The 1,153,433-nt window shown below is 34.0% G+C and overlaps 7 protein-coding genes and 1 long non-coding RNA gene across 20 annotated transcripts; 4 read left to right on the top strand and 4 right to left on the bottom strand.

Annotated features, from left to right (window-relative positions):
- The first annotated feature begins 78,630 nt into the window (after nt 1-78,630).
- Nucleotides 78,631-97,349, top strand: LOC118180623 (THAP domain-containing protein 1-like). Of its 4 annotated transcripts, none has more exons than XM_085814157.1 (4): nt 78,631-78,786; nt 82,573-82,771; nt 83,873-83,932; nt 91,772-97,349. In XM_085814157.1, exons 1-4 carry the CDS (start codon nt 78,716-78,718, stop codon nt 92,093-92,095), a joined length of 654 nt encoding a protein of 217 aa, XP_085670283.1. In that variant the 5' UTR covers nt 78,631-78,715; the 3' UTR covers nt 92,096-97,349. The 4 variants fall into 4 exon arrangements, with proteins under 4 accessions (XP_085670283.1, XP_035205585.1, XP_035205583.1 ...); XM_035349694.2 differs by lacking the exon at nt 78,631-78,786 and adding an exon at nt 79,142-79,263; XM_035349692.2 differs by lacking the exon at nt 78,631-78,786 and adding an exon at nt 79,435-79,721.
- Nucleotides 97,350-128,506: 31,157 nt separating this feature from the next.
- LOC118198435 (ciliated left-right organizer metallopeptidase-like) lies at nt 128,507-202,199 on the bottom strand. 6 transcript variants are annotated; one of them, XM_085814151.1, is made up of 17 exons: nt 201,949-202,190; nt 200,825-201,120; nt 197,136-197,214; nt 192,946-193,003; nt 192,668-192,814; nt 185,948-186,070; nt 183,369-183,444; nt 175,445-175,608; nt 169,230-169,295; nt 167,259-167,361; nt 159,735-159,798; nt 149,002-149,101; nt 146,163-146,261; nt 141,327-141,422; nt 141,088-141,193; nt 132,530-132,845; nt 128,507-128,848 (listed from the first exon to the last, which is right to left on the bottom strand). In XM_085814151.1, exons 2-17 carry the CDS (start codon nt 201,114-201,116, stop codon nt 128,701-128,703), a joined length of 2,037 nt encoding a protein of 678 aa, XP_085670277.1. In that variant the 5' UTR covers nt 201,117-201,120; nt 201,949-202,190; the 3' UTR covers nt 128,507-128,700. The 6 variants fall into 6 exon arrangements, with proteins under 6 accessions (XP_085670277.1, XP_085670278.1, XP_085670279.1 ...); XM_085814152.1 differs by lacking the exon at nt 192,668-192,814 and having other exon boundaries at nt 201,949-202,189; XM_085814155.1 differs by lacking the exons at nt 128,507-128,848; nt 141,088-141,193 and having other exon boundaries at nt 132,576-132,845; nt 201,949-202,199.
- Nucleotides 202,200-249,231: 47,032 nt separating this feature from the next.
- Nucleotides 249,232-261,852, bottom strand: LOC118200758 (uncharacterized). Its single transcript, XM_035372726.2, has one exon. The coding sequence runs from the start codon at nt 261,153-261,155 to the stop codon at nt 259,749-259,751; it is 1,407 nt and encodes a 468-aa protein (XP_035228617.1). The 5' UTR covers nt 261,156-261,852; the 3' UTR covers nt 249,232-259,748.
- A 4,225-nt stretch (nt 261,853-266,077) lies between these two features.
- On the top strand, nt 266,078-266,875 carry LOC118200760 (uncharacterized). The gene has a single exon (XM_035372729.1). The coding sequence runs from the start codon at nt 266,078-266,080 to the stop codon at nt 266,873-266,875; it is 798 nt and encodes a 265-aa protein (XP_035228620.1).
- Nucleotides 266,876-274,081: 7,206 nt separating this feature from the next.
- Nucleotides 274,082-315,037, bottom strand: LOC146998343 (uncharacterized). 2 transcript variants are annotated; one of them, XR_015040459.1, is made up of 4 exons: nt 314,913-315,037; nt 305,639-305,769; nt 297,645-298,529; nt 274,082-274,462 (listed from the first exon to the last, which is right to left on the bottom strand). It is a non-coding gene; the product is annotated as an uncharacterized LOC146998343 (long non-coding RNA). The 2 variants fall into 2 exon arrangements; XR_015040460.1 differs by having other exon boundaries at nt 298,453-298,529.
- Nucleotides 315,038-328,464: 13,427 nt separating this feature from the next.
- LOC118182921 (A disintegrin and metalloproteinase with thrombospondin motifs adt-1-like) lies at nt 328,465-391,299 on the top strand. Its single transcript, XM_085814150.1, has 17 exons — nt 328,465-328,554; nt 334,864-334,947; nt 335,040-335,121; nt 340,809-341,122; nt 346,763-346,934; nt 354,640-354,935; nt 356,734-356,817; nt 360,167-360,294; nt 362,582-362,631; nt 368,290-368,431; nt 372,270-372,401; nt 376,662-376,821; nt 383,085-383,180; nt 386,043-386,191; nt 387,321-387,387; nt 388,363-388,474; nt 390,850-391,299. Exons 2-17 carry the CDS (start codon nt 334,882-334,884, stop codon nt 391,266-391,268), a joined length of 2,469 nt encoding a protein of 822 aa, XP_085670276.1. The 5' UTR covers nt 328,465-328,554; nt 334,864-334,881; the 3' UTR covers nt 391,269-391,299.
- Nucleotides 391,300-403,991: 12,692 nt separating this feature from the next.
- LOC118182918 (receptor-type guanylate cyclase Gyc76C-like) lies at nt 403,992-1,135,374 on the bottom strand. Of its 3 annotated transcripts, XM_085814147.1 has the most exons (22): nt 1,133,529-1,135,372; nt 814,085-814,159; nt 780,269-780,521; nt 748,517-748,663; nt 704,370-704,542; nt 694,120-694,261; nt 632,028-632,209; nt 579,341-579,434; nt 573,859-573,937; nt 564,544-564,646; nt 543,754-543,912; nt 536,653-536,757; nt 532,253-532,324; nt 528,862-529,027; nt 523,118-523,267; nt 514,191-514,377; nt 506,466-506,606; nt 503,718-503,841; nt 493,181-493,424; nt 486,479-486,577; nt 481,697-481,788; nt 475,616-476,644 (listed from the first exon to the last, which is right to left on the bottom strand). In XM_085814147.1, exons 1-22 carry the CDS (start codon nt 1,133,955-1,133,957, stop codon nt 475,880-475,882), a joined length of 3,981 nt encoding a protein of 1,326 aa, XP_085670273.1. In that variant the 5' UTR covers nt 1,133,958-1,135,372; the 3' UTR covers nt 475,616-475,879. The 3 variants fall into 3 exon arrangements, with proteins under 3 accessions (XP_085670275.1, XP_085670273.1, XP_085670274.1); XM_085814148.1 differs by lacking the exon at nt 486,479-486,577 and having other exon boundaries at nt 1,133,529-1,135,373; XM_085814149.1 differs by lacking the exons at nt 475,616-476,644; nt 481,697-481,788; nt 486,479-486,577; nt 493,181-493,424 and adding exons at nt 403,992-404,248; nt 409,622-409,820 and having other exon boundaries at nt 1,133,529-1,135,374.
- Nucleotides 715,180-734,067, top strand: LOC118182919 (histone-lysine N-methyltransferase PRDM7-like). Of its 2 annotated transcripts, XM_035352302.2 has the most exons (10): nt 715,181-715,435; nt 716,112-716,201; nt 720,651-720,731; nt 720,876-720,931; nt 723,259-723,403; nt 723,491-723,580; nt 726,039-726,115; nt 729,018-729,212; nt 729,333-729,585; nt 733,143-734,066. In XM_035352302.2, exons 1-10 carry the CDS (start codon nt 715,303-715,305, stop codon nt 733,901-733,903), a joined length of 1,881 nt encoding a protein of 626 aa, XP_035208193.2. In that variant the 5' UTR covers nt 715,181-715,302; the 3' UTR covers nt 733,904-734,066. The 2 variants fall into 2 exon arrangements, with proteins under 2 accessions (XP_035208194.2, XP_035208193.2); XM_035352303.2 differs by lacking the exon at nt 716,112-716,201 and having other exon boundaries at nt 715,180-715,435; nt 733,143-734,067.
- Nucleotides 1,135,375-1,153,433: the final 18,059 nt, after the last annotated feature.

Genomic DNA, 1,153,433 nt, shown 5'->3' with positions numbered 1-1,153,433 from the left:
GGAAAGAAAGAAAAATGATACACCCGAGCGCGATCATTCTATGCATTGTATTTCTAGTGACTCTCTTGAATCTTTTTTATAAACCCGATCTCCGTATGCCTTCTATTCCTCCCTCATCATCATTAGCCTTACCAGAAATTTCAACCGAGACGTATTGCCCTTTCCAAATCTTTCAGTGTCCCGATAGCCATTGCGATTGTTCTCAGCTCTGTGAAACAAATCCCACGTTTTACGAAAAACTCACTCTTTCTGATAAAACATGGAATCATCTCGAACCGGGTACTTATTGTATTCCCCAAAAAATCCGGACCGCTTGTCTTTCTTCCTCGGAAATTCCTATTTTTTCGGCCTCGGGATGGCTCTGTGCTCCTCGTTTCTCTTTCACCCATCTCTGTCAACATCCAGAAGCCCGTGATCCTTCTCTCAATGTTTTAATAGATCGTCAAACCCAACAACCCGCTCAAGAAGTAGCCGATTATTACGAAACGTTAGAAGATGGATCGTTCCGATACCAATGTCAATGCCATTCTTTAGATCGACGAGGTAATCGAATGATTCAAACATCTCCGTGGGTCTGTTCTGTCGATTATTGCGTTCGAGATTTGTGGAACGTGCCCGGACTAGGATGGGACGCCGAACGACACGTCTGTGAATGTGGACCCTACGTGCATCGAGTTCTGGGCGATCTATCTTCCCCCTGTGTTTTGGAATATACACACATAGACGAAAAGCATAGGTTAACAGGAAAACGAGAATGTATGACCGACCAATCTGTTGAATTCCGACCGATTTATTGTCCAGAGAATCAGTCGGTTTTACGGTTCACAAAACGGGTCTTGCGAGGCAACACAGCGTACGATTATGTCATTGTACATGGAACAAGTGTTCCTAAAATTTCGAGAGGTCAAGAATGACATCTCATTTCAAACGAATCGAGAAAAATTTTCAAACGGACCAAGAATTGAGTCGGTTTGAAAAGGAAGACGAAAGCCCCAAAGAGGAAGGATGGTCGAAGAGACAAACGTTCGCCATTCATTTACTACTGGTAACGGCAGGTCCTACGATTCTTTTCGCTTTACTGGGCAACGTATTGAAGATTCATTATTATGTCGTCTGTTTAATTCTATTATTTTACTTTGGAGCTCTGGCCTACTTGATACGATACCGATTTCAGTGACTATTGCAAGCTTTTAAAGAAAGCCAGAAATATATTCGTTGAATATGGGACTTGAAGAGTGGATTATATAAAAAAAACTTTGAAAAAAAAATGAAGAGGGAGAAGAGGAATAAAAAAGGAAGAAGCAATAATTTAACCATGGCGATGGATCCTGTACTTATTCATCTATCTCCCAAAAATTCTGAAGGTAAAGAGTTAGATTTGGAAATATGGATAAACCCCGATGATACGGATGACAAGATTATAGAAATACATCGTCATAATCGCAAAGACAAAACGAAAGAATTTGAACCCTGTTGTCAAAATCCTTTTTTAACTCCCGCTATCCTCCAACGTAGAGAAAATGAAAAGAATAAGACGATAGATAAAACATTAGAATTGACCAAAGAAGCCATCCACATGTTGAAAGAAGTCTTTTCGGGAAATGGAGAATTCAGTACAATGGAATTTGATGCATCGTCCACTGAGGTAAGAGCTGATTTTAGACAGCCGACCAAAAAACCTGAAGTTGAGAAAGCAACAAGTTGTCAAGGTCGTAAACATAAGAAAAGAGTTAATAAAAAGAAATAATACATTTAAAAAGACCTCCCCATCCTTCTATGAATTTCTTGAACAATGAACTGTTTTCACGAGACTCAATCCACATCTTTGCTGGATCTAAAGAGAATCTTGAGAGAAGACATGGCTTAAACTGTTTCCAGAAGAGTTGAAGTGCAGGCTTTTTCAACAGCACAGAGGGATCTGAATCAAAAATTGAAATGCTGAAATATATAGAAGAGAAATTCCATTCTTAAAAAAAACTGGGATTTCTTGTCAATCGAATCGGCTGAAAAAAAAAAAAAAAACAACTTTTTGTTAATTTTTATCATGTCTTTAGACATGATAAAAATTAACTCTACCCTCCTTTTTGTTTTGAATGATGTCTCACCTTTCCTAAAAATAGATTTCTAAGAATGATCATGTTTTTCTTGGAAGTCTATTGTTTACAAACATGTGTAGACAACATGTTGACATCATTCAAAACGAAAAGGAGGGTAGAGTTAATTTTTATCATGTCTAAAAGACATGATAAAAATTAACAAAAAGTGGGTTTTTTTTTTTTTTACTGAAGAATTTTTTCTCCTAGTTCTTAAAAATATTTTTCAACGATATCTCGATACCTCTACCTATTTTATTCCCCCCCTCTCTTAGTATATAAATGGTTGAAAAAGAAATCGGGGTTCATTCTGTTTCGTAAAAAGATAGCGAACACATGGCAACGGATAACTTAGTCATTTCATGTGAAGAAGATCCCTTTGAGGATATTCCAGATACGGAACCCACTTTTTATGGACCATTTTCACCCGTTTTTAGAGTACCGAAAAAGTCTTCTCCTTCTCCAACTCATTCTTTGGAAATACTGTCTTCTCCTCCCTCGTCATCCACTCATCAGTGCTCTAGAAAGAAGAAGTCCTCACAGACCAAGCTCCACCAAAAAATTGTTGGTGTGTTGGCTGTCACCTCTGATGGATATACTCTTACGAACTGCGTCCGGTTTATAGCCAGAGACCTGAAAACACATACGAAGGAATTTATTCAGCAATTGAATGCGGATCTGGAACGACTTCATATTGAAAAACTGTACGTGGCGAATGAACCCACTCGAGAAAAAATTCATCAAAAGGTACGTCTCAAGTTTTTATGGACTGTTATTTACAAACCTCAACATCGTCAGCCACAGCAATGTCCATCTTGTCGATCGAAATCTTGTCATCGATTTATGGCCATGCTAGCGCTCCAACAATTAGTGAAATTTGCTGTTCATAAATGTATTCATTGAGTGGATAGGTAATCAAGGAATTTTTCTCTCTTTTTCCTTTTTTCAGATGATCCAGAGAAACAAATACTCTACTTCATATGGTTTAGTGGTAAAGACCTCATCAGGACAGGTGGTGATGATTCATTGAAAAATGCCATACTGTTTCAAAATTATTTAATTCAGCTTTTAAAAAATAAACGTATCGAACCACCCTTCGATTTGGAAAAAATATCGGTGCTTCAAGATGAATTTGAAAACCATATTTATTCGACTCTCCATCCCAATTTACAAGACGATTATGATCGGTACAAGGCTATATTAGCTTATGAAGATGAATGGGATTTCCCGCATGGACAAATGGATAAAAGACGCTTCAAGAAAGACGACGACCCTCGATTCAAATGGTTCAGAGTCGCGTATCAGGAATTTGAAGAAGAGTCCGGCTACCGATTCTCCTACCAACCCTCGGACGTGGCTCAGTATCCCTTAATCAAACTAGAATTTACGGGATTAGATCAATGCATTTATACACAATATTCTTTTATAGTCGAACATCCTAAACATTTACGCCGTAATACCTACTTTGATAATTATTCTCCTTTCCAATCTCAAGCTGCTTATAGAATGGCTCTCGAACGCAATATCGGGAGTATTGATGATCGGATGGTCTATCGGGGTTACTTAATTAAAATCGAAGAGGCTCTAAAGTATCTAACACGTCAACAGGAAATGAAAAAGGACGGAAAGGATCAAGTGTTGCTATATTTTTTAGAAGGAGATAAATGGAATCCACCCGATTCTAATTGTTATTTAGAAAAGTAAAAAAAATGGAATAAGATCCCTTAACCACCCCGCATTTCCCACTTGAAGAATCCATCCTATCTATTCTTTTTTTAAATGTCTCGGGATGTCATCCGACGCATTCTCTCCGCCAAAAAAAAAAACGAGTTCCTCCCACCTACCCCAAAAAGAAGAAGAAGAGGAAATTTCCCATGAGTCTTTTCGAGAACACTCCTTCTCCTCTCTCTTCCTATATATAAAAGAAACCGAGAGAAAAGTTGTCTTTTCTTTTTTTTTCCATCTCATCCTCAGGAGAAAGAGAGAGAGAGAGAGAAAACCAAATGCCATGGAGTGGTTACGGCGAGAGTCTTTTTTCCTCGCGATTCGTTTCCGTTTCGCCAAGACAATTCCCCTCACGTTTTACTTGGGGTCGGGCACGCTCTATTTTCGAGGATCGGAACTCGTGACTTGCCTTTCCCAGCAAGGGACTTGGATGAGTTCGAAAAGTCAACGGACTATTCAGCAATGGATCTCTCGAGCCCCTTTTCGCCCTTACCGATCCTTAACGACTGATCTCTGGATTGATACGTCGGACCGACCTAGCCGGATTCCCCGCTATACCCCTTTTATCACCTTCGATTCCCTGGAAAAACTGCTCAACGATTTGGGTCCAGACGCTCTCCTCTTTTCGACCTGGCTTCAGAGTGTGATGAGAGAACCTCTTCAAATCCAAGAAGATTTTCAGACCGGGGAAACTTATTTTAGTCCCGTGGAGAACAAAGTGATGGATTTTCAGTTTCAAAATTTATCGGAACTGTTTCAATGTGCTTTATGTTTTTATTCTTCTTAAAGAGGAGTGGGGGGGGAAAGAAAACCTAAAAATTGTAGAATAATCATAAAAAATAATTTTGTTTTTCTTTAAAAAAATATTGAGATAGTCCAATCTTGGAGAGGAGGTGGAAAATTCAAAACTATTATCTAAAACAGATATGGCGGTCAGTCCATTTCGATCCACGGAGGAGGATATGTGTGAGATTCTCTGATCCATAGAGGGTTTCAGGAAAAAAAAACTGCGAAAGTTTCCCCCCTATCTCCAAAGAATGGGTATCCAGGTTGAATGCAGAGTACAGACTGATGGGAAGCCGAAACTCAAGTTCCTTAAATAGAAAAAAATGAGAGCTCCTTCTAGAAACAATTTTAGATGTCTTGTTTGGATGAGTGAGTCGACTGGGAAAAATTTCTCAGCGCTGTGGAAAAAAATTTTGAGTTAAAAAAAAAAAAAAAACTTTTGGTTAATTTTTATCATGTCTTATAGACATGATAAAAATTAACTCTCTCTTCTTTTTGTCTGGGAATGATGTCTCACCGTTTCGAAAAATAGAACATATCCCATTCTTGAAATTCTATTATTTTAGAAAGGATGATGAGTGATGGTCTATTTTTCGAAACGGTGAGACATCATTCCCAGACAAAAAGAAGAGAGAGTTAATTTTTATCATGTCTTAAGACATGATAAAAATTAACAAAAAGTTTTTTTTTTTTTTTTCAATTCAGAAATTTTTCTCTGAGCTTTGCCAATTTTTTTTTCCCAGCCAGCTCCATCCATAAAACAACACCTCTCAAAATCTTTTCTCATTTATCTATTTAAACCACTCGAATTTTTTTGCTTCCAATGAGTCCACGCATCTTGGCCTTTCTTCCACTCTGCTCTGAGAAAGATAAGGTAGATTGTTTTCGGTGGACCGTCCTGTTGACGCTTCCGATTTATATAGAGAGCTATATATATAGATAGGGTCCCTCCTAACTCCCTCTATTATGACTATTAGTCTTTTCTTCTTTTTTTTCCAAGAAATATACAAAGAATGATCCACAGTTTTTTTTTCCGTTATTGAAAAAACAAATATGCTTCTACCTTCCGACTTCTTTTTAGTACCTCTTTAGGTGTCTCCTCCTTCTGGATCTTTTCCTTCTCCTCTCTTCCTCGCGAGCAGGGAATTGGAAATGCTGTTCAGGATGCAACGCTCGTAAAGACTCCATTTTCTTCCTGGAGAGGGCGTCTACGGCAAACACCGTCTTGTCATGAAATTGGAGTTGGTAGTAAAGAGGTCCGTGAATAATGTACACGGAGCGAGCTCGCAGTCGATAGGGAATCATACGATACCCGTCGGCTTCTGATTCCATTTCCCATCCATAAAGACGGATAGAAGCTTCTCCGGTTTGAAGAATATGAACCCACTCGGGTGAAACGTAAAACAGTTTTAAAAAATTTCCAGCATCGACGACGATCACATTTTCCCATCGCAGATAAGCGTGTAAGTGAAAGGTTCCAGCCTCCATCATCGATTGGAAAGCAAAGTGCTTGAAAACTTCGATGGACGAAAAATAATGCAGGATTTTTCCATCGTAACAGGATAAATAGCACATGGTTTCTTGGACGATTTGTTCCATACGCTCCGGGTCCCGAAACCATTCTTCGAAACGGGAGAGAGGTTCCCATTGATCAGCTACATCGAGATGACAGACGGGCGTGATTTCCACCAGGGTAGGTAGAACTGCAACGGCATCGGTCGACATTTTAGTTTTGCTCGGTTGAGAAGGAAGAACGAGAATGAACCCTGTAAGCAGAAAAACTCGGATCTATATAAATACTAGAGGAAAAAAGGCGGGGGGGGAAGAGAAGTTCTTCCTTCCTCCCAAAGAATAAGAAAAGTGGGTGGAAAGAAAAAAATCATTTCACTCTCAGGAAAAAAAAAGAATTTTTTTCTTGTCAACATGTTGTCTAGACATGTTTCTAAAGATCGATTTCCAACAAAGGTTCATTCTTTTCTTAGAAATCTATTTTTAGAAAAGAATTGACATATCCTTCAAAACAAATTTCTTTTTTTTTCCCTCCCTCCAGCAGCCAACTGGATGGGCAAGCGTTTCGGGTCAGATCAGTCCGTGCTGACATTATTTTTTTTAAATACAATGGAATTAGTATAGGAATGTACTAGAAATTGACCCAAGGTTGAAAAGAAAATATCAAAATCAATACTCACTTCTTGACGATTTCTTTTTTCCAAAAACCTGTTGAAAAATTCTTGATGGGTTATCCAATCTCTAGACCTGTCTGAAGGGAATCCAATCTAAGGTGAGCGCGCATTTACCTGACGCGAAACTCGGAATATCTGCATAAATAACAAAACGTCCATTCTTAAAAACTTATCGTCTAGTCCATTGAGTTGGTTGGAGGGGGAGAAAAAATTTCTGAACAATAAAAAAAAAAAAAAAACTTTTTGTTAATTTTTATCATGTCTTATAGACATGATAAAAATTAACTGTCCCCTCTTTTTGTCAAGAAAGGATGTCTCACCGTTTCGAAAACGAAACAAAAACTCATCCTTCTCATGGCAATTATTCCAAGAATGAGTCACGGTTTGTTTTTCGAAACGGTGAGACATCCTTCTCAGACAAAAAGAAGAGAGAGTTAATTTTATCATGTCTAGAAGACATGATAAAAATTAACAAAAAGTTTTTTTTTTATCACTCAGAAATTTTTTCCAAAGCTCTGAGAATTTTTTCCCACCCGACTCAATGATCCAAACAAGACAGATCCAAATTGTTTCTAGAAGGAACTCTCCCTTCTCTATTTAAACCACTCGTGTTTCCAACTTCAGTTCAGTCTGTGCTGTGAATTCGACCTGGATACACACTTCTCCCTCCTGGAAAGAATTTCTGTGAAGGTATGCGAACATTTTTCTCAACTCTTAGAAAAATTTTACCAGCTGACTTGATTGACGAGAGACATCTCGAACATTCTGTTATCTGCGGAAGTCGTTTCATTTTCGTGCAGTTCATGCTGTGGACTGACCTGAATATGCATTGCTCCCTCCCCTTCTGGAAAGGGTCGTAGCTTTTTTAGATCCTCGTCGCTCTTTTTACGTTTCGTTGGATATCTAAGACGAACTTTTTTACCTTATTCCTTTCAAACTCTAATATTGAGGTTGGAGAGCCGTCATGGAAAATCTGCCATGACCCTGACGAATCTAAACCGACTCCTTGAAAGCAGAGCTATGTCATGTTTTTTTTTGATGACAGATTTCCAAGCTCCGAGTGATAAGAAATTTAGAAATTTTGCAGTGTTAACGGAAAGGAGGAGACAGAAACCAGGAGAATGGAAATGAAGCTGAGAAAAAATGCTAAGAGCTAAGAAAAAAAGGCTCTTTCCAGGAGGGAGAAGAAGCGCAATTCTAGGTTGAGTGCACAGCACACACGGATCTGAAGTTGGAAACGCGAGGGGTTTAAATAGAGAAGCGAGAGTTTCTTCTAGAAAAAATTTTGGATGTCTTGTTGTTTGGATCATCGAGTCGACTGGGAAAAAAAATTCTCAGAGCTCTGAAAAATATTTTCTAAATGATAAAAAAAAAAAAAAAAAAAAAAAAAAAAAAAAAAAAAAAACTTTTTGGTTAATTTTTATCATGTCTTCTAGACATGATAAAAATTAACTGTCCCTCCTTTTTGTCTAGGAAGGGTTGTCTCACCATTTCTAAAAATAGATCATGACTCATTCTTGGAATAATTGCCTTGAAAAAGGGTGAGTGATGGTCTATTTTTAGAAAGGGTGAGACATCCTTCCCAGACAAAAAAGAAGAGAGAGTTAATTTTTATCATGTCTTAAGACATGATAAAAATTAACCAAAATTTTTTTTTTTTTTTCAATCTCATCTAGAGAATTTTTTCTAACCGACTCGATCGACAAGACATGATATGACCATTGTTTCTTTTTTTTAATAATGGACTTTCACCTATGCCTTTCAACGCTCCGAATTTGGCTTTGGATCCGTGTCCTTGCTTCCACATTCAGAGCTCTTTTCTTCAACATTTCGATGCAGGGGAAGAATCAATTCTCTCACGACGTTTAGATATTCTTTCAGAATGCTAGAAAACTCATTCAAAGAAGAAGTATCTAAGGGTGGAGTTGCCGGTTGAGGAAAATTCACGAGTCTTGGAACCGGATTATGCGAATCCGTCTGTATGCCAAACTGTAAAGGTGAACCACCCGCTTTAGGAGAGCAGATAATAGTAAGATCCATCTTTTTCCAATTTTTGATTTGAATATACTTGTTTCTTCTTACTCGGAACATTTTCCTTTTTCTTCCTCCTCAACCAGGAACTGAATTCCAGGTGGAACGGAAGCATTTGTAATAAACTGTTGTTTCTTGGTTCCACACGCCTGACATTTTCCCGTGACCATCGGCCGTCGATTTTTCGACATGCGATAGTGGACGTCGACCGTATCGGTCTTGGTTCGGCATTTCACACACCAAATGGAATACGAAACAGGTTCCGCGTCAGAATGCTCCATTGCAGTAACACACTCTTTATTATTTTCTTCTCTTTCAATAGAGAGAGAGAGATCTTAACCAGAAGTGTAGATATAAAATTTAGGATACGTTTCGGATCCGTCGGCTCTTTTCGCATACCCCACTTCTTCACAGAGGTATTCCGTTTGCTGATCCGCTCTTCGAGGATAAAACTCGTTTCCCCAAGCATCGCGAGCATAACGAATTCGATCGCCGGCCGTTAAACAATATTCGACTCCATCCGCCTTTTTAGGATACATTTCATGCCCCGATTCGTCTTTGGCAAAGGGAATAAAACAGACGTATAAAGCGAATACTCGTCCCCATTTTGAAATTTCGGGTGGTATTCTCGTCCAAAAGACGTTCGGGCATACCGTCGAGGAGCTAAAATGTATTGGTTTGCGTTTAAATCTACCGCGTAATACTCATGACCGTTTTCGTCTCGAGCCAAGATAGGATTTCCTTCAGGATCCGTAACGTATAATTCGTAATGAGGATGTTGGGGGTCGGTCGGGTATCGTTCTTTCCCCGATGCGTCTACTCGATAAACAGACATGCTTAGTTCTCGTCGCCTGCTCCTTCCTTCCTCCCACTCGAGACCCGTTGAGATGAGGGTATGAGGTTGATATCTATAAAATGGGTTGACCCTTTCAAACTATTCTATTGTTTAAAGACGGGTGGGTTAGGAAAAAAAAATATTAATAAAAGCAAATATCTGAACGGTTCAACACAATGGGTGAATAGAAAAAGGAATAGTTCTCTCTCCAGTCACAGGATGGTTTCTTCTTCTTGAACGGCTCACACTCAACTGAAGCGAAACTCGGAACTCGAAATGTTTAAATAGATCATAGAGTCCATTCCAGAAAGAATCCGGAGATGTCTTGTCCAGCCAAGTTGACTGAAAAAAAAAAAAAACTTTTGGTTAATTTTTATCATGTCTTATAGACATGATAAAAATTAACTGTCCCCTCTTTTTGTCTGGGAAGGATGTCTCACCCATTCGAAAAAAACAAACCATGACTCATTCTTGGAATTGTTGCTATTAGAAAGGGTGAGTGATGGTCTATTTTTAGAAAGAGTGAGACATCCTTCCCAGACAAAAAGGGGGTTCATTAATTTTTATCATGTCTAGAAGACATGATAAAAATTAACCAAAAGTTTTTTTTTTTTTTTTTTTTTTTTTTTTTTTTGAGTAACAGAAATTTTTTCCAGCCGACTCAATCGACAAGACGTCCCCATTTTTTATTTAAGAATGGATTCTTGTTTATTTGTGTAAGCATTCCGAGTTTCGTTTTAGATGAGTCTGTTGTTGAAGAGGAAACATGGGTACCCTCATTTTTTTTTCTTATCTGATTTCTAAGATGAATTCAGTGAGTTCACCTTGACCTTTTCAAATTTTGTTTGTTTACTTTTAGCCGAGAGGTCGACGGATAAATCATTCTGATTTTTTATATATTTTTTTTGTGTCGCTCTCTCTCTTTCTAAGAAACCTATCTCGTTCCAAGTCTTCTCGAAGTGCTATTGGTTCGTTTCGAGACGAGGTCATTTCACACACACCCCTCCTCCTCCTCAAAAAGTATATGTATATAAATTAAAGGAAGTGATTTTCTATACACACACTTCACCTTTTTGAGTGGTGTCACGATGAGCCTATCCAGTAGAGAACGTCTTAGGGAAAGAATGCGTGAACAGAAACGACGCTGGCGAAGCAATTCAGCTAATCGAGAGCGAGAACGAATACTTCAAAAGGAACGTTATGCTGTTCTTAAAAAGAACTCTCGACCGCGAAAGAAATATCTTCCTCCCAAGCAGTGGGAAAGCTATACGAATTTGCAGTATAAGGATATGTGGTCCGAAGAAGCCTATCAAAAATGTATTCGACAATGTAATAAAGAGCAATACAATTTTCTGATCTACGTTCTCGTCCGTTTGTACACCTATTACGCGTTACCTGAATCAAAACGTCCCCCTCCTCTGGATATTATTGTGCAAGGATCTGCCGGAACGGGTAAATCTTTCCTGATCCAAGCTTTATACCAAACTCTGATTCGAACGCCTCTTTTTAGCGAAGCGTGCTCGGTTCTCAAACTCGCACTCAGTGCTCAAGGAGCGGTTTACATTACGGGAGATACTTTGCATCATGCCCTGCGTCTTCAAATGAACGGGACTTTTGTTCGACCTCTGACCCAAGAGACTTTAGACTATTACAGACCCCTGTATGCTCCTTTACGGATGGTGATTTTGGATGACGTTTCCACAATCGGATCCAATTTATTTTCGCGCCTCGACCAGCAACTTCGACAATTGTGTCATGTGCCGGATAAGCCGTTTGGGAATGTGCATATGATTAAATTCGGAGATTTGCAGCAGCTCCAACCGATTCGCGACATGCCCATTTTTTATTCTGAAGGGTGGTGGACGCCTCAATCCACGCTCTACTATGAACTAGTCGAATGTATGCGATTCTCTCTGGATTACGAGGAGAGACTCGATCGTTTAACGAGAAATCACTTTTTAGAACCGGACGATGTGGCATTTTTTCAGTCCCGCGTTCGCAGTTTCGACGAAATTCCTCGCGAAGCTATTATTCTCTGTTTTTCGAGCAAGAATGCAGAGAAATATAATATGAAACGTCTCCAATCCCGAGGGACGTACTGTTCGTGTCTGGCTCGAGACGTGATTTATTCCGAGAGCGAAAAATTGCGGAAGAGGATGATGAAACGGAGTCAACATTTACATCGATCTCAGATGGCGAATCTCGAATCCGTCCTCCATTTACAAAGAGGAGCGCGATATCAATTGACTAAAACGCTCGACAGATCCAAAGGATGGATGAATGGAGCAATTGGAACACTACACCAAATAGACCAGGATGAAGACGGAGTTGTGACGCGAGTCTGGCTGCAATTTTCGAATAGTCTAGCTCCTATCGATCGCGTCTCCATTCGTATTGACACCTGTTCGACGAAAACACTCGCATTTTATCGCGAACAGTTTCCTTTGATGTTAGCCGAAGCGATCACGGCTCATAAAGCCCAAGGAGCCACCTTTCCGTCGATCGCAATTTACATGCACGGACCTTTTAATCGATTTCAGCAAAATGTCGCTTTTTCTCGAGTGACTCAACCCCAGGAATTGTATATTCTGGACCAGTTTCGTCCCCGCATGAAATTGGCGAGCAAGCAAAAATACGAGGAGGAACTGGAGCGATTGCAAAACATGTCCCGGATTTCGTATGATATTTCGGCTCGAGAAGAGAACCAAGATCCGTACGAGTTTCTCATGAACCTTCTTCAATGTGGGAATCGTCTTTCCTTCCATCTTTCCAATAGAAACATCTCCCAAGAAAAAGAAGTCGTCAAACTAGAAGAAAAACCTTCTTTCCATGTAAAACCTGTTATAAAATGTCAATCTTAAATCTTTTTTTTAAAAAATTCAATAAAAAGAAATATTCTCCATCAAAACCCCTCCATTCTTTCAAAGTTTCACAAAACGCTCAACAATGTCTACACAATGGGAAGAGAAAAATCGATCTCAACGGTCCACACAACATGTTGACTCCTCAAAATATGTCTCTCCCAAGTGACAGGATGCTTCTTCTTCAACGGCTGACACTCATCTAAAGCCAAACTGGGAATGCTTAAATAGATAAGCGAGAGTTTATTCTTAAAAAAATGGCGCTGTCTTGTCAATGGAGAATCGAGTCGGCTGGGAAAAAATTTTGAGAGCCGGGAAAAAAAAATTCTCTAACTCTTAAAAAAAAAAAAAAAAAAAAAAAAAAAAAAAAAAAAAATTTGGTTAATTTTTATCATGTCTTATAGACATGATAAAAATTAACTCTACCCTCCTTTTGTCTAGGAATGTTGTCTCTCCGTTTCTAAAAATAGACCAGAACCCATTCTTGGAATTTTATTCTTTTTAGAAAGGATGAGTGATGGTCTATTTTTAGAAACGGTGAGACAACATTCCCAGACAAAAGGGGAAGGTAGTTAATTTTTATCATGTCTAAAGACATGATAAAAATTAACAAAAAGTTTTTTTTTTTTTTTTTTTTTTTTTAGAGTTAGAAAATTTTTTTTCCTGGCTCTCAAAATATTTTCCCAGCCGACTCGATTCTCCAATTGACGACACAGCGTCATTTTTTTAAGAATGGATTCTCGTTTATCTATTTAAACATTTCGAGTGTCACTTCAGATGAATGTTAGCCGTTTAGGAAGAAAAACGCAGATTCCCATTTTCTCATTTCCTTCAGAGAGGCCTAGATTTTCGAGACTCGATGACATTTCAAGCACTTTTTGTTTAAGCTATTCGACTTCATATTTGTCTGACGTTCAAGAGTATGATCTCTCGTGGATGGATCTCTTCCACCTCATTCTCTTTCCAGTCGATTTAGAAGGGGAAGGGGAGATTTTTTTTTCCTCATGGAGGATGTCTCCTGAATACCGTTCAAAGAGTCTATGGAGAAATTATATGGTTAGAGTCACGGATTTCCAGGGCAATCTGCTTCTCAGCTAAAAAAAAAGGATCTCTCTTTCCCAGTCTGTCTTCGATTGCCTCGTTAACTGTGAAACCCATCGCTTTTCCGATTTTATGGTTCTCCCAGTATAATCAGACAGTCGGTCACAAAAGTATTCGAACACCGGTACCCTATCAGAAAATGACAAGATGGCGTTTTTTTTTCTCTTTCTCTCTGTGTGTCGTGTTATTCCATCCTAGGTTTTCTTCTCCCCCCATCTTGGAAAAAACTGGAAAAAATTGGTTACGATCTCTTTTTGAATGGGGAGATGCCATTTTGAGAAAAAGCTGACGACCCTATCTTGGAGAATGAACATGACCGCTCTACACACCCTTTTACTCTCTCTCTCTCTCTCTCTCTCTCTTTTTTTTTTTTAATTGGGAAGCCATTTTGGGAAAAAGCAGACGACCCTATCTTGGAGAATGGAAATGAACGCCTCTCCCTCTCTCTTTGAAATGGGAAGCCATTTTGGGACCCTCTATTCTTGGGGAGGGAGAAAACTGAAGTCTGCATTTCGCTGTCTCTGAATGCGGAAAGCCCTTTTGGGAAAAGCGGACCCTCTTCTTCTGATCTTGGAGAACTGGAAATGAACGCTCTACACGATCTTTCTTTGAATTCAGAAGGTATTTTGGGACCTTCTAATGTTGGAAAACTGAAATGAACGCTCTACACCTTCTCTCTCTCTCTCTCTCTCTCTTTTTCTCTGAAATGGGTAGCCATTTGAAAACTCCCTAACTTTGGAAAAAAAACAGAAATGAACGCTCTACACCATCTCTCTTTGAAAATGGGGGGGTGTCATTTTGAGACCTCCCTCCCCTAAACTTGGAAAAAAACTGAAATGAACGCTCTACACTTTCTCTCTTTGGACATGGGTAGCCCTTTGGGGACCCTCTCCTCTTAGTAGAAAAAAAAAAAAAAAAAGAACTGAATTGAAGGCTCTACACAATCTCTCTTGGAATGGGATCCATATTTCGGGAAACGTGGATCACCTCATGCTGGAAAACTGAAGTGAACCACCAAGATTGGACTCTATATAATATTTTTTTTAAAAATTGACATCATGACCCTCCTCCAATTTGTTATTAAAAAAATTGTTTTTTCTTTGTTTTGGTTTTTATCCCATTTCCGATGTGATTTCACAAATGCAATTCCATAACAGTTCAATTTCATTCGAGGTTAAATGATCTAAACAGTCTTTGACCCACCCATCCGTATGATTATTTTCTTCTCCTTCCTGTTGCACCAAATTTTGTAAGTCCATATAATCATTCCATACGGGAAGGGCTGGATCCTCTTAAGGCTGTCTTGAAACACTTGGAGTCTCTTTGGGATGAGTGGAGGGATCTAGGATGTCTGGACCCGGCTGCGATTCTACCTCCATGATTTCTGGACCCGTTGGAACTTGTTTACCCTGCTGAAATTCTACCTCCATGATTTCTGGACCCGTTGGAACTTGTGAACCCGGCTGTGATTCTGCCTCCATGATTTCTGGACCTGTTGGAACTTGTTTACCCGGCTGACATTCTACCTCTACGATGTCGGAACTTTTTGAAGCTTGTGGACCCGTCTGACATTCTACCTCTACGATGTCGGGACAGGTTGGAGGAGGAGAAGAAGAAGAGGATACTAGAAGAAGTTCTGTCTGTGAGGAGTCCGAAAGAGGTTGCCTGTTTGAACAAGTCGGGGAAGAAGAAGAAGAAGAAGAAGAAGCTTCTGGATTCTGAAGCGGATCTTGCACGCCAGGTAGGTTCCGGTAAGTCGACCGTTTTTTAAGAGGTAATTTTTTTCTTCCTCCTCATCTTCAATTGTGATGACTTCAATTTCATTCCGTTGCCGGGTCGATTTTGTTTCGGGCCATGACGACGGTTTGGTCCAGCTCCTCTTATCATCTAAGGAAGGGATGGGTAAAGGTGGCGGAGGGTTTTCTTCTTCTTTTTCTTGAAACATCATCGGCGATTGGAAAGAAATCTCCTCTTTCAATTGTTTCCAAAGCGAGTACGAGCACCGATCGACGAGAAAGAGACTCTTCTGGGTTGTGACGATGAGATATTGCGTTTTCGGGGGAACGACATAGTTTTGAAAAGGTCTTAGAATATATTTCTTATATTTCATCCTGTCGCTGACTTTAAAACTTCTTTCCTTCAGATTGGGGGACGATGGTTCGTAATAGGCGAGAGGAGCGGCTGTGGTTTGAACAATATGAACTTCGTCCTCAGCCGTCGTTCTCACTCCAAACGTAAAATATCGTTTCGTGAGAAAAATATTCTTCGACCGAAAACTCGTGCGCGGATCCGTATATCGCCGGTCTGTTTGAATGGGCCGTCTCAAAGCTCGATCCATCCGATTCCAAGAGAAGGGAGATTCCTCTTTCGTTTGTTGCGATTCGAATAAATTTCTGTATATATTCTGAATGAGCAGGTTGGAGGATTCGATATCTTGGTTGAAAGAAACGATCGCTTGATGAGGTGGTAAATGCGGAATAAATGTCGCACAATGACACGCCAAAAAAATTTTCAAGTTGGAGATTTGCTTTAGCGTCTTCAAATCCTCCCCGTTCGAAATCCGTTGAGTTGGAAAAACGTCTAATAGCGACATGGCTCCCAATGGAAAAGAAATGATCTCGCCCAGTACTCTCGTCTTTTTATATATCTATATAGACACACACAGACACACACAGAGGTTCTATGACGTCCGTTTTATTTGTTTTTTTTTTGTTTCTCTCTCTCTCTTCTTTCCAAGAAATCTTATCTCCATGACCTCTTTTTCTTTTCTTAAAAAGATGAATGTGTGTGGGAATGAGGAAGTGAAAGTAATAATTTAATAAACAAAAAATTATCCAACCATGACTTTCCTTTTTTTTCAAAGTCACCCTTTCCAATCCAAGGACGTCCAGAGATAGAGGAAGCAGGGAGAGAGGAGGAGGAGGGAAGGGAAGGTCACACTCTCTTTCTCTCTATAAATAAAAGGGGAGAGCCCCAAAGTCGTATTTTTGTCCAAGTGGATCATGAGGAGGCATCCCCAGCTCACTACGTGTATTCCTTTCAAATATAAATATGTTGATCTTTCCTTTTATATCATCCAAAGAGTCGTTTACCTGAAAGCCTCCGATTTTTCAAAATGTGCGGGTTATTATACCGTGGGGAGTTATCAAAAGATGCGGGACGAATTTTTGTCCGACGAAAACGTGTTGATGGCTCGGGACATTCCACCTTTGGATGCACAAATTTTGTTAATGAAACGAGCCAAATATTTTTACACGTCCCACTTTCTAACCGTCTCGCAAATGAATAGGATTATGCATCGTCTTGAGAAGACAAAAGGGATTCTCGTTCATTTTAGTGAATGGTTGCACAAATGTTTGCACGAACCTCTCTCGATCGAGAAGACTGGGAAGAATACCTATTATATTCTTCTCGAGGACTCTCCTCGTTCGTCTCATCTTAGAGAGGCCACGACTTTTGAAAAAATCCTCGAGCAAGAAAAAATAGAATGGTGGAACAACTACCCCATCCCTCTCCCCGAGCATCAAGAGGAGCCTGTTCAGAAGAAAAAGAAAAAACCTTTCCAAAAGCCTATCCTCATCCTCCTCGATAATGATGGTTATGAGGAGAAACCTGTTCAGATTCCTCTTCGTTTGTCAAAACCCGTCGAGGATGAAAAACCTCTCCCTTCCTCAAAACCCCTTGAGGAAGAGAGACCCCTCGAGAAGGAGAAATCTCTCCCATTGTCAAACCTCCTCGAAGATGAAAAACCTCTCCATTTATCAAGACCCCTCGAGAAGGAGGGACCTCTTCCTTTATCAAACCCCCTCGAAGATGAAAAACCTCTCCATTTATCAAGACCCCTCGAAAATGAAGGACCTCTCGATTTGTCAAAACCCCTCGAGGATAAGGGAACCAAAACTTCTCTCTCTTTCGAAGAGGAGGGACCTCTCAATTTGTCAAGACCCCTCAAGAATAAGGGAACCGAAAATCCTCTCCCTTTCTCAAGACTTCTCGAGGAGGAGGAGGAGGAGGAGAGACCGCTCCATGTCTCAAGACAGGACCCCCCTCTATCTCTTGAGGATCCGAGGGAAACGATTCCTATTGAAAAACCATCTATCGACGATCCCCAGAAAAGGTCTTCGGAGGAGATTAGACTTCCATCTAGAAAACGAATCTGCCACAATCATCATCATCATCATCATCATCATCATAATAATAATAATAATATACCCCCTTCTCAACAACAGAATCCTACAACATTTGCAGATAAATGCATTCAAACCAAGCCCTTTATAGTAACCCTTTTGATTGGAGAACCCGTGCATTAGCCTCGAAAAATAAAATGAGATTCTAGACTGTTTCTATGATCAGAATGTTAAGCCAATAGATAGGTCTAGCTCAGAATTTTTCTTTTTAAAAGAAAATAAATAAATAATCCAAAGACTATTCGTAAATATAAATGGTAAAGTCTCGAGTCGGCTGGAAAAAAATTTTCAGAGCTGAGAAAAATTCTACAACTCAAAAAAAAAAAAAAAAAAAAAAAAAAAAAAAAAAAAAACATAAACTTTTTGTTAATTTTTATCATGTCTTAGACATGATAAAAATTAACGACCCCCTTTCCTTTTCTTCTGGGAATGTTGTCTCACTCTTTTGAAAAACAAATCGTGATTCATTCATGGAATGATTGCCATTAGCGAAAGGATGAGTCATGGTCTATTTTTAGAAAGGGTGAGACATCCTTCCCAGACAAAAAGGGAGGGTCATTAATTTTTTACCATGTCTAGAAGACATGATAAAAATTAGCCAAAAGTTTTTTTTTTTTTTTATTAGAGAATTTTTATCTCAGCTCTGAGAAATTTTTTTTTCTCCCAGCCGATTCGATATTTACCATTTATTAAGAATGATTTCTCCCTGATCTATTATTTCAAAATTCCAAGTTTCGCTTCAGAACCATCTGTGCTGTTGAAGAAGTAACATGATATATGTATTTTTTTTAATGAGTTCTGTCAAGATTGAATTGTGCAGGATCGACCTTGCGAATTTTTTCTCTGTGTCGTTAAATAATAATGATACCGAACCGCTTTTTGTAGAGCGCAATGGAAAAAACCTTTTGTATGGTTAGGACAATTCATGTGTTCGATCCCATCGTATTTGAGAATCTCTTGCGTCGATCCCGAAATGCAATAAATGGATCTTTGCAACCATTTCTCTAAAAACTGCCGTTTCATTTCTCCTCGCACCCAAATCATGGAAAAAGGTTCCGTCAACATCGTTAACACCCATGGAAAATAACTGTACGGAATTTCTCCTTCGTACCACGACAAGCCGTGATAATAATCACTCGCCCACACAGCGGTTCGTTTTTCTTTCTCGGTGAGCATTTGCCATGGAAACGGGGGTTTAAAAACAAATACCCCTCGAGAAGTACCGTCCAATGTGACGTAAGCCAATTCTTTCACAATAAAGGCTTCTTGAGAATCGTAGAAACCTTCAAAGTCGAGCACGAGTTCCATGTTTTTTATTTCTTTTTCTTTCCAAGGTGACCTTTATTATTATTATGATGGATGTGTATTGAGATACGCACGATATTATTCAAAAAAACAAATATATATACGAATGTGACCTTTCCCAGAATTCATACGACCTGTCACGTGCAACCTTCTCTCTCTATATATATAAAAGAGGAGACGGCGAGAGAACGCTATCCATTTTTTCCTTCAGGACACACAGAGAGAGAGAGAGAGAATTTTGTTTTCTTTTTTTCCTCAATTGAAGAAGATGGACATTTTGAGTGCCAAACCTCTCAAAGATTCCTACATTGTTCTGGACATGGAATACTTTCACTGTTATGATCCAAAGACGAAAGATATATGTTTCATCTTGAAAGAACTGGGCTACATCACTTGCGATTTAACCTTATGCGGATCCATGATTTTTCTCCCTCCTGTCCATTACGATGACTTATCGTCCCGCAATCAAGGTGTGGTCAACCAGACTACAAATAACCGACACGGCCTGCAATGGATCGAGGGTCGTCTTTCCTACGATCATCTTCCTACGATCCTGAAAATACTGACCGAAAATGTGGAGGTGATCTACGTCAATGGATACGATAAAGCCGAATTTTTCAGCAAGCTCTGCCAGCGATCCGTTTACGAGTTTTATATCCCAGGGAAAACCGAGTGGCGGAACAAGTCGAAATGCACGCGACACCAATATTTTCAAAAAATGATTCATTGTGCCGAGAATAAGGTGAGAAATTTTCGATACCATTTGATGGAGGGTAGTTACGTTTTCCGGAAATTACATTGTTACCCCTTCGAGAGCAAAGCTGTCGAAGAGGAGGCGGAAGAATCTCCCCAGGAGAACTCGTGCGACGATGAGGAGGAGGAGGAGGAGGAGGATGAACTTTCTAATAATAATAATAATAAATGTCTAAGTTGGGATGCTTTAGAGACCCAAGAATATTGGTCTCAACCCTTATCTCACCTAGACCTGAAAGAGGATCCTCATGTGTACTCTTTGTGGTCCTCTTCTAAAATTTGGTCTTGGAGAGAACCCTTGAATGTTCATGAATGAAATGGTATGTAAATCCCTAGAGAAAAAAAAATAGAAAAAAAAGTTCCTTTTTTTTGTAATATGTTGATTTCTTTCCAATCCCATTTCTTTTCTATAACTCCAGCCCAATCGACGAGAAGAAGAAGAATTTTCCAAGTTACACAAGACGTAGAAATATTTCACAAGGATTTATAAATTACACGCTCCCACATGATATATGTATAGAGAGAAAAAGACCCTCTGTTCTCTAGCCAATACGTCAAGACTTCCCTAAACTAAGAGAGATCATGAGTACCGAGGAAACCTTAGCAGAGCAAGTGGAAAGACTTTCAAAGAGATTAGAAGAGTTAAGACCTACAACCATTTAGGACGCATTCTCCAATCGCTCACTCACAGCTTCTCCACGATTTATGTGGTGGGATGCCAGAAAGCTAAATTCTTTGCTAAAGCCTTGGATTATCAAAAACCCGTGACGGAAATTTATGTGCCAGATGGAATCATTTGGAAGTATCGGGAAAAATGTGCCCGACATCATCAAAGGATGAAATATTTCCATTGTGCCGAAAACAAAGTGCGCAACTATCGATGGCATATTATGGAAGGAGATTTTCATATCAATCACGTCTATCCAGACGGAACGGAGAAAGAGGAGAGGATTCAGGAGGAAGCAGACAATCCTCTGTAAGCTTTTGATAAGGCCTACGATCAGTTAGAGAAGGATCCGTCCCCAAAAGCGTACGATAACCTCATCCAAAAATGGGATAATCTGTCCTGTTTCCAAGTGATGGAACATCCGGATGAGCATACGCCTTTAAACTTCATGGGCTCTTCTTCTTTGTCGTCAACTTCCTCCAATAACTCGAGGAAGACGGAGGGTTGGGGAGACATACCTGAAAATATTCCCCATTACGATCCAGCAGCCTGTTGGGACGAACCTTCCAAAGAATCTCATGAGACCTCCAAAATATCTTCAGAGGATCCAAAGACAAAATCCACTGAGTGTTGGGACAATGAACGGACGACTCATGATCCAAAATCCACTAAGACTATGTCCACTAAGTGTTGGGACGATGAACAGACGACCCATGCTCCAAAATCGACTGAGACTATGTCCACTGAGTGTTGGGACAATGAAACCGAAAAGACGACAGAGAATTGGGATGACCGTTCTCAAAAGTATTTTAATTGATATATACATAAACTCAGGAGAAAAAAAAATAAAGAAAAGATTTTTAGAAATAAGTAGGGAAAGGTTCTCCGCTTTCCCTATATTTATGGAAATGGACAGAGAATCAGGAGACGAATCAGGAGAGAAAGAAAACCGTGAGACAACATTCCCAGACAAAAGGGGGTACATTGAGTCTGTGCTGTAGACACTGAACAACCTATCGGTTACCGGTAATATATCTGGAAGGACCCCAAAAAGCTATCCACTGTCGTTGGAATTGTGTTCACTGGAGGCTATTTCTTTTTTTCGCAATCTCGCTTTTAGTTTTCTCTGAGATTCTTTAGAAATGGGTGAAGATGGGTAGCGTGAAGCGGGGGACACCTGGATCAGGATTCCCGATTAGGGTAGAGAGGGAGGCGTGTTGCCTTTTCAACAGCCCACAGTGTTCTGAACAGAAACGTGGAATGCTTTTATAGAAAAGAGAAGAGTTGAAAGTGAAATTAACTCACCCCCTTTTGTCTGGGTATGTTGTCTCACCGTTTCTAAAAATAGACCAGAACCCAGTCTTTTCTTGGAATTCTATTCTTTAAAAGGATGAGTCATGGTCTATTTTTAGAAAGTGGGAGACAACATTCCGAGACAAAAGGGGTGGTGAGTTAATTTTTATCATGTCTAAAAGACATGATAAAAATTAACAAAAAGTTTTTTTTTTTTTTTTTTTTTTTTTTTTTTTTTTTTTTTTTTACATCTCATAATTTTTTTCTGAGCTCTGAGAAATTTTTCCTAGCCGATCCCATTTCGTTTTTCGACTTTCACTTTCAACTCTTCACTTTTCCTATCCACTGTCGTTGGAATTGTGTTCACTGGAGGCTATTTCTTTTTTTGCAATCTCGCTTTTAGTTTTCTCTGAGATTCTTTAGAAATGGCTATACAAATTTCACCATCTATATAGAAATGATTTCCAAACAAAGTCGTCCCCGGACCATCTTGATGACCGAATATGTATAGAAGTAGTCTGAAAATGGGCTTGAGGGCCGGTTTCTGGACGATTCATCTACAAATTCGGCCGCATCCAGAAAAACAAAAATACATAGTTTCTTTTTGGGTGGATAGGAGATGATAAATTTCTTTTCTCTCTCTTTCTCCCAAGATTGGAGGAGAGAGTGGCCCAAAAAATGGGTCTTGGAAGGAATCGAATGCATTTTGAAATGCACTCATTTCTTCCAAGACCCATTTTTTTGGTCTCCTGATTCAACTCTCCAGTCTATGGAATAGGGAAAGCGGAGAACGTTTCCCCTTCCTTAAGCGACTGGAGACCATATCGCATCATCATCATCATCATCACCACCATCATCCTCTTTCTGATACTTTTCAACGAAGGCTTGATGTCTGTGGATGATTTTGGGAAGATGATGGATCCCGAATTGAGTGATGAAAAAGAGGGGACTCTTTTTCCTTTCTTGTTCGTCTTGCACAGTCTCTCGGAGGGTGATATACGTTTCCCCGTCCTCCTCAATTTTCGTCAGAGGTCTCATGAATACTTTACACATCCAAGGGAAGAGCGACTTGTTATGCAGGGATTTCGAAGCGACGAAAGCCGCTTCATTCGAAGTGAGGACAATCTGGTTCGGTTGACCCCATTCTTTGGAGTAGTTGTCCAAATCGCCTAGTCGAAGAAAATGGTGTCGATTAGGAAAAAAGACTTAAAGAACACTCGTCGTATGCGAAACGTTCGTAGGCAAGAGAGTCAAGATATCTTTGGCATTCCAGTACAGGAATCCTAGATCCACATACGCGTGCACGTAATAGTCATCGTTATATTCCAGTTTGAGCAGCATGGCTTTTGTATTTTTTTTTCCGTTCTCAAGGCGAAACACTCGTCTGATATGAACAAGAGCTCGCTGGCGATCCGTTTATATAGACTCCTCAGAGAGAGAGAGAGAGAGAGAGAGGGAGAGGGGAGGAGGAGGAACAAGGTTGATGAATTCTAAAATAAAAAAAAATGATAAAACATGAGTGTTTGTGAAGGTCATAGAGAGATGATTATAGAGTTGTTTTATTTTTTATTTTCTCAAAAGAAAAAACCAAAAGGGTCCCATTCCATACGACATGGCCTTTGAGAAGGTGACGGGGTCATGTGTCTACAAAGTTGATAAACTTTAGAATAAAAAAAAGCTTTCATCACGTAGCTCTCGAGAAGAAAATGACAGGGGTCTCTAGGAGAAGGTCATAGGTAGTATACAAAGGATGATTGATTTTTTTTTCTTTCGTTCCTCTCAATCCCATGACCTTTGAGAAGGTGACGGGGTGTCCTTTAGGAAAAAAAATAGAAGGTCATAGAGAGAGAGAGAGAGATAGACAAAGTTGATTTTTTTTTCTAGAAGTCAACCGTCACGTCGCCCATCACGTGGTCTTCTCGTATATATAGAGAGGCGAGTGGAAGACAGAAACTATTTCCCAAAGAGAGAGAGACTGCTGTGCGTATCCATATTTCTACTCAAGATGATGATCCGCGTCTTATATAATGAGTTTGTGAGCATTCGCTGTTATGTGGATGACGGAAGATTGTTTTGGAACGCTACGGACATTTTGCCTCTGATTCATACTTCCAGTAAAAGAACCTGGGACATTCTCTCCGTGTTTTTCGACGAACACCACGTCTTCAGAAAATAAAAGATCTTGAGAGTCTCGGCAGTTCTCAAGAGGGATATGTCCTCTCCAGCGAAGAAATGTTACATCTGGCCGAAAATAATCCTAAAAATTATCAGCTTCTGGCCTGGGTGTATAGCATTTTAACTCAGCCGCTGGTTCGAGTTGTACCCAATCAACCCGTTTATCGACTGCTCTATCCGGGGGAGAAATTTCCCTTCATCACCCTCTTTAATCTGGGAGTGCGCTACATACCGCCTCATCCAGGCATGACGGATTCTTCTACTTACCCTAAACAATATGCCAGCGCTTATTGCCAGACAGACCCCCGTCAAGAAAAGGTCGTCGAGACTCAAACGGATCCTCTGGTGGTCTCTTTAAATGTCACTAAAGTTATCACCTTCTAAAAAAAACAACCACCACCACCCAAAAAAAATTTGCTCCTCCTCCAAATTTTTTTTTATCTTCTCGAAAGAAAAAAAAAGAAACTTTTCCATCTAGCCTCTTTCTTTCAATCCCTCTTAAGAGAGAGAGGGAGGAGAAAAGAAAGAGAGTTCTGAGGAGGCAAAAGAAATGGGTCTGGAAGGAAACGGGTGCATTGCGAGAAAAAGAGGGTCCTCTTTTCTTTTCTCGAAATGCACCCTTTTCCTTCCAGACCCATTTTTTTGATCACTTCTTCAAACCAATCTTGGAAAGGTGGGGATACAATAAATTGTGCGTAAAGTCCAAAGAAAACATAATGTTATATATAGATAGCTAAATCTTTATCATGAGATTCTTTAAGAATTTCTTAGCCATTTGTCAAAGAAGGGTACTATAATTGAAGAATTTATGAATTTGGGAACATGTCACCCATGACAAATCTAAAATCTTGGAAGTGGATACTGGAAAGCCCCGCTCTGATTATAATTCTGAGTTCTAGCATGGGACATTTTTTAGATCAATAAGCTAAACTATTTTTCTAGTCTCATATTCTCTCGTGACTAGGATTTCAGATTTGTGTAGAGAGAGACACTGTTCTGAACAGAAACGTGGAATGCTTTTATAGAAAAGTGAAGAGTTGAAAGTGAAAGTCGAAAAACGAAATGGGATCGGCTAGGAAAAATTTCTCAGAGCTCAGAAAAAAATTATGAGATGTAAAAAAAAAAAAAAAACTTTTTGTTAATTTTTATCATGTCTTCTAGACATGATAAAAATTAACTCACCCCCCCCTTTTGTCTGGGAATGTTGTCTCCCACTTTCTAAAAATAGACCATAACTCATCCTTTTAAAGAATAGAATTCCAAGAAAAGACTGGGTTCTGGTCTATTTTTAGAAACGGTGAGACAACATACCCAGACAAAAGGTTTTTTTTTTTTTTTTTTTTTTTTTTTTTTTACATCTCAGAATTTTTTTCTGAGCTCTGAAAATATTTTGCCAGCCGATCTCATTTCGTTATCATTTTTTTTTATTTTAGAATTCATCAACCTTGTTCCTCCTCCTCCCCTCTCTCTCTCTCTGAGGAGTCTATATAAACGGATCGCCAGCGAGCTCTTGTTCATATCAGACGAGTGTTTCGCCTTGAGAACGGAAAAAAAAATACAAAAGCCATGCTGCTCAAACTGGAATATAACGATGACTATTACGTGCACGCGTATGTAGATCTAGGATTCCTGTACTGGAATGCCAAAGATATCTTGACTCTCTTGCCTACGAACGTCTCGCATACGACGAGTGTTCTATAAGTCTTTTTTCCTAATCGACACCATTTTCTTCGACTAGGCGATTTGGACAACTACTCCAAAGAATGGGGTCAACCGAACCAGATTGTCCTCACTTCGAATGAAGCGGCTTTCGTCGCTTCGAAATCCCTGCATAACAAGTCGCTTTTCCCTTGGATGTGTAAAATATTCATGAGACCTCTGACGAAAATTGAGGAGGACGGGGAAACGTATATCACCCTCCGAGAGACTGTGCAAGACGAACAAGAAAGGAAAAAGAGTCCTCTCTTTTTCATCACTCAATTCGGGATCCATCATCTCCCCAAAATCATCCAGAGACATCAAGCCTTCGTTGAAAAGTATCAGAAAGAGGACGATGGTGATGTTGATGATGATGATGATGATGCGATATGGTCTCCAGTCGCTTAAAGAAGGGGAAACGTTCTCCGCTTTCCCTATTCCATAGACTGGAGAGTTGAATCAGGAGACCAAAAAAATGGGTCTTGGAAGGAATGAGTGCATTTCAAAATGCATTCGATTCCTTCCGAGACCCATTTTTTTGGGCCACTCTCTCCTCCAATATTGGGAGAGAGAGAGAGAAAAGAAATTTATCATCTCCTGTCCACCCAAAAAGAAACTATGTATTTTTGTTTTTCTGGATGCGGCCGAATTTGTAGAGGAATCGTCCAGAAACCGGCCCTCAAGCCCATTTTGAGACTATTTCTATACATATTCGGTCATCAAGATGGTCCGGGGACGACTTTGTTTGGAAATCATTTCTATATAGATGGTGAAATTTGTATAGCCATTTCTAAAGTATCTCAGAGAAAACTAAAAGCGAGATTGCAAAAAAAGAAATAGCCTCCAGTGAACACAATTCCAACGACAGTGGATGGGAAAAGTGAAGAGTTGAAAGTGAAAGTCGAAAAACGAAATGGGATCGGCTAGGAAAAATTTCTCAGAGCTCAGAAAAAAATTCTGAGATGAAAAAAAAAAAAAAAAAAAAAAAAAAAAAAAAAAAAAAAACTTTTTGTTAATTTTTATCATGTCTTCTGGACATGATAAAAATTAACTCATCCCCCTTTTGTCTGGGAATGTTGTCTCCCACTTTCTAAAAATAGACCATGACTCATCCTTTTAAATTCCAAGAAAAGACTGGGTTCTGGTCTATTTTTAGAAACGGTGAGACAACTTACCCAGACAAAAGGGGGATGAGTTAATTTTTATCATGTCTAGAAGACATGATAAAAATTAACAAAAAGTATTTATAATATATATATTATATAATATATATTATATAATATATATATTATATAATATATATTATATATATATATATATATATATATATATATATATATATATATATATATATATATATATATATATATATATATATATATATTTTCTGACTCAGAATTTTTTCTCGGCTCTCAGAAATTTTTCCCAGCCGATCCCATTTTGCTTTTTGACTTTCACTTTCAATTCTTCTCTTTTCTATAAAAGTATTCCACGTTTTTGTTCAGAATAATACGGGCTGTTGAAAAGGCAATATGTCTGGTCATCAAGATGGTCCGGGGACGACTTTGTTTGGACTCCGAATTATTTGGAATTATTTGTTTGGACTCCGCCCATTTTAAGTATATTTCTATACAAATTCGGTATAAAATTGTCCGGGGACGACTTTGTCCGGAGACGACTCTATCCGGGGACGACTCTGTTTGGACTCAACCATGACGTCATTTTAATATAGTGGAATGTGTATAGAAATAGTCGGAAAAAGGACTCGAACGCCCGTTTTCAGTATATTCCAATACAAAATTGATTGTCCACAACATAAAAAAAGACATCATTTCTTTCTTGGATGGAGCTCCATTTGTATTAGAATATACTGAAAACCGACTCGAACGCCCGTTTTCAGTATATTCCAATACAAAATAGGGCAGTCCACAAAATAAAAAAAAAGACATCATTTCTTTCTTGCACCGAACTCTATTTGTATTGAAATATACTGAAAATCGACTCAAACACCCGTTTTCAGTATATTCCAATACAAATTGGCAGTCCACAAAATAAAAAAAAAGACATCATTTCTTTCTTGGATCGAGCTCCATTTGTATAGAAATAGCCTAGAAATCAGTTCGAACGCCCGTTTTCAGTATATTGTAATACAAATGAAATGACATGAAAAATGCAAAAAGAGGAAAAGTAGCCTGCCTACCTTGACGGAAATTCTATTCCAAAAGGAGAAAACTTGTATCCAGGTTTGCCCACAGCACGGCCGGAACTCAAGCGAAACTCGATAGGTTGAAATCGATCCATTAAATAACATTCTTAAAAAACAGTAAAGTTTTATTCTATTCCAAAAGGGGAAAACTTGTATCCAGGTGGGCCCACAGCACGGCCGGAAGTCAAGCGAAACTCGATAGGTTGAAATCGATCCATTAAATAACATTCTTAAAAAACAGTAAAGTTTTATTCTATTCCAAAAGGGGAAAACTTGTATCCAGGTGGGCCCACAGCACGGCCGGAAGTCAAGCGAAACTCGATAGGTTGAAATCGATCCATTAAATAACATTCTTAAAAAACAGTAAAGTTTTATTCTATTCCAAAAGGGGAAAACTTGTATCCAGGTGGGCCCACAGCACGGCCGGAACTCAAGCGAAACTCGATAGGTTGAAATCGATCCATTAAATAACATTCTTAAAAAACAGTAAAGTTTTATTCTATTCCAAAAGGGGAAAACTTGTATCCATGTGGGCCCACAGCACGGCCGGAACTCAAGCGAAACTCGATAGGTTGAAATCGATCCATTAAATAACATTCTTAACAAACAGTAAAGTTTTATTCACATCGAGTAGGCTGGGAAAAGTTTCTGAAAAATAAATTACCCCCCTTTTTACTCTGAAAATTTGAAAATTGATGTCTTCAATTTTTGAAAAATTGAAGACATCAATTTTCAGACTAAAAGGGTTTTTTTTTTTTTTTTTTTTTTTTTTTCAGCTAGAGAAATTTTTCTCCGGCTCTCAGAAATCTTTCGGCACTCGACTGGATGAATAAAACATCCCCGTTTCTTTAAGAATGGGCTCACTGTTAACTATTTCAGCATTCGACGTTTCGCGTCCAATAATAACTGCCGGGTGTTCGAGAATGCAGATGCACCTACTAGATTTTCTACAGAGAAGCTTGACTGGATGGAGAGAGTGGATAACTTTTTCCAAGATTCTCGACTTTGGACCGTCAAGAGGTAATGGATCTTTTTGTTTTTTTTCTTTTAAGAAAATTTATGGATAGATTCATTTCTTTTTGAATGGACCTAGAAAAATAGGACAAAGTTCTTTTCCAAGATTGGATGAGAGAGGGACCCAATAAAAAATGGGTCTTGGAAGGAATCGAATGCATTTGCACTCATTCCTTCCAAGACCCATTTTTTTGGTCTCCTGATTCGTCTCTCTCTCTCTCTCTCTTCTCAGTCCATTTCCATAAATATAGGGAAAGCGGAGAACATTTCCCTACTTATTTCTAAAAATCTTTTCTTTATTTTTTTTCTCCTGAGTTTATGTATATATCAATTCAAATACTTTTGAGAACGGTCATCCCAATTCTCTGTCGTCTTTTCGGTTTCATTGTCCCAACACTCAGTGGACATAGTCTCAGTCGGTTTTGGAGCATGGGTCGTCTGTTCATCGTCCCAACACTTAGTGGACATAGTCTTAGTGGATTTTGGATCATGAGTCGTCCGTTCATTGTCCCAACTCTCAGTGGAATTTGTCTTTGGATCCTCTGAAGATATTTTGGGGGTCTCATGAGATTCTTTGGAAGGTTCGTCCCAACAGGCTGCTGGATCGTAATGGGGAATATTTTCAGGTATGTCTCCCCAACCCTCCGTCTTCCTCGAGTTATTGGAGGAAGTTGACGACAAAGAAGAAGAGTGAGTGAGTGAGTGAGTGAGTGATTATGGCGCAAAAATCCAGAGATGGTTATGACGCGCCAAACACAAGATGGGATGATTACAATTGATGACATTAAAATTCAATCAATAAAACAAGTAGATAAATGTACCAAATCCAGAGGATGAAGTCATATAAACACAAGTTAAAAAGCACATATTAAAATTCAAGACACAGTCTTCAAAACAAATTACATTTGGTAATAAAAGCCAATCTCTTTTAAATAATAAAATAAATTACAATTCACCTCTCTTCCGATTAAACGGTCGAGAGGTAAGTCACAGCTATTAAAATATTTCTGGCGAAGACTATTAAAACATGGACACTCAATTAAAATATGACGAACAGATAAACAAACATTACAATCAAAACAAACAGGCTCATTTTCAGCTTTGAGAAGATAGTTATGTGTGACTCGAGTGTGACCAATTCTGAGGCGAGTCAAAAGAACGTCCTCCTTACGATTTCCAACAATATCCCAATGCTCAATTCTAGGCTTGACGTTTCTCAACTTGTTGTGATGCTGAACATCCCAAAATTGCTGCCATTTTTTTCGGACCTTTCCCTTGATGACATTGCAGATATCTCTAAAAGGGATAAGGCGACTGGACAGTTCAACAGCAGATTTGGCTGCGATATCTGCAAGCTCATTTCCTTTTATTCCAGCATGTCCAGGAACCCAGCAGTACAGGACTTCATAACCTCGAATCGTTAAATTTATATGAATTTTGAGAACATCCACTACCACAGGATTCTGAGTGTTGGGAAAAGCTTCCAAGGATTTAAGAGCACTATACGAGTCTGTGTAAACTATGAACTTTTTGTGGCAGAGCTTTGAGATATACAAAAGACCATAATATATAGCAGTCAGTTCAGATGTTAGGACTGAGAAAGCATGGTGCAAGCATCTGCCCTCTATGTAATTTTCAAATACAAAAGCCATCCCAACATGATCATTTGTCTTTGATCCATCTGTGTATATCGGATAATAACTGCTATATTTGTGCCTGTGCTCAGCAAAGAGTTGTCTATAAACGATCTCGTTAGTGCTTGCCTTCACGTGATGTTTGAAAACATAAAGAAGCTGAATCCGTGAATTTTCCCAAGGTGGGATTTCAAAGTTCTGTACTGCTTGGAGGCGCATATCAGAGAGGGAAAGTTCCTCAATGATAGGGCGAAGTCTTAAAGGAAAGGTAGGAACGCAGGATGGACGTGTTTCAAATAAAGTGTTACACTCATTATCAAGTAAGCACAGCTTATTGGGATGTTCAGGTTGGGATAAGATATTAAAATATTGTAAAAGGGACAATTGCTCACGCCTCAGATAAAGTGATGGTTCGTTAGAGTCAACATATAGGCTGTGTACAGGAGAAGTCCTGAAAGCTCCTGAACAAATCCGCAAACCCTGATGCTGAACAGGATCCAGTTTTAACAAAACAGATGAGCGAGCGGATCCATAAACAGCTGAGCCATAGTCCAGTCTAGAGCGGATCAGCGTTCTGTAAATGCGAAGCATGGAGCAACGCTCTGCACCCCAAGAGGTGTTCGCCAACACTTTTAAAATATTTAGTGTTTTGAGACACTTCTTTCTCAGGTTTAAAACATGAGAAAGGTCAATTTTTGGTCGAACGTCACTCCTAAAAATTTTACTTCGGGCGCAACTGGAATAATTGTACCATTTAGATATAACTCAGGTTCAGGATGGAGACCTCGCTTCCTACAAAAGTGCACGCACACAGTTTTCTGTTTCGAAAAAGTAAATCCCTGTTTGTCTGACCATTCTTGGATCTTATTCAGAGCCATCTGCAATTGCCTCTCTATGTATCTCATGTCTGCTCCTCGACAGCTAATCTGTAAATCATCTACATATAGTGATCCCAAGATGGTATGAGCAAGTTCTTTTAATACAGAATTTATTTTTAAACTGAACAGCGTTACACTAAGCACACAGCCTTGAGGCACACCCTCTTCCTGTTGAAAAACATCCGAAAAAACAGAGCCAATCCTTACTTGAAAAGTTCTAGCGTTCAAGAAATTCTGTATGAAAATTGGTAGGTTGCCGCGCAAGCCACTCTCGTGAAGATCCCGGAGTATACCGTATCTCCATGCCTTATCATAAGCTTTCTCAATGTCGAAGAATATTGAGACAAGGTGACTTCTTCTGACAAAGGCTTTTCGAATAGATGTCTCTAATAGAAGCATATTGTCTACGGTCGTTCTCCCCTTTCGAAAACCGCTCTGATAAGGCGATATAATATTATTCTTTTCCAAGAAGTAGACTAGGCGGCTGTTTACCATCTTTTCAAACAGTTTGCAAACACAGCTGGTAAGGGCAATTGGCCGATAGTTCGAGGGATTCCTCGGGTCTTTCCCTGGCTTCGCAATAGGAATGACAACAGCTCTCCTCCATGCACTGGGAAATGTACGCTCCTTCCACACTCTATTGTAAAGTGTGAGAAGGGCACTCAGTGACTTATAGGACAGATGCTTTAGCATTTCATAATACACGCCATCCAGACCCGGACAAGACCTATGTGTCTGCAAAAAAGCTCTCCTTAATTCAACCATAGTAAAGTCGCTATTGTACGGCTCAAAGTTGGAAGAGTTGAAAGCGATGGGATTTTTCTCAGAGCGTTGCTTGATAGAAAGAAATGCAGGTGAGTAATTTCGGCTGGAAGAAACGGCGGCAAATGTCTCACCAATTGTATTTGCAATTTCTTCTATGGAGCTAATCACTCGGCCATCTTTTTCCAGAAAGAAACGTGAGTGGTCTTTATACATTCCACATGCTTTTCGAACTCTTTCCCAAACCCGCTTACTAGGCGTAGAGGATGTTATTGAGGACACATATGAAATCCAGGAATCCCTCTGGCTCTGCCTTACTTTCCGTGCATTTGCTTTGGCTCTTTTAAAGGCTATGAGGTTTCGCAGAGTAGGATATCTACGAAAAATACCCCATGCTTTTTTCTGTTTTTTCAGTGCTTCATGACAGTCGCGATTCCACCACGGTTTCGAATATTTTAGTGTTTTTCCTGATGTTTTAGGAATCGAAAGCATAGCTGCCTGAATAATAGTATTAGTAACAGCTTCCACAGCGTCATCGATATGCACATCTTCTACCATTTGCTCTGTGAGCTCTGCGGAGGAAGAGAAGAGTTCCCAGTCTGCCCTGTCCAGGATAAAACGAGGGACTCTCGACACGGGGTTTGCTCCTCTTCGTGCAAGAGACACAAAAATAGGATAATGATAGCTGTTGTACAGGTCATTTCCGACACTAAAAGTGCAAAATGGCAACAGAGATGGTGAACAGATGGCAAGATCGAGAGCGTGGAATGTCCTTGAAGCCTCATGGAAGTACGTATCTTGCCCATTATTTAGGAGACAAAGGCTGTGATCTTCGATCATCTGCTCAATTTGTCTTCCTCGGCAATTTGTATCTTTACTTCCCCAGAGTGGACTATGGCCGTTAAAATCTCCTATTATGATAAAAGGCTCAGGCAGCTGCTCTATTAGATTATTTAAATCTTGCTGATAAATGTGCTCATTTGGAGGCAAATACAAAGAAACAAATGAAACAACAATATCAAAATTTACTTGAGTAGCGACAACTTGGAGGGATGTCGTCAAAGGAAGTACATTTGAGGGATAATCCAGTGAGGAGAGGAGACCTACTCCTCCACTGGCACGCTCACCTGCAAGGTTATCCTTCCTGACGAAAGAAAACCTCCGAAGTTTTGCATGGTGTTCTGGTTTCAGATTTGTTTCCTGTATTGCTAAGCACACAGGATGGTACACATTTATTATAGATTTGATGTCAAGCAAATTTCGGTGGAAACAGCGACAGTTCCATGACACGAGGGTGGCCATTATGAATGGTTTTTGTTTTTCCTGTGCTGTTCTTTTGTTTTTCGTGGAAGTAGATGCCTGGGAAATTCCAGACCCTCTTCCACTTCCATAAAGTCTGAATCCGCAGATTCAGAAATCATGTCATCAAGAGAGCTATTGCTGCGACTTCTATTTTTATTTGATATTTTTTGTGTGGCAGTTTTCGGCTTACTTTGAATAACTGTTTCTTTCTTTTGTACTATATGGGTTGCATTTTCTTTTTTCTTGTTGGATGTAGACGGTTGGGTTTTATTTGGTAGGGTCTGTGTGCCTATTGATGTTTGGGTGGCAACTGTACGATATGATTTAACAGCACTGGCGTATGATGAATTTGGTCGAAGCTGTGTGCTCTGGACTAGTCTTCTGGCTTCGGCGTAAGAGATGTTCCTAGTAACTTTTGTAGTCTGGATTTCTTTTTCCGATTTCCATTTTGGGCACAAGCGAGAAAATGCTGGGTGGTCACCCTTGCAATTTATACACAAAGGCGCAGCGGTACAATTATCAGAATCGTGGCCAATCTGTGAGCATCGGGCGCATGTGAGGCTGCCACGACAAGACGTCTTAGAATGGCCGAAACGCTGGCATTGGAAACATCGCATAGGGTTTGGAATATAAGGTCTTACAGGAATATTTAGATATCCGGCCTTAATATTCTTAGGCAGATCAGGCGTGTTGAAGGTAAGAATCACGTGTTTCGTGTCTATCAACTTACCTTCCTTACTCATCTTGATCCGCCTTACACCGCAGACATTTTGTTCGGATAACTCAGAAGCGATCTCTTCTTCAGAAACATACAGAAGGTCGAATTCTGAGATTACACCACGACAATAATTCAGTGACTTATGGGGTGTTACAGTGACATTGGCTTGCCCAAGTTGAGTAATCTGAAGTAAAGAAGCAGACTGGGTGGCTGAGTTTGTATCAATAAGCAAGTCTCCGGAGCGGAGACGCTTTATGTTTCTCGGCTCACCAATACAAGACTGGATGTATTTGTTTATTACGAAAGGAGACAACTTATGCATTTCGCCAGAAGGACTAGAGATTACTAGGAAACGGGGACTATTGTTATGATTTTTTTTATTTGCATCTGTCCGTAATTTTTTTGCAGAATTTTCAGAACTAGGTTGAGCGACAGGTTGAGTGACTGGTTTAGTAGGAGACGTTTCAGAACTAGGTTGAATGATTGGTTTAGTAGGAGATGTTTCAGAACTAGGTTGAATGATTGGTTTAGTAGTAGATGTTTCAGAACTAGGTTGAGAGACTGGAGTGACTTCAAAGTTTTTTAATAAAAAAAATATGTGTATTTGCCATATTGAAAATAGAAAAGATTCGGGTCCGACGGCCCCGCCCACCACGGAGCCCAACAAGGGAACACAGATTCCTGTGTTAGGGCTAGCCGGACCTATACGCAAACTGAAGCCCCACAGTCGGCTTTCCCGAAAGCAGGTACTCCCGAGAGCTTGACCCCAAGCCACTGACACAAGGACTAGTGACCAGCCGATTGACACCCGTGAGGACGACTAAGGTGCCTCCCGTTTAGCTGAAGCAGAGGCCAAAGTAGTGTGTTGGGGACAGTACCTCGCCCCTCAACTACCAGGACCCTCCTTTCCAGCGACACGGGTCTCCACGCACGGCAAACACGTGGGCAGTTTTCTCGCCACTCGAGAACTAGAGACAAGGTCTGTTCCAGTCTCTCGTGACGAGCCCCAAACTCCGGAGAGAGAAACCACGAGGGAGAAGGGAAGGGAAAAAGTACCAGCCAAGAGGAGAGGAGACGGAAAAGAGGATAGATCACTGGGGCTCCAGGATCGTGACACCCGTCTCACCAAGAAGATGATCCCCTGAAGGGCTAGGGTACCTCCGGATTGCCACACCCGTACTCACAAAAGTGAGCCCCCTGAGGGCACAAAGAAGAAGAGCCCATCAAGTTTAAAGGCGTATGCTCATCCGGATGTTCCATCACTTGGAAACAGGACAGATTATCCCCTTTCTGGAAGAGGTTATCGTACGCTTTTGGGGACGGATCCTTCTCTAACTGATCGTAGGCCTTATCAAAAGCTTGCAGAGGATTGTCTGCTTCCTCCTGAATCCTCTCCTCTTTCTCCGTTCCGTCTGGATAGACGTGATTGATATGAAAATCTCCTTCCATAATATGCCATCGATAGTTGCGCACTTTGTTTTCGGCACAATGGAAATATTTCATCCTTTGATGATGTCGGGCACATTTTTCCCGATACTTCCAAATGATTCCATCTGGCACATAAATTTCCGTCACGGGTTTTTGATAATCCAAGGCTTTAGCAAAGAATTTAGCTTTCTGGCATCCCACCACATAAATCGTGGAGAAGCTGTGAGTGAGCGATTGGAGAATGCGTCCTAAATGGTTGTAGGGAATATGACCCTCGTTCCAACGAAGTCCGTGCCGGTTTCTCGTCAGCCAGGCATTCGTCTTTTGGTTTTTTTCATTCAGTTGGTGGAAGGGGTGAGGAGGAGTAAACGTCAACGATCCCACGGTCAAAAAATCTTTTGTCGCATAGCCCAATTCTTTTAAAACGTAGGTAAATTCACCCTTCTTGTGGTTGTAGGACTGGAAACCCTCTAGATCGAGCACGATAAAGTTTTCTGAACACGCCATGGCGATGAATACGGTGATGTCTTCCACAAACAGGAGCAAAAAAGAGAATCGAAAAGGTATATATGTATAACAGGGAAGATCTAGAAAGGGGGGGGAACAATAAAACGTTTTAGAGTCGTCGTCTTGAAAGAGACATTTTTCTTTTCAAAGGGTTAAGAAGTTTCAAAGTTTCAAAGGTCTTTTTAAATGAAGTTATGATTAAACCATATTCATAGGACCAAAGGGACTTACCAGCTCAGTTCACGTCTTCTTCTGTTCTCTGAAGAAATCTCGCGGAGGATACACACTTTTATACTCGCGCGACATCTCTCGGGATCGCGACCCCATCTAAATGTCAGGGTCATTCCAACCTCTTAAAAGGATCGGAATGAAAGAAACACTTTGATAAAAAAATATATTTATGAAAAGATATCTGAGGGTCGTGAGAACATTTTCTCTCCCCACCCCCCGCCTATTTCAAAAAAAATAATAAAAAGTCTCTCTTGGATCGCGTCAAGATTACAAAACAACTCACAGGACTTGTTTATCTCGATCTTGTCAGGGTCACCGTTTCACATAAGAAGATGGATGGACCCTGAACTTTAGACATGATAAAAATTAACTCTACCCGCCTTTTGTCTGGGAATAGGGTCTCACCGTATCTAAAAATAGACCAGATCCCATTCTTGGAATTCTATTCTTTAAGAAAGGAGGAGTGATGGTCTATTTTTAGAAAGTGTGAGACAACATTCCCAGACAAAAGGGGGGGTAGAGTTAATTTTTATCATGTCTAAGACATGATAAAAATTAACAAAAAGTTTTTTTTTTTTTTTTTTTTTTTTTTAAAGGCTGAAAAATTTTTCTGAGAGAGCTGAGAAAGATTTTTCCTCCCAATCTTTTTCGACGATAAAAAGGGAAAAACTACTGATCCGATCTCCCTACGCTTTAGGGAAAAATACTTATGAAATATTCATGTGTTGAAATTGGCTATTCAAATAAGTGACATTTTGTTTCTCATTGGAACTGTTCAACGGCGAGTCCACTCGTCTCATTCTTTGGGGTAGGGGATGAAAGTACAGCGGTTTGTTGAAATCGATGATAGTTTCCTCTTTAGTCGGCGGAACTGTAAATCTATCCCGTCTTAACTCTTCTAGTCTCTTTGAAAGTCTTTCCACTTGCTCTGCTAAGGTTTCCTCGGTACTCATGATCTCTCTTAGTTTAGGGAAGTCTTGACGTATTGGCTAGAGAACAGAGGGTCTTTTTCTCTCTATACATATATCATGTGGGAGCGTGTAATTTATAAATCCTTGTGAAATATTTCTACGTCTTGTGTAACTTGGAAAATTCTTCTTCTTCTCGTCGATTGGGCTGGAGTTATAGAAAAGAAATGGGATTGGAAAGAAATCAACATATTACAAAAAAAAGGAACTTTTTTTTTCTATTTTTTTTTCTCTAGGGATTTACATACCATTTCATTCATGAACATTCAAGGGTTCTCTCCAAGACCAAATTTTAGAAGAGGACCACAAAGAGTACACATGAGGATCCTCTTTCAGGTCTAGGTGAGATAAGGGTTGAGACCAATATTCTTGGGTCTCTAAAGCATCCCAACTTAGACATTTATTATTATTATTATTAGAAAGTTCATCCTCCGCCTCCTCCTCCTCCTCATCGTCGCACGAGTTCTCCTGGGGAGATTCTTCCGCCTCCTCTTCGACAGCTTTGCTCTCGAAGGGGTAACAATGTAATTTCCGGAAAACGTAACTACCCTCCATCAAATGGTATCGAAAATTTCTCACCTTATTCTCGGCACAATGAATCATCTTTTGAAAATATTGGTGTCGCGTGCATTTCGACTTGTTCCGCCACTCGGTTTTCCCTGGGATATAAAACTCGTAAACGGATCGCTGGCAGAGCTTGCTGAAAAATTCGGCTTTATCGTATCCATTGACGTAGATCACCTCCACATTTTCGGTCAGTATTTTCAGGATCGTAGGAAGATGCTCGTAGGAAAGACGACCCTCGATCCATTGCAGGCCGTGTCGGTTATTTGTAGTCTGGTTGACCACAGCTTGATTGCGGGACGATAAGTCATCGTAATGGACAGGAGGGAGAAAAATCATGGATCCGCATAAGGTTAAATCGCAAGTGATGTAGCCCAGTTCTTTCAAGATGAAACATATATCTCCCGTCTTTGGATCATAACAGTGAAAGTATTCCATGTCCAGAACAATGTAGGAATCTTTGAGAGGTTTGGCACTCAAAATGTCCATCTTCTTCAATTGAGGAAAAAAGAAAACAAAATTCTCTCTGTGTGTGTGTGTGTCCTGAAGGAAAAAATGGATAGCGTTCTCTCGCCGTCTCCTCTTTTATATATATATAGAGAGAAGGTTGCACGTGACAGGTCGTATGAATTCTGGGAAAGGTCACATTCGTATATATATTTGTTTTTTTGAATAATATCGTGCGTATCTCAATACACATCCATCATAATAATAATAAAGGTCACCTTGGAAAGAAAAAGAAATAAAAAACATGGAACTCGTACTCGACTTTGAAGGTTTCTACGATTCTCAAGGAGCCTTTATTGTGAAAGAATTGGCTTACGTCTCATTGGACGGTACTTCTCGAGGGGTATTTGTTTTTAAAGCCCCGTTTCCATGGCAAATGCTCACCGAGAAAGAAAAACGAACCGCTGTGTGGGCGAGTGATTATTATCACGGCTTGTCGTGGTACGAAGGAGAAATTCCGTACAGTTATTTTCCATGGGTGTTAACGATGTTGACGGAACCTTTTTCCATGATTTGGGTGCGAGGAGAAATGAAACGGCAGTTTTTAGAGAAATGGTTGCAAAGATCCATTTATTGCATTTCGGGATCGACGCAAGAGATTCTCAAATACAATGGGATCGAACACATGAATTGTCCTAACCATACAAAAGGCTTTTTCCATTGCGCTCTACAAAAAGCGGTTCGGTATCATTATTATTTAAAGACACAGAGAAAAAATTCGCAAGGTCGATCCTGCACAATTCAATCTTGACAGAACTCATTAAGAAAAAATACATATATCATGTTACTTCTTCAACAGCACAGATGGTTCTGAAGTGAAACTTGGAATTTTGAAATAATAGATCAGGGAGAAATCATTCTTAATAAAATGGTAAAGTATCGAATCGGCTGGGAGAAAAAAATATTTCTCAGAGCTGAGATAAAAATTCTCTAATGGAAAAAAAAAAAACTTTTGGTTAATTTTTATCATGTCTTAGACATGATAAAAAATTAATGACCCTCCCTTTTTGTCTGGGAAGAATGTCTCACCCTTTCTAAAAATAGACCATGACTCATCCTTTCGCTAATGGCAATCATTCCATGAATGAATCACGATTTGTTTTTCAAAAGAGTGAGACAACATTCCCAGAAGAAAAGGAAAGGGGGGTCGTTAATTTTTATCATGTCTAAGACATGATAAAAATTAACAAAAAGTTTATGTGTTTTTTTTTTTTTTTTGAGTTGTAGAATTTTTCTCAGCTCTGAAAATTTTTTTCCAGCCGACTCGAGACTTTACCATTTATATTTACGAATAGTCTTTGGATTATTTATTTATTTTCTTTTAAAAAGAAAAATTCTGAGCTAGACCTATCTATTGGCTTAACATTCTGGTCATAGAAACAGTCTAGAATCTCATTTTATTTTTCGAGGCTAATGCACGGGTTCTCCAATCAAAAGGGTTACTATAAAGGGCTTGGTTTGAATGCATTTATCTGCAAATGTTGTAGGATTCTGTTGTTGAGAAGGGGGTATATTATTATTATTATTATTATGATGATGATGATGATGATGATGATTGTGGCAGATTCGTTTTCTAGATGGAAGTCTAATCTCCTCCGAAGACCTTTTCTGAGGATCGTCGATAGATGGTTTTTCAATAGCAATCGTTTCCCTCGGATCCTCAAGAGATAGAGGGGGGTCCTGTCTTGAGACATGGAGCGGTCTCTCCTCCTCCTCCTCCTCCTCGAGAAGTCTTGAGAAAGGGAGAGGATTTTCGGTTCCCTTATTCTTGAGGGGTCTTGACAAATTGAGAGGTCCCTCCTCTTCGAAAGAGAGAGAAGTTTTGGTTCCCTTATCCTCGAGGGGTTTTGACAAATCGAGAGGTCCCTCATTTTCGAGGGGTCTTGATAAATGGAGAGGTTTTTCATCTTCGAGGGGGTTTGATAAAGGAAGAGGTCCCTCCTTCTCGAGGGGTCTTGATAAATGGAGAGGTTTTTCATCTTCGAGGAGGTTTGACAATGGGAGAGATTTCTCCTTCTCGAGGGGTCTCTCTTCCTCAAGGGGTTTTGAGGAAGGGAGAGGTTTTTCATCCTCGACGGGTTTTGACAAACGGAGAGGAATCTGAACAGGTTTCTCCTCATCCCCATCATTATCGAGGAGGATGAGGATAGGCTTTTGGAAAGGTTTTTTTCTTTTTCTTCTGAACAGGCTCCTCTTGATGCTCGGGGAGAGGGATGGGGTAGTTGTTCCACCATTCTATTTTTTCTTGCTCGAGGATTTTTTCAAAAGTCGTGGCCTCTCTAAGATGAGACGAACGAGGAGAGTCCTCGAGAAGAATATAATAGGTATTCTTCCCAGTCTTCTCGATCGAGAGAGGTTCGTGCAAACATTTGTGCAACCATTCACTAAAATGAACGAGAATCCCTTTTGTCTTCTCAAGACGATCCATAATCCTATTCATTTGCGAGACGGTTAGAAAGTGGGACGTGTAAAAATATTTGGCTCGTTTCATTAACAAAATTTGTGCATCCAAAGGTGGAATGTCCCGAGCCATCAACACGTTTTCGTCGGACAAAAATTCGTCCCGCATCTTTTGATAACTCCCCACGGTATAATAACCCGCACATTTTGAAAAATCGGAGGCTTTCAGGTAAACGACTCTTTGGATGATATAAAAGGAAAGATCAACATATTTATATTTGAAAGGAATACACGTAGTGAGCTGGGGATGCCTCCTCATGATCCACTTGGACAAAAATACGACTTTGGGGCTCTCCCCTTTTATTTATAGAGAGAAAGAGAGTGTGACCTTCCCTTCCCTCCTCCTCCTCTCTCCCTGCTTCCTCTATCTCTGGACGTCCTTGGATTGGAAAGGGTGACTTTGAAAAAAAAAAGGAAGGTCATGGTTGGATAATTTTTTGTTTATTAAATTATTACTTTCACTTCCTCATTCCCACACACATTCATCTTTTTAAGAAAAGAAAAAGAGGTCATGGAGATAAGATTTCTTGGAAAGAAGAGAGAGAGAGAAACAAAAAAAACAAATAAAACGGACGTCATAGAGCCTCTATGTGTGTCTTTGTGTGTCCATATAGATATATAAAAAGACGAGAGTACTGGGCGAGATCATTTCTTTTCCATTGGGAGCCATGTCGCTATTAGACGTTTTTCCAACTCAACGGATTTCGAACGGGGAGGATTTGAAGACGCTAAAGCAAATCTCCAACTTGAAAATTTTTTTGGCGTGTCATTGTGCGACATTTATTCCGCATTTACCACCTCATCAAGCGATCGTTTCTTTCAACCAAGATGTCGAATCCTCCAACCTGCTCGTTCAGAATATATACAGAAATTTATTCGAATCGCAACAAACGAAAGAGGAATCTCCCTTCTCTTGGAATCGGATGGATCGAGCTTTGAGACGGCCCATTCAAACAGACCGGCGATATACGGATCCGCGCACGAGTTTTCGGTCGAAGAATATTTTTCTCACGAAACGATATTTTACGTTTGGAGTGAGAACGACGGCTGAGGACGAAGTTCATATTGTTCAAACCACAGCCGCTCCTCTCGCCTATTACGAACCATCGTCCCCCAATCTGAAGGAAAGAAGTTTTAAAGTCAGCGACAGGATGAAATATAAGAAATATATTCTAAGACCTTTTCAAAACTATGTCGTTCCCCCGAAAACGCAATATCTCATCGTCACAACCCAGAAGAGTCTCTTTCTCGTCGATCGGTGCTCGTACTCGCTTTGGAAACAATTGAAAGAGGAGATTTCTTTCCAATCGCCGATGATGTTTCAAGAAAAAGAAGAAGAAAACCCTCCGCCACCTTTACCCATCCCTTCCTTAGATGATAAGAGGAGCTGGACCAAACCGTCGTCATGGCCCGAAACAAAATCGACCCGGCAACGGAATGAAATTGAAGTCATCACAATTGAAGATGAGGAGGAAGAAAAAAATTACCTCTTAAAAAACGGTCGACTTACCGGAACCTACCTGGCGTGCAAGATCCGCTTCAGAATCCAGAAGCTTCTTCTTCTTCTTCTTCTTCCCCGACTTGTTCAAACAGGCAACCTCTTTCGGACTCCTCACAGACAGAACTTCTTCTAGTATCCTCTTCTTCTTCTCCTCCTCCAACCTGTCCCGACATCGTAGAGGTAGAATGTCAGACGGGTCCACAAGCTTCAAAAAGTTCCGACATCGTAGAGGTAGAATGTCAGCCGGGTAAACAAGTTCCAACAGGTCCAGAAATCATGGAGGCAGAATCACAGCCGGGTTCACAAGTTCCAACGGGTCCAGAAATCATGGAGGTAGAATTTCAGCCGGGTAAACAAGTTCCAACGGGTCCAGAAATCATGGAGGTAGAATCGCAGCCGGGTCCAGACATCCTAGATCCCTCCACTCATCCCAAAGAGACTCCAAGTGTTTCAAGACAGCCTTGTGAGGATCCAGCCCTTCCCGTATGGAATGATTATATGGACTTACAAAATTTGGTGCAACAGGAAGGAGAAGAAAATAATCATACGGATGGGTGGGTCAAAGACTGTTTAGATCATTTAACCTCGAATGAAATTGAACTGTTATGGAATTGCATTTCTGAAATCACATCGGAAATGGGATAAAAACCAAAACAAAAAAAAAACAATTTTTTTAATAACAAATTGGAGGAGGGTCATGATGTCAATTTTTTAAAAAAAAAAATATTATATAGAGTCCAATCTTGGTGGTTCACTTCAGTTTTCCAGCATGAGGTGATTCACGTTTCCCGAAATATGGATCCCATTCCAAGAGAGATTGTGTAGAGCCTTCAATTCAGTTCTTTTTTTTTTTTTTTTTTTTTTTTTTTTTTTTTTTTTTTTTTCTACCAAGAGGAGAGGGTCATCAAAGGGCTACCCATGTCCAAAGAGAGAAAGTGTAGAGCGTTCATTTCAGTTTTTTTTCCAAGTTTAGGGGAGGGAGGTCTCAAAATGACACCCCCCCCCATTTTCAAAGAGAGATGGTGTAGAGCGTTCATTTCTGTTTTTTTCCAAAGTTAGGGCGTTTTCAAATGGCTACCCATTTCAGAGAAAGAGAGAGAGAGAGAGAAGGTGTAGAGCGTTCATTTCAGTTTTCCAACATTAGAAGGTCCCAAAATACCTTCTGAATTCAAAGAAAGATCGTGTAGAGCGTTCATTTCCATTTCTCCAAAATCAGAAGAAGAGGGTCCGCTTTTCCCAAAAGGGCTTTCCGCATTCAGAGACAGCGAAATGCAGACTTCAGTTTTCTCCCTCCCCAAGAATAGAGGGTCCCAAAATGGCTTCCCATTTCAAAGAGAGAGGGATAGGCGTTCATTTCCATTCTCCAAGATAGGGTCGTCTGCTTTTTCCCAAAATGGCTTCCCAATTCAAAAAGAGAGAGAGAGAGAGAGTAAAAGGGTGTGTAGAGCGGTCATGTTCATTCTCCAAGATAGGGTCGTCAGCTTTTTCTCAAAATGGCATCTCCCCATTCAAAAAGAGATCGTAACCAATTTTTTCCAGTTTTTTCCAAGATGGGGGGAGAAGAAAACCTAGGATGGAATAACACGACACACAGAGAGAAAGAGAAAAAAACGCCATCTTGCCATTTTCTGATAGGGTACCGGTGTTCGAATACTTTTGTGACCGACTGTACTTGCATTCAAGAACTTTATCACTGACCCAACCTCGCAGGCGGCAGGAGAAGGAATAAGAGCTTCCATCTCGGACCACTGCAACCATGCTACTGGCACGAGGCACAAGCGTCTAGCCCCTCAGATGCTAGTTTCCTCCTGATTCCTCCCTGATCATTTGTGCAGATTCACGCGCAGCGTGTTTACTCCAAAAAGCTTGGAGTGGTCAAAGCCGTTTTTTTAAAACGACACTCGTTTATAACGTTGCATCTAATAATATTTTGTGCATCTCCAAGTCAGATAATGGTGGTTCAGTGAGTTCACTAATTTTAACACTTTTACGTTTTTAACAATATTTTAATTACTATATACAGAACGTATTCTTAGGCCGCCGCCTTCAACATGAACAAACTTTATTCTTTTACAACTAAGCGAGCAACAGCGCCCTCTAGCCTTTTTCTTCAAATTACACAACACTCCCCACCTGAACTCGGTAGAGAGTTCATCTTTCAATAATATATTCTAGAATATTCAATTAATATTTCGACAATAAATCCTGGAGAAATGGTTAAATATAACAAACATGCATACATAATTATAAGCACATAAAATTTTACAAAACATTAAATGATACCTATCAGCAAGGTCAGGAGAATCAAACCTAAAAATACAAAATACAAACATTAGTTAAGTTCCATATTATATAACAATTGTATAGGCCTTTTTAAGGTACCAGTAGGTGTTTTAATTATGCAAGATCTTATTTTACCATCTCTGCCTGGCATTAATTCCAAAATTTTACCTATTGTCCAAAGATTTCTGGGATGTTTCTCGTCATGAATCAAGACAATATCGTTGATTTTAAACTGAGATGCGTTAGAGTGTAGAGGACAAATATTGGCAGATCTCATATTAAAAAAATACTCTGATCTCCAACGCTTCCAAAAATGATTTAAAATATCTTGATGGTATTTATATCGTTTAATAATTGAATTTCTTGATCCAATCAAATTATTTGATGTTATTTTATTAGCAGGCAGAGATAGCAATCGTCTACCAACCAGAAAATGAGAGGGTGTTAGTGGAGAAGGTTCATTGGGATCGGTAAACACGTAGGTAATTGGTCTACAATTAATCATTGCCTCGATTTCAATGAGCACTGTTTCAAGCTCTTTCACAGTAAGGGATGATCGACCAATAATTTTTCGCAAGCTGGATTTTATGGTTCGTACCATACGCTCCCAAAACCCTCCCCACCATGGACCCCTCTCAAAAATAAATTTCCAATTTATGCCTCTAGCAGAAAATAATTCTTTCACAGATGAGTCACTCAAAGTTTTAAAAATATGTTTTAGTTCTTTATCATCTCTTTTAAAAGTCTTGGCATTATCGGAGTACACGGTGGTACACAGTCCTCGGCGAGCTAAAAATCTTCGGAAAGCTAGCAAAAAACTTTCAGTGCTGAGATCAGTTACTATCTCTATATGTAAGGCACGAGTGACCGCACACGTTAACAACAGCATGTAAACTTTACCTTGCCTGTCTTTCGTAAAAAATGGACCGGCGAAGTCCAACCCGGTCACAGCAAATGGAGGCGACTCTTGGATTCTGTCTGGAGGAAGTGGAGCGATATCCTGTACCCCAGGACGAGCACTATATCGTTTGCATATCACACATTTGCTGATGATAGTCTTAACACGCTGTCTTCCCTTAATGATCCAATATTTGTCTCTGATCTCAGTTTGTGTCGAATTAACTCCAGCATGGAATACCCTTTCATGCGAGTCCATGATGATCAACTCGGTAAACTTGCATTTTGAGGGTAATAGAATAGGATGTTTTAAATTCTCGTGACAGTCTGCAAATTGAATGCGACCTTCAACCGAAGAATTCCCTCCTCATCAAGCCTTGGATTAAGGGAGTAGATGGAAGAACCGAGAATTGATTTCTTATTTGATAACTTAATTATTTCCGCTTGATACGATTCTCATTGCGTAAATTTTACCCAATAATATTCAGCTGCTTTAATCTCAAAAGCACTTAAAGGTCCATTCCCTGTAGACCTTTTCCGAAGCCTCCCAATAAATCTAAATACATAGGCAGTAATTCGAAGTAATTTTCCTAAAGAACTGAATTTTTCTATATGCAAAATTGGGGGTGCATTGTTAATTACAGGTGCAGTCAAAATAATACTTTTTCTTAACTCCAACGATTCTGAATTTGGTTTTAATTTCTTTTGTTTTGGAAAGTTTTCAGTAGGAAAGCGTAACCAGTGTGGCCCATGCCACCACAGATCATTCTTAATTAGTGACTGAGCACTAATTCCCCGAGTTAGTAAATCGGAAGAATTTTGTTTTCCTTCGCAGTGGTTCCACAATTTTTTGTTGCATATACCCTGTATTTCTGTAACACGATTGGCGATAAATGGTTTCCAATTGTTTGGCGAACCTTTAATCCAAGTAATGCCGATTTCGGTATCACTCCAAAAATAAACATCCTCAATTAAATCACCAAACAATTTTTTTCAAATATTTATACATTCGAGCAGCCACGAGTGCTGCCATTAACTCTAAACGAGGAAGAGTGATTGCTCTTAAAGGTGCAACCCTGCATTTTGACATGATAAAGGAAGTTTTAATTTTAGAATCACTCGTACAATATCTGAAATATGCGATGGCCCCATATGCTTTAGGACTAGCGTCCGAAAATAGGTGAAGGCTTATATTCATTGGATCGTCATCAAAGAAATTTCGCTGTATCGATATTTCAGTTAAATCATTAAGTTCCTCCCGCCAAATGTTGAATTTGTCCTTAATCTTTGCAGGAAGGACCTCATCCCAGTCAGAACCGGAACACCAGATTTCTTGCATAATAATTTTCGCCCGAATAACAAAGGGTGCAATAAATCCAAATGGATCGTATATTTAGGCGATGCTTTGCAAAAGTTGCCTTTTTGTAGCAAAATCGTTTCCAGTAGAAAAGTCAATTAAATTTTTTTAATTTAACTTTATATTGTCCTCAATGGAATTCCAAATCATGCCTAAGAAATTCGATTCACTAGTTAATTTGTTGTCTGATTCCTTAATCCCATCTGAGACCCATAAATCATTTAATGCTTTAGAATTAGTTCTTAATTTTCTGAAATTCATCCCAGCATCCTTAAATATGTTAACCGCATCTACAGATAACCGATATGCATCTTCAACCGTTCCTGCTCCAAAATATAGGTCGTCGACATAGACAGAAGAATTTAACATTTGGAAACTGTTCTGCATTTTATCTTTATATTTTCGAATGTGATATTTTATAGTGGCGGCCAAAATGAAAGGAGATATAGTCAAACCGAAAGCTACGCGACACATTTGCATAATCTTAAAGGAATCATTATTTTCATTAAACCAAAGAAATTTTAGAAATTTTCTATCACCTTCAGCAATTCCTATCATCAAAAAGGCTTTTTCAACGTCTTCACAAAACGCTATCTTAAACTTACGAAAATTTAACATAATGTCTAGTATGTTTGGATTTAGATTAGGTCCCGATTCAAGGCAATCATTTAACGAATTCGTGTCCTCTGTCCTTGAGCTAGCATCGTACACAATTCTTACCTTAGTAGTTTCACTAGGTCGTATCACTGCTCGGTGAGGCATAAAATATCCCAAATTTGTATCATTATTCGGACATTCCTCCACAATTCCTTCTAATATCTGGTTCTCAATTATATTTTTATATTCCTGAAAAATCTCCGAAGTTTTACTTAATCTATTGTGAAGGTTTGCGAATCGTTTCTTAGCTACCTCAAAATTATTTCCTAGATTATTCGGACTCTATTTCCAGATTAAATTTGCCTCATATCTTCCGTTTTTAAACTGCAAATTTCTTTCAAACTGGTCTACTATTTCGCAGTCGATATCGGAATAATCATCAGAATCATTAATTCCCATATGTTCTAATTCCCAAAAACCTCTTAAATCTTTCAACACAACAGTGTTTGTCATTACCGCTAAATTTTCAGAACAATTTTTGTTTGTTTTATTTTTCTCGATTCCTGCGGCAACCCAACCAAACACAGAACTGACTGCGTACAACCCTTCAGATATTTTAATTCTTTCAGAATAAACTACATTCCAGAATTCATCCCCGCCAATTAATATCTCAACATCTATGTTATTTTTTCTTGCGCAATCGGCGATCTGCAACCCCATATGCTCCATGAAGTCTGCAATTTGTTTACTAGGCACACTGATGAACGCCGAGGAAATAACATCCGAGATCAAATATTCAATTTTTATTTTATTATTTTGTTTCCAATTCTGAATTTCGATTTCAACAACCGGATAGGAATGAAGGAATGATTCATTGCCTTCGTCGCACCAAATGAATAAACAGAAAGTCTTTCATAACGGATTGGAGTAAGTTTTAAATGGTCGGCCAATTTTTTCGCTATAAAGGATCTGTGACTGCCTTGATCAAGAATTAATCTAGTTAATTTTGATTTATACTTAGAACAAGCATAAACTGTACAAGTTTGTAATAATATTTCCCTGGCATTACAGTCATTATTATTATCACTTTGAGGAACAGAAGCAATCAATTTTAAGTTTTGAACTTTATTTCTTTCCTCAGAATTCAAAGTCAGAGATTCAGTTTCATTTTTGGAATAACCTTGTTCCGACTTTTTGTTTACAATGGATTTATTAGTACAAATCGATTCATTGTGATACATACCGCCACATTTATTACATTTAGTTTTATTTCTGCACCTTTTTGATGTATGGAATTTTTTAAAACAAGAAAAGCAGCGGTTTTCGGATCTTAGTTTCTTTAATTTATCAGAAACATTCACTTCGCATTTAAATGACTCGTGCAAATTATCACAAAAGATGCATTTTCGGTTAACTGCAGTATGAAATGCAGCCGTGGGTGTACTTTTTACATATTTTCTAGTTTCATATTTTGATTGATCGACTCGCGGAGGCACAGGATTTTTCCTTTCGCTTAATACTAGATTTGAAACTTCCCTGCATTCTATTTCCGTTTTAATAAATTGTGTTAATTCCGAAACTTCAACTTTATCTTTCGATCCTCTTTGCCGATTAAATTCCAAAACTAAATCGTCCGGAATTAATTTTAATAATATTGGGATTAGTAAATATCCATATGAGCCAGAAGTTACTTCTAAAGTTTCCAAATTACGAATCGAAACTTCTAATTCGTCATACAACTTACGAAAAGCCTTTACGTTAGCAGAATTTTTAACGGCTTCCAAATTGAGAATTTTATTCATGAACGAATTAATGATCAGGTCTTTTCGACCATATCTGTCCTTTAGTAATGCGACACATTTATCATAATTACTTTCTGTTAATTAAAAGCCTGACACAACATTCGAAGCTTGTCCCGTTAAGAATGTTTTTAAGTATACAATTTTTTTGTATTTTTGAAAGCGTTTCGTTTTTATGTACGAATTTTCGAAACTATTCCAAAATTCATTCCATTGTTTGGGGTCTCCCCAAAATTTACCAATTATTAATTTTGGTAATTTCAGCGTACTACTCCCACTAGAACTGGAACTTACATGCAAAATTCCATTACCACTAGACTGGTTTACCACTAGACTTTGGGGATTCCTCGCTGGCGGTAGTGCGGTAACCGCACCTAGAAACTGCTTAATTTGACTACAAGCAATTATACATTTGTCATTGTATTCTTCGCTTATACTACAATCTTCTTCAATTAAGTTAATATCAATTAACTCTTGTATTTCATCATCAAGCGTTCTCAAATTATTTTTCTTTTCGGTTAATAATTCAAACAATTCCCGTAATTCTTTAATCGAATTTTCCTCCCCTTCAATCACTTTAATTAACCTAATAACAGACGATCTCAATGTGGAACGTTTACGTTTCAACCTATCTAACTTATCTTCCATTTTATTTAATTTAAATACACCCACGACAGCAATAATAAATACTTACTAATTTACTACAAATAATCACTAAATAATTAATTTAAGATTTCCCTACCTTTATTTGGAATTCCATTGCCCCTTGAATATGAAATATCCTAAATCGAAACACTTAGATCGAACACCTAGAATCTTCACAAAGCCTTACTTTACGCCGAATGCACCATCTAATAATATTTTGTGCATCTCCAAGTCAGATAATGGTGGTTCAGTGTTTAACACTTTTACGTTTTTAACAATATTTTAATTACTATATACAGAGCGTATTCTTAGGCCGCCGCCTTCAACATGAACAAACTTTATTCTCTTACAACTAAGCGAGCAACAGCGCCCTTTAGCCTTTTTCTTCAAATTACACAACATTGCAAACTTGGTGCGCATTACTGAGTGTAAATTAATCTCTTTTATTAGTTTATCTGAAATAGTTTTCTTTTTAATTGGTATACATATTTATTTGTTCAGATGTTTTATTATAAATCTATACATAAAGGAAGAATTCCTGATTTATTCACCTACAGATCATCGCCCAAAGCTATTAGAGATATCAAAACTTAGCTTATTCCTTTTGTATCGAAGATGTTATTTAAGAAGCGATTTTTAAGATTCGGCAGGCAAAACGTGTTTTTATGTTTTTTCATATAAGGAAGAAACAGATGTACATAAAATTCTTGCTTTAACTCTTTCGCATCGAGAGAGGGCAAAATCTCAATTCCCCAAACATCGAAAACGCCCGTATCTAAGAATTTCTCCTGGAATGCTTTTCCTTCCATGACAAGTTGAATACTACAGTGCTAACAATAGCCTTACTTAAGTAAAGCGAGAACTTCTTTCTTCGACGCTTTGACACGTTCGTCGCTTTCACACCCAAGTTCCCCCTTGGGACGGGATTGCAACTTCGGGCATCGAAAGCTAAACACTGACAGTAAACAAAGGAAAAAAAGGAACAAATGAAACAAGGAAGCTACTTTTAGTAGCTTCAAAAGAATGATTGACATGTGATTTAACAACACCTGAAAGCAATGAGTAATGCAGTAACGTGATGGGTGAAAGCACTGGGTAGGAAATTATTCGGGCGTCCAGCCGATGTCTGAATGCTCGGGCGCTTGGGGCGACTTCGATGAGAAAGAGTTAAAATGTATGGAATATAAATACCTAAAAACCAATTTCAAACGTTTTCAAAATTCGGCCCCGAAGGGGGGAACGTGTTCTTTACATATTCCTTCATATCTCAGATATCTATATGACAAACTTATGAATTATTGCTGTAAAATGTAAAATACCTGGTAAAGGTACCTTTACCAGGTATGTAAAGCTAGTTAGCATTAAAAAAAATTAAGGTTTCTACCATTTAATGTTACAGTCAAAAGTCGTTAATTCGAACACCCATAATCCGGAATGATCTATAATCCGGAGCTACAAACTTTCTGCGCATGCGCGTAAGACCTTTACCGCTGCGAATTTGCGTGTGCGCGTGCGCAAAATACGTTTACGAATGCGCGTTTAATGTATAACGGACGGGATAAGCTAAGCTAAAATTATCTAATTATCTATTTCCGTTAATGTTGCAGATTGTGTTGTTCCTTAATCTTCGAATTGGATCCGGATTATTATTTTTTGCAGACTGTTAGAGCAATTTTATAAAAGTAAGCTTGAACTTTCGATTATGTCAAATAGAATTTCCGATATATATTTGCTAATAAGTAAAGGATATACAAAGCGAAAGTATCTTTCGGAGTCCATTAAACAAAAAGTGGAATTGCTGCAAAAAATGGATAAAAGCATATCCTTTGTTTATCTAAACTTTAACGTTTGTTTATCTAAACTTTGTTTATCTTTAACGCCGCGGCGGCGTGAAATGAATTGGAAGTTGATCTGTCAGCACTATACTTATCTTAAGGGCAGATGTTTTTATTTTATTTGGCTTATAATTGCTTACTCAATGTAGTATTTCATCTTGTCTTTGATATGATTTAAATCAAATGCCTCGTCATTATAATTCGCTTCCGATAGCGAAGAAAGTGTCAGAGGTTATTGAAAACGAAAAAATTTCGATTGACAAATTAGTCGGTATTCTCGACACAGCAATTATAGGACTTGGAACAGCGGAACTTTGTAACTGAACAAGAAATTATGTCTGTTTATAGAATTAAAGAAAATGTATTATAACATAAAATACGAAGCAACTTAAACAACTTACATTGAAAGAAATGTTGAATAAAGTAAGCAAATAAATATTAAGCTTTTTTTTGTAAATTTTGATACCCTTTAGATCATAATTGTTCTTTATTTCATAAATTACGGTTTCATATTTTTAATTTTATAATTTCTGCATGCCATTTTACCAGATTTAAACTGATGATCTATAATCCGGAAAAATCGATAATCCGGAATCGCGAAAGTCCCGACGAGTCCGGATTAACGACTTTTGACTGTATTAATAATTAAAACCCCAAAATAAAAATGTAGCAGCATGTGGCAATTCATAAAACTGTGATGAGATTGTTACAATGTTCAGTTAGTTTTAAACAATTCTACACATAATAAAATGGCCAGTGCACTACATGTGAATGTACATGGGGTTGAATAACTAGAAAATAAAAAACTTGACAAATATTAAATAGTAGAAAATATTGCTTACTGTTCAAATTTGGGATTGACTCAGTTTCACCAAAATATATTTATCAACATTAAAACGTTTGGTAATAATCTATTGACTGAACATTATAATAGTCAATGAATGATTTATTGTATGGACAATATTTGGTACTGTTGGACTTGGGGGGGGAGGAAGGAAGACAGTAATGCAAGAAGGATGAACAAAAATAGACTTACTCATTAATCACAGAATACATTGAACAAAAATAGACTTACTCATTAATCACAGAATACATCAGCCTACCACGAGGACATGAGATAAAGGTTTAAAACCCTGTTCTGAACTTCTACATCTGTTCCTGATCATTTTAAGGATCAGAGTGGGAATTATCTTAAAGAGAAGTTCTGAGGAATGAGAGAGATATTATATAAATAAGAAAAAAAATATCATCTGACACATATAAAACACTTACAGGCAGTTGAAAGAAGATGTTTTAGATGATAAAAATGGACAAAATTGTGAATAGGTACTAATGACTATTGTTAAAATATATATTTTTCACTAGATATGTTAAGTTTCTTCTGTGCTATTATGTGTAAAATTTTTGTGATCCAAAATAATTTTTAGAATTGTTCATTCTTCATTCTGTGAAGTTACTATTTTGTCAGTTCCCTTTTCGTTTTGTATTTGAGAATCTTTTGGGTATTATATTTTTATTAGGTGGAATATCTTCATTAGCCCTTGGGAAATGTATTTCTTGTGCATTTAACATATCAGCCGCTTCTAGTTGTAGTGGTGCTGACTTAAGAATCTTGTTTAACACATCACATTGTTTGTCAGATTTTAATGAATCTACTAATTCTAAACATGTTTGTTTTAGTTCATTCTTTCTGTGTTCCCAGGGGCATGGCTAGAGGGGGGCAAGGGGGGCATCTGTTCCCGGGCGCAGAATCCAAGGGGCGCCAAACTGATGTTACGACATTTTAGAATTAAATCTTTTCCATCCTTGGCGAGCAGTAGGGGGCACGAAATCTTCAGTTGTCTCTGGGCGCTGAAAACCCTAGCTACGACTCTGTGTGTTCCAGTGAGAGGGTCTGTGATTTTTTTTTTCGGCTACTTAATTCAAAATTCATTTTCATCATCTATAATAAGTGGATAATTCATTATGTATTGTAGTTGTAGTACAAGTAGCAGTATTTCTAGTGTGCTGATGTAAGTAATGTATTTAATAAGTAGCAGTATTTCTAGTGTGCTGATGTAATTAATGTATAAGTAGCAGTATTTCTAGTGTGTTTGCACATACTCCACCTAACTTATAAGGTATTTCTCCCGCCTTCTTGGTGTGGTGGTCTGCACACTGGGCGCATATTCCAGAGGTCCGTGGTTCGATTCCCGGCGAAGGCATTGCTAATTTTTCAATCCCTCTTGCTTCCAATGTAAAATTCTAATGTCTGTACAGTGGTGCCCGAACTAAAAGGGTGTTAGATGATTGTTCTCTACACCCAGGATTTGGCGATTAGGTAAAGTATTTCTCCCACTTTCTTGGCATGCCTTCATGGTGTGATATGTATCCAGAGGTCTGCGGTTTGATTCCCGGTGAAGGCGTTGCATATTTTTCATCTTGCCTGCTTTAAAAAAAAATACCTAATGTTTCTACAAACTGATGAATCAATACAGCTATCATTGATCATTGAATAAGTGATTATAAGATTTTGGTGACTTTATCATATATATCATTGAATGCATAGATTACACACAGTGCACTGTATGTGACATGTACAAGTTTTGTTACTTTTATGTATAGTGTATATTTCTGTATGTGTTGATGAAACAGACCACCCATTCTCATTCTCTATTACTTATAAACATAGTGTTTCATTTGTTTTATGTCTGATTCTTAAAACCCAAATCTTACTTCTTAATTTAACTTTATTTGCTGTAATTAAGCAGTTAATCATTTTATCTCTTACAAATCTTATAATACCATGTATGGTGTTATCCAATCTCTTAACATATTTTCCATGAAGATAAATATATTTTAATGTTCGGTGAATTCATTCGATGTGCATGTTTGTGTTAACACCACTGTGAAGTCCATAACAGTATGCCCAGCTAGATGTATTTTATAAATAATATTTTTCAAAGTAATTTACAAATTCAATAGTGTCAGGATCTTCTTTAAGTAATTTTATTGCTGCTTTTGTCAGTGTATGAAAAGTATGAATGTCTTGTTCTTCTAAGAGAGATCTAATAATTTTATATGTTTTTGCCTGTTTTTCAACACCATTGATTTTCTTTTTTTTTTTAAATTGTTTGTCCAGGCTCTATCAATATGCCATGCACAAAAAAGACGTTTCTGTAGTAAACCCATTTCAGACATAAATATTTGTGGTTGTATTTGCCCAACACTTTCTTTAATACATGAAAAAAAAATGATAGCACTGGCTGATCACATGGATTAGAAATTAAAAATGCACACGGGAATCCTTGGCACAAATCATCTATTGTAAGTAAAGTTACGAGTTCAAATCTGTATGCATTCACCCCATGTGTACCATCAATACATATACAAGTCAGAACTAAATTTTTTCAGTATCTCTCTTTGTGCTTCTGTCAAAACAAAATCATTTCTCAAAATCTTATCAAAACAAAATCATATCTTATCAAAACAAAATCATTTCCTTTTAGAAATGAATATTGTGTACAATATTCACTCATGCTATGTTGATCCCTGGGTTTTATAAAATGAAATGCATGGATGTTCAGAATTTTGCATTTCAGGTACCCACGTATCTACACAAACCTAATCATTTTCATGTTTAACAGAATTAGAAGACAAATTGAAAGATTTTTTGATGTTATGTAAATCTTGTTTTGTAAGTAAATGAACCTTCTCAAGCCCAGAATCTCATAGAGAATTTCTAATTTCATCTAAAATATTATCCAGAGAAATTTTTGCTACTATCTTTGATGCAATATTTTTTATTTCATCTGTTGTTAAAAATAAGTGACCTAAATCATTCCGATGCCCAATATGTATTTTCTGATATGTGTGTATGTGAGATTATGGCAAAGCCTTGAGGGCCATCTGCCTAAGGGGAGGGATGCCTTCTTGGAGCACTTTCGGTTTAATCCTAGTATCCGGTGCACACGGGATTTAACTACTTTTGGTGACTTTATGATGAGCAGTAAAAACAGGACATATACGATGAGTAGTTAACGGGTCATTCAAAGAAAATGTACAGTTAAACACAGTATATACTATATATATAGTATGTATAGTATATATATAGACGTTCCTTGGAACATTTTTGGTTTTGGCAATAATTTTCAAAGTCGCGCCAAGGCTGCACCGTATACTAAGATTTTACCGCACTTTCTAAGGGAAACTGGTTCGTATACACGTTACATATGGGCAAAACCATGAAAACGCCCATGCAGCCATGTAGCCGAGGTTCGTGGGATTCGAACCTCGGACCGAACTACCAGTGTTCAGCGACTTTACCGCTCGGCCGCTGGTGGGCCCTATTTTTCTGATATGACACTACACATTTGCCATCTGTATGTTCTGTTACTTTTAATTCAGCTGGGTAATATGCATTTATTTTATTGCTATCAAGGATTTTTAAGTGACGCCAACCTTTACTTTCTGATATAAAATTTCCTGAACAGTGGCATTACACCATGTATATTAAATATGCTTACTCCATAAGAAATTTTGACTTCGTATTATTTTCAATTTCTGCCTTCTATGCCAAAAAATCATCAAATGAATTAAATTCCAGCTCAGTATGATTCAAATCAACATCATGAACATTATTGAAATGAAATATTATTTCTCGCTTTTCAAAATTAGCATAACATACAGGACACACATAATTACCTGTTAGAAGTATGAATTTTATTTTGATGATATTTCCAATTTTTTAGGTCACTAAATTTCAGATAGCAGTCCTCACATTTGTAGCTTGGTGATCGACCACTTTTTAAAGAATAAATAATGTAGTATTATTAGAGTGTAATGTGTTGGTATGGCGTTTCAAACTGCATTTATTTTGGTACATTTTTAAGCAATCAGAGCATACAAAATTATTCTCAGCCACACTAAAATTATTTGCACAATCAACCATACTATTAGAACTTAGTTTTCAGAGACTCAAATAATGTAGTATTATTGTAATGAAATTTATATGCATGACGTTTCAAATTGTATCTATAGTTGAAAGTTTTAAGCAATCACAGCAAACAAAATTACTCTCAGCTATACTTAAATCATTTGCACAATGAACCATATCACTCGCAACACAATCAGAATTATCAGACATACCACAATTGGAATTATCGCACACGGTTATTCCTTCCTGATTTTGATTCGATTTAGAATCAATCACGATTTAGAATCAATCAATTTAGTGTATACGAAACACCTTCTGAGGAAACAGAAGTATTTGGCCCTTGTAATACTTCTTTGGCGATATGAAGCAACTCCAATGATGGAACACAGCAATAACTTTTATTTAACACTCAAAAAAGGCGACATACAAACAAGAAGAAAAAAGAATACTATAACATTTAAAAATAAATTACATTCTTCGTGCGAAAGGCGCACGAGGTACTCGAGTCTGGTTTCAAATATTGCCATTCACAAATGCCTTAATGTTCATCTATTTAAATTATTTAAACTACAAGATTTTAATATTATTTAAAGCTGTTACAACCTCTCCCCCAACGGAGAGACTTTTACCGAAGGGAAAAGTTCTGTAAATTTCGAAAGTTTATAAGCTCGGCTTGCTCAATTGCTTAAAGAGAAAAGATAACTTCTCTCATAAGTTTTCAAATTTTCAGGCCGAAAATTTTAAATTTTAAACAAATATTTTTACACCACATTTAAATAGGAAGAAAATGGAAGTGTTCAAATTAGTTTTTTTTTTTTTTTTTTTTTTTTTTTTTTTTTTTTTTTTTTTCTTGACGGCGCCTAGATCTCTTCCATGGTGGACCAGTTCCTCGGCTATAATTCACAGCAAAGCCTTTCCTCAGTTCATCTGTGCCTTTCGGATAATATTCATTTGTCATTTGCTTTCGACATTTGTTTTCTTCGTCTATTAGTAGCGGCTTTGATATTAAATCGAAAGCCGAAAGATGATGATAACGTTGCATTGCAAAATGATTCTCAATATTAATTTCTTTTACGTTTTTCAAATTTTTGTAAAAATCTTCCACGTTTAATTCCGGTGATTTAACTTCTTCTTTAAAGATATCTTTGGATGATTTATTTTCTTCCTTCATCGGTTCCAATATCTTCTCTTCAACTATTCTTCTTTTCCTTTGAGCTCTAGTAGAAACGGCATTAAAATGGTATCACTAAGATTACGTTCAAGTGATAAACTAATAAAATAAGGCAGTTCAGTGTTAACAGGAAGTAATAACCTGATATCACTAATATTACGTTCAGTGATGAACTAATAAAATAAGGCAATTCAATATTAACAGGAAGTAATAACCTGGTATCACTAATATTATGTTCAGTGATGAACTAATAAAATAGACAATAACATTACACCATAAAAATTCAATTAGACAATAACATTTACACCATAAAAAATTCAATAGAGTTTGTAAAAAAAGTTAAAAACATTTCTCCTAGTAATTTACTCATGGTTTCTTTTGATGTAAAATCATTATTCACCAATGTCCCAGTGGAGGGTGCATTAAGATGTCTAGAAACCAGACTTCGCGAATTTCATTTCTCTTGCTTCGCGAATTTCATTTCTCTTGCATCGAAATTGATGAGCTAATTTCTCTCACTCAACTCTGTTTGAAAAAACACATTTTGTTTTCCAAAATAAATATTACAAGCAAACTGAGGGATTAGCCATGGGAAGCCCCCTCAGTCCCATCCTGGTTGATATCTACATGCATTATTATGAATCAAAATTGTTTGAAACTTTAAACTTCCCGGCATGGTTCCGCTACGTAGACGATACTTTTACTCTGTTTGAAGGTAATAAAGATGATTTAAATAAAGTTCTTTCAACAATGAATTCTATTGATCCTGCTATTCAGTTCACTTTTGAACTTGAGACTTGCAATTTTCTTCCGTTTCTCGACATTCTGGTCACACGTAACACATCCAACTTCAGTACTACGGTTTACCGTAAACCTTCATCGGTTTGCCTTCCACCACACTTTAAATCATGTCATCCGACTAAACAAAAGTTAGCTTCATTTTATTCCTATGTTTTCCGTGCTCTTCAAGTTTGCTCCTCCAAACTAGCCCTTGATGAAGAACTAAATTATTTAAAAGCAATAGCTATTGACAGGGGCTTTCCACCCAACATTATTAATCAAGCAGTTAAAAAATTCTCATCTCAACACACTAAAAGGCACACTCTTGTTTTAGGAGATTATAAAAATTCTGTTGTCATTCCCTTCTTTCCATCAATTAGCTATAAAGTTGCACATATTTTGCAGAAATTTAACTTCCAGGGTGTTTATTCTCCCATCAATAAAATTCCGAGTTCCATACTCAAGGACCCCATTCCGGATATGAATTCCTGGGGTATTTATAGGATTCCTTGCCAGTGTGGTTTAATTTACATTGGCCAAACTAAGAGAGCCTTAAAATTTCGCGTCAAGGAACATGAGGCATATGTTAGAAAAAAGGAAACACAGAAGTCTTCTGTTGCTCAACACTGTTGGTCCGAAAACCACACTTTTAGTTTTTCTGCTGCCAAAATTATTCAAAAAACATCTTCCATTGGAGAACTGGATTTTCTAGAGGCATTTCACATTCATAAAAATCTTTCTGTTCTAGTTAACGATCCTAATTCCAATCCAAATTTGCCTTCGGCCTTTAAAGAAATTATGTTTTAGTTCTGGTTTCACCAACAGATGGCGCCACTTGCTTATTCTTGTCCAGGCTTTCTTATCTAAACTAATCATTATTTCCTATCTGGTTCATTTGAGGTTTTGCAGCTGAAGATGGTGGTTCGGTAAAACTATCGAAACTAGTCCTGTGAAAATTTTGTAAATATAACGCTGATTTTTGTTGTTTGACTTCTGAATTAGTATTTATTCGGCGTGTTATTGTGTCTTAAATACAGTATACACATAAAAAATGTTAGTTCTAAGAATTCTTTTTTTGAAGGCATAAACATTTTAATATCGCTTAAAATTTTATAAAAAGCCAATAAATAAAGACAATAAATTTATAAAAAGACATTAATTTAAGAATTTACTATGTTTTCATGGTTCAACATCCTGATTCGCCGGTTCATATCACGTGACCCCAAGCGATCTCATCTCACGTAAACTACTGTACAAAAATCTAATGCTCTCAGTAATTATCTACATTCTACATTAATTTCAAGTTAAATCTTAATTTGGAACACAAGTTTAAATGCAAGAAATATTTCAATTCGTACGAATAGCTTACTCAGAAATTATGTAAAACTGCAGTGCTTTACTTCGCTAATGCATTCTCATTCCGCGATTCCAGCGCTCTGATACGCCATCTAGTGGCTAAAAGGTGGAAACATTAAAGCTCGGTATTTACGTTTGACAATGCTACCTAGTTTGTGAAGCGTGTTGTGATCGAAAAGTAATTAAACGTTTTATTTTTTATTGTTGTGGGCATATATATAACTTAAAAAGAAGTACAGACCGCATGTTTTGTTGTGTACATCAGTGTAAATTACGAGCTTGCAAGGAACCTGAGTTATGCTTCTATCGCATTCTTGGTTCGAAAAATATCGAACTAGATAGCAAAACGAAGAGGGTGGATTCGCGTATTTCGAATTGGAAAGAAAGTGGGACATTATATGAACGTGCGTTCTAAGCATTTAAAAAAAAAAAAAAACTGATTACATTTTTTCTCGTAAGAAAAGTTTTCTTTATATATGCAAAATTTCTTTCTCGTGTATCATACATATAAACGTGTATGTGTATTCTTCGAAAGTAAACATGCATATTAGTGTATTGAAGTATAAATCATTATAGCTCATTAATCTCTTAAATATTATTAATATACATATACATATACAGTTATGCTTTCATGCATATTTTACCTGCAGAAATTTAAATTGTGTTTCAGTTTATGTTAGCAATGATTTAAATGAAAATTTATAGAATGACACATATAAAAGTAAAAGTTAATTATTTTAACGTTAATGATGAACTTTGAATTTCATATTCTAGTAATGTTGAAATTTCTGTGTGTGAGTCATTTCCTTTTAAACTATTTAGAACTGTTTACAGTGGTTCAGGATAGTTAGCATAAAAAATTTCCAGTTCAGAAAATAGGTATGATGATCTAGTATAAGTAATAGTATAAAAAGTATTACAGATATGAAATCTTTTCCACCATAGAATAGCATGCACCAAACAATTTCTTATAAAATGATATACATACCATTGTTACTCGCTGAGCACAGTTAAATGTTTTTTCTTATCTTTTATAGCAGTGTTCGTTTTGAAGTAAGTATTAGTAATAAAAAGTTTTTAAAGTAGCTTAAAAAAATTTATCCATGGTGAGAATTAGCTAATGATGAAAGTATTTTTTTCTCACTTGAAGTATCAAACGGGCACATGTATCTTTTTCGAGAAAATCTGTTGTTCTGTAATGTAAAACACCCAAGTATTTGTTCAGTGATAAATATTGATAGGGGAGAGACTTTTAAGTAATTTCATTTCTCAGCCATTATTCAAAATATGATTACATATAACTAAATAACTTTGGAGTAAATTAAACAGCGTACACAGACATGTGTATACAGATATACAGGTTAGCAAATAAAAGCAAGGACAGTGGATTTGGATCAGTTCAGTAATATATTAGATTGTTTATGTATTCCTGTTTTATTTATAACAAGCTTTTATTTAGTAGAATAAGAATGTGTAGAACATTTAGTAGAATAAGAATAATACATGAATACACAGCCTTTTAGTTGCAAGAAATAAGATTTTGCATAGTTATTTAAAGATGCAACCATATTTATTATCTCAAACATATTCTATCTTAATTGTATTTCTGGGGCAAATATGCATTAATTCTCTTACCTCTTGTCATTATAAAAATTTGATTTTATCGTGTTGCTTATATGTTCGTAACTAGAATTGGTGTCGATTCTATGCAGTGTTGATACCTGTAACTATAAGCCTCATTGAAAATATATGCATATTGGATGCCTCATCATTGCTAAGAAGATTTAGCGATTTTTTTTTTTTTTTTTTTTTTTTTTTTTTTTTTTTTTTTACTGGCACAATCTCAAAATTTTCATTGCCAGTATGTAATTGTTTGCATACAGCACTTTTACTAAGAAAATTATAGTACATATAAAAAGTGCTAAAGATAATAAAACCTTTGGTGACACCACATATACATATTGATTTGATATTATCTGATAAACATTGTAAATGAATGAATAAATTTGTCATTAAAATATTTCGGAGGAGTAAAAATACATTAAATCATTAAATGAAGAGGCTAGATGAAATATTCAAATTGTCCAGCTTCTACATTTAGTGCAACAGTAAAAATTCTGAAAATAATATTAATTCTTTGGTAAAAAATCATTATTTATACCAAGTGTTGCAAATCAATCTTAAGTTATTTTTTAGAATGATATATAAAAATCTGCATGTGTATCGTGTATGCAGTGTCTTCTGGATGCATATTCGTGCAAAACTGATGAACACTGGTAGTTCGGTCCAACTTTCGATCCCGGCAAACGGGCTGACTCCATGGGTGATTTCTTGATTTTACACATGTGTATCGTTTAAGCACTATCTTCTGTATGCATACGTGAATAAAGCGCTAACTCTGGTAGTTCGGTCCATTTTCGAATCCCAGCAAGCGGGCTGACTGCATAGGTGTTTTCGTGATTTTCCGCATGTGTAACATGTTGGCAGTATCTTGTGAATGCATAACGTCAATAAAGCGGGTGCAGCCCGGGTAAAATCGCTGAATACTGGTAGTTCGGTCCAACTTTCGAATCCCGGCGTACTGTCCAGAAATTGTGGATGCATATGTGAATACAGCGGGTGCAGCCCAGGAAAAAAAATCACTGAACACTGGTAGTTTGCTTCAAATTTTAAATCCCGTCGAATGAAAGCGGGCTTCACTGGTAGTTTGGTCCAACTTTCGAATAAAGACCAATGAAAGCAGGCTTCAGGCCGCTCAAATGGTGGGCTTACCCACTAGCAATCATGCGAGCTAGCGTATATCTTGTGATTGCATACGTAAATCAAGCGACCTAACGTGAATAAAGCGGGCGCTCCACGAAAGCATCCCTTCCCTCGTGTCGGGCTTGCCCGCTAGTGCTATATAAAACTGTCCCTCTCTAGCTACATCCCTGAAAGTAAGCATTCATTCAAATATTTAACAAATAGATTTGATCATATTTTATGCATCATGCAGACTATATTTCCAGCTCTTTCATTTAAGTGCAATTTATTTCCAATGTATGAACATGAATACTGTACAAGCTTAGTCACTTATTTGTAATTTAATTCAGTTTTTATATAAAAGTTAGAATTTACCAGGCAATTGCTTAAAAAAATAGTTTAATAGATGTTGCTGTAATTTAACACTTTTGATTTTAATGTTTCCAGAAATTTGCTAAATCAAGTTTATCTTCGTGTGACCTTGCATCAAAGGCACCGATAATAAATTTGTTTTGGCATTTAGTGCTAAAATTTTTAAAGAAAAACTTATTATTGATGTAAAAGAAGGAACAAATTATATTTATCTTGGTATCTTATGATATGCTTATTTATGGTGTCATGATATTGCAGTAACTTAACGGGCATTTCATATAACTTGTTTCTTAAGTTGCATAACCTGTTTTCATAACATTTTGTTATCAAATATATATAAAAGGTAAATTTCTAATGTAATATTCTTCATTTCACAGCAGTGTTATTTACCGTGATATAACATGTGTTCACATTTATTATACGGTTATGATCATTATTCATTATAGAGCTTTATATATTTGTTATATACATTTAATTTATATCATTATGTTTTACATGATTTTGCTTTTAGAATATATCACAATATATATTTCGAGTTGCTAATAGAACTACAGTGGTTCCCAAAGTGTTCGTACACTTATGATTTTCATTGAAATAGGGCTCTATCCATTAATTAAAAGTAAACTTTCTGAATGAGACTTTAATAATAAGATCTATAATCTATTTGTAACAAAATTATATAAAATATTTTTTAAATGTAGTGAAACTTTATTTGGTACTATTCCGTTTTGAGGACCGTAAAAAAAATTGCAGCAAAAATGTATATGCAAAAGCGCCAAATCTAGCAAACGCGCTTATTTAACAGCGCGCCAAATCTAGCCTACGCGCTGATTTCAGATTGCGTAAGTTTATATAGTTCTATATTTCTTAAGACACCATTGAAATACTGGGTTAATTTTTAAATCCTTTTTTGATATCCTATGGATTTAACAATTTGGGAATTGCCCATAACGAAAAGTCTGCAATAGAATTTTGGGTAAAATGCAGAATAACACACTGCTTGACGCGTTAAGAATTGCACATACTCGGTATCCATGTACACATCGGTCTATTTTCACTTAAAAAAAATCCCAGAATTGCAGAAAAATGGCACTGCGCACACCCTTAACTTTATCTATGTACACATCGACCTAGGCATCATTCATTCTTGAAAATTATGTTTGAACAACCAACGAGATGAAATTATGCTTTAGCGATAACTCGGTAGCGAAATAGCGATGCAGGCATCCATCCAGTTATGTTTAGCAATTTTTATATAAATCATAATAATGATCTTAAATAGTTATTTACTTTTATCCTTCATTCAGTCATGTTTAGCCTTATTTATATAAATTATGATTATAAAAAAGTATTATATGAAATTAACCTTCCATCTAAATTAAAACTCAATCTTAGATATTTATTTGCTATTATACTTCCTTTCTTGCGTTAGGGTTGCCACAATTATTTTTGGCAGCACTGGCATCAACAATAGTTTGGCGATTTTTTACGGCCCTCAAAACCGAATAGTACCCTTTATTTTTAAGAAATTAATAATCAAAAAATGACAAACATTTTATCTAAAAAAAATGAAGATCTTCATTCTAAGAACTTAGTTGGAGGCTATATGCCTTTGTGGAGGACTTTATAAGGGAAACTGGCTCGTATACAAGTTACACATGGGGAAAACCACGAAAACACCCATGCAGCCAGCCCGTTCGCAGGATTCGAACCTCGGACCGAACTACCAGTGTTCAGCAGCGTTACCGCTCGGCCGCTGGTGGTCTTCACGGGCGGTAATTATGTGAATTAGGATGCTATCATACCGCTCACCCGATGGCAAAAATATAGAAAAGGCAAAGTCAAAGGTTAAATTCATTAATTCTAATCAGTATGCACTAGCAAAGTAAAGCACTGTGGTTTTACATAATTTCTGATTAAGCTATTGAAATCGTACAAACTGAAATAATTCTTGCATTTAAACTTGTATTCCAAATTAAGATTTAACTTGAAATTAATGTAGATAATTACTGAGAGAATTGAATTTTTGTAGTGCACTTTACGTGAAATGAGATCACTTGGGGTCACGTGATGTGAACCGGCGAATTAGGATGTTTTACCATGAAAGCATAGTAAATTCTTAAATTAATGTCTTTTTGAAAATTTATTGGCTTTTTTACAAAATTTTAAATGACATTTAAATGTTTATACCTTTAAAATAAAAAATTCTTAGAACTAATATTTGTCTATATTTTTATGTGTATACTGTGTGTTGTCGCTAATAAAGTCCGCTTGGCGAGATTTGCGCTGGCGAAACGGAAAAGTACCAAAATTTGCATTCTATGAAATTGTACTTTTTAAATGATAAAATTTTAAAATCTACAATCTGAATATTAGAATATGGTTGGAAAATTACCATAAAATTTCTTGTTTCTACCAAAATGCTTTTAATATTTTGCGATGGAATGGGATAGTTCTTATGAAAATTATATTATGGTACTGGAAATGGCTTCTTGTTTGCTTAAGAATTATAACCAGATAGTGAAGCTCTTACAAAAAATTTTATCTGATTAATATAATTTATGCCTTTTTTATAATGAAACGGCTGTTGTATATAATGATTGTAGTTGTTTAAGAGGTATGTTATATTTTCCCATGAAACCATTATGGCATACTAAAATTCATTTGATAAGTTTAATTTATTTTTGGCTGCTGGGTATTATATTTCTATGCAAATACATTATGGTATACTGATGATTATCGTCAAACTCCTAATATTTTTACTCTACTTTCGACCATTTTTGGCTAACAAAAACTGATAACAATGTACATTAGCCCCAATAATGGATAAGCATGATATCAAAACGTACTCATAAATTCTCGGTGGTTTCATATAACACTGAGAAATCCTTAATAAACCACTTTTATCTGTTGATTATCTAACCAAATAAATAGCATCTGTTCCTCCCAAATTTCCACAAATAATTTTTCAAGGTTTTTTTATATGCTATATCTCTACAGTTTCTGTTGATTCATGTAACTTAAAAAGAAATATCTGTTACAATAATTTTTGAAAGGACTATATTTCCATCAATATTCTTGACTGACAAGAAAATATGTAGATAATGTGTAGAGTTATTATAGCATAGGGAAAAACATGACACCAATTTTACAACAAATCTGGGCTAATCATTGGAATATGGTAACAGGTAGTTTTGCAACATTTTGGTAAGGCGATAAAGGTTACTAGCTAGGACTTTAGCAGTGTACATGGATACAGTCAAGAGTGTGCGCAATGCCATTTTTGTGCAATTCTAGGATGTTTTTTTAAGTGAAAATAGGTCAACATGTACATGGATGATACCGTGTATGTGCAATTCGTAAAAACGCGGCAAGCAGTAGGCGATTCTGCCCTTTGTCCCAATTTCGCACCTAATCTTCGTCATGATTAAGCACTTTTATTCCATAAATGTTCTAGCATAAGCGTAATTCGGCTAGCAGATTGTTGGGAAAAAAATGTTGGAAATGTTGAGTAAAAAAAAAACATGCCTTTACTTCTTGAAAACAAAATAGCGTCCGAACAAAAACTAGCAGGTTGCTGTAGCAGGGTTGGTCGCCAAATTATCGTTAAGTTACCATAATCCAAAGATTAACCCAAATCTGAAATTTTGTTTTGTGAGTCTTTGGTTAAACTAAATGCTATAATTTACTTAGGATGAAATAATTCTTTGGCATAATGTAATTCATATCATCTATGTTGCTACAATTCTGTTTTAATACAAGACCATCATATCAGTGTAAGATTTCCTATGTGGAGACTTGGTTTCTAATCTTTGTGTAATATAATACAGAGAAGCTCGTACTGTGAATTTGTAAGTATAATTTATTCTTCTATTAGATTGGAATGAACTCGGTGTTTTCATATAGAATGTTTCATATTCAAAGTGTTAGTTCGGTGTTTCATATTCAAAGATGTTGAAGTTCATACAATGTAATTAATTAACAGACTTATCACAGAGACCTTTTTAATAGACTTATTCTTGAATTTTTGGCTCAGATATAAAGTTATTAATTAAAAACAGCATTAGAAAAGCAAAACTGATTAAAAGAACACTTCCATTATTTTTAAAATTGATATATTTAAATGCTTTTGTTCATATAAAAACAGCAATAAACACATTTCTAAATAATAAGATTATTAAGAAAATTTGGAACATTTATAAAGGTTTGCAAGGACAACATGATCGATTTTGTTATAAATCACATGGTTTTGACATGTTTTGAGTATGCTCCTGCCAGATTGGTAGAAGCCTGGTGATCCTGTTATGAACAAATCTTAACAGATAAAGATATAACATGTGAATACAGAATCTAAAGAAAAGGTAAGGTTAGATTAGGCTGTTTGAATATGGCTAAGCACATTGGTTATCAGCCTGAAGAAGAATGCTTTTATGAAGAACTTTATAGGGAAAACTGGTTCGTATTCACAAAACACATGCAAAAAAATAAAAACTGCACAGCCAGCTTGTTCACCAGGATTTGAGCTGAGATTAAACTACCAGTATTGAGTTGTTTAAACCACTTGTAGGACAAAACTACAGAAAATGCTTGTAATATCATGTAATCAAAAGTTAACTGCATGTTATATGCCACAATTGCTTTCTCAAGTACTGAGGTAGGTAATACTTAATCTGCTTTTTTTTTTTTTTCTTTTGAAATGTTTGGTCATGGTATTATTCATTGCATGTATTTTCTATAATACATACAGAATATTAATAGTTCTATAACAAGTGTCTTTTTTTCATTTTTGAGTGCTTTGCTTGTTGATATTCTCAAAATTGCATTTGATGATTAGTGCTATCACGTGTATAATAAATACAATAGATGCATATAATAGATCAATATATTTTTAGTATACATATAATGATTCAATATCATTTTTATGGGAAAAAAAAGACACTTTTGACTGCACAGATTTTCTAGAAATCCCAAGTAAAACACATATGAAATCATTTGTTTACAATCAGTGAACGTTAAAATCAGCTACCTGTCACAATACAATAAAACAGCGACACAATTTCCTACAACAGCCAGCAGTTCCTCCTTTACATGAACAAAATTTTTTTAAAAATTTTTATTTGTCCTTTTTGAACAATGAAATGTCCTTCGATTTCATGCGATCAGGACGCTATAGAACTTATCCTTAAATAGAAAGCCAAAACTTGTACATTGGATTTCAAGTAAAATTCCGTGCATTACCAAATGATCAGCTTTTTAAAATGCTCTCTGCTTCAGTAATACAGCGAGAATTTACGCCTCCTTGAACAAAATCAAACATTTCGGAAGAGCTAAGTAACTCCATTTTTGAATGTACGAAGTCAGATCACAAATCAAAATACCGAGTTTTATCCGCCATACTAATGTGTGAAAGCGCCATCTATAGGTGAATTGAATCGCGGTTAGTCGAGGGTTAAATTAATGAATTTAACCCTCGACTTTACCTTTTCTATATTTTCGGCTTCGGGTAAGCGCTATGATTGCATCCTAATTGATTTAATTACCGAAAATGGCCTTAGACATAAAACTGAACTATCTGATAAAAATTCTATAAAATTATGTGCCAGTATTGAAACAATCAATCTGATAGGTAAAAGCTGCGACTTGTTTTGAAAATGAGGCGTAAAAGGTTACCAGCGAGAATATTCCGTTTGGCATCGGTTGTACCATTATTGGCGACTTTATCGCTTGCGCCGGCAAAACGGAAAAGTACCAAAATAAGTTTTAAGCAAGCAAATGACAAAAAATTGCTTTGAAGCGCAATTATTTTTCAAAAATCTTATTGTTGAAACAAAAAACTTATTTTACATTTAACATGAAAAAAGAAAAAAAAAAAAAAAAAGAAGAAGAAAGAAGTACATCTAGTAAAATATTCAAGTATAATTTCATTTATCCAAATTATTGGAACAAAACCAATTCAGAAAAACATTTTTCCAAATCAACTATTATTAATATTCTTTTCATAAAAATAAATATGCAAATAAATTATTGAACATGCTATTTTTAAATTTACTGACATTTCGAGTACATTTTTCGCAAATTAAATTTCAAACTTTTAATTTCTAAGCGTTATGTTTAATAGCATAGCATTATTAATATATTATGATATTATAATTAATAGTTAATAGCATTTTTAACATTATGTTTAATAGCACTGTAAGAAATTTTAATTATTCTAATTTCAATTATTTTTTAATTTATGAAAAAAAATGCCACATATATGATGAACAAAAGAAAAGAGTGCATTTTTATAAAGGTGGGCTTAATAAAAGTCATTAAAAATTTTCAATGACCAAGTTCTGAAACCTCCTCTTAACATATTGTTAACAGATACCTGAGAAGTGTGCATAATTGATTTCCAGATTTATGAAAAAAACTCCCAAATAATAAACAACTGGTTTCACTTAATGAATTTTAACAAATAAAGGGGGTCATTGAATAACTGTATCAACTTGCAAATTACCACAATTATTGAGACAATTTTTTTTTTGTTTTTTTGTTGCATGTTTATATAATCATCTCTAACAGTAAAAGTAATGTCTGTTTTATGACTCAAAATGTATTTTCTACAGAAATATTTTCCAATTTGCTGGAGACTTTATTCAATTTACATTTTCAAAATTTTCATAATGCAAATCATATGTAGTTCAATATTGTCTATAGTATATTTAATAGCTCTTGAAAAATCATATGCTTTTAAACTTATTAATCCTGAATGTACACTAATTTAAGAGCCTTGTTAAAAATATTCAGGAATTTGAATAATTTTTCTTAAGCTGCCGTATTATCCAACTTAATGAAATATCACTTCAGAAATCTGTCATAATTCAAGTCATTTTTCAGAAATTATATATAATTTAACCCTAATTATGATTCAGCAGTAAATGCGAGAAAGAAATTACTGCACATATTAACATGTACACAGTATTACCCCCTCCAAAAAAAAAAAAAAAAAAGTTTTAACAGGACAAATATAATCTTACATTCTTCTTTATAAAAATAAATGTTAATCAATCCAAATTTGAACATTACTGGAATTATAATTTTAATGCAAGAAACTGGATTTTTAATCTCTTACGAATCTATGTTTCAAGTGCTTTAAAAAATTCAGTACCAGCTAGGAGACTGGAAAATTAATTTACATCACTAAAATTTTACATTAATATCTTTTGGTAGTACTTCTCAGGAATATGCTTTTCAGCAGCTCTTAATTTCTATATGAATTCCCAGTAAATGTATTTCGATGTATGAAGCAGGATGTAATGCTATTAATATTTCCAGTGGAAACAGTACGAAACAGTACCTTTATATTAGCATAGGTGCTTCAATAGATCCACAAATGTGCATAGAAGCAATTTCTTTTTTATTTAAAAATAATTCTCTACCACTATGTGTAATTAACAGTGATGGGATAATGTATATAATGTATATTCAGCGATGGGGTACAAAAAATTTATGAACATACATAACACATATGAAGTTACAAGATTAAGAAATAATTTGCTTCTTAAATAAATGATAAAATTAGCTACTAAGTAATTAAAAATTGCCCAATGAATTATTACAATTCAATTTTGAACAATTTTTTTAACATTACTCTGCTACAGCAAACTGGTCGAGTCCCAACATTGTGTACATAATATTATCAACACTTTTTATTACCTAATTGCTTCAATGCTGTAAATGCTCATAAAGTTATCAGTTTAATATGTTTAATGCATTGTACATTTGTAATTAAGACATTTTATTAAAAATAAGATAATAACATAACTATTAACTATTGCATATATCCCTTTACATTTGCTCAATTATTACTTTTTAGATGCTCAGTTACAGTCATGATTTTAAATATAAATATCTTATATCACATCAAATGGTAATACTCTTAGAACTAGATTTATGACAGCTGCATGAAATGACAAAAAATATTTTCATGCAATGCTAATGTTTGCAATGTTGCAGGAATGATAAATGCAATTGCACAGTTACATATATGTATTTATGGAAATTGAAAAATGATGGAAAAATTAAATCAGCTCTTGTGGAAAAATTTTTCCTTAATATGGTGTAAGGTCACCTCGTACAGATATGCATACCTCACATCTGGATTTCACAGACTTTACGAAAGTGTTGATCAAGACTTGTGGAACTCAGAGGCGTAGATAGGGTTTTCAGCGCCCGGGGACAACTGAAGATTTTGCACCCCTTTCTCTGTGCCAAGAACGGAAAGCATTTCATTCTAAAATTTCATAACATCAATTTGATGCCCCCTGAATGCTGCGCCCGGGGACAGATGTCCCCCCTTGCCCCACCCTAGCTACACTACAGGTGGAACTGCATGCCTCTCTTCTGAAAGTGCACTTTTTAGATAACTGAAATTGTACCTTAAAGCGTCCTGCACATGCAAGTATCGAAAAATTCTAATGAAACAGATGTGCTCGTTTCCTGCTGCATAACAAATTAAATGTTGCTGTAATATTTGACACTGCTGGACATAAAGCATCTTCACCATGTTTCAACATTGAACGACATTTGGTTTTAATTAGCATTAAAGCTGAAATAGAATAATTTGGGAAAAGCAGCATGTTGTGATTTTTAATACTAGCGGTAAGTTTCATGGATAAAGGTGGAGAATATAAAATAAAATTAATATCTCATTCTCATTCTAGTTTTATAAAAATATGTGGAGCTGGATGAGACAAGAATATTTAATGCCATTTCAGAAGTAGTGAGAAATTTAGTTCTAACTCCGATCCAGAATTCATCAAGGATTTCTGTGAAAACTCAAGTTTTACAAAGATAATAGCTTTACAAAGTCTTTTTTCACTTTATAGAACAGGTAATTAATGTCATTAATGCCTCATTAATGTAATTCTTTAAAAGTCTTATGAATACAGGTTCTTTAAATTCAACTATTGAATTGAATTTTCGCAACCCCATTTGGGGTCATGACCATAGTTTAAGAAACTTTGATCCAGACAATCAACATTGTTTTTCTTCAAAAATATCCTTCAGATTAAAGCATAAAATACTGTATATACCCGCGTGTATGTCGATCCCCCGGCTTTTGAAAAGAATTTTCGGAAAAACAAATTTGTCACATAAGTGTCGCCTCCGATAAAGCAGCATGTCGATGTACTTGATAAAATTATTCACACTTTAGTGAATTTTTGTTTATTTCCATTTTAGCACATGATAAAATTTTTGAATAAGTACAAAATTTTCAAAGAATTTCATTCCAATCCTTCAAAGTCAGAATCTGCAAATAAATCATGAAATTCTTTTTTTCAGTCATTAGCGAGTCATCATAAATTTCAACCACTCGATTCATTACAGCTAATGTCATTATCATCACTTCGTAAATAGAAAATAAAATCGAAACAAATTTAATAAAAAAAAGCTAAGAGATAAAATGGAAAGAATAAATAAAAATTTTGTGTTTTTTTCATATGAATGATATATTTAATAATCAATTTCACCAACATGTCATTGATTGACAGATCTTTTTTATTTTTAGGTTCCACATATAAGTCGAACCCCTTCTTCAAAGTTTGATTTTTTTTCTTAAGATTGTCAACTTACACATGAATATATACGGCATATGGAATCCCTAATTTGTAAACTTTCAAATTCTTTAGTGAAGTTTTTTTCATAAATGGGCAGTGATCAAAAAGCAAGTCCCTTAACTGCATTTCTAGTTCAAAGTGAAACATTCTAGAAACATTCAGGACAGAAATAACACCTCTGATTCTACTGTCTTCAGGTAATAAAGACACAAGAAATTGTTAACAATACTTTGCTTGAGATTAAAAATCGATGACTCATAAAGTGGAAAAGATCTTAAAACATGGCAATACAGTTGAAAGCATACCTTAACATCCATGAAAAATTGTCATAAATGATAATTGCTAAAATATATGTACAAAGTTAAGCTAGTTGAAATATGAGTAAGATTAAAATTATAAAGTAATTGAATAAATATTAGAATTTTTTTTATTTCAATACGCTAACTTAGATAGCAAACTTATCAACATTTTATAATTTTCATTAAAAAAAAATGTTCTCAAAATGTCCTAAAAGCACTTATTTCCAGAAAGCTATTTAAAAGCAGACAATCTCGGAAACAAAGGCCATTGGGACTTAATAACTGGTCTAATTTTAAAATCAAATCAATATATTTGTCCTTATATGAATAATTTTTAAACATAAAATTTCACTATTTATAAATCACCTCCATATGAACGATCAAAATCCGAATGAATATTGACAGCTTCACAGTCAGAAGACTGGAAGCCATTCAATTATCAATAACTTTTCTGCATCAATAGGTTTTGTACCATTTGATACAGGTTTCCGTAATTTAACTTTTTTGTTTCGTGGTTTTTCTTGTTTTACAAGTTTTGAAACAGACTTAAACACACTTACTTGTAATAAAATTAAAAAATAAACTGATTGCGCTGAAATCAATTGCATTTGTTACAGAAAATGCAGCAGAACATCCAGAATCAAATTCATCTATGATTAATAATGTGATTAAATGAAAATCCTAAGGGATTAATAATGTGATTAAATGAAAATCCTAAGGGTTCGTACCTGTCATTCTTCAAATTTAGTGATGAAATAAGTTTAGAAATTATGCAAATTTCTATTTCAAGACAAGTAAATTTTGTTGTCTCTTCACAGCATGTACATTTCATTGATGAAGAAAGAAATTACAATGAGATAAAAATAATTTATCAGAAAAAAAAGGGCATATTTCTTTTCCAGTTGATTGCCGCATTACGCATAGATGATGGTAGAAATAAATCAAAAATTTTGGATGCAATCAATGGATGTTTTCCGTACGGAATCCATGTGGGAAACACGATCCGGTGCACACGGGATTTGGCGACTTTATGATGAGCAGTAAAAAGGCAACATATATGATAAATAGTAAACGGGTCATTCAAAGAATATATGGTACAACTCTGCTATACGCTCTAATTTCACCAAATGTGGCGATATGTGTTCTGCACTGGTTTTTGGTGCGATTACGTGTTGTATGGCAACGCTGTTGACGTTGAAAAATCTTTCGCTGGAGTTCGTTGGTTCCCGTCATGCTTTGTGTCTGAGAAGCTAGGGGGGGAAAATTTAATGGTGAAAGTTGTTGAATTGAAGTTCGGCATACGGAAATATCGTTGAGGGGCAAGTGGTATTTGGAGGTGTGGAAAGAAGGTATGGGAGATTATTTTTAGTGGCTGTGCGTGATTAAAGATTTGTGATTATTTGTTATTTTATTTATTTGTGAACCATAGTATGAATTTTCAGGATAGTGTGTCTGACTGTCATATAAATACGATAGTGATTACGTGGCGGCATGTTAAAGGCGGTATGAAATTGGTATTTCTGCTGTTCGAAAAAGCATTAATGGTAAGTGCATTTTACTTTATTCTTGTTCTTATTTTGTAAAATGTTATGTTCATTGTTTTTTTAGTATGAATTTCTGTCGTTGTTGTTGTTTTTTTGAAATTTATTTTAGTTATTTTGTTGATTAGTGCGTACTGTCTAAATTGTGCAATTCGTAGATGTTTTTTAAAGTTGAAACAGAAAGCTGTGTACATGGTATTCTTTGAAATTTATTGTTGTTATGTTAATTTATTAAAGCGAGGTGTGCGTAGTTCGTAAATTTGTTCGTTGTCTAGATGGTGCCATTCATAGATGTTTTTTTAAGTTAAAACATATCGCTGTGTACATGGACTCTTGTCAAATAATTTTGGTTAGAAACTTCACGGTTTTGCTATCTAAATTTTTTGTTTTTGTTTCGGATTTTTAGCTTTAATTGTGTGTTCAAAACGTGGTTTTTGCATTCACGAAAATGTGTTTTTGGAGACTTTTTAGGCTTGAAGTTCGAAATGTAGACACAAACTTTAGATAGCAATATGGAAATTTGGCTCCTTGAGGGCGCATATCAGAGTAGTTCCGAATATATATAGTTATACATAGTATATAGTATATATATAGATGTTCTTTGGGTCATTTTTGGTGATAGTGTATATACTACTAGGATTTTACCCAAAGTTTGATATACAGTGTCTCACAAAAGTGATGGGACACTTGTTCTTTACAAAAGGAAACTATAATAAAATAAATTTAAAAAACATGTAAACATTTTTTAGGGTGTGTTTCATACTTAAATTTAGTAACAATTATTACATAACATACATTTTCTCAAAATATTAATTAAATAAAAATACAATTGTTTAGAACGGAGCAAAAAATGGTTCACGTAAGTGATGGGACACCTTTAGATACTACTACGTACTACAATAAAAATATTTTTGGGGTTTTTTATTTTTACTTAAAAGCAATTGGCAATAATTTATAAAATCGTCTGCAGTATTTCTCTCTATTTTGTTTTGGAATTTTTGTGTTTTTTAGCTCTGTGCAGCCATGAATGCTAAATGAAAAGAAACTCTGCCTGAAATTCGAAAATTAGTTATTAATTTGCATATTGAATGCGGAAAATCTATAAGAAAAACTGCTGATACAGTTAACTTGAGTCATTCAACAGTTTTCAAGATCATTAAACGATATAAAAAGAATCATATGATTCAGGATAAAAGAAGACCTGGTCGACCATCAAAAGCTATCCAATGGAATAAAGCGAATTATCGTTCGAAATATTAAAAAAACTCCAAGAATGAGTGCTCCTAAACTTGCTGCTGATTTACAAGCATTATACAGTCAAAAGTCTTTAATCCGGACTCGTCGGGACTTCGCCGATTCCGGATTATCGATTTTTCCAGATTATAGATCATCAGTTTAAATCTGGTAAGATGACATGCAGAAGTTATAAAATTAAAAATATGGAACCATAATTTATGAAATAAAGAACAATTATGATCTAAAGGGTATCAATATATACAAAAAAAAAAAAAAAAAAAAAAAAGCTTAATATTTATTTGTTTACTTTATTAAACATTTCTTTCAATGTAAGTTGTTTAAGTTGCTTCGTTTTATGTGATAATACTTTCTCTTTAATTCTATAAACAGACATAACTTCTTATTCAGTTACAAAGTTCCGCTGTTCAAGTCCCGCAATTGCTGTGTCGAGAATACCGACTAATTTGTCAATCGAAATTTTTTCGTTTTCAATAACCTCTGTGTCACTTTCTTCACTATCGGAAGCGAATTATAATGAGGAGGAATTTGATTTAAATCATATCAAAGACGAAGTACATCGAGATAAAATACTACATTTAGTAAGGAATTATAAGACAAATAAAATAAAAACATCTGCCCTGAAGATAAGGATAGTGTTGACAGATCAACTTCCAATTCATTGCGCGCCGTGTCGTTTCCCTTCCCCTGCAGAGCAGCGTGAAATAGATAAACATATTTCGGAATGATTAGATAATCAAAGGATATGCCTTTATCCATTTTTTGCAGCAATTCCACTTTTGGTTTAATGGACTTCGAAACATACTTTCACTTTGTAGATCCTTTACATATTAGTAAATATATATCGGAAATTCTATTTGACATAATCGAAAGTTCAGGCTTACTTTTATAAAATTGCTGTAACAGTCTGCAAAAAATAATAAGCCGGATCCAATTCGAAGATTAAGGAACAACGCAATCTGCAACATTACCTAAATTAGGTAATTTCAGCTTAGCTTATACCGTCCGTTCTACATTAAACGCGCTTGCGTAAACGTATTATGCGTATGCGCACAGGCATATTCGCAACCGTAAAGGTCTTACGCGCATGCGTCAAAGCGACGCATGCGCAGAAAGTTTGTAGATTTGAGGTCCGGATTATGGGTGTCCGAATTAACGACTTTTGACTGTATAAAGTAATTGTTAATCCTGAGACTATTAGAAGAGTAATTCGATCTGCTGGATATCACGGTGGAGCAGCCGGGAAAAAATTCTTCGTAAGTGAAAAGAATAGAAAACTCAGACTGGCTTTCGCAAAATCCAACATAAATAAGAATTCTGATTACTGGAATGAAGTTATATTTGCTGATGAGAGTAAATTTAATATATTTGGTTCTGACGGTAGAATCTTGGTGTGGAGAAAACCCAGGGAAGAATTTCGTAAACAGAACTTGTTGCCAACAGTAAAACATGGTGGAGGAGGAGTTATGGTATGTGGGTGTATGTCGTCCGCTGGAGTTGGTAATCCTGTTTTTATTGACAGTATAATAGATCGGTACAAGTATATTGACATTTTAAATCAAAATTTGAAATCTTCAGCACGAAAATTGAACCTTTAACGGTTTTAAATTCTACCAGGACAATGACCCCAAGCACATTGCTTTGAACGTTAGACTCTGGCTTTTGTATAACTATCCTGAAATAATAAAAACAGCACCACAATCTCCAGACTTAAATCCCATAGAGAATATTTGGCAAGAATTGGAATCAAGAATTCGCAAACACACCATTTCTTCAAAACAACAATTAAAATCGGTGCTTCAAGAAGAATGGGGTAAAATCACTCCAGAAATCACAAAAAAATTAGTCGAATCCATTCCAAGAAGATTAAATCATGTTTTAAAAGTAAAAGGAAATCCAACAAAATATTAAAACCTTTTAAAAAGCAAAATTTTTGGATAAATATTTGATGGAAAAGTAAGTGTCCCATCACTTATGTGGGCCATTTTTTGCTCCGTTTTAAACAATTATATTTTTATTAAATTAATATTTTAATAAAATGTATGTTATGTAATAATTGTTACTAAATTTAAGTATGAAACACACCCACAAAAAATTTTTACATGTTTTCTTAATTTATTTTACTACAGTTTCATTTTGTAAAGCACAAGTGTCCCATCACTTTTGTGAGACACTGTACAAACGATAAGCCACACAATCACTGTACATTGCAATCAGTACGTTATTCCATTATTATAATTATTTTTCATGTTTGACAAATTCTTATTTCTTTAATCTAGTGTTGCAAATGGTTTTAAGAAAAAACTACAGATTTTCTTACCTTCAAAGTTGGAAAATGTAAGTTCATCACATTCAAGTACAATATCGTGCATATCCCCAATATGCTCTCTTAATTGTTGATAGGTTAATGAATTTCTGCCGCAAGATAGACCAATTAAACTACCTCCTACTGATTCAGGACGTACGTATATCATGCACATTACGTAAATGGCGAAATAAATTAGAACGAAATTGAAAATATCTTCTCGCAGAAAGTGCAAATTTCTTTTTTAAGAATAATCCATCCAGAATGAAATAACGTACACAATGCTAGAATATTATGGTAGAGCAACAGCTGGCATAAAATCCTGCCGAAAAACTAAAATGGTAGTGTTAATACAAAAGAATGTCTATTCTTTGGTTAAAATTTTCGCTACACAAATTCGCCAAGACGTTTTCGCCAATTCGTACGACAACCCGAGAGGATTTCGGTTAGAATTGAGCAAAGAGGTTAGAATAGAAGAAGGGTAGGTTCAAGTCAACCGGAGAAGCTTGGCAGCCATGTTACTATTATCGCTGTGACTTGAGCAAGGAAGTCTGTAATTGCAACATTTTTTTTTTCCTTTTATTTTTGAAGCATGTCAGCTTGTGTTGCATATGGATGCACAAATAGGTTTTCGAAAAAAGTTCCTGGGATTACTTTTCACGCGTACGTGTAGATTTTCTTTTTTTATGTGATTTGATAAATATGTAAACTATCACAATGCCTTGTTTTCTTTCCAAATGTGAAAGAAAGGACTGTTATATATATCAAAATATGTTAAATACATTTTACTGTTTCTGTTTATAGCTGGTATTTTCGTTCCTTAACATACGATGATATATGCTAGGATTTAAACTGTAAAATTTGAACGTTTTAGGTAATTCGTTTTATAGTTTTCATGAAAAGTAATAAATCAGTTGTTACTATTTTTATGAATTGTGATGGTGTTAAATAAAGTAATGCTTTTTTTATGTTCTAATTATTATTTATTTTTTTAAGTTTTGTGAACTGTTATGAATATAATTTGTGCATTTGATCAAGATAAACTGGTCTGTTGTTAAAAATCGTTTGCATAAATGGGGATACTCAGATAACTGGCACTTGGCGAACTTCCTGCAACTGCTACAGCCAGTAAAAAAATATGTGAATTTCTGTTTTAGTGTATTACAACTTAAAGCTGAAGTATTAAGAATACTAAAATAAAATAACTTTTTTTCCTATCTCTCTTTCCTAACATTTGTATGGAAGCACTTCCGCAGAGAACCCGGTAAATGTAAACATCGCCAACTTTGGCGATAATAGTTCAAACCTGGTCACCTATTCGCTTGTTCGAAGTTTGCAACCATTCCTCATGCGTTCATTTTATTGAATTATCACTGTCGTTGGTCGCATTTGCAGATTTATATTATTCTTTTTTCCTTTATTAATATTTTTTCTGAATTTTCTAACAACGAATAGATAGAAATAGTATTTTCGTAGATATATGCCGGTTCTCGGTTCGCGATGAAAGGAAGAAAATACGGCGGGAAGGGTGAATGCTAATTTGTAACACGGCTGTTCACGTTCTGTTCTTAATTAGTAACAGCTCTAAGAACCATGAGGTTTCCAACCTCTAAAATAATTTGTTTTCGTAAGCCGCAAAAATTTGCATGTGCATTTTAAATAATTAAGAAATGCTTTTATTTTTATTATTGGTTATTGTCATCTAAAGTTATGAGAATAAATCAATTTTTATGGTGTAAAATTTTAACAAGATAATATATTGTTAATGCTTTTCTAACAATAACCTTTCAGAGGATGACAGTTGTAACATAAATAGATGATTAAATTGAAATAAAAAATATTATTGATTATCTAAGATGACAGAACAGTTCGATGCATCACCATGATCATCAAAATTAGCAAACCACTGCTGGTGTAAGGGATATATTGTTTTCTGTGTTAACTGGAATTTAAGACAAATTTTTTCCGTATATCATGCTTAACCGGTTAATTTCAGTATATTAATACTAATTTATATTTTTAAAATGAATTTTTATTTCCGTTATAAATCGTTATATATTGTCTTATGCTTAATATATTCTTTTCTGTGCTAACTTGAATTTAATAAAAATTTATTTTCGTTTAAACGGTTAGTTTTACATCTACATGCTTATTATCTGTGAATTTTTACTACTTACTTTTTATGCTTAATATATTGTTTTGTGTGCTAATTTGAATTTACATGCTCTAAAAATCACGTTTGCAAAATATCACGTTTACGGCTCAGCTCATCGTCGATGAACGGCGAGCTTGGCGAGTAAAAATGCAACGGCGCCAACGGGTTCTTTCCCGAAGCGCCAACGGGTTCTCTGCGGATGAAAACCCAATGATTGGATGATTTTTTAATTTATGATAATATTGTGAATAAATCAGAAATCACTTCTTAAAGAAAAAATTGGAAACACCATCCAACAGGTTGCTAATAAAACCTTGAAATGTGCAGAAATATCCATTTTAAATGCTTTACTGTAATACACATGCATTTAGATTTCAATTCTAAAAGTGTTGAATAAAGTAATTTAGATTTCAAACTACTTCTTAATAATTTTCTGTACATAGAAAGTTATGGATACCATCTTTATTACTTTTAAACAAAAATTTAACAACAGCAAGGCATTTCATTATAAAATTAACATATTTTTACTGGAAAAAAATAAGCACTGAACAGCTTAGAAACACTTATGTTTCTTTGCCATAATACATTTGGCCTCCTTTTCCTACCTTGCCTTCAATGTTTACTTCAAAGAGAAAACATCTTAACTGCTGATTCCGTGAATTCATTAGTGTTGGAATTGCATTATTATCTGCATAATGTCCCTCTTTTCTCAAAATCCTAAAATAACATTCATGTGCACACTTGTAAGCATTTTCTCGATGCGCATATTGTTCCCCTTATCGCTTGGTCAATTCTGTATACCACTGTTCGAAATCCTGGGATAAATCTTCAAATGAATGATTTCGAAAGATAAGAGCATCGCACATGTATCTTTCAGGTTTTTTCTTAAAGAACAGGGAACACGTTATATGGGAAATGGTTAAAATTTACTATACGATACTCCTTGGCAAATCATCTCTTTTTTGACGCCAAGATCGGCACTAATTTCAAGTGGTGCCGATCCTTCTGCTCGCTACACAAAAGCAAAACAAGAAGTCAGACTTCTTGTTCAAACTCTGTGTCCATGTACACATTAACCTATTCTTATTTGGAAAACAAATCGGAGAATTGCACAAATTAGGCACTGCGCATTGGCTTAACTTTGTCCATGTTACACATCAATCTATTTTTACTTAAACAAAATTAGGAAGCTAAAACAAAATTAAAACTATCATGTTAACCAGAAAAAATTCACCACTGTCTTAGCACACAGAGACGAAGAAATAACCAAAAATACATATTTCCTAACACAAAAACATTAAACAACAAATCTTTTAACAAAAATTAACACACAGAGATGAATAAATAAATGAAATGTCAATTTTTTAACTTGCCATTTTTTCACGTGCATACGTTCACAATCTCCACCACGTAAGCAATTCAATTAAATTTTTGGTCACTTCGGCTCATCCGCTGTTAATGGCAGATAAATACAAATAACAGTGTCCAAAGAAGCCATAAATAGAATTTTTTCCCCTGGGCCTTTTTGTGCCACACGTATTTAGTCATATAATAGTCCAAGCCGTTCTTCGTTTTCCTCTTGGCTAAACGGCATTTAACCGCACTCCACATTCGTTCTATTTTATTAATGTCTTTAAATTGCAGACTATGATTTACTGTTAGGTGTCCAAAGCCTTCATCTGAGAGGCAATTGTACACCTTCCAGCAGTCAGAAATTTTAGTTGTAATGTCAGATATATTCATATTATTGTACCCACATCAAAATACCAATGCATGTGTAACCAAACACAGCAATTGAAAAGAATGCTAAGAATAAGAAAACCCTGGTCCATATGAAAGGGTTACTGTTACAAAATATAGCCAAATTCTCAATTTATCATAACACATTTGGCAATATTTGCACAATTTTTCTCCAGGGCTGGTTTCATCAACATTAGGGTTACCAAAAAACTTATTTCACGCAGTTCTGTTCTTTAAGAAAACACTAAAGATCAACTTGGCAAATATACCTAAAAACTAAAAAGTGTAGTTTAAAATTATAGGTGTGTGTTATATACTGGTATGCACTATACACTGAAATATATGGTAAGTATATTTACGTAATTCAGCTTAATTCAAGGTAATTTCTTTAATCGAGATTCGTAAAATGAAGTAATTAAATTTACATAAATGTATTTTATTTTGTTTTAATATCAATTTTCTTATTGTTACAAGTTTGTTGGTTATGAAAAGAATTCATTTAAAAAATTACGACTTTCAACTGTTTTTTTTTTTTTTTTTTTTTTAAATTTTAGGTTTCCTCAAAATGCAGAACGGAGAGCAGCATGGGTAAGAGCTGTTCGAAGAGCAAACTGGAAGCCGACTAAATTTTCACGAATTTGTTCTGAACATTTTTCTGAAGATCAAATAGACAGAACTTCATTATGCTGTGTAAGACTGAGAGATTATGCTGTGCCTAATATCTTCAAAGCTTTTCCACCTTACCTGCAAAAGGTACATTATTCTGTTTTTATACATAAAATAAGGAATTAGATATGAATTTGCTTACATGTTTAGCTCTGAAATGATGTTTGTCAAAAATCAAATACTTGTAGGAGCCTGATTTAAGTAAAAACAAATAAAATAATATTGGCCTAATGAATCTTAACATGCAGTGATATTAGCCCATGGTTATATCATTGGGTTAATCTTTGGATTATGGTAACTTGGCGATTTTTTGGAGAAAATTTGTCAACCAACCCTGCTACAGCAACCTGCTAGTTTTTGTTTGGACGCCATTTTGTTTTCGCGAAGTAAAGGCATTTTTTTTTTTAAAGTCAACATTTTTTTACAACAATCTGCTAGCTGAATTACGCTTATGCTAGAACTTTTATGGAACAAAAATGCTTAATTATGACAAAGATTAGGTGCGAAATTGGGAGAAAGTGCAGAATCGCAAACTACTTGCCGCGTTTTTAAGAACTGCACATACACGGTATCCATAAACACGTCGACCTATTTTCACTTAAAAAAACATCCCAGAATTGCACAAAAATGGCACTGCGCACACTCTTGACTTTATCCATGTACTCTGCTAAAGTCCTAGCTAGTAACCTTTATCGCCTTACCAAAATGTCGCCAAACTACCTGTTACCATATTCCAAAGATTAGCCTATCTTTCATTTACTCTTAGTCAGGGGCGTAGCTAGAGGGGGGCAAAGGGGAGCATCTGTCCCCGGGCGCAGAATCCAAACTGATGTTACAACATTTTAGAATTAAATGTTTTCCATCCTTGGCAAGCAGTAGAGGGCACGAAATCTTCAGTTGTTCCTGGGCACTGAAAACCCTAGCTACGACTTTGCTCTTAGTGGAAGGGTAATGTTGCATTAATTTAAAAAATATGCAAGTGAGTTAAGAAAGCATTATTCAAAATAAATTGACATAAAATCATTGTTGGAAAATGTAATGTCTTATTTCTAGTTAGAGTTGATTTTCATGAAAATGATAAACATAGTATCAGTTAACATGTTGACTGTAGACTTATAAAAAGTTTATTAAAAATAAATCTACATTTGTAACATCAATCATGTTTTAATGAATATCTTTTTCTTCCAGTTGATAAAAAATCCACAAAAACCTCCCACAGAAAGTTTTATTGAGTATAAAAATAAAGAGGTAAGTTAATTTTGAATTAATGATACTAGCTGTTCTTTACGTAATGAATTTAAAAGTGAAATACTTTATATTCAAAGACAAGGTGTTGGTGTATTTAATTATGGCAAAGCACACTAGGGCTATCTGCCTAAGGGGAGGGATGCCTTTCGTGGAGGACTTTCTAAGGGAAACTGGCTCGTATACACGTTACACATGGGGAAAACCACGAAAACGCCCATGCAGCCAGCCCGTTCGTGGGATTCGAACCTCGGACCAAACTACCAGTGTTCAGCGACTTTACCGCTCGGCCGCTGGTGGGCCCATATATATTCAAAGACAATAAAGCAACTTTTTGCATGAGAATGGATTTCTAATACTTAGGAAAACAAAAATATTTATACTTATCGTAATAGGAAGAAATGTTTGGAATTAGCAGTTCTTTATGAAGTGAATTTAGAATTGAAATTTGTTAAATTCAAAGACAATAAAGCAACTTTTTGCATAAAAATTGATTTATAATACTCAGTAAGGAAAACAAAAAGATTTATACTTATGGTAATAAGAAATATTTGGAATTCACAGTTACCTCTGCCCCATCAATCGGAAACATTTTCTTGACCTACTACTGTCTGTCTATGGTAAGAACAGCTCTCGCCAGTTTGTCTGGAGCTGTCTGTTGCCGTAGAAACGAGCCCTAACCCATTTTTCGTGCGGTTTGAGGTACAAGTCGCTGAATTTGTCATCCCTCTAGATGTACAATGAGTAAACCTATATCAAAATAACTTGTAGGGAAATAAATTTTAAAATCCGTGCTTATTTTTGAAGAAAAATTTTAATTTTTACATTTAAAAAAATCATGCTATTATTTTGCTTCTTTTTTGTTTATTTGTTTGCTTACAAAATCATAGATGACATGTTAGAAATCTACTTGATTGCCTCATTCTCTGTAATATAGTATAGACGCACTTCATAAATGTAAAATAAATTAAATTTTTATAGTTCTCCCCTCTAGCTAATCTACTGTGAGCATTCAAAGCAATTTCTTCAGTCTTTAAATGATGTTCTGCTATGTTTTTATTTCAAAATTTTCTGTTAATTTATTGCTTGTGCTTTAATAATGAATAAAAATTTCATCATTAAATGTATATGGAATCATCTTGAAATAAAAGCGTTTATTTACATACCCATGCTCTCAATAAATACTTTTTGCAAACATTTCTTCTTTTCCCATACTTTCAAACTAAGCCAAAAGCTGGTGAATTTAATGGCGGAAGGAAGCGAAGGTGAATTAAAATCAAAACTTCTTTTTCCTTAACTACCAGTGGTTTGGGTTGGTTAATATGATTACGGAAAGCCTCCAGGGTTAAATGCCTAAGAGGAGGGATGCCTTCGTGGAGGGCTTGCTAAGGGAAACTGGCTGTGCACCCAAAACCATGCTGCCAAAATTTCTTAAATGTTAAATTGCTGTCAGTCCATGTTTCATCGATGTAAACGATGTGGCGTCCACCTGCCCTGAGTTTCCTCATTTCGCGTAAATAGTTGTTCTTCCAAAATACAATGTCAGGTCTTTCGATAAGATTTTTTTTTTTTTTTTTTTTTAACACATTTCTTCCAGCGAAAATTCATTGAACGCAAAACTTTGCACAAAGAGTCCTTTTGCCACGGAAAGTCTATTTTTGCCTCAAGACAGGCAGTAATTTCCACACAGATGGCACTTTCTTTTCTTTGATGTAAAAGTCTTGTATTGTCTGCCGTATAATGCATTTGTCAAAATCGTCAGTTTCACACTTATGATTAGCAGGGCTTTTATGTTTTTTTCCAAGTGTATTCAGAAGTTTATTTTCACCCATTGCTGATACTTTGTGCTTAATTTTTTTAATTGTATACTCTGATATTCCAGTAGGACAAACTTAAGGAAGAGGAACTACTAAAGAGTTCACTGAAGCTTCAGAAGCGCAAAATTCTGCGACATTATACACAATTTGACGTGCCTGAAACTTTAAAGGTTGACCTTTCTTAAAATGGAAGGGCATTTTAAAAATTTGGCGATTAACAAAGCATTATGAAAATCAAACTAAATAGAAGCAAATTTGAACAGATACCAGTACAAAAGATATAACAACGAGAATAAAAATAGCTAATAGTAATAATATAAGGCTTAAGAAAAAATGCGTGCAGCTGGAAGGAAACCGAGAAGACGAATGATAAACACTTTTCCCTTAAGCCAACAGTCGCTAAAAACAAAATAACAATAAAGCAACCCTTGGTTCGTCCCTATTTGAAATATAACTAGCCCTGTTGCTATAGCGACCGCCACCCGCCAGACACCATGGCAGGAGCTATTCTTACCTTAGACAGGCAGTACTTATAATGCTTTATACAAGAATTAGACTTGAAATAAAGTTAATAGCTTAATACAAGTAACTTCTGGAAAAATTGGTCATGGGTATTTTAGAGGAGGAAAATTTTATAATACTAGTGTACACATCCATCCTTCCATACATACTTTTCTGAATCTGATTCAGGTAACATATGTGTACCATAAGGAAATAAAAGAATTATAATAACACACTTCTTACTGAAGAAAAACTAAAAATGTTATGTGAATTTTATTATTATTTTAACAATTTAAACAGTGCCATTCATAAAAAAAGCTGCATATTTTTCTCCCTTCATGCTTTTATCTACAGTTTTGTAGGGTAATGTTTGAATTATTTTTACCTATTGTTACGAAATGTACAGGTGCGGTAAGATAGCTTCCCCGCAAAGCAGTTTTAGGGTTGCCGCATTTGGCGAGAAATCGCCCATTTGACGACAAAATTGGCAATATACCGTGGACGGTTGAAGAACCTTCTGGAACGAATTCTTACCGGTTTAACCCAGAATGTTTCCGAACACAAGCCGAAAGCTACATAAACCCTGCTGGTCCGCAGTCAGTTAGTGTGTGTGTGTGCTTCGTCTAGTGTGCGAGTTAGTATCGAATGTGTCTCATATAGCGAGTCAATCCCTTCGGAGTTGATCGAGTTGACAGCCGGGCAGCGAATGCCGAGTGGGTCGTCGAGTGCACCATAGGAGTCTGTTAGTGTAGCGCAGTTAGTGCATCGTCGAGAGAGCGTGTTGAGCTCCGGGAACGACTGAACTGAAGAGTCGGGAGCTGTGCTCTTGTGCCGTCAAGTGCATCGCGAGTTGTAGCGTGGAGAGTCTCGAGAGTACGTGGAGTTCCGAGAACGGCCAAGCAGAGTCGGGAGCTGTACTCCGGAAAGCAAAGCTGGGTGCTTTGCAGGAAGCTGTCTCCACCGTTATTGCCTGACAGTGTGAAGGCTGTATCAATGATTGTTCCAGCATATTTATAGTAGATCTTCGACGACTGTAAAAGTGTTTTGGAGCTGTCCTGATTAATATTGATAAATAAAGTGTGTTTCGATACTTCATTCAATGTTGTCGTTATTCACTCCAAATCTACGAACCCTGTACGAACGTGAAGGAAGAAAATAACATAACAACTGGTGTCAGAAGAATAAAAAAACGCAACAATATCTAAGCAACTAGCCATGATAGTCAAGAATTCGGTAGATAACCATTGAACATTCTGTATGATTAAATATAAAGATAACCATATCTATAACATAAATATTAATTAATTTCTTCAGAATGTAAACTATCCATGAAAATAATCCTTAGGCTGAAAGCTTAAAGATCTTTGCTGTTGAGTAGTTGGTAGCAGGAGGAGTAAAATACAAGTGTCTCAGACTTCATCCCTCAAGATACACTAATCAGAATAAGTAGGTTGTTTAGAATACATAGCTCTCATTTGCTTTGCCTAAATAAAATATTATACCTCAGTATAAAAATGTAGTAGAATTTTGAAATTGTGTAGTTAGAAAAAGGGATACTTAAGTATTGTTGCGTGCGTACGGGTTCGTTATGAAATGAATGCACAAGTCCGATGAAAAAAAATGAACAAAAATTTATTATTATCACAACAAAAATGCTTAAATTTTCTCAAATTATCACGCAGTATTACAATATCTCACAGTAGTTTTCTTTTAACTACTCAAATGTCCAATAGAACGTAATTCAAAACAGCTAAAGAACGCTAATCCGCGAATTCGCTACAATCAACAAGAGCAGTTTTCTAAACAACAACAATCTAAGCAACTACTACAAACTGAGATGTTTTCCTCCTTTTATAAGATTTTAAAATCACGCGCTAGAATTTTCCAGTACTTTCTAGAAATCAAAAAGAGATATTTATTTATTTAATGCACGCGCTCTTGTATTTTCAATTTTCCGGCTTAGCTTTCTTTTAATATTCGTCATGCGCTGCACTGCGCGAGAAATAAAACCATTTAATTTATAATTGAACTAACATTAGCTTTTTAAATACCATATTCGTAACACTGCCCCCTTCCCAAGGACTGCACGTCCCGGGCAGTACAATCCCTGGACAGGAAGCCAAACTTACCACTGTGGCGTAAATGCATTATTAAGCATTACATTACAATAATAAACAACATGAAAAATAAATGCAATAGATAACTTAAACAAATGCTATCAAATACAAATCAAATACTAAATGCAAATCAAATACTAAATACAAATCAAATCAAATACACATTTAAAAACAAAAAGGACCATGGTCTTACACTATTTACAATTATTTACATTATGTACTATGGCCATAGTAATGAGCTAACCTGTCGTAATGAACGACTTTAGGTTTAGAGTTCGAAGACTTACGAATCCGAACCACAACGTCATTTAGCCTGTTTAGGATTGTGTGCGAACCATCCCAAGGTGACTGTAAATCAGGCCTGACTCCTTTTCGTCGAATCGGGTTCCACAACCACACCTTGTCTCCTTCGTTGGATCTATGTCCAGCAGCTCTCGTGTTGTATCTGGTCTTCACTTTCTCCGTCGCCAAGTTCACTCGCTTTCGTGCGGAACGGTGCATCACTTCAAAACGGGCCTTGACATCTTGGATGTGTTCCTCAGGCGATGAAGGCGCATCCGTACGGCGATGAAACAGGCGGTCACAAGGCAGACGAAGGTCTCGACCGAAGAGCATCTGAGATGGAGAATAGCTGGTAGTCTGGTGTTTCTTTTCGACCCTAGCATGATTTCGGCTGTTTCTCGAGCTGGTTCTTTCGGACAAAGTGTCGGCATTTCCAGGTGAGGATCCCTTCTTAGGATGGATAGTCATGTCTTCAGATCCTGAAAGCAGTTTGTTGTTTTTCAAGTCTAAGGAAAAATTGTATTTCCTTAAAAAGTCCAATCCGAGTATGCATGGATCTGTAATATCCGCCACATATGCCGTGTGATAGTAGGCGGCACTTCCAAACGTGATGTTTACGTTTAACTTCCCAGTTATGTCGATCTTGTCACCAGACGCAGTCTGAAGGGTAACACAGGATGGCGTCCAAATAAGTTTATCTTTAAACTGTTCAGCTAAATCTTTCCTAATGATGGTAACATTAGCTCCTGTGTCAATGATCATACTGCAAGGAACTCCATCGATATTTCCATTGATGGACAGTCCGTTATTGTTGCCACTCACTGTATAAATTTTAAGAGCTTTAAAACAAGGTTTTTCACTATCTGGCAACCTCCGTTCCTCGATATGGTCACTAATTTGTTTACTGCGTTGTTGCTGGGAAATGGTCTTATTTTCCGTACTTCGGGGTGTTCTGCAGTTTCTTCGTATGTGGCCTTCAACTCCGCAGTTCCAGCACTTTAGAATTAGTTTCTTTTCACTTATGTTCCGTCTCAAGCCACTGACTTGTCTGGTAAAATCATCTGCTTTATATTCTGTACCCTGGGGTGTTCTGCAATTCCGTCTTAGGTGACCTTCACTACCACATCTCCAACACCTTAGAGCCACTTTCTTCTCGCTCCTACTCCGTATCAAATCTTCGACTTGTCTGGCTAAATCATCTAAACGAGCCATCAGTTGATCCACTGGCTCATGGACTCGCACAGCTCTAACTGGGTAGCGATCTCTACTAGTTGCTTGCTGGGCTGCCTCGAACTTCATGGCGTACAACAGAGCGCTTTTTATGTCCTTTACATCTGCCATTCGAAGAGCTTTCTGTATTTCAGTATCTCGGATGCCGTCGATAAAGTATTGTAAGGACAGGATTTCCCTTGTTTCTTTTGGGCATTCCAAAAAGGCGAGATGGGACAGCCTTTCAACATCCGCGGCGAGCTCCTGAAGTGTTTCGGTAGGCTTCTGTTGACGAGATTTTAATTGGAGCCTGCTGTAGTCTTTTAAACATTTCTCGCCGAAGCGCAGCTCCAAAGCGCCGGATAGAGCTTCGAAATCTAGCCTTTGATTTTCGGGAAGCGTCTGCAGGATATCCGCTGCGTCTGCTCTCAGAGAAGCGGCGAGATGACAGGCCTTAGCTTGGGAATCCCACCCATTCGCATCCGCAACGATAGAAAACTGGGTCTTGTACACTTGCCAGGATGTCTTCCCATCATATGTGGATAGCTTCAGAAATGGACGAGCAGGCATCGGTAAGAATTTAAAATCATCATTCTTGCTCCCTGCCGTCGCTACGAATTTCTTTAACGTTTCCATTTCTTTGGCAACTGCAGAAACTCTCTTATCAATTTGTTGTTCGACTTGGTGTTGGACGGCACAAACTCTTCCTTCAATTCGTTCCTCCACAGCCGAAACTCTCCCTTCTATATGTTCTTTTACAGAAGAAACTTTTTTCTATTTCTTCTTTCACCGAAGAAACTCTTTCTTCAATTTGATCTTTTACGAAAGAAACTTTTTCTTCAATTTGTCCAACTTTATTTTCAACTGTGTCAATTCTGCCTTCCATAGCTTCAAATTTATTTTCTATTATGCAGGTAATTTCTCTTTTCATTTCTTCTTGACATGCTTCAATCTTTTCTTGACCAGCTTGAACGGCTTTCATTTCGTCCTTAACGGATTCCTGGCCCAATTTCATTTCTTCCTTAACGGATTTGACGGCCCCTTCCATCTTTTCTTGGAAAGCAGCAAATGCAGTCATTATTTGCCTGAATTGTTCTTCCATCGCTCTTGTTATTGGCATTCAAACCCCACCGCTGCCACCAAAAATTGTTGCGTGCGTACGGGTTCGTTATGAAATGAATGCACAAGTCCGATGAAAAAAAATGAACAAAAATTTATTATTATCACAACAAAAATGCTTAAATTTTCTCAAATTATCACGCAGTATTACAATATCTCACAGTAGTTTTCTTTTAACTACTGAAATGTCCAATAGAATGTAATTCAAAACAGCTAAAGAATGCTAATCCGCGAATTCGCTACAATCAACAAGAGCAGTTTTCTAAACAACAACAATCTAAGCAACTACTACAAACTGAGATGTTTTCCTCCTTTTATAAGATTTTAAAATCACGCGCTAGAATTTTCCAGTACTTTCTAGAAATCAAAAAGAGATATTTATTTATTTAATGCACGCGCTCTTGTATTTTCAATTTTCCGGCTTAGCTTTCTTTTAATATTCGTCACGCGCTGCACTGCGCGAGAAATAAAACCATTTAATTTATAATTGAACTAACATTAGCTTTTTAAATACCACATTCGTAACAGTATTATTCTGTCGACAGTAAGCAGAAATTTTGGTAAAGGTTGCAAATCGATACTACGGAATTCTAAAAACCTGGTCATCTATTTTTGGTGCTAAATCGCACTACTTGACCGGATAATATGCAAGATCTAAAATAGTTAATTATTATGTAGGAATAAATAATGAATAATGCACAGTCTATTAAAATGAAAGCAGTAATTGTTTTTTTTATTTTTATGTAATTTTTTATTTGCCTTACATGTGATTTTTTTTTCTTTTGTTCCTTTTCAAGGAGCCTGTATTAAGTGAAATGCAAACTAATGCAACTTCTGCTGAACCTTCTCCATGCAAGCAAGAACTGAAACGAAAGCTGCACGAAGTTAAAGAATTAAATTGTGTCAACAGAAAGAAAATTAAGTTATTGCAACAAACTATACGTAGACAGAAAAAGACTATCTTCAATCTGAAAACTTTATTGAAAGATTTACAAAAAAGCAGGATAATAAATGATGATTATCTGGACAATTTTCAGAAATCGATTTCTGTTAATGAAGAAATCCTTTCGCTGGAATTAACAAATTGTCAAAAAAGACCAGTTATCAAATTATTATCGTAAAGAAATAAAAGCTTTAACTCTTCACTTTTATTCACCTAAAGCATTGTAAATATGTTAGAAAAACGTTCAAATCATGTTTGCCACACACCAAGACTAGCAAACTGCTACAAATCTATAAGTGCTGCACCAGGCTTTACAACTGAATCTTTGGATACGTTAGATAATAAACTTCATATAAATTGCTTTTTTCATTGATTAGTGATGAAATGGCCATGCATAAACATGGTGAATTTGATGGTCAACTTTATCACAGTTGCATTAATAGAGATATTCAGAATGATGATGCTTCTGTTTCATTAGCTAGAGAGACTAAGTTTATGTTATTGTTATGATGTTACTTTTATTTGATGGTTTCAGTATTGATCTAGAATTGCTCTGAAAATAAATCAACTGCAGTATTTACAAAAGTGAGTGTTACATTATGACATTTTTAAACCACTGCATACTGATTTATTTAAATGCAATTCAAAACACTGTTCAAATAATAAGCAAGAATGTTTATAATATGCCTGAAAATATGCATGTGAAAAATACTGCAATGCATTTTCAAGACTCACTTTTCAAATTATGTCACAAACAAGCTTAATGGTGTTATTAAATTTTTCCTGCTTAGATTTACAACAGTCATAAATGTTACTAAAATTACTTAATAGTTATGCAATAAGATATAGAATTTATGGAACTACTCTGATATGTGCCCTCAAGTCGCCAAATTTCTCGCCAAAAATATTTGGCGAGAAACTTTACGCTGCCATATTACTATCTAAATTTTTTGTCTACATTTCAAACTTTAAGCCTAAAATGTTTCCAAAAACATGGTTTTCGCACATGCAAAAACTACGTTTTGAACACACGATTTAAGCTAAAAATCCGAAACAAAAACAAAAAATTTAGATAGCAAAAACGTAAAGTTTCTAACCAAAAATATTTGACAAGAATCCATGTACACAGCGACATGTTTTAACTTAAAAAAACATCTACGAATGGTACACTGTAGGCAACGAACGAATCTACGAACTACGCACACCTTGCTTTAATAAATTAACATAACAAAAATTAATTTCAAAGAATACCATGTACGTTCTGTTTCAACTTTAAAAAACATCTACAAATTGCACAATCTACACTAAAAACAAATCAAGAAAATGAACTAAAATAAATTTCAGACAATTCAAAAAACAACAATAAAAACCGAAATTCATACAAAAAACAATGAATATAACATTCTACAAAATAAAAATAATAAAATAAAATGCACTTACCATAATGAGAGCTGCTTTTAAAAGCAGAAATATCTTTCCTCCCTATCTTCTAAGATACAGAGCATACAAAGTCCAAAATAATAATAAATAATAAAATAATAATAAAATTAAATAATAAAATTTTGCCAGTCACACAACGTCTGTGAAGAAAACTTCCACGATTTTGCTATATCACATGCCTTCCTACGATTCAAAATTTCGAAAGTAACAATAAAAACTTCCTCCAACGTTAACTTGCTACACGAAAACGAAGATCCAAACCTTAAACTCCGCTGACACCCACATACTTTATTAGCAACAATTTTACTGCAACCCACACAAGTCTATCAGAAACACCATTTTTCGTCCGAGTTCTCGTATCAGCTCCGCATTTCGGACACGTCAAACTCCGTTTTAAAAGTCCCGACTCCCACAGAAATTCCAAAAATACACTACGATCCCCACAAATACAATCGCGCCAAAAATAATATCGCCACATTTGGTGAAATTACGGCGTTTATCAGAGTTGTACCGAATTTATTATTTAAAAATTTCTTTCAACTCTTTTCAGTTTTAGTTTTCTGTTGCAAGTTAGAAATCAGGTATCACCATAAACATTTTGTTAACATTTTCTTCAGAAGTAGTGAAATTCAACATTAAATTCTTTAGGCAAAAGATGAAAGTTTCTCTTGTACCAACACTGTTGCTGATGCCATTCAGTTTTGTGCTGAGTTTTCAAATTTAGATGCATTTAAATACTCTGCAGTAACAGTTAAATTCATAAGAAAAATTAATAATTTATTTTCACAAAATTTAAAGCAAAAAGGTTTAAAAAAAGCCATGAGTATATAGAATTGCATTTTGATTCTTTAAACTCTCAACTACTTGCAAAAGTATTTAAGTAACTTAAAGTTAGTGTGAATGGAATGCAAAATTGTGAATCTAATCAAAACACTGGTTTTCTAGGCTTTTCATATTTTTGTGTGTATCGAGAGTTATCAAATATTAATACAAAAGCTGGTAAGTTCAAATCAACCATTATTTTTATACCTACTATCATATTAATTAAACAAAGATCACACTAAAATGTTTTTTACAAATGACTCCTATGCAGGGAGGATGTAACAATAATTCTACAGTATATCAGTTTAAAACTGCATATTAGAAACTACTCGTACGAACTCAATAGTGATTTTGAGAATGGTAATTGCATCTCACAAGAATGTACAAACATCCTTAATGCAACTTGCACTACTATGCCCTATTCATGGCATTTTTAACGACAGTGTTAAGTGAGATTTAATGAATCATGTGATACTCTCATGTCACAAATCATAAAATCTAAAGTTTTGATATTCACATGAAAGCACTCATTAAATTCGATTAAGTTGATTATACAGCTTCTAAATTAAGGACAGATCTGGGCTTCACATTAAATAAACAGATCGGAATATTCCAGCAGTAACAATGGGTGAAGGATTTGTGTCAGTAGAGAATTTTCCGTGATTGAAGCAATGCGTTTGATTTGCCCAAACGAAATTTTATTAAAAAGTTTTGTTTGAGCAAAGAACTAGCATATCAGCTAATTCAGGATCTGATATCTGCTTTCCCTTGGAAATGCAACAGAATTACTTCCTGAAGATCCTGAAACTCGAGTGAGTGAATTTCTTCCTTTCTTATATAATAGACTTTTTTTAATTAGTGTTATTAAATTCACAGATGAATGGACAGTGAAAATTTCAAATATTTTATATGTTTTGTAATTAAAATATGTTTTAGATACGTTTAGATATATTCATCAATTATGATTGATTAAATAGTACCAATTATTCTTTTAATGGAGGAAAGAAGTTGATAATTATTAGTGAAATATTTAAAGCTAATATAGATCAGATAAAAAAATTTCATTGAAATTATTCATTATGCTACTAATATGCTAACTGTTATTGTTTGTTATCGATACTTTGAATAATCTCTCTTTTTTTTTTTTTTTTTTTTTAATTTTAGATTCTTTTCATTGAAATTAATATCTTTTATTTAAGTTTTAATATTTAGAGCATATGAGTATTAGAATACCTTATCATTTCTCCTATCTGAGTTTTATGCAAACGTTAATCTCAGCATTCATCATTTAATGACTTTTAGAAGCCTGCTGATGTTCTAAGTTTGTGTTTGGCGATAACTTGTGGCACATATAATTTTTCAGCTTGTGCACCATAAAATGTACCACCTAATCATCTCAGTAATATAAGGTGCATCTAAAAAGTTCGGTGAATGGATGGATATCTAATAAACCATGCAATTTAAAAATACTTCACTGGGGTGCCTGTGCAGGTAGAGATCAATAGAGAGACAGCATGTAGCAATAAGTGCAAGAAACCAAGGCAAAATTGTCAGCTGTGTGGCAGTCAAACGGCATATGTTTGAAAACAGAATGGAGCAATGAATAAACAGCAAGTTTTGCTACAAATTAGGTAAACTCGCCACAGAAATGCATGCAATTTTAGTCAAGGTATAAGAAACAGACGCAGTGAGCAAAAAATGCATGTACGACTAGTTTAAATGTTTTTGGAAGGGAAGCCATGGATGACAAACCACATTCAGTTCGACCCTCAACAAGTGCGACAACTGACAACATCGAGTGAGTATGACAGATGTTCTTAAACAATTGCTGACTGTTCTTATGATGGATATTGGGAATCAGCAAGGTAAACGTTAGGACCGTCATTCATCAAGATATGGGTAATTGCAAGATATATTTCCATTTTATGTTACACTCATTGTCTGACGAGCAGAAGGAAACACGAATGCACACTGCTCAAGATTTTATTGACACGTGTGACCAAGATTCAACCTTTCTTCAAATCACTGTCACAGGAGATAAGAGCTGGTGCTACTAGATCCAGAAGATCCAGAATCGAAAAGACAAACAATGGGATGGTGCTCACCAGCTTCCTTGTGCATCAAACAGAGTCACCTACAGAAGTCCAGAATCAAGACACTCCTGATTGCATCTATGCTTCAGTTGATCCCAAAAGAGGCCTTTGTCGACTTATCCCAGCAGCTTTATCAGCGATGTCATAAGTGTATTTTGGACAACGGATGCTATTTTGAGGGTGATTAAAAGGTGTTTTATTTGTTTTATTCTTCCATTGACCCATTTTTTTAGAAGCACCTTGTATATATATATATATATGTTGTGCGTTATGCATGGAACTTGATTGTTTACTTCTGTATAGTGTTAATATTTCTAGACCAAGTGCTCTTTTAACAAAATAGAAGCTTAATAATTGCAGTTGTTTTATTAACTGCTGATAACATTGAATACAGGAGCATACGTAATAAAATTACTAATACTTATGTTTAGTTTCTAGTTGCCTTGCGATTTTTCGCAACAGGCTGCTATCAAGAGCCTGTTGAAGTGACTTCACATTAAGTGCAAGTCAGGCAACTAGCAGTCATTTAAAGCAGAATTTACGCAGAAGTTTAGGATGCCAGCTGCAATAGATGTAGTGTATGGAACAAATGTGGCCATCATTGCTCCAAGTTTGCTTGACAGTAAGCATCTGCCAGAAGCATATATTAACAGGAAGAATTATTCTTCCATAAATGTACAGCTTGTAAATATCTACATAATTCTATTCTATTTTTATTTTACAATTTCTGTCTAGGGGTCCACCATGACATGGTGGAGAGGTGTAAATGCATCAGGTGCTTTCTACTCATGTGAATAATAGGCCTGTACTCCTGGTCTTTCTCCAGCATAAGTACTTTATAGGTGATTGATTATGCAATTAGCTGCTTTTACAGTGAATAGAACCATTGTTAGTAAGTGATCTGTTTGAGCCTGGTAGGGACTTGTAATGGCAACGTCAAGTTTGTCCTATACTGTATATATTGCTGCATATAAATTAGATATAAACTCTCATATATGCAACTGTAACTGGAACATAATTATAACCGTAAGTGTAGTATAGAACAATAGTAGTGTAGAATAAACAATGTTTAGCTGATCTTGTATTCATTATTTCCATTTACTGTTGCTTAACAAGTAAATTACAAGTTCGAAAATCTGAGCCGACACTTTTAAAAAAAATCAACATTTATTTTTCATGCCATTTCTTATTCTACAAAATCTTAAATGCAACTATTTATCAAACAGAAAAGCAGACATAGACATAATGCATCTGCGCACGTGATCCTTGTGACTGACGAATTCTTTAGGGTTGCCACAGAAAGCAGTGTTTCACCACAATTCTCCCACCTTTTGAGTGGATCGCTACACCCTCAAAACATAAAACTTACATCAATATAAATGAGGGTTATATAACAAAGAAAATTACTTAATACTTAAATCATATTACTTGAAAACAAAATTAATACTGAGGAATAATACAACAATAATAGCACAACAAAATAAATCATAATAACTCAAAGACATGAATTACATTATTCATGATTTTACAACTCTACCACTACTGGTGGTGAAAGGAACTTGATCATTTTGAGTATTATCTATTATATTATCCAGTTCCAATCTAAACAATCTGTATTTGGTCTCAAGAACCCCGAATTATTACTTTTTACAAGAGCAACTCTTTATGTTGCCATCTCGACCAGGGATCACCTGAATAACGTGTGCTAAATTCCAATATGCACGGTTTTTATTTTGTTCCTCCAGCAAGACAATTTGTCCTACAAAGAGAGGTTTATTTTGTAATTTCTGATAAACTGCTGTCTTAACTGCCCTGGGTATTCAGAGTGAAATCTCACTTAACAATTCTCTCATTCTCTGGAGATACTTCGCTCTTCTGCTCAATTTTTCTTTGTCCACATTGTCAATATCAGGTACACCCGACCGTGGAGTTTCATGCAGAAATTTTTCCGGAGTTAAAGGCAAGGGATCTTCAATATCGTCAGACACGTATGTAAGTGGTCTTGAGTTGACAATTCTTTCACAATCGCACAAGACGGTGAGTAACTCTTCATAACCAAGAGAAGCACGACCTAAAATTTTTCTTAATATTTGTTTTACAATTTGTATTAAACGCTTCCACCATCCACCCCACCAAGCAGCGGATGGAGGATTAAATTTCCATTGTATTCTCTTTTCAGCAGCCTTAGAGCAGAGGCAGTCCCAGTCAATGTTTTGCAGAACTCTCTCTGCACCCACAAAATTTGTCCCATTATCGGAATATGTGGTGGTAGGGTGTCCACGACGTGCGATAAAATGCCTTAAAGCCTGAAAAAATGATTCAGTTGTTAATGAGGTAACCAGTTCCACATCGATAGCACAATAAACCGCACAGGTGAAGAGTACAATATATGATTTTTGTCCATCCTTTAAGTGCGAGGGTCCTGCAAGATCCATTTGGTAAAACACCTGGGACTGTCTCACCTCTTTTAGCCTTAAATCTCTTACATGTTACACATTTTCTTATACAGTTCCTTATAGTTTTACCTAATTTTAAAATCCAATATCTTTCTCTTAAATGTGACATCAACAATGTAGTACCTGCATGCAGCAAATCTTTGTGGGCATTTAATATCAATAATTTGACTACTGGATGTTCAGAAGGTAATATGATGGGGAACTTAAAGCTGTTACAGTGATCACGATAAGCAACATTAGACTTAGCTTTTGTTAGACCCTGACTATCAACAAATGGTCTGAGTCGCCTTAGCTTATCATCTGTTTCACCATTAAACGACTCTTTTTGTATTAATAACATTAAAGCTATTTCTCCCCTTTCTATTTCAGATACAGTCAAATTCTTAGAATGGTTGTTATTATTATTCTTACGTATCTATACTATTAAAATCTGTGTGCCTCTGTCTGTTTGTGTGTTTGTAACATCATCTCCTCGGGAACGGCTGGGTGTAGAGCTTAGCGGAAGGTACCGTTGGATTCAGAATGCCCGTGGCTCGCCGGATTGACCATCGGCATCTTCGTGCGACTTTAACTAGCCGAGATATTAATTAAAAACTGATTTTTTCCCTACATTTCCCTACGTTTTGCACTTTCTTTCACGGGTTTCCTCTATTTTAGGGATTTGGCCGAGTGCCAAATTCGTTTTTCTCGAATATCTGCGGAACGGCTCCGAGTTGCGATTCGAAACGCATATCCCCGTATTCGAAAAAAATCAACGAATCCATCGATACCGGTCCCATCTTCGTAAGACAATAATCGGCGGAGTTATTAATTAAAAACTGCGAAAACGTTATTTCATTTTTCGGAGTGGCAACCGTCTCGGAATTAGCTGAGATAAAATTGCTTTTTCGAAAGCGCCGGGGGGATGACAATTGCTTCCGCTCGAGATTTGTGCTGGCGAAAGGTCACGTGTCAATTTCTTTTTTCTTAAATATCTATGGAACGGCGCTGAGTTGGAATTCGAGGCAGGTGTCTGCGGATTCCAAAAAATTCTACGAATCCAATGATACCATTCTCATCTTCGTAGGACGTTAATCAGCTGAGATATTAATTAAAAACTGTGAAAACGCTAATTTTCGGGCTCATTTTTCCGATTGCAACAGTTTCTTGAATCGCCGCAGATACAAATCAAGGTTATATTCTAAAGTTGAATAAAGCACGCGATTGCATGTTACCTAACTGTATTTTAAAAATATTTCGTTAATGTAGGCATTTTAAATAAACAGCTGCTTTTCACAATTTTTTTTTAATTTCAGGTTAGGATGATTGTCACGTTAATTCTTTTATTGATATTGAATAAAAGTTATTATATTACATTAAATTTAAATGATGACGTTCTTGAAGTTGTACAACTTTAATCAGCTGGGATATTAATTAAAAAAATGTGAAAAAGCTATTTTTTAAAAATATGTTGTTATTTTTTTAATAATATATTTGATTTTTTGGACTAATATATTTTTTTATGTTATTAGATAAGTGCACTTAATTTAGATATTATCTTTTAATGCAAATGATATTTTAAATAAGTTCGCACCAATAAAAATTAAATTCACACTTTTTTTTTTTTTTTTTTAGATTAAAGATTTTTCTTTGCTCCTTTGAGATGGTATACGGTAACTTTCGAATCCCGGTGAGCAGGCAGGCTACACTCATGTTTTTTGTGATTTTACGCATATCTGTTGTGTATGCAGTGTCTTCTGGATGCATAAATGAATAAAGCTGAACTCTGGTAGTTCGGTCCTAATTTCGAATCCCGGCGAACGGGCTGGGTCCATGGGTGTTTGCGTGATTTTACGCATGTGCCTCGTGTACACAGCATCTTCTGGATGCATAAGTGAATAAAGCGGCCGAAATTCGCTCAAAACCTCTGATTACTGGTAGTTCGGTCCAACTTTCGAATCCAAGCGACCGTGTTGGCTCAATGTGTGTTTTCGGGATTTTTCGCATGTGTAACGTGTATGCGGTATCTTCTGCATGCATACTTGAATAAAGCGGGAGCAGCCCGCGCAAAACTACAGAACACTGGTAGTTCGGTCCAACTTTCGAATTCCGGGGTAATGTACATAAAATTTGGTCGCATACGTGAATACAGCGCGCGGATACCGGGTAAAACCGCTGAACACTGGTAGTTCGGTCAAACATTCGAATCTCTGCGAGCGGGCTGGCTGCATGGGTGTTTTCCTGATTTTCCGCATGTGTATAGTGTATAAAGTGATTTCTGGATGCATATGTGATAAAAGTGGGCGCAGCCTGCTCAAAACCTCTTAACGCTGGTAGTTCGATCCAACTTTCGGTGTCGGCGAACGAGCTGGCTCCCCGGGTGTTTTCTTGCTTTAACTCATGTGTATCGTTTATGCAGTATCCTCTCCATGCTTATGTGTATAAAGCGGGCGCAGCCCGCTCCACAAAATCGCTGAACACTGGTATTTCGGTCCTACTTTCGAATTCCGGGGTACTGTATATAAAATTTGGATGCATACGTGAATACAGCGCGCGGATACCGGGTAAAACCGCTGAACACTGGTAGTTCGCTCAAACTTTCGAATCTCGGCGAGCGGGCTGGCTGCATGGGTGTTTTCGTGATTGTTCGCATGTGTATCGTTTATAAAGTATCTCATGGATGCATACGTGAATAAAGCGGGCACAGAATACTGGTAATGCGGTTCTGGTAATGCGGTAATTTCGAATCCCGACGAACTGGCTGGCTCCATGGGTGTTTTCGTGATTTTACGCATGTGTATAGTGTATGGAGTATCTTCTGGGTGTATATGTGAATAAAGCGGGCAGAGCCCGCGCAAAGCCACATAACACTGGTAATTCGGTCCAACTTTCGAATACCGGCGAACAGGCAGGCTCCATGTTTGTTTTCGTGATTTTACGCATGTGTATCGTTTATGCACCATCTTCAGCATGCATACGTGAATAAAGCGGGCACAGCACGCGCAAAATCGCTGAAAAATTGTATTTCGGTCCAACTTTCGAATCGGCAGCGGGCTGGCTGGAGGGGTGTTTTCGTGATTTTACGCATGTGTACGGTGTACGCAGTATCTTTTGCATGCACACGTGAACACTGTTTTAGGCGGGCTCCCGCCAAAAAGCTCTGAACACTGGTATTTCGGTCCAAATTTCGAATACCCGCGAAAGGGCTGGAAGCATGGGTGTTTTCGTGATTTTCCGCATATGTATAGTGTATGCGGTAACTTCTGGATGCATAGGTGAAAAAAGCGGGGGAAGCCCGCGGAATGCCGCTAAAAAATGGTAGTTCGGTTCAACTTTTCAATACCGGCCAAATTTAACATAGGATATCTTTTAAAAACGAACAATGATAAGCGGGCTTCAGCCCGCTCAGCTGGCGGGCTTGCCCGCTAGTATTATTATAAAATCTGAATATCCATGATAACATTCTTACAGTTTTCTTAAATGATGAGAAATACTTATAGTACAATACAATACAATTATCATTCTTTACCAACGTAACAGTAACTGTCTTACATATTTCTGAATTAACTAAATCCTCATATTAGATTTAGGCCAGCTTGCCTCATCTTCCCGTAACCAATCAGGTCCCACTCACCATTTTTGTTCTATTAACTGATCTGCATAACAACCTCTAGAAAGTAGGTCAGCAGGATTGAGACTACCAGGAACATGTCGCCATACAGTGGGGGAGGTCAAAGATCTGATTTTCTGTACACGATTAAAAACGAATGCTCCCCAATGTTGGTTTTGCTGTATCCAACTTAAAACCATCGAGGAGTCAGTCCAACAGTGAATACGAACTTCATGTAAACCTGTATCATTAATAACTGAAGAAAATAACCCAGAACCAATATTACAAGCAAGAAGTTCTAATCGAGGAATCATAATAGGTTTTAAAGGCGCTACTCTCGATCTTGCGTATACCAAACTAACCTTTACCTTTTGGCCACTCTGTACTCTTCAAGAGACGCATTCACCATACACACTTTTACTACTGTCACAAAAGAAATGTATACTCACAGCTTCATTAATAGATTTGAGACCTACCCATCTAGATATTTCGATACTGGATAGTAAGTACAGTCAAAAGTCGTTAATCCAGACCCGTCGGGACTTCGGCGATTTCGGATTATCGATTTTTCTGGATTATAGATAATCAGTTTAAATCTTGTAAGATGGCATGCAGAAATTCTAAAATTAAAAATATGAAACTGTAATTTATAAAATAAACAACAATTATGATCTAAAGGGTATCAAAATTTACAAAAAACAAGCTTAATATTTATTTGTTTAATTTATTAAACATTTCTTTCAATGTAAGTTGTTTAAGTTGCTTCATTTTATGTGATAATACTTTCTCTTTAATTCTATAAACAGACATCATTTCTTGTTCAGTTGCAAAGTTCCGCTGTTCAAGTCCCGTACTTGCTGTGCCGAGAATACCGACTAACTTGTCAATCGAAATTTTTTCGTTTTCACTAACCTCTCTGTCACCTTCTTCATGTCTTTATCCATTTTTTGCAGCTATTCCACTTTTTGTTTGATAGACATCGAAACTTACTTTCGTTTTATAGATCCTTTGGGAGCTCCAGCATCGGAAATTCTATTTGACATAATCGAAAGTTCAAGTTTACTTTTATAAAATTGCTCTTACAGTCTGCAAAAAATAATAAGCTGGATCCAATTCGAAGATTAAGGAACAACGCAATCATCAACATTAACTGAAGTAGATAATTAGATAATTTTAGCTTATACCGTTCCTTATACATAAAACGTGCACGCGAAAACGTATTCTGCGCTTGCGTACACGCATATGCGCAGTCGTAAAGGTCTTACGCGCACGCGTAAACGCCTATGCGCATGTGTCATCGTGGCGCATGCGCAGAAAGTTTTTAGCTTTTAGGTCCGGATTATAGATCATTCCGGATTATGGGTGTCCAAATAAACGACTTTTGACTGTACAACCTTTTACGTCAAAACCTAAATTTTTTAATTCATCGGGAAGAACATCGTCCCATTTAAGCCTTAAATTCCAAGTTTCCTGTAAAATTAGTTTTGGAATCAACATTACAGAAGCCGCACGCCCTATAACGTCAAACACCTGATGAGCTACTGCTAAAACCAGTCTTTTAATAACTGGGTCATCCAATTTTATATCTTGACTTATTTTGCAAGATAAGGTATCTGTAACTGTATGCCATACGAGGCCCAAAACAGTTACATCTTCTTCCGTGGAGGAATCTTCCTATGACACAACACTTCTTATACAGTCAAAAGTCGTTAATCCGGACTCGTCGGGACTTCGGCGATTCCAGATTATAGATCATGAGTTTAAATCTGGTAAGATCGCATGCAGAAATTATAAAAATATGAAACCGTAATTTATGAAATAAAGAACAATTATGATCTACAGGGTATCAAAATTTACAAAAAAAAAAAAAAAAAAAAAGCTTAATATTTATTTGTTTACTTTAAAACATTTCTTTCAATGTAAGTTGTTTCGTTTTATGAGATAATACTTTCTCTTTAATTCTAAAAACAGACATAATTTCTTCTTCAGTTACAAAGTTCCGCTGTTCAAGTCCTATAATTGCTGTGTCGAGAATACCGACTAATTTATCATTCGAAATTTTTTCGTTTTCAATAACCCCTGTGTCACTTTCTTCACTCTTGGCAGCGAATTATAATGACGAGGAATTTGATTTAAATCATATCAAAGACGGAGTACATCGAGATTAAATACTAAATTTAGTAAGGAATTATAAGCCAAATAAAATAAAAACATCTGCTCTGAAGATAAGGATAGCTTTGATATGATTTAAATCAAATTCATTATAAATATCACGAATACACAAATAGTTTTCTGGTTGCAATTTTCTAATTTCGACTATGCGTAATGTATGCTTTACGCGTGCGCGCGTTGAAAGAATTTTTTAATAAAGTAAACAAATAAATATTAAGTTTTTTTTTTTTTTTTGTAAATTTTGATACCCTTTAGATCATAATTGCTTTTTATTTCATAAATTATGGTTTCAAATTTTAATTTTATAATTTCTGCATGCCATCTTACCAGAGTTAAACTGATGATCTATAATCCGGAAAAACCGAAAATTAGGAATCGCCGAAGTCTTGACGAGTCCGAATTAAAGACTTTTGACTGTAATATTCTTGAGCTGCACTAAATTCCCTTTCGTATTCTTCTTGAGTACAGCCCTTTTTTCTGTAGAAGTTCCAAAAAAAAAAAAAAAAGAGTCATCCATATTTCGTAAAGTTTTATACTTCCCGAAATTTGATCTAAATAAATTTCTAAATTGTCCATATTCGGAGAATCTGGTCGTATCAATTCTTCCAACTTATTAGCTGTTTTCGTAAATGCACTCCTAATTGCTTTCCGCTTCTGTTTTAGTATTTCTAAGTCCTCCATGTTTGCACCTAGGAACTTCTCTTATTTTCGTAAATTATCAAGTGCCGAAATCGATAATGTCACCCTGTGACATTCATGTTGGCTAGGCTCGCCAAATTATGTTGCTTAACAAGTAAATTATAGGTTCGAAAATCCGAGCCGACACTTTTAAAAAAAAAACAACTTTTATTTTTCACGCCAGTTCTTATTCTACAAAATCTTAAATAACTATTTATCAAACAGAAAAGCAGATGTAAACGTAATGCCTCTGCACATGTGATCCTCGTGACTGACGAATTCTTTAGGGTTGCCACATTTACATATAATGTATAAAAAATATTATGTAAACCTTGAGGCAAAGGACCACTTAGATCAGAAGCATGTGTAATAGAATATTGAGTACTGTGCCTTATAATTATGTGTAATTGATTTTTGTACGAGTACTACTAAAATTCTGTTTATTTATGTTTGTTACATACAGTGGAATAACAAATCATCTAAATTTTATTTAGAAAAAAAGCCCATCAGGGTTTAAAAAAATGTCTGGAAAACTGAGTTGAAATCGTACAATGGCCAATTACATATGTGTTGTAATATAAATTACAGAATATTTTCCCCTCATATATATCTTTTCAACAAAATTTGTAGATTTAAAAAGTAAAGATTAATTTATGAGAGAAACATACTAAACATAAAACATACATTCAGGGGGAAAAAGGAACATACGAAAATTTATTTACACTAAAAGTCTAAAATGATTTAGGTGTAATGCTAATTATAAGGCAAATATTCCTTGCCTAAAAACTAATGGTACTCTGATTATTTGCACCTTCACTAAAAATGCAATGCATCGTATCGCCAAAAATCAGTAATGTGGCAACCTATGATACAGTCAAAAGTCGTTATCTATTTCAGTTAATGTTGATGATTGCGTTGTACCTTAATCTTCGAACTGGATCCGGCTTATTACTTTTTTCAGACTGTAAAAGCAATTTTATAAAAGTAAACTTGAACTTTCGATTATGTCAAATAAAATTTTCGATGCTGGAGCTCCCAAAGGATCTACAAAACGAAAGTACGTTTCGATGTCCATCAAACAAAAAGTGGAATTGCTGCAAAAAATGGATAAAGACATGAAGAGGGTGACAGAGAGGTTAGTGAAAACGAAAAAATTTCGATTGACAAGTTAGTCGGTATTCTCGGCACAGCAATTACGGGACTTGAACAGCGGAACTTTGTAACTGAACAAGAAATTATGTCTGTTTATAGAATTAAAGAGAAAGTATTATCACATAAAACGAAGCAACTTAAACAACTTACATTGAAAGAAATGTTTAATAAAGTAAACAAATAAATAATAAGCTTTTTTTTTTTTTGTAAATTTTGATACCCTTTAGATCATGATTGTTCTTTATTTCATAAATTACAGTTTCATATTTTTAATTTTAGAATTTCTGCATGCCATCTTACGAGATTTAAACCGATGATCTATAATCCGGAATCGCCGAAGTCCCGACGAGTCCGGATTAACGACTTTTGACTGTACTTACAAAAATTATATATGTAGAAACCAAGAGTTATGCATAGCATTTGCCAAGATGGCTTTCTACTTTCTTCCCAAAATATTTGCAGATTATGATCTTTTCTATGAGAATAGCAGTGTTTTAGTGAAATAACATTAATCTTAAAGGGGAAGAAAAAAAAAAAAAAAAAAAAAACTTTAAATAAACTATTTAAAAAATAGAACCATTTTTTGGATTCTTTTTTTTCTTTTGTTGTTTTTGTTTGTTGAGGGACACCTGTTTAATACCTTCTTTAAATAATTATATACTGTACTATGTTTCGTTTTCTTAAAAATGACGTTGTGGTGATGGCGATAAGGAGCGCGCCTTGCGCCCTCCGATCAGTGTGGCAACCCTAGAGGAGAAGTTTCTTACGAGTAGCGAGCAGAGCGAAACAGGCAGGCTGTCGGGCAGTGTGCGCGAAGTTCCTAAATAAAGCTTAATTTTTATTGTGCACTATGTCTTGTTAATATTATATTAATGCAGTAAGAACATAATCTGTGATATGGAATTCGAGGATTGGTGGTAAAAACATAACAGGAAATCACCATAATGGTAACCTGGACTGTGTTAAATCGTATGAACAGTTCTCAAGCACTTTCGGTTTTGACTACAAGCCATCACTCAAGATCTCCAAACCAGAAGTAATGGATTACATCAGTTTTCGTCCTCCGGATCACAGATGAGTAGTAATTATAGATCATTTTATAATTCTGTTTTCTACTTATCATTTAATTTCATTTTCTTTAGTAAAATTTTTGCTTTTATTTTGGCTTAAAAACCTTGCACAATGTCTGATGTTCATGCCGTCCAAATTCCGGTTTATAACCGATCAGACCCATCTTTATGGTTTATTATGTGTGAAAGTACTTTTGCTCTTGCCACCCCCAAACCTATCACAGAATCCATTACTAAATATAATTATGTAGTTTCTCATCTTCCTCCAGATATCGCATCACTAGTACGGGATTTACTTATGAAACCAGACCCTATTGATCCATATGCAAAGCTTAAAAAGGAGTTAATAAATCGTTCAGGAGAATCTTCTCAGCAAGAAATTCGCCAATTATTATCTGGAGAAGAATTAGGTTCTCGAAAACCTTCCGATTTGCTTAGAAATATGAAACGTCGAGCAGAATCTTTAAATGTTCCTGATAACTTAATGTTAGAATTATTCCTTCAACGTTTGCCTTCGACTGTTCAGTCTATTTTGGCAGCGGTTTCCAATTTAACTGTAGATAAAGCTGCAGAAATTGCCGACAGAATTTTAGAAGTAAATCCAACCCCAGGGACTTGTGCCGTTTCTCGCACAGTCGATCAGTCTCTTGAGGATAAATTATTTAAACAAATAGAAAAATTAAACAAACGTATTGATCGCATTTCTCTTTCTCGTGGTCGCTCGCCAAATCGCGGAGATCGCAATAAGGAAAGAAGCAATTCCAAAAGGAGAGATTATTCTGTTTGCTGGTATCATAGACGTTTTGGGAAAAAGTGTAGAGATGACAAATGTACAAAACCTTGTTCATGGCAGGGAAACGAAACCAGCAAAGAATAGAGGCGACTTATTCTTTGCCTCAAGTTTCACGTCGCCTGTTCGTTCGTGACCGTAGAACAAACCTTTCATTCTTGGTCGATACCGGCTCTGACGTGTCCTTACTTCCAGCAAATAATTCTCAAAAACGGAATTCGTCCCAACAAACACTTTTCGCTGCTAATTCTTCTACTATTCATGTTTATGGTCAAAAAACACTTTCTTTGGATTTCAAATTAAGACGACAGTTTACATGGACTTTTCTTATAGCAAATGTTAGTACACCCATTCTTGGAGCAGATTTTCTCCATTTCTTTGAATTGGTGCCTGATCTCAGAAACAAATGTCTCAAAGATTTAAAAACGCATTTTAAAACCGTCGGTTGCGTGAAAAATGCAAGCATTTATTCAGTAAAAACTGTATTTAGTGATACACCATATCACAAAATTTTAAAAGAATTTCCTTCAGTTACTAGATTACCAGATCCTAACCAACCTGTTAAACATAACACCGTTCATTATATCATAACTAAAGGTCCACCTGTGGTTGCAAAACCTCGTCGGTTAGCTCCAGATCGCTTAAAAATAGCAAAACAAGAATTTCAAACTATGATGCAATTGGGGCATTTGAGACCTTCGAGCAGCAATTATGCATCCCCACTTCACATGGTTCCAAAAAAGGGAAGTCTGGAATGGAGACCTGTAGGAGATTATCGAGCATTGAACGCTCAAACAATAAAAGACAAATACCCTATTCCATGTTTAGCCGATTTTACTGCTGCATTGCACGGTACTAAAATTTTTAGTCTCGTCGACCTGATTAAGGCATACCATCAAATACCAATTAACGCAGCCGACATCCACAAAACCGCCATATGCACACCATTCGGTTTATTCGAAAGTATCCGTATGCAATTCGGCTTATGCAATGCATCTGCGACTTTTCAACGTTTTATAGATGAAGTCACGCGGGATTTAGAAGGCGTTTACGCTTTTGTCGATGACTTGCTCATAGCCTCTAAAGATTCTGAGGAACATTGCAGGCATTTGAAAGCTTTATTTTCCAAACTTCAGGAATATGGACTTTGCATAAATGTTTCAAAATGCACCTTTGGTCAAACATCTATTGATTTCTTAGGTTTTCACCTTAGTGAAAACGGAATTGAACCTCTTCCTGACAAAGTCAAATGTATTTTAGATTTTCCTCAACCTACCACTCTCACTCAGCTTCGCCGATTTTTAGGCATGTTTAACTTTTATAGATGTTTCATACCTAAAGCAGCACATATTCTTTCTCCTTTAATAAAATTGTTAGAAGGCTATATTAATAAAAAGAAATCTCGTTCTCGTGTTCAGGATTCATCCCCACAATTAAATTGGAACGAGAATGCTGAACAAGCCTTTATTGCTGCCAAAAATGCCATTGCTCAGGCTACCCTTCTGAGACACCCTATTCCCGGAGCCCAGCTAAGCATCTGGGTAGATGCCTCAGACGTCGCAATCGGCGGCACACTTATGCAGTTGTCTCAACAAACATGGGAACCTATAGCATTTTTCTCTATGAAACTCAGTAAAAGTCAACAGAAATGGTCCGCGTACGATAGGGAATTATTTTCTATTTATTCTGCAATTAAGAAATTCCGACACATGTTAGAGGGCAGAAATTTTATAACTTATACGGATCAAAAACCGTTAATATACGCTTTTAAACAGAACCCTCATAAATGTTCACCTCGACAATTGCGCCATTTAGATTTTATTTCTCAGTACTCTACTGATATTAGGCATGTGCAAGGTTCAAAAAACGTCGTTGCTGACGCTCTTTCAAGAATCGAAATTGATTCCATAACAAAATCTCCATTTTTGGATTTTAAAAAATTTTCGGAAGCTCAACGGCATGATCCGGAGGTACAAGACCTTCTCAAAAACAACACATCATCTTTGAAACTGGAATTTAAACCGTGCCAATATTCTGATGGTAATATTCTTTGTGACATATCAACAGACATTCCTCGTCCATTTGTTCCGAATTCCTTTCGCAGACTCATCTTTAATCATCTGCATAATCTGTCACATCCAGGAATTGCAGCTACTACGAAGCTTATTTGTTCTCGTTATGTATGGCCCGATATGAAACGTCATATCAAAAATTGGGTGAAATCCTGTGAATCTTGCCAAAAATCGAAAATTACTAGGCATACTAAAGCACCACTGGGCACATTCTCTCTTCCTGATGCACGTTTTTCAGAAATCCATATGGATATCGTCGGACCGTTACCTCCATCAGAAGGCAACGTGTACCTTTTGACTCTAATAGATAGATTCTCCAGATGGCCTGAAGCCATTCCCATCCCGGATATGAAAACGGAAACCATTTGCAGAGCCATCTTCAACTGTTGGATATCTCGTTTTGGCTGCCCATCGATCATAACAACAGACCAAGGTTCTCAAATGAGATCCGCACTTTTTGCAGAATTTACGCGCATTTTGGGTACGAACAGAATCACAACAACAGCCTATCATCCAATGTCCAACGGCATTGTTGAACGATTTCATCGACATTTAAAATCTTCTCTCAAGGCTCACGAGACCAATAACTGGACTGAAACACTACCAGTTGTTATGCTTGGTATTCGGACAGCCGTAAAGGAAGATCTACAGTCATCTTGTGCTGAACTGGTGTACGGCACAACTCTCAAGCTGCCTAGTGATATGATAACGTCATCTAAGATATCTCCGTATGACACACAATTTATCACGAATCTTCGGCATAGAATGCAACAGTTGAATCCAATAGCAACATCTGCACATTGCCAAGAAAAATGTTACGTAAGTGCTACCTTAAAGTCGTGTACGCATGTATACTTACGTGTCGATCGAGTAAAGCCACCTCTGTGCCAACCATATACAGGTCCGCATAAAGTTCTTTCTAGAACGGACAAAACTTTCACAATTGATGTTAACGGTCTGAAATCTACTGTGTCTATAGACCGTGTGAAACCAGCCTATTTGCTTTCGGACTCTAATTTGCCTGAACTGAAAACAAATAAAGACTTAAAGACAGTTCAGCAGAATAAATCTGCAAACGAACTCTCTAAGACACAAACTGTCACCAGATCGGGAAGACATGTTCACTTCCCTAAGAAACTTGCTTCTTACATAACAATTTAAAACATTTTTTTTAAATTCATATCTTAACATATTTCTTGTTATTTCATGTTTATTATATGTGTCAATACCTTGTTATATATTGAATTTCATTTTGATCTTTTCTAATTTTATATTCTAATTTTGTAATCATGTAAAAATACCCGACAGTACGGATACTCTGAGATAATTTCATAACCTATGTCGTTCCTTTGAATAGCCATTAAAGGAACTGGGGGGAAACTCTGTGGTGATGGCGATAAGGAGCGCGCCTTGCGCCCTCCGATCAGTGTGGCAACCCTAGAGGAGAAGTTTCTTACGAGTAGCGAGCAGAGCGAAACAGGCAGGCTGTCGGGCAGTGTGCGCGAAGTTCCTAAATAAAGCTTAATTTTTATTGTGCACTATGTCTTGTTAATATTATATTAATGCAGTAAGAACATAATCTGTGATATGGAATTCGAGGATTGGTGGTAAAAACATAACAGGAAATTACCATAACGTTAAGTAAGTCGAACAAGCAATCCATTTCTATGTTTCAAACATCCATTTTCTTTTATTGTACAAAAGAAAAAAAAATGTATTTACTTCTATTTGATTACACATTTAATTTTGAGACACTTTTCCAATACTGCAGGTTGTAGCAGAAAGAATTCCCCAATTTCAGAGTAGCATAGCTACGGTTTGTACAATGATGGGGAATGTACCAAGGAGAGACTTGTGTGTGAATTAACCATAGCTTTGTCAGGAAAATGTTGTGCTTTCATTGTATAAAAGTTTATTCACAATGTCTATCTGTATAATTAAAGAGAAAGTAATAGTATAGCACAAAATTAATTAAATTGGGTAAAAAATAGATTGATGAGCAATTCCAGACATATTCATATGTGGAGAGAAGAAAACACACAGTACCCCTTTAACATCAGTGAAAGTGACTATTTTGGAGGTTCCTCAGTTCTTGTTTAGGGTGGTGCCATGCTTGGTAGTAGTATTGATTTTTTTTCTGATGGACCCTGTATTTGTAACTCCATGAATCATAAACATTCGCTTTAATTATAATAATATATACATGTCATATAAAAATTGGCTATACTAAAAAAATTCAAATACATTATATGGGTCAGAATGTTTAAATAAGGAAATTATCATTTCCCATATGTGACAGCATTTTATGAAGCATATGTATGCAATCAAAAAGCATTTATTTCTAAAATAATTATTTACCTATCTTCTGAAATGACACATTCAACAATAATGTGTTGTTCCATTGGTGCATTTTGAAAACTGTCAGAATTATTTTTTTTCTTCCATTTTTAAAATTTCATCTGCATCTATCAAATTCATAATAAAAAGAGAGAGAGAGTCGCTTTTTCATTTAGATATAATTAGCAATTTTTCATAACTACCAATATTTACTGTGAAATATTTCCAATATACTATACAAACAAGTGCCTATAATTGAATCTTCAAATAATTCACACTTCAAAATCCCTTCACCAAATTCTTGTTTTCTAACTTCAAAAGCTAACTTTAAAATTAAGCAACAAAATATTTAAATTGACAAAGAATTTACAAATGATAATGTAAAATAAGGAAAGCTGTATCAATATAGGGATAAGATTTATTCCTTGAAATCCAATTTCCTTAATTTCAGGATTCCCTTCTGCATGTATTGCAGCAATCAGGGCATCAATTTTTCATCCTTCATCCGTGGAACAGTGTTTGGTACACCAGGGTACCTCAGCAACAAGCTCTACCTCTTGTAGAACAGTAGCAAATGGTATGATGAAATAACCTAACAGATATCTAAGGTAATTTTTTTTTATAATAAAGTTTTTAAAGTGAATAATTAATAATTTAAAATTCATATTTAAACCAGAAGTTAGAGAATGCTAATTAAAGTATTAAGCAATGTCAAATGAATGCAACAGAAGTCGTCGAACTGGTGAGGTGTGGATAAAGGCAAGGTTAGATGAACAGTGGTAATTTGAATCCGATAAGTAAGACATAAAAACTATAAACGTAAGACTAAAAAGAATGCATAGCAGGTACAATAAGAAAAGGTTAACATAAAACGCAAAGGCATTATAATAAATATTACATAATATATACATTCAGTTGGGCCATGAGCCTGTCCATATTTGCAAGGTCATTGTAGTCATAACTGCAAATCTTAATGTCCGGGTTGTTAATTGTTCTTTGTCTTTCATGAAAGTTTATAATAATGTGAGCATAGTTGCTCCATACCCAGTTCTTCATGAATTCTATTGTTGCGGGTATACCACTCTGCTTTGACTATTTGCCTATGAACAGAATTTGTCAAGTCTGTAATTTTTTCCTATTACAATTTTTGGTATAGGCCCAAACTAGACTAGTATAACATAGTAATGGACGGAGAATGGACTTATAAATGGGTAACTTGTTGTCTATTGATAAAACACTATTTCGAGCCATTAAAGGGTATAGTTTAGCTTTACAAACTCGAAACTTTTGGATAATAGATGCAATGTGTGGGGCCCATGTAAGAGTTTTGTTGAGGATCACCCCAAGATAAGGGACCTGCTTGGCCCAGGGAATAGGGGTGCCATTGAAGATGAGATTTTTCTTGAATTTGCTTTTTTTCTTGGTGAACGTAATGGCCAGTGTTTTATCCATGTTGACTTAAATTTTTTTATTTTGTAAGCCAAGTCTCTAATGTATGGATGTAGTTTTGTAATTATTGAATGACTGGACCTACGAATTCACTTTGTGCTAGGATCACAGTGTCATCTGCATACATAGCTAATGTTGTGTTGTGTGTGGATGGTATGTCATTCACATAAATATTAAAAAACGTGGGTCCAAGTAAGGACCCTTGTGGGATGCTAGCCTGGATGGCATGGCTTGTGGAGTTTGTGCCAGAAACGGGAACAACGAAGTTTCTACCGGTTAGGTAGGAATTATTAATGTTATTGATGTAGCTCAGGAAGCCTAGGGCATGAAATTTGTAGGCGAGAGCATCCAGCCAGACTCCATCAAAAGTCTTAGCAACATCTAGAAACAGTCCTTCAGTGATCTTGCATGTTGCCATTCCCTTGGAGATGGTTTCTACTGCTCGGTAGAGCTGGTTAGTTGTTGACAGTTGCTTCATAAACCAAACTGGTGTGGTCTGTTAATGTTATTGCTTTCTTTGTAGACGTTGATTCTCTTGAGTAGGATAGCTTCACAGATTTTAATGATGGAAGAGAGTAGACTGATAGGCCAATAAGACTCCGGTTTAGATGGAGGTTTTCCAGGCTTGAAGATCGGAATGATCTTCGCAGTCTTCCAAGGTTGAGGAAAGTGTTGCCATTTCAGAATAAGGTTGCAAATTCTAGTAATAGTGAAAATGGTATTGATTGGGAACTTTTTTATCATACATTTGGTATGGAATCTATGCAGGACTTTTCTTCTTCTTCATTCTCTTGATGTATGGCATAGACTTCTGATGGTAAGGCTGGAATGATGTTGTCAGTGCTTGGAGTTGTTGGGAAATTGGAGTGAAAGCTATGAACTAGATTTTTTTTGTTGTAGTATCATGAATGTTGTTTGTGCAAAATTGAGATTCCAAATGCATAGCTAACAGTTCTGCCTTCTCAATTTCAGTGTAATGGATCCTTTGTAGGCCTTAAGGGGTGGAATGTTATTGTGGCATTTCATATACCTTTTAATGGCTTTCCACAGTGAGTAGTCATCAGTGGAAAGTGTACTGAGGTAATTGGTCCAGTTTTGTTGTTTAGGTATTTAAAGGAGACTTGACAGTATTGCAAAGCCTGTTGAATCTGTTTTCGTCCTCTTGGTTTCGGGTTCGCTGCAAATGCCTTCTGGCTGCATTATGTTTTATTAACTGCTGTAATCCCTTGCTTCTGTAGTTAAGTTTTCTGGTAGCTCTCTCCTTGCACTGCTGTGAGCAATAGTAATGGCAGTTGTGAAGTTCTAAATTAAACTATCAATATCATCCCTTGAGTGCATCATTGGGAGTGTGTATTGAATGTTGCTTAGAGCTTTAGCGAACTTGTGCCAGTCAACAGTGAAGGCTGTTCTGTCTGATGAGGTATAACTGCTAATATCCAGAATCATTCTGACCAGATTATGGTCAAAGAAGAGTTCATCCAGCAGAATGCTGGTATTTCTGAGCAGGAAGAAATCTATGATTCCCATGGAGTTCGCAGTATACCGTTTTGGTGTTTTTGGAGCTGCTATGAGTAAATTCGCCGAGTTGGCTAAGTTGAAAATTATATGTCCTGTGTCATTTGAATTGTAGCAGTTCCAGGTGTGGTGTCTAGTGTTTAGGTCTCCACCTATAATAAAGTGAGAGTAGAACTTTTAAGTCCGCAAGGACTGACTGAGGGTTATGTGCAGGTTAAATGTATGTAGTGGAAGTGCTTGTTATGAGTGATATAACTGTGGCTTCTTGGCTAAAAGCTGTGGAATTGGAACAGAGTTATGATGTGATGTTTAATCAAAAGGGCAGCGCCTCCTCCTCTTGGGTGTCTGGCAGTCAGAGGTCAGTTAAATCGGTGAACAGCATAGTTTTGGATAAAGATAGGGGTGGCAGGGCCAAGATGGTGTTCTTGTAGAAACAAAATATCAGAGTTGTACTCATTTATAAAGTCCCGGAGCTCATTAATTTTCCGGGACAGTCCACGTTCCTTGTTTTTATAACTGTTATAAAAATATTTTTATAACTGTTTATAGAATTATTCATTATTACTACGATTACAAGAACCAATATATCTTCAAATATGTTAAATACAAAAAACAACTTACCAATAGTGTTAATAGCCACCTGCAATTCAGGCATTCGTAAAAATGCCTGAATTGCAGGTGGCTAATTTTTTTTTAACAATAACGATTTTTTTTAATAGTACTACCAAGGGATACCCCCTTAAACATATTTCAAATTTCTTTAAATAATTTCATAATATCAATTAATTTACCTAGACCAAAGTCATTTTGGGTGTGATTTGTAATAAGAGTTTGCTTTTTAAGAGAACCTTACACCTGTGGAGTTTTGTGCATCCGTTTTTGAATTACTAGTTACAAAAGTGCATGAGATGCTATTGATGGTCGTAGATTTATTCTGTGCAGATTTGTCAATATTAGAGAGATCAGAGCTTTTAAGTTATGTTTTACCACTATGTTTAATAACATTGTTATTGTTTGGGAACTTCGGACACCAACGATTGTTCGCGGTGTGTCCGACTTGCAACACTTGACTGTTTCTAATCGTTTAGCGGAGCATTCTGTAGTTTTGTGTGGCCCAGCACATTTGACACATCTGGGTTTCAACTTACAAAAGTCTGATGAATGATGGAAGTGTTGGCAGTTGTGACACTGCACAACACTTCAATTACATTGGTACACAGTAAATTTAACATAAAACCCATAAATTTTACAATGTCATAAATTTGTTCAACCCCCGAGGTATTTTCTAGCTGCATCTGGAAAAGAGGCATTGGTGCTTTTGTTTTAATTCTGTGCCTAACTTTATAGCCTAAGTTATGCAATTCATCTGAGATTTCCTCTTTAGGGCAGTCAATCGACAACCCGCGAATTACAGTTTTATTGGCTTATCTAGCTTAGTTAAGATGACATAATGGCCAATTTTTTAGAATCCAGATATCTGGTAATTTCTCTGTGGTCATCTGCTATGGTAGAGAAAATCTTAAAAAATTCACCATTAACTTTGCCTGCAAAGTCAGTTTAGTTTCTGTTTTTAATATTTTAAGAAAGTCATTACATTTAACCTCAGGTTTTACCATTATTGGCCTCACTTTTGGGGGTTGAACAACATTAATGTCATTACTAGGTCCAGTTTGGATATCCACAGAATCAGCTAATATCTGAACGTCATCAGAATCATTATTATTAACATTATTGCATGAAAATTTCTCAAATTTGTTAGTCAGAGGGACATCAATATTATTTTTAACAATTTTCGTTGGCGTTAAGCCTTTCTAGGCAAAATAAAGCCATCCTCATTCCTTGCATCATTGATTGATCTTTTATTTATATTTTTAGATGATCATTTAGCCTTTGGTTTAATCTTATCATTAACAACATGAGTCATATAAGCATTTTCAGAGTTAACATTAACAGCATTATCATTAGTAGCACTAGCATTTTGATCAAATCTTTGCAATACAATATCCTTAACAGAAATATTATTAGCAATCGGATTCAAATTACCATAATATTTGAACTTACCTGGAAACTCTCAAGATGTGCCAGAAACCAAGGGTGAAGAAGAAATGCATGATGAGACCTACCTCAAATATTTAGAAATCAATGAAAATATCCAAATTTGTTACAAATAGAGCGATGCAAATATTATTGAAATTATCAGAGAAAACAAAGGAATTAGTGGAAATGAAAACCCTGTCCTGTAACAACAGCAGCAGTGTCTTGACAAGGATTAAAAATTTTGAGGAGAGAGCTCAAACTTAAAGGTGGAGATCAGACAATTATAAGCAATGCCATGTCTTGGAAAACACCCTTGAAAAGCTACTAAATATGCAACAAACTGAAATGGATAAATTTTTAAATAGGGTTTGATATGCTTACATATTGTTTTGATATGCATAACATGTTGAAATGATTACAATTTTTCTGAATTAAGACAGCTTTTGTCATCCACAGAAAAAAAAAAACAAAACAGTGAAAGTTTTACGAAAAAAAGGTATGCGTAACTTACATACTAAACAGCATATCAAAAAAGAGTGTTAATCTCAACAGCAGGGCCGTATGCAAGGAGAGAGAGGTTCAGGTATGTTACATTTCATTCATAAAAATTTATTGAAATCTTATATAAAATTGATCTATTTTTAAAAATTTTATTTTTATATACCCCTTAAAAATATTCAACCTTGTATCCCTAATTGAAATGCAATCTTGCATGCAGCCCTGCACCGCATATAAAATTCAACTGCTTTATAAAAAAAAAAAAAAGGTCCAAATGGACGTGTACCCATTTTATCCGAGAAAAAGAATCATCAACTTGATGAAAAGGAACTTATTGAACATTGGAAAGCTGTGGATTGTTTTACAAAAAAGGTGGTCGTTTAAGAAATTTAATGATTCGAAAAAGAATGAGTATGTATAATAAAGCCAAATTATTATTGGCCACGGACAATTCCCAGCTTATCTACATAGATTTGAACTCCAAATTTGGATTTGGGTTCGTTGTTCTTGCCCCACAACATGGCCTAGGTACCTCATTTGAACTTCTGTAAATTTACATTTTGATGATTTTAGTAAGTTTGCTTTCTGTATTCTGTCTAGAACAGAAGTTAAGTTTATAAGGTGCTCTTCCCAGTTTTCTGAGTAAATGTCAATGTCATCCAGGTATGGTACAGCGAATCCTTCGCATCCAGCCAAGACGTTAATCATTTGCTAAAAAAAGACTTTGCTAAAAAATATATGGGACATTTTTTAATCCAAAGGGTAAACACAGAGGCCTGAAACTTCTAAACCTAGTTACAAATGTTGCAAATATTTGGGCTCTTTCCTACATGGAATTTTCCTGTAGTCTCTAGATAAATCTAATAGGGTAATATATTTTGCTTTTGCTGCAGTTTCGATATGTTCTTCAATATTAGGCAAAGGATAGTATTCAGTTTTAGTAACAGCATTGAGTTTACGATAATCAATACATGTCCGAGGATCCTTTGATAAAGATTCCATTAGAATCATGGGAGATGTATAGTCCGATTCTGCAGGCTCTATAATTTTGAGATCGAGCATTTTCTGAATTTTCTTTTTGAGAATTTCAGTCTGTCGGGGTAACAGTCTGTATGGTTAAGTTTTCTGGTTTTCGGCATTTATTGGTTCATTATTTAATAGTTCAATATCGTGACAACTAAGTTTGTTAGTCCAGGATTATTTGAAAAACAAACAGAATATTTTCATAAAACCTTTCATATATCTTATGTTTTGCTCATGTTTCAACCTTTTCTCGAGTTCATTCTTCTCTATGATGTCCGAGAAATTTAATGTATTTGGATTGGAAGTTAAATGAGGCATGTCCATTTCTAAGTCTCCTTCCACTTCAGTTATCATATTAATCATTTCTGATCATTTGTAATATGTTTAAGCATGTTAATGTGATATACTTGATTTGGCTCATTTTGTTCCTCGAAACTTATAATGTAATTGGTTTCTGAAATTATCTGCTCTATTTTTCCAGGTCCTTTCAATTGTACCTCTAATTTATTTTGAAAATTCGTAAATAAAACAAGAACTAAATCTCCTCTAGCAAATTCTCTTTTCACTGCGTTTCGATCGTACCATGTTTTCCTCCGTTGTTGAGCTTCTTTCATGTTTTCCACGACAAGTTCTTGACATTTCTTCATTCGATTAATAAGTTCAAAAACGTAATTGACAACATTATTACTTTCTTCAGTCGGTTCTAGCCACTGGTCATAAAGTAAAGTGACTAGCGTTCATAGGTTTTTGCCATGAACTAATTCTGCTGGTGTAAAACCAGTGATTTCGTGTGTGACTGTTTTGATGACAAAAAGAACTGATGGTAGATAGTTCTCCCAATCAGAAGTCGTTCCTATACATACGACTCTTAACAGCCTTTTTAGTGTTTTATGGAATCGTTCAATGGGATTACTCTGCGGATGATGCAGAGCTTCTTACATGATTAATGCCAAAACGCTCAAAACATTCCTCGCTCAAAGCACTGACAAAAGAGGTTCCCTGATCTGTTTGGATCACTTTTGGAAAGCCCGTATGACTGAAAATCTGTAAGAAAGCATCAATCACAGATGGCGAAGAAATGTCTGTCACCGCAACAGCATCTAGATATTTGGACAATATTCACAGAGCTGTAATAATATATTCTTTCCCAGTCATTGAAATAGGTAGCGGACCAACAGCATCGACATTTATTTTTGTAAATATTTCGGAAATGACTGGTACTAAAATCATTGGAGCCTTCTTTTTGTCATTTCCCTTCCGAGTGAACTGACAAGCATCACAGGTTTTTGCAAAATCTTCGGTTTCTTTGTAACACATTGTCTAATAAAAATGTATAGCCAGACTTTCTTTGGTCTTTTTGACACCCAAATGACCAGAAGTTCCTTCGTGGCACATCTTTATAATTGATGGCTTGAGTTTTTCAGGTATAACTACAAGTTGTCTTTTAAAGCCCATTTTATTTGTCGTTTTTTTAACTAAAAGCTCTTTTCTCGTCATTCTATAGTTCTCATTTTTGCATGTACCTTCTTTAACTTCTTCGATGATTTTAGAGAGTTCCTTATCAGTAAGCTGAAGTTGTGCAACTTATTTTGAGTCAATGTTTACTAATTTCATGAGAGCTTTATCTTCCGTATTTAATTCAGGTAATTTAATTTCTTCTTCAAAGACATCTCTGGATGCTTTATTTTCTTCCTTCTTCAGTTCCAAGATTTTCTCTTCAGCTATTTCTCTTTTTCTTTGAGCTCTAGTAGAGAAGGCACTAACCTGGTAAGGACGACTATCAGGTTCCTTTCTTTGTTTGTTCAACAATGCAAAAGTTCAATTGCCTAATAAATACCTTCCTTTGTTGAGCTCATTTTTAATAATAGCAGCCTTAGTTATTACTCGCCCAAGATCGCAGTTTAGTTTGACCTCAGCCAATGGTAAACAGGTTGGATTCAAATCTAATGCCAGTTGCACCCACACATTTTCACCTGTCAGCATTTCTGGCGTGATGTATTTACGACAAATTATAGGAATACTAGCACCTGAATCCCTTAATATAGGAATTTTATGACCATTTACGTAACCCATACTAGAATAAGGTAATAGAAATTTATCCTCTGGTTTTGCACTAATTCTGTTAAGATTAGCAGGAGATTCAGTATATTCTTAAGTTTTGGACATTGGGGTCTTAAATGTTGATAAGATCCACATTGATAACATTGTGACGTCTTTCGTTTTTCATATTTATCATCTGGACGTGGACTTCTAGGTCTATGGAACTAGCTTTGCGAATTAAATCTTGATGACAACTTTTTCTCAGTTTTATTTTTATTACCTGAACTTGCTTTACTTTGAGTTAGTGCATTGTACCTTTCTTTCTGCCGATCCACTACAGGCCATTTTTGAAAGTTTCCACGAACGTTTTCATAGGCATAAAGTTTTCCAGCTAATTTTTTAGATGAAATCATCTCTACCCACTCATCAAGAAAATGTTCTCGAGTTTCAGGAGGAATTGGACCTTTAAGTTGGTCAATCACCATCAAATCTAGCAATTGATCAAAATTCTCAACTCCTAGATCATTCACCCATTCTTTGCTTTCTGCCTAAACTTTTCCGGGCTTAGCTTAAATTGTCTTAATGAATTCTTCACGTGTTCATAGTCTTTAGATTTATTGGAGGGTCCTCTAGCTATTAATTGTGTTACTTCGTAAGGAAGTAGTCCTAGTAAATGAGATACAAATTCTTCTTTATCAATTTGAGCCCATTCTGCTTGCCTTTCAAACAATAGCAATACAGACTGATATCTCTTTTCTTGTCATCGAATTTCTGCATAAGGTGATGTAGCTCCGTTTTCGGCCGGACCTGTCCGGTAGTTCGAGACTTTGTCTCTGCTTCAAGTCATAATCTCTCTAATTCATACTATTCTTTCCTTCTCTGCTCTTCTGCTTCTTCCTCCCATGTTCTTCTCTTTCCTCTCTCTCTTTCCGTTCTTCTCTTTTCATTCTTGTATTATTGTGCCTAAGACCCCTTTGACGAATACTTCATCATAATCTCTGCTTTCGACAATTTTCTGTTTTAAATCAACTATTTTCAAATCTGCAGTCACATGAACTCCCAGTTCAGCCGTGAGATTTTGCAAATCGTCCTTACGAGCTCTTCCTAAGTAAGACATTGTTTCTATGTTTAAAATTAACGAATACTGTGTTCTTTATACTTCCTCAAAATAGCTCAAATTAATTACTTTAATTAATTAATGTAGTCAGGAATCACGTAATTAAATGCACTCTGTTAAATATGCAAACCTCAAAAATGAAATATTTAAATTATATGAAGTTCATACTCTCTACCACATTAATTGTGACTATACTAAAAATAACAACATAGAGCAATATATATGTCTACTATTGGACAACTAAAATGAATATTAAAAATAATATCCAATACAGTAATAAAATAAGACAATTCAATATTAACAGGAAGTAATCTCTAATTCAGTGATGAACCAATAAATTAAAGCAATCAAATATTAACAGGAAGTAATAATCTGGTATCACTAATATTACGTTCAGTGATGAACTAATAACGTAAGTCAATTCAATATTAACAGGAAGTAATAATCTGGTATCACTAATATTATGTTCAGTGATGTACCAATAAAATAAAAATGTGCACGATTATTCAATCTCGGCTGGTGCCCCCAAAATAATTAAGACTGTGATACTTCTTTTGCAATTTGAAGCAAGCTCCATTGATGGAACACAGCAATAACTTTTATTTAACACTCAAAATGGCGACATACAAACAAGAAGAGAAAACGTATTCTAACATTTAAAAATAAAATAAATACACTCTTTGTGCGAGAGACACACATGGCACTCGAGCCGGCATTTCAAACATTGCCATTAACATATACCTTAATGTTCATCTATTTAAATTATCTATTTTAAATTGCAAGATTTTAATAACAATATTTAAACCTGTTACACCTTATACTTCCATCACTTAATACTTGAATTTCCAGCCATTTGGTTTTAAAAGTTTTGAAGGCAAGTTTGTTAATTTTAACTTATTAGTTTGATCTTTAAATTTCTAATTAACTACTTGTTTTGAACTTTAATTTTAAGATTGTATCATTTTTTATCTTCTTATGATTTTGAATCAACTTTATATTCTATATGTTTACTTCTATTTTTGAATTTGAAAATGAGAGTTTTGGGAGGATATGTCTTCTAAAATAAACATCTTGTTTAGATTAATTGTGTTCTTATTGAGAACTTTAATTTTAAGATTATTTGCTATTTTGCTTTACAAGATTCTATTGCCTTAAATGGACTAATGTCTGTATTTTGATCGAGTATTAATTGTGACTTACGGTTTGAATATAGCAAATAATTTGACGCTTTCTTGAAAGTAAGATGAAACTCTTAATTTAGTTGTTGTTAATTGATGGTAGATTGGTTTATCCCCTTGATAAGTTGATTAATCTGCGATCAATGACAATAGCTACTTTTTTTAATATTTAAAATTTACTTTTGGTTTTGGTATTTTTGCACTTAAGAGATTTTTCTTAGCAGATTTTTAAACAAAAAGTTGAAATTATTTACAATACTGATTTAAATTCTAAAAATGTTTTCATTGATGGTTTCAAATTTAATTTGTGTTCCTTGGAGATGATATATGAAAAGTTTTCTTATTATAAATTATTACGAATTATTGGTTTATTACTTTGCAGCTTTAGCGCAAATCATAGGCTTTTTAATTTACTTTTAATTACTGTATTTTAAAAATATAATATATTTATAATATCTGCAAAAGGCGGAAAGGATTAAAATTTGATTACTTGAAGTGTTGTTTATTTATGAAATATAATTTTGAAACTTTTTTATTACAAAATATAATATATTTATAATATCTACAAAAGGATAAAAGGATTAAGTTTATTTCCATGCCAGCAGAATTGCGCAAAACTGACTATAACACCGGGAATTTATGTTTCAGCTCGTATTGTGACTGTTTTCAAGCATCAATTTGGCTTGTTAACAAGGCATTGACCCATAACACTTAGACCCAAGTTTCGTCAAGTAAACAGCAAGGGAGTCCCAAGTAAACAGCAAGGGAAGGGGTTAATTTACTGTATTTAACATAAAGATCCAATAAGCCACAGAAGCAGTAAGTGGTAAGTTGTTTAATATTATTTTAAGTATAATTAGATGTAAAGAATAAAGATTAATGTTAATTTTTACATTTTTGTATAGCATCTTGCATCTGCAGTAAGGACTAAGGAAAGACAATAACTTGCCTTAATACGTAGATATAATTTCTAAGGGTGAGCAATTCCTTACAAATACCTTTATACATACTTAGCTATTTTGAGTCTTGATAGATTTTGCATGGTCATTATTAATTTTTTTTAAAATGTGTCTGTTGAGAAACATTATCAAATCATAATCTAAGAACATTTTAAAATTAAAAAAAAAACAGATAATTGCACATTTAAGATAATAATTCTAAAAAAAATATTAACATAATTAAACACAAAAAATTACAAAATGTGTGTTTCATAACAACACACAACAAAATAATTATGCATCTTTTTAATATGAAAACTTTCAAGATATTTTAGCTAATTTACATGAATTTTCTTCTCTAGCATCTTTTTTGTTTCAATAAACAAATCAATGTTCTTGCTAGACTCTGCTTCATTCCCTAATTTGTTAATGTTTTAACAATATATCTTTGAAGAATAGTTTTCTTTCTCTATGTAATCTATTTCTTTCCCAAAAATTTCCCTCTGCATTTCAGATTTAATTGAAGATTTTTGTTATTCGAAAGAATTGCATGTATTTAGAATACATAGAAGATGCTAATTATTATTTCTTTAATAATATAAGTATTGAAACAAAGACATCAGTTGAAATTGTGTAAATAGCATTAAGATGAAACAATGGAAGGCTGAAGATCTCGCAGGCCATGACTGCCTGGGCAAACATCTTTTCTGAATTGATATATTTGCTCAAACATTTTGCTCACTCTGTGATCTTATGGAACCTATAACAGAGCACACCTTCGTTGTTATGAGGCACTTTTTGGTTATGACTTCGAGATCAATCAATGTTGGCATGCCAGAGACTGTCTTAGGAAACGACTTTCGGTCACTTCTGTTATGTTCTGTCTTTGAACTTCTTGGGGTATTTTGTCTTGCCATTAGAAATAATAATAATAATAAAATAATAATATAAGTATTGAGAATAAATCTGAAATGATACAAGGTCAGCTGCAGCACTATGAGCACTTCTAGGATTTTTAGAATAAGTGAAGGAATGAACAACAAAATTTTAGGGATGGCAAAATTTTTAGAATTTACGACAGACATTGGGCAACAGAATACAGGACCTATAAAGACTGCACCAGGTGACAAAATACACATCTGGTGCAATGAGACATGTAAGATGAATCCTTTAAATTTTCAGTTTTCAATTTCTTTATTAATAGATAAATTCCTTTCTACACATGCCCATCCATATGACAAGATTAGAACTTATTTTTGTAATTCTCGATGTTGTGTCTAGTGAAAAGACCAGAAAATAACAGGAAGATAAACATATTAAAGAAAGACTTCTAGGATCAAAAGCAGAAAATCCAAATATTTTGTGTCCACTGTTCTTACAAAAATTTTCCATAAAATAAGAAAGTCATTGCAAATTTCCTAAAACACACATTCATTACATGTTAATACCATGTAAACATCTTTAATTTGGTCACATTTTTCTAGAATCTTTTGGAATCCTATGTCTATAAATATTGCTTCTAAATCTAAAGTCAAATCCTTCTAAATCTTCCAGTGCAAGGTCTAAGAGTTATCCCAGCCAACTTTGTAAAAGGCCAATTTTTTTAATGAAACATTTAGGAAAGAAAAGTGACATTTTAAGAGAAACTGACATACATTTGAATATTCTGAAATAACTACATAGAAAAAAAAAAAAAATACCAATGAAAAAAATATGAAAGGAAAAATTAAATTAATTAAAAAATAACTGAAGTATTATTTTACTTTTGCTAAGACGTGCCTCGGAAACTGTGTTTTGTAGCATTAATTATCTTACTTTATCAGAGTCAAAATATTCCTATATCCTCAAAGTGGAAAGTAATGTCATTTTAAAATATGACATGGTAAAATAAAAAAGGTTTCATTTTAATGCTATTTCTTAGTTACAGTTTTAATATATTATCATTTTTAATGATATTTGTCAATTTTATTACGTTTGTATTTAAAAAAATCATTCAAAAATTCAGATAATATATTTTGTATACAGATTGACTTTGAAATCACCAAATTTAGTATTGCATAATAAAAACACACATATTTCAAAGCGAAAGGATGCTTTTGATGTAATAATTTATGACCTTTTCATACTAAAAAAATAAATAATTTCAGAATGTTAATGTTTTGATCGAGGAAGAGCCTCGTGTCTCTCATGCCCTATTAAGAAATAGGAAAAATTCAAATGATAACCCATCAAAAACATATTTGTCAATGAATTGAAATTATTACTCCAAAACATTAAACACTCAAAACAGAAATTGTAAATATTGACAAATATATCAGATGAGTAAAATTAAGGATACTGTCAATTTAGCCCAAAATTAAGGAATTTTAATGACTAAAAATCATTTCCAAAAAACTTAAAGACTTAAAAGTACTTTTAAGAACTGTATGAATCCTGAATCAAATGGGAAAGACCAAAAACAATGAAAGATTTTTTCAAATTCACTGTCAAAATTTGGTACATTTAACTTTCATATAAATTCTCTGTAGATTGCATATGGTGTTACTAAAGCATATTTTGTTATAATTTGAAAATAAAAATATTAATAAAATTTTACAAATTAGATTCACATAAAATTAAGCATATTATTTAAATGTATAAAAAAATTCCTAATTACTGCTTTAGGTGTTTCTTACTTAACACATTATTTCTGACTAGCAAAACTCTTTCAGAGTTTTAATCAAATAATAAGCTCAAACCTCTCAGTAATTTTCTTTTCTTTCATATAAATTAGAAATAATAATAATCTTGACACAGTAGAAGTTATATCAGTTTGTATTCTTTTCAAATTAACTAATGCACTGCAGCTTTTGCAGCTAAAGAATACATTTAAGCTGCACAGTGGTGATAAAAATCATGACAGTGTAGTGTACTACTGGCATTACTTTTAAATATTTTTTATTAGGTTGATTTCCCAACTGCTGACTTTCCTTTCTTTTTCTCTTATCCATGTTACACAAAGGGAAAAACACGAAAACGTCCATGAAGCCATCCCATTCGCCTGGAATTGAATCCAGGCCATTGGTGAGCCAGTATTTAATAATTAAAATAAATACTAAAGATATATACAATACTATACTTCAAGTCACATGTAACCACTATTTTAGAACACATTTTTTAAAAAAATCTGAAATAATTTTAACTGGAATTTACTTAATGCAATTTGATCTCATAACTATACTAATATGGTTTTCACCTTATGTATCTAATAGTAATAGATTCAGTGAATATTTTTATATATATTTATTAAAATTTTGCAGTATATATAGTTAGATCATTTAAATAGACATCTATACAGAATCAGCCAAAAAATGGCCCATGGCAATTCTACAGGTTTTATATTTTAATAAAATCCACTCACATCAAGTTCTTATATCCATAAACAAATTTACCTTGCCAATGGCAGCACCGTAAGACAATCAGGAGTAAAAATTGAAAAATTGATGCTAAGCAACAATAAAAAGAGACATGTTGCTCAATTTAGTGAATAGTCTATTTTATATTGGTCCCGATATCATATAAAAATATCTTAAATGCAAATATATTTATACATTATTATTTACATAATATACTTCTCACTTATCCCCCCCCCTTGGGGGTTGACGTAGAGAACTTTGCGAACCTACTGGCTAGGATCTGTACCTAGGCAATTTCGGCCACCGGGATATACAGATTATGAACCTAGTGGTTCTAAAGGCCTCCCAAAGATCACTTATTGGTCAGCGCAGTGGTCTGGCAAGTCCTAAAGCTGAAGGCTCTAGTAGCCCGTGGAGGCGTCATGGGTACTGTCAGGGGGTGGCACCCCGGATATGCTGAGTAATATCCTTCGGCGTGTGACTGGCAGGTAGCAGATCATTGACAGCAATCACCGTCGTAAAAGGAATGCGTCTTTCTCTCCAAGGTGGGAGGCAGGGCTGAATTCCTGTGCCTGGTTTGGCAGGACAAGGGAACTCTTAGTTTCATTTAGTTGACAGAAAGAGGAATGCCCAGAGTTTATCTTATCTTCTCACTTATTTTAGAGTTGTTCTTACTCATATTTTTATAAATATTATATCTTATTTTTAGAGATGTCAATATTCAATGGTAGAAAAAAATAGATTTTAATGGTCACAATTTCATATAAAAATAATTTATATACACATATATATTTACACATGGATTATTTTTACAAATCAATCTGTCCTTATTACAGAAAATTTATCCACTTTAAGTATGCAATGATGAATCAGAAAGTTGTAAATTTAAGATATTTTGAGTACCTTCTTGCATCTCTATAGCTCAGTGAGGTCTGTGCCTTTGAATCAGATAAAGTCTCATTACAGAAGCAATAAATGTCGCAATTACAAAAATTCCACAAATTACAGGTACAGCTAACAGTCGAAATCCTTTATAATCACTAAAGGTTATGACATCTTCTGGATCAATTCTGAAATATAAAAACAAATATGAAGTATATAATAAATATAAAAAGTACAAAGGCTTTAAAAACCATCATAGATTATTTTTATAAATTTCTACCGCTTTCTTTCTCACTTATACAATTTATTTTATGCATAATTAATTTTATGCAATTAAATATAACTTTTACTTTAGTTTAAAATTAATTATGATAAAAGTATAAACACTGTTATGAGTTTTGTATTTAGATAGATAATTTTAGTAGAATTATAATTAAAATTGTTGTATTTCCCCATGCAATGCATTGTGAGACAAATATTAAGAGAAAGCTATGCCAGAAAAGTAAAAATACCGGAGCATGTGCATTTAACATTGAATAAATGGGTATTTTGGTAATTTATATTGAAATTGAATAAATGTAATTGACCACTATGTTAGTTGTAACCATAATTTCATCCTCATAATGCTTTCCAGTAATTTCCAAAAGCAGATAGTATGAGAAAGAAATATCTCACGACCCGTTGAAATCTATAAAAGGCAGGAAAAAGAGCATTTTAGTTAGTTGCTTAGTTACTGTTGTTGTGAATTGTTTAGTTTTGAGAGAACTGAGTTTAGTTTTCTCTTTAGATGTGCTTTGTATTGCAATATTCTCCTGTATATTTATATTATACTCCTATTTATTGCCTTATACTTCTACATATTTTTTAACTGCTGTCAGATTATATTTTTAACATGTCAGAAATGTATTACATTTCTGGATTAACTGCAGACATTCTCCCCAGTTAATCACAATTTTGCTGTACTGCATCACACAAATGCATTATATATATATATATATATATATGTGATGTATCAGCTTTAGTCGTAGCTTAAATAATCAGATGATAAGTTTAAAAAACAGGATCCACTTATTATTATTCAGGAGAAATAGCAATTACAAAAATCAGATATCCGGAGTAAATAAAAAGAATTACTAATAACTTTTTGTATGAAGTTTACTGCATCGTGACATTTAAGAAAAAGCCCCAATATTTTTTCGCAAGTCCTTTTATAGCCTCTGGGAAGGTGGAGCTTTCAAGAAAAGACGTCAGCTTCGCCAGAAAGACAGTTCGCTTTAAATAACTCCAGAACATTCTAAAACTGTACGTGTAGAAAAGGCGGGAAAAACAACTTGACTACGGGGCTGTGGATTTAATTCCACGTACTTTCAAATAAGAGAACGTCGCCATTAAAAATGAAAAGAACATACAGTTAGAATTTTAAGTGTATTCTTGATTATGGAATTTTATTATTACATATATATATATATATAACAAACTTTCTCTATTCGTAAAAAGCAAATTTAAAGTTATTTTAAATTAAATTTAATGCAAACAAATAAATGATAGAATTAAAATTAACGTTACTTTATCTTTTGAAGCTATATATATGCATTAATTTTTTAATCAATTTTAGTTTTTTTTGGAGGGGAAATTATTTACTTGTTGTTCCTGAAATTAATAACATCAAAAGCTTTAGATATATAAAATTGAACATGAGTACGATCTGTTGAAATATTTCAGTACTAATATAAGCAATTATGTTTAACACTATGGGAGAATAAATAAAAAAAAAAAATAATGGATATGATAGAACTTAAAGTAGCAACAGTACAAGCAGCAATATTATGCTAAAACTTCTTATGTGCATCTAAAGAAATAATGATTCAAGTTGTAATTATATTACAAGCAATGACTTCATATTTTCATATAATTTTTATTTATTTATAAGAAGCAATTTATATCAATCAGTTTGACTGAAAAACATTTCTTTAAATTTAGTATACAGTGAAAATCTTCTTTTATATCATCTTCATTTATACCGCTTCTCCACATTTCTTTCCAAAATCCATTAATTGGAAAATTTTACCTTTGTTTTGCGATATCTAAAAACCTTTAAAATTAGCGGCTATCATCATCAAATTTAGCTATCCTTCACTATACATATTTGGCTACGCATCATGAACTTGGCGACCAACGACAAGTTCTTCCATTAAATTTTATCTTGCTTCTATCGTGCAGAGACAATTAAGCCTGAATTGTATAAGTTTAGTTATTTATTATACTTGTGTCTATTTCTTGCTAATGCTTAAGGCTTATCTGAGTTCTGTATAAATAAATAAATTCCCAGATATACTTATTGAGGGCCTAGATATCTTACCGCTTGATGCAGTCTCTGTGGGTCCTAAATTCTGCGACTTGGTGCGGCCATATGAGCCCTGGCACTGGTTTTGGGCTTATGTGAATAACAAATCAGTTATTCTTAACTCAAATAGCCCTAAATGTAATCTTTCGGTCTATGAGTATCATCAACAAAATCTATTTTTAGCATATGGAAAGAAAATGTTGGTAAATTTTTTCTCGTCAACATTTTTAGTACATTTAACTTAAATCTGTAATCATCGGCAAGCACAATGTCAACATAAAAGGTTACCATACTCCTTTATTATTCAATTATTAACATAAAAAATTGTTTAGCCATCACTACATGAGTCATTACTCAAGATGTCATGTTTTGATAAACATGCATCAATGAAAGGAAAGTGTAATAAATAATGATTTGCTAGGTTGGCATCAGATCAACAATGTATCTATGTGGAATTTTTCAGTTTGAGATGTGTGCCAAGCAGATACGCAGCAACACAGCCAAATTACTGATCGTACAAATTTATGCTAAAATGATTGTTTCTTCAAAAGCAAGATATTTTATTTAGTGTCAAAGTGAAATTGGGAATCAGGACTCTCCAGATGTTTTATTATGCAGGGAGGGGGATCAAATGCGCATGCATAAAGCCTATGAGAAAAACATGTTTGGTGGTTTTGAGGCCTGAATTTTAGATCATTCCAGAAAATGGACGTCCAAATTTTGGACTATCAGTAGCGGTATTTTCTGGATCTAGAACCATACTTCAGATTTCGCCATTCATTAATTGATTGATGATTGAGAAACATTGTAATCACAATGAAAATCTTCTTTTATATCATCTTCATTTATACCGCTTCTCCACATTTCTTTCCAAAATCCATTAATTGGAAAATTTTACCTTTGTTTTGCGATATCTAAAAACCTTTAAAATTAGCGGCTATCATCATCAAATTTAGCTATCCTTCACTATACATATTTGGCTACGCATCATGAGCTTGGCGACCAACGACAAGTTCTTCCATTAAATTTTATCTTGCTTCTATCGTGCAGAGACAATTAAGCCTGAATTGTGTAAAGAAAGTGACAAAGAAGTTACTGAAAACGAGAAAATTTCCATCAACAAGTTAGTCAGAATTCTGGAAACAGCAGTTACAGGACTTCAACAACGTAACTAAACAAGAGATTATGTCTGTTTACAGAATTAAAGAGAAAGTATTAGTACAAAAAATGAAGCAACTTAAACAACTTACATTGAAAGAAATGTTTAATAAGGTAAACAAATAAATAGTAAGCTTTTTTTGTGTGTAAATTTTGATACTCTTTAGATTATAAAGACCTTATTATTTCATATATCACGATTTCTTATTTTTAATTTTATAATTTCGACATGCCATCTTACTAGGTTTAAACTGATGATCTAATAGCCAGAAAAATCCGAAATCACTGAAGTCCCGACGAGTCTGGATTTCGGACTTTGTACTGTATAAACATAGGCATTGATAAAAGATAAATAAGAAAAACTTACATGATCATATTTGATGATACAGCAAGATCTTCACTTCCTTGTAGGACATGCATGAAAACACTGTTTGAAAGAAATGTTTGAACTTTTGTTATAAGTATTCCTAATTCTTCATCGGCCGTAGCTTTTGGAGGACAGATAGAAAAATCTAAGTAGATCTGTTTGAACACAGATAGTGTTGCATTAACAATATAGTTCATAGGAATTTCAAGTTTGGAAGCAAGAGTCCATAGAGTGCTAACCTTGAAATTCTTAAAATTGTTTCCAGATAAAAGTTCATCAAATGTAGGTCTTGTAAAATATATTCGGATAGGTATAACTAAACGAGAAAAAAAAAGTTAGTGACATTAAAACATGCACTTTATAGAACATTATTGTATTTACTCAAAAATAAGTCTCCCTTTATTGTTCTACAGTAAAAGCTCAACTACCCAGAAAGTTGAAGAAATGCTGAAAGTTGAATACAGGGTTCGTAGCCACATTTTACTTAAAAAAATAAGCACCTATAAGCACATTTAAAAAAAAAAAAAGAAAAGAAAAGAAGCAACTGTCTAATTACATTATACACAACTTCATAACCTTAAAAGAAGAATTCGATTTGTAATTTAAAACATGAGAAATTCAGTATTTATTAAGAGAGAATGAGCATTACTCAAACATGGAAACAATCACATTCTTTTTTTTAATTTTAAATAACAGTTCAATTTACAGAACTAGTTTACAATGAGAGTAAAAAAAAAAAACTACTAATTATATTACAAGAACTAAATTATATTACAAGATTTAATGATGAAATTTCAGTTCAAAATTGAGAAAATAAATAATAATAAGCCATATTTATTATATTCGCTTGGCACCTTAAAATAAATACAATTTATTTTTCCACTCATATTAATATTTAAATAATTTAAATCAAAATTCTGAACATTTCTTAAATTTTCATTGTATAACAGTTTTTTCTCAACATATATTGCAAGCAAAGTAATTTAAGTAAAAATAAGTAAAAAAAGGAACTTTCTGAAAATTCCGGATAGTCGAGAGTAATTGGTAAAAGTAGAAGGAGGTAGATTGTAGCTTTTCTTTAGATTTTTCAGCTAAATAATGCTTTTGACATTTCGATATGTGCTTCATATAAAAAGTAGCCCAATGGAACTGAAAAATAATCTGCTTAGCAAGCACAGTAAAACTCTTATCTCTGCGAAATATCGCAAACGTTATTGTGCAATGTGTGCGTCTTAATTCTTCCGCACGCGGTATTATGCAATTGGAATCAACAACTGCTGGTATTTGGAGAATAAATAACTAAATAAAGGAAAAGCCCCTTTGCTTCGTCCGTTTTTCACCGTCATGCGCCCATGTAGCATATTTATCATTGAGCAGGACATGTAGCGCTCCGCGCGATATCCCTACCATACTCATATTGATTAATAAAGAGATTTACCAATGTGGGGTGTTTTTCATTCTAATTTTGAACAGACTTTGTTAAATTTCCAGAATAGAATCATTCTTCGCTTTTGGATCACAGAACATTTCGTCCTATTCAATCCAGATTAAAAAGTGACAAAAAAAAAAAAAAAAAAAAAAAAAAAGAAAGAAAAGAAAAGAAAAGAAAAAAAGAAGTCCAGTGCTTGCTTTGCTGTGAACTGTAATGGTTTCAATATTCGAGACTTTGTAGAGAAAGGGGAGAACCCCCAACTTCCGTACTCTATAATGCATTGGAAAAACAAATATTTTGACTATTCGATTACTTTCACTTTTTTTATGCCATTCCAAATATTATTCCTTAGAAAACTGTTAAAACACACTTACCCATTTTTGAAATTTATCTATACTTCAGCAGTTACTGCAAAAATATTATTATAAATATTCATACATATGCTCATAATATAAGCATACCGATCATAATAAATGCGAATATGAACTGACCACGCAGAACAAGAATGTAAATTATTAAAATCTTGATAGAAATTTAAACAAGTGTAATAGTGAGTGGCAGCAAAAGAATATGGAATGAATCGGAATTTCCTACCGCTTTCGCAATTCTTTGACCAATAGAACGACGTGCACCTGTCTGTACTTGCGTGCACCAAAGGTTATGTTAATGCAGAGAAGGGGCAAAAAGCTATTTCTGGGAGTATAATTCACCATCTGATGTTCCATATAAGGAAGAAAAGTTGTTTATTTAGTTTCGGCTTTGGTACAAGGAAAAAATCTGCGTTTGTTTAAAAAAAAAAGCACTAAAAGCAAAAAATAAGCACTCAAAACAAAAAAAATAAGTGCTTTAGAGAAAAAGTAAGCATCTATAAGGGCTTTTATATTTTATTTTCAAATATAAGAACTTATAAGCACTTGTAAGGATCGCTACGAACCCTGTGAATATGTGAAAATTTCTGGTAGTTGAATGTATAAAAATTGCAGTTGATATTAGAAAAGCCAAATGAGAGGAAGAAAAGAATTTCAGTCTAAAATTATAAAAAAAGACACTTTTTTTTGTTGTTATCAAAAGCATACATTAAAAATTAAGTAGAGGGGAGATTTCAAGCATAAAAGCCAACATACTTTTGTAAGCCATAAACATACAAAAATAGCATATAATGGATTATGAAATATCATCATCCATGAAAGTTAGCACAGTTCCCTATCCCAAAATTTACACCAACCATAGCAGAAAAATTTTGAAGAAACAGATTATTCTTCATTTAGTTACCATAACAGATACAAATTATGGACATAGAATATAAAAAACTTAAATCACTTATCATAATTTTCTATGCTGCATCACCACTGTTTATCCATTTCCAAATAAAATTGCATATAAAGCCCATTAATACCATTTTTCTTAATGCCAGAATCCTGTAACTTTGAAAATACACCATTGCATGCTGTTCCATAGAAAATAAGTCACAAATTTAATTCCCTCCCCCAAATTGGAGGAAAGACAGAGAAATAGTAGTGAAGTTGTATCCTTTACTAAACTAAACCCAAAATATTCAGAGTTAATCGTGTTTATAATAAAGCATAGCAAAGATCCTATGATTATTTATTTCATGCTGTCAACTTATCCATTATTAACACTAAACTATATTATTTGGCGAGTTTTTATATGTAGGAAATGGTTCAACAAATAAAGTACCAACAAGAGTGTCCAGTTCCAAGGAATCTGGAATCGCCAGTTTCATCTTTAGTTCCAACTACTAAGAGTTTTTACTAATATCTCAGGTGGACCATTTGGCCTCTCATAATTTTTTTCAATAAATCGAGGGTGCATGAGCACCGTGCCCGAAGGCGAAAATAGTCTAAGTGGCAAGTCATTAGGGAAGGCAGTCAGTTGGACAAAGTCCAAAATCATCTTTTATACAGAGTAAAACTGGATTTAAATCCATGCAGAAATATTTGAGTAGGTGCTAGGAGCGATGCATGCGTTGACTGACTGAGAGTTCCTAACTGAGCAGCAGATACGAGAGAGGAAATTTCAAATCACGTGACTGAGTGTCGCAATAACATTAGTCAGAATTTCCATAAGCATAAAATCACATTAATCAAAGATAAATAACTAATTCCGATTATTAAACACTAAATATGGTAACAGTTCATCTGTAGGAAGTGAAATAAAGCTTGGAAAAATTATCACAAGTTGAATATTTTGTATTTGAGAAGCAATTCTATCGGAAATTGGCAGAAGTGGGCAGGAGATCACATGGTCCAATAAGAAACTTTCAAAGTTTTTGTAAATCGTGCACAAAGTCCATTTGGCTATGCCAAACAATAAAGTCCTTTCTTAATCAAACATAGTCAAAGCTTTGTAGAGCACAGTCTTTACATACACAAGTAGTAATTAAAATAAGATGAAAATAAGAATAAATATTTACACTATATACAAATTCACCACTTGGGATTGTGATGAATGGAGCGTGGTTTCTACGGTAGGATCATAATTTGCAAGATTTTTGATTGCCTCATAGGGTGAATTACTTAAGCTGTTGAAAAAATTATGAGCTGTGATGAGGATTTGATCCTGGATTTTTAAGTCATTATAAATTGTCGTGTTCCGCACAAACCATGGGGCACTTGTAATAGAACGCAGTTCTTTATTTAGAAGGATGCTGATTTTTCTTCTGTTAGTTTTACTCGCAGCTGCCCACGCCGGGATGGCGTACAGTAAGATGGGTCTTATTAATGTCAGGTAAAGCGTACGCTTTGTTCTTAAATTCAATTTTGATTTTCGTCCGATTAAGCCGTAAATCACCATAAATGCAGCATTTGCTTTATTGGTAATGTAATTTATATGTTCTTGGAGGTGAGTTGACTATCAATGAGAACTCCACGATATTTGTAAGAGTTTGCAGTAGGGACAAGATTATTGTTAATTCTAATGTCGATATCCACGGGGAAATATTTTTTGTAGCGCCCGTAAAGAACTATGCAGCACTTGGCAGGATTGAGTTTAATCTTCCAGATTTTGCACCAATAATCTATTATTTTAACATGATGTCTCAATTTATCAATTGCGTGCTGAGGATTAAGAGAATTAGTTAGAATTACAGCGTCATCCGCATATTTGAGGATTTTTGAATTTTCCGGGTTTGACATGTCATACACATAAATGTTGAAATTTCTTGGTGAGATTACTGATCCTTGTGGTAAACCTCTTTGAATATTTTTCATCAGAGAAAGAGCATCGTTGCATCTAACATGAAATGTCCTTTCTTCGAGCTAAGAAATCATAAGTTTCAGAAAGCTATTTGGAAGAGAGAATTTAGCTAACTTGTAAAGTCCTGCATGCCACACTCAATCGAAAGCTTTTTCAAAATCGAGGTAGCATGCAGCGACTTCATTCTTCTCATGGAATTCTCCAGCGATAAATTCAACTAAGTTAAAAATTTGGTGAGTGGTCGAGTGACCAGATTTAAAACCAAACTGTTGTTTGTCCAGATTATGAATTTTCTCAATATATGGATTTAGTCTGTCGTTAATTATTTTCTCGAAAACCTTGCTGATAGGGGGGAGTAAACTGATCGGCGGTAAGATGCAACTTCATTTGAGTTTTTCACCGGTTTGAGTAGCATAATAACTATGGAGTGTTTCCATTGTTTACAAGTGTTGAAAAGATTACGAAGTAAAATTCCCATTTCTATTATTGATATTACAGCTCCAATTATTATGTTTAGCATTGAGATTCCCGACGATTACGGTGGGGTAGTGAGAATTTGTTAAAGAATTAAGATCATTAAAATTCAGAATGCTGCTGGGAGGGTTGTAGACTGAGATAAACAGAAAAGGTTCATTGAACCCTGTATAAATTAGTGCCGCCGAATTTTCGATATTACCAGTGTTATTTACATCAAAGCATGTATGTTTTATATGATTCTTGGTGAGGATTGCAGTGTCGCCGCCACTGTTGTGCTCTCTATCTTTTCTGATAATGTTATATCCAGGAATTTGGAATCTATTGCTGGGAATAAGGTGTGTCTCATTGAGCATCATGACATCTATGCCATGGGAGTTTAAGTAGCTGATAAATTCATACTTTTGTTTGAGCATTCCATTTGCATTAAAATAAGAAACTTCAAGAAAACTTGCAGTAGTTGAAATCAGATTAGGATTGTAATTTTGAGACTTAAAATTCATAATTTAGGTTCGTGAAATAATCAAAAGCGGTCATTCCGACCTCTAATTTTTCCATAATGGTTTTAGCAGCCTTAAATTTGTTAAAAAATGACTTAATTTGCATGAATTGGGTTTTAATCCATTTAAAGAAACTTGGCTCTTTTTGATTGGAGTTTGTCCATGAGGGTGTGTCAGGGATTTTCTGCTGATTACTGCTTGGGAGTTTTGGAAACTCTTCTGCGTTAAGTTTAAATTCAGATTTCTTTGAATTCCTTTTTATTTCTTTTCGTGTTTTTTCTTTTGATGTTTTCTGGGTTTTTGCAACACCCATGATAAGAAGATACATGATCCTGTCCGCAAAGGACACAAATTAGTGGATCTTTTTCTTTAGATGTTTTGCAAAGGTAGGTTTTGTGCATTTGAGCGCACTTTAAGCATCTTGGTGCATAGTGACACAGGTCCCACGTATGCTCATATCAGTTCCAAGGATTAATTCTAGGAATAATATTATGGCTACAATGTTATTTGTGTGTAGGCAATGTGTAAGCAACATTTTCACAAAGAGAGTCATGTAATAGTATTCATATTTTAGATGTTACAAGCAGGATTATGAGCAGAAGTGTTATATGAGTTTTATAACGCCTTTACAAATCTCTTATTTGCATAATTTTTCATAAAGAATCTCTCATTTGCATAGTTTTTCATAAAGAAACTATTTTAAAATAGTCTGATTAGTTGGGCTTTCACTGTACTTTTATTTTTGTTCTAAAAGTTGTTACATTTTGTTCTAAAATGTGGTAGCATCTTATAATTAAATATTTACATAAATGAAATTGCATAAAGAAAAGTTCAATTATTATATAATGTAAATAATTACACTATTTAAATACTACATAAACAATACAGGTACAGTACTTATAAATTGTATAACTGCACTAATTATAATAGCTATGCCTAGATGTGTGATATCAGTTTAAGCCTGCATTCACTTTACTAGTTTACTGGTATGCCTGAAAACATATAGCTATCAATATATCAATCAGAATGTCCTTGGCCAAATGTAATAGTACTATTATTATTTCAAAAGCATTTTGAAGGAAGAAGGGGGCAGAAAAACTAAGATTGCAAGACAAATATTCATTTATGCTTTGATATCTTAAAATTTAACCTTAAATGTAGAATCAACTAGGTCTTATATTCAAGTAAATACAATAATAAAGCAAATGAGGGGGGCTAACAAAAATATAAGAACTATGAGGGGCGTTCAAATGAAATAGTCAAATCATAACTATGAGGGACGTTCAAATGAAAGTGATTCGAGGTGTGTATCCATGAGATGTGTAGCGACAGAAATGATCAGATAACATAGATAGGAACAGCAATATTTAATGATTGAAATGCATACAGTGTTTGTTAAAAAAAAATCACTCATTGCGTTAAGGTAGGCGTCCCATTGCTTGGGAAGGTTACGAATTCCATCCTCAAAGAATGATGTCGGTTGATCATGGAACCAGTTCATAACTGCAGCCTTTACATCCTCATCAGACTGAAAGCATTGACCCTTTAGGCTTTCCTTGAGCAGTCCAAGGATGTGATAGTCGCAAGGCGACAGATTTGGACTGTAAGCTGAATGTTCCAAAACTTCCCACTTTTTACGGCCAGTGCCTCGACATACACCCGGTCGACATGCAGCCTTGTATTGTCGTGCAGAAGGATGACACCATACCTGGACGTTTGCTTTTGATAGCCTTACACAGCTTATCAAGCGTTTCGATGTGCCGTTAGGCATTGATGAAGACGTGCGGCTGATTAAACAAGGGACCCTGAATGTCAAAAAATGTCATCAACAACATTTCTCCAGCATTTGGGGCCTAGGTGAATCGGGATGTTTCCATTGCATGCTGATGGACTTCCCTTACGGTTAGAAATGATGACACCAGGCTTCATCTCCTGCTACTATGTGCTGCAGAAAGTCGTCAGCGTCAGCAGTGTAGTGCACCAAATGCTGTAAACTGAGACCCATTCGCTGTTTCTTGTGGTGATCAGACAGTATGCGGAGTACCCATTGGCAAAAAAAACTTTTCGATACTTGCTAAGAAAGTTGCTGACAATATTGTGAACAGTACTGATGGAAACGTTTTCAACTCATTTGCAACGTCACAAATGTTTCGACAACAATTTGCCTTGATTGCCCTGAGAATGTCTACAATCAGCTTATCTGTTACAACCGTGTCGCCTGATTGAGCCGCTGCAAATCCATTGTCTCCTGCTGACTTTCGCCAAACATTCTCGCCCACTTTGTCACCGCGGGCTTCAACACACGTCTCTGTACACAGCCACCATTCTTCGATGAATGTCCACCGGCTTACACCCTTCCGGTGTTAAAAACTTGGTTACGGCTCGCTGATCTGTTTCCATTGCAGTTGCATCCACACCAGCCATTTTTGAATGAATACTACGTCCTTACGACTGAAGTTAGCACACATCTCCTTCTGCATAGGCATGCGTGGTACATACAGCTTCATTATCGTGTTTATTTCACAAAAATCCAGCACAAACTTTTTGCATGCGGCCCTTCAAATCGCTTTCATTTGAACATGCCTTATATATATATATTGTATTTTTTGACAATAAATGACAGCAAACAAACAATTTTTAATATGAGATCATAATAAATCATCTATAATTGAAATCAAACATAAATACATTAAATTATATTTTTCAAAGTTTAACGGATTCACAAAAGTAACATGCTTATGCATATGCAGCTGAACCTTCACCAACAGCTACTTCCCTTTAACAGACATCCCCTATTAATGAATAATCTAGAAGTACCATGCCACTATACTCCCATTTAGTAGACATTTGCTGATAATGGATAGCAAGTCTTGGTTATGTGAGAATATGCCAAAAAAGAGTTATGATTATATATCATTACTAAGTTTGTTACTTACTAAACTTTTCACTAGGAAGACATATTCTAGCTTTCATAAATGGTTCTTCAAAACGACAAAATTTAAGGTCTTGTGGGCAGTATACAGTTATATTACTTATTTGAACCTAAAAAATATGCATGAATAAAAATAATACATTTTATCTATGATTATAATATAAAATCATAAATTGTTCAAATTTTAAACAGAATGGCAAAACACGCAAGTGTTAATAAGTTACAAACAACAGTAATATTTACCTTATCTCTATACTGACAAGAAAGCCATTTTGAATCTACAAGCACTTCATACACATTGGATGTTTTACACTTCATAATTAAACATGTTGGCTTGACCTGAAAACAGGAGATGATTAAATATTAAATGAAATAATGAAGCAATAATGAATACAGCTCATGATAATTCAGTTCAATTCCTAATAATACATGAAAATTTCTCCCATTTTGGCATAACATCTATACTTTTCCTCAAAAAAAAATTTTTTAAGAATTTTTTTGGGGTGTGCACATTTGACTCCCCCGATAATAAAATATGTGGAGATTCCCAATTCTTAATTTCATTAATTCAAAATTTTTGGCACTAAACAGAATACCTCATTATTGAAGAAATAATCATTTTAGTATAAATCTGTGTGATCAATAATTTGGCTTTGTAGCTGCACATCTAGCATACATCTCAAACTGAAACATTCATCGTTGATTTTACACTTGCTAATATTTTATATCTCTGGTGCCAAACTGGTGAATCATTTATTATATTTTGCTTTCATTACCGCATGCTTATCAACACATGACAATTTGAGTAATGACACATGCAGCGATGTCTAAACATTTTTTTTATATTAGTAATATGGTAACTTTTTATGTTGATATTATGCTTGGTGATGATTACAGATTTAAGTGCACTAAGGAAAAGTTGACGAGTGAAAAACATTTTAATGTGCTAAGAAATGCTGCCAAGGAAAAATTTAACAAAAATTTCTTTCCATATGCTAAAAATGGATTTTGTTAATTAAACTCATAAGCCAAAAGATTACATTTAGTGGTATTTGAATTAAGAATAACTGATTTGTTGTTCACATAAACTCAGAACAAGTGCCAGAGCTTGTATGGCTGCACTGGGCAGCAGAATTTAGGGAAGACAAAATTTTTTTAATTTAGAGAAGCATCAAGCAACAAAATTAAGAGATGACAAAATTTTTAGAATTTAAGGAGAGCACTGAGATCTGAGATATTCTGTTTCTTTATGAAATAATTCTTCCTTATGAAAGCTCTTCCAATATACTTTCTTCTTCATTCTGAATAATCTTTTTTCTTATCTTCTAATTTCTCTATACTCATCCTCAGCATTTCTCGTATAATGTTTTTGTACAATAAATAATCAATATTCAACCACGCTTAAGAAAAAGGATTACATCAAATGCTACTATTTATTAGGCCCCCTTCAATTTTAACGTGCTCTCTGCTTAGAACACTATCAGTACAAAACTTCTGCAGGTAACTGTTCCAATCTACTGTTTTGCCATTCATACACAGCTGACCATATTGTGTTCATTAATATACACTTTTTTAAGGGTAGGATCACATTAGTTTGAAAATAATCCACTGCTTGCTGTTCTGTAGAAGGCTGGCTCCAAATCTTAACTATTTTTCTCAAAATGGGAGGAAAACAAAAAGCAGCACTAAGAGTTAATTTACATATATGATCATAAAAATAAAATGTGACTAATTGAGAAACAATCCGGATTACATCAGTCAAAAGCACAAATGTTAAGAGCATGCCGTTACATCACACTTATCCATAACTGGCATGAAATCACGTTGCGCAGTGACATTTTCACAGTCTGTGGGATGATAAATAAGTACCAAAAGAGGCAGATGATTTCATAAACCATAACACTGCATTTGAATGCACCTGAATGTCAGCATTTTCCTTCAGCAATACTACATTATATGCACTATGATGCATTCTAAAACAGATAGCATATTTCAAAATAAGTATATTGCAAATTATAGCTTTTCTAGGGATGGGATACCAAGTGAAAAATTGTGTTTTACTTCAATAAGTGAACAAAGATATTTTTTCCCTCGTGGACTATTTCAGTATTTTGTGCGAGCTGAATTAAAATACGAAGGCAACTTAATTCAAGAAGCTTATTCTGTAATAGTGTTACACACAGCAAAGTACTACATACAAAAAAGAATAATAAATTAGCAAAAATTACTGCAGAATGACTACAGGTATGAAATAGTTAAATTTTTGAAACAAAAAAAAATTTTTTTTTTCTCTTTTATTTAAGGGATTTGCTCTCTTCAATTTCCACTTAATAGATTAAAAATATGACATATTGTCACTGAAAATAAACCAACGCATATAAATGATGAATATTCACATTCTTAAAATATATTCTAAACGAAAGCTAAAGAGAATATTGTGAATTTTTAACATAAGTTAAAAAAAGAATAAATTTTTTTGGGCACACACACACACACACACAAAAAAAAAAAAAAAAAAAAAAAAAAAAAGAGGGTGAAGAAGTACAAATATGTCTCCACCATTTGACAAAAAATGGGGCCACTAGTAAGTTATGGTTAAAATTGCCTGATATAAAATGTCTTATAATAAGGTTGTGCATCGCGATTTTGTATCAGCATCACATTTGTTTTTTGCGTGAAAATGTTTTGGGCCAAATGAACTTCATTTGCATGAACTTTTGATTTACTTATTTAATTTGCAGAAACCTGCAGTTGAGGCACAGCGATTGCTTGTAGAAGCATATAGTGAGGCTGCCTTAAGCGAGAGAAGTTGTCATAAGTTGTTTCAAAAGTTTAAGAATTGTGAATTTGACACTGAAGACAAAGAACGTAGCGGAAGGACGAAAGTGCACAAAGATGCAGAATTTATATATAGTACAGTACAAAGTCTGTAATCCGGACTTGTCAGGACTTCGGTGATTCCGGATTACAGATCATCAATTTAAATCTGGTAAGATGGCATGCAGTAATTATACAATTAAAAATATGAAACCGTAATTTATGAAATAAAGAGTAATTATGATCTAAAGGGTATCGAAATTTACAAAGAAAAGCTTAATATTTATTTGTTTACTTTATTAAACATTTCTTTCAATGTAAGTTGTTTAAGTTGCTTCGTTGTTTTTTTTTTTTTTTTTTTTTTTTTTTGGTGCTAATACTTTCTCTTTAATTCTATAAACAGACATAATTTCTTGTTCAGTTACAAAGTTCCACTGTTCAAGTCCTGTAATTGCTGTGTCGAGAATACCGACTAACTTGTCAATCGAAATTTTTTCGTTTTCAATTTCTCTGTCACTTTCTTCACTATCGGAAGTGCGCATGGGTAAATGCTTTACGCGCATGCGTAGCGGACGCGTGCATTAAATGCACATGCGTAAGCTTGTGGCTTTGAGGTTCGGATTATAGATCATTCCAGATAATGGACGTCCAGATTACGGTTTTTGTACTGTATTATTGGAGGACAATTCATGCCAAATGCAAGTAGAACTACTCAACAACAATTCACATCATTTTACATCATTGGGAATGATTCAAAAGAAAGGAAATTTGGTTCCATGTGAACTAAAGCCGAGAAACCTTGAAGGCCTATTTCTTAAACATGAAATGCTGCTTGCCAGGCATAAACTAAAGAGTTTTTTGCATCGTATAATCATTAGAGATGAAACATGGAACCATTAGAATAACCCAAAGAAGAAATCATGGGGACCACCTGGCCATGCTTCAACATTGACAGCCAAGCTGAATATTTATGAAAAGAAAATCATGTTGTGTATATGGTGAGATCAAATTAGTGGTGTGTAATGATGAGTTGCTCAAACCCAGTGAAACCATTACAGGGGTTCTCTACTGAGCTTTCAGCCGAGCACTCAAAGAAAAATGCGCCCACTACTACTTCAGGCATGATAAAATTATTCTCCTGCATGATAAGGCTAGTCCACATGTTGCAGTGCCAGTCAAAACCTGCTTGGAATCACTCAAATGAGAAGTTTTCCTCCTCCCACTGTATTCACCAGACATTGCTCCTTCTGACTACTATTCAATTGAAGACGCATGGCCCATCTGATCAGTGCTTCAGATCATGTGAAAAGTCCAAAAATTGGGTTGATTTGTGAATAGTTTCGAAAGATGAAGTATTCTTCTGATGCGGTATCCATATGATGTCAGAAAGGTGGGAAGTGACTAGCGATGGAAATACTTTGAATAAAACATAATGTACCTTTCTTTCACAATAAATGCCCAATTTTTGATAGAAAATGGCAGAGACTTATTTTTCTCCCAATATATACATAATATTTTTAGAATAAATAAACATAATAAATAATGATATTTTTATAATAATAAAATAAAAATTATAATAATTAATAAAAATTATAATAAGTAAATTAATAAAAATTATAATAAGTAAAATTTTTAACATTCAAGTTAAGAATATAAACATCTGATACTGATATTAACAAAAAAAGGTGTCCATTTAAGTTAAAGGAAGATAGCTTATAATATCATAACTGACATCCTCTGAATTCTCAAAAGAAAGAATTTTGGATTTATATTTCATATTTAAATGATGTGAATTTTCATTTAAACAAATCAATTAAAATTCAAATAATATATCTCAGTTACCTTTAATACAGACAGCTTGAAGAATTTTTAAGTATTACAAAATTTAAGAAGATATAAAAGGAAGAATTCACTTACTCAGATGACTTTTCTATGTGCATTTTCGAACAAATTTAAACATTTTTAAAAATTTAAGGAGCAATTACAAAGCAAAATGTATTTATTTTAGTGATTATAAATTTTGCATCAGAAGAAACAAGAATTAAACATTTTAATTAGCTCTCAGAAAACATTAGTTACAGATATCTTAACAAATGTTTCTTGCAAATGTAAGAATTTTTCACAGTTAAATTACTAATGCATAATGAACATTTTATTAACTTGCTTTTTCTGCTCTATGGGGATTATAAGGAAAACTAAACTTCGCATTTACAAAAACCATTCAAAATATTTTTTTAATGGGCATAATAATCTTAATCTTACTTCCTCTTTTCTCAACTGCATCATCATGCATCGTGATTCCTCCCTAGTAGCTCTGAAATCAACTTCATGAAGTTTTCCTTCATAATCAAGACATTTTTTCTAAAGGACAAAGATTTATCACAAAGTGTAATAGCATATAACTTGATAAATACAAGAAGTTTAAATTCATGCAATCAATATATATTATATACAAATATTAATAGAAAGTAAACTAATAAATGAAAAAACATTGGCAAAAGAAATTAACAATCAATACAGATATAAAGTCACTGAGTTATTAAGTCATATAGAAAGGGGGATGGGTACTGGGTGTTTCTCTCCACACATATTATTTCCATTCTTCAGTCCTACTTGATCATTTAAAACCTTATTCATTAAAATCAATCAATTCGTAAAACTTACTGAAGAATGAATTTTATTCAGTTAACACACCACAATTCCTCGTGTATTTCTTTCCTAGCTTTTGTGCCAGGTTCTGAAAATTAAAAAAAAAAAATATTTAATTAACTATTCCTTCCGTCAATGCATTCAAACAATGAGCTCAATAAGTTTCACAATGGATTCAGCCATGTAGTGCTGTTTTCATCTTACTAACAAAGACACGCACTCCCAAACTACCAATAAGAACTTTCCCTTCTAACTGCTGAACTTTGTGTCAGGCGAACACTAGATCTGACCCATCATGGCAAAGCAAACATGAACTGACATTCAGTCTATGATTTCGACAAATTGGCTGCACACTAATCTTAATCATTTGTAGAGCCACTAGAATTTATTTTTTGTGTCAGGAAACTGAAGAAATCTGCAATGCCCTTGCCAGGATTTAAACTTCGAACATCCCAAATATGTGTCAAATGTGCTTCCAGTTGAAGGTATAGAGAAAGGAGGGAGAAAACACTTACATAATCTCCCTTTTAAAGGGCGACTGGGGATTAGGGGATTCGGTTGCCTAATCCTGGTGATGACAAATTTATTATTTACCCCTTTTTAGTTCAGGCAAGACTTACAGATTCGTTTAGAATTTTTCAATTTTAGGAAACTAAAGAAATCCACAATGCCCTCAATCAGGATTTTAACACTGGACCTCCCAAATATGCAGTGAATATCACATTTACCTGTTATACCTCGAAGGCATAGGAAAAGGAGGGAGACAATAGTTTATATATTTATGGATGATTTGAGGCCCATGCAGTAGCAGAGAAAATAATTAGAAGAAATTGGATTTCAATCACAGGGAAGTAGAAATGAAGATATCTTATTAGATATGCAATATTAATTTTACTATGTATTCTTATTAGAATGTATGTTTTTTTTTAAGAACAAATACTGTAATAGTTATCTGTAGTTTATCCATGACTACTTTAAATTTGTTTTATAGTAATAAATCAACTATATCATAACTTAAGAAAACAAGAATTCCAAAATGATTCTGATCATGATTAAGTAATATCAATATATTAAATTCAGGTTGATTGAGACATAATGAAACCTTATTTTAGTCTAATAAAGTTGTCAAAAGCCAAATAACGCAATAGTTCAATTCCATTTAAAATTAAAAAAGAATAAAATTCAATTTGATATACTGCTATACTTCAGAATTATATACTAAGAAACTCTTTACATTTCAAGTACCAACAAAGATAATGATACTTTATTAAGAATTTTCTATATACGTAAATACTTTTTGTGAAATTATATGTAACTTGTAGTATCGCTTGTATAATGCAATATTAGGCTGTGTTCAGACGGCGACGTAAAGGACATAGAGGCATAGTCATGCTTGATTGATTTCCCGGGTTCGCTCTGCTTGTTTTGTGACAGCAAAATCTTCTGCAGAATGCCGCTTCGTTTTACCTTCGCTCTGATTGGCCGATGCTATCCCAAACTCGGCGTAAAGTTGAAAACATTGAACCCTATCCCACGAGCCCTAAACCAGATTTTGTGACGTAGCACAGACTGGTTGCCTTGGCAATGGAGCTCGGCTTTAACCACTTATGCCCTTTATGCCTCAGTCTGAACGCAGTTTTAAAGGCCTCAGAAATGCAAGGCATTGCTGGAAAAATACAATTACAGAGATTAGTTCATTAATGGAGACAAATGGCTATCTTGCCAAATTGGAGAGGAAAAGCCAAGCTCGTGACAGTTCTAGTGACTAAAGTTGAGGCCGAATTTGGCAAGAAATCGCAAAAGGTTGCCAAGCTTCGCGATCATTTGGTCTTATAACTGTGTAATTGGAACTGGTCCAATACGTATGTAAATGTAACAGTGTATGCCTTCCAGAAATTTTAATAAATTTAAGGTAATCTATAGTAGTCCGTCATTTATCCACTTTGCCACTTGTATCCAATATTTCACTGTCATTTATCCACTTTGCATAAATATTAACAATAGCAGATCATGAACACCTTATCGGTCTTGGAGTTCCGGAGATACTCGTACTGAGTCTACGGGCCATTACAATCTGCCCTCTATTATATTCTAGAGCAGCAGCCTTTCCCCATCACTCGCAAAAGTAATTGCAGGAATGATTCCTTACCTTCTCCAAGCAGCAGTTAAATACCAAACCCATTTAATCACATCCTCCAGATGAGGAAAAAAAAGTGTGGGGTTGGCCATAACGTTTTGGCTTGTCAGTGTATTTTCCTATGATTGCAGTATTTATTCCACATAAATACTTACAATATTTTATATAAAATGTATTTTGTAAAAAAGAATACTTTGAATTAATCTTATATAAATACTTTTTCAGTGGAATAGTTTGTGATAATAATAGAAATAAGAGGCTTAACAAATTTACTGAGTAAAATGCTTGTTATGAATATTACTCAGACATACTCACTGAAGTATCTGGCTTATAAATGCCACACGGATGATAAGGCACTACACTCTCACATGCACCAACAGTATAATACAGTACATCACAACTTGTTAAATTAGAGCTGAAAAATAACAGCTATTAAAAAGGAACACACAAAATAAAGGAATTATAACAGCCTCCCATCCCCAAAACAAACGGTATTGTATATGAACAAATTGTAGTATTAGATATATAAAATAATTTTACAGTTTATATACTATAAATATTTCAAATAATCCCACTAAATTCTTAATCACTAATGAGCAAACAAACTCACCAAAAGTTATTCAGTAATTTCATGAGCAGAAATTATAAAGCAATGCAAAAGAAATGAGTTTGTATATTTGTACATTTACAGTGGAACCTCGAGATATGAGCACCTCTATATAAGAGATACTCAAGATACGAGGAAAGTATGCGCGGAAAATTTGTCTCAAAATACGAGCAATGAGCCAGGCTCTTGGTATATATGGCGTCATTTCCCGATCCGACTCTACTCGGGGAATCCTTTCGTCAAATCACTCAATGTTCTTTGATCTACGTGTTTGTGTGCTTGCGAGTTAATTGTTTATTACGTTTAAAGTGAAAATAATTATTTCACGATCCCTCCCAAGAAGACTGTTGCCTCAGATAGTGCTACAAAGAAAGATAAGGAGGTGATGGCCACTGCAATTAAGAAAGAAATTATAGATATCATAAGCATGGTGTAAGAGTGATGGAATTGGTGAAGACTTACAGCCTTTCGACATCAACAATCTGCACTATTCTGAAGAAGAAGTTAAGAAACTTGATGTAGCCAAAGGAGTTACCGTTACTTTCAAGCACTGTCGAAAAGTCCTAGAAGCTGTTATTGGTGTGGATTAACGAAAAGCAGTTAAAAGGTCGGTGTTGGAAGCTATCATAAAGGTAAACTACGCTTATATTATTTACCAGTGTTATTTATTAGAAAAATTGATTTTTATGTTTATATTTTTGGGGGTGCAGAATGAATTAATTGGATTTCCATTATTTTCAATGGGGAAGTTTGTTTCTAGATACAAGAAATTTGTTATATGAGTTCAATGCTGGAACGAATTAAACTCGTATCTCGAGGTTCCATTGTATTCTACAATAAATACATGTGTACATATGTGCATTACAGCATATGTATTCTTTTCTGGATTTTAGATCAGATCATTGATTTGATCTAGTAAGATGACACACTGAAATTATAAAATTAAAAATATGAAGTTGCTGCTTTTCAAATAATGAAAAACCTTCAAAATTATATATATATATATACACACACATATATAAACTCAATATTTATTTGTTTTGTGTCATTAAATACTTCTTCTAATATAGCTGTTATTTTTCTTCTTTTCTTTTTTTAAATTTCTGTCATTTTGTTCACGATAAGTAGTGATATTTTCTGAATTAAAAACTATTCTACGGATTCAGCTGTTTGTTAGTGACTGCTGATTGGGGCATTGCCATTGCAATGGAAAACTTATACATATGTTCATTGATTACTCTTTGTCTACAAATTAACTGAAAAATTCCACCTTTTGCCTTAATATTTAAAAACTTTCAAATTTGTGATTATCACCATCATCACCATAAAATATGGAAGGTGGTCATAAATTATAGCAAGCATATAACTGCTCTCCTTCCATGAACTTGCAGTGCTTCACACAGCAGATTCAAAAAGTCTTGATCTTCCTACTGTTCAGAAAATTTAGCACATACTTTAAAAATGCTACTTTATATCTACATTTAAGTAATCGGAAAAATTCGATATCCACTGACAAAATGATGCATGTACAATTTGGAGAAAAGAATAAGACAGAGACATTATCTTTCACTGAAATTTTTAATAAACTTATGAGCTGAACTGTTGTCTATAATCAGGATAATTTTTTATCATTTTGAAAACCAACTGATTTGAAATGATGCTAACTGTTTGGTATGAACAGATGTTTAAACCAATCATTCATTAATGCTTGTGTCATCCATGCTCTTTTACTTGAATAATGTATGGTGGGAAAAATCTTTACCCCTTAAAATGTCAGAGGGCATGAAAAAACTACTTTCGTCAACGTAAAAATCTGCTCTGGAGATAGCTTTTTCACTGTTAATGAGTTTGAGGAACTCATCTGCAAATTGTTCAGCAGCTTCATTATCGACTGATGCTCTTTCACCTGAACTTTTTAATTGCTTTAAACCATGAAAATTTTTAAAGTTGAATAACCAACCATTTAATTTGTACAGTCAGTCTGAAGTCCATTCCATCGTGAAATACTTTTGTTTGAGCCATTAGCATTGACTTTATCAACAAACGTGCCATCACTGTGACACTGTCTCATCCATTGTCATACCCATAGTGATATGAAAAGGAGAATGTGTCATAAGAAATTATTAATCAAGGAATAAAATTATGTGTTCTGTTATCTACAAAGTATTCAACCCCTGTAAGTTTCTTCTCATCTATGCAATTACACCAGCATCATCTACAATTGGCTATGATTATAATTATTTGCATCTTGCTGGCCAATGCCCCACACCACCCCTACCAATCCACATTCAGGATAAATTCCATTCAGGTACAGACATACATCAAGGCTGTAATGTGAGGAAACCATATGGAACCATATGGCAGAATGCATCACAGTGGATACATGCATGTCGTCCAATAGCTGTGACAATACTTGCTGAAGAAAGATGAGATAGGTTGCATCTGTCAGATGTTGGGACAACAAGAACGGCCCAGCGAGGTGGTCTTCGGTGATGCTGGCCTATACAATAACTGAAAACAGGCTTTTGTTGCATGTGGAACAAAAGCCTGCTGGGAAATGGAGATCTAGTGTGCGGATCTGTAAATATCACTGTGCAAAGGCTAATTATGGAGCAAAATCATCTTTGTCCAATTGTGTAGCAAAATCTTCTTTATAACTGCACATGCTGGGTCTGATACAGGTGCTTCAAGCTGTCATGAGGGATCTGCCAAACATTGCTAATGGAAATCCTAACATGACTGGCGATAGCCGACATACTGGCACCGGGATTGTTCTGTAGTATCCTCAGCACAGTCTCCTCATTGGTTTGCATTGTTACTGCTTGCTCACATTGTGTCTTCTTGCTAAAGGATCTCCTTTTAGAAAACCTCTGGTACAAGTGTGCAAAGAAAGTGTGGCAAGGAGCTCTGTTGGCAAGTGAAATGAAGCTCCAGAGTCCATGCACCTGCAACTACCTCATACAAGTTGGGTCATTTGATGTTTTGGTGTATATAGTGCCATCTGAAACAACCAAAACTTTTCCTCAACTTCTCTGTTCCAGCCAACATATTGTTCGTGTTTTTCCTCTCGCTTTTAGTGTTATCATGACAGAAAGCATTTTCGACCATGCATTACTACTTTATTTTTTGCCACCATAGTGTACTCCTTGAGGCATAAAAGTAGCTTACTTGAAGTTATCGAGGGGCTAATATAGCATCTTTTAAAATGACCATTATTTGGTCATTTTAAAAGAAGGAGGCAGAATTTCTAAATGTTATAAAAAGAAGGGGAAAAAAAAAAAAAAAAAAAAAAAAAAGAAATCCTGGACTCAGATGCCTTAAAATCCCCACTATGCATAACAATAAAATATAAGTAAATCTTGTAATGGCTCAGACTGAGAATAATGAGAATCTCAGGTGCAGAAGAGTTAAGCCCATAATATTAGAGGTGCTAAGGAAGTGCTTCCAGTCCTTTATATATATAATATATATATATATATATATATATAATTTTACTTTTTAATTTGAAATTTTCACAAAAAAATAATTTTTTCACTTAACGTCATTATTTGCATTATTTACACAATTTTGCAACAGAACACACATTTAGCATTACAAACAAGTTTACATTTATTAATTCACAATAAACACTTGATTGGCTCAGCTACTAAACTCCCTACCATAAATAGTTGGTCAGTTAAAATTAAAACTTGAATTACATACTTTTAGGATATTCTTTGATTTTTTCCTAAATTTATATTATTTAAATATTTTAATATTAAAGATAGCAGCTTGGCACTTAACTTTACTTACATTAGCGCCATCTATAAATTTGCAGAACACACTTACATCACTTAGGAAATACTTTTGCAGACCCCAACGCTTATATGGTAGGTAAGTTAGTATTAAAACATACTATTTACTTGCTTTTTAGTATTTTTTATGTAGTATTTAAGTATTTTCTAGATACGTAATTATTTTTAAGTATATATTCGTTTTTTATAAATTATGAATTAGTTCTTTTTAGTTATTTATTAGTTTATATTAATTTGTCTAGTTCCTTTTTAGTTTCTTTTTGATTAATATGCATATTCGTGTCGGGGAGGTTTCTGTAAACAAGGGTTTCTAAATGCATTGGTTTCTAAATTAATTTTTCTGGAAAATTTAATTTTTAAAAAAAAGTTTAATTTAATACTAAACTTTAAATTGCTTATTTCTCAAAATACTTCATTATTGGTATTTTCCTTTAGACCTTTAACTTTAATTGCTAATTACTCAAGGTACCACTTAGTTTGTATTTCTTTTTGTACATTCTTCACTACTTTTGGTTTTGACTTTTACCCTTGCTTGCATGAATGACGAAACATGAATTGAATGATTGAAGAGTTAGGTTAGGAGGCAACTTCCCCTTGATAAGTCTGTCTCCTGCCTGCTCAACAGTCATTCACTTATGCATTTTTTAAAAAAAATTTTAGATTAATTTTAATTTGCTAAATTGGTGAATTTATTTTCATGTTTTGTTTTTGCACTTGATTTACTTATGCTATCTGAATTTAAATGATATTGTAGATTAGTTCGAAAATTAATTCTTTTATATGTTTGCACGTTATTTTAACTTTAAAATTGCTTTTTTACATATATACATGTTTGTTAATATATATATATATATATATATATATATATAAAGAGAAGAAGGGAAAAAAAGAAGAAGAAAGCATATTGACTAGCATGACAAAGAATGTGAAATAATTAATGAAAAGAAAAACAAAGCGTACCATCTTATGATGCAAAAACATTATACAAGAAAAGCTGAAATGAGTATAGAGAAATTAGAAGGTAGGAAAAAATATTACTCAGAATGAAGAACAGAACAAGTTGAGAGGAGATTTATAAGAAAATAGAATATAAGAAAGAGGCATGATGGTTTTATAATGTAGTAAACAATGCCCAGAAAAGATTTTTATGCTAGGATTCACACTTACCCTGATAAAAACAGTGAAGTAATTAATGACATAATTTAAATATTTAGGAGATGGAGAGAACATTTCAAGATTGCTCTTATTGGAAACAGCATGTTGGATGAATTGGGAGAAGAATCAGGTGACACTTCTCAGGACCATCAAGATGAAGGTCTAGCATCACTATCCATGGATGAAGCGGCAAGAGCAATGAATAATTTAAATAATAACACTTTGGTAGGACCAGATGGTATCAAGGCCAAGCTCTTGAATATCAAGGAGCCTAAAGAAATATAGTCTATTGTGTCCAAGTTTGGACTTTGGAAAAAATGCCCATAGAATGGGAAGATGGTTCAATATGCCCAATATATGAAAAAGGAGATAAGCTGGAGTGTGGGCAGTACAGAGGAATCACACTGTTGAAAATGTCTAATATCAAACATTCTATTAGAATAGCTTGTTGCTTTTACAAAAAAATCATTGGAGAATGTCATCATGCAAAGAACAATTGCGACAATAGTTGAGGTTTTTTTGTGTGCTTGAGTTGGCAGCAAAAGTATTTGTTTGACGGTCAATGAAATAAAAACCAAGTTCATGACAGTTACAAATAGAAGATATAATCTGATGCCACTGAAAATAAATGACTATGTTTTTGAGCAAGTTGAACAATTTAAATATTTGTGTACAATTGTAAATAATAATATAACTGTTGAAATCAAGTACCGAATTAACATGCTATTATGGATTCAAAACCAGTTTAAATCAAAATACTTAAGCAATAAAACTAAAATACAGTTGCATAAGATCTTAGTAAGACCTGTAATGTTGTATGGAAGTGAGTGCTGACAATGAATAAAGCAAATGAGGATAGAATAATGATATTTGTACGAATTCTGAGAAGAATTTTTGGAGCAATAAGGGAAAATTGGAATGACCTACAGCAAAAATTTAGAAAACCAAACATAATAAAAGTTATTAAAAGCCTCTCACCTAAGATGGCTAGACTGTATATACAGATATAGAGATGGAAATCCAGTGAAGAAACTGACATTCCAAAAGCCAGAAAGAAAGAGTAGGAGGAAGACCACAGACAAGGTAGCTAGACAATGTGGAAAAGTGGTTCAAGAATGTTGGTGTCAATAGGTGGAGGACTGTGGCATTGGATGCGGCAAGATGGCAGAAGCTAATAGAGACAGCCTTAGCCGGAAAATGGCTGTATAGCATAAGAAGAAGGTGTACTCTATCTATCCAGAAAGTTTGTAACTGCTGTGCTGAAGAAACACCCTGTACACGATATGAAATATGAAAACAAACTACCAACTTTAATTTTGCAATAGCCCCTATATTCTTCACTGTAATTCGAAAATTTCCCCTCTCTGTCTTAAAAATAGTAACTGTTAATAATATACCAACCTAAAGTGCATCATTTCAAAATTAATCTGCATCATGCTTTCTTACCTATAACATATTATAACATGCAATGCAGCAATGCATCCATGTTATATCTAATCAGATAAAAGATTTCAGTTGAAACTAGAAATTTTTGACTCTTTCTCTCTCTCATATGCTTTCTTCTGAAAGCCTTACTTTTCCTTCACTCCTGCTAATACACACCACTTGCTTCCCTGTATCGTCAAATATCTGAAGATGTATAAAGCTTTTAAAAACGTGAGGTGCCTATTGTATCCGTGATGATGTTTTGTTCAGATTATGCATCTAAAGAATTGTGTATATTTTGAATGTTTATATACATATATAGTATAAAGTCTGTAATTTGGACGTCCATTATCCAGAATGATCTATAATCCGGACCTCAAAGCAACAAACTTTTTTTTTGGTATGCTTTACGCATGCGCATTTAAGCATGCACATGCAAAAGCTGTATGTATTCAAGCAGCTTTGTCTTCAGATACTTTAAAAAATGCTTGGCATAATTTATGGCCAGCTGCCATATTTCATTGTGAGGACGATGAAGATGATAGCAGCGAATTTGAAGGTTTTCGGACATCGCAAACTAAAGGTGGAATTTTCCAGTTATTGGATTTTGTAAAGAAATGTGGAGAAGCGGTAGTAAATGAAGATGATATAACAGAAGCTTTTCATTGCAATGACAATGCCCCAATCAATTAATGAACGGCGAAATCTGTATTATGGTTCTAGATCCAGAAAATACTGCTCCCGATAGGTGGAACTTTGTAACTGAACAAGAAATAGATAGTTTATAGAATTAAAGAGAAAGTATTAGCACAAAAAATGAAGCAACTTAAACAACTTACATTGAAAGAAATGTTTAATAAAGTAAACAAATCAATATTAAGCTTTTTTTTTTTTTTTTTTTTTTTTTTTTTGTAAATTTTGATACCCTTTATATCATAATTGCTCTTTATTTCATAAATTATGGTTTCAAATTTTTAATTGTATAATTTCTGCATGCCATCTTACAAGATTTAAAATGATGATCTATAATCTGGAAAAACCCCTTATCTGGAATCGCCAAAGTCCTGACGAGTCCGGATTACGGACTTTGTACTGTATATATATAATCAATGAAAGAAATTTAGGTTATTTTAATAACCAATTAAAATCTGATTTATACTTATATAAGTATAAATTGCATTCTGCACCTTGAGTGGCAACCATCTTCATTGTTATCCTTTAAAGAAACTGTGCTTTCAAAAATACAGAAAAATCAAGGACACAAACCTTTTCTGACTTTCTGAATCATTTAATATTTTAGCCGGTACATCATTCAACAATATTCGTAAATAAGGAAAAAGAGGAGAATAAGGATTTGTAAATAAGGAAGTTCTATATTTTTCACTACAATCCTATTTACTCCAATCTTAGGGAATTTTTTGGAATCTATGGGTGTACAACCTCTAATCAACATACTATTCCTTTTCTTTTTTTTTTTTTTTTTTGGCAAATACTGTTGCTTTGAACATTAATGGGGAACTTCCTAAACTGCTTTTTGTTCCTCTGACAAAGACTACAGGAGAAAGTTCCTCTGTTTAGTCAGTATTCCTCTTCAACTTTCGTACTTAAAAATTATTAATGAGTTAATGAATTATTTAATGAGTTTGGATTTTTAATTTCAATAAAATCTTGAACTTTAGATAACAATTTTGGGATCACAATTTCCAGAATTTTATTTTCCTCCTCATCAGAGTATAACAATCTACAAACTTTAATCTTTCTTGCAATAAATTTTGTCAGTTCTTTGGCCTCCATTTGAAATTTACAATTCATTTTCTAATTTTATACTTTTTTTTATGCAAGGGTGGAAATGCTTTTAACATGGTCTGTTTAAAATTTTCATATGTATGTGCTGGTATGTATGCAACAGGACCAACTAAGGTTTTATCAATATACTTATACCAACCTAACAGTTGGCCTTTTAGGGCTGATCCTGCAACTGATGTGTTTTGGAGATAAAGCATTCAATATAGTAGTAACTTTTCAGAAAAATGTATAACCTATCCCGACCCATCAAACCTTACATTTGGCTTTACAGTTCCTCTGAAAATGTCTAGTAATTTACCAAAACCTTCTAACAAGTTGGTCGTTGGCCTAGGATCAAATCTAACTGGAATTAACAGATTTCTTTTCACTATTCCTGTTTCATTTGTCCTATCAGCCATTTTATCAATCAATACAAAATACCTACTACAGAAAAGAAATCCTAATGATTTTACAAAATACCTTGTAGAATCATTAGGATTTCTTTTCTGTAGTAGAAGACGTGAAAAATTAGCAATTAACCTGCCACGACTCAAATATGGACTTCTCATATACACGCCAAGTATATATACACGCCATCACAACATGAAGGCATGCTGAAAGAAGGGAAAAATACCTTATATACTCCCCTTTTAAAGGGGGATTGTCCATCACCTTTTAAATCGGGCACCACTGTACAGATATTAGGTTATTTTAAAGCTGGAGACATGAGAAATGTGCAATGCCCTCCTCAAGACTCAAACCTGGACCTCTCAAATACATGCCAAATGTGCTACCGTAACACCACAAAGGTGTGCTGGAAGGAGGGAAAAAATACCTTATAACCCTAAAAATATAGTACAAATTTTTACATACAATTATTTCACTATATCTTAACAGTAGTTTCAAAACATTATGTCACTATTAAATTTTTCTTCACAGCTTAACAAAATTTTACATTACCGCTGGTACACATTTCCCACAAATTCACGAAATGTTGAGTACCAGTATGATGTGTTAGATTTTGAGAGTGATTGGGTTTTTAATTTTACAGGTATCTCTGTGAATTCTAATTATTTGTGAAGGAAGTGAAGTTTTAAGGTTCATGCAGACAAAAACACAAAAAAATTTAAATTTTAATATGTCTGTACTTGAGAATTGACATGAAATGATAGCAGAGGTAACAGTCCTCTTGACTATGCATTAGCTTCGGGATGAAACTGGAATATCGAATAATTTCACAATTCAGCTGCAGCTTACCACTTGGATAGAATTCTCTGGTTGCTACAAGATTAAACAGCAACATCCACTAACTGCTTGCAACTCCATCCTCTAGCTCACTCTGCCACATCTAAGCCCAGACTTGTACTGACACACTTCAGTTTCAGTTAACCTACTTATACTCTTACTCTCGTCTCAGAAATCTACATCTGGACAGAACAAGCTGCATGACTAAGTAAGAAATGATAGTAAAGACACAAATTAAAAACCAACTTGTTAGTTAAAATAAACTTAATTGTAACAGCACCTTTTTCAGGTATTACTTAAAATAAAATAATAAACTGAGGGAACTGAAGTAAAGCACCCAATTTTAATCAACTGGAATTACCCTAATTATTTGTGCCCTTGTACTTTTCTCCCATCTAATTATCTATCTTTATGTTTCTTGTATTGAATTGTTCATTGTTGTTATGTGTACGAAAATTAATATACATGCCTATCATTTTTCAATGGATCACGAAAATAAGAAAACCTTTAAGCAGGGAAATTCTTAGATACTGTAAATAAACATTGTTTATTATTTTCAATATGAAGACACAAAGTGAAAAAATACGTTTTTAGCAAAAGTCATGCACCATCCTTTTCTTCTTAGTTGAATTTTGTCTCAATTGAAAGTATGATTTTTTGAGACAAAATTTTTTCATAATTTGTATCACTTTGCCCAAAAAAATAACTTTCATTGAAGTTTGCTACCATCTTTTGTTCCTTTTGTCTTCTTTCATACTTTACATGGATTCAAAAATGACCCTCAGAACATTTGAAATTAACAGGAGTTAAATTAATAAAAACTTGACATATCTAAAACTTAACATAAAAAAAAAAAAAAAAAAAAAAAAAGCAACCTTAATTTGGCATTGATTTTAAATATTGGATTTCTTTGCATATTTCCTCCCTAGCTTAATAATTACCAGTAATTTATTCATAAACATTTTAGATATACAGAAGTACACGTAGGAATTTTCTCTCATAATTATCTTGAACTTAAATTTCACAGTATTCATTACCTTGGTAAGCAAAGATGTTTACTACTTTCACATGTATTCCGGAAACCAAAATCACAACCACCATCTGAAAGTTTTATACAAGAAAATTTATCAAGAAACATTAAATGCTAAAATAACTAAAAAAATAAAATAAAATAAAAAAAAAAAAAAACTGAAAGGTTTCAGATTTTAAATTATGTCCAAAGGGACCTTTTTTTAACATTTTGTCTGTTACCTTTATTTATTAAATACTAGCCGCAATGCGGTCAGCCTTTGTCTGGCTTTTAAACATACCGGAAAAATACCTAAAAGACACACATGGGATCGATGGCCGCGTAAGTTCTTCCAACTTTTTTCTTTTTGTTAAGATTCCAACCCTCCCTTGCATATGGCCCTGATGTATCTCCAGAAAAACATATACATCTTGAATTTTTAGCAGGAAAAAAAAAAAAAAAAAAAAAAAAAAAAAAAACTCAAAAAACAAAAAAATTCTGCATAGAATTTTACTCTGCAGAACAACTTTATCAAAATAAATAAATAAATAAATAAAATAAAATAAAATAAAATAAATAAAAATGACAATGAAATATGCCAATGTCATAAAAATAGTGACATAAGAAATACGATGAAAAATTGTTGCTAAACCCATATTTCTAAAAGAATGAAACTAATTAAAATGATGCGATTTCATCAAAAATCTATCAACAACAATAAGAAAGAAAAACTGTTGCCCAAATCCCATTTTTAAAGATGTCAGATAGTGTTTTAAAGTGTACACGGAAGCTTCATTTAAAATTTTTTTTTTAAATACAAAATATTATCATTTTTCTAAAATTCGTTTTGAAAAAGCAGTCGCAAGTATGAAAGTTTAACGTGTCCAAAAATAAAGAAAAATAAACTGTACATTTTTTAAAATAAACTTTTTTAGAAAAAATCCTGTTGAAAAGGTGTTAAGCTCACTTTGTTAAATAAATTCGTATTTAATCAATTTATTTTAAGTTCATAAAATAGCCCATGTTTCATGATGATGTGAAAATGGAGTGTGTAGAGTAAAATCTCGCTTTCCTATAGCCCATTATGTCTCAAAATGACACGATTTCGTTACAAAACATAAAATAAAAAAATATTCGAATTCGAATTTAAAAAAAAAATCACTTTGTGGTGCACTGGCTCTTGTCTAGATACACCTATGTACCAAATTTCGTAGCCGTGGGTCTATTAGCTTACGCGCAGCGCGAACAAAAGACATTGACAGATTCTTTTTTTTATTATATGTAGAGTCACATTCTTCGCACTTAAACCATAAAATTCAGTTCAAGAGCAATATCGCAAAATAGTTTTAAATTGAGCATATTTTTAGAATTTCCAATATGCAGTCTCACGCGCTGAAAATAAAAATGTTTTTTCTGTACAATGTTCCCATTACTCGCTTTGAAATCCTTGAGTTTGTTAATCAGAAATTCGTTAGAGATTTACAAAATATGAAATTGATAATAAAACAAATTCCAAATTTCAAATTTGGGCTTCCACATGCCCATATTCGCAGTAGGATTACGTCATTCAAAATTTGATGGCTCTATGTACCGTTGTTTTATCACAATCAGAGAAATATACATACATTTATGCAGATTTTTCATTATTTAATTTCTTCAAATATAATGCAGTACTCTAACATTTGGTGGCAACAGTTAGAAAAGTGAAACGGACATTTATAGTGAACCAAAGCAAAATCGCAAAATGAAAACAATAGTCCTTCAGGGACAAAGCCCCTTTGAATTACAAGCATATCCATATCACTACTGAGTGAAAATTAAATATGAAACAAAAAGTATATTTTAAAATAATTAAATTTGCATTTCATCCTTCTCCTTCATTAACATTTAAGACTATAAATTAAAAAAAAAAGAAACAAATGAAACTTTTTAAAGTTTGAGATGATTACTAAAACAGCATAAAAATTTCCTCTTTAAAAAATTTTAGCCAGACAACATTATTGAAGTATATTTTGAAAGCAAGCTTAAATAACTACAGTTATACAATTTTGAAAATAATTTCCATCTGCCTGAACTTCTGAATGAACTAATTTGTGTGATAAAGATCAGTAGTTCATAATTAAAACAAGATGTTGCCAAAAATATAAATAACCACTTAAATTTTTGAAAATCATAACTACCAACCTTGAAATATTAAAAAAAAAAAAAAAAAAAAAAAATGGGAGTTCCAGTACATTTTCATGTTGAGAGATAGTTATTTCCGAGTAATAAATAGTTCTTGAGGTAACAAATTTGGTGATAATTTTTGAACATTTGGCATCCGCTGACTGGACTGTTATCTGTAAGTAGAATTCTTTCGTTTATTTATAATGGATGTTTTGAAGTGCAAACGACCTCAATTTAGGAGATTGTTTACAAAAGCTTTAAATGATTTTGAGAAGAATGAAAATGATTTATCTTTAGACGGAAAAATTTCAAAACTTAAATTAGTTGAGGACAAAGCGAAACCTATGATTGAAATAGAACAGCCTTATAGAGAAGAATTGATTAAAATTGAAAAAGATGAAACTGTGATAAATAACGAGTTTGATGAGTCTGAATGCTATATTGATAAGTGGAGAATGGTAGAAGGCAAATTAGTTTTGCTTTTAGCTGAAAAGGAAAACGGTTCTGTTGTTAATGAAAGCTTAACTCAAAATGCTACTATTCGTTATTCTAAGCTTAAACTTTTTATTTATTAAACTGTTATCTGTAAGTAATTTTTATGGGAATATTAAAAGCTGGTTAGGATTTTGGGGCCAGTTTAAAAAGATCGATAATGATCCCAATTTAGATGATTATGATAAATTTGCATATTTATTGCAGTCTATGGAAAAAGGGTCATCTGCTGAAGATTTAATCAAAAGCTTTCCGCCCAGTGGCGAAAGTTATTGTAAAGCTTTAGAACAACTGCAATCGTGTTTTGGGAAAGAAGACCTTCTTATAGAAGTCTATGTTAGAGATCTACTTTCATTTATTAAAAAATTTCGTATTATTTATTTGTATTATTAATTTTCGTATTATTAAAAAACTGTCAGCAGAAATTTTCATTACGAAAACTCTATGATAACTTAGAATCAAAACTTAGAGCATTAGAAGTTCTGGGTGTTGCTAGAGATAAATATGCAGGGATGTTATATCCTCTAGTCAAATCGTCATTGCCGGATGATACATTAAGAGCATAGCAAAGGTTCCGAGTTATTAATCGCAGTCAGAGAGAATCTGAAAGTAGTGAGCAAAAAGAGAAAAATGCATCAACACATCGCATGGATTTAGATGGTTTGCTTTCATTTTTGCTCAATGAAATTGAAGGTGAAGAGAGAGTATCTATAGCTACTCAGTGCTTTACTAATACTTCTAAGCCTGGGAATGCTAAACACTTTGGTTTCAAAAACCGTGGAGAATTTTCCAAAACACCTTCTGCTTCTAATCTAATAGCAACATCTGAACAAAATTCAACTGGACGTATTTTTTGTGCTGGAAATCATGCATCTGGTGATTGCTTTAAAGCAAGAAAGATGACGTCTGAGGAAAGGCAGAAAGCAGTTCTAAATAGTCACAATTGCTTTTTATGTTTAGACAGAAAACACGTGATAGCTAAATATAAAAAACGAACATCGTTTGTGATTTGTGGGAAGAAACACCGCATACTTTTATGTAGAAATATCCAAGCTGAATCAAAATCTCTAGTTGCTGTTAGCATGAATAAGGATAAAAATACGGATGCAGTACCTGAACGAGATGAAACCCTCGCCAATTTGGCGAGAACAACAAATGGAAAATCGAAAATATTTTGATAGAGCGAACTCCAATTGATGATGTACCTGTAGAAACAAATAGAATAATTCATACCCATTTAAAATCGCCCGTGATAACCAAATCAGGAAGGACAATTAGAGTTCCTCATCGATTGGACTTGTGGGAACAATGTTTAATTTTTTATTATTTTGCAATACTCAATCCCGAATTTCATATTGCAAGGTGGGAGGATGAACAATATTTTGACTCTAATATTTTTATTTATATTTTGCAGCTTCTGAGTAATATTGCACAAGCTTCAAGCAGATATAATCGTTTTCTTACTCTATAGGTTTTTTTTATTCATTATCTATGTTTTGTAACAGTTTATGTTTCAGAGAATGGCAACATACTATAATGTTGTTCTTGTTAGAGAGTTAGTGTAACTTTTGTTTTCCTCATTTGAGAGTATGAGTAAATGAATTATTTAATTATTGTAGAGTCATAAGTAACTAAAGAGGTATAGATAGTTATTTCCGAGTAATAAATAGTTCCTGAGGGAACAAATTTGGTGAGAATTTTTGAACAACTTTTATGCTGAAAAAAATCTTGAGACTTAAAAAAATTCCTTTGTTTATTTTAAAGTACTTTTATGTACAAAAAAAAAAAAAAAAAAAAAAAAAAAAAAAAAAAAAAAAAATCATTAATATACATAGTATTGTGTGGATAAACTTAGTAATGTATCCTTTATTGATGTAGAACAAAATTAAATAAAAGTTTTAACTGATTAAATACTGGTTCAATCTTCATAAAAAGTCCTATAAAAATTCACAACAGAACAATTCAGGTGAAACAAAGTTTAATGAGAAAAATTATGCCAACAATCACTATAACTAAGTGGGGGAATAGAATTTGCACAATTTCAATAACCTAATAAATTTTGTTGATTGCTGGGAAACATTTTTAATAGCAATTTTTCCAAGTAAAGGCTAAAAATTAAAAGCCAGGAAATTTGGTGACTTATTGGGAAATTTGGTGACTTATTGAGATATATGAAAAACTGGGAGTCTCTTGTGTTTATTGTACAAGTTGGAAGCTATGACAAAGTATTTTAATCATAACCATGAGTATATGTTATCTGTTAAGTATGAATTTTTGCAAAATGTTCAGCAGTTGGATGGCAACCCTTAAATATGTTCAAAGCTTGTCCTTTGAAAATCAGTCCTGAGTGTAAATCACCTTCAAGGTTGTCAGGCTATAAAATCTACAGTATCATCAGTAATTAAAAAACAATGTACACTGAAATCATATCTTGTTCTCAGTTGTACAGAAAACAGCCTGCTCTGGAATAAAATCTTGCCAGTATCCATCAGTACACACAAATAACAATCTGTTGGTGCTGAAATATATTTTCGACATCAGCAGATTGATGAAACAGGCTCTTTTGCATTTGAAACGGGCTTTTTGGCTATCATAATCACTAGAATATTCTTTTTTGCAGCTCGTCACTAATTCAGTATGAATTCTGCTAAACAGGAAAGCAAGAGACTTAGTTAAATCCTCTGAACATTACAAGTTTGGCCTTGAAATTTCAAAGTTTCCCAAAATGTAAAAGATGCCCCTCTCACTTTGTACTTCCTTTTTTCCCAATATACAGTTAGCCTAAAATCAGATTGATCAAGCTGCTAGAAAAAAATTTTCATGTGTAACAAATGAGAAAGCCATCCTTCAATATATAATTTTATATCTGTAACCTTTGGAGGGTTAAAGTTCTGATTCTATTATTTTCTCAGCTGTTGTTGATAATATATTTCCATCATATATCTTCTATCAAGAAAAGTTTAACTGCATGCGAATTTGAATACTCACAATTCTCTCTCTTTTTTTTTTTCTTTTTTTCAAAAAATCACATGTCTGGAAATAACAGATTATTTTTGCTTGATTTTCTTTTCCACAAATTTAGTAAAAAGATGATAGAATAAAAATTAATGTGAAATAACTAAGCGTTCTGAGAACTTTCTATGGTGAAAGGGTTAATAAAAAGTGAAGTAGTGAAGATATATGATTGCTATGATTAATCTAAAATTTACATTGGGAAGGAAAGAAAGAAATCTCTACTCTCTTTTCTTCCTCCCAGAAAAAAAGAGCATCAACCAGAAAAGAAATACAAAATGACATCTTTCTACAAAAATCCAGAACAGTTTCTAAGGTTGTCAAATTCTTGTAGGAATTACAGTCAGATGGCACTATGCAAGAATCCACAATACTTTTAAATATTGATGCTAGCTTATATTATATTTTTATATGTTTCAACATATAATTAATACCTGAAACTTTAATCTGTACTATATACTGAAATTAAAGGAAGTTCAAATTATATCCGCTGCCAATAAAGTGATCCAAATGAAAGTTAGAATTGGAATGTTTACTAGCAGCCAACAGATGGCATTCTTCTTGGCTGCTGACAAATGATGTTTTTTACGACAATCCTTGCTTATACATGAATGCCTCAATTCAGGAAATCTGGCAACATTTTCAGTGGAAGATTTTGGACTACCTCCCTTAAATTTCCAATCTGGCAAGACAATATCCCCAGGTTACAAAACAGAAATTAGAAATCACAAAATTTGGAATGACAAGAATATCAAAATAATAATGATATAGCAGTTCAAAGTCCAATAGGACTATGCAAAAACACAGTTTGTTGTGTCAAAATAAAATCAAACCTTCATCCACAATTCTAAACTGCCAAATAAACTCTTCAAATACTTTAAGGTGAGAAATATTGTATATAAAAAAATTCCTCAATATATGAAAAGCCTATCTTCATTTCGATATTATTATTTGCAAATATGCACTCAAGATTATGATGATTTAAAATAATAGAAGCTCTCAGTGTTACGATAACTGTGAAAAAAATTCAAAAATTTTTAAAGGCAACAGCCACTTTTCCCCTGTGCAAATTGATCAGTGCACTGAAAAATAATAAACAATACACATATGTCACAAAGTCCCATATGTGTTAGAACAATACACATATAACGAAAACTGCCAGCATAAAATATTTGGGGAAAAAAAGCATTATAAAGGACTAATGACAAGTAACCTCTACAAAGAAGTATGGATTAAGAATGAATGTGCTTATGTGACCAGGTGCTTTGTAACCGGGAATGTATAATATCCATAGTGGTCACCTACTATCATACTACTTCATTATATCTCATGAGGAATGATGATGATCTTTTCTTTCTATATGTTTCATGACAGAAACTTTTGTCTTATGCGCATCATTCCAATGGCATTTATGATTTTTCAATGCACAGATCAACCTGCATAAGAAGAAAAGTCAGTGTCAGGCACAAGAAGTGTTGCCAATCAAAAATATCAAAATTATTTCCATTACAGCTCTATTGTTATAAATCATCACAATCTCTGGTTCATACCTTCAGATAGCAATATGGGAAATTTCATTTTGATTGGTTGGACAGATAGGCTGTTGAGACGACCACCCTGTATGTCTTAAACCTAATTATGATATATCTCAGCATTCAGACTTCTGTAAATTCAAGGTATGATATATTTTTAATCACGAATTTTGAAAGTTCCATTAAATAGGTTTTAAAAATTTATTTTAATAATGTTTTGATTAACAGTGTCTTAATTAATTTTTAAAAAACAGTTTCACAAATTAAAGCTATCATTTTGAATTGAACCAAAAATTTCAAGCCATATCATTTTGATAAATTAAAAATATATGCACAGCTATATAAATTACCTAGACCAAAGTTGAAGTCTTCAGCTTTTGAAAAGTTTATCTTGTACCATCCAGTGCTAGCAAATAAGGCTAGAGTAATGTTGTCAATTACAACATAGTCATCCTATAAAAAAGTTGTTTGTTCCATAAATTATTTGTTCCATATTCAGATTTAGCACAGACAATTGACAAACTCTTCTCTTAAATTATACTCTTTGAGAGGGATTTAAAATAAATGAAGTAATTTGTAAAAGTCTCTAACTTTTCTGTGTATGAAATAATAGCATCAATTTGATACAGAGTGAAAGATATGTCCCAGAAAATTTCCTATGTTGAGTCAAAAATAATAGTTCATTAATATTATGGGCTTTTAAATACTGTTTAAGTAAATAATACATGATAAACAGACAAAAATATTTTTTTAATACTTCGAATTTTGGCAATTCAATGAAATAAAATATGCACTTAATTAATCAAACACACATTTTTTTAGTAAACTGGTAAAATAGAATTCAAATTATGAGCAATATTAAATGATTGCAGTAACCTTTTTATTATATCTTTTACATGTGCTGCTCTTGTGCTTATGAAATTTGAAAAAGTGATATTATTTTCATTATATCACTTTTTAATACAAACTAAATATGAAAACAATTAGTAGTGATATCTTCCCACTTTTTTGATTTATTGTAATTAATGCAAAGCAAAGATAATTGTTCGAGCCTTACTGGTGTTATACAATAAATGCACAATTCAACAGCATTTAAATTACTAATTACTTGTAATTTCTGAATCTCTGAGCTTTCAAGGCAAAGAGATAACTCATAAATGCATAATTATTCAGTGTTTTAAATGTAAATTAAATTAAAGATAAATACGCTTGAGAGAACATTAGACATCTCTGTGTCAGAATTTTATTATACTACTAAAGTATATGATTTTTTTTTTTTTCATTTATACATCTGAACATGAGCTAAGAATACAACATGCCTTATATAACATGAAACTATTAGTTAGCATTTTACAATTATGAATTAACTACAGAAACTCTGAAACTTGTAATGCCATTTCATTAAATAACTAACTATCTTGACTATAAGCTACCAAAACAGCTAGAGCAGGAAAATACAGAATTCCTACACATAAAATCATCAAATAACTAGTCTCTGCACCCGTAAAAGAGTGGCATGTAATACATTTTTGTAATGGTACGAAACTTTGTAAAGCTACAAAAATTTTTTAGCTACTGAAAAGTATTTATTATCTTTGTACATCAGTGCAACACTAAAAAGAATGATATTGTCTTTTAATGCAGTTCACCATATTTTTTTAAGTAGACAACTGAAACTATTAACTGCAACACAACTAAGAAATATCACATTACACCAACACAGCTGTTTTCTTACACCAGTATAATTTGGTGACCACGTCATCAGGCTACCAACATCTCCAAAACGATGTTTTACCAGAGCTTATTTTTTCAAAGGTCTGGTAAAATAAAATCTAGTCATTTACTAGACCAGGTTTCTAATGGAGCTTCCTTCCTATGTAACCTGGGAACAACTAAGTGTCACAATTACTAACCGTAAAAAAGTTTTAACCAAAAACTTTAAAGGGTGAAGGGAGAGAGGGGGGTTATGAAGGAAAAAGTAAAAACACCATACAAAAGTTGAAAGACTAATAGTTACTTTCAACACTTACTGTAGCAGTTTAATCATACACTTATTCACCTTTTTATACACATGCTCATTCACATACGCTTTCTTCTTCAGATATACATTACAGTGAAGAAAAAGTTACACTTTTTTATGGGACACACTATATTGTGCACAATTATTTTTAGTTATGATTTCGCCATGATAATTTATTTATGAGGGATTTGTCATTATTATCTTAGAGTTTCTTTACTTTTTAAATAAACCTTTACTTTAATTTCATAACCTCTTTAAAGAATTTGCAAATTAAGCTCAGTTGCTACAAAAAGAAGCTTACCTCCAAGACTGAAGGTGTCATAATGCTGGTGTACATAAGAACAGGATGCCAGTGAGAAGTATAAGACTTGTTTAAAAAAAGAAAGAAAATATATTAAAAACTGTTCAGTGGAAAACACTGTAGCAAGTCAAAGGACATAATTTCAGGCAATTCCAATTTAAAAGTCTCATTTTAATAGCAATAAGCATAATTGTAACACATTTTAAACACACACTTAAATAATAATATATTAAACTGGCATTGCACAGTAACTTACGAAGCATAATTTCCCATTAAGAACAACGCGAAAGATCTTTGTTTTTCTTTTTATACTTTAAAAAATTTAGTAATACTAATTACATTCATTTTCTCACCATTCAATGACTTCTTTTTTCATCTATAACATGAATTTTTACAAATTTACTAAATCCTAAACCGGATCTGAAATAATAAGAAATTATTTGAACTTAATTCAGATATGTAACCTGCAATGAGATATTCCCTTAATGAAATGTTGATTATTTAAAGTTAAAAGCAATAAAAACTCTCATCTGTAATTTAGCATGCAATGACATATTTAAATTAGATTTTACCTAAATTGATAATATTTTATTTGTCATAACATTTCTAAATGCATGAATTAGACATTCATTAAATAAGAATACAGGTAGTTCTCGGTTACAAATGTGATAAATTCCAAAGATTTGCAACTTGAATCCTTGAGGAATAGCATGAATACAAATATTAATTCTTGTAATACAACACCAATAATATCATAACGGTTAAAATGTGGTAAAAGTCGTATAACATATAATATTTAATAATTTACAAAAAAACTATCATACTATTCTTTTAAAAAGGGATTCATACTTTCTTTTCATATTAATTTTTATCAACAGATGGCACTATAAATGTTGAGCAGTTATGATGGAAATCTACAAGACTACCCGGCGCTTGGCTGCTATGACAACAATGCTTTACTTTCTGGATCATGGTTTGGCAGTAACGTAAGCCACAGAACCCATAACACATCCCCTCAGTTGAACAAAAGATCTGCTGGCATTTCTTTCTTTTCATTGCCTGTGACTGCAGGATATATTCTGTCCAGGAATAGAACTTTTTCCCTTTCATGCTGAATGAAAGATATCTGTGACACACTATACAACTATAGCAGTTTCGTTTTTCCAAATACATTCATTACATCGAATTGCCTTTTTAATGTTGCATAAATTTTGTCACTTGTCATTATTCCATGACAGAAAACTTTTTTAAAAATACCAGATTTTAAACTTTTTTGGTAATTTCATCACTACGTAAAAATGATAGAAATAATTTTATATTTCATGTTACATGTATGTACACAACATATGCATATTATAAATATATGTAAATATACAATAAGGAGCTTTATATATACTTTTTACTTGTATCAGGAAATCATATAACACCCCTGTTTATATTTTTTCATTCAAAAATGGAAAACAAATCTTGCAAGTATGAAGATAAATATTCTAATATATCTGTATGCACAAATGTAGGAAAAAATAATATTTTTATTCAAATATTTTTTGCTGCAATATCAGGATATCACAGAGATTAGAAACCAATCACTAATATGCATTTTATTATAAAAACATTAACAGGATGTCTATTACTTGCATAAAACATAGCGTGAACATAACCGACAATACCCTCAAAGAGAACACATTATTTAAGTTCTCTTTGAATGAAAATAACATATTGTCAAATTATTGGAATGAATGCCTAGTTTGAAGATTTTACTTTGCACTGAAAAGTATAAAATCAGATTGTGTTTTACATATCAGGTTTATCAGGCAACGGATCATTGAAGGTGCAGGGTCACCAGCTACTGAGTGGTAAGGTCACTGAGCTACCGAGTGGTAGTTTAGTCTTGGGTTCAAATCCCAGCGAATGGATGGGCGTTTTTGTGGTTTTCTCCATGAAATGTGTATACGAGCCTGTTTCTTTTAGAAAGTCCTCCAAAAAGGCATTACTTCAAGCAAACAGTCTTCAAGTACTTTGTCATAATTAAATAAACCAAACTAACCACTGAAGGTAGAAAAAATGTACACACAGATTCCCATACATGAGAAGGGCGAGTAAAGTAAACTATAAAAAATAATAATATTTCATCTTTTCCTGGAGTTTGTCTGGTTATGAGCTAAGCTGAGCTCGTTTATTACCTTCTTGTACTTAGAATTGTATAAATCTGTTTCACTGTAGCAGAACAAATGAAAAACAAAAGGTTTAAAAATGAAGCTTCAAGTTTTATTCAATAATTTATACAAATTATTATTGCTAAACAAACAGAAAATAGATTGGCTAATCAGAATACATATCTCTACATAATGTACAAGTAAGCATACTTTCTAGGAAATCATCTATCTAAGATATCCATCCTTGAAAATTACCAGTATTCTTAAGAACATAAACAAATGTCGGTAAGACCAAAGATGACCTAAGACTAAAACAATTCTGGAACCTTGGGTGGTCATCTCAGAAAGTATTCTCTGTAAATGCAACAGAGAAAGGTGGCTTTTACTGCATTTAAAACTCTGGCTTTCTCCTCGCCCCCCAATGAAAATCAAAATAGTAAAAATTTGACAGAATGTTTCTCAAAAAATGCTTTGCTGTATTGTCAAAAAGTCTTGATAGTTTGGCCTCCTACTTTAAGACACTATTGGAACAGAAGCATGGAAATCTCATATTCAAAATTGGCCTCAATTTTACAAAGTTACTTTTACAGAAGGTGCTCGGCAAAATATTCACCTTAAGCTTAAAATTAAACCCCATGTCTGTTTCTTTCGAAATGCTTAGTTTATGTACAAAGTAATCTCAACGTTGAATTTCGTCTAATTTTGAATAAAATATCTCATCACACAGCATTTTAAAAAATATATAACATGCAAAGATACTCTCTATAACATAAGAAGCAACACACCAAGGACTGATCTGGATGGGATGAAAATCAATAAATGCCATGCATATTTATTGAAAATGAAATGCTATCAGAATGATAGGAATTGAATGTTTTATTCAGGAAATATAGGTATATAATATACATACATATATATTCCTTGTATATAGGAATACAAGAGAAAAAAGATCAATAATGCTTTGGCTCTGATGCAAGCTGTTATCTGGCTGGGTCACCCACAAAGGCATCTGTCATCTCAGGCAGGTAGCTCTCATGTCTTTGCCAAATTCAAATAACCTAACCTGATTCTACCACTTAAGATATTAGAGCACTTAAATCACTGAACACTACTAGTTCGACCTGGTTTCCAAGTCCTTTCAAAAAAGCTGGCTGTATGAGTGTTTGGTGGTTTTCTCCATGTGTAACATTAATAAGAGCCAGCTTTTCTAAGAAAGTACTTCACAAAAGCATCCCTTCTCTTAGGCAGATAGCCCTTGCCTGCTTTTGGCATAATTCAAAAGTACGAAACCTCCCTAAATTCTAAAAAAACACTTGGTGTCAGGTTTGGCTGCAATAGCTCTATTGCCATTCCAGATGATAAATGATAATTACAAATCAAAAGATAAATAAATGTATGGCAGATACATTCGAATAATCTAAGTAAAAAAAGTATTTTCAAATTTCTCCCGCAGGTAATACAAATAAAGAAATATTTACGAAGCAAACAGTGCAAAGAAACCCCATTAATCTTCAAATCCCTAACTTTTTTAGTTAATGTCTAATTCCATCTGTAGTAGTGGCCATTATTGGATGTTATGAATATGCTATACCGAGAAGAAGAAAAAATTTCACTTCCTGAATTAGCTAATTCAGAACTACTTTTATTTCATCTGTTCTCTCAAATTTAGAATAGCAGGTCATGAGACTAACAAGAAAAACTAATATCTATATGAAGTTTGAGAAAATCAAAGTTTTGAAGACTATATATGCACTCATATGACATATATCTTTGGAAATATAATATGCATAAATTGATTGCTGTTATGGCTGGTAAAAACATATCAATAAAAATTAAATTCTGTTTTTCTTATCTTTACATCAAGATGTAACTTTCAGCTTAACTAGAGAAAATTAGCTGCTTTTAATTTTTACTTTTATTATTTTTCATGCTTTGTGTATATGAAGAATTGTGTTTAGAGAGAGAGAAAGAGATGTAAATATTAAGTTTGAAAAAATTCAAAATGAACTGTGAAGTAAAGACCTTAGAGAGACGTTTTTGATTGCCTTGCAAAAACTTTCCAAATACTTACCATGTATTATATGATATATATATATACATATATATATATACATGAAGTAGAGGAATTGAGACTTAAGTTTTAATAGGTTCTTTTGTCGGTTTAATAGTCAAAAGTTATTTCGTGCTCAGTCTCAGTTCTATTTTGACAAAACACGGTATGGAATTAGCTGGATTCGAAGATCATTGTGCATTTCCTTTGAAGAGCCCGTAATGAGATTCAAATTGGGTTAATTTACCATTTACCGCTTCTTTGTATTTTTGCTAGTATCTTAAATAACTTTTGTGTGTATGTTTAAATGTTTCAGGATTGTTTAAACTTTTATTAACATTTAAATTTGATCTGAACTTTAAATTCACTTTTTATTTGTCAGTTTTCTTGTTATAATTTCATTTTTCTTGTATTTTAACTTTTAATTGCAATTTATTTTAACTTATGTTACAAATTTTTCACGGGAACCATAGTATCATATTTGCTTTAAACCAATAGCATGAAGAATTTTCTGTTTTTTACCTTGTTTTCTAATTTTGCAGCTCAATGCGCAAAATTCTTGACCACACAGGTCTTTTTTAGTTTAGTTTTTATCCTTTCTTAGATTATATATATATATATATAGGTGTTATTGATAATCAATGCATTATCATGATCAGGGCTGGTGCTAGGCATTTTGCTGCCCAGTGCAATCTTTGCAGGTCCTTAATTCAGTTATCCAGTGCTTCCCTTACTCTAAAAATTTTGCTGGCCACTGCATGCCCTAAATTTTAAAAATTTCGCTTTTCCTATATTTTATAGCTCGATGCTTCACTAAATTTAGAGGAACTTAGATACACTAATATAAAATCATTTCAGATAAGTTATAGGCAGGGGAAGACAATACAATACTACCTGATTCTATCACCCTCAATGCATTCGTGATTAAAATTAGGCTAGAGATAAACCAAATTGCAACTACAGTAAAATTCCAGAAATCTGCAAAGCTTGGGACCACAGGTTGTGCGGATTTTAAGATAGAAAAGATAAAGCATAATATTCGGACTAAAAGTGCAAAATGAATAAGGCATATTAGATACATTTAATTAAACTATTATATACATTATTGTAATAATTTATTATATGCATTAAATTATATTACATATATAAATTGATTATATTATTCACTGTATTATATGTACACAGCATCGAGGTTTGCCGATTTCGCCTCATGCAAAGATTTCCGGTTTCGGATTCCGGTGTTAGAATCACTGTTGCTGTAAAATTTCAACAGCTTTTCTTTATTTTTCCGTATGTATACACAACTGTGTTGCAATTCCATACCATTCTACTATAAATCGAAGAGTAGCACCTGCTTCCACCTTTTGCAAGAATTTGCACTTTTTGCGTTACCATCAATGCAATGTGTTTACGTTTTTCAACATTGCAAGCAGTAAAATCACGAGTGCGTTTCTTATCTGTCATTGTATTAAAAAGGGCTAAAATTAAAAATATTCTTAATTTATCCACAAAATATCCGGATAAAAAAAAGGCAGCACTAAACAATCTCGTGAAATGAAATAATAAAGCTCAGAAAATACAACAACACGAATCGTGAACTTGAACAAAGAGTTGAGTGAATTGTCTGCTTTTTTACCTCGATGCAGATTAGAGGGAAAAAAAACTTATCTGATTTATTTTATCTTATTTTTTAAACTTTTTTTATATCAATAATTTGATATTTCCGTTTTGACCCATTATTATTTGGTAATTATGACGTCATTTATTCAGTAAGTATTTTTTTCTTCGATATTTCGTACTCAATGTTGCAGTTTCCGGAACCTAAAAACTGAATGTTTATATTCTGAGAGGCAACGCGGATTTCAAGTATTTGACTGTATCATCATTGCTGCTTGAAATGATAGGTACAAATGCACTCATGAATCTATCAGTCCAAGTGAAATGGCTAATGCCAGGAGGCAGGTTGGGAGGATAAATAGAAAAAGAAAGAAGAAAAAATAAATACTTACATTGTTTGATGAATTGCTTTGTGAGTTTTCTGCTAAAGGTGCACCAAATTCATCATCTGAACAATTAAAATGACTCTGCATACTTTTCACTACTTCGGGATAAAGTAACCGCTGTACTCCATATGAATCAGTTTGCACAATTTTCATAGGAATGTCACAAAATGCTGCAGATAATTTAAAATAGGTTAGAAAATTATAACACACACACACACACACACACACACACACACACACACACACAAAAAAAAAAAAAAAAAAAAAAAAAAAAAAAAAAAAAAAAAAATGCTTATTCCAACCCAAAAAGGTGAAAGTTAATTATTTTCTATTACATCTTAGAGCTTTTCTTACAGTTTACCTTAGAGCATTTATTTCTTTTTAAATGATAGATACTTCCTAAAACAAGCACAAAATTATTTTGTTATGCTTAGGATTAAGTAATGTGATCAGTTGCAAATACAGTGGCTTTATTTAAAAAAGGTTAGAAATTAGAGTGCTTTATTTTGTCGGGAGATGATTTTTTGAACTATGAAACTATGCATGCATGATTAAAGTACTCAAATCCATAATTTTAACATAAATCCCAAAATTCTAATAAGAATTTTCTTCAGTGCTTAATAATACCTATTAAAGTTCAGTAGGCCAAAAATCTTTAACATCCCTTGGAATGCCTCTAAAAGCATCTTTTTCATCTTTATTTTATTTTAATTTTCTTCAATGCTTAATAATACCTATTAAAGTTCAGTAGGCCAAAAGGTTTTAAAACTCCTAGGAATGCCCCTAAAAGCATCCTTTTCATCTCTATTTTATTTTTTAATTTTATTATTTATATATATATATTAACCCACTTAATTGTAAAATGCTAACATTTTAGCATGCCAGTTGAATTTTTGTTTCCATTTTACTACTGATATCAAAACCCCAAAATACAGCAGAAATAACAACAATTTAAAACTTATTGTACCTTCAGTTAGTACAAAACTAAATTAATGAAAACAAAATTGACTTCAGCTTCTTGCACAAATACAGACAACACAGAATTCAATAATTTTCAGTTCACACATTAAAGTTATATCCTAGCACCCAACTCTGTTAATTTTATTAACTACTACAGATTCAAAGCAAAGAGGAACTCACCTACTAACAGCGATAATGTTCAGATGTGAAAGAGACATATTAATGCAAGCAATATTCACTATTCATTATTCATCCTTGAATTTTAACTTTGCAATAATTTTTAAGGTAAAAATAGTTTTTTCTTTTCCCTGTCAAAAGACATAATAAATGTAAACTATTGTTTATGTGTTGGCAGAGGTTGACCTAATGTTAGTAACTTTCAACATCTTGTCAGTATGAAGGTCATAAACACAAATAAAATGGTAATGATAAATGGTAAACAAACCATTTATCATTAGGCTATAATATAAGTATCAAATGACGATATATTGAAATTCAATGTCCTAATTATTTTCCATTTTAATATGAACTTTTGTGTTTTCCTTCTTTATTTATTTATTTATCCCCAACAAGTTTTTCAGTCAGTTCATGAAAATAAATACCAAGCAGGGTAAATCTGAAATTTAAGATACAGCAATACATTTTGAAATTTTTCACATTCATTATCCATAAATGTTACAATTCATGGATGGAATAAAATTTCTACAAATACAGACTACAAAACTAAATTTAAATATATACATTAAAGATCTGTACATGAAATGCAAAGACAAACATTTTGTATAATTAGAGTTACCTTGAGACAACAAAAGAAAAATACTTTACATGCCCCCCAAAAAGTTTTACATTAAACTTACATCTTACATAAAATATACTTTTCCTACAGTTATAGGAAATATATTTGTCCCCTCAAATTTTCAAAACACAAACAGTAAAAATTTGAATTCTATATTCTATTTTTTTTATGAAAATGCATGAATATTTTTCATACATTAATTGCAGTAATACAATAAAAAAAAACATTCTTTTTTAATTTCATCAAATTAATCCAATATTAGGTGATGGGTGATGAATACATACAGTGAAATTTTCTTCCCTGAATCACATAAAAAAAAATGCAATGAAAACAGAAATAAATACAATTCCTGTCTACAAAATAAACAAGTAAATAAATGAAAATTTATTAAATTTTAGAACTCCATTTATAAGTTTTACATTTGATGGTTTTGACGATTATAGAATGTTATTTGAAATCTTTTACATGATAAGTCCCACCATCCCTCAAAAAATATCTGTACAGCTGCAGCTAACAACTCTAGAACTCTAAATTTTTATTTACTTATTTAGTTCGGGGCGGGAAGAGAATGACCAGGCCATACTGTACAAACAAGACCATACGATTTATTAACATTTTTCAAAATATTTGCATTTATAAACGGTTTGGTAAGGTATTTTATTTACATCCAGAATTAAGTAAATAAACTATATGTTTTATACATACATTAAGTTTCATCCATAACTCATCCTAAGACATTTACTATTTTATTTATATTACCTATTGTTTTATTATTATTATTATCATTTTTTATTTATCTATTTATTATTCTCTAAAAGTACTGAAAATTTTTATTACTGACTAGTACTATAATAATAAAATTAAGTACGAAAAATTTAATTTGGATACTTAAACATTATGCTAATATTAGTTCTATCAGAGCTTTAGTGAAAGTGAAAATAGAACTGAGTACACAAACATAGTTTAAGCAAGTGAATTTAATATTTTACCTTTAATTTGGTGTTGAAAATAACTGATGTAACTAAAATTAGAAGAAATCAGCTAGTTGGTAAATTCCACACGGAAATCTTTATATATACAATTAATAAAAGTGTAATTTTAATTTCACTCTTTGGTTATTTTTTATGATACACTTAATTCTTTTTTTAACTATAAATGTGAATGCATATTTGCAATATAAATATATATATATATAAATGTAATATGCATAGAAATATGCATTAATAAGAACTGTAACAAAGGAAACCCTATTCCTGTTACCAAAGTAATCACTATAAAAACACAAATAGACATCAATATCCATAATTATATCAAGATAATCAAATATGTGCGATGCTGAGAACCACAAAATATTTAATTTCACTCTCAACCTAATATATTTTAGGCTTTAAATAAATCAAGTATTTCCAGTTTTTATTCTAACAGTAAATATATTTTATGGAAAACATTAATGGTTTACGGTAGTGTAATATATCATATATATTTAATATAGAATATGATGCAGCTCTTTTGTGAACAATTCATTCACACTTCTAAACTGTTTACATAATTTTTTAACTCATGTCTCAGTCAGTTAAGAATATATAACAAATCAGTACTTCAACAGGGCAGTTCACTACCATTTTTGATGATACATCTATCCCTCAATTTACACGGCACTCATTTTAAACGATTTCCGTTTTATTCGGTTTATTTATTCGGTTTCAATGGATTTCAAAAACTTGGTAAAAATTTATATTCGGCTGCAAATACACAAATACATATATTTGAAGTCATTTTTGAATCATTCCTTTGGTAACACTGGTGGCAACAACAAATAATGGGATTCCCCATGTTGTAAAAGGGGATTCCCCGTATTATGTATATGTATTTCACAACAGTAAAGCTATTTGGTTCATGTGAATTAGTGCACTATCAGTATTTTAGCAACAAAGCTTACATCATTTTTATCTACATATTTGAATGTTTATTGGTAAGTTTTCAATATTTATATTTTTGTGGCATTTTTATAATTTACGTAAATTTTTTAAGGTTTTATAATGCCAAACGATTTTTAAAAATAAACAAATATAAAAATGCATACTAACACTCAACACGGCATCATGGATTTTAAACGTATGCTACTGCAGCATTTAAATTTTTGCAATTTTGTTGTAAATCGCTAAGTTTGTGGCGAAAATGTGAAGAAAACAATGTGTAATAATAAAGCTAAAAAGATAAAATTAAAAAATTAAAAACAAAAACCTGAAAGGTTTCAGATTTTAAATTGTGTCCAAAGGGGCTTTTTTTTTTTTTTTTTTTTTAACATTTTGTGTGTTACCTTTATTTATTAAATATCATGTTCTTTGCACTTAAACCATAAAATTCAGTTCAAGAGCAATATCACAAAATAATTTTAAATTGTGCCTATCGTAGAATTTCCGAAACACAGTCTCATGTGCTGGAGATAAAAATGTTTTTTCTGTACAATGTTGCCATTGCTCGCTTTGAAATCCTTAAGTTTGTTAATTAAAATGCATTAAAGTTTTACAAAATATGAAATTGATAATAAAACAAATTTCAAATTTTGGCTTCCAAATGCCCATATTTGCAGTAGGATTACGTCATTCAAAATTTGATGGCTCTAGGTACCATTGTTTCATCACAATGTGGGAAACATACATACATTTATGCAGATTCTTCATTATTTAATTTCTTCAAATATAATACAGGGCAATAATAGTTGGTGGCAACAGTTTGAAAAGTGAAATGGACAATCCAAAGTGATTTGACGCAAAATCACAAAACAAAAACAATGATCCCTCAAGGACAAAGCCCCTTTGGACTAATAAAAAGAAAAGTTATTTCTTTAGAAACAAAAATTAAAATCAGATCATCTACATAATACAGAAAGAGTAACAGATGTTGCTAAATTTTACTCCATGAATGAAGCTACGATAAGGACAATTAGAAAAAATGATGACTCTATTAGAAAAAGAGTAGCAGCTGAAACTTGCAGCAGTACCAGCACAATATCATATGTAAAAGGTGATACAATGGAAAATATGGAAAAGTCATTAGTGATATGGATAGAAGCCGAAAATCAAAAAGCGGATTCCGATTGATACTAATGTTATTACAAATACTGCTTTAAAAATTTATAAAGCACCTAAGAATCAGTAATTGTCGACTTTGTCAGATGGAAAAAAGGTATCGTTTTCCACAGGCCATGGTTGGTTCCAGAGATTTAAACAAAGACATGCTTTACATAATCTACGTTGAAAACTCAGCCGATAGGGGGCGATAGTGAGCCTTTGAATTTAAAACTGATTTGTTTACTTTTATTTTTAGAATGTAGCTAGATGTGTAAGATGTTTCTTGTCAAGTGAATTGTCTTTCGTTATAATGTGTCGATAAAGGATTAAAAGCTAAGTAATTTTCAATTACTCTGTTTAGAAGCTCAGAGAATCAAGAACCAGGTAAGATCTATTATTTATATTCGATTTTGTTTTAATCTAAGACTGAAAGGAGAAAGTGCATCTGCTGATTCAGATACAGCACAACATTATCCAGCAAATTTTGCTGAAATCATTGCAACCAACTCCTACACTTCTGATCAGATCGTCAATGCTGAAAACTCCGGGTCGCCATGGGAAAAAAAAAAAAAAAAAAAAATGCCTGAAAGAACCTATTTAGCTAAAGCTTGCAAATCAGCTAGTGGTCATAAGGTAGCGAAAAGTCACATAACAATTCTTTTCTGTTGCAACACTTTAGGCGATTATATAATGAAACCATTGGTTATTAACAAATAAAAAACACCACGCTTATTTAAAGGAATAAACATAAATAACCTTCCGGTTTATTAGATGGCTAATAAGAAAGCATGGTTCATGCAATTGCTTTCAATGAATGATTTCAAAACATGTTTGCCCCAGATGTCAAAAATTATTTAAGTAAAAAGGGATTGCCTTTTAAGCTCTTCTCTTAATGAACCTGGTCATCCTCAAGATTTACAACACGAAAATGTAGAAGTTGTCTTTTTACCAAAGAATACAATTTCCTTATTACAGCCGTTAGATCAAGGAATAATTTCGACTTTTAAGGCACTGTATATCAAACAAACCTTCAAGTATATTTTAGAACAAATGGAGAATGATGAATCTCTTATGGATGCTTGGAATCTTAGATTGTGTTAAGCATGTTGGACTGTCATATATTCAGATTAAACAATCAACGCTGAACGCATGGTGGAAAGCAATATGGCTGGATGCTGCTAAGGATGAGAATGATAGATTAGCATTAGAGCATGAATATTCTCAAATCTCTAAATTGGCCCAAACTATAGGAGGAGAAGGTTTTGAGGCTTTAGCTCAGGCAGATATTGAAGAAATAATGTCTGATGAAGAACTAAATGAGGATGAGTAAGTTAACATGATTCATGAAACAAATAAGCATGATGAAGAGCAATCTAAACCAGTTGCATTCACAGCAAGAGTCATCAGTGCAGGACTTGAATGGGGAAGAAAACTAGGTAATCATTTTTTACAATATGACACAAATGTTGAACAAGCTCTCCAACTCCAACAGGAGCTTAGCAAATGCTTAAATCAATATGAAAAGGTTTACAAAGATTTAGGGGGGAAAAACGAGGCAATTGTTAATTACGGATTTCCCTGCAAAGTCTTGTTGATCTGAGATCTTCCCTAATTTGTCAACCATTGAAGCAGAATCTTATCAAGAATGTTTTAGTGATGAAAGTGACATCATACTAATCAAGAAAAGAAGACTAATAGTTCATGAAAGATGACAGTGAGTAAACTTATAAAATTTTTTGAATGATTTTTATATTTTCCTAATGTAAAATAAATTAAATATGTACTTCTATTAACTACATAAGTTTGTTATTTTATGAACAAAGTATAACTTTATTTATTCAAAGATGTATTACTTTTGTTTTATGTAAATAAATAACTAAATTATGCACATTTAGTGTGTTTTTCGTTTTACATGGTTTTATATAGCAAACTCCAAGATTTGGATTTATACGGTTTTGTGCGGAACCTATCTTCCATGTAAATTGAGAGATAGGTGACAGTTTAGTGTGATGTTGGCAACACAATAAAATATTAAATTTAGAAACATGACTAAAAATTACTGAAAATGCTGCTGTCAATCTATTAAAGGAGATGTGGACTTAATTTGATGAGGACTGTCAATTTGAGTGCTTTTGTAATTACTAAACAAAATTTATAATGCAAGATTTTTCTAAACTTTTCCCTCCCTTTACATATTAGATCTATTTTGTATATTTTAAAATACTTACAGATTAAAAAAAAAAAAAAAAAATTACGTGTCTTTTTTTTCAATTAGATCACAATTTACTTTTGTAATTAATAATATAATAGTATTAATAAACAGTACTTTAGTTCTGAAACACAGCCAAGAAAAGCGATAACTTGCCAATGACAGTTCCTAATGTAAACTTTTTAAATTTAGCAGGTGCTATTTATTTAACCACCGTGGGAGTAAACTTTTGACCACATAAACAAAAAGAGAACAGTTTGGTTTTGCATTAACTTTAATGTACGTATTACAATTCTGCAAGATGATTATTGATCTGTGGAATGTTGGTTTATTTTTATCTGTGGAATGTTGTAATATCACTTGTGACAGCACTATCAATTTATTTACTGCTGAGCAGAGGAACTGACATTCATTAAGTGCTGTGAGAAACAATTTAATCATTCCAAAAATATGTCTAAGGAAGATAACAGCTGTGAAAAGACCACAATGCACTTTCTTTTTCTTTTTAAATGTTAACAATTTTTCATTTACCAATGACTGATGAGATGCCACATTATTTTTCCAAGAAAGAAACGTTTTACTTTCTTTCAGATGACCTTGGTAATAATGCTGGTGCCATTATGAACAGAACTATAAAAATGGGAAAGTACCTAATAAACAGGTATATTGCACTTCAGTATTTGAATATTTATCCTCACTTAGCTTCAAATAGGGAACTATGTTATGGAAATTGATAATTATCATACCCAACTGCCAACTTTTATAAGACAGCCATTTCTTCAGAATATCAAAATCATGTCAAATCATAAGTGGCCACCTTAAAAAAGGTCCACTGTGCTTTAAAATTATTACACTTATAAAATGGTTGAAATAATAAGGAACTCAGTTTACCTGATGTGCAAGTTTTATATTTTGGGAAAAGGTGTTGTGAGAAACCCAGTATATGGAACACTTCATGCATTATAACCTATATAATCATAAAGTAATTTCAGTAACTTTTTTATAATTTTAAAACACACACACACACACACACACACACACACACACACACAAAAAAAAAAAAAAAAAAAAAAAAAAGAGCAAAATGTAAAATTGAAGATTTACATCATAAAATTGCATATTAAAATCTGATTTCATTAAAAAGAGTATATTAGAATTTCTATTCTTTTTTCCTTCTTGTTAAAAATGTTAATGCAAAAATTATAAATTCATACAGTTTAATAATAAAGCATTTGCTGAATTCATTAGTTAAACAAACTTGCAATGTTATCAAATAAAATATAAAATTAGTGAGCAATGGTATATATTCTTGCTTTATAAATTTCTTTAAATACCCTAAGGTTAAAAAGTTAATAAAAACTGAAATCCAAGTATTTCCATTCAATGAAATCTAGAGAAGAATTTAATTATTACTGTTACCAACTGTAAATAATAATTTAATGAATTTTACAATGAGATTACATCTTTTTTACACAAGAAGAAAATGGCTTAGCATCAGCCAAATAACAAAACCACCAAACATTAGTAATTTGGCCCAGGTTCACTGATAATGTGACCCAGATTCACTGGCAATTTCACCCAGGTTCCACTGGTAATTTGACCCTAGTGAATGGGCTAGTTGCACATAAGTTTTTTGTGGTTTACTCCATATGTAGTATGAATATGAGACAATTTATCTTAGAAAATCTTCCATGTAGGCATCATGCAGTGAACTTTTGCATGCTTTGCTACAATTTATTAAATAAAGAAAATAATATAAATACATAGCAGATTTAAACTGAATATTTTAAATATAAAAATAGTTTTTTAATTAATGCATTAATTCAAATATTCACATTTTTTATTTAAAATAAAAAAAAAAAATTCTTTTCAGTAAAGTTCATGAAATGTGCTATCCTAATTAGATGGTGCTCTTCATAATGGTGGCAACATTATGTCATTTGTCATGTTGTCTATAATTTAAAAAACTATATCCATTTACAGAATTTTTAAACAAAAACATGATTGAACACATTATTTTACACTCAATTTTATAACAATGAATATATCATAGATAAAATAACACACCGATTAAGTATTAATTTAAAAGTCAAACAACAAAAATCAGCATTATATAATCTCTTAACAAAAATCAGCGTTATAATGCTGATTTTTGTTGTTTGACTAATAAATTAGTATATCATAGCTGTTAAATGCACTGATTTATTAAAAATGTCGGCAAACGTGAAAAATGGGCAATGCTCTTGCCCGGACTGTATAGTGGTTAGGGAAGCCTACTGCAATACTGAAGGGTCCGAGTTCGAATCCCGGAGAAGGTATGGCTGTAACTGTCTATCCCTTCATAGGAGGTAAGGGTGGCCCACCTATTAGGTGCTTTCACAATAAAGTGGCGGTCACTTCTGGCCTTAGTAGTGGCCAAGCCTAAGTTGGCTAAGTACCCGCCAATGGACAGCGGGAATTAAAAATGCCACTACAGGTATCCTCAACTCAGTGAAAATACAGAATTTCTGCAAAACTTTTCCTGAGTCCAAATTGTGCAAAGCAAAGAAGCAATTATCATTAATCTATGTGTGATAAGTCTTCGATCATTTCCAGATCTTGACAGAAAACTTATCAAATTATACTAAACAGTTCTTTAAACTTACACACACACACACTCACAAAAAAAAGTATATGATGCAGACCATGTAAACAGAAATAACGTAAGTGCTATGTAGAATCTGACAGACCAAGTTAAAAATCAAAGTTCATCAACTGCTCCATGTTACGTGAAGAGTTTGAAAAAAAAAAAAAAAAAAGAAAGAAAGAAAAACAGTTACTAATAATCTCATCATGTAATCCCTTTTTTTAATTATATAGTTCTTGGCAAGCATTTCTTTCATTTCTCTTTTCGTTCAAAATATTCTGCAAAATATTTTTTATTTGAATGTCATTTCTTAATTAAAGGGTTACTTTTCTGCAGTCACTGCATAAAGCAAACACTGAACAGTGTTTCTGCCTTTCATGTTTGTTCATTAAGTGAACATTACCTGTATAATTTCTAAAAATTTAAATCATTAAAATATATTCATTACTATATATTACTTCAATCATTAAAAATAAATAAACATTAAATGTACTTCTACAGTAACTTTTAGTAAAAATATGAATAAATGATTTTGAACTATTGTAATAATGTAATAATTATCCCCCAAAATGAAATGGCTTTATCAATAAGAAAATATATCAAATTTAATGATTGATCGCTTAATACTATAACAGGTTACTTAGGTTAAACAAACGGAAATCAAATTAATTCAATGATTAGAAAAATATGGCAGACCTTTATGAATTTCTTGCATAACCTTAAAACTGAGATATAAATTTTTTAGGACAAACTTTTTTAAGCCTAAACAGAACTTTTTTAAACCTAAAACTAAGAAAATTAAACTTTTTTTAAACTATCTGGAAATAATTTTAAAAAAACTCACATTAAAATAATGTTTTGATGTATATAATTTCTTGCTATGATAGCCTGGGCATATATTTAAGAGTCCAGCAACTGGTCTGTTGTTAGCACCAAGTCTACAGTATGATCCATAAGCTTCAACATCCTGTAGAACAATGGAAAAAGAAAAAAAGTCATTTCTAAATTTGCAATGGCATGAATACAGTATATAAATTCACCAGTGTGATTTACATTAAGATTATGAAAACAAATTATTTAAATCCAAATGCTAATTTAAAAAAAGGCAGGGGAATGCAAGACATATTTGTATCCGGAAATATAGGGTATCGGAAACCTCATATATTAATAGTAATAATGCTACAAATTTTTATGCAAATTATAAATGTGATATATAGAAAATTAAATTATTTATTTTAAATTATACTTATTAGATATATTATTAATTAAAGGGAAGACTTATATTATTAAGAAGGGCATTTATTATCATTAAACTGAAAAATTTGTTCAGCAATAAATTAAAATTTAAAAGACAAATTACATGTCATATATCATATCAAACCACAATACTTTGGAAATTGTCTGTTTGGAAGGATGTATGGAAAATAAAAATGGTACTTACATATTAATGCAACTACTTTAAATAGAAGTCACCAAGTTTTCAGAATGTGCTGAATTCTGGAAACCATGTGCATAACCAGTCTTCCAGATAACCATGCTCATAATAATCCTTCAGTCAAGCAATGCTGCCATTTTCCTATCTGTTCTTTTGTTTGTCATATTCTAAGTTTAATGTTTTTTTTTTTTTTTTTTCCAAACAAACTGTTATTTTCACTTTAAACTTAGTTTTAAAATATGAGCTTTCGAAATTTGCCATCAGTGGAAGAAATTACAGTAAAATTTATGCAGAATTTTGCTGAAATTGTTCTAAAGGAAACAATGAGGAAATGAGTTTCCTAGATGCTGTTGTTGCCGAGGGCTACATGCTGTCTACAAGTTATATATGGATTTCAAGTTTTGAAATTCAGTCATCAGTTTTCTGATTAGTTCTTCTTTTCACAATTGAGTACATTTGTTTTCCTTGTAATGAATCATAATGGATCTCTGGAATTTGTTGGTTGATGAATAAGAAACAGCTGGATTACAAGAATGGCATTTTGTCCAAAAATAGAAAATGCAAAAACTCGCACTCTATGAAACTGAACTTCTTAAATGACCAAATTTTACAGAAATGCAATGTGAAAAATCTGATGTGTACACCACATGACTTCCTTTTATAGAATATTAAATTATACACATTTTTTGCTGCATTTCATTTAAACTTATTTCATTAGAGATATATTTCTCATTTAATTAATTCAGTTCTCATTTTGGGGCAAGGCAAAAATACATAAAACCTCAAAATATCTATCTATCTTACCACCAAATGCAGTTAAAACAATTAAAAAAATTAGATATTCTATGCAGATACAATCAATCTGGCCAGTGGGCAAGAAGACAGATATCTCAGCGCACAAAACTGAAAGTTTTCTTTTGGTCCCACTTTGCAAAAAGACACTGAAGGTGCAGAAACTGATTTAATTCACTATTGTGCTAAGTTTCAAATGTAAACAAATGTGGCTGCAATGGTAAAAAGAAAATAGTCTTAGCCGCACTAGAATAACTTTTAAATTGTTGATAATTCTACAACTATTACATATAAATTATGTAAAGGCAAAAAAACCTTAACCGGAAGATAAGAACAACATAAGTCAATAATTTTGAAAGCAAAAAATACACAATTTGCCAACACATAAGAATAAAAAAACTGAGCTCGCGGAGTCAAATAATACAGCGGGTATACACTCAGTGGAACCTCGAGATACAAGTTTAATTCCTTCCAGAATTGAGCTCGCATAACGAATTTCTCGTATTTAGAAACAAACTTCTCCATTGAAAATAATGGAAATCCTGTTAATCTGTTCTGCATCCTCAAAAATATCAATATAAAAATCAATTTTCCTAATAAATAACACTGGTAAATAACATAACTATAGTTTACCTTTATGAAGAGTCCTGACTAACGATGGGGATGTGGGAAAGAAGAAAAAAGAAGACCGATTCTCTTTTTAATTTTTTTCGAACCATCCACGGCTTCCCTGAAATGCCATCTCATCTTCAGTCGACCGACCAGGTGTTTTTCGGAGAAGCTCCAAGTACAGATTCTTAGCCTTAGCACAAATGATAGCTTCCGACACTGAATTGCCTTTTAACTGCTTCTTGTTAATCCACACCAACAACAAATTCTCAGTATCTTCTAAGAATTTTGGGAAGTGCTTAAAAGTAATGGTAACTCCTTTGGCACATCAAATTTCTTAATTTCTTCCTTCTTCAGAACAGTGCAGATCGTCGATGTCGAATGGCAGTAAGTCTTTGCCAATTCCGTCACTCTTACACCACACTTATATTTATGATTTTTTCTTAATTTCAACGGCCATGGCTTCCTTATTTTTTGTTGCAGCACTATCTGAAGCAACAATCTTCTTCGGAGGCATCGTGAAATAATTATTATCATGTTAAATGTAAAAAACAACTCACAAGCGCACAAACACATAGATCAAAGAACACCGAGTGATCTGACGAGGGGATTCGCCGAGTTGAGCAGGATCAGGAAACGTGCCACGCATACCAAAAGCCTGGCTCGTTGCTTGTTACTCGAGTCGGTGCATTTCATTTAAATTTATTTCCTCGAATTTCATAAGAGATATATTTCTCAGTCAGTCAGTTCAGTTCTTACTTCACAGAAAGACAAAAATATATAAAAATTCAATTTTCATTAAAAACTATAAAATGCAGAAAAACCTAAAACATCAGATACAGTTAAAATCAATTAAATGAACAATTTTTACTATTAAAATTAAAATGTCTACGCAAAAACAAGTAATTCGGCCAGCAGGCAAGAAGACAAAATTTTTGGTGTGCAAAATCTAAAGTTTGAATATTAACTTTTGGGCACACTTGGCACAAAGACATTGAAGCTGATGCACCAATACTGACTTAATTCACTATTATACTAAGAGTTTCAAATGTAAACAAATTGTGGTGTCGTTACACTTAGCAACTTTTTTAGCGCCACTTAAATTTTTAAACTGTTGATAATTCTACAACTACTGCATTCATGTTAACTAAAGGCATAAAAACCATAACTGGAACATAAGAAAACATAATTCAATCAGGTTTAAAGCAAAAGACGCACAATTTACCAATATATAAGAAAAAAAATGACCTCATCATGCCGGGTAACAGAGTAGCAATATATATATTGAGAGAGAGATAGTGTGTGTATATTTGGTGTAGCCGATTGCAATGAAAAAGGAAAGTGCACAACCATGTTATAGCAGTACCATATACAAAATTTGAATGCTCTACGGCTACTTGTTTTTGTTACATATATACGTGAGTTACATACATACGGGTGTCACGAAAAAAATCTCCTTTCAAACCTTTTCAAATCCATTTTTTTAATAGCCCTTTATTCAGTCCTTATGTACAGATGTCACGCAAAAATATCATTCAAATGAATTCGTGAGCTGTCAAAGTGGATATTTTCATTGAAATATGATACTCAACATTTTCCGTGATTAAAATACTTCCTTTACTTCGTACAAGGAAGTAATAAACATCTGATATAAGCCCAGATTCCAAGGGGTGGTTGCTGAAGCTGTGGGAACTTAATAATCTAAACCCTGTATATAAAAGAGCTAAATATACGGCTGTAAATAAAAGAAAAAACATAATGTTTGTCCAACTAACTCAGGCAGCAAAATACGCCTGGTTACAGTGATGACTGAAGTACCACTCTTTTTTGGCGATCCTCGTTTTTTCTCTCAAGACATATCTAGAGCAAGCAAAACATACACAATAAATCTGAACATATCTGTAGAAGGATGGGTACAAAGTTGGTGGAATCACTGTATGAGCATGTCTGACTTCAAACGGCCACATTGGCCTACACACTTTTACTTGTGCAACTATGAATGCTGAAATATGCAGAGATGAGATTCTTGATCTTTTTGTGAAGTTGTTTTGCTGTGCAATCAGTAAATACAGTGGAACCTCGAGATATGAATTTATTTTGCTGCATCATTGAGCTCATACAACGAATTTCTCGTATCTAGAAACAAACTTCCTGATTGAAAATAATGGAAATCCAGTTAATTCATTCCGCACCCCCAAAAATATCAGCATATATATCAATGTTCTTAAAAAATAATACTGATAAATAATATTTGGTGTTTTTCAGAGAAGATCCAAGTACAGATTCTTAGCCTTAGCGCAAATGATAGCTTTCGACATCGAATTGCTGTTTAACTGTTTCTCGTTAATCCATACAACAGCAGTGTCTCAACATCTAGGAGTCTGGGACAGTGCTTGGAGGTAACGGTAACTCCTTTGGCCACATCAAGTTTCTTTCTTCTTCTTCAGAATAGTGCAGATCATCGATATAAGTCTTCATCAATTCTGACACTCTTACACCACGCTGATGTTTATGATTTCTTTCTTAATTTTAATGCCAATGGCTTCCTTATTTTTAGTTGCAGCACTATCTGAGACAACAATCTTCTTGGGAGTGAAATCGTTGTTCACATTAAATGTAAAAAACAATTATCTCACAAGCACACAAACACGTAGATCAAAGAACACCGAGTGATCTGATGAGGGGATTCCCTGAGTCGAGCCGGATAGGGAAATAGCGCCATGCATACCAACAGCCTGGCTCATTGCTCGTTGCCATGCTCATATTTAGAGACGAATTTTTTGCTCATACTTTCCTTGTATCTCGAGGTTCCACTGTATTTATATACTTTCGGTGCAGCCAATTGCAACCAAAAAAGGGAGGTGCACAACTATATGTTATAGCAGCCCTTATATAAAATTTCAATGTTCTGAGGCTACTTGTTTTTGAGTATGCAAGATACATACATACATACACACGTATGGTATGTACAGACGTTACTGAAAAAATCTCTTCTGCCAAGCTAATGTGCAAATGGCAAAATGGCACCACACTAAGAATTCTATTAAAAGAGCAATCAATCAATAAATAAAAAAAGGAGCTTGGAAACGAGGTTGCTACGTAACTATTTTGCCTACGAATACATTTTGGGAATTTTTTTAGCAGCAGGAATACAGATAATCAGAATTTCAACAATTGTGATGAATAAATTATTATATTTTCAAGCAATGATGCATCTTGAGTGCATGACCAAAGTTGCTGTTCAATACTTAAGGCTAAATTTTGCATGAACATTTATGTTTGACACAAGTGGTTCCTAGTTAACGAAAAAGTACCTTATTGATAAGATAAGTATGCATTATACAGAATTAGATAAGTTAGAAATCCTTAACTTAAATATTAAACATAATATACAGAAGCAACCAGTTTAATGTTGGCTAATTTTGCTCACAGAGTATATTGAAATATTGTAATGACTTGCAACAGGTATGAAAAAAGTTTTACACAACTTCAGCAAAAAAGCCATATTATATCATTGGACATCCAAAAAGCAACATCACAAAGGAAGCATCGAATAAGCTGAAAATTTGCATTATGTGTAACCTCGATAGAACATGCAAATTATTAGCATTGCAACACATATACAAAATGTTTTCTTGCTATTCCTTTGTGCGTAAAGCTTCTGCGTGCATTAATTATTATGCAAAAAAAAAAAAAAAGGGGGGGCACTGATTTAAGCTAATTTTTGAGTTTGCCAATGGAACAATTACTGCTTTTAGAGATTATAAATTATCCTTCCAAAAAACTGGTGGTCATGTTTCATAAAATCAAGCTTTGATAATGAAAATATTGAATTACTGGAAGCTGGAGGGACAAACCGATACATACAATTGCAGCAACTTCAGCATAGCACCGAAACAACAGGACAGGTTATATAGTGCACACAGCAATAATGGGTTGCACAGCAACAAAAGAAGCACTACCACAAGAATTAGGATCTGTTACACAACAATCTGCATCAGCATGTGTTGTTTTGAATCTGCAGATGAAGGAAATCTTTGCAAAGCACCTACTGCTGCAACTAACTGCTCTCTGTACATCACAGTTTCCTGCAGCCACAGTAATGTGCTGAATGCAGACATGGATAAATAAATTAGCATAACATACTCTTTTTTAGATGAATCTCAGTTCTGCCTATTACACCATGATGATCACATTTAAGTCTGTTGGGATTGAGATGATAGCCATAATGACTACTGAGTTAAGCATCATCCAATGGTTTAGGGCACCAATGGATTTTACTGCAGCATCCACTGATTATGCCCTGCTAAGAGTACACAATTGCATTTGACATGCAATACTCAACATCTCTTCATTGCCCAGCACATAACACTACTTACTTGCCAACCCATTCTCTTGATATGTTGCCCATCAAACACATCTGGTTGATTACTCACAAATAACATCATACATCACCCATAACTATGTCAGATGAGCTTATGCAATGTGCAGAAACATGACTTGACATATTCATACTCTTTCCAATTATTGCCAGCCACAGTGGCTGCACAAAATACAGAGTTCTTTGTATTCTGCAAGTCAAGCAGGGCCAGATTTTTAATCAGTTTATCTTTGTGTTTTAGATTATTTGTCCAGTATATGCTTTGATTACTCTTTCTCTTTATGAATTTATATTTTGGATGGCCAGCAGTTTATGTTACAAAACTGAGAAGAGAAAACGAAACTTACATGCTCTTCACACCAAGAGGTAGGTCTACTAGAGACACAAAGGATAAAATTGGCATTTTTGATTCCAGGGCCAGCTGGAAAGACAGAACGTGGCACAGGATCGGAAAAATCATAAACATTTAATTGATTTAGAAATCTGTTTGGTATCTAAGAAGAAATAAAGAAAATAGGATTTTGATACCTTATTTAGCAGAAGGTAAAATGTTAACTGGTAAATCAATAATAGTGTATAACTGCTGCAAAATGTGATAACTGGTGATTTAATAGCCTATACTTACTGCAAAACTTGTATCTTTAATTGAACAAAATTCAGGCCCTGCTTTAATTCTTGCACATCTGTTTAAAAGCAATATTTTTTACAGGTAAAAAAAGACAGAGATCAAACATAAGCAACAAAACATAAACATCACAAAAATGGTGAAGAGAATATTATTCAAATGAGTCACAAATATTCATGGGCTTAACACAGGTGAATTTTTGTTTATTGCAGTGTTACATACTTTTATAGAAGAACAGCAGAATGTACATAAGCAATATTCATGAGTAATTTATGCAGACATTTATTTATTGGGTAACATAAGAATGTCTAATTCGTCCATACAGAAATAAGTTGAAGAAATATCAAAACTGGCTAATTTTTTACAGCCTCTTTGATAAAAGAAGAAAGACCAAGCAAAGTGGTATGCTGTCACAGAAGGGTATTCAGAGTTTCATGAGAATTTTTTTTTAAATATTACTTTTCTCATAATTATTTATTGGGAAGAGTGAATTATTTATCTGCATGTTCTTCCATAAGGAATTTAACCAATATCTTTATAGAAACAAATATAAAAGCATGATTTATATTAAAGGATATATGATTTTTTATATACAACAGACTCCCGATTAACCATGGTAATACTGGGCACAATGTCCATGTTAACACAAAATCCTGGTTGATTTAACACCAGTATAAAATAAAAAATAAATAAATAATAAAAAATAAATAAATAAATAAAAAACAGAAAAGAGAAATAACTTATACTATAATTAACAGAAAATACTATTATCAATTTATCAGGTTTTTATGTAGGTTAATTTGGTGAATAAGTTCACTTTATTATATAAATTAAATCAGCATATATAAATTAAATTCAAAAGAAAAAAAATAGCATTAAATACATATATTATTCTTATATTTCAGTTCGAATCAATAATAGGAAATAGAAGTTTAATAAGTGCAAATGAATTGTATGATTTTGAAAATTATTTTTAATGGATTACTTAACAATTACTTTTATAATCAAGATTTTTTTTTGCAAATTATTTTCAATGAATGATTTAACAATTATTTTTAAGATTATGTAGAATTAAATTACATACTGCTATGGATAAAAACAGTTCCTAAATAATAAATTTTATTTTATTGGTTTTTAATAATTTTTTCCTCATTCTGGAATAAACAAACTTAGCTTTTTGGGGGGAAAGCCCAGTTAATAAAGAGTTGACTGTATATATAAAGAATTATAGGTACACTGCGCTTAAAAAAAAAAAAAAAAGAGACAGTTCCATATCTCCTGTTCTACTGGGCCGATTGACGAAATAAATTGTTCATGTCTCAAAAGCGTGATTTAAGATATGTAATAGATTTATATATAGCACTGTTCTAACATAGGTATTTTGACACACAATTGGACTTTTTCTAAAACGACATGCCAATTTTCCATATTTCGATTCTATGAATCAAATTACACCAAACTACCAAGTTTTGTAAGAATCGCACGAGTAGTTTTTAAAAAATTAGCTTTCAAAATTTTAGCTCCTCGATGTTAATTCAATTTGATATGTATTCATTAATATCTCTTTTTTTATTAAACTTATTTGATTCCTTCTTACACAGTTTGAAATTTAGATTCATTCCAAATAAAATTCACCTATTTTTAAGATTTATTTTTAAATATCTTTTTAAAATTTTTCGAAACAAATTTAAATTATAACCCATAAACTTTCTACAATCATCTTAAAGTAGGTGTATTTCTAAGCATACCTGCAAAAAATTAGAGCTTTTTATTCAAAATTTCTGAAGATATATGTGAATTTATATATTGGCGCATTTTAAAATTTGGCATATTTGTTGAAAGCGATAATAACGAAAATGTGGTTTACGCATGTTGTTAAGATTATTAGAAAGTAAGAACGATGTGACGTTTTTGCCCGTTTATCTACAATGTAAAACAATAGGATCAAGGTGCCTTTTTTTTCATTCTGCCATAATGGAAGGGTACGGAAAATAGGTTGCCATATATTAAAAAGTTCGCCAAGTGAATTATTCTTGGTGCAAACTGAAAAAAAATTGAGCCAATGTAAATTGTTGAATTTCTCCGTAAATTTCGCACCAAATTTGACAAAATTAGGCATAATATGAGTCGTAGAATTGAAATATGGAAAAAAATTGGTATATTATTTCAGCAAAAATCCAATTTTGTATCAAAATACCTATGTTAGAACAACGATATATATAAATCTAATATATATCCCAAGTCATGCTTTCGAGATGTTAAAAATGCAGTTTGAATTTTGTCAATCGACATAGTAGAACAAGAGATACAGAACTGTCCCATTTTATTTATTTATTTATTTTTTTTGCAGTGTACGTCCTTGTTGTAAGAGCCCCCAAGATTAAATCACTAATCAACTGAGATATCTTCCCATGTGTTCTCATATTAACATTGTGTTTCATTTTTATAAAGGTTTTCCAATTCACATTAGATTTTATATCTTTTTTGTGAATTTTCTTTTCTTTTTTCTTTCTTTCTTTCCTTCTTTTTTTTTTTTTTTTTTTTTTTTTTTTCCCCTCTGTGTGTGTGTGTGTGCTGAATTATAATTTTGTTAATATGCAATCAACAATCTTTAATTTATCAAATAAAGAGTTGGATGCCATACCATTGTTTCAAGAAAGAGGTCTTTTACCTGACAAGCAAGTATGTGAAAATGACCACAACATAAAACTATATGTTAAGAAAGAAACCATTTGGAGGTGCAATGTTAAAAACTGTAAAAGAGAGAAGTGCCTCCACGTTGAAAATTGGTTCAGTGGTTCAAGAATGTCATTTGCAACTGTTACTAGATTTATGTATTCTCAGGCAGACAAGCTGACATCCATCAAATGGTGTGACAAACAGCTTAATATGTGTGAAAATAATGCGACTGACTGGAACAATTTTATGCAGGAAATGTGTTCCCTATGTCTGATGCAAAGATTCAATGGGTGACTCGAATGGTTCCAATACGATAGTTAAAAATGAGGAGTTTGTTCATCCGATGTAAGAACTATGGTGGCAGAGTACTCCCACAGCAGTGGATTTTTGGAGGAACATGCCAGGAAGATTATGAGCACTTTTCCGTTTAAATCTCGAATAGATTCAGACTGCTGGAAGGGATATAAATTGGAGCAACTTGAAGAAGCTGGTTACTGTCACTTTACTGTGAAACATAAGTATAATTTTGTAGATCCCACAACAAGTGTTCATACCCAAAATGTGGAAAGAATGTAGGGTATAGCAAAGTGGGTTCATAATAATAATAATAATAATAAATAAAAAAAAAAAAACTGAAAGGTTTCAGATCTTAAATTATGTCCAAAGGGGCATTTTTTAAACATTTTATGTGTTACCTTTATTTATTAAATATCATGTTCTTTGCACTTAAACCACAAAATTCAGTTTAATAGCAATGTCGCAAAATAATTTTAAAATGAGCATATCTTTACAATTTCCGATACACAGTTCTGCGCGCTGGAGATAAAAAGGGTCTTCCTCCCTCATAGAGCGTTGCCATTGCTCACTTTTAAATTGTTGAGTTTGTTACTCAAAAATTCATTAAAGTTTTAGAAAATTTGAAATCGATAATAAAACAAATTCCAAATTTGGTCTTCCACATGCCCATATTTGTAGGAGGATTACGTCATTCAAAATTCGATGGCTCTATGTACCGTTGTTTTATCACAATGCGAGAAATATACATACATTTATACAGATTTTTCGTTATTTAATTTCTTCAAATATAATGCAGGACTCGTTTGAAAATTGAAACGGACATTTATAGTTTTTCAACGCAATATCGCAAAACGAAAACAATAGTCCTTCAGGGACAAAGCCCATTTGTACTAAATAATAATAATAATAATAATAATAAAAAGAGCATGGCTTGACATTGCTTCAAATCATATCCTTCAAAATTTATGCAGAAAAAATTATGTCTTTGATGAATTGCTGAAAGCAATTTTGAAATATGGCCTTGTCATAACGATTATTAAAAGTATTCTTAGGAAACATTATGTGAATATTATTGTTATTATTGTACCATTGTGCCATTTATTTTTATCTTTGCACTTCACGAGCTGGTGAGATATCTCAGTTGATTAGCGATTCAATCTTGGGGGGGCCACTATAATAAAGAAGCACTGAATTATAATATACTATATACATACTTATTTTTATGCACTCCACTTTTCCATCGTTGAACACAATTATTTCGATTCAATAGAAAAGGATTTTTAGTTTGAGATACTAAACCATATAAAAATTAACAAATTATTAGTAATAGCATTATTTAAAATATACACTGATATGCACTTCAGATTTATAAGTGGTATATTTACGATGCATTCAAATATTAGCATTAAACATACAGAACAGCAATGAGTAACCTGTAACACCAGTTTTGACATTTTCTCATAATTCTTCAATATAGTAGAAAACATTTCTGAGAAACTTTTAATTAAAGCAATTGATTTAAAAAGAAGTACTGGATCAAGTTACAAAACATTAGTTCACTTATCTGAATTTAATTAGAGTCACTTTCCAGCCAATACTCTAATGGCTTCTCACTCCCATTAAATAAAAGCCTCATTTCTAACATTTAACAGTGTGACAATGAAAAGAGACCTGTTCTCCAACATTTAACAATTTAAAAGATTTTTAGCGGACCATCAAAACTGGCCTTGTTGATGAATGACTGAAAGAAATTTTAAAACCACAGGTGCTAGAAAGCACTGCACTGGTGAGAATTGGTGCAAGTCGGCAAATGGTTTGAATTGGTGCAAGTTGGCAAATAGTAGATTGCCATTTATTACTGTCACCAGATTCATTTACTGCTGGTTTACAGAAATATCAATAAAATTTTGCATGGAAGAATTCAATTGGTTGTTACTACTGCTATAAACTAGAAGGAAAATCCAAGATAAGCGGCACTTGGCAAAATTTTTTCTGGCATCTTGAATTGCAAAAAATCGCCATATCCTCTGGAGGAATTTTTTGACGCAAAAACGAAAATGGCATCAAAAGACGCTTTCCAAAAATTTTCTCTTCAAGCCAATATCGGGGAAAAGCTCTGCTGGGCGAAAATCACATAAGACAAAGAGTAGCGTTTGCATTGAGAATGCAAACCATACACATAGAACAAATTTCAGATTAAGATTTATATAACTCCAGCATTATTAACTTTTATACTTCTCTTTTAATTCTTACCATTAATTTAAACAATTATCCATAATAATGGTTATATAAGTTTGAAAATATAAATAAATGCAGTAATGATCATGGAAATGCAATATATATCACATAGTTAAAGATAAAAGTTTTAAAAAATAAAATAGGCATGTATTTCCACATCAATATTACATCCTTGAAATGTATTCCAGGCTATTCAATTTTCATCCAGTCCAGTTTGCATTGGACATTCTGGATTCTTTTATGCACATAATTTTGCTTAATAAGGTTAAGAGGGTTATTTTTATTCTTTTCTTCTTGTTTAAGTGCAAAAATAGTTTTCACATATGTAAACCAAGAAATGTAATCCTGAATTGCATAACTGCAGGGCTACAAGATTTGTAACAAGTGCTTGTATGGGTTTTCATGATATTATGCAATAATTTAAATTTCAGAAAAAGACCAATTAAATAGAATAGGATAAGATTAATTGAATTTGTCTGTATTTATTCCATAAAAAATTAAATCATAAAAATATTATTTTTGTGCAATTTGAACATTGTCTGTAACAGTGGTTTGAAACTGGTGTCCCCGAAGCAAATTCATGCAGCTGATGAATGTATTTTAGTTATGCATTTGTTGCAAATACAGTGATGCAAAGATTTCTATGTTTTACTTATTTGAAGTTTGAGTTTACATTCATTACTATTAAACATGAACAGGTCAGAAAAATCTATAAATATAAATCTTATTCAAAGATTTGAAGATACAACATTAATTAACTTTTATTTATTTTTTGTGAAAAAATAAAGAAACTTTTGCTCATGTTTTGGCTAATAGTTTAGATTTCTTACTGATATACCTAACTTTTAATCCACAAAATCCTCTATATAAAGAAATCTGTGAAATATACATGATGTAGAAAATTAGCAGAATAATGTTTGTTTAACATTTTATACTAACTTATTAGCATTTCAAAGTCTGATAATGATTTTGTTGCATTTTTAATAATTATATTTGAATATAAATTTGATTATGAAGGGTAAAAAAACTACTTTTATGATACAGGGTGTCTTTCAGTGGCCGAATGATAAAACTGTTATGCACAGGTAGTTAGTTCATCTTGGAGTCAAGCCCCAACTAACAGACTTCCCTCTGCTTAAGCAAAGAGCTTGGAAGTGCTTTTGATATTCTAAATAATCCTAATTCTATTTATACATGGATATAATTAGGGAAAAGGCATTTGGTTAGATTAAACAAATGACTTCCTTAAATTAAATATATATATATATATATTCATATTAGAAGTATAATTAATTTATTTAAAAATTAATTCCTGTTTGTTATGATCAGACTCTCATATATTTAAATATTAAGTAGATAATTTAAAAAAATTTCATTTTAAATAGAAGTTATCTGAAAATACGAGCAGTAAATTACAAAAAGAGTATATTTTATTCTATAAAAATGAAATCATTTTATTCTGATTAGAGGTGCAGTTAATTTATTTAAGTCTATAATTAAAATTTTAAATAAATTTTTAATAAATCCCTTGTATAAAAATATCATTTTTCTTTTTCCAATCTTCGTTAGCAACCTAAACACTCTTCCAATTGTTTGGCACCTATTGTCCAAGTTGGCAAATGCGATTTCAGGAACCTCACCAAATGTCGGTTATCTGAGTATCCCCAACTGGAACAATTATTTGGGAGAAATACACATCTATGAGATGCAGAGTCATGAAAATAAACCAATGAGTGGTGAAAGCTTAATCATAAAAATTGACAAAAGCTATTCTTGAAAGAAAAATAATGTCAGTCGTGTTCTGTTTCTTAATCGATTTTTGACAGCATTTGCCCAAAATAAGGAAATTTTTCTTGTTACAGTGCCTGATTGAAATGTTATGACTTTGTTAAATACAATCAAAGATAATACCAAAAACGGAATGAGCATTTATTCCAGTGTCTGAGTATCAATAAAACAGAAGAATTCCAAAAAGTCGGTTTCAAGCTTCTCAAAATTCAAATTCAATTTCATTTCAGAATTCATACACTAAGTATTGAATGGAATGGGGTTCTTCAAAATGACAGAACAAGAAACACGAGTGTGAAGCAAGACATCATTTGTGTGATGGTAGAATGTTGAAGCTTAGGGTAAAAAACTTCAAAGCTAATTCAGAAGTCAATGCCAAACATTTTCCATCCAAAATAAGCAATAACTAATTGCATCAAATTACAGCCAGTCTTTCTCAATTGATCCATAAGTACAAATATGTCTCTTAAAAATTTAAGAGAAAGTAATAACATAAGAAAATGAAGCTGCTTAAATATTCGTGCACAACACTTTAGTTTTAACTGATAATGTCATCATTCTGTTTTATGTTTGTTGTTTTCCAAATTCCAATGCACTTTACAGACAAATTATGAGAATTTTTTTTATCTCATATTCGGTTTTAAAACATAAACTACTGGGTTTGCCTGCAGCGGTTAAAATTATCGTAAAATTTCTGCAGGAATACAATCATGAATTCATTAAAGGTAACACCTGCTTTAAATCTATTCTTAAAGACACAACATGTTCACAACTCAATATAATAAAAAGTTGCTAAAATCAGACATTTTAAAACAATATATAAAAAATAGGCCCAAGGCAGTAAAAGTTTACAAACTAATACATAAAAAAATATTACCTTGGAATACTTCCGACACATATTTAATTACTTTATTTAGTGCTATTTCTATGTTATACAGAGCACTGCCTGAGATACTTTGATCAATATTCTCCATGTATGTCGAAATCTGAAGTGGCACATAGACTGTCTCATGGGCATGGCGCTGACGCCTGCTTTCCATAATATGAAGACTTGCAGGTAGATCTTCAGGAATAACATCATCATGTAAACATGTTCTTAAACTTCCACAAGTAGCATAGAAATGGATAATGAAAAGAAGATTTCCATAAAATGCCAGCAGTTTACACATATTGCTGTAGTAAGGAGGAGAAAATTTTAACATGTATACATAAGCTAGATGAAACTGTTGAGCAAAAATAACATGAATTTATTCCAAAATTAGAAAAAATAAGTACTCAGTTTAATCAGGAAACTATGGATTATATCTTTTTAAACATTGCTACCAAATGAAAATTGCTTTTTTAAGCTCTATTTTAATAAACACAACAGCAGAAAGTGCTAATTGAAAGAAAAGAAAAAAAAGTAAATTCTTAATTTTGATATTTGTAGAAATTTTTGGTACTTTTGAATTGTAATAGTACTCTTTCTACGGAAATGTTGCATTTTGCTGATAAAGAAAATTATATACTTTATCTACAAATTTGCATCGTAGGAATTAGTACTGAAACTAACATCACTCATTAAAGTGTTTTATATAAGAGAGAAAACTACCTGAATTGGCTTTTCAGCCGATGCTTAATTATAAACAGAGGTTCGATTTTTTTTTTTTTTTTTTTTTTTTTTTTTTTTTTTTTGTCATGCATCAAAAATTAAGTGTACAACAGCAACAAATTGTAGTGTTGAAAAAAAAATTGGGTAACATAGTTTTTTTTACATGCAAAATTATGTACTCTGAAAATCTATAAATCACTGCAGTTATTTCATTAAATAAATGAATTAAGTTTTTCAAATCTTATACACGCAAAATATAATATTCAAATAAATTCAGTCTTATATAGAAAATTAAATTATTTCCTAGTGATCGTGTAATGCAAAATAATACTGCAAAGAAGTCGAAGTACTCAATGAAACAACGTTAATTGCTACAGAATAATCGATAAATGAAAAACAATAACATTTACTTATCAAAAACAGTTTGTTCATGATTAAAATCTGGCTGTTATATAAAACTCATCAGCAATTTAACAACATTACTAAATGTTCATATTAACTATAAAAATGGTCTATGTCATGCAGGTATTATTTACGTAACCTAACAGTATTTAACCACACTGACAACAGTTATTCATATTACTCTCTGTACTCAAAATAATAACCTGACAGAAACGTCAATAAACAATCAAATATTACGCGCGGAAAACATGTTGCCAGACAAAACTACGCACATAAATAAATATTTTAAAAAATTAAGCAAGTAAATAAAGAAATTAAAACAAACAAATAAATAAATAGTCAGCCATTTCCCATGCATAGATATATATATAGTATTACTATATATATGCTCCTATGTAGTGCTATCTCATGCTAAAAAAAATAATAAGTAACTAAATTGTTTAGCACTTTTTTCCCTGAATGAATCACCTTTCCTTCCATAGATTAAATCAGGAAAACTATTCTTGATAAAGAAACCATTCTCGTGAACAGTGCGGGATTTACGACCCAATTTCTTGCCCCCCACCAAAATTAAAATATTGTATTAAAATATAGCATAATAGACTTATAAAGGGCCCCATATCTCAAACAGCTTAGGACCTTATCCAGTTTAAATCCGGCTCTACTCGTGATAACTGCAGATCTGTCGTTCTCAGCAGACTTCCTTTAGAATACTGAGTTGGGAAATTTGTAAAAAAATATCGTTATCATTAAAGAAAAGGTGCCAGAAATGGAACTATCAGGCTACCAGATTAGAACTATCATTTGCTTCCAGTTCTGTTGCAAAACGTTAGCTACGGAATGTCACCAAATCATGTATACAGCTTTAGGTACTAATGTTGTATCACACGGCATTGTGAAGGTTTTCTTGATGGTACCGAAAGCTCAAAAAGAAGGACTATGAAATTCATGAAACAGACCGCTCTAGACGGCCTAATGATATTGATGAGGCCGCCTGCGAGAACTTGTGGAAGAAGATCGGTATGCAACCACTCGACAACTTGCTAAGGAGTTAGAAGTTAGTGCCATGTCCATTAGTCGCTTTACGCTTGCATAAACTTGACATAAAAGTTCAATCGCTGGGTGCCGCATGAGCTGACTCAAGCAGAGAAGGACAGGCATGTTCGGGCCTGCACTAATCTGCTCGAATATCAACGCAAGGATAAAATTCTAGACCGGATCATCACTTGTGATGAGAAGTGGATTTATTTCAAAAACAAATGACGAAAAGAGGGTTGGTTTGCGTCTGGTGAGCCCATCAGCAGCGTGGCAAAGCGCAATTTCACGAACAAAAAGATCTTGCTTTGTATCTGATGGAATTGTCGTGGTATTATCCACAAAGAGTATCTGGAATTGGTAAAACCCTTGACAGTAAGGTGTACAGTGAGGTGCTAGTCCGCGTTGACGCTGCTATCAAGGAAAATCGTCGAAATGAGTTCCGGTGCAAAAAGGTAATGTTCCAGCAAGATAATGAAAGACCACGTGTGTCTGTATTCAGAGGCTAAACTCTGTACGGACTCGAATGTGATCTTTTGCCACACCCAACGTATATCTCCGACATCGGTTCTTCGGACTCATTTTTTTCACACCTGCAGCTGCATCTTGCTGATGCTACCTTCCATTCTGTACAGTACGTCCGAAATGAGATTGATCTGTTACTGGACTCGCGGCCGCCAAGTTTCTGCGCCGAAGGTTTTGAAAAATACCCAACTATTGGCAAATAATCATACATTTGGGCGGTGATTACTACCCGCACTAAAGGTACTACTTTCATGTTTTTGTCAAACTTTATTAAGAACGTTTTTTGGAGGAAAACTTTCGTTACAACCAGATATTTTCAATATTTCACTCAACATACTATACATTTACAACAGCAAATTATGGCCTTCATTATAAGGTGATAGGTCACAAGGACTTCTCTTTTGTTTAACATATTGTTTGTTGCACATTAGGATACATATAGGGTTAGGTTATTTCAAGCTTCATCTTCTGTATCTTACTTAGGATCGCAAGCATGCAAACCCATACAGCACACTTAGTTGCTCAGACGTTGCAGTGACCTCTCAATGCTGCAGTTTCTTCGTATTAAATTTGTGACCACGGTACAACGTCGCATTGTGATGTGGATGTGAATGTCGTACGGATGTCACATACACGTTGCAGCAAACGTTTAATGTGACGACAAGAAATTCGCAGTCTTCCCCACCCTGACCTTTCTTGACCTTGTTCACGTAATTCTTCTTTAATGGGAGGTATTCTTGCGCACTAACCTCTCCTCGATTTAATTCTATGTTTCAGTAAACTTTTCTAAATAAATTATTCTTTTATACTAATAGCTTGCAATTTTAGTTTTTCTTTTTTTATTAAAAATATTAACAGTTTTTAGAGTGTTTTTATTGATGTGGTACTTTGAAATCATTGAACTATATCCTGTGGTAAATGGATTCACATTCTGTCGTATCTAGTATTATTAAGAGAGACTGACGAAAGAGTTCGTTGTCTGCATATCGTTTGTTTGTCTAAGGGTTTTCGCGACCATTTTTTTTAGTTCTGTTCACCGAACACATTGTCTGTGCTACATTTTCACGTAACCACTGGCAGTAGATTAACTTTTATTTGTATTACAAAGAGTGCGGAAGCAAGGGCCATTATCAAAAGTCATCTTATTTTTGTCTCACTGCTTAGAAATTTTAGTTTAGGGAGTCAAGTTTATTTGATGGATATAGTCCACTTTTTGTAATGTTAAAAGATAATGTGAAAAAAGAACTAATTTTATGCATTTTACTGCAGTACTTTTATCGTGTTCAGCTATTTTTCGAAATTGTTCACAAAATAATTACTTACTTCCACTGGTGGTACTTAACGCCACATTATAAATGATGCCATACTTCCATAACCACGTTGTAGTTATATAGAACACGTTTTATAAGTATTATAACTTTACAAATGGTGTATTTAAAACACTGTACTTTTCAACATGTTTCCTATATGTAAATTTCTGAGATTAGTTTAAAAATTTATTATATCAGATCTTTTGTTTTCGCAAATTATGTCACACTTTTACGTATAATATATTTGTGTTGTTAAAGTAACCCAATTTCCTTATTAAGAGATTTATAGTTAGAGAAATATATTTCCTAGATTAGGTTAAATTATTTGAATACGGCAAAACATATGAGGGCTGCCTACTTAAGAGAAGGGATGACTTTGTGGAAGACTTTCTAAGGAAACTAACTCGTATTCACTTTATATATTAAGGAAAACATGAAAACCTGTGCAAAAGTATTTGTTACTTAATAGATTAAGAGAATATATTTATGGTATTAATTTTTCAAATAGATACATAAATAAATTATTTAAACGATAAAAATATAAAATATGGAAATTACATTTCATCGTTACTTATATATGAAGAAAGTTAAAATTTCATAAGTGACAAAAGAGTATAAATTAATATTAATTTGTTTCTAAAAGTACAAGTTACTTCATGTTATAAAGAAACCGAAATTCAAATTGTATTTTAAGAAAATTAAACCTATTGCAGACAATTTTATAAATGTAATGAAAATTACTATAAATCGAAATGTAAATTTAAGCTTCACCGATAAACTTTATTTGAAATAATAATTTTATTTTAAATTAATATATTTCACTTCTGCAAACAAGATCTTTTATTATCTTTATTTATGTTTGACTTCTGAATTAATCTTTTATTTTGTGATTATAAACTTAAAAATTACATCTAACCCTCTAATTACGTCTAATTTAATTATCTAAACTTATCACATCTAGTTTTACTTTAATGTATCATTTGCAGAAATAGACATTGAAAAGATACTAATTTCTGCAATCGTATTTGAAATGCTTAGAAAAATTAAGAAAGGAATCTTTCACAAAGGAATTTAAAAATTTCACTGTGATAACTTGGAAATTCGTATATTATGCAACACTGATGAATAAAAGTAAAGTCTTTGCTAAACAGGGCAAGAAAAACTGATTTTAAGGTAAACTATAACTTCATGGAATTCTTTTTATTGGGACAGATTTCAGTTCTTTGCCGCATTTAAATAAGCAAATAAATTTGTTTGGAAATTTTATAACAGAAAGCCAATTCCTGGAGAGTCAGTCGAAGGTTCTGAAAACTCCGTATAATTGCGCTGCATTACAAATATTTCTTTCAAAGGAGAAGTTTTATATTTTCGTTATTTTTTAATTTAACAAAAGTTGTAAAGTTATTCCTGCAAAATTAAGCAGTGGAATTACTTTTATTTTCATAAATACAGCCAATTTCAATTTTAACTTAAGTAAATAACTTAAGTAAAATTCAGTTTTAACTGCACAGTTTCTAAAATGAAAGGCATTAACGTGTTTTCATATTTCATTTCACATTTTGTTTTCATTTTTTTAATATTAAAGAAATCAAATAATCTATTTCTCTTCAGTTAAAAGTATACTAAGGAAACTGTTTCTTTAATTCCCGTCTAGCAAAAAAACTATAACGTCATTGCTAAGACATATATTGATGCCTTTTTGACATCTTAACAGTTTGAAATCATTTCCGATTTCAATAAAGAAATCAAATGAAAACTTTAAAGAAAGTCCAGTTTAAAGAAAAACGAAGCACTTTAAAGAACGTAAAGCATCAGGGCCTTATCATGAGATTTTAATATCTGAAACTAATCTCATAACTGCTTCTCCTAAACATTTTTATTACGTTCCAAATTCTTATTTATACAGTATATGTGCCCCATTACTTTCAAATGCTTGATTCACACAGAAACGGTACGGCTCTGTGTTGTACAGATTCATTTAGATTAAATTAATAACTTTTTGAAAGTATACATCTTATCTTAAACAAATTTAAATTCTTAACAAATACGTATAAAAGTAAAAAAGCAAATTTAAATTCTAAAAAAAGGAAAAAAGGCCAAAATAATTTAAAATAATTTAAAAATATGCAAACATGTAAAAGATTTAATTCTCGAACTCATCTACAATATCATTTAAATTCAGAAGCATAAGCAAATCAAGTGCAAAATTTATCCATGAAAATAAATCTACTAATTTAATAAATTAAAATTAAATTAAACAATTTTTTAAAAAATGCATATGTGAATGATCCTAGAGTAGGCAGGAGACAGACTTATCAAGGGGAAGTTGCCTCCAAACCTAACTCTCCAATCATTCAATTCGTGTTTCGTCATTCATGTAGGCAAGGGTAAAAGTCAAAACCAAAAGTAATTCCAATAAAGTGGTACCCTTATAAATTAACATTTAAGTATTAACATTTAAGAATTAAAGTTCAAAAAGGAAAATCCTAATTAAGTCTTTTGAGAAACAAGCAAGTGAAGTCAAGAATTAAACTTTTTCTTAAAAAATTAATTTTTTTTAAAATTAATTTTTTATAAAATAATAAAAAAAATCTAGAAACCAATGTATTTTAGAAATCCTTGTCTACAGAAACTTCCCCTACACGAATATGCATACCAATAAAAAGAAACTATTAAAGAACTATACATAATCCATATAAACCAATAATAATAAATAATAAACAAAAAGAAACAAAAAGAACTAATTCACAATTTTTAAAATAAATATATATTTAAAAATATAATTTCATATTTAGAAAATACTTAGATACTACATAAAAAAATTTTTAAAAAATACTTAAAGCAAGTAAATAGTAAGTTTTACTTCTAACTTACCTACTATATGTTGAACTGCGGTGCTTAACCACCAGGGTGCCTGGGCGCCATAGCCCTACCCCTCATCGAATAACATGATAAAAGTTTCGAATTATGAGAAATATAACTGAATGTGCTAAATAATTAAATGAGCAAGAGTTTAAATTCATAATTGCTAATAGTTAAATACAATTTTTTTTCTTTAAGTACCTAATTACTAATTCATACATAATTAACTATTTTTTTAACAACTATTTCACAGAAGAATACATGTACACACAAGAGAAACAAAATACGAAGTGCGATGCCTTAGTGCCACTAGTAAAAACAAAAAGCAATCAGGAGGAAAAAAGAACAATATACAAAAAAGAATCTGAGCAACAATTTGCATAACACATATACAAAATTACACATTACTAACATTTAGGATCGCCCTTGGGCGTTTACTGAAATTGGGGTCCCTAGTATCATAACAATAGTTAACAACCACAGGATTGTCCAGAAGTTCCTGTTTATCATAAAATGCCCTACATAGGCGGCAATAAAAATCACAAAGATCCTCTATTCTTAACTCTTTACGAATTTGGCTATTCCGAATGTACCAGGGGGCATTACATATCATACGCAATACCACGTTTTGGGCAGCTTGTAACTGCCTTCTCAAACTTTTGCACGAGTATGCCCAGACGGGGCATGCATAACTAAGAATTGGACGCAACATGGTTTTGTAAATGAGCAACTTATTATCAATAGATAGAACACTGTTTCGAGCAATTAAGGGGAAGTGTGAAGCTTTATTAGCTCGAAACTTCCTGAGAATATGTGTAACGTGTGGGTTCCATGTAAGAGATTTACTGAGGATCACCCCAAGGTAAGGGACCTGCTTGACCGAGGGAATGTCCACAACATACATTTGCAGGTGAGTCGGGAAATTCTTCTTAGTAGTAAACAGTATGGCATGTGTCTTACCTACTATATGAGTGTTGGGGTCTGCAAAAGTGTTGTGAAAGAGAAGTAAGTGTGTTCTTCAAATTATATAGATGGCGCTTATGTAGGTAAAGTTGAGTGTCAAGTTGCTATCTTTGTTATAGTAATTTTTTTTGTAAATATTAATATTAATTAAATTAAATTAAATTAAAAATCCTAAAGGTAGTAATATCAATTATTTAGGGAATTAAGTAACTGAGCCAATCAAGAGATGTATGTTTGCTTGAAGGAAATTAAAGTGAAGTGGTATGTGAAAAAAATGTAAACTGTTTGTTATTTGAAACGTGTGTTCTGTTGAAAAATTGTGAAAAATGTTAAAAAATTAAGTGACAGATATTTTGTGTGAAACTTGCAAAAAATTAAATTAAATTAAAGTAATTAAGAAAAATTGAAATGTTTTAATATTAAAGTTTTAAAGTAAAATTTCCCAAAATTTTTTGAAATGAAGTCCTTAAAAAACCTCTAAAAATTCCCAGAAATTTCTCAAAAATTCCTTTAGGAAGTTAAATAAAACTTAAATTTGATGAAAGAAAATATTAAAAGTTTCATTAACTTGATTTAATTGGTATATCAATTAAATCAAGTTCATTAAACTGCGCGTAAGCTAATAGACTCACGGCTGCAAAATTTGGTACATAGGTGCATCTAGACAAGAGTCAATGCACCTCGAAGCGATTTTTTCGAAATTCGAATTTTTTAAATTTTTTTTTAATTTTATGTTTTGTGACGAAATCGCGTCATTTTGAGACATAATGGGCTATAGGAAAGCGAGATTTTACTCTACACACTTCATTTTCACATCGTCATGAAACGTAGGCACTTAGCTATTTTAGGAATTTAAAATAAATTTCGTGTTTCAATAAATCGATTAAATACGAATTTATTTAACAAAGTGAGCTTAACACCTTTTCAACGGGATTTTTTCTAAAAAAGTTTATTTTTAAAAACGTACAGTTTATTTTTCTTTGATTTTTGGACACGTTAAACTTTCATCCTTGGTGGTGTATTTAATTATGGCAAAGCACACTAGGGCTATCTGCCTAAGGGGAGGGATGCCTTTCGTGGAGGACTTTCTAAGGGAAACTGGCTCGTATACACGTTACACATGGAGAAAACCACGAAAACACCCATGCAGCCAGCCCGACTTTCATCCTTGTGACTGCTTTTACAAAAAGAATTTTGGAAAAATGATAATATTTTGTATTAAAAAAAAAATTTTTTTTTAATGAAGCTTCCGAGTACACTTTTCCATCTCACATCTTTAAAAATGTGATATTGGCAAAACAATTTTCCTTTCTTATTTTTGTTGATAGATTTTTGATGAAATCGCATCATTTTGAATAGTTTCATTCTTTTAGAAATATGGCTTTGGTAACAATTTTTCATCCTATTTCTTTTGTCACTGTTTTTAAGAGATTGGCATATTTCATTATCATATATATATATATATATATAATACTCTCTGCAGAGTAATATTCTGAGCAGTTTTTAAATTTAATGTTTGGTGTTCCCTTCAGGCATTTTTCCCATACATTTAAAAGCCAGACGAAGCCTGGGCCGTGTAGCGGCTAGTTGTAAAATATGATATCTTCATATTATTTAAATTAAATAAAAAAAACTGAATCGTGCTTATATTAAAGGAGAAGGATAGCAAGAATGCCTATATCTCATGTTACCTCATATTCACATCAAAACACATTTTACGAATCCTCATCTTTGCTCTGAAAAATCGTATTAAAATAATTCCAAATGTCCTGATTTCATTGCATGTTTGCAGAAATTTGTGGTTAGCAAAAAATCTTCATTGATTTTTCTCGCGCTTCTATAAAGTTCCTGCATATCTCTGGTATTTTTCTCCTCGATAATCGCTTCATTCTTAATAATAATTTTAAAATTTATTTTCAATTATTACATATTAATTATTACTGCTATCATTCAAGTCAATATACAATAAATGTTTACTCCCCACACCTGCTGATTAAATACAAGAACTTGCGAACTTTAACGAATGAGGGGGAAAAAGGTATTAAGAAATATAGTTATTATAAACATTGCAAGCCAAAGAATATTTTTTGAAATATTTCTATTTTAAAAGAGGGGGGAGAAGGTGTTAAATTAAGATATAAAATTAAATTTTTAATAAGTTATAATAAGAACTCGGATTTTTAATACAATTTAAAACTTTTGAAAAAAAATTAAGTCTTTAAATATTAAATTCTAAAGAATGAAAGCAAAATTATGTAGCTTCTGGACAGTTTATACTCAAAAGTATTAGCAATGTAATACAGTTAGAAAATGACCATATTATCACTTTTGCATCATATATATTGTAATACGTTCTGTATTTTCTGTACACTCTAGTTTACAGTTATGTAACCTTAATAGGGTGAGATACAACCTCAGTAAGATGAGAAAATTTCAAATGGTTATATTGGATATTTTCAATTACTTAAAAATTTCGAATATTACGGAAGTATTTTAATACCTTAAAAAGTATAAAACCTTACTGGATCATTAAAACATTGCTGTAGTTACCTACTCTCTAAAATAGGAGTTCATCACTCTAAACATTTAGAAAGTAATCCAGTATTGCGTGACATCCATTTACATCTTTAGTGACATTATATTCATGGCACTTTATTATGCTTCATTCATATCACTCTATGGCTTTACATTAAAGTCGAAATGAGTTGTTAGATGAATGTCGCAGTGTCACTTCACAACAATATTACAGTCTAATTTCACGACAACGTTGCAGCGCGACTACGCATCCATGTCACAGTGTGACTTGATAACAATGTCATAATGTGACTTGATAACAATGCCATAATGTGACTTCACATCAACTTCGCAATGTGACGTCGCAAAAAGTGGACATTAAGCCATTCCTACAACGTTACTGCGACAATGAGGTCGTCACAATGCGACACGTTTGCAATGTTGCAGCGACGTGCAGTGCTGTTGGGGAAGCCTTATATTTTCCTCTTTTTTTTAACCCATTTTTCCTCTGGCTTTAAAAAAAATTTCTTATCAAATGCTATGAAATTATTTCTTTCTCAAACAAAATTGCTCTCTGTTTATTTGTCTTAACATCCAGTGGTACAAACATAGGAGTACTTGGTCCATGATGACCTACCTCCATCGACAGTAATTTGTTTGCAAAAAACTATTATTACAGATGCTACGGAATAGTGAATCACAGTTTTAAAACTATTAGACAGTAAAGTGCATAAAAACAATAAGCAAAACCGTCGAGCTGGTGAATTACATAGAAGATCAAATTTAGAAACATGCAATAGCATACAGAATAGGATATAACCGTGTAGGTAAAAAAGTAAGTGTCAGTTAACACTACATCTTACCAGTTGTAACTAAATACAAAAAATTTATGAGAACAGACCAAAGATTTACCGAGTACCAATATAAATTTGTACTACCAATATAAAATAAACCAAATAAGGTAAATCATAAAAACCAAAGATTACGGGAAGTACAGCAACAACTACTTGCCTTTCCTTCGCACCCAAGCTTGTTATTAAGTGATTTTTAAGGATTATTTTGCTTTTCTCATGGAGGAAGAGCTGGAAGCAAGGGAACTTTTATGTAACATCGTCCAGAACCTACAGGAAAAAATTTCTAATTTTGCTGACGGATTACTGGATAAGGACTGGAGTGAACTGTTCCTGAAGGATAAATTAACTATTCAAGATGTTGTTAGTGTGCTGAAAAGTGCTGAAACAATTCAATCTTTTCTTACCCAATTTGATGACGAGTGCAAGGATCGCTTAAAAAAATTGCTAATGATCAAGCTAAATCCAATTATCAGCATGGGCCGGACGACAACGTGGTATAGCTGATGGACTCCTACAGTTATTTCAAGGTAAGTGCGAGTCTGTTGGTGAAGTTAATCCTAATCTTGCTAATATTTCTTTGCATGATATTGTTGATAAAACTGTTAGCGGTATTTATCAGTATAGCAAAATTTTATTGACATTCTATGTCATGATGCTCCGGATGATATTTTGGAAACTGATGTACCTCAAATTCCTGTAATTATTAAGGTTTCAAATACTTCCAATGTTTCTGTACATGATAATTAAAATAATGCACCCAACGTGTCTGTTACTAGTAACGTGCCCATTGTTTCTATACCTGCCAAAACAACTAATGCTAAATCTAGCAACGCTGCTCTGCCTGAAAAAGTTAATGATAAAAATCAGAGTTCTCCTGATAATGATGAAATTAAGCCCAAGCGGCCTTCGAAAAAAGTAGCAAACGTTTAATTACTCAGACTCAGGATGCAGATGGGTTCACTTTGCCCTGGAATGTATCCAGACCATCCAAACTTGTTAAAAATAATATTGAAATATGTGTTAGTAATAAGTTCGAAAAATTGGTACATGATGAAAATGTTATGGACACTGCATCAATAGTTGAGGTGACACTTCCAAAAATTAGGCCCATAATGACCAAACCTGACCTTAAGTATTCTGAATTACTTAAGAAAATGAAAGACGAAACAAAGTTAAACTTTGCCGGAGAGATATCCAGAGAGTTTCTAAAATTTTTTCCAAAATCTGAGGATGACCATAGAGGCATCAGCAGGTACTTAGAAAAGAAGAAGGTACCTAATTACTAAAAAACTTGACTAACTTCAAAGAAAATGAAAGACGAAACAAAGTTAAACTTTGCCGGAGACATATCTGGAGAGTTTCTAAAATTTTTTCTAAAATCTGAGGATGACCATAGAGGCATCAGCAAGTACTTAGAAAAGAAGAAGGTAAATCACTATACCTAATTACTAAAAACTTGACAAACCTATTAAAGTCGTAATTAGATGTTTGCCGATAGACTGTCCTATCAATGATATTAAAAAAGAATTATGCACCTTAGGTTTTAATGTAAATATATATATATATATATATATATATATATATATCAAATTCACCGACTGAAGTCAAAGGTGTTAATGCCTTTATTTGAAATTCAACTCGCAAATGTTCCTGGAGTTGAAAAAAATCTATGATATTAATTATTTTCTGTTATTTTATGTTGAAATTGTAGAATATCAGATGAATGGGAGTGTTGTACAGTGTCATAACTGCCAACACTTCCATCATAATTCTGAAACATGTAAATTGAAGCTGCGCTGAGTTTAATGTGCTGGCCCGCATAAATCCTCCGATTGTATTGCTAAAAGAATTCGTAAAGTTAAGTGTTGCAACCGTAATGAAAAAGGCCACACGGCCAGAGAGATGCTCTAAGTTCCCCAAATTGATTAATCAAAATGTAAATATTGCTGAAAAATCTGAACTTAAAAATATACCTGTAAAATCTAAAGACTCAAACAAATCGGTTAAATCCTCTCATGCTATTCATGGCAATTCATACCAAAAATGTTCCTAATTCTGCACATGTTGATCAAAATGTTAATAACGGTAATAATTCAGGTTTCGGATCACTTGCTGAAATCTTTAAATTAATTAAAGAATGCTATGATATGTTCAAGGGTTATTCTCTGTCTAATATGATTAAGAAAATAGCGGCTAAAATGCCGGAAATACAAGCTACTGAACATGCAATAGATAAACTGTTCCTACTATTCAATCTGTTCGAGGAAATTTTTGTCAGCAACAATTAAGTACTTTATGTGACTGTAACAGCTTCTAATGAGAAGATACTCATATATGTATAGATAAATTTAAAAAAATATCATTATATTAGCAACTATGCCTCCAAGAATATTTAAAAGTGATATACAAATTCCACATTTCAAATATGGGTTGATGCCGACATTCGTAGGAGGATTACGTTATTAAAATTTTGATGGATCTAAATGCCGTTGTTTTATCACAATCCGAAAAACATACATACATTCATGCAGATTCTTCGTTATTTAATTTCTTTAAATATAACACAAGGCGATAATATTTGGTGGCAACAATTTCAAAAGTGAAACAACGCTTGTAGTGAATCAATGCAAAATGGCAAAACGAAATTAACCCTCTGAGCGGGTCGGCTTTTTTCAGGAAACGGCATTAAATATAATCGTGTGTACTCGACTGGTCTTTCGCAAAAGCGGCTAGTATTTTGATTCAAACTACTTGAAAAGCGCGCGCCGCTATATGTGGTTGTAATTAAGCTAATTCTCTTCTCCTTTGAATTTAGCGAGTGAAATTAGTTTTCCTTCTTATGATATCTTCGGCACGGAATTGGTTGATACAAAGATATTTATACTTTTTTGGCTACTTTAGAGTTTGCATACTAACATATAGGCTATATATTACTCGTAGCAATCAAGATATGTGCCGAATACAGAAAGTTAGTCAATATGGTATCAGTAATAGAAACTATGTAAAATGCTTTAAATTTCCAGTTTCTTTAGGGAATTTGCTTCGAATACTGCTAATGGTGAAAAATTAATCTTGCATTCTTTACAGACATTTTCTGTGAAAATATTTTTTATATACATAGTCAAAGGGAAATTTGTGAGAATTTTTTCACCTCGTGTTCCAATTTTTCGAATATAAATGTCTCACAATTTATTTTAATATTACGTTTATATTTTATTTTCAAATATTTTAAGTCTATTCCAGATTAAACTATTAGATTCAAATAATTCTTTATATTGCATCGTAAAGTTATTAGTAATTAGTTATTTATGACACCGTTTTGACTTGTGCGAAATAAATAAAGTATTGTAATCGCGAACACTTTCGATTTTCATATTTCAAAGGAAATATCCATTTTGATTAGTTCCATTGTGACGTTTATACGCACATATGATTTAACAAACGGTTCACCATAAAATGCTGACATTTGTCCATGCAGTATTAATAAAGATCCTGCTACATTAAAACAAATCAGCAGAACTAAATTGAAATAATGCAAGAGTTTTATTTTTACACATGCTCCACACACACAGTCCAACACATGGCTCCTGACCAAAGAATCTCCACCACCTGACCTGACCAAAGACCACCTGACCAAAGACCAAAGACAAAGAATCTCTGACTGCGAGACAGACAGACTCTCTCACAGTTCTAAGTTACAGTTGAACTGCAGTTAAACATACAGAGTGAAAAATTAATAAACAATTAGAAATTAGAAAACAATTAGAAAAATTACAATAAAAAAAACACTTTACAAATTAGTTTGGAAAGCTCACAATTAACCAGTATTTTTCCTTTACAGTTAATCATTATTTTATAATTTATTATTAATTTGTTACAATTTCAAGCTAGCAGGCGAGCCATCTTCGAATAACTGCTTCCTGCATAGTGCAGCCATCTAGTGGTGAGATGATGAAGTGAAAGTTGTTCTAACATATTTTATATTTGAGACTTACGACAAGTTTCAGCGTGACGTGTATCCGTACGTATTTATGCATGTATATCGCGTAACTCAAAAACGGTTAGTCGTAGAATGTTGGAAGTTTCTGTATGGGATTGAGATAACATTAAGTTGTGCACCTCCCTTTTTTTTATTGCAATCGGCAGTGCCAAAAGGGCAATTTGAAATGAAAGATCATATCTCATTTCAAACGAATTAAGTTTAAATTATCTTCAGCAAATAATAATATAAAAAAAAGCGTTTAATTTATTAGGCATGCTGTGACCGCATCAAATTTTTTTAAAGATGTTTCAAAATAAATAAATATACAGTTTGAATATCAAACGATCTCAAATATATGAGCTTTCTTCGCTTTTAAATATTTTACAAGAAAGATAAGAAATAATCTAAATAGCATACCTTGGAAAAAAAAAAAAAAAAAAAAAAAAAAAAAAAAAAACCCACATTAAATACACTAAAGAATAAGTGATTAAATTTTTTAAAAATCTTTTTGTAAAATATTTTACATAAAACCAGATACGGTTTTCAGAAAGACAATTTGTAAAGTCATTACGTTTCTTGATCCTGGGGACGTGAAAAGTGAGCAGTGCCAACACCTTCTTAAACAGAAGCCCAACTACGAGATCGTGACTTCACAAACTGGCAGCTGACTATCGCCGTTGGTCACCTACTACCTGCCTTTAAACTATATATGTTTTTAAAGCTTTACTAATAGGAGGGTATCATTCGCGGATATAATATTGGATAAATTTTCCTTTGCACAAAATATATTATACATTACTCATTTTTGTGTGATCTTATATTGTATGTTTACAGTTAAAACAATGCTTTAAAGTACTGGTTGACTTTTGATAAGGACTTGAGGTAATGTTGGATTCTCTCTCCATACTAATAATATACAAGTCACTTAACTGCATACAAAATATATAAGAAGGATGTGTGGAAATATTTTTAAGGATATAATATTATATAAGTAATTTATAATTATATTTTTAAGGATATTATATAAGTTTTTTAATTTTAGCAGGGTAGATTTATAAGCACACATATTTACACGAAAAACCTAAATTTTCTAAACCTTTTATTATTTTCACAATATATCCATGCAAAAATTGTGCTGATAATGATTGACTGGGACAATACTTATAACATCCTTATATGAAGACCTAATACTATGCAGCATAAAAACACAAGCAAAATTAGCAGCGTTTTCACAATTATATTTTGCTACATTCCTATTATATTTTCACCTTTGAAATCTAAGAATGGCTTAATGTGAATTTCGTCAACCATTAAAGTGACACATTATCGTTTTCGTCTAAAAAACGGATTTTTTTCCTTAGCATAATTCAGGAAATTTTCAGGAGTTTGCTCCACTTTAGATCAACATTATATTCAGAACACAATCTTTTCAATGTAGAAGGATGTGGCAAAGTAACATATGCACTGTTTCTTAAAAATTTATAGCAATGTGGAGAAACTGAAAACATCAAACTTGATAATATTAACAGATCAAAACTATACCTATTATTATTTTTATGCGAAACGAGTAATGTCAGCTGCCCAAATATAAACTGAACTACTTTCTTTTTATGTTCAGGGACATTTTTTTCTAATTCATGAAGGCCTTGAGTTACGAATAAGAAAATTTTAAAGCTGTTTTCATTATTATCACCTTTAATTTTTGCAACTTCTTTAAGCAATGAACAGAGATTATGCACATCATTAATTTTTAAAGGGAATTCACGGTTACTAATTTTTGTTATTGGAATATCTCTAAAATATGCTTCCACTTGCAGATAATCATGGATAACGACTGATGCAGAAATAAAAGGAGCAAATTCTGTGCTTATCTGGAGAAAAAATATAATATTTTCTTTAATCAACTGTTAAATCATCAGGTATCTTAACACTTTTTAGACATGATGAAAGTTCACTCAAATTACTATAATTACCTAATTACTAATTTTAAAAAATTGTGTAAAGTAGGATTTCTAGTAATGCAATTTATATTTTAACAAAACAGGTAATAGCAAGCATATGTGTGTTTGTCTCCCACTCGGGAGGGGGGGGGGGAAGAAAAGGATTCTTAGTGACATAAGTTTTAATAATATTTGAATTTTCATGCATTAGGAATTTAAATTATTTCTTGTTTTACGCAAAACTGTGCACTTTATATATCAATTTAAAAAACCATAAGCATATTTATTGCCTTCACAGTTTCTTTAGAAAAACTTTTAATGCCAAAATATATTAAATATTAAGCTAAATAATTTCATTTGCTGCCATATACGTATGAAGTTAAAAATTCCAAGTTATAAAATTAATCAAAAAGTAAAAAAAAATAGATATTTAAAAAAGTAAGTAAATATTTAGCATACAATTCGATACATAATTATACTAATCGATACGTAATTACACAATATTATACACAATGTATTCTATAAAAATGAAATTCCTTAATATTAACGTATCCATTCTTTTAAATGTAGAAGCAAATACCTTAATAAATTTCAATTTCAAGTTAGGCTTAACTTACCCGAGTATACTTCGAAATGGCAAAATTTTCTCGCGGTATCGATTTTAACCATCTATGTAATACACCTTGTTGCTCAGGAAATCTATATACTGATACTTTAGAACCGTCACAATAATTTTCTCGGCATAACGGCACACAGCACTTTAAAGGCATGATTGAAATCGAAAAAAAAATATCAATATCAAATTAAGGAGATTTGGTTCACGCGCCTTCTCACGACCAAGGACGAAATTCCCCTAACTTGCTAATGCCATCTAGATGGCCTTGGTTTGGGGGCGATTTTTCGCCCCCCATCGAGAAGGCCAACAGTTTGTGACGTCACTAAGCTACGAGCCTACAGTAGGGAGGCTTGTGTTTAAGAAGGTGTTGGCAGTGCCCTTGTCGAGACTCGAAACTGGACCTCTCGAATACGCGCCGAGTGTGCTACCGTTACACCACGAAGGATGCAGAAAGGAAGTTAAAAATACCTTATATATTCCCCCTTTTAAAGGGCGACTGGGGATTAGGAGACCCAATCACCAAATCTTTGGTGGTGAAGAATCATCATCCATCCCATTTTTTTTTAGTTCGGGCGCCACTGTTTTGTTAGGGTGCAGCCCGATCCACCTTGCAAAAAAAAGTTTGCCCTATGACCCTATGCGGGCTACGCCAGAATATAAAAATCACCACACAACTATACAAATACACGAATCACACAATGCCAATGGCTTCTTTATTGTTAATAATCTTCATAATTCCTCTTGCCCTAAGTAAACCATTTTTCATAAAATCTATGTTCGCTCCATCAATGCATCTGGTTAACTTACATTCTGTAATAAAGTGGACATTGTCTCCTACTTTTGTACATACTTTACATAAATCATTATCTTGAACATGGAATCTTTTCAGATAAAAGTAAAATCTCCCATGACCTGTAATTAACTGATTCAAGTCAATGTCATTGTTAATATTCATATTTTCCTTAGGAACAAAAATCTTCATGAACATATTATTTTTAGCAGAGTTTTTCCATTGAGTCCGCCATTTTTCTACAATGTCACACTTCATAATGTTAATGCATCTTGTCCTGGAGGCTTGTACATCGACAGTTTCAATATCATTACTCATTGTTGCCTCCTTTGCTAAGACATCCGCCCTCTCACTGCCCAAACAACCAATATGGGCTTTAACCAATTAAAATTAAATTGATGCCTTACCTCTAATTGTATCACTAATTTTTTAATAATTTGAATATTTAAATTTTGCTGCTCGGGTTCAGAGAGTGCTTGAAGAATGACATACAATCAGAATGTATTGTAATTATATGGGATTCATTTAGATTTCTTACAAGCCACTCCAAGACTTTTTGTATAGCAATCAGTTCGGCTTGATACACCGAATTATATTTTTCTAATTTAAACTTCACATGTTCAATCTCCAGTCCATGATAGAACACTACAAATGCTAAGCCAATTTTTCCATCCAACCCCGAGCCATCCGTATAGACATCAATATCATTAAATACAGGAATGTATCTATTAAAAGTAATTGATCTTCTTTCCTTTGGATGTAAAAGATGACAATTAAAAATATAAAAAGCAGTGGCGCCACTGTAGAGACATTAGGTTATTTGCGCTGGAGACACATGAAAAATGAGCAGTGGCCTCGCCGGGACTCGAACTTTGGACCTCTCGAATACGCGTCGAGTGTGTTACGTTACACCACGGAGGCATGCAGAAAGGAGCGAGAAAATACCTTATAAATTTAAGGAGGAAAATATTGTTTTCGAATGAATATCGCGCAATAATTTCCGCCTTAAACTGTTTTTCTGAAAAATATTTTTGTGATATTTTTCGAAAGCAATATTTCTACAGATAAATTTGATATTCTTAAATGTATGTTAGCTACCTGTATGTATAAGGTCTATGTAAAAATATATTTGTATTATCTATTCTATGATCCGTTTCTATCCGTTCTATGATCAGCCAAAACAGCATTATAATTATCCTCTTCAATATTCAAACTGGTAAAATATGTCAATATGACATATGCGAACAAGTAAAATTATCTCATTACTGTTATAGATGTTGAATATGAAACTTCCTTTAAAAAGGTGGCAAAACACATGACTGTTTTTTAGGTTTAGTTTAGTTTATCTGATTACGGCAAAGCAAGAAAGTGTTATCTGACTAATGAAAGGATGTCTTCGTGGAGAACTTCCCAGGGAAAATTGGCTAGTATTATAAAAATAAAGTTGGTTAAAACATAAAGTTGGTTTGGTTTTGGTTTATGTAATTACGGCAAAGCTTCGAGGGCTATCTGCCTAAGCGGAGAGATGCCTTCGTGGAGGACTTTCTGAGAAATTTTCGCCTCATATACACGTTAGACATGGGAAAAACCACAATTACGCCTATGCATTCTTAGCCCGTTCGCGGGATTTGAACCTCGGAGCAAACTACCAGTGTTCAGCGACTTTACTACTCGGCCGCTGGTGGGCCGTTACACATAAGGAAAACCATGGAAGCGTCCATGGTTGTTCAGCCTGCTCGCCAGAACTAGAGTCCGGGTCGAACTACCAGTGTTCAGCGATTTTACTGCTCGAACGTTGGCTAGCCCATACCTATTTAGGTGACTCTGCGTGCTATGTTAGAATTTTAAATCTATGTGACATGCAAATTATTTACCCGATGCAATGTAATAGCAAATTATTAAATTCTCAATGACTCGATTCTTGTAGTTTTCTTCGAAACTGGGCCTTCTGGTTGCCGATTGACCACAGAATCTAATCCTTCGATCTGGATTCGAATCATGGCTGCATAGGTATTTTTGGGGATTTCGTGTGAAATACTACTGTGAGCCAGGTTTCTTTTCAGAATCTTCCAGGAAAGCATTCCACTTCATAGTCAGATAACTCTAGTATGTTTCATCGTTTTCAATTAAAACAAACAAGCTTCTTAGGAAGTGCGACGAAGAAGTATCTATTAATCATTTACTTTTATCAAAATATTCTTTCTTATTAAAAGTCCATTTAACAATGATTATATTGTTTATATATCCTAGTAAATTGTGAATAATTTTTTAGTTTCTAGTTATCTCTGTTGTTATATATTATAGAAATTCAAGCATTCAGAATTTTACGCAAAAATAAATCCTTTCCGTAGTAACAAATATAACGTTTGCAGTCGAAATTATTCAAGACAAATACAATCTTTTATTTTCAGCAACAGTATGATTTGACTAAGGTAAAGCATACTAGGGCTATCTTCTTAAAAGAAGGGATGCCTTCGTGGAGGACGTTTTAAGGGAAACTGCACGTATACACGTTACACAAAGTGGAAAACCACAAAAATGCCCCTGCAGTCAGCCCGTTCGCCTGGAATCAAACCAAGTCGGCGACTTTACCGCTCAGACGAAAGTAACAGAATGCCTGTTACCTATACAATAATCTACTATAGATCTACACTCATGTCCATAAATTAAGGATAATACAAAATCAGGCAAAGGAAGAGTTAGAAGCAAAACAAATTTGACTTATTTGTAAAGCTTATTTATTAAACAAAAGGTAAAGAGCAAAAAAAAAAAGATGCTATATGTTTGATATTATTAACAAAATTAGCGATTTTTTCTCCCTGGAGCAAATTACAAAAAAAAAAAAAAAAAAAAAAAAAAAAAAAAAAAAACTTATTTACAAAAAATCAATATTACATGGTTGGTATGATTGTTAATACATTGCATGTTTCCCGGACGATGCAATACAGTCCGTACAACGCCTAGGCATGCTGAGTATCAAATTATCGATCTGATCTTGAGGGATATTACACCACTCAAAAAGCAATGCTCTCCGAAGTTCCGGTAGACATGTAGGAGGAAGTTGACGGGCTGCAACTCGTCGGCCAAGCATGTCCTACACGTGCTCTACTGGATTCAAGTCCGGTGAGAATGCTGGCCAGTCCATACGGGTGATATCCTCCGATTGAAGGCATTCGCTTACTATGTTTGCACGGTGAGGACGGGCGTTATCATCCATAAACACAAATTGTGCACCCATGGCGCCCCGAAACAAACGTACATGATGTTCCAGAATGACGTCCCGATAGATTTGGCTTGTCATGGTTCCAATTTGAACATGCAGGTCAGTTCTGGAACCCAGAATAATTCCACCCCAAACGAGCACTCCTGCACCACCGTAACGGTGTCGTTCAATGATGTTTTCTTGGTGGTAACGGGTACCTGGAGCTCTCCATATGAAAGTCCGGCGAGAACCAGACTGCAAGCTAAACCTGGACTCGTCGGAAAACATCACACAAGCCCACTGTTGCGGTGCCCACAATGCATGCTCTCTACTCCAGGCTAATCGCAGGCGACAGTGAATTGCAGTAAGTGGAACGCATCTGACAGGTCTACGAGCATATAGACCCATCTGCCCTAAGCGTCTGTACACGGTCTGCCTTGAAATTGTCGTACCAGTGGCTAAAGAGAGCTGACGAGACAGGTCTGAGGCTGTGCTCTGCCTGTTTCTTTTGGCAGTAACTACCAAATACAGCTCCTCATTCGGCGTTGTAACCTTGGGGCGACCTGTGCTGTTACGTCTACTCACATTACCATCATCTTGGAATCGTTGCCAAAGCATGGAGATAACACTCTGGGCATTTCCAAGTTCGTGTGATACTTCCAGTTGGGGTACGCCCACATTCCAGACGGCCGATAATTCTACCACGTAAAAAATCATCCAAATGCGTCCTTTGTATCATAACTATTCGATTATTGCACTGAAATGCTTATAAAGCGCCTGCGAACAGTTTTACTTCTTTTCCTGTATTCCTTATATATCACTCTCTTACACTCTCGTCATTGTGACGTACCATCGGTGTCATCTGGTTACTTCCTGAAATTTGATATGATTCTTGAAGATGTGTGTAGTGATTTTACAGGTGATATATTTATTTTAGAATTCGATTTCCGCGTGACTCCGAATCATCCTTAATTTATGGACATGAGTGTATTTAAGGAAAAGAGATGCAAAACAGTTTTGTGCCCAGCTTAGTGAGAGGAATGCGATCATTTTCAACGTGCCAATTGATAATGCTTTAGTTACAAGCTAAGAGGTGATCAAATCAAGTAAAATGTTTTTCAGCTGTTACTAAGTTATTATTAGCTAATTGTTAAATATTTTGACTTCAACATATGGATGATATGGAATTCAGGATTAGTATTTCATTACTTCAATGCCGAAAAGCCTCCTGAAATCTTTCTCATAATATGAAAATTTTAAAGTCCTAAGTCATAGTAAATACAGTTTCTGAAACTTGTTATATTTATACAACTGTTTTGCAGTCGAAGAACACTTTCTACTTTGAAATTTCTTGCTGTAGGACTAAGTTAAATTTCGTACCTTAGAGTATGTACATAAAATAATTTATATAGCATCTAGATGATGATTCGAAATTTTTTTTGGGTTGAGGGCAACGCTCAGTTTACAACCAACAAGTTAAAAAATAATTGAACATAATATGCATTGGGAAATACATTGCATATAATTTGCAGAGTTATTCCTATAATGCTGTCGTGCTGGTACATTTATAAAGACTTACCCGTTTTTGCCTTGCGTCCTCTGGTGGTGCAAGTAGTAGCAGATCCAACTAATTAAAAAAGTGGAAGATCTGTGGTTCGAATCTCGGTCTTTAAGAGAGGAGAATATATGGAATAATTGCCTTTCTCTATACCATCGTAGGATAAGTTGACAGCACGCCCAGCTGAATAAACTTGAAGATTCATGACTGTGATCCAGGCCTCATCATTGGCCGAGCGATAAGACCTCTGAATACTGGCAATTCGACCTGGTTTGGGTTCGAACTCAGGAGAACGGACTGGCATGGTTGTTTTTCGTGGTTTTCCCTCATGTGTAATACACTAGTTTTCCTCAGAATATCCCCCACGAAAGAATCACTCCTCTCAGTTAGAAAGCCCTCGTAGCTTTGCCGTATTTAAATAACCGAACCAATCATGATTGTGATCCTGCCCAGGGCGTTGTTAAGTTTACCTGTTTCATGGCTATAAGTACCTAATGGATTCTACATATTATTATTATGAACAAATTTCTCCCAGGAAGATGTCCAAAAGTATATTAACAACACAGATTTTTAGAGGATTTTTTTTTTTTTTTTTTTCTTTACGAATACCGAGTAAAACTCTTTTGTTACGCAATTTACTCTAATCGAAGACTCTCATTCATCAGTATCGACTCGGAGATGGGAATTGAAAGAAATATGATTCTTTTCTAAAGCTTAAATTTAAGCTTGGTTTATTAAGGGAGATGAAAGATACTAGGATGTAGAAACAACGAAATTTTGATTAATCACATAGGAAAAAACTGGCGGTTCTAGATTCATTAATCGTTCACATTATGCTATTTATAATTGTTTATAGTGGATCACTTGGTTAAAAAAAAAGAAAAAAGAAAAATACCAGTTTTAAATCAAAACAATGAGTAAAGCACGAAATATTATCAGGAAGATTACATATTACTAAAATCATAGCTTATAAGGCATTATTTAAACATTGGATGAATTTGAATATATTATAACACTGGTAAGGAAAGCGCCTTTCAGTTCATATTATGTGGCCTGTTATGCAGTAATAGTAAAAGATAATATAGAAATCAAACAAAACAGAATAAGTGAATAAATGAAGAATAAATTACACGTGCAAAGATAAGCGATGAGTGTGACGCACAGTAGTACCAAATGCAATGTCAAAACAAAACAGTTAAAATGTTTCAATAAAGATAAGTTCGGTTTCGTCAGTTTTACAATTATTAATCATTATCTTAGCTTGATAGTATCCCATTTATTAATAAGCAACTTTTTTAAAAGGAGAACCACAAACTACACTGGTGTGCAAAAATTAAGGACGAGATGGTTTTTTCAATATAACTTTGTACAAAAGCTTTCCAAATCAACACATTTAATACCGTAAGATCCCCAAGACGTAAGGAAATGAGTAATGTAAGCAACACTTACTAAAAGAGAAATCAGAGGGATAAAAAGAAGCTTTATTGAAAAAGTAGCATGGAGCGCAATGCGACTGAAGGCCGAAACATCCCTGTGATGGGTGTCCAGCAAGAAACATCCGGTCTTTAATAGGGGATACGCAGTGGCGTAGCAAGCGTAACTGGCGCCCGGGGCAAAATAACTTTTTGGCGCCCCCCCCACAAAAAAAAACTTTCAGTAATATAATGTATAGAATATATTCGTAATAAGAAAATAATGCAAATAATAATAAAATGCTGAATCTGCCATAAAATACTCAAAAATATATAAAGATTAGTCACTACCTAACTGCACTAGCCTTGGATTCGGAAATGCATCTGTGTCGGCGGAAAAATCTGACCTACAATGATCTAGAATTAGTTAAAAAGGTGTTATTTATTTTACATATTTATATAAGTGTTTTTAAAAAGTACAGTTTTTAAACAATTAAAAGTTTAATATACATTATAGATACACAGATATGTGGCAACTTACCTACTACAACTCAACTCTGCCAGTCTGATAACCCATAGCAACCAAAAACAAAAATAATATTTGTTCCATTCAATTGTTATAATTGTTTACCGATCTGTCTCAAAAAATTGTACTACCATAATTGGTGACACGTATTTATTACGAATGGCAACCTTCAATGTTGCACAAGTATGGAGTTTATATGTCTAAATTCTGAGCAGCAGTAAGTTATCCAGTGTGATGAGATGCACGTAAGACATTCACTTGTCATTTCAAGCTTTTTGCCGCATTCCGGTGAGTCAACATATTTCTGTCATAATTTCAGCGGATATATGTATCGTCTGCTGCATTTGAGCCTCCAATTTCTCTGATTTCGAGTACCAAGAAACTGTGTCACTATATACATATTCATTATTTTTCTATACATATTATTATTGTGCATATTTGATTGAGCTAAAGTGGTTGAAAACGATGCTGCTTCGCAATTGGCGAGAGTGGCAGTTAAGCCACCGCCTTTTTCTCGCCGAGACCCATCGTTATGGTTCATTCAATTGGATGCGCAGTTGAGTCACATTACTGCCGACGAAACTCAATTTTATACAGTGATCGCTGCGTTAGAATCAGAGGTACTGCAATCAGCTCATGAAATAATTTTGAATCCATCGACGACGGACAAATACAAATCTTAAAAAAAAAAAAAAAAAATAATTTCTGTTTATGAAGAATCCGAGACAGTTAAAATCGAGCAGCTGTTGCATGATTTACGGTTGGGTGATATGAGGCCTTCTCACTTGCTGTCTAAAATGTCAGATTTAGTCGCCGGTAACCTAACGGATAACATTCTTAAAACATTATGGATGAATAGACTCCCATCTAACATGCAAACTATTTTAGCGGCCAGTAGCGAGCCACTTAAAAATCTTCCCGAAATCGCTGATGAAATTCACGAGATGGCCATTCCAACGCAAATACACGCAGTGCAGGCTCCTGGTCCAGGTATTGTGGCGTTACAAGCTTATATTGATGATCTGTCCAAACAGGTTGCTCAATTAGTAGTCATCCAAGCTGAACCTTTTCAGCGCAACCGCTCCGCATCACGTGGTCGAAATACACGCTGTAGCCAACTGAGGAAACGTTATCAAAGCCCTCCTCCGAGTCATAATAGTCATAATACAGGGAAGACCAAATCCTCCTAGTCCCATGACCATATGATTATGAAAGGTCGACCCCTTCAAGACCAAAAAAGGAAAGAAGAGAGAAAAAGAAGCTAATTATCTAAAAATAATTGGAGGTTAATTAACGAACTAAAAATAAGGAAGAGACATACAAACAACGAAGCACAACACCAACATTCAAAATCCAAAAACAATGAAAAACCCCACGAGCAAACAGAGTGGCCGAAACTCTCAAGAAATATTCATTCACATGAATTTTCGGAACAGGCACAGGCGGTCCAAAGCCATCGAGGAATTCCCAATTTAAATAACCTGCAGAAGGTCAAACCGAATTCCCTACAGTATTACTTTAATAGCATATTATTTGTATAATCATAATTCTATTTAAACTATTAATTTATTTTAAAAATTTACTTTAATAGTCCTACTACTATCTGAATTCAAATGTATTAATTATCCTTAATAATCATAGAAAAAAAGCTCCAGGACTGCCAATAACCGAAATTGGAAAAATTTAAGATTGCCATGTATCATATTAAAACCCTAGTAATTACTCCATTAAGAACAGAATATAAGAAAAATTTTAAAACTTTAAAATTTCAGAACATTTTAAAATCAAAAACTACAATTAAAAAATATAAAAATTCCATAAAATTTAAAATTTAAAAATCAAAATCCTAAAACTCAAAACCACTAATTTCGATAATTTAAATCTGGTAATCCATCAGGATTCTCAACATTTGCAAGGCCATATCTATGTAGCAATCAACTGCATATCTTCGAAATACCGCATGTACAAAACATCCACAATGCATTAAATGAAACACTACACAGAAAAATTTCAAAATTTTCGTAGTAAACCTATAAATACTCATAACTGAAAATATAATACATATAATCAAAAGATAAATATACACAATACTAAACAAATATTCCAAATTCAATATTAGAATTGATCAAATCCATTGCACATTTAGAATATGTTTTTACGATTTTCAAGTTCCATGACTTATCTCCCAAACATTTCTTTCTCAAATTTTCCAACAAGGAAGATTCAAGAAGTGATCTGCGTTACCAACTTGATGGCAATGACCACACAAGTCTGAATTTTGTAAATTAAATCTCGAGAGGTACGCGGGAAATCTTCCATGCCCAGTTAAAAACTGGTTTAAATCAATATTACTAATTGGTCGCATACCATTTTGAATTTTAATAGACTTCAAAAGACCCACGCACCTCTCTGATTCATTCCATCTAGTAGTATTCCAAATATCATTATAAAAATTGTTCATGTTTCTAATTGCATAACTTCTCAAACCAGAAATTTCTATTTATATTCACAATCATCATTAGTGGTCGCCTCTTTAGCCAGCACGTCGGCCCTTTCATTTCCAAAAAAGCCAACATGTGCTTTTATCCAGTGTAAATGAATGTACATATTCTGCATCAAAAATTTCAATAGACATTTAATATCAAATATAATAAATTAGTAGGACGGGCCGAGGTCAAGGATTGAAGCAAAGACATACAATCAGTATATATATGAATAGAATTAACACAAGTCAAAATTTTCTTAACCCATTGAAGGGCTTTAAGTAAAGCACAGCATTCCGATTGAAATACAGAATTATAATTATTAAGCTTATATTTTTTATTTTCAATTTCAGTTCCATAATGATAAATCACAAATGCTGCACCCAATTTATCATCTTGCCTGGACCCGTCAGCATAAATATCCAATTCTCCGACTATTGGGAGTTTACAATCAAATTCAAAAACACATAAATCAGAAGGATGTACCAAAATATTATTAATTCTTTCAAACATATGCCTTGTAATCAAAATATCTTTATACAATTTAAAATCAAGTCTACCAGTTCTTAACAAAAATTTTTCAAAATATAATTTATATAAAATTGAAAAAGGCGGCGTGCCGGCTAGAACGCAGAGCACCTCAGTTGAGACAGTACGGAAACATCTTGTAATCATTAAGCACCAGCTCCTCTGTATCGCATCGAGTTTGTTCCTCAACCTGACCAAATCCCCGGCACTGGATCCCCAGGCACCAATTCCATAGGAAACCCTAGGGATAATTACATTATTCAGAATATCTTTAAGAATGCATGATTTGTTACAAAGTGTCTCACTAGAAAAAGGATCTCCTGTAAAACATTAACATATCATCTGAGAGCCGATGAATTGTTTTAAAATGATCTGCGAAGGTCAACTTGCAATCAATCTTGACTCCCAAATATTTAATAACATCAACAAACTTTATTCTTTTTCCTTGATATCTAAATTGTGGAGCTCTCACTTTGATCCCAGCCCGCGGGAAAATGATTGCAAAAATTTTTCTAAGTTGAATTCAAGACCCTCGCCGATTCTCCAGTTTTCCAGTTTTAACATAACATTCTCAAATGATTTCTCGAGTTTTTCCAATGATGCACCATACATCAGAACAGCAAGATCATCTGCATATGCAATAAAGTTAACATAACTGGGGAATTCCAAAATAAGAAATTTGTTTAATATGATATTCCAGAGCAGGGGAGCACTGCAGGAGACCTGCGGACAACCAATGAAAATCTCTAGTTCTATCTCTGCAGTCTCATCCTTAAAAGCATTAAACAAGATTTTGCGATTGTTAAAATAACTCCTATAACATTGAATCAAATTCCTTGGAAATTTAAGGTTAATCATGGTTTGTAAAATAGAGTTCCAGCACACTGAATCGAATGCAGACGAAACATCCAAGGACAGCAGCAATACGTGATGCGAACTCTTATTGCTTCTAATAAAGTCAATAGTATCATATAATGCATCATATGTAGAACAGCCAGTTGTGAAACCATACTGTCGCCGACTGAGTATCATTCTACTATTCAAGTAAAACTTCAATCTCTCAACCAAGATTCTTTCATACACTTTTCTAAAAACACTCAAAAGTACAATTGGTCTATATCTGTCATTCTGCTTTGGAATTAAAACAACTCGACCGATTTTCCAATTTCTTAGAAACACATAAAATTTAAAACAGTAATTAAAAAGCAATATAAAAATATCCAGATATGTGAAAATTAGAATCTGAACAAATATAGGATTAAAACAGTCCGGGCCCGGAGCGCTTCGACGCCTTATTTGTTCAACTGCACTTCTGATCTCTGCCTCTGTAATTACAGCGTCATCCAATGGCAATCAGAAAGTCTATCCTCATCTAATGAAATATCCTCAGGTGCTCCCAATTTGAGTGATTACAAAAGCTTCTGTCTATTGAGTTCAATCAAATTGTCAGCGTGTTGAGGATTATACAGAGCAACAGCACGTCTCACTTTTTCAGAGGCAATTCGATAAAAACCATTATAATAATAAAGATTATTAAGAAAAAATTTCTTCTTAGTTTCAAATTTTGTCTTCCAAATTAGACGTTTATAAGTTGCCAATTCTTTTTTATATGCAATTTTCCTTTCATTACGTATATTGTCCGTTAAATTCAAAATTTGCAAACTTTTCCTCAAAGCACGTATCCGGCGTCGCATACAAGTAAGTCGTGGAGTCCACCACGAAATCTGCTTACTTCCCTTTTGTTTTGTTCGTAACTTCTTTTAACATCGATAGACAGATCCTCAAAAATTTTTCAATACAATTTTCAATTGTATCAGAGTCCTCACACTTCAATAAACTAATTTAAATTTCTGCATTTAAATTATTTTAGCAATACCTTCTAATCCGGTGGACATCTCTTGTTAAAACAATCTTAGGAGCACAATGAATATTTTTCATCATAATTCAACTGCAAATAACGATGATCACTAAGACTCTCATCCATCAGAACTTGCAGAGCTCCAGAATTGATAGACAAACCTGGTGAGGTCATAACAAGATAAGTCTATACCTCACCGATGGTAGTTTTGAAAGTTGCAGGAAAACTCAAATCATTTAGTAAAATTATATTATTAGAGACGATAAAGTCAAATACCAATCGCCTTCTTGCATCAATATCTCCTGCGCCCCAGCTTGGATGTTTAGAGTTAAAATCACCGGTAACAATGAATTTATTATAATTTTTCATGACCGGGTATTTGTTTTTACCACCACAAATTTCGAAACAAGGCAAACAAATGCCGCCCACCGTGTCGTTATAACGACCAAGGAAACGAGAAGGGCCGTTGCTTGAAGTTGTGAACGACAGCGGCTGGAATTTTGCACGCCTTTTTCTCATCGAAAAGAATTCGGGCTTAAGTTTCTTGTCGTTCTTGTTTTTTGATGTTTCTGTCGTTCCACCACATTTTCACGAACAAACTTGCCTTACCAAGTTACAACTTTATGTAGCAAATGGAACTCCTATTTTGGTGAACGCCTGATATCTGTTGATTTAGGATTGCACCACAACTTCCAATGGCCATTCACTATTGCTACTGTTTCAAGTTCTATTATTGGCGCAGATGTTTTTCAAAAATTTTCTTTGCTTGCCGATCTTAAAAATCACCGTTTGATAGATTCCACAACCAACTTAACTTATCCGGGAGTAATTCACAATAGTCAAGATTTGAGCATTAAACTGATTTCGGGTAACTCCCCCATGGCATCAACTTCTCAGAGAATTCCCTACAAACACGCGCCCAGTTATGGGTATTTCCGAACCCAAGCAGGATGTATTACATTATATTGAAACTACCGGACCTCCGATTGCCGCTAAACGAAGACGCTTAACTCTGGACAAGCTTAAAGCCGCCAAAGAGGAACTTCAATACATGATGGAACAGGGAATTTGCCGTCCTTCAAAAAGTTCTAGGGTCAGTCCGCTCCATCTAGTTCGGAAACGAAATGGTAACTGGCGCCCGTGTGGCAATTATCGCCGGTTAAATGCAGCTACAATTCCTGATCGTTACCCAATCCCTCACATTCAAGGCTGTATGCAAGGTTTCGAGTGAAAAGCTATTTTTACAGCCATTAATCTTGAGCAGGTGTATCACAAAGTGCCCTTTAAGCCAGCTGATATTCCAAAAACTGCGGTTATTACGCCTTTTGGTCTATTTGAGTTTCCGGTCATGACTTCGGCTTATGCAATGCTGCTCAAACATTCCAACGTTTCGTGAAGCAGGTGCTAAACGGCCTTGACTTTTGTGTACCTTATTTTGATGACGTCTTAATCGCCTCCTCTTCAGAGCAAGAATACCTTTCACGTTTGAGAACAGTTTTTGAACGTTTTCAAAGGTACGGTGTCAGTCTTAATCCTTCCAAATGCGTTTTTGGCCAGTCAAGAGTATCCTTTCTTGGTCATGAAATTTCCTCTGATGGGATTCGACCCCTTCCAGATAGAGTCACCGCTATCCGCGATATGCCCGAACCACCTACAGTGAAGGACTTACGACTTAAGAAGATTTCTTGCTATGCTCAATTTTTATCGACGTTTCTTACCTCATGCAGCAACCATACAAGCACCTCTAAATTCCTTTTTGGTTGGAACCAAGAAAAACGATAAACGTGTTATAACCTGGACCGCAGAATCTCACGAACCGTTAAAAAAATGCAAAAATGATTTAATTTCGGCAACAAATTTGCAGTATCCTTCCGCATCTATACCATTATCACTCTATGTTTATGAGGTGAGGGACTCACGCTTTCCTAGCATGCTTTCGTGGTGTAGTGGTTCTACACGCTGGGCCGGTACTCCAGAGGTCCGCGGTTCGATTCCCGGCGAAGGCGATTGCTATTTTTTCAATCTCTCTTGCTTCCAAATATCCTAATGTCTCTACAGTGGCGCCCAAAATAAAAGGGGTGTTGAATGAGGATTCTCCACACCCAGGATTTGGCGATTGCGGCTCCTAAAAACCCCAGTCGCCCTTTAAATAGGGGAGTTTATAAGGTATTTCTCCCACTTTCCTAGCGTGCCTTCATGATGTAGTGGTTCTGCACGCTGGGCCAGTACTCCAGAGGTCCGCGTTTCGATTCCCGGCGAAGGCGTTGCATATTTTTCATCTCTTCTGCTTCCAAAAAATAACCTAATATCTCTACACGTTGACGCATCAACGACAGGTATAGGAGCAGTTTTAAAAAAAAAGGTCAAGAATTATGGAAACCACTTTCATATTTTTCTAAAAAACTCTCACTAGCACAAACCAGATACAGCACTTACGATCGCGAATTATTAGGAATTTATGAAGCTGTCAAATATTATCGGCATATGCTATAGGGACGCGTTTTCATGATCTTCACAGATCACAAACCCTTAATCTATACTTTTCAGCAGCGTTCGGATAAAGCTTCTCCTCGTCAAATGAGACACCTAGACTTCATAGGGCAATTTTCAACAGATATCCGTTATATTGCGGGTTCGCAGAATATTGTAGCAGACATCTTGTCTCGTATTGAAGAACTAGCCGTTCCTTCGCCAATAAACTTTGCTGCCCTTGCGGATGAACAACACCGGGATTCAGAACTACAAACCCTCTTGAAAAGCAAATCTTCCACCAATCTCAACTTGCAGCCTATGCAACTGTCACCTGGAAAATCACTTTATTGTGATGTTCAGGATTCAAGATTTCGACCTTATGTTCCCTCCGTGTTTCGCCATGCCATTTTTAGTCAGTTACATCGTCTGTCACATCCTGGCATCAAGGCTTCAAGGAAACTGATATAGCAAAGTTTCGTATGGAATAGCATGCAAAAGGACATAGCCAACTGGACACCATCATGCTTGGAGTGCCAAAGATCTAAAATTGTCAGACACACCACCAGCCAACTTAAAAATTTTAATTTGTCCTCATCTCGCTTCAATCACGTGCACCTCGACTTGGTCGGGCTCTTATATTTATTAATAATAATATAATACATGAATAAAATTAATTATTATGTATACATTTTTCTTACCTTGAAAATTTAGAAGCAAATTTATCATTTATTTCATCAAAGTCGATCCTTTCAAATTTTTCTCTTTCCACACTTAAAAATGCTAGATGACTTAGGGGATCTTGTCCCACCGTTGATTGTAAATATGTGAAAATTTATTTTAATTTGCTGAACGAACGTTCATAGTAAGTAGTATTTAAAGTGCGACTCTTAGGTTTGGAAAAACATATTCTCTATAGATCTGCAGTGGAGTTTTAGGTTCTATTTCTTTTCTACTACGGAGTAACGTCATGCAGTCACATTCACTGCTCAAAACAATTAGGGTGTATTGTGGGTTCGGTATGAAATAACCATATAATCGATAACATTTTTGAACAAAAGAAAATAGAAGAGATTATAAAGGAAAATTATAACGTTTACAAAGTTGGGAATATGCAAATTTAGTCTGTGACGTCGAAAACTATGCGTTTCAGATAAGGAGTAAGGAGCGACCTGCAGTATTCCTTTTTGTAATAGAAGATTAAAAAGAATTCACATGCGTTGAATGCTTCGTAGCAGTGAATATACGAAGTCTCAGCAAGATGACTTAGTTGAATCAGTAGCCAGGAAGGCCATCAGACGTTTACAGGAGAGTCAAACGCAATCCATTGTAGCGGAAGCGTTACGAATCTCAAAAAATGTCATTTCCAAATTATGGAATCGGAATTTGGAAACTGGATATATTTGAGAAATTCGGGACAAGGTCGTGTTATCATTTTAAAATAAAAAGCGAGAGATATACGTGCATTTCGTTTAAATATATATCTCTACTTTGGAGAAATAAAGAAGTCAGAAAGAACGTTTTGGTTGATGTACTGCAAGCATTTTATTACACAAATCAAGAAAATAAATAATTAATTATATTACAATAGTTATTAATTTTAAATATATTTTCCAGAAATCGATCACAAATAAAAACTGAAATTTTCCGGAAAATCTTGTTTGGAGACCATTTGGCGCCCCTGTACGAGCGGCGCCCGGGGCATCATGCACCCCCTTGCCGCCCTCTCGCTACGCCACTGGGGATACGATCTCCCCTGACTGCTAGGTAGGTTTCACAGCGTCTGCCCATGCTGAGAATGAGGATGTCAATGAGTTGTTGAGACATTGGTGCCCATTCGTCTTGCAGCGCCAATCGAAGCTCCGGAATCGTTACTGGTGGTAAGGTACGAGCTGCCAAGCGTCTGCCTAGAAAATCCCATACATGCTCGATGGGATTGAGATCCGGAGATCGTGCCGGCCAATCCATACGTTTAATATCCTCACTCTCTAAGAGCTGTTCGGCAGCTACTGTGCGATGACATGGTGCATTGTCGTCCATGAAAAGGAACTGCGGACCCATAGCGCCTCTAAAAAGACGCACATATGGAAGAAGAATTTCGTTACAATAACGGGTCCCGTTGACTGAACCTGCGTCGAAGATGTGAAGGTCTGTACGACTACCAAGCATGATGCCTCCCCAAACGAGAACACCGCCACCTCCATACCTGTCCCTTTCAATGATGTTCGAGGGATGATTGCGGCTTCCCCACTCTCTCCAGATGAGTATGCGATGAGAATCGCTACTCAGACTGAATCTGCTCTCATCTGTAAAGAGTACTCGTCCCCATTCATTGTCTCTCCAATTCCGGTGTTCCCGGCACCACAGAGAACGCCTTCTCCAAGGTACACACCGTACAGGGCGTCGTGCAAACAGACCACCACCGTGCAGTCTTCTGGCCACGGTAAAACGCGATATCGGTCGTCCAGTCGCCTGTGTCTAGCGATTTCTCCCGCTGTCAACCGCCTGTTTCTTCTGGCCTGTAAGGCAATATACCGGTCATCTGCGGGTGTGGTTCCTCGTGGACGACCACTACTAAGCCCCTGGATAGCTGTTCCTGTAACTTGAAATTGTCTCCAAAGTCGTGAAACGATGCTGTGAGCAATTCCGAACTCTGCAGCCACACTTGTCACACTGCGGCCTTCCTCCAACTTCCCAATGATTCGACCTCGGGTAAAAGCATCCAGATGTCGTCTAACAGATTGATTATTCGCCATTTCTCGCTGAGGCAGCAACTCGGTGTGATTTTAACTGCTATACGGCGTGCAATCTCTTTGCCAGAAATACTGATCTTACACCGACAAAATGCTTTATACTACTCAGACACTCCCCCATTACATCTACCTGCATAGCTGCGCATGTGCTACCGTACATCACCTTACTTAATCTCCTGATTGGTCTTTCTGTCCGCTCTGCCTCTTCGTTCAGCTGATATGCTAATTTTTCGACTTCGTCCTTAATTTTTGCACACCAGTGTATGTCTGTATTGATGTCTAAGCAGAAATAACGCATGCTTATAAAATATATATTAGAATCTAATGATTGTATGTGTATGATTTAAAATAATAATTACGTATGGTAGAGCATATGAAGAAAAGAATAATTGAATTTTATTTATTTGAAAACTTCGTAATTGATAAACAACGCCCACTTGCTTATCGATAACACAAGTCTGTCTGTCGACGGTGAAAAACAGTCTGTGGTGAATCCTTGCTGACGCCATTGGAAGGTTGGTGTCAACTTCAACCATGCATACTAGAAAGCTTCACGAAGGAGTTTCTGTACGTGAGGCGACCAGCCATTTGCAACCCACTCACGTCATCACGTCACAGAAGGGAGCGTTTGAGGTGGGCGCCTAGACATGTCTACCGGACAGCTGATCAACGGATGGCAGATGAGTTTAGGTTTATGGATGAGTCTAGGTTTAGCCTCCAAAGCCATAGTAGGCGTTATTTGATTTGGAGGAGAACCTGGACTCCGTTAGTACGTGACCTTCGAGAAATAATAAACTAAATATTAAAAAGGAATATTTCATAATTTATTTATCGATATAAATATATTAAAATTTATTTTTTAATGATAATTTTTAATGTCAGCATTGTTTTAAACTGTCAAATGGTGCTATTGTTATTATTAAAATAATTATTAAACTTACAGTGATCCAGATTCTTACAGAATAATAACCAAAGATCTATTTTTAATCTGTCACAGAAAATCATTTTACTTTAATTTTGCCGACTGTCTTTATTAAACACTTTTTTAATTGCGATATGAATTCTTACTATTCTATATTACTCTTTAGCGAAATCTTGATATGTTCACTTTAGAGTTTATGATCATAATAGTTAATTTCGTAGCTCTCTAGATCGAAAGTTGTGCCTGCAACTATGTGTGAGTTTTGATTTTTTGGATTAATTGTGTGTATCCTTAGGGAATTGTAAAGGGGAAAAAATAATAATTCTCTGAAAATTTAATAGACAACATTTTGAAAGGAACACACTTCAAAATTACGTTTTAAATTTTAAAATATGCAAGGCAGTTAGCCGAGGTTCCCACATCTCGTTACCGAAGCACACGTGGTAAAGCCTATATCAGATCAGGAAAGTGCAATGATAATATAGGATACCGGAATTCCCTTGCAAAAGCACTTCATTCTCCCAGTATATTTAATCTTTTTTAATTGTTTATTCTATTGCATCCATTTAAAACATCATATACTCTATAGCTTTTAAAAAATATAGCATTTTGCTAATGTATGAAGTTTAATTTAAAAAACGTGACAGCAAAATTTTAGGGGGGGGAAAGTCTAAGCTTTATAAGCAACTGGTGTAACAATATTGTTTTCAAGTTTTGTTCATATATTCTTAAAAATATAATATTAATTACAATTTTCACAAAAATTTTGTAAATATGACAAAAAAAGAATAAATTTAAAAAAATGATAACACGAATTTGTGAAAAACACAAATTTGAATTTTTAAATGAAAAACATTATTACTTTTAAATCTTTAAATCTATAATGACAAGTACATTAAAAATAAAACTGAAGTAATTAGATATTACAAATCATTTAATGCTATATGATTAATATATAATCATAATGCACAGCGTTTCAGCAATACATGAAACAAAATTTACAATACATTAAATAATCCTGTAGTATTATGGACTTAATTAGTTTGTTGTTTGCTTTTATATTTTACACTAGTTATTGTTTACTTTTTTAATATTTTACACTAGTTTTTCAGTAGAAATAATTTTAGCTTTAAAAATAGACATAGTAAATGCATCAAATATTTAATCTAGTTTTCTTTAAATATCAATAAAATCATAGTAATGAAACCTCACCCTGCTGTTTTTAGTCCGAATGAAGTCCTTCCGTTTTATTGCACGTATCCAATTTCACATCTGCATCAACATCTGCGAAAATATGTATTGTAATTTCAGTTGCATTGCGGCACTGAACACATGTAAGACATTATATTGTTTCTGGAACAACCCACAAATTGCAAAAAAAAAAACTCAAATTTAAAGTGTCCGACTACGAAAAAAGCACGGTATATACCAAGATTTTAGGTCAATAATTGCAGTTCAACCACTTCTCTCGTAGCAATGGCGACTAACAATAACCTTTGACCCAACGCTGCCCTCAAACCTAAAGAAGGGTGCACTCTCTGTACTGACGTCACGCGCTCTACGTCACTGAGCTGTAAGGCCTTGTTCTCGAAAGCCATGGTTAGTATCCATCAAACATCCGTAAAAGAGATGCATACGGAGGAGACGGTGTCTATGTGTAGGGTGGTATCGTTTTGGGTGGACGCACAGACCTCCATGTTGAACCATGGAATAGTTTCTTTTCCTGTAAAATCGTGATTAAGTACTAAATTAGCTTAATGAATACCAATTTCACGATTTGTTTTAAAATCGAAAAACATGTTTTTTTCTGTAAACCCTCCATATTAACATTTATTTTTCATTTTGGCATTTTGCGTTGATTCAGTATGAACGGCGAATCACGTTTTAAATTGTTGCCACCAAATATTAGAGCACTGTATAATATTTAAAGAAATTAAATAATGAAGAATCTGCATAAGTGTAAGTATATTTCTCGCATTGTGATAAAACAACGGTACCTATACGCCTCGAATTTTGAATGACGTACGTCTCCACCCGAATATGTGCATCTGGAACCCAAATGTGGAACTTGTTTTAATATCTATTTCGTATTTGTAATGCATTTATGAGTTTTTGATTAAGAAACTCAACGATTTCAAAGCGAGCAATGGCAACACTATACGAAAAAAAAAAAATATTTTTATCGCCAGAGCGCGAGATTGTGTATCGGAAATTTTAAAGATATGCTCTTTTAAAATTATTTTGTGATATTGTAGTTGAATTGAATTTTATGGTTTAAGTTCGAAGAACATGATATTTAATAAATAAAGGCAACACACAAAACGTTAAAATGCCGCCTCGTTGGGCTATTATTACGCTTCAGACTTTTTTTTCGGGGGGGGGGTTACTTTTATACATACAAATGTTTAAAGATGAGTTTCATAATTTTCGTCACATAATTTACATCATTCGCCTGTTTTTATGCACACTTCCTTTAGCATCTTAACATTTATATTCTTTTTAGACTCCACTTTTTTTTACTATTTTTACACTGGATTTCCCCACACTTATGTTCTTCTGGACTTGTTTCATTTCTTCGAATATTTCTCTTATACGTCGAACATTTCCATAGTATTTTGCAAACAGTATCTCTTTTATGATTTTCAAAACATTTCAAACATTCAAAACATACCATTAAAAGATATAAAACAGATATTGCAGTATACGAGTATTTCCTCTCCTTGGCAATTATTATCTGTGTACCAAGGTGCCATAAAGCTTAGCGTTGTTAGCTGCTTATATACACTGGTGTGCAAAAATTAAGGAAAGTCGAAAAATTAGCATATCAGCTGAACGAAGAGGCAGAGCGGACAGAAAGACCAATCAGGGGCTTAAGTAAGGTGATGTACGGTAGCACATGCGCAGATATGCAGGTAGACGTAATGGGGGAGTGTCTGAGTAGTATAAAGCATGTTGTCGGTGTAAGATCAGTATTTCTGGCAAAGAGATTGCACGCCGTATAGCAGTTAAAATCACACCGAGTTGCTGCCTCAGCGAGAAATGGCGAATAATCAATCTGTTAGACGACATCTGGATGCTTTTACCCGAGGTCGAATCATTGGGAAGTTGGAGGAAGGCCGCAGTGTGACAAGTGTGGCTGCAGAGTACGGAATTGCTCACAGCATCGTTTCACGACTTTGGAGACAATTTCAAGTTACAGGAACAGCTATCCGGGGGTTTAGTAGTGGTCGTCCACGAGGAACCACACCCGCAGATGACCAGTATATTGCCTTACAGGCCAGAAGAAACAGGCGGTTGACAGCGGGAGAAATCGCTAGACACAGGCGACTGGACGACCGATATCGCGTTTTACCGTGGCCAGAAGACTGCACGGTGGTGGTCTGTTTGCACGACGCCCTGTACGGTGTGTACCTTGGAGAAGGCGTTCTCTGTGGTGCCGGGAACACCGGAATTGGAGAGACAATGAATGGGGACGTGCTCTTTACAGATGAGAGCAGATTCAGTCTGAGTAGCGATTCTCATCGCATACTCATCTGGAGAGAGTGGGGAAGCCGCAATCATCCCTCGAACATCATTGAAAGGGACAGGTATGGAGGTGGCGGTGTTCTCGTTTGGGGAGGCATCATACTTGGTAGTCGTACAGACCTTCACATCTTCGACACAGGTTCAGTCAACGGGACCCGTTATTGTAACGAGATTCTTCTTCCATATGTGCGTCTTTTTAGAGGCGCTATGGGTCCGCAGTTCCTTTTCATGGACGACAATGCACCATGTCATCGCACAGTAGCTGCCGAACAGCTCTTAGAGAGTGAGGATATTGAACGTATGGATTGGCCGGCACGATCTCCGGATCTCAATCCCATCGAGCATGTATGGGATTTTCTAGGCAGACGCTTGGCAGCTCGTACTTTACCACAAGTAACGATTCCGGAGCTTCGATTGGCGCTGCAAGACGAATGGGCAGCAGTGCCTCAACAACTCATTGACACCCTCATTCTCAGCATGGGCAGACGCTGTGAAACCTGCCTAGCAGTCAGGGGAGATCATATCCCCTATTAAAGACCGGATGTTTCTTGCTGGATACCCATCACAGGGATGTTTCGGCCTTCAGTCGCATTGCGCTCCATGCTACTTTTTCAATAAAGCTTCTTTTTACCCCTCTGATTTCTCTTTTAGTAAGTGTTGCTTACATTACTCATGTCCTTACGTATTGGGGATCTTACGGTATTAAATGTGTTGATTTGGAAAGCTTTTGTACAAAGTTATATTGAAAAAACCATCTCGTCCTTAATTTTTGCACACCAGTGTATATTAATTTTCATTATCTTTTAGACTCATTACCTGGACAATTGCTGTTTTTTTTTTTTTTTAATTAAAAAAAATTTTTTTTTTATTAACAAGAGAACTAAACTGTGCATAGCAATACTTTTGATCATTGTAAATCAGCAATATGAGCCAGTTTCTGTTTATTATGACGTTTATAAAATTCTCACGATGAATTAATTCGAATAATAGAATCGATTGACTGTATCACTGAGATTCATTCGCACTGCGTCCAATCTCGTATATAACAAGAAAAAGGTTAATTTTGAAGGTAGGCTTTTTCCTTTCTGCAAACTTTTCTATATACAACCTTACCACAATTCGCATAAAACGTAAACGAAGCGTCGAGAATTCGTAATCGATTCCAAAGTGTATCAGCTATTCCCCATGAATGAAAAGACTGTCTGTGCCATTCGAAAAAGCGAAGTCCGAAGCAAGGAAGGATCTGAGTTAGGTCGGAGTAGATGTTCTATTCCTTCGTGCGCATAACAACAAACATCGGTGGTCATCAGCGCTCGTCTTAGGGGTTGGCCGTCCTGGATGCCGAATCTGTGATTAGAAATTGTTGTCAAAGTCTATGAACCACAGGACTCACATTTAGCTATCTGGCCACTTCTATCTGACTTTGCCCTGCTCTGCTGACTCCAACGCAGTTTTTCGGGCAAATGTTGGCTGGAGGTCATTGTTACAAATTGACTATTCCAGATTTCTTTTCTCAGTATCACAGCGAAATTTGCAGGCTTGCTCTGAAACATGCAATTTTATGCTTCTCGCAGATGACGTATTTCTATAGCAGTGAAACTAATTTGCGTAGTGCACTTTTACTCAATTCTTACTCGACAACATATTCAAATTTCATACGGACGGCTATTTTTGAACGAGTTATCGCTATTTCTGTCATTTTCCCCTTAATTTTTGGAAACCTGTGTAGTTCCCCCCCCTGGCCTTCAAGATATTTCTAGTACTTCTCGAAATTACTGGAAGGCACTCCGTAGAAGGCATATATGGGCCGGATATGGTTACCGCTACATATGAAATTAATTGCAGTTATTCAATTACAGTACCTATTACGATGATACTGGCATCGGAACAAAATGTCTCCATGTTTGGTGATCTCTCGCCAAATTTAGCGACAAAAATTAGTCGCTAAAATCGTTGCCAGCTTGGCGATATCTTCAACAAATTAGCGAGATAGCCATTTACTCAGTGTTAACTAGACCTGCCATTGTATTCTTACTTTTGCGACATTGCATCGTGTTTCTGGATTTTCATGTTGCATTGCACTTAAAAATAATAATTTCACATACAATTGCACTAAAATCCCCCATGTACAAAATTCGTAACAATATAAAAGAGTTATTAAAGAAAAGTTAGATATAGATTTAGAAAAAAAAAATTAATGTGTGAAGAATATAGCTAAAATTTGTTTAAATTCATTATGGGTCAAGTATGGTAAAAGAATAACTGAAAAAAATCCTGGAAGATTTTTATCAGAATCATATTAGGTGATACTATCAAGTATTTAAATATGGCTTTTATGAATGACGATTGTGTAGAATTGAATCATAAGATGAATATCTGAAAGATAATTTTATTACAAATATTTATATATAGCAGATTTTACTACCAGTTTTGCAAGATAAATTAGGAGATAAAGTATTAGATTATGATACAGATTCTGTTGTTTATATTGATGATGGTACTTATAAAGTAGAAACGGGATGTTTGTTGGGTGAATGGGAAGATGAACTGAGAGCAGATGATTATATAAAATCATAAATATCTGGTGCTTCTAATTACATTTTAAATAATAATCATGACAGAGGATTTAAAATGAGCCATGAAAGTGAAACCAAACTCAAGTTTGATGAAAGAAGTAAAATAATAACAGAAGAAACTAATTGCATAGATGTAAAAATTAATGAAATTCAAAAAGACAAAAATGGAAAAGTAAATTAAATAAATAAAATATATACATCCAGTTTTGATAAAAAAAATGATTTTATGTAATTATATTGCACCTTTGGATACTAAAACTTTTTATAAATTTATTATTAAATAAACGGATAGTCTGTTATATGAAATTGACTAAAATCGATTGAGAACATATTTCTACTAAAATGTTATCAGAAAAATTTCATAATATGGTTGATTGAAAATAAATATACATTAGGAATTATCAGAATTTATAGAAAAATTTCAAGACAAGGCTGATTAGTTATACATTTCTATCAGAAATTACTAGAAGAATTTAGAGAAAAATTTCAAGTTAAGATTGATTGGGGTTACATTTCTTTCTGTCAGAAATGATGAGAAGAATTTATAGAAAGATTCAAAGATAAGTTTGATTGGGCTGACACATTTGCAAATCAAAAATGATCAAAAAAATTACAGAAAAAAATTCAAGATATGCTTTTGAAAATCAGAAATAATCAGAATTTATAGAAAAATTTCAAGATTTGGGAATATATTTCAGAAAATCATGGACTGTCTGAACAATTTATAGAAAAATTTCAAGATAAAATTGATTGGAAACATTTCTGAATATCAGAAATGATCAGATTTTATAGAAAAATTTCGAGACGAAGTAACTTGAAAATGTATTTCTGAATACCAAAAATTAACAGAACTTACTGAAAAATTTCAAGATAAAATGGACTAGAAATTGATTTCTACTGAAAAGGTACCAAGCGATTTTATAGCAAAATTTCAAAATAAAGTTGACTCTAGATTTATTTCTGAATATCAAGATTTATAGAAAAACTTTCAAGATAAGGTTGTGTACTTCTGTTCATAAAAAAAAAAAAAAAAAAAAAAAAAAAAAAAAAAAAATCAGATTTTACAGAAAAATTTCAAAATAAGGTTGATTGGGAATATATTTTTGGAAACCAGGAATTATCAAATTTCAAGATAAGGTTAATTGGGAAGGTATTTCTTTACATCAGAAATTATTACAATTTACTGAAAAATTTCAAGATAAAAATTATTGGACATGTTTTTGTAAAAATCAGATACTAATAGAATTTATACAAAAATTTCAAGATACGATTGATTGGTAATGTACTCGTACTTTGTCAACAGTCCTTTTAAAAATAATTCTATATAAATTGAAGATTTCAATGTGTTTCAAAAATTGTTTTGATCATGAAATTTAGTTTGAAAGTGATACAGGTGGAACAATATGCAAACAGCTACATTTTTTTGAAGAATTAATTGAATTATATGAAATTTGAGCTTATAAAATTATAGTTGCTTTCATGAATTTAAAAAGTTAATAACATCTATAAAAATCGAAGAAATCAGAGAAGAAGGTCTAATATTTCTACTTAGTACTATATATAACTTTTCGGGAGAAACTGGTTTTGAACATAAGGCAGGACTACCAAAAAATATTTTAGATACACAAAAATGTGTATAAGCGACATAAACATTTATACATTTTCAGGAAGATAAATGTTACCCTCCTTAATCTTTTAAAAATATGTATAATATTTTGATTTGATATTTTTAGGTGATGAGACAGAAATCTTCAAAAATAAACTACATTTCTAAATCTAATGTGGTCCCCGATTTGGGGGGGAGGTTGAAAAATGATAAAATCTTTTATTACAGTCAAAAGTCGTTAATTCGGACACCCATAATCCGGAATGATCTATAATCCGGACCTCAAAGCTAAAATCTTTCTGCGCATGCGCAGCATTGACGCATGCGCATAGGCATTTTACTCGTGCGCCCAAGACATTTACGACTGCGCATATGCGTCTGCGCAAGTGCAGAATACGTTTTCGCGTGCGCGTTTAATGTATAACGGACGGTATAAGCTAAAATTATCTATTTCAGTTAATGTTGATGATTGCGTTGTTCCTTAATCTTCGAATTGGATTCGGCTTATTATTTTTTGCAGACTGTAAGAGCAATTTTCTAAAAGTAAGCTTGAACTTTTGATTATGTCAAATAGAATTTCCAATGCTGGAGCTCCCAAAGGATCTAGAAAACGAAAGTATGTTTCGATGTCCATCAAACAAAAAACGAATTGCTACAAAAAATGGATAAAGGCATATTCTTTGTTTATCTAACCGTTCCGAAATCTGTTTATCAATTTCACGCTGCTCTGCGCGGGGGGGGGGAAGACGTCCCGGCGCGCAATGAACTGGAAGTTGATTTGTCAACATTATCGTTATCTTCAGAGCAGATGTTTTTATTTTATTCGGCTTATAATTCCTTACTAAATGTAGTATTTAATTTCGATGTACTCCGTCTTTGATATGATTTAAATCAAATTCCTCGTCATTATAAATACCACGAATACAAATCAAATAGTTTTTTGGTTGCAATTTTCTAATTTCGGCTATGCGTAAGGTATGCTTTACGCATCCGCGCGTTGAAAGAAATGTTTAATAAAGTAAACAAATAAATATTAGGCTTCTTTTTTGGTAAATTTTGATACCCTTTAGATCATAATTGCTCATTATTTTATAAATTACGGTTTCATATTTTTAATTTTATAATTTCTGCATGCCATCTTACCAGATTTAAACTGATGATCTATAATCCGGAATCGCCGAAGTCCCGACGAGTCCGGATTAAAGACTTTTGACTGTATATCGGAATTTTGATATATTTTACAAATACCCCTGCTTCTTTTGAAAAAATATGCATTATTTTAGTCTCGTTTGATATTTTGGGGGGTGTAAGATAATGTTTAAAAATCACTCAGTTTTTACAACTATTTGAATCTTTTTTTAATATTGAAATTAAATTTCGAGTGTGTCTTGATAGGGCATAAAATGTTTATAATAAGCAGCATCACACAAAGATTTCACAAAGTGATTTCAATATCAAGTATACACAGCTAGTTAGAACATGCTGGCAATTCAAAGAACAGAAAATAAAGTGAGCAGTCTTTGTATCACACATAACAAATTAGTGCATTTACTATAACTAGCAAACAAATTCATGTTATGAATAGAACAAAAATAGCAGATTCCCAGGGTTTCTTGAAAAATATGAATGAATTATCTGTTGTTTCTCCCTTTCATGTTACTTCCATTATTGCATGATTAACGTGTTATGGGATTTGAAATGAAGCTCAACGTTATGGCACCATAGTAGGTTGTAATGAACATATCAACCACATGCAGCAGCATTATTGTTAAAGTGAGGGTATCTTAATTCAATTTTATACATGACATACATCATGATATGCTAAAAAAGCATTATTGTTAATGCTTCCCACTTACTACCTTTATAGTATATTATGCATACTGACAACACAGTTGCTGTATAAAAGAACTTTACTACTCTCTCTTCCTCCAACCTAATATTTTGAAAAAAAGTACTATTAACTTACATAGGGGAGGGAATCAAAGTATAAACAGCTACCTACAGCACAAATTTTTGGAGGGTGCCACCTATGCGAGACTTATTAGAAAACAACTAAACAGAAGTGTGTATTTGCTAACAGTAATTGGTGGGGGTGGGAGTCCTAGAATGCTGAAAATGCTAGAGTTGGACCTAGCTTTATCAACAGTAGCAAATATAAATGCAGTTTTGTCTGTGTAGGATATCAATATTTTTGTACAATTTCGATCATGACTTATTTTGCCGGTAGAAATTTTCGTACCTGTTTCCTTAATTCTGTTTTCATTCAAAGGAAGGATGTCCTGAAATTTCATGTATTATATGAAAGTTGTATTGTAAATGATGATTGTATGAAAGTATATTGTAAATGATGAATCACTATTTTTGTAACCTATAATGCTCAAAATAACTTCTTGTTGTGTAACTGCTTGCCATTATGAAGGAGAAATTGGTGTGATTTAATAACTGAAATATGTTGAAGAGCCTGAAAATCAATCCATTTCAAAATACAATTAAAAGTTACTTCATTACCAAAGAGGAAACTTACCCAGACAGTTAACTGCAATGACCACTATTTTATAACCCAATCTTCTGTAGCAACAATCCATGGGCTACAGATCTTTTTCAGAGTATAACTAGTTTGTGCATCACAACTCATAACACATACTTTTAATGTAACTCGTTTATATGAAATATTTTGTACCTTGCCATTAGGAAAATAATTGTATAATATTCGAAACTTTAATTTTAAAATTTGGATTAGGTTACATGCGCATGCATTTTCAACTGAGCACATATAAATGTTTCCAAATGTTATCTTTGACCACATTTTTATGTTACTTCATTTAAAAGCATTATTACATATATGTATATTGAAGGAAACTGGCAATATGCCTCCAATGTATGACAACTTGTCAATTCCGATATATCATCTAAAGTTTGAAAATAGCCAGCTGATATATTTTCAAAGATATTTGAAAGCACTCAAAATTGTGTTTGAAAGGAATAATAATTATTATTATTTAATCATGTAATAAACAAACAATATTCACTTGACATGTTTGTAAAATTAAATCTGAAAGAATGAAACATAATAGTCGTTAATTTATATATGAAATACAATTTAGTTTCCCATTCCAAGTACATTTGCAAAATTAAAAAAAAAAAAAAAAAAAAAAAAAAAAAAGGGAATATATGTAATTTAGCAAAACAGCCACACTTGAAAAAAATATGAATTTCTAACAAAATTTCTAAGAGAAACTGACTTATTTTACAATACTCATGATAATAGTATTGGAAAATAAGTCAGTTTTTCTTAATAGTTCTTTTTCTTTATAGGAAAACCGGGCCCACCAGCGGCCGAGCGGTAAAGTCGCTGAACACTGGTAGTTCGGTCCGAGGTTCGAATCCCGCGAACGGGCTGGCTGCATGGGTGTTTTCGTGGTTTTCCCCATGTGTAACGTGTATACGAGCCAGTTTCCCTTAGAAAGTCCTCCACGAAAGGCATCCCTCCCCTTAGGGAGATAGCCCTAGTGTGCTTTGCCATAATTAAATACACACTTTATAGGAAAACCACCAGTAATGTATTCTACTACCACGAATTAAACCTGTTTTGCATTTACCAATTTTTAATGGTTTTTTTTTTCATTATTATGATTATTTGTTCGTTGAATAAAATCAAACTAAAAACTCCAGCATTGAGTTATTTAGGTCAGACAGAAGAATGCTAACCACCAATAGAGTGTATGTGGTCGCACTGAGTGGCAAAAAATTTAGAATTTATGACAGGCACTGAACAGCAAAATTTTTAGAATTTAGGGGGTAGATACTGGACACCCAAATTTAGAAGCCATAGAGATTGCACATTGGCAAATGAATAGTCCTGCCCCCCCCCCAGCAACTCAAAGGCTGAAAGTGTGATCCTAGCCAACATCCATCAGCGCACTGTTATTAACTATGCAACTGTCTGTTGTGATATGCAGAAATCCGAGTTAGTCTGGACAAAAATTGCATTTCTGGCACTTCTGTTTGTTGAGTATTATAGTATACTGCATTTCTAAATTCTGTAGGGAAGGGAAGATTTTTGTTTAATTTTTGGCTGGAGGTTCGGAGGTCCAGATCTTTTATAATTACACATACTAGACATCCAGCCATACTGCACTACTGTACTTTGGGGGCATATTTTTAGCATCATGAGGGTCCCTAAGCAACATATGCTCATACTAGAGACATGTTTGCATAAACATGGGTTTACAAGATTTAAACATCTTTACAGAATAGAATTTACCAATTGTAAAAATGTAAATATGGATCATAGAGACTTTTATTTTTCTATAAAATCTCACATTTCTTATAAAATGCTTTGTTTTACTCTTACATGATTGATAGCCTAGACTATTCTATTCTTTCTTTTTTTTTTTACGCAATTACGTTGCCTAGAAGTGCAAATATATGCAACTGAAAGTAATTTAACACATCCCACTTGGGGTCAAATAATTACACACATATTTTAAAAAAATTTATTACACTGTTTTACAATAGTTCACATTACATAATTATTAAAAAATACACAGTTAAAATTAAAAAACTGTACTTAGGAAAAGAGTTTAGAAGAATCATTGACTGGACTAATAAATTATGAAATAACACTTGAGCACAAGATACATTAGTGACACAAGACTTCAATTACATCTATAATATTGACATTTGCACATAAACAACACAGCACAAAAAATGAAATAAAAGTAGCATGAAAAGTTCTCAGATCAATATAAGTAGTTCTCACATTTTACATTAAAAATGCTTGGTTGATAAATTGTACAAAGGTCTTCTTTCAAAGAATTTTCCATTTAAGTTTAAAGTTAACTCTTTGTCATACAGTCTGCAACTCGAGTTTTTAACAAAATTTTTGTGATTTTATTTTTTGTAAAAAAAATTAGACTGAAACATTTCAATGATGATAAAATGAAAAGTAGTCCAATTGCTTTTCAGAAAGCTAAGGTTGGTAATGATGATTTATGACTTAAGAAAGCTTGCCTTTATTAGTTACCAATGAATAAAACATTTTAAAACACTAAGTAAAAATTAAAAAAAAAAAGATTGTTTTCATGTATAGATATTTACTCAAAATATGTTTTAAAAATATAACTAATAAGAGCCCAAAATTATTAAGCTGAAGCCCTAATTCATATTTTAAGAAAAATATATTTCAGGGTACCCCTTGGCAAAATTTGGCACCATTCCTGTTTACAAGCAATGCCCTCGCAAATAAAATGGCGTAAAAATATAATGCAATAAAACATAATTAAAACATAAAAAAATTACAATAATTCATAATAACTCAATAAACCACATTTTAAATAAAAATAAAAATGGAAATGCATATTATCTAATCTTATTTAGAAATTTCTGTGTCTTCCTATGTGTGGCACACAGTATTCCTTAACAGCATTCAAAAACTATTTTAAATTATTTGAACTAGAATCTGTATATTGCCATTGCCACATAAATTCACAAAAGTAACAATTAAAAATAAACTCTGTAGTGCCACACTCTCGGTGGCATTTCTTTCGAAAATCCCTTTTTATATCTCACAAACCTTTGACAGTGTTAATATGAGTACTGGTTTCTGGATCCTTAACTGTCACTGTATGATTTTCTGAAAGTTTAACAAAGCCATTTAAACCTTTATTTACACACCAGCTAATCAATACTTTCTTTCCCATTTGTTCTAAATTGTACAGAAACTTCAAGTTACCTTACCAGTGGCAGCCATTTTATGGTGTACAGCACAAAATAAATAACATACGTCCTAGCCGACATCCTGTGCAGAAATAAATCCCGAGAAATATTCACCCAAATCGAAAATCAGTGCAATCACACATTGCAAACAATCCCGTCTTGATAGGGTTTTCAAAACATTCACCATAAAACTTATGTTACCATATATGAAACAACAACTTGGCAATAATACAAGGGATACCATAAAATATATACTATCCCATATTTTTTAATGTCACTTTTAAAAATATATAAAAATATCACAAGCATCAATTAGAAATTAAAAAATATTCAAGTTAAAAAAAGTTAAGTATTGGCACTTTTGAAAAGCTAAATAAATAAGTTTTAGGAACTATATATGACTACATTAATCAAATGAAAAAGTTAAAAAAATAACACTAATCTTGTTTCCACATATAACGTCATGAAAAAAACTAATATGCCTAGCTCAAAAATACAAACAGAGTGGAACCTTGAGTACATATCAAGCATATTTTGAGATTACAATATTAATATACACACACTATATTAATATTGTACAGAATACAGAGAAAAAAAGAACTTGCAAAAACTACATCATGTCAATAACTGCCATACGATTTATTTACTGTTCATGGTAAATGATTTTTCTAAATAGAGCAGAGTCAAAAATCATCCATTTGTCAAAATTCATAAAGTGCGTAATTTATTAATTGAACAATGAAAGTTACAACCTTTACATAATTTATAGACCTTATCAAATATATATCTCTTAACACAGGAATTTTAATTGATACTTAAATATAGTAAACAAAAAACAAATCTGAAAGGTTTCAGATTTTATCAGTTGCCCAAAGGGGATTTTTTTTTTTTTTTTTTTTTTTTTTGTGTGTGTGTGTGCTGTCACCAGGCTCACAGTCTACCAGTTTTCAGTTATACTCATTCCTACTAACCCATAATTGTTTTTGGATTTATGCCATATAAAATTGAACAGGAGCATTATAAAAATTTTCAAAGCAGCGTAGCAGAACAGATTTAGGATTCCTGATGCAGGATGCAGTGTTAAGTATGGGCATACATTTTTCTGTTTTTTTTTTTTTTTCCAGTCTTTTCTCAGTGCATCATATGAGTGTTCAGTTTTCTTACTAAGATGGCTTTTTTTTTTTTTTTTTTGTTTGGTTGTTATTAACGTTTTGTGTGTTTACTATATTAACTTATAAGGTATTTTCTCTCTCACTTCCCTAGCATGCCTTCATGGTGTAATGGTAGCATGCTGGGCCGATATTCCAGAGGTCCGTGATTCGATTCCCGGAGAAGTCGATAGCATATTTTTTATCTTTTCTGCTTCCAATTAACCTAATGACTCTACAAGTGGCGCTCGAACTAAAAGGGTTGTGGATGATGATTCTCCGCACCCAGGATTTGGCGACTAGGTCCCCTAAAACCCTAGTCGCCCTTTAAAAAGGGGAGTATATAAGGTATTTTCTCTCCCACTTCCCTAGCGTGCCTTCGTGGTGTAACGGTAGTACGCTGGGCCGGTATTCCAGAGGTCCATGGTTCAATTCCCGGCGAAGACGGTTGCATATTTTTTACCTTTTCTGCTTCCAATTAACCTAATGACTCTACAAACTAAATGTCATGTTCTTAACACTTACACCATATAAATTTCGATCCAACAGCAAAATAACAAAATATTTAAAAACAAGCATATGTTCAGAATTTCTGATAGACTGTCCTGCACATGGGAGATTGATTTTTTTTTATACAGTGTTGCCACCGCTCGCTTTGAAATTATTGAATTAATTAATTAAAAATTCATTAAAGTTTCAAAAAATATGAAATAGATAAAAAACATATTCAAAATCTGGGCTTCCAGGTACCCATGTTTGGGTGAAGGACTACGTTATTAAATTTTTTTTGGACTCTAGATGCCATTGTTTTTTTCACAATGCGAGAAACATTCACATAATCATACAAAGTCTTCATTATTTGATTTCTTTAAACAGGCAATAATATTTGGTGGCAATAATTTGAAAAGTGATACAACATAGCTAAGTTTTTAAAACCAAAATGTTGTTTTGAGCCTAGTATCCCATTTGGGACTAACATCCTATTAAGTTATTATAATATGAATATTATAAGATTGGACTTTATGCTCCAGGGAAAATATAAATTTCAGCCTAGTAAAATAAATACATAACCATGCTTGTATAGAAGGCAATGAAATGCTCATATAAAAGTTTGTTTTATTTTCTTTGGTTGAATGCAATAGAATTTTAGTAAGTTATTTTCCTTGGAATCAGAATTTTTTGTTTCATATTTTCAAGTTCCTTATGTTTCAATAACGTTAGTATTTCAGGAATTTTCTAATATAAAAATGGAATGCATGTTTACCTTTGAATGTTTCATAAGCTGGAATCTATCTTGTTGTTTGCAATTCCAAATCCATTTTGTTCTCAGTTCTTCTTCCATAAGAAAACTAAATACTGCCACCTTCAAGCCATTCTTATAATTTGTTTTGCATGTTTCAATACAGCATATGTGTGGCATAATAAAAAAAAATAAATTAACAAATAAAAAATAGTGAAAAAGTATCTAAAAACCTTCAGATTTTATATTACACTCAAATGGTTTTTTTTAATGTTTTGTATGTTACTTTTATCTATTAACTATCATGTTCACACTTAAATCATAAGATTCAACAGCAATATCACAAAATAATTTAAAATGTTTACCTTTAGATATTCTGATAAACAGTCACGTGCTGCAAATAAAGATTTTTTTTTTTTTCCCATACCATGTTTCCATTGGTCCTTTTCAAATCACCGAGTTTGTTAATTAAAAACTAGTTAAAGTTTTAGAAAATAATATATATATATATATATATATATATAAACAAATTCAAAATTGCAAACGTGGGCTTCCAGGTGCCATTGTTCGGGTGGATGACTACGTTATTCAAAATTTTATGGCTCTAGATATCGTTGTTCTTTTCACAATTCGAGAAATATACACGGATTCATGCATATTCTTCATTATTTAATTTCTTTAAATATAACACAAGACAATACTATTTGGTGGCAATAGTTTGAAAAGTGATACAAGGCATTTAAGCATTTCAACACAAAATACTGTTTCGAGACTAATACACCATTGGGGACTAACATGACTTTTGAAATAAAAAATAAATAATAAATATATCATTAATTGATTATAACACAAAAGCTAGCATTACTTTTCTATTAATAGGACAACAATATATATAACATCTGTATAAGAATCAACAACATATGCAACATCAACTGTACATGAATCATCTGTATATGAAATCGATTAACAATCATCTGTATATGAAAAGCCACAGAATATATTCAAAGCTCTCATTGTTAGGTTCAGATAATCCCTTACCCTGATAAAAATGTCACTGTATATTTTCAAGTACAAACAGAAATTAAGAATAATTTTGCTACTACTTATAGGTATAAAAATATTTTTAAAACTAATTTACATATGCTATATGTTGTTACTTATTGATTAATATGTTTATAATTCTTTATAAAAAGAATCCATGAAATAAAATATTTCATAAATTTGTATTGTAAATACTTTTAGCGATTTATGGGTACTTTTGGTTTAGAGCGATGTCAGTTAAAAATGAATCTAATTTTTTTTCCACCACTTGTTGCCATGTATAAAATTATGAAATAATAATAGAGTTCAAAAGACTAATAAAAATTAGTTCCGTAAAAACAAAACTTTTTTAAATTTCTTAATTCCTAAATAAAGTAAGTTTTTCTTTTTAATTTTTTTAATTTACGATATTCTACACATAAATAAAAAATAACAAAACTAAATTCAATCTAAACAGGTGGCATAAAATTACAATTATCATTCAATATTGGGGAAAAAATTTCAGTTTTTGAATTTAACCACATAAATTCTATCAAATATGACTCTTAACTGGTTGCGAGCAGTGCACAGCCTATGTTTATTTCTCGATTTAGCACTGCCCTACAGTCGCTCCAAAGTTTGGGTATGGTATCCAGTTTCGGGGGTCTACAAAATTATAACTGTGATTTACAGTAAAATGTTCATACCCAGCATTTCTCAATTCCTCTTTCTTATAACCTTTCTAGTAGTCTGAAAATATAATGCTGCCATCTGTGATGTTTCCTGAATAGCAGTTATCAATGCTGCAGGAAAACATTCTTTGCTTTCTCGGCATTAAACCCCCAAATAACCATTGTCCCTTTAAGACGTCCAACGTTGTTTTTTTCTTTTTGTGAAAAGACTTCAGCATAGCTATTCCAATCTTCTCGTATTATGGCTGATTTCTAACAGAAATTAGCAAAACTCAATCGACGTTAATTCAATCCTTTTTTTTTTTTTTCCACAGCAAGAATGTATGTAACAATGCCATATAGGAGCTTTGTTTGAATTAGAAGTTAACTTCGTCAGATGATTTTGAGAACACATCTATTGCTATAATATTTTCCTTTCTCCTGAGAGAATCTTATGACAACCTGTTCATCATTAGGTAACTGCCAAATTGTGTAATCCATCGTACTAAAAAATGGCGAAATCTGGCAAAAAATAACAAGTTATGATATTTCAAGCGCTATCTTGAGCCATGAAATTTCGCGTGTTATTGTAGCATTGTGTTCTTCTAATTTTTTCTTCATTTTTAACTGATGCCGCTATAATGGGATAGTACCGATTTATGTATCTATTAACTAACATATGATTTACTTTCTTAAAATAACAAAATAGTAACAGTCATGTACTGTACATGTAAAATCTGCAGTACTGATATTAAAAGTAGATAAGAGAATACAGCATATATCTACACATAAACTTATATTAAAAAAATTTTAATTTATATTAAAAAATTAAACAGAAGAATGTCAGCAACTTTTTACATTTTAGTGTTCCTGGGTATTATACTAATGCACATCATACTGGAAATGCTTTTTATCAGAAATTACTTCTTGATTTTAAAAGCAAGACATATTGATCTTAACCAGAAATTACTTCTTTTAAAATTCATCGATAAAAATCATATACAATACAAAGTCTTTAATCCGGACGTCCATAATCTGTAATGATCTATAATCCGGACCTCACAGCTACAAATTTTCTTCACGTGCATAGCGTTTATGCATGCACGTTTAATGTATACCGGATGGTATAAAATAGACTAAAATTATCTATTTCAGTTAATGTTGCAGATTGGGTTGTTCCTTAATCTTCTAATTGGATCTGTCTTATTAATTTTTCAGACTGTTAGAGCAATTTTATAAAAAGTAAGCTTAACTTTCAATTATGTCAAAAAGAGTTTCCGATTCTGGAGCTGCCAAAGGATCTACAAAGCGAAAGCATGTTTCGATGTCCATCAAACAAAAAGTGGAATTGCTGCAAAAAATGGATAAAAGCATGAAGAAAGTGACAGAGAGGTTAGTGAAAACGAAAAAATTTCGATGGACAAGTTAGTCAGAATTCTCGGCACAGCAATTACAGGACTTGAACAGCGGAACTTAGTAACTGAACAAGAATTTACGCCTGTTTATAGAATTAAAGAGAAAGTGTTAGCACATAAAACGAAGCAACTTAAACAACTTACGTTAAGAGAAATGTTTAATAAAGTAAACAAATAAATATTAAGCTTTTTTTTGTAAATTATGATACCCTTTAGATCATAACTGCTCTTTATTTCATAAATTATGGTTTCATATTTTTAATTGTATAATTTCTGCATGCCATCTTACCAGATTTAAATTCATGATCTATAATTAGGAATCGCCAAAGTCCCAAAGAGTCCGGATTAAAGACTTTGTACTGTATTATCTCACTTTTTGAAATGATGGGAAATGTCTAAAAATCAAATATGACAATCTGTGATGTTTTCAAAATAATTTTAATTATGGAATATAAAAAATAGGAGCTTTCAAAACACATAAAAACTGTTTAAAATATTTTAAAAACAAGCTCATTTTACAAAGTGTAAAAAGGTTTGTCACTTCCATGTCTAAGCACCAAGCACAAATGGGATGATGAGTGCATTAATTCAAAACACACAAGCTCATTTTAATTCATGCAAAAAAAGTGTCACATTGGTGTTTATTTAAGCACCAAGCACAAACGGATGATCTAAGTAAACGTGCTTAAAAACACTCTTCTAAAAAATATAATACTGATTAAGTAGGTAAAGGTTTTTTGCTGAAAATGCATCAGTTCGTAGTGTGGGAAACTTATTTTATAAAATTAATGGAAATGTGTCCTCAGTGTATGCCTCTATCTAAAAGGGATTTAGGTAATAAATTATTAGATGATATATGCACAGGCTTGGTACTCGGATTTTCACTACTACACTGCGACTTCTAAATTTCTACCATCCAGGTTTTTCCTATCTCCTAAAAGTTTTGCCTGCAGTGGGAATGCACTGGCCTTGTACATAAAAACAATACACACAGACATGCAGTAATATTTTAGTTAACAAAACTGCAAGTACGATATTAAGCAGTCGATCTTCTTGCTCTTTTCCAAATTGAGGCATATGAGACAGTAAAAAGTCACCTGAGTGATGGAATCAATAACTCTAGTGAAAGAATATATAGTGCAATGAACTGGATATAATTAAAATTTACAGGAAGAACCAAAAGAACATTTGGAATTGTACATAATAGACTGAGAAATCAGGAGTTGAAAATGCAGCAAACTTTTTTTTTTTTTTTTTCTGTTTAAAGTACTGAATGAAAAAAATATATATGTAGATTTTAGAAAAAAGTGTCATTCTAATCATTATACAGTAATATCCCGACCTGGGTAATTGTTTCTTTTTTTTATTTTTTTATTTTAAGCATTTATACTTGTAATTAATTTGTATTTGAAATTGTCAGCTGTTCAGAAAATGCTATTAATAAGTTACGCTAAATGGTCCAAAACTCAACACTCTTCTTAAAAAGCTCCATTTTGAGCTATAACTTTCTTCACATATATAATATATAATGCAACTGTTCTGCCTTTACATATACAGTATAGTCACCCTTTCATTCTGTGTATTATAAAAAATGAAAAATATAATATGATTATTTATTTCATGTTTTACAATTGCTCTATTTCATATAGCACATTTAGTCTTAGTTTAATAATATTTCATATCCATATGCATGAAAACTATATTTGGTTCTTTTCGGTTACCAGCTAGAAGTGTTATGTTCTTGACATATTTCTTAGCAAGCACACAGCAATAGCTCACCCATATAAGCACAGGCTGCACACATAAATTTAAAAGCTTTAATAAGTATCATTACTGAACAGCATGTAATGACTAAAAATGTAAATATTGACCAGCCAGATGTTTTTTTTTTTTTTTTTTTTTTCATTTTTTGGACATAAAGTTTTGCATTTCTTATAAAATGCTTTGTTTTGCTATTTATAGCAGAATACCAGTTCACAAAGCAATTAATAACAACAGTAATCATAATACATTACTGGCCATTCAAAGTGCAACATTACAGAATGCAGGAAGGGAAAACAGTTATTATATAGGCTAGAATTCCAAGTTACTATCTCACCTAGTCATCACAAATAAATGCTGTATAGAGAGAAAAATATGCAGTATGCACTTAAAATATTATGACTAATTGCAAAACTTACTCAGATGAGATTCTACACAGGTCACAGATGGAAAAGATTCTGTTTTGTACCAAATGAGCATATATTCATGTACATAAGTATACATTTATATTCAGACTTTACAATCATAAGGGTTTTCTGTTGTGTGAATACACAAGTGCTTGATTAACCCTTTCGAGCACGCTACTCTTTAAAATTGGAATTTTTCCAAAAATATTTGTAGGCAGTCTATTTAGGCCTAGGAGAGTATGCAGGTATAATTTTACAAAGATTTCACAAACTGTTATCATTTTGTGGGTGTGTCTGAAGCGAACAGAGGCACATGAGCTACGATAGGTGACCATTGCTACGAAGCACATATTACAGTAAAATACTTGGTCTATGACTTAAAAACAGTAGAATCTGATCTCTGTAGCAGATTTAGCATAACCCAGGGTGCACCATGGGTGGCCTGCTACTCTACTCCCCCCCCCAAAAAAAAACGGGAAAAAAAGGAAACTCTCATTGCTTCGGCAATGCTGAGGCCTCTCAGCCATTTACACAATTTAAAAATTTATAAGAAAAATAATTAAATTATTATAGCATTTACAATTAATTATTGTGTAGAAAAAATAATTATTAAATATATACAGATAAAAATCTACAGAAGTCAAAACTAAGCAAAGTACGCACAATGAAAGCAAGAGAAAACAAAGTGCCTGCTTTCGCTGAAAATCAAATAGCTAAGTGAAAACAAAACACTGGGAATCTTCAAAAACAAAAACAGAAAAGAATAAAAACAAATATAAATAAATCTGCGCTTTCAGCCTCCCCCGTGTTTGAAGCACGAGACCAGATTCTGTGACTCACTCCCATGTGACAGGCACTACCAGTACAGTGCGTTCAGTCCGAACACACCATACATTGAAGGCTTCACTATATGCAATATTTCAAAGATAAAACTTAAAAGTAATACAGAATAGGCAGATTAGCATATGATCAACAAAATTATATAAAGATTTTTTTCATTGATATTCTTTATATTAAAAAAAATCTGAAACATTTCTTTGAAAAGTCAGTGTCTTTAAAAACAGAATATATCTCAAAATTAATGATTTGCTTGCATTTTGCTGCCATCTATTATTCATAAAAGAGATTAAAAGTAACCATTAGTGTAGTTTTCGTGATATTTATCGATTATTTTCAGTGTCTAAAGAGGGAATATTTTTGTTGTGTTCACACTGAACACACTGCACCGAAAAGGGTTAAAGCACCGTTTTCTTTAAATAACTCATTACATACCTCAAACAAATGAGATTTCATTTCAGTACAATAAAGCACAGACACACTTAACTATCTTGTTTAAATGATTTCCTGCATACGCAGGACCCAGAACTAGGTATTTTGGCACTCAGTGCAATATCTGCAATTCTCAGAGTTTTTCACTCAGTACCTCTCTAAATTCAATAACTTCTGCCACTTGTATATCTACACCAGTTGTACCACCTCTGGTGCTGGTCCTGTGTATAACTCACATAAATAAGGTTTCTGTTCAATTTGAAGAAGCATATGCTGATTGTAGTTACTTTTTGACAAAATGACATATTACATATCTTCCACACATGAAGCTATTTTACTGGGAAAATGGCTTATAACATTCTTAATAACTCCTCACACCAATCTGAATCACTTGCACCAGGTTTCTCAGTGTGAGTAAGAACATGCTTATCTAAATGAGCCTTACGATTGAACCCTCGTTCACATACATTACACACATGAGGTTTTTCTGCATTGTGAACCAAAGCATGCTGTTTTAAATGACCTTTCTTGGTAAATTCCTTGTTACATACCTCACATACATACGGCTTCTCTCCTGTATGAGAAAACATATGCAGTTTTAAATCAGTTTTTCGTCTAAATGACTCAAAACATACTTCACACACATGAACTGTGTGTGCATTATCCCTATGTATGTTTAAGTAACTCTCTTGACTGAATGATCGTTGACATACTTTACAAACATAAGGATTGTCTTCTGTGTGAACAATGACATGCTCAATTAAAAGACTTTCATTTGCAAATGATTTACTACACACATCACACATAAAAAGTTCATTTGATGTCTCTTCTGGGCGATTACACATGTGACGCTTTAAATCAGATTTTCTTCTGAATGACACGTCACATACCTCACACATATGACGTTTTTCTGTGTGAATACGCATATGTGAATTTAAAGTACCCTTTTGACTGAACGATACTTTACATACATTACAAGTATGAGGTTTTTCTCCTGTGTGAGTAAGATAATGTTCCTTTAAACGATGCTTTATTGCAAATGACTTGCTACACAGCTCACACTTATAAGGTTTTTCTTCTGTGTGAGTGAACATGTGGTTATTTATATCTGCTTTTCGTAAAAATGACTTGCTACATACCTCACACACATAATTTTTCTCTTCTGTATGTAAAAGCATATGCATTCTTAAACCAGACCTATCAGTAAATGATTTATTACAAACTTCACATGTATGAGGTTTTTCTCCTTTGTGAATAAGAGAATGTTTCTTTAAATCTCCACTTCGTTTAAATGATTTGCTACATACCTCACATACATGAGGTCTTTCTTCTCTGTGTGTAAGCATATGCTCATTTAACTGACGCTTTTGACAAAATGATTTATTACACACTTCACATGTATGAGGTTTTACTCCTGAGTGAATAAAAGAATGTTGCTTTAAATCTGTACTTCGTTTAAATGACTTGTTACATACCTTACACACATGGAGTCTTTCTTCTGCATGTGTAAACATATGCTTATTTAACTGGCGCTTTTGACAAAATGATTTGTTACACACTTCACACGTATGAGGTTTTTCTCCTGTGTGAATACGAATATGTACCTTTAATTCACTCTTTTTTGCAAACGACTTGTTACAGTCCTCACACTCATGAGGTTTTTCTCCTGTGTGGATAAACATATGGTACTTTAAATCAGTGTTTCGTTTAAACGACTTGTCACATACGTCACATGTATAAGATTTCTTTCCCCCCATTCTACTGAATGACCTAATACAAAGAAGATTGATATTTTGTTAGTGAAACTCCACTTTATAAATTACCTGTTAATTTTCATACAAACAAGATGTTTACCTCCTGTGTGAAAATGCGTGTGTTGCTGTTTAAGCACCGCATTATTTTCTTTACTGCGTGAAGATATATATTTATGTTTAAACTACTATCGAGTCCAAAACTGCTACATGTATACATGAGTATAATCTTCTTTTGGATATATATAAATACCTGTTTCGATTCGAAATTCTAACTTCCTTTAATATCCGATTTATTTTAACTTCATAAGAGACTAATGAGAGTACCAAGCACACAGAGACTAATGAGGCTATTTATACGCATCGTTACACCTTAACAATGAACAACATTCAAAATAGGCATTTGCTTCGGCAGTACATATAATAAAACAATCAATATAGCGCGTAGACGTTTTTTGGCTATACTTCGTGCCAAAGAAAGTCTATGTACATATTCTTCGCTTCATGCTAAGAACTTTGCCGAAGACGACATTCCAAACAAAAACTGAGTTGCCAGATTCATTGATTAAATAATATGAAACAGAAAGTGCTAAACTTTTAATTCAAGTGGCGACATCCCCTCAATATTGCAAGGAAACTTTCCTTAAATCAATGCATGAAAGAAGACAAAAATTTACATACATAGTAGTTATTCTTACAAAAACGATAGAGCTTATTTTAAAACATAAAACTTAAACAGAGTTGAGTTGTAGCTGGTATTACTCAAACAACCTCCCACCTTGCAATTTTTAGGATACCTATAAATTGTTATAAATCAATTTTTAACACGTCGACCAGCTCTAGTAGCAAAATGTGGGACTTTGGGTTATGAATCATCATCTTCACTGGAATCTGAATCATTAGCTGCAGGGCGAGAGACATCTTCGTAGAGGCACTTTCATACCTTCGAGCATCTTTGGAAATGAATGATAACTTTTCCAAACTGGTGATTTTTAACGGATAAAGTATTTGAGACTCTTAAAGATTCTTCTCGGATATTACCTTTATGAATCAACATTGCTAAATACTCATTCCGAAATATTATTCTTAAATCCTGCCTTAATTTGTGTACAAAACGGAATCTTAATATTTAGGCTTTTACTGTCGATTTCGTCTAAATCAGTTGTTTCACTGCTAGGAATACTTTGTAAGAAAGATTCTAATCATGCGCTTCCACCATCCTCCCCACTAGGCGGCTGTTTGAGGGTTAAAATTCCATTTGATTTTCTTGATAGTGAAAACGACATGATCTTCTCCCAATCTAAATTTTTTAGAGCATTGCTTGAACCAATGAAGTTTGTACCGTTGTCAGTGTAGACTATATTTACTCTACCTCTTCCAGCAAAGAATCTTCTTAAAGCCATAATAAAAACTTCCGTAATACAGTTGTCCACATAAAAAGATTCTTTGAGTCGACAAGCTGTTTGCTTCCTTTCATCCAAAGCTTTCTCTATATGGTAAGCTATAGCTGCTTCTAGTAAAAATGAACTAGGAGAAGCACCAATCACTTTACAATGTCAGAGAGTGACTTTTTCTTCTCGTCTTGAGAAATCCTTTTACCACAAAAATTAAAAATATTCCCTATCCTCTGGATTCAAGCTGATTTATAAAAATGCTTTTTTTGATATCTGATGTTACGTCAATTACGTTATTCCGAAACTGCATTATCAATCTGGGTACAAATTCTAATAAATTTGGCCCTTTTTCTAAACAATTATTCAAGGATTGGATTGGATTATTTAATTATGGCAAAGCACACGAGGGCTATCTGCCTAAAGGGAGGGATGCCTTCGTGGACGACTTTCTAAGGGAAACTGGCTCGTATACACGTTACACATGGGGAAAACCACGAAAACGCCCATACAGCCAGCCCGTTCACGGGATTCGAACCTCAGACCGAACTACTAGTGTTCAGCGTCTTTGCCGCTCGGCCGCTGGTGGGCCAATTATTCAAAAAATTTTCTTTGGAATCTTTCGTCGACGAATCAAAAACCGTACGAATTTTTGTTGTTGTTACATCAGTTTTTATCACAGGATGATGTGGTAAATAATGTCCCTTTTTCTCGACTTTATCTACAATTTCAATAATTCCATTCCGAATCCACTCATTAAACACACCATCATATTCTCTTAAATGTCCAGATCTTATGAGATTTTTTGTAGTTGACATTAACTGTTTAGTGGCTAATTCTTTATTCGTTTCTAACTGAGCACGTACACTTTTCCATGGCAAACATATTTCATATCTTTTGTCTTTGTTTTTTTAATAGTTTTACGGAAAAAATCTACTGTTTCTTCATCGGTTACCTGGCTTAACTTTACTTCTGCAGAACATCTTATACCGATGACATCTAGGCTCCATAATTCCGGCAAATCTAAATTATTAGCATATACAATACTCTCCAAAGATTTTGAGTAGTTTCTTTGTTTACCTTGAAGCGTCCATCCAAATTTTGTTTTAATAGCTACCAAATTATTAGCAATGGGCTGAATTCTCCGCATTTCACTGGCTTATTCACAAAGCCTACAGACCGTTTCTTCTGCTGTTTGCTCCGATTGGTTAAAAGAGGAAGGGTTACAGAATCTAGTGCTTGGCGACTTTTGATTCATCGCCTTTACAATTTGTATCTGAGCGTCGTGTACCAAAAAGTGAGCATAACCCCCGGAGAAACCGCAGCCCAGTGGTAACGAGCGCGAGAATAATTCCCAGATTTCTAGGTGGCCGGTTCTATCCCCGCTCGTAGCTTTTATAAACTCTGCTTTATACGGATTTATTTTTATTTTAACTTTATTGAATGACTTTGTCATTATTTGTCTTTTCTCATTCGGGTACGGTGTTAAAAATTAAACGCCTTTATTTTCTCTATTTTTGTTAATGTTGATTTTTCTTATTTTTATTTACTGGTTTGTACTCTTTGTAGTAGGTACCAGTAAGCAAGATTACGATCCAAGATCCCGAAAAGCGTTTCAATAGATATAGCGCATAATGGAATAAAATATAATTTTAGTTATACTTACTCGTAAAAAGAATAGGTATTCGACACCCTTAAATGTTTACTGAATGTTTTCATTAGGTTAATTTTTTAATATTTCTTTATTTGTATAAATTAATGCGCTATGAAAATTTATACAACAGACTCTTCCTAAGTGAAATAACGAAAAAGTGCATATGCTGTCTCGATATAAACACCTTTTCTTGTAAAACAATTACGTACTTTTAGAAGTTTAAATTCAAATACAAATAAACTATTAATAAGATCAGTAGGTTATTTAAGATATATTCCACACAATTCCTCTAAGCTTTCATTCATAAACTAAAAAAATATTGAATGAAATAAACGCTGTTTCCGTTTGTTTGCTGTTAATTACCACTCCTACAGGGCGATAACTCGCCATTCCAAATATGACCGCCAAGCAGATGTTTCCTCCAATGAAGAGCACGTAGCGAAATTGTCTGTAGGCTTTGTGAATATGCATTTCACTGCCCCCTAAAAGTCCATGACTCATCAATTCTTGACCTACAGGTTTCAATTCTAATTTCTGCGCATTATCCTTTCGTATGAAAGACCTCTGAGCACCAGTATCAAATAATCCGCGAACAATTCCGGACCTGTCATCATTGATGATTTTCACCAATACAGTTAACAATAATGTTGAGAAATTTTTCGTCACTCCCAAAAGAACCTATGCATCCGATTCAGACTGTTTGTCTTGTTTTAATGGATTTATATTTGGACAAGTAATGCTATGGTGTTTTTTCTTGCTTTATTCTAAATAAGCTTTGCAGATCTTAGAATTATTGCCTGATTTCAAACAGACGAAACAAGTCCCCCTTTTCGCCTCCAATGACATCTTGACAGCCTTAAAGCATTCTAAAGTATTATGAAACGACTTATTACAAAATAAACAATGTTTGCCATTTTCCTCAGTTCTTTGCTTTTCATTAGATATGTGGAGAACTCTTTATTATTATTATTTGTCCGCTGCCCCGAGAGAGGGCGCTAGCAGCTTTCTTCCTCTTCCTCTCTGGAGAAAAATTCGAACTGGTTACTCGGTTCCTGGCTGCCGTCGGTGAAGCACGCACTCACCTCTCTTTCCCTCCGTGATGTTATCGTAGCTGTAATATGACTTTCTTGATTTTTACTCATGCGGACTTGCGAACTGAAAAATGCTCATCTTGTAACTACATGCAGTGTGATTGTGTATAAGTGAATATATGTTAAAATATATATCATCCTAGAATTAAATATAAATGTTAATATTACCGAGTCAGATTTTGTTAGCATTCAACGTGCAATCAAAAATGGCATCCATTAACAACAGCCATAAATGGTGACTCGTCAAGTTAGTGAACACGTGCCTCCTGTAACCTGTTTGCATCCTCAAGTTCTGTGATTATAGTGTGCTATGAAGTGAAAATTATTTCTGTTCATGCAAACTACTAGCGTAATCCATCATTATTTTCGTGTCATCAGCAATATAGTGTGAAAAACAGTTGCGCCTGCTTAACAACGTGCTTGTGAATTATCATGTGTCTCATGCAAATCGTCAAAGTGCTTTGAAGTGATTCCCATATAAATCGTACAACGTGGTTACATATCATAAAATAAGTTTTTTCGGAATATTTTTTCTATAAGTGAATTGTGTTGTGCTGAATCTGCTGCTGACTGAGCAAATATTTCTCGTATAATTCGGAGGTAAGCCACGCAAATTCTTAGTATTACTTATGCTTATATTCCGATAGCTTACCTGCAAAAGTGTTTCTCTCACGTTAATGTTTACATTAACTTTATTTACTTTGAACTAGTGTCGTATGTGAACTTATTAGTGACTGATTATTGTGTATTTATTTGTGTCATATTGGCAATATATATTTGTTTTTGTGAATCATGGCTCCACCACAACCCATCGCAGACGATCTTAATATTTCACGTGTTTCCGTCAAACCTCCCCCATTTTGGAAGGTCAACCCTACTTTGTGGTTTGCACAACTAGAGGCCCAGTTTGATATCGCCGGAATCACTGTTGACTCCACGAAATTCAATCATGTGATATCTGCAATCGAATCTGATATTCTCAATAGCGTTTGTGATATCGTTTTACACCCACCTGTGACTGGCAAATATGATACACTAAAAACACGCTTAATTGAATTGCATTCTGAAAGTGAGGAGTCAAAGATACGTACACTTCTTCAAGGGCTAGAACTTGGCCATCAACGCCCATCACAATTACTTTGCCGTATGCGAAACCTCGCTGGAGAGACCATTGGAGGGCCTTTGTTGAAATCCCTATGGATATCTCGTCTTCCGCAAAATACACAAAGTATTCTTGCTGCCTTAAGTGATGATCTTCCAAAACTAGCAGTTGTAGCTGATAAAATTACAGATCTCACAACTCTCCCGCACATAAATAGTGCTGCTACGGCATCTACCTCTCCCATTGAACAGCAAGTTGCAAAGCTGACAAAGCAGGTAAATGAACTTTCGCTAGCCCTCAAAAACAGCCGTGAGCGTTCCTATGAACGAAGAGACTATTCCAAACGCAACAGTAGGCGTAATAGATCTAGTGGACGCTATCGACAGTATAAAGAACTGTGCAACAACATCTGTTTCTACCATACTAATTTTGGTTCCAAGGCACGAAAATGTGTTTCTCCGTGCAATTTCCGGCAATCGGAAAACTAGATGGGCGATCGCTTGCCGGCCAACGTTGCGACCGCCACATCAATCGAATTCTTTTGGCCGATTCATCCTCAAAGCTGACTTTTTTAATTGACACCGGAGCCGATTTATCTGTCATTCCCAAGAGTTAAAGTCAGCATGCCAAAGTACCAGCTGCATTGGAACTCTTTGCCGCTAACGGCACTAAAATTGCAACGTATGGCACCAAACTTTTGACCATCAATTTAAACTTACGTCGCTCATTTACTTGGCCTTTTATCCTGGCAGACGTCAATCAACCCATCATAGGTGTTGACTTTCTCACAAAGTTCAACTTACTCATAGACGTTAAAAACAACCGTTTAATTGATGGACAAACAAAACTATATTCTTGCGGTAGACTTCCTAATGTGAACCCGCTCAGTACTAGCATTCATATTTTGATGGGTAACTCAAAATTCGACAAAATTCTTGCCGATTACCCTAGCTTGACGAATCCTTCGCAAACTTTTGAGAGGCCACCAATGTCAACGATTTTCCATCACATTGAAACTAAAGGACCTCCTATTTTCTCCAAACCTAGAAGATTATCTCCAGAATTACTTCAAGCTGCACGTCAAGAGTTTGATTTTCTCCTATCAAAAGGCATCATTCAGCCTTCAAAACGTCCTTGGGCAAGCCCCCTGCACATGGTTCGTAAGGCTAATGGCGACCGTGCGGGGATTATCGTCGCTTAAATGCCGTTACAATTCCGGATCGCTATCCCGTACCCCATATTCAGGATTGCACTCAAATGTTTTCAGGAAAAAACATATTCTCAACACTTGATTTAGCACGTGCGTATCATCAAATTCCTGTTAACCCTGCAGACATTCCGAAAACTGCCGTCACACTCCCTTTTGGTCTTTTTGAATTTTTGGCTATGCCGTTTGGTTTACGAAATTCATGCCAAACTTTCCAACGTTTTATACATGAAGTTTTATTTGGATTGGATTTTTGCATCCCTTATTTTGACGATATCCTTATTGCATCGACTAGCGAAGAAGAGCACATCCGTCATCTTCGTCAAGTGTTTGATCGTTTGAATAAACATGGTTTGACATTAAACCCTAACAAATGTGTACTCGGAAAACCATCTGTTTCATTTTTAGGTTGCCTCATTGCTGCCTCAGGTGTAAAACCCCTGCCTGAGAAAACAAAAGCAATTGCCGACTTCCCAAAACCTACCACTATTGTCGAGCTCAGACTTTTTTAGCCATGATAAACTTTTATCGCCGCTTCTTACCAAAGGCAGCCGAGACCCAAGCTTCACTGAATGAACTCTTAAAAGACTCACGTAAAAATGATAAACGCCCTATTTCTTGGAACGACGAACTTAATCATTCAATCAGGCATTTGAAAAATGTAAACACGACCTTAGTAATGCTGCAACTCTCTCCTATCACGCTCCTAACCAAAAGCTGAGTGTTATGGTCAACGCTTCTGACATTTCCATCGGAGCTGTCTTAAACGTTCGGCATTCTAATGACTACCAGCCGCTAGGATTTTTCTCACGTAAGCTGTCCCCTACAGAACAAAAATACAGCACGTATGACAGAGAATTATTAGCTATTTACGCAGCTATTAAGTATTTCAGGCATAATTTTGAAGGTCAACACTTCACTATATTTACTGATCACCGACCTCTAACTTATGCATTCACATCAAAATCAAATTCTGCTTCCCCGAGACAAATTCGGCATTTAAATTATATAGCTCAATTCAGCACTGATATTCAGCATATATCAGGTTCCAGCAATGTCGTCGCGAATACTCTCTCACGTATTCAGGGCATCGATGCCAATGCACCACTGGATTTCACGCTTATTGCTCACTCGCAAACCACTGATGAGGAGTTAAAACGTCTGAATGAAGACCCAAACTGCTCGCTGAAATTCCAGTCATTACAACTTACTCGGGACCTCCAACTATTGTGCGATACCTCCAACAACAGACCGCGACCTTATGTACCACTTGAGTTCAGGAAAAAAGTTTTTGACTGCTTTCACAACCTATCGCACCCAGGTATCCGGGCTTCCAAAAAGCTCATACAAGAAAGATTCGTTTGGCCATCCATGCTAAAGAACATTGCCAACTGGACTCGTTCCTGCATCATGTGCCAACGTTCAAAAGTTACCCGGCACACACATAGCCGTTTGGAAAAAATTGCGATGCCATCCGAACGATTCGACCATGTCCATATAGACATCGTCGGTCCTCTGCAACCATCTGACGGTTATCGATATCTACTCACCTGCACTGCCAGATTTACTCGTTGGCCTGAAGCTTTTCCCATTCAGGACATCTCTGCTGACTCTGTGGCTCGACAATTCATCACCGGTTGGATTGCACGATTTGGTGTACCATCAGTTGTGACTACTGATCAAGGTCGACAATTCCAGTTACACCTTTTCGCTTCTCTGACATCTATGCTTGGAATACGCCGAATTCGCACTTCACCATACCATCCTTCCGCCAACGGCTTAGTGGAACGCTTACATCACGACCTGAAAGCAGCCCTGAAGTGCCGTAATGACACCCGTTGGACTACTTCACTTCCTCTTGTGCTTCTTGATTTGCGTTCTTCTTTCAAGCAAGACCTCGCAGGTACATCCGCTGAACTTGTCTACAGCACACCCCCTTCGATTACCATCTGAGTTCTTTCAGTCATCCTCTGCTCCAGTCGATCCAGCATCCTTTGTCCAGACTTTCCGAGAGGCGATGAAGGAGCTGTCTCCGACTCCTACTTCGTGCCACAACAAATCTGCCTTTTTCGTGCAACCCGCACTGAGCAGTTGCACTCACGTGTTTGTGCGAAACGACGCGGTCAAACCACCACTCACTCCTCCATACGATGGACCCTTCAAGGTCTGTGCACGTAACAATAAGCATTTCACCGTTCTCGTGCGCGACAAGGAAACCGTCCTGAGCATAGATCGTCTGAAGCCTGCTTTCTTCGAAGCTTCAAACACTCAGGTTCCTGTGACCAGCGATCCTCCTGACGCCCCGGATCCAACTGCTAATCCGGATACTCCTCCTTCGACCGACCTTACGCTTCCTCCCAGTGCTCCACCAGTCGTCACACGATCGGGAAGACGTGTGCGCTTCAACACCAGATATTTGTGAACTGATTTATTTCATCGTATCTTTGGTACTCGGGGGGGGGGGAACACTGTGGAGAACTCTTTATTATTAATATTTGTCCGCTGCCCCGAGAGAGGGCGCTACCAGCTTTCTTCCTCTTCCTCTCTGGAGAAAAATTCGAACTGGTTACTTGGTTCCTGGCTGCCGTCGGTGAAGCACGCACTCACCTCTCTTTCCCTCCGTGATGTTATCGTAGCTGTAATATGACTTTCTTGATTTTTACTCATGCGGACTTGCGAACTGAAAAATGCTCATCTTGTAACTACATGCAATGTGATTGTGTATAAGTGAATATATGTTAAAATATATATCATCCTAGAATTAAATATAAATGTTAATAGTACCGAGTCAGATTTTGTTAACATTCAACGTGCAATCAAAAATGGCATCCATTAACAACAGCCATAGATACTATACAAGTTGCAGTGGGAAGTTTTTCTTTCGCTTTAAATTTTTCAAATTGATCATTTGCAAACCCTGATTGAGCAAGTTGTAACCGCTCTTCACTTTCGACTTCCAAACGAAGAAATTCTAATAAATTTCCTAACATGTTCATCTTGTCTTTATTTTCTACACGGTTATGTGTGCGCTCCCACTCCTTGAACTTCTGGCAGAGGTGATTCTACTAAAGGATATAACATCGCTTCATATTTTTCAGACGTTACGCCTAATGCTAATAGACGGCTAATGCTAATAAGACGTCTAATGCTCGCAGCTGAGCCTCTAATTTATCATGAAGAATCCGCATAGTAAAATTTTCGCTACTTTTCGCTTGCGTTAAAACTAGATTTAGAAGTTCACGAACATAAATTTGAATGAATAGTTCTTCTCTAGCAAAACGAGATTTCAGTCGTTCAATAGCATTATACTAGTTTTCGCCAAATGGTGAAAAACTTGCAACTAAATCTCTGGTCGATGAACCTTCTTCAGTTGCTTGTAGAAGATACTGAAATTTGTCATCTTCATCAATGTTATCATCATCATGAATTTTTAAAAATTGTTCCCAGAATCCTAGCCAGTTTTTAATATTACCACAAAAACGTTTCAATTCTAACTTAGGAAGACGGAAATTTCGCTTAGTTTCATTTACAACACTGGAAATATCGAACTTTCTTTCAGTGGTTGATAACATTAAATCAGCTTTCGTTTTCATAGTTCTGATTTCGATAGCTTTCCGTTAAACCCACTGATTTCGATAGCTTTCCGTTAAATCCATATCCTTAGAAAATTCATCTTCATTAAAGTTTTCCATTTCTAGTAACGTTACTTTAACGTTTCATCTAACTGAAATAATCTGTCAGCTTTATCATTAAAACCCTCTCAGCGTTACCGAAGGATTTTTCCGTATTGAAAGATGGCTTTCCAAATCGTCACACACGGAATATTTTGCGAGCTCTCGATGGATCCGAAAGCGTTTCAAACGATTTTTTCTGCCTTACATTTTCCACCTCGAAATCGTTGAAGACGGAATATTCTGTACTGTCGTCCCCCCGACCTCCTGTTGCGCTTAATTGGTAGTGGGGAAACAGCGATCGTTAGATAAAGATGTTACAATGGGAGGGTTATAAATAAAAACATCAAATCCAGCCGTACCATCTGCTGACCTGAGGGCGATTTTCGTGCCGAAACTGGAAAAGCCTTCAACGCAAACCTTTGTGTATGCAAAAATTTGCGAAACAAAATTTCTTCTGCAAAAGTAAATGTAATTTGCACGGAACCCATGAATAACTTTGAAAGAATTTAGCATCACCTAATTTAAAAATAATTTCTTTTAGCATAGAATAAATACTTAAACAGATATCTTACTATGACTGTAGAAACAGAGAAATTTGATATAATTTTTATTTTAGCTGTGCGCATTGATTAAAAATACTGTATTTCTTAAAAATTACTATGACAGTTCACAAAAAGAGTTACTTCAATATATATTTTTGAATAATTGTTCTGAAATATAAATGAGATTTTTGAAAGAGTTCAAATCGTCTAATTCCATTTTAAACTAATGAGTCATTTATATGTTTGTATCGAAATTCATTTAGTTGTGTGAATGTGAAGTATGAACATTTTATTATTGAAATATGAGGACAAGGTGCGTTTCCTTAAAGAAAAATTCGTTTTTCTCTTCTGATTTCCCGTCTAGAACGAACAACTGAGAAATTTCCTTGGCATGATATGAAAATCATTCGCAAATAATATCATAGTTAATTAAATTGCTTTTTTGGCGCTGATAAAATAAAGTACTGAAAGCACATGAAATAGTATGATGCATTTTTTACCCTGAGCCTCTGTTATAAAATTCTCAGCAGGTAAGAGTAAATATTTATGAAAAATAGTTGCTAGTAGAAAAGAAATGTAAATAGCTTTTTCTAAAATCGCCGCAAGCATTATACGAAGGTGGAAAAAATATGATGGTGATCTGGATGATGCAAAAAATTTCGAAAAAAGAAATAAGAATTTCGGATTATTTGTCTATATCAAGATTTGAAATAAACACTCAGATAAAGATAGACAACTTTAACTTTCATGGAGGACTTTGGGGATGGGAAAACAATTTGTTATTTACGACTACGGTTAATTAATTAAAACAAAGGAGGGCTTTCTCTGTATGGGAAGGAATGCCTTCTTGGAAGATTTTTTTAAAGAAAACTGGCTCGTATTCACATTACACGTGGGAAAACACAATTCCACATCAAACTACTAGAGTTCAGTGATGTTACTGCTCGGCCGCTAGTGGACATTATTTACGACTAAGGACTGATGAGATATGTTAAATTAGGTACTGATTACCATTTATTTTTATATTCATTAGTTAATACTTATGATTGGGGTTTTACTAAAAAGGCCAATATATGCATGTATTTCTTGAAATCAGTTTTAACATCTTATTAACATTTTATGTGCAGTTTTTATGGTATTCTTCCTTCACGTTCACTCAAATAATTTCACAGTTTAAGAACAAAATAAGACTATTTAAAAACTATGCTTCATTTGAAATATTTTACTTGAAAAACCGCTCGAAGGCTATCTGCCAAAGGAGGGATGCCTTCATGGAGAACTGTCTAAGAGAAAATGGCTCCTATACATGTTACACAATGGAAAAATCACGAAAATGTCCTTGCAGCCAGCCCGTTCGCTGGGATTCGAACCTAAACTACCCGTGTTCAGCAATTTTACTGCTTGGCCGTTGGTGGGCGTATCACCTTTTGAGATAATCATCATAATATTATATGTTTTAATAGGCATCAATAACAATCAATGTTTACTACTGTGATTTACATTTCCAGTGATGTTAATCTCGTAATTAATACTCTTGGCTCTGTGCCTAAGAGCAGTAAAGGTTCAACTGAGGACTTTGTAAGCGGAACTGGCTCATATTTCCGTAATTAATACAAATATGGTAATATTATTATTGTCACTGTCAATGATACCAATCGTACGATTTGGTATTCACTTTCGGAGCAAAAGTACATTGAGAAAGAAATCAATTTGGAGACAAATAAAAAAGAATTGATGAAATAAGTATTATAAAAAAGCAAATTTCTTTTATATCTTGGATCATTTGTTACCATTTACTTTGTGTTTTAATATCTTTTCATACTTTATTTCAGTATTGCTTTATTAATTCTTAAATATTTTTGAAAATGCGAAAAGTTTGTGAAATTCATAAATTCTTTCAATTCTAAACATAATTTTTTTTTCTCAGTTCTAAAATTGTATTCTTAATATTATAGAGTAACAAAAATACATAGTATTCACTAAATTAAAATGGAATTATCGTTAAATAAAGAGCATTTTGGTAGAAGATTCATGATAGTTGTAATGTACACATGCTTCAAGAAGATTGCACGACTAAACAATTTTTTCATCGTTCTGGGCGAGAACCATGGTTCAAATTTCAAATAAATACATAAATAAATAAAGATAACAACAGTTTTTGACTCATTACAAATGTATGAAGTAAATTTCTTTTCGTGTTTCAAAAGAAATAAATATGTCAATGAATAATATGTTTTTCAGAGTGCTATTAGAATAAGAAATCCATACTCGTCTGACGCAAATTAACTGATATATATTTTTAATCAAAACTTTGTAGGAGAGATTTCAAATACTACTTTCAAGCACTAACTACACAGAAGTTGCATTTTTTAGTTTTTAAACGTAGTTTTCGATCGTTTCAGCATCTTTTATAAGTGCTACGAACCGTCTTACTTCTCTAAAGTTTCTTTAGCAAGGTAAGGAACACATTCAGTGGCACTTTTTTCCGCACAGTCGCTTTGCAGACACTTAAATTTCACACTTGTCTCTCATGCATTCCGTACACGAAATAGTCCATAACTGCAAGTATAATTTTATTCAGTTATTTTCTTGCATTAAAATCATAACCGCTTGTACTCTTTTTAAGATGTTCCCGGATAAATAGGAATTCTTCTAAAATAGAAATGATAAAATCATTTGAGATATAATTTTTCCTTCTCAAAACAAACTATTTATTTCGCCAAAATATAATCGAAAATAATTTTAGAGCTAAGAAGAGGAATAAATATTTTAAAATTCATTCAATTGTATAAGAAAGTAAATAACAGCAACACAACATTATAATGCATCATCATAATATCAGCTGACAATTGTAAAAAAGTTTCATTCCTACTAAATGGTTTATATATATATAATGTGCATTTAGTGAATTAACGTATTAAAGGCATTGCTGTATATAATATAAATATTTGTTTGTTATTTTATGAAATAGAGTGTCTGGAGCCCATTCAAATACCCTGTAGAATTTTAACAAATTATTTTGTAGGATACAAATATGTACACGCTTTTTATGAAATATGCAAACCTCATGCAATATAATTCTGTTTTATTAAAATTAAGGATTATGAAATTTATTTTAATATTACTCTACATAAAGAAATCTGCAGGCATCTTTATTCCCATTATTTATCATCAGGGGAAAGAAAAAAAAATCCTTATCTTATAATAAGCTAATTAGATTACTAATTCAGAAGACAAACAACAAAAATCAGCGTTATATTTACAAAATTTTCACAGGACTAGTTTCGATGGTTTTACCGAACCACCATCCTCAGCTGCAAAACCGCAAATGAACAAGATAGGAAAAATGATTAGATAAGGTAAGAAAGCCTGGACAAGAATAAGCAAGTGGCGCCATCTGTTGGTGAAACCAGAACTAAAACATAATTTCTTTAAAGGCCGAAGGCAAATTTGGATTGGAATTAGGATCGTTAACTAGAACAGAAAGATTTTTATGAATGTGAAATGCCTCTAGAAAATCCAGGTCTCCGATGGAAGATGTTTTTTGAATAATTTTGGCAGCAGAAAAATTGAAAGTGTGATTTTCGGACCAACAATGTTGCGCAACAGAAGACTTCTCTGTTTCCTTTTTTCTAACATATGCCTCATGTTCCTTGACGCGAAATTTTAAGGCTCTCTTAGTTTGGCCAATGTAAATTAAACCACACTGGCAAGAAATCCTATAAATACCCCAGAAATTCATATCCGGAATGGGGTCCTTAAGTATGGAACTCGGAATTTTATTGATGGGAGAATAATCAACCCGAAAGTTAAATTTCTGCAAAATATGTGCAACTTTATAGCTAATTGATGGAAAGAAGGGAATGACAACAGAGTTTTTATAATCTCCTAAAACAAGAGTGTGCCTTTTAGTGTGTTGAGATGAGAATTTTTTAACTCCTTGATTAATAATGTTGGGTGAAAAGCCCCTGTCAATAGCTATTGCTTTTAAATAATTTTAAATAAATAAAGTTTTAAATAATTAGTTTTCCGTGCTCTTCAAGTTTGCTCCTGCAAACTAGCCCTTGATGAAGAACTAAATTATTTTTGTAAATATATCGCTGATTTTTGTTGTTTGTCTTCTGAATTAGTATTTATTCGGCGTGTTATTGTGTCCTAATTAGATTAGTTTAAAAATACGACCTGTGAAACTTTTTATCCTCCTTGCTTCAGTTTTTCTTATGACAATTACGCACGTAACTTGATATAAGATCCATTCATTTTAAATAGTTTTCTAAAACATTTTACAAAAAATAAGAAAATAATGCTAGCGCAAAATATTTGGTTGAAAAGTTATGTAAAACTGGGTTCAGTGCCCCCAAAAATAAGTAAAAAATTAAAACTTATATTAGGTCCAAACGGGCAATTTGTTTCAGTTACAGACACATACATGTTTCGAGAGCATTTGTGTTAACGCCACTTTGGGCTAAAAATATTTAGAAACAGCGTATCATTAGAATTTCCGATACGCAGGCTGTAGACCAAAAATGTTTTATTCCTTACAGTAGTGGCATTGCTCGCTTTGAAACTGTTGAGTTTTCTAATCAAAAATCCAATTAAGTTTTACAGAATATGAAATAGACAATTAAAACAAATTCCAAATTCTAAATTCGGGCTTCCAAGTGTCCTTGTTTGGTTGGAGGACTATGTGATCCAAAATGTGATGACTCTAGGTAACGTTGTTTTTCCGCAATGCGAAAAGTTTCTTTAAATAAATACAGGGCGATATATATTTGGTGGCAACAGTTTGAAAAGTGATTCGGGCATTTAAAGTGATCCGACGCAAAATGCCGTTTCGAAACTAATAGCCCTTCTGTACCAACGTTCATTTGGACTTTAAAAAGGAATTATAAAATTAAAAACATTAAAATAAAATCCAGAAGTTTTCAGATTTTATATTATGTCCAAAGGGACTTTTTTTTTGACGCTTTGTGTGTTACCTTTATTTATTAAATACCATATTCTTCGTAATTAAAGCACATAAACTCCAATTCAACAGCAATATCATAAAATATTTAAAAACAGCATATCTTTAGAATTTCCGATAAACAGTCTCGCACGCTGGAAATAAAAATATTTTATTCATTACATAGTTACCACTGCTCGCTTTGAAACTGTTGAGTTTCCTAATCAAAAATTCGTCAAAGTTCTACAAAATATGAAAAAGATAATAAAACAAATTAGAACTTAAAAATTCGAGTTTCCAGTGTGCATATTCGAGTGGAGGATTACGTTATTCTTAATTTGATAACCCAAGGTACCGCTGTTTTTTCACATTGCAAGAAACATACATATATACACGCAGATTCTTCATTCTTTAATTTTTTTAAATATAATGCAGGGCGATAATATTAGGTGGGAACAATTTGAGAAGTGATTCGATGCAAAATGCCATTTCGAAACATAAATATTCTTCAGAAAAACCTAACCGAAAGAAGATGAATCTAATCATGACCAGTTCTACACAATTTTATTTTAAAATTCGTTATCATTTGCATTTTTTTGAGAGCAAACATAATTTTTTTTTTCATATTTCAAAACTTTCACCATTTAAACCCTCTAAAAATAACTGCATATTATTATACTGAAAAATGAAATTTAAGAATTTATAGAATTCTGCGAAATCTAAATTCATTATATAGAAAACCAAATTATAAATATAAAACGTTATGTTTCTGTATTAGGTAACTACACTGAAAGTAATATTGATAGAAAATGTTTAGTAAAACTGTGCATTACCTCTATTTGACTATAATATCTTGAAAAAAATATTTTCAATTTTCCGACAGCACATACAAAACTTACATAACGCATCAAGAGCGTTGGCCCATCATCGAACGAGCATAAAGTCTCTGAACACTGATAATTTGGCTGAGGATTCGAGTTTCGGAGAACGAGCTCACTGTGTACGCGTTTTCTTTGTTTTCCCCACGTGCAACTTGTATATGAGACAGTTTCCCTCAGACATTCCTCCACGAAGACATTCCTACCCTTAGGCAGATAACCTTCGAGTGCTTTGCCATAGTCAAATTAAATAAAATTAAAAAAATAAGTAAGCATCATGAGCATTAGACTAGCGTCTTTGTTTAATTCTTTATATATAGAAAGAGAAAGAATTAAAGCTATAGAGATTAATAAAACCATAAGAATCAATCCGTCAAATCCGATATCTTTTTCCATTAATGCTATTAAGTAGTGGAATAATAAAATATACTGATATTTTCTTAGATTTTAAAGAAAACGATATCATCATGGCACAATTAATAAACTCGCGGCTTTCCTTACTCATGGCTATACTCAAAGGCGGAAAATTGTATGACAAAAACTTAGACGTCTGTAATTATGATTAGCAAATAAACACGTTTTCTACTTCATGTATAGTTAATTAGTTCTGTCATTATATCAAGCAAATTGTGAAATATTATTTATATCCGTAGCTTCAAATAAACTCTGGATCAAAAATACCCGAAGTTGCAAATAGAATTAAAATTTTTTTAAGTTAACAAGATATTTTACTTTATTAAAAAAGTAAACTATCTTGGGAACTATCGAAAATCATATTGTTTTATTGAGAAAATATTCCTTTTATTTTGTTGCTGGGGGAGAAAACCCCTAATTCTCGTCATAGCTGGGATGACGGAAGTATCCAAAAAGAACAGTCGGTTAGTTCTTCACGACAGGAAGACTGGCCGAAAATTTTTGATCAATTCCGGTAGTGAGATCTCAGTGTTACCTCCTCCCCCTAAAGATAAGAGAAACTGTTGTGAAACATATGCTCTTTTTTGCTGCCAACAACTCTAAAATTCCTGCTTATGGATTTGGACTTAGGTCTCCGGAAAACATTTTCATGGGCATTTGTGATTCCTGATGTAACTTCTCCTATCATCGGTGCTGAGTTTTTGCAACATTTTAATCTTCTTGTTGATTTGAAAAGCCAATGTCTTATCAATCCTGAGGCTTCATTATTTACTTATGGCAAAGTTACTCGCAAAAGACAACCTTCTATTGTGACTGTTTCTGTTAATTCAAATTACGATTCCTTACTTTCTGAGTTTCCAGATATAACAAATCCTACTCTAATTAAGCAGACCTTTCCTCATAACACAGTGCACCATATCTTGACCCGTGGACCACCTGTGACTTCAAACCGAGAAGACTCTATCCCAAGCTGCACGAAGCAGTCAAATTTGAGTTCGAATTTCTCCTGGATCAAGGGATAATCCGCCCTTCCAAGAGTCCATGGAGATCACCACTGTATGTCGTCCCTAAGCAGGATTCCACACTAAGTCTGGTTGGAGATTACTGCAAAGCTGAATGCTGTCACTGAATTTGATAAATTCTGTACTTTCCTGACATTCCTAAAACAGCAGCGACAACACCATGGGGTCTCTACGTGGTTACTCATCTGTGTTTTGGCTTAGTGAATGCACACCAAACCTTCATGCTTTTTATGCACGAGGTCCTAAGGGGTCTCCCATTTTGTTATGTTTATTTTGACGGTTTTTAAATGATGCAATGGAGTATAAGAAGCACTTACATGCTATATTTCAACGGCTGAGTACTTATGGTCTCAAGTTAAATGTTTCAAACTCTGTTTGGTGTCACTGAGCTGGAATTTCTTGGTCATCGCATAAACCCGAAAGGTGTTAAACCCTCGCAAAATAAAGTCCAAGCAATCCTAGATTTTTAAGTTGCCTAAAACTATTGGTAATTTCCGCAAGTTTCTAGGCCTAATTAATTTCTATCGTAGGTTTCTGTCTCATGCAGCAGACAACTAGGCCTTCTTAAGCGACTATTGGAGGGAATCTTCTGGTAGGAAAAATTTGAAGAAACCAATTATTTGGACTCCGCTTGCAACTTAGGCTTTTAACAAATGCAAACAGGCACTAGCTAATGCCATGTTACTTGCCCATCCTTCTCGAAATGGCCACTTGCTTAACATGTAGATCCATCTGATTATGCCATTGGTGGTGCACTGCATCAGGTTGTGCACTCCAAATTGCAGCCCTTAGGTTTCTTATAGAGAAAGCTCAGTACAGCAGAAACTCGGTACAGTGCTTATGACCGGAAGCTATGCTATGACCGGAAGCTGCTTATGCATCCATTCCCCATTTCAGACATATGTTGGAGGCTAGAGAGTTTGTTCTCTTTACTAACCATAAGCCGCTCATATATCATTTCCGTCAAAAGAATAAATGCTCCCCACGCCAAATGAGGCATTTAGATTTACTGTCATCAGATACATCCCTGCAGTTAAAAAATTACTCTCCCGGAATCAAACATTGATTTATTTTGTGATGTATCGACTGGCAGAGTTCGTCCTTATCTCCCAACTCAGTTTCGCGAGGATGTTTTGCTTCGTTACACAACATGACTCGCTCTGGTGTACGCAGAACACAATACATTGTGCGGTCACGATTTGTCTGGCCTTGAATGCTATTGGATATGCATCTCATGTCAAAAGGCTAAAATTCATCAGCATACAAAAGCACCTTTGGCAAATTTCAAGGAGCTTTCCTAAAGATTTGACCATGTTCATTTGGACTTTACAGGTCTTCTTCCTCCCTCAAATGGTCATTCTTACTACTTGACTTTAACTGACCGTTTCTCTCGATGGTCGGAAGCTCTACCACTCAAGGATATCTCTGCTGAAACTGTTGCAGAAGCATTTTCACATGCTGGATCTCCCGGTAAGGAGTGCCCTCTATTGTGACAAATGACCAAGAACGCCAGTTTGAAGCTTCACATTTTCGCTCTCTCACTTATCACTTGGGCATTCAGAGATCCAGGACGACTAGTTACCACTCTCAGTCGAATGGGTTAATAGAGGAATTGCATCGATCCCTTAAGACTGCTATCAAGTGCCATCTCACTGAGCGGTGGACTGAAGTTCTTCCGGTGATCCTTCTTGGTTTTCAACCTGCTTTGAAAGATTTGGGTTCCCCACCAGCAGATTTGGTTTTTGGCACTACCATTCATCTGCTTGGTGAGTTGCTGGCTCCTAATCACCAACCGGCGGATCCCACAGATTTTGTCAACCAGTTACAAGCACATATGCAAACACTTCGCCCCATATCACCCAAGAGTCATTGTGATAGCAAAACCTTTACACATCGTGATTTAGCAACTGGTACACATGTTTTTCTTCGTCATGATATGGTGAGATGCCCACTTCAGCCTCCTTATGGTGGACCCCTTTTAGTTGTTCTTAGAACAGAGAAGGTTTTCACCTAGACATAAATAGTACCTGTATCAATTAATCGTGTAAAACCAGCTTATCTTTTGAACAAGCATAAACCAATCGCTCCACCGCTAACTTCCCCTCGCCGTTTCAGGCCACTCTGGTACATAATTTGACAATTAACCCAAATACTCCATCAAATGATTGTCCATCTGATATCACAACTTCAACACAGCCTGCAACAAAGGTGCATCCCAAGACTACACGTTCTGGGCATCATGTTCATTTCTCTGTATGATATCGTTGTCACTGGGAGGGGAATATGCAGCAACCATGCAACGAACTTTTAATTTAAATTTTAACTATTTGTCCTTTTCATGTATAGCAGTGCTACAAATAAACCATGGACGTTTTTCCGAAGTGAACTGATTGTTTTTTTCATCGCCTCTGTGAGGATATCGCTAGCGTGTGAAACGTGGCGTGAAATGGTTTTGTATCACGTTCTTTTCTTTTGCAATGTAATTGTGAATAAATGTGATTAATTAAATAAGTTTAGCTTATTTATGAAAAAGGATGCCACACTAATATCTCGCCCCTTAATGACCAAAACGGGATCGCATACGCTGAATCTGAGAAAGCATAGTCTCTTGCAGATCATTACGCTTCTCAATTCACCATGAACAACATAACAGACATACATACAGAAAAACTCGTTTCTCGTACACTTACACAATATTTTTCAAAACCACACGCAAACAACATAACTCTAGTCAAGCCCTCAGAGGCACTGAGTTATACGAGATGATGTAAACCGGAAAGAACCCTGGCATTGACTGCACTAGTAACAGGATGATTAAAAATATGGATCCCGTCATGCTCTGTAAATTTACTGATATCATCAAGCTTATCTATTTTTCCCAAGTCTGTAAAACGGCAGTTATTTCTCCGATTCTGAAGCGATGGAAAGCCGCCGAATGACCTAGCCTCTTATCGACTAATCAGCCTACTGCCTGTATTAGCACAATCGTCAAGTGAATTACTCAAAAACATATCCTGGACTTCGCTGTCGACAAACAGCATCCTGATCCCTGAGTAGCATGGATTTCGTCCTCATCATTCAACAGTGCACTAACTCCTATGTGGTACTGAAAATATCCCCGAAGGGCTACAAAATCATCAATGAAATGATGGACTATTTTTCGATATGTCAAAGGGTTTCGATCGTGTTTGACTCAGGAAATCACCTACAAGCGTATCCCTCTATGCTTCCCACGTTACATCATACACATGATTAAGTCTTTTCTTACAGATACATATTTTGTAGTTCGCCTAAATCTCACATATTCTACAAGCCGGCTTATTAATGCTGGTATACCACAAGGGTAAATAATTGGCCCAATAATTCTCTTAATTTATGTGAAGGGCATACCCGGTAGTACCAACACTACACTCGCGATGTATGCGAATGATACAGCGATCCTTGCACGAAATGCATCTCTTTTCAGTTACACATGCACTACAATTTTGATTCCAAACAATCTCTGTTTAACAAACAATTAATAAATGAAAGAAATGTTATTTAGTTAACAAACAGTTCATTTTTACGAAGAAATAACTAGGTATATATACCAAAGGTATATATTAAGGAAATGCATTTTATTTTTTTCCATGAACTTTTAATTGCTCATTTAAGTTTCCACTCATTAAATTAAGAACTACTCAATTTTACATTGCTAAAAATTTTGCAACAAAAATCATAAAAAGAATTTTTTTCAGCAGAATTTAGCAGTTAAAGTTTTGAAGTTAAAGACAATTCCCGGGTGAAAACACTTTCTTTGATTATTAGGTTCCTTTGGTAATTTCAGTAATAGCTGAGACGCTGATGGACAAAATTCCTTTTAACTTTTTCGTTGTTTGGCAAGATTTGACAAAAGTAAATCTAAAAAAAAACCTGGGAGAGTGCAAATACCTTGATGCTTTTCATCACCTTAAAAATAAGAATACTAATGATATATACACACAGTTATTTCTTGAGCGTAGGGAAAAATACAACAGGTACATTCCCGTATAGTATATGACGGCTCTGAAGGAAGTAATCATGTTGGAGCGTCTTTTGTGATTGGTAATCATATGAAGGGCGTCCGTCTGCATAACTTTCGCTCGGTCTTAACTTCTGAATTGACTGCCGTATATGAAGCACTTTCCTTCATATCTGGACTACACAAATGAAAGTTTATTATATATATGGACTCGTTAAGTGCACTGAAAGCTTTAAGAACATTTTGCGACACCCAAAATCCTGTAGTAGTTGAAGTTTGGAAGTTAAACTTGAAGGACCGTGGATATGACATTCTTTACTGCTGGGTTCTGAGGCATGTAGGGATAAAAGGTAATGAGCTGGCAGACACCACAGTAAAGTCGGTTGTCGAAATGTCCAGTCGGTTCATTCCTTGAAAAGATGTGTACATTGTCATCAAGCAGAAGGTCCTATGTATGTGGCAGCTACTCTGGGATGCTCAGCTTAATAACAAGCTGAGAACAAAAAAGAACAAAAACGAGAATAGAACATTGGGAAGCAAATGGAAATCGGATAGAGGAAATGCTTTTAACTCGCCTCAGAATTGGTCCTTCACGAGTGATACATAAGTACCTTTTAAAAGCAGACAGAGAACCTGTTTGCTGCAGATGTACCCTCCGTGTGTCACATTTTAACAGAGTGCCCTTATTTTAGTAAACTTCGTGAGAAATATTTTAATGAGAGGTAACTCTTCATCATCTCATCGGGCAATATTTTAATACTAATATACTCCTTTGTCTAAGAGATACTGGGTTTTATCATTCATTCTGAAATAGTTTCAATGTCATTCATGAATTTTACCTATTTTAATAGTAGTTAATCATCTGGATTTTATTATACATGTCAGCCTTCATCACTTTATTCTATCAGTCGATTTTATCAGCGTGCTTGTTTTAAATTTGTTTCTTTTAATATGTGTACCTGTAACTCATCTGCATATTGAAATATCACACCTGTAACAGGCGCATATAATCTTCAAGGTTTTGCGTCAGAAATCACTATCTAAGCTGTTGCTGAGCTTGCAGTTTACCAGTTTGATGTTATTATTATTGTTTTAGGTGTTTGCCCTATTAATTAAACATCACATTTTTGGCACTTCTGCCACGTAAATTCCGATCTAATAGCAAAATCACGAAATATTTAAAAACAGCATATCTTCAGAATTTCCGATAGGAAGTCTTACACGCTGGAGATTTTTTTTAATATAGTGTTGCCATCGGTCATTTTCAGAATCATGTGCTCATATTAGAGACAAAACACATGGCTTCACAAGATTTAAACTTCATTACTGAATAGAATCTACTGACTGTAAAAATGTAAATATGGGTCATAGAGACTTTTATTTTACTTGTCTATAAAATTTCACATTTCTTATAAAACGCTCTGTTTTGCTCTTACACATAAGTGATGGCCCAGACTACTTTCTCTCTCTCTCTTTTTTATGCGATTACATTGCTTAGATGAACAAAAATATGCAAATGTTGCTTTCTTCAGAAAATACTAATAAATCCTACAAGTAGTCCCCGAATTAACAAGGTAGTCAACATCAGGATTCGGCGACTGGGTTCGCTCCTCCCAGTCGCCTTTTTTAAAGTTTTCTTTTTACTTCCAATGGCAGGTGCTAGCGTTTTAGGCATTGGCACTCTAATACCAGATGCAGTGGTCACTTTATTATGGAGGCACATAACAGGTGGGCCACTGTTGCCTCTGTAAAGGGACAGACAATTTACATCCATGCCTAACACAGGATTTGAGCTCCAGGACTGGGCCCTTCATACGGCAGTCCGAATCGCCAACCACTTTTCCATCTGGGCGGCACTTTTGAAAGTGTATCAGGCTAACAATTAGACTGTCAGAAGTTTGTTACAATCTTGCTCAGTTGGAATCGACTGAACAAGATTGCAACAAACTTCTAACAGTCTAATTGTTAGCCTGATACCTACACCACAATCGACAGTTGTACCAGTTATGCATTCGGCACAGACTCTGTTCTAAGCATGTGCATTCTAGGCATTCACAACAGTGACGCTTCTCGACCGATATGCTAATGCCCCACTGAGTCAGTTGCCTTTCTGTTGGAGAAAAGAAAAAAACTACCTCCGAGACTTGCAATCGGAAGGCCCGATGCTCGAGTACGGTGAGAGCACTGTACAGTTTTCATTTCTTATACCTTGACAAACCAAAACTATTTTAAAGTTGAAGAAACAAAACTCCTGCTTTGACAACAACAACAAAAAATGGCTCAGTAATATCAATGGGCTTCAATCTTCGTCGACTCAAAAAGCCTAGGAAATTAAATACTGTTCTTCATGGAACAAATACCAACTTCAAAAAAGTATTGAAAATATACCAATGTTGTGCATAGTTTAAGTGAAAAATGAAAAGAAAATCATCATTTCGTTATGAATTTTCATTGAGCAAACAGAAAGCAAGTATCATAAATAAAGTCATTAATTTATTAATCACTGGTACATTAATGATCGGAATGCACTTACATTTTTTTTCAAAAAAATAACGAAATCTGTATCAACTTGTAAGTACATTACAAATACTGTATTCAGTTTATTCTGCTCTTGTTGCTACATAGTTTGAAGATGATTGATCACTTATGTTACCTGTGGCAAAGGGCTTTATGATGTTTATGACTGTGTTAGAAATATAAGGATATTCTGCTTGAATCTGCAGTAAAAGAATTAAGGAATTTTTCTGGCTGATAATTTTTAATGTCGAACCTGTTAAGGCATGATTTATTATTTTCCTCTCTTCAATGGCAAATCTCATTTATCATAGTTCTGAAATGGATGGGAATATTCTTTTACGGTTCTTTACAACTGAGAGGTGAGTTCTAACACGATTTTAGCACTGTCACCAAAATTGAATTTATTAAACCCATCAAAGTGTTTTATTAAAAAATTAGTCAAATGATTAGAACAATGTATGTTATTTTTTTAATACATAATGACCAAATATGTAATTTTAATTATAATGCATTAAAGCTTTTGTTAAATTTAGAGACACACATCATAATCCACTTTGCAGTAGCTTTGTTAAAATGGCAAAGATGTCTAGATCACAGTTTGCACCCACACATTTTTATGTAATGTTTTTAGCACAATAACTTTACCTTTGTGTAAAATTCTAAATTTTATATGTTTATATCTGCGGTTTATATAGTATTCAAAATTAGTCTGATGGATGATATGTAAATCTTACTATAAGGGAATGTGAGTAGATGTGAATGAAAGGATAGCTTACAAAAGATACTGCAGTATTACAATGCTATTGTGAGCATTAATGCTCCATATAAATTCTATCAATTGTTCCATATCAAAATGAAAATCAGGAAATTCTCTTGACTGCAAACACACAGCATTTTCTAACCAACGTCCCACATACAAGATGGAACTTCAAAGGCTTCTGAAAAATCAAACGCAGACACATGTTCTTCTTTTTGCATTTTCAATAATCTTCATTTATTCAATTAACTTTATAAAATTCATCCAGCGCAAAAACTTATACAGTTATAAAGTCGTTAATCTGGACACCCATAATCCAGAATGATCTATAATCCGGACCTCAAAGCTACAAACTTTGAGCGCATGTGTCAAGGCATAACGCGTTGACGCATGCACGTTTAATGTATAACGGACGGTATAAGCTAAGCTAAAATTATCTAATTATCTATTTCAGTTAATGTTGCAGGTCGCGTTGTTCTTTAATCTTCGAATTGGATCCGGCTTATTACTTTTTGCAGACTGTTAGAGCAATTTTATAAAAGTAAGTTGGAACTTTCGATTACGTCAAATAGAATTTCCGATGCTGGATCTACAAAGTGAAAGCATGTTTCGATGTCCATCAAACAAAAAGTGGAATTGCTGCGAAAAATGGATAAAGGCTCCTTTGTTTCTCTAACCATTCCGAAATCTGTTTATCAATTTTACGCTGCTCTGCGAGGGGGGGGGAAGTCGCGGGGCGCAATGAACTGGAAGTTGATCTGTCAGCACTGTCCTTATCTTCAGGGCAGATGTTTTTATTTTATTCGGCTTATAATTCCTTACTAAATGTAGTATTTCATCTCGATGTACTCCGTCTTTGATATGATTTAAATCAAATTCCTCGTCATTATAAATATTACGAATACAAATCAAATAGTTTTCTGGTTGCAATTTTCTAATTTCGACTATGCATAATGTATAATTTAGGCATGCGCGTATTGAAAAAAATGTTCAATAAAGTAAACAAATAAATATTAAGCTCTTCTTTTTTTTTTTTTTTTTTTTTTTTGTAAATTTTGATACCCTTTAGATCATAATTGCTCTTTATTTCATAAATTATGGTTTCATATTTTTAATTTTATAATTTCTGCATGCCATCTTACCAGATTTAAACTGATGATCTATAATCCGAAATCGCCGAAGTCCCGACAAGTCCGGATTAAAGACTTTTGACTGTATATTACACAGACAACTGGAGCTACAAGCAGTAACAGAATTATTTTCAAGAATCCTATATAAACTATATTATGGCATTATCTAATTCTTCATCATTTAGAAATATATATTTTTTCAATAATAAAGAAGCAGTAATAATTAATACCAGATCTCTAAATTACACCGGAACATACAGTCTCAATAGCACTGGATACAATAAAAGAAAAACATGTAATCATCTCAGCCTATTTCTCTCCTAGTAAAGACATAAGATTCTTTGCTATTTAAACTTCTCGAAAATTATTTCATAATTTATTTACAATTAAATAATTTCCATAATATAATACTAAGAGTTGACTTTAATGCTTCCACTTCTTTTTGGGGATCAATGAAAGAAGATCCTAGATCTGCATCTGCTATTGTTTTCATAAAATCCAATAACCTAGTAATACTCAATAATACAAATTCACTTCCAGGATTGAAACATCAAGAGATGATCTGGCCAAAGGATGGCCAGATCTATCATTAATATCAATGAACCAAGCTTCTTCAAAACAAGACGAGAAAGTTTCTAACATGATAGCTATTAAGTCAATAGTGCCCAACCTTTGGTCTCTGAGCCCATTTTGGCTTTTTGCGAGCAAATTTTGGCCTATCACGAGCACATTTTTGAAACATCAACATTTTTGTTAAACATATTTCCAATCTTATGTGATACATCTGAAACATTAATTTTGGCAAGTGGGTTTGAGATTAATAATAATATTGGTTGAACTTTATGGAAATCAAAGAAGCGGAGTTCAAAATTATTTTTCAGTGCATTTAGGTTTTCCGAGTATTTCTCTGTTTTAATTGTCTTGTGTTTATTAATATGGCTTGATAAATTCTGAAAAATGGGTGAAATGTTCTTCTTTCATCTGATTTATCCACAAATTTAACTTTATCTGAAAAGCAGTTATAGTCCCAGTCAATTGAAAAAGGATTTTTTCTTTTCCCTGGAGATCTTTGTTCAGTTTGTTCAGTTTAGCTGTTATATCCGTGAGAAAATATACATCGGATAACCAATTATTATCATACAATTCTTTACAACTTTTGTTTCCAGATTCCAAAAACTGCTTTATTGGTGAAAGAAATTCTACAAATCGTTGAAGTACTTTTCCTCTGCTGAGCCATCTAAACATTGGAATGAAGCAATAATATTCCATGTTCGCTATCAAGTTCATCAGTAGGCAATCAATTATTTTATAATGTCTTGCAAGATATCTCTTATGACTATAAATGCGTACCATATTTTAACAATTAAGAAATATAAATGAATGGCTATTTTTAAAATATTTTTTGCTTGCAGTACCTAATCGGGCTGGCAAGCACAAGGTTGGGAATCGCTGCCTTACGTGATCACAAAGCCATATCCTTCAAATCAAATTACGGAAGCTCAGGAAAACTAGACAAAATCTTACCATTTATTTACTAAAATTTCATGGTGCAATAATGACTTAGCAAAAGAAAGAAGAGATTTACGGAAACTTCACAAACAAGCGAAATCTTTAATCTGTACTATATCAATCAACTGAGACCTTCTGAAATTACGATCATCTGAAACACCGAACTTTACGGAATTACTGAATAGAATCTCCAATCAAAAGAACTTAATAATATAAATTTCATTCATTTATGAAAATTTCTTGGTGCAATAATGACTTAGCAAAAGAAAGAAGCAATTTACGGAAACTCTGCAAACAAGCACAATCTACAAAGGATTCAGTAATTCGCAAATATATAAAAGGAACATTACAACAGCTAAACATAAATCTTGGAGAAACATTTGTAGCAATACAATAGATACATATAGTAAAGCTTTCAGCATAGCAACAGGAAAAACATTTCATCCTACTGTTCTCTATGTAAATGCCAATCAATCTATCTGTACTATATCAATCAACTGAGACCCTCTGTAATTACGATCATCTGAAACAGAACTTTACGGAATTACTGAATAGAATCTGCAATCAAAAGACCTTAATACTGCACTTTACCAAACTCAAGAAACTTATATGTATTGGACTTTACTGAACAATTGAACTTTTAGTGAATCTTGAGCTATTGAACTTTGAGCTTTGAACTTGAACTATTAAACTTCATACTATGTGTATCTATTATGTATATCAAAATTAGCTCAATGTAACATGTAAATGAAAAGAATACTACAAATAACATTCACTACTGTGAAATATTCACAGTAAAAATTTCAATAAATAATTTCCACTAGGAGGGCTTTTTGAGTTTCCTTAGGTCGGATGCTCCCTTAGTGGTTAAAAGTACTACTGTGGGAATGTATTCTTTTGGCTATTATGCAAAGATACGATCTTAGTAATAAGTCAGGTGACTTAAAGAAGTAGGCTTAAAGAAGTAACACACAGAAGAAAAGGTTTAAATTGCCCTTTTATTTGATTAAACTCTTTAACAAAAAAGCATGTACGTCGTGCTCACAATAACACCGATTACTTGTGGTGGGAATTTTAAGAATTAATTCAACTTTATCACTAATTTAACAATAAATTTAAATGGAAGGAGTAGTGCTAGATTACTTAAGACTAACAGGTGTACTCTAACTAACAGGCGATAGACTTTAACAAAATGGCCAGAAGAAGCATCAGCAATTTAGAGTAACAGCGGGAAGGACAGAATAGCAACGTGCACTGTTTATGAAATTAGGCTCTGACTAACTTTCTCTTTTTGCCCATTTAAATAGCTCTTTATCATTTTAACTTAATTTGCATCCTGGCGAGGAAATGCGAAGGAAAATTCAGGAGTTCAGAAAAGATAAAAAATTAGAATAATTGGTTATTCAAACTAAGGAAAACACAACACTATGTCATAAAATATTTCTGCAAATTACTCGTTTGATACTTCCATGCATTCTGTAAAATATTCCTGTAATATCAGGCACAGTACATGTTTCTATGAAATTGATGTAAACAATCCTATGTGCAGCACAGCTGTTAAGTTCATGATATTTAGTCTTCACTTGTAGCAACACGGGATTCCAATGTAATCCTTCAAGGGCACTGCATGCCCACATAACACAATTTGTTTAAATCATGTCACCTATCCAGCCCTCCGAGTCTTGGCTGTGGTGCCCAGAAAGTAGATTTCCTCCTTGAGAGAATACACAATAATTGCTAAAGCATAATGGCCAGTCTGTTGTCTTCATGAGGGTGCAGTGATTTGTTGTTGACTGCAATGTAACTATAATATGACATAACGCTGATTTTAGTTGTATGACTTCTAAATCAACATTTGCTCAGCGTGCTATTTTAACCCTTTTTTTTTTTTTTTTTTTTACAAATGGCGGGCACTTGCCTATAACGATATTGGCCACTACTAAGGCCAGAAGCAGTGACCATTTTATTATGGAGGCACCTAATAGGTGGCCACTGTTACATCCTATGAAGGGACAGGCAATTTTACATGCATGCCTTCTCCGGGATTCGAACCCAGGGTCTTTGGTATCGCAGTCAGGCTCCCCTAATCAATATACCCTCTGAAAGGCTTTAAAAAAATTATATTATACTGTCTGGGCGGCTTAATTTAAATTATAGTGCGATGCAATACAACAATACAGTAAAATATGTTTATATAGAATTTAAACGTTCTTTCAAAATTGTTCAATGTACTGTTGTGCGCGTACGGGATTGTAATAGATCAAATGCACACAGAATCAATGATAGCTTAATAAAATTAATTTTACCAAAAGAAACACATAACAGTTTTAGAACTTTCTATAAAAATGCACAGTATTACAAACTTAAACTGTGCCAGCAGAAATCATTAATACATGGCCAATTGCATGCTGTCATGAAATCTTTCAAACTGAACATAATACTTAAACTAGTAAGAGTCATGTCTGTTTGTTAAAAATATTTTAGACTTTTAACGATAACAAAGTTGGCAGTGAAATATCTATAATTTTGGACACAGTTTGATTTTTATTTATAAATATTAGCATTGCAGTTACTTATGTAAGCAGCTTGGCCCTTCCAGGAAAATAATGGAAAGAGTTGAAATAATACTGATCATTCAAAAGACAAAGAACTGATTTATCTCCTTGGAAAATCGCCGTTGCTTACACAATAAAAATGCGTCCCTTATCACTTAACAGTTTAAATTTGAAGATTACATACTGCCATAAACATGCATTTTTGTGAGCCATGCTTTTACTTTAAAAGTTCTATCTCTTTGATTTGCCAAGTAATGGAAACAGAAGCTGTCTCCTTTTTTCTAGATTTCAGTCTACTAATGAGAAATGGGACTGCAATAATTCTCATATGGAGAAATTACACATCAAGTGTATCCTGAGAATAAAATATTAACATACACACAAATAAATCACTACATAGAAAAAGAAAATTGTAAAAACTACATCGCATTAATAACTGCCATACGATTTATTTAATACTCATGTCTATGATTTTTCTAAATAGAGCTCAATACAAAAAACATCCATTTGTCACAATTCATAAAGTGTGTAATTTATTAATCAACAATTAATGTTATACATTTTACATATTTTATAGACCTTATCAAATACATATCTCTCTTAAAACATGAATTTTAATTGATAGTTAAATATATTAAATGGAAAAAAAAAATTGAGAGGTTTCCAGATTTTAACAGTCGCTGAAAGGGTTTTATTAAGCTTTTTTAAGCTGTCACTGAGCTTGCAGTTTACCAATCTGCTGCTATTATTCTCGTTTTGTGTGTTTATAATATTTATTAAATATCACGTTTTTGGCACTTACGTGGCATAAATTTTGATCTAATAGCAAAATCACAAGCAGCATATCTACTTAACAGCATATCTTCAGAATTTCTGATAGACAATCTTGCACGCTGGAGAAGTTTTTTTTTTTCACACAGTGTTGCCATTGGTGATTTTCAAAATCATATGCTCGTACTAGAGACATCACATGAGTTTACGTGATTTACACATCATTACTAAATAGAATCTACTGACTGTAAAAATGTAAATATCAGTCATAGAGACTTTTATTTTACTTGCCCATAAAATTTCAGATTTCTTATAAAATTCTGGTATTTTTTCGTTTCGCCGGCGCAAATCTCGCCAAGCAGACTTTATTGGCGACAACATACAGTATACACATAAAAAATGTTAGTTCTAAGAATTTTTTATTTTGAAGGCATAAACATTTTAATATCGTTTAAAATTTTGTAAAAAGCCAGTAAATAAAGACAATAAATTTGTAAAAAAGACATTAATTTAAGAATTTACTATGCTTTTATGGTTCAACATCCTGATTTGCCAGTTCATATCACGTGACCCCAAGTGATCTCATCTCACGTAAACTACGCTGCAAAAATCTAATTCTCTCAGCAACTATCTACATTAATTTCAAATTAAATCTTAATTTGGAATACAAGTTTAAATGAAGGAATTATTTCAATTCATAAGATTAGCTTACTCAGTCAGAAGTTACGTAAAACCGCAGTGCTTTACTTCGCTAGTGCATTCTGATTTCGAATTGATGAATTTAACCCTTGACTTTGCCTTTTCTATATTGTCACCCTCGGGTGAGCGGCGTGATTGCATACTAATTGACATAATTACCACGAACGCCTTATGGCATAAAACTGAACTATCTGGTAAAAATTCTATGTAATTGTATGCCAGTATTGAAAGAAACAATCAATCTGATAAGAAATGGCTGTGACTTGTTTTGAAAATGGGGCATAAAAGGTTACCAGCGAGGATATTCCATTTGGCATCAGTTGTACCATTATTGAAGACTTTATCGCCTGTGTCCGTAAAATGGAAAAGCACTGAAATTCTTTGTTTTGCTCTTGCACATGAGTGATGGGCCCTGACTTGTATAATATCTAATATTGTTGGCAGCACTAAAATTATACTACATTGAATGACAACAGCCATTGTTAGTTTAAATATTGTTCTTACAATGTAACAATTGTTTTATGTGCAATTTTAGTTGATTAAGCTTCATTTGAGCTTCTCTAGGAAAGTGATTTATTATATTTATAACAATTTAATCAACTAAAATTAATTTATACTTTATTTTTTATTCTATTTTATTTTACTTTTCTTCTGCAAAATGGAAAACCTCTTGAAACCAGAAAGATTTGAGATTGACCCTGCCTGTGTTGGAGCAGAATCTAAATGGAAACACTGAAAAAGAACTTTCTCAAATTTTCTCTCAAAAGTGAAGGAGGCAACTGAAGAAAGAAAACTACAGCTATTTTGTATCTACAAGTGTTTATCAATATACTGATGATTCACAATCCTATGATAATGCAATTAATGTTCTGGATTCATTGTACATTGCTAAAAGAAATGAAACATTTGCCTGGCACTGTTTAGCATCCAGATTTCATCAAACGGGTGAGTCTGAATTTAATATTTACAAATACTAAAACAGTTGAGCAATGATTGTGAATTTAAGTCTGTTACTGCAGAAGAATATAAACATGAGTCTATTAGAGATGCATTCGTCCTAGGTTTGAAGAACCCACGCATTCGAGAACGGTTATTAGAAAATGCCAGTATTTCATTAGAAAAAGTTTATGAGCCTTAGAACTTGCTGAACATCATTCTGCCTCATATTTAATATCTTCCTCAGCACTGGTAGCTGCTGTTGAACAGTGTGAGAACAAAAATGACGATAGTGAACAATTGGCAGTAGTTGCTCTTATTCGATCCAGAAAATGTTTCTTTTGTGGTAGAGACCTTCATTTACAAAGTATTTGCCCAACTAAGGATGGAATATGTCGAGGATGTGGTAAAAAGGGCCATTACCAAGAGGTATGCAAATCCAAACTTGTACGCAGTACTACTAATCCCACAGCGGAAGTTTATATACTAGCATCAGCTTCAATGCTGCCTCACTGTCTTAAAAGATATATAACTAAAGTCCTAGAAAATGGAGTTCAGCTAAATGCCCTAATTGATACCGGTAGTTCTCTAAATTTTATAAATCAGTGTTTTATAAAAGATGTCGAATTAAAGTAAAACCATATTTTGGTAGAATAACCATGGCTAACTCTTCTCTAAGCTCAGATATTACAGGCTGTTCTTTAGTTAATATCAAATTGCAAACCCATGTATACACTAATGTAGAGGTATTAATTATGAAAAACCTCTGTGCAGACTTTCTTATCGGGCATGATTTATTAAAAGATCATTCTTCTGTTGAGATAGAATTTAAAGATGACAGACCACCTTTTAGAATTTGTTCATCAGCAACTGCTCTTATAGCCCCTGTGTCATTGTTCTCTAATTTAACGCCTGATTGTGGACCTATTGTTACAAAGTCAAGACGCCAAACTGAAGAAGATAGAACATTCATAGCTACAGAAGTATGTAAATTACGTAAAGAAGGTGTAATTGAACCAAGTAATTCTCCTTGGTGTGCACAAGCTTTTGTTGTGAAAGGAGAACATCATTAGATTATTTGCGGTAATAGATTATTCACAGACTATAAACAAATTCACTATGCTTGATGCTTACCCTCTTCCCAATATTGAAGAGTTGATTTCACAACAATCAAAATATAAAATATTTAGTACAATTGATCTCAGAAGTGCTTATCATTAGGTTCCTATCAAAGAATCAGAGAAACGATATACTGCGTTTGAAGCTGATCGTAAACTCTATCAATTTCTACGTGTTCTATTTGGTGTAACAAATGGAGTTGCTTCTTTCCAAAGAACAATTGATGAAATAATTTCAAATGAAGAATTATCAGGAACCTTTCCCTACCTTGATGATGTAACTATATGTGGCGAGAATGAAGCTGGGCATAACTTGGACAGGTTTATGGCTGCTGTTAAGAAGTATAAACCTAACCCTGAATGAGGAAAAATGCAAATTTTCCACGAAATCTGTAAAACTGTTAGGCTATTATATAGCTAATAATATAATAAAACCTGATCCCGATAGACTGAAACTGCTAATGGATTTATTGGTTCCTAAAGATGTAGGATCTCTACATCAAGCACTGGGAATGTTTGCTCATTATTGCCGTTGGATGCCCAACTTTTCTGAAAAGATTCACCCTCTTTTGACTAGAGGACCTTTTCCCCTTAGTAAAGATGCCGAGAAAGCCTTCAGTTCCCTTAAAAGAGATATATCCAAAGCTTCTTTAGCTGCAATTGAGGATAATATACCATTCAGAGTTGAAACTGACGCTTCTGAATTTGCAATAGGAGCAACCCTGAGTCAAGCTGGTCGTCCTATAGCTTTTTTCTCAAGAACATTAAACTCTTCCGAACGAAAACATTCTTCTATTGAAAAAGAAGCATATGCTATTGTTGAATCTTTACGAAACTGGAGACACTATCTAAGTGGAAGACACTTTGAAGTTTTTACCGATGAAAGATCTGTGGCATTTATGTTTGATCAACAGCACTCCAGTAAAATTAAAAATGAGAAAATTATGGGTTGGCGGTTAGAACTTGCTTGTTTCAAATTTGACATTATATATCGCCTTGGAAATAAAAATGAAATTGCTGACACTTTATCAAGAATAAATGCAGCTATAAAACCGCACATAGATCTAAAGGCACTACATGAACTTTGTTCTACTCGAATGTATCACTAGGTAAGATCTAATAATTTGCCTTTCTCACTAGAAGAAATTAGAAGAACTGTTAATTCATGTGTATGCAGTGAAGCAAAACCTCGTTTCTATAGATTTGAAGGACACTTCATTAAAGCAACTGCACCTTTTAAAAGACTAAATCTAGATTTCAAAGGTCCTTTGCCTACGGCTTCCAGAAACCGTTTCCTTCTTACTACTGTGGACGAGTTTTCAAGATTCCCTTTTGCAATACCTTGCCCTGATATGTCATCTGCTACTGTTATTGCTCACCTGAAAAATATTTTCTCAATTTTTGGGGTGCCAGCCTACTTACATTCTGATAGAGGATCTTCATTTATGTCTCGTGAATTAAAATGCTTCTTAACTTCACTTGGTATAGCAACAAGTCGCACAACTGCATATAATCCACAAGGAAATGGCCAAGTAGAGAGGTATAATGGAATCATATTGGAAAACCCTCCAGCTGGCATTAAAATCAAAGAACATGGCTATCGAATGTTGGGAAGGCGTTCTGCAACCTGTTTTGCATTCGATTCAGTCACTCTTACGTACAGCAACAAATGCCACACCACATGAACATATGTTTATCCATGCTAGAAGATCATATAATGGAAGTTCTTTACCTACATGGTTAACACAACCAGGAACAGTATTAATGAAGAACCAATACACAAGCTAATAAATATGAGCTTATTGTGCAAAAAGTGGAGCTCATTGAGGCTAACCCAGATTACACTTGCATTAAACTTCCAGAAGGCCGTGAAACCAACGTTTCAATACGATACTTAGCACCCAGAGGAGATACTCTCATACATGCCCATGATATCGGGTCGGATGCAAACTAACAACTTTCAGATACGAAGGTCTGGCCACTGAAGCTCCTGAACCCATATCGAAAACTGTAAGAAAATCGATAGAAGAGGATCCCGAAGGCAGTGATTTACCATGCCCTAGCAGTCAAAGGGATTTTGAAAATATTTCAAATGATAACTTGCATGAGAGTGAATCCTTGCGTCCAAAAAGGCAGAGACGTCGGCCTTCTTATCTGGCAGACTATGTAACTTATTAATAATCTTTGGGAGGGGTGAATGTGGTATAATATTTAATATTGTTGGCAGCACTAAAATTATACTACATTGAATGGCAACAGTCATTGTTAGTTTAAATATTGTGCTTACAATGTAACAATTGTTTTATGTGCAATTTTAGTTGATTAAAGCTTCATTTGAGCTTCTCTAGGAAAGTGATTTATTATATTTATAACGACTACTCTTCTCTCTCTTTTTTAAGTGATTACGTTGCCTACATGAGCAAAAATATGGAAATCAAAGCAATTTAACACATCATGCTTGGGGTAAAATAATTAGACACATATTTAACAAAACATTTATTACACCATTTCACAATAGTTCATATCATATAATTAATATTTAAAATTACAGAGTTTAAATTTAAAAAAAAAAACTGTACTTACGAAATGAGTTTACAAGAATCATTGACTGGATTAATGAATTATTGAGCACAAGATACAATAATGACACTTCGATTACATCTATAATATTGAAATTTACACGTAAACAACGCAGCACAAAAAATGAAATAAGAGTAACAGAAATAAGTCTCAGATGAATATAAGTAGTTCTCACATTTTACATTAAAAATGCTTAGTTCATACATTATACAAAGGTCTTCTTTCAGCAAATTTTCAATTTAAGTATAAACTTAACAATTTGTCATACAATCTGCAACTAGAGTAAAAAAAAAATTTTTTTTGTAAGAAAAATTTAGAATGAATCATTTGAATGATGATAAACTGAAAAGTAGTCCAACTGCTTTTCAGGAAGCTCAGGTTGGTAATGATGATTTATGACTTGAAAAAGTTTGCACTTATTGCTTACCAATGAATACAACATTTTAAGAGACTAAGTAAAAAGTTTAAAAAAACTTAGATTGCTTGCATGTATAGGCATTTAGTCAGTATATGTTTAAAAAATATAATTAATAAGAGAGCCCAAAATGAATAAGCTGAAGCCCTAGGACATATTTTGGGAAAAATACAGGGTACCCCTTGGAAAAAACTGGTGCCATTTCTGTTTTATGTGCTATGCCCTTCTAAATAAAATGACGTACACACATAATGCAAAAAAAAAAAAAAAAAAAAAAAAAAAAAATTATAACCTCAATAAACTGTATTTTAAATGAAAATAAAACAAGGAAATAACATAAAAATGGAAACATATGTTATCCAATCTGTGCAGTACAAAAAGGAAATATTGACTTACCTTATTTATAAATCTTTGTATCTTCCTATCAGGGTTCATATACATTTCTGCAGACAGAAACTAAGTAATTCTAAGGACTTTTAAGGACCATTAATGAAAAAAAAAAAAAAAAAAAAAAAAAAAAATTAAGAGCATATGAGCAAATGGGAAATGTATAAATTCAATTAAAAATACTATTTATGCCTGAAATACACTTTTGTAATATCATCCTAAAATACAATAGATCTGTAAGTAGGATGCATTATTATTAATGATGAATTAATTAACAAAATAAGTTTGAGAATGAAATCAACTTTATAAAGTATGTATCAAGTAGCATTAAATATTTTACACTTATCATAATTGGACATACTTGAAAGAAAATAAGTGACATTTTATTTATGTTTTACTAACAGTTAGCTTTATGTTGATTTTTTTAACATTTTATTTTGTCACATACTTGCTCAATATAGAGGTTTAGTAAATAGCAGGTAGATTTTATGTCAAGTGACATAGATTAAAATGAGAAGTAAGATCATAATCAGCACGATTCATAACAAAAGACTGGATGTTGTCACCACTGCTGCTTGCCTAGAGACCTGCTGATTAGAACAAACCTGAAAGGCCTGATGTAGAAACGGTTTACAAGTTTTGAAAATTAGCTGGGCTCTGCCTGATACAGTTAATGTTGTAGCTTCGTGTAGAGTTCCAGGACTGTAACCCAATTAATATACTTTAAGGCTACAATAAGCCACTAAAGCACCACATGTGATAAGCTGTTTTGTATTATTTTATATCTCACTAGATGCAAAGAATAATTTTTGCATGAATTTTTACATTTTTGTGTTTTATGGCCATGGTAAGGATTAATGAAAGGCAATAATTCGCTAAGGCAAAGGTTTAAATGAGCCTCTTTTTTGTGACCCTGGTAAGGATTAATGAAAGGCAATAATTCGCTAAGGCAAAGGTTTAAATAAGCCTCTTTTTTAAGAAGAATTTAGAATATAAAGGAAGGTTCTGATGCTAACAAAATCAATTACAGCTTGTGGTGATGTAATTAAACAAGAACAGTCAAAATCAAACTAAAAATGTGGCCAAGTGATCAAAGACTACACAATTTAATTGTAATTTAAGCTGGCTTAGTAACTCTGTGATATGAAGAAACAGAAATGGGAAATTATAGTAAAGGCTGAAATCATAAACAACTGGGTAATTTACATAATAATAACTGTACATATGTTTGAAGAATTATTTTCTTCATGTATTCAGTGCCATTCTTCAACACATTTTCTTTTCATTTTAGAATTTTTGGATTTAATTAAGGATTCCTGTTATTCTAAAAAAACTAAATGCATTTAGAATGTATATATGTAGCGTATTCGGAAACTACGTACCATTTCATTCTAGCGCCATCGCAGCGCTGTGGTAGGCGTCCCGCACATGCGCACTAGTCTTTCTTGTTCACTGACTTTCAATTGTCACCATTTTGGTTGCTCTATGTTGTGTTTTCAGTTTGCTGTGCACATTAAAAATGTTTAAGACAATTAGTTCTCCCACTGACTGTGAGATTTGTGCCGTGATTAAATTTTTGAACGCGAGGAATGTTAAACCGGCCGAAATTTATCGTCAAGTGACAGAAGTTTACGGTGAATACGCGATAAGTGATGGAATGGTGAGAAAGTGGGTAAAAATGTTTAATGCAGGTCAAACAAATGTCCCCGCCGAGGCTCAGGGTGGTTGGCCTTCTGTTGTCACCAATGATTTGGTAAGGAAAGTTGATGAAGCAATTCATGAGAACAGACGCTTCACAATGACAACTCTTTCAGAGGCATTTCCACAAATTTCATGTACTGTTTTGTTCGAAATTGTGTCTGACCACTTGAATTATCGCAAACTGTGTTCCCGATGGGTTCCAAAAATGCTCACTGATGTTCAAAAAACAAAGCAACTTGGTAGTGCCCTGACATTTCTCACGCGGTACAGTGATGAGGGAGAAAACTTTTTAAACCAAATTGTGACAAGTGATGAAACTTGGGTGTGTCATTTCACACCAGAATCAAAACAACAATCGATGGAGTGGAGACACACTCATTCTCTAAAAAAACAAAAGTTCAAAGTGACAATGTCATCACAAAAAATCATGTGCACTGTCTTCTGGGATAGGAAAGGCGTTTTGCTTACTGAATTTCTTCCCAGAGGTGAAACCATTAATGCGGCACGATAATGTGAGACTTTAACAAAACTAAGGCGTGCCATTCAAAACAAACAAAGAGGAATGCTCAGTAAAGGAATTGTGTTGCTCCATGACAATGCTCGGCCCCATACTGCTGGTGTCACTCAATCGTTAATTCAACAATTTCATTAGGAGCAGTTCGATCACCCGCCGTACAGCCCGGACTTGGCGCCGTCCGACTATCACTTGTTCCTGCACATGAAGCGCGAGCTTGGTGGCAAGCGCTTTGGATCTGACAATGACACGAAAAATGCTGTGGAGTCGTGGTTATTGAAGCTGGCGAGAAGTTTCTTTGATGATGGTATACAAAAACTGGTCACCCGCTATGACAAGTGTTTGATCATTGGCGGAAACTATGTTGAAAAATAGTTTAAGACATGTATTTTCATTTAAAAATAAAATTGGATTCCAAAAAATTGTTTTACTATTTTTTTTTTTCAAAACGGTACTTAGCTTCCGAATACGCTTCGTAAATGCTGCTAATTTTACTTTATTAGTAATATACACATTTACAAGAAATATGAAATATCTATGGTAAGGGCTAGCTATAGAGCTGGTGTAGCAGAATTTTTAGAATTTAGTGACACACCAAGCAACAAAATCTAGAAATGTCCCAACTTTTAGAATTTAGAGCTGGCCTTGGAAGCAGAACTTTTAGAAAGGCACTAGACAGCAGAATTTAGGATCCACAGAGACTGCATCAGGTGGGAAAATGCTAAACTTTCTATGCTGCAGTGTCTAAAAACCTAAAGAAAAATTATCCCTACCAATTCTGTAATAGCAAAAAGCCAGAAATATTTTGAAAAAAAAAAAAAAAAAAAAAAAAAAAAAAAGTGAAAAAAGCTGTAAAATTAATTTTATAGAGAAAACTAATGCATATTCTGAGATAATTACAAGGTGAAAAACTCTTACTATTGAAAACATTAAAAAGAAGACATATTTAATTAATTACATAGCTAATTTTGCATTTGCTAAGAACTGTTTCGTAAATTGTGCTTTATAGCATTATACCTTGCTTATTTTTCATATTCAAAATATCGTATAAGTTGCCAAAATGGAACTTTATAATATGACAGTGGAAAATAAAAATGTTTTACTTTAATGATATTTTTTAAATATAATTTCAATATATTACCATTATTTTAATCTAATTTATCAATGTTACAATGCTTAAAAAATTGTTGATAAATTCCCATACCTTGGAATTAAAAAGTTTCTATAAAAAATGATCTTAAAATCGCCGAAATGTTTGATAAGTTGCCAAATTTACAACCATTAAATAAATGAATTTACATCACCAAAGGCAAAAAGTTGTTTAAGAGCTCTTCATTAGAAAAAATGAATATTGGAATGCTTATATTTCACTTCTTGCTTAGAAACTCAAGTATCCCACCATTTATATTAGAAATAGGAACAAATTATAACCCATGAATTCAGTCACTCATTCAAAAGATAACCATATATATCAGTGAATTACCAAATATATTCCTCCAAAATACCAATTCACTCTCAAAATAGCAGTCATAAAAACAGACAGAAATTTCAGTTGATTAAAATAAGGACCTTCTTCCAATTTTGGCCAAAATTAAGGACTTTTATGGACCAAAATTCGATTGCAAAAAAACCTAAGGACTTTTAAAGACCGTATGGACCCTGCCTATGTGTGGCACACAGAATTTGTTAACAGCACCCAAAATTTTTTAAAAATTATTTGAGCTAGAGTCTTGTTGGTACATAAATTGACAAAAGTAACAATTAAAAAGAACTTCCATAGTGCCGGAATGTCGGTGGTATTTCTTTCGAAAATCCCTTCTTGTATCCCACATACCTTTGATAGGTTAATATGAACACCAGTTTCTGGATCCTTAACCGTCTCTGCGCGATTTTCTGAAAGATGAACAAAGCCATTTAAAACTTCATTTACACACCGGCCAATCAATCTTTTTTTTTTTTCCTCATTCGTTCCAAATTGTACAGCAACTTCAGGTTACCTTACCACTGGCAGCCATTTTATGGTGTAAAGCACAAAACAAACAATGTACTTCTTAGCCAACATCCAATGCAGAAATAAACCCTGAGAAATATTCACCCAAATCCAAAATAAGCGCAATCACGCATTGCCTACAGTTACGTCACAATATGGTTTCGAAAACATTCACCGTAAAATACTTTGGTTACCATAAATGAAACAACAATTCGACAATAATACAATAGGTACCCTAAAATATATATTAACTTATATTTTTTAATGTCACTTTAAAAAAATATCACAAGCATTAATTAGAAATTAAAAAAGATTAAAGTTAAAATAAGCTCAAGTACTGGCATTTTTGGAAAGTTCAAAGTTTTAGGAATTATATATTACTACTTTAAAATTAATCAAATACACAAGTTAAAACAATAACATTGATCCAGTTTCCACATACAAAATCATGAAAGGAACTGATACACCTAGTTCAAAAATACAAATAGAGTGGACAAGCATATTTTGAGAATACAATATTAACACACACACAAATAAATCACTACACAGAAAAAAGGAAATTTGTAAAAATTACATAATGATAACAACTGCCATACGAGTTATTTACTATTCATTTCTATGATATTTCTAAATAGAGCACAGTACAAAAACCATCCATATGTCACAATTCATAAAGAGCGAAATTTATTAGTTGAATGAGACAATGAAAGTTAAAAATTTTACATATTTTATAGACCTTATAAAATAGATATCTCTTTTAACACAGGAATTTTAATTGATATTAAACAGAAAAAAAATCTGAAAGATTTCCAGATTTTATCGGTTGACCAAAGAGGTTTGTTAACAGTCTCGCTGAGCTTGCAGTCTACCAGTTTGTAGTTATACTCATTCCTACTAACCCATCTTTGTCTTTTTAGCTTTAACAAGCACAATTTTTTTTGCATTTGCACCACATAAAATTCAACAGAATTATAAAAATTTTCAAAGCAGAAGAGGTTTAGGATTCCTGATGCAGGATGCAGTGTTAAGTGTTGGCATACATTTTTCTGTTTTTTACCAGTTCATCATATGAGTGTTCAGTTTTCTTACTAAGGTGGCTTTAGAAAACTTTTCTTTTTGGTCTTTTTATTGTTAACATTTTGTGTGCTTGCTATATTACCTAAATGTCACATTCTTGGCACTTACACCATACAAATTTCGATCCAACAGCAAAATGACAAAATATTTAAAAACAGCATAGCTTAAGAATTTCGGACAGAAAGCCATGCACACTGGAGATTGATTTTTTGGTACTTTTCCGTTTTGCCAGCGCAGGCGATACAGTCACTAATAACGGTACAACTGATGCCAAACGGGATATCCTCACTGGTAACCTTTTACACACCATTTTCGAAACAAATTGTAGCCATTTCTTATCAGATTGATTGTTTCTTTCAATACTGGCATACAATTACATAGAATATTTATCAGATAGTTCAATTTTATGCCCTAAGGCCATTCGCGGTAATTAAGTCAATTAGGATGCAATCATACCGCTCAGCCAAAAGCGAAAATATAGAAAAGGCAAAGTCAAGGGTTAAATTCATCGATTCTAATGAGAATGCATTAGTGAAGTAAAGCACTATGGTTTTACATCATTTTTGACTAAGCTATTCGTACGAATTGAAATAATTCTTGCATTTCAAATTAAGATTTAATTTGAAATTAATGTAGATGATTACTAAGAGAATTAGATTTTTGCAGCGTAGTTTACGTGAGATGAGATATTTGGGGTCACGTGATATGAACTGGCAAATCAGGATGTTGAATCATGAAAGCATAGTAAATTCCTAAATTAATGTCTTTTTACAAATTTACGGTCTTTATTTATTGGCTTTTTATAAAATTTTAAATGATATTAAAATGTTTATGTCTTCATAGTAAAAAATTCATAGAACTAACATTTTTTATGTGTATACTGTATGTTGTCGCCAATAAAGTCTGCTGGCCGAGATTTGCACCGGCAAAAGGGAAAAGTACCGATTTTTTTTCCATACAGTGTTGCCACTGTGCACTTTGAAATTATTGAGTTTGTTAATTAAAACTTCATTAAAGTTTTAGAAATATGAAATAGATAAAAAAAACAAATTAAAAATCTGGGCTTCCAAGTGCCCATGTTCAGGCGGAGGACTATGCTATTCAACATTTTTTTGGCTCTAGATACCGTTGTTTTTTTCACAATGAGAGAAACATGCACATTTTCATGCAGATTCTTCATTATTTAATTTCTTTAAATATAATACAGGGCAAAAATATTTGGTGGCAATAATTTGAAAAGTGATGTAACACATCTAAGTGTTTTGAACCAAAATGTTGTTCCGAGACTAGTATCTAATTTGGGACTAACATCCTATTAAGTTATAACATGAATATTTTAAGATAGGTGGACTTTATATTAAGTAGTTATTGAGAATAAGATCCATTTTATAATCACTTGAAGTGATTATAAAAGGTAATCCCTTCCCCTGGGAAAATCAGGTAATCCCATCTCCTGAGAAAAATGACACTGTATATTTCTAGTGTAAAATTCAGCATAAGCTCATTATTATTCAGCATAAGCTCATTATTATTCAGCATAAGTTCATTATTACATAAATGCAAGTTCCTGAAAGATTAATCTATCTCAGACCAATCAATGTACATGTTAAAAAATCCTGATGCTATGGGGAAAATACAAATTAATTAAAAAAAATTCAATAATAATTTTTATTCATAATGGGAATAAAAGAAATTTCAGCCTAGAAAATAAATACATAACCATGCTTGTATGGAAAGCAATGAAACAATAATACAAAAGTTCATTTTATTTTCTTTGGTTAAATGAAACAGAAATTTATTAAATTATTTCCCTTGTAGTCAGAATTTTTTGTTTCACATTTTCAAGTCTGTTTTGTTACAATAACATTAATATTTCAGGAATTTTCTAATGTAAAAACGGAATGTATGTTTACCTTTGAATGTTTCGCAAGCTGGAATCCATTACGTCATTTGCAATTCCAAATCCATTTCTTTCTCAGTTTTTCTTCCATAAGAAAATTATATACAGCCACCTTCAAGGCATTCTTATAATTTCTTTCGCATGCTGCAATACAGCATATGTGTGGCATAATAAAAAATAAATAAATAATAATAAAATCGAAATAAAAATATATTATAATAAATAAATAAAATATAAATAAATAATAAAATTAACAAAAACATAATAAAAATAAATAAATAATTGATTATAACACAAAAGCTAGTAATACTTTTCTATTAATAGGGCAACATCATCATCATATATAACATCTGTATAAGAATCAACAATGTATACAATATCATCTGTATATGAAATCAATTAAGAATCATCTGTATATAAAATCAATTAAGAATCATTTGTATATGAAAAGCCAAAGAAAATATTCAAAGCTGCCATTCAATATGCTGGCATAATAAAAAATAAATAAATAATAATAAAATCGAAATAAAAATATATTATAATAAATAAATAAAATATAAATAAATAATAAAATTAACAAAAACATAATAAAAATAAATAAATAATTGATTATAACACAAAAGCTAGTAATACTTTTCTATTAATAGGGCAACATCATCATCATATATAACATCTGTATAAGAATCAACAATGTATACAATATCATCTGTATATGAAATCAATTAAGAATCATCTGTATATGAAATCAATTAAGAATCATCTGTATATAAAATCAATTAAGAATCATTTGTATATGAAAAGCCAAAGAAAATATTCAAAGCTCAGGTAATCCCTTCCCCTGAGAAAAATGACACTGTATATTTTTCTCAGGGATTTTAGAGTACAAACAGAAATTTAGAATAATTGCAATACTATTTATAGGTATAAAAATACTTTCAAACGTAATTTACATATCCTAAATGCTGTTACTGATTGATTAACATCTTTATAATTCTTTATATAAAGTATCCATGAAAATATTTTATAAATTTGCTTTATAAATATTTTCAGCCATTTATGGTTACTTTTCCGCTACAGCAGCGTCAGTTAATGAGTCGTATTTTTTTTCACCAATTGTTGCCATGTATAGAATTATGAAATAATAACAGAAATTAAAAGACTAAAAAAAATTAATTTCATAAAAACTTAATTTTTTTAGATGCCTTAATTCCTAAATAAAGTAAATATTTCTTTTAATTTTTTAATCTACAATATTCTACACAAAAATAAAAAAAAATAACAAAATAAAACTAAATTCAATCTAAACAGGTGGCATAAAAATTACAAAGAAAAAATTTCAGTTTTTTTAATATGACCAATGCCACATACGTTTTATCAAATATGACTAAGTGGTTATGAGCAGTGCCCAGTCGACGTTTATTTCTCCATTTAGCACTGCCCTACAATCACTTCATACTTTGGGTATAGTTACGGTGACCATATTTTTTCGGAGAAAATAAAGGACACTTGTAACGTGACATGGGGGGGGGTTATGGTAATTTAAATTCGTGCTCAATAATTTTGTGTTAGGGGTGGGGGTTTGTGCGTTCGTGTGACGTCACAAATGTTAATTTGGGGTCTTCCAAGGTGTGACAAATTGTGACATGGGGATTGGGGATGGGCAGGGTCAAAATTATCCCAAATATTGCGATCATTTATGGACGCCTCCTGATAAAAAAAAAAAAAAAAAAAAAAAAAAAAAAAAAAACTCCAAAAAACTTAGTAATTCAAAAGGTTTATTAAAACAATAGAAACAGACATTAATATGTTCAATGAGTTTTAAATAATGTAATATGTAAATATAGGATATTAAATAATTTATTGCTCATACTTTCCAGATGTATGGATTTTTCGCAAAAGTGCCGGTTCACGCTTCAAAAAGTCGTGAAATTCAAGGCAATTCATTTCAAAGTTAAATTTTACAGCTATGCTGGCTTGTAATGTACTAAAAATTTCTCAAAATAAAGGACAATATGCTTATTTCAGGAAATAAATAAAGTTAGAGGACTGAGCCTTCAAATAAAGGACTGTCCTCTGAAATAAAGGACGTCTGGTCACCGTAGGTATAGTATACAGATTCAGAGTCTATAAAACTATAACTGTAATTCACAGTAAAATGTTCATACCCAGAATTTCTCAATTTATCTTTCTTATAACTTTTCTAGCAGTTTGAAAATATAATGCTGCCATCTGTGAGTTTTCTGAATAGCAGTTATCAATGTTGTAGCACAATGGTTGGGAAAAACGACCAGAAATGTTTTTTTACTTTCTCGGCATACACCCCCGAACAACTATTGTCCCTTTAAGAACACGTCCAATGCTTTTTTTTATTTTTGTGAAAAGATTTTAAAGCAGCTATTCCAATCTATTGTCGTATTATGGCCGATTTCAAAACTGAAATTGTCAAAATTCAAGCTATTCCAATCTATTGTCATATTATGGCCAATTTCTAACTGAAATTGTCAAAATTCAATTTTTTTTTTCACAAAAAGAACATATGTAACAATGCAACATGAGAGCTTTTTTTGAGTTAACTTCATAAGATGATTTTGAGAACAACATCTATTGCTAGAAAGTTTTCGGCTGAAATGCAGATTACGGTCCCATCGCCAAATGAAGCGAAATCGCGCCATGAATTTCCGTCATTTCACTGTGCTTCTCGTGGTTTGTGTGAGCAAAATGGCTGGCATCAAAAGAGTTGAATGTGTGGATTTTACTTATTTAATTCGGTTGCAAGATAAGGGCGAAAGGCGTGTGATAGAATGGTGCATGGATTATGGCTTGATTGTGAATATGTACGATTGTCCTAAATGTAAAAATAGTATGAAATTAGTAGAAAGGAAAGAGGTGACAGATTTGTGTGAATGGGGGTGTCGTGTGTCCGGTCCTTCCAAGCACGATGTCAAAAGGAGTGTGAGAAAGGGTTCTTGGTTTTCCGAGGGGCAAATACCTGCGAGTCTGATCCTTCAATTAACATATTTGTGGGGCCAGAAATGTACGAATCAGTTTATAATGGATGAGTTGCATGTGAGTAACCACACTGTGGTAGACCAAAAGATGTTTTGTAGAGAGGTGTGTGTGAAGATGTGCTTGGGAGAGAATGACGTCCTTGGAAAGTGTGGAAGTGTGGTTGAAATTGACGAAAGTAAATTTGGTAAAAGAAAATACAATCGTGGAAAGTGAGTGGAAGATAAATGGGTGTTTGGAGGTATTGAAAGGGGAACGAATATTTTTTTTTTTTTTTTTTTTTTTTGTAGTTAAAGAGCGAACGAAAGAATGTCTGTTAAGAATTACTAAAGAAAATATTTTGCCGGGATCCATTATTATTTCGGACTGTTGGAAATCGCATGAATGCCTCAGTGATGAGGGTTTTATGCACTTTCATGTTAAGCACAGTCTTGTTTTTAAGGATTCCGAGACAGGTGCTCATACCAATTCATTTTCAGGGCACGTGGAGCGCCGTAAAACGAAGTTTGAAGGGTACTTGGCAGGTAAAAGATGACTTTGATTTGTACCTGGCCGAGTACATGTGGCGGAGAAAATATTTGCATTTATCTGCGAGTGATCGCTTTTTGCAATTTCTTAGGGGAATTAAGACTGCTTATCCACCACAATCAAAAGATGAATGAATGAAAAGGTAAGATTCATTTTTGTAATTTTTTTATAGATTTGTTAAAATTTCTGAATTGATTAATAGAGAGTTTAAATATAAATAATAAAAGCAATTCTTATTACATGTAAGTACATTATGTGTGGCTAAGCACATGGTTAAAATGAGCGCGCCATTTTGAATTTCATCTCCATTGTAATGTACACATTTTGTAATATTTAGTTTAGATATAAACAAATGTGGGTTTCTACTATTTATTATAACCGATTAATAACAATGAAACCACTTTTTGTTTTTTTACTATACTATTGCTCATGTTTCAGTTGATGAAAATTTTGAGTTTTATCTTCCTTTTTCTTCTGCATTAAAGTTTCAGCTTAAATATGAATCAATGCTTTCCGATAATTTATTGTTCATTTACTGCTTATTACAATTTCTTAAATTTTGTGATAAAATGTTTTACTCCATTTTGCTACTGTCTTAAAAATGGTATATGATATTATGAAAACTTTTAATATTGTTGATCCTATAAAATACATAGTTATTAACTCTCAAATACTTTTTCGTTGTTTTTCTTGAACTCCAGTTTTAGATATTTTTGCATGTTTACATGATCTAATTTTTTGCACGTTTACAGAAATAATTAAAATTTGCAACCATCTAATATGGCGATATGATGAGTTAGCGATTTTTTAAAATGAGCAAAAATCAATCGAATTGGCGATTTTTGGAAAATGTGGCAAACTGGACCGTAACATGCAGTTTTACCAAGTTTTCCTTTGTCCTGAAAGAATCTTGTGACAGCCCCTTAATCATTAGGTAACTGCCAAATTGTGTAATCCATTTTACTAAAAAATGGCGAAATATGGAAAAAAATAATGAAAGATGATATTTCAAGCACTATCTTGAGCTACGATATTTGACATGTTGTAGCATTGTTTTCTTCATTTTTAACTGACGCTGCTCTAATGGAACACTACCGATTTATGTATCTAAACTAACACACGATTTACTTTCTTAAAATAACAAAACTCATGTACTGTACATGTAAAATCTGCAGTACTGATATTATAAGTAGATAAGAGAATACAGTATATATCTATATATAAACTTTCATTTAGATCAAAATTAAACACAAGAATGACAGGAAGTTAAACATTTCTATAATTTAGTGTTCCTGGGTATAGTACTAATGCAAATACTGGAAATGCTTCTTACCAGAAATTATTTCTTAATTTTAAAAGCAAGACATATTGATCTAACCAGAGTATATTTCTTTTAAAACTCATTGATAAAAATCATATATTATCTCACTTTCTGAAATGATGGAAGATGTATAAAAATCAAATATGATAATCTGTAATTGTTTTCAAAGTAATTTTAATTATGGAATATCAAAAATAGTTTAAAATATTTGAAAAACAAGCTCATTTTACACAGTGTAAAAAGGTGTGTCACTTCCATGTCTATCTAAGCACCAAGCACAAATCAGATGATGAGTGCATTAGTTCAAAATACACAAGCTTATTTTATACCGTGAAAAAAGCAGGGGCGTAGCTAGAGTTTCCAGCACCCTGGGACAACTGAAGAATCTGCGCCCTTTTCTGTGTGTCAAGAATGGAAAACATTTTATTACGTAGCATCAATTTGGCGCCCGGGGACAGATATCCCCCCTTGCCCCACCCTAGCTACGCCACTAGAAAAAAGTGTCACATCCATGCTTATCTAAGCACCAAGCACAAGTTGTATGATCTAAGTAAATGCATTTAAAAACACTTGAATAAAAAAAAATCTAATATTGATCAAGTAGATAAAGTTTTTATGCTGAAAATGCATCAGTTCATAATGTAGAAAACCCTCATTTTATAACATGGAAATGTGTCCTCAATGTATGCCTCTATCTAAAATGGATTTCAGTAATAAATTATTAAATGATATATACAAAGTCCTGATGCTTGGCTTTTCGCTACCACACCATGACTTCCGAATTTCTGCCATCCAGGTTCTTCCTAAATTTTAAAAGTTTGGCCTCCGGTGCGAATGCACTGGCCTTGTACATACGAACAATACATACCGACATGCACCAATATTTATTTCATAAAACTGCAAGTATGATACTAGACAGTCAATCTTCTTGCTCTTTTCGAAATTCAGGCATATAGAATCAGTGAGAAGCCACCCGAGTGATGGAATCAATAAGTCTAGTGAAAGAATGTATAGTGTATATAACTGGATATAATTTGAAAAAAAATATATATGTAGATTCTAGAAATCAGTGCTATTTTCATGGTCATACAGTAATATCTTGACCTCAGTAATTATTTTTTTATTGTATACATTTATGCTTGTAATTAATTTGCATTTGAAGTTGTCAGCTGTTCAGAAAATGCCATTATCAGTTATGCTAAATGGTCCAGAACCCAACACTCTTCCTAAAAAGCTGCATTTTGAGCTATAATTTGCTTCACATATAATGTAACTTTTCTGCCTTTACATATACAGCGTTTCATTCTGTGGCATATAAAAAATGAAAAAAAATAATCTGATTCTTTATTCCATGTTTTATAGTCGCTCTATTTCATGTAGCACATTTTAGTCTTAGTTTAATAATGTTTTATATCGGTATGCATGAAAACTACATTTGGTTCTTTTCGGTTAGCTGTACTGTCTTTCAACACTAGTTAGAACTACTGTGTTTTTGGGATATTCTTAGCAAGCACAAGACAGTAGCTCACCCACATATGCACAGGCTGCACACATAAATTTAAAAGCTTTAATAAGTATCATTACTGAACAGTATGTAATGACTAGAAATGTAAATAGTGACCATACAGACTTTTTTTTTTAATTTGATGGCCATAAAATTTTGCATTTCTTATAAGATGCTTCATTTTGCTACTTATAACAGAATACCAAATCACAAAGCAATTAATAACTATTGTAATCATAATACACTACTGGCCATTAAAAGTGCAACATTACAGAATGCAGAAAGGGAAAACAATTATTCTGAAAACACAGAAGCTCATCTTATACTGTGAAAAAAAATATGTGTCACGTCCATATCTATCTAAATATCAAGCACAAATCGGATGATGAGCGCACTAATTCAAAACACACAAGATTATCAAGTTACTAGCTCACGTAGCCATCACAAATAACTGTTGCATATAGAAAAAAAAAAAAAAAAAAAAAACATGCAGTATACACTTAAAGTATTACGACTAATTGCACAATTTACACAGATGAGACTTCACACAAGTCACTGACAGATGAGATTCTGTTTTGTACAAATGAGCATTTGCTCATGAACATAAGTATACACTCATACTTACACTCGTAAGGTTTCTCTGTTGTGCAATTACATAAATGCCTGGTTAAATTACAGTTTTCTCTAAATGATTCATTACATAGCTCACACATTCCTTTCAGTATGATAAAGCACAGTCTCACTTCACTAACTATTTTGTTTAAATGATTTCCTGCATGCCGAGGACCGGAACTAGGTGTTTGCTACTCAGTGATTTCCAGATTTTACCAGTCAGTACCTCTCTAAATTCAATAAATCCTGCCATCCATCACCACCTCTGATGCTGGTCCTGTGTATAACTCACATACATAAGGTTTCTGTTCAGCGTGAAGAAGTACACACTGACTGAAGTTAGTTATTGATTAAATGACATATTAAATACCTTACACACATGTGGCTATGCTACTGGGGAAATACACATGTTTCTTTAAATCAGTTTTCCATCTAAATGGCTTATAACATATCTAATAACTCCTCACACCAGTCTAAATTACTTGCACCAGGTTTTTCAGCGTGCATACGCATATGCACATTTAAATAACTCTTTCGACTGAATCCTCGTTGACATATATTACACACATGAGGTTTCTCTGCTGTGTGAATTAAAGAATGCTGCGTCAAATTACCTTTCTTCGTAAATACCTTGTTACACACCTCACATGTATGAGGCTTCTCTCCTGTATGAGAAAACATGTGCAGTTTTAAATCAGCTTTTCGTCTAAATGAGTCGTAACATACCTCGCACACATGAACTGTGTGTGCATTATCCTTATGCTTATTTAAAAAACACTCTTGACTGAATGATCGCTGACATACATTACAAACATAAGGATTCTCTTCTGTGTGAACAATAGCATGTGCCTTCAAAAGAATCTCATTTCCAAATGATTTGTTACACACATCACATATATAAAGTTCTGTTGGTGTCTCTTGTGCGTGAATATCCATGTGGTGCTTTAACTCAGTTTTTCGTCTAAACGATTCGTCACATACCTCACACACATGAGGTTTCTCAGTGTGGATACGCATATGTGAATTTAAAGCACCCTTTTGATTGAATGATACTTTACATACATTACATGTATGAGGCTTTTTGCCTGTGTGATTAAGACAGTGTTGGTTTAAAAGATACTTTAGTACAAATGACTTGTTACACACCTCACACTTATACGGTTTTTCTTCTTTGTGGGTAAAAATGTGGTAATCTAAACCTGCTTTTCGTGTAAATGACTTGTTACATACCTCACACACAAAGGGTTTATTTTCTGGATGCAAACGCATATGCGATTTTAATGTACAATTATCAATAAATGATTTATTGCACACTTCACATGTAAGAGGTTTTTCTTCTGTGTGAATAAGAGAATGTTTCTTTAAAAGACTCTTTATTGTAAATGACTTGTTACACACCTCACACTTGTAAGGTTTTTCTCCTGTATGTTTAAACATGTGGTAGTATAGATCTACATTTCGTATATATGACTTGTTACACACCTCACACTTATAAGGTTTTTCTCCTTTGTGTTTAAACATGTGGTAGTTTAAATCCACATTTGTTGCAAATGACCTGTTACATACCTCACACACATGAGGTTTCTTTTCTGCATGTCTAAACATATGCACAATTAATCCATACTTTTGAGTAAATGACTTATTACACAATTTACATTTATGAGGTTTTTCCCCTGTGTGAATAAGCTTATGCACATTTAAATAACATTTTGTAGCAAATGATTTATGGCACACTTGACATACAGGTTTTTCTCGCGGGTGAATACGAGCATGTACATTTAATTCAGTCTCTGTTACATATGACCAGTTACACACCTCACACTTATGAGGTTTTTTTCCTGTGTGGGTTAACCTATGGTACTTTAAATGAGTGCTTCCTTTAAATGACTTCTTACATACCTCACACTTATAAGATTTCTTCCTCCCCATTTGACTAAATGACCTAATACAAATAAGATTGCTATCCTGTGTACTGAAACTCCACTTTATCTAAATGATTTGTTATTTTTCAGAGAAACATAATGTTTACCGCCTGTGTGAAAACACCTGTGTTGCTTTTTTAAACAGCTCGTTATTTTTCTTATTGTAAGAAGGCATATATTCTTGCTTAAATTACTGTCGAGTCCAAAACTGTTACATGGTATACATGAGCATAATCTCTCTTTCGATTAGATAAATATATATTTTTAAATACCTGTTTTGACTCGAAATTCTAACTTCGTTTAATATCCAATTTATTTTCAATTCAAAAACACACAGATATTAATTAGATTATTTACACGGATGATAATAATGACGAATAATAATTAATATTACCAAAGCGTATATCACTGTGGAACGGCGTAGAACCTAGAACCACGGACCTGGAACTTTCCCGATGACAACAATCCAAACAAAAGCTAGGTTGCCAGATGCACAGGAGAAACAAATTGCAATAATATCAAACCGAAAATGCAAGGTCCGTTTCTACGGACCTTGCCGAAAATGCATATTCTCTCACAAGTAAACATTCTCTCCTTTGATACTGGTTTGCCGGAAACCCAATATTTCACAAGTAGAAAAACTGCGAAGTCTTAGGGGCAGAGGGACAAGCGTTTAGGAGCTATAGGATATACAAAGTATCATTAAAGTGTATATAGATGGACATATTCCCGTAACGACATCTCTATTTCTTGTATGATTATGCATTGTCTACTTCCGAAGTGCCTTATGGTAAAGTCCTACAACAAGAACTGGTACCTGAAAGATGTACAGGATAATCCAGCCTCTGGATGCTCATTTTTTGAGACACTACAAATCATTATCGAGACGCAGGAGCACATTTGGCATCACGATAGTTTTCTGACACTGCAGTCTTTTCCCTATATCAGTTCAGCGCTCTTCGTTTTAGCAACTTGATTACATATGCTTTTATAAGGGCGGATACTTGAACTTGGCTTCCGGCCTGAATACAGTAGACTCCCGATTATCCGCGGGCGGATTTTTCGCGCCTGCCGCACAAAGGTTTTTTTTTTTCCCTTCTTTTTTTTACGAGCGTAAAGCAAAGAAAATAAAAATGTTCACATAACTGAGCGAAACGTTAAATTTGCTAACATCGTGCTTATTTATGTCAAAAATATGCCAGGCCTTCTTGGAACCTTCCCCCTCCGATGAGTAAGTGATTTCTTACTCACCCTTGCAGTGCCCGCTCCATCGCCCTCTCTCGTCTTAATCTTACTGACACGTCCACTTCCTCCCACTCGCCGTTGTTAGTTTAAGCCTGATAATGTTTGCGAACCAGCCGGAGTTAATTTCTTATCTTTTATTGTGTTCAGTGCTTGTGCTTTTTGGTTTTGTGTTTTTCGTTATCGATTTAAAATGTCAGGAAAGCGAAAGAAGGTTGTATTGACGATTGCGCAAAAACTAGAATTAATTTCCAAACGGCGCTACAAGGCAGCAGATGGAATTGGATTACGGAATCGCGGAAACAACAGTGCGTGACATTCTAAAGCAAAAAGACAAACTGGTGAACTTTGCATCAATGTCGAACAGTACTTCCGCAATGAAAACGCGAAAAACTATGAAGGGCTAGACACGGCAGACACACGAAACTATGAAGGGCTAGACACCTTTGAAGAGCTAGACACGGCATTGACAGAGGGGTTAGCTCAAGTTCGAAAAGAGGGTACTCCTGTAAATGGTCCTATTGTTGGATGTATATTTAATAGTTGCGTTTCTTTTTTTCTTTTTATATTTTATTTTCTCACTGCTTAATTGCAGCAAAAATCAGCAAAAATGGACTAGAAGTAATGCCAAATACCCCACGGGTATTTGGCATTACTTGTAGTCCATTTTTGCTGATGGCGGTTATTGACCATCATCCCACGGGTGTGACGAAATGTCTTCACTCTACCATCATTACCATACCAAAGAAATCGTAAAAAAATCTCGATCTCTTTCATTTAGAGATATCTGTAAAATAGCTCTTCTGATGTCTGAAATCACACCAATTTCATGTAAGCGAAATCTTGCTAGAATAGAGGGAATAGTTTCAATCAAATTAATTCCAGTCTCTAAACAGTCACTTAGAGATGGCTGATTAGGAAGCTTTGCCGAAGCATCAAAAACGGGTCTAAGTTTCATGCAAGATAGTGAGGACGTTTCCTTAATGACTGTACGACATGGGAGGTAATGAACAACGGGTAAAGACAACTCCTTTTAGGGAACTTCTTCAATCACTCCTTCTTGCAGCCATTCATTAAAGACTTCAAGATACTTTTCACGATATCCGATTTTTTCCAATTTCTTCGTAGTAGATTCGAGTTTTTTCAAAGGGTCATAATTGTCAGGTAAGACTGCATGCTCAATCTTCCAAGGCATATCAACCTCGTATCTACCATTTTCTAATTGACGAACTGTTTCTTGGAAATGAACCATAACAGCTCTTCTCAATTCTTCTTTAGTTTTTTTGTTCAACAGGATCTCGGATACCCAATAATTCTAAGTCCCACAACGATGAAATAGGCAGGTCTTCTTGAGATAACATAGAAACTATAGTCATATTTACATTGTGCTGATGTTCGGATTGAGGTACTTTACCCATCAAAGTCCAACTTAATTTTGCTTCTAAACCTGTTAGCCACTAAACCTGTTCTTAGTACTTCTCGTTTGCCAGTAAATAACTTCCCTGCAACGTCTGCCCCTAACAGTACTTCAATAGGGTCTGGATTCCCTTGGATATCAGTTAAGCTTATTCCTTTATTTCCTAATTCGCGAATCCAAGAACCGTATCTTATGCTTGAAATATCATTACAAATAACATCATGGTCTACAGCATCTAATTTACACGAATAATTACCATCAAGGCTACTCAAATAAATCTTGTAACATTTATGTTTATAAATTTCAGTTTTCGTTCCACCAAATAAAGAGTGACTAAATTCTTCCTCCCATTGCAAGTCAAAACCCATTTCTTCTGCGGTAGACTTTAAAACATAACTTTCTGAGCTTCTTGTATCAATCATTAATCTAACTTTACGCCTTTTATTCTTACTCTCTATGTTTACAACCAAGGTCTGAAGGAAAACTTCATTCGTAGCACGCGAATGCAAAGAATCGATTGTTTTCTCTTTTTTCTCATTATTTTTCAGGTTATGCATTTCACTAGACTTCTTACATTCAAGATTAGGACAAAAAAATTTCAAATGTCTTTTTGAACAGATCTGACACTTAACATTTGATCGACACTGGCTACTGAGGTGACCTTTAACCAAGCATATTCTGCATAAACCTTCTTTTTTACCGCAAACATTTTTTCATCTAACGGAATATAAAACGCCTTTTTACAGTTACGCGTTTCATGATCTTTTAAACAAAACGAACAAGAAGGTATTGGTTCATGATTCATCAAATCCGACGCGGAAGGAATATTTTGGCTAGTTGCCAAGTGCTTACGATCAGACACAGAAAAAATATCCGCTCTACTTAATTTTATTTTTTTCTCTGTCTTAACTTCGCTTTTCAGAAATTCAATTTTTGCATCAGGACTTGAAATGTTTCGTTCAGATTCAGTAATTTTTCGTTGTGTTTCAAATGATCGCAGTATATGAATAGGAATAGCACTTTCTACAAGAGGGTTATAAAATTTTTCCATACTGATCAGTTGTCACACCGAGACTGCTCAGGGGTCTAAGTTGTGTTGAAAGTTTGTTATACGAACTACTCAAAGAATCCTGCTTCTTTTTCGCTGCGTTATCCAAAACAAGTTTTATTAATTCTCTAACATAAAAATCAATTAAAGTTCTGTACGTATCTCTCAGTAAGGCTTTCTATAGCCAAAGGATAATTTTCGTTCGTCACAGGAAAAGATTCTACAATATCTCTAGCTTCTGATTTAATTTTTGTTGACTGTATCAAATAATGAAATTGGTCTGCATTTGTTAAGTTATTATTTTCATGTATGTTTTTAAACTGATTCCAGAACGAAAGCCAATTTTTTAAATCACCTGCGAACTTATAAAGTTCTACAGGTAGGCACTGGCACAAAGTTTTACATGTATTTTCATCAGTAACTAATTCCTGACTACTCTCTGACGCTGTATTTTGGATTTCGTTTAATTTTCTCTTAATATTATCGAGAAATCGTTCCGATTTTAAATGTATCCTAACAGCCTTTTCTCGATAGTCCTCTGTTATTTCAAATTCTGTTTCGAATTCTTTATCATCAGTTATAGTATCTAAATAAGCACTGTGCGTCAATTCTAATGTTTCTGCCTTTTTCTTCAACAAATAAAAACACATTTCTGCTTCTTCATAATTAACATTAACATCATTTAAAAGTTCATCTAGTCTTTTATATGCTTTAGTAAAAGCTGAACGTTGCGCAGTTTTGTTTCTTTTCATCACTTCCATTTTGTCTTAAGTTTAAAATATTCAGATAAAAATTAGGTAAGAATAGTATTTTAAACTTCAGTAAAACAATAATCAATAACTTCGAAACGGAAGTATAAGGCAATCAACTTACCCTATTCTTTCATCCGACGACTCAGGCGAACGCAGTTCGCATAAAAGGGCTCCCGCGCTAGGTGCGCTATCCCTGGTTAATAAACTGTTGGCGATTTTCGAACAAATATGCACATAACATACGTGAAACATCCGAAAAATAAGTCTGCAGTTCATCCGACATGTTTCCAACAAACACGTCCACCCGGGGGCGCCAGAAATGTCGTGAACATCATTGTGAGTTTAAGAGAAAATAATGAGCGGTTTGTTAATATTTAGATGAGATGAAAGATCTTTTAATATATAGCATTTTAATACTATTTAGCACAGTGTAATAGGTTCATTTTACAATATGCAACATCCACAAAAATGATCGTCACAACGCAGTTCGGTCATCCATCTTTTTTCACGAGAAGCTAGACTCCGCGCTGTACCCTTCTGATGCTGCCAATTATGTTTGACTTGAAAATGACGTCATTTATAGGCAAGGTAATCGTGAATGGCTGACGATGTAAACATGAAAGATTTCATATAGTTTTATAGTATAATCTTATTTTCTTTTATAATCTCAAGTTTTCCATACTATATTAGATTATTATGCCTTCTGAAAGTATCTCCTGGTGCTGCTTGTTTTTGCATTTTAGCGGGTGCTGAATCATTGATTATTTAATTCGAGTTTCAAAAATAATATTTTTACATGTCAACTTTTATATTAACATACATGAAATAATTTATAGGACATCACACTGTTTTAGCATCTGTGCTATATAAAAAAAATATCTGTACAATTAGTTATTATTCTTTCAGCAATAGCTCTATCAGTTTATGAGTGCAATTTATACAGAATTACTATCAAACTGCAGGTTTAAAAAAAAATATATATTGCATAACGAAATTTTGATAATTCTGAACTGCAGTTCAGTGCCATATGAAGTTGCAGTTTTCATTCTTGAGATAACATAAGGAACTATTTTGTATAAGGAAATAATTTAACTAATTTTGAAGCTATAGGAAAATATGCATTGTTTGTAATAAGGATGACGTTTGTGGAGCGTTGTATGAAATAACAGCTTAATGAGCTTTTTCGTTAATATAAAAAGGAAGTCGATGACTGTGAATGCATTTACAAGTATTCAACATTCTAGATAAAATTCTTCTATGAAATTAATAAAAAGTTGGATACACATTATTATTAATAAATGTTAAGTTTTTTTTTTCTTTTCTCACAAATCTGAATAAAGAATTAAAGTTTTGGGATGAAGCATTCTAAATTACCTACAACATTAAGCGCATGCACAAAATTTTCATTATATATTTTTATTATATATAAAATATTCAACAAATAATATTTACAGCAAAAAAAAAAAAAAAAAAAAATCTTAGTTATTATGTTATTGACAAAACATATGACATTAGTCAGATGTTATTTTAAAAAGTTTGATTATTTACAAATGGTTTCTTTAATCATAGCACACTTTCATTTAGCAAACAGATTTCCTGGAGAAAATTAGCTCTTAAACATCTTAAAAGTTCTGAAGCCACTTGAAATAATCATTTAATCTCTCATAGTTTGTTCTAAATTATTAATATAGAAAGAAAGAAACTTACAGGAGCAGTTAACAGTACAAGTAATGATTAGCTTGTATGATTAAATTTCTTTATCAAACAAAATAGTAATTAAGTTCACTTATTAGTGATGCTTCTGTATTGAATTGTCATGATCATTTCCTTTGCTAATGACAGGCTGTCCTAATAAAATATCTGTGAACTTTTCAGTTTCATTTGCTGTAGGTTTGTTCAGTTTTCATTTTTTTACAAATTTTTGTTGAGAAAAATATTTTTTGTGGAATAATCTTTTTACTTGTAGATTAAAATTTAGTGCATATATATTTTTTTGATTTATTGTGTTGCAATTTTCTAACAACTGTAATAATTTTTTAACAGCATTTAAATGTTGCATGATTTGTTGAAATATTTTGTCTGTTAATGTAGTCAGCAAATTTTTATTTTCATTGCCCAATTTTTGGAATTCATTTACTAGTGATTAAAAAAAATTATGATAGTTGATTTCTCAGAAGTGAAGTTTATGTGTGTTTTTTTTAAATTTTGTACTCCTTCTTTTCAGAAGTTAATGATTGCTCCAGAATAACCTGTTTCTCTTCTGTTGTACATTACTGCTGAAAGAATGTGTTTGCACAAATTATTTTGAATACTAAGGTCAATACATTCACAAGTATATGCTTGCATGCTAATATTACACTGTGTATACATTTTCAATCAGTGTTTGTTACAATGATGCTCTGAATTTTTTTTGACCTAATAAATTCTTCTTGATGAGCTACTTTTAAATTTAAATATTCTGTCATCAATCTTGTCAGACTATAAACATTTTGCATTTTTGTGTGGCCTTAAAGGTATTTAAGATTTTTGTTGTAATTTTACCTTTGTGCTTTTTTTTTTTTTTCTTTTTTGCGGCAAGGCAGAAGAATGACCTAATAGGCAATGAAAAACTGTTGAATATTGTGATCATATTGAAACTCAGCAGCAGGCTATCCTTGAAAGGGAGGGAAGACAACAGGGCGCAAAATTTTAAGATGTAGTGATTGCTGCTGAGGGTGCCTGTAATGTAGCATATTAGGCATAAGTAACAGTGCTAATGGTACCCTAAACTATAACCATTAGTAATAGACTGATAGGATAATTCCTAATGCAAGGGTCATGATATCTCTTATTAAAATGTCACCAGACTAAGATAAGACTATCGTAATGGTAAGGCAAAAATGAGATTTGTCTGAAAAGAATGTTGTGCCATGCTGAAACTTCCCACATAAAGAAGCACTGGCAAAATATACAATTCCAGTAATTAAAACAACCTATAGTTCTTTCTTTTTTAGTCTTTCTGCATAGCATTACTGGAGTACGTGATATGTGTATACACTGCAATATTAATTATATGCATATTCCTTTTGCAGTCTATGCTAAGTCATCTAATAGTAAGATTTTAAGATTATTGGATCCTTCATTCATGGTATTGTATTTTGAATACCAGCACCGTAGAAAGTGAGAGAGGGAAACAGATGCATATTATAACGGAAAAAACTTTAATATATTTTAGGGAGGGATTTTTGAAATAAACTGTCATAACTACAAAGAATGAATAACTATTACATTAGATAGAATAAAAAAGATTGAAATCATTACCAGCAATTTTTTTTTCTTTTTGAGGTGATGGAATAAGAACATGACCTAAATTAAAATTAAAATACTAACTAAAAACTCTAACTAAAACTAACTTTGGATTAATATACAAGTGCCTAGCTTTAAGATTGGCCGTTATTTAACAAAATCCGTATGTAGTACAGAGAGCTGCTAAAACTACGATACGTTTAAAATTATCAAGAGGACTAAACCTCTGGCCTTGAAGGCAACCAGCAACCGAGTAAAACTACTATGGCAAGCGGCTTGCAATAACTCTTTCCTCTCTCTTGCTTGGCAAAAAACCACAACTTAAGTACTTGGCGTTAGCAAGACAAATTTGCATAAATATGTTAAAGCTTTTAATTCTGGCCGGAAATAGAAAATAAGAAGTGATAGTAAAGATTTAAAACAAAATAAACGTTAGTAAAACTTAGGATCCTTACACAGTAAATTAAATATTAAATCATACCAGCGTACCACAAACTAAAAATCAATAGAAAATTAACCTCTTCAACCCAAGAAGTACGAAAAATTACCTATAACATAATCAAGTTATGTGGGGTGGTCTTCCTCATCAATTTTTCTCTACTTAACGGTTTAATGAGAAAATTGGAGGAGATTCTTTTACGTATTTCTTGGAGATGATGAAAATAAACCATAACTTCTTGAAAAGCACAGTACTTCGTTTGACGTAAAACGGAACTATGTAAACAAGTCGGATAAAAGTGGTGAAGGTATAAGGTACTTCTCCTATTTTCCTAGCGACCGTTCGTGGTGTATTGATTCTGCACTCTGGGCCGGTATCCCGAGGTCCGTGGTTCAATTCCCGGCGAAGGCAATTGCTATTTTACATCTTTCCTGCTTCCAAAAATATACGTAATTCTCCACAAAGGTAAGGGGTTCGATTCGAAGTGCACATAAGCGGAGCGACGAAAAAAATTAAATAGAACACCGACCTACTACTAATTGGGTAGTAAATTGTTTTGTATCCTGCAGTCAACGAAACGAGAAAGGTTTTCAACGACTGGCATGGAAAACGACTTTCGTTTCACGAAAAGCCATGCTAACTAAAGGTAAAAAGAGTCAAGCTTCAAATGTTGTTGAATCGCATGCGATAATTCCGTAAAGGTTATAGGCGGTTATGCATAGATGATTCCTTTCGCCTGATCATTCGTTACATAAACAAGTTCTTTCAAAATAGTAACTTCCCTTCCTTTTGGTAAAGTGTTATGAGGTAGAAGATCGTCGAGACTATTTTCAACCCAGTCAAAATCTTCATAATTGAGAAAAACAAACGATTTCATCTTATATTGAGTTTTTCAAAATTATTTATAAGAGGTACTCTATAGAATAGACGATGAAAGAAACAATTCCATTCATATATGCGTATATGTTTTCCCTTTTCTTTTCCCTCTAAATAGAGAAGAGGGGAGATAAATCCTAAGAGGGACATCTCTCAATGAAAGTAAAACTCTCACAGCCAGAAAAATATTACTCGAAAGAAGGAGACCAAATTGTAGATAAAGTGAGCTCGAGCAAACCTTTCTCTACTTTTGAGATCAGTTAACAGAGTTTATAGTCTCTCTCAATCTTTTCTCAGGGCTCAGAGAGAAAAAAAGACATGAAGTAGATTAAATCGGAGATATCATATGGTAACAGAAGATGCTGTATGTGTTTCGTTGAAGTTCTCTCTCAGAAAGAATGAAAAAGATGAGATCATATATAAGATCATGAAGGAGATCCAAGGTGAGATAACAGGAGTTTGGTTGAACTCGATTGAAACTTTCTCGAGCGTGAGAGAAAAATTTTAAAACAATTACATTAAGATAACAGTTCACCCCGTTCTAGGGATCATGCTGTCCTATCCATCGAGCGGTTGAAATTGTCTTAAGCCTCAGAAAAAATCTCACTAAGAAATAAATAATAATAATAATAATAATAATAATAATAATAATAATAATAATAATAATAATAATAATAATAATAATAAAAAAACTTTTTATTCATTTATGAATGATGAACTTTCATTTACGAATGATTTCAACGAATGATGAATAAATGATGAATTATGGATGGTGAATGAACTTTATGGATAAATGAACTTTAATGAATGATGTCCTTTAGTACATCAATTCATAAATGAACTACCCCTTTTCTCTTTTTTTTTTCCTACATAAAAAAGAGGAAAAAGGTTCTTGAATGGTCTTCAGAAAATAAAATGGGTTTTCCTTTTCCATGTATAATCCTCATACCTCTCACTGCAAGTATCTCACGGAACTCATTTTAGAAAATCTCAACAGCATTCCAAGAGACGTTGAATTTTTACCTTGATGTTGGGGAAAACATATTGTGTGTAGTAAACATATCCTGTTGAATGATCCCCAGAAATCTGAGTTGAAGATTGTACTGTCTTATCGTACGAGGAGACTATGATGATGTTCTCTCTTATATACGTTTCAGTCACTCCTATTTTGTTTCAAGAAACATGATGTCCAACCTAACAAACCGGCTGAAACTTTCTCGGACCTTAGAAAAAATAAAAAAAAAATGAGAAATTAAAAAAAAATTCTGAAAGCTTTCAGATTTTATATCACGACCAAAAGGGCGTCTTTTAAACCGGTTTGAACCGATTCAAACCGGCTTCAAATGGTTCAAACCGGTCTAAAACGGATTAAACCAGTTTAGACCGGTTCAATCCGGTTTGAACCGGACCAAACCGGATTAATCCGATTTGAACTAGCTTGAACCGTTTTGAATCAATTTGAACAAGTTAGACTGGTTTGGACCGGTTTGAACCAGCTTAAACCAGTTGAAACCGGTCTAACTTATCCGGTTCAGGGCCTCAGAGAAACTCGTACTGGGAAATAAAAATAATAATAATAATAATAACCCCTCCTCTTTTTCTGTTTCTTTTAATTTTCGAAGTTTCCTCTTTTTGAAATCTTAATATAACATTAAATTTTTGAAGCGTATGGAATTATAATATCTTAAGGAATACATATATGTCAGTCATATACATCCACGTCATACGTCCGTTTCGTTTAATATACTACTTCGCAGATGACGAACGATAAATAAGTAAATGAAGAAAGGAATAAAAGTGAATAAAACATTTTTAACAAGAGGCTCTTTCAAATAAACAATAAGAAAGCTGTTTCATATGCTACAACAATAAAATGGTCATCACAAAAGTTTGCTAAAAGTTAGCTAAGAGAGTTCTTCAAAACTAACATTTAATTTCCGAATACTATTTTCATTATAAACCCCCACAATTTTCTGCGCTTAGTCAATCTAAGGCAATTAATGCATTTTCTGTAGAACATATAATAGGCACAGATCAAAGAAAGCGAAGGTCGGTCGACAACCTTTACTTTCCAGTGGCAACAACATTATCATTAAAATACTATGTTAGAGCTGTAGTTTAATATATATATATATACAGTGCCTCACAAAAGTGATGGGACACTTGTGCTTTACAAAAGGAAACTATAATAAAATAAATTAAAAAAAAAACATGTAAACATTTTTTGTGGGTGTGTTTCATACTTAAATTTAGTAGCAATTATTACATAACATACATTTTCTCAAAATATTAAAATATTAATTTAATAAAAATACAATTGTTTAGAACGGAGCAAAAAATGGCTCACATAAATGATGGGACACCATTAGATACTACTTCGTACTACAATAAAAATATATTTTGGGGTTTTTATTTTTACTCAAAAGCAATTGGCAATAATTTATAAAACCGTCTGCAGTATTTCTCTCCAGTTTGTTTTGGAATTTTTGTGTTTTTTAGCTCTGTGCAGCCATGAATGCTAAACGAAAAGAAACTTTACCTGAAGTTCGAAAATTAGTTATTAATTTTCATATTGAACGTGGAAAATCTATGCGAAAAACTGCTGAAACAGTTAACTTGAGTCATTCAACTGTTTTCAAGATCATTAAACGATATAAAAAGAATCATATGATTCAGGATAAAAGAAGACCTGGCCGACCATCAAAAGCTATCCAATGGAATAAAGCGAATTATCGTTCGAAATATATATATATATATATATATATAAAATCCAAGAATGAGTGCTCCTAAAGTTGCTGCTGATTTACAACCATTATAGGGAGTAATTGTTAATCCTGAGACTATTAGAAGAGTAATTCGATCTGCTGGATATCACGGTAGAGCAGCCGAGAAAAAATTCTTCGTGAGTGAGAAGAATAGAAAACTCAGACTGGCTTTCGCAAAATCCAACATAAATAAGAATTCTGATTACTGGAATGAAGTTATATTTGCTGATGAGAGTAAATTTAATATATTTGGTTCTGACGGTAGAATCTTGATGTGCAGAAAACCCAGGGAAGAATTTCGTAAACAGAACTTGGTGCCAACAGTAAAACATGGTGGAGGGGGAGTTATGGTATGGGGGTGTATGTCGTCCGCTGGAGTTGGTAATCTTGTTTTTATTGACAGTATAATGGATCAGTACAAGTATATTGACATTTTAAATCAAACTTTAAAATCTTCAGCACGAAAATTGAACCTTCATAACGATTTTAAATTCTACCAGGACAAATCCATTCCAAGAGGATTAAATCATGTTTTAAAAGTAAAAGGAAGTCCAACAAAATAATAAAACCTTTTAAAAAGTAAAATTTTTGGATAAGTATTTGATGGAAAAGTAAGTGTCCCATCACTTATGTGAGCCATTTTTTTGCTGCGTTCTAAACAATTATATTTTTATTAAATTAATATTTTAATATTTTGAGGAAATGTATGTTATGTATTAATTGTTACTAAATTTAAGTATGAAACATACCCACAAAAATTTTTACATGTTTTCTTAATTTATTTTACTACAGTTTCCTTTTGTAAAGCACAAGTGTCCCATCACTTTTGTGAGACACTGTACTTTATTTCAGGAATACTTTGAAGATCTGATAATAGTACGCAATGGTACTCAGAAACACATGCCTCAAATTCATACATTCTCGCTTATCTGCGTTATTAAATAATGAAGAATTTTTATTGTATGAATGTACGTATGCATGTGTGTATGTATGTTCCACGCACTGTGGGGAAACGGCGGTGCCTAGAGCCATGTAATTTTGAAAACACAGGAGCAAAACGTTCTTCTTTCTAGTATGATTCATTTCATATTGAGATGAGATTTCAGCTGCGCGCATTTTATTTCAATAAGGTGAAAACTCGTTTCTTGTAAGTGAAAAAAACCATATTTGATAATATATAAATAAATTTTATTTAGTCTTTTGAAACGCGAACATGTAACTCCTCTATCTTAATAATAAAAAACTCGTAGTAAATTTTTATATAAGATATTTAGAACATCTTCTTATTCTGATGCTGCCATTCCGGAAAAGCATAACTCTGTTTCCTTTATTTATAATTGGCGATCTTTACACATACGTAAATATTCCAGCTGAATATGTACACCTCGAAGCCCCAATTGAGAACTTGTTTTTGATTTATTTCCTATTTTGAGTGAATTTGAGTTTTTGAATAAAAACTTAGCAATTTAAAAACTTTATATTGCCACTTGGCAAAGAAAGTTTTGTTTCAAGTTTAACTACAAAACTCAGCGAGGTAAAAGAATTGTGTTGCCACTTGATAAAAAGCAATATACTTATCTTTCAAATGTAAATCAATAAACTTAGAGACTTGAAATATGAAGTAATAACAACAAAAATTTAACAAAAGTATCGCCACTGCCAGAACTAAAATATTTTTAACTTCCACGCGATGGCGGTTTTTTTCCCCAGCAAGGAGTGTAATATTATTTAATTTTACTTCCAAATTCATCGTGTTATTAATTAACAGACGAAGCGATTGAACAGCAATAAATGCTGATTCATTTCAGTTATTATTAATTACTAGTTGGATCTGCGACATTACATTAGCTGTACGTATTAAAATAATTATGTACAGTTTTCTTTTTTATAACAACTATTTTAAGCGACTCGTTGTCAAAAAAAGTGAATGATCTTAGGATCTTTGACATTTGAGACCTTTTGTTTTGTGTTGCACTATTATTTCTAGCTGTCTCTCAGGCCAGGACCGAAGCATGGTGGTGATAATGAGAAAGGGGCTTGAAACCACAAGACAGATGAGATGCAGCCCGCATGTGTCCTTACTGGGCCGCGCCTTAGAAGATAAGTGTTGTATATTAAGGAGGGATTCTCAGATTTTTTGCTCTAAGCTCACCTGCTCAGTGCCAGCACGTGTGCCGTCCTCCAATTTCACTCACACAGTTTGAATAACGGGGTAAGTAATTAGTTTGTGTTCCAAAATCTCCTGTGCTTTTGTCCCTTTCTTATATCTCCACCAGTTTTTCCTCTTTAGAAATGGATGAAACACGTTAAAAAGAATTTGATTTCGCTAAATTGCTTATAAAATAGGATCCTATTAATTTAAAAAAAGGAATATTAAAAACTTAAAGACTGATAAACCTTCCATTCTCTAACGAATCGAATAAACGAATGCATAAAACTCGCATTCGCATAAAAGACGGTGTGAATTACATGGGAATGAGAATTAGGAGAATTTATGAGGTATTTTCTCCCTCCTTCCAGCACGCCTTCGTGGTGTAACGATTAGCACAGCCGGCGCGTATTCGAAAGATCCAGGTTCGAGACCCGGGGAGGGCATAGCTCATTTCTTCAGTTTCCTGACATTGAGAAAACCTAATGACTCTATAGTGGCGCCTTTAAAAATGTGTTGGATAATGATTCTTTTACACCGGGATTTGGCGATCGGGTTCCCTAATCCCTAGTTGCCCTTTAAAGGGGGAGTAAATAACATATTTTCTCCCTCTCTCCAGCCTGCCTTCGTGGTATAACGGGTAGCACATCCGGCACGTATTCGAGAGGTCCAGGTTCGAGTCCCGGCGAGGGCATTTGCTTATTTTTTATGTCACCTGCTTCAAAATAACCTTATGACTCTACAAATTAAAATGTAAAGAATAAACCCACCTTTAAAGTAGTATATGCATGTTGAAACTATAACATTAATTGATAATTAGAGATAAGATTAAACAACATTAAATAATAAATAAATAATATTAAATAAAGATTAAACGAAAGTGGATCTATTATTTGGTTGTTTTATTTTACAGCATATTGTAAACCTTGTCCCGAATTTTGTGCGATATCGAGCAGTAAAGTTAACAAATTAAATCAGTTCGAAACTTGTTAAACTTTGGCAAATATTAACAAACATTGATCAACTGAGTACGTCCATGTCACACATATTTTTCCCCTTCTCCTTTTCTAACAGGGCCCACCAGCGGCCGAGCGGTAAAGTCGCTGAACACTGGTAGTTCGGTCCGAGGTTCGAATCCCGCGAACGGGCTGGCTGCATGGGCGTTTTCGTGGTTTTCCCCATGTGTAACGTGTATACGAGCCAGTTTCCCTTAGAAAGTCCTCCACGAAAGGCATCCCTCCCCTTAGGCAGATAGCCCTCGTGTGCTTTGCCATAATTAAAATACACCAATACACACCTTTTCTAACATAACATAGGTTTAAAGGAATTTTAACTTCTGTTGTAAAATAAAGAAGAATTCGTATGAATGTATGATTGAATATGCGTATGTATGACTGTATGTATGTATGTACGTATGTATGTATGTATGTGTGCATATATGCATGCTTTTCCCTTTTTTTATGTCTCTACTTGTTTCTGCTTTTTGGAAATGGCTGAAATATTTTAAACGGAATTTGGCGTCGCTGAATAGGCTTTAAAATACGATCCTTTTGTCTTTAAAAATGGAATATTTAAAAGCTTTGTCTTCTTTCTGCTGTTAAATAAAGAAGCATTTGTATGTATGCGTATATGTATGTATGTATGTATTTGTCTGTAAATATGTTCCTTCTACTGTACAAAAAGGCGATTTTAAGCAAAAAGGCGATTTTAAGCAAAAAGGCTATAAAGCAAAAAGTACAATTTTTGCTTTTTAATTTGTTTTTTAATTTAATTTATATTTTTTGCGAACTTAATGAAATTCTGATTCAAACTCAAACGCTCCATGGTATATAAGAAATAACAGCATTTATGACGAATTAAATATTGTGCAGCTGTGTACCTTTTATATCACCTGGCCGGCCCACTAGCAGCTGAATACTGGTAGTTCGGTCCTCACTTAGAATCCCGGCGAACGGGCTAGCTGCAAAGGCGTTTTCGCGGTTTTTCCCATTTGTAAGGTGTATAAGAGCCAGCTTCCCTTAGCACGTCCTCCACGAAGGCATCTCTCATCTAAGGTAGATATCTCTTGAGTGCTTTGCCATAATTAAATAAACCGAAACAGAATCTATCGCCCGCCTCAGCAGTTTCACAACAGAACAGTCAGTGTACTGATAATATTGAAAAAATTAAAATTTGCAACTATAATTTCAATGACTATATTAATAGCAAAAGATTCAAATATATTTGAAATGGTGTTATCTCAGCTTAGTTACTATATTACTTTAATTATTATTCAAAAATTCTGATGTAAATACCACATAGCTTCCTTGTACGGTTTATTAAATTATACACATTTTTTGCTGCACTTCATTGAAACTTATTTCCTCGAATGATTCTGACTTTATTAACAGATTCAACGAGGCAAGTTGAAAATGACAGGAATCTTTGCTAATTTTGAAATTAAATATTCCGGTCAACTTTTATTGTGCGGGAGTCGAACTTATTATGATTTTATTTTATCATCTCGTGTATAAAACTTTCCCAAATATAAGAACCGGGAGATTGCATTAAGAGTTCGATTTCGTTATTTTTCGAAAATTATTATTATTATTTTTTTTTTTAATTTGAAATTGCCAAAACGCGAATATTTGAGGCATTTAAAACACTTCTTTAATTGGAAGTATATGATTACGACCAAAGATTACGAAAATAAAGGCCGGCTAAGAACTTTTAAACCATGTAAGTGAGGTGAATATATACATACACTTCTTCTGTTGCCGATTACAATAAGAAAGTTTGGTTTGGTTCATTAGATTGCGGCAAACGACTCGAGATATGACGTCGTTGAGGACTTTTTAAGGGAAACTGGCTCGTATGCATGCAACACATGGGAAAAATCCCGAAAATGCCCATGCAGGTAGCTTGTTTGCGGAATTCGAACCTCTGACCGAACTACCTAATGTTCAACGACTTTACCGCTCGGCCGCTGGTGGGCTGTAATAAAATAAAAAAAAAAAAAAAAAAAAAAAAAAAAAAAAAAAAAGGAGGTGAGTAACTAGATGCTATAGCAGTCTCATATACTAATGCTTTTTGAGTTATGCGAGATGGTTCTAGGAAAAAAACCCACAGGAAAAATGCTCACAGAATAATGTTCACAGGTATAAATACTCACAGAAAAAAAAAAAAAAAAAAAAAAAAAAAAAAAAAGCCTACACAGAAATATACCCACATAGATAAAAGCTCACATGGAGAAACTACGGTAGTTTATGATGCCAGTAGTATACAAGGAAGTTGTAATAGTTTTCGATATCATTTTGAAATTTAGAGAACATAAAATTGGACTGTGTGGAGATACTGAACGGGCATTCCTTCAAATTCAAGTCACGAGAGATGGCCGAAATTATTTATGTTTCCTGTATTATAAAAACTTGTACAAAACCCAACCCATAACCATGTATCATTTTAATAGACATTGATTTGGTGTCACTTATTCTCATTACATTTTGGCTGCCCCGATTAAAACTCATATTAATGCTTACAAGAATACACACCCTCTCGCATATGAAATCTTGAATAGTTCTATTTATGTGGATGATCTTTTTCATGAAACTTCTACTGTTCAAGAAGCTTATGACTTATCTTGTGATGCTGTTTTGATTTTAAAGGACACAAACATGAATATGAAAAAATTTGACACTAATTCTAAAGAACTGAAAGATTTATGGAAGAATTCTAATTCATAAATCGAAACAAATGAATATTCCGATTTACATTTAACAGTTTTAGGACTCAGTTGGAATGCTATTGAAGACACATTAAGTCTAGACTTAAGGTCATTGTTGGATCCATGTTGGATATTAAGGAATGTACTAAAAGAAACGTACTACACACAGCCGCAAAAATATTTGATCCACCGTTAGGTGTTTCCCGGAGAAATTAAAGAAAAATGGCAAGCATGGTGTAATGAAATTAAAGAACTTCAAAATTTGAAAATTCCTCAACATTATTTTCCCGGCACAAATCTGAAGGGAGAAGAAGATTTACAGATCCATATATTCTTTGATGCTTCATTAAAAGCTTTTGGAGCGGTTGCATACTTTAGGTACAAGACATCGTATGGCACTTCTGAAACTAGCATCATAATTTCCAAATCACGAGTTGCGCCAATTAAAAAAATGACGTTGCCCCAACTAGAATTAATGGGTGCAGTAATTGAAGCAAGATTAACTAAATAGTGTAAAAATCTTTTTTAGAAATTTAGAAAAGATTATTCTGTGGAGTGATTCAACAATTGTGCTACACTGGATAAAAGCACGGCATGTAAATGGAAGCAATTCCTTTCAAACAGAGTATTAGAAATTCAAGACCACTGGGATCTACAGATCCCAGTGGAGAGACACTGTATAGGCAAAGATAATACTACGGACTTGTTAACAAGAGGATAACTAGTAAAGATTTAGAACTTGAAAAAAATGTGGCGGCAGGGCCGAAAATGGTTAATGTATCCGGAGAATACTTGGCCCCAGTCGAAGAGATTTGAATATGACTCAATAGACCCGGAGATTGAAGCTGAATATAAAGCTTCTGGTATAATTATTTCCGCAATTGTTTCCAAACCGATAATTGATGTTAATAAGGTTAGTTGCTTACGCAAACTACTGAAGGCGATTTCTTTGGATATTGCGGTTTGTTGATGTTCTTACGAGGAAAACTATGACAATGGGTCCTCTTACTACTGAAGAATATAATCGTGCTAAACAGTTTTGGGTAAAAGCTGTTCAAAGGGACTTCGCTGAGGAAATTAATTGTTTGAAGAATGGCAAGCATTTAAAAAAAGACTCTAAGTTGTTATGCTTAAACTCATTTTTAGATTATGAAGATGTATTGCGAGTGACAGGAAGGCTTGAGGAAACTCCTTTAGCTACGGATGAAAAACACCCTATTATACTATCGTCAAAATCTAAACTCACTGAATTACTGATTTGGGAATCCCATTATAAGCTATTTCTCCCGCCTTCCTAGCGTGCCTTCGTGGTGTAGTGGTTCTACACGCTAGACCGGTATTTCAAAGGTCCGTGGTTCAGTTCCCGGCGAAGGCGTTGCTAATTTTTCATCTTGCCTGCTTCCAAACAAATACCTACACTGGCGCCCGAACTAAAAGGGTGTTTATTTTCTGTTTCACGGATTAATTGCGATTGGAGTTTTTAGTCTAATATGTTTTTGTATGTGATGTGAATAAAAATAAGAAAAAACTGGACAACATGTTCTTCATGCAAGAATTTTCTAATGATATTTTTATTTTTTTCAGTACGTGCTTTACAATCGGTACTTCTGCGTTTTTATGTCTTAGTGTTCTTACATAAGTACTTCTCTACATGTGTTTTCATTACATATACATAATATATAGGTCTCGTATTACAGATTGGAATAAAAAAAGAGGCGCACAACTAGATGTTATAGCAATTTCATATGCGAAATTCTACGGAGGGTCGTTTTTGAGTTATGCGCGATACACACATACATAGATACATGCGTACATGCGTATGCACAGACTTTACGAAAAATCTCTTATGAATCTATTTTAAATTTATTTTACAAACTGTTTTGGAAAAAAAAAAGTTTTTTTTTTTTTTTTTTCTTTTCGTACGTACAGTTGTCATGCAATGAAATTGTCCAAATGGATTCGTTAGCTGCCGAAATGGATATTTCGGCTGAAATAGGATACTCGATTTTTTTCCGATTACAGTGATTCCTTTGCTTCGTAGGAGGAAGTAAAAATGCATGACCATTAACCAAAGAAGTATCATTTCATATTAAAACGATTACATCGCGTCAGTTAGCTCTACACTGTTCCATAATTTTATTCGAGCTCTGTAAAATTTTGTACAATTCATATTGAACCAAAGGAAGAGAACAATCTCTGTCTAGCTGAGATTTCGAAAAAAATGTACTCTCATTTGCCTAAATGAAGCCTCTTCACTCTGCAAAGCTCAGGCAATGCCGAATACTTAAGCTAGTAAACAATATCACGCACTAAATTTCCTTTCAAACAGGAAAAGATGAAATCATCATTTTACCGTTCTCTTAAACTGAATTACACCGGTACTGGTAAATTAAGTTATAAGGTAATAGTCTCGCCTTCCTAGCGTGCCTTCGTGGTGTAGTGGTTCTGCGCGCTGGGCCAGTATTCCAGAGGTCCGTGGTTCGATACCCGGCGAAGGCGCTTGCTCATTTTTCATGTTGCCTGCTTCCAAAAAAATCTTTAATGTCTAAGTAATCAAAATACTGAAAGACTGAATTATTGAATTTTAAAAATTGTCTTCCCTGAAAATTTAGCATAAATAATTAAAATATTTTTATTTGCTGTAACAAAGATATTTGTTAACTTTTCAGATTTCAAGGAGGTGTAAAATGGCATATTCGGCATTCTTCATTCCTCTTTTTTTATTTAGTCACATAATCCTTGCAAACAGTTTCGTAAGTTTTTTTCATTCATTCTGATTCACTGTACTTAAATTTTAAAATATTTACCATTTTAATAGTAATGCCAATTTTGTTTTTCTTTCTAGCCACAGCCACAACCTGATTTTCACACACGCCTGAACAAAAGCCAACTAAAGAAATATTTCTCTGTAGATGAACATGAGAAAGGTAAGGTTCATTGAATAACGAACAAGGTTGAATTTATAGCTTTTTATTTGAAGGGAATAAAAAATTTAGTTTGAAATCAAATATATTGGAATTCAAAATTTTGAAAATGTGCGTTGTTTTAGTCCTAAATCTTTAAGAAAATTTAACAGCCATTTTTCTTCTTGTGCTGTATTAGCTGCTGCAATATATTCTACTTCAGTTGAAGATAGTGCAATGCAGTTTTGCCTTTTGCTGCTCCATGAAATGCAGTTATTTTCTACTTTGAATATGTATCCGCTGATGGATTTTCTTGTTGTTCTCTCATTTGCCTAATCTGCATCTGAATATGTTGTTAGTATAGATTCTTGAATTTTGTTAAAGAGCAACTTAAAATCTTTAGTTGTATGCAAGTATTGAATGAATTTCTTGACAGCATTCCAATCTACGTTCCGAGGTTTTTCGTTTCTTTGACTCAGTAGATTGACTGCGCATGCTATATCTCGTCTGCTGATTGTTGCAATATATAATAATGCCCTTACTGCTTGTCTATATTCTGTATTATCCTCTAGAAGATCATCTTCAGCTTTTAGGTTTGTAGTAATTTGTTTCCATTGGCGTATATGTTGGCTATATTTCCCTTTTAAGAATTCTGGATTCAGTTCCGATTCTGCTTTGGCTTCAAGAGCCGTAATGAGCGTATCGTAAGAACTAGGCAATGAACAAAGCAAAAGTGCCGAAACGTGTTCGTCTTTTATATTTTGAGTTTATCGACTAACTCCAGTAATGTATTTATATGTGTTTGCACATTTCCATGTTCCTTAAGCTTCAGACTGTAAAGATTTCACAAAAGAAATAGTTTACTTGAAAGATTAGATCTTTTGTGTACCTGCCTGAGTTTTTCCCAGGGGGCTTTTGCAGTAGTTTTATGTTTAATATGAATTATTTGGCTGTCTTCGATAAATAAATTTATCATCGCGCGACTTTGCCGATCCCGTTTACTCCATTGTTCTGTAATAGGGCTTGGAGGAACATCTTGGATTACATAGTAAAGATCCTCCTTTATTAGTAGTATTTGCATTTTGAATTTCCATGTTCAGTAATTGCTGGAATTGAGTTTTTCAATGTACATTTGACTTGAATTCAACATTTTTGTATCGTCGAAAAAAATTATTTTCTTTTTTGATATGAAACTACAGTTTAGCTTTTACAGTATTTTTCTTTATTATTATTTAATTAAGCTATGATCTTTTCAATTCAGTCTCAAAATCTTTTGTTGTAAAACATTTTTATAGCCTCGAAATTTCACAACAAATTAATAAAAGTAGAAAGCAAATTCATTTCTCTTACCTTGTATCCAGCGCAGTTTCAAGCGAGATGATAGCTAATTAACTTGTAATCCGAAAAACGGTTGCAAAGTCGGAAATTAGTTTAGTCGGAAATTGCAAGATCACATAACACATTTTTGTTTACACAATGAAAATAGATTAAGATTTGTTAATATCACAAATACATATTGAAGAAGAGAGTTATACAATAGAGAGTAAGAATTGTTAGAATTGGAGGCTACCTTCAGCCCACCTGGACACGAGTGTCCCCATAGCTCAAAAGAAGGGGCCCCGTATCTCCACAAACGAGGGCAGCCAGGAACCCAGCCACCCCCAAACAACAAACAAAAATACTAAATCAAAAATAAATAAGCACATCTAACACAAAATTACAGACCAACAAACAAACAAAAAAGTCCGTAAACACAAATTCACAACATAGAACACCAAGGATATCTAAAACTCATATAAATACAAAATTCAATTTTAACAGAAGATTCCGACTAGCGCCCTATTTTCATTGATAAACTTCATTAGAGCAATAGAATATGATTTAAAAACTTTAAAAGTAATGACACTTACATTAAAATCAGTAATGTTAAAAATCTGTCTAATAGGGACTGTTAAACTACAATCAACCACGAAATGCCTAGCATCACCATCAACCTGACAACTATTACATAATTTATTTTCCTGCAGATTAAATCGGTTGAAATAGAACGGAAGCCTACCATGTTCAGTTAAAACCTGATTAGCATCAATATTGTTCATACATTTCATTTTATTTGTGATTTTAATTAGTTCCATAAATCCTTTGTTTTTAGGTGAAGAGAACCACTGTATTTCCCATTTGTTAAAGTAAAATTTTTTCATACTTCGAATTGCAATTCTCTTCGAACCTGTTACTTCAATATCCATTGCACTGACGTGTGAGACCGCCTGCTTGGCCAGGCTGTCGGTCCTCTCATTACCAATAAAGCCTATATGGGCTTTAACCCAATGTAGCTTAATATTTAAATATGAACTCAAAGTTTCTAAATGACTCTTAATTTCGACAATTAATGGATTGAAATTGTCTGGGCGGGAGAGCGCATGGAGAAGTGACAGGCAGTCAGTGTAAATATTTACAGACGTGGGTATAAACAAGGTATTTTTAATCCATAATAAGGCTTGTTTGAACGCTTCACTTTCTGCTGGAAAACTGAATTATATATATTCAGCTTAAACATTCTATAATCCACCTCAGTTCCATAGTAAAAAACAACAAAGGCAGCCCCTATGCTCCCTCCGACCCCAGAACCATCTGTATAAATATCAAACACATCAACAGTTGGATTACTTTTATCAAAAACAAAACCAAATCTATTCGAAGGATGTATTAAATGAATATTAAAATTTTCAAAAACATTCTTTGTAATTAAATAGTCTTCATACATTTTCAATTCCACTCGTCCAGTTCTAAATAAAAATTTCTCATAATAAAATTCGTATAAAATTGAGAGAGAGGAGGCAGCCCAGCCAACACAAAGACGGCCTCGGTAGGTATACTATAGAGAGTATCATATCATTGTCCTTTCCTAAAGGAGTGACAAAAAGTAAGTGAAGAAAAACCGAGTTACAAAATTAACTCATTTGCAGGGTTTCTAGTTCATAATGTTTATCGCGCTATTGGCGGCAGTCCATCACTATTTGCATATCAACACTATTTACTTGCAGGCATTGCTGGCATCTTTTCATAAAATCAGCATTCGAACGCAAAAGCTCTTTTTCCAAAATGTTTTGAATTTGTTTGAATTTTGTCTTTGTGTTCATCAATAGTGTGAAGCTTGTTTCAACAGATTGTATTATTTAGGGTTTTCCACAGAAAATAGTCACATACGCTCAGATCTAGGGAACGTAGAAGCCATAAAACCTTCGAAATGATTCTATTGTCAGACACCTCTCTTATAATTATGCAAAGAATTATTGGAAATATGGAATGTGGCAGAATATTGTATGCATATTGTCTCTCATTATAGATCAATTGTTCAAAAATAGTGCGAGTTATCTGTCTAAATTTACAATATCCTGAAAAACTATGGGCCCTATTATTCGTCTTGAAGTTGCAGCACACTACATACCAACGTTTTGGTCATGCAAGGGAATCTCATGAATGAGTCGGGGATTTTCTGCACTGTCATTTAGTTTTGTGCACACACATAATCATGCAAATTAAACTAAGCCATGTCCAAAAAATATTAAATGTTGATCAACTGTATTATTAGAAATATTATGCAAAACCCAAAGTGCAAAAATTCACATGATTTAACGTTGTCTCGCGGTTCTTGGACTACGCACATTTTTTGGGGCTTCAAATGGAATAATTTAATAGCCCTGTAGGAGGAGACTTTCGAAACATCTGTTTCCTGGGAGACACAGCGTAGAGATTTCGTTGAAATACGCTGTAGTGATTCCAATTTCAACAATTTTCTCTTCCATTAAAACTCTTTTCTTTTTCCTTTACGTATTTTGTCGTTAAATGACTCAGTTTCCTTTAATCTAACAATAAGATTTCTGACAGTATACTTACGAGGAACCAGAATGCCAGAGTTTTTTTGTTATGAATTGGCCACTCACATCTCTACAGGAATCTGTTTTTACGTGTCATACGCATAAAAATGTCTTGTTCGAGTATTAACTTTTGATGCTGCATTGCACACACAATAGTAAACACACATAATAATAAGCACCTTACCTCCCCATTTGAACTCAATTCAAACTTCATTTTGTTCATTTTAAAGTCATACTAATCCACATACAACTTGAAGGAAAATCGGAGACAATGATAGCCTGGACTAGCGCCGACCTCTGGCACAAAGATGCTTACCGCTCTGACCACCTACGCATTGGCTGGTACAAAGATGTTTGAAACGGGCTATATTTTCTTCAAACAGTTATAGGGATACGCAGCATTGAGGCACTAGTGAATATCTTTTCAACATACTCACCATCCTTGTTGAAACATTTCTCCTAAAGGTACACAAAAGCATCGATGCCGGCTTAGAAGCAATATGGATGAATTTCATTAAAATAAAAGGATTAGCAGGCGAAAAAAGATTTTTCATTAAAATAAAAGGATTAAATATTTAGCAAGCTGTCACCGCACTCAGTGACAGCTTGCTAAATGTCCGTTTCGCTGTGAATCGCTTATTTCTTTAAAGATACAAAGAAATAAAAAGAAATAAAGATCACTAGGTACTAGTGCTGGGGCTAGGGAGGAAGTCTAGTACCTTCCAGCTGTAGCACCATAACAAATCACGTGCATTGATGCATGCGTGTGGTTTGATGTTGCCGCGCAGTAATGCAATGCCTTTTGAGAGTTGTCCTTGTCATTTCTTGTACAATGCTTGCGGAACTGTTCTAGTGTGCTACAGTAACTGACACTGTGTACAGTCACTTTACTTTTGAGACAATCAACCAATAATATGCCCTGATGTTTCCAAACCACTGTCGTCATATTTGTCTAACTTTCTCAGCGGATAGAGTCGTTTAGAATTCTATCAAAGGGCATAACAACAGGTGTTTAATATGGTTAACAGGCTTTGTCTGAGGTGTCACATGATGTCTCCACGTTTCATCCCTTATAACAATGCGGTGCAAGAAGAGAACGTTTTCCAAATTAAACAGCATTAAGTGAATGAGAGACAAACGCATACTAACGGCTTCGTAATCGTCTGTGAGTTCTTTAGGAACGTAACGGAACACATCTTCTGATAGCCTGTTTGGGAGGTGCTTAGAAACATCGCGAAGTCAAATGCAGTGACCTTCCTGAATCAGATCTTTAACATGGCAAACCTGCGGTGTAAAGCTTAGTCATTCAGATAATTGCTCATCTTGTATCTGCCTTTATTGAATTCAGAGCACCCAAACCAAATTTTTTACGAGACATGTCATTAGGATTGTAAACTTAACATTTGACCTCGTTTTCTTTAGCTTAGCCATCTTACAATTATATTTCGTCGTGCTGACGCAAAACCCGGCGCATTCGAATTTTGTGGTCATTTTCTGCTCTCCATGCAGGAACTTCGATTTAGCAGGATCAATATTGCATCCGTGAGAACACTTATCGCCTTACCTTTTAGATTTTCCTCCCACAGTATTGTTTTAACGTACATATTTTGACACCAAAATGAAACTTTTTCTGAAATGACATACTGATTGTTTTCCATTTCTACACCTTATATCATGCCAAGAGTTTGTAAAAATTCTAGGAGTTATTTTTTAAGTAGCATTGAAAATTTTAGTTCCTTAATGTTAACTGAAATTAATTTATACATAATAAAATCATTTTTCTATAGCACTTTGGTTATAAAGTCAAAGTAGTCATTTTTATATCATTTTCAGTTCCAGAATACAATTTGGTGAACATTCGGATGCGAAGATCCAGCATGGCACCTATAGAAAAGCGCTCTTCCACTGAACCTGCAGAAGTAGAACCTTCCACAGACATTCTAATTCAAACAGATTCCATTTTCGGTCACGCTGTCCAGTTGCAGCTCCGAAGGAATAATCTTTTACTTGCACCATCCTTCAAGGCAATCAAAGTTGTAGATAATGAAGAACAAGAGCTTCCTCAAGGGCCTGGAATCGTCTGTCATTATGTGGGATATAATGGAAGCATAGGAGCAGCTTTGAGCAACTGCGCAGCTAGGGGATTTGTAAGTATAGTCTTTCTAAATGGATTACGAGTCATGAAATGGATTTCTTCCCCACAAATCTAAAAAACTCGCATTTCAAATTAAATTTTAGCAGTTTTCTTTCCTTAATTTAATGAGTTATTACTTTTTACAAAGGAAGGGATAGGTTTTGAAAATTGTTTTCGAACAGACAGATTTTTTTGGAAGGCATTTGCACTAAACGTGTTTTAGACATATGCATTGAAATTTCTGACAAAATACTAAAAGGTAGTTAAATGGTAGTTAGATGCAGTTTTGCTCCCGGAAATATTGAAATTTTTTTCCCTGTAATATTCTTTTTCAGACAAGCTCTTAATGAACAGACTTGATTTTAATGTAAGTTTGAAGAATTTTTCCCAAATCATAGTAATTCTTTTCTATTGTTTAGCCTTTCTTTTCACTACGCTTACAACTGTTTACATCTGTTCTTTCAGGTTCTGTAGTATATAGTAACGAAAGTATTGTTCCAGTTTGAACATACACTTATCATTTAATTCCTCTGTCAACATCAGGAATTAGCTTGGACAATACCTTTCGCTAAATGGTAGTTACTTCGAGAGACATGACGTTATTTTCTTTAGTTTAGTTATCTTTTTTTCTTTTAGTTATTTATTATGGTTTAGCTAACTAATTAAATAGGTAGTGATCTGTTTACCTGTAATTTTATAGAGTGAACGTTATAGATTTCTGTTATAGAATTTTCAGCTTTGACTATACAAACTGCAGAGGACGCTTAGAACGGTAACTCAACTTTATATATCAGTAAGCAATAAGGTTAAATAAATGTTTTAGTTTTTTTTATCGTTTGAATTTTAAAATTCTGGAGTTAATATTCGAATAAGCAGTAAATAACCAATAACAAATTAGTTGTTTATTCGAGTTTTTAAGGCAACGAGGAGCAGAGTAATATTCTTAACACTTATTCTTGTTGCCTTAATCTCCAACAATCGTTATTCGGCGTGCTATTTGAATTTGCCAAATTAGTTGGATGATTAATTAAGACAATGCAACGGAAGGCAATCTGCCTACCAGGAGGAATGCCTTCATGAAAATCTTTTAAAGGAAACTGGTTTGTATTCACGTTAGTATGGAAAAAATTCTGATGTGTGCACCACATGAATTCCTTGTACGACCTATTAAATTATACACATTTTTTTGCTGCATTTCATTTAAACTTATTTTCTCGAATTTCATTAGAGATGTATTTCGCATTCAATCAATTCAGTTCTCACTTCGCGTTAAGGACAAAATACATAAAAGCCCAAAACATCTTTATTAAGAATTGTAAAATACAGAAACACATAAAATTCCAAATGCAGTTAAAAACCATTTAAAAAAATTCTTCCAATTATGTTTGACTTTCTGCGCAAAAATAAGCCCAACAGGCAGGAAGACAGATTTCTCAGTGCACAAAACGGAAGGTTTACTTTTGGTTCCACTTGGCAAAATGACACTGAAGTTGGTACAGAAACTGACTTAATTCAGCAATCTACCAAGAGTTTCAAATGTAAACAAATGGTGGCTTCTTTAGGCTAATGGCACTTAAACAACGTTTTTACAATAGAATAGAAGATTTGACTTAACTAAGTAGTTAAGTCAGCCCAACTGCTGTACACATAGAGAAATGCGCAAGTTCGCTCTGATCTAAAGTCAGCTTGACAGGCCTAATGGCAAAAGTAATGCAATGCCGCAGAATACTGCCCACAAGAGAATCAAATTAGCAACGTGGCCTTCAGCAGGCGGGACACGCTGCTGAAGCCTTCCTTTGAATACTATCTTCGTTCTGTCTCATTTGAATGCATTCAAGCTAGGAATTTACATTTTCGCAGGAAAATGGGAAAAAGTAAATTAACATAACTGGTTAATGAAACTAAACGAAACCATATAAGTTAGACAATTACATTAAATAATAATTTCAAATTAATTTCTTTTTCGCAAAGGAATTAAACTGCTGAAATTTTAAATGAAAAATATGCAGCTAAATACCAATTCAGCATCAGGTAATCCTTTATGTGTAAGAATTAATCAGAAAAGTGTATAATACAGTGGTTTTAAGAACCTGAAATTTTGGTAACTGATCAAACGATTTTATTTTTACACAAAAAAGCATTTATAGTTTACATAAGAAACAAGCTATATATTCAATACAATAGAATAGCAGGTGAATAAGCACTTTTTTTTTTTTTTTTGTATTTTAAATGCTCTTTCATGTACACTGCGAGGGGGGAAAAAGACAGTTCCATGTGTCCCGTTCTATTGGGCCAATTGACGAAATTCAAATTTTTTCATGTCTCGAAAGCATATAGGATATATATTATATTTATACATAGCGTTGTTCTAATATAAGTATTTTGATACAAAACTGGAACTTTTCTTTTTTTTTCTTTCGTTTTTTTTGCATATTTCGATTCTACCACTCAACTTGTCTAAATATTAAATTTTTGTAAAATCTGGTGCTAAATTTACGGAGAAATTCAAAAATTTATCTTGGCGCATGTTTTTCAGTTTGCGCCAAAACTAATTTACTTGGCGAACTTCTAAATATCTGGCAATCTATTTTCTTTTCCCTTTTTACATTGCGCATGAGTGGGGAAAAAGTCACTTCGTTCCTACTTTCAAATAATTTTACCAAAGTGCCTAAACCACATTTGATGTTATTTCCGCTTTCAACAAATACTCCAAATTTCAAAACACGTAAATATATAAATTCACGTATACCTTCGGAAATTTTGAATAAAAAACCCTAATTTTTTGCAGGTATGCTTAGAAATATATCTACTTTAAGATAATGGGGAAAAAGTTTTTAGATTATAATTAAAAATGTTTTTCGAAAAATTTATACAAATTATTTAAAAATACAAATTTTAAAAATAAATCATGAAAAATGGGAGAATTTTATTTGGAATGAACCTAAATTTCTAAATGTGAAATGAAGAATCAAATAAGTTTAATAAAAAAGAAAGAGATTAATGAATATATACCAAATTCAATTAACATGGAGGAGCTAAAATTTTGAGAGCTCATTTTTTAAAAACTACTCGTGCGATTTTTGCAAAATTGGCAGTTTGGCATCATTTTTAAGTCGTAGAAAATTGGCATGGCATTTCAGAAAAAGTCCGATTCTGTGAGAGAATACCTATATTAGAACAAAGCTATATATAAATCTAATACATTCCTAAGTCGCTCTTTGGAGACATGGAAAACGCAAGTTGAATTTCGTCAATCGGCCCAGTAGAACGGGAGATACAGAACTCTCCTTTTTTTTCGCAGTCAAAGAGCATTTAAAATAATAATAATAAAAAGTGCTTATGCACCTGCTATTCTGTTTTATTGAATATATATAGTGTTTTTTTTCGCATTGTACCTTTGACAACAACTAAGGAAGCATACGAGTTTCGGGACGTCATATCAGCTTCTTGCTCCATGCAAGATACGGAAACTAAGATGGCCATTTCGTTATGGCCATTTTTAAAGAAATACATGACATGAAAATCGCCATCTTTCAAAGTATTATGAGACGTATGGTGTCATTTCATTCAGTTAGTGAGAGAACGTTGTTATTTTGTGCAGCGTGGAGAAAAGAGCAAAGTTTCTTTTAAATTCGGCAAAACTGCAGTTGAATTCATGAGATAAGAATACGGGCATAGTTGCTGATCCCGTGTACAAATATTCAGGTAATATGCATGATTTCAAAATCTTACAGAAAGGATTGAAGTCTATTAGCTCTGGATCTTCAAGTTCTGTTTGCAAACTCAAATTGCAAAAGTCAGAAAATACTTACGGGAAGGACTTTTGTTTCCCAGTGAGGGTAACAGCAGATGAATCTGATATTAGAAAATGATTAATTAGGTTTTTGGTGTAAAATTTGGACAAGAAAAATAATCAGTTCCGAATTTATGCCAAATTTTTTATTTGACAAAGAAAAACATGATTCTGTCTAATAGAAGAAAAATTACAAATTTGAAAATTATACTGTGAAAATTCTGATGACCAAATTACCGACTAAAACTTTCGTAAAATTGTTTGAATATACAAAGCACACGAGGCCTTCCTGCCTAAGAGGGAGGGATGTCTTCATAAGAAGCTTTCTAAGGCAAACTAACTCGTGTTCACGCTACACATGGGAAAAACTACGAAAATCAGCCATTCAGACTGTTTCGAAACGGAGTAGAATTCCCAGTATTGAGCGGCTTTAACCACTCTGCAACTGGTGGAGCCTTCCTAAGAGAACTAGAATGTAGTAGAATTTAACTATTCTTGTAAAGCAAACAGGATTTAGAAAATGCTGTTTTGATTTCCTTTCTGGGTACAACTCTGATAAACGCCCTAATTTCACCAAATGTGGCGATATGTGTTTTGCGCTGGTTTTTGGCGCGATTGCGTGTTGTATGGCAACCATGTCGACGTTGAAAAATCTTTTGGTGGAGTAGTTTAATTGCTAGTTGGTTCGTGTCGCGTGTGTTTTTGAAATGGCCTATGTTGCGATGAAAGACGTGGTGGGAAGGTTTCAGCCGCGTATTTTAGATTGTGTGCAGAGTAAATTTAGTATGAAAGATACGATGTTGGAGTTGTTAACGAGTCTTTTGTTCACGGATGTATTTATGGGGATCGTAGTGTATTTTTGGAATTTCTGTGGGAGTCGGGACTTTTAAAACGGAGTTTGACGTGTCCGAAATGCGGAGCTGATATGAGAATTCGGACGAAAAATGGTGTTTCTGATAGACTTGTGTGGGTTTGCAGTAAAATTGTTGCTAATAAAGTATGTGGGTGTCAGCGGAGTTTAAGGTTTGGATCTTGGTTCTTGTGTAGCAAGTTAACGTTGGAGGAAGTTTTTATTGTTACTTTCGAAATTTTGAATCGTAGGAAGGCATGTGATATAGCAAAATCGTGGAAGTTTTCTTCACAGACGTTGTGTGACTGGCGAAATTTAATTAACGAATGTATTTTGGACTTTGTATGCTCTGTATCTGAGAAGATAGGGGGAAAGATATTTCTGCTTTTAAAAGAAGCTTTCATTATGGTAAGTGCATCTTATTTTATTGTTTTTATTTTGTAGAATGTTATATTCATTGTTTTTTGTATGAATTTCTGTTTTTATTGTTGTTTTTTGAATTGTCTGAAATTTATTTTCTTGATTTGTTTTTAGTGTAGATTGTGCAATTCGTAGATGTTTTTTAAAGTTGAAACAGAACGCTGTGTACATGGTATTCTTTGAAATTTATTGTTGTTATGTTAATTTATTAAAGCGAGGTGTGCGTAGTTCGTAGATTCGTTCGTTGCCTACAGTGTGCCATTCGTAGATGTTTTTTTTTTAAGTTAAAACATGTCGCTTGTACATGGATTCTTGTCAAATATTTTTGGTTAGAAACTTTACGTTTTTGCTATCTAAATTTTTTGTTTTTGTTTCGGATTTTTAGCTTAAATCGTGTGTTCAAAACGTAGTTTTTGCATGTGCGAAAACCGTGTTTTTGGAGACATTTTAGGCTTAAAGTTCGAAATGTAGACAAAAAATTTAGATAGTAATATGGCAGCATGAAGTTTCTCGCCAAAAATATTTGGCGAGAAATTTGGCGGCTTGAGGGCGCATATCAGAGTAGTTCCCATTTCTGTTCTCTTTTGCAGTCGGGCATGTTTCTACTACCAGATGGCAGTGTTCAAGTTCAACCTGTTGAAGATGACTTAGCTGAAATTCTTGAACTGAGCCTTCCTCAGGACAAGAGCAGCCAATCCGAAGAAGAAATATTACATCTCGTTTTCAAGCCAAACAACAAGAAAAGGCTCTCAGTTCCAGATGGTAAGCGAATATCACACGCCTTTCTTCCCAGACCATACTTTCTTCGTATTTGTTGAAATGCAGATTGTGAAACGTTGTTCGTTTCTAATGTTATTTTAATTATTTTTTTTCTTTTTGAACGTGATATTTGTACATGAAATCTTTAAATACATTACTAGTTAACTACATATGAATAAGTATTTCTCCAGCACAGATACAAAAGAACCGTAGCTATAGTAACCATGAATTCGTTATTAAGAAGGACGACAGCTTCTGAAGAATAAAATAAGCTGGAATCTTTAGAAACATTTAAAATAAATTAAAAATTTAAAATGTTAAAAAACACAAGACGATTCGATAATTTAATTCAGTTCCTTTTAAAACGGTTTTGCATTTTAGGCCACGTTTTTACTGCAAGATCGTTTTCCAAAGGCGGATGGTGGTATAGCTGAAATGACTAAAGCTTGTTTCTCTTTAATTATCTGTCCAATGTTTTACCTTGCTTGATCGAAGTTTCCAAGTTTCACTACGCAAAAGATAACTTAATTTTTTTAACAAAATTTAGTTGAAAATAAATTGATCATGACAGGAAGTATCTTTGCAATGAACATACAGGTCATATGCAGTTTGAAAATGAAATGAAAAAAAGAAATATTAATGAAGGAAAGAGAAAAGAAATGAACTCCTTTGAAACTAAGCAAAAATCAAGCTTCATTAAATAAATAAATAAATAAATAAATAAATCTGAAAGCTTTCAGATTTTACATTACTTTCAAAGGGGCGTTTTTTTTTAACGTTTTGTGTATTACTTTTATTTATTAAATATCATGTTCTTCGCACTTTAAACCATAAAATTCAGTTCAACTGCAATGTCGCAAAATAATTTTAAAATGAGCCTATCTTTAGAATTTCCGATACACAGTCTCGCGCTCTGGAGATAAAAATGTTTCCCCCCCCACAATGTTGGCATCCCTCGCTTCGAAATCATTGAATTTGTTAAAGTTGAAGATGACTTAGCTGAAATTCTTGAGCTGAGCCTTCCTCAGGACAAGAGCAGCCAATCCGAAGAAGAAATATTACATCTCGTTTTCAAGCCAAACAACAAGAAAAGGCTCTCAGTTCCAGATGGTAAGCGAATATCACACGCCTTTCTTCCCAGACCATACTTTCTTCGTATTTGTTGAAATGCAGATTGTGAAACGTTGTTCGTTTCTAATGTTATTTTAATTATTTTTTTTCTTTTTGAACGTGATATTTGTACATGAAATCTTTAAATACATTACTAGTTAACTACATATGAATAAGTATTTCTCCAGCACAGATACAAAAGAACCGAAGCTATAGTAACCATGAATTCGTTATTAAGAAGGACGACAGCTTCTGAAGAATAAAATAAGCTGGAATCTTTAGAAACATTTAAAATAAATTAAAAATTTAAAATGTTAAAAAACACAAGACGATTCGATAATTTAATTCAGTTCCTTTTAAAACGGTTTTGCATTTTAGGCCACGTTTTTACTGCAAGATCGTTTTCCAAAGGCGGATGGTGGTATAGCTGAAATGACTAAAGCTTGTTTCTCTTTAATTATCTGTCCAATGTTTTACCTTGCTTGATCGAAGTTTCCAAGTTTCACTACGCAAAAGATAACTTAATTTTTTTAACAAAATTTAGTTGAAAATAAATTGATCATGACAGGAAGTATCTTTGCAATGAACATACAGGTCATATGCAGTTTGAAAATGAAATGAAAAAAAGAAATATTAATGAAGGAAAGAGAAAAGAAATGAACTCCTTTGAAACTAAGCAAAAATCAAGCTTCATTAAAAAAATAAATAAATAAATAAATAAATCTGAAAGCTTTCAGATTTATTTACTTTCAGATTTTTTACATTACTTTCAAAGGGGCGTTTTTTTTTAACGTTTTGTGTATTACTTTTATTTATTAAATATCATGTTCTTCGCACTTTAAACCATAAAATTCAGTTCAACTGCAATGTCGCAAAATAATTTTAAAATGAGCCTATCTTTAGAATTTCCGATACACAGTCTCGCGCTCTGGAGATAAAAATGTTTCCCCCCCCCACAATGTTGGCATCCCTCGCTTCGAAATCATTGAATTTGTTAAAGTTGAAGATGACTTAGCTGAAATTCTTGAGCTGAGCCTTCCTCAGGACAAGAGCAGCCAATCCGAAGAAGAAATATTACATCTCGTTTTCAAGCCAAACAACAAGAAAAGGCTCTCAGTTCCAGATGGTAAGCGAATATCACACGCCTTTCTTCCCAGACCATACTTTCTTCGTATTTGTTGAAATGCAGATTGTGAAACGTTGTCCGTTTCTAATGTTATTTTAATTATTTTTTTTTCTTTTTGAACGTGATATTTGTACATGAAATCTTTAAATACATTACTAGTTAACTACATATGAATAAGTATTTCTCCAGCACAGATACAAAAGAACCGTAGCTATAGTAACCATGAATTCGTTATTAAGAAGGACGACAGCTTCTGAAGAATAAAATAAGCTGGAATCTTTAGAAACATTTAAAATAAATTAAAAATTTAAAATGTTAAAAAACACAAGACGATTCGATAATTTAATTCAGTTCCTTTTAAAACGGTTTTGCATTTTAGGCCACGTTTTTACTGCAAGATCGTTTTCCAAAGGCGGATGGTGGTATAGCTGAAATGACTAAAGCTTGTTTCTCTTTAATTATCTGTCCAATGTTTTACCTTGCTTGATCGAAGTTTCCAAGTTTCACTACGCAAAAGATAACTTAATTTTTTTAACAAAATTTAGTTGAAAATAAATTGATCATGACAGGAAGTATCTTTGCAATGAACATACAGGTCATATGCAGTTTGAAAATGAAATGAAAAAAAGAAATATTAATGAAGGAAAGAGAAAAGAAATGAACTCCTTTGAAACTAAGCAAAAATCAAGCTTCATTAAAAAAATAAATAAATAAATAAATAAAACTGAAAGCTTTCAGATTTTACATTACTTTCAAAGGGGCGTTTTTTTTTAACGTTTTGTGTATTACTTTTATTTATTAAATATCATGTTCTTCGCACTTTAAACCATAAAATTCAGTTCAACTGCAATGTCGCAAAATAATTTTAAAATGAGCCTATCTTTAGAATTTCCGATACACAGTCTCGCGCTCTGGAGATAAAAATGTTTCCCCCCCCCCACAATGTTGGCATCGCTCGCTTCGAAATCATTGAATTTGTTAAAGTTGAAGATGACTTAGCTGAAATTCTTGAGCTGAGCCTTCCTCAGGACAAGAGCAGCCAATCCGAAGAAGAAATATTACATCTCGTTTTCAAGCCAAACAACAAGAAAAGGCTCTCAGTTCCAGATGGTAAGCGAATATCACACGCCTTTCTTCCCAGACCATACTTTCTTCGTATTTGTTGAAATGCAGATTGTGAAACGTTGTTCGTTTCTAATGTTATTTTAATTATTTTTTTTTCTTTTTGAACGTGATATTTGTACATGAAATCTTTAAATACATTACTAGTTAACTACATATGAATAAGTATTTCTCCAGCACAGATACAAAAGAACCGAAGCTATAGTAACCATGAATTCGTTATTAAGAAGGACGACAGCTTCTGAAGAATAAAATAAGCTGGAATCTTTAGAAACATTTAAAATAAATTAAAAATTTAAAATGTTAAAAAACACAAGACGATTCGATAATTTAATTCAGTTCCTTTTAAAACGGTTTTGCATTTTAGGCCACGTTTTTACTGCAAGATCGTTTTCCAAAGGCGGATGGTGGTATAGCTGAAATGACTAAAGCTTGTTTCTCTTTAATTATCTGTCCAATGTTTTACCTTGCTTGATCGAAGTTTCCAAGTTTCACTACGCAAAAGATAACTTAATTTTTTTAACAAAATTTAGTTGAAAATAAATTGATCATGACAGGAAGTATCTTTGCAATGAACATACAGGTCATATGCAGTTTGAAAATGAAATGAAAAAAAGAAATATTAATGAAGGAAAGAGAAAAGAAATGAACTCCTTTGAAACTAAGCAAAAATCAAGCTTCATTAAAAAAATAAATAAATAAATAAATAAAACTGAAAGCTTTCAGATTTTACATTACTTTCAAAGGGGCGTTTTTTTTTTAACGTTTTGTGTATTACTTTTATTTATTAAATATCATGTTCTTCGCACTTTAAACCATAAAATTCAGTTCAACTGCAATGTCGCAAAATAATTTTAAAATGAGCCTATCTTTAGAATTTCCGATACACAGTCTCGCGCTCTGGAGATAAAAATGTTTCCCCCCCCACAATGTTGGCATCCCTCGCTTCGAAATCATTGAATTTGTTAAAGTTGAAGATGACTTAGCTGAAATTCTTGAGCTGAGCCTTCCTCAGGACAAGAGCAGCCAATCCGAAGAAGAAATATTACATCTCGTTTTCAAGCCAAACAACAAGAAAAGGCTCTCAGTTCCAGATGGTAAGCGAATATCACACGCCTTTCTTCCCAGACCATACTTTCTTCGTATTTGTTGAAATGCAGATTGTGAAACGTTGTTCGTTTCTAATGTTATTTTAATTATTTTTTTTTCTTTTTGAACGTGATATTTGTACATGAAATCTTTAAATACATTACTAGTTAACTACATATGAATAAGTATTTCTCCAGCACAGATACAAAAGAACCGAAGCTATAGTAACCATGAATTCGTTATTAAGAAGGACGACAGCTTCTGAAGAATAAAATAAGCTGGAATCTTTAGAAACATTTAAAATAAATTAAAAATTTAAAATGTTAAAAAACACAAGACGATTCGATAATTTAATTCAGTTCCTTTTAAAACGGTTTTGCATTTTAGGCCATGTTTTTACTGCAAGATCGTTTTCCAAAGGCGGATGGTGGTATAGCTGAAATGACTAAAGCTTGTTTCTCTTTAATTATCTGTCCAATGTTTTACCTTGCTTGATCGAAGTTTCCAAGTTTCACTACGCAAAAGATAACTTAATTTTTTTAACAAAATTTAGTTGAAAATAAATTGATCATGACAGGAAGTATCTTTGCAATGAACATACAGGTCATATGCAGTTTGAAAATGAAATGAAAAAAAGAAATATTAATGAAGGAAAGAGAAAAGAAATGAACTCCTTTGAAACTAAGCAAAAATCAAGCTTCATTAAAAAAATAAATAAATAAATAAATAAATCTGAAAGGTTTCAGATTTTACATTACTTTCAAAGGGGCGTTTTTTTTTAACGTTTTGTGTATTACCTTTATTTATTAAATATCATGTTCTTCGCACTTTAAACCATAAAATTCAGTTCAACTGCAATGTCGCAAAATAATTTTAAAATGAGCCTATCTTTAGAATTTCCGATACACAGTCTCGCGCTCTGGAGATAAAAATGTTTCCCCCCCCCCCCACAATGTTGGCATCGCTCGCTTCGAATTCATTGAATTTGTTAATCAAAAATTCGTTAAAGTGTTACAAAATATGAAATCATTAATAAAACAAATTCCAAATTCGGGCTTCGAGATGCCCATATTAGGTGGAAGATTTCGTTATTCGAAGTTTGTTATGTCTAGGTACCATTGTTTTGTCAACGTGCGAGAAACATATATACATTTATGGAGATTTTTCATTATTTAATTTCATTAAATAGAACACAGGTGGATAATATTTGTTGGCAACAATTTGAAAAGTGAACCGACATTTATAGTGAACCAACGCAAAATGCCGAAACGAAATTAATAGTCCTTCAGGTGAAATTGCCCCTTTGAACTAATTATCTGCATCTCGAGGGGAAAATTCATTCTAAATCATTAAGTATATTCCCAAGCAGGAAATATGAAAAATCAGGAATGCTCTCGCCAGGATAGCCAAGTAGGTTATTATTGCATTCCGAAAGTACTACGTACATATGGTTTAAAAGTGATCATTTCACGGTCTCAACGTTTTAGAAACAATTATTTTAAAATTCACATTTTTATGAAGTTTTGAAAATTTATTAAACTGCTGTAAATATGCTTTAAATCCAGATTTTCTGCTTAACTTTTATTGCCACCTCAGAAGAAACTCATTAAATTGTGATTTGAATATGTACATATTGAAATCCTCTTGTAAAACTTAAGTAACAGTGGTAGTTTGCCATAAGAACATCTGAACAGTAACCTGGTAATATAATTAATTCTAAGTTATATAGAAGAGCTCTCTACCATTCCAAAGTTATTTATTCTTTAATGAACGTCACTGGAAGATATCTAGAAATTGAAACAATTACTTTTTGCCTAGCGAAAAGCACCGAGTTGCAAAAATTGAGCACCAGTTTCGAATAAATTAGTGAGATTTGAAAGATTATGCGTTGACGATAGTTATGTTAGTACTTCTGTGTAATATAATCAACTCTTCCCTTCCCAATGAAAGGCTGACAAAAACTACCATAGCGATTATAAAATTTTTCGGTGCAAGGAGTTTAAACAAATCCGCAATGCTATAGCCTGGATTGGAACTACCAGCCTCCCGAATACGTGTCGTGTATACTTCCAGTTACAGCACGAGGGCACAAGGAGAGGAGGAAGAAAATACTATATAGGACAATTAAGGGCCATTACAATACCATTAAGGGCGACTGGGGATTAGGAAACCCAGTCGCTAGATTTTGGTAGTGAAGAATTTTCTTCCAGCACCTTTTAATTGATCGTTATACTTAACCTTTTTAGCCCAAAGCCTGTTACCCCATAAGAGCTATTAATTTCGTTTTGGCATTTTGCATTGGTTCACTAATGTCGGTTCACTTTTCAAATTTTTGTCATCCAATATTATCGCCCTGTATTATATTTTAAAAAATTAAACAATAAAGAATTTTCATAAATGTATGTATGTTTCTCGCATTGTGATAAAACAACGGTACCTAGAGCCATCCAGTTTTGAATAACTTCTTCCAGCGAATATGGGTATCTGGAAGTCTTAATTTGAATTTGTTTTATTATCTATTTCATATTTTGTAAACCTTTGACGAATTTGTGATTAACAAACTCAACGATTTAAAAGCAAGAAATGGCAACACTGTATGAAAAAAAAATGTTGATGTGACTTACCTCACTTGTCTGGCAGTAACATCAGAACAAGTCCACGAAATTCATTAACAAACTCAACGATTTAAAAGCGAGAAATGGCAACACTGTACGAAAAAAAATGTTGATGTAACTTATCTCACTTGTCTGGCAGTAACATCAGAATAAGCCCACGAAACTCATTGTGGCAAGGAGTGCAAGATTGTGCCTATCGTTGGCAACAGCCCTGAGCACCATACAGGTGACAGTACAACTTTGTTCAGTTTCACTCAATTTTCATGGAGAGCACCGCGAGAGGAAGGTCCCGAGGAACTCCCGCCCATGTTCCCCTACCTCCCTCTCTAGAGAACTTTCGGCTCACCGCCTATTTAGAGCGCTCCCATGCCGCGCAGACACTATACATGTACAAACATCCATGCCTTTCCCGGGAGATTCGAACCCGGTACGGCACTCAGCGTCGCTAACCACTGTCCCGGTTGGACGGCACAAAGAAATTTTTCTGAAAACGAGCAAATGAGAACGTCAAAGAGGATAATTATTTAGGAATGACATTGTAAGAAATCGAAAAGAAAGTTAGACAAAACTTTTGTTTGGGATAAATGTGAACGTAGCTATTAACTGACAGTATTCAGCACCCATAAATTTCCTTTCTTTTTTTCAGAGGAGTGGGAGGACGGACATTACATTCCATCCGCACCCCGTTCAGAGTATGAGTTGGACGATGACGATATTGTGAAGTATTTGGAGTTTGAAGACTTGGACACAGATGATAGCTCCAGTGACAAAGAAAAAACTAAGGAAAGTGTAAACAAAAGGAAAGAAACACCGTTTGCTTCAGCAAAACAGCTGTTTATGGAACTAGCAGTCTTTTTTGACCAAAGCGGATATGAACTGTTCATGCCGCATCTCAAGTCTGAGGAGAAACTTGTTGATCTATTGCTGGGTTTCGTAAACCAGGTAGGAACACCTTTTATATTATTTACATCGACTATTTTTAGTGCAAAATTCATAAATCTTCATATCTCTGAGTGAGATTTATAACACATTACAAATTAATTAGCTTCATTTATATATTTTCTGCTGCGTTAATCCTGCTCATTTTAATGGTAATAAAAATAATATAAAATCAAACTTCAAGTAACTAACAAATCGAAATCTTTGCAACTCCACTTTCGCAACAAATGCATAATTGAAGTGCTTACGTGGACCGCATAAAATTTCTTCAGGGGGCCCATGCGGCCCGCTGGCCATAAGTTTGAGACCACTGCCGTACACAGTGCCGGAAGATATCTTGAATGCAAATTATTCGTTTTTAGGTAATGGTTGCTTCTTAATTGTGTTATATCTAAAAAAATTCCTCTTACTGCAAGTAATTCGTACGTACAGCAGTTGTGAATATTTCACAGTAGTATTTACAATACTTGAAAATGCGTTCTGGAGATCGTATTTTTAAAACAACCGTAAAAATTCAAAACCACGCCCTTCTAAATCATTGCTTCGTCTTCTCTAGCAGAAAGGGAACTAAAACTTAAGTATTTCTCTCTTGATGAAGAATTCTTTCTTATCAATGTCATCGTGATCATTATTCAGGCGCATTTGTAACTTTCATTCATAACTTTCGATGAAAGTCATGGGAAGAACATGAAACTATGGATTGTTATTTCTTTGAATAATCTCTATAGTGCAAAAATTGTTTCTCTCCTCAATTCAGATTCATTTAACAATTTAGTACTTTGCGATTTCTTAGATATCACAAACATCGTCTTTCTGCTTTGTAAATGATGCTTGACGTCAGATATGACGCACCAAAACATGCCACCAGGAGCTAATCGACCCTCCCTCCCCTTCTAGCTACACCGCCGTAAGGGATTAATGTTTTTAGACAATTCAAGTGATTCAAAATAATGATGACCAGTTTATGAAATATTAGATATCAAACATACGAATTCCTTCTTAACCCTTTGCGGCACAGTGTGTCCTGTCTGGACACACCTAAAAATTTCCTTCTATACGCACAGAAAAATTGAATGAAAAAGGATTTATAGGTTACTATAGGTTACTCTGAACCTTCTTTTTTTATAGTAGATGGCAGTTCAACACAAACCATCTCATGCATATATTTTAGCCATGTTTAGTTTTTTAAGACCCTCATTTTTCAAAGAAATCTTCCAGATTTTTTAGGGTATAAAAGGAATTGTTTGAAAAGAAATTTATATGTTATATTTTTGGCTGTATGCTGATCTCCTTATTCTATATTAGTTTTAAATTTTTACCTTGAAATCTTGCCTAAAATCGAACGGCGAATCGTAGGTGTGCCCAAACCGGGCTCACCGATCATCTAGGTCAACTGAGAGTCTGTTTTCTTTGTTTCTCCGCATCTCATCGGTCAGTTCATTGACAACAATGCTCGTTTCAGCACTCTTTTCAAAGCTTTATTCAATAAGTGTGCCACTTTGACCACACCCACAGAATTAAAACGATAAGTGCTATCTTCACAAAATTTTCATTGTGTACTCCTGTAGACCTAATTAGACTGCCTACATTTTTTTAAATCAAAACTCCTACTTTAAAAGGTAGCGTGCAGGAAAGGGTTAAATGAAATTTGTTTGGTATTTTAATTCATAAGAGTAAATACATCAGCTGAGTTTTGAACTAGTACTGTCACTACTAGCTGTTTGGCAATTGTTATGTATTGTAACTATGATATTTTCTCAAATGTTGACTCCTCAAATTATATCAATTTTTATATCACCAGATGCAAGCTTTGTACCAACAACCGGCCCTCAGCAAGAAAGTCCAAATAAGTCTCGTGCGACTGGAGGTAATGAAGATACAACCGGTGAGTTGACGAAGATTCGTTTAATTATTTCTGAACTTAATAGGATTACTTTAAGTTAGCTGTTCCATCATTTGACCTTTTCACTTGCAACTTTGACATCTGCACTGAGCTTCATAGCGCTTCAGTACAGACGTTTAAGAGCGTTTTAAAAATTTGTGACATTCCTTTGAATAAGCATGTAAATTCAAAAGATATCTCATAACCTGCCTTTATGGAATCGGAATTTAAATAAGAGGAAAAAATTATTGGTTTATTGGAAAAGCTATACAAAATCGAATCGAAATAGCAGAGTGTTAGGTGCAAATAGGTTACAAACTTTTAGGAGAGATAGAGGACACATAGACGATGGAAAATCGTATAGCAATGCGAGGACAAAAAGGCTTTCCTGGCGCGCTAGGAACAACACAAAACACAGGAGAGGAAGAACACGAACAGGGTGAGGAAACATGTTTATTATGCTTAGTACAGGAAAAGTCAAGGAATAAGAACAAAGAATCGTCGTCAAAGAAGGTTTTCGAAATTACGAACCCGGACCCTGATGCAGGCCTCACATTTTCGACACATGGAAGATTTGATGTTCGGGAAAATACCGTGCATGTTCCAGCCTTCCCCAGCAGCTGCAATGATGCGTGTGACAAGTTCCTAAGCATTTCTAATGAAGGTCTTGTACACCAATATTTTGACGTACCCCCAGAGGAAGTAGTAAATGCAAGTGAGGTGTGACGATCTTGCTGGCCAGTGCACCGGACCACTCCTGCCGATCTCATGTTGAGGATACGTGTTTAACTTAATTTCGAACAGCTTCTTTGATGACGGGTGTCTGTTTTTGTGCTTATTTTTTGGTTTCCGCTGCACTGTTTCCAACCATGAATTGTTATGTGTTTTTGCATAGTCTAGGCCTACCTGCCCTCAAAGTTTGTAACCGATTTGTTGAAACACCCCGTAAAAACAATAGAGTAAAACACAAACAATAGAGTAAACATCTGCAAAGGCTGTTGGCCTACATTTTGAACCACTTTAAAGTAGTCAAACAACTGATTAAAGTGTAAATATTGTGTCTTAAATGGAGTTTCTTTAAGAGATCTTTTATCTACCAATCTGCCCAACCGCGATAGTGGTTAATGCCTCTGACTGCTGTTACTGATGGGCGCGGGTTCCAATCCAGGAGAAGGTATGGATGTTTATAAATGTTGTTTATATAGCATCTGTACGGCATGGGAGCATTCAAAATGTGCGGTGAGACTGTGGTAGGATAAGAGGCGGGGAGCTCTCGCTCAAAACTGGGGCGGAACTTGAGCTGAAGTCGTACTGTCACTTATTCTGCACGCTCATACTGTACTGTCACTTACAGTCGTACTTTGAAAGGCTCTTGCCAACGAGAGACAAAATCTTGTATTTCTTACCATGTTAAATTTCCTTGCGTCAGGCAAGTGAGATTAGTACCAACGACAACCAACCTGCGCCTTAATTTCTGTGATAAAAAAATTCTTAATTTTACTATGGAATATTTTTTCCCCATTTCTCTTGCGAATTGCAAGGAGTTTCAAACGTCCCTGGTCGATACCTTTTTTGACAGACCTTTGCATGGTCTGTCGGTGCCATATAAAGAAATTTTGTTTGAATAGATAAGAAGGATATTACATAGGTCTCTATTCCTATTTTTCAAAAAAAATTAGCAGCAGATGTTACTTTACTAATGATTTGGTCCTGGTGGAATTTAGTATCTTTTGCACAGCGTGGATAAAAAAGCCAGATTTGTTTTATAAATTTTAAATCAAGAGAAGGTCTAAACCTTCTCTTGATAATACGAACAGCTTGTTAGCACGTACAGTTTATCAGGGGCTATTAGCCTCGATCCCCACTTTTATTTCCGTACAAGTTTTCAAATGAAAATTCTATCATACATACAGAAGTTCGCCTACCCTGTTTACAGAATCGTTGTCACAGTCCTTCAGATACAGTCACGAATTTTCAAAAAATCAGCAAACTTCCATTTTTTACCCTGTAGAGTTCCTCACTTTGTAATTTTAAATTAATGTTGAAAGTGAAGAATCTTAAGAACTAGACAGCGAATAATCACTCAAGTTCGGGTGACAAGAAACAACAAGATAACTAACCCTTTATTATTCCAAGACAGGGTAACTAATCCTTTATTATTCCAGTAAGACAGGGTAACTAACCCTTTATTATTTCAATAAGATTTAACAAAACTCCGCCTGGGAGTGTACAAACAAAGCCGACACTCGGGCTTAAGAGACTAAAAATTAAACTAAAACTAAGATTAACTAAAGAAATATAGCCGAAGCTATCAAGATTCAAATCGAGTTGGCCCCTTAACTTATTTGACTACGAAGCTTAGCAAGGGCCTGAGTACGGCCGAGCGTAATAACAGCTTTGAGAGAGAGTGGCCAAAAGGGCAGACGAGCGTAAATCAGAAACTCTGACTCTGTAAGTAACTTCGTGGTTTAAATACCGCTCCTCCTCATTAAATATTCAGCAAGATTCCAAAACTAAGTTCTGGCCGGAAGTAGTAAGTTGAAGTTAAAAATTTGACAGGAAAGGAACTTTAACTTAAAAATTTAACTATGAATGATTTCGCAGGGAATTCTAATTTTGATATTATGCTCTACCATATATATTGGAAGTTTATATTTCATATATTTTCATTAAGATCCTTACAAATTTTAGAAAGAAAATATAGCAAGAAAAGTTTTATTGAAACAGAAACAGGACTTCGTTTTACGGATTTCTACTTTTGAGGTCATTTTTCGAATAAATAAGTTATTCATATCTATATTTAATTAAATAACACATGTGTTTTATTCTGAAACAATACATTAGCAATAATTACAATATAGCTAATTATCTGAACGTAAAATAGCTTTAGTGCATTTCCGTTCATTATTAAATAATAGAAAATTTCTCAAGATATGAAATACGGTTTAAAAATGAAATTTTTTTTGTATCTGTTACTTTTAATCTGTTACGGTTGCGGTCCTTTGTGAATTTTGAATTTTCAGTCAGTCGAGATGCCAACAATTCACCTACTTTGAATAACTTAGGGTTTTTGGTACTGAAAATACTTGCTATTAAAACTTGGTATTGAAAATTTTAAGTTAAAAAAGCTTTAAAATATATTTAGGAACCATCTTTGTTTCTATTTCAAAGAACATTTGGTTATACGAAAATTTACATTTTACTGATTTGAAACCTTTCAAATCACATATAAATATCTTTTCTTTTATATTTAACTTTGTGCTTTCGTGTCGCGAAACTTAATCTGTAAATATTTATGCTTTTTTGATGAGAACATTGCATTTTTCTGAAGTTATTATCGAACTTTTAACAGAGTGATTTGCCTCATGCGGATGGTGAAAGGGACAAATTATTGGATTCTTTCTGCAGCTATCAGGCCAAGAAAAATCCAGCTTCCGACAGCGATCCCAATCACTGGGACATCGCTCTTTATATCTCTGGGTAAGAATAAAGTTAAGAATTGATTATTATTTATTTTCTTATCACATAAATCTCCATATGGTTTTCAATCACGGTATGGATTTATAAAATAACGTATTAAAATTTCTAGTTTGACGGCAGAAATTTTCGTGCCCCGTTTTATTATGTTACAGCATGACGAGATTTATCATACCTGCGGTTTAACAAAGTAATAATACTCAGAAGTTAATTTCCCTTTCGGCGTAACATAGGATCTTTATCTTTTAACCTAAAGTTTAAATTATGGATCTTTATCTTTCAACTATCTCCCTAGCACAGGATCTTTATCTTTTAACCTAACGTTTAATTTTTTAAAGTCTTTGTTTTTTTTTTTATTTCAGTTCTTCTTACAAATGTACTGATAATATTTCAGCGTGGTCAGTGTCCTGTTATTGTTTTATTTCTTCTTCAACTAGTTAACCATAAGGATTCCTTAGGAATCCCAGAAACGTAACGGTGGATCCAGGTTTGTTACGAATCAATGCAAAGTACTGCGGGCTGTGATTAAAAGTTACTCAATGTAGGGTTGAAATCACCATTTCGTTAACGATCAAGCTACGGCCTGTATTGGATACATCTTGTATTTCGGATAAGATGTGCTCTGATTCATTTGAAATGCTTAAAACACAGAAGAAGGAAGAGCCTATAGTCTCAGCAACCATGTGACCTTTCTTTACCAGCCTTTCTCCCCGGGGGTCGATGTAGAGAATTCTGCGAAGCTACTGGCTAGGACCTAGGCAGTCTCGGCCACGGGGGTATACAATATATGATCTTGGTGGTTCTGAAGGCTCTGGAAAAGGTCACTCATTGGCCGGCCTCGGAGTCTGGCATGTCCTAAGCGGTTGGATCCGTAGCCGGGGGGGATATCCCCCCGGTTTGCTGGGTAACGGCCTTCTGCGACGGGCTCGCCCATGCGACTGGCAGGTAGCAATTGACGACCAGTGCTGCCTGGTGATTTTATTTCCAGGTGGTGCGCTGCTCCTTGGAGGGGTAATAGTAGAGGTTGAACCTCCACGACGTGCCCCAAAGGGGGGTGGACCCATAGCGTAATTGAATTTATGGAACGGGGAACACCCAAAGGTTGTTGTTGTTGTTTACCAGCCTTCTATTACTATATCATGAAAGTCTTCAGCAATATCTGTCGTGGTGACTTCAGCTGGATGTCCAGAGCATATTTCATCTTTAGTGCAGATTCCATGATATTTAAAAACCATTTATCCAAACTTAAATCGTCTTCCACTGTAACCTGCAAAATACCTGCGAATTTAAACTTGGGGGAATTTCCTTTCGAGGAAGAACGTTACAGTGGAACTGGCAAAAGAAGTAATTTCCACATATGGATCCATTTGACTTCTCAAAGGACACGACACCAACCCAACCAATCAACCAACCTGTGAACTTCATCCAGTTCCGCTTCTCTTTAAATAAAGATGCTTTATTGATTGCCCGAATCTCTTGTTTTTACTCCATGTTTTTGTTTAAACTGTTATAACGTTTGGTTCAATCGTCTGTAAAACGTGAACAACTCTTTGCTATTGGTTGAAATTTTGTCAGACTAATTAAAAAAGTAACCAAAATTGCAATAACAACCTTGCATTTGGCGTACATATATTAAAACACTCAATCGATTTCGAGGGCAGCTTAAAGTCCCTCCTCATCAGGAGAACGAAATTACTAGAAAGGGGAAAAAAGAAGAAAAATAAAGCATCGGCAGAGGAGTCTCAGAGACACGTGGTCGTTATCAGCACTGCACGTAGTCGTGACTGGATTTTGAATCAGAGTTGCACTGGACGTCTACTTTTACTGAGCCAGGCTATCTGATCAAACATATAACACAAAGACTAAAACGAAAAAAAAAAAAAAAAGAATCAGTGAAGTCAAAAAAATAGGGAGCGAGGGGCAACTGCACCTTCCCGCACCAAGTTTGAACATCGAAAGAGTAACATCTATTAGTCATGAAGCCACTTGATCAATTGCGATGCTATCTCATAGAAATTTACAAGTTTTCGAATAATGGTCTTCGTATGCCATCATATGTAAAATACTTAACCCAAATAAAATGAAAATTAAAGAAATACGCTTCTTCACTTTACAAATCAAAAGTAAATGTAAATCACTTTACAAAACTGCTTATAAATATCCCCCCTTTTCTAAAACAGAAACACTTTTTCAATCTTTTTGATAGGTTCATTTCTTGGTATAAGAAATAAAAATACACGAAAACAATTAATATAAATGGCGACTATAATTCTGAAATTTCTTCTTATAGGTTGAATTTTTATTCAATGGAAAAAGGAAAGAAGAACGGTGTTACAATGGGTGAGTTCAGCTTTTATTAAGTTTTATTGCCACAGAAGCGTTTTAAGATAGTTTTTTTATTAATCTATTTTGCACTACCATACGTAGCTGTTGAAGTTGAACTAATTGGGTAAAACATAAAGCTTTAGATTAAAAAAGTACAAAATTAATTGCATGTAAATTCGAACTTCAGAGTAAAGGGCTTCGACCAGTGTTTTTTTTCATGTATTTTTTTACGTTAAAAAATCTGCAGTCAATGTTATGCCAATTTAACTTTTGAAATACATTCGTTTCTTTTGTGTATAGAATGGAAATATTCATTTTAATTTCGAAAATCTGTAGCTGTGCTTCAAATGAGTTTTTATCATAAATTATTCAAACGAGTTTTGGTTTTCAGTAAAGATGGTTATTAGTCCAAAGGGATTGGAATCCCGAAGGACTATTAGTTTCGTTTTGGCATTTTGCGTCGGACTCATAAATGTCGGTTCACTTTTCAAACTGTTGCCACAAAATGTTAGAGTCCTGCATTATATTTGAAGAAATTAAATAATGAAAAATCTGCATAAATGTATGTATATTTCTCGTATTGTGATAAAACAACGGTACATAGAGTCATCGAATTTTGAATAACGTAATCCTCCAACGAATATGAGCATGTGGAAGACCAAATTTGAAATTTGAAATTTGTTTTATGATCGATTTCCTATTTTTTTAAAACTTTGACGAATTTTTGATTAACAAACTCAAGGATTTCAAAGCGAGCAATGGCAACGTTGTGCAGAAAAAACATTTTTATCTCCAGCGCGTGAGTCTCTGTATCGGAAATTCTAAAGATATGCTCGTTTTAAAACTATTTTGCGATATTGCTGTTGTACTGGATCTTATGGTTTAAGTGCGAGGAACATGATATTTAATAAAGAAAGGTAACACACAAAATGTTAAAAAACGCCCCGTTGGACGTAATTTAAAATCTGGAACATTTCAGATTTTTTTTTTTTTTTTTTTTAGATTTAACTTCTTTGATAATGATCTTAGACATGCACTTCAAACTGCAAAAATTGAATGCAGAATTTAGCGTACAAAATGATGCAGGAAATTTTATAAAATCAGTTCGGGAAGATTTCGAAAATGAAAGTTATCCGTATTTTTGCATGATCATCGCAGAGAAAGCGTTACTTCAGCTAATTACTGATTTAACACTATGGGTGTGTTGAGATATCATATTCAAAGTTTCAAACAGAATTTCATTCGTGCAGCTTCAAACTGACTTCCAGCTCTTAACTGCTAGCTGTTGTCGTATAGAATTGTCCTGTTGTGTGTCGCACTTTTTAAATATCAGCAAACTTCTAGATCTCTAACGAAACGACTAATTATGACCAACCAACATATCTGTGTCCTGTCCAATGCTCAACCCTTGTTCTCAGTTCAAAGTGACCTGTCTCGAATAATTATTTTGGTGAGTTCAGCGCATGGACGGAACCAAGACTGAAGGACTGTTCAGAGATGCAGCTACATATCCACAGATACATTTTTTTCTTCGCCATTGTTTTTTTTTCGCCTTTCTGAACGATATTAACCCTTTGTGGCGCAGTGTGTTCGGTCTGGACACACCTAAAAATTTCCTTCTATACGCACAGAAAAATTGAATGAAAAAGGATTTATAGGTTACTACAGGTTAATCTGAACCTTCTTTATTTATAGTAGATGGCAGCTCAACACAAACCATCTCATGCATATATTTTAGCCATGTTTAGTTTTTTAAGACCCTCATTTTTCAAAGAAATCTTCCAGATTTTTTTAGGGTATAAAAGGAATTTCTATGTTATTTTTTGGCTTATGCTAATATACTTATTCTATATTAGTTTTAAATTTTTACCTTGAAATCTTGCCTAAAATCAAACGGCGAACCCTAGGTGTGCCCAGACCGGGCTCACCGATCATCTAGGACAACTGAAAGTCTGTATTCTTTGTTTCTCGGCATCTCATCGGTCAGTTCATTGACAGGAATGCTTGTTTCAGCACTCTTTTCGAAGATCTATTCAATCAGTGTGCCCTCTTGGGGCACACCCACAGAATTAAAAGATAAGTGCTATCTTGCTATCTTCACAAAATTTTACTTGTGTACTCCTCTAGGCCTCATTAGACTGCCTACCTTTATATATATATATATATATATATATATATAAACTCCGACTTTAAAAGGGAGCGTACCGGAAAGGGTTAACCAAGAAGGTGATGTAATTGCTAACGCTAGGAATAATAAATGACAACTAAAATAGGTAATTCATACTTTAAAACTCATTCATCTCATAATTAACATCAAAACAATTTACAGAGTGCAAATCATAAAATTAGATCATCGTAATAGTAAATCATATAACATTTTATAGACTCTATAAGGATTTTAAGTTTCACTAATGTTTATTTTATTTTAAACTTTGCTATCCTCTCTTATTTTCCATTTCCAGCCAGAATAAGCGAGAGTAGGAATTTTTATGCTAATGAGTTTGCAACTGTAAAAGGCATATAAGAAGTGGCTTCTAGCCAAGAGAGAGTCTTCATGCTGCCCTGCTACGCGCGTGTTTTTCAGTCAGTTCGTGTCTGCTTTTAAAGACAGAACTTAGTTCCTGCTGATATACTAGATGTATTGTAGTATTTGCATTTAGCTCACTATACACGTCTAATTTTACTATTTAATTTTTATTTTTTTTTTACTATTTATTTATTTTTACTTTAATTAATTAAATTATTTTTTACTATTTTTAATTTTACTATTTATATTTTACTAATACTAGTAGTTATTTTTTTAATACGTCTGACAGTGTGGGAGCTCCTGTACCGCTGTGGGAAATAAAAGTGTAAGTTAACCCTTCTTCACTTGTGTTGTCTGTTTCACGCAGACACGAACATAGCTTGAGTAAGCTCCCTGTTCCCACTCAGGATTGCACTGATGTTTCCCAACTCAATTAGTAGGAACAGTAGTCCTGACAACTGTATTATTGAAATCCTAAAATTCACAATTTCAAATATATAGAATTAACATATTTCCTGATATTAAAAACAAAATTTTAAAACTTAGGATTCCATTTACAAATCTTTATAAGGTATTTTCCGTCTCATGCATGCCTTCGTGGTGTAACAGTAGCACACTTGGCGCGTATTCGAGAAGTCCAGGTTCGAGTCTCAGCGAGGGCATTGCTCATTTTTCAAGTTTCCAGCATCAGAATAACCTAATGACTCTACAACCATACACAGCTATAGAATAAAGCATAATCAAATTAAATATTTTAACATTTTCCAATGTCTTCAGGTAATGAATTAGTATTCTCGTGTGTTAGCAGTTCGTATAGAGTTTGTGAATAAATTTCTCTGGAGAACAAAGATGTTAAACAAAAATCTGTAACCTTTTCTTACAACCCTCAAGCAGCTACAATTTTCGCAATCAAAGATATCCGAAGCAAATCATAAATACTTTCATCAATTTATATCCCATATATAAATAGTATAGTGAATATTAAAAAAAAAGTATAGTAACACTTAACGCTCTGTAAACTTGAACATCGATCAGCTGACAGCGTCCATGGTACACACATTCGCCTTTTCTAATACAGGGTGGGCAAAATGAAATCGGCTCGGTTAATAGTTTGATGAACGGGAGAACGTCCCATTACAGAAAATGCTGGAAATGTTCAACGTTGACGTCGATACAGCGCTGTGCTCGGTTTATAAAACTGTGAAGCACGTGTACCAGCTTTGCCTGAGGGATAACAGCAATAGCGTCTTCAATGTTCTGCTGTAGCTCTTGCAGTCAGTGTCTGAGGATTATTTGAGTACACCTGACCCGTCAGTTTGTAAGGATCTTAAGTTTTATTAACGTTTATTTTATTTTAAAACTTTAAAACTTTACTCTCTTATTTTCCACTTGCGTCCAGAATTAAATGTATTAACTTGGTTATGCAAATTGTACTTGCCAACGCCCAAGTATTTAAGTTGTGGCTTTTCCCCAAGAGTTAGAGGGAGAGGGAAAGTGAGCCGTCTTGCCACTGTATTCCGCACGAGTTTCCACAATCAGCTGTTGTCTGCCTTTACGACCAGAGGTTTAGTCCTCTTGATATTTAAAACATATTGTAGTTTCGGCAGTATGCGTACTACATACGTAATAATTTAAAAGGCCAGTCTTAGTGCTAAGACTGGCAATTGTGTAAAGCACTCAAAGTTAACTCTTATTTTTAGTTAGCTAGTAATTTTTATATTTTTACGTTCAGATCACAAGTGGTTGGTATTTGTATCCCGAAGTGCGGGAGCCCCTGTAATATCGTGGACAATAAAAGGTAAAGTTAATCCTTCCTGCTTGTGTCGTCCATTCTACACATATTTGAACATAGCTTGAGTAAGCTCCCTATTCCTATTAAGGAAACGCAATATTCGCGAAGCAAATTAAAAGATATATAAGTCCTGACAGTGGCGCCTGAACTAGAAGGGTGTTGGATAAGGTTTCTTCACACCCAGGATTTGGCGATTGAGTCTCCGGAAAATCCCAGTCACCTTTTAATAAAGGGAGTATATAAGGTATTTCTCCCACTTTCCTAGCGTGCCTTCGTGGTTCTGCACGCTGGGCCGGTATTCCAGAGGTCCGTGGTTCGATTTCCGAAGAAAGCGTTTGCTAATTTTTCATCTCTCCGGCTTCCAAAAAATCCTAATGTCTCTACAAGTTTTCCGCACAGGTAAAAATCGGACAGGTATGCGAGAGAGAGCGTACACACGACACAGCATGCACGGTTACAGAGCGTGCGCAGACATGTGACAGCAACCAATGGTTACATCGACCTCACCAGTGACCATTTCAAGCCTTTTCTATAAAGAGAACTGCTTCCGTTCGTGAACAAGGGCGCATTCTGTGTCAGGATTCGAATTATTTTTCCAGGTCGGTTTTATTGTGACCACCCCGTGTAAGATTAACTAAATTTGCTGTAGTGTAAGTTGAATTAGAAATGAAACAAAAGGAAAATACAATGAACAAAAATTAAACTTTAGTGTTGTATAAAAAATATTATAAAGTTGTTCAAAAATATTAGTTTAGAAGGAAAAAAAAAATAAGCGTTATATTTTCAAAGTTTCACAGGACTAGTTTCAATGGTTTTACCGAACATCATCCTCAGCTGCAAAAGCGCAAATGAACGAGATAAGATATAATGATTAGACAAGATAAGAAAGCCTGGACAGGAGATAAGCTACTGGCGCCTTCTGTTGATCCAAAAAAATCTTCCATTGGTGAACTGGATTTTCTAGAGGCATTTCACATTAAAAAAATCTCTCTTTTCTAGTGACCGACCCTAATTCCAATCCATCTTTGCCTTCAGCCTTTAAAGAAACTATGTTTGAGTTCTGGTTTCATCAACAGATGGCGCCAGTAGCTTACCTCCTGTCAAGGCTTTCTTATCTTATCTAATCATTATATCTTATCTCGTTCATCTGCGCTTTTGCAACTGAGGATGATGGTTCGGTAAAACCATCGAAACTAGTCCTGTGAAACTTTGAAAATATAACGCTGACTTTTGTTGTTTGACTTCTAAATCAATATTTGTTCGGCGTGTTATTGTATCTTAATTGTTCAAAAATATCAATGGATGGTGATGCCCAGTTTCTTTTACTTATGTGCCCTCCATACTTAATTTCTAGGTCTTGCTCCGGTAGGTGGTGTCTGCATGAAAGAGCACTCGTGCGTTATTGCTGAGTTTGGAACTGTGAGTGATGATGGTCGTCCTTATCCTTCAGCAGGTCTGCTGTCTACTTACGTGGCAGCACATGAGATTGGACACAAGTAAGTTCTCTGTTTGATATCTTTGGCTTGTAGTAACCACTTAAAACAGAATATTTTTGAAGCCGTGGTTAATCTTCTTTCTTTCTTTTTTTTTGGCTGTAAATGGTGGCGTCTCTAAAGCTGGGCTCATTTTATGTAAAGCGAATGCTTTTAGCCGTTTAGGAAATATTTTATGGTAATATTGTCAAACTGTTATTGAGCCAATGCTATATTGTCCAAAATTTTACCCAAATTAACGTTTAACCCACAACAACTAGCAGTGTTTTATTTAGAGAACTTCTTTGTGCTATGAGATGCTCTGATAGATTAAGTGATTAGTGATGCTGGTTTCTGTATCTTTGGACCCGCGTTTGAATAACGGAGAAGGCTCAGATATTTGCAAGTGCTCAGTTTTTTGCGATATGCGGTCACCTAAAATATTGGTGAGCCAAACGTCATCTGGAGTAGTTTCGTGGCAGGAGAAGAAGGCGGAGCCACGGTGTCCTTCAATAAAATAAGATGGAGATCTCCAGTTAGTGCTATAGGCGTTACACCTATAAAACCATTTACGAAATTCTATTGTCCTGCCCACTTTCTATCGCATAATGTACAAGTGTCATTTTCAGTATTTCATTGTCATATTTAGTATTAATGTATGAGTGTTTAAGTGTACCATTTGTACTAATATATGTATAGCCACGTAAGGTAATACACTATTAGGTGTAATCATTAATTGTCATCGTTCACAATGATGCACAATTTTCATTCTCAGTGTATTATTTCTGTCAACGTATAGGTATGTATGTATCATTTTTATTGATGTGTGCATAGCCCAGTAGTGCGAATGCACAGTAATACGGATGATGGTGATAAATACAATACATGATTATGTGTTTTTATTTATCGCCATTATTCGTATTACTATACATGTGTCGTTGTCAGACTTTCATTGCTATTACTGCATAACTGTTTATGCATATCATTTCTAGTAGTTTATGTATAGTCATACAGGATGATACACGATTACTTGTAATCGTTATTTGTCATCTTCTGCATTAATGCGCCAGTTGTATTATCAGTGTATCATTTCTTTTAATGTATAAATGCTTATTGTTTGCCTATCTCATTAACCACTCAGGCCAATACACATATGTATCCAGTGTACCTATACCAGCCAATGTACTTATGTATGAAATTTTTATTAATTGTACGCTGAAGCATATATGAATACGCCCTTGTTTAGCCACGTCAAAACCTCCTATTCTGCATTAATAAATTCCCGATGCAGCCCTAGAGGGAAGCCGCAAGGGTTGTGTTGTTTTAGATAGGTGCGGGAACCGGACGACATTCGATTTGTCATATAAAGCCTTCCGGATGTCCGGGCCTTGCATTCACCTGTCCTGCCCCTTTTTACTGTCCTATAATATCCTGTAATCAGTGAATAATTTAATTCTGATTCTTACAAGTATTTAATTGACAATGAGATGGAATAATTCCAGGGATGAATACCATTACCTACCATATCCGTTTTCGTTTGATTTTAGTTGATTGCACACTAGTGCTATTTGTCTAAGGGGAGGAGTGCCTTCGTAGATGACTTTCTAAGAAAAACTGGCTCGTATACACTTTACAGATGGGAAAACCACGAAAAAGGCCCATGCAGCGAGCCCGTTCACCGTGAAACTACGACGAGTCGAACCCAGGTGTGAACTGCTAGTGTTCAGCGATTTTACCGTTCGGCCACTGGTGCACACTTGTTATATTGGAGATGCTTCATCGAAAATGTTCATCTGCGATAAATTATTCCTTCTACGCTGAATTCAAAGAGAAAGAAGTTTTAGAGTAAATACTTGGATTTCAAATAAGCAATAAATTATGATTTGAAAATCAATAACTGAAATTATATTGAGCAGAGCTTGCTTGCATTGTATTCACAGCGCTCGAGAAAAATAACTTTGCGCTATTTAATCATAAATAAATGAGAAAATTCAACTTAAAAATCAATAGACATAAGTAATAAAATATCGCTAACTACAGTTTCGTTGGAGCTGATCCTGATTTTTATCAAAGTGTCACTGAAACGGTGAACTTAGCAGAAGCTATAATGCTTCACGCTGAATTTGAAATATTAGGTTCGGTTGATTTTGGTTTGGTTTATTAGATTACGGCAAAGCACCCGAGGGCTATCTGCCTTAAGGGAGGGATGCCTTCGTGGAGGACTTTTTAAGGAAAACTGGCTCGTATACACATTACACATGAGAAAAACCACGAAAACACCCATGCAGCTAGCCCGTTCGTGGCATTCGAACCTCGAACCGAACTACCAGTGTTCAGCGACGTTACCGCTCGGTCGCTGGTGGGCGCGAAATACTGAGTTTGAAGCAAAGAGGTTGGGGGCTAGGGTAGATTCGCAAACTGAAAGTTCCAGTTTTTATCGAAATGATGGACTATTGCTAAAAATTGTTCCCTTTCTGATATTTTCTTGCTTATTTAGGCTATTTGTACGTTAATTTTTTCATTCATTTACATTTGGATAATTTAGATAGATATAAAGTCAATGTGCAATGAGTACTTTCTGATTATTTGCCTTCCCTGTTTCAACTTTCGGTAGAATTTCCGGTTTTTGGCATATTTTTGGGTCTATACCCGACAATAAATAAATCAGCATTTGCATGTCAAATACATATTTTGAGTACACTCGGATTAACATATTGTTAAACAGTATCCACCGGCTATGAAAATATAAATATTGAGTATACATTTTTTTCCCTCAAATTTCTTCCTGGAAGTCCTTATCTTCTGATCTTCTATCTGTCCGTACTATTTACTTTCTGTTGCATATATAAACCTGTACAATTCAACGCAAAACGCGCGAAAGAATTAATTGGATGTTCAACAGTCTTTTATCTCATATTAATACAACTATTTCTCTTCATAATATAACATCGCAAATATTGAGTATGCAAATATCTCTCTCAATCATGACATTCAAGCAATTACTCATTCTTTTAACTTCTTATACCTACCAGCGTAATCATATTTTTGAAGTTATTAAAGGGGAAAAAATTGCCTTTTCAAACGTTAGAAAGTTTCAAGAGACGCATATTATGATCCTACAGTTGACTGTGTTATTAAGAGACCAAGAAAGATACATCATAATGCCAAATGGTAGTTAATGGTTTTTTTCCAGACTCTCAACTTATTTATTTTACTCGCAAAGATCGGACTCTGTGTCTCTCGTTTTAGGAACTTGTTTTTAAGTTTCATTCAGTGAATATCTGCACTCACTCAGTGTTCAACTCTTCATTCCACGTTTACGGGCGTCGCGTCTTGCGCTTCACTATTAACACACCAATGGCCCTCGACACTTTTCCAAACTTACGAGTAAAAATAATCAATGCGTGATAGGCTAGTTTTTTTTTTTTTATTATTTATTACGTGCTCCGCCCTTAGGCACTACACGGAAAGGGAGGGATGCCCCGTGGAGGTCTTTTTAAGGGAAACTGTCTCGTATCCACGTTACACATGGGGAAAACCACGAAAACGCCCATGCAGCCAGCCCGTTCGCCGGGACTCGAACCCGGAAACGAACTACCAGTGTTCAGCGGCTTTTACCGCTCGGCCGCTGGTAGGCCGTGATAGGCTAGTTGTACCAAGAAGATCCAAGCAAAAATATTTCTTCTTAAGCTGTAAAGGTAGCCAGACAAATGTTTTCGCCAATTCACAAGATTGCCAATGAGTTGGCCACTTAGCGGATACTAAGCTGAAAGTACCCTGCAATATGTCTGCAATCAATTTAGTATATTATAAATACTAATATTTATATTCTTACCACCTTCTTCTCACCTTTTGCCTTTAGCTTAGGAATGTTTCATGATGGGCCTCCGAATAATAACTGTCCGACTAATGGTCACGTGATGTCTCCGAGTAGAGGAACCAAAGGAGAGACTACCTGGTCTACCTGCAGCTCCAAAGTTTTGGAAAAATCAGAGTGAGTAACCCCCATAGCTCATATTTGTTTTTGGCTTTTATTTGTCAGTAAAAAGTAAAATGTTACTGATCTTCGGAATATGGTAACGGGCTATTTGGCGACGGTTTTTGTGACGATAAAGATTGCTAGCTGGGAGTCTGAAGATGATGAACAGTAATCCGAAAATTTCGGGGTAATATTTGACATACAAGAAAAAATGGTGCCGAATATGATTCATTCATTAACTAAATAACATATATTTTTTCACTCAGTTTTATCGATTTTAATGAATACGTTCTATAATTTAAATTTTATTTATTTTCAACCATTTTAAAGTTTGGTTAGGAATTAATTTTTTAAAGATATCATAGTTGCTAATAAAACAGGCAAATCCACAACCCTGTATTCGGTGTAGATTTTGTAAATTTGTTGGGATTTTACAAAATTTACTCCGAATACGAGGTTGTTGATTTCCCCGTTTTATTTTCCACGTCGGCGTGCTTCTCTTGCATCTTTATCATAGTTGCTAATTTAGAGAATATGCTAGTACTTATTATTTTTAATTCTAACTCTTTTCACAATCATTAATTACAGTTTTCTTACTAAAATATATATATAAAATTCATAATAATTTATAATAAGAAAATTTTCCATATACCATCTCCAAGGTACACAAATTCAATTTAAAACCATGAATGAAAAAAAATTTAGTTAGAATTTTAATTAGAATTTTTCAATCCTTCTTGCTTAAAAACATAAAAATCTGCTAAGAAAAATCTTTAATCGCAAAAATACCAAAACCAAAAGTAAACATTTTAAATATTGAAAAATTAGCTATTGTCATTGATCGCAGATTAATCGACTTATCAAGGGGATAACTAATCTACCATCAATTAACAACAACTAAATTAAGAGAGTTTCTCATCTTACTTGCAAGTAAGCATCGAATTATTTGCTAGATACAAATCAGAAGTCACAATTAATACTCAATCCAATTGTATCAATCAATTAACGCAGTCGTAGATATTTAACAATTGAGCTCGTAGTTTATCAATCTAGTCTTGGACTCACTCCTGCTAACACATCTTTTATTTGTATTTTTAACTTTATTATTAAACACACCCTTTTTTCCTACTTTCGAGACTTAAAATTCAACAATAGGTAGGTCTTCACTTATTTAATAGGTATACGACGCTGAAGTCTTTACCTATCTATATTTGTCCTTAGTAGGTATCCAAAAAGTGAAAATAAATCTAAATGTTGGAACATACCTGTGTACTTGAAGTACTGCATGACATCCCATGTCGAAGCATGTAACAGTGGCATAACTTGCGCTAAATAGCGATTTAACCTATCTGAAGCATAACGTTCTTATCGTAAAAGCAATTCAGTATATCTGTAGCATAAAACTTTTGGCATAACTTTCTCCTCGTAGTTGCTACGGCTGTAGCGTCCTTCTTCCTCCGTGTCAAAATTCAACAGTAAAAACACAAAATGTTTAAAAGCCTTAAAGTTTTACTTTTAGAATACTGAATTAAGTGCTGCCATATATCTCTCTGTTTTTCCCACTTTTTAGTCCAAAGGGGCTTTGTCCCTGAAGGAGTATTGTTTTCTTTTTGCGATTTTGCGTTTGTTCACTATAAATGTCCGTTTCACTTTTCAAACTGTTGCCACCAAATGTTAGAGTTTTGCATTATATTTGAAAAAAATTAAATAATGAAAAATCTGCATTAAATGTATGTATGTTTCTCGCATTGTGATAAAACAACGGTACATAGAGCCATCGAATTTTGAATGACGTAATTCTACTGCGAATATGGGCATGTGGAAGACCAAATTTGAAATTTAGAATTTGTTTTATTGTCGATTTCATATTTTGTAAAATTTTAACGAATTTTCGATTAACAAACCCAAGGATTTCAAAGGGAGCCATGGCAACGTTGTACAGAAAAAAACATTTTTATCTGCAGCGCTGAGACTATGTATCGGAAATTATAAAGATATGCTCAATTTAAAATTATCTTGCGATATTGCTGTTGAACTGAATTTCATGGTTTAAGTGCGAAGAAAATGATAGTTAATAAATAAATGTAACACACAAAATGTTAAAAAAACGCCCCTTTGAACGTAGTTTAAAATCTGAAACCTTTCAGAATATTTTTTTTTCTGTTTTTCTCAATTTATCCTATCAATGTCCAGTTTTCCTAGTAAGGAGGCTTACACAAATATTTTGACTTTTTATTACAAACTTTTGTGTTTTTTGACTTTATTAAACATAACTTTCTTCTCTCTTACGCCATATAAAACGCAACAGCAAAATTACAAAATACTTAAAAGAAACATATTTTTATTATTCAAGATAGCGTGTTAATTACCATTGCCGGTACTATTCCGTTTTGAGGACCGTAAAAAAATTGCAGCGAAAATATATGCACAAAAGCGCCAAATCTAGCGTACGCGCTGATTTCAGATTGCGTAAGTTGATATAGTTCTATATTTCTTAAGACGCCATTGAAATATTAGTTTAATTTTTAAATCCTTTTTTGATATCCTATGGTTTTAACAATTTGGGAATTGCCCATGACGAAAAGTCTGTAGAATTTTGAGTAAAGTGCAGAATCCAACACTGCTTGACGCGTTTTTAAAAATTTCTCATATTCTATCCATGTACACATCGACCTATTTTCACTTAAAAAGTAAAAGAAAATTGACAAAAATGCAATTCTTTTTACCCTTGTAAAAAGCGGCAAACAAATAAGTGTATGATTCCGAACTTTACCGAGAAAATTTGCATAGAAAAGGCATCATTCATTATAGAAAATTATGTTTGAACAACCAAAGAGATGAAATTATGCTTTAGAGAAATTGTGCTTATGCATTTTTTTTATTCGGTAGCGAAATAGCGATGCAGGCATCCATTCAGTTATGTTTAGCAGTTTTTATATAAATTACAAAAATGATCTGAAATAGTTATTTACTCTTTTGCTTCCATTCAGTCATGTTTAGCCTTTTTTATATAAATTATAATAATAAAAAAGTATTATACGAAATTAACATTTCATCTAAACTAAATGATCAATCTTAGATAGTTATTTACTATTATACTTCCTTTTTTGCGTTAGGGTTGCCACAATTATTTTTGGCAGCACTGGCGTCAACAATAGTTTGGCGATTTTTTACGGTCCTCAAAACCGAATAGTACCCCATTGCCTTTTCCATATTCACTCTATTATTTTTAAAAACTAATGTATGGTAATAAGACTTGCTGGGAAAATCGGTACTTTTCCGTTTCGCCGGCGCAAATTTCGTCAAGAAGACTTTATTGGCGAAAACACATGGTATTTAAAAAAAAAAAAAAAAAAAAAAAAAAAAAAAAAAAAAAGACAAATGTTAGTTTTAAGAATTTTTTATTTTGAAGGTATAAACATTTTAATGTCGTTTAAAATTTCTTAAAAAAGCCAATAAATAAAGATAAAAAATTTGTAAAAAGACATTAAGAATTTACTATGCTTTCATCATACAACATCCTGATTCGCCGACTCATATCACGTGACCCCAAGTGATCTCATCTCACGTAAACTACGATACAAAAATTTAGTTCTCTCGGTAATTATCTACCGAGAGTTAATTTAAAGTTAAATCTTAATTTGGAATACAAGTTTAAATGCAAGAATTATTTCAATTCGTACGAATAGCTTAATCAGAAATTATGTGGATCTCTTCGCTAGTGGATTCTAATTAGAACTGATGAATTTAACCCTTGCCTTTTCTATATTTTAGCCATTGGATGAGCTGTGTGATTGCATCCTAATTGACTTAATTACCGAATAGCCTTAGGGCATAAAATTGAACTATGTGGTAAAAATTCTATGTAATTGTATGCCAGTATTGGAAAAAAAAAAAAAAAAAAAAAAGAAAAAAAAAAAAAAAAACAATCAATCTGATAAGAAATGGCTGAGACTTATTTTGAAAATGTAAAAGTTAAAGGAAAAGGTTACCAGCGAGGATATTTCGTTTTGCATCGGTTGTGCCATTACTGGCGACTTTATCGCTTGCGCCGACAAAAAGGAAAAATACCGAAAAATCCTTTTATTTGAAACATAATACAGAGAACAAAGTGGGAATCGAAGCTAATGACACCTCAAACTAATGACCTGCTAAATAAATTGTTTGTGCCGGGGTGGGTTAGTCGCCAAATTTTCGCCAATTTAACAGAAGCCCCAAATTCACCGAAAATACTATATTATGTATATTCTTACTCATAAAAGTCTAAATTTTCAGGAAGAAATGCTTGTTGGATGCACCTCAGGGATCGCCTTCTAAAGGCAGGGACCATTCTAAGTATGAAGAAAAGCCCGGACAAGTTTGGGACGCTCATGATCAGTGCAAAATCTTTCTTCGAGATGAGGATGCGACACTCTTCAATGAGACCGTTATTTCGGTGAGAAAAATAACATTTTTTCTTCTTGCAGACTTTAGAATGCTGTCGTTTTATGACATGAAAACATGAACAGACTCATGAAAAAATCTCTTCTAAATCCATTTTAAATCTACTTTACAATTCGTTTTCGGAAAAAGAGTCTTTTATTCTGTCCGTACGTACAAATGTCACACAAAAACATCGTTTAAATTGATTCGAGAGCGGTGAAAATAGATATTTTCGTTGAAATATGATACTCGAAATTTTTCGCGATTACAATACTTCCTTTAGGAAGAATACTGTTTATATATAACCTATAGTTTATATAGATTGTAACAATATACTGCGGCGAGCGGATTGTTTCAAAATACAATTCAGACATTTTAAAATTTAATGTTAAAATGGATTTTCGTACGTATCTTCATTAAACGGAAAACTAAAAATCTCGGAATTTTTCTATTCATATAGAGCAAAGAAAATCTTTGAAATTATGGTAATAAGAGATTTGTAACGCTATTTCTGATTTTGCTTTGCAAAATCGCTCGATTTTTTTATCATTTGAAGTAAACAATTGTTGGAAATAAAACAGCGATTATTTATTGGCAAAAGGAAAAAAAAATTTTTCAATTTAACATTTTGATTGATAACATGCCGTTGAGAATAAAAATATGAAAGTGGAAAAAATACATAAAATAAGATATTTATTTAAAACTCATAAAATAATGAATGCACAAAAGTAGAAAAATAATCTGTCATATAGTTTAACGGGAGCAAGAGATTAAATACTTCTCTTTATAAGATTTATCTATAATTCTGTATAATGAATAGTAAAAGCGTCGGTGCCTATTTAACAAAATATAATAATACCAATGCATTGTCAGAAGCATAAAGCATTAACTTTATATATTCATCTAAAATGCCCCGCACTTTTATTATTCGTGATATAAAACTGTAGATGTATGGCTTAAAGAGAATTATTTTATTTTTTACTCCCGGTTACGACAAATTATATTACTACTTACAGTTCATTCATTATTTTAAATGAAAGCTTATTTTACAAAACTTTTATTTATTTTTTACTAGCAGTTATGCGGCCAGCCTTCGTCTGGCTTTTAAATGTACCGGAAAGATACCTGAAGGCAATACCAAACGTTAAATTTAAAAACTGCGCAGAATTTTACTCTACGGAACAACTTCATAAAAAAAAAAAAAAAAAAAAAAAAAAAAAAAAAAAATTAAAAAAACAATCTATTACATACAACAAAATTACAATGAAATAAGCAATATCCCTTAATACAAATATTAATTATCCTAATAAATAAATCAACCAGCTTCCCGTTGTCTTCTCTCAACAAACGTTCAGTATCCAAGAGAAACATTAAATTAAAAAACTGCACAGAATTATCTCCCTCATTTTTCCAAGTGGCAACAGTGCTGATTTTCAACATTCAGCAGTCCCGTATACAATTGAGTAAAAAAAAAATGTTGCCAAAACCACATTTCTAAAAGATTGAAACTATTGAAAATGATGCGATAAAATCGAAAAGATAAAATAAAAAAAATCTGATTCGAATTTTGAAAAAATTGTTTCGAGGTGCACTGGCTCTTGTCTAGATGCACCTATATACCAAATTTCGTAGCCCTGGGTCTATTAGCTTACACGCAGCACGAACGAAAGACACACGGACTCTTTCTTTTATTATATGTAGAGATTAGATTATACTTAATTCAATAATAAAAGTTGTGTTAAATTATGCCATGAACTTATACAAGTTTCTTTTTATTAAAAACTATTATTTTTATTGCAACGTTGAAGTTAGGTATTTTTTAGTTAGGTGTTTGTTTAAAAAAAAACCTAACTTCAACATTTTCTTGGATGTCGCAAATGTAATTTTTTAATCTAACAATGTGTGAAAGATAAAATCATTGAATATGCAGTAAAATATTTAAGTAAATTCATCTCTATTCCGTTCTTTGATTTCATTTCCTTTTAATCGGACGAGAGGTTTAAATAAACTTGAAGAATCCAAATATTTTTACAACAGAGCTTAAATTAAGAGTAAATACAGAGAGAAATTCAAAAACAAAATGAATCAGATACAGTCATATTTTTAACTTTATGAGTTGGGCATTTTTCCGATCAGTATTTATAATAATGATGTTTGTTTTCCTATGTAGAATTTTCTCTTTGGGGTTTTTATGCTTGCATTTATCTGATCTGTTCGTTTAATCGTAAAATTTGCCTAAATCAAAAATGCATCTTCTCTGGGCTAAACATAGCACAAATCGCTATTATTATATGGTGTCGGGAGTTGAGTTCGAAAATGTCTTCAACGCAAATAAAGGGGTTGTAGTACTTGCAACTCCTATTTGTCTGCATCATGTTCTTTTAGCAGTCTCAAGCCCTTTTGTGATTGCTGCCCTATCTATCCCATACAGATGTGTTCTGAGTGGATTTCTGCTTCACGAGCCATCCGGGAGTTTATGTTAACCTGGAAGAAAATGTATCCCTTTTTCAATGTGGCAGAAACCGTGTGAAAAAGGCCGTATTTTTACTTTTTATTATTATTCCAAATGATGCTGAGTTCTAAAGTACTCGACAAGTGTAAACATTAATAAAAGTTCTTTAGCACTGTCTCTTATTTCGATGAATTCTGTATAAGTATGCTTAATAGAATTATTGCATATTTACTTCTAATAAAAACTTCTTAGCCTGTTGTCCGTACGATTAGATCTAAAGTTGAGTTTTACTTTACAAGAAACAAAAATTACTTAACTGTACTCTTTAGGTCTTCGCAATAATCGATTTCGGAGTTTCGAAATATAAAAGAGTTGTAAAGGCTTTAAAAATAAATGACTGAAATCACTTACATGTTTGACCTCCACAACAATGTTATCCCGATAAAGTTAAAAGTCAAAATACAACTGTGGATTCAAAACGCTTAAAATTTTTTTTTTTTCGAAATGATTCGTTGTTACAAATATTTCGAAACTTATGTATTATCGCAACCACCTTAGCGCAGTTTGACGAATTTTACGGAAGAAAAAGAACAAATACTTTTATTGTAAAGAATTATCGACTTTGAGGCAAAATAATATATTCCTGCAGAAATTTTACCTCTTTTTCTTCTTCTGTAGGAAAATCTTACAAGTGGAAATTTTCGAATGAAGTTTTTAAGACAAAATCATAACTTTTCGTTCGAACCTGCAATACAACAAAAACAAAACACGCGAAATTGGCAACGTTAGAAACTGAATATTTGTTATGTGTATGGTTGCCTGAATAACTGTTTTGCGTGTGGTCACCAGATTTTGGCGTATTCTGAAGCGATTTCTATTAAGGTGGTTACTATAATACGCAATTAACAATATTCCTTATTTTTTCCCTCGGATCGGAACAAAATAAATTGACATAAACAGAAAATATATGACACAAATTCTTTTCAGAATTTTCTTACACTAAAATTTATGAAAATTTGGATTTCGTATTTTATACAAAATTAATTTAAAATGACAAAAATAGGAATCATTGCGTCTTTTGAAAACATTTTCGTAAGTGGAAGAACATGCCTACGATTAACGGTTGCGAAAATTAAGGGCTCATGAGGACTTTTGTGGACACTGTGTATGGAATTTTGTTCGGCAGTCCTACATAAGCCTTACGAGAACTTAAGCCCCATCGAAGATATTTAAGGAAGATTCGATTTCTGCCCAGGTTCCTTTAGCATCTGAGATTCTTTAACGAAGCATGTCTTCGGCAAACGTTGCCTGTTTGAATTTATCGTCGGGTTTCACCTCACGTAATAATCGCATTTGTATGCATGGAGTTTTGGCGTTTGTGTACCACATCGTGGATAGTTAATTTTGGGACACCAAGCTCACGTGACGTCATAAGAACTGATGTTTTAGGACTTCTTGCAAACGTATCTGACATGCGATTAACAATGTTCTTTGATGTTCTTAATGGTCCATCACCGTGCCTCTTAGCAAGAGATCCTGTCTCTAGAAACGCTGCTTTCCATGCCTTGACTGTCTTGACGAGAGGGTATCTGTGCTACTCTGCAAGAAAACTTCGTTCAACTGCAATAATGGACTGTAGTTTTTACATACCACTACATGTTCCCCTTGGAGTGCAGTACTGGCTTGATTTACATCATGATAGTGTAATCTAGGGAAAAAGCATTTTGAGCTTGGCGGTTCCAGAACCCTGAGGGAAGACCGTTTGTTCGGTTGGACCAAGGGGGAAAGGTCTACAGGCCACCGGGCTGGTGGCATCGGTAGCGGGCGTGGCTTTGCCTCTTGACTCGAATTCCGTATAAAACCACGGTATTGGTAGCGGTGCGCTGTCACGGACAGTCCGTGGTCATCACAGGTATTCCATGTCAAACCCTCAGCCTGGTGGACTGCCCTTGTAGTAGTGGCGAGGGCACTTCCACGACCAGTAAGATCTCCAAACTTTATAGTTCCTGGCCATAGTGAGACCTGAGAACCAGGATTGGTGACCCCGCGGGCCCAGGAGGTAGCCGTGGTTGTAGAGAGACTTTTCAACTGTACCACCTTGGATTGGGAGCCCGGGGTGCTAGCACAGATGAGCTTCTTCCTCTCGAGGAGCCTTTGACTGGTAGACCCTCAGTTGGGGATAGTCCGTGTAGTGTCAAAGGCGGAGCACGTATACAATTATTATTATACCACCACACGGCTTGTGCTTTTTCAGTATTTTTCGCCATTTTTCAGTTTTTTTCAAATTTTTCTGCTTTTAGCACAATTAATAACCGGAAATTAAAATGAATTACAATTAAAATGAACTTGATAGAACATTACAAATATGAATTTCCACAGTTATTTTCTATTTTCACGTCTAACGCATTGTCTGCGTTGTTTATTATGGCTACGTATAAGTGTTTCAAATTAGGGGGTTTCGTCACGGACAATTGTATATAATAAGCAGAATCCTCCTGCAATTTAACTATGTAAAACTAATTTCACTGAGAAATTTTCTGTAATTTACAATAGTTTTGTTTTGTAGATATTGTAAAAGAATTGGCAGTAGAAAGCACATTTTGTGCATTATTCTCAGTTTTTATTATATGAATGGTACGTAATTTACATTTTAGTTATGCACCCTAACTATGTTTCATCAGTATATGCGTCATAAATTCAAATTTTTAGATTTTTAAAAATTTATTTTACATCCAGATATGACAGCTTTAAAATGTTATTCTCATTGATGTGAAGTCAGACGAATAATTATAGAGCAATATTTTATGTTAGTTATATAATTTCACAAGAATTTATCAATACATTAAAATGGGAATTTTTTTAATTTAATGCGCAAGTTTTTAATTTACTATTATTTCAGTCTAGTAACTGTTAAATGAGTTTTTTAAATTGCTTCCACTTTAAACATTAGGCGCTTCACAGAATAAGAAGCGCCTAATGTGTAATACATTAGGCGCTTCTTATACGTTTGTCCACGTCTATTTTGATAACATTTACCGAATGATATATAGCATTGAACAATGAAAAAGATAGCAATGGAATTTAACTAATTTAACTTAAAGTAATTAGAAACATATAAAAAGGTATTTTAAGCATTTAATTTTCAAGCATGTAAAAATTCGTTTATGAATGGGTCATAACATTTCAGGATATTATTTGACCGAAGATGTACCTCTAATTTTCTTGTTACTTGTTCTTGAGAATTTTTCAACGTAAAATTTAAAATTGGGCAAAAAGTCAATCTTAGTTTGGCATAGATATTTTCAGGGAATTCGTTTTCTCATGAAAAAAACTTCTGCAAACATTTATTTGCTTTTGAAGAACAGAGATCTGTATCCGATACTTTCAAAATCGATTGAGTTTAAGTCATTTTTTTTGGGTTTAATTTTAAATAGCTGACTAAAATCGAAATCAAGATATTTGACGACTTATTCCCTTATAGGCGACGTTTCTCTGTAAAATGGCAATTTTTATACCGCATTTTAAACATATTTGGAGACTTTTTACTTTATTTTAAAAAGATTTATCCTTTACTATTTTGACCCTATTAACCGAACTAGCGATCACAAAGCGGCAATTTAAAAAATCCATAAAATGGCAATTTAAAAAATTCTGTGAAAAATGGCATTTGAAAAATAAAAAGCCTTTTATTTTCTTGCTGAAATTCTTTAGCTAGGGAATGAAAATCGAATGGGTAGCAATATATTTTTTTCATTTTATTAAAACGAAATCCAAAGAAAGCAGAACCTTTTATTTTGAGACGTATTTCATGTGATATTCCGTAGATGGTGTGTCAAGAAACTCTGTGCAAAACTCCTCACCGAATAGGATACTATGCAGCTGGGCCGGCGCTAGAAGGTACATTCTGCGGAGGTAAAAAGGTAAGTCAGTTTTTGAAAAATCGAAAATGCTGCAGTTTGATTCATGTGTTCCAAATTCAATAATTCACCCATAGATTTTCCTATTACATTTGACATGTTTGAAATTGTTTACTGCTACAGAAATTAGAATGGTACTTAGGTATTAGCACAACCACCTTGGGGCAATTAGACGATTTTCCACAGATGAAAAAGGTAAAAGTTACTTATCGAGTGCAAGTTGACGGTTTTCACGCCCTTTTTTTAAAAAAGATTCCTAAACTATCGACATTTGTCGTAAATCAGTAAATATCATCAACATATGAAAATAAAGCACACTTTAGCAATTTAAAATAAAAGTTTAAATTATTAAATAAGGATTACATGATACATAAAAAATAAAACAAGTACATTTTTTCCGGTCTTTCTGTAACTCTTTTGCGCTATTACTCTCCCGAAGTACACAGCAATCTGTTCAGGCTTAAAAAAACATATTTGCACAAGCAAGGAAGGCTTCCTATCTCTCAATTTAACTACTAAAATGTCTATATAAACTTTAAAGACGAACTTTCAGGAAATAATTTATAACACTCTGAAATTTCGAAAAATTGTCAAAACATTATTTCGTCACCCAATGCAGTTTTCAACCGTCAATATGCATCGATTTTGCATTTAATGTTTTTGGCATGGTGCACTTTTAAATAGTATAATTCTTTACACTATTTTTTGGGGTTTCAGCCTTCAGCTTACTAACTTCAGCTTACTATCTAATATCTTGAAGAATTTAACATTAAGATTTCCAAAAACAAAATCTAACAAATTAATATATTTATATATAATCATAAGAATGAAAGGGGAATACTTCTATTCTAATTCCTATATTTTGGCAGGCCTTATCTGATTGCGTAGTAATCGCAATTAATTTATTCTGGTATTTTGTCTGATATAATTTGGTAATTTCATACTAGCGATTTATACAATTTTACATGAAAGCTAACTTTTGTTTCCTTTGACTTGAATTTACTACATAAACTGGAGTTTTTTTAGAGTTCTCGGTCTGGTATTTTTATTCAATTCAGTACATTTAATTCGTATAAAATATTTCTTTTAAACATTTCTGCACAGTATCTTGACCGTGCTATATATTTAGTCTGTAATCAGCAATATGAGTGTGACGTGAAACGTATACCGATGACATAGCACAATAAATATATCGTGTAAATATCTATTTTATTTTCCATGTAATAAAAGGGTGTCAAATAAGACACTTCTGTGCACATCTAATAATTATAAATAAAAACTTTAAGATTTCTCTTATTTGTGTGAATAGATTTAAAGGGAAAAATTTCAGTTTGGAAACTTCAGCTTACTATCTAATATCTTGAAGAATTTAACATTAAGATTTCCAAAAACAAAATCTAACAAATTAATATATTTATATATAATCATAAGAATGAAAGGGGAATACTTCTATTCTAATTCCTATATTTCAAAGTTAAGAAAGCCCATAGAGAAACAGCCCTTGGACTTTATTTTAACACAATTTTTTTTTGTCTTTAAAATTTTATTATTAAACATGCCTTTCGTCGTACATACTCCCCATAAAATTAGACAGCAGAATCACAAAATTTCTAAAAACAATAAGTGTTTAAAATTCTCGATATAGTTCTGCCATTATTTTTTTACACAATATTGTTTTGTCTTTTTATTGATATCTTTTGTCTTTTTAGCTTCATTTATTAAATATCACTTCCCTCAAACTCATGCCACATAAAGTTTAGTAGCAAAATCATAAAATATTTTAAAATAGTATATTTTTAGTATTCCCGAAAGAGTGTTTAGTGTTGCCATACATTTTTCTATATTCAGTATATTATTTCTTTTAAAATAATGCATTACGATAAACATTTGGTGGTAGCATTCTTAAGTGATTCGAATTCAAAAGAGAATCAATGAAAAAGTAAAGTCGTATTTAATAGGACCTCTGTCAGTAATTATAAGATTAAAACGAATTTGCTTATCAAGTTTTAAAAAAAAATTAAGGAATATTTTAAAATTTAAAACATAATAATCGTAACATTAAAAGGAACTTTAATCTGATCGCGATATATATGCAGATTTCAATTAATACCCGAAACAGTTTTAGGCTAAGCGGTTAGTACAGTTATATTAGCTTGGGAATAAATTTCCCAGAAACTGAAGATGGAATTAACAGAAAAATATTACATATAAAGGAAGCTGTTCAACACATCAAAGCCAAATGGTAAAGACAAATTTTGCTATGATAATATTTTTTCGTAAATAAACGCTACCGGGAGATTTACACATTTTTAAAAGGTAAAGATTAATTCGTTAAGACGTAGTTGTGCACCTATTTCACTCGATCGCTTGAGCATGAGGTTTGCAACAAATATTTTTCTCATGTGGCAATGCTTTCTATTTTACCAGTACATGAAATAAGCACAATATAAACAATAAATATTTCGAAGCGATTTCTTTCAGAATGTTTAATAAAAATAATTTCATTAAAATTTTTTAAATTCTTCCTTTAGTAATAAAATTATTCTCAGTAATAAAACTTAATTTTGTTATTGAAGGAAGTAGAATTAAAAATATTTAAGCTAGAAAAATAATATGAAAATTAAATTGCAAAATTAGGAAGTAAATTGAAAACATCTGAGATTTGCGAAATTAACTGATGTTACTAAGAAAATTTAATATTCTTGAAAACTGAGGAATTCGTGAAAACTCTCGTCAATATATAATAATAATAATCTGAAATCCTAATAAATTATCTTATTGCCATTCAATAAATTTTAATATTTTCACGTTACTTTGAAATTTAATCGCCAAATGAGTTATTTACAAATACCATTGTAATTTTAGTGGTGCCAACGTGGTGAATGCGTGTCTTCGAGCAAGCTGAAAGTAGTAAAAGGAGGATGGTCTGACTGGAATAAGGGCCAGTGCAAATCGGGATGCCTCAAGAAATCCAGAGCTGTGGTCATGGACAAAAGATTTTGCAACAACCCAAAGTAAAAGGCTAAATTTTCCAAACATACATCTATGTTCTTCTCTATCATAGAAAACTTTCGTTTATGACTAATACTTCTGTGTATTTACTAGGCACTTCAAGGACTTTTCACCCTCCCTGATTTACGATCGTGGCGCGTATTTTCATTACCGCATAGGTTTATGTCATTCGTCATTTCTGCGATTTTCATGCTAAACAGATGGGATGGAATTAGAATACTCGACCAACTTCCGCAGCTTTCGTTGCTATACTTACCAGGCAAACAGGGAAAGAAAAGTGATCTTGAAGTGCCTGTTCTAAAGAATAGAGATTGTGGGATTATTAACAGTCAATTTTATTTTGGAAGATACCTTTCCTATAGCTTTTATTTTTCAACCCACGCCTTCTTGCCAAAATGAGATTTTAGTTTCGCGCATTATGCAAAATACCATAGAAAGCTACTATTTAAGATGGTGTCTGAGTTACTTCAGACAGAGAGTGTACTGCCTTTCGGCCACGTTGTTTACGTACTATTTAAGCTTGTTATTCTACAGCCGTGCGTATTAATTGCCGGTTAGTCGGTGATAGGGCCAAGAGCCAACTGCGAGTTAAAATATCTCCGTGCAGCTTTGGCTGATTATTTCACTTAAGCTTAGTTTTAGTTTTACATTTCCCTTTTGAGTTGCCGCCAAAAGAATTGTCGTGGACCTGTAAGCACCGAAAATGCCAACTGTAAATGTTTTTCTTGAATTGAATAAAAGGGTCATTTCACCCTTCCCTTGTATTGTTACTTATACAGCTGAACTTAGCGAGTAAACGGTTCACGTAAAGATATAGTCAACAAAGTATCTTAGCTAGAATCTTAAAAAGTATCAAATATCATATTTTTCTAAAATCATATTCAATATATATTTTCTTTCAACCCACGCAAGAAAGCGTGGGTTGAAAGCGAAAGCAACAGGAAATGCTGCTTCAAAATAAAATTAACTTTTATTTAAATAAAACCCCACAATTTTGATTTATATTTGACAGCGGTAACATTATTCAACGTGTATTAAGTAATATCGTGCAAATATTAATTGCTTTGTATCGTAAATAGTATATTATATGAAATTATTTATTTTTTATTAATTTGTTTGTTTGTTATGTAGACCAAAGAACACAGAAAAACTGTGCGAGGGTGACAATATTCGACTTCATTTCTGCGATGATGCTAAAGTGAGAATCTTTCTCTTATATTTGCGTAAAAGTTTCATATTAGGAAAAAGATGAAAACATTTATTATAAACAATTAAAGAAGTACAACGTGATGCGAGAATTTTGTGCTTTAAGAGCTAAGCTTCGGCTTTCGAATGGTTATTTATTATACGTGTAAAGGAAGCCATTTATAACTTTAATATTAGACCAAATTTAATCTTAAATTTACGTTAAATGTTTAGGAATTGATTTACACCAGTTCTACAAAACTTGCCACTTGTTCCTTCTTAATATTTATGTATACCGCCCAAACGGTATAGTGAACAGAAACGCCCACTGCGAAGCCCATCCTAAGGGCCCGGGTTCGAATCCCTGAGAAGGCATAGCTGTAGTTGTTCGTCTCTTCTTAAGATGTAACGTTAAAGATATTAGGTGTTTCCATAAACAAAGTGGCCACCACCTCCGGCCTTATTAGTGGCCAAGCCTAAGTCGGCTAAGTGCCCGGCAATGGAGAAAAATGTTTTTTTTATTAAAAACTTATTCCTAAACATATGAAAATAATAAATTATTCCAGGTGGATCTTCAGTAGATTTTATTTAACTCAAAAATTTACTTATTTACTTAATTAGTAATAGATTTTACTTACTTAATTAAATTAATTGTAAGTATAACTTCTCATTATAAGCAGCATGATATATACTATATAGTGCATCTCTAATAACTAACTTAGCCAAACCTAAAATCAGAGTAACACGATAAACGGTAATTGAAAGCTACCTAATTAAAAAATGTTAAACAGAATATTAAATAGAAAATGTTAAATAGAGTAGCATTTTGGCTACTTAATAATGTAACGTTTCAACTGACGTCATCTGTTCCCATTATTCTATGCATTTTGCATTGGAAAGGAGATTTAAAATGTATATTTTGTCTGAGATTATATTTTGTATTTCATATTAAACTTATTCTTCGTCTATTTTTCTTGTCTTTTCGTAGCTTTGCAAATCCCGGCAAACTCCTGTGGAATTCGCTAAAAAAAGGTGCGAGTTCTTCTCGAAATATGTACCGGAAATAACGCCTCAAGGAGTACAAGTGAAGCACAATGAAAGTAAGACTTGATGTTTAAAAAGGAATATTTTAAATCTGGCTCCTCGTTTTACACTCATGTATTTGCGCATCTCTGTTTTAGTTATGTGCGCATTTATAATACTTTTACGAATCATTTTATAGCTGCATTTAAGTTTTGGTAAAATTTTCATAAACCTTTCTCAAACAGATTTTTTTTGTGAAAAATATGTCAGTGTCTTAAGAGATCAGGTACCTTTAAACAATTCAGAATACCGAAGTGGGTTACAGGGGCTCCCGATATTGAATCGCAATCAGCCGAGATATCTCGCCAAATTCTGGCTACGTGTTCTCATACCTCACCACGTAATCGTATTTATTATTTTATTTATTTATTTATTTATTTTTTGTGAATATGACGTTAACAGTCTTAGTTTACCAAGTAATGAGTTAGATACCATATCATTTTTTTTTTTTCAAAGAGGAGGTCTTTTTACCTTACAAATGAGTATGAGAAAATGGCCACAACATGAAACTTTATATTAATGCCGAATCCATTTGGAAACAGAACGTTAACAACTGCATAAAGAAGAAGGGCCTCCATGTTGGAAATTGGTTCCGCAGCTCCAGAATATAGTTCTTCGCTGCCATTAGGTTTATGTATTCTTGGGCAGAGGGGTTGACGTCCACGAAATGGTGTAACAAACAGCTTAATACGTGTGAAAGTGTTGCAGTTGACTGGAACATTTACTTCCGATAAAATAATAATAATAAGGATTCTTAAAATTATTCTTCGGAAATGACATGTTAGTATTATTGTTATTATTATGTTTTATGCTATTTATTTTTACATTCGCGCTTCACGAGCTTGGCGAAGTTATAGCTGAGAATTATTGCTTGGCGAAATTGTAGCCATTTTTAAAATGTTAAAAACACAGTGATATTTGAACTCACATTATCATAGAATTATGTTGGGACATGAAAACTACTTGCCGTTTAAAGTACGTGAAAATCGGTATTTATCGAATAAGATTCTTAAATTACTCACTGATATATCCTTTAATGGTTATTGCAAATAAATAAATAAAATAAAATTTAAAAAAATGGATGCATTGCCCAGAAGAGAAGGAAAATGTAAACGTTTAATGAAAAAAGAAATAATTTAGCCTTTTTTTTTTTCTTCCTTGAAATTCATATGCTGTTTAAGATCTAAAAGTAATAAAATTAGTTGTTTATCGCTAATGTGTATGTCAAGTTTAAAATTTGATTATAACAAATTAGAGCAATTTTTAAATCCCATTTAATAGTTCGACAAAATGAGAATACATAAAAATTACATCCTTAAAAAAATTCATGAATTTCTATTTTTAAATCCCATTTAATAGTTCGACAAAATGAGAATACATGAAAATTAAATCCTTAAAAATTCATGAATTTCTGGGGTGAAGAGGAAGAAAATGGGTGAAGTGCGTTCATATGTCAAGCCAAAGCTGAATTTTGAAAAGAAATAAAAACGTAAGTGTATAAAAAGTACATGTTTTTCGCCTGTAACACTGTTCTTTCCAGCTTTGCACTTTCGTCAGAGAAAAGCCAACTTTAAGTAAAAATGTCTTATTTTCGCCGTAATTAAAAACGATCTTACATCAATAAATGCAATACTTGAAAGAGCTTTAACTGCTGATTTTTATTCATGTAATGATTTGTATTCATTCTTGATTATAAAACTGTTTATAAAAATGTGCTTATTTTTGTTCACAATATGGCAGAAAAATTAAACTGCTAAGTGGTTAAGAGCATGGTTATCATAGTTTTAACGCACCGTTATCATGGTTATCATGGCTATGACGCAAGCAGCATATATGACTCTGAAGAGCTTCCTTTTTCTAAAACGACAGACCATAGTCGCTGAGAGAAAATGTTTTTTGTGAAAACTTTCTTATTTCGTTGTCTATGGCTAGCTCTGATCTATGTCTTTCGTTGTCTATGGCTAGTCGCTGAGAGAAAATGTTTTTTTTGTGAAAACTTTCTTATTTCGTTGTCTATGGCTAGCTCTGATGAAACCATTACCAATTACGATAACAAAGTTCTCTAAAGGCAAAATTTCTCTCTCTCTCTCTCTCTCTCTTTTTTTTTTTTTTTTTTTAACGAAAAAGCTAACTTGTAAGGGATGAATATTTTTATTTAAGGTTCTTAAAGTTTGATCGTATTTATTCACACATGCTCATTTCAGCGGAACTTCAAAAATGGAGAACAGTGGGAATTACCTGTACTTGCTCCTTTTTTATCCCATGAAGGAAAGGATGATTTGATTTCTTTTGATTATAAAAATCTCCATCGTTCTTTCTGTCGTTACTGAGTCTTAATAGCTTTCTACCTAAAAGACAGTTCCGACTCATTGAATTTTTTCTTTATTTTCAGAGCGCCAGTGGCAAGCCTGCGCAGTCTACTGCAAAATGAAATCCGGCACCTGGTATACACCCCGTCAAGAATTCAACGACAGAGGAATTGACACTTTCTTTCCAGATGGCACTTGGTGTCATAACGATGGTAGGACTGATTATTTCTGCCAAAACAAACTCTGCTTACCTCCACCAGTCAAAGGTAGGGCCCTATGGCCGGATCCTCATCAGCCACGGGGCAGTGGGCCGGAAGTGGATGTTCCTGTTCTCAACAATGCCCATCCTAAAGGAGAGAACAAAGCCCTGAACAAGCTCAAAGAATACTTCCAGTATTACGAAGGCCGTGTACCTCCTCCCTTGCCGAGACCCGAAGAACTCGGTAGACCGAAAGAAGAAGATTATGAAATAATTGATTATATCTCACCCTTCGACCTGTAATAAAACATTTCTTTCATTTTTTTATAAATAAGTCTTTTTCTTATTTTTACTTTTCCTCGCATCAAACACTAAAGCCTCGTGGAATTTCGTCTAATATCTAATTAGTAAGTGAAATTATAAATATAATTAACAGATATAGTAATGAGATGTACAAAGCTGTATCAAAATCTGAAGACCCAAAATAACTCTCTCTAAACCATTTCTGATATTTAAGCATTCTTAGATCAGCGATGCATTATTCCATGAACTCTGATTAGGATTTCTGGCTTCATGGAAGTTTATTATTGACTGCGATTAACTTGACAGATGCTCTAATGACACGTACTCCGTGGCGATACATAAGAAATCCCACTTCACTTCGAATGCTTTATGAAACATTTAAAGAACATTTTGAAATTTGACGAAGGTAGAGTTCTCCAGACTTTAATTTGGTGCAAAGGAAGTAGATGTAGAAATCGAAAATAATGCTGTTCGGTAGCAAAATGTTGTCTACAAAACTGATGAGCACTTTGCATATTATCCTCAAATGTCGAAAAACTGATTTTAAAAATACTGCATCTTCCTCTAGATTCGGAAAATAGTTCTTTTAATTGAAACAAAATGATAGTAATAAGTAGAACGAATCTCTGTTATTCTTATAGAACTTTTTACCTTAAAACAGTTACTAATCTATAAACACACAGTGGCTCACATTTGTTTTAGGATACTTGTAATTGGAAATTTGTTATCCTCGTAAGGTGTCAACATAAGAATCGACTTTACCATAACCCCCATGGGGAAAGGAAATTTTTTTCTCATGAAAAGTTTGGGGCACGGAAATGGAAGATAACGTTACAAATCACCTCGAAAATCGGACCATTAGCTCCGAAGAAATTTAGATTTATGTGCGCAAAATGCAGTGTTAAAAATAAAATGATCATGTGATCAGACGGCGTGATTTGCGGTCGTCTGAATTCTTTCCCTGCAGACTTTGCGGTAAATGTTTATGAAAACAAATTTTTAGAATTCTATGTAACGGATACATTTGCTTAATAGGCTAGCTTTCTAATTTCCTTTTTCTCGGATTAATTACGCTTGGATTTTTTTCAGTCTAATATGTTTTTGTACGTGATGTGAATAAAAATAAGAAAAAAAAACTGGACGACATGTTCTTCATGCAAGAATCTCGTTTAATTTTCTAGTGATATTATTATTTTTTATGGTGCCAGAAATCCACAAGAACTGTTTAGATTATTTCTTTCGGATTGCTCTAGGCGGTAAAAGTTTACAATTGGGTGCCCCTTGTTTTTTGGCGATTCTTTTTTGGCGCCAAGTTCGGCGCCAGGAAGACACAATTTCAAGATGGCCGCTACACAAAACCAAAATAAGAAGTCGAAGAATTGTACAAACTCTGTGTCCATGTACACATCGATCTGTTTTCCCTTAAAAAAAAAAGAAACTGCTAGAATTGCACAAACTAGGCATTGCGCACTGCCTTAAATTTGTCCATGTACACATCAATATATTTTCATTTAAATAAAATCAGGAGCTAAAACAAAGTTAAAACTATTATGGTAACCAGAAGTGAGGTTTCATCGCCAAAATAATTAAAAAAAATTGTCGCTAATCGAAGGTGCACCCAATTCTACACTAGAGCCCTCTAGGCTAATTTTTGAACACTTGCATTGCAGGTACTGTAACTTTGTAATTTAATAGTTTATTTATCACTTGAACTGTTATCCCTTTCAATTTTGTTTCGCGTATAAAATGGAAACTGTTGATACGTTAAAATCCAAGAGGAAAGTCATTCGAATTGTGGCTAAAGTGCAGAATCGCCCACTTATTTGTTTGGCGCTTTTTGCAAGAGTAAGAAGAATTGAATTTTTGTCAATTTAATTTGACTTTTTAAGTGAAAATATGTTGATGTGTACATGGATATAGTCAAGAGTGTGCGCAATGCCATTCTTTTAAAATTCTGGGATGTATTTTTAAGTGAAAATAGGTCGACGTGTATATGGATACCGAGTATGTGTAATTCTTAAAACCGCGCCAAGCAGGGGGCGATTCTGCACATTCCCCCGAAGTGCTTCAATTAATAAATTGAATTGACTCTTATTTTGATAGTCTGGATATTAATAAAAACGAAAGCGTTCAGGAGAATTTGTCGGAATTTTTGTTAAGTTTAGAAGAAAAACAGAATGGACTTTAAACTTGTAAATCGAAGACCTAATTCATGATAGTACAATGCTCGAAACGCAAATTCAAAGTTCCCTCAAGTATAATGAATCTATAAGTAATGTTAAATTCAAAATCAAAACAAGCTTAAAAAGGTATGAAACTGAACATTTTAAATCTCAAAATGGTAACGTCTGTAATTCGAATATTCGCAATGCATCATCTATCAATTTGCCTAAATTACGCATTCCCACTTTTAATGGCGATATTTACTCACACTAATGGTTCGATTCGTTGCGGATTCACAGACACCATTGTTTGCGATTTCACTGTAAAAGATTCTTGTATTTCATTATAAATCTTAAAAGATGTTTTTAAACTTGGCATTGAAACTACTAATGTTGTAGAGAAATTAGGTTGCTATTGTAGCAGAATTAGACGATCTTCCAAATACGACCCAGTGCCATACTTGAATTTAGTGCCCACAGAATTTGTTGCCCGGGGCAAGACCTTGGCAAGGTCCCGGCTTGCCCCCACCTAGGTTCGGGGCTGAAGTGTACTAATTCATGTTACTAGAACTTAGGTCAGCAATAAAGCAAGCACACTACTTACTGATGCAAGCTCAACAATTTCTGAGATAAGATCTTTTACAGATTCCCCCTTGCCAGATCAGATCGGATTAAATGGAAGGTTTAATAACCAGGCCTCTACTTTAATAATCACTGTAGCCTCTCCTTAACAATATTTTGAATTTATGATAGATTACTCTGTCCAAGTGTAGAAAAGGGTGCTCTTTGAATTGGCGCCAGATACCGATCCTGGTACTGGTTTTCTAGTTACCCAGAATCGGCTGTTTCCTCATTGTTACGGCAGCCAATTTTTTTTGTTACTTGCTTAATATTTTTCTAAAGTTTAATCTGATTGGATCTTCTTAGTTTAGTGATCAAGGACTGCCTGATTAGCAGTACGTATTAACCGTATTTTGAATTACTGGAATTCTAATTGCCTCTAATTGACCTTTTGGTTTTCTTAAGTGGCTGGTTATAATTAATAGTTGTCTTGGCGCTCTTACCAACACCATTGAGGGCTTGTTAAGCCACATTACGAGCAAGTTTCAAGTTTCACAAGCGGGGTCTTCGGCAGCCATGAACCGTATTTTGCATTCCTACAAGGACCGGATTCAGATTTGGCGAGATGCTAAGCTATTTGAGATATGAGGCTCTTTATGAGGGATATAAGTCAGGTTTTTATATGGGATATGATACAATTTTTGGGTTGTGGCCCCCAAGAAAGTGGAGCCCTAAGCTATAGCTTGTGCAGCTTATACGTAAATCTGGCACTGATTCCTACTTAGTTTACTTCGTTACCTTACTTAGTTACTTCGTTACCTTACTTAGTTACTTCGTTACCTGATGCCGGTACTGGCGTCGCCAGTACCGGCATCAGGAGAAAGGCGATCAGCTCTGGGATTCGATCTTTGGCGTTATACTGGTTCTCGGCAGGCGATGTATTATCCTGCCCTTGCCAGTTACTTGATGTATCCCAAGTTGGGTCTGACGGCTGAGACGGAGAGGGATTTTCTCCCGTAAAGGTACATTTGAAAAGGGGAAAGAACGGGAAGCATTTTGCTTCTGGAAGTTAGCTGCTAGGCTGGTGTATTCAAAGAGGGAGGTACTCTCTGTTGGTCCGTGATCTTATTTTACCAATTCTGGGACTGTATGATTTGCATTATGTATGTGCAGCGGTCATCCAACGCTGAGACGTAGCCAAGAACACACTAGGTGAGTACTTTTGTTGTTTTTGTAACATTAGTTTTAGGCGTTGTTTTGGATGACAGCCATCTTGGAAACATTATTTCTTGGCTGTAAACACCCGATTGTAAACTTTTACCCTTTATACTTATCAGTAACAACGAATTTAGTCGACATATTTGAGGGAAGCAGCTGCAAAACTTCATGTGATATAAGATTCTCTGATTTACGCTATATAAACAATTCATGCAATAAAAAGAAACAGCAATGTAATTCTTGCTTAGAATTCATCATATGAATTTCGGTAGTTTATCGGTAGTTATTCACATAAATTTCGGTAGTTTTATCGTACCAGCCATCTATCGCGATTTAGCGCCGAGCAAGGACGAACGTGGCCTTAGAATTCCGAAGTAACGACTTGCGATTGGTAACAATTGCGAAATTTCCGCCAACGGTTGATGAGATAATACACAAATACCTAAATTTATGGCAACTTCATTCAGTATGAAATGAAATTAAAATGCACAGTTACAATAAAAATGATATACAACAAAAATATTTTTTAGAGATGCTTTTGAAATTATTTAAAAAGGAAATAAGATGAACAATTTTAAATAGCGTTGCTGCAAAAATACGTATTCTTTCTGCATGTTTATGAAATCTCATGTATTTGTCGATCTTTATTCAAGTGTAGATAAAATTTTTTTAATCGCTTGTGAGAAAGGAAGTAATCATTTCTTCTAATGGACTAAATTTATAATAATAATTATTTTATAAAGTCAATAGTAGTATGGGGGGACATGAATATTTTTATAGTTGAACTCGCGAATTTGACGATGTTTGTTTAAGTCTACCCGTAGACAAAGAACTGACCTCGCATAAGTTTAGATCAACGAAAATGATCTGTGTTCTAATAGAGATTTCAATGGGCTAAACAATTACAAAACTTTGAAATATTACAATTTAAAATATTTTTGTTAAAACGAACACATATGTTTTCGGCCACATGTGAGATTACGATACTAAAATGGTAGATTAAGTTCACCAATTTTAAATAATTTTAATTTTTCGTAATGTATTTATTATTAATGATAGAAGAAATTATCTGCGCAGCGTGAAATGATATGTTAAAATGTTTTTATCCGATCTTGAATTTCATGGATCTGTGATTTTGTGCCTTGGAATTAAATATTTCCTTGCCGTTTGCTTAGCTTCAAACTAGTGCTGCCCTCTGTTGACTCTTTGGGAAGTAGAAAATACATCAGAAAGAAACTGTTATATTACCTTCCAGAAGAAACCGTAAGAAAAATGCGCTTGTAAACTTTATAATTAGTCTTTAAATAATGTAACCTAATGTAAACTTTATAATTAGTCTTAAAAATGACCCACCTTAAGAATTTCATTTCCTGAGTGATCTGAGAAAAGCTTCCAGTTTCAATAATCATAATCATAATAATAATAAACAGGAAAAAAAGGATGAGAATAAAATCTGAAAGCCTTTAGATTGTACATTACGCCCAAACGGGCGTTTTTTTTTTTTTTAACGTTTCGTGTGCTAAATTTATTTATTAAATATCATGTTCTTTGCACTTAAAGCATAAAATTCAATTCAACAGCAATATCGCATAAGCATATCTTTAGAATTTCCGATACACAGTCTCGCGCGCTGGAGAATTTTTTTTTTCTTTTCCCATATAGTATTGCCATTGCTCGCTTTGAAATCGCTGAGTTAATCAAAAATTCGTCAAAGTGTTTCAAAATATAAAATCGTTAATAACACAAATTTCAAATACGGGCTTCCAGATGCCAATATTCAGTGGAAGATTATACAATTAATCAGATTTGGCCTTGAAATGATTATTTAAATATTTCTTGCAAGCTTAAAGTATTTTAAAAAAAAGTTCATATAATATGAATGAATATGTACTCACTTCAACTCAGAATCCATGCAACTGACTTTAAATTTTGAATTTCATCTTTAAATAATTTTAAATAATTCAAAATTAATTATATAATTCAAAATTTGATGGCTCTAGGTGCCGTTGATTTATCACAATGTGAGAAACATAGATACATATATGCAGATTCTTCATTATTTAATTTTTTTAAATATAACACAGGATTTTAATAGGTACTTTTCCGTTTTGCCAGCGCGAAGGATAAAGTCACCAATAATGGTACAACTGATGCTAAACGGAATATCTTCGCTGTTAACCCTTTAGGCCTCATTTTCAAAACAATTCGCAGCCATTTCTTACCAGATTGATTGTTTTTTTTTAATACTAGCATAAAATTACATAAAATATTTACAAAGATAATTAAATGTTATGCCCTAAGACTATTCGCTGTAATTAAGTCAATTAGGATGCAATCACTCTGCTCACCCGAAGGCGAAAATGTAGAAAAGGCAAAATCAAGGGTTTAATTCCTCCATTCTAATGAGAATTCCCTAGCGAAGTAAAGCACTTCGGTTTTACATAATTTCTGAGTAAGCTATTCGTACGAATTGAAATAATTCTTTCATTTAAACTTTTATTCCAAATTAAAATTTGACTTGACATTAATGTAGATAATTACTGAGAGAATTAGATTTTTGTAGTGTAGTTTACGTGAGATGAGATCACTTGGGGTCACGGGATACGAACCGGCGAATCAGGATGCTGAACCATGATAGCATAGTAAATTCTTAAATTAATGTCTTTTCACAAATTTTTTGTCTTTATTTATTGGGTTTTTACAAAATTTTAAACCATATTAAAATGTTTATGCCTTCAAAATAAAAAATTTCTTAGAATTAACATTTGTTAACATTTTTTATGTGTATACTGTATGTTGTCGCCAACAAAATCTGCTTGGCGAGATTTGGGCAGGCGAAACGGAAAAGTACTCTTTAATATTTGGTGGCAACAATTTGAAAAGTGAACCGACATTCATAGTAAACCAACGCGAAATGCCAAAACGAAATTATAAGCCCCCTCTTTGGGTTAAAAATTGCAAAGACTCAGATTTTAATGGTGGCCCAAAACGGTTTGTTAAGGATTCTCTACGGTCTCGCTGAATCCGCAATCTACCAGACTGCTGTCATACTCACTCCTGCCAACCCCCCTTTTTTGTCTTTATTTTTAAGCACCAATTTCTTCGCACTTACGCCACACACAGTTCAACAGCAAAATCAGAAAAATTTTAAAAGCAGCATGTGTTTAGAATTCCCTATGAAGTATTATGTGTTGGCATACGCTTTTCTGTTTACAGTTTTTTCTAAGTTTATCATATCAGTATAGAGTTTTATTAGTAAGATTTCTTGTAAAACCTTTTCGGTCTTTTTATTAACGTGTTCAGTCTTAAATTTATCTATTAAATATCATGTTCTTCCCACTTCAAATCTAACTAAAATTCAGTTAAATAACAAAATCACAAAATATTTAAAAACAGCATATCTTTAGAATTTCCGATACGCTGCAATTCATAATGTTTTAAACCGTTCACTGTAGCTTTTGCTCGCTTTCGGATTGTCGAGTTTGTTAAGAATTCATGAAAGATTTTCAAATTCTGAAATATAAAATTCGAAATTCAAAACTCGGGCATCCAGGTGCATATGTTCGGGTAAAGGATTACGTTATTCAAAATTTGATGGCCCTAAGTACCGTCGTTTTTTCACAGAGCGAGAAACATACTTACATTCACGCAAATTGTTCATTCTTTAATTTCTTTAAAACTAATACAGCACGATAATATTTCGTGGCATTAATTTGAAAAATTATTCGGACATTTAAAGTGTTACACCGCCAAATCCTGTTTCGAGACTAATAACCCATTCCGGCTAACTCCCTTTCGACTGGTGGTCACTTTAAATAAAAAATAAAAAATAAAAACAACCTAAAAGGTATTTTAAATTACATCCAAAGGGCCGTTTCTCTAACATTTTCCGTGTTACATTTATTTATTAAATATCATGTTCTTCGCGCTTAAACCATAAAATTCAGTTCAATGGCAAATCGCAAAACAATTTTAAAATGAACATATCTTCAGAACTTCCAATACACAGTCTCGCGCTGTGGCGATAAAAATGTTTTTCTCTTTTCCGTACAAGGAGGTTAGAATAGAAGGAGGGAAGGTTCAACTCAAACGGTGAAGCTTCGCGGCCATGTTTCTGTTATCGCTGTGACTTGTGCAAGAAGTCTGTAATTGCAATATTTTTTTTTTCTTTTCTTTTTGAAGCATGTCAGCTTGTGTTGCATATGGATGCACAAACAGATTTTCGAAAAAGATTCCTAAGATTACTTTTCATTCGTAAGTATTGATTTTCATTTTCTAAGTAATTTGATAAATATGTTAAAAAATATCACAATGTCATGTTGTTTTCTTTCCAGATATGAAAAAAAGTACTTAATAATAATCAAAATACCTTAAATACATTTTAATGTTTCTGTTTATAGCTGGTATATAAATATAAAAATAAATATAAATATAAAAATATATAATATAAAAATATTTACACAACTGAACATGTGGAAAGATGTATCCAAAAATTTATATAGGTATATTTCTGTAATTCAGCTTAATTCAAGGCAATTTCTTTGAGTTTTATAAATATGAAATGCGCATAAACTGAAATCACTGAAATCACATAAATCTGTTTTATTTTATTAATATTTATTTTCTTGTTGTTATAAAGTTGTTGGTTGCGAAAAGAATCTATTTAAAACTTTCATTTAAAAAAAAAATGCAACCTGTGACTATTTTTTTAGATAATTCTCTGCTATTAATTTCAGGTTAAAATTATTTTAAATGATTCTTTAATAAATTATAATATTGTGAATAAATCAGAAATATCACTTCTTAAAGGAAAAATTGGAAAGTACACCCAACAGGTTCCCAATAAAACCTAAACAAATTCTTGAAATATGCAGAAACATCATTTTTAAAGGCTTCAAGGCACATGCATTTAGATGTCGAACTATTTCTTAATGATTTTCTGTACGTAGTAAATTACGGATATCATCTTTATAACTTTAAAACAAAAAACTAGCAATACAAAGCATTTCATTATAAATTTTACATATTTTTATTGGAAAATGCATGCACGGAACAGCTTAAAAACACGTACGTTTCACTGCCGTAATGCAATGTTTTGAAGGTACAAACATGGACGCCGCTTGTTGGGTGGAGTTTCATTCCCCGATAGTGGAGGAAACTGCGAACCCTCCCTCCTTCTATTCTAACCTTCTTGTTTCCGTACAGTGTTGCCATAGCTCGCTTTGAAATCGTTGAGTTTGTTAATCAAAAATTCGCTGAAGTGTTACAAAATATGAAATAGATAATAAAACAAATTTCAAATTAAAATTAGGGCTTCCAGATGCCCATATTCTATGCAAGATTACGTTATTCAAATTTTGAGGGCTCTAGGTACTGTTGCTTTATTACAATGCGAGAAACATACGTACATTCATGTAGAATCTTCATTATTTAATTTCTTTAAATACAATAGAGGACGCTAATATTTGGTGACAACAATTTAAAAAGTGAAAGAACGCTTATCGTGAACGACGCAAAATGCCAAAATGAAATTAATAGTCCTTCTGGGCAAATTGTCCCTTTGGATTAATAAAAAAAAAAGAATGGGAAAAAAATGAAAGCTTTCAAATTATTCCTTACGCCCAAAGGGGCGTTTTTTAATGTTTGGTGGGTTACCTTTATTTATTAAATATGATGTTCTTCACCCTTAAACGATAAAATTCAGTTCAAGAGCAATATCGCAAAATTATTTTAAAATGAGCCTATCTTTAGAATTAATTTCGTTTTGGCATTTTGCGTTGAAAACTTCAAATGTCAGTCTGGAGATAAAAATTAATTCTGGAGATAAAAATATTTCTTTCTCGTACAGTGTTGCCATTGCTCGCTTTGAAATCGTGGAGATTTCTAATTAAAAATTCGTTAAAAGTTTTACAAAATATGAAATAGATAGTAAAAAATATTCCAAAATCCAAATTTGTGCTTCCAACTGCCCATATTCGTGTGGAGATATACATTATTCAAAACTGGATGGCACTAGGTACCGCTGTTTTATCACTCTGAGAGAAATATACATACATTTAAAGTAAATTCTTCATTATTTAATTTCTTTAAATATAACGCAGGGCTGTAATATTCGGTGGCAACAGTTTGAAAAGTGAACTGACATTTGAAGTTTTCAACGCAAAATGCCAAAACGAAATTAATAGCCGTTCTGGTCTTTAAAAAAAAAAAAAAAAATCTGAAATGTTTCAGATTTTAAATTACGTCTAAAGGGGCGTTTTTTAACATTTTGTGTGTTACCTTTCTTTATTAAATATCATGTTCCTCGCACTTAAACCATAAGATCCAGTGCAACAGCAATATCGCAAAATAGTTTTAAAACGAGCATATCTTTAGAATTTCCGATACAGAGACTCACGCGCTGGAGATAAAAATGTTTTTTCTGCACAACGTTGCCATTGCTCGCTTTGAAATCCTTGAGTTTGTTAATCAAAAATTCGTCAAAGTTTTAAAAAAATAGGAAATCGATCATAAAACAAATTTCAAATTTCAAATTTGGTCTTCCACATGCTCATATTCGTTGGAGGATTACGTTATTCAAAATTCGATGACTCTATGTACCGTTATTTTATGACAATGTGAGAAATATACATACATTTACGCAGATTTTCATTATTTAATTTCTTCAAATATAATGCAGGACTCTAACATTTTGTGGCAACAGTTTGAAAAGTGAACCGACATTTATGAGTCCGACGCAAAATGCCAAAACGAAACTAATAGTCCTTCGGGATTCAAATCCCTTTGGACTAAAAAAAAATCAGTTTCCTTTTGCCTTAAGCTTAATTTAAAAATATTGTTGCGTGCGTACGGATTCGTAATAATTTGAATGCACAAGTCCGATGAAAAGCGAATAAAATTTATTTTTAGCACAACAAATAAAACAAAATACTTAATTTTCCTCGAATATTCGTTCAATATTGCAAAATCTCACAGTACTTATGTTTTAAACTACCAAAACGTTTAATAGAACTAATTCAAAACAGAGAAAAGTAGAGAAAGCTAATCCGTTTTCACCTCGATTTCGTTACAGTAAACAACAACAGTTTTCTGAACGAAACTCACAAAACAACTGATTTGAGGCGTTTTCATGCCGCTTATATAAGCTTTTTAAATGCGCGAGAATTTTCTGGAAAAGCAAAAGCGTACAAATACGAGACATGTATTTATTAAATGCGCGTGCTCCTCTATTTTTTAATTTTTCCGGCTTAGCTTTCTCTTCAGATTTGTCCCGCGCAGATTTGCACGAGGAAATGAAACAATTTCATAACAATTCTATTAAAAATAGCGAATTAAATACAAAATTCGTAACTTCACTTGAGGAATTTGTCAGCACTGGAAGAAACTGAGATAAAATTTATGCCTGAATACAGAATTTTGTCCAAAATCTCTAAAGCGAAGAACGAAGAGATGCGTTTGATAGATAGTAAGTTATGCCGAGGTTTACACGAGTCTTTTTAGTTCTCTGAAATTTTTAAGCGAAAACAGATCGCTGTGTACTCGAAGAGAAACAAAAGCAAAAGGAAATTGCAGAAAAATACAGAGACTAATGCTTTCTATTTTTTAATGTATTGCGTAATCCTAATTTAATAATTAAAATTTGTATTTTAATTTGTTAAGTATGTTTTCATATGTTGATAATGTTTGGTAATCTATTTATATAAAGAAGAATGTCTATTTGTGTGTTTGATCGCGAATACTTCGGTCACACTTTCTACAATTCTTTTTTTTTTTTTTTTCTGGGTCTTGAAAAACGTCGACGCTCGCAGGCTGGAGATAAAAATCTGCTTTATTTCGAAAAGTGTTGCCACTTTTCGCTTTCAAATCATAGACTTTGTTAATAAAAAATTTTTTAAGTTTTACTATGAAATAAAAATAGCATTGCGAAACATTAAATACATTATTCCCGATGCCAAAAAATTGTGAGAAGGCATTTCGACTGTTTCCATCTTCGTACAACTTTAATCATCCTAGATATTAATTAAAAACTCTGAAAACACTGATTTTGGCACTCATTTTTCCGAGTGGCAACAGTCTCGCGCGTTGGAGATAAAAATGCTTTATTTAGAAAAGAGTTGCTACTTCTTGTTTTCATTTCATATCGTAGAGTTTGTTAATAACAAATTCAAAGTTTTGCAAAAACTACTATATACTATATAAAGAAGAATGTCTGTGTGTTTGTTTTCGTTAATGATTTCTGATCAATTATGATCCATTTTTTTGCCACATTTAATCGACTAAAATGGAATATAGGTGAAATATTGGATGGAACTTGAGCTTTTACGACCATTGGATTAGAAAGACGAAAATAATTCAAAACTGCGTGCCATTGTTGCTGATATAATGAGAGAGAACTAGTTTTTTTATGGAAATTTTTTATGTGGGTTCCATATTACATCAGACTGAAAAATGTATGACTCGGAATCGTACGTTTTGCATCGTTATTAGAGAAGGCTTACAGCGGTATCGTTCTTTCTGTTGTTAGATACATTACTCTCAGTTTAACTTAACTGGCATCGGGTACTTCAGCTAGTCGAGGATAAACTGTTTGGGAATCCTTTAAAAAAAAGCCAGGAAACCATTAGCTTGCACCCGATAACTAACTTTCACTTTTTTCGTCCAGTAAAATATCGCCAGAATCTGCCAAGGTGGTTTCGTTAATATGTAAGTACCATTTTGTCGCAGATTAAATAAAAACACTTAACAAATTTGAGGAATAAAAGTAATTGTAATTTATTGACAAGAAGAGTTTATATAAATATTATGACTACAGTTTTCTTTTGTCGAAATTCGCTAACAGCGAACTGTTGATTTGCTGTTGTAGAATTTGGTAGGAAACTGTAGACGTATGACTGCTTAAATGGCACAAACAATTATTTTTTGCTTTACTTTCTTCTCATTCACATCTTAGAGAAACTATACTGCAAGCTGTACCTTCCTCACATTCTATAGGAATTGCACCATGTCTTTCTGAGAGTGCGAAACATTGTTGGTTTCGTTCTAAAAAAAAAAAAAAAAAAAAAAAAAAAAAAAAAAAAAAAAAAAAACCACCAGAAAATAAGGCATAATTATTAATTATATTTCTTTCACTAGAAGAAATTTTAAATTAAAACGTTTAGTAAGTGATATATTTCGTATCTTAATCTTTTGGTATAAATTGATCAAGTTTTTATTTCATTCTGAATATGTTTATAAAGAACACAACTAGAGAGAACTAAAATTATAAAACCGAATGCAAAGTACGAGATCCGGACGTCCAATATCCGGAATGATCTTATAAGGTATTTCTCCTACTTCTTTAGCGTGCCTTCGTGGTGTAACGGTAGCACGCTGGGCCGGTATTTCAAAAGGTCCGTGGTTCCATTCCCGGCGAAGGCGGTTGCTTATTTTGCATCTTTATTGCTTCTAAAAAAATCCTAATGACAAGTGGCGCCCGAACTAAAAGGGTTGTGGATGATGATTCTCCGCACCCAGGATTTGGCGACTAGGTCCCCTAAAACCCTAGTTGCCCTTTAAAAAGGGAAGTATATAAGGTATTTCTCCCACTTCCCTAGCGTGCCTTCGTGGTGTAACGGTAGCACGCTGGGCTGGTATTCCAGAGGTCCGTGGTTAAATTCCAGGTCGGTTGCATATTTTTCATCTTTTCTGCTTCCAATTAACCTAATGACTCTACAATCTAAGATCCAATCCTCAATGCCACCAACAAATCTTAAAAAAAAAAAAAAAAAAAAAAAAAAAAAATTGTATGCTTTACTCATGCGTATTTGATTCCCTCCCAACTAAATAAAATGCCTCGTTATTGAAGAAACAATTATTTTAGCATAAATTTGTATGATCTTAGAATTGGCTCTAATCCGCATCTGCTTGGCATACATCTCAAACCGAAACATTCTACATAGATACATCGTTGATTTTACATCTACTAACATTTTATATCGACGCCAACCTGGCGAATCATTATTCATTATATTTGGCTTTCATCACCGCATGTTTATCAACGCATGACAGCTTGAGTAATGACTCATGTAGCCATGCCTAATATTTTGTGTGTTAATAACTGAATAATAAAGAATATGGTAACCTTTCACGTTGACATTACGCTTGGCGATGATTACAAATGTAAGTTAAATGCGGAAGAAATGTTGACGAGGAAACATTTAACAAAATGTTCTTTCCGTATGCTAAAAATAAACTTTCTTAATGATACTCATAGGCCAAAAGATAACATTTAATATTATTTGAATTAAGAATAACTGATTTGTTATTAACATAAACACAGAACCGGCGCCAGAACTCCTATGGCCGAATCGGGCGGCGAAATTTAGGGAAGAAAAACTTTTTGGAATTTCAGAATCACCGAGCAATAAAATTAAGGAATGACAAAATTTTCAGAATTTAGGGAAAGCACTAATACCCAAAATTTACGGGCGGCACAAATTTGGAACTTTGGGAGGCGCTTGGTAGCAGAATTAGAACCCGCAAAGTCTGCATCAGGCAGTAAGATATCTATAGCACCGGCCTTCGATAAGCCTTAAGTATATGTGGAAATTTATTTATTCAGGACTCAAATAAGCCTTAAGCACTTGTAAGAAATAGACATAAGTAATATTAAATGACTAATACAATTTAGGCTTAACTGTCTCGGAGCGCGGTAGAAGCAAGATAAAATTTAGCTGAGCAACTTGTCTTTAGTCGCCAATCTTATGTCAAATACGATGTATAGCCAACGATAGCTAAATTTTATAATCATTGCCGTGAATTTTAAAGGTTTTCGGATCTCGCAAACCAAAGGTGAAATTTTCGAATTAATGAGTTTGTAAAGAAATGTGGAGAAGCGGTAATAAATGAAGATGATATAAAAGAAGTTTTTCATTGTGATGACAGTGCTCCTCAATCGTCAATCAATTAAATAGATGGCGAAATCTTACTTATCGTTTATTGCAGTGTCTCTCTGTTTGCTGAGTTTCATCACTTTCTCGTCTCTCCTTGGTGTTGCATTTTCAGTGTCGAGTAGTGTATATTTAGGACCATTTTGTATTCGTCACAAAAGACAAAACATAAAAAATTTTAATCCCGTGGCGAAAAAAAAATAAACCGAAGTATTTGATATTAAAATCGGATATCTTATTTATGTGATAAGATAATTAAAGAGCGAAATGTTTATATTTCTATACAAAAAATTTCGGATGTTAAGAGATTAAGTGAGGAGCAATTTTATACATATTATATTATTAAGGAAAAATATACATTTATTAATATATATATATATTTCCCAATATCGAGATGTTATTCACTAAAGCTTTATAGAATTTATGTTCTAATAAGCATTAACAGGCTTCAGTACTGGCACATAACCATCTTGTAATAGCATTTGCTTTAATAATAAAATTTTCATTGAAATAAATATGTTTATGATTACTGCATTATGATTTTAAAGTAATAGAATTTGTTGAAAACATTCATAATGTGTGTATAGACATTAAAAATTCATGAATTACATACATGTGTAAAAATTCCTTCGACATACCAAACTTAAATATATATATATATATATATATATATTTACAAATAAAAATAAAATAATAATAATAAAAAAAACCCACCACCGAAAATCGTTTACATTTTATATTATTATATCCCGCCTTCTTAGCATACCTTCGTAGTGTAGTGGTCTGCAAGCTGGGCGCATACTCCATAGGACCGTGGTTCGATTCCTGGCCAGAGCATTGTTCATTTTTCATCTTACCTGCTTCAAAAAAAAAAAAAAAAAAAAAAAAAAAAAAAAACCCTACAGTGCGGCCCGAACTAATGAATGTCTCTACAGCGGCCCGAACTAAAAGGGTGCTGGATGATGATTCTCCTCAACCAGGATTTGGTGACTGGGTCCCCTGAAACCTAAGTCGCCCTTTAAAAGGGGGTGTATATAAGGTTTTCTCCCGCCTTCTTAGCATGCCTTCGTAGTGTAGTGGTCTGCACGCTGGGCGCGTATTCCAGAGGTCCGTGTTTCGATTCCTGGTGAACACGTTGCTCATTTTTCATCTTTCCTGCTTCCAATTAGCTTAATGTCTCTACAATATTATGCCCAAAGGGGCTGTTATTTAACTTTTTGTGTGCCATCTTTATTTATAAAATGCTAGCCGCTTGGCTTTTAAATGTACCGGAAAAATGCCTAAAGGGAATACCAAACATTTAATTTAAAAACTGGGCAGAATTACACTTTGCAGAACAACTTTATCAAAAAACAAACAAACAAACAAAAATAAAAAATTGAAAAAAAAAAATTTCAGTAAAAATGTATTACATATAAAAATTTAGAATGAAATAAGCGATATCCCTTTATACAAATATTAATTACCCTAATAAATAAATTAATCAACTTCCCTTTTTTGTCTTCTCTCGACAGTATTCAAGAGAAACAGAAAATTAAAAAAACTGCACGGAATTATCGTCCTCATTTTTCGGAGTGGCAACACTGCCGATATCAGCAACAATGGCAACCGTGATATATCCAAGGAGGTTAGAATAGAAGGAGGGAAGGTTCAACTCAAACGGTGAAGCTTGGCGGCCATCTTCCTGTTATCACCGTGACTTGTGCAAGGAAGTCTGTCATTGCAACATTTTTTTCTTTTCTTTTTGAAGCATGTCAGCTTGTGTTGCATATGGATGCACAAATACATTCTCGAAAAAAATTCCGGGCATTATTTTTCACACGTAAGTATTAATTTTCTTTTTTTATGTAATATGACAACTATGTCAAAAAATATCACAATGTCATGTGGTTTTCTTTCCAGATGTGAAAAAAAAGGACTTAAAATAGGTTAGGTTATTTAATATAACTATAATCAAAATATATTAAATACATTTTAATGTTTCTGTTTATAGCTGGTATCTTCGTTCCTTAAGATACAATGCTATACGGGAGGATTTAAATTGTATAATTTGAACGTTTTAGTTAATTCGTTTTATAACTTTCATGAAAAGTAAGAAATCAATTGTTACTATTTTTATTAATTGTAAAGGTGTTAAATAAAGCAATGCTTTTCTTTATATATTAATTATTATTCATTTTTTTTAAGTTAAGATAAACTGTTCTGTTGTTAAAAATTTTTTGCATAAACTTACAAATTTCTGGGCAGTATAGTGATAAAATTAAGTAAAATATTTACACCATTGAACATGTGGAAAAATGTATCCAAAAACTTATATAGGTGTATTTCTGTAATTCAACTTAATTAAAGGCAGTTTCTTTGAGATTAATAAATATGAAATGCGCATAAACTGAAATCAATGAATTCACATAAATCTGTTTTATTTTATTAAGATTTATTTTCTAACCTAAGCAAATTCGTGAAATATGCAGAAACATCATTTTTTAAAGGCTTTAATGTTATGCGCATGCATTTAGATTTCGAACTATTTCTTAATAATTTGCTGTACATAGTAAATTATGAATATCATCTTTATTACTTTAAAACAAAAATTCAACAATAGCGAGGGATTTCATTATAAATTTAACATATGTTTACTGGAAAATAAATGCACGGAACAGCTTAGAAACACGTACATGTCACTGCCGTAATGCAATGTTTTGAAGTCACAAACATGGACGCCGCTTGTTCGGCGGAGTTTCATTCCCCGATAGTGGAGGAAACTGCGAACCCTCCCTCCTTCTTCTATTCTAACCTCCTTGGATATATCAGCAACGATGGCTGCGCGCCATTGTTGCTGATACAATGAGAGAGAATTATCGATTCGATGCGATTTCATCAAAAAACATAAAATAAAAAAATCTCATTCGAATTTTGAAAAAAATCGTTTCGAGATGCATTGTGTCTAGTCTAGATGCACCCTATGTACCAAATTTTGTAACTCTAGATCTATTAGTTTACGAAGTTTATTAAAACCTTGGGTCTACTAGTTTTAGTCTATAAGAATGAAAGACAGGCAGACAGACTCTTCCTTTTTTATATATCGTACTTAAACCATAAAATTCAATTTAACAGCAATATCGCAAAATAATTAAAGAAGATCATATCTTTAGAATTTTCCGATCCACAGTCTCGCGTGCCGTAGATAATTTATTATTATTTTTTTCCCCGTACAGTGTTGCCATTGCTCGCTTTGAAATCGTCGAGGTTGTTAATCAAAAATTCGTTAAAGTTTTACAAAATATGAAGTAGATGATAAAACAAATTCGAAATTCAAAATAAGGGCTTCCAGAATACTTAAAGTGTCAATCTTGTGCAAACATGAGTGATTTGTAGGTTTTTTAGCACGTTTAGTAATATAAAAGAGTTCTTTTTAAAACTTTTTAAAGCGTAATTTATTTATCGATAACACCAAATTTGTCATAAAATATGTATAAAACCATACTTTTCACGATAACGCATCTGTCGCAGCATCCACAGATACCGCCCTTTGGAATGCGCTTTGCTCCCGGGTATTTGCATAAGGCTTCCTCTCTCCAGCAACTGACGTACTTGCACAGGTGAGGGCGGCAAAAACTTTCATTATCCTCCAGCAGAGTTCTTTGCTCGAAGGGCAAAACCAGGAAAAGCAATATAACCAGCCCCTAAACAAAATGAAAAGACTTAGGGAAAAATAATTTGATAATGCAGCTAGACGGGTATTTATGAAAAGCATAAGATATTTTATTGAAAAATTGAAAGGAGGTTGACCGCATTCTCTCTTTTATGCCATTTTAATTTTCCTCATAAATAGAGATTTTTTTTTTATGTGTGTGGCTGACAGATTTTAGCTTTCTTAGTTACCCTGGAAAAATAATTAATATATTGACTGCTATCTAGAAAAATATGAAATTTTGCTTTATGTACACTGCGAAAAAAAATGTGGCAGTTCTATATTTCCCGCTCAACTGGGCCGATTGACGAAATTTAACTTGCGTTTTTCATGTCTCGAAAACGCGAATTAGAATATATATTAGATTTATATATAGCATAGTTCTAATGTAGGTATTTTGACACAAAATTGGATATTTTCTGAAACCACATACCAATATTTCCGTATTTCCATTCTACGACTCAAATTATGTCAAGTGCCTAGTTTCGTAAAAATCGCACGAGTAGTTTTTAAAAAGTCAGCTGTGAAAATTTTAGCTCGTCAATGTTAATTGAATTTGATGTATATTTATTAATATCTCTTTTTTAAAATTTAACTTACTTGATTCCTTCTTCCAGAATTCGAAATTTAGATTCATTCCAAATACAGGGTCTTTATAAATTCCCGGACCCATTTTGATATTTAATAACTCATAAAATAATGAAGATATAAACAAACTTATGACATTTATTGATGGAATAACATATACTACTCGTATTTTCCTTTTCAGGTTTGAATATCTTTACTCTTGTAAATATCGTCTGCGTGTGTGGTTAATTTCAGATAATTTCATTTTCCAGTCTAAATATCTGTACTTTTCTAAATATCGTCTGCTTATTAATTGCACTTTTCTCTCTTTTGTTTTTGGCAACTATTGCAATGTTATGTTTACTTTTGATGTGTTTGTCGTTGTGGAGAAGAGTGTAGAACATGGATGACCTAAAAGCCAGAATGACAACCGCAATAGCCTCTGTGGATGCCGACATGCTTGCCGATACCTGGTGTGAAATTGAATATCGACTTGATATTCTCCGTGCGACGAAGGGGGCACACGTGAAAGTTCATTAACAAGAGTCATGACACTTTTTGAGTCTATCTAACCATTTATGTTATTAATTTTAATCTATCTGTATTATTTTATGAGTTATTAAACATCAAAATGGGTCCGGGACTTTATAAACACCCTGTATAATTCGCCCATATTTTATGATTTATTTTTAAAATTTGTATTTTAAATTAATTTTTACAAATTTTCGAAACAAATTTTGTGAATGTTTGTAAAACCTGTAAAAGTTTTAGCATCATTTTCATACCTACCTACATCTTGCTGGTGCTATCTTCCATTCTGCACAGGACGACCGAAATGAGGTTGATCTGTATTTTGACATGTAACCATCAAGTTTCTCGGCCGAAGGCTTGAAAAGCTACTAAAATGTTGGCAGAAAATCACAGATTTCGGTGGTGATTACTACCCGAACTAAAGTTAAGGTTTTAATTTTTTTTCTAACTTTATTAAGAACGATTCTAAAAGATTAGAAAATTCTAAAAAATCGTAATAACTTTTCTGGACTGCATCGTTTCTAGATTAGTAAGTCTAGATCGTTTCTAGATCTTGCCTGGCTTACGTATTGCTCATGACGTAGCTGATTCAAAATTCGAACTCAAAATTTTGAGAACTGAAACTTTCTAACTTAGACCAAAGCCTTTCTCTTAATAGGCTGCCATATTGGATAATACCGCACTTTTCGCTTCAGCTCTCCTGCACGCGAGATGCCACTTCGCTTCCTTTGCTTTCTCGTGCCGTTATTTAAAATGCGTTACTCTGTGTAAAATCGGGGTGTGCGTATTGCTTCCATGATCATGTGTGACAAAGCTAGTGTTTCGATAATTAGTTCGTGTCCAACGATAAAAGGTATGTTCTATTCGGTCACCTCTGTCTACAGGTTTCTCCTTCGAGTGTCATTTTTCTAACTAAATTATTACATTTGTATAGTACACTGTAGAGACATCAGATTATTTTGAAGCAGGAGACATGAAAAATGAGCAATGCCCTTGCCGGAACTCGAACCTGGACTTCTCGAATACGCTCCGAAGAATTTCTGATACACAGTCTCAGCGCTGAAGGTTTTTCCCCCCTCCCCTGTAGAGTGGTGCCATTGCTCGCTTTGAAATCTTCGAGTTTGTTAATCAGAAATTCGTTGAAGTATTACAAAATATGAAATCGATAATAAAACAAATTTCAGATTGAAATAAGGGCTTCCACATGCCCATAATCTATGGAAAATTACGTTATTCAAATTTGGATGACTCTAGGTACCGTGGTTTTATTACCATGCGAGAAACATACATATATTCATGCAGATTCTTCATTATTTAATTTCTTTAAATATAATACAAGGCAATAATATTTGGTGTGGCTACAGTTTGAAAAGTGAAACAAAGCTTATCGCGAATCGACGCAAAATGCCAAAACGAAATTAATAGTCCTTCTGGGCAAATTTTACCTTTGGATTAATAATTACAAAAGACATTAATTATCATTTTTTATATTAAAACTCACACAACTACGAAATTTAAATTTTAGTAAATGGGTTAAAATAAAATGGGAAGGATTATCATAAAAGAGTTAATATGTAATATATCGATAGAATTTATAAAACAGCACAAAAAGTACATGAAAATTATTAAGGCATACCTTTAAGAACATATTCGTTGGAGGTAAGTCTAGTCGTCTAAAACAGATTACTGGAAATCTACTTTACAAACAGTATGTAAAATCTGGAAACACGCGAACAAGGTATCTCGTTGTGATTATGTATTGGTACTACGAAAAATTTATAGTGGAGGATTGTTCTGGAACTAGTTGCCTCATATGTTATAAAAATTTTAAGGAGGAAAATACCGCGTAAATACGGATATCCTGAAAGTGATAATATAGAAAATAAAGTACATTTTCGCAACAAGTTTGCATGTTTTCGAGGAAATTTATCGGTAAGCCTTCGTCCAGAACCTGATCTCAATTTCATGCATTGTTTCTCGGAATTTTGGTTTGGTAGTCTCGTTTCTCCGCAAAGTTTATTCATGACAAATCTATTTACACTGCTGGCCATTAAAATTGCCGCCAAATACAAAAAAGATATTTATTGCATGTAAACAGTATGGCATGAAGACATAATGATTAAATTTGTAAGCATTTTGGAGGTTTACAGGGGTAAGAAATTAGTAGAAACAGCTACCATCTCTGGCAGTTAAAACGGCACTTACCCCGTCAGGCATGGAGTCAAATTGGGCTTGGATGACAGCAATGGGCAACTCATTCCGTGCTGCTTCGGGTCGATGCCACATTTCATCACCCGTATTAGCTGGAGAGGGGTGGCGGGCCAGTCTCTTAATAACCCATGACCAAAGGTTTACAGTGGGTGACAGATCTGGGGACCTGGCAAGCCAGGGCAACATTCGGAGCAATTTTATTCGACCCACGAAGCCGTTTGAATTATGAATTGGTTACAAATATGGTATTGTAAAGATTTCACGATTTTAGTTATTTGAAGACTGGAATTTACAGTATTTTCAGTTCCATTAAAAGCGAACATGAATAAAGCACATTAATCATGAACAAAGCAAGAAAATCTATGAATAGTGCTAATTAAGTTATGGTGTCATTAAGAATTTTTTTTGAAGCAGAAATCATGAAAAATGAGCAATGCCCTATCCAGGACTCGAACCTGTACCTTTCGAATACGTGCCGAGTATGCTACCTTTGCACCACTAAGGCATGTCGAAAGGAGAGAGAAAATACCTTATATACTTTCCCTTTTAAACTAGTAAAAGTGTAAAGACTGGCTATTAGGAGACCATTCGCCAAATCCTCAGGGTAAAGAATCATCATCCACCCCCTTTTCGTTCGCGCGCCAATATTGAGTCATTAGGATTTTTTTGAAGCAGAAATAAGGAAAAATGAGCAATGCTCTTGCCGGGACTCGAACCTGGATTTCTTCAATGCTCCCCGAGTGTGCTACTGTTCCACCTAAGGCATGCCGAAAGGAGGCAGAAAATACTGTTACGAAATGTACAGGCGCGGTGAGATGGCATTCCCGCAAAGCAGTTTTAGGGTTGCCATAAATTGCAAGGGAAGGTCGGGTTGCAACATTTGGCGAGAAATCGCCCGTTTGGCTACAAAATTGTCGATATACCATGGACAGATGGAGAACCTTCTGGAGCGAATTCTTACCGGTTTAGCCTAGAATGTTTTCGAGCACAAGCCGAAAGCTTATTATATAAACCCTGCTGGTCCGCAGTCAGTTAGAGTGTGTGCCTCGTCTAGCGAGCTGACAGTTAGTATCGAGTTGGTGTCTGGTCTAGCGAGTCAATCCTTGCGGAGTCGATCGAGTTGACAGCCGGGCAGCGAGTGCCGAGTGGGTCGTTGAGTGCACCCAAAGAGTTTCGGAGTGTATCGCGGTTAGTGCATCTTCGAGAGAGCGTGTTGAGCTCCGAGAACGACTGAATCAAAGAGTCGGGAGCCGTGCTCTGTGTGTCGTCGAATGCATCGTGAGTTTTAGAGTCTCGAGAGTACGTGGAGTTCCGAGAACGACCAAGAAGAGTCGGGAGCTTTACTCTAGTGCTTTGCCGTGAAGCTGCCTCCACCGTGATAGCCTGATAACCTGGAGGCTGTGTCGCTGATCGTGTCAGCGTGTTTATAGTAGTTCATCGACGACTGTAAACTTGTTTTGGAGCTGTCCTGATTGCTATTGTCTAAATAAAGTGTGTTTCGTTACTTCATCAAGTGTTGTCGTTATTCACTCCAAATCCATACGAACTCCGTACGAACGTGAAGGAAGAAAATAACGTAACAACTGGTTTCAAAAAAAAAAAAAAAAAAAAAAAAAAAAAAAAAACCCGCAACAACAATACCTTATACACTCCGTCTTTTAAAGGGAGACTGGGGATTAGGGAAACCAGTCGCCAATAATTTATGAAATACTATCGGAAGTACCCGATGCCAGTTAAGTTAGATTGAGAGTAATGCATCTAACAACAGAGAGAGCGATACCGCTGTAATCCTTCTCTAATAATGATGCAAACAATACGATTCATAGTCTAAAGGGTGTTCCAAAATTAACGCAAGATTTGAATTTGCCACTGTTTGTGCAGTAACGTTTTGGCAACCCTATTAAAAAAAACCATTTTACAGCTGATAGTTTAGGGTTAGTAGAAAAGAAGCATTACACGATAGTACGACGTGTTTTCATTATTGAAAAATATTTCAAAAACACTGAAAGTCTGGCGGCCACAGTTCGTAAATTTCGATGAAGCCCATTTTCACCTTGATGGTTTTGTTAATCTTCAATACTGCTGCATTTGGGGTTCAGAGAACCCATATGTGATTGTCGAAAAACAAATGTATCCTTAACATGTAACTGTTGGATGCGGATTTTGGGCTAGAGGCATCATTGGACCATAAAGCTAGTCAAGCAATGAAGTTTATTGATGTGGACGACATGTGGTTTCAACAAGACGGTGCCACATACCCTACTGCCCTACACCCTTTATTTAACAATTGAGTTGCTGCATGAGACATTTCCTGGCCGTATACTCTCTCGTTTCGGTGATGAAAATCGGTCCCCTAGATCGTGTGATTTAACACCATTAGATTTCTTCTTATGAGGTTATTTGAAGTCAAAGGTTTATGCCAACAGGCCGACATGCACTCGTGCACTGAAGGATAAAACTGAACGCTGCATCAACGAAATTCAGCCACATCTATGCGAAATGGTCATGGAAAATTTCGACCAAATTGTGAGTATGTGACAGCAAAGCCGTTGAGGCCATTTGCCCGTGTGTTATTCCATACATAACCCTATCCTGTGTACTCTACGATTCAATAAAAATATCAGTTTAAAGAAAAAAAAACTGTGTTTTTTAGTTAATTCAAATCTTGCGTTAATTTTGGGACACCCTTTATTTTTTCATTCTGATGCGATATGGAACCCACGTAAAAAATGTTGATGGAAAAAAAAACCTAAATCTCTCGCATCATATCGGAAGCAATGGCACACGCAGTTTTTTAATGATTTTTCGTCTTTCGAATCAAATGGTCTTAAAAGCTGAAGTTCCATCCAATATATCACCTATATTCAATTTTAGTCTTTTAAATGTGGCAAAAATTTATCATAATTAATCAGAAATCAATAACGCGAACAAACAAATACACAAACAGACATTTTTCCTTATATATATAGATTTTGTAAAACTGACAAATTTTTCATTAACAAACGCTACGATTTGAAAGTGAGAAATAACAACACTTTTCGAAATAAAGCATTTTTATCGCCAACGCGCGAGACTGTTGTCACTTGGAAAAATGAGTGCGAAAATGAACGCTTTCAGAGTTTTTTTTAATTAATACTTCGGATGATTAAACTCATACGAAGGTGGGAATAGTTGAAATGGCTTCCCACCCATTTTGGGAATCGGGAATTAAAGTATTTAATGTTTGGCAATGCTATTTTTATTTCATCGTAAAACGTAGAAATATTTTATTAACGAACTCTAGGATTTGAAAGCGAGTAGTGACAACAAACTTTCGAAATAAAGAAAATTTTCATCTCCAGCTTGCAAGACTGTTGTCCCTCGGAAAAATGAAGGCGAAAATGATCGTTTTTTTCGAGTTTTTAGTTGATATTTCTGATTTTAGCTATTCTATTTTGGAAAAAAGTGGACGCCGACCTTTTGTAGGACAGAGGGAAAAAACCGTAGAAAGTTTGGCGACGATAGCTATAGTAGTGATTGTGTTATTAGCGAACAAAGAAACACATTTTCTTCTTTATTATAGATTACGCATTTAATTCATGAACCGTAGTGATGTAGAACAACAGAAAACTTCAGGTCATACTAGAGCAGCCATGCAAAACATCTTTATTTTAAGATATAAAAAGACATTAATGCAGGGTGTTCTAATACATTTAGATACTTTTCAATGATATAAAATCAACAAATTGTCGCATAATAGGTATGGTTTGTACACGAAGATTTTATCATTATTATTACTTTTTGTTTGTTTGCTTTGGGCAGAACAAGTTTTAGTTAAAAACAGATGGCGCTGTTAGTATCCCACTGTAAGATTCCAAGAGAAAAATATAAATTATAGAGCAGTTATTCGTATGCTTTTGCAAGCCTATTACGATCTTCTCTATATTAAATTCATTTTAAATTGACTAAAAATGAAGAATATGTATGTGTGTGTTTGTTGCAATGTAGAAAGACAATAGTTCCTTTTTATAAAAGGTAGAGCTATCAAATTTTATACTCATTTAGTCCTGTTCTTGGTATTTCGGAGGCAGAGCATTTCAGAAAAAGTCCGATTTTGTGTCAAAATACTTATATAAGAACAATGCTATATATAAATCTAATACATATCCTAAGACACGCTTTTCAGAAATGGAAAACAAAACGCAAGTTGAATTTCGTCAGTGGGCCCAATAGAATGGGAGATATAGAACTGCCCTTCCCTATTTTTTTTTTCCACAGTGTACATTGTAAGGTAATAATAACCTTTTATCTTCCTTAATTTAACGTTTAAAAAGTCTTCGATAAGAATAGAGAAGATAAAAAAGAAGCACAATCCATCATTAAAAAAAGAGGGAAATTTCTGATTACCATCAGCTTACCGTTATTAAGATTATCAGCAGCTTGCTATCATCACTGATTATTATCAGCTTACTTAATACCCGTTTCTCTTTCTCTGCATAAAATGCAATGATGATTTTAAAGAATACGCTGATTTTGAAAGCTTTCCATGAGGACGAGAGTGAAATTAATCGATTACTTTTAAAATTGCATTTGGAATATTTTGTTGTAGTACTAAGTTTATTACTTTGTTAAATCATTTCCTTCTTAAATCTTATTGCTTGATTTAAGCATTTTTCAAATATTATCTAAACGCTTCTTTTTACAAAAGGTATTTATTGATAAAATGCAATGAATTTTCGTTATGTAGCCATATTGTCAAATATTCTGTCTGACTGTATCATTATTTGTCCAAACTTGGTGTCTGTGTAAAATTTAATGTGTAAAAAATGTGTAAATTTAATAAGCAAAGAAGGAAGGCGTGGGGTGTCCACATCAGGTTTTTGTTTTTAGCTCAGAGGGACAATTTACTTAGAATGGCTATTAATTTCGTTTTGCCATTTTGCGTCGGTTCACTTTTCACATTGTTGCTGTTAAATATTAAAGCCCTGAAAAATATTTAAAGAAATTAAATAATGAAGACTCTGTATAAATGTACGTATGTTTCTTGCATTGTGATAAAACAACAGTACATAGAGCCATGCAGTTTTGAATAACAAACTTCACCCGGATATGGGCATCTGGAAACCCAAATTTGGTATATGTTTTATTATCTATTTCCTATTTTGTAATATTTTAACGAGTATATGATTAACAAACTCAACGATCGCAAAGCGAGCAATGTACACCCCCCCCCAAAAAAAAGTCTCTAGCGCGTGAGAATGTGTATCGGAAATTCTGAAGATAATATGCTCATTTTAAAATTATTTTGCGATATTGCTTTTCCGGCGTAGCTTTCATCAAATAAGTCTCGTGCTGCAATGCACGGGAATATAAAACAATTTTAATTACAAATTCTACTAAAATAGTTAAATAAATACAAAAACCGTAACAATATATATTTGCATATATGCAGCCGAATATACATTTTGACCAAGTTTTTGAAATCTGTTAATTTTTAAACAGTGTAAAACCGAAATCGTATAAAATGATTACCGTGTAAATCGAGGGATAAGTTCTTTCGTTTAAGTGTATGCTGTTTTCACGTTATTTAGATGTCATCCTTTAGGTTGTACTTTAACCGATAGATGGCAGCACTGAAAGAGAAAGAGATGGTTTCCGTCATATCATGGTGCAAAGTTGAATAGGGTTTTAGTCAAATCTTCCTTAAATTCTATTACTTTTACGAAACTCTTGAAAGGCCACTTATACGTACGAATCTCAGTGTAACAGTTACTATTTATCATTAGATAAGTTTAGTTTGTTTATCGCTATTTCTCACGGAAGAAGTGTCGAGTTCTGTCGTAATTAATATTTATTATATTCCTCTAAATCGCGAAGGTGGGATACGTATGAAGTAAAACGGGTTACAGTGCGCGCCAGTTCACTTTGAAAATTAGAAAAGAAAGAAAAATGTATATTTCTAAATCGAAATTCAAAATTATCCAAAATTCATGCTTACACTAACATCCGTTTTCATGGAAATACTCAGTGAATTTCGAGGTGACCCACTCTCGAAATATAAAAATTATTTTTATGAAATCACTTCCAGTTTAAGGACGAATTTTAGCCGATTTCGAAGAAAACATGTTATTCAAAAAATGAAAAATATGTTTTTGCAAAAAATGTGGCAACTTTATCAAAAGGATAACTGATACAGCAAAAAATAGGAATGCATGAAAACTCTAAACGCGAGCGAATATGCATTAGAGCTACTAACAATGATAATACTTAGCATTCTGAAGGGCAAACTAATCAGTAAACATTATTTTTCATTTTTACTTCCTTGTACGAAATAAAGGAAGTATTGTAATCACGAAAAATTCCGGGTACTATATTTTTGAACGAAAATACCCATTTTGACCGCTATCGAATACAATTTAATGATGTTTTTGCCTGATATATGTACGTAAGGGCAGAAAAAAGGAATCTTTTCCCTTAAACGATTTATAAAACTGATTTAAAATGGATTCAAAAGAGATTTTTTTCCGGGCGTCTGTATGTAGGTATGTATGCATGTATGTATTTCGCATAACTCAAAAACGAATAGCCTCGGAACTCTGAAATTTTGTATGTGTGATTGCTATGTAGATATGCTTCCTTTTTGGTTGCATTCGGCCGCACCAAAAATATATAAATATATATATATATCAACTCAAATACAAACTCTGTTATTCGCTCCGTGGAGTATTTTTATGCTTATATCTTGATAAATTGTGTCTTTTTCGTTTTAAAAATGAATAAATTATGTTGTTCTTATCTTCCAGCGAATGTTTTTATGCCTTTAGTTTATGACGTATTTCTCCCGCCTGATACTTCCTATATAATAATTTACTGAACGCGTACAAAGAGTGAAGAAAAAAATAATGTAACTAATTCTATAGAAATCAGATTTTTCAGAAGAAATTAAGATGAGAATAAATTAGGATTTAACCTTTTAACTGTCATGGCCGAGATAATCTCGGGCACAGCACTAGTGTTCGAAAATGTCACGCCCGAGTATTACTCGGGGTAATTTTTTTTTGAGTGCATCGTATTGTTATACCCGAATATATATCGGGAGACGTTTATTTCGGCTTCATCTCTTTGTCAAACCCGACTGTATCTCGGGAAAAGTTAATGTGCACTCAGTTCAATAGATGACAGCACTTTACTGAAGATTTCAAAGGTTAGAGGTTATTTGGTTCAAGGTGCATGGGATCTTCTTGTTGTAAAATAGCGTCCAGTTCTTTGAAACGTTATATAGATGATTTAGATTCTTCAACCGAAGATGAAGGATGTGTGTTTGATGAGCAGTATTCATGATACTTCCATGGTCAGCCTCAAAAATAAAAAATGGAGATATACTCAAGCCGAAGATTGTTTCTAATTACGGTCTAACTATGGGTGGTGTAGATCGCTGTGATCAGGAAATATCCTTTCATCCAACAATCCGAAAACGTCAGATAAAATATTATGAAAAGATACTTTTACATTTACTAGACAAGGTACTCTGGAACCCATATTTGCTCTATAAAAATTTAGTTGGGAAACGTATTACATTTTTAGAATTTCATAATTTAAATAATTAAATGAATTTGCTACACAGCATTGATAAAATAAAAGAATTTGAAGTTTAACATTTCATTTAGAATTCTATACATTATTCTTATTAATACTATTAGTTATTATTGTTTTGTCATCTATTATTGTAGTACATTCATTACGTTGTTTTGATATTAATTTTAGTTTTGATAATTACTCATTATTGTAATTGATAAGTAAGTATTTTATGATGTTAATTAGTTAGATTTAACTGATGAACTTGCAATTCATGGGGGGGGGGCAGGGTGTTATAAATTGATAGCTCGCGCCGTTAAGTGGCGCTTCGATCGTCTTGTCTCTGTTGATGTTCTATAACTTAATTTTAGTTTGATGGAAGAACGAAGGTGTTAAGCCTAATAATGATGAAGACGTACGCCTAAAATTAACTCTTGTAAAATCATTGTATTATATTGTAAATAAAACGTGTGTGTATTAATAACGCAGCGAATTATCACTTACCTTTGGAATTAATGCTCTCTGATGGTAATGGAATTAGTTACTACTCGCCCCGAGCGTGCCGACCATTACATCACGAAGTCATACTAAGAGGCGGGAGAAACACCTTTCAACGATGGCAAAGTGTTTAGATAAATAACGCCCTTTAGAAGACGTGGGGTATATAAGATGCAATTTTTGAAAACACGGTATTGAAATGTTACTCTTCATAATTTACTTTAGTACCTACAGACATCTCCCAACATAGTGCATATTGTTTTTATTTCTGTGTCATAAAAAATAAGATATATATAGGAAGTTAACTCCTCATAAATCTTTTGGTTTTTCATCATTTGGAAAAAATCTTTCTTTTCTTGCTCTTTTTAAAGGGATCCAAACAAAATGTAATCCAAAAATGTTAAAAATGATTTACATGGACGATGTTCAAAATGATTTACATGGACGATGTTACATGGATGTTACATGGACGATGTTGTCGAACAAAGTTTAACTTTTTGCATTCGCTGTTTGAAGTTACAAACCGAATGGAACATCTTTGTGACTGATATGATGCTCTACCAAAATAAGTGCGTACACATGAAGGGAAAAATGCATCATTATGCACGCAAGCATCAAGAACAAATCATTTATGCTTAATGATTAGAACAAACTGTATTGAAGAGCCACGCAGATGGATAATTTCTCGTTCCGATCTTGTAATTAAGTGTAGCACAGAGTAAGAATGATTAGAGCCTGGAATTAATTAGCTGCGAAAACTAACTACCATTCAGTAGAATTCCTATTCTATTTGATCAAATTTAATCACTTCACCTATTTAAACTAGAAGCACTGATACCGTCAGTATGTGCAACAGAGTTAAAAGCTCTTTGCGGAGGAGAACGTTTTCAAATGCGCACATCAGTTGGAGAAGGATGTTGTGCTTGATATTCGATGGATAGCTTGATATATTTTGTTTCACCAAAAGAAACACTTTACAGTTCTGGAAATTTGAACAAAAATACTCGTACAGCTATCGACAGTATCATAGAATACATCAGTAATTTCATTTCAAACTACTAAGAAGGCGCACCAGCGGCCGAGTGGTAAAGTCGCTGAACACTGGTAGTTCGGTCCGAGGTTCGAATCCCGCGAACGGGCTGGCTGCATGGGCGTTTTCGTGGTTTTCCCCATGTGTAACGTGTACACGAGCTAGTTTCCCTTAGAAAGTCCTCCACAAAGGCATCCATCCCCTTAGGCTAGATAGCCCTAGTGTGCTTTGCCTTAATTAAATACACCACACCCCAAACTACTAAGAACGTTAAACACAACGCAATGCAAAGTGCACCTGAAAGGCGAAGCTCTCCTTTAGTATATCTTATCTCAATATTCCGTAGTCGCTTTAAACTAATTAACTGAGCACCTGACTTTATAATATTACCGAGCTGTTACTAGATGCAACGTTGCCGGTTTCTGAAATGATGCCCTAAGGCACGTGGCGTAATAAGCATCGGATGTAGAAAGAATTTCGGAGGAGAAATCGGAGGCAATTTAAAAGAAAAATTAGGGTAGCCCAAAAGGACCAAAAGCAAAAAAAGTGAAACTGACTAATACACTGGTGTGCAAAAATTAAGGACGAGACGGTTTTTTTCAATATAATTTTGTACAAAAGCTTTCCAAATCAACACATTAATACCGTAAGATCCCCAATACGTAAGGACATGAGTAATGTAAGCAACACTTACTAAAAGAGAAATCAGAGGGATAAAAAGAAGCTTTATTGAAAAAGTAGCATGGAGCGCAATGCGACTGAAGGCCGAAACATCCCTGTGATGGGTGTCCAGCAAGAAACATCCGGTCTTTAATAGGGGATATGATCTCCCCTGACTGCTAGGCAGGTTTCACAGCGTCTGCCCATGCTGAGAATGAGGGTGTCAATGAGTTGTTGAGGCATTGCTGCCCATTCGTCTTGCAGCGCCAATCGAAGCTCCGGAATCGTTACCGGTGGTAAGGTACGAGCTGCCAAGCGTCTGCCTAGAAAATCTCATACATGCTCGATGGGATTGAGATCCGGAGATTGTGCCGGCCAATCCCTACGTTCAATATCCTCACTCTCTAAGAGCTGTTCGGCAGCTACTGTGCGATGACATGGTGCATTGTCGTCCATGAAAAGGAACTGCGGACCCATAGCGCCTCTTAAAAGACGCACATATGGAAGAAGAATCTCGTTACAATAACGGGTCCCGTTGACTGAACCTGCGTCGAAGATGTGAAGGTCTGTACGACTACCAAGCATGATACCTCCCCAAACGAGAACACCGCCACCTCCATACCTGTCCCTTTCAATGATGTTCGAGGGATGATTGCGGCTTCCCCACTCTCTCCAGATGAGCATGCGATGAGAATCGCTACTCAGACTGAATCTGCTCTCATCTGTAAAGAGTACTCGTCCCCATTCATTGTCTCTCCAATTCCGGTGTTCCAGGCACCACAGAAAACGCCTTCTCCGATGGCGACGGTAAAACGCGATATCGGTCGTCCAGTCGCCTGTGTCGTGTGACTAGTGATCTCTCCCGCTGTCTGCCGCCTGTTTCTTCTGGCCTGTAAGGCAATATACTGGTCATCTGCGGGTGTGGTTCCTCGTGGACGACCACTACTAAACCCCCGGATAGCTGTTCCTGTAACTTGAAATTGTCTCCAAAGTCGTGAAACGATGCTGTGAGCAATTCCGAACTCTGCAGCCACACTTGTCACACTGCGGCCTTCCTACAACTTCCCAATGATTCGACCTCGGGTAAAAGCATCCAGATGTCGTCTAATAGATTGATTATTCGCTATTTCTCGCTGAGGCAGCAACTCAGTGTGATTTTAACTGCTATACGGCGTGCAATCTCTTTGCCAGAAATACTGATCTTAGACCGACAACATGCTTTATACTACTCAGACACTCCCCCATTACGTCTACCTGCATATCTGCGCATGTGCTACCGTACATCACTTTACTTAATCTCCTGATTGGTCTTTCTATCCGCTCTGCCTCTTCGTTCAGCTGATATGCTAATTTTCTGACTTTGTCCTTAATTTTTGCACACCAGTGTATCTTATAACCAGACGAGAGTTGAAAATAATAACCAAATGTTATGCAATGATCAAGTAGAATATAAAGTCTTAATTATTAGAATACAAAGTACAAATACGAGTAACAGTCAAGGTACTATGTACAAGATACAATTAAATAAAGAATACATACAAAAAACCCGCGATGCGATTAAAACGTTTTTGGTTGTAGAAATGTTTTAATAATAACGAAAGCTTGGAGCGATTCTTTGCTTTCTAATATACATTTTTTCGCTGCATTTGTTATAGTAACTGTACTATAAATTATAGGAAATCTGGAGGAGGTAATGAAGCAACCCATACAACTGTTAATAAGATAACTGTTGTTTGTATCTATGTAATTCGGTGGAGTATGCAATGGAGAATTAGAAATATTCGAATGATGTTTGGCTTCTTAAGTATCCTCCAGACTATGAAGTCTAAGTTCTACTGTAAGCACAAATACCAAACCTTAGCTATCTTTTAATTCTTTATGATAATTTTAGTAAATTGGAGACGAACTTAAATACGCTATTTAAGAGTCGATAGCGAAAAGGCAGCTAAACCTGATTGATTTACCACAGAATATGCCTTAGCCGAATAGAAGTAGCAGCAAGTCGCAAAAATTCAAATCAAATGTTATTGAGCCGTTTCAGTACTTTCCTTTCTTCACATTAAGCTTCAACTAACAAATTCAAAAGTAGATGCGTGTCTTGGAAATATATGCATTGAAAAAGCTACCTTTAAAAGATCGATAAGAAAAACAAATAACTAAAATCTGGCTGTTAGAAGAACAAATAAAATCACGCTGAGTGCAGATAAGCAAAGTTACATTCACTCTGAAAACCATTTCACTTAAAACAAATCTATTATTCTTAAAGACAGACATATAATATTCAAATATTTCGGTTCATTCCGAATACTAGTATAAAATTAATATTTAATGGACTGCTACAGTAGCTGTCGTCAAGTAACAATCAAGACGACCTGCTTCCTGTTCCTTGAATTATATTTTTGAAAGTCGTAAGGCGATTTTTACATAAAATATGAAATCTAGTATTTAGCATTTTTATGCTAAATGATATACTGCAAAGGGAATAAAATGAGTCTTGTTGTGAGATGGCATTTGATGTCTTTGAATAATGAAAGATTTTAAAACTATAATAATATTATTATTTTTAATTAATAGGCTTTAAGTATTATCGTTTATTATTAATAGGATAGTACTTATTACTAATGAGACTTAATGTATAAATATTTATGCCTAATAAAACTTAAGTATTATCATTGATTACTAACATGATCTTAAAACGTTTGAAAGCGCCAATACATGGCTGGCATTCTGCTTTTATTTAAAGTAGAATTGGTAATTTATAATGGAATTTTCTAGAAATAATTTATTGTAGAAGCAAAAAATCAGCTACTGCCATAACATACTATTAAATATCTATAAACAAATATATTTTATGTATTCCTTTAAATATCTTTCTTACCACATTGTAAGTCTTCGGCCATTTCATAAAAGGACTTTTCGTGTAATCTGTGTTATTAATTTTTAAATTGGTGTATAATCTTGAAACATGTTACAATACAAAAATACTGCAAATACGTAAATATTGTGTATGTACATAAATACTACATTTAATGCTAGTTCTCAAAAAGAAACTTTAAAACGCTTCGGCGAACCCCAATGGATTAATCCTACAATCATACGCAATATGACCGGCATAAAGTTCTCGTTTACACTGTCTTAAAAATTAGTGATCCATATTCTCTTAACATTATGTAATTCTTATTAGGCTTTCTTTTTTGATTAACCGAATTCTGGCATCAGTCACACACAGAAACCTGATGAGGAATCGCACAGATCGTTAGACCAAAAGTCTTACTACAAAGTTATTACGTATTTCCAGCGTCATTCTCACTAGAGGGCGCTGCGTTCGTCCTAATAGTCAGTGGCAGGCAGGATACTAAAGGTGTAAGACGTGGAAGGCAGAGATGCCTAATAATATATCTCTAATTGATTGAAATTTTCGTATATTTTCTTGTAAATAAATGTTGTTATTGTTAACAAAACCTCTTATTATCTCTTGGATGCACCTTTAGTCTCACAGAACCATTAGATGCAAAATTGGTGCATCTTGTCCGCGAATGTGGAATACCGGAAGCAATTAGTCATCATTACTGGATTATATTTCTGAGAAGTTTGGATACTTTACGCACGCTTTTGGATACGTAACATTGCATACTGGACTGTGGAGGTAAGACCTTTTGAACTCACATATTCGGAGTTAATATGGATAAGCTTTCGAAAATAATTGAAAAAAGAAGTAACGTTCGCGCTAGTGTCACTAAACTAGTTAAAAGAGTGCAGAAGCTTGATGAAGCCGTCGAAGACGTAAGTTCATTATCAGAACTACTGGAACTATTAGAAACGAAAGAGCAGATCTTGAAAAGCCATGATTTAGAGGTGGAAGCACTCATAGACGATCCGGAAAAATTTAAAGGGGAATTAAAAGCTTCGGAAGAATACGAGGACAAAATATTGTTAGCTAAGATTAAACTAAAAAGCAAAATTAAAGAATTAGCAGCAGAAAATGTTCAGCGGACTTCTTCAGTTCTTAACACATCTAGTGTTTCGGAAAACACCAATACGGCTTTAAAATTACCAAAGTTAGAAATTTCGCGATTCTCTGGTGATTCTGGCAAATTTATGGAATTCTTAAACTGTTTTGATAGCGCAATCGGTTCAAACAATTCACTTACGAAAATTGAAAAATTCCAATATTTAAAATCTCTTCTTTCTGGTTCTGCATATAATGTTGTTGCGGGTTTTGAATTAAATGAGAAAAACTATGACTCATGTCTTGAGCTTTTGAAACAAAGATATGGTAGAACTGATTCTATTATAAATTCTTACATGACTAAATTATTAAGCTTAGAACCCGTGAGAAGTTCGTCTAATGTTAAGGGTTTGCGTAAATTATACGATGAAATAGAAGTTAATATTAGAAATTTGCGTTCATTAAATGTAACGGAGGGTTCATATGGGCATTTATTGAATCCAATATTATTGAAGTTGCTACCACAAGATTTGGTGTTAGATTTTCACCGAAAACGAAACAGGGAAGTGAATTGTGAGGTTTCGGAAATTATTACGTTTTTGAGGAATGAAGTCGAATCTAGGGAAATTGCCGAAACTGTGATGAGCCCCCTAAAAAGTTACGAAACAAAACGATCCTTTTCCCAAAATTATCAGAGTGGTCAAACTTATCGGAAAAACTATTCAAAGCCTAAAAATATATCAACCGCTTCAGCGTTAAATGCACAAATAAAAAATGTTTGTTTATTCTGTGACGGTCATCACGATTCCGTAAGTTGTAAAAAATTGGATGTAGAACAAAAAATAAATAAGCTTAGGACTGAAGCTAGATGCTGGTGTTGTTTCCAGAAATATCACAGGTCTCGCGTATGCAGGGCAAAAATATCGTGTAAAAATTGTTTAAGCAATTTTCATCATGAGTCAGTGTGTAGAAAAAATAAACCCGTTAATGTTACTTTGAAAGGTTGTGAGAAGCAAGTGGAAAGCGAAACTGTTCTGAATGACTCACAATCTAAATCTAATAAAAGCGCCGAGAATATTTCTGTGTCTCATAGTAATATATGTACCAAAAATAAGCCCTTTTTACAAACATGTACAGTTTTAGCCTGTTCGGATAAAAATTCAGTCTTAACTAATGTTATTTTAGACAATGGTAGTCATCGAAGTTTTATTTCATCTCGATTAGTTAAGGAATTAAAATTAAAGCCAATACGCTACGAAAGAATAGTTATTTTCGCTTTCGGAGACAAAATAGCACGTGAGAAGGAATACGGTATCGTTTCATTGACGTTGCGCAATAGGGATCAAAGTTCGAAATCGTACGAGTTAGAAGCTGTCATAACGGATTATATATGTAATTTGTCCTTGAAAATTCCTGATGTATCTATTCGCAATGTGTTGAAGGAAAGAGGTTTACCTTTGGCTGATTCATTTTCTGGCGACTGTCAGACGGAAATACTTATCGGATGTGATTCATTTTGGGATGTTGTTTATGACCAGAGAGTAAAGTTAAATGAAAACATTACGGCGATAAATTCTTGTTTCGGTTGGTTACTAGCGGGAGTGGAAGGAAGTAATAAATTGACTAATAATTATGAAAATGTATGTTTAGTCATGGACTCTTCTTCCATTTTGTGCGATTTAAAAAAATTTTGGGAAGTAGAAGAATTTCAGTCAGACAAACAAAACTTTTCTGAATGGGACAATCAGTTGATTGAAAAATTTGAAAATTCTCTGGAATTTAATGGGGAAAGGTACGTTTGTAGATTGATGTGGAAGGAAAACTTGGGACCTGCAGTTTTGAATTCTAATTATGACGTTGCGAAAAAGCGTTTTGATTCGTTAAAGCAAAAACTAAATAAAAATCAAGAAATTTATGACCAGTATAAACAAATTATATCGGATCAGTTAGAATGGCAGATTGTGGGAAAATGTGTTAATGAAGATAAAAATTCAGGATATTATATGCCTCACAGAGCGGTAATTAGTTATGACAAGGAAACAACTCGAGTTAGAATTGTTTATGACTGTAGCAGTAAAGCTAATGAAAATAATAAATCTCTTAATGAGTCTCTAGAATCAGGAGTAAATCTTTATGCAAATTTATTGGACATAATTCTTAAATTTCGAGAATATCAAGTTGCATTTTGCGGAGATTTAGAGAAAGCTTTTCTTATGATAGAGATTGCGGAGGAAGATAGAAAATACCTTAAATTTTTGTGGTTTTCCGAAGAGGTAGGTCATTCAACCGAAACTCTCCATTTAAATCGTCTCCCATTCGGTTTAACTACTTCGCCATTTTCCTTGGCTTGCGTTTTGAAATTTCACATAAAGAAATTTAAGGAACTTCATCCAAAATGTTATGACATGTTAAATTCTTTTCTTTATGTTGATGATCTCTGCTATGGAGCCAATACTGTTCAAGATGCTTATTATTTGACGTCTACGGCAATAGAGATATTAAAAGCAGCGGGATTTCATTTGAGGAAATTAAAAACTAATTGTCCGGAATTGTATAAACTTTGGAATGAAAACGGATATGAGGAAAATACTGACTTCGGGCAAGGAACAGGTTTCTTGGGATTGAAGTGGGATCCGATTGAGGATAAAATTAAATTAGATTTAAGAGATGTTAGGGATTCCATTGATGCTAGAATCACCAAGCGTCACGTTTTGAGAGTTATTTCAAAGATATTTGATCCGTGTGGACTGATTAGTCCCTTTGTAATCACTGTGAAAGTTCTTCTGCAAGAGATGTGGGAACGTGGTCTGAAATGGGACGAAGATTTGACAAGTGACCTCCAAAATAAATGGAGAACCTGGTGTTCTGAACTTTGTGAACTTGAATCAGTATCTATTGAAAGAAGGTTTTTTGAAAGTGTAGAAATAAGTGAAGTTTCTCTTCATGTGTTTTGTGACGCCAGTCCCAAGGCATATGGGGCTGTTGCGTTCCTAAGGTACGTGAATTACAATGGCCAAATCAAAGTGAGCTTTATAATGTCAAAAAGTAAAGTTGCTCCTTTAAAAACTTTGACTCTTGCAAGATTAGAGTTAATGGCAGCTCTCCTCGCTGCACGTTTAGGAAATTATTTACAAGGTCTATTTCCTAATTTCGCGAAACAAATTTTCTTTTGGAGCGACTCTCAAATCGTCCTTCATTGGCTGAAAGGATCTTCTAATCAATGGAAACCATTTGTCGCCAACAGAGTAGCTCAAGTGCAGTCGCTGACTCTACCAGAGTGTTGGAACCATTGCAGTGGCTCCGACAATCCCGCAGACCTTACTACTAGAGGAGAATCGGCTAGGAGGATTCTTACAAGTTCTCTGTGGTGGTCTGGCCCTGTTTGGTTGTCTAGACCACTTTACTCGTGGCCTCTTCAAGAATCGCTACAACATTTTAATGACATCTGTGATGAACGCGTTATAGTGAAAGAGCGACGGACTGCACTGATTATTTCCATGGTAACCAATTCAGCTAATGGAAACTTACCTATGTCGTCGTTACTGGACGTTAATGACTTCAGCGAATTAAGTAGATTACTACGTGTTACTGCTTGGATTAAAAGGTTTGTGCACAATTCTAAACCTAATTCTACAAAATTAAATGGACCTATATGTGCTCCAGAACTCGAGCAAGCTTTGCGTTTTTGGATCAAAGCTACTCAATTCAAACATTATAGTACAGAAGTTACCCAACTTCTTTCTAAAGGAACTATCGATAAGAGTTCACGCATATTTAATTTGAATCCTGAACTTGATGATAATAACTTACTTTGTTTAAAGGGACGTTTACAGTTTTCAAATAACGATATGCGAGCCAAACATCCTGGGCTTCTTCCATCTAATGATAAATTTGTTGAACTACTTATCTGTGATTCTCATACTAAAATGTGCCATTTAGGTGTCGATGTAACTTTAACACATTTACGAGAACAATTCTGGATTGTTAAAGGTCGTCAATTTGTGAAAAAAGTGTTAAATAACTGTCTGATTTGTAGACGATTCAGAATGAAATCTGGAATGCAGGTGGTTGCCCCTTTACCGCCTGATAGAATTCAAGAGCATCCACCATTTGATGTATGCGGTGTGGATTTTGCCGGACCATTTTTTGTTCGTGATTTTAATTCAAAGTGTTATTTACTTATATTCAGCTGTGCAGCTATCCACTTAGAAGTAGTTCTTAACATAAGTGCTGATTCCTTTTTGTTAGGATTCCGACGATTTGTTTCTCGTCGAGGATTATGTTCCACTATATATTCTGATAATGCCAAAGCTTCTAAAAAAGCAAATAGTGAATTGAAAAAATGGTGGAATCAGATAGATAATGATCAAGTTAAAAATTTGTTTGCTTCTAAAGGTATAGTTTGGAATTTTATAGTTGAAAAAAATCCATGGTGGGGAGGTTTCTGGGAGAGACAGATACGGACGGTTAAAACCTGCTTAAAGAAAATTGTTGGACGATCCTCTCTATCTTTGAAGGAATTGGAAACTGTTTTTTCGGAAATTGAAGCTCTGGTTAATTCCAGGCCTATCACGTATCTGTACAACGAACCCTCAGAACCCTCTCCACTCACCCCATCTCATTTTCTTATTGGTAAAAGATTGGTGTCTTTACCTGTAATAAAACATAAAAATGAAAATTTAAATGTTAATAAGAATTCTTTGGTAAAGAAATATAAATATCAGCAAACACTTTTGAATCACTTCTGGAACAGGTGGAGAAAGGAATATTTACTTAATCTAAGATCAGCTTATATTTCTCCACAACCAGGTAAAATAGTTTCATTTAAAGTGAATGATATTGTTTTGATTAATGATGAGCGTTATCCCAGAAATATGTGGATGATGGGAAAAATTTTAGAGCTATATCCAGGAAGAGATGGAAAAGTTCGTTCTCTTCTTATTCAGACTCCTAAAGGACAAATAAAACGCTCAGTACAACTTGTGTATAATTTGGAAATTAATCCTTAATTGTGTTAGTTTAATTGAGTTGCAACCTGTTAATGTTCTATCTGTGTATTAATTATAGTTTAATTGTGCTTATATTTTAATGCTTGATATTTGAACAATTTTCTTTGGAAGTTAAAAGTGTAATTGGTTTTTGTATGTTAAGTCACTGAATAATTTTGAAGCTTCGTATTTGATATAATATGCTATTTATTTTTATTCTTGTAATTTTAAATGGTTCCTGAATGTAAATTTAGTTGAAATTCAATGGTAAGTGAACTCAAGTGAGTTCAGGTGGGGAGTATTACGTATTTCCAGCGTCATTCTGACTAGAGGGCGCTGCGTTCGTCCTAATAGTCAGTGGCAGGCAGGATACTAAAGGTGTAAGACGTGGAAGGCAGAGATGCCTAATAATATATCTCTAATTGATTGAAATTTTCGTATATTTTCTTGTAAATAAATGTTGTTATTGTTAACAAAACCTCTTATTATCTCTTGGATGCACCTTTAGTCTCACAGAACCATTAGATGCAAAAAAAGTCTTGCCATCTTAACTGTCTTGACATATTTGCATAGCCCCCTCCTAACTCAGATGGAAAACACCCCATTACACAGTTTTTGGATGGTCAGCTTACTATCAACTACTATTACCAAGAGAAAACCCATCAAAACCCTCCATTGGTAGGTATCTACTACTTATTCAAATAACTGAAGTTGTGTTACTAACTGCTTTTGTCCCATAAAAGCCACTGAAACTTAAAATAAAACAAAAAGAATGTATGAAAAGATGGCGATGCTGCTTGACAGGAGGACTGTTAATAAGCATGGTTGGCTAAAGGGTGTCTGGAAAAACGCCCACAGGAAAAATGCTCGCAGAATAATGTTCACAGGTATAAAGCTCACAGGAAAAAAGCCCACAAGGAAATATGCCCACATAGATAAAAGCTCACATGGAAAAATGCTCACTTAGAAATATGCTCACACGGAATAAAGCTCACATGAAATATGTTCACATGGACAAATGCTCACATTAATCTTTTCAGAGGCGGTAAATAAAAGCATGAAAACTGTAGTAAAATTTTGCATGAACTGCAATATTTTATACCACTGCCTCTGTACGACATTTTTTCCTGTAACTGCCAATAATTAATTTTGTTTTTCTCTATTTTTGCATTCTTTCGATAAGTATCTATAGAAATTGTTGTTTGAATGTTGTTATTTAAGTTTGGAGCCAAAACAGTTATAAAATTTCTGCAGAAATTTAAAATTTTAGAAATAAATGAACATTTTTAGGCACTTTGATGATGCCTCTCATTTGAACATTATAAAGCAGCGTTTGAAAAATCTCCTAAAACCACAAATTGTTGAGGAAGCTTTCATGTTGCACTTAATTCATTATTTAATTGAAGCTATCCTAGAATGTGGTTTTTATTTGACGGATTGAAAAAAGATTTAGCCTGTCAACTATTGTTATTAGCTAATGTAAATACAGGATGTACTAGAGTAAAAAAAAAAAAAAAAAAAAGAAACCTTAACGTTTGGTAATCGCGAATCGTGTAAGAAACTATGATGAAATCGACGGTAAAATTAAATATTTTACGTAATTTAAATAAAATAATCATTTCCATTTGCTTGTTCTTCTAAATGTTTATATTATAAAATGTGTAAGTTTTATTTGTTATTTTATTTTTTAACAAATAAAATTGTAATAAATTTTCACTTAATCATGACAAAGATTAGGTCGAAATTGGGAGAAAGTGCAGAATCGCCCACTGCTTGCCCCGCTTTTAAGAATTGCACATACACGGTATCCATGTACACGTCGACCTATTTTTACTTAAAAAAAAAATCCCAGAATTGCACAAAAGTGGCATTACGCACACTCTTGACTTTATCCATATACACATCGATCTATTTTCACTTAAAAAGTCAAAGAAAATTGACAAAAATCCAATTCTTCTTATTCTTGTAAAAAGTGCCAAACAAATAAGTGGGCCATTCTGCACTTTAGAAGCGAAATTGTTTCTAAGTGCTTATTAGCTAAAATAACAATCGGAATTTTCCGGAAAATGTCACATTACATGTCTCATGATCTTTCCTTTCTCTGAGACAAAATAATCTGTGATTCGAATTGTGTACTTCTCAGATTATTGCTAGTAACTTTTATCGCCTTACCAAAATGTCGCCAAACTACCTGTTACCATATTCTAAAGATTAGCCATTTGTACTATTGTCTAATTTAAAAGGCCGTCAGTAGGCGAGTGACAAATTCACCGAACACTGGTAGTTTGACCACCATTCTGTTAAAGGAATACGTGGTGGCTAATACGAGCCAGTTACACCTTAAAAGCTCCTCCGCGAAGGCGCATTCTTCTAGGCAGATGGCTAGTCGGTTCTTTCGGCCGTACCCAAATTACCAAACGATCATATAAGTGACTAAGGAATATCTTTTTTATGAGATGGGATCTAGCAACCAGACTGGAGGCCTCCGTGTAAATTTTTCATGCTAAATTTTGGTTTGATGTTATAGCAAGAAAAGATTTCCAACAATGTCGAAAATGTGTAGTTCAAAATAGAGTGTGAAAATCCATCTCAGTTGAACTGAAAGATAAAATAAAGTAAATGTACGTTTAAAAGATTTTCATTATGAAGATTTTAAACTCAAGTAATAAAATCAGTATACATTTTAATGGAAAAACTCAACCAAAGAAAAAGTTAAAGTTAGGTGAAAGGTAATCTTCGTTTGGCAAAAATGCAGTATTGAAAGCTCATCAGTGACCGAGTGGATAAGACTGTTGAACACTGTTATTTCAGCCTGAACTCAGAAACGTCTTAGCGATTGATTGTCTTCGTGGATATTTATATGTGTAACGTGAATTTATGAAATTTGCCACTAAAAAGTACACCACGGAGACATCCCTTCTCTCAGTGTGGTTACCAAAAACGCAAATAAACTGTGTCGACGACGAGAGCTATCAGATATAGATAATATTTCCATTTGCTGAAGCAAAAGCCTTTTTGTTTCTAAAACAAGTGGGATTTATAGCTTTATCCCGTTCGAAATCACTAGAGATTTATTAGAAATCTACTCCAATGCAAATGTGTACTATTGTCTATTTTAAAACGCCGTCCTTAGGGGAGCGATAAATTCACCGAACACTAGTAGTTTGACCTCCATTCTGTTCAGGAAAATGGAGTGGCTGTATGTGGGTTTCGTGGCTTTTGTCATGTTCAACAGGTATAAAAGACAATTCCCTCAGAAAGACCTCCATTAAGACAACCTTCCCCTTTAGGCGAACTGCCCTCGAGTGCTTTGTGATAATTAAATAAACCCAATCTAATTTTGATTAACACATATTCGTTGATAAGTTGGTGTACAAGACACTATTAGTTGTTTTCATAAACAGTTAAATCGTCACATAACTTGTCTTCAAAAGCTGGATTTTACGCAGATATTAAAATATAGAATTTGTTAAATAAGGCAAGAAAATAAATAGAAGCTATAAATACCTCCCTAAATTCGTTTTTACGTAACGAACAGCGCATGATTGGAATGTCTTTTTAAAGTGCGCTATTCATTACTGGAGAAAAGTAGGATAAAGCTAATAGCTTTTCCTACTTTTTTTTTTCCCATCGAGTTAAGTGACTTTTAATATTTTCATGTTTTCTTTTACTGTTCGAGGAGAAATGCAAATTTTAGTTCCTTTTATAAACATTTTCAGAGCCTGATAGTGCATTAAGATATTTTGAAATTTTGAAATTCATAATTGTTCTGCGAAGAACTGCAGTGTAACTGTAAATAAGCTTTATCATAAGTTTAGTGGGTTTTTAAATTGAGTAAAATATTTATATTTATCTTTCCGGATTATATAGGATAAATTGAAATGGAGTTATTTTAAAAAGAAAATTTTTAAATTATTTTCTAAATTTTTTTTGAGGAACATTAGTTCGTAAGGAAAAGCTTAAATGTGAAATCATTTAATTTCACCTCACTACGTTTGACTGCAATCCTCTAAGTGACAAGATTTACGTGTTCACATAATTTACACGATAAGCCAGGGTATGAGAGGCCTCAACCCTTCTCCCTTTCCTTAGGAGGAGGAGCAATATTTATGGCATTTAAAGAACTTGAATACATATATTATATTACTTTAACTCTTTCTGCTACACCGCTTCCTAGCAGTCGACCGGTAAAGTTGCTGAACACTAGTAGTTAGGTACGGGGTTCGAATCCCGGCTAAAAGGCTGGCTGTATGGGCATTTTCGTGGTTTTTCCCATGTGTAACGTGTATATGAGAAAGTTTCTTGTAGAAAGTCCTCCCATCAAAGTCGAAAGCATCGCTCATGTGTTTTTGCCCAAACCGAAAATTTCTCATTCGCCCATCAGTGGCCAAATGGTTAAAGATGACCGAATGCTAATAGTTCGATCTGAGTTCGAATCCAGGCTAACGGACTGATGCAGGGTAGTTTTCCGTGGTTTTCTCCATGTGTAACGTGAATATCAGTTAGTTTCCCTTAACGTTTGATGGTTATTAACGTGCTTAGCTCACATTCAAGGTACGCTATGTAGGGGGCGCAAACAACACAGCACGCATTACAAATTTACGACTGACAGATATCGCACTTATTTGGGAAGAAAAAATAGTTTAATCTCTCAATTACCGATTTCCGTTTGGTGAGAGATAATATATATAGACATGTCTCTTTTCATTATGGTTTGCAGATACTGGATTTTTTTCCAAATCGAAAAACACGAGATATTCATTCATCGGACCATCACACATAGCGAGTCCAAAGGCTAACCATCGAAATTGTACCATTTATAGAAATAAATGAACTGATTAAAATAGTTATAATAACTAGGTACTTTAATTACTTTCTGTCTTGAGAAACAGGGATCCTAGTTTTCAGTAACGAAGAAACCAATCGCGGTAGAATAACTTTTCCAATGCTGAAATTAAAATCGCGGTAATACTTAAGTTTTGTCAGGGTAAAATCTTTTGTTTTGGCTCAGTTTGACTATGGTAAAGGACCCAAGGTCTATTAACTTAAGACGATTGATATCTTCTTGGACTTTACAAAGGAAACAGACCCGTATTTGTGTTGCATAACGGACAGAACCGAGATAAGGACACAACCAAGAACTATCCTGCAGGCGCCTGGGTTTAACCCGGTCTGAACTGTCAATGGGGAGGTTTTACCTCTCGTCCACTGGTGGTCATAGAAACTACAAATAATGTTCTAATCTTTAAAAGCAACTTCCTGGTGACCCACTAGCGGCCGAGTGGTAAAGTCGCTGAACACGGGTAGTTCGGTCTCAGTTTCGAATCTCGCGAAGGGGCTGGCTGGATGGGCGTTTTCTTGGTTGTCCCCATGTGTAACGTGTATACGAGCCAGTTTTCCTTAGAAAGTCCTCCACGAAAGACATCCCTCCCTTTAGGTAGGTAGCAATCGAGGCTTTGCCGTAATTAAATAAAGTAAACCAATCAAACCAATGTCCTAATGCTTTTACCTAAAAATCTTCTGTTGATTAAAAACTGGTGTGACCTTTGGGCGGGCGGCTGACAGAATTATGGGACTGACCGGGGGAGGGAATGCATAGAAGAAATTCGTTAAAATTTTACAATCAGAAGAAATTTAGATGGAGTTTATTTCTTTCGTTTAATATTTGCAGTTCTTGTATTCGTTTATGAAATTTTTAATAAACGAACTTTTGTTTTAAGTGAAAAAAAATCTTGTGTTTGTTATTTAATACAAGGAGAAAAATTATCGAGTAATAAAAGAATTTGTTAAAATGTATATAATTGTATCTATACACTTATAAAAATTTCAAGTAAACAATATCAATAAAAATAGTTATGATTTCAAAGTTAGTTTTTGTCGACCGGGTTTTCAATTTTTGATGAGATAACAGCTCCAAGTTACTTTCAGTAATCAAAGTTATACTGTACTTTAAAGTAGGAACAAATCAGATTCTCACTCCTATCCTCAGGATGTCCTATTTAAGTCGCAAAGTTCGGGATATGCTGAAAGCCCTGTTTCCCATATGTCCTAAGATTCCATAATTTAACATTCTGATGATATATTGTGTTAAGTCTATTTGTCTTAGGATATGCTCGGACAATTACGTATACGTGTATTAGAGAAAAAAATGAGTCGCTGGTTCTGTAAAAATTACTAAATAATTCCTTTTATTATGCAATTTTGAGTACAGGTTTATTGAAATAGAAAACTGATTTTATAGTTGAAGGTACAGACAAAATAAGTACATATTGTGCTGCCTGTTTAAGTTATCGCAAGTTTTTTTTAAACTTAAAATTGACAAGCTACAAAGTTTTTTCGGAAAGTTTATATTTTAGGCTACCCCTTGGATTATCGCCGAGCTGTTGTTTCATTTATCCCCAAACCGTTTCATTTGTCGCCAAGATTTTGTTTCCCTTATCAAGTTTTTGTTTCATTTATGGTAACTTGAGTATTTTACGGTGAATATTTTAGAAGCCGTATCATGACGTGATTGGTAGCAATGCGTAATCCCGCTGACTTTGGATTTGGGTGAATATTTCTCAGGGCTAATTTATGCGTTGGATGTCAGCTAGGAAGTACGTTGTTTATTTTGTGCTTTACCACTGTAAAGTGGCTGCTGGTGGTAAGATAAACTGAAATTTTTGTACGATTTGGAACTAGTAGGAAAGAAACCGGAGGTCCTATTAACACTGTCGAAGGTATGGGGGATATAAAAAGGGATTTTCGAAAGAAACAACCACTGACAGTCTGGCACCACGGAGGTTAATTTTAATTGTTACTTTTGTGAATTTATGTCGCTACGGCAGTATACAGATTCTAGTTCAAATAATTTTAAATTTTTTTTGGATGCTGTTAAGGAATTCTGTGTACCGCAAGTAGGAAGATACAGAAATTTCTAAATAAGATATTAAGTCAATATGAGACAATATTTCCTTTTTGTACTGCGCTGATTAAATAAAATGTATTTTCATTTTTATGTATTGTCATTTTCAGTTTATTGACCTTGCAATTTTTTTATGTTTTCTTGCATTATGTTGGGATTGCGCGTAAACAGTTTTCGCTTACAGATTACTTACAGATTTTTTTACAAATATTACTTGGAAGGGCGTTGCACGTAAACAGTTTTCGCTTATTTTAAAAATTTCAGGTAATTTTAGCCAAGGGCTACTCAGAAATATTTTTTTTTTCTAGCTACCGTTTTGTACTGTAGATTTAATTAAGTTTTGTGCACTTTTGTAAATACGTTACGGTGAAACACCGAAATCTAGAGAATGTCGACTTTTACCGGTGAATGTCAACATTCACGACATTCTCCAATTTCGGTCTTTCACGGTAACAAATATAAACTGAATTAGGTATTGAAATTCAAGTTAAAAAATTACTTAAATTGTCATATATTCATTGATGTTTCATAGTTGATCATAGGAGAATTTGAGCGTAATCCTCGAGTTGAGTTGCTAAACCCAAGAACTTGGGTTGGTAAGTAGGTCTTTAAATCTTCAGAGTTCGTACACAGTAAAGGAGTATTCACGGGTGTCTTCAGGATATCTTAAGTAGGAGTGCCAAGGGAATCAATTTAATAAGGACCTATTCTGAATGTATTGAAATGTGCATTCGGGAAGGTGTTCGGATGATACATTCGAAAGTCCTGAAGATATACGCTGAGGCAGAACCATTCTCTCAGAATAACCCGACCAGTTTTCTGGATTGGATTATTCAATTATGGCAAAGCTCACGAGGACTATCTGCCTGAAGGGAGGGATGCCTTCGTGGAGGACTTTCTAAAAGAAACTGGCTCGTATAAACGTTACACATGGGGAAAACCACGAAAACGACCCTGCAGCGAGCCCATTTGGGGGATTGCAACCTGGAACCGAACTACCAGTGTTCAGCGTCTTTACCGCTCGGCCGCTGGTGGGCCCAGTTTTCTGTATTATGTGATTATTAATCGCTTACAAATATTCCTTGCTCTTAATGTATTGCTACATGCTAGACCTATGTCCACGGAAAGAAAACTTGGACCTTTATTTCATCTTGAGAAGATAACCATTTTTACGAGTTTTGTTTTCCATGAACTGATTTTACATGTTAACTGAAAATAACAACTTTTTCTCGAAATGCTGATAAGAAATTTACTACGCATTTCTATGAAATGAGATAAATTTTAAATCGTAAACCATTAAAGGTTACAGTGTATCTCCAAAAGTCAATAGCGCTTTTCAGGGGTAAACGTTTTTAATGTATTGTTTAAAGTGAGCGGAAACTTACAACGCAACACGCTTTCGCGGTTATAAAAAGCTTTTGAAACTTCTGTCAGCAAACCACTTTTACTGAAACGAACTATGAATGTAAATCTGTTGGTTTGGTTTATTTAATTACGGCAAAGCACACTAGGGCTATATGTTTAAGGGTAGGGATGCCTTCGCGGAGGACTTTCTAAGACAAAACTGCCTCGTATACACGTTACACGTGGGGAAAACCACGAAAACGCCCATGCAGCCAACCCGTTCGCGGGATTCGAACCTCGTACCAAACTACCAGTGTTCAGCGACTTTACCGCTCGGCCGCTGGTGGGCCGGAAATCTGTTGCGTTTGGTGATTTTAACCAATCTGGCAGTAGTAAATCGAAGAAAACAAATTACGCAATATACAAAAGTTATACATTACTTGGATACTATCATATCGGATTGATTCAATGCCAATCGATCTATTGGTAAGTTTTAATCTTCAAATATATTTCAGATTTATTAATTTTTAAATCTTCATCAGATATTGTTTCACAATAGGATACTTACGTATTATCCCACCAATATTTGGCAGTAACTTCATCAACGCTCGCCAGTCGGGAGTCAATACATCGAAATTCTAAAGGCCTTACGCTATTTGGGGCTAAAACGCGCTACTTGGTTGGCCAATGGGAAATTACGTAAGTAAATGTAATCGTATTCAAAATCGTATTAATTGAATTATTCTTCCCCTCAGCCGATCTGCATTTCCGTACGAGTTGTGCTTAAGTACAGTTGCATAAGAAGATATCAGTAGCGAGTTTTGCACACTGCGAAATCTCCAGATATAATGGAGTGCGTTTCCTTCATTTTTGGCATAGCAGAAAACTTGTTGCGATATGTAATAAAGTTAATGAGGCCCACAAATGTCCTTTTCCGAGTACTGAATTTCAAAGCGCTTACCTAACAAAACGTAGCAATGTGAATCCGCGCTTGATCTAGTGTTTCAAATTTGACATTAAAATAAAAAAAGAAGTAGTCGCCCTCCCTTCAGAACTTGCAATGAGGAAAACTTGCATCTATCCATATAAACTCCCCAATGGCCAAGTCGCTGGTATTTCGGCCTGGGTTCGATTCCATGCCTGATTGTATGAGCGTTTTCGTGGGTCTTTCCATATATAATGCGGATAGGAGCCGAATTTCCTTAAAAAGACCTCCTCAAAGGCATCCCTTCTTTTAGGCGGATAGTTGTGTTTTCCAGTAATCGAAAAAAACCAATAAAAATCTTTCCAGAAAACGTTCAGAACAGCATTTAAGGTTGCCATAACGCTTTCGGGGAAGAAGTCGTGGATTGTTGGATTGTTATTACAATCCACGACTGAAAACAACATGCTAGCGGTCTGTTGGCACGTACCTACCCCATAAGACAGCTGAACACTGGTAGTTCTACCTTTGTTCCCCCTCCCCTCGAACGGGCATGCTAAATGAGAGTTTTTGTGATTTCTCCATGTGTAATGTGGGTACGAACTCATTCTTTTTAGAGATTTTCCCAGGAAGGCATCCCTCGTTTTAGGCAGTGGCCCTCGCGTAATTTGCATATAACACAAATAATTCTAATAATTCCGTAATATAATTAAAAACTGCCTTCCGTAGGTAAAAAACATATTTGTAGTACAAGAAGCTAAAACATACAAATGTTAAATCATATTTTATCAATTTTTTTTAGAATATTCTTCCGGGGGTATTCTTAGGCAGATAGTCCTTGCGTGCCTCGTCATACCAAATAAGCCAGTTATTGCATTTTGTAAGTATTTTTGTTTATACATTAATAATTTGGCTTTGAATTTTATTTAAAACTAGCAGCTTAGCTGCCACCCTTCTTCTGGCTTTTAAATGTACCGGAAAAATGGCTGAAGGGAACACCAAATGTTAAATTTAAAAACTACGTAGAACTTTACTCTGCAGAACAACTTCATAAAAAAAGTTATTACGTATAACAAAATTACAATGAAATAAGCAATATCCCTTAATACAAATATTAATTATCCTAATAAATAAATTAACCAACTTCCCTTTGCAAAATCTTAAGAACTCAAATGGTATAAAGGAGGTTAAGGACTTTGTTTCCTAAAAAAAATCACTCAAAACTTTTCAATATCTTAAAAACAGTGAAATGAGCAATAAATAACATAAAAGAATACAAAAAACAAAAAATTCTGAAAAGCAAAGTTTAATTAATAATATTTTATCTCACATTTTCAAGAGAAAAAAATTACAATGAAATAAGCTATATCCCTTAATACAAATATTAATTATCCTAACAAAAAATTAACCAAATTACCGTTGAAGAAAAAAAATCGTGCGAAACTTTTCAATATCTTACAAATAGTGAAATAAACAAAAATTAACATGAAAGAAACTAAAAAAAAAAAAAAAAAAAAAACCAAAAAATTCCGCGCAGAATTTTACTCTGCAGAACAACTTTATCAAAAAAAAATCAATAAAAATTTATTATATATATAAAAAATGACAATGAAATATGTCAATCTCTTAAAAAGAGTGACACAAGAAATACGATGAAAAATTGTTGCCAAATCCCATATTTCTAAAAGAATGAAACTATTCAAAATGATGCGATTTCATCAAAAATCTATCAACAAGAATAAGAAAGGAAAATCGTTGCCAAAATCACATTTTTAAAGATGTGAGATGTGTACTCGGAAGATTCATTTAAAAATTTTTTTAAAAATACAAAATATTATCATTTTTTCAAAATTCGTTTTGTAAAAGCAGTCGCAAGGATGAAAGTTTAACGTGTCCAAAAATCAAAGAAAAATAAACTGTACCTTTTTAAAAATAAACTTTTTTAGAAAAAATCCCATGGAAAAGGTGTTAAGCTCCCTTTGTTAAATAAATTCGTATTTAATCAATTTATCGAAACACGAAATTTATTTTAAGTTCGTAAAATAGCTAAGTGCCTACGTTTCATGACGATGTGAAAATGGAATGCGTAGAGTAAAATCTCGCTTTCCTATAGCCCATTATGTCTCAAAATGACGCGATTTCGTCACAAAACATAAAATAAAAAAAATTCGAATTCGAATTTCGGAAAAATCGCTTCGAGGTGCACTGGCTCTTGTCTAGATGCACCTATGTACCAAATTTCGTAGTCGTGGGTCTATTAGCTTACGCGCAGCGCAAACGAAAGACACACTCACTGAAACACAAACTCTTTCTTTTATTATATGTAGAGATTCCACGTAACTAATTGTGTTTACAAGTGTCTGTGCAAAGTATTAAGTTATAGAATTTCTACAGCTTTTAAATCTGAAATAAATGAAACTGGAATTAAAGAAATAACACTAACAGAACATAAGACATAAGTTTTTTTGGTCAGCTGGGGACATTTGAAAAGTTTCGCTAATTCAATGAAATCCTGGTATATTTATGAAACTCATATCCTTAGCGCTTGAAGTCCTTCACTTAGCTATCACTTCCGTCAGGCAGATAATCCTCCAGTACTTTGCCATAATCGAAATAATCATGAAATCGAACCCAAGGGGCACCTGAAGCGAATTTTCCAAAACGCTCCAAAGGTGATTACCCACCTTCTAGAATAGGGGTTCTTAATCGTTTCAGTGTGGTTACTCCCTTAAATCCCTCCCTTAAATCCCTCCCTTAAATCTTAATCCCTTAAACCGGTATTCTCCGGTTAGAAAAACTTTGATATTTTTTTATTTAGTAAATTACATTTATTGCAATTTATTTATTGAAAATAAATGTATGCAATGTAAATAAATGCAAACATTTACATATATATGCAAAACAATATATCACATTTTAATGCTACGCTTTTGGTATTTATTCACAATACCCTTGCAGGGAGGCTCCTTTTTTAAAAGGACCCACCAGCGCTCGAGCGGTAAAGTCGCTGAACACTGGTAGTTCGGTCTGAGGTTCGAATCCAGCAAACGGGCTGGCTGCATGGGTGTTTTGGTGGTTTTCCCCATGTGTAACGTGTATACGAGCCAGTTTCCTTTAGAAAGTCCTTCAAGAAGGCATTCCCCCCTTAGGCAGATAGCCCTCGAAGCTTTGCCGTAATTAAATATTCTAATCTTTTTTAAAAGAACCACACATATGCCAACACGTAATGATTTCTAGATTTTGTACGTGCGAAATTGATGAAAATCCTATTTGACGGAGGTTGGTGGTGGCAAAATGTAGGAGTTTACAATGGTTGGTTTGCAAGGTGTGGCTAAGGTTTTAACCGTGTGAACCAGAATTATCCTAAATCCAGTGTTTCAAATTCCATTTGAATACGTCCGTTGGCTCCATATTTAATTAAGATCGTCACCAAATCGATGTCGACAAAAAATGGATCTAGCGCGCAACTCTGAAATTTGCTAATATTTCTCTTGGTAAAGTATTCTCAAAACGATTCACTCCGTTTTTGGAAAGTTATTGCAATTTCGTGTATAATTTTTTCTCATTTCCCAGAATGATCGAATTACTCAAATTTACCCCTTTCACCTAGAAGTTTCAAAATTTTGTTTTTTTAATACATGAAGATAATGTTTCACTGGTATTGCGGCCTGTGAAATAAGCTAGACTTTCCAAAAGCATTAACTAAATTACAATTTTTTAACTAAATTTCAAGCATTAACTAAATTTCAGTTTTTTAATTAAATTTCAAGCATTAAATAAATTAGTTTTTTAAATTAAATTTCAAGCATTAACTAAATTACAATTTTGGTTATTAAGAAGCTGCAGAACGAAAGATACAATGTGTAAACTCTCGTCCTCCGATAAACTTCACTATATTTACTGCAGTGACCCACCAGCGACCGAGCGGTAAAGTCGCCGAACACTGGTAGTTCAGTCCGAGGTTCGAATCCCGCGAACGGGCTGGCTGCATGGGCATTTTCGTAGTTTTCCCCATGTGTAACGTGTATACGAGCCAGTTTCCCTTAGAAAGTCCTCCACGAAGGCATCCCTCCCCTTAGGCAGATAGCCTTTGAGACTTTGCCATAATCACACACACACATTTTACTGCAGTAGTTCGATGTTTTTTTAAATGACTTGGCTCAGATTTTGCTATAAAAGTCCGAAACGTTTGCCAAATACTGCAGCACTTGGAGACTAGCTTTGTTATCTTCTAATTCTTGCAGCAAAATCTCGGCACTGCGATCTGACTTCGTCGTTCAATATGAAAGATGATGATTTTCTTTCGTGCTTCAGACTCAACTCAATTTTGGCAATTTTACTCCACATTCTTTCATAAATTCCTCAGCTACCTTGTTACTTTTCCTGCCTTAACATATATGTTTACCACTCTATAAAAAGATTCTGCTAGGATTTTTGAACTGCTGCAACATTAAAGTTTGTAATTGCCACTGGTCCTTTTTCTTTTTATCTCGAGGCCCACCAGCGGCCGAGCGGTAAAGTCGCTGAACACTGGTGGTTCGGTCCGAGGTTCGAATCCCGCGAACACCAGCCAGTTTCCCCTAGAAAATCCTCCATGAAGGCATCCCTCCCCTTAGGCAGGTAGTCTCGTGTGCTTTGCCGTAATTAAATAAACCAAACCAACTCATTTTATCCCGCCCAATTACAAATCGAGAACACTACGAATCTGTAGGATGCACCACAGGGAAGAAAAGCAATTAGTCACTGCAACCATGAAGCAATTACTAAATACTAAATGGAAACTTATTTAAATTTTATTTACGTATAATTGCGATTTCCTTAACGTTCGCTTCAAAAATTAAGGAATGTTAGACGAATCGTATTATTGCCTAGATAGTAATTTTAATATAGTTTTCGTCATTGCGTTAGGAAAATGATGTAAATATTTTTAATGAAAATTTTTATAACTTTGAATAAAATTTGCAAGGCATTTATAAGTTGTTTCTTAAACGTAAGTTAAGACCCAAGACTGTACACGTACGTATTGACCACCGTATAAATGAATTTGAAAGGTTTTGTTAGGTTCAAGGGAGTGCAAAAATCGGTAAATTCATCCTTAATCAATCATCATTTTTGTCATTAATCTTTCCGTCTGTTTTAACAATCTCATTCTCTACCACAATAATCAGAGCTTCGGTCGATATATCATTAATCAAACTGAAAGCTGTGTACTATCATAAGGATCTTCTTTGGACACGTTTCAATCATTAAGCATTTTGGAAATCGTTGACCCAAATAAATTATGGAGATTATAATAATAAGGAGACTTAAGCTCTTTGCAATAAATATTCAAAATGAAAAGCATTTGATAAGATTCGCTTCACTAAGTCTGTGTCACAGTCTTTAAGGAAGAAAATAAATACTTCTTTGGAGTTCGGAAAATTTTCTTTAAGGTATCATATTTACTACCAACAAAAGCATAGGATTTTCTTCGATTTACACGCAGTTTTCTTTACAAAGTCGAAAGAGAAGAAAAGTTTACATAAACTAGTATTAGTAAGAAGGTCTTCAAAAGGATTTGATTCAGAATTTCTAAAACTGAATAGAGTATTCGTCCATTTTTGAAAGCATTTTAATGCAGCAGGATATTATAAACTATCATCGCTGTTATATCATGCATTTTGTTCTTTATTATTTTAATTTTCTCATATCGCTTCGTTTTGCACTTCTGGTTTGTGATGATGACTTTTTCATTTCACAGTGAGTAGCCTTGTAATTCTTTTACACTGGGAGCTGTTAAACTTCAAACTTCGTCTCCTGCTAATAGAGTGTTGACTGTTCATTTTGAAATTATTACTATTTGACTACCAATCTGAATCTTGATTTTCGTGAAAAAACGGATATTTCTTAATTTACCACTAGAATATCTTCCTGTTTCACTTGAGTTGCTTTATATAGCCTGTCTATTGTCTATGGTCAGCTTGCGGAAAATAACATGAAATGCTTCAGCTTCACAGCTCTCACGTAAACTAATACAGACGTCATTTTAATCAAATAAACGTTGTTTAATTAATAGGCATAAATAAAGAGCCGTCTTCAAACTCCAAGATGTATTTTCAGAACTTGTTTCTAACGAATCGATTTGAATCACATAAGAGGACTTCCTTTTAACTGTGAAGAAAGTGCTTTATGTGAAGGCAAAATTAGTCATGCAACATCCGTGTTCTAGCAACGTGATAAGCTCTCGTAACATTAATACACCGCACTGAAAAATTTTCAAAATCAGTATTACCAATTTGATAGCTTTTACGAAGTTGCAATTCAGTAGCTTTCACAGTTGTTGGACGTAACTTTAAAATACATTGTTATCAATAAATTTAGTCGTAGGAATTTTCCTGATGATGAGGAAGGAAATTATCAGCTGATAATTAACTTAGTTAATCTTGAATGATAATCTCTCCTTTAAGACTACACTCGAGAGAATTCTTCTATAACTATACATTTCTTTATTTAAAGGGATAGATACATAAAATTGACAAGGGCAAAAAAGTGAGGATTGAGGGTATAGCTCTCGTGCTTGAAACGTTCTGGTAAAGAATTTCTCAAGCAAAAGCAAAAGAAATCTGAAATACTCAACGGAGAATTTTTATTATTATTATCAACGGTTAATTTGGTTTGTTTGTGTGCCTGATTATCACAGAATTTATGGACATGAAAGAGCCAGTTTCTTAACTAAAGGTACTTAAATTTGGCCATAGAAATCAGTATTAGGATACCAAAATGTTATTGGAAATTATTTTATTACGAGAAGCTTATATCTGAGAGTTGTGAACAATATATTTTATCTTGTTATACCGAGCGTACTAAAAAATTCTTTCCGTCTATCGATCACAGAATATATTCCAAGTCTTTCCGCTGTACAAGTTTTAAAGTATCTCAGGTTTTATCTGGTCACTTTAAATTTGCAAGTTACCCATTTTTTTTGAGACTCGGATCAAGTAAACATGTATATTGGAAAAAAAGTACCTCAAGATATAGAACATTTAATTTTTTCCCGTTCTACTTTTGATGCTTTATATTATGCTTGCAAAATGATTTTAAAATGCTAGGTGTGACTTGTCTGATGAACATATCTGTTAAGCGTAGACAGCTGTTCTCTGTTTGTGTTTATTTTATTCACGCATGTAATATTTAATGTTAATTAATGTACTTTTTTTAAACTCTTTGTTGCACATTTTTGGTACTTGTGGAGTCCGTATATGTTCAAAATAAAAAGTAAATAAAAAATGGCTTATTCCCGAAATTTACTTAACTAATTAATAAACGCAAAAAGTCTGTATGTACCTGCGACTCGTGAATTTTTTCCGTTTCGAATGATCGGTAAAATATTCAAATTAAAATCCGCTTTAAAGGAAAAAAATAAAAATTGTTGTTAAGAATGTACGGCATTATCATGCGGTGTTCTTTGCTACTAGAATAAAATGCCCGGGAAGCTGAGCTTACTGGTAAAAGAAATGCTTTTTTTTATTTATATTAAAAAAAGTTAAGCATTTGCGAAATTCGAAGCGACTGCAGTAGAATTACAAATACTGAATTAGTTAATTTTGCTCAATTAATTATTCCTGTTGAGTTTTGGACTTTGCAAAAACATAAACACGAATTCGATGCTAATATTGGGAGGGGGGGAGTAATTTGAGATAATTAAATTTAAGTCACTGATTTTGCTATTTATTTGCATGTTCCTTGAGGATTTCAATTAAAAGAATGTATCTGGAACATGGGTTGTTTAATGAAAAACCGATAAACTTCGCAACTGGATTCCAAATTAGTATACGAACAGCACACGAAATTCAAATGAGTATAATGAAACGGAAGTCAATTTTTTTAAATTATCAGAATGTACTTAGATTTGTTAATGCTGCATCCCTCCGTTTTTCTGGGAAATTTCATAATGTAGGATTTCATTCAGAGTTGCAGATACGAAAAAGATGAAATAAAGTACCTCTAAAACTATAGTATTTAAACAATAGTAAAGACCAAGACTGCTTGAGAATCTTTATTCGCTTTTTTTTTAAAACCATACAAAGTGGGTACAAAGTACTTACCTTAGTAAGACCTATAGTGTTGTATGGGAAGTGAGTGTCGCACAAAGAATGAAGATGAGTATAATGACATTTAAGCGAAATGTTTTATGAAACCTTCTTGTAGCAGCAGCAGAAAGGGAGAATGGAGTGTGGAGGAGAAGAAAATATTTTGAACTAAAACAAAAATTTAGAAAACCCGATGTAATAGAATTTATTCAACATAAATTCAACTTTCGTAAATATTCAACATTGTTTTAAGTACTTTATGTGCTCTTCTATCTTTTCTCTCTGCGTCAATGAAAAAGTCCCCCTCCAAAAAACTGTATATTGCAGAAAAAATAACTGGAAGTTAAACTATATTAATATTTCCTTTTCACTGCTGCCGTCAAAGTTGAGTATTTCAGATTACTCTCTCCCAATTTTGCAGCCCGAATAATTTAACAATGAACGCAAGATATTTTATTTAACTAATATGCGAACGTAAGTAAATAAATAAATTCAACTTTCTATACGCCAAAGTTGAAAAGATTCTTCATAAGCATAAAACATCAGTAAAAAAAATGGTTTTTCGATTAAATTTTTTTCCCTCCATCAGAAATGCCTTTAATAATTTTTTCATGATTTCAGAAGGGGAAGCCTTATTGAAAGATGCAGTCCGAATTTAAAAAGGAAACGTTTGCACAACATTTCTCGGATAGAGACCGATTTGAATTATTCAGAGAGCTAGGATTAGTTTGAAGTTCATACTCCCTTTTGTTGAATCATTATTACCACAAATTGAGAAAACAGGACGCTTCTGTAGCACACTGCCTTATTTTTCTATCAGTCTAGAAGCGAAATTTTGTCTATGTGTTTTGATATTAGTATTAATAATAGTTATTTGGCTAATTGCTGAATTTATGCAATTGAGTTTTTCGCTTTAATGTTTTAATATTCTCCTGCGTAAGTAATACCAATTAGCAATAACTAGATATATTTTAGATACATTTTATTGTATTAAAAGGAATCTTATTACGGTCCCCAGTGCACAATAACTCAAGATGACTTGATTATCTAAGTAATCTTTGATAATGAGCAAAACCAAATAAAAAATCAAACTAATCCGTCGGTAATTATGAAGAAAAGATGATCAAAGCTTCCGAAAACACTGCATGCAAATTTTTACAGACCTCTCACAAGAGAATAGGATGATTCTGTACAAGGTACTGCGTTAATGTTCAGTGTTACCAAGCATATGAAAGCTTAAAAAATACATTTATGTTTTTTATTTAACAAGATAAAAACATGATAAAGTGGGATATTTGGGCCCATTTATCTGACAGCAGTTCGCTATCTCATCCTGCACACAGATATGGGTAGAAGTGGGCGAGACACTAGAAATTCACCTTTGGTACATTGTACAGGTATATTTTAATCGCTCTCAATTTTGAGGGACATTTTCTCGGCGTTGGAGCAAGGGTTTCCCCACCCCTTCTTCCTTACCATCAACTTCTCAAGAAGACTTTAGTCTCGCCGTATATTTGGCGTGCCCCTTTGCCGCATAGATATTACACGCTGAGAAGCATCCATGCTCCGGAATTTGAATCTTAACCACTTTTCCTGATTGCATGATGCAGTAATAAAAGACCTTTCAGGCCCGGGATTTAAACTATTTCCCAAAGCTGTTCTAGAACGAATTTGCAACTGGGATTTATTTCAAAATACTTGTAAAATAACAGAGTTTTAAGGTAAAAGCATATAAAAGAAAATTTGTTTTTGTGTTTAAAGACACCTGACTTGTTTTAGTGCTCAGGTAATTTGATTAATTAATTTGCGTGGGATATGAACTTTACAAAGTTGGACATAAAATTTTCTGAATGCCTGTTGATGAATTTGATGATCTTATAAAAAAGAATTATATAACTTTGATTATAATTTATCACATCATTTTATGCAGCATTATTTTTAACATAATAAGTGAAGGAAAGTAAAAGTCGTAGTGCATCCTTAACTTAATTAATGAAACAGAAGTTTATCTTCGTTTTCTTCATTAATATTAATTGATAAACTACTCCTATGACAAGATAAAGATGTTAAGAATTTGGTTACGCCTGTTCTGTCGTAGCATTTTTTATCTTTCAATTAACCATTTTCTGATGGTACATTTAGTTTTTCTTTCGGTGTCCGATACATTAGTATGGCTTGTGTAAATCAAGGAAAATAGGCGAGACACTCATCTATTCGCCTCAAAAACTCGTCATTTATTAAGAACTGTGGCTAAAAAAATTACGATAACATGTTAACAGTCACATTTTTTTGTCATGAATCGACGTCAGATAAAAATTTAACAAATCATTATTTTTTTCGTCTTATCTCGCATGCCGTTAGTCTTAAATTAATTGAATTAAGTTACGAAATTAATTCTGTTGCATTGTGTTTTTTCAATGCGTTTTTAGTACACCGTTTTTTAGAAATTAGAATGTATCCTATAACTGCCTGTTATTTATTGTAGGAAAACCATAATTTTGGAAAAGATAAACAAATTTAATTTTATTTAAAAACTAATACGTCTAATTTGCCCACCAGCGGCCGAGTAGTAAAATCCACTGGTAGTTCGGTCTAGTTTTCGATTCAAGGCGAACGGGCTGGCCGCATGGGCGTGTTCGTGATTTTCCCTATGGAAAACGTGGATGCGAGCGAGTTTTCCTTAAAAAGACCTCCATGGGGAATCTCTTCCCTAAATAAGTGAGTGTAGTGCCTAAGGGCGGAGCGTATCTAATTTGCTTTTTTGCAAATATATGAAGTTCATTTTGGGAGCATTCTGAAGTAAAGGTGTTACATTTGTAATGAAATTTCTAGTTACCGAAATTACTACAATTGTAGGTAAGCAAATACTGTTGATTATGTCTTAACTCTTGCATAATACGATTTGGTTAGCTATTTTTGAATACATTAGTTAATAGTTTGAAGACAAAGAATTCGGATAGACACATTTAAGATTTATTAATGGAACACTTTAAAAAAATTGCTCTGATAAATACTGATAAGATTTCCCTAGATTTTTCAATCTTTCAGAGATTATTCGCAAGAAAATTATGCGCATATGCAAAAATTTATTAAAAGTGCGCATGTTTAAATGTTAAACTCAGCAAAAGATGTGCATAATTTAATAGTCAAAGTAAAATCAGTCTGTATTGAACAAAACTAAAATCACTTTGAGAATAAAAATGATTTAAGATTAAGCATTGTGATACTTCTTTGGCGAAATGAAGCAACTCCAATGATAGAACACAGCAATAACTTTTATTTAACACTCAAAAAAATGGCGACATACAAACAAGAAGATAAAACATATTCTATCATTTTAAAATAAATTACATTCTTCGTGCGAGAGTCGCACGAGGCATTCGAGTCTGGTTTCAAATATTGCCATTCACAAATACCTTAATGTTCATCTATTTAAATTATTTAAACTACAAGATTTTAATATTATTTATATCTGTTACAACCTCTCCCCCAACGAAGATACTTTTACCGAAGGGAAAAGTTCTGTAAATTTCGAAAGTTTATAAGCTCGGCTTGCTCAATTGCTTAAAGAGAAAAGATAACTTCTCTCATAAGTTTCCAAATTTTCAGGCCGAAAATTTTAAGTTTTAAACAAATATTTATACACCACATTTAAATAGGAAGAAAATGGACAGTGTTCAAATTACTCTTCTTTTTTTTTTTTCTTGACGGCGCCTAGATCTCTTCTATGGTGGACCAGTTCCTCGGCTATAATTCACAGCAAAGCCTTTCCTCAGTTCATCTGTGCCTTTCGGATAATATTAATTTGTCATTTGCTTTCGACAATTGTTTTCTTCGTCTATTAGTAGCGGCTTTGATATTAAATCAAAAGCCGAAAGATGATGATAACGCTGCATTGCAAAATGATTCTCAATATTAATTTTTTTATCGTTTTTCAAATTTTCGTGAACATCTTCCACGTTTAATTCTGGTATTTTAACTTCTTCTTCAAATACATCTCTGGATGCTTTATTTTCTTCCTTCATTGGTTCCAAGATCTGCTCTTCAGCTATTTTTCTTTTCCTTTGAGCTCTAGTAGAAATGGCATTAAAATGGTATCAGTAAGTTTACGTTCAAGTGATAAACTAATAAAATAAGGCAGTTCAGTGTTAACAGGAAGTAATAACCTGATATAACTAATATTACGTTCAGTGATGAACTAATAAAATAAGGCAATTCAATATCAACAGGAAGTAATAACCTGGTATCACTAATATTATGTTCAGTGATGAACTAATAAAATAAGACAATTCAATATCAACAGGAAGTTACGTTCAGTGATGAACTAATAAAATAAGACAATTCAATATCAACAAGAAGTTACGTTCAGTGATGAACTAATAAAATAAGGCAATTTAATATCAACAGGAAGTAATAATCTGGTATCACTAATATTACGTTCAGTGATGAACTAATAAAATAAGGCAATTCAAAATCAACAGGAAGTAATAACCTGGTATCACTAATATTGCGTTCAGTGATGAACTAATAAAATAAAGCAATTTAATATTAACAGGAAGTAATAATCTGGTATCACTAATATTATGTTCAGTGATGAACTAATGAAATAAAAATATGCACGATTATTCGATCTCGTCGTTGCCTCCAAAATAATTAAGACTGTGATACTTCTTTGGCGAAATGAAGCAACTCCAATGATGGAACACAGCAATAACTTTTATTTAACACTAAAAAAAATGGCGACATACAAACAAGAAGATAAAACATATTCTAACATTTTAAAATAAATTACATTCTTCGTGCGAGAGTCGCACGAGGCACTCGAGTCTGGTTTCAAATATTGCCATTCACAAATACCTTAATGTTCATCTATTTAAATTATTTAAACTACAAGATTTTAATATTATTTAAATCTGTTACAGCATGTGTTCAGAGAGTTTTCAACCAAAGTATCAGAAGAAAAATTATGAAAGTCGGAAAAGTAGCACATAACGTTAGAGATAAGGTGATGTTTTGCGAGGTCATAGTTATGCATGTTCACATGACCTGGACGTCATCACAAATTCTGTCTCCATCGGTTCCGTAAGTTGCAGACTTTAATTCGATTCTTAGAAATTTTAATTACTTATCTCAGTTTGCACGAATATTTCAAAACTACATTACTAGTTATCCGCTGCTTAAACATTAATTATTTTATTATTAAGTTTTTATTTTTTAAAATAATTTGTTCGTATCCATTGTTAAGCGCTTCCTCGCGTTTGGATTGTTAGCGCGTTTGTGCTAAATTATTTTGAGTTAACAGTTCATTTTTCCTGATTATATTGGCTAAGTATGAGTAGCCAATATGTTGCTGACTGTACTGCAGTGGTGTGAGGATAATCACAAAGTACCAAACTGAATTTTAATTTTTATACGTTCCTCAAAGGGTTGTGATAAGAAGTGTCACATAAAAGAAGAAGAGACTGAAGATTAAAATGGACAAGGATGTCTCGTGAGAATAAGCTGAAAATTATTATTTTTTAACTTACAAACACGCCTTCAATAGTTGTTAAAATAGTCTTTATTAAAATAATTAAATCGTTGGCAATGTTAAAAAACGCAAGCTCGAGAGCCACGAATTACTCTCGCACGTAAAATGTATAGAATTTGATTTTTGAAAGAGATAGGTTTTTCTCTGCAGAATTGTATGTAGCCATTTTTTTTAGCATTCAATAAATTTTATTATGCTGTGTTTTGTTTTCAATCTGATGTCACAACCCAGGGTTTTGCATAACGGTTTCGGCCACTACACCACAGCAGTAAATATTAAAAGTTGGGGGCAGCTTTTAGGGATTGTTCCTGAAAGTAAATTTAGGAACGGACTTTTTCGCCTGTGAAAAACGTCAAGACGTTCTTCTCTTCAAGAACGATCTAATTTTGCGTGCAAGGACAGTTCGCGTGGTGAAGCCTCTTCAGTGACAAGTCACAGTGTGTCAGACGGTAACGCCGGAGGAAGCGTGATCTAGTGCCGCAAAATAGTGAAATTTCCCGGAAGAATATCCAAGTAGTGCCAGGAGAGTCAATCGAAGGCGTCTTCAAAATTGGTGAGTACCATTTTTGTGATTTTGGAGAGGTTATGCCAGTTATTCGAGACTAGGCTTATTTTGGATATAGAGCAGGAAAAGGTAGCCTCTTAATTAGCATTTTTTTATATACGCTTTATTTGTAGGCATAGGTATTATTATTAAGTGTTGTAAGGCAATTTGTGTTCAGATTAGGGAATTATTCAGTTTTGGAGAGATAGACCTGCTGTTGTTTTTGTGTTATTGTATTTCGGGGTAGGTTATTTTTCTTTAATTTTCCATAATAGGTGAGTTTATGAGGAAATTTACTAAAGCTCTGCTATTGGGATTAGCGGAGGAGTTTGAAAAAAATGTGTCTCAGGCAAATAGAGTAAGAGAAATTAGGCAGGCTATTCTAAATGCTGAGGACTATGAAGAAGAAGCTGCGAAAGAATACGCGGCAAGAATTTGGGCTGCGGCTGAGCAGAGAAAAGCAGAAGAAATAGCCGAGCAAGAGAGAGCAGAGCGGGAACGTGAACAAGAGAGAGCAGAACGGGAGCGTGAACAAGAGAGCAGAACGGGAACGGGAACAAGAGAGAGCAGAACGGGAGTGTGAACAAGAGAGAGCAGAACGGGAGCGTGAACAAGAGAGAGCAGAACAGGAGCGTGAACAAGAGAGAGCAGAACGGGAACGTGAACAAGAGAGAGCAGAACGGGAACAGGAACAAGAGAGAGCGGAACGGGAACGGGAGCGAGTTTTTGAATTGGAAATGTTAAAACTGATGAATATGGTTCAGACTAATAGCCTAGCTTCCACGGTTTCGAAAGTTGAACAATTTAGAGAAAAAAAGGTTAATTTGAAAGATCTAGTACCGCGTTTTGAACCGAGTAATATAGATATTTCATTATTCTTTATGCTATTTGGGAAACAAGCTCAAAAAGAGAACGTTAATGAGATTGATTGGGTCTCGCAATTAATTCCTTTATTACCTTACCATGTAGCCCAGTTAATAGTGAAAGAACCAGCGGATAAATGGGATGAAGAAATTACTCATGCAGAGATTCAAGCTTAGTTCTTGGGCACTAAAAACAAAATTTGAAGAACATTCTAGAAAAAACGGAATGTTATGGGTGGATTTAGTGTATGAATTGAGAGTGTATTTAGAGAATTGGTTGGATTCAGTAGAAGTTCAAGAATTTGAAAGTCTTAAGGAACTTATGCTCACTGAGCAAATTAAGCGACGAGTCCCTCTAGAAATAAGAGAGCACTACTTAGACAATTGGGAAGAATTTAAAACAGCTTCCATTTTAGCAGAGAAATGCGACAAGTATGAGGCTTTGCGAAGAGATACGAGGAAGTTAGAACATAGAGTTCCCTTTAACTGCGAGGAAGTTAAAGAAACCATTTGAGAAAGATAGAGAGCGGTATGTAAATTCTAACTGTAGTTATAATCAGAAAAGTAGTGGTCATCAAAGAATTAAATCAGAGGAGCGTAGAAAAGTGGAGGCTCCTAAAAAAAAGCAAGTTTTCAATGAAGCAGGTTTCGAGAAACAGCGGAAAATAAGGTGTTACAAATGTGGAAATAACGGACATATCCGACCAACTGTCCATCGCTGGAAAAGAATAATTCTAATCTGGTGAATAATCTAGGAACGGAGAGTTTAGGAAAATGTTTTGAGCCGTATTTCAAGAAAGCAGTAATTAATGGGATAGAGAGAGAATGTCTGAGAGATACTGGAGCTGGTATAGATCTGTGTAATAGTACTTGGATTAATACTAGTGACTTATTAGGGGAAACTGTATGGGTGAAACAGCCTTTGGACACAGAGTGTAAATGTTTACCTTTGGCGAAAGTCACCATTGAAGGTGATTTTGGTGTGGTCACCACAAAGGCAGCGGTTACTCCGGTAGAGTTAGTTAAAGAGTACTATTTGTTAGGGAATAAAACTGCACAGTTGATTGAGGAAATTAGGGAACGACCGGTTCTCTTGAATGCTGTGAAGACTCGTAGTCAGGCGCATGCGTGCAGGAGTTTAGAAAGAGCGAGTGCAAAAGACTTTGATTCCACATCGGAAGAAAGAAAGAGATAGAAAATGAAAGGGCCGTCAATAATGAGCATTCGGAAGAAAGGAAGTTAACCATTAATACGGAGGAGGCAATTAAAATTGCAGACATCAGTTTAGAAGAAAGGTCTATCCTTGCGGATGTTTCGCCAGCAGAATTCTTGGAAGCACAAAAAACTTGCGCTAGTTTAGCGACCCTGTGGAATAAAGGGAAAAGTGAAAATGAAAAAGAGTTTATAATAGTCAAGGAAAGACTATTCAGAGTGGCAGGTTCTAAAAAAGGGGAAGATAAGCGTCAGCTGTGTGTGCCTCTCGTTTTTAGGAAAGGGATCTTGAAGTTATGCCAAGAGGAAATCTCTGGTCATTTATGGGTAACAAAAACCAAGGATAGAGTTTTGACACACTATTTCTGGCCTAATTGCTACCAGGAAATTGAAGAATTTGTGAGGACGGGCGATATTTGTCAGCGTGTAGGTCACAATAAGGACAAAAGAAAGCCCCTATGAAGATTGTGCCTGTTATATCAGAAGTGTTTACCAGATTAAATATTGATGCATTAGGTCCTCTGATCCCTAGTTCGCGTGAAAATAAATACTTTATTACGTCTATTTGTGTTGCTTCCAAATATCCAGATGCCATTCCTGTACAGAATTTAAACTCTAAATGTGTGATTCAAGCCTTGATACAAATCTTTTCTTGATCAGGTTACCCTAAGGAAATTCAGTGTGATTTGGGTAGATCGTTTACCAGTGAACTTACATCTGAGTTTTTTAGCAAGTTCGGAATTAAGGCGTATCATTCTTCTGTCTGTCACCCTCAAAGCAATTCTGTTGAAAGGTTGCATTCCACCTTGAAAAGGGTATTGAAGGCTTTGTGCTTGGAAAGCGGGAGGGACTGGGAAGAATGTTTGCTATGTGCTTTGTTCGCCCTCAGAACTGTTAGCCATGAGAGCACAGGTTTTAGTCCCTGCGAGTTAGTACATGGAAAAAATTTGAGAATGCCTCAAACGATTGTGTATGAAAACTGGCTAGAGGAAGAAAGTTCAGACCCCACTCTGGTCGAGTATGTTCTAGACTTAATAAACAGATTAAAGAAGTGTCAGGAGCTGGCTGTAGAGAGGATGAAAGAGTGTCAGGGTAAAAGTAAACTCTGGTATGATCGCAACGCTGTTACGAGAAGGTTTAAGGTCGGAGATATTGTGCTTGTTTTAGCCACGTCTAAACCACACAAAATGGCTCTGAACTGGATAGGGTCAGGTAAAGTAACTAGTGTGATTTCCGAAACCAATTATACGATAGAGATTCCGGGTAAGCGTAGCAGTGATACCATTTATCACGTAAATTTGATGAAACCTTATTATCAGCGCCCTGAGTTTGTGAATCTTGTGATGGAGGAGGTCATGGAAGATATTGAGGGAGAAGTGGATATTAAATTGTTGGATGAGACTCCGGTTAGAGTCAGGCCTTACCGAATGTCGGCGAGACAAACCGACATCCTAAAAGAGGAAATTAGGCGGTTGCTTGAGTTAGGAATCATAGAAGTCGGGCAATCTGATTATGCTTCGCCTATGATATTAGTAGAGGTCCCAGGTAAAGATCCTTGTCCTTGTATAGACTACATAAAATTAAATTCAAAAACTATGACCGAAGTTTTCCCACTTTCCAATTTCCCTCCACCCACAGAACAATGGGAAAGAGTAGATTTTTTTAATTCATATATTATTTGTCTCTAGGATCATAATATTCAATTTCTAGAGTTTTTAGTTAAAAAAATTATAAAAATAATATCGCGCGCGTCAAAGGGATAATACTTAATTTTTTTTAAACCTATGAGCCTGTATTTTAATCCTATTATTTTGTAACTGTATTTTTGCATCTGTATATTTAATTTGTATTTTTATTTGAATTTTATTACGAATATGCAAAATTACCATAGCAAATTGCAACAACCTGCTGCAACCTAGATAAATACTCACTGCTCCATCCCTTCCAGAAATGTCGAAATAACCTTTGCACGTTCCTCCAACGATCACTGCAGCTCATGGTTTCTTGAATTTGGTTCGATTCTGGAATAGCGCTTAAAGCCGCTCCGGTTAAAAAGTGTCCTGGTGTTATCGCCTCCAAGTCGTTACAATCACTTGAAGCTGGTACCAAAGGCCTAGAATTAAGACAGGATTCAATTTGGGTTATTAATGTCAAAAATTCCTCGTATGTTAAAATAAGTGTTCCTAACCATCTTTTTAAGTGATGTTTCATAGACTTGATACCCGCTTTCCAAAGCCCTCCAAAATGAGGGGCAGAGAGAGGATTAAATAACCATTTAATATTTTCCGAAGAAATATAACTCTGTAGATGTTCATCACGTTGAACAATAGAAAAGGCTTTCCTCAATTCTTTATTAGCTCCTATAAAATTCGTTGCACAATCACTGTGAATTTCACACGGTTTGCCTCTACGAGCTATAAACCGCTTAAGTGTCGCGAGGAATGATTTTGTTGAAAAATCTCCAACTAATTCTAAGTGTATTGCTCTTGAAGTAAAACAAATAAATAGACATACGTAACACTTAAAGATTTTGACTTCTCTACCAGGACGATATTTAACGTTAAATGGTCGTGCTAAGTCAATCCCTACACGAGAAAAAGTTCTACTTTAAGTAACTCTTGAAGCGGGTAAATCTGCCATTAGCTGAGTTGCAGTTTGTGCTCTAACTCTACGGCAGATAACACATTGGTTTATACACTTTCTTATAATATCTCTAGCATTCACAATCCAAAATCTATGTCGTATGACAGAAGTGAGTAGCTGCGTACCTGCGTGAAGATACGTGTCATGATAATGCTTAATAATTAAACGCGTAATATTGTGATTCTTAGGTAAAATCATAGAATGTTTCTGATTATTTGAAACTGTAGAGTTTCTGAGCCTTCCGCCTACACGCATTACTCCCGCGGAATCCAAGAAAGGACTTAAAGACAGTAATTTACTTGATGTCTTCAAGGGTTTACCAGAGTCTAAACAGAATAATTCTTCTGGAAATTCGGCTCTTTGTACAATCCTAACAATCATAGAAGTAACTTCACAGAATTCTTCAGTAGATAAATAACCCTTTATACGCTTTGTAGGTAACTTACTACAATTATTTCTGAATCTTAAACACCACGCTAACACTCGACATAACTTTAACCATGATGAAAATCTTGAAAACACACTAGGCTCTTCAAATTTGGAAACATTTGAACTGAAACTCTTTTTTTAATTCCTTCAACATAACCTCACCCTCTAATTCTACACTTACACTTGTACTCTACATGAATTAGGGATTTTTTGTTTGCTCTACATGAATTAGGGATTTGTTTAACCACTGCTGTCCCTTCATCCATAACTCACATTGTAAGAATTCTGATGGAATAAAACCTCTGGTCCCACAGTCTGCAGGATTTTGTTTCCCAGCAACATAATTCCATTGAATACCTGGAACAGCTTCCTGGATTTTTGCAACTCGATTTGCCACAAAATGTAGCCAACGGCGAGGTTCGGACGAAACCCATGCCAATGTAACCCGCGAGTCGGTCCATGCGTAAATATTGTTAATAGGCAGTTCTATGCATGATAGTACTGCATGTAAGAGGTTAGTTAAAAGTAACGCAGCACACAACTCTAGTCTCGGAAGAGACTGGGTTTTTAAGGGCGCTACTCTGGTTTTCGATGTCAGAAGGCTGACCTTGACTGACGAATCAAGGGTGATTGTTCGGAGATAGATGACTGCACAATAAGCCTTTTCTGAAGCGTCGCAGAAAGCATGGATTTCTATAACTACTGCCTTCGGACTCAAGACATACCTCGGAAATTGTAAGCTTGAAAGTAAGGGCAATTCTAGATAGAATCGCTTCCATTTTCTACTTGTTCTCTTATCAACGAGTTCATCCCAACCCAGCTGTAAGTTCCATAACTCTTGTAATAATATTTTCGCGTATATTATTGTTGGCACTAACCATCCCATTGGATCAAAGATTTTGGCTACCTTTGATAAAATAGTCCTCTTAGTAAACTCTTTATCACTTATTGCATACCGAAAAATGAAATGTATCACTAGAGTTATCACTAGAGTTTGCAATGCAAAAAAGAGGTAATGTATTCAAAAGGTTTTTCTATAAAGATCTACCCCAAAACGGTTTATTAAAACACGATAACATCCCAGTTATCCGCAAATAACTTCGGTCAGAACTGAAAATTTTATGCCCTACAATTTACTTGAGATGCAGAAAAAGGAAATGTTAACGAAATGTTAAGTTACTCATGTGTGCTTTCCTATGTGAAATGTGCAATACTTCACGAAATATTCACTTCTTTTTCCAACTCTTTTGTAGCTTTTTAAGATGCCATTTGCCATTGTAATGAGCATATGGGAGATAAGAAACGCATTAGGATTCGAAATATAACAAACACTTATCTATTTGGAAATGAATTAAATTTCAATTCAAATGAAATGGTATGAAAAGTAGAAAAATATACCTGATATATCTTGACGACAATTTGAGTGTATTTATTACAAAAAAGAAATAGATTTCCCGATTTGTAATAAACTCCTGAATTCTATCAGATTTCATTGAAAATGCAATAAAAAATTCTACTTACTGCTAAAATATTGTTACGTTATTTTCTTCCTTCACGTTCGTATGGGGTTCGTAGATTTGGGGTGAATAACGACGACACTTGATGAAGTATCTAAACACGCATTATTTAGCAATATTAATCAGGTAGCTCCAAAATCACTTTTACAGTCGTTGAAAAACTACTGTAAACACGCTGACACGATCAGCGACACAGCCTTCAGGTTTTCAGGCTATTACGGTGGAGACAGCTTTACTACAAAGCACCAGAGTACATCTCCCGACTCTGCTCGGTCGTTCTAGGAACTCGACGTACTGTCGAGACTCTCCACGCTACAACTCACGACGCACTCGACAACACACAGAGCACGGCTCCCGACTCTTCGGTTCAGTCTTTCCCGGAGTTCAACACGCTCTCTCGACGATGCACTAAGAGACTCCTTCGTTGAACTCGACGACACACTCGGCACCCGCTGCCCGGCTGTCAACTCAATCGACTCCGCAGGGACTGACTCGCTAGACGAGACACCAACTCGATACTGACTATCTTGCACTCCAGACGAGTCACTCTGACTCGCCCTCTCGACGAGGCACACACTACTGACTGCGGACCAGCAGGGTTTATATAGCTTTCGGCTTGTAATCGAGAACATTCTGGGCTAAACCGGTAAGAAATCGTTCCAGAAGGTTTCTCCATCCGTCCATGGGATACCGCCAATTTTGTCGCCAAATGTGGCATCCTTGCCTACCCTTGTCATTTTATGGCAACCCTCAAACTGCTTTGCGGGGAAGCTATCTCACCGCGCCTGGACATTTCGTAACAATATTACATAAACTTTCTAGCAAGTGATAGATGACTCACACATTGGCAAGAGCAGAGGCTTTCTATGCAATACAGTATAAGTGTGTGTTTAATTGGTTTCATCAAAGATAAAACAGAAATAAGGCTTGGAAAAAATATGGGCATTTTCGAAAAAAAAAATTCTTATGTTCTATCCGTACTACAAATATGTAAAATGCAAAAAATACTAGAATAAATCTTATGAGAAACGATAAATTAAAAGGGAAAGTTTTCCTTTGAAAAACATTTTCGATTTATACATGAAGCCTTCCTTTCTCCTTTCTTTAAGGAAAAAAAAAAAAAAATAACAAAATCTGAAATGTTTCAGATTTTAAATTACGTCCAAAGGGGCGTTTTTTAACATTTTGTGTGTTACCTTTCTTTATTAAATATCATGTTCCTCGCACTTAAACCATAAGATCCAGTGCAACAGCAATATCGCAAAATAGTTTTAAAACGAGCCTATCTTTAGAATTTCCGATACAGAGACTCACGCGCTGGAGATAAAAATGTTTTTTCTGCACAACGTTGCCATTGCTCGCTTTGAAATCCTTGAGTTTGTTAATCAAAAATTCGTCAAAGTTTTAAAAAATAGGAAATCGATCATAAAACAAATTTCAAATTTCAAATTTGGTCTTCCACATGCTCATATTCGTTGGAGGATTACGTTATTCAAAATTCGATGACTCTATGTACCGTTGTTTTATCACAATACGAGAAATATACATACATTTATGCAGATTTTTCATTATTTAATTTCTTCAAATATAATGCAGGACTCTAACATTTTGTGGCAACAGTTTGAAAAGTGAACCGACATTTATGAGTCCGGCGCAAAATGCCAAAACGAAACTAATAGTCCTTCGGGATTCAAATCCCTTTGGACTAAAAAAAAAAACGTTTTCTGAAAATAAAATCGTTTTTTCGAAAGTCAGCGGGTGAGAAAGAAAAGAAAGGGGAAGAGAGTGAGTGATGTACAAAATTTTTAAAAAATGTTGATATGAAATACATTATAATTTTGCTACCGATTTGTGAATTCATAAAAAAAATGGAAAAATTACATTTCTTGTAATGTTCGCTTGTTTACCCTATAGAGTCATTGTTTTGAAGAAGGAGAATATAATGCCCTCGCCGGGACTCGACTCGTGCATCTCTCGAATACGTACGAGTATGCATTCCAGTTACACCACGAAGGCACGCAGAAAGTAGGGAGAAAATACCTTATAAAATCTGAAGCTACAGAAGACGGAATCACTGATTTAGGAATCTCTGCTTAAATACAAAACAGAGTCCTCGACAGAGTCCAGTGCTATAGACCAAAAAAAAAAAATAAGATTAAAAACGATTCATTGTTTTTTATGCACAGTGCCTGAAACGGATGAAGGTTCTAATCCCTGTTTTATCTCATTCAAAATTATATAAGCAGAAAAAACATTCATATTCCCCACCCCTTTTGATTTTGCTTAGACTGGGAAGAATTTTTCTAATGGATATCGCATTAATCCTCCTATACGCCTAGGACTTGTTTTCATAATTTACATTTACATATCTACATTTCAGTTGATTTGGCTGGTTTCAAAGCACGGGTGTATTTTAATCAATGTGTGGAAAATGTGAAACACCAGCATCATGTGATTCCCAAATACTCGTACCGACTGTCTTCTTCTTAAGCCCGAAAGAGGAAATTGTGTTTCATACTTCGTAAAATGCATTTTACTTACTTATAAGTAAAAAGGAATTAAATTTTGTATATGTTCACAGAACAGACTGACTCCCGTTTTTAATTAAAATATTGCTTCTGAAAACATGGCCCTTAAATTAAGTCATACTAAAAGTGTGTGAAAATGTTTCTAAGTTTGTTGGATCGTTGTATGCTAATAGTATCTCTTATGTATGATTTTATTTAATACCCATGATAAATTAAATGCGAGTTTCTGTTAAAGAGCTGCAAAAGTTCAAACTTAAATACAGAAAGTCAATTTGAAATGCACGTATCTGGTTAAAATGAGTTTAACTCCTATATTGGATCATTATTTAGAATTCGAGTCAACATTTCTTGTTATGCATGATTTTATTTGCTAAGTATGATAAATTAAATGACATTTTCAAAAAGACAGTATTAAACAAAATCGTGCCTAAATGAATCACGTATCTTTAGCTGAAATTTAGAACGAATGTATTAAAGGTTTGATATTCATGAAAAATAGTGATGATACTATTTTAAAAAAACTGTTTCGCATCGGGAGAAAGGACACAAGCTTTCAATTCCTACGTGAGTATTAGTTTCATACGCATTAGAGACTCCTTTTCTAAGTTCCCCGTCACAGATCTAGCCATAATTCGAATTTAAATAATGTTATGTCGCGAATTTCAGTTACTAATATGTGTTTTAAGTTATTATTATTCTAATATTTTTATTTGTATTCATGTGTATTTTAATCTGAAAAAAAAAAGTATTCTTAGGCTCTTAAGGTGTTGTTTAACTTGTTGTTCTTGAGTAGGAATTGTAACAATGGCGAGAGACGGTTGCGAGGACACACATCTGGTTTATGGCCTTTTCACTAACAATGTCGCCCTTTTAACTCTTTGCGTGGGAAACGGAAATCGCTTTGTTAAGTTTGCAGTTTTCTTACTTCAAGACAGTGGGGGTGGTTGGTAATTGGATTCTCGTAAAAGCTAGTTTCGTTTGTTAGTTGGGGGGTCTATTTCTTTTCTCACGTTATATGTGCAGATGTTTTTCGGAGTGCATTGTCAGATTTTCTGGTGTTTGATTCGTCATGGGTGTGTCATTTTCTCAATTTAGATAACATAAAATTCCGGGATTGGTAAGATTTAATTTTATGATTTATTTGAAAGCCTATGAACTCACACAGGCGGAGAAACCGAGATTTCCTGGGTGCTTGCACCAGGCTAGAGATCATTCTGTTTCCTGATTCTTTCAAGCTATGAGTAAGAAGAGGAGTGGGGGCTTGACCCCTTGCGGTCTTGCTCTCGCGGGCGCCTGCTATTGCGTCGGATTTGGAGACATTTGAGTTGCGAAGATGTAAGGCAGTAAAGAAAAAGTTCGGTGCGGCTTTACCTCCTGCGGGCGGCTTGCGACTCGGTCTGAGGCGAGGTTTCTCGCCGCTTTCCCGCTGATGAGAATTTGTTCGCACGGAGAAAGTGCTCTACGCACAATTTGATTTTACCGTTTCATCGTGTATTTAGTGATCTTTGAATTGTCATGTTAGAGGCTTTCCAGTTAGAATTGTTCGTCATAGACAGGAGAGATTGGTTACAACTAAGAAGTTTGTGCCAAAAGTGTACCCAAAATTTAGTTTCGCCGCTTCTTCGTGTATTTTGGAGAACTTGAATAGTCATGTTTGAGACATTCCAGTTGAAGAAATTTGTCATGAGATACAAATTTGTTCCAGAAGGAGGTATCAGAAGGAGGTTTTGTTCCTGAGATCAATGGACGCTTCTGAAAGTGTTTTGACAGAAAAAAGATTGGACACTAAAGATCTTTAATTTCGGAAATTGTCTCTCACTTAATGGACATATTTAAGGCGGTTCCTGAATCAATGGATGCTTCTGAAAGTGTTTTGGAAAAAAAAAATGTTTTAGCTCATTTCCAAGTGGATTGGACACTAAAGATTCTTCAATCCAGAAAAACTGTCTTCCATCTGTGAGTGATTTTTAAATTTGTCTACCTCTCTATCTTTTCAAATTACTTAAACGGAAATTATTTATTTTATATATGTAAAGTACTAAATGATTAGAATATTTTTACAATGACTAATTAATTTAAAGTCTGTAAAGGAAGGTTTAAAGATTTGTTTTACCGGCTTAATTAGTGAGCTATTGAACGTCAAAAATAGTAAACTTACAAATTAATATGAGTATGTTAATTTTGGAATGAGATATGTGTTATTTTCCATCTTAAGGTATATTAATTTTTGTAAGCTGTAAATGCGTGTGACATTATGTATTACTTTACAGAGTAAAAATATGTTGTAGGATACTGATCAGTTATCCATTATTTAATTATATAATATATTCAAGAATTTAATAAATGTGTGTTTAAAATTTAATTGCATTTGTGTATTTATGTAGTGTATTTTACTGTGGTCTGTCATGTCCCTCCATTAGTTTGAGCCGGGAGGCTTTTAAGAAACATGGAGTTTAATTGAATTTGGAGTTATTGATTTTCCCTTTACATAGGTTACTCACAACGCAAACCTAAAAGTAAATTGTACTGTACTACCACTATACGATTGATTGATAGATATGATGTACGATTGTTTATTTGATTTATCTTATGAATATTATGAATTAGATTTTGAATGTGAATTATTTGATATTTGATTTGATTTTTATTGTTAATTTTATCCGGCACAACCATCAGTTTAAATTAAAGTTTAACATAGTTACAACAACTAAAATTTTCTATATAACAATGGTGCCGTGACCAGGATAAATTTTTTTTCTGTATAACAATAATAAGCTACAGAGTGAATATTGTTAAAAGTAACGATATCCGCACTGTAAATCACTTTCCATGTAGCTTGTGAAGAAAATCAAGACTATGATAAGTTTGAATACAGTAGTGATTAGAGACTATAATTTTTTGGTTAAGAGTGGTGGCATCATGTTAAGAATACGTGTGAACCTTTCTCAAGATGTAAATCAAATTTTAGCTCACAAGTAGTATGTTAAGGTAGAATATATAAAAGAAAATCATAGTAAATCATATTTGGTAAAGTGTTTCAGAGATTTAACAGAATATCTGTCAGTAATACAAATGAATTCTTCTGCTAAATAAAAGACGTTCTGAAGATATTCGCGTAAGTGTATGCATAAGCATAAAAATAATGAAAAATAAATCATTTTTTCGTATGCATATGTATTGATTGAAGAATAATATTTTTTTTTAAAGAAAATTGATTAGTCTTGCATGATAAGATTGTATTCATTTGAAATCGGTTGATCTTACAAAAAAGAAACGTGTAAGTCTATTTTTATTTTTGAAAGTGAGCAATTAGAAATGTAACGTGAAGGTGCTTTAAAAGTAGGATAAATGTTCAGTTTAAGGGAAAATGTATGAATGGAGTATATAAATATCAAAATTTGGCATTTGCTGAACACAGTTTAGTGAATCCTTTGAATGAAAGTAAGAAAGTTTGCTGTGTGAAAGAAAATTTCTGATGTTTTGCGCGGAGTTTTATGAATGTTCTGAATAAAAATAAGAGAATCCGTGATGTTTTGTATAGTAATTCAAAAAGTTACTTCTGTCATAAGTAGTAGGTACAATACATTATAGAGCAAAGTTCTGAGTAGCTCTGATTAAGCGTTATTAGCATGGAAAATTAAGAGATGATATTTTGGTTTTGCATTCGATTCAAACTATGTAGAAAAATTCTGTACGCATGGGCGTAAGTCAATTTTAAGGTGCAGATAACATGATCCATGAATGCCTGCAGTGTGAAATAGTATGCATGTAAATTCCAGTTTAAATTTTGTAGACCGGAAAATATATGTAAGTGTGATTTTGGAAAAATAGAAATGTAGCATAAATATGTATTTAAAGCAAGAGGAAAGTATTAAGTGTAAAATAAAAAAAAAATGGGAGAAGAAAACATTTTAAAAGAATAAAAATTTATTTTTGGGAAAAAAATGAAAATGAAATTTAAATTTATTTTCGATGGAAAAGATAAAATTAAATTTATATTTGTGTAAAGAACAAAAGAAAAAGTTACACTTACGAAAATAAATATTACTTTCGCAAAATAAATAAATTGAAAATTTAAAAACATATTTTTTTTAAGCAAAATGCGAAGAAAAAAGATAAACTTAAAATAAATATTTCTTTTATTAAAAAAAATTAACTTAAAAATGTTTTCATTAAAATAAAAATCTAAAAAGGAAAAAAATATGTGAAATAAAAAAAATGAAAAATATAGGAAATGAAATTATTTTTGTAGATGTCAAAATGTGGCAATATTAATTATTGAAATAAAATTTGCGTTTGAAAAATGTATAAACGAGGGACAAAAATTTGATAAATTATATTAAGTAAGAAAAATGGAAAGAATATTAAATATGCTTGTAAAGAAAGAGAAATTTAAAATCTGTGAGAATCTTGCATTTAAAGCACCAAAGCAGGAACTTAAGATAATGATTGAGAAAGTCAAAATATATTTCCACGTCCAAGAAACGAGCATATTGATTAGTTGAAACACAAAGGAGTTGGAGTATTTAATTATGGCAAAGCACACTAGGGCTATCTGCCTAAGGGGAGGGATGCCTTCATGGAGGACTTTCTAAGGGAAGCTGGCTCGTATACACGTTACACATGGGGAAAACCACGAAAACGCCCATGCAGCCAGCCCGTTCGCGGGATTCGAACCTCGGACCGAACTACCAGTGTTCAGCGACTTCACCGCTCTGCCGCTGGTGGGCTGAAACAGAAAGGATACTGTTAGCGAAGAGTGAATTGGTCTTAAAGATTATATTCATTCGCTTTCGCGGTTGTGCATAGGTGTCATGGACTTTTGGCACATGGGAACAGACTGGCGTATGTAATCCTGCGCCATAGGATGCTTACTAATTTTTTATTTTATTCCAACAAAACTGTGCCTAAGAAATTTACCTCAAACTTCGATAACTGATAAGATTCGAAAACTGATAAGTTCCATCAGGTGTTCAAAAAGGAATGTCCACTAAAAAATTGATTTTTGATAAAAACTTGGAGATTCTTCAGTTGCAGCCCTTCTTCAAATACGCGCCATGTCTGTCAGAAATAAATTATTAATGGGAGCTGCGTCCGCCATGTGCTCACTGCTTGAACGTCCAAGAGCTATTTGACGACTATCTAAAGGTTAAGTTATACTTAAATGCAACACACTGTAGCCGTATCTTTAAAAGAAATTTCATAAAGTGCAAAGGAATTCATGTTTTATTACATAAAGGTAACAGTAAAACAGTTTAACAGTAAGACAGTTGCATCCAGTGAATAATTTTTCTAATAAATACGTAATATATGAATAAAAAATACAGGTTGTTTATAAAGTCTCGGATCCATTTTGATGTTTAATAACTCATAAAACAATGAAGATATAAACAAACTTATGGCATTTTTTTGATGGAATAACCTATCTATTTTCCTTTTCAGGTTTGAATATCTTTACTTTTGTAAATATCGTCTGCGCGTGTGGTTAATTTCAGATAATTTCATTTTCCACTCTAAATATCTGTACTTTTCTAAATATCGTCTGCTTATTAATTGAATTTTCCTCTTTCTGGCATTGTTAATCGATATAATGTGCGCATATGGGGATCTGACAAACCTTCATGAATAACGTGAGTCACAAAGGGATTCCCCAAAGGTTAATGTGTGGTGTGAACTAATGCACGACCGAGTCATTGGGCCTTTTTTTTTTTTTTTTTTTTTTTTTTTTTTTTTTTTACAGAAAAGACGGTCTCATCAGTCGTATACTTAGACAGGTTGGAAAACTTCGTGTTTCCACAACTAGAAGAGCTTCAACCACATGTCTTTTTGTAACAAGATGGTGCACCACCTTCATTGGGATACCATCGTTCGTAGTTCTTTGAATGACCATTTTACAGAAAGATGGATAGGACGAGGAGGTCCAATTCCTTGGCCACCCAGATCACCTGATTTAACGCTGCTGGACGTTTTCCTGTGGGGATTTATAAAGGACAACGATTACAGTAGGAGAGTGTTGAACACTGATGACCTAAAATTACAAACGCAATAGCGTCTGTGGATGCCAACATGCTTGCCGGTACCTGGCGTGAAATTGAATATAGACTTGATGTTCTCCATGCGACGAAGGGGACACACGTGGAAGTTCATTGACAAGGGTTATGAAACTTATTGAGTCTATCTAACCATTTATGTTATTAAGTTTAATCTATCTTTATTATTTTATGGGTCCGGGATTTTATAAACACTTTGCATTATTGTTATACTTCTTATTAGTAAGAATCTTTTGAAGTGCTGCCAAAAAGGAGACGTTATTTTTTTTCCTCTAACAAAAGATATAATTTAGCATAACGCTGACGGTGCTGAAGAAAATATTTAGGTTTCATAAGGAATTCCACAAATGAAAGATTTTTAAGAATTATAATACAGTTATTTATTAAAAAAATGCGACATGATCCATCAATTTGAACACATTAATAGAAAAACGTATGAAATCAAGAAATTAAAGAATCAAGAATGCGAGTATTTTTTCATACGGTATATTTTAGTTCAAATTTCCAACGACAGATGGTGCTGTTCCGGTGCTGGAAAACATTCTAATATATATCCTATAAAGGAAGACTTGCAAGTGATACTTCCTACTAAAACTGATTATTGAAATTACTGTAATGAGCTTGAAAAGGAATAAATGCTGTATAATCCTAGTCATTCTAGTCTTATAAATTTAAAGTTGTTGAGCATTTCACGCATCGCAACTCTCTAATTAATATTGAGAACACTTCTTGAAATTTATTAACACTTGCTAATCAATGGTTCTTTGGTTTGAAGAACTACTGTAATGAAATTTTTTCAAAACAACATTTAACTGTGAAATGTTTAATTAGACTTTAATGGTATTATGTTAAGTAACTAATAATTTTACGTTACTAATCGTTACTGTTACTTCTTCAATTCCGTTTTTCTGCCAACATGCAAATTTAGCTCGCGTGTATTTAAGTGAGTGTTTCAGGTTGTTTTACTCAGAGGGTATTTCGAAGGCTACACTACTAGTTGGTATTTTATGATAGCATTCGTGAATACGGTGTTGCTTTATTCTTGCAGACTATACTGTCAAGTCGGTGTAGGCTAAGAGCCAATTTGCGCGTTTAAATACCGGCTAATTAAGCCTTAGATTTCTTTTTCATTTAAATTTCTACTTTGGGGTTTGTGCCATAATTGCTGGCTGGTTTGTAAGTACCGGCAGTGCCCTCTGTTATACAAATTTGAATTTGAGTTCTTAATCAAAGCTCCTTTGGCACATTTCTATTTGCTTATCAAGGCAAAAGATACGTCGCTTAAGTCTACATCACAATCCTTAACTTAGTGTATGTTACCAAACCAAGTGAGGCTGTACAAGCTTCAGTCAGACAGTACATTCAGAAAGATGGCACCCGAGAAATAGAACCAATTCAGAAATCTACACAATATAGAGTATTCACACATCATAAATTTTACTAGCACCCAGCGATTAAGATAGGCAGGTCACCTTAATTACAATGACCGAAAACAGAACTACCAAAAAGATTCACGTACGAGCCAACAGGAACTCAAAAGACAGGGAAACCGAAACACAGATAACTAAGACTGCTTGCAGAAATAGTTGTCTAAGTCATTTACTAGAAGATTAAGGCCAAGAGTAGAATAGCCTCAAACGAAATGTTAAAGATGATTTATCATGGGATGCTGAATCCTTGACAGCCGATCATATGCTATCGAATCGCTGAAGTTTTATAAAAATGCAAAACTAATACCGCCATCTGTCGGCGGAAATTTGAACTAAGGTATATCTGAAAAATCTGCTCCGGTGATAAATCCTTAGGTGGAAAGAATATTCTAATTCATAACTTTGTTAACTTTACATACTTTTTAAGTGCGTCTAAATTTATAGATAGGAAATCCATTACAAAAACATTACTTTAAATATTCCAATTTTATTATACAATCGGCTTTCGTGATTTATTTAATTATGATAACTACATTACATTAATATTAAAAACAAAATTAAAAACAGATGGTCCTCGACTTTAACAATGGTTCAACATTGGTTTCAAGAAGAAGCAAAACCTTGTACATTTACGGCTACACATACGTCATACAATATGATATGAGCGCTGCCTAGGAGTATATTGAGAAATATAGCATGTTTCTATAGCAAAATATACTTAGCTTATAATCCTTCTGCAAAAGAGTATGTCTTATAAAATCTGAAAAAAATGTTGTGTTATTTTGAATAGGCTCAATACATGATGTGTTGTTATTAATACATACAATAAATGATATACTATTAGTGCTTTCCTAGCAGTCTTTTGAGACCGACTACCAATGTTAATCTGATTGATTGTTAGACATCATTCATCTTCTTTTCCGATGTGTATGTAAATGGGGGAAAAAGTGTCCTCTTTCCCTTAATTATTTTCAGTTAAGAAGTAGAAACACGTTGCTGCCATTAATTATTTTTGTACCAAACTTCGTAACGATGTGATTTGAAAAATGATGCTTCCAGCTTGGCGGTAAAATCCCCGAGGGAGTCATAATTGATCCTGTATTAGCAAAAGGTTGAATCGGTGTAAAATATAATTGCTGAAATTATCAGTTCTGATATCTTACTTTCTGTTTATTGCTTCGTTCTAAAATAAATAACAAGAAAGACCATCATCGTTTCCATCATTAATGCAGTCCATTGAAAATTCAGTTTTTGCTCCTGGACCTGGTGCAAACGTAAGCCTCATCTTGAACACATCAACAGAGATTCTCCCCGTCAAGTCGGGGACAACTTCTTTTAAAACGTAAGGTCGCCAAGTTTGGCAGAATTACAATTAATTACAATTAAAAGAATTACAATTAAAAGTAAATTTGAATTACATTACAAAGGCAGAATTACAATTAAAAGCAGACGCGCATGTCTTGGAAAACTAAAATCCTTAGAATCGATTACGCTTCGGAGACTAGCAAAAGAAGATTTTAGAAGAAATATTTATCATCCAAGCATTTGGAAAGTTGCCTCGGCGAGAAAGGTATGATATTTAATTATCTTCTATACGGTCTTATTCCGTGGTTTTCGCCATCTGTAACGTAGATACGAGCTAGGTTTTCTTAGAAAGTCTTCCATGAAGGAGTGCGGCCGAGCGGTAAAGTCGCTGAACACTGGTAGTTCGGTCCGAGGTTCGAATCCCGCGAACGGGCTGGCTGCATGGGTGTTTTCGTGGTTTTCCCCATGTGTAACGTATATACGAGCCAGTTTACCTTAGAAAGTCCTCCACGAAGGCATCCCTCCCCTTAGGCAGATAGCCCTAGTTTGCTTTGCCATAATTAAATACACACACACACACACACACACACACATCCATGAAGGAGTACCTCCTTCTAAGCGGATAGCCTTTGTGTGCTTTGCCATAATCAGATAAACCGTCTAGAAGGTCTTATGTATATAATATTTTCGATTTTGTTACGTATTTTCTCCCAACTTATCGTACGGCTTCATAGTGTAAATTGGAAAGCACACCCGGTTTTCATGGGAAGTCCGAAATTCGAACCACGGCAAAACCATTGCATACTCTCCGTACTTCCTTCTTCGAAAAACCTAATGAAGCTTCAAATCTATTCCTTAAATGTTATTAATCTGTTACTAATTAATAAATGAGCGATTTAAAGGCAATAAACGCACATCCTAATAATTTAAATTTTTATTTCACGTTTTTATAGAAACCGATATAAATTAACTCCTTGATATACAATGACGTCCGGGAGACATCATTGATTTCATGTGCCATTGTAAACTATTGACGTCTCTGAGAAGACTTCGGCGAACGCCGCGCAGTATATTATTATTGTTACATAGCAAGTGTCAATTTGGAAATAAAACGTTCTGTTTCTAAGCTTGCACATGAGAGTTCACATTAATGGTATTCTTCGGACGCGTATTTTATTTGTACGTTAAGGGGTTAAGATACATCTAATTAATACGAGTAATACATGAAACAGATAATTATTAGAAATATTTGACCGTTGTTACATTCTTTTAATAAAAAATGTACCTAGCGTCTTATGTAACAAGTGGTATAACTTTATTTGTGTCGTTTGAATATTGATGTGTCGAGATATTGAATTGTAATCTGAAAATTTTTTATTGCTTTCTGTAGGTTAGGTGCCTTAGATAGAGTTCCATCTCACATTTTCTTTTCAATTTACGTTGATTTATTAGGTATTAATCCCATCTAAGTCGAGGAGCATCTGAACTGCGATAAATGTTTATTTCTAATTAATTTTTTAAAATTTAGAAGTATATGTTTTCATGCAGATTTTTCATGCAGTAGACGCTTCTTCGAGATATGGATAGTACGAAAAATTATCACTTTACAAACTGCATTACAACATTCAGGTATTTTGAATTTTAACACAAATAGAGAACACTTATACAATGCAATAACAACAATGCCCTTAAAATCCGCATTATGTAACAACTCTCTCTAAAATATTCGATGAGATCTGTCATCTCATCGAATATTAATGACAACTGAATAACAAGAATGCAACAAATTGCATTTTAACGTAAAACAAATATATTAACAATCATTCTTACTAATAATTACATTATATTAATTGCATTTATTTTTCTTGTTTATAATGCTGCAGATGTATCTGAAGGGCAAATCAATTCTTGCAGCTATTGTATGAGCTTTTTAATTTGCTACTTATATTACGAATATTTCCGAGATTTGGGGGAATGCAGTTTTTTCTGATAGTTTCCTGCTGTAGAATTGAGTATAAGGGATGGGACTTTTGACTGGTCCGTGTGATTTATTTTTGGAGCTATACACTTTTTCAGTAATGGCACAGTGATTGCTTCTAATTTATGGCCGGTACTGGAATTATAGCATCAGATGAAAATATCACAAAATCGAATTACATGAATAGAGAATCAAACATACTCATAATTAGAGTAACACGCTTCCATTGCTGGTTAAATTTTTTCTGTTATTTATCTTCTAATAGAAATATTTTTAATTCGTTATGTAATATTTTTAACTTAGTTTTTCTTGTAGTAATATGGGTACCGATTTGTAAGGTAGTCCAAGATAATAATTACATTTATATTTGGAATTTTTATTCATTTTGGTTTATAGAAATACCATTTATTGGAACAGAAATAAGAAGGTATTCTTTTTTGCGTGTCTGATTTTCTGATGTGTTTTTGAGTGAAACTCCGCAAACGAATGATTGGAAAAATAACCAAAAAAATGGATTACTTCGCACATCGATTACTTTTTTTTACTTTTAGATGGTAGTTCTCTTTCTCATTCCTTAATTTTATTTTTTGAATAAATCTTAGAAATTATAACAGTAAAATATTCAAATGCGTAACTCCATTTCAGTTCGATGGCACATTGTTTTTTAATTTGTGATGACGAAGACGACATAATGCAGATAACAAAACACATCTACTTCCAATAAAACTGTATGTACGAACTGACACTGGTACGAATATATCACAGATATATTTAGTCAGCAAAAGTACAAAGATATTACACTACACTTTCTTCTTTATCGCTCTCTTTAACTGTCTGAAGTGCCCCGACAGTTGATTGTTGCCTTTTGACTTCGAGGTCAGAAACTTGAGCATTGTGGGAAAAAACGTTTGTGAACCATTCCTTCAAAGACACCTTTGGCAGGTCAAGCTCGTCTGCAGACCACGACCTCTTCCACGAAGGATTTTTTTGTTTAAATTTTCTCAAGTTTTCAACCTGCTTCCTCTTTGCATAAATAAGAGGTTTGTTTGCATCGTCTGCAGCTGCCAATGATGCTACTTCGGCTTCTTTGATAGTAGGTTTGTAATTGCTAGAAAGTCTTTTGGGTCCTCCAGAAGAATAATTGCCATAAAACCCTTCGTCTGGATTCTCCAAGCTGTCCGGGTTGGAACCTTCAAAGGCCATATTAAAACCCCATTCATTGCCATCCCATGGTTCTGATTGCGAAGTGTCCCGTGTTGCAACAGCAGCGGATGGATTTAGACGTTTTGGTATGCGGGGACTGTCTTGGGATACTCGAAGAAATAACGATTTCCCAGGAACAGAGCCGTTAGGTAAAGGTACGCCGTCGTCTACAGAGCGATAGATTTGAGCTGGAGCCGTCCGACGAGGAAATTCCGTTTTGGGACTTCGTCTTCTATTTTCTGATTCACGTATATTGAAAAGCGGCGGTGGAAGTATGATTCCGCGAACTGCGTTCCGCTTCTTACCGGATGATGGATCGTGGCCAAGTAACCAATAGGTCTTCATTTCCCCTTTGCCCTGAAAAAGAAGTTCCAGTTACTGAAAGCTTAAGTTAAAAATAAGACACAGAGAATATTACGAGAACTGAGAATGAAAAGAAGTAAGAAATAAAAGAAATTTTATATAATAAAAATCAATAATTTCTTCAACTGACTCTATTATCTTAGTACTGTAGGCGGCGGTTAACGTGATCGAGGTTAATGTTTTCATTCGAATATTGTTATGGAATCGCCGAAGTCCTGCTCGTTTGTATAAGAAAACACAGAAAATACTTCGTTTGTTGTGATTAACAGTTCAGTAAATGTGATGAAACTGTTAAAGAATATATTTTTTACATAGAAGTAAAATCTCCAAATAAGGTCAAAATAAGTTAAAAAATTTGTCAAGTGACAGAAAATGTCGCTTACGGAGGGATTCAGTGTTAAGTCGCCGAAGATCTTCGTTTAGATTTTAATCAATCATTTAAGATTAGGCCAAAAAAAATCTAGGTTTGATATAGATTTTCAATAATTATCGATTTTGAAGGTGATCAGATATAGATTCCTCTTCATCAGTAGAAAGATTCTGGAAATTCTTTTATTCCCTTAAAATGTTTTCTGCATGCATGTACGTCAAACTAAGATTGCATTTTCTGCCTAATTTTAAATTTTGCATTGGCATGTTCTATTCCAGTGGAAATGTTCTCTGACTATTAAGAGCAAGGTCACGGGATGCAGAATCGGTCTGCTTCCAAGAAATATTATGAGCATTTCATAAATGAACTTTTACATTAAATACACTATGAACAGTTCCAAAGCAAACTTCTACGTTTCCTAATTAAAATGCTTTGAAACTTTCTGTTTATATGTTTCTTGGTCAATTTATATTAAATTAGTTTATTTCCATTGCTAGTTTGAAAGACATTTTAATGTTAATAAAATAGCCGTGGACAAACATTACTGCACTGTAATTATAGTATTTATTTTATTAAGAAATGTATTGAAATAGCAGACGATGCTTGATAAAGTAAAAAAATTAATAGAAAAGTAAATTGCCTCAAGATATATACGGATTACGTAGTTATAAGAATTTCTTCAGAAGTTCATAAAAATGAACGAAAAAACTATCGCAAACATTGGAATTATTCGGTCGATCCACTCACGTTTGCATTACACAATGATGCACAACTAAAAATAATTCAACAGAGGTTTTTTGCAGAAATTGGAAGTTTAAAACTATCGAAATGTAAAAGCTAGCTTTAGATAAGTTAACCCTTTGCGGCACAGTGTGTCCGGTGTGGACACACCTAAAAATTTCCTTCTGTACGCACAGATAAATTAATTGAAAAAGGATTTATAAGTTAGTATAGGTTACTCTGAACCTTCTTTATTTATAGTAGATGGCATCTCAACACAAACCAGTCCATATATTTTAGCCATGTTTAGTTTTTTAAGACCCTCATTTTTCAAAGAAATCTTCCAAATATTTTTAGGGTATATAAAAAGAATTGCTTGAAAAGAAACGTCTGTTATTTTTTTTTGGCTGCATGCTAATCTCCTGATTCTATATTAGTTTTAAATTTTTACACTGAAATCTTGCTTAAAATCAAAAGGCGGACCCTAGGTGTGCCCATAATCTCACCCATAATCTAGGACAACTGAGAGTCTGTATTCTTTGTTTCTACGCATGTCATCGGTCAGTTCATTGACAACAATGCTCGTTTCAGCACTCTTTTCGAAGCTCTATCCAATCAGTGGGCCCACTTTGGGCACATGCACAGAATTAAACAATAAGTGCTATCTTCACAAAATTTTATTTGTGTACTCCTCTAAACCTAATTAGACTGTCTACCTTTTAAAGTTAGAGTTTTGATTTAAAAAAAAAAAAAAAAAAAAAAAGAAAAGGTAGCGTGCCGGAAAGGGTTAAATGTTAGTTAGGCTTTTCGGCTGAACACAAAGTTTAATGCATTTTGAATAAGTACACTGGGGGGGGAGCTTGAATGTAGGGAGTCTGCTGAAGTCTAGTGTGCCTGAGTATGTGGGCTGTCGGTCAGAAGGAGAAGCTGTTATTTAAACACTCCATTTTCAATTGCGTTTAAAGATTTCAGTACACTCATATGCTGGAGAGCTACGGTTGGAAAATTAAACTTCTGAAAACGAAGTTTCATGAATAGCCAAATGCATGCATTATCTAAAACTTGTACTAATTTTGGTTTTCCAGACCGATTGGAAGGACATGAGATTCAACACGAATATGTTAGTCGAGATTCCAAGTTGTGTTTCTTGAACTGTATTGTTTAATTTTAGAACTTGAAGTATTGAATAGCATTAGATTGTAAGGCTAGCTCTTCAATTTAAGTTAAAATTGAATATTTTCGAATAGGTCGTTTAAAGACCTTATTTTCAAATATTTTAAACATCTGAAATATTGTAAAGATTTTATTTTATTCTAAACAATTATTTTTTTAATTTCAGGAACTTTCCTTTCTCTTCTGATTTCAGTTTTCTACCACAATGTAAATTTTAATGACGTGTGTGCAAATTCGAAGTGAGTTCGGAGTCCCTATTTAAACGGCGGTTTTAAGAGTTCGTGAGTAGTAGTAGGAGAGTGAGTTGTTCCGAATTTATGCGGCGTGTTTAAAGTAGCCGTGATCGTGAATAGTTGGTGGTTAGCCACACTGTTTAGATTATATTGAAATTCTCGATTCGGCTTTGCTAGGTGCAGTCGATTTAGAGGTTTTAGATAAATGAATGGCTAGTTGCGTAGTCAGTGTTACTTTATTGCGATTTTACATTTTTATTTTCTGTTCGAGTTATTTAGCCACAAAAAGTGGTAAATTGTGAGCACCGAGTGAGTGCACGTTTTGTTTAGTTCAAATAAAAGGGTTATTTAAACTTTCTGCAGTATCTGTTCGTCAAGGACATAGCAAGAGTCCGCTACTTTGTGTTTCCAGGGTATATCCTGGGATGAGTCGGAAACAGTTCAAGTACGAAAAACGAGCATTTTGCACTTTTAATATATGCGTTACCGTGGACAAAATCAAAGGTCGTCACAGAATCACGCAAACAGAAAAACTCGATCCTTAAAATAGTCAAAAAAGTGTTGTAAGGACGTTAATTCGTACTTATTCAATAAAAACCTATTATCGAATTTTTCGGCCAAAAACATTACCTCTCCTACTTATGTGTATATAGGTTATCGAGAGCTTAAAACAAATTCAGTTTCGAAAATAAGTTTTCATTAATTTACAAGAACTGAATTCAAAGCTGTGATATGTATATTTCTAGAAATAAGAATTTAAATATTTCGGCAAGTTCGGTTTTGGGACGTAGAGAGAAGTAATACTCTTATTCTTTAGCTGCCTTTTCTCCTAACCAATGACGTAAAACTATTTTTGAGACTCTTTTGTAAACGGGGAAAACCAAATTATTTTCTTAAATTGGCCCGAAGATATCAAAATTTCGCTTTGAGTTCTTTATAAAAGCCCATATACCACACGTTTCTTTGGGTTATTTGAAAGAGAAATCCAGAAATATTTCCTTCGCAGGCCGGTCTCAAAGTAAATAACTGTCTGCAGGATGTATTTGCTTTTGCTTCCGACTTCACAAAATAAATAAAGTTTTCCATGTTGAAAGGAAAAAGAGACTTTTACAACTGCAGAGGAGTGACACGAGAGATACTGAACGTGTCAGAAACATGTTGCCCGTCAAATACTAAAGAATACTTCGGAAGTCTAACTCTGAGTTTATTAAGTTCGTGCCATAGAAGGCTTGGAGCAAAATCATCAACAGAAAAGATTTTTTGAACAGTAGGAAATATTACGTATCTGTAGTACATACAGCATAATATTTCATATATGTATATATATATATATATATATATATATATACAGCATTTCACTATATAGAATTACACACAATTTTCTAAAAAGTGACTACAAGTTTCATTTCCTTAGTGACTGGTTCTAAAGTGTTACCAATTTAAATCAATTCGTGGTTTAAAATATGACATCTTTTACTTTCTAAATGTAAAATGAATGCAGTTTCGCGCCTGAATCAAGTGAAGAAAGCGTGATAAAAGCTATATTAAAGCGATGAAAACGTTTTAAGATTTAACTATCAAAAATTAAGTTTTTGATTTAATATTTTAGCTATTGAAATTTATCGTTTTAATCTTAGAAAAATGTTCCAATATTTACTATCAAAATTACTGAATTCAAATTATCAAAATAGCTATAAATTTAGATATCAAAATTTCAATATTTAGCTATAAAAATATTACCGTATAATTTACGTATTATAAATACAAGTACGAAATCTGGAAGTTATAAAAAGGTGCTTTTTATGTGGTTTTTAATCGTTTATCCAACATATTAGATCTTCTGCATAATGTTTATTATAAGATGTGTAATATTTTGGGATATAAACTATACAAACGTCTACAAACTAACTACAAAGAAGTCTAAATAGCAATCATTAATGCTAGTGGTTTAAAACATGTTATTTAAAGCCTTTTGTTAAGCTGTAAATCGTTTAAAATATATACAGGTTTCACTATAAGTAAGTAAGGAAATATATAATTAAACATGTATTACTGTCTGTCTGTGTGTGTGTGTGGGGGGGGGGGAGAATAGTCTCTTTAATGGAAATAAAATTTAATTATTAGGTTTTCATTCTGAAATTTATTTATAACTCATTAAAGTAATGTATAACTGTTAAAACGGGACTAAAATGAAGTGTAATGAGTGAATCTGAAATATTGAACACATGGCTTTGATTTAAATCGATTATTTTTATGTTATAGAAACACATCCGTAAATTTCATTTCTTTGCCTAAGCTTTAGGGTTAGTATTTCAATACACGTTTTTCACGTAGTACACACAAACACTTTGCCTAAGCTTTAGGGTTAGTATTTCAATACACGTTTTTCACGTAGTACACACAAATACAGCTTCAAATACAGTTATGATTCCTCCGTTTATTTTGTTGAAAGGATTTAAAACTTAAGGACAAATGCTGTATGATTTAGAATATTTATAATTTAATAATACAAATCAATGATTCGCTTAAGATAAAAAAATGATTCCTGACCTTCATTTTTACTAAACCTCTTGATTGTATTTCATAACCACCAAGTCTTTCCAGAATCTTCCGACAGTGATCGCTGATGTGGATTTTCAGAGCTGCAAACAAAGAAAAACGAGTGCGTAAAATTAGACGTTCGCAAAAATAAATGGAATTATCCACAAATAATTTAAGCAAAGAATGTCGGATTTCGGATGCCTTTATGGAAGTGAAATAATCAAATTCGTAGTGAAGCATTAAACGAAAAATGTACATCCGGCAAGTTTTAATTGGCCAGCTATATGAAAGAACATTACTTAACTTTGTAGTCTTTTAAAAAGAAACCTTTGCTGTTTCTATGGGAGATAAAAACAGGTCATGCAATATATTAGCTATAAAAGAGTCTGCATCGGAGAAGAAATAGGAAAGTTAGCTGTGAAAGATAAGGTAGAAACCATCAATTAAACATACTCTTCAACTGGTCTTATCAAAGGTGAAATTACTCTCATTTTTTGCACGATGACAGTTTATTGGTAGTTAAGAGCACTGATAGCAGTTTATAGAAAAAAAACTGTTCCCCTAATAAAAATGCATTTAAATTATTGAAAAAGGAAGTTATGAGTACTCTATTTTCTCTCCTATTCCCCCCTTTCTAAATTCTTTTTATCATTCGAAAATTGAGAGCGAAAATTTTGTAAGTATTTGAATTTCTGAAACACTAGTTATAGAAGGAATGCAATCTTGTATAACCAATAAAAAGTTGTAAAATAGAAAACAATTGAAAAAAAATTAAACGACGAATGAAAATAACAGATAAGAAGTAGTTATGGATAAACGATCCGTAGTTATTTATGGGAACTATCACAATGTTATTCCTTAAGAAACTATATTCGAATCAGAATACATTGTAGTATCAACATTGCAATATCCGACGGGTACAGAGGGGGGGGGTGTCTGACTGAGCGGCTGAGTTATCTTGTAGCCTGGGAGCATCTTACGTGAATGAGAGTTCCACGCAGGCTTCCACGAGAAAAGAAAGTGAAGGGGGGACGACTCATCGCATCTTTTTTCAAAGTGTATTGATTTTATTCACGCGAATGAAAATGATGTTTTCTTTAAATTTTTATTAATTGGAGTATTAGTCAATTATATCGGAATGCTGGATTTATTCTCATTGTTCAACATACATATGAACTTTGGTATTTCAAATCTTTCACGTAATTGTAATTTTTTATATCAGCACTAAGATGCAGAATAGAATAAATGCAAGATATGCACACATAAGGTAAAAATTTGGAAGTAGAAGAAGTTCTTTAGATCTAGGAAATTCAACAGAATGTGTAAATTATTCTTCCAATTCGAAGCTTTTTTTTTTTTTTTTTTTTTTTTTTTGGAATGGCAGAGTATATAAAACGCAAATGTACTATGAGATATAGTGAAGATTGCTCACTTATAATTTCAGAACCACATGTTCTCTGCGCTGGAACATTTTTTTTTATGGAAATCTGTCACGTAATTAGTTTTGCATAATTATCGTCCAGATAATTATGCAAAACTAATTAATCCAGACACATTTTGCAGCGTATTTGTTCTTCACTATTTCTCTTATTAGTAAATTTACGTTTTGTATACTATGCCATTCCCAAAATAAGCTTCGACTTGGAAGAATTAAATAGAACAAATGTTAAAAAATAAATGTCATGTTAAATCAAATAATAATATAGTAGCTCTTTTGTTTTAAGTTCAGTATTCACTTTGATCTAAATTTGTGCAACAATTGCGATAATGTGTATTTTCCAAAAATTATTCTTTTGGTTTTAAAGTGCTTCTTTTTTGACCGCTTAATAGAGAAATTTCTTTTGAAATCAATATTTAAACAAATTCAGAATATTCTGGAAAAGAGTTTAGTAATGCTTTGGCAGGGGGAAAAGTGAATTTTGCCAAATAATATTGCGAGAAATTTAATTTATGTAAATAAATTGAAGCTTTGAAAGTTAATTTGTAAAGTGCAATGAAACGTTTCATAGCAAGCATTTGAAAAGTGATTTCTACATATATTCACTGAAATCTATTAAAAACAAGAGCAAAAGTTACTACTTAAAACTGTTAGACTGATACACAAAATCAGAAACCCCGGGTTAATTACAAGGATAATTTATATAGAATTCAGGATCATTCAAAATACTTTGCATATTATTTAGATAATCAGTTGAGAGAGCTAAAAATTCTGGCTGCTTTTCCCATAATATCTATCATATCTAACACCATTTAATAGTTCAGATGTTGGTTTATAAACTATATGTTTCAGATGCTTCATAAAGTAAATTCAGCATTGACGGTACTTAATAAATCATATTCAAAATTAAGAGACAGAATAAATCATATTCAGAAATTAAGAGACAGTTGACGAAGGACGATATATTTGCTTTCACATTTTTAGGGTCAATATTTATAGGGTCACTTCCATCACAGATGCCCTCTAATTTAAAGTGTAATTTCATACTTCTTCTGCCTTTAGTAGATAGATGGCGTTTTCATAGAACTTGTAAAACTATGTATGCTTGAAGTTTGAAATACTTACTATGACTTTGGTGGCCGCTGTTACATACTGAAATTACATACATACATATGTTGTTTTGCAATAAAATGTTTTGTGCCGTTTAATTATTTAATTACTTTGGATTACAATCTGTATTGGTGATTATTAATATCTTCGACTGTTCTATGAAATTTTAAATCGATACTAATGCTCTCCCATTTGAGATATAGAATCTCATGACATCAATACTCTTTCCAAATTCAGACTACAGTCACTAACACACGCATTTTTAAGAGCGATGATCTTTCGTATAAGTACAGGCATTCAGATTTTTATTAATTATACTTTCTATAGAAACAGAACTTCAATAGAACAAAAAATAACATTTTATTCATTATATGCATTATAAAATTAAATTTCTCGCAATATTAATTGGCAAAATTAACTTTTTTTCCCCTCCCAAAACATCACTCAACTTTTTTCCAACAACTTCAGAACACTTACAGTTGACTACAGTTATTTTGTTTAACTTGAAATATAGTTGATATTTTAAATATTGGTTGCAAAAGAAATTCTCTAATAAGCAGTCAAAAAGGGAGCACTTTAAAAACCAATAGAATTATTTTTGAAAAACACACATCATCACAACTGTTGCACAAATTTAGCATCAAAGTGAATACGTGAACTCAAAACAAAAGTATTAGTGTATTATTGTTTGATTAAACATGACATTTATTTGCTTTAATATTTGTTCTGTTTAACGAATGTTCTTCCATTTCGAAGCTTATTTTTGGAATGGAATATAAAACGTAAATTTAAGCTTTTTTTTGGAATGGAATATAAAACGTAACTAATAAGAGATACAGTGAAGTACAAATACGCTCCAAAATCTGGACGGTAATTATACAAAACTAATTACGTGGCAGTTTTCCATAAAAAAAATTGTTCCAGCGCAGGGAACATGCGGGCGGTCTTCTGAAATTCTAAGTGAACGCCTCATCTTCACTACATCTCTTCATAGTAAATTTACGTTTTATATACTGTGCCATTCCGAAAATAAGCTTCGAATTGGAAGTATATTTACACATTATACTGAATTTCCTATCCGAAGAACGTTTACTTCCAAATTGTTACTTTATAACTGCATATCCTGCACTTATTCCATTTGTCATCTTGTTGGTGATAGAAAAAAATACAATTACGTGAAAGATTTGAAATACCGAAGTTCATAGGTACGTTGAAAAATGAGAGCAAATCCAGCATTTCGACATAATTGACTAATACTTTAATTAATAAAAATTTAAAGAAAACATCATTTTCATTCCCGTTAATAAAATAAATACATCTTGAAAAGGTTGAGATGAGTCGTCCCCCCTTCACTTTCTGTCCTTGTGGGATTTGTCTTCCATTATGATTGTGTTGAAGTTTTAACTCCAGGTCATTTTAAAATTTTTAGACATGTTACAGCGATTACTATTACAGAACCAGAACTTCTGCAGAAGCCTGAGAACACATTAAGCCACTGGCAAAAAATTACCAAATTTGTCCAAGGATTTTGGAAAAACGCAATAATGGGCACTTAAATCATTTTCAACAAAGAAAACAAAAGTCAGTTTAAAAAAAAGCGTTAAAATTAATTCTGGGATGTTGATAAAGGAGGACCGTTAATAAATGGTCCTTGGTCGTATTGTAGAGGTTTTCCCTGTAACTGATGGCAATAGAGTAGTCACTATTCGAACTTCAAAATGTCTGTTGTAATGAAGTTATCTATTTTGTTGTAAACAGTTGAATTCTTGTGAACTTTAAAATAACGTAACAACTTGATATTTCTGTACTATTTAGTTGATTGCAATGTCATTATCATAAATGTGTTTTGCTATATTTTACAATCAATACCTAATATTATGTATTTTTAAAGTATTTATTATTATAATGTAATTGATATTTTCTTGTACATTATTTGTTAAATAAAATCATTCAATGAAGGAAAGAATGTTGATACCTTTAATTGTAATTGCGACAAACATGGCGATCTTGCACTTCGAATTTAAACGCCGCCAATTTAGGCGGGAAAATGTTACTTCGTTCGTCTCCTAGCACTAAGTCGTATCAGTGTCAATTGTTCAGAACTTCGGTTCTAAGCAATGTATCGCATGTATTATTTTGTGTTGTTTTTAAACAAAACTAAGGAAAGACTTTCGCTCCATACAGTCCACAATTAGACAAAACATAGCTAAAATGACGGTATTTTAAACAGAAACTATACTTACGTTCCCCGTTGGATTCCATTCGCGAAGCAGTATTTACAGTATCGCCGAAAAGACAGTACCTGGGCATAGTTAAACCAACTACTCCAGCAACCACAGGTCCTGTTAGAGAAAAGGTAGTTCACTTTAATCAACTTTTAATTCAGTTTGTTGAGGAAAAAACACCTCATATTTTACTTTTAAGTTGGTCATTAATTTTCATCATCATTAATCTTCATCAATCTTCAAGATAGTCAATTAGACTATCTTCGGTACATTCAAAATTTTGATAGCAGCTATTTCTAAAGGCGGATTCTATAAATGTTGCTTTCCGTGTGGTTGACACAAAGAAATTATTTACTTCCTGACCCTTTGTCGTGCTACAATATTTTACATAGCAATCACAACTTAGTTCACGTATGTTTGTATTCCTACATGTGGATTTTTTTCTTCCCTTGAAGAACTGGCACTGAAATTTAACTATCTGCTATTGACATATTTACTTGTCTTTCAGGAAATGATAGTTCAGCGCTAAGGAATGACTCAAAGTACAAACGAACATATATGTACTTGCATATTTTGTTTACGAAGATGTATTTAATTAAGCTAAATTCTACATGCTAGTCAATAGAATTAAATGCGAATTAGATATAAAACAAGGAATCAATAACACTATTATCACGTGATTAAGAAGTGGGGATATTGTATCGCCTGGTTTCCGTAATCTTTAAGAAATATATTGAAAAAAAAATTACTGAAAGAATCCCTACGTATTTTTGCTTTTTTACTCAGCCAGTTCGTTGTTAAAATCACTGAGCAAGGGCATATAATAGCCTAACATTATCTCTGTGGGCGGGGGAATGAATTTCTAGCCATCTCATCGGAACATCAAAAGTTCCTATCAAACAGTTCTTGTTAAACGTAGTAAGAAAATTCTTTCTTTTTATCTTGTATATCATTTAAAGAGATGAACTGATAGAAAAAGTTTGCTTTTGTATTCTTTCATACATTTTAAGAAAGACATCATTATGCTTTCGTCAAACCTTTGTAACGTGAAGTATGTTCGTGACAGAATTGTTATCTGAAAATATGCTTTGGTAGCAATGTTTTTGAAAAAAAATTCTGACAGGCGAAATACTTTGCTTTCGCAATAACAAAACATAATACCAAAAATGACAAGCGGATGAAATCAGATCTGTATGTCTGAATTCATACCGAAAAAATAAATCAAACCAAGATATGTGCAGAATATTTATGAGCACTACTGTGTTCAAAATGTCGCATTTCAATCGAACTGAAAGCGATAATTATTATTTTGTATTTCGAATAATTAACTTCTTTTAAGATCAGTGGTTAACCTTCTTTTTTTCCCCTGAATTCTCATTTTAGAAAACACATAGGTAATTCTCTACATTAATTTTTTTACTAGATGGCATCACAGACATAAATATCGAATAAACACTGAAATCCGTTGTTAAGAAAATAAAATTTAACCCATAATAATAAATCATTATGGGTTACTAATGCAGCATAAAAAGAGTCCTATGAGAACTTTGTGGAAATGAAATACACTCTGCCCGAAAAAAATTGGGATTAGAAAGATCTACAGGGTGAATGTGAACAAATGGGCAGAAAGTTTAGAGGGTGATAGAATGCAGCTTTACGAGCAGTATTCGTTATAGAATGTATGGTCGGAACGCAAATGACGAGCCTCTAGATGCGTTGTAAATGGTATAAAATTGGCATATTTCTAAATCATCCTTTACAATAGGTTACATAAAGCTGTTTAGTTTGGTATATATATATATATATTCATAACGAAAATGAATATATATATATATATATTTATAACAACAATGTAACAAATTAACATTTCAACTTCTCTCATATAATATTTCTTTTTGTAACCCTTCAAAACTGCCGTGGCATGAGACAAGACAAAGAACAGAAAGAGAGGATGCACTTGTAATCCTTTTAAGTAGTACATTTCCTTACGAACCTGTAGTAGAAATCATAAAGGAAAGATTCAGGCAATCAAACAGAAACACACTATACAGGCAATCAATTAAACGATCAAGGCATGAAATGAGCTTCCTGCTGAATAGTCACATTCCATTCATTTCGTACCTTGACATATCAGGCGGACTGCTTCTGACGTTTAAGCGTTCGAGCATATTAAGTATTCCTCTCAGCATCAATTCTAAGCATCATGCATATACTAAAGTCATACAGAGTTCATTTTGGCATAATTCTAAGTCCAGTAACGCATGATACCTGTTTAAATATCGTATTTCACAATTACGTCTTTAAAAATATTCTAACAGAAAATACTTTTGTTTGCTTGAATTTCAATTCTGAAATTAGTTCGAGTTTAGTTTCTTCAATGCTAAATCCTATAAACTAATTCTTATCCATGTCTTATAGTTAAAAAGTTTTAATTTAAAAGCAGAAAGAATATTTACTTCTAAAAATATGGTAGAAGACAATTCGCTGACGTCTTTAGATATCCGAAGGGTACAAATAATAATAAAAAATCACATTTTGAATGCGATGAGCATTTGTTTGAAATATCACGCATTATTGTGAATATATAACAATAACAACAAAACGCAATTTTTCCCTCTTTCTGAAAAGTGTAATTTGATTTTGTTTTAATGAGTGCAACCATCTTTATCATCCATCGCAGCACGTCCTTTCGTTTGTTGGTCCAACGGATTTTCTTTATCCAACAAATCGCATATGCACGCGCTGAATCTTCACATACACGTAGATTTCATTTTTATGTTTCATCGCCATGATTTAATTTCTTTTTCTGATGGTTTTCCTCATTCAGAACGGAACGTGCTTTACTTCTAAATTAACGAAAGCATAAATCTATGCTTTTTAATACTACCTAGTAAGCTGTTCTTGATAAAATACTCCTTAGCAAATCGGTTCGGATTCTAATGATCTGTGAGACTTTCCAAAGCATGGAATGCTTACCACTTTCGTGCCGATTGTCACGCATACGTGCCAACAAAAAACGCATTCATTTCCCGGTTGGCGTACACTAGCGTTCCAGAGCGTTCTCTCGTTCACCCCCGGCCGTCACAAATTTGTGCCAGTGTCTTTGAACGTTTTAAAAGATGAAACTTTTGCTCCAACATGGCATTGCATGCCCATAGGATTTGAGATACTTGTAGATTTGACCTTCTACTAAAAATGAGAGAAAAACATGACTCACTCAGGGTGGGAAATCAATTAAAATTTATGCACCTCTCCTGCGTCCTAGATGACACAACTGAGGGAACTGTCTCCTTCTGAGACACCCCCATATTAGGCATAGGGTGGGTCTCAGCAGGTGAGCCACAAAACGAATTCTACCCAGTAGGCTGGAGTACCGGGCGACAAATTCCAAAACTTAGCCACAGCCCTTTTAACAAATTCAACTTAGGAGTTTTGAACTAATTCACTTATGTCTGGAGAACCGGGTCTCACACTGGCTCTTAGCCTCAGACGAGATAACTCCCAAAACCCTTCGCTTATTAGGCCGGGCTCGAGGGGTCACCACTCCCTGTTCTTGGCTTTTCGGCGGAGGCATGACCTGATTACCTGATGGACTTGATTGATCGTTTAATGCTCCCTTCAGTACTACGTGGGCAGCGCGTCTCATAAGGACTGCCGTCCCACACTAAGCAACAGAACCGTATGTTCTACGACTTACGCTAAACCTCCGAGATCAGACCGTATAAAGGACCCAACCTCGGGTTCTGAAACCGCCAGGTTCTTGATGTTATACCCCTGTGGTCCGTACCTAGGTACAGATCCTAGCCAGTAGCTTCACAGAGTTCTCTACGTCGACCCCGGGGGGGAAGTTTGGGAAAGGAAAGCAGAATGTAAACAAATAGGAGATAGCTTATCCCGTGTCGTCAGAGGTTGAGCTCTATGAGTGCTGCCTTCCACTCTCCGTTAAAGATTCTCTTACTTCTTGTAAATAGTCTTTCTTGTACTAATTTTTAATTAATTTTGAAGTTTATTAACGTGTTTTGTCAATTAAAATTTAATTAAAATTTAAAATTATTTTTAAAGTAAACAGTTTTTTTTTAACATTTTTCATGTAAATTAAAGGAAAAACTATTAAATGTTAATTTTAAAGTATATGATAGCTTAAGAATTTTTCTTCTCGCTCATTTTTCAGAGAAAAATAGAATGGCACAGAAAATAAGACTGGCACACATACCACAGACCATATATAAGACAGCAAATGAACGATAAAAATGTGTTAGCTTCAGGTAAGGTTACCACCTATGCCGGATTTAGACTTGATAAATCTGTTATACTATATTTTAATATTACATTTAAACTATATTTTATTTGAATTTTTTTAGGCGGGGCCAAGAAAGTGGAGACCCGAAGCTATATCTTGTGTAGTATGTACGTAAATCCTGCACTGATTACCAAAATTAAAACTATCGTCATTGGCGTTTGGAGTTTTAATCTAGACCAGGGTTTCTTAAATTTTTTAGTCTGGGGACCCCACAATATTAACGATAATTTTGTGGGACCCCATAATTATTGAGAAAATTCGACACAAGCATGAGTGAAACTATCAGTTTCTTCACTTGTACTGTAATACGCTATTGCAGTTTTGAGTCATTAATTTTTATTTTTAAAGTAAAATGAACGTTTCTATTATAAAAAATATGTCAAAACGTTTTCGTTTTGTCTCTGTATTGTCTTATCTTTATCAATTTTCAGAGACATTATGTAAAAATATTTAATAATTGTAAAATTATTATAAGTTAAATAAATATCAAAATTGCTAAAATTTTCATTTTGTGGGACCCCATAATTATTGAGAAAATTCGACACAAGCATGAGTGAAACTATCAGTTTCTTCACTTGTACTGTAATACGCTATTGCAGTTTTGAGTCATTAATTTTTATTTTTAAAGTAAAATGAACGTTTCTATTATAAAAAATATGTCAAAACGTTTTCGTTTTGTCTCTGTATTGTCTTACCTTTATCAATTTTCAGAGACATTATGTAAAAATATTTAATAATTGTAAAATTATTATAAGTTAAATAAATATCAAAATTGCTAAAATTGTCATTTTGTGGGACCCCATAATTATTGAGAAAATTCGACACAAGCATGAGTGAAACTATCAGTTTCTTCACTTGTACTGTAATACGCTATTGCAGTTTTGAGTCATTAATTTTTATTTTTAAAGTAAAATGAACGTTTCTATTATAAAAAATATGTCAAAACGTTTTCGTTTTGTCTCTGTATTGTCTTATCTTTATCAATTTTCAGAGACATTATGTAAAAATATTTAATAATTGTAAAATTATTATAAGTTAAATAAATATCAAAATTGCTGAAATTTTCATTTTGTGGGACCCCATAATTATTGAGAAAATTCGACACAAGCATGAGTGAAACTATCAGTTTCTTCACTTGTACTGTAATACGCTATTGCAGTTTTGAGTCATTAATTTTTATTTTTAAAGTAAAATGAACGTTTCTATTATAAAAAATATGTCAAAACGTTTTCGTTTTGTCTCTGTATTGTCTTATCTTTATCAATTTTCAGAGACATTATGTAAAAATATTTAATAATTGTAAAATTATTATAAGTTAAATAAATATCAAAATTGCTAAAATTTTCATTTTGTGGGACCCCATAATTATTGAGAAAATTCGACACAAGCATGAGTGAAACTATCAGTTTCTTCACTTGTACTGTAATACGCTATTGCAGTTTTAAGTCATTAATTTTTATTTTTAAAGTAAAATGAACGTTTCTATTATAAAAAATATGTCAAAACGTTTTCGTTTTGTCTCTGTATTGTCTTATCTTTATCAATTTTCAGAGACATTATGTAAAAATATTTAATAATTGTAAAATTATTATAAGTTAAATAAATATCAAAATTGCTAAAATTTTCATTTTGTGGGACCCCATAATTATTGAGAAAATTCGACACAAGCATGAGTGAAACTATCAGTTTCTTCACTTGTATTGTAATACGCTATTGCAGTTTTGAGTCATTAATTTTTATTTTTAAAGTAAAATGAACGTTTCTATTATAAAAAATATGTCAAAACGTTTTCGTTTTGTCTCTGTATTGTCTTACCTTTATCAATTTTCAGAGACATTATGTAAAAATATTTAATAATTGTAAAATTATTATAAGTTAAGTAAATATCAAAATTGCTAAAATTTTTGGCGACCCCCTACTTCAGGTCCCGCGACCTCAGTTGCGGTCACGACCCACAGTTTAAGAAACTCTGATCTAGAGCAATTTAAATCGATAAAATCTCAGCATTTCTCAGTCTAGCAGCATTTTCGCTCTCGTTGCGACATGCTTGAATATTAAATAATTTTTTCCCGCTTTTGAAAAAAAAATTTCGCCAAGTTATCACCGTTTCCGTGCTCATTCAATCTATTATAAACCCATATTCATGTAACAATTTTTCATTTTGAAGCAAAAGTAACGAATAAGTCTTTCCCGCAAATTTTACTAACAAACGAGTATCAATATGCTTCGATTTCGCAGCCCTTTATGTATAAAACATTTTATCATACTGTAAAAATAAAAATTTATCTTCCAGAAGAACTTTATCTTTTCAAAAGTGATATCATAACATCAAAGCCGTGGTTATAAGTCAGCTATCCCATACTGCATAGGTATTACTATCCAATGTTGGCTTTATTATTATAATAATTCTTTATGCTTACCTGAATGTATTCCTATCCTCAATTTCAGTGTCTGATTCGGTTTATGACGTATCTTAAATGTTTTCACAGCTTCCAGTAGATCCAGAGCCATGCTTGAAATTTCTCCGGCATGCTGCTCGCCGTTTCTAATTGGTAGTCCACTGACGACCATATAAGCGTCACCAATAGTTTCTACTTTATACACATCATAGTTACCGATAATGGAATCGAAGACAGTGTACAGGTCATTCAGGAACGTCACTACCTAAAATAATTCACAAGAAATTTCATGACCATACAAGGTATTCTCAGAATTATTATGTCTTACAGAAAACAATTTGATAGTAATGTTATATTCCCTACAAAATATGTATGATAAAAAACAGCTACTTCGGAATAAAAATTAATATTGCGCCAGAAACTGCTATCACACATAAATCTTGGAGGTAAATGTGGCCTTAAATAGTAATGGCTAATCTAAACGATACATTCAAGGATGGGTACATCACTGATCGAAAATATTACCGTACAAAAATATTTGAAAAAATTACTAAGTTTAAGAATTTCTTGAGTCTGGCGAAGCGTAATCCTTTATATGTTTATCTTTACTTAGTATGTTTTTGCTTACTTAGGTGAGTTGCTGTTATTGTGTACAGCTAACAATAGCGTAAAAAATCTAAATTAATACCCTTCGTTTTCAACCTCACTGAGCTGGTGCATCATCTTTTTTCCAGGTGTTGATATTGGACACTGATAACTGATCTATATTATTAACTGTCATATTGTACGTACTTGTTGATAAAACGTGTGACATAGACACCATATAACCTCCTTCTACTAAACTATACACAATTTTTGCTACATTTCATTTAATCGAATTCTCTCGCGTTATTGTAACTTAATCAGCCGATACTTGAAAGCAAGTTGAAAATGACATCAAAAATTGAAAATTTTGAAATCTCGCTCAATTTTTATCTTACTAGAAGTCAAACTTTGTTTATTTTTTTTTTTTTTTCGTAACGAGTATAAATCTTTCCAAAATATAAGTATAGGAACATACATTCAAAGAGATCACATTAAAAGTTACATTTCTTTATTAGAGCAAATTTAATTTTATTAAATCTGACATTGCAAAACATATACATTTTTGTCATTTAAAACAAAGTAAGATAGTAGATCCGATATTAAGTGATGATACTAAATAAGACATTTTAAGTTAATAAAGCGCTAAGCAAGAAATACCTTAATTAAGAACCAACGCAAGAAAGACACCTATCGGAGGTAAAACGCTAAGCAAGAAAGACAGATAATGAGCAAATGCGAAAGCCAGAAAGCAAAAAAGTCATTGAGCAACAGGCAAGACTCAAAGCAAGAGAGACAGTAAATTAAACGCTAAAAAAGACAATGAGAAAGACACTGAGTAAATAAAACGTAAAGAAAAACAGTAAGTAAGGCAGCAAGTAAGTACGCAAGACACTAATTAAGGCACTAAGAAAAAAGACAGAAGACACTGCTCTTCTGTCTAAACGTTTTACGTCGGCCTTCTTCAGTTAACCTTCAAATAAATATATTTGGAATTTCGTTTCGTTTGGTTCAGCGATTAGGCCGCTAGAGATATATCTCGGACTCTGAGAGAACGGCGGAACCTAGAACCTCGAATTTCGAATGTTCGTATGTATATCTGTAAGCTGGAACGGAATATTCTTCTTTTGACATCCCAGATTGGCAACACCTTTACCAACAAAAACACGTGACTGATTATCAGGGAGACGCCATTCGGGAGATTGAGACGAGAGAAGGGAGCGAAGACAGCCGCGATGTCATCCAAAAACAGAAGCGATGATGCAATTTGACGAATCAATGGAACTATGGTGCATTTTAGTGATACCGTTTGATATGACGTCCTCCTCTGTCTGTGTATGAGAAGAACAGCCCCGCCACAGTGTCTGGCGGGTGGCGGTCGCTATAGCAACAGGACTAGTATATTTCAAACAGGGCCGAGCCAAGGGTTGCTTTATTGTTATTTTGTTTTTGGTGACTGTTGGCTGAGGGTAAAAAAAAAGGGTTATCATTTATCTTCAAGACACACCTACGGAAAATGGGTCAAGGCTCGTTTCTACCGCAACAGACAGCTGGTAGACTAACTGGCGAGAGATTTTCTTATGATAGACAGACTGTATGGATTCATTTTTTCATCTTACTTCTTTTCAATTTGTACATATTATCTTCGTGTTAATTGTTCCGTCATTAAGAGATCATAAAATACCTACGCTGTTCTTCACTATTAAGACTGAGCACAAACCACATCTCAGATATCTGTAGATGTGTGCGCGCGTATACATACGTACGTTCGAGGCTACATAGCTAGCTACACACGCATGTACATTTCAGAATCCGCTCATTATAACAGAAAAATATCCATATTTTATTCAAATTTAAGAAACTTTTGATTAAAAACTCAGTTGTTTAAAATTTTGTTTTACCATTCTTTAAAGAGTATGAAAGGATTCAAATGTAATCCGAAAAATCCGCGATATGAAGGAAATATTTTGCCATTCGCCGTAATGAAATATGTTTGCTTTTCAAGTTTAATCAACAACCTTACCGACTAAAAGGTTTTGCCACAAAGTTGTGTAGTAACACACAATCTAGTTGTGTTACTACATGGACTCGGGAAATTACAAAAGCTGAATTTATTAAAGTCATTATTTTTTTTTTAAGTTTTCGTAACTAGCTATGAGAATTCTGTTTGTAGCTACTGCAATGGAAACTCCGGCGTAAACATAAGTCAAACGGCCTTGTCACAATTTTCAAAATTCTTATCACCAAAATAAAACTTGTGAACCCATTCGATATACCCATGAGTCGCCAAATTCCTTGTGTATCGTATACTGGGATAAGACCCAAACAGAAACTGCTTATATGAAGTAACTTTGATTTAAAATCAAGTTACCTTTCACAAGCAAATAATAAAAGAAGTGTCGAGCTAATTGCAAGTCTAATTAAATATGTATGATTTAATATTAATAGTGTAAATAAGTATGTTGCAGACACAATAGGATATTTGGAAGCGCGAGTGTGTGTGTGTGTGATTATGGCAAAGCCTCGAGGGCTATCTGCCTAAGGGGAGGAATGCCTTCGTGGAGGGCTTTCTAAAACGCCGTTCCCACTGGGGTTTATCTGAGCTAACGGAGTCAGTTCCCCGTGTCGACTAGCTCCGCTGTGCCTGCAGTTCAGATTTTACAACTTGCTGCTCTATGGGGAAAAACTGGTTTTGGGGATGGGTCGACTACGTTAGTTGTGTTCGTTAGCTCAGATAAACCCCAGTGGGAACGGGCCTTAAGGGAACTGGCTTGTATACACGTTACACATGACGAAAACGCCCATGCAGCAGCTCGTTCACGGAATTCGAACCTCGGACCGAACTACCAGTGTTCTGCGACTTTATTGCTCGGCCGCTGGTGGGCGGATATTTGGAAGCAGGAGATGTGAAAAGTGAGCAATGCCCTCGCCGGGACTCGAACCCCGGACCTCTCGATACGCGCCGAGTATGCTGTCCACTACACCACGAAGGCACACTAAGAAGGCGGGAGAAATACCTTATTGGTCGAATTTTGAATTTCGCATTGGTTTCCGATTTGTTTTTCAAACTTTGCTTGAACGAATTTTTGATAAAAAAACTCAGCGATTCGAAAGAGAGAAGTGGCAATGCTGTTCAACAACAACAACAACAACAAAAAAAACATTTTTACCTCCGTCGCACCACACTATTGCCATTCGACAAAATGTAAGATATGTATCATTCAATTTTTAATTCACAAATTCGCTATTTGAAATACAATATTTACAATATCCATGCACCATAGTATTCCCAGTCAGTAAAGCATAAGATTTCAAATTTAATCTTTCTGTTATTGAAAAGCAAATTAAGTGATTGAAAAGAAATAAAAGCAGTTCTTCGATATTTTTTTCGACTTTTTAGATTTAAATAAAAATACACTTAATTCATGAGATATATTTAGAAATATTAAGTATTTACAAGCTAACACTACCGGGTCCATCAAAAACATGCACTCTCTTTTTAAGATAAATATTTTATGGTTCAAAAGGTACTTTTGAAACAAATATAACAAATATATAAAATATGTATGGCAACCGCTCTATTGGAAAATTAACGACATTCTGTTTTTAAATATTTTGTCATTTTACTCTACAATTTTACGTGGCATAAGCGCGAAGAAAGCGATGCTTAACAATAAAAGTAAAAAAAAAATCTGAAATCTTTCAGATTTTACATTACGGCCAAAGGGTCGTTTGTGTAACGTTTTGGCCTTTATTTATTAAATATGTTCTTCGCACTTAAACCATAAAATTCAGCTCAACAGCAATATCGCAAAATAATTTTTAAAAGAGCATATCTTTAGAATTTCCGAAACAGTCTCGCGCGCTGGAGATAATTTATGTTTTTCTCGTAGTGTTGCCATTGCTCGCTTTGAAATCGTCGAGGTTGTTAATCAAAAATTCGTTAAACTGTAAGAAAATATGAAATCCATAATAAAACAAATTTCAAATTCCAAAATTGGGCTTCGAGATGCCCATATTCGGGAGGAAATGTACGTTATTCAAAATTGGATGGCTCTAGGTACCGTTGTTTTATCGCAATGCGAGAAACATACATATATTTATGGCGATTCTTCATTATTTAATTTTTTAAATATAATACAGGACTGTAATATTTGGTGGCAACAGTTTGAAAAGTGAACCGACATTTATCGTGAACCAACGCAAAATGCTAAAACGAAATTAATAGCCCTTTGGCCTAAATATGTGTTTGCAGAAATGAATCCAAGAACACATCAGTAACTTGAGATATTAAGTGACAGTATAAAAATCTCACCAATCTTAGGTGCGCCGTTAAGTTCCGAGTCCTTTCAAATTTTAGGCCCACCAGCGGCCCACCACCGAGCGGTAAAGTCGCTGAACACTGGTAGTTCGGTCCGAGGTTCGAATCCCGCGAACGGGCTGGCTGCATGGGTGTTTTCGTGGTTTTCCCTATGTGTAACGTGTATACGAGCCAGTTTCCCTTAGAAAGTCCTCCACGAAGGCATCCCTCCCCTTAGGCAGATAGCCCTAATGTGCTTTGCCATAATTAAATACACCACACACACCTTTCAAATTTTCTTCCATTCTTTAAAATCTGCCATTAGGAAAGAAGAAGAAAATACGCTTAAACACCTCCAATGAACAAGTAAATCTTCTTTCATGCTTATCATTTGATATTGTTACAAATGTATTTCTAAGCTCAGAGAATAAGTTGACATCGGACAAAGCGTAAATTGAAGTCAATGAAGCGCGGACTCACGTTTGGCGAAGACACTAAAGCTAAAAAAGGGACACGCTCCCGCAGAAGACTGCTCTACTAAGTTCACAGCGAGCAATATCAAACATTCCAAATGAAGAAGCGAAATACTATCTTACAACTCAGCATGACTTTAATGTACTACTTCTTCCGCTAAAAGATATAACTTATGCCAATGGTCATATGTCTCTGAAAAAGTGATTGAATTTTCCAGAATTCAATTCTCGATGGGATGTTCTTTCCTTTCGACTCCACTGGGGATACAAAGAAAAAAAAAAAAAAAAAAAAAAAAAAATCGATCCATCTGGGAAAAGAAGTAGATCTGTTGCAAAAGTTGGCATATTTCTTGCCACCTGAATGAAGCAGATATCGTTCAGTCGGCAGTTTTTCCCGTTAAATGAGAAAAAATATTTTATCTAGTAGAGGTAGTAAGAGTGATGGGGAAAGGTATATAAACTCAAGCAGAAGTCTGAGCATTGATTTTCAAGAAATGCGTTTGATAAAGTAGTTTTACAAAGAGTATTCAGAAACATCAAATGCTACAAAATTTAAAGAAGGTAGAATTTGAAAAAGCAAGCAAAAAACCACTATTTACCTGTAACCCAATTTTAAGCCAGCGTAATTTGTGTTTATAGTTCAGTAGTTGTTAATTAACATCTACCCTTAAGCATAAAACATCTGTATAAGTAAACAAAAGTGAACCTACCTTCGTATTTCATACGAATCTCCAAATGTTTCAGATTTTGTTGAAATTTAGCTCACTTGACCGTGGAAACAAACGAATGGTGTCCTAAGGTGTCCACTCTCTTTATGCACTAATATTCTACGTTAATTTAACGAACTGTCGCTTAGCAACTGTTAAATAGCTTAAGTTCACGCTGGGAAATAATGTTATGAATCTTACTTCACGGCACCAATGTTATATCTTAAATTCATATAAAAATGTTAAATATGAAACTACTTGCCGTTAAAGGTAGTAATCGTATAGTGAAACGTGTACAGCATTTTTGCGTTGTAAAAAAAATGCATTCCGGGACCGCGCCGTGAGAGGATCGAAAACATAAAACATATACAAGATATAAAGGAAAAGTTCATATTAAATATATAAAGAAAACATACTGTAAGAGGTTCCAGATTAAATATCAGTTTATTCAATTACAACACAATAAGAAAAATCTTAACCTCATCTGAGAGTCTGTTCATTTAAATTCATAAAAAACTTAAGGTTTGTCTGGTGATTTAAAAGAAAGGAAAGGGAAACAATTTAAGGCCTGAGAGTTAAATTTTAGATTTGACGTTGTTTTTTTTTCTGCTAAGGACGTTTTTGAAAAGCTTGCCTAAAGTTCAAACACACCAAAAAAAAAAAAAAAAAATAAAATAAAATAAATAAATAAAACTTATCTTGAAGGGACATCTTGAAGCGGAGGACTCTTATCTTATCCCGCGTTGATGTCGGCCGGGCTCATCTTGACACTGGTTCTAAAAATGTAGACTCCACTTCACTACTGTAGAACAGAAACAGGAGCACTGCTGCCCAGGACGGCTATCCGCTTGGTCCTGAAAGTCCTATGTCAACACGCAGGTAACTCGTTCAAATTTCGCCGGTCAGAAACGTTGTTGCTAGGAAATTACTGCTCGCCTGTTCTTACTCATCCCAAGAGCAAGCTTCACGGGTAACGTCCCAAGTAAGTTCCACCCACCAGTCAGTAAGGGAGAGAATCCAACTCCAATTTTCTTCAAGCCAGTTTTCAAGAGCAACGTCCACAAGTCCAGCAAACCCGAAAGTCAGCGAGTCCAAGAGTAAGTGAGTCCAGAGAAAGTGTGTCCAGAGTAAGTGTGTATCCAACTCCAATTTTCTTCATCTCCTTCACAAAAACGGGCTCCCACTATGGCTTCACTTATCGCCCCCTTAATTATGGCAAAATCTTCGTTTTCAACTCCAGAATGCGGAAATAAGGGTGATCGCGCATGCGCGCCCTTCTTCACTTAGCCAACAACCGGACCCTCAATCGCCAAAAACATGAATGACTTACATTGAAAGACAAGTAGCAACCTTTGACCTTTCCGTCACGTACTTTCCTCTCTTAAGGTCAACTAACAATGAAAATTCTTTCTCGAACATTCTAAAGCGCGCGAAATCATGACTTGGCGAAAATTGCCTCCCTTTCCCTACTTCTTTCACAATGAATAAAAGTTTGTACAAGATTTGCAAATAAAAGAAAATAAATAATATTCATTTATACTAAATAATATTTCCAGAAGCATCTGTTTTTCCCCAAAATTAAAGCCTTAAATTAAATAATTCAGAATCAAAATAAAATTTAAATTTCCATAAATCGTAAAATCATTAACCTAATTTTTTATAACGCTATCAGATAATTTCTCTACATAACACAACTCGGAAATTTACAGGCTTTGCGTTGCCGCTCTGAATACTGCGAGATACTTATGTATCTAATTTAATCGAAAAACTTGGCGATATAAAAGAAGTGTGTTGCCATTCTACAAAACGCAATATATTTATTTCTCTTTCAAATTGAATAGACAAAATCAAGGGTTCAAGAGAAATGTGCTGCCAATGCCAAAATTAACGTTTAGCGAAGCGTAAGATAATTTTTCTTTCGTATTTATTCTGTAACTAATTAACAAAATAAGCGATTTAAAAGCAATAAACGCATATTTATTTCTATTCGTATTAATTACACTAGCTGGGTTCATTAAAATCATTTTTATATGTTAAAAGAATGTCTGTTTGTTTGTGACCTTCAAAACAAGAGAAGGTTCACTGTTTACACGCGATCTCAAAAACCCACTGCACGGAGTCCGCTCATATCGTATATGTAACAACATTGTGCATGCGACGCACACCTTAGGTTTAAGTCACCGTTGTTGCGTTCTCGTTATGAGTGGGAGTTACACATCCTAAACAAAGAATTTATAATTGTGTTTTCTACAAAAAATGAAAATTAATATTTTTGCACAACTTCGAGTTTGAAGTATCGTCACCCGTCTTAGGTTCACATCAGGCATTGTTGTGTTCCACTTTAAAACCCTGTAATCATCAGAATTTTTCAGCTAGTTCCAACTTCCGCTGTATGCCAAGATTAGGATGAAAAGTTCATGCTGTCAGAACTTCCTGTGCCATAGGGGGCGCTTCAAGTACGAGTAGAATGAGTGCAGCACAGGAGGACAGGATAGAAGATGGATTTTCAGATAACCTTTAAGTGCGCGCTCTATAACGTTTTCGCGAATATTTGAAAACGATGAAGAAATTAACTCTCCACCTAGCAAACTAAATATCTGTGCTTACTGAAATCGTTACATGGCGCCAGGTAAAGGAAGTAAATAGCTCTTTACCTGAGATTTCGAAAAAACTAGTCCCATTTCCCTAGGCCTGATCACTTTGCGTTAAAGCCCAGGCAACGTCGGCTAGTTCCTAATAAAATAAGTAACAGAAAAAGTAAAGATATAATAAAGTGAATAATAAAATAAGCTAGTATAAACTAATAAAATAAGCTAAGAGAACAAAGCGAAATTCAACAAGTTTGTCAAATTCATGAAATTGAATCATGGTATTTTCCACCCCTTCGATGAGATCGTTTTGTACTTGTTGTACAAATTGAAAGTGACATTCAAAGTTGCAGATTTTGAAATTCAATATCTCGGCTAATTTTTCTTGTTCGAGAGTCAAACTTCTTATAATTTTATTTTGTCAAAATCAGTATAAAAGTTTCCCAAATAATGAGTATAATGTTTGTGTAGGAATCAGGAGAGATATTAGATTTTGTTATTTGTCAAAAATTAACTTTTATTTAAATGCGACATTACCAAAACATGAATATTTTCGTCCCTTCTGTAACAGGAAATATATCACTACGACCAACAGTTTCGAAAATAAAGGCCGTATAAAGACTTTTAAGCCGAGCAAAGGACTTGGCGTATATGTATGCAAGACCTAAGAAAATACGGTTGGCGAAAATTGTTTAAGACAGATTTGAAATTCAAGTACCAAAGAAAATTTTAAGTGATAGAAATGTAATACCAAATTTAAAATAGTTAGTTTTGAGGTCGCCGATCTTTTCTTAGTGCAGCCATCGTATTTTCAAACCTGTAAGAATTCGATTTAGAATGCTCTCGTTCCGATTATGGTACATCGCCAATTTTATAGCAAAATATCGCCAAATGGACGATTTCACGCCAAGTCGGCCAACCCTGCTCTTCCTTGCAATTTTCTGGCAACCTCAAACGCGCTTTGCGGGGAAGCTATGTCAACCGCAGCTGGGCTTTGTTTGATAATGCCAACAGCAACAAAAAAGTGTGTTTCCTAGCATTCGTTTCTTGTTACAATTAATCTCATTCCTAATATAGTAAACCCTAGTCGGAGGAGGGGGTAACGTTATTAACACAGTGTGCATACAGCAAAGCTGCGTTTCCCAAAATTAACTGTGCGTAAAACGGTTTAAATATAGTTCAGATTAAGAAAGTATTTACAATGTATACAAACTTAAATATTATTGCAATTAAAAGGGGAATGTAAATGAAATGTTAATTGAAAGGATTTCTATTACTACTTGACGAGTAGGTACATGGTACAATTATTTTTTTAATAACTGGTGATTTTTGCTTGGGACAATATCTCACGCAACTCATTAAACGCTTCGCGTTAGTGCGATCACAAGTTTCTCAATAACCTCTCTTCCAAATTGCGTCTACTTTCTTCATTTGGGTCGATTCTCATTACAAAGTTAGTTAATTACGTTTAACTTCTTTGTGTTAAAGGTTCTTTATTTTCTTCACTATCGCTGCTTTCACCGTCTTAGTGTTATAAGATTATCCTTCATTCGTGACTTCAAGATCGTCATTCAAATGAAAGGGAAAAATACTACAATGATAAATATTTTACATCTTTTTCATAAGAACAAAACGTGGCTTATCGAGAATCAGCCAGAGTGGCATCAAACCAAAGCGCAGATGCTTTGCGTTGTAACATCACGCTTATCCATAACTGGAGCTAAATTTTGGTGATTGGCAATAGCTTTACGGTCGATGGAATAATACGTAAGTACCAGACATATTTCTTATGAAAATGATTATTAATATTATATTCCACGACGTTTATATTGTAAATCAAAAAAGAAAACGTTTTGTAACCTGAAATGGCCGTGGACACTTCTGCACTCATATGATACAAAAACTTACCTCCATTGGCGTACTCGTGGCTGACATTTCCGTAAAACCTACAATGTCACTGAAGTAAATGGTAACTGCGTCGAACGTTTCTGGAATGACGGCTTCTCCCCTCATAAGTTGCTCTGCTACTGACCTATACATATATTGTATAATTATTATCGACCAATATTTACACTGCTATAATAAATACACACCGATTTGTCAATAGTTATAAAAATATTGCCTAATTCTTGTGCAGTTATTCAAAAAAATCGTCAAAAAATATCATGTAAATATGATTAAAAGTGCATTAAAATATATACATACAATAAGTTATTCAAAAAACATGACGTGGACACCACGTGACGTCTTTATACGGCTTACAAAATTATACACATTTTTTGATGCGTTTCATTTAAATTTATATTCTTGAATTAGTCTAAATTAATTAATCGATTCCTGCAGACAAATTGAAAGTGACATTCAAAGTTGCAAATTTTGAAATTCAATAACTCGGCTAATTTTTCTTGTTCCAGAGTCAAACTTCTTATAATTTTATTTTGTCAAAATGAAAATAAAAGTTACCCAAATAATGAGTATAACGTATGTATAGGAATCAGGAGAGATATTAGATTTTGTTATTTGTCAAAAATTAACTTTTATTTAAATGCGACATTGCTAAAACATGAATATGTTCGTCATCTTAAACCCTTTTGTAACAGGAAGTATATCACTACGACCAACAGTTGCCGTATAAAGACTTTTAAGCCGAGCAAAGGACTTGACGTATATATATGTAAGATATAACAAAATACGATGGCTGCGCTTAGAAAAGATCGGCGACCTCAAAACTAACTATTCAAAATTTGGTATATACGATTGGCAAAAATTGTTTAAGACAGATTTTGAAATTCAAGTACCAAAGGAAATTTTAAGTGATAGAAATGTAATACCAAATTTAGAATAGTTAGTTTTGAGTTCGCCGATCTTTTCTTAGCGCAGCCATCGTATTTTGTTATATCTTAGACACACACACACACACACACACACACACACACACACATATATATATATATATATATATATATATTGTTGCGAGCCGCCTAGTTGGTATAGTGATCAGGGAAGCTGATTGCGATGCCGAAGGGCCTCGGTTCGAATCCTGGAGAAGGCATTGTTGTAACTGTCCGTCCTTTCATAGGAAAGGCGACGGTGGCCCACCTATTAGGTGCCTCCATAAAAAAGAGACCACCACATCCGGCCTTGTGTAGATTAATGGACTGGGTTACATTTGTAAATGTTCACAATCTGTCATTGGACAACAATACTTGAGGCAAGATCAAAACACAAGTTATGCGCCATTATTACACAGCAGCGTTCCGAAAACACGTTTACTGTCGTCGAAGACCTACGATAAATACGCTGAAACATCCAGCAACACAGGCTATAACGGTGGAGAAAGTTTCACGGCAAAGCACTCAAATACATCTCCTGCTTTCCAGAACATTCTGGGGCAAACCTGTAAGAACTCGTTTTAGAATGCTCTCGTTCCGATTATAGCATATCGCCAATTTTGTCGCAAAATATTGCCAAATGGACGATTTCACGCCAAGTCTGCCAACTCTGCTATTCCTTGCAATTTTCTGGCAACCTCAAACGCGCTTTGCGGGGAAGCTATCTCAACCGCACCTGGGCATTTGTTTGATAATGCCAACAGCTGCAAAAAAGGGAGGTGCAGAACTAAATGTTACAGCAGCCCTATATACAAAATTTCAGTGTTCAACGGTTAATTGTTTCTGAGTTATGAGATATACTTACATACATGCGTCCGTATATACGGAAAAGACGTCATGAAAAATTAACTTTTGAATCCATTTTTTAATGTCTTTTTGGAAAAAAAAAAAAAAAAAAAAAAAAAAAAAAGAGTCTTTATTCTGCCTGTACATACGCTGCACTAGAGAAGCAGCTAAGACCTAGGCTTTTATGCTTTTACACTAGTTGCGTTCCAACTTCAGAGGAGATTCCAGGAGTGGAAACCCCCAAACATTATTCATTATTTAATACGCAGCGATTACACAGCTCGAGACGGACTTATTTAGCCTGTTTAGCCTAAACGGACCACCGTAGAAACGGTTCTAGTTCTGTGAAGACAGATAAATTCCACCACCACTGTCCACTCCCAACATATGGACGTTACAAATGACCAGCTCAGGGATGTCCGTATAAACAGACTTCACGTAAAAAATGAACTAAGACGCCATGCAAAAAAAGAAATCGTCGAAATGGAATCGAGAGCAGACGAAATGGATATTTCCTTCAAAATACGATAATCGAAGTTTATCGTGGTTACAATATTCAATTTATTTCGTATAAGGAATTTAAAAAATATATCATGTAGACATGATTATAAATTAAGACTTTTTAAGCCTCTCACTTGGCAATATTTTTTGCTTATTATGATCTCATTTAGCGAACTGATCTCTTATTTGGCGAAAAGTTAAAACGTTAATGTAAAAAAAAAATCACTCTCGAACAGTTCGATAAAATTCATTCAATTGTTCAAAAATAAGAGATGTGTTTTCTATATTTTCGTACAGAAACGGCGGGACATAGGCAAATCCAGACGATATCCGAATGATAACATTAACCTCGATTAAATTAAGTAGCGTATATTATATACAGTTGCGCATAAAGATTTCAATGACAGTTGTATTAACTTCTTTACATTTATGACAGAAAAGATAAGCAGAATGAAGATTTTTCGAATATGTTCCTTACTTAGGCAACATTCTGTGCAAGAGGGCTTCCGTTTTACTCTGCTCTTCAGCTAGCTGTGATGTTCTTTCCTCAACGAGCTCTTCTAAGTTATTAGCATACCGCTCCATCATATCCATCATATTATCCATAATGTTTGACGTTCTGTAAGACAATTGAATTAAATCATATTAGTGCTATCATATAATTTTTCATAACACACTTTAGACATGCATATGCTAGAAATACAGCTGTATTTCGAGGCAGGTAAAGGAAAAAAATATGAAAGGATTCAGATTTTAGCGTTGCACGAGATAGTTTGTTATGATTAAATCATGGAGCTTCTACATTCCAAATGATCCCACCAGCTCCCGAGCAGTAAAATCACTGAACACTGGTAGTTATAGTCTGCGGTTTGAATCCCGGTTGTTTGCATGAGAGTTTTCGTGACCTTCTCCTTGTGTAATGTGTATATCTATACACATTACAAATTCCCTTAGTCCTCCTTCCCCCTAGGCAGATAGACCAAGACATATTTTTCTTTACACGACTGCATTATACCTTAACGTATTATATTGATTTAAAATAATAACTCTATTTAGTTTATTAATTTAATTAATTAAATTTTTTTGTGTACAGTTTTATACAAATGTATTGTTACACATGAACAAATTAATTTTAAGAGAGTAAGGTGCTGACAAGAATTAAAATTTCAAGCAATTTTGACGAATCCTGAATTTTCACGAAAAATATGTCTATTTTAAAAAAGAAAAAAATTACCTATTTTAAAATAGATAATATAACCTCTGTATATCAGAGGTTTACCACAGTTCTTTTTGATACTGACATAATTTTCCAACGCCACAGGAAAAAAGCCACAGGAAAAATGCTCACAGAATATTTATTGCTCAGAGGTATAAATGCTCACATGAAAAAAGCCCCACACAGAAATATGCCCATATAGAAAAATACTCTCATGGAAAAATGCTCACTTAAGAAATATGCTCGCACGTAAAAAAGCTCACATAGATATATGCTGACATGGAAATAAGCCCACTGATAAATAAAATACGTAAAAATATCCTTACATTAATTAATCAATAAGTTAATCGATTTGAACATCGTACATCTACTTGAATTTTTCAAAGAAAAATTACTTAAATTGAGGAGGAGGGAAATTAGGAGGAAGGAAAAAAATACAAAACAGAATATACAGCGAAAAATTATTACAATTTTTATTGTTAAAAAAATAAAATAATAGTCAATAGTAAATATAAGTTACACATTTCATAATATAAACATTTAGAAGAATAAGCAAAAAGAAATAATTATTTTATTTAAATTACGCAAAATACCTCGTTATATATAAATCATGTATATTTCACATAAACTTATAAGGTATTTCTTCCGCCTTCCTAGCATGCCTTCGTAGTTTGGTGGTCTGCAAGCTGGGCGCGTATACCAGAGGTCCGTGGTTCGATTCCCGACAAAGGCTTTGCTCACTTTTCGCATTTGCTTCCAAAATACCTAATGTCTCTACAAACTCACTGAATATTAGCTAATATACGTAAATATCTAATTTCATCATAGTTTCTTACATGATTCAAGATTACCAAATGTAAGTTTTCATATTTTCTTTTACTTCAGTACGCCTTGTATTTACAATAGCTAGTAATAAACGTTGACGGGCTAAATCTTTTTTTCAGTCCGTCAAACAAAAACCACATACTAGGATGGCTACAATTAAATAAGAATTTAGTACCTTATGAAAGCTTTCGTAATAATTGTTGCTTTAGGAGATTTTTCAAAGGCTGCTTCATAATGATTCCACACTTCGATTGGAAACTGTGGTCTTCTAGAACTTTTTTGTTTCCAAACTTAAATAACTACATTCAAACATAAATTTCTATAGATCAAAAGTATGCAAAATTAGAGTAAATAAAAAACAAAATTAAACTATTGGCAGTTACAGGAAAAAAAGATGTCGTACAGGGGGCAGTGTCAAAAATATTACAGTACATGCAAAATTTTTCTATAGTTTTTATTCTTTTATATACCGCCTTAATATTAGCATTTGTCCAATAATTTTTTCAAATGATCAAATAATTTTTCTTTAAAAAATTCAAGTAGGTGTGCGATGTTGGAATCGATTAATTATTGATTGATTAATGTAAGGCTATTTTTACGTATTTTATTTATCAGTGGGCTTATTTCCATGTGAGCATATATCTATGTGAGTTTTTTTCCATGCGAGCGTTTTTCTTAAGTGAGCATTTTTCCATGAGAGTATTTTTCTATATGGGCATATTTCTGTGTGGGTCTTTTTTCCTGTGAGCATTTATACCTGTGAGCATTATTCCTGTGTACGTTTTCCCTGTGGGGGTTTTTCCTAGAACCGTTTTTTTCCAACTATGTGTAATTTCTTTATATCTCATATTTGTAAATAACTATATAGATTAAAATCAATCTTTACTAAGCATACAAAAGTTAACAGAATTATTAAACTAAATAAATTCAATACGAGTATAATACTGGAAGATAAAATACAATTACGTAAAGAAAAATATGTGTTGACGGCGAGACGGTAACCGTGAAATGGCAACGAGGAAAAGTCCTAGACCCGTGTCCTTTGCCTTAATTGAATAAAAGCAAACCAAAACATAGCTCAGTCGTACACTGACTACCAATAAGTATTTGGACACCTGTGATAGAAAAGAAAAACTAACTTTATTCAAAATCAATAGTTGGTAGAGCCTCCACGAGAGGTAATTACAGTGTGGACCCTCCGGGGCATACTTTCCACAAGTCTTTGTATGACAGCTAGTGGTATTTTCTTCCACTCGGCTTGGAGAAGACATAGAAGTTCCTTCACTGATTTTGCACGGGTAGTGCACCCCTGAATTCGGCGATGCAACTCGTCCCAGAGGTTTTCGATAGGGTTCAGGTCTGGACTCTGGGCAGGCCAGTCCATTCGATGACCTCCATTGGCACCATACCAAGCCTAGGTTAACGTCGAAACATGACAACTGGCATTGTCGTCCTGAAAGTAACAGGGGTTCAACCCGTAAAACTGCCACAACGTAGAAAGCACATTGTCATCCAAAATAGTGCAGTAGGCATCGGAGTTGAGCTTACCATGAATGGGGACCAAGGGTCCCAGCCCATACCAGGAGAAACACCCCCAGATCATAATTCCACCTCCGCCGAACTTGACTGTTGGCACAATGCATTCTGGCAGGAGACGTTCTCCAGGTAGACGCCAGACCCAGACCCTTCCATCCGAACGGTAAAGGGTGAACCTTGATTCGTCACTCCAAAGAACCCATTTCCACTGATCTACGGTCCAATTTCGATGTGCTTTGTACAACATTAACCGAGCAGCGCGGTTGGACTTTGTGATCAAAGGCTTATGGGCAGCAGCACGACCATGAAAACCAAGCAGATCTGCTTCCTTACGGATGGTATTCATTGAAACAATATTCCCGGATGCCTGTTGAAACTCCTTGTGGATGAGGGCCATCGGTTGGGTGCGCTTCTTCCGAATTTCTCTGGACAGCACTCGTCGGTCTCTATCTCCCAGTTTCGTTGGTCTGCCGACTCGGGGCACATTCCGACAATCACCGCTCACCTTCCACTTCGTAATCACATAGGCCACTGTCGATTTTGGGTACTTCAGATCGCTAGATATGTCCCTTAAGGATCGGCCTTATTTGTGATACCCGATAATTATATCGTTTTCGAAATCAGAGAGCTCCGAACTGCGAAGCATCTTGCATGCGCCTAAACCCGATGCTGTTTCCTACACGATATATACCGGCGAAGTCCGTGACGTACCTTAGGACCGCAGATATCGTCATTGGCATAGGTGTCCAAATACTTATTGGTAGTCAGTGTATTAGGATGAGAACGATAAACATAAGACGAATTACATTTAATTCGCTTGAATTTCTTTTTAGGAAATTTTAATAGAAAATTCTTCATTATCAGGCATATTAGGCACATTTTTGGCAAATTTAAAGGCACATTTTTTTGTTTCCATTACATATAAACAGGATTATTGTTGTAGTTAAAAGTATGTTTAATTGTTTAATGTGTTTGATTAAAACATTTATCTATTATTGGGGGCCAGGTTTTTACTTTTATTCGCATATAGCCAGAAGTACATTGCCCACCAAAAGTTAAGGAATAGCATGCTTTTCAAAGCTCACCATTATAAAAATGTCAGTAATAGTTAAATTACCAGTTTATATGCCTGATAATAACAAAGTTTAAGAAAATATATCCAAAAAATAGCTACCACTTTTATTTTATAGAAATGAAATATAGAAGGTGAAAAAAAATGCAAAAATTGTAAGTTTTACTCAAAAGTTTATCTTCAGTTGCTATTAGAAATTTATTTGACAATATCTAGGAGAGTCTATCAATGTTCTGGAGCAGTTGTTTGCTCGATTATTTTAAGCGTCTGGCGATCGGATTTAAGGTAATGGGGTTGTCACAGACTGATGCTGCTAGACTTCACAATGTCTCTCGTAACGTGGTCCATCGACTATCGAATCAGTTGGAAACTGAATATTCTGTGGCTAGAAGACATGTTACAGACAGACCAAGAGTTACAACACCTCCGGGAGACCATCATTTAGCTCTTTTGGTCCGAAGGAAGAACAACAATATGGTGCTTCAGCTCATGGCGGATCATTTAGTGGCAACAGGTATGAGATCTCAGCTACTACAGTACGCAGATTCCTGCACAATACAGGTCTTTATGCAAGACATCCAGTTGTTTGTGTCTCCTTGACCGGAGGACACAGAGGTGCCCGTGTATGCTGGGCAAGAGAGCATTTCTCCTGGGCCAGTCAACAATGTGCGTCTGTTCTCTTCACAGACGAGTCCAAGTCCTCATTGGAGAGTGATTCAGGTTGTCAGCTGATCTGGAGATAACAACGCACCAGATGCAACCAATTCCACATAGTCGAAAGACACAATTACAGAGCTGGTGGAATAATAGTTTGGACTGGGATCTCTGTCGGCGGTTACACTGGCCTGCATGTGTTCCATGGAGGAACTTTGACCGGTGTGAGATATCGAGACGAGGTTCTTGATTAATATGTCATTCCATATGCCGCTGCTATTGGGCCTGGATTTCTTCTGATGGACTCCAATGCGTGACCGCTTCGAGCTCCGCTTGCTAAAGAATATCTTGAGGGTCACGGTATGGAACGTTTGGAATGAGCAGCTCAGTCCATGAATTCGATAGAACATCTTTGGAAATACCCTGGGAGGCAGGCTGCTGCTTTTAGTCCTCCAAAGTTGCTAGATGAGTTTGAACAAGAATTTCTCCATGTCTGGTCGTTGCTTCCCATTTTACGAACTGACAACTAATTTACAGTATGGAACGTCGCTGCCGTCAATGTACTGCAGTACGGGTGACACATCGCTTATTAGAGTCCATTTTTGCAATGTTACCACCACATTGTTCGTAAAAAAACTGTGAAGTACTGTTTCTCCAAGACTGAATTTCTCTGACCAAAGAGCAATTTTTTTCTGTAATTCATGTATGTGTTGAACTTTAAAAGCATTCTAAGTCGATTTCATTAAAGAACTGTGTAGTGATCTTCCTGTAATTTTGTCCTGTAAATTTCTAGTTTCTATATTGCTTCATTCTCAAATAAGGTACAGAAACATGCCGTTCCTTAATCTTTAGAGGGCAGTGTATTTGGAAAAGTTTTCATATATTTATGTCATTTTCCATTTCTGTTATTCAGAAAAATGTTTCAAAATTTTCCTTAGTATCCGAGTTATTTAATCTTCTGTTTATCCTTTGAATGCAGTTATCTTGAACTTCAATTTTATCAGAATATAAGACATTCATTGTCGATTAGCATTCATGGGTAAAATTCAGAAATAGTTACAAATTCGCAAGGAAAACACGAATATTTTATGAGCAGAAAGAAAAAGAAATCAAATCTTGCATCTCTGTCATTAATAGCTCCCAACCATTCTTTTAAAAAGAAACTTTATTAACTCTTCGAAAGTTATTCCAAAAATCTTTTGCAAGTTCTGAATTAGCTTTTCACAAATCTATCATATTCATCAAAAATTACTAATGAAGCTCGAGATTTTAATTCACAAATCTTATTTTTGAATTTTTAACCCAAAGGGTTAGCTCATGGCTATAAATTTCGTTTTGCCATTTTGCGTTTATTCAGTATAAACGGGGAATCACTTTTTAAATTGTTGCCACCCAATATTAGAGCCTTGTATTATATTTGAAGAAATTAAATAATGAAGAATCTGCATAAATGTAAGTATGTTTTTTTGCATTGTGATAAAACAACGGTACTTAGAGCCATCACACTTTGAATAACGTACGTCTTCCCCCCGAATACGGGCATTTGGAATTTGTTTTATTATCTACTAGCCGCTACGCGGCCAGCCTTCATCTGGATTTTAAATGTTCCGTAAAAGTGACTAACATTAAATTAAAAACCTGCACAGAATTTTACTCTGCAGAACAATTTGATAAAAAAATCAATAAAAATATATCACATATTAAAAAAATTACAATGAAATATAAGCAATATCCCTTAATACAAATATTAATTAGATTAATAAATAAATTAACCACCTTTCCGTTACAAAAACAAAAATCATGTTAAACTTTTCAGTATCTTAAAAACCGTGAAATAAGCAATGAATATTTTATCTCATATTTTCAACAGTCAGCAGTCCAGTATACAGAGCATTGAATGGAAAACTGTTGCCGAAACCACATTTCTAAAAGAATGAAACTATTCAAAATAATGCGATTTCATCAGAAAATGTAAAATAAAAAAAATGTGATTCGAATTTTGAAAAACTCGCTTCGAGATGCAGTGGGTGGTGTCTAGATGCACATATGTACCAAATTTCGTAGCCCTGGTTCTATTAGCTTACGCAGAGAACTAACGAAACACACAGACAGACTCTTTCTTTTATTATATGTACAGATTTCATATTTTGTAAAGCATTTATAAGTTTTTGATTAAGAAACTCTACGATTTCAAAGCGAACAATGGGAAAACTGTACGGGGAAAAAACATTTTTATCTCCAGCTCGCGAGACCGTGTATCGGAAATTTTAAAGGCATGCTCTTTTAAATATTTTGTGATATTGCTGTTGAATTGAATTTTATGGTTTAAGTGCGAAAAACATGATATTTAATAAATAAAGGTAACACAGAAAACGTTAAAAAAACGCCCCTTTTGGCGTAATATAAAATCTGAAAGTTTTGAGATTTTAATTTTTTTTATTCGTTTACTTTTGATTCTCGATTCTAATGTTTCGATAATTGTTATTTCTTTGATTAGTGTTTTCATATTTTATTCCAGGTCGAAATCTGTAGGTTGTTAAAATGCGCACATTTTATCCATTAATCAAGACTACAAGAGGTTTTCCTTTATTGTTTTCCTCAAATGTAGCATATGCAATCCAGTTTTTTAGAAAATTTTGCAATAAAATATATTTTTTTTCCACAGCCGTAAACCCCTTTGCCAATAACTGAATAAACTAAATTTTTTTTCTGTTCATTTAAATAACTTGGTTATAGCAAGAGATGCAAAATTATATTGCTGTCTGACGAAGAGAGACACGTGACGGTTTCCTTCGAAATGCATGGAGATTATCTATGTAACCAGCATACATCTAAAATTAAGAATTAGTTTCAAACGTGCGCTATTATTTAAAAACTAGAAACACTTTGGAAGATCTTACATTCCATCTTTCATATGTTTGAGTTTTTCCTTCACCTGTCTGAAGTCAGGTCTGCTTTCGGGAACTTCTGTCCAACATTCTGTCATGGTCTGCAAAACGTAATCCTGCATGTCCGTCTCCTGCAGAAGGGGTCGAAATAATTTTCCCGAAGTCTTACCTGGTCCTTCTTTCACCCTTCTTACTATTTCTGGAAAGGATAGAAAAAAAGCATATTATATCTTGCTGTGCAGAACTCTAAATTAAATTAGGTTTCGTTTAAGCGGATTGGACGGAGTTTTAGTTCACTAGTCAGAAAGCTGATCATTACGTTCGTGCCACAGTGACAAAAAATACACCTTTCTGATATAATATAAAAAGAAAGTCTCATGTTTCGCAGATACTGAAGCAGAATTCCTTACAAGCTACTTTTGTGAGAAATGCTGATAAGAATTTTCTTTCGAATCCTGTATGTACTGAAAGGAAATAGGAGTCGAATATTTCGAGGCATGAAAAAATATCCGTTTTTTCTTATTCCGAATTTGTTTACCTTTTGTTATGATTATTGTCGAGCTTTTTCTTTGCTTTTTAAGGTGTTAAGAAAACATAGCTCGGATGCATTTCCTTTAATTCTACACATAAACATACGTCTTGGAGATATACAAGGCTTTAGTCACAGTTCGTTTAGCTAATACTAAAGAAAGTGTCGGGTGAAAACTAATGTTTAATCGAAGTCTCTCAACTTGATTGTTTTTAAATAATATCGCTATTTTAGCACCAGAGGCGGTTATCAGTCATGAAATCCACTTTTTGTCCGCATTAATTTTGTGTCAGAATCTCCTGTGACTTTTCCCTCTTCTTACTAAGAAGAAGTCAATAATATGCCAAGAAAAACAAGGTATAGGTTGAATATTTTTGAACGAAGTGATTTCAGAATTAAGTTAAGTAATTTCGTGCTAAATATTTTTTAAAAAATGCATCAATTTGGCGATCATCACATTAATTAAAATTGAAACTTTTCGCCATTAAGATTTATGATTTTGTTTCTGAACACTCGTTTACATTTGTAAAATACATAAAAAATTAAACCTATAAAATCTGATTTACAATCCTCCCGAAAGGCATTTTTTTAACGTTTGTTTTTAACCTTTATTTATTAAATATCATGTTATTCGCACTTAAACCGTAAAATTCAGTTCAACATCAATATCCCAAAATAATTTTAAAATGAGCCTATCTCTAGAATTTCAGATATACAGTCTCGCGCGCTGGAAATAATTTTTTTCCGTGCAGTGTTGCCATTGCTCGCTTTTAAATCGTTGAGTCTATTAATCAAAACTTCTTTACAGTTTAAAGAAATTCCTAATTCGGGCTTCCAGATGTCCATATTCGGTGTAAAGGTACGTTATTCAAAATTGGGTGGGTCTAAGTACCGTTGTTTTATCACAATGCGAGAAACACATATACATTTGCGCAGATTCTTCATTATTTAATTTCTTTAAATGTAATAGAGGGCTGTACTATTTGGCGGCAACAGTCTGAAAAAAGATCCGAAATTTAAAGTTTTCAACGCAAAATGACAAAACGAAATTAATAGCTCTTCTGGGCTAATGCCCTAGGGGCTAATAATTAAGAATCTATATGTATGTTCCTCATAGTAGGAAAAGAACTAGTGTTTCTCATACTAGGAAAAAATCCATGACACCTACGTTGAACACACGTACTCCTCCACCCTAACAGCGGCTCTTCGAAGCCCGAATTTTGAATTTCGAATTTTTCGTTTATTTCATATTTTGTACAAATTTAATGAATTTTTTATCAATACTCAGCAATTTGAAAGTGAGAAATGACAACCCGTTCGAAATATAACATTTTTATCTCCAGGAGACCAGATTATAGACATTCGGCAAAAATTAAGATACTCGTCTTTCAAATTTAATTTACAAATTGGGATACTTAAAAGCAATGTCCTGCCACTACCGGAAATAAAATATTTTTTCCACGCCCCACCGTACTGCAATTCAGTAAGAATAGCAAACCAAGTGATTAAAAAGAAATGAACACAGTTCTTAAGAAATTTTTTCTACTTTTTAATGTGATCGAGTTAAATAAAAATGCATTAAAATCATGATATATCTTAACAGAAATTTTAAATATTTTTATGACGTGAAAGTAGCTGAACTCATTCAACTAACTATACTTTTTTCTGTATTAAGCGTTTGGGCGTTTTAGGTGTTTGACTGCACGAGCGGCACGTTGTCAAAGAAATAATATAGCGAATATAAAAAAAAAAGTACGGCAATCCTATCGCTCTATGGGGAATTCTAAGGATACGCTGTTTTGAATAAAAAAAGTGATTTTGTTGTTGAATGTTATGTTGGGAAAGTGCCAAGAAAGTCATATTTAATAATAAAGCGAAAAGACAAAAAAGTGTGTTTGCAAGAGGGAGTCCAAGAGCAGCTTGGTAAACTGCAGCACGAAAAGGCCCACCAGCGGCCAAGCGGTAAAGTCGCTGAACACTGGTAGTTCGGTCCCAGGTTCGAATCCCGCGAACGGGCTGGCTGCATGGTTGTTTTCGTGGTTTTCCCCATGTGTAACGTGTATACGAGCCAGTTTCCCTTAGAAAGTCCTCCACGAAGGCATCCCTCCCCTTAGGCAGATAGCCCTAATGTGCTTTGCCATAATTAAATACACACCGCAGCACGAAAAGCCTTAAATTCTCAATTCTTTCAGTTTTTCTTTCTTTTTTCGATTTTTTTTTTAAATTTGATATCCTTCTTATCGATTCGAATACTGAACAACGAGAATGAAATGGCAGACGGTAGTCGCAGGTTTTAAAAAATCGAATTTTTAATTGGTTATATGAAAGTGTGACCGTAACAGAAATGATTTGATAAGTTCCCTGATCTCTGATGAAACTGCATTCGCCGATATTTCTGCTTATTTTGGACATTTTTTATGTTAAATTCCCTCATTTATTTAACTATTTAATTTTACAAAGCCACTTTTCTAAAGCATGCTTTTGGCTACGTTCAGTATGATGAATTAATTAAATATTCTTATTAATCGTTGCGCGGGATAAAATAAACCCTGTTCGTACCATACCAAAGCACTCGAGGTCTATCTGCTTAAGAGGAGGGATGCCTTCGTGAAGGACTTTCTAAGGGAAACTGCCTCGTATATACGTTACACATGGGGAGATCCACGAAAACGCCCATGCAGCCAGCCCGTTCGCGGGATTCGAACCTAGGACCGAACAACCGGTGTTCAGTGACTTTACCGCTCGGCCGCTGGTGGGCCTCCCAAAGCCAGAAGGAAAGGAGGTGAAAGGAGCATTTCAATATACGATTCTTGGAAGAAAAAAAAAGGACTGCATAACAACTTTTTCAATCCTACGTCTTTAAAATCAGTAGCGCTTGCAATCCGTAATTGCAAGAATATTTAATACTACTTAATATAAAATAATAAAATATAAATTTAATATAAAATACTTTGCATGACTTAAATGTACTTTTATTTAAATAATCAGACTGAAACACAGAAAAGTGTTCTTAAGAACTACGTTTATTGTTTTCAAATCGCTTAGTTTATTACTCAATAGCAGACAAATTAAATTTGAAATTTAAATATATTACCCTTTGTAAATGGCTGCATGCTGGCGAGTGGGAAATAAAAGTATTTTATTTCAGGCAATAACAACACATAGCTTTTAAACAGTTGGTTAAAATTGAGAGATAAATATCTTATGTTGTAGTAAATGGCATCAGTTTCGAGCGCCTAAGATAAAAAATGGTTTATTTCGAACAGTGTTGCTACTTCTTGTTTTTCAATCACCAAGCTTGTAAATCAAGAATTAATTAATTTTGTATACAATATGAAATAAATGATAAAGGAATTCAAAATTTGGCTCCGCGTATTCACAGTTTGGATATTTGCTCTTGATGCTGATATTTTTCCACGAAGCGAGGTATATATATGCATACCGATTCTTCGCTCTTTAATACAAGAAATAAAGATATAAATCTTTTATGTTCACTGAGCAAAACAAAACAAATACGACAGTTCTGTATCTCTCGTTCTACTGGGTCGATTGACGAAATTCAACTTAAGTTTTTCATATCTCGAAAGCGCGACTTAGAATATGTATTACATTTATATATCGCATTGTTCTGATATAGGTATTTTGACACAATATCGGGATTTTTCTGAAATTGTTTTTCAATATTTCGATTTTACGATTCATATTATGCCAAACTAGCAAGTTTTGTAAAAATCGCATGAGTTGTTTCTAAAAAATGAGCTCTCAGAATTTTAGCTCCTCCATGTGAATTGAATATTATATACATTTACAGTCAAAAGTCGCTAATTCGGACACCCATAATTTGGAATGATCTATAATCCGGACCTCAAAGCTACAAACTTTCTGCGCATGCGTCGCGTTGACACATGCGCGTAAGACCTTTACGGCTGCGAATATGCGTGTGCGCGTGTGCAAAATACGTTTACGAATGCGCGTTTAATGTATAACGGACGGTATAAGCTAAGCTAAAATTATCTAATTCAGTTAATGTTGCAGATTGCGTTGTTCCTTAATCTTCGAATTGGATTCGTCTTATTATTTTTTGCAGACTGTTAGAGCAATTTTATAAAAGTAAGCTTGAACTTTCGATTATGTCAAATAGAATTTCTGATATATATTTACTAATATGTAAAGGATCTACAAAGCGAAAGTATGTTTCGAAGTCTATTAAACAAAAAGTGGAATTGCTGCAAAAAATGGATAAAGAAATATCCTTTGTTTATCTAAACTTTAACGTTTGTTTATCTAAACTTTGTTTATCTTTAACGCCGCGGGGCGCAATGAATTGGAAGTTGATCTGTCAGCATTATCCTTATCTTCAGGGCAGATGTTTTTATTTTATTTGGCTTATAATTCCTTACTAAATGTAGTATTTCATCTCGATGTACTCCGTCTTTGATATGATTTAAATCAAATTCCTCGTCATTATAATTCGCTTCCGATAGCGAAGAAAGTGACAGAGGCTATTGAAAACGAAAAAATTTCGATTGACAAATTAGTCGGTATTCTCGACACAGCAATTATAGGACTTGAACGGCGGAACTTTGTAACTGAACAAGAAATTATGTTATAGAATTAAAGAGAATGTATTATCACATAAAAAACGAAGCAACTTAAACAGCTTACATTGAAAGAAATGTTTAATAAAGTAAACAAACAAATATTAATTTTTGTTTGTAAATTTTGATACCCTTTGGATCATAATTGTTCTTTATTTAATAAAGTACGGTTTCATATTTTTAATTTTATAATTTCTGCATGCCATTTTACCAGATTTAAATTGATGATCTATAATCCGGAAAAATCGATAATCCGGAATCGCCGAAGTCCCGACGAGTCCGGATTAACGACTTTTGACTGTATTAGTGTCTCTTTTTTTATTAAATTTATTTGATTCTTCCTTTCCCATTTCGAAATTTAGGTTGATTAAAAATAAAATTCGTACATTTTTTTATGACTTATTTTTAAATAGCTTTTATAAATATTTCGAAAACATTTGAATTATAACCTACAGAAGTTTTACTATCATCTAAAAGTAGATTTATTTCTAAGCATACCTGCAAAAAACTAGAGTTTTTTTATTCAAAATTTCCTAGGATAGACGTGAATTTAGAGAGCGACGCGTTTTGAAATTTGGCGTATTTGTTATAAGGGATAATAACGCCAAATGCGATTTGCGCACTTTGTTAAAATTATTTAAATGTATGAACGATGACTTTTCTCCCTTGTGTACAGTGGAAAAAAGGAAAATAGGTTGCTATGAATTAAGAAGCTCGCCAAATCAATTAGTATTGGCGCAAACTGAAAAAAATGGGCCAAGATAAATTTTATATTTCTTCGTAAATTTCGCACCAAATTTTACAAAATTTCACATTTAGGCATAAGTGGAGTCATAGAATCAAAATATGGAAAAAATTGGCATGCTATTTCAGAAAAAGTCCAATTTTGCGACAGAATACCAATGTTAGGACAATACTATATATAAATCTAATATATATATAGTAAGTCACGCTTTCGAAGCATTGAAAACGTAATTTGAATTTTGTCAATCGGTCCAGTAGAATGGGAGATATAGAACTGTCGCATTTTTTGTTTATTTCATGTACATTTGAAAGAATATGTATTTCCTCGTTTGGAAGGATCTAAGTATCGGGAAGAGTGTGTTAAATATATTGAACTTATAAAGAATAATATTGGAGATTCGTCGTTTGATGTGGCGCATTTTAAATACCTTGTACGGGTGCCCGATCTTTGCAGAATTTAACTCTTTCCTAAAACAAATATTCAGAGTTTTATCAGTGAAAACTCCGTAAGAAGCGAGATCACTGCTCATGCAACTACACGTGCAAAGAGTATACAACAACATCCTTCTTCGCAAACTTCATACAGCCTTAGATATGGTCTAAATAGACTCTAGCTCGATAAACCATGATCTATTCTTTACTTCGACCGAGAAATAGAAAGTACTTCTTGGTTCTTGACATTTAAACGTGATTGATGGAAATGCATTTCCTTGAATTTCGTCTCTAACACATGGGTAAGTTTCCCAATTTACAATTAAGCCCTATTTGAATTAATTACAACGTCTCCTTAATTGTCGGTTGAAGCGCACTATTAATTATATTAAATTTATTTGCTTCACGGGGCTTTTCAGCTTTTCGCTTACGAACGTTTTGGCTCCATTCACCGCAGTTGTTTCGTTGTAAACTTCTTCACATTTAAACCTAGTAGCTTAGAAACGTTGGGCTCAGTTCTTCAACCAGATGATGAAGTTGCGATTTTTGTCATGTGTCATGTCCAATTTGTCAATGTCACAATTAATGTCAGCGACAACACATTCGGCATAACTTGAACGTATTCAGCTCCTCCAGTTCCAAACAAATCTTTTCATCAACACATATACTCGCTTTCAGCACACGTTTAGTTTAAAAATGACAACACAAATGTGTATTCGACTAGAGTGTACTCAATCAAAAATTTCTTCGGACGTTTTTGAATTACGTTACATATTGAGAACTTCGAAATCATATTTTGGACTTAGAGCAGAAAGTCATTTTATGAGTTACTTGATTTTTTAAACTTCCTTTTGTAGCCCAGAAGGGCTATTCATTTCGTTTTGGCATTTTGCGTTCAAAACTTTAAATGTCCTTTTCACTTTTCAAATTGTTGACACTCAATATTATCGCCCTGTGTCATATTTAAAGAATTTAAATAATGAAGAATTTGCATAAATGTATGTATGTTTCTCGCATTGTGATAAAACAACGGTACCTGGGGCCATCCAATTTTGATTAACGTAATCCTCCACCGAATATGGGCATCTGGAAGCCCTAATTTGGAATATGGAATATCTTTCATTATCTATTTCATATTTTGTAAAACTTTAACGAATTTTTGATTAACAAACTCAACGATTTCAAAGCGAGCAATGGCAAAATTGTACGAAAAAAAAAAAATTATGTTAAGCGCGTGAGACTGTGTATCGGAAATTCTAAAGATACGCTCTTTTAAATATTTTGAATGATTGCAGTTGAATTTAATTTTATGGTTTAAGGGCGAAGAACATGATATTTAATAAATAAAGATAACACGAAAAACGTTAAGTCCCCTTGTGCGTAATGCAAAATCGGAAAGCTTTCAGATTTTTATTTGTTCGTGTGCTCCCAAATCACTATTGTAGCTTTGGAAAATTTAACGATTTGAAGTAGTGATCTTCCCCCCCCCCCTTATGTTCCCTTTTCTGCTCCTTTGATAAAACTTTCATTTACTATTTACATTAGCCCTAATCATATTAAAAAAAAAAAAAAAAAAAAAAAAAAAAAAAACACGCTTATGCTAACACTGAACTAGAAATAAAGACAGTCGTTGAGAGGGGTAAGAATGTAAATTCATGGTTCCATGCTCTATTCTTGATGTAGAACGTTCGTAGATGAGTCGTTATGTACCAGGTACATAAAACTGAGCCGACACTTTTTTTAAAAAAACCAACATTTATTTTTCACACCATTTCTTATTCTACAAATTTTTAAATGCAACTATTTTTAAAACGGAAAATAAAACGTAGACGTAATGCACCTGAGCACGTTGATCTTCGTAACAGACGAATTCCTTCCGATTGCCACCACAATAATTGGTTAGTTAAATAAAAGTACTTTACAAACCACAGTTTCGATAATTGTATGACTCAACGTCGTAAGTGGAAGTTTATTTGTCTCTTTTTGAGCAATACGTCTGAAATAAAATAAAGCTAACAGTAGCACAGTAACCTTTTTTTTTTTCGTTTTCCATATGCTTTATCTAGCGAACGTAACCACTATTTTTTCTAGCATACACAGTTCCACAAAATATCTTAAAAGCAGAAAATCGAAAAATCTGGTAAAACAAAACAAAATTGCCTTTAATGGCGATAAATTTGTCGTAATTTTTGTCTATCTTTGCATTAAAAATCTTTTTATACAATATTTTCACTTTTTGCCTCTTCGCTCTTGCTTGGATTTCTTTCATCAAGGGGTTCTCCAGTTTCTGGGTAGTTAAAACTGCTGAATGATGGTAGTTTGATCCACGTTCCATCCCAAGTAAACGGGCTAGCCGCATTTCTTATTTTAGTGGTTTTCTTCCATGTGAATAATGTAAATTTAATTTTTTTAAAAAAAGTTTTAATAATAATTTAATTGCAGTTTTTTTTTTTTTTTTTTTTTTTCAGCAGATCCTCGAAGCCAAAGCCCGAACATTTAGTTGAATGAAATAAATTAATTTTTGTACGGTTAAGTAATTACTTTATACATGGAAGTAAACTAAACGACCATGACAGAAATAAATAGATCTTGAAAGGAAATTTGGTGGTAAGGCAAAGAAAACAAATTACACTTACCTTCTGCTGGAAGATTACTCGCTCCAAATGGGCCTTTTCTGACAAGAATTTCGTGAAGAATGATCGCAAATGAATAAACATCGCCCTTCTGTGTTCCTTTCGGATGAGCAGATGGACATCGCAACACCTCTGGCGCCTTCCATAGCATTTCTGGAAAATAATTATAATAATTATAACTTCGAAATTATCGAAGAAATTTACAGAAACGAATGATGAGTAGAATACGCAAGGGATCTCATGAGAAGTCATGCTGTGAGCAAGTGGGGCATACAGAAACACTAGCTGCACTTAGATAAATTATCACAATTAAAACATAATTAACATCAAAATTATCAAAGAGATTCACAGAAGAGTGTTAAATAGAATATGCTTAAAAATAAGTTTAGCAATTTAGTTCAATCAGTTATTTTAAGATAGCAAGATCATTTGGTTAGAGAATTTATATTAATGTTCAAAATTAAAGAACACAATATGAATAACCACAGAATAAACACCGTTTACAAATGAAGAAACTAAATTATAAGTGGCATTAAAGAATAATATTTCAAGAGAACTTCAGCAATATCATACAGTTCAACCTAGTGAAAAAAAAAATCGATTCGAATTTCCCGGCGAACGGGCTGGCTGCAAGGGAGCTTTTTTCGTCGTTTGTCCCCATGTGTAACGTGTATACGAGTTTGATTTCTCTAGAAAGTCCTCCAAGAAGACATCCTTTTCCTAGGCAGATAGCTCTCGAGTGCATTGCCATAATTAAATAAACCAAACCAAACAATCCTGAAAACTGTTTACCCGAGGTGAACTCCATAAGGAATAGTCGTGAAAATGGCGTAGAGAAGAACAATAAATGGCATAGATGCATTCAGGTTCCTTTAATAAATTTATTAAAAAAAACCTTTTGGTTATAAGGTATTGGTCCTTTGGGAAGTATTTTCTACTGTTAGGATATTATATTATATAAGTATTAACAAAGAATTCCTGAAATACCTTTCTTCTCTGTCCTCAATCTGGACACCATTCTTCTCCTTACGCCATTAAATCTTTTAAACTGAAAACAGTTCATTTCTTCCACGATACTTCACTTTCTGCGTCTTAAGGTAAAAATAAAAGATTTCTTTTGCCATCATGCACTCAATCTCACCCAATGCAGCGCTCAACGAAGAAGAAATCCTTCGAATACGAGATTTTTCTCTTTTCTCTCCCCCTCCTTCTTCTTTTTAATGGCTCAAAGATTCCTGTCACCTCCAGCATGTTCTCTTTACCTCGCTCCCATTTCCTTTCTATCAATGTCTTGATCAGTCTCGGAAGGATTTAAAAAATCTATTAAGGGGTAATTGCCGCGGGTATTACTCGGAAAATATGTCTTTTAGTATGGATTTCTGCGAGAGGTTCTCCGTACATTTGAAAAGAGGCTCCCTAATGCACAGAACAAAATGATAAAAAACAAGTAAAATGAAGAATAGAGTTTTAATGATGTCTGTAAATTCACGGATATCTCGTGTTTCATCATTATTAAGCATATTCATTTTTTCCGGAAAAATAAGCCGAATATTTGCAGGACATCTAATACGCAGCAAGAAGAAGGTGATTTGGAAAGAATTTGAAAATTTCGCAAGTACAAAAAAACGCAAAACAGTTCATTAATGTTTTGAATACGTTTAGCATACATATCTCAATTATTTAATGTAAGAAGGACAATTTGAAAAGTTTAGAACCTAGAGCAGGGCTTCTCAGCCAAGAGGAAATTGCCTCTTAGGTGAGAATTTCATAGCTTAAGGAGGATGTGGTGAGCCTCTTATTTAGCCGTTAAGTATTTAGTTTTAGTTTATGAATATAAAAAATTATTCAAATTTTGGTATTTATCAACATTTTCTGTAGTTTTTGGTTTCTGACAGTGCCTCAAGCATTTAAACAATAGCTGGTCATAGTCAAACTCCTTTGGTTCAAGATATACAATATTTATTTGCATATTTTCCAACAGGACAAAAACCTTAAACTACATTGGATACGTGCCCATGTAGGAACATTGGGCAACGAAATGGTAGCCCTGCTATAAATGTCCCATATAGAAACCAGTAAAACGTTTTATGGGTTTCTATTGACTTTTACTGGTTTCTGTTGGTATCTGTGGTTTTTTCTTATTAGTTTCAAATTGCCCTATAGAAACCAGTAAAATTTTCTATTGGTACCTATATAATTTTTGTTGGTCCCTACTGACTTTTACTGGTTTCTATTGATCTCTGTGGGTTTTTTTTTACTGGTATCAATTGACACCCATAAAACCAACATTAATGTCAGAACTTTCTACTGGTTTGTATTGGTTTATACTGACTTTTACTGGTTTTCTGATTGGTAGCAATATAGGTAATAATGAATCTTCCGTTGGTTTATATGGGTTTATGCTAATTTTCTATGTGACGTTAATAGACTTCTTGTAAACAATAAAATTAATAGAATGAAAATATGATCTCTTTAAGACCATCAGAGTAGCCTGGAAACGCAGGTGGTCGTTTTAGAGAGGGTTTTTACTAAATATGCTTATTTATTTGATTACAAAAATGTTTTTTTTGGAAACAATAACAGCAATCGTATACACCACACACTACGAGGTCTCTATAAGGAGACCAGCCGCAAATAAAAATGCATCTTTGCAAGTGGTCGCCTTAGAGAGGTGATGCTCAATACCAATATATACTCACGTTCTCAAAAATCATTTATCTTTTAGAGGTGGTCGTCTTAGGGAGTTTGTATCTACGAAATGAATCTGTCTAAGGCAATATTATACAGGTATACGGGTTTTTCTGTTTATGGGTTTTTACGGGGATTTGGCATACGGGTACTCATACAGCTGTGCGGGTTTCTTTCCATGGGTTTTTACGGGTATTTGGCCTACGGTTCTTTCTATGAGTTCTTACTGGGATTTGACCTACGGGTACCTGTACAGTTGTACGAGTTTCTGTCTCTGGGTTTTTACGGGGATTCGGCCTACGGGTAGAATCCCCGTAAAAACCCACAGACCAATTCCCCGTAAACATTTTATGGGTTTCTACGGGGCATTTTTAGCAGGGAGATAGCTTGGAAAAAGAGGCAGCAAATGGTACTACAACAGCAATAACCTATTTACCAAATCCAATATCACTTTTAAAATCAAGATTTAATTTCTGAATGCAAACTCATGTGGTCGCAAGATAATACGGGCAGACGAACGTTTATGTTCCTACCAAAACCAAAACGAAATTTAGCTATAACAAATAATGCAATAACACATCTTCTAACAGCACATGGACCCTTCATTTCATATCTTTTCCGTTTCGGCTTGTATCACAGACAACTGCATATGTGGATCAACAGGAACAATAGATCATTACCTGTTTGAATGTACAATCACTAAAGACCTCCACTTTCGTCCTTTCACAAGTGAAAATGTCCAAGGATGGTCAAACAACTACGCAGAAGTAAACCCTCTTCGCAAAAAAACTTCAAAATTTAATGGAATATCTTATAGAAAATTGTGATAATCTAAAGTTACCATAAATTAAGGCATCACAATTCCACATCAGTATTATTTCGACATAATTAGCATCACTTCAAGGCAACACAATTTCAATCAACAAATATGAAACATACACCAGACTAACTATAAACTTTATCAGAACTTTATCAGAACTTACTTTAGACTAACTATTAACTTGAACAGATAAATAAACTTTAACAGACTTATGAACTGTGAACTTTTATGAATAGTGAACTATTTATAAATTATGAACTATTTATCAACTGTAAACTATAATTACATTTCAACATATCATCAAAATCCTACATTATTTATTATGTATATAACCAAAATTTTGTATTTAACTCTTTATTTGTATTCTACATTATATTCTATGTACGTAGCATCAAAATTTATGTCAATATTTATGTGAATTCTGTCAATCTATGTCAAGTATAAGTCAAAATTATGTATACAACAAAATCAAATTTATATTGTAATATAAAATTTTAAATAAATGTGGTCCCACTGAGTGAGCAATAAAACTGAAAGTCTTCGTGGCAACACAGCTGTTCACCCAGTGGTCTCTTGTATTGTTTTGTTTTGTTTAATTTATTATTAAACGTATTAGAGAATAATTTAAACATGTGTATTTTTTAGAAAATCATCTTAACCTAAATAGGTGTACATATATATGTATTTTTCAAGTTTTAGGAAGAGGAGGAATAATGATGAGTGGCCATAGCCGTGCAAGGGTCAAAAATGGTTGAGACACTATCCTAGACAGACAGACAAGAATAAGAACGCTAAAAATACGTAATACTCCTTTATACGTCATTAATTTAATAAAAAAGATCCTAAACCACACCATATGATACCTAAATACAAATAGAGTGGGTGAAATATATATTGTATACATAAATGCGCATCATGATACTACGCATAAATGTTTTTCTTCTGTAGAAATATCCACCTTAATGGGCCTATATTAAGAGATTTTTGAAAGAACTATAATATGGAGAATACAGTAAATAATATCGGATACACGTGAGCTAAAATAAAAGGTTCCTGGAATACATACGTACGTCACGAAGAAATCTCTTCTGATTTCATTTTAAATCCATTTTTAATCGCTTTTAGAAAAAAGAGATGTCACGCAAAAACATCATTCACATGGATTCGAGAACAGTCAAAATGGATATTTTCGTTGAAATATGATTCGCTTTACTGCTTCCTTTACTTCCTACAAAAAAATAAAAAGGGTGGTATTCAACTAAACCTCGACCCGTTAACCAAGAAAACACTTGAAAAAGCTTAAACAAGCCTCGCTCACTTAACATAACGCATATTGATAAATAAACAACATTAGTAATAAATAAATATTTTAAAATGCAATTTTTGTGTTTAATTTTTGTTCAACATTCCTTTTACTTTTGAACATTTTACATTCGCACACATTTTCAGAAAAAATTATGTATGTTATTTTTCAGAAAAAATTATGCAGGCTCAGGTAAAAGTCGAAGGCTGCCTATAAGGCTAAAAATACAAAAAAACTATGCGAGTAGATGTGTATCTAAGAGCAGATCCTATAATTCAGATACCTATTACCAATTGGTCATTTACACCGATGTCCATGCCCAGAGCAACAGCTGTCTAGGCAACTGTTAAAAGAAAAATGTGTTCATATAATTGCATAATTATGCAGTATTATTCATATCTTCCTTATTACTCGAATTTCAAATCTCCCTTATTACTCGACTAAAGATGGGATTACTCATTTTTTAATATCACTTCGCTTTTCGAATTTCGGAACTCATTTTTTCTTTTTAAAGAAAGTCGTTCTTAAAGAAGCTTGCGTTTGTCATTCCTCATGAGGAAATAAATAGGTTTAATTGATAGACGTACGAGAAACGTAAGATATAATTAGGAATACGTACCATCGGAAAGAATATACACACAATTACGTAAATAATGATCTGATCATTCTACGGTTTGTTTATTTATTTATTGAAATATACGCTGTTGCGATTCCGGTTGAGGGAATGAAAAGGCAAATCGATTAATCGACAGCTAAAGTATGCTTCGCAATGAAACATATTTTTATAAATTACCGTTCGTTACAACAAACCTATTATTTCCCGCTTATAAAGTGCATAATTCCATTGAAGTTGTATGTAGCAAGGGACAGAACAACCATTTACAACTGTTAATTAGGGTACTTAAATACACAGAAGAAGAGAAAATGATATCTTACTTTGATAATAATCATAATTCAGGAATATTTCCGCCTCGGCGGCAGTACAGAGTTCTCGAAGGCCGTAATCAGTTACTTGTAGCACCCACCGACTTGTAATTAAGCAGTTGGAGGATTTCAAGTTACCGTGAACTTTCAGGTCAGAATCATGTAGAAATATCATACCCTGCAAATAAAAGTAGCGATTATAGTCAATTTTGTATCCTTGAGCTACATTATTGCAATGATTTCATAAATAGTATTGATTCGAGTCAATACAAGACGGAAAACTAATGCATCACACAGCAAAAGGTTGGTTCATGCAACAACAGAATTAATCAACAGTAAGGAAGAAAATAATTTCAGATATTCTCTAATCGAATTCTAAATTATTTTCAAATATTTGGAGCTTCTAAATTCTAAAATACAGGGTGGCTATAATTAACTAGAAAGCCCGGCGGTCATACGAAATGGCCGCTGTTCTAATAGATATTATAAAATGTAATTAAAATGATTTGTGCAAAGGTGTCTGCTAATTCAAACTGAATTACCCAGGGCAGGGGGCGAGGACTACCTTTGCTTACTGCCCCACGGGGTTTATCCCTTCTACTTGCTTAATTATTTAAAGAAGAGTGCAGTGAAGGAAACTACTGGCGATACATTTCTTAAGAGTCACCGCTAGCTCAATAAATAAAGGTGATTTAAATAATAAAAGTTAATTCACATGCCAAAGATCTCTTAGTACACAACATTTCTTGTGTAGATCTTTCCATCATTTTTAAGCTCGCCTTGCAGAGGACCATCCATTATTTTTAATTCTATGTCCGTTCTTTTACGAACTCTTGAACAGGCAACATAAAGTTGAAGGTGTCCAAATGCAGGCTCAGGTAAAAAATTGCCAACACGCTTAAGCGTTTGGCCATGAGATTAATGGATGGTCACAGCAAAGGCAAATTTTACGGGAAATTAAATTATTATAAAAATTATTAATTGAAATAATAATTTTCTCTCAGTTGAAACGGCAACCCTGTGCCGTGGCAACTCCCCCCCATTGGCTAGTACAGTTACGCAAGCAACCAATAAACTATCGGCGACAAACAGACACTTCAGCCGCATATATATGGGGTGAAGTAACATCATCTTCTCCGAAACAGCTGGCTACCAGGCTTGGGTTTAGCGAAGCACACCGTTGGATTCCGCAGGTCCATGGCACGCCATTTTGACCATTCGCGTCTTTCTGGGACTTTAATTAGCTTAGATATTAATTAAAAACTAATTTTCCCCTACATTTTCTACCTTCGTTCTTGGGTTTTCTCTATTAAAGGAATTTGGCTACGTGCCAAAGTCTTTTTTCTCGAATATCTACGGAACGGCGCCAAGTTGAATTTCGAGACGCGTATCTTCGGATTCTAAAACATTCTCGAAATCCATCGATACCGTTCTAATCTTCGTACAACTTTAACTGGCGGAGATATTAATTAAAACTGCGGAAACGGTAATTTCCGCGCTCATTTTTTCGAGTGACAACAGTAAACTATCGGCGACAAACACTTAAACCTCTTATATATATAAAGACGTTTCACTTTGAAATGGTCATAACAGGAAAACTGCTGGACCAAATGTTATCAAACTTGGTAATCGTGTAAAGGGGGTCATGGTAATTCATTCTTCGGGGAAAAAAGTTCAAAACCTCAAATTTTGGGGGAAATAAAGCTCTACGCAATACTGTTAAACGAACTAAGGGTCGGAATCTAACTTAAAATTTCGTTACAAGGATTTAACAAATTGTATACCCTTAAAAACGTTGACCTAAATAAAATTAACATTTAAAAAGCGTTAAAGGCAGTAACGGTCGAATGCGCCTTTCGTGTAAGGGTCGAATACGCCATCCGTCTTTGAAAACCACAAATTTGGGATCAGAAAATACGAGATCGCAAATTACGCGCAGAAGTGTGCGCATTCCGAAAATCGTTTTCTTACAGATCGCTAATTTGTGATTTCTGAAGCCTAAAATTTGGCCCCAAGACAGGAAGATATCGGTTTGAAACGTTTTTAATCGTTTCTGAAACGAAAGCGTTGGTGGGGTTATACAAAATCGCACTGGCTTGTAACTGGCTTACGGCAGCACTGTTTATGTTCACCAATCTAAATAATCTGGCGAAATTGAAAGATGCGATACACCGACATGTCCGAAGCATTCCACCTGATATGCTAAGAGCTGCTGTTGAGAATGCAGTAATAGGATTTAACTAGCTTTTGGAAAATAGTGGACCCACCATTGAACATGCTTTGTAACACGTTTTGGAAACGATTAAACACATTTTAAGACGATGTCTTCAGCTTCGTCTTAACCATATTGCATACAGCACCATTTTCCCCTTGCTGGTGAGTTTTTGGTCTTCTTTCTTTTGGGAGGGGGGAAATAAATTCCAATGACCTCCTTTACACAACTACCAGATTTGATAACATTTGGTCCAGCAATTTTTTTTTTTATGATCATTTCAAAATGGAACTTTAATTATAACCACCCTGTACATCACATTATAAAAAATCAGTTTCGTTCCCACGGTCAAATCACGTAACTTCTGGAAAAAATATGAAATGATGAAGGGGGAAAAATTTCTTCATGTTAAAATTTATATATAAATTAAAGCAAAATTCGAAATCTCAGTTTAAAAAAAAATATGAATAACATTTTAAAAGATACACATACATCAAGAAACTGTCAACGCAATGCAGCAAATGAAGTATATATTTAAAATTTGTATATCGTTAAGTGCATTACCTCAATGGGATTTTGACAAAAACTTTGAGTTACAAGTCGAATTCTTTCCACTTTTCAGAATCTTTCAAAAACAAAGCATGGGCAAACGGGAGAGGCCGATTTCACGAGTTAATGCAGAGAAATACCAAACAAAGAACGATAGTATATTTCCCAAAATTTAAGATTTTGTTACCTAAGGTAAATCAAATATAAAATTGCAACAGTTGCATTCTTTATTTATTTAATGCTTCTACTGGGACGGGGCAATAACATTAGTTCTAAAATTTCAATTGGTAATTTCTAACGATCATTTTACGTTAGAATTAGAAAGATTCAAATGAAGAGTAGAGATCAAAGATTCCATTTTCCCAATATCGAATCATTTTTTAGGATCTGTGTGATTCGAATATTCCATTCCAAATCAATATAATCATACTAAGAACATTTTCAACACTCTAATAATGATTATTGGAGAAGTCAAACAACAAGAATCGGCGTAATATCATACAATTATAATAGCATACAATCATAATATCATATCAATCAATATGATATCAATCGTAATATCGTATATAATCAGCATTAATTCTTGTTATTGCTCGAAGTGTTATTTTAACCTAAATCTAATAATAAATAAATACAACTTACCTTTATTAAATCAAACACCAACGAAGCAATAAACATGTGGTCTAGTTTAATATCAGGATTTTCAAGAATATCCTATAAAAAATAAATCCATCAATGAAAATTAGAAATATTTTTATTACAAAATTACTCGATTGAATGAGTGACAGCGTAATCGCGTGCCTTGTGTACATAAATATATAATTCTGGATAATTGGTAAGGTCAGAAACCATTGCCATCCACAATATCACAAAATGAAAGAAAGCAAAAATTTGGAAAAGTGCAGGATCCAGTACAAGTACAGGTAAATTATGGGGGACACCAGCGATGTACCATGAGTCAGCTCGTAAATGATTTCTCATAGTGACTCATAAAAAAAACTAAAGTACTAAAACTTAAATTTTGATAATAAAAATTGTAAACAATTTTCAATGTAATAGTTTTTATATGTATATACTTAATACAAATAGCAAATGGCAATATATATATATTAATATTTCTATTGAGAAATTGAAAAATAATCATTGTAAAATGTAGTGGTGGTACTACAGTTTTTCAGTTTTTGTTTAGATGGTTCACGTTATTCAAAAGAATGTAGAGTTTACCTGTTATGGTTCATCGCGCAATCCCACCGTAAGTATCCAGTATTTATTAAAACTAAATTTTGGATATAAAGCAATTACATTATAGTCTCAATACAATTCGAAATTTACGAATTAAATTGAACAATTATTTTTGTGTAACAAAAATAACAGATAAACATAATTAGTATGCGGATAAGCTTAATGAAACAACTATAATAAGTATCGAAAACACAATATTATAATGAATTGTAATGATATTGCTAAATATCCACGCGTTATTTCAGTTATAGAAGGTTATAACTGAGTCCACAAGTGGAGTCATTTTGTACATATTCACAGGATGTAATAGTTCACTTAATTTATGCAAATATGAGAACGTATACTTGACAAAGATCTTAGGACGAAGGAAGAAAGTCGTTGCAAAATTTTTTGAAAATTCGGATACTGATATACGTGCCGCAGTAATATTGGAAAGATCGGTGAAAAATATAAGATATTGCCAAGACGTTCAACATTCAACAATATTAAAACAACTGAAACGTGCAGCCAGTGTCACGGAGAAGGTCTTGTTAGATGTATGACGCCTGCAGAATACAGGCACATTACACTATCGGTAAAAATAAAACGGCACACCACAGCTCAGCAGACGGCGACTGAGTTACTGTCACAGCGAATCTACCAACTGTGCTTCTCCTTACTTCTCGTCCGCGAGATGACATCCGGCCTAAGGCAGTGATGTCTAATGGATTAATGTCATTCCGACGAATAAAAAAAAGCTGCTGGCAGACACAAGTTACTGATTGAAGCGTTGCAGGTTAAATTTCTTATGTAATTTAACCGTTAGGCACCGTTAATCTATTAACACCACAGCCTTAAGCCGCATGTGATCTCAACGACGAGAAGTAACGAGAAACACAGTTGGTAGATCAGCTGCCTGTGACAGTAACTCATTCGCCTCTTGCTGAGCTGTGGTGTGCCATTTTATTGTTGCCGATAGGGCAATGTACCTGTCTACTGCAGGTGTATAACAAGACCTTCGTGACGCTGGCTACACGTTTCAGTTGTTTTAATGTTGCTGAATACTGCAGCAAGACGTTTGGGAGAAAGAGGACTGAGCGCTCACATACCTGTTGTGTGTGTGTGTCTTATTGCTGATACAGTACCGTACCTCTCGTTTCCAGTGGAGTCCCGAGCATTGCATTTGACCGAACAGGAAAGGGCTCTCATAATGAGAGTAGGTTCGTTCTGTCATCGGATTGTGGAAGCGAACTGATCTGGTGTAAGAACGGTACAGCTTATCATTTATCAAAAGGATCGATACCCGATGAGCAATATTGTAGTAGTACCTGTTAAATTATTGAAACAGTTTGTAGCTCATTATTTAACTGTGGAGTCTTAGACTACGGATCAGAGTTTAATTTGAATTGACTGTTCTTATCTATTTGCATCGCCACAAGCTGTGGTTATCTATGGAACAGCCGTGACTTTTTTTGTTAAAAATTTTGTTTAAATAAGTAGATTGTTTTAAAACCTTCGCAAGACTTTGGGCCAAACCTCGCTACATGTCTGTTAGGATTATAGAACTAAAGTCCCAGCATTGAACGATGTATAACTTTATAACTGTCTTAAACATTGAGCGGCTAATATCATTAAAACTACACAAACATTTTGCCATTTTGTTGGTAAAACAGAAACTAACTCACTAACTATAACATTTTTCTTGTGACTATAATACAAAATTATGAGATTATTTTTTGTCGAGATACAGTATCACATCTTCTAAAATAATCTTACACTAATTTATTATACATTTCTTGCGCATTATGTTCTGCTTTCTTATTTTAAAATTATTTATTGACTATCATCGTATTTTCCTTTCTTTAAAGTTTTATAAGAATTTCAAGGCATTTTTTGACGCGTAATGTGTTACCAGATATTACAACACAGCTTAACACTACTATTTTAAATCCATCATATGAAAAAACAAATGATGTTATAAAAAATAAGTCTTTTACGTAATTTATGTAATAGACATATTTTGTAATTTAAGAAATTCTAGAACTTTTGCTCTTTTTTTATTATGTATCTTCATTTAAAAGAAGATACGTAATGAAAAAGAGCATAGTGGCATTTAAAAGCATAGTGGATGTAGTCTTTCTTTAATTTTTATTGAAATTATTTTTATTTAATGAATACATTTAGCTCTTTTGGTATGAATTAAGGACTGTCTTAAAATACCTTTCGGTAGTTTTACATTCCCAAATCTCATCTTCTTAATCGATTATCTTCACGTTTTCGATCCTATTGTTAATGAATTAGTTCTTTCATTCTTATGCTTACTCACGTTCGCTTTGAAAGACAATTTAATTTTATAAACAAACACTTTTTTTTTTACCTTAATCTCTTTTTGAAGGAAATAGGGATTTAACATCATTTGAACGTAATATGTCGAATTTACAGAAAGTACAGCGATATTTGGGTATTCAAATGAGTTAATTGATTCCATTTTTTTGTAGGCCAAATACATGTTCATTATGATCATGAGGAAGAATTGTTTTTAATTAAATGTACTTTGTTTCAGCAAAGATTATACATTAAAAATAATATTTTTATTTCCATTAAATTTTTTTTGAAAATTTAGGACAGAAAAATTGCGTTTAGTTAATTCATTGCACGGACAATGGCTATTTGTTCGTACCACTAACAATGACAATTTCGACGAAAATGCAATGACTCTTTCAACGAAAATGACTATTTCAACTAAAATACAATGAACGTTTCAACGAATTTGCCACGAACAATGATTATTTCAACTAGAATAAAACAACGGAGCATTTATATATAGGTACAAAATAGGTTCGCTCAGAAAAATCCTCACGAATCCATGTTTGTTCTTAAGTAAGATGAAAATAAACCCGCCATGGACGAATTCACTTGAAAATTTGGGAGAACTCGTTCTTTGAACGTGCAAAGGAAAGGGAGTATTACGTGAAGTTTTTTAAATTTCCAGAACCTGGCACTAAAACTTTGGGGGGGGGAGTAATATGCGAAACACACATACGCGGAAAATAAAAGACAGTTATTTTCTTATAGTATGATTTTGTAAATGTACTGGAAATATATTTCAGTCAATAATAATCGGAGTACGTTTAAGAGATATAGAATTTTAAGGATGTAATGATTAAATATATTACAACACATAAAATGGAAAGCTATTAAAAGCCTATTTTATTAAATTCCTACTATTGGCTCACCCTCTCCCTATATCTTGTTCATTAGTTAATCTTGTTAATTTTCAGTCGTTAATAAAATACTTTTTATTCATCCACTCAAGTTCAAATACACTTTTTAAACTTCTAGTGGATGACAACTTGATGTCAATACAGTTTTTTTACTTATTAAAGTGGATTTCTACTTATTTATTCCTGTTTATCGGAACTAAAAATATGCTGTTTTTATTAAATATGTTATAAGACTTACAAATAATGACCGTTTATTAGGAATTCTCACGTGCCGTAAAAATTGATTTTATAACAACTTCTAAATAATAGTACACGACTGTGACCAATGGGATTGTCATATTTAACAAAAATAAGTGACAACAGTAAGACAGAAGAGTTCTAACAATTTTAAAAGTGTATGGAATTAAATTCTCATAAGCAGGAATTGACTTTAAACATTTTTTAAAAAAATTACTTGTTTCATTTTTATTCTATTTGTTGATTCAATCGCAGTTAAATCTGTCATTGTAATCTGAATTAAATTTATCTCCTAAATGATTTTTTCTTATAATTTTAGAAGGAATTGTCATATTAAATCAAACTTCAAATCAGTAATACCTTTAAGCTTCCTTTGGCACAATATTCAGTGACTAGAAGTATGTAATGGGGCTGAACACAGGCACCGATGAAGGGATTGATGTTATCGTGATGCAGTTCTCGCATCTAAAATAAAATTTTAAAAAAAAAAAAAAAGATAAAAACACATGAAAAATGAATAAATTTAAAAAATACAATTAAAAAAAAGAAAATCTCAAATGTTATTATGTTTAAAATGTTATGTCCAAAACGAAATGTTATTAGTACAAAATGTTATTACGTCCTTATGTTTTTCGTGTTTTTCTGAATGTGTTTTTTTGCGCTTAACTTTATATTTCACATATTTATTATATTTCACATATTGCGTAAACATTTAAATATTAAAAAAAAATTCTGAAGGCTTTCAGATTTTAAATTGTGTCCAAAGAAGCGTTTTTTTAACATTTTGTGTGTTGCATTTATTTATTAAATATCACGTTCTTCGCACTTAAACCATAAAATTCAGTTCAACAGCAATATCGCAAACTAGTTTTAAAATGAGCAATATCTTTAGAATTTCCCATATAGAGACTCGCTCGTTGGAGATAAAAATGTTTTTTCTGTACAACGTTGCCATCGCTCGCTTTGAAATCTTTTAGTTTGTTAATCAAAAATTTGTTCAAGTTTTACAAAATAGCAAATCGATAATAAAACAAATTCTAAATTTTAAATTTGGTCTTCCACATGCCCATATTCGTAGGAGGATTAAGTCATTCAAAATTCGATGGCTCTAGTACCGGTATTTTATCACAGCGCGAGAAATAGACATACATTTATGTAAATTTTTCATTATTTAATTTCTTAAAATATAATGCAGGATTCTAACTTTTGGTGGCAAAAGTTTGTAAAGTGAAACGGATATTTATAGTGAACCAACGCAAAATCTCAAAGCGAAAACAATAGTCCTTCAGGGACAAAGCCTCTTTGGACTAATAACATAATAGATCTTTATATTTTTTGACATTAAAAGCAGGTAAATTTTGCATCATTTGACTACAGCCCAAATTTCAAAACTCTCGAGATAACCGTCGACAGATCTGTTCCGTACATTTTCGTAGTACCAAGGTCTTTTAACCCAGCAAGATTAATGCGCTTAAATTACGTTCTGAAACTTTATTCAAATCTTATGTCTAATAATAAATCATAATATGGTCGTGGTAATAATAATAAGTCATAGTGTTATGATATAAGAGTATGATGACAATGTGTCTTCGGGTATTTTTTTATATTACACTATACAATTGAAATGGTATATTACTAGAGATGTGTATTCGCCTGTAAATCACTTTGATGATGAGTATTCTGGTCGAACATAAACTACCTCTACCAAGACTTTCTGAATGACAAGTTAAATAAATGTAAGTATTGAATCTTTCAGACATTGTGTTATAAGACTGTTGTTGTTGCTTATGCTCACTCGTCTGCTGTAGTCTGCCCGAGCCCATGAAATGCCTCGTGGCAAAGAGCACCAGAATACACCTGCCATTGGCAACAGCTTTGAGCACCATTCAAGTGACAGTGTGATCTTGCTCCGTTCTGCTCCCAATTTTGATGGAGAGCACCCCGGGGGGGCACGGGTCCGAGAATCTCCCCTCTCACCGCTTTCACCAAACCACACGAGAGGACTTTCGACTCGTCGCATATTTAGAGTGCCGCAATGCCACACCGACACTATACATTTACAAACATCCATGCCTTCTCCGGGATTCGAACTCGGGACCTTCGGCACGGCTGTCAGCGATGCGTATCAATATACCGGTTGGGGTTCTGCTCGGCACCATTTCAGGACGGCCTAAATTTGAAAATTTCTGTAAACAAACACAGTTGTGTAATAGTTCTGGTTTGTTTAATTAAGGGAAAACATTCGAGGGTTATCTGCCTAAGGAGATGTATGCCTTCGTGGATGATTTTCCAAGGAAAGCTGGCATTACACATGGGGAGAAATCACACAAACAGCCGTCCGCCTAGATTCAAATCCCGGAACGAACTACTTGTGCTCAAAGCCTTTACCGCTCGGTAGCAGTTGGACCCAGTTTTGTAACAGAACAGGTGAATTTTGATTTTATTCTGAATCAAGAGAGCAGTACACCGTTTCAGAGCTAATAAACAACAGAGGTACTATTAATCTCGAAATTTACTTTTGGTCCGTATCGTTTCTGTATCCAAATCACGTTTCATATTGTTGTTACCGAATTATATCGAAATATATTATTAAAAAATTTAAATATTGAAGAATCTGTATATTTACGTACGTTGTACGTATGTACGCTCGCATTGTTTAAAAACGACGCCACAGAGCCACCGAATTTTTAATACACTTAGTTAGTTCTCTCCGACCCGAACATGGGCACCTCTAAGCGGGAATTTTGGATTTCGACTTTGTTTTTGATTGATTTATTTTATTTTTGTACAAATTTAATGAATTTTTGTGTTACAAACTTAGCGATTTGAAAGTGGAAATGGCAACACTATTCGAAATAAAACATTTTTATCTTCAGCACGCCAGACTGTGGCCATTTGGCAAAACATAAGATATTTATCTTCGAATTTTGATTTACCAGTTCGAAAGCAATGCGTTGCCACTGCCTCAAATAAAATACCTACTATCTTCATCCACCGGCGTATTGTCATTCAGTGAGACTTAAGATATTAAAGCTTCAAATTTAGTCTTTATTACTGAATAGCAAACCAATTGATAGGGAAAAGTAATAAACGCATTTTTAAGTATATATATATATATATATATATATATATATATTTGAAATCTAATTAATATAAATAAAAACGCATTTAAATCATGACGTAATCCCCCGCGTTCGAGGCAGTATATCTTTTGGAAAGTTTTAAAGGTATTTTATCTCCTCTTCCAAAAAAGGTAGTTGTTTTGGAGGGGGAGATGCATGCTTCAACATCTGTGAAGGTCTATACTAGTCTATATATGGCAGGCCTGTTTTACTTCCTTCTAAGAAGTAAAGGAAGTATTGTAATCACGAAAAATTCCGGGTATCATATTTCAAGGAAAATATAAATTTTGTCCGCTATCGAATGCAATTGAACGATGTGTTTGCGTGACATCTGTACGTAAGGACAGAATAAAGGACTTTTTTCTCGAAACAAATTATAAAACTTATTTAAAATGGACTCCGAAGAAATGTTTTTTTGTGGCGTCTGTACATACGCACGTGTCACGCATAACTCAACAACAAGTAACCTCAGAACATTGCAATTTTGTATATTGGACTGCTATAACATGTAGTTGTGCACCTGCCTTTTTGGTGGTAATCAGCCGCACCAAAAGTATATATATATATATATATATATATATATATATCCACTCTGTTACTTGGCAGGGTGAGCTCAAAATTTTTATTCTTATATGTTATAAATTGTGCATGTTTTGCTTTAAAAATGATTGAATTATATTATTCGTATCTTCTGTTTAAGGTTTTTATGCCTTTAGTTAACCTGCATGCAATAGTTTTAGAATTATCAACAATTTAAGAGTTGTTTAAGTGAGGGTAAGCCTAATTTTTTACCATAGCAGCCATACTTGTTTACATTTGAAACTTAGCAGAATAGCGAATTAAGTCAGATTCTGCACCTTCAGTGTCTTTTTGCTGAGTGGGACCAAAAGGAAACTTTTAGATTTGTGCACCGAAAATCTGCCTTATTGCCCGCTGGCCGATGTTTTTTAGTAGAAACTGGAATTTTAATTAATGTTTTTAACTGTTTTAACTGTATTTGCCGTTTTATGTTTTTCTATATCTTTCAATATTATCTTTTAATGAAGATATTTCGAGTTTTTATGTATATTTTGTTTGCTGCGTAGTAAGAACTGAATTCATTGAAGGAGAAATATATCCCTAATGATATTAGAGGAAATAAGTTTAAATGAAATGCACGAAAAATGCGTATAATTTAATATTGCGTAGAAAGAAGTTATGTGGTGTGTTACTTCAGTTTTTTTTTTTTTTTTTTTTTTTTTTTTTTTTTTTTTTTTTTTTTTACTATTGTCTGCAATACCTGGTCAAAATTTGGAAGTTTCAGATGTTTTTTAGACATCAAAATCTTTGCGATGCGTAACACCAATTGTGACAAATAACCTCATTAGTAAACCCTTGCGTGAAAAATTACACGTTTCAGGCAAATGTTATTCCAAAAATAAACAAAACAATAAAAATTACAGAGAAATATGAAATTGCTTAAAATGAAAGAAATATAAATGCTAACACTAATTTCATTATAAGCAGATTTTCAAGCGTATTCTAGGGCAATTACTTGTATTTAATTTACAGAGAAATGAAAGTTTTCATTTTTATTAAAAAAAATTAGATTTCAAAAGGAGAACGGGGGTGAGGGAAGAAAACGCTACGAATGCCATTTTCCATATTGATCAGTTTTAAATTTCCTTCTTTGCACTGCTTCTAATTCTAAAAATAGGACCATTAACGGTTAAGTTCTGAATAAATAAGGTTGGTTGATATTATTACGGCAAAGAACTTGAGGGCTACCTGCCTAAGTAGATGGATGCCTTCTTAGAGGATTTTCTAAAGGAAACTGCCTCGTATACATCTGAATAACTAAGGATACGATTTTTTAGTTAAATATTGAGTCATATCTTTTCTCTAGTAATTTACAAGAATAGCTAAACCAGATATTCTCAGCGGGGTTAGTATTGAATATTGTTTTTTTGGGGGGTCAATGAAATTTTAAAGGTGTTCAATGGTGATCAAGTTATCGATTGGGTTGATAGTCGAATACGCGTCGGCTTATGCCGATCAACTGTTAATGCAATCAAGAAATATAAGATGTTAAAATTTATAATTCATTGTTTATTGCTATTAAAACTCTTTCATGTAATTAGGAAGAAATCATATAAAATACATATAAAGGAAAAATACCCTAAAATTATGTAATATATTTTAAAAATGAATAATATTTTTAGCCCAAAGGTCGTTAGCCAGAAAGGCTATTAATTTCGTTTTCGCATTTTCCGTTGAAAACTTTAAATGTCTGTTCACTTTTCAAACTGTTACCACCGACCAAATTGTTCGCCCTCTATTATATTTAAAGAAACTAAATAATGAAGAATATGCATAAATGTATGTATGATTGTGATTAAACGATGGTACCTAAAGCTGTCCAGTTTCGAATAACGTACTTTTCCACCCGAATATGGGCATCTAAAAACCCAAATTTGGAGATTGGAACTTTTTTTATTATCTATTTCATATTTTACAAATCTTTAACAAATTTTTGATTAGCAAACTTAACGAGCTCAAGGCGAGCAATGGCAACACTGCAAGGAAAAAAATTATCTCCACCGTGCGAGACTGTGTACCGGAAACTCTAAAGATACGCTCATTTAAAAATTATTTTGCGATATTGCTGTTGAACTGAATTTTATGGTTTAAGAGCGAAGAACGTGATATTTAATAAATAATTGCAACACACAAAATGTTAAAAAAAAAAAAAAAAAAAAAAAAAAAACGCTTCTTTGGACGTAATTTAAAATCTGAAAGCCTTCAGATTTTTTTTAAATATATAAATGTTTACGCAATATGTGAAATATAATGAATATGCGCAATATAAAATTAAGCGCAAGAAACGCATTCAGAAAAACACGAAAAAAGCAAAACTAGAAAGGAAAACACGAAACAAGTTGAATATTTTTGAAAGAGGTTATTTAAATATAAATTAAGCAGTTGTACACCAGATATTAAAATATGAGTTAAAATCGAACTTTTGCACAATTAGAAACTATGATTTTGCTTCTGAAAAATCATTTATGTTTCTCAATTAAAAATAATAACCATACACAAAATAAAAACTATTTTTAAAACTCTTATTCATATTTTCAGTCTACTTCTTATTCTTTAAGTTACTTATGTGCAATTATTTGTATTGTCATTATGTTGCATACTGTACATTATACAGGAAAGTACACGAGATTCGATTAATTAATTTAGTTAGGAATCTCTGATGTAAACACGGCCTTAATTATCTCGTCACATTTATCTACTGACTCGTGACGACGTCTTCATATAATTCGTTCGTCGATAATTACGACAGAAAATCGATATGCAGCAAAATTTCATTCAGAACAACTGAAATATCTTGACAGAATAGTGAAAGAAGAATAAAATAGTTTTCTAAATCGAATATTTCGGTTTCTTCTCTCCTCCTCCTTAAAAATAAATAAATAAATAAATAAATAAATAAATAAAAAAAAATCGGAAAAGTTTCAGATTTTAAATTACGTCCAAAGGGGCGTTCTTTTAACATTTTGAGTGTTACCTTTATTTATTAAATATCCTGTTCTTCGCACTTAAACCGTAAAATTCAGTTCAACAGAGCAATATCGCAAAATAATTTTTAAATGATCGTATCTTTAGAATTTACGATATACGGTCTCGCGCGCTGGAGATAAAAATGTATTTTTCTGTACAACGTTGCCATGGGTCGCTTTGAAAGCCGTTAACCAAAAATTAGTTAAAGTTTTGCAAAATATGAAATCGATAATAAAATAAATTCCAAATTTCAAATTTGGACTTGATTGTTCATCATTTAATTTCTTTAAACATAATACAGGGCGATAATATTGGGTGGCAACAATCTGAAAAGTGAACCAATGCTTGTAGTAAATCGACGAAAAATTGCCGAAACGAAATTAATAGACCTTCTGGGCCAATTGCCAATTTGGAACAAAAATAAAAGGCAAAAGTTGCCTCTTTCCGCCATATTTTATTTTTAAACATACAGAGACCTTTTATTTCAAGAAAACACCAAACTAAAGTTAAATTTTGAAATATCAAGTGAACATTAAGAGCTGGCTTCCGCTTGCTGCTTTTAAGCGGAATAATTTAATTAGGTACTTTTAGGATAGGGACAGACTAAAAATTACCGACATTTACGCGAAAGAGAAATATTATGCAGTTTCGGACATAAAAAAAAAAAAAATGAATGTTATTAACATCAACTGAAATTTTCGTTAAGAATTTTGAGAAAGAAGAAACCAGACGAACTTAAATTTCAGAAACTCCAAAAAAAATAACTTATAAAGGAAAACATATGATCACTTACCGTTTTCATTTCTTTCTTAGTTTCTCTAGGAATCTCAATATTCCTGCTTTTGAATTTCAGAGTTTTAGTTGCCACTAATGTTCCTTTGAAAAACGCTGTCTGCGTAAATGTCTGGCCGGTCACCTTGGACTCAAGGGACACTTGCGAAGTGACGCTCGTCTGAAAAGGAGAAATGGACGATTTTGGTTAAAGAAAAGCAAAAGATTTTAGTAGTAGGTGTAATTTATTCTGTTGTATAATTTTTAAGAATTTCGTACAAATTCCTTTTTGAGTTTACCGTTAATGGCCTAAAATATTATTACGGGTTTTGTATTTATTTAGCTATTTTTAGTAGAACTTGTAATTAAAATGGTTTTATATTCCCGTGCAATGCAGCACGAGACTTACTTGAAGAGAAAGTTGAAGGAAAAATTAAAATACAGGAGCACGCGCATTTTACAAATAGATATCTCGTAATTGTACTCTTTTGCTATCCAGAAAAATCGAAAAAATACCAGAATGTTCTCGTGCGGGATTAAAAAGCTTATAAAAGCTGGAGAAAAACATCTCAATTCAATTGCTATTTTAGTTCTTGTTGTTGAATGTAGCGAATTCGTGGTGAGATCGGATTAGCTTTCTCAGTGGTTTGAATTAAGTTCTATTCAACGTTTTAGTAGTTTAAAATATAATTACTGTGAGATACTGCGATATTGTATTAATAACTCAGAGAAAATTTCAGCATTTTGTTTTTTGTTATTATAATAACAAATTTTATTCACTTTTCATTGGACGTGAACATTCAATTTATTACGAACCCGTACGCATGCAACAATAGGATATCAGGCACTGATAATAATTGCTTTGAGCTAATTGATTTCAAATAATGATTAATAATTATTACTTGATATCAAATAATGATAATGATTATTAACTGATATCAAATAATGATGATGATTATTACTTGATATCATGTAACGATATCATGTACTTGCGCAGGTTGACTTGAGAGCAGTCAGACCTTTCATAAAGTTAATACAAGGCAGTGGCAGTACGACGAGAAAACAAAGTAGATTAAAATGATGAATGCATTCGCGGAGAAATACTGGAAACGGAACAATTGCTCAAAGTGTTACTCAAGAATAGTTCTTTGTATCGCCTTTGAATAGCTGCTCCGTTTTAGCTGTAGCATCATAGATAAAATGCATATTAGCGAGTTCTGCATTCGTAGCGAAATATACTGTTAGGCCACATGGCCAAGACATACGTCCATCGTCGCCTACGCTGACGATGCCGCATTGTTAATACAAGGAAGAACCCGCGACGAGCTTGAGAAGAATGGCACCGAGTCTTGTGCACTCTTTGCAGAACTCTGCGGCAAACTTAAACTTCAACTATCTGCTGAAAAGTCCTGTGCCCTGATCATACCGAAGCAAAGAGCCAACCTGAGACGCAAACCATGCATCAAGTTAATGCAGAGGAACATTAAAATCAATAACACCTTGAAGTACCTTGGCCTTCTGTGGGACAACAAATTAACATGGATCCCCCACCTCCAAAGTATTAAACAGCGAACTTCCGAAATAGCAAGAAAAGCCCGCCTATTTCAGGGGCGAAACTGGGGTCAAAATCCCCACATACAGAAAATTCTTTATCTCACAGTCTCAGAGAAAATAGCCCTTTACGCTTCAGCAATATGGGCCAATCCGATGAGTGGTAGAAAAGTCAAACAGCTGGGAATTATACAACGACCTTACGCCTTACTCTTGTGTAAGGCCTACAGAACAACGGCCACTAGTGCAGCAGTGGTATTATCTGGTCTAATGCTACTGCACATACGCGCAGAAACTGAAGCTGCTTACGCTACTGTCATCCATTTAAAGAAGGAAGCTACCTTCTGCGGAAGCACTTATAGTCCAGTTCAGTATGAGCATCCAAGGAATACCCTGGAGACGCACCCTGCGCACAAGGGAAGAAATATAAGGATTCACGTCAGCAGAAGTGGCGAGCAAATTACAATACAGGATCCACGGTACCCAATGCAGTACTATACAGATGGATCCAAGCTCGACGAGGGTACAGGTAGTGCCTTCGTCCTGTACCACGAAGGATGCAAGGAAATCGAGTGGAAGGAGCATCTTCAACCAATAAACAGTACATTCCAGGCTGAAGTCATAGCCATTACCACTGCGATTCAGCATGCAATTGACAGCGGGATCACCGATGCAATGCTGTTTACAGATAGCATGTCAACGCTATTCGCCCTAGTCAACCATAACCACACCTCCCCATTGGTAGCGGACCTCCAGAATATTCTACAATCACATCCTCAACTAATTGTAAATTTAATATGGACTAAGGCACACGTTAACAACGAGTGTAACGAGACAGCTGACCAACTGGCAAAGGAGGCAGCAAGCAACATAGCTGCACAGATGGTAACTATTCCAGCGCCACCCTCGTATCTCAAGAGAACTCTTAAGGAAAAAGGTCTGCAGAAGTGGCAAGCTGAATGGGAGACCTGTGATACGGGTCGCAGAACCAATTTATTTCTGCCTAGAGTGAAAATGGAGCGCCAATACTCCATACCTCCCATCACTAATTACATCTCGGGGCACGGGCCCTTTCCCACCTATTTTGAGCGATTTGGTATCTCTCATACAGGCTTGTGCGTCTGTGGGTCGCTCGGAACTCCAGACCATTACATCTTTGAATGCCCGCTCACGGAGGATAATCACCTCCACTTGCCAGCAGACAACCAAATAGCCTTCAAACGATTCAGCCAGATAACCGCCCTGGGGCAAGACCTATGCCAACCCCACTAATTCAGGGTCTTAAGTGAATGTAAGTACTCCTCTGCATCTAAGGAAATACAGTATCTTCCTTCTGCTAAGCGCATGTACCTTCTTTATTAATAGTATTTATGTGTCATGTCATGTATGTGTTATGTTAATATTTTTTTTTCTTTTTTTTCTTAAATGTGTAACCAGTATGTTATGTAACGTATACCTTGCAAACCTAAAATCTGTAATACAATATAAATAGCCAATGTATCTCTCATCTGCCCCTGTATGGCAATGTAATAAATCTTTTAAGATCTCAATAAACCCCCGGTAGATAGGGGAGGGCGCGGGACATATGCCTGTTTACCTCTGTTAAACACCAGGCGTCCCCGTCCTCCGTCACCTGTCACCTGGAAATTCGGACGGGGAATGATGATGCACGACAGAAGAACGGTTTCACCACCCGCTCAATAGCGCCTTATACCACCTCAAAGCGCGATTTACGCAAGCACATTCTAAAAGAAAATCTATTTGTTTCTGTCCTCTTTACCCGCTTTACGTTTTTTGGCAGATATATTTAAATCACCATGTACAGACAGACAGGTTCAGGTATAGGTAGGGGAGACATCAGGTATTTAATAATAGGTGTCCAGGATAATCCAAGTTGTTATCTTCGTCTTTTTGTCTCCGCAGATAGATAATTATTTGGGGATGGTGTTTAACCGCCTTTTTAAGCCCTGCCAGCGTGATTCTAATTTTGTTCACCAGTCCGAATGCAGGGAGCTGTCTTAATAGCAAAGGTCAGCGGAAATACGGTGTAAGGCGTGAAATCACCCATGCGAAATTCGAAATGCGAAATTCTGTTCTGAACCCATGCGAAATTCTATTCTCGAAATACAATAATGTTACAAACATACTCTTGCACTCCTTTGAAAATACATATATAAAACTATTACACAAAGAAAATAATACTGTACAATATAAGGTTAAGCACTTAAAAATACCGTGTACTTCTACAATACCAGAATAATGATGCACCAGTACAAGTACATACATATGACGATGCAATACAATTATGAATATTACTACAATACTATGCTACACTATTGTATTCCAATACAATGCACTTTACAACTCTGTTGTACGCATAGTAATATTGTGTTATGCATAATTTACATTGGATCTCGTCTCCGTCTACTAACTATCCAGATACGCCAAAGCCCTACAGGGCACCAGCAGTCCCTATGGCCCGCCATACCCTATGGAGATATTCGACTCAGCGCGTACACAGGCCCTGAGACCGCCAGAGACACCAGGGCTCTCTTCCTTTCGTTCTAAAGCTAAGTTGCTTTATTAAAATATAAAATTTACAAAAATACGTCAGTTCTTTGGTTCACCTGCAGTTGATTACATTTGACATATATGGTTACGTTGCATTTCACTATGGCTTCAGTAATTATAATTTAATGAAAGTATAATTAAATTTAATAAATAATGTAATGCAACCGGACAGACAGAAAGCTTGTAATTAGAAAGATAGGCAGTGTAATGTAACGAGTCAGACAGACAAGTAGATAGATTAACAGATATGACTAGATGAAGATATATTTAGAGATATAAACATAATGTGTAAGAATTGATTTACTTTTGCACGTTTCTCTTACTTTATAATGTTGTACAGAGTGGAATTCAGAAAACTCCCACGCGTAACGAGTGTACTAGACAGTTCCTCCACTAAGGCATTGCTCTTAGTCAGATAGACTTCCAGTAATTTGCCATAAACAAAATAAATAAAACCAAAACAGAGATGTTCCCAAACATTGGTTCAAAGGGCACACCTTTATTTCCCTTCCGTTTTTTTTTTTTTTTTTTTTGATTCAAAAGGGCTAATAATTTCGTTTTGCTTTTCAAACTGTTGCCACCAAATATAATCGCCCCGTGTTATATTTAAAGAAATTAAATAATGAAGAATCTATACAAATGTTACGTTCCTCGCATTGTGATAAAACAACGGTACCTAAGGCCATCCAATTTTGAATGATGTAATCCTACTGCGAGTATGGCCATCCATAATCCCAAATTTGGAATCTGGAATTTGTTTTATTACGTATTTCATATTTTGTAAAGCATTTATGACTTTTAATTAAGAAACTCAACGATTTTAAAGCGAGTAATGGCAACACTGCGGAAAAAGCTATTTTTATCTCCAGTGCGCTGGACAGTGTACAATTCTAAAGATAGGCTCAGTTTAAAATTATTTTGCGATATTGCTGTTGAATTGAATTTTATGGTTAAAGTGCGAAGAACATGATATTTAAAAAATAAAGTCAGTACACGAAAAGTTAAAGAAAAGCCCCTTTGAGAGTAACGTAAAATCTGAATGCTTTCAGAATTTTAGTCCAAAGGGGTAATTTACCTTAAAGGACTATTAATTTCGTTTTGGCATTTTGCGTTGGTTCACTATAAATGTGGGTTGACTTTTCAAATTGTTGCCACAAATATTATCGCCCTGCGTTATATTTAAAGAAATGAAATAATGAAGAATTTCCATAAATGTATATATGTTTCTCGCATTGGGATCCAAGATTGAATAACGTAATCTTCTTCTTTTGGGGTGTGTACCGCCAATGTATTACAATGTAATCGTCTACCGAATATGGCCATCTAGAAACCCAAATTTGGAATTTGAAATTTTTTTTTTTATCGATTCTAGAGAGAGGTTCATTTTAAAATTATTTTGCGATATTCTGTTCAGTTGAATTTTATAGTTTAGGTGCAAAGAACATTTGATAAATAAAGGCAACACACAGAAGTTTAAAAAGGTCTCTTTGGACGTATTGTAAAATCTAAAAGGTTACAGATTTTTTAAGGGTCCAGTATTGTATTAAATCACAGATGACTCACTCTTGCTGCTGAATGAGCAACGTCCTTTCTTTTTCTTTTCATTTCTTTCTTTTTCTTTTCTTTTCTTTTCTTTTCTTTTTTTTTTTTTTTAATTTTCTCTGTTGAAATCTGATAAAAATGCTGCTAGAAATTCAAATAGTAACAACGTTTCCGAAAATCGTGCTAATTATTATAATTAAAATACGCGACCTGTGAAGTATTGTAAACAGTGTATTAAAGTACAATTTATTTAAAGATTAACCAAAGTTCTCATTTCACCATCTCATTCATTATTCACCGACGTCAATCGTTCGTCATTTTTGGTTTGGAATAGATACTAATTCTTTTAGAAATGTAAGGCGATTTATTGGATTCATTCAAATTCCGAGACCAGTTGGATTAGAAGAAGAGAGGTAAGTAATTTTACTCCATTATTAGCCCAAAATGGGAGTTAATCCTGCATGGGATTTTAGTCTCGAAACGGCATTTTGCGTTGAATCACTCCAAACGGCCTATCACTTCTCAAATTGTTGCCATCAAATGTTATCGCCCTGTATTACATTTAAAGAAATTAAATAATGAAGAATTTGCATAAATGTATATACGTTTCTCGTACTGTGAAATAACAAAGCTACTTTGAACCAAGAACCATCCAGGTTTGAATAACGTAGTTCCAGCTGAATACGAGCACCTGGAAACTCGAATTTCTTTTATTATCTATTTCATATTTTGTAAAGCTTTAGCGAATTTTTGATCAACAAAATCAACGATTTGAAAGGGAGCACTGGCAACACTGTACGGAATAGAATATTTTAATTTATAGTGCGTGAAACTGTCTATCGGAAATTCTCAAGATATGATGTTTTTAAACATTTTATGATTTTGCTGCTGAATCGAATTTTATGTGGTTTAAGTGCATGAATATGATATTTAATAATGTTAACACACAAAACAATAATAAAAAGACAACAAAACATTTTGTAAAGTTATCTTAGTAAGAGAACTGAACGTTCGTATGATGAATTGAGAAATAGAAAAAACAGAAAAACATGTGAAACGTGTGAAAAAACATGTGAAACAGAAAAATATGTGCTAACACTTAACGCTGCATCGAGGGTTCTAAATGTATACTGCTATGCTGCTTCTCAAATTTTTGTAATTTTGCTGATGAACTGTATATGGCGTAAATGCGAAGAAAATGTGTTTAATAATGAAGCTAGAAAGACCAAACAAAAAAAAAAAAAAAAAAAAAAAAAACGTTAGTAGGGGTTAGTGTAACACCCGACTGGTAGACTGCAAGCTAAGGGAGGGCGTTGTTGTTGTTACTTATGTTCATTTATCTGCTTGTCAACAAACCCACGAAATTCCTCGTCCCAAGGAGCGCAAGATAGACTTGTCGTTGGCAACAACTTTGATTGAGCACCAGTGCGATTTAGCTCAGTTCCTCCCCCAAATTTGATGGAGAGCACCCCGGGGTGGACGGTTCCGAGGGTCTTCCCCCCTCTCTCCTTCCACTAAACCACACGATAGGACTTTCAGCTCGGTGCATATTTATAGTGCCGCCATGCCGCCCAGGCATATTTAAATTTACAAACATCCGTGCCTTCTCCGGGATTCGAACCCGGGTCCTTTGGCACGACAGTTAGAGACACTAACCAGTATATCGTTTGTGTGGCAGAGAGCGCGTAAAAAACCTTAACAAATCCTTTTGGGCTACCGCTAAAATCTGAAACCTTTCAGATTTTTCTTATTTTTACAATATTATAAGATTATTTGCTTATACAATAACAAAAGGATTATAAATTTACAGCAAGGTCAGCAACCAATATTCTTTTACAGAATGTGTTGAAAAATACCAGCGTGTTCTTCAATGCACGCGCATGCTTGTTATCTCTTAATGAATTTATTGAACGAAGCCACAAATGGCTGTCTACGATATTGTTTCGTACATCTTTCAACACTTCTCTAAAGCAAAATTCTTGCGTCAGATTCAAGGTGTACTGGCTACCCTTTTTTCTTACCTCCTCTCGCTGTGTTTGATGTCATGTGTAAAATGCGTACGAGCGCTTCATCTGAGATCAAACAAATGTCTCCACTTGAAAAAGCATTTCGCACTGTTTTCCATTGTTAGAGTAAATAATATTTCCATCGGAAATTCAAGATCTTCTGAACAGCATTGCATAGTAAAATTTACATTTGAATATTACGTTAGAGCTTCCTTTTACGTACTGTTTGCTGCAACAGAAAGAAAGAGAACAATAATTCGGAAATTTAGAATTTACATTTGAGTGCCAAGACATTATTGTTACTGCTGTGATTAGGTCACATAAAAGAAGAAGAGCCTGAAGATTAATATGGACAAGGATGTCTCATGAGAATAAGCTGAAAATTATTATTTTTTTTAAACTTACAAATACGTTTTCAATAGTTATTAAAATAGTCTTTATTAAAAGTTGGTGGCAGCTTTTAGGGATTGTTCCTGAGAGTAAATTTAGGAACGGACGTTTTCGCCTGTGAACTTGAGTTTTATGTAAACAGTCAAGACTTTCTTCTCTTCAAGAACGATCTAACTTTGCGTGCAAGGACAGTTCGCGTGGTGAAGCCTCTTCAGTGACAAGTGACAGTGTGTCAGAAGGGAACGCCTTAGTCAGAGGAAGCGTGATCTAGTGCCACAATATAGTGAAATTTCCCGGAAGAATATCTGAGAGATACTGGAGCTGGAATAGATCTGTGTAATAGTACTTGGATTAGTACTAGTGACTTATTAGGGGAAACTGTATGGGTGAAACAGCCTTTGGACACAGAATGTAAATGTTTACCTTTGGCGAAAGTCACCATTGAAGGTGATTTTGGTGTGGTCACCACAAAGGCAGCGGTTACTCCGGTAGAGTTAGATAAAGAGTACTATTTGTTAGGGAATAAAACTGCACAGTTGATTGAGGAAATTAGGGAACGACCGGTTCTCTTGAATGTTTTGGAGACTCGCAGTCAGGCGCATGCGCGCAGGAGTTTAGAAAGAGTGAGTGCAGAAGACTTTGATTCCAGATTGGAAGAAGAGAAAGAGATAGGTTTTTCTCTGCAGAATTGTATGTAGCCATTTTTTTTGCGTTCAATAAAATTTTTATGCTGTGTTTTGTTTTGAACCTGATGTCACAACCCAGGTTTTGCATAGCGGTTTCGGCCACTACCCCACAGCAGTAAATATTAAAAGTTAACTTTTAATAAAGACTATTTTAATAACTATTGAAAACGTATTTGTAAGTTTAAAAAAAAAATAATTTTCAGCTTATTCTCACGAGACATCCTTGTCCATATTTATCTTCAGTCTCTTTTTCTTTTATGTGACCTTATCACACTGCTATTACAGTATTGAACTGTAATCATCATAATTACGTCTTATGAGCTGTTCGTCTAGGCCTGGAGGTACCACCAATTCAACTACAACAATTCTAAGGAATGTATCTCTTTCGTAGGTGTGGATTTCCTCTAGTTTGGATTTCTCTCATGACTCGTGAGGCATATTTTTTATCTGAATATAAAAAGCAAAATTCTTAAAGCTTTCAGATTTTACATTACATGATTTATTATCATGTTCTTTGCCCTTAAACCATAAAATTCAATTCAACAGCAATATTGGGAAATAATTTTAAAATGAGCCTATCTTTAGAATTTCCGATACACAGTCTCGCTTGCTGGAGATAATTTTTTTTTGGTACAGTTTTGCCACTCCTCGTTTTGAAATCGTTGTGTTTGTTAATCAAAAATTCTTTCATGTCATACAAAATATAAAATATATAATAAAACAAACTCCAAACTAGAGCTTTCAGATGTTCGTTTTCGGTGGAGGATTACGTTATTCAGAAGTGGATGGCTCTAGGTACCGTTATTCCATCACAATGCGAGAATCATGTATGCATTTATGCAGATGATTCTTATTTAATTTCGTTAAATATAATACAGGGCTGCAATATTTGGTGGCAACAGTCTGAAAAGTGAATCAGCGCAGAAATGAATCGACGCAAAATGCCCAAACGAAATTAACAGTCCTTTGGGCAAATCATACACATGTAGCAACCTTAAAGAGCGTACTTTGTAAGGAATGCACTAGAAAGCTGTAATTTAAAAGCAAATAATAAAAGTCTTAGAACAACGATATTACCATCTCATTGAGCACTAGATCAAGCTGAAATGAAAGAAGTCTCATTACAGTTAAATAATGCATAAATTCCGATTCTCATTTCTCTCCCCTTTATTACTAAGTATTTCATTTCATATTCTTTTATTTAACGTTCCTTTACGATACAGAAGAAATGGAGTGTGTCACATCTCTCCGACGATTTTAAATTTATTTCTTTATATATCTTTCAGGTATATTCTAATTTTTATACAGCTTTCAATAAATTTTTGAATTAAAATTTCTTTCCCGAAAATATCTTTCGTGTAAAAGGAAATGATTACTTTTTAGTAATAGGGAAATTTATCATTATTATAATTTAACTAACTATTCATATATATATATATATGGGTTAGAACAGGGATGGGCCAACTGCAGCCCGCCCGCGGATAGAATTTTAATTTTCCGTTTCGAGGCAAATTAAAAGAAATATATATTTATATATTATATATCCATCTTCTTTTCTACTTTGTTTAAATATTATTTTTTTTCTTCCTTTTTTTGAAAGGACTGATGATGTTTTTACTTTATCTATTTTTGTTTTACAAAACATAAATTGACGGAAATAGCAAGCACAGACAGCTTTCAATCGGTAAAGGGTTAGAAGGGGAAGTTCCTTGTTAGTTCGCCAACAAGTGTTATCCGTTTCTCGGGGAGCAGACCTATAGGAATCCAATATAGGTGAATTAGACCTCTTAGGAAAACTGAATCTTAACTTAATTATCTTAACTTAAAACTTAATAAAACGTAATCTGTTTGCTGGGAATCTAGCTAAGTACGACTTGTATCATTTCCCGAGGTTAAATTCAATACCCTCAGTAAATGAAGAGAAGCTTAAGAATTATGAAGATGGCTTAAGAAAACTACATTTTGAGTTCGAACGAAGATAGAATTGCTTCCGGTAGTTTTTAATATTTGCTGTTGAAACAAAACATCAAACACGTATTCTTCCAAAAGGGAAACAGCTTTTAAATAACTGTTTTTTTCGTCAATTTATATGAAATAAGTCTATAAATTTTACGATCTTTATTCTGTTTCAAGATGTGAAATGCACGTAGCAGTTAAACGTAAATTTATAATATTTTCCTGGGATTGAACGGAAGTATACTATAAACTGAGCTCATAAATCATAAAATCTGCAAACTGTTGGGCGAATTCGAAAGAGAATATTTACGCGCTTCCTGGAAAATTTGCGGATGAATTTAATGTTCACAGAAATGTTTTTCCATTTGCTCACGCCTATGCTTATGCTTAGAAATACTGAAGATTCAGCACAGATTCCATGATTGAATCTCAATAATCTCCTGAATTTCAAGTATACTTCAGACATTATTATTTTATATATTTGTTTCCGTTCTACATCTTTAATACGCTCAAATCTACGCTCATTTACGTTCAAATTAACACACTCAATTTTTTTTAGTTTTATAGGTTTAACGGAGAAATTTACAAAAATATGAAAATTAATTTATCACTGTGAACGGTATAATGGTTAACGGAAGTTGATTGCAATTCTGAACCCAACAGTGATGGTTATAGTCTCGTTATAAGATATGGGTGTTTGGCGTGCGTCTCTTTACTTCTTCTATTCACCCTCGACGATGTTCTTCATGATGAAACAATTAAATGATCGATAGGTTCTAGCCATTGTAGCCGAATCTGTTCAAGCAAGTGACAGTTGTTGGGGAGAGCGAGGGATTAAATTTTAAAATTTCGCTCTTTTACCAAAATTCAATAATACTGTTTATTTTTAAAATAAAGTGCACTAAAATTTCATTTGGGGAAGACTGAAAGGCAAAATAGATAGATCCCACTTTATAATTTCGGTGATGGTTATAGTCTCGTTATAAGATATGGGTGTTTGGCGTGCGTCTCTTTACTTCTTCTATTCACCTTCGACGATGTTCTTCATGATGAAACAATTAAATGATCGATATGTTCTAGCCATTGTAGCCGAATGTGTTCAAGCAAGTGACAGTTGTTGGGGAGTGCGAGGAATTATAATTTTAAAATTTCGCTCTTTTACCAAAATTCAATAATACTGTTTATTTTTAAAATAAAGTGCACTAAAATTTCATTTGGGGAAGACTAAAAGGCAAAATAGATAGATCCCACTTTATAATTTCGGTGATGGTTATAGTCTCGTTATAAGATATGGGTGTTTGGCGTGTGTCTCTTTACTTCTTCTATTCACCTTCGACGATGTTCTTCATGATGAAACAATTAAATGATCGATAGGTTCTAGCCATTGTAGCCGAATGTGTTCAAGCAAGTGACAGTTGTTGGGGAGTGCGAGGGATTAAATTTTAAAATTTCGCTCTTTTACCAAAATTCAATAATACTGTTTATTTTTAAAATAAAGTGCACTAAAATTTCATTTGGGGAAGACTGAAAGGCAAAATAGATAGATCCCACTTTATAATTTCGGTGATGGTTATAGTCTCGTTATAAGATATGGGTGTTTGGCGTGCGTCTCTTTACTTCTTCTATTCACCTTCGACGATGTTCTTCATGATGAAACAATTAAATGATCGATAGGTTCTAGCCATTGTAGCCGAATGTGTTCAAGCAAGTGACAGTTGTTGGGGAGTGCGAGGGATTATAATTTTAAAATTTCGCTCTTTTACCAAAATTCAATAATACTGTTTATTTTTAAAATAAAGTGCACTAAAATTTCATTTAGGGAAGACTGAAAGGCAAAATAGATAGATCCCACTTTATAATTTCGGTGATGGTTATAGTCTCGTTATAAGATATGGGTGTTTGGCGTGCGTCTCTTTACTTCTTCTATTCACCTTCGACGATGTTCTTCATGATGAAACAATTAAATTATCGATATGTTCTAGCCATTGTAGCCGAATGTGTTCGAGCAAGTGACAGTTGTTGGGGAGTGCGAGGGATTATAATTTTAAAATTTCGCTCTTTTACCAAAATTCAATAATACTGTTTATTTTTAAAATAAAGTGCACTAAAATTTCATTTGGGGAAGACTGAAAGGCAAAATAGATAGATCCCACTTTATAATTTCTGTGATGGTTATAGTCTCGTTATAAGATATGGGTGTTTGGCGTGTGTCTCTTTACTTCTTCTATTCACCTTCGACGATGTTCTTCATGATGAAACAATTAAATGATCGATAGGTTCTAGCCATTCTAGCCGAATGTGTTCAAGCAAGTGACAGTTGTTGGGGAGTGCGAGGGATTATAATTTTAAAATTTCGCTCTTTTACCAAAATTCAATAATACTGTTTATTTTTAAAATAAAGTGCACTAAAATTTCATTTGGGGAAGACTGAAAGGCAAAATAGATAGATCCCACTTTATAATTTCGGTGATGGTTATAGTCTCGTTATAAGATATGGGTGTTTGGCGTGCGTCTCTTTACTTCTTCTATTCACCTTCGACGATGTTCTTCATGATGAAACAATTAAATGATCGATATGTTCTAGCCATTGTAGCCGAATGTGTTCGAGCAAGTGACAGTTGTTGGGGAGTGCGAGGGATTATAATTTTAAAATTTCGCTCTTTTACCAAAATTCAATAATACTGTTTATTTTTAAAATAAAGTGCACTAAAATTTCATTTGGGGAAGACTGAAAGGCAAAATAGATAGATCCCACTTTATAATTTCTGTGATGGTTATAGTCTCGTTATAAGATATGGGTGTTTGGCGTGCGTCTCTTTACTTCTTCTATTCACCTTCGACGATGTTCTTCATGATGAAACAATTAAATGATCGATAGGTTCTAGCCATTGTAGCCGAATGTGTTCAAGCAAGTGACAGTTGTTGTGGAGTGCGAGGGATTATAATTTTAAAATTTCGCTCTTTTACCAAACTTCAATAATACTGTTTATTTTTAAAATAAAGTGCACTAAAATTTCATTTGGGGAAGACTGAAAGGCAAAATAGATAGATCCCACTTTATAATTTCGGTGATGGTTATAGTCTCGTTATAAGATATGGGTGTTTGGCGTGCGTTTCTTTACTTCTTCTATTCACCTTCGACGATGTTCTTCATGATGAAACAATTAAATGATCGATATGTTCTAGCCATTGTAGCCGAATGTGTTCAAGCAAGTGACAGTTGTTGGGGAGTGCGAGGGATTATAATTTTAAAATTTCGCTCTTTTACCAAACTTCAATAATACTGTTTATTTTTAAAATAAAGTGCACTAAATTTTCATTTGGGGAAACTGAAAGACAAAATAGATAGATCCCACTTTATAATTTCGGTGATGGTTATAGTCTCGTTATAAGATATGGGTGTTTGGCGTGCGTCTCTTTACTTCTTCTATTCACCTTCGACGATGTTCTTCATGATGAAACAATTAAATGATCGATAGGTTCTAGCCATTGTAGCCGAATGTGTTCAAGCAAGTGACAGTTGTTGGGGAGTGCGAGGGATTATAATTTTAAAATTTCGCTCTTTTACCAAACTTCAATAATACTGTTTATTTTTAAAATAAAGTGCACTAAATTTTCATTTGGGGAAACTGAAAGACAAAATAGATAGATCCCACTTTATAATTTCGGTGATGGTTATAGTCTCGTTATAAGATATGGGTGTTTGGCGTGCGTCTCTTTACTTCTTCTATTCACCTTCGACGATGTTCTTCATGATGAAACAATTAAATGATCGATAGGTTCTAGCCATTGTAGCCGAATGTGTTCAAGGAAGTGACAGTTGTTGGGGAGTGCGAGGAATTATAATTTTAAAATTTCGCTCTTTTACCAAAATTCAATAATACTGTTTATTTTTAAAATAAAGTGCACTAAAATTTCATTTGGGGAAGACTAAAAGGCAAAATAGATAGATCCCACTTTATAATTTCGGTGATGGTTATAGTCTCGTTATAAGATATGGGTGTTTGGCGTGTGTCTCTTTACTTCTTCTATTCACCTTCGACGATGTTCTTCATGATGAAACAATTAAATGATCGATAGGTTCTAGCCATTGTAGCCGAATGTGTTCAAGCAAGTGACAGTTGTTGGGGAGTGCGAGGGATTAAATTTTAAAATTTCGCTCTTTTACCAAAATTCAATAATACTGTTTATTTTTAAAATAAAGTGCACTAAAATTTCATTTGGGGAAGACTGAAAGGCAAAATAGATAGATCCCACTTTATAATTTCGGTGATGGTTATAGTCTCGTTATAAGATATGGGTGTTTGGCGTGCGTCTCTTTACTTCTTCTATTCACCTTCGACGATGTTCTTCATGATGAAACAATTAAATGATCGATAGGTTCTAGCCATTGTAGCCGAATGTGTTCAAGCAAGTGACAGTTGTTGGGGAGTGCGAGGGATTATAATTTTAAAATTTCGCTCTTTTACCAAAATTCAATAATACTGTTTATTTTTAAAATAAAGTGCACTAAAATTTCATTTGGGGAAGACTGAAAGGCAAAATAGATAGATCCCACTTTATAATTTCGGTGATGGTTATAGTCTCGTTATAAGATATGGGTGTTTGGCGTGCGTCTCTTTACTTCTTCTATTCACCTTCGACGATGTTCTTCATGATGAAACAATTAAATTATCGATATGTTCTAGCCATTGTAGCCGAATGTGTTCGAGCAAGTGACAGTTGTTGGGGAGTGCGAGGGATTATAATTTTAAAATTTCGCTCTTTTACCAAAATTCAATAATACTGTTTATTTTTAAAATAAAGTGCACTAAAATTTCATTTGGGGAAGACTGAAAGGCAAAATAGATAGATCCCACTTTATAATTTCTGTGATGGTTATAGTCTCGTTATAAGATATGGGTGTTTGGCGTGTGTCTCTTTACTTCTTCTATTCACCTTCGACGATGTTCTTCATGATGAAACAATTAAATGATCGATAGGTTCTAGCCATTCTAGCCGAATGTGTTCAAGCAAGTGACAGTTGTTGGGGAGTGCGAGGGATTATAATTTTAAAATTTCGCTCTTTTACCAAAATTCAATAATACTGTTTATTTTTAAAATAAAGTGCACTAAAATTTCATTTGGGGAAGACTGAAAGGCAAAATAGATAGATCCCACTTTATAATTTCGGTGATGGTTATAGTCTCGTTATAAGATATGGGTGTTTGGCGTGCGTCTCTTTACTTCTTCTATTCACCTTCGACGATGTTCTTCATGATGAAACAATTAAATTATCGATATGTTCTAGCCATTGTAGCCGAATGTGTTCGAGCAAGTGACAGTTGTTGGGGAGTGCGAGGGATTATAATTTTAAAATTTCGCTCTTTTACCAAAATTCAATAATACTGTTTATTTTTAAAATAAAGTGCACTAAAATTTCATTTGGGGAAGACTGAAAGGCAAAATAGATAGATCCCACTTTATAATTTCTGTGATGGTTATAGTCTCGTTATAAGATATGGGTGTTTGGCGTGTGTCTCTTTACTTCTTCTATTCACCTTCGACGATGTTCTTCATGATGAAACAATTAAATGATCGATAGGTTCTAGCCATTGTAGCCGAATGTGTTCAAGCAAGTGACAGTTGTTGGGGAGTGCGAGGGATTAAATTTTAAAATTTCGCTCTTTTACCAAAATTCAATAATACTGTTTATTTTTAAAATAAAGTGCACTAAAATTTCATTTGGGGAAGACTGAAAGGCAAAATAGATAGATCCCACTTTATAATTTCGGTGATGGTTATAGTCTCGTTATAAGATATGGGTGTTTGGCGTGCGTCTCTTTACTTCTTCTATTCACCTTCGACGATGTTCTTCATGATGAAACAATTAAATGATCGATAGGTTCTAGCCATTCTAGCCGAATGTGTTCAAGCAAGTGACAGTTGTTGGGGAGTGCGAGGGATTATAATTTTAAAATTTCGCTCTTTTACCAAAATTCAATAATACTGTTTATTTTTAAAGTAAAGTGCACTAAAATTTCATTTGGGGAAGACTGAAAGGCAAAATAGATAGATCCCACTTTATAATTTCGGTGATGGTTATAGTCTCGTTATAAGATATGGGTGTTTGGCGTGCGTCTCTTTACTTCTTCTATTCACCTTCGACGATGTTCTTCATGATGAAACAATTAAATGATCGATATGTTCTAGCCATTGTAGCCGAATGTGTTCGAGCAAGTGACAGTTGTTGGGGATTGCGAGGGATTATAATTTTAAAATTTCGCTCTTTTACCAAAATTCAATAATACTGTTTATTTTTAAAATAAAGTGCACTAAAATTTCATTTGGGGAAGACTGAAAGGCAAAATAGATAGATCCCACTTTATAATTTCTGTGATGGTTATAGTCTCGTTATAAGATATGGGTGTTTGGCGTGCGTCTCTTTACTTCTTCTATTCACCTTCGACGATGTTCTTCATGATGAAACAATTAAATGATCGATAGGTTCTAGCCATTGTAGCCGAATGTGTTCAAGCAAGTGACAGTTGTTGTGGAGTGCGAGGGATTATAATTTTAAAATTTCGCTCTTTTACCAAACTTCAATAATACTGTTTATTTTTAAAATAAAGTGCACTAAAATTTCATTTGGGGAAGACTGAAAGGCAAAATAGATAGATCCCACTTTATAATTTCGGTGATGGTTATAGTCTCGTTATAAGATATGGGTGTTTGGCGTGCGTTTCTTTACTTCTTCTATTCACCTTCGACGATGTTCTTCATGATGAAACAATTAAATGATCGATATGTTCTAGCCATTGTAGCCGAATGTGTTCAAGCAAGTGACAGTTGTTGGGGAGTGCGAGGGATTATAATTTTAAAATTTCGCTCTTTTACCAAACTTCAATAATACTGTTTATTTTTAAAATAAAGTGCACTAAATTTTCATTTGGGGAAACTGAAAGACAAAATAGATAGATCCCACTTTATAATTTCGGTGATGGTTATAGTCTCGTTATAAGATATGGGTGTTTGGCGTGCGTCTCTTTACTTCTTCTATTCACCTTCGACGATGTTCTTCATGATGAAACAATTAAATGATCGATATGTTCTAGCCATTGTAGCCGAATGTGTTCAAGCAAGTGACAGTTGTTGGGGAGTGCGAGGGATTATAATTTTAAAATTTCGCTCTTTTACCAAACTTCAATAATACTGTTTATTTTTAAAATAAAGTGCACTAAATTTTCATTTGGGGAAACTGAAAGACAAAATAGATAGATCCCACTTTATAATTTCGGTGATGGTTATAGTCTCGTTATAAGATATGGGTGTTTGGCGTGCGTCTCTTTACTTCTTCTATTCACCTTCGACGATGTTCTTCATGATGAAACAATTAAATGATCGATAGGTTCTAGCCATTGTAGCCGAATGTGTTCAAGCAAGTGACAGTTGTTGGGGAGTGCGAGGATTATAATTTTAAAATTTCGCTCTTTTACCAAAATTCAATAATACTGTTTATTTTTAAAATAAAGTGCACTAAAATTTCATTTGGGGAAGACTGAAAGGCAAAATAGATAGATCCCACTTTGTAATTTCGGTGATGGTTATAGTCTCGTTATAAGATATGGGTGTTTGGCGTGTGTCTCTTTACTTCTATTCACCTTCGACGATGTTCTTCATGATGAAACAATTAAATGATCGATATGTTCTAGCCATTGTAGCCGAATGTGTTCAAGCAAGTGACAGTTGTTGGGGAGTGCGAGGGATTATAATTTTAAAATTTCGCTCTTTTACCAAACTTCAATAATACTGTTTATTTTTAAAATAAAGTGCACTAAAATTTCATTTGGGGAAGACTGAAAGGCAAAATAGATAGATCCCACTTTATAATTTCGGTGATGGTTATAGTCTCGTTATAAGATATGGGTGTTTGGCGTGCGTCTCTTTACTTCTTCTATTCAACTTCGACGATGTTCTTCATGATGAAACAATTAAATGATCGATAGGTTCTAGCCATTGTAGCCGAATGTGTTCAAGCAAGTGACAGTTGTTGGGGAGTGCGAGGTATTATAATTTTAAAATTTCGCTCTTTTACCAAAATACAATAATACTGTTTATTTTTAAAATAAAGTGCACTAAAATTTCATTTGGGGAAGACTGAAAGGCAAAATAGATAGATCCCACTTTATAATTTCGGTGATGGTTATAGATCCCACTTTATAATTTCGGTGATGGTTATAGATCCCACTTTATAATTTCGGTGATGGTTTCGGTGATAGTCTCGTTATAAGATATGGGTGTTTGGCGTGCGTCTCTTTACTTCTTCTATTCACCCTCGACGATGTTCTTCATGATGAAACAATTAAATGATCGATAGGTTCTAGCCATTGTAGCCGAATGTGTTCAAGCAAGTGACAGTTGTTGGGGAGGGCGAGGGATTATAATTTTAAAATTTCGCTCTTTTACCAAAATTCAATAATACTGTTTATTTTTAAAATAAAGTGCACTAAAATTTCATTTGGGGAAGACTGAAAGGCAAAATATTTCCGACATTTGGCGAAGCTCATGTAATTTCATTCATGCTTGTTATGAAAGCAAGGTTTTGTTAGTTTTATGAACTTTAGGCTTTATAAAATTGGTCACGAAAACACCTCCATATGCTTAGGTTAACTTATCAATGGCTCGAAGTAATCAAGAAACCAATCTTATAATCAAATTCTATTACGTATTTATCAAAGTCCTTATAAAATCTTGTGACTTCAGCGATATCTGAATCAAATACATTTAAATAACAGCACACACCTACTATTGATAACAATTTCAGTAGCGTGAAACCTTGGTTAAAAGTAAAGGTATGTCAGAAAGATAAATTTCATTTTGTTCTTTTAAAAAAGTTAAAATTTTCTTTTCTAAAACCCATCAAAATAATACATTGACATGCAGAGAATAGAGGAATTTATTTAGTGTTGGATCTAAATTAGCACTTTTTTCAAACTCGGGGGCTATTTGTCTAAGGAAAGGGATGCCTTCGTGGAGGACGTTCGAAGGGAAACTGGCTCGTTTACAAGTTAAACAATGGGAAAACCACGAAAACGCCCGTGCAGTCAGCCCGTTCGGTTTGGTTTGGTTTGGTTTATTTGATTACGGCAAAGCCTCGAGTGCTTTCTGTCTAAGGTGAGATATGCCTTCGTGGAAGATTTTATAAGGGAAACTGGCTACTATACACGTTATACATGGGGAAAACTACGAAAACCCGCATGCATCCAACCCATTCGCCGGATTCGAACTTCGGGCCGAACTACCAGTGTTCAGCGACTTTACTGATCAGCGTCTTAACAGCCCGGCCGCTGGTGGGCCTCGTCTATAAATTCAACGGGCAGCGGTCTGATACCAACCGACAGAAATTACAACACTTCCAATTATCATCGATAGAGGATAATAATTACAGCACTTCCAGTTATCATCGATATCACTATTTTAATCCTCTCGTGAATACCTATATAGCAAGTTCTTATAATTGTTTTAAATATATCTGATATTTCTTCAATATATTGCTTCCACGATCAATTTGCTTTATCAAAGTGATCTGAAGTTTCGAAAGCTTTTGCTTTATAAAGAGGTCAAGCGGTAAGAACTATAAACGTTAGTAGTTATAGATTAGCAGCTTGGAAGCTTTAAATTGTTTTCCTTGCGTATAACGTGGAAGCAAGCCAGTTTACCTTAAAAAGTCCTCCACGAAAGTTCCTCTTCTCTTAGCCAGATAGCCCTCGTGCGCTTTGCCATAATCGAGTAAACTTAGCCAGACTGCTCTCGAGTATTTGATTACATTTAATAATTTTAAAGCTACTCTACCTTTACTCCGTAGAAAGTTCTCACCAGCGGTCGAGTGGTTAAGTTGCTGAACACTGGTAGTTCGGTTCGAGGTTCGAATCCCGCGAATGGGCTGGCTTCATGGGCGTTTTCGTGGTTTTACTCATGTGTAAGTTGTATACCAGCAATGTTCCTTTAGAAAGTCCTCCACGAAGGCATCCCTGCCCTTAGGCAGATAGCCCCTCGAGGCTTTGCCCGTAATCATATAAACCAAACCAAATGGTAGAAAGTTACTCAAGACAAATAATTCCAAATGCTTACTCTACTTGGCGACGAAACAAAACCATTCGAACCATATCGCTGTATATCCTGCAATGGAATTTTCCATAGGAGACCAGCTATTTCTTGTTCATACTTCCACTTTCTGAAAACAAAGAGACATACATCTTATATATTTATTTAATGCATAAATTAGTGAAAACATTTATAAAACAATAATTGCTTATCCGAGAGAAAAGAATTTCTGCGAATTACGACCAACTTCGCGCAATTAAAATAGAAGAAACTGCACGCGCTAATTTTTGTTTTTTTGTCGATTAAGAGTACGATTTGTTTAACTCTTTGTAGGGCGGTGGTACCTACAGTAACCACCTTTTCTACTGAACGTCTTACTCACTCGTGTGAGTGTTTTTCAAGACTGACTGTTTCTAAATATCCCTTGTAGCTCACTAGTGGCAATCAAGAAACATAAGCCAATCAAGAAACATAAGTTGATACAGCAATTCGTCTTCAAGAAAATAAGCATCAGCCATGGAAGACAACAACACGACGATGTGCACTCTGAAGCACCAAGAAGAAAGCCAGTAAGAAGAGTGTGGGAATGCAGCACACGCAAAGTTGCACTCTGCTTGAAAAAGAAAAACTGTTTCCATGAGTACCATAGAGACTGATTTGTAGGGATGTGTTTGTTCTGTGGGCGGTGGTCGCTGACACTAACCACCAGAAGTGGTCATTTTTTCACGCGTCTTGGACAAAATATGTGCAATTGTCGTAAATAATTTTATTGTAACACCCGATAAAGTAACTAAAACAAGAGCTTTGCTGGAAAAGTTAATTGCCTTTTCCTGTCCCTCAAAAAGTTAAACGTGTAGACATATTTAGCCTATAAATAAAAGGGGAAAAGGTAATGAGTCGGGCAGACATCAAAATCCATAAACCGCTGAATTTCTCAATGGGAAATAAGAACGTCTTCGGGTGTAGGATCGCTTTTAGGTGGGGCAAAAATAATTAGAATATGAAAACATAGTATACATATCAAGTAGCAATAGACTTCACTTGCAAACTAGAGTAAATTTCAGGACAGATGAGTAATACTTCAGATAACATAAAAGATCCACACAATTCCTCCTTCTGAAACTTTCATACATGTTTTGCTCTACTACTGGAACTTTTGCATAACCTATCCATAAACTAATTAACTTCGCAAAGTTGCTTGTTAAAAGTTAAACAGATATAGTGTGTCAATTCTGCTTTTACTTTTGGTATCTACTTAATTGTTATCTACAATTCTGCTCTTTCAATATTATTTCTGTGGTTTTAACAACTTAAAATCATGAATACATCCAAAAAGTTTTCTCTCGTTTTCTAAGCCCCAACATTAGCAGCAGGGACTGACTAAGATTTGGAATTTTAGAAGTTCCATTTGGGTTCGAACCCAGGCGAATGGTCATTGGTCAGACTAATATGGGTGATTATGGTGTTTTCCCTATGTGTAACGTGAATTTGAGCCAGTTTGCGTTAGAAAGCCTTCCATGAAGACATTCCCGCCTTTAATTAAGATAAAATAACACGCCCAACAGGTATTAACATAATTCTGTTGTCATTTCTTTCTTACCATCATTTAGCTATAAAGTGGCACGTATTTTAGATATTTAACTTTCGGGTCGTTTATTCTCCTATCAATAAAATCCCGAGATTCCCATTCCGGATATGAATTTCTGCGGTATTTACAGGATTCCTTGCCAGTGGGGCATAATTTACATTGGTCAAATTAAGAGAGCCTTAAAATTTTACGTTAAGGAACATGAGGCATATGTTAGAAAAAAGAAAACACAGAAGTCCTCTGTTGCCCAGCATTGTTGGTCCAAAAATCACACTTTCAACTTTTCTGCTTCCAAAATTATTCAAAAAACATCTTCCATTGGTGAATTGGATTTTCTAGAAGCATTTCACATTAAAAAAATCTTTCTGTTCTAGTTAACGACCCGAATTCCAATTCACCTTTGCCTTCAGCCTTTAAGGAAATTATCTTATAGTTCTCGTTTCATCAATAGATGGCGCTAGCAGCTTAACTCCTGTCCAGCCATTGTTGTCTTATCATATCTAATCGCTATATTTTATCTCGTTCACTTGCGCTTTGGCAGCTGAGGATGATGGTTGGTTAAAAATATAGAAACTAGTCCTGTCAAAATTTGCAAATATAACGCTGATTTTTGTTGTTTGACTTCTAAATTAATTCCTACCTTTAGCCAAATAGTCCTCAAGTGTTTTGCCATACTCAAATAACTCATTATTTTCTGTTGTGAAGTTTAACGATTTATGAATTTTTGATACAGTAATTGGGATTTTGATACTATTCAGCAGTAATCTTTTATTTATAGGCTAGCCATATCTATACCATATAAGCAAATCTAAACATACGCTGACAAGTAATATCAATTTGCTTTTTTAATTCTTTTATGGTGTCTAAATTATGCAGCTTTTGCAGGGTTCATGTCTCATTACTTTTGTTAAGAACTTTACAGGATGGTTATAATTAAAGTTCTACTTTAAAATGGTCATAAAAGGAAAACTACCGGACTAAATCTTATCAAACTTGGTAATCGTATAATGGAGGTTATAGGAATTTATATCTCGTGTAAAAAAAAAAGTTTAAAACTCACCACCAGGGGGGGAATAGAGCTGTATACAATATTGTTAAACGAAATAAGGGTCGGAATCTAACTTAACCTTTTATTACACGCGTTTAACATGCTGTATAACCTAAACATTGACCTAAACAAAATTATCATTCAAAGGCGATGAAAGTCGAGTGCGCCATCCGTCTGTCGGAGAAATGCGTCCGTGAAAACCACAAATTAGCGACGAGAAAATGTGAAATCGCAAATCACTCGCAAAAGGGTGCCCATTCCGGAAATAAATTTTATTACAGATCGCTAATTTGTAATTTTTGAAGTCTGAATTCGGCCCTAAGACATGAAGATATCGGTTTAAAACGTTTTTAATAGTTTCTAAAACGAAACTGTTTGTCGAGTGAGGCAAAACCACGATGGCTTGTAACAGGCGTACGGCAGGAAGAAGCAAATGATTTATGCAAATTAATCTGGCGAAATTGAAAGATGCGATACACCGACATGTCCGTAACATTCCTCCTGATATGCTAAGAGCTGCTGTTGAGAATGCAGTAATGCGATTAACATGCTTTCGGAAATAGTGGACGCCACAATTGAACACGCTTTGTAAACGATTTTTCAAAAACGATTAAACACAGTTTGAACTGATGCCTTCATGCCATAGTTCTTTTAACGACATTGCGTAGTTCTTTACAGTTATAGTTCTTTTAACGACATTGTGCCATTTGCTCCCTGGTGGCTAGTTTTTGAACTTTGTTTTGCCGAAAACAAATTCCTATGATTTCCTTTACAAGATTACCAAGTTTGATAATTTTTGGTCCAGTAGTTTTCCTTTTATGAGCATTTAATTATAACCACCCTGTATATTGGAAGTGCTTTAAAATAAATTTAATTTTTGCAGATACTTAATGACAGATATTCAAACGCAGACCGTAAAAATGTGTCAACAGAGTGAGAGAGGACATGGTGAGTTAAAATATGACCTATCAAAATCGTCTTCCTGTTTTATCACAACATACGCTTTGTCATTTTTATGGGTACGTTGTTACGTTTATGGCAAAGGGATTAAGTTTCTGTCGAAATGGCACACAGCAGAACGCTAAAGGTGAGAAGAGAATAACTGAAAGAGCATAAATTCTCACTTGCAGTCAAGGTCATAAAACTGTTCTCGTAAGAGAGTGACAAATGTTAAAAGGCAGTAAAAACATAAAAAAAAAAAAAAAAAAAAAAGGAAACATGTAACAAGTTCAGAAATACAATTAATTTTGTATTTCTAACTCTTTCAATTTAATAAATGCATTTCTAACCTCAGATAAAATAAAAAAAGTAATAAATCTCTACATATAATAAAAGAAAAAGTTTGTCAGTGTGTCTTTAGTTCTTGCTGCGCGTAAGCTAATAGACCCGGGTCTACAAAGTTTGGTACACAGGTGCATCTAGACAAAAGCCAGTGCACCTCGAAGTGATTTTTTAAAAATTCAAATCGGATTTTTTAAAATTTTATCTTTTCCGATGGAATCGCATCATTTTGAATAGTTTCATTCTTTTAGAAATGTGGTTTCGGTAACAGTTTTTCACTCAATGCTTTGTATACTGGATTGCTGACTGTTGAATATATGAGATAAAATATTTATTGCTTATTTCACTGCTTTTAAGATACTGAAAAGTTTAATATGATTCTTTCTGCTATGGGAAGTTGGTTACTTTATTCATTAGGATAAATAATATATATACTAAGGGCTATTGCTTATTTCATTGTAATTTTTTTAATATGCGATACATTTTTGTTGATTTTTTTTCTTTTTTACTTCCTTGTACGAAGTAAAAAGGAAGTATTGTAACCGTGAAAAGTTTCAGGCATCATATTTCAACGAAAATATGCATTTTGACCGCTATCGAATGCAATTTAACATGTCATTGCGTGACATCTGTACGTAAGGACAGAATAAAAGAGGCCTTTCCTCCAAAAAATTATAAAACTGATTTAAAATGAATTCTGAAGAGAATTTTTCGTGGCATCTGTATGTACGTATCTTGCATAACTCAAAAACGAGTAGCCTCAGAACGTTGAAATTTGTATATAGGACTGCAATAAGATGTAGATGTGCACCTCATCTTTTGGTTGCAATCGGCCGCACTAAACGTATATATGTAATATATTCAGGAGCAGGAATTTTGATGGCGTAGAAGTGTTGATCCATAATGTCTAGTAAATTGGAGGCGAATGCAGATTAAATCTTCAGTTTTATTTTCAGCAACATGTTACAGCTATACACAAGTCGGCATATTAAATGTGCCTGTTTCAAAACGCTTACATTTTTTGATAGCTTTGTAGCAATTAAGCAGCAGCAGACAGACAGCAGTCTAGCTAGGCCAAAGCGTAGAAAGAAAGTGCGTAATCTTCAGGATAAAATCTTAAATCAAACTGCGTTATTTTTGGTTCTCAAAACATTTTGATTGGATAGTTAATATTGCTGTAAAATTATTATTGACTGCTTGAGTTTTAGTTCCAGTTACATCATCAGAATTACGTAAGAGTCAGATGACATAGAGTTTTCTCGAAACGACGCAGTGGAAATAGATGTTGCTATTTTTAGAATACAGAAGGGAAATTCATTTACGCTGCTAATTTAATCTTTTACATATTCTTTATTTTTCTTAATATATATATATATATTTAATCTGTTACCCGGCTCAGTGATCTCAGTCTCTATACTTTGGTATTTTTGTAAATTGTGTATTTGTTGCTAAAAAAAATGATTGAATTATGTTGTTCATATCTTCCGGTTAAGATTTTTATGCGTTTAGTAAGTTTGCATGTAATATTTTTAGAGTTATTAACAATTTAAAAGTTGTTAAAGTGCGGCTAAGCCTAATAATTTTTTAATGGCGGCCATTGCTTGTTTACATTTGAAATAGCAGACTAGTGGATTTGTTGCCGATCTAGAGAAAGTTAGCTTCGCAACAACAAAGATAACGCCTTCATTTATTATTGCGAATTAAATCATGTTTATTCCTTTCTGAATTTTTTCGAAGAAATAAGTGTTTAAGATTTACTTCGTAATTTTTAATATAGATATTTTGAGTTTTTATGTATTTTTGCCTTCTCGCGAAGTGAGAACTGAATTAATTAAATGAGAAATACTCAATCGTCTGTGAACAACTGTTTCTGTTTTGTTTTGTTTGCTTGATTTCTTTTATACATAGTTCTAGCTTTATTATAGTACTATTTGAATAGAACATGTGGCAGCGATTTGCTAATTCTTCAAATGATATAAATTTTGTGCATTCTGTGTTATAATATGAACGAAATGTAACGCTGTTATGTGAACCTAGCACCAGAGTGTCGCTATGGTAAACAAATATAGTGAACATTAAAGACTGCATTGATTTTATTGTGGTTTATGCGCTATCGACGAAGTAGATTTAATTCAATTCAATAAGTTTAAATGAATTGCAAGAAAAAAGTGCATTTAATATTTGATGTATAAATTTTATATTCCGTACACGAGGTCATCTGGTGTACACATCAGATTTTTTTTTGATAAAGTTTTTCTGCAGAGTAAAATTCTGTGCAGGTCTTAAATTTAATGTTTTTTAATGTTTGGTGTTTCCTTTAGGCATTTTTACGATACACTTAACAGCCACACAAAGGCTAGTTTATAATATTTTGTTCTAATGAAATTAATGCATTAAACAAAAGATTTAAAAAATACTACAAATTTAAAATACTCAAATGACATTTTTAAGGTAATTTAGTTTAAAAAAAAAAAAAAAAAAAAGGAATAAAGCTAATCTGCTAAATGGAATAGAGTAGCGATTTTCAACCAATGTTACGCGTATCACTGGTGGTAAGCAAGAGAAAAAGAAGAAACAAAGTAATTTTACAATTAAATCCAAAACTCTCCCGAAGAAAAAGAATAATTGAGAGAATTATTATGTGATCGAACTCTTTCAAAAATAACACATTTGTTAACATTTGGCTGAACCGGAAAAAGAATTTAAACGCATTTAAAAAAAAAAGCTATAAAATTTTTATTGCTTTTTTGGACAATCTATTTGTGTGAGAAAGAATTTCCTTCCATGTTATATTTTAAAAATAAACACAGAACAAATTTAAAAGTGACTCCTAATTTACGGTTAAAGCTCAGTAAAATAAGACCAGACGTACAGAAATTGATCTCGCTTAAGCAGCCCCAAATTTCACTTTAAATTTTACAACTATTTACACTAAATTACACACATAATTAGATACTTACGGAAAATTCCGTCGACCGTTTTTCCTATAAAAGAAAAGACGCCAAACTACGCGATTTTTCGCCAAAAATGGAAAAGTCTTTTTCAAACAGGCTGGGTGTGTGTAACCTTGGATTACACGCGTTCGTTATTATTCTTCAGTAAAGACTCCTTTTTTTCTCCCTCTATCACGCATTTTCGGGGAAACAAAATGATTAAAAATTGGGACTTGCTTGCTGCATAAGAATACTGATTTTTCATTATTATTTGAGGTGAAAAATAATATTTCGCGAGACTTATATTTCCCCGCGAAAATTAAAACCTAGCGAAAATAATTGCTTTTATAGTACACCTCATTATTAAAAAACTAGAATGCCCGGCGGTCATGCGAAATGACCGCTGTTCTAGATATTATAAATTGTAATTAAAATTATTTGTGCAAAGGTGTCTGCTAATTTAAACTGAATTACCCAGGGCAGGCAGCGAGGACGCCCCTTTGCTTACTGCCAATACCTTCTTAAAGGTTACTGTTTAAGAAGGTGTAGTTACTGCCCCACGGGGTTTCCCCCTTCTACTTGCTTAATTGCCTAAGGTAGAGTACAATGAAGGAAACCACTAGGGCTACACTTCTTAAGAGCCCACCGCTAGCTCAGTCAATAAAGGTGATTTAAATAATGAAATGTTAATTCACATGTCAAAGATCTCTTTGAACACTTTTCATTTCTGTGTACATTTCTTGTGTAGATCTTTTTATCATTTTTAAGCTCGCCTTGCAGAGGACCATCAATTTTACGTCCGTTCTTTCAAGAATTCCTGAACAGGCAATATAAAGTTGACCGTGTTCAAATTCAGGCTCAAGTAAAGAATTGCCAACACGCTTAAGCGTTTGGCCCTGAGACTTATGGATGATCATAGCAAAGGCAAGTTTTACAGGAAATTATCTACGTCTCAATTGAAACGGCAATCCTGTGCCGTGGCAACTTCACCCCATTGGCTAGTACAGTTACGCAAGCAACCAATAAACTATAGGCGACAAACAGACACTTAAGCCGCATATATATATGGGGTGAAGAAACATCTTCTCCTCCGAAACGGCTCGCTCCCGGGCTTAGTGAAGCACACCGTTGGATTCCGCAGGTCCGTGGCACGCCATTTTGACCATTCGCGTCTTCGTGGGACTTTATTTAGCCGATATATTAATTAAAAACTAATTTCCCCCCTACGTTTTCCCTACATTTTGCACTTTCTTTCTTGGGTTTTCGCTATTGGAGGGAGTTGGCTACGTGTCAAATTCTTTTTTCTCGAATATCTATGGAACGGCGCCGAGTTGAAATTCGAGACGCGTATCCTCGCATTACAAAAAATTCTCCGAATCCATCGATACCGTTCTAATCTTCGTACTATGTTTCGTAATATGTTTCTCGCACTGTGATAAAACAACGCTACCTAGAGCTATCCAGTTTTGAATAAACGTTTTCACTCGAATATGTGCATCTGGAAGCGCAAATTTGGAATTATTTATATTATCTATTTCATATATTGTAAACCTTTAACGAATTTTTGATTAAAAAACTCAACATTTTCAAATCGAGCAATGGCAACACTGTACGAAAAAAAAACAACACTTTCATCTTCAGCGTGCGAGACTTTCTATCGGACATTTTAAAGATAGGCTCATTTTAAAATTATTTTGCGATATTGCTGTTGAGAGGAATTTTATGGTTTAAGTGCGAAAAACATGATATTTAATGGTTTGGTTTATTTAATTACGGCAATTCACACTAGGGCTATCTGCCTAAAGGGGAGGGCCTTCGTGGAAGACTTTCTAAGGAAAACCGGCTTGTATACACGTTACACATGGGGAAAACCACGAAAACGCCCATGCAGCCAGCCCGTTCGCGGGATTTGAACCTCGGACCAAACTACCAGTGTTCAGCGACTTTACCGCTCGGCCACTGGTGAGCACTGATATTTAATGAATAAAGGTAATACACAAAAAGTTAAAAAAACGCCCCTTTCGGCGTAATGTGAAATCTGAAAGTTTTCAGATTTTATTTTTTGTTTTTAATAAAGAATTTACTGGTTATAGCGGGGTATGGGTTTCTAATCGTGGTTAGGTTTTAGAAATAAAGGTTAGGTTTCAGAAATGCTGGTTACAACGAAGTGCACATCAGGTCATCAGGTGATATTAGCTAGCGAGACGCTGTTCGGCCGCGTGTGATTTACATTTTTCGGAAATACTTTTAGCTCGCTATATAAAAAGCTTACGTCTACTATAAATTTATATTCTTCACAGTTGGAGTTCCAACATCTCTACATTAATAGATACTGATTTCAGAATTTACTGATATCGGGAAAATAATTCTGCTCGCGTCAGAATGACAAAATGTATTTCTCAGTTGTAGACTTGCGAGAAAATAAACTGAAAATATTAAATTAAAAAACATCAGTTCCGCACAGCAACAACAAAGAAACTGATCGAACTTACTTGTACATTATCCAGCACATTACGGATAACACCAAAAGTGTAAAAAATAGAACTCCGGATATGATTTCACGAATGAGACCTGAAAGAGAAAACAAGCAATGTTACTCTAAGTAGTATTATAAACACACTTTACAAGCAGTTCGCTATAGTCCAACTACAACTCCAATTATTTCATTTTACACACAATCATTAAAGTATAAAGACTGCGTATAAATCCTATGCAGTTAACACACATTGCTGTTGTAAAAGATAACGCCTCAACATAAAATTTATTAGCGACAAAATTCAAATTCTTCCTAGAGAAAAGTTTCGCTCGAGTCAGAGCTGTCTAAATTAGTACATTGAAATTTAAATAATCTTAATGAAGAGAACGGCTGCACTGTTTCCTGTATGTTTTGTTTAAGATTTGCTTAGATCTTCAAAGAAAAGATTATATTCGCAACTGACATTATTTTTAGTAAGCTATTATTTATTTATTTTAAATGTCTGCAGCTCTATTCCTTTGACTTAAATTGCTTTCGCTAATGCTAGGATTATTATTTTGCTGTGACATACTTTACGTTTAGAATTAACAAAGTAAGAACTTTGAGTCTTTTAATACTTAGTTTTTAATGAAGTGGAGTTTCTGATTTCAGTAGGAAGCTGCCACACGTAGAATATTTCCGCCTTCTGTGTAGCTGAAGTAAATGAATACAAAATCAACAGTTTTCCAAATGAATATTTGCAGAAGAGCTACTTATTTTTTTTCTTTTATTTTAAAGCTATTTTTACTTCCTTGTACAAAGTAAAGGAAGTATTATTGGTAATCGCAAAAAATTTAACGTATCATATCTCGATGGAAATATCCATTTTGAACGCTCCCGAGTCCAGTTGGACAATTTTTTTTTTGCGTGACATCTTTATGTAAGGACAGATAAAAGGACTCTTTTATGCAAAGTAGGTTGAAAAACGGATTTTAAATGGATCCAAAAGGAATGTTTTCCGTGACGTCTGTACATACGTATGTACATACTCACAACTCAAAAACAATTAGTCGTAGAACCTTTAAATTTTACATATGATACTGCTATAGTATCTACATGTGCAACTGCCTGTTTTGTTGCAATTGGCAGCAAGATATGTGAGCGTCTCTCTCTATATATACAGGGTGATCAAAAAGTCAGTATAAATTTGAAAACTTAATAAATCACGGATTAATGTAGATAGAGAGGTAAAAATTGACACACATACTTAGAATGACATGGGGTTTTATTAGAAAAGCAATAATTAGAAAAGCAATAATCTGATCAGAAAAGCAATAATTAGCATAACAAATTAAGACAAAGCAAAGATGATGTTCTTTACAGAAAATGCTCAATATGTTCACCATCATTCCTCAACAATAGATGTAGTCGAGGAATAATGTTGTGAACAGCACTGTAAAGCATGTCCGGAGTTATGGTGAGGCACTGGCGTCGGATGTTGTCTTTCAGCATCCCTAGAGATGTTGGTCGATCACGATACACTTGCGACTTCAGGTAACCCCAAAGCCAATAATCGCACGGACTGAGGTCTGGAGACCTGGGAGGCCAGGCATGACAAAAGTGGCGGCTGAGCACACGATCATCACCAAACGACGCGCGCAAGAGAACTTTCACGCGTCTAGCAATATGGAGTGGAGCGCCATTCTGCATAAAAATCGTATGTTCCAGCAGGTGTTTATCAGCCAGGCTGGGGACGATGCGATTCTGTAACATATCGGCGTACCTCTCACCCGTCACGGTAGCAGTTACAAAACCAGAATCACGCATTTCCTCGAAGAAAAAAGGCCCGATAACAGTAGATGCGGTAAATCCAACCCCTACCGTGAATTTTTCGTCGTGCAATGGAGTTTCCACGACAGTTTTAATAAAACCCTATGTCATTCTAAGTATGTGTGTCAATTTTTACCTCTCTATCTACATTATTCCGTGATTTATTAAGTTTTCAAATTTATACTGACTTTTTGATCACCCGGTATATAACTTCGCCTTTACCCGGGTTGAAAGTCTTTATACGACCTTTATATTCGGGATCGTTGGTTGCAGTCATATACAATGCTGGAAAATTGTTAAGCACCGATCTGAAATTGCAATGTACTACAACATTAAGCGGAGTTCGAGGGTAATCAGGATAAAGTACATTTGCCACACTGTTGGGATATTAGAATAAAGGGCATTAATGGTTCAGGGAAATGCAGAAAAATGTGAAACATTCAAAAGTAAAAAAGTGTTCTCTTTTGATGCTGTTGGTTGGTTGGTTGATTTTTTAAATGGCACAAAACCTAGAGAGTTATTATGCGCCAGACAAATGGTGAGTAAAATTCGAGATGTATAAACACACTGTATCAAGTGAATTGATGAAATTAACCTGAAATACTGATGAAGGCATGGAGAAATGACTTTAAAATGTCCAGGCAGAAATGATTGAAAACTGCTCTGGCAATAGGTAGAGCAGGATAAAATGGAGTTCAAATGATATGTAAAAAGAGATGTCTTTTAAAAAACTTATGAGGTTGATATGAGGGTTTCTTCCAATGAGATCTGTTAAGTTAACATTTGTAGAGTGATAATAAAATTCACGTTTTTGACTAAAAGCAGGATAGAGGTTAAAATGTGATTGACTGAAAGGGGAACGTTGCAAGTGCCACAAATAGGCTCATTATCTCTTTTCATGAGGTACTGATGTGTCAGTCTGCAATGACCAATTCGTAAACGAATCAGTAGTACATCCTCCTTCCAATTCCCTCTCGACTCCCAGTTCTCCAAATTGGGTTTTACCTGCCTTAACTTGTTCAGAATTTGGCATTCCCAGAATTCTTGCCACTTTGATGCTGTGCACGCAGAAATAGAAAAAACAAAATGCATAGAAACTTTTGAGAAAGGTGTCAGTACGAGAAGTGGTCACCGTGGATCGCGATGCTACTTTCTATACGTCATTTATACTTTGCACAACATTATCCAGTAGCTGTTGATGTACTGATTCCAGTTCCCTGTCAGTGCACGGATGACTGTCGTGTCCGCTGGAGGATATTTTTGACCAGAAATTCCGCCTTCGCAGAGCATTCGAACATTTTCAATGGGATTTAGATCTGGAGAACATGCTGGTTATAAAGGCATTGGAAATTCTCGCTGTGCAGACAATCCTGAAAAGCCATGCTGCGTTGCAGTTCGATGCCATCTGCGTTGCAGATCATGAAAAGAAATTAATCACCAAAAGTACCACGGAAAAAGCGAATACGAGGCAGTAAAATTTCATCAATGTATTGCTGACTGGTCATACTCCCAGCTGTAACCACATGTAAAGGGTGTGCGGCTCTTGATCATAATGCCGGCCGATACCATGATACTGCATCTCAGATACCGGACCCTTTCCTCGACATTTTCTGGACCATAAGTAATACCACTCTCATTCCGATTCAGTTGGCATCTACATACTGAACCTACCTCTCATTATTTGAGAATAGCACGCAAGCACTTTTCTATTCAGCCGAACTGCGACGCTCATGACAATATTGTAAATGGACGGTAAAGTGCTGTGTGGACAATGGAACACACACAGAACAGGTCTGCGGGCATTAAGTCCTACTTCTCCCGTCTCTTCAACGTAGCTGCCAAATTCGCCATTGTCACCAGTATTTTCGTAAACTTTATCACATTAGAATGGCAAAAATGGAATAAGGTTTGATATACTAGTTTTCTTAATAGCCTGGCTATTTTAAGTGTGACTTTGTTTTCAGGCTGATCATCAGCGCTACATTCTTTAGTTACCTCTTCCTTGAATACTGATTAATTAAATGGAAAAATTGCAATAGCTCTATATTGAAAGCTATACTGACATCAACATGTTTAAAACAGCATGGGACAAGTTGAGCTGTAGGGCATTACGCTTGAAGTTTCGTTTCATTAAGCATTATTATTATTTCCTTTTATTACTTTTGCGAGAGCTATCTGCCTAAGGAAAAAAGATGCTTTCCTAGAGGGCATCCTAGACTAATATTAGGTTATTAGATGTAGTCATTTATAAGCCGCCAACAACAACATAAACATGGACAAAATTTGTTTAATTATTTTCTCACATTCTATCAGACGTCACATTGTGGAGAGCCGTCTGATTATAAAAATTATATTATTACAAACACTTCAGTGTAAATTAGAAGTTTCGTACACTATAGGAAACAGTGTTTCAATAAGTTATAAGAATTAATATTTTAAACTAGCGGAAGTACCCGATGACAGTTAAGTTAGATTGAGAGTAATGCATCTAACAACGGAGAGAACGATACCACTGTAATAATCGTCTCTAATAGAATCGTCTCTAATAGCGATGCAAAAATACGATTCATAGTCACACATGTTTCAGTCTCATGCGATATGGAACGCACTTAAAAAATTTCGATAGAAAAGTCAGCTAATTCTCTCTCATTATATCAGCAACAATGGCGTGCAGATTTGAATGATTTCCGTCTTGCTAATCAAATGATCGTAAAAGCTCCAGTTCCATCCAATATTTCACCTATATTCAATTTTAATCAATTAAATGTGGCAAAAAATAGATGAGTTTTGATCAATATCGCGAACAAACAAACACAAATTATTCTTTACACACACACACACATATATATATAGAAAGAGATCTCGTAAAAATTACAAATTTTTTATTAACAAAGTCTACGCTTTGAAAGCGAGCAGCAGCAACACTTTTCGAAATAACGCTTTTTTATCTGAAATGGGAGAGACTGTTGCCACTCGGAAAAATGAGTGCGAAAATTAATGTTTTCGGAGTTTTTAATTAATATCTCCGCTGAATAAAGTCGTACGCAGTCGAAATGGCTTCCATGAATTTTTGGAATTGGGAGTAATGTATTGAATGTTTGGCAATGCTGTTTTTATTTCATTGTAAAACTTAGGAATTTTTATATTAACAAACTCTACGATTTGAAAGCGAGCAGTGGCAACACTTCTCGAAATAAATTTTCATCTCCAGCTTGCGAGACTGTTGCCACTCGGAAAAAAGAGGACGAAAATAATCGTTTTTCCGAGTTTTTAATTAATATCTCTGAATATAGCTACTTTTTTTGGAAAAAACTGAACTTGAACCTTTTCCAGAACCCAGAAAAGAATTGTAGAAAGTTTGGTGACGATAGGTTAAAATAGTGACTAAGTTATTAGCGAACAAAAAAAAGCAGAGTTTCTTCTTTATATATATAGATAATATTCAGGCTGTTATTTATTTTTTTACTTTCATGTCATTAACGTACTGCGACTACTACAGGATCATTATTGCTATTGTAAAACATTTTATATCCAGGATTTTTGTTTCGTTTTTTCGTTGTTGAAATATTTTGTTCACGGTGGCTTCAACATCATCATCTTTAAATATATATTGCTTTTGAATGGCCAGATTTAGGATGAAAGAATATTGTATTGTAAATAATACTGTATTTGAAAAGAATATCGTATACCTGGCGGGTCGATGCAGCCACTACCATCAAAACCACAGGGAGGTTCATCTAAAGGAGCAACCCAGTTATTATCTGCATCCAACAAGGTAAATATCTGAAATTAATGCATGCATATTAGTACACATCTGAGAACGTTACGTAAAATCCTCAAAAATCGAAAACAATTAAGACTAGTTCAGAAAATAACTATTCATGGTTTTATTTCTCATAGTTATAATTATATACACAAATATGGTTACAATCCCTCCCTTTCCGTGTAGTGCCCAAGGGCGGAGAACGTAATAAGCAAAAAAAATATGGTTACAGATAAAAATCTCTTTTTTATAGTAACGCATTTCAGAAATAGATGATAATCATGCACATAAATAATTATACGTTACCAACAAATAGAACAAATAGAATGCAACAAGAAATACATATTATCAGAAATTCACAGTTTTATATCAAATTACATAGAAGATTAAGTATAATGTTTTGCTAGATCTTTTGTCTGCAGAATGTAACTCAAATTGTATTTTAGGTGGTTTACAATTCAGTTTACAACTGGTATTGCAGAATGTATGAGATAACATGTAAATGTTGTCTAGTGAATCATTATTTTTACATAAATAGTTATACATATTTTGCACTGCAAATCAGAACACATATATATTATTCGCTACAGTAATATACATTGGCTTCCAAAAGTTAAGCTCGTGACGGTAAAATCAATCAAAATTTCCATTTTGATTAGTAAAGTTTGATTCCATTTTGAAAGTAGAGCTTTGATTGAAACTAAATTTCACATTAACATAGCTAATGTCTTTATCCATGAAATAAAACAAGCATTATACATTACAATCGGAATGCCTTCGTGGTGTATGGTAGCACACTCGGCGCGTAATCGAGAGGTCCACGTTCGAGTCCTGGTGACGGGATTGCTTATTTTTCGTAAATGCTCTTTCAAAAAAAAAAAAAAAAAAAAAAAAAAAAAAAACCTAATGACTCTACAGTGGCGCCCGAACTAAAACGTGGTGAACAATAATTTGTCACCACCACGAATTGGCGATTGGGACCCTTCATCACCAGTCGCCCTTTAAAAGAAGAGTATATAAGGTATTTTCTCCCTCCTTCCAGTCTGCCTCTCAGGTGTAACGGTTAGCACACTCGGCATGTATTCGAGAGGTTCAGATTCGAGTCCTGGCCAGGTAATTGCTCATTTTTCACGTCTCCTGCTTCAAACATCCTAATGATTCTACGGTGGCGCCCGAACTAAAAGGTCACCACCAGAATTTGGCGATTGGATTCCCTGATCCCAGTCACCCTTTAAAAAGGAGAGTCTATAAAGCAGTTTCTCCCTTCTTTCTGCATGCCACCGTGGTGTAACGGTAGCACAGTCGGCGCGTATTCGAGAGATCTAGGTTCGAGTCCTGGCAAAGGTATAGCTCTTTTTTCATGTCTTCTTCTTCAGAATAACCTAATGACTCTAGAAGATAAAGATGAAAACAATATAATTTAATAATTTACATGAACTACACGGTGACGACACATTTGGGACGTTAACAAATTGACGCTTAAAGGTAAAAACAAATAAACAGTCTTTCATTAATAATGGATATAACCATCTCAGACATCCACACAAACTTCACAGAGATTGCGCATGGTTTTAAAGAAGTGATCAGCCATCGCGTATCCCAAGAGTAGCCATTCCTTATTAGAGCACTTAGAGACTGGTTAGAGACCTCCATTAGAGACTGGTTATTAGTTACTTCATTAGGGACTGGTTATAAGTTCATTAGAGATTGGTTAGAGCTCGGGCACTTAGAGATCTCTATTAGAGAGTGGTTGGAGGAGAAAACGTGTAGCGTCAGCACGCACGAAGGCATCTCAAAGATTTTCAGTAGTTCTCAAAGATTTTTACCGAGTTATCCTAAACCATAATTTCATCTCGTTGGTTGTTTGAACATAATTTTCTGTAATGAATGATGCCTTTTCTTTGAAAAAATTCTAATGCAGACTTTTTGTCAATGTGCAATTCCCAAATTGTTAAATCCATAGCGTTATGAAAAAAGGATTTACAAATTAAACTAATATTTCAATGGCGTCTTAAGAAATATAGAACTATCCAGACTTATTTAATTTGAAATCAGCGCGTATGAAAGATTTCGCGCGCTGTTAAGTGGGCGCGTATGCTAGATTTGGCGCTTTTGCGCATACATTTTCGTTGCAATTTTTTTACGGTTTTCAACACGGAATAGTACCGATTATTTTTACAAACGTTTCTTAAACAGCCTCTTATTTAAAGATAGAGATACATTTTTAATAGCTGACGCCTGACGTTTCCCAGTTTCTTTGTAAATTTTGTGCTCAGAAGATGCAATTCAAAAGGGGAAAATCTACTAATAACTCAGGGACCGTAGAAGAATGCTGAAATTTAAGAAATATTATTATGTTCAATAGTTGATTTTTACCTTCCATTAACCTATATAGACAGGTAAATGAAGTTATGTTTTCGGCCCAAAAATTCAAAAGTGAATTTTTAGTGACTAAATACGAATTAGAGCTTCCATAAAATAAAATAATAATGGTTAATTAATTTAGTTAATTAATTATAAAATAGTTAATTATTATTAAATAGTTAAATTATTATAAAATAATAATAGTTAATTAATTAAATCTGTTAAAATAAATAAAAGGGGGTTAGCCCATAAGAGCTATTATTTTCGTTTTGGCATTTTGCTTTGATTCACTTTTCAAACTTTTGCCACCAACTATTACAGCACTGTATTATAATTAAAGAAATTAAATAATGAAGAAGCTACATAAATGTTTGTATGTTTCTCGCATTGTGATAAAACAACGGAACCATCAAATTTTGAATAACGTAATCCTCCAGCGAATACGGGCATCTGGAAGCCCTAATTTGGAATTTGTTTTATTATCTGTTTCATATTTTGTCAGACATTAAACAATTTTTGATTAAGGTGCTCAACGATTTCAAAGCGAGGAATGGCAACACTCTACGAAAAGAATGATTTTTATTTCCAGCGCGCGAGACTGGCGGATCGGAGATTCTGAAGATACGCTCATTTTGAAATTAATTTGCGACATTGCTGTTGAACTGAATTTTACGGTTTAAGTGCAAAGAACACGATATTTAGTAAATAAATGTAACACACAAACGTTAAGAAAACGCCCCTTTGGACGTAATTTAAAATCTGAGAACTTTCAGACTTTTCTTCTTTTAAAAATGACGTTTGTCCATCTGTGTGTTTGGGACGACTTTTTCCTCTACGTTAACTCTTATAACGAAACCTCCAAAAATTTATATTTTCCGTTTTTTGGGCTTCCTACATTCACATAAAGAAGAGATTAGATTTTGGGTAAAACCAGACAATCGAAAGCAATACTTTACAGGAAGCCCATAAAACAGTCTTTAAAAGCACAACCGGAAGTATTTATTTTTATACACTCTGTACGTAATAGGTATTTAGTAAGAAACTCTGAATAGTAGTTATTTGGAAAGTAGCGTTTGCGAACTTCGTGGAAAGATGATAATAAGTACACAAAATGGCAAAGACGCAGCTGTAAATTTGCAATAATTTTGTTTATTACCATAAATGAATAAAAAAATGAACAAACAAAAATAAATAAAACAAATAAATTTTCCAAAAATATCCTGTAATGTATCGTTTATGCATCAGATTATTTTAGAAATAATAGCTAAGATAACTGACATAAAGTATCAGTCAAAAGTATGGAAAGAATAATTTCACAATTAAAAAATATACAAATGTATTATTATGACACAAGTTGCGAAAACAAGCTATTGATTAAAAACAATAGATGTTTAAAATAATTGATTGAAGATTGAAGATATCCTTATCCACCACAAGCCTTGTTGATTTCCATCGTATATAGATTTTCCGTGCTAAACTTGCATATATATAGCTACCAAAAGCTACATGTTGACGATTTCATGCATTTCAAAAATTTCTAAGCCAGCCTTTGCTTGTTGAAAAGAAATGTTGCTAGAATACTCATTTCAGCATCATTTGAATTTTTTAACTATCATTTCAAAAATTATTACTTAACTTCCAAACGTAAACAAGTTCAACGGGAAGGAGAAAATGTGTACCTGATCTTTGATTCATGTATTCAAACTCTTATAGCTTTTTCATATTATTATCCAAACATAACTTTATGATATTAACAAAATACAGTACATTCTAAATCTATTGAATTCTTCTACGCATTTTTTATTTTTTGAACAATGTCTACTAAAACAACAAACGATTTTATAGTAATCAATTCAATCCAATAAGTTTAAATGAAATGCAAGAAAAAAATGCGTATAATTTAATATTTCGTACAAGGAAGTTATGTGCTGTACACATCAGTTTTTTTTTGCAAAGTACTTACTGAATGGTTTATCGCAACAAATAATAGGGGACAAAATGGTTACTTAATAACATAAGAATATAAAGCGATTCAACTGCCCATGCATGTGGGCCGAACTTCCCAATGGTGCATTACAAAAGCATTTCCTTTTCGCTCACTAGGGGTTTTGACGACAAACGTATCCCTGGTGTTTATAAACATTTCTAATAAACCGTCAACTCTCCTTATAAAGAGTTTTATGAAGATAATGAATAATTCATTGCATAATAAGCATTTATAAGCTTGACTATAAAAATAACGTTTAGTTTTAGGTTATTTCCTTCAAATTTATGATATGCAGGAAGTCATTTTACTGCCGTTGTAAATTCAAAAATGTTGAGCCCTTGGGACAATATTCAGTATTATTTATTTTTATATACTAGCTTTAGGTAAAGTCTGTGTAATATTTCATGGTAAAATCTGATGCGTACACCATATGACTTCTTTGTACGGAATATAAAATTTATGCATTTATGTATTAAATTAAATATTAAATGTATTTTTTATTGCCTTCCACTTATTGGATTGAATTAAATTTCCTTCATCGAAAACGCCTCAACCACAATAGAATCAATGCACTCTTTAAAATTCACTATATTGGTTTACCATAGTGACACACTGGCCCTAGGTTCACTTAACAACATTACATTTTATTAATTTATAAAAGATTTATTCATGTATAAAAGGAATTAAACAACCAAACACACAAAAAGAGAAACAGTTTTTCGCAGACGATTCAATATTTCTCATTCAATTAATTCAGTTCTCATTTCGCGATAAGGCAAAAATAGATAAAAACTCAAAATATCTGTATTGAAAATTATGAAGTAAATCTTAAACACTTATTTCCTGGAATAAATTACAGAATGGATTAAGCATGATTTAATTCGTAATAATAAAAGAATGCGTTATCTTTGTTATTGCGAAGCTTACTTTCTCTAGATTGGCAACAAGTCTACTATTGTGTTGTTTCAACTGTAAACACGCCCACCCATGGCCGAGCGGTAAAGTCGCTGAACACTGGTCGTTCGGTCCGAGGTTCGAATCCCGCGAACGGGCTAGCTGCATGGGTGTTTTCGTGGTTTTCTCCATGTGTAACGTGTATACGAGCCAGTTCCCCTTAGAAAGAACTCCACGAAGGCATCCCTTCCCTTAGGCAGATAGCCCTAGTGTGCTTTGCCATAATTAAATACACCACACCAATACACCAAATGTAAACAAGCAATGGCCGACGTGGCACAAATTATTTGGCTTAGCGGCACTTAAGCAATTTTTAAATTGTTGATAATTGTAGAAATATTGCACGCAGATTTACTAGGGTATTTATCCGGTTAAGGCATAAAACTTAACAACCTTAAGAACAACATAATTCTATCATTTTTAAATCACAAACTCACAATTTACAAACATATAAGAAAGAACCTGAGATCACTGAGCCGAGTAACAGAGTGTCACAAAAAACATCGTTAAATTGCATTCCATAGCAGTCAAAATGGATATTTTCGTTGAAATATGATACCCTAAATTTTTCGCGATTACAATACTTCCTTTTTACTTCGTACTAGGAAGTAAAAAGGGCCTACAATAATGAACGCAGTGAAACCACATCAAATAGTTAAACGCGGTGAATGTAGGGGCTCTTCCGAATAGGCACGTGGGTTCACCTTTGCCCAGATTCTACAGTCCTGATTAATGACTATTCCATGCAATGAAAAATGAGTCTCATTTATCCATGAAATATTGAGAAGCCATTGTGGACCGTCATCGATCATCGATTTTTCAACGAAATCGATGCCAGTTTTCGAATTCATATCGCTTAGCTTTGTCATTTGATAAGAACCGGTACACTGACTGTAATTTGTAGAAGCGCTATTTTAAAACACTGTGAAGGATGCGAAACATCCATATTTGGTATAACGATGTTTTATAACAATGTTTCGTGCCACTTCTGGCGTGCTTTCTACTGTTGTCGTTGATTGTTCCCTTAGAGTGTCGACCTGCGATGCCACATCGGCAGCATGGATGTCTCATATAGTTGGTACACCATTACGAGATAGATGACAAAAACTTCCCGTTTCTTCAAGCTGTCGTACCAAGTAAGTCACTCCGGCAAGAGTGACTGGATCCTTTCTTCCATTCCTTCTGTATCCGAAAGCTTCGTAAAGTTTCAGACGATTCTTCTCTGAGATAAAACCAACTTCACCAATAGCGTTTATCCACCAATATCAGCATCACAATTAAAACTTTATGTACAAGCAAGTAGGAGGAAAAACGAGAAATGAGCTGTTAATGAAAAATCCTGTTCATGTGCAGCGCCCTATATCGGCGGAAAAAATCTCTATTTTTTCTTTACCAAAAAAGAAATAATAACTCCCCCTTCCCGAGAATAACTTTTTTTTTGCAAATCGCTAGTAGTTATAAAATAGGGGTTCTGCGGCATGAGGTACATACATACATACCTTTCTTGATTTAATTTTTGATCTAATTATTATCTCTTGTTTACTTGCTTAACAATCTCTTTCTCTATATATATTTGCATAAAATCTTGTGTTAAAATTCTTATACACGGTTGCAATTCTTAATATTGTTGAGGAATCTCCTTGCTTTGATTCCAATTTAATTTTAACTTTAGATTGTAACAGCTTTAAATACTGTTATTAAAATCTTGCAATTTAAAATAAATAATTTAAATAGATGAACCTTAAGGTATATGTTAACGGCAATGTATGAAACGCAGGCTCGAGAGCCACGTGTGGCTCTCGCACGAAGAATGTATGTATTTTATTTTTAAAAGTTAGAATATTATTTTTAAAAGTTAGAAACTTTATTTTGGTAAATGCACGTTTTCTCTTATTGTTTATATGTCGCCATTTTGAGTGTTAAATAAAAATTATTGTTTTGTTCCATCAATGGAGTTTGCTTCAAATTGCTAAAGAATTATCACAAGATACTTTAAGTTTATATATATATATATATATATGTGTGTGTGTGTACTGAGAAATTGAGAAATGTTACTATAATCATATGTGTGTGATTAGTATAAGAAATGTTTATATATAAATAAACGTACTGAGACAGATAGTCAATTTTTCTCTATTTCTGTACTATGTTGATTCAGAGGATACACACATACACCCATGCTATCTATTCTCTGAGCCAGTGCCGGAAGCTTCCGTTTCATGTAAACCATTTCAAATCGAAAAAATATTGAAAGTTAAAAAAACAAACGGTTGGCATAAATAACGAAAAGGTACTTACGTATTAACGCCACTGCAGCAGAAGTTGCGCTGATGCGCCAATAAAGAACAATCCTGTTGTTCGCAGTTATCTTTTGGATTCTTTTTGACTTGTTGTTTGCTGATTTTTGACGCCATTTTTTAATGCTACGAAAATGCGTCTTTGGGATTTGACAAACACAGAAGTAGATGCAATTTTATTTTTTCAGGAGCGAAATATTTTACCAAAAAAAAAAAAAAAAAAAAAAAAAAAAAAAGAAAATGTACCATTTTGCATGATATGAAACTTTATTTTGGTAAATGCACGTTTTGGAAATGTAATTTAAGACTGTGATCAGCAAGTGGGACTTAGGACAACTGGTTTGAAGAAAGCAGAATTCCATTTTGTTCAGCTTTGAGATTCATGTACTGCTGGTGCGAGGAGGTAACGTCGATTAAATTTTGTGAAAAGCAACTTGATTTATCGGATAAAATTGTTATAGATTGGAATAATTACATGCATGAATTATGTGTCTTGGATATGGAGAATAATCCGAACAAGAAGGTAGGTGGACCAGATTGCACTGTGGAAATTGATGAAAGCTTGTTTACTAAAATTTAACTGTTTACAGCTGTTACTAAAATTTAATTGTTTAAAATTATTATTTTTACTCTGTTTAATAAACTGTTTACAGCGTTTAAAAAACTGTTTACAGAGTAAAAATAATAATGGTCGAGTATTACGCGAACAGTGGGTGTTTGGTGGTATATGGAGAGGAACAAAAGATTCGTTTGTTGTCACTGTTCCCAATAGAACGTCTTCTTAATAAAATTATTGAAAACATTGCAGATTCTAGCACAATTTATTCTGACAGTTGGAAATGTTACCAAACAAATAGAACAGAAAAAGAAGGATTCCTACATGCTAAAGTTAATCATAAATACAATTTTATTGCTCCTGATACAGAAGTTCATGCACAGACAGTTGAGAGAATGTGGGGCAGTGCTAAGTGGAGGAACAAGAGACAGAGGGGGACAGCGAGATATCATTTAGAACCTTATTTAGCAGAGTTCATATGGTGACAGCATCAGGTCAAAGAAAATAGAGACTGTTTTTGAATCTATGTTATAATCTGTATCAGCCCATTTTCCACCAAAATCCGATTGACTACTTTGATTTTAAATAAAGTGTTTTGAATTTTTAAAGTGTTTTGATTTTAAATAAAGTGTTTTTATGATTTGTCGTAAACATTTTAGGCGTAGATTGGCGGCACTTAAAAACTGCCAAATCTGTAGTTGCGGTGGCGTTAATACGTAAGTACCCGAAAGGTGTGTCAAACGAAAACAGACCATAGTAGTAAAATGAGTAGCCCACTTTCGGGCTGCACTCATCTCCCACGCCAGCCCTCTCTATGCAGAAAATTACAGCACATAATTCGGACCAATGAATTTTTTACTACTTAATCAGTGCTTTGAGTTAAGCATAATTTTTGATTCCCAGTGATCTTTCTCGAAACTATTCACAAGTTGTTGTTGTTGACTAGTGCTTACTTGTCTGACGTATAGTCAGCCTAAACCCATAAAATTCCTCGTAGCAAGGAGCGCAATATACGCCTGTCGTTGGCAACAGCCTTGAGCACCTTACACGTGACGATGCGATTTAGCTCAGTTATGCTCCCAGTTTTGATGAAGAGCACCCCGGGAAAGAGGGTCCGAGGGCCTCCCACCTATCTTCCCCTACCATCAACCTCTCGAGAGAACTTTTGACTCGCCGCATATTCAGAGTGCCCAAATGTCGCACGGACACTTTACATTTACAAACATTCATGCCTTCTCTAGGATCCGAATTCGAGCCCTTCAGCACAGCCGTCAGCAACGGCACTATTCACAAGTAATCATATTGTGTATGTATCGTCTTTTGAGATCAGATTGAAATATCCGAATCGTTTACTTTTACCTATACAACACCACAAACAGTGAGAGGGAAAGTTCACCACGCATGAATTATGTAGTAGACAACATGGGTTTTCCACAGTGAATGGTGGAATTTCTGGAGATCTTTTTTACCACGTGAAATAAATTGAAAGTGTTTTTGTTAACTGAGTGGCACAAAAGGATTGCGAACAAAATTAATATACTTCAGTGTATGTACCATAAACAAGCCGTCAAATGCCACCGCGAAATTCAGGTTCTGCCCATAATCTAGGAGGAACGCATGTAACATCTATCTTCGGTTACCTGGCTCAGTTACCATCAATGAGAGGTGTCAAATGTAATCTATAGATCAATATTCGCCGCAAGAATTTATAACCAAAGCAGAAGAATAATACGTTCACTTTAAATTTATTCTATCTCAGCTCTTATGCAAGGTTAAATTAAAATATAAACATAACAGCAGCTAGTCACCTGGACATGGTTGGAACACAAGCTTTCTTCAAACTGCTACAAATTCAGACAACTTAATCTAAATCGACCTTCGCCTAAGCCGCGACAGAGATTCAAACTGCTCATTTTATAAGGTATTTCTCCCGCCTTCGTGGTGTAGTGGTCAGCACACTCGGTGCATTCGAATCTCATTTTTGATTTGAGACGGCATTGCTCATTTTTCATGTCTCCTGCTTCGAAATAACCTAATCACTCTACAGATTTACCAAAACCGAATCTATCCTTTTTTCATAATATTTAGAACCCAACAGGCGGCAGAGAGGTATAAAGTCGCTGAGCACCGATAGTTCGATTCAAGGTTAAAATTCCGGCGACCGAGCTGGCTGCATGAGCGCTTCAGTGGTTTCTCCATCTATAACGTGTATAAGAGCCGGTTCCCTTTAGAAAGCTCTCCACGAAGGCATCTCTTTACCCCGAGTGTTTTGCCATAATGAAATAAACCTGACCCAAATCCAAACCATGATATTTAATTCAAGACAGCACTGGAGTTACCAATACAGAACGAAACGTTATACGTCGTGCTCTCGAAAACAACTATGCGCAGTTTTCTAGATTAATAGTAACATTGCATACGCAGCAGTGGCGGGTAGGCCAAAACTCTCGAATATAGGCTACACGCAGCTCTTCTAGTCTTATAACAAACCTGCATACGGTATGCAGTAGCGGCTAGCAGGCCAAAGCTTTTGAATATAGGTATGCGCAATTCTTCTAGCATTATAATATATCTGCTTGACACTCAAATCTGCACGAATTTTGGACGTAAATTAAATAAAGATTGATATTAAGTTGGTAAACATTAACATTAATGACATACGTTTTGAATTAATAGTGGTGGTCAAGATTATCCATCCTTTTAGCGAAAACCTCGTTTTTGATAGTGTCAAAGGGGAAATTATTTAATAGAGTGAGAATAAAACTTCTAGCAGGCAGATAGGGCTGACTGTTTAATGGTGGATTTCGTCAATCTGGTATCGTATACACTGTCCATTCGGTTAGCTCCGTACAAGACGTCGACACTCCAGTTTGTTCAAAGATGATTTGTAGTTTCAGCATCTTCCCTGACCACCTGCATGATTTCTGGAAAAAATCTGATGTGTACACCACATGATTTCCTTGTACGGAATATTAAATGATACGCATTTTTTCTTGCATTTCATTTAAACTTATTGGATTCAATTAAATCTACTTCGTCGATAGCGCATAAACCACAATAGAATAAATCCACTCTTTAAAATTCATTATATTTGTTTACCATTGCGACATTCTAGCACGGGTTCCCTTAACAGCGTTATATTTCGTTCATCTTATAATTCAGAATGCACAAAATGTATATCATTTGAAGAATTATCTAACCGTTCCCACATGTTCTATTCAAATACTGTATAATAAATCTAGAACGATGTATAAAAGGAATTAAGCAAACAAAACAAAAAAGAAACAGTTTTTCACAGACGATTGATTATTTCTCATTCAATTAATTCAGTTCTCACTTCGCGAGAAGGCAAAAATACATAAAAACTCAAAATATCTATATTAAAAATGACGAAGTAAATCATAAACACTTATTTCCTCGAAAAAATTCCAGAAAGGATTAAGCATGATTTAATTCGCAATAATAAATGAAGGCGTTATCTTTGTTGTTGCGAAGCTTAGTCTCTCTAGATTGGCAGCAAATCTACTATTCTGCCTTTTTCAACTGTAAATAAATATGTCCGCCATGTTATTTAAGAATTAGGCTAAACCGCTTTTAAATTGTTGATAATTCTACAAATATTGCTTGCAGATTTCTCAAAGGCATAAAACCTTAACCGGAAGATGAGAGCAACATAATTCAATCATTTTTAAAGCAAAAAAGTGCACAATTTAGAAACATATAAAAGTAAAGAAACTGAGATCACGGAGCCGGGTAACAGAGGGGATATATATATATACATAAATATATCTATATACGTTTGGTGCGGCCGATTGCAACCAAAGTACGAGTTGCACATCTATATGTTATAGTAGTCCTATATACAAAATTTCAACGTCCTGAGGCTACTCGTTTTTGAGTTATGCGAGATATCTACGTACGTACGTACGTACAGACACAACGAAAAATTCTCTTCAGAATTCATTTTAAAGCAGTTTTATAATTCTTTTGGAGGAAAACAGCCTTTTATTCTGTCCTTACGTACAGATGTCAAAAAACGTACGACAATGTAACTTCGTTAAATTGCATTCGATAGCGGTCAAAATGTATATTTTCGTTGAAATGTACTGCCTGAAACTTTTTGCGATTACTATACTTCCTTTTTACTTCGTACAAGGAAGTAAGAAATGTGTAATATGTTCAAGTACCCAGTGAAGGAGAAATTAGTCTCAATAAGAAAATAAGCCACACGCGCATTTCCAAATACTATATATCTATGAGTTTATTCGTGTACACAATAAATATCACAGATTACACCTGGCGTTGGTAAGATAAATTTCATTAAAACTTATTCTCAAAACCAATACAGCATTCCCCACCCCGATCGAGGCCTCTTATTAGCCTCATTTGAAACAGTTCCGTAATCCTCATTTCTTCTTAAGTGGAGAAGCACGTATATAAAGCCACTTTACAGCTCATTGACTTGTAATCATTCAACTAGAAAACGTAGACAATTTTTTTTCACCGATGTTCATTTTTCTTGTTCACGATGTTTTTATCCCTTTAGCAACGTTGCATTCCAGTTCTGTTTGTATATTCAACAAAGTACATAATTGCTTATTGTTATAGCGACAATCGATAAACGCTTTTCTTCCGCAGAGAAAGATAAAATATCGTTCGTTGTTGCTTGGCTACTTGTAAGAGGCTTATGAGTTTAAAGAAGAAAAAGACATTATTAAGAACACTTACCTGGAGATTATTAAATATTTCCAGTTCTACAAATATTCCAGTGACTGCACATGGAGATATTGATTTTCACCAATTTTAAGAAAGGAATTCTGACGGAAAATTGAAAATATAATTTTGCCACAAAGCATGTGTTTATAATATGAACAACGGAGTTAAATAAGCGTAAATTGAATCCGCGGCGTTAGAAAATATATTCCCGGTAACTGGAGTTCAAGCTGCCAAGAAAACCAAAGGGAAAAATGCCTTTTAGCAGCATTTTAGACAATATAGCTAATATTAAGAAATAAAAATTGCATGCAAACACAAGTAAAAGAATGTTTTACCAAATGTTATCCACAAATAATATTTTTTAAAAAATAATGTACCGAATATGTATTAAAAAATCTGATGTGTACACCACATGACTTCTTTCTACGGAATATTGAATTATATGCATTTTTTCTTGCATTTCATTTAAACTTATTGGATTCAATTAAATCTACTTCGTCGATAGCGCATAAACCACAATAGAATAAATCCACTCTTTAAAATTCATTATATTTGTTTACCATTGCGACATTCTAGCACGGGTTCCCTTAACAGCGTTATATTTCGTTCATCTTATAATTCAGAATGCACAAAATGTATATCATTTGAAGAATTATCTAACCGTTCCCACATGTTCTATTCAAATACTGTATAATAAATCTAGAACGATGTATAAAAGGAATTAAGCAAACAAAACAAAAAAGAAACAGTTTTTCACAGACGATTGATTATTTCTCATTCAATTAATTCAGTTCTCACTTCGCGAGAAGGCAAAAATACATAAAAACTCAAAATATCTATATTAAAAATGACGAAGTAAATCATAAACACTTATTTCCTCGAAAAAATTCCAGAAAGGATTAAGCATGATTTAATTCGCAATAATAAATGAAGGCGTTATCTTTGTTGTTGCGAAGCTTAGTCTCTCTAGATTGGCAACAAATCTACTAGTCTGCTGTTTAAAATTTAAACAAACATGTTCGCCATGTTATTTAAAAATTAGACTTAACCGCACTTAAACAGCTTTTAAATTGTTGATAATTCTACAAATATTGCATGCAGATTTACTAAAGGCATAAAAAACTTAATCGGAAGTTATCTTCCGATTAATGTTTTTATGCCTTTAGTAATAACAAAAATAATAGTAGGTAACAATAGTTGTTTAGTAACAATAACAATAGTTGTTTAGTAACAATAGCAATAGTAGTTTAACAACATAATTCAGTTCTTTTTAAAGAAAAAAATGCACAATTTACATACATAGAAAAATAAAGAAACTGAGATCACTGAGCTGAGTAACAGAGTAGATATACACATATATACTATTGGTGCGGCCGGAATGCAACTAAAATGGGAGGTGCACATCTACATGTTATAGCAGCCCTATTATATAACATTTCAACGTTCTGAGGCTACTCGTTTTTGAGCTATGCGAGATAGATATATACATACGTACGTACATATGCAAGACGCCACGAAAAATTCTTTTTAGAATTCGTTTAAAATCAGTTATTTATATTTTTTTTGGGGGGGGGGAAGCGTCTTTTATTCTGTCCTTACGTACAGATGTCACGCAGAGACATCTTTAAATTGCATTTGAGAACGGTCAAAATGGATATTTTTGTTGAAATATGATACCGGAAATGTTTCGTGATTACAGTAATTCCTTTTCACTTCGTACAAGGAAGAAATATGTGTGGCAGCATTTAACTGTTTAATTGGGAATTCAAATTATATCGGACATAAAATATTTTTAATCCACGTGCCGGTTTAAAAATTATATCCCAATTAAAAAAAAAAAAATTAAAGAAATTAAAAGAAAAAAGAACATAACAGATGAGTAATTCAATCAACTTCAATGCCACTTCATCCGGGGAAAGGAACATTGAAATCAATTGAAATCTTTCTTCTACAAAAATCCTTGGTTTTCTGTATCCAGAATTAACAGATGAACTATTTCAATGTATTTTAATTATATAACAGTTTACCCGAAAATCCTGTCCTTTCCCCAATGAGAAACTGATGAGAATTTCTCGGATTCCTCTGCAGATAGTGATGAATCTAAAAATTCAATTTCTATTGAAAACTTTCGACAGTGGTGCAAAGTATTACATTATGGAAATATTTTTATTAATATAAATGTTTTACCTTTGTATTTTATAAAATAAATCATAATTTAACTAATATTAATTTTCAAAATATTTTCCTTTTATATCATTATTCTTCAATTTCAGAATTCTGGCAACCTTTATCTATGATCTAATTCTATATTGAAAAACAACTCTTTTACAAAAACTTTTTGTATATTTTAACTCTAAAATATATGTAGATTTGAAATATGTAATAAAAAAAATACGCAATTTTTGAACCTATTTTGATAATTTAAAGTACGCAGTGAGAGGGTTAAAGAATTGACACCGAAAGTGAAGAATTAAAATATACTTCAGTGAAAAAAATTAATCAAAATTTTACTTTAAACATATATCACATAATCCACAGTATTTTAAACTTTAGTGAAATTGTAAAACTTAGGTAGAAAAACAAGGAAAAAATTCAATTAAAACTTGTACTTTAAATAAAGAGAATTCTATTTTGTTTAAAGAATTGAAACCAAAAGTGAAAAATTAAAATACTTCAGTGAAAAAGAAATAAATCAGAATTTTACCTTTAAACATAACATCACACAATCCAAAGTATTTTAAACTTTAGCGAAAGTATAAAACATAGGTGAAAAAATCAATTAAAACTCACAATAGGTAATTAAAACTTTGAGCATTTTCTATGGAAGCAAGTAATATCGCGATCGCGACTGCAGTGACTTACAGGTTTGCCATTTTGACTTCATTGGCGAAACAAAAAAAAAAAAAAAAAAAACCTTGGCGAGGGAAAAAAAACTGTTTTGTAATTATATAGATATATATTCACTTTTCAAATAGCTAGCCGCTGGCGCGGCCAAAAGTGAGGTTTGAAAATAATAGCCCTTTCGGCCCACTGTAACGGGAATTCTTAAGTTAAGCTGTTTTTTTAAAAAATTGCGATTTTGTTGTTGAAATTTATGCGTTGTAAGTGCGAAAAATGTGATGTTTAATAATAAAGTTAAATAGGTAAAAAAGGTTGCGACAATCAGGAGTGGGTGCAAGAGCAAACAGATATACTGCGAGCTTAACATAAGCATAGAAACCTTCAGAAACCCTTTTCTTAGTATGCCTTCGGGGTGTAGTGGTCAGCAGACCCAGCGCGTATTCGAGAGGTCCATAGTTCGAGTCCCGGCGAGGGCATTGCTCATTTATCACATCTCCTGCTTCGAAATAACCTGATGTTCCTACAGTGGCGCTCAAACTAAAAGCTGCTAGATGATGATTCTCCACACCCAGCATTTGGCGATTGGGTCCCCTTATCCTCAGTCGCCCTTTAAAAGGGGGAGTATATAAGGTATTTCTCCACCCTTCTTAGCATGCCTTCGTGGTGTAGCGGTCAGCACACTCGGCGCGTATTCGAGAGATCTGTGGTTCGAGTCCTGGCAAGGATATTGCTCATTTTTCATGTGTCCTGCTTAGAAATAACCTTATGTATCTACACCCTTTCTGGTGCTACGTTAAAATCTGATTCCTTTCAGATTTTCATTAGTTTTCTTTGAAATATGCTTTCGGCCTCTATGTTCTTTTATGTTCTTCTTCTAAAATGCTTGTTTTTGTGCCCTTTACTACTATAAGGCGATTTTGAAATATTTTAAAACCAATTTCAAACATCGTTTGACAAAACTATGACATTTGTTTCTAAATTCCGACCTCTTGAACGAAAAAATAAACTACTGTAAACCGCAAATTTTACTGTTCGCAGGAGATGCAGCATGTTTTTCCTGCAGGAAGGAACATAAAAGGAATAACTTTTGCTTTGCATCGAGAAAGCTATTTATGGCTTAGTGAAAGTAACGCATCAAAATCTGGCCTTTCTTCACAAACGCGTGAACCTTCGAAGAATATCAGAAATGTAAATTGTTAGCATAAAAAATTGAAATCTATATCTGCTTCACTATTTGTGAATATGTAGCTATGGTGAAGAAACACTATAAAAGCTTTCGCACGAAAGGAAATGAGATGTAGCTCAAGGCATGTTTTTACCAAAGCCTTGAGTAAAGGGGGCCATTGCGAACAGTTGAAGGAAAAATACGAAGTACGCTTTATTACCGAGAGAACTTATGTTATTGAAATGATGACAGCTTATATTGCCTAGTGTAAAATATTTCTGATATAAAAATCTTTCGATGGAAAATGTAAAGGATAATAATTTTGGTTGGTAAATTTTTACGATGTAGTGCAACAACACAGCAGATAGTCAGAAATGTGAAATCTCTTCTACTTTTTCGAAACTCGGATCTAGAATGAGTGTTTAAATCAGAGTTTCTTAAACTTCTTTCAGCCACGACCTCTTTTTATCACTGAGAATTTTTCGCGATCCCCAGGACCCCATAATATTTACGAAAATTTTGTGGGACCCCCATAAGCGTTGCTCAAATCCGACACACGCGTGAATGAAACTCAATTTTTTCACTTGTACTGTAATATACTACTGCAGTTTTAGGACATTCACTTTAATTTCTAATTTTCAGACATAGAAAATTGTGAAAATTTTAAATAAGTAACAGACGAAATGACAGCGTCACGTGCAAAGCAAAGAAAATGAACGTTTATATTATAAAAAAATGCGTCGAAACATTTTCGTTTTTTTTTCTTTGTCTGTATTGTCTTATCTTTATTTAAGTTAGCATTACCACCTATCATTATGTATATCCTACGTAGTAGAGTAGGTATGTTCTAGTGCAATGTATAATCGGTATAATGTTTGTATCAGTGCTTCAAACTAATTACTGTACTTGTCCTTTTCTCAGTATTGAAATGTTTTATTTATTTTTTTATTATGCATTTTATGTACAACATCTTATGCACCTCTGTAATGCCTGTTTAGTGCAACCTATGCTTGTAAAAACACATTGTCTAACCTCACTCCTAAGCCCATTGTATGGCCATATGCAACGTTTCATTTATCTCAATAAACTCCCGAGGCTATCTCTAGATAGGGGAGGGCGTGGGACACACGCCTGTTTACCTATGTTAAACACCAGGCGTCCCCGTCCTCCGTCACCTATCACCTTATCTTTATTTTCAGATACGTTGTGTAGAAATACCTTGAATGCATCTAAAAAATATAGCCGCACTTTTAATGTGAATCTTTTGAATATTTGAATATGCCAAAGCCACTAGGGATATCTACCCGAGAGAAGGGATGAGTTTGTGGAGAACTTTCTGACGGGAACGGGCTCGTACCACGTTACGCAAAAGGAAAACCAACCAACCGATGAGCCAGCCCGTTCATATGGGATCGAACCCAAAACCAATTCAAACTATCAGTATTCAGCGGAATCGGGCACTGGTGGCACCACATATTTATGTGAACTGATGAAGAATAAGTAAAATATAACGAGTGATCGTTATGATGTATTTATAGTATACTATGGTACTTTATTTTAGAACATTGTAAAGACAGCGAAATTTGATGTGATTTTCGTGGGGCGTTAAGCTTAGACTTTTCGCGTGGTTCCAGTACAGGCGCTGAGTTAGGTAAAAAATAGCGAACATTCAGGAATGACCCGTCCTTGGCTAAGCAGTTTCTCCCGTGAATTCAAAGACAAATCCACGCATCTAGTTCGAGGTCACGAGTTGACGAATCAATTTCCAGGAGCTAACGTCACGTGCGCATCCATTGTGCTGAGAATAAAGGAGGCAGAGGACCGAAAAATTCATTTTTCAGGAACTGTTCTTTAGAAAATTACTCTGTTTATTTTGCACTATACTTGTACATATGTATCATAATCTAACTTCTCATTACTTTTCAGGTACTATTCATCTTGAATTACTGGCATTTATATTTTACCAATTTCACATTTAACCCAGATTTTTATTTATTTATGCAAGAATTATTTTTATATATCCTTATGTTTTATGTAATTATTATGTATTCTTTATTTTGTCCTTAAATCACCTTACATATCAGGATTGAATTTGTATTTAATCATCGCCACACCTCCATTGTATATTGTCTGGTTTCTTCACTGTGACGCATGGTCACCCTCCTGACATTCAGTTCCACCGCAACTCTTCAGGACTGTCAATTGCCATGTGCCCACACTCATCAGAAGCCGGTAAAGCGGCATATACTCGCTGCAAACCGGCAATAAAGACATGGAACGGACTGGACTGACCGAAAAATATGCCACGTGATCATGGACTATCTTTACAGAAGATTCTTTGTCTGCATTCAAATTTTGCATAAACTGAAGTATTACAAAGGATACTTAGAGAATGATGAGAAATATTTAACATTCATTTTGCAGCCATCAAATTAAATAAGCAACATGCCTCCGTAATGATTAACTAGCAATGTATCACAACGGTTATGAAATTCATTTATCCTAATTTATAAACAAACAAAAAAACATATTTATAAAGGATGTCTCTTTGCCCAGCTTATTTTGACAAATATAATATTAAAAAAGAAAATCTGAAAGATTTCAGATTTTAAATTACGTTCAAAGGGGCGTTTTCTTCACATTTTGTGTCGTATCTTTATTTATTAAATATCATGTTCTTCGCACTTAAACCATAAAATTTAGTTCAACAGCAATATCGCAAAATAATTTTAAAACGATAATATTTTTAGAATTTCCGATACACAGACTCACGCGCTGGAGATAAAAAGGTGCCCCCCCCCCCGTGTAGAGTGCTGCCATTGCTCGCTTTTAAATCTTTGAGTTTGTTAATCGAAAATTTGCTGAGGTTTACAAAATATGAAATTAATAAAACAAATTCAAATTTTAGATTTGGGCTTCCAGATGCCCATATTCTCAGAAGGATTACGTTATTCAAAATTGGATGGCTCTAGGTACCGTTGTTTTATCGCAATGCGAGAAACATACATACAGTTATGCAGATTCTTCATTAGTTAATTTATTCAAATATAATACAAGGCGATAGTATTTGGTGGCAACAATTTGAAAAATGAATCAGACATTTATAGTGAACCAACGCAAGATGCCAAAACGAAAATAATAGTCATTCAGGAAAAATTGCCCTTTTGGACTGAAAAGAAAAACTGAAAGCTTTCCTTTCCTCCTGAGTTATATTCCTTTTTCTCCTGATTTCAATTTCCTTCCGGAATGTAAATTTGTATTGACGTAGATGCTAATCTAAACGTGTTTCAGAAGCAGTCTTTAAGCTACGTTTCAAAAGTTCGTCAGTAGTAGTGGCGGACTTAGTTAGGAGTTCATGCTGCGTCTTTAAAATTATCTCTCTAGTCGGTGTTCGACACCTTTCAGTTTATACTGATATTTCTAGGATCGGCCTTGCCGTGTGCAGCCGATTTAGCGTTTAGTTAAGCTAAGGTATTGGATATCTTAATTTACAAGCGATTTGTTACATTCTTATTTTCTGTTAAATTTACGTTAGCTATAAGTGGTGGTGATTTGTGTGCATCTGTTTTAATTTAGTTTAAGTAAAAAGGTTATTTAAAAACCTTTCTCTTTAATATTTATTTCCAAAAGACATAGCGAGTGTATTCGCTACTTCGTCTTCTGCGTAGAATCTGCAGTGTATGGCTACCTTAGAAAATCCATAGACATATAACAGATTTTATAAAACAGTGATTTTTTTCTCTTTTTTTGACATGTAAAATAAAAGTTAATAATTAAATCTTCATCTTCAAATCTTTAAATAAGGTTATCAAGGTAAATAAGTTAAATATAATTGTAATCAGATATATGTAATATTAAGTTAATTACCGAAATTTATAGATTTTTTTATTGTACGTTGTTTACGTTTGTTTTTAATGGTAAAGGAAAATAATGTTCACTAGAATTTCAATTATTAAAATCTTGAAAACTTCATTTTGGGCTTTAAATGTAACTTGTTTATTTTTTTAAATTATATGTATGCATGCTGCAGTCAATGAATATTGTAGAAATCAAAGGATAATTAAAGTGTGTTTCACCACATGAGTTAATAGATTGTGTGTGTGTGATTATGGCAAAGCCTCGAGGGCTATCTGCCTAAGAGGAGGGATGCGTTCGTGGAGGACTTTCTATGGGAAACTGGCTCATATACGCGTTACACATGGGGGAAAACCATGGAAACGCCCATGCAGCCAGCCCGTTCGCGGGATTCGAACTTCGGACCGAACTACCAGTCTTCAGCGACTTTACCACTCGGCCGGTGGTGGGCCTGAGTTAATAGAAGAATGCAAACTGCGGGAAAAAATAAGATTCGATATCTCCCGTTCTTACTGCGCCGGATTGAGCAAATTCAACTTGCGGTTTTCATGTCTCAAAAGCGGGACTTAGGATACCTATTACATATACATAAAGGATTGTTCTAATATAGGTATTTTGACACAAAATCGAACTTTTTTTAAATGATATGTCAATGTTTTTCCATATTTCGATGCTACGATTCAAATAATGCTAAACTGCCAGGTTTTGTAAAAATAGCACGAACGGCTTTTACAAAATTAGCTCCTCAATGTCAATTGAATTTGGTATATATTTGTTAATATCTCTTTTTTATTAAACTTATCTGATTCTTCCTTTCACATTTGGAAATTTACGTCCATTCCAAATAAAATTCGCCCGTTTTTTTATTATTTATTTTTAAAACTTGTGTTTTTAAATAATTTTAATAAATTTTTCGAAAGAAATTTTGAATTATAACCTGTAGAATTTTTAACATCTTAAAGTAGATGCATTTCTGGGCACACCTGCAAAAAATGAGAGTTTTAATTTAAACTATTTTTAAGAGATACATGAATTTACATATTGGCACGTTTTGGAATTTGGCATGTAGAGATATTAGGTTTATTTCGAGCCCGGAGAGATGAAACATTACAACCGCCTTCGCCGGGAATGGAACCGCGGACCTCTGGAATACCGGCCCAGCGTGCAGAACCACTACACCACAAAGGCACGCCAGGAAAGCGGGAGAAATACCTTATATACTCCCCCTTTTAAAGGGAGACTGGGGATTTTAGGGGATCCAGTCGCCAAATCCTGGGTGAGGAGAGTCATCATCCATCAACCTTCCAGTTCGGGCGCTACTGTAGAGACGCATTAGGTTTTATTTCGAGGCCGGAGAGATGAAAAATATGTAATGCCTTCGCCGGAAATCGAACCACGACCTCTGGAATACCGACCCAGGGTGCAGAACCACTACACCACGAAGGCACGCCAAGAAGGTGAAAGAAATACCCTAAAGGCATATTTGTTATATGCGATAATAACGCGAAATGTGGTTTACGCACTTTTTAAAAATTATTTAAAAGTATGAACGATCAGTTTTTTCTACTCGTCTGCAGTGAAAAATAGGAGAGGAAATAGGTTGCTATAAATTAAGAAATTTACCAAAAGAATTAATTTTGCCGCAGAATGGAAAAAAAAAAAAAAAAAAAAAAAAAAAAAATGCGCCAAGGTAATTTTTTTTAATTTCTCCGTAAATTTCGCACCGAATTTTATCAAATTTAATATTTAGGAGTAACTTGAGTCGTAGAATCGAAATATGCAAAAACGTGGCCTGTCATTTCAGAAAACGTTCGATTATGTGTCAAAATACCTATATTAGAGCAATGCTATATATATATCAGATATATATATCAGATATAAGATAAAATTATATGAATCAGAATTATAATATAACTATAAACATTAAGTCTTACTGTCTATTCTAAAATCGTAATAACTTCTCTGCATTGCGTCATTTCTAGATCACTCTATGGCCCGCGCAGCTCTGATGACGTAATAATTGGGAACTGAAACTGCCTTTGTAAACCAAAACTTTTCTTTTCGCCGTGCTTCCATCCCTCATAACTATGCTTTTGCTCTCGCTGGCTTGCTTTCTATCTCAACAATATCAAAAATGTAAATCTTTTGTGGAAAGGCACGACTAGAGTGCCAAGTGATTGTGGCCACAAGTTGTTGCAAATAAAAATGGAATTAAAACCATCAGTTGCAAATAAAAATGGAATTAAAACTGCCTCGACTGCGAAGTTCTTTAGATATTACCAAGTTAGAATTACTAACATACTACGCAATCAAAATCTTCTTCAATATGGATCTAATCACGCATCTACAGTGTTCTGTCTTTCCTTTGCTTTTATTATGACATATATATATGAAATGTAATTTCTCATACATTATTTGTTTTGTGCAGCCGGGGCAACAGGAATGAGACAAATTTTGGAATATAAAGTGGTAGGTTTATTTTAGCATCCATCTCACAAGCGTTCTCCTCGTACCTCGAGCAGAAGCCCAATTTATACATATGTGTACGTCACGAAGCTCCTCCAATCAGCGATATTAATTGAAATCACGAGGTGACGCTATCTTCTCATCAGGAGTGTTTTTAAGTACTTTATGTAATATGACAGATTTATGGGTTTGGCGATTTGGCGGGCGCCAACAGGTTAATATATTTTATACTAAAGAAAGGATTTCGCCAAAATTTAGGAACAGGGATGCAATTTAGGTAGAGAATCGCCAACACATTACTAAGCAATATTAATAGAATTTAATTTAATCAATTGATTTAAAAATATCATTACAGATTATCCCCCCCCCATCTGAAAAGGCTTGCTGTCGCGGCCGTCGACCCAAGACAGTCCAGATAGTGAGAGCAGAAAATTTAGTTATTAGGAAATTAAGTGAGTAGGAAAACTGATTGGATTTACCTCAAGGGACACAAAATGTTTACATAAAATATGACATAAAATATTTGAATATAATTAATACAGTATATAAAATATAATAAATGATTAATGAAATTATAATATAGTAACTAAGTGCAGAACAAATAAAGCACTAATAACAGATTGCTGGTTAGCTACGCGGCAATAGGAAATAGTAATATAACTGAATTTGTAAGTTTATATCTTAGGGCATGCCATTCACAGTTTGTGTATGAGTCCATACAATCATTAGAGTTGTCATTCAGGCTCATCTTTAGTCTTTTACTGGTCTTTGGAGATCTCCGGAGCATTTAATTAGCGCTAGAATTATGGATCAGCATTGGCACTGAAAACATTTGAGTTTTTATGTCACGATACTAGAGCTCTTATCTCTTGTTGAAAATACACATTTTGCTAGGTTTTTAACATATTTTGTCACTCTATTTTTCTCTTATTAATGATAACAAAACAAAATTTAACTTCCAACATCCATACCAGTTTTTTGTACACGATGCTGCAGAAACATAAAATGAAATTCAGAAATTTCAACAACTGAAATTTAACTTTTTCAACTGTTGCTACAATTTATAACACAAACATAGGAAAACATGAGCTCAAGGAAATGTGAGGGTATAGTACTCTACTTGTAGTATAGCCTCAATTGAGTGTTTCCCACACGGAAAGTGCATTGAACCTGAAACTCAAGTTTGAAGGAGCCCAGTAAAAGAAAAGGGCAGACAAACTTTTCAGACACTGAGAGATAAATCAATTATTAAGGGGGACAACAAGATGAAAACTAAAAGAAGGGTTATGGATAGTTTATTGATTTATAAATTTTGATTTATTCATGATGTAATTTAAAGTTCTCGGGTGGATAATAGAACCTTAATTTTGACGCATGTACAATCTCAGTTGGTTTCTTCGTGTGAAAATTTTCCCTGTCGATTTCATAATTAACTTCAGATAATTTATTCATAATCCGATAAGGGCCTGAATAGGGTGAAGTCAATTTTCTAGTATTTGGGTATTCAAATTCCTCGTAAAGGACAAAATCTCCAGGTTGAAATTTAGATTCTACAAATCTGATGTCATATCTAGTTTTATTCTTTCGGTGGTATTCGATAGTTCTTTTCTTTGCTAAAGCCCTTGCTTCATTTAAGGAAGGGTATTTATTTTGATCAATTGGAGATTCAAAAGGGAGGTTACCAAATAGTAAGTATGCTGGGGTGAACTTAGTTACCGTATGAGGGGAGTTGTTATATTCGATAACAACTTGCTCTAGCACTTTAGTCCACGGTACTTTTTTAGAAGAAGAATTTACTTTACATTTTAGTCGACTTACTATTGATTGATTTACTCTTTCTACTTTACCATTTGTCTGGGGATGGTGAGATGAAGTTAAAAGTTGTTTAACATTATGCTTTTTAAGAAATTTTTTGAATCTAGAGGAAGTGAAGGCTGCATTCCTGTCACTCAGAATTTTTTCGGGGACTTGTATTTGAAATATTTGTTTTAGACAATTGGCATAGGTTTCTGAAGTTACACTTTTAGAGGGAAAAGCCCAGACATATCTTGTTGCATGGTCAATAACTATATGTAAATATTTTTTTGTAGAATTATAATAATTAAATCCTCCCACAGTGTCAATAGAGAGACATTCGAAAGGTTTGTCGGTTGGGGGTACGTCTTGCATAAGACCAAATTTTTTCTGTTTTTTCTTTTTATTAAGTTGACAAGTATGACAATGTTTAACAAAATTTCCGATATCTTCGCTAATATGAGGCCAATAATATTGAGGGGTGATTAAGTTAAGCATAATTTGAACTCCCGGGTGACCAAAATTTTCATGGGTTTTATTCAACAATTTTAATCTTAAAGATTTAGGTACTACAATTTTATAAAAATTCTTTTTCTTAATTACCATCATATCATTTATCTCTTGGTAATTTTTTCCGCAGACATTATCAGTTTTTTGTTGTTGGATTATTTCATTTCTATCAAGTAAATGTACATAATGTTGGAGGTGCTGCGAAACAGGATGTCTAGAAAGCATGTCAGCTTCAATATTGGTAGAGCCCTTCTGATACTTTACTTCATAATTGAACATACTTAGTTCGAGTGACCAACGGAAGAGTCTACCTTTTAAATTTTTAACATTTTTGAGCCAAACGAGGGCCGCATGGTCCGTATGTATAACAAATTTTTGTCCATGCAGATAGTAATAGAATTTGTCTAGGGCATCTACTATGGCCAAACATTCTAACTCAGTAATCGTATAATTTTTCTCATAATTTCTTAAAGTTCGGGAATGATATGATACAGGGTGAAGGACATCATTTTCATCTGGTTGTTTCAAAACAGCTCCAACAGCAGTTTGAGAAGCGTCAACAAAAATATGACATGGCCTACTGGAATCATACAATTGTAAAACAGGTTTGGAAATCAGTATTCTTTTCATTTCGTCGAAAGCTTTTTGACATTGGTCATCCCATTCCCACTTGACATCTTTCTTCAAGAGTCTGTTTAATGGAGCTCTAATAGTTGCATAATTCGGAATGAATCTATGATACACATTCACACTTCCCAAAACTCTTTGTAACTCTTTGGTGTTACTGGGGTTTTTAAGTTTCTTAATAACTTCTATATTATGGTTATCGGGAATTATTCTACCATTTTTTATTTCATAGCCAAGAAATGTGATCTGATCTCGGGCGAACACACATTTGTTTCGATTCAATTTAATATGCTCCTCTTTAAACACCTCAAATAAAATTTTTAAATGTTCTAAATGTTCCTTCTCAGAGGAAGAGTAAACGATTATATCATCAAAGTAACTGCAAGCGAAATTAATTTTATTTTTTGTTAATATTTGTCTAATTGTTCTGTTAAAAATTGCAGGAGCATTTTTGAAACCAAAAGGGAGTCTTAACCATTCGAATAATCCAAAATTCGTGCAAAAAGCTAATTTCTCAGTATCTGCAGGGTGAATCGGGATATGCCAGAAACCAGATCTCAAATCAATTGTAGAAAATACTTTTGCTTTACTTAATTTGTCTAACAAAGTGTCAATGCGAGGAAGAGGGTTTGCATCTGTTTTAGCCAGGGAATTCAATTTTCGATAATCTATACACAATCTAGTTTTTTTTTTCCTTCCTCACGTTTAAGTACTTAAGTCACGGGGGACGAATATGGGCTACAACTTTCTTTAATTATACCTGCTTGTAATAATTGATCAATTTGGGTCTTAATTTCCTCTTCTTCCATAGGGGATGTTCTATAAGGTCTTAATGATACAGGCAAATCAGAATTTAAATTAATTCGTTGAGGTTCAATATTAATTTTTCCTACATCATACTTATTTTTAGAAAACACAGATGAATAATCATTTAACAATTTTTCCAAGTTATACTCTTTGTTATCGACAGTATTAGAAACAGCATTTTTCACATAAATGTTAGACTGAGAAACTAATTCCTTTGGATTTGTAGTCCGAGATTTACAAGTTGGAAAATTTCTTACATCATCATTATTAACACATGGATAAACATTTGTTGTACCACCTTGAAGTTGGAGGTGTAGAGATATGGGTCGGCTGTCAAAATGGCAGTCATCATTAAGTACAATAGCTCTCTGTTTAATTTTTAAATTAGTACAATCAATACTCAACTCAAATAATTTGCATTCATAAAGTCCTAAAATTACATAATTCAAATTATTATCAAGAACAAACAAGGTAATTTGTTTACTAATCCGTCCAATTTTCATTTGTATACAACATATTTTGTTGAAGATTATTTTTCCTTTAGTTTGGGTTACTGAAAATGATCTAACTCTTTGTACTTTTAAACGTAATTGTCTAGCTGTTTTGGAAGAAATTATTGATATGGTGGCACCACTGTCTACAACACACTCTAGACGTTTCTTATTGGGCAAATATCCCGACACCTTTAATAGTCAACTACTGTGAGGGGTTTCTGGGGTTGGGTCTATTGCAAGGAGCGTAACATTATGTGTATCAGATCTCTCCCTTCTGAAAGGACAAACCTGAAACCAGTGAAAAGCATTTGGGATTCCGTTCCGGGTGCAAAGTCTACAGGGACTAGGTGGCAATGGCAATCTATTTTGAGAATTATAATTATGATGGCTTGTAAATCCTGGACCACTGAACCGATTATAAAAATTACTTGGTCTCTGAAAACGTTGGAAATTGTTGGGTCTAGGAGAATATTGTCTCACAGTAGCTGAAATTCTACTTCTATTAAATCGATTGTAATCTTGAGAACTGTTCCCAATCGGAGTAACAAATCTGGGAGGTGCACTTTTGATTTGTTGATTTTCGCTAATCTTAATAAGCTTATGGGCATGAGTAAGCCAAGAGATGGGGTCAGAGGGTGCGTTGATCGTCATTAAGGATTTTAATTCTATAGGAAGGCCATCCGTCAGACCCTCCAAGATCATTTCATGAGTTAGATTTAATTTTTTACCAATATCTAATTTTTTGCGAAAATATTGCGTTATGTCCTCTTTATGATTGTACTTGTAATTGGCAAAATCACCAAACGTAGTTAAAGTGGGGTCGAAAAATTTTTCCTTTAAAATTTGGACTAATTCCACATATTTAGTAATTTTATGGCAGTTTTTGACATAGACGCTAAGTGCACCTTTTAGATATCGAGCTACATTATTAAGCTTCCACGTTTCATCTTTATCTAAATGAGTTTTGTTAAAGTACTCAAGCCATGAATTTATATCCATATCATTCTGCGCGTCAAAGGGAATTATACTTGTTTCAGGTTCAGCGCTAGCTGCCCTTAATGAATCATCAGGATCAGAGAGGTTTTCATTAGCCATTATTCTTTTAACAATACTTTCATAAATAAAACTAATAATACTTTATAAATAAAACTAATAATACTTTCATAAATAAAACCAACTCAAAAATAATATTCTTTAAATTTTCCCAAAACAATATTAAAACCAAAATACATCCTTTAAATACCAAATTTAAAATACATTTATACCAAAATAATACTTTTTAAAATTTTCAAAATAAAAACACTATTATTAAATCAGTAATTATAACTCAATAGTAATAATATCATTTGCATCGCCAATCTTTTTACTAATTGCTTCTGTTTGACTTATTGTGACGAGAATACGAGTGATGAAATCGACACGAAAATACACATTTTTGTGCACTCTTGATTAGATTTTCGCAAAACACGATCAATCACCACACAAGCACAAAGCTCTCGAGAGCAACACAGAACGGCGTAGACGTAGGGAAAGATTTCCATCCTCAAAAGTAGGTCAACGGTAAGAGCACATTTGATGAACGACGAACTTTCGATGGAAACACAAATCACACATCACAGGGGGCACAAGGATGCTTCTCTGGACGTAAAATAATCTGCAGAATACCAGAATACAGGTAACAAAAGAATGATTCTCTTGAAGCAAGAACGCCTAGCGAAAAATGTAGAAACATAGAAGTCGCACAGCGGCAAATTCATCTAAAGTGCGTAACATTTTATCCGTATAATCCTTGGGGTATTTTCTTTTTTAGATAATCCCTTTGAAGGTGGAATCCTACCGGCTTTCTGAAATGTAATTTCTCATACATTATTTGTTTTGTGCAGCCGGGGCAACAGGAATGAGACAAATTTTGGAATATAAAGTGGTAGGTTTATTTTAGCATCCATCTCACAAGCGTTCTCCTCGTACCTCGAGCAGAAGCCCAATTTATACATATGTGTACGTCACGAAGCTCCTCCAATCAGCGATATTAATTGAAATCACGAGGTGACGCTATCTTCTCATCAGGAGTGTTTTTAAGTACTTTATGTAATATCACAGATTTATGGGTTTGGCGATTTGGCGGGCGCCAACAGGTTAATATATTTTATACTAAAGAAAGGATTTCGCCAAAATTTAGGAACAGGGATGCAATTTAGGTAGAGAATCGCCAACACATTACTAAGCAATATTAATAGAATTTAATTTAATCAATTGATTTAAAAATATCATTACATATATATGCAATATATATATCCTAATTTGCGCTTTCGAGACATGAAAAACGCAAATTTAATTTCGTCAATCGGCCCAGCAGAACGGAAGTTACAGAACTGTCCGCTTTTTTTTTCCGAGCTATGTACGTTGTTCTGTAGTTACGAAGAATTGTTTTGGCTAACATAATAGCATAAGAATGACTTCATAATTTCATTAGAGTATTCTTAAATAATATAGGAATTTAATTTTTATATAAGTTTTATTATTCCAATAAATAAACTTTCAGAGTTTCAAGCTGAGTTCTTTTCTTTTTTATCAGCTTAATGAAACTACATAATTAATACGTTCTTAATTAATTTAATAATTAATAATTTCTTAATTTTCTTCTACTTAAATAATTTCGGTGCCTCCCTCGCCACTGATAAAGTATACATATAAATATATACATGGAATTATTTATATTTTCCAGATCAAATATCTGCCTATGAGGAATTTGCTATACTTTCCCTATCGTTATTTTCTTCTTCACATAATTATTTATCTTCTGTCTGTTTGGATAAGCCCGTGAAGTATCACGAGGAAAAATGAGCTACGAATACTTCTGGTGACGGATTGTTGCCATAAACACCATTCTATGATCGAGTGAACCTAGAAGGATTGTGTTGCGGAGCCTTATATTCGTAGTATACAAGAATATTACTGTTGGCAGTAACTCTACAAAACTTCCTTCGGCTATTATACGTAATACATCTTAATATATGACAACACATTCTTATTCAAACAAACGCAGCCTGTTTCACGGGGATTGTTGATAGATAAATGACAAGTATTTTGTTCAATTTACATTTCGAAAATAAGGAATTGCTTTATAGTAATATTTATTCTAAGAGTGACAATTAATTATCTCCTCGGTGATACATTTTACTAAATGCGTTATAAATTTAAAAACTACGTCGATTCACGTAGTAAGGTTTGTATATATGGGGTGTATGGGACCTTTATGTTAAAGTTTTATGACTTTTCGAAAATATTAGTTTATCTACGTCACAATAAGAGAATATTTAATTATATAACTATGGGAACTCTCTGCTGTGCCAATTGTCACGCAGTTATAGCAAAGTACAAAAGGAAAGTATAGTAAGACCCCGCTTAACGCTGTTTCGGTTTAACGCTCTTTTATTCGAATTGTGGGATTCTCCAAAATTACACGCAGCTTTAGGCTTCCCGATATCCGAAGCAGTTTATCTGTGTTTCTGCGTTCTTGCGGTGTTATACAAACGTATTTTTATCGTTTCAAACATTTATTGACGTTATTGTAAGTATATATTTATATAATATAAAGATTGATATAGCGACGAATATTATGATTTTTAAGTTTGATCATGGATGATAATAAAAAAAAGACGAAAATAAAGCAGCAAGAAAAAGCATTTCAATAGAAACTAAAATGGAAGTGATTAGAAGATTAGATACTGCTGAACGTCAATCTCAAATTGGTGCTGCATTGAATTTGGCAACTTCAACAATAAGGAATATTCTTAGGAATAAAGAAAAAGTACTGTCATCGGCAACTGCAAGTACGGCATGCTCTTCATCTAGAATGACCTGTTCTAGAAATAATACAATAAAGGAAATGGAAAAACGACTTTCTGTATGGATTGACGACGCAATATGCCATGAAGCCAATCTATTATAATGGAAAAAGTAAGAAGAATTTTTAATTACATTCAGGTTGAGGCAAATGATACAAGTGAAATTTTCGTTGCAAGTCGACGATGGTTTAAAAATACATCGAAATAATCTTCATAAATTTCAGATTACAGGAGAAGCAGCAAGTGGTGATACGAAAGCGGCGGCTGAATTCCCAGCGACATTAAAAACAATAATTGAACGAGGAAACTATCCTCCAGAATTGGTTTTTAATGTTGATGAAACAGACCTATTTTGGGACAGAATGCCGAAACGAACATTTCTATCCCGTGAAGAAAAACGTGCACCAAGATTTAAAGCTGCAAATAATCGCTTAACACTTCTACTGTGTGGTAATGCAAGCAGATATTTCAAATTAAAACCACTACTTGTTTACCACTGCAAACACCCAAGAGCGATGAAAGGAATATCCAAGGCTCAGGTGCTGGGCACTTCAACAGGCTCCTAGGCTAGGAAAGCCACATCCTGTGTGTAACTCGTGTGAGACAGCATATCTTTTTCTGGCATATCACGGTAAAGTTCATAACAGAGAAAAATTATCGTGATAAGCAATGAATGTGATAAGCAGTGAGTGAGCCTTGCGTATGTACAGTTCTAAGAGTCAGTTGAATCATAAGCTGGAGATGTAAATGGTAATATTGTAGAAAAAAGCATAAATCTGAAGTCACATGCTACTGCTACGTCTTCCGGCGCTCATGAAGGAGAAATAAATTGAAGAGTAGGTGTAGGAAGTGCTGGGAGGAGGAATATCCAAATCAACTTTCTCTGTAATTTGGGAGTCTAATAAAAAATCATGGATAACTATGAAAATTTTCCAGAATTGATTTACTGAATATTTTTGCCCGTCTCTTAATCAAGAGCACTACTTTTAATTGATAACGCTCCAAGTCATCCAACGAATTTATTTGACTTAATAACATGTATTCCAGTCGAAGTGGTTTTCTTGCCGCCTAACACAACTGCCTTAATCCAAACAATGGATCAAAGCGTTATATCAAATTTTAAGGCTTATTACCAGTGGCGAACATTTAGACAGATGTTTGAAAAAACGGAAGGAGAAGAGAAACAATCAATAAGAGAGTTTTGGAAAAACTACAATACCAAGAATGCTTTAGAAAACATAAACCTTTCTTGGAATAAGGTAACAGAAAAATGTTCGAAAGGAGTGTGGAAGAACATTTGGCCAGATCTAAGCAAGGACGGTGACACGGGACACTCTGTCGATATGAATGAAATAATGGAATTAGCGAAACAAACCGGTTTAGATGAAGTAAATGTAAAAGATGTCGAAGAAATAGTGCAAGAAACAAAAGCAAGTCTTTCTAATGACAAGCTCAAGGAATTAGCGGGGCGAGAAGAACACAAAAATATTGAAAGTAGTTATTCTGAAGAAGAGCAAAACGAACGTTCAACAGCGTTTCTAAAAACCAGTTTGACTGTTATAATAGAAATTATGGACCAACTTATTGAAAATGACCCAAATTTTGACAGGAGTTCAAAGGCAAGACGGGGTGTTATGGATGCCTTATCCACTTACCAACAACTTCTTACAGAGCGCAAAAGGTGGTATGGTGTATTTAATTATGGCAAAGCACACTAGGGCTATCTGCCTGACGGGAGGAATGCCTTCGTGGAGGAATTTATAAGGGAAACTGGCTCGTATACACGTTACACACAGAGCGCAAAAGGAAAACGCAAATTATATTAGATACTTTCTTGATAAAAATAAGCAGAAAATTGGAAATATAGAAGAGGCTGAATGATCTGAAATGTAAACATACTGTCTTAGAATTTTATTTATTTTTATATGTACATTCGTTTATTATGTTCCTATATGTGAAATAAATTTTTGTTTCATCGTTATAAAAACATAATTAATAAATTTGATGGTAAAATACTTGACCAATTTTCTACCCATTTCCGCCTAACCCCATTTTTTACATGATGAAATAACCTCGTTTAACGCTGTTTCATATTAAACTCTATTTTGATGGAACGTATATCCCGCGTTAAGCGGGGTCTTACTGTATACCAAATTACAGAGTGGTTATAATTAAAGTTCCTCTTTGAAATCGTCATGAAAGGAAAACTACTGGACCAAATGTTATCAAGCTTGGTAATCTTATAAACCACACCATGGGAATTTATTTTCCACGAAAAAAAGGGGAGTTCAAAAACACACCACCAGAGGGAAAATAGCGCTGTCTGTAATGCTGTTAAAGGAAATAAGGACCAGAATCTAAGTTAACCTTTTTTATAAGGGTTCAATAAAGTTTTATACTCTTAAGAAACATTGACCTAAACAAAATTACCATTTAAAGGAGATAAAAGTCGACTGCGCCATAATTGGACCAGTTTTCTTTGAAAAGCATTTAACAGCTGGATCTGATATATGCACTATGACTGCAGCTCTCTTAGCGTCAATGTTAAGACGATTTATGGTACCTGAACTGCAGCAACGTGGCACTTTAGATACCAGGATTTTCATGCAGGACGTTCACCGTACATAGACAATATTTCACGAAGGAACGGACACTTCCTCACTTCTTGGCCACCCCGATCACCAGACCTCTACCCCTGTGACCTTTAGCTAGGAGGTTACCTCAAAAGCACTGCTTATAATGATATTCTAAACAATTCGTCGTAATTGAAATACGAAAAAGATACGATACACAGACATGTTCGTAACATTCCTCCTGATATGTTAAGAGCTGCTGTTGAGAATGCAGTAATACGATTTAACTTGCTTTTGGAAAATGGTGGACGCTACATTGAACATGCTTTGTAACATGTTCCAGAAACGACATTTTTTCGCGAAAAATAAATTCCCTTATGCTCCTTTACAAGATTACCAAGCTTGGTAACATTTGGTTCAGTAGTTTTTCTTTTATGACCATTTCAAAGTAGAACTTTAATTATAACCACCCTGTACTTTACTAAACTCCATATTCATGTCGGAAAAAATAAATCTCATTCTGTGCATTCAGAAAGGATAATATCGGTTAGAAGTAGTTGCTATGACTGATACTGTCAGTACTGCTAAATACTGACAGATATGACCCCCAAATTATTAAACATTATATTTTTGTCAAATTTTGGAGTTTAAAATGTTAGAATAGCGCAACATCACCAAATATACATGTCTTTAATAGACAATTCACACTGATTTTGCAGTTTTTTAACTTTCTATACTTCTCAATGAACAGAATTATTCGCGATTTCATGTATAGTACTTACTCATTGATCGAACATACAATATTCTGTTGTTGTGACTGATTTCTCTTGTTTGAAATCAGAAAAAGCCCACAACATTCACCGTGGTAAGGAGACAAGATCAATATAACGCAGTTCTTGAAGAAAATATCAAGATCCTGATCCTTGAAGATCCTGCAATCAATTATTATTTTTTTTTTTACGGAAAATAATAATTCCCGTAATAATTAATTCCGTAATAATGATCATTGAACACTCATTATGGTAGCTTTATGTCTGTCATTCTTTATGTCTTACGTTGATCCTGCAATCAATTATTATTTTTTTAACGGAATAAGGTAATTTAATAAAAATAAATAAAATAAGTTTTGCTATAATGGTGTTGTTTTTCTGATGCCATTAAAATTTCTGCTCTAAAACAATTAGCTGTCTTTATGTTTATGAACTTGGAGTATACTTAATATTGTTTGTAATAAACAGAAGCTTGTTTTTTTTTTATTAGTCCAAAGGGGCTTTGTCCCTGAAGGACTATTGTTTTCGTTTTGGGATGGTTCACTATAAATGCCCGTTTCACTTTTCAAATTATTGCCACAAAATATTAGAGTCCTGAATTATATTTAAATAAATTAAATAATGAAAAATCTGCATAAATATATGTATATTTCTCGCATTATGATAAAACAACGGTACCTAGAGCCATGGAATTTTGAATGACGTAATCCTACTGCGAATATGGGCAGGTGAAATCCCGAATTTTTAATTTGAATTTGTTTTATTATCGATTTCATATTTTGTAACACATTAACGAATTTTTGATTAATAAACTCAAGGATTTCAAAGCGAGGAATGACAAAATTGTACAGGAAAAAAAAAAAAAAAAAAAAAAAAAAAAAAAAACATTTTCTGTATTTCTCTGTATCAGAAATTCTAAAAGTCTCTGTATCAGAAATTCTAAAAATATGCTCATTTTAAACCTATTTTGCGATATTGCTGTTGAACTGAATTTTATGGTTTAAGTGCAAAGAACGTGATATTTAATGAATAGAGGTAACAGATAAAATGTAAAAAAAAAAAGCCCTTTGGACGTAATTTAAAATCTGAAACCTTCCAATTAAAAAAAAATTCTGAGCAGGTGTACAATCTATTCTGAGCAGGTCTGAGCAGGTAAATAAAATGCTTGCTTTCCGTTCAGTTTAATGCTGTTTTCATAATAAAATAGTTAAAATATGCTAGAAGTATTCCCGTGCAGAACATGAAACACAAAAATGTGCTCGTTAAAACTTTCTCCAGTATTTTATGCTTCTCAGTATTTCTATGTTTAAGTATTTTTCTAATCCCTTACCTATTTCTCATTTTTTTCCTTCGAACAAAATTTTAACTAAATATTTTCCGTTTTTTAACGAAGTCAACGGAATAAAATCTTCCAAATGGAGGATTTCTACCGTTTGAAAGAAGAAGGTTTATTCAAATCCTATTTTTCAAGTCTATCTATCTGAAAGAAGTCAAGCTACGTTAAATTTTTTGAAGAAATATAAAACCATATTCAGCATTTTCCATCAAAACTGTTTAAATTGCATGACTATAGCTCAAAAATATAACATTTCATGCTTATATGTAAATAAGGATAAAACCTCTGTGACAACGCTTACAAAATGGAATGTCACAAAATATAGCTTTATGACCTGAGCACAATACTTTTGACTTGCCCTACCTGACTTTAAAGCCTACCTGACGTTCTATAGCGTATTTTACTAAGCAGTTCCCCCTATTATAATATATGATTTCCAAACATTTTATACAGGGTGTCCCATAAATATTGGTAAAAACTTTAAAGTCAGGTAGGGCAAGTCAAAAGTATTGAGAACTCATAGTAATAACTATGTACTGCAATAAAGCAGTACATAGTTATTACTATTATTGCTAACGGTGTACTGCAATCAAGCAATCTGAACAAGAGCACACATAACAATAATTCTATCTAATACCCACACCGACATCCAAACACATTGCGAGGTAAGTCGCACGTGGCAGATACGTTTTTAAATAGGTTACACAAGAAAATGTTCTCTGTTCCAAGTTGTTCAAAGATAATCAAGGAGATGAGGTTTTGTGTGTGTGTGTTGTAGAGAAGTGCAGAAGTGTTGTAGAGACAATTAGGTATTTTTTGGAAGCAGGAGAGATGAAAAATGAGCAACGCCTTCGCCTGGAATCGAACCACGGACCTCTGGAATACGCGCCCAGCTTGCAGACCACTACACAACGAAGGCACGCTAGGAAGGCGAGAGAATACTCCTCCCTTTTAAAGGGCGACTGGGGATTTTAGGGAACCCAATCGCCAAATCCTGGGTGTGGATAATCATCACCCACCATCCTTTTCAGTTCGGGCGCCACTGTAGAGACATTAGGTATTTTGGAACCAGGATACTCATCCAAAAAAACCTAAATTTTCAGTGAAACATAAACGTGCTCAAAATAAGTTAATCCAAGAAATTTAAATACGTTTCATTTAATTAGAAATTTATTTCGAGTTTAAATTTTACATTAGCAAAGATTACTGCTACTACTGTTTTTTGGAACCAGGATGAGCAACACCTTCGCCGGGAATCTAACCACGGACCTCTGGAACACGCGCCCAACGTGCAGATCACTACACTACGAAGTCACGCTAAGAAGGCGGGAGAAATACCTTATAGTGTCACTAAATTATACACACTGCTATCACCCATCAAACAATGAATACCTTTCTGTGCAGATATGACACTGCTTTTTTAGATTTGTGCAGAAGTGACATTAAACTGGTTTGTCACTGAATTGTTTTTAAAACTGTTTGGGAATGAAAAAGGAAGCGTTTTGGTATAATTTCAAACGCATAACTTCATTATAAGAAAACTGCATACGATTAATCGAATCACTTTACTGTAATTTTATTTAACGCCCGAAAATTAAATTTAAAAAGAAATGAAACTTCTTTTTTGAAGACGAAAATGATACTGTTGTTGTCTAAACGATAAATGCCTCGATTGCTCTTCTAATTACTCAAAGTTTAATTACCCATTGAAAGAAGTTAATGATGCATGTTTAAATAATAGGGTACGCAACCTAAAGGTTCAAAAATTTCGCGAGAAACTTTGGAATATTTTAGCATCAGCCAAGAAGCAGGGCTTAATTAGTATTCCTGTATTAATGAGGTTAATTAAGACGCGAATGTGTTACGGTTCATTTTAGCAAAGTCGCCCGGTAATAATAGACTATGTTAATTTCGATCAGCAATATCTTATTTTGAAATGCAAGCAGAGGAAAAGACATCAGTTTCCATTTAAAATCTGTATCAAGGTATTGATCTCTAACATTTCGGAGTTTTACTCAATTCTTTGATGAAAATACTGTTTGGTATTGTTGCAGAAAATGTTGTTAATCAGGAAGTCGGATAATTCTCTTATCAAAATAACTCGATGAAAATAGGATGAAATTTTCAGTGAAACATAAATGTGCTCAAAATAAGTTCATCCAAGAGATTAAATACGTTTCATTTAATTAGAAATTTATTTCGAGTTTAAATTTTACATTTGCAAAGATTACTGCTACTCTAATACGGAAAGTTTAGGTAATTAATTATAAGCTCTACAATAATCACCAATTTTGACTTTAATTTCTACTTCAAATTCTACATTATTAAACACCTAGCTGTTTGTTTTAATTAACTACATTCTATGAATTCTCAGATATCAATAAATTTATGCGATACCATCCACGAAATCAACATGCATCATTGAAGAGTCATTTAGGATGTTTTGGAAGCAGGAGACATGAAAAATGAGCAATGCCCTCGCCGAGACTCGAACCATGGAACTCTTGAATACGCGACGAGTTTGCACCACGAAGGCATGTTAAGAAGGCGGAAGATATAACTTATCAGATAACTCCCGTAACTTTGCAATTTCGTGGGCACTGCGATATACATTTTGACGCGTTTTGAAATTTGGCGTATTTAATATAAGCGATAATATCGAAAATGCACTTTCCGCCCTTTGTTAAAATGATTTGAAAAAATGAACGGTGGACCTTTTTAACTCTCGTGCGTCAATGAAAAAAATCCGATCTGTACACCTCACTTCCTTGCACGGAATATTAAATTACATGCATTTTTTCTCACATGTCATTTAAGCTTATTGGATTGAATTTAATCTACTTCGTCGATAACGCATAAATCACAATAGAATCAATGCACTCTTTAAAAAACACTATATTTGTTTACCATAGCGACACTCTGGCGCTAGGTTCACTAGCGATATATTTCGTTCATATTATAACTCAGAATGCACAAAATTTATATCATTTAAAGAATTATCTAATCGTTGCCACATGTTCTATTCAAATACTATAATAAATATAGAACGATGTATAAAAGAAATTAAGCAAACTAAACAAAAAAGAAACAGTTTTTCACAGATGATTCAGTATTTCTCAATCAATTAATTCAGTTCTCACTTCTCGGCAAGGCAAAAATACATAAAATCTCAAAATATGTATATTAAAAATTACGAAGTAAATCTTAAACAATAATTTCCTCGAAAAGAAATTCCAGAAAGAATTAAGCATGATTTAATTTGCAACAGTAAATGAAGGCGTTTTCTTTGTTGTTGCGAAGCTTAGTCTCTCTAGATTGGCAACAAATCTGCTATTCTGCTGTTTCAAATGTAAACAAACATGTCCGCCATGTTATTTAAAAATCAGGCTTAACCGCACTTAAATAGCTTTTAAATTGTTGATAATTCTACATATATTGTTTTCAGATTCTATAAAGGCATAAAATCCTTAACCGAAAGATGTTTCAACGTTCTGAGATTACTCATTTTTGAGTTATGCGATATACGTACGTACGTGCAGATGCCACGAAAAATTCTGTTTAGAATTTATTTTAAATCAGTTTTATAATTTTTTGGAGGGGAGAACCTTTTATTCTGTCCTTACATATATATATCACGCAAAAACATCGTATTCGATAGCGGTCAAAATGGATATTTTTCTTGAAATATGATGCCTGAAACTTTTTCACGATTACGAAACTCTCTTTTTACTTTGTACAAGGAAGTAAAAAGGAAAGTAAGGAGGTTACTATAAATTAAAAATTCCGCCGAGTGAAATATACTGAAATTGAAACAAACTGAAAAAGTACGCTAAGATAAATTTTTAAATTTCACTATAAATTTCCCACCCAAAATTACAAATTTAAATATGTAGGGGTAATTTGGGTCGTGGAATCGGAATATGGGAAAAGTTGATATGTGTTCTCAGATAAAGTCCGATTTTGTGTCAAAATACCCATGCTATATATAAATCTAATATACATCCTAAGTCGTGCTTTTGAGACATGAAAAACGCAAGTTGAATTTAGTCATTCGGCCCGGTAGAACGGGAGATATAAAATATTGTCTTTTTTTCCCGCAGTGTACATTATATTTACTATCAACAGTGAAAATGGCAAACCTTTAGATCAGTTAATTTTAATAGTATTATTAAAATTACCTTACTTAGTGCCCTCCTATGTATTAATGCAATTTTTTTACATACCTGTACTACTTTTCATAATAATCTTCCTAACTCTTTAATAAAATTCACCGACAAATGTGGCTTATCTATTCACACATGATAATTAGCAGGGAGCAGAAATTTTCCAGTCCATTTAAAAAGGCACTGAAAAGAAAGAAAAAAGAAAGAAACCCTTTTGTTCCCGACAATCGATGACTAAAGCTATCAGACTTTGTGTCCAAGAATAGAAGCGTTTCTAATTGGTCACTTTAGACACAGAAGAAAGAAAACCCTTCAGCTTTGTTTACTTAGAATAGCACCGTCACCCCTAAAGTCACTTAGAAGGTTTTCAGTTTCAGGTTTTAGTTATTTTTCTTCTTGCCTCAAAAGATTTGTACTCTACTTGTCAGTAGCAGCTACTATAGGAAAAAGAGCTGTTTTATATCGTATTAAAAAATTAAGTGTACCTATTAAATCATTCTTTTGAAATATTTTGCAAGATCTTAATTGCAGTTTAATATGCGTATGATTTGAAGCATTTGATTTGATTATTATTACTGAAGGAAAAAGCACTTCATGTATAATGCAGCAGCTTTCATAACGTATTTTGAGTCAGCTAGTGCAACCATGCAGAAACTATATAATTCAAAATTTAATGTCCGGAACTGAAATTAAAAAATCTGGCGTATTGGTAAAAAGAGGACTCGCAGATTTTAACTGCTTGCCCTACCGGAAAAAATTCATGAAAATAAAGTACTGAGTATTATATTTCAATGAAACTTGTTGACTGAGTTCTGTAAGTTTTCGAGTCAGTAAGGTCAGCAAAGAAAAAAGGGATTGAAAGTGAATACTATTTTTCTAATAAATTTTAGAGTTTAATATATTTTTATGCAGAGGTATTCACAGGTTTTTTAACAATTTTGTTAAGATAAACAGTGGAACCTCGAGATACGAGTTTAATTCGTTCCAGCATTGAACTTATATAGCGAATTTCTCGTATCTAGAAACAAACTTCCCCATTGAAAATAATGAAAATCCAATTAATCCGTTCCGCACCCCCAAACATATCAGCATAAAAACCAATTTTCTAATAAATAACTCTGGTAACTAATATAACCGTAGTTTACCTTTACGATAGCTTCTGATAAATGAGTGCTTACAACATCGAATCTCCTTTTAACTGCTTCTCGTTAATGCACATCGACAACAACTTCTCAACATCTCCTAGACGTTTTGAACGGTGCTTGGAAGACACAGTAACTCTTTTGTCCACATCAAGTTTCTTAATTTTTTCCTTCTTTAGAATAGTAAAGATCGTCGATATAAATCTTCGTCAATTCTAACACTATTACACCAAGCTTATGTTTATGATTTCTTTCTTAATTTCAATGGCCATGGCTTCCTTGTTTTTAGTTGTAGCACTACCTGAGGCAACAATGTTCTTGGGAGTGAAATCCCCGTGAAATAATTATTTTCACGATAAATGTAAAAACTAATTATCTCACAAGCACACAAATACATACAGGGGTTGGACAAAAATATGGAAACACCTTTAAAAAAACATGTTTCTTTGCTTAATATGGTGTAGCAAACCCGTTGGCATCCAAAACAGCTTGCAGTCTTCTCGGAATGGATAAATACAGTTCCTGTATGTTTGCCAAGGGAATATTATACCATTCTTCCTGCAAAACGGTGGCAAGTTCATATAACGATGTTGGCGGTGGATAACGAGAACGCACTTTCCGTTCCAATGTAGACCACAAAGGTTCGATAATATTCAGGTCTGGTGACTGTGGTGGCCAAGGGAGATAGGACAACTCATCCTCGTGCTCAGAAAAGCAGTCCTGGACAATGTGAGCTGTGTGAACAGGGACTTTGTCGTCTTGGAAGACACCATCACCATCGGGGAACAAAGTTTGTACCATGGGATGAACTTGATCGGCCAAAATGTTCACATAAGTCTTGGCAGTCATGTGCCCTGACACAGTTATCATGGGGCTAGCAGAGAACCACGAAATGGTTGCCCAAACCATAACAGAACCCCCGCCATGTTTCACTCTTGGCAATAAGCAGTCTGTATTATAGGCTTGAGATGGCGTTCTCCAGACGTAAACTCGGCCAGAAGTGGGAAACAATGTGAAAGAAGACTCGTCAGACCATATTACTCGCTTCCACTGCTCTATAGTCCAGGCTTTATGACTTAAACACCACCTTTTCCTGTTACGGGCATTAGCATCACTGATGAGTGGCTTCTCAATTGCAGCACGGCCAGCAATGCCCTGTTTATGAAGCTCCCTTCTAATTGTTTTGGTACTCACAGGGTTCGGTAACACAACATTCATTTCAGCAGTAACTTTTGCAGCTGTGGTCTTCTTATTTTTCGTCACAATTGCCCTTAATGATCGTCTGTCACGATCACTCAACACACTTTCGTCCGCGCTGTGATTTAGCAGATTATGTTTTTTCCGCTTTTAAAATATGTGGAATAAATCTTCGATACAGTACCTCATGAATCACTAAACACCTCGGCTACCTTGCTTACAGAAGCACCTAACATACGTGCTCCAACAATTTGCCCACGTTCGAAGTCTGTTAACTCTGACATAATGCAATGAAAACCTCACATAACAGTAATCCGACAACAACTGAACTGTTTAGCACATTTACGAAGTTGTATAGGTGGCGTCAGTACTCAAAAACGCCAGCGCCACTTACATATTTCATTAAAATCAATCTTTCTTTTCAAACATGTATTTCACAAGGTGTTTCCATATTTTTGTCCATCCACTGTAGATCAAAGAACACCGAGTTATTTGACGAGGGGATTCCCCGAGTCAAGCCAGACTGGGAAACAGGGCCACCCATACCAACATCCTGGCTCATTGCTCCTTAATCGAGTCAATGCTCGTATTTAGAGACGAATTATTTGCTCATACTTTCCTCGTATCTCGAATTTCTCGTATAAACAAGTGTTCGTATCATGAAGTTCCACTGTATACATAATCAAACCTTAGTATTTATTTTCTAATTTGTTCAGTCTAATACCTCTTTTGTTGAACTATCACATTACATCTTGATTCCCAAGATAAAAGTCCTTTCCTTAAAACATCAAGGTTGATTTTATTCCACTCCTCCTTTACCATCTTCCAGAGTCCATCCAATGTTTCGGGATGCCGCTTATAAAGAGCTTGTTTTCAAAATTCAGATGCACAGTAATCCGTAGGAGACACATCAGGGAACTTCAATTGGATGCATTTAAAGGGAATAGCTTAAATTCTGGTTTTATTTCTCATTTTTCTAAAAGTAGAACAGTAAATTTAGAGGTATGGTGTGGAGCCTGATGGAACTTAACACAGTGAAGATTGCTTGGATAAAGTGATGGAGTTTCTTTTTTTTTTAAAAAGGTGTTAAAACATATTTCTGATAGTAACTCGGATTAATTTTGACATTTTTTCTACTTTCCTTCTTTTCAGTTTTGAGTTATAAGAGAATCCAGTAATAACCATAAAAACTTTAGAAAAACTTTTTTTTTTCTCTGAACGAACATATTATGTCTTTTTTCGGTAGTAAATCGACATTTTTCTCTTACAACCAGATAAGTATATCCAAGTCTTATCTATTGTAACTATATATTTCCATTTTTCACCCGTCAAATAATTTTCGTACAGCAATTTGTACGTAGTCTTACACCGAGAAAGATGTTTCGACGTTTGGGGATGAATATCATGCTTTTCGCTTTGATTAGCTTTAAAGCAGATTCCATGATTTTGCTAACATTTCCTATAGAGATATTTGAAGCTTCTGGAATAGCTCTTTGAAGGGCTGGATTTACCTTTAAAACACGAGACGAGACTTTAGATTTAATATAAGCTATACCTAACTTTGTTCGGTACTCATTTTTTGCCCTTCCTCCCAGTCAGATGTAAACTTTGACGTTTATTTCTTCTCATATTAATAATACCACTTATTTTGTTATGTCGCGAATTTCAGTTATTAATATGTGTTTCAAGTTATTATTATTCTAATATTTTCATTTGTATTCATGTGTATTTTAATCTGGAAAAACGTATTCTTAGGCTCTTAAGGTGTTGTTTAACTTGTTGTTTTTGAGTAGGAATTGTAACTAAGGTGGGAAACGGTTGCGGGAGCCATCTGGTTTATGGCCTTTTACCAACAGTGGAGGCAGTAGGGTATCTGTGTCGCCCTTTTTAGCTAATGCGTGTGAAACGGAAATCGTTCTTCTTGTCGCTTTGTTAAGGTTGCAGTTTTTTTACTTCAAGACAGTGGGAGGTGTACTAAGTTAGGTAATTGGATGCTCGTAAAGTTTAGTTTCGCTTGTTAGTTGGGGGGTCTATTTTTTTTCTCACGTTGTGTGTACGGATGTTTTTCGGATTGCATTGTCGGATTTTCTGGTGTTTGATTCGTCATGGGTGTGTCATTTTCTCAGTTTAGATAACGTAAAATTCCGGGATTGGTAAGATTTAATTTTATGATTTTTTTTGAAAGCCTATGAACACACAGAGGCGGAGAAACCGAGATTTCCTGGGTGCTTGCACCGGGCTAGAGATTATTCTGATTCTGATTTTCAAGAAGAGTAAGAGGAGAAAAAGTGGGGGCTTGACCCTTCGGGTCTTGCTACTTGCGAGCCGCGTGAACAGCCGGCAGCGGGTATGATTTTTCTCTCGGCTTTTAGCTGGCGAGAATTTGCGTTGGCATAAGGCATAGAGCTCAGCAGAAGAATTTCGACTCTCTTATTCCAAGAATAGTACGGCAGATTCTCTTGATGATCCTGACATCCTGATGCGGTATTCCTGTTTTTTACCGACTTTGACTTCCTAATTAGATTTTGTTCCAAAGGTGCTCTACGCTTATGGTGAGTTTTGGAGCTTCCAGAATGAAACAGACTCGTGTAGGACCTGTGTAAGGTGTGCGTTGCTGTTTATTCTGCCTGTGTCAGCTGCGTCGATTTTTTTTTCATCATTCCATGCTCTGGAATTTATTTATTGTAAGGACAGCTTCAGTGGTGTTGTAACCATGTCATCTTTAAAATTCGCAAGAACTGTCTGCCTCCATTAACGATGGTTTTGTGAATAAAGGACAGCAGGAATAATGTGGTGCTCGAGTAAACTTTGGACGCTGGACGATCTGGGGAGCTGTCAAATCACCGTATTAAATCAGTATACGAAGGTATTCCCGAGTAAAGTGAGTGTTGCGGTTTGGACTTCACCCCGTGAGTGATTTGTTTCTTTTTTATTTGTTTTACTTTAATAATTATCTTAATACTCAAGCAAGAGTCGTCATGTTAATGTTTGTTGAAATTTGAGCAATTACTTAATTTAATTAATCGATGTGGAAATTATCAGTGTTCTTAAAGTGAATTACCATGATAAATACTTAAAGTTAGAAGATGAAATGGGAGAAAATACTAGTGTTACACTTATGATACAGTAGAATTTGATAATATTAATCTTAATTAATGTAAGCTGTAATTTGGTGTAGTATTATGCGTTATTTTGCTTAGAAAAATATGTATTACTGATCAGTTATCCATTATTTAATTATATAATATATTCAAGAATTTAATAAATGTGTGTTTAAAATTTAATTGCATTTGTGTATTTATATAGCTTATATTTTACTGCCGTCTGTCATGTCCCTCCGTTTGTTTGAGCCGGAAGGCTTTTAAGAAACATGGAGTTTAATTGAATTTGGGGTTATTGATTATTTCCTTTTGCATAGGTTACTCACAACGCAAACCTAAAGTTAAATTGTACTACCAATATACGATTGATTGATAGATATGATATACGAATGTTTATAAGAATGTCGAAATGATATATGAATATTATGAATTAGATTTTGAATGTGAATTACTTGATATTTGATTTTTTTGTTGTTGTTAATTTATCCGGCACCACAGTCAGTCAGTAAAGTTCAAAGTTTTAAAAAAGGTATTAAAACACCAACATAATTTTTTTTATATATAACAATTTTACGCGAAGGAATATCAAAACCATGCTTTTCATATATTTTCTTTATAAATGAGTCAGAGTATTTCTATTCGGACAGTGCAGAAATATAACCTTCGATCAATAGTTTATTTTTCAATATTTAAAGAAAAGAATATTTCTAATGCTGCAGACGATAACTAAACCTTTATCAACTACGGGCCAGTCACGTTTACATTTTTAAATTAATATTGAAATTTGTGGAAAATATCAAAATCTTTACAAAAGTGTGTGAACACCCTCCGCAATTCTTAGTTTACCAAGAACGCTTTTTAAAATTCTTATATGAGCTTTTTCCGGCGTGGTATTTTAAATTTATTTTGTTGTTCTTAAAGAAAAAATGGCTTTTGGTAAAGTATACGATCCTGGGAAACATTAAATTTCTTCGGCATTTCATGAGTTTAAAACACAGCTAAAATAAAAAGGCGAACGCCAAATCAGCGTCATCAACCTAATGGGTCACCAGTGCGACAGAAATCAAATAAATGTTCCTGACTACATAGGATCAAAGTTAAGCGATGTGGCCATTAACATACTTAGAGAATACTCAGAATCACTAACTTAAATATTTCTATTTATACATGCGATAAAATGCCTAAAGATCTTGCAAAAACGATGCTGAATGTTTACAGCTAGATGCAAATATATGCTATGATAATGTTTTTTGAAACTTATATTGAATATATTTGAGTTTACATCTCCAAATGCTGATGATATCTATTGAAAAGATTTTTAAAAAAAGGGAAAAAAATCTGAAAGATTTCAGATTTTACATTACGCAAAAAGGTACTTTTTTTAACGTCCGTTTTAACCAAAAAAAAAAGGACTTTCTTAAAGTCCCTTTTTGGAGTGTGTGTTACCTTTTAATTATTATTATTTTGTGTGTTACCTTTATTTATTAAATATCACGTTCTTTGCACTCAAACCATAAAAGTCAATTGAACAGCAATATCGCAAAATAATTTAAAAATGAGCCTATCTTTAGAATTTCTGATACACAGTCTCGCGCGGTGGAGATAAAAAATTATTTTTTTTTCCGTACAGTGTTGCCATTGCTCGCTTTGAATTCGTCGAGTTTGTTAATCGAAGATTTGTTAAAGTATTACAAAATATGATGTCGATAATAAAACAATTCCAAATTAGGGCTTAGAAATGCCAAGATTCGGTGGAAGATTACGTTATTCAAAATTGGATGGCTCTAGCTACCCTTGTTTTATCACAAAGCGTGAACATACGTACATTCATGCAGATTCTTCCTTGTTTAATTTCTTTAAATATTACGCAGAGCTCTAATATTTGGTGGCAACAATTTGAAAAGTGAACTGACATTTATAGTGAACGAACGCAAAATGCCAAAACGAAATTAATACCCCTTCTGGGCTAACGGTTTTTGGGCTAATGACGTGACCGGTCGATTTTTCTGCAACGCTACAAAATTCATAAGAATCAAAACACCATCAAATATCAAATTGTAATAGGAATGTTCGTAATTATATTATCATACAAAAATGGGTATCTTTAATTTATGCTTCGAAGGAAAATATAATAAACTAGCTGAAGTACCCGATGCCAGTTAACTTAGATTGACAATAATGTATCTAATAACAGAAAGAACGATACCGCTGTAATCCTTCTCTAAATTTTGATCTTTGATGTATCAAAATCGGTTGAGGGTGTTTTATTTTGTTATGAGTTATTTTAATTAAAACCCTGACATCATTAATATCCGCTAGCGTATTTCACCTATATTCAAGTTTAATCGCTTAAATGCGAAAAAAAAAGAAAAAAAAAAAAAAAAAAGGATCAAAATTGATCAGAAATAAATGAAACAACTTGAAAAAATAATCGATGTTCTGTGGTCAATTTTAATCGATCATAATCAAAATTAGTAGGCCGCATGTATCCCCCCCCGAAGCAATTTTATGTGGCCAGTGAATATATTACGCAATTGTTGAAAATACCATGCCGAAGAGATTTCAAAAGTTTAGTTATTTGTAATCTGGGTTTACATTATTTCTATTACTATTAAAAAAGAACACGCATAACGCTCCAGAAAATCTGGAAATGGATTTAAAATTTGATAATCCCCAGTGACGAATTCTTGTTCTACGATTGTTCCCAAACAGCTGAAAGTAAGTAAGAAATCATTTAAAAATTAACAAGAAAAGAACTATCCGTCTTCAGTTGAAAATTATTAGGAAAAAAAAAAAAAAGTAATGTAAAATATGATGTAATGTAAATCCCTGTTTCCTTAACGTTTTGTGCCCTGCCTTTATTAAATATCACATTCTTCGCATTTAAATCATAAAATTAAGTTCAACAGCCATATCGAAAAATAATTTTTAAATCAGCATATCTTTAGGATTTCCGATACACAGTCTCGCGCCCTAGATATAATTTTTTTTTTCGTACGGTGTTGTCATTGCTCGTATTGAAATCGTTGAGTTTCGTAATCAAAAATTCGTTAAAGTGTTACAAAATATGAAATCCATAATGAAACAAATAAAACGAAATGAGAATTTGCGTCGAGTTAGTATAAATCCGTCGTTTCACATTTTGTTCCAGTCTATTGCCATTCGGCAAAATGTAAGATGTTTATCTTTCAGATTGAATATGGCTGCTGTGGATTAACAAAAAGCAATAGATGCAGTTCTTAAGAAAATTCGTTCCTTACTTTCGAATCGAATTAATTTAAAATAATAAATATGCATTAATACGTGGTCTGCCTAGTTAAAAATATTCAATAGTTTCACAGAATGACGTTATACATATATTTTTTATTTCATATTTTGTAAAACTTTAATGAATTTTTGATTTACAAAATCAACGATTCGAAAGCAAGGACTATCAACACTCTACAGAATAAAGCATTTTGTTTATCTCCAGCGCATGAAACTGTCTGTCGAAAATTCTAAAAGTATACTGTTTTTAAGTTTTTTCCATTTTGCCATTGAATTGAATTTTGTGTGGTTAAGTGCGAACGAAGAACGCGACATTTAATAAACAGAGTTAACATATAAAACGTTAATAGTAAAATGACAGAAAAATGTTTTGTAAGTTTTGTTTTCTATGTAAGACATCTTAGAAAATTGAACATTGATGTAATGAACTGAGAAAAGACTGAAAAAAATAGTAAAATGTATGCCAACGTTTGGGAATTCTGTATTGGAGATTCTAAACATATGCTTCTTTTAAAATTTTTTGACTTCACTATTGAATTGTATATGGCGTAACTTCGAAGGAAACGATGCTTAATAATAAAACTAAAAAGATAAAAGAAAAGGGGTTAGCAGGAGTGTGTGCAAAAGCAGAATGGTAGACTGTGAGCTTAGCCAGAGCGTAAACCTTAACAAATCTTTTGGGCGACAGTTAAAAATCTGAAACCTTTCAGATTTTTTTAAATTTAAATCTTGATAATTTATTAGTATTTTTTATTTTAGTAAAATGAAAATTATGTCTATACGTTTACTTATTTTCATAGAAAACCTTTCGTACATAGTCTTAATGTTATGCACATTCTTAACAGATTTTTTTTTGTTTTGTTTTTGTTACCATTGTATAAAGAGATTTATCATCCACGCAGTCTGGCAAATGTTGTCATTCCACAAAGCATGGGATCTATGATTTAAAATTTACACAACCTAGCACATTGCCATTTTTCAGTTAAAAGTGGTGTTGCGAGTCCCCATTTCATACGGCGAGCCTCAAATCCAACTTCCATGCGGAATCTGAAAGCAGTTGATGGGAAGCAACGTTTTTTCAATAATAAAATGGGATTTTTTTTAAACAAAATAAAATTTTTTAGTAATAAAATTTAAAAAAATATGTGAAAGTTTTTAGATTTTATATTACACCCAAAGGGATGTTTTTTAAAACTTTGTGTGTTACCTTTATTAAATATAATGTTCTTCGCACTTAAACCATAAAATTTAATTCAACAGCAACATCTCAAAATAATTTAAAAAGAGCATGTTTTTAGAATTTCCGATACACAGTCTCAAGTGCAGGAGATAAAAATTGGTATTCGTACAGTGTTGCCATTGCTCGCTTTGAAATCAACGAAATTTTGAGTTTGTTAATCAAAAACTCATAAATGCTTTAGAAAATAAGAAATAGATAATAAAACAAATTCCAAATTCGGGCTTCTTTTTAAATGCGCATATTCCGGTGGAGACGTATACGTCACTCAAAATTTAATGGCTCTAGGTACCGTTGTTTTATCACAACGCGAGAAACATACATACATTTAATGCAGATTTTCATTATTTGATTTCTTTAAATATAATACACGGCGTTAATATTTGGTGGCAACAATTTGAAAAGTGATTCAGACTTTTAAAGATTTCGACGCAAAACGCCAAAACGAAATTAATAGCTCTTTTGGCTAATAAATTTAAAATGATGCTTTCTAAAAATTTGTCAAAACTTATATAAACAACAATAATAACAACGCTATGCTAAAAATTAAAATTTATATTTAATTCCTATCTGAAATCTAAAGGCTCAAGGAAATGTCTGTTGGTTACGTGTTGTAATTCAAACGTATCAACAGATAAATATTAATTTCCAGATTAATACTTGGTTCATATAATTCGAATTAACCACTGCATTTATCACTAAAAGCAAAAATAAACAAATTACGAAAGCTTTCTTGGAAACTTCTGTAGGTTTTACTACGAGTTACTGACGTTTCATATCTGTTAACTTTTGTAGCCCTGGAGAAACATTACAGGGAATTCTCTTCATCATGGATTATAGATGTCCATCGGGTTTTTACTTAACTGGGACGACGTAAATTGTATTTTTCTGGAACTGTTATTTTCTTATTACAAATAAAATATGCAATTTTTTTGCAGACTACATCACAAATGTAAACATAATATCCGATTTATATTGGAAAAGACACACTCTCTCGTAAAGGTTCCTTAGCCCCATTTTTACAAAGAAGGCTCGAAGTTTAATCTTCTAATTAAAATGATTATTTTAATTTTATTTCCAACTTTCATTCAACAAGTATTTTCGTATGAAAGCAACACTCAGAAGCAGAAGCAGTGCGAATTCTAAAGGAAAGGTGTTATTATAAGGTAGATTAAACAATGAAGTGACTTTATGTCAGTTCGGGCGCCACTGTAGAGCCATTATGTTATTTTCGATTTCGGGAATTTGAAGAAATGTGCAGTGCCCTCGCCGAGACTCGAACCTGGACCTCTAGAATACGCACCGAGTGTGCTTTCAATTACACTACGAAGGCTGCTGGATGGAGGGAGAAAATGAATAACTCAAGAAAAGTATACGTCAAAAGTATCAGTTCCGTGGGAAAGAAAGAAAGAACATTCGAAATAATTTATATGCATTTAAAAATCGAAATAAAACGTTACGTTTTAGGATATAAAATATGATAACTGTTGGCTGTCTCTTCGGTCTCCTATCAGAAAAAATACTTAAATTTTGCACACCAGTATATGTAAAATCACATGTCATGCGGCGCTATGTTACTGAGTTGCGATAGCAGAAATTTAATGGACGGCTAACTTCAGGTGACAGTGAAAATAACTGGCCATCAAAATCATGTGATCTTAAGACCGTGTGACTTTTGATATTTGTGAAGGACGTGTTAAGAAGGCGCGAGTGGAAGATACGCGGAGAACATTTGCCAGATATTATTTCTTTAGTATTTGGTGTTTCAAACTATGTCTCAGATTTGTCAGTTCAAGCATAAATACCGATTTGTTCTGTAAATATAAATCCTGCACTACCTTTGGGACAGTCTAAAAGTTACAGTTCTGAAATAAATATTTGTTTAACCCTTTCCGGCACACTACCTTCTAAAGTTGGAATTTTGATAAAAAAAAAGGTAGTCTAATTAGACCTAGAGGAGTATACAAGTAAAATTTTGTGAAGATAGCACTTATCGTTTTAATTCTGTGGGTGTGCCCAAAGTAGGCACACTGATTGAATATAGCTTCGAAAAGTGTACTGAAACGAGCATTGTTGTCAATGAACTGACAGATGAGATGCGGAGAAACAAAGAATACAGACTCTGAGTTGTTCTAGATGATCGGTGAGCCCGGTCTGGGCACACCTAGGGTTCGCCGTTTCATTTTAGGCAAGATTTCAAAGTAAAAATTTTAAACTAATATAGAATAATAAGGAGATTAACATACAGCCAAAAACATAACATGGAAATTTCTTTTCAAACAATTCCTTTTATACCCTAAAAAAATTCTGGAAGATATCTTTGAAAAATGAGGGTCTTAAAAAAACTAAACAAGGCTAAAAGATATGCATGAAATGGTTTGTGTTGAGCTGCCATGTACTATAAATAAAGAAGGTTCAGATTAACCTATAGTAACCTATAAATCCTTTTTCATTCAATTTTTCTGTGCGTACAGAAGGAAATTTTTAGGTGTGTCCAGACCGGACACTCTGTGCCGCAAAGGGTTAGTAATATATTATGATCTTACCGGCTCATGAGTTTGCTCATCGTACTGGAACCGACCCATGGGTAACATAATATGCGTCAGATTCTTCTCGCCACTGAAACCTTTTAATGTCAAGTTTTGGGGAGATTTCTGGAGGGAAAGGACAGTGTAGTTTCCTTCGACATCTCCGTTCTCGTCGATATGCATCCACGCCCCTGTGATACCTGCGGAAAATTTTCAAATGCATTAGACACAGAAAGACATTTATACCCAATATATTGCAGGCACTTTATCGAGAAAGAATGGTTTGCATGCATTAATACTAGACAGTAGATACCATTCAGCAAAATAAAACTAAACTATCAGTGCATGTGTTAGGTCTTGTATGTTCGCAAACGGTTGCAGTCGAAAACATCGCGGCAAAAACAGGACGCTCGCTTTGAAATCCTTGAGTTTGTTAATCAAAAATTCGTTAAAGTTTTACAAAATAGAAAATCGATAAAAAAAAAAAAAATTCCAAATTTAATCTTCCACATGCCCGTATTCGTAGGAAGATGACGTCCTTCAAAATTCGATGGCTCTATGTACCGTTGTTTCATCACAATGCGAGAAATATACATACATTTAATGCAGATTTTTCATGATTTAATTTCTTTAAATATAACACAGGAAGATAATATTTTGCGGCAGCAGTTTGAAAACTGATTCGCCGCTTGTTGTGAATCGACGCAAAATGGCAAAACGAAAACAATAGTCCTTCAGGGGCCAAACCCCTTTGGATTAAAAACAATTTTTACAATTAAAATCACAGTTTCCACGCGGAAACAAGTAATTCAGCCAACGGGCAAGAAGGATATTTTTCGGTGCACCAAACGGAAAGTTTGTTTTTGGTCTCATTCGACAAAAAGACACAAAAGGCGTAGAAACGGAATTAATTTGTTGTGGAAGCTATGCTGAGTCAATATAGAGATATTTTAATAACTTAAATGATAATTCTAGTATGGATTAAGCGTGATATAATTCGCAATAATAAAAGCCGGTTACCTTGACCCTCCTTTATTATTGCTAACATTTTACAAAGACGTTACTTTGTTGTTGTGAAGCTTAGTTTCTCTAGATTGGCAACAGATCCACTAAGGAACCACAGATCCACTTTGCTAAGTTTCAAATATAAAAAAGTATGGTTGCGATGGTAAACATAAATTAGGCTTAGCCGCATTTAAACAACTTTTGAATTTCTGATATTGTACAACTAAAACATGCAGGTTCACTAAAGGCACGAAAACCTTAAAAGGAAGATAAGACTTATATAATTCAATTATTTTTAAAGCAAAAAATGCACAATTTTCAAACATATAAGAATAATGAAACTGAGCTCAGCCAAGTAACAGAATGTATATATATATATATATATATTTATATATACATATACTTATATGCTTTTGGTGGGGCCGATTGCAACCAAATCGATTACAATAGTTCTGCGTACAAAATTACAATAGTTCCGTGTACAAAATTTCAACGTGCTGAGCCTATTCGTTTTTGAGTTTTGTGAGATACATACATACATACGTACAGACGCCACGAAAAAATCTTTTGAATCCATTTGAAATCAGTTTTATAGTTTGTTTGGGGAAGAAGAGTCCTTTATTCTTCGAAAAAATCTTTTGAATCCATTTGAAATCAGTTTTATAGTTCGTTTGGAGAAGAAGAGTCCTTTATTCTGTCCTTACGTATAGATCTCACGCAAAACCATCGTTAAATTGCATTCGATAGCGGTCAAAACGGATATTTTCGTTGAAATATGGTAACGGAAATTTTCGTGATTACAATACTTCCTAACAATAAAAGAGCAGAGTTGGAAAATCAATTAAGTAACGCATTTATAACATTCATGAAAAATAAAACTTATACCAGAAACACTCCCAACAGAAATAAAGTGATTATCCCTACGCAGTCTTACGGGATATTGCGCTATACTGTTGTAAGATGTAGTATATCCTTGCAAAAAAACCGCTCATCTTGGACCTAGATGAGACAACACTCAGATCCGAAACGATCTTCTTAACTAATCCTACGTATATTTAGGTGGAATAAGATGCTTTCAATGAGTGCATGTGAAGCTCTCTCGTGAGAAAACGAGTGAGGATTATGTCCATACTTCAAGACTACCACCGAAATAAACCGGATAATGTGTCATGCACTAATGGATTCCTGCAAAAGGACATTATTAGCGGATAAATGACATCTTCCAATGAAGAGAAACAGGTCTGCGTAAAAAGTAGATTTCTATAAGGAAAGCCAAGAAAGTTTCGGTACGAAAAGAAAACGTGCGGTCTGAAACAATCCACCGCAAAAGGATATGAGGTGTAATACACTTTTTTGTATAGTATACAGGGAAGATAAGTTTACATCGAAAATCAGAAAATTAGGCATCTAAAATTGGTCTAACGTATGTTACGAATTCCCAAATACAGTTTGTTATAATGGGTAGGATAAATCACAAGAAGCTCAGCCTTTATGTTCAAGGTTCTGTTTAACTAAAAAGGCTATTTCAAAACCTTTGTCGTTCTACCTCAGACTTAAGGATAACTTGCTGCGCATCTCTTAGGGTTATAGGACTGAAGTAGCGAGATTAGACAAAGGGTAACCTCATAACCTAATAGAATACGCAACTGCCCCTAACTGCAACATGTACACTGCGGGTGGGGGGTGGGGGAAGAAAAAAAAAAGATGACAGTTCTATATCTCTCGTTCTGCTGGGCCAACTGACGAAATTCAAACTGCGGTTTTCATGTCTCGAAAGCGCGACTTAGGATACATATTAGATATATATACCATTGTTCTAGCATAAGTATTTTGACACAAAAATCGGACTTTTTCTGAGATGACATGCCAATGTTTTCCCATATTTCGATTCTACGATTCGAATCATACCTAAATATTAAATTTTGTAAACTTTGGCGCGAAATGTATGGAGAAATTGAAAAATTTATCTTGAAGCATTTTTTTTTCAGTTTGCAAGCAAATTATGCTTGGCGAACTTCTTAATTTATAGCAATCTATTTTCCTTTCGTTTTTTTCATTGTCAATGAGCGGGGGAAAAGTCATCGTTCATTATTCATGTAAATTTAATAAAGTGCGCAACTGTAATATTACGCTAAGAACGCCACATTTGGCGTTCGTGCCGTTCTTATCGCTTATAGCAAATATGCTAAATTTCCAAACGCGCCAATATGTAAATTCACGTATATCCTAGGAACGTTTGAATAAAAAAAACTTTAATTTTTTGCAGGTATGCTTAGAAACACGTCTACTTTAAGACGATGGTAAAAATTTTATAAGTTACGATTAAACATTTTTCAAAAAAAAAAAAAAAAAATAAAAAAATAAAAAAAAAAAAAAATAAATAAATAAATAAATAAAAATATTTAAAAATACACATTTTAAAAATAATTAAATAGAAATCTGAAAGGTTTCAGGTTTTAAATTACGTCCAAAGGGACCTTGTTTTAACATTTTTTGTGTTACCTTTATTCATTAAATATTATGGTCTTTGTACTTAAACCTTAAAATTCAGTTCAAGAGCAATATCGCAAAATAATTTTAAATTGAGCCTACCTTAAGAATTTCCCATACACAGTCTCTCGCGCTGGAGATAAGGATACTTTTTCTGTACAACGTTGCCATTGATCTCTTTGAAATCATTTAGTTTGTTAATCAGAAATTCGTTAAAGTTTCAAAAAATATTAAACTGATAATAAAGCTGATTCCAAATTTCAAATTTGGGCTTCCAGATGCCCATACTCGCAGTAGGATTATGCCATTCAAAATTGGATGATTCTAGGTACCGTTGTTTTATCACAATGCGAGAAACATATTTACATTTATGCAGATTCTTCATTACTTAATTCCTTCAAATACAATACAGAGCGATAATATTTGGAGGCAACAGTTTGAAAAGTGATACAACTTTTAGAGATTTCACCGCAAAATGCCAAAACGAAAACAATAGTCCCTCAGGAACAAAACCCCCTTGTACTTTAACTTTGAGATGTGTCAAAACTTGAAAATGTTAAAACAACTCTTCAGCTTTGAGATGGCTATAAGGCCCATATCACACATGCATTTGTTTCATAGGAACAACAGTTTCTATGAAACGGACAGTTTTTCTGCCTGGTTTACAATTGTAAAAAAGACTTGCGAATTTTCTCTCCCTATCGAAAAAAAATTGCAACTTGTTCGTTTTCAATCAATCAGCTGGTAGCTTCGAATGCTATTAGCTTATTTGTAATGGAGAACCAGTTTCCTCTTAACATGTTAACCCCAAAGTGATCTGTGGTGATTGGCTGTTGTGACAAAGCAGAAAAAGTCTTCCAAACGGTTGTTCTTCCGAAACAAACGGATGTGTTTCCACTAGGCGGGACTAGATATCGAAAGGGCCATTTCTCAGAATCTGCACATTTCCACGAAATCTGCGTAACTAGGTTAAGATTTTTACTTAGTAAACAGATTTGAAATCAAACCGTAATCGATTATCCCTCAGTTTGGGATCACGCGATCCTTCAGAAGCATAACTTTCGTCTGATTGGTTGATCTCTACCCGGGACAAAGCTGTAGACGGAACATTTTCGGCAAAGTTTCAAAATATCCCGCACAGCCGGGACATAGTTTCCGTAGCTAAGCGGGACTTCGCGGAACTGTTTTTTCTAGAAATCCTCCCTTTTAAACCAGTGCTACCAGAAAAAGGATAAAATTGAACATTGGTGCTGTAAAATTAACAACTTCGTAGAGTCGTCAGATTATATTGATTGAACGTGAAAAATATGCAGTACCCTCGCCGGGATTAGAAGTACGGAACCACCCGAAACCGCTTTCAGTTACACCACGATGGTATGCGGAAAGGAGGGTGAAAATGCCGTATAACTTGATGAAGTTGCTCATTCAGAAAAGATACGAAGTAAACACGAAAATTCTACTAATATTCAACTTCACATATTTTGTGACTTCTAATGCAAAACGGGGTGGTTGCTTATTTGAAAGCCCTCGATTTCGATTGAAGGTGCTTATGTTAAGATAATTAAAATAAGAACGAACACGCCGAACAAGCATTAATTTAGAAGTCAAAATTTGCAAATTTCACAGGGCTCGTTTCGATGGTTTTACCGAACCATCATCCTCAGCTGCCGAAACGCAAATGAACCGGATAAGATAAGAATGGCTGGACGTGAGTTAAGCTACTGGCGCCATCTATTGATGAAATGAGAACTAAAACATAATTACCTTAAAGGTTGAAAGCAAAGATCGATTGGAATTAGGTTTGTTGTTTACTCCTAAATTAATACTTGTTCGGCGTGTTATTTTATCTTAATTATACTTCTGCTCTCTTACCACTAATTACGCCTAAAGCATAAAGTAAGCATTCTATTTCGTTTTATGTGTTGTCTATCAACCTGTTGTTTTACTCTTAAGTTGAATTTTTCTTAAATAAATTGCTTTCGTAACCAGAGTCATTTGAATGACCAAAAACACTATTTTCATAATTCCGGTTCAGTTATTCCTTCAGCCACCTTAAATCACCATATAAAAAATATGAAAACAGGCTTCGTTCAACAGATGGCGCTAAGACCGTTGCTTTCTTCTCACTAAATCGTTTATTTTTTATTTACTTCAGCGATAATTTCTTAATAACATGCGTTAACTTAATAACTTTCTTAATAACATGCGATAACTTCTTAATAACCTGCGCTAATTTTTACTCTTTGAATAACAGATATCAGCATAAAATATTATCGAACCAAACAGAATTTTTTCCTAAAATCAACACGCGTCTAGGATAAATTTTTCCTAATTTTAAAGTTCACATACGTGTGGCTTAATTCCATTCGTTGTATTTACATACCATTTACATAAATATTCCAAAGCCTTACTGAAATACTACTACTTCCATTTGTGAAACATATTTACTGTTATTTTACATTGATGTTTCGTGGATTTACGTTTGCGAAGTAGCGAAAATAAATTCAGAATTCATTGATAATTCAAGACCGGAAAATAAACAAGTGTCATCCACGATATTTTTCTGCGAGAAAGAGCACGCATCTGGCAGTCTTTCAACGCATAAATCAAACTTTATTTTGAAAAGAGCAGGATTTCATGGGACATTGAATGAGACTGCCATTATCATGTCACTCGCAGTCGATGAAAAATTTTGTTTCCACCAAAAAGTCCAACCAAAAAGTCCACCAAAAAGTCACAAAACGTGCATATGACAATTTACAGTCAAACAAAGCGGTATATTTCTATATTTAAATTGAAGTAAATTTCTAATCTGAATGGATTTGTTGCTGGAAGTGGTCTAGAAATATTACGCATATGAACAATTTTTATTCCATCTGAAACAGCAAGATAGCTGCCGAATTGCTAATCATGCGAAATATTGGTGTCTAGAACTGGATCGATAACTAACGGTTGAATATGGTGGAAAAAATTTCGTACTTATCCTAACACATGCCATAAACTTAGACCACGTTTCCTTGGAAAATCTTCAACTGAAGTAGTTCCACTATGTAGATATTTTAATGTATCCCGACTTATAATAAAAGGAAGTGTCAGTCTGTCTTTGTGTGTGTGTCTTTCGTTGGTGCTGCTGCTATGCTAATAGACTGAATTGGGTTACGAAATTTGGTACATAGGTGCATCTAGACAAGAGCCAGTGCACTTCGAAGCGACTTTTTCAAAATTCGAATGAGATTTTTTAGTCCAAAGGGGCAATCTGGCACAAAATGACTATTAATTTCGTTTTCGCATTTTGCGCTGATTCATTACAAGCATTGTTTCACTTTTCAAATTGCTGCCACCCAATACTATCGCACTGTATCATATTTAAAGAAATTTAAAAATCAAGAATCTTCATAAATGTATGAATGTTTTTCGCACTGTAATAAAACAACGATACCCAGAGCCATCCAATTTTGAACGACGTAATCCTACGGCGAATATGGGCTTCTGGAAACCCAAATTTGAAATTTAGAATTTATTTTATTATCGATTTCATGTTTTGTAAAACTTCAACGAATTTTTGATTAGCAAAGTCAAGGATTTCGAAGCGAGACATGGCAACGTTGTACAGAAAAAAAAAAAAATTGTCTCCAGCTCGCGAGACTGTGTATCGGAAATTCTAGTTATCCTCATTTTAAAATTATTTTGCTATTATTTATTTAAAAATTATTTTGAGTTATGCTAGATACATGCATACATACGAACGTACGTACAGACGCCACGAAAAAAAAATTTCTTCAAATTCATTTTAAATCAGTTTTATAATTTTTTTTTTGGGGGGGAAATGTCCTTTATTCTGTCCTTAAGTACAGATGTCATGCAAAAATATCGTTAAGTTGCATTTGATAGCTGTCAAAATGGATATTTTCTTTGAAATATGATACCCGAAATTTTTTGAGATTATAATATTTCCTTTTTATTTCGTGCAAGGAAGTAAAAAGGAAAGATAAATAGGGTGCTATAAAAATAAAGATAAATAAATAAAAAAAGATAAATTAAGAAGTTCGCGAAGTGAATTGTTCTTGGCGTAAACTGAAAAAAATACTCCATGATAAATTTTTGAATTTCTCGGTAAAATTCGCACCAAAATGAACAAAATTTAATATTTAGGCATAATTTGAGTCATAGAATCGAAATATGGAAATAAATTGGCATGTCATTTCAGAAAAAGTCCGATTTTGCGTCAAAATACCTATCTTAGAACATTGCTGTATATAAATCTAATATATATATTAAGTTGCGCTATAGGGGACATGAAAAGCGGAATTTGAATTTCATCAGTTGGTCCAGTAGAACAGGAGATACAGAACTGCCCCCCTTTTTTTTTGCAGTGTTCATTTACAAGTACAAAACATAGGTTTTCCTAAGCAGAATAACCGTCTGCTAACAATGGAAGAATGCGAAAGAAATTAATTATGTAGAATCATTAATACTTTATTTTTGGCCATGGCGAAAGTAATAATAAGCTTTCTTTCTTCATTTTTGTGTTTCATCCTAGCTACTTGGCAAGTGGGTAGCTCTTACCAAAGATAATCCAATAAACGAACTTCTCTGGATTACTTGACAGGAACTTTAGTGAAGAAATTATGAACTTTTTGTATAAAGTTTTCATTATTAAGTGAATAAATAAAAAATTAAAAGAAAGGAAAACGATAACTCGTTAGTATGTGTCTACCTATAGCAACAAAATACAATAAAACAAATGCAGAAGGAAAGAAAAATAAAAATAAAAAAAAAAAAAAAAAAAAAAATCTGAAATGTTTCAGATTTTAAATTACGTCCAAAGGGGCGTTTTTTAACATTTTGTGTGTTACCTTTCTTTATTAAATATCATGTTCCTCGCACTTAAACCATAAGATCCAGTGCAACAGCAATATTGCAAAATAGTTTTAAAACGAGCATATCTTTAGAATTTCCGATACAGAGACTCACGCGCTGGAGATAAAAATGTTTTTTCTGCACAATGTTGCCATTGCTCGCTTTGAAATCCTTGAGTTTGTTAATCAAAAATTCGTCAAAGTTTTAAAAAATAGGAAATCGATCATAAAACAAATTTCAAATTTCAAATTTGGTCTTCCACATGCTCATATTCGTTGGAGGATTACGTTATTCAAAATTCGATGACTCTATGTACCGTTGTTTTATCACAATACGAGAAATATACATACATTTACGCAGATTTTTCATTATTTAATTTCTTCAAATATAATGCAGGACTCTAACATTTTGTGGCAACAGTTTGAAAAGTGAACCGACATTTATGAGTCCGACGCAAAATGCCAAAACGAAACTAATAGTCCTTCGGGATTCAAATCCCTTTGGACTAAAAAGAGATTAATAATTATTAACCGTAATAATTTTTTTAAATTGTACGCTTATCGTTCAAAGCAAACATTTCAACTGGTTTTAGATCTTACGAAATGATCCATAGTTTGGATTGGCTTAAAGGGATTTGACATAAATAGCTTTTAGAACCTAATTTTTATAACCTAAGTTACTTTGTAGAATAACATTTTATTATTTTGCTGCCAGGTAGAATTTCGCTCTACTTTCCTATCTGTACTATTTTCATTTTACTGACCTGTTCTAAAACTCTGAAGATGACAGAGATCAGGATAAAGGTAATGTGACTGTTTAGTCTGGAAAAAAAAAAAAAAACAACAGCTTAGAGTGTAACGAACATTAGATTATTTCGAAGCAGGAGACATCAAAAATATGCAATTCCCTCGCCGGGACTCGAACCTCGCACCTGTCGAATACGCTTCGACCGTGCTGACTATTACACCCCGAAGACCTGCTAAAAAGGCGGGAGAAATACCTTATATAACCCCTTTTAAAGGGTGACAGGGTATTATGGGTCAAAATCGCCAAATCCTGGTGGTGGAGAATCATCATCTACCACCTGTTTTAGTTTTGGCGCTACTTTGAGACATCACTTTATTTCGATTGGAAGCAGGAACATGAAAAATGTGCAATGCCCTCGCCGGGATTCGAACCTCGGTCCTCTCGAATACGCGTCGAGCGCGCTGACCATTACACCACGAAGGCAAGCTAAGAAGACGGGAGAAATATCTTATAACATCATTTAGGATTTTACCGAACCACCATCCTCAGCTGCAAATGCATTTGCGCTTTTGCTGCTGAGGATGGTGGTTCGGTAAAACCATCGAAACTAGTCCTGTGAACATTTGAAAATATAACGCTGATTTTTGTTGTTTGACTTCTGAAATTAGTATTTGTTCGGCGCGGCGTGTTATTGTATCTTAATTGGATTCTATGGTTTAAGCACAAAGAATATATTTAATAAATAAAGATAACACACAAAACGTTCATAAAACGCCACTTTGAGCGTGACATAAAATCAGAAAGCTTTCAGATTTTTTTTCATTTTTTATTTTGTTATTTATCTGCTAAGTATTTAGTTTTACTTTATGAATACAAAAAACTATCTTTATTCAAAATTTTTTCATAAGAATAAATAGTAAAGTTAAATTCTCTCGCGCTAGCTTAATACGAATAAAGAATATTTGTTAAATACAAATTTATTCAAAATTTGATATTTTACGAATATTTTCCATATTTTTTCTTCTTTAATTTGTAAAGTGCGTTACAAAAAGTAATGAAAAAAAAAAAAAAAAAGGTTGGGAATTAGATTAGAGATTATCTAATTATTAGATAATTATTAATTAATTATTAGATTAGATATTTTTTCTTCTTTAATTTGTAAAGTGCGTTACAAAAAGTAATGCAAAAAAAAAAAAAAGGGTTGGGAATTAGATTAGAGATTTTGAGGACAAAAAATCAGGGTTGCAACAAGTAAAAACTCTTAAAAAAAAAAAAAAAAAGCGGTTTGCCATTTCAATATTTGCTTTCCGCCTGCTATGCAAAATACGTATTTCAAGGATGAAATATAAATTTATTCGCGTCACTTTTTTTTTAACCATTATTTGAAAGATTTTCGTAAATCCCTGAAGAGGGGTGGAAAAAAATTGTGGCGACAGACTTACATTTGTGCAGAGAAGAATGCATAGAGATTTCTCATACATTTACTTTTTGAATTTCGAGAGTTTACCCAGACGTCTCTGGAGGCAAAAATTCTTGAATTGGAGACTTCATTTTTTTTTTAAATGTCGACTGGGAAGGACATTTTGAAAGAATATAATGTATTATTCTAGCGCTCAAATTTCCAAAGCTTAGGAAAATGTTCTTCTGAAATGTTTTCTTCCTACATAATATGAATATTAATCTGCTATTTCTCTTTAACAGTTATAAACAACATAAATGCAGCGACAAGAGCATAATCGAATTCTCAATTTCTAATAATTTTTCATTAATCCATTTTTTGTACATATTTTCTCTTAAATATTTCTAAATGAAATATTTCACTGGTCATTTATGTAAAGGAAGTATTTAATTAAACGAATGAAGCTTCATCCGCATTAATTAAAAAAGCCAGTTTGCAGGAAAAGGATTAAATGTAGAACCTTCTTCACACTACAGAAGCGCAAAATGGAAAAATCGGATAAGTACACAACATGATTTTCTAGTAGGGAATATTAAATTATACGCATTTTTTCCCTGCATTTTATTTGAAAGTAGTTCCTCTCTCATTAGAGGCATATTTTTCATTCAATTAATTCAGTTATCACTTCGCGGCAAGGCAAAAATACATAAAACCTCAAAATACTTTCAGTAAATGTGAAAGATATAGAAAAACGTAAAACACCAGATACAGTTAAATCAATTAAAAGAACTATTTTTATAAATTAAAATTACAATTTCTACGCAAAAAGAAGCAACTCGGCTAACGGGCAAAAAGGCAGATTTTTCGATGCACAAAACTAAAAGTTTCCTTTTGCTCCCAATCGGCAAAAATTCACTGAAGGTCTAGAAAGAATTAATTCACTGTTCTGCTGAGTTTCAAATGTAAACTAATATGGCTGCTATGGTAAAAAAAAAAAAAAAAAAAAAAAAAAAAAAAAAAAAAATTACGCTTAGCCGCACTTAAACAACTTTTAAATTGTTAAGGCAATAATTCTACAACTTTATGCAATAATTCTACAACTATTGCACTATTGCATAAAGATTAACTAAAAGCATAAAAACCTTAACCAGAAGATAAAAACAACAAATTTCAATCATTTCTTAAAGAATTAAATGCACAGTTTACAAATATATAAGAATAAAGAAACTGAGCTCAATGAGCCGAGTAACAGAGTGGATATATATATATGCTTTTGCTGCCGCCGATTGCAACCAAAATGGGAAGTGCACATCTAAATGTTATAGCAGTCCCTATATAAAAATTTCCAACGTGCTGAAGGTACTCGTTTTTGAGCTATGCGAGATATATACATTGCGAGATATATACATAAACGTACGTACAGAGGCAACGAAAAAAAAAAAAAACTCTTTTGAATCCATTTTAATCAGTTTTATGATTCGTTTTTGGAAAAAGAGTACGTACAGATGTCCCGCCAAAACACCGTTAAATTGCATTCGATAGCGGTCAAAATGGATATGGTACCCTGAACTTTTCGTGATTACAATACTTCCTTTACTTCGTACAAGGAAGTAAAAGGAGACGCTTGTGGTCAGGTATTAGCAATAAGAGACAGGTAGTCAAGCTATTGGCGCCATCTGTCGATGAAAAATGTAAACAACAGAGAAATAATTTCTTTAAAAGCTAAGGATAAAAATGGATTAGTTTCGAGATCGTTAACTGGAACTGAAAGATTTTTTTTTTTTTTTTACGAATGAGAAACGCCTCTAGAAAGTATAATTCGCCATTCGAAATTTTCAATTCTGCAGCTAAAGAAACAGGTAAAATGTTCGAAATTAGTTCTGCAAATTTATGAATATTACCCTGATTATTATTTCTTTACCATCTCCAATTATAATGTTGTTTTTAGTAAAAACAGATAAAATCTATCATTTGAGTAAAATTCTGCAAAAAATATCAGGATAACATTTACTCTCTAGTAATCAGCAACAATTATTTTACAGCAACTTTCACAAAAATATGAAAATTTGATGTGGACACTATATGACTTCAGCAGTCAGAGCATTCTTGAAGACGTTGCCGTTCATTCTATGGGGAAATTTATCGACAGCCTCAATCTGCAGGTCTCTATGGAGCGTATCATTGGAGATGCCGCTTCCTCCTGAGGTCTAACTTGGAGTCTGCACCAAGCAGAGGCATGAGGCTCTGGATAGCTCTGAGCACTTTTCCCCTTACATAGCTGATGTGCTCCTTTTACTTCAAGTCTGAGGTATACTTTACACCAAGATAAGTAAGTGGCCTTAGTGACAATCGGCACAACAGTGTCGAAAAGCTTGAGCTGAGCTGTGATCGGTGCCCACGCGCGCTTCTTCTTAAAAGGTTCGACTTGTCCGCATTGATCGTAATTCTCCACTTCGAACACCACTGTTTAATTTGAGGCATGAGTCTCTGAAGTTTTTTGACGGCATGATTCGGGCAGAAGGACTTGGCTGCAATAGCAGTATCATCTGCATAACATCCAATATACTCGTAGTAGGTAAGGTCCATGTTCATAATAGGCAACAGCAACATAAAATAGATATAACACGGGCCCGATAATCGAACCCTGCGGGACGCTTGCAGTCAGAAGTGTCTTTTCCAAGCTGCACGAAAAATCTTCTTTCCATGAGAAAAGAGTCGATAAGAAGTATTGAGTTCTCTGTTGAACTGGAACCTAATTAGCTTGAAGATAAGCCCCTCATGCCAGACGCGGTCGAATACCGACTGACTCTCCGCACACGAGCAGGTATTATATATCTTTTGGCTTGTGTTCGAGAACATTCTGGGCTAAACCAATATGAAATCGTTCCAGAAGGTTTTCCATCCATCTATGGCACATCGCTGATTTTGTCACCAAATGAGCAGTTGCTCGCCAAATGTGGCACCCTGCCTTCCCTTGTCATTTTCTAGCAACCCTAAACCTTTTTTGCAGGGAAGCTATCTTACCGTGCCTTGAGCTTTCGTAGCAGTATGTAATTCTCATAACTCAAACACGAGTAGCCTTAGAACGTTGAAATTTTGTACATGGCACTTCTACAAGTATAACATGCAGTTGCGCACGTCCCTTTCTGCTTGCAATAAACAAACGTATGTATATCTATCTATCTATATCTATCTATATATATATACTTTGTTACACGGCTCGATAAGCGCAGTTAGTGTTTGCAAGTATGTGCGACAGAAAAGTATTTGCACTTCCGCTTTTTCAACAGCTCAAAATCGTGTGAATCTAGCTCAGGAACTAAATTATTTAATGTGCTGCGAATTCTATAGTTTTCATTTCAACTTTGGTTAAAATTTCTGCAATTTGTTTTGAGAAAATCTGAAATTCTTGTTCATTAATGTTTCTAATTTTTCATAATTATGTGTGAGGAAATTAAGTAACGAATTTTAAGCTATTTAAATTATTCATAGGGAAGGATATTAAGATAAGTTTTATGTGTTTGAAATTTTGTTGAGAATTTTGAAAACGAATTTTATAATTTTTCTAAAAATAAAGATGTTAAAAATAAGTGAAATTAGTACAGATAAGTAATATGAAATTATGGTAAATGCATGTTAAATTTATGGGTGATTGCATGTTAAGTATAGTGTATGTCGAGGGAGTACTGGTTCCTTCAACAGAGGCCTGTAATTACCTCTGTACAGTTTTTCCTTTTACCCTCTTGATGCAAGATAATGTTGGAGGCTCTCATTTTATGAATGCATGTAAATTTTTTATATTATTATTATATTTTTTTATTATGGAATGTATTAGTGCAGTTCTCAAAGGCCAGTTACCTTAATGCAAGGAACGGAGGTCTTTTCAAGTAACTGCCTAGGCACCCTGGGCCACCAGTGCATAGAACACACTGGTTAGCTCAAGAGGACAGCCCTATTGATGGATATGTTTGTTTAGAAGTATTGCGAGGCTTCCAGTTTGGTAAAATACAGGAATTGTAAATGAAAGATGATAACGGTGAAACCATAATTTCTGAAGCTTACTCCTATTATTATATGGTATTAAAATATAATTTATCAATATGAAAATTAATATCATAAATATTTATGTGCATTTAATTATAAGTAATGATTATGCAAAAGTTTATTTTGTGATATCTGTGATAACAAAAACCTTCCCTGATGAATTATGATTATGTGAACTCTCAAACAAAAAGACTTTTGGACTGAAATGCTGAAAAATTCAATAGGACTCTTAAAAATTAAAAATTTATTAAAAAAATTGATCTTTATAAATTATACTTTACAGAACAAAAATTTTATGATTTATGTTTTTTTTTTTTTTTTTTTTTTTTTTTTTTTTTTTTTTCAACATTTGCTAGTACTTTAACTCTTTCTCTTTAAAAAGGCTTCTCTGTCGCTACGCCTTTTTCTTTTTGAAGGGGGGAATATGTAAGATAAAAATGTATGAATAAAATTATAATATAACTATAAACATAAATTCTTCCTCTCTATTCTAAAATCGCAATAACTTATCTGCATTGCATCATTCAAATTAATCATGCGATCTTACGTAACCGTTAATACCAGATGCCTCTTGGCGACCAATCACCGAATTGTAAACCAAAACTTTTCTCTTCGCGTGCTTCCATCCTTCATAACTACGCACTTCAGCTTTTGCCCTCTACTCTGCTGAGATGTAGTTTCGCTGGCTTGCTTTCTATCTCAGCAATATAAAAAATGTAAATCTTCTAATGTAATCTTGGAAAGGCACGACTAGAGTGCCAAGTGATTGTGGCCACAAATATCAATTGAAAATAAAAATGGAATTAAAACTGCCTCGACCACCAAGTTCTTTAAATACTACGCAATCAAAATTCTTCTTCAATATGGATCTAAGCACGCATCCACAGTGTTCCGTTTTTCCTTTCCTTTGCTTTTATTATTACATATCTATCTATCTATATATATATATATATATACTTTGTTACACGGCTCGATAAGCGCATTTTTGTTTTCCTATATGTACGTCAATTTTGCATTTTTTGCTTTAAAAATGATTGAATTGTGTTGTTCTTGTGTTCCGGTTAAAGTTTTTGTACCTTTCTTTAACCTGCATGAAATAGTTGTAATACCAAAAATTTAAAAGTGGTGCTAAGACTAACGAAGCCACCATTTGTTTACATTTGAAACTCTGAGTGGAATAGTGAGTGGAACTCTGAATGGAATGGAACAGTCTCTGTACTGACTTCATGTTCTTTCTTTTTTGCCGAGTGGGACTAAAAATAAACTTTCAATTTTTGTGATCCGAAAAACCTGTCTTTCTGCCCGCTGGCCAAACGGCTCGTTTCTGCTTAGAAAAATTTAATTGTAAAAATTGTTTTTATCTGTATTTGGTGTTTCGTGCTTTTCTTACAATTTTTAATGAAGGTGTTTTGAGTTTTTATGTATTTTGGCCTTGCCACTAAGTGAGAACTGAATTAATTGAATGAGAAATGTATCTCTAATGAAATTCGAGGAAATAAGTTTAAATGAAATACAACAAAAATTCTGTACAATTTAATACGCTGCACAAGGAAGTCTTGTGATGTCCTCATCAGATATCTTCTTATTCATGTTAAAATCCTGTTAATGCTACCAAAAACGGTCGTGCGAACGTAAATGCCGCGTTATAAAAATTGCGCGAATACTAATCGGCGACTTTCCAGGAAGCATACAAAAATTTATATTCCAGTTTTTCGAAAAGAATTCGCCAGCAGGGCTCAGCCTGTATTTGTAAAATTCTGTACATGATTTTAAAAATGTTATGAATGGAGGTACATGTACGAGACAATATAATGCTGTATGTTTAACTATTTATGTAGATAGCGTTATAAGGTATTTTACCGTCCTTCTTAGCATACCTTCGTGGTGTAACGGTCAGCACGGTTGGCGCGTGTTCTAGAGGTCCGTGGTTCGAGTTGCAACGAGGGTATTGCACATTTTCCCTCTCTCCGGCTTTCAACAAATACCTAATATCTCTACAGCCTAAATTATGTAATAGCATAGCAAAACGTGTACTTTCGTCGCTGATCCAAGCGACAGCTAAAACAGAGAACAATCAACAGCTTAAAACAGAGAAATAAACATTTCCTGATAAATGTTGATGAACATTTTATTTTTTTAATGTACATTTAATGAATAAGTCAGGAGTTTATTTCGAAAAGACTGAATTAGTTATAATTAGACTAGAAAAACACTGTTATTTTTAAGAAAACCGACTAAAACGAACAAGAAACCAAAAGAACCTTCTAAAACTTATAGAAAATAAGACCGCATATTGAAAAAATACGGAATAATCGGTTAAAACAGGACATCATTATGTTTTAAGGAAGGCTGTCAAACTCCGTAATTGAGTTTTTAACTTGTTGTAATCCGGGTTCATTTTACAACGTTCTTTATGAAGTCTCATTACTTGGAATGTAATGGACCACCTTTCGATAAACTCCATTTTTACGAGAAAGTGTTCTGCTAGTGGAACGCTTTTTCCTTAAGCCATACTTGTTCGATCAAGCACAAACAACCGGGATCACGACTTGATTAATGCAATAAATCGGGGAGAATGCCTGACAGAATGTCTTGGGGGGGCATCGCTATTCGAAGAGCGAAGATCTTTATTAATGTCTGACACATGGACTTACTACATTATTCAAACAATTAAAGCGAAAACGTTTATTTAGGTTTACACAGGAATATATTTTTACGTTTATTTAGGTTTACACAGGAATATATTTTTATGTGGATACATTGCATATGTTAGTTACAGAATTTGTTACTTAAAATTCAGCTTCAGCAGACTGAATATAAATTTAATTTTTGTTTTCTTTTCTCGTTAAAACTGAATGCCAAAATGCGGTATTTACTTGGATTTGAGAAAAAAATTTTAGATTTTTTAAAAATCTTACATAAAATTGTACAAGATTTGACTAATCATAATTTGTCTTTGCAAACGCAGTCTGTTTTCACGAAAGTAATTTTCTTATGAAATAATGAAGAATCTGTAAGGAGATATGGATGAATCTGTTATGAAGAAAAAGGGTGTTACATAAAGAAAAAAATTTTGAATTCACATAGCCCTCCAACCGAACATGCGCACCTCAAAATCCGAATTTTGAATTCCAGTTTTATGTGTTTATATTAGGTATGTGTTATATTATGTGCTCTAGGTATTGTTTTATAACATTGCGAGAAACGTAAATACATTTATGCAGATTCTTCAGTATTTAATTTCTTGAAATATAATACAGGGCGATAATATTGGGTGGAAACAGTTTGAAAAGTGAAGCAGCACTTGTAATGAATCGACGCAAAATGTGAAAACTAAATTAATAGTCCTTCTGGGAAAATTGCCCCTTTGGGCTAAATATAAAATAAATTAACGTATAAGTAAATGAAAAAAATTTCATTAAGGCATATTTATTAAGTGAAATAAATTTTACCTACAGAACGCGTTAAATATGTTTTGAAGAACAATTGCCTCTTTCAGTTTTTGTAAGAAAGGTAGTTTCATTTTTCAATAGTGTTCCTTTCTAAGAATGTCAGTTTACTCCTCCGCTACATAAAATACGATATCTAGAAGAATATGAACAGCAAAATATACTTTAAGCAATAAAGAAGAAGTTAGTGTTTTTCGTCTGGGTGCACTATTTCAGAATGAAATTCTAAAGGAAACAACATTTATTATATCCAGATTGCGTTCTGCATTCTCGCAGTAATTCGAGAACGCAAAATCTTTTACCATTTATAAACTTTATTTTATTTTTACTTGAATGTACACGGATTATGTTATGTCCATTAAAATATCTCTGAGCAACAGCAATTAGATTATAGAGGTTATTAGAATTTTCAAAGTAGAGAAACATGAAAACTCGGTAAAAATATATTTACGGGTGCCCCTTGGCGATAATTGGCGTCATATGGACACCGAGTTTGTGCAATTATTTTGAGTTGTTATTTTGATATTGTGTAACGCGCAAAAATCGACGCTACACAAATCCAAAATAACAAGTCAAAGAATTGCACAGACTAGGTAACCATGTACACATCGACCTACTTTCACTTAATAACATCAGAGAATTGAACAAACTAGGTATTGCGCACTCCCTTGACTCCCCAGCATTTGAAACGTAATAATTGTGGAGCGAATATTTCCACCCAGGGTGGTTGACAGATGGCGCTAGTTGTCCTACAGCGGTTCTACGTGTAAGTAGCATCAGTACGCAGATACGTAAGAGCGACAGTAATGGCACGACGTCTAGAAAAGTGGTCTCTTATAGAGGTGCGAGCCGTAATTCGATTCTTATGGGCCAAAAATGTGGCCGCATCCGAAATTCACAGACAAATCGTTGAGACATACGGGGACAAAGCAATAAGTAGACAACAGGTAGCGAAATGGTGTCGTTCTTATCAAGCGGGCAGGAAGCATGCGGAAAACCGCAATATGGAAGCCAGCGGCTGTCCAACTTATTCAAGGACGGATATCAAAACGGCACGTGTTGAAGAAATCATCCAAAGGGATCGACGAGTAACCGTGCGTGAGATTGCCTTAGAGTTGGACCTGAGTTATAGTAACGTTCAGCGTATCGTAACCAATGAGTTGCGATATTCCAAAGTTTGTGCCCGCTGGGTTCCACGTGCGTTGTCCGCGGAGCATAAAGCCACTCGAATGATGTGCAGCCTCACATTTCTTCAGCGATACCATTCAGACGGCTAACACTTCATTAATCGCATCGTTACCGGTGATGAAACATGGCTTCATCACTTCACCCCCACATCCAAAAGTGCCACGATGGAGTGGAAACACGCTGGATCACCGACGAGGAAGAAGTTTTAGGTCACACCCTCTGCCGGTAAAGTGATGGCAACCGTTTTCTGGGTTACGACTGGTGTTATCCTAGTCGAGTATTTGGAGCGTGTCCATACCATTAAGGCCGATCGTTATCGTGCCACCTTAACGAAATTGCGTAAAGCCATTCTACGCAAACGGCCTGGATTACTGAGCAAAGGCGTCATTCTTCTGCATGACAATGCTAGGCCCCATAAAGCTCGCCAGACTCAGGAATTGCTGCAAAGGTTCAAGTGGGAGGTGGAATCACCCCGCATACAGCCCCGATTTGGTTCCAAGTGACTATTTCATTTTTCCGGCGTTGAAGCGGTACTTACCCGGAACACGGTTCACGTCAAACGATGCAGTGAAAACAGCTGCCGAGAAATGGCTCAATGAGCAGAGCCCTGATTTCTACCAAGACGGGATAAACAAGTTGGTCGAACGTTCTGACAAATGCCTAAACAGGTTTGGCGACTATGTGGAAAAGTGAAGGCCAGATGTGTCTCTTGATTCCCATTTGTATCTTGTTTCTATTGTTAATAAATATTTTTTCATTCGCCTTGTAAACTTTTTTTTGGATCACCCCTCCTACATAATCTCAATAAACTACATTTTAAATCAAGCAATGGAATAACATAAAAAAGGAAATACATCATATCGCATACACGAAGGAAATATCCACTTACCTTATCTACGAATTTACGAGTCTTCAGTCAAACAAAATTCCTTAACAGCATCCAAAAACATCCTTCCTATTTGAACTAGAATCTGTATACTGGCGTCGCCACATAAATTCACAAAAATAAGAGTAAAAAATATCCTCCGTAGTGCCGATTCGACAAATCGACCATACGACCATCGTCCGACCATACGCATTTCATTCCTACAAACAGGTCACTTAATAATGGCTACTAAGTAAACCTTCATTTACACATGAGTCAATTAATGCTTTTCCCCCTTCGTTCTAAATTGTACAGAACTTAACTTCAAATTAATCTTATTACATGCAGCCATTTTACCTGGTAAACCACAAAATAACAACGTACTTACCGAAAATCCGTTGCACACTTTCCATATCTTTTCCCATGATTTGAATTGACCGCAATCATGCAACCAATTACGTCTTAAAAGGGTTTCCATAACATTCAATTACTCAGGTTACCATAAATGAAACAACAACTTGGCGATAATTGAAACAACAACTTAGCGATAATCCAAGGGGCACCCGTAAATCTACTCTAACTGAAAAATCAACTGTACATTCACCCACTGATATACCATTTGTTAGAGTGGACGTGTTAACTTTTTATACTTTTCCGAAGACTGGAAAATCAATAATAAATCAATTGTATTCTCATCGGGATTTGAAACGTGTGTCTTCCGTTTGCTAACTGGATGTGTTAACTACTTACACTACGACAGAATGCATGGGAAAATGTAATCAATCCTTGTAAGTTCTCGAAAAGACTATCATATAGCGAATGTGAAGTGTGAACATTTTCCACTGTCGTTAACTGCACAGATTGAGCACATTGGCGACAGTGCGACTCTTCTCGGCGCTATTTTGGTTACAAACAATCTGAAACTGGATTTTCGCCTATCTTTTAACACATGTGAGAATGTTTTTCATTAAAACGCTACAATTAGGCGGGAATTTTTAATCTTGAACCAATTTGCAGGACGCTATGTTTTCGTTCACCACCATGTCGAAGGACGCAGCACACATGGTCCTTAAGGAAAATATAGTCGACCATTTTTGCCTATAAAAGAAAAGATGCTAAACTACGTGATTTTTCGCCAAAAATGGAAAAGTATTCTTCAAACGCTCTGGGTTTGGTGTAACCTTAATTACACGTGCTAGTTATCATTCTTGAAATTCTTAATTACACTTGCTAGTTATCATTCTTGAAATTCGTAATTACACGTGTTAGTTATTATTCTGAGAGTTCATATTAGTTATTATTAATTTTTAATGAAAAATTAAATATAAATAAAGGATAATATAATAAATTTGAAAGAAAAATAAGAATAGAACGTTTTTTATTGTATTTAGTATAAAGATTTTTTTGGTTTGACGCGATTGGCGCCGTCTCTTGTGGTCGACAGATTTTCCGTAAGTACCCAGCACATACAGGTGCATGGGGGAAAAAGATAAGAGAACCCCTGTTTTAGAGGCGATTTATAATTTATGAATTTTCGCAATATTGACGGTATAGCTTCATCTATCGAAAATATGGACTGAAATTACAGTTTCTCTCCTCTCTTTCATAAGGGGGGGGCATTCTCCTCTTTTCACGACACTTTGAAATGCCTGTTTCCGATTTTATATGATTCTTTAAAATTGTTACTGAATTTATATTACACCGCACATTTTTGTTTTAAATCTTTAATGGCATAGCATTTAGTGTATAAAAAATTAAGAGCTCATTTCAGAGCTCGGGTGTAGGAGTATGGTGTTAATGCTAAATCGATATATTTTAATTAATAATAATAATAATAATGTATATAATATTAGATATATATTCTTCTGTTATTTCTAAAATATGTAAAAGGTCTTTTCCAATTTAAATGAATTTTAAGCATTATTTTCCTACCTTTACATAATTCTTTACATTAAAAAAATATTGACTTGCCATTTCAATTAAAATCAGAATGGAAAAATTATAGTATCTGATTACAATGGGAAAAACTTAATATTATTATTTTTGAAAACGAGATCAGATCTGGAGTAGAAATTATATTTGAAAAATAAATGGTCTTCGATTGCTTTCTGCAACGTAAAAAAAATGCACAATTTTTTTCAGAAACTTTATTAAATAGCAGTTTTCGTATTCATTTATTTTAACTGTAACCTTTCATAAAAAATATTAACTGGAAAGAAGGAGGGGAGGTACTAGATTTATTAATATGTGGCGTTTTTCGACAGGTAAAAACTTTACAACCGCATAACGAATTGCATGTCATTTGGGTAATTAAAAGTTTTTTTTGGTTTAATAGAATTGCTCAGATATAATTTTTTTTTAATAATAGCAATACTTCTTTCTAAGAAAAAACTGAGTCATATCATCGAATATGTTAAAAGAAAATTCTGAAGCATATGTTTCACTATTTTATTACGAACTGTGCAGTGTAACACGATACGTCTCAAAAGTGTTAAGCTTCGGCTGAAAAAAAAAAGTATTAGAGGAACAAGTCCATTTAACATTGCGGTAAACGGCTCTCTCGCCAAATGGCGAGCTAGCGCCAAACAGGCAATGGTTTTGGCGACTAATTTGCTTCATCGGTGTGGTGTGTATTTAATTATGGCAAAGCACACTAGGGCTATCTGCCTAAGGGGAGGGATGCCTTTCGTGGAGGACTTTCTAAGGGAAACTGGCTCGTATACACGTTACACATGGGGAAAACCACGAAAACGCCCATGCAGCCAGCCCGTTCGCGGGATTCGAACCTCGGACCGAACTACCAGTGTTCAGCGACTTTACCGCTCGGCCGCTGGTGGGCCGATTTGCTTCATCAAATTTGCTTCATCAAATTTGGCAAAACTCGCCGGCGAGACTTTCGTCCGATATCCCTTATAATTCTAACCGAAAAGCCCACGGTAACTGTAACTCTGTATGCCTTAAATGGCTACATCAAAAAAACGTTGCTACATCAAAAAAACGCTATTTACTTGTTTAAGAATAACTTTTCATGTTATTATTCCTTATTACGTATCGCTCGTAGAGGTTACACTTTCTAGTAATTTCGAATAAACAAAGATATCAGAAATTTCCAATCAGACGGAAGAAAACTAAAAGAAATCCTAAAGAGGGAACGTAGGCAGTCTTCCAGTGCAGTTACAGTTTTCAGTCACTTTGGCAATCGATTCTTTACCTTCCACCAAATCACAAACATTAACCATACGTGGCGGAATAAATTTTTTCCGTTTTATTTTCATTTTATATTTTAAACTCTCAATTCTGTTCAATCACCTCCTGTAGTCGATTAACATTATTCTTTTCTTTTATAATCAAGTCACCATTTCTACGTTAGTAAGAGCTCATAATCTTAACGTTAACATCTTTAGGATCAACACTCTCCAAAAGTTCATCATAAACATCTATATTCGATTTAATCCTTCTAACTGTTGATTCATTTTCTCTCCACGTTTCTATAGTTCTCTCATCATCCTTTTTCACCTCTATATTTCTTTAAATAATTTTTCATTTATTATTTCTTTGATATAGTTGTTCCCATTTCTAATATTACTTAATTCTCCTATATTTGTGCGTCTCAAATCTTCTTCAATAATCTTCAGTACTTTATCCATTCCCAACGTCAGTCCATTTATTATTTCCTTAGAGAACCTTCTCGCTTTCAATTTATCAGCATATTGATATAAAGTCCTAAAGGCCGATAGTACCTCATCAGAATATTTCCTGTTTGTTATAGTGTCTCTCTCGAAGATTCTTTATGATTTTTAATCTCTTCCACTTCATGCAAATTACTATGCTCCAAACTTTCATCTTCATCACTCATTTTATACCGCAAAATAAAATAACTATTCTGCAGAGTATTAAGTATGTTAAACATGTCGCAGATAAAAAAAAATAAGATAAGAAAATTAAGGTAATAAAAGAACCAAAAAAAAAAAAAAAAAAAACTTAAAGCTTTCAGATTTTACATCAAGGCAAAGGGGCGTTTTTTTAATGTTTTGTGAGCTGCCTTTATTTATTGAATATCATATTCTTTACACTTAAACCATAAAATTCAATTCAACAGCACTATCGCAAAACAATTTTCAAATGAGCAAATCTTTAGTGTTTTAGATACACAGTCTCTCGCGCGCTGGAGATAAACTGTTCCCCCCCCCATACAGTGTTGTCATTGCTCGGTTTGAAATAGTTGAGTTTGTTAAATTCGTTAAATTCGTATAAAAAATTCGTTAAAGTGTCAGAAAATATGGAATGGATAATAAAACAAATTCCACATTCGGGCTTCCAGACGCCCATATTCGGTGAAGGATTACGTTATTCAAAATTTGGATGGCTATAGGTACCGTTGTTTTATCACAATGCGAGAAACATACATACATTTATGCAAATTCTTCATTATTTAATTTCTTTAAATATAATACAGTGCTGCAATATTTCGTGGCAACATTTTGAAAAGTGAAACGGACATTTAAAGTTTTCGACGCAAAATGCCAAGACGAAATTAATAGCCCTTCTGGGCTAACGCCCTTTGGGCTAATAAAAATCGCAATAATAAAAGTTTGATGATAAAATCTTGCTCAATACACTAAAATAATTACCAAGTTAAAATGAGAGCTGTGGCTTAAACACTACACTAAATTATGCAAGTTCAAATTAAAAAGTGCAAACGCGGCATCGATGCTAAGCCTAATAAAGTACTTGCGAGAGTTCTTGACTATAAAAATGCCTCTAATTTATGTAAAAGGGTGTGAAAATGCATAAATATTCACAATAAATTCAAGAATCCTCATGTACCATAAAAAAATGCATTCATGCGTAAGTCCAAAGTTAATAAGCATGAGAGAATCAATCATGTGTATATCTTTAAAAAACATATAAAAATATCATTCTATTTTCAAAAATATGTAAAGGCACCGATCAACATCAAAAGCGCTTAAGAATAAGTCACACTTTCATACGCGCGTTTAAAATTGATAAATTTGGTGCAGATAATCATCTAAATTCTTGTAAACTTCAAAAATAATGACATTTAATTGCACATATAGGTGTGAAATTACATAAAGATATGTAATATTAACTAGAATTTTCAAAAATAGTCAAAAAATGCCTTCATGCGTGAACTCAAAGTTTTAACATAAAAATAATAAAACATTTCAAAATTCTTTAAATTAAATCAATATATGATGGTATAACTCAAATTAAATGCATAAAAACACTAAATTACACCTGTTCTGTAATCCATTTTAATACAGTAATTCGTAAACAGTCAAAAGGAAATATAAACATACCTTTCAGTTAGGCCTAACAGCTCCAGCATAGTTGGTTGTTCGATATTCTATGTACACGTCCTATACTTGCTTAAATCTTTATAAAACTGCATCGGAAAGTAAAATTAAACACAATTCAACACCAAAATCCAGACTAACTATCTTATTTACCGCACAAATTTACAAAATTGAAGAACACGAGAAACACACAAATGCAATGGCGCCGGGCACGCGAAGAAGAAACGATAAAACGATATTTACTATTGGACAAGGACTTTGGAGTGATGCTATTTGGATAATGTATCTCCCCAGCAACATTCGGATGCCTCAAGGAGACTGTGCGGACAGATTTTTCCAACGATGGATGTCTGCTTTACCTAGGTGACATCATCATCGCCGGGAAAATTTTGAAATGCATTTGGAAAATATTAGAAGTTTCTTTAGAATCTGGAGTAAGCCAATCTCATTTTAAGTACTCCCAAAAGAAAATTGTTCAGATAGAAAGCTCGGACATGTCATCTCTAAGTGTAGAAAGGTTCTTTAGAATCTGAAAGAAGCCAATCTAATGTTAAGTACTGCCAAGCGAAAATTGTTCAGTTAGAAAGGACATCCGTTGTGTGTACATATCCAGAAAAAGTGTCGGCAGTTAAAGATTAGAAAATTCCCTGAAGATGTCCATCACCTGACTAGTTTTCTGAGCTTTAGCATCTACTATAGGGAATTTGTGAAGGATGTTTCTTACATCGCAACATCCTCCTTAACAAATTGACAGAAAGCAAGCAAAAACTTGTGTGGACAAAGAATCGGACAATGGATTTAACAAATTGAAAGAAGCTTTAACATCTGTGACAACCTTGACGTATCATCAGCTCGACAAACCATTTCTTCTTGACGCGCATGGGAGCAATGAGTGTGTCGGTGCTCTTTTATCTCAAGAGATAACGATTCAGAACGTGTCGGTAGCATACTGGAGCAAGTGTGTGTCTAAACCGGAGAGGAATTATTGTGTCACCCGAGAAGAGTTATTCAACATAGTTAAATACGTAGAAAATTTCCACCAATTCCTCTATGGCTGGAAATTCTTACTCCGCACAAATCAGACATCGCTACCCTACTGTAAAATGTCAAGAATCTTGACGGATAAATTGCCAGATAGATAGACAGAATGCAGGAATGTATCACCGGAAAGAATCGTCATAAGGAAAGGCCGAAGCCCCGCCCCACCCGTCTTGAAGACCCTGTCCAGGAAGCTATCGATATTGTCGCAAGGTGGAAGCTAAATACGAGTTGTTAATACAGTCGCGCGTCCAGTTACAATTTCAACATCGTCTGACTCAAAACCATGTACATCATAAGTCAGAAAAGATGAGTTGGAAAACGTTGATATTAAACCTATAATTAGCAAGCTCTTCAGATAGGAAACCTACCTATCCGGATATTTCGATCCATATAGTCCTATAGTGCTAAGACAAAACAATATTGGGACCTTCGGGACTCATTCCATATTTAAAACGGAGTCTTGTAGCGAAGGCTCGAATGGGATGATAGAAATGCATTACGATGGCAGATGATACTACCAAGATCATAGATTCCCGAACATCCTTAAAGTACTGCACAGCAGTCCAACAGGAGGCCACTGTGGAATAATGAAAACTTTGCATAGAATTTGAAAGCGTTTTAAACTATAGAAGCGCTTTTCGAACAAATCATTTTCGATATCTTTTTACCTCTACCACGATCTGCTGATGGGAAGAAATACACTTTTTTCTCAAAATTCAATCTGAAGCATAAATCCCATCTTTAATGAAGATACCGTCAAGGTAGCACAGGAAATGATGCTGCATTGGATTTTCAGATCTGCAAAGCCTTTAGTTACACTCCGATCAAGGAAGTAATTGTATCCCGGCTGTCATTAAACAACTCTGCAAGCGACTCCGCATAGACGAAAACCAAACGACATTTTTATATCCGCAATCAGACAGCTTATTAGAGAAGATTAATCGAACCACCTCTTAATAATCTCTCGCTGATAGTTCCCAACAGGACAGGAACCAGACGTGACCTCTGTTCCTAATGGGCTATCGCAGTGATCACTGAGACACTACCGACTATTCCGTTGTGACGTTCATTTGCCATGTCATGTCTTGTCTGGTCGCCATCCGGATGCACCTTCATCACCTGAGGAGTACATTCAAGATCTCCAAGCAAGGTTTGAAGTGATGACAGTTATTTTGTACGAAAGCGAGTACGATGAAACCACGAAAGCGAGTACGATGAAGACTCGACGGAGAAGATGAAGACACGATACGACACAAAAACTACAGGACATCGATTCAACGAAAGTGACAAGATATGGTTGTGGAATATGGACTGGACCGAAACACCTCTCTCCTAAACTACAGTGACCTTGGGATGGTTACTAAACAGTCCGAAACAGGCTGAAAGATGTGGTAGTTCGAATCCGTAAAACGACGAAATTCTAAACCTAAAGTTCATTACGACAGGTTAGCGCGTTACCATGACCATAATACGCAGTCCCCTTAAGGCCAAAATATGCAGTTCCCTTAGTGTAAATAATGCAAATAGTTTTACTAAGACAATGATCATATGGCGTACTATATAAATATGTAAATTCATGAATTTATTTATTTATTAGTCGAAAGGGGCTTTGTCCCTCAGGAACTATTGTTTCCGTTTTGGCATTTCGCGTTCATTTGAAAAGTGATACAATCACTTTTCAAACTGTTGCCACCAAATATTATCACCCTGTATTATATTTGAAAAACTAAATAATGAAGAATCTGCATAAATGTATTTATGTTTCTCGCACTGGGATAAAACAACCGTACATAGAGCCATCCAATGTTTGAATGACGTAATCCTACTGCGAATATGGGCATCTGGAAGCCCAAATTTGGAAATTTTTTTATGATCGATTTAAAATTTCGTAAAATTTTAACGAATTTTTGATTATCAAACTCAAGGATTGATTTTAACGCGAGTAATGGCAACGTTGTACAGAAAAAACATTTTTATCTTCAGCGGGTGAGACTGTGTATCGGAAATTCTAAAGGATACGCTCAATTTAAAATTATTTTGGGATATTTCTGTTGAACTGCATTTTATGGTTTAGTGCGAAGAACATGATATTTAATAAATAAAAGTAACACACAAAATGTTATAAAACGCCCCTTTGGAAGTAATTTAAAATCTTAAAACCTTTCAGATTTTTTTAGTATTAATTTGTTGTGTTATTTACGGAAATTATTATTTTAGTTTTGTATTGAATTTCTTTAGTTGTAAGTATGGCTTATTGTGAAAGGATCTTGCAAGGATTGGGCTATTATGCAGTCCCTGGAAAGGGGGCAGCGTCACGATTCTTGTATATATGTAGATAATTTTGGTGAGGATTGCTACGATTATTCTATAACTAAATTCAACACATATTCTAGAATGGAGTAAACGGCTGCACATGTTTAGATGCGCTCGAGTTTTAAGTTTCATCAAACAAATAGTTTATTAAGTATAAAATATGAATAAAAATATCAAGAATTATGTGTGTTGTTTTCAAACCTTAGTATTTTAATGAAATGCAGTGTGCTTTTACAATCTGGAAAAACATATTCATCTTTTCGATTCGAAATTGACAGCGTCTCTGGGAACTATCAACTTCTTAAACTCAGCATTAGTAGCTCTCATAAGAAATTTCGGCAGTAATTAGTAGAATTTGTCTTTTCTAAACGCATGTGTGAGCAGTGCTCCAATATAATGCAAAAAATAAAAGAATGAGAGTACATAAATTCTTTTCATGAAAATAACAAATATCTCTGTTTTTGAGAGTATTATGCATATTTATTGTTACACTTATTATCACGCTTTTAACTAATAAGGGTGCTAAGTATCAATGTAACCACCCTGTCGAAGTTTTGCCATTTTTTACAGAAGAAAAGTTGAAAGTTACTAAGACTACTATGAATTTTTGCTATCAACGTTTATCGTAATTCGACAAGCATTATCAAGAGATGAAAAGCTAGCACATTTCGGCAATTTACGATACAGATTCTAATTATTAAATAAAGATTGCGTGACACATTAAAGAAAGTAAGTATAAACTTTCTTTAATGTGTCACTTACATCATCAATCAAGTAAGTATAAACTTCATCTTCAAATATTTCTGTATTTTTGTTTCGCACTGTTCTTGTCCCGAAGTACACAGCGATCGGTTTTTTGCTTAAAAATATCGAAGAATTACAAAGATAAAGTTTATACTTACTTGATTGATGATGTAAGTGACACATTAATCTCGCAAACCTCGGAAACAAAGAGTATCAACGAAACGCATCTCCACGCTGTTTGCTTTAGAGATTATGCAAATTCCTCAAGGGGGTACTTTAAAATTAATTTTTAGACAAAACAAATATCACTATTAGTTTATAAAAGCCATTAAAACTTGGAAAACAACAAAAAGAAAGCTTACGAAAATGGCACGTTGCTTGAATGAAGGATTGTTATAATTATGGTTGCCTGAAAAATCCTTATGAGCGTGGTTGCTAAAGTTTGGCACATCTTATAAATTTGGCGACTTCTACTAAGTTGTTTGTGATAACACGCAAGTACTCTAATAATTTATTTGATACATCTGAGGTGAATCACATGGAAGTTTATCTTTCAAAAGCAAAAATATCAAGTTTATAAAAAATAGCATTTTGAAGCTTTTCACAAGGCCGAAAATAATAATTTCATAAGTTTATTCTGTCCTTGTTTCTTACAGAGTTTGGATAACGCATAAATACCTTTCATGCTTACAGCAAATTAATTTAATACGGAACAAGAACACTTTTCGCATTATATTGGGTTATATAAAAAGGTCTTCGCGCATTTTTGGTATATTTTTTAACAAAATGTTTCCTTATTGAATATTAATTTTAATCAAGTACATATTGACCATTATTATCTATGACCTTTTGCCATTTTTCCGGTAGCTTCATAATTCAATCGGTGCAGAACTTCTGTGGTTTAGCGTCGAGAAACTTGGGCGAGGGATTTTCAACGGCTCTTTGGTCGGCCAATTTTTTACCGTCAAGAAAGTTTTGCAGAGACCGAAGAAATTGGTAGCCAGACGGTGCATGGTTCGGGCTATATGGTGGATGCATCGAAACTTCCCAACCAAGTTCCGTCAATTTGTTCCAAGTCATCAAAGATGTGTGTGGCCGCGCATTGTCATCATGGAACACAACTCCCTTTCTTTTGGCCAATTCTGATCGCTCTTTCTGTATCGCTTCGTTCAAGCGGTCGAATTGTGCACAGTACAGGGCCGAATTGATGGTTTCGCCAGGTTGCAATTTATGTGGCACCCAAACATTCAGCTTCTTTTTGTAATCTGCTCTTTTCAAATGACTCCAAACTGTCACTTGGTTGATGTTTAGTGCCTCTGCTATTTCCTGACAGCTTGCGTGCCGCTTTTGCTCCACCAATTGCAAAATTTCATCGACGTTTTCAGTGACTGGCCGACCAGAGCGAGTTGCATCTTTGATATCGAGATTTCCAAAACGGAATCGAGCAAAGTTCGTTCACTCACAGCATTCTCACCATACACTTCCGCATGATTTTGCAGCCTGTTTACCTTTTTTTAGAGTAAACAAGCCTAACATAACGTATTTCTTCAGATATTTCACTCATTTTCAAATCAATATAACTTTTTACGGAAGCAACGAATTAGAAATCTACTTTCACAAACAGTGAAAGCTGAATAACATCCTTTAAGTACATGTTCGTGTGAGAAAATCGGGTGAGTGTTGCCGGATATATAGGCATCAACACCATCTAGCGGCAAAAAAGCGCGGATAATTCTTATATGACCCAATATATCATACTAACTAGTCACTAATTTTAAGCAAAGTTCTTCTCAAGTTACATATTATTTCAAAACATACATTTGATATTTGAGATTTTAACTGCGAGCTGCAAAACCCTCGAAAATGAAATCAAAATAAATTCCACAACAAAGCAAATGCATCATTGTTAACAATGTGAGTAATAATAAAGGTAGACCAGATTTTAATGAAAGCCTTTACTCCATGAAAAATAACGCAGAATCAAAAATTCTCTTTCAGGCAGTTTCTACGGTTTGTCTCATTAATCATACCCAAATTTCACGCTAGCTGTAATTTTAACAAGGAAATGCAGCTTAGGTAGAAAGAAAATATGAATACTTTATTTAATAGACTTTTGTAAAAAGTTATCGCAAGGTAAATTTCATTAAAATTCATCAACAGCTGCATATTAAAATGTAAAAAAAATGCGTCTCCGCTAAGCGCTTTTCTAAGTAGAAAATGTGCTGAAATTTAATTAAAAAACGAAGATTTTTTTTTTTTTTAGTGTCGTGTGCAATGGTTTCCCGCTTAACTTGTATGAGAATTGCATTCAAAACATCGCGGTTATCAATCGCGTTATTCTTTTCCTCTATAAGAAGAAAAAAGAATAATTATTTGGTAGATTTTGCTTTTTCTAATTTCTCCTCCTCCTTTTATCTGTAAGACAAACAACGTGAAAAATGCAAAGAATAGACTACTACGTTTTCTTGTTTTAAATTTTCTGAAATTATTCTCAGAAAAATTTTGATGACTTAAAAAATAAATTACTAAGAACTTTCTTTTTTATTAATTTTTATAAAAGAAAACAGATCCAGAATAGCTTATAAAAGCGTTCTTCCGCGTGCCATTACAACCAATTTGTATTAGTAATAGTACCTCCGACTGCCGTACGACTTAGTAAGCGAAATGGCTGGATTTGGTTTATTTGAGTATGACAAAGCGTTTAGTATATCTGTATATATTTATTTGGCAAAGGTATATCTGTTTAAGGAAAAAGGTGCCTCCGTGAAGGACGTTCTAAGGAAAATTGGCTGGTATCCACGTCGCACATGGGGGAAAGGACGAAAACGCCATGCAACCAGCTCATTCGCATGGAATCGAGCCTGTGTCGAGCTATCTGCGTTGAATAACTTTACCGCTCGTCCAAAGCTACTGGCTAGGATATGTACCTTGGCAGTAGCGGCCACGGGGTATACAAATTACTAACTTAGTGTGTCTGGAGGTCCCGGAAAGGTCACTTATTGGCCAGCCTGTGGGTCTGGCACGTCCGAGAGCAGATGGCTCTAGCAGCCAGGGAGGGAGCGTCCGGGTTTGCTAGGTAATGTCCCTCTGCGACGGGCAGCCCGAACGACTGGCACTAGTCGCAGAGGCCGTCGATCATTGTCTATTAATAATAATAGACAACGATCGGTATCGCAAAAGCCATACATCCCTTTCTCCAAGGTGTGATGGCACGGTTGAAAACCTCTGCTTGGTGCTGCGGAGTAAGGGGACTCTTAGTGTCATTCATGTTGTCTCAATTTTGTCATCGTTTAGTCAGCAGACTATAGACTAATTCTGTGTTGTATGTTTTAGCTTAAATTGTAAACTACCAAATGTGGGTACATAAAGTGTTAGGTTTAATAGTTTGTTAGCGAGTGCTAAGTGGGTTGTCGAGTGCACCGAAAGAGTCTCGTAGTGTATCGCGTTTAGTGCATCGTCGAGAGAGCGTGTTGAGCTCCGGGAACGATTGAACCGAAGAGTCGGGAGCCGTGCTCTGTGTGTCGTCGAGTGCATCGCGAGTTGTAGCGTGGAGAGGCTCGAGAGTACGTGGAGTTCCGAGAAAGACCCAGCAGAGTCGGGAGCTGTACTCTGGCCCTTTGCAGTGAAGCTGTCTCCACCGTTATTGCCTGATAGCGTGAAGGCTGTGTTCCAGCGGATGTATAGTAGATCTTCGACGACTGTAAAAGGGACTTTGGAGCTGTCCTGATTAATATTGGTAAATAAAGTGTGTTTGGATATTTCGTCAAGTACTATCGTCGTTACTCACTCCAAATCCACACGAACCCCGTACGAATGTGAAGGAAGAAAATAACGTAACAACTGGTGTCAGAAGAAAAAAAAAACGGAACAATATGTATAAATATAAATCAAAAGTCTGCGTCTTTTTATTTAAGAATAATTCTTCCTTTTTATTACAGTAAAAATTACTCATAACAATAAAAATGACAGAAGTAGCTATTTATTGTTATCCATTGCAACAACTGAGATTAATTGGTGATTATTTCTTAATTCGATTCGTAGTTAAAATTTATACTTAAAGCTCTTTTGTCGATTCGGCATTTTTCCCATTTTCATCAGGCGAGACAAATAAAAAAATTCTGTGTACAAATTCGTTATTAATTTTAAAATGTAATTACTTAATCATAGTAAAAAAGAAGTACTTTACACTTAAATTAAGCTTGTAACCAATCCTTTAATGTAAACTCTGCTGCTAACATAAACTGCTGGACTAACTGTAACAACAAGTACTCTTTTGCTTCCCGGAAACCTCGAGAAAATACGAGAATGTTCTCGTGCATGATTAAAAAGCTTATAAAAGCCGGATTAAAACATCTCAGTTCAGTTGTTTAGTTAGTTCTTGTTGTTGGCTGTAGCGAATTCGCGGTGAAATCGGAGTAGCTTTCTCTGTGTTTTTGAACTGAGTTCTGTTTAACGTTTCAATAGTTTCAAATATAACAACTGTGAGATATTGCGATATTGTACGAATATTTCTGAGGAAATTTTAATATTTTGATTTATTTATTGGGATAAAAATAAATTTTATTAACTTTTTACAGACTTGTGCATTCAATGAATTACGAACCCGTACGCACGCAACAATATACATTAATTTTAATCCCAATGCGAGAAACATGCATACATTAATACAGATTCTTCATTATTTAATTTCTTCTAATATAATACAGGGTGGTAGTATTGGGTGGCAACGATTTGAAAAGTGATACGCCGTTTATAGGGTTCCGACTCAAAATCGCGATATGAAAACAATAGTGCTTCAGGGAAAAAGCCCCTTTGGACTAAAAATAATAATTATAACAACACTTTTAATAATTTACAGGAGATATTCTTCACAAATACCTAATGTGAAACGTTATATTTCTGTAATATTGTAGAAGTTTTGAAAGTGCACAATGTCCAATTAAACATCATAATAGTATAAAAGAAACGAAAACTATCTTTCCTCCGTTTACTAATAGCCCTCCTTTCTGCGAGTTTATTGGATAAATGCAAATAAGAAGCAAGCTTGCAAAAGTCTCAAAAGAAAAACGTTTTTGAACGCCTGCCATATTAATTATGCATGACAGTATATTTGTCGAGGGAAGATGAATTGATGTAATTATTGGGGAAATCTGAAAAGAGGTCTTAGAAAGTAATCATGACGGAAGTGAATATAAAAATTATTCTTTAGTTCCACTCCATTGCATAAAAGGCTTGATTCCGAAACAAGAGTTTTAATGGATTTAAGCATATATATACGAGAATAAAAGTAAGACAAGATTGAAATTTTCCTTTAATGACTTCCTCTTCGGCAAAGTTTTCCATTTCATGCTGAAAGACTTCCAACAACACCTATTGCTGACATTTAATCTATTGGAAAAAGTTTACGATCACAGATATGTTTAGCCCACAAGGGCTATTAATTTCATTTTGGTATTTTCCTGCGAAAACTTTAAATGTCCGTTTCACTTTTCAAATTGTTGGTGTCACGAATGTATGTATGTTTTTTGCATTGTGATAAAATAACGGTACTTAGATCTATTCAATTTTGAATAAGGTAATCCTCCACCCAATATAGGCATGTGGAAGGTCTAATTTCGAATTTTTGAATTTTTTGTTTTATTATCTGTTTCATATTTTGCAAAGCATTTATAAGTTTTTGATTAAGAAACTGAACGATTTCAAAGCGAGCAGTGGCAAAACTGTACGGGGGAAACACTGTACACTACATGACTTCCTTGCAAGAAATATTAAATTATAGGCATTGTTCTTGCATTTCTTTTAAACTTACTGAATTAAATCTACTTCGTCGATAGCGCATAAACCACAATAGAATAAATGCACTCTTTAAAATTCACTATATTTGTTTTCCAACACTCTGGCGCTATCTTCACTCAACACCGTTACATTTCATTCATTTTATAACTCAGAATGCACAAAATTTATATCATCTGAAGAGTTATCTAACCGTTGCCACATGTTCTATTCGAATATTATAGTAAATCTAAAACGATGTATAAAAGAAATTAAACAAACAAAAAATATCTGATGTGTACACCACATGATTTCCTACACATTTTTTCCCTGCATTTCATTTAAACTTATTTCTTCGAATTCCATTACAGATATATTTATCATTCAATTAATTCAGTTCTCGTTTCGCGACAAGGCAAAAATACATAAAAACTCAAAATATCTATATTAAAAATTGAAAGATGTAGAAAAACATAAAACAGAGAATACAGGTAAAGCAATTAAAAAAAGTTACAATTAAAATTATAATTTCTACTCAAAAAGGAAGCAATTCGTTCAGCGGGCAAAAAGGCAGATTTTTCGGTGAACAAAACGGAGAGTTTACATTTGGTCTCACTCGGCGAAAAGACACTGAAGGCGTAGAAACTGACTTAATTTGTTGTGGACGCTATGCTGTGTTCACAGGTGGAGGATTACGTTATTCAAAATTGGAGGGCTCTAGGTACCGGAAAAACATACGTACATTTATGCAGATTCTTCATTATTTAATTTCTTTAAATATAACACATCGTTGTAATATTTAATGGCAACAGTTTGAAAAGTGAACCGAAATTTATAGTGAATCAACGCAAAATGCGAAAATGAAATCAATAGCCATTTGGGCTAAAATGTAAAGAAAGCTCATATAGCCCCATTAACTTTGGAAGATCACTTTGAATTTGATTAATGAAGGGACTATAAGCCAAGGAAAGATATATATATAAAAACAACTGAAAGCTTTCGCGTTTTATATTACGCCCAGAGAGGCGTTTTTTAACGTTCTGTGTGTTACCTTTATTTATTAAATATTATATATTTCGCACTTTTACCATAAAATTCAATTCAACTACACCATCGCAGAATAATTTAAAAAGAGCACATCTTTAGAATTTCCGATACACAGTCTCGCGCCCTGGGGATATATATTTTTTTATTTCCCATAAAGTATGCTATTGCTCGCTTTAAAATCGTTGAGACGTTAATCATAAATTCGTTTTGCAAAATAAGAAATCAATAATAAGACAAATTCCAAAATTCAAATTCAAATTCGGGCTTCCAGATGCACATATTCGAAGGAAGGACTATGTTATTCATAATTGGATGTCTCTAGGTACCGTAGTGTTTTTCACAGAGCGAGAAACTTGCATACATTTATGCAGATTTTTCATTACTAAATTTCTTGCAGAGCTTCAATATTTGGTGGCAACAATCTGAAAAGTGAAACGCCGTTTATATAGTGAATTAACGGAAAATATCAAAACGAAATGAGTAGCCCTTCTAGGCAAATTCCTTCTTTGAGCTAATAAAACTGCTAATGAAGTTGAGACCGACAGCTGGAAATAACCAAATTCAGAAAACACTTTAGAAATATTAAAGGACTTTTTATTCAGTGCTTCTTTAAAAGATATTAAAGAATATTTTTTACTCATAACGCTGTTTCATATTCTTTTATAAGAGGTGAATGAAAAAAAAAGGGAGGCGAAAACTTATTGTTTATGCTTCCCGTGTCATGCACACATTTACTGCTTCGCTGATGTTCTGCACTGTTGCCAGTACCAGACGCTTAAAGAAATTTTCGAAATTCTTTTATGCTTGAAAAAATACGTATAATAAATATTAGAATGAAAGATTACGACTTGACGATTATTGTGGTTTAAACATACAAACCTTTGCTACTGTCAGACAAGTGAGCATAAGTAAACACCAAAATTTGCTCTATTTTTTAGCGGAGTTGAAGGAAAGAGCAGATGTGTGGTTTTAAAAACGTTTTGCTTGATAGAAAATTATCAATTTCTGCAGAAAAAAAAAGAGGCACCAGAAAGAAAATCTGAAGCATTTCAAATGTCAGATTTTAACGGTTTACTTTCGGTCCCGCTTGGCAAAAAGACATTGAAGGTGAAGAAACTGACTTAATTCACTATTCTGCTAACTTTCAAATGTAAGCAAATATAACAGCTATGGTGAACAAATTAATCTTAGCCACACTTAAATAACTTTTAATTTGTTGATAATTCTACAACTATTGCATGCAATTTAATTAAAGGCATAAAAACTGTAACCAGAAGCTAATAACAACATAATTTAATCATTTTTAAATGTACAATTTACCAACATATAAGAATAAAAAGAACTGATCTCACGGAGTTGAGTAACAGAGTGGGTATATACATATATATTTAAACAGTTATATGGGAACCAAAAAGCGATGCGCACATCTACATGTTAAAGCAGTCCTATATACTAAATCTCAACATTCTCAGGCTACTCGTTTTTGAGTTATGCGAGATACAATCATACGTACGTACAGACGTCACGAAAACGTCTCTTCTGAATTCATTTTAAATCCTTTTTGCAAGCCGTTTTGGGAAAATGAGTTCTCTATTCTTTTCTTAGCTACAGATATCACGCAAAAACAACATTAAATTGTATTCGATAGCGGTAAAAATGGATATTTTCGTTTAATTACGATACCCAAAAATTAAGGAAGTAAAAATAGATTATTCTAAATCTTATGTTTATACAGAAATATACTGGGTTTTTTAAAAAAAAAGTGTCTTTGGTTACAATATTAGTGGTCCTTTCGAAAAGATAAATAACAGGTTGTTTAATGCCAGTTAATGCCCCGAAATAATACCTTTTTGCATAAAACATCTTCGCAATTATTTCTTTGTGATGCCTATCGTTAAAATTGTGAGTTGAGTTTGTTAATCAGAAATTTGTTAAAATTTTACAAAATATGAAATCGATAATAAAACAAATTTCTAAGTTCAAATTTGGCCTTCCAGATGCCCATGTTTACACTAGGATTACGTTATTCAAATTTTGATCGATTTAGGTAGCGTTGTTTTATCCCAATGCGAGAAATATACATACATTTATGCAGATTGTTCATAGAGTAATTTTTTTTGTGCTTTTTGGAAATATATTCGAAGCATAAAACAGATAAACGAATAAATAAATAAATAAGTTTGTTCAAAAATGGCATGGTTATCAATTCTAAAGAAAACACAAGTAAATGCATAATGAATGGAGACAATTTGTTTTCTATTTTTAAAGATCAAAGGGTTGCGTGTAATTGCCTCAGAAAACATTCTTATTCAATAAACTAAATGAAGGATTCTCCAGATACCAAATACATTAAGCTGTGTAGCAGTCTTTTCATATGTCTCGTTATCCTCAAAGGACCGCAAACAAAACAGTAAGAAAGAAAATACAATTTACATTTTATAACTGACTTAGAAAGAAAGAGCTACAAAGGAACAATACTGAAATTTACGTCAAAGACAGGAGTAAAATGCTGGAACAGAAAAGAAATTGAAATGAAAAGAGATAAAATGTTCAGAATCGAATATGTAGAACTATAAAAATGCATAAAAAGAAACCTAAAATTTTCGGTGACGATTGGTTTCGGAGAGATATTATGCGCAAAATAATTTATTCATTGCAATGAATAACAGAAACATATAAAACAGCATTAAGTGTCTTGGAATGTCTTTGTTAATACGAACAATAATAAAAAAAGAAAACCTTGAATAAACAGCTGTTCAAAATCACTTTAAACTTAATTCAAAACATACAATTTCGAAATATTTTTCGTTTTGCAGTTTTTTGCATTGAATCACTATAAATGTTCGTTTCACATTTCAAACTGTTGCCACCAAATGTTAGAGTCCTGCATTATATTTGAAGAATTTACATAATGAAAAATCTGCATAAATGTATGTATATTTCTCGCATTGTGATAAAACAACGGTACATAGAGCCATCGAATTTTGAATGACGTAATCTTCCTAAGAATAGGGGCATGTGGAAGCCCAAATTTGAAATTTGTTTTATTATCGATTTCATATTTTGTAAAACTTTAACGAATTTTTGAGTAACAAACTCAACGATTTAAAAGCGAGCATTCGCAACACTCTACGGGGGGGAGGACATTTTTATCTCCAGCGGGCGTGGAACTATGTATCGGAAATTCTAAAGATATGGTCATTTAACATTATTTTGCGATGTTGCTACTGAACTGAAAAAACGCCCCTTTGGACGTAATTTAAAATCTGAAACTTTCATATATTTGTTTTACCCTTGAGACTTGAAAAATGTGCAATACCCTTCCCGGGACTCGAACCTGGACCATCCGACTACGTGCCGAGTGTGCTACCGTTACCTTATGAAGGCATTGAGAAAGTAGGAAGAAAATAACTTATAAATTAGTTTATTAATTAATTTTTTTTAACTCTAGGAGGGTTACGAGGGCAAACTTTGAGGACTACAGTTTAAGAAATTCTGATTTATTTGTTAGATATGGATATATATTTTAATTAGAATAAATTTCTCTTTAACCATTCATTGCCTATTGTGAAATTCTGCTCTACCACCCACTTGCACCTGTACCTGCTTCATAAATATAGACTTCTTTAATGTGTTAATCGAGTACGAAGCAAATCAACACGGTTGAAAGTTGACAACAATTAACTGAACACCTCTAGAGAGATTAGGTTATTTCGAAGCACGAAACATGGAAAATGAGTAATGCCCTCGCCGAGATTTGAACTACGGACCTGTCGAATACGCGCTGAGTGTGATGATCAATACACCACGAAGTCATGCTAAGAAGGCCGGAGAAATACCGCATATAATCCCTCTTTTAAAGGGTGATTGGGGATTAGGGGACCTAATCGCCAAATCTTGGTGGTGGAGATTGTTATTTTCTTAGTTCGGGAGCCACTTTAGAGAGATTAGGTTATTTTGAAGCAGTGAGTCAAGTAAGATCATATTTAGAATAAGTAAAATCAAGTTTGTTGTTCATTTATTCAAACGTTTCGATTTTTGGATTAAAAAGTTGTCAGAGCAATTAGGCTTTTTTTGACGCTGTAGTCCTTAAAATGAGCAATGCCCTCGCGAGGACGCGAACCACGAACCTATCGAATACGCGCCGAATATGCTGACCACTACACCACAAAGTCATGCTAAGAAGGCAGGAGAAATACCTTATACACCCAGCGCCGGATTTACGTATAAGCTGTAGAAGTTTAGGGCCCCCGTTTTCTTGGCCCCTCCAAAAAATGGTCCCAACACCTTACAAAGGGCATCGTATTTCAAATAGCTTAGAGCCTAATCATGTCTAAATCCACCCCTGTGAATACCATGTGCTTGGTTCCGACCCAATACTGTTAGACTACTCCTTATTGGGGCAATTTGAACTAACTGCTTATTTGAATAAATATCTTTCCGTTAATAGAAAACTTTGTTAATAGAAAACAAAAGAAATGGATATCTTTTCAGACACACACTGCAGTTGCAACTGGTAAAATAAATACAATGTAACTAATGGTTATCGTTCACACTTTTTTTCTGTCTGGAAATTCATAACAGACACAGCTCTTCTTGAGTGTCCGGGCAAACCTTTTGCGTCTAAGTCATCAATCAGTCTGCAGCTTTTGCCACACGTAATATAAATTACACTTTTAATTGGAGTTAATCATGAGGTGTAGCCAGGTTTCTATGTTTTGGCTGCAGGAAATCTTGGCTGCAATGCGCAGTCAAACAGGTTTAAGTTTTTGTAAATCCTTATCAATGAGAAGATTGGTATTTTCATCCTTTTTGGAAGCAAACAAGAAAAAGAAATGTATGGGAAAACGTTTTGGGTATAAACGTTTGTTCTGTTTTGAAAGGTGGGACTGTCGCTAGCGGTATTATTGTGAGGGCATATTTGTACCAGTATTATTGTATACACTCCCTTCGTACTACGCTGTAATAAAAAGTTATAGGTGAAACTGACCATAAGAGAAAACTGAGATAAATCAATTGCAATGCAATAATTTTCTTTCAAGTCATAAATACTTTATATCAGTAGTCTCAAATTGGCGTCCCGCGAGTCGCATGCGACTCCCGAGGCAATTTATGCGACCCGCGAATATAATTCAATTATATATTTTATGTAAATACTGCGCTTAGATAATTAGATATAGCATTAATTCACTGCACAGTGGATTAAAATAAAAGGTTTATTAGAAGAATAGAAAAGAAACGGAAACCACTACATCTTAAAATGAGTTCGAAGCTAGCTTTAAGCAAATACACAAAAATACACTGCGAAAAAAAAATGCTATAGTTCTACATCTCCCGTTCTACTGGACCGAATGACGACGTTCAACTTTGCGTTTTTCATGTCTGAAAAGTGCGACTTAGGATACGTATTAGATTTATACATATCATTGTTCTAATATACGTATTTTGACAAAATAATCGGACTTTTTTTTTAAATGACATGCCAATTTTATTCCATATTTCGATTCTACGACTCAAATTATGCAACAGTGCCAAATTTTGTAAAAGGGGCACGAGTAGGTTTTTGAAAAATGAGCTTTCAAATTCTTAGCTACCCGATGTTGATTAAATTTGATACGTATTTATTTATATCTCTTTTGTTATTAAACTTACTCGATTCCTTTTTCCAATATTCAAAATTTAGTCTTAATCCAAATAAAATTCGTTCATTTTTCATGATTTATTTTAAAAATTTCTATTTTTAAATAATTTTTCTAAATTTTTCGGAAAAAAAAAATTTAATTATGACCTCTAAAAGTTTCACCATCATCTTAAAGTAGACGTATTTCTAAGCATACCTGCAAAAAATTATAATTTTTTATTCCAAATTTCCTAGGATATAGGTGAGTTTATATATTGGCGCGTTTTGAAATTTGGCATATTTGTTATAAGCGATAATAGCGCCAAATGTGGTATACGCACTTTGTTAAAATTATTAGAAATAATGAACGATGACTTTTTTCCGCTTGTCACAATTTGAATTTGCTAAATCAGCCCAGTAGAATGGAAGATATAGAATCGTTACCCCTTTTTTTAGTTCAAAGGGGATTACAGAGATGTGCCAAATCTTCCAGTTGCCATAAATTTCTCATCAATTAAGACATCGAGTCAACATCTAAATTATTTTGAATTTGACTCTGTATCATTTTAAAAGTTTCTGGCGCCCAAACGGTATCTGCCGTGCCTAAGGATCCGGGTTCGAATCCCGGAGAAGGTATGGGTGTTTGTAAAAGTTAGTTTCGGTGCGGCATGGCGGCACTCTTAATATGCGGCGAGCCGAACGTCCTCTGAGCGGTTTGTTGGAAGAGAAGAGAGGTTGGTGACCCTCGTTACGCGTCCTTCCCCCCTCGGGTGCTCTCCATCGGAACTGAGCTAAATCACAGTCACCTGTAAGGTGCTCAAGACTCTTGCCAACGATAGGCGTAGCTTGCGCTCCTTTAGCTTGCGCTGATGTTACTTCAGACAAGTGAGCATAAGTAACAACAACAATAAGTAAGTAACAACCGTTCCGCCCACAAACCATCGCAGTTTAGTTTTTAACGCTATTGATGATTCAGAAATTCTGCAGAAATTTCCTGCAAAGCATTCTCAAGCTAACTTTTAAAGACATTATCTACAAAAATTTGACAGAATGAGTACAAAAATTTTGTTTGTTTATTTATTTTTATGTTTTTAAGCAACAGCCATAAGTTCTATAACTAACAAAAGAAATATAATTATTATATAAAATATAATTATATAATAAAAAAAGAAAGAAAGAATAATTATATAATAGAATAAAAGAAATATAATTATATAATAGAAATATAAACTGACTAACTACATTCGGACATTAATTAGTTTATGTTTACCAATAGTTTTGTAAAAAGAAATAATATAAATTCATTATTTTCTTCTAGACACAGAGTAGTTTTAGTGTATCATATTTAATACACATATTTCATTTACATAAGAGAGCTCGCGAGTCCAGTTATAGCCAGCCACCCTGGTATATTTGCTGTTTTCCGTGATAAAAGGAGGACTTCTAAAATTCCGCTTTTTTGACATACCTGATGGATTAGACCGTAGCTTAAAGTTCTCAGATTTATTAGGTTCTTTATTAGGTTTATGAATTCCATGTTATAAATCTCGATGATATTCTGATACATGTATGTAAGATAGAACAAATTATGATAGCTATTTGAAAAAAATAATTGGTGACCTCAAAATTCACATTCTAAATTTGGTGATCTACCTCTAAATTCATCTCTTCTCACAGGTTCCAGATTTTTCTATCTTACGTAACGTTTTAATGCAGATGCCTTTTGTCCAATCAAATTAATTGTAAACCAAAACTCTGAACTGAAACTTTCCCACTCGCAACCTTATTTCTCTCAAAGTACTACAACTTTCCCCTTTCTTTCGCATCGCTCTGCTGCTGGCAAGACGCTCTTAAACTATGCTGCTGCTACTTACTTACTTAAGATGGCGTTCTACTTTAAAATGCAATTTATGTATTCAAACAGAATTAGGAAACATCTTGTCTGAAAAAAGAATCATTTGACATACATAAAAAAAAAAAAAAAAAAAAAAAAAAAAAATAGAGATTGGGATTTTTCAAGATACGTTGTGCTAAATTGCGTCATCAGGGTTTCCACTCTGCCACCTTCAAGCCATTGCGGTCTTCTCCGTCATCTACGCAATAAGCTGTTTAAGTTCGAGTGCCTTCATTTACGCATTTTTACTTCCTTATACGAAGTAAAAAGGAAGTATTGTAATCGTGAAAAGTTTCAGGCAGCATATTTCAACGAAAATATCCATTTTGACCGCTATCGAATGCAATTTAACGATGTTTTTGCGTGATATCTCTACGTAAGGACAGAATAAAATACTCTTTTCCTTCAAAAAAATTATAAAACTGCTTTAAAGTTAATTCTGAAAAGAATTTTTCGCGGCGTCTGTACGAACGTATGTACGTACGTGCGTACGTATCTCGCATAACTCAAAAACGAGTAGCCTCAGAACGTTGAAATTTTGTATATAGGACTGCTATAACATGTAGATGTGCATCTCGTATTTTGGTTGCAATCGGCCGCACCAAACGTATATAAATATATTTATATATATATATCCACTCTGTTACCCGGCTCAGTGATAACAGTTTCTTTACTCTTATATGTTTGTAAATTGTACATTTTTTGCTTTAAAAATGATTGAATAATGTTGTTTTTATCTTCCGGTTAAGGATTTTATGCCTTTAGTAAATCTGTGTGCGATATTTTTAGAATTATCTGCAATTTTAAAGTCGTTTAATTGCCGCTAAGCCTTTTTTTTAATGGCGGCCATTGATGTTTACATTTGAAACAGGAGACTAGTGGATTTGTTGCCAATCTAGAGAAAATTTGCTTCGCAACAACAAAGATAACGCATTCATTTATTATTGCCAATTAAATCATGCTTAATTCTATCTGGAATTTTTTCGAAGAAATAAGTGTTAAAGATTAACTTCGTAATTTTTAATATAGATATTTTGAGTTTTTATGTATTTTTGCCTTTTCGCGAAGTGAGAACTGAATTAATTAAATGAGAAATACTCAATCGTCTGTGAAAAACTGTTTCTTTTTTGTTTTGTTTGCTTAATTTCTTTTATACATCATTCTAGCTTTATTATAGTATTTGAATAGAACATGTGGCAACGATTAGATAATTCTATTCTTTAAATGATATAAATTTTGTGCATTATGAGTTATAATATGAACGAAATATATAAGTTAACTGTTATATAATTATTGGATTACATAACAGTTAACTTAGTTTACGTTATATAATTCTTATATAAGTTAACTGTTATATAATTATTAATACTGTTAAGTGAATCTAGCGCCAGAGTGTCGCTATGGTAAACAAATACTAGAGTGAATTTTAAAGAATGCATTTATTCCATTGTGGTTTATGCGCTGTCGGCGAAGTAGATTTAATTCAATCCAATAAGTTTAAATGAAATGCAAGAAAAAATTCGTATAATTTAATATTCCAATACAAGGAAGTCGTGGTGTACACATCAGATTTTTAAAATTATTACACGTATGAACATATTAGATAACACCCACACTTAAATAGTGTTTTTCTTTTTTTTTATAGCTGTGTCCGTAAGTTCGAGAATTATTACTTATTTCAGAGGTTGCTTCCCTTCATTAACGAAAAAGAAGAAAATTCAATGAAAATAATTCTTTCCGCAAATCTGACAACGCCCTTTCGAAGAAAGAAGATGGTAAATTTCGTGCTTGTCACAATTAAGTATTTGAAGGTCTTCGCATGTCATAACAACTTAAACTGAAACACATAAATAATCCAACGCAGGTTTAAAAAAATGTAAGCCTAATTACGGTATTTGAATTATAAATATTTTGTCTTTCGTAATTCTGTAATCCACTGTTTTGAAATCTGGCAGTGGAATGCCTTTCTTATGTAACAGTTGAATTCCATAAAACATTGTTGCTCATATAATCCTTGAATAAGTTCGCATTCTTTGCCATTTCAAGGAAAGTTAACATATTTTCTCCTAGAAAAATACTGCTGTTAGTAAAGCTGAACATCAATTTATTTTTCAAAAATACAGTTTTTAGAATTTAAAATCCAGGCAGAATTCAGGTACAATTAATACTGTACTATTATTTTAGAATCGGAGCTAAAACGGTAGTACTACGTTTTAGCCTTTACTATTAGTTTTAGTCTTTTCTATTAGTCTATTTTTAGCTTTTAGCGTTAACTATTGGTTTTTATCCTCACGGTTTTGTCCATATCATTTTCCAAATAAGAAAATGTATGGAAGCCCTTATAGGGAATTCCCATGATATGCTGTATTTACCGTAATGGCTGGCGTATAAGATGCATTTTTGTTTCTTTAAAAAAAAGATCTGAAAATCGGAGTGCGTCTTATACGTCGATACTCAGTTTTTGATTACATTCATTCCTGAAAATTTTGTCTATTCAGAGTTATGCGATTTTTTTTCCTTCTTTCCTTGCGGAGTATGGGAATATTACAGTTACGTAGAGTTTCGTGAATGCGCATGCGCTGTCATCGACGATCAGTGCTGGGTTCATTTAAACTTTCCAGTTTTTGTGAACGACTTTTAAGTGTGTGAAATCACAAGCGGCACTATATGATCATGTTCTTATGTTTCTCTTTCATTTCAATAATTACTGTGGCCCGGGAAACTGGATGGCACCGAAACATATCGGATGCTCTGAATAATGGTGGACGTGGTGCTTTACTGATTAACCACTATGGTAAAGGAACAGTGCCCACCGTCACTCACTCACTCACTCTATTTTCTTAAATTTGTTGATAAACTATGGGTCAAAAACGACGTCGGCATTGCTATAAGATAGCATACAAGCTACGTGTGAATGCGTATACTAAAGAACATGGAAACAGGGCTACAGAGAGGCATTTCGGGCCACCCCATCAAAGAAAATGATAAGAACATCGCGGAATCAGGAAGAGGATCTAAAAAAGCAAATCACAGTAAACATAACCTACGATAGGCACAATGGCCTGAACCCAATGCCAGAGCTGAATCCTTGAATTTTAGACCACAGAAAAGCGGGCCTTTTAGTCTCTACAAAAATGAGTTTTCATCAAACGAAAGCGATAGCGACTGATAGTGAGATTGCCGATTTTATTGGATCAATAAAATTTGGTCGAGGCACCCTGGCGAACTGTTGAAAAAAACTTGCCCTACTACTATGGAATCAGTTTCGTTCTCACAGAACAGATGATGTTAAAAATAAACTCAAAGAATTAAAAACTCAGTTAGCTGTAATTCCAGAAGGCCTAACTAGTCGGCCTCAATCTTTAGATTCTTTAACGATTAATAAACAATTAAAAGGGATTTATGAAGGAGGAGTGGAACAGCTGGATGCAGTCTTCGAATTTTGAGGTTGCACCATCAGACCTCATCACCAAGAGGCCTAGCATTTCGCAAGTTTGGGAATATGTCAAAACTTTGTGGGATGCTGTGAAAACAGAGACAGTGGTGAAATAATTTAGGAAGTGTGGCATCTACAATTATTGCATGCAGATTAACTAAAGTCGTAAAATCTGAACCGGAATGTACTAAGAACATAATTCAGTCACTTTTAAAGCAAAAAATGCATAATTTACCAACACATAAGACTAAAAACAGCTGAGCTCATCTAGCTGGATAACAGAGTGGATATATATATATATATATATATAATAGGTAGAAACATTGTAGCGATCTTGCTAAAAAGTTACCAGGAGCTGCAGCTCCACGAAATAGTTCAACGCTGTATTACTAAAATATTAACTAAGAAGAAATTAAAAAAAATATATATATATAAATCTGGAAAAAAACTGGAAAAAAAACTGCTTACACGCGAAAAAAAACTGTTAAATGTTGGAAGGCATGCGAATGCACGAAAAAACTAATCTGACCGTTGTGATATGTGAAAAGTTAATACACATAAAAATAGATGGACGGAAAAAATATTAAAACATAAAATGCAAAAATTATAATGAAAACATAAATTGCAAAATTACAAAAATACAATAATTGCAAAGCGGAAAATGGTAAATTAACCCATTCGTACCCTCAACCAGGCTTTTCAAGGGAAAAATGATTGAGTGTCGAACTAGGCCAAATACCATTACGCGTTTCGCCGAAACAGACCATTGAAGCTCTTGTTTGATGAGTAAAATTTTTATAAAAAAACATGAATTGTCCCGAAAAAATCTTTTCGATTCGCCGTCGATATATTTTTCTTTAAATGACTGTATTATATCTAGCCATATTCTACTCGTATTAAATTTATTTAGTTTAATAAATGTGGTTTTCTTTTGTATACGTATTAAAGGTTGCTTATAATACACTCTTAGACAAAAAATACGACGCACCCAGAAAGAGTCATTTGAACAAATGATTACAGTTTGAGAAAAATTTGATGATTTATTGAAGTGATAGAGCTTTACAAAGTGAAAAAGGTCAGTAACGCGTTTGTCCACCTCTGGCCCTTATGCAAACAGTTATTTGGCTTAGCATCGATCGACAGAGGTTGCGAATGTCCTCCTGGGGTATATCGCACCAAAATATGCCCAACTGGTGCGTTAGATCGCTAACATCCCGAGCTGGTTAGATGCCTGCCCATAATGCTTCAAACGTGCTCAATAGGAGAGAGATCCGGCGACCTTGCTGGCCAAGGTAATGTTCGGCAAGCATTAAGGCAAGCAGCAGAAACATGTGCAGTGTGGAGGGGCATTAGCTTGCTGAAATGCAAGCCCAGGGTGGCGTGACATGAAGGGCAACACAACGAGCCTTAGAACTTCGTCGACATACGGCTGTGCTGTAAGGTTGCGACGGATGACAACCAAAGAGGTCCTACTATGAAATGAAATGGCACCCCAGACCATCACTCCTGGTTGTCGGCCTGTCTGCCAGAAGACAGTCAGGTTAGTATCACACCACTGTCCGGGGCGTCTCCAGACTCGCCTTCGCTGGTCATCGGGGCTCATTTCAAAGCGGGATACATCACTGAAGTCTATTCTACTCCAGTCAGTGACATTCCAGGGCGAATGAGCCGACACCACTGGAAACGGGCTTGACTTTTGTACAGAGGTCAATGGTAGTCGACCTCAGCCTCCTTCCTGTGAGCCGTCTATGAATGGTCCTTGCTGTCACTGCTGAAGCACTAGTTGCACGTACAATCGATGATAATGATGCATCTGGCTCTGTGAATAACGCTCTGACGATTGCTTGGTCTTCACGTTCTGTCGTTTCTCTAGGCCTACCGCTTCCTTCTTGACGCTGTGTGCGGCCATGGTTCACCCATTCCAGCCAACATCGTCTAATAGTGGCATCGCTCCAGCTTAAATGTCGAGCTAATTGCCGATAAGAGCAACCGGCTTCTTTGAGCCCAACTACACGACCTTTCTCAAATTCTGACATCTGCGCATATCGTTCGCGTACTTGTATGCGAGGCATAGTTACTGTCATGGAGTACATGACATGGAACAGAGGACATGCAATGAAATTCGTGAAGAATTTATGACCTGGAATCGTAATTTCTCTTAAATATCCTGCCAGTTGCATAGATCAGATTCGCTGTAGCAACAACCATTCATTTTTTGGCAGCCGAAATGTAAAAGTTTGCATTTTACGTTGAAACGTGTACGCATATAAATTTGTGTCAAATTTGCTTTATATCTTTTCCGTGCGTCGTGGTGCGTCGTTTTTTTTTCCTAAGAGTTTATATATAGTTGTTTACAAATATGAGATACAAAGAAATTACACATAGTTAGTTAGAAAATTATGTAAGTATCAAAGAGTACCTGGGATAAATCCGTGGTATAACAGAAGTTATATTACCGATTTCAAAATTATGCAGGTACAATTTTTACATGAATCGTCAAAATTTTAATCGGTAGTTCCAAGAAATCACTCATGCAAGCAAGAAATTCACATTTTTATGAAATCTGAATAGGAAACGGAATTATTTTGGAATCTTGTCAGCACATTACTCTCTTAAAATTATTATATCATGCACACCAATGCATTTGTATAAAATTGTATACAAAATCATTATATATATTAATCAAAAGCTTTTAATCCGAGGAATTTGCTAAACCGTAAATGCTAACAAACTATCTGGTTCTTTAAATGATAAAAATTCAAAAAGTTGTTTTATGCGATTTGTTTAAAGTAGTAAATGCAAGAAATTGCAATTTTTATTTCTTTTAAAATTTAAGACAGCCAGAGGTATACAATAGGTGAACAAAATTATTTAATCAAATAAACTTGTAGAGTTCATCACTTTGTAGATGCTAAGTTACAGCTGAACGTGAAGAATCGTAAGAACTGATAAGCGAATAATCGCTTGAGTTCGTGTGACAAGATGGAAGACAACAAGATGGAAGGGTATAAAACCCTTTATTATTCAAATAAGATTTAACAGAATTCCATCTTGGAGTGTACAATGAAAGCCGACACTTGGGCTTGAACTTAAGAGGCTAAGAAGTAAACTAAAACTAATCTAAACTAAAAAAAGAGATGTAGCCAAAGCTCGCAAGATTCTAACTGAGTTGACCCCTTAACGCTAATAGACTGCGAAGCTGTTCACACCCAGGCGGTATTCTGTTCACACCCAGGCGTATAAGTGTTACATGTTTGGGGGTACTTTTGGTGTTCTGTGAAGTGAGAATGTCGTTCGAAAAGGCAATAAAACAAACTAACGTGACAATGGAAATGAAACTAGATGTCTTTAAATCTTTGCGGCACAGTGTGTCCTATTTGGACACACCTAAAAATTTCCTTCTGTACACACACAGATAAATTGAATGAAAAAGGATTTATAGGTTACTATAGGTTACTCTGAAACTTCTTTATGTATAGTATATGGCAGCTCAGCACAACCCAGTCCATATATTTTAGCCATGTTTAGTCTTTTAAGACCCTAATTTTCCAAAGAAACCTTCCAGAATTTTTTAGGGTATAAAAGGAATTGTTTGAAAAGAAATTTATATGTTATATTTTTGGCTGTATGCTCATCTCCTTATTCTATATTAGTTTTAAATTTTTACCTTGAAATCTTGCCTAAAATCAAACGGCGAACCCTAGGTGTGCCCAGGCCGGGCTCACCGATAATCTAGGACAACTGAGAGTCTGTATTCTTTGTTTCTCCGCAGCTCATCGGTCAGTTCGTTGACAACAATGCTCGTTTCAGTACTCTTTTCGAAGCTCTATTCAATCAGTGTGCCCACTTTGGGCACACCCACAGAATTAAAACATCAAGTGCTATTTTCACAAAATTTTACTTGTGTACTCCTCTAGGCCTAATTGGACTGCCTACCTTTTTTTTTTTTAATTCAAAACTCCAACTTTAAAGGTAGCGTGGCGGAAAGGGTTAAGAGAATGGACAAAGGGGGAAGTGTAAACGAAATTACCATGGATTTAGGTTTCGGACGGACTTCTTTGATAGGTTGGAAAAAGAAGAGGTCAAAAATAGAGTCTTCTGTAAAACCTACCCCTTATTCCGTGAAACTTGACTTTTTGGAAACTCGACAGTTTCTCAGTCAACATTATGTAGAATTTGCGGGATTCTACTGTACCTCACTATTAAATAGTGCATTAGAACTTAGTTGTGATTTCTCGTCAAGATTTCTCTACAAAAACTATTGGTACTTCAAGTAAAACTTAGGGTAAAACAGTTCGCCAAGATTACTTGATTTCAAATGGATTTTTAAAGCTTATTATAATAATACAATAACGAATATCGAAATATACGATGTGAAAGCGAAAGAGAAAATACTCCTAAAAGGTATTTCTCCCACCTTTTTGGCATGCCTTCGTGGTGTGGTGGTCTGCAAACTAGGCGCGTATTCCAGAGGTCCGTGGTTCGATTCCCGGCGAAGAGCGTTGCTAGTTTTTCATCTTGTCTGGTTCCAAGAAATATCTAATGTCTCTACATTCCTTTCAAGCGTATGACGCATAGGATGAAATTTTCACAACCGAATGATGCGTAAAACAATCCATACTGTACCAGAGTATAGTAAAATAATTTTATTGAATTAATCTATAAACAAAATGTCTCAAGGCGTTTAAATAAACACACTGGCTTTCCAAGTATTCATTAACACAAAGACAAAAGAAGATCCAGACCAATATATTTTCCAAATAGCGTGAATTTATGCTGCCCGAAAGGAATCGCCATTTCTGAGAATTTACATTCGTATTCACCTCATTATAGCTTAATAATGAATAAACACAAATATTTCACTAGTGATTACCTGTAAATGTTGTAATGACGTTAATCTTATATTATATTACTTTTATTCAATTAATAAATATGCATTGCTGAATTCCTGATAAATGTTTCTGGTGAGTTTAATTAAGTTGAGGAAAGTCCAACTATTCAATGTTCAATAACTTAGCCTTCGTAATAACCTGTTAATAATTACTGTAAAAGAATGACAAAACATAGTTAGAAGACATAAGAAAATTAAAGTACTAATCTTACTGTCATTGAAGTTGTCATTGAAGTCTATGCCTGTTTACCTCTGTTAAACACCAGGCGTCCCCGTCCTCCGTCACCTGTCACCTGTCATTGAAGTTAAAAACTTTATCAAATAGATCAGGTGGGAAAATAGTTTTCAGAATTTTGGATACTGAAAGAAAAATAAATACGATGAAATCTAGGCTTTTGACGTCATAACTATTCTAACAAAGGGAGGAAAGATGAGAAGCGCAGAAGCATAAATCTCACTAGCAGAGGGAGAGAGGAGCTTCTGACGCAAAATGGCGCGAGTACTCTATTTATAGAAGCGGTTACGTAATAAGCTCGAATGTTCTGGAAGGTACTGGTCTAGGGGCAAGATCCTGAATTGCAGAAAGTTAATTAAAGGTTGCTAGCAAGCATAGAGCAAAGCCGTCCTATTTTTTTATATTTTACATATAAACGTCTGCTGCGGTCGATTCCGAAATTTCAAAGTTCTACAACTAATCGTTTCTGAGTTATATACATACTTGCGTACAGATATCGTGAAATATTCCTTTCTGAATCCATTTTGAAAAAAAAAAAAAAAAAAAAAAGAGTCCTTTATTCTGTCTATATGTACAGATGGCCTCGAAACATCCTCCAAATGGATTCGAGAATGATCAAAAATGGATATTTTTGTTGGAATACTCGAAATGTTTCGAGATTACACTACTTCCTTTACTTCGTGCAAGAAAGTAATAAGTGGAAAGAAGTTTATCTTTCAGTTTGGAGATCGGTTTATATATCAGAAGGAATCCGGAAAAGGTTACCATTTAGTTTGAAAATTGAATAATATAATCAGTTTCAATCCAAAGAAGCCTAATTTTCAGGTTGAAAATCAGTTTAAAGAATCATTTCGAAGAAGCTTATTTTTGAAAAATTGGTTCATTGATTTAGAATTAGTTCAACATCTTTCTGCATGAAAATTGTTTTAGTGGTTCAGAATCTATCCAAATTAACTTCAGTTTGAAAAATCATAAAACTTTCATTGTTGCTCGGTTTGAAAATATATGATAAATAAATTCATCATTTAAAAAAAGCTGGGTCAGAGAAACTGTAAGATTATTTGATGGCTAACAGTTTGCGGACAACTATTAGAAACACTTTCAGCTATAATAGCGATAAATAATCAAAATACACGGTCATACATACATAAAATATATAAAAGTTAAATGAGAAAAAGTATAAAAATCTGAAAAGTTTCAGATTTTATATTACGCCAAAAGGAGCGTTTTTTTAACGTTTTGCGGGTTACCTTTATTTATTAAATATCATGTTCTTCGCACTTAAAACATAAAATTCAGTTCAGAAGCAATATCGCAAAATAATTTTAAAATGAGCGTATCTTTAGAATTTCCGATACAGAGGCTGGTTAGCTGATACGAAGTACGCTGGGGGTTAATTTTTTTTTAAAGCGAGCAACGTTGCCATTGCTCGCTTTGAAATCCTTGAATTTGTTAATCGAAAATTCGTTAAAGTTTTACAAAATATGAAATCGGTAATAAAACAAATTCCAAATTTCAAATTTGGGCTTCCAGATGCCCATTTTCGCAGGAGGATTACGTTATTCAAAACTGGATGGCTCTAGGTACCGTTGTTTCACCACAATGCGAGAAACATACATACATTCATGAAGATTCTTCACTATTTAATTTCTTTAAATATAACACAGGACACTAATATTTGGTGGCAACAATTTGAAAAGTGAAGCGACATTTATAGTGAATGAACGCAAAATGCCAAAACGAAATTAATAGCCCTTCTGGGCAAATTGTCCTTTTGGACTAAGAATTGACGAAACCCTAAGGGAACGGAATTAGTGATTTAAATTTTACCACATATGTAATAAAAAAATTCATCTAAAATTTGAGCTGAAATACGGTGTGCAGTTGTTCACCTTATGAATTTATCGCTTGGCAGAAGTCTTGAGTATGAACGCAAACAAATCAAGTTAGACTGTGAAATTATTAAAATTGTTTAAAAGTACAGAGAAATAAAAAACAGATCACTCATTTTAAATAATAAATGTGTTTATATAATTTCTTCGTCTTTCTCATTCTCATAAAACGTTATTACTTTGAGACTATGTTGTCAGGTATTTTCCAAGCGTTTTGGTGCTTCAAGCATGTTATGTTCCTATTCGCATAAATATCACTGTTCTCACGCTTTCATTTGTTTATTCCAAATTGTTTTATCGCTTCGTGATCGTTGCATGTTCGATCGCTACCACTCAGTCAGAATATTCTTCAAGTTCCTTATCGACGAATATGCCATTCTGTGGAACATTATCTGTATATGTGAATCTAGTTTAATCACTCACATGTCAACAACTGAGATAATTTCAGCCAATTTATATTCTCTTCAGTTTAAGTTTCGAATAAATTTCCTTTTTATTACTGATTTATTACATCAACAGGTTTATGTGAATGTAGCCCTATTTTCATTCAGTTTTTCTTTTTAAAGAATATTTGGAAGTCTGCTTCGGTAAGCTGTGTTTACACTCATGATTTGTAAGCAAAAGAGAGTTCCAGTGAAAAAATAAATAAATATCAACTATTTATTTCACGTTTAAAAGCGTGGTCTTGATTCAATGAGTGGTTTCAAGCTTTTAAATTTTTGGGTGTACGAAGTATTATTTATTCACTCAAGAATGAGATATAAGATGAATGTTCGAAAAAATATATCTAGAATAGAGGGTGCTAACTGGTTATTTACCATGAAATAAAGTTTAGTTTAACAATATATTATCCAAGTCGTCAAAATCCTCAAATCAAACACGTGACTTATGCTTTTACGAAACTGGTCGATGTTGAACTTCAAGAATCACGCGGATCGTAAAAAGTCAAATTCAAAAGCGCATTTCTGCTACCATTAGAACATGCATATACAACAAGCAGCCAGGATCTCAGATGAAGCTCTTGTGTTCAGGGATAACGACAGGAATTATTGGAAAAATAGGTGACTAGTTTCAATGATTGCAGTATCTTCGAATATTGACTAAATATTGTGTTGACTACGAAGTCGCAATCGTTATATTAAAAAATCTGATGTCTACACCACATGATTTCCTTGTACGTAATATTAAATTGTAGAGACATTAGGAATTTTTTGAAAGCAGAAATGATGAAAAATGAGCAACACCTTAGCCGGAAATGCGACTATGGACCTCTGGAATACGCGCCCAGCGTACCGACCACTACACCACGAAGGCACGCTAAGAAGGCAGGAGAAATACCTTATATACTCCCCCTTTTAAAAAGAAGCTGGGATTTTCAGGAAACCCAATCGCCAAATCCTGGGTGTGGAGAATCATCATCCACCACCCTTTTAGTTTAGGCGCCACTTTACAGACATTAGGAATTTTTTGAAAGCTGGAGTGATGAAAAATGAGCAACACTTTCGCCGGGAATCGAGCCACAGACTTCTGGAATACGCGTCCAGCGTGCAGACCACTACACCACGAAGACACTCTAAGAAGGCGGGAGAAATACATTATAAAATTTTGCGTATTTGTTCTTGACACTCTGGAGCTACGTGCACTTAACAGTGTTACATGTCATTCATTTTATAACTCAGAATGCACAAAAATTATATCATCTGAAGCATTATCTAATCATTGCCATATGTTCTATTGAAATACCATAATAAATCTAAAACGATGTACAAAAGAAATTAAACAAACAAACAAAGGAAAAAAGGAACAGTTTTTTTGCAAACGATTCAGTATTCTCATTCAATTAATTTAGTTCACACTTCGAGACAATGTACTAATACATAAAACCTCAAAATATTTATATTAAATATTACGGAGTAAATCTTAAACACTTATTTCCTCGAATAAATTCCAGAATGGATTAAGCGTGATTTAATTCGCAATAATAAAAGAAAGCGTTATCTTTGTTGTTGCGAAGCTTAGTTTCTTAAGATTGGCAACAAATCCGCCATTCTGCTAAGTTTCAAATGCAAATAAATGTAAGACATAAAGAAGATTCAAAAGACATTAAGGACAAGACAACAAGACATAAAGGAAAGCTTCAAAAATAAGTTATAACTGCAAGTTAAATTAAATGTTCCAAATTAAAGTTGAAGCTTAAACATCGTCCGAACATAATGTAACGTTTGGCTTATGTTACGTAGCATTTTTGCATACTTTCCAATTTCTTGCGTGATTTCTGATTGAAACCGCTCAAGCACTCACTCAAAACCTTCTGTAAAGAGTACAAAATATTGAAACAAAGTATAAGGCCCTTACCGATAAGCATACACATTCGCGTTCAGAGCAAATCCGACTGCTAGTACTGTAATGAATGTCTGTGTTTGCCAGGAAATTGCAAGTCATTCAAACAACGAGCATATATGCATGGCTAGTGACAGAAGATATCTTCTTTAGAAGTTTTAAACAAAGAAGAATGTATAATATACTATTTAGAAGAATATTAAATTAAATAACCATAAAATTTATGTAGGTTTGCTCGTAAATTTGAGTACACACGTTTGAGTAAAGTTCGGTACTGCACGTGTAGCATTACAGACGATCTCTCGAGAACTTTTAAAATAAAGAAAGGGGCGTGCATGTTAAAATGGGGGTTAATCTCTACATATAATAAAAGAAAGAGTCTGTCTGTGTGCGTGTCTTTCGTTCGTGCTAATAGACTAATAGACACAGGACTACGAAATTAGTTACATAGGTGCATCTAGACAAGGGCCAGTGCCACTCGAAGCGATTTATTCAAAATTGGAATGAGTTTTTTCTATTTTATCTTTTTCGATGAAATCGCATCATATTAAATAGTTTCATTTTTTTAGAAATGTGGTTTTGGAAGCAGTTTCTCAATTATTGCTTTGGATATTGGACTGATGACTGTTTTCTCTGGAAAATATGAGATTATTAAAAGAGATAAATATATTGAAAAATCTGAAAGTTTTCAGATTTTAAATTACGTCAAAAGGGGCGTTTTTTAACGTTTTGTGTGTTACCTTTATTTATTAAATATCAAATTCTTTGCACTTAAACCATAAAATTCAGTTCAACAGCAATAGCACAAAATAACTTTTAAATCAGCCTATCTTTAGAATTTCCGATACAGAATCTCGCGCGCTGGAGATAATTAAATTTTTTCGTAAAGTGTTGGCATTGCTTGCTTTGAAATCCTTGAGCTTGTTAATCAAAAATTCGTTAAAGTTTTACAAAATATGAAATCGATAAAAAACAAATTCCAAATTTCAAATTTGGTCTTCCACATGCCCATTTTCGTAGGAGGATTACGTCATTCAAAATTCGATGGTTCTACATACCGTTGTTTTATCACAATGCGAGAAATATGCATATATTTATGCAGATTTTTCATTACTTAATTTCTTCAAACCTAATACTGGACTGTAACATTTGGTGGCAATAGTTTGAAAAGTGAAACCGACATTTATAGTGATTCAACGTAAAATCTCAAAACGAAAACAATAGTCCTTCAGGGACAAAGCTCCTTTGGACTAAATATACCAAAAGATATGATAGGCGGGTGAAACGCGTTTTATTTTTCAAGTACGACTGAAGAACAGAAAGGGACATCACACAGTACGAATCCTTAGTTGCGGCAGTAAAAAAGAGATAGGGAAAAAATCGATACGAAAATACCCGATGAAGTGGCTCATAAAGTCGGAGATACCGATGGGAAACATTCTGTGGATAGTTCTGTATAAGGAACGTAAAATGTGATATTTAAAAAATAGATTTCAGTTCTGTTTGTTGTGATTGTGTAGTGTAGATATTTTCAATATTTCACGTTCTTTGCATAATTTTTTTTTTTTTTTTTTTTTGCTTATTGATAAAAATTTTGCAGAATGTTATTTATATAAACAAAAAAGTATGAACACGTGTGGACAATTTTTCACGAACTTGTTTGTTCCTTTAACAATTGTATACTTCCTATATATAAGCTAAGCTAAGAGCGATCGGAAAAACGCCAATCTGCAGATCAAATAGTCCTCGCTTCTATACTCATGAGCAGTAGGAGTTTGAAAACATAATTTCCTTAAAGGCTGGAAGCAAACATGGATTGGAATTAGGGTCTTTAACTAGAACAGAAAGATTATTTTTGAATGTGAAATGCCGCTAGAAAATCTAATTCACCAATGGAAGATGTTTTTTGAATAATTTTGGCTGAAGAAGAATTGAAAGTCGGACTTGCGGACCAACAAAATGCTGGGCAACAGAATAATTCCGTATTTCCTTTTTTCTAACTTATGCCTCATGTTCCTTAACGTAAAATTTTAAGGCTCTCTTAGTTTGACCAATGTAAATTAAACCACACTGGCACAAATACCCCAGAAATTCATATCCAGAATGGAGTCCTCGAGTATGGAACTCGGATTTTTGTTGATGGGAGAATAAACGACCCGAAAGTTAAATTTCTTTAAAATATGTGCAGTTTTATAATTAACTGATGGAAAAAAAGAAATGACAACAGAATTCTTATAATCTCCTAAAACAAGAGTGTGCCCTTTGAGATGAGAATTTTTTAACTGCTTGGTTAATAACGTTGGGCGAAAAGGCCCTGTCAATAGCTGCTAATTTTAAATAATTCGATTCATCAACAGACAGTTTGAAAAAGCAAACTTGAAGTGCGCGGAAAACATAGGAATAAAATGAAGCTAACTTTTGTTTAGTCGGATGACATGACTTGAAGTGTGGTAGAAGACAAACCGATGAAGGTTTACGGTAAAGCGTAATACTGAAGTTGAATTTGTTACGTGTGAACATAATTTCGAGGAACGGAAGAGAATTGCATGTCTCAAGTTCAGAAGAGAACTGTATAGCAGGATCAATGGAATTCATTGTTGAAACTGTTGTTGACTTCTAAATTATAATTTGTTCGGCGTGTTATTGTATTTTAATTCACTGCAATATTATTACGAGAAAGACAATGTCGAAGAATAAAAATATACAGAAAACTGTCAATTTGATTACGTCCTTAAGATGCCACTTCTGAGAGTGATCGCTATTTCTGAGAACATAGTTAAATAACAGGTAGTCATTACCCCTACGAGGCCACCTCAAGAAAAGGCCAAATCATCTGAGTATACCTCCTTAAGACGAGCAGCCAAAAAGTGACCGCTTTTTCTGAGAAAGCAGTTATAAACAGATTAAAATTACAGATAGGTATTCTTTCTAAGGAGGGCATTTCTTTAAAAAAATTAATAATAAAAAATCTGAAAGGTTTCAGATTTTAAATTACGTCCAAAGGAGAGTTTTTTTAAACATTTTGTGTGATATCTTTATTTATTAAATATCATGTTATACCCATTAAAACATAAAATTCAGTTCAAGAGCAACATCGCAAAATAATTTTAAAACGAGCCTATCTTTATAATTTCCGATACACAGTCTCGCGCGCTGGAGATAAAAAAATGTTTCTTCTGTACAACGTTGCCATAGCTCGCTTTGAAATCCTTGAGTTTGTTAATCAAAAATTCGCTGAAGGGTTACAAAATATGAAATCGATCATAAAACAAATTCCAAAGTTCTAATTTGGTCTCCCAGATGCCATGTTCGCAGGAGTATTACGTTATTCAAAATCGGATAGCTCTAGGTACCGTTGTTCTACCACAATGGGAGAAATATAGATAAATTTATGCAGATTCTCCATTATTTAGTTACTTTAAATAAAATACAGGGCTCTAATATATGGTGGTAACAATTTGAAAAGTGACAACTCTTATAGTGTTGTCACTTTTCAAATTGTTGCTTACAACACTTGTAGTGAATCAACGCAAAATGCCAATTGATTGTTGTTACAACGCTTGTAGTGAATCAACGCAAAATGCCAAAACGAAATTAAAAATCCCTCTGGGCAAATTTCCCCTTTGGAATAAAATGCGCGTCTAAAATCAAAAATAGTAATTTTAGGAAGTGTAGATCCTATGAACTTCTTTTTCACGTAAGTGTCGTCTAGTTAAATAAGCTTTAGCAACAATGAAGTTTAAAATTTTAACGTATGGAATTTCGATTGCATGAAGTAGTAATTGCCCATTATAAATTTCATACGTAATGCGCATTATAAGTATGCATTTGAGATTTCATTCCAATGTGAATATGCAAAATTTGTGAATGATTATAACATAATAGCTGCGCTGCTACACTATTATCAGTTTTGATAATTAACAGACTTCAGTAAAAAGGGATTCAAAAACTTATGACAGATTAAAGTACAGGATTATTCATTCAATAGTGAAGTTATTCTACCTATATTTCTGCAATGGCTTGTGTAAAACTTGTGGGAATTTTTCCACTGCAGAAGCCGAATTCTTTGCTACCATTTACTACAAAGCAATATGCAATATTTTACTGAAATTAACGTCCTGATAAGGCTAAATTTTGTCATTTATTAATAAAACTTTCGTTTACAAAGCTTAATTCGAATTTCTAGTAAAGTATCTAAAGTATAAAATTTATAGCAAAATGTGTTAAGAGCATTCTGAGTTTTCAAATAAAAAAATCTGAAGTGTACACGACATGACTTCCTTGTACTGAAATTATACGCATTTTTTCCTGCATTTCATTTAAACTTATCGGATTGAATTAAATCTACTTCTTCGATAGAGCATAAACCAAAATAGAATAAACACACTCTTTAAAATTCACTATATTTGTTTACCATAGCGACACTCTGGCGCTAGGTTCATTTAACAGCATTACATCTCATTCATTTTAAAACTCAGAATGTGCAAAAATTGTATCATCTGAAGAATTATCGAACCATTGTCCCGTTCTATTCAAACACTATAATAAATTTAAAACTATGCATAAAAGAAATAAGACAAAGGAAACAGTTTTTCACAGGGGATTCGATATTTTTCATTTAATGAATTCAGTTCTCACTTCCCGACAAGGCGAAACTACATAACTCAAAATATCTATATTAAAAATTAGGAAGTAAATTTAAACAATTATTTCCCGGAATAAATTCCAGAATGGATTAAGCATAATTTAATTCGCAAGAGTAAAAGAAGAAGTTATCTTTGTTGTTGCGAAGCTTACTTTCTCTAGATTGGCAACAAATGCACTATTCTGATAAGTTTCAAATGTAAACTAATATGACCGCCATGGAAAAAATAATTAGGATTAGCCGCTTTTAAACAACTTTTAAATTGTTGACAATTCTACAAATATCACACGCAGATTTACTAAAGACATAAAAACCTTAACCGGAAGATAAGAACAACATAATTCAATCATTTTTAAAGCAAAAAATGCACAATTTACAAACATATCAAAATAAAGAAACTGAGATCACTGAGCCGAGTAACAGAATGTGTATATGTATACATATATTTATACACTTTTTGTGCGACAGATTGCAACCAAAATGGAAGATGCACATCTACATGTTATAGCAGTCTTACATACAAAATTTAAACGATCGGAGACTAGTCGTTTTTGAGTTATGCGACATACGTACGCATGCAAGGAAAATTTCTCTTCATAATTAATTTTTAAGCAGTTTTATACTTTTTTTTTTTTGGGTGGGAAATCATTTCTTTTGGCCTTTCTTACAGATGTCACGCCAAAACATTGTTATATTGCATTCGATATCGGCCAAAGAGGATATTTTCGTTGAAATATGATAACCGAAATCATAATATTTCCTTTTTTTTCGTACAAGGAAGTAAAAAACAAATACTACGGTTTAAAGAAATGGAAAAAAGTGATTTCTAAATTGCGATTGTTAAAACATCTAAAAATTTCCTAAAAAACACTTACTTCGATAAATCCCTTTGGAAACGATTTTCTGAATAATGTAAGTCCCATTCCTGGGGTCTTGCTTTTCGAGGAGAGCAGCAGCCAGTGCTTCAGCATACAGAATCACCGAGTCATAGAGATATGCAGCGAATTCTGTGATATGCTAGAAAACAGACGATTCAATGAATAGGAAATATGGATATGCAGCAAATTCTGTGATGTCATAGTAAAAAATGAACAGCGATTACGGATTTCGCGTGCAGTATCACTGGATCGTAAAACGAGGGCAGCAGCAAATACTTTTAAGGTAGCCTTCTAATGATTATTTTAATTTTGGAGCGTCAAATGTGAAACGTCTGTTCTCGCCTGACACTCCAATAATTTGTCACTAAAATAGTTAATCTCTTTCATGTCTGTTAATTAATTCACAAATAATTAATAATCGTGTGCGTTTCCTAAGTTATCAGCAAAATTTCTTATTTAAGACAACTAGATGTAAAAGTGTAATATGATAGTTCAACAAAATCGCTATCAGACTGAACATATTAGAAAATAAAATTTTAAGGTTTGTTTATATATAAATCTTTGCAAAATCGTTAGAAAAATGTGTGAATACCCTCTGTATAGTAACACTCTTGTCCTGTGTAAAATAACTATTGCGTTATGATTTTTAAATTTCCACGAAAAAATTGTACCACAAGTTGAAATACATTTTAAGTACACATTTGTCTCTTCTGATGCGCAATAAATAAATATTTTTCATATCGCTTGATATACAATATGGGGGTTACTCAGGAGATATCTATAATGCAGACAATTCAAGGAAAAAAATTTTCTCTTTTATTCTTTGCTTCATATTTACTTTATAAAGTATTTCTCCCGCCTTCTTAGCATGCCTTTGTGGTGTAATGGGCAGCATACTCGGCGCGTATCCAGAGGTTCGAGATTCGAGTCCCTGCGAGGGCAGCGCTCATTTTTTTCACGTCTTCTGCTTCTAAAATATCCTAATGTTTTTACAGTGGCGCCCGAACCAAAAAAAGGTGGTGAATGATGATTCTTCGCCACCAGGATTTGGCGATTGGGTCCCCTAATCCCCATCGCTCTTTAAAACGGGGAGTATATAAGGTACTTCTCCCGCCTTCTTAGCAAGCCTTTGTGGTGTAATGGTCAGCACGCTCGGTGTGTATCGAGAGGTCCGAGGGTCCAGTCCCGGCAGGACCACTGTTCATTTTTTTACGTCTTCTGCTTCCAAAATATCCTAATGTTTCTACAAATTCATTACACCGTTATAAAGTATAATACACTAGTGCATGATAACTAATGTTTCTATCCATGCTTTTATGCAATGCTATTTCATTTAAAATGTTGTTTAACGAAGTAATTTGATACTGTTTGTTCACTTTCATCCAAAAGCGAAGTTTATGTTAGGGTATTTTTCCTGTTAAAACAGCAAAAGAGAATTCGAGTGATAAATATATTTAAAAAATGTTGAAGAAACATAGAGAAATACATTGGTCTCTATTAACTGATTTTACTTATTTATGCCACTAAAATATTCTTCACTAGCCGTTACGCGCCTCGCCTTCGTCTGGGTTTTAAATGTACCGTAAAAATGCTTAAAGGGATCACCAAACATTAAATTAAAAAACTTCACAGAATTTTACTCTGCAGAAGAATTTTATCAAAAAATAATTCAATAAAAATGCATCACATATTAAAAATTACAAAGCAATATCTCTTAATACAAATATTAATTTTTCTAATAAATAAATTTACCAACTTCCCGTTGCAAAATCGTATCAATTCAAATTGTATAAAATAAGTTAAGAACTTTGTTTCCTAAAATAAATCATGCAATTTTTTTATATAATTAAAATATAATATAAAATGATTACAATGAAATAAGCAATAAATCTCATATTTTCGAGAGAAAACAGTCAGCAGTTCAGTATCCAAAGCAGTGAATGAAAAACTGTCCCCAAAACCACATTTTTAAAGGAATGAAATTATCATCAGAAAGCAATAACCGATCAAAATTGTGCTTTGTGGATGACATAATTCAAAATATACAAACCTTTTTGCCACTAGCTAATAAAGAGAGAGAGAGGGAAAAAAAAGGAAATTCTTTCTCTTGTGCCTTGCGAGACACATACGCGTCAGAATGAGAAGATTGCGATGTGCGTGTTGCAGGTATAATTAATAATATTTTATCTTATATTGTCAACAGTCAGCAAGGCATTGAATGAAAGATTCTTTGTTGCCAAAACCCCATTTGTAAAAGAATGAAACTATTCAAACTGATGCGATTTCATCAAAAAAGATAAAATTAAAAAAATATTATACGAATTTTGAAAAAAAAAAAAAATCGCTTCAAGGTGCACTGGCTGTTGTCTAGGTGCACCTACGTACCACATTTTTTAGTCCTGGGTCTATTAGCTTACGCGCAGCACGAACGAAAGACACACAGACAGACTCGTTCGTTTATTATATGTAGAGATTATCTTAGCAATCACACACTTGATAATTATAAAATATATTAAAAATAGTTTTTAAAAGACTACTATATATATCAATGTTAATAAAAAGTGGCAATGGCTTTAGTGCTTTAATAAATCTCATTAACACATCTAAAATATTACTATTCTTTTCCATCTTTTTTCTTGGGGGGGATGGCATTTCGCTTTCCAATTTCCCTTTTTTCTCTTCCCTCTCGGTTCTTTTTTCCCCTTCACTGACACAGGCAATTATTTAGCAGGCTCTTAAATTCTGAAGAAACGATAATTTATTCTTTCTAAAACTAATATTAAGAAACAGAGAATTAAAAGCAACATAAAAGGGTATTCGTTAGAAAATTACATTGAAGACAATCACTTTTTCAAAATGTCGTTGAAGTAATTTTTTTTTTTAACTTTCTCAATTATGGCTTCATTAATTCACAGTTCGAAGAGATTAGAAATGTATTGCTCTGGTCTTGCTCTGCGTCACAAATGTACTTTTATTAAACGAATAGGAATAATTCGAGCGTATAAAAAATGGAAAGAACAAAGAAAAGGATTTCCACTACAGTGGTTTCTTAGAAGCTAATTTTTATTACTACTAATACTTGACATAAAAATCTAATGTAGATACAACATGAATAATTTGTACGCCTATTAAATTATACACATATTTTGCTGTACTTTATTTAAACTTATTTTCTCGAATTGTTCTAACTTAATTAATCTCAAGGCAACTTCAACTTGTCTTGAGTTAGAGTTAAAAGTATTTTACTCTAACTCTAAGTTGAAAATGACATCAAAAATCACACATTTTGAAATTACGGTTAATTTTTTGTCGATAACGGTCAATTTTTGTCATACGACAGTCAAATTTCTTGTACTTTCATTTTTTCATAACGGGTGTAAAACATTCCCTAATATAAGAGCCGGGAGGCGTATTAAAAGTTAGATTTTTTTATTTGTCTAAATTTCCCTTTTTTTTTCAAATTTGAGATTGCCAAAACATGAATATTTTCTTCATTTTTTTAAAAATTCCTAGTATTAGCTCACACTCTCCCTATATCGTGTTCGGATTTTCAATCGTTAATAAAATACTTTTTATTCATCCACTCAAGTTAAAATACATTTTTTTAATTTGTAGTGGATGACACTTGATGTTAATACAGGTTTTTGACATATTAAATTTTTAAATAATAATAAATAAATGGTTTTTTAAATTTTTAGTTTAAAAAATTTTGGCCGAAGGGGCTTTGTCTCTGACGGAATATTATTTTTGTTTTGGCATTTTGGGTTGAAATTTTTAAAAGGCTGTATCACTTTTCAAACTGTTGCCACCCAATATTATCGCCCTGTATTATAGTTGAAGAATTAAAATAGTGAAGAATCTGCATAAATGTATGTATGTTTCTCGCATTGTGATAAAAAAAGATACCTACACCCATGTATAATTATGTTTTTTTATATGTATTTTATATGTATTTTTTGCTTTTTGCTTGGCGCAGCCCTTGTTTGTCATAAAATCTTGTCGATTAGGTGGATGGGGCTGCGCCCTATTTGTACCTAGAGCCATCCAAATTTGAATAACGTAATCTTCCATAGGATATAGGCATATGAAAGCTCTCATTTGAATCTGAAATTTGCTTTATTATGGATTTCAGATTTTATAACACTTCAGTCAATTTTTGATTAACAAACTCAACAATTACAAAGCGAGCTATGGCAAAACTGTACGAAAAAAAAAGATTTTTATCTAAAGCACGCGATACTCGGAAATTCTGAAGCTGGGCTCATTTTAAAATTAATTTGCGATATTGCTGTTGAACTGAATTTTATACTTTGGGTACGTAGAACATGATATTTAATAAATAAAGGTACCACACAAAACGTTAAAAAAACGCCCCCTTTGGACGTAATTTAAAATTATAAAATCTTTCAGAATTTTTTAAAAATTTTTTGCTGATTTCTGGAGTTGGACATGTACGACTTCAACCAAAGTTACAGTATTAGTAGCTTATTGTAAGTTTGACTCTTCGACGGATACAATACTAACCGATCAAAACTAAGAACATATAATATTTCTTTTTCTTTAAACAAGCTCGAGCTGAAAATACTGTCTCACTCCATTATAATGAGCTTCAAGTTATTAAGCCTCCGGTTTGTCCATTGAGATTAGAAAAAAGTCTGACGTTATCCTTATGACCACATGACTTTCTTATACGGAATATTAATTTATACACATTTTTCCTGCATTTCATTTAAACTTATTGAATCGAATTAAATCTTCGTCGATAGCGCATAAACCGCAATGTAATAAATGCGCTTTTTAAAATTCACTAGATTTATTTACAATAGCGATACTCTGGCGCTAGTTTCACCTTAATAGCGTTACACTTCATTCATTCTACAGCGTTACACCTCATTCTCAAGATGCCTTATAGTAGGCATCTGCTGCAGGAGCCATATTTGATCGGAGGCAAAGTTGCATACGCTGATAAGAATTGGAGAATTGCCGCCTGTGATGATGGAAGGACTGTTATTATTGTAATTAATGAGAAAATAGATTTTATCGTAGACTTTGAAACAGATGTAGTTACTAGTATTTCAATTGTTTTGGAAAATCAAAAATTTGGATTGATCTCTGTATATTTTTCTCCTGCTGAGGACTTGATTGTTAATTTATTTAGATTGGAGAATGTTTTAGAATTTTATGAACGATTTTCAGTTATTGGGGATTTTAATTGTAAACATTTCAGTTGGGGGGCAAATTTTAACGATGCACGTGGTGCTTTGCTTTTTGATTTTATGACTTCTAGAGATTTAATTCTTTATAATGAAGAAGATCTTACTCCAACTTTTAATTCCTCAGTAGTCCAAGGTTGGACTGACCTTGCGATTGGCTCAAATACTTTCATTGATTTATGATTAAGATTTTGGAGAAGATGATCCTGATTTTGCAAGAGACGAATTGGCGTAATTCGACGTTTGCGAAATGCTGCTGCGGCCGGACCTGATGGTGTTCACGCTGTAATTGTTAAGACCATTTTTGATTTATATCCTGATTTCTTTTATGTTTTGTTCAATATGTGCTTAAAGTATTCTGTTTTTCCGGATAATTGGAAGATTTGTAGAGTTATACTTATTCCTAAGGATAACGGTAAATCTAGACACATCGCACTTTTGAGTATTATTGGAAAAGTACTGGACAAGATAATGACAAATAGACTTTTACATTATATCATGAAATATAAACCTTTTCACAATAATCAGTTCGGGTTCGTGTCGGGTAAATGCACAAATGATGCCTTGTTTGAGGTTATCTCATTTATACGAGAATATAGGATAAAACAACATGTACTATTGGTGTCATTGGATATTGTTTCAGCTTTCGATAATGTTGATTGGAACTCCTTGCTGTTGAACATTTATGATTTGCATATTCCTAGGAATTTGTTTTATTTAATATTGGATTGTTTTAAGAATAGAAAGATTCTTTTTAATTGTTTCTCCGATGATAGGTATGTCTCTAACTTTGCTGTTAGTAGAGGCTGCCCTCAAGGCTCCTGCAGCGCTCCCTTGCTCTGGAACATCATTATGGATGAAATGTTGAAGCAAAATTATGCCGATAATGTAGAATTGATTGCCTATGCCGATGACACAGTTTTATTATTGAGAGATGATTCACTGGAAAAATTGGAAAGACTGTTTGACGAAACTTGTAAAATCCTTGATGATTGGAGTAGTAAAGAAAAATTGAAGTTCAACATGAATAAAACACAAGCTATGTTTTTTCCGAGGGGAGGTCGAACTGTCAGGCCTCCTCGGATAAAATATGATAATAAACGAATAAAATTTACGGAACATATCAAATATTTTGGTGTTATCTTTGATCCAAAACTAACCTTTATTAAACATTTTAAGTGCATTCAAAGAAGAACGGATCAACTTTTACTTTCTTATAAAAGGAATTTTCCAGGTGACGTACTTACAAGGAAATCCTCTACCTTACTTACTATATATAATACAGTTGTATTGGCAATTATCATGTACGGCATTGGCGCATGGGGTTCCAGTACGTTGGTTATCCCTCAATGTTTTAGGACAGTTCCCACGGAGGTGGTGTGTATCTCGGTCGGTTTGCCGCCCTTCTCAGTCTTGTATAAATTTCATTATCAGAAATATTTATTATGATCTGGTAATATGGACTTTATTCAATATGATTCAAATATTGTTACTAAACATTCTTTTGAAAAATTTAATTACCATCTGGTTCATCTGACAAAACGTATTGCTTATAGTTTTGATAAAACTTTACCTAAAATTGATATGTATGATGTTTGTACGGATGGTTCGGAGATTGGGGGGGGCGCATTGGAGCAACTTTCGTTACTTACTTTTATGGAACAGAAATTCATAATTGTCAGTATAGAATGAATTCTTATAATTCCGTTTTTCAAGCAGAGTGTGTAGCGGTCTTACAAGCTTTAAAATGGATTAAGATGAATGTTTACAATAATACTATTGTCAATTTATATACTGATTGCCACTCGTTGCTACAATTGCTCTCCCGCCCCGACAATACAAATTTGCTTATTCTGGATATAAAATTGGTGCTTGAAAATATGTACCCTAAAATTGTGTTGCTTTGGGTCAAAGCCATGTTGGGTATGCCGGAAATGAGAGGGCCGACATTCTGGCCAAGGAGGCTATTACTAAAGAGAACATACCATTTATGGAAATATCTGGCTCAAACGAGTAGCTTTAACTCTCATGAAAGAATATTTTAATAATGAGTGGAAAAAACTGTGGGAAAACTCTGATAGGAAGAAAAACATGCTCATTGATATTAATATTGCAAATAAAATGTTTATTTACAATGATATAGATATGAATCAATTGATTACGGGACATGGGAGGTTCCCATATTACTTGAATAGGTTTAATATACAAGACAATGAATTATGTTTGAATTGTGGTGTTCCAGGAAATGCCAGACACTTCGTGGTGGACTGTACGCTAATAGATACTATTAGAAAAAGTTTTAATAATGTATCATTTGGTTTTAAGAATTTGAATTTTAAACACTTTAAGCATTTTTCAAGATTTCCAATGCGCTTTTAATTTTTTTAAAAATTCTAATGCTTTTTTAATTATTTTTTCTAATGCGCAATAATAGTCAAGTTGTTGGCATTTTGATTTGAGGGATTTACTTTGATAAGCATTATTGGTGGTGCAGTAATTTTTAGGAGTTTTAATTTAAAATTTTAATTACACTTGGGATTTAAAGGGTTTTAATTCTTAGTTTTTATGTGTGATGCGCTGTCAATTCCAATGTGTTGTTTGTTTGGCAGTATTTTGTGTTTGTGTTGTCCTTATATATGTATCTTTCCTTATTTTTGTTTTCTTATACTAACATATATTTTTCTTGATTAGTTATTTTTGGTTTTATGGGTGCCCCTTTAAGATCATAAGATCACTTCGTGATCAGGTGGGTGGGGAGCACTCCAGCAATCCCAGCAATCTCAACCTCATTCATTGTATAACTCAAAATGCACAAATATTATATCATCTGAAGAATTATCAAATCGCTGCCACATTTTGTGTATTTAATTTAATTGTCAAAATTTCTATTTTCTATTTCTTTGCTCCAAGTAGTACATTAGACAGAAAACGAATCTTACCATCTTAAACATAGATGATATTAAGGGTTAGTAATTTTTCATTTAAAACTTGTAGAAATTCTAGGAAACGTAGGACAACACAAAGAAATTTTAGTGAAAAATATCCATAATGTTCGTTATATCCGATTTTCGTATATCTGGAAAATTGCTGTAGCCCTATAAAATAGCATTAAGAGCACAGAAAAGTTTACGGGACCAAAGTGTTCATTCTTTACAGGCTGATTCTATGATCGTAGGACAAACTTGGAAGGTGGTTGAGCTTAATAAAGTATGTATTTTGTGTATAGGAACGTAGGGTCTAAAGTGACATCTTACGGCACGAAAGCAGAAAAAGACACGGGAGGAAAAATGAGTTTATTTACAAAATCGACACAAAACGATTTTTTATAGCGATACAGTATTTGCAAGAAATGTTCAAAAGCGCAATCACCAATAGTAGTACGAACTGCAACTGTGACTGGCCTGCAATGCAGCGGGTAGAGAACGGTAGTGAGCCGGGCAAACCGCGATCCTATGCATCAGCGGAAGAATTACTTGGATGCGGATTGGGCGTGGTGGATCAGTCTGATGGCCACTCCGGTCACCAGATTTATCTAGCATGGATTTATTTTTACGGGTGCCATGCTAATCTTCCCTGTATCATTCCAGTTTTAGTATATGAAGGGTATCATTTACGAGACTCCCGTTGACTCGCTGGAAGACCTCGTTGCACTAATAGCTGTTGCGGCTGCAAGCGTGCGCGAAATGCCTAACATTTTTCAAAATGTTCAATGAACTCCTCTACGACGCTGCAATTGTCTTCTACTGTTGGTGGTCGCAATGTTTAACATTTCTTTGTGAATACTGTATATCTGCAAAGAAGCGCGTTGCGTTGATTTTGTAAATAAACTCATTTTTCCTCTCTTATAATTTTCTGCGTTCGTGCCTTAACATATCACATTAGACCTACATTCTTATACAAAAAATATTTACACATCTTATACATACAAGTATCTTAACCAAGCTTTAAGTAATCATAGCCAAGACACAATAACACGCCGAATAAATACTACGCCGAATAAATTCTGGTTTCACCAACAGAAGGCGCCACTTGCTTATTCTTGTCCAGGCTTTCTTATCTTATCTAATCATTTTTTCCTATCTTGTCCATTTGCGGTTTTGCAGCTGAGGATGGTGGTTCGGTAAAACCATCGAAACTAGTCCTGTGGAAATTTTGTAAATATAACGCTGATTTTTGTTGTTTGTCTTCTGAATTAGTAATCATAGCCATTTCCCATTTCATTATAATAGGTTTTCGATGAAAAAATTGTGCCTGTCCTTTTGTCACGAGTAATGTCGATTTTGAGCACCTGTTATTTAGATGTTCTTCTATGAAAAATATTGTTCTAAGATTTATCCCAGATATTACTAAATTTAAGACTCTAAAGGATCTATGTAAAAGTACAGTGACTAATTTGAAATTGCCAAATTTCATAAAATATGTTTTATCTGTATATGAAACAAATTTATATATTGATTGTGTTTAAAAATTTCTCTGTCTGTTTTAAGAAAAATCCTGCTAGTAACATATTTTTATGCATGTAAGTAGCATGTGTTATATGTTGTTTTATAAAGTATGTAATAATGTGTTATTTGTTGATGTAGCTGGTAAATCTCGCCATAAGTTCATATTTTCGTTGTTAATTCTATTTAATGTTATTTCGGGTAGTATGGCGGTTGTTCAGCTGCTTAAGGGCCTGATTTAGGCCTTGTTTTAGATTTCAACATTTCTTTATATAAATAGCACCACTAAACCCTGTTAAGCCTCTAATGGAGGTACAGGAAGTTCAATCAATCATACAAAAAATAAATGTTTTAGTGTGCTCAACCACCCCTCCAAGTTTGTCCCATGATCACAGAATCACCCTGTATATCTAGACGGTTATTATAAGTCGAATTCGCTGCAACGGCTTTGATTGTAGTAACGACAACTGTAAATTCAAAAGCTCGAAAAGAGTTATTCTTGCATTAAGTCAAGATACATTTTGTTGCATTTTCATGGAATAACACTGCGTTATTTAATGCTGAGATAGGAAAATCAAGCAGGCTCATTTACCTTTGCATAGGGTAGAGTATTCGGAAATTTAAATGGTTCTTTCTCATTGTATTCTCGAACTTTGTCTTCAAAGTCGGGATAACCTTTGTCATGGGGTGGACTAGGAACTATAACCAGTAGAGATTGAGCTGCCTTCATGGCAATGTCATTTAAATGTTGCCGCCGATCCATACCTGTAAAATAATAAATAAATCAAATAATATATTCAAAATACAATGCAGATTCAGAGAAGATTAAAATTTTTCACATATGAAAGTTTTACTTTTGAAACCTTCTCTCTATAAAATATTTATTCTGAGACCAAAGAAATTTTTATACAGTTCCCATCAAATATATATTGTTTCGAATTTTGTATTTAGTTAAATATTTTTTTGTAGAATTATAATTAATCCAAACGGGCAAATTACCCCTAATTAATTTCGATGTGGCATTTTGCGCTGAAAACTATAAACGGCGAATCACTTTTCAAATTTTTGCCACCAAATTTTAGAGCTCAGTATTATATTTAAAGAAATTAAATAATGAAGAATTTGCACCAATGCATGTATGTTTCTCGCATTCTGATAAAAAGACGGTACCTAGAGCCATCCAATTTTGAATGACGTAATCCTCCTGCGAATATGGGCATCTGGAAGACCAAATTTAAAACTTGGTATTTGTTTTATTATCGATTTCGTATTTTGTAAAATTTTAACGAATTTTTGATTAACAAACTCAAGGATCTCAAAGAGAGCCATGGCAACGTTGTACAGAAAAATCATTGTTATCTTCAGCGCGCGAGATTGTGTAGCGGAAGCTCTAAAGATAGGCTCATTTTAAAATTATTTTGCGATATTGCTGTTGAACTGAATTTTATGGTTTAAGTGCGAAGAAAATGATATTTAATAAATAAAGGTAACACACTAAACGTTTAAAAAACGTCCCTTTGGAAGTAATTTAAAAGCTTTCAGATGTTTTTTTCTTAAGATCGTTGTGTTTCCCTGTGAAATGAAGCGCGAGACAAATTTTAAGAGAAAGCTACGCCGGAAAAGGACGTGCATTTAACATAGAATAAATGGATATCTCTTTAATTTGTATTAAAATTGAATAAATGTAATTGAATACTATATTAGCTGTAACTGTAATTCCACTGATTTGCTTTTCAGAAATCTGGAGAAGCAGAAATTACTAGAACGTTCTCGCGACCGATTTAAAGCTAGAAAATGATCTCAACTCAGCTGCTGTTGTTATTTTTCCAAGTTCAGTTTGAGATCGGATTAGCTTTCTGATTGCATTGCATTGTTGTTTTAATTCTTTGAGTGTAGTGTGAAGTATAACTACTGACGCCTGATATTGTGAATATTTGTACGAATATCTCTGAGGAAAGTTCAAGCGCGCTGTTATATTTCTTTTGATAAGAATAAATTTTTATTAACTTTTTATTGGACTTGTGCATTCAATCTATTACGAATCCGCACGCACGAAACAATACTATTTTGCTTCCTTAAATTCACTCAAACACGTGTCGCTAAAATATTTGTGTTTTCGGCAAAACTATAATTTGAATCGTCATATTTTAATCATTTAACTGATTGAAAATTTATTTTGGGCTAAAAGGAAAAAAAACAAACACCTGTTAATGAGTTTTACTAGTGTATTTCCTCCAATCCATCAAGTAATTAACAATAATAGAGTTCTAAAAATCGCTTTCAATGCTTTTGAATTGCTGAATTAGTTAATCAATAACAGATTAAATTTGAAAGAAAAATCATGTATCTTACGGCAGTGCACAAATGGCACTATTAGCATATTTGGCATATCTATAACATTATTGATCATTGCCGTTCTTCTGCCCTATCTGCAATTCGAGTCGTGACATCATTATGATTATTCGTGGTTAGTTTAGCCATGAATACGTAACGGGTAAAATTAACAACGGCTTACGACAGAGTTTACCCTATAACAACGAAGTTATTCGTATGACAGCTTTAGTGACAGAACAACATCGATTACTGATCATTGCCGTTCTTCTGCCCTATCTGCAATTCGAGTCGTGACATCATTATGGTTATTCGTGGTTAGTTTGGCCATGAACACGTAACGGGTAAAATTAACGAGGGCATAAGACAAGACGAAGTTACTGGTCTGACAGCATTAGTGACAGAACAACATCGATTTTGCAGGTGCTGCATTCCCACACTCTTCTTACTGGCTTTTTCTTGGTGCTTCAGAGTGCACATCGTCGTGATGTTGCCTTCGATGGCTGATGCTTATTTTCTTGAAGACGAATTGCTGCATCAACTACTGGCTTATGTTTCTTGATTGCCATCTAGTGAGCTACAAGGGAACTTCAGAAACGGTCAGTTTTGAAAACATTGCGCTATTTAATGGAATACGAGTGAGTCACACGAGTGAGTAAGACGTTCAATAGAAAAGGTGGTTACTGTAGGTAACCACTGCATTACATTAAATTTCTATAAAGGAGATGAGAATACGTTAGACAATATTTCTGTAAATACCGACGAGCTAGCAATCATAAATTAAGAGATTTTTCAAACTTAATATGAATGTAAGTGGAAAGGAAAGTTTCCCAAAGATAAAATTTTTTCAGGACTAAATAATGAACTAGGTAGACATATGCATAATAAGGAGCTTGGTAGGTTTAGAAAATATCGACAAATGGTTTAATGAGCTGCGCAAGATTTCTAAAGAGTCCAAAAGAAGCAAGGAAAACTGCTCCGTATTTGCATTTTGAGGCGAAGAGAATTTACACAAATTCTCCTTTGAAACTTTTCCAGTTGGGAGAAAAAAAACTCAAGTATTTTTCCTCTTCATGTTCGAAAACGTATAGGAGGAAGACAGATTTTTCATAAAGAACTGAAAATGAAACAAACTGTTCTGTATGCCACCCTTGATGAAGACAAAAGGGAAAAGGAAGAATACATTGATGAGCCCGGTTTTCGAATAACAGTTCCTTCAACTAGCATTTGTATGTAGTGACTCTTCTCATCAATAACAGAGTTATCAGTTCTCTATGACAATAACAGTTTTATGAATTCTGTACTATAAACTGAGACAAATTTTAAATATTAGGAAAAGTAAATTAGGATTATTTGCCTGAGAGGAGTAAAAATTATTTGTGAAAAGTATTTTAATATTAAAAGCCGATTCATTTGAAGTTAAATGCCTACTTTTCCAATTCATGAAATTTCCTTTTCTACTTCCGTTTTACAAAGTAAAAGAAATATTAAGATCACGAAAAATTTCGGAGATCATATTTCAACGGAAATATCCATTTTGAATGTTCCTCAATTAATTTCACTATTTGACATTTTTGTGCGCGTCGTCTGTACGTACTGACAGAATAAGGATCTCTTTTATCCAAAACGGATTAAAAAATGGGTGAAAATTAATTTTTTTTGTTCGCATAACTCTATTAGCGGTACAATAAGTGAAATTTTCTAAATGAGACTTCTATAATATCCAGTTTTTCATCTTCCTTTTTACTTCCTTGTACGAAATAAAGAAAGTATTGTAATCACGAAAAATTCTGGCTACCATATTTCACCGAAAATATCCATTTTGACCGCTATCGAATGCAATTTAATGATGTTTTTGCTTGACGTCTGTACGTAAGGACAGAACAAAGGACTCTTTTTGCCAAAACGAATTATTAGTGCAGTCTACAAAGGCCAGTTAGTTACCTTATGCATGGAACGGAGGTCTTTTCAAGCAACCGACTTAGAATACCTCAGCCACTAGTGCAGAACAGATATACTAGTTTGCTCAAATGGATAGACCTGTTGATGGAAACGTTTGTTCAGAAGTAATGCGAGGCCGTCTAGTTGGGTAAAATAAGGAATTGCAAATGAAAAGATAACTGAGTGAAACCATAATTTCTGCAGTATTACTCCTCTTATATTTGTGATGTTAAAAAGTTATTGGTCAATATAAAACACAGTGTCATAAACTTTTGTTTTAGTTAGGGTAATGGTTATGTAGAAGATTTGCGATACTCTGCAATAACGAAAACTTTTCCCGAAGAATTATGATTTTGTGAACTCTAAAACAAGAAGATTTTGAACTGAACTGCTGAAAAATTTAATAGGACTCTAAAACTTAATAATAAAAAACTACTAACTTAATATATAAAAATAACTCTAAACTTAATATATAAAAATTAAACTTTACAGTTATTCAATTAATTATGTTGGTCAAACATTTTATGATTTACATTTATCTTCGTTTGTTACTGCTTTAACGCTTTTTCATTAAACAAAGCTTTCTGTCACTAAGCCTTTTTCTGCTTGAAGGGGGGATATGTAAGACAAATAAAGATTACGTAAAAGATAAATTATAATTTAAATTAGCAGCTTAAGTTAAATTATCGTCTCTATTCTAAAAACAGTAGTTTCTCTTTGCACTGCGTCATTTTGGGACTAACCCATGTCATATGACTCTTACATAATTCCGATTATGTCAATGGAACTAAACCTCAAACAATAATAATTTTACAGCAGTATTAATTATCCAATCAAAATTCATTAAAAACCAAAATTATTTCATTCTGAAATAATATTTTATCCTGAACATACGGCATTCGCTTGTTACTCTTCCGCCTAGGTGGACTGCTGTCTGATGTTTTTTCTCACTGCAAAGATATGAAAAATGTACACATTTTGAAAATAGTCACAAATATTGTGCCAAGTTGTTTGTGGCCGCAGGATGTTTACTAAACCAAAATGAAGATTTAATCTACCTGGGCTGCCAGTTTCATATTCATTGTAAATCTGTATTCAGCATTCTTCGACATCCAAATTCTTGCTGTTCATTACAGATTAAACCTTTGCGTTCTACACAATTAATATTGTAAAGTCCTTTTTATTGCATACACAGACATATATATATATATCTATCCATTTAAATTCATGTTACAATCCACTTTGGAAAAATAGTCCTTATTCTACTCCGGTATACAGATGTCATGCAAAAACATCTTTCAAATGGATTCCAAAGCGGCAAAATCTATTTTTTCGTTAAAACACGGTACCCAAAAGTTTTCGCAATTACAGAACTTCTTTTACTTCGTACAAGGAAGTAAAATGTAATAAATGCAGCGATTTCCAATACGTACGATAAAATTAAGTTTCTTCATTAAAAAAAAATAAGTTAAAATGCTTTTATACATTGTTATCAAATGCAATACATACACACACATATAAAAAGGAACACGAAACACTGCGTAATGCTTTAAGAATTTTAAATATTCCAGTACACGAAATTTAAAAACACTCAAAGAAAAAAAGCATGTGTTTTTGCAATGAATCAAAGTAAAATAATTTTTAGGGCGTCAAAATATACGAGGAGAAAATCGTTTAAAAGAGAAAAACCCGAATATGATATTTGCTGCGAGAGCTTAAAAGATTCACGTTATTAATAATAAAAACTAAGCATTTTGTGTATTGCCTTTATTTATGAAATATCATGTTCTTCGCACTTAAACCCTAAAATTCAATTCAACAACAATATCGCAAAGCATTTCCGACACACAGTCTCGTGCGCTGGAGATAAAAAGTGTTTTTCTTTTCGTACAATGTTGCCATTCCTCGCTTTGAAGTCGTTGAATTTGTTAATCAAAAGTTTGTTAAGGTTTTACAAAATATGAAACGCGATAATAAAACAAATTCTAAATTCGGGCTTACAGGTGTCCATATTTGGTGGAGGATTACGTTATTCACAATTGGATGGCTGTAGGTACCGTTGTTTTATCACAATGCGAGAAACATACATACATTTATGCAGCTTCTTCGTTATTTAATTTCTTTAAATATAATACAGGACTGTAATATTTGGTGGCAATAGTTTGAAAAGTGAATCAACGCAAAATACCAAAAGGAAATTAATAGCCTTTCTGGGTTAACGCCTTTTGGGCTAATAACCTACATTTTTTAAGTAAATTATTAACAATATATCATGAAACATTATGTGCACATAGACTCGTAAAACGCTTAAACGGCAAATTCAAAAATAATAAATAAACATTCAGAAGAGAAAATATATTATCAACCTTTATACCAGGTTCAGATATTTTCTACGCGGACAACTCTTGTGAATAATCTAGCTAAATGCACTAGTTCTTTCGAATTCCAGTGGTGACGATAAAGATTTCGACACCAGCATCATTCCAAATCGTACCTAAAGATGAATCCAATCGTCAGTTTCTTTACTAATGCGTCTTCGAAAGATTTTTATTCCAAATGATTCCAAAAACACTGCCTCAGAAAAAACCTAACTCGCAAATATCTGTGTCATTTCCGGCATTCGAATTGAAGCCGTTCGGCGCAGAAGCATCCTCCTTCACTAAATTATAAAATCTGATCAGCATACGCGTAAAATAAGAAAGAAAAAATCTGATGTGTACACCACATGACTTCCTTGTACGGAATATTAAATTATATGCATTTTTTCCTGCATTTCATTTAAACATATCGGATTGAATTAAATCTACTTCGTTGATAGCGCATAAACCGTAATAGAACAAACGCATCCTTTAAAATTCTCTATAGTTGTTTACCATAGCGACCCTCTGGTGCTAGGTTCACTTAACAGCGTTATATTTCATTCATATTGTAACTCAGAATGCACAAAATTTATATCATTTGAAGAATTATCTAATCAAAGCCGCATGTTCACTTCAAATACTATAGTAAATCTAGAAAGATGTATAAGAGTAATTAAGCAAACAAAACCAAAAAGAAACAGTTTTTCACAGACGATTCAGTATTTCTCATTCAATTAATTCAGTTATCCCTTCCCGACATGGCAACAATACATAAAACTCAAAATATTTATATTAAAAATTCCGAAGTAAATCTTAAACAATTATTTCTCGAAAAAATTCCAGAAAGGATTAAGCATGATTTATATCGCAATAATAATTGAAGACGTTATCTTTGTTGTTGCGAAGCTTAGTCTCTCTAGATTGGCAAAAAATCTACTATTCTGCTGTTTCAAATGTAAACAAACATGTCCGCCATGTTATTTAAAAAATAAGGCTTAACCGCACTTAAACAGCTTTTAAATTGTTGATAATTCTACAAATATTGCTTGCAGATATCCTAAAGGCATAAAAAAACCTTAACTGGAATATAAGAACAACATAATTCAATAATTTTTAAAACAAAAAAATGCGCAATTTACAAACATATAAGAGTAAAGAAACGGTGATCACTAAGCCGAATAACAGAGTGGATATATATATATATATATATATATATATATCCACTCTGTTATTCGGCTTAGTAATTCGGCTTAGGTAAATATATATATATATATATATATAAATATATTTACCTACGTTTGATGCGGCCGATTGCAACCAAAATACGAGGTGCACATCTACATGTTATAGAAGTCCTATATGCAAAATTTCAACGTCTGAGGCTACTCGTTTCTGAGTTATGCGAGACACTTACATGCGTACGTACGTACAGACAACACGAAAAATTCTCTTCAGAATTCATTTTCAATCATATCTTTCAATCATATCAAGCAGTTTCATAATTTTTTTGGATTAAAAGTGTCTTTTATTCTGTCCTTACGTAGAGATGTCACGCAAAAACATCGTTAAATTGCATTCGATAGCGGTCAAAATGGATATTTTTCTTGAAATATGTGGCCTGAAACGTTTCGAGGTGTCACGCAAAAACATCGTTAAATTGCATTCGATAGCGGTCAAAATGGATATTTTTCTTGAAATATGCTGCCTGAAACGTTTCGAGGTTACAATACTTCCTTTTTACTTTGTACAAGGAAGTAAAAATGCAAAAGGTTTTTGTCATTTTCATTCGATTTCTTATTATTTACTAAAGTAGTCACTTCATCATGTAATCATGATGAAATGATGACTTGAGAGTTCACAATTACGCGGAATCACATGGTCTATAATTATCAATACAGCTGTATTCAGAAAGTGATAGCTTTCAGCTTGAAGTCCTAATTTGCCGAACCAAAAGAATTTTTAAAAAATTGAATGGTTTCGGATTTTACATTACGCCCAAAGGGACTTTTTAAAGCGTTTTCTGTGTTACTTTTATTTATTAATTATCATGATAAATAAATAAAATAAATCTAACGAAATTTAAACTACGTGATATGGGAAAAGTATAAATCAAAAACAGCATTAGTAACCATAAGCTTCAAACGAAACCTTCAAACAGTAGATTGAAATACGAAAAAAAAGTACGGATCCAGCCAAAAAAAGCCAAGACAAAACTGTAATCTAATTCTCAAGAGTCTCAAAAAGTTCAATGAAAGTTATTCGTTCATTCACTGTTATTAGATTGTTAGTATTTTGTCACAGCGAATATATAAATAAACATGTAAAAGGAATATTATAGGAAGAACTAGTAAGATTTCTATCAAACTAATTAAGTTTTTATATTGATTTCTGCTTTTATTTTTCACCTAGGATCAAATTTTCAAAAATAAATTTTTATAATTTCTTTAAATTTTTAGTTTGTCTGAGGTATACATGGCTACAACAAGATCATATTATACTCTTTTCAGATACAAACTGTATATGAAGGATATACAGTGTCTCACAAAAGTGATGGGACACTTGTGCTTTACGAAAGGAAACTGTAGTAAAATAAATTAAAAAACATGTAAAAATGTTTTGTGGGTGTGTTTCATACTTAAATTTAGTAACAATTATTACATAGCATACATTTTCTCAAAATAGTAAAATAGTAATGTAATAAAAATACAATCGTTTAGAACGGAGCAAAAAATGGCTCACATAAGTGATCGGACACTTACTTTTCCATCAAATATTTATCCAAAAATTTTACTTCTTAAAATGTTTTAATATTTTGTTGAATTTCCTTTTACTTTTAAAACGTGATTTAATCTTCTTGGGATGGTTCGACTAATTTTTTTGTGATATCTGGAGTGATTTTACCCCATTCTTCTTGAAGCAATGATTTTAATTGTTGTTTTGAAGAAATGGTGTGTTTGCGAATTCTTGATTCCAATTCCTGCCAAATATTCTCTATGGGATTTAAGTCTGGAGATTGTGGTGGTGTTTTTATTATTTTAGGACAGTTATACAGCAGCCAGAGCCTAACGTTCAAAGCAGTGTGTTTGGGGTCATTGTCCTGTTAGAATTTAAAATCTTTATGAAAGTTCAATTTTCGAGCTGATAATTTCAAATTTTGATTTAAAATGTCAATATACTTGTACTGATCCATTTTACTGTCAATAAAAACAAGATTATCAACTCCAGCGGACGACATACACCCCCATACCATAACTCCTCCTCCACCATGTTTTACTGTTGGCACCAAGTTCTGTTTGCGAAATTCTTTCCTGGGTTTTTTTCTACACCAAGATTCTACCGCCAGAACCAAATATATTCAATTTACTCTCATCGGCAAATATAACTTCATTCCAGTAATCAGACTTCTTATTTATGTCGGATTTTGCGAAAGCCAGTCTGAGTTTTCTATTCTTTTCACTTAAAAAAGAATTTTTTCCTGGCTGCTCTACCGTGATATCCAGCAGATCGAATTACTCTTCTAATAGTCTCAGAATTAACAATTACTCCATATAATGCTTGTAAATCAGCAGCAACTTTAGGAGCACTCATTCTTGGATTTTTTTTAATATTTTGGACAATAATTCGCTTTATTCCATTGGATAGTTTTGATGGTCGGCCAGGTCTTCTTTTATCCTGAATCATATGACTCTTTTTATATCGTTTAATGATATTGAAAACTGTTGAATGACTCATATTAACTGTTTCAGCAGTTTCTCTAATAGATTTTTCACGTTCAATATGCAAATTAATAACTAATTTTCGAATTTCAGGCAAAGTTTCTTTTCGTTTAGCATTCATGCCTGCACAGAGCTAAAAAACACGATAATTCCAAACGAAACTGGAGAGAAAGGACTGCAGACGATTTTATAAATTATTTCTAATTGCTTTTGAGTAAAAATAAAAACCCCCAAAAATATTTTTATTGTAGTACGTAGTAGTATCTAATGGTGTCCCATCACTTATGTGAGCCCTTTTTTGCTCCGTTCTAAACAATTGTATTTTTATTAAATTATTATTTTAATATTTTGAGTAAATGTATGTTATGTAATAATTGCTACTAAATTTAAGTATGAAACACACCCACAAAAAATTTTGACATGTTTTTAAATTTATTTTATTACAGTTTCCTTTTGTAAAGCACAAGTGTCCCATCACTTTTGTGAGGCACTGTATATATATATATATATTAAACTACAGCTCTAACATAGTATTTTAATGATAATGTTGTTGCCACTGGAAAGTAAGAAAATGTATTCAGAAATATATTCTGAAATGTCGCATTTTATTTCCAGAGTCAAGAATAAAGGAAGGTGTTTTTGTAATAGGAAACTTAAAGATCTCATGTAAAGGGGCTCGAAAACCTTAAAGAAGCTAATTTTTGGAAATCCAGAATTTGAAGAATTATAAACATTAAAGGAAAATTGCATAAGTAATATAATAATTTCTTTCAATACATTTACTCTGAAATTTGTTTAAACTAAAAATTCTTGTTGGCAACTTTATTTCTCTTACGTCAAGCAAGAAAATATCGTCTGCTGGCATGTCTTCATCAACATAAATAATATAATACTTTAAGTCTTTTGAAGTCATATTTTAACGTGTATAATTTGATGCAAAGTTTCAACTAATTGATACAGTTGCTTTAATATATAAGCATAGTTATTAATTTTATTTATAATCACAATCATTTTTCAATATGCTCGAGTTAAAAATAAATTTAACAAAAAGACTTTAACTAACAGAGAAAAACTAAATGAATTTATTTCGTATAGAGAATGCAGACGATATTTTTCCTCAAGCATTAATTATTTAGTTTTTAAGCATATTTTATTCTGAGATTTTAATGTTTGAAAAATGGATTACGAAGAAAGTATCCAGAAAAAAATTCAAGAGTTCTTCAGCGCAAAAGAATGGCAAACACTGAGTAATTATGAAAAAACAAGATATACTAATCAGTGTCGAAATTACGAGGTTCTCTTATCAACAGGTATGTCACTAAAAACAATTAAAAATTAGCGACTTTGAAAAATTTAGTTCATATATTAGTTTTCTGTTTCTTTTATAACAATTTAATCAAATAATAAAAAAGCATCATTATAGAAAGAATATCTATTGTTATTTTTATTAAAGAATTTGTTATTTTCCACATGCATTGTTTAAAAAAAAACTGTCTAATTGATTGTTAAATATTCTTGATTTCAAGTGAATATCATGTTGCTTAAATTTCTCCATTAATTTTTAACTTAATCATATTATGCTTATTAAAATATGCTTTATTATTATTTTCTCATTTTTTCATTTTTTAATTTGAAAATCGGACAGGTGTTTGCTTCATGCGAAGCATTTCTGAATCTACTTAACCTAAAACTTACATATCTATGTTAATCTGAAGATTTCATTATTTCTTTAATTATAAAATTTCTTTAAGAGTAAAACATGATTAATAATCTAAGATCCATTCTAGGTTTCAAAATGAATATATTTTTATGCAGATAGGATTCTTAAACTGATTTTGTTTCATTTATCGGTAATAAAAAATTTTAACATTAGAAAAATCTAAGAAGTACCCATTTTTCATTAATGTTGGAGAAATATCCATTGAAGAAATATACGTTTTAATACTACGTACTTCTAATTTGAAATTATTTGACTACATACCATAGGTCTGAAAGTAAAGCCACCGTCTTTTATGAACCAAAAAAAGAAAGCTGATCATGAGAATAAATGGCATAATTCCAAAACAGAAACATTAGGTAAATATTTCTTTTAAAAAGCTTTAGTTAATCATTTAAAAAAACCAACGAAAATTTTATCGCCTGTTTAAAATTAAACTGCTACTATATAGAGTCATTAGGTTATTTTGAAGCGGGAAACATGAAAAATGTGCAAATCCCTCGTCGAAACCTGAACTTGTCGAGTATGCTTCCATTTACACCAAGAAGGCATGCCGAAAGGAAGGAAAATTAATTACCTTATATAATGTATAATAACTTTAAATTTATAAATCATATTTTTTAATATTATATAAAATTACCTTTTATTATTTATTTTAACTTGTTCAGTATGACTGATAATCAGAGCATGAAATTTTACTATCCTCTAAAAATCCTTATTTCTTCAGTAGTCTTATGAAAATATATGCAGAAGAGAAGATAATGAAATAAATTTAAAGAAATTAATATTTTCCGAAATTTCTTTTGTACTTTTTTCTGTTTAAAAATTTTATGCTGTACTGTGAATAACACCATAAAAGAATTTGAGGTATTATTTGTTTCAATTTATGAAGAAATCCAGTTATTGGGCAAAACGTTATGTTGTTATTAATTCATATATATAATAATTTTCTAATGAAATTTCTTTCTTGATATTTATTTAAAATTTTAGTGCCTGGTTTCAACATATGTCAGCAGAAGAACGTTTATTAGTTTAAAAAAATGGAATTTTTATATGAGTTCCCGCTAATTTCTCTTTAATTTTGCGTTTGTAGAATTCGGAATTCTTTAACTTCTGTTAAGTTTACACAGTATACCAATACGAAAAAATAAATATTTCTGAAAAATTCGTATGAATTCCGTTTGACTTTAAACAGCCAATATTTCTTATATAGAAACTTGATTTTAGATTTTTTCATGAATCCTATGTTTTTCTCGCAAAATCTGACGAATAACATTTTATATTTTCAACTGAACGTTTTTTTATTTTATAAAGTTAATATTTTCTACTTCCTTGTACGAAGTAAAAAGGAAGTACTGTAATCGCGAAAAGTTTCGGGTATCATATTTCAACGAACATATCCATTTTGACTGCTATCGAATGCTATTTAACAATGTTTTTGTGGGACATCTGTACGTAAGGACAGAATAAAGTACTCTTTTTCCTCATAAAAATTATAAAACTGGTTTAAAATGGATGCTAAAGAGATTTTTTGTGGGCAATTTTCGTATGTCTGTATGTATCTCGCATACCTCAAAAACGAGTAGCCTCAGAACGTTGCAATTTTGTATATAGGACTGCTTTAAGATGTAGATGTGCACCTTCCATTTTGGTTACATTCGGCCGCACCAAAAGTATATAAATATATGTACTATATATATATTCACTCAGTTATTCGGCTGAGTAAGCTCAGTTTCTTTATTCTTATATGCTTCTAAATTGTGCATTTTTTACTTTAAAAATGATTGAATTATGTAATATTATGTATAATTTACGGTAAAGGTTTTTATGCCTTTAGTTAACGTGCATGCAATAATTGCGGAATTATCAAGAATTCAAATTTCTTTAAGTGCGGCTAAGCTTAATTTTTGTTTATCATAGCAGTCATATTTGTTTACATGTGAAACTTAGCAAAGCAGTGAATTTGTTGCCAATCTAGAGGAACTAAGCTTCGCAACAACAAAGTAACGTCTTCTTTTATCATTGCGAATTAAATTATGCTTAATTCATTCTGGAATTATCATTTAAGTTATTAACTTATCTCACATATGGACTCAGCATAGCATCCACCACAAATTAAGGCAGTTTCTACGCCTTCGGCGTCTTTTTGCGAGTGAGGCCAAAAGTAAACTTTCAGTTTTGTGCACCAAAAAATGTGACTTCTTGCCCGCTGGCTGAATTGCATGTTTTTGCGCAGAAACTGTAACATAGATTGTAAAAATTGTTTTTTTAATTGTCTTACCTGTACTTGGTGTTTTATGTTTTTATATACTATCTTTCAATTTTTAATCGGAATATTTTGAATTTTTATGCATTTTTGCATTGCCGCTAGGTGAGAACTAAATTAATTAGTAGCGTATGCGGATTATGTAAGCGGAGCTGAATCGTCTGTGAAAAAAGTTTCTTTTTTATTTGTTTAATTTCCTTTATATATCGTTTTAGATTTATCATAGTATTTGAATAAAACATGTGGTAATTTTTCAGATGATATAAATTTTGTACACTCTGAGTTATAAATTAAATGAGATGTAACGCTGTTAAGTGAACCTAGCCCCAAATTATCGATATGGTAAATAAATAACTTTAAAGAGTGAATTTATTCTATTGTGCTTTATGCGCTATCGAAGAAGTAAGTTTAATTCAAAATTCGTTAATTGTTAATTCAATATGTTTAAATGAAATGCAGGAAAATTGCGTATAATTAGTATTCCGTACAAGGAAGTCATCTCGTGAGCACATCAGATTTTTTGCATTACGCTTACAGTAGGATTATAACATCACAAGAAAACTCAGAAATCCTCCTTAAGTAACTATTACTTTTTAAATCACTAAGGTTCTAAATCACCAGATGTACAGAGAATTTTTCTTACTGCATTTTTTTTATTTCCCGTCCGTCGTTAACTGGGGGAAACAATTTTTTTTTCTAGACATAGAGAAGTTTGTTAAAATATTAATAGTTGTTTGCTTATTTTTAGAATTTCAACTAAAATATTGTAAAGCATCTTTAACCAAGCGTCCTTTAACCAAGCGTTCGATTATCCGAGCTGAACACGGTCCTATTTACCTTGCATAATCGCGGGTCTGCTTAACTTATTTTAATATTTAATTTGTCATTTTATTTGTGTATATACATAAGATACTTTTACATCAGATTTTATGTTGTTACGTTAAAAGAATCGAATAGGATAAAGCCCTTATGTAAATCGATGTCACTGATAATCGTCTTTATCAAAACCACTCCAGAGAAGACCAGATTCATTCGAAACCTTGGGAGAATGTCACCGAAGAGAAGATGTATTGTACAGCAGAGTAAAAATTAATTCTTTCCACCAATAAAATAAAATTCTACGAAACATGTAACGTTAGAAATATACTCTATAGTCTATATCAGCGATTCTCAATTGGTGGAATGCAGTGGTATGCATGCTGGGAGCGTTTCCCAGAGGTCCGTGGTTCGATTCCCGGCAAAGGCGTTGCTCATTTTTCATCTCCTCTGCTATAAAAAATGCCAAATGTCTTTACAAAGCAAAGTATTTTTAGTTACTTAATTCAAAAATGTTGTGAAGAAAAAGAAAATGTGATAGAAATTTCCTGTCATCGAACTCTAACTGAAGATTTCACAAATAACACCCTCGTTAACTATTGGATGAAACGAAAAGAAGAATTTAAAGGCGTTACACATATAGCTATTAAATTTTTATTAGCTTTTTGCAGAACCTAGTTGTGTGAACGAGGATTTTCTTCCAAGTTTTATTTGGAAAAAGAAATACAGATCAAAATTAAAAGTGGACCCTAATTTGCGGTTAAAGTGAAATAACACCAGGCGTAAAGAAATGGATCTCTCTTAAACAAGCCCAAATTTCACACTCAGTATATTAAAAATAAGGTATTATAACTTAAATTTTGATAATTAAAATGGTAGCCAAATTTTAATCTAATGTTTTTTACAATTACATTAAATACAAATAGCCAATAGCTTGTGAAAATAGCATAATTTATGTATTTTATTAATATTTCTATTGAGAAATTGAAAAAACACATTGTAAAATGTAGTGGTGGTACTAAAGTTTTTCAGTTTTTTTTTAAATGGTATGCGCTAGTCAAAAGTTTGAGAACCGCTGGCCTAAATTATTTAATACTAGCTGTTACCCGACATGCGTTGCATTTCTATTTAAGAGAAAGAAAGCATTTGTGTTTTAATACTGTTTATTGAAGTGCTTTTGGATACACAGTATTTTTTTGCAATATGGTACTACAAGAATAAATCAGAAGTTTTTTTTTTCCATGCATGAGCAAGTGAAAAGCATGGATATTTCAATTTAGTTCACAAACGTGTAGCGATTGTCCTGTGCCTTGCTGATAGTCATTGAAAATGCGAATCGATTTACTGATAATCAATAATCATTATTGATAAGCAGCAAATGCGAATCGATTTACTAATTATCAATGATCATTATTGATAAGCAGTATGACATCGATTGATTTTCATTTCTTTCGTTTTACCTATTTTCTACTACAAATTATATCATACCCAAATACTTATACAAGCATAAAAGTGGTCGTTTTTACAAGAATTTATTTTGCAAGTTTTTATTCATACTTTTATGTATTAGGTGTAACAATAAAAAAACTTACAATCTAAAATCCACGCAAAAGTTGCCTTTAGATTCTCATTATTGTTTGCTCACTGTTAATACTCCCACTGCTGTCTTATATATTGATCTAAAACTGGATTTATGTATTAGAAATGTTTTGTTATCACATTTCAGAGAAGATACCCCAAGTGCCTAAAATTAAACCTTTTGCAGTCCCTAATGAGTCTGCGAGAAAGAAGAAATCGGCATCTCAAGGTAATTAATATATTATTTAGCCGTGCAATTTATGCTATACATTCAAAAATATATTAATAAATAAATAAATAAACATGAGGAATTGTTTTTAAAATGCATATTAAATGTCTCCATTTGTTTTTAATTTTAAATATTACATTTCAGATAAAATAAGCATGAAAAATAAGACCTCGAACAGAGAAATAGTATTGCCGCAACAGGTATGCTTATATTTATCAGAAAGTATAACTCTAACTTGCTATTCAAATTCTAGTCCAAATCTGAAAATTTACTTTTTGCAGTATTTCAAAAGCAAGACTTTCAGATTCTTGATTGTTACGTTTGGTTCATTTAAATATGGCAAAGCACCAGAGGGACATTTGCCTTTGATTCGAACCCTCGTACCGAACTACCAGTGTTAAGCGACTTTGTCGCTCGGCCGCTTCTGGGACCATCTTGATCGTTAGGAAAATTCTAGGAGCTCTGGGAAACAATAGCATTATTGCTCTAAGAAATAAAAAAAAGTATTAATACATATTCATGCAACAAATAATGAGAACAAATGTATGACCCACTTATTTTACTACCATTTGTTTTCTGGTAACAAATGAGAAGGTAAATATTTGTTTAACGTTTTAACCATTACCGAAATAAATAAAATAGTAAATATTACAAAAATGAAGCATAACCTTTTAGAGCTATTAGATATATATATGGGATGTAAACAAGAAAAATGAGCAATACCCTCTTCGGGATTCGAACTCCAGACCTTTCGATTGCTAGCTGGACGTGCCACTAATTTTATACCGGTAAGTATACAGCCAGGAAGATGAAAAATCATTACAGCTAAATAGAACTAATTCTAAGAACTAATTTTTACAAATTCCGCATTTTATAATTTTCGTGTTCATTCACTATGTAACTGAGTACGAATATCAACCAAAGAAGCGTAAATAGCAAATTTAAATTTAACAATACAATGAATCTTCTGTTCCTGAAACCAGCTTTGAAGGTAATTAGCACTTTTGACAATATATATAAATTTATAATTGGTAATCATGACAGCATTCTAATATGTACCTATGAAAGTGACCAAAATGCTTAATTTTTATTACAAAAGTTGAGAAGCACCTTTCTTAGTTTTTACAACAGTTATAAGGTATTTCTCCCGGCTTCTTGGCATGCGTTTGTGGTGTGATGGTCTGCAGCCCTGGTGTAATGGTGTGGAGCGCTATTTCTTATGACAGCAGGTCATCTTTAGTCATCCTCCGTACATCTTTAACAGCTCAACGATAAGTTGATACCATCCTGCGGCTGATTGCATTACCGTTCATGGCAAGGGGGGCCATTTTCCAACAAGATAATGCCAGGCCACATACCGCTTGCATATATCTGGACATTCTCCGTGCGGTTGATACTCTTCCTTGGCCAGCAAGGTCACCAGACCTTTCACCAATCGAGCATGTCTGGGATATAGTAGGCCGTCAGATTCGGGCACCACAAAATATCGCAGATCGGGAGCGATAACCGATGAATGTCTCTCAGAATGGGTCGCAGGATGATATTAGGAACCTCTACCACTCGTTGCCTCGACGAAGTCAAGCCTGCATTGCCGCCAGGGACGGTTCGACCAACTACTAATTTGAACTCTCAATGGGTGATTGTGAACCGTGAACAGGTACTATGATTTTTTAATCATTTTCTTATCTGGGTATGAGCTATACACATATTCAATTTCATCAAAAACAACGACTTCCTTCATGGTGCTTCGATGTTTTTCGCAAAAGAGTGTACATTCGTTTGAATACTAAGGTACCAGAAATGTGTAGACCCACAGTAAAAATATTGAAATAACAGAGTTTTAAAGTAATTGCATTTATTGTGGGGGTGAAAGTAGGAAGTGTTATAATTAAGATATGTAAGAGTTTTATAACAATCTTATTAGGGTGTTTCCAAATCAAAGGAATCTTAAAGAAAACAAAAATTTTTAAAGACAATTATAAAGTCTCGGTGGTTAATAATTGTTAAAGTCTTGCATTAATGGATCCACTAATGCTCTGAGAACTGAAACCCTTGAATATTGGTAGTATGGCCCAGGTTCACACCCAAAAGAACTGGATGACACTATATAAAGAGTTCTTAGTAGTTTTCTTCATGAGTAACTTCAGTTTCAGCGGGCATTCTTTAGGAAATCCTTCTACGAAGAAATTTCTCCTTAGGCTGATTGCTGTCGCATGCTTTATAATGTCTAAATAACTATTTTCATTTTTGTGTTATTCTTTGTCTTGTGTTTTTCCTGATAAATTTTCTTCTGAAACATTATTCAGAAATTTTGGCAACGATTTCAGTTTATTATTTTCTTTACGCTTCATCAAAAGCTTAATATATCATGTGAGACACTTAGTCAATTAATATAACTACATTAAAAAGAGTTATCTACGAGGAATTTAAGAACTTTTTCTAACTTCTAGAAGACTATATATTTCAATATATAGAAGGAAATAATTTCATGTGCTATAACAAATTTCTTAACATTTCTGATTGCTAGGCAAAGACCAGCTTCAGCGATCTCAAGAATATGGATTATAAAAGTATTGCAGATATCCTTCTCAGTCCAGCAGAAGTATATTTCCGAAAGCTGGAAAACATTTTGATGATAGAAAATGACTCTGATCCAGAAGTGGAATTGATAGGTCAGTGGTAAATACGTTTAGTTTTAATTTTGAACATATAGGCTGAAAATTGTTAGTGCAAATTAATTTTTGCTCTCTCTTCTTCAGAATCCGCACCAGTAAAACGTTATCCCAAACGTAATATCCCTAGAAAAATTTACACAGAGGAAGATATCTCCAGCGATGATGATTACCTGTGTAAGCATAATAAGAACTTTAATTATTAAAGCGTTACTAAAAATTCTATTAAAGAGAGTAAAGAAACTTATTATTACAGAAAATGTCAAATCATTTTTATACTATGGTCTGAAAAGGTTTGTGATAAATATGAATGCATTATTTTCCTTGTCAATAAAAACTGAAGGAAAAATACGTCGAAAATAGAGCATTCGATGATTCTGTGCATAATTGATATAATCAAATCCAAATGCGAAGCAACTCATACACAAAACAAACTCAAGTTACGAAATTGAGATCTTTACACATTTTGCAAGATTACTTTCCTTTAGCTTTATGACATTTTATTAATTTGGAAAAAAAAATTCTCAATAACATTCAGGACTTAATAACAGAACTCTAAGCTTTGAAATCTTATAAATTGGTGTAGCTAATTAAATGAAAGGCGAAATAATATATTTGTTTTTAAACTAACAAAATTACTTAAGGGAAGAGGAAACAAACGGTCTTCATGCAAATGGCGGAAACAAATGTTGTTCTGTTAAAGCCTGTCATCTGTACCTTTCTTAGAAATTGCTACAAATTTGAAGGGTATAGTAATTTGGATAAGATATCTAAAGATTACTACAATGATAAAGAATACAGGGGATTATTCATTTAAAATAGTTCCTTGCATGAAATCGCTTGTAAATTTCTTACCACAACCGCTTCGAGTTTCATTAATTACTTTATATCCTTTTAATTCTGATAAAAAATTTAAAAGCGATTTTATGATTTTGCATACGATTGCATGTAAATTTTTTATCAGAATTTGCTTCCATTTTTGTTAGTATAATTAATTACTTTATATCTGGTAATTTGATCGTTTAGTGATTTCCCAAAATAGCTTTGAACAAAAGACTTGTATTAAATTTGGTAATCGGCATATAATTTCTGTTACAAAAATGTTTGAATTGCTATAAAACTTTCACACCAAAGCGTTATGTGTATTATCAGGCAGAATATGTATCGCAGATAAACCATGCTCTTAAGATTATTCCACATAATTTAATGAGCAGCATATCGATCAGGTCGGACATCTGCTGTTTAGCGATCGTCTTTTGCCAGTTAGTGATAGCATTAAAAAAGGTTTTACGTTAATTTTTACCCTTTAATAAGAAGCCTTAATAAGAAGCGGTATGTAGCATTTGCAGTTGTTCGAAAAACAACTAAACATTTAAACGGTACAGAAGATGCTTTTCTGATAAAAGCCTTTTTTAAAATACGTTATTACCGGTATAGATACACGTGTTAAAGCTTTTGATATAGAAGCAAACAAATAAGTGAAGGATTCAAATTGTTAAGCTAAGCCGAAATATTATTTAATATCTGTAGAAGCTACAGTATTTTTAATATCTGCTGATTTGTGCTAGAAGGTCTACAGTAACTGTTTATATTAAAATTATTTGAGGTGTTAAAACTGAAATTTCCATTCCACGATTAGATTGCCTGCATTTTTAAAATTGTTCTTTCATTATGCATTTCAACTTGCAGTCATTTCTCTTTCTTTTTTTATATTTTGGAAATCCTGAATACCAAAGCAATTTCAGTAAGAATTTGGTGTTTTTATTTCTTGTTCGGTGAAGTTCTAATATTGGAAAGCCGTCCTTTATTTTGTTCGCACCTCCTTCAATGTATTATTACACTCTGACTTCATCTGAAACTCTACCAATTAAATTCAATACATCAAAAATCATCAGTTTGTTCATTACCGAGATGTATACGAAGATGAGTAGTTCGATATTAAACGAGAATATATACGAAAAACATTTAAAATTAATATCATCATTAAACAAGAAAAATTTTAATAAAAGTTTGAAAGAGCAAAATCACTTCCAATAGGACACGGAGCTTTCCCGAAGAATCTGTGAGACTTGGTCCTTTTGTCAATTGCTACACATACTCGCTACAATATACATTTCATAATATGCATTGCGTTGATCATTGCACTGTACTTAAGGCACATTTACAACTCAGTGCTACACTTAATACAAACATTCATATCCGCAGAGATATACCAAGTATCTTTTTATTATGGATCTGTGTAAGTAATGCATAGAAAATTTCTAAAAAGACCTGCGCAGCAACCTAGCAACTTAAAAATCTGTAAGCATTATTTTCTAAGATAAAATTTTGAAGCGATATTTCCAACAAACATTTTTTGAACTGCAAATCGTAATCATGTTTAAACAATAATGTTAATACTTGTGTTTGTATAACCGAAATTTGATAAGTAAAATTTACTAAAAATAACTCAAAATATGACAAAGCTTGCTCGAAATATGTTAAATTGTATTACTCTGATATTTAATGTAAAATTTACTAATTGTAAGATATTCTGAAATTTGTTGAATATATGATCCATATTCATTCAAACTCATTTTTTATTTCATTTGGCTCTATAATTTTATTAAGATAAATGTTTTTAAACTCACTACAGATTGTGAAGACTGCAATTTAGAGCACAAAGGAGCTTGTCCCACTCATGGACCCATGCTGTTGGTTTGCGACCAAAAGGTAAGCAATTAAAGAAAACCTAATTCGAATGAAGAACTGAAGAAATATTTTTAATATTGAGTTCTTTGTACCAACAAAAAATATAATTTGTTAAATGAAAAATACATAATAAATAAAGAAAAATAGAAAACTAGTTCTTACACAAAATTTGCGACGACTCCTTTTATATTACGATTTTTATTATTATGGTCATAATGGCAATAATAGTGGAAATGTAAAAAGAATGAAGAAGTTTTATATTTATAATATATAAAATCCAATAAAGAGTTAAAAGGTATTTCTCCCGCCTTCTTAGTATACTTTCGTAGTGTAGTGGTGAGCACGCTGGGCGCGTATTCCAGAGATCCGTGGTTCTATTCCCGGCGAAGGCGTTGCTCATTTTCACTTCTCCTTTTTCCAAAATATCCTAATGTCTCTACAGAGTAACCAATAAAAATTACACAGGCGATATTTAAAAAAAGGTATTTGATTATGAAAATAAAAATTATGTAAATGACATTAAAGTATTTTCTCCTTCCTTTCTGCGTGCCTTCGTGGTGTAACGGTTAAGCACACTCGCCACGTATTCGAGAGTTCCATGTTCGAGTCCCGGCGAGGTCTTTGCTCATTTTGATGTTTCCTGCTTCAAATACCTACTGACTCTACAACATTAAAGTATAAAAAATGATTTCATTACCTGTGACAAAAGTAGTAATTAAAACAAAGTCATAAAGCCACTAAGAATGCTGATAATCTTTATAACAAAATCTTCAGACATAACTTTAAATGAAATGAATGCATTTTTTTAATATGATTTATTTAATTTTGTATTTTTTAAAAAATGTGTCAATGTTTCAATAAAACGCATTTGTGGTTTTTTTTATTCACGTATGGTCCAGAGAGCTTTCAAACTTAAAATAATTTACTACGATTATTTTGAGTGTATATTGATAAAAACAATGTAAAGTTATGATTAATTACTTAAAAATATTTTCGTATGATATGTATTATATTCTAAACCCAGTTTTATAAAATTGTTAGTTAGCGATAAATTATGTTACAGATGCAGAATAAGAATAATTTGGAAAATTTTAATTAGGTCTATACAAAAAATACTTAAGATTTCGGTCTTATTTCAGACTTGAATCTGAACCAGAGCTTCAAAGCATCACTTGTGTTTTAATTGAAGTTCAATGTACTCTTCAAATTTGTTTGAGAATATTCGTGGTCATTCAATCGTTAAGACTACCGCTGGATAAGGTTAAGACTCATCAGGCACTTGCCTCAGAAGAACTACTAGAAGAACCATTCAAATTATCCACCAAAAAACCAATTTTAACAAAGAAATCATAAACAAAATAAAACATTGAATAGTATCCAATTAAATACTTAAACAAATCTGCAATCAACAGTTTTATCGCATAATTTTCTTTCTCACAACTACATATGAATTTAAAATATAGCAATTTTTGACTGTACAATAAACTTCACTTGACTTAACAATCGAAGCATGTTTGTCTGTCTGAGATCTTCGATATTCATTTAGCGCTCAATTAATATGGATTTTTTAATTTTAGCAAAGGACTCAAGAGCCATTTTTTAAGCTTTCTCCAAAAATTTGACTAAGACCACCATAGAAGTGAAATCCCAAGGTCTTTACGTCTCTTCCTTCATCCCCAATCCCTCGTTAATATCTTACTGCAATTTAGTTTCATAATGAGTTCTGGTGTTTAAAGTAAATGTTCAAATCGGTGGCCTTTAACATCTCTAAATTTCTGAGTATGAGTCGAAACTGATCCCTTACTTCGCACCAAAGAGCCTAATGGGATTTCTGAGTCCACCACTTGAATACCATCCCAAAGTGGGAAAAGGTTACGGGGCAAACGACAGTACACGTCACGTTTTAATGTGCTTCATGAAAAAAGATCAAGCGGCGTAATATATACATTTATATATATATATATTGCCACACTGTTACCAGGCTCGGTGATTCCTATTTTATTACTCTTTTATGTTGGTAAATTCTGCACTTTTTGCTTTAAATGGTGACTGAATTACGTTATGTCCCGATTAGGCTTTCTTTGCCTTTTGTTTATCTGCTATTATAGAATCTGCTTTATAGAATTATCAACAATTTAAAAGTGGCGCTAGACCAAACCTGGTGCTATTTGCTTACATTTAAAACTTAATATTCTTAATAGTATAGTGAACTAAGTGATTTCTCACGTCATATCTTTTTCCAACGTCTCTTTCTAACGTCAATATCTTTTTGTCTTAGTGGGACTAAAAGTTTATTTTCCCTTCCTAGTGGCGGGCACTAGCCATTCTAGGCGTTGGTCACACCTAAAGCCGGGAATGATGGTCTCTTGATTATGTAGGCACCTAGTAGGTGGGCTACCGTTGCCTGCTATGAAGGGACAGACAAATTACATCCTTGCGTTCTCTTGGATTCGAAGCCGGCTTCTTCGGTACGGCAGTCAGAGTTACATTTTTATGGACCGAAAAATTTGTTTTTTTGCCCGTTGGCCAAATTGCTTATTTTTGAATAGAAACTCTAATTTCATTTGCAGTGTTTTTAAATGTTTTAACAGTTTTTGTTGTTTTAGGTTTTTATGTATTTAAAATTTTTAATAAATATGCTTTAAGTTTTCATGAATTTTTGCCTTGCCGCAAGCAAAAACTGAATTAATTGAATGAGAAATATATTTCTAATGAAATTCGAGGAATACGTTTAAACGAAGTGCAGCGAAAAATGTCTATAATTTATTAAGTCGTACACTGAAGTCATATGATGTCCACATCTGAGTTTTTCATGTTGTAAAATGTAAGAGTTAAGTTCCATGGATAGGCATTCAATAAGAGGATATGGTACAAATTAGTTTAATGCAATTTTATAAAGTTCTGTATCGTTTATTTTTTGCAGGTAGCAAAGGGTTTACAAAACAAAGCACTGGGTTCCACCCCATGCTTTTTGTCTATAGGGAAATCATCCTTACCAAAAGCTGGATTAGGGGTATGGACAGAAATTCCTCTTCCGAAAGGAATGGTTTTCGGTCCCTATAAAGGAACTATCGTGCGAAAACGAGAGGAAGCCAGTAAAAGCGGATATGCTTGGCAGGTAAGGAATTACAGAGACTTTGCATTTTCAGTACAGTTGTTTTACTAGTACAATGATGTAGATTTTTAATATTTTTCGAAATGTTGCAAATACTGCACTTTTAATCTGTTCATTTCGAAGGTATGGAAAGGCGGGAAAGCTCATCATTATATCGAGGGTTTCGATAAATCCTCCTCCAGCTGGTTGCGTTTCGTGAACTGTGCAGATATTGAAGAAAGACAGTCTCTCACAGCATTCCAATATAAAAAGATGATTTACTACAAGACTTACAAATACGTGTTACCTTATACAGAGCTTCTTGTCTGGTACGGAGACCAGTTTGCTCGTGACTTGGGTATCGACACAAAGAAAGGTGTCCTAGATGACGTTGCAGGTATTTATATTCTTCCATTTCTATAAATACTAAAATCATATTAAACTTTAATTAACCAAAATTGACTTAAAAAATTTCATATTTGTCATTCAACGAGAAATAAATTCTTAATTCCTCTTCTAAATTTCAACAGAGTCTCTTAAAAAAGAAATTGTAATAAATGCATTTCTAATTAAATATTTATTCAGTTTTCTGACCAACGGCCAGCAACAGTTATTATAACATACAGGGTGTCCCGTAAATGTTGCGACAAAGTTCTGGTGGAGGTAGGACTCATCATAAGGATTAACAATTGCATAGGAACCCATGCCCGAAATTTGGGGGTAAGTAGTAGCACAAGTAGAAGATGGGAAAGAAAACAAGACAGTGATTAATGTGAAACATTTATTGGATTTGAATACAAATGGTGCAGGGCAGCTTGAATGTTACAACAGATGATCGAAGTTTGGACCATCAGACGCCAAACATGAATGACACCGACAGACCATTGCTTGCTGGACATGTTCAAACACACCGGGAGTTTCTTTGATTGTAGCAGCTGCGCAGGCGAGTCTTGCCATCCATTTCGACACAACAGATACACGACACTTTTGATGGCTCCCCACGAAAAGAAAACAAGGCTCGATAAATCCGGTCAGCGTGGGGGGGGGGGCAGGGATTAGGTCCACAATGCTTAATCCATCGATGTGGGAATGATCTGTTCAAACAACTACAAACATCCAGTCCAAAATGAGCAGGCGCCCTATCCTGTTGGAACCACATGTTCGCCTCACATTTGGTGGAACATCATCAAGCAAGCCGGGAAGAACTTGCTCCAGAAAGATCCGATAATTCGCGGCATTCAACCTAGATGGTAAAAGGTTGTTAATGTATGGGCGGGTCTGGTCGGCGAAACCCGCCCGCACATTAACTTTGAAAAGTTGTTGTGCTGCGGGGTATTGCACAACGTGGGGTTTTTCTCAGCCCCCAAATATTGATTATGGTAATTGAATATGCCATCCTATTGAATGCGACCACATTCGTCTAGAACACATAAGCTGGGAAATTAATATCAAGGGCCCTTTCTTGCAGAAACCACTGTGCGAATTGTAAACATTCAGGATGATCATCGAGGAGCAGTAACTGAATCTTTTGTGAGGTGAAAGGCATGAAACGACTCGGCGTTCAAGACACGCTGGGCACCGGAATGAGGCATTCTTAATTGTAAGTATTAAAGTGGAAAGACAAATATATTGCGTGTACCTGAGCGTCAATATACATCTTTACGAAGATTTTTGACTAAATATGAAACATCTTTATCCGAGATTTCTAATAAATTTAGATATTTCATTAAATTTGAAAAATACGTATTACCGAGAGTTTTTAAGAAAAAATTCATTAAATTCGCACAAAATATGAAATAAATAAACAAATTCAAATTTTAAAATTCGGGCTTCGAAGTGCGCATGATAGGGTGGGAGATTATATGTACTCAGAATTGGGTAGTTCTAAGTACACTGCAGAGGGAAAAAAAAAATTACATTTTTATATCTCACGTTCTACTGGGCGGATTGACGAAATTCAAACTGCATTTTTTATATGTCAAAAGCGCGACTTAGTATATCTATTAGATTTCTATATAGTATTGTTCTAAAATAGGTATTTTGACACAAAATAGGACTTTGTTTTAAATACATGCCAATTGTGTTTCATATTTCGTGTTTACGACTCAAATTATGCCTAAATACTAAATTTTGTAAAATTTGGTGTGAAATTTACGGAGAAATTGAAAACTTTATCTTGGCGTATTTTTCAGTTTGCGCCAAGAATAATTCACTTGGTTAACTTCTTAATTTATAGCAACCCATTTTCCCTTCATTTTTATTGCAGACGAGAGGAATTTTTTTTTTCCTTTCTTTCTCTGTACACAAGTGGAAAAAAGATCATTGTTCATTACTTTCTAATAATTTTAACAAAGTGCGTAAACCACATTGGCGTTATTATCGCTTAAAAAATATGTCAAATTTCAAAACGTGTTAATATGTGAAATCAGGTAAATCTTAGAAAATTTTGAATGAAAAACTCTAATTTTTTGCGAATATGGTTAAAAATACATCTACTTTAAGATGACTATAAAACAATTTCTAGGTTATAATGCAAAATGATTTTCCAAAAATTTATTTTAAAATACAAATTTTAAAATAAATCATAAAAAATGGGGTAATGTTATTTGGAACGAACCTAAATTTCTAAATGTCGAAGAAAGAATCTAATAAGTAGAATAAAAAAGAGAGTCTAGAGACATTAGGTATTTTTGGAAGCAAGCAAGATAAAAATTGAGCAATCGCCTTCGCCGAGAATCCAACCATGGACCTCTGGAATACCGGCCCAGCGTGCAGAACCACTACACTACGAAGGCACCCTAGGAAGGCGGGAGAAATACCTTATATACTCCCCCTTTTAAAGGGCGACTGCGGATTTTAGGGAACCCAATCGCTAAATCTGGGTGCGGAGAATCATCATCCAACAACCCTTTTAGTTCGGGCGCCACTGTAGAGACATTAGGATTTTTTGGAAGTAGGAAAGAGAAAAAATTAACAACGCCTTCGCCGGGAATCGAACCACGGACCTCTGGATTCCAGTCCAGCGTGCAGAATCACTACACCACGAAGGCACGCTAGGAAAGCGGGAGAAATACCTTATAGAGGTTATAAAATATATATGAAATTCAACTAACATGGAGGAGGTAAAATTTTAAGAGCTCATTTTTTAAACACTACTCATGCGACTTGTACAAAACTTGACAGTTTGGCATGATTTGAATCGCAGAATTGAAATGTGGAAAAAATTTGGCATGTCATTTCAGAAAGTTTTGGATTTTGTGTCAAAATACGTACATTAAAACAATGATATATATAAAGCTGAAACATATATCAAGTCACACTATCGTGACATAAAAAACACAAGTTGAATTTTGTCAATCGGCCCAGTCACTAGAACGAGAGCTATACGTTTGTCTCCCCCTTTTTTATTTTTGCGCAGCGTATATACATCCGTACAGATTTCTTATTATTTAATAACAGAGACAAAGAGAAACGGTTTGTCAGATGAAAACATTTACAGTCTTTTCTTTTATTTTATGGAATTAGAAATGAATATTTTGTTAACATTTAAAAACAATAACAGCAGTCTGAATAACGGTAAAAAATTTTGAAACCATTCAAGAATAGCCTATTTTGTACATTTTGCTTTACTGTGAATAGCAACCGCTCTCTAGTATTTATTTACATCTCTCAAAATTAGCGTACAGATTTCTTTCACAGAAAACGTATTTCGTTTACGATGCATTATGCGATAAGCCGTTTCGAGTTACTTATTTATTCTTTAGATTGCGGCATTCAAATGGGTTTTCGTTTTAATCGTTTTTTATTCCCGCCATTTCAAAGCACGTTCGAATTTTAAAATGCGATTTTAGTGGGCGATCTAAGAAATTTTTAACTTACTAAAAGCATTTGATCGCCCATTAAGTGATTACCCGTATTTTAATGTTATTTTATCTTTTAATCCTATATCTATAGAGGAAGTGGACGGCTTCGAATGCGATGTTTGCCAAGCTCTCTTTTCGGAGGAAGAAGCCATGCTGAGACACAGAAAGAGTCATCCGCATATGATTGCGGACAGGAGACACAAATGTCACTTCTGCACCTATTCCAGTATAAAGTCAACTGATCTGCGGCGTCACCTGCTGACTCACCTGGGAGAAAGGCCTCACCAGTGCAAGCACTGCGAAAAGAGTTTTACGCAAGCCTCCGATATGCGCAGGCACATGAGAACGCACACCGGAGAGAAACCTTTCGTCTGCGACGTCTGCAGCCAAGCATTCGCGCTAAGAAGCTGCTTGAACAGACACAGGAATATTCACAGCGACAAGAGGCCTTACCGATGCTCCGAATGCGGAAAGGATTTCACTTATCTGAGCGGCGTTTGGAACCATCAGAGGACACACACGGGACAAAAACCCTACCGATGTACGCAATGCGAATACAGATGTGCGCAGGGTAGCAATCTCCGTAAGCATGTGATACGTCATCACACGAGGGACTTTCTCCACACGTGTTCCTACTGCGGGAAAGGATTCCTGAATCCAAGTCAGGTAAAGCAACATAACGAGCAGAAACATTTCGGACCGTCTTCCTCTAGGTTGAGCGTGGACGGGACTGATAGCTTTTCTCCGGATTTCACGTGTGTTTCCCGGAGAGAGGGGGACAATTTACAACTCGAACGCTGTCATCCTGCAGGCTATTCGATGACACTGTCGACAAGCGTGGTTGTAAAATAAATGAACGAAACGGGAGTTTTCAAAATTGAATTTGTACTTTGTATTACACGAATGTAGTTACATTTTCTTATTCAACACTAACAAATACTCTGCCTTCACTCATAATCTCAAGAAAAAAGGAATAAATTGTACTTTTGTTGTTTGTTTCGTTTTCTTCTGCGAACTTCTTTTTTTTCTATTTAGTTTGGAGCTGATATATTTGTGAAAATTAAAGCTCTTGAGGTACAGCGCAAAAAAAGGGGGGATAGTTCTCTATCTTCCGTCTTACTGAGCCGACTGATGAAATTCAAATAGCGTTTTTCATGTCAAGAAAGCGTAACTTAGGATTTATTATAAATTCATACATAGCATTGTTCTAATATAGGTAATTTAACACAAAATCGAACTTTTTCTAAAACGACATGCCATTTTTTTCCAAATTTTTTCCGCATATGGCAACCTATTTTCCTTTCCCTTGCATTGTGAATGAGCGGGAAAAAGTCACATCGTTCCTACTTTCAAATAATTTTAACAAAGTGCCTACACCAACATTTCAAGTTATTATCCCTTTGAACAAATATGCCAAATTTCAAAACGCGCCAATATATAAATTCACGTATATATTCGGAAATTTTGAATAAAAACTGTTATTTTTCGCAGGTGTGCTTAGAAATACGGCTACATTACGATGATAGTAAAATTTTATAGATTATATTTCAAAATGTTTTTCGAAAAATTTATAAAATTATTCAAAAGTACAAATTTTAAAAGTAAATCATAAAAAATGGGCGAATGTTATTTGGAATGAACCTAACTTTCGAAATGTGAAAAGAAGAATAAAATAGGTTTAATAAATATATATATCCAACTCACTTAACATTGAGGGGCTAAAATTTTAAGAGCGTATTTTTTAAAAACTACTTGCGCGAGTTTTACAAAACTTGGCACTGTGGCGTAATTTGAGCCGTAGAATCAAAATATGGAAAAAATTGGCTTTTCATTTTAGAAAATTTTTATTCTATATAAATCTAATACATATACTAAGTCTCGCTTTCGAGACATGAAAAACGCAAGCTCAATTTCATCAATCGGCGCAGTAGAACGAGAAATATAGAACTATCCCAATTCCCCCCCCTTCCCCGCAGTGTATACATACTGTTCTAGTAGAAGGCTTCAAAAGAGACATTTAGCAATAAATTTTTATTCTAGAATAATCGACGAACACAATATTCAACGAATTAATTTTTTTTTCTATTTATCCCTCGAAAAATTTTTTCATTTAATTATTAAAGTGTAAAATCCTGTCTGGATAAGAGAAATTCCGTGTGCCTTATAACGCATTGGATATTTGTCAGACGAAAAAATGAAAGAATGTAATACGTATCTAGTTCTTTCCACAACGCATAGAGGTAAAATAGCAGTTGTTACCATTTCGCATAGAGGTAGTAATCTTTGCGACCTCAGAACGGAAAGCAATCAAATGTAAAAAAGTATATAGCTACAACTTCAATAATTCTTCCTTTATTTCATTAGAATGTTGGAAACTTAGAAATGGCATTAATGTATGATGGAATAATGTTACAGGGAAATCTTTTACTGACTTTTTCAGTTTCATTGATTTTCCATTAATCGCATGAAAACTGACTGACAGATTTCTTTTAATTCGCTCAGTGACAGGAATGGAAATCGTTACTTTTCGATAGCTGATAAAGAATATTCTAATTTAATTTTAGCGTTTTCATTGTAGAGACATTAGGTATTTTTTTTGGAAGCAAGAAAGATGAAAAATTTGCAACGCCTTCGCCGGGAATTGAACCACGGACCTTTGGAATACGCGCCCAGCGTGCAGACGACCACACCACGAACGCATGCCAAGAAGATGGGAGAAAATACCTTACATCATTTATTCCTAGCAATATACTACATTTTCCTTCGAATAGAAAAACGTAAAGCTATGTAAAATGTTAAAAGTATGAATTAGTAGTATATTTCATAGAAATGGAAAAACGAAAGGGTGCAAAGAATCAGAAAGAAAAACAGTAAAAGTTTACACAACATAGGAATAAAGAATGTAATGTTATGCTATGAACCAAGAAAATTGTTTTTGAAATACACTAGTGGTCTTTGTTGCGCAGCCTTGAGACTAAAAAGGTTTAACTGGAATGTGGTGTGTGCACTCGCATAATTTGTTATGTCGCCATTGAACCATTTGTGTGAGAATACTGTGTCTTTAATGCATTGGGCACACTTAAAATACGGATGAGTCGAGAGTCGTTTCGGCAAGTTAGTTCGAGCCATTGCATCGTCTTCCAGGTTATGCTCCTTGAAAGGTTGAGCAATTTCGTGCTGTGTCCTCTAAAGGTGCCTTAGGCCTAAGCAAGCGACAGGAGCAGCCCCAAGATAATATTCCAAGATAATATTCGTAGATTTGCACTGCTACTTCTGTCAGACAAGAGAGATATGTCACAATATTGTTGCGTGTGTACGGGTTCGTAAGAGATTGAATGCACACAGAATTGGTGATAGCTTGATAAAATTAATTTTAACAAAAGAAAAACTTCGCAGTTGTGGAATTTGCCACCAAAGTACTGGCACAACTCTTCACGTATCACAGAGCACAATCAGTAATCACATATCAAACTACTAAGAACATTAAATGTAACGCAATGCAAAGCGCATCTAAAAGGCGAAGCTCACAAAGAGATTTCTGAATACTCCGAACTCTCGCTGAACTAAATAACTCAGAAACAGATGCTCTCGCCGGTCATATATAATTTAGTTTTCCGGGCCACCGAGAGATTTCTAGTAACTTCCACTTCTCGAAATGACTGTGAATGTGAGCACCAGATACGGTTACAGTTGCATATAGCATCAACTGGGATACAGCTGCATATAGCATAATACGGTCACAGCTGCATATAGCACAATATTATTATTATTGTGCATAAGCACAATAATAATAACCAGTTTCAGTTATAGAGAGACTGTTTCGCATTAGCAGCAAATAATGTTGCCAGTCTGTCGCGGACAGAGGAGAACGTTTACTAGTGGCGCATTAGGTAAGTAGCGCTGAATCGTTTGCGAAAAACTATTTCTTTTCTATGTTTCATTTCTCCTATACATAATTTTAGATTTATTATATTATTTGAATAGAACATGTGGCAACAATTAGATATTTCTTCAGATGATATAAATTTTGTGCATTCTGAGTTATAAAATGACAGTTTCCTGCAGACTACTTAACTCTATTTCTACTTCGTTTCCAGCTTATTTATAACATTTGTCATAATATACCACTATCTTCTGAGTCAAAACACTGCCTGAAGGGAATTCAGCCACTTGGGAATACTCATTGCTCTCAGTTCACACACCTTCTTTTTAGAGAACAAATGTTAAGATGTCCAGTATGTATAAAAGGCAGTTAAATATTTCCAAAAGAAACCGTTACACGAAAGCTTGTCTGCGTTTGATGTCTCATAATAGAAGGCTAAAACAGTGCCTAAGGCCATAATATCGAAGTTTCTGTGAATCGTCTGTTGGTATTCACAGTTTCTCAATAATGATCGCAACAGTCCCTGCCAAATTTATCAAAACGTTTATCAAGTTGTGGGGTTTCAAACCCCACAACTTCATAAACTTTGTAACTTGTTGTGGGGTTCCAAACCCCACAACTTCATAAACTTTGTAACTTGTAAACTTTGGCTAAATGTGTAGGAACCTCATGAACCTGTAAGCGAATAATCGGTTTAGCTCAGCAACAGAGACGTAAACCTCAAGAACGGTTAATAACTCTTCATTTCTCAAAATAAGAATTGAACGGATGGTCCCTTTCTCAGGACGTACAGCAAAGCCTCCACTTTCGCTTGAACCCAAAGTAATAAGAAATCAAACTTAACTAAAAAGATATAGCCGAAGTTATCAAGATTTCTAAGTAGTTAGCCCCTAAATATCAACTAAGCTGGTGAAGCTATCAAGGACCTGAAATGCGGCCGAGCGTAGTAACAGCTTAGAGAATGTAGCCGAAAGGCGAACGCGTGCTAGTCAGAAACTCTGGCTCTCTACGAAGTCGGTGGAACGTCCACTTATATACCTCTCTCCTCATTTGCATTAACAGCGATTCTAAAAGCACATTTTGGTAGGAAATTTTAAGCTGAAAGTAGGAGGGAGAGGAAAGTAGCTTTAACTAAAGATAATTGCTAAAACCTTAGGATAAATCTTATAAAGTTTATCAAATGATAAGCTTCTGATGGTTCGAAAGCGTTGATTTCTTCCTTTCATTCGACAAATTTATATGAAACCAGTTTTTTATATTTTTGTGGCTGTTTTCGTGCTTAACACACTTTATGTCATTGACTAAAATTTAAGTCTGGGTTTGAAACTCGTCGCCATTTCTGTGGTGAAGACAATGCCGACTTTTTATTCTCTGGATTTTGTAATTATTAAGCAGGATTTGGAATATTCATCCTGCATTAAAATTTGCGTCAATACAAGGTCACGCTCACTCTCTCATAGAATGTTGTTCACACAGTTTCAGGAAATTCACAAGATAATTTTTATCTCGTCAAGTACTTAGCGCTCGTGAATCACTATCTGCACTTCTCAGGGTTGTCATCTTTCAAAACTAACGGTCTTCTTGATTGTTTTCAACATACCAATTCCAGCCTTTCGAAATTTCCGGTACATTTTCCTCAAACAATCGTCGCTTCGAACTTGTTTTTATATATTCTGCGATACATTTCGGCTACACTCAGCCTAAAAAACCACAATTCTCTGCAATTCTAGATCATTAATGAAGTTTTATCGTCAAATCGGTTGATTTACATTTAATTCGTTTCCTTTGAATTCTTTTGAATATTGAATAAATGTTGCAATACAAGTACAACAAAAATATTGAATTTGCTGGTTTACCTTTTTGAAGAACATTGTGTGAGAATGTTATTGTGTACGTTAACAAAATACCATTGTTTTCTTTTCTTTAATGAATGTTTTCAAACATGCTTCTTAAAATGAAAAAAAAAAAAAAATGTTATGAACAAAATAGAATGAATATTTAACTGAAGTGAAACACTTACTGCTGCGAGTATTGCTTCATGTTTTGTTAAGATTTAAAGAAGAATTCAATTTAAATAATAGCTTATGTAAAAAAATCTGAAAGCTTTCAGATTTTATATTACGCCCCAAAGGACTTTTTTTAACGTTTTGTGTGTTACCCAGGTTTATTAAATATCATTCTCTTCGCGCTTAAACCATAAAATTCAATTCAGCAGAAATGTCACAAAATGACTTAAAAAGAGCATATCTTTAAAATTTTCGATACACAGTCTCGAGCGCTGGAGATAATTTTTTTTTTATTTCCTTCGTAAAGTGTTGCCATGGTTCGCTTTGAAATCGTTGAGCTTCTTAATAATAAAAGTCTTTAATGTTTGACAAAATATGAAGTAGATAATAAAACAAATTCCAAATTTGAGCTTCCAGATACCCATATTCCTGTGGAAACGTACGTTATTGAAAACTGGATTGCTCTATGTACCGTTGTTTTATCACAATCCCAGAAACATACATACATCCATGCAGATTCTTTATTATTTAATTTCTTTAAATATAATGTAGAGCTCTAACATTTGGTGGAAAAATTTGAAAAGTGAAACAACGTTTGTAGTGAATCAACTAAAAATGCCTAAACGAAATTAATAGTCCTTCTGGGCAAATTGCCCCTTTCGACTAACAAGAAGTTCTGTTTACAAATAGTAAAATCTTTCACGTGAACTGGGGAATAGACACCCAGTGAAATCAGTCTCTGATAAAATGTCCATATGAGAATCACTAAAAATACCGCTTTCTTAGCATATTTAGTCTTCAGATATATACATATATATATATAGTAAGAACAAACGAAAAAAGACCTATGTGGTCAAAAATTTTGCGCATTGTGCTGCAAAATTAAGGAAATTAGAAGATAAATTTAGTACGCACGCTAAAAAGTTACCAAAAACTGTGGCTCCGTGAAAATTTCAACATAAGCATATTTAGTTGCTATGAAATGTGTGAAAAAAGAGAAATATACAATATTTGAATATTTACAAGTAATATTAATAAAAAATAGTAAGCTATATGCTAAACGTATTAAGTAGATTTAAAACACAGTAAAATACTAATCAATTGATCGAGGTAAAAATAAAAATAAAAAATAAAAATAAAAATTAAGAAGCGGTAAATATATATATATATATATATAGTTAAAAGTCATTAAATTGTAAGTAAATAATGCAAAAATGTGTAAAATATGTATTTAAACAAGAAATAACTCAAGTAAATAAAGTATTATTATTCTTATCACAAGAGATAAAACAAAATGCTGAAATTTTCCTTACAGATATCTGCAAAGTATCACAATATCACACAGTAGTTATATTTTAAACTACTAAAATGTTAAATAGAACGCAATCCAAAGCGCAGAGAAAGCTAATCCGATTCACCGCGAATTCCCTACAATCAATAATAATAACTAAGTAAACAACTCAACTGAGATGTTTCTCTCTCGCTTTTTAAAGCTTTTTAAACGAGCACGAGAATGCTCTGGTAATTTCTGTTTTCTCGAATTTTCTGGCAAGCAATAGAGTAGAATTAACGGTCGCAGCTAACACTGTAGTCAGTTACATTTATCCAGTTTAAATATAAATTACGAGATATCTATTTATTAAATGTTAAATGCGCATGCTCATATTTTTTTACATTTTCGGCGTAGCTGTCTCTTAAAAACTCGTCACGCGCTGCATTGCACGAGGAAATAAAATAATTTCACTTACAATTCTACTAAAAATAGCTAAATAAATGCAAAATTGGTAACAGTATCTATGAAAATCTCTACATATAATAAAAGAAAAAATCTGTCTGTGTTTGTGTCTTTTGTTCGTGTTGCGCGTAAGCTTATAGACGCAGAGCTACGAAATGTGGTACATAAGTGCATCTAGACAAGGGCCAGTGCACCTGAAAGCCATATTTTCAAAATTTGAACCAGATTGTTTTTATTTTATTTTTTGGATGAAATCGCATCATTTTGAATAGTTCCATTCTTTTAGAAATGGGGTTGTGGCAACAGATTTTCATTCAGTGCTTTGGATACTGGACTGCTGACTGTTGAAAATATGGGATAAAATGCTACTTTTTCTTTTGATTTTTGGACACGCACATCGCAATCTTCTTTTTCTGACGCGCATGTGTCTTGCAAGGCACAAGAGAAAAAATTTAATTTTCTTTTCCCCCTCTATCTCTTTATTAGCTAGATGCAAAGAGCTTTGTATATTTTGAATTATGTCGTCCACAAAGCACAATTTTGATCGATTATTGTTTTCCGATGATAGTTTCATTCTTTCAGAAATGTGGTTTTGGCAACAGCTTTTCATTCATTGCTTTCATACTGGACTGTTGACTGTTTTCTCTCGAAAATATGAGATTTATTGGTTATTTCATTCACATTTTTTATATTATGTTTTAATTATACATAATTTTAATTATATAAAACTTTTGCATGATTTTTATAGGAAACAGAGTTCTTAATTTCCTTTATACCATTTGAATTCTTAAGATTTTGCTACTGGGAAGTTAGTTAATTTATTTATTAGGATAAATAATATTTGTATTAAGGAATATTGCTTATTTCATTGTAATTTTTTATATATAATTCACTTTTATTAATTTTTTATAACGTTGTTCTGCAGAGTAAAATTCTGATGCAGAGTTTTTAAGTTTAACGTTTAGTGTTCGGCTTTAGGCATTTTTCCGGTACATTTAAAGGCCAGACGAAGGTTAGCCGCGTAGCTGCTAGTATAATATAAAACACAATCCGTTTATCTACTCTTTATTGTACTACTATATATTGCCAGCCTCAACGATAAGCATGTGTTTGCGCTTCCCGTCGCGAAAGGGGTTAAGACGGACAATCCTTCGTGCTTTGAAGTTTTTAATTTTCTACATACCTAGTCAAATGCTTTAACCCGTATCTTTATCTTTCGCTTTAATCATGCTTTATTTTTTGCTTTAGTAACCAATCAAACGAATGGCTTCTAAAATATCTGGGCAATATCGCGTTTTCGTGCCAGAAATTCATGTATTTAACACGGTAGAAAAAAGTTCGCTCTTTACAGGCAAAAGTTTTGTAAAGTTACAGAAATCAAAAAGTTACAGAAGAATTTCCTGTAATGGTTACATAGCAAACTGTAGCGGTAACAGCTGATTTGCTTGTAGCATTACAGATAATGTTTCAGTAGCCGCGCGGAAGAATCACGTGACTGACTGGAAATCAGCCAATCAGGAGAAAAGTGTTTGAAAGCTAGTTGCAGAAAAAAAACATGGCTGAATGCATGTTGGTTGTATAGCGCAGGTAAATAAGAAAATGTTTACAATTACTGCTTGAAATATTTTTTGTTCATTTTATGTAGATTATTCTCACGCACTTTGCACTGTTATATGTAGTGAGTAAGTATTTAAACGTTTAAGCTTTGCGATTAATTAATATCAGTGTTCGTAATGTCTAATGAGTTGAAAGAGTGCAAAATATTTATTCCAAATGCAGATCTGATAGTAGTATTTTGTCATTGTGCATCCGATAAATTACGCCTTAAATTGCCCGTATTATTATTTAAAACTAATTATTCCAAAATTTAATCACTGTTTGTGGTATTTAATTGAAATGGTAATGTGGTTGTTGAAAACAAAACTAATCATGTTAGCGTTCTTTTCCAACCGTCTGACCAAAGAACGTTTGACATCTTTTTCCCGGCAGGCCTCGCGAGAAACGTTATATAAACATTTAGAATTCTGAATGTAATGTATATATTTTTTGCTTACTAGGTTTAGTTTATTCTTTTTCTAGGATTATCTAATTAGTTATACCTGGTTTATAATTCAGTCTAATATGTTTATGTACGAGTGTGTTATGAAGTAAAATTACAAAAACTTGAACAACGCGGTCGAGAATCTCGTTTATTCCTTTAGTGTAATAATATTTTTTTCAGTGGTATTAATTTCTTACGAAAATATTATAATTCCAAAATGAAGTAATTATATTGATTAAAAATATGCCGTATCATACTTTTCGTAATGTTTTGTTTTACTAACTAGATGCAACTTAATTATTCCATATATTTTAATATACCAATATCAACAGGGGAAAAATGGAAATGACCTAAAATATTTTTCTAACAATTCGTTAAACTAATTATAAAACAAAACTAAAATTTTGTGCATTATTTCCAAAAATATCATTTCATTAATATTTTATAAATGACAACATATATTATATTGTATATATAACTACCATTGCATACTTATAAGTTTTTAAACATTTAATGGAGAATTTATGTTGATTTTATTTTGCCCAGTTTTAATACAGTTTTGAAGTATGATAGTCTTGTTACTAGGATAGCATGAATCTGCTAATACAAGTTTAATACATTTCTTGACTAATGTTTCTCTTATTCATGTAATATAATATATAAATCATAAAATAAGTTTTCTTAAAAATAAATTATTATTGTTTATTGAAATTTAAAACAACTCTGTATCTGTGTGTTGTATTAAAAATAAAATAATAATGAATTTTTAATGAAGTATTGATTTTAGCATTAACAATGTAAATATATATATATATATATATATATACACACATGAATAAATGGAAATGCAAGCTACTTTTTCTTACAAAACCGCCCATGAATATATACTTCCCTTTAGGCTGATAGCCTTTGCATGCTTTGCCATATTCTATCAATCCAAATGATGCAAATATGCAGAAAAGTTTACTTTCTTTGAAAGTTAATACCGGAAATAAAATTCAGTGCATTTGTAAACTACATTAGTTCTCTTATAGCTTGGCATTTAATTGCCCAATGATTTACTAGTCCAAACTAAGGCAGAATTCAGATATCGTTCAAATAAAAGAAAATTAATATGGTCTGATTTTTAGACGTATATGTGAAGATTTATTTTTTTAAATATTATTTTAAGTCAACCAAATTAATTTCAAATTTAAGTAAGTATTCATGCCTTTCAGTAGCATTATTTTTAATACCTTAAATTAAATAACTGAATGCAATATTTCTTGTTAATAAAAGAAAAGCAATGTTATGAAAGACTAGCGAAGTGGATTTGCAAGTTCTAATTACGAAAGGTCCCATGCTTTAAGGGGTCATTTTAAAAAATACTTAATTAAAAAAAAATATTTAACGTAAAACTTCCAAACTTCACACATGTGAAATATTAATTCTATATATATTTTATCTCATTCTTATTTTATTAATTAATTTCATAGCATTTCGTGTGACACTAGTAGTAATTATTAATTAAATTTTATGCAGTTTCTGATCTATGTTTTGATTTTGTTATTAATTACGTTAGTTTACATAAGATTTAAAATTATGTAAGGTACAAAAACCTTCTGCATCTATTAATATATGCTGAAGTGAATGAAATTATGCCAGTGAAAGTTTTTAAAATCAAAAACAAATTTCTGTGAAAAATTAAAGTTATAAATTCTAAATGCAAACAAAGGAGTGAATTTGAAAGTTATCAAATAAGCCAAAGCGTTGGTCATTTTTTCAGTTTTGCAGAAGAATTTTTATACTTTGCAGAATGGGAATATGATATTTGGATTTGTTAGTATTAATTATTACAACTGAATTATTGCAACTTACATTGCAACACGTAATTTAGCTTAAAATTTATTTAAACTTAATTTTCTAATTTATTTTGATGATGTATATTTCATGTGTCATAAGTCTTTGAAATGAACTTAATTCTCATCCTATTTATTTACACAATTTTTTTAAAGAAGAAAAAGTCACATTTGTTTTGCTTAGTTGCACACGAAGATACATGTCTATATATATAGAGAGAGAGAGAGAAAGAGGAGTTATGTTTACTTGCAGACTTTTTCCCTCCTTTTATATTATAGTATGAAAATCAAGGGGGAAATTAAGCAATCAATTTAATTTTGAAGGATGTGATTACAATAAGATCATAACCGATCAAAAATATTCATGAATGAACTACTGGTAACTATCATAGTATTATTATTTAAAAGAAACCTACATTCCAATAAGAACGCTTAGTAACATAACCATTTAAGTTATCTGATAAAAGTAATTTTCATTACTACTTCCCTATACCTTGAATTTCACTCTTAGTATTGCCCACTGCTACTCCCTAGACCTCAAAGCATTTAATGCATCTGGAACTGCAATTTGTGTCTTCTTCTACAGCATGCAAGTTATCACCGTTTAGTTTGTACTGCCACGAGCAATGATCTTCAGAATTACCGTATTGCGTTGCATATTCCACCCCACCCAGCTTTAGAACCAGATTTTGAAAATTAAAAAAATATTTACATAATTTCCCCCCTTTTAATGCATTCAGAAAATGAATATCCCAAGATTTTAAAATGGATTCATCAACATAATGATTGTTTTCGTCATACTAACAAAGGCAAACTTTTGCACACTTAATGCCCCGTTGAATCTTTCTCTTCTAACTGTTGAATATTATGTCAGCCTAATACAAACAATGATCTATGATAGTGAAAGCAAATACCAACTGCCATTCACTGTGCAATTTTGCCATATCAGCTGAATGTTCACCCTAGCAAGCATCGGACCACAACCTTCTCTAATTATTTATGTATGATCTGAGGCCTAAGGATTTACAAGAACAACAATGAGAATGACAGAAGTTCAAATTATAAAGAAGAAATGAGATAACTTATTAGATGTTGCAATTATGTGTATTCTTATTGAAATAGAGGTTTCTTTTAAATAAATAATATTGTGATAGTAGTAGTTTATCCATGATTACTTTTCATTTGTTATATTCCTACTGTGACTGTGTCCTTTGGAAATTAAATTATTCGTTTAATTTTTCCCTCTTAATTTTCGGAAGAAAAAATTAGTAAAAATAAGTGGGAATATGGCATCAAGAGCATTAGATATCCCCATTTTCTTAAAGCTGTTCACTATTATTGTTTCATCAATAATAGGCCATGCACCCAAAATCCACTAGCAAATCAGTTAGTAAGATGAAAATGACCACTATGCGGACAAAACATTTAGGGTAACTTGTTTTGTGAGCGCCTTAAGGAAGACAAACATTACCTAAATCATTAAAACATATTCAGAATCCTGTGCTAAAAGAAAGCTAGGGGGAAAATGTTGTCCGAGTCCCAGTGATTCCTTTGGAGGAATATGGAATATTGTTTTAGAAATTTAAGGTAATAAATATAATATTTTTCAAATGCTAAAACAGTTCGAGAAATTTATTCAAGTTCTGAATTCTGAATATAAGTATACTGTATATTATATTTAATAACTATGGTGGCTTCATTTATGAAAATATTTGAATATTGGCTGTTTTTGTACAATGAACCTTCTCTAAGCTAGCTATACGTGATTCCTGAAAATTTTGATCTTTAAATGATAGTGGGCATCCTAGAGAAGTTATGTTTACTAATTAGTTATTTTATGAGGAATGCTGGTTAAATTTAAGCACATGTTTAAAACATCTATTAAAATAATTTTTATAAGCTTTTTAAGAGCATGATTATGATTTTAAAAGAAATGTTTTTTTCTTTATTTAGGAGACATGGTTTACAAAGAGGGGAAAAACCATTCATTTTTTCCAAGCAGTCGAAACGAATTTTTATGAAATGTTTATTAAATTATATTATGTTATTTTTTAATTAAATCGTTTTTTCAGGTTTTATGTAAGGTTTATGAATTAAGTAATAAATTATTTTTACTTCTGTATTTTAATTAGCATATTATTTGCTTCATAGTGTTTCAAATAAAATTACAAATTCAATAAACTTCTTAATTAACATGCTGTAATATAGAGAGAGCATAAAGTTTGTTTTCCGTTGTCACATGTTTATTTCACAATTTTGTTTGCGAATCTCGAAATTTATAATAACTAGGAATACTTTTTTAGTATCACTTTCGAAATGGTAAATATTAAGCTGAGATTTATTACATATTATGTTTGTAAAAAATTTGTAAAAAATTATAGGTAAAATTAAAATGCATTAAATTTTAAGCTAAACTGAAGTATTAATTTTAGAAATAAATTTCTTAAAGGCATACTTGTATTAAGAATTTTAAGGGAAACAAGGCTTTAAAAATTAAGGTAAGTTGGCAAAGTTTTATGCTTATTCAAAAAGCATGACATTAGGTTTTTAACGAAAGACTTCTATCTGTTAATTCAAAGGAAATTATTTGAAGGTAAGTAAAAAAGTTATGCATTATTTCAAACAATAGCAGACTGTTGACAAACACTGAGTGCAGATAAGAATAAAAAGATTAGTTAGACGTTGTAATTCAAGCATATGAACAAAATTTGAATTCCTTGTAGTAACAAAATGAAGTTCATTGCTATGTTGAATTCTTTAATTTACTGAAAATGTCATTTTTTAGAAGGAGAGAATATATTTTTGAAATATGAAGAACAGCTGTTCTGAGTTCTTCATAGAAATATTTCACAAAATGTCTTTTACTGTAATAATATGATCATATCAACATGCAACACGTTTACTCATATAAGTTAAATCTAAAGCAACATGGGTCTATTTTAGCTAAAATTACTAAAAAGAAAGTTCTAGAACATATCTTATTAACTGACACTAAAACATGCAAATAAAACATACTATTTTTTTCAGCTATTTTACAGGGCAAATATAAGGAGTAGCATATCAATTTGAACTTTTAAATTAATCAAAATGATAATATGAAAGGCCTTTCAATAATATCAGACATAAGTTTCTCTTCATAAAACAAAAATACTCTGCAACAGACTAATGTTACTTTTTGAAAAAGAACATTGCTATTGAAAGCACATCTTTTAAATTAATGCTATTCTGAGGTCAAATTGACTAATTTAAAAAGCCAAACTATTATGCTTCACTTGCATATATCTGTATAATGATAGACACATGCATATATTGTTTTACTCAAAACATCTTGATTTCAATATATTTTATTATAATAAGCATCATTGTAGACAAAAAATCTATTACTTTTATAGACATATCCTTTAGTATTATCTATGAAAAATATATTCTACACACTTAATTACTTAATGGGATATTAGAAGGAAATAATCTGAAACCTTTACAGATACAACCATTGGAATTTTACGTAAGAAAATTATCTTCTACTCACATAATAACTTGCTATAATAATACAAGCAAATAACCTGTAACGGTTACAGATATATCTGTTGAGATTTTACATGAGAAAAACATGTTCTTTTTACATAATTATTTGCTGTAATATTACACGCAAATAATCTGTAACCATTACAGATATATCGTTTGGGAATTTACATGAGAAAAATATGTTCTACTTACATAACTATATGCTGTGATATTACAAGAATAAGATCTGTAACCATTACAGTCAAAACTCTTGTGATGTTACAAAGAAAACACCTGTTTCTGTTACTTAAATAACCCATGGCATCCCAGTTTCCATGAGTTTTCTTAGTAACCTTACAGATTTTGTTTTACAGTGAACACAGATTGGATAATAGCTTTATACAACCACATTCATTATAGACATTAAGAACTTCAAAATATTGAAAACTTTCACTTACGCCAGAAATACCTGTAAGCGTTAGGCAACGAATAAATGTGTAGGTCTATATATATGATGACGTATTCCTTGGAGTCGAGCAGCTTCCGTATCTGAAGCATAGTCATAAACTGGATCAAATCCGCTTCGTTACCGAAGAAAATATAGACTGGAAAAAAAGATAAAATAAGTATATTCGCAAAAGCATTTAGACGTCACATAACATTCCCAGCAATTTTTATTCCAATAGTTATTAAAATTGTAATATTCATAAACAATAATAAGTAATATAAAAAAATTTTAAAGTCAATTCCTACTTAGTTCAAGAAATTATAATTTTATTTCAGTTAGTTTTTATTACGATTATTAACATTTTTTCGTTTCTAATTTTAGAACCTAATGGTAGTATATAATTTCTCATTCTATAATTTCATCTCTTGTAATGCTTAAGCATTCCAAGGAACCTTTCCAGTGAGTTTTTCGAGCAGTCCAATTCTTCAATTCATATTCCATCTAATGATTTCACACGTCTCGAGGCGACATAGGCTTGACCCGCTACGAAGAGTTTTCATTGTAGATGTATTACCGCATAATTTATAGTGCTATTTATATTTTTTAATAAGCGAGGAACAATTTAAAGGGTTATATTTCAGACATATTATTATCACGTTAACATAGAAATATGGGGAAAATTTTCACTGCGTAATGGGGCATGACATCCGCTTCAACCAACTCTATAAAACTACCATTCTTTAATTCCATACACTTTAAAAATCTTTAGAATTCTGTCTTACTGTTGTCCCTTATTTTTGTTAAATATTTAATCCCATTGATCACAATACTGTACTATTATTTATAAGTTGTTATAAGATTAATTTTTACAGCACGTGAGAATTCCTAATAAACGATCATTATTTGTAAGTCTTAATATATTAAAAAAAACAGCATATCTTTATTTCCGATAAACAGGAATCAATAAACAGGAATTGACTTTAATGTGTGAAAAACTATGCAAGTTTAAAAAAGTGTATTTCAACTCGAGTAGATGAATAAAAAGTATTTCATTAATGATTGGAAATTTGAACAAGATATAGGGAGAGTGTGAGCTAGTAGTAGGAATTTAATGAAGTCAAAGCATCGAAGTCTCTTATCAAAGAATTAATATTGTTGCGTTCGTAATATATTGAATGCACAAGTCCGATAAAAAGTTAATAAAATTTATTCTTATCACAAGAAATAAAACAAAACGCTGGAATGTTTCCTCAGAGATATTGGTACAATATTGCTCAGTATGATCCGTAGCTATCCTTTAAACTTTAAACTACTAAGAAACATTAGAATTTAACACAATCCACAGCTTAGAGAAAGCTAATCCAATCAACAAAATTACAGGAGTTGAGTACGCAATTTAAATAAGATCAGGTATCAGATATCATGACTTTATTGCTGGCATAAAACTTCTAAAAATTATGACCAGTGTAGTAATAATTGTACCACATTGACATTTGCTTAAAAAAATAAGATGCACTATTTATAAAGTACATCATCGCACAGAGGAGCAAATACAAAAAGAAAAATCGTGAGTTTAAATACACTAAGTAATATTGGACGATAAAATAAAAACACAAAGTCCTTTGATGAGAGAAAAATACCGCAGTTGAAGCGAATTAAACTAAAATGTTGCATTTGCTAATTTAAAGTTAATAGACTAGAAATTAAAGCTAAAGTTTGAATGATAGTAGTCTACTGCGGAAGTTGCTATTTCGAGTTGTAGAGACATTAGGTACTTTTGAAAGCAGGATACATAAAAAATGAGCAATTCCCTCTCACGGACGTCTAGAATTCGCGTCGAGCGTGCTGACCACAACACCACGAAGGCATGCTAAGAAAGCAGGAGAAATGGACTAGTACGACAGGGAGATTTGGCGGTTGGGTATGTTAGATTTTTTATATCTTTGATAGAAGCCCTGCGAATGCTGCGAAAGATTTTAAGCTGTTAAGGCAAGATATTTTAGAACCCAAAATTCCTCTCCGAAACAAACCAAAACAACCTCAAACAAAACAGTTACATAAAACCAAATAACTATATTTAAGTTTTCAAGCAAACATTTAAATTTAAAACCAAACTTAGCCTTTTAAGGATAAAAGAATAACACAACCTAACTTAATTTTAAAGTTAACAGTTACGGCTTAAACTCAACAAATTAATAAAATTCCATTACTGAAAATCAAAAGTAAGAAACAGTAAATTACTGATAATCAAAATAAAAAACAATATTACATAACGCAGGTGAAATCATTTTAAGCAAGCAGAGAACCTTCCATGTGCAGTAAGAATTTGATTGACATCTATCTACATCTCCTAAAACTCCCAATTCCTTTGCTAATTTTCAAACAACTTAGATAATTTTTGTTTCTTTCGGGGAGGTTCCATCCATTTTGACAGATGCATTTCCATTCAGCCGAACCGCTGACTCTCGGTGTACCTTCACCTGGAGAGACCTGGAAAACCCGCTACGTTTCTTCTAATGTCCGCGAAATGGACGAGTACGACAGCGAGATTTAGTGGTTAGATGGCGCACAAGCTTTCATATATTTAACAGATGCCCGCCGACTGCTGCGAAATATAGGAAAGAGGTTTTAGCACTCTATGTATACCTGCTCAAGAGTGCAACTGGCTCTTAGTTTCTTTTCTTGGTTGATAACTCTTGTCCATCTAAGGCTAATCTAGTTAAAGATTTTCTGGAAAATACGGATATTAATAGCATGAATTGGACAGCCATATATCTAAAGATCTAAATTCTAATCTGTTAGTTATGGCATTATATGGAATTACATGGAACATATATACGTTGCTCTGGGGAGATCAACTGCATCTTCCCTTTCCCCATCCGAGAAATCTCCAAGGTTTGAAAGCACCGTTGCCGCAGATCTAGAACCGAATGCCACAGAAACTCATACACTATATCATTTTCAGTATGAAGTCACTATACGAGAGTTGTATGATTGTTAGGGGGGACAATACTCTGTATTCACATTTGTTGTTACATATGGCTTCATTGGAAAGATCAATCCAGACATATAAAACAGCTCAAGTATCACACAAGAACAATGATAAAAATAAAAAAGAACAGACATTTAAAGCAAGAATCAGACTAAATGAATATGGGAACAAAAGTAAAAAGTTAAAAATTTAAATAATAAGGAAAGGAACAGAAGAGATGTAGTCTTCTGCAAGGAGTTTGTGAAAGCTCAGACATTCCAGTATAGTTTACTTATATCACCACGTTTCTGAGATTCTTTATCTAGTTCTCGGCATATAAGAAGGAGATCGGCATTCACGATAACCGAATTGTAAATTTGGCATGTACTAGATGGAAAAATGCCATTTTTATTAAGACGATTTCGAGGCTTGTTTGTCGTCTGAAGTTTGCCGCAGCCTCTTTACGGGGTTTCGGACAAAAAGTTTTCCAGTTGTCTTTTCCAGGCCCAGGATTTGACCAATGATGTTGATGTCTGCTCAGATTTAAGAGTATCCATTAATTTCTCAAGAATATGCTTTTTAAGTGACTTTGGAGGAAGTGGTTTGCTGTCTTGTGGCGCAAGTATTCCTCTCTTGGGAGTGAGACAGCCTTTTCGTTACCGTCGATACCTACATGTGAGAGGATTCATTGAAAATCGATTGTTTTGTTGTGTTTATAAAGAAAGTTCAAGGTTTGTCTTATTTCTGAAATAATCTGGGAATCTGTGTCATGATTTATAACTACAGCCTGAATGGCTGCTTTAGACTTAACATTAACCTTTTCTGCAGCCATAAGCAAGAGCATGTGTACGTACCGCGACTGTTGTGTAGTTTTTAATTTTTTCAAATATTTTTTTTTTATTATATCAACATATGTGCATATCAGATTTCTTTAAATTCAGTCCACCAAGATTTGGATATAGTCTACCAAATGTAAAACTTCTCTTAAATTTGAGCATAAGTGTCTTTGGGTGAACTTATAAGGTATTTCTTAGCATACCTTCGTGGTGTAGTGGTCAGCACACTCTGCGTGTATTCGAGAGGTCCGTGGTTTGAGTCCCGGAGAGGACGTTGCACATTTTTCCCTTCTCCAGCATCGAAATAACCTAATGTCTCTACACTGGCGCCCAAACTAAAAACGCTGATGGAGGATGATTATCCACCATCTTATCCAGGATTATCCATCATTAAGGGGGAAGTATATAAAATATTTTCCCGCCTTCTTAGCTTGCCTTCGTGGTGTAGTAATCAGCACACTCGGCGCGTATTCGAGAGGTCCGTGGTTCGACTCCAGGCGAAGGAATTGCACATTTTTACTTCTCCAGCTTCGAGATATCCTAATGTCTCTACAACCTTATTGCACTATTTAACAATGCACAGAATAACGATTCATACACAGTTTTATAGATTGAAACACGCACAAAAAATATGGAGCGTTTTGTATTTCATCTATCGTTATGCAGCCATGTTGGTGGAGAGGATTTTAAATTAAGCTGTTTGTGCAGAAAGATCGAATAAAACTATGTTTCTGATACCTGAATTTGAAAAAGTTCAAGATTTAGTTGAAGTAGCTGAGTATAAAAATGCCATAATTAACTAGATTAGAATAATAAATGTAACCTTGAGATTTCCATCAAAATTGCTTAAGCAAAGTTCTTCCTCCATGAATACCACAGAAACCGCTTGAAAACATTTCATTGAGTAATTACAGTGTGCAATCCGTGCCCAATAAAATAAAATTTGGGTTAATGTTGATATATATGGTAATGTATAATATACAGTATGTTCGGAATGATATTTATCGCAGAACACAGAAGTGTTATAATGTTTCTCTTTATGTGTGAACTTTGAGCAGATGTATCTTCACCTAACTACAACCTTCTTATTTGAGGCTAACAAGCTAAAGAGAAGAGTTATAGCTTAATACAATTCGGTAAATGCAGTTAAAACTAAAAAAAAACAATCAAATTAAATCTGTCTAGCATGTCATAATGATGGCAAACTATAGACTATGACAGCTTAATAGAATCTCACCAGCTGCTACGTAAGCGTCGCAATTTAGCTAAACTTCACTAATATGTAACTAAACTAAATATGTAAGTTCACGTATATCCTAGGAAATTTTGAGTAAAAAGCTCTAATTCTTTGCAGGTGTGCCTAGAAATACATCTACTTTAAGAAGATGTTAAAAATTTAACAGTTACAATTCAAAATATTTTTCTAAAAATTTATAAAAATTATTTAAAAATAAAAATACAAGTTTAAAAAATAAATCATCAGAAAAGGGAGAATTGTATTAGGAATGAAACTAAATTTTGGAATGTGAAAGGAAGAATCAACAAAATTTAAGAAAACAAGAGATATTAATAAACGTATACAAGATTCAATTAACATGGTGGAGCTAAAATTTTGTGAGTCAATTCTTCAATAACGACTCGTGCGATTTTTACAAAACCTGGCAGTTTGGCATTATTTGAGAAGTAGAATCGAAATATGGAAAATAATGATACGTTATTTAAAGAAAAAAGTTCGATTTTATGTTAAAATACCTATATTAGAACAATGCTATATATAAATTTAATACATATCGTAAATCGCGCTATCGAGGCATGAAAAACGCAAGTTGAATTTCGTGAATCGGGCAGTAGGAAGGGAAATATAGAACTGTCCTTTTTTTTTTTTTTTTAAAGTCCAAAGGAGCTTTGTTCCTGAAGGACTATTGCTTTCGTTTTGCGATTTTGCACCGGAACCATATAAACGACACATCACTTTTCAAATCGTTGCCACCAAATACTATCGCCCTGTATTATATTTCAAGAAACTAAATAATGACGAATCTGCATGAATGTATATATCTTTCTCGCATTGTGATGAAACAACGGTACCTAGAACCATCCATCCAATTTTGAATGACGTAATCTTCGTACGAATATGAGCATGTGGAAGCATAAACTTGAAATTCGGAATTTGTTTTATTATCGGTTTCATATTTTTTGAAACTTTAACAAAATTTTGATTAATAAACTCAGCTATTTAAAAGCGAGCAATGCAACACTCTACAGGAAAAAAACTTGTTTATCTCCGCAGCGCGCGGAACTATGTATCGGAAATTTCAAATATAGGCTCATTATAAAATTATATTGCGATATTGCTGTTCAACTGAATTTTATGGTTTAAATGCAAAAGAACATGGTATTTCATAAATAAAGGTAACACACAAAACGGTAACAAACGCCTTTTTGGACGTAATTTAAAATGTAAAACATTTCCCCCCCCCGCAGTGTTCCTGAACACTTCTGTATCTTACAAAACACTAATATTAGATTTGAAAATTACTGGCAAGATTTCTCTCAAACTAAACCTGCCAAAAATAGCCACAGAATCATATTTTTAATAAGTAATGTGCACTTCAAAAATTGGGTAAAGTTTTACAAAATATGAAATAGATAACAAAACAAATTCCAAATTCGGGCTTGCAGATGCCCGTACTCAGGTAGAGACGTACGTTATTCGAAATTCGATGGCTAGGTACCGTTGTTTTATCATAATGTGAGAAACATACATACATGTATGCAGATTCTTCATTATTTAATTTCTTTAAATTTAATACAAGTCTCTAATATTGGGTGGCAACAATTTAAATTTCAATTACAATTTAAAGTAATTCGCCGTTTGTAGTGAACCAACGCATAATGCCAAAACGAAATTAATAACCCTTCTGGGCTAACGCCCTTTGGGGTAAAAAAAAAAAAGAAAGACACGCGCTGCGCAAGAACAAACGGCAGTATTAACATGTAAGTATTTCACTTTACTAACGCTGTCGTTGACAAGTCACGTGGTCTTGCACTCTCGTGAAAGATGATGCGATCGAATTCTTGCATCTCATCGGTTTGGGAAAAGCAAAAGGCTTCGACATGGCCAGATGAGGGGTTGCTATCAAAAGTAACTTAAATTTCGCCATTATTTTTCAGGCGCCCTGTTTGTTTAGAATCTTTCTACGTAAACTTAGAATAAATAAAAAATTTAAAGCCTCGAAAGAAATTATAACTAGAAATACATTTGTCGTAACTTTGTCCGCTTTGCTGTGTAGGAAAAGAAAGTACAAAAAAACTTATCGCTATATATTTTCAACTTCACCATTACTCAGAAGCGGGAGATGGCATTCTTTAAAGCATTCTCGTGTTCTTAAATCTTAGGTAGAACCTTGAGTCATTTGGACAGAAAGAAAGAAAAAAAAAAAAAAAAAACCTTCGTTGCACATGTGTGGTGAAGCATGAATAAATGATTTCCGGAACTATATATCTTGATTTTTTGACAAGAACTTTCTGAAACATTAGATTACATTTGAAAGTGATGAAAGGAAATTTTCGATTCTTGCCGTGACTTCAAACGCAGGTTGGTTTCTGTCAAGTACACAGAATGTAATGTAACCTTTCAATGCTATATTTACTATTCATGTATTTTACTTTATTTTGTACTAGCGGAAGCATCCGATGTCTGTTAAATTAGATTGAGAGTAATTTATCTAACAACAGAGAGAAGCATACGGTTGTAATTCTTCTCTAATAATGATGCAAAGAATACGATTCATACTCATACATTTTTCACTCGGATGCAACATAAAACCAAGATAAAAATTTTCCATAGAAAAATAAACTAGCTCTCTCTCATTATATCGGCAACAATGGCGCGCAGTTTTGAATGATTTTCGTCTTTCGAATTAAATGGTTCAATTTCATCCGATATTTCACCTATATTCATTTTTTGACGATTAAATGGGGCCAGAAATATATATTAATTGATCTAAAATCAATAAGGAGAACAAACAAATGGACATTCTTCTTAAACTATAAAACCAAAAATGTGATACAATTACACAATACAAATACATAAAACATTTTTAAATAAATGCTAATACATTCTTGAATAAGTACTAAAACATAGCTGAGTTATTAAAACATTATACAAAAGTGATTACATCTTATGGAACTAATGTGTGCTCCCAATACCTGTACTTTATACCAATACTTGATAGACCAATAACTACCATTCAGAAGTCAAACAACAAAAATCAGCGTTATATTTAAAAAATTTTCACAGGACTAGTTTCGATGGCGCCACTTGCTTATTCTTGGCCAGGCTTTCTTATCTTATCTAATCATTATTTCCTATCTTGTTCATTTGCGGTTTTGCAGCTGAAGATGATGGTTCGGTAAAACCATCGAAACTAGTCCTGTGAAAAATTTTTAAATATAACGCTGATTTTTGTTGTTTGACTTCTGAATTAGTATTTATTCGGCGTGTTATTATGTCTCAATAACTACCATATTATTACATAACTATTATTACAGAAATGCATTATACAGCATAAACAAATACAATATATTATTAATCTACTTCTTCAAGAGTATTTTTACATAGTAATGCATTATACAGCAGGTACAAGTACAATGTTTTATCAATCTACTTCTTAACGAGTATTTTTTTGAATTCTTAGGTAAATACTAAAACCTGTTTCAAGTACTGATACATTACACACATGCAAATTAACTAAAGCTAAAACAGCCCTTACTCCGTTAGGCCTGGAGTTAAATTGGGCCTGTATGGCAGAAATGGGCAACTGATTCCATGCTGCTTCAAGTCGATGCCACACTTCATCAACCGTATTAGCTCGAGAAGGGTGACGGGCCAGTCTCTCAGCAACCCATGACCAAATGGTTTCTATGGGTGGCAGATCTGGAGACCAGGCAGGCCAAGGCAGCAATCCTGTGTATCCGGGAAGATCAGAACATGTGGTCTTGCATTATCTTGTTCGAAGATGGCGTCTGGGGGCCTCGAAGATAGGGCAGAAACACTGGACGTAAGATGTCAGAAATGTACCTATCTGAATTTAAACTGTCGTCAGTCCGACTTAGAAATATGCGTGTCGTGTACCCAGTGGATGCCTAAATCATCACACCAGGTGCAGGGCCCCTATGCCGATATCGAATGCAAGCAGACGACGCGCGATCTCCTCGAATACTCCACACACGTATACGGCCATCAGAATACTGCACGCAGAACTGGGACTCGTCTAAAAAAGCAACATTGTGCCAGTCCTGTATCCAGCTTTGTCGTTCGGCTCAACAGAGACGCCTTCTCTCTTTTTGCTTCATTGTCACGGGAAGACGAAGTAATGGTCGCCGTGTTGATGGTCCACGCTGCTGCCAAACGTCGACGCACCGTACGAGCGGATACTGGGCGTGCTGCAAACCTCCCCATTTTCCGACGAATGGTCCGTGATGTGGTCGTACGGTTTTACAGGTTTCTACTCTCTGGCGTTAATCATGGGAGGGTGTTGAGATCCTGCATGCCGTTCAGTAAGACCCTCAGCAATCCATTGATTCCATACTCGCATGACAGTGGTTGGATGTCGACTCGTGCAATGGGTGATATCACGGAACGTTAATCCACACTCTCGATAAATAACAATCCTGCTTCTATCGAATTCCGACCTTGTTGGTAAGCATTTCCTCTTCTTATTCGAGGCATAATACGATATTCTGCGCAAATTCCAACCTTACAAAGCGCTTTCCGAAAGACAAATCCGCTACACAACTTTTCTTTTATGCAGTGCTTCAGATGTCGTTTCTCCCTCCTGCGTCGCTTAAATGCGCTGAAATACTAATTATTTCCATATCATAACTTCTTTTTCCTTTGACGTGATTTTGACGTTCCTCAGACCATTCCTTCCCGGTATTTCAATTATAATGGCGAGCAGTGTATTTATTAAGAAGATTCAAACGAAATTTGTTTTACTGTAATATTTTCTATGATAATCTTCAAAAACTGAGAAGTACTTGAACTGTTTCATTTTTTAACGCGAAGTTTTAAAACTGCGATATTTTTCTCCTTGCTTTGTTTCCTCACATAAACAATATGACGATGATTGGCCCTTTCGTTGTTTTCTTCGCAACGTTTCTGTCTGTAACTGTTTTAAAGTTAACGAATCGCTATTTTTTTTTCTCCTTTGCCAGGTAAACCGGAGTTTTGGTGGATAATCTGCACTTAAGAGGTTGCGTTGCATAATTTTCAACTATAGGATAGAAAACTGCTTTATTTGATTTTGCAGAATTGTCTTTCAATTCATTAAAAACATAATTAGTTTTTCATAGCAGAAGGGATTTAATGGGTATGCAGCACTCATATTCGGTGTGAATTAAAAATAACTTACTTACGGCATCTCGCTTATTCACTCGGGATGTAGCGGTAGTTCCCAAACTTGAAAACGGTATGTTCAAACGAAAAATATTGGATTTTGTTGAGACAGAGTTTGGATAGTTCTTCGAATTATTTCGGTGCAGTTGAGCAGTTAGTTGAGTCAACAAATAGAGAAACGTGATGTGTGCAAGTAACTTGTAAAAGTTAACAAAAATAAAAATCGATTCAAAATAACCGACGGTCCTTCGACCGATGTCACCCGCATGCAAATGCTTTAAAAGTAACTGAAAAAAAATTTCCCCTGAAAACTTCAAATTATTTTCTAAGTGTTTACTATGGAAATATCAAAACGCTAAGCACATCGTAGAAGCATTAGGAATTCTGTTGCTCAAAGACATGAAAAATGAACCGTGCCCTCGCCGGGACTCAAGCCACGGACCTCTCGAATACGCGCCGAGTGTGCTGACCACTACACCACGAAGGCATACTAGAAATACCTTATATACTCCCCCTTTTAAAGGGTGACTGGCTGCCAAATCCTGGTAGTGGTGGAGAAACATTCACCATTTTTTTTTTTTTTTAGTTTGGGTGTCACTGTACAGACATTAGGTGTTATTTAAAGCAGGAGAGATGAAAAATGAGCAATGCCCTAGCTGGAACTCGAACCACGGATCTCTGGAGTGTGTTGACGACTACACCACGAAGGCATGCTAAGAAGGCGGAAGAAATATTTTATACGATTATGAAGGTAATGTTTCAATAAATTCTACAGAATTGCTGGATAATTAAGATCTTGGAGTGTGGCTAGTATACCGGGCCACCAAAGATTATTAAAGACGGGCATCATGTCTAGAGAAATTACACAAAGTGTTCCAATTTCGAGTTATAATTACCTTTGATGATGGTTATAAGATTGTCCAATGCATGTCCACTGTTCCTTTATTCGGCGTAAACCTAAATTGGTACTGATGTAATAGTTTATTTTTCAAGACAAAGTATGAAAGTCTTTGTGGGACTTGTTTGTCTGAAACTTTTCCCCTTGTAGAAAGAAGGCATATTGGTCGGCAAGCGCTACAATCGGATTTATCGTTTCCTTTTTTGGGGACACAGTACTAAATTAGCAGCTTGCCATGACTCAGGAAAATTGCAAAACTTCGTGATATGTAAGATAATTTCGCTCTTTGCCAGATAAGATTCTCCAACTTATTCTGAAGCAATTTCATCGACAAATGGTGCTCTACTATTATTTGTCATTATCAAGGTATTTTTAATCTCCTTATGTGTAAAATAGGGATCAGTTTGAGTTGTGTTCTTGAACTCGGCTTTTTCTTTTATCGAAGCATGATGTGCAGTCTCTACAGCACATCACATCGTGGAAACTGATAGGAAATAACGTATTCCGCTGCTTCTTGGACATTCATTTTAAATGAAGAATATTTTGAGAAACATTAAATCCTTATTACTTCCTTGTACGAAGTAAAGGAACTATTGTATTCACGAAAAATTTCAGGTATCGTATTTCAACGAAAATATCCATTTTGACGATATCGAACGCAATTTAACCATGTTTTTGCGTGACATCCGTACTTATGAACAGAATAAAAGGCTCTTTTTCCACAAACGATCTATAAAACTGATTTAAAATGGATTCAGAAGAGATTTTTTCATCTGTAGGTAGGTACGTACGTGTGTACCTATTTATCTCGCATAACTCAAAAACGAATAGCCTCAGAACGTTGAAGTTTTGTATGTGGGACTGGTATAACATGCAGATGTGGACCTCCCGTTTTGGTTGCAATCGGCCGCTTCAAAATTATACAAATTATATGTATATATATAGAGAGAGAGATCCACTTTGTTACTCGGCTCCGTGAGCTCCGTTTCTTTATTTTTATATGTTTGTAAATTGTGCATTATTTGTTTTAAAAATGATTCAACTATGCTGTTCTTTTCTTTCGGTTAAGATATTTTTTGTCTCTAGTTAACGTGCATGTTTTAGTTACAGAATTATCAACAATTTAAAGTGCGGCTAAGACTAATTTTTTTTAAACATAGCAGCCTTATTTGTTTACATTTGAAACTTTGCAGAATAGTGGATTTTCTGCCAATCTAGAGAACTTCGCAACAACAAAATGACGTCTTCTTTCATTATTGCGAATTAAATTTTGCTTAAACCATTCTGGAATTATCATTTTAGTTATTAAATTATGCCATATATCGGTTCAGCATAGCGTCCTTGAGTGTCTTTTTGCTGCGTGAGAAGAAAAGTACACTTTCAGTTTTGTGCACCGAAAAATCTGTCTTCTACCCCGCTGGCCTAATTGCTTGGTTTTGCATGAAACTGTAATTTTAATTGTAAAAATATTTTTTTCAATTGTTTGAACTGCATTTGGCGTTTCCTGTGTTTCTATATCTTTGAATTCATAATATAGACATTTTGAGTTTTTAAGTACTTTTGCCTTGTCGCGAAGTGATGACTGAATTAATTAAATGAGAAACTCTAATAAAATTCGAAGAAATAAGTTTTTCATATTAAGAAAAAATACTGTCGCCATATTTCGGACAGAGGAGAACGTTTGCGAGTAACGCATGCGCATTAGATAAGCGGTGATGAATCGTCTGAGAAAAGCCGTTTATTTCCGATTTATTTTATTTCTTTGGTACATCGTTTAAGATTTATTATAGTATTTGAACAGAACTTGTGGTAATTCTTCAGAAGATATAAATTTTGTGCATTCCGAGTTAAAAATTAAAGACGTGTAACGCTTTTAAGTGAACGTAGCACCAAAGCATCGCTATGGGAAATAAATATAGTGAATTTCAAAAAGCGCATTTATTCTATTGTAGTTTATTCGCTATCGACGAAGTGGATTGAATTCAATTCAATTCAATAAGTTTAAATGAAATGCAGGAAAAAATGCGTATAATTTAATATTCGGTACAAGGAAGTCACGTGGTGTATACATCCGATTTTTTTAAATGAAATTCACTAATTTTTGTCTATGGGTAAACTCAGCATTTTAAATAGACAAATGTGTACATAATCTAGTTAATACAACGCTCTATAATTCATAAGCCAACAAAAATGTTTTTGCATACAAAAAATAATCCTTTACGTTATAACCATTGGAATCGTGTGTTTTCCTATGTCTGCAGTTTCGTAGCCCTAATAAATAGGAACTTTAGTTCCAAATACTTTTTTATAAAATTAATACATATTTCCCTTCAAAGAAACTGAGAACATATTTCTGTTAAATCATGAAAGTCTTATTAATTTTAAACTTTGAAAATGACATTCTCTCAGAAATATATTATTTATCAAGAACTTATACGTCTAGTTTCACGCTCAAATAAACGATTGAGATGAATTATATTTCTTTTAATACTTACCTGGTTACTGCATTTGCGGTTATGACTGCAATACTTTGTTAATTAATAATTTCAAAAATTTGAAATGGATTCCATTTTAATTATTTGTTAGAATTCATCTGGCAACGTAAATAATACTCGAGTTTAATTTGAAATGCTTAAATCAACATCGCTTAGCAACGTGATGCCTTTCTTCTATATAGGCAGATTCTGAAAATGATATAGATAAATATCGCATATTAGTTTAGAACATGTGCCGTTGAGCTGACATCTGATCTTGTAATAACATCTTTTGGGATTACTTGCGTTAAATTATTTTCTGTCGGGGACATTTCATTTAAAAATTAATAAAATAATGAAAATTTTACGGAAACACAGACTGGAATAACATTTATCATTTGCACTAGAAATGTTCGAAATTATGCCCTTTTGCGATTTTTGATTTATTCAAAAGGATAAGTAGAGTGGCAAGCGATGTACACTGCAGGGAAGGGGGGAAAAGAAGAAAAAAGGACAGTTCTATATCTCTCGTTTTACTGGGCTGGTTGACGAAATTCAAATGATGTTTTTTCATGTTTAGAAAACGCGACTTCAGATATATATTAGATTTATATATAGCACTGTTCTAATATAGTATTTTGACACACAATCGGACGTTTTTCTGAAGTAATGAAATAACATACCAATTGTTTTCTATATTTCGATTCTAAGACTCAAATTATGCCAGACTGCCAAGTTTTGTAAAAATCGCATGAGTTGTTTTAAAAAAAATGATCTCTGAAAATTTTAACTCGTCGATGTTAATTGAATTTCACATACATTTACTGATGTCTCATTTTTTATTAAACGTATTCGATTCCTTCTCCCAGAATTCGAAATTTAGGTTACTTCCAAATAAAATTAACCCACTTTTTACGATTTATTTTTAAAATTTGTATTTTTAAATATTTTTTATAAAAATTCGGAAATTTTTGGGAAGAAGGTTTGAATTATAACCTATAAAACTTTTACTATCGTTTTAAGGTAAATGCATTTCTGAGTATGCCTCCAAAAAAGTAGTGTTTTTCTACTCAATATTTCCTAGGATATACGTGAATTTACATACTGGCGCTTTTCAAGTTTGGCGTATTTGTTATAAGAGATAATAACGCCAAATGTGGTTTATGCATTTTTGTACAATTATTTAAAATAATGAACGATGACTTTTTTTTTCCGCTGGTTTACAATGCAAAAACGGAAAGGAAAATAGGCTGCTATGAATTAAGAAATTGGCCAAGTGAACTATTCTTGGCGCAAACTGAAAAAAAATCCGAATTTCTGAAAACAAATTTGTCGATTTCTCCATAAACGTCGCACCAAATTTTACGAAATTTAGTGTTTAGGTGTAATTTGAGTCGTAGAATCGAAATATGGAAAACATACGGCATGGCATTTTAGAAAAAAGTCCGATTGTGTGTCAAAATACCTACATTACAACAAAGCTGTATATAAATCTAATACATATCTTAAGTTGCGCTTTCGAGATATGAAAATCGCAAGTTGAATTTCATCAATCAGCCCAGTAGAAACGGGAGATAGAGAACTGTTCCTTTTTTCTCGCACTGTACATACGTGCGGACAGACATCATGAAAATATCCCTTTTAAACCCAGTTTACAATCCATTTTGGAATATAGGTTTGGTTTATAATCCATTTTCGAAGTCCTTTAATCTGTCCGTACGTAGAGAGTTCATAGAAAACAATAGTCAAGTTAGATTCGGCAATGATCAAAATGGATATTTTCAATGAAATCTCATACAAAATTTTTGCGATTTGAATATTTTCTTTACTGTGAACAAGGAAGTACAAATGCTGTCTTTAACTGAAACTAAGACTACTGTAATGTTTTATTATTTAACACGAAATTATATTTATTATCCTTGATACTAGATGAGCAACGCCACGCCATATTTGTATCGTGTAACCGTTGCTGAGAAACGTCAAAAATGTTTAAAATTGTATTTCTGAAAGTTTTACCAGATAGTAGATGATTGAAAATTTATCAAGAAAGAAATAGTAGAAGTTAGCTAGAGCGTGATTCTGTAACGGATTAAACTGTATTTTAAATTATCTATCTTCGTGAACTGAGAATATAATTGATAATTTATTAAGAAGCTCACCTGTTATTTCGTTAAATATTACAAAATACATTTCACTACATTAAACCCGTTGAAATCACAAGAAATTTTAAAATATCCCTACAGTTTCTCAAAAGGCTAAAACTAACCAGTTTTCAGTAAACTTCTGTAGATTAATTTTAATAGTTGCTTGGAAATATTTGGATTTGCTCCTAACAGAAGCAGCAAAGAAATGATTAAATATCTTCGTTCCCATTACGTTAGTCAACTTCAGCAGAGAAAAGACTTCAGGCTATTTTCGAAAGCGCCTGTCTTACCTCGCCGTTCCATTCATTCCGAACGTTTAAGGATTTAACAGACTTTAAAGGTATTTTTTCGAAAACTGCGTTACAATTTAGACATTTATTTTATTCTCTTGCTCTGTAGAGTCGTTAGGTTATTTCGAAGCAGGAGACCTGATAAATGAAAAATGCCCTCATCGAGACTCAAACTTTGGACCTCTCCAATACGCGTCGAGTGCGTCGATCATTACACCACGAAGACATACTAAAAAGGCCGGAGAAATACTTTACATACTCCCCCCTTTTAAAAGGCAACTGGGGATTAGAGGACCCAACTACTAAAAAAAAGGTGGAGAATTATCATCCACCACCTTTTTTTAGTTCGGGCGAGACTGTACAGACATTAGATATTTTCTTGAGAGAAAGAGAGATGAAAAAATGAGCAATGCCCTTGCCGGAACTCGAATCGCGCCGAGTGTGCTGACCATTACACCACGAAGGCATGCTAAGAATGTGGGAGAAATACCTTACGGCTCTTTCATTTTTTAATAATATTGTTGCGTACTTACGGGTTCGAAGGGGGTTTAATGCACACGGAACAGATAGCTTCACGACATTATTTTTTCCAAGAACACTTTACAGTTTTGGAACTTTCCACACAAATGTATTCCAACATCTCTTATGAGTATGCCAGAACACGACCAGTAGCTACCCTTTCAAAGTACTAATAAAGTTAAGTAAAAGCCAATGCAAAATATAGCCAAAGAACGAAACTTGCACGATTTTTCAACACTCCGAAATCCGCTCTGAGCTGACAACTGAGAGCTAATGTTCTGAATGATATTATATAGTTTTCTTTCGGCCGCCAAGAAATCTCTAAAAACCTTCCATTTCTCGAAATCCCTGGGACTACAATTAAACAGGGGCCGGACCAAAATAGCACCGAACAGTTTCCATGGCGATTTTGGCTATCTCTCGCCAAATTTGGCAATAGAAACAAGTCAAAACCATCGCCACTTTGGCGGTATCTCGCCAATTTAGAGAGAGAGCCACTTACTTCAATGGTAAGTAGACTTGCTCCTTGTAACCATTTTTTTTTGGCAGAGCTTCGCTTTCTTTAGGCTTTTTATGTTACATTACACTAAAGATACCACAATCAATTTCACATATAATTTCACTAAAATTATTTATGTAAATACAAAATTCGCAACAATGTTGTATATAGTTTACGTTAATGCATTAACTTGCCTCTGGACGGTTGGAAACATAATTTGTGAAACATGAAGAGGTAGTTTTTTTATTTATTACTTTCATTTCGGCATTTTGCGTCGATTCACTTTCTGCGTTGATTCACTTTTCAAACTGTTGTCACCAAAAATTACATCCCTGTATTATATTTACAGAAATTAAATAATAAGCAATCTACATAAATGTATGTATGTTTCTCGCATTGTGATAAAACGACGGTACCTAGAGTCATCCAATTTTAAATAACGTAATCCTCCACCGAATACGGGCAACTGGAAGCCTTAAATTGAATTTGGAATTTGTTTTAGTATCTGTTCCATATTTTAGCAGACATTAAAGATTTTTTGATTAACAGTCTCAACAATTTTAAAGCGAGGAATGGCAACACTGTTCGAGAAAAAAAAAAAACGTTTTATCTCCAGCGCGAGAGCCTGTCTGTGTATGGGAATTTCTAAACGTAGGTGATTAAAAAATTATTTTGCGATATTGCTGTTGAATTGAATTTTATGATTTAAGTGCGAAAAACATGATATTTAATAAGTAATGCACAAAACGTTCAAAAAACACTCCTTTGAGTGTAATGTAAAATCGGAAATCTTTCAGATTTTTTTTTATTTATTACTATCCGCTACACGGGCGAACCTTCGTATGGCTTTTAAATGTACTAGAAAATTGCCTAAAACCAAACATTAAATTTTAAAACTGCACAGAATTTTTCTTTGCAAGACACCTTAATCAAAAAAAAAAAAAAAAAAAGAAAGAAAGAAAAGAAAAAAGAAAAAAACAGCAATTTCATTAAAAATGTATTATCTATAAAATAATTACAATATCCTTAACAGAAATATTAATTGTCCTAATAAATAAATTGACCAACTTACCGTTGCAAATTCTTAAGAATTCATACGGTATAATGAAGTTAAGAACTTTGTTTCCTAAACAAAATCATGCAAAGCTTTTTATAAAACTAAACTTATTTATAATGTAAACATAATATAAAAAAATGACAATGAAACAAGCAATAAATCTCCTATTTTCGAGAGAAAACTGCAGTCCAGTATCCAAAGTAATGAATGAAAAATTGTTGCCAAAACCACCTTTCTAAAAGAATGAAACGATCATCAGAAAACAATAACCGATCAAAATTGTGCTTTGTGGATGACATTACTCAAAATATACAAAACCTATTTGCTATTAGCTAATAAAGAGAGAGAGGAAACAAAAGGAAATTCTGTTGTGCCTCGCGAGACACATGCGCGTCATAATAAGAAGACTGCGATGTACGTGTATAATTAATAATATTTTATCTCTTATTTGCAACAGTCAGCAGTACAGTATAGAAAGCATTGAATGAAAAACTGTTCCCTAAACCACATTTCTAGAAGAATCAATCTATTCAAAATGATGCGATTTCCTCCAAAAAATAAAATAAAAAACATTTGAGTTGAATTTGGAAAAAATTGCTTCGAAGTATGCTGGCTCTTGTTTAGATGCCCTTATGAACCAAATTTCGTAGCTTTTGGTCTATTAGCTTACGCGCAGCACGAGCGAAAGACACACACACAGGCAGACTCTTTCTTTTATTTTACGTAGAGATTTTTAAAATGTATAGATACTTGTTTCTAAAACATTCGTCTCAAATAATCGACCCCACCAGCCGTTTAATCTTCTCCTCAACGAAAGCCATGTCCAAGGCGTATCACACCTGTTGAACCTTATTAACTCTGCAAACAGGCGGAGAGGGTCCAACACACATACAGCCACGTCAAAAGGGAGTGGACGTGACAGCCTTCGCTTTAGGCTCAGTCTCCACTAATCACTGGTATTCAAAGCGACAATTCTTGGTTTACTAAAGCATCTCCGCTGCTAGAATAATAGCTTCGATTATGTGCACAAGTGTCGCTTATGTTATGTAGTTTCACCGTCGTGTTTGCTGCACGTCACTTAAATTAATACAAACCAAGCCTAGCTTTCAGAGATATGCTATTAATGCACTGCCCATCGCAATGGTCGTTTAAATATAGAGAAGGTATTAAGTTAACCAATATAAAACTGCGATTAATTATACATAGAATTAAGGGCACGTTAAAGTATAATTTACGACTTTTACAAATGAAACACAAAATTACGCCAGAAACAAAATGGCTCGGCGAAGATAAAATAACTTATTTTGAGCAATAAGGTTTTAAATCGCAGAGCTTTTAAATTAAAATTTCATTAAATTAACAGAAAAAAAAAAATAAATTTTTAAAAAATTGAAAGGTTTCAGATTTTAAATTACGTCCAAAGTCGCTTTTTTACCGTTTTGTGCGTTAGCTTTATTTATTAAATATACATAGGTTTATGCACATTCTTCATTATTTAATTTCTTCAAATATAATACAGGGGCGAAAATATTTGGTGGCAACAGTTTGAAAAGTGAATCAACGCAGAAAATGAATCGACGCAAAATTCCCAAACGAAATTAATAGCCCTTATGTGGCTAACACACTTTGGGCTAATAATGATTTTAATGCATCCATTTAGTGTAATTAAAAAAAATATTGACAATTTGTAAATACATATCTCATGGATTTTATGCATATTTATTTAAATAAATCACATTAAAAGTCGAAAAATTTCTTAAGAACCGTTGTTACTGCTTTTAAATCTCTCAGTTTGTTATTCAGTAATTTTCCAGATTCAACCTGAAAGTGCGTTAGGGTCCACTACTCTGTGGGCTTTGATACAGCCGGTTTGTTTATTAAAATTTAAAGATTTTATTTCTCCGAATGGGAACAGTTTCGCGCGTTGAAGATAAAAATGTTTTCTCTTGAACACTGTTGTCACAGGTCGCTTTTAAATAGTAGATATTTTGTAATCCAAAATTCATTAATGTTTTGCAAAATATGAAATAAATAATAAAACAAACCTGAAATTCAATAATCAGACTTCCATGTGTACATGTTCAGATGGAAGTCTACATTAATCAAAATTGGATGGTTCTAGTTATTCGTGTATTCGTCGTGTTTTTACAATTCTGGGAACTTACATACATATATGCATATTCTTCATTATTTAATTTCTTTAAAAATAATACAGGGCGATAATACTTAGTGGCAACAATTTGAATAGTGATATGCCGATTGTAGGGAATAAACGCAAATTCGTATTTGGAGACCGATTATCCTTTTGGGCTTAAAATGGAAAGGAAAAATCAAAACTCACCAGCATATATTAAAATTAACATATCTACCAATTAAATCACGAATGGGCATAAATTCTGCTATATTTGTTATATATTGTTATCTACGCAATGGTGGCATATAGTAATTACACAGAAAGTTTATTAATGCGGGACAAAAATACTACGCTTTTCCTGCTTTTATTTAGGAAAGAAATTACCTGAACTCTAGCAAAAAGACATTTTAAAAATAAATTCGTCAAAAACACGCTTTTTTAAGGGGGCAGAGCAGCAGGAGGAATTTAATTTTAGATTGAGAACTATTATATGCACAGCCAATTAGGAGTTAACGCGACTAACATAATTTCTTCTGTAGAATTCAAAAATGGATGCAGTTAGTTGTAAGTATAATAATATTTTCCATTGGAAAATGATAGGTACTTTAGAACCAAAGGGCTATTAATCTCAATACGGCATTTTGCGTCGTTTAACTATCTGCGTTGGTTCACTTTTCCCACTGTTGCCACCAAATATTATCGCAGTGTATTATATTTAAAGAAACTAATAAATGAAAATACTGCATGGATGCACGAATGACGGTTGTCCTCCAACCGAACATGGGCACATGGAAGCCCTAATTTTGAATTTGTTTTAATATCTATTTCATATTTTGAAAAACTTGAACGATTTCAAAGAGCGCAATGGCAACACTGTACGGAAAAAGAATTTATCTCCAGCGTGCGAAAATGTGTATCGAAAATTCTAAAGATTCTAAAGATATGCTCTTTTAAAATTATTTTGTGATATTGCTGTTGAGATGAATTTTATGGTTTAAGTGCGAAGAACATGATATTTAAAAAATAAAGATAACACACAAAAAGTTAAGAAAACCGCCCTTTTGGGGGTAATATAAAATGTGAAAGCTTTCAGATTTTTTTGTTTTAATTTTCCTTCAAAGTTATTTATTGGATTCCTGTTCTGAGTAGGTTAAGTACACTCGAGTCCCGACCAGGGCATTGCAGATTTTCCATGAATTCAGCTTCAAAAATAACAAAGATGGTGAATCAAAAGTGGTGGATCATCAATCACCACCAGTATGATTTGGCAATTGGATCCCCTAATCCCCAGTAGCCCTTTAAAAGTATATAAGCTATTTCTCCTTCCTTCTTAGCATGCCTTCGTGGTGCGTATTCGAGAGGTCCGAGATGCTAGTCCCGGCGAGATGACTGCACATTTTTCATGTCTTCTGCTTCGAAATAACCTCATGTCTCTACAGATCTACCTGTCAGAGCAGGTTAGGTGTGAGTATTATAGACGGTGGTAGGGCCACTGATGCCTCCGTACCGGATAACTCCAAGCCTATGCAATTACCAATCTCGTTCTTGTTAATAAGCTATGTTCTGTCAATTTTTGACCACAGCCAGCTGATAACCAACCACCCATTCCCTCTTTTTTTTCAAACTGCCCTATCAAAACTCCTTTATTTGATTATTTTTTAATTTTAAATTAGTCGTCTTTTTTGACCATTTAATTATTCAAGTTAGATTCATTTTTATATTAATTAGTAAACTTGGGCTTACAAAACATTTAGTGTAAATTAAACTTTAACTTCTTATCCAAATGCCTTAATTTAAATCTAGCTTATTCTACTGATTCTAAATCAAATTAAGAGTCTTTTAAAATGTCGAACCATATACTTAATTCTGTCAGATTTCCAAATATTTGCCAAATTTGGACTTGGGAAAAATCTTAACGTAAACAAATTCTTAATTCCCTTTCTAAGCATGATTCCTCAAAGCTAATTGATTTTTTAGTTTTTCAATTAACAAGCGATTCTTATAATTAAATCAACCAGCCACTTATCTCAATTAATACCTGTTTCTATAATTAACTTGATTTATCTAGTGTAGCACTATAAAGTAGGACCTAACTCATCTGTAAATCGATATCACTGCCAAATTATTTTCCAGGCAGAGAAAACAACCTTACAGGCCAGAAAGTATCCCCTATTTTATCGAGAGTTCTGAAGGCTTTTTCAGATTTTAAAAGCAGTGCATCATCTCAAATAACTTATCGATTATTATGTTTGATATACCAAAATTTAATCTACTCAACACTTTATCCTCGCATTTTTATTCGTATGATTACCAAAATTCGCTAGCTGTTCTCTTGAACAGTGGTAGTATTCGGTATTCTAACCAAAGAATGCAACTTAAAATCAACCGCATGCCATGGGAAATCCACAATGCCATCAAATGATTGCTCTTAGTGAATCAAAATAAATTAAACAGACAGTGAGCACAAAGGTTTTACGCAGGTGTTAGCTACGAATTATAGAATAATTGGGTTATTTTGAAGCAGGAGACGTGGAAAATGTGCAATGCCGTCACCGGGACTCGAATCGCGTTAAGTTTGCTACCAGTTATACCATGAACGCATGCAGTAAAGAGGAAGAAAATACCTTATAGAATAAGCAAGTGTACCAGTCCAATCAATATCCAGTCAGTATTAATCACAACGACTCAATGCAGTCTAACAAAGGCTGGTCACTGAAGCAAAGGAACTGTATCCTGCCAAAAAAGGCTACAGAGACCACACGACAGAATCTTATTTACAGTATCACTGCGAATAACTGCCTGTTCTCAGTATTCAGATCCGCCAATAACTAGATAAACTTCAAAATAGCATCATTAAAGAGTGACCGTTTCTGACGTTCCCTTGTAGCTCACTAGATGGCAATCAAGAAACATAAGCCAATCGTTGACGCAGCAATTCGTCAAGAAAATAAGCATCAGCCATTGAAGACAACAACACGACGATGTGCACTCTGCAACACCAAGGAAAAGCCAGTAAGAAGAGTGTGGGAATGCAGCTACTGCAAAGTTGCACTCTGCTTGAAAACAAAACTGTTTCCATGAGTACCTTAGAGACTGATTTGTAGGAATGTGTCCTGTGGGCCGTGGTCTCTGGCACTAAACACCAGAAGTGGTCATCATTTTCTTCACGCGTCTTGGACAAAATATGTGTAATTGTCGCAATTAATTTCATTGTAAAACCAGATGTAGTAAATACAGCAAGAGTTTTGCTGAAAATTTAATTGTTTTTTCACCCCTCAAAGAGTTTGTGCCATCTTGCAGCAAAAACAAAAACCAAAACGTTTGAGGGTATATTACGGTTTGCTGGACATGTTGAAATCCTATTTATGCATTCTTTCTTCGTCTAACAACGTTAGATAATACGTTTCTCTCTACTGTTAGTATGCCTTCGTGGTGTAAAGGTTAGCACATTAGGCGTGTAAGCGAGAGGGCCAGATCGAGTCGTTGCGACGGCATTGCTCTTTTTGCATGGCTCCCCAATAAAAAAATCTTAATGACCCTACACCATGAACAAATAATTTACTCTCGTGGTTGAAAATGGTTTCTTCCAGCCATTTGTGGTTCAAGATTTGTATAACATTTTGTTACCTATAATAATCAGTTTTACTTCTTTTGACGTGTTATCTTGAATTCCGACCAGCAGTGTGAAGTCTACGCCGCGCATCTGAAAGATGAATATCAGTATGTGAGAATACAATTTTCTCGCTGATGGATTTGATGGTCATCCATTTCATCGTAACTTGAATCGCCATCGAATATGTTGTGTTGATAATAGTTTGATTTTGTTATGAAAAAAATCAGGTTAATTACTTTTCTTATTTAGAAAGAATCTTAATTTTTATATAATTCTTTTAATTATCAATTTAATGTTTTATTAATTCAATACTTGGTTTTGAAAATTCTTTAATTTTGGGGAAAACAGATGCTTCAATGAATTTTTATTATTTTTCTTTATTTAAATTTATTCAAGATTCTTGTCTTTGTGAAAGGATCGGGAAAGAGACGAATTTTCCTTAGTCATTCTCTCAGAGTCCCGAGTCCCATAGAACATTCTAGAAGGAACTTGCTTTGTTTAAGTGACCTTTAGGACAGGATCTACGTGACGAAAGGTCAGAGCTTGCCATCTCACCTCCTCTGGAGGTCGTCTTGATTAGAGATCTGCGTGTCCGGTCGTTAACTGAGTGAGAGAAAGGGCGCATGTGCAGTTGACGTATTTTTGGTCTTTCAATGTGGGTGAGAAATGGAAATTTAGTCCAGAAGGGAAGGCGGAAAATGAAGTTATTATGGTAGCCCTGTTTTTGAAAGAAGTTACGGAGGATTTCGATGATAGAATACGTTTTGCTTGAGTCGTCGAAGGAGAAGGAAAAGGAGAAGGAAAAAGGGGGAGAAGCTGCATTTTTATTCTCCCGGCCTTGTTCCGTGCTGGGGTAGAGATGCATTTAAGTGATAGATGATTCTGTTGGCTGAATAAATACTGATGGAAATATTCTGGCTGTGAATTGTGATAAAGAAGTTCTCATTGCCGATCCAGTTTTATCCAGCTGCTTATGCTAAGGTCTGGCATGGCAGTACATTAATAGCTTGTCGCACGAAAACATAGTCTTACCTTACTTGAGCCTTGGGAAATTCTCATTTAACGAGCACCATGTATCGGACTGTGTTCCTGAAAAGATAATGGCAATTTATACTTTAATGGTTCGCGTTCGAACTATGTTCCTGAAAAGATAGTGGCAAAATCATTCTTCAATGTTTCGTGTACGGACTGTGTTCCTGAAAAGGTAATGGCAATTTATACTTCAATGGCTCGCGTTCGGGCTGTGTTCCTGAAAAGATAATGGTAAAATCATTCTTCAATGTTTCGTGTACGGAATGTGTTCCTGAAAATATAATGACAAAACATTCTTGAATGTTTCGCGTCCGGACTGTGTTCCTGAAAAGATAGTGGCAAAATTATTCTTCATTGTTTCGTGTTCGGACTGTGTTCCTGAAAAGATAATGGCAAAATCATTCTTCAATGTTTCGTGTACGGAATATGTTCCTGAAAAGATAATGGCAAATCATTCTTCAATGTTTCGTGTACGGACTGTATTTTTTTTTTTCAAGAATGCAAGGGTTTAAGGAAAACGGTTCCTTTCCCCTTCAAGATGGCTACACTCAAGATAAGTTATTTTTAGTTCTTGTTTTTAAAGAAATAGAAAAAGATAATAATTACCTAGTAACTTTAACATTAACTTCGAATGAAGTGTAAACTCGTCTGCATGCCGCATTTCTTTTACTTCGAAAATAATTTGAACTCCATCTAACTGAGAATGCAAATTATTTTAATTTTGAAATTATTATTAGTCAAGATGTTAAACTTCTTGCTTAAAAGCAAAAGAAAAAAGTGTATTGTTCTTTATACAATTTCCTTAATAGTTTTTTCCTTGAATGATAAATAGGTATGGCTCATGATAATATTTTTGTGGAGCCAAAAATTTAATTAAATTAATGTGAAAGTATAATAAGTAAATTAATGGAAATTCCTTTTGACAAGAGAATACTTAAAAACGCAGAATTAACTTGGAATTTTATGTTATGTTCTTATTTATGAATTACTGTTATCTTGTTGTCCGATCCTCTCACAGCATGGTGATATATGGAAAAACACAACGCAATGGGCTTCATTTTAATACGATCACTCAAAATGTTGAAACTATCACTGTGAGTCCAGTTTCTGCTAGTTAGCTTAAGGTTTAATACGTTATCAGGAACTTATTTACGACTTCACCGCCATACCATTGGTGCAGTCTTGTTAATTCATGAATTCACCGGATAATACAGTGTGAAAGGAAAACACACGATGTTACAAATACCTGCACGCGGAAATGAATTCTCGCAAACTGTTTCTTTTCTCCCTCTTTTTGACGACGACGCCGAGCGGGACAGTGAGGTTTTCGGACTTCGCTCTTCCCGTTATAGAGTTCGAGAAAGTACGAAGATTGAGGACGTAATGAAAAACGAGAAAGAAATCAAGTCTGCATGTTCTTAAACGGTTTTCAGAGTGGTAATCTTCTACATTTGTGTATTTCATCATGTTTTTATATTTCTGCAACTTTTATGCATTCCCTTATTAGTGATTAAGTCACGTGATGCGGATTTTGTGAAAAGTATGATGTAGCTGAAAAAGGCCTTATACTCGAGTATAAAAAATGAAGTGAATTCCATTTCAGAATCTATTTTGCATAAAATACATGATATCTCGCGAGCAGCTTGACAGCGCCAGTGCAAGGGGGAATAAATTAATGTTTTCAAACAGCGATAGCCTGCGATGTGGACAGATTATATCCAAAAGTAATCGAAGGCACGTGTAGTGTGCGTAGCCAGTTATGTAGTCGTAATGTTCTTAAATACTATAATTAATCTAGAGTAAGATGACATTCATTCATGTTTAAGGTATTTCTCTCGCCTTCCTAGCATGCCTCCGTGGTGTGGTGGTCTTCCCGCTGGGCGCGTATTCCAGACGTCCGTGTTTCGATTCCCGGCGAAGGCGTTGCACATCTCCTGCTTCCAAAATAATCCTAATGACACTACACATGAATTAATTAATTGATATCATTACGAGTGTATTTATTGAACAGCACTACACCAAAGTAGTGGATAAGTGAAATGTTTTATGTATTTCTCTTTCTAGGGCTATTAACGCAATGTACTAGATTTTAGTTTAGGTCAGAACTTATTGGGCATATGTGACATTTTGTTTTGACGACTAGAGCGTATCTCGTTTAGTATTAATTACACACCACCACATAATGGTGCCCCACCATCACATACTACCAATTGACAACAGATCTCCATCATCTTATTCTTATTGGATCCAGAGTAGGAAACGATCCTATTTTTAAAATGTTCCCTTTTCCATGCAGATTTGTTTTCCTTTCTGGAGAAAATGATTCAGTTTCATGGCGTCTCTTCAGAATTCGACAAACGCTCGATTTCCCAACACCAACAGCAGAACAGCAGAAGCAATATTTCTTGCATTGACAAATGTGAGAGACTTTGTTCTCTTTCTAGACATAGTATCCAATTTTAGAATACTAAAATGAATGAATGCATAATACATGATGGTTATATAATTACAGATTCACTTTAAAATAGTCACCCCTGTACCAAATGTTATTACACGTGGTAACCGTGCAAAGCTGGTCATAGGAATTTTGTTTTTTCCGCGGAAAAAAAAAAAATTCAAAAACTCACCACCAGGGGCGGAAATGGCGCTGTATGCAATATTGTTAAACGAAATAAGACATGAAGAACATCGGTTTAAAATGTGTTTAATCGTTTCTCCTGACACGTGCTACCAAGCACGTTGTTCAATGTGGAGTCCACCATTTTCCGAAAGCAAGTTAAATCGTATTACTGCATTCTCAACAGCAGCTCTTAGCATATCAGGAGGAATATTACGGACATGTCGGTGTAGCCCATCTTTCAATTCTGCCAAATTGTTTAGATTATTGGCATAAATCCTTTGCTTCTTTATGCCGTAAGCCAATTATAAGCCACTGCGGTTTTTCATAACCCCACAAACAGTTTCATTTCAGAAACGCTTAAATATTTTTTAAACCGATATCTTCATGTCTTATAGGGGCGAATTCTGGCTTCAAAAATCACAAATTAGCGATCTCTCTAACAAAACGATTTCCGGAATGCTCACACTTTTGCGAGAGATTTGCTACCTCACATTTTCTAATCGCTAATGTGTGGTTTTCACGAAAGAATTCCTCCGTTACACGGATAGCGCACTCGACTTTTATCACCTTTAACTTTTAATTTAAATGGTAATTTTCTTTAGGTCAATGTTTCCTAAGGATATACAACATGTTAAACCCCTGTAATAAAAGGCTAAGTTAGAATCGTTACTTATTTTGTCTACCAATATCGCATACAACGCCATTTCGCTCCCTGCTGATGAGTTCTTGAACTTCTTTTGTAGCGAAAAATAAATTCCCATGACCTCTTTTACACGATTTCCAAGTTTGATAACATTTGGTCCAGTAGTTTTCATTTAATGACCAAAGTGGAACTTGAATTACAACCACCCTGTGCATTAAAAGTGTATGCAACAGAAAAGTTACTCTTCTGACAGAAACAAGCTTAAAAATTACCTGTTCTAAGTAGTGAAGCAACGACCAGTGTTAGGGGTAAATTTCTAGCTAAACTCTATCGAATTCGAGGGTGAACAAAATCCCTATTTATCAAAATCAAAGAAATCTGCAACTCAAAACTGTTAGCCCTCGAAATCGATATAGTTTCTATGCTAAAAATCTACGCCTAACACCGGTTGTTGCTTCAATTTTATAATTTATTTGATGCGTGTTTCACATCTGTCCTGTTGTAAGTAGTCAAAAACAGAAAACCAGCTGGCAAACAACTTCTGTGAGAACATTGCTTTGTCCCAAATCATTTGCACGCTATAGTACTTTGAAAACCCAATAACACATTATTAACTACCATTTAATAGTTTATTCGCTGGAGTTCTTAAGTGAAACAGCTAAATACAGAAAGGAAGACAAAGACATATAATATTTCACACCACGTGGTCAAGTATTTGCCCTTTGTCTCGCACTATCCAGAGACAGCAACACACACTTTTGAGGCCGCGCGGGAAGATTAAAGATCTTACTGAAAGCTACAGTTTCAAACAGAAACATAGGGAACCATTTGTTGATGTGAGAACATAGAGTTCTTAGACACACCAATGCTAAAGATACTCGTGATAAACATACGTACTAAAATTTACAAACAAAACAAAAATTAAAGCCCTCATGCAATAAATACTTACACTATAACCTATTTATATAAAGAAGATTGTGTGTTTGCTTGTCCTCTAATAACTCAGTCACTACTATAGCTATCGTCTCCAAACTTTCTACGATTCTTTTCTGTGCTCTAGAAAAGATCGACGTCCTCGATTTTCCAAAAAAGTAGCTAAAATCTGAGATATTAATTAAAAAACTCGAAATAATGATGACTTCCGCCCTCGTTATCCCAGTGGTAACAGTCTCGCAAGCTAGAGATGAAAATCTGCTTTATTTCGAAAGTTGTTGCCACTCCCCGCTTTCAAATCGTAGAGTTTGTTAATAAAAAATTCTAAGTTTTACTATGAAACGAAAATAGCAGTGCCAAACATTAAACACATTATTCTCGATTCCAAAAATTCTTGGGAAGCTATTTCGACTGTTCCCATCTTCGTACGACTTTAATCAGCCGATATATTAATTAACAATTCTGAAAGAGCTCAATTTCGCACTCATTTTTTCGAGTGGCAATAGTGTCGCGCGTTCGAGATAAAAGTATTTTATTTGGAAATGTGTTGGTACTGCTCGCTTTCAAATCGTAGAGTCTGTTAATAAAAAATTTAAGTTTGAAAACTCTATACATATAATTATTCTTCATTATATAACAAACAAACACACAATTTGCATGTTTGTTTGTTTGTTCGCGTTATTGATTTCTTATCAATTACGGTCAATTTGTTGCCAAATTAAATCGACTAAAATTGAATATAGGTGAAATACCAGATGAAACTGATTTATTTGATTTGATTAACTTGATTCGAAAGACGAAAATCATTCAAAACTGCGCGCCATTGTTGCCGATATAATGAGAGATAATTAGTTTATTTCTCTATGGAAATTTTTATGTGGGTTCTATATCGCATCAGAGTGAAAAATGTATGCCTATGAATCGTATTGTTTGCATCGTTATTAGAGAAGGATTACAACGGTATCGTTTTCTTTGTTGTTAGATACATCACTCTCAATCTAACTCAACTGGCATCGGGTACTTCCGCTAGTAATAATTAATATTAAAATACAGAAGAAATATTATAGGCATAATAAAATTTTGACTATTAAAGGGCCGCGCTTTGTATGACAAAAAGATACATTAATAGCGGTTTGTCTTCTCGTAAGTATTTATCCACAACTGGCACAAAGCGTCATGAATCAACCTAGTAAAAACTGCCTACTTAAACAAAGTCTTGTACAGTTCTTATACGGGTCAATGTAAGTTTAATCATATAGTTCAGTCTAAATATGAGCTTGCTTAGCAGTACATAGCAAAAGATCATACTTCATTGACTTGGACATGATACCGCCTCCTGCGTGAACTTACGTTCTCTTTGACAGTTTTGAAGAATAAAGCAATTTTATTAGAGTTTTCAATACCTGCTAAGAAAGACCCTCAGCTTTTGTATAGTCAGATCAGCTTTTTGAAAATTATTATGAATTTCTCGCAGCAGAATAAAAATATACCTGCTGTGTAATTTTTTGAATAATCGTATCCTTTATTGACAAAAAATATTTATTGTTAACTTTATACACTCATAATTAAATGGTACACTGCTAAAAAAAAGAGGCCAGTTCTGTATTTCCCTTTTTACTGGGCCGATCAACGAAATTCAAACTGCGTTTTTCATGTCTCGAAAGCGCGACTTAGGATACATATTAGATTTATATAAAGCTATTATTTTAACGTAGTTATTTTCACACAAAATCGAACTTTTTGTGAAACGACACATAATTGTTTTTCCATGTTGCGATTCTACGAACCAAATTATGCCTAAATGTTAAATTTTATAATTTTTGGTGTGAAATTGAAAAAATTATGTTGGCTCATTTCTCTCAGTTTGCGCCAAGAATAAATCATTTGGCGAATTCTTAATTTATAGTAACCTAATTCTTCTCCTTTTTTTTTTCATTGATACACGAGAGAAGAAAACGGTCCATCCTTCATTCTTTCAAATAATTTTAACAAAATGCGCAAACCACATTTTCGTTATTATTGCTTATATAAAATACGCCAAATTTCTAAATGCACCAAAATGTAAATTCTCGCTTATCTTCAGAACTTTTAAATAAAAACTCTAAATTTTGGTAAGTAGGCCTAGAAATACATCTATTTTAAGATGACGCTAAACATTGTATAGGTTATAATACAAAAATGTTTACGAAAAATTTATATGAAATATTTAAAAATACAAATTTTAAAGCTAAATCATAAACAATGTGCGAATTATATTTGGATTAAGCCTAAATTTCGAATTCTGGAAGAAGGAATCATGTAAGTTTAATAAAAAGAGAGAAATTAATAAATATATAGCATATATAATTAACATTAAGGAGTTAAAATTTTGAGAGCTGATCTTTTAAAAACTACTCGTGCGATTTTTACAAAACTTGACAGATTGGCGTAATTTGAGTCGTAAACTGGAAATACGGAAACCCATTGGCATGTCATTTCAGAAATAGTACGATTTTGTGTCAAAATACCTATAGTAGAACAATGCTATATATGAATCTAATACATATCCTAAGTTGCTCTTTCAGGAAATGAAAAACGCAAGTTCGTCAAACAGCCTAGTAGAACGGAAGGTAGAGAATTGTCGCATTTTTTTTCCGCACATATCAAGGAAATTTTATAGCGATACTTCAGCATAATCAGATTCTACTCTAATTACGTACCTCTGGTGGATCTGTAAGTATCCTCTACGACTTGAGAGAAGATGTCATTACAGCAAGGCATTCCGTCTTCACAACATACGTGCATATTTGCGAAGTACTTGATGCTTTTATGGTTGATGGTGAAATTAGGATATTTGGAAACTTGCTGCTCCAGACTTTTCGCCACTATCATATACGGGTTATTTTGCTCAGATATGATAGAGAATTTTCGCCAACGGTAGTACTGAAGTAAAACTAGTATAGACCGTACAACCTAGAAGAGAAAAAATTTAAGAAAAAATTTTCATTCATATATATATATATATATATTGTTCTTTCTTAGAAAAAGGTAAGAGGTTTAAAAACTTGCTGTTCATATAAGACAGCGGTTTTCAACTATTTCACTAACGTGTACCATCTAAACAAAAACTGGAAAACTTTAGTACTACACCTACATTTTAAGATGATTATTTTTCAGTTCATCAAAGAAATATTAAAAAATATATATTTTGCCATTTGCACTAACTATTGTATATTTGAGTTAAATAGGCACACATGAAAAATACTAGATTAAAAATTGGTTACCATTTTAATTTGTATTACTTTGTAGAGACATTAGGTTATTTCGAAGCAGGAGAGATGAAAAATGAGCAACGCCTTCGCCGGGAATCGAACCACGGACCCTTGGAAAACGCGCCTAGCGTGCTGACCACCACACTACGAAGGCAAGCTAAGAAGACGGGAGAAATAGCTTATATCTTTAATTCTAAAATTTAATGCGAAATTTGGGACTGTATCAGAGAGATCAATATTTTTATGCCTGGTCTTACTTCACTTAGTTTTTAATGGTAAATTCTGATCCACTTTAAATTTTGTTCTGTATTTATTTTTCTAATATAACATGGAAGAAAATCCTTGTTGACACAAATAGGTTGTGCAAAAAGGCAATAAAAATGTAATAGCCTTATTAGAAATGCCTTTAATTTCTTTTTTAAGATTCAGCCAAATATTAGCACGTGTGTTATTTTTCAAAAATTCAGTATCTTCATAAGAATTACATATTTTACATTAGCTGTTCTCCTGGAGGCAGAATCTGTTTAAATAGGCTGGAAACCTACCATTGTTGGTAATTATTTGGTTAAGGTCCATATCATTCGTAACAGTAATTTTTTACTTGATACGTATATGTCTTAAATAATTAATATTTTTCTGAGATATCTCCCCCTATCCTTCCAGTCTTTCAGCAAAGGATCTTTCATAATGGCAATGATTCCTTGAGAAAAAGACTATTACCATTTAAGAATTTTATGAAGACATTTCTTTTTCCTTTTTTTCTTTTTTTTTTTTCCAATGTCATGAAAAATGGCTGTAACCCCCAGGGAAGCCACTTTGGATAGTGCACCGGCCTTCTCATTACCACACCCTCCAGAATGCGTTTTAACCCTTTGCGGCACGGTGTGCACGGTTTGAGCACACCTAAAAATTTCCTTCTGTATGCAAAATTATCAGTTACTATAGGTTACTCTGAATCTTCTTTATTTATACTAGATCGCAGCACAACACAAAACAGTCTATATATTTTAGCCATGTGTAGTTTCTAAAGACCCTCATTTTTCAAAGAAATCTTCCAGATTGTTTTTAGTATATAAAAGGAATTATTTGAAAAGAAATTCTATGTTATTTTCTTGGCTGTATGCTAATCTTCTTATTCTATATTATTTTTAAATTTTTAGCTTGAAATCTTGCCTAAAATCGAACGGCGAACATCAGGTGTGCTCAGAGTGGGCTCAATGAGAGACTAAGACTAGACCAACAACTGAATCTTTGTTTCTCTGCAGTTCACTGGTCAGTTCATTGACAATAGAAAAGGTGGGTCTACATCTGCGTCTGCGTTTCCCTTCCTGCTTTTCTATTTCTTTCTTTTTTAGGGGGAGGGGGGTGGGGGTCTGGTTATTAACTAAGTAATTGTTGAGCTGATTTTCTGAAGGTCATGAGTAATTTTAGCTGTTAGCAGCTGTTTTTTTTTTTTTTTTTTTTCTCTTTCACTTTCGTTCAAAGAAGTTTTGTTAGCGCTACGTTCGACAGTTTTGAATTGTAGACGTTTATTTAATTTTATTTTATAGTTTATAATTTCTGATTGTAGATGTAATATGAGTTTATTTTTTTTGTCGGATTTTTAATTATTTTCCAAATGGATCGGAGAGGGCTGACCATTTCTGAATCACTGAAAGTGCTACTTGAATTACTTTTAGATACTGAATCCGATACGGATCCCGGTACATGCGCAAAACATGCAATATTGATTTGTGCTTTTTTAAAGTGGGTGTCACTTTCTTCGAAAGGTACCACCATGAAAAAAATAGACGAAAGCGTAAATATGAAATGTAAATAATGTAAATATCATATACCCAAGTTACGTTTTTTCCATTCATACGCATGTAACCATCATATGACCAAGAAGAGCCTTTTAGGGGATTGTAGAGTAGCAGGCCTCCCCGTGGCAAACTTTAGGTAATGCTAAATCTGCTACGATATTCAGAATCTAGTGTTTTGTAATCGTAAGACAAAATCTCTTACTCTTTTACGCGCTTCCCAGCAATGCTCGTTTCAGCATTCTTTTCGAAGCTCTATTCATTCAGTGCGCCCGTTGTTTTCTTTTAAGTTTTCAAGTTCTTCCAACTTTTCAAGTTTCTTCTAAGTTCTTTAAGTTGATTTCATTCAAAACCTCATTATCAAGGGAGAGCGCCAGCAGGGCAGACAAAGCATCTGAATATATAATATATTGAAGGAAGAATATATTGAGAAATAAATTATTAAAATATTCTTTCTTTTGCGACGTGTCTTTTAGATGTTCAGATAATTTTGGATTTACTCGCACATGCAACGTCTCAAAATAAGATGTCAGAAGGGAATGTAACGGCGTTCAGTAATTCATTTTGAGATGTTATATACGTGCTAAAATTATATATATAACTGGAAGGAGGTAATTTACGCCTGATGGGACACTGATGATTAGGAATTGGAGGACACGAAAGCTAGCTGCATTCGTCGCTTCTTCTTACTGCGCATCGTATGCAGAACATTAGAATGCCTTAACCATCCAGCTATTATTTTCATAAATTTTCATGGAGTATTGAGTACACAGATCAGTGGATCCGCAATATTAGCATTTCGCCTTTGAATTAGCATTTGGGTCAGCATTTCGACTTTGAATCCACTTGTCACGTCTTACACGTCTGATAACTTTCGCTATATGTCCTTAGGCTCAACCTTTGTTTTTCCGGACATAGAATGCCCCACACGCCCTAATATAAATTCGCCAAACCTATCCTACACTCGCTTGACGGATTTATTTTAGGATATTCTGTACGCACGTTTCGCTGTGCGTTCGTAAGATGCGTTTTGTATATTTATAAGATATTTCTCCCGCTTTCTTAGCATGCTTTCCTGGTGTAGTGGTCAGCACGCTCGGCGCGTATTCGAGAGGTCTGAGGTTCGAGTTCCGGCGAGGGCATTCCACATTTTATATCTCCTGCTTCGAAGAAATCTAATGTCTCTACAGTAGCGTCCGAACTAAAAGAGAAAAACAGATGGTGAATGATGATCCTCCACCACCAGGATTTGGCAATTGGGTCCCCTAATTCCCAGTCTTCCTTTAATAGAAGGAGTATCTAAGGTACTTCTCTCGCCATCTTAGAATTCCTTCGTATTGTAGTGGTCAGCACGCTCGGAGCGTATTCGAGAGTTCCGAGGTTCGAATCTCGGCGAGGGAAATGTACGTTTTACATGTCTCCTGCTTCAAAGAAATCTTAATGTTTCTACATATTAAACAGGTCTTCGCATTTGCTTATTGATGCTTACTGTTTTAAAAATTGTAAACTATGCGGGGCGGAACTATACAGTTATTGTGGTGTGATTGTACCTGTATGACCAGTGAAATTCTGGCGACTCTTTCACTTCTACCCGTACCCGTATGTTCGTAGGCCCCTTTTTGCTAACCACTAAAAGTGATACCAGAAACGATTGAAGGATATCGACGAAGAGCATTATCAAGGGACATCGAACTTTAATGGTTTTGTCCTGGAACACTCTGCACACCGTAACACTTTAACTTCAGTTAGGAACTTTAACTTAAATTAAGAAAATTTTGACAAAATTTACAGCATCACGCAGCAATTACAGCACTTTTAAAGAAGACTTGTAATCTTGGCAGATTTTAGGCAAACGATGTTTCCGTCATGGAACACTTAGTTTTCTTTATGTTTGGTTTAAGAACATAAAGGAAACTAAGTGTTACATTGAATAGCACATTGATTATAGACGGTGTGACATTGAATAGAACACCGATTAACAATAGAAATAGGTGTTACATTGATCATGTTTCTTCATTGGTTATTTCAGTTTTGGCTGACAGAAATTTGAAAATTAGAAAATTTTGTATGAAAAAACGATTACTGAAAATAAGTGATGCCAAATTCACAACTGGCATGAGTTTCAGCTCCCCCCCCCCACCGAAATAAAGAAAACCCATCTATGAGTGTGTACCGCAGTATGGTCTTCATTCAATTTACCTTATATACACGAGGGTTACAGGTGAAAACTTTGCGGAAGAAAATGTCGCGGAGAAAACAGCACAAGGGACACAGTACAAGATAAACAGCCCACGTTATCGCACAAAACATCGTGGGAGAAAAAAGAGCAAGGAGATTCGTTTATCTTTTTCGAATCTATGTAAACTAATAATTGAACAAAGTTCATTCTATCAATACTTTAATCCAATGGCAATGTAAAATACACACTGCGTTTTATTTTTCGAATAAGTGTTATGGAATTTGAGTTGAGAATATTATTGAGTGCATTAACCTCATTTTTGTTTAATAATATCAAAACGATATCTTTAGCTGCTGATAATATAAGGTTTTCTTCAATAGTGTGAGCCTGCCCATTCTTGGCAATTCTTAGGCTTACTAGCTTCCAAAGCTTTTTCAATTCAAGTAACAAAACTTTTCTTTACTTGTTTGCTATTTTTGAACTCCGATAATTCCCCCTTAAAATATTCTTCAGATTTATCTTTTATATTGGCACGCTTAGATTCACGATGTCTTTTAGGAAACGATGGTTTCATACTTTGAATGGATAATAGTTTACCGTAAACAATACACTGGGGTTTAGGGACCATTTTGTTTCTATTCCAAGTAAACCCAAATGATAAATAACTTTCATTGTTTCTTCCATAAACAATTTTTCTTTTCTTTTCAGCATTCTTAGTGCTAGTAGATTGCACCTGTGAATCTTCACTTTTCCGCTTAATCAGTTCTAGCCATTTTTCCATTTTGAAAATCTAGGTTTATTATTTTTTTACCAATATTTAATATATTACGAGTTCTTCAAAAACAAAAAACGATATTCTCAAATCGCGTATAAAAATAAAGAATACAAAGCAACAAGAAGACAAAATACCTGTTGTTAGAGACAGCAAATCGACGTAAAACAATTGTTCTAATTGAAAATACAGCAATAGGAGCCCGGAAATGGTGGCGACGTAAAATGTAGACATGGCTAATGTATCGATCAGCTCTAAACAAATTATTGAGAAACTTTTATCTTTTTATAGGAGCTTATTTTTATTTCCTATTAAATACAACATCCATTTCTATTATTCCTTGTATAAATATCATTTATGACAATTTTTTTATGTGCATGGCTAAAATATATTTGTGAAAATAATAACGGATTGTTTTACTAAAGACTATGACCGTCTGTTGACTTGAACAAAGTTCAGATTGCATAAATTTACAAATGCTAGAGAAAAAAACCTTAAAGCGGATATCAAAGTACTTAATTTTTCAATTTAATAGTTAAAAATACTTTGTTTGTTTGTGTACCACCTATGTTTCTCTTGCGTACCGCTGGTTGAGAATCGCTGCAATAGAGAATTATTATGCATTATATCCTTTCTTAAGACTTGTTCAAGATAATTACAATTTCATATCTAATATTATCACTATTCCTAAACATTTTATCAACAAGACTTTAAAACACACTGAAATTTCTAGGAGTAGATTACCTAACTAAGGGTTTATATGATTTAGAGTTCAAATTCTCATTGTTTATTACATCAGTTATTTATAGCCAACGAATTGTGATAATACCAAAAAAAAAAAAAAAAAAAAAGCGTAACTTATCATAAAAAGTAAAATTATTAAAATATTAAAAATTTGTAGATTTTGCTTCTATATTTCACTCAAATAATTGCAAAACTAAAACGGTTGTGATGCCAAAAATCACTTTATTCGCTGTAATTATGCACACTCTTGATATTAAACTTCTATGTAAATCACTTGTGAAAAAATTTAACTACACCATTATTTATTAATATAAAACAAGGCGCTGAATTACTGAATTACGATCCATTTTAATGGCTTTGATCCATAACCATTACTGGGAAGGTGAGAAAATATTTCAAAATTCTTGCATGAATATTTATTACATGAAACGGAAATACTCCATTACGTAGAGTTATTGCATAGAATAACTAATAATTTAATAAGTAATTGCGCCATGGTAATTTTTCATTCACTCTATTTCAGTATTTACATAAATCATTTTTCAAGATTAGGTTGGAACAGTCTTTGAAATCTTTGATTACGTGTATATTAAATTAAAGACCAATAAAAATTAAAACTAAAAATATAAAAGTTTTCAGATTCTACATTACGCCAGGCGTGAGTTTTAACGTTTTGCGTGTTACATTTATTTATTAAATATCATATTATTCGCACTTAAATCAAAAAATTCAATTCAACAGCAATATCGCAAAATAATTTTAAAATGAGCGTGTCTTTAGAATTTCGGATACACAATCTCGCGCGCTGGAGATAAAATTGTTTTCTTTCCCGTATAGTTTTGCCATGGCTCGCTTTGAAATCGTTCAGTTTGTAAATCAAAAAATCGTTAAAGTTTTACAAAATATGAAATCGATAGTAAATCAAATTCCAGATTTCAAGTTTGGATGCCCATATTACGTTATTTAAAATTGGATGACTCTAGGAACCGTTGTTTTAAACCAACGTGAGAAACGTACATACATTTATGCAGATTCTGCATTATTTAATTTCTTTAAATATAATACAGGGGTCTAATATTTAGAGGCAACAATACGAAAAGTAAACCGACATTTATTGTGAAACAACGCAAAATGAAATAAAATATGTAGTGCTCTAGATGTATACAAAAAAGTGAGCATTTTAATTGAAAATAATATGAATTTTTAATTTAGAGAAACAAGTTCAGCATTTAAATAAAAATAAGTAAACCTTAATTGTAAACAGCTACATGATTAGTATATTTTCTGCTTCGATTTCGTCAAATTTTCACTTTCAGAGATCAGACTTTATCGGTTTTATGAATGGGAAGCTCTCATATTTTAATAAATGGAACATGTACGTATATGTGATGAGATTGGAATTAGGAATGGACATTGTATAAAATGAACTAGCTCATATTGAAATGCAAATTTCGGAAATTGCGTCTGCCACTGGAATAATCGCAAAGAGCATTTTGAAGTTTAATTTAGGTGTTCGCGAAACGCACTATGAGATATTGAAAGCACTCATATGTAATACTGAAATGAACAGGTGTATTTAATTATGGCAAAGCACACTAGGGCTATCTGCCTAGGGGGAGGGATGCCTTTCGTGGAGGACTTTCTAAGGGAAACTGGCTCGTATACACGTTACACATGGGGAAAACCACGAAAACGCCCATGCAGCCAGCCCGTTCGCGGGATTCGAACCTCGGACCGAACTACCAGTGTTCAGCGGCTTTACCGCTCGGCCGCTGGTGGGCCCCTGAAATGAACAGATCTCCATTTCAGATAATTAACACAGTTAAAAGAGGATGAGAATTTGCTTTCGATATTAGCTATTCAGCTTTCCAAGAGTCGTACAAAATTATGTGTAATCACTATTACTAGAAATGATAACTTTTGGCTTACCACACATATTCGGAATTACACTTGTTTGTTATTGAAAAAGGTTCTAAGGTATTTCTCCCGCCTTCGCAGTGCAGTGGTCATCACGCTGGAAGCGTATTCGAGAGGTCCGAGGTTCGAGTCCTGGGGAGGGCACTGCTCATTTTTCGCGTCTCCTGCTTCAAAAATACCTAACGTCTCTACAGTGGCGCCCGAACTATAAAAACAAGGTGGTGAAGGTTTGGCGATTGGGTCCTCCAATTCCCAGTCGCTCTTTAAAAGGGGTAGTATATAAGATATTTCGCTTGCTTTCTTAGCATACCTCCGGGTGTAGTGGGCAGCACACTCTGCGCGAGATTTGAGTCCCGGCATTGCTCATTTTTCATGTCTTCTTATTCCAAAAGAGCTAATGTCGCTACAAAGTATTGAATTAAGAAAGAATTCTATTACTGGGATTGTGTATTATAAAAATCTGAAGCAATGAATGAGTACTACTGTGTAAATAAAAATCGTAAAAACAACCTTGTATTTAGCGTAGGTATAACGCTACGCTAAATACCGCTACGCTAAATACGAGGTTGTTTTTACGATTTTTATTGTCACATTAGCGTGTTTCTCTTCTAGACTACTGTGTAAACCTATGAGATTAACAATTCAAGTTTAACATCATTAGAAATCGATAATGGGATATGGATAGAATGTAACAAAAGAGTAAAGGAATAATACAGTCTTTTTAGCACGGAAGAGGAAGCGTTAAAAACGTGTGGATTCGAACTCCAGAATTCCTCCCCCCCCGGTTGCTAGCCGGACGAGCATCAAATTACTCCCTGAAGGTACGCGGTAAGGAAAAAGGAAATACCTAACAGCTGAAGTTCTTAAGGGGGTTATCACATCTAGCGACGGTCCGCGCTAGACGGGACATTTCTGAGAAATGAAATTCTAGTAGCACTGGTTTAAACGGGAAGATTCCTAGAAAAAACATCTTCGCTGGAAGCGAAGTCCCGCCTAGATGCGGAAACGATGTCCCGGCTACACGGGATATTTTGAAACTTCGCTGAAAATGTTCCGTCTGCAGCTGTTTCCCGGGTAGAAATCAACCAGTCAGACGAAAGTTATGCTTTTGAAGCATCACGGGTCCCAATCTGAGCAATATTTGATTACTGTTTGGTGTTCAGTTCTGTTTAGTAAGTATGTTCAGTTCTGTTTAGTAAGTGAAAACGGTAACCTAGCTATGTAGGTTTGGTAGAAATGTGCGGGCTCTGAGAAATGTCCCTTTCGACGTCCAGTCCCGCGTAGCGGAAGCATAGGTGATAGGGACTTTAAGTACAAGCATTTGGCAAGTTAAACGGTAGCAACTAAACAGATGTCTGCTTTCAATTCAGAAATTTCGGACGCTGAAGTTCACAGACTATTGTCACATCCCTCAAAAACCATGCATTCTAAACTTTTCTGAACTTCTGAACACATACTGTGATTGAAATTTTATTGAGAATATGCACATAAATTAATTTTCAGAAATCTTGGGATATCTTTAGGAAGTCTTTAGGGTATCTTTAAGGAATCTTTAAGAAATCTTTAGGGTATGTTTAGGAAATCTTTAGGAAATCTTTCGGGATGAGGGAAAGTACAATGCCTGCTAGTACTTTGTAATGACCAATCTTGACAATTACCAGCTGGCTATTAACACCGTCAGAGAAACTCCGACCTAGTATCTACTCGTTTAGTCTTTAGTTCTTTTGCATTCATTTCATTTTTCATTTACGTTTTGCATTAGTTCATGGCATCATTTTGCTGCTCAACTAATGAATGTCATATCCGATGTTTGCAATCCATATAAAATCCATTTTACACAAATCAGCCATGTAATTTATGACAAAAACCAATGGCCTCACTTCTTTACCCTCAAACAACCTCCAGATTTACATTAAATTACGCCATGCGTTTTCAGTGACTTTTTTTCCAAATTTGCTGTACTGTTCTAGTTAGATTGTCAGATTCGTTGTTCTTATATTTATTAGAAATACGAAGTGGATGTGGTATATGAATGAGAGAAAGGTGGACAACGTGATCTTCTAACTGTGATGGCAAGCTGTCACATTTTTCACTTGAAATTTTAATTTGACTGCGGCAACGGCTGTTTACCAAAAAGACTATAAATAGACCTGTTAAGAAGCTCCCTCTTATTCACGTATTTTCAGTAGCAAGTCCTCGGGCTTTTTTCATACAACTACTGATTATCATACCCATGAACATCTTTAATAGTCGTTCATTAGTGATATTTTTTTCATCATCTCGCACAGCACTAAAATGAAGAAAACTTCGCAAGTTCAGAACTGAATCCAGTGGCAAATCCATTACGCCATTTTATTTCGATTCATGAGGTCGGTCAAGCGGCATATTTTGAAAAAAAAAAAAAAAAAAAAAAAAGCTGGACATTTTTCATTCATATCAAGTCCTATACTATTCTGAAAACATGATGTCGAAATTTAATTTATGACTTTTTCGACATCTCAAGACTTCCCTTCCGTTGGAGTCCTGCTCTTCTAGGACGAACTTGCGAATAGTATATGACCTAGGTTTCTTGCGATTAAAGTGTTACCTAGGTTATATAGTGTTACCTAGGTTTCTTGCAATTAAATATGTATCTGAATTTCTACTACAAGAATCATATTCTGAATAAATGTATGTCTCACAGGTGAGAATATTAAGCTTTCTTTTTTGGCAATATACATTTCTTTTTTGGTATACAATATACATGTCAATAATTAATTTTATTCAGTTTTTGGTTATTAAAGCACATCAGAACTAAACTTTCTTTTATTCGGGTTACTCTCGGTCTTCAATATAACGCAGCCGTAATCAAATATTAATTACCTCTTCATTCTGCGTTATTGTGTCAGCAATTCAGAAAATAATTACAATATTAGTCTCCTATTAATGAACCGCATAATTCCAAATGAACAATCTCTCTAAATTAAACGCAAACCTCAAATGCATTAAATCTTTACACTAAAGTATATAACTGTATTGAAAACACTTCGAAAACTTTCTTATGTATACCCCTGGTAACATGCAAAACATCCAAAGAGTATTGAGTTTCACGCTACACCTTCTTCAATAATTCTGGTGTCATTGTGTTAGTGGCCACCTGTAATACGCTGCTACAGGCTCACAGCGCCAAAAACTGTTTCGTTCAAAGAAAGAAACATATATCGGGTGGGTTATGTCAGGAAACGGGTGTGGTGTAAAACTGAGCGCTCATTAGAAATTTTGTATGCTACCAGTGGTGCATATGTGGCAGTTTATTAAATGTTTTCAATTTTATTATGAACTTTAAGAGTTTAGGTTTTCGGGTTCAAAGAATTTTTCGTTATTCGCATAGGACTGTTAGTTTTCATGTTTTGTAATCAGGACAAATACCTTTTTTGTTATTTGCACAGAATCATAAGTTACCCTGTTTTGTAATTAGGATAAACGTTTATGGACAATATTGTGTTACTTTACTTCACGTCTTTGTTAAAATATAATTTAAGTGCATAATATTTTATGACATTTCATCTATGAAAATTCGTTCTTAAAGAAAGAGATTGACCTTTATATTTAAGTCCGCGGCTGTCCACATTACCGTCTATGCAAACAAAAATATGTACACAGTAATATTCCCTACCAGCACGCCATGCGCTAAGTCCGTATAACCATCACGAAAGCAAACTTGCAGCGTTCATTTTCCTCGATGGCTACACATACATGCATCATGATGCTATACGCAGAACGTGCGCACATGCGTGCGTCATTATTATGTGCATCATGGTTACGTGGTTCATGATGTTGTACGCAGAACTGGGATTCGTCTGAAAAAAGGATGTGGTGAAACTCCGGTGCTTCGTGGGTCGCACCAATGTAGGAGCGGCTGACCCTGCTGCATCGCCAAAAGAAGCCGGAAGGACGGTTTCCTTGCTGCTAATCGATGGTATTGCAAATGTCCTCTCAATGTCCGTGTCGTCACATGTCGTCCTCAGAAGGGCCAAGCTCCTGACTCAGGGTCAGTAACGTGGCTGTGAGATTCCGCAAGGTAGAGAGCACAATATGTCAGTTCCAGAGCCGCTGAGATCTTGCATGGCTTTCAGCATGGCTGTCGTGCACTCTACGTTTGCCTGATAGTTATGGAATCCCGACCAACACGAGGAATATGTCCGAAATGATTAACCGCAGTTACGATAGGCCACGATTCTGGCAGCGGGTGAATTTCGATAAGTGCTTGTAGGAGTTTCCCCTCTTACACGAGGCTTGAAAATCGCATCTCAACATTTGTTGGTTAGCTAATATCTTGATCTTTACCCAAAACAACAAAAGTTGAGATGCCATTTCGAAAGGAGAAACTCGCTTCGCTGTCTTCCCATTTATACACACTAATTAACATTATTCCCATTTGCTTTGGGTGCGTGTTGCTGGAATGCTAATCAATCGCAGCATGTAGCACCAATCATGCAAATTTGATGTCTGATGACGTCTTCATGGTGTAGCAGTTTTAATGGCCATCAACCTATTTAAAGTGTGTTTGATAATGATACATTTGCTGGTTAAATCACAGAATCAGAGGCTGTCTCCAGAGGGCCTTCTTTCAACTACTTCATCGATATCATCCACTGTTTGCAATGGCGATTAATAATATTAAATAATCTTAAATTTTGATTTGTATTTTGCTGTTTCATTATCGTATCGTAATACATTTTATTTAAAGAAATAACAAATTCAATTATATATCTGACTAAGATGCTGTCACGGTGAAAAGAAGATACGGACTTTGTTTGCTTTCGAATTACCTATCATGGTAATAATTTTAGAGATTTGTCTCTTGTTCTGTAACAGAGGACAGCTAATGTTATACACATATTAAGCAATTCTTTTATTAAAATAATTCTATTAAAATACTATTATCTGAAACATGTAGAATAAAGTGTTCAGAAGTACGCAGAAGATAATCATTTGCAGAATCATATCAGGAAATGTACAATCAGAATTTTATTTTAAGTTACTTTTAAAAGTGCTACTCACTACAATAATTTATTACTATAATACTTATTGAATACGTTCGCTTTTAAGAAATTAATATACAATAATTTATTAAAACTTATAACGGTTAAATTTCTTATTATAGCGATAAAATGTAGGATAAATAATAACTATCAGCGACACAATTAAGCAGATCATAATTGGGATTGTAAAAAATCAGGAAATCAGCGTGTACGGCTAATAGGCGCACGAGGCATTTTAAGGCTGTAAAAGTTGCTGGATAATCGAAATCAATGAATATATAGTAATTCCTCGGGCATTTGTCCTCCTCGCATATCTCCACTATCATTTTACCACCAGTTTAAAAAAAGTTACACAATTTTCTCCTTCCTCAATGCGTTCGGAGAACCAGCTCCCTAAATTTTTAAATAGATTCATCTGCGTAGTGTGATTGTTTTCATCTTACTAACAAAGACAAACCCTCGCAGACTACCTGCAAAGGTCACGCCGAACCTATCCCTTCTATCTGCTGAACTTTAAACAAGCCTAATACAATAACCGTGATATCACGGCGAAGCAGAACGAAATGCCATTCCGTCTGAAATTTTATTGAGCTATCAGCAGATTTATATTCTTGAATTATTTATGGATGATCTGAGTTCTAAAGATTAGCAGAGACAACAAGAAGAACAAGCGAGACTTAAGTTACAGACAAGCCGAAATGAAGATTACCTTATTAGATTTGTATAGTTAATACCCTATGTGTCTTACTGGAATGTAGGTTGCTCTTAAATAATATTGTATTTGTTAGCAGTAATTTATCCATGACTACTTTGTATTCGTTATGTTCTTACTGTATTCGCGTCTTTCGGAAATTAAATTATTTGCCTAATTTTCCCTTTCGACTTTCGGAGGGTAAAATTATTGAGAAAAAAAGTGGGGATTCGCCAGGAAATAATGTACGTATAATGTATTTAAGAATTTTTTTTAAAAGTAGAACTTATAATAACAAAGCTTTGTAATACACTTTTAAAAATAATTCATATTTTCTCATTCTCCACAAAGCATATTATTTCCAGACATACAGACATGATCGAAAAGCAAGGTATTTCTTTTCCATAACTAAAAAAAAAAAAAGTCGGAAAGCTCTCAGGTTTTACATTACGCCAAAAGGGAATTTTTTTTAACGATTTGTATGTTACCTTTATTCATTATATGTCATGTTCTTCGCAATCAAACCATAAAATTCAATTCAACGGCAAAATATATCGCAAAATAATTATACAATGAGTATATCTTTAGAGTTTCCGATACACAGTCTGGCGCCCTTGAGATAATTCTTTTTAAGGTGTTGCCATTGCTCGCTTTGAAATCGTAGAGTTCTTAATAAAAAATTCGTTGATGTATTACAACATATGAAATAGATAATAAAGCAAATTCAAAATTCGGGTTTCCAGATGCCGATATTCGGAGGAGGATTACGTTATTCAAATTGGACGGCTCTAGGTACCGTTGTTTTATCACAACATCAGAAACATATATACATTTAAGCGGATTCTTCATTATATAATTTCTCTAAATATAATAAAGTGATTCGTCGTTTATAGTGAATGCACGCAAAATGTTAAAACGAAAGTAATAGTTCTCTGTTGTCCGAAATTAAAAAAACAAATTTTAAATTCAAATTAGGGCTTCCACATGCCCATATTCTATGGAAGATTATACTCAAATTTTGATGGCTCTAGGTACCGTTGTTTTATCACAATGGGAGAAACATTTATGTGGATTCTTCATTATTTAATTTCTTTAAGTATAACACAGGGCGATAATATTTGGTGGCAACAGTTTGAAAAGTGAATCAACGCAGAAAGTGAATCGACGTAAAATACCAAAACGAAATTGAGAGCCCTTCTGTGCTAACGCCCTTTCGGCTAATAAGGAAATGGTCTCATATTTTAAAGATGAAATTAACAATACATGTTACCTTTCTACATTTTGAAGGGCTTCAAACTAGTATTTTACATTACATGTATTTAAAACAGTTTGTGAAAGTTTGCTTTGATTTATTTGATTAGCAAAACACTCGCAGGCCCTTTGCTTAAGGGAAGGGATGCCTTCGTCGGGGAAGTTTTAAGCGAACTGGCTCTATATAGGTTACATATGCGGAAAACACGAAGACGCTCATGCAGGCAACGCGTCCGCCAGGATTCGAACGCGGGATTGAACTACCAGTGTTCAGCGACTTTCTCCTTCGGCCACTGGTGGGCCACAAGGTTTGATAGCCTCCGCTCAATTTCACTGTAGCGAAAACCTAGATGCAAATTTAAGGCTAAGTTTAATGTGTTATAAACGCCCTCAGTTTCAATTGAATACACAATTTTTCGCCATTTGCAAAGTAAGCTGCAGGTGTTTCTCTTTCATTGACTTCATACAAAACATCCACTTATATCATTAAATTCAGTAGATATTTAACACTTTGACTTATTCTCAGTTGTCGAAGATGGGAGTTTGAATCGTTAGTCAGTTTGTTACTGTTCAATTAGTTCTTGTTTGCAAAAGAGAAACAGCTACATGGCAGCCAAACCCCGAAGTTGAATTATATCTAAAATAGTTCTAATATTCGGCGCATTTTCAAATTTTGCTTACCTATGCTGTCCCAGAAGAAAAGAAAGAAAATTGAAGATAAATTAAGTTTAATGTTCAATTTCAGCAATGCATTGCATAAAGGTGACTATAAATATATTTCTACAGTTCAAAATATAAAAAAATCAATTGAAATAGTTTAGATATAAATCTTAAAATGTGTGATCATGGGCAAAAATGCCTGTCCCTTTCAAGTTTGAGATTATTCAACCTATTTGGTTTTGTAACCTAATTTATTTTTTTAAATAAAGAAGTTTAATTATTTTAAATATGAACTAATAGTGTGTTATATTCATGAAAAAAATTAATTACGGAAGTTTTTTTCTTTAACACATCAGGGACATCAGGGATCTTTAACAGGAAAATAATTTATCTTCCACGTCACGTCGAGCCCGTTACCTTGAGATTAATTTACCCCAAATTAGTTTGTAAATCTGTGGAAAAGGAGCAGTATATATATTCAGTGGCATAGATAAATTAGTTAAGGTAAGTTTGACTACTTTCAATATGTATAGTGCCCCCTTTAGGCAGATTTGCAAACTAATTGGGGCTGAAATAATCTCAAGCCAACGGACTTAACATGAAGTGGAAAACAAATTATATTTATTGATTTTCTAGATTTTTATTTAAAAGTTTAGAAATATATTTACAGTCATTTTATGCAATGCATTGCTCAAATTAAACTTTAAAAACTAATTTAGCTTGTATTTTCTTTATTTTCTTCTGGGACAGCATACGTAAGTAAAATTTGAAAATGGCCTATTCATCAATTTAAGCTCTTTTTATGGTACTGACAATTTTTATTAGCAGAATGTTTCGTTATCTTCAGCAGATTACACAAAACTTCAGTTTGCTTATTCTAAACGAAACATTTAAGACACTGGTCTAAACGAAACATTTAAAACACTGGTAGTTCTGTCCGAGCTTCGAATCCCGCAAACGGGCTGCTGCATGGGCGTTTTCATGGTTTTCCTCATGTGTAACGTGTATATGAGCCATTTTCCCTTAGAAAGTCATCCACGAAGGCATTCCTCCCCTTAGACAGATAGCCCTCGAGACTTTGCCATAATCACACACACTAAGCGAAACATTATTGTTGATAGCTGTATGATACACACTGTTATTTTAAAGTAGCGAAAGTACCCGATAGCAGTTAAGTTAGATTGACAGTAATGCATCTAACATCAATGAAAACGATACCGCTGTAATAGATTTCTAATAAAAACAATGCAAAACATATAATTAATAGTCATACATTTTTCAGTCTGATGCAATGTGGAACCCACATAAAAAACTTCGTTAGGAAAATAAACTAATTCTCTCTCATTATATCAGCGACAATGGCACGCAGATTTTAATGACTTTCGTCTTTCTAATCAAATGGTCATAAAAGCTCAAGGCCCATAAAATATTTCATCTATATTCAGTTTTAGTTTATTAAATGAGGCAAAATATGTATCTTAATTATTCAGAAATCAATAACTCGAACAAACAGACAAACACACAAACAGAGATTCTTCTTTATATATATATATGTGATGTACCAGCTTTTGTCCGCAATAAATAGATTGGTGAAGAAATATAGATGTAGTCGTAGCTTTATTTATCAGATGATAAGTTTAAAAAAAAAGGATCCATTTATTATTGGTCAGGAGAAATAGCAGTTACAAAAATCATACTTCCGGAGTAAATAAAATATAATAACTAAATAAGTTTTTGTATGAAGTTCACTGCATCGTTACATTAAAGAAAAGACCCCGATATTCCTTTGCGAGTCCTTTTATAGCCTCTGGAAAAGCGGAGTTTCAAAGAAATGACGTCAGCCTCGTCAGCCATTCCAGTTCGCTTTAAATATCTCCAGAATATTCTATAACTGTACGTGTAGAAAAGGCGGGAAAAAAAACTTGACTACGGGGCTGTGGATTTAATTCCACGTACTTTCAAATAAGAGACCGTCGCCATTAAAAATGAAAAGAACATACAGTTAGAATTTTAAGTGTATTCTTGACTATGGAATTTTATTATTACATATATATATAGAGAGAGAGAGAGAGAGAGAAAGTAAAACAAAAATTTTTTTGTAAACTCACAAATTTTTTATTAACAAATTCTACAATTTGAAAGCGAGCAGTAGCAATGCTTTTTGAAATAACGCACTTTTATCCTCAGCGTGCAAGACTGTTGCCACTCGGTAAAATGAGAGTGAAAATTAATGTTTTCGGAGTTTCTAATTAATTAAAGTCATACGCTGTCTAAATGGCATCCGACGAATTTTTGGAATCGGGAATAATGTATTTAATGTTTGGCAATGCTATTTTTATTTCATGGTAAAAATTTAGAATTGTTTTACTAACAAAAAAGCAAGCCGTGGCATCAGCTTTCGAAATGAAGCAGATTTTCATCTCCAGCTTGCGAGACTGCTGTCACTCGGAAAAATAAGGGCGAAAAATTATCGTTTTTCCGAGTTTTTAATTAATATCACTGAAATTAGCTATTTTCCTTTGAAAAGAATCATAAAAGTTTTGGAGATGATAGCTATGGTAGTGGCTGAGTTATTACAGGATAACCAAACACACAGACTTTCTTCTTTGTATATAAAGCTACACTAAATCTTAAGTGGTCGACTTAATTCATCAGAACTATTACTTAAACAGAAACTAAAAAAATGTTTATTTTGTACACCAAAGTAAATGACGAGGAAACAGAATGATATAAAACCAACTCCATTCCATCTTAATACACCAGAAAATTAAAGCAACTAAATACCTGATAAGGACCTTGTTTACTGTAGGGATTGCTACCATGAAAACACATTTTCCTCTTCTAGTCGCGGCGATCGCCACATCCCCGTCGGGAAGATTAACTTGAGTCAGATAGCCATTTCTATCTGATGGCTGAACGCCTTCAGACAGTTTAGAGGAATGGGGCATTAAAAGTTAAGCTGCGTATCAAGAAGCGTTAGTGCAGCTTATGTTGACGAGCGAAGAAACGAAGCTTTGAGGAAATACGACGTGCATTTCGTTGGATAACACGATGGCTTAATCTCATTGCTGTAGTCTAGAAGAGAGGTACACGGCTAATGGAGGATGAGACTACATATATAAAGGGTTCTTAGTGGGCGGAAGGCTGTTACGATAGATGAATGCTTTTAGATATAAACATATTTTACAAATATTCTCTCCTCGACCCGTTTACTCCTAAATAATTTTATTTAAAAAGGGTTCTCTTCTTTACGAAAATTAAATTCCTATTTCTCTAAGAGTGAATCATTATTATAAAATATCAATTAAAAATACGCGCTTATCTCTCTCTGTCTATATATATATATATATATATATATATATAGAAGAAAGTTTGTGTGTTTATCCCCTAATAACTCAGTCACTACTATAGCTATCGTCAGCAAACTTTCTATAGTTCTTTTCGGGGTCCTGGAAAAGGTCGACGTCCACTTGTTTCCAAAACAAAATAGCTAAAATCAGAAATATTAATTACAACATTGGAAAAACGATCATTTTTGTCCTCATTTTTCCGAGTGGCAGCAGGCTCGCATGCTGGAGATGAAAAATCTGCTTTATATTGAAAGTTGTTGCCATTGCTCGCTTTTAAATCCTAGAGTTCGTTAATAAAAAATTTCTAAGTTTTACGATGAAATAAAAATAGAATTGCTAAACATTAAATACATTAATCAAGATTCCAAAAATTCGTGCGAAGCCATTCCGACTGTTCCCATCTTCATACGATTTTAATCAGCCCAGATATTAATTAAAATCTCAAAAAACACTGATTTTCGCACTGATTTTTCCGAGTGGCAGCAGTCTCACGCGTTGGAGATAAAAGTCCTTTATTTCGAAAAGTGTTGCTTACTGCTTGCTTTCAAATCGTAGAGTTTGTTAATCAAAAGTTTGTAAGTTTTACAAAATCTATAAAAAAGAATGTCTGTTTGTACTCCTTATTGATTTTTTATCAATTAATATATATTTTTGGCACATTTAATCGTCTAAAATTGAATATAGGTGAAATATTGAATGGAATTTGAGAGCTTTTACGATCCTTTCATTAGAAAGACGAAAATCATTCAAAACTGTTGCTGTTCATTGTTGCTGATTATAATGAGAGAGAATGAGTTTATATTTCTATGGAAAATTTTTATCTGCGTTCCATATCGCGTCAAACTGAACAATGTATGACTAGGAACCGTATTTTATGCATCGCTATTAGAGAAGGATTACAGCTGTATCGTTGTCTCTGTTGTTAGATACATTACTCTCCATCTAACTGGTTTCGGGTACTTCCGCTAGTATTAATAATAATAATACATATTGCTGAGTGAGTACGGATTCGTAATAGATTGAACGCACAAATCGGATAAAAAGTTAATACTATTTATTCTTATCACAAGAAATGTAACAAAACGCTGTAATTTTCCTCAGAGATATTCGAACAAGCGTTTGTAATATCAATAAGCAGTAATTAATAATAAACAGAACGCAAATATATATGTTAACTAGAAAGCAATACAACCAGTAGCTGTTATGTAAACTATTAAAATCGTTAAAATACAACGCAGTTTAAAGAGAAAGCTAGCGCAGTTTGCATGGAATTAAACCATCACAATAACAGTAACTAAGCAACTGAGCTGAGATGTTTCTCTCCGGCTTTTTATAGCTTTCAATCGGTCACGAGAGAGTTCTAGTAATTTCTTTGCTTCTCGATATTTCTGGAAACAAACGGAGTAGAATTACGGCTACAGCTAACACTGTAGTCAATAACATTTATTCAATTTAAATAACGAAATATCTATTTATTAAATGCAAATGCTCCTGCATATTTACTTTTCCGGCGAGCTTTCCTTCAAAATATTGTTACGGATTTCGTATTTAATTTGCTATGTTTATTAGAATTATGATTAACATTGTTTTATATTCCTGTGCAATACAGCACGAGACTTATTTGGAGAGAAAGCTATGCCGGAAAAACTAAATACAGGAACATGGCGTTTAACATCTTAATAATAAATATCTCGTAATTGTACTCTTTCGCTATCCAGAAATTCGAGAAAATACGAGAAGTTTCTCGTGCGTAGTTTTAAAACTTTATAAAAGCTGGATGAGAACATCTCAATTCAGTTGTTGTTTGGATAAATGTTGTTGTTTACCTTAGCGAATTCGCGGTGAAATCGGATTAACTTTCTCTGTTTTCAATTAAGTTCTGCTGAATGTTTTAGTAGTTTAATAGATAACTACTGTGAGATATTGCGATATTGTACGAATATCTCTGAGGAAAGTTCAGCATTTTGTTTTCATTTGTTGTAATAATAATAAAATTTATTTACTTTTCATTGGACTTGTGCATTCAATTTATTACAAAAGCGTACGCACGAAACAATGCGTCTCGTGCTGCATTGCACGGGAAAATATACAATATGAATTATAATTCTACTAACAAAAAAATCTCTTCTAAAAAATTCTCTTCTATAAAATACATTTTAAATCAGTTTTATAATTTTTTTGGGGAAAAACAGTTTTCTATTCTGTCCATATAATGCAGAAGTCACGCAAGAATATCATTAAATTGCATTCGATATCGGTCAAAATGGATATTTTAGTCAAAATATGGTACTTGGAAGTCTTCGTAATTAAAATACTTCCTTTACTTCGCAAAATGAAATAATAAAAATACTAGAAGTTTTGACTGTCGCGCGAGAGACAAATGAGAAGCTATTTTAATTTCAAAATTTGCGATTTTTGATGTCATTTCCAACTTGCCTCTAGATTTGGTTGCTTCGCGATTACAATATTTTCTTTATTTCGTACAAGGAAGTAAAACGAATATTCCGAAAATAGGTGAAGATGGAAGGTTAAGGCTGCATATACAATATTTTCAAACAATCAGAGAATTTTATGTTCAAGGAATTCAGTATATCTTTTGTTTGATCTCTATCCGATGGGAAAAGAAGTTACATTGGATAGGTATGTATTTATTGGTCAACAACGTTTTCAATACATACGACGAAAACATTTTAAGAATTTAGATAAAAACAAGATCCGAGGGCTCTGACAAAAATATCGATAAATGCGCTTTACATTATATGGATTATGGAATTTGCAATAGCTGCATTTCCACAACAACCGGATTTATATATTTTTATGCCATAAAAGCTCCCCGCCTGCAGACTCCTACGCAGTTGCACTTTGAAAATTGTTTTCCAGTATTTTCTCCGGTGAATTTTGAAAGTAATTGCCATACATTGGTTTTTCGATAGATATGTTCCCGACTTTTCAAACGACAGTTTAAGATTTGGATCAATAAAAAGCACTATGAAATGCATATCAGAAAGGTTTGCACAAATGCAGTTATTTTATTCAAATAGTAGCGGCAACGAGGCCAGCCTTCGTCTGGCTTTGAAAGGTACCGTAAAAATGCCTAAAGGGAACACCAAACATTAAATTTAAAACCTGCGCATAATTTTACTCTGCCAATTAACATTATGAAAAAAAATCAATAAAAATGTATCACATATTAAAAAAAATTACATTGAAATAAGCAATATCGCTTAACACAAATATTAATAACGGGAAGATGGTTAATTTATTTATTAGGATATAATAAATAAATTAACCAACCTCCCAAAGCAAAATCTTAAGAATTCAAATGGTATAAAGGAAGTTAAAAACTTTGTTTCCTAAACAAATCATGTAAAACATTTTAATATAATTAAAATTATATATAATTCAAACATAATATGAATACAATGAAATAAGCAACAAATCTCATATTTTCGAGAGGAAACAGTCAGCAGTCCGGTATCCAAAGCAATGAATGAAAAACTGTTGCCAAAGCCACATTTCTAAAAGATTGAAACTATCATCAGAAAGCAATAACCGATCAAAATTGTGCTTTGTGGATTACATTCTTCAAACTACACAAACATCTTTGCCATTAGCTAATATAGAGAGAGGGGGGGAAAAAAGGAAATTCTTTCTGATGTGCTATGCGAGACATATGCGCGTCAGAATTAGAAGATTGCGATGTGCGTGTTGCGTGTAGAATTAATAATATTTTATCTCATATTTTCAACAGACAGCAGTCCCGTATACAAAGCATTGAATGATAAACTGTTGCCAAAACCCCATTTCTAAAAGAATGAAACTATTCAAAATGACGAGATTTCATCAAAAAAGTTAAATTTTAAAAAATCTGATTCCAAGTTTGAAAAAAATCGCTTCGAGGCGCACTGGTTCTTGTCTAGATTGCATCTATGTACCAAATTTCGTAGCCCTGGGTCTAATAAGCTTACGCGCAGCACAAACGAAAGACAAAATTACCACACAGACAGACTCTTTCTTTTATTATATGTAGAGATGTATTCGTCATTTAATATCTGTATTCCTGTCTGTGAGTTTCACCGAATTTTATCCAACATTAAAAGAAAAATTATTTTCTATGCCTTATTTCGTGCTAAATCTAGTATACGTGTAAAGTATTTTCTCTCTCCTTTCCCTATGGTTTCGTGGTGTAATTGGAAGCCCACTTGATGCATATTCGACAGGTAAAATCTTCGAGACCCGGCAAGGGCACTGCGCATTTTTCACGTCTCCTGCATCACATTAACGTAACTTACACATTGCTTGGAATTTATATTACAGTATGAAAATGACGATGGAATTCGAAGAATAGTAACAATTCTCAAACTAATTCAAAATTAGGACCATTTAAATTAAGTACTTGACACTTTAGGTTATCTCCAAAGTCAATGACCATGCCATCAGATTGGACTTTCAAGTACTAGTACATCTAATTAATATCTGACATGGAGCAAAAATATTTCTTTAAAAAAATTCTCAAAGGTTTTAGATTCTAACGCTGTAATAAAAGAATTTGATAATGTTACTTACACTCTCGCTGCGCGCGCAGTCTCACAGCAAATCACAAAATATTTAAAAGGAACATGTTTTTAGAATTCTCCACAAAGTGTTACAGATTGATATGCATATTTTTGTACATTCAATATTATTTGTTTAAAAATTCGCGCAGCTAGAAGCCTAAAATAGTCATCATAAAACAAAAAAAAATATGTATAATGATATTAATGTGTCTAGCTAGCGTAATTTAAAAAAAAAATGAATATTTCTAATTGGACATGCTTATTTAAAACAATCATATTAATAAGTAGAAAATATATTGAATTACCTTACAGATAAAATTTGAAAATATCTTAGGCTTTACTGAATGGAAAAAAGCTGGCGCGTGGAAAATAAAAGTATTTTATTTTCGGTCGAGGTAACACATTCCTTTGTTGGAGCTGAATTCGTTAACTAAAAATAAAACATAAATATGTTACATTTTTCTTAATGGCAACAGTTTCGAGGGCTGGCGAAGAAATAATTCGTTTCGAACATTCCTCGAATTTGTTAATCAATCATTTATTGATTTTTTACAAAATGTGAAATAGATAATAAAAATTCGGAATTCAAAACTCGGGCTTTCGGATGCACATGTTCGGGTGAAGCACATTTTAGATACCTTCGTTTTTTCACATCGCAAGAACATACAGGATCTTCAGGGTGATAATATTTGGCAGCAACAATTTTAAAAGTGATAGGCCGTTTACAGCGAAACAAGGCAAATGTAAATTTCGAGACCAACAGCCCCCTTTGGGACCATAGTATAATATTTGAAAAATGGACCATAATCTTATACTTGTATTTGAATATTCTAGGTTGAATTACAAATGCAATAAAAGAGTTAGTGAAATAAAATGTATTCAAAACTTACTGAAATGCTTTTACTCTGCATAAATTACTTTTCTTTGGCATTAAGTTAAATTATAAATACATTAGCTTAGGTTTTACAAAACCCAGTGCGTCGAGTTAAAGTAACTAATAATGGGCTGCAACAGGACGTAGAAGTGCACGTGACTTAACATAGATTACGGTAAGGTTTAAAATTATTCAAAACTAGCTGAAGTACAAGATGCTAGTTAAGTTATAATTAGAATAATATATCTAACAACAGACAGAGAGAAGGATACCCCTGTAATCCTTCTCTAATAACGATGCAAAAATTACGATTCGTAATCATACGTTTTTCAGTCTGATGCGATATAGAACCCACATAAAATATGTCCATAGAAAAATAAGCTAATTCTCTTTCATTATATCAGCAACAATGGCACGTAGTTTTCAATGATTTTCGTCTTTCTAAGCAAATGGTCGTAAAAGTTCATCCACTATTTCATCTATATTCAATTTTAGTCATATTTATTTTTTATAATTAATTTTTTGCCACTATTAAATGCAGCAAATAGTCGGCGAGAGTATAATTTACCTGTAGAGTTGTTAGAATTTAAAGCTGGAAGCGTGAAAAATGCGCAATGCCCTCGCCGGGACGCGAACGAATACACGCCAAGTGTAGTAAGTAATACACCACGGAGGCACGCCGAAAGAAGGGTGAAAATACCTTATATACTTCCCTTTTAAACGTGGACTAGTGATTAGGGGACCCACTCTCCACATCGCAGTGGTGAAGAATCATTACACACCACCTTTTTTTAGTTCGAGCGCTACTGTAGAATCATTACGGTTGTTTTGAAAGCAGAAAACTGAAGAAATTAACCATGCGCTCGCTGGGACTCGAACCTGGACCTCTCGAATACGCATTGAGTGTGCTACCGCTACGCCACGAAGGCATGCGGAAAGGAGGGAAAAATACATTATATGCTTACGGGAGCATTCGTGTTGTGACTCCTTTAGATTACTGGCACGCACTTTCTTATATCCCATCCTTGCTTTGTACACTAACTATTGTATTGAACCTACCATCAGTATTAAGATCATTACATCACCGATATCATACTATCAGCATTATTATCAGCCTAGTATATAGCAGCAGTAGCAGTTTTGTAATATTTGGCATTGTATCAGTTTGTAGTACTGTTTGTAAGTATTCTAGTAGTAGTTTTGTAGTATTGTAGTATGTAGCAGTAGTAGTTTTGTAGTGGTGTTTACTCCTTTGGTTTTCTATTGTTATCGCTATCTGTATGTGTTTTGTTCTAATTATGTCTATGTGATTATAGTATTTATTCAAAACTGGCACTTGCACCTTTGTAATCTTATGCTTTGTCAAAACTACAAATGTACCCTTTATTTATCTATTTATTTTATTTTTTGAGCCCTTGTCTGGCAATGTATTTGTTGAACTTTGACTCAATAAATACTAGGCCCGGGCGGTTGGTGTGAACATGCTTCTGGGGGCTTCTTTGGTCTTTTGGACTGCCACCTGGATGGCCTGATCACTGGGTTTCGGTGTATGGTGCGAGGCGCCTGTGTGGCCCATCTGGCTCAAGATAGAGGTGGACGCGTTGCATATGCCAATTAACCATTACGGTGAAGGGATGGTGCACACGTCCCCCGTCAACTATCAACTATATCCCATCTAGAAGAATGCAGAGAAAAATATGATCGTTAAATAGTGTTAGATCGTGCTGTAACGCGGTTACTAGAAAACGTCCTTTGAAACACCCTCCACGAAGACATCGTTCGCCTTATGCAGGTAGCCTCGTACCTTTGCTTTAATGAAATTTGCCGTCTTAAATCACATTCAGGAAATGGTTTTTGTGTCGGTGTTGAAAGAGAGACACGCCACATAAAGTTTTAACTAGGCAATTAAAGAAAGTTTACAATTTGAAAAGATCCAAGAATTGCAAATTTTGTTTAATTAATAGTTATGAACTTTGAAGATAATGGCAAAACTTTAGGAAATACTAGAAAATATAAGACAAGACTGAAAACCTAGCCTAAAAAATTTTCAAAGAGATTTTTATCAAGTCATATATATACGTATATCAAAGAGTGAAACAATTTTTCTCTTCAATGCATCTTGTCAGGAAATATTTTTTACTACACTTCCTTTCCTCACATCAGATGATGTGAAATTTCAGTTTACTTGGATTTGTTTTATTTCCAATCTTCGAAGACAAGACACTGTAAATGTACGATGCTTACGCGAGCAAGTTTTTCTTAAATTATTAATTTTCTCTCTAATATAAAATAAACCTACCTGCGTTAAAACTGAGAGATCAGAGAAGACGGATGTCTTGACGAAAATGACCATCAGAAATACATTAGAAGATCGATTGCACGAAGTAATCTATAATAAAAAAAAGCCTGTCTGTGTGTGTCTTGAAAGTCTGTGCTGGAAGTAAGCTAATAGACTCAGGGTAGCAGTTTTTCATTCCTTGCTTTAGATACTGGACTGCTGACTGCTTTCTCTCGAAAATATGAGATTTACTGCTTATTTCATAGCTATTTTTATATTACGTTTTAATTATATATAGTTTTAATTATATAAAAAGTTTTGCATGATTTTTTTAGGAAACGAGGTTCTTAACTTCATTTATACCATTCGAATTCTTAAGATTTTGCAACGGAAAGTTTGTTGGTTAAATTATGTATCGGATATTGTTTATTACATTGTAATTTTGTTTATATTATGTTTTAATTGTATATGATTTTAAGGTATTGTCATGGCATTTAACCATATTTAATTATGTGTGATTTGCATGATTTTTTTTAGGAAACAAATTTCTACCATTTGAATTTCTACCAAATTATATCATTTGAATTCTTAAGATTTTGCAACAGGAAGTTGGTTAATTTATTAATTAAGATAATTACTGTTTGTAGTAAAGGATATTGCTTATATCATTGTAATGTTTTTAATATATAATATATTTTTATTAAATTTTTTTTGATAACGTTCTGCAGAATAAAACTGTGCAGTGTTTAAATTTAATGTTTGGTGTTCCCTTTAGCCATTTTTCCAGTACATTTAAAAGCCAGACGAGGGCTGTCCGCGTAGCGTTTATTATTAAATACACTGAAACCTGCTTTTGTGCGGTGTTTTTTTGTGCGATTTTTTATTTGTGCGGTAAATGAATGTGTCATTCAAATTGGAACATACTTATACGATTATATAACAGCAGAATAAAATCTATGCAGGACTCCACTTAGCCAAAATTAGAATGTCATTTTCTTGCAATCGATGCCAATTCTGAAAGAACTTCAGAATTCCAAAAAGAGCTTCAGTCTTGTATATCTGGCTACCGACACATATACAAGCGTCTAGCAAAACAACAGTCGTCGCACAAACTAGTCACCGACTACCTGGTAACTAAAAAAAAGTCAACAACTGCGAAAACGAGTACGAGGTAGGATAATATTTAAACGTTTTGAAAGGTTTTGTATGCAGAAAATACGCACATATTTAAAAAAAAAAGAATGAAGCTTTCAGATTTTAGATTACGCCCAAAGGGGCGGCTTTCTTAACGTTTTCTGTGTTACCTTTGTTTATTAAATATCACGTTCTTCGCCCTTAAACTATAAACTTCAGTCCAAGAACAATATCGCAAAATAATTTTAAAATGAGCATATTGTTGCGTGCGTACGGGTTCGTTATGAAATGAATGCACAAGTCCGATGAAAAATGAACAAAAATTTATTATTATCACAACAGAAATGCTTAAATTTTCTCAAATTATCATGCAGTATTACAATATCCCACAGTAGTTATCTTTTAACTACTTAAATGTACAATAGAACGTAATTCAAAACAGCTAAAGAACGCTAATCCGCGAATTCGCTATAATCAACAACGGCAGTTTTCTAAACAACAACAAACTAAGCAACTACTCCTACAAACTGAGATGTTTTCCTCCTTTTATAAGATTTTAAAATCACGCGCTAGAATTTTCCAGCACTTTCTCGAAATCAAAAAGAGATATTTATTTATTTAACGCACGCGCTCTTGTATTTTTAATTTTTCCGGCTTAGCTTTCTTTTAATATTCGTCACGCGCTGCACTGCGCGAGAAATAAAACCATTTAATTTATAATTGAACTAACATTAGCTTTTTAAATACCAAATTCGTAACAATTATTTTAGAATTTCCGATATACAGTCTCTCTCGTCCGCTGAAGGTAAAAAGGTCCCCCCTCCCGTAGAATGTTGCCATTGTCAGTTTTAAATCGTTGAGTTTGTTAACCAAAAACGCGTTAAAGTTTTACAAAATATGAAATAGACAATAAAACAAATTGAACTTTTAAATTTGGGCTTCCAGAGATGCCCATATTCGGGTGGAAACGTACGTTATTCAGAATTTGAGGGCTCTAGGTACCGTTGTTTTATCACGATGCGGGAAATATGCATACATTTATGCAGATTCCTCATTATTTAATTTCTTTAAATATAATACAGGGCGTTAATATTGGGTGGCAACAATTTGAAAAGTGAATCGGTCATTTATAGTGAACCAACGCAAAATGCCGAAACGAAACTAATAAAATAATAGTCCTTCAGGGCAAATTGCCCCTTTGGACTAATAAATCAGATTGTATAAGGTTTGACGGGATTCAAGTAGCTGACGACCCTCGTAGCTTGATTTCGTTTACAAAAGCAATTTCTAGTTATTTCGTAAGTTTTTGAGCTATTTTTTCTGCGGTCCCTATTCACCGGATAAAAAAGTACTTTTGAGCTGTGTTACGAAAACTATTTTTTATAGCTACTCGTGACTTACTTTGCTTTCCATCCGTCGTTTTTATGCGGTCGGTCCCTATCTACCGCACAAAAACAGGTTTGAGTGTAGTATTAATACAAGCCTTATACGTTATTTCTCCCGCCTTCTTAGCATGCCTTCGTGGTGTAGTGGTCAGCAAGCTTGGCGCATATTCGAGACGTACGAGGTTCGAGTTCCGGCGAGGGCACTGCTCATTTTTCGTATCTCCTGCTTCGAATTAACCTAATGTAACTACACTCTCATTTTACACGAAGAGAGGATAAACAAAATGCTTCAGATATCTCAGCTAACAGCTACAGATTCGGATACTACACGCATTCCCACGTATACGGACTGCAGGATTAACATGCTGACTTAAATAAAATTATAAATTTAGTCAATATAAATTAGACTTATTTTATAATTTTGAGCATTCTTCAGTTCATTTCAGTTCTTTTCTTTTTTACTCCTCTTGCTGCACTAACACATTTATTAAGATTTAACGAGGATGTGAAGCCCGTTTGCCTATATTTATTGCATGTTTTTCGTAGCCTATTGCGATAATTTTTATATTTTTTTATAGAATATTGCTTTGTCTGAGGTTTCTGAAAACAGGCCTCATTTACTACTTATTTTCACAATAATATTTTAATACCTGCAATAATACGTATTTTCGTACCAATTAATTACTCCAACGATAAACATGATTGTGAACTGATCAACTTGCCTAGGTTTTATTGTACGGATTATGGATTCGCTTATAGTACTGTCGCGTGCGTACGGCTTCGTTGTAGATTGACTGCATAAGTCCGATAAAATGTTAATAAAATTTATTCTTATCGAAAGAAGTATAACAGAATACTGGAACTTTCCTCAGAGATTTTCGTATAAGCGTTCAAAATATCACGTAGTAATAATCAGTGGTTGTCCTTCAAACTACTAAAACGTTAAATAGAATGCAATCTACAGAGCAGAGAAAAGTTAATCCGGTCAACAATAACAACAGCAGCAACTAACTAAACAACAACTGAGCTGAGATGTCTCTCTCCGGGTTTTTAAAGCTTTTTAATAGGTTGCGAGAGAGTTCTAGTAATTTCTTTGCTTCTCCAGATTTCTGGAAAGCAAAAGAGTAGAATTGCGGTGACATCTAACCCAGTAGTGAATTACATTTATTCAATTTCAATACAAATAAAAGAGCTATCTGTTTATTCGATTTTAAATGTACGCGCTCTTATATTTTTACTTTTTCGGCGGAGCTTTCTCTTAAAATTTATCACGCGCTGCATTTCCCGGAGAAATAAAACAATTTTAAATATGATTTTACTAACAGTAGCTATCTAAATACAAAATTCGTAACAGTATTACGGCCTCACTGTACTATAACTCATCAGGATTAAGTCTTTTAAAGTTTAATCAAGATTAATTTAGCTGTTGTGCGATAAATTCTATTTTCAGGTTGTGTTTTCTTTGTTAAACAATAAATAACTTCGTAAAAAACTATTTTAATTTCTTGTTTATTACATAAGATGCGTGATTTTGTAATCACTAGCCGTCTAAATTAGTTATTATCGAAAAGAAAATATACTCTGGTGTGCAAAACGTAAGCAACAAGTGTTCGTTTTGCAATAACTGAACGAGAAATCAACTGAGAGACATTAAATTCAGGAATAAGAGAGAGCATTTTGTATTTAACGATGACGATTAACGATGACGAAACGTTATTAAACGTTATTAAACGATTAACGTTATTAAACGATGACGAAAGCATAGTTGCGTTGAAATGAATACAGTGCATATAATATGGAATCAAACAAAAATGGCTCGTTACACATGATTGTCTGTACAAGAGGAAGGACACAAGCAGATGTTTCTTAGCATGGGATACGCTTTCCCCTTACTGCAGTGGTTATTTCACAGCGTCTCTCCATACTCAGCACCAGATTGTCCAACAGATCTTGAGGTAAGAGTGCCCAGTCCTCAATCAGCATCTGTTTCAGTTGTTGGGTGTTCTCCGGACGATGTACTCGTGCCGCAAGGCGTCTCCCCAAAGCATCCCATATATTCGAGTGATGTCTTGACTTTTCAGTAGATTCTGAAGAGCAGGAGTCCGGTGTGGCCGTGCATTGTCATCCATAAAAACGAAGTCTGCTCCAATGGCACCGGAACAGACGCACATGGAAAAGGATCACCTCCTGAGAATAGCGATCTCTGGTACAGAACCTCTGTCGAATGGAGCTGTGTCCTCCCGTTCAGCGAAATGCCTCCCCAGACGAGCAGTACAGGACCACCGTAACGGTTTCTTTTCGTGATGTTATTGGGATGAAACCGTGTTCGAACTTTCTCCAAATCAACTGGCGTTGAGAATCGCTTGTGACACTAAAACGATTTTCATCCATAAAAAGGACACGACTCCATTGATGGAAGATATCCAGGTTTAGTGCTCCTTGCAGCATTCTAAACGGTGGCTTCGATGGCCACCTTTCAAAGGGATACAGCGTTCAGGACGGTGGGCGAATAGGTCACTTTTTGAAGGCGTCTGGACACAGTAAACAGCAACATTTGTCGCCCCGTTGCTGTGCACGGCTGCTGAGCTATGGCGCTTGCTGACTGGTTTCGAGCTTTTTTCGCCTGCAAGTCGATATATCAGTTCTCTTGGGGTGGCCAACACCAACCTTTCTAACTGCTGCACCTATGGTTTGGAAGGCATTCCTAGCGCGCGAAATAACACTTTTATTGATTCCGAACTCTTCAGTTATACTGGTCACACTACGCCTCTCTTCCAGCTTTCCGATCGCTCTTCCACGTATCAAGTAATCCAGGTGATTTCTTCTAGCCATATTTCACGAAAGAACTCACTTGCACTTGCAGCGAATTTCTTTACTTGATTCTTCCTCCTTCCTTTAATTGTAGGCTTCAGCTGAACGCGACGGCTCACATCGCCTGTGATGTTTTGTTCCGGACATTTGCATAGGCATGACCTTTCTACTGACTTGCCCGTTCATTGTATTGATCGTAAGAACCCCTTTTCTGAAATTTCATAGCTATCTGATTAAAATTTATTTGGCTGCTTAGGTTTTGCACACCATTGTAGAGGAATAGTTGGGGGATAGTTGTATGCCTCCCGTTCTACTGAGGAGGTCGACGAAATTGACCTTGAGTTTTTCATGTCTCGAAAGTTCGATTTAGGATATGTATTAGATTTATAGGCAGCGTTTTCTAATATAGGTATTTTAACACAAAATCAGAATTTTTCTTGAAATAACATGCCACTTTTTTCCATATTTCGATTATACGACTCAAATGATGCCAAACTGCAACGTTTTGTAATACGCGCACGAATAGTTTTTAAAAAGATAGCTCTCAAAATTTTAGCTAATCAATGTTAATTGAATTTCGTATATATTTATTAATCTCTCTTTTTTTTCTAAACTTATTAGAGTCTTTCTTTCAGATTTTGAAATATAGGTTTATTCCAAATAACATTCGTCCATTTTTTATTCTTTAATTTGTATTTTTAAATAAATTTTTCGAAAAAGATTTTGAAATACAACATATAAAATTTTTACCATCCTCTTAAAGTAGATGCATTTCCAAGCATACCTGCAAAATATTAGAGTTTTTTATTCAGAATTTTCGAAGATATACTCGAAATTGGCGCGTTTTGAAATGTGACTGGAACGTTGTGCCTTTTTTTCCCGCTAAAGCACAATGTTAGAAGGGAAAGGAAAATAGGTTGCTATATATTAAGAAGTTCGCCGAGTGAATTATTCTGGGCGCAAACTGAAACAAAAATGCACCAAGATCAATTTTTGAATTTCTCCGTCAATTTCGGACCAAATTTTACAAAATTTAATATTTAGGCATACTTTGAGTCGTAGAATCGATTTATGAAAAAGACTGGCATGCCATTTCAGAAAACGTCCGAAGAACAAATTAAAAAAAAAAAACTAAACATCTTATTCGCCAATTTTAATGATAGATTTCCAAACACAAATGCAGGGTGGTCATGAAAAAACTTTCTGCGATAGTTATATGTAAAAAACCATATCTAATAGCAACATATTAATATTACGATGTACTTTTATTGGAATACAGAGCTATTTTTGGTAGAAAATATCACGATAGTTACTAGTAACTTATCCATGAATACTTTTAATTTACTGTAATCGTATCCTTTTGGACATAAATTATTCGCGTCATTTTCCCTTCTCGATTTTAGTGCATTATTAGCAAAAATGGAGTTGTTAACTTTTTGAATACAGGTTCAAATTTTCAATCAGATCTCGAACATCAAGCATAGCATTTTTAAATCCATTACTGTTACAGTAAATCAAGACCTTTTTCACGTCTTTTGAAAAGCGAATTGACTTGGTACTGAGTTCAAACAATTTCATGTAAAGATGCTCGAAAATTGCTTCCACATTTAAGGATACATTATATTATTTAACTCTTTGTTGCTTCCTTAGGAATAACAGCGTAGCTGGATCGAAAATCGGGACATTATGCAGTTGTGATTGTGGCCTACGCTTGGATCCGAGCCTGTTCCGAATAACAACTTTTAACTCGGCTGAGGATGTTCAGTTTTGTGAATCAAGCAGAGCATAGAAACATAAATAAATAGAGATTTAGAAGACGAAAAGAGATCGAATACTTACTCCTTTGTCTGAAGGGTTTGTTCTTGCAAATGTCTTGTAGAAACTCTTGTCGGAGACGCTCGGGTCGGCACATTTCTGAAAACATAAGCAATAATTTTATTTTAAAAGATCTATTTAAAAATTTTTTGACATGTCAAATTTTAAAACAAAGAATAATTTTATGATTTAACACTAATATAGTCAGTACACGTTATTTGAGTCTTCCTTTCAGATTTTGAAATATAGGTTTATTCCAAATAACGTTCGTCCATTTTTTATTCTTTAATTTGTATTTTTAAATAAATTTTTCGAAAAAGGTTTTGAATTATAACATATAAAATTTTTACATGTTATCTATACATGTTATGTACTGACACCAAAATACTTAATTTAAACCATTTATTAAGCTTCGTAGTCCTATATCGATTATGACAAAAATAAAATTTTACTTTTATTTATTTATTTATTAGCGAAAGTACACGATGCCAGTTAATTTAGATTGAGATTAATGGATCTAACAACAGAGAGAATGATATCGCTGTAATTTGTTTCTAATAACGATGCAAAAAGTACGATTGTTACTCATACATTGTTCAGTCTGATGCGATAGGGAACCACATAAAAAATTTCCATACAAAAGTAAATTAATTCCTTCTCATTATATCAACAACGCTGCGACGCAGTTTTTAATGATTTTTCACCTATATTGAATTTTAGTCGATTAAATGAGGCAAAAAATGGATCATGATTGATCAGAAATCAATAACGCAAACAAAACCACAAACAGACATTCATTTTACATGTATAGATTTTGTAAAACTTACAAATTTTTGATTAACAATCTCTACGATTTGAAAGCGAACAGTAGCAACACTTTTCGAAATAAAGCCTTTTTATCTCCAACGCGCGAGACTGCTGCCAGTCGAAAAATGAGGCCGAAAGTGAGCGTTTCAAGCGTTTTTAATCATAGTTATGATTTTAGCTACTTTTTTTTGGAAAAAAAAGTACGTCAACCTTTCCCAGAATACAGAAAAGAATTATAGAGAGTTTGGTGACGATAGTGACCGACGTATGAGCAAACAAACAAACAAAAAAAAAAAAAAAAAAAAAAAAAAAAAAAACAGACATTCTTATTTATAGATTTATTTTAGGAAAATTGCTTCGATTCATTGGTAAATGTAAATTTTTCTGCTTCATTTCGCTCATTACGTCAAAAATGAACAATAATTGGTTTCCGATTACTAGGTATTAGAACAGGTATTCAATAAAAATGCAAAGAATTTCTTCCTGGAAGAAACGATACGTTATTAATTTTTTGTCACATACTCTCAACGGTCTAAATTTAGCTGTTTTGCCTTCGGGTTATTAGAATAATCAATTTCGATAGCATTCAGCATGGCATACATCTTTTGGTTATGAAACGAAACTCGAAGACACCGTATTATCATATGAAAGTGAGAAGTTTCAATGGATACTTTCGTGCAGGGAATTATCGATTTTTAAATTCAGCTATTTTAAGCAGTATACACCTAATTATGTAAAATGTAATCTAAATGTAACTAGGGAATAAAATAACTACATATTTACAGAGGCAAAAATCCATTCTCTAAAAAAACAAAAAAAAAAAAAACATTGTTTTTGCTTCAAAAGTTTTAAATATGAAAATGGCTATTTTTTATATAGAATTTTTTATATAGAATATAAGGTTATTTTTTATATAGAATATAAGATGCCGTATGATGGCGGAGGTTTGTGTTGTGATCCATTACAGCGTTCTGACTAAAAATAGTGAAAGATTTTCGTTTTATCTTCCGGGGTGGGGGGCAAAATTCAGTGATATCAATTCATACTACAGAAGGGTGCCGGAGGTTAAGTTCGCTACATCCAGTGGTCAGCTTGTAGAGATTCGAAGCAGGAAAGATGAAAAATAAGCAATGCCCTCCCCGGGACTCGAACTACGGACCTCCTAAGCATCCTCCTCTTTGCCACAGTCATTATAGGCGATAATAACGCCAATGTGCTTAGCACGCGTTAAAATTACTTGAAAGTACGAACTGTAACTTTTTTCTATTCGTGTACAGTGAAAAAAGGGGAAAGGAAAACATGGTGCTAAAAATTAAAAATTTCGCCAAGTAAATATTTCTTGGCGCAAAATGAAAAATTGCGCCAAGATTAATTTTTGAATTTATCCGTAAATTTTGCTCCAAATTTTACAAAATGTAATATTTAGGCGTAAATTGAGTCTAGAATTGAAATTCGAGATATGGAAAAAATTGGAATATCATTTCAGGAAAAGTTCGCTTTCGTGCGAAAATACCTGTATTAAAAGGCTAAGAAAGCGGGAGAAACCACTCCGTTCAGACAAATGGACTGTCTTGCAAAAATGTGAAAAAAAACTTTTAACTTTTGGCTTCTTACAGTTAGTTACTCGAATTTCATATCTTTTAGTTTGAGCAATACTGATAAGATATATTATCAGTTCCCCAAAGAGAAAGTCAGAAATGGAATCTTTAAGAATAGAACAACGGATTTGATTGAGAGGTGAGAAAGTGTCTTCAAAACTGAACATTTAGAAAATTCGTGCTGTTTTATAACTCATCGAAGGATGAAATAAAAGAACAACAAGGTTATTAATGTTATTTACTATTACTAAACCGGTAAGAATTCGTTCCAGTAGGTTCTCCATCCATCCATGGCATATTCCCAATTTTGTCGCCAAATATCGCCGAATGGACGATTGCTCACCAAATATGGCAACCCTGCCTTCCTCGTTATTTTATGGCAACCCTAGATCTGCTTTGCGGGGAAGCCATCTTACCGCGCCTGTACATTTCGTAACAATATTTTCTCAACCGACGCTGAAATGTGCCGGCGCATTTACAGGCAGAAATACACATTCAGCGCGAACAAACTCAAAGAAAAGTTTGGAAATACCCACGAATTCAACAAATACTGTTGTGCTGTTGTTGCTTATGCTCACTTGTCTGACATAGTCAGCCCATGCTCACGAAATTCCTGTTGGCAAGGAACCCTAGATTACTCCTGCTGTTGGCAACAGCCTGGAACTTGATAGTGCGATTTAGCTCGGTTCCGCTGCCCAATTTTGATGGCGAGCACCCCAGGAGGATGGATCCTAGGTCTCCCACCTTGCATATTTAGATTGTCCCCATGACGCACAGATAGTATACACTTACAAACATCCATGCCTTCTCCCGGATTCGAACCCTGGCCCTACGCGGCGATATATAATTCTCTGCTATAATAATATGCGGCGATCCGCATATTATTGCGATTTAAACTATGCCTAATTCATTCTGAAATTATCTTTCAAGTTATTAGCGTGTTTTAGTGTAGAAACTGTAATTTTATTCTAAAAATTGGTTTTTAATTACTTTAACCGTACGTACGTGGTGTTTTACGTTTTTCTATATCTTTCAATTTTTAATCTAGATGTTTTGAGTTTTTGCGAAGTGAAAACTGAATTAATTGGTTGAGAAATCTATCTATCCTGTAAAAATTCCAGGAAATAAGTTTAAATAAAAGGCAAGAAAAAAATGTGTCTAATTTAATATTTGCTACAAGGAAGTCATGTGGTGTAGACTTCATATATTTTTTTACTTTAGTTTGGGTAAGAACAATTGCTAAATGCTTGCTTTATCTCAGCACAAAAATAATGAATGAGACAGTACACTAACAATAATGAAAATGCTTTCAATATTCTTATAATAAACGAAAAATGCGCTGGAATGCGCATTGTTTAAAAATACAGTTTTGCAACCAAACTAAGCATACATTACGTATATGACACTTTTCGTTGTGCTTGATTTTACATCTCTCATTATCGAAATTTCGTTTCATGACATGCATCTTGCTTTTAACATGTAAATTTTGAATTTCATATATATAGGAAAGCATATTTGATTCCACACATTTAACATTACCAGATTATGTGTTGTTTTTCAGTGTTTTTCGGTTATACATCTAATACTAGATAAGTACTATTTATGAAGCAAAATCTAATGCATTTTCTTTAAAAGAAACGTGTTCCATAGAAAGGGATAGTCGGAATTTATTAGTTTATTTTATTGCAATAAAAATGAACATATTTTACGTAAAGTGTCGTAAAAGTAGCAGTAAAAGAGCGTCGCGTCTCAGAAAGAATTTGAGAGGCAACTTGAACTGATATGGGAAATGTCTGGATACTTTTGAAAAACTAAAAATGTGGAAATGCCAGCCGGATCGTCTGGTTTTGGTTCGAATAAGAAACATATTCAGAAGAAAATTCTTCCGTTGGATCGTACTAATTTATGAGACATTTTTAACACATTTTATTGTTAGTTTACAGTTATAATGTGCAATTAACACTTAACTTACTTCCTCTATTTAATTTATTCTAAGCATGGTATTGATTGAGTAAACCAGAAAAATATTTGGATTATATAATAATCAGTGTTCGGTATTAATCATTTACAGTATAATCGATTAATAAAAGAAATACAGTGTAACTACAGTAACAAATACTACACTGCTACTGAATAATTATTCGTAATTGCAGCTAAAATTACAGTTTTATTGTAATTTCAATTAAGGCAGTTACATTTGTAGAGATATTAGGTATTTTTTGGAAGCAGGAGAAGGGAAAAATGAGCAACGCCTTTGCCAGGAATCGAATCACGGACCTCAAGAATACGCGTCCAGCGTGCAGGCAGCCACATCACGAAGGCATACTACGAACGCGGCAATTTTTAATCTAGATGTTTTGAGTTTTTGCGAAGTGAAAACTGAATTAATTGGTTGAGAAATCTATCTATCCTCTAATTTTTCTGCTGCCAAAATTATTCATAAAACATCTTCCATTGGAGAACTGGATTTTCTAGATTTTTTTTTCATTCATAAAAATCTTTCTGTTCTGGTTAACAATCCTAATTCCAATCCAAATTTGCCTTCGTCCTTTAAAGAAATTATGTTTTAGTTTTGGTTTCAACAACAGATGGCGCTACTTTCTTATTCTTGTCCAGGCTTTCTTATCTTATCTAATCATTATTTCTTATCTTGTTCATTTGCGGTTTTGCAGCTAAGGATGGTGGTTCGGTAAAACCATCAAAACTAGTCCTGCGAAAATTTTGTAAATATAACGCTGATTTTTGTTGTTTGACTTCTGAATTAGTATTTATTCGGCGTGTTATTGTGTCTTAATACTTCTCCCTTTTAAAGAGCGACTGGGGTTTTTAGGGCACCCAATCGCCAAATCCTGTGTGAGGAGAAACCGTTTTCCACCACCCTTTTAGTTCGGGCGCCACTGTAGAGTCATTAGGATTTTTTTGAAAGCAAGAGAGATGAAAAATTAGCAATCGCCTTCGCCGGGAATCGAACTACGGAGCTCTGAAATAGCGGCTCAGTGTGCTGACCACTACACCACGAAGGCACGCTAGGAAAGAGGGAGATATACCTTATATACTCCCCTTTTTTAAAGGGCGACTGGGGTGTTTTAGGGGACCCAATTGCCAAATCCTGGGTGTGAACAGTCATCATCCAGAACCCTTTTAGTTCGGGCGCCACTGTGGAGACATTAGGATTTTTTGGAAGCAAGCAGGATGAAAAATTAGTAATCGCTCTCGTTGGGAATTGAACCACGTACCTCTGGAACACGTGCTTTGCGTGCAGATGAATACACCACGAAGGCGGAAGAAATACCTTATACATTAAGTATCGTCAGACATTTATTCTTATATCCACTTTATGTATTTTGTATTTGCTCAGGTATTTCTTTAAAAAAATAATACACAGTGAGTAATCTTTGATGGCAGCAGTTCTTTATTTGAAAAAGGATTCGACACAAATGTGAAACGATTGTAGTACGTACGCCACAGAAAAATATCTTCTGAATCCATTTTAAATCCATTTATAATTTTTTTGGGGAAAAAGAGTCCTTTATTCTGTCCATACGTACAGATGCCACGCAAAAGCATCGTTAAATTGCATTCGATATCGGTCAAAATCGATATTTTCGTTGAAATATGGTACCTGGAACTCTTCGTGATTACAATACTTCCTTTTTACTCCGTAGAAGGAAATAATAAAAATACAAGAGGTTTTGACTATTGCGCGAGAAACAAATTAGAAGCTATTTTAATTTCAAAATTTGCGGTTTTTATGTCATTTCCAACTTGCCTCTAGATTTGATTAATTCAGAAAAATTTCATGATACAATTTTTAAGTGAAATGCAGTCAAAAGTGTGTGCCTGAGGCGTTTGGTAGGTACACGCTGAAAATCCAACACAGACAAGACAGAATAAAAAATACCTGTCTTATTTTAACACTTTATCGTACCACAGTCATAAAACATTTATCTTTTCTCATAAACGATGTAAAAATAAATATATTATACACGAGTGACTTAACTAATTTATCTGACAATAAACCATCCAAGATAAAAGTCAAAGATATAAAACATTTACCTCAGGTGAGATTCTATATAAATTATTATACATGAATTGGCCATTTAAATGTAGAACTGGAAAAAGGTCTAGATGATTTAACTGCTTTAATTCTTTTTAAAAACTGCACAATCGCTTCACTTTCTAATTCTATGATGGCATTAATAACTCACCTACCTGGCGAGTGACAGGCATGAAGAAACTGGTAAGATAAAATATAAAATTACTTGATACTAATATGGTATTAAAGTCATAAAAAAATATCACGATATACATCAAAGCGATTTTATTGTTTGCGGTATTTATTAATGTCATTCCGTTCACATAATCCTATATACCGGAATAAGGAAATTTCGGATATTAAGCCCACGCTTTGCAGTTTTGTATTCACAGAAAGTTTCTGTTTAGCATTTTATACGTTTTTGTAAATAATAAGCTTAAAACGACTTGCTGCTACTTCGTTTCTTCGAGAGCAACCATTTAAAGACTTAAAAAATCTGAAAGGTTTCAGATTTTAAATTACGTCAAAAGGGGCGTTTATTTAACGCTTTGTGTTTGTGTGTTTGTGTATTAAATATCATGTGGTCCCACTCATGCCATAAAATTCAATTGAACAGCAATATCGTAAAATAATTTTAAAATCAGCCTGTCTTTAGAATTTCCGATAAACAGACACGCGCTGGAGATAAAAATATTTTTTATGTTGAGCGTTCCCATCGCTCGCTGTGAAATCCTTGAGTTTGTTAATCAAAAATTCATTAAAATTTTACAAAATATGAAATCGATCATAAAACAAATTACATATTTCAAATTTGGGCTTCCACATGTCCATATTCGGATTATTCAAAATTGGATGGCTCTAGGTACCATTGTTTTATCACTATGCGAGAAACATACATACATTTATGCATATTCTTCATTATTGAATTTGTTTAAATGTAACACACGGCTCTAATTTTCGGTGGCAACAATTCGAAAAGTGAAACAACGGTTATAGTGAAACAACGCAAAATTGCCAAAGTAATATTAGTAGTCGTTTTGGGCAATTAAAATCGCGACAGTTTTACTGATAGCGAAATGTAGGCAGTTCAAGTTCTCAACAATTCTCCTGTCTGACAACATACAGAAGTTTATAGACTCAAGTAAATGACATGTTTAAGAAAAAAGAAATGTATAAAATTAAACGATTGAAATGTGTTTATTTAAAGTATGTGCGCATTGCATTCCAGTAAATATTTAACAAACATATCAATTTGTCTTTGTGAAGAAATAAAAATAGAAAAGGTGTGTGTCCCAAAGGTTGACACACAAATGTAATTTTATGAAAATGTTTTAGCAATATTCATGATGGGACTCGAGTATTTTTTATGATATTGCTCTCATCAAAACATCTAATTTAAAAAAGAAAAAAATCTCATGTGTACACCATATGTCTTCTTTGTACGTAATATTAAATTATACGCAATTTTCGTCATTTAAATTAAACATATTGAATTAACAGTTAACGAATTTTGAATTAAATCTACTTCCTGGTTAGCGCATAAACCATAATAGCATAAATGCATTTTTTAATATTCACTATATTTATTTACCATAGCGACACTTCGGCGCTAGGTTCACTTAACAGCGTTATATTTCATTCATTTTATAACTCAGAATGCACAAATATTATATCACCTAGAGAACTACCGCATGTTCTATTCAGATACTATAATAAATCTAAAACGATGTGTCAAAGCAATTAACCCACGCCAAAAAAATCTGGAATGTTTCAGATTTAAAATTAAGTCCAAAGGGGCATTTTTTTAAAGGTTCATGTGTTGCCTTTATTTAGTTCTACGTACTCAAACTACAACATTCAGTTTAACAGCAATATCGCAAATTAATTTTAAAATGAGCGTACGTTTAGAATTTCCGATACAAAATCTCGCGCGCTGGAGATAATTTTTTTCCTGTACAGTGTTGCTGTTGCTTGCTTTGAAAGTGTTGAGTTTTTTAATCAAAAATTCGTTGAAGTGTTACAAAATCTGAAATCCATAATAAAACAAATTTCAAATTCAAATTAGGGCTTTCACATGCCTATATTGTATGAAAGATTACGTTATTCAAATTTTGATGGCTCTAGGTACCGTTGTTTTATCACAATGCGATAAACATACATACATTGATGCAGATTCTTCATTATTTAATTTATTTACATATAAGACAGACCGATAGTATATGTTGGCAACGATTTGAAAAGTGATATAGGCTTTTAAAGTTTTCCACGCAAAATGCCAATACAAAATTAATACTCCTTCAGGGCAAATTGCCCCTTTGGACTAAAAAGAAACAGGTTTTCATAGACGATACAGCGCCGCTTACCTAATGCGCATGCACTACTAATTAATTCAATTCTCACCACTCGGCAAGCCAAAAATTCAAAATATTTTTATTAAAAATTGAAAGATATAGAAAAACATAAAACACCAAGTACAGTTCAAACCATTTAAAAGAAAAAAAAAAAAAAAAACTGTTTCTGTTTTGAGGGCCGTAAGAAAATTGCAGCGAAAATGTATGCGCAAAAGCGCCAAATCTAGCAAACGCGCCCATTTAACAGCGCGCCAAATCTACCGTACGCGTTGATTTCAGATTGCGTAAGTTTATATAGTTCTATATTTCTTAAGACGCCATTGAAATACTATTTTAATTTTTAAATCCTTTTTTGATATCCTATGGATTTAACAATTTGGGAATTGCCCTTGACGAAAAGTCGGCAATAGAATTTTGGGTAAAGTGCAGAATCACGCACAGCTTGAGGCGTTTTTAAGAATTGCACATACTCGGTATCCATGCGCACATCGACCTATTTTCACTTAAAAAAAATCCTAGAATTGCACAAAAGTGGCACTGCGCACACCCTTGACTTTATCTATGTACACATCGACCTATTTTCACTTAAAAAGTAAAAGAAAATTGACAAAAATCCAATTGTTTTTACCCTTTTATAAAGTGGCGAACAAATATGTGAGCGATTCTGCACATTACCGAGAATATTTTCAAAGGAAAGGCATCATTCATTATAGAAAATTACGTGTGAACAACCAACAAGATGAAATTATGCTTTAGCGATAAGTCGGTAGCGAAATAGCGATGCAGGCATCCATTCAGTTATGTTTAGCAATTTTTATATAAATTATAATAATGATCTGAAATAGTTATTTACTCTTTTGCTTCCATTCAGTCATGTTTAGCCTTTTTCATATAAATTATAGTAATAAAATGTATTATATGAAATTAACCTTTCATCTAAATTAAAACATCAATCTTAGATAGTTATTTACTGTTATACTTCCTTTCTTGCCCCAAATATTAGAGTTGCCGATATTCTTTTTGGCAGCATTGGCGTCAACGATAATTTGGCGATTTTTTACGGCCCTCGAAACCGATAGTACCATTTTTACAATTAAAATTACAGTTTCTACGCAAAAACAAGCTAACAACTTAAATGATAATTCCAGAATGAATTAAGCATAATTTAATTCGCAATAATAAAGAAGACGTTACTTTGTTCTTGCGAAGCTTAATTTCTCCAGATTGGCAACAAATCCACTATTATGAAAAGTTTCAAATGTAAACAAACATGGCTGCTATGGTAAACAAGAATTAAACTTTGTCGCACTTAACAACTTTTTAATTGCTGATAATTCCACAATTATTGCATGCAGGTTAACTAAAGGCATAAAAACCTTAATCGGAAGATAAGAACAACATTTCTAAAGCAAAAAAGTGCACAATTTACAGACACATAAGAATAAAGAAAGAGCCGAGTAATAGAGTGGATATATATATATATATATATATATATATATATAAACATATGTGTATATAAAAAACTATATAAACATATATATATATATACATATGTTTATATAGTTTTGGTGCGGCCGATTGCAACCGAAATGGGAGGTGCACATCTACCTGTTATGGCAGTCCTATATACAAAATTTAGACGTTCTGAGACTACTCATTTTTGAGTTATGCTAAATACGTCGTTAAATATGCTTAAAGCTAAGCAACTTCATGATGCTGAAATGTTAATAGTACTCTAAACTTTAAACTGCACAGTAACCATTAAATGCATGTAGTTGTCATTCGACAACATACTCATATTTAGTAATGTAAATCCAATCAAAACGTACATTTTAGCTTACTGCATAGAGTAACCAGTTTAATACATACTTTTACGTACATAGTTTTGAATGTTTCAGTGTGGTGTCACCATTAACTGTGGTACGGTCATTATTGTGAGTTGATGTGTAGGGTACGGACATATCATTTGTATTTACGAATTTTCGATTTTGTGTCTGTTGTTATTTTGATGTATTCAAAGTTTTAAAATTCTTTGAAGAAGTTTATATGGTATCTATTATTACATAAAATAATTATTACACATTTGCCTCTCATATGTTTTTGTAAAAATTGGTTTGTAAAAGTCAATGATATTTTTTTCAAAAATTAGAATAAAAACATAGTATAATTTTTTTTTAGTACTTTTAGTCGAAACAGGCTTTGTCCCTGAAGGACTGTTGTTTTCGTTTTGCGATTTTGCGTGGAATAACTATAAACGACGAATAATTTTTCAAACTGTTGCCACTAAATGTTAGAGTCCTGCATTATATTTGAAAAAATTAAATAATGAAAAATCTGCGTAAATGTATGTCTATTTCTCGCATGGTGATAAAATAAAAGTACATAGAGCCATCGAATTTTGAATGACATAAACCTCCTACGAATATATGGGCATGTGGAAGACCAAATTTGAAATTTGGAATTTGTTTTAATTTCGATTTCATATTTTGTAAAACTTTAACGAATTTTTGAGTAACACACTCAACGATTTAAGAGCGTGCAATGCCAACAACACTCTACGGGGGAAAAAAACTTTTTGTCTCTAGCGCGCGAGACTGTGCATCAGAAATTCTAAAGATATGCTCATTTTAAAACTATTTTGCGATATTGCTGTGGAACTGAATTTTATAGTTTAAGTGCGAAGAACGTGATACTTAATAAAGAAAGATAACAAACAAAATGTTTTTTTTTTAAAAAAAAAAAAAAAACCTGCCCTATTAGACGTAATTCAAAATATGAACTTTTTTTTTTTTTTTTTTTTTTTTTTTTTTTTTTTTTTTAACGCATATTCTAAAACAGATTTTCCCTCGAACTTCTTCCCTCAACGACCCTCCTCCTTCCCTCGACCCAGGTAACCACTCGAGTACGACAGCAATTCTTGTTTTGCGATCAGTGATCTTCTGATAGTCTTTCAGTTCTAAGAATTTAATCTGAGGTTCAGATTAATTTAAATCTTTTTCAGTACTTATGGCTTATCCCGTCGACTGGTCAAGTAGCGTGATTTAGCGCCAATTATGGATGAAATCTTCTTTTAGAATTCCGCATTAACAATTGGGGATTGGTGATTGTTACCGAAATGTCCACCAACGTTTGACGGGATAATACGTAAGTACCTCTTTCTCGAAAGATGCCCTGGGGCATATTTCTCCAAGCTTACAGTTTTCCAGGATTACAACTAGTTCTTAAGAAATGGACAAAATCACTTTCTTGATGGAGGGATGGGGATTTTTCGGGGGGCGGGTGGATCAGAACCGTTCTCTCACTGAAACGAATAGGTTCGTTTAACTCACCGTTCGCTAACAATAACCTGGATGAGAAAGATCCGGAATGAAGTGAGGATCAAGAGCGGTTAGCAAAGAGGAAGCGGAAACAGTAGAATGAACAGCTGGATCGGGACTGGTTAGAGAATAGCCGAAAGAATCGAAAGAGCCGGGGTCGGATCGAAAGAATCGATTGAATCAAACGAACTGATTCAATCAATTGGGTGGCCATCAGTTCCCTGAATCGATTTCTTTCAGCTGTAGTTAAGAGATTTCCTAAAACCTCCTTTCTGCAAAGAATTAACAATAAAATTCTACATTTTTTTTTCCCGATAGTAGCGAAATGATAAAAATTAAAATGAAGTTTAACATGGGCCAAAAAAAAAAAAAAAAATGAAAAAGTACTCTTCCGTAAAATGGGAAGTGAGCTTTCCACAAACAATGCTTTCAACAAAAGCTTCTCGCTTATTTCGCGAATTAAACGTTTACTGGCTCAGTAAAGTTGATTGGTTAGTGAACAAATACCAAATCTCTATTCCTGGCTCGCTTCCAACAAGAGCTATCCGTGAACTGTAAACGAGCTACAGCTCCGTGTTCTGGAATCGGAGTCGATTCTCTCAGTAAAGTGAATCGGTTCTTTGAATCCGTTCCGAAGCGGATCGTCCAATTCTGCTCCCTAACACGTTCTTAGTCCATCCATTCCTTTCCCAGGATTCAGGCGGTAACTCCAAATGCTCACTTTATAAATCTGCAGTTTGGGTCAATTTATTTTCGAATATTTTTTACTGAAAATCAAAGAACAGACATTACACGAACGTATGCGATAATTAGTATCCTTGTAGGGTGTTTCGGAATTTCGCTTCAAGATATTATATACCAAATAAATATTCTTTTATTTATGGAACAAAAGTTTCAAAAAATGCTCGAACTCGGTAGCTGAAGGGTAGATAAATCTGGAGTGATAAATAAGTGTGATAGCAGTAAGATAGCTGTTTTCTTTTCTTCTTCGCTACAACCAAGAATTTCACGGATGACATTTATTTTCTCTGTGGAAATCTTTTAAAAATGCTTTTACTGCAAATTCTAGAGGAGTCCCTTTTATTAAAAAGCAAGGAATGGCAAAATGTGTTTGGATTTGGATTCCTATTCCGAGGATTTTTATTTATATTGTATTCCAGAAATTCAAATTTAAATCCATTTGCAAACGTCGAAATGTCAAACATCCTTTTCATATTTACTACTTTTTTTCTTCCTACGCAAGTATATATATTTTTATGCACATTATTTGTGGAAAGAAATGTTAAAAGAAACATTCTTCGAAATATTAGATTCTCTGTATATGTGTTTGTGCGATGTCGACAAATATGTGACTGCACACCCTTCCACCAAGTAGTCTTTGATACGTAGAATTATAACCCGATTTGCAAGGTCGCCGCCCACGTACGAAAACGGATATAATAAATAAAAATCGGAAAGATTTCAGATTTTACATTACGCCCAAAGGGACGTTTAACTTTTTCTGTGCTGTCTTTATTTTTTAAATAACATGTTCTTCGCACTTGAACCGTAAAATTCAATTCAACAGTAATATCGCAAAATAATTTTAAAATGAGGCTATCTTTAGAATTTACGGTACATAGTCTCGCGCATTGGAGATAACTTTTTTTTTTTTTTTTTTTTTTTTTTTTTTTTGTACAACGTTGCCATGGCTCGTTTTGAAATCCTCGAGTTTGTTAATGAAAAATTCTTTAAAGTTCCACAAAATATGAAATCGATCATAAAACAAATTCCAAATTTCAAATTTAGGGTTCCGGATGCTCATATTCGCAGTAGGATTAAGTTATTCGAAATTGAATGACTCTAGGTACCGTCGTTTTATCACAACACGAGAAACGCATTTTTGCAGATTCTCCATTATTTAATTTCTTCAAGTATAATACAGGGCGATGATATTGGGTTGCAACAGTTCAAAAGGTGAAACGGACATTCAGAGTCATTCGACGCAAAATCGCAAAACGAGAACAATAGTGCCTCATGGACAAAGCCCCTTTGGACTAATAAAGAGGTTGATCCAGTGTTACACTAATTAATTGCAGTTTTAATATTAAAATGGTGTTGTAAATTTTTAAAAAATCAGCGGTCTAAATATAATAGCCTTTCATTTTCGGAATCTAAAAACTTTAACCCTTAGCGCTACGTTGGCTGCGCTACGGAGCCGTCCGTCATTTGTTCCGTAACTCCGTAGGCTCCGACGCGGAGGCCAGTGTTTTTATCATGATTAGGCTCACGATGTTACGGAATCGTCGGCGTTGGCAATTGTTAACTGTAGTTAAAACGGGCTCAGTCTCGCTACTGTTACGATTGAAACATTATTTGACCCATTATGGTTAGCAACATGGAGAAAAATAATTATTGTGATGAGAATAGAGAGTTGATTGACAGTGAAGATGTGTTTGATTTTTCATTGTTAGAAGATATTGTGGAAGACAATGTTGATTATAATTCTGACACTTCAAGTAATGGTTCCGAAATAATACTACCAAAGAGACGACGAAGGGTAGTTATTGAAAGTGAAAGCGAAGAGTCGCCGGAAGACTAAGATGAATGGCGCGATGTCACGGAAAAATTAGATATTCCGGATAGAATACACTTTAGTGTATCGCCAAAGGTCATTGGACCACAATTTCCTACAAATATGGTACAGCCGACACAATATTTCAAATTATTTTTCACAAACGAACTGGTAAATGAAATTAAAGAAGAAACCAACAATTGCGCAGAAAATGTTCTCAAGAATAAAAAAATATCTAGTAATTCTATTTGGAAAACGTGGCGTGCGGTGGAAGAGAATGCGTTTTGGGCTTTTATTGGAGTTATTATCAATATGGGTACGATACCTCTGGCGAATATGCAGGATTATTGGCCAGTTAAGGAGAATAGTTAAATCCTTTTTTTTTTTTTTTTTTTTTTTTTTTTTTTTTTTTGGTAAAATATTTACAAGAAAGAGATTTATGCAGATATTCTGGATGCTGCATTCCGCTGCGAAAATGTGCCGGAGTTGAAGGTAGGCAGTGGTACAAAAACGTGCGGAGCGCTAATGGTTAAATGTCACAGAAATAAAATCCGTCAAACGAAGGGTCCCTCCAATTAGCAATAACATAAATCATGCATCACTGAAAGATGGTTTCAAAATTGACACACAATTAAAATTTAAAAATACCAAGCTGCTATTGATGAACGTTCGAAAGAGAGGAGAGTACATTCTAATAAGAAAGGTGTTTATTAAGTTTCATCAACTCTTATTGATTATTCATCAATATGCGTTTTTTTTTCTTTCGCCAGCTTACTAAAAATTTCTCTAACCGATAGAGCATGCGCATTGTCTTATACGAAAGATGAGAGTTGTGTGGGAGGTAAAGGATGTGACATTTGCATCTTTGTTAAGAGTTGCCATTATCAGAGCCTTTATAACTCTAGCGAAATATCGATTCCTGTTGCCTAATTCAAACAAGCAAAATGTAATCCGTGTCCGAACTCAAATTAAAATTTTCTAAATTTTTTTATGTTTATATTTTGTTTCTTTTTTGTTTATATTTTTGTTTATACTTTTTAGTCCAAAGGAGCTTTATCCCAGATGGGCTATAGTTTTCGTTTTGCGATTTTGTGTTGGTTCACTATAAATGTCCGTTTGACTTTTCAAACTGTTGCCACAAAATGTTAGAGTCCTGCATTATATTTGAAGAAATGAAATTATAAAAATCTGCATAAATGTATGTATATTTCTCGCATTGTGACAAAACAACGGTACATAGAGCCATCAAATTTTGAATGACGTAATCCTCCTACGAATATGGCATGTGGAAGACCAAATTTGAAATTTGGAATTTGTTTTATGATCGATTTCATATTTTGTAAAACTTTAACGAATTTTTCATTAACAAACTCAAGGATTTCAGAGCGAGCCGTGGCAACGTTGTATAGAAGAGACATTTTTACGTCCAGCGCTGGACTCTGTATCGGAAATTTTAAAGATAGACTCAATTTAAAACTATTTTGCGATATTGCTCTTGAACTGTATTTTATGTTTTAAGTGCGAAGAACATGATATTTAATAAATAAAGGTAACAGAGAAAATGTTAATAAAACGCCCCTTCGGACGTAATTTAAACTTTGAAACCTTTTAGATTATTATTATTATTATTATTTTGATTTTTTTTATTGGTAAATTTGTTCTGCAGAGAAAAATTGTGCAGGTTTTAAATTCAATGTTTGGGGTTCCCTTTAGGCATTTTTACACTACATTTAAAAGACAGACGGAGGCCGCACGCGTAGCGGCTAGTCAATTTATAAATAAAGTTTTAGTAATTTCCTGAATATAAAGTGCAAATGGTCTTTCAGTTCTGTATGAAACAGAATTTTTATAGGTAAAATAAAATCCATCTAAAGCTGATGATTTATCATAGGATCACGTCTCAAAATTTTTACAGCAATATTATAAGTCGACATTTCAGTATTTCGAATTCCTTTGAGCTGCGTGAATCTTCCAAAGCGAAAATCATAACGATTCTTTTCAGAGTAAAGGATTTTGATTCTAAGAAAGACCCAAATTATCCTAATAAACAAAAATATTCCCCTTCTTTTAAGATCAATTTGCAGAGTCATTATGTGTTGTATTAAATAAAACCCGCTTCCGAATTATGGCAAAATATTTCCAAAGAAATGAATCTGTGTACGTAATTAACCCACTTTGGTCTTGTTTCGAAAAACTTAATAGGTTTTGGAATTCGGATCATTAAGTCATATGACTAAAGAAAAGAAACTGTTTCTTGCCTCATCAATTTGTTATGTCTTAGTTATTAAAGAATAACTAATGACATATTTTAAAGGAGAAAATGTTAGCAAAATAACAAAAATTAAAATCACAACCAGAAAACTATGACATTACTCTAGTGGCAGTGTAGTAATAAAAATTTAAATCCCACATCTACTCTGGCTAAGAAAAGCGGTTATGAAGTCGATAGCTCAACAGCGTACAAGGAAAATTTTGACAAGAAATTTATAGCCTTATTATAAGAATTCATCTAACAGGGACCCAATGACTGATTATTACCCAAACCTGGTGGGGCTACGAGACCAAAAACACAGTTCCTGAAAGAACTTTCTGAGCGTTAAGCTTATTTTTCTGTTTCTTAATTTGTAAAACAAATTTGATGGGTACACCACATGACTTCCTTGTATGAAATATTAAATTATGCGCATTTTTTTCTGCGTTTCATTTAGTAAACTTATTTCCTCGAATTTCATTAGAGATAGACTTCTCATTCAATTAATTCAGTTCTAACTTCGCGACAAGGTAAAATACATAAAACTAAAAATATTTATATTAAAAACTGAAAGATAAAGAAAAACATAAAACACCAAAAATACTTTTAAAACTTTAATTTTTTTTAAAAAAATTAAAATCACAGTTTCTACGCAAAAACAAGCCATTCGAATAGCGGGCACGACGGCAGATTTTTGCGTGCACAAAACTGAAAGTTTACTTTTGGTCTCACTCCGGAAAAAGACACTGAAGGCGTAGAAACTGACTTAATTTGTTGTGGACGCTATGATGAGTCAATATATGAAATAATTTAATAACTTAAATGATAATTCCAGAATAAATAAAGCATAATTTAATTAGCAATAATAAAAGACGTTACTCTGCTGTTGCGGGGCTTAGTTTCTCTAGATTGTCAACAAATCCGCTATTCTGCTGAGTTTCAAATGTAAACAAATATGGCTGCTATGTTAAAAAAAATAGGCTTAGCCGCACTTAAACCACTTTTAAATTGTTAATAATTCTGCAAATATAACATGCTGGTTAAGCAAAGGCATGAAAACCTTAACCGGAAGATAAGAAGAACATAACTCAAAATCATTTTTAGAGTGGAAAATGTCCAATTTACCAACATATAAGAATAAAAAAACTGAGCTCAAGGAGCCGACTAACAGAATGGGTATATATATTGTTGCGTTTTTGTTTTCTTCTGACACCAGTTGTTACGTTATTTTCGTTTTTCCCGTTCGTACGAAGTTCGTATATTTGGAGTGAATAACGACGACACTTGATGAAGTAGCGAAACACACTTTATTTACCAATATTAATCAGATAGCTCCAAAATCACTTACAGACGTTGAACTGTTATAAACACGCTGACACGTTCAGCGACACAGCCTTCACACTGTCAGGCAATAACGGTGGAGACAGCTTCAATGGAAAGCAGCAGAGTACAGCTCCCGACTCTGCTTGATAGTTCTCGGAACTCCACGTACTCTCCACACGATGCACTCGACGATACACAAGAGTATAGCTCTCGACTCAGCACAGTCTAAGACAAAACTCGACGATGCACTAATTCGCGATACACTAAAAGACTCTTTCGATGTACTCGACGACCAACTCGGCGCTAGACTTCTAGACACTCGCTCAATGACTGACTATCAGCTCGCTAGACGAGTCACACACTCGATACTAACTCACTCTCCACGTACCAGCAGGTTTATATAGCTTTTGGGTGGTGTTCGAGAACATCCTCAGAAGGTTCTCCATCCGTCCATGGCATATCGCCAATTTTGTCGCCAAATGTTGCCAGATGGGCAATTTCTCGCCAAATGGTAACCCTGCCTTCTCTTGTTATTTTGTGGCAACCCTAAACCTACTTTGCGGAAAAGCCATCCCACCGCACCTGTACATTTTGTAACAATTTATATATATATACTTCTGGTGCGACCGACTGCATCCAAAAAGAGAGGTGCACATCTGCATGTTATAGTAGTCCTATATACAAAATTTCAACGTTCTGAGGCTATTATTTTTTAGTTACGCGAGATGCGCACATACATACGTTCACGCCACGAAAAAAATCTCTTTTGAATCCATTTTAAATCAGTTTTATAATTCTTTTTGGGAGGGAAACGTCCTTTATTCTGTCCTTCCGTACAGATGTCAGGCTAAAACATCGTTAAATCGCAGTCGATAGCGGTCAAAATGAATATTTTCGTTAAAATATGGTCGTCGGAATTTTTCGTGATTACAATTATTTCTTTACGTGGTTCAAAGAAGTTTATTATATTTTCAATCTAGTGTTGGGCAATTTTCTCATCAGCATTGGCCACTCCTGAAGGCCAATAGTGGTGGCTATTTTTTTTGTGGAGGCAAATAATAGGCGGCCACCGTTTTCTCCTATGAAGGGATGGAAGTTACAACTATGCCTTCTCCGGATTCGAACCCTAGCCCTTCGATACCGCAATAAGCTATGCGAATTACTCCACCGTCTGGGCGCAAATTTGTTTAATGTAAAAAAGACTCAATTATTCAATACGTAGCTATGCATTACTTTCAGTTGCAGGTAATGTTTACATTAAGTGTAACCTAATATTTACCCTCAAGTGTAACTTAATATTTATCCTTAATCTAAATTTACCCTTAGTAAACTAATATTTACCCTTAGTGTGTTAGTATTATCCTTAAGTAGTAATGCTTTCTATTGACAAACTGAATTTACGTTTAACACATTAAACACTTCAATCAGTTTCCCTTCGAGGCCGAATAATATGTAAACATAGATATAGGTTGTTTTTCTTTCTTAATCTGCTTAACAATCTGCTCTCTATTTTGCCGCATTTCAGTAAATACACATTTTGGACTGCAAAAGAAAGAAGAGGCAATAATCCGGATTTTTCGCATATCCCAATGAGTTAAGGTTCCAGCTAGTGTGGTTATTTTTGACATACAATTTTGAACCACCCTCTATCTAGAGATTATCACAATTCTTTCTAAGGTATCAATCTTTCCGTTTGGAAACACAATATCCCTTGAATTAGGGTGTAAATTGCCTATGTATATTTACGGGATGTGTTTCCTAAATAAATACTTGACTGTAAAATTGATCCTTTTCTTTCATTCTATAAATCTCTAATAGCAAGCCGTTACCTACTATAACAAGCCGTTACCGAAAATTTCTTTACAAAATTAGAGACTTTGTCTCCTACTAAGAGCATTAGTTTTGTAACTGTTTCTTTTTGTTTTGCGCATCCTAATGCCCAGCAATATGCGTTTAGCTTTAGACTCACCCGAAAAGCTGTAAATATCGAAATAAAAAGCTGGAGATAGCATACAGGACTGCTTTATTTGAATGCGGATTTTTTTTTTTTTTTTTTTCTTGTTCTTTCTACGTCTTCAACTGTATTTTCATATCCTTGCTAAATCTTACCGCAGTCATTTAACTAAACTACTCGTAAAGAGGACAACACCCAGAGAAGGGGAAGAGTAAAAGAAAAAAAAATTGAAAGCTTTTTTCATATTTTAAATTACGCCCAAAGAAGCGTTTCGTTAAAGTTTTGTGTGTTACCGTTATTTATTAAATATCACGTTCTTCGCACTTAAACCATAAAATTAAGTTCAACAGCAATATCGCAGAATAATATTTAAATAAGCATATCTTTAGAATATCTGATACACAGTCTCGAACGCTGGAGACAATTTTTTTTTTCTTGCACAGTTTTACCGTTCCTCGCTTTGAAATCTTTGAATTTCTGAACCAATAATTCGTTAATGTCTGACAAAATATGTAATAGATACGAAACCAAATTCCAAATTTGAGCTTCCAGATGCCCATATTCGCTGGAGGATTAAGTTTTCAAACCTGGAGAGCTCTATGTACTGTTGCTTTACCACAATGCGAGAAACATACATACATTTAAGTACTAGATTCTTCATTATTTAATTTCTTTAAATATAATACAGGGCTTTAATAATTGGTGGCAACAGTTTGAAAAGTAAATGAACCCAAAAAGAGCAAAATGTGAAAAAGAAAATAATAGCCCTTCTGGACTAACGCCCTTTGGGCTAATAAATAGAAACGTGAAACGAAATTTCTAGCTATCGCTGCTATCCGTTACGAGCCATGTATATACACTTTAGTCGTTAAATTAATGACGAGTATCTAAGGTTACAAAGTTGCTCATACACCACTGCTTTATGTTTTTTATTTCTGTTTTATGGTTTTGTACAAGGACCCATTTCGTATTTTTAAGACATCATTGACGCTTCTGGTAGTTTTTGTAGTAACTAATAAAACAAAATTCTTTCTTAGAAAAGTGTTGTTCTTTCCCCAACTGGAAATGGTTTATGAAGGTAGTTTGAAAAGGTAATTTTAGCTTATTGCCCATTCAGATGTTTCCTCAGACGCATAATAATTTTGTCGCAGTTTTGCAAAAGTCTTAATAGACAAGCTAAAAATATCTTTTATTAATTACAAGAAAGCAAAATTCATTCCTTTTTGAAAATATTCATGAAAATTGTCAGACGTTTTATAAATTAAACACATTTGGCATTTAATTTACGGGATACCCATTCGATAAATTTTATGAATGTTTTAAATAATTCAGTATTTTGCATTTAGGCATTTTTCAAAATGAGCGCGTTATTTTAAATTTAAAATATGAATTAGTTTGTAAAGTCATTACATTATTTGGAAGCAGGAGACATGAAAAATGTCTTATGCCCTCGCTGGGACTCGAACCATGGACCTCTCTAATACGCGCCGATTGTGCTGACCACTACACCACGAAGGCATGCTAAGAAGACGGAAGAAATACCTCATATACTCCCCCCTTTTAAAGGACGACTGGGGATTAGGGGACCCTATCGCCAAATCCTGGTGGTGAAAAATCGTCATCCACCCCCCTTTTATAGTTCGAGCGCCACTGTAGAGATATTAGGTTGTTTGGAAGCAGGAGACATGAAAATTATGCAATGCCCTCGCCGGGACTCGAACCACGGACCTCTCGAATACGTGCCGAGTGTGCTGACCACTATACCTCGAAGACATGCTAAGAAGGCGGGAGAAAAACCTTATAAGGGGTATTATAGTAATAAGAAAACATTTCAGTGGTTTAATATTAGGTTTATTATTATAAAAAGAAAACTTTTCAATTGTTTAATATTAGGTGTATTATTACAATAAGAAAAAATTTTCAGTGCTTTATGTGTATTATTATGAATTAAGTGTATTATTACGATGCGAAAAACGTTTCAATATTTTATTATCAGGCGTATTATTATGAATTAGGTATATTATCACAGTACAAAAACTTTTCAATGCTTTATTCTTAGGTCCATTATTATGAATAAGTATTATTCTATTATTGCAAAAGGAGAAAAAATTCAGTGCTTTACTATTAAATGTATTATTATGAACTAAGTGTATTATTAAAATACGAAAACTTTTAAATGCCTTGTTATAGGTGTATTATTATGTATCAGGTTTATTATTTATTCCTTCTGACAAGCAAGGCCGTATATGGAATATTTTTCGTGACGTCTATAAGGTATAAATACGTGAATCTTGAAATATATTCAAGAAATTAAGGCAATGTATTTAAAGTACATAAAACCAGGCAAAAACTACGAAGGGCATTTTGGCATTCAAATCAAGAAAACACCTCTTTCTCATGGCTGTTTTCGGAAATCTGGGCTTTCTCGGTGAAACCCTGTGCCATTCAGAGGGTTAAAATAAGAAAAATTTCATTTACTGTCTTATTATTGGGTTTACATTAAGGATTATGCACATTTTTTAAATAGGAAAACCTTTTAGTGTCTCATTATTAGGTGTATACGAAAACTTCCAATGTCTTGTTACTGGATGTGTTACTATGGATTAGGTGTGTTATTAACATACAAAAACATTCAGTGCTATAGAGAAACGTTCAGTAATATTTAAGTGTATTATTAAAACATAAAAACTTTTCAAAGTAAGGATTTAAACAGATTTATTGCCTTTTTAGCCACCATTGTAGCCCAACATTGTAGGTCCGAAAATCACACTTTCAATACTTCTGCTGCCAAAATTATTCAAAAAACATCTTCCGTTGGAGAACTGGATTTTCTAGAGGCATTTCACATTCAAAAAAATCTTTCTGTTCTAGTTAACGATCCTAATTACAATCCTTCTTTGCCTCCGGCCTTTAATGAAATTATGTTTTAGTTCTGGTTTCGCCAACAGATGGCGCCACTACCTTATTTTCTGTCTAAGCTTTGTTATCTTATCTGATCATTATATCCTATGTCGTTCATTTGCGTTTGTGCAGCTGAGGATGGTGGTTCGGTAAAACCATCGAAACTAGTCCTGTGAAAATTTGAAAACATAACTCTGATTTTTGTTGTTTGACTTCTGAATTAGGTCCTATACATTATCAAGTCTGATAACCAACCATTTAAGACTTCACGTGGAAAATAAGAGTTGTATAATGTGGAAAATAAGTTTTGTATAATTTTGGGTGTATAAATATACATATAATGTGTATAAATATATAAACTATATAATAAAGTGGGCATAAATATATAATAATATATAATAGTATATAAATATGTATATATATGTATGTAATATATAAAGTGTATAAATATGTATATATATATATATGTAATATATAAAGTGTATAAATATGTATATATATATATATATATATATATATGTAATATATAATGTGTATAAATATATAAACTATATGATGTATATAGTCTTATATCAAATCGGATGGCTGACAAATATGTAGTAATATAACGTAAAGTATCGTATTTGGTTCAGATATTTTAGCAAGACTCCGCTAAATATTTACTTAAAGTAAGACCGATATTTATATTTATGAAGTTAGATCTTGAAATCTGTCAGAAATAGAATTCTTTGGGGTAAACTGCCTTAACAAGCCTCAGTAATATTTGCATTGTTGTCATTTGTGCCATCCTCATTAAGTGTATTTATTCGCCATGTGTCTGCCATATCGATCGAGATACAGTCTAACCCCCTTGCTATGATCATATTTTACCCCATTGTTATTTTGTCATAGTCTACTCCCCCTCTAGAATAGTGACCATCAGTTCTGTATTTCAGTTAACACCAGCTGCAAAGATTGAAGTCGCCAATGTTTAGGTTTTAGGTATAGCGAATGTACACTACTCAAAAGAAAAAAAATATATATATATATATAAATACTAAATATAAAATACTAAAAAAAAAAAAAAAAAAAAATGGCACAGTTCTACATCTCCCATTCTACTGGGCCGATTGACGAATTTCAACATGCGTTTTCTATGTCTCGAAAGCGAGATTTAAAATACATATCAGATTTTTATATATTACTGTTTTAATATAGGTGTTTTGACACAAAATCGGACCTTTTCGGAAATGACATGCCAATTCGTTTTCCACATTTCGATTCTACGGCTCAAATGATGCCAAACTGCCAAGTTTTGTAAAAATCGCACGAGTACTTTTTAAAAAATTAGCTCTCAAAATTTTATCTCCTCAAAGTTAATTGATTTTGGTACATATTTGTTAATATCTCTTTTTTATTAAACTTACCTGATTCTTCCTTTCACATTTCGAAATTTAAATTCATTCCAAATAAAATTCGCCTATTTTTATGATTAATTTTCAAAATTTGTATTTTAAAATGATTTTTATAAATTTTTAAGAAACTTATTTTGACTTATACAAATTTTGCCATCATTTTAAAATAGATGTATTTCTAAGCATACCTGCAAATTATTAGAGTATTCTATTCAAAATTTCCGAAGCTATATGAGAGTTTACAATTTGGCGCGGTTTAAAATTTGACGTATTTGTTATAAGCGATAATAACGAAATTGTGGTTGACGCACTTTGTTAAAATTATTTGAAACTTGACTTTGAATGATACCCTTTTCTACCGTTTGTCGTCAACAACAAAAAAAAAAAAAGCAAAGTAAAATAGGTTACTGCAAATTAAGAAGTTCGCCAAGTGAATTAATTATTCTTGGCTGAAACTGAACAAAATGTGCCAAGATAAATTTTTAAATTTCTCACCACAAATTACAGAAATTAATATCTAGGCATAATCTGAGTCGTAGAATCGAAATATGGAAAAAGGATTGGCACTTCAGTTCCGAAAGAGACTGATTTTGTGCCGAAATACCTATATTAGAAGAACTGCTATATATAAATCTAATATGCATCCTAAGTAGCGCTTTCCAGATATGGAAAAAGCAATTTGAATTTCGTCAATTGACCTAGGAGAACTGGAGATATACTCCTCCCCCCCCCCTTTTTTTTTTTTTTTTTTTTTTTTTTTTTTTGCATGTAAGATGTTTTGGAATAATGGATATGGAAAAATGTTCAGAGAAAGAACTAAATATGAGATCATCACAGACGATTATAGCGAGGCAAGTTTTGACATACATACATATATATATATATATATATACATGGGACTTGTGATAATTTAGCTTTTTTGCTTTTGAATTCATCCGTAATGATGAGGCAGTAACATCGTCAAAAGCCTCAAAAATGAGTGAAAAAGAAGCAATAGAAATTTAGTACTTTTACAGATTATCTCTGCAATGCTATATTCCGTTCGTTCAGAAACATTTATCACAATTCAAAATTAATTTTTATCTTTCATACTGTCCCGAAAAATTTCAGTTTTACTATAACACGTAACTAAACCTGCAACCAGAAAAAGTTTTATTAAAATAGATATAACCGATGGAAGATTTTACGCGGAGACTTGCACGCTGAAAAGCATTTCCGAAATACAAAAGTAAAAAAGCAGACGTACATTTTCCTAAGCGACGGAACTCATATTCTAATATAATAAAAGTAATATTTATTTTTATTTGCCTTTTCCTGCTACAACAACAATTACGAATGAAGTCTGAAGTATGCTAAGCGCAGTGTTGAAATAGAATGCGGAATTACATTTAATTACACGACTGCGAACGAAGAAAACTAAAAACAAATCCTTTGGCGCAGATGTTAACAGCGACAACAGAAATACCACTTAAACCACAATACAGCAACTAAACATGTTAAAAGCGAACAAAGTTTCACCAACATAAACAAAAGAAACGTATCTTTTACGAACCTGACATATCGCTTGTAATCAGTGTTAAATAACGGCATCAATATTACCATATTTTGACACATGAATAATGGAGAAATCTCGTTTTTCAAGATTTATTTTATTGGACAAATTAGCCTTCGACGACGGCGACTTCCGTGGAAGACAAACAAGTCATGAATACTAGAAAATGTCTCGCTACCTGTGCTTCTTGCCAGCTGTACACTGTTTGCAGTTTTTTGTTTTACTTTTTTTTTCAAAGGGCATTAGCCTAGAAGGCTATTAATTTCGTTTTGCCGTTTTGCGTCGATTCACTTTTCAAATTGTTGCCACCAACTCTTACAGTGTTGTATTATATTTAAAGAAATTAAATAAAGAATCTGCATAAATGTATATATTTTTCTGCATAGTGATAAAACAACGCTACCTAGAGCCATCCAGTTTTGAATAACATAACCCTCCACCGAATATGAGCATCTGGAAGCCCTAATTTTGGAATTAGTTTTATTATCTACAAGCGGAAGTACCGAAACCACTTAAGTTAGATTGAGGGTAATGTATCTAGCAAGAGAGAGAGAAGGATACCGCTGTAATCCTTCTCTAATAACGATGCAAAAAATAAGATTCTCATAGCCACACATTTTTCACTCTGATGCTATATGGAACCCACAAAAAACATTTCTATGGAAAAATAAACTAGATCTCTCTCATTATTAACAACAATGGCAATAAGTTTTGAATGATTTTCGTCTTTCGAATCAAATGGTCGTAAAAGCTCAAATTCCATCCAATATTTCACCTTTATTTCAATTTTAGTTCGTTCAGTGTGGCAAAAACATTCATCATAATTAATCACAAATAAATAACGTGAACAAACACACAAACAGACATTCTTCTTTATATGTATAGATTTTGTAAAACTTACAAGTTTTTTATTTACAAACTTTACGATATGAAAGCGAGCAGTTGCAACACTTTCCGAAATGGAGTATTTTTAGAAATAACGTATTTAATGTTTGGCAACGCTATTTTTATTTCATTGTAAAACTTAGAAATATTCTTATTAACAAACTCTACGATTTGAAAGCGCGCAGTGGTAACACACTTCTTTATACGAGTATAAAGCAGATATATACACAAAGGCATACAGTAAGGCGGAAGAAATACGTTACAATGAAAGTATAACAAACATTTTTCTAATTTTGTGTTTTGAGCCCAACTGACGCTTAGTTTGCGTCTGCTGTGCAGAAACATATAAAAAGCCAAGTTTTGAATTTTGACATTTTTTTCCAGAAATTTTGCAATTATGTGCAAGCTTAACATTTGCAATTATGTGCAAACTTAACATAATAAAAACCCTATTTGAAGTAAATTCCTCAGGCATATTTACAGAAGCCTTGTATATAGATCGTATATATACAGGGTATCCCATAAATATTCATATAATGTTTAAGAGCAGATATGGCTCGTCAGATGCATTCAGAACTGCATAGCAGTCCATGACTGGAAACATCATGGGAAAGCGGTATCGAAGGCATAGAAATAAATAGTTACAAGACAAAGATTAGCAGAAGTACTTATTGTTCATAAATGCTACATACTTATTGCAGTAAATGATACCATTTTAATTTATGTGAGTGGACCGACGGATCATGGATTGGCGGATAGGGTCACACACGCCTAGATTTGCTTAGATATCTGCAGGAACATAGAAAATAGTCGCAACCAGATCTATTTCACAACCGGCAGGTGCTTCGCACGCAATAGCATTAAGTGCTTCAAGAAGATAGCAATCCACATTTCGTGAAGGCAGCTGGTCCATCATGCCAAACATTGACTAAATGACGCACTCAGATGTCGCCGAATCCGTCTTCCATACTGGGGAGGCGCTCTATCGTGTTGAAACCTCATGTTATCTCACATATTGTGGTACAGGGTAGCCTGGTAGAATCCGTTCAAAAACATAATTTAGCTTATGTCATAGGTGTTGGCAACACGCAGGGAGCGACTAAGTAGTCCCCGAACAAACCAGCCTAAATCCTGTGCACAGCCTTCATGAAAAAGCACCACTTAGTGATGACGTTTGTGATCATGAGTTGTTGGCCAATTGTCAATCCTTTCGTTCCATATTCAGCTATATGCCGCGAATAACATGAGATATGTATGTTGTTAACCTGCTACCACAAGGTCTGTAAGGATGCTTCAGGTAGAAATCTTGCTTGACTGTTTTCCGAGGAGTACAGCACAGGAACTGGGTGAGTGGGGCGTGACCTTTTGTCACGTCTGCCAGGAGCATGATCGAGAGACTTTGTCATGAAATATCCAGCAATATATTTTTACACAAAATACAAGATACAGCAAAGCAAAGTAATGAAAGTTTAACTAGATGCAGCGACGTGCAAAAGCGGCTATATAAAACACCAATTTGTTTTCCATATTTCGAATCTACGACTCAAATTATGCAATCAAAAAATTAAATTTTATAAAATTTGGTGAGAAATTTACGGAAAAATTCAAAAATTTATCTTGGTGCAAATTTTTCAGTTTGCGTCAAGAATAATTCACTGGACGAACTTCTTAGTATATGGCAACCAATTTTCGTTTCCCTTCCATTATATTATGTCGGAGCGGAAAAAAAAAGGTATCGTTCGTACCTTTTCACATTGCGCATAAGCGGGAAAAAAAGTGACATCATTTCTCCTTTCGAATAATTTTAGCAAAGTGTCTAAACCACAGTTGATGATTTATCGCTTTCAACAAATATGCCGAATTTCAAAACGCGCCAGTTTATAAATTCACGTATATCTTCGGAAATTTTGAATGAAAAACTCTAATGTTTTGGAGGTATGCTTAGAAGTACGTCTACTTTAAAATAATGGGAAACATTTTATAGATTATAATTCGAAATTATTTTCGGACTAAATTTATAAAAATAAATTTTAAATACAAATTTTAAAAATAAATCATAAAAAAATGGGTGAATTTTATTAGGAACGAGCCTGAATTTCGAAATGTGAAGGGAAGAATCAAATATGTTTAATAAAAAAAAAGAGAGATTAATTAATATATACCAAACTCAATTAACATGGAGGAGCTAAAATTTTGAGAGCTCATTTTTTAAAATCTACTCGTGTGAGTTTTACAAAACTAGGTAGTTTGGTGTAATTTGAGTCATAGAAATGAAATATGGAACAAAATGGTATTTTATTACACATAAAGTCCGATTTTGTGTCAAAATACCCATATTAGAACGATGCTATATACAAATCTAATACATGTTCTAAGTAAATCGGCCTAGTAGAACGGGAGTTGTAGAACTGTCCCTTTTTTTAACGCAGTGTACATTCGTAATTATTATTTTTTTGGCAGGAGAATCATTCTTAATCCTTTTGATGTGCCTTACCTACCATTAAAGTTTGTAGCAATAATATTCTAACAATCTATATAGTCATAAACGATTCTAAATATAATGTAATCTTAATTTACCCTTAATTACCAATAAACTAAAACTGTATTGGAAAGAAGAAATACTTGCAATATTATACAGAAGACTGGCAACATTGCATAGTTCAAGTAAAGACATGACCCTAAGAGAAAAATTTCTGTATTATGAATTCTGTATTTCTGTATTCCATATTGCACTGTGTTTCTTGATAAGAAACAAACACATTTTCTCTAGAATATTTTACGAGTAATGGTAGGAATATTTCAATTTTCCTACTTTCTTCAGAACGTTGATCTTACGAAACATAAACATATCCTCCTATTTAGGAAATATAAATGTATCTCCTATATATGAAATCTTTCTTAGTTCTTAAAACTTACTTTCTGGTATTACAGAAATTATTTTTTCAATAAAATATATATATCATGGTGAATTTGTTTTTTAATTTTTTGAGAGATGAAGAATATTTCTGAATTTCCTTAGAAAAAATGTAATTATTTAGAAGGAAGGAGATTTGAGATGTCTACAAGAAGGGGATAAAAACATAAAAATATAAATCTAGAAACGGAAGAATAACCATTACGAAGGAAGTGAAACAGGAATTTTACTTTTTTATTCCTCGAATATTGAAATATATTGCAGAAAACATAGCTTGCTGTCTAAATTTTGCTTCTGAATTCGTACCTCAAATGATAAAATTAAGTTATTTTTTTCGAATCAAAACATAACTAAAAGGTGCTCATATGTTATGATAAAATATCCATAGGAAATTTAAGAAAATTATAGCTTTAGTTTTGCTCTAGACCAGTGTCTCCAGAAAATTTCCCTAGAAAATCCAGTTCCCCAGAAAATTTTCAAGGGAAATGAAATTGAAGGGAAAAAAACTATTAAACAGATAAACAGGAATAAAATAAATATTAATAAAAAAATCTGAAAGGTTAAAAAGTTTTATGTGTTATCTTTATTTATTAAATATCATGTTCTATGTACTCAAACTATAAAATTCAGTTCAAGAGCAATATCGCAAATTAATTTTAAAATGATCAGAATCTTTAGAATTTCCAATTCTCGCGCGCTGGAGATAAAAATGTTTTCCTTTTCCGTATAGTATTTCCATGTCTCGCTTTGAAATCGCTTAGTCTTTTAATCAGAAGTGATACAAAGATAATAAAAGTAATTTCGAATTCAAATCAGGGCATTCACATGCTCATATTCTATGGAAGATAACGTTATTCGAATTTGGATGGCTCCAGGTACCGTTGTTTTATGACAATGCGAGAAACATACATACATTGAGGCAGATTCTCCATTATTTAATTTCTTTCAATACAAGACAGAACCAGAATATATGGTGGCAATGATTTGAAAAGTGATACAGCCTTTTAAATTTTTCGACGCAAAATGCCAAAGCGAAATTAATAGCCCCTTTGGGCTAACAATAAATACTATTTCTTTACACATTGTTACTTATTAAAAACATACAACACTTCCCGGTTTAACCGTTTTCCACATTCATTGTCTATTTCCTCCATCATACCGAAACAAATGATAGACCGTAGTTCCACTTACATTTAGTTAAGATATTAAAAGGTTTTAACCACAGAAACTGTGTCATGCTCTTTTTTTCGGCAGTTAAAGACAGTTTTCCGTTGTAACAATTATGATTCCTGCATAACGTATATCTCCCGCCTTCTTAGCCTGCCTTCGTGGTGTAGTGGTCAGCACGCTCGGCGCGTATTGCAGATGTCCGTGGCTCAATTCCCGGCGAGGGCGTTCCTCATTTTTCATCATTCCTGCTTCCAAAATACGTAATGTCTCTACATTGGCGCTCGAAGTAAAAGGGTGTTGGGTGATGAATCTCCAAACCCAGGATTTGGCGATTCGGTCCCCTAAAAAGCCCTCTAAAAGGGACAGTATGTAAGGCATTTCTCCCGCCTTCTTAGCATGCCTTCGTAGTGTAGTGGTCAGCACGCTAGGCGAGTATTCCAGAGGTCCGTGGTTAGATTCCCGACGAAGGCGTTGCTCATTTTCCATCACTCTTGTTTCCAAAATACCTAATGTGTCTACAACTGATATTCGATGCCAGTCGTTTTCGCCCTAAACGTAAACTCGTTTTAACATGAATGACAACTGGTTTCGAGAATATTTTGAGAAATTTGACTATGCGGCGGTTGCTTTGAGAATAGAACAACTCAATCTCAAAAACAATTCCACAGCTGGCGCTAAAAGTATTCGCTGACTGAGAGGATCGAATTTCCAAAGATGCAAACGGTGGAAAGGCGATAAAGAAAACAGCTTCCTTAAGATGTCGGAGCATGCGGGACAAGATAGTATATGGACTGATTCACTCGGGTCGTTACATACATTATTCATGAGTTCTGTTGCTATATAAAGACACAAAACTAAGTTCAAACTATAAAAGGAAATTTACAGAGATACTTCGGAATGGTGAACATTAAATATATTGTGAAGTCTAGCACTAAATTAAGTCACACTCAACAAGCGTAATAACAATGAGGGTATTTCAACGGTATTTCACCGATAAAGAAAGAAATAAAGATACGTTCTTCTAACATCTAAATTCAGGGAAAAAAAACTTTTGTCTTTTAAGCAGAAACGAAAACACAATAGAAATAGCTGATAAAAGGCGCGGAATTCTTTATGTACACTGAGAAAAAAAAATAGGACCCCGTTTCTATATCTCCCGTTTTACTGGGCCGATTGACGAAATTCAACATGCATTTTACATGTCTCGAAAGCGCGACATAAGAAATACTAGATTTATGCATATATCATTGTTCTAATATAGGTATTTTGACACAAAATCGGACTTTTCTGAAGCCGCATGCCTTTTATTCTTCCATATTTCGATTCTACGACTCAAATGATTCCAAACTGCCAAGTTTTGTAAAAATCGCACGGATAGTTTTTGTCAAATTAGCTCTCAAAATTTTAACTCCTCAATGTCAATCGAATTTGATATACATTTTATTAATATCTCTTTTTTTTTTGTTAAACTTACTTGATTCCTTCTTCCAGAATTCGAAATTTAATTTCATTTGGAATAAAATTCGCCCATTTTTTATGATTTATTTCTAAAATTTGTATTTTTAAAGAATATTTATATATTTTTCGAAAAAACTTTTAAATTATAACCTAAAAATTTTTACCGCCATCTTAAAATAGATGTATTTGTAACCCTACCTTCAAAAAATTAGAGTTTTATATTTAAAGTTTCCTAAGATATACGTGAATTTACATATTAATGCCTTTTGAAATTTGGCATATTTGTTATAAGCGATAACAACGCCAAATGTTGTTTACGCACTTTGTTAAAATTATTTGAAAGTAGGAACGATGACATTTTTTGAGTCGTTTACAATGAAAAGTAAAGGAAAGGAAAACAGGTTACTATAAATTAACAAGTTCGCCAAGTGAATTATTCTTGGCGCACACTGAAAAATGTGCGCCAAGATAAATTTTTAAATTTCTCACCAAAAATTATAAAATTTAACACTTAGGCACAATTTCAGTCGTAGAACAGAAATATGGAAAAAAATGTGATATGTCATTTCAGAAAAGTCCGATTTTGTGTCAAAGATCCCATGCTCGAACAATGCCATATATAAATCTAATATACTCGTATATTCTAAATCGCACTTTCGAGACATGAAAAAATAATTTGAATTTCGTCAATCAGTCCAGTTGAACGGGAGATATAGAACTGTTCCATTTTCTTTTCTTTTTTTCTCGCAGTGTACATAATAATGTGACAACGAAATGTATAGGCGATATGCGAAACAAAATGAATACATTCTAAAAATAATGCTGACTTAAAACAAGCATAGGGACGGAATAAAAAAATTACGGACTGCTGTTCGCTGCTAAAAATGCCCCATAGAAACCAGTAAAACCTTTTATGCGTACCCATAAGATTTTATGGCTTTTTATTGACTTTTACTCTGTTGTCTTCTTTCTGTTGTCTTTGTGGGTTTTTCTCACTGGTTTCAAAATCCCCATAGAAACCAGTAAAACTTCTACTGGTACCTATAGGATTTTTGTTGGTCCCTACTGATTTTTACTGGGTTCTATTTATCTCTATGAGTTTTCCTTACTGATTTCAAAATGCCCCATAGAAACCAGTAAAACTTTTTATGGGTTTCTATTGACTTTTACTGGTTTCTGTTGGTCTCTGTGAGTTTTTGTTACTGGTTTCTATTGATCTATGTAGGTTTTTCTTACCGTTATCAATTGACACCCATACAACCAACATCATTGTCAGAACTTCTTACTGGTTGGTATCGGTTTATATCGACTTTTGCTGGTTTTCTTACTGGTAGCAATATAATAATAAATCTTCTGTTGGTTTATATGGGTTTATGCTAATTTTCTATCTGACGTTAATAGACTTCTTGTAAACAATGAATATAGAATGAAAATATGATCTCTTTAAGACCATCAGAGTAACCTGGGAACGCAGGTGGTTGTTTTAGAGAGGGTTTTTACTAAATATGCTTATTTATTTGATTAGAAAATGTTTTTTCGGAAACAATAACAGTAATCGTATACACCACACACAACGAGGTCTTTCTAAAGCGACCAGCCGCAAATAAAAATGCATCTTTGCAAGTGGTCGCCTTAGAGAAGTGCTGCTCAATACCAATATATACTCACGTTCTCAGAAATACGTTTATCTTTTAGAGGTGGTAGTCTTAGGGAGGTTGTATCTACGAAATGAATCTCTTTAAGGCTATTATACAGTTATACGGGTTTTTCTGTTTATGGGTTTTTACGGGGATTTGGCCTACGGGTACCCGTACAGCTGTACGAGTTTCTTTCTATGGGTTCTTACTGGGATTTGGCCTAAGTACCATGCCTTGGCAATACATTTCTCATTAGGTATCAAATTTTAAGCAAGCTGATGTGATTAAATACCATTGTTTAATTTCCCAATTAAAGAACTGAAATACAAATATCTGCAGTGAGATACAGTACTATATGTATACATTTATAATCAAATCAATATTATATATTATACAGTCGAAGTAATGATTCGCAATTATCAAATGATATGTATATATATATATATATGTAATAGATTCTACAATACAAGCAGCTAATCCATAATTAACCGCAAGAATTTTGATGGCTTACAGATGTTGAAACTGAAAAATCCACAATGAATAAGAAATTTGGCAGTCGAGGTAGATTTAATTCAACATTTCTTTCAGCAAATATGTTGCAGTCACAAACAAGTTGGCACATTATTTATGCCTATTCCAAAAATTTACATTTTTGATAAATGTGTAGTAAGAAACAAGGAGCAGACAGACTGCAGTCCAGCTAGGCCAAAGCGTAAAAAGCAAATGCGTTATGTTAAGAGTGAAATCTTAATTCAGACCGAGTTAATTGTGGTTCTCGATGCATTTTTATTTGATAATTAATACTGCTGTAAAATTACTATTGGCAGTTTGAGTTTTAGTTTAATTTACAACATCAAATTATGTAACAGTCATATGACATGGATTAAACTCGAAATGATACAGTGCAGAGAGATTACTATTTTTAGAATAGAGAAGAAAAATTAATTTTACGCTGCTGATTTAATCTTTTACATATTCTTTATTTTTCTTACATATATATATATATATCATTCGATGGTTGTGAATCATGACTTTATTATCTTTATATTAATTTATTTAATTTTCTATTATCGGCCGATTGCAACCAAAATACGAGGTGCACATCTACATGTTATAGCAGTCATATATACAAACTTCCAACGTTCTGAGGCTTCTCGTTTATGAGTTATGCGACATACGTACGTACAGACGCCACGAAAATATCTCTTCACAATTCCTTTTAAATCAGTTTTATATTTTGTTTGTAGAAAAGAGTCCTTTATTCTGTCCTTACGTACAGATGCCACGAAAAAACATCGCTAAATTGCGTTCGATAGCTGTCAAAACAGATATTTGCGTTGAAATATGACATCCAAAATTTTTCGCGATTGCAATACTTCTTTTACTTCTTACAAGGAAGTAGCAAACGCAAGCTCAGAACAAAAACGAGAATCAATTAACCCAGATTTGTTGAGAATATTAATTAAATCATTAAGTAAAACGACAAAATCATTAACTAATCATCATTAAGTAAAACGACAAAAGGTTATGTAAATGATATCAAGACTTACCGTTAACGACGCGTTATTTCTTGCAAGTTACCGCTGCATTGCCGTTACAAATTTGTCTATTCAATTAATTTATCTGGCAGAATACCTACTCCATGCTACTCTCTTTTTGAATATTATATGTCACTACAATCATAAGTTCAAACAATCATAGGGCCTTAGAGATGCGTATCCAAATACCCACTCGTGGTTACTACACTGTTGCACATTCTATATCGGTGAAATCTTAGGGTTTCGAAGCTGCGTATCTAAATATCCACCCATTGTAATTCTCCTCTTTAATATTTTTACCAATTTTGTATTTATATGGCTAATGTTAGTACAACTAAAAATGTTTTATTTCCCGTGCAATGCAGCACGAGACGAATTTTAAGAGAAAGCTTCGCCGGAAATGTAAAAATACAAGAGCACGTGCATTTAACATTTAATAAATGAGTATCCCTTTAATTTGGAATGAAATTGAATAAATGTAATTGCCTACTGTGTTAATAGTAATCGTAATTTTAATCTTTTTGCTTTCCAGATATCTCGAGAAGCAGAAATTACTAGAAATTCCTCTCCAAAGATTAAAAGCTATAAAGAGCCAGACAGAAAACATCTCAGCTGAGTTTAGTTGTTTAGTTAGCTGCTATTGTTATTGTTGTTAATTCGCGGTGATCGGATTAGCTTTCTCTTTTTTTAAATGCGCTGTGAATTCAATTCTATTTAACGTATTTGCGTTCTACTGGTTATAGTGCTTGATACTGTGAACACTTCTAAGAATATCTCTGGAGAAAATTCCAGCGTTTTGTTATATTTCTGGGGATAAGAACACATTTTCTTAACCTGTTATCGGACTTTGTGGATTCAATCCATTACGAACCCATATCCACCCAACACCTTTTGGTATCAGCGTTAAATGCCAGTGACAAGAGCGATGGAAGAACAATTCAGGCAGTTGGTGGCAGCCTTTGCTGCATTCAAATGCATACAAATACATCCAATGCATATCCTAAGTCACGCTTTCGACACATGACAAACAGAAGTTGAATTCCGTCAATCGGCTCAGTAGAACGGGGGACCCTATGAATGGCGTATCACTTTTCAAATCGTTGCCACCAAATACTACCGTCATGTATCATATTTGAAGAAATTAAGTAATGAAGAATCTGCATAAATGTATGTATGTTTCTCGCATTGTGATAAAACAGTGGTACCTAGAGCCCATCCCATTCTGAATGACGTAATCCTACTGCAAATATGGGCATCTGAAAGCCGAAATTTGAAATTCGGAATCTGTTTTATTATCGATTTCATACTTTGTAAAAATTTAACGAATTTTTGATTAACAAACTCAATGATTTAAAAGCGAGTAATGGCAACACTCTACAGAGGGGGGGGGGACTTTTTATCTCCAGCGCGCGAGATTCTGTGTCGGAAATTATAAAGATAGGATCAATTATTTTTTAACTGAATTTTATGGTTTAATTGCGAAGAACGTGATATTTAATAAATAAATGCAACACACAAAATGTAAAAAAAAAACCTTTGGACGTAATTTAAAATCTGAAACCTTTCAGATTTCTTTTGTTAATTTTTTTTTTCTCAGTGTACTTTTGAGCAGTAATGGAATGCACTTTAATTTAGTTTGCATTATATTTATAGGAGAGTATTTAGACGTTGGGATAGTCATTTATTTCCTCTTTAGTGCGACTATATTCTTTATTACAATATGACAACATACGTGTAACATTTAGCATTTTAACGGAAGAAATACAGTATGAATGATTCCTTGTCTAAAACGTGTAACAAATGTAATTCTTAAGTTCCGTATCGAAACAAACCTTACTTGAACGCATACGCTTGAATTTACGGTCGTATCCTTAAAATAATGGTGTGCCCAACAAATTACTCTATGGTCACGTTAAAGAAAAGATTCGAGAACCCGAATGATAGCCAGACTATTTTCGATGATCGATTTACTATCTAGAGAGAAGAACATTTTTGGATATCTTTCTAAAAATTGAGTTCTTACCCACTTTAAGCACGACAGAAATCACTCAGATTTTTCTCCATAATTCTTTCTGAATGGGTAAAAGCTTAGAACGGAGTACGAGAGTGCTTTGCATCTTCAGCAATTGCTGAATCTCAAAGACCCAAAGATATGAAATAACATTTTCCAGAACAGACGATTTTTCTCTTTCCTCCTATCTCCTTAAATGCCTCTTCTTTTTATGGGCCCATTCATTTTTATGTTTTATCTCTTCATTTTAATCTATAGTAATAAGATATGTTCCAGCATATTACACATATCTGCATTACATATGTTTGCAACGAGCCATTTCACTGCCATGTATGTGTCTGTCGTTCGTCCTGCGCGTAAGCTAATAGACTACGAAATTTGGTACATAGGTGCATCTAGATAAGAGCCAGTGCACTTTGAAGCGATTTTTCCAAAATTTGAATCAGATTTGCTTTTTCTTTTTTCTTTTTGGATAAAATCGCATCATTTTGAATAGTCTCATTCTTTTTTAAAAATGCGGTTTTGGCAACAGTTTTTCATTCAATGCTTTGTATGCTGGACTGTTGAAAATGTGAGATAAAATGCTGCTTTTTTTCTTTTGATTTATGGACACGCACATCGTAATCTTCTTATTCTGACGCGCTTGTGTCTCGCGAAGCACAACAGAAAGAATTTCCTTTCTCTCTCTCTCTCTGTCTCTTTATTAGCTAATGGTAAAGGGGTTTTTGTATATTTTAAATCATGTCATCTACAAAGCGCAATTTTGATTGGTTATTGCTTTCTGATGATAGTTTCATTCTTTTAGAAATAAGGTTTTCGCAACAGTTTTTCATACATTGCTTTGGATAAAGGACTGCTGACTGTATTCCCTGGAAAATATGAGATTTATTGCTCATTTCATTGTAATCTTTTGATATTATGTTTTAATTATATATAATTTTAGTTATGTAAAAGGTTTTGCATGATTTTTTCTTTAGGAAACAAAGTTCTTAACTTATTTTATACCATTTGAATTCGTAAGATTATGCAACGGGAAGTTGGTTAATTTATTTATTAGGATAATTAATATTTCTATTAAGGGATGTTGCTTATTTCATTGGAATTATACACTGAAGTGACAAAAGTCATGGGATAGCAATATGCAAATATACAGATGGCAGTAGTATCGTGTAGAAAATGTATAAATGGGAAGTGCTTTCGCAGGGCTTTCATTTGTGTTCAAGTTATTCATGTGAAGAGGCTTTGACGTGATTATGGCCGCACGACGAGAATTAACAGACTTTGAACGCGGAATGGTAGCTGGAACTAGACGCATGGGTCATTCCGTTTCGGATATCGTTAGGGAATTCAACATTCCAAGATCCACAGTGTCAAGAGTGTGCCGAGATTATCTAATTTCAGGCATAACATCCACCATGGACAGCGCAGTGGCCGACCACCTGCACTTAACGACCGAGACCAGCGACGTCTGCGTAGAGTTGTCAATGTTCACAGACAAGCAACACTGCGTCAAATAACCTTAGAAATCAATGTGGGATGTACGAGGGACGTGTCCGACAGGACAGTGCGGCGAAATTTGTCTTCCTTGGGCTATGCCAGCAGAAGACCGACTTGAGTGCCTTTACTGACAGCACGACATCGCCTGCAGCGAGTCTCGTGGGCTCGTGAGCATATCGGTTGTTCCCTAAACGAATGGAAAACCGTGGCTTGGTCAGATGAGTCACGATTTCAGTTGGTAAGAGCTGGTGGTAGGGTTCGAGTGTGGCGCAGACCCCACGAAGCCATGGACCCAAGTTGTTAACAAGGCACTGTTCAAGCTGGTGGTGGTTCCATAATGGTCTGGGCTGTTTTTACATGGCATGGACTCTGTCCTCTGGTGCAACTGAACACCGATCATTGACTGGAAATGGATACCTTCAGCTACTTGGAGATCACTTACAGCCATTCATGGACTTCACGTACTCAAACAACGATGGGACTTTTATGGATGACAATGCGCCATGTCACCGGGCCACATTTGTTCGTGATTGGTTAGAAGAACATTCTGGACAATTCCAGCGAATGATCTTGCCACCTAGATCGCCCGACATGAATCCCATCGAACATTTATGGGACATCATCGAGAGTTCAGTTCGCGCCCAAAACCCTTCACCGTTAACACTTTCACAATTATGGACGTCTATAGAGGCAGCATGGCTCAATATTCCTGCAGGGGACTTCCAGCGACTTGTTGAGTCCATGCCACGTCGAGTTGCTGCACTTTGCCGGGCAAAAGGAGGACCGACAAAATATTAGGAGGTATCCCATGACTTTTGTCACTTCAGTGTATATACATAACACATTTTTATTGAATTTTTTTGATAAAGTTGTTCCGCAGAGTAAAATTCTGTGCAGTTTTTAAATTTAATGTTTGTCTTGGGTACTGGACACTTGTCGAGAGGTACTTGGATACGACGCATGGCGAGTTTGTCTAAAGGACGTTTGTTTTCCGATACATTTAAAACCCAGATAAAGGCTGGTCGCATAGCGGCTAGTGTTAGTATATACACAGTGGCCCTCAAAATCTTTACCAGGTCTTTCTTTTAGCAACCGATGGTCTTACACATATTATTTTCAATTAATACAATATTTTAAATGAAGCAAAGTGTCATGTTTTTCCATATTTAAATTTAAGTATATATGTTTTCAGAAAATAACGAAATCTAACTTTTCACATGTTACTTCGGTAGAAAATTTTATGCTTTGATTTATGCTTTCATTTTTGTGCTTGATTATAAAAAATCAAGCACGAAAAGTTTGACCCCAGATAACAAAAGTACACCAAACTATTTGATGCAGAAATCGGGAATCACAATCAGAGGCATTAAACAAATCGAAAAAGAAATATCTGAAGCTATACAGCTGTACGTAACTAAAAATGAAATATTGCTCGGCTTGTGCGGATTCGTGCATTTGGAGGGACAGGCGATAACACTTAATGAAAACACAATTTATTAGCCAGTATTACTCAGGTCAATTCAAAAAACAGGTTCACAGTCGTCGAAAAACTGCTATAAACACGATGAAACAATCATGAACACAGTCTTTAGGTTATAACGGGAAAAACAGCTTCACGGCAGAGCACCACAGTACAGCTCCCGACTCGGCTCGGTCGTTCTCGGAACTCAACGTAATCTCGAATCTCTCCACGCTATAACTCGCGATGCAATCGACGATACACTAGACAGCCTTGCAATACACTGACGAGACACTCGACACTAGATTGACGGTCAACTCAATAGACTGCTACTCCGCGTACAGGCAGGGATTATATAGCTTTTTACCCTGCCTTCGAGCATATTCTGGGCCAAAACGGTTAAGAATTCATTCCAGAAAGTTCTCCATCCGTTTATGGCATATCGCTAATTTTGTAGCCAAATATAGCAACCCTACTTTCCTTGCTATTTTCTGACAACCCTAAACCTGCCTTGAGGGAAAGTTATCATACCGAAGCTGGATATTTCGCAACAATATATTTAAAAAGAAGTTTGTCATGTTGTTGTTGTGTCTGGTACATATTACACCGAACAATGGCTGCCATAGATTACTCCAAAGAGAATTTGAACTTTCATTTCCAAACCAATTTTTAGGGAGAGTACCCCGGGGTGTCCCACCTCTCTTCCCTTCCACTAAACCACGCGAGAGGACTTTCGGCTCGCCGCATATTTAGAGTGCCGTCATGCCACACCGACACTATACATCTACAAACATCCGTGTCTTCTCCGGGATTCGAACTCGGGTCCTGCTGTACCGCATTAGGTTCCCCTAACCACATTGTAGATTCTGGATTGTATTGGCAATTACTCTTGTGAAGCTCGAAGATAGTAGCCATAAAGTAGAGACTTGCGTCGTATCTAACAGACGCTAGGCTCTAACAACGTCATTTCTAAGTATAGTTCTCTCAGAATTAGACATGGTACCTCTTCTTGAACTGGCACATTTATTAACTGAAGACAGATTGATTACTTGCTCTGCAAAGCATAGCAGTATGCAAGTTAGAACTACATAGGCTAGTTCAGTATGTCAGCAACAGAGTATGCAATATGTCAGTTCAATATGTAATTTTGTATGTATGCAAAGCCGGGTTTTCATACACAAATTTAGTACTGTATCTTTACACGCTAATATCTTTTTTATAGTACCTAACCTTTACCAAGGATAGTATGCTTCATGTAAACTTACATGAGGTATTTCTCCCGCCTTCGTGGTGTAGTAGCTCTGCACGCTGGGTCGGTATTCCAGAGGTCCGTGGTTCGATTCCCGGCGAAGGCGTTTGCTCATTTTTCATCTCTCCGGCTTTACCAACTAACCTAACGTCTCTACAGTGGCGCCCGAACGAAAATGATTTAGATGATGATTCTCCTCACCCAGGATTCGGCGAATGAGTCCCTAAAATCCCCAGTCGTCCTTTGAAAGGGGGGTATATAAGGTTTTCTCCCGCCTTCCCAGCGTGCCTTCGTGATGTAGTGGTTCTGCACGCTGGGCCGGTATTCCAGTGGTCCGTGTTTCGATTCCGGGTGAAGTTGTTTGCTCATTTTTCATCTCTCTGGCTTTTCCAACTAACCTAATGCCTCTACAAACTTTAACTATCATAATAAAGTATATGTATAGATTTATATATGAATATGCGTGAGAACATATATACTTTTATTTGCTTCGGAATATATATGTATATATATCTGTATCTGTGTTGGTATTTATATGTATATAAACATTTTGATTAAGCCGTTCTTCAAGTGCCTTGCATGCACATGTATATTTCTTTTTTGCATTTAATAAATGTCGCCTGCTCTGCCGGGGTGGCCTGGCAGCTAGAGGTTAACTGCCGCTGAGTTGATAACCAATTCTGCATGAATATATCAAGCATACCTGGGTCGAAAGCCAATTCAGCGGTTTACCTCCGCTAACCAGTATACCGACTTAATTGATAAACTGGTGCACCTGCGTATGAAACTTTCGGCCCGTTGGTCGATTTTTCTATTTTTGTGTAGAAGTCAATTTTAAGCATGTTTGAATGTTTTTTGGCCTGTTTCAAAAGTATTTTAGGCCATTTTTGAATATTTTATGGAATTTTATTGTGGGATTTTGTTTATTTGCTTATTGTGCTACTTTTATGTAATATTGATGTATTTAAATAGGAAATTTTGAATGTTGTGGTATTTTATTGATTTTTAGAGATTTTTAAATTTATCATAGCACGATTGTATAGCGTGCATTGTGCAAACATATATTTTTTTATTTGCTTTTATTAAGCTTTAAATGTAGTTGGATTGCAAATTAGTATTCTGCGTATTTAGAATTTTGTAAATTCTTGTAGTGTTATAAATTTGTATATTATTATTTTTTTTTAAACTGTCTGCATGTAGAGTGTGCGGAGTTTTGATAAAAGATTGCAATTGGATGTTTTTAATACATTATATTTGGAGCCCGGCCACTTAATATAATTTCATTATGCCTAATGCAGATGATAAAATAGAAGATGAGGTTAATACAACTGAAGATGAAGAAAGGGACATTGTGCAAATCGTTAATAGTTTACATAGAGTTGTCGATAAAATCAAAGCACAGCGTAAAATTGGATGTACTTTAACTGACAAATTGACTTATGGACTAAACATGGTTTTGACTTGTGCTGGAGTTCTTGGAGATAAGAAAAACTCTCAAGTTACCGGGTGTGTTGGATGTGAAAATTCTAATGAAGTAATTGCTTTGAGAGAAGAGATTATGAAAATGAGAAGTGAAATGACCTCCGAATTTGAGAAACTGCACGGAGATGGATCTCCTACATATGCTAAGGTCACGGCTAAAGGATTGGATGAGATAGTAATTAAACCTGCGGTTCCAGATATTAACGCATATGATGAAATTTGCGGTAAGTTTAAACCGGAAGAGATTGGGATTAATATTAAAAAGTCTTCATTTGGAGAAAGAGGTGAATTGAGATTGAAATTGGGAGATAGAGAGGAAGTTAAGAGGCTGGAAAGAGCAATTGCTGATGATGAAGGCCTACAAAAGAATTTGATTATTAGGAGGAAACGTTTTATAAAGCCTCGTGTGATTGTATACGATGTTGATAATAGTTTTACAAATGAGGAATTGGGAATTCTTTTAAAGAGAAATTGTTTGTGTTCCGGAGACTGTGTTAGACCTCTTTTCAATTTACCAACAAGAAATCGGAATCGTAGTCATAGAGTATTCTTAGTGAGCGCTTCTTGCCAGAAAGATCAATTACTGTCAAGAGGTATTAACCGAGGTTGGAGAAATTATGACCTAAAACTGTTTCTTAGACCTAGACAATGCACAAGATGTTTTTCGTTTAGTCATTCCAAAAAGAATTGTCAAGCTGAAATTTGCTGTTCCAAATGTACGGGGGCTCACTTGAGTAAAGAATGCAGTAGTAAAGAATTTAATTGCATTAATTGTACTTATTCTAATGAAAAATTTCAGACTAACTTTGATATGAAACATAATGCCATGGATAAAAATTGTCCATGTTACTTGAGTAAGTTAAATTTCCTGAAGGATCATCTAGATATTGATTGTGAGTTTTAAACTTTTTTGATTATTTGTGGTTGGGTTCCAAGTTTTTCTGTTTTTTCTGTTTTATTGAATTTTATTGTAAAATTTTATTGTAATTTTATTGAATTTTTATAATATATTTGTTTTTTGGAGATTAACCATGAAAGAGTCTGGTATGAAAATTTTGAGTATAAACTTAAATCATTGCGCACTCGCCCAAGCCCAGCTCCAAGTACTTAAAGAGATTATTGGTTCCTCTCCTGAAATAATTTGTATGCAGGAGCCCTATGCGGTACAGAATGAATTGGCTTTTCAAAATCCTGAATGGAGATCCGCATATAATAGTGGAGGAAGAACGGGAATTATAGTAACTAAACCAGATGTTGATTTCACACGAGATTATGAAACTGATATTATTACTATTTCTATTTATTTGTCTTCGGGCAGACTGGGCATCATTACAGTTTACTTCTCTGCGGCAGAACACATAGAGGAATATCTCTCTCAACTGGAATCTGTGATGAAAAATTATAATAAATTCATTGTTACCGGTGATTTTAACTCTAAACATCCAAGCTGGGGCGCAGGAGATATTGATGCAAGAGGGCGATTGGTATTTAACTTTATCGTCTCTAATAATGTAATTTTACTAAATGATTTGAGTTTTCCTGCAACTTTCAAATCTACCATCGGTGAGGGATAGACTGATCTTGTTATGACCTCACCAGGTTTGTCTATCAATTCTGGAGCTCTGCAAGTTCTGATGGATGAGAGTCTTAGTGATCATCGTTATTTGCAGTTGAATTATGATGAAAATATTCATTGTGCTCCTAAGATTGTTTTAACAAGAGATGTCCACCGGATTACAAGATATTGTTATAAAATTGCTCCGATAATGCAGAAATTTAAATTAGATTTATTGAAGTGTGAGGACTCTGATACAATTGAAAACTGCATTGAAAAATTTTTTGAGGATCTGTCTATCGATGTTAAAAAGAAGTTACAAACAAAACAAAAGGGAAGTAGGCAGATTTCGTGGTGGACTCCACAACTTACTTGTATGCGACGCCGGATACGTGCTTTGAGGAAAAGTTCGCAAATTTTGAATTTAGCGGACAATATACGTAATGAAAGAAAAATTGCATATAAAAAAGAATTGGCAACTTATAAACGTCTAATTCGGAAGACAAAATTTGAAACTAAGAAGAAATTTTTTCTTAATAATCTTTATTATTATGATGGTTTTTATCGAATTGCCTCTAAAAAAGTGAGACGTGCTGCTGCTCTGTATAATCCTCAGCACGTTGACAATTTGATTGAACTCAATAGACAGAAGCTTTTGCAATCACTCAAATTGGGAGCACCTGGGGATATTTCATTAGATGAGGATAGAATTTCTGATTGTCCATTGGATGACGCTGTAATTACAGAGGCTGAGATAAGAAGTGCAGTTGAACAAATGAGGCGTCGAAGCGCTCCGGGCCCGGACTGTTTTAATCCTATATTTGTTCAGATTTTAATTTTTACATATCTGGATATTTTTATATTGCTTTTTAATTACTGTTTTAAATTTTATGTGTTTCCAAGAAATTGGAAAATCGGTCGAGTTGTTTTAATTCCAAAGCAGAATGACAGATATAGACCAATTGTACTTTTGAGTGTTTTTGGAAAAGTGTATGAAAGAATCTTGGTTGAGAGATTGAAGTTTTACCTGAATAGTAGAATGATGCTCAGTCGGCGACAGTATGGTTTCACAGCTGGCTGTTCTACAGATGATGCATTATATGATACTATTGACTTTATTAGAAGCTATAAGAGTTCGCATCACGTAGTGCTGCTGTCCTTGGATGTTTCGTCTGCATTCGATTCAGTGTGCTGGAACTCTATTTTACAAACCATGATTAACCTTAAATTGCCAAGGAATTTGATTCAATGTTATAGGAGTTATTTTAACAATCGCAAAATCTTGTTTAATGCTTTTAAGGATGAAACTGCAGAGATAGAACTAGAGATTTTCATTGGTTGTCCGCAAGGCTCCTGCAGTGCTTCCCTGCTCAGGAATATCATATTAAACAAATTTCTTATTTTGGAATTCCCCAGTGATGTTAACTTTATTGCATATGCAGATGATCTTGCTGTTCTGATGTATGGTGCATCATTGGAAAAACTCGAGAAATCATTTGAGAATGTTATGTTAAAACTGGAAAACTGGAGAATCGGCGAGGGTCTTGAATTGAACTTAGAAAAAACTTTTGCAATCATTTTCCCGCGGGCTGGGATCAAAGTGAGAGCTCCACGATTTAGATATCAAGGAAAAGGAATAAAGTTCGTTGATGTTATTAAATATTTGGGAGTCAAAATTGATTGCAAGTTGACCTTCGCAGATCATTTTAAAACAATTCATCGGCTCTCAGATGATATGTTAATGTTTTACAGGAGATCTTTTTCTAGTGAGACACTTTGTAACAAATCATGCATTCTTAAAGATATTTTGAATAATGTAATTATCCCTAGAGTTTTCTATGGAATTGGTGCCTGGGGATCCAGAGCCGGGGATTTGGTCAGGTTGAGGAACAAACTCGATGCGATACAGAGGAGCTGGTGCTTAATGATTACAAGATGTTTCCGTACTGTTTCAACTGAGGTGCTCTGCGTTCTAGCCGGGACGCCGCCTCTTTCAATTTTATATAAATTATATTTTGAAAAATTTTTGTTCAGAACTGGTAGACTTGATTTTAAATTGTATAAAGATATTTTGATTACAAGGCATATGTTTGAAAGAATTAATAATATTTTGGTACATCCTTCTGATTTATGTGTTTTTGAATTTGATTGTAAACTCCCAATAATTGGAGAATTGGATATTTATACTGACGGGTCCAGGCAAGATGATAAATTGGGTGCAGCATTTGTGATTTATCATTATGGAACTGAAATTGAATATAAAAAATATAAGCTTAATAATTATAATTCTGTATTTCAATCGGAATGCTGTGCTTTACTTAAAGCCCTTCAATGGGTTAAGAAAAATTTGACTTGTGTTAATTCTATTCATATATATACTGATTGTATGTCTTTGCTTCAATCCTTGACCTCGGCCCGTCCTACTAATTTATTAATATTTGATATTAAATGTCTATTGAAATTTTTGATGCAGAATATGTGCATTCATTTACACTGGATAAAAGCCCATGTTGGCTTTGTTGGAAATGAAAGGGCCGACGTGCTGGCTAAAGAGGCGACCACTAATGATGATTGTGAATATATAGAAATTTCTGGTTTCGAGAAGTTATGCAATTAGAAACATGAAAAATTTTTATGATGATATTTGGAATACTAGATGGAATGAATCAGAGAGGTGCGTGGGTCTTTTGAAGTCTATTAAAACTCAAAATGGTATGCGACCAATTAGTAATATTGATTTAAACCAGTTTTTAACTGGGCATGGAAGATTTCCCGCGTACCTCTCGAGATTTAATTTACAAAATTCAGACTTGTGTGGTCATTGCCATCAAGTTGGTAACGCAGATCACTTCTTGAATCATTGTTCCTTACTGGAAAATTTGAGAAAGAAATGTTTGGGAGATAAGTCATGGAATTTGGAAATCTTAAAAACATATTCTAAATGTGCAATGGATTTGATTAATTCTAATAGAGTTGAATTTGGAATATTTGTTTAGTATTGTGTATATTTATCTTTTGATTATATGTATTATATTTTCAGTTATGAGTATTTGTGAGTTTACTCCGGGGATTTTGAAATTTTTTTGTGTATTGTTTTATTTGGTGCATTGTGGATGTTTTGTGCATGTGGTGTTTCGGGGGGATGCGGTTGATTGTTGCATGGATGTGGCCTTGCAGATGTTGAGAATCCTGATGGATTACCAGATTTAAATTATCGAAATCAATGGTGGTTTTGAGTTTCAGGAATTTGATTTTTAAATTTTAAATTTTATGGAATTTTTATATTTTTCTTATTTTAAATTGTAGTTTTTGATTTTAAAATGTTCTGAAATTTTAAAGTTTTAAAATTTTTCTTGTGTTCTGTTCTTGGTGGAGTGATTGCTGGGGTTTTGGTGTGGTGCATGGCGGTCTTGGGTTTTTCCAGTTTTGGTTTTGGTTTGGTTTTTGGTTTTTGGCAGTCTTGGAGCTTCTTTTCTATGATTATTAAAGATAATTAATACATTTGAATTCAGATAGTGGTAGGACTATTAAAGTAAATTTTTAAAAGAAATTAATAGTTTAAATAGAATTATGATTATACAAATAATATGCTATTAAATTAATACTGTAGGGAATTCGGTTTGACCTTCTGCAGGTTATTTAAATTGGGAATTCCTCGATGGCTTTGGACCGCCTGTGCCTGTTCCGAAAATTCATGTGAATGAATGTTTCTTGAGAGTTTCCGCCACTCTGTTTGCCCGTGGGGTTTTTAATTGTTTTTGGATTTTGAATGTTTCGTGCTGTGCTTCGTTGTTTGTATGTCTCTTCCTTATTTTTAGTTCGTTAATTAACCTCCAATTATTTTTAGTTAATTAGCTTCTTTTTTTCTCTTCTTTCCTTTTGTGGTCTTGAGGGGGTCGACCCTTTATGGTCATATGGTCCAGTGGGACTAGGAGGATTGGGTCTTCCCTGTATTATGACCGACTTAATTAAATCTATTTTGTGTATGGGCGACATAAAATAGACTTAATTAAACTAATAAAGAAACCGTAAAATGGACAGCTAAAAAAAGTGTAATCTCTTTATATCGTTTAGGAATTTGTTATGAAACATCAAAGTGCCTAAAGGAAAGACAGTTTCAGTAATTCTATGGACACTTTTAATTACTAAATATGTCACAAAATAAGAGAAACAATATATTATGCTCGCCAACTTATGCTTGGTGAATGGCGATACAAATCCAGTAAACAGTTGCACTTTTGATAACGTCGCTTTTATGGCAAGACAATTTTTATTCCTAACGTTTTCGACAAATGTCAGGCTTCATAATCGATTGCCGCAACCCAAGAAGAATAAAAATAAACTGCAACTCTGGCAGATATATAGAAAAATCCCCTAATTGACAACATGACAAAAGCGCGCGGAAAGATCAACCGGTAGTGATTGGACACGTACCTGTCACTGCAATCGGCGCAGTCTTATTATTTTTAACAAACCTCCGATCCAGAAGCATATACAACATTCGTGATGGGTCAGACGGCAGCTCATTATTTGTTTGCTGTATTTCTGCAAGTAATTGTAAGAAGATGAATAGCCAAGGACGTGACATCTTGCGTTTTCCGAAAAAAAGAAATGAATAGCTGTGAATCTGAAAAGCTAAACCGTTCGTTCTCAGAGAATAAATATTTAAAAATTTACACACACACACACAACCCCCACCCAAAAAAAAAAAGAAAAAAAAAATCTGAAAGTCCTCAGATTTTAAATTACGTCCAAAGGGGCGTTTTGTAACCTTTCGTGTCTTACCTTTATATACTAAATATCACGTTTTTCGCACTTAAATCATACAATTGTATCATAAATATCTCAAATTGTATCATAAATATCTCAAATTGTATCATAAATATCTCAAATTGTATCATAAATATCTCAGTATCTCAAAATAATTTTAAAATGAGCATATCTTTAGAATGTCCGACACACAGTCTCGCGCGCTGGAGATAAAAAAGTTTTTTTCTCGTGCAATATTGCCATTGCTCGCTTTGAAATCGTCGAGTCTCTTAATCAAAAGTTCGCTGAAGTGTTACAAAATATAAAATCGATAATAAAATACATTTTAAATTCAAATTAGAGGTCCACATGCCCATATTCTATGGAAGATTACGTTATTCAAATTTCGGTAGCTCTCGGTAAGTTGTTGCATTACAATGCGAGAAACATGCTTACAGTCATGCAGACTCTTCATTATTTAATTTTTTAAATATAGTACAGGGCGATAATATTGGGTAGCAGCAATTTGCAAAGTCAAACAACGCTTATCGTGAATCAACGCAAAACGCAAAAATTAATAGTCCTTGTAGGCAAATTGTCCCTTTGGACTAATAATTTAAAAAGAGCTAGAAAAATCTTTAGAATCTCCGATACAGAGGAGATACAAAATTGGAGATAAAAATAAAAAAAGATAAAATGGAGATAAACTCGCTGATGATAAAAATATTTTTCCTTCCGTAAAGTGTTGCCATTGCTCGTTTTGAAATCGCCGAGTTTCTTATTCAAAACCACATAAATGGTTTAGAAAATAATGAATCGATAATAAAACAAATTCCAAATTCGAGCTTCCAGATTTCCATATTCGGGAGGAAACGTACGTTATTCAAAACTGGATGGTTCTAAGTACCATTGTTTTATCAAACTGCGAGGAATAATTATACATTTAATGCAGATTCTTTATTATTTAACTTCTTTAAATATAATGCGGGGTGATAATATTTGGTGGTAATAAATTGAAATGTGATTCGCAGTTTGGAGTGATTCAACTTTTAGATTAGCGATTCTCAGCCGGTGGTACATAAGAGAAAAATAGGTGACACGCAAAGAAGCAAAGTATTTTTAACTATTAAATTCAAAAATAAAAATTGATAGAAATTTCCTGTGATCGAACTCGAACTGAAGATCAAAAATAGCACATTTGTTAACTTTTGACTGACTCGGAAAAAAAGCATTTCAAATAAAGCTATGAAATTTTTATTGCTCTTTTGCAGAACCTATTTGTGTGAAGATAAATTTTCTTCTACGCTTTATTTGAAAAAGAAATACAGAACAAAATTAAAAGTAGATCCTAATTTAAAGTCAAAGTTAAGTGAAATAAGACTAGACAAACAAATTGATCTCTTTTAAACAGGCCCAAATTTCACACTAAATGTTAGAATTTTGATAATTGAAATGGTAACCAATTTTTAATTTAATATTTTTTATGCGTACACATTTAATATAGCCTAATAATCTAGGTTGTGCAAATTGCAATATACATATTATATATGTATATATAAGATAAGAATAAATTAAATTTAATTAAAAAATTAAATTTAAATACAAATTTAATTAAATTTTCTTTGCGCCATTGCTGCAAGGAATGAAATTTAAATTTAAATAAATCAAAATTTAATTTTTAACAAATACGTATAAAAGTAAAAAAGCAAATTTAAATCCTAAAAAAAGGATAAAGCCAAAATAATTTTTAAAAAAAGGTGCAAATATATAAAAGATTTAATACTCGAACTAATCTACAATATCATTTAAATTCAGAAGCATAACCAAATCAATCGCATAAGCATAAGCAAATCAAATCAATTTAAATCAGAAGCATAACCAAGTACAACCAAGTACCACCAAAATTTATTAATTTATATATTAAAAAGGCAGGCCTTGACTTTACTTTATAATTTTTTGGCTCTTTTGGATATGATAACATTACCTTAAACCTTAGCTGGAGCGTAATGAAGGATATAAAAGAGTAGAGAAATTATTGTAAATTTTTATTGTAAATATTTTGTAAATATGTATATTTAATCAATACTGGATTCTTTCCTTTTACTAATAAAGAGCCAACTTTTTTCAAAAGTCTCAATTATAGCCCGCATTGAGTGAAGATTTTAATCTTCTTCTTCTAATTTTCCATACTTTAGCCAGTATTTAGTTAAGTTTGGTATACCAATAGAAATCAAGTTAATTAAACTTTTAATATTTTCTTTCATTAAATTTAAGTATTAATTGACTTCCTAAAGTAATTTTTGAAAAATTTCTGGAATTTTTAGAGGTTTTTTAAGGACTTCTTTTCAAAAAATTTTGGGAAATTTTACTTTAAAACTTTAATATTAAAACATTTCAGTTTTCTTAATTACTTTATTTTGCATTTTTAACACAAAAAATGTTTCACTTGACTTTTTTTTTTTTTTTTTTTTTTTTACAATTTTTACACACTTTTTCAACAGAACACACATTTCACATTACAAACAGTTTGCATTTTATTCACAATACCACTTTATTTTCCTTCAAGCAAACTTACATCTCTTGATTGGCTCAGTTCTTAACTCCCTAAAAAATTGATAATTACTACCTTTAGGATTTTTAATTTTTATTTTAATTTCATTTAATTTTTAATATTAATGTTTACAAAAAATTTTTTACTATAACAAAGATAGCAGCTTGACACTCAACTTTACCTACATAAGCGCCATCTATATAATTTGAAGAACACACTTACTTCTCTTTTACAACACTTTTGCAGACCCCAACACTCATATAGTAGGTAAGTTAGAATTAAAACTTACTATTTACTTGCTTCAAGTATTTTTTAAAATTTTTTATGTAGTATCTAAGTATTTTCTAAATATGAAATTATATTTTTAAATATATATTTGTTTTTTAAAAATTGTAATTAGTTCTTTTTGTTTCTTATTGGTTTATATGGATTATGTCTAGCTCTTTTTTAGTTTCTTTTTATTGATATGCATATTCGTGTAGGGAAGGTTTCTGTAGACAAGGGTTTCTAAAATACATTGGTTTCTAGATTATTTTTTTATTATTTTTTTATAAAAAATTAGTAATTTTTTAAAAAAGTTTAATTCTTGACTTTACTTGCTTGTTTCTAAAAAGACTTCATTAGTATTTTCCTTTTTGAACTTTAATTCTTAAATTGGAATTTCTAAGGGAACCACTTTATTGGAATTACTTTTGGTTTTGACTTTTACCCTTGCCTGCATGAATGACGAAACAGGAATTGAATGATTGGAGAGTTAGGTTTGGAGGCAACTTCCCCTTGATAAGTCTGTCTCCTGCCTACTCAACGGTCATTCACATATGCATTTTTTTAAAAAAATGTTTAATTTAATTTTAAATTAGTAAATTTATTTTCATGGATTGATTTTGCTCTTGATTTGCTTATGCTTCTGAATTTAAATGATATTGTAGATTAGTTCGAGTATTAAATCTTTTATATGTTTGCACATTTTTTTTAAAATTATTTTGGCTTTTTTTCCTTTTTTTAGGATTTAAATTTGCTTTTTTACTTTTTACGTATTTGTTAAAAATTAAATTTAAATTTGTTTAAATGTATATATAAGTTATATATACACACACATATATATATATATATATACTAATAATTTAAGTTGTACAAATTGCAATATATATATATGTGTGTGTGTGTGTGTGTGTGATGTACCAGCTTTTGTCCGGAGTAAATAGATTGGTGAAGAATCATAGATGTAGTCGTAGCTTAAATTATCAGACGATAAGTTAAAAAAACAGGATCCATTTATTATTGGTCAGGAGAAATAGCAGTTACAAAAATCATATTTCCGGAGTAAATAAAAAAGAATTACTAATAACTTTTTGCATGAAGTTTACTGCATCGTTACATTAAAGAAAAAACCCCGATATTCCTTTGCGAGTCCTTTTATAGCCTCTGGAAAGGCGGAGCTTCTAAGAAATGACGTCATCTTCGTCAGCCATTCCAGTTCGCTTTAAATATCTCAAGAACATTCTATAACTGTACGTGTAGAAAAGGCGGGAAAAACAACTTATCTACGGGGCTGTGGATTTAATTCCACGTACTTTCAAATAAGAGACCGTCGCCATTAGAAATGAAAAGAACATACAGTTAGAAATTTAAGTGTATTCTTGACTATGGAATTTTATTATTACATATATATATATGTAAGATAACAAAATCTGTGAATCAAAATTGTAATTTAAACTAACGGCAAAACTAATTCTTCCTCTTTGTTTTAAAAATCGCAATAATTTCTCTGGATAACGTCATTTCTAGGTCATTCCGTGGCCTGCGCAGCTCTGATAACGTAATAACTGAGAACCCAAACTTTTTTCTTCGTCTGCTTCCATCTTGCATAATTACGCACTTTAGCTTCGCTCTCTTCTCTGCTACGATGTAATTTAGCTGTCTTGCTTTCTATCTCAACGATATCAAAAATGTAAATTTTCTTTAACTTTCACGACTAGTGTGCCAAGTGATTGTGGCCACAAACGTCAACTGGAAAATAAAAATGAAATTAAAACCTTCTCAACTGCCAATTATTTTAGATATTACGAAGTCAACATATTAGCATATTATGCAATAAGAATTCTTCCTCTTCAGTATGGATCTACGTGCGCATCAGCAGAGCTCCGTCTTGCTTTTATTTTTTCATATATATATATATATATATATATATATATATAGCATGTTAAGGTCGGTCCAGTATCACATGTTGAGGTCCGTCCACCCTTGGTAATTCATTAGGATTTCGAAATGGAAAATGGGAAAAAATCTCGTATGCTTTAGCCGGGAATTCGAAACATGGATTTTCCACAAATAGGTGGCTGTACACTTGCACTGCGAGAGTACATTGGGGGGGGGGGCGGATTTAACAAATCCTTACGATGCCTGGGAGAGGCATATAATTCAGGTTGTGATGAAATATGGTCTCTGCAGGACCGCAAAGATTTGGTTAAACGGCACCGAAAATTGTGCAAAATGAACACTGCCTTCGCTGGAATTTGAAACACGGACCTCGTAATTACTTACATCTGCTACCATTTACATCCGTAGACCACGAACGGGTAACTGCAACAATTTCTCACTACATTTATTACCTTAACGAAATTCGTAACTCTGCTTTTCGGTAACAATAAAGATCTCAAAATTGTTGCCTAATTCTAGAAATGCTATTCTTGTTATCGTTAAATGGATAAGTAAGTGTAAAGCGTCAAGTTAATATTCATAAGTATACAGTTTCGTTTGAAACGCTTACCAATCTAAGAAGTAAGCAGATTGTAACTAATAGAGAGACATTACAAAATAAATCATAAGAGTAAGTAAATCATAAATAAGAGTGAATTCATGAAGCTTGTTTACAATAAAATAAGTACAGTTTGTTAAACAAATCAATTTTGTTTTAGTCCAAAGGGAAAGCTCAGAAGGATTATTAATTTCGTTTTGGCATTTTGCGTCGATTGAATACATGCGTTGTTTCACTTTTCAAATTGTTGCCACCAAATATGATCGCCCTGTCTTATATTTTTAAAAAATAAATAATGAAGAATCTGCATCAGTGTATGTGTGTTTCTCGCATTGTGATAAAACAGCGGTACCTAGAGCCATCGAAATTTGAATAACATAATCCTCCTGTGAATAGGGGCATTTGGAAGCCCAAATTTGAAATTTGGAATTTGTTTTATTATCGATTTCATATTTTGTACTATTTTAACGAATTTTTGATCAACACACTGAAGGATTTCAAAACGAGCCATGGCAAACGTTGTACAGAAAAAACATTTTCATCTCCAGCGCGTGAGACTGTGTATCGCTGATTTTTATTTTGCGATATTGTTCTGAATCGAATTTTATGGTTCAAGGACGAAGAACAGGATGCTTAATAAATAAACGTAACACACAAAACGTAAAAAAAAAAGTCCCCTTGGGCGTAATGTAAAATGTGAAAGTTTTCAGATTATTTTTATAATTTTTTATTCACCCAATTTTTATACTGAATTTATAACGTCTTATCGCTAACAGAAGCTGAGTTCGACGTTAGCAGACTGTTTAGAGAATAATTCTTAAGTACGATAAAATCAGTACAAAGGTGTAAAGAAACCTTTATTAACTCAAATAAGGTTCGCAGATGGCAAGAACTTGTGCTTACAAAAGCCAACACGTTTGGCGTAAATCTAAAGTTAATGACTAGCTTAAAATTAATGAACTTAAATATAGCCTAACGGCTTCAGCGACGAGCTATTCCGCAAGGTGCCTCTGACTCGAAGTCTGCGTAAACAAGCTTAATTGTAAAAACAGTTCAACGTCATAGAAATCTATTTAATAGAAAATCAAGACAGCAACGTGACCTTCAGATAGGTAGAACACGCTCCGATTCATCTACCTAAACTTCCCCTCAAATACTAACTTCTTTCTATCACATTTGGATACACGCGCTCTAGACGATTGATATTCAGGCAAGAAAGTACAAGTTGAAAGCAAGAGCGACAGAAAAGTAGCTTTATAAAATTACTGTTTGGTAATTTAAATTAATCCCCACAGATTTATAAATTATTTATTTAATTGTATATGTAATTTGCAATTAAAGCGCTACTTTATGGTTTCCTACAATCCGATTTCAATAACTGTGTCATATTTTTCACTATTTTCAGCAATGCAAAGACAGCTAGGTGGGCACTATTCAAAATTCACTATATCTGTTTAGCATAGCGACACTCTGGCGCTAGCTTCACTTAAGCGTTACATTTCATCCATTTTATAACTCAGAATGCACAAAATTTATATCATCTTAAGAATTATCAAATTGATGCCACATGTTCTATTCAAATACTATAATAAATCTTTAAAAGAAATTAAGCAGGCAAACAGACATATAAACAAACAAAAAGAAACAGTTTTTCACAGACGATTCAGTATTTCTCATTCAATTAATTCAGTTCTCACTTCGCGGCAGACACAAATACATAAAATCTCAAAATATCTATATTAAAAATTACGAAATAAATCTTAACCACTTATTTTTTCGAATAAATTTGAGAATAGATTAAGCATGATTTAATTCGCAAAAATAAAAGATGGCGTCGTCTTTGTTGCTGCGAAGCTTAGCTTCCCTGTATTGGTAACCAATCCACTATTCTAAAAATAATTATGCTCAGCCGCACTTATTTATTAAGAAATTTTATACTGTTGATATTTCTACAAATATTGCATGCAGATTTACTAAAATCATACAAACTTTAACCAGAAGATAAGAACAACATAATTCGATAAATATAAAGAAAAAAAAGGCACAATTTACAAACATATAAGAATAAAGGACCTGATATCACTGAGCGGAGTAACAGAGTGGATATATATATATATATTTATACATATATTTATATACTTTTTGGTGCGGCCGATTGCAACCAAAATGAGAGGCTCTCATCTACATGTTATAGCAGTCCTACATACAAAATTTCAACATTCTTAGGCTAGTCGTTTTTGATTTATGAGAGATACATACATGCATAACTTACGCACAGACACCACATAAAATTCATTTTAAATCGGTTTCATAATATTTTGAGGGGGAAAAGAGTCCTTTATTTTGTCCTTACGTTTAGATGTCACGATAAAACATCGTTAAATTGCATTCAATAGCAGTCAAAATGGATATTTTCGTTGAAATATAATTCTCTATTTATGTAATTTTCTTTCATGTTAAATGTATTCGTCGCAAACACTCGTAGTAAAGAAAAATGTAAAAAATTCTGGAATCAAGAAAGAGTACAAGTAGGAAATATGTTCTGGAACGCTCTTACGAGAGTGCCCAACAGAGCATGAAATTAGACTCGGATTAAAAAACATTCAAAATTCACCCCTGGAAACACTAAACGTATTATTTTAAGCGTTCCACCATAGTTTAGGGCGGAACGTGTTAATGACGTACGGCATGCGATCTTAAAAGCATACTTATCTAAAATTAAATTGGAGCAATAAATTATGAAAACGTGCTTATCTAGGAACTAATTAGAGCAATAAATAAAATCTCTCCTAAGTGCTCTCCAGTTCCGATCACAGTTTGCTTAAATATGTTCACCTAAACAGCAATACATTAAAGGAACAGTCCGGCACATAAAACGAGATTTCACCGAATCTCTGATTATCGTTTCTCAAACATGTTATGTGGGACTTATGGGAGTTAGGACTAGGATGAGAGGTGGACAATTAAAATGGCGCCATATTAGCTGCGGGAATTTAGAAATTCATCTTAAAGATGAAATTTGGACTGTCATCTTTCAACTTTGGAGCAAACTCATCAAGAAGAATAAAAGGAATCCTGTTGTGTTACGAATAATCTACCTCAGAGTTTCTTAAACTGTGGGTGGCAAAACATTTTAGCAGTCTTGACATTCCTTTAACTTATTGCAATAATTTTAAAATTACTAAATATTTTTCCGCTATGTATCTGAAAATAGATAAAGAAAAAAGGATCTAAAAGGTTTCAGATTTTAAATGACGTCAATTTTTTCTCCCGTCTTCCTAGCATCCCTTCGTGGTGTAGTGGTCAACACGCTGGGCGCGTATTCCAGATGACCGTGGTTCGATTCCCGGCGAGGGCGTTGCTCATTTTTCATCAGTCCTGCTTCGAAATAACCTAATGTATCTACACCTTTATTTATTACATATCATATTCGTCACACTTAAACCATAAAATTCAGTTAATAGCAATATCGCAAAATTATTTTAAAATGAGCCTAACTTTAGAATTTCCGATACAGAGTCTCGCGAGCTGGAGAAAGAAATGTTTTTCCCACGTACGGTGTTAACATTGCTGACTGTAAAGTCTTTATGCCTCTATTCGCAGTAGGATTACGTCATTCAAAATTGGATGGCTCTACGTACCGTTGTTTTATCACAGTGCGAGAAACATACATACATTCATGCAGATTCTTCATAAATTAAATTCTCTAAATATAATACTGAGCGATAGTATTTAGTGGCAGCTATTTGAAAACTGATACAGCCTTTTAACGTTTCCAACGCAAAATCGCAAAACGGAAACAATAGTCCTTCAGGGACAAAGCCCCTTTGGACTAGAAAAAACGAGACAGTTGTATATCTCTCGTTATATTGGGCCAAGTGATGAAATTCAAATGACGTTTTTCATATTTTGAAAGCGTAACTTAGGATATATATTAAATGTATGAATCGATTTTTCTAATATAGGTATTTTGACACAAAAGCGGACTTTTTCTGAGATAACATGCCAATTTGTTTTTTCATTTTTTGATTCTATGACTCAAATTATGCCTAAATGTTAAATTTTGTAAACTTTGGTGCGAAACTTACGACGAAATTCAAACATTTATCTTGGCGCATTTTTTAAAGTTTCGGGCAATAATTTACTTGGCGAGCTTCTTAATTGATGGCAACCTATTTTCCTTTCCCTTTTTACATTGCGCATGAGGGGAAAAAATTGACATTGTTCTTACTTTTAAACAACTTTAACAAAGTCCGTAAACCACATTAGAACTTATTATCACTTTCAATAATAATGACAAATTGAAAAACGCGCCAATATATAAATTCACATGCATCTTCGAAAATTTTGAATAAAATACTTTTTTTTTTTTTTTTTTTTTTTTTTTTTTTGCAGCTATGCTTAAAAATATATATATTTTAAGTTGATGGTAAAAATGTTATAGGTTATAATACACATTTGTTTTCGCAAAATATATAAAAATTATTTAAAAATACAAATTTCAAAAATAATTCATAAAAAGTGAGCGAATTTTATTCGGAGTGAACCTAAATTTAGAACTGTGAAAGAAGGAAACAAGTAAGTGTAATAAAAATAGAGATATTAATAAATACATACCAAATTTGAATTAACTTTGAGGAACTAAAATTTTGAGAGCTATTGTTTTAAAAACTACTCGTACGAATGTTACAAAACTGGGCAGTTTGGCATAATTTGAGTCGTAGAATTGAACTATGAAAAAAAGTGGCAAGTTATTTTAGAAATTGTCCAATTTTGTGTGAAAATACCTATTTAGAACCATGCATTATAACTATATTAGAACAATGCATTATAACTATATTAGAACAATGCATTACATACATCTAATACATATCTAAGTCGCGTTTTTGAGACGTGAAAACGCAAGGTAAATTTCGTCAATCGGCGCAGTAGAACGGAAGATATATAACTGTTCCATTTTTTTCGCAGTGTTATGTATACAAGAAGCTTTTTTGCCCTTTGTACACATAAAAGAAGAGGACACTTTTTAAAAGTTAATGAATTTTTATTGAAGCAAGATACGAAAGAAAAAGCTGTGTTGGCATTTATACAGACGGTGCTAAAGTGATGGTCTATGAAAAAATTGAGTTTCGAACCGAAGTTAACCCGGCGGAAGTCGCACCAAGAAAAGTTACTAGAGTGGGCGCGTGGAGTATCACATACCCCAATATTTAAAATATGATTAAAATAGTATTATTTAGTTTTAAAACTGTGTTTTTTTAGTTCTCGTGTATTATAAATACGTGAATAATAATTGGGTTTCAAAAAATTAATTTCCGAAACAATCTTATAGTCAAAATTAAGATAAATGAAAATAATAAAAAAATAAACATTATGCCTCTAAGTTTCATTGGATCTCTAATACACCATGCTTATTTTATTTCTTCACACTTTGAATGAAATATATTCATGTGTTCTTGGCACAGAATGTTTTCACATTTTAAACATTGCATTCACGTTCCTCTGTCCTTGGCGCGAGGGCAAAAAATTTATCACATCTTTCTTTCATACTTAGTTGTTTCGAATTTCATGTATTCGTTTTAATTCTTTGTCGAAACTTCTGCTGTTGTTTTGCATGGAGTACGTCAATTTCTTAAAAATGTATTAATCTCTGATTTTTGTTAAATACTTTTTTTTCATTTTGTAATGCTAAGTCCTTCAAAAACAGACTTCTGTTTCTGGTTGGCGGATTAGCAGTTGAATGTAACATAATTCATTATTGTAATATAATTCATTTATAACAGAAACATTCAGTTCAGGAAAGAAAATGACCATTGGCCACCTCCTTCTTATTCTGGCAATTGAATAATTGACTGATATTTCATCCCCCATATCCACTGCTCCTTTAGTCATATTATTAAAACATATAATTCCTGACATTTTATTTTCTCCAGTAATATCATGTATAGTATGATCGTTAGATAATGTTGAACAGTTTTTCCTCTTTTAGGAACATCAGGGATTAATGTTTTATCTTTTTCGAAACCAAAACATTGTAGAAAATATTCTTAGCTTCATCTTCAGTTTCCGAAATGCAATCTTCATCGCTTTCAAATATTTCTAATAAATCTCACTTGCGTTGCATCTCCAATTCATAGGGACTCATTCTTTTTACCATAATGCAGTTAGAAAGTTTTAAGAATTTAATGTCAAGTACTTTAAAATCACTTGCGAGTAGAAATATTTACTGTTACACTCTAGAAATAAATTTTTGAACTAAATATTCAGTCAGAAAAACACTTACACGGTCAGGCGCGTGGGATGTGTCATACCTCAGTTCAGTTCCAACAAAATACCGATAAATCTTTTTCTGAAACACACAGGCAAAGAAAACGCAGTTCTGAAAGTCAACCACAACTAGAAACTCAGCTACTCAAAGCAGCACAGAATTTCAGTTTCACAAGTTAGGAATATTCCACTTTTATGTAGGATTGGGGTATGATACACCCCACGCGCTTTCCCGCGGGTTAAGGAAAGTGGCAACAATCATATAACATTTACTTATTGCATGGTACATCGGAAGGCCCTGGTGACCAAAAAAGTATCAGCGGAGTTAGATGTTGTGCTTCTAGATCGCGTTAAAGCGATCACCTTTATTAACAGTCGTTTATTTCCAAATATTTTTAAAGACATGGGTTGTGAATACAAAAGCTTATTATTGTATGCAGGGACAAGATGGCTTTCAAGGAGCCACAGTTTAAGAAGGTTATTAAAATTAAAAGATGAAGTTCTCTTTCTAATCGAACACAAGTATTATTTTGCGAATTTATTCCATAGCAAGTTGTGGCTACAAAAGCTACGTTATTCGTGTGACATATTGGAAAAATTAAATGAGCTAAATTCGTCAGTTCAAGAAAAAATTGCAACATACTCATATTCAAAGCAAAAACTGATGCTCTTTTAAGAAAATTACCGTATGATTCAAATAGATTCAGTTCGATCCGTATGGGAGAAACATGGTGGGAAAGTGTTCGTTAGAAATCACAATAAGTGAATTTTGAAGTGAAACTGATGAAACAGATCATTAAGAAATCAGATCAGGAAACAGATCAGATCAGATCAGGAAACAGATCAGGAATCAGATCAGGAAACAGATCATTATCCTTTTTAAGTTGTTGAAAAGGATAAATGAACATCACCGATGCCTTGAGAAAAGATTAAAAATATTCCCCTTCCAATTTTGCTGCCGAAAACTCATGTAGATTGTGAAACAATTCAGAATTAATGTCGTTAAAATCACAAGAACTTGCGGGTATTGTTTTTGGGTTGAAAACTTTGGGCTTGAAAAACAAAATTGGGGTTGAAAACTGATTTTAATTCGAAGTCTCTAGAACAGCGATTCTCAACAAGTGGTACGCGTACCACCGGTCGTACGCAAGAGAAAAATTGGTGGTACGGCCAAAGGAACAAAGTATTTTTAAGTATTACATTCAAAAATTAAATCCTCCAACATCTGTTAAACATTTTCTCTAACAATCGTAAAATTATGAGATCTGGGCTTTGTTCCAGGACAGCCAAACATTTTCACAAATATTCACATCGCGCTCTGCGAGATATTCACCGAATATTAACGTTCGATTCCATTTGATTCCCTCCCTTCACTACTACTCCCTCTCAGGTCCTTCTTATAATAACTGCATTCATGTTATGTGCATTTACGGGAATATGTGTCATTGATCCGGACACGTCGCACTGTGCGAGATGTTCGCGAAATATTAGCGTTTCGATTCCCTCCTCACACCAATGTTCCTTTCAGGTGCTACTTATCAAGACTGCACTCATAATCTGAGCCTTCATGGCAATATGTGCCATTGAACCGGACACGTCATGCTCTGCCCGATGTTCGCGGAATATTCGATTTGATTCGATTCCCTCCTCTCACTACTACTCCCTTCCAAGTCCTGCTTATCATGGCTGCATTCATGTTCTGGGCCTTCATGGCAATATGTGTCAATGATTCGGACACTTCGCGGTGTGCGCGATGTTCGCGGAATATTAACGTTCGATTCCCTCCCCTCACGGCCACTCCCTTCCATGGCCTACTTATCATCACTGCATTCATATTATGTGCATTTATGGCAGTATGCGTGATTGATCCGGACACGTCGCGATCTGCGAGATGTTCGCGAAGTATTAAAGCTCGATTCCCTCCCCATACCCATGCTCCGCCCAGGTGTTACTTATCATGACTGCATTCACGTTATGGTCCTTTATGGCAATACGTGCCACTGAACCGGACACGTCGTGCTTTGCGTGCTTGCTAATTTTAAAGTCTTAAACTTTAAATATCTCGGTTACTTTCTATTGTCAAACAATAATCCTCAGCCCCTGTTTGGCCATGTATTGATATTTAGATCTGTATTATAAACTCCCGAGGCAAGCGATAAGCGATAAGCAACGGAGGACGTGGGCACTGTCCCTTTACCAAAAGGTTAATCGGTGTAGCACCACGTCCACCTATATCTAGAGCCTAAAGAGGAATCACAAGACGCCACGCGCCGGGCGCCCAAACCCAGAGCCAAATTCAACCCGGGGGCAGTCCAACAGACCAAATGCCCACGAAAGACAGTCCCAACAACTGCCCAGGCCCCACATTTATTAAATAAAATAACAAAAGCATGCAGGGCCAAAAAGGGCGAGTTTGGACAATAAGCAAAAATTTTACAAAGGTGTAATACACACAAATATAGAATATACATAAGCTAAAGTACAGTCTGATGTTGGGCAGCCCAATAATATACAATGAATAAAATATAGACAGTAGAATTAGACTTAATGACAATATAACATAAAAATAGAGAACATAGTGAAATAATGAATGTAAATGATTACAGCAATACACAGAGGATATACCAAAAGAAATAAAAATAAAAGAATACAATGTAACAGAATGCAACAGCGGTACAATACACTTGATCACGTGGTATTGTGGGAAAAACATGCAATAAGGCTAATTATACGATTATGAGGAATAAAAATAACATATTTAGCCTGCATAAAAGTTAACGAATATAAGATACTATACAATACTATACAATATTACAATACAATACAAAAAAAAAAAAAATAACATATTTAACCTGTACTAAAAGCCAACTGATATAAGATACTATACAATACTATACAATACCACAATACAATACGATACAGTAGATACAATACCACAATATAATACGATACAGTAGATGCTATACAATACTATGCTATACAATACTATACAATGAAAATACAAAATACATTCAGTGTTGGTGACACAAAAATACATTTAAAATTGTCATGACACTAGTGATGAAAATACAAAATACATTCAGTGTTGGTGACACAAAAATACATTTAAAATTGTCATGATACCAGTGATCCTAATGCAGCAAATAAATTGATGCAGTTACCTGCATAAAAGATAACTTATATAAGATACCATACAATACTATACAATACTACAATACAATACAATACAAAAGCTAATTAAACGATTATAATGAATAAAAATTAACATATTTAACCTGTATAAAGCCAATTGATATAAGATACTATACAATACAAAACAATACCATAATACGATACGATACAGTAGATACTATACAATACTATACAATAGAAATATAAAATACATTCAGTGTTGGTAACACAAATATACATTTAAAATTATCATGACACTTGTGATCCTTATGCAGCAAATAAATTGATGCAGACAGTTAAATGTGTTACTATACATTTGCAAAGGATGAAATATAGACTTAAGTATGCCACAAATTATGAACATATATTATACCGTGAAAAACACAAAATACATTCAATGTTGGTATAAATACAATGGATATATTTAAAACAATGGATAATGGTTGGATATATTATACAATGAAAATCTCTAGCGACCCCAATACATTCAGTGTTATTATTACACAGAGAATTAAATGTATGATATTACATGGGCAATTGATGAAAAGAAGACAGTAACAGTATAATGTATAGCCAAATATGCAAGTATATGGTATACCGATGTTTAACAGCAACTGGCAAACAATGTACCATTAATACGCCCAACTAAATATGCCAAGATATTATATACTATTATACAGTGAAAAACGCAAAATACGTTCAATGTAGATATTATCATAGTGCATTATGAGGGAATACAGACAGTTATATGTTTGATAATACATGGGCAAAAGATAAAAATAAAGACAATAACATTATTATTCATAGGTAAATATGCAGATTTAATATATTCAGATATTTAACAGCACCTGGTAAAAAATGTACCATAAGTACATTGATAGCTGCTATGGACAACAAAGAGACTATTAGGACAATACATATGCAACAGATAAATATGCAAATTCAATATATACAGATATTTAACAGCACTTGATAATAAATGTGCATATGCAAAAGATAACATTATTATTCATCGGTAAATAGGCAAATGCAAGATATACAGATAGTAAACAGCACCTGGTATTAAATGTACCATAGGTACAAGGACAGCTGTTATAGACAATATTACCTGGTTGCACTTAGAAAAAGATGCTGAGAGAGAATATACAAATATTTGACTGCTGCTATACACAGCGACTTATAACAGATGGATTACAATAGATTACAATGGTTACAAACACTTCAGAGCATAAAAGTAGATGGGTTATAATATATACAAGCAGTTGAAGAAGTTGAATCATATGTCGATATTATAAGGCGCAAAGATCAAGTCCCAGATTCATCAGTTTGTCAATTAAACGGACTATCTTTTTGACTTGATGCCATTGCTTAATCAAAAAATGACTAAAGGCAGTCCTATCCGTTGGTGGAAAAGGAATATGGAATTCAGTAGTAAGTGGACAATCGATTAGATAGTGTTCTGGATTGCCCAGTTGTCCACAACTACAGAGTGCTGAGGAAGAGAGTCTATGTCTCTCGAAATATAAGGGAAAAGGCCCGTGGCCCGTAATGTAGAAGATCAGCTGTGGTGGCATGATTAATCGGTCTAAATCTACTTTAGGGACATGGGCAAATGCTCGGCGACCAGTTTCCTCCGAACTCCATGCATTTTGCCACAAGGAGATGGCTGTGAGAAGTAAGTGACGCTTTAGATTAGATACTGGGCGTGAAACCGTCAAGGTCTGTGTTATCTCGTGATTCTGTGCTGCTTCTTTAGCAAGCCTATCGACAGTTTCATTACCGTAGTTCCCCACATGAGCTTTTGTCCATTCTAAACAAATGTGTAGATTTTTATGTCGAGACAAGCTAGTTTGAATGTCCACAATAATGGGGGATGAATGCAGAGGATTTAAAATGGCATACAATGTGGAGAGACTATCGGTAAGAACATAGGAATGTGAATATCGATGATTAATGATTGTTTGTATTGCTTGTCGAATAGCAATAGCCTCACTCTGGAAGACGCTGTTAAAAGAAGACAGATGGCATTTCCACTGGTGAAGAGTTGTCTGATCTTGCAGTATGGCTATATATGCACAGCCAACCTGATCTTCCAATTTAGAGCCATCAGTATAAAAGACCAGATCAGCATGAGAAACTTGATGACTCGGTTTGAGATTAACTTTAACTCCCGTACCATAGAGGGAGGGGTGTTGATCTTCTCTGTTTATTGCTGCTTCATAATCATGGGAGGAGAAAGAGTGATCTCCAAACTGAACTGAACAGCCAAGTTGTCTAATCAACTGATAAGCTGCGTCCTTTTCAACCGCAATAGGTAAAGGCAAGACTCCAGCTGCAACTGCGAGGGCGTTAGTTGGTGATGTGCGGAAGGCACGAGTGATATTTAAGAGAAATGGTCTCTGTATACTATTTAAATGTCGGACTTTGCGTCCTTGCATTGGTGCTGCCCAAATTGCAGCACCATATGAAACAATCTTTTCAGTTACTGTTGCATATAAAACTTTAAGAAGATGTGGATTTAAGCCCCAGTGGATTCCCTTCATAAGTTTAAGGCGTTGAGCAATCACAGCAGTACGCTTCTTGAGATCTAACACATGGGGAATCCAATTGAGTTTGTCGTCGAAAATAATTCCAAGGTATTTAAGTTCACGTTTAATACGAAGACGCTTGCCATTTATGGTTATTCTCGGCTGACGAGTCATAGAACCACCCTTCTTAGAAATGATCAGAATTTGCGATTTCTCTTCAGAGATTTGCAATTTAAAATCTTCACATCTAGTCTGAAACAAAGAACAGATCTCCTGTGAGTTTGCTTGAAGTTGATCACGAGTCCTACCTCGCACTATGAATGCGGTATCATCGGCATAAGTAACCACAGTTGTATGTTCAGGCCATGGCTGCTTAAGGATAAGATTGTATGTCACATTCCAGAGAAACGGGCTCGCACATGAACCCTGCGGGCACCCTCGAGTCTGACATCTATGTACCAGGCCTCCATTATAGGAAATGATCAAATGTCTATCGGACAGATAATGTGCAAGAGTATTATATAAATTGTGGGGGCAATTGGCATCTCTTAATGCATATAGAACTGCCGGCCACCACAACGTATCGAAGGCGCTCTTTAAATCCACTGAGATAAACGCTGTGTGGTGGCCGGAGAACTTATTGCGCAGGATGGTATCTTGAACTTCCTTTAAAGCGTGCAGTGTTGATCTTTTGGTGCGAAAACCGTAATGAAAAGGACACAGATAATTTGTTGAGTGCAAATGAAATCTCAATCGTCCCATAAGAAGTTTTTCAAAAGTTTTGCCAAAAGCTGACAACAAACAAATAGGGCGATAAGAATCGGCACGGGCTGGATCACGGTGTTTCTTTAAAAATAAGATCACCTGGCCAATTTTAAAACATTGAGGAAAAGTTCCACTATTGAATAGCTTATTAAACAGGCTTTGGAAGAGACTGAGATTGGTGCTAATAATCAATTTGACAATACGATAGTCAACACCATCTGGTGTTGCTTATTAGGGACACCAGATGCGCACCAGATTACCCGGTGCGCGCTTATTAGGGAGTTGGCGTAAGACTTGCCGAATTTCTTGAGTAGTAAAAATAACATCGTCTGGTGTTTGAAGACTAGAAGTTTGATTTCGAATAGTCTGATGAAAGGAGGAATCAGTTGAATTATCATCTGTAGAAAAAACCGTATCAAGGACTTCTGATAGAGTTGATTCAGTCAGGTGACTATTAGGACTAACTGTAGGTAAAAGATGGAAAGTTGCTGGCTTAAACAGCTTGTCGGTCGCAATCTTATGATGAATACCATAAACAGATGTTGTCTCAGAACAAAATTTGCGCCAGCTAGTTAATTTGGCACGTATAATCATTTGTTTGTAACATGCTCTTTCCTGTCGGTAAAGAAGCAGAGTATTGGAGCTGATATTATTTCGACGCTCTTGCTTTAGCCGACGTCGAAGAGCTCTACATTTTTGTTGTTGAGTACGAAGCTGAGCATTCCACCAATTTAATGTACATAACTTCTTAGTGGTACGAATAGGCAAAACACTATCACATACTATTCGAATGGTAGCCATAAGATCACTAGTAAAATTTTGTAGATCTTCACGAGAATGCAGAGATTGAAGACGAGAATGATAAGAGGCCAAATTGGCTTGAATGGCTGCAGTAAACTGTCTGACCTTTCGGCCAGGTAAATTATAACGCCGTATGATTGAGGTGGCTGTAGTTCCCGCGAGTGAAAAACGTATATAGTTATGGTCTGATAGACTTAGACCCTCAATTACTCGCCAATCTTGAAGAAGAGAGGCCATAGGCAAAGTAGACAAAGTCAAATCTGGCCAACCATGTGAATGTTGACGATCAAAAGTCGGAGGAGCATCATGTGAATTATGTTTCACGAGATTAAAACTGGATATAAAATCTTCCAGAAGTCTACCCTTTACGTCTGTAGTAGCATATCCCCACGAAACATTATGAGCATTAAAATCACCAGAAAAGAGCAAATTTGGAATTTGAATTGAGGTCAGTAAATCTTGCATCGCAGAGAGCACAGGTTCGATTTCTGAGGACGGTGAGGAATAAATGGAAACCAGAAGGACTGTCAGATGATGAACTTCCAGAAGAACAGCAACAATATCTCGCTGCGCAGTGACAAGTAAAGGAGACCAGGAAGAATTACAATTGACAATAATTGCACGGGGTGGAAGTAAAGGATCTTCCTTTTGATATAGTGTCCAGTGCAGTGGAAAGCCAACCGTCTTACCATTTAGACAATACGGCTCCTGGATTAAGATGAAGTCAATATGCTCAGAAGTAGCATATTCTACAGTCTGTGCCGTCGCAGCTCGAGCATGTTGAAGGTTTATTTGTAGACATTCCGTCGGTAAAGTTCGTTGCAGAAGAGTGGTATTAAGATCTTTTTGTATATGATCCAATGAAGAATCAGATACTAAGTTACCTGATGCTAGACTATAAGGATTAAAGTTAGTAGTCTGTGTTTGCCCTGATGAGCTGGACGCGACGTTGATACTCTGGACAATCGGGGTGGTAGGCGGGATGGGCGAAGTCATATCTGCTACCGTAACGATTATTGGCTTCGCCACAGTTGATGCATTCAGGTGTTTGAGCTGTGCAATCTTTGAGCCCGTGATCTCCTGCACAGTAGGAGCAGTATTTTCGCTTACTCTTGCATTCTGTTTGCACATGGCCATATTGCTGACAGGAGTAACATCTTTTAATTCCAATAAATTCAGTGGCTCTGTGAGCTTGCCAGCCGACGAAAATTTTTCGCCGACGCATGACCGCAGCAAAACCTGGGGAGTCACATTCAACAATCCATTTAATGTATCCCTTCCGTCGCTCCCTGAGACGGAATCGCATCGTGAATGCTGTTTCTGGCAATCCCGTGGCTCCGCTGAGTTCTGAAAGTACTGTTTGCGGTGTGATTGATTCCGGCAAGTCATGGATAGCAATTCTTGGTTTTCGTCTGATTGGTCTACTGACATCTGCTGGTACATCAGAGCGCGTGAGTTCTTGTTCGAGTATCGCAACATCATCAGGTGTTTGACAGAAGACCTCCAAACCTCCGTTATTTATTTTAGTAATACGATCTATTCCAACTTTAAGTTGTGAGAGCGGAACTTTGGTATTAAGCTGTTCTTTAAGCGTATCACTAGTAGTGTCAGCTTTAGGACGAATAATAAGGCTAGGCTTTTTAGGTCGTCGAACAATATCCGCAAAAGATGGAGCAGGAGCCAAAGCCTGATCAGCTGTAGATGGGAGAACAGGTGACTGGAAAGAATGTTGTCGAACCGCTTCACAGCAAACTATGGTAGATGTATTGACTTCAGCGTCCACCAATTCTGGAATAGGTAAGCCCTCAGGCCCCTGTAAGGCCAAAGTTTGCAAAGTTGTCAGAGATTGTAACAGATGCTCTCGAAGATCCGAAGATAAGAGGATTCTGCCACCTCTGCTGGTGGTAGCTACTTTGCGTATATCAGCACAGAGTAGTGTAATTTTATCCGCATAAGGTAAGTCAGAGTCTAACAAATCGGGTGCGCTAGTAGCCCCCTGTGATGTTTCTCTGGCAGTTGTTAAAACAGATTTACGGGACATTATAAAGTATTAAAGAGCAATAGTAAAACATAGACTAAAAGTGCAATGTCCAAAAGTCACTAAGAACGATCAGATTAAAATGTCTATGTGACACGTGATAACAGAGAATAATACAAGCAAAATTCCTGTATAACTAATCAATATACACAAAGTAATGTTTAGACAGCAGAATGACTAAAATTTTAACTGACTCAAATACATATCGAGGTATATTATCAGCAGTTATAATAGCAAGACACTAAATATAGGCAGAGATTACAGATTTCAATCTTCACAATATGAAACAACTAAGTCCAGTAAAATTAATTAAATTACATAAAAAAAAACATAAAATAAAGTGAAACAATGCTTAAGGAATATTATAAGACAGTTGAGAGATCAAGAAATATACTTAAAACACTATTTTAATCAATACAAATGTCAAAAAACGAAAGCCGAACACTTGTCGAGTGAGATTCGACAATAGTCTAATGACGAGAACTGGATCTCGACAAAAAGTTCAACTTCTTGACAATGTTAAAAATTTCGCGAAAAACAACTGCCAAAAGAACAAACCCTTTGGAGCAAATACATATGAAAATACAGTTAAGCCTATTTAAATACAGGGTGAAATTTAGCATAAGTGCATAAAAACATAGCTATTATATACTAACTCGTTAAATATCAATACAAGATTATATTAAGTAATACAAAAAGATAGAACTTAAAATTTAACACATTTTGAACAAAACCCGGTGTGAAAATCACTAAAATTTGAAGAGTTATGGATTTTTGAAAACAATTGTCTAGTCTCTGGACTCAAGAAAATTTCAAGCAAAAAGTTAAGCCTACCTCGGTGCCACGTGTTTGGCCGGCGGGAACCTTCCGTAGGGAAGGCGGCGAGGTAAGTGAACAGAAGTCCGCTGAAATTGCAGCAGCCTATAATCCTTTGTTATTGCACTAAAACACTTATATCTCCGTAAAAAATGGTCACACACACATAAACAAAGTATCCACGCATGTAGCAGATATTCATACACACTTTAAAACCAACGGCGCACTTTCGGCGGCAGAATTTCCAATAGAAAATCTCGAAAAAACAGGAGCGAAACGACACACGTCCGTTCTCTCAAACATTTTGAAAGTATGAACAAAAACTCCCGAGGCAGCCTCACGGGGCCCCAGGGAGTTGTTATTCCTAGATCGGGGAGGGCGTGGGACACACGCCTGTTTACCTATGTTAAACACCAGGCGACCCCGTCCTCCGTCACCTGCCACCTGTAGTTCCTTTGTTATTTCAGAGGCAATTATAATTATGACAATTAGTTACAGTTACTTCTCCCTTCCGTTTTCCGCCAGAGTGCAAATTAGCTGGTATGTATTTAAGGAGATGTTTTCAGATTGCAAAAGAGAGCGTGTTCTGCCTCTCGAAGCCACGTTACTAGGTTGCTAGATCAGATAAAATCTGTAGTCTCCAGACTGCATTATAATTGCCGATAGTTGAGTATCGGCACCAGCTACGTCTTGAGACATTTTGGAGTCAATGTATCTGTATAACCTTTGGGACTAGTTTATTTAAAAAAAAAAAAAAAAAAATTACATTTCACTTGCTGTTACTTTAAGTTATCTTGCCATAAATGGTCGACTGAGGTATAAACACTAAGTGTGGATTCTGTTCTAATTTAGTTTTAGAAAAGTTAGTAGTTCAGTTCTTTTCTATTTGTTTTACCTTTCAGAATGAGTACGAACGTTCACTAAATATGAACCGGAATACCATGCGAAATGTTAAATATTGTTATTTATGCAAAACATTTCTTTTTAAAATTTTACGTGAATATTTGGGGTCATTTGAAACATTTTTATAACTTGAAGTACATTGAGGGCGATAGGTAACAAAAAGGAAAGAATTGGAATTTGTAACTTGGAAAAATTATTAAATAAAAATAAAGGTTTTTATACACATGATCTATATATAAAGACATTAAATACTATTTTTAGATCAAAGGGCATTAGCCCAGAAGGAGAGACCATTTCGTTTTGGCATTTTGCGTTGAAAACTTTAAATATAGGTTCACTTTTTCAAATTGTTGCCAGTAAATATTACAGCCCTGCATAATGAAGAATCTGCATAAATGTATGTATGTTTCTTGCATTGTGATAAAACAATGGTACCTGCAGCCATCCAGTTTTGAATAAGGTACTTCTGCACCCGAATATGGGCATCTGGAAGCCGGAATTTGGAATTTGTTTTATTATCTATTTTATACTTTGTAGAACGTAAACGAATTTTTGTTTAACAAACTCAAAAATTTCAAAGCGAGCAATGGCAACGCTGTACGCAAAAAACATTTTTATCTCCAGCGAGCGAGACGGTGTAAAGGAAATTCTAAAGATAGGCTCATTTTAAAATTATTTTACGATATTGCTGTTGAATTGAATTTTTTGGTTAAGTGCGAAGAACATGATATTTAATCAATAGAGGTAACACACAAAACGTCCACTTGGGCGTAATGTAAAATCTTAAAACATTCAGATTTTTTTTTTTTTTTTTAGTTCATGGCATTTTTTCCTCCTTCTTAGCATGCTTTTGTGGTGTAGTGGTCAGCAAGCTGGACGCGTATTCGAGAATTCCATGTCTCGACTCCCGGCTAGGGCATTGCTCATTTTTCCTCTCTCATGCTTTCAAAAAATACCTAATGTCTCTACAAGTTAACAATGTTTTTTTCTTTTCCATAAAATTTTTACATTTAAGTGTTTCGAATGAGACCTCATTTCTCACGTCAAAAAAAAAAAAAAAAAAAAAAATATATATATATATATATATATATTTTTCCGTACAACAGACAGAACCCGACGAATTTCTAAACAAATCTCCGTCTGATGTCAATTTCAAAAACCATTATTCCATTAAATCCTTTGACATTTGCCCTAACTAACGTCAAACTAGTCATAATACCCTTTCCGCTCTAAATAATAAGTTCTGTAATGATGGGCTCAAGTTCCCGAATATTAATTCCACTTTAGTTTGCCGTTCAGCTGTTGATAATTAATTTTCTACGAAGTCAGCAAAGCTGTCTGAATAATTATGGGAATTCAAAAGCGGTATTTATTCAATTCCTATAGCCCGCTGCAATGCGATATAAATGCTGAACGGGTCTCATTTACAGCTGAAAAAACATTTAACGAAAGACTTAAAACACACATGTGATCTTCTGCACATTTTTTGCTTTCTTTTACGAAATAAAAAGGAAGTATTGTAATCGCGAAAAATTCCGTGTACCATTTATAGGCCGTGTTCAGAAACTTTACCGCTCGGCCGCGATAACAGTTTGAAGAGTGAATCGACGCAAAATGCCAAAACAAAATTAATAGCCTTTCTTGGCTAACGCTCCATTGGGCTAATAAAAATATGTGACGGTGAATTAATTATTTTAAAATAAACTTCTTAGAAATATTGTATTCTTATTGCAAATAAGTGTGCATCAAAAATTTCAAAAATTTGTGTCTATAAGTGAGGATGAAGAATAAATTTCAAGATTTGATTCAAAAAGATAAAATGATACAGTTATACAGATAATTAAAACCACATCCTTTTATATTTTAGAACGAGCACATAAAAAAGAATTTCTTATCTAAAAATTGCTTTCCCAAATACGGCAAAAAATCCGCTTAGAGAAACTTTTAAGCCACATTAAAAAGACGGAAGTTAAAAAATAACCGACCATGAAAGAAAAAGATAAGAAACAGAAAAGCAATAAGACGAATGAAATAAAATACAAATCTGTAAATACACCGAGAAAGAGTTCTTGTAAAGTAAAAAACGACCAGACGAAAAAGAAATTATGAAAGAAACTGGAAAATTAAATTCTAGCAAATCTACAACTCAATATCAGGTCCGCTAGAAAAGGTAAATTGCTAGGCAAAAGAGGAAAAATATTATTTCCTTTAATAAAATATTTTCGTGCAGTGAAATTAGTCTATCACTAGGGAAAGAATCACTGAATATAATTTATTAGAGATGACGATATTCGACCTTCAACATTAATTTGAATTATACACGAGTGTGAGTTGGAAATTGTACGTAAACAACAGAAGTGGCATAATATACGGCAACAGATCTTGAGAAAAACGCTTTCTCTCATAATTAGATAGTCGCTAACGGATATAAATTGCATGCAGCTTCCATTTATAGGCAAGGCCATCTCAAGAATTCTAACTTCTAATTGGCAAATGTATTGCTTTTGCTTATTTGTAACTTCCTTTTCTTGGGTGGTATGTTTATCTTACATCTTGCTAACGCCGGAAAATTGTTTTGGTTTTGCTGCAGAGAAAAGTGCCGTATTTACTGGTGTATTCCGCCCCTGTTTTCGCTTTCTTATACAAAAAAAAAAAAAAAAAAAAAAAGTAAAGAACTACAGTATTTGCGAAGTTTCCTGTATTTCAACGGAAATACCCATTTTGAACGTTCCCGAATCCATTGTAACTTTTTTTTTTTTTTTTTTCGTTAAATCTGTATATGCGGATAGAATAAAAGTTTGATCCAAATGTAAAATGGATTTAAAAAGCTTTCAAAATGGAATATTTCGTAACGTCTTTACGTAGGTACGTACTTATCTCGTATAACTCAAAAACAATTAGACGCGAAACGTTGAACTTTTATATAAAAGGACTGCTATAGCATCTAGTTGTGCACCTCCCATTCTTATTGCAAACGGTACTGCAGTTTTCGATGTCATTTGCAACTTGCCTCGAAAGATCGGTTAATTAATAACAACAATTCGAAGAAATAAGTTTGAATGAAGTGCAGTAAAATGTGTGTATAATTTAATACTCCGTACAAAAACGTCACGTGTTGACCATATTAGATTTGCTCAATATTCCAATTTAGTTTATTGATGTCTTAGTGTTGTTTATGTCGGTAAAAGTTTTAGTTGTTTAAAGCTTCACAGCAAATTCATTCTAGAAGTTAATGCCCATGATAAGCACGAAATACCAAAGGATAATTTATTCTTTTAATAATAAGTTATATATTTAATAATAATTTATTCTTTTGAATAATGATTTATTCTTTTTAAATTATTCTGCACAGATTTTGGATACGCTTCTTTGCATTTCTTAACACTTCTAAAATTTCTCGAAGTCGATACACACTTTTCCGTCTCTGAAACATCAGAATTTAAGCGGTCATATTTCTTCTTACGTTAATGATTCAAAGAAAAGCAGAACGTTGCTGGGAAATTTGAGATGGAAGTAAGACAACTTTTTATCAATAATCGTTTTGTACACCAGAAAACTTGTTTATTTACAAAATTACAAGAAAACGCATTTCCGGAATGTACACAGGAATTTTGTGATATTAATTTTCTGGGTCAAAATTACAGAATCCAAGGAAGCAATGTCATGTAAATAAATATTTTTACAAATGTCAAAAGGCAAAATAAAAATTTTGCAATATTGTCATTAGACATTAACTGTTGATATCCCTAAACACTCAAATTATTAACATTGAGTCTTTATTAGTGAAATAGACTCGGAATCTCCTTGTAAAGTTGATAATGCAGAGCGTACGTAAAATGCGCAAAAAACGGGGGGAAGGGGACAGCTGTGATCTTTCGTTCTGCTAGGCTGACTGACAAAATTGAAATCGCGATTTTCATGTATCGAAAGCGCAACATGCATATTTATTATGGTTTTATATAGGATTGTTCTAATGCATGTATTTTGACACAAAATCAGACTCATTCTGAATTGACATGCCAATATTTTTCCATATTTCTATTCTACGACTCAAATTATGCCTAACTATTAAATATTGTAAAATGTGATGCGAAAGTTTCGAAGAAATTCAAAAATTTATCTTGGCGCATTTTTTCAGTTTGCGCCTCGAATAATTCACTTGGTGAACTTCTTAATATATAGTAACCTATTTTATTTTACTTTTTACATTGTGCACGGGCGGAAAAAAAGGTCCGTTCATACTTTCAAATGATTTTAATAAAGTGCGTAAACCACGTTTGGCGTTATTATCGCCTATAATTTCCAAACGCTCTAATATATAAATTCGCGTATATCCTTGGAAATTTTGAATTAAAAACTCTAATGTTTTGCAGATATGCTAAGAAATACAAATACTTTTAGATTATTTAAGGTTATAGCTCAAAATTGTTTTCGGAAATTTTTTTAAAATTATTTCAAAATATAGGTTTTAAAAACAGATCATAAAAATTGGGCGAATTTTATTTGGATAGACTAACTTATAAGATAAAATTAGATAAGGATATTTCGAAGCAGAAGACACGAAAAATTAGCAATGCCCTCACCGGGACTCGAACTACGGACCTCTTGAATTCGTGTCGAGCGTGCTGACCACTACACTATGAAGACCTTTTAAGAAGGCGGGAGAAATACTTTATATCTTAAATTTCGAAATGTGAAAGGAGGAATTAAATAAATTTAATAAAAAATATTAATAAATACATTCCCAATTCAATTAACATGGAGGAGCCAAAATTTTGAGAGCTAACTTTTTAAAAACTACTCGTGCGATTTTTACAAAACTTGGCATAATTTGAGTTCTATGATCGAAGTATGAAACAAAATTGGCATATTACATCAAGTCCGATTTTGTGTAAAAATACTTGTGTTAGAATAATTCTACATATAAATCTAATATATATCCTAAGTCGCGCTTTCGAGACATGAAAAACGAAGGTTGAATTTCGTCAATCGGTCCAGTAGAAAGGGAGATATAGAACTGTCTCCTTTTTTGCGCACTGTACATTATACAACACAATTAGAATATCGGATACGAAGGTTATCCAAATTTTAACCAAATAGTGTAAATGAGGTATAATTTACACTATTTGGTTAAAATCTGAAATGTTATGCAATGATGCCAGATCCATTTTCATCGCAATAAATTTCGAAACGATTTATGCATACACCAGCGAATAACAATGAAAAAAAAAAAAAAAAAAAAAAAAAAAAAAAAAGAAGAAGAAGAAATTCGACACATGCAATAAGTATTTATGGAGGTAATATAAAAAATGAAAAAGCACATCAAGTCTATTGATTTTTTTTAGGTCACAATAGAATAAAATGAGATATTTTCTAACAGCTGAAGACATTTAACGAGGAAGAGACATGTTGAGGGAAAGGAGAATCGCATGGCTCTGTAACAATAATCGATAACCAGGATCGATGAAAACTCGAAGAATGATCGAGAAGACTGCAAGCCGCAGCACGTTATCCAATGGACTTCTCCCATTTCATAATGTGTTCATGTCTGTATGTCTGCTTAATTACAGAGTTCACTTAATCTATAATCTCAAGTTCCATTGCTTGTAGATGTTATGACATATCACTTCAAACCGAAAAATCCAAATCTTCCAGAAAAGAATACTTAACTATGCAATATGCACAATTTGAGAATCTTTCATTCGAACGTTTTAGGCTCCCCAAGTGGCCGAATGGTTAAGATGCTTGAATTCTGCCAGTTCTATAAATGTATTTCTCCTGCCTTCTTAGAATGCCTTTGTGGTGTAATGGTCACACACTTCGAGAGGTTCGTGGTTCGAGTCGTAGTGAAGGCATTTCTCATTTTTCATCTCTCCTGCCTTAAAAAAAAAAAAAAAAAAAAAAAAAAAAAAAAAGGAGAAGAAGAAAAACCCGAACTAAAAGATCTGTGGGTGATGATTTTCCGCCACCAGGATTTGGCGATCGGGTCACCTTATCCCCAGTCGCCCTTTAGAAGGGGGAGGAAGTAAGGTATTTCTCTCTCTCGTTCTTAGCATGCCTTCGTTTAAAAAACATGCTATCTCTGCTTCAAAATTAATTAAAACTTCAATAAAAATAATCTGAAAGGGAGATACAGAACTGTCAGTTAGAATGTTTCAGATATTAAATTACGTCCAAAGGGGCATTTTTTTAACGTTTTGTGTGTTACCTTTATTTATTAAATATCATGTTCTACGTACTCAAACCATAAAAATTAGTTCAGCCGCAATATCGTAAATTAATTTTAAAATGAGTTTATCTTTAGAATTTCCGATACAAAATCTCTGCGCTAGAGATAAAATTCCTTTCTGCGTACAACGTTGCCATTGCTCGTTTTGAAATCGTTTAGTTTTTTAATCAAAAATTCGTTGACGTGTTACAAAATCTGAAATCGATAATAAAACAAATTTCAAATTCAAATTAGGCCTTCCACATACCCGTATTCTATGGAAGATTACGTTATTCAAATTTGGGTGGCTCTAGGAACCGTTGTTTTATCAGAATGTGAGAAACATACATACATACATACTTTATGCATAGACTCCTCATTATTGAATTTCTTGAAATATAACACAGAGCGATAATACACGGTGGCAGCGATTTGAAAAGCCTTTTAAAAGTTTCGACACAAAATGCCGAAACGAAATTAATAGTCCTTTAGGGCTGTCGTTTAGACTGAAAAAACCCTAATGTCTCTACAGTTCGATTTGGTTTCATCACACCAAATGAACTGCAGAAAACTATCACCTAGGCGAACGAGCGGACTGCGTGATTGTTTTTCCGTTTGTCAGTTTTCCTCAGTTTGTGCACGAAGACGTCTTCCTTTCAGGAAGATAATTTCAGCAGCTTTGAAACAGTCAGACAACAAATAACTTATTTCAGATATTGTACCTCTGCCGCAACCCCAAAAGCTGCATTTTGAAAACATCAGATAGCTGTTTATTATTTCGACGAACTTACCATTATCTAAGTTTCAAAAAGTTTAAAAAACATCAAAATTAAAAAAAGATGTTTAAAATTAATTAATTAAAATTATTAAAAATTTAAAGTATTCAAAAATTAAGATGTATCAAAATAAGAATAAAAGACAAAATCTCATGTTTAAAAAGAACTGTTCAAAATGACAAAGCAAAATGATAGCGAATGAATTTCATATGATATTTTTTCATTATAAACTGATCACCATTTCTAAATTTTAAAAATTATTTTTTTCAGACATTAGGTTATTTCGAAGCAGGAGGGATGAAAAATGAGCAATGGCATCGCCGGGACTCGAACCACAGACCTCTCAAATACGCGCCGAGCGTGCTGACCACTACATTACAAAGGCATGCTAAGAAGCCGGGAGAAATACCTTAAAATTTAATAAAATAAATGTAGAAGTAATCAATAAAATAAAATTAAAACTATTTATTTGAATTTATAAGGTTTACTTGCTATAACATCGCTGGTTTATTCCTATAACCCTAACAAACATGGAGACGAATAATTGCTATGTCTGAGATAGTAGACAAAGGTTTTAAAAACAACACTTTTTTTGTTTGAACATAAGAGCACGATCCATGACTTTTTGCTATAAATAATCACAGCTAGTTGAAATGCAAATTAAAGCCAGAACAGTCAATTCAGGTTAAAGGTTGTCGAAGACAATTAAATATTAAGCTGACTCAATGAATGACCGGCGTGTCACGGTTAAAATATGGCTATATTTAACTAGAGCTGCCAGGATGTTAACCACGTAATAGCGCATGCCCGAAGCCGTCGCTCTCTCAAGAAACTAAAATTTCAGTTTAAATGCATAACCAACTGATTTGCATCCTGGTTCTTAATACAGAAAGAAGTTAAAGTTAATCGTAATAATTTCATCAAATCATTATAATAATTATTAGTTATATTATTATGATTTAATTATAATTATTTGTTATCAAATAATAGCAATTTATACCAAATCATTATATCAAATCATTATAATCTATATATATTATGAAGAAAGTTGGTGTGCTTGGTTGCCCTCTAATAACTCAGTTAAAACTATGGTTATTATCACCAAACTTTCTTTCTACATTTCTTTTCTGGGTTCTGGAAAAAGTCGACACCCACGTGGTTCCAAAAATAAATAGCTAAAATCAGAGATATTAATTAAAAACATGGAAAAGCGATCATTTTCGCCCTCATTTTTCCGAGTGGCAACAGTTTCGCAAGCTGCAGAAGGAAATCTACCTTATTTCGAAAGTTGTTGTTACTGCTCGCTTTCAAATCGTAGAATTTATTAATAAAAATATTACGATGAAATAAAAATAGCATTGCCAAACATTAAATCTATTATTACAGGTTCCAGAAATTCGTGGGAAGCCATTTGGAGTGTTCCCATCTTCCTACGTCTTTAATCAGCCGAAATATTCATTATAAACTCTGAGAGCGCTTTTTTTCGCTCTCATTTTTTCTGAGTGGCAACAGTCTCGCGGCGTTGGAGATAAAAATGCTTTATTTCGAATAGTGTTGCTACTGCTCCCTTTCAAATCGTAGAGTCTATTAATAAGAAATTTGCAAGTTTTACAAAATTTATACGTATAAAGAAGAATGTCTGTTCGTGTGCTTATTTGCGCTATTGATTTCTGATCAATAATGGTCCATATTTTGCCGCATTGAATCGACTGAAATTGACTATAGGTGAAATATTGGATGGAACGTGAGCTTTTAAGACCATATGATTAGAAGGACGAAAATTATTAAAAACTGCGTGCCATTGTTGCTAATATAATTGGAGAGAATTAGTTTATTTTTCTATAAGAATTTTGTATGTGGGTTCTATATCGAATCAGACTGAAAAATGTATGATTATGAATCGTATTTTTTCAATCGTTATTAGAGAAGGATTACAGCGGTATCTTTCTTTCTGTTGTTAGACACATTACTTTCAATCTAACTTAACGGTCATCGGGTACTTCTGCTAGTCATATTATAATTATCAATTATATCAAATCATATTAACTTTATCAAATCAATTTAATACCAAATCACTAAAATTTGCTAGTTTAAAATAATAACTTTACATTAAATCACTTAGAAATAAGTCCTCGCAAAAGTATTTCTCTCATATGCCAACACATGTTTCTATTTTTCCAGAATACGCAATCTTCTGCCTGAAAGCTATCAACAACTTTACTATAACACTTATATTACAAAAGATCCCATTCAAGTTATTAAAATATAAGTGGAATTACAGAAGGGAAGCATCGGTATATGACATTTAAAGTTGGGAAAAGTTCAAACTTATACTGAAATTTTCTTTTCAGAGATGTTTTGTTCCCTTGGATGAACCCTTTTGTAGGTGTCCATTGAAATGCCGGGGATTTGTTATCATTCAATCACTTTACGTGTAATGTTCCCATAGCAAAGTACCTCGCTTCCAACATAACACTGCCTTTTAACCCTTTATCGCGGCACAAATATCTGTAATTATTTTTGTAAACTGCGAAAAATTTTCTATGCTTCTGCGAATACTAAAATTCCTCGGAATACCACAATATACCTCATTTTGGTTTTTCGAATTATTATTAGTACAAATGGGCAATTTGCCCAGAAGGACTATGAATTTCCTTTTGGCACCTTGCGTTGGTTCACTATAAATGTCGGTTCAATTTTCAAATTGTTGGCACCAAATATTAGAGCCCTGCATTATATTTGAAGAAATGAAATAATGAAGAATCTGTGTAATGTTCAATCTGCATGTATGTTTCTCGCATTGTGATAAAACAACGATTTCTTAGAGCCATCCAGTTTTGAATAACGTGCGTCCCCCCCCCCCGAGTATGGGCATCTGGAAGCCTAAATTTTGAATTTGGAAATTGTTTTATTATCTACAAGCCGCTACGTGTCCATCCATCGTCTGGCTTTTAAATGTACGGGGAAAATGCCTAAGGGAACACCAAACATTAAATTTAAAAACTGCACGGAATTTTAAGCTTTAAAACATTGTAGAGACATTATGTTAATTGGAAAAGCCGGAAAGACTAAAAATTTTAACGCCTTCATCGGGAATCGAACCACGGACCTCTGCAATACCGGCCCAGTGTGCAGAACTACTACACTACGAAGGCAGGCTAGGAAGGGGGGGGAAATACCTTATATACTCTTCCTTTTAAAGGGCCACTGTGGTTTTTAGGAGACCCAATCGCCAAATCCTGGGCGTGGAGAATCATCATGCAGTATCCATTTTTAGTCCCGGCTGTAGAGACATTAGATTAATGAAAGCAAGATGAAAAATTAGCAATCGCCTTCGCCAGGAATCGAACCACGGACCTCTGGAATATCGGCAAGGCGTGCAGAACCACTACACCACGAAGGCACGCCAGGAGGGCGGTCGAAATACCTTACAACATCATTATCAAAAAAAAATTCAATAAAAATATATCATATATTAAAAAAATACAATGAAATAAGCAATATCCCTTAATACAAATATTAATTATCCTAATAAATAAGTTAACCAACTTCCCGTTGCATTTTCTCCACAAACCTCCAGTATCCAAGAGAAACATGAAATTCGAAAACTGCACAGAATGATAGCCCTCATTTTTCCCAGTGGCAACCGTGCTGATTTTCAACAGTCAGCAGTCCAGTATAGAATTGAATGAAAACTGTTGCTAAAAACACATTTCTGAAAGAATGGAACTATTCAAAATAATGCGATTTTATCCAAAAACATAAAATTAAAAAAAAATCTGCTTCTAATTTTGAAAAAAAAAAAAAATCGTTTCGACGTGCAGTGGCTCTTGTCTCAATGCACCTATGTACTAAATTTCATAGCTCTGGGTCTGTTAGCTTACGCGCAGCACGAACGAAAGACACACAGACAAGTTCTTTCTCTTATTACATGTAGAGATTTCATATTTTGTCAGACATTAAAGAAATTTTGATTAAGAAATTCAACGATTTCAAAGCGAGAAATGGCGACACGGTACGGAAAAGAAAAAGAATCTGAAAGGTTTCGGATTTTAAATTACGTCCAAAGGGGCGTTTTTTTACACATTTTGTGTTACATTTATTCATTAAATATCATGTTCTTTGCACTGAAACCGTAAAATTCAGTTCAATAGCAATGTCGCAAAATAATTTTAAAATGAACCTATCTTTAGAATTTCCGATACACAGTTCCGCGCGCTGGAGATAAAAATTTACGATTCAAAAACTTGGTACGATGTCAAAAAAATTTCGAGTTTTTCAGTCTTGAATTTTCTTCAATATTCGCGACAGTTACGGATTTGAGTGTTGTATTTCGTCTGCAAATCAAATATAAATAATTAAATGCATGTGTACGGATAACATTTATAAAATACAATACGTAGCAAATATGTTTTATAAATACATTTACTATGAAACATAGCTTAAGATTCTTTTAAAAGAACTTTAAAAGTTCAACTTTCTTTGAAAACCGGATGATTACGCTAACGAAAGGGAAAACTAATTCAGTTTTTCTCTTTGAAATTCAAATGTGAAAGTTGAAAAAAATCGAGGACGCATCTTAAAGGCAGCGATGGTACTCTAGATGGGAATATTAATATACATGTTTCAGAAATGTTTCGGCTCATTGAAGTTCAAACTAGAAGAGACTGCTGCGATTTGGTTTCTCTAAACAGCCAAAAAAATAAAATAAATCAAGAAATTATGTTTCTTTAAAATTACTGAATCTACTTTTAGTTTCGAAAGATGCCAAATTAGACTAAGAAAAATAACTCAGCTTGTTTCAGAGTTTCTTTCTAGCGAATGTTTTATCTCGGTGGCGTTTCTGTTTCTGATTATATTAAAAAGGGGGGAGAATTTCTTTCCTCTCATGAATAATTCAAATTTCTATATTCAAATTGTCCGCAAAATCTAATTTAAATATGACTCTCCCGACATTAACACAGAGCGAAAGAAGTGAATATTTTAATTAACTTTTTGACGGAGAGAAGACGGAATTGCGAATGAATTAAAATCTGAAAATCAGGTAAGCTATTTCAATTATGCAAGTCAAAGACAGAATTCTTTCCTCCCATTTCTTTTTATTATTGTTTATTCTACTTTATTTTTTCATTTTTTTTTACCTGTTAAGAATGAAAAGGGAGCAAGAAGAAAGTACCGCACGTACATTAGTATTGTAAAATTTGATGTTTCCGAATTTTAACGAAATATACAATATACATAAAAAAATTTATTATTAAATAATTTTATTAAAATTTAGATGACTAACACATATTCTTGACTAAACGTTATTATTTTTAGTCCAAAAAGGCAATTTGCGCAGAAGAACTATTAATTTCGTTTTGGCATTTTTCGTCGATTCACCAAAAGCGTTGTTTCACTTTTCAAATTGTTACCACCGAATACCATCGCCCTGAGTTATATTTAAAGAAATTAAATAATGAAGAATCTGCATAAATGTATGCATGCATGTTTCTCGCGTTGGGACGAAACAACGGTACCTAGACCCATCCAATTTTTAATGACGGAAACCTCCTCCGGACATGGGCATCTGCAAACCCAAATTTGGAATTTGAAATGTTTTATTTTGGATTTCATATTTTGTAACACTTTAACGAATTTTTGAATAACAAACTCAACGATTTTGAAGCAAGCAATGGCAACACTGCACAAAAAAATAACTGATGTGTGAACCACATGACTTCCTTGTACGGAATATTAAATTATACGCATTTTTTCTTGCATTTCATTTAAACTTATTGGATTGAATTAAATCTACTTCGTCGATAGCACATAAAGCACAATAGAATAAATGCACTCTTTAAAATTTACTCTCTTTGTTTGCCATAGTGACACTCCGGCGCTAGGTCCACTTAATAGCGTTACATTTCGTTCATATTATAACTCAGAACGCAAAAAAATTATATCATTTGAAGAATTATCGAATCGTTGCCACATGTTCTATTCAAATACTATAATAAAGCTAGAACGAGATATAAAATAAATTAAGCAAACAAAACAAAAAAGACACAGTCTTTCACAGACGATTCAGTATTTGTCACTCCATGAATTCTGTTCTCATTTCTTGACAAGGCAAAAATACATAAAATCTCAAAATATCTATATCAAAAATTATAAAGTAAATCTTAAACACTTATTTCCTCGAAAAAATTCCTGAAAGGGTTAAGCATGATTTAGTTCGCAATAATAAATGAAGGCATTATCTTTGTTGTTGCGAAGCTAAGTTTCTCTAGATTGGCAACAAATCCACTAGTCTGCTGTTTCAAATGTAAACAAGCAATGGTTGTCATCAAAAAAAATATTAGGTTTAGCGGCACTTAAAGAACTTTTAAATTGTTGATAATTCTAAAAATATTGCATACAGATTTACTAAAGGCATAAAAACCTTAACCGAAAGATAAAAACAACATAATTCAATCATTTTAAAGCAAAAAATGTACAATTTACAAACATATAAGAGCAAAGAAACTGAGATCACTAAGCTGGGTAACAGAGTGGATGTATTTATAAATATATTCATATAAGTTTGGCGCGGCCGATTGCAACCAAAATACGAGGTGCACATCTGCATGTTATAGCAGTCCTATATACAAAATTTCAACGATGTGAGGCTACTCGTTTTTGAGTTAGGCGACATACGTACATATGTAGGTACAGACACCACGAAATATTCTCTTCAGAATTCATTTTAAAGTAGCAGTTTTGTAATTCTTTTGGATGACAAGAGTCTTTTATTCTGTTCTTACGCACACAAAACCATCGTTAAATTGCATTGGATAGCGGTCAAAATGGATATTTTCGTTGAAATATGCTACCTGAAACTTTTCGCGATTACAATACTTCCTTTTTACTTTGTACAAGGAAGTAAAAAGAAAAACGATTTTATCTCCAGCACGCGAGACTCTGTATCGGTAGTTCTAAAGATAGGCTCATTTTAAAAGTATATTGCGATATTGCCGTTGAATTGAGTTTTATCGTTTAAGTGCAGAAAACAAGATATTTAATAAATAAAGACAGCACAGAAAACGTTAAACGTCCCTTTGGGCGTAATGTAAAACCTGAAAGCTTTCAGATTTTTTTTTAAAAATATTTTTGTTTTATAAATTTACTGAAAGCAGCTAAAAAGAATGTTCCTCAACCTAACCAACAAATAGATTTTGAACGCCATCATTGCCCATCTTCAACAGAATGAGGAACAACATTTCCCTGCTGTTTAACTAGCTGACCACGTTCAGCCCTAACGCACAATCGCGGGTTATAAATGGATGGAAAGCAATCATCCCCTCCCAAAACGAGTTCATAGTTCGCAACTCGAATCACCCTACATGTTACTAACTTCCGTGACTTGCATTAATACCGAATGCCTAAATTTCACTTCCACAATTATCTACTCCTATAGCACTTAAACGAAGATTCTAAATGATAAGAAGGGAAATAAATTGCTTCGAGTGTCTAATTGAAGTTGCTTGCGTTATTCAACCATCCACAAAATGTTGCATTTCACAGAGTTAGCAATGTGGTAGAATTCGAAGAATTTTTCAATAACTTGAAAGGGTCCCTTTCCAGTTGTTTTTTACATTTTCAGACAAAATGATAATAAAATAGATCGAGAAAAATCTCACGTGGCCTGCACATAACCTGACAGATAAAGAGCTTAAAGTAAACTATCACTCCCTGTTTATCGTTTGTAAATAAAGTATAATTCGTTTATGAACTTTATGGCTTAATGTTAATAATAAACAATGCTGGTTTCTTATTATTCTATTATCCCGTAGAACACACAATGCGCGCTCATGCACATTGTGCAAACAAAATAAAAAATAATAAAAAAAAAGTTAGAGAGTTTCAGGTTTTAAATTACATCCAAAGAGGCGATTTTTTAACGTTTTGTATGATACCATTATTTATTAAATAATAAATTATCAAATTCAAAAATTATCTATTAAAGTATGAGATCTATTAAATGCTTCAATATTTCCCTTTTGTGGTAAAGTAAAGTTTTGTTTAGATGATTATGGCAAACCACGCTAGGGCTATCTACTTAAGGGAAGGGATACCTTTGTGGAGAACGTTCTATGGGAAACTGCCTCGTTCACACGTTATACATGGAGAAAACCACGAAAACGCTCATGCAGCCAACACGTTCACCTGGAATCGATCTCAGGTCGAAACTGCTAGCATTAGCGATTTTCCCGCTGGTCGACGTAGGGAAATAGTTAAATCGAACCATATTTAAGTCCGAAACTATTCACCGTTAAAACAATTATCACAGACCGAAAAAAAATCACCCAGAAAGCCCAAGTAATGTACTTGACGAAACAAAAATGGCGGTTAAAGTTCGAAGGCTTAGTAATCTACACACATTTTTTGTGGATACAAATGTTTCATTTGCCACTTTTATCCTATTACCTTACTGTTGAAAAAAAATGAACTGAATTTTTTATCATTGATGACTAATCTCAAATTTTAATAACCCTTTCCAACGTAGTAAATGACTGGAAAAGCCAGGCGACTTTCTTGACTTTGACCAAGTACTTTCGAAAAAATAATTTGTTAACTTGTTTGAAAACTTACTATATTTGAAGTCAAGTTATAAGGTGTTTCTCCCGCCTTCTTGGCGTGCCTTCATTGTGTGGTGTCTGCACGCTAGGCGCGTATTCCAGAGGTCCGTGGTTCGATTCCCGGCGAAGGCGTTGTTCAATTTTCCATTTCTTGCTTCCAAAAATTCATAATGTCTCTACAAGTTTTATAGTTATGCGTAAGTGAAAATACACTAGGTATTTTTGAAGCTGAAGACATGAAATATGAGCAACCCCGTCGCCGGACCTCTCGAGTACGCGTCGAGCGTGCTGACCACTACACCACGAAGGCGTGCTAAGAAGACGGGGAACCTTACAACTTTTACAAAGAGAAGCAAGCAGGAAGAATCTGAATGCAACGGCGGAAACATTTAGAGAGGCGGCATAATATGGAAGCGTCAAAAATAATCTATAAATTGGGACTCTTACGTAAGAAATATAAGATAACAAATTATATTCGCAGAACGTGTACGATGTTTACAATGCGCAGGAGAAAAGCAAAGAGGAAAAAAGTATAAATATGTGTCAAACGAATACATAAACGTGCAAAATAATCCGGCCGTTTTAGTGATGAAATTCGTCATAAAAATGTTTGAAGTATGATAAGTCTGAATTCAAACATCCGAGTGTAATCCTCAACGAGCGTTCATTATAATCAGCTGAAGTATGATGTTTTTTATGCTCTTCACCTTTTCAATCATTCGCAGACGTGGCCGTTTCGTTGTTTGTTTGCTGAAAGAAACATCACCGCATGCGTAATTTATATGACAGGTTTGTTGGCTCAGCAAAACTCTTCTTGATCTTACGATAGCCATGAAGGAGAAATAATAGGAAAACGGGATGTAAAGGATAAGAAATAGAATAAGAAAATAAATACTATTTCCTTTTCTGGGGAAATATTTCGAATTGCTTATGTTGCATCCACCATGTTGCTGTGCTATTTGGGAAAGAATCCTACCGAAACGTGTCCGTACGGTTTGCTTGTGTACGTCCGAATACACATTCGCTTTATCAGCTTAAATTTCATAACACTCATAACAGATATGAATATTTGTTCGATATATTCGAAAGCTGAACACGGTAAAAATAGTTGCGATAACAAATACAACAAATTAGTGCAGTTCGTTTCTACATATTCTTAAAAGCACTCGAGTTTAAAAGTCTGATTTAAAGCTAAATTGTAGTAAAAAAAAATAAGAAGAAGCAAAACAACTCTATCAAAAAATAAATAAATAAAATAAAAATCTGAAAGTTTTCAGATCTTAAATAACGTCCAAAGGGGCGTTTTTTTTTTTTTTTTTTTTAAATTTCGTGTTACAGTTATTTATTAAATATCATGTTCTTCGCACTAAACCATAAAATTCAGTTCAATAGCAATATCGCAAAATAGTTTTAAACTGAGCCTATCCTTTAGAATTTCCGATACACAGTCTCGCGCGCTGGAGATAAAAATGTTTTTTCTGTACAACGTTGCCATTGCTCGCTCTGAAATCGTTGAGTTTCTTAATCAAAAATTCGTTAATGCGGTACAAAATATGAAATAAATAATAAAACAAATTCCAAGTGCTAAATTTTGGGCTTGCAGATGCCCATTTTTTTAGGCGGATTACGTTATTCAAAATTGGATGGTTCTAGGTATCGCTGTTTTATCACAATGCGAAAAACATACATACATTCATGCAGATTCTTCATTACTTAATTTCTTTAAATATAACACAGGGCTGCAATGTTTGGTGGCAACAGTTTGAAAAATGAACCGAAATTTAAAGTTTTCAATACAAAATGCCCAAAACGAAATTAATAGCCCTTCTGAGGTAACGCCCTTTTGGGGCTACAAACCACTTTTGCTCAGTAACAGTGCGCAGTGCTTCATTTATGTTCAGGATATATTCACACGCTTCATGTGTATTTTAGTGCTAAATACTGATATACTAATATCAACAGAAATTTTTTATAAGAAGTAAATTATCTTCTGCCTATTGGAAAAGATCTTTCAGTATACGTCTAAGTATATGGAACAGATTAATGACATTTACCGAAGTATTACCTTAAACGCAGAGTTATAATTGTACACTGCGCGGGAAAAAATGCGACAGTTCTATATCTCCCGTTCTACTGGGCAGAATGACGAATTTCAACTTGCTTTTGTCATGTCTTGAAAGCGCGACTTAGGCTATGTATTAGATTTATATATAGCCTTGTTCTAATATAGGTATTTGGACACAAAATCAGACTTTTTTCTGAAATAACATAGCATTTTTTTCCATATTTCAATTCTACGACTCAAATGACGACAAACTACCAAGTTTTGTAAATTCACACGAGCCGTTTTGAGAAAATTAGCTCTTAAAATTTTAGCTCCTCCATGTTAATTGAGTTTGGCATAGAGGTATTAATCTCCTTTGTTTTTGTATTAAACTTATTTGAAGCTTCCTTTCGCATTTTGAAATTCAAGTTCATTCCAAATGAAATTCACAAATTTTTTATGATTTACTTTTAAAATTTGTATTTTCAAATAATTTTATATATTTTTCGAAAAACCTTTTGAATTATAATCTATAAAATTTTGACCGTCCTTTTAAAGTCCTTTTAAAGTTAATTTCTAAACATACCTGTAAAAATTGACAGACTTTTATTCAACATTTCCGAAGATATACGTGAATTTATATATTGGCGCGATGTGAAATTTGGCATATTGGTTGAAAGCGATAAAACATCAAAAGTGGTTTAGACGCTTTGCTAAAACTAGTATTTGAAAGTAGGAACGATGTCACTTTTTTTCCGTTCATATAAAAAGGCAGGAACGAGGTGTTTTTTTTTTTTTTTTCCCGCTCCGGCATTATGGAAGAGATAGGAAATTTGGGTTGCCATATATTAAAATGTTCGCCCAGTGAATTATTCTTGGCGCAAAATGAAAAAAATTGCGTCAAGATAAAGTTTTGAATTTCTCCGTATATTTCCCACCAAATTTTACAATATTTAATATCTAGGCATAATTTGAGTCGTAGAACCGAAATATGGAAAAAATTGGTATGTTATTTCAGAAGAAGTCCAATTTTATGTCGTTAGAACAATACTACATATAAATCTAATATACATCGTAAGTCGCGTTATCGAGACATGAAAAACGCAATTTTAATTTTGTGAATCAGCCCGATAGAACGAAAGATATAGAACTGTCTCTTTTTTTTCGCAGTGTACATTTGATATACCATAAAATGAATAAAAAGAAAAGAAATCCTTCAATTAAAGGAGAAGAAATGTTCTCAGATCTGAAAGTCATTCATCGAAACACTGCTATTACATTTTTTATAGTTGGTAATAAAGCGTATGAAAGGGTAGTACATTTTTTTTCAAGTCTGATCTTACATTTGGTTGCTCATTGCGAAAACAATAGTCAAGACTAAAAATTCTCGTTGATGGCATATATATGACCAGTTATAGTGTAGTATTAAAAAAAAGCATTGTATTCATTTACAACCACAGTACTAGTCAGATGTAGTTTATGGCCACTGTATGCTAAGGCAAAAGAAAGATGTAGAATTTTTTCAAAGAATGAGCTTTCATGCTATATAAATTCTCTCAAATTACATTTGAATAGATATATATGTGAGGGAAAAAGTGTAATAAAAACATTTTTTTCTCTGTCTTTCGGGCTGTTGTTTGAATAAAACTCAAAAATATGTTATGGTACCATTGTTTGTATACCTGCCACACAATGAATGCAAATTTAGACTTTTATTTCTAAAAACATTTCAGAGGAAAAAAGGCAGCATTTGCGAGTTGAATTTTTTTTAATCGAATCATATCGCTTTTGAGACAGTTTGAAATGAACTCAACAGAAAAAGAAGTAACCCGTAGTGTAGTAGAATTAGCTATAAAATTTCACGTATTTTACAGAATTTATTTTCCTATCAATAAATTCCGAGGTTTATACTCAAGGACCCCCAATCCGGACATAAATACCTGTGGTATTTACAGGATTCCTTGCCAATGTGGTTTAATTTACATTGTCCAAACTAAGAGAGCCTTAAGGAAGGGGGCTCATACACCTTTTAAAACCCTTAAGATCTTGGATTATGCTACTGTTGCGAGAATTGGAATAACTTATTTAATTAAAAAGCAATTACTTCCAACTTTTTACAGTTCACGTCATAATATACTTAGGAACTAGAAACCAGAAAATTGATGTTACCATAAATATTCTTATAATTAATCCAAATTGCCCAGAAGGACTATTAATTTCGTTTTAGCATTTTGCGTCGATTCACTACAAGCGTTGTTTCACTTTTCAAATGGTTGCCACCAAATATTATCACGCTATATTATATTTAAAGAAATTAAATAATGAAGAATCTGCATAAATGTACGTATGTTTCTCGCATTGTGATAAACCGACGGTACCTAGAGCCACCCAATTTTGAATAGCGTAATCCTCTTGCGAATATGGGCATCTGGAAGCCCAACTTTGGAATTTGTTTAATTATCGATTTCATACTTTGTAAAACATTCACCAATTTTTGATTAACAAACTCGAGGACTCCAAAGCGAGCAATGGCAACGTTGTACAGAAAAATATTTTCATCTCCAGCCCGCGAGACTGTGTATCGGATATTCCAAAGATACTCTCAATTTAATATTATTCTGCGATATTGCTCTTGATCTGAATTTTACGGCTTAAGAGCGAATAACCTGACATTTAATATATAAAGGTAACACACAAAATAGTAAAAACATTCTTTGGACATAATATAAAATCTGAAACCTTTCATATTTTGTTTTTTCTAATCTGCTTTGTGACAATTTTTTTATGCATTCACGTCATGTTTCCACGTTGCGCAAATGCTATTTTAAAAATGGATAATAGTACAAACTTGAAACCTGATGGCATTCTTTATATGGACACTATGTTCTAACTGAACCAAAATCTGATGAATATTTTGATATTAAAAAACTTTATATTACAAAGCAATACAGATTTTTTTAATAAAATTCATTTTATAAATTCAACTCCAAATGAAATAAGAATTTTACACGAAATTCTTAGTATTTTTGGTTTACTGTAGTTTGCAAATGTTATAAAAGCTATATATTAGATATGGAATTAAATTATGTTTTAAACTTTGCACGCAATGTAAAAACATGACATGAACGCATAAAACATTTTATGACAAAGCAAATTAATTTGTAAAAATATTTGTGGCAAAGCAATCTTTCGGATTACTAGTTCTCAAAGCAACTATGTTATGCAGTAAACTCTAAAAAGTTGGCGGTAATTGCTTTTAAAATAAATAAGTTATCCCAATTCTTGCAACAGCAACACATTCGAAGATCTTAAAGTTTTTAATGCGTACGAGTCACCTTAAATTTCGCGTTAAAAACATGAGGCATATGTTAGAAAGAGGAAACACTGAAGTCCTATGTTGCCCAGTATTGTTGGTCAGAAAATAAGACTTTCCATTTTTCTGAAGCCAAAATAATTCAAAAATTATCTTCCATTGGTGAATTAAATTTTCTAGAGACGTTTCACTTTAAAAAAAAATCTTTCTGTTCTAGTTACCGACCCTAATTCCAATCCATCTTTACCTTCAACCAATATACAAATCCACGTATATCTTCGGAAATTTTGAATACAAAACTCAACTTTTTTGCAGGTATGCTTTGAAAAACATCTACCTTAAGATGATGGTAACAGTTTTATAAGTTATAACATAAAAACATTTTCACAAAAATTTATAAAAAATATTTCAATATAGAAATTTAAAAATAAAATCATGAAAAATGTGCTTTTAATATTTGAATTAAGAATAAATTTCGAATTCTGAAACGAGGAATCAAGTAAATTTAACAAAAAAAGGGTTATCAATAAATATATACCAAATTCAATTAACATGAAGGAGCTAAAAATTTGAGAGCTAATATTTTAAAAACTATTCGTCGGAATTTTACAACACTTGGTAGTTGGGCGTAACTAGAGTCATAGAATTACAATATAGAAAAAAAATTGGTATGTCATTTCAGAAGAAGTCCAATTTCGTGTCAAAATACATATATTAAAACAATGCTATATATAAATCTAATACATATCCTAAGTCGCGCTTTCGAGACATGAAAAGCGCAAGTTGAATTTCGTCAATCGACAGAGTAGTTTGCCCATTTTTTATGACTTACTTTTAAAATTTGTATTTTTAAATAATTTTTATAAATTTTTCGAAAAACATTTTGAATTATAATTTCAAAGGTTTTTACCATCCTCTTATAGTAGGCGTATTTTGTTATGTAGAGAAATTATCTGATAGCGTTATAAAAATTAGGTGAATGATTTTATGATTTATGGAAATCTTAATTTTTATTTGATTATGAATTATTTATTTTAAGGCTTTAATTTTGGGGAAAGACAGATGCTTCTGGGAATATTATTTAGTTTAAAATAGTATTATTTATTTTCCTCTATTTGTAAATCTTGTACAAACTTTTATTCATTGTGAAAGAAGCAGGGAAAGGGAGGCAATTTTCGCCAAGTCATGATTTCGCGCGCTTTAGAATGTTCGAGAAAGAATTTTCATTGTTAGTTGACCTTAAGAGAGGAAAGTACGTGACGGAAAGGTCAAAGGTTGCTACTTGTCTTTCAATGTAAGTCATTCAGGTTTTTGGCGATTGAGGGTCCGGTTGTTGGCTAAGTGAAGAAGGGCGCGCATGCGCGATCACCCTTATTTCCGCATTCTGGAGTTGAAAACGAAGATTTTGCCATAATTAAGGGGGCGATAAGTGAAGCCATAGTGGAAGCCCGTTTTGTGAAGGAGACGAAGGAAATTCGAGTTGGATACAGACTTACTTTGGGCTGACTCTCGGACTGACTCGCTGATTTTTGGGCTTGCTGGACAAAATGTAAGTGACTCCGAGAGGTGTTTTCTGGCGGGGAGCGGCAAATATGCTCCCCGGCCGCGTTTTGGTTAAGAGGCCAGACTCTCTTACAGACTTACTCTGGACACTCTTACTTTTGGACTCGCGCACTTACTGGTTGGCTGGACTTGTGGATGTTACTCTGGAACTTACTTGGGACGTTACCCGTGAAGCTTGCTCTTGGGATGAGTAAGAACAGGCGAACCGTAATTTCCTAGCAACAACGTTTCTGACCGGCGAAATTTGAACGAGTTACCTGCGTGTTGACATAGGACTTTCAGGACCAAGCGGATAGCCGTCCTGGGCAGCAGTGCTCCTGTTTCTGTTCTACAGTAGTGAAGTGGGTCTACATTTTTAGAACCAGTGTCAAGATGAGCCCGGCCGACATCAACGCGGGATAAGATAAGAGTCCTCCGCTTCAAGATGTCCCTTCAAGATAAGTTTTATTTTTTTTTTTTGGTGTGTTTGAACTTTAGGCAAGCTTTTCAAAAACGTCCTTAGCAGAAAAAAAACAACGTCAAATCTAAAATTTAACTCTCAGGCCTTAAATTGTTTCCCTTTCCTTTCTTTTAAATCACCAGACAAACCTTAAGTTTTTTTATGAATTTAAATGAACAGACTCTCAGATGAGGTTAAGATTTTTCTTATTGTGTTGTAATTGAATAAACTGATATTTAATCTGGAACTTCTTACAGTATGTTTTCTTTATATATTTAATATGAACTTTTCCTTTATATCTTGTATATGTTTTATGTTTTCGATCCTCTCACGGCGCGGTCCCGGAATGCATTTTTTTCACAACGCAAAAATGCTGTACACGTTTCACTATACGATTACTGCCTTTTACGGCAAGTAGTTTCATATTTAATATTTTTATATGAATTTAAGATATAACATTGGTGCCGTGAAGTAAGATTCATAACATTATTTCCCGGCGTGAACTTAAGCTATTTAACAATTTCTAAGCATACCTGCAGAAAATTACAGCTTTTTATTCGAAATTCCTGAAGATATATGTGAATTTATATATTGGCACGTTTTGAAATTTGGCATATTTGTTGAATGCGATAATAACATCAAATTTGGTTTAGGCACTTTGTTAAAATTATTTGAAAGGAGAACGACGTGATTTTCTTTTCCGCTTATGCAAATTGTAAAAAGGTAGGAAAGATGTGACTTTTTCCCGGCTCTTCACTGTGGATAGGAAAAGAAAATGGGTTGAAATATATTAAAAAGTTCGCCAAGGGAATTATTCTTGGCGCAGACTGAGAAAAAGACGCCAAGATAAATTTGTGAATTTCTCCGTAAATTTTGCACCAAATTTTACAAAATTCAATATTTATCCATAATTTGAGTCGTAGAATTGAAATATCGAAAAAATGGGTATGTTATTCCAGAAAAGTCTGATTTTGTGTCAAATTACTTATATTAGAATGATGTTATATATAACGCTAATACATATGCTAAGTGGCGCTTTTGAGACATGAAAAGCGCAAGCTGAATTTTGTCAATGGGCGTAGTAAAACGGGAGATATAGGACTGCCCCCCTTTTATTTGCGCAATGTACATGTTGTAGATTCATTTTTTTTCTGCGCTATATACCATACGACTGAATATCATTTGCTTTATATTTATGGAAACATATATTAAAAATGTAGTGCAATCTGTGAAAACAAACTGGAAAAATTGTTCCACATTTCAAAACTTCTGGAGGGGGGAAAACCCCTTAAAACTAAATAGAACAAGCAAATTTGAAATTTAGATTAAGTTACTTTTTTAGTTTCCCTTCCTTCTGTAACAGTGTTCTTTCGTTAGAGATCGACAAACGTATCTCTTCCAAATTGTTGCCAATGTTTGGAAATGGAGTAGAATTGTAGGTTTTTTAGCCAACTTATTATTTCGTATATACTTTTATATTCGTTGGCTCTCACCAAAACGGAAATTAGATAATTTTTTGAAAAGCAGAGATTTTGAATTCGAAAACAGAGCATTTGGCAACCATCGTTGACCGTCACTGTCATTCTATCACTACTCTCTACCGTCCACCTTATCTCGACTTTAATCGACTTTAACTTTGCTAACCGGAACTGCTTCTTGAAAGACTGAGGAATGAGCCAAAGTTTATAAGACCCAATTTTTTCATATTTAATATTTCATCTTCACTTGAACATTTATTCCAAATTTCTCGAATCTATGTAAACTTGATTTTCTAAAATTAAACAGCATATATAAACGTCAGGGTGACGGAAAAATAAAAAAAAATATTTAAACCTTCATCGGAGTGATTCAATGGTAGCCAACTTTCACAGTCGACAGGATAATACGTAAGTACCTAGGTCACACCAAAATCTTTGCTCAGTATAAAAAAGAACATGATAAGCACGTGCAAATTATTATCTGTCGGGAAGCAGAAAATGTGAAAATTACATAAACGATACAACAAGTGAAGGAAACATGAAAATGCGAAATGCACATTTCTCACACGTAAAGAAATCATTTTTATACTTTAATGTTGTAGAGTCAGTAGGATAGTAGCAACAGGAGACATGAAAATGAGCAAAGCCCTCGCCGGAACTCGAACCTGGACCTCTCGAATACGCGCCGAGTGTGCTAATCATTATACCACGAAAGCATACTGAAACGGAGGGAGAAAATACCTTATAAAATATCAAATAATTATAACTGAACTTTGCTTCTATAATTTCTGTATTTCTATTAACTACGACAAAAGAAAATTTTATGTTAACTGAAGTTGACCAATCCAAACATGATCGGAAATACTCTATTCGCTCTCTCCATTATTCAACCATTCTTCCATTTCCATTTCTTCCATTCCTTCCATTACCTTTAAACGGGGGGGGGGGCGATTGGGTGGTTACAGATAGGCTGTCGGGAGAAAGTCAAGGAGCCAGTTCGAGTCTCGTGTCACAAGTAGTTAAGCGGACACGATTATCAAAGTACTGATAATCTGAGTTGGTTTCACGGTCGTTTACTTGTTTTCATCCATGTTTAATGTGAATACAAACCAGTTTCCTAGAGGAAGTCATCCATGAAGTCAGGTATCCCTTTAGCGCACAATGCTGAAATGTTTTGTGATATTCATTAAACATCCAATTTCGCTTCCTTCTAATGCTTCAGCATTGATGCTCACCTTTTTCGCGGAACCTATATAATGGTTTCTCAGAAAACGTTTTCCGTGATGAAACAAATGACCCATAGGTTCATGCAAATTCCCAGGGAATGCCTAAACAACTAATCACTGATCGTTGTGTAAAACGTTTTAAAAAAATTCTGAGGGATTTCAGGTTTTACATCACATCCAAAGACGCGTTTTTTTTAACGTATCTTGGGTTACCTTTATTTATTAAATATCATGTTCTTTGCGCTTAAACCATAAAATTCAGTTCAAAAGCAATATCGCAAAATAATTGTAAAATGAACCTATGTTCAGAATTTCCCATGAACAGTCTCGCGGGATGAAGATAATTTTTTTGTTGTTTGTTTTTCCGTAGAATATTGCCGTTCCTGATTTTGAAATCGTTGAGTATGTTAACCAAGAATTCGTTGAAGTGTTACAAAATAAGAAATCAATAATGAAACAAATTTCAGATTCCAAATTAAGGCTTTCAAATGCCCATATTCGGGTGCAAAGGTACGTTATTCAAAGTTGGATGGCTCTAGGTATCATTGTTTTATGACAATGTGAGAAAAATACATACATACATATGCAGATTCTTCATTATTTAATTGCTTTAAATATAATGCAGGACTGTCATATTTGGTGGCAACAGTTTCAAAAGTGAATCGACGCAAAATGTCAAAACGAAATTAATAGCCCTTCTGGGCTAACGCCCTTTGTCCAAATAACACAAAAATAAACGCAAACTGTATCGTTTCAGTTTTTTCAAAACTTCTTATATACACTCATGTCCAAAATTATCTTTACATACCCAAAAATGATGATATTCAATGAAATATCGAATCAGTGTGATCCGTATTTGCAAGGAATGTGTGAAAACCAAGCCTAATTAGCATTATCCAATGAAAAGTAATCAAACGGTTTGTGATATGCAAATCTAGGCGTTATGTCATCCAAGGGTGAATCAAGCGCTTTGCGCAAACTGAATATTTGAGTGAATTTCTGCAACATAGCGTTTGATTTCAGTGTGTAGGAACTCAAAGCGGTTTGTTATGGCTTCGAAGTATCATTTGGAAGAATCTGTAAAGTGGCAAATTATCGGCCGTTTAGAAGCAGGGCAGTCAATCATGGAAACAACCACATGTCTGAATATTTCAAGACAGACAGTCTCTAAGCTATGGAAATAGTTTCAAAATGATGGAAGTGTTGTAAGGAGGCCTGGACAAGGTCGGAAACGAATGACAACTGCTTCTGAAGATTGGTATCTGGCATTAACTGCCCGTCGTAACAGAAAAGCTACTGCTCGCCAGTTAAGTTCAGAGCTTGCAGCCGCCACTGGAACTGTTGCATCACGGCAAACAATATACAGAAGGCTTAATGAAAAAGGCCTTTATGCCAGAAAGCCAAGGGTATGTGTTTTACTGTCTTCACAGAAAAAGAGGGATCGCTTTAATTGGTGTAAAGAACATCAAAACTGGACTGAACATCAATGGTGCCATGTTCTCTTTACTGATGAGTCGCGGTTTAGTTTAACTGGTGATTCTAAACGTGTTTACATCTGGAGGGAGTCAGGAACACGAAATGATACCCTAACATTGTGGAACGTGACCGTTTCGGTAGTGGAGGTGTGATGGTATGGGGTGGAATAATGATCGATGGACGTACGCCCCTACACGTGTTCAGCAGCGGATCTGTGACAGGCCAGATATATCGAGATGAGGTCTTAGATCCTTATGTAAGACTTTTCAGGGGTGCATATGGACCTGACTTTTTATTTATGGATGATAATGCCCGTCCACATCGAGCAAACCTCGTTGATGAATTCCTTGAAAGTGAAGACATTAAGCGAATACCTTGGCCACCAAACTCTCCTGACCTTAACCCGATAGAGAACTTATGGGACTACCTTGGAAGAGCAATTGCACGTATACATCCTCCTCCTAGAGATGTAAATGCTCTGAAGACGGCATTACTGGAAGAGTGGAGATTAATTCCCCAAACTGTGGTTCACAACGTTATTTCCAGCCTTAAAACACGTTGTGATATGTGTGTACAAGTCAGGGAAGATCATATTCCATATTAAATTCGTAAGACTTAATTCTTTTTCTGAATCATTCCTTTTATTCTTAACTCTCTTTGTCACACTTTATTAGAATTTTTATTGTTTCATGCTACAATTTTATATCATATGAGGTGATCTTCAATTTTTTCTTTTGCATTTATGTGTCATCATCTTATGTATGATTCCACGAAAATTCATTAAATTATAAGTCATAGTCTCTGAGAAATCCGTGAATTTATGCATGTAAACATAATTTTGGACATGAGTGTATATTTAATCTAGTTGTTATCTTAGTTATTAGCCCAAACATTTTGCGTTTTGCATTGATGCACTACAAACGTCGGTAATTAGAGCTCTGTATTTCATGAAATTAAATAATGAAGAATCTGCATTAATATATGTATGTTTCTGCATTAATGTATGTGCTTGCGATTTACATATAATCCAAGTCTCTTCTTACGATTCTGGGTGAAGAAACGGCTTCAGAGCATTTATTCTGGACGAAACAACAAAATTCCTGACAACAACAACAACAAAAATAAATTTATCCAACCGCCAGACCATAAAACCTCGCATCAGCAAATACTTACAACAGGAAATATAATATATTAGAGACTTGTTCAGGATAAAATTTGTGAGAAATGTCTACGTAAGCAAAATGGGCATCGAAAGAAGAACTCTTAAAGAAAGAAGTACGTCAGATTGGTAATAAAAGACAACACTGCTACTGATTGATAAAGCAGAACCAATTTATTATTATTATTCGGTGACATTTCGCCAATAGGTGTCGCAATTTTTTGTAAAACGCAAGTTTTCTAAAAGTTCAATTTTTAGTCCAAAGGGGCAATTCGCCTTTAAGGATCATTATTGTCGTTTTAGCATTTTGCGTTGGTTCACTATAAATGTCCGATTCTCTTTCCAAAATATTGCCATCCAATATTATCGCCCTGTGTTATATTTAAAGGAACTAAATAATGAAGAATTTGCATTCTGATCTTCTTCTTGACACCAGTTGTTACGTTATTTTCTTCCTTCACGTTCGTACGGCGTTTATGTGGATTTGGAGTGAATAACGACGACACTTGATGAAGTATCGAAACACACTTTATTTAGCCAATATTAATCAGAACCGCTTCAATAACATTTTTTAAAGTCGTCGAAGATCTACTGTAAACACGCTAGAACAATCAGCGACGCAGCCTTCAGGTTATCAGGGCGGAGACAGATTCCTGCAAAGCACCCGATTCTGCTTTCCGGAGTACAGCTCCCGGCTCTGCTTGATCGTTCTCGGAACTCCACGTACTCTCGAGAATCTCCAAGCTACAACTCGCGATGCACTCGACGACACAGGAGCACAGCTCCCGACTCTTCGGTTCAGTCGTTCCAGGAGCTCCATATGCTCTCTCGACGATGCACTAACCGCGATATACTACGCGACTCTTGCGGTGCACTCAACGACTCACTCTGCACTCGCAGCCCGGCTGTCAACTCGATCGACTCCGCACCGCTCGCTAGACGAGGCACATTTTCGGAGACACTACTAACTGACTGCGGACCAGCAGGGTTTATATAGCTTTCGGCTTGTGTTCGGGAACATTCTGGGCTAAACCGGTAAGAATTCGTTCCAGAAGGTTCTCCATCCGTCCACGGCATATCGTCAATTTTTTCGGTAAATGGAGGATTTATCACCAAATGTAGCAACCCTGCCTTCCTCGTTATTTTGTGGCAACCCCAAAACTGCTTTGCGGGGAAGCTATCTCACCGCGTCAGTACATTTCGTAACAGTATGTATGTTTCTCGCACTGTGATAAAACAACGGTACCTACAGCCATCCAGTTTTGAATGACGTAATCCACTGCGAACACGGGCATTTGGATGCCCTAATTTGGAATTTGAAATTTGTTTTAATATAGATTTCATATTTTGTAAAATTTAAACAAATATTTGAGTAACAAACTCAACGATTTTAAAGCGAGCAATGGCAACACTGTAGTGGGAAAAAAAAAAATATCTCCATCGCGCGAGTCTACGTATAGGAAATTCTAGATAAGCTCATTTTAAAATTATTTTCCGATATTGCTCTTGAATTGTATTTTATGGTTTGAGTACGTAGAACATGATATTTAATAAATAAAGGTAACACACAAAACGTTAGAAAACGCCCCTTTGGACGTAATTTAAAATGTAAAAATTTTCAGAATTTCATTTTGTTGTTGCTGTTTCAATTTATTTAACTGACGCCTCAGATAATTTTGCTGACCATAATGCTGCATCCAAAGCCTTGCAGTGTTATAAAAGATATTTAGTATGAGAGACAGAGGATATTTTTTCCCTCAAAATTGGTGTTTTATCAAAAATAAAATTTTAATTTAATAAGTTGATGAATATAAATTTTAAGCTTCAGAATAATGAGCAAAAGAGCTCACTTCCATTCTTTAATTCCGTATTTCATTATCCGGTCTGATGTCATTATCCGGTCTGATTCTAAGATTTTTCATCATTGTGTAATTTGAAAAGAATATGTATAGCAGCGGTTCTGAACCTTTTGATTATCGCGTACCATATAAACAAAAACTGAAAATTCTAGTACCACCATTACATTTTGCAATGATTATTTTTCAATTTCTCAATAATAAAAAATACATATTGCCATTTGCAGAATCCATTCGCTATTTCTATTAAATGGTGTCCGCCGATAACATCGCGGCAAAAACATCGCGGACGTAAACGTCGCAGAGAAAACTACGCAAGGCAAAAACGTCGTGCTACGAAACATCATGGGAAAAAACATCGCAAAGAGAAAACATCGCAGTTCTAAAACATCGTGGTACAAAACATCGTCGTCGAAAATAAAGCGGTTCAAAAACTTCGCAGTTTAAAAACATCGTAGTCGAAAATATCGTGGTAAAAAGTAAAATATCTACAAATCATCGCGTGACGATAACATCGCAGACATGCTTTTTAATAACTGTAAATAGATATTTCTATAATAATTTGTGAGCGCAAGATAGAAAGAAGGATAATTTGTTTTTCATATTTTATATTAACTAATAAATTTTTGCTGAGAAAATAAGAAGGAAACTTAAGCATAGAAAATTAATGCAACTTATAGCACTTAATAGAATTTTAAACCGACATAGTTAACTAACAAAGACCATTAATAAATAATTTTTATAAAGTTTTTACTGGTAATTTTTCATAAAAACTATAATCTAGAAGTTTCATTTAATTTTCTATGCTTAAGTTTCCTTCTTACATTTTCAGCAAAAATTTATTAGTTAATAAAAAAAATGTGAAAGTAACAATTATCCTTCTTTACATCTTGCGCTCACAAATTATTATGGGAATATCTATTTACAGTTATTAAAGCCTAAAAAAACATGTCTGCGATGTTATCGTCATGCGATGATTTGTAGATACTTTATTTTTTACCACGATGTTTTCGACGACGATGTTTTCAAACTGCGAAGTTTTTCAGCCGTTTTATTTTCGACGACGATGTTTTGTACCACGATGTTTTAGAACTGCGATGTATTCTCTTTGCGATGTTTTCTCCCACGATGTTTTGTAGCACAACGTTTTCGCCTTGCGTTGTTTTCTCTGCGACGTTTTCGTCCGCGATGTTTTCGGCTGTAACCCTATTAAATATGCACACATAAAATATATTAGATTAAAAATTGGTTACCGTTTTAATTATCAAAATCTAAGTTATAAAATTTTAATTCTAATTTTAGTGTGAAATTTAGGCTTATTGAAGGGAGATCAATTTCTGTGTGTCTGGTATTATTTCATTTAGTTTTAATCGTAAATTAGGATACACTTTTAATATTATTCTGTATATATTTTTCAAACATAACATGGAAGAAAACCCTTGTTCACAAAAAATAGGTTGTGTAAAAAGGCAATAAAAGTTAGCTTTATTTGAAATCTCTTTAAATTCTTTTTTTGATTCAACCAATAGATAATATCGTTGTTTCTGAAATCTTCAGTTAGTGTTCGATCACAGGAAATTTCTGTTAATTGTACATTTTCTTCACGAGATTTTTGAATTAAATAGTTACAAATACTTTGTTTTTTGTGCACCATATATTTTTCTCTTGCCTACCGCCGGTTGAGAATCGCTGATGTAGAGCAAGCCGATATGGAAATAAATTATTCAGATGTAATCATAATTTAACTTTGTATAAACTAGATAAGCGCAAGAATGTTTTAAAAAAATGTGGCGTTTCACTAATTTTAGATTTTTACTAATTTTATGTTGCCTTTTATTTTAATTTATTAATATAGTTGTAGTTGCCATTTTGAAGACGTTACTGACAGTTCAAATAACTGAGTTGTAGTCAAAAAGTTCATTCAAAGTGTACACACCGTTTGGCGTATTGGATTGCTGCAAATGAAAGAGCCGTTGAAAACAAAGTCAAATTTTTTTTCTGGCTATGAAAGAAAGTTCTCAAATTTGTACGATTTTTATGCAGTATGACAACGTCTGACACATTTGATGCAAATACAGCATTTATTTTAAAGAACATTAAACATCGACATCAATTCCATCGTGGAATCCCAAGTTGCTATTTTTAAAGCAAAAAATGCACAATTTAAAAACATATGAGAATGAAAACCTGAGCTCACGCAGCCGCGTAACAGAGTGGGAATATGTATATATATATATATATATATATTTAGTTCTGGAGTGCCAATTGCCACCAAAAAGGGTGGTGCACAACTACACCCTATAGCGGTCCCGGTAAAAGAACATTTTAGGGTACAACTTGGCGATTTTTGGCGGTACATGGATACCGAGTTTGTGCAATTCTTTGACTTATTATTTTGGCATGCCTAAGGGCGGTTTTTGCACACAAAGCCAAAATAGCAAGACAAAGAATTGCACAAAATCGGTATCCATGTACACATCCACCTTTTTCACTTAAAAAAAATCCTCCGAATTGCACAAAAATGGCATTGCGCACTCTCTTGACTTTATCCATGTACACGTCGACCTATTTAAAAAAAATCAAAGAATTGCGCAAACTTGCATTGCACACTCCCTTCATTTTGTGCGTGTATACATCGATGTATTTTCACATAAAAAGTCAAAGGAACATCCAATTCTACAATACAGGCAAACAAATAATACATAATCTCAATAAAATACATTTTAAAACAAACAATGAAACAACATAAAAAAGGAAAACATGTTATACATTTAAGCACCACAAAAAGCAAATATCCACTTACCCTATTCCTTCGTCTTTAGTCTGTGGCACACAAAATTCCTTAACAGCATCCTAAAACTTACTAAACTTATCTGAACTCGAATCCGGATATCGGCGTCGCCACATCTGAACCTTTCCTCCTACAAACCCATTCAAATCCATCTAAGCGGTTTTTACGTTCGACTAGACGCATGTCCTTCCTACATACATGACATTCACAATGGCTACTAAGTAAACCTTCATTTACATACCTGTCAATTAACGCTCTTTTCCCCTTTCGTTCCAAATCGTACAGAAACTTCAAATTAAACTTACTACATTCAGCCATTCTACCGTCTAAACAATAAAACCAACACACATTATCAAAGCGCTTACAAAACATCCCATGATTCAAAATTTCCCAGAATCATGCAACCAATTACGTCACAATTCCATAACATTCAACTACTCAGGCTACCATAAATGAAACAACAACTTCGCCATAATACAAGGGATACCTTTAGGCTTTAATAACTGTATATAGATATTCCCATAATAATTTGTGAGCGCAAGATGTAAAGAACGATAATTGTTACTTTCACATTATTTTATTAACTAATAAATTTTTGCTGAAAACGTAAGAAGGAAACTTAAGCATAGAAAATTAAATGCAACTTCTAGATTATACTTTTTATGAAAAATTACCAGTAAAAACTTTATAAAAATTATTTATTAATGGTCTCTGTTAGTTAGCTATGTCGGTTTAAAATTAAGTGCTATAAGTTGCATTAATTTTCTATGCTTAAGTTTCCTTCTTATTTTCTCAGCAAAAATTTATTAGTTAATATAAAATATGGAAAACAAATTCTCCTTCTTTCTATCTTGCGCTCACAAATTATTATAGAAATATCTATTTACAGTTATTAAAGTCTGAAAAAAAGCATGTCTGCGATATTATCGTCATGCGAAGATTTGTAGATATTTTACTTTTTACCACGATATTTTCGACGACGATGTTTTTAAACTACGAAGTTTTTGAACCGCTTTATTTTCGACGACGATGTTTTGTACCACGATGTTTTAGAACTGCGATGTTTTCTCTTTGCGATGTTTTTTCCCACGATATTTTGTAGCACGACGTTTTTCTACTCTAACCGCAGTTCCATATACAAAATTCAAAGTTCATTTTTGAGTTATGCGAGATACGTACATACGTAAGGACACCAAGAATGCATCTCTTCGGAATTCCTTTTAAATGAGTTTTATAATATTTTTTGGGGGAAAAGAATCCTTTATTCTATCCTCACGTACAGATGTCACGCAAAAACATCGTTCAATTGCATTCGCTAGCGATCAAAATGGATATTTTCGTTGAAATGTGATACGCGAAATATTTCACGATTACAATACATCCTTTTTACTTCGTACCAGGAAGTAAAAAGCGTCATCATTGTTATTAATCGTATATCAATATACTTTGAATATTTTTACCTTTTCGATTACTTTGCATTATGAAGCAATATTATGCAGAGTAAGGTAATCAAGATTGCGATCTGATGACAATGATGTTAATATTTAAATGTGTAATGGATAGTTATTATACTATTATAGAATTATTAAATTGGGTAAAATCGCTAAAAAGGTATTGAATGCAAATAGTCCAAAATACATTTAGTAGAAAATTTAAATTTCATCGTAGAGATATTAGGTTATTTTGAAGGAAGGAGAGATGAAAATTGAGCAATGCCCTCGCCGGCACTCGAACCTGGGACCTTTCAAATACGCGCAGAGTATACTATAGTTACACCACGAAAGCATGCAAAAAGGGGAGAGGAAATACTTTATAAGAAAATGGTGTCGGGTTATGTAGAAAAAATTCATTTTAACAGACGAAAATTAACCAATTATAATATTTAAGTTATCTATCATTTGTGTCCTCGCCGAGATTCAAATCCCAAATTTCTAATGGTAGTTGGATGTACTAAGCTCTTATGTCATGATAGCTCGCATGGAAGAATTCAATTCTTTTCCACAAAATAACGGAACTATTTCAGAAGAAAATAACTCATCCGAGCAAATTCTAACAGTTATTTGTTTTCTTCTACCTTAACTATACCCCTTTACGTTCTCCTATAACGTATTTATTTTTGCATCAAAGAACAATAAAGGCGGGACACAGAATTCATCCACAAGTTTTACGAGCGTGTATTGGAACTTTCTTCTCTGTCACCAAACGAGCTGAGATGCTCAGATATCTGATAAAAGAGCTCAGCTTTCTGTATGCAAACCGAGCTAAACTCCGCTATTGAACACCCAAATGAAGAAATCGCTCAGAATTCCTCCTATGCAATTTAAAGCATAGGAGGAAAAACCAATTTAGATCCGCCGCCTTCAACACATAAAAAAATAGCACACTTCAAACACGTAAGACACGAAATATTATATATATCTATATATATATATAAGAGAAATCTCAGTTCTCTAGTTCTTTTCAGTAAATCCAAGTCTTTAGATTTTACGCAGGTAAGAAAATATCGCAGAGCTAATCAAAGCGAGATCTGAAATTGAATTCTGAGATTTTTTGCATCTAATCCGACATTTAAATTTCCTTAATAGATCAAAACAGAATATGATTTAGAAAAAGACTTTCCAGTATCCATTTAAGCTTAACATAAGAGGAATAAAATGGAAAAGATAAAGCAATTAATTAACCCTTTGCGGCACAGTGTGTACGGTCTGGACACACCTAAAATTTTCCTTCTGTACGCACAGAAAAAATGAATGAGAAAGGATTTATAGGTTACTCTGAACCTTCTTTATTTATAGTAGATGGCAGCTCAAACAAATCAGTCCATATCGTTTAGGAATGTTTAGTTTTTTAAGACCCTCATTTTTCAAAGAAATCTTCCAGATGTTTTGGGGGGTATAAAAGGAATTGCTTGAAAAGAAATGTCTATGTTATTTTTTTGGCTGTATGCTAATCTCCTCAGTCTATATTGGTTTTAAATTTTTACCTTGAAATCTTGCCTAAAATTAAACGGCCAACCCTAGGTGTGCCCAGACCGGGCTCACCGATAATCTAGGAAACTGAGAGTCTGTACTCTTTGTTTCTCCGCATCTCATCGATCAGTTCATTGACAACAATGCTCGTTTCAGCATTCTTTTCGAAGCTCTATTCAATCAGTGCCACTTTGGGCACATCCACAGAATTAAAACGATAACAGCTATCTTCACAAACATTTACTTGTGTACTCCTCTAGGCCTAATTAGACTGCCTACCTTTATTTTTTTTTTATCAAAACTCCGGTTTTAAAAAGTAGCGTTACGGAAAGGGTTAAAGTAATAATAAAATTTACTAATAAAGTCTTTTCTTGAAAAAAAAAAATGTATTTTTAAATAAATATCTGCATAGATGAGAGATAAATCCTTAGTTGTGGACGTGCTATGAATGAAGAAATTTCATTCTAGTACACTATAATAAAATTAAGGGGGTTCGTACACCCTAACCCTCTAAGCGGCGAGGCCGTATATATACGGCCTAGAATATTTTTTGAGATATCTGTAAGAACGTATATATATACGGGCATATTGAAATATGTTAAGAAAATTAAGGTAATATAGCAAAAGAAAACAAATCCAGGTATGGAATGCCAGGAGAGGTTTTACATTAAAATCAAAAATATAATTTGTTCACATAGCAGTTTGGGGAAATTTGTGCTTTCTTAGCAAAAACCCTGGCCGCTCAGAGGGTCTTAAAACCCTTAAGATCTTCGAACATGTTACTGTTGCAAGAATCAGGATAACTTATTTATTTTAAAAGCAATTACTTCCAACTTTTTTCAGCTGACTACATAATATAACTGCTTTGGGAACTAGTAACCAGAAGGTTTGTGTTGCCTTCAATATTTTTATAATTTTACCTGCTTCGTGACAAAAGTTTTTATACGTTCACGTCATATTTCCACCTTGCGCGCACAGTTTGAAACATTCTGTCGCATAATTTAATTCCATATTTAATATATACTAACTCTTATAACATTGGAAAAATACAGTGAACCAAACAACCTAAAAAAAATTTATTTTATTTGGAGTTGAGTTTATAAAACGTATTTTATTAGCCATTTTTTTTTTTTTTTAAATATCATGCGCGCAAGGTGGAAACATGACGTGAATGCATAAAAAAATCTTGTCACAAAGCAGATTAAATAAAAAATCTGAAAGGTTTCAGATTTTAAATTACGTCCAAAGAGGCGCTTTTTTAACATTTTGTGTGTTACATTTATTTATTAAATAGCAGGTTCTTCGAACTTAAACTCTAAAATTCAGTTCAACAGCAAGATCGCAAAATAATTGAAAAATGAGCATATCTTTAGAATTTTCGATACACAGTCTTGCGCGCTAGATATAAAAATGTTATTTCTGTATAACATTGCTATGACTGCGCGCATTTTTTACGCTAGTTCAAATTTCACATCTTCCCCTCCTCTTTTAAATTCGCTTTTCATTACTTAAAAACACTCTCCAGCTATGAACTGTTCCTTGCCAGTGTGTCTTAATATGCACTATTTCAAATGTAGAGTATTGGAATTTGGTATTAAACAACATAAGATTTACTTTCGGGGGCAGGGGGGAACAAAGCTATAAATTCTACATTGCTTATCATTAGCGGTCAAAAAATAAAATTTTCCTTTTCCTTTCAATCGGAAGTTTACTTTAAATATCGATTAAATTTCCTACAGATGTTTAGCATTTATAGATATCTATCGATTTCGGTAGGTGATTACAATTCTAATCCTTCTTTACCGCCGTCTACCCAAGAGTTTAGTTCTTAGTTTCTTTTTGCTCGCATCTGTTAATAGTGACTTTATTTACGCATGCAAGATGAAAAATGAGCAACGCTTTCGTCGGGTATCGAACCACGGACCTCTGGAATACGCGCCCGGCGGGGCGCGTATTCCAGACCATCACACCACGAAGACATGCCAAGAAGGCGGGAGAAATTCCCTATATACACTCCTTTTAAAGAGCGACAGTTTTAGGGAACCCAATCGTCAAATCTGTGTGTGGGCAATCATCATCTAACAACTTTTTAGTTCGGGCGCCACTGGGAAGACATTAGGTATTTTTTTCGAAGCAGGTAAGATGAAAATGAGCAATGCCTTCGCGGGAGATGGAACCACGAATCTCCGGAATACGCGCCCAACGTGCAGACCTCTACACCACGAAGGCGGGAGAAATACCGTATAATTTAAATCCATTCTTTTAGTTCTTCATCAGTTTCTTTAACATTCCTAAATGCTTTTGTATACAGCATATTATTTACAGTAGAATTGGGTTCTCCAAACGAACTAGTACAAAACACCTTCGGATAATACTAAAAATTAAGAATAATTAGGCTGTTTTATTTTTGTTAGTTACGTACACATTTGCATTTTCCCATCGCAAAGGAATCTGGATTTTGATATCACTTTTACAGACGCGAAAATAAATAAATATTTTACAGAATTTCGAGCATGCGTATTAATTTTCACGACTAAAATCGGAGTATATGATAAGAAATTATCATTATATTACTTTCTTTCACAGATTGATGATTGTTAGTTCCGAGGCAGACATATAGTAAAATTTATATACGAACAATTTATAGCAAAATATTTATTAGCTATAAAAGCTGGTAGCACAAAACTTGAAACTGTTTCAAGAGATAAAAAAAAGAAAAGAAACTGATAGAAGCTGTTAATAACGATAATTCATCACACCTCATTTAAATATACCCAACGTTTTAACGACTTCGAATTAATTACGGTTATGAATAATTTGAGCAAGAAGACATAAGAAAACAACCTTGCTTTCAAATTCAATTTCATCCTATCGCGGGATGATTAAGTGAGGAAAACATGTGTAGATAATATAACTGTCTTTTTTGCTGTTCAGTTAATTTTCATTATTCTAATTACACACCTCATTTATGTAATTGCTACACTGCTACACCTATCTTGCTTGCTTGGTGATTATCGTAATGTAGAATATGTACTGCTAGTTTTGCACTGTAAATGAGGGGGAAAACTGAGAGATTTCTAATTTTAAAAGAAAGAGATTTTCTGAATACAAACCAAATTCAATGACTCTGACATATAAAGCTGAAAGTTTTATAGTGTTATTAACGGAAGTACCCGATGCCATTCAGTTAAACTGAGAGTAATGTAAACAACAGAGAGAAAGAAACCGCTGTAATCCTTCTCTAATAACGATGAAAAAAATACGATTCATAGTCATATATTTTTCAGTCTCATGCGATATGGAACCCACATAAAAAATTTCCAGAGAAAAATAAACTAATTCTCTCTCATTATATCGGCAACAATGACACGCAGTTTTTAACGGTCTTTCTAATTAAATGGTCGCAAAAACTCAAGTTTCATCCAGTATTTCATATATATTCAATTTTAATCGATTCAATGTGGCAAAAAATGGATCAGAATTGATCAGAAATCAATAACGCGAATAAACACACAAACAGGCATTCCTCTTTACACATATATATTTTCTAAAACTTACATATTTTTGATTAACAAACTCTACGATTTGAAAGCGAGCAGCAGGAACACTTTTTGAAATAAAGATATCTGCAACGCGCATATTCACAAAGCCTACAGACCATTTCTCTATGGTCTGCTCTCATTGAATGAAACATCTGCTTGGCGGTCATATTTGGAATGGCGAGTTATCGCTCTGTAGGCGTGGTAATTAACGCCAAACAAACGGAAACAGCGTTTATTTCATTCGATATTTTTTTACTTTATGAATGTGAAAATGTGTGTTTGTGAGTATGGCAAAGCCTCGAGGGCTATCTGCCTAAGAGGAGGGATGCCTTCGTGGAGGACTTTCTAAGGGAAACTGACTCGTATACACGTTACACATGGGGAAATCCACGAAAACGCCCATGCAGCCAGCCCGTTCGCGGGATTCGAACCTCAGACCGAACTACCAGTGTTCAGCGATTTTACCGCTCGGCCGCTGGTGGGCTTAGTTTATGAATGAAAACTTAGAAGAATTCTGTGGAATATATTTTAAATAACTTACTTACCTTATTAATAGTTTATTTGTATTTGAATTTAAACTTTTAAAAGTACGTAATTGTTTTACAAGAAAAGGTGTTTACACGGAGATACCATATGCACTTTTTTTTTTCTGTTAGAAAGAGTCTGTTGTGTAAATTTCCATAGCGCATTAATTTATACAAATAAAGGAATATTAAAAAATTAACCTAATGAAAACATTCAGTAAACATTTAAGGGCGTCGGACACCTATTCTTTTTTACCTAAATTATGAAAAGTAAGTATAACTAAAATTATATTTTATTCCATTATGCGCTATTTCTATTGAAACTCTTTTCGGGATCTTGGATCGTAATCTTGTTACTGGTACCTACTACAAAGTGCACAAACCAGTAAATAAAAATAAGAAAAATTAACATTAACAAAAATAGAGAAAACAAAGGCGTTTAATTTTTAACACCGCACCCGAAGGCAAAAAGACAAATAAGGACAAAGTCATTCAATAAACTTAAAATAATAATAATAAAAAAATCCGTGTAAAGCAGAGTATATGAAAGCTACGAGCAGGGATAGAACCGGAGTCTAATAATTTTGTGCATCTCCAAATCAGATGATGGTGGTTCAGTGGGTTTACTAATTTTAACACTTTTACGTTTTAATAATATTTTAATTACTATATACAGAGCGTATTCTTAGGCCGCCGCCTTCAACATGAACAAACTTTATTCTCTACAACTAAGCGAGCAACAGCGCCCTCTAGCCTTTTTCTTCAAATTACACAACACTCCCCACCTGAACTCGGTGGAGAGTTCATCTTTCAATAATATATTCTAGAATATTCAATTAATATTTCGACAATAAATCCTGGAGAAATGGTTAAATATAACAAACATGCATACATAATTATAAGCACATAAAATTTTACAAAACATTAAACGATACCTATCAGCAAGGTCAGGAGAATCAAACCTAAAAGTACAAAATACAAACATTAGTTAAGTTCCATATTATATAACAATTGTATAGGCCTTTTTAAGGTACCAGTAGGTGTTTTAATTATGCAAGATCTTATTTTACCATCTCTGCCTGGCATTAATTCCAAAATTTGCCCTATTGTCCAGAGATTTCTGGGATGTTAATTGATTAGTAGGGCAGAGATAGTAATCGTCTACCAACCAGAAATTGAGAGGGCGTTAGTGGAGAAGGTTCATTGGGATCGGTAAACACGTAGGTAATTGGTCTACAATTAATCATTGCCTGGATTTCAAGCTCTTTCACAGTAAGGGATGCTCGACCAATAATTTTGCATAAGCTGGATTTTATGGTTCGTACCATACGCTCCCAAAACCCTCCCCACCATGGACCCCTCTCAATAATAAATTTCCAATTTATGCCTCTAGCAGAAAATAATTCTTTCACAGATGAGTCACTCAAAGTTTTAAAAATATATTTTAGTTCTTTATCAGCTCTTTTAAAAGTCTTGGCATTATCGGAGTACACGGTGGTACACAGTCCTCGGCGAGCTAAAAATCTTCGGAAAGCTAGCAAAAAACTTTCAGTGCTGAGATCAGTTACTATCTCTATATGTAAGGCACGAGTGACCGCACACGTTAACAACAGCATGTAAACTTTACCTTGCCTGTCTTTCGTAAAAAATGGAACGGCGAAGTCCAACCCGGTCGCAGCAAATGAAGGCGCCTCTTGGATTCTGTCTGGAGGAAGTGGAGCGATATCCTGTACCCCAGGACGAGCACTATATCGTTTGCATATCACACATTTGCTGATGATAGTCTTAACACGCTGTCTTCCCTAAATGATCCAATATTTGTCTCTGATCTGAGTTAGTGTCGAATTAACTCCAGCATGGAATACCCTTTCATGCGAGTCCGTGATGATCAACTCGGTAAACTTGCATTTTGAGGGTAATAGAATAGGATGTTTTAAATTCTCGTGACAGTCTGAAAATTGAATGCGACCTTTCAACCGAAGAATTCCCTCCTCATCAAGCCTTGGATTAAGGGAGTAGATGGAAGAATCGAGAATTGATTTTTTATTTGATAACTTAATTATTTCCGCTTGATACGATTCTCGTTGCGTAATTTTTACCCAATAATGTTCAGCTGCTTTAATCTCAAAAGCACTTAAAGGTCCATTCTCTGTAGACCTTTTCCGAAGCCTCCCAATAAATCTAAATACATAGGCAGTAATTCGAAGTAATTTTCCTAAAGAACTTAATTTTTCTATATGCAAAATTGGGGATTCATTGTTAATCACAGGTACAGTCAGAATAATACTTTTCCTTAACTCCAACGATTCTGAATTTGGTTGTAATTTCTTTTGTTTCGGAAAACTTTCAGTAGGAAAACGTAACCAGTGTGGCCCATGCCACCACAGATCATTCTTAACTAGTGACTGAGCACTAATTCCTCGAGTTAGTAAATCGGAAGGATTTTGTTTCCCTTCGCAATGGTTCCACAATTTTTTGTTGCATATACTCTGTATTTCTGTAACACGATTGGCGATAAATGGTTTCCAATTATTTGGCGAACCTTTAATCCAAGTAATGGCGATTTCGGAATCACTCCAAAAATAAACATCCTCAATTAAATCACCAAACAATTTTTTCAAATATTTATACATTCGAGCAGCCACGAGTGCTCCCATTAACTCTAAACGAGGAAGCGTGATTGATCTTAAAGGTGCAACCCTGCATTTTGACATGATAAAGGAAGTTTTAATTTTAGAATCACTCGTACAATATCTGAAATATGCGATGGCCCCATATGCTTTAGGACTAGCGTCCGAAAATAGGTGAAGGCTTATATTCATTGGATCATCATCAAAGAAATTTCGCTGTATCGATATTTCAGTTAAATCATTAAGTTCCTCCCGCCAAATGTTGAATTTGTCCTTAATCTTTGCAGGAAGGACCTCATCCCAGTCAGAACCGGAACACCAGATTTCTTGCATAATAATTTTCGCCCGAATAACAAAGGGTGCAATAAATCCAAATGGATCGTATATTTGGGCGATACTTTGCAAAAGTTTTCTTTTTGTAGCAAAATCGTTTCCAGTAGAAAAGTCAATTAAATTTTTTTAAATTTAACTTTATATTGTCTTCAATGGAATTCCAAATCATGCCTAAGAAATTCGATTCACTAGTTAATTTGTTATCTGATTCCTTAATCCAATTTAAGACCCATAAATCCTTTAATGCTTTAGAATTAGTTCTTAATTTTCTAAAATTCATCCCAGCATCCTTAAATATATTAACCGCATCTACAGATAACCGATATGCATCTTCAACAGTTCCTGCTCCAAAATATAGGTCATCGACATAGACAGAAGAATTTAACATTTGGAAACTGTCCGGCATTTTATCTTTATATTTTCGAATGTGATATTTTATAGTGGCGGCCAAAATGAAAGGAGATATAGTCAAACCGAAAGCTACGCGACACATTTGCATAATCTTAAAGGAGTCATTATTTTCATTAAACCAAAGAAATTTTAGAAATTTTCTATCACCTTCAGCAATTCCTATCATCAAAAAGGCTTTTTCAACGTCTCCACAAAACGCTATCTTAAACTTACGAAAATTTAACATAATGTCTAGTATATTTGGATTTAGATTAGGTCCCGATTCAAGGCAGTCATTTAACGAATTCGTGTCCTCTGTGCTTGAGCTAGCATCGTACAGAATTCTTACCTTAGTAGTTTCACTAGGTCGTATCACTGCTCGGTGAGGCATAAAATATCCCAAATTTGTATCATTATTTGGACATTCCTCCACAATTCCTTCTAATATCTGGTTCTCAATTATATTTTTATATTCCCGAAAAATCTCCGGAGTTTTACTTAGTTTATTGTGAAGGTTTGCGAATCGTTTCTTAGCTACCTCAAAATTATTTCCTAAATTATTTGGACTGTATTTCCAGATTAAATTTGCCTCATATCTTCCGTTTTTAAACTGCAAATTTCTTTCAAACTGGTCTACTATTTCGCAGTCAATATCGGAATAATCATCAGAATCATTAATACCCATATGTTCTAATTCCCCAAAACCTTTTAAATCTTTCAACACAACAGTGTTTGTCATTACCGCTAAATTTTCAGAACAATTTTTGTTTGTTTTATTTTTCTCGATTCCTTCGGCAACCCAACCAAACACAGAACTGACTACGTACAACCCTTCAGATATTTTAATTCTTTCAGAATAAACTACATTCCAGAATTCATCCCCTCCAATTAATATCTCAACATCTATGTTATTTTTTCTTGCGCAATCGGCGATCTGCAACCCCATATGCTCCATGAAGTCTGCAATTTGTTTACTAGGCACACTGATGGACGCCGAGGAAATAACATCCGAGATCAAACATTCAATTTTTATTTTATTATTTTGTTTCCAATTCTGAATTTCGATTTCAACGACCGGATAGGAATGATTCATTGCCTTCGTCGCACCAAATGAATAAACAGAAAGTCTTTCATAACGGATTGGAGTAAGTTTTAAATGGTCGGCCAATTTTTTCGTTATAAAGGATCTGTGACTGCCTTGATCAAGAATTAATCTAGTTAATTTTGATTTATACTTAGAACAAGCATAAACTGTACAAGTTTGTAATAATATTTCCCTGGCATTACAGTCATTATTATTATCACCTTGAGGAACAGAAGCAATCAATTTTAAGTTTTGAACTTTATTTCTTTCCTCAGAATTCAAAGTCAGAGATTCAGTTTCATTTTTGGAATAACCTTGTTCCAACTTTTTGTTTACAAGGGATTTATTAGTACAAATCGATTCATTGTGATACATACCGCCACATTTATTACATTTAGTTTTATTTCTGCACCTTTCTGATGTATGGAATTTTTTAAAACAAGAAAAGCAGCGGTTTTCGGATCTTAGTTTCTTTAATTTATCAGAAACATTCACTTCGCATTTAAATGACTCGTACAAATTATCACAAAAGATGCATTTTCGGTTAACTGCAGTATGAAATGCAGCCGTGGGTGTATTTTTTACATATTTTCTAGTTTCATATTTTGATTGATCGACTCGCGGAGGCACAGGATTTTTCCTTTCGCTTAATACTAGATATGAAACTTCCCTGCATTCTATTTACGTTTTAATAAATTGTGTTAATTCCGAAACTTCAACTTTATCTTTCGATCCTCTTTGCCGATTAAATTCCAAAACTAAATCGTCCGGAATTAATTTCAATAATATTGGAATTAATAAATGTCCATATGAGCCAGAAGTTACTTCTAAAGTTTCCAAATTACGAATCGAAACTTCTAATTCGTCATATAATTTACGTAAAGCCTTTACGTTAGCAGAATTTTTAACGGCTTCTAAATTGAGAATTTTATTCATGAATGAATTAATGATCAGGTCTTTTCGACCATATCTGTCCTTTAGTAATGCTACACAACTATCATAATTACTTTCTGTTAACTCAAAGCCTGACACAACATTCGAAGCTTGTCCCGTTAAGAATGTTTTTAAGTATACAAATTTTTGTATTTTTGAAAGCGTTTCGTTTTTATGTATCGAATTTTCGAAACTATTCTAAAATTCATTCCATTGTTTGGGGTCTCCCCAAAATTTATCAATCATTAATTTTGGTAATTTCAGCGTACTACTCCTACTAGAACTGGAACTTACATGCAAAATTCCATTACCACTAGACTGGTTTAAATCAGAACTTTGGGGATTCCTCGCTGGCGGTACTGCGGTAACCGTACCTAGAAACTGCTTAATTTGACTACAAGCAATTATACATTTGTCATTGTATTCTTCGCTTATACTACAATATTCTTCAATTAAGTTAACATCAATTAACTCTTGTATTTCATCATCAAGCGTTCTTAAATTATTTTTCTTTTCGGTTAATAATTCAAACAATTCTCGTAATTCTTTAATCAAATTTTCCTCCCCTTCAATTTTTAATTTATCTTCAATCACTTTAATTAACCTAGTAACAGACGATCTCAATGTGGAACGTTTACGTTTCAATCTATCTAACTTCTCTTCCATTTTATTTAATTTAAATACACCCACGACAGCAATAATAAATACTTACTAATGTACGACAAATAATCACTAAATAATTAATTTAAGATTTCCCTACCTTTATTTGGAATTCCATTGTCACTTGAATATGAAATATCCATTGAAATCGAAACACTTGGATCGAACACCTAAAATCTTCACAAAGACTTAATTCCTTACGCCGATGCACCATCTAATAATTTTGTGCATCTCCAAATCAGATGATGGTGGTTCAGTGGGTTTACTAATTTTAACACTTTTACGTTTTAATAATATTTTAATTACTATATACAGAGCGTATTCTTAGGCCGCCGCCTTCAACATGAACAAACTTTATTCTCTACAACTAAGCGAGCAACAGCGCCCTCTAGCCTTTTTCTTCAAATTACACAACACGGAGATCTAGAAGTATGATGACTTTTTCCGCGCTTGTTATCGCAGAGCTGCGGTTTCGCCGGTGAGTTATGCACAATTTTTGGTACAAGACGCACAAATACAAATTGTAAAGGCGATGAACCAAAAGTCGCCAAGCACTAGGTTCTGTAACCCTACGTTTCCTGTTTTAACCAATCGGAGCAAACAGTAGAAGAAAAGGTCTGTAGGCTTTGCGAATATGCAGCCTACAGACCGTTTCTTCTGCTGTTTGCTCCGATTGGTTAAAACAGGAAACGTAGGGTTACAGAATCTTGTACTTGGCGACTTTTGCTTCATAGCCTATACTATTTCTATATTAGCCTCGTGTACCAAAAAGTGTGCGAAAGCCAACGGCGAAACCGCAGATCAACAGTAACGAGGGTGGGAATTTCTCGGACTTCTAGATCGCCGGTTCTATCCCCGCTCGAGACTTTTACGAATTCTGCTCTGGACGGATTTATTTTTATCTTCACTTTATTGAATGACTTTATCATTTTTGGTCTTTTCGCCTTCGGGTGCGATGTTAAAAATTTAACACTTTCATTTTCTCTATTTTTGTTTAATGATAATTTTTCTTATTTTTATTTACTGGTTTGTACTCTTTGCAGCAGGTACCAGTAGCAAGATTATGCACCAAGATCCTGAAAAGCGTTTCTATAGAAACAGAGCATAATAGAATAAAATATAATTTTAGTTATACTTACTTTCATAATTTATATTAAAAGAATATGTATCCAATGCCCTTAAACGTTTAATGAATTGATTGATTGTAAATATTGATTGTAAATCTTTTTTCTTGCAAACCAATTATCGTACTTTTAACAGTTTAAATTCAAATACAAATAAACTATTAATAAGATCAGTAGGTTATTTAAAATATATTCCACACAATTCCCCTTAGCTTTCATTCATAAAATAAAAAAAAAAATTATCGAATGAAATAAACGCTGTTTCTCCTCACTGTACTGAAAGCCTGCAAGGTTTGTTTGGCGTTAATTACCACGCCTACAAGGCGATAACTCGCCATTTCAAATATGACCGACAAGCAGATGTTTCATCCAATGAGAGCAGACCGTAGTAGAAATGGTCTGTAGGCTTTGTGAATATGCCTGCAACTCGTGAGACTGTTGCCACTCGGAAACGTGAGTGCGAAAAATAGTGATTTCAGAGTTTTTAATTAATATCTCGGCTGATTAAATTCGTACGAAAATGGGAACAGTTGAAATGGCTTCCCACAAAACTGTGGAATCGGAAATAATGTATTTAATGTTTGGCAATGCTATTTTTATTTCATTGTAAAACTTAGAAATTCATTATTAACAAACTCTAGGATTTGAAAGCGAGTCATCATGTGCATCAGAATTAGCTACTCTATCAGCACAAGGCTGCAATTCCACTCGTACGTCACTTCGCTGTTTTTAGTGACTGTCCAATCACTAAATATATCTTTCTTATCACTAAATTCATCAGATAATGTCTCACATATGATATCACATTGGATCTTTAACGTTTCTTTTATCTTCGAGGGAAAAGAAGAAATTTTTTCAGCTCGCACATAGCTATCATTGCACTGCATCATTGACAATCAACTGCCATTCGAACCTATCATCGACAATCAACTGTCATTCGAATTCCAAATACGGCCGCACCCACACGAAATTTGTTAAGCAAAAGCGCTAGTTCATTAAAACGACCTTACAAACTGTCAAAACCCAGTAGAAGATTAATAAATTAAGACTCAATGTCTTAAAGACAAGAAAACAAAACAATAAAAAAGGCATCAATTCTCCTGATCGCTTCACGGGATGTTCATGAAACTATTTACGAATATCCTCCTTTCTCTTATCTACAAGTATGCGCTAGTTGAAAAACACGATCTCTAGTGTTCGACATGATACTGGACTTGATGGCTGGGGTGTGGCAAGAATCAATCTAGACAGACATCAACTGTACGATAAAGGGTACTTATACAGAAAATGTTTATTACATTTTAATCTCTGCTTTCGTCATAAAAAATGCATGTCATCTGTTAGTTCTTCTCCTTCTGTAGCACAAAATGGATTGTATATGCGTACATAAATTCAGAATACTCAGCATATTTACTATAATGTATAAAAGGATATTAACAGTAGTAACTTTCGCATGTATAATAATAGCAGTAAAGTAGAATATATAGTATCGAAAGGATAATATTAAATGTATAATACAATGTCTAGTATTGAACGTGACACATTAACAGTTTATTTATCCTGACAAATGTATATGAAACGTAACATATTATGGATTATTTATGCGTATTTGAACATAGAATGCTTAGCATACCTATTGTAATGCATCAATGAGTATTAACAGTAGCACGTATCGTATCCATAATGATAACGGTAAATCAGAACTTATAATAATGAATTCATAGTATTGAAATGTATAGTATTGACATGTATAGTATTGAATATATAGTACTAAATGTATTGTATTGAATTTGTAGTAGCGTGTCACTCTTTTGTAACATATAATGGATTGTATATGCGTATTTAAACAGAGAATGCTTAGCATACCTATTGTAATATATAAATATGTCCGAATAACAGAAAACTTCGGATGCATAATGATAACAGTAAAGTGGAATTTATAGTATGGAATGTATAGTACTGAATGTTTAGCTCACTTTAATAATAAGCAAGTGTTTAGGTTGTAGCAAATAGTTCGAATAAGTTTGTATTACGTGAATTATGTACAGAGTAACTGTAATCGCAAGTGATATATATCTAATGCAAAGCAATGTATATATAGCTATGGTGGCTAAGTAAAGAGTAAACTTTAATCGCAAGTGTTCCTTAACTAACACAATGTAAATTATCTAACTGACACAGGATTTGTGCATTTTTGGTATGTACTTATATTCCAGACTTATTGATTTGGTATGGTTTGAATGTGTTTGATGTAAAATTGGCATGTCGCAAAAGCCCCTGTTTGGCCATGTTCTTGTGTTTCTCTTTCATTTCAATAGGTCCTGGGGCCCGGGCAGCTGGAGGGCAGCAAAAACCAACGGATGCTCTGGATAATGGTGGACATGGTGCTGTACTGATTAACCACTATGGTAAAGGAACAGTGCCCACGTCCTCCGTCACTTTCTCACTCAATCTTAGTTCATCTATCAGTTCTATTAATTCTAGTCTTTTCTTCTGTATTATATATATGTTAAAAAGAATTAAGTAAACAACTGAATTGGGATGTTTTCCTCCAACTTTTATAAGCTTTTTTAATATGTCACGAGAAACTTCTGGTAGTTTCTCGGGTTTTCTGGAAAGCAAAAGATTACAATTACGAGACATCTATTTATTAAATGCGCGTGCTCCTATGTTTAATTTTTCCGGCATAGTTTGCTCTTTCAAATAAGAGCTGCATTTCACATATAAAACAATTTTAATCATAACTCTCCTAAAAAAAATTAAAAACAAAATCCATAACACTATATATATTTTATATATATACTCGTCAGATCTCTCTCTATATATAATATACAGTTATATATGTAAAATATGTAAAATTAACTTTCCGCAATTTAGAACCTCCCCCCTAAGACCAATACCTTCCAGAATTCTCTATCTTATTACGTAATCGCTACTATAAATAATGAAGCTGGTGCCATTTTACACGCATTCAGAAGAAGCTTCCTCTCCGCTTACGCTACAACACCTCGCAGCTGGTATAAGCCCAGCCTTCCTTTGTTAGAAATAATGATGACGCAGAAAGCTTAAATTCAATCGTACTTAGTTTAAATCATTATTGAATATGTAATTTGGAGAAGTTAATCTAAAATCTGCCGTTCGAATGGAACAAAGATGTGTAATTAAAAGCTAAATCATTTTTGTGTCTTCATTGAATCTCGCCTTAACACTCTGCAAAAGCAATGCCTGAACTTAGATGCAAACCTCGTCACTCATGTGCCACGACTGACTGGAAATATTACATACATATACCTCTGGCGAGTTAATTACGTGATTATTTTACTAGCTTCTACCTTGCTGATACCTCTCCGCTTCGCTTCTGCAAAACACCTGCGCCATTTTTTTAAACCAATGCACACAGAAATTTATTCTATTTCGTTATAACTGAATCATAGAATTTCATTATGATTGGATAAATATCTACGGAGATGATTTTATATGTAATAAAATAAAGACTGGAAATTCTTTAAGTTCATGTTTTGTTGTTATCTTCATCTGTAATCCTTCACCATATGCCACAATAACTGCAAGCTGATTCCTTTTCAATGTATAAAAGATACACATGTATATATTCAAAGTTTAAAAGCACTGATGTAGGAACACTGAAAAGTAGAGATAATGATTGCGCAGCATGTAGATAACATATTGAAGAGGAAGAATTTTGAATGCATAAAATGCTGACCCATAATGGCATAATGCAAAATGATTTTAAAATGAGCCTATCTTTAGAATTTCCGATACAGATAAAAATGTTTTTTTCTGTACAACGTTGCGATTGCTAGATTTAAAATGCTCGAGTTTGTTAATAAAAAATTCGTTGAAGTGTTACAAAATATGAAATCGATAATAGAACAAATTCCAAATTTCAAATTTGGGCTTCCAGATGCCCATATTCGCAGGAGGATTAAGTCATTCAAAATTGGATAGCTCTAGGTACTGTTGTTTTATCACAATGCGATAAACATATATATATTTAGGCAGATTATTTAATTTCTTTAAGTATAATACAGGGAGATAATATTGGGTGGCAACAATGTTTAAAGTGAAACAATGTTTATAGTGTGTCGAATAATAAAACGAAATAAATAGTCCTTCTGGGCAATTGCCCCTTTGGACAAAAATGTTTTGTTTATCAAATAAATTGCCTTTCTCTAAGAAGTTTTATAGGTCATTCAGAGCAGTATATAATATGCAAAGTTGCTAAAACGTGCACTAACAAAATCCTTAAGCAATGTCTGGCAGGAGGCGTTAAATTGTAACATTTATGTTTCTGAAGATAAATCAAAAGCAAAATGTGCGTAGCAAAGAGAGCAACGGAAGGCAAAAGCATTGAATTCACTCAGAAATGGGGCAAATTTGGCTGGGAGCAGTAGGAAGTTCTCTTTATGTTCATTTTCCGACAAATGATCGATTGGTGTTGCCAGAAGGATGACTAAGATTTCTGAAAGGATAGGCATTGACCTGGTTTTGTTTGGAAAGTTTCAACCAGGAAAAAGAATGCACTGTTTACATCCAATCCACCAGTCCACTTGAATGACTTCGATTCATTAAAGCTTTGCAGAAACATTTCGACCGTAGTTTCGAGAAAAGAAAATGTTTAGAGAAACATAAAGAAACATAATCTCTTTTGCAAAGAGGCGATAAATGCTTGGTTAAAATCCTTGTTTACGGACAAGTTTTTATTTCTGAGATTTAACTATCTACCATTACCAGGTTCCTTTCTTTAAAGATGCAGTTTTAAATTTTGGTTTTGTATGCGTTGCTTTCCTGTTATAGTACAATGCGAATTTTACTTTATTCCCTCCTCTAATCCATGCACTAAAATTAATCCGCTTTTCGTATTTCCAGAAATATAATATTTTTATTATTCCAATGGTGGTTAGCAATGAAATTCAATGAAAGCATTACGGCTATTCTTAAATTGTTTACCGAAAAACAAATTATAGCTATTTTGATGTTAGACAAATCTGTCATGCTATTCTGCACAAGTCATTTTTAGAGACAGCAAATGTAAACCTTCTTTGGGATTTGAACTATGAATCTTCCAAGATAGTTGTACACCGCGAAAAAAAAGATACAGTTCTATATCTCCCGTTCCACTGGGCATTTCACAAAGTTCAAATTGCATTTTTCATGTCCCGAAAGCACGAATTAAGGTATATATTATATTTACATATAGCATTGTTCTAACATAGGTATTTTGACACAAAATCGGACTTTTTCTGAAATAACATACCAATTTTTTCCATATGTCGATTCTAATTGTGCATTAAACTTTCCACTTTAAATTTTTTCAATTTGCGCCAAGAATTATTCACTTGGCGAACATCTTAATATGTGGCAACCCATTTTACTTTCTCTTACATTACGCCGGAGGGGGGAAAAACACCTCGTTCCTACGTTTTTTCATTGTGCATGAACGGAAGAAAGTCACATCGTTTCTACTTCCAAATAATTTTAGCAAAGTGTTTAAACCCTATCTGATGTTTTATCGCTTTCAACAAATATGCCAAATTTCAAATCGCTGCAATATATAAATTCACGTAAATTTTGTAAAATTTTTAATACAAAAGAAAAAAAACATTTTTTTGCAGATATGCTTAGAAATACATCAATAATGGGAAAAACGTTATAGATTATAATTTAATTTAATTTCTGAAAAATTTATAAAAATTATTTAAACATATAAATTAAAAAAATAAATCATAAAAAATGGGTGAATTTTATTTGGAATGAACCTGAATTTCGAAATCTGAAAGGAAGAATCAAATAAGCTTAAAAAGAAAAGAGAGATTAATAAATATATACTAAACTCCATTAACATTGAGAAGCTAAAATTTTGAAAGCCAATTTTTTAAAAACAGTCATATGATTTTTACAAAACTTGGTAATTTGGCGTAGTTTGAGTCTTAGAATGGAAAGATGGGAAAAAAACTGCCATGTTATCTCAGGAAATGTCCGATTTTGTGTCAGAATACCTATATTAGAACAATGCTATAAATAAATCTAATACATATCCTAAGTCGCGCATTTCAGACATGAAAAACGCAAGTTGAATTGCGTCAATCGGGCCAGTAGAACGGGAGATGTAGAACTGTATCCCTTTTCTTCCCCCCGCGGTGTACAACTATCTTGGAAGATTTATAGTTCAAATCCCAAAGATGGTTTACATTTGCTGGCTTTAAAAATGACTTGTGCAGAATAGCATGACAAATTTTTCTAACGTCAAAATACGTATAATTTTTTTTTTCGGTAAACAATTTAAGAATAACCATTATACTTTCATTGAATTTCATTGCTAAGCACCATTTGAATGATTAATATTACCTATTAGCTACTTATTTTTTCATGTGCTTCGATTCGAGAACATCTATGTATAACATACTGTTGCGTGCGTACGGGTTCGTTACGAAATGAATGCACAAGTCCGATGAAAATTGAACAAAATTTATTATTATCGCAACAAAAGTGCTTCAATTTCCTCAGATATTCGTGCAGTATTACAATATGTCACAATAGTTATCTTTTAACTACTCAAACGTTGAAGAGAACTTAATTCAAAACAGCTAAAAAAAGCTAATCCGCGAATTCGCTACAGTCAACAAGAGCAGTTTTCTAAACAAACTCTTAAAACAACAACAAACTAGCTAAAATTACACGAACTGAGAGATTTTCCTCCTTTTATAAGATTTTAAATCGCGCGCGAGAATTTTCTGGAACTTTCTCGAAATCAAAAAGAGATATTTATTTATTTATTAAATGTTAAATGCACGTGCTCTTGTATTTTTGATTTTTCCGGCTTAGCTTTCCTTTAATATTCGTCACGCGCTGTACTGCACGGGGAATAAAACAATTTAATTTATAACTCAATTAACATTAGCTGTTTTAAATACCAAATCCGTAACAATATGTGCTGTTTCGGTAATGAATATTTTGTTGTATATTCACAAATCTAATTCTTACCATGCCATTAAGTAACTTCCGCCGTTTTTTTTTTTTTTTTTTTTTTTTTTCCCATTCCAGTTTTTCATGTGTTTGTTTCTTAGCCAAAATGGCGTTAGCCCAGAAGGGTTTTGTTTAATTAATTTTGTAAATTAATTTTGTTTTGGTACTTTGCGTCGAAAACTTTAAATGCTCGTTTCACTTTTCAAATTGTCGCCTGTGTTTTATTTAAAGAAATTAAATAATGAAGAATCTCCATAAATATATGTGTGTTTTTCGCATTGTGATAAAACAACGGTACCTAGACCCATCCAGTTTTGAATAACGTAATCCTCCACCGAATATGGGCATCTGGAAGCCCCGCTTTGGAATTTGGAATTTTTTTTTTTTATTATCTATTTCATATTCTGTAAAACTTCAACGAATTTTTGAGTAACAAACTCAACGATTTTAAAGCGAGCAATGGCAACACTGTACGGGGGGGGGAAGAAAAAAACATTTCTTTCTTCAGCGTGCGAGTCTATGTATCGGAAATTTTAAAGATAGGCTCATTTTAAAATTATTTTGCGATATTACTCTAGAAGTGTATTTTATGGTTTGACTATAAGTGCGAAGAACATGATATTTAAATAAATTTAACACAAACGTTTAAAGGCTCCCTTTGAGCGTAGTGTAAAATCTGAAGGCTTACAGATTTTTATTGTTTCTCTCGGGCTTGTATTTATGTTTTGCTTCCACATCAAGGAAAAAATCTAAAATCCAAAGGTGTTTAAAATCTACATATTTTTCCCGCATCTAAATTGCAAAGGTACCCCTAAAAGCATGTTTCAAATATAATAATATGTTAGGGATATAATTATATGTTAGCTACTAAAACCTAACTAATTTATTTTGAAAATCTATTGCACTCAAATTGTAATCAAAGTAATTAAACTGCTATGTATACATTAGAAAAACAAATAATTAAAATAATTATTCATAACTAATAATAATAAAAGCTTTTAGATTTTACTTTACGTCCAATGGGACGTTTTTTAATGCATTTTGTTTTACCTTATTAAATATCATGTTCTTGGCACTTAAAGCATAAAATTCAACAGCAATATTGCAGACGTTTTATCCCAAGAGCTTCGCATATTTAAGATAGTTTGAATAGTTTACTGGAAGGCTGCATTAATAAAAGGAAACTCTCACAACTAAGAAAAATAAAAGTATACCTTCTCGAATGGGACGACGAATTCTAATAGCCCTGTTGAAACAGGAGGATTTCTAGAAAAAACAGCCCCGCCTGAAGCGAAGTCCCGCCTAGCTGTGAAAACAATGTTGCGGCTACGCGGGATTTTTTCAAACCTCACAGAAAACTTCTCGGCTGGACCCCAGTTCCGAGTAGAGTCAAACAATCAGACGAAAGTTCTGCTTCTGAAGCATCATGTGATCCCAATCTGAGCGATAGTCGATTAGTGTTTGGCGTTCAAGTCTTTGTAGTAAGTGAAAATGGTAACCTAGTTAAGTGGGTTTCCTGGAATTGTGCGAGTTCTGAGAATTGTCCCTTTCGACGTCAAGTCCCGTTCTGAGAATTGTCCCTTTCGAAGTCAAGTCCCGTGTAACCGAAACATAATGTGATTGAGGCTTAAGAGACTCTCTCGATGCACTCTACGACCAACTCGGCACTCACTCACTGACTATCAACTCGATACTAACTCCGCACGGACTTGCGATCGACTCGTTAGACGAGACACTAACTAACTCTCCGCTTACCAGCAGGGTTTATATAGCTTTTGGCTTGTGTTCGTTCCAGAAGGTTCTCCATCCGTCTATAGTATATCGCCAATTTTGTCGCTAAATGGGGCAACCCTGCCTTCCCTTGCAATTTTATGGCAACCCTGAACCTGCTTTGCTGGGAAGCTATCTTACAGCAGTAGTACATTTCGTAAAACACTACATTATGAAGGACATGAAAATATGACTACGTACACAATAATAGGCTTGTTAGAGACATAAAACGCAGTCTCTTCGGTAACGAATCGTAACGAAAAATACGGATTTTATTTTCATGACTACCATATTTCTTGAACATAACTAAGAGAAAAAGTAAAGTTTGTTTCCTTTCTAAACCATAAATATTTAATAAAAAGCAGTTTTTGATAAGGTAGAAACTAAATCTCTTTCTAAAAGCCATAAAAGGAAATGTATTTGGAACAGAAAGTCCAAGTCTTATGAAAAATATGCAATTTAAGGGGATATAGCTCCTGAACAAATTTTTATGGTTTACTTACTTAGTTGTGTGCATAGTAACTGTTACAGGAATATTTTTCATTGAATAAATAAGAGGAATAATATATTCATAAATTCCTTATTCCTTCTGCTCGATATTCCCTTTTAAATTACAAATAGAACAGCTCTGTTCCAAGTTTGCGCATTTTTTTATCCAGTGCGCCTTTTATTTAAAAGTTTTGCATTTTAAAATGGTTGAGTCCTAGTTTGAAGAAAATGATATACACAGTAGAATCTCGATAAACAGACAGCAAAAATATCCCGTACGACTGCAACGATCGTTTTTACTACAAGTATCCTTCAGTACTTTTCGTCCCGAAGTTAGCAATTCAATTCCGTTCAGTTGATGATGAATGGAGACATCTGTAATGCCCCACATTCAACATTAATCACTGGGTGTCCTGTATTTAAAGGGTGTCAAGATAATGTTTCGACAAACTTCTGGAAGAGGTAAGGCACATAATAAGGATTAAAAATTGTACAAGAACTCATACTAGAAAATGTCAGGTGTAAGTGGTAGCAGAGGTAGAAGATGGGAAAGGAAACAAGAGAGTAATTAATTTTAAACATTTATTGGACGTAAATACAAATGGTGTGCGATAGCTTGGATGTTCCAACAGATGCTCTAAGTTTGCACCATCAGACGCCAAACATGCCTGACACCGACGGACCATTGATTGCCGGACATGTTCAAACACACTGGGAGTTACTTTGATTGTAGCAGCTGCGCAGAAGAAACTTACACGAGATCCATTTCAGACACAACAGAATCGTGATACACGACAAATTTGATGGCGCCCCACAAAAAGAAATCAAGGATCTATAAATCCGATGTACGTCAGGGCCAGGCAACCGGTCCACCATGCCCAATTCATTGATGCGGGAATGATCTGTTCAAATGGCTGAGAACATCCAGTCCAAAATGAGCAGGCACTCCATTATGTTGGAACCACATGTTCACAAGCTCTCTGTTCGTATAGCGTCCCATACTCTTCGTATGGTGCCTACCGCTCGAACGAGATAATCCTCACTTTCCACAAGCACTCTCCTGTACAACACCTCCTAGCGCCAAGCAATGACGTTTCTGGGCAGGAGTTCCTATGCAATTCTTAATCCTTATGATGTGCCCTACTTCCCCCAGAACTGTCGCAACATTTACGGACAGATTTTTAATCCACTTTGTGACAAAGGTTTTCGTCATGTTTCCACCTTGCGCGCACAGTTTAAAACATTCTCTTGCATAATTTAATTCCATATTTAATATACAGCTTTTATAACACTTGGAAACTACTGTGAAGCAAAAATTCTAAGAATTTCACGTTAAAATTTTATTTTATTTGGAGTTGAGCTTATAAAATGAATTTTATTAAAAAAATAACTGTAATGTTTTCGTGCATAACATTTTATAATATTAAAATATTCATCAGATTTTTGGTTCAGATAGAAATAGTGCCCATATAAAGAATTCTATCAAATTTAATTATGTACCATTACCCATTTTTAAAATATCATGCGCGCAAGGTGGAAACATGACGAAACATTTTGTCACAAAGCGAATTAAATTTCAAAAATATTTGTGGCGACACAAACGTTTTGGTTCCTAGCTTCCAAAGCAGCTATATTATAAAAAGTTGGAAGTAAATGCTTTTAAAATAAACAAAATATTCCAATTCTTGCAACAGTCCCATATTCGAAGATCGTAGGGGGTTTAAGGTGTATGAGCCCCCTTAACAGCGTTATATCTCATTCATTCTGTAACTCAAAATGCACAAAAATTATATCAGCTGAAGAATTACCACATGTATTATTCAAATACTATAATAAATTAAAAATGATGTATAAAAGAAATTAAACAAATAAAAAAGAAACAATTTTTCCCACACGATTCAGCATCGCTTTTCTCATGTGCATGTACTACTCGTAAACATTCTCATCTGTCCGAGTCAGACTGCCGACAATATTTGCTGCTAATGCGGAACACTTAATTCCTCGAATTTCGTTAGAGATATATTATTTCTCATTCAGTTAATTTACTCCTCACATCGCAGCAAAGCCAAAATACATAAAACCTGAAAATATCTTCATTAAAAATTGAAAAATACACAAAAAACCTAAAACACCAAATACAGTTAAAAAATTAATTTTTTTTTACAATTAAAATTACAATTTCCACGCAAAAACAAGCAATTCCGCCGGCGAGCAAGAAGGAACATTTTTCGTTGTACAAAACTGAGGTTTTACTTCTGGTCTCGCTCGGCAAAAAAGAGACTGAAGTCGTAGAAACCGACTTAATTTTTTCTGGACGCTGAGTCAATATACGGGATAATTAACTTAAATTATAATTCCAGACTGGATTAAGCATGCTTTAATTCGCAATAATAAAAGAACACTTTACTTTGTTGTTGTGATGTTGTTTGGCAACAAATCTACTATTCTGGTAAGATTCAAGTGGTAGTAAAATAATTGTCGCCGTTGAAACACTTTTAAATTGTTAATAATTCTACTACTATAGTATGCAGGCTAACTAAAGGCTAACTAAAGGCATAATAAAGGCATAAATAAAAGAAAAAATGCACAATTTACAAATATATTTAAGAATAAAGAAAGTGAGCTCACTCAGCCGAGTAACAGAGTGGATATACATACTTACATTTATATACTTTTAATGTGGCCCATTGCAACCAAAATAAGAGGTGCACATCAACATGTTATAGCAGTTCTATATAAAAAATTTAAACGTTCTGAAGCTATTCGTTTTTGAGTTATGTGAGATGTATGCATATGTACGTACGTACAGACGCCACGAAAAAACCTCTTTTGAACCCATTTTAAATGTTTTATAATTCATTTGTGGAAAAAGACTTCGTTATTTTTTCCTTAAGTACAGCTGGGATGCAAAAAAATCGTTAAATGGCCGTCGATAGCGGTCAAAACGGATATTTTCGATGAAATGCGATACCCGAAATTTTTCGGATTACAATACTTCCTTTTGCTTTGTACAGGGAAGTAAAAATATCAAAATCAAAACCTTTTAAAAAACTGTTATCCAATGTTTACATGCAGATACCAAGTTATTCTCTCAATGTATTTTAATCAAGACCAAAGTTTAAGCATCAAAATCTACAGAAAATAAAAAAAATATTGAACTGCGTATTTAAAGCTTGCAGATTTTACATTACGCCCAAAGAGCCTTTCTTCAAGGTTTTGCGTGTTACCTTTATTTATTAAATATCATGATCTTTGCACTTAAACCATAAAATTCAATTCAACGGCGATATCGCAAAATAATTTTAAAATGAGCAAAACTTCCCAAAGCGAGAAACATATATGCATTTATAATTGAGCATGTCTGGGACATGATAGGCCGCCAAATTCGGGCACCACCAAATATCGCAGATCTGGAGCAAGAACTGATGAATGCCTGGCAGAATGACATTAGGAACCCTTACAACTCCTTGCCTCGACGAATTTCAAGTACGTATTGCCGCCAGTGCGGTTCGACCAACGACTGATTTGAACATTCAATGGGTGATTGTGAGCCATAAACAGGTGCTATGACCTTGATTTTTGAGTCACTTTATTATCTGTGTGTGAGCTACATACCTATTAAATTTCATCAGAAACAACCACTTCCTTCATGGTGCTTCTATTTTATTTTTTTTTTTGCAAAAGCGTGTATGTCTAAAATACCATTGAACGAAAAATAACAATTTCTGATTTTAACATTTCTTTTCCATTATGTTGAAGATCATTGGGAATTCAAAATGAACAGGTCCTTGCACGCTTTTTTTAGCAAAGTGAAAACTCTATTATCATTTAATTGAATACGTTATCGCCTATAATTACTGCTTCCCAAACTTTTCTAAGATTCACCCTTGAACCTCTTGATTAGATATTTGCCTAAGTATATGACATATTTTGATGAATTACCTAAACTGTTCTGATTCGGGTAAGGAAAGATTAAGATTAGTAATTAATTTCAAAAAGAGCTGTGTAATCATAGCATAGGAGACACACGTAAATAACATTAATTAAATCTTAAAAATGACACCACCCAATGGATATCAGAGCCAGAGTTTAAAAGAAAGTGCTTAGAATAATAATGGCTTAATTAATAACCGATGCAAACCTAAAAGTTGTGCAAGGGATAGAAAAAGTGAAAAGAAAAGTATCAATGAAACATCTATGCTACTTGCAAACCTAATTAAGATTTCTAAGTCAAACCGTAGCTACAGATTTCAAGTACTAGCCTGACGCTTGAAACAAACTGCGTCAAAATTTTAGAAAAGCTTCTGAATTCCTTCCCTCTGTATATTAAATTTACAATGTTTTTATTATTATCATTATTTCACATTACACGTGCTATTAGTCTTCACACTCACTTTTCGTCCATACCACTTTTGTATCCGAATCATTTACCACAAAATGTCATAGCCATGTATTATTTATAAAGCAAAAATTTCATGCGGACACCACATGACCTCCATGTACACATAAATTATATGCATTCCCCCACTTCACGCAAACTTATTTCCTCCAGTTATTAAAATTTAATTAACTGATCCCTCAAGGAGAGTTGAAAATGACATCAAAAATTGAAAATTATGAGATGGAATATTCCGGTCAATTTTTGCCATACGGAAGTCAAACTTCTTAGAATTTCATTTTTTCATAACGAGTATAAACCTTTCCCAGCTATAAGCACAGGAACCAGGTTTGGTTTATTTGATTACGGTAAAGCAAACTAGAGCTATCTGCGCAATGGGAGCGATGTCTTCGTGAAGAACTTTCCAAGTGAAGTTCTTCCCATTTTCTTTTGCACATGGGGAAAACCATCAAAGAGCCTATGCAGCCATCCGGTTCGCCTGAAATCTAACACAAATCTCAACTACCAATGTTCCATAAGAACCCGGAGGCAGCACTGAGAGTTAAATTTCGTTATTTGTCCAAAATTAAGTTACAATGTATTTCTCCCGCCTCCTTAGTATGCCTTCGTGGTGTAGTGGTCAGCACTCTCAGCGCATATTCCAAAGGTCCATGGTTCGAGTCCAGGCGAGGGCATTGCTCATTTCCATCTGTCCTACTTCCAAATAACTTAATGCCTCTACAGTGGCGGCCGTACTAAAAAAAGGTAGTGGATGATAATTCTCCACCACCAGGATTTGGGGATTGGGTTCCCTAACCCGCTGTCGCCTTTTCAAAGGGAAGTATATAAGACATTTCTCCCGCCTTCTTAGCATGTCTTCGTGGTGTAACGGCCAGCACACTCGGCGCGTATTCGAGAGGTCAGTGGTTCGAGTCCAGGGGAGAAGCATTGCTCATTTTACATCTTTCCTTCTTTGAAATAACGTAATGTCTCTACAGCACTTCACCATCGTCTAGAACATAAAACCCAGAGTCTAACAAATTCCATCCATTCTTCTTTATCCTCAGCTCTAACTTCTAAAGATCCAGGAATTTTCAAAACAGTATTTCTTAATTCCTCAAGAGACGCATCATTCTCATCTTCTCCTTTCTCTTGGGCTTCTTTTTCCTTCTCTTTTTCAGTTGAATCCGAAAAATTCTGAAATTCTGAAAGGGATTCGAATAACCAGTGATTCGAATTGTCGGAGTTTGGATAACTAGAATTGTCTAGTTATCCGAACTAGACAATTAAAATACAAATAATAAATTTAAAAAAAATCAATTAAAAATAATTGGTAAATAAATCAATTAAAAAAAAGCTTTTACACGTTATTACATCATTGGATGGCGTGGTTCGCATGTCGGTAACTGATGTCGATCCTATACCTGTGAAATTCCACGATGTGTGGATGCTACGTCGCGTCGATTCAAAACAGTAATAGTGTGTTGTAGTAATGCAGTTCAAAACAGTAATGCAGTGTCGATTACTACGCAGTGCCGATCCTGTACACTGCGAAAAAATAAATAAATGAAAATCTGAAAAGTTTCAGATTAAATTACGTCCAAAGAGGCGATCTTTTAACATTTTGTCTGTTACCTTTCATTTATTAAATATCACGTTCTTCGAACTTAAACCATAAAATTCAATTCAAGAGCAATATCACAAAATAGTTCTAAGCTGAGCCTATCCCTCTAGAACAGTGGTGCGCAAACCAGAAGTTTTTTGGGGGTCGCCAAATTTTTATGAAATGCATTATGCCTGCATGCTGCATACCATACAGTGTACATATAAAGAGTGAAGCGCCGTCACTCATTTAATTGCAATTTCATGCTGTCCGCTCTTTCTTTGACCATAATGCGTAATGTATGTAAAGTGTGAAACGCAAGTTTTTCACTTCGGTAGATAGAGCCCTCTTCGCGGTAATTCGCCAGTTTTACTAAAAAGCGCCTATTTGACTAGACGTTAACCGCAGGGAAAGGGGAAATATTCGCTTCCGTGATCAGCCAATCAGATGGTGAGGTACGCGGTGTATCTGAGAGTCAGAGTGAAGACGTGAAGTGTTCGCATGAAGTTGTAGCATGTAGCAGTTGGCCTGCAATTGTTTTAGTTTATCCTCGAGTTTTATCATGTGACGTTGTGTAATTATGATTTTTTATATTTTTATCGTGCTCTGCTACTCTTTGTTATCAGGTATGTACTATCATTAGAGAAAAATCTTTCTTAATTGAATTTCTCGAAAAAAAATGATAAAATTTTATATATTATTTGTTTTAGTTCAAATAATTTAATATCCTATCTTCATAATGGATAGATGGGTAATACGTACACCAGGTACATCTTCAGCTAACAAACGAACAATACTGATGAGGAGTCGCAAAATACTGAACTAAGTGCCCGATCTAAAAAAATAAGAAAATACAATGAGGAATTTATTAAGTATGGTTTTACATTTTGTGTTGTTGATGATGAAGAACGCCCGATATGTGTCATTTGCAACGAAAAATTAGCAAATGAGAGCATGAAACCAGCTAAATTAAAAAGGCACCTGGAAAATAAACATAAAGAACTTCAAAATAAACATGCCGATTTTTTTCAAAGACGAGCTGAAAATCTGAAAATTCAAAGTGCACATTTAAAGAAATTTACAATACATCAGAAAGCATTAAGAGCTTCTTTAGAAGTTTCTTATCTAATAGGAAAAACAATGAAATCCCATACAATTGGAGAATCCCTTATCCTTCCTGCAGCAACTAAGATGACATCAATTATGCATGGCGATAACTATGGAAATGAACTAAAATCAATACCATTATCAAGCGATACCGTGTCTCGGCGGATTTCTTCTGACACGAAATATCGAGTCAGAAGTCATAAAACGCATACAAAATTCATCTGTATTTGCTTTACAACTGGACGAGACTACCGATATTACTAAAATGTCACAACTAATTATTTACGTTAGGTTTATTTTTAATGAAGATATAACAGAAACGTTTTTATGTTGCAAAAGTTTGAAAGGACAAACAACTGGAGAAAAAATATTCGAAGTAATAAATGAATATTTTGTAACAAAGTCCCTTACCTGGGCAAACTGTGTTGCGGTTTGTACTGATGGTGCTGCAGTATTAACAGGTTTGAATTCAGAAGCTCAGAGGCTTAATTCAGAAGGTGGCGCCTCATATGGTATTTAATCACTGTATGATTCATCGGCTAGCTCTTAATGCAAAAGATATGGATGAAGAGTTGCACAACATATTACAAGACGCTGTTAGTTCAATTAACTACATTAATGCAACAGCCACAACAGCCGTCTCTTTTCAATACTTTGCAATGAGATGGGCTCAACGTATGAGAGATTACTGTTACACACCGAAATCAGATGGCTTTCACGTGGGAAAATACTACGACGGATATTTGATTTGAGAAATTAAGTGTACATATTTTTAATCGAAAAGAAACATAGATTGGCAAGTTATATCAATGAAGTTTGTCTAGGGAAGCTGAGCTATTTAGTTGATATTTTCGAAAAACTTAACGACTTAAATTTGAGCTTTCAGGGTGAGAATTCAACTATCATAACTTCAGCCAATAAAATTCAAGCTTTTAAGAATAAGCTTAGTCTCTGGCAAACTGAACTGAATAAAAACAACACCGACATGTTTCCTTGCTTTAATGATTTTATCGAGGAAAATAATATAGATATATTTACATTTAAAAACATCAGCTCCATCACATTCGAAAGTTAAAGAAAAATTTTTCGAGAAGATTCGAGGATTTTCCTGAAAACGATCTTGCTTGGATTCGTGATCCATTTCCTTTGACATATGCAGTTCAACTCTTCAAATTAGGGAGAAAGAGCAATTGATAGATCTAATTAGTGATTATACTCTTCGAAATCAATTTAAGATTGCCAAATTTAAGATTGCCTTGCCAAAAATTTTGGCTATCCGTGGAAAAACAATATCCCGTTTTATGCAAGAATGCCATCAGATACAATTTGCATCAACTTATTTATGTGAAACTGGATTTAGCAAACTAGTTTCAATAAAAACTAAATACCGCTCGCGTTTAAACCCTGAAGATTATATGCGAATTGCAATTAGCAACATACATCCAAACATCGATGAGATACTTAGAAACTTGCAGCCACATACATCTCATTAAAGGGCAATTTACTGATTTTTGTGTTATACAAAAAGTATTTTCTTAAAATTATAAATAAAATTAATATGAATCAGATATGATGATGTTTTTATTCGATGAAACGAAAGAAATGCGCGAAATATACGTCGTATTTGTGAACATTTACCTCTAGGGGTCGCCAAAAATTTTCTCTCTACAAAATGGGTCGCAGTCGAAAAAGGTTTGCGCATCACTGCTCTTGAAGACGCGCGGAGACAAAAATGTTTTTTCTGCACAACGTTGTCATCGCTCGCTTTGAAATCCCAGAGGTTGTTAATCAAAAATTCTTTAAAGATTAACAAATATGTAATCGATAATAAAACAAATTCCAAATTTCAAATTTGGGCTTCCACATGCCCATATTCCCAGTAGGATTACGTCATTCAAAATTCGATGGTTCTATGTTCCGTTGTTTTATCACAATGCGAGAAATATACATACATTTATGCAGATATTTTTCATTATTTAATTTCTTCAAATAGTAGAATGCAGGATTCTAACATTCGGTGGCAACAATTTGAAAATTGAAACGGACATTTATAATGACCCTATGCAAAATCGCAAAACGAAAATAATAGTCATTCAGGGACACAGCCCCTTTGGGCTAAAAAATTGGGCAGTTCTACATCTCCCGTTCTACTGGGCCGATTGACTAAATTTAACTTGCGTTTCTAATGCCTCGAAAGCGCAACTTAGATACATATTAGATTTATATATAGCATTGCTCTAATGTAGATATTTTGAGACGAAATGAAACTTTTTCTGAAATGGCATGCCAATTTTTTTCCTTATTTCGATCCTAGGAATAATTAGCTCTCAAAATTTTAGCTCCTCAATGTTAATTGAGTTTGGTGTATTAAACGTATTTGATTCTTCTTTTACCATTTCGACATTCAGTTCATTCCAAACAAAATTCATCCATTTATTATGATTTATTTTTTAAATTGTTATTTTTAAATAATTTTATAAATTTTTCGAAAAAATATCAAATTATAATCTATAAAATTTTTACCAACATCTTACTGTAGACGTATTTCTAAGCATACCTGCAAAAAATAATTTTTTTCATTCAAAATTTCCGAAGATATACGGGAATTTATATATTGGCGCGTTCTGAAATTTGGCATATTTATTGAAAGAGATAAAACATCAATTGTGGTTTAAATACTTTGTTAAAATTATTTGAAAGTAGGAACGATGTTTTTCCGTTCATGCTCAATGTAAAAAAGCAGGAACGAGGGGCCTTTTTTCGCTAAGGCATAATGGAAGGGAAACGAAAATAGATTGCCATATACTAAAAAGTTCGCCAAGTGAATTATTCTTGCGCAAATTTAAAAAAAATAAGCCAAGATCAATTTTTAAATTTCTGCATAAATTTCACACCAAAAATTACAAAACGTAATATCTAGGCATCATTTGAGTCGCAGATTCGAAATATGGGAAAAAGTCTGTTATTTCAGAAAAAGGTCCGATTTTGTGTCAAAATGCCTATGTTAGAATAATGCTATATATAAATCTAATATATATAGTAAGTCGTGCTTTGGAGACATGAAAAACGAATTTCGTTAATCGGACCAGTAGAACGGAAGCTATAGAACTGTCCTGTTTTTTTTTTTTCGAACAGTCTATTGCAAAGTGGATCATTTACGGTGTCTATTCTACGCAGTGTCGATCCTGTGGCGTGTGTATTGTATGCGGCATCGATTTTGTACAGTGACTATTCTATGCAGTATCTGCACTGTGCATTCTAACGCAATGTCGATCTTATGCAGTGTTACATCGTGTCGATTCTGTACAATACCTGTTCTACACAGGGTCGGTACTACGAATGTAAGCCAAGAGTGCGTTGTTTTTTCTGTGTAATAAAAATGGACGTGGATTTCTTTGTGTTTTGAATGCAGTAACACCTACTTTTAAATGATAACAAATAACCATCTGCATTAAAATCCTTTCGTGTTGTCTGACAGACGACACATCGACATAAACAGTTCTAAAGATTACGAATGATTGCCACAAAGTCTTTGATTATTAAGTATATCTTTCATTAGGTTATGAAATGAGAGATTACTATCAAATGATTGCAAAGAAAAGAGAGAAACATTCTCATTGACTGATAAACACAGTGTCGTACGCAAGACTATAAATAACAGATCTGCTACGAACGTATTTACACAGATGACAGATGGCCGCAGCAAAATTTTTTGCCCCAGCTTCCAAAGCAGAAAGTAATATAACCTGGGGAAAGATCATAACCTGAAACTCCGAACTACACCTGGTTAAAGAAAGATAAGAAAAACAGGTAAATAAATGCTCAACACAATACAGAACTTCTAAGAACCGTTTGTAGTTTAAGGACTTCTAATCCTGCAGAAATTGAAAGTGAATATAAGTTCCTGTATTTTTAATAAATAATATATAATTTAATAAGCTTCGAAAATTTAGAGAACTTGTAAACGTTTAATTTAAATTATACTGAAAACTAATTTAAATTCCGAATTATTAATTAGAAAACCATTAGAAAACAATATGATGTGATAATCACATAACTTTAAAAAAAAAAAAAAAGAAAAGAAAAGAAAAACTGAAAGCATTCTTATATGATGCCCAAAGGGGCGTTTTTAACATTTTGCGTGTTACCTTTATTTATTAAATATCATGTTCTTCGCACTTAAACCGTAAAATTCATTTCAACAGCAATGTCGCAAACTATTTAAAAGTGCATATCTTTAGAAATTCCGATACACAGTCTCGCTCGCTGGAGTTATTTTTTTCCGCTTTTTTCGTACAGTGTTGCCGTTGCTCGCTTTGAAATCGTTGACTTTGTTAACCACTTGCGCTACGACTAAACATCACGGTTGCGGTGCCGTGCGCTACAATGTAACAAACAGTAAAGTGTCTCATTTACGCCGCTCCGCGTCTGCGAGTGCAATCCAGAGCTGTAACTCGAGAAATAAACAATCTCGTTGTTAGGCGACGTGTGCACCACGTTATTTTCATTTTTGCGATAAATGCCTATCGACGTGGTGTTCACGTCGCTCGCGGTTTGAGACGAAAGCATCTCGACGTGCGTGGCACGTCTTTTTAGCGCAAGTGGTTAATCAAAAAATTTAATTTTTGAAAAAATATGAAATAGATAATAAAACAAATTCCGAATTCGGGGCTCCGCATGCCCATATTCGGGTGGACACGCACGTTATTCAAAATAGGGTGGCTCTAGGTACCGTCGTTTTACCACAATGCGAGAAACACACATACCTTTATGCAGATTTGTCATTATTTAATTTACACTCATGTCCATAAATTAAGGATAATTCGGAGTCACGCGGAAATCGAACTCTAAAATAAATATATCACCTGTAAAATCACTACACACATTGACAATAAACTATGGTACGGCTTCAGCTACGTCTGCTTGTGAATGTCATTTTATGTACACTGCGGAAAAAAAAATAATAATTGCCGCAGTTCTACTGGGCTATCCCGTTCTACTGGGCCGATTGACGAAATTCAAAGTGCGTTTTTCATATCTCAAAAGCGCGACCTAGGATATGTATTAGATTTATATATAGCGTTGCTCTAATATAGGTATTTTGACACAAAATCCGACTTTTTCTGAAATGTCATCCCATTTTTTTCCATATTCCGATTCTACGAATCAAATTACGCCAACCTCCCAAGATTTGTAAAAATCGCAGGAGTGGTTTTTAGAAAATTACCTCTCAAAATTTTAGCTCATCAAGGTTAATAGAATTTGGTATATATTTATTAATCTCAGCTACGTCTGCCTGTGTCCTTCTCAGCTACGTCATTTGATTCTTTTTTTTAAACTTATTTGATTCTTCCTTTCACATTCCGAAATTTAGGTTCATTCCAAATAAAATTTGCCTATATTTAACGATTTATTTATAAAATATGTATTTTTAAATAATGTTTTTAAAATTTTCGTAACCAATTTTGAATTATGATCTATAAAATTTATACCATCATCTTAAAATAGATATGTTTCTAAGCATACATGAAAAAAATTAGAGATTTTTACTCAAAATTTCCGAAGGTATACGTGAATTTATATATTGGCGCGTTTTGAAATTTGGCATCTTTGTCGAAAGCGATAACATCAAATGTGATTTACGTACTTTATTAAAAATTAATTGAAAGTAGGAACGATGCAGCTTTTTTTCCTCTCATATAAAATGTAAAAAGGGAAAGGAAAATAGTTTCCCATAAATTAAGAAATTCGAGACGGGACGGGGTCTTGGCACAATCTGAAAAGAAAGCGTCAGAATAAATTTTTGATATTCTCCGTAAATTTCGCACCAAATTTTACAAAATTCAATATTTAGGCATAATTTGAATCATAAAATCGAAATATGGAAAAAATTGGCATCTTATTTCAGAAAAAGTTCGGTTTTGTGTCAAAATACCAATATTGGAACAATATCTCTACATATAATAAAAGAAGGAGTCTGTGTGTGTGTGTCTTTCGTTTGCGCTGCGCGTAAGCTGATAGACCCACGGCTACGAAATTTGGTACATAGGTGCATCTAGACAAGAGCCAGTGCACCTCGAAGCGATTTTTTCGAAATTTTTATTTTATGTTTTGTGACGAAATCACGTCATTTTGAGACATAATGATCTATAGGAAAACGAGATTTTACTCTACACACTCCAGTTTCACATCGTCATGAAACGTAGGCACTTAGCTATTTTACGAACTTAAAATAAATTTCGTGTTTCTATAAATCGCTTAAATACGAATTTATTTAACAAAGGGAGCTTAACACCTTTTCAACGGGATTTTTTCTAAAAAGGTTTTCTTTTTTTTAAATGTACAGTTTATTTTTCTTTGGTTTTTGGACACGTTAAACTTTCATCCTTACGATTGCTTTTACAAAAAGAATTTTGGAAAATTGATAATATTTTGTATTTTTTTTAAAAAAATTTAAATGAAGCTTTCGAGTACACATCTCACATCTTTAAAAATGTGATTTTGGCAACAATTTTCCCGTCTTATTTTTGTTGATAGATTTTTGATGAAATCGCATCATTTTGAATGGTTTCATTCTTTTAGAAATATGGGTTTGGCAACAATTTTTCATCGTATTTCTTATGTCACTGTTTTTAAGAGATTGGCATATTTCATTGTCAATTTTATACATATATAATACATTTTTATTGATTTTTTTGATAAAGTTGTTCTGCAGAGTAAAATTCTGCGCTGAATTTTATGTTTTTTAAGTTGCTTTATTTTTTGCTTATTTCACTGTTTGTAAGATATTGAAAAGTTTTTAGAAACAAAGTTATTAACCTCCTTTATACCATTTGAGTTCTTAAGATTTTGCAAAGGGAAGCTGGTTCATTTATTTATTAGGATAATTAATATTTGTATTAGGGGATATTGCTTATTTCATTATAATTTTGTTATACGTAATAACTTTTTTTATGAAGTTGTTCTGCAGAGTAAAATTCTACGCAGTTTTTAAATTTAACGTTTGGTGTTCTCTTCAGCCACTTTTCCGGTACATTTTAAAGCCAGACGAAGGCTGGCAGAGAAGCTGCTAGTTATATATAAATCTAATATATATCCGAAGTCGCGCTTTCGAGACATGAAAAACGCAATGTCAATTTCGTCAATCGGACCAGTGGAAAGGGAGATACAGAACAGCACCATTTTTAGTTCAGAGAGGCAATTTCCCAAAAAGGGGTAATAATTTCGTTTTAGCATTTTGCGTCGATTCACTATAAGCGTTGTTTCACTTTTCTAATTGTTGCCACCCAATAATATCGCCCTGTATTATATTTAAAGAAATTAAACAATGAAGAATCTGCATGAATGTATGTATGTTTCTCGCGTTTGATGAAACAATATTACCTAGAGCCATCGAAATTTAAATAACGTAATCTTCCATACAATATGGGCATGTGGAATCCGTAATTTGAATTTGAAATTTATTTTATTATCGATTTCAGATTGTGTAACACTTCAACACTTTTTTGATTAACAAACTAAACGATTTCAAAGCGAGCATTGGCAATACTGTACGAAGAAAAGAAACATTTTTTTTAAATCTCCAACGCGCGAGACTGTGTATCGGAAATTGTAAAGATACGCTCATTTTAAAATTATTTTGCAATATTGCTGTTGAATTGAATTTTATGGTTTAAATGCGAAGAGCATGATATTTAATAAATAAAGGTAACACACAAAGCGTTAAAAAAATCTGAAAGCATTCAGATTTTTTTAAAACATTATTCGATAACATCGTCATTTTTCCGTTAGTAAGCCTACGCATAAAATTCCAGCAACTCTTTAAACTAAAAGAGAGACCCTACCGTCAATTCGTGCTTTACTTTTCATCAGTCACAAAATACCCATTTAATTAAATATATTTTTTCCAAAGAAAAAACATATATTTTTAAGCTATCCTAAAGGACTATTTTTAGTTTTTCCTCAATCCACCAGTTTATGGCATGTTTAATCTCTCGAATTGAACACTCTGTAACTATTTTTATCACATGAACAGACTACTCCTCGAAGACACTGAACACTTTCTGAAAATGTCCTACCCTTTTTGCAAAAATAAGTAAATAAATAAATAAATAAATAAATAAAAATTCGCTCCTCGCCTCTTCTGTTGCTGCCAGAACAGAGCTCCAAAACTGTGCTTGTTTTGGTCCAATAACTCTGCACGGGGTAGCTGCATAAACATTTCAAGACTTGTCTGTGACAGATAACGTTTCCTATAAGTTCTGCGAATTGATAAAGAGCTCTCTTCCAAGAATTTAAAAAATACTTTATGTATTTTTAGTGCACACAAATGTACATTTTTAGAAAATAATACATGCACATGCTTTAAGCAAAAGAAAATTTTTCTTACGAATCGCAAAAGAGTTCCGATAATTGCAGTTACGAAATCGTTATTCTAACGCAATTTCGTCAGTTGTCGAGAGACAACTTCACAAATTAGGACAGGATATGTTCCCTAGTTTTTTTTTTTTTTTCATTTAATGTAATAATAATTTATGAACCATCTGTGTTATTTAATTAATGTTGGTTTTGCAGCCGAGTACCGGTACCAATTAAAGTTGGGCGGAAATATTTTACGGACGCATACGTAACGAAATAAAGTATACACGGGAATATTCATGGTGTTCTAAATTCCGATATTAAAGCCATGATCTAAAACTGCTTGAAAAGCTTCTTAGCTCTGAACATCGATTTTTCCTCTTTCAACGATTATTTTGTTAATCTGAAATAATAATGAAGCCCATTTTATAAATGCAGCCCAAATAAGTTTCGATGCGTAACTTTATTACAAATATTATCCTAAGTTTACTCGAGTTATAAAGTATTTCTCCCACCGTCTTAACGTGCTTCGTGGTGTAATGGTCGGCACATTCGACGCCTATTCGAGAGGTCAGAGTCTTGGCGAGGGCATTGCTCATAGATCATATACTCTTGCTTTGAAATAATCCAATGACTCTACAAAGTTAGGTAAGGCAAAGGTAAGGTATCGAAAAATTAGGTAAGGCAAAGTCTTTGGATTAGGCGTAGTGCTTGTCAAATCTCTCGATTTTGTGGGCAAACTCCTCTTCCTCAGGAGCAACGAAATCTGCAAATAAGACTTAGACGTAGACTCGTTGTTATAACCGTGCTATTGCGAGGTGCGACGATGCCGGTTCAATGAAATGAAGCCCGAAGGCACATAACGTAATGATCTCTGAACGTGGATAAAATATCAGAATAGAAATCGGAGGATAGGAAAAGGAAAGGAGGGACCGTAAAAGATCAAAGCCAGAAATGAATCAGATAAATGACTCTGTACTTGACGAGAGTAGAAATACGAGGTGTGACACAAAAGAAAACGATGCTGTGTAGCATGAAAACAAAGTGGAGTTGGCAACAACTGTTTTGGTGACGTCATACCACACACCTCTTTTATCCATGTGCCCAGTTTCTACCTACCTGACCGCGCCAGTGGGGAGTACTGCGGCATTGAGTGAACACGTGCAACTGCATTCTGCCAGAAAAATGTCTAATGTAAAAATCGAACAACGAATCAATATCAGGTTTCTTGTGAAACATAAGAAATCAGCGACGGAGGAAATATTTCAAATGTCAACTGAGGCTTATGGAGATGAAACTTTGCCTCGTGTACGTGTGTTAGAATGGCGTAAGCTGTCTTTAGGGGAATGGGACAGGGTGGAAGATGATGAACGTGCTGTGCGCCCCGCCTACTTGGGCTCCCAGCACGTTCGTCAGGATTGAATTCTCAGTGGTCAGACTGTTAATCAACACTACTACATTGAAGTACTAAAAGACTTCGTGAAAAAATTACGAAAACAAAAAGCCACAGTTGTGGAGTCATAGATGGGCTGTTGCACCAAGACAATGCACCCGTTCATCGTTCTATCTGTCAAGCAGTTTCTGACCAGCAAAAACATTACTGTGATGGGGCACCCTCTTATTTACCTGATTTGGCTCCATGCGACGTTTATTATTTCCTAAAGTTAAATCATACTTAAAGGGAACCCATTCTACATCAGCTGAAGAGGTTCAGCCAAAAACGGAGAATCTCCTGAAGGGCCTTCCAAAAACCTCGTTCCAGAACTGTTACCAGCAATGGCAGCACCGAATGCAGAAGTGTGTGAATGCTGAAGGGAACTACTTTGAAGGTAATAGTGTCACGGAGAACCAATTCTGTAAGTACAATGATAAAATGGACCAGTCTCGTTTTTTTCGCGTCACACCTTGTAATCCAAAATTTAAAATGATCGAGCAGATTCAATAGAAAATACAATAATCAAGATACTATATACAAGTAACGTATAGATAGTAATATACAAAATACGATCAATAAGAACATATAAAAATAAAAAAAAATCATACAATGAAAACATATAAAAATAATCAATACAAGTTCAAACGCAGAAAAATTTCCAAACAAGTCCAAAACTCAACCCAGGTTAAAATCAGGTAAATGGAAAAATATAGGCAACCACAAATCGCGAAGGGAATTCATCGTTGTATATTACACCCAAAAGGAGCAAAACGAACGGTAAGGTAGTGCTCTCTGTCAACAGAAATAGGAATAAAAATTGAAAAATTAAGTTTAATATAATTTTAAAAGCCTTAAGAAATACTGGACTGGAATTCAGATCATTAACTGAACAAGATAAATACGGAATGTGAAAAGCTTCAAGGAAATCTAATTCACTAATGGAAGAAGCGTTTTGGATTATTTTTGTAGACCAAAAGTCAAAATTGTGTTTAAATTTTCATCTACGATTAGCTATCGAAAACTTTTAAATTTCGCCTTTTGAGACTTAAAATTCGTGTTACCTTTAACGCTCTTTTGGTTTCGACGATATGTCAAACTATGCTGACACGATACGTTACAAATTCCCTAAGAATTACAGTCAGAAATGAAATTTTTAAGAATCGATCCACGGATTTTTTTGACAGGCAAGAAAATGACTTCATTAATATTTTGAACGGCATATAAATATGAAAATAACATGAAAGGTCTTTATTAATATTTTTGTCAATAGTATTCTCCATTAATATTGCAATTCAAGGTGTATAAAGGAGTTCGTACGATTTGGAGCTCAAGTTAACTCTGGCTAGAATTATGATTTCACGCCAAAAATTGGGAAACACCAAAATAGAACGCCAGCCGAATTAAAGTATTGATCTGAGCGAAAATTTTCATGTCTTGAAACTGATAACACACTGAACTTGTTAAAATCATAACTTAGAAAATGATCATGGCAAAAGAAAACCTTTCTCTGATATCATAAACTATTAATGAATTAGTTTTATTCACTCTGTTCCTGCCGAAGATAGCTCCAACTTATTTAATGATACTTAACTTCAGCAAGTGGACTGTAATATTAACAATAACAAATTTATTTTAACAAAAATAGCGCATGTGCTTATAGTTAGTTACCTATGTAACTTAGCTAAAAGCGAGCAACCATATGCTCTTACCCCTCAAGTCAAAAATTCATACACACTAATAAGGCAAAAACGAAATAACTTTAGGGTTACACTAAAGCCAAACTCTGCTTGGCGTAAAACAATGCTGCCAAGCAATACTCTTTCAGACACCGAACACACTCTGAATGTCCGTTTTACTTTTCAAACTGTTGCCGCCCAATATTATTGCCCTGTATTATACTTGAAGAAATTAAATAATGAAGAATCGGCATAAATGCATGTATGTTTCTCGCACGCTGATAAAATAACGGTATCTAGAGCCATCTAATTTTCAATGATGTAATCCTCCGGCAAGTATGAGCATGTGGGTGCCCAAATTTGAAATTTGTAATTTGTTTTATGATAGATTTTATATTTTGTAAACCTTTAGCGAATTTTTGATTAACAAACTCAAGGATTTCAAAGCGAGCCATGGCAACGTTGTACAGAGAAAACATTTTTATCTCCAGCGCGCTAGATTGTATCCGAAATTCTAAAACTAAACTTATTTTAAAATTATTTTGCGTTATTGCTCTTGAAATGGAGTTTACGGTGTAAGTGCGAAGAACATGATATTTAATAAATGAATGTAACACACAAAATGTTAAAAAAAAGCCCCTTCGGACGTTATTTAAAATCTGAACCCTTTCATATTTTATTTATTTATTTACTTATTTTATTTATTTAATTTTCCCCCTTCTTCTTGAAGATCTTCCAAAGAGTTCTGGCACTTCTGATTTTAAAAATAAAGCCCTGCTATGCATACTGTAATCCCTAAAGCGTGATATAAATTGGGCTAAATTTCAACACTGAACATTCAACTCTCATTTCTTCCTGTTTAAATACTATGTTGAGGCAGTATGCAATTAGGGAAAAAGTGGCGATGTAACCAACACTGCGGGAGAAAAGTAGGGATAAAAGTTTCCCGTAATTCATTAACGATGTATGTAGAAAGCCTGCAGAGGCAGAATTAGAGGACACCCAACAGCGCACAACACGTTCTGTTTCTAATTCTAAATAAATTCGATGACGCAGACCAAACCGTATTTTTAAAGTAACCAATAAGGATTTTACTATACGAATGAGTTAAAAAATAATTATTTTTACACAATTTCAAGTTTATGGGCATACAATACGCTCCTGATAATTAATATATATATAGCAACCACTTTACCGGCTTAAAAAAACCTAATCTGGCCTTTAATTTCGTAAATATCGTTCGTATTCATATGCTTACAGCAGAATTACAATTACAGAAGTATTTTAAATTAAGAAAATATTTATGTTTCGGTTATATTAAATTTAAAAAATCAATTTTGAAAAAATAACGAATCCTGGTAAACCTTTCGGGTTCTTATACTTATGTCTGGGAAAGTTTCATACTTGTCATAAGAAAATTTTAAAAAATTATATTAAAAAATAAATATAAAAAAAAAAGATCGGAAAGGTTTAAGGTTTAAATTACGTCCACAGGGGCGTTTTTTTAACATTTCGTGTGTTACCTTTATTTATTAAATATCACGCTCTTCGCACTAAAACCATAAAATTCATTTCAGGAGCAATATCGCAAAATAATTTTTAAATGAGCCTTATCTTTAGAGTTTCCGATACACAGTTCAGCGCGCTAGAGATAAAAAGGTTTCCACCCACCGTAGAGTGTTGCCATTGCTCGCTTTTAAATCGCTGAGTTTTCTAATCAAAAATTTGTTAATTTTTTACAAATTATGAAATAGATAATAAAACAAATTCGAAATTTGGGCTTCCAGATGCCCATATTCGGGAGGAAACGTACTGTTACGAAATGTACAGGAGCAGTAAAATAGCTTCTCCGCAAAGAAATTTTAGGGTTGCCATAAAATGGCAAGGGAAGGCAGTGTTGCATATTTGGGGAGGAATCGCCCATTTGGCAACAAGATTAGCTATATACCATGGACTGATGGAGAACCTTCTGGAACGAATTCTTACCTTTTTAGCCCAGAATCTTCTCGAACACAAGCCGAAAGCTATATAAACCCTGCTGGTCCGTAGTCGGGAAGAGTGCCTCGTCGAGAGTGCGGGTGAGTGTGTCTCATCTAGTTAGTCCGTGCGGAGACGATCGAGTTGACAGCCGACCAGCGAGTGCCGAGTGGGTCTTCAAGTTCACCGAAGGAGTCTTTTAGTGTATTGCGGTTAGTGCATCGTCGAGTGAGCGTGTTGAGCTCCGGGAGCGACTGAACCGAAGAGTCGGGAGCCGTGCTCTGAGTGTCTTCGAGCGCATCGCGAGTTGTAGCGTGGAGAGTTTCGAGAGTACGTGGAGTTCCGAGAACGAACGAGCAGAATTGGGAGCTGTATTCTGCTGCTTTGCAGTGAAGCTGTCTTCACCGTGATAACTTGATAACCTGAAAGCTGTGTCGCTGATCGTGTCAGCGTGTTTATAACAGTTCGACGACTGTAAACGAGATTTTGGAGCTGTCCTGATTAATACCGGCCAATAAAGTGTGTTTCTATACTTCATCATGAAGTGTAGTCATTATTACTCCAATTCCACACGAACCCCGTACGAACTGGTGTCAGAAGAAAAACGAAACACTACGTTATTCAACATTGGATGGCTCTAGGTAGCGTCATTTTATCACAGTGCGAGAAGCATATATACATTTATGCAGGTTCTACATTATTTAATTTCTTTAAATTTAATACAGGGCTATCATATCGGATGGCAACAATTTGAAAAGTGAAACAACGCTTGTAGTGAATCGACGCAAAATGCCAAAACTAAATTAATAGTTCTTCTGGGCAAATTGCCCCTTTCGACTGAAAATAAAAAATAAAAGAATTTTGACCGGGTTATTTAACGGACCGGGTTATTTAATTAAAAAATTTACAGTTTTTGATGTCATTTTCAACTTGCCTTTGAGAAATCGGTTAATAAAGTCAGAATAATTCTAGGAAATACATTTAGACGAAGCGCATCAAAAACGTGTATAATGTAATAGAGCGCAGAAGGAAGTCCACATGAGATTTTTTATTTACTTAAGTTAGTACCAAATATTTTTACGCGATGATCGCCTCGATAGCAATGTTTCCCGGAAAGTGGCCTCGGGTGAGTGTTCTATCATCATACATCAAATTCCTTTAATGGCTGCAGCAGATTATAGTTTAAACAAGAGAGGATACTTACCACCTTGCCGCAATATAACCATTTTAACCACAACTTATATTCGCAAAATGTTATTTACTGCTTACATACATATAGCGTTTCGATTAATTATTTAGCCCGAAAATTATTCAACAAATCTGCTTAATTGCACGTTTTTGTTTCTTTTAATCTGGTGGAAATTTATTACCGATAGCTTTACGGATAGATACAAAACAGTTGCTCTCTTCAGCAAATTATTATACCCCTCCGTAAATTTTACAGCGATTTCTTTCAATGTAGGTAAATTCCCCAAGGGCTAACACTGAGTTACATTTTCAATTATACCTTCTTGGCTTCTGTAAATATATTTTTTTCCCAACTTTTCTACTTGTTAAATGTTTTTGCAAGATTGCATTCTAAAGATGACTTTGAATTAACGTGGGTGTCGGGGGACACTTTACTTAAGTAAGAAAATAATAATACTACTCACTCTTACAATAATATCTCACGATTTTGAAATTTAATTTAAAATTTAACAGAACTTTCATCGTGTATTCTATACAGTACTTTAACTTAAATTCATCTCACTTAAAAATCTGCCTACTTAGATTAAACTCCTCTTACTAAATAACAGTTTGGCATAATTCTTACTTAGTAAAATACGAAAAGATCTTCGCATTTATTAATTATTCGGGAGTTTGTTTGTTTTCCTGGAAAAGTCGACCAATTTCCGATCAATGACCATAATTGCTTGTTTTGTTTATTACTTTTTCATTTATTAAATTTTCCAGTTTCAAGTATCATATTTGATGTTTCATTAAAAAATTAAAGATTCATTTTTAAATGCTTATAAGTTACTTCATTCAACTTAACTTCTACTACCTTTCTCAAAAGGAGATAATATACTCAATAATAATTTAGTATATATGTGTTAATTTTTTTTTTTTTTTCTGTTTAAAGGTAAACATTTTGTTTTAAACTTTACACTGAAGTATTTTGTTTTCTCACTTCGGTTTTCAATTCTTTTAATAAAATAGAGTTTTCCTTATTTAAGGCTGTTCTAATTAGAATTTACTTTGTTTTTTCCTTGCTTTGGGAAAGGGCCAGATTTTCGGGTGAGCTATTATAATTAAAATACATTGAAATGGTTCATCGGCTAATTCTGGATACAGAAAAGCAAGGATTTTTGTAGAAGATAGATTTCAATTTATTTCAATGTTCCTCCCCCCTGACGAAGTAGCATTGAAGTTGATTGAGTTCCTCTTCTGTTTTTGTTCACTTTTCTTTAAATTTCATTAATTTTTTGAAATGTGCTTTTGTTTGTTTGAAATAGTTTTGATTTTAACTATTTTTAAATTCTTTGTTGCATTTATGAGGTTATTTGAAATTTATTAATTATGAATTTCAATTTTTGGTCTTTGTAAAAAATTAGTTCTAAATTTCTTACTTTATGTCTTTAATGATAATTTTTCTGCAGCTTAATGCGCGAAAATACTAGGCATGTTTATATTTTTTTGTTTTCGAAAGAATTGATTTGTAATTACGGTTTCTTTTGGCTTTAATAGACTAATATCTTTATTTGGATTGGGTATTAATTGTGACTTATGGTTAGGATCTAGACATTTTCGATTAATTTAATTGTTGTTAATTGATGGTCGAATTGGTTTATCCCCTTGATAAGTCGATTAATCTGTGATTAATGACAATAGCTACATTTCAATACTAAAATTTACTTTTGGTTTTGGTATTTTTGCGATTCAAGAATTTTCTTAGCAAATTCAAATTACTATTTAAAATACTAATTTAAATTCTGACTAAAAATGTTTTTCATTCATTGTTTTTAATTGAGTTTGTCTTCCTTGGAGATGGTATATGGAGAGTTTTTTATTATAAATTATTATTGAATTATTGGTTTATTACTTTGCAGTCTTAGCGCAAGTCATAGGCTTTTTAATTTACTTTTATTACCTTATTTTGAATTTATATATAACATCCGAAAAGGAAATTTGTTGTGGTATCGTCCGAAAAGCAAAGTTTCGGCATTATAATATTTTGAATCGGTATAAACGTACTGGCGTTATTTGGAAAGCGATATTCTGCGAAAGAGTTAAAAGCGTCCACAGATTATTTGGAAAGCGATACGCGGCAAAAGTAGGACTAATTAGAAGTTAAGAGATGATTATTTCAGTTATTAATATGTTGTTCATCCGAGAAGCGGCATTACCATATTTTTGAATGTTGTAAGCGTTATAAAAACAAGTTACGTATTGAAAAAATCATTCGACGCAAAAGTGAGTATAAGTTATAATACGTTATCGTTCGAAAATATATTTTTCAGCATTATGAACCTTACTTAAAAAGTTTTAAAGGTTATAACGAACCCTGCGAAAGTTGCCTTAAGTTATTAATGTTAAAAGCGTCCATTCATCATTTGAAAAGTGATTCGACGCGAAAGTGAGGTTAATTTATGGGCTTTATAAGCAATATACGTTATCTTCCGGAAAAGAAATATTCTGCAAAAACATATTTTGTAGAGTTATACCGCATTATAAAAACAAGTTACGCACTGCAGAAGTGAGAATAAATAGCAAAAGTATTATAAGAGTTATACGTTATCGTCAGCAAATGAAATATTCGAAAATATGGCACTTTTTAGCGTCAAAAGTTTTTGTACATTATTGGAAAAAGTATAAGTGATTTTAGGTTATTAAAGTTTTGGAAAGTGGTACACGGGCAAAGGTGAGTTTGCGTTATAAGCGATATAAGTTATCTTCCCAAAAGCAAATAAAAAAGAGATAAAAAATATTTCCTTTTTCAGAATTTTTTCGAAGTCTATAAGAGAGATGATTATTTCAGTTATTAATATAGATAACCACTAACATATAAAATAAAGAATCCGCGTTTCAATGACACTGATGTGTATCTGTGATTATGGCAAAGGCTCGAGGGCTATCTGCCTAAGAGGAGGGATGCCTTCGTAGAGGACTTTCTAAGGGAAACTGGCTAGTATACACGTTACACATGGGGAAATCCACGAAAATGCCCATGCAGCCAGCCCGTTCGCGGGATTCGAACTTCGCACAGAACTACCATAGTTCAACGACTTTACCGCTCGGCCGCTGGTGGGCCCAATGACACTGATTATCTAAATGATTTAAAAGTGAAGTTTGTACCCAGAGTTTGCATCGGGCATCAAAATTAACTTTTCCAAAGTTTAATTTAAACCGTCGAACAGATTTTGAGATTAGTAATTTTAAAGGTTCGAATAAGCTTCGAATATTTTTCAGCATTCCAATAGCATAGTCATAAATTATATGAATCAATTATAACATTTTTTCTTCAATGGAAATGTTTAGAGATTTTTTTATTTTTTTTTTTTAATTATAGCAAAGCAGGCTAGGGCTATCAATCTACTGTGCGGGATGCTTCGTGGCGGACTTTCTAGTAAAACTGGAATAACAAACACAGTAAAACTGGAAACCCACTTACATATGGAAAATCTGGGAAGTCAGCCTGTTCACCTGGATTTGAATCTAGATCGAACTACCAGTGTTCAGCGGCTTTAAACGTAGGCTGCTGGTGGGCCTGCAAATGCGTAGATGACAAATGTAGCGCCCTCTGAATTTCTCTTTAACATTCATTGATGCCATTTTTGTAACATAACCGGCTCCTCAGTTTTCGCTTATCAGAATCTTGACTGTGAGATATTCTGGACCACTGAATTCTCGCTAAGGAAACGTCGGTGGAAAGAAATGAAAGAGAGCGTGTTCGGGAAAGATAATCAGCGTTATTTCCAATCAATATTCCGAATGATTTTTATCCTAACCGGACTGCGAGAAGTTGCACGGGAAATGCTAAAGGCAAAGTTCTAAGAGTTCCCGAATCAGCATGAAAATACAAATCTCTACATGTAATAAAATAAAGAGTCTGTCTGTGTGTGTACGGCTTTCGTTCATGCTGCGCATAAGCTAATAGACCTAGGGCTACGAAATTTGGTACATAGGCGCATCCAGACAGGAAGCAGTGCACCTCGAAGCGATGTTTTCAAAATTTGAATAAGATTTTTTAAAATTTTATCCTTTTTGATGAAATCGCATCATTTTGAATAGTTTCATTTTTTTTAGAAATGTGGTTTTGGCAACTGTTTTTCACTCGATGCTTTGTGTACTGGACTGCTGACTGTTTGAAAATATGAGATAAAGTGTTATTTATTATACACGCAATACGCACATCACAATCTTCTTATTCTGACGCGCATGTGTCTCGCGAGGGCAACAGAAAGAATTTCCTTTCCCCCCCTCTCTCTTTATTAGCTAATGTCAAAGAGATCTGTATATTTTCAGTTATGTCATCTACAAAGCACAATTTTGATTGGTTATTGCTTTCCGATGATGTGGTTATGGCAACAGTTTTTCATTCACTGCTTTGGATACTGGACTGCTGACTGTTTTACTCTCGAAAATATGAGGTTTATTGCTTATTTCATTGTCACTTTTTTGTATTACGTTTTAATTACATATAGTTTTAATTGTGTAAAATTGTTTGCATTATTTTGTTTAAGAAACAGTTCTTAACTTTCTTTATATCATTTGTATTCTTAAGATTTTGCACAGTGAAGATGGTTAATTTATTAACTAGGCTAATTAATACTTGTGTTAAGGGATATTGCTTATTTTATTGTAAATTTTTTTATATATAATATTTTTTTATGAAGTTGTTCTGCACAGTAAAATTCTGAGCAGTTTTTTAATGTTTGGTGTTCCCTTTACACATTTTTCCCGTGCATTTGAAAGCCAGACGAGGGCTGGCCGCGTAGTAGCTAGTAGGTAATAAAACAAATTCAAAACTCAAAATTTGGCCTACCAAGTGATCCTGTTCGGTTGGACGACTACGTTATTGAAAATCTGATGGCGCTAGGTACAGTTGTTTTTTGACAATGAGAGAAACATTCATGCAGATTCTTCATTATTTAGTTTCCTTAAATATAATACATGGCTATAGCATTTCGTGGCAACAGTTTGAAAAGCGAATCAAAGCAGATAACGATGCAAAATGCCGTTTTGATACTAATAGCCCGTTGGGTCTAACGCCTCTTTGGGCTAATAAATAAATAAATAGAAGAAGCATAGCAAAAAATCGAAATACAAATTAAACTTGGAAAATCTCGATGAAGTACACATAAGCTAACTGCCAATACTCGGAAGTATCAGACTATATAAAATAAAAAGCTATGTACGCTGCTCACAAGCTCCCGCGTAAAAAAAAAAAAAAACTGATTACGCCAAAGTTTTCAATGATTTCGGTGATTAAAAAGCCTCAAATGATCTGATTTGACTGCCTTCCAGAAAAATCTCATAATAAAAAATTTTCAATAGTTCCGAAATCGCCCGTGATGGCCTTTTAAAAATCTGCCATGTCTGCTATGAAGACACACCGTAAGCTCCTTACTTTTAACACATTGACTGCTGCGCGCATCATGGCGATCAAAATGAATTTTTTTATTATGTGATGGTTATAATTAAAGTTCCACACTGAAATAGTTATCAAAGGAAAACTACTGTACCAAATGTTTTCAAACTTGGTAATCATATAAAAGAGATCATGCGAATTTATTTCCCGCAGAAAAAAAGTTTAAAAACTTACCACCAGGACGTCCACCATTTTCCGAAAGACAGTTAAGTCGTATTACTGCATTTTCAACAGCAGCTCTCAGTAATACTTTATGGTTCAAGAACACAATTAACAATAAATATGCGCTCAGCCGCATTAGAGACTGCACTACCATTGCTAAAAGCATTGTTGACAGCCTGGATTGACATCTGGAGAAACTAAGTTGCGCAACAACATATATAACGCTCTCTTTTACTTCTGCAAAATCAAATCAGGCTTATCCATTCTGGATATTATTCGAGGAAATAAGTGTTTAAGATTTACTTCATTATTTTTTTGGACACTGTGCAGCTCGCTCCGTACATTTCTTAATTTAGTTAATTTTTTTTACTTAATTTACTTAGTTTTTTTTTCTGTTTTTTAATTATATTTAATATTATGATTAATTCAGAACTCAGTTAATGTATTCCAAAATTTGTAATGTATTTGATCATCTTTACATCTGTACCTGATTATTATAGCACATCCTTAATATAACTGCAGGCCTAACATGTATCATAATAGTGAAAAATGTTCTACTTAGTTTCAGCAGCCCCCACCATGCACCTTCTTTCCATGTTCTGGTTCTTATGTCAATGTTTCGTGGCCGATCCCCGTAGGACACAGTACTAAGCTTATTATTTATGTTTATTCATGTATTTATTTTTATTTCCATCGACGGGATCCAACAAGCTGGAAAGCACCTAACCCAGTGGGCCAGCTGTTGGTGAAAAGCCGTCGATGGTGAAAAGAAAGAAAGCAGCTCTTAGCATATCAGGCGAAATGTGACGGACATGTCGGCGAATCGCATCTTTCATTTCCGCCAAATTGTTTAGATTACCAATATAAACAGTGCTGCTGTAAGCCAATTACATGCCAATGCGATATTGCATAATCCCACAAACAATTCCGTTTCAAAAACGATTAAAAAAGTTTTAAACCGATATCATCATGTCTTAGAGCCGAATTCAGGCTTCAAAATTAGCGATCTGTATTAAAAAAAAAAAAAGAAAAGAAAAAAAAGATTTCCGGCATGCGCACACTTTAGCAAGCGATTTGCGATCTCACATTTTCTAATTGCTGATGTGTGGTTTTCACCGACGGATTTCTCCGTTACACTAATGGCGCAATCTACTTTTATCGCCTTTAAATGGTAATTTTTATTCAGGTCAAAGTTTCTTAAGGGTATACAACATATCAAACTGTGTAACGAAAGGTTAAGTTAGATTCAAAACCTTATTTCATTTAACAATAATGCACACACCGACATTTCCCCCCTGGTGGTGAGTTTTCCAACTACTTTTTTTCGCGGAGAATAAATTCCCATGACATCCTCTTTTATCCTTTAGTAAATCTGGGTGCAATATTTGTAGAAATATCAACAGTTTAAAAGTTGTTCAAGTGCGGGCTAAGTATTTTTCCATGGCGGCCATGCTTGTTTACATTTGAAACATCGCAGAATAGGAGATTTGTTGCCAATCTAGAGAAACTAAGCTGCGCAACAACATATATAACGCCCTCTTTTACTACTGCAAAATCAAATGGAATGATTATCCATTCTGGAAATTAGTCGAGGAAATAAGTTTTTAAGATTTACTTCATTATTTTTAAGAAAGATACTTTAAGTTTTTATGTATTTTTGTCTTGTCGTGAAGTGAAAACTGAATTAATTGAATGAGAAATATTGAATCGTCTGTAAAAATCTGTTTCTTTGTTTTTTTGTTTGTTTAATTTCTTTTATACATCGTCTTAGATTTATTATAGTATTTGAATAGCACATGTGGCAGCAATTTGATAATTCTTCAGATGATGTAAATTTTGTGCATTCTGAGTTATCAAATGAAGGAAATGTAACGCCATCGCGCTACATTTCATTCATTTTGTAACTATTATATTCATATTTATTCTATTGTGGTTTATGCGCTATCGACGAAGTTGATTTAATTCAATCAAAATATAAGTTTAAATAAAATGCAATAAAAATGTGTATAATTTAATATTCCGTACAAGAAAGTCATGTGGTGTACACATCAGATTTTTTTAATATCAGTGTTCCATTCCGATGCAGCATTGCATAGAATCGTATGAAAGGTAAATCTGCCTCTTCTCTCTCAAACCAAGTATTCAATATTTTCAAATGACACAGATTAAACAACCTGTTCATTATTATGCTTAACCAGGACCGATCCTAACCAGGGACAAGATAGTGCACAATACGTGGGCGGCCAAATTTAAAGGGCGGTGAAATGATTATCAGTCAGTGTAGGACAAATAAGGACCCGAGCTAAATGTAACAAAACCTCTCTATGTAAACAATAATGTTTTCGTTACTGTTTACACACTGTGTAACAACAACGTTGCTTCACTTTCCAAACTGTTGCCACCATATATTATCGCCCTGTGTTATAGTTAATGAAATTAAATAATGAAGAATCTGCATAAATGTAGGTATGTTTCTCGCATTGTGATAAAACGACGGTACCTACAGCCATTCAATTTCGAATGACGTAATCCTACTGTGAATATGGGCATCTGAAAGCACAAATTTGGAATTTGTTTTGCTATCGATTTCATATTTTGTACAACTTTAACGAATTCTTGATTAAAAATCTCAAAGACTTCCAAGCGAGCAATGGCAACACTGTACGAAAAAAAAATCATTTTCATCTCCAGCGCGCGAGACTGTATAGGAAGTTCTAAAAATAGGATCATTTTAAAATTATTTTGCAATGTTGCTGTAGAACTGAATTTTATGGTTTAAGTGGGAAAAACGTGATATTTAATAAATAAAGGCAACACACAAAACGTTAAAAAAAGCCAATTTTGGGCGTAATGTAAAATCTGCAAGCTTTCAGATTTTTTTGTGTATGTGTGTTTCCTTTATTTATTTATTAAGTCAAGTGAGTCCAGATAACAGCTTGAATGAAGTCTTTAAAAATTCAAGGTACGCTACTTTAGCTATTATTAGTTATTGAATTCATCACCTAAGAAAAATTTCATCGGGGCGCTTCTCAACATTAGTCACTTGTAAATTGCTCGTAATATTAAATTGTTTCTCTCCTCATTTTTCCAATAGATGGCGCTGCATACCTTGCTTATTTGATATATTTATTTATAAATACTACTTCCTTTTCGATAAAAAGAAAAGTCTGAAAGTTAAAAAAGAAAAAATGTTTCTTTTCTTAAGAAGGCGACATGACTAAAAATATTAAAAACAAAAATATAGCTGCCAAAACGCTCGCACGTTTCATTTCTTGTTCAGTGATGCACGAAACGCTTTTGATGCTCGATTTTGCATAAATTTTGTGGTTAGTCATCTGCATGTATCGAGGACGTGGTGAAGTATCCGACTTCTTACACTATGTTTCTTTTTATATATAAAAAAAGAAATGTCGTTTCACTTCTCACACATACATAAGTTCTAACAATAGTGACGCAGATTAAATCGTTTACAAAAAGATAAAGATGTCTGCTGTCTGTAAGTTTCTGTTAATAATGAAAATCATAGAATTCATGAAGTTAAATATGAATGTGTATTTTATTTATTTTTTTTTTATAATACGGGGTGTCAATAATGATATTTTTAATCCATTAATTCTACAAATGCTAATCCTATTAATGTGTTATAAATTTATGCATTATTAATAGATCACATTATTCGTTATTCGTAATATATTTAAAATGTGTTGTAGAGTCATTAGGTACTTTTTTAAAAGCAGAAGAGATGAAAAAATGAGCAGCGCCTTCGCCGGGAATCAAACCACGGACCTCCGGAATACGCGCCCAGCCTGCTGACAACTACACTACGAAGGCGGAAGAAGTACCTTATAGTGTTATTATTGATATTTATAGCAAAATCGCACAAGTCATTAGAAAACAATTATTTATTCAGTTTACCTGCTATCTCCCCATCCGAAGGCCCACCAGCGGTCGAGTAAAGTGCCGGAACGCTGGTAGTTTGGTCCGAGGTTTGAATCCCGCGAACGGGCTCGCTGCATGGGTGTTTTCGTGGTTTTCCCAAGGTGTAATCTGCTAATACGAGCCATTTTCCCTTGTAACGTTGTCCACGAAGGAATCTCTCCCTCACGTGTAGTGTCATTGAGCGGAACACGTGAATAATAATAATTCCCCCCCCGAATGGGAATTCCTCGAAAAAAGAATTTCCAAGTGTTGTTATTGTTGTCTTGTCCATATTAGATGGAACAATGTTTGCCAGAGCCTTCTCCCAAAAGAAGGTGGACTTCCACCCCCAATTTTGACAGAGAGCATCCTGGGGGGGATCCGGGCTCTTCCACCCCTCTCAACTCACACCAATCCACATGAGAGAACTTTCGGCTCGCAGCATATTTAGAGTGTCGCCATGCCGCACAGACACTATACACTTACAAACATCCATGTCTCCTCCGGGATTCAAACTCGGCCCCTTCAATACCATAGTAGGCTCCCCTATACCGTATGGGCAACAAAATTTAAGTAATTTATGTAAAACATTTAAGATCTCCTCGTTTTAGTACTACGCTAGACAGATGTGTGTGCCAAAGTTATACTTTCAGCGAGAAAAATAATTTCGTCAGCAGTTCATTTTGATTGTGATAGAAGTTTTTTCAATTTCATGAATTAGTCATTCAGTAAACAAAGAACGAAACGGAATAACTCTTTTAATAAAAAAAAAATCCATTTACAATGCTTATAGAGAACCAAAACACTGTCATAAGAACAAGGAAAGGGCAGGGCTATTAATTTTGTTTTGGCATTTTGCGTTGAAAACTCTAAATGTTGGTTCACTTTTCAACTTGTTGCTACCAAGTATTAGAGCTCTGTGTTATATTTAAAGAAATTAAACAATAAAGAATCTGCATCAATATATGTATGTTTCTCGCATCGTGATAAAACAACGGTACCTAGAGCCATCGACTTTGAATAACGTAATCCTACACCGAATATAGGCAACTGGAAGCCCAAATTTGAAATTTGTTTTATTGTCTATTTCATATTCTGTAAAACGTGTTGGAATTTTTGATTAACAAACTCAACGATTTCAAAGCCGAATGGCAACACTGCAGGGGGAAAAAACATTTTTATTTCAGAAACTGTGTATCGGAATTTCTAAAGATATGCTTACTTTAAAATTATTTGGTGAAATTGCCGTTAAATTGAATTTTATGGTTTAAGTGCGAAAAAGATGATAAAGGTAACACACAAAACATTAAAAAAAAAAACCACCCCTTTGGGAGTACTGTAAAATCTGAAAGCTTTCGGATTTTTTTTATTTTTATTATTTATTATTATTATTTTTTTATTTATACGTTTTTACTTAACTGAAAATTAGAATAACTATGAAAAGTAAAGTTAAGAAAACAACTCATAAAATGAATCAAACACTTCACTGTAAGTAATATTTGGGTGAAAACATTCTTAAACATTATTAAACGCAGTTGAGTGCGTCCACGCCACAAATATTTTTTTCTTTTCGTTTCACCTAATATCAGATATTGTCTCTCCGATATTGCAATACACATAACAAGAACTATTACAGATATTTTAGGTTAAAATAACACGCAGATGATTAATTATTGTAAAAAGTCAAAAAAAAAAAAAAAAAAAAAAAGAATCAAGGTAATTTTTAGGGCTAGTTTCGATGGTTTAACTACAGAACCATCCTCCTCAGCTGCCTAAGTGGAAATGAACGAAGAAAGATAGGGTGATAAGATAAGAAGGGTAATGTAAGTTCACTCAGGGCTGGGCTCTGATTTCGGATCTTATTTTATCTTATCATCCTATCTTTTCTCGTTCATTTGCACTTAGGCAGCTAAGGAAGCCGATTCTGTATATAAACCATCGAAACGAAGCTTGCAAAATTTACAGCGTAACGTTTTAAGCTGATTCGTGCTGTATGACTTTAATATCTCTTATTTTTGTTTTAATCCCAAATTACAGAAAAATCTATTTTGATTTGTTTCGAAATGAGAAAATATAAGACATGTAGTATTTAATGATATTCAGTTCCAGAAATGAGAAGGGAAAGAAATGTAAAAAAAAAAAAAAATAATAATGCAGTTTTGGGATTGGAATTCCTTTCTTGGAAATTTCGGATTCAATTTGGCTGGAAACATCACCTAGTCAGAACCAAGATGCTTTTAACAAGGTAAGCTGCTCTTCAGACGTTATCGCAACAGGTGGCCAATTAGTGCAGTATTTGTCCCCAACAGGGCCACCACATATGTGGTAAGCAAATATAATATTTCTGCGTTTCCTAAAATACACCGTAAGTTTTGCTCTACGACTTCAGATTTGTCATTTAAAACACGACAAAGATATTAACGATAATTAACGCCACAGATGGTAGTTTAATGACCAAAAATTCGGTTGATATACGTATTAGATGAATTATTTGAATATCGATAGCTTTGCCCTTCTGCATTAACTTTTGTAACACTTTTATTTTGTGCAGTTCATACAGAGTGCGAACAGTTCATACACGGCAGGGTTAAGATCTTTAAAACAAATTTAGGTGCCCTCCCATATAAACACATGCGGGGACACCAAAATTACGGCAGTTTTTCTTCATTCCCCCTCTTTCAGTTTTTGTTTATCTGCTCGATGCATTCCATAGTAGAACCATCAATCAGAATTACTTTGGTGCGCCATTTTGTGGTGCCCCCTTTCCTTCATGCCTAGTTGACAATGTATTAGACAGGTTAGTATTATATATTATTATACAGGGTGATTCAGAATTCATCATCAATATTTGGTGGGGAAGTAGGGAATAGGAAAAGGAGGAGATTTCACATGGAAAAGTATGGGCGCAGACGAACTGTAGATGGCGCTGTGTGTATACAACTTCCATACAGTACAGCTGTTTGACGTGTGCAGCCAATCAAATAATTGCTCTACTCAACCAACGCTACTACGCCATTCTCCGACAACTACTTGTACATTGATCAACAGATAGAGCCACCGTATTCTTGACCTTTACTCAAGAAATTTTCCACTTTAACTTACTAAAGTGGATCTATTTCATTACTATGACGTACCCCGTAGGGTAAATAACTGTTGAGTCAAAGTCCTAAGGACTAAATACTCATTCATACTTCAATTCAATTCAATTCAAAAGTGTGCAGCCGTCGTCATTCGACTAGGCGAATTTGCAGATGTAATATGAACCGGTATACGTGGAATGAACTTGCAGATATGCTTGTAAATGCCAGGCATATTCCAGAAGGTCCGGTTGTCCATGCAACGCTGTCGTGAGTCATGCATTCTAGCACACGGTCAGCAGTTCGAGCATCTCTTGTAAGTCTGTAAAACCGATGCAAAGAAATGTTACATGTAAGATAGTAAATGTTTTTTCCCTTACTACTTCCTTTTTATGTGTTCTTTCCATTATTGAACTTTTCTTTCCATTATTGAACTTAGGTCATTTTCCCCTACTACATGGCATATGCGCCCATGCATTCCTATGTGAAATCTCCTTCTCTTCCTATTCCCTACCTCCCCATGAAATATTGATGATGAATTCTGAATCACCCTGTATGTATTAGATGTATTAGAGAGATTAATTAAATAAAACAACGCTTATGGCAGCTATCTGTCTAAGGCAGGGTTACATCGTGCGTATGTATCGGGAAAACAACGGAAACCCTATGTCACTAGCCCGTTAGCCTTGTTCACCCAGCAAAGATTAGCAGTTTTATCCATTTGGCTGCTCGTATCGAAAACCTTTTTTTTAAGCCCAAAGGGCCCAAAGGCCAGGGCTATTAATTTCGTTTTGGTATTTCGCATCGATACACTTTCTGCGTTGATTCACTTTTCAAACTGTTGCCAGTTTTGAAACTTTTCAAACTGTTTCAAACTATTACAGCCCTGTGTTATATTGGAGGAAATTAAATAATGAAGAATTTGCATGAATTTATGTGTGTTTCTCGCATTGTGATCAAACAACGGTAGAGTCATCCAATTTTGAATAACGTAATCCTCCGGCGAATATGGGCCTCTGGAAGCCCTAATTTAGAATTTGCTTTATTATCTATTTCATATTTTGTCAGACATTAAAGAATTGTTGCTTATCATACTCAACGATTTCAAAGCAATCGCAGCACTTAACAGGGGGAAAAAAAATATTATTTTCAGCGCTCGAGACTGTGTATCGGAAAATTATTTCGCCATATAGTTGTTGAACTGAATTTTATGATTTAAGTGCGAAGAACATGATATTTAATACATAAAGGTAACACAGAAAGCATTAAAAAAAGGCCCCTTTGGTCGTAATGTAAAATCTGAATGTTTTCGGTTTTTTTAATTATTTTTTATATTTATTTAAAATAATGGGATAGTGTCTTTAAGGATAGGACTTTTCTTTTTGTAAAATAAACCCCCTAGTCAAGCTCTTTTTATAAAAAATGACTAGATTTTTCAAAAATAGTCAACCTCAATAAAAAAAAAAAAAAAAAAAAAAAAAAAAAAAACTAGAATTAATTCCTTTTTAAATTCCTAGTTCTCACTCTCCCTGTATACTGTTCATATTTTCAATCGTTAATAAAACACTTTTTATTCATCCATTCAAGTTAAAATATTTTTTTTAAAACTTGTAGTGGATGACACTTGATGTTAGTGCAGTTTTTTCACATATTTCACATATTAAATTTTTTTTTAAATTTTACTTCATAATAATAAATTAATTAATTTTCAGTCGTTAATAAAAGACTTTTTATTCATCCTCTCAAGGGAGCATAATGATATGTTTGAAAATACTGCGCATAAAAAACCTAAATTCCGCATTATTATTTTTTTTAAATTTTAAGTCTGTTTAAATGCCATGAAATCAAGTAAGTAGACAAACAAGGTTAGGAATTTCTCAACACCAAACTCACTTATTTACATAGATACATAAAATTCGGTCTTAAAGCCGATAAAGGTGAAGACATATAAATATCATTTGGTACTTACGTATTATCCCGTCGACCATAAACATCGGCGGACATCATGCCAACATTACGCGAGGCAGTTCAGTGTGGGTTTGAAAGCAAATCCACTTTATCAGATATAATCAGGGAAGAAGAAAGGAATATTTTGGCCCTTAATGTTAGAACTAAATACGTGTAACACTACGAGGCCATAGCACGCATTAAAATACCTTTAAGTATGTGTATTATTTAAAATACGTACCCTTCCTTTTAAGTTCTTTCTCAGAATGCTCACGATAAGTTATTTCTGTTATTCAGTTTATAAGCCATCTTCTAAACTGAATTCGGATTTCAACACTTCTGCGTGTTATGGTATAAAAAAATTACCTACAAATACTGTAAATAATAAGAGAAAAAAATCACAAAGTGTTAAATCATGTGACCTGTGAGACCAAGCGAGGGAACAAAGCGAGGTCATTCTCACCAACACGCATAATGCAGCGATGGAGAAGTTCATTGCTCAAGTATCGACGAACTTGAATGTTATAATGAGAGGGGGGATAGCAAAATCCATGTAATCAGCAACCAGTTGCGGAAACAACCACAATTAAAACATATCGAGATAACTTTTATAAGTTGTAGATATATTAGGTTATTTCGAAGCAGGAGACATGAATAATGTGCAGTACCGTCAACGGTACTCGAACCTCGAACGTCTCAAATACGCGCCAAGTGTGCTGACCATTGCACCACAGAGGCATGCTAAGAAGGGGAAATAACATAAAAAGTCACAGTCTCGGCATACAAACTTGATGAGTTTGCGGTTATTTTCATGTATCACTCCTACTAATACACTGCCCCCCCCCCCAAAAAAAGTTCTATATTTCCGGTTCTACTGGGCCGATTGACGAAATTAAGTTTGCGTTTCTCGTTCTCGAAAGGCATTGTTCAAATACAGGTCAACACAAATACACAAAATCGGACCAAAATCGGACGGAATTTTGAATTCTGAAATGACATCCCAATTGTTTTTCCATATTTCGATTCTACGACTCAAATGATGCCAAACTCCCAAGTTTTGTAAAAATCGCACAGCTAGTTTTTAAAAAAATTGGCTTAATAAAATTGGCTTAAATAAAAATATTGGCTTAAATAAAAATTTTAGCTTCTCAGTGTTAGTTGAGTATGGTAAGTATTTATTAATATCCCTTTTTTATGAAACTTATTTGATTCCTTCCTACACATTTCGAAATTTAGGTTCATCCAAATAAAATTCATAAATATTTTACGATTTATTTTTGAAATTTGTATTTTTAAATAATGTTAAAAATTTTTTCGAAAGAAATTTTGAATTAAAAACCGATAAAATTTTTATAATCATCTTAAAGTAGATGTAAGTCTAAGCATACCTGCAAAAAATTAGAACTTTTTATTCACAATTTCCGAAGATATATGTGAATTTATATATTTGGCGCGTTTTGAAATTTGGCATATTTGTTGAAAGCGATAATAACGAAAATGTGGTTTATGCACTTTGTTAAAATTATTTGAAAGTAGAAACGATAGAACTTTTTTCCGCTCATCCATAATGTAAATAGGGTAAGAACGAAGTGACTGTTTCTACACTCCTGCACAATGGAAGGGAAAGGCAAATAGGTTGCCATACATTAAGAAGTTCGCTAAGTGAATTAATCTTGGCTCAAACTGAAGAAAATGCGCTAACATTAATGTTTGAATTTCTCCGTACATTTCGCACCAAATTTTACAAAATTCAATAATTAAGCATAATTTGAGTCGTAGAAATGAAATATTGAAAAAAAAAATAGCTATGTTATTTCAGAAAAAGTACCATTTTGTGTCAAAATACCTATATTAGAACAAAAGTACAGTATATGAATGTAATATACGTCATAAGTCGTGCTTTCGATACATGGAAACTCAATTTGTTTTTCGTCAATTCGCCCAGTAGAAAACGGGAGGTATAGAACTGTCCCCCCTTTTTTTTCTCTGCGCAGTGTACGTGTAGTTTTGAGCATATAGCGTTTTGAAAATGAATGAATCTTTTATAACAACTATGTGTTTGTAAAAACAAATGCGCTTAACGATGTTTCCAGGCTACAGACAATTGAAAAAGCAGTATATCCTCCGATGGAAAAAGTGTGTGTGTGTGATTATGGCAAAGCCTCGAGGGCTATCTGCCTAAGAGGAGGGATGCCTTCGTGGAGGACTTTCTAAGGGAAACTGGCTCGTATACACGTTACACATGGGGAAAACCACGAAAACGCCCATGCAGCCAGCCCGTTCGCGGGATTCGAACCTCGGACCGAACTACCAGTGTTCAGCGACTTTACCGCTCGGCCGCTGGTGGGCTCCGATGGAAAAAAAAAAAAAAAATTCTGTGAATGTCTTTAGACAAATACCCAAAAGCTCGAATTTAGGAAGATTAGTTGAAAAAAATTATCACTTTAAAAAATGTACAAGTTATTGTTGAGTCGTCACTTTTGTCTTGGGATTGAACAGATTTAAGAAGGTAATTTCCAAAGATCTTAAAATACGTGTAATTGTTTAAGTAACAGAGTAATCTAATTTTTTAAATAAGATAAAAAAATGTACCCATTTAAAGTGCATTCATTGCTCTCTGTGCATTTTTTTATATAGATAATTATATAAAAAAAGGCTTCTGCGGGAATAAAATGGATCCCTTCGAAACTATGCAGGAAATTTTCTATTCGCCGATGTCTGAAGTGCGTTAAAAGGGATTAGAAGTGAAGAAAACGATGTTAATGGCAAAGTGCGCTTAGGCAATCAAGGCAGAAGCAATGGTTTACAGGAACTTCTTGATAAATTACTGGCGAAAACTTGGAGCGCTTGGAAAATTAATAAATTTGCTTTTATTTCTGTTAATTACATAAATACATGTAAAAATTCTATGAAACTCTGCAAGCATTTATAAAGCTTCCCTATTTACCCGAATTAGAGTAGACGGAAGGAGTTTGGGTAATTCATTTTACCAGATGGGGGTTATTTTAGACCCGAAAGTCAGAAATAAATAAGTCTAACAGTGTGAGGCAAAAGTAAGCATTAAAATAGATTTATGTATGTGTATTATTTAAAGTTCGTAACCTCCCTTTAAGTTCTTTCTCAGAATGCTTACAAGTTATTTCATTCAGTAAAGTCATCTTCTGAACTAAATTCGAAGTTCACGACTTCTGTATGCAAAGTTATATAATGTAAATTTACTATATTGTTTTAAATTTATTATTTATATACATATATAAATAAGAAAGTCTGTGTGTGTGTTCACTAATAATTCAGTCATCACTACTATAGCTATCGTCGCCAAACATTCCACAATTCTTTTCTGGGTTCTGGAAATGGTCGACGTCCACGTTTTTTTAAAAAAAGTTACTAAAATCATAGATATCTGTGAAGAGCTCGGAAGAACGATCGTTTACGCCCTCATTTTTCCAAGTGGCAGCAGTCTCGTTCTGATGAACAGTTTCGTCTTCGAATCTGATGAAATACCAGAATTCAGAAGTCATATCCAGTCGACCACTGTTTGGCCATTGCGCATCGAAGTTTAAATGATAAATATTTTAGTAAAAATATTACTAAAAACAAAAAATTATTAGACCAAGGAAGCTTTAGACCAAATAAAGGCTATTAGTTTTCAAACGAAATTAGCTGCATATGAAAATCTGCTTTAATTTCAAAGTTGTTGCCACTGGTCGCTTTCAAATCCTGAAAAACGCAATTTGAATTTCTTCCAATCGGCCAAGTAGAACGGGAGATATAGACCTGTCCCCATTTATTTTTTCCCCTTTTCGTATTTAACGTTTTAGTAGTTTAAAATATAACTACTGTGTGATATTGTGATATTGTACGACTATTTATGAGGAAACAAATTCAGAATTTCGTCTTATTTCTTGTGATAAGAATAAGTTTTATTAACGTTTCATCAAACTTGTGCATTCAATCTATTACGAAACCGTACGCACTTTTTAATATCAGCTGCGACTATAAGAGTTACTACATATACTATTAATCACAATTTAGTAAAAGGATTAATTTAAAAAACTTCTTAGCCGAAAGTGACAATTTGCCCAGAAGGACTACTAATTTCGTTTTGGCATTTTGCGTCGATTCACTACAAGCGTTGTTTCACTTTTCAACTTGTTGCCACCGAAAATGATTGCCCTGTATTATATTTAAAGAAATTAAATAATGAAGAATCTGCATAAATGTATGTATGTTTCTCGCATTGCGATAAAACAACGGTACATAGAGTCATTGTATTTGATATGGTTCAAGAACAATAAAATAAAGCCAAATACATAGCCAGCTATTTCCAGTTCAAATAAAAAAAAAAAAAAAAAAAAACTAAAATGTTTCAGATTTTAAATTGCGTCCAAAGGGGCGTTTTTGCAACGTTTTGGGGTTAACCTTTATTTATTAAATATCATGTTCTTTGCACTTAAAACATAAAATTTAGTTCAATAGCAATGTCGCAAAATAATTTTAAAATGAGCATATCTTTAGAATTTCTCATAACGCAGTTCGACGCGCTGGAGATAAAAAGGTCCCCCCCCCCGTAGAGCGTTGCCATTGTCCGCTTTTAAATCGTTGAGTTTGTTACTCAAAAATTCGTTAAAATCTTACAAAATATGAAATCGATAATAAAACAAATTCCAAATTTCAAATTTGGTATTTCAGATGCCCATACTCGCAGTAGGATTACGTCATTAAAAATTGGATGGCTCTAGATACCGTTGTTTGATCACACTGCGAGAAATATACACATATATGTTGATTTTTTATTATTTAATTTCTTTAAACATAATGCAACTCTAACATTGTGTGGCAACAGTTTCAAAGGTGAACCGACATTTATAGGAGTCCGACGAAAAATGCCAAAACGAAAGTAATAGTCCTTCGGGACTCAAATCCCTTTGGACTGAAAAAAGATTAAAAAAAAAAAAAAAAAAAAATACTGAAAGCATATAAGCGGTTACTCGGGGAAGAGAAATTAGTTATTCGAGTATTAAGTCTTTTCCTAGCGACAAAGAAAAATTCTCAGCTTAAATGTCACTCGGATTCAGTTGTGCTGTGTTATTACACTAAATTACCCTTTCATAGATGAAAATTGATAACGCTACAGGCATGTTATTTTGTCCTAGACGACAAACTTGCTGGGGTGTGGTTACGTCAATAGATGGTAAAATAGTATTATAAACACTTATTTTTTGTGGAGGGGGGGGGTTACAAGTCGTCTTTACTAATCATCGGGCTTCTCCTGTTGTCTGTATGCAAAGCTAGATAAGGATGTTGTAGAGGCGTATTTGATTGCTGTTGATTTTATATATCCCTTCTGAGAGTCCACCTTAGCGCAGTGGAAGAGTGATTAATTTCCCGGACGGACAGCGTTTAACTTACCCGCCACCAAGCTGCGAGCGGCCACCCAAAATGGAGGGTCCATTAAGCATGGTGATTCTTGGGAGTACATTCTAAACATCCACTCATTAAGTTCTTGGCAATGCTTGTAATGGGATCGTTTCCTCGGAACAAGTTAGACGTGAGTATTGGAACCGATGACAAGGATACTAATGCCTTGGGACCGGATAATTCGAAGAGTATGCTGTGTAATCAGGGGAGAAAGATTTCTTAAATGCAAAATATACATTTGCAGTTCGTAAATATTTCTTAAATGATTTAATATACAAAATGCTTCTCATAACTAGGAACATTTACAGCAGTTGAGAGGAAAATTTGCACTTCAAAATCTGAAACTATTTTGTGGAGGTCCTATTTCAGAATAAACTGAAAAAATTCTCAGACTGCCCTTTCATGTTACTGTTTCGATTTCCTGAGTAATTTATGAAATTAAATTATGAAATCCTTTATTAAAGATGAATTTTTCTCTACTAATATCAGCCGTGACCATAATGATGATCGTAAGATGATGATTGTAATTTGCATTGGAGCTGTTGAAATCGCATATTAATTTCTCTATTATACTCTATATGAATACCCTGGTTCAGACATTAGGTTATTTTGAAGCAAGAGAGATGAAAAATGAGCAATGGCCTCGCCAGGCCTCGAACCACGGACCTCTCGAATACTCGCTGAGCGTGCTGAACGTTTCACCATGAAGCATGCTAAGAAAGCGGGAGAACTACTTTTATCAGTATCTTAAAAAAGTGAATAATTCTGAAAAGGAAAGTATAATTAATAATACTTCATCTTATATTTTCTACAGTCAGCAGTCCAGTGTACAAAGCACTGAATGAAAACCTGTTGCCCAAAACCACATTTTTAAAAGAATAAAACTATTCAAAATAATGCGATTTCATCAGAAAAGATAAAATTAAAAAAATCGGGTTCGAATTTTGAAAAAACTCGTTTCGAGGTGCACTGGCTCTTGTCTGTGTGCACCTATGTCAAAATTTCGTAGTCCTGGGTCTATTAGATTTCGCGCAGCACGAACGAAAGACACACACACAGACGGACTCTTTTATCATATGTAGAGATGTGTAATGGTAATTAATGTAAAAACAAAATGAAAGGAAAGGAAAACAAAATTACTGTAATTTACGAAGTTGCACAAAGTGTTCTAAAATTCTGATGAAAGTTTTGTTATCAAAATTACGACGCACATATTCTAACAACCATATAATTTTATTCTTACACGTCGTATCACAAGATATGTATTTTGTCATTTCAATGAACCAACCAAATTAATTTATTTTGTTGATTAATAGCTTTACTATTTTGATAGAAAATCTCTGTACGTTACTAATCTTGGCTTTTTTCAATTATTCATTCAAACTCAGATATTTCTAAAAGATGAATATAATCAATGGCCTTCCTAACTGCACGAGCACACGCAAATCTGCCTCGTCGAGCATAAGCTGAATTTTAATTAACTTTTTTATCACTTACTTCAGAAGCCGAATTAGAATTCAGAATTAAAAAAAAGATATTGCCATAATTAAAAAAATTCGACAAATAAACTCGCGTGTGTGTGTATCAGGAAAGTACATAGGGTTTAATATACGTTCTCTCTAAACTTTTACCGGTGGATAAATAAAAGAAAGGTATTAGATTTCAGTGGAACTATAAATATTTATTTTTGGTGTAAACGTTTAACTGTATTAAGCATTATTTCGAATGAAGCATATAATGATCCTTTACAAAATTTAATAACTAAATCTAAAGGAAAACGTTTACTTCCAAAATTAGAAAGTTATTTAAAATATTTTGAAAGGGCTCGGGACTTTAACAATAAACGAAAAAAGGCTTTTTTAAAGTTTAATGTCGTCTATCATTAGAGAATGTCGATAGAGATGGCGCCGGTGAAAGAGGAAAACATTTTGTAGGATATCACCAGAGGGTGTTTACATATTTTTAAAACAGTTTCGATCAAAAATTTTTAAAACGTAATTGTATACGTAATTGCGTTTAATTTTCTAACAACAGGTTAGAATGATATATTAAATACGGAACACAGTCTGTACTTTTGTTGTTGTAGTTGCTATCTTGCCCATATTACAGAGAACAATGGATGCCAGAGCCCGCTCGAAAAGAAGTTGGACTTCTATTTTCCACCACCAATATTGAGCACCCTGGGTGGGATCCGAGGCTCTCGGATCAATCCACACGAGAGGACTTTCGGCTCGGCGCATATTTAGAGTACCACCATGCCGCACCTACATTATACAAACATCCATGTCTTCTCCGAGATTCTAACCCGGGGCCTTCAGTACCATAATAGGCTGCCATAAGCCTGTTTCACAAAGGCCCTTACTCATCTGGGTGACCGCTCATACGGAAATAGAAGGAAATCAGAGAGCAGATGTTCTCGCAAAGGAAGCAACTGATTCATCCACTTTGCGAGAAGTCCCGACCCTTAGGCCAGTCTCGGACCTAAAGAGTCGGACATTCCATCAGCTCCTAAGAATATGGCAAGAACGTTGGGATCAAGCCTCCACAGAAAGACGTGTTTACAATCTCATCCCAAGGTCAAGACAACAATCCAAACTAATAGCAATTACATGACGTATTTCCTTACTGGTCACGGGCCCTTTCCTTCACACCTCTGCCGCTTTGGCTTGAGAGAGAATGGTAACTGTGCATGTGGGGAGGAAGGTCATCCAGATCATTTTGTGTTCTCCTGCTCACACACAGCACTTAACAGCCTCAAGCAACCAGGAGCCAGATTCTGGCCAAATTGGTTCCAGAATCTACAAAGTAACAGAGTTGCCCTGCGGAAACCGAAAACAATAATTGACTACTGTACTAGCAATTACTCTTCTGACACTGGAAGATAGTAGTCATAAAAGTCTTTATAAGCTAGTTCAATATGTCAGCAACAGAGTATGTGATATGTATGTTCAATATGTAATTTTGCATTTATGCTGTGCCAGGTTCTCACACATAAAGTTCGTACTGTATCTGAAATGCTGTAATGTATCTGCACATGATTATATCTTTTATTTATGGTACCTAATTTATACTAAGGATCACGCGTACCTCAATGGCATGCTTCTTGTAACTTTAACTATCATGATACGACTTTGATATGATCACACATGATAACATATATGTATAGATGTATATATCAATATAAGTGAGAGTATGTATACTTTTATTTGTTTCGAAATATATATGTATGAGAGTGTGTATATATCTGTATCTGAGTTGGTATTAATATGTATATACATATATTTTAATTGTAGTCTTCTTCAAGTGCCTTGTATGCACATGTATATTTCGTTTTTGCATTTTATAAATGTCATCTGCTCAGCCGAGGCTGCCCAGAGCTGCGGCCTGGTAGCTAGTGGTTAATTCCTGCCGAGTTGGTAACTTATTCTGCATGGATATATCTATACCTGGGTCGGAAGCCATCTCAGCGGTTTACCTCCCCTAACCACTATACCGTCTGAACGACGTCTCTGTACTTTTAAACTTATTATTAGTCCAAAGAGGCAATTTGCCCTGAAGGACTATTCATTTCGTTTTGGCGTTTTGAGTTGAAAACTATGAACGGTGAATCACTTTTCAAATTATTTCTACCAAATATGATCGCTCTGTGTTATATTTAAAGAAATTAAATAATGAAGAATCTGCATCAATGTATGTATGCTTCTCGCATTTTGATAAAACAATGATGCCCAGAGCCTTCCAGTTTTGAATAACGTAATCCTCCACCTGAATATGGGTATCTGGAGTCCCAAATTTGGAATTTGTTTTATCTTTTCATCGATAATTTTCTTAAGGTCATATCATTGACACTCACTTTCTTAGTTGATGAATTCGTATTCCACCCTCCATAGGAATAATTTCCATGAGGCATATATATATATATATATATATATATATTACTTTTAATTCAGATTTGCAGATGAAGTTGCTCTCTCTCTCTCTCTGACTCATTTCACTCTTCATTTCAGATTTGACTCATGACATCTGACTCATTTGTGGCCTTGATTACCATTTGTGACGTTCATACCGAACGACTCCAGTTTCCGGAAGATCCAAAACGTCCGTCTGGTGGTTACCATATCCTTAGGTCGGAGTTTGGATCTAGAAGAAGACACAGGAGGTTTCGAATAATAATGTTTTTGCGAAATGGGGAAAATTAAAATTCACGACTCGCCATAAAATCATCAGACGTGGTGTGTGGTAGGTAGGGAGAATGGGGTAGAAGACCCGTTCCTCGGAGGATTTTCCTTCAGAACTGGGACGAAGTTGGCCAAGATCGCACTGTCGGCTAATTAAGGTACTCAAAGCCGGTGTCATTAGCAGATGCAATATTTCGCCCCTCGCCACCTGCACTTCGTGGACTAGTTCTAATAGATCTCTCGGAGAAAAATCGCAATAACGGTAGTCTAAAATCCCATAAAAAATGGCAAGTAAAATGTAGAATATTACCTGCTTATGCGCCATTGCATGAATTTGTGTCACATTGCATGCATGTACTTATGTCATTTCGGACATCACCATTATCACAAAAATTTTAGCCCCACCTGCAGCTGAGCAGTTAAAGACCGCTGAATACCGATAGTTCGATTTGTTTCGGTCTTTTGAGTTCGTTACCAGCCGAACCGTAGGCTGCATGGTGGGTTTTCGTCATCTTCCCCATGGAAAATGTGAATATTTGCCAGTTTCCTTCAGAAAGTCCGCCCACCAGCGGCCGAGCGGTAAAGTCGCTGAACACTGGTAGTTCGGTCCGAGGTTCGAATCCCGCGAACGGGCTGGCTGCATGGGTGTTTTCGTGGTTTTCCCCATGCGTAACGTGTATACGAGCCAGTTTCCCTTAGAAAGTCCTCCACGAAGGCATCCCTCCTCTTAGGCAGATAGCCCTAGTGTGCTTTGCCATAATTAAATACACCACACCACACCTTCAGAAAGTCCTCCACGAAGGCATCTTTCCTGTTAAGGCAAATATCCCTCATGAATTTGCCGTATTCAAATAACCTAATAACTTAACCCGAAATTTATGGGGAACTTTAGATCTGATTACTAAATTTCAAAACTGAATAATTTTCAGCAATTTATTTATAGAAAATTTGTAATGTTTAAGCTTACCGCAAGAGATGCGCTAAAAAGTATTCAATTACCGAGGTGAGATCAGGATAATTTTGCCTTTACTTAGTACATCAAATGAAATCAATATCGTCAGTATGAGCAATTGCAGATGCTCCTGGATGTTTCTTAAGTACCAATTTATTCCAACGACTGACACTTGAGAGGGAAAAAACGTTCATTCAGAATATTCTGCATAGATGGCAGCAATAAATAATTTTAAGAGTTATGAGGCACCCCCACATTTGATTCGACTCCCCATAAAAAGTATACTGCGCAAAAAAAAAAAAAAAAAGGGGGGGAGGGACAGTTCCATATCTTCCATTCTACTGGGCGGATTGACGAATTCAAATTGCGTTTTTCATGCCTCTAAAGCGTGAGTTAGGATATACATTAGATTTTATATGCAGCATTGCTCTAACATAGGTATTTTGACGCAAAATCGAACTTTTTCTGAAATAGCATACCAAATTTTTTCCATATTTCGATTCTACGACTTAAATTATGCTTAGATATTAAATTTTGCAATTCTTGGAGATAAATTTATGGAGAAATTTAAAACTTTAGCTTGGCGAATTTTTTTTTCAGTTTGAGCCAAGAATAATTCACTTCGCGGACTTCTTAATTTATAGAAACTTATTTTTCTTTGTTCACGAGCGGGAAAAAAAAAAAAAAACCATCGTTCATACTTTTAAATAATTTGAACAAATTGCGTAAGCCACATTTTCGTTAATTATCGCTTATAATAAATACGCCAAATTTCAAAACGCGCCAAAATATTCATTCTCGTATATCCTACGAAATTTTGAATACAAAACTAATTTTTTGCAGGTAAGCTTAGACATATATCTACTTCAAAATGATGACAAAAATTTCACACGTTATAATTCAAAATTCTTTTAAAAAATACAAAAATTATTTAAAAATGCAAATTTTAAAAATAAATCATAAAAATGGGCGAATTTTATTTGGAATGAACCTAAATTTCGAAATGTGAAAGGAAGATTATATATCAAATTCAATTAACATTGAGAAGCTAAAGTTTCGAGGGCTAATTTCTTAAAAACTACTAGTGCGATTTTTACAAAACTTGACAGTTTGGCATAATTTGTGTCGTAAAATCGAAATATGAAAAATCATTGAAATGCCATTTCAGAAAACGTCCGATTTTGTGTCGAAAATACCTATATTAGAAAAAAGGTATTTTCATTATGTGTCAAAATACCTCTATTAGCTATATATAAATCTAATACATATATTAAGTTGCGCTTTCGAGACATGAAAAACCCAAGCTGAATTGCGTCAATCGGCCCAGTAGAACAGCAGATATAGAAATGTCCCACTTTTTTTTCGGAAAAAAGAAATTTCAGAAAAAGTCCGATATTAGAACAATGCTATATATAAATCTAATATATAGCCTAAGTCACGCTTTCGAGACATGAAGAACGCAATTTGAATTTCGTCAATCGGCCCAGTAGAACGGGAGATATAAAAATGTCCCTACCCCCCCCACTTTTTTTTAGTCCAAAGGGATTTGAATCCCGAAGGACTATTAGTTTCGTTTTGGCATTTTGCGTCGGACTCATAAATGTCGGTTCACTTTTCAAACTGTTGCCACAAAATGTTAGAGTCCTGCATTATATTTGAAGAAATTAAATAATGAAAAATCTGCATAAATGATTGTCTATTTCTCGCATTGTGATAAAACAATGGTACATAGAGCCATCGAATTTTGAATGACGAAATCCTACTGCGAATATGGGCATCTGAAATCCCAAATTTGGAATTTGTTTTATTATAGATTTTATATTTTGTAAAACTTTAACGAATTTTTGATTTACAAACTCAATGCTTTAAAAGCGAGAAATGGCAACGTTATATAGAAAAAAATACTTTTATCTCCAGCTCGCGAGACTGTGTATATCGGAAATTCTAAAGATATGCTTAATTTAACATTATTTTGCGATATTGCTCTTGAACTGAATTTTATGGTTTAAGTGCAAAGAACATGATATTTAATAAATAAAGGTAACACTCAAAACGTTAAAAAAACGCCCCTTTGGACGTAATTTAAAATCTGAAACATTTCAGATTTTTTTTTTTTCGCACAGTACAAATATAAAACTATGCTGAGATGGATACTGATAGAACTGCAATAGAAATTTTGCCTTCAGTGTCGTCACAATTTTTTTAGCTTTCTTCATCTACAATTTCTGCCCGTTAGGAAGAATTCTTTACAAACCCTGATGCTGATGAAACATAAAATACCTATTAGCCCTCCAAAATTGGTACAGCATGTAAAAATACACAAGCTGTAATCTAAAAGCTTCTAATTTAATCAACTCAGGTATAAAGAATATCTCGTTAGATGTGACAAAATTTTACAGAGAGTGTAGCTGCCTTCCACGCAGAAATGCAGATGGCAATATTTTTTCGAATATACACTTGAAAACGTGTAGGCGGTCTCAAGCTGTGTACCCCTTTTGATTTAAGTGTGGAGGCTTGCTGCGCTATAATGATTTCGTGGAAACATCCTTTCCTCTAATTATAATAAAGTAAGTTTGTCCAGTGAGAAAACATATGTAATGCAAACATCCATTTGGTGTTTACTACGGGAATAATTTTTATGGATATGCTGAATAAAGACAAAGAGGCTAGCAGGTAATTTCATAGTAATTTTATCTTGATAGGATGTTTTACGTTGTACGTTCCAGCAAAAGAACACATACCCTGTGAAAGTTTCCTCTTCTTTTTTCTTTTCTTTTAGTTCAAAGGGGCAATTTGCCCAAAAGGACTATTAATTTCGTTTCGACAGTTTGCGTTCATCCATTAAAAGCGCTGTTTCAATTTTCAAATTGTTGCCACACAATATTATCGCCCTGCATTATATTTAAAGCAATTAAATAATGAAGAATTTGCATAAATGTATGTATGTTTCTCGCATTGCGATAAAATAATGGTACTTAGAGCCATCCAAATTTGAATTATTCAACGTTCTTACCCGAATATGGACATCCGGAAGCACAATTTTGAAATTCGTTTTATTACAGATTTCATATTTAAAAAACCTTTAATGAGTTTTTGATTAACGAACTCAAGGATTTCAAAGCCAGCAATGGCAATGTTGTACAGAAAAAATTTTTTTGTCTTCAGCCCTGAGACTGTGTATCGGAAATTTTAAAGATAGGCTCATTTTAAAATTATTTGGCGATATTGCTCTTGAACTGAATTTTATGGTTTAAGTGCGAAGAACATTATATTTAATAAATAAAGGTAACACACAAAATGTTTAAGAAAACGCCCCTTTGGACATAATTTAAAGTTTAAAATATTTCGGTTTGTTTCTTTCTTTTCTTTTCACCATCGACGGAACAGCTGGTCCACTGGGTTAGGTGCTTTTCAGCCTGTTGGATCCCGTAGGTCGAATTAAAAATAAATACATGAATAAAAATAAATAAAGAGCTTAGTACTGTGTCCTCCGGGGATAGGCCATGAAACGAGGAACATTGAAGTAAGGACCAGAACATGGAAAGAAGGTGCATGGTGGGGACCGCTGAGACTAATCGGAACACTTTGTTAACCCACTGTCCTGTTTGCTAACCTCATCAGTACGGACAGACCTAGTACAAACCATCTATACAAGGGGTTTATGACAAGAAATGGCCCCTTTTCCACGTATATTACGAACGAAACATAGCTCCTTCTGAGCAATGTATATGTGGGGAAAGGGGCGACTCTCACAATTACATCTTCAAATGTCCATTAACAAAAAAACTAGCACTTGAAACTTACTGAGATTAACCTATACCAGTGCTTGCAACTAGCATTAAAAATCAAACAACTAAGAAGCAAAATAGAACCCTCAGTCATATTCCTCTCTAGTAGAGGAGAAGAATTGTGCAATACAAGATAAGCAAATAATAACACACTGGAACTTTCAAATATTTTAAATTAGAATTGCGAAAAGATTGAAGGACAAAATTCATAAAATTACAGACTAAACTGGACAAAAAGACTAGAGGACCATACTATATCTCTTTGCATCCAACAAAACAAAAAAAAAAAGTCTAAAATATTCTGAAAAATAATTCATATACAAAACGGTTTCTGCATGAACTCCAGGATGTATTCGCTGCATATACAATAAAAAATGCCCTTTGCATTTATGTATATATATATATGTTTGCAAATATATTTTTATATGTATGCCATCATGTATTAATATGTTATATATTTACTTTATAAGGTATTTCTCCCGCTTTTCTGGTGTGCCTTCGTGGTGCAGTGGTTCTGCACGCTGGGCCGGTATTCCAGAGGTCCATGTTTCGATTTTCGGCTAAGGCGGTTGCTATTTTTCATCTTCCCTGCTTCCAAAAACTCCTAATGTCTCTACAACCTTTATGCTATGTATTTGCCTTAGATATTCACCATTGTGTATTCGAGTATGAAAGGCATCATATGTGTTCGATGTTATGTAAATTGTATTTCTTTCTTTGTACCGAGGAGCGGCGCAGACGCAAATTTGTTAGGATTTTAAAGCTCGCGGTTAGAGCTTCGAGGTTGCTGTGAATTACTGGAGTTTCAACTAGGCGGAGGTTCTTCTGAGTTTGTGTTGGTAAGCCGCCACTGAAGTCGGAGTTTGTGTGGTCTTCGCCGTTCCTCTTCGCCTAACTTACTATTTGAAAGTCAATAAAGAAGTTTCGGTCAAGTTAGGAGTCTGAGGTTTTTTGGGTTCTATACTGAAGTAACATCAAGTTAATTTACAGTCCACTATTTTTAACAACGGAACGTACATGTTTTATGGTCCATCGAGCCCGGAGTCACAGTAAATTTGGTGAGTCAGTGTTTTTTTTTTTATCTTTCTTATTAGATAATAGAATTTACAACGCTTAAGACCAAAAAGCGTGTAGCTAAAGCTAAGTTAAGTAAACTGAAAGAGAAAATTGCAGTGACTTACGATTCTGCTGATGTTGATCAGTTGGAACTTTTTAAATCTAGATTAAATGACTTAATGACCGAACTTTCGGATATTTTTAGTAACATATTTGTAGTGTGTGAAGAAAAAGATATTGATGTATTTATAGAAGAACAACAGGTCATACAAGATACTGTGGATGAGTTAATTTTAATGCTAACCAGAGTTAAGAATGTTAAAGACATTAGTGTGGAAACTAAATCTTGTGAAATAGCGAGTATACGCTTACCTAAGCTAACTCTTCCTGTATTTAGTGGCAGTACTGAAGAATGGTTATCATTTTTTGATTTATTTAAAACGGCGATAGTGGATAATGACCGTTTATCAGGTGCACAAAAGCTACAATATTTAAAGGGTTCTTTAAAAGGAGATGCTTTGCGGATTGTTCAAGCTTTAACTATTTGTGACAGGAATTTCGAAATAGCGTGGCATTTATTGTGTCAAAGATTTTCACATAAGAGAGAATTACTTTCATCGTTATTAAAGAAAATCTTGTATTTATCAAATTTACAATCTGAAATTCCTAGTCAGATATTAGCGTTAGTAGACACTGTAAGAGAGTGTGTATGTTCGTTTGAAAATCTAGGATTCAAAGTGGAGCAATTCGCGGATACTATTTTAATGTTAATAGTACAGTTTAAATTGGATTCTTCGACGAGAGGATGGTGGGAAAGAACATTAAAGAGTGAGGAAATACCAACACTTAATAATCTGCTAGAGTTCTTGAAATCTCATGCCAGAACCTTGCAAGCAGGTAAAACGCAAGGTGTTAAAAAACAAGTTACAAAAGACAAATTAACTTCATTGGCTTCAGAGATTCGCGCGCAGTGTACGTATTGTAAAGCCGGTCATTCAGTTTTTAAATGTAATAATTTTTTAAATCTGAATGTGCAGGAACGCGTTAATTTTGTCAAGAGAAATAATGCTTGTTTTAATTGTTTGGTTTCAAACCATAAAGCTTTCGAGTGTAGAAGTACACATAAATGTAAAAAGTGCTTTAAAAATCATCACACACTACTGCATTTCGAAAGAGTTCAAAATGAACCAAAGGCACTTAAAGGAGTTTCGAACAGTTCGAATGAATTATCAGTGACGGCTAAGCCATTTTTCCCTGGGCCAGAACCTCGCGCTCAATCGGCTGGGTCAGGGAAGAATATCGCAAGTTCTAGTCCAGTAATTAAATCTTGTGTTTCAGACATTAATTTTCAGAGTGAAGTTTTATTATGTACAGCTGTTATTAAAGTGTTAGATTCATCGGGTGAATACCAATTGTGTAGAGCCCTCCTTGACTCTGGCAGTCAAGCAAGCCTGATTTCAGAAGATTGTGTGCAAAGGCTAGGGTTAGCAAGAAGAAATGCCAAAGTTTTTATTTCATGTTTAGGGTCTTTGGATACGAAAACTAATGGGATTACGGAAATAAACTTCGTTCCGCATTTTCCGGCGAAAGTGTCGTTTGAAACACCAGTATTTATCATCAATAGAATTATTGGAACTTTGCCGCATTTTACATTGGATAAGAAGTACGTTGAGGAATATGATTTAATGTTAGCAGATCCAACATTTTACAAAAGTGGGCCTGTTGATATACTTTTAGGCGTAGATATTGCCTTACCTCTGTTAAAGGGAGAAAAAATTAAAAGCGAAGAAGGTAAACCGGTAGCTTCTCGTTCTGAACTAGGATGGATTATTTCAGGTAGTGTGAATAATTCAACAGAAATTAATCCTACTATCTATGTTAATAATATACAAGTGGAAACTGATCAGATGCTGTCTGACTTTTGGAAATTGGATGCTGTACCTACTTTTGACATGCTTACTAAATCGGAGAGAGCATGTGAAGATTATTTCAAATCTACATATACGAGAGAGGAAAGTGGGGTATATATTGTGAAATTACCGTCTCACTCTCCGCCTTCTCAGCTTGGAGATTCCAGACAATTAGCTATGTGTAGATTCCAATCTTTAGAAAATTCACTTCTAAAAAGGCCTCAGATATATGAACAGTATAAGGATTTCATGAGGGAATACCTTGAGCTGAGACATATGGAGGGAGTGCCTGAGGGAGAGATTCTTATTGACTCTACGTATTACATGCCTCATCATGCCGTATTAAAGGAATCAAGTACTACGACTAAACTGACAGTTGTTTTCGATTCTTCGGCTAAAACGACATCGGGTCTTTCATTGAATGATATTTTGATGGTTGGGCCAAGAGTTCAGCAAGAGCTGTTTCCAATACTTCTACGGTTTAGAAATCACAAAATTGCAGTATGTGCCGATGTAGAGAAGATGTTCAGACAAATTCGTGTCCACCCAGAAGATACAAATTGGCAACGAATGCTTTGGAGGGATAGTCCTAGTGAGCCCTTGAGTACATTTAGATTAGTGACAGTTACATATGGGACTGCCTGTGCGCCGTATTTGTCTACTAGAGTAATGAAACAACTTGCATTAGATGAACAAGTTAGATTTCCTTTAGCATCAAAAATTGCCCTTCGTGATTTTTATGTTGATGATTTGCTTTCAGGGGCACAAAGTGAAGAGGAAGCGAATGTTCTAGTTCAGCAGTTGAATGAAATGATGAAAAGGGGTGGATTTCGCTTAAGGAAGTGGATTTCAAACAGTTCAGCTATTTTAGAGAATATTCCCGAGTGCTTACGAGAATCCAATATTTCTCTTGAAATAAACAGTGACAAGAAAGTAAAAGTATTGGGAATTAATTGGAACAACTCTAGTGATACGTTTCACTTTTCGGTATGCATAAGTGATAAAGAGTTTACTAAGAGGACTATTTTATCAGAAGTAGCGAAAATCTTTGATCCAATGGGATGGTTAGCGCCAACAATAATATACGCGAAAATATTATTACAAGAGTTATGGAACTTACAGCTGGGTTGGGATGAACTTATTGATAAGAGAATAAGTAGAAAATGGAAGCGTTTCTATCTAGAATTACCCTTACTTTCATGCTTACAATTTCCGAGGTATGTCTTGAGTCCGAAGGCAGTAGTGATAGATATCCATGCTTTCTGCGACGCTTCAGAAAAGGCTTATTGTGCAGTCATCTATCTCCGTACAATCGACCTTGATTCGTCAGTCAAAGTCAGCCTTCTGACATCGAAAACCGGAGTAGCGCCTTTAAAAACCCAGTCTCTTCCGAGACTAGAGTTGTGTGCTGCGTTACTTTTAGCAAACCTCTTACATGCAGTATTATCATGCATAGAACTGCCTATTAACAATATTTACGCATGGACCGACTCGCGGGTTACATTGGCATGGGTTTCGTCCGAACCTCGCCGTTGGCTACCTTTTGTGGCAAATCGAGTTGCAAAAATCCAGGAAGCTGTTCCAGGTATTCAATGGAATTATGTTGCTGGGAAAGAAAATCCTGCAGACTGTGGGACCAGAGGTTTTATTCCATCAGAATTTCTACAATGCGAGTTATGGATGAAGGGACCGCAGTGGTTAAACGAATCCGTAATTCATGTACAGCAAAATTCAAGTGTAGAATTAGAGGGTGAGGTTATGTTGAAGGAATTGAAAAAGAGTTTCAGTTCAAATATTTCCAAATTTGAAGAGCCTAGTGTTTTCAAGATTTTCATCATGGTTAAAGTTATGTCGAGTGTTAGCGTGGTGTTTAAGATTCAGAAATAATTGTAGTAAGTTACCTACAGAGCGTATAAAGGGTTATTTATCTACTGAAGAATTCTGTGAAGTTACTTCTATGATTGTTAGGATTGTGCAAAGAGCCGAATTTCCAGAAGAATTATTCTGTTTAGAATCTGGTAAACCCTTGAAGACATCAAGTAAATTACTGTCTTTAAGTCCTTTCTTGGATTCCGCGGGAGTAATGCGTGTAGGCGGAAGGCTCAGAAACTCTACAGTTTCAAATAATCAGAAACATCCTATGATTTTACCTAAGAATCACAATATTACGCGTTTAATTATTAAGCATTATCATGACATGTATCTTCACGCAGGTACGCAGCTACTCACTTCTGTCATACGACATAGATTTTGGATTGTGAATGCTAGAGATATTATAAGAAAGTGTATAAACCAATGTGTTATCTGCCGTAGAGTTAGAGCGCAAACTGCAACTCAGCTAATGGCAGATTTACCCGCTTCAAGAGTTACTCAAAGTAGAGCTTTTTCTCGTGTAGGGATTGATTTAGCAGGACCATTTAACGTTAAATATCGTCCTGGTAGAGGAGTCAAAATCTTTAAGTGTTACGTATGTCTATTTATTTGTTTTACTACAAGAGCAATACACTTAGAATTAGTTGGAGATCTTTCAACAAAATCATTCCTCGCGACACTTAAGCGGTTTATAGCTCGTAGAGGCAAACCGTGTGAAATTCACAGTGATTGTGCAACAAATTTTATAGGAGCTAATAAAGAATTAAGGAAAGCCTTTTCTATTGTTCAACGTGATGAACAGCTACAGGGTTATATTTCTTCAGAAAATATTAAATGGGTGTTTAATCCTCCCTCTGCCCCTCATTTTGGAGGGCTTTGGGAAGCGGGTATTAAGTCTATGAAACATCACTTAAAAAGATGTTTAGGAACACTTATTTTAACATACGAGGAATTTTTGACATTAATAACCCAAATTGAATCCTGTCTTAATTCTAGGCCTTTAGTACCAGCTTCAAGTGATTGTAGCGACTTGGAGGCGATAACACCAGGACACTTTTTAACCGGAGCGGCTTTAAACGCTATTCCAAAATCTAACCAAATTCAAGAAGCCATGAGCTGCAGTGACCGTTGGAGGAACGTGCAAAGGTTATTTCAACATTTCTGGAATCGTTGGAGCAGTGAGTATTTATCTAGATTGCAGCAGAGACCCAAGTGGTGCAAGGTACAACAAGACCTGAAGATTGGTGATATGGTTCTTATTAAGAACGAAAAGCTACCTCCGCTACATTGGAAATTAGGTAGAATTATTAAAGTGCATCCCGGTCTGGATGAGAAAGTTCGAGTGGTGAGTTTACGCACGTCTAATGGTGAAATAAAACGACCTATAGCAAAGCTATGCGCTTTGCCATTTAATTCTTGATTTAGAGACTTTAATTTTTTTTTCAGGTTTATGCAGTTCAACAGTTTAAATTTATTGTTTGAACCCCCTTGGGACTTCAAGGCTGGGGGTATGTTCGATGTTATGTAAATTGTATTTCTTTCTTTGTACCGAGGAGCGGCGCAGACGCAAATTTGTTAGGTTTTTAAAGCTCGCGGTTAGAGCTTCGAGGTTGCTGTGAATTACTGGAGTTTCAACTAGGCGGAGGTTCTTCTGAGTTTGTGTTGGTAAGCCGCCACTGAAGTCGGAGTTTGTGTGGTCTTCGCCGTTCCTCTTCGCCTAACTTACTATTTGAAAGTCAATAAAGAAGTTTCGGTCAAGTTAGGAGTCTGAGTTTTTTGGGGTTCTGTACTGAAGTAACATCAAGTTAATTTACAGTCCACTATTTTTAACAACGGAACGTACAATATGTCACAATTATATTCTATAAAAATTAAAAATATGACAAAATTATTCAAAAAATAATAATCTCTGCATATATTAAAAGAAAGAGTCTGTCTGTATGTCTTTCTTTCGTGCTGCACGTAAGCTAATAGACCTAGGGCTACGAAATTTGGTAAATAGGTGTATCTAGACAAGAGCTAGTGCACCTCAAAGCGATTTTTTCAGAATTCGAATCAGACTTTTATTTTTATCTTTTTTGATGAGATCGCCTCATTTTGAATAGTTTCATTCTTTTAGAAATGTGGTTTTGGCAACAGTTTTTCATTCAATACTATGTATACTGACTGTTGAAAATCAGCACTGTTGCCATTTGGAAAAATGAGGGCGATCATTCTGCCCGGATTTAAATTTAAAGTTTGTCTTGGATACTGGACGTTTGTTGAGAGAAGGCAACGGGAAGTTGGTTAATTTATTTATTAGTATAATTAATATTAAGGGATATTGCTTATTTCCTAGTAATGTTTTATATGTAATGTAGGATTCTCCAATGTGTATTTCTGAATTGCAGTTGAAAACGAGTAATTCCTTGAGTTCGTTTACAGGAAACAACAAGTAAGATGGGTTAAATACCTCTTTATTATTCCAATTAAAGTTTAAAAAAACTCCGTCTTGGAGTAGTACAATAAAGCCGACACTCGGGCTTGAACATAAGAAATAAGAATAAAACTAAACCGATCTTAACTAAAGAGATATAGCTGAAGCTATCAAAATTCTAACAGAGTTGGCCCCTTAACGTTAATTGACTGCGAAGCTATCAAGGGCCTAAAGTACGCACGAGCGTGAGCTTACGAGAATGTAGCCTGAAAAGGCGGACGCGTGCAGCCAGAATACCTGGTATCTCTCTCGCTAAGTCCGAATAACTTTGCGGTTAAATGCCGCTCATCCTTATTATGTATTCAGACGTGATTCTAAAACTACGTTCTGGCCGGAAGTGGTAAGTTGAAGTTAAGAATAGATAGGAAAGGAAGTTTAACTCAAAATTTAACTGTTAATAAAATTAACACAATTCTTACAGTAATAAATTTTTATTGAAATTTGTCCCCCCTCTTTTTTTTTTTTTTTTTTTTTTGCTTATGTTTTTCTGCAGAGTAAAATTCTGTGCAGTTTTTAAATTTAATATTTGGTGTTCTCTTTAAGCATTTTTCCAGTACATTTTAATGCCAGACGAAGGCTGGCCGCCTAGCGGCTAGTGTTCAAAATAAAGATAGATAGTTCAGTTGGACAATACCCACATTGCCAATGGTTAAACAATCGCTGTCCCCTGCACTACAAGCTGAAATTTAGACCTCTAGAATACGCATTCAGTATGCTTACAATTACATCATGAAGGCATGCGGAAAAGAGGCAGAAAATGCCTTATATACTCCCCTTTTAAAAGGCGACTGAGGATTAGGAGACCCAATCGTTAAATTCTGCTGGTTACGAATTATAATCCACCTCCGTTCGGGCACCCTTCAATTTATTCATAAAATGATTAAAAGATAATGTAATTAATTAAATTAGAACTTTGAAAATTTAGTTAAAATTAATTACTCAAGTGGTTAGATCTGCAATTCTAAGACAATATCCAGTCTAAGATGCAAGTCATTTTTCTCGATATTTATATTTAAAAAGAAATGTCCACCGTAGAATTGAAGGAAGTAAGCTGTCTACTATTTTTTAAATCTTTTTACGCATTGCAGTATGTTTTCCCCTACATCATGTAAAAGACAGAAAAGTTAAATACACCGATAAGTTATTACAAAGTTAATAACAAATATTATTTTCTTGATGAGGTAAGACAACAAGAACTGAAGTTCCCTACAAATTAAACAAAATAATTAGAAGACGATCCCTTAAAGAAGCCCTTTTTCCATTTGGGATTTTATTGGCAATTAAATCCTAAATTATTTTATTTTGTCATCCGAAATTAGATAACGAAAATGAGAAAAGTTCGAATTCCAACCAATTTTTTTTGGTACTTTTAATTGCATAATAATAAAATTCTGGAAATTTCATATCTAAAAGCATTGGTGAATGCAGGAAGGAAATAAATTCTGCAAGAACTTTATTTTAATACAAGCAGTTCTTGACTGAAAAAGTAATCCCAGAAGTGGAATAAAAGTTATGCCTACTTCCGTGTTTCATACTTCGCTTTCAGATACTTAAATTTAATAACTACATCGATTTTCAGAATTCTCATAAAACGGATTATTGTCCTTGAAGCCTTATCTTAGTCACTTCAATATCGAGAAACGTATTTTAGAAAAATGGTGCTAAACTAGTGCGTATAAATTTATTTAGAAATTTATTTATTTAGAATTTATAATGCTATATGCCTTAACATATACTGCTTAACACACAGGATTCTCATGCTGTGACTGCATATTTATTTGATAAAAAAATTTTTAAAAATGCTGTATGCCATTAAATACATTTCATACAAAATATTCAGATACTGTGGTACATATTTAATTGGCAACTTACAGTAAATGAATTTAAGACAACACATACCTTAAAATAAAAACCTTAAAACATAATTAGCACAGAAGTGCTATTAATTTCGATTTGGAATTTTGCGTCGATTCGCTTTTCAAACTGTTGCCACCAATGTTAACAGCCCTGCATTATATTTAAACAAATTAAATAATGAAGAATCTACAAATTTGGAATTTGTTTTATTACCTATTTCATATTTTGTTAGACATTAAAGAATTTTCGATTAAGAAACTCAACGATTTCAAAGCGACCAATGGCAACACTGCACAGAAAAAAAATTATCTTCAGCGCGCCAGAATGTGTATCGGAATTTTTAACTTTATATATATATAAGAAAATCTGATGTGTACACCACATGACTTCCTTGTACGGAATATTAAATTATAAGCATTTTTTCTTGCATTTAATTTAAACTTATTGGATTGAATTAAATTTATTTCGACATTAGCGCATAAACCACAACAGAATAAATGTACTCTTTAAAATTCACTATATTTGTTTACCATAGAGACACTCTGGCCCTAGGATCACTTAACAGATCACTTAACAGATCACTGGATATTTCATTCAGTTTGTAACTCAGAATGCACAAAATTTATATCATTTTAAGAATTATCTAATCGTTGCCACATGTTCTATTCAAATACTATAATAATAAATCCAAAACAATGTATAAAAGAAATTAAGCAAAGAACAACAACAACAAAGAAACAGTTTTTCACAGATGATTTAATATTTCTCATTCAATTAATTGAGTTCTCACTTCGCGACAAGGCAAAAATACATTAAAACTCAATATGTCTGTATTGAAAATTATGAAGTAAATCTTAAACACTTATTTCCTGCAGTAAATTCTAGAATGGATATTAAATATGATTTAATTCGCAAAAATAAAAGAAGGCATTATCTTTGTTATTGCAAAGCTTACTTTCTCTAGATTAGCAACAAATATACTATTCTGCTGTTTCGAATGTAAACAAGCAATGGCCGCCATCGAGAAAATTATTAGGCTTAGCGGCACTTAAACAACTTTTAAATTGTTGATAATTCTAAGAGTATTGCATACAGATTCACTAAAGGCATAAAAACCTTAACCGGAAGATAAGAACAGCATAATTCAATCATTTTTAAAACAAAAAATGCATAATTTCCAAACATATAAGAATAAAAAAACTGAGATCACTGAGCCGAGTAACAGAGTGGATATATATATACATATATTTGTATGCTTTTGGTGCGGCCGATTGCAACCAAATTACGAGGCGCACATCTACATGTTATAGCGTCCTACATGCAACATTTTAACATCCTTGGGCTACTCGTTTATGAATTATGCGAGATACATACGTACGTACGCGCAGACGCCATTAAATATTCCTTCAGAATTCATTTTAAATTAGTTTTACAAGTTTTGGGGGAATAACGAGTCCTTTATCCTGCCCTTACGGACAGGTGTTAAGCAAAAACATCGTTAAATTGCATTCGATAGCGGTGAAAATGGATATTTCCATTAAAATATGATGCCTGAATCTTTTCGCGATTACAATACTTCCTTTTCACTTCGTACAAGGAAGTAAAAACACAAATTTCAATAAAAATGTATTATACATAAACAAATTACAATGAAATAAGAAATATCCTTTATACAAATATTAATTATCCTAATAAAAAAATTAACGAACTTCCCGTAGCCTTCTCTCGACAAACGTCTAATATCCAAGCGAAACATTAAATTTAAAATCTACACAGAATGATCGCCCTCGTTTTTCACAGTGTCAACAGTGCTGAATTTCATCGAAACAAAGACACACACAGATTCCTTCTTTTAATATATGAAGAGATTTCATATTTTGCCAGACATTAAAATTTTTTATTAAAAAACTCAACGATTTCACAGAGGGGAATGGTAACATTGTACGAGCGAAAAAAAGTTTATCACCAGCGCTCCAGACTGTTTAGCTAAGAACTCTAAAGATATGCTCGTTTCAAAATTATTCTGCGATAATGCTGTTGAAATCAATTTTATAGTTTGAGTATAAAGAAGATAATATTTAATAAACAAAGGTAACACACAAAAGGTTAAAAAAACGACCCTTTAGACGTAAATTAAAAGCTGAAACCTTTCAGATTATTTTAGTCCTCTGGCATTTTGCGTTGAAAACATTAAAATGCTGTATCACTTTTCAAATTGTTGCCACCAAATATTATCGCACTGTATTATATTTAAAGAATTAAATAAGGAATAGCCTGCCTAAATGTTTCTCGCATTGCAATAAAACAACCGTACCAAGAGCCATCAAAATTTGAATGACGTAATCCTCCAGCGAATATGGGCATCTGGAAGCCCAAATTTGGAATGTTTTATTATCGATTTCATATTTTGTAACACGTAAAAAAATTTGTGACCAACAAACTGAAGTATTTCAAAGCGAGCTATGGCAACGTTGTACTGAAAAAACATTTTTATCTCTAGCACGCCAGACTGTGTATCGGAAATTCTAAAGATAGGCTCAATATAAAATTATTTTGAGATATTGCTGTTGAACTAAGTTTTATTTTTTAAGTGCAAAGAACATGATATTTAATAAATAAATGTTACACACAAAACGTTAAACAAACACCTCTTTGGGCGTAATGTAAATCCTGAAGGCCTTCTGTTTTTTTTTTTTTTTATTTTATTACGATTTAAATCAAAATTTACATTTGGAAAACTGAAGATGTTATCGCTTAAAATTAGGATTCACTATCGTTGCCCCGGATGCAGTTTCCAGGAGTCTTCGGTTGCGTGAGAATAAAATAAATACAAATTAAATGAAATTAAAGAAATAGAAAAACGTACAACCAGAAAAAGAAATTAAAAAATTCGCCAGACTGACTTTCGCTTCTTATCTAGCAGACGACGCTTGGTCATGCCTTGTAACCACACATTATAAAAGCTTCTCGCTTTCTTCGAGAATTTCTAGAATCCCCTCTCGAAGCTTAGCCGCATATAGTATAACTGCAGATAATCGAAAAACAGATAATACATACATACAGATAATCGAGAACGTAACTAGTCGATTTGGAGTCATTTCTCGATCAATGGTCATAATCATAGTATTGTGATTTCTATCACGAGATTTCTGAAATTTTTGTGTCTTTGTGAGGTTTAATTGGACAGTTTATAAATGTCTAATAATAAATTATAATAATAGCAAACTGTGTAAAATCATTACCTCTTAAAAAAAGAAGTCTCTGAAAACTAATGTATAAAGAATATGACAAGCGACCACGAATGCCTTCTGCCATATCCTGCCAGTAAAGGGGCGAGCTACATTGCCGTTTTCGTGGATTTTTCCCATGCGTAACGTAGATATGAGCCCGTTTTCCTTAGAAAGTAATCCACGAAGGCGTTGCTCTTCTTAGGACTAAAGCACTCGAATGTTTTGACATTATTGGGTATACCAAATGATCTTGCCTCATACTGAATTTAGGAGATTGACATACAGGGTGGTTGTAATTAACGTGACCCAAAAAGACCCCTCTAAAATCTGTTCTACTCACTGAATTTTGATGAAATTTGGTATAATTGTTATATAAAAAAATAATTCGACATGGGCCCTTTTCCCAATCCCAATAAACGGCGACATTCATACAATGCAGCTAAGCTATTGCTACCGTTCTAATAAAACAGATTTACCAGTAAAGCTCGATTTTTCTTCTGTAAGGGCATGATTAAGGATGACAAAGAAATGCAGAATGATTTTCTGACTCTGGTTGCAAGTCTCTTTATAGTTTTGACTAATTTGCATAAGGAGTTTTTGAAAATTGCCATCTGGTGGTCAAAATTTAAACTACTTTTTATTCCAGAAATCTGTTCCCCATAGCCTTTATAACGTATCTATACCAAGTTTCATCAAAATCCGATAGGTAGAACGTGTTCTACAGGATCAAAAGAGAGTCACTTTATTTATAATCACCCTGTATTTGATGAAACTGCATGCATAGGCTGTAACATTTTTTTAACAAACCATTGTACTGTATTGGAAAGGTTTTAGAAACAAGTCTGGGGGAACATACAACGGCACTTTGCGTAAAAATTTGTAAGGAAATGAACAAAAGGAATGTATCACGTGACAGTTTTTGATGCGAGCGCCAAAATATCTCCCCCTCTGGAAACATATGTTGATTGGAATGCCTGGAAAAGGAAGATAATGCTTGCATTTGGAATACAAAAACTATATGTGAAGAAAAAAGCATCAAATTTCACGAAGAAATGGAACAAAAATATTCAGGCACTTCACAAAGCTTTGAGAAACTCGTTAAATTTTTTTTCTTTATTTACCGATAGCTCAAGAGAAGGATTCTGAATAACTTTCAATGGGTACTGAATATGACAAAAAAATATCTGATGTGTACACTACATGACATTCTTGTACAGAATATTAAATTATACGCATTTTTTCCTGCATTTCATTTAAACTTTTTGGATTGAATTAAATGTATTTCGTCGATAGCGCATAAACCACAATAGAATAAATGCCACTTTTTAAAATCACTATGTTTGTTTATCATAGTGACACTCTCGGCTAGGTTCATTTAACAGCGTTACATTTCATTCATTTTATAACTCAGAATGCACAAAATTTATATCATCTGAAGACTTATCGAAACGTAGCCACATGTTCTATGCAAATACTATAATAAATCTAAAACCATGTGTAAAAGAAATTAAACAAATAAAAAGAAACAGTTTTTTTACAGACGATTCAGTATTTTACTTTAAATTAATTTAGTTTTCACTTCATGCCAAGACAAAAATACTTAAAAAATCAAAATATCTGTATTACGAAATCAATCTCAAAACACTTATTTCCTGGAATAAATTCCAGAATGGATTAAGCATGATTTAATTCGCAATAATAAATGAAGGCGTTATCTTTGTTGTTGCAAAGTTTAATTTGTCTAGATTGGCAACAAAGCCACAATTCTGCCAAGTTTCAAATGTAAACAAACATGGCCGCCATGGTAATCAAAACGTAGGCTTAACGGCACGTAAAAAAAAAGTTTCTATTGTTGATAATTCCACAATTATTGCATGCAGGTTATCTAAATGCATAAAAGTCCTAACCAGAACAATATAATTCACGTGTGTATGCTAATTCACGTCAACATAATTCACATTCAACATAATTTCATGGCGATCACCTCCGGATCTTTCCGTTTCAAAGAATGTTTTGTGCCACTTTTTTATGCTCTTAGCTTGGGGTGGATTTCTTTTACAAACTGTTGAAACATTCTTTGCACTTTTTCGACGGATTTGTAGTCCGCTTGCCATAGAACAATTTGTGCTTTCTCTTGAGGTGACACCATTTTTCCGTTTGTCGGCTCATCAAAAGCGTAGGTGCGTCAGGGGAAAAAAAAAAAAAAAATGTTGTCACTAAACTGTACGAATTCATCTCCCACATGTTGCCAATATGTAGCGCTAAAAGTTTGTTTTTAATTGACTGTTAAATATAGGTGCACTGCGCCCCCCCCAAAAAAAATAATAATAAAATATAGAAATAAAGAAATGGGACAGTTCTATATTTTTCGTTCTACTAGGCCGATTGACAAAATTCAAATTGCGTTTTTCATGTCTCGAAAGCGCGAGTTGGGATATATATTAGATTTATATACACCATAGTTCTAAGATAGGTATTTTGACAATAAATCCGACTTTTTCTGAAATGACATGCCATTTGTTTTTCCATATTTCGATTCTACGGCTCAAATTATGCCTAGATATTAAATGTTGTAAAATTTGGTGCCAAAGTTACGGAGAAATTCAAAAATTTATCTTGGCGCATAGTTTTCAGTTTGTGCCAAAAATAATTCGCTTGGCGAACTTCCTAATATATGGGAACCCATTTTCCTTCCCCTTCCATTATGAAGTAGAGCGGGAAAAAAAAAAAAAGCACCTTTTTCCTATCCTTTTACGTTGTGCATGAGCGGAAAGAAAGTCACATCGCTCCTGCTTTCAAATAATTTAACAAAGTGTCTAAACCACATTTGAAGTTTTATCGCTTTCAACAAATATGGCAAATTTCATAACGCGCCAATATATAAATTGACGTATATCTTCGGAAATTTTGAATTAAAAAACTGAATTTTTTGCAGGTATGCTTAAAAATACGTCTACTTTAAGATGACGGTAAAACATTTAGAGATTATAATTAAATTTTTTTTTGAAAAAAAATATAAAAATTATTTTAAAATACAAATTTTTTAAATAAATCATCAAAAATGGGTGAATTTTATTTGGAATGAACCTGAATTTCGAAATGTGAAAGGAAGAATCAAATAAGTTTAATAAAAAAAGAGAGATTAATAAATATATGCCAAACTCAATTAACATTGAGGAGCTATAATTTTGAGAGGTAATGCTTTAAAAACTACTCCTGCGATGTTTACAAGACTTTGTAGTTTGGAGTAATTGGAGTCGTAGAATTGAAATATGAAAAAAAATTGGTATGTTGTTTCAGAAGAAGTCCGATTTCGTGTCAAAATACCTGTATAGTAGACTCCCGATTATCCGCGGGCGGATTATCCTCGCCTGCCGCACGAAGATTTTTTTTTTTTTTTTTTTTTTTTACAAGCGTAAAGCAAAGAAAATAAAAATTTGCTAACATCGGGCTTATTTATGGCAAAAATATCCCAGGCTTTCCTGGAACTTTCTCCTCGACCTTCTCGGAACCTGCCCCTCTGATGAGTAAGTGATTTCTTACTCACCCTTGCAGTGGCCGCTCCACCGCTCTCTCTCGTCTTTAATCTTATTGACACGTCCACTTCCTCCCACTCGCCATTGTTAGTTTAAGCCTGACAGTGTTTGCGAACCGGTCGGAGTTAATTTTTTATCTTTTATTGTGTTCAGTGCTTGTACGTTTTGGTTTTGTGTTTTTAGTTACCGATTTAAAATGTCAGGGAAACGAAAGAAGGTTGTGTTGACGATTGCGTAAAAACTAGAATTAATTTCGAAAGTAGCAAACGGCAGCAGATGGAATTGGATTACGGAATCGCGAAAACAACAGTGCGTGACATTCTAAAGCAAAAAGAGAAACTGGTGAACTTTGCATCAATGTCGGACAGTGCTTCCGCAATGAAAACGCGAAAAACTATGAAGGGTTCTACCTTTGATGAGCTAGCCACGGCATTGACAGAGTGGTTAGCTGAAGTTCGAAAAGAGGGTACTCCTGTAAATGGTCCTATCATTGCGGCGAAGGCAAAAACCTTTTTTGAGTTGTTAGGCCTGAAAGGAAATTTTGATGCGTCTTCTGGCTGGTTGACTCGTTTTAACCAGCGACATTGAATTCGAGAAATTGGACTTCATGAGGAGAAATTTAGTGGTGACCAACAAGCAGCCAACGATTTCCACCATGAATTTGAAGAATTTTTTTTAAAAGAAGAGCTAGCCTTTTGAACAAATTTACAATGCCGACGAATCGGGACTTTTGTGGAAATGTCTTCCCACTCGCACTTTAGCATTTGAAAGTGAAAGTAAAGCGGCGGGTCATAAAAGCAGCAAGGAAAGGATCACTATCATGTCTTGCAGTAACGCTACTGGTGACATAAACTTACACTTGTTGTCATTGGAAAGAAGAAAAAAAACCGAGATCTTTCAAACGCACAAGGATAGAAAATTTGCCGTTTGATTACTTTAACCAAAAAAAAAAAAAAAATCTGAAATGTTTCAAATTTTAAATTACGTCCAAAGGGGACGACGTCATAGGGATTTTTAACGTTGTGTGTGTTACCTTTATTTATTAAATATCATGCTCTTTGCACTTAAACCATAAAATTTAGTTTAATAGCAATGTCGCAAAATAATTTTAAAATGATCATATCTTTAGAATTTCCGATACACAGTTCGACGCGCTGGAGATAAAAAGGTTTTTTCCTCCCATAGAGTGTTGCTATTGCTCGCTTTTAAATCGTTGAGTTTGTTTCTCAGAAATTCGTTAAAGTTTTACAAAATATGAAATCGATAATAAAACAAATTCCAAATTTCAAATTTGGGATTTCAGATGCCCATATTCGCAGTAGGATTACGTCATTCAAAATTGGATGGCTCTAGATACCGTTGTTTTATCACAAAGCGAGAAATATACATACATTATGCAGATTTTTCATTATTTAATTTCTTCAAATATAATGTAGGACTCTAACATTTTGTGGCAACAGTTTGAAAAGTGAACCGACATTTATTGGAGTCCGACGCAAAATGCCAAAACGAAAGTAATAGTCCTTCGGGACTCAAATCCCTTTGGACTAAAAAAAAAAAAAAGGATGGATGAACCGAAGCATTTTTCAAGAATGGTTCGAAAAAATCTTTGTTGCTCAAGTGCGTAAACATCTTAAATCGAAAAAGCTGCCTGGAAAAGCTGTGCTATTGATCGACAACGCACCTTCTCACCCAGCAACAAGCGTACTAAAGTTCTTCTGATGGACAAATTTTTGCAAAGTTTCTGCTCCCAAACGTTACTGCGCTAATCCAACCCATGGATCAAGGACTCATTGCAACAATGAAGAGAACATACCGAACCAAGCTACTAATGATCAAAATTGAAGAAGGTAATGATCTGAAAGAGTTTTGGAAACACTACACAATCTTGGACAGCATCTAAGATATTGCATCTGCATGGGACGCAGTGAAACCGTCAACCCTCATACAATCATGGAGAAAACTCATGCCTAATGTTGAAGCCAACAACAAACTAACTCCTTTGAGTTGTGGAGAAGAGAATGAAGATGTAGACACGCCCACGGCAACTCTTGCCGATATGGTGAAAACAGTACAGGGTGGTGAGAACATCGATGCTGTAAACATTAACGAGTGGTTGGAGTGTGACGTCAACGAACCTGACTAACCTAAGCTTGACAGAAGACGAAATTGTGATGAAAGTAAGGGGAGAGACCGAGAATGAAGAAGAGCGAAGTGAAGGCGAAGAAAACCCCAGTTTGTAGATGCGGAAGACTCACGAAGCGGCTTTGCAATAAGCCGACGGATTGCTGAGCTATTTGGAAAAACAAGACGACGCGGAGTTGGCCGAGAAACTTATGCTACGAAAAATGCAATCTCGGATCAAGAGAAAATGCTTCCAAAGCAAAGCAAACACAAATGACTGATTTCTTTAAAAAGGTGTAGTTTTACAGTTATGTTTTTGTAATTACATAATACATTACAATATTAAAACAGTACATATGTATTAATTTTTCTGTGTATCCTTGACGCCTCTCGTAAGTATACAAAGCACTTTTCTGTTTTCATTAACAAAATGCATCTTAGGTTAGTTTGATATACGAAAATATTAACCGTTTGTTAAACATTTCCTGCTGTTTATTTTGCTTTTTATTGTACATAAAACGAAGTTGGAATGACTGTTTTCTCTTTTGCTATACCCGTTTATAGCTTTTTTCGGATTATCCGCGACTTTTGTTATCCGCAGCGGCCGCGCCACCCAATTCCGCGGATAATCGGGAGTGTACTGTATTAAAACAATGCTATATGTAAATCTAATACATATCCTAAGTCGCGCTATGGGGACATGAAAAACGTAAGTTGAAGTTCGTCAATCGGTAGACTAGAACGAGAGATATAAGAACTGTCCCCCCCCTTTTTTTTTGTGCATTTGATTCGGAAAATCTGTATAAGCCTCCCGATATGAGCTCCTATCCGCTCAACCAATGGAAATTAAATTTCAAATATTGTTATTTGAAGGTATGCGCCCTAGATTGTGATAATATAAAACCACGGAACGGTTGCGGTTACAGTGAACAAATTTCAAAATTTTCGAATGGCAACACCCACTTTTTTCACCCCCCTCAGTCAATGTGGGGAAAAGAATATCTGCTTAAAAATTATCACTCACCTGTATGTTTATTTACTCTTAGGAAAAAGGAAAATATTATATGGAAGGTCATTCGAGCGCAATGAATTGCAAGAAAGTGTAATCAAATAGGCTTGTAGAACCTTGGAAGCTATTCTGCGTTTTTTGCATTTATTTTTTCTTCCATTCGGGTCACCTGACACTGTTGCAGGAAATGTACTCGCAGCTGCCCATCATAAAAAGAAATTCCCAGACAAAGGAAAGTTATAAAGGTCATTCATACGTCTCAAATACATCTACTCGTGTAAATTCTATTGGAATTTTGAGGAGATACAGTTTGAAGCAAAATATGCTTCCGCGATTGACAACATTTCTGCTATATCAAGCAAATAAGTTTTAGAATATTATTTATACTAAACTAGCGGAAGTACCCGATGCCAGTTAAGTTAGATTGAGAGTAATGCATATAACAACAGAGAAAACGATACCGCTGTAATCCTTTTCTAAGAACGATGCAAAATATACGATTCATAGTCATACATTATTCAGTCTGATGCTATAGGGTTTATTTGCAAGGTGCACAATGTTGTTGTTAAAGACAGTTAGTTGCTCCTTGTGCTGCTATACGTCAGACAAGTGAACAACAATAATTTGAAATTCGAATGAAAGTTTCAATAATTGCATCTGAACACGCATACCAAAAACTATTTTTGTGAGTGTCATCACATTAAAATTAGGTTTATTAGATGCGGTAATATGTTTTAATGATAAATATTAATGAAATATTAATGATAATTCAATATTAATGAAAAATTAACATTGAATTATTAGGAATAATTGAACTAATTAAATAATTGAATTATTAGGAATACAACCAGGATTTTATACGGTAAAGGTTTTTCGAAAATATATTGCGATAGAATTCGTGAGGCCCTATCTCGCTTACCAAAAGTTTGCTATAGAATTCGTGAGGCCCTATCTCGCTTACCAAAAGTTTGCTATAGAATTTGTGAGGCCCATCTCGCTTACCTAAAACTTTCTAAAATGGCAAGAAAGAAACATAAGTTAATGAAACAAAAATAAATAGATTCAGGAATGCCAGTTCAAGATGATTACAGTGCAGGAAAATATTAAAATGATTTTTTAATAAATTATTAGTGTTTAAATGTTTTTTTCAATTTTTCTCACAACGTTTTTTTTTTTTTTTTTTTTTTTTTTTTTCGGTACACTTTTTTTGAAAACTACTCAGCCTAGAAGGTTTAAATTTTCCACTGTTGTTTATCTTAACTATTTCTTTGAAACTACGCAGGACATAAAGTTTATGATAATTAGGTTTGGATAGATTAAAAATTTAATGCCATTTTTTTCTATGTTTTCCAAAACATTTTACTAATTTATTTTTAATATTTTTTCTTTTCAAGTAAAATGTAAAATACTGCTTATTATTGTTAAATGATATGTATTTAGCCATCATGCAGCATTTGAAGGAGTCTGATGCAGTATTTTTTAAGAAAAGTATACCAAATTAGCACACTGTCACATAAGATGCGTCAAATGTAAGAGAAATTAAACAACTGGTTTTTAAAAACATTAAGCTTTAAATTTACATTTTATGCGTTTTATATAATCTATAAGTCTAGTTTAAATGAAAAAAAAGAATTTAGAGTATAAGTTTATTTTGAGAAAAATTATAACGTAATAACTTTTGTCCCGAAATAGTTGCATTTCGCCATTCGATATATCACATTAACACACAATAATTATTTTTGATAAATATTCGACAAACGAGTTACTAGGCTAGCAGTTTAATACCAAATAACTAGGCTAGTTATTCGGTATTAAACCGAAGTTAATACCGAATAACTAGGCGAGTTACCGAATAACTAGACTAGCAGTTTAAATTACAAGTTCTCGTTTTAGATTACTGTACAAGAAATTAGCAAGTAACAAAAAAGTGTGAGGTTTAAAGCACTAAATACTGCTACGATATCTAAATCAGCCCCACCAGTGGTTGAATTTTGATACTTTCTAGTGAAAGTAGTGAATACGAGAGTGTTGAAGACCGTTCAGTATTGATACTGCGGCTGTGGTGACACGTTAGTTCTTGGCGTTTGCTTACACATTCGTTGCATCAACAGTTTCATTTGATTTGTGTTATTGATTTGCTATTATACCTGGTCAGAAATTGCAAATTGTGCTGTATCGTTATGTCAGAAATTAGAAGGAAAACTAGAAGTTAGGGTACCACATACCATCGTTTTCCAAGTGATCCAGAACTTCGTAAGTTATGGATTGTTCGCTGGGAAAAAAAAAAAAAAAAAAAAAAAAAACAGATAATTCCAACATCGAAAATGCAAGAATATGTGCTCTTCATTTTACACCCGATGACTGCGTACGGGATCTAAATGCAGAATTGCTTGGTTCAACTTCTAAAAGGGTGCTGAAAGCCAATGCTGTTCCCACATTACATCTTGTAGAGTCATTAGGTTAATTGGAAGCAGGAAAGATGAAAAATATGCAACCGCCTTGGTCGGGAATCGAACCACGGACCTCTGGAATACCGGTCCAGCGTGCTACCGTTACACCACGGATGCACGCTAGGGAAGTGGGAGAAATACCTTATAGTCTTACATCATCATCGTGTGAAAATAACTCATCAATACATTATATATGTTGTACTTCAGAAAACTGAAGTTAATCTGGAGAGAAATATTTATGACACGAATGATTCATTCAAATTTATGCTAAAAAGAGATAGAGCAATCAGGCGTCAGGCTCACGAAACAAGGAAACGAGCATTGGAAAATTTAGCTTCCCTTTCCCCAAAAAAGAAAAGGCTATAAGCTGATAAGATAGACTGTGCAACTCAGTTTACACCCAGTGACACATCTGATTTAGATGAAGTGACACATCATCCAATGACACATTTGAGTTGGTAATTACAACTAGATAAAATATCTGCTTATTTTTTAATGAATTTATGTAGTTTTTATACATAATGTCATCGAATGGATACATTAGTATATGGAATTGTACATTTATAGGTCATTTTACTAATATTATATATTTAAGTTTAAATTTTTTCTCATCTTAAATCACTTTTTATCATGTCTTCATTTTGTGAATAAGACTTATATCACAGTGAGACATTTAAACTCAGTGTCATGTTTACAAATATTGACTACCTAAATGATTATCTAATTATTAAATTCGATTACATAACTTCAATCACATGCCTATGTGTTTTGATTACTTTCTTTACATCTCAAAAATAATTCTATATATTGAAGCAGTGTTTGGGTTAAGCATTGCGTACAAAGTAAACTGATATATGCCTGATGAAAGAACAGTTTCTCGACCACACTACCATGCAAATATCGAATCAGTGATTGACATGTTCCCATCAGTGTTATTTAATTGAATCATATGTCTGATGTAGTTTAATTAACATAACTAAGTGAATTTCCCATGCTTGACCCTGAAGGAAAACAAATATGTGCATTGTGTTGGAATACAAATAGCGAAAGAGTAAGGTATCCTCTTCAGTGTTATTTAACTGCTGCATGTTTTTAATTTTGATTCCATATAATTTGTTTTTAATTATAACAGAAAGAAAAATGTTTAAATACTGAACACTATTTCGAGTATAACAAAAGCATTTTAAGAAACAAGGTGATATAAATACAGTAGTTATTAAAAATATTTAATTTGTACGCAGGCTTAATTGAAATTAAGAATTAGGGAAAGAGTACTTTTAGATAATACTGAAAATATATGTACTTCTGCTGACATCTGAAGTGAATCAATACAAGTGACTTTTACCTTAAAAGGCATGTGATAATTCTATTTAAAAAGTATACTCAGGTGGTAAAGAAATTAGTAGAATTTTATATTAAGTATGAATTTGGGGATTAAAATTATTTTATACATTTTTTTTACTTGAGATATGTAATGTAAACTGAAAATCACGATCATATATTACCCACAGAGTACCAAAATTCATTTGTATTAAAAAAAAAATGCATGAGAAATGAAAACCATATGGGAAAATACTTCTTGATTATGTTATTGCCATCGTTTTGGCAGTTATGCCTTCATGTATTTTATTCAACAAGATTTATTAAGTGCAGGCAATATAACGTAAAAATATTTAAATATACCGCGTTTTACAATATTTAGTTTCATTAACTGAAATATCATTTTTCATATTCTAATGCTTTTCTTTAAGAAAAGGATGTTTACAATTATTTTAGCATTCGGGTGAATTCTGAATGTAAAATAAACATTCGCTTTGACAAAATACTTAATAGGAAAGTATATACCCGGTATTTCCAATATGTTATTATACATACCACATGTAAAATGGTCATTTTGTTTTAATTTACATTTTTTCCACTACTGAAATCATGCAGAAGACGCGTCGACCGATGTATCTTGTCACTCGGGTGACGTCACTACCCGAGTCACTACCGAAATTGAAACCAGCAACCAGTGGCATGCTTTTTCCGTTCCTGGCCTAACTTTTAGTATATTAAAGAACATTGCTTTGATAGAATAGAACTCCAATTATGCGAATCAAGTGCCAAAAGTCAATGCTTCCTGAACATCTCAGTCAAAGTGGCCTGTTTGACTGTCTTCATCCGTTTTCGGGCAGCGAAGTCGCGCATCCGCTCGACAATGAGAACCTGTCTGTGGTAACACTCGGCCTGACGCTCCATCCACTTCGATGCAGTTTCGAGGCCGGCAAACATTTCACTAGTTGATGGTCCCGTATCGACATTAAGGTCATCTTCTTTTTCGACATTGTCTTCTCTCACACTTTCAACAAGTCATCATCATTTAGAATTTGAAACCCAGGGCCTGTCGAATCACACACCATCCGTTCTGCTGTATCCTCAGCACTAGCATCTGAACACACAGGAATTTTCAAAAGAATGTTTCTTAATTCCTCAAGTGACATGTCATCCTCATCTGTTCCTGGCTCTTCCCTCTCTCATTTCCTTAAATTCGGAAAGCTATTCGGATGATTGGAGTCGAGTTCGGATGATTGGAGTTGTACTGGACTTCCATAATGATTTGGGTTCCTAGGCGCACGGGCTGGCTGCATGGCTGGATTTCGTTGTTTTCGCCATGTGTAACGTGAATACGAGCCAGTTTTCCTCAGAAAGTCTTCACGAAGGAGTTCCTACTTATAGGCAAATAACCCTCGTGTCTTTGCAGCATTTAAATAACCAAGCCTAACTTGACCACATCTACATAACGCATGATTTATATCTAATGCCCTAATTTTACCTCGAATAACGAATAACAAAACTCGAAGGGTGAATCCAGGGTAAGTAATGAAAATTCAGCAATAAAAGTGTATAACATTCATTTAAATCGTTTATTTCAATTTCGGCGAAAATTGTGATTTATAAAAGCTACGAGTTAAAAAATTCACAGAGCCTCATTTCATTCTATTTCTTTTCCTTCCACACGATCAAAGTTGTTTAACCTTAAGATGCTGTCCAAGAAGGCCATTCCTCCCTGGGCAACCAGCCTTCATTCTTTTGCCGTAACAAATTCTCTGTCTGTTACTCTTCTTAACTATAAACTAGCTTCTTAGCGTATCTAATGGATTTTCCTTCCACTATTTCAGTTCTACTCCTCAACCCTCGTAAAAATTTACACAGACTTTCATTTATTTACGTCTTTACGTTAACTACGTTAATTTACGCCGCCTAACCTGTATAGTGGTTGGCGTCGCTGACTGCCGTGCCGAAGAAACCGGGCTCAAATCCCAGGAAAGGCATGGATATCTGTAAATGTATAGTGTCGGGGAGGCATGGCGGCACTCTAAATAAGCGGCGAGCCGAAAGTCCTCTCGTGTGGCTTGGTGAAAGGGCAGAGGGCCCTCAGTCCCGCCTCCCCCCTCGTCATGCTCTCCGTCATAATTCGGGGCGAAACTGAGCTACATCGAACTGTCACCTGCAAGGTGCTCCCGACTGTTGCCAACGACAATTGTATCTTACACCCCTTACCACGAGCAATTTCGACGGCTTGGGCTGATGTTACTGTCAGACAAGTGAGCATAAGTAAAAACAAAGTTAATAGACGTCTACAAAATCTGCACCTTTCTTCGAAATAAAATCTTATTTTCAGTCGAAAAGTAAAATCTTATTTTCAGTCGAAATTCTAGTGCTCGATTTGCCAAAGTAACTTGAGCTAAACTTTCCACTTGCCCATTGACCACATTTTCAAACGCAAAAATAGAACAGGATAGAATTCATCACTTTTTAGCCCAAAGGGCGTTAGCCCCAGGCGGGCTATTAATTTTGTTTTTGGCATTTTGCGTTGATTCTCTATAGATGATAGTTCACTTTTCAAATTGTTGCCACCCAATATTAGAACCTTGTAATAAATTTAAAGAAATTAACTAATGAAGAATCTGCATGAATATATGTATGTTTCTCGTATTGTGATAAAACAACGGTACCTAGAGCCATCCAACTTTGAATAACTCAATCCTCCAGCGCATATGGGCATCTGGAAGCCCGAATTTGGAATTTGTTTTATTATCTATTTCATATTTCATAAAACCTTAACCAATTTTTGATTAACGAACTCAATGATTTCAAAGCGAGTAATTGCAACACTGTACGGAGAGAAAAATATTTTTATTTCCAGCTCGCGAGACTGTGTATTCGAAACTCTAAAGATAGGCTCATTTTAAAATTGTTTTGCGATAGTGCTGTTGAATTGAATTTTATGGTTTAAGTGCGGAGAACATGATATTTAGTAAATAAAGGTAACACACAAAACCTTAAAAGACGCTCCTTTGGGCGTAATGTAAAATCTGAAACTCTACGTTTCAGATAAAAAAACGTTTTTTATAAAAAAATATATAAAAATATATAAATAATATATAAATAATATATAAAAATCTGAAACTCTACGTTTCAGATTTTTATATATTTTTTTTCTCTTTTTTTAAAATATCTCATTCAACAAATTTTTTTCGCTTTTATAATGAAACGCTGTCGTTATTAATCAAGCCCATCTTTATCCGAGAGATAAAGCCACTGAATACTAGTATCTACTCAAGTTCGAATCCCGGCAAACAGGCTAGCTGCATTGCATTGATTAGTTGGTTTGTTTAATAACGGGAAAGCCTCCAAGGCTATCTGCTTAAGAGGAGGGAAGCCTTCGCAGAGGGTTCTGAATAGAACTGGCTCGTATACACGTTACACATGGGGAAAACTACGAAAACGCCCATGCAGCCAGCCCGTTCTAGGAATTCGAACCACCTACCAGTGTTCAGCGACTTTACCGATCGGTCGCTAGTGGGCTGCTATCTGGAGTATTCGTGTGACTTCTGACAAGTAACGGGAATACGTGACAGTTTCTTTAGAAGGTCCTCCTCGAAGACAACCTTCCTGTTAGGGCTGATGTTCTTTTCCATAAGTCCACTCCAATTCAGCATTGAGTGTTAATTTACGAAGCCCAATTCGGCAAATTACGTTAAGAGTTTCAAAAAGACATCCGCACGTTTACGCTTTAATCGAAGATGAAAGAGTCAAGCTTTTGCGATGGTTTATTTGGCCGCTAAACAAATACACATGATAAAAATTAAACCTTAAATAAAAAATAAAACCAAATATGGAAACTTTCAAATTTTACATTACGGCGTTTTTTTTTTTTTTTTTTTTTTTTAACGTTTTGTGTGTTACTTTTATTTATTAAATACCATGTTCTTCGCACTTAAACCATAAAATTCAATTCAACAGCAATTTCTCAAAAAAAATTTTAAAATGAGCCTTATCTTTGGAATTTCCACACAGTCTCGCGCGCTAGAGATACTTTTTTTTTCGTACAGTGCTCCGTTTGAAATCGTTGAGTTTGTTAATGAAAAATTCTTTAGTGTGCGACAAAATATGAAATCGATAATAAAATAAATTTAGAATTCCAAATTAGGGCTTCCAGATGCCCGTATTCGGTGGAAGAATACGTTTTTCAAAACTAGAAGGCTCTAGGTACGGTCGTTTTATACCAACGCAAGAAATTTACATACATTCATGCAGATTCTTCATTATTAAAATTTTTTAAATATAACACAGGGTGACAATATTTGGTGGCAATAATTTGATAAGTTAACCGACAATTATAGTGAACCAACGCAAAATGTCAAAATGAAATTAATAGCTCCATTGGGCTAATAAAATAAATAAAATGTTGCTATCCTCTTAATTTTAATTTGAAGCTGTTCCTGTATAAAGGATGATTATCGATTTAGCAATATTACAAGCACTACAACAAGAATTTTGTGTGCAATAGAAAAGCTGCTTAATATTTCTAATGCGTATGGGAATTACTTTATATTTCTAATGTGTTCGGGAAGTTAAATTGATATTTAATTCCTCTTAGCAAAGAGTAATGAATTATATCTGCGTAGGTGTTTGTCTCTTCCACTCGATAATGGTGTGTAGGCATCTGTCTCTCTAATATCAAGTGAAAGGAAATAATTAAAAATTACTTACGCATTCTCTTAAATTTCCTGAGAGGATTACTTTATTTTTTTGAGACAACAAACCCACGTAAATTTACGAAGCACGTAGGGATTTTGTATTTTCTAGAGTCCTATACTCGAAACCAGAATTCGAGGAAAGAAATATTTTTTTTCTGCATTTTCTTTTTAAAGATATAATATGAGAATATTACTCTATTTCTCCACTGTGTTTTTTCTTGCTTTATTTTTTACTAGCCGCTGTTTTGGCTTTTAAATGTACCAGAAAATGCTTAAAGAGAACACCAAACATAAAATTTAAAATCTGCACAGAATTTTACTCTGAAAAATTTTATTAAAATTTTTTTAAATCTGAAAAGTTTCAGATTTTAAATTACACCCTAAGGGACATTTTTTAACGTTTTATGTGTTACCCTTATTTATTAAATATTATGTCCTCCACACTTAAACCATAAAATTCAGTTCAACAGCAATGTCGCAAAACTTTAGAAGTTCCGATACAAAGTCTCGTGGGCGTTGGAGATAAAAAGGTATTTTTTCCCTGTACAGTGTTGCCATTGCTCGTTCATAAATCGTTGAGTTTGTTAATCGAAAATTCGTTAAACTTTTACAAAGTGTGAAATCGATAATAAAACAAATTCCAAATTTACAGATTTTATTTATTTATTTTCATTACCCTGAAAAAAGATTTTGCTCCGAATTTTATGACTTATTAAAATAAATAATCATCATATGATGTTAATAATTAATAATCATAGTATCAAATAAATGATCGTCTTGTAATGTTATAATAATTTTATAAACCACTGCCTGAAAATGCTAATAAAATTTAAATATATATATATCAGATCTTGTTTAATTTTGCTTTATTTGTTTCAAAGCTTCATGTACTACCATTCTTATTTAATTTTACTTTATTTGCACCCAAACGTAAGTTCATTAATTTTGCGTTTAGAGTTTTTATCGTTTTACCTAAGTAAAGATGTTTATACAAGAATTACGCGTGAAAACAATGGGCGAAATGCAGTAAAAAGTACTTTAATGAGATATATTAAATCCTATTTGGAAAAAAACTGCGGCTTTCATAATCTCATCACTATACAACGTATCACATTTAATAATTAAAAAGAGTTATGTGATACAAACGCCATAGGTGTTAAAGTAAACCCGATCGTCCCTACTCTTTCTTGTGGACATGTGGGTGACGCGCGCCCGGTGGGTTAGTCTATCTCTTATAAGGTCCATGTGTTCGTTAACTCAGATAAACCCCAGTGGGACGGCCCTTAAGAATTCGTTCCAGAAGGTTCTCCATCCGTCTATGACATGTCGCCAAATGTGGCAACCCTGTTTTCTAGCCATTTTCTGGCAACCCTAAACCTGCTTTGCGGGGAAGTTATCTTACCTAGTCTGGACATTTCGTAACAATATAGTATGAAAGAGATACATACGTAGGCTTTCAAATCACAGAAGTTGGTTTCTGTAATTAAAAATATTTTTAGTGTGTCTTATTTTTAAAACTTTCTTTTCCTTTTCTAAAAACAAATGGAATATTTTAGTTCAAAATACAACAATATTCTATAAATTACTCTAAAACTCAAAATATTTTAAAATCTCTTTTCAGTGTAATCAGATAAGTGTACTTTAATTACACAAAAAATTTAAAACGTGTATCCAGAGGAAATTTTGAGGAAAAGTACATCCAAAATGGCCAATTTAACATTGTCGATATAGGGGGTTCTGACTACCTTTAACCAGCCATTCATGGCAAGTTTTTAACGAGCCTGCCTCCGCAGACATCTTTCTTTGCATCTTTCAATTCATCATTGCATCAATCATCATCAATTCAATTCCTTCATTGGATCTTTCAATACGCATTGCGTCTTTCAATTCTGACAAATCATGTGGATTTGATGTGTATCTTTAGATTTCAGACAACCCCAGAATATGAAATCCGTCGGTCTGGAGATCGTGGTAGCCAAGGAACTTCACAGTTAAGGGAGATGAATACCTTAAAATGTTGTTCAAATTGAAAACTTGTGATTGCAAGAAATGTTTTTTACCCTCTCTTCTGTTGTGTTATCATTTGTATCATTCATGGATTTTTTTATGACTACCCTGTACTTATAAAGCAAATTTTATTTGCGGAAGAGAATCGATATTGTTGCAAAATTCCAAACCGCGGTAAGAAAGCTTCCCCGCAAAGCAGTGTTAGGGTTGCCAGAAAATAGCAGCAAAACGCAGGCCAAATTTGGCACGAAATCGCCCATTTAGCGACATTTAGCGATAAAATTATTAATATGCCATAGACGGAGCAAGAACATTCTGGAACGCATACTTGGCGGTTTTCTCTAGAATGTTCTCGAAGGTAGGTTAAAAGTTGTGTATACCCTACCTGTGAACGTAGTTGTAGTATCCTGATTTCAGTAGTAGTATGTTGACTTCAGTAGTAGTACGTTGAGTTCAGTAGCAGTATGTTGAGTTCAGAGATTAACCTTTTGAGGCCGAGACTTAGGTAGCAGTAAAAGCTACCAAAGGACGGGGAATCTTGAACCGAATGCCTTCCCCCCCTTTAAGAAATCACCTCCTATTTGCAACAAAGATTCTTGTGGGTAGTTTAATGGATTCTCATAGGGGTGCATCTATGTCGCAAAAGGAAGACCTTTGAAAGAGATAAGTGGTTAAAACCCCAGGGACGTCAAATTTGACATTTCATCCCACTTTTCAGCCTGGAAAATGGGGGAAAAAGACATGGCCACTAAAGTGGACAACCCCGTCTTTTCAAAGAGATGACTCTATGGCTATCCCGTCTTCAAAAGGTTAACTTGAAAGCGACCGAACCGAGTCGGGAGCTGTACTTAAGTGGTCGTGAAACTGTCTTCACCGTTGTAGCCTGAAAGCTAGGTTTCTGATGGTTTCAGCATGTTTATCGTAGTTTTTCGACGATCGTAAACGTAGGTTTGGAACTCTCCTATGTAAAACTGGAGATTAAATTGTGTTTTGATTCTTCATCAAGTGTTATCGTCAACCACTCCAAATCCACGAACCCGTAGAACGCAACAATATATTAAAAAAAATCCGAGAGTTTTCAGATTTTACATTACGCCAAAAGGAACGCTTTTTTAACGCTTTGTATATTACCTTTATTTATCAAATATCACGTTCTTCGCATTTAACCATAAAATTCAATTCAACAGCAATATCGCAAAATGATTTTAAAATGAGCCTATCTTTAGAATTTCCGATGCACAGTTTCTGTAAATAAAAATGTTTTTCCGCCCCTGCAATGTTGCCATTGATGGTTCTGAAATCCTCGAGGTTGTTAGCCAAAGTTCGTTTAAGTTTTACAAAACATGAAATAGATAATAAAACAAATTCCAAATTTCGGCTTCCAGATGCCCATATTCTCAGTAAGATTACGTCATTCAAAATTCGACGGCCCTGGGTACCATTGTTACATCACAATATGAGAAACACGCATACGTTTATGCAGATTCTTTATTATTTAATTTCTTCAAATATAACACAGGGCGATAATATTGGGTGGCAACAATTTGAAACGTGAAACGGATATTCAGAGTGATTCGACGCAAAATCGCAAAACGAAAACAATAGTCTCTCGGCAAAGCCCCTTTGGACTAATAAAAACTGGTGTAGATCATAAAGGTTACTTATATACTTTAGTTGTCAGTGAACTCAAAAGGAATATTTTAGCCCTGTTTGTAATATTTATGAAAATCCGTGTTATGATAATCCGTTGTATTTTTATAGACGAAAATATGCAAAATAGGAGAGAACAGGGTATATCAATCAAACGAAAACAGAAAACGAAAAGAGAAAACTACCATACATTAACCAGGTAAGTGGTTAAATCAGAGGTAAATACAAGAAAATGTAAACAGCTAAAATGAAAAACACCGAAAACAGAATAAAAGTGTTTCCTTGTTCAGTATCTTCTTGGTTTGTATTGTTCGTAAAAGGTAAAATTCCGAAAATAAATATTAATTGGGCATGATAAAATCATATGTTGGAGACAGAAACGGAGAATGAGGAAAGATGAAGAGTTCGATAGAACTTGTTTTTAATTCATGACTGCTGCATCGTCTGCTCATAAAGTTGATCAATCATTCTAAACCAATTTGCAAACATCCCGAAACCTAAAAAAAAAAAAAAAAAAAAAAAAAAAAAAAAAAAAAAAAAAAACTAGACAATGTTCTACGAAATGAAAAGGACAGTTACTGAAATTTGTGTTCGTGTGACTTTAAAATTTTGCCTTTGCAGTTTTACGATTCACATTTATATTTCTATAATAAGCTTTTGATAATTTTCTTTCCTTTAGAGCTTTTAGTAACATGTACTTTTTAGAGTGCAACGTTATTCATTACTATAAATTTTCAATTTAATAAATTTATTTTATGAAGACCTGCGTAAAAATTTAAATGTTATGATCCAAAAGCTTAAAATTATCAATAAATTTTACTTCCTTGTACGAAGTAAAGAAAGCAGTGTACGGATTTTGTATTGAGTTGGCTATTTTTAGTAGAATTGTAATTAGAATTGTTTTATTTCTCCGTGTAATGCAGCGCGTGACGAATTTTAAGAGAAAGCTACGCCGAAAAGTAAAAATTCAAGAGGACGTGCATTTTAACATTGAATAAAAGTTTATCTCTGTAACTGATTTTTAAACTGACAAAATGTAATTGACAACAATGTTAACTGTAACCGTAATTTTACACTTTTGGCTTTCCAGAAATCGCAAGAAGTCTCTGGTGTGGTCGATTTAGAAAGCTATAAAAGCCAGAGCGATAACTGTTGTTTGTTAATTGTAGTAAATTCGCGGAATAGCTTTCTGTACGCTTTGGATTGCGTACTATTTAATGTTTTAGTAGTTTAAAATTTAGCTACTGATTATATTGCGTGTTATAGTGATATCTTTGAGGAAAGATCCTGCCTTTTGTTATTTATTCTTGTGATAAGAATAAACTGCATTAACTTTTTATCGGATTTGTGCATCGAATCTATTACGAACCCGTACGCAGCCAACAGTATTGTTATAGTGAAAATTTTGAGGTATATATCCATTTTGTTTGACTACTATTTGTAGGTGAAATGGATAAGAAAAAGTAATTTCAAGTTATGGTGGATGAATGTTATTGTAATGAATAGTTGAATACAAAGTGAAGAATATGCTGAGGGAGTATTGGTTTAGAAACGCAATCCAATCATAACATCTGTACAGTTGTTTCTCTTACCATCCTCATAGAAGATAAATGTTGAAGGCTTATTTTATGACATAGTGTAATATTTTTGCATATTACCGTCGTTTTATATTTTTTTGATTATCGAATATATTAGTGCAGTTCCCAAAATCCAGGTACCTTATCCAAGGAATGAAGACCTTTTCAAGTAACTGCCATAGCCTTCCTTGACCACTGCTGCCGAAACACGCATCAGTTAGCTCAAGTGGATGGCTGAAAACATCGCGGACGAAAACGTCGCTGAGAAAACAATGCAAGGCGAAAACGTCGTGGTGCAAAACATCGTAGTTCTAAAACGTCGTGGCACAAAATAGCGTCGTCGAAAATATACGGTTCAAAAACTTCGCAGTTTGGAAACATCGTCGTCGAAATTATCGTGGTAAAAAATAAAGTACCTACAAATCATCGCATGACGATAACATCGCAGACATGCGTTTTTCAGACTTTAATAATTGTAAATGGATATTCACATAATGATTTGTGAGCGCAAGATGGAAAGAAGGTAATTTTTACTTTCACATTTTTTATTAACTAATAATTTTTTAAAAACAAGACATTTAAACAAAACAAAAAATAATTTTAACTGTCAGAGTATCAGATTAACAAAAGTGAAGAAAATAATCTCATAATTAACGTAGCAATTTTTTATAGATAAGATCATGCAGTTACTTATCGTTCTTTTTCTATTCATTTTTAGGTTATACTTTTCGTGAAAAATTGCCAGTAAAACTTTATAAAAAAATAATTTATGAATGACCTTTGTTAGTTAACAATGTCAGTTTAAAATTAAGTGCTGTAAGTTGCAGTAATTTTCTATGCTTAAGTTTCGATTTTACATTTTCAGCAAATATTTAATATTTAATTTCATAAAAAATTATGAAAGTAAATATTATCCTTCTTTCCATTTCTTTCCATTTACCATTCTTTCCATTTTCTTTCCATTCATTATGAGAATTTTTACAATTATTAAATTTTGCAATTCTTAAAGCCTGAAAAAGGCATGCCTGCGATATTATCGTCATGCAGTGATTTTGTAGGCACTTTAATTTTTACCGCGATTATTTCGATGACGATGTTTTTAAACTGCGAAGTTTTTGAACCGCTTCACTTTCGACAACGATGTTTTGCATCATGACGTTTTAGAACTGCTTTGCTTTCTCTTTGCTTTATTTTCTTCCACGATATTTTGTACCACGACATTTTCGCCTAGCGTTGTTTTCTCAGCGACGTTTTCGTCCACGATGTTTTCGGCGGACACCGAAACGGATAAGTCCTATTGATGCAAATGTTAATTTACAAGCACTGCGGAACTTGCAGTTTGTTAAAATAAGGAATTACAAATGGAAGATAACAACTGGATGAATATTGGATAACAATTGGTGAAATATTGGATGGAACTGGACCCTTTACGACTTTTTCAATAGAAAGACGAAAATCATTGAAAACCGCGTGCCAAGGAGACAGAATTAGTTTATTTTTCTGTCGAAATTTTTATGTGGGTTCCATATTGCATCAGACTGAAAAATGTATGAGTATGGATCCTATTTTTTGCATCGTTATTAGAGAAGGATGAAAGGGGTATTGTTCTTTCTTTTGTTAAATGCATTACTCTCAATTTAATTTAACTGGCATCGGGTACTTTCGCTAGTAGTAAATAATATAAAGTATTAGAAATGTCGCTTATCGTTCAAAATTTACCAAAATTTTGAATCAGATATAAATTATTTTAAATGGATGTCTTATTAAATGTAAAATTATTAAGAAAAACGTGTATATTTATAACATACAACTATTCCCCCAAATAAAAATAACCTTTCTTTCATTTATACGGTTAATTTATATGGTACGGTAACTGTAGTTCACAAGTGTGCGCAGCTGAATTTAACAAATGGCGACTTATCAGCATTAAGAGGAAATTGTCTATTATACATTCCTGAACGCTGATTTTAAATATTCTTCAAATCTAATTAAGGGTCAAAGCCAATCATGAAATCAGCAGAAACGTTAAAAATTCATTTGCGATTACCTGAGTTTCTAATTCTTCACCTAAAGTTAAGTAATGAGGAAAACTTTATAACCCTTCCAAACTCTCGAGATAGATAAGAGAATCGTAATATACGGATAGACATTTCCATCCCAGTTTAAAACAAAAATATTTGCATCCAAAGGAAACGGCTTCTTAAAATAGAAATCAATAAAGAGGTATTAAGTGATTAAGACACAATAACACGCCGAATAAATACTAATTCAGAAGTCAAACAACAAAAATCAACGTTATATTTACCAAATTTTCACAGGACTAGTTTCGATGGTTTTACCGAACCACCATCTTCAGCTGCAAAACTGCAAATGAACCAGATAGGAAATAATGATTAGATAAGATAAGAAAGCCTGGACAAGAATAGTCGCCATGGATAGGAACCAGATAGTCGTCATGGATAGGAACACTTACATCGATGGTGTCACTAAACTCTTAAACGAAGGACCATATAATCCGATCCCTAAAGATCCTTCACCTTCGGACTTGTCAAAAATAAAAACTGCGATCAAATCTTCGCAAATCATTTCAGGCAACTTAAAACATTCACTTATCCCATCTGTTGCGAATTGTGCCAGATTATATGCTCTTCCCAAAATTCATAAAAGTGGTATTCCTTTCCGCCCTATTGTATCAAATTTAGGTACTGCCTCGTATCCATTAGCTAAAAGTTTAGTTTCTAGATTTTCAACTCTATTAGACAATAACATTTACACCATAAAAAATTCAATAGAGTTTGTAAAAAAAGTTAAAAACATTTCTTCTAGTAATTTACTCATGGTTTCTTTTGATGTAAAATCATTATTCACCAATGTCCCAGTGGAGGGTGCATTAAGATGTCTAGAAACCAGACTTCGCGAATTTCATTTCTCTTGCATCGAAATTGATGAGCTAATTTCTATCACTCAACTCTGTTTGAAACAAACACATTTTGTTTTCCAAAATAAATATTACAAGCAAACTGAGGGATTAGCCATGGGAAGCCCCCTCAGTCCCATCCTGGCTGATATCTACAATGAATTCAAAATGAATTATTATGAATCAAAATTGTTTGAAACTTTAAACTTCTCGGCATGGTTCCGCTACGTAGACGATACTTTTACTCTGTTTGAAGGTAATAAAGATGATTTAAATAAAGTGCTTTCAACAATGAATTCTATTGATCCTGCTATTCAGTTCACTTTTGAACTTGAGACTTGCAATTCTCTTCCGTTTCTCGACATTCTGGTCACACGTAACACATCCAACTTCAGTACTACAGTTTACCGTAAACCTTCATCGGTTTGCCTTCCACCACACTTTAAATCATGTCATCCGACTAAACAAAAGTTAGCTTCATTTTATTCCTATGTTTTCCGTGTTCTTCAAGTTTGCTCCTCCAAACTAGCCCTTGATGAAGAACTAAATTATTTAAAAGCAATAGCTATTGACAGGGGCTTTCCACCCAACATTATTAATCAAGCAGTTAAAAAATTCTCATCTCAACACACTAAAAGGCACACTCTTGTTTTAGGAGATTATAAAAATTCTGTTGTCATTCCCTTCTTTCCATCAATTAGCTATAAAGTTGCACATATTTTGCAGAAATTTAACTTTCGGGTTGTTTATTCTCCCATCAATAAAATTCCGAGTTCCATACTCAAGGACCCCATTCCGGATATGAATTCCTGGGGTATTTATAGGATTCCTTGCCAGTGTGGTTTAACTTACATTGGCCAAACTAAGAGAGCCTTAAAATTTCGCGTCAAGGAACATGAGGCATATGTTAGAAAAAAGGAAACACAGAAGTCTTCTGTTGCTCAACATTGTTGGTCCGAAAACCACACTTTCAGTTTTTCTGCTGCCAAAATTATTCAAAAAACATCTTCCATTGGAGAACTGGATTTTCTAGAGGCATTTCACATTCATAAAAATCTTTCTGTTCTAGTTAACGATCCTAATTCCAATCCAAATTTGCCTTCGGGCTTTAAAGAAATTATGTTTTAGTTCTTGTTTCACCAACGGATGGCGCCACTTGCTTATTCTTGTCCAGGCTTTCTTATCTTATCTAATCATTATTTCCTATCTGGTTCATTTGCAGTTTTGGAGCTGAAGATGGTGGTTCGGTAAAACCATCGAAACTAGTCCTGTGAAAATTTGGTAAATATAACGCTGATTTTTGTTGTTTGACTTCTGAATTAGTATTAAGTGATATTCTCATTTAGATGAGTATTACTTTAAAGTGAATTCTATTATATAGAATAAATTCTTATTATTATAGTTTCAGAAAAGTAAGTGGTATTGTGAAGTTTTAAGTTTTCATTTGAAGTAAATAAAAATTTCATTAGTTTCCGAACGAAAGAATTGCATATTTGCTGAAAGCGGTAAAACATCAAATGTGGTTTAGACACTTTGCTAAAATTATTTGAAAGTTAGAACGAAGTGACTTTTTCCGCTAATGCACAATATAAAAAGGTAGGAACGAGGTAGTAGTAGTAGTAATAGTAGTAAAGGAGGACGTAGGGACCATCCCTCTACCATTACGGTTAATCGGTTGTGCCCACGTCCGCCCTTGTCTAGTATTTATTAATAACTCTTAAATTTTTACATTGTCATATATTGTAGCTGATTTATAAATAAAGTCTATACAATAATTTTCACATTATTAGCATAACTTATTACATAAATTTTGGTTGGATAATTTTCTTTAAAGAATTTCTTTCTTTTGTAATTTCTCTTTATTTTTAAACAGTCTATATATTATTTCTTCATCGTGAAATTTCTCTGGTAGGAACGAGGTACCTTTTCTTTCGCTCCGGCATAATGGAAGGGAAAGGAAAATAGGTTGCTATATATTAAGAAAATCACCAAGTGAATTATTCTTGGCGCAAACTGAAAAACGCGCCAAGCTAAATTTTTGAATGTCTCGTAAATTTCGCATGACATTTTACAAAATTAAATATCTAGGCATAACTTGAGATCTGGAATAGAAATATGGAAAACATTGGTATATTATTTTAGAAAAAAGTCCGATTTTGCGTCAAAATATTTATGTTAGAACAATGAGATATATAAATCTAATATATATCCTAAGTCGCACTTTCGAGTCATGAAAATCGCAATATGAATTTTGTCATTCGATCCAGTAGAACAGGAGGTATAGAAAGTCTAAAGGGGTTTTGTCCCCGAAGGACTATTGTTTTCGTTTTTCGATTTTGCGTCGATTCACTGCAAACGGCGAATCACTTTTCAAACTGTTTCCACAAAGTATTATCGCCCTGTGTTATATTTAAAGAAATTAAATAATGAAACATCTGCATAAATGTATGTATATTTCTCGCATTGTGATAAAACAACGATACATAGAGCCAACGAATTTTGAATGACGTAATCCTGTTGTGATTATGAGCATGTGAAAGCCCAGATTTGAAATTTTGAATTTGTTTCATTATCGATTTCATATTTTGTAAATCTTTTAAAAAAATTTAATTAACAAACTCAAGAATTTCAAAGCGAGCCATGGCAACGCTGTACAGAAAAAACATTTTTTATGTCCAGCTTGCGAGACTCTGGATCGGGAATTCTAAATATATGCTCAATTTTAAAACTAGTTTACGATATTGCTGTTGAACTGAATTTTATGGTTTAAGTGCGAGGAACGTAATATTTAATAAATAAAGGTAACAGACAAAATGTTGAAAAAGCGCCTCTTTGGACTTAATTTAAAATCTTAAACCTTTCAGATTTTTATTTTGTGTAGTGTACCTTCTCAAAGCCGATTATGGACGGATCCAAACGACTTTAGTCTTCTGATGCAGTGGTCGCTTTAGAGAGGTGACGTTCAATAACAATGTTTATTTTTCTTTCCAGAAATATTGATGATTTTCAGAGGTTATCTCTTGACGAAGGTGGTCTTCAGAACGCTATTCGCAGTACTTTGAGCGAAAATATCAAATATAAAAGTGTTACAAGAAGGAGATATGTTTAAATCAATACAACATTTACAGGGATGTGATTAAAGATTTGGTTACGTTTTGAGTGGATGTTTGAATTATATTTCAGTAAAACGTAGAGGGAGAAAAGTGCAGTAAGAAAAATATATTTTTCTTAACAATAATTGTGAAACCGTTCGTTGGTAGTAACGTTTTTTCTCTTTAAGAAATTGCATGTATGAGGTTTTGCACACATTCACTCGATGCATCCAAAATCAGACGTAAGGATTTCGCTTTAAGCAAATTACTCGCTTAATGAACAATTATCAGTGATTTCTACATCATAAATCAATTTTATTTCCTTCTAGATAAGCATTCCCATTCGTTAAACTGGAATCTCAACGCGCAGATCGGATTGCAGAGTTTCCTCGCGCTAGTTTTCCTCAATCATCGTTTAGATTTATCCTCGCTATCCTAAACTACACAAATCAGGTTATTTAAACTTGTTGTTGAGACAACAAAACCGAAACAACAAAACGTAACAGCTGCAAAAATACAAATACGTAAATATTTATTGAAAAAATATTTACCACAAAGAGTAGAATCTTCTTTCCGCTCTACGCAAAGATTCATTCATTGCCCAATATTTGGAGATACGCTTCAGATATCCACTGCTGTTGTAATAACATATATATTATAATATTAATATCTATTAAGCCCTACAAAACTCAACAAGCCATATGTCTTTTGCAGCGGAAGCCATAACTGGTCTGTTGTAACGAGAAGAAAGCTCCTTTTATTTCAAACAATGTAGCAACAGAGGATAATGTTTGAAATGTAAGGTATACTTCTTTAAATATTCGATGTGATAATCGTTTTACTGGGCTATGATTTTCATTATATTTAATGTCGAACAGAAATGAATGACACAAATGCTGCCTCAGAACGGAATACAATTTATTAACAAAAAACTGATAGTACATCAGGATAGAAATAATCCCCGCCCATGTCAATACACTTCTGCATCTGGATGGGAGGTCCCGAAGGGCTTTGGTAAACCAATCTGCGGGGCTGTTATTCATCACCCATGGATAATTGCATGCAATGCTGCAGAAGATTCAACATGTTGGCTCCTGACTGCGTCCTTCATCTTATCAAGCAAGGCGCAGTCCGAGGTCCAGCCACTTTGCACACACATTTATCATTTCCAACACGAAACACCAAATCGCCTGCAATGTTCCTTGCGCAAGCCCTGTCGCTTTCTGCATCTTGTTGAACGTTCGCCATGATCAAATCCGACACGGCTGCCCCATTTGCTGCTGTATGCGATGTTGCTGGTCGTTCCGCGCTAACACCTTTGGCTGCGGTCTCCACTCGACGGCTGAACTTGGCCAGCCAATGGGATACGGTATGTCTTGAGGATGCTTTGTTCCCGCACACAAACACCATGCGGCAATGGATTTCAATACCCTGCATCCGTTCCTTGCACGCTGTCGAACGCTGGCCATGATAACCACTTTCCATCATTGCTGTCCACGCTCTCGATGACGACGGCGAAAAGGACGGGCGCTTACCGTTCGCTTGCGGGCAGCTCCATCTATGCATTCTGAGTAGCTCACGACCCCCCTTGTGTCAATTTCACTTGTTTTTCGTTCGCATAGTGTAACAGTTTCGTTGTGAGAGCCGCTGTGTCAATTATTTCTGTACGATCCAAGTACGTTACATATGGGGGGGGGGAACCACGAAAGCGGCTGCGATTCGAACTCTGAATCCCATTTGCCGGGATTCGAACAGTGGACGGAAACACACAGCGACTTCACTGCTCGACCACTGGTGAACCTCATTAAAAGACGGATTAATTTCTTATATCTAATATTTATAAATTAGCTCAACCTCTGATTAGGCTTCCTCTTTGTAAATCTTTTTCTTTTCCCTTCTCATTATCATTATTTACGTGTTTCGTTAAAAGGCACTACACAAACTGGAAGGATACCTTGACTTTCTAAGGGAAACTGGCTCGTATAAATACGTTAAACATCGGGAAACCACGTAAACGCCCATGCAGCCAGCCCTTTTGCGGAATTCGAACCTCGGACCGAACTACCAGTGTTGAGGGACTTAACGGCTCGGCCGATCGTAGGCCTTTACCCTATGGAACCCTTTTTCCTTCTTTTTCTATTTGATTTTTTTGCTGGATTATCTCATTTTCTTGTCTATAACATGCGCTTTTAATTTTCCTTTACGTACCTGCAGCAGCAGTTATTTTCTTTCGCCATTTTTACTTGCATTCGAAACCATTAAAGTTCTACAAACAGTTCCACCCTACCAGCGGACGAGTGATAAAGCTGGGCAGTTTCTTTGTGAACAAATTAGTCTTCGTTAAATTTAGGCTCCTCTCGAAATCTTTAATATCATTCTATTTGTAATTCTGCTACGATATTAGCTGTTATTTTCAGATCTTATGTTAATCAATATGGATGTTTTAGACGTTCTTGAAACCAAAACGAAAAAAAATCTTTACCACTTTATAAAAGTTATCATTATCGAATTCGGAATAGAAATAAATAAAATGTAGTTTATTGGATTTGCATTAAATGAAAAAATTAAAAGCTGCAAAGGCGCAATTAAAACCAAAGCAGAAGTCGTTTTAGAAGAACGAACGTCATTTTAGAACGAATATTTACTCTGAAAGATTTTATAACTTACATTTACGCAGAATTTTGGAAGAACATTCTTTTTTTAATTTAGGAAACGATTTTGTGGTTCATTGCCAAAATCATCGCAGAGATTAAACATATCGCTCTCTTTCTCTCTCTCCTTTTAAAATATAGTATTAGCTTCATTCATGCAAAGATCGCAAATATTTTTCGATTATTTCTTAAAATTTTTTTTTTTCTAAATCTAAAATTGGTTTGGTTTCCTACATTTCGGATGAGGCCAAGGTCCAACCCCCCCACTATGTAACCCCTTTAGGAAGGAGGATAGTGAAGACTGATGATTTTGCGAAAACAGGAACATTTTTGACAACCGCGGATACAGAAAGACACATTATATTTCAACGACTGCTATAACATCTAGTTGTGCACCTCCTTTTTTCATCGCAGTCGCTAGTGCCAGATATATACTGCTACTTCCAATTACAGAAGTGTTATAAACGTCGGAAATATTCCTGTGTTGGCAATGTCAGATTAAAAAAAAAAAAAAGACTTAATTTACGAAAACGTTTGGACTCATATCCAAATCTAACTTACATTGCGGTCTCTCGTTTCCTATCTTTACATATGGGGAAACTCGTTATGGAAAAATAGAATTATAAGGATTTCGACTTCCTGCGGCAGAAATTGACCGGAATATTTAATTTCAAAATTTGCAATTTTTGATGTCATTTTCAACTTGCCTTGGCGAATCGGTTAATTAAGTTAGAATAATTCGAGGGAATAAGTTTATGCGAAGTACAGCCAAAAAATGTGAATAATTTAAAGGGCCTTATAAGATTCTCACATCATATCCCCCCCCCCAAAATGTTGATACCTGAAGTAAGAAATTTACTGAATGCGTTATCACGGAAGATTAGAATTGAAAGACAGCACCAGAGGAGATGTCAACAATATTCCTGATGACATAGTACGACGATTAATGAACAGCTTCCGTAATCGCTTGAAGAAACTGTATGGTGCACTGCATAAATCATATCACACGCCTTATATACAAACGCTCAAAACTATATAGTGGTCAGCGAAAGCTGACTACAGTTTTAAATCGAGGGTGCGTATTCAACTCTCGCATAATTTTAGTTGTATATGCGTGTCTTCCCTCCTTCTTGCGGGTATTATATCGGTATACTTACCTGTATTTCATCATGAGTATCGTTCTCGGCGATGCGACGGCTAAGTTGTAGAGACATTTGGTATTTTTTTTAAACAGGCGACATGAAAAATGAACAATGCAATCGCCGGGATTCGAACCACGGACCTCTCGAATATGCGCCGTGTGTGCTGACCACTACACAACGAGGGCATAACCCCCCTTTTAAAGGGCGCCTAGGGATTACAGCTCCCTACCGCCAAATCCTGATAACGGTGACTCATCTTCCACAACATTTTTTTAATTCGGGCGCCACTGTACAGTTCTTAAGATATTTCGAAGCAGGAGACATGAAATATGAGCAGTGCCCTGCCCCGAGACTCGAAACTCTCAAATACGCGCCGAGTGTGCTGCCGCTACTCCATGAAGGCACGCTAAGGTGGCGGCAGAGATACCTTATAGCGTTTTAAAAATTTTCACCTTCCTCAAAGCGTACTTTCATGGTGTAAGTGGTTTCACGTCCAGGCAGCATCATATAATCCGTAGTTAAATCTTCGGCGAAGGCACAGCGGATGCTTCGTATTCCGTTCTTCGAAAAAACGTACTATATTCTATTGCGTACCCCATGACGTTATCATTTGGTCCAACATTTGGTGTATTCATTTAGTGCATTCGATAAATCCGAGGTTCGAGTCCCGGTGAGGGTACTGCCCATTTTTCTTCGCTCCTGCTTTAAAAAAAATTTCTCTACAGTGGCGCCCGAACTAAAAGAGGTGGTGGATAATGATTCTTCACCACCAGGATTTGGCGATAAGGTCCCTAATCTCCAGTCGCCCTTTAAAAAGTGGAAGTTTTAAGGCATTTCCCCCGCCTTCTAAATATCTACAAGCTTTGATCGATTTTACCTATATTTTTTTTATATAAGTATGTAACCGAAAAGAGTCAAAGGCAGTTTGTGAACGCCGACTTACACGTTGACAGCAACAATTTATGGTCAAATACTGTTATTTTATATAACAACAACATCAGTCGTACATTTTAGAATTCTAAGGATTACAGACTTTTTGTATATGCATAACTTATTACAAATTCTGTTCATTTAAATATCTAAAAAAAAAAAAGACAATTATGAGAATTCACTTCAGTAAATTTCCTCGAGAATTAATTAGCATCCTTATTTATTTTTTGATTTCAATAATTAGCGTTTGTTGAAAGCTAAAGATAAAAAAACGTGCGTAGAAAATATTCATCAATCAATTTTAATCATGCGCATAATCTTTAATAAATTTATCTACAAAAACATCAGTTAAATATTAATGCAAACATAGCAATGTGTCATATAAAACTTTTTAAAACGCATTAAATGAATGATGTTATGAATCTAAGCTCACGTTATCTTAATGAGCATAATACACGAATTAATACTCGCTTAAATATTCGCCGTTTAAGCCCTGAGATAAGTATGCACACCTTTAATACTCAGAAAGAACATTACCTAATGTTAAACAGTGTCCTGAATTCTTTCTTTATTTTTACCCCTTATTTTCTGAGGCAGTGTCTAAATACATATATATAAAGAAAAAAGCGTGTGTGTTTGCCTTCTAATAACTCAGTCACTACTAAAGCTATCGTCCCCAAACTTTCTACCATTCTTTTCTGGGTGCTCGGAAATGTAGACGTCCGTTTCTTTCCAAAAAGAATAGCTAAAATTGCAGATATTTATTAAAAACTCGGAAAAACGATCATTTTTCCTCATTTTTCTGACTGGCAACAGTCTCGCAAACTAAAGAAGAAAATCTGCTTCATTTCGAAAGTTGTTGCCACTGCTCGCTTTCAAATCCTAGAGTTTGTTAATAAAAAATTTCAAAGTTTTACGATGAAATAAAAATAGCATTTCCAAACGTTAAATACATTATTCCCGATTCCGAAAATTAGCGGGAAGCCATTTTAACTGCGTACGACTTTAATCAGCCGAGATATTAATTAAAAACTCCGAAAACATTAATTTTCGCACAGTGGCAACAGTCTACGGCGTCGGAGATAAAAATGCTTTATTTCGAAAAGTGTTGCTACTACTTGCTTTCAAATCGTAGAGTTTGTTAATCAATTCGGTTATTAGATTTAGACGATAATATCCACTTTGACGTTTCGGAATCCAGTTTGATTATTGTTTTCAGTGAATTCTGTACGTGCGAAAAAGATTATTCTTATTCTTTATTTCAAAACGGATTGTTGTAATATGGATCCAAAAGAGATTTTTGCGTGAACGTACCTGCGTATGTATGTCGCATAACTCAAAAACGATTAGCCGTAGAAAGTTGAAATTATTCCTATAATAGTCCATACTGTCTTTAAAATGGAAACAGTTTTATAAAATACAATTTATTTCTCAAAAACGAGGAAAGGAAATGTAGGCCTCTGAAAATCAATCTCTTTCGAAAGCTAAGCAGTCAAAAAACGCCAGCTTCATAGAGACGATTCTATTATCCGGAAGCGAATTGGTTAAATTATATGTATAAATAATAACTCACCAAGCGGAACTAATCTGGGGTGGACGAAATGGTTTAATATACTATTCTGAATTTCTGAAAAGTTGATAAAGAAGATACCAGTGCTAGGCAATCACAGATTGAGCGTAAAAATGGAAAGATAAGCTTTAACCTCCTTCTTTTAAAGTGAAAAAAATCTGATGTGTACACCACATGACTTCCTTGTACGGAATATTAAATTATATGCATTTTATTCTAGCGTAAACGTATTGCATTGAATTAAATCCACTTCGTCGATAGTGCATAAACCCCAATAGAATAAATGTTTTCTTTAAAATTCACTATATTTGTTTAACATAGAGACACTCTGGCGCTAGTTTCATTTAACAGTGTTACATTTATTTCATTTTATAACTCAGAATGCACAAAATTTATATGACCTGAAGAATTATCGAATCGTTTCCACATGTTCTATGGAAATACTATAATAAATCTAAAACGGTGTATAAGAGAAATTAAGCAGTAGCAGCAACAACAACAAAAAAAGGAACAGTTTTTCACAGACGATTCGGTATTTCTCATTCACTTGAATTCAGTTCTCACTGCGCGACAAAGCAAAAATGCATAAAAACTCAAAATATCTACTATTAAAATTACAAAACAAATTCTTACTATCCACTTATTTCCTGGAATAAATTCCAGAATGGATTAAGCATGATTTCACTCGCAATATAAAAAGAAAGCGTTATCGCTCTTAAACAACTTTTAAATTATCTGATAATTCTACAAGTATTGCATGCAGATTTAGCCTTAACCGAAACCCTTAACTGGAAAATAAGAACAACATAATTCAATTATTTTTAAAGCAAATAGTGCGCAGTTACCAACATATAAGAATAAAGAAACTGAGCTCACTGAGCCGAGTAACAGAGCGGATATATATACATATATTTATATACATTTGTTATGTGGCCGATAGCATCCAAAATACGAGATGGACATCTACATGTTATGGCAGTCCTATACACAAAATTTCAACGTTCTGAGGCTACTCGGTTTTCAGTTATGTGAGATACGTATATACGTACGCACAGACGTCACGAAACAGGCTCTCCAGAATTCATTTTAAATTAGTTTTATAATTTTTTGGTGGGAAAAGAGTCCTTTATTCTGTCCTTACGTACAGATGTCACACAAAAACATTGTTAAAAATTGCATTCGATAGCGGTGTAAATGGATATTTTTGTTGAAATATGATGCTTGAAATTGTTCGCCATTACAATACTTCCTTTTCACTTCGTACAAGGAAGTAAAAAGAACATTTCTCGAAAATGGAATAGATTTAGCTCTTGGATTAAGAAATTCCTAAACGCATCAGTGAGGCAATGCTGTTAATATCACGAATATAATTCTTGCTTTTTAACGACCTCTCAGCTCAATAAATTTCAGAAAATTTAAAAATGCATTTAGGGATCATGATTTTTGGCACCTGCAGAAAAACGAATTCAGATTTATACTTCCTTGTACGAAGTAAAGGAAGTATTGTGATCCCGAAAAATTTCGGGTATTATATTTCAACGAGAATATTCCCGAATTCATTTGGACGGTTTTCTGCGTGAGTTCTGTAAGTACGCATAGAATAAAGCACTCCTTTTTCCAAAATGGACTGTAAAGTAGTAATAATTTTCCCAACAGTTTTGAATTTTTATTTATGATTATTTTTTGTCTCCAGGATTTAATAAAGGAAATACTGTCATCACCAAAAATTTCATGTATCGTGTTTTAAAGGGAATATCCTTTCAGACCGTTCCTCTGTACATTTTGACTATTTTTTGCGGGAATGCTATATACTTTCGAACAGAATAAAGGATTCGTTTTCTCAATATGGATTGTAAAATGAATTAAAGAGGTAAATAAAGTAATTCTGTTTCATTATATCAACAACAATGATACGCAGTTTTAATGATTTTCGTCTTTCTAACCAAATGATCTAAAAACTCAAGTTCCATCCAATATTTCACCTATATTCAATTTTAGTCGATTAAATGTGACAAAAAATTGATCAAAAATCAATAGCACGAACAAAGAAACAAACACATAAACACAGATTCTCGTTTACAAGCAGTTATAAAAAATACTTAAAGAATATTTCAGCTTAGGAATATTCAGTTCATTTTAATGTACTTCTTTACAAATTATACATTAAATTTCCTAAGCGAAGAAAAGATCAGAAAAAATAGTTATTTGTTATAAGTACATAATAAAGCTTCTGTCGATGACATTCTGAACGGGAAATGAATTACAAGATACCTCTCTAACTAAATTATGTTTTCCTTCTTGTCCTCACAGTTTTCAGCAATTTTGAAATTACTAAATTTCTTTTATTTTCGTTTATTTATGTGTTCTTATATCTGGAATATAAAGTAAAACAGAAAATACAACATGAAGAATGTTGAAATATGTACATAAAATGTTACGATTATAAATCAGTTATTTATAAAGAACTAAAGGAGCTTTAAAATATGTTACATATTAAGCATACTTTTACATCTTAAAAAGCATATTTCGTGAAGCATATCTTGACCAAGTATGCTTTATATGAAACTACAGAGACGACAGTCGTAAATATGAAAACGACAGAAGACACTTTCAAAAGTCCCCCTTTTTTATTTATAATTTTAAAACTACATGAACTGAATGTGCACCACACACACAAGTTGTACGACGACAAGTAAAAAAAAATTAAACAACACAATTTAATGTATAACACAACACAAAGCAAAATAAATTATTTTTATTTCCGCCCAAAAAATTAATAAAATCTGAAAGCCTTCAGATTTCACATTACGGCCAAAAGGGCGTTTTTTTAGCGTTTTGTTTGCTATCTTTACTTATTAAATATCACGGTCTTCCCACCTAAACCATAAAATTCAGTTCAACAGCAATATCACAAAATAATTTTAAAATGAGCCTATCCTTTAGAATTTCCGATGCACAGTCTCGCGCGCTGGAGATAGAAAAGGGTTTTTTTTCGTACAGTGTTGCCATTCTTTGCTTTGAAATCCTCGAGTTTGTTAATCAAAAATTCGTTCAACTGTTCCAAAATATGAAATCGGTAATTAAGACACAATAACACGCCGAATAAATACTAATTCAAAAGTCAAACAACAAAAATCAGCGTTATACCTATAACGCTGATTTTTGTTGTTTGACTTTTGAATGAAATCGGTAATAAAACAAATTTCAAATTTTGGCTTCCAAATGCACATATTCGGTGGAAGATTACGTTATTCAAAATTCGGTGGCGTCGTTTTATCACAGTGCGAGAAACATACACATTTATGGAGATTCTTTATTGTTTAATATCTTTAAGTATAACACAGGGCTCTAATATTCGTTGGTAACAATCTGAAAAGTGAAGCTACATTTGTAATGAACCAACGCAAAATGGCAAAACGAAATCAATAGCCCTTGTGGGGTAACGCCCTTTGGACTAATAAAATAACATTACATCACAGATGAAACGTAAGAAATAAATATAGAGAAAGAAGAGAATGGCATTTTGTCTTGAACAAACACACGGAAAGAGGGAGGAAATGTAATGTTTAAGGAATTTAACCAAGTTCCTTTCTTCCTTCCGCAAGCCTTGAATACTAGAAGAACAGAAGTTCAGTATTTTGCATTTTTACGAAGTTACAGAAGACACGACTTTATCAGATATCTCAGATATCTTCCTTACGAGATAAATTACCGTGCGCAGTTAGAAATTTAGTAATTTCAAAATTGCTGAAAACTGTGAGGACAAGAAGGAAAACATAATTTAGTTAGAGAGGTATCTTGTAATTCATTTCCCGTTCACAATGTTTTATTCAAACTGTGTTTCTTGAAGAATGACTTAAGTAGTGTCATTGTGATGTTAACTTGAAGATTTGTTGCTCATTTTGCCATCCAATCAGCTTTTCTATTTTCTAAATTGCCAGTGTGGCCACGCACACTGCAAAAAAAAAAAAAAAAAGAAAAAAAAAAAGAAAAAAAAGAAAGAAAAAGAAAAAAAAAATTGCGAGATTTTTGTATGACTTGTTCTACTGGGTCGACTGACGAAATTTAACTTGCGTTTTTCATGTCTCGAAAGCGCGACATAGGGATATATATTAGATTTATATAGAGGATTGTTCTAATACATGCATTTTAACACTAAATCGAACTTATTCTGAAATGAAATGGAATTGTTTTTCCATATTTCGTATGGTGTATTTAATTATGGCAAAGCACACGAGGGCTATCTGCCTAAAGGGAGGGATGCCTTTCGTGGAGGACTTTCTAAGGGAAACTGGCTCGTATACACGTTACACATGGGGAAAACCACGAAAACGCCCATGCAGCTAGCCCGTTCGCGGGATTCGAACCTCAGACCGAACTACCAGTGTTCAGCGTCTTTACCGCTCGGCCGCTGGTGGGCCCCTTTTCCATATTTCGATTCTACGATTCAAATTATGTCTAAATATTGAATTTTGTAAAATTTGGTGCGAAATTAACGGAGAAATGTAAAAATTTACCTTCCCGTATTTTTTTTAGTTTGCTCCAAGAATTGGCAAACTCCTTAATTTATTTTATAGCAAACTATTTTCCTTTTCTTTTTTTCATTCTAAACGAGCGGGGAAGTCATCGTTCATTTTTTTCAAATATACCAAATTTCAAAACGCGCCAAAATGTAAATTCACTATATCCTAGGAAATTTTGAATAAGAAATTAATTTTTTGCAGGTATGCTTAGAAATACATATATTTTAAAATGATGGTAAAAAGGCTATAGGTTATAATTCAAAATTGATTTAAAAAAATTATAGAAATTTAAAAATTAAAAATAAGTCATAAAAATGGGAGAATTTTATTCGGAATGAACTTAAATTTTTAATTCTGGAAGAAGAAATGAAATAATTTTAGTAAGAAAAGCGTTATTAATAAATGTATGTAAAATTTAACATTGAGGAGCTAAAATTTTAAAAACGACTCGTGCGATTTTTACTAAACTTGGCAATTTGGCATTATTTGAGTCGTAGAATGGAAATATGGAAAACACATTGGCATGTCATTTCAGAAAAAGTCCGCTTTTGTGTCAAATTACCTATATTAGAACGATGCTATATATAAATCGAATACATATCCTAAGTCGCGCTTTCGAGACATGAAAAACGCAAGCTGAATTTCGCCAATCGACCCAGTAGAACAGCAGATATAGAAATGTCCCATTTTTTTTTTCGCAGTGTACATCAAAGATGACATCAAAAACGTTATTATTAAGATCTTTGAGAATCACATGAGAAGTAACAATTTATTGCAGGAAAAGATATTCATAAGAGAATATAAGGATTACAGAGAATCACAAACGTTACGACTTAAACGAACAAGGATAAGATAATTACTTAATTGATTCACTAATGCGTAGCAATTCAGCCTGGAAAACACTATATTCATTGAGAATTCTAAGTTCCAGCTCAGAACCATAATGGAAAACAACATAGAATCCAATTCGATTACTAATTCTACTGGCAGGTATACAACACGCAGCTAGGAAATTATCTTCAGTGGAATAGTCTGGATTGGTAAACGATCTGCAGGCTGGGTAAGACCCTTCAATCCGTTTAGTCGCCAACAACTGAATTAGGTCACACTACCGGCGTTCATCCATCCATCCGACTATGGACTTAAAGCCCAATAATACAAATCAATACGAATTCCTGCAAATTATATCAACAGACCACGTTGGTATTTACATCAATAGAACGGCAGGCGTTATATTTCCTTGCTTCTTTTAATGTTTAAATAGTAATTCTCGTTTTGAAGCTAGAAAACTAATTACCTAAAATTCCAAGCACCTTTCCTATCAAGACTGACTGTAAAATAATTTTAAAATCAGTGCCGAGCAGGTAGCTTACCGAATAGACCACAGGCCGCCCAACTGGTGGTCTATTCGGTAAGGTCTATTCGGTGGTTAGCGTCGCTGACTGCCGTGCCGAAGCGCGGGGGCTCGAATCCCGGAGAAGGAATAGATGTTTGTAAATGTATAGTGTCGGTGCGGCAGCACTCTAAATATACGGCGAGCCGAAAGTCCTCTCGTGTGGTTTGGTGGAAGCGGAGAGGGGTGGAAGGGGAGAGGGGTGGAAGGGGAAGAGGGTGGAGGGGAAGAGGGGTGGAAGGGAAGAGGGGTGGGAGACCGTCGGACCCCGTATCCAACCGGGTGCTCGCCATCAAAATTGGGGGAGGAACTGAGCTAAATCGCACTGTCATCTGAATGGTGCTCAAGGCTGTTGCCAACGGCAGGCATAATCTAACGTTGCTTTCTACAAGGAATTTCATGGGCTTAGGCTGATTACGTCAAACAAGTCAGCATAAGCAACAAAAACAACAACAATAGCCCACACAGAACGATCCGTTTCACGGAAAGACAGTTTTGAAAACCCATTACGTAAATTCGTTACGGAGTTGAAAGTTGAGACACATTTGCAATTCAATTGAAACAAAACAATTTATTTTGTTCTGAAATAAAATAATTAATTACCCTTCAGAAAGGTGGGATTTATTTAAAGAACAAAAAATATTTGCTAGTAATTGCATAGATACCGAAATTATTATTCAAAACAAATTAAATGACATGTCCCTTTTGTAATCTATTTCACGTTATAATTAATTTCATCTTTTCGTCGACGCCATTAAAATAGAAGCTTGGAGCGAAAGCAGAGCATTTTCCATTTAATTAAATGAATCGAAGTAAATGATTGGATATATTACATCCGTGAACGCGGAAGGAAAGCTTTTCACCCAAATCAATACAGAGCACAGTTACGCTTTTGAAGCACATCAAATTGTTAAAACAAATTAAATTAATATAAGGAAAAGGTTGCTTCGGGTCTGCTCCTAAGAAACAACTCTCATCCTGCGATTTGGTTAGATTAGGTTAAGTTAGGTTATTTAACTATGAAAAGCTACGAGGATTACCTACCTAGGAGGAGGAGTGCCTGCGTGGAGACTTTCTGAGGGAAACAGCCTCATATTCAAGTTATACACGAAAAAAAAAAAAAAAAAAAAACGAACCCAGTAGCCAGCCCATTCACCTGTGTTTGAAACCAAACCATGTCGAAATGCCAATATTGAGAGGTTTTAACCAAGCGGCTACTGGTGGGTGATCTGGGATTTCGATTTATACTTCCTTTTACGAAGTAAAAAAGGTTGTAACCGCGAAAAATTTCCTGTATCATATTTCAAAGAAAATATTCATTTTGACAGCTATCGAATGCAATATAACGATGTTTTTGAGTGACATCTGCATGTAAGGACAGAATAAAGGACTCTTTTCCCCAAAAAAATTATAAAACTGATTTAAAATGAATTCTGAAGAGAATTTTTCGTGGTGTCTGTGCGTACGTACGTATCTCGTATAACTCAAAAAACGAGTAGCCTCAAGAACGTTGAAATTTTGTATGTAGGAATGCTACAGCATGTAGATATGTATTTCGTATTTTGGTAGCAATCGGTCGCACCTATCTGTTACTTGGCTCAGTGAACTCAGTTTCTTTATTCTAATACGTTTGTAAATTACGCATTTTTAGCTTTAGAAAAGATTGAATTATGTTGATCTGGTTAGGATTTTTATGCCTTTAGTTAGCCTACATGCAATAATTGGGGAATTATCAACAATAGAAAAGTTTTTTAAGTGCGGCTAAGCCTACGTTTTGATTACCATGGCGGCCGTGTTTGTTTGCATTTGAAACTTAACACAATAGTGGATTTGTTGCCAATCCAGAGAAACTAAACTTCGAAACAACAAAGATAACGCCTTCATTTAATATTTCGAATTAAATCATGCAATCCATTCTCGAATTTATTCCTGGAAATAAGCGTTTAAGATTTACTTCGTAATTTTTAATATAGATATTTTGAGTTTTTATGTATTTTTGCCTTGTCGCGAAGTGAGAGCTGAATTAATTGAATGATAAATACTGAATCGTCTGTGGAAAACTGTTTCTTTTTATTATTTGTGTAATTTCTTTTATACATCGTTTTAGATTTATAATAGTATTTGAATAGAACATGTGGCAACGATTCGATAATTCTTCAGATGATGTGAATTTTGTGCATTCCGAGTTATAAAATGAAAGAAATGTAACGCTGTTAAAAGAACCTAGCGCCAGAGTGTGACTATAGTAAACAAATATAGTAAATTTTAAAGAGTGCATTTATTCTGTTGTGGTTTATGCGCTGTCGACGAAGTAGATTTAATTCAATCCAATAAGTTTAAATGAAATGCAAGAAAAAATGAGTAAAATTTAATATTGCATACAAGGAAGTCATGTGGTGTACACATTAGATTTTTTAAAGTACGGTAAAGCACACTTTAGCAATCAGCTGAAGGGATTGGTGACTTTCTGGAGGAACTAATAAAAGTGAGTAATTTTGATGTCTCACCCACAGGGAACATAATGAAACAAATCATTATGTAACAAATCTATTGCCTTAAATCTTAATATTATGAGAAGTGTTAAATATTTCCCGAATGCCTGCCGATATATTTCCCGATTTCCGAAATTCCAGTCAAGGGCATTTACTTGGCAAGGACTTTGAGTATTATTGCAGGAATAAATAAATGTACGAAGGATGTTTCTAAAGTTCTAGGAATTCAGGCATAATTTTTTAACCACGCTGACGTTGCTCCTTAATAAATTTTGACAATTGTTGGTCGTAGTCATACACTTCCAATTACAGAAGTGAGTCAAATGAAGAAAATATTCCTATTTCCGCAATGACATATTAAAAATTAAATTAATTTTGGACAAATAACAACACCTATCTTTTAATGCGTTTATTAAATAGGCCATACAAGGAGGTTATGGGGTGTCCACACATTTTTTAAACAGTATTTAAGTAATTGGATACGATTTATAGCCATATAGGATCACCTCAGGCAAAGAATCGAAACGGGTTTTTGAGTTGCCGCGTGGCATCCATGGAGGTAGGAAGTAAGAAGGAGTCGCCCTAAACAAGTTTCTCCGTACCCTGCTCTGAAGCACCGGCGATCCCTACGTGGTGACCAAAACATTGGGTCATTTACCATTGAGTTCTATGGGATTTGACGCGTTCGGGTGTAAATATTTTGTAATTACGTCGCAAATATACATATAAATGTATATATTTTCTTTTTCTACAACACTTCAGAGTCCTAAGTATGTGAAAACAACATATTTTTAAACAACATTTCATTCTGAACGGAATTAAATGCTATACTTTTCTCAGAATGGTTTAATTTGAATGAAATATTTTCACAAGTTTTCGTTAATTACATTAGAAAAAAAAATTAAGGTAGTTCGATTTTATTCGGTTAAGGTACAAAAATTAAGATCAAAGTTTATTGTATTATTAATATTAAAATTATGCATTATTTCTTTTCTATTTATAGAGCTTCTTCCTAAAATACTTTCTTAAATATGACATGATTTTTTGGCTTCTTTTAAATCGAAAAATGTAAGTCAATTTATAATTAATGCTCTATTCGGTTCATTTTAAATTAGAGAATTATTAGGAAAATAGTATTTGACTTTCTCTGAACATTTCTGAAAGGGAATAAAATAAGTTTTTTTTTTAAGTATTATTTAAAACTTGTAACTGAGTTATTATAACATGTAAAGGGAATAATTCTTTTAAATATACTTATCAGATTTTTTTCTTTTTACCCTTCATTTCAACAATACATATTCCAAAACTCTTTATTACGTTCTTAAGTGCGCATCTCATAGCATTTGCTTTACAATAACTTTTAACAGATTGCTTTCCAATGCGAACAATTCTTGCTTAAATAGTTTTATAACTTATTTGTCAACAGGATTTCAATTTATGTTTACAATTCAATATTAAGGTTATTATTTATTTAGATAACATTTATAATCATTATAAATTAGATACATTTAATCATTAGATTTCTTCACAGTACTATCACAGTTGTTTATAAGTGAATAAATTCTTCATTTCAAATACATTTATAAATAATTTAATGAATATTTAAGTATTTTGTCAAAGGCAGATACATGCTTTTTGCAAGCACATGCATAAATACCCATACATATTTCCTATTTATCATTTCCGGCATGTGCAAATCTTTAATTTCTGTGCATTCACTATATTTTTCGTGTAAAGTAATTTACACTAATTTAGCATACACCCGAAAGTTTTACATAAAAAATATATATGAATATAATTTGAATGAAAATTATAAGTATTATTTTTAATACCCACTCAAAGGTCAGTTTTTCTTCAAAATTCCCCCACGATGGCATCTCTCTCTTTAGGCAGATAGCCCTTGCATGCGTTACTCTATTTAATAAAAACTTAATCTGACCTATGTGCCTAATTACAAATATTTTAACATACATAATTTTATATTTACATTTAGCCATCAAGTTTCAAACTTTTCAAATCTTCTAGAAAATAAATTTTGGCAGATCTCTTTTAGCAATTTTCTTAAAATCTATATTTTTGTAGTGCAACAGCTTAGAATTTTATAAAACAAATTCATAATCAAAATCGCTGTTGTTAGTTATCGAAAAATAACCAAGATGTGATTTTTGCGTAAATGTCAGTAAACTATACAAATTGCTATTATCCATCCCACTATGAATGTTTCTTTCATGCGAAAGTGTCCCTTTTTCGATTTCTATGGAACTGTCGTGTGTCGAAATACTATCAGAATTTTGTCAAGCGAGCTTCTGAATGTAAACAAAAAACACCCCGTCTGGTGACCCAAGCTTCAAAGCAGTGCTTCACTTCTAGCGCGGAATGGCCCCTCCTCCCTTTCCTACCTCCATGGTGGCATCGGAGGGAATGCCGATACTGGGGGGGGGGGGTAATTGTCTCGCAAGTCAGAATAGTCGATATACGGTCAATGGGCAGGCTAGGGGGTTAACAACTTCTCAAGCATTTGGAGGTTTTCCCTTCTTATATAAACTTGGCAGGTTCCTACCGCTTGGATGACAGTAATCACGAGGCCGGTTCCTCATTTACATGTTCTCAGAAGTAACTTGTCTCATCGAACAAGGCCTGGGTGCTGCAACGACACTGCATCCAGGTAGCCAAAATATGCGTCGTTTACTTTCACTTCTCAACAGGAGAAAATTCATTGTTAAACGGTGAAGCTTCTAACTTTAGTTACAGAAATTTATTTGCAATAACTTAGAATCGTCGTATAATTCCTGTAGTATGTTTTAATTTGAAATAATGTTGTGCCTCTCATACAAAAATGAAAGTTCTAAATTGAAGAAATTAATATATATTATATTCAAGTATTGTACTTTAGGGTAAGGAATTTGTAAATTAGAAAAAATTGTGATTTTTTAATGTATATATATATACATATATATAGTGGATACCTTCTTGAAAAACATCTAAAAAATTACTTGAAGCACGTTTAATTACATTTAAAGTATTTAAATTTTTAACAATTTAGTATAAACTAAATTAACTTCTTCGATGCATTTTTATTTAAGTGTTTATAGTTGTCATTCTTTTTTTTAATCTTGAGTCTAACTCATCTAGTTGCCAACTGAACTGAACAAAAAAATAAATTAAAAATTATAGGATGAGCCTGTACGCCATTTGGTATTCAACACTGACACTACGTGTATTATATATATATATACTTAGCCGCTACACGGAAGCCTTCATCTGACTTTAAAATGTGGCAGAAAAATGCCTAAAGGGAACATAAAACATTAAATTTAAAAACTGCACAGAATTTTACTCTGCAGAACAACTTTATTAAAACAAACAACAAAAAAAGAAAAAAAAAAGAAATTTCAATAAAAATGTATTATATATAAAAAATTACATTGAAATAAGCAATAACCCTTAACACAAATATTAACTATCCTAATGAATATATTAACCATCTTTCCACTGCAAAATCTTAAGAATTCAAATGGTGTAAAGGAAATTAAGAACTTTGTTTCCTATAAAAAATCATGCAAAATTTTTTATATAATTAAAAAATAATATAAATATTTTAAAATGAAATAAGCAATAAATCTCATATTTTCCAGAGAAAACAGTCAGCAGTCCAGTATCCAAAGCAATGAATGATAAACTGTTGCCAAAAACCACCTTTGTAACAATCATCAGAAAGCAATAACCCATCAAAATTGTACTTTGTGGATGACCTAATTCAAAATATACAAACCTCTTTGCCATTAGATAATGAAGAGAGAGAGATAGGGAAAAAATGAAATTCTTTCTGTTGTGCCTCACGAAACACATGGTCGTCAGAATAAGAAGATTGCGATGCGCGTGTTGCGTGTCCAAAAATCAAAAGAAAATAAGCAGCATTTTATCTCATATTTGCAACACTCAGCAGTTCAGTATGCAAAGAATTGAATGAAAAACTGTTGCCAAAGCCACATTTCTAAAAGAATGAAAATTTGCAAAAATCGCTTCGAGGTGCACTGGGTCTTGTTTAGATGCACCTAGGTACCAAATTTCGTAGCCCTGAGACTGTTAGCTTACGAGTGGAACGAACGAAAGGCACACACAAACAGACTCTTTCTTTTATTATATGTAGAGATGTAAGATATAACAAAATACGATGGCTACTTTAAAAATAATTGGCGACCTTAAAATTAACTATTCTAGACTTGGTACTCTCCACTTAAATTCATCTGTTCTCCCAAAATCGAGATACTTCTATGTTACACAACAACCTAAAATTAATCATTCACAGATTAGCTGTACTTATACGTCAGACTTAGTATAGACTTGGCACGATACCTACATCATTTTTTTCTAGCTCCGGCCAAGCTATCAACTCTATGTTACTCCGTCTGTCTTTTTCTTATTCTAAACTGACGTCGTATCCCCGTTAATCTGTGTATATAAGAAAATGTTGTGATTGCTTATGATCAAGAAATATATTGTCTACGAAGAATTATTCTAATATGCTTGAAAATAAAGATTGGCAATTGATCGAAATACAGTTTCGTTATCTTCGTCAGTACACATTCAACCACCTACCATGGCGACTGCAAGCTGATTACTCCTACCCATGAAATTATATATATACATGTAAAATAAAAAAAAAATACGATGGCTTTGCTCTTTGCGAACCAGCAACCTTTAATTACTTTTCTGCAATTCAGGATCGTCCCCTAACCCAGTACCTGCTAGAACATTCACGCCTATTACATAACCTTTCATATAAATGCTGCGTCATAAGTTCTCCTAGACAGATGCCTTCTCGCCTTCATCCTGCTAACGCTTCCGCTATGTTCCTCTTTCTTTGTTAACGTATTAAAGACAGTCGTATCTAATAATTCAATTACTGAATACTGCTCTAAAATAAAATAAAGATATGCTGCTAAAAGTGAAAAGTCCTGAGTCGTCATTTTTCTCCGTACTTCAATCATCCCAACTTCGTCAACCCTCTGCCAGAACGTGTAATGGAATAGCCTCACCATTCGCCCACGATGTGATGGAATAACTGAAAACATTACTGTTATTAATTAGCCGGCAGGATGTATTCTCTACGTGGGAAAAAAGCTCCTGTATTTATTTCTAACGCGCTTCTAAATTCAACAGTGGGTCAAGGACAGTGTGTGATCGTCTTATGCTTTTGCTTCTTTTCCGGCGGTGCTTAAGTGTTTTACTTCGGCTCCAAAGTTATGCGTTTTATCAAGTGCTTCTAAAGTGATTTATTTAGTGTTCAAATTGATGTGTATGCGAAGTCTTAAATTCAAGATTTTGTGATTGGAATGTTAACACGCTCAAAAACGGCAAAAATGTCAACTGATAAGAAAGAATCCGTAGCTATTGTGGATACAATAAAATTCCAATTTCCTATTTTTGATGGCACAAGTACAAATTTTCCAATAGACAAATATCTTCTATTGTTTGAAGAGAAATGTGCCGCAAAGAACATTCCAGAAAAGGAAAAGAAATTTGTTTTCTCAGAGTGTATTAGAGGAGAGGCTTTAGCCCTCTATTTACGTGATTGTTTAGATAAAGACTGGGACAACATAAAGGTTATTTTCGAGACATACTTCACAACATCGGAATCTGTTACTTTTAGTGATTTTGTGTCTTTAAAACACGAGAAATTTAATAATATTGATGTTTATTTTCGTAATAAGTTGAAATTAGGAGCCAGCTTGAAACTAACAGATTCCACAATGGTGGAAGCACTTACGGAAGGACTTCCTGAGTCTCAAAGAATGCTGTTAACAGTGCAAAACATAGACACACCGAAAGACTGGATTACTCTTGCTAGGAAACTGTTTCCAGTTAAGATGCCGTTAGATGGTCTAGAAAATAGTAATTACCAATTTGTTTCTCCAAGGCAAACTGTTCCGAAGTGCTATTATCCCAGACCAGTGCAAGCCACTCCTTATCAAAGTTTTCGTAGTGTGAGACCTTTAATTATCAACAAGTGCAATACCGAACTCTACAGTATGCGTATCGGCCAATTCGATATCCACAATTACCTGCTATTAATTATAACACGGTTCCTAAAAGAGAAGTTAAAAAATGATATTACTTTAAAGTGAATGTCCAAATTGGACAGAAAAAAAATCCCGGTATTATTGATACGGGATCGCAAATTAACGTTTTACCGTTAAAATATTTTAACAAAATTGGTGATAAATTTAGAGAAATTTCATTGAAATCTCATGATAAAATATTTTCAATATCTAGTCAAGTTCATATAGAGAAAATAATCAAAGTAAAGTGTAAAGTAGGTAAAATAGAAAATAATGTGATATTTTATGTAGTAGATTCAAATTTGAATTATTTATTGCTTTCATCACCATGTGTTTCATTATTTAAATTACAATTGAATTTTCATAATTATGAAGTGTATCAGCTTGGAAAACAGGTAAGTAAAAATGTTAAAGTAGACAAGTTTTTCCAAAATAATTATGTATGTAAAAATGATATCAGTGCTGAACAATCTAGTAAATGTTTTGATAATAGCGAAAATTTTGTATGTAAAAATGATCTTAGTTCTAAAAATTGTGGTAATTATTTTGAAAATAGTAAAAATTCTGATAGTAAATTACAGAAATTGTTGAATGATTATAACCATATATTTGCAAAAAGTAAATATGATGTTGGTTGTATAAGGGTTGAACCTCCCAGAGTTATATTAACTTCTGAATTACCAATAGCCTATAGACCATATAGAGCATCTCCTAAAGATAATAGTGAAATTAAAAAACAAATAGATGAATTGTTAAAAGCTGGAATTATTAAACCTTCTTATAGTCCTTATGCTGCTCCTGTAACTTTAGCTTATAAGCGAGACGAGCAGTCCAGAAGCAGATTGTGTATTGATTTCAGGAAGCTTAACCAAATTACTAAAACTGATTCTGAACCTATTCCTAGAATTGATGCTGTATTAGACCAATTAACAAATGCAAAAATCTTTTCTACATTGGATTTGGCATCAGGCTATTGGCATATAAAATTAAATGAAAAGGATACTGAAAAATTGGCATTCACTACAAATTTTGGACTGTATGAGTTTACTAGATTACATTTTGGTTGGAAAAATTCCCCAGCTGTTTTCCAGCGAGCTCTTAGACAAATTTTAAACAAATATCAGATTCAATTTGCTTTCAATTATTTTGATGATATTATAGTATTCTCTCCAAATTTTGATGAACATTTAAATCATCTTAAAATAATATTTGATATATGTGAGAAAGAGAATATAAAATTAAAACAATCTAAATGTAATTTTGCTAAAGAAAAAATAAATTTTCTAGGATATGAAATTCAAGCAGGTAAATACCAGCCCAGTAATGCAAATATAGAGGTTATTAAGAAATTGCAACCCCCTAAAATATCAAAGAATTACAAAGATTTTTAGGAAGTATTAATGTTTATCATAAATTTATTCAAAATTATGCTAAAATTAGAGCCCCATTAACAAATTTACTTAAGAAAGATACTCCTTATAATTGGACTGATGAATGTCAAAAAGCTTTTCAAAAATTAAAAGATGCATTGATTTCTAGACCTATTTTAACTTTGTTTAATCCTAAATATCCCTGTCATGTATTTGTTGATGCATCCAAAGATGCTGTTGGTGCTGTTTTAAAACAAGAACATCCTGATGGTAGTTTACATCCAATTGCTTTTCATTCTAGAAAATTAAGATCTTATGAACAAAATTATGCCATTACTGAGCTGGAATGTTTATCTATTATTGATGCAATTGATAAATTTTATTATTATTTACATGGTAACCATTTTACTGTACATACTGATCATGCTGCTTTAGTTTGGCTTAAAAATATAAAACACCCTACTGGTCGTTTATTTAGGTGGTCTTTAAAATTTTCTATGTATGATTCTGATATAAAATATAAAAAAGGATCTACTAATGTTGAAGCTGACATGCTCTCTAGAAATCCTATGTGTCAACATTTAAGATTGCAAGTTAATTTATTATCATTAGAAGAAATAAAAGAATATCAAAATTTAGATAATGTTTGTAATACTAAGTATAGGAAAATGAATGATGTCTTAACTATTAAAAAACAGGGATTGTACAAAATTGTGATACCCATGTCTCTACGTACGAAATTACTTGAAAAGGCCCATATACAATTTGGTCATATTTGTGTATCATCTATGCTAAATTTGGTATCTCCACAATATTATTGGCCAGGAATTGTTCAAGATGTTAGAAATTATTGTAAATATTGTGAAGTATGTCAGTTTAATAAGAAAAGTAAACAAAAGAAATTTGGTTTAATGCAAAATTTACCATCAGTTAGTGAACCTTTTGAAATATTATCTATTGATACTGTAGGTAGTTTAAATTATTATAATTCTACTAAAAAGTATATTCACATAATTATTGATCATGCAACTAGATATATCTGGACATTTGCTTCTAAAAGTGTAACTACAGATACTTATATTAATTGCGCTTTTACATCTTCAAAATTTAAGCACTTTTTAAGGAATCATAATGTAAAACAATTGCTAACTACTGCAAATAGACCCCAAACTAATGGTAAAATTGAACGTGTAAATCAAACTATTATAACTAGATTAAAATGCAAACTAAATTCTTATCACGGTAATATAGCATGGACAAAATTATTACCCCAAGTAACTGAAGAGTATAATAATACCCCTCATTCTGTAACAAAATTCCCTCCATCATATTTAATGTATGGAAAATTACCTTATGATTCCTTAATTCAAAATCAAGAATTGTATCCGTCAATAGAAGAAGCCAGAAAAATAGCCAAAAAGAGATCTGATGATTATCATAATGTAAATAAAGAAAGATTATCAGGTTCAATGTTCCTTCTAACCTTCTTCGGGAACATACAAGGACCTGACTCGGAACAGAGAGCTTACTAAAGCTATGTTCACTAATTGTGGTAAGTAGACAGGATACAGACGAAGGGTATACAAAACCCTTTATTTTTCTCTATATACAATAACTTCCGTACTTCGGAATACACTGACCCTCCACTCGGGGTCTAACGTAAAAAAAGTATAAAAATAAAACTGAACTCTAATTTAACTTTAGAATAATACACGTGGAAGATTGGCCTAATAATAACAGGAAGCGTATGTAGCACAGAGACTGTGAACACTACAATACGTTTAATTTATCAAGAGGATAAAAACCTCTGGCCTGGAAGGCAAATAGCAACTGCGTAACTTCTAAGGTAAGCGGCCTGCTTCGAACTCACTGCTTCCTCCCTCTCTCTTGGCAAAAAGGCCACACTTAAGTACTTGGCGTTCGCCAGACAAACTTTGCATAAAAACCTTCACGCTTATAATTCTGGCCGGAAGTAGAAAATAAGAAGTGATAGTAAAGCTTTAAAATAAAATAAACGTTAGTAAAACTTAAGATCCTTACATACTTCCCGCCAGAGTTAATTAGTTTGAAACTGAGGTCTAAAACGACCTTGTTGAAAACTTTTAGCTCTAGAATCTAACGCGAGGCCAACCTTTTACAACCATAACTTCGTTAGAAACTAGAAAATTTAAAAGAAAGAAATTTGTTACAATATCAGCTCCCAGGATATACAACAATCTTTTTTTCATCTGTACTGCATCTAACCAGGAGCTTTATTCAATTCTGGTTCCTTCCAGAGATCTGGAAGGAAAACTAGTTTAATGAAATGTTACACAATGACATTGCAAATAACATATAGAATATACTTCTCTTAACATTCTTATTTCATTCATGACTATTTTAATTATCTCTCCCCGTGCTCTCTGACATGTGTTGTAAAAGAACACCAAACACGAATGTGTTTCTGTCTACGTGTGCCACACTTCCTCCTACAATCAAAACACTAACGTGTTAAAATTCAACATAACGAGACCTCTTAACACACCCTACTTTCAACTCTAAACCCTGAGGTACTATTCTAACAGTGGCTAACTCTAAAGTGTAGCGTCAGAGAGCCTAACTACATCATTCAACCTTTACCACATATTCGCCATGATTTAATCTTTACAGTCACACGAATAACAAATTTTTAACATTACTTTAACTTTTACCATATCACGGTATTTCTTAACATTTAAAATAATAGTTCACATGTATATAAGAACATATCAACATGCCGTTAATTTTACAGATTTGAAAACGTACATTAGTAGTACATTGTTAACTTCTATTCTTTTCAAAGCAAGTGCCAATTCTTTCTACATTGAAATAATACTACATTTCAAAAAGTCTTTCAGACTAAAACTTCTTTCTTGCTAGAATGTTTTAAATAAAATTTATACAATAACTTTTTACAATATTTAAGTCTTTACACAACGCTATTATACATCAACTTTAGTTTTACGCAAGAGTAATTTAAAAACATAATACGAAAATCGGTCACAACTCATTTCTCGTCCTTTTGGCGATAAAGGTAGACCTCGCATGAGGTAAAACTTCTTGAAATCTGCCACTTGCAGTAAGAATGAAAGATTAACTTAAGTTTGCAAAGTAACATAAAATTTTACTTATCTTTGTAATATTCGGACATCCTTTTCTGGGCCCAGTCTTTAAAGATACTGGAGATAGTAGCTTGGTTTATCCTCCTTCTTGTACGGGCTCGCCCTTCAGTGCTTTCCTCTGGAAGCTTCCTTTTCTCACCAGTACGGCCACCCTTGAATACTTTCCTTTTCTCCTCTGCTTGTGGTCTTTGCCGTTTGAAGGCAGCTGGTCTTGGTGGAACCGGGAAACTTCTGTCGTGATCCTGCTTGGACCTCGTTGTTGGCCGTTCAAATTTTTCTTGTACTTTTTCCTCCGCCGCTGATGGCCCTTCCGCAGTTCGGCGACTTTTGCTGCGGAGAGTTCTGTCGGATGAGTAGATCTTCCGTTTTAAAGCCGGGTTATAGTTGCCGTCATTTCTCCTGGTCCTCTTCGCATACGTCGTCCTTCTCCCTTCTTCATTCTGGGGGTGTTCGTGAACTCTGTTTTCTGGACGGTGGAACGGCTTCTTTTTCTTGTTACCTTCCATTTTTCCGCGGGGCAATTTTCTTTTCACTTGCTTCTGTCTCTCATTGGCTTGTCCTTGTACTTGTCGTTTTTTCACCTCTGGAACTTGTACCTGCGGTGTCTGCCGTGCCGGATCCTGCAAAAGATCTGAAAAGATTTGCATTTTATTACGATCGAAGTAGGGCTTGATTTGATCAATGTTTGCGGAACAGGTTTCACCATTTCTGGCTTTTAACACTACAACAGCGTGAGTTATTTTTTCTATAACATATGGTCCTTCAAATCGTGGAAAAAATTTGGCAGTTTTATCTTCTGGTGCTGAAGAAAGTGAATGCTTAATTTTTAAAACTTCATCCCCTACTTTATAAGTTACTCCCCGTCGTTTCAAATCATAATATAATTTCTGTTTTCTTTGTGCTACTTCCGTATTCTTTTTTGCTTCTTTTATTAGTTTTTCTATATCACCCATTTTAAATTCTGGGGCTCTTTGTTGCACATAAAATAGTTTATCTAACGGTGTTATAATCTTTCTGCCTAGAAATAACTCAGCAGGAGTTTTACCCGTTGTATCATGTTTTGCGGTCCTAAGGGCGAAAGCAAATTCATTGACATAGTTATCCCAGCTTTTATGAAAATTTTTAACATAACTACGGATAATTTTCATTATATTTCTGTTGACCCGTTCCGCTATATTTGATTGCGGCCGATACGGGACCATTTTTAAATGACGTATGCCCAGTTTTTGGCACATGTCTTCAAATATATTACTTACAAATTGAGGACCATTATCCGATATAACTTTTAGGGGCGCCCCGTATTTTAAAATATATTTATTTAAAATAGAATCGGTAACCAATTTCGCGGAGGCTCGTTTTAAGGGAACAATTTCGGTCCATTTACTAAAATGATCAACCATAACAAGGAGATAGCGACTTTTATTTAACTGACTTTTTGGGAAAGGGCCCAAAAATCGATGCCAATTATTTCATTTGGAAATTCGGATTTAATACTATTTAGAAACCCGGCCGGGCGGAAATTAATATAATTAACGGCTTGACATGTTGGGCAGGACTGGACATACGCCTTTGTTAACTTTTGCAGTTTAGGAAAGTAGACTGCCTCGCGTACGCGTTGGATAGTTTTTCGAATACCAGCATGAGAAGCTAAAGGGCTGTCATGGAGCTCATGCAGGATATTTAATCTAAGACTAGCTGGGATAACAGGTCGAAATTCGTTGTTGGAATTCGTAGTTTTTGTATAAAATAATAGACCATCTATTAGTTCGTAATGGGCCGCCCTATTTCTTATCGCCACAATATCTTGGTGGCTAAAATTTTCAGGATCCTTCAAATACTCATAAATACTTCCAAACTCAGGATCCTTACCCAGTTCTGTTATTACAGTTTCTCGGGAATTTATTGTACACGCTGTAAGCATTGCAACTTTTACGGTATTACCCTGTTCGTCTAATTTAATTCGTGATAGGGCATCTGCTACGATATTTTCCTTTCCGGGGGTATGCTTGATTACCAGATTATATTCTTGCAGCTTGAGTGCCCATCTTATTAACCTTGGGGATAAATTTTTCCCTGAGTACAATCTAGTTACCGCCGCATGATCAGAGTATACTGTTATCGGCGCCTTTCCAAAATAGACTCGGAACTTTTGCACTGTTAACAGAACTGCAAGTGCCTCTCTCTCGGTCGCGGAATAGTTTCTTTGTGTTTGATTTAAAGTTCGGCTAAAAAATGCCACGGGCTGCTGATTTTGCGAAAGTACCGCTCCTACTGCATAATCCGAAACATCCGCTGAAATTTCTAAATTTTCATCCTTTTTAGGAAATTTTAACACAGGGGCTTGCGTTAATGCTTGTTTTAATTTTTCGAAAGCACTATTGGCTTCGGCCGTCCACGAGAATCTTGCCTTTTTCCTTTTTAATTTTAACAATGGCTCAGCGATAGCCGCAAAATCTTTTATAAAGGACCTATAATATGAACAAAGTCCTAGAAAAGAAGAGAGCTTCTTTGCCGTGTTTGGAGTCGGATACTTTTGTACAGCGATTATTTTTGATTCATCTGTCTCGATCCCTTTTTGAGATATTTTGTAACCTAAATATTTTAATTCAGGGGCTGCAAATTTGCACTTTTCGCCATTAACTTTTAGACCGGCCTCATTTAACAAAGAAAACACCTGTCTTAAATCCTGTATATGTTGGTCGAGATTATCACTAGTAATAATGATATCGTCTAAATAGATAAATGTGGACTTTCCAAGAACAGGTCTTAACACAATGTCCATGCATCGCTGAAATGTTGCCGGGGCGCCTGAAAGGCCAAACGGCATACGCAAAAACGCATAAGTGCCAGACTTGGTTATAAAAGCAGTCTTAGGCACGTCCTCAGGCCTCACCCCTATTTGAAAATAACCAGTCGTTAAGTCTAAAGTCGTCAGAAATTTGGTTGATTTTATGTTCCTTAAAATTTCTTCTATGATCGGCAACGGATATACCGGATATTTCGTTATGGAATTTAATTTACGGTAATCAATAGCGAATCTCCACCTTTTTGGATGCTCCAAAGGATAATCATTATTTTTCTTACATAAAACCACCGGGCTAGCATAACTACTTGAGATGGGCGTTATGATCTTTTTACGTAGCATATCGGTAATATGCCATTCTATAATTTTTTCCTTATTCTTATCATACCGGTATGGTTTTTGACGAACTGGCAATGCATCTCCGGTGTCAATACTATGGTTAGTAACCTGAGTAAATCCTGGAATATCACTAAATAACGAAGCAAATTCACTTACCACTTGTCGGATTCTATCTTGCTCGTCATTAGGCAGGTGGTCAAGATTTAACCTTGGCGGTTCAACCTTTTCTACACGCACTGGTTTCATTGTCAGCTTAAGGGACGCTTCATTAAAATCCAGTGTAGCTTGTGCGTCTGAAAGAAAGTCTATTCCTAAGATCAAATGTGCTTGCAAATTCTTTACTATAAAAAACATCACCTTTACTTGTTCGTCCTTGATACGGATATACAAAGGTACTTTACCTACGCACTTACATTGTTCTCCTTGCGCCGCTAATACTGTCGTATTATCCGCATTATATATGCGGTATTTGCGAAAATACTTTCTAAAAAAGACTTCTGCCACACAGGAACACTGCGCGCCGGTATCCAGGAGTGCGGTGGCTGGGATATTATTCACCGAGACTTCAATCTTCGGAAGAGTCAAATTTTTCACCATTACTGTATTTAACTTGTAGGAAGAGGGGTTTTCGTGGCCTTCGGATTTCCGCACCCTCTCGTCCGCAGAAATCCGTTTTAGTTTAAATTATTTTTCCTTTCCGTGCTTTCCTTCTTTTTCCCCTGGCCTTGAGACTTTTTTCCTGGGTTGCTATTGAACTGTCGACGTTCGCCGGCTGTTTTTGAATGCTCGGGTTTCCTTGCCCACTGATTCGCTTTTTCTCCGTAGCCGTATGCTTGAGTTTGCTGTAGTCTTGGCGTACCAAATTGGTTTCGCTGTTGATATTGGCGTCTTCTTTCGACGTCCGCCGTTCTTCTACTTTCAAACTGGATTGCTAGCTCAAATAACTTTTCCAGTGTAGTCGGATTTCTTAATTCAATAAAGTCTTGCACTTGGGGTAGTAACCTCGGCAAAATCACTTGAATTATTTCAGGATCCGGACGGTTTCCATACAAGAGCTTGAAAACGTGAATTTTTCTTAAAATAAAGCTCGAGAGGTTTTCGATTCTTTGTTGATATATACTAAAAAGTTCCGTTTCTAATTTCGCACGATCCCTTACAACAGGGAAGGCATTTATTAGGGCAGTCTTGAAATTTTCGTAAGTATAGGTGGGACTTCCTGCTTGACCCAAGAGACTTCTGCCGATACATTTGAACCAGTTAAGCGCTTGGCCCCTCAAAGCGCTGGTAGCTAAGGTAACTTTTTGAAACTCGTGGACGGGGTAGAGCATGAAGTGGTCATCCAATTTTTCCAAAAAACTGGTTACCGGTGAGTTTCCATTAAACGTTGCTTCTGGTTTCATCGAAGCGCGCATGGTCTGGACGATGTAACCGAATACTTCCAGGGCGGCAGCTGGCATTTCTGGATTCTGAGCCGTTTCTGCAGGCAACAAGAGAGGTTCAAGAGAGGTTCTTCTTGAAACTCGGCCATGGTTATTCTTCTTCGTTGGGCGCCACTATCAGGTTCAATGTTCCTTCTAACCTTCTTCGGGAACATACAAGGACCTGACTCGGAACAGAGAGCTTACTAAAGCTATGTTCACTAATTGTGGTAAGTAGACAGGATACAGACGAAGGGTATACAAAACCCTTTATTTTTCTCTATATACAATAACTTCCGTACTTCGGAATACACTGACCCTCCACTCGGGGTCTAACGTAAAAAAAGTATAAAAATAAAACTGAACTCTAATTTAACTTTAGAATAATACACGTGGAAGATTGGCCTTATAATAACAGGAAGCGTATGTAGCACAGAGACTGTGAACACTACAATACGTTTAATTTATCAAGAGGATTAAAACCTCTGGCCTGGAAGGCAAATAGCAACTGCGTAACTTCTAAGGTAAGCGGCCTGCTTCGAACTCACTGCTTCCTCCCTCTCTCTTGGCAAAACGGCCACACTTAAGTACTTGGCGTTCGCCAGACAAACGTTGCATAAAAACCTTCACGCTTATAATTCTGGCCGGAAGTAGAAAATAAGAAGTGATAGTAAAGATTTAAAATAAAATAAACGTTAGTAAAACTTAAGATCCTTACAAGATATGATATTCATTTTAAACCTAGTAATTTTAAAATTGGTGATTTAGTAATGTATGAAGAATTTCAATACCCTAATACACGTAAATTATCCCCTCCATTTTCAGGACCTTATAAAATTTTAAAACAATATTCTGAAGTTACTTATGAAATATATAAACCTAATCCTTTAACTAAAAAGAAATCAGAAATTGTTCATTCAACTAGATTAAGACCTTTTAATCCAGCAAGTGAGTTTAAGTTAACTGTCCGAAATAGTAGAATTCCTATCTCTGTTCAAAATTAAAAGTAATTTTTTTTTAAATTCTCTTTTAAACATTTTCCTGATTATGACCTTTAATACCTGATTTAGACTTAAACCCTAACTATGACAAGTTATTTTCCCGACTATGACAAATTATTCTCCCGATCATGACCTTTTATATCTTTCACATAATTTGAATTATTTTGTAGCAAAAATTTTCATCTTATTGTAGAATAATATTTGTTTCTAATTTACAACATTATAAAAAAGACTAACTTGATTATACAAGTTATCCGTCTTATAATTTTGATTTTATATGATCTTTTATTTTTCTAAAACCACTTTGAGGTAATGTACAATGCCAAAAACCAGTTACCTTCTATTAGGCAACGGAGGTTTTTCGATATTTGTACCTAGCACCCCCCAACCATCAGCAACTAATCACGCTGATCTGTTGGCGAGGACATGCCATAGTTTTAAAGTCAAAGTGTTCATGTTCTAGTGTATAATTGTATTATTTATATTGAATTGTTTTTTGAATAAGTATAATATTTTGTATTGAAGTGTAAAACATGTCAATCTTTACGATGAGAGGAAAAAATGCATCATATTTGTGAACTATCAACATGCATCATATTTGTGGACTATCTGGCATTTAGAGATTTTACCAGATATTTTCATTTTATTCGAACTCTTTTTATGAAAAGGACTTTAAAAAAAACACAAAATGGACATTTTTAACAAAATTGAGGACTTTTGTAATTATAACTTATTTATTTATCAGTATTCCGTATTTATTATGTTATAGTCTTAAAATTAGTCATATATTGTATATTTATTTATAACTCATTGTTTTAATGTTCAAAATTTCATATGCTATAAAGTCAAAAGTTTATATGAGAAAGTCATGAACTATGATAGGCCATAGTTAAAGCTTGTACGCTATGTTCTGGATGTTTTCATGTCTTTTCTCATACTTTTGCTTCACTCCTGTACTAATGCTTTTCTCACCCCGGCCTCTCTTTTTGACGGGGGGGGGAAGATGTAAAATAAAAAAAAAAAAAAATACGATGGCTTTGCTCTTTGCGAACCAGCAACCTTTAATTAATTTTCTGCAATTCAGGATCGTCCCCTAACCCAGTACCTGCTAGAACATTCACGCCTATTACATAACCTTTCATATAAATGCTGCGTCATAAGTTCTCCTAGACAGATGCCTTCTCGCCTTCATCCTGCTAACGCTTCCGCTATGTTCCTCTTTCTTTGTTAACGTATTAAGGACAGTCGTATCTAATAATTCAATTACTGAATACTGCTCTAAAATAAAATAAAGATATGCTGCTAAAAGTGAAAAGTCCTGAGTCGTCATTTTTCTCCGTACTTCAATCATCCCAACTTCGTCAACCCTCTGCCAGAACGTGTAATGGAATAGCCTCACCATTCGCCCACGATGTGATGGAATAACTGAAAACATTACATACATATAGCGGAAGTACCCGACGGCAGTTGAGTTAAATTGAGAGTAATGCATTAACAACAGAGAGAGCGATACCGCTGTAATCCATCTCTAAGAATGATGCAAAAAATACGAATCTTAGTCCTACATTTTTCACTTTGATGCGATATGGAGCCCACATAAAAAATTTCCATAGAAAAACAAACTCATTCTCTCTACATCGCCAACAATAGTACGCAGTTTTAAATCATTTTGGTCTTTCTGATCAAATGGTCTTCAAAGCACAAGTTCCAGCCACCATTTCACTTCTTTTCAATTTTAGTCGATTGAATGTGGCACAAAATAAATCATAATTGATCAGAAATCAATAACGCGAACAAACAAACACATAAGCAGACATTCCTCTTTATATATATATATAGATTTTGTAAAACGTAAAAGTTTTTGATTAACAAACTGCTATTTAAAAGCGAGCAGTAGCAATACATTTCGAAATAAAGCATTTTTATCTCCAACGCGCGAGACTGTTGCCACTCGAAAAAATGAGTGCGAAAATGAATATTTTCCGAGTTTTTTATTAATATTTCTGATTTTAGCTACTTTTTTCGAAAAATGTAGACGACTGCATTTTCGAGGACTCAGAAAAGAATGATAGAATGTTTGGTAACGATAGCTATAGTAGCGAGTGAGTTATTACCTAATAAACACGTATACAGTCCTTTATATATATATAGATATTGGCAGGAATGCGAGTAACATTGTATTTCTATATTAAAAACTAATTCCAAAATCAAAGCAAAAAATTTCATTCATTACGGAAGTGATGTGAATGTGAATACATTTAGCAATTCATACTGCATAAATTTTGCAAATCTGAATGTTGTTAAAGCTAATTTACCTACCTGTATAGTTTTCAAGCCTTTATAGTGTTACGTGTTAAACATAGCAAACGAAATTTTAAAAGTATCAAATTGAAAGCAATAATATGCGTTTTTGTCAAATTCAAAGCAACAATATGTGTTTTTTTTATCATCTGCTGAGTGTCATCAAAATTTAGTGGCATATTAATAAAGAATAATATTAATAAAGAAACGTTTTGAACTTAGATAGGCATTAAAGACCTTCTTTTTTAGATATTCAGCGGAGATAATAACAGTTATCTGTCGGACGATGATAAAAGAGATGGCAGTAGCTGTCGCGGAAAGTATGTAGGCGCATTAGGTATTTTTTTAAAGCAGGAGAGATGAAGAAATGAGAAATGCCTTTGGCGGGACACGAACTACGGATCTCTCGAATACGCGTTGAGCGTGCCGACCACTACACCACGAAGGCATGTTAAGAAGGAGGGAGAAATATCTTATATACTCCCCCTTTTAAAGGACGGCTAGGGAAGATTAGGGGATACGATCGCCAAATCCTGGTGGTGGGGAATCATCATCCACCACCTTTTTTTAGTTCGGGCGCCACTGTAGGTAGGTAGGTGACGGAAGACGGTGACGCCTGGTGGCTACCAGAGATAAACAGGCATGTGTCCCTCGCCTTCCACTGTCTAATGGCAACAACTCCCTATGGCCTCAAGAGTCCACACCGGGAGCTTATTAAGGGTGCAGGAGTTTACATGGCCAAACAGAGGCGACTTATTAACATTGCTTGACTAATTACGTAATTACAGGTATGAGACTTGTGGGACGAATTTACAGGTGAGGGGCTCAGAGCTAGGTACTAAATGTATGAAAACACAAAAACATGAAAATGTACAGAAAACGCACACGCAGAAGGGAAACAAAGGGGGGGAGAGGGATACACTTGATTAACACTGAAGACTTATGACAAATAAAACCCACTTAAAAAATAATAATACACATATACCACATTAAGACACAATAACACGCCGAATAAATACTAATTCAGAAGTCAAACAACAAAAGAAGATAAGAACACTTACATCGATGGTGTCACTAAACTCTTAAACGAAGGACCATATAATCCGATCCCTAAACATCTTTCACCTTCGGACTTATCCAAAATAAAAACTGCGATCAAATCTTCGCAAATCATTTCAAGCAACTTAAAACATTCGCTTATCCCATCTGTTCCGAATTGTGCCAGATTATATGCTCTTCCCAAAATTCATAAAAGTGGTATTCCTTTCCGCCCTATTGTATCAAATTTAGGTACTGCCTCGTATCCATTAGCTAAGTATTTAGTTTCTAGATTTTCCACTCTATTAGACAATAACATTTACACCATAAAAAATTCAATAGAGTTTGTAAAAAAGGTTAAAAAGATTTCTCCTCGTAATTTACTCATGGTTTCTTTTGATGTAAAATCATTATTCACCAATGTCCCAGTGGAGGGTGCATTAAGATGTCTAGAAACCAGACTTCGCGAATTTCATTTCTCTTGCATCGAAATTGATGAGCTAATTTCTCTCACTCAACTCTGTTTGAAACAAACACATTTTGTTTTCCAAAATAAATATTACAAGCAAACTGAGGGATTAGCCATGGGAAGCCCCCTCAGTCCCATCCTGGCTGATATCTACATGCATTATTATGAATCAAAATTGTTTGAAACTTTAAACTTCCCGGCATGGTTCCGCTACGTAGACGATACTTTTACCCTGTTTGAAGGTAATAAAGATGATTTAAATAGAGTTCTTTCAACAATGAATTCTATTGATCCTGCTATTCAGTTCACTTTTGAACTTGATACTTGCAATTCTCTTCCGTTTCTCGACATTCTGGTCACACGTAACACATCCAACTTCAGTACTACAGTTTACCGTAAACCTTCATCGGTTTGCCTTCCACCACACTTTAAATCATGTCATCCGACTAAACAAAAGTTAGCTTCATTTTATTCCTATGTTTTCCGTGCTCTTCAAGTTTGCTCCTCCAAACTAGCCCTTGATGAAGAACTAAATTATTTAAAAGCAATAGCTATTGACAGGGGCTTTTCACCCAACATTATTAATCAAGCAGTTAAAAAATTCTCATCTCAACACACTAAAAGGCACACTCTTGTTTTAGGAGATTATAAAAATTCTGTTGTCATTCCCTTCTTTCCATCAATTAGCTATAAAGTTGCACATATTTTGCAGAAATTTAACTTTCGGGTTGTTTATTCTCCCATCAATAAAATTCCGAGTTCCATACTCAAGGACCCCATTCCGGATATGAATTCCTGGGGTATTTATAGGATTCCTTGCCAGTGTGGTTTAACTTACATTGGCCAAACTAAGAGAGCCTTAAAATTTCGCGTCAAGGAACATGAGGCATATGTTAGAAAAAAGGAAACACAGAAGTCTTCGGTTGCTCAACATTGTTGGTCCGAAAACCACACTTTCAGTTTTTCTGCTGCCAAAATTATTCAAAAAACATCTTCCATTGGAGAACTGGATTTTCTAGAGGCATTTCACATTCATAAAAATCTTTCTGTTCTAGTTAACGATCCTAATTCCAATCCAAATTTGCCTTCGGCTTTTAGAGAAATTATGTTTTAGTTCTGGTTTCGCCAACAGATGGCGCCACTTGCTTATTCTTGTCCAGGCTTTCTTATCTTATCTAAACATTATTTCCTATCTTGTTCATTTGCGGTTTTGCAGCTGAAGATGATGGTTCGGTAAAACCATCGAAACTAGTCCTGTGAAAATTTTGTAAATTAACGCTGATTTTTGTTGTTTGACTTCTGAATTAGTACATATACCACATGTCAGATACATATTTGGCGTCATTGATCACATATACTGTACATTGTGGGGTGTGTTTACAGACGAGGGGCCATAAGATGGGAATAACATGTGATTGCTGGACATTGATATGGGGGACACGTAGAGATCCGGCGAATATATATTTGTGGAGGGCATAGGTTGCTGAGTATATGAGCATGCCGAGCGCGGTGACATGTTAGCAGCACAGGGTGATATTCATGTTGACTTCTGTTAGTGGCGGACGTTGTGGGATTATGCAGCGTCGCATATATCTTGGCCCATAGCGGCGAGCTGGTCAATGACCTTACAGATTTTATTGATTGCAGGTTTGTTTTTAATAATGAACCGTTGAAAGGCGTCTGTAGGAGGAGTGGGATGCTTAATGTGGTTGTCTGCTGTGAGTGGGCAAGAGTAGATATAGTGGTCTGGTGATCCAAGTTGGCCGCACACGCAAGCATCTGTAGTGGAGATGTTGTGCCTATAATAATACGCTGGATAGGGGCCATGTCCCGTTATGAACCGGGTGAGTTGGGGTATAGCTATGAGGCGTGATAGAGAGACTTTGGGTAGGAGATTGTAGGTCCGTCGTCCGGTGTCACACGCCTTTCATTCCTTTTGCCATATTTTGAGTAGGTCTTCTTTGAGAAGCCTCTTTAGATGCGATGGTTGTGCACGGATACGGATTTGCTGAACTTCAGAACTGATGGCGGCTTCTTTGGCTAGGGTGTCTGCTGCCTCGTTTCCAACTAGACCAGCATGCGCCTTGACCCAGGTGAGGTGAATGCGTTGCTGGTGGTTTACAGAGAGTAGCTTTTGGATTTCGGAGATAATTGGGGAGGTGTGGCTTAAGTTTTGAATTACCAGGAGTGAAGATTGGCTGTCTGTACAGATGCATGCTTGGTGGTAGCCGTTACTTAGTATGTCGTTGGTGGCGTTGAGGATGGCCAAGGCTTCTGCCTGGAACACACTATTGAAGTGCCGCAGTGCTGCCTTCCAACTGGTATGTTCATCATTTTGGTGGTAGCAAATGTACGCGCTACCAACTCTGTCTTCAATCTTGGATCCATCGGTGTAGTAGACGTACGTAGCGTTGGGAATACTAGAATTGCTAGTGTTGTCTATGGTGATGCGGAAGTTTCTTCCTTGAATGCCCGAGTGTGGGCGTTGGGTGGGGCGAAGACATCAGATATTCTTTGAAAGAAGGAGAGATGAAAAATGAGCAATGCCATCGCCTGGACCTCGAACACCAGACTTGTCGAATACGCGCCTATTGTGCTGGCCACTACACCATGAAGTCATGCTAAGAAGGCGGGAGAAATGTCTTAGTGGAGCGAAGGTTAAAAAATATTATTTGCTTATGATAATACAGGGCACAAAGTCCAAAGGCTCAAGTCCAAAAGACGGGCACATCAAACTCAAAATTTATGAAAATCATAAAATCTATGCTCAATCATAAAAATTAGTTCTGTTTGAGAAAAACTTATCAATCAAACTAACGCTTTTTAAATCTAAAAGAAAACTGAAAATGTAAACTGCAACTGTAAAGTAGTAGAAATTGCAACTGAAAATTCAAATGACATGTTTAGACCAATAAAATTGGTCAAATGACCAATAAAAGTATTCGGTATTAATTATTCATTATGAAAGATGTATCGAATAATTTTCCGGACACCTCTTCTGGATTAATCTTGAAGTTTTTAGTGTTTCACTTCGACGATATTTACCGATCTCTCCAGTACACAACATGTTTATACCAACAAATCTACTTCTCAAATTATTCGATGAACATGTTGAAATACATCATTTAAAAGTTTATTTATTTATTTACTAGCGGAAGTACCCGATGCCATTTTCCAGACTGATGCGATATGGAACCCACATAAAAAATTTCCATAGAAAAATAAACTAATTCTCTCTCATTATATCAGCAAGAATGGCACGCAGTTTTTAATGATTTTCGTCTTCCCAATCAAATGGGCGTAAAAGCTCAACTCCATCCAGTTTCACCTATATATTCAATTTTAATCGATTAAATGCAGCAAAAAAAATTTTCACAATTCATCAGAAATGAATAACGTGAATAAACACACAAACAGACATTCTTCCTTATATATACATATAAATATATATAGATTTTGCTAAACTTACAAATTTTTTATTAGTAAAGTCTAGGATTTGAAAGCAAGCAGTAGCAACACTTTTCGGAGTAAATCATTTTTATCTCTATCGCGCGAGACTGTTGCCACTCGGAAAAAATGAGTACGAAACTTAATGTTTTCGAGTTTTTAATTAATTTCTCGGCTGAATAAAGTCGTACACAATCAAAATGGCTTCCCACGAATTTTCGGAATCGAGAATAATGTATTTAATGTTTGGCAATGCTATTTTTATTTTCTCGTAAAACTTAGAAAATTTCTATTAACAAACTCTAGGATTTGAAAGCGAGCAGTGGCACAACTTTCGAAATAAAACAGATTTTCATCTCCAGCTTGCAAGAAAGTTAGTTGCCACTGGGAAAAATGAGGGCGAAAGTGATCGTTTTTCCAAGTTTTTAATTAATATCTCTGATTTTAGCTACTTTTTCTTTTTATTTATTTATTTATTTATTTTTGTAAAAAATTGGACGTCGACTTTTCCAGGGCCGAGAAAAGAATCGTATAAAGTTTGGCGAATATAGCTGTAGTAGTGACTAAGTTCTTAGAGGACAAACACACAAACTTTCTGCTTTATATACATATATAGAATTTGCAAACAGAGGTAATCCTCAAAAAGGATAATGCTTATGTAATAATACTGTTGACTTGAAAAATTATTGATAATTCTTAGAATAAATCAGCTTTAAAAAAAACTTTTGAAAACTGCCCTTTTAAAAAGGCCGTGACTGTGCTACTTTCTATTTTTGCTTTTATTTAACAGCGTTTGACGCATCAAACATGTTATATATTTTTGAAAAGTTGCATTTCTTTAAAAGCAAAAAATTTGGAAAATTGATTTTTTTGAAGTTTAATTTGTTTTTTGTGATCCTTAATTTATTCTCCTGAATGGTATTTTAGAATCTTATTAAAAATGAAACGAATGATTAAAAATGAAGTTTTAAAAGTGCCGGAAAAATATAACTCACTTGGAAAGAAAGAGAAAGTGTTAACATATTTACCGGTTTGATGCGTCTCTCGGTATTAGCATTTTTTGCATTCCTCTTTTAAACACTCGCTTATTAAAATATCATAACAACAAACTCAACCGCCAATTAATCTTCTAAAAATAACATTCGATGGTACAATCTGGACAGCTTAAATAGTTCAGGTAGTAAAACAAGTTTTTTTATGGCCAAACCTTGTTAACCTTGGCAAAGGAGAACTTATGTTTTATTTCTCGGCTTGTATTACATTTTAATTTAGTTACGTAAAGGAAAAGTTAAGTTTTGACGGAATATAAACTGTTTTATGTCTTGCATTTTAATATCGTATCGTGTAAGAAATACGAGGAAAAATCGAAGTATCTTTCTTCATAACTATACATAACTGTACATAAAAAAAATATATGGCAACACAAATTAAAGCATGTTCTCACAAAAAATTATCACCATGTATCATTTTTAGAGAAATAATATAGCGAATAGTAAGGAACTTAACCCCTTACCTGAAATTCTAAAGATCTGTTGTTCTTTTAATTTATTTGGTGATTTTGCTGTTAAATTTTATGTAAATGTGAAGAAAGTAATGTTTAATAAATAAAGTTAAAATAACAAAAAGCTGTATACTGTGAGTTCAAAAACATAAAATTTTAACAAACGCTCTGGTGTAGCATTAATATTTAAATAACATAGAAACTTTCAGATTTGCTTTTTTTTACCCCTCCTTTGTTTTTAGTTCCTTGTACTAATTAAAAATAAATTATTGTAATCGGGTATCATATTTCAACGAAAATACCCATTTTGACGGCTATCGAATGCAATTTAACGATGTTTTTGCGTGACATCTGCAAATAAGGACAGAATAAAAGAAACGTAACCCAAAAAAATATAAAACTGATTTAAAATGAATTTTGAAGAGAATTTTTCGTGGCGTCTGTTCGTACGTATGTCGCATAAAACACGAGAAGCCTCAAACGTTGAAATTTTGTAATTAGGACAGCTATAACATGTAGATGTGCACCTCGTATTTTGGTTGCAATCGGCCGCACCAAAAGTATACAAATATATGCATATATTTATATAAATTCACTCTCTTACTCGGCTCATTGATCTCAGTTTCTTTATTCTTATATGTCTGTAAGTTGTGCAATTTTTGCTTTAAAATGATCGAATTATGTCGTTTTAGTTAAGAATTTTATGTCGTTAGTTAACCTGCATGCAATAATTGTGGAATTAGCAACAATTTAAAAGATTTTAAGTGCGACTAAGCCTAAATTTTGATTACCATGGCTGCCATGCTTGTTTACATTTGAAACTTAGCACAATAGTGGATTTGCAGACAATTTGAGAAAGTAGACTTCGCAACGACAAAGAAAACGCCTTCATTTATTATTGCAATTAACCCTTTTCGGCACATTGTGTCCGGTCTGGACACACCTAAATATTTCTTTCTGTACGCACAGAAAAATTGAATGAAAAAGGATTTATAGGTTACTATAGGTTACGCTGAACCTTCTTTATTTATAGTATATGGCAGCTCAACACAAACCCGTCCATATATATTTTAGCCACGTTTAGTTCTTTAAGATACTCATTTTTCAAAGAAATCTTCTAGATGTTTTTAGGGTATAAAAGAATTGTTTGACAATAAATTTCTATGTTATTTTCTTGGTTGTATGCTAATCTCCTTATTCTATATTAGTTTTAAATTTTTACCTTGAAATCTTGCCTAAAGTCAAACGGCGAACCCTAGGTGTGCTCAGACGGAGCTCACCGATCATCTCGGACAACTGAGAGTCTGTATTCTTTGTTTCTCTGCATCTCATCGGTCAGTTCATTGACAACAATGCTCGTTTCAGCACTCTTTTAGAAGCTCTATTCAGTCAGTGTGCCACTTTGGGCACACCCACAGAATTAAAACGATAAGTACTATCTTCACAAAATTTTACTTGTGTACTCCTCTAGGCCTAATTAGACTGCCTACCTTTTTTTTGTTGTTATCAAAACTCGGACTTTAAAAGGTAGCGTGCCGAATAGGGTTAAATCATGCTTAATAAATTCTGGAATTTATTCGAGGAAATAAGCGTTTAAAATTTACTTCGTAATTTTAATATAGATATTTTGTGTATTTTTGTCTTGTCTGGAAGTGAGAATTGAATTATTGAATGAGAAATACTGAATCGTATGTGAAAAAGTTTTTTTTTTTTTTTTTTTTTGTTTCCTTAATTTCTTTCATACATCGTTTTAGATTTATTATAGTATTTGAATAGAACATGTGTCAACGATTCGATAATTCTTGAGATGAGATCAATTTTGTGCTTTCTGAGTTATAAAATGAATGAAATGTAACGCTTTTAAGTGAACCTAGCGCCAGAGTGCCGCTATGGTGAGCATGGTAAATAAATAAAGCTACGGTAAATAAATATAGTGAACTTTAAAGAGTTCATTTATTCTATTGTGGTCTATGGGCTATCGAGGAAGTAGATTTAATTCATTCCAATAAGTTTGTAGAGACATTAGGTTAATTGCAAAAGCCGAAGAGATGAAAAATGAGCAAACCGCTTTCGGCGGGAATCAAACCACGGACCTCTCAATTACGCGCTGATCGTGCAGACCACCACACCACTGTAACGGTCCCTTTCTCTGAAGAACACTTGGTCACCCTCCGTAAAAGAAGGCACAGAGAACCCTCTTCTCGCCTCGGCCGGAAGAGGGGAGTGGAGTTTTCCTTTGGTCGCAGGTGGGAGTAAGAAGAGATGGAGATGTGGAAGAGAAAAGAGCGGACGCTTGTTTACGCGCTCTACTGTAGTGAAAATGCATTTAAAATTTTTTCCAAATTGTAATCTGTGCATGCTTGTATATAAAGACAAATACTTAGCTTAGAACAGGTCTTGTTTAGTTGACGGAGATACAACTATGGTACATCACGAAGGCATGCCAAGAAGGCGGGAAAAAATCTTTATATACTCCTCCTTTTAAAGGGCAACTGGGGTTTCTAGGGGACCCAATCGCTAAATCCTGGGTGAGGAGAATCATCATCCAATACCCTTTTAGTTCGAGCGCCACTGTAGAGACATTAGATAATTTGGAAACAGTAGAAATTAAAAATGTTCAAACCGCCTTCGGCGGGAATCAAACCACGGACCTCTCAATTACGCGCTGAGCGTGCAGACCACCTCACGACGAAGACATGCCAAGAAGACGGGAGAAATACCTTATAAGTTTAAATAAAATGCAAGAAAAAATGTGTGTAATTTAATATGCCGTACGGAGAATCATGTGGTGTACACAGCACATTTTTAAAATTTTATGTCTCAGATAGGGAAGCCTCTTTATTCCGAAATTTGCCTGAAATAATTTTTAGTTTCCCGTGTGTAAGAAATTTAATTTAAAAAAAATATAAGAGCAATTTTCTAAACAACAACAAACTAAGCAACTACTACAAACTGAGATGTTTTCCTCCTTTTATAAGATTTTAAAATCACGCGCTAGAATATTCCAGTACTTTCTCGAAATCAAAAAGAGATATTTATTTATTTAATGCACGCGCTCTTGTATTTTCAATTTTCCGGCTTAGCTTTCTTTTAATATTCGTCACGCGCTGCACTGCGCGAGAAATAAAACCATTTAATTTATAATTGAACTAACATTAGCTTTTTAAATACCAAATTCGTAACACTGCCCCCTTCCCAAGGACTGCACGTCCCGGGCAGTACAATCCCTGGACAGGAAGCTAAACTTACAACTGTGGCATAAATGCATTAATAAACATTACATTACAATAATAAACAACATGAACAATAAATGCAATACATAAAACAAATCAAATGCTATCAAATACAAATCAAATACACATTTAAAAACAAAATGGACCATGGTCTTATACTATTTACAATTATTTACATTATGTACTGTGGCCATAGTAATGAGTTAACCTGTCGTAATGAACGACTTTAGGTTTAGAGTTCGAAGACTTACGGATCCGAACCATGATGTCATTCAGCCTGTTTAGGACTGTGTACGGGCCAACCCAAGGTGACTGTAATTTCGGACAGAGTCCTTTCCGTCGAGTCGGATTCCACAACTACACCTTGTCTCCTTCGTGGAATTGATGTTCAGTAGCTCTTCTGTCGTATCGAGTTTTCATCTTCTCCGTCGCCAAGTTGACTCGCTCTCGTGCAAAGTTGTGCATCACTTCAAATCGGGCCTGGAGATCTTGAATATATTCCTCAGACGAAGAAGGAGCATCCGGAGGGCGGCCAAACAGTAGATCACAAGGCAGACGAAGATCACCAGTAGATCACAAGGCAGACGAAGATCACGACCGAAGAGCATCTGTGATGGAGAATAGCCGGTAGTCTCGTGGACAGCACTGCGGTAAGCCAGTAAAAAGAGTGGTAATTTCTTGTCCCAGTCCTGTTGGTTTCTGGAAACCACTAATGAGAGGTTATTAAGGATGGTTCGATTGAACCTCTCTACTATGCCGTCCGACTGGGGATGCAATGGCGTCGTTTGAGTTTTGTCAATGCCGAGTACTTTGCATAGTTCTTTGATTACTGCCGAGGCAAAATTCCTTCCCTGATCGGAATGTAACTGAAGAGGCACTCCAAACCTGGAAATCCAGTGCTGTATCATTACCTCAGCTACTGTGACAGCCTCTTGATCAGGAATAGGATAAGCTTCAGGCCACTTGGTGAAGTAATCAATGACAACGAGTATGTATTTGTTGCCATCAGCAGTTCGTGACTGAGGTCCCAGGATATCAAAGGCGATACGTTCAAACGACGCACCTACGTTGTAACGTTGCAGCTTGCCTCCGCTGCGTTTCCTCGGTCCTTTCCGACCTGCACAGGCATCGCAAGATCGGCACCACTTTTGCACGTCACCCTTTGCATTATTCCAGTAAAAGCGCTCATGAGCTCTCTGCAAGGTCTACATTATTCCAAAGTGACCTACTGTAGGGCTGCTATGTAATTCTTTAAGGACATCAGGAATGCGGGATCTTGGAAGTATAAGTTGCCATCGGAACGTCTTCCCATCATCCGATTCGAATTTCCGGTATGCTCGTGTCCCGGCAAGGACATTGCTCATATTTCGTGTCTCCTGCTTCGAAATAACCTAATAGCTTTACAGTGGCGCCCGAGCAAAAAAAAGGGTGGTGGATAATAATTCTTCACCACCAGGATTGCGCGACTAGCTCTCCTAATCCCCAGTCGCCCTTTAAAAGAGGGGGTACATAAGATATTTCTCTCGCCTTCTTAGCATGCCTTCGTGGTGTAGTGGTCAGCACACTCGGCGCATATCGAGACGTCCGGGATTCGATTCCTGGCAAGGGCATTGCGCATTCATCCGCCGAAAACATCGCAGACGAAAACGTCGCGGTGCAAACAACGCAAGGCGGAAACGTCGTGGTACAAAAGATCGTGGGTTATAGCTACAAATCGTCGTATGGCAATAGCATTGCAGACATGCATTTTTCTGCTTTTAGAAACTGTAAATGCATTTTCGCATGATGACTTAAGAATTCAAGAGGGGTATTTTTACTTTCAGGTTTCATATTTTTGGATAAACTAATAAACGTTTTCTGAAAACGTAAGATGGAAACTTAAGCGTTTGAGAATTGGAGTAGAATATTCATGCAACTTATAGTACTTAATAGAATTTTAAATTTACATAGTTAATTAACAAAGATTATTAATAAATTAATCTTTTTAATTATAAAGTTTTACTTATAAATTTTCATGAAAAATACAGCCTAAAAATGTTTAGGAAATGGAAGATAAAAAAATCTGCATGATGTTATCTCTATAAAAATCGCTTAGTTCATTATGAAATTACTTTCTTTCACATTTATTAATCTGTTATCGTTTGGGTGAAAGTTATATCTTGTTTTGTTTCCATTTATTCTTAAATGTCGTTAACATTTTTTGCACTTCCAAATCTTTATTTTGTACCACGATGTTTTAGAACTTCGATGTTATCTTTGCTTCCTTTTCTCCCATGATGTTTTGTACAACGATGTTTTTGATTTGCGTTGTTTTCTCCGCTACATTTTCGTCTGCGATGATTTCGGCTGCAACCCTCATTTTTCATGTTTCCTGCTTTTAAAAAATAACTAATGTATCTACAACGCAACCAACAGAAATTAATTTTCCTTTAAAAATTTTATGACGATAGTATAAAATAATTATATTTTTAATAGTTTTTTAAACATTCTTAAATATAAATTCTTTATCGAAGAGTAGACGGTAATCTGAAATTTCATATTTTAGCTTTTTGTATTATGGTCGGCGGCATTCAAAAAATAAATTAATTCGTGACACAGAGTTAAACGTTTCACTTGTCAAGTACAATTTACGATAACTATTGCCTACTCTCAAAAAGCTACGGGATTTATCACATCATGTAATAACACCTTCAAAGCAATAAGTTTTATAATAAAAGCTTTTAAAATAAAACATTTAGATTCATAGCCATAATGTTTACGACTCATCAAGATAAAGTTTTAAATTATTTCCTTTCCTTTAAAATAATATCATTTATAAAACATCACACAGCTATTTTGCCGAGGTTAAAAAATGCAGCGTACATACTTATTTATAAATTTCCAGTAAGCCAATACACTACTTCAGATTTGCAAGGGGAAATTTCCAGAATTTTTACTGATAAGATCCTTATTTAAATTCAAGATGCTGCCTCGAAACTATGCTTCAAGTGGTACTCCGAGGTCTATCTCATTATTTTTTGGTTATTCAAATTTATAACACTGTTATGATCTGAGATGTATTCAATTTTAATACATGTTAATGTTTTGGATATGCTTCAGGCAAATACAGTAGGCGTGGTTTCGGCCCATTTCTCGTGTAAAGCGATGTTTTCATTGGCCAACTGCGTAATAAACGGACTCGTTAGAAAAACCAAGACGCAACTTGCGGCACTGTTTTTTTTTTTTTTTTTTTTTTTTTTTGTCTTCTTAAAACTCGACCTCAGTTTTCTAATGATTGCTTATCTACTCTATATTCTGGTCAGCGTTATACAAAGAGGAAAAGAATTCGAGCCTTTCTTAATCACTTCATAAATCTCGATGTTTCACAAGCTCATATCTGAGTAACTCTTTGTTTAGTTTTAAATAAGCCGTTTCGTAAGTAGTCATTTTACATATGAACGTGACACAAACTTGAAATTGTGATGAAGGTATCACATATTAATTACCACTCGGTTTTCTTCGCTTTGGTTTATTTGATTACGACAAAGCACTCAACGGCAATCCGCTTAAGGGGATGGATGCCTTCGTGGACGACGTTATAGCAGAAATTGGTATCGGGGATGGAATAACTTATTTTAGTGGCCTAGACATATTCTCCTGTCCGGGTCCTACACCTGAGGTGTTAATTAATGTTACACAATTACGTGGAGGGCAAAGCAAATTTTTCGCACCTCCTGCTTTAAAAAATCCTAGTAACTCTACAGTGGCGCCCGAACTAAAGGGTTTGGAGATTGGATACCGTAATCCCTAGTGCCCTTTAAAGACGTTGGTGTCTAGAGTCAGCTTATTTTGAGGATGGAGACGTGAAAAATGAGCAGTGCCGTCGCCGGAACTCGAACCTGGGCCTTTCGAATACGCGCCGAGTGTGCTAACGTTACAGCACGAAGGCACGCAGAAAGGACGGAGAAAATACCTTACATACTTCCCCTTTTAACTATAATCTTTGTTTCAGATTGAACGTCTGCATTAATATTATCTGTTTTTGTATTAATAACATATTTAAACGGAACATGTTTTTGTTTCTTTGTTTCTTCCTGCATTTTCTTGTTACAATTTCTTTTTTAGGCACCGATAATTCATTTTATATAAAATATTTATGCAATTTGTTATGAAAGAAGCTAAGACGATTCTTGTAGATTAAGAAGCTATTTCAGCTAACTAATCACTTCTGGAATTTTAATATTTACAGCCAAAAATCGTCTCTCTGCCAATGAACATTTTGTCTCTACTCTTTCTATGTTTAATGTTTTTAGTAGACTCTGAGTGCCATGCATTACGCACCCAATATCACGTGTCACCTTCCACCTACAGATCAGCCAGTCAGCGAAATGTTGTTCATGTACAGTGGACCATTTATATCATTACATCTTAATAAAAAAAAGGAAACATGTAGATTTAGATTAAATGCAAATTGATTACGTTTATTCATTTTGTGAAATAAAAGGAAACTTACAATTTTACTTTTTTTTTTTCAAAGTGGACGGTTTGGCCGGCCCTCAAAAAACCGGGCTTTATACATCTGTCTTATTTGTCTATGTTATGGTCCGGCATTGGCTCGTACACACGTTGCGCATAGGAAAAACCATCGAAACTCCCATGCAGCCAGCCCCGTTCACAGGGATTCGAACTCCGGATCGAACTACCAGTGCTCATTGACGTCGCTGGTAGGTTTACATTGATATGGCAAACGGGTAATTTAATAATTACTCAGAAAAATTTATAAATAACGATAACATATCTAAACGAAGAGGCTGCAAGAGTTCTTGAGTTCTTAACATTCATTTAAATCAACTCAGACAAGCTCTGCTTAACCGAAAATTGAAGTGCCCCAAAAGGAATGGAAAACATTTGTAAAAAAAATCTGATGTGTACACCACATGACTTCCTTGTATGTAATACTAAATTATACGCATTTTGCGTTTTTACTTGCATTTCATTTAAACGTATTGGATTGAATTAAAACTACTTCGTCGATAGCGCAAAAACCACAACAGAATAAATGCACTCATTAAAATGCACTATATGTGTTTACCGTAGCGACACCCTGGCGCTAGGCTCACTTAACAGCGTTACATTTCTTTTATTTTATAACTCAGAATGCACAAAATTTATATCATCTGAAGAATTATCGAATCGTTTTCACATGTTCTATTCAAATACTATATAACAAATCTAAAAAGATGTATAAAAGAAATTTAAAAAAAAAAAAAAAACTTTTTCACAGACGGTTCAGTATTTCTCATTCAATTAATTCAGCATAGTCTCTCTAGATTGGCAATAAACCTATTATTTTGCTGTTTCAAATGTAAACAAATATGTCCGCCATGTTATTTAAAACTTAAGGTTTACCCGCACTTAAACAGCTTATAAATTAAGACACAATAACAAGCCGAATAAATACTAATTCAGCAATTTACGGTTTTGCAGCTGAGGATTGTGGTTCGGTAAAACCATCGAAACTAGTCCTGTGAAAATTTTGAAAATATAACGCTGATTTTTTTTGTTTGACTTCTGAATTAGCTTTTAAATTGTTGATAATTGTATAATTATTGCTTGCAGATTTAAGGCATAAAACTGCTTACTTATGGTAAATATTAGGTGGCTCCCCTCACTTCTACATAACATACATAACATAACATAACATAACATAAAGGCATAAAACCGTAATCGGAAGATAAGAACAACATAATTCAATCACTTTTAAAGCAAAACATGCACTTACAACATATAAGTGTAAAGAAATTGAGATCACTGAGCCGGGTAATAGAGTGGTAGAGAAGCAACGCAAAATGCCAAAACGAAATTAATAGCCCTTCTGGGCTAATAAAAGTTTATAAAAAAGATGAATTAATAATGCCTTTTGTTACTAATTATGAAAATTTAAAATTCTATTAATGAAATAATATTCATGTTCTACCCAATTACATCTTTTGAACGTCCAAACATCCTTCTCATTTTTGAAGGGTAAATGCGATTCGTTAATTCAGAAATATAAAATATAAAATAAATATATTCCTCAATCATTCTTGCGATGACAAATCATTATGCGAATATGCATTTACTACGTTTAAAGGCTGGAAAACGCATGTCTGCAATATTACCGCCATGCGATGATTTTGCAGGTGCTTTATTTTTCACCATGACGTTATTGTCGACGACGGTTTTAAGCTGCGAAATTTTTGAACAGGTTTATTTCCGGGGGCGATGTTTTGTGTCGGAATGTTTCAGAAATGCTATGTTTTCTAATCTTTTTTTTTTTTTTTTTTTTTTTTTTTTTTTTCGCTTTGCGCTGCGTTTTATGCTACGTTCCGTGTCGTGATATTTTCGCCTGTGATCATTATTGAAACTCCCAAAAGATCCCCATTTACAATCTAAGAAAGACTAAAACCGAAAGAACCTAAAGAGCAAATGCCATTCGTCTTCCGCAATGCCACCCCCAAGGAAATATATATGTGAAAAAGTTATTACGCATTTCAACGAAAGAGTTCGGCACTGGACAGCAAGTTTTGAAGAATACTATTTTTGATCCTTAAATCGGAACATTTATCTGCTGTAAGTATGTGGAAATATTTTCCATTTTCAAAAAATAAAGTATATTTGAAGGCATATTAATTCGGGCGTTTTTGTTGGGATACCTTTTTCTGAGCACAGATGTCTAGCGATATTTATCTTAATACTTCTTGTCAGAAATGAATCACATCCCCCCCAATAGGTTGATAGCAAATTACGTTATAGCATATTTCATGATAAAAATAAATATCACATCGCCAAAGGATTTTCAGAAGAATGGCAAAAACGAAGCGAAGAGTTTTGAAGTAATTGAAATTAATCATCAGGGTTTTATTTTAAAAAGCGGAATGCTTTCGTAACTGTTATAAAGAAATATTAAAAAAGGAAGCCAGTTTATATAGTTCGCAGTTAGTGATATTATTACTAACTCTTATTTTCAGATCCCGAAATTATTAATCATTCTTATTTTTCATAATAAAGCTATAACCTTTTTAAATTCTGGATATGTCCTTATGGTCAATATGACTGTCTGGATATGTCCAGACAGTCTCTGGATATGTTCTTTTTCTCCAGTCTCTGGACTATCTGGATATGTCCAGACAGAGTCTGGATATGTTCTTTTTGTCGATATGATTTAACGTTTTGACGGGCAGGAAAAGGCTTGAATTTTTTCAACAAAATTCTTGTTTTATTTAGTATATCATGTGTTACAATGAAATTATTTGCGACAATTACACATATTTTGTCCAAGACGCGTGAAAACATGAACACTTCCGGTGGTTAGTGTCAGTGACAACTGCCCATAGAAAACATCAAAAGCCAATTTGAAATTTTCCTTTTTATTAATTTCATATTTTAGGCGAATTTCGGGAATTTTGATTACAAACTCGGCGATAAGCTTTCTGTTGCCACTCGGCAAAGCGTAATATATTTATGTTTCAAATTTCATCAAAAAATTCAGTGATTTAAAATAAATGGCTCCACTCCTCAAAACGCAATATGTTTCTTTCGAATTTTATCAACAAACTCAACCATTTGAAAGAAAGGTATTACCAATCACCCGAAATAAAATATTTCTATCTTCTACGAAGAAGTGCGTTGTCGCTCAGTAAAGCGTAAGTTAATTTTCTTTCAAATTTGCTCCGTTATTAATTAATAAAATAAGGGATTTAAAAGCAATAAACACAGATTCATTTCAATTACAAATTACAAAGTATACCTGTAAAATTACATTCGCTATATACATTCAAACTAACTGCGTGACCAGAATAATTACCCATAACAAGGTAATTTTATTTTCTACGCGCGACTATTCTGCCATTCAGTGAAGCGTCAAGACATTTAATTTTTCTTTCAAATTTAATCTCTCAGTTATCGAATAACAAAGTAATCGACTTCAATGCAGTAATCGTAGTTTTTCATCTTTTCTATTAATTAGTAACTGGACCGGTGAACAACACTATCTTAAATCATTATACATTCTTTTTCCTTTTGAATATATAAATGCCGTCTGGCTAGCATCCTTTTAATCCTGGAAATCCTTTTAGGACAAGCTGCCTTCAATAAACTGATACAATGCATTTGGGAAAATTGCACCTGTTACTGCATTCCTTGTAGGGACATTACGTATTTTTTGAAAGCAGGAGTCGCGAAAAATAAGCAACGCTCTCGCCGAGAATCGAATCGCGGACCTCTGAAATACGCGCCCGTCGTGCTGACCACTACACTACGAAGGCATGCTAAGAAGGCGGGAGAACTACCTTATAACCTTAGGAGAAAGGAGGAAACAACATCGGAATTTTGGCCGCTTGGGGTGGTTGTGTTCGTTTGAATGAAAGGCCGTCTGCGGCGTTATAGTCTGCCAAAGTGTTAATAAATTTTTATTTTCATTCTTTTTATAAAATCATAAAATCATCTGGATTTTATGCAGCAACAAATAGGAGGCAACGCGGCTGGCCTTCGTCTGGCTCCTAAATGTTCCAAAAAAATGTATAAAAGAAACACCAAACATTAAATTTAAAAACTGCACAGAAGTTTACTCTGCAGAACAACTTTATCAAAAAAAAAAAAAATAAAAAATAAAATCTGGAAGATTTCAGATTTTAAATTACGTACAAAGGGGCGTTTCTTTAACTTTTTGTGTATTACCTTTATTTATTTAATATCATGTTCTTCGCACTTAAACCATAAAATTGGGTTCAACAGTAATATCGCAAAATAGTTTTAAAATGCGCCTACCTTTAAAAATTCCGATACAGTCTCGCGCGATAGAGATAATTCCCCCCCCCCCTCCGTACAGGTTTGCTATTGCTGGCTTTGAAATCGTTGAGTTTGTTAATCAGAAACTCGTTAAAGTTTCACAAAATATGAAATCGATAATAAAACAATTTTCCAAATTGCAAATTTGGGTTTCCAGTTGCCCATAGTTTGGTGGAAACGTACGTTATTCAAAAATGGATGGCTTAAGGCAACGTTGTCTTGTCACAGTGCGAGAAACGTCCATACATATTCTTCATTACTGAATTTCTTTAAATATAATACAGGGCGATAATATTGGGTGGTAATAATTGGAAAAGTGAACCGGCATTTATAGTAAAACAACGCAAAATGTCGAAACGAAATTAATAGTCCTTCTGAACAAATTGCCCATTTAAACAAAAAAAAAAAAAAAAAAAAAAAAACCACAAATTTCAATAAAAATGCATTACATATAAAAAAATTACAATTAAATAAGAAATATCCGTTAATACAAATATTAATTATCCTAATAAACAAATTAACGAACTTCCCGTTGCCTTCTCTCGACAAATGTCAAATATCCCACAGAAACATTAAATTTAAAAACTGCACGGAATTATCGTCCTCATTTTCGGAGTGGCAACAGTGCTGATAGCGGTAACAATGGCAGCAGTGATATAGCAGCAACAATGGCTGCGTGCAATTGCTGATGATACAATGAAAGACGAAATATCGCTTTCGTTTGACTTTATCAAAAAACATAAAATAAAATCTGATTCGAATTTTGAAAAAAATCGCTTAGATGTCCTCTGGCTCTTGTCTAGATGCACCTATGTACCAAATTTCGTAGATCTGGGTCTATTAGCTTATACGCAACACGAACGAAAGACACACACACACAGAAAGATTCTTCCTTTTACATATATATATATATATATATATATATCGAGAGAGAGAGAAAGAGACATTAAACATGGTCAATCAATACAACAATGAATCTTTGAGTAAGTATATGAGAACGAGGTAGCACCTAAAGCTGTCAGGTTTTAAATGCACGTAGACCTGTCTCCGAAAAATGTGAATTCTTTAGATCGAATTTGAAACTACGAATTTGTTTTAATTGATTCCATGTTTTATGATTATGCGAAGAATTTTATACATTAAAAAGTTTATAAACATGTATCACTAAAACAATACGCATATTGTTTTAGTGATACATGTATCTTTTTACTTCCTTTTACAAAGTAAAGGAAGTATTAAAATCGCGAAAAATTTCGGTTATCATATTTTAACGGAAAAAAGTTTCCGAATCTATTTTGATATTGTTTTACGTGAGATCTGCACGCACAGACAGAATAAAGGACTCCGGTTTCGAAAACGGCTTGTAAAGGGGTTCAAACTGGATTCAAATTTGGATGTTTTCGTGACGTATCCACATACGCTCCTACATATATATGCATATCGCATAACTCAAAAACGTACTTTTACTTGACTTAGACGTTTTGACTCGTCCTTAATTTACACAACAGTTGATAGTAGTTATATCATCCCAGTTATAAAAATGTTGTAGATGATAAAAATGGTCATACTTCGACAATGTAAAATTTAAAAATCTGATGTGTACACCCCACGACTTCCTTGTACGGAATATTAAATTCCACTCAGTTTTTCTGTATTTCATTTAAATTTCTTTACTCGAACTTCATTAGAGATACATTTCTCATTCAGTTAATTCAGTTCTTCGCGACATGACAAAAATACATGAAACTTCAAAATATTATTAAAAATTGTAAAATATAAAACATAATTACAGTTAGAACCAATTAAAGAATAATTTTTACAATTAAAATTACAATTTCTAAGCAAAAACAAGCAATTCGTCCAGCGGGCAAGAACGCAGATTTTTCGGTGCACAACAAAGAACGTTTACTTTTCGTCTCACTCGGCAAAAGCATACGGAACACGTAGAAGACTTAATTTGCTGTGGACGCTATGCTGAGTCAATATATGGAATATGTTAATGACTTAAATGATAATTACAGAATGAATTAATTACAATTTTATTCGCAATAACGAAAGAAGACGTTAATTTGTTGTTGCGAAGCTCAATTTCTGTAGATTGGAAACAAATCCACTATTTTGCTAGGTTTCAAATGTGAACAAATATGGCTGCCATGGTAAAAATTAGGCTTAGCCGCACTTGAACAACTTTTAAATTGTAGATAATTCTACAACTATAACATAGAGGTTAACTAAACGCGTGAAAACCTTAACTGGAAGTTAAGAATAACATAGTTCAATCATTTTAAAGCAAAAATTGCACAATTTACAAATATCTAAAAATAAAGAAACTGAGCTCACTGAGCCGATTAATATCCAATAATAATTTACATGTTATACCAGTCCTATATACAAAATTTCAAAGTTCTGATCCTACTCGTTTTTTGAGTTATGCGAGATACCTATATACATACGTACGTACAGACGCCATTAAAAAAAATCTCTTCTGAATCCATTTTAAATACATTTTAGAAACCTTTTTTGTAAAAAGTGTTCTTTATTCTGTCTTTCCGTGGAGATGTCACGCAAAAAACATCGTTAAATTGCATTCGATAACGGCTAAAATGAAGATTTTCGTTGAAAAGCGATACCCGAAATTTTTCGCGATTCCTATACTTCCTTTTTACTGCGTACAAGGAAGTAAAAATGGGTAAAAATGCGCAAGGGCATTGGGTTTATTTAGGTAGTATGTCTAATAACTCTTATCACTCCTTTGCATGCAAAGTCGTTTAAAATAGGGATTCAAATTTAATTTTATTTGGTTGCACATGATGAACAGATATAAAACGTTGACTGTAAACTGATACGACAAAGCATTCGCTTTTAGTTTATGTAACTCGCTCTTCTTGCTGTTTTCTTACTGAAATGCTTAAAAACCATTTAACTTTCCTTTTGAGATTCACAGAACTTGAAAAAATTGAACAATGCTTTTAGGAATTACAAAAGAAAGATTCCATTAAGATAAATATGAAGGTTCACAAATAATACTTTCAAAAGCTGAAAAACAGAGAAGAGGCTCGTAAAACCATCTTACGATTGAAAATAAATACAAGATAAAATATTTATTGTTCGTTTGTCGTTCCTGAAAACAAGTTAAATAAAGCAGATATATGATGAAAAATACAATCGAGTGCATATTTGCCCTTCATAGCTCATAAAACATTTTTATGGCAAATATATCGAATCAAATATTTCCATTTCACTTTAAGATGCGCATACATTGATGAAGGAATACGCAAAGAAGGGCGATAATATTCCTTTTACCAAATTTAATTCTTGTTATAAGGAAGCAGACACATTTTGAACGACTTCGGAATAGGATTTTATTAAATTACTGCTCTTGCATAAACTGAACAGCTATCAAAACACAGAATATTTGTGTGTCATAAGTTTCGCCTGTGAAACTATAGACGTTTTACCCCAAAAGGGAATATTAATCTCGAAACGGGATTTTGCGGAGTACCAAATGAATGTGGTTCACTTTATATGTCTTATTCAATTTTGAAATTGTTTGCATCAAATGTATCATTTTCTAAGAAACTATTAAAGAATAAAGAATCTGAATGCGCACTGCGCAAAATAAAATAAAACAGTTAATAAATGTAGTTCTCCCGCATTTTTGGCATGCCTTCGTGGTGTGGTGGTCTGCATGCTGGGAGCATATTCCAAAGGTCCGCGGTTCGATTCCCGGCGCACGAGTTGCTAATTTTTCATCTTCCATGTTTCCAAAAAAATACATAATGTCTCTACAAGTTCTATATCCCTCGTTCTTCTGGGCCGATTGATGAAATTCAACTTGCGATTTTCATGTCTCGAAAGCGTGACTTAGGATATGCGTTAAGTTTATAGCATTGCTCTAATATAGGTATTTTGACATAAAATCGGACTTTTTCTGAAACGACTTGCCAAAGTTTTCCCATATTTCGATTCTACGACTCAAATTATGCCAAAATGCCAAATTTTGTAAAAATTTCAAGAGTAGCTTTTGAAAAATTAGCTTCAAAATTTTAGCTCCTCGATGTTAAATGAATTTGACATATGTTTATTAATATATCTTTTTGTACCAATTCAGGAGTCAAACAACAAAAATCAGCGTTATACTTTCAAAATTTTCACAAGACTAGTTTCGATGGTTTTGCAGCTGAGGATTTCATTTTGCGGTTTTGCAGCTGAGGATGGTGGTTCGGTAAAACCATCGAAACTAGTCCTGTGAAAATTTTGAAAATATAACACTGATTTTTGTTGTTTGACTTCTGAATTTGTATTTATTTGGCGTGTAATTGTGTCTTAATTATATCTTTTTGTATTAATATTCTTTTATTCTTCCTTTTACAATTCGAAATTTTGATACATTCCGAATAAAAATCGCCCATTTTTTATGATTTTTTTAATTTGTATTTTTGAATAATTTTTATAAATTTTTCGAAAACGATTTGGAATTAAAACCTATAGAACGTTTACCCTCATTTTAAAGTAGATGTATTTCTAAGCATACCTGCAAAAAATTATAGATTTATATTCAAAATTTCCTAGGATATACGCGAATTTACATACTGGTGCGTTTTCAAATTTGGCATATATGGTATACGCTATAATAACGCCAAATGTGGTTTACGCACTTTGTTAAAATTATTTCAAAATATGAACGATGACTTTTTACCTGCTCATTTACAAGCGGGAAAAGAAGTAATATAAAAAAAGTCAATTCCTACTTAGGTCAAGAAAGAAATATTTCATTTTAGTTACATTTTATTATCATTATTAATTTTTTTTTCGTTTCGATGTTGTAAAGTAACTTTAACAAGATATGTGCACATATTTACTTCATGTAAACATATATAAAAAGTTACACATTAATTCACTTTAATATGGGAAGTAGTAATAAGTAGGAATTGTCATTAATATGTGAAAAACTGTATTAACATCAAGTGTCATCCACTACAAGTTAGGAAAATAGGTTGCTGTAAATTAAGAAGTTCGCCAAGTTAATTATTCTTGGCGCATACTGAAAAGTGTGCTCCAAGATAGATTTTTGAATTTCTTTTGAATTTTTGAATTTGAATTTTTGAAATTTTTGAATTTGAGTTGCGCGCCTCCAACTTGCACGCAACCAAGAGGTGACTGTTGAAGCTGGATATATGACAGAGTCTTGCTAAGGGTTTAAGTCCCTTTTTATTCAACGTAATAAATTACAAGTGCGTGCTCTTGACGCTCACAAACTACGCCAACTCGGCGGTAAAATAAAAATAAGAACCTGAAAAGAAACTAATAACAAGACTCTAACTACGAGGCTCTCTAAAAGTAACTAACCTCACCGCGTTTTACAATACCGCTGCTAATTCAGCAAACTTGAAGATCACGTTGAACGATTAACAATTCTTCAAGGCAAGCACACAGACCGAAACGCGGGGTTCTTCAATTTCTGGCTAACTACCTCCGCGCTCGTGAAGTAAGAACAGCACACCTCGAACACGTTTCCTTTCTATTTAACTCAGAATACTTCCGCTGATAATTTGAATCCTTGCTCGTTCTACTGAAATTTACATACTCTGGCATTGGCAGTTCCAGGGGAAAGTAAGGCTTGACAGGAAAGATAGTTTAAACTTAAAATAAATGTTAGTTAAAATAAATATAAACCCTACATCCTAAATTTCTCACCAAAAATTACGACATTTAATATCTAGGCATAATCTGAATCGTAGAATCGAAATATGAATAAACAATTGGCATGGGATTTCAGAACAATTTTGCGTGAAAATATCTATATTCGAACAATACTGTATATAAATTTAATACACATCCCAAGTTGCGCTTTTGAGACATGAAAAACACAATTTGAATTTCGTTAATTGGCCCATCAGAACGGGAGATATAGAACTGTCTTTTTTTTCCCCGCAGTGTACCTAATAAGTGGGCCACCGTTGCTTCCCATGAGACGACAGACAATTTATATCCGTCCCTTCTCCGGGTTTCGAGCCCAGACCCTTGGGTACGGCAGGCGCAGTCACTAACCACTGTCCGTCTGGGCGGCAAAGAAACTGAACATTGATAAAGTGAGAATAGACTGAAAATAAAAGAGAAAAATGTTATACCAACACTTAACACTGCATCATAAATTCTAAACATATGCTGCTTTTGAAAATTTTGTGATTTTGCTGTTGAATTGTATGAGGCATAAGGGCGAAGAAAACGATGCTTAATAATAAAGTTATAAAAAGACAAAAGACGTGGGTTAGCTGGAGTGACTGCGAAAGCAGACTGATAGACTGAGAACTCAGCAAGAGTAAATAAACCTCTTTTTTTGGGGATCTCTCTTTGGGATTTCCAATCTCTCTCTCTCTTAAAAAACAATCTCTTTTGGGAGACCATTAAAATCTGAAATTTTGAGACTTTTTTTCCCCTTTTTGTTACCGAAATGTTCCGTTTAGATATTAATCAAATTCTAATTTTTATAACACATTTTTATTAAACTTGATCCCGATTCTTTTGGTTTGCTTAAAACAAATCATGAAATTAACGCGTCTCCCCCCTTCTAACAAAACTATTATTTTGACATTTACCTCACATAAGCATTAATGACGAAAATATGATATTCGACAGTAATCTTTTTTCAAATTCGACTTATTGAGGAATTTCATTGTGTGCACCATCGGGTAAATTGAAATATAATTTTCTAGCTGAAACTTCCAGAATTCAAAAATAATTTGCCGAATTTTGGCAACTTTTCAAAATCAGTTTCATATTTCAGCCATCATTCTGTTACTAGCAAACACGAGTTTTGATAACAAATGTCTTAAACCTTTGCTACCGAACGGTTTTAAATGATGATAGCATCGCATTTCTTAATTAAAAAATCTGATTTGTACACCACACGACTTCCCTGCACGGAGTATTAAATTATACGCATTTTTCTTGCATTTCATTTAAACTTAAACAACTTTCAACATTAAAGAACGTTCTAAATCACGTTTAACTATTTAACTAGACCGTTTTGAGTTATGTCTAACTAGAACGTTCTGAATCCCGTCTATATCTACAGACTGTGAGGGACAACAGTATGTGAAATATTTGTGTTTGTAAATACTTTCATCTAATGTGCCAGAAACTTAGTTTTCAAATTGTGAATACACATAATAATTTACAGTTCTTTAATGGAAGAGAACACTGCAATTTTCTGGAAAAGACATTATCTGTTTGAACTGTTACATTTACTGATATATAATTTACTAATATATCTGTTTGAACTGTTACATTTACTGATATATGTCATGCTTAGGCATCAAAATTCAAATTCTACTATTTTTTTACATTTTCTTAATTCATTATAGACATGTCAGTTATTAAGGAAATTTTACACTTTTTTCTCTGCATTTATATGCCATTCCTCCAATGCAGTATTATCTAGACCCTATATTTCCATGAAATTTTTTATTCGCAATACCTATTAATTACATCTATAAACAAGATTTGTTATGATTTTTTATGATAGAAATGTATTTTAAGCTTTATAAATTAACCAAGAAATCAAGTTATTGTTCTTACTGGGGAGAAAAGGAGTCAGAATCACTTTTATCACTTTATAACCACACTTTATAAAATGTCGGGAAATATATATATTTTTTACCTTTTTTTGAGAAACGAGGAATGACAGAAGTTTTAAGGAAAAAAAATATTTGTCCATCTCAACAATATATGTAATGATGTTGAAGTTGATATAACGAAGAAGTGAAAAACGTGACATACTGAGGGGCGGAGTTTGATGAAACTCGTGATGATTTAACAAATCTCATTCTAGTTTCGAGAAGCACATTCTTAATTCGAATCATACACCGAAACGGGTGGGTTCTGCCTTGAAATGGGCGGAGTTGGCCTTCCTGTTCTGAATTATGTTTCTAGTTTTTCGACAACTGATAAAAATGCGATGGATGAAAGAGTGATAAGCGTTGACATGGCAAGACATTGAGACTTGGAAGAATTGCGATTTATTTCAAACGAATGTTGGATCAGAGTAATTTGGTTTCTGGTATAAAACACAAAAGATAATTATAGTAAACGATTAAATACGTACATATTTGTTAGCGAAAGAGCAAATGAAGTTTTAGTGTGCTGCAAGAAATCACAAAGCTGTGCTATCCTCACCCTCTGGCTGTCAGAGTTACTTTAAATAGGGTTCAGTGATGATCAAAGAGTCGACTGAGGGTCAACAGCCAAATAATGGTAACCGCCGAAAACATCGCAGAGAAAACAACGCAAGGCGAAAACGTCGTGGTGCAAACCATAGTGTGAGAAAACAAAACAAAGAGAAAACATCGCAGTTCTAAAAACACCGCGGTACAAAATATCGTGATCAGAAAAAAAGTGGTTAAAATCTTTGCAGTTTTAAACCCTGAAAAACGCATGCATGCGATGATTCGTAGGTAGTTTCTATTTTACCGCGATATTTTCGAGAACGATGTTTTTAAGGAGACTCATACACCTTAAAACCCATAAGATCTTCGCATATGTGACTGTTGCAAGAATTGGGATAACTTATTTATTTTAAAAGCAATTACTACTTCCAACGTTTTACAGCTGACTACATAATATATCTGCTTTCTGAAATAGTTATCAGAAAGTTTGTGTTGCCACAAATATTTTTTATAATTTAATCCTCTTTCTGACAAAACTTTCCGTCATGTTTCCACCTTGCGCGCACAGTTTAAGACATTCTGTTGCAAAATTTAATTCCATACTTAATATATAGCTTTTATAACATTTGGAAACTACTGTGAACCAAAACTTCTCGGAATTTCATATTAAATTTTTATTTTATTTGGAGTTGAGTTCATAAAATGTATTTTATTAAAAAATCTGTAATGTTTTCGTGCATAAAATTTTTTAATATTAAAGTATTTATCAGATTTTTGGTTCAGTTAGAAAATACTCCCCATATAAAGAATTCCATCAAGTTTCAAGTATGTACTAATAGCCATTTTAAAAATATCATGCGCGCAAGGTGGAAACATGAAGAAAACTTTTGTCACAAAGCGGATTAAATTACAAATATTTGTCGCAACACAAACGTTCTGGTTACTAGTTTCCAACGCAGCTATATTATATAGTCAGTTTTAAAACGTTGGAAGTAATTGCTTTTAAAATAAACAAAATATCCCGATTCTCGCAACAGTCACATATTCGAAGATCATAAGGGGTTTAAAGTGCATGAGCCCCCTTAAATTGCAAAGTTTTTGAACCGCTTTCTTTTCTCCAAGGATGTTTTTGTACCACGACGTTTTCGCCTTGCGTTGTTTTCTCCTGGTCGATTTCATCCGCGATGTTTTCGGCTGCAACCAACGGAAATTGATCGGTATATACAAGATTTCATTGATTACAAAATATGTATTAATGAAACTGATAACTGATTAAAAAACATTTTGCATCGTTACGTCAATCGCAGCCATTATATGATAATAAAAATAGAATTTTTGTGCAGTTAGAATTTGTGATTTTGTTTCTGAAAGTTTGCTTAGTAAAATTAAAAAATAATAAGAAAATAAACTCTAATAAATAATTTTTTCAAACTTTTGCATATATTCTTAGTGTAATTTTTATCTTTAAGTCATTTATGTGCAATAATGTGCTGTACGCTATATGTTATATAGAAAAATGTAAGCCAGCCGTTGAGGAAAACCACTTCTTTGAAAGAGGTCGATGCAAGATAAAGTTTGGGAATCCTTTCTGTATTGGTTATACTAGAGTAGCCAGAAACCCGTTAATTCAAAAGCACCGGTGGATCACTGGTATTTCGATTTGAGTTCAATTTCAAGCGAACAAACTGTCTGCATGGAGATCTCTCGCTTTAGGCAGAAATCCCTTGCGCGTTTGAGCATAATCCAATGAATTGAAACAAACCAGACCTTAACCTTTGTTACTATCTTAAGCTCTCATCACAGTGTTAAGATTTCAAAGACTGAGATGTTTCCTGCTTTCTAAGAACTTTATATTAAAGGAATAATATACTTTATACTATTCATTGCTTCCATTTAAATACATGACTAACATTTGTATGCTCGAATTATTTTAAGAGCCTAAAATAAATCCTCTTGTAGCGAAAAATAATCAGTACTTCTGAAAATATAAATGTTCGAATTAAGATTCACTTCCCTGAGGCCTACCTCCACGAAAGACTAAAATGGTCTGGAACCGTGCGTGGTCGAATTCAGTCTGTATATAATTTATGTCTGAGGCCGATTTGTGATGAGCATGTGACATTAATTGATTATGTAATTGATTCTTTCAATGATTCCGAAATTTTAGGTAGATGGAGAACCCATGTTTGCCTATTGTACAATTATAAATATTCATTTAAACTAATTGCACTATTTAGAATTGATGATGACTATACATACTTAATTATTTAAGCCAATTACTACACAAGTTTTTTTCTTGAGCCCTTTCTTGCTCTTCCTTTTTCATTAAAAGTAGCTATTATATGTATGTAAATCGCAATGCTAAAACTTTCGGAACACTATATTCTCTCAATTTCGAATAGGCACTTCAAGGCCATTTCTTTTCCCATAAATCATGACTCATTACCATGGCAACGACTACTATGGAAAAAAGGTCGAATTTTCTAATTCATTAATTCATTAAAATCCTCCGATTCCGAGCGGTGATGAAGATAAATGTTACACTTATAAATGAGATGAGGGTCACTATGACCTTGAAGTGCGTATGTTAAACTTACAGATTATGGTGAAACCTGGAGTAAGAAGCACACTGGTGAAATAAACTTTTGACGGGAAACTTTCCTATTTCTCATTCATGCAACACACTGAAAGAAAACAAATAATTATTGGCTCTGTTCACCCAGAGCCGAGCGAGGGATAAGCTGCTAGTTTTTGACAGTCTTTCAACTGGCCTAGGTTAAAGCAGATAATACCGTATTTGCTGGTGTAAAAGACGTACCCTCTTTTTTTATAGACATTTTTGATAAATAAAACTTTATTACTGATCATTATAACGAATTTACAGTATTTTAAATATAAAGTAATAGAAAGTAATTTTTCCTGCAAATACTCAATCTATCTGGGAAAGACCACCTTTTAATCTTCTTCGTCGAAACCCAGACACTCATCTCCAGAGCTAAACAAAGAGTCACTCGAAACGTCTTCTAAATCAACACCCGAGTCCTCATACACCAAATTGCTCTATGTACCATCCAGTGCGTTACTAATACCACGCTTCCTAAATGACTTAACCACTGTCTCCGTTTTCACAGCATCCCACGAAGCTTTGCCCCAATCAGAAACTTGCGAAACACAAGGCTTCTTCCTTCTTCCTGATGGTGTAACATCTAAATTCGAAGACTGCATCCAGCAGTTTCACTTCTCCTTCATAAATCTATTTTAATTGTTTATTAATGCAGGCATCTAAAGGTTGAGGTTGACTAGTTAGGCCTCCTGGAGTTACAGCTAACTGAGTTTTCAATTCTTTGAATTTATTTAAATTGAGTACCGATGTATAAGACGCAGTATCGACGTATAAGACGCACTCCGTTTCTCGGACCTATTTTCAAAGAAAATAAAGTTTGTAAAAGGGTCATTTTAGATAGGGTCTTAGAAGAGTCCTGTATAGTGTAACAAGTATTTATTAACAGGTTTAAGTTACACACGAACATTACATTTAACTTTAAGAATGTTACAGAGCAAAAGTCTGGGACAACCTATCAAGTGAGAGGCTTGGCTTTTACTGAAGTACTTCTCTGGCTACTCACCAGCTGGCAGCCTTGTTGTCACAGTTAGTCCAACAGGTTATGTTAAAGGATTGGTTACAAGTTTGTTTTATACGCCAGCAAATACGGTAAACATTCTGAAATGCATCTATTGATTGAATGCAGATATTGCAGAAACCTTCACCATAAGTGTATCTACTTCTCAAAAATAATTGCTGTGTATTTAAGAGTATTACACCTGCATTGCAGATAAGCATATGGGTAAATATTGTAGAGATATTAGGATTTTTTTTCGAGGCCGGAGAGTTTACACCACGAAGGCACGCTAGGAAAGTGGGAGAAATACCTTATAATATAACAAATGAAAACAGAAAAAATACATTAAAATCATTTTCAAAATTTTGCTCTGGGAATTTCTAGAAAGATGGATAAAATGAAAAGTCTTTCTAAGTGGAAAAATTTGCTTTTGACACGTAACGTTTATTTTTAGAAACATTCCTTTTACAAATATAAGCTAATAAGCTAATTATATTAATTTATAATAAATATATTAATAAGCTAATCATATTAATTATAGAATTAAATGTTTACTTAATTAATACTTTAATATTTTTAGAAACATTCATTTTACAAAAATAAGCTAATAAGGAGATAAAAATTAAATTCCCAAAGCTAATTTCAGCCCAATCATCGAAAGACAAATATTCTTGTTGCATTTTAAGTGTATTTTCTCAGTGAAATGTCTTTATCCTTTGATACCTTTTTTAATAGCATCCTGCCAGATGTTTAGCGGAAACTTATTTTCAGATTTTATTTGTTTTTTTATATCTTACGAGATTACATTATTTCACAACATTTCCTTTCCTACTTTAATATATCGTTTTAGTTATTTATGTTTTACTATTTTGTGCTTTCCTATCTGTTTGTATTTAATTCCAAACACATTAAATCTATTTTAAGTAAAAATAACATACAATATATCTTTACTATTTTTTTAACTTAACATGCAACTTTTTAAGCGAAGAGACACGAGAACCAAAATAATTACAAAAATCTATATCTAAACGTTATTTTAAAACAGCTTCTCTAAATCGAATTATAATGTAATGGAATTTTTGTTACATTACCTACACAGTTGTTGAAACATAATCAACTGTGTGTATTATGTAAACAAATTCCATTACATTATAATTGTTGTTAAGACTTAATCAACTATGTGCATACGCACATTTTTAATACATATTTAATAAAATATGAAAAATAAAACACATTATTTTTTGACGAAAAACAACATTTATTTCAAATGAATACAAAAGAAAAAAATCAGGAAGCTATTAGATTTTAAATTACGCCCAAAGAGGCTTTTTTTTTTTTTTAAACGTTTTGTGGGTTACCTTTATTCATTAAATATCATGTTCTTCGCATTTAAACCATAAAATCCAATTCAACGGCAATACCGCAAAATAATTTTAAAATGAGTATGTCTTTAGAATTTCCGATACACAGTTTCGCGCGCTGTGGATAATTTTTTACCCCGTACAGTAATACCACTGCTCGCTTTGAAATCGTTGAGTTTTTTTAATTAAAAATTCGTTAATGTTTTACAAAATATGAAATTCCAAAGTTGGGCTTCCAGATGCCCATGTTCAGTGCAAGATTACGTTATTCAAAATTGTATGGCTCTAGGTACCGTTGTTTTATCGCAAGCTGAGAAACATACACACATTTATGTAGATTCTTCATTATTTAATTGCTTTAAATATAATAAAGGTCTATAATAGTTGGTGGCGACAATTTGAAAAGTGAATCAAAGCAAAAAGTGAATGATGCAAAATGCCAAAACGAAATTAATAGTCGTGGGCTAACGCCCTTTGGGCTTATAAATTATAGGGTCTTTTCTCCCCCATTCCAGCATGTCTTCGTGGTATAACGGTAGCCCACTCGACACGTATTCGAGTGGTTGAGCGTTCAGTTCCGCCGAGAGCACTGCTCATTTTTCATAACCTAATGACCTGCTTCTAAATAATCTAATGACTATACAAAATTAGACTTTTCATTAAATTAGTGCCTATCTGTATATTTTCTGGAAATAAAATTTTAAGTAATGCCTTCAAAAACTACTAAATTTCTTTCTATGAAAATAAGTGTCGGGAATACCAAGACAAAGAAACTTGAACTGATACTACGAACAAACGAAAACTACAGAAAAAACAATTACATTTAAACAGGAAATCAAGAGATTTATGCAGCAAATTTCGTTGTTTTGGGGGAACAAAATGATTGAACAACACGATAAAAATGAAATTTTATTCCAAAGGAGCAATTTTTCTGAAGAATTATTATTTTCGCGTTGCGATTTTGCGTTGAAACATTTAAAAGGCTGTATCACTTGCCAAATAGTTGTCGCCAAATATTATCGACATGTGTTAATATTTGAAAAAATTAAATAATGAAGAATTTACACCAATGTATGTATGTTTCTCGCATTAATAACAAAACAAAACGGTACCTAGAGCCATCCAAATTTTAATAACGTAATCTTCCATAGAATATGGGCATATGGAAGCCCTAATTTGAATTTGAAATTTGTTTTGTTACCGATTTAAGATTTTGTAACACTTCAAAGAATTTTTGATTAAAAAACTAAATGATTTCAAAGCGAGAAATGGCAACGTTCTACAGGGAAAAAAAAATTATCTCCATCGCGTGTGACTGCGTGTCGGAAATTGTAAAGATATGCTCAATTTAAAATTATTTTGCGAAATTGCTCTTGAACTGAATTTTGTGGTTTAAGTGCGAGGAACATGATATTTAATAAATAAAGGTAACAACACAAAATTTTAAACAAACGCCCCACTGGGCGTAATTTAAATTCTGAAACCCTTCAGGCTTTCTTTTTTTCCTCAGTTTTTTCCCCTTTTTCTCTATCCATAAAATCAATAAAAGAACTATTACAGCAAATAAATGATAGAGAAAGGCGTTCAAGATTTCACTTTCTCATCATGTAGCTTATTCAGAATCGAAAAACGAATTTAAAAGCATTTTTAACTATTTTAATAATAGAACATGTCGTGTTTTCAAAATGTACACTTATTTCGCTAACCGTTATGAAAAGCGTTTAAAAAAAAACGACATTTTCACGTCGAAAAATGCTAATTTAAAAAGTAACATCTCATTCGGCTTGACATGTTTGACACTTGCGTACTTTCAAAGTGCGATGCATTTTAAAATTTGCGCTCGCAGAAAGAAAGGAAAAATAAGTGACCATATTCTTAGAAGAATTTTCCTTCATTTTTCAAACAAACAAAATTTAATTTAAAAGTAGAGTTTGAAGCATTTGGCAGATGTGCAATTTCACAATGAGTTTTTGTAAGTGTTTCAATGCAGTTAATAATAGTAACAAGAAAAAAACGTTTTCTTTGAAGACTTTAATTTTGTTTTTATTCTGTGTCGCATATTACAACGTACACGGCCTAAGAGCAACAAAAACTAATACTTTCTTAAAATATAAAAAAGACCAATTATGCCAGGAATACAAATAATTGACAAAGATGAGTCTTCCATTAATATTTTCAGAAAAATTAAATTTGTTTAAATTGAATATTTCCTGAAATGCTTCTTCTTTCACATTCCATGATGTTAATATTCTTAACTTGCATTGCTTCGATGTTTCTTGCAACGCTAATTGAAAAACCAGTCAAAAGTAAACAAGCTTTTATTACTTATTATAATTATATTTCTTTGTTATGAGAATGCAAAATTAAAATGATAAATATCCTCTTATTTGTTTGTTAAAAAGGAATTCGGTTAAACGAGCGAATCTCTTCACAACAGTTTAATTTTTTTAGTTAATTAACATTTCGCGTTCAGTTTTGGTTTTTATAACTGAACAAGCCGCTACACGACCAGCCTTTGTCTGGCTTTTAAATATACTGTAAAAATGCCTAAAGGGAACACCATTAAATTTAAAAATTGCACAGAATTTTACTCTGCAGAACAAATTTATCAAAAAATTCAATAAAAATGTATCACATATTAAAAAAATTACAATGAAATAAGCAATATCGCTTAATACAAATATTAATTAGTCTAAAAATAAATTAACCAAATTCCCATTGCAACATATTAAGAATTCAAATGGTATAAAGGAAGTTAAGAACTTTGTTTCCTAATATAATCATGGAAAACGTTTTATATAATTAAAATTATGTACAATTAAAACATAATGTAAAAGAATTAATAAGCAATAAATCTTATATTTTCAAGACAAAACAGTCAGCAATCCAGTATCCAAAACAATGAGTGAAAAACTGTTGCCAAAACCACATTTCAAAGAGAATGAAACTATCATCACAAAGCAATAGTGAATCAAAATTTTGCTTTGTGGATGACATAATATAAAATATACAATCCTCTTTGCCATTAGCTAATAAAGAGAGAGAGAGAGAGAGAAAAGGAAATTCGTTTTGTTCGAACACATGCGAAACACGTGCGCGTCAGAATAAGAACATTGCGAAGTGCGCATTGCGTGTCTAAAAATCAAAAGAAAACAAACAGCATGAAATAAGCAATATCCCTTAATACAAATATTAATTATCCTAACAACTAAATTAACCAACTTCCCTAATTAAATGAACCAACTTCCCGTTGCTAAAGAAAGTCATCCCGTTGCAAAAGAAAGTCATGGTAAACTTTTCATTATCTTAAAAACAGTGAAATAAGAAATAAATATTTTATCTCATATTTTCAACAGTCAGCTGTGCAGTATACAAAGAATTGATGGAAAACTGTTATCAAAGTCATATTTCTAAAAGAATGAAACTATTCAAAGTTATGCGATTTCATCCAAAAAGATCAAATAAAAAAAATCTGATTCGAAATTTGAAAAACTCGTTTCGGGGTGCACTGGCTCTTGTCTAGATAAACCTATGTACCAAATGTCGTAGCCCTGGGGCTATTAGCATCCGCGCAGCACGAGCGAAAGACATACACACAGACAGACTCTTTTTTTGTTATATGTAGAGATAATATTTCGACGAGAAATAATTGGGGCAATTTTGTATTTACGAGTAAATACGTGTAAAATACTTCGAAAAACAAGTATTAATAAACTAGCAAGCTTACACAAAATAATACCTAGTTTATGATTAGCAATAAATAATTGTTAAAGAAAGCGGTTAAATAATACAATTATGACATTTGCAGGAATAGACCGCAGCTAGATTCACCCACTATACCGTCTGGGCGACATGTTTTGATGACAAAAAGTCAAGAAAGGACACGAATGGGGTGAAAAAACATATTTATTATTCGAAGTACAATAAAAACAAAGAAAACAGAACATAAAGAGACAAAGATCATCATCAAAGAAGGTATCTAAAATGACGACCCGGACAGTGATGCAAGAACCGTGTGTCATGCTTCTTCCATGCGACCCTCGATTCGTGATGAGCCGGAGAAGTGAGTGTCATATCCTTCTTTTTCTTGGGCGTGTAGCTTCTGGATATGTATTTACTTCCTACCGTAGACGTATCGTATTGTGTGCCTTGCATAAAACAGCCATTTTAACGGCACAAAACTTTATTAACACACAAATAAAAACAATAAGTACAAACGATGAACACACAAGTATCACTTCGTATCTTGCATATAAGCTGACATACAACACATTTCCTTCGTTACTTCGCTACTCCCTACTAACTACTCTTCTATAGTCAGTTTCATGAGAGAGAGGCGTTGCAGGCCGTTCGGCTAAACTGCGCATGCGTGGTCATCACGTCATGACACCTCCCCTCGAAAAGATTTGATTGCGTCTTTCAATGACCTGTCAAATCCACTTATATAAACATTTCTTGAAACAAAATAACATCCATGAAATTTTCGAACTTAATTAACCAATTCTTACCATTTTAAATTAAAATTACTTCAACATAAATTCAGTAATCCCATTCAATTAAAAGGATGTAACATTCAATTAACATTTCAAACTTAAATCCTTCACATAATCATATAAGCAGTTATCATATAAACGAGACAATAAAAATCAATCATTAACATTAAACATAATACTTTAGCAAACCCTAGCTAAATCTTTAAACACATTACCTAACGTTAGAAAAACAATTTAGCATTTTAGCTAAAAAAAAAAAAATCAAACTAAACAGTCAAAATGTCTTATAGTTCATAGTTCATAACGTCAATCATGCTTCACTCACTGGGAAATATAATCATGTCATTTTAAGTCACGTCATCAATAAACTCAGCATGGTCTTTTTGTCTACACCTAATGTTACTGTTCCATTTTGTTAACGCATAAATTACTGGATGCACATATTCACTTTCTGATTCAACGATTAGCTTTAGCTGTAAAAGCTTATCTATTTGACGATCAGCTTCATTTCTTAGAACTTCAGGTATTCGATACGGTTTCTGCTTTCCTGGCATACTTCCAGGTTTCAGTTTGATGCTGTGTTCTCTCACATTGGCGATTTTCGGAATACCAGTTCTTAGGTTCTTATGCCTTCTTAAAATTTCCATAAGTTCTTTCTTCTTATGCGGTTCAAGGTGTGTAAAATCACATTCCTCATTAGAATAGTGTTCTTTTGCTTTCCGTGGAACAATTCTTGGAACGTTTTCAACTTCGCCGAAATCAATATCTGTATCATATATCACACCGACATTATTCACAGCGGTATTGAACTCTCGTATCTTGTTTGCGTGAACGTGCTTCGATAAATTGTCGGGCATTTGTACTATGTACCTATAATCAGTATGCTTTTTGATGATCGTAGCAGGTCCCGTCCATCTGGCATAAACTTTGTTTTGGCTATCAAGGATTAAAACTATAACCCTGTCACCTTCCTTGAATTCTTTATGACGAGTCTTTCGGTTACGGTAGAATGCATAAGCTTGTTGCTTTCCAACATCTGTAAGTCCTGCGTATTCAGCAGCTTTTTCCAATTTCGTCTTCAAATCATTCAGATAATCGGTAACTGAACTTAACTGTCCATGAGGAACAGGAGTTTCATTAGTCCATGACGATTTCAAAATAGACAACGGGCCATTAGGACGTCTTCCATAAAGCATTTGGAACGGACTAACACCAGTCGTAGCATTAGGAACTTCTCGGTAGGCCCAAAGTAAATACGGTAGATGTTTCTCCCAATCTTTCGAATGTTCTCTAACGGTATGATGTATCATTCCCTTTAAAACAGCATTAAATCTTTCTACCAGGCCATTTGAACTTGGATGATAAGGAGTCGAGAACCTTGGGGACGATCCGATCCTTTTCAAAAACTCTTGGGTCAACGAAGCAGTAAAATTAGTTCCTTGATCTGAAGCAACAATTTGAGGAATTCCTGTGCGTGAAAAGGTTTGCAACAATGCATCGCATGTCGCTTTGGCATTCAAATTCTTCAATGGCACCGCTTCGGGTCACCTTGTACATTGATCAACAGCACACAGAACATATTTGTAACCTCTACAGGTCCTAGCATATCCACATTAATTACCTGGAATGGTCTTTAGGACGTGTTACTGGCGTAATCGGAACTTCATCAAAGGGACGCTTTTTCGCTTGAAGTTGATAAGAAGTACAAGCACTGCAGTATTCATTTACATCTTTCTTGACTTCCGGCCAATAGAACGAATACCTCAAACGTTCGGCTGTCTTCTTGGTTCGCAGGTGGCTTCCCCATAAGCTAGAATGAGCTAAGTCCAAAATCTGTTTTCTTCTTTCTTTGGGTACGACCAACTGGTAAACTCTTTCTCCTAGAACTTTATCTTTATGATACAAAAAGTTGTCAATAACAGTAAAGTTATTATTTCCGTTCTTAACATTTTGCCAGCATGTTTTTAAAGATGGGTCATTTATTTGTTGCACTCGAAACAGTTCTGAATCCGAAACACATTGATCGTGTCCCGTGCTACCTTTGGAATCATCCTTACCTGTATCTTCATATACAAGCGCACAACATTCTATTATCTTCTTAACAGTTTCATTACATTTTTCACTAATTAGGTTTTCCCTATCATGGTTAAGTATTTCGTCAAAATTTTCAGTTTCATGAAAGGCATTTCACCGAAACTATCAGTAGCAATGTTCACATTTTTACATTCAAAATTAAACTTTCTTTTATCATCTCCCCTTAACTCATTAAAAGCACTTAACGACAAGAGTAAATCATTACATAACTTATCCACCATTGCACATGTTATAAAAATAGGTGACCTAAATTCATCATTTTCAGAATATATTACTAAAGGTAGGTTAATGAGAGGAGCTTTTAAAGCTTGTCCGAAAGCTGACGTGAGGATAACACTTCCATGTGGCGCGCGGTATTTTTCTGGTACAACGTCGGCCTTGACAACGGTTAATTGCGTGCCTGTATCTGCTACTGCACTAATTAATTTACCATCACATATAAGTTTAACGGTTGGCAAGTCATCTATTAATTCTTTAACCTCTTGATTCGCAGTAAAATATTTAGAAGAAATCTTTGCAGTTACGGCGTTAGAATTATTCTTAATTTCTTCTTTAGCAACCCTTTCCTTATCTTCATGCAACAATATATTATGATACTTAGAATTACATTTTGAACATTTTAATTGAGAAGGGCAATTTTTTATTCTACAGTTCCTTTCGAAACAAAGAAAGCATCGATTAGAAGCCCTTAAACTCTTTTTCCTTTCTTCCGGAGACATAACGCATTTTTCCGAAGCATGATTTTCGCTTTCACAAAATAAGCAAGGGAAAGTTCGAACAACTGCAATTTTGCTTACATTAGGGGAATAGCTGGCGCCAAATTTGTTGGCGTTGAATGAATTCCGAGTGTGGAAGTTGTTTCGCTTTTCATTTGGTTGTGAATGCCTTCCAAGAGAATTAGCGTGACTCTTAGAATAAAATAGATTTAATGAAGTTCGTTCGCGACTTTCAATTTCCCATTTTAGAAATTTCATGAGGTTATCGACATTAAAAGTTTCCTCATCTGCGTTTTGACGAGCAAAATCAAGCGTTATATCCTGAGGTATGCATTTCATTAACAAAGGGTATAGTAACTTTCCATACGATTCGGTCTTGACCCCTATCGAATTTAGTGACCTTACTTGTACGTTGCAGGTATCATATAATTCCCTCAAAGAATTAATGTCATTAGAACTTCGGACAGGCCGTAAATTTAAAAGTTTATGCATGTAAGAATTAATAAGGAGATCTTTTCGACCATACCTCTCCTTGAGAATTTTAAAAGCTTCGTCGTAGTTTTCTGGAGATAAAGAAAAGCCTTCTATTGTTTTTAAAGCTGCACCGCCTAACAGGCTAAGCAAGTAATTGAACTTATCTACTTTAGATAGTTTTTCGTTTTGATTTATTGCCGTGTCAAAAGAATTGTAAAATGTCTGCCACATTTCAGCATTCCCATAAAATTTATCAATCATAATCTTTGGCAATTTAACATTATAATCAGAACTTTTATCGACACCAGAAATAGATAAATTGTTACTAACATTAGAAGAACCATTAGAAACTAGCGAATTATTGCTATTTCTTTTTTCTTTCAATAATTTTGTGCCTCTAAAGCTCCATTTCGAAATTTTTTCTTCGTATTCCAAGGCACTTTCGATTTCGGTTTCAATGTCATTAACATCAGTCAAAGTTTTAATTTTTTCGTCTAACGCTTTCAAAGAAATAGCTTTTACTTTTAAAATTTCCAGTGATTCTTCAAGGTCTTCAAGGTTACCGGCTGCAATTAATGATTCAATAGCATTTGTTACTTTAGTAATGGCTGAATGAATAACTTTCCGTTCTTTCTTAGATTTCGTTAGCTCTTCAGCCATTTTTGTAACCTTGAATTCCACTTTACCACAAAATAAATTCAACAAATTTCTTACCTTTCTGAAGACTCACTTACGCATTTATCCGTGAACTTTGCAGAATGACATATCCTCCTGTTCTGACACCACTGTCATATCCTTCTTTTTCTTGGGCGTGTAGCTTCTGGATATGTATTTACTTCCTACCGTAGACGTATCGCATTGTGTGCCTTGCATAAAACAGCCATTTTAACGGCACAAAACTTTATTAACACACAAATAAAAACAATAAGTACAAACGATGAACACACAAGTATCACTTCGTATCTTGCATATAAGCTGACATACAACACATTTCCTTCGTTACTTGCTACTCCCTACTAACTACTCCTCTATAGTCAGTTTCATGAGAGAGAGGCGTTGCAGGCCGTTCGGCTAAACTGCGCATGCGTGGTCATCACGTCATGACAGTGAGGCCTGCATCATTGGGGTCGAAATTTCAAGCATCTTGTTTAATGACAATCGTTGTTTGTTTTTGTTCTTATTTGTAGGTTTCTGCTGTACTAAACATGACAAAACACGTTTTGTCTCACTCTTTGTGTTCTTCCTTTTTTTTTGCGTTTTGTGTCGTAACTAACGCGTCAGGAATATGTATATATACACGTTTGGTACTGTATACACATTTGGTACTGTATATATATATATATATATATATATATATATATATTGCTAGCATATATATTATATATGTAAGAAAAACAAAGAATATGTAAAAGACTAAATTAGCAGCGTTAATTAATTTCCCTTCTCTACTCTAAAAATAGTAACTTCTATTTGCACTGTGCTATTTCGAGACTAATATATGTCATGCGACTGTTACACAATTATGATGATATAAATGGAATTAAAACTGAAGCAGACAATAATAATTTTACAGCAATTTAAGTATCCAATCAAGATGCATCGAGAACCAAAACTAAGTCTGAATTAAGATTTCACCCTGAACATAACGCACTTGCTTTCTATGCTTTGGCCTAGCTGGACTGCTATCTGTTTTCCCCTTCTATCTTACTGCAAATTTATCAAAAATGTAAGCTTTTTGGAAAAGGCACAGTTAAATGTGCCAACTTGACTGTGGACACAGCTTGTTTGCTGCAATAAAAATGAAGATCTAATCTGCCTCCGCATCCAATTTCCTATTCATTATGGACCAATACTTCTACGCCGTCAAAATTCCTGCTGGTCATTAATTCTCAGTTTGTTTTTATCACACACACATATATATATGTATATATATATAAAGAGAGAGAGAAAAAGAGAGTAAGAGTTATAGATAGATATAGTGTTATAGATAGATATAGCCACGCAAACAACAAAAGGCGCCATTGTTGCTGATATAATGAGAGAGAATTATCGATTTGATGAGATTTAATCTAAAAACATAAAATAAAAAAAAACTCATTCGAATTTTGAAATAATCGCTTCGGGGCGCACTACTTCTATAGATGAAGACTTACATACCAAATTTCGAAGTTCTGGGGCTATTAGCTTACGCGCAGCACGAACGAAAGACCATACCGACAAACGGACTCTTCCTTTTATTATATATAGCGATATATAACAAAACGGCATTGGAATTTATGCATGATTTATCATTCAAAAACATAACAGACCTAACATGTAAAGTTTATTTTATGCAAAGTACGCATTGTCTAGCTTACTTTGCTTTTATTAAATTTTCTATGCCAGTTAAATTAGATTGAGAGTAATGTATCTAACAGAGAGAATAGTACCAAAAAATACGATTCATAGTCGTAGTTTTCAGTCTGACGCGATATGGAATCCACATAAAAATTTTCCATAGAAAAATAAGCTAATTCTCTATCATTATAACAACAACAATGGCACGCAGGTTCTAACGATTTTCGTCTTTCTAATCAAAGGGTCGTAAACGTTCATGTTCCATCCAATATTTTACCTATAGTCAATTTTAGTGGAATAAATAGGGCAAACAATTCATCATAACTGATCAGAAATCAATAACGCAAACAAACACACACACAAACAGACATTTTCCCATATATATATATATATAAATTTTGTAAAACTTACAAAATTTTGGTTCACAAAGTCTACGATTTGAATGCGAGCAGTAGTAACACTTTTCGAAATAAAGCATTTTTATCTCCAACGCGCGAGACTGTTGTTAGTCGGAAAAATGAGTGCGAAAAGTAGCGCTTTCAGAGATTTTAATTAGTATTTCGATTGTCGTACGAAGTCAGGGAAGTCGTACGTGAAGCGAAGTCAGTGTCGTGAAGTCGTACGAAGATGGGAATAGTGGAAATGGCTTTCGACGAATTTTCGGAATCGAAAATAATATATTTAATGGTTCGCAAAGCTATTTTTGTTTCATTGCAAAACTTGAGAAAATTTATTAACAAGCTCTAGGCTTTGAAAGCGAGCAGAGGCAACAACTATCGAAAATAACGCAGATTTTCATCTCCAGCTTGCGGGACTGTGGCCACTGGGAAGAATGAGAGCGAAAAAGATCGTTCTTCCGAGTTTTAATTAACATCTCTGATTTTAGCAACTTTTTGTTTTTTGGAAATAAGTCGACGTTGACCTTTTTCAGGACCCAGGACAGAATTGCAGAAGTTTTGGTGACGATAGCTATAGTAGTGACTGAGTTATTTTAGAGGAAAAATAAACATTCTTTCTTTTTACTTCCTTGTACGAAGTAAAAAGGAAGTATTGTTTCAGGCAACATATTTCAACGAAAATATCCAATTTGAATGCTTTCAAATGCAATTTAACGATATTTTTGCGTGATATCTGTACGTAAGGACAGAATAAAAGACTCTTTTCCTCCCAAAAAAAAATATAAAACCGCTTTAAAATATACATTCTGAAGAGAATTTTTTGTGGCGTCTGTACGATCGTATGTACGTACGTATCTCGCATAACTCGAAAACGAGTAGCCTCAGAACTTTGAAATTTTGTATATAGGACTACTATAACATGCAGATGTGCACCTCGTATTTTGGTTCCAATCGGTCGCGCCAAACGTATATAAATATATTTATATATATATCCACTCTATTACCCGGCTCAGTGATCTCAGTCTCTTTACTCTTATATGTTTGTAAATTGTACATATTTTGTTTTAAAAATGATTGAATTATGTTGTTCTTATCTTCAGGTTAAGGTTTTTATGCCTTTAGTAAATCTGTATGCAATATGTTTAGAATTATCAACAATTTTAAAGTTGTTTAAGTGCCGCTAAGCCTAATAATTTTTTTGATGCCGGCCATTACTTGTTTACATTTGAAACAGCAGAGTAGTGGATTTGTTGCCAATGTAGAGAAACGTAGCTTCGCAACAACAAAGATTACACCTTCATTTATTGTTGCGAATTAAATCATGCTTAATTCTTTCTGGAATTTTTTCGAGGAAATAAGTGTTTAAAATTTACTTAATTTTTAATAATTAGTAATTTGTAATACAGATATTTTGATTTTTTATGTGTTTTTGCCTTGTCGCGAAGTGAGAACTGAATTACTAATTGAATGAGAAATACTCAATCGTCTGTGAAAAACTGCTTCTTTTTTCATTTGTTTGCTTAATTTCTCTTATACATCGTTCTAGCTTTATGATAATATTTGAATAGAACATGTTGCAACGATTAGATAATTATTTAAATGATATAAATTTTGTGCATTCTGAGTTATAATATGAACGAAATATAATACTGCTAAGTGAACCTAGCGCCAGAGTGTCGCTATGGTAAACAAATAGAGTGAATTTTAAAGAATGCATTTATTCTATTGTGGTTTATGCGCTCTCGGCGAAGTAGATTTAATTAAATCCAATAATTTTAAACGAAATGCAAGAAAAATGCGTATTATTTAATATTCCGTACAAGGAAGTCATTTGGTGTACACATCAGATTTTTTATAAATACCGATTTCTGATAATTGCTATTATGAAAATTGGGGACTTTTGTGAATGCGCGTCTGTTAACTGTGCAATCTTTTCAAATTTGTTTTGCATTCCATAATATATCGCTCGTACATGAATATGTAATCTTTATTTCATCAAGGAAGTCTACGATTAAGATGTAATAAGCATCAAACATGTGTTCGCAATTTAAACAGCGTGTCTGACGTAATACAAGAGTTTATTTTTGAACGTGGATGACTTCCTCTTTCTGAAACATTCCGAGTTAATATTCTACTGTCGCAAATCAATTGCGTACTTAACGTCAGCGGTCTCAAAGTGCCATCCTGCGGGACCAATAAGGTCCCAGAAACAAAATTTTAGCGGCTGTCGTAATTTAATTAGCATTATTAATGCACGAATCTGAAGAAACATTTATGACTTTAATTATTAGTCCAATTTGTCCAGGAGGACTATTAATTTCGTTTTGGCAATTTTTGTTGATTCACTGCAAGCGTTGTTTCACTTATCAAACTGTTGCCAAATATTATCGTCTTGTATTACATTAAAGAAATTAAATAATGAAGAATCTGCATAAATGTATGTGTGTTTCTCGAACTGTGATAAACAAAGAGAGCCATCCAATTTTCTATCACATAGTCATCCTGCGAATATGGGTATCTGGAAGCCAAAAATTTGAAATTTGTTTTATTATTGATTTCATATTTTGTAACACTTCAACGAATTTTTGATTAAAAAAACTCAACGAGTTCAAAGTAAGCAATGGCAACACTGCACGGGAAAAAAAAAAATTATATCCAGCGCGCGAGATTGTGTATCGAAAATTCTAAAGACACACTGATATTAAAATTATTTTGCAATATTGCTATTGAATTGAATTTTATAGTTTAAGTGCAAAGAACAATATATTTAGTAATAAAGGTAACACACAAAACGTTAAAAAAACGCCTCTTTGTAAAATCTGAAAACATTTTTAGCCCAACGTTAGCCCAGAAGGGCTACTAATTTCGTTTTGGTATTTTGGGTTGGAACTTTTAAATTTCGGTTCCCATTTTAAACTGTTGCCATCAAATATTAGATACCTGCATTACATTTAATTGGAATAAAATAAAGAAGAATCTGCATACATTTATGTATGTTTCTTGCATAGTGATAAAACGATGGTATCTAGAGCCATCAAGTTTTAAATAACGTACGTTTCCACCTGAACATGGGCATCTGGAAGCCCAAATTTGGAATCTGCTTTATTTATTACATCTTTCATATTTTGTAAAACTTCAACGAATTTTGATTAACGAACTCAATTATTTCAAAGCGAGCTATGGCAACACTGTAAGGGGGAGACATTTTTATCTCGCGTGCGGCGCGCGTGACTATGTATCGGAAATTCTGAAGATAGGCTCATTTTAAAATTATTTTGCGAAATTGATTCCTGTTGAATTGAGTTTTATGGTTTAAATGCGAAGAACATGATATTTAATAAATAAAAATAACCCATAAAAAGATAAATAAAGACCCCTTGGGCGTAATGTAAAATCTGAAAGCTTTCAGATTTTTTTTCTTTATTTGGATTATAATTTTACATTATTTTTATTACCATTAAAAAACATACGTGAGTAACTCTCCAAAAAATCTACAATGGAGCTAATTAATTCACATTCAAATTGAAATCTTATTTAATAATCTTACTGAAAGATTCGACGATACGAATTTGTCATGCATGTCAAAAGATAAATACCCTCAGTTACGAGTTTTTGCGACCATAATAACCGCTTTTTCAGAAGCACATATATATGTGAAGTTATGAAATTTTGAATAACGTAGCCCTCCACCTGAACATGTGCGCCTGGAAGGCCAAATTTTGAAATTCGAGTTTCTCTGTTAGTTTTTATTTCGTATTTTGTAAAACTTTAAGTAATTTTTGATTAAGACACTCAACAATTAGAAAGAAAGTAATGACAACAACTGTTCGAACTAAAAATATTTTTTTCTCCAGCGCCAGAGCTTTTGTCATTCCATAAGAAGAAATTTTTTCTACTTTTCAATGTGATTGATTTAAATAAACGTGTATTAAAGTCGTGAGCTGCCCTAATTAGAAATATCCAGCTGTTGTTACTTATGATCACTTGTCTGACGTAGTCAGCCCAAGCCATGAAATTCCTCGCTGCAAGGACAAGATTACGCCTGCCGTTGGCAACAGCTTTGAGCACCATTCAGGCGACAGTGAGATTTAGCTCAGTTCCGTCCCCAATTTTGATGGAGAGCACCCCCGGGGGGTACGGGTCACAAGGTCTCCCACCCCTCTTTCCTTCCACCAAACCACACGAGAGAAGTTTTGGCTCGCCGCATATCTAAGGTGTCCCTATGCAGCAAAGACGCTATACATTTACAAAAATCTTTGCCTTCTCCAGGATTCGAACCCGGGCTCTTCGGCAAGGCAGTCAGTGACGCTATCCGCTATACCGTTATATAATCTGAAAGCATTCAGATTTTACATTGCGCCCGAAGGGGATTTTTTTTAACGTTCCGTGCGTTACCTTTATTTATTAAATATCATGGTCTTAGCATTCAAGCCAAAAAAAAATCAGTTGAACAGCAATATCGCAAAATAATTTTTAAATGACCATGTCCTTAGAATTTCCGATACACGGTCTCGCACGCAGCAGATAAACATGTTTTTTTCCTTCGTACAGTGTTCCCATTCCTCCCTTTGAAATCGTTAAGTTTCTCAATTAAAAATTCTTTAATGTCTGACAAAATAGGAGATAGATAATAAACCAAATTCCAAATTAGGGCTTCCAGACGCCCATATTCGCTGGAGGGTTACGTCATTCAAAAATGGATGGCTGTAGGCTGTAGGTACCGTTGTTTTATCACTATGGGATAAACATACATACGTTTGTGTAGATTCTTCATTATTTAATTTCTTTAAATACAATAAAGGGCTGTAATATTTGGTGGCAACAGTTTGAAAAGTGAATCGACGCAAAATGGTAAAACGAAATTAATAGCTCTTCTGGACTAACGCTCTTTAGGCTAAAGAAAAAAAAAAAAAAACTATGTGTCCATCTATCTAAGAAAACTGAATATTAATAATTAGCTAAAATGTATGTGTGTCAAAACACGCTGCTGTGTCGCATTTAAAAATTTTGTGATGTCATAACTGAGAAGAAAACGATGCTTAGTAATAAAGCTAAAAAGACACACATACACACACATACACACACATACACATACACACACACACACACACACACACAAAAAAAAAAAAAAAAAACAGCAGACTGGTAGACCGCACAAGGGCTTAAAAAACCTTAACTAACTAATAAGTCTCTTTAGGCTATCATTAAAAAACTGAAAAATTTAAGATTTTTCTTTTAATTTCAGTTTACTTTACTGAGATGTTAATTTAACGGATATAATTTGAGAAACATTTTATCATTACAAATATCCTGTACACTGCTTTGCTAGAAATTCATTGGTAGTAGCAAAAAAAGCGTATCATTTGAAATGCGGTAGCTATTTTTGAAATTCAGGTAACAATGAGACAGCGTTAAAATTCACTTGGATTCTGAAACAAAAGAGAAATCTACTTTCGCTGAAGCACGCTGATCACGTGCTTGTGAATCGTGATTTTTAGCTTACGCGGCCTATATTAAATTTCGATTCGTCTCAGACCTTACTAAAAATGTCCAAATTCTCAGACTGACTGTGTTTGGCAAATAGTCTGTAACGCTACTGTAAGATTTACTTTACGGAAAACTGCTGTGCTATATTTTATATCAGTTTCACCTTGAAGACCTTCTCTGGGTTAAAAATGTCTTCACTGCAGATACTTCTAAATATATTTTCCGGATGGATAATTCTGAGAATAATCTAACACGCTAAAAATAGACAGGTACCGTACACTGCCCCTCCCAAATGGACAGTTCTATATCTGCCATTCCACTGGGGCGATTAAAACAATTCAAATTGTATTTTTTATGTCTCGAAAGCGCGACATAGGATATATATTAGATTTATATATAGCATTGTTCTGATATTTTTCTGAAATGACATGGCAATTGGTTTCCATATTTCGAATTTGCGACTCAATAAGGCCAAGCTGGCAAATTTTATAAAAATCACACGAGTATTTTTTTAAGAAATGAGCTCTCAAAATCTTAGCTATTCAATGCTAAATGAATTTGACATATATTTATTAATATCTCCTATTTTATTAAACTTATTTGATTCCTTCTTACAGAACTCAAAATTTAGGTTCCTGTCGAATTAAATTCGCCCAATTTTTATGACTTATTTTTTAAATTTGTATTTTTGAAAAATTTTCATACATTTTTCGAAAACAATTTTGAATTTTACCGTTAATCTTAAAATAAACTTTTACCATTTCTAAGCATACCTGCAAAAATTACAGTTTATATTCAAAATTTCCGACAATATACGTGAATTTACATATTGGCGCGTATTGAAATTTAGAATATACGTTATAAGCGATAATAACGCCAAATGTGGTTTTGGGCACTTTTAAAATTATTTGAAATAACGAGGGATGGCTTTTATCCGCTCGTTTGCAATGAAAAAAAAGAAAAGGAAAATAGGTTGCTATAAATTAAGAAGTTCGCCAAATGAATTATTCTTGGCGCAGACAAGAAAGTGCGTCAAGATAAATTTTGAAATTTCTCCATAAATTTCTCACCAAAAATTACGAAATTTAATATTTAGGCATAGTTTGAGTAATAGAATCGAAATATGGGAAAAAATTGGTATTTTATTCCAGAAAAAATCCGATTTTGTGCAAAAATACCTATATTAGAACAATTGTTATCTATAAATCTAATATATATTTTAAGTCGCCCTTTCGAGACATGAAAAATACAATTGAATTTTGTTAATCGGCCCAGTAGAACTGTTTTTTTTTCTCGCCTATACCCTCGCTATTAAATGGAAACCAGCAGTGCGATTATTTTTCCTCCTTCATTCAGCATTATTTAGAATTTAGTTATTATCAATTAATTACGTTGTGCATAATTCTTATTTTAAATCAGGGGTTCTAAACCGGAGGGAATTTCATAGGTTCAAGAGTGTGCCTTTTATTTAACTGGCATTCAGTTTTAGTTTATGAGTATAAAAAACTGCGTTTATTTAAGTTTTGGATTTATTAACATTTTCCGCTATTTAATATTGCTATCGATTTGCTGCAGTCCCATTGACTTGTACACAAAAGCATAGAAACCAAACCCCTTACTGGGATCAGCAATTTAGTTAAAACCAAATTATTACAGGATAAACATTTTTAATTAACATCGCCAAATAAAAATCAAATTCGCAAAATAGGTCAAAATAGATTATGAGAATTGACAAATGATACAGAAATATGGCCAAGTGAAGGACTAAATTGCTAGACAGGTGGTTTCCATTTCAGGTAACCATTTAAAATTAGACAAAATATCAGTGTAGACACCACACAGGCCTACTTAATTATATACATTTTCTGCAGCACTTCATTTAATACTTACTCCTCGAATGACTCTCATTTAACCGATTTCTGCAGTCGAGTCGAAAATGACAGCAAAAATTGTAAATTTTCAAACTTACCCTTCTAAACTAAAGTACACTGCGCAAAAAAAAGGACAGTTCTATATCTCCCGTTCTACAGAGACTTTTCCCGAAATTCAACTTGAGGTTTTCATGTCTCGAAAGCGCTACTTAGGATATCTATTAGATTTATATATAGCTTTATTCTAACATAGATATTTCTGACACGAAATCTGACTTTTAGGTGATACAGGTGTTTTCTATATTATATAGATTTCTCTCTCTCTCTCTCTCTCTCTATATATATATATATATATATTATATAAATATCTATATTATATATCTATATACTATATCTATAAATAGTATATAAGATATATGTATATATAGATAGAAGGTATATAATTTCTATATCTATATGCAAGAACTATATACAGATAGATATTATATAGTTTTTATATTATATAGATATATGTATTATATTTCTATATAACGTTTTTCTAATATTAGAACATCAATTTTTTTCCATATTTCGATTCTACAATGCAAATTACGCCAAAGTGCCAAGTTTTGTAAAAATGGCACGACTAGTTTTTTAAAAATTAGCTCTGAAAATTTTAGCTCCTCAGTGTGAATAGAATGTGATATATATTCATTAAGATCTCTTTTTTTAAACTTACATGATTCATTCTTGCAGAATTCGAAATTTAGGCGTAATTCAAATATAATTCGCCCAATTTTATTTAATTATTATTAAAGTTTGGATTTTAAAATATTCTGTATAAATTTTTCGAAAACATTTTTGTATTATAACATACACAATTATTAACATCGTCTTAAAGTATATGTATTTATAGGCACATTTGCAAAAAATTCGAGTTTTTTTATTCAAAATTTTCTAAAATATGCATGAATTTACATATTGGAGCATTTTGAAAATTGGATTTTTTTTGGAGCGATAATAACGCCAAATGATAATACGCACTTTTTTAAAATTATTTGATAGTATGAAGGATGATTTTTGTTTTCCGCTCGTTAACAATGAAAAAAAGAAAAGAAAAATGGGCTGTCATATATTAAGAAGTGCGCAAAGTGAATTATTCTTGGTGCAAACTAAAAAAAAATGTATCTTGGCGAAAAAAATTGCGCCAAGATACATTTTGGAATTTCTCTGTAAATTTCGCACTAAATTTTACAAAGTTTAATATCTAGACATAATTTCAGTGGTAGAATCGAACTATGGAAAGAAAATGGCATGTCATTTCAAAGAAAGTCCGATTTTGTGTGAAAATACCTAAGTTAGAATGATGCCATATATAAATCCCAAGTCGCGCTTTCGAGACAGGAATAACGCAATTTGAATTTCGTCAATCGGCCTAGTAGAACGGAAGATATTAACTGTTGATCCCCTTTTTTTTCTTTGTTTTTGCGCAGTGTAAGTGCCTTCCAACAGCAGGCTGCTTACAGAATGAATTTAAATACTTTCATATTGTGCCATCGAACATGAAACCGTTGCCAAGCACTGCAATTTAGATCTAATTATTCATAACCTCCATACTCATAACATGTACGCTTGTTGCAGTTAGATCAGTTCTCAATAAGCTACTTTTATGAACAAGGAATATAAAATAATTATTTCTGCATTCCCCCCCTCTTGTGTTTTGAAAAAAAAATATCGAAGTTCTGGAACAACGTTCTACGAAACAGCAAGCAGTTAATTATTTTCAGAATTACTCGACCTTCCATTCAAAAAAGTGTTTATTAATGGAGATGTAATGCTCAGCTGAATATGGCCGACAAAATAATGATAGATTGAAACACTCGCCTACGAAAAGTTTGTACCCATAGAGAAGCTTTAGGTTTATTAGATTGCGGCAAAGCATTGTAAACCTATGTATGTACCTAAGAGGAGAAAGACCTTCGTGGAGGTGTTTCTAAGGGAAAATGGATCCTATAAAAATAATTATTATATTCGCAGTGCTTTAGTCTTAAATACTAAAGGTTTGGGTTGTATTTTAATACAGTTTTTCAATTAAGAGTGTTATATGTTTGAGGCTGGTATAGTTTCTGGTATGAAAATCACCTCCATTAAAAAACTGATATGGGTTTTAAAGAAAAGCACTACTTTTTGTTGCCGCATTATACGCAAAAATTTAATCAACTCTTTTTATGAATTGGAGAAAGTTTAAATAAAACAGAAATTTTTTAAAGTTTTATATAAGAGTTGTAAGGTTTATCGTAAGTTTTTAACAGTTATATTTAGTTAAAGCTACTTTCCTGTCTATCCTAATTTCAGCTTACAATTTCCTTCCAGAATGTGTTTTTAGAATCGCGGTTAATGCAAATGAGGAAGAGCGGTACTTAAGTCGAAGTTCCAGCGACTTCGTTAGAGAGCCAGAGATTCTGACTAGCGCGCGTTCGCCATTTATCTACATTCTCTCTAAGCTATTACTACGCTCGGCAGTATTTTAGGCCCTTGATAGCTTCGCCAATTAGTTAACATTTAGGGGCTAACTCCCTTCGAATTTTGATAGCTTCGGCTGTATCTTTTTAGTTAAGTTTGATTTCTTGGTACTCTTCTGTTTAAGCCCTAGTGGAGGCTTTTCTGTGCGCCCTAAGACAGGAGCCGACAGTAAAATTCTTATTTTGAGAAATAAAGGGTAATTAATCCTGAGTTTACGTTTCTGTTTCCTGAGCTAAAGCGTTTATTTGCTTAGCAATTCTCGAGCTTCCACACGCTTAGCTGTAAGAGAAAATGTTGGAACCCCACAGAGTTATCATGGACGAAAAATTCTTCAAACACACAGATGCCATTGTCAAAACTTATTGTGGAGATTACAATTCGCCCTTATTCACTCAAAATGAACTGTCGAACTTTTGGACTGAAAAGATTCTTTGTTTAAATCAGATACCTTTCCGCTTTACGATTCAAATTAGATTGGGATCTGAGTAACTACGAAAACTCAGAAGATGTAGATATTTAAAAAAATAAAGAATGCGAATTTCATAGGATAGAAAACATCAATGACCTGAATATTACTACGTTTCCCCCTCTCCTATTACGGGTCGCTTTAAAATTTAAATTTAAAATAATTGCACTTGAGTGGTCAATGACCATGTGCCTGAACGATATTTAGTAGTTTCCTCACGTGAAACTGATATTTATTTATATATGCTTTCTCGAGCGTTGAAGACTTGTCAGGTTATTTTCTCTTTTTAAAAGTGGGTGTTCCACTTTAAGAAATAATTCCCAAAATATTTTAATACAGTTTTTCTGAACATCTGAAGCAGCATCTTTTTTAGCTGTCCTGGTGAAACTATGGAAATAAATTTGCATCTATTATATAAACTTTAATCGAATGATCTTTTATATACCTTGTTAAAGCCACTCTGTATAAAAAACATACAATGCAATTCCTAGGTGCCACCGATTGCCCGTATTTGTATTGCTTAGTATGGCAGCGCTGTATGACTATGATAAAGTAGTGTTGGAGCCTTATGTCTTTCGTTCGTCTCGCTGGGTAACGGAAGCGGAATATGGAAAAGGTTGAAATAAAGAATGTTATTTTTGTATTTAGAGTTATGCAGCAGTATACTATGAAACCACGCGAACGTACTTGAATAAAGCAAAAGTACAGTACAACTCCAATTATCCGAACTCCGACTATCCGAATCTCTTTCAGAATTAAAGCAAAAAATTAAGACTAAAAAAATTAAGAGTGTGGTTACATGCAACTTCTCAATGTCAGGAATATGCGCGACTTGGCTGCCCGAAAACGGATGAAGACGGTCAAACAGCTTTCTTTGACCGAGATGTTCGGCAAGCAATGACTTTCAACTCACCACAGTATATTAAAACATTTTAAAATTACATTGGGTAAAAGAATACACAGGAATTGTCGGAAATGTAACGGTGGATACGCTTGCTAAAATGGCGGCGTTTAAGGATGGGACCGATAATTTTGATATCCAAGATTCAAGAAAAAAGACCATAGAAGTTCTGCTGAACTTCTCGAAATAAAGCAGATTTTTATTTCCAACGTGCACGACTATTGCCACTCGGAAATTGAGAACGACAATTAGGGTTTTCAGAGCTTTTAATTAATATCTCTGATTTTAGCTGTAGACGTCGACCTTTTCCATGACCCAGAAAAGACTGGTAGAAAGTTTGACGACGATAGACATAGTAATGACTAAGTTAATCCCGAACAAACACACAAACAGATATTCTTTATATATATATATATATATATAGATCATATATCCAAATACGTTAGCATTATTACCTGAACTATTATACAAACTTAATTTAATAATGCTAAATTCATTTTAAATGCGCGATATGCATTTTTGGCGATAAATGAATTGATTATAGATATCTCTATACCTTTCTTCTGAGTAAAGTGAAGTATACACTACTTTAAACAATTGATAACCATTCTTTATCATTAAATGCGTGTATTTTGCTACAATATTCTACGAAACATCAATTCATGCTGATAGCAATTTGAGAAAACTTCCTGGCGAATATAAAAACTAGAAATGCCGTAACTCGAGGTGCACTGAAGAATACTAAGCATTGGTCAATTCATCGTTTCATCAGATATGCCAGGCGAGACATAATGATTTACGATTTAGACTATCAATCAAGCACGTAAAGATCACAGATACATGAAAGCCACTGCAGATCATTAACCCGCGAACATTCTGACTGTGATAAGAGAAGCCAAAACGCATCGGAGTTTTTAAATGTCCCTATCCCTTCCTTTTTTTTCCGTGGGGGAGGGGGGAATTTACGCGGATAGTTAGGTAACTTTACAAACTATTACAGCAACAAATAAAAAAAAATATAATTTGCATCTCAGAAGCCCACAGTTTAATCTTTCACTTATTCCGCGATACAGTTGTCCATTCGAATCATTTACGCTGCCTGCATGATTGCCAATTCTAAAAGCTGCTACGAAATCCATGGAAATATAAATTAATTATTTTTCAGATCATAATACAACATTACCCGTGATAAATTGAGCAATTTAAAAATAGACTTACTACAACATTATTAGTAAGTAACAAAAACCGTACGTATACTACAAAAACTTTTCTAATTCATTTTATGCTTCTGAATGAAAGATTACCAATTGGATAGCTTAATTTCTAATTTAAATTAATACAAGGGAGGCCTAAAATAAATAAAAGGGAGAATACAGCTTATTAACGACACTGATTTTATTCAGTTGAATACGAGGCATGGTCGTTTCTCGTTTTATTTGCACAGATTTGCTATATAGGAAAATCAGAATTATTATTATTATTATTATTGTTATTATTATTTTTGCAAAGCATTAGGATATAATAAACATTTTTTGTGTGCATCTGGTCTAACTTTTTCATTACATCAATACTTTAGGATCACTTCTACGGAAGATTTCTAAGCCAGGAAGAATTATAAAACTGCTCGAATAATGATGAAAATTATTAATTCAAATAGAGAAAGAATTGGAATTGTGGCTTGAGTTCAACTTTTGACTTTTTGTACAACTTTGAAAACTTGCTTAACATTAATTTTTATCTGTTTTTACTTGATGTCGTACTAATCCTTTATTTTGTTTTTACTTGATGTCCTACTAACCCTTTATATATTTTGTTTTTACTTGATGTCGTACTAACCCTTTATTTTGTTTTGACTTGATGTCGTAGTAACCCTTTATTTATTTTGTTTTGACTTGATGTCATACTAACCCTTTATTTATTTTGTGTTTACTTGATGTCGTACTAACCCTTTAATTTTTTTACTTGGTGTCGTATTAACCACTTATTTATTTCATTTTTACGTGATATCGTACTAACCCTTTATTTTGTTTTTACTTGATGTCCTACTAACCCTTTATATATTTTGTTTTTACTTGATGTCGTACTAACCCTTTATTTTGTTTTTACTTGATGTCGTACTAACCCTTTATTTATTTTGTTTTGACTTGATGTCGTACTAACCCTTTATTTATTTTGTTTTGACTTGATGTCGTAGTAACCCTTTATTTATTTTGTTTTGACTTGATGTCGTACTAACCCTTTATTTATTTTGTTTTGACTTGATGTCATACTAACCCTTTATTTATTTTGTTTTGACTTGATGTCATACTAACCCTTTATTTATTTTGTGTTTACTTGATGTCGTACTAACCCTTTAATTTTTTTACTTGATGTCGTATTAACCCCTTATTTATTTCGTTTTTACGTGATATCGTACTAACCCTTTATTTTGTTTTAATTGATGTCCTACTAACCCTTTATATATTTTAATTTTACTTGATGACGTACTAACCCTTTATTTTGTTTTTACTTGATGTCGTACTAACCCTTTATTTATTTTGTTTTGACTTGATGTCATACTAACCCTTTATTTATTTTGTGTTTACTTGATGTCGTACTAACCCTTTAATTTTTTTACTTGGTGTCGTATTAACCACTTATTTATTTCATTTTTACGTGATATCGTACTAACCCTTTATTTTGTTTTTATATGATGTCCTACTAACCCTTTATATATTTTGTTTTTACTTGATGTCGTACTAACCCTTTATTTTGTTTTTACTTGATGTCGTACTAACCCTTTATTTTGTTTTTACTTGATGTCGTACTAACCCTTTATTTTGTTTTGACTTGATGTCGTACTAACCCTTTATTTATTTTGTTTTGACTTGATGTCGTACTAACCCTTTATTTATTTTGTTTTGACTTGATGTCGTACTAACCCTTTATTTTATTTGTTTTGACTTGATGTCGTACTAACCCTTTATTTATTTTGTTTTGACTTGATGTCATACTAACCCTTTATTTATTTTGTTTTGACTTGATGTCATACTAACCCTTTATTTATTTTGTTTTGACTTGATGTCATACTAACCCTTTATTTATTTTGTGTTTACTTGATGTCGTACTAACCCTTTAATTTTTTTACTTGATGTCGTATTAACCCCTTATTTATTTCGTTTTTACGTGATCTCGTACTAACCCTTTATTTTGTGTTTACTTGATGTCTTACTAACCCCTTAGTTATTTCGTTTTTACGTGGTGTCGTACTAATTTATTTACTTGTTAGTCCTTTATTGTGTCGCAATGTGACGTTTAGCTGGTTTTTATAGCTTTGCAATCTCGATTTATTGTTGTATTATACTTTTTATGGAATTGTATTTTTTTCATATGGCTTGGTTTTTTTTTTTTTTTTTTTTTTTTTTTTTTTTTATGTGTGTGTGTAGTGTAACATATTAGCTCCTGTATGCTCAGGGGCGAATCTCCTTTATGTCATAAGACGAGCTTCGCCCCTCAGGTGGGCCGGACTGCGTCGTAAATAAATAAATAAATAAATAAGAGAGGCCGTTTTTTAAAAGTTTTTCGCATCATGTTATATTATGTTTCCTTACATTACCACAACAACCTCGAAAACTGCGAATCTTACAATTTTCTACCTATCTTCGGGTATTTATCTATTATAGTATTGCTTAATCGAGATAATATAATACAACAGTTATATATATATATATATATATAATATAACATATATATATATATATTATAAAATATAAAAAAATTAGAGTAAATTCCTACTTAGATCAATAAAGGAAAATTTTATTTCAGTTGTTAGAATTTATAAACATTATTAGTTATAAATAAACATACAAATAAATTTAAATTAAATAAACATATAAAAACAGCATATCTTTAGTTCCGATAAATACTAAATATGTATATATATATATATATATATATATATGAACTGCTGCGAAGTTGTATATATTTACATTAAATAAACATATAAAAACAGCATATCTTTAGTTACGATAAACAGGAATAAATAAGTAGGAATTGATTTTAATATGTGAAAAATCTGTATTAGCATCAAGTGTCATCCACTACAAGATTACAAAAATATATATGAGCTTGAGTAGATGAATAAAATGTATTTTATTAACGATTCAAAATTAATCAATTAATAATTAATTAAATAAAAATATTTAGAGCCAATTACTACTAAGGTCAACAAAGAAAAATTTTAAAAATACAATCACATTTTTTTCAACATGTAGAAAACTATTAACATCAAGTGTCATCCACTAAAAGTTTAGAAAATGTATTTGAACTTGATTGGATGAATAAAAAGTATTTTATTAACGACTGAAAATTTGAGCAAGATACAGGGAGAGAGTGAGCTAATAGTAGGAGTTTAAAAGTACCCCTTATTCCTCTTTAGAATTCTTATCTGCATTTCATATGTAGTCATTGAAATTACAGGTAAAGGTGAAGTATGGGGGACACCAGCAATGTACCATATGTCAACTGGTAATGAATTCCCGTACTAACTCTTTGGAAAAAAAAAAAAAAAAAAAACCCTTAACCCATTCTGGAATTTTATTCGAGGAAATAAGTGTTTAAGATTTACTTAGTGATTTTTAACAGAGATATTTTGAGTTTTTATGTATTTCTGCCTTCTCGGGAAGTGAGAACTGAATTAATTGAATGAGAAATGCTCAATCGTCTGTGAAAAACTTTCTTTTTTGTTTTGTTTGCTTAATTCCTTTCATACATCATTCTAGCTTTATTATAGTATTTGAATAGAACATGTAGCAACGATTTAATTCTTTAAATGATATACATTTTGTGCATTCAGAGTTATAATATGAACGAAATTTAATACTGTTAAGTGAAGCTAGCGCCAGAGTGTCGCTGTGGTAAACAAATATAGTGAATTTTAGAGAGTGTATTTACTCTATTGTCGTTTATGCGCTATCGACGAATAGATTTAATTCAATCCAATACGTGTAAATAAAATGCAAGAAAAATTGCGTATAATTTAATATTTCGTGCAAGGAAGTCATGTGATGTACACATCAGATATTTTTATTTACATGAACAAACGAAAAGGCGTAATCACGCTCTTACATACTTAAAATAAAAACAATAATCATATTCTTGACATACTTGTCTGCTAGCAGATAAGACAGCTAAGCCTAAGCAATTCGGCTCGAATTCAGATCCCGACAAACGAGGTAGTTGAATCGGCAGTTTCGTGGTTTTAATCGTTTGCATCATAAGTAAGAGGCAAATTTCCTTAGACAATTTGCCATGAAGACGTCCCTCTCCTTTGGCAGACAATTCTAGTGTAATTTGCCATAATCTAATAAATGTTCATATTTTGCCACATTTGCTACCGTGTTTCGTAGCATTTTGATTGCATTATAAATAATCCGAGACTTACTTTTTGATTTAAGTAGGTTCTTCAACAAAGAGGCAACCATTCTGAATGAGTCTGTACTACGCGCTGCTTGTAGTTTTATACTATACATCTAATTGATAACTCTTATAAACGTTCATAGTACTTGCATACTTTGTAATATCTAGTTGCTAAACTTTCAGTGTGTAACTACTGAAGTAAATGCAGGAACCAGACGGGGAAAGGTTGAAAGAACCATCTATTCGATTCTTTAAAATTCTCAAAGCGTCAACTTGACGCTAACAAACTACGCCTCGCTCGGGCTGTAACTGAACTTACAAGAACTAAACTTAAAATTCAAAGATATTAACAAAACAGTAGAATTTTCCCCAGAGCTAATAATTTCGTAACCTTAAAAACGCGTCAGAATATTTAAATGTCTTGTTTAAATATTCTGAATTTATATTTAAATATTACAAATTTAAACATAGCCCAAAGGGGCTCTTTTTTAACGTTTTGTGTTACTTTTATTTATTAAATATGTTCTTCGCACTTAAACCTTGAAATTCGGTGCAACAGCAATGTCGCAAAATAATTTTAAAATGAACCTATCTTCAGAATTTCCGGTACACATTTCCACGCCCTGGAGATAAAAAAAACGTTTCTCCCCACTCCTGTAGAGTGTTGCCATTGCTGGCTTTTAAATTCTTGAGTTTGTGAATCAAAAATTCGTTAAAGTGTTACAAAATATGAAATGGATAATAAAACAAATTCCAGATTTCCTGCTTTCAGATGCCCATATTCGCAGTAGGATTACGGCATTCAAAATTCGATGGCTCTAAGTATCGTTGTTTGATCATACATACATTTATGCAGATTCTTCATTATATAATTTCTTTAAATATAATACAGTGCGATAGTATTGGATGGCAACGATTTGAAAAGTGATACAGCCTTTTCCAGTTTTCAACACAGAATCTCAAAACGAAAACAATAGTCCTTCAGGGACAAAGCCCCTTTAGACTAATAATAATATTTAATATATATATATAATTTAAATATTAGGGGAATGAAAGCTTAAAGGAAAGAGAGTATAATTTAAACTTAATTAGTTATTCAAAAAGCATTCAATTTAATTAATATAATCATTCATTCCCCTAATTGTAAGCGCTTATAAACTTGACTGGTTAGTGTGTAGGGTTTAACTAACATTTATTTTAAGTTTAAACTATCTTTCCTGTCAAGCCTTACTTTCCCCTGGAACTGCCAATGCCAGAGTATGTAAATTTTAGTAGAACGCGCAAGGATTCAAATTATCAGCAGAAGTATTCTGAGTTAAATAGAAAGGAAACGAGTTCAAGGTGTGCTGTTCTTACTTCACGAGCGCGGAGGTAGTTAGCCAGAAATTGAAGAACCCCGCGTTTCGGCCTGTGTGCTTGCCTGGAAGTATTGTTAATCGTTCAACGTGATCTGCAAGTCTGCTGAATTAGCAGCGGTATTGTAAAACGCGGTGAGGTTAGTTACTTTTAATGAGCCTCGTAATTAGAGTCTTGTCTTTAGTTTCTTTTCAGGTTATTATTTTTATTTGACCGCCGAGTTGGCGCAGTTTGTGAGCGTCAAGAGCACGCACTTGTAATTTATTACGTTGAATAAAAAGGGACTTAAACCCTTAACAAGACTGTCTTTTATCCAGTTTTCACAGTCACCTTTTGGTTGCGTGCAAGTTGGAGGCACGCAACGCTACAAGTGAAAATAAATATTAATCCCTAAAACTTAATGAATGCTTTTATCCCGATATATCTATCAGACATAACTGTTTGCTAGTAACTTAAACAATCCATGCGTACATTTTTCTGAGTTCTAATATTACCGATTTGCCTTTCGTTGACTTAAAGTTCACACGCTGGTCGAGCTTTTGTCTCTAATACAGCTGAAGATAACCGTTCTGAAACACTAATAATGACGTTGGTAGCTTTTACCTATGATGGAAGTATTTTCACCGGAAGAAAAATAAAACTTCTTCTATCACAAGAAGCTGACATGGGTATAAAAACAATTAGGGGCTTTTCGTGACGTACGTGTGTGTCGCCGAGTAGATAGATATTTCATCATGATATTCCTCCTACGTACTTGTCCAACACTATATATATCATAATTACAAAACAACTTTTTTTAAATTTCTTTCTTTATGTTTTTACTTATAAATGTATATACTCTTTTAATTTAGTTGATGTTAATTGATGGTACATTGATTCATTCCCTTGATAAGTCGATTAATCTGCGATCAATGACAATAGCTATTTTTTCAATACTTAAAATAGTATTTACTTTTGATTTTTTTTCGATTAAAGATTTTTCTTAGCAGATTTTTTTAAACAAGATTGAAATTACTTTTTATAATACTAATTTAAATTCTGACTATTTTTTTTTCATTCATGGTTTTAAATTGAACTTGTCTTCCTTGGAGATGGTCTATGGAAAGTTTTCTGATTGTAAATTATTATAAATTATAAATTATTATTAATTTGCAGCTTTAGTGCAAGTCATAGGCTTTTAAATTTATTTTTAGTCACTTTATTTTGAATTTATATATATATGTTTGCTGTATTTACATGCTTGCACTTTATTTACTTCTGTTCTCAGAATTAAATAATATTGCAAATTAGTTCGCAGCAATAATTAATCTATTTATTTTGTTTCAAATCGATTTTCCATAATTTAAAATTTTATTTTGTTTTATATGAATGAGATTATAATATTGTATTTATTAAATTATATATATATTGAAGCCTTTAAATTTTCCCAGTGGAGTTTTGGTTTTGTGTCTAAACATATCTAACCGTATGCGTACGTTTCATTATGGTTTGGTTTACTTGCTTACGGCAAAGCACAAGAGGGCTAGCTTAGCTTGCCAAAGAGGGAGAATGTCTTCGGGAAGAGATTTCTAAGAGAAACTGTCTCGTACACATCTTACACATAGGGGAAAAACACGAAAATGTCCATACAACCAGCCCAGCCCTTTCCTAGGATTCGAACCACAGGCTGAACTACCAGTGTCCAGAAACTTTACCGTTCGACCCATGGTGGGCCTAGAATTCATTGAGTAAATACCGTGAGGTTATATACAGCAGTAGTCTCAAATTTCATGTCGAATGTGTGTGTGTGTGAGTATGGCAAAGCCTCGAGGGCTATCTGCCTAAGAGGAGGGATGCCTTCGTGGAAGACTTTCTAAGGGAAACTGGCTCGTATACACGTTACACATGAGGAAAACCACGAAAACGCCCATGCAGCCAGCCCGTTCGCGGGATTCGAACCTCGGACCGAACTACCAGTGTTCAGCGACTTTACTGCTCGGCCGCTGGTGGGCCCTCATGTCGAATGAATGACCAGAAAGCAGCTGGCCGGCCTCATTATTTTATTTTTAACGGAATTAAATTACACTTTAAATAACAAACTAAATTAGCTTAATCTCAAATTTCGCTTAATAAATATTTATCTCTACTAAAGAATTTTTAATCTTGTGCGCACACTTTTTTTTTATTTCTTTAACGCGGAACGCCACTTATACGGCTTTTTAATACAAAGGGGTAATTTTTACCCAAAAGGGTTTTACCCAAATTCGCTATAAACGTTGATTCGTTTTTCAAATTGTTGCCACCTAACATTCGAACCCTACATTATATTTAAAGAAATTAAATAATGACGAATGTGTGTTTCTGGCACTGTGAAAAAACAACGGTACGTAGATACATCGAATTTTGAATAACGTAGTCCTCCATTGCAATATGGGCATCTGAAAGCCCGAGTTTGGAATTTGTTTTAATTTTTTCTGATAAATAATTTTCATATTTTATCAGATATTACAGCATTTTTTATTAAGAAACTCGATGATTTCAAAACGAGCAATGGCAACACTGTACGGAAGAAAAAAAAAAAAAAAACAGTTTTATCTCCAGCGCGCGAGACTGATTGGTGCAGTTAAAGACGCCATTCGCCACGAAAAGCTCTCGCATCCATTCGGATATGCTACTTACTGTAGTTAACGATGTTGTAATTGTCTTGTAATTTGTGGTTATGGCGGACACATAGAATAAGAGTGATACGCTTGTAAACATTTTCCTGCGTGAAAATAAATATAGTTTGTTTGAAATGTGTGACTTTCTCTTAGACAGCCCCCAAAAAATCTTCATTCACGAGAACTTGTTCTCAAGTTTCACAAACCACGTTCAATTCCACCAGTTTCTTCTACTTTTATAAATATCAAAAGTATTTACAGACTGTGGAACACCTTGTAGTTTTTCGAAGTCCTATTACTAAGTAAATGTGAGAAATTATAGCATTTCCGGAATGTGTTATCGCATGTACTTCCATGTGGCATTTGAAGGTCTAGGGTCCAGGTCTCGGGCAGAACTTAATAGTTGTTTTACATTTCTCGTTCCGAAAATTTTAATCTTTACAAAAGAAAAGGATGCACATTCCCTGTTGTTTGATTGTACTCGTGAGTACATATGATATCTTCGTGAACAATGTTTAATGAAAAACGAGTGTTTTCACTTTAGACATGAGGAAAACCACGAAAACGACCATTTAGTCTGCCCGTTCGTTGGAACTCCCTCATTTCATAACTGTTGTTAGCGGTTAGCGCATACTCTTTGAGAAGGCCGAAAGAGAATTATATTGTAAAAAATGTCTGCGTACTACATTTAAATGTTATATTCATTTACAAACTCTAATGAGACAGGATAGTAACAGATTGAAAATGAGAAAATATAAAATTCTTGTCTTATCAAATGCATGACAGGGCAGGAGGTCTAAAGTGTAAAGGCAGTTTCCTCGTCCCCTCTCAAAGGTAAATAAAGAGAAGTTCGTATACTTTTTTTTTCCTTCAAAATAACCCAAAAGAAAAATTATCGTAATACATTTCTGTCTTTTAAAATCGTGTTGAACCTTCTTCAAAAATCAGAATAAATTTCCCAATGACAAAATTTCATGGCAATTTTGAAGCTACGCTATGTTTTTATTCGATTTGTTTTCAAAAGCCAAGCCTATACCAAAAGTTTAGTATATTTTCTCTGGAAATGAATTTGTAGCTCCCGTGATTTTTTTGGCGAGATACCATCAACATATAACAAGTAAAATGAGTTTGAAATAAAGGAACTGATTTATAATACTTTATTTTTATAATTTGCTTGTGCTTGTAATCTGTTAGAATGTTCTGTGTTTTTCTGTTAAATGGTGTGCCCGTCGCCAAATGTGGTAGTCTGTTAACATCGCATGAATAATAATTTCGTTGCGAATAAGCGGGATTGGTTTGGTTTATTTGATTATGGAAAATCCCGCAAGAGCTATCTGCTTAAGGGGAGAAATGTCCTCGTAGAGGAATTTTCAAGTAAATCTGGTTGTTATCCGTGTTACACATGAGGAAAACAGTAGGTTACGCACTGCGCCAAATTTGATCGAAAATCCCCGTCCCCCTCTTTTCTAATCCACGAACTGCGTGACGTTTCCTGTCCCCCATTTCTTTCCATGAAGATTGGGTGCTACAAAAAGTCGTTTATCGCCATTAATGGGACATTCTATTGAGACTTCAAGCCTTTATTTTCGTTTATCAATATTGTAAAAATTGTGCGTGTAAAACAAATATTAATTTAAAGTCTGGCGTGTGCTAAAAAATAAATTTCTTTTACACTCATTTTAAAGTTTTATGATGCATAAAGGAATGATGAGCCATATCTTTTTTATTCTCTGTAAGAATTAAAAACTTTCCAAGTTGTAGATTTTAGTCGCTGATATATATATATCAGTTTTGAATAGTAAAATTGATAGATTAATGGCATACACAAAACTGATACATAATCAACGTATCAAATATCGGATTTGTAGCTCACCTTAAATAAGTTTCTTGTCTAGAGAAATATTAACAAATCTTCTTAGATAGCAGAATGGTTTTAACTTTCAAATTTACGATTTTGGGTAAACAGTTCTAATTTAATTATAAAAATTATCTTTATTAAATCTAAAAATTGGACTTCTTAAGTCGTTCTAAATTCACAATAATATTATTGCAATATATTCCCGTATTAAGCTTTCCACTTTTAAACATTGAAGTTATTTTAAGGTTATTTAACTTTATTTATTACGTTACTAACTAATTTAATACAAATTCCATATTTTAATACTAGAAACGTTTAAATATTTATTCTGTTTTCCACCTGATGTATTTTGGCATACATTTAATTTCTAATACACATTTAATTAATAAATTAATAATTATTAGCGTCAGCAGAATTTTCATAACAAAAAAAAAATAAAAAAATAAAATAAATTCCCTTATATTCATATCTTGGGATTTTCAGTTCCGTTTTAATCCATTCCTTTTTCACATATTGTTGCACTGTACACAAGTTTTCCTGCATGTAGAATTTATATACTTTGTATTTTATTTATGCCAATTTATATTTAAATGATAATTTTTACAAATTCTTGCATTACAACTCTAGTTAACAGAAGATGTTTCTAATACTTTGCAAAGCTTAATCTTCAGCATGTAGCTTATTTTCCAACCTAGTTTCAGGCTGAATTATTTGTAAAATTAATTACTTGAAATTATTTTTTTAACAAAGATGGTCGCTAAATTACGCTAATAATATTTCTAACTGTTGTAATTTATAATGCAACGAGTTCATGTGATTTATAATATAATTCATTTATAATTTTTTCAGCAATATTGAAATTAATAGCAGATGCTGATAATGATATACATTTAGATTACAATGATTTAGATTGCCATTGTCTTCTTCACTCATGCTTTTATGCTACATTCCTAATATTGCATAAAGGCATACAGGTAAGTTTAACTCATTCACCAAACATGTAAATCTCTAATTCAGCCCACTTTTGGTCTTACGTGTGCTGTATCTTCTATTTTCTTTATTCAGCCTAATTTCGAAAGGTCTTGTGGAAAAGTCACTATACATTGGTAGTTGGATCCGAGTTTCTAGTCCCAGTGATCCCCCAGCTCTTTCTTTTTTTCTTTTCTTTTTTTTTTTTTTTTTTTTTTTTTTTTTTTGTACTTATTTACTGTATAAAAATGTAGCGTAAAAATTTCAGTTCATGAAATAAAAATACTTTTTTAATTTATTCTTTAAAAATATTGCAAAAATTTTTACCTTAGCATATCTTTTTACAAATACATCTAATAAGAAAACATAAGGAAAGAAATTAACTCAGTTTCGGTGATTGATAATACCTCGGTGCAAATTATATGTAACATTTTTTCAAAAGCATAGAGTTTATATGGATATCAATAAATTAAGAATTATTTCTCCATCTAATTTTCTTAACATGTTTATTCCAGAATTTGTTCACACTGTAGCGCTTAACTTTATGAGTTTTCTATAATCATTCAATTTCTCTAGACATGGCAACTTTGCATACCTTCTGATAAGTAGTTATATTTTTAACCACTGTATTTTTATTCCTGTTGGCTATCAGTACATTATTCACTTATTTCACAAGAGTAAATAAAAAGACAAAATAAAAGTTTTATTTTATACGCAAATCTACGTAAAATAGCATTAAAACTCCACTTATGCGGAGCTCCTGATCGATTGCTTGTTTTAGATTGAATGAAATTAAGCTTAATGTTACTGTTAATTAGCTTGTTATTAATTTAATTGTATGTTTCTAACTAATTATATGTTCAGATACTTCAAAGTATATTACACAAACTTTTGCATCCTAATTTTTAGTTTTGGGTTAAAAAAATAAGCTTTTATTTATTGAGAGGCCTGATTGATTATATTAATTTGCAGGACTGTTTACATAATTATTTTCTTCTAGATAAATTTTAGAAAAACATCTTAGCATAATAATTTAAATTTATTTACAATTTATACGGCAGTGATCCAAATGCATAGTAATGTTGTTATAATAGATTTCATGCTAAGCTTTTTTTTAAATTTAACTAGTAATTTCTGCAAACACTTACATGATTGCTTTAATTAACGAATAATATTTCTAGCACACTTTAACACACTTTGATATGGAATAATATTTTGCACTCTATTAAATTTTCCAGTCTAGTTCAGACATATTGACTATTATTGATGTAATTTATTAAAAATATGATTTTTATGCTTTATAATTATTTAATTTATGATATTACTATCATAAATGAAAGATGTTTGTAATGCTAATATGTATGTTTACCAATACCTTTTATTTTCTTTGTTAGCTCTCGCATTTATTACTGTTATTCAAGTAATTAGCCGGCTTGTTAAATATTTTTTACTTGTTCTTGTGATATGTAATTCTATTTATTTATTTTTATTTTTCTCTTGGCTACAGTTGGCTTCGAAAAGTTAAATTGTAACCCTGTAGGCAGCAGGGGGGAAGAAATTTTGATTGACGCAGTTGGAGTTTAGCTCGACATGGGGGGGGGGGTTCATTAGCGCAGTTGGAGTACACCCGAGGAAAACCAAGAAAACGCCTATGCATCCAGCCCGTTCACCTGTAATAAAATCCGGGTTGAAATACCAGCGTTCGGCGACTTTACCACTCGGCTGCTGGTGGAACCTAAAGGACATTTAAGACGGTAAAATTTTGACCTTACGTATTTTAACTAATTTTACAAAATGAATATGATTTTATGGTACTATTCCGTTTTGAGGACCGTAAAAATAATTGCAGCGAAAATAAAGATAAGATAAAAAAGATAAGACAGTGCAGACAAAGAAAAAATTAAAATGTTTCGACGCATTCTTTTTATAATATGAACGTTCATTTTACTTGCTTTGCACCTGACGCTGTCATTTCGTGTGTTACTTATTTAAAACTTTCACATTGTTCTATGTCTTAAAATTAGAAATGAAAGTTAATGACCTAAAACTGCAAAAGTATATTACAGTGTATGTGAAAAAATTGACAGTTTCGCTCAGGCGTAGGATTTGCGCAATACATAAGGGGGTCCCACAAAATTTTTGTAAATATTATGGGGTCTTGGGAGTCGCGAAAACATCTCAGTGATGAAAAGGGGTCGCGACTGAAAAAGGTTTAAGAAACCCTGGTGTAGAAGAAGAAGAATATTCTCACCAAAGAAGAGTCGAGTTAAAAACAATTCGAAATTAATTCTGCAAGGTTTACATTTTACTAATAAAACGAAATATAAATGTTTGTCATTACACTTTGCATTTTCTCAGAAACGCTTAACTATGTAATACTGAAAATATAAACTAAGCAATTATATAAATATCTTCTTGCACCTTTCAAGGTTCCATCTTTCACACTGTACTAGAACTGCATGGCCCTAGATACTTAAATTTTACCTGAAATTCGATTATTACTTGTAATGTTGTACGGCTGAAGCACCACCATTCAATTAATGGTTATTTATTTGAGTCAAAAATGCATTTTTCTGAATATATTTCTCCCCTTGAGTGAAAATGTTTTATCATAAATTAAACTAGTCACCATTCCTCTCACTCATTATATGAAACATATTAATAAAACTCCAAAATTTAACTATAACATCTAAAGGTCATAGAAATAAAGGAAATAAAAATATGCGACTTACGTAAGATATCATGGGGAGATTCATCGATGCCGCAACAGTTGCTTCCACTTCGCAAGAATCCTCTGGTCCAAAAAATGCAATGGCACCTCTACTCCATTGCTCTATGGTCACGTTGGTACCACGCAGTGTATCCCCTTCGGTGTCACTGTAAATCATTTTTAATTTATGGCCATTCAAAAAAGAGGAGTTGTTATTCACAACATCGAGGGCGTATGTTATAGCTCCAGATATAACCAATCCTTGCTTGTGTGTATTTTTACGCCCATGTATGTTAGTGAGGTAGCCCACAGTAAATGTTTCCCCTGTGACTATGGAAGTTCGCCATGACAGCAAGCAGATACCGGCGATAAAGACCCATCGTCCGTAACTTTGCCAGTGTGTTCTGTGGCCCATGTTGTTACAAGTAGCTAAAATGTTGTTTCTTTCCATAGTGCTGCTTGAAGCGTAATTTTAAACGCTTACACGTCAACTAATATGACGCATCCTTTTCTTTATCTTTAAAAATATGCATGCTTATGCAATATCCATCAAAAGTTTTGTCAAAGTGCATACAAATCATCCATGTTTTTCGTGAATAGCTGCAATGAATTGCTTAATTACCTCTGCATGAATCGTGTAATCGCGTGTACATACACACACAATAAGCTTATTTTAAATATTTTGTGCTCATTTTGGTATTAAGGAAATTAAGGAAAATTGTCATTACTCAGAATACGCACAAAATACTCCAGCAGAAGTGTGTTCTCTGTCGAATCCATAAAAGTATGCAGCACAGTAATTTTTATAACTTCGTACTATGTTTCCGTTACAGCACAAGCTTTTGATTTAAAATTCAGAATACACAATGCAAAGAGGTTCACAACCGATACCGATTCTGTAGTAAAATTAAACTCGTCCAGTGCACATTCACGATCATAAGAAAACTCATTCGCTACTTTCTGCTCTCGAAAACTTCGATTTTGAAGCTTTCAGATTTATACCATTTTTACTAAAAATTTCCACTTTTGTAAGATTCGTAAAATTATATCATATATACTTTTAAAATATACTTTTGATATATATGTTAATATATGTTGGGTTTTTACAAACGTTTCGCTTTCGTTGAGAAAAGATGGTCTTCGAAAATTTTAGTAGAGGACGATATAAACCAGCTTTTCCTAAATTTAAAATTTTAATATTTTTTTTGTAGTTTAAAATCATACAAAAATTATTCGCAGTGACTCTACGCCGTTAATTTATTCAACATTTTAGATGCGCTTATTAAACATCAGAATGTAATAGTATAGATATTTATTGTACACCAACAATTCTAATGTTGTTGTTTAAATAAATTATCGGTTAATTTGATTAAAGGGATAAATTCCTAGATGACTTTATAATCATTAAACTGCTAATTTGTAAATCGAACCACATCGCGTTATAACAATGAGCAGCTTTGATTTAATGTTTCCATTTAATAAGAAATTCCGCATGTGATAAGTATGTTAAAAGTAAACAAACTGAAACCGCCCTCAGAAGACATTTTTCTCACATCGCCAATTTATAAAACAAAAATATTGTTTCCCCCCAAACATGAGATTATAGAACAGTCGGTGGACGAAATAATAACGTCCTTAAACTGCTAAACAAGGTGTAATATATTCCACAGTTTGCGTTCTGTTCTCTTTGGTTGTATCAAACTCGATCAAAGAAAATACCGGATTCCTATGCATACGTCAGGTTCAAGAATCGCCAACAACCCCACGTGGCGGATACTCACAAATCGAAGGTCGTGACAGACAGCAGCGTGCTCTTCCACTGGCAGAACTCGGAACGTCCGACATTCGCTCGATACCTTGCGAAACTGAGGTGAGATGAGAGCGCGCTTTTCTGATGCCGGCATTCGACGCAACCGCCGCCACGTGACGTCATCAATACAAGAAACTTGCGCGACCTTCGAGAGTATGCAAAACCTTTGCTTTCCCCAGTTTAATGTCTTCTCGCATGATGTTCCACATTCCTTGGAAAATGAAAGAGAGAAGAAAAAAACTCAAGCATAATTTAAGGGGAGAAAAAGCATTTTTTTTTTCGTCTTTTTGTTTTTCAGGTTTTTATTATAATTTTTAAAAATGTATCTTTTTTTTTTTTTTTTTTTTTTTTTTTTTTTTTTTTTTAAAAGCCAGAAGGGCTATTAATTTTGTTTTTGCATAATGCGTTGATTCACTATGAAGGTCGGTTCACTTTTCAGATTGTTGCCACAAAATATTAGAGTCCTGTATTATATTTAAAGAAATTAAATTATGAAGAATCTCCATAAATGTGTGTATGCTTCTCGCATTGTGATAAAACGACAGTACCTAAAGCCATCGAATTTTGAATAACGTAATCCTCCTCCAAATATGGGCATATGCAAGCCCAAATTTGGAATTTACTTTATTATCGATTTCATATTTTCAACACTTTAACGAATTTTTGATTAACAAACTAAACGTTTTGAAAGCGAGCAGCGGCAACACGGTACGGGGAAAAAAAACTGTGTATTGGAAATTCTAAAGCTTTGCTATTTAAAAATTATTTTACGATATTGCTGTTGAATTGAATTTTATGATTTTAGTGCGAAGAACATAATATCTAATAAATAAAGATAACGCACAATATGTTAAAAACAGCCCTTTGGGCGTAATATAAAAACTGAAAGCTTTCAGATTTTTTTTTAACTATTTCAAAAATAGAAGTCTGCTTTTACATTTAAGGAAAAACATCAGACTGATGAACTTAAGTCGCTGAAATAAAGTTTCAGTAGAATATGACACTGTTGGGTTTAATTAAAAAGAAACATTAAACAGAGTGAACAGAAACACAAATGAGTTTGTCTTTAAGATTTCCTAATTCAGTCTAGAATTTAATCTTAACCAGGGTTGGCGAACCTTTCTCGATTAGAGTGTCAATTAAGATTTATCATTTTCAGTGTGTAGTGCGCCATTTTCTTTTTAAAAATTATCTTGAAGCCCTGCTTGATTACAGTAACCAGCAATGATTTTAATCTTTTTACTGAACATGAATTTCCAGACAGAAACAAAAGCAATTGCTATTATTGTAAGGTTACTGATTGTACTTTGTTTTATTTTTTTCATTTTTTTTTCTCTTAGGGGTTTGCGACTGGCCATGCATGCCATTCATGATTGCGGTTGGCGATGCATGTACCCAAAGCGGCATAATTTATTGTCTGTAACTATAATTTGCCTAAATTATGATACACATATGTACTGGTAATAAAATCTACCAATAATGTATACTTATGTACTAGTAATAAATAATGGTACACTTTATGTACTACTAATAAATAATAGTGTAGGTTTTTCTGAAATGACATGCCAATTTTTTTCCATATTTCGATTCTACGACCCAAATTAGACCAAACTGCCAAGTTTTTGTAAAAATAGCACGAGTAGTTTTCAAAAATTAGCTCCTCCATGTTAATTGAATTTGATATATATTTATTGATATCTTTTTTTATTGAACTTACTTGATTCCTTCTTCCAGAATTCGAAATTTAAGTTAATTCCTAATAAAATTCGCCCATTTTTTATGATTTATTTTTATTTGTATTTTAAAATAATTTTTGTGTAACGATAAATGTTGTTTACGCACTTCATTAAAATTACTTGAAACAATGAATGATGTCTTTTTTCCGTTCGTTTACAACGATAAGAAGGAAAGAAAACTAGGTCGTTATAAATTAAAAACTTCGCGAAGTCAATTATTTTTGGCGCAAACTGAAAAAGATGCGCCAAGATAAATTTTTGAATTTCTGCATAAATTTCGCACCAAATTTTACAAAATGTAGTATTTATTCATTATTTGAGTCGTAGAATAGGTGTATGAAACGAAATTGGCGTGTCATTTCAAAAAAAGTCCGATTTTGTGTCAAAATACCTATCTTAGAACAATGCTATATATAAATCTAATACATATACTAAGTCGCGCTTTCGAGACATCAAAAACGCAATTTGAATTTCGCCAGTTGTCCCAATAGTAAGGGATTATAGTCCCCCCTTATTTTTTTCGCAGTGCACTTTTATAATAGATGGAAATGTCTGTCGTGTCCCCCCCCCCGTTAGGTTTGCCATCCCTGATCTAGACTATCAAAGAAATATTTGTTATTTTCCACATCTTTTTTTTATCAATTTGCTTTAAAACATCTAAATTTGGGTTGGATATGAAACTAGGTACTACTACTTCTTCTTTTTTTTTTTTTTTTTTTTTTTTCTTCAACGATTCCAATCTCACCATGTTCCTTCAACAGTGGAATCTAAGTTCTTAATTTGATGTGGAAATTAATAGACGACGTATTTGCTACAGAATTGTTTATTTCGAAAAATTACCAATTGCACAATCTACCATTTTTGCATTACATTTTTTTCTTACAAAGTACATCACCTAATTCAAGTAAAGAAATTTTAATTCCTTTTCTTCTGTAAGAGGACAAATTTCTACCGCAAAGTATGTAAATAAAATGGGGTATGTGAAATAACATTTACCTTTTCATTTATTTAACCTTTTAGTACGATAAAAGAAGAATGCCGTCTGCTAAGCGGGTTGGTTCAAGACACCATAGACTTTTATGGGGAAAAGTTTTGTTTGGTTGATTTAACTATGGCAAAGCAATCGAGGGCTGTATACTTAAGGAAAGGGATGCTTTTGTGGAGAATTTTAAAGTGAAATTGACTCGTATCCACGAAACAGAGGGAAAAGCCACAAAACCGTCTACGCAACCATTCCCTTTGCCGAAATTCGAAGCCCGGACCGAAGTACCAGTGTTCAACGACTTTACCCCTCGGCTGCTAGTGGGCCCTCGAAGAATGGGAACTCAGTTGATAAGAAAAATCTCTTGGGTAATTGGAGAGGAGACAGAAAGTAGGCCCTCGGTGTATTCCTAAAGTTGTCCTTACATTCTATTCCCTAATGTGGTCTCGACGAAAAACAAGTGGCTGAATTTAGCACAAAGCCTTATGCAAGGCTCTAAGTCGAAAAAGGTCGCATAAGTCAAAAATGTGCTCTGCCTAAATTAAACAGTAATTTGTACTCCAGAATATAGATAGCAGCTTCCCGCAAGACTAGCTTTACTCCAGAATTAGACTAGCAGTCCTACGCTTCAGACTGTGTTCGCGCTTGATGCATTTTTCTCTCTGAAATTAATCCTTAAATTTAGAGAAGACAATCCCAAATTAAATAATTTAGAAACAATTGTATGCTCTCATTAGCCCAAAGGGTGTTAGCCCAGAAACGCCATTAATTTCATTCGAGGATACGACTTTCAATAAAATAAATGTCAATAAAATCATCCTGTTTCTGTAAGAGTCTGCTATCTATAGCAGAATTATCATAAAAATTATTTTAGACCGCCGTGCAGCACGAGACATACACACTTTTGCAAAAAATATCGAAGCACCAAGAAGGACTTTTGCGATCGTGACGAAATGTGGTATGCAAACATATCTTGATCGAACATGCAAATGTTAAAAATTTTAAGGCAAATTGGATCACAGGAATTGCGATCACAGCGCGCATTTCTAGGGCGAAATTCGCAAAGTATAAAACCACTAACAGAGGCGGAAAATTTATCACCTTTTGTTGCTGCCCTTGTAATTCTGTAAAGAAGAAACAAAAGATGCCATTACGACGATATCGAAGACCTTACAGACAACTAAACGACTTCGAAAGTAGTCGCATTGTACGGTTGCGTGAAGCTGGGTGGTCATACCGAGCAATAGGCCGCCACCTGTAGCGTACAGACACTGCTGTGCAAAGACTTTGGCAGCAATGGTTGCTACAAGGAAATTACCGACGAAATGAAGGCTCTGGAAGACCAAAGAGCACAAATACGAGGCAAGGTATGGACTGTTCACCAGGCTCGAACCACCCCAACGGTATCATTGTCGACTATTCAACGCACTACAGCCACATCTATAGCTCCCGTGGTACCGTCCACCATCTCACGGCGCTTGTCTGGAGTACTGTCGCAGTCGATCATCATGGCTGCCATCAGTTGCCATCATGCAATGATAACGTTATATAGAAGGTTAGGTTAGGTTAGGTTATTTAATTACGGCAAAGCCTCGAGGGCTATCTGCCTAATAGGAGGGATGCCTTCGTGGAGGACTTTCTAAGGGAAACTGGCTCGTATACACGTTACACATGAGGAAAACCACGAAAACACTCATGCAGCCAGCCCGTTCGCGGGATTCGAACCTCGGACCGAACTACCAGTGTTCAGCGACTTTACCGCTCGGCCGCTGGTGGGCCGTTATATAGAAGAAACATCTTCATGAGACTGTGTATCGGAAATTCTAAAGATAGGCTCGTTTTAAATTTATTTTGCGGTATTGCCATTGAATTGAATTTTATATTTTAAGTGCATAGAACATTTAATAAATAACTATAACACACAAAAGGTTAAACAAAGTCCCTCTGGGCGTAATGTAAAATCACAAAGCTTTCAGATTTTTTTATGCTTTTTAAAACTTGCTTATAATTTTGATTTTAACGTAACATTAAAAACGGTGCTTGAAATATTCCGAGAAAGAACATCAGTGAGCGCAGTTTACAGAAACAAAATGAGATGTCCAAAAGGAACTTCACTAACCAGATCATTTTAACTATGAATGATAAGAAAAATGTTTTTTTCTTTTTTTCTTTTTAAAATAGTTCTTCTAACATACTCTTATGCACTAACATCTTACCCAACGGATTCATAGAGATGTCGTTAATGACTGATTGTACCATAGAATCAGAAAAAAATTGGAACTTTTTAAACACAGATCGTACAACAATAGCAGCTATGAAATAGCTCTAGGAGAACAAGAGAGAGAATGCAAATTCTGTTTAGAACGCACAGAATATCGCCGACTAACAAAATCACTCACAGAGTAAAGTCCTGTTAGAATCGCATCATTCTGGTGTTGGTGTATTTAATTATGACAAAGCACACGAGGGCTATCTGCCTAAGTGGAGGGATGCCTTCGTTGAGGACTTTCTAAGGGAAACTGACTCGTATACACGTTACACATGGGGAAAACCACGAAAACGCCCATGCAGCCAGCCCGTTCGCGGGATTCGAACCTCGGACCGAACTACCAGTGTTCAGCGACTTTACCGCTCGGCCGCTGGTGGGCCGCATCATTCTGACCTGAATCATTGAACGTAACTGACTTTTACGGTTCAACTCATAGGGTTGCATAGACTTTCTAGAAAGTTTGAGAAAAGTCGTTCCTAGGACTTCGAGAATTTGTTTTCCGAAAACTTCCAAAATGTCAGAAAGTTGGCAGAAAATCAGGAAATGTAGCCAACTTGGCGACACAAGTTCTCGTCAAAAAACAATCAGGAGAATTTTGCCTGTAACCCAAGCATGTGACATGTCTATCCTCAGAATTCGATCATCCATAACATCAAAATAACCAGAGTTACAACACAAATGTACGCAGCAAACACATATAAGCGACCACACCAAACCGCAATAGAATTTTAGATAAAGATAAAAAAAAAAAAAAAGAAGGAAAAAAAAAAGAAAGAGAAGATTAAAAAAAAGAAAAAGAAAATCTGAAAGGTTTCAGTTTAGCACTTCAACCATAAAATTCAGTTCAAGAGCAAAATTGCAAAATGGTTTTAAATTGAGCACATCTTTAAAATTTCTTATACGCAGTCTTTCGCGCTGGAGATAAAAATATTTTTTCTGTACAACATTGCCATTGCTCGGTTTGAAATCCTTGAGTTTGTTAATCAAAAATTCGCTAAAATTTTACAAAATATGAAATCGATAATAAACCAAATTTTAAATTTCAAATTTGGACTTCTAGATGCTCATATTAGCAGTAGGATTACATCATTCAAAATTCGATGGCTCTAGGTACCGTTGTTTTATCACAGTGCGAGAAACATGCATACATTCATGCAGATTCTTCATTATTTAATTTCTTTACATATAATACAGAACGATAATATCGGGGGGCAACAATTTGAAAAGGGATACAGCCATTTATAGTGTTTCAACGAAAAATTGTAAAACGAAAACAATAGTCCCTGAGGGACGAAGCCCCTTTGGACTAATAATGAAATTAGTCCACCTTTTATTCAAGCCTAATAGGATTCTACAACTGGGAAAATAATAAAAAATAAAAAATTATTTTACAATAGACATCGAAAAAAGAAACATTTTAAATATATGCTACTGTAACGTATTTGCGATGTTACGCTACCAACATAATAAAAGTAAGAAATGTAAAGAAACCTCTCGCATAGAATATCCGTGCCTGAAGATGCACGCGTTTAAAATGTTTTTCAGTTATTCTGAAAGTTTTGACTTATAAAGTGAGTTGTTTGATCAAAAATGGAAATATTTCTTTAAAACTTCATTACAGGCGTCTAAAAGAATAAATATCTGGTGGTAGTCGCTGGGATAGAAAGGTAAAACCAGTGTTTATTTTAAAACAAAAGAAATACAGTACGTGGGAGTATAAGTTTCTATGAATACTGTGCTATTTTATATGAAAATATTTCAGCTTATTATTGAATTCAACTAATAGAGCGATATTCTAAGCTTTCGGATTAAAGCGTCAAAATATTTATCCTGATTACGATGTTCTTTTAAAATTTGAGACCTTGTATTGGAGTGGCAAATTTATTACGTTAATATTAGAATTATTTCTATTATGAAATTTGAGCTCTTGTATTAGGGTCGCAAATTTATTACATTAATATTAGAATATTTCTATTATAAAATTTGAGCACTTGTATTAGAGTCGCAAATACGTTCTCAAATAGATACTATAAATACGAGCAATACATAAGACTGTAAAAATGAGCAAAAAGAAATCCCAGTGAAATAAATACAAATCATTTTTACATATTTTCAACATAATTCCGTCCATAAGGACTGCACAGCAATTCCTCAGAACCACAGTGCAATTCCTAAGAACCAGAGAAATCCAAACCTCATTACCTTATAAAATGCAAGTGGGATATCTGAAACTTCGAAAAGATCTTATGACGACGCTTACATTTCCGCAGGGTACAGGTATAAGAGGACGGAACACTAGAATTCCATTATAGGTTGTACAGGCATACTCTCACCACACTAACTGCGCAATGGTTCCCAGGTTGAGGAACAACAGCCCTTATCACCTACGAACAACCTCTGGGAAGGACTTTCAACTTGCCATAAAATTTGACGCCCAATTCCATTTTGAGGGCCCTCTTGCCGCACAGACACTGTGCGCTTACAAAATCCATACGTTCTTGCGAATTCGAACCGGGCCCATTGATACAACGGTCAGTCTCACTAACTATTATACTATCTTCCCCAAGAAGACTTAATCTCTTCTCAGATGTCCTTCGATCTCAGATATCGTATCTCGTTTTCGCCTTCTTATTCGTCGTTTTATTTCTTTCCCTGGCGAACAGGTGTACATCTTCTAAAATTGGTCTACAATTACTCCTGTGCCGCTAAGAATGTATTGCTCTAATGAAGAAAGCGTGACAGCACTTGCCTTGGTAAAAATATTTTTTAGGGTGTCCTTTGGCGAAAATTGGCGAGTTTTGGCGATTGGCCAGCAACCCACAATTTTGAGATGGCCTCTACACAAAACCAAAATAACAAGTCAATTTCACAAACTCGGTGTCCATGTACACATTGATCTATTTTCACATAAAAATCGAAGGAGCACCCAATTCTACACAGGAACGAAACAAAAAATTTATAATCTCAATAAACTGCATTTCAAATCAAACAATGAAATAACATAAACAAGGAAATTCGGTTGATCTTTGGATTATGGTAACTTGGCGATTTTTTGGCGAAACTTTGGCGACTAACTGTGCAACAGCAACCCTCTGTTTTTTTTTTTTTTTTTTTTTCGTTGCCATTTTGTCTTCACGAAGTAAAGACATGTTTCTTTTCTTTTTATTTACTCAACACTTTTTCCAATAATCTACTAGCCGAATTACACTTATGCTAGAAATTTTATGGAACAAAACTGCTTAATCATGACAAATATTAACTGCAAAATTGGGAAAAAGTGCAGAATCGCAAACTCCTTGCCGCGTTTTTCAAAATCGCACATACACAGTAACCATGTACACATCGACTTATTTTTACTTAAAAAAAATCCCAGAATTGCACAAAAATGGCATTGCGCACACTCTTGACTTTATCCATCTAAACTGCTATTTTCTCATAAATTACAAAAATTTGCACGAAAATGCAGGAAAATTTTGTAAATCTTTAAATTCGGTAAAAAGGACATATATGAAATTACCTGATCGCGAAAAAGTATATACCCTTTCCAAAAGATGAACATTTGTACGTATAAAATAAATAAAATATCCAAAAACTTTTACCTCTAAATTATCTATTATAAACGTCACCAACGAATCTATAACAAAACATTAAAAATGGTTACAAATACTTAGTCTCAAATATTTAAATTATTTCCGTGCACGTTTACTTCCACTGAAACGTATACCAAATTGCTACAAACATATAATTCACAAAATAACTATCATTTAAGTAAAATATAATTAAACCATGTACACGTCGACTTATTTTTATTTAAAAAAACATCCCGGAATTGCACAAAAATGGTATTGCGCACACTCTTCACTATATCCATGTACACTGCTTCTTTCTCATAAATTAGAAAAATTTCACGAAAAATGCATGAAAATTTTGTGAATCTTTAAATTCGGTAAAAAGGACATATATTAAATTACCTGATCGCGAAAAAGTATATACACTTTCCAAGGATGAACATTTGCACGTATGAAATAAATAAAATATCCAAAAACTTTTCCCTCTAAATTATCTATTATAAACCTCACCTACCAATTTCTAACGCAAACATTAAAAATGGTTCCAAATACTTAGTGTCAAATACTTAAATTCTTTCCATGCACATTTACTTCTACTCAAACGTATTCCAAAATACTACAAACATATAACTCTCAAAATCACGATCATTAAATTAAAATATAATTAAATTAAAAAACACTACTTAAAATATAAATAAGCACATACATTAAATTAATAAAAATTAGCTTACAATTCTAATTACTCTAAACTAAATCATTGCTAATAACAATTTTCCAATAATACCATATTAATTTATTTACTCCTTAAATTTAGAACAATGCATAAAAATAATATCCTCAAATAATTAAAAATGCTAACTTACCTAATCTTCTACAGAATCCTGAGTGCATGGCGGATCACAAAATGTCCATTTTCACCAGATTTCTTGCACCGCCATTCAAATATCTGTAATATCCTTCCTTTCACACAATCTCATTTCATACCCACATGTTGGACATTCATACTTATCCGCAATTAAGCAATTCTTTTCAATTACACACAAACGTAATAAAAATTTCGGATTTACTTTATATAGGGCCATGGGATTCAAATATTAAACAACACTGTTTCAAAGAACATAGAATGAAACTAATGCTGTACAGCAGATATTTTTACAAATTTACCCCTTTTCCGATTAAAGAACAGTGATTCGTCCATTAATGTCACATGACATATCTCATGATCTCTCATATCCCTCACACAAAATAATGCGTAATCGGAACTGAGTACTTCTCACATTATTCCCAAAGTCCTAGGTAGTAACCTTTATCGCCTCCAAAATGTCGCCAAACTACCTGGTACCATATTCCAAAGAACAGCCGGAAATTTATCATATCGTATATACAAAGGAAATATCCGCTTACCTTATTTAGAAATTTCTGTGTCTTCTGTCTGTGGTACACAAAATTACTTAACAGCATCCAAACAACTTTCTAAAATTATCTGAACTAGAATCTGTATATTAATGTCGCCACATAAATTCACAATAATAAGAGTAAAATATATGCTTCGTAATGTTGGACTGTCGATGGTATTTCTTGCACGAACCTTTCTTGCGACAGACCCATTCAAAGCCATCTGAATGATCTTTGCGTTCTACCATACGCATTTCCTTCGTATAAACAGGACACATATAATGACTTCATTTACAAACCACTCAATCAGCCATTTTGCAATTTAATGCACAGAATAAGCAACTTACTTCCTAACTGACATCCAACGCAGAAATAAGTCCTTACAAATATTTTCCCATCAATCGAATTCTCCACAATCACGCTAGGAATCACATCATAATAGAATTTCCATAACATTAAACTACTCAGGTTACTAAAATTAAACAACAAGTTAGCCATAAATGAAATAAAATGGCGATAATCCAAGGGGCACCCTAAAAAAAAAAGACTAATCCTTGCACGATTAGCAAGTCACTCGCAAATGAATCAGTACAAAAATCATTTGTAATGGTAAAAATCGGTGATCTCAAATATTGCATTCATATATACTAGCAGAAATACAGACAGGTTTTGGTTCAAATCCTGCCGCCTCTGGTATGCGAACAATCGAAGATAAGCCAATATGTTATTCGACAAATTCTCTCTACCATGTAGTCTAACTGTAGTTGTAAAGGAGTGGTCTAACATTTTTTCGTACCAAGAATCTTATTAAGTCTTTTAAATATGGAAGACACGAAATTTACTCTATAAGGTATTTCTTCCGCCTTCTTACCATGCCTTTGTAGTATAGTGGTCTCGAATGGTATGCCTTTGTAGTATAGTGGTCTCGAATACGCGTCGAGCGTATTCGAGGGGTCAGTGTTTCGATTCCCAACGAGGACATTGCTCATTTCTCATGTCTCATGCTTCCAAAACTACCTAATGTCTCTACAGTGGCGCCCGAACTAAAAGGTGGTGGATGATGATTCTCCATACCAGGATTTGGCGATTGGGTCCCTTAAGCCCGAGTTGCCCTTTAAAAGAGTAAATGTATAACGTATTTTCCCCGCCTTGTTAGCATGTCTTCGTTGTGTAGTGGTCAGTAAGCGCGACACGTATTCGAGAGGTCCTTGGTTCGAGTCCCGGCGACTGCATTGCTCATTTGACATGTCTCCTGCTTCGAAAAAATACCTAATGTCTCTTGTCTCTACAACTCCTTCGTCAGAGTGAGTTAAAAAGACATTTTAAATTAGTATTTCCGATTCTCTACTTGAAATTCTGCGATGACAGAAACATTTGAATCGAGAATAATATATGTTTTTGACCATTTACGAAAGTAACCCATGTCCTGTCGGATGTTTTTGTCATCTTTAGTTAGCCTATAATTCTCCATCGTGTAAGTGTTCGCGGATGTTTTTCTTGCTCAAGCGTATCATAAAATTTTTTCCATTTTCCTACATTTGCTGTTCTTTATTTTGCCCCTGAAGAAATACTTAAATACATCAAGCAGTGTTTTCCAAAACGATCTCCATTAAGGCTGCTACGAAGTTTTGACGAAACAGTAAAGACTCTAGATCTCGGCGTCGATCGGCGGAAACAATTGCCATTTGCAGTGAAAAATGATGATAAAATATATTTGCAGATACAATACAACTCCAATTATCCGAACTTCGACTATCCGAATCTCTGATTATCCGAATCGCTTTCAGAATCAACTGAAGAAGGGAAGGAAAAGGGGAAACAGGGAATAGGAAGGAAATAGACAGGAGAAGACCAGGATGATGTGTCACTTGAGAATTAAGAAACATCTTTTTGAAAATTCCGGGATGTTCAAAAGTTAGTGCTAAGGACACAGCAGAATGGATGGTGTGTGATTCGTCAGACCCTGAGTTTGAAATTCTAAATGATAAACTTATTGAAGATGTGAGAGAAGAAAGTGTCGAGAAAGAAGATGACCTTAATGTCGAAGTTGAAGCAGACACGGGACCATTACCTAGCGAAGCGTTTGCCGACCTTGAATCTGCGCTGAAGTGAATGGAGCGTCAGCCCTAGTGTGACCATATGCAACTTCTCATTGTCGAGCGGGAGCGGGACTTAGCTGAAAGATAGTCAAACAGCTTACGTTGACCGAGATATTCAACAAACAGTGACTTTCAGCACTTGTACGTACTGTACAGTGTGCTATATAACATGCACTTATAAGTGTTGCCTTTTCATTTTAATTAACTAAAAGCTCCTTTTCTTGAAAAATATATTCTATCCTTCCATTTTCAACATACAAGTACGTACATTAATTAATTAAAGTGTGCGTAGACTCTTTCTTAAAACAAAAATCTGATTATTCGAATGGAGTTCGGTCCCAATTGATTCGGATAATTGAAGTCATACTGTACACAACTCATAGATAAAATAGATGTCGTAAATACACTACTGGCCATTAAAATTCCTACACCAGGAAGGAACGCAAATAACAGAATGATACTTATTGGTCACATACATTATAGTGGAAAGAACCAGTGGTTAAATTTAGAGGAAATTAAGCCCTATCGATCTTGATAAATCAGTATCTAGAGCAACCACCTTTGGCAGCAATTACTGAATTTATCTGCCTGGGAGAGTCAAGCAGAGATTGTATGGAATGTACGGAGATTGAAGTCCATGCACATTCAGCACCATGCGACAGTTTATCGACAATAGCGGATGGTGAGCGATGGCGTGCCAATCGCTCGGGAACCATTGACCACATGTTTTCAGTTGGTGACAAATCAGAGAAATGTGATTGCATGGCCAACAGTCTCTTTGTATTGAGGAAGACCAGATCAGTACGAGTAGCAAGCAGTCGTACATTGTCCTCTTGAAACAAAATGTTAGGGAAGTCCTCAAGATATGGCAAAGCCACGTCAGAAATGTAACGATTGCTGTTCAATGTCCCAAGCATGCGAACAGATAGAGTCTTATACCCAGTGACACCCCATATCATCACTCTAGCTGATGGAAGAGTAGGAAATTGTCCAATGCAAGCTGGCAAATTGGTTCTTCGCGATGTCAACAACATCATGGGGCTGTATACAGAAATACAGAACGGATTTCGTCTGTAAAGATGACGTGACGCCATACCTGCATATAGGTTCGTCGTTGATCCTACCATGAAACGCGCTTCCGTCTGTGATGCAGCGTCAAGTGTAGCCGAAGCCATGGTCGCTGTGCTGACAGCCCATGCTGTTGCAAAAGTCGTTGAATTGTTCGAGCAGAAATATTTTTCTAATGGCCGGGCGGTTTGTTTAAGAGTTACTAGCCTCACACCACCGCAAGGGCCGGAAGTGGTAGCTGTCTTATTATGGAAGCTCTTAATACGCGGCCACTGTTGCCTCGTATGAAAGGACCGATCATACCATCTCTGGGATTCGAGCCCGGGTCCATCGCTACAGCAGTCAGTTCCACTAGCCACTATACTGGTTAGGTGGGCGAGCAGAAACGTTTTGTCTCGTAACGACACTATTTTTCGAGTCAGGGTTTGTGACGTGATTGTACGATTCTTTGTATCCATGCGAATAAGATGTCTGTTTTCTTGGCTGTAGTAATGGAAGGAGATCCTGTACGAAGTTCCATATGATTATCCTGAACCCATCTATTCCAGATTCTGCGGATGGTCATGGGATCTCGACCGACACGAGCAGTAATATTGCGGTATGATAAACCACAATCCTGGAATGCTAAAATCCTTCCTAGTTCAATGTCAGACACGTACTGATAGGCATTTCGCCTTCTTTAAGCACAGCATGATGTATCACTACAGCGGTGACAAACTTTCAGGAAAGATACAGTGCTCCTAGACGATGGGAAATCACACAGAAATGCAGGGTCGGAAGCGCTCTCCTGGTGCGGTAGTGACGACACAAAACTCAAGAAAGAAAGGACACCAACGGGTGAGAAAACAAGTTTATTATTCGGAATACAACAGAAAAAAAAACATAAAGCGACAACGATCATCATCAAAGAAGGTGTTCGAAATTACGACTCAACGTTTGAAACGGTTAACATTTGAAATGTTTTCGTGGCTGATTTCTTAAGTTTCACAAGAAATGATGTTGATTCACTGTTCGGTTTTTATATTAGACATTTTTTCCGGCAGAATGCAAATGTGCATGTTCACTCAATGATGCAGTACTCCCAGCGGGTGTAATCGGTTTAGTGGAAACTTACCGCATAGACAGAGAAGGTGGTAGGATGATGTCACCAAAACAGGTATTGCCAACTTCACTCTTTTTTCAAGCTACACACTTATTAGTCTCGTTTTTCTTTCTGTATGTGTGTGTCACACCTCATATTTTTTCCGTTTTTCATTCTTTTAATTAATGGCAAATTTTCCATGTTTAGGTCTTTCTATACTTATGTAAAGGTAGTAGGCGACTTTTCCTATGTCTTTAATTTCCAATTTCTCGTTCAGTTTTCTGACTGTTTTCGTTTCATCTTCTTCACTTCCTACCAGTATATCATCTATATATAGGATTAGATATGTGAGTTTTCCTTTGTTATTTTTGAGAAATAAGCAAGGGCCACTTCACTTTGTTTAAGCGATAGATTTAGTAGTATGTTCCTGATTCTCAGATTTCAAGTCGCAGCTGCTTGTTTTAAATGATAGTGATTTTTTCAGCTTGCAAACTTTATTTTCATTTCCACCTATTCCGTATCCTTCAGGGTGAATAATATAAATATCTCCATGATATATTCATGATATATCTCTAAATATCTCCAAGATGGAAAGCTATTTTGACATCAACATGTCTGGCAAACATATTTTTGTAGGAAGCTTCCCATAGGAAAACTCGTAGAGATAGGTATCTTGCCGTAGGAGGAAATGTTTCAACAGATGTAAACTTCTGATAAATCAGATCAAAATTTAAGATAGCATATATAAACTTCTGGCTAAACTCTTTTTGCAACTGATCTTACTTTGTATCTTTCGACTTTTCCTTTTGCGATAGCTTATGAACTTATTGGTGTTCTTTCGTCTGGTAAGTTAACTAATTCCCAGGGGTCGTTTTCTTTTAAAGAATTCATTTCTTCTTAAGCAGCTTTCAACCATTTCCGTTTTTCATATTTTTCCAAGTTTTGAATTCCCTCCGAGGTTTCTGGTTTGGAAACGACTGGATATTTTGCATCGTATCCACAGCGATCGGAAGGTTTGCCTTTATTGATTCTGTTTAATCTCCTGAGAACACCGGCAAATCAATCAAACACAACCATCAAACACATCATTAGACAGAAAGAATCTGTTTAATCTCCTAAGTTCAAGCAGAAAGTACTGAGGTCTAAGATTCTTCATCTGATATTTCTTTTCCAGAAGTTAATTTTTTTTTTATTTCTTTTTCTTCTCAGCTTTCTTTCAGGGGTGTTGAAGGACAAAAATGATGATTTCGGATTTTTGCATTTTCAAATTCTCTACACTCATAACTTTTTAAAAATATCAGATCGAATTATTATGAAGGACAAAGGCCACTGCTTAGTACTAAAGCTAAAAAGGGAAAGAAAAAGTGTTTTTGCAGGAATGAGTCTAAGAGCAGATTGGTAAACGATTGGATGAGCAGAGCGGGGGAAAATACTCAGTAAAAAAAATCATTAATTCTGCATCTATATTTTTGCCAAATATTATGTGTCATTTTTATTATGTGCCATTTGCACTGCAGCTCATAAATTTAGCTTTAAGAGTCATTAGGTGTTTTTTGAAAGCAGAAAACTGAAGAAATGAGCAATGCCCTCGCCGGGACTCGAACCACGAACCTCTCAATACGCGCCGAGTGTGCTGGCCATTACATCACGAAGGCATGCTAGGAAAACGGGAGAAATACCTTATATACTCTCCCCTTTTAAAGGGTGACTGGGGACTAGGTGACCCAGTCGCCAAATCCTGGATGTGGAGAATCATCAACCGCCTCCTTTTTTAGTTCGGGCGCCACTGTAGAGTCAGTAGGTATTTTTTGAAAGCAGGAAAGTGAAGAAATGAGCAATGCGCTCTCCGGGACTCGAACCACGGACCTCTCGATATGCTTCAAGTTTGCTGGCCATTACACCACGAAGGCGTGCTAAGAGGGCGGGAGAAATAACTTATAAGGAAAGTGAACTTCAATCGGTGTGCCATGAGAAGATATTAGGTACACCAAGAAAATTTAATCAATAAATGTTTTATTGTTACTCTAACTAACTAAGCAGGATTATTTCTAAAATGGACTGTGTTCGAGAATAAAGTCTTATGATTCGTCCTTAGATAGAGCAATTTGATAAGAATTTGGCGACAGAATAGGAGCCGAAATTTGTGAAGTGAAAGAAAGTCATATGACTCAGAAATCCCTCGTTACGCCTTAAAGACTTTATATTTCTAAAAATATTCGCCAAACGCCTAAAATAATTATTAGAAAAAGGAAATTATATAATGGTTTTAGTGATATAAAAATTAGGCAAAACAACCACCTTGTCACTGGCGTAGATTTTAATTAAAACTTTTAAAATCTATGCGAATTACGAGGTCTTGCTTTCCCTAATATTTTACTTTGACTTGCTTCTTTCTTGATTTTAATGGAATTCTTGATTTCAATTGTTAAATTTTCTTAACAATATAATCTGAGTAAACTGTATTTTAAATTAAACAACGAAATAACATAAAAAAGGAAACACATCATATCGTATCTACGCACTGCACAAGGGAAATATCCACTTACCTTATTTAGAGTTAGAAATTTCTGTGTCTTCAATCTGTGGCACACAAAATTCCTTAAACAGCATATCCAAAAATGTCCTAAAATTATCTGAATTGGAATCTGCATACTAATGTCGCCACATAAATTCACAATAATAAGAGTAAAATATATACTTCTTAGTGTCGGACTGTCGATGGTATTTCTTACACGAACCTTTCTTGCGACAAACCCATTCAAAGCCATCTGAACGATCTTTACGTTCGACCATATGCAATTCCATTCGTACAAACAGAATTTATAATGACTACTAAGTTAACCTTCATTTATACACCACTCAATTAGCCATTTTGCGATGTAATGCACAGAATAAGGAACGTATTTCCTATCTGACATCCAACGCAGAAATAAGCCCTTACAAATATTTTCCCATCAGTCGAATTCACCGCAATCACGCTACGAATCACGTCTAAAGTTTCCATAATATTCAACTACTCAGGTTGCTATAAATGAAACAACAATTGCCGATAAATGAAACAACTTGGCGATAATCCAAGGGGCACGCTAAAAAACCGATTAACCAATCTCATATTCCAAGAATGCAAATTTGAGTCGAAACACCGCACAAACGTTTTGAAACACTTATTCGAAAATCGTATGTTGGTGCTAACACAATAACTGATAAGCTTATAAAGGAATAGTTACAAGAGAAGTATAGAATACAGAATATCGTTTAGCAGGAGAGCTCTTTCGTCAAATCATAGATATGTTGAACGAAGAAAGAGCATCACCTTTCTCTTGAACCATTCACCAAACCGAACAGCTGTAGATGTCTTGCATGATACTGCACACTATATTGCATTATATACCGGAGGGGATGCCTTCGTGGAGGTCTTTCTAAGGTAAACTGGCTCGCATATACGTTACACATGGTGAAAACCACGACAACGCCCACGCAGCCAGCTCGTTCGCGGGATTCGAACCTCAGACCGAACTACCCGGGTTCAGAGACTTTACCGCTCGGCCTCTGGTGCATCGACGAAACCCTCGGTGAACATGTCTGACATGCGCACACATACAAAAAAAAACATTTTATTATTATTCAGAACGAACTAAAGTTCTGGAACTTTCCAACTCATTAAAAAAGCAGAGGGGAAGGTTACTACGCACTGTATATAACTGTCGGGCAAAAGTACCAAACCCGGGGTAAACTACGGGAAGCACATTTGCAGTCACCCCGTGAACCCGGTCAAACTATCAGTGTTTAGCGATTTACCGCTCAGATGACAGCGAGCCCGATAAAAAAAAAGATCTCCAAATGTTATGTTCATTACAAAAATACGAAAATCTAAATGTGAAAATAAAATTAATAATTTTATTCGTACAATCAATGAAA

This window comes from Stegodyphus dumicola, chromosome 3 (genome assembly GCF_044657685.1).
Source record: "Stegodyphus dumicola isolate Sdum_Otavi_A_Nest chromosome 3, ASM4465768v1".
Lineage (NCBI taxonomy): Eukaryota > Metazoa > Arthropoda > Arachnida > Araneae > Eresidae > Stegodyphus > Stegodyphus dumicola.
Note: the sequence above shows the minus strand (reverse complement) of the source record. Positions and strands in the feature narration are given on the sequence as shown.

Excerpts from the sequence above, each read along its gene's own strand:
- LOC118180623 (XM_085814157.1), top strand. The coding sequence starts at position 78,716 with ATGTCAGCTTGTGTTGCATATGGATGCACAAATAGGTTTTCGAAAAAA. Across the intron at positions 78,787-82,572 it reads CCTGGGATTACTTTTCACGC|GTTTCCTCAAAATGCAGAAC; the intron begins GTACGTGTAGAT and ends TTTAAATTTTAG. Across the intron at positions 83,933-91,771 it reads TTGAGTATAAAAATAAAGAG|GAGCCTGTATTAAGTGAAAT; the intron begins GTAAGTTAATTT and ends TTCCTTTTCAAG.
- LOC118198435 (XM_085814151.1), bottom strand. The coding sequence starts at position 201,116 with ATGTGTAAACTGCTGGCATTTTATGGAAATCTTCTTTTCATTATCCAT. Across the intron at positions 159,799-167,258 it reads AGACTTCAACTTTGGTCTAG|ATGGTGGTTGTGATTTTGGT; the intron begins GTAATTTATATA and ends TAAAACTTTCAG. Across the intron at positions 128,849-132,529 it reads GTATCATCAAATATGATCAT|AATTGATCCAGAAGATGTCA; the intron begins GTAAGTTTTTCT and ends TTTATATTTCAG.
- LOC118200758 (XM_035372726.2), bottom strand. The coding sequence starts at position 261,155 with ATGGGGGGAAAGAAATCTTATACATGTGACGTATGTGACAAGTCGTTT.
- LOC118200760 (XM_035372729.1), top strand. The coding sequence starts at position 266,078 with ATGGCTCCACCACAACCCATCGCAGACGATCTTAATATTTCACGTGTT.
- LOC118182921 (XM_085814150.1), top strand. The coding sequence starts at position 334,882 with ATGGCATATTCGGCATTCTTCATTCCTCTTTTTTTATTTAGTCACATA. Across the intron at positions 356,818-360,166 it reads AGGTAATGAAGATACAACCG|AGTGATTTGCCTCATGCGGA; the intron begins GTGAGTTGACGA and ends AACTTTTAACAG. Across the intron at positions 368,432-372,269 it reads GCACATGAGATTGGACACAA|CTTAGGAATGTTTCATGATG; the intron begins GTAAGTTCTCTG and ends TTTTGCCTTTAG.
- LOC118182919 (XM_035352302.2), top strand. The coding sequence starts at position 715,303 with ATGGATTACGAAGAAAGTATCCAGAAAAAAATTCAAGAGTTCTTCAGC. Across the intron at positions 723,404-723,490 it reads TCCAGAAGTGGAATTGATAG|AATCCGCACCAGTAAAACGT; the intron begins GTCAGTGGTAAA and ends TCTCTTCTTCAG. Across the intron at positions 726,116-729,017 it reads TGTTGGTTTGCGACCAAAAG|GTAGCAAAGGGTTTACAAAA; the intron begins GTAAGCAATTAA and ends TATTTTTTGCAG.
- LOC118182918 (XM_085814147.1), bottom strand. The coding sequence starts at position 1,133,957 with ATGGAAAGAAACAACATTTTAGCTACTTGTAACAACATGGGCCACAGA. Across the intron at positions 814,160-1,133,528 it reads ATCTCCCCATGATATCTTAC|AAATGTGCCGACCCGAGCGT; the intron begins GTAAGTCGCATA and ends TTATGTTTTCAG. Across the intron at positions 514,378-523,117 it reads GAGTAATCTTCCAGCAGAAG|AAATAGTAAGAAGGGTGAAA; the intron begins GTAAGTGTAATT and ends TATCCTTTCCAG.